At 43.2% G+C, this 982,099-nt stretch overlaps 7 protein-coding genes and 1 non-coding gene across 11 annotated transcripts; 3 read left to right on the top strand and 5 right to left on the bottom strand.

Moving 5' to 3' along the window:
* Positions 1-87,488: 87,488 nt before the first annotated feature.
* RAB27B (RAB27B, member RAS oncogene family) lies at positions 87,489-119,534 on the bottom strand. The gene is made up of 6 exons (XM_062600092.1): positions 119,493-119,534; positions 101,779-101,950; positions 98,771-98,856; positions 97,827-97,930; positions 96,002-96,125; positions 87,489-94,071 (listed from the first exon to the last, which is right to left on the bottom strand). Exons 2-6 carry the CDS (start codon positions 101,929-101,931, stop codon positions 93,882-93,884), a joined length of 657 nt encoding a protein of 218 aa, XP_062456076.1. The 5' UTR covers positions 101,932-101,950; positions 119,493-119,534; the 3' UTR covers positions 87,489-93,881.
* Positions 119,535-154,190: 34,656 nt separating this feature from the next.
* Positions 154,191-169,556, bottom strand: DYNAP (dynactin associated protein). 2 transcript variants are annotated; one of them, XM_062600029.1, is made up of 10 exons: positions 169,527-169,556; positions 163,393-163,479; positions 161,305-161,529; positions 160,164-160,370; positions 158,619-158,852; positions 157,667-157,820; positions 156,119-156,228; positions 155,862-155,975; positions 155,111-155,257; positions 154,191-154,499 (listed from the first exon to the last, which is right to left on the bottom strand). In XM_062600029.1, exons 2-10 carry the CDS (start codon positions 163,468-163,470, stop codon positions 154,383-154,385), a joined length of 1,386 nt encoding a protein of 461 aa, XP_062456013.1. In that variant the 5' UTR covers positions 163,471-163,479; positions 169,527-169,556; the 3' UTR covers positions 154,191-154,382. The 2 variants fall into 2 exon arrangements, with proteins under 2 accessions (XP_062456013.1, XP_062456014.1); XM_062600030.1 differs by lacking the exon at positions 169,527-169,556 and having other exon boundaries at positions 163,393-163,709.
* Positions 169,557-171,105: 1,549 nt separating this feature from the next.
* Positions 171,106-183,429, bottom strand: CZH18orf54 (chromosome Z C18orf54 homolog). Of its 2 annotated transcripts, XM_062599937.1 has the most exons (8): positions 183,395-183,429; positions 181,751-182,076; positions 178,770-179,549; positions 177,165-177,312; positions 175,626-175,731; positions 174,031-174,162; positions 172,384-172,457; positions 171,106-171,736 (listed from the first exon to the last, which is right to left on the bottom strand). In XM_062599937.1, exons 2-8 carry the CDS (start codon positions 182,061-182,063, stop codon positions 171,622-171,624), a joined length of 1,668 nt encoding a protein of 555 aa, XP_062455921.1. In that variant the 5' UTR covers positions 182,064-182,076; positions 183,395-183,429; the 3' UTR covers positions 171,106-171,621. The 2 variants fall into 2 exon arrangements, with proteins under 2 accessions (XP_062455921.1, XP_062455922.1); XM_062599938.1 differs by lacking the exons at positions 172,384-172,457; positions 174,031-174,162 and having other exon boundaries at positions 171,626-171,736.
* A 221-nt stretch (positions 183,430-183,650) lies between these two features.
* STARD6 (StAR related lipid transfer domain containing 6) lies at positions 183,651-190,343 on the top strand. Its single transcript, XM_062599117.1, has 7 exons — positions 183,651-183,841; positions 184,361-184,454; positions 184,569-184,618; positions 187,385-187,511; positions 188,517-188,634; positions 189,217-189,310; positions 189,667-190,343. Exons 2-7 carry the CDS (start codon positions 184,365-184,367, stop codon positions 189,818-189,820), a joined length of 633 nt encoding a protein of 210 aa, XP_062455101.1. The 5' UTR covers positions 183,651-183,841; positions 184,361-184,364; the 3' UTR covers positions 189,821-190,343.
* Positions 190,344-190,514: 171 nt separating this feature from the next.
* On the bottom strand, positions 190,515-202,727 carry POLI (DNA polymerase iota). 2 transcript variants are annotated; one of them, XM_062599115.1, is made up of 10 exons: positions 202,610-202,727; positions 201,160-201,285; positions 200,290-200,454; positions 199,479-199,631; positions 198,243-198,479; positions 196,827-197,005; positions 196,419-196,510; positions 194,749-194,882; positions 193,056-193,258; positions 190,515-191,811 (listed from the first exon to the last, which is right to left on the bottom strand). In XM_062599115.1, the coding sequence occupies exons 1-10, from the start codon at positions 202,698-202,700 to the stop codon at positions 190,987-190,989; spliced, it is 2,205 nt and encodes a 734-aa protein (XP_062455099.1). In that variant the 5' UTR covers positions 202,701-202,727; the 3' UTR covers positions 190,515-190,986. The 2 variants fall into 2 exon arrangements, with proteins under 2 accessions (XP_062455099.1, XP_062455100.1); XM_062599116.1 differs by having other exon boundaries at positions 201,160-201,282.
* Positions 202,728-204,052: 1,325 nt separating this feature from the next.
* Positions 204,053-247,267, top strand: MBD2 (methyl-CpG binding domain protein 2). The gene is made up of 7 exons (XM_062599451.1): positions 204,053-204,338; positions 217,103-217,262; positions 225,838-225,975; positions 236,575-236,665; positions 237,418-237,595; positions 244,125-244,265; positions 246,796-247,267. The coding sequence occupies exons 1-6, from the start codon at positions 204,226-204,228 to the stop codon at positions 244,252-244,254; spliced, it is 810 nt and encodes a 269-aa protein (XP_062455435.1). The 5' UTR covers positions 204,053-204,225; the 3' UTR covers positions 244,255-244,265; positions 246,796-247,267.
* A 66,978-nt stretch (positions 247,268-314,245) lies between these two features.
* TRNAS-GCU (transfer RNA serine (anticodon GCU)) lies at positions 314,246-314,316 on the top strand. The gene has a single exon. It is a non-coding gene; the product is annotated as a tRNA-Ser (tRNA).
* Positions 314,317-422,798: 108,482 nt separating this feature from the next.
* DCC (DCC netrin 1 receptor) lies at positions 422,799-974,537 on the bottom strand. Its single transcript, XM_062599476.1, has 30 exons — positions 974,447-974,537; positions 765,926-766,246; positions 718,021-718,305; positions 701,317-701,467; positions 700,819-700,955; positions 644,645-644,799; positions 642,432-642,552; positions 602,094-602,250; positions 593,635-593,789; positions 578,037-578,185; positions 576,417-576,555; positions 567,135-567,184; positions 519,081-519,222; positions 517,003-517,113; positions 512,103-512,297; positions 496,908-497,003; positions 492,116-492,354; positions 487,744-487,882; positions 484,638-484,745; positions 480,935-481,129; positions 476,309-476,341; positions 465,143-465,208; positions 462,111-462,273; positions 455,130-455,356; positions 452,598-452,714; positions 447,879-448,038; positions 446,475-446,476; positions 438,168-438,380; positions 424,854-424,996; positions 422,799-422,955 (listed from the first exon to the last, which is right to left on the bottom strand). Exons 1-30 carry the CDS (start codon positions 974,535-974,537, stop codon positions 422,866-422,868), a joined length of 4,350 nt encoding a protein of 1,449 aa, XP_062455460.1. The 3' UTR covers positions 422,799-422,865.
* Positions 974,538-982,099: the final 7,562 nt, after the last annotated feature.

Genomic DNA, 982,099 nt, shown 5'->3' with positions numbered 1-982,099 from the left:
GGGGGCACTGAGCTGCAGACGGGGATGGGATGAGGATGGGACTGCGATGGGGATGGGTATGGGGGATGGGGATAGGATAGGGATGGGGATAGGATGAGGATGGGGATGGGATGTGATGGGGACAGGGACGGGGACGAGGATGGGGATGCAGATGAGGATGGGATGAGGATGGGGATGGGAATAGGGATGGGAACAGGGATGAGATGAGGACAGGGCCAAGGATGGGGAGATGGCAGTGCTGGCGGCTAGTCCCCAGTCAGCAATGTTTTCTTGATCTCCAACATTTTTTCTTTTTAATCCCTTAACCTCGCCCAGCCATCACCGTCTGTTCCCTCTCCCCATCGCTTACGGAGTTTCTGCTCCTGCTTTCTAGCAGCCAAGTTACCAGAAACAGCCCAGTCTAAAGCGGAGAGCAGCTCTCGGCGGGGTGAGAAGGGTTTCTGGCTAACCCCCCTGTCGTGGCTATGTCATTCCCCATGGCAGTTTTGGAGGGGGGGATCAATTTTCTCGCCTGCAAGACTTTTCATAAACAGCAGTTTCGGCAAGACATGCTGGCACAGTTCTGCCCGCTTCGCGTGGCTGCTGCTTCTCGAGCGCCGCTGTCCCGGGGGCCAGGGCGCTGCCCGCACGCCGCTCCGGACCTCCCTCCCGGAGCGCTGGATACCTCCGCTGTAGCCTGAGCTAGAGCGTGTTTATCTTCTTTACACCGCTAAGCCAATATTGTTATTTATAACAGAAATCCTACAGCTGTCATGGAAATCCGGCCTCAGGCTGCGCCGTCGGGACTTTGCAGTGGGGCAGGGGAAGCCTTAGCGGGGCTTTCGCTCCCGATCCGGCGCCTCCCCTGCAAACGGACATTCCCGGGGTTTTCCCAGGGTTTTCCCAGTAACCCTGCGAGCGTCAGCCCCGACGCACAGCCTGGGGGGTGACGGCGGCGGCGGCGATGTGCTCGGGGCACCCAGCCCTCCGCGGCGCGCCTGGGCGCCGTGCTCCCGCGCGCCCAGCTGCTCACCGAAACGCGCTGAAAAACTGTAAGCCTGAAAGTCAAAGGCGGCTAAAGAGGATTAAATCATCTGAAATAGGCCAGGACTTTTCCGTCGCCGCCGTCTTCCACTTTGTGAAAACGTGAGGAAGACGCCGGGAAGCCCGCCAGCCTCCCCACCGGCGGCGCCGGTGGACCCAAGCAGCCGGGTGCCTCCCGGCCCCGGGACCGGCGCTCCCGGCCCGTCTGGCACACGCCGGCCGGAGTGCGGTTTAGCAGCCTCTAATCCGCAGAGGAAAAAAAACATATTTGTAAGAATTTCGGCCGGCCGAGGTGGTGCGGCACCCCGCCGAGGTCTGCGCCAGTGCAGCGGGGCACCGAGACCTTCTCCCTTGCTATGTGAAAAGCAGCGATTGCTCCCCGAGCAGCAAGGGCTGGTGATTCCTCATCGGGGATGGGACCAGTGCCAATGGTTTCCACCCCTGGTTTCCAGTGTATGTCTCTGTTTTCCATTACGTATCTCCAGAATAAGGACATTTCAGCGGACTGGGCCATGGCTGCATGGTGGGGTTTGGTGCTGGGGTTCAACCCAGGCCTCCAGCCTGTCCTGGCAGCTCCAGCCACCACTGGTCCTGCAGGGTCCCTGTGGCAGTAGCACTAGGGCATCCTCAAGCATTTATCCTCCCAGCATCTTCCTGCAGAAATTATAGAATCACAGAATGGGTAAGGTTGGCAGAGACCTCTGGAGATCATCTAGTCCAACCTCCCTGCTCAAGCAGGGTCACCTAGAGCATGTTAACAGCATCATGTTTGGGCGGGCTTTGAATATCTCCAGACAAGGAGACTCCACAACCTCTCTGGGCAACCTGTCCCAGTGCTCTGTCACTCTCACAGGGTAGAAATTCCCCCTCATATTCAGTTGGTGCATTTTGCTTCCGTTTTGCACAGGAGGGGTGGTCCCAGGGGTTACAAAGCCCCAGGAGCTTGCAAGCTGAAGCCCACATGGCCCAACGTGGTGCTGGGAGCAGATGCCAAGGTCCTCTGTTGGGAATGGGCACGAGGAGAAATCACAATCGTGTTTTTTTCCTGGCACTACTTGATGCAAAGGTCCCTTAGCTGAGAAAATTTATGAACTTTCCTCTAGCTTCCTCATAGACTGCATTCAAAGATGTTCCTGGACGATGCTCTTTCCCTCTGGCAGTCCATGGGGCCGGTGGCCCGTAGCGCAGAGCGAGAACGTGGCCTGCGTTGGGTTTGCCGCATCTCCCAGGAGCTGCGCTGCAAGGGAGACTCAAGTCAATGGACGTTCAATGCATTTCAGGTAAATTAAATAATCTGGGGCGGCTGCAGAGAAAATGATTTTCTGAGTAGACCATTAAGCTTAAATAGAGAAAATAATGGCCCTTCAGGGAAAAAAAGAAAAAAAATGATTGGAGGAAGATCGGACCCTTCCCCACTGTAGGTACACCCGTGGCTGGTGCCTGCCGGGTCTCCTGGGCCGGTTCATGCCACGTGTTGGCCCAGTACAGCAGCAGCCTTCCTCTCAGCTGCACGTGCAACATGTTTAACCAGCAAACGTTGCCCGGTCCACCCTGCTCCGCAGCTGCGGGCGGATTAGTGCCACGCCGCGTTACGGCACCGGGAGCCCCCTCTGCCCAAGCAGAAACGTGTTGGGTCAGTCACGCCATGGGCGATCCCAGGCTGGTCCCTGCTCGGGGGGACGCAAGCTGAGCAGGATTTAGCCTTCCGTCTCTGAAACCATCAGAAATTCACACTGTATGTTAGGATCATTGTAGTGCCAATTTGGAAAAAACAAAACAAAACAAAACAAAAAAAGATGGAGAGCAAGAACAAGCATGTGGAAATAAAACCTTTTGGTGGGCTGCAGAGAAAGCAAGCGCAGATGAAAATATCGGAGTGGATTAAAGGCAACAGAGCCACACTTAGAGGAAAAGATTATGTGCAATTCCTGAATAATATGGAATAAAAGGGACTCAAAGATCATTAAAATTAATCAGAGATTAGCTGAAACAAAATGCAAGACTGCTGAGCCAGTGTTATCTGCTATCAGTCGAACTTATTTTAGCTGAGCAATAAGACTATCAGATTTGGAGCACAATAATAAGGATAAATAAGATTGCTTAAATCCGCAAAGAGGCCGTGTCAAGTGTGCAAGCCTCGCCGGGCTTCCCGCGCCTCCGGCTCCGGCTGGGGTTGCTTTTAAGCACCATGAACAAACTTCGCTGAGAGAAGATTTGGCCTCTTTGCACCGTGCAGCTGTAAAAGCGCCCGGTAATACAGACAATATCGTTAGCGACAGGTACCACGCTGCGCGCGGGGGCCTGCCGGACGGCGAGCCCCGCTCTCGCCCCGCTCTCGCCCCGCTCTGAATCTAATCACCCCGAGGGACCGAGATGGAGGCGGGATTATCCATTTTTCTTTAGGAAAAGGAAAGGCCTCCACTTTGTCATGAGGCTGAGGCGCTAAAATCAAGAACTGCAAACTGCCTGCGTATCTGAACCGCTTTTTTTGCTGTCACAGCAATGATAGTATTTGGAAAAACCGTGCTCATCAGTAAAAAGCCTGCTTTTCCCAGCTGGGCTGGGGCAGAGCTGTTGCGAAGGGCGAACCGTGAAGGGCCACGAGCTCCGCCGGGCTGAGCCAGGCCAGATCGCTTCGGCTGCGAGAGCCGCAGTGAACGACATCCGAGGAGGGTCTGGCGCACGGGATTTATTTCGGGAAAAAGACAGCAAATATGTGGCGGCTTGTTTGCAAAAACGTGGTTCAGATTAAGAGTTACACTAAAAATAAAACAAAAATTACCGTCGCCTTTGAAACGCCCCAAGGGAAGCGCTTGGGGAGAAGGCGGGCGCGGAGGCCGTGCGGGGTCCCGCGGGCGGCGGGGCTGGCGGGACTGGCCGGCAGGGATTGTGAGCGCTAATTAATAAATAACTGTTTGCTCCTGAGATGGTCAGTAAGAAAGCCAGCCTATTTGTAAAGATAAAGAAAAAAAAGACACATTCAGCTGCTTATAGACCACTTTTATTTGTTTTTAAATAAAAACCTCACTGTGGTTTTTTAGGGCAAATTATAAACTAACCTAGAGACTTATAAAAAGTGTTTCCAATAGTTTTATCTCTGTTTTCAGACAGCTCACCCAGTCTTTCATTTTTATTGCCTCTGGGACATTTCTATGAGAGGAATTAATAAAACAACCCAAAGCCCAGGACTTCACTAGCTTCTTCAGGCTTTCTTCTCTCCTCTGCACTTTTTAAATAATTATTTCACTCCTGCTAGACTACGCAGTGATGCCGTTGGGCAGTAAAGCATTGGTCTGAACACAAACTAGTTCAGACACAAGCTAAGGAAACGAACCTTTGTAGGACCTAGAGCAGCGAGGGGCCAAAGGCAAGCGGCGATGAGCCGCTGGGAAGGGGACGTTTTTGCAGCACAGCATCAGAATTCTGCTTATATCTGCTAAGAAAAATGGGTCTAGATATTTGCCATCATTAATCCCAGCTGAAAAATTCGGGTTTTAATCTTATGTGGGAAAACTACTGTGAAAACTTGAGGAGCTTGAGCAAAATACAGGAGCTGCGTACAACAAGTGCCAGCCCAGGCGTCCGGCCCTGCTTTGCCGCAGTATCTCTACCTTCAAGGTCCTTCTCTGACCGCGAGAGCAAACCAATATAGTAAGTTAAATTAGACATATTGCACAGGAATGCGGGCTCCAATCAGGCCCTTGCTGCTCATTCCCCTGCACAAAGCCTATAAATTCATCCCAGATGGGTAAATAAGCAGTCAGCTTTTATTGAGAAAACTGTGTATTCATTCTGCCTCTGCTGACTAATTTCTCGGAGACTTTCCTTCCTGTGTGTTGAGCAAGCCTCTTCCCGCATCCTTCTGATGCACTGTTAGTAGCAGAAATTATATCATACTATTTCTAATTTGCGTTTAGTCATTCTAGCTCTTTTTACATAGGCTCATCCAATTAAACTGGTGCTTTGCGATGGAGGTGAGCCAGAAGTCTGGAAACCTGCTGCCAGGGCTTGGTGCTATCATGTTCTGAGCGGTAGGGCCTCAGCATAAATTGATCAGATGCGCGGTCAGGAAGAGACACCTCCTAGGCACAGCCAACTCGTGGGGGCGAGCCGAGGCGGGGGCGGATGCTCCGGCCGAGCCTCTTCCCCTCGCGCGTCCCGCAGCCGGCTGGCAGCTCGCTGGCTGGGGCCGGCCGGCCCCGGCGCAGGCAGAGCGCGGGCTTCTTTTGCTCCTTTACAAAACTTGAGGGAAAACAAAACAAAAAACAATGAGGTTCGCAATACGGAAGTTTCTTCATCTGCCTCCCTTCGGGGCTATTCGGGTTTGCATGGATGACCCAACAACCTCCTTTCTCCTTCTCTGGGTGTCCTCGTGCAGCTGGCCGGCCGCCGCTGGCGGGGGCGTCCCAGGCCCCGTGGTGGAGCGGCCGAGCCCGCGCGCACCTTCTGCCGCTGGCCAGCCCTTGCCTGTCACGGACAGAGCAAGCTGCTGGCAGAGCCCCGCTGCGTCCCCCCGCGCCGCGCCGCCGGGGCAGGGGCTGCTCCGCAGTGTCTGCCGGGCCTGGAAACGTCGCTCATCCCAGCTCCGGTTCAGAGCCCAGCACAGCAGCGCTGTGCGTCCCATGGCTTGCCTGGGAGGTGGGCTGTCATTTAGGCGCAGCCCCGGGGGTCTGCCGCTGGTCGGGATTACGCGCCGTGGTGATCTTTCTATTTCAGAGATGTTTGCGTTATGAGAGGATGAGCGCTTCCGAGCACGCCAGAAGTTTTGTTTTCATGAAGTACAGATCTTTTTAACCCTCAGCGCACGTTCACTGCACCACTCTGCTCCCAGTGAAGTTTCACGTTGACTTTTGAGGTTGTAGGATCATCTTCACATCTTTTCCATCACGTTCATTTTAACATGAATGCACTTAGGCTTTTTTCATGCCACCAGTGCAATTTCTACAGTGACTCAGTAATAAAAACTGATTTGAGATTCGTGGACGTTCAATGCATTATCATTTCAGTCTGTTCTTTCTCCTCCTCCATCCCTCCCTGTCTCCTTTTTGCTTACTGGGAAATACTCTTTTAAGAAAGCCTGATAATGATGAAGGCTTATTTATTTTTAATTTTCATTCAGTATTTTCACACATGTCAGAAACACATGGCAAATTTCCAAGGGAGAAAATATGTGTTAAAGTCTAAAATTTATCTGCTCAAAGATTGCATTTAAAGTCAGGGTGGGTCAAGAAACCTCTGAAAGGCTGGTATTAATTTTAATCTAGTATTTGGTTATTACACAGGTGCAAGTTCTTAAAACAACTCAGGAAATGAAAAATAGGGAAGATATCAGGCTAGGAGATTTCCACTTATTCCAAAATTTGTATTGGTCGAAAGGGTGGTGCATCAATATCTACACCGCATAAAGTTTGTACCTGGTTGTCATCTGGGGTGGGTGATGGACTGGGCAAACTCTTCTAGGGGTTGAAGGAGACACCCAATGATCAGCTAAGAAGAACATTTGGTGACGTTTTGAATTTTGGAGGACTTTTTAAGCATTGAAGGGGGTCCACAGAGATCTCTAAAAGTGAGAGAAGATTCTAGTGCTGGCTGCTTATACCTCCTAGGTGTGACCAAACACAGACGAGCTCAGTGGGATAGGAAAGGACAGGAGGTGCAACAGGGATAAACTGGTTCAGAAGGAGAGGGGGAGAGCACAGACCTGTAACGGCTGAAGTCGGGCACATTCATGCATTTCTTTCCAAGACACTCTACAACACTTGGGGAGAGACGGGGATATCACTACATTGGGATGAAGCAGGGCTTGGGGTGGTCAGAGAGAACATGTCCTTGGAAAGAGGCAGCAGAGGCAAGTGTGGAGCAGCATGAGATGTGGGTTTTGTCAGAGAGAGCCTCTTACGAGTTTGTAAAGTTTTCATCTTCCTTCAGCCCCTTCCTCTACGCCTGCAGTGTATCAAGGAAGAGTGATGGAAAGGGCTTGTAGGAGGCTGATGCACAATATTAAAGAGCCTAGATGAAGGCCAGTGAGGGATCAGAAATCAGCTGCTGTGAGATCCAGTGGAGATTGCCAGTTTGTAAAGATTAAGTCCAGATGGGAGGAGCAGTTAAACAGCAGCTGCCAAAGGGGCAAGGGCAAGGCATGCTCCACGCAAGAGCTAGCTGGGTCACTGTCACCGGTGCTGACATGATCCAAGGTAGTGAAGGAGGTTGTGTGGAGAGCGCTGAAATCAGCTGAGAAAGCTGATGGGCAGGTGATGTGTGGACAGTAGATGGGAACGGTGTATGGGTAGGAGAGAAATGCTATTTGAAAGACATGGAAAGAAAAGGTGAAAGGAATTGGAAAGACTAGGATAGGAGAAATCAAATAATAGTGTTTTATCATGCTAGATGGCTGGGGAAGTGTGTGGGCAAGACACCTCAGTAGAGAGTCACGCAAAAGGAGCTGGAAGAAGTGGTGGTGTGGGGTGCTGGAAGACAGCAAGCCCAGCAGAGATGGATGGGCCATGAGAGCAGAAGAGGGGTGGAGGTGGCAGTGATGGCTGCAGGAAGAGAAGAGTCAAGGGACCAAGGGGGCAAATTTTGGGCTAAGAGCTGTAGCTCTTAACGAATTTAGCTCTTAATGAATTAAAGTGCCTGGAGTTGTTGTTCAGCAACTTTAAGCTCACTTTCATTACTCCCAACAGAAAAAGACCATTTTTGTAGTAATCAGTATGGACAGAAATGCCCTTTATTTACATCCTGCGAATTTAGAGGGAGGTTCAAAGTAAATTTAAAAATGAACTCTCATGGTTTAGGGCCAAATACAGTTATTAATGGCAGAGCCAGAATCTGCCATTTGACAGCACTCTTAAGAGCTCTCTTAAGGTCAAAAGAGTTACTCCAGGATGAAACCGAGGGACTCGGCTCAAACTCAGAATAAAAACAGCTGCTAATAACACACTGTTAATACCAAACTAGTTCATTTACAGTTCAAAAAGTAAATCTTCCTAGCCCTGGAGGTGAGCCTGTCCTAAACTATCCAGCAGATTTTGCTTTCATCCACAACCCCAAATGTTTAATTTTCTCCAAGCTGTTTTTTTAAATGGCCCAAAAAGCCAAAAAAAGAAGCCATAAATTATGTGGGTTGATTTAAAGCAGAGGGAGAGGGAGGTGTGATGTGCACACCGCGCTGCTGTGCCTGTGGGGGTTTGCTGGCAGTCTACGCACGGCTCGTCCCGGTGAGCAGGACTCGGGGAGCCTCGGGAAGCCGGCGGGCTCGGCTCCGCCGTCAGCCCCAGCCCGGCTGCCTGTCCACAGCTTTCTGTGCAGCACTGAGGGCTTCTGCTTCTCCTCCTCGCTGGAATCAAGGAGTACGGCAACATCAACAGCAATCAAACGTTATGGGAAACAAACGATCTGTCCAAAACCTCCACTGATTTTGGTGGGGGTTTTACAGGAGAGTCAAAGTTGGATTCAAAGTGTTTGTCTCACATTTGTCTTAGTTTCTGGCTCAGTGTCCCAGCTTATTCTTGTTTTTATCTAAATCTGTTCCCTGTGCTTAGTCCTTAGAGCTCAGAGATTTGTCCAGCTTGCGTCTGGACATCTTATCTCGTACACACCTGTATAAAATAGCGATGCGAACTACAGCATGGCAGAGTGTAACTTGGAGGACTGGATTATGATGAATATCCGTCTTTCTGGGTTTGCCTTAGCCACCCTGCAGCGGTGCTGCCTTTTGAGGTCTCCAATCCTGCCCAACTGGCCCTGTAGAAGGGGGTCTGGCAGGTGCTTCACAGACCTTGCACAAGATCACCCAAAATTTGTTTAGCCTATTGTCCCTGTTGAATGGGAAGGACATGAGGAATAAGGAGAAGGATGTGAAGAGCAGTGTTGTCCCGTTGTCTCAGTCGTTGCTATCTACAGCCATTAGGGTCTGGTACAAATTAGCGTAGGCTTCCGGCAGCTCTGTGCATAATACAGTGAGGAAGCTACACAAAGCAAGGCACCAGCATGTGGTCTGTCCATGGGGAGAAATCAAAGCTTTCTAGGCACCCTCCGGCTTGCATTCGGAGCGTTTTGTTCTACACAAGTGTCTGGCCATATGCAGTGCAGTGAAGCTCTTTAATGTCCAGTTTTGTCCAGGTTCTGAAACATTTCACTCTTTGGGTGTGGAGCTGGTTTTCTCTGAGCAGAGCTGTTGTTCCTCAGGAAAGCTTTCATCAGGGTGTAGACCTGTGATATCTCAGCTCTACCGAAGATTCTCTGTGTTACCAGGTTGGTTTTGACAAAGTGCATATCCTGCAGAAAGATAGCTCTATATAAATCAAAAGGATAGCTCTCTACATAGCTATGTATTTTCTCCCTTTCTAATGAATAATTTAGAACATGTACAGCGCTGATTGAGGAGGGCATGTAGGAGACCGAGCATCTGGGTTGTATTCTTGGCTTTACCCTGAAGTTCTTGCATAATTCATAGTTGGTCACGCATGGCCAGACCACCTGCTAGAGGCTCCCATCTTGGCGGTCCCACCAGCAGCACAGCCAAAGGTCAAGGGGGGGGATAAGTGCCTGGGGTCAGCTAATGCCAGCTGGGCATAGGCCTGGTCAGGCTACCTCCATCCAGCCCTGTAATTATTCAGTTACTGCAAACACAACCTGATTACAGCCCTCATATGGGGTTCATATGGGAGGTTCAACCTCTTACCTTCTTTTATGTACACACAAGCACATCTAGGGTGTCTCCAAAGTCAATGGGGAGAGACAGGAACCCTCCAAGGATCCTTTATCCCATCCAAAGCCCAACATCTGAGATGAATTTCTTCAAGGTTCATCCCTTGGTGTGGCCCAGTGGAGGCCTGGCTAGCTTGCTGGTCCCAGCAGCTGCCTCCAAGACTATTGCGTTTTGGTGGGATGAAGCTCAGCCTGAGACATGTTGTTTGGCAGTTGTATCTCCATGGCATGGACATGCAGCATTCTTCTTCCTTGTATGTCCTTCCTTTCCAGACTTAAGTCACAGGGATCTGCAAAACTGTCTCAAGCTTTTATTTAGATGAAGAATACACTGTGTCTCGGTGACAACCCAGGAGTGATGTAAATTGTTTTTGATCATGTGGCAAAATTATTAGAGAAACTAAATAACCAAAATAGCTAGAAACTAGTAACTAAGAAAGTTGTCTAATGACCCAAGAACATAAATCCAGTCCTTTTCAAATAAGGATTAATTTGTTGGAGTTAAAGAACAAAAAAAGTCCAAGTAAAAGAAAGAGGAATCTGATCACCTCTAGCACAAGCAAAGTGTCTCCCATCACTATTTGTAGAGATATTAATGCTCTGCCAATTTGGTAGTTTTTTGAAATGTTTTGATGAACATTTTGTAATATTTTTTTCTCTAAATTTAAAATACTCTGAAAAGTCTGTCAAATTTTTGCAATTTTTCAATCAGTTCTGGAAGAAAGTTCTTTAAAATTTTGTTTCTGTTGGGTTTGGAATAGAAAATGTTATCAAATGTCTCTTAAAATACCCACATTGACGTCTGCCTTTTTCTCTGAAGGGAGGTTGTACGCGTTGTCAGCAGTTTTTGTTGCTGTCTGGGTGAGCTTCAGCCAATCATACTAACAGAAAACTACAAATTGCTGATACTAGTCAGAAATTGCCCCACAAGCAACATAGGGAAAGAAATGAATGAAGTCCAATGATGAACTATTTGGGGGCATAAAATCTGTTGTCCTCAGAGTTGATAAATGAAGCTCTCTTGTTCCTTACTGCCAGTCTTCTTTTATGCTCAGGAATATACTAGAAAGAGGATTTATGGATTTTTTAATTTACATATATTTAGAAAACCAAGCTAATTTTCATGAGGATTTGACCAGTGCCTAATTCCAGACTATGAGCAACTCTCTACAGAGATGCAAGGATGGGATTATAGTATGTGTTCTTCAGTCTTTAGACCAAATACTTCTGGACCAAATCCTTTGATTTCAGTGGAGAAATATTTGAACCAGTAGTGAGCTTGACCAGACCTCTCCACCTCTGATTCACTTTTTAACAACCGAATATAACCAAAGGTCTGGTCCCCGTGCTGTGAACATGAAATCTCGTATTGAGTAATAGCTTAACACTGAGTTTTAGGGACATGAGCGATTAGGTGGCACTGTTTTTTGTGCTTGTCTGCAAAAACAAAAATATGCATAGGGACTGCTGGGTTTCCATTCCCACATACCGTGAGTGCTTGGGTCATGGACATATTTTTAAAATTCTTTACACAAAGAGCTTTTGTGCAAGAAGAGAGATGGTGTTTTGGGGGGTCTGGTTACTTACTGAAATGCTGCTTGTCCACAGCTACTGTTCTGGCTGTGCCTGGCGTCTTTTCTGAATTTATTTTTAGATAATATGTGTGAAAGTAAGTGCCTAACAACCATTCTGCACTAGTCATGGCTTAAGGTAATTATAATCACTCTTTGACTAAGCTGCACTTCTCTCAGTTGATGGTTGGTGGATTTGCATGGAGAACAGTCCCACGCAAACTCATCATGTCACAAGAAGTTTTCTGCAAAAAATGAGTATTCTTTTAAAGAGATTTATCAAAACTATTTGACATCAAATGTGGACACTCCTACTGTCACATGAAGTTTTTGTGAGCATAAAAACATGGCATGAGCAAGGATATTTCCAACCATTTTACTCCAGAAATTGCTTCATAAATGAAATATGTAAGAGACTATTTATAGTAGAAAGATCAACTCTCTTGGGACATGAATAGCATTATACCGTATCATGTAATTAAAAGCTGAATATGACTAACACATTCCCATACAGATGTATCACAGCACTGGTGACCATGTGGGATATGTGGAGAAAAAAAGATCTAGTTAAAGAAACCACAAATTCCAGGGGTGGGAGTGTGAGGAGGGGGATAATGAAGCGCTTTGCAATGTATTTTTCTTCTTTTTCTTTTTCTCCCCCAAGAAGAGCCTGGGAACACATGAATAGCATTAGGTAGCTCCTTGCCTGTGAGAGGTTTTGCCATGGCTCAAGCCCGTGTCAGCCTGATGGAGGATCAGCGCTTCATCCAGGACTCCGGGGGCCAGGCTGGCACTTCCCCAGCACCCACGTCGCTGTCCTGGGGATGCAGAAAGCATTAACAAAGAGTTTTTCTTCTGGAGGGAGAGCTAACAAGAAAATTGCAATTGTCAAAATAAAAAAAGAGGGAAAAAAGATGAAATGCTGCGAAGAAACTGGGGATTGGGAGGTTGGGAGCATGGTGCCTTTGGAGCAGGTGGGCTGGCCCTTGCTGTCGATGGAACTGATAGCACCGTTTTTGGGGTTTGATCCAAAATTCAGTGAAGTTAATTGGAGCTTCGGCTGCGCCCCCGTAACAGCATAGGGCTGAGGCCGTCAGCAGCCAAGCAGACCTTGAAACATAGGCTCAGCCAGAAATCAGCCTGCCTAAGTCTCCACTAGCCTGTATAGACCATTCTCAAAGATGAAGTTTAAGGCTATTTGGGTGAGTGTTTTAATTCTGATTCTACGATTCTAATCTACTCAGCCATTGGGGTATAAAAGCTTGATTGCCTAGTGCAAAGTTGTCTGTGCAAGAGAGACAATAGGTGCTGAAAGAAACAGAGGAAGGAAAAATGGTTGAAGAAACAGTGTAAAATTGACAGGTAAATTCTGCGTGTGGAGGGGAGAGTGGAGAAAAAAAATGTCTAAGGGACGAATGATTCTGGATGTATCTGATGTCATCTACGTGATGAATCTCTTTGTGATGGAGCTAACGTGGTGGACCAGAAGTAGCGAGAGCTCTTAGCAGATTTGGGCCACCACTGGGCTAGTGAGTGCTACGGCCTCTGCGGATGCTTGCTTATTTGATAGTGATACCTCGAGCCTCCCGAGCTTGGGGCTGCCCATTTTCTTGCTGCACATGTCTTTCGGGGAATGGCATTACAGCCTGTGGTTTGCCTTGCGGAATTCAGAACTGGAGCTGGCAGTGAGGTGTCTCCTGCCCAGAGTCCTTCCCAGTGTAGCTCCATGGACCTGCTCCTGCATTTCTACATCCTTCTGAAATGGGCCCAGAGGTGACCTTTGTAACCAGGTGCATTTATAACTCCTGTCCACTTTAAAGTCAGCAGGCGATTGGCCACTGCCCATGCGGCTCACACCTGTTGGCAGTGGGAATGGCTGCAGCAGACCCCAGAGGGCGAGGGGGCTCTCAGCGGTGGAGTGTCAAGGTGTGCTCTTGCAGAAGGAGCAAAGGAATCCAAGGGCAGATGACCAGTGAGGATGGTGGGCTGAGCACCTCAGACACATCTATGAATGCAAGAACTGTGCAAATAAACAGGAGGCCCTGGCACTGCTAATACGCAATCAAAGTGGTGGTTCATTTACCTAATGGTGGCAGATCCTTCACTTGACTGGAATATTAACAAAGAAGTAACTTACTTGGGAAGGAAAGGTGAGGACGTAAGAACTGAGCCATTGCCCTGTTCACCGGGGTGCACACATTTGCTCTGAGGTTCAGAGTGCAGAGAGGGCAAGAGTTTGACTATTATATATCTATTGCAGCTGTCCAAAACAGAAAGAGTAGACGGATGAGGCTTTTATGAGCTGCTCATAGTAGTGTCCAGAGCCAGGGACTTAATAGCGACAGGGGTTTTCACTACATGAACGTTGCTGGGCCAAGGGAAACAGCCCAGCGCAGTCTGACTGCAAGTTCTGCAAACATGTTGGCAGCAACTTCTCCATAAAGAGCAATGAATGCAACCAAAAGGGATGTTTTACATCCTATTCAGTCCAATAGAGCAGGACTCATCGGATGTCAAATGTGAAGGCTAACTGGTGAAAGCAGTGTTCAATGAGAAAACTAAAAACAATGAGTTTGCAGAAAGCGGATTTCATTAACATCAGATGGTCAGTAGCAAGATTTCCTAGGAAGCTGGTTTAAAGGAAAAAAACATTAGAGAAAACTAGCAAGGCTTTAAAGAGGCGGTGTTAAAAAGCACAAATAGCAACTCTTACCTCACAGTGGAAAGGTGGGACAAGTGGCAAGAAGATTCTCCATGGACCTCAAATGTAACAAAAGCAGAAAATGCAGTAGGTTGCTAACAGCAGACAAAATCTTCTTCGGAGGGTTTCAAGATAGCCCATCCCTCTTCAGCAGGAATCTATATGGTTGTTTGGCATGACTGTTTCTTTAGGCACCTAAAGGTAGGTAGAAGTGGCACAGACTAGATCCAGAGCAATAAGCAGCTCACAGGATTCTCAGACTTGTCTTGCTCTTGCAATAAGCACTCTCTAACATCTTCAAAATACTCGATCACTAATTCATCCAAATACTAATCCCCACACAGTGATTACATTAATAGATTTGATCTTTCACACAGTTAGTTTTTAGTCCAGAGCCTCAGAGCTGTGTTTTACCTACTGTCTTTCGTATTTTCGAATCAATGCCACTGAAGGCTCAACCACTGCCTACACTAGAGCTGGACTCCTGCCACACTCCAGTTTCACATCTCTGTAATGTAACTTCACTCAGTTGTGCCTAAGTTAAACAAGTCTGAGAAAAGGAGTGACACCTTTAATTATCCAGCTAGGGGGCTGGAGGCAGCCACGTGGTCCACCCTTTCCCTCTACAGAAGGGTCAGCTGTGCTCTTGTGTATACCCATCCCCTTTTAGCCAGCTCGATAGATTTCCGGCTGAGAAGAACCTGCAAAGACAATGAGACAACTCGGTCTTTGCAGGCAATCCATGCCAGGGCTTCACTCCCTTCATCACCAGGATCTTCTTCCGAATTTCTGTTCTGAATCTCCCCTGCTATGGCCTGAGTTGCTGGTTTCATTTCTGGTCTACTATGGAGAATACATCTACATCCCCTTTTTTTTTTCATTGCAGCTGCCTTTTTACATATTTGAAAGTGAGCAGCACATTTTCTTTGGGCTTAATAGTGGTGTTCATTCAATCTGTCTCTTCAGGTCATGCCTCTGTGAATTATTTTCATTTTCTTTTCTTCCAGGCTCTCTCCAGTTGGGTCACATCTTTGCTGAATCGCTGCACCCAAAAACCAGACACAATACTCCAGCTGAGGTCTTCTCAGTATCAAGTAGAGAGGAAGGATTTCTTCCTCTGTCTCATGAACAACATGTCTGTTTTTACAGCCCAGCATGCTGTCTTCCTTTTTCACAGCGGCGTAACGCTGCTGGCGTATGTTCAGCACATGATTCACGAGAACCCCAGTTCCTCCTCTGCAGAGCTGCCACTTAACCGGATGCTCTTCATCCTGTCGCTGTGCCGTTAGCGATCATCCTACGTCGGCACCCCGTGCTGAGCTGGCCATGGTGAAGAGCAGTCTGTGTCCGTCAGACTGTGCTGCCCACTTGTGTAGTTCATTTTGAATTCCAACCTTGTCTTCCCAGCTTGCAGTGGTCTGAAAACGTTATAGGTATACTCTGTTCCATCAGCCCAGGATTTAACTGCAATGGGATTTAATGCATTGCACTATGGCCAGGAACCGTGCTGAATAGGTGCCTGTATTACATCAGTTGGTCTTTGAACTCTTCCTTGGGTTTGGTCTTCCAGTTTAGGTTGCACCTGCTCCATAATATTTCCAGCTAGACGATGCTTCCCTGGAGTGCTTACATCCAAATCTTGCCAGAGCCGGGACATGTGACATCCGCAGCTTCTTCTCTACCCTCAAGGCCTGCTGCCCTGCTGTAGGATGAAATTAGACTGGTTTGACATGATTTATTCTTGACAAATCCGTGTTAGTTGTTACTCATCTCCTTGTTCATATAGTTATAATTCTTCTATTAATTGCTCCAGTACTTTTCTATGACTTGACATTAAGTTGATGGCTCCATAGTTTCTCTGCTCTTCCTTTTTTTCCTGTTTTAAGGATAGAAATCCTGTTCTTCCATTTTCTAATCTTCTGATACTTCTCAGGTTCTCTGGATTCAAGTTCCAGAGAGCCCTACCAAGCACTGCGCACTGTCACTAGCTGCTTTTTCCGGTAACTTTTGATGGCCTCATCTCAATCCTTTCCCTGAAAGTTTGTCTTCGGCACCTCACGGGGCCGGTGGATCGTGTGGGAGTGAGGTGTGGTGCGGCGGGGCTCCAGGGTGATCCCTCAGGGCCAAGCGTGGCAGCACCCGCAGGGCTGGCTTCCAGCTCTTCCTGCCAAAAAATGTCACATCTGGCCATCGGTTTGGATTTGGCTCGCTGCGTCCTCCTCCCCCCTCTCCACAGTGGCTCCGCTGACTTAGATTTAAATTAAAAAGCTTCAGAAGAAAATCAGATGCCTTAATGACACATCCCTACTTTTATTTATAATATGTTCTTCTGCTCTGATCACACATACTTGTTTGAAATATGTTGTAAATCAGCGTGCCCTAATCCAATCTTGTGTTAATTAATTCTTCCACTTGCATTCTACTTGGGGGAAACATAAGAATAGATGTAAAAGCCATGATAGTGATGCTGGAGTGGCTGATTATTATTTTTTACAATAGTGTATTGATAAGAAAATGAGCATGTTCTTTTCCCATTTGCAGCACAACCTTGGGCAGGAGTTTGTTATATTAGAAAAAAGCAATTTGAAAAAATTGCTCCCTGGCTCCTGCACAGCCACTTGAAAATTGATTTATTTTGGGGTTTCCACAGCTGTGTGTGGATTTCCACAAGACTTTATTTTGTGTTATTAAATCTGGCCGTTGAAATGTTCCTTTGATTTAATGTGAAGTATGTTTTATTTGATAATTCCTTATAGATATGGAGGGGAGGTCTTCTCAAAGCCGGAGAGGAATAAATAAATAAATAGATAAAGTACTGGCTCGGCTGCAGCAGGCTCCGCGGGGAAGCCGAGCCCGGGCGGCTCCGTCGGCGTGCACCGGAGAGCCGGGGAGGGCTCGCGAGGGTTTCAGAGGGCCGGGCTGGGGTCTGCAATGCAACTTCCAATGCCTCTTCTGCAAGAAGAATAAACTGCATGATTTCAAAGTTATTGTGGTGCTACCTTCTGCTCTTCCACCCTCCCCCCCTTGCAGGAATATTTTTAGCCAAAACCTCCAAGAGAACAGTTGCTTGGAAAAGAGAAACCCAGGGAGCTTCTGGTGGTGTTTCTAAAACAGTCCAAGTCTCGGCCCTGGGGGCGGCTGTAGCTGCTGAAGCACACGCTCTCGCTGTGAGTCCCTCCGAACACCCCTCGCTGACTCCTGCGCGTCAGTAGGGGACCAAAGCCGGGTGCTCGCCTTAGCCTCTCGCTTGAGCTCTTAACTAACAAGCCAGGTCCTTTTCCAAAAGCCCCAGTGCTGGGATGCGCTTTCTTTCTTTCTTTCTTTATTTTTTTTCCTGCAACTGCTCTTTCCAGCGACAGAACGACGCCTTCTCCTCTCATTCTTGCATCAGCCGTTTCCATTTCTGGCTCAGCTCCTCTCCTCCCTTCAGCAACGCCGTCCTCAGATCAGTGCCCCGAGCAGACCCTGCTGAGCTCTGGCTACCCAAGTACTCACTCACTCACAAAAAAAAAAAAGGTGGTTTTGGTCTCACCGGCCCAGGCGACGACAGCCCGGTGCTGGGCCGTACTGCGGGGCGGCTCTTAGAGCACCACGCAGTGCCCACTCGTCCTTGAGGAGCGCTTCTGAGCAAGGTTAAGTGGAAGGAAACGAAGGACCGGGGCACGCAGCGTAAGTGCAGCGGCATGATTAAGTGAACGAACTTTTTTGCCGTGTACGGTTGCAAAAAATTCCACCGGGAGTAATTAATCTTCAAGTGGATGGAGGAAAGGACACAGCAAAAGGTGAGTGCATGGGCAGAACAAGCACAGGACATTTTCAGGGGGTAATTTTTGCACTAATACAGGATTCAGGAACCAGAAGGTCAGTGCATCAGTTCAGTAAATCTGTCATATAGCCCATCAGCCCTGATTTTATTCAATTGTTTCATTTTGTGGAGTGAGTGGTGTGGAATCGCTTACTCCCCATGGGTTAAAAGTCAAATTAAACAATACTATTTTAATAGTCTGTAAATGATCATCATTAGGGAAGAAAAAAATCCAGTGGTGCTGACCGGGACGGCAAATGCAATTATGTCAAATAAGAAATGAATACCTTGCCCTTGAGTAGCCCCTTTCACCCAAGGACCAGAAGGTGGTTCATAAACATTAACGAATGAATGCTGGGAGTTTTGCCAAAGGTGAAAATTAATCCAAACAACGGTTCCTTTATTCCGCTGGAGCTGAGCTCAGTCCTACCTGCATTGGATATTCGGTTATTTTAAACCGGTGCAGAGGCCACCAGCCCCATGGACTCCAGTGGGATTGCATTTGTGTTAGCCAAGGAATGAACTGCGAGTGCTTTACATAAAAATAACTTCATCTGATGGGTTGACGGGGTTGTCACAGAAAATCTGGACAGATGTGACTCTGGGTCCTGTTCTGGCCTACACGCGACTGGCGTCGCTCTGCACCTGGACCGACTGGCAGAGCTTAGCCGAACACATGCTGGTCTTCGAGAAGAGCAGAAGGTGTGTGGCCAGGTTGCACTGAGGGGTTGCAGGAATCAGGACGCCGTGCGACCCCCCAGCAAGCGGGCACCGCGGGCATGGGTGCCTGCTGCAAGCTTGCAGTCAGGGTTTTAGCTACAGCAAAAGAGAAACGCAGTTTTGCAGTGAGCCACAGAAGAAATCGCTAGAGTATAGGTTTCAAAAGCCTCTTCTATGTCAAAAACAAACAAGCACTCTTGCTTCTGGCTGCAACAAAAGATTTTGGACCCTATGAAGTATTTCCCAAGAAGGCCTGGTTACATTTGTTGTGACACTGATCTCAGAAGAGCTCTGCGGTTTGGTTCAGTAATGGAAATTTTAGTCACCTTAGCTAGCTTTTGAATTACAATCATAATTTATGAACAGTGACAGAAGTAGTGTTTTCATGTATTTTCATTCAGCAGCTCTGGAAATCGGAGGTTTGGAGCTCGGAGCAGCTGGAGCAAAGTGCCATCTTAATTTATGTCGGGCCAGGTTCAACCTTACGCGACTCCGCTGAACTCGTTCACCCTTCATTTCCCTTCCTGCTCCAGTTATGCTTCCTAATGTTCTGCTTCTCTCCTCTCATTTCCTTCCTGTCCCAGGCCTTGGCTCGCTGCCTCCTTTCCTCCGTCCACCCTCGGAGCAGGCGCTGCCCTGCTACTGCCTCCCCGCTCCCTCTTCCGCTTCCCCCCGCTCCCTCCCTCTCACTCCGCTTCCTCCGAGAAACCCGCTTTAGCATATGCCCCTTCTTCCTTTCCTACCTTTAGGAGCCCCCGTTATCTTGCTCTTCATCTGCTCTTTCCTTGTACCTCGATTAGCCCGCAGGCGGGTTTGGGAACAAACACGCGTTTTCCTGTAACTGTGCCGCGTAAACCTGGGCAGCACTGCCCAGCGAGACTGGCCCGAGGCGTTTCACTACGAGCAGTTCAGGACGGATTGGGCCTGTTACCCAGGCACGAGAAGACATCCCAGCTCTGCAGCATTTCCTTAGTCCAGTTGGTTTCATTACAAGTAAACAGACCATATGGCCAAGGCTAAAGGGCTCGTCATGGTCCCGTTCCTTCCGAGATGTCAGGCTTAATGACAACTGCCAAGTCATTCTGCAGATGCTGCTGCTTAGTTGAGTTGTGTAAATGTTCCTTCCTTTCTGAGCAACTCCGAGGCGCTGCCCGAGCTTGCAATAGCAGCCCTGGCCCTCAGGAAAGCTTGGAGCTAGTGTTTTGCAGGCAGCAAACAAATGGAGAGCACCCGGGCAGAAAAAGGAGCGATTTCACATTTGCTGGCCTGCGGTACGTCCCGCGCTTGGGAAGAGCCCGAGCTCTTGGGTGCGTTTGCACGCCGTGACCTGGTGCGAAGCAGAGAGTGGCTGCATAAGCCCCGAGAGCATCAGGACCGAGCCGCGTTGCCCCCCGGCCGCCCCGCACTGCCACTGCGAGCTCGGGCGACAGCGCGCGCTCAGCCTAGTCCCGCTCCTGGGAGCGGCCTGGGGGCTTGCAGCTTGGAAAGGAAAAGGAGCTGTGACCTGCGAAAGCCCTTCCCAAGGTGCGGGGCACTGCACCGCGAGACGCTCCCGCACCCACCTAAGGAACTTCAGCTGGTTGCAGGCACATCCAGATTTCCTGAGCACAAATGTTTATTCATTTCTCAGGTGAGACTACTATAAAATCTAAAATAAAACCAACTTGCATTTGCTTTGTCCCAGGCTCTGTTAGAGCTGCTTCTCTTTTCGCCGCAGGAAGCGGGCCGCCAGCGGGGCCAGCCCCGCGGCGCCGTCCCCGGACCACCCAGCGTCTGCGGCCGAGGCGTCACGCCGGGCAGCGGCCGGAGGGAGGGGGACGACGACCTCCAGCCTTATTAAAATGCGCTGACCTAATTTAACTGATGGATCTCTGGATTTACACGGGCTGCCCACGGAATCGGCTGGCACTGACCAGATTAACTACAATTATTTGGGATTTGCAGAGACTGTTTGCAGAATCAGCTGGCACTGAGCAGATTAACTAACTAAAATAATTTGGGATTCAGGCAGACTTCCCATGGCAAATAGACTGACACAAATAAAATTAAGAGAGGACCAGGGGAAATACATTTGTTCTGCTTATTCATTGTAGTTAAAATTTCTATATTCCTTTTTTCCACAGATGTCTCTTTTCCGTTGTCCCCCAAACAAATAAAAGATATTAAGTATATGGAGCGATCAATCCCTCCTACCATCTCTACCAGGATCAAACACAATAAGAAAACAATTACAGATGGGTCGTTTACTTCAACATACTTCCAATCTTTTGATTTTATTTGTTGTTGTTGTTGCCCTTGGAAACACGGAGCCGCCCTGCTCTCTTGCCTGCAATCACCAAACGACGCTGCTTTTCCTTGGAGGACGCATCGCCGCTACCATGATTTACAGCCTGTAACCAGCTAGGAGCCTGCTGGGAGGCCTGGGGCCGAGATCAGAGGAGCCACGTGGGAAGCTGAGGGGAGAGGTGGCTGGTGCAGGTCCTCTGTGGCCACGCCGTGCTGGGCCATGCCGTGCTGGGCCCGGCTATGCCATGCTGTGCCTGGCCATGCTGTGCCATGCCATGGTGTGCTGAACCATGCCATCCTGTGCTCAGCCATGCCATGCAGAACTATGCCAGGCCATGCCATGTTATGCCATACCAGGTCATACTGTGCCATGTCGTGCCATGCTGTCCCATGCCATGCAATGTCATATTGTGCCATGCCATGCCATACTGAACCATGCCAAGCCACGGCATGGCATGCCATGCTGTGCCATGCAGTGCCACACCACACTGGATGCAGCACCCTGTGGCTGGCGATCTGCCTTTCCTGAGCAGCTTTGGGACAGAAGTAAAAATCAGCACCTGGCATGTGGGGTGTCACCGCGTATGAGCCTCAGGTGCAGGAGGGGTGCAGGTCAGTGACGGTGTGAGGGGCTTATTCTTTCTAACAAAGTTTTCATATTATGCTTGCAGTGCAATTGTATTTATTTGCATGACCCGTCTTTGCAGTGGCTATTTTAAATTCACCTTTTTTTTTTTTTTCCTTCTTGCTACCTTTTCATTTCTCCTCACCGCATCTTCTTAGTGGGGAAGGCAGAGCATGAAGTAAGGACACCGAGAGGTCCTTCTTTGACATCACCCTCTTCTCTTTGCATTCCTTGAGCATTTCCAGGGGAGGCGGGGGAAATTCAGCAGCACAAAGTGGGTCTGATGCAATGCCAAGGAGCTGCACAGCCAAATCCTGCAGCAAAACTTCCATTCGCTTCAGTGCTTCGTAAAGCCACAGACATCCAAATCTAGATTAAGAATAGTGTCTTAAAAATAAAATCCCCCTTGCTAGATCTAAACCACCCACAGGACAGCAGGGAGACCACAAGAAAGCCCGGAATAGCCTCGCACCGCCGCGGCGCAGAGCAGCGAGCGCGAATGTGGAAGCGGGAGTAGCAGATGCGAGCGAAGCTCCCGGGCCGTGCGGCGGGCAGCGTGTGCCACACCGCCATCTAGCGCGCGTGGGCGCGCCGCGCCGGGCCGCGCCGGGCCGGGCCGCGCCGCGCCGGGCCGCGCCGGGGCCGAACGCGAGCGGCGTGGGGCGCGCGGGGCTGCGCGGCGCGGGAGCCCTTCCGCAGCGGCACGGACGGGCCTGAACGCCGCCGCAAGCGCGCTCGCGCACACCTTTCCCTACCGATACCGGCTAATAAACGCAGCGGGAGTCTGAAGTACCCCGAGCGACGTCCTGCTGTGCTTATTATCCTGTGCTTCTCCGCTAATTACCAGAGCCGAAACTTCTACACGCGTGTGTTTGTGCAGCACAGCTTTGCCAGCCGCGGGGCCTCTCCCTGCGGCCGCGCTCCGGCGCGCCTTCCCGTGCGGACGCCAGGAGGTCCACCACCAGGGCCGCGAGATGCCTACCAGCCCAAGCCGCGGGAGAGGGCGGCACGAGGCGGCGAGCCCGGCGGGACCAAGGGACCCCGCCGCGACAGATGGCGGGCTCCACACGCCGGCGGAGCGCCGGGGAGAACAACGGCGCGGCGGATTTTGCGGGGGCTTTTTGGGAATGCATCCCAAGCGGGAGAGGCAGCATGGGAGGAGTTGCAGCAGTGCTTGCTCAGGGGTGCAATGAGGGGCGATGCAAGAACAGGGTGCTCATGGGGTGTTGACCTGCCACGCCAGGTGAGCTCCGATGGGCAACGCATGGTGCACCATGCAGGTCCCCGAAACATCAGGCAGGTAAAGCATGTGTGATGTGACCGGGGAAGGGGGCACAGTGTCCATGGAGGAGTGCCAAGAGTGGTGGCAGCATCCAGGCAATGGGGCAGGGAGGGGGTTTTTGCAGCTGACCTTCATGGAGAGCAGGATTCCACATGTCCAAGTGCCAGCAGAAGCTGCCAGAGAAATCAAGGGATCAATTAATTAGGGTTGCCATGTTTCTCCATGGGGTTTCCCAAGCACCATGCTGTGCACGATGCACACACAGTGAGCCAGCAGCTCCTGGGGCGCGTTGGTCCCACTGCACAGGTGCCACGCAGGTGGCCTCCCTGAGCGTGCACCGCCTGCACCCGCTGCTGGACCTCCTCAACCCTGGGATGACAGTCAGGAGCCCTGGCTCTGCCCTGACAAAGGGAAAAGATGGTGCATCCTGTGAAACCCAGATCTGTGGTAATTCCAGATATAATGAGAAGACCTAGATGAAAGCTCCTAATATCCTCTTGCTACATATAATCCTTCACGGGCCAGTAAGTGTCAGCGCCTTCTGGCTCCAAACGAATTCCCCGGTATCCAGTTCCTCTTGCCCAGACCTCTAATATTGCTCCAGTCTGGGGATCAAATAGACATCCCATTTCTTTGCTCTTTAAATCTATTCCAGGGTTTCCCTGTGCCAGAAGCACCGTCATGCAGTCCGCACACACTGCTAAGCCTGGGCCAGCTGGTCCCACAGCACATTCGTGCAGCCCTGGAGATTCGCAGGATGTCTCCTTTTGGGCCAGGAGCTACTCACACTTGCTTTATGCTCTACCAAACACCAAGAGTTAAGCGTGTTAGTACAGAGCTAAATACATCTGTCCTCACCCTCAGCCCGAACGTGGAGATAACCACAGAGCAGTCCTGCTCTTAGCATCTCACCTAAAAATTACCATCCTCACGTGTGTCCACTGCTGATAGACATCCCTCCCCATGTCTGAGGGCGACCTGCACTGACGGTGCCCGCGAATGTCCTTGGTGCGGGTGATGAGGACAGCGCTGCGTGGAGCCCCCGTCCTGCTACCCGCCTCAGTGGTTGCTGCATTTCACTCCAGCAGCTGGTCGCGTTTCAACACTGGATGAAAGCGACTCCTGCACGTTGTTCCTAAAGAGCTTAGGGAACATTAGGGACACAAGGTGTTACAGAAATATACACTGATATCAGCCACAACAACAGAAAAACTGCTGCAACTTTACAGGAAACATGGAATGGTGCTGTGCTCTTTGGTGGCTTTCAGCTGGGACTTGCTGCCTCTTGTCCTTCAGCTGGTGGATGCTGCACTGCTTCATGGCACCTCGCAGTTCTAATTTAGCTGACAACATTCAAAGCATTCAAGTCCAATAAATTGGATTATCACCCTTTTGTTGGATTAAGATGAATGACTTTCCAAATTCTTGGCCTGTTTACTTTGGCTGAGCTCAAATCCTGTGAACTCAGCTTCTGATAACCACGTTAGAAAGAGGGATATGTGGAAAAAAAGACTGAAAGAGAAATACATAATCAACCAATGACTTTCTGGTTGATTTTGTTTTGTGTCAGAACTCAGAATCCTTCCGTAATTGCCTTCATTACTCTTGACCCAAGAACCACATTCAAAGGCTCTTTAAAAAGGGATTAATAAGGGGATTTGTGAGGAAGAGAAGGTACTGCAAATAATTTTTATGTCTGTCCTGAACCAATTCAGTGAAGCGTCTGTGAGGCAGAGGGGACTGCGGAGCGTCAGTGCCTCTGCCTCTCGCGGTGCTCCTTACCTTGGACGGATGCCCTGCACCACCCATGGGCAGCTCTCCTGCCCTTCCCAAAGCCTCGGCATCTGCAGTCTGTCCCTAGTGCTGCAGATACGTTTCCAATGCCAAACTTCAACCACCAAGCCAGAAAAACATAATTCTAAATCCTCAAACCACACATTCAGAAAACTATATCCTTCGTCTTAATTCATGATAATGCGTAGACAGATAAGGTTGGATCAATGCCGAGGCAGACAAAGCTCAGCCCATGGTGCTGAACGTGTCCCTGCTCATCTCAGGGCTGGTGGCAGGTTATTGCCTGACCCAACCCCGGTGGAGCCAGCAGCTGCTCTCCCTTTGGCTGCATGGCTATCGAACCGGGTCCGTACGAAGTCCTGACACCGGCAGCAGTTATGCTGTCCCCAGTCATCAGGCACAGCCTGTTAGTCATCAGTGGTGACCTTTCTCATGGGCCTTGTCTTCCCAGCAGAATGAAAAATTGAAATACAACTGAGAACTGGTTGTGTCAGATGAGAGGACCCTGCGCTGAGCCTTTAATGCCTCATGGGGCGATGCTCTGGAAGCGGAGCAGCACAGCCGCTCGCTGCCACTTGTTCCCATTCTCCTCTGGCGGATTTGTGGCAGCCCTCAAATCCAGCTTGACCTACTTTTCCAAATGTGACTGCATCTGCCACCATCTCCAGTGTGCCACTGGACCTGGGCGTATCACTCTTACGTGCTGTGTCCGCTCCAGGTGTGGCTGGGGCTGCAAGTCACCGTGGAGTTGGACCTGCCTGTGCCCAGGGTACAGGTGTGTGTTACCCCTCCCCAACCAGCCTCCCCAGCACTAATCAGTTTGCTGGAGAGCAGAGTGGGCTTTGCTGCAGGAGAAATAATCTGCTCCTGGTGTCATGCTGGAAGCTCATGCTGGGCAGGCACTGGGATGCAGTGCTGCCTCAGGAGACCCTCACCCAGGGCTCAGGAGCAGCTTTTTGAAGTCATCCCTGCTGCCACCTTCCTCTGAACTTGGCCCAGCTCAGCACTGACTCCTCTGTGTTTAAGGATTATTCATTTTTTGTTGTTTCATCCATGATCTTCAAAGGTAGGCCAAAACGGTTCTCAAAGAGAGCCAGTGCAGTGCAGAAGTATAAATAAATACTCATCAACACCCAGGCAGTCTGGAAAGGTTGCACATTGCCAGATTTGACCCATCAAGCTCCCAAGTCCACCTTGTTTGGTTATTTTTTTTCTCCTACAATGGGATATTTCTGGCATGGATCTGAATCTCATCTGAATCTCCTGGAGCTACCAATATGTCTGCCAGAGGACAGAGTTAGGCTTAGGCTGAGCAGGGAGCTCCCAACAGATCTCCTCCAACGATGTTCGACTGGCTTGTAGTTTTAATCAAAGACGTGGTCACTTAAAATCTTAAAATTTCCTCAGCAAAACAAAGTCTGTCCCTCCTCCCCAAGGGAGTCTTTTTTTTCTGAGCAAAAGCTGTTTTTTGGATAATTTCCCTGTCTTCTTGCAGCCCAGCTCCAGAGTGCCTGCATGGCAGCGCTGCCCGGATGGAGAGGAGTGGGCTTTTCAGTAAAGTGCAAATGTAGAATTACCGTTACTGGAGCCACCAGGTTCTTGCATGGGGCTACATTTCTTTGCTGAGTACCTGGTCTACATAAGCTGGTCTACATCCCAGGCTGCTTCTAATGTTGTGCTTCCCACACCCGGATGATCTCAGCATGTTCGGGAGAGCTACAGTTGCCCTTAGTGAACACATGGCACATGACTAATATGTACCAAAAGCTTCAGAGGAAGGCATGAAAAAAGCTTTAATTTGTAGCAGGCTGTATCTGTAGCTCTGTGCCATGTTCTTAATCACATACACACGGATACTATGAGTTTATACACAGAGACATGCACATGTATGTGTGTGTGTGTGTCAGTGTATATGTATATATGTATTTATATTTATATTTATTTATATATGTATATTAAAATATATATCACAGAAGCATTTGGGATTGGCAGGGAGCCCTGGAGATCCCCTGGTCCAAGCCCTGCTCCAGCAGGGTCACCTCAAGCAGGTTGCCCAGGACCGGGTCCATCAAGTTTGACTATCTCCAAGGATGGAGGTGTCACAACCTCTCTGGGCAACCTGCTCCAGTGTTCAACCACGCTCACATTCAAATAAATATTATATATGTTTAAGTGAAGTTTTCTGTATTTTGATTTGTGTCCATTGCTTCTTGTCCTTTCAGAGGTGTGAAGTGACTACTGATACATACACAACTACATAACTGTGGGTGTTTGTGAGAGGCGTATGGATGTCCATTCCTGTTGGAAAGGTGACTGACTTTTACTTGCAATCTTCTTGCAGTGGGTCCCACTAGTGCATCGTGTACTACATAAATGTATTTTTATTTTCTTTAAAGCTCACTAACTCCCATATGTTCCAATAAAAAGGGCAGTATAGAAGACAACATCTGGTTAAACATTTTATAGAGTATTGCACCAGCCACTGGAAAATATGCATTTTATTCTTGATATTACACAGAAATCAGTGTTGAAGAGGTAGGTCTCTCAGTAGTAGTAAGGATTAGAGGGTTTTTCTAAGGCAGCTATTTGTTACTGCTAAGAGTCATAGGCATGGCACAAGCACTCAGCAAAGGAATGCAAGCCCTTCTTTGCAGACACAATCTGACAAAAATTGCTGAGGAAAGGAAAAATCAAGAGATTAAACAGATTACTTGAGGTCGCAGGCCAGCAGAGCCAAGAGCTGAACCCTCCTTTCTTGAATCCTCAGCCTAATTTGTCAGATCACGGCAGGGAACCGCTCAACTTCGGGGACAGCAGGACTGCAAAGTACGTTTATCTGCTCTGAGTTAGCCGGGAGGTCATCAGTGTGTGGCCAGCAGACCACCTGCAGCACCAGTAACTGGCCATGTGCATGGTACTGCTGGTCCTTCCTCTGGCGGAGTAAACACGTATGCTTTGGATGGGTGTATGCGAAACTGAGCCTCGATCAACATGGGCAACCTGGACCACAGGCTACCTGTCAACATCCGCGTGAGCAAACGCCCACGGAGAGCAGATGCAAGAGTGCAGAGCATGCCCAAAGTGAGTTAATCAAAAGGCAAATGAGTGATTTGCCCGGCGTGGACTGCAGCCCGGCAGGGGAGGATGGGATGCAGTGACATTGAGGGGTGTTGAGCAGATGCTGTGCAGTTCGGGGGTGTCAAGCAGCCCGGCAAGAATGGTCCAGGCTTGGGAGAGGAATTTCAACTTCCTGTGGTCCATATGTGTGTGGGGAGCGCTGACATGATGCCGGGGAGGTTTGAGAAAGACTTCAAAGCCCGGCACGGCAAGACAGGTGGTGTGGGACACTGCAGAGGCTCTACAGTGCTCGTGCAGGGGGAGGAAGGTGAAGAGTGATCCCTGAGCCCCTCTAATGCGTGTGCAGATGGGGTCGATGGGGCTTTGCCGAGCCCTTGTTGTGATGAGTGGCGACTGTTTCCGCTTAAGAAAGCAGAGATTATTTCCAGTTAAGAGGCACAGCCTCTGCTTGAGTGGATGGTGCCCACCCTCTGGTTTGCATGGCAGCTCAGCAGGGACCGTGGTCCCATAGGGGTGAGTGCCACCACTATTGTGGAAATGGGCTTGCGGATGGGTGGTTTGCACGGAGAAGTCCCTTCGCTGTAAACAACTCGCTAGACTCCTTGTTGGCACCCCAGCACATCTTAGAGCCAGGAAAATCATACCTGACGGTAAGCAACACAGAGCCAGGAACATCCAGCATAATAGGACCATGCACTCTTAAAATGCGGGTGTTCAGAGGGTAAAATAACTATGAAAGGAAGCTTTAACTCCACTCCCAGCATTAGCTCAAAGCTCAGCAATAAACCTTTGAGAATTTGCTTTTTTTTTTTTTTTCTTTTTTTTCTTTTTTGGAAGTCATCTGTCTCTACCTTTCTTTGCTCATCCATCCTCTAAAAAGTTACTGAAGGAACTGGAATCCAGGTGAAGGTATTCCTGTGTCTGCGTAGAAAGCTTTCCAAAAGCTCAGCATGGGCAAGGCTGCTACATAACCTCTGAGCATGTCCCATAAGGTGCAAGCGCATGGGACCAGGTTGGTCTACCATGTGTGTTACCATGTAGCTGCTCTCCCAGCTTACCTGCGGTATTTTTTCAGGTAAGTTAGGTAAGTTAGGCGTGTGAAAATGTGCATGAAAAGCCTAATGCCTCCTGAAAGCCTGGCCCAGGGTGTCTGTTATGGTCTCCTGTTTTGTGAAAGTAGTGCATCTATTTCGGGGTCTAAGGCATCTGCTCACCTTGTTTCTGTTAGGAAAGAAATTAATTATAAGCCATCGTCTTTACTGAAAACAGAATCTGGCCTAATGGTTTTATTATCAGAATCTGTTCCTAAAGGGTGTCCAGTCCCCGTCTGATGTAGCAAGCTAATTACAAAAGCTGGTTTTGATTAACTTGAAAGGTATTGTGACATTCAGCTTTGAACATCTGGAATGAAAAATGGGATTCCTTTTAAAAAGGAACCAACAGAAACAGCTAACAAGGCAGTAGGAATAAATTATTTTGTTAAAAACAATACCCTCATAAATGAAATACTCACCAAGATATGTGCTAGTCCTCCCACTGATCACTGCTTAACTCTTTCTTCAATCGTCTTCCTAACATGCCCTGAACAGAGGATGTGTTGTTTTCTACACTTAAACGATGCAACGCAGTATAAAGGGGCCCTAATACTAAATGATGGCTCTAGACCAAAGGAGGAGGCTATCTGTATACTGCAAACCGATAAAGCAGAAAGAAAGCACCTGGCAGCAGGTGAGAAGAGCCAGAGCTTGTGGGACCTCGTGTGGCCTCAGCGTCCCCAGGTGGGACCTGTGCTGTGTTCGGGGCTCCCCACGGCCCTGCTCGCATCGTTGCAGCAGAGCGAGCCCCGGCGCTGCCCAAGGGCACAGCTTCCTTGCAGCGGGAGAAGAGCTGCCAACAAGCGAGTTTCATGTCAGAAAGGAAAATGAAAGAGGCTCAGACAATGAACTGCTGAAAACAATACGAGAAAAAAATATTGAAGAAAGGGCTTGTGACCCCCATGAGGAAGGAAATGGGGAAGAACAACAAGAACCACACAAAAATGACAGAAAATCAAAGGGCACCCTTCAGGCAGTGGGAGAGCCTCCTTCCTCCCATTCTGCCTGCAGAAGCACTCATGTCGCTAGAGCAGTCAGAACCTGCAGGAGATGTCCTAGCCCATTGCCTTTCCTTTGCTCTCTTTAGGAAACCCGTAGCTGGTCCATTGCATGCACACGAAGCTGTACAGGTTTCAGGCTCTTACCAAACCCGCGAATGAATAACATGGGGCTAGGCTTCCTGTGGCATGACTGAAATAGGAAATAATGTCCAAAGCAAGAGGTGCACATGCACAGAGGTCAGCTGATTGACAGCTTTGCACCAGTTTGCAGCCTGACTGTCACTATATCACCAAAAAAGTCATAATTATTAGTGTGGCTTGGCTTTATTAAAACAAAAAAAACCTAGATTAAGTGTTTGATATCCAATCAATGCGTATTATCTGCTGTTGCACCTGGAGGAGCTCGTTTTTCAGAGCAGACTCTGCATGTGTTTTGGCTGCCCAGTGTCAGCAGGTGCCTCAGGCTGGGCATCCAGACATGAGATCTTGCATGAGAGCTGCTGTTTTCTGGAAGTTTGGCCACAGTCTCACCTCAAATGGAAGGCTGAGCAGCAGGGTATATCTCTGCTGTGGTAGGAGAAAGGTTTCCTTCACTTGCAGCCTGCAGGCAGGCAGTGGAAGAAGTGGCCATCACAATACATCATGGTCGGGAGGAGCCACGCTCTTCTCCCAACCAGTCCTGCTGCTTCCTGCTGTGCAGAGGAAAGCACATAGCTCAATATCTGCTCCACACATGCCGGTGGGGAACACCAGCCAAATTGTGTTTGTCCCTATCCTACGCCTAAGTCAACAAATCCTGGGCTGTCTAAGTGGGAGGGTTCTTGTGTTTCTCCAGTTACTTCCAGCCAGAACCAAAGAGCTTTGAGTGCTTTCACCTATGACTGAGGCACCTAGACATTGCACTAGGAGAGCTAAAGCCGTAAAGCACATCTATCCTAAATGCTTTGACTCCTTCCTGAGTGCTTCCTATAATTAGCAGCAAGAACAACGGCTGCTAATTTGGTGAATGGAAAGAGTTTGCAAGAACAGCTTGTTCTGGTGCTTGTGCTACAGGTATTTTGTATTCACTAGTTTTGCGTTTTATTTTTTACTCCTGGGAGAGCTAATTACAAACAATTTAATTAAGATCTCTCACTCATTAATGTTCTAGTAGTTTAGCAAGTTTGGGCTTGCTCAGCAGGTTGCAAGGGTTTTATTCTATCTGTTATCCTCCTGTTAACTCATCCTGTATCAGCACCGGGTTTGCTTATCCCTCTCAGCCCCGGGAGCTAGACAGCTGCAAATATCATTAAAGGACACGTTCCTGAATATCTCAAAGTTGGGGCTGTCACCTGCCTTGGATGGCAGCCTCCCTTTAGACCTTGGCCCCAAACAGTGCCCTGCTGATAGACGCTTCCACAGCTAAGCTCAGAGCGGTAGTCCTTGGGGAGGACAAACAGACAACCGCGGTGGCCAAGAGCTGCCCCGTGGGTGCTGCGGTCCATCAGGCATGGGCCTGCAATATTGGTCACTGCTTTGTGCTAAACTAAAGAACATCATAATAAACTCTCACCTTGTTAGAAGTGACCAGGAAGGTTAAAAACAGAGGAAAAAGGCAGAAGGCTGTGGAAAAATTGGAAACGCCTGCAGAAGGGGCTCAGTGAAGCTGGTGGCCATTTGGGGCACAAGCTGGAGAACACCAAGTGCCGGCGCTTGCTCACCGGGCTGCTGATATCGACGTCTTCACGTGCTTTCGCTTTGCTTTTACTGTAACCGGGTGCATGGCATGTATCTATGTCAATTAGGTCTGCAGCGCTTGCTTTCACAGCTGGCTCTCAAGTGAAAATGGATACGTAAATCATTAAATCTGATCTCACAGGAGACTTTGACCCCTTGCTCTTCACCTGGTGGGAATAAGGCTAAGGAAATGAAGCTAGGAACAAGGCTTGGGTAGTTCAGGTAGTGAGAAAGACCAATATTGGTAACTGACTCAGACAAAAATCAAAATTTCCCATCCAGCAGATATTTCTGGGAATTCTGACATTTCACTGTTTCTCCTGCTGAATTGCTGAAGCAAAACATCAAATTCTGAGATTTCTCCTTATCCAGGAACACAGAAACGCATAATCACAAAAGGGTTTTCCATCAATTAAACAAACCAGCATTTCTTGTATCATCAGATGCTTTATTTTAGTTTTGCTGAATTGAAACAAACTGCTCCATTTTGCAGCAGATCCGTGTTGCACGGCACTTTGGGTGCCATACCTCACCCCTCTGTTGCTCCCCTGGGAGCCGGGGTCCCCATGGGGCTGTGTACCCTTAATGCAGCAGAAACCTGAGCGGCTGCGTTGCACCGCGGGAGTCGAACATCTCCCGCGCTGAGACGGAATTGGTGCGACGCAATGAGCTGTGCACGGGCACACGGGGATGCGGCTCTGCAGGGGACTCATCCCTGGGAGCCACGGAGGTCTTAGTCCAATGCATTTTAGTGCTTTTGGGGACCAGTGAAAACACAAAGGTGCAGCGTTGGTACAGTGCAATAAAATAAACAGATTTAGGTAGGGCTTACCTTAAACAAAATATGTTATTATGGTTTCCCCAGCATATTTGGCAAAATCAGAACATTCCTGGGGAAAACTTTGTTTCTGTAGAAATGGAATTTGAAGAATCGTCCTGATGGGCAGTTCCTGACCAGCTCGAACTGAGATTTAGAATTATATAAAATATTCCACTTCTCTAAGCAGTAAAGGAGAAGTGTTCACCCTGTTGTATCTATCCTTATGGATTTAAATGTCAGGATAGGAAGGAGGATGCTCACTGCTCCTGTCGAGATCCTGGAGGAGAGAGGGGAGCCAGAGGCTCGCAGCGGCATGCAAGGTGCCAAGGCTCTGGAGAACAAGGCTGAGCTGCTACATTCTCACCTCAGTAGGCAAAGAAACCTTACCTGGTCATCCAACCCCACGGCACTCAATGCTTCAGCTGACTTTTATCTGTGTCTTCTCCCTCCCTCTGCGGGGTAGGTTGTGGGCAAGGCCAGCAAACCCTCTGGCCTCCTTTGAGGTAACAGGGCCGGTGGCCCCAGGTCCCAGCAGCTCGGCCACGGGCTCTCCTGTGAGCGTGTCTCCTTGGAGCAGCTCTTGCCGTGACCTTGACTCAGCTGGCAAAACGCCTGATTGGGTAGATATGGATTTCACCGAGAGATGAATCTGTTCCACCGGGATATGAATTTATTTCCAACTGAAATGAATTCAAATCACCACACAACATAATGATGTCAATGTTGCTATATAATCTGAAAGAAGAGCAATATACTGTGAAAGGGCGGCGAGGGAGTTGCTAAATACAATAACCATACAGAGGGAAAAATAGATGTTTAGGGAGTCACCTGCAGCCTTGATTGAAAAATCAGAGCTACATTAAAATTTTTCCTATTTAATTATCTCACAGATAGTATCACTTAGATTGAGTTTCATATCTGAGCAAATTAGTTGTGCCACTATTATTAAAACCTACTTAGGAAACTCAATCAGTGAGAACTACCACTTTGAGGCTTCACACGTGCTAGGAACATGACTGGAGAGGGCTTTTTTTTTTAATGAGCTAAAGTAAGTTTATGATATAGATGTATGTAGTATGAGTGAATCCAAATTAACACTGCTTTAGTAATTGCTCTTCCATTTAGCACTGTTCTGTAAAGTTGGGCTTGCAAAATTTCATACAGCTAGTTGCGGTCAGGCTCCAGACTGCTGGAGCTGACTCTCCTTTGCTAATGCCCCAGATGTGGCAGTGCAAAGGAACCTTAAAGTAAATGTAAATGTCATTTATTATTTACACGTGGTTCGAGGGCTCTCCTCTTCAAGAGCTCTTGCCCAAGTGATGCAAAAGAACTTTAAAGTAAATGAAAAATCTGTTCTCCTGAATTTAATATGTTGTTATATAAATGTTTATGCACTATACAGACACACACACACACAAACACATGCTCACACACGTACACATTTTTTGTATGTGTGCACTAAAAGGCTTAGTGCAGCAAGCATTCTAGTGTTGAATGAAGGGCTGGAGCAATCTTATCTTCATTTTCCACAGTCCCATGTTCAGAGCAGGAAAGCCAAATCCCATCCTAATGCAAAGCCAATGTCACCGTGCTTTCTTACAATATGCTTACAGGTTTTTCCATTTGAACCTCCGTAGAGTTATTACCTGAAAACTTTTCATTTTTAAAGAAGCTTCTGGAGTTGCTTGGCTTTCTGCTCTGCAGTGATTCAGCGAGCTGGGCTCCTCGATCCATACCTTGGCAGTGAGGGGTATTCTGCCACTCCCTAAAGGCTTTTTTACTTCAAAGATTAAAGAAGGCTTCCATATGAACACAGTATTTTAAGTAGTCACATGTCCGGGATTTTGGGAAAAGGATCTGAGCTGACTTTGGAGCCAGATTATTGTATCTTAGATAGCTAAAGCTGGATGGACTTACTGAAGAGGGATCTCTCCTTCCCCCCTCACCTAGACTGCCTCCATCTCACATGATAAGAGAGATTGGACCACTTCATAACCCTTCCTTCCCTTTTTTCCTCTCATCTTCAGAGCTACATCAAGTCCTTGCTGCATTTTCATTTTGATGCCAAAGACCAAAAGACACCAAGATTTTAATTTTTGTGCAGCTGCAGATTGTGCTATGTATTCACTTAATTCTTTATTTTTGAATTGCTTAGTTTATGCTCCAAGCAGACATTTTTTTTTTCCAAATTAGTGCTATTTCCTGCCCTTCATCCTTTGTAGAAGTAATCAGTGTGAGTTTTTGCTGATTTTCGGTTTCAGTGACTGTCATGAAAATGGTCTAACTGCCAGCTCCATCCACTCCACAGACATCTATGGCTCTGCAGGGTATCTGGAGGAGTTGGAGGAACACTCACATGTTTTCAGGAGAGCACTTGGGGCTTTTCATGGACCTGCATGGAAGAATTCCATGGGAGACTGTCCTGTAGATGAGAGGGGTCTGATATTCAAGGATCACTTCCTCCAAGCTCAAGACAATCTATTCCCATGTGCAGGAAATCAAGAGTGGCAGGAAGCCTACATGGATGAGCTGGTCCAACACTGTTTAATGTCTTCATTAATGACCTAAATGATGGGACAGAGTGCACCTTCAGCAAGGTTGCAGACCATACAAACTGGAAGGATGCAGCAGGTGGTTGTGTTACCCTTGAGAGGGATCTTGACAGGCAGGAGAGATGGGCAGAGAGAAACCTCATGAAGTTCAATAAAGGGAAGTGCAGAGTCCTGCACCTGAGGAGGAATAATCTCTTGCATTCAGACAGGCTGAGGGCCACCTAGCTTGAGAGCAGCTTTGTGGAGAAGCCATGGGGGTCCTGATGGACAGTAAGTTGACCATAAGCGAGCCATGTGCCCTTGTGGCCAGGAAGGCCAATGGTATCCTGAGCTGCACTGGGAAGAGCATTGCCAGCAGGCTGAGGGAGGTGATCCTCCCCTTCTACTCAGCCCTGGTGAAGTCACACCTGGAACAGTGTCCAGTTCTGGGCTCCCCCATATAAGAGAGACATGAAGCTACTGAAGCAAGTCCAGTGAAGGGCCACTGGATCACCTTTCAAACCTTCACATGTACCTCTGGTGCCCTGAGATAGCTGGGGACTGATTCTCCAGAGGTGAGGGGCTGTGGCTGTTGTGCCGGCAGAGCTGGACACTGGAGGCCTCAGGTACCTGGCATGCTGTGGCTAGTTCTTCCCTCAGCCCCATAGTGCTGCTGCTGCACCAGCTGTAGCTCTTCTCTGTCCTGTTCATTAGGAAAGGAAATGTCTTAATGAGTGGTCGAACATCTTGTCTCCTGAAATGTTCCAAAATTCCAGCAGATATTTCCAGTTTGCAGATTGGGCTGATAGTGCAGGATGTGGTATGGATTAGGCTGAAGTCATTCCTCCAGAGAAGTCCTCTGGTTTGAAAAGGGAAACTTCTGGACCTCACAGCTGCTGAAGTTTTGTGGGGAGAGAGAACAGCAATGATGTACATTTTAATAAAGTTCACACTGCCACCATTTCCCCTTCTTTGCCATTCAAGTAGATGGAGCTATCAGGACAGGTCCAATCACTAATAGCCAACTCTCCCTCAGAGACAATATCTTGATCCCGGTCTAAGGACGGGAATATCCTGAGAGCCATCTCAGCATAGGCCAGGCAGAAGAAGCAAGCACGAGCAGGGTGCATGTGGAGACAGCAGAAGGGTGTTGCAGCAGCGATACCCTGAGAGTCTGGCACGCTGGTGCAGGCTACGCTTCTCTGTGAAAACGGGAGTGAAACCAAGATACACCAACAGCTACAGGGAACAGGGACTGAAATTCCCACAAAATATGCTAGGAAGCAATTTAGCAAAGCAGCTGGCAGTGGAAACATGTTAGCATTTCATCCTCTCTTTCCATTTTTTTTCAGTCTAAAAATCTTCTTTTTTTCATTCCTCGTGTAAAGAGTGAAGTGTTGCAGCCATCTTGATCATGTGGGCAAAGAACAAACTGCAATTAAAATTACAGCTGCATCACCTATCATGAGTCCTTGACAAACCTTTCACCTTAAGGCTTCCAGCTTTCATTTTCATCTGTAAATGTCTCATTCACAAGGTGAATCATAACATCAAGCTTGATAACTTGGTGTACTGAAGGCTATTGAGAATCTTCTCTTAATTGCAAAATTCACTGATATTTCACAGCTTTATGTATCTCACACCCTCATACCTACTTCCCAGTCATCTTCAAAAATAAGGTATCTCAACAAATATGACTCCCACTCTTCTGCACTAGATCTCTTCTGCTGAGAGGTCCCAAGGTAGCACTTGGCATCATCTCTGTTCATTCATTGCATCAATTTCTGGCATAGAGGGAAGGAGCCATTTGGCACTGAACAGGTACGCTTGTTTTAGGGCAGAAGACTGCCACGAATGGTCGTACACCAGGAATGTCCATGCTGAGCCTCACTGTAACCACCGAGATGTTCTCAGGGAGACTCTTGGGCTATACCTATTAACTAGTAAATGAAACAATGCCCAGATGTGGGTTTTAATCACATCTCTTCCAAGCATCTGGCCTCGGCACCAAAGTCTTCACTTGTCTAAGTGAGTCTTGTGAAAGTCCAAGCAGGCTCACTCTGGGCTAGGGACTGCACTGTGCTTTGCTGATGAAAAGCTTGAGTTGTCACTATTTTTGAACAAGAGCAGCACAAAGACCCCTCTGGTATGTGAAATGAAGTGCTAAGCATGGAAAGGGGGATGGCTCCAGTTTCTGGGACTGGGCCAGGTTTAAGCCAAATTCTACTTGGGGTTTGATGGGGACTTCTTAGGATTTTAGCCCTGGAGACTATGATGGATTGAGATGACTTTGCCAGGTTATGAATTCAGCTTCCGTGTTGAATACATATTTAAACTTGCACATGCTAAATCCATTGGATGGACTACTGGAGAGCTACCTGTGCTAGAAAATAAATTAGACCCTGCTTTGAGTTTCTGTCACTGAGAAGTCATCAGGACTCTTCTCTGCAGCCAGAGATGGTTCCTTATGCTGCAGGCCAGCCTACAGGAGCACTGTTTTCTTTTCCAGCACAGGCACTTACACATGCAGTTGGCAGTTATGATGCAAAGTTTTCCTGATGCCCATATGGCAAGAAGCCAAGTCTTGCCTAAAAATGAGGTGCTTCCCCAATTAAGGGCGCACCAACATCTATGTAAGCTGTCTTTGAGAGCAAAGAGAGGTTGGAAACCTCTGGCAGAGATGGGTGCTGGCTGGTGCGGAGTGAGCCCAGGACATTTACCATGTTTCAGACATCCAGGGTGCTCAGAGGCCTTTAAGCAGCTCTTCTGCGGGAACCCCTGGGCAGGTGTCAGACGGGACACCGCTTCCTAAGAGCATTTCTGGCAGAGCTGGTGCTAAAGCTCTGGCTGGCCAGTGACGGACTTGCAGCAGAGCGGTGATCCTGTAAGAGTGGTCAAGCTGAGAGTTTTCTAGTGGAAACTGGAGTCAGTCTGATGCCTCCTTCCACATCTCTACCCTACAGCAGCACCTTCGTCGCTGCAGGAAACACTTGGCTGCTGCATCACAGACATGACCAGATTTTTTAAAACAAAATGAAAGTGCAAATGAAATTTTTAAATTCTTAGACCTAAACTATATGTGTAGACTTCCATATTATTCTATATTTGTATTATTAAGATATGCATATTAACTTTTTAGCTGACACAGGAAAATACCATTTCAAAGTATTGAAAATTCAGACAAAACTCCCACATATTTATGTCAGTCATTCTGTGCAAAACACGTGATATTTACAGGAATACTTCTCTGTGTAATTACACAATTATTAAAAACACAGTAGTGAAGTAGGAGCTTTTATCAAGTCATTCAAATTAGAGCTTTTTCATTCTAATCACTATCTACTTGAATATGTATCGCTCGGATGAAACTGTAGAAAGCTCATTAAATATATTTTTCTTTAAAATTTAATTACTGGGAACTTCTTCAGAGAATAATGATTGTGGATCATAATTAGAATCTTTGTTTCTGTTTGTGTTTAGACTGAAAGGTAGAAAGATGAGGAGAGAAAGAGAGAAATTGCAGATCCAACATTTGGAAAAGGAGCTGTCAGAAGAGGAATAGAATATTAACAAGACAGATCCAGCATTACAAAGCAGAAAGATGGTGCTATAATTTGATAGAGTTATTAAGCCCATCGTTTCTGGTGTTAAGAAAGCTGTGTTGTAGTCTTCTGCAAATGTGAGATACTAATTGGACTCTTGTTTCCATACAATGCATTTATGTGCATTAACTTAGTTTAAGCAATGATAATGCATTTGTAGCTTGAATTTGACAATTAGAGTGTGTCCTCTGTGTGATGTTTTTAGGTCCCAGAACTGGGAAAAAATATGTAAATATTTTCCACCACGTGCTAATTGAAACACATATGTATGTCAAAATAAATCACCATATTTTTCCCCAGGATTGTGACAATGGAAGGAAGTTACCCACAGAGCAGAAATGGAAACTGGAGGTGGATGGTAGGTGTTTAGCTGTGCTGGCAGAGAGACAGCATTAAGTATTCTTATAGGAATCGTTTCACAGCAGCATAAGATAAGAATGAGTAAAAGAAAAAAAATGCCCTTTAAAATAATTAGTAAAGGAAAAAGGCCTGAGTCTGAAAACTCTAATGTGCATATCCATTTCACTCACAATTATGTATACTGAAACCATGAGAACTGCTCTCTGAAGACTGCAAAGTTAGATGGCAATCTTAAAAATTAGGTGCAAGTGATATCAATTACCTATGGTTTTCTTGTTTGTAAAGGATTCATTTTTATTGATGATTTTAACTCACTTAAAAAAATGGGTTTGTTTACCAAAAGTACATTTGGAGATGTTGGGAAATGCTCCAGATACCAAAAGAGAGATGAGGAAAGCGGGGGAAGGAAGGGGAAGGCTCATTTTCGCTCCCGAGAGCTGAACCCTCATCATTGCCTGAGCTTTGGAGCAGAAGAGGAAATCTGGAAGGGAAGGAAGGAAAAGTGTAGACCCAGCTTTTGGAAAGGAGCTGTCAGCAGGGAAATGGAAGTGATTCGAGGTAGTTTCTGGCTAATGTTGATTTTCTTTTAATGACGGCAGCTGTAAATCCTTGCAATATCACAACAGACCAGCAGACAAATAAGATTAATACCAACCCACCATGCCAGGGACCCAGCATGGCCTCAGTGCCACTGGAATGAGGCTCAGTCCTGTGCCACCGAACAAGCCTTCCCCATCCTTATTTTGGGTGCTACCGCATTGCCATCCCTATTGCAGGTGCTCTTAGGGGCGTTTGCCCAACTTGCTCTGTTGGCAACAGCCCCTCAGTGCTCTGTCTCATCCACCAAACATCTGCGGGCTGTGATGTCCCCATATACCCACACGCACCCATGCACACAAGCTTCGTCCACATCAGCGTCAGCGCGTGGCCAAGCAAAGGTCTTTGCCCACCCACAGAACAACACGTGCTCATGGATCGTTTCTGCAGTGCGCTTGTGGCTTTTGGAGTTCGCAACAAGAGAAATCAGCCCTGGTGGTGCTTCCCTCAGCCAAATTGTCCCAATCAACTAGATTATTATGTGAAAATGTCAGAGAATAACATCGTCTTTTGAAAAATGGAGAGTCAATTTGGCAGCCAATTGTGAACAATCGACTGGACAGGATGGGAAATGACTGTAGATTATAGAGATTCTCTGGCTTTCAGCTGCAGATATATCATTTACTTTCCTTACTCCAAGGTTCAAACAGTTTCTTCATCTGACTGAAGATGGGTAAAGTCTTGTGCCTTGGAAACACGTCACTTAGCTGGGGAATGGAGATAGTAATACACAATAGTCACAGAGCCTATCATCTCTGGCAAATATTTTCACCGTCTGCTTCTAATGACTGAAATCATCAGGAACCCCAATTACCTGAAACATTATGGTAGAAAATGCCAAAAGCATCACCTCTCTATTTTTCAAGAAGATGAATCATGGGCACATTCTTTGTCTGCAGTGTAATGGAGGTCAAACGTGTTGGTACAGGGTTAGGAGAGAAAACAAAACCAAACATCTTTTGAGGGACAGGACACTATACTAACATACTGGGATGAACAGTACCAAATCTCTCTGTTTTCACAGTAGGAATACCTGCTGGGAATGGTGGGAGGTTTTTGCTCCCTGCATCCCAAAGCAGATAGCGGCTTGATGGTGAAGGGCTGGAGGTGACACAGTTGTATGAGGCTGCAGAGCTGCTCCCATACACGGTTCCCATGGCGCTAAGGAGGAGCTGGGTTCTTGAATACCTCTGTGCCTCGGACTGCCTTCCTCTTCACTGTGTGTTTCCGTAAATGTCAGTAAATGAATCCAAAAATTATGTTGGTAAGAAACACCTCAAATTTCTATGCTGAACACTATGCTCAGGCTCAGGGACAGATTTCATTCCCTTGCAGGGACAAGGCTCTTGCTTGGGTTTGCTGGTGTCAAAATATCACTCGTAAGCACTTAAATGACTATTAGATAATTTGCTGTCATAACGATAACCTATTCTTTTGCGTATTTTGGCAAAGATTTTGATAGTATTTTCCAGTAGTACAAGTACAGAGAGAAAGAGGACCTGCAACTGATAGCCTCAACTCCCAAGCAAAACCTGATGTTTTGTTACATGATCCTCTGAGTAGTTTTAGAAGTCAAAGGGACACAGGGCCAGGCCCCAGCTGAAGCACTGGGGACCATGCTCACCCATTACAGGGTGTGGGGATGTTCCCAGTAAGCAACCTGGATGTGACCATTTTGGGAGGAAGGAGTTGGCCAGAGTGGACACAAGGCAGCCACGTTGTTAGGAGCCAGGGCAAGAGAGTCAACTCGACCTGGCACTGAGTTCCAGTGCTCAGACTCCTCTCAGTACAGGCTAATGTCTTTGGGACATAATCTGCCCTTAAACCAGCCTAAATCCCTGAGAACCTTGCTCTTAGGCCAAAGTGAGGAATATTCAGCTCCAGAGACATCAAAACCAGAGGAGCTCCTCAGTTCATGTTAAAGCTGGGACATCTTCCATTGGCACGGAAAGGACTACTGAATGGGGCGGGGGCCCTAGTGACAAAGGATACAGAAAAGGCAGAATTACTGAATGCCTTCTTTGCTCCAGTCCTCACTGCTAAGGGCAGCCCTCAAGAATCCCGGAGCCTGCATGTAAGGGAGAAAGTCTGGAGAAAGGAAGGCTTTCCTTTGGTTGAGGAGGAAAGGATTAGAGACCTTCTGGGCAGGCTACACATCCACAGATCCATGGGCCCAGATAGGATGCACCCACGGGTACTGAGGGAGCTGGTGGATGTCGTTGCCAGGCTGCTCTCCATCGTCTTGGAAAAGTCCTGGAGAACTGGAGAGGTGCCTGAGGACTGGAAGAAAGCCAACGTCACTCCAGTCTTCAAAAAGTGCGAGAAAGAGGACCCAGGCAACTGCAGGCTGGTCAGCCTCATCTCCATCCCTGCAAACGTGGTGGAATTACTCTTTCTTTATGACATCTCCAGACATATGGAGGAAAAGAAGGTGATCAGGAGCAATCAGCATGGATTCACCAAGGGGAAATCCTGCTTAACCAATCTGATAGCCTTCTCTGATGGAATGACTGGCTGGGTAGATGAGGGGAGAGCAGTGGACGTTGTGTACCTTGACTTCAGCAAGGCTTTTGGCACTGTCTCCCATAGCATCTTCCTAGATAAGCTCAGGAGGTGTGGGTTAGATGAGTGGACAGTGAGGTGGATTGAGAACTGGCTGAAAGGCAAAGCTCAGAGGGTCGTCATCAGTGGTGTGGAGTCTAGTTGGAGGCCTGTGGCTAGCGGAGGCCCCCAGGGCTCAGTACTGGGTCCCATCCTGTTCACCTTCTTCATCAATGACCTGGATGAGGGCACAGAGTGCCTCCTCAGCAAGTTTGCTGATGATACCAAGCTGGGAGGAGGGGCTGATACAGCTAAGGGCTGTGCTGCCATTCAGAGAGACCTGGACAGGCTGGAGAGCTGGGCAGAGAGGAACCTCCTGAGGTTCAACAAGGGCAAGTGCAGAGTCCTGCACCTAGGGAAAAATAACCCTAGGCACCAGTACAAGCTGGGGGCTGCCCTGCTGGAGAGCAGCTCTGCAGACAAGGACCTGGGAGTGCTGGTGCATGACAAGTTGACCATGAGCCAGCAATGTGCCCTTGTGGCCAAGAAGGCCAATGGTCTCCTGGGGTGCATTAGGCAGAGTGTTGCCAGCAGGTCGAGGGAGGTGATCCTGCCCCTCTGCTCAGCCCTGGGGAGGCCACGTCTCGAGTACTGTGTCCAGTTCTGGGCTCCCCAGTACAAAAGAGACATGGAGCTACTGGAGAGAGTCCAGCGTAGGGCTACGAGGATGATCAGAGGGCTGGAGCACCTGCCCTGTGAGGAACGGCTGCGAGAGCTGGGCCTCTTCAGCCTGGGGAAGGGAAGGCTGAGGGGGGATCTGATCATTGTGTACAAGTACCTGAAGGGAGGGTGTCAAGGGGATGGGGACAAACTCTTTTCAGTTGTCCCGTGTGACAGGACAAGAGGCAATGGGCAGAAATTGAAGCACAGGAAGTTCCGCCTGAGCGTGAGGGGGAATTTCTTCCCTGTGAGAGTGACAGAGCACTGGAACAGGTTGCCCAGAGAGGTTGTGGAGTCTCCTTCTCTGGAGATCTTCAAGGCCCGCCTGGATGCAACCCTGTCTAACATGCTCCAGGTGACCCTGCTGAGCAGGGAGGTTGGACTAGACAATCAGCAGAGGTCCCTTCCAACCTTACTGATTCTATGACTCCATTGGAGCGATAGGTGTGAAATGAGCAGCAGAGAAATCAATTTGTCTGGGTGATATTAATTATTTTTCACACATCTTACCAGCCAAATAGATGTATGTCCTCATCCCCACAAATTTTTGGCCAGCCAGGAGGCTCCCACCTTTTGCTTGCCCCTTGTCACCCTCTGCACTATGGCTTCCAGAGGGAGGTTCCTGTTCTCATATCCAGAACTTCATCCTGCAGCTCTTCTCTTCTCAGGACCAGAATTTATTTTCCCTTTTTGCTACAGTTTACAGCCAGTATCTCTTAAGCAATCGTTTCCCTACAGTCAGAGGTATAAAATAGTGAGATAATGGCAGGCAAGTAAATAGTTTGATAGAACACTTCATCTGGAGACTTAGTGGTCTGCATTGCAGAGGAAATACCTGGTGCAAGACATGCTCCTCCGACAGGCCCCAGTTCCTCTGTCACTGCTCTTCCAAAGCACTGTGGATATTGGCTCAGTATGGACTCAAAACTGCAGGGAGAAGTCTTTTTTAAGAAAAATGGGGCATTTGGAAAGAAACTACTAATCAGTTTTCTCAGCTGTTTTCATCACACATTTCCTTCCTCGTAGAAGCATATCTCCATGTGGAGCAGCTCCACATGTGCTGGACTATCAAGCCTTATCAGCCCAAATGTGGCTCTTTGGCATCAGAAGCACAGCAGCTCTGCTTTAGGAGGTGCGCTCGCAGGTGCTGAACTGCAGCATCAGGGCAACCCAGCTAGCAGCTCTTGGGTGTCTGCGGGGAGCATCCCATGGGGTCAGCATCAGGCATCTGAGGGGTGATAGAAATCTCCACACCCATATCACCAAACACCTGCCTTGTGCTTATACTGGAGGGCTTCTGAGCTTGGCAGCAAAACGCAGTATCTGACCACATCCCTGTATTTTGTAGTCCATCAGGTGGCAACTGGAGCTATCCCTTTCTTCTCCACGAGGTTAACCATGTTTTGAGTTTTCTGGACCATAGTGAAAGCCAAAACACAGAAGTTTTAGTGTGTGGACATTATAGCTGGCCTGAAGGGTCCAGGATGTGCAGCTTGGTTATAAAGAAACCACAATGATGACCTCCTGTCTCTGACCACCTGCTGGTTTTTGTTGTGCCTGAACCAAAGTTCATGCATCTTTTCATCATCATTATCATCATCATCACCACCGTCAGCACAAAGTTACCTTTTGCAAGTCTGCACTTACTGCTCAGTGCTGCAGACCATGGGCACTGTTGTGGCTTCTCCTTTCAGCCCTTCATTTCCCATCAAAGCCCTTTTATTGATGATAGGTGTAACAGTAATTACTGGGGCTGAACATGGGATAATACTATTTTTTAGTGCTATAATGCAAAAGTATGCTTCTTTTTTGAGGTGATATGTTGAGGAAAATCCCCCCAAAGCTGTTAGCTGTACATTTTTCTTCTAGAGATGAATCATAGGCAATTAACAGGAACAATTCTAATTAACTGACATAATTAAAAAACTAATAATGTTTAACATTATTGTTTTATACAATGACATTAGCTTTAACAGCCTAGTAACACATCAAGGCTTCATTTGCATAGTCACTGAGTATATTATTTATTCTTGGTTTCTTTGGTAACCAAATTGACAATAAGAACTGCAATGTGAATTCCTAAATTGTTTTGCCATATAGCTTCATAATTTATGCCATTGGCAGTAATTGTAATGTCTGTATAATTTCCTTTTAATTATCAACTAATGAAACTTACGTTCATTTGGGTAAAAAACAAATATTCACATTCAGCTTCCAATCACCTGTCCAAATTTCCAATCAATTTGCCAATGTTTGCTGTGCTGATATTTATTTGTATTTTTGAATATCAAAATGTGAGAAAAGCGATGAAAACTCTTTGACTGTTAATGGTTGGAGAAATAGTGATTACTGCACGTGCTGCCACTGAACCCTTCTACTGTCCATATTTTAGGAGATGACTCCTTCCAAAAAGAAGGGAAAAGCTATGGACTTTATCACATTAAACTCCATGGATTTTAAGTGGAATTAATTCTGTAAACTTTAATTGCAGAATAATTTCTGCTTGTTCCCTTATCTCTTGATTTATTACAGGCATTTATTTCTAGTTTGAAAATTTCTCATCAGTTTCCCAGGGAATTAATTTAGTTTTTCAAAAAGAAAAAAATAAAGGAGGGTTGGGGGAAGGAAATTGCTTCTAAATTCAAATTGAGATGCTAATTACAATAATTATTTCTTGAAATTATATAGGAACTTTATACATATGAGTACAGTCATTTTGTTAAAAAAATTATTTGCACATAATCTTAATTGAACTCAACTTTTGAACAAAACAATACTTTAGATCTTTTTATTTTAAATAATGGCACTTTGGAAGGTCAAGTAGGCCCAGTAACACCCTTCTCACACCTCGACCCTGCAAACACATAGGCACATACTGACATTCTACACATGGCTGAAGCATCCACCCTCAGGAAAGTCACACTGGGCCTGGGCAGGAGCGACCCTCATGGGGACCCTTGCCAGAACCCTCATTGAGATCCTCACTGGGACTGTCATGGGGATGTTCACCAAGACCATCATAGGACCTTTGTGGGAACCTTCATGGGACCCTTGCTGGACCCTCTTGAGGACCCTTGTGAGTATCCTCACAGGGACCCTCACCATGGATCCTCACAGGGACCCTAACTAGGACCTCACAGGGACCCTCACTGGGACCCTCGCTGAGATCCTTACAGGGACCCTTGAAGGGCTCTCATAGGAACCCTTGGGGGAACCCTTATGGAGATCCTTGAGAGAACCCCCATCGGGACTCTCATGGGGACTCCCACAGGAACCCATACAGTGACTCTTGTGAGGACTCATCCAGCCATGCAAGCTCAACAGGTGCCCACCACAGGCAGATACAATGGCTGGGCTCTGCATGTCACTCTGAGCAAGTATCTGCTCCTTCGCTCGCTCTCACCACAGCAGGAGCAGGTGATTTTTGCAAGAGCCTGGGAGGATGTGCTGTTGGCAGCACCTCCGTGAATGGACTCCATAGAAAGTGAGCAATGAAGTCCATTATAGTCAATTATCTTTAAGTGATTTCAATATAGATTTGATGCGAATCCACATGAGACAAATTAAAACAATTAATGGACAATCTGGGCCAGTCCTTGAAGGGAAGTGCTTATTGTTTGTGTCTGGGTTTTTCTTTTCCATCAAATATGCCTCCTGCACATAGAACCTATTAACTTCTTTTGATTAGGAAAAAGAAGGGAAACTTAAGAACAATAATTACTAATGTGAGATGTTTCTTGAGGGAAAATGGCATTATTATTTGGAGGACTTGATTCCAAACAAAGTTTAACGTGCCTCCTTGAAAAGGAAACATCTGAGTGCTTAAGGGGTCATGGGAAGTCTCTGCTCAAAAAAAAGGAGGGTGGGGCTCTCTCAGATTTATTTAGTTTTTAGCACCTGCAAAATAGTACCATCCAAGACAGAATATGAGAACCCTATGCACTGGCTGGAGGCTGCCAAAGTGTGCTGGGCCTGGACAGGTGGGGAGCTCCATGAGACTACCAAAACTGAGACACATAGAGGATGTGCAGGGGCTCCCAAACTGAAACCAGCATCCAGTATTTCTATGAGTGATGGGACCATCACAGAGCAGCTTGCATATGAAGAAGTATTTAGTAAACTCAAACTTTTTACCTTGGTAAAGTGAAAGAGTGGGAAGAATAGGAAACACACATGCCAAAGGCCACCAACATCAAGAATGGCAAGCAGAAGAAGAACACAGAATGATTACTCATCAATTTTAAAAATACGATATCCAGATTTGGTACCATGAGAACCCTGTCAGTGGAACTGTTGGGTGCCACATTCACAGTAAGGAGAAAGGAAGGACTTTCACAGAACATTTTCTACAGGATGCTTTGAAGAAAAAAGAAAAGGCATAAATGTGTTAGAAAAGGGATTGTATATATTAACAGAGGATAGGCCTCAGAGCAGTTTCCAAAGTGGTTTGGAGCCACCTCTAGCTCCTAAGATCCCTAAATCCTGATCTAGCTGAACCTAAGATATTCAAAAGTAAGAATTACACTGTGCTTGCCTGGTCTATGATGCTCCTTATCTAAGCATCCACAATGGGATGCTGGATATAGAAGAATCCTGAACTTGATGGATGACTGTTCTGATCCAGATGGAGGCAGTCCATTTTTTAGTAATATTTTTTTTAAGATAGACTATGACATTCAGACAGTTTGAATAATCAAAAGCAGAAGTCACAGCTCACCAAGGTGGCAAGTGGATTCTGAAAGCCTGCATTATTGACATAACCCAGTGAAAATTCATGCATTGCATCATTTTAACCTGCCACAAGTACCTGCCTCATGAATAGCACACTAACATACCTTCACTGCCCTCTGAGACCTCAGGGGCCAGGTTTAGCTCGGTTGGTTAGAGCATGGTGGTAACAATGCCAAGGTTGTGGGTTCAATCCCTATACGGGCCAGTTGTTTCCCTGCTGAGCAGGGGGGGGTGGGCTAGATGATCTCCAGAGGTCTCCTCCAACCTTACTGATTCTATGATCTTGCAGCAAAATCCATGAGAGTATGATGTGGTTCTCTGACCTTCTCTATTAGTGAGCTGTTGAAACTGTGAATTGATTGCAGCTATGATGTACAGTATAAATTACCCACATAACGTGGTCATCCATATTCGTATTGGCATGGGTTATCCACCTACATTATCACCATGTGGGAGAGAACCTTACTTGTAAGGCCTTGTCTTCTCTTGAGAACTGCATAGGTAGACAACCTAACCCGAGGAGTTGATGGGCATGTTGTGTTGTAAAGATGTAAAAGAAACTATGATGTTGTGAAAATATTGTCCACAATATCTGCCTTTTCAGACAAGCTCCCAGAGCACCACAAATAACTCAAGTGTGGTTAAGCAGTGTTCCTTCGTGGGCACAAGAGCAGCAGTTACTCACATGAGATTGTGTTGAGGGACGTGCAGCTCCCAGGCCATCAGCATGCACCTCCATCTGGAATAACTTTTTGAGCATGTTTGAGCAGATCAGCACTTCACTGTCTTCATAGCAAATGGCATTCAAGTTCGTCCATTCCTCCCACAGGTTGATTCAATTTTCAGACGACCTACAAGAACCTCCCCCCTTTGGAAAGATGTGACCAGACTGCAGATGGATGCAGGCTCAACCTCCTGCAGGTGGCAGCTGGCTCTTACCCAATGTTTTCCCAGCACAGAACTTGGCAGGAAGAACCTCTGCTGCCCGGGCTGCAGAGCGGCCAGGAGCTCTGTTTATGGGCAGAGCCTATCTTGCATGCTTACAAGTTTTCCTCTGAGTGAGGACAGGGATGCCGGAGGAGGGAGAATCCAATGCTGGTTTCCTGCTGCAAGAAAATTACTGTTTCTGCATGGTGGCCCCATAGTGTGAACATGGCCCGAAGTCTAGGACAAGCTGCTTTGTTTCTCAGGTGCCCCCAGCTGCTGCCCCAATTCCTACAACAAGCAGCCCCTCCACAAATAAATCCTGGGGGAAATTGCTCTCTCCTGACCTGATTCCCTTCCCTAGTTTCTCCTTAGAAGTTCCTTCTTGCACAAATAGTCCCTGGGATCATCTTGCTTGCAGATGGGGCACCACTTAGTGCAAACGAGGTGGCAGATCTGGGCCTTGGAGATAAAGCCTCCCATGCAGAAGCAAAGCTATTTACTCTGTGCCCACATTTCTAAGAAGCTGCTTCCACAGCTCCTGATGCGCAACCCACATAAAGGGTCTAACAGAGCACAGGCTCCTTAAAATAAAAGGAATGGGACATTTTAAGAAATAAGCATCTGTGATAGACTAATTTTACTCAGCAAGCAGCAATTGTGATCTGTGTTTGGGTCCACTGAACAGAATTTCTATAGCAGTTGAAAATTCATTTCATTTCATTATCTGAACTGTTCAAGCACCCCACTTTGGATCAGAGAAATCTTTCGAAACCTGCAGGAAACTCATTTACCCCTGCTGAGGCTCCAGCTTCTTTTCTTATATTAAGGTAACGTTGTCTTCCTTAGAAATTCTGGCAGATATATACACAAGATTTGTGTTGAACGAAAAGGAACATTTGCTGAAATCCACGGTGGAGAAGAGCCGTATTATTACTCCTCTGGTTTTATTTAGGTCTGTTTCAAGGCTACTTTACTGATCTCTCATCTGTTACAAATACAGTTCTTGATACATTAGAGAGGAGAGAGCTGCCTTTGAGGTGATGCAATGTAGAACAAAGAAAAGACCAACTATGCACTGGGATTTTACTAATGAAGAAACTTGCAGTATCATTAAGTTGAAAACAGAAAAAAATGCAGCAATCAAAGTGGAATGTTTTCAAATTAGGGACAAATTAATGCATGGACTGTCTAGCATTATAGGTCCCTGATAATAAGTGCCTTACCTTATGAGGCACAGCCATATCTTCTGATCCATGTTGCAAAAGTTGACCTAGATGCTTGGTAACAATAGTTTAAATACCTAAAAAAAATTGTTGAAATCAATATACTTAGTCCAGTAAAGCACCAATAAAGATTAGACTGAAGTCATATAATCTGTATTCATTATATTGAATTTCTATAGGCATGGAACAAGTGTAGATTATCTAATAGGTTTCTATGTTTTTGTGCTAGATTTTCAACCGAAATATATCTGTATAAGTGCAGACTGACTGTGTTACGCTTATGAGAATTACAATTCAATCAAAACTGGATCCCTTGCCACACCTGCAGAAACTATTTTTGCAGCCTGAGTGATAGAATACATTTTTATTGGTCCCATAAGCAGTTGCCATCAAATAAATTACTGACATTGATCTGAAGTGTCCATTCCTACACACATGGAATAAGTTACCAAATCCAATTACTACAGTCAAGATTAGACCAGTGTGTTCAAGACAGGAATTTCCACATGGCAATGTGTTTCATGAGCTACACTAAACCACATGTTCTGGCCTTGTGGGTTATTACATAGGCTTTCCTTAGGTCCTTGGATTTAGGGGGTTGCTTTGATTCCAGTAATCTGGACGAGGACTACTAGGTTCCCCCTCCGGTTTGTTCTGTGAATATATGCAACAAACTTCAGTCCTGCTTTTCAACACAGCCCTTTTTCTGAAGGCAAACAGGCACTCAAGCGCACATCGCGAAGTCTAGGGGAGAAAATAATAAGAGGTGGGAAAAGAGCAAAGAAGGAAAAGGTGTAAGGAAGATAGGATAGGAGAGAGTAAGAGGGAAGACTGAAGAATTATAAGGTGGGAAAATACAAGATAAGGTGAACACTGAGGCTGGAACAATTGCACCTAAGTTTCCTACAGTGTGGCTTGTATTGCCTTCCTTTTTTTCTTTCAAATGGCAACTTAAAAGAACCAATAAAAGCCAACATCTGAGTTTGTCACTCTTTCTGTAGCATTTATTGACACAAGATGAGTCAAGAAAGTCCTTCTCTAGGGTGATTTTGGAAGGCAGAAGTGCGCTAGATGCTGCATGGTGTGAACACCTTACTCCAAGCACTACATCGAGTTCCCTTCCAGCTTTTGCTGTGGAAGCACACATCCTCTGCTCTGCTGTGCTGGCTTGCTGCCTTTGCACGGTGCTAGAAAACCAGCTCAGGCCTCTCCTCCACAGCCAAGTCTCAACCCCTTGCTTTTCCCATGGGTTTGCTATTTGTGCCTCAGTGTTCATCTGTGGAGCATGCAGCAGAGCAGCTGGCCTGTGGTGGCACTTCAAGGCCTCTTCTGCTGTGAAAGCATTGCATGGATGCTTGGTGGAGCTTGATGGGCCTTGGTGGGGCTCAGCAACCACTAATGCATCCTCTGCTCCTTTCCCCGTGAGTGCCTTGGGCAGCTTTGCTGCTACCAGGCAGTCACGTTGAGAGAAGTCTCTGAAAGTCTTCTTACACAGCCTGGGCTCCCAAGTTGAGGAGTTATTAAGGTGGTGTCAGTAGTGACATTGCTATATCAGACCACCCTTTTGGGGGGAAAAGCTTTTATGCATTGCTGGGCTAAACCTGTCTTTTTGTTAGTCCACCTCTTCTGTCTGCTGTTGACCAGTGATTTTTGGAGGGCAATTGCAAGGCCAAGCATAGCTTTCTTGTACTTCTGTACCGTGCCTTTAGCACCCACCAGCCAGCAGCAGACTTCCTGCACCCCCTTCTCCCCCCCCCCCAAAAAAAAAAAAAAAAAAAATCCCTTTTGCTGCCACTTTCGGGATGTTGAGCTGATTAACCTTTGACGCTCGCTATGGCCATCCTTACCTGGAATTAGGAGAGAAATAGGGAATTAGGGCAGTTATCCTTGCACAGGGTAACTGCAGGGGCTGTCCAAGGATGGAGCAAGGAAAGACCGTGTCGTGGATGCAGTTCAATCACTGCTGGAGGGAACAAGGAGAGGGGAGGGCAAGGGGCACCTCCAACTCCTCCATAACTTGAGCACACTTCAGAGGCTCTTCCTTGAGCCAAATAATATGTATAATGGGATTTTTACTTATCACATATTATGCAATCACATTTGTCTTTTACAAAGGGCATCTTTTCTTGAATTTCTTCTTTTTTAAAAAAAAAGAAAGCAGAGAAAGAATGAGGAATTAAGTGAATTTTTTGTTAGTTTGTTCCTTTGGTGAAAATCTATAAACCAAAATTCTCTGATTTTCGTAACATCTGGTACTAGAATATATATACACTTTGTCTTTTTCAAATATGGAGGTATTTTTTCAATTTTGAAAAGCTCTCTCAATCTTTTAGGCTTTTGTGCTCCTCTTGACAAATGGAAAAATTTAAAAGAATAATTAGCCTCTGGTTGAATTTAAGAAATAAAAGAATCCTTAAAATGAGTGTTCTTAGAAAAAGGCCATTGTGTGGAGAGAGAAAAAAAAGAATGAATGAATTTTTTCATCTGGCAGTTCAAGGTAATTATGTGAACTGAAATATGAATATGACCATGCAGACTTACTCTATTTTTACCTAAAAATGAGGTAAAATGAGCAATGAGGCACAGGCCCCAATCTTGTAAAAAAAGTACACATGGGTTAACTCTATTACTATGAAATCAGGGCAAATCCTCGCTCTGATAAAGTTCAGGAGATGTACAAGTGCGCCCAGGGTCAGAGGAATGGAGAGAGCTAGCTTCTCTCAAACAACGCCCAGAAAATTTGGCGCAAGCAGAAGGAGTACAAGGTGCCGCGCATCCATGCGCGTGGCCTCACGCTTCCTCTCCCCCGAGGGTGAGGGCGAAGGTTACGGCGAGAAAAAAAAGGATTTAATTTATCCGCGTGGGCAGCCCTGGGAAAGTCCACGCGAAGGCTGGGGAATTGGCGTGTTCCCAGCGGCGGGAGCCACCACCCCGCCCTGCGGCTGCTGCGGCTGTGCGAGGTGGCACTGTGCACCTACGGCACCACGCACCACCGCGCAGCAAAGTCTTTCCCGGTCTCTGCCCCTTTTTGTAGGCTTTTCTGAGTCCTGAGCAGCTCCTGCCCACCTTTGCCAAACAAGTGTCCATCTCAGGAAATAAGTTCCTCTTCCATACTCTGTGCAAAGTGTCCCAAAGAAAAGGGAGACGTTCAGAGCCCAGAGGACTGTGTAGAGGAAACACGAACCCTCTGGGGCGAGGGGCAAGCAGCGCATCTCTCTGTTGAGTAAGTTGACTGGTGTTTTTTTACTTTTGTGTTAGTGCTTTTACCTGTTGTTTCTTCGTGTGCCGCTGTAGCCAGCTGAAACACCCTACTCTCAAGTGGAGGTTTCAGATACAGGATCTGGATCAGCCTTGAAATTCAACATGAAAAACAAGTCTAAATATTTATTTCTCAGACTCTGCCTTACTGCCCACCTGAAAGCCCCTCCCTGCCAAGGCTCCTGCTCGCTCTGATCTGCCTGGTTCTCCATCACGTTGTTCCCAGCACATCGACAAAAGCATAGCTCTCACCCGGCAGGGCAGCCAAGTACAATGCTTGATCCATGTCTTTTTGTGGGATAAAGAGGCTTTTAGTGAGTGGTAAAGACTTCTAGCATCCTGAGTCACAGCACAGAGGAGGCAGCAGTCTCTGCAGGCACTCCTGGTTGTTTTGGGGGACCTGACCTCCAGGTAAGGATGGGGCAAGAGAAAACCCATGGGAGAGCTGGCTCTGCCCTGTGGAGCCACTGTGCAGTGTCGGGGATGAAGAGAGGGCTCATGTCCTCCTCATCTCCTGAGTGAACATGCGTGTGTGCCACACTTACTGAAAGGCTGCCTGAGATTATTCTCCTCCTGAAATAACATGGTGAACAGGAATCAAACTGGTCACTAACCTATTTTTTTAATTATTTTTATTTTAAGGTAGGTCCCAGAATATGGAACATACAGACACAGGAACTTAGATCATAAACAGGTAGGAAGAAGTGGGAGAGATAAACAATGTGCAGGGAAGGATAGATGGATGGAGATCATGACTTCTAAGAGGAATGGAAGGGAGGAATGTTTCCAGCCACTCAACGTTCACGTTTCCCCCCCGCAGGCAGGAGCTGTGGCTGAGCAGGCTGGTGTTAGGATGTGCTTCCTCAGTGGTTTAAGCTCATGAGAGATAAGATGGGCTATCATCATCTCACCCTCCTCACCACTCTGAGGCACATGATCTTGTCTCCTTCCTTTGACCTGTGATAGGACTTGTGCAACCAGGCAATAGTTTGGACCCAAGAACAGATGCAGCTATAAAATGGGGAGCTGCTTGATGGTTGCCCTAGTGTTAGCAGCAGTGCAAATTTGGGAACTGGGGCAGCCACAGCCCAGACGAGCTGCCAGGAACCACACCTCCACTGGCACCTTTGCTGCATGCCACAGCCAGTGCCAGAGAATGGGGACAGAACGAGTAGGTGGTGGTGAGGTTTCGTGTGTGTCATTCATGTTCTCAAGCCATCACACAACCACCAGTGGTTTCCATGGATCTAGCTCCTGCTCTAATCTTAACTGCGTCTGTATGTCAGGCATATTGCTCACCCTTGTAAACAATGTGCAAGAAGAGGTGACAACCCCAAATCTCACCCCTATCTCTCAGCTCCCTCTGCAGTGCTGCTCACGAGGAGTTGCTGGAAGAGCTGGTGAGCATCACCACAGGCATGGTCGTGTGACATAGGCTCCACCTCCCTCATACCTTACACATGGCTGTGAATTCCTCAGCCTCTGGAAAAGCACCAGCTCATCGAGATTGCATTCCTTCCTTACTCACTGCCACAATTAAGTTCTCAATCTTCTTTCTTTATCTGTGCAAACAAGAAAAAAAATCCTTCACTGTTTCCAGGGAAGATAGGTGATGGATAAGACTATTTCAAAACCTCAGAGCTTCCCCTGCTTGAAATCAAAGATGCTTAAAAATAAACTTCTAGCAAACAAAATCATCTTAGCAAAGCCAAAACAAGAACTTAATTCAGTTAAACGATATGAAGCTCTATCACATATAGAAGTACAGAGTGGTATGATATGAAGCTCTATCACATATAGAAGTACAGAGTGGTAAATTGAAACTGAATTAAATACATTAAATAAGATAACAAAATCAATACAGCCACATAGCCTCCCAAATTAAGTAGTCAAAGAATAAATAATAACATAACACTGCAGCAATAACAATAAAAAAAAGGTTTTGGTCAAAAGTCCTGAGAAGCTGGTAGGCCCTTTAGCTTTGCCAGCCGTTATTTAAGGCTCTTATTATCTGTTTCTTAATCTAATTTCAAAAACAGCACAGCATGTGATATACAATACCATGAGAAAACCCACAGCATGCAGAATATAGATCCTGTCTATAGGGAAAACAGGATTCAGTCCAAATTTCAGGTCCTATCATTCAGTTCACAATTGCAACTTATAATAATGCAATTAAAGGCAGAAGATGGACATCTCCACCTGTGCTTTGGTAATGGCATGCATCTTTCTGTCATCTCTTTTTTAGCCATGTCTGAATGTGAACTGTGTTATGTCCCATAGGGAAACTCTTCAGTAATTGCACAGAGCATCCATACCCTGCTTATAGGCACAGGAGAGGCTGGGAAATGAGCAGTACCTCGGTGCCTGCTGCCACTCGCCCGTAACAGTGTGTCCTGAGAACATGTATTGGCCACATATCTTCCAGACATCTAAAGAACATTCCTCCTTAAGGCAATAAAAATGTATGGTAACACAGCCATTTACAGCTTCTGTACAACTTCTTTCAAATGAAAGATTATGGCTCTGCCCTTAATAGAGGAGAGTGATGAATAGCTATTACTGCTAATAAAATGTTCCTCCTGGTAAAAGCAGAGTACTTAGCGTGTCGTGTATGCCTGAATCAATAGCCTCACCTCCTCCAAATCATGGTAGTCCTGCCCCTGTATTCCTGACTAATAGGTGATTCAAAGAAAACGAAAAAAAATCCCCAGGTGCAGCAACATCCTTGGGTCTAAATGTTTCAGCTCCTTGATGACTACCCATCTACTATATTAAATAACAACATAACCTATGAAAAGTCAGAGCCTGCAAATACCTGGTACTATCTTGCACATTGATTATAGTCAAGACAGAAAGTCAAGTTACAAGAACAAAACAGAGAACTCTAATCTCCAAAATCACACAGAAAGGCCAACAGGAAACATTTTTTTTAAGTGACAGCACATTTTGGGTCCTTAGACTTTTAGGGTTGAAATTCAGTTTGCAAAACAGGACACCTAAATCTCAGAGCAGGTATGTGAGTAAAGTGTCTGGTCTCCCACGGCTGATATACATCTCAGCTTGCAATTCAGCCAGCAACTGTCCATGTCTGCTTTCAGGTAAGATCAGCAGCTGTCCTACATGAAGACACTTCGTTTGACAAGTCTCACCTGTGAACCAACTCCCACCATAAGGATCTGCCTTTGGTTTTGCTGCCAGGAGCATAGCCTACAAACAAGTGCATTTGGGCCACTTGGAAGTGTGTGGGGGGGGGCAAAGGCAGCATGGGGGAGGTCAGGATGTGGTTCTGGACCCTACAGAAGATGAGTCATTAAATACTGTAGAGTTTTTTTACAGCTAAAATGATGGTGCTTTTTTTCCATCAAGAGGCCAAGATGTGTTTTATCACGTCATTTCTGCAATGCCACATCTAAGAGACAAAATCTGGTACGGTGTAAAGAGCTGTAAGCAATGCTATCATTTCACAAATGCAGAATTAAATGGAAGTGGCACATTTTCAAAACTGTTAGTACAGAAACCCCAAATTTATCACTGTCTGTCATTTTTCAATATGTTTCTTTCTAAGCCTAGCTTTCTGATGAGTAGAATAATTATAATTTAGCTACAGTAACTTGGGGCTCCATTTTCAGCTAACAGATTGTTTATCAAAATCAAGACCCAGAGCAGCAGCTGTAGGACGGGGAGAGCGAGATTGACGGGGAGAGTAGACCAGTCCTGTGGGAAGCAGATGAACAGAAGGGAATTTAATGACTGCCTCCAAACACAAGTGATCGATTCACTGAACCTGCTCAAGCAAGTCTGCACTGAGTGATTGGTTTTGGAGAATTCATTATTCATATATATTTATTGTGCTGTGAGAAAGGATACTGTTGGATGGAAATTCAAACTAAATGGACTTTACAAAATTAAATTTGTGTGGGCAATTTTATTTTAAAATTCAAGAATTCCCACTCTCCTGATAAGACGCTGAGGCAAGCACGGAGACATGTATACCACCCTGGCCGCAGCAGCATGAAGCATGTAGTCATCATGCCTGGTGGGTGGGCTCCCTGTATTATAACCCTACCAAAATAAATCTAAGGACTATAAAAATATACCAAAATTATATTTTTAAACAGCTTTTTACTGCATTTTTGCAAGTTTTTGAGTAGTTTTCTCATTTCCCATCTGACATTTACTGGCACAGTATTTCCTGGCACGAGAGCTCTGAACAGAATGCCAAGGTATGAAAGTCAAATCAGTTCCAAGCAGCAAAAAAGAAAGCTATGTACAAACTACCACTCAAACAGCATCAGTAATGATTCGAAATGATAGCTTTAATCCAGCAGCTCCCAAACTATGGACTACTGAATATCTATCATGCAGAGGGAACGTTAGTAAGGGTCCAAACCTGTTTTGCAGTCATACTGTTTACAAACCGTTTTCACTTAAAAATTTGATGGCACAACTGCTTGAAAATCCTTGGGAAAATGCAGTGGTTGACAGGATCAAAAGTGACATAAGTATTTGTTTAGATCCCCCGTTTCTCTGGATCTGAAGAAATAATGTGGCACAGGACTGTGCTATGCAACTGTTATCTCCGAGATAACTCCATACAAAGGTTTTGACAACTCTTGACTGAAATGAGTTGCTGTGTGGCTAGATGATGACTTCACATTTTGAAGACCGAGCCTGCCACATTCATACGCAACAGCATACCTAACTCCTTGTAAGACACTGGTGTCTAAGTACGGTGACTCCAGCCCCAATTCAGTAAAGCACTTGTGGGCACACTTTTCAAGGATCTGAGCAATGCTTAAATAAAAAGGATTTTCCCTGTACAGGAAGATGCCTAGAGGCTAAAGCTGCAAAAAGAATTAGATGTCTCATCTAACTGTTGCTTTAAGAAACAAAGCACAGAAAGTATGCCCTCAAAACCTTCCAAAATTTGGAAGCCCCTTCAGTTGCAGGCACAGGTGGTTCTCCCAGTAAAGTCCTAGGACATCCTAATATTTGTTTTTGAGTATCTTGATGGTGCTGACCCTTCAATCTTGTTTCAGCTATGTTAGGAATCACGGACCAGGCCCTGCCCTGCTTATCTCATCCCCAAGAGCTGCTGGAGCATTTCTGTTGGGCACAGGCCAGCTGGAAGCACAGGCAGAAGGATGGTGCCAGCCCAATGGAAGTCATGACTTGGATTCCCCTTCTGCTTGAATGATTTCGACACACATCTCTCATGTATAGGGAGGGTGTCCTAAGTCATGTATTTGCTTTCTCTCCTTGTTTTTGAATATTAGCTGTCCCTGCAAGAGGGAAGCTTTTATACCTGGAGGAATGCAGCACTTAGAAAACCTTTCATCTGAGCATTACTATGCTTTCCTGGGAAGAGACATGTGTGAATCCCCTGCAGCTGAAGAGAGGAGGGATGAGAGCAGGTACCTCATACCTGGAAATGTGTCTAAATCACTTAGTTGCTTAGACAGAAGCTGAAGAGATGGGCAAGCCGAGCTGGGGAGGAGGCACCATATGTCAGTTTGTAAGGGAGGTCTGGCTTTGGCACTTAACTTTGGCAGAGGTTTCATGCCTGAATATTTATTGGAGGACAGTGGTGCTTGGGTTAGGCCCTTCTGAGTGGTGAGGTTTGAGTCATGCACTGCAACTCACTTCCTTCAGGATAACCCTGTGTATAGTCATCAAGGCTGTGGATTCCTACCATAACAAAGCAATAAATCTAAATGCAGCAGTGCTTTCTCATCTCATGGTTTTCCAGACTGAAATTTCTTGCCTCACGCAACTCTATAGAAAAAGCTTTCACTGTATATCAACATTACAGCTGAAGTATGGGTAATGTGACCCAAAGCGAGAAAGGCAGATTCAAGTAGAGAATGTATTTCCTGCAGTTGCAGATACACACAATGCAATGTAAATTCTAGGAGATTTATACATTTGTGTATTCCACAAAGTTCAAGAGGGAAAGAAGTCTGAAGCAAGAGAAAACCATAACCTTAAAACACAAAATGCAAGAAGGCAGTTTGATTTGTTAGTAGGTAAGAAAGCATCACTGAATCAGCTGTTACTTTTCAGAGCGTTGATTCAGGCAAGAAAATATGTCTTGGACATTCTTCTTCAGCATCAGACCATGAAAAAGATACTATTTTCTAAAAACAAAATCACTTACAAAGATAAAAAGTATCTTTTAGTATCACTAGTATCATAGCAATTCCCACTGAATGAAGGGACCCTCCACTTCTGGATGCCTGAAACACTAGAACAGGACTGAAGTGCCATCAGCACTGAGCACACAACAGCTGAAAAAAAGGCCCTTTAAAACAGTAGTTCCCATAAACATCAGCCTCGGGTTAATATCAACGTGGGTAACGGTGGTTTGCCAGTAAAATACCTCTCTCTCCCATCAGTTTCTGTTTTAATTTTTGAACAAAAGCAGTGTTGATGGGTCTGTACTGCTCAGCAACTGATTTAAGATGTCTGAAGCAAGCTTTCTCTTTCTTTCCCTCCTTTCCACACTCCTGTGCTCACTCTCACATACTGTGCTAAGATCTTGGATTTTTCCCATTCAGGTTCTTGATGGGAGAGGACGGAGCAAGAGGCTGATGTAGTCCCAAGTGCAGTGATCAGTCCCAGCATGGCTTGTACTTGTCACCCTCTACTATTGCGTAGAATTGAAATGTGTATTAGAATAATTCTATTCTTCCCTCCTGCTAATGTGAGTTGTCTTTGCTTTATTATGCTATACAGTTGCTTTCTGTGAATAATTTAAATTATATTATGAGGGTAATTATATAATTTCTTGACTATGTAAGTAACTGCAGACTGTTTTTGTTGTGTGCTAACATATAGTTCACAAAAGGTCTACATCTATTAGCTGTCACATACAGATGGAAATACATTTACTGTTAACAGGAACTTTTTACTGTACAGCTCCTTAGCAAAGTATTCTCTAAGGGCTATACTCATAATACCTAAGTCAGGTATGATGAGCATTATGGCACTGGAGATCAAGATGGAAATTGGTCATTTATGATTTTCAGACCTTACTTTCCTTACAGTAAGTGAAGAAAAATAGTACTGATGCTTCACAGTAGTTTGATCTAAACATAACCAAAATCATCTCTGTCATAATTTTTCTGACCCCTTTGGATTGGAGTAAAGACAGTCTAGCTTCCTAAAAAGAGATCCTCTCTCTAGGGTGATCTCCATTCAGTGTGGCTGGTCCATATGGTTCCATATGGTCTCATTAGTCACCCCTGCAGCTGTTGGCCTAAGAAGCCCATAAAGGAATAAGGCAAAGCACTGTACTAGTGCGATGCCTCTGCATGAACCACTTGCGGTATAAGAGGAATTTACGGTTTTTCTTCCAACTTACTGAAGTGCATAGCAGATACAGAAAACTGGATCTTAAAATGATTCGTCAGAGATGGGGCATTCTAGAGAAGAAAGGAGGACAAGGTCTTTACTCTAAGCAAAATGTCACACTTGTTCTGTGTTATGAAGACTGACCAGAAACAAATTCATACTTTCCTCCAGGCACCACTCATTCTCCACCATCTGCTCCAGGCCTCCACATGGCCAGGACATAGCGGATATGTGCCATGAGCTGGCAAGACCTTGTTCTGGCTGAGCCTTAGGCTCCATTAGATGGTTCGTTGTCCCAGAGAAAGCAACTGGAAAGGCTCTTTATTAAATAATAGTGAAGGTGTCTTAAAATCAACTCTTGAGTACACGCTTCCCAGAGGAGTGAGAGGGATGATTTCAATGCAACTGGATAATATGAGACTCTCATAAGACTGATAACAAAGATAAGCAAAATTGTGTAGGATCGTTTAATACCAACAGAGCACATAAATCTTGCCAATAATCAGCCTTAATTTTAATTACAGTGAAGCAAGTTTTATAGAGAAAGTATTTTGTTACAGCAAATGATCTATCGGGAAAAAATATGACAGGCTTTTTGGTTCACAAGCTCTTCTGTACATATGAAATGGGAGAAAGATTTCAAGCTTTAGTTTCTATTTAATTAATTCAAATTAGTGGTTGGTTAGACCAGATGCAAATATTTATTTCATTTTCAAATAACAAATATTGTGAGAGGAACTATTAAGTTGGGAGTAAGCAGACATTTCCTAGTCTTGGTTAAATGCTCTTAAAATGTCTCTATAAAATACAGGAAGAGTGAGGGCTTCATTTTCGTGCTAATGTTATGTTTTCAGTGTAGGCAAGATAAGAGGAATTCTTTTTATTCTTGCCCAAACTACTCATGCAACAAAACTCTTATCTTAAAAAGACATTGACAGCAACAGTTAACACACTGTATAATTAAAGCAATAAATTAATTACCAGGCTTCCCTGGTGACTATTAAACACTTGAGGCAAAAGAGCTGTCTTTTGCTCCTTGTTGAAGGATTATTACTGTTTAGTTTGAGCATTAGCTTGAACAATTTAGGACACTTTCTCTGGTGCCAATGCATCGACACAAAACGCTTAATATTTATAGGCATGCAAAAGTTGTTCAAGCAGTTTTGCTAACATGCATGTTACTTGATAGTTATGACATCCTCCAACACATTCTTTACTTTTCTGGGTAATGTTGGTGGCTGCCATCAAGATTCTCCAGAGACGGACACAGACACAGACACTGAAACAATGTGATAGCAGGAAAATGCCTTGGAGCGCTCACCCTGCGCTGCTGCAAGCTCCAGGAGCCGTGCGGTCAGAGTCAGAGGCCCTCCTGGGTGCTGGCGAGGTGGTGAGCTCAGTGCTTGCGACATCGGTCCTCCCTCGGGGAAGCAGCACGGAGCCCTCGTCACTGGTTTTACTGGGGCTGGCACCACCCGAGCCTTCACGTCACGTAATAGCACAAAAGCTGGCTTCAGATTAAGCTATTTGGGGAGCAAGTAGTTGAGATTTGAAAGGTAAAATAAAACAGCAAAAACAAGTAGCAATGTATTTTGCTGTAGGCATTCCAGCAGTCTACATAAAAAGCCAGGTCATATATTGTGACTGGAAGAAGCATGAGTCAGATTAAACTGGTTTTCAAAAAGGAATGTGTTTTGCCTTATTAATCAGTAAACTTCCCACTAAAGCAATTACCAACAACATCTGACTTGAGAAGTGATGTAATGTCAAATGCTAATTTAGACCTAATATCTGATTGCCAAAGCCCATAGGTCTTTCCAGTTACACCCAGAAGATACGAGGAAGAAACCGGACCAACAGGCAGAAACAACTTTAGTTGTGGAGAAAAAGGATAGCATTTCAGTGATCTTCTGAAAAGCAAGCTCTGTGAAAAAAGACACTTTTTCAAATCAGTGTTGTGTATACTTGTGTTTGCAGTATTATCTTTCACTTCAAACCTCTGTGGTTGAAAGAAAAAGGAAAAATTTGCTCCCTTCATTTTCTCTTCCTTTAAAGATCAAACCACATGCTCCTATCACAAAGTATATCTCAGTGCGGTTCCCTGCTTCTCATAACGTAGTAAGAGTCTCACAGTTCAAAAGCATCTCTAAGTTTTTAATATAACTTGTCCAGATTTTTAAAAATATGGCTTTAGTTCACAGCACAGGATTTTTATTTTTTATACTCCTTTCTGACTCTTCCCTATTTGAAAGCCCCTTAAAACATAAAACTAAAGAACATAAGTAAATTTGGAACTACACCATTTGCCCTAAGTATATATATATTTGGCGTTACACACGATCTTAGTGGAGAAAACCCTGCATCACGGAAGTTATCATTTGTTTCTTTTTAGACTATCACATGTCTAATAGATCACTATGTCAAATCTACTAAAATAGGATTTTGCCAAATGAAAACCTACATTTCCCTGAAGGAAAGGAAGGGTCTCAAATGCAAAGCCGTCCCAGGTAGCATCCTGCTGCAGCTTTGCAGAGCACGTGGAGACACAGCAGGAAGGGGAAAGCAGAGGCGGGGAGCTTGCACTGTGCCACGGTACTGTTGTTCTGAGAAATCCCTATTGTCCCCCTCCAGCGATGCCCATTGTTATCATGTCCTAAATACAAAAATACAAATTAACTCACGATGTATACAGAGAATAAGTGATGCAGGTGAATTGCTGGTTGTATTTTCAATAGAGAAATAGTAATTTTTAAGCCTCTTTCACAACATGTACAAAGTTTCTCTCCGTTGTATACAATAGGGTTTGGTTCAGACTCCAAAATTTGCAAATGAGCTTAATGTTTTACTCACAAAAACACACAACTGAGTTTTGAGGGACAACCTATACCAAAATATTCATTTTTTGGTTCTCTTTTTAATGAGTTTATGAGTGGATATAACTGATTTTCTTTTTATTTAAGGTACATATTAGACATTTGAATAATAATGTTAAATTGTTGCCTAATTGAACAGGTTCTAAGAGCTGAGAGTTGATCTTGCATCCATAAGCTGAGCTCTGTATCCTATGCAAAAACGATGTGCATTACAGGAGCCGAATCAAAACAGGATGCGGCAATGAGGAACGATGAATCCAAGGGCAAGACTGAGCCTCTAACCTAAATGACCAGGTTCATTAGCCTCCTCTGCCATGTGCTTGTCACACGTGTTAAGGACGTTAAGTTAGTCCCTCAGAAAAAAACTGCCTGGCAATCATTAAGACGTCAAAGCTCTCAGGCATTTGGGAGACTCCATCTGTTCCCTTTCATTTAGGGCAGGTATCCGCAGTGTTGCGTCGCAGCAAGCAGCTGACGTGGAAGTTTAGGAGAGGTTGCGCAGAGCCTGTATTTGTGACCATCAGGAGTGCTGGAGGACACATTTGATGACCTGATGGTGTGGATGTGGCAGCATACTGATTGATACCCGGGTGTCAATCAGATAATAGCGTATTTTATAAGTCACCTGAAACTGTCCTCCCCGTAAAGAGAGGCATGCAGACACCACCCTATTTCACTGCTTGGCTCGAACAGTCAAGCTGCAACAACTACATCTGAAGCTGTGCAAAGATTTTCTGCAGCCAAATGCAGCAGTTTACAAACAATTTTGTAAGTAGCTTCCAAGGTATGTCCAGCGGCGTTTTGCTTCACTTCACTTAAGCACGAAAAAATGACAGCCCTGGAGCCCGCACTCCTTGGCTACAAAGAGCACCTGGAGCCAGGGGAGACGGCCACTAATCCTAGGAATGTCCTAAGGATTAATTGCCAGGAGTCAGCTCTTTAAATCTGCCTGATAACAGACAATTCCTCTTGTCTTCCCCGCAAATTAGAGCTTCCACCATTAAGGAAGAGAGTTGTAGGGTATCTGCCAGGAGTTAGCAGTAACGTGACACAGGGCAGAGACGGAAAAATGTAAATCCTACAGCCTGCCTCTTTGCTTTTGGCCTCTCACCTTGTTCACCGGGTGAAGACAGACTTTGCAGCGGGGCCTTGCCTTTCTCATGTTTGCTCACCAAACAGGGAAGGAGACCTGACTTTGCCCTCCAGCACACAGCGCCTGCAGGGAGTGGAGAAAGGAGCGGCACACCCCAGAAAAAAAAAAAGAGCGAGCAAAAATGTCTTTTTTAAAAAAATTTCTAATAATGATTAGAAATTAGTAATTCTTACAGGACTGTCTGGAAAAAAAAAGGAAATGGGGGGAATGACTGTGTTTATGGGAACTGTGTGAGATGAGGCGCTGCACAGGACTGGACGTGTTGCTGGCCGTCTCCCCGCCGCAGAAGGTTATTCAGCAGCTTCCTCGTCGCTTTTTTCCCTCCCACTCTGCGCTGCGGCGGCTTCGCGGGGACCGGAGGGCGCCCAGGGTAGGCGGTGAGGCCGGGCAGGTCGCTCCGGGCGCCGCGCACGACCAGGCGGCCGCAGCCGCCTCAGCGCTGGGCGGGAAGGCGGTGGCGGCGGGGCGGGGCCAGGCGGTGGTGGGCGGGGCCAGGCGGCGCGGGAGGCGGGCAGCGCTGGGCGGGAGGGCGGTGGCGGGACGGGGTCGCCTCAGCGCTGAGAGGAAAGGCGGCGGCGGGGCGGGGCCAGGCCTCTGTGGGCGGGGACAAGCGGCGGGGGGCGTGGCCATCGGCGGGCGGGAGGGCGGTGGCGGGGCGGGGTCGCCTCAGCACCGCCTCAGCGCTGGGCGGGAAAGCGGCGGCGGGGCGGGGTCAGGCCGCTGTGGGCGGGGACAAGCGGTAGGGGGCGTGGCCAGCGCTGGGCGGGAAGCCGGCGGCGGGGCGGGGCCAGGCGGCGGGGCGGGGTCGCCTCAGCGCTGGGCGGGAAGGCGGCGGCGGGGCGGGGTCGCTTCAGCACCGGGCGGGAAGGCGGCGTCGCCTCAGCGGCGGGCGGTAACTGCTGGGCTCGGGGGGAGGGAAGGGGGTCTCGGGGATTCACCTTGCTGCTCGCCGCATCCGAGACGGTTTTTTTCTTTTTTTCCCTTTATTTCTTTTCTTTCTTTTTTTTTTTTTTTTTTTTTACCTCCGGTTTCACGGTTCCGCTGCCGCTTTCAGTAGCCGCCCGGGAGCCCTCGCTCGTCGTGACGCTTAGCATGTCCGCGCCGTGCAGAGGTGAGTCTCCTCTCCGGCCCCGCCGGCTCGTCCTTTCCGGCCCTCGCTCTCTGCGGCGAGGAGAATATTCCCGCTTCGGGGTGTCGCAGCAGCACCCGGAGCCCCCGGTGCTCCCGCACCTTCCCCCTGCGGAGGCTCTCGGACAACCCCCCGGTTTAAAGGTGGGTGGATATTAAAAACTCTCGTTCGGCTGCGGGGCAAATGCGGTATTTGCGCACCTGCCTGTGGCTGCAGCGCCCAGGGGCAGCGGGCGGGCAGCGACGGGAGTAGGGAACCGCGTGTCCGAGTTACAGTGCTCAGCTCGCGACCCGCAGGGAATTATTTCCTCTGAGTGCTCCAAATAATTGCAATTAAATGGATTGATTTCAATTAGAATAACTCCCGTAGTTACATAACTGATCCTGTTACCCAGCCCTCGCAAAGAGGAGGAACTGCTTTGCAGATGATTTGTTTGAAAAGTTGAAGCAAACTATGAAATAAAACTGTTATTTACTAAAACAGCTTAAAAAAAACTTTCTGTGGCATATTTGACTGCTTTATTAGGTTTTGTGCATATGTATGTATGTGTGCATACATAGTATATGTACAAAATCTCTCTGGGTGCAGTATAACTGAATGCATGAATAATGCATGCACAAATGTGATCTTTGAAAGCGAATTCTGTAGACATAAAGGAGAAATAAATTCTTTAGCGTAGTTTTCATGGGACCTTATTTAGAGAAGGGCTTGAATTGAAGTCTGTTCTTTCCATTTTTTTTTTTTTTTAATCTATCATGGAAGGATGTTTATGATACATACGCAGTTGTGATTACAGATGAACTGCCTCTGAGCCCCTTAAATTCTCTTGCGTGTTCCCCTGAGGTGGCAGCCCGTTGGGGAAGCGCCAGAAGCCTTGCTGTTCCCGACTCCCGGTTCCAGCGGCTCAGCTACACGCGGCACCTGCAAGCCGTTTCCCTCGGCGGAGCTCAGCTGTGTTCCTTACCTTTGATCTGCCTCTCCCTTTGGCCTTGACAAAACATGTCACTGAGGTTGCACCTCTTTCTAAGTAACAGTATAGTAATGTAAATATTGCTATATATTGAACCTTACTCAAAATAACGCTCTTCTGAATGCATATTGGGATGTTCCTTATATAAGCAGGAGTGATGCCTTCCTGCTTAGAGTATTCCTGATTCTCTTTTGCCTGAGCTTTATAGCAAGTGACCAGTTGTAAGCAAAAGCAGAAAGACTTGCTTTTATAGTCATAAAAATAACCTTCCTGTGTCTGTCACACTTATATTGGCAACCTCAGCTGTATTCAAGAAAATCTAGTTTGCTTGACAGGTCACAGAAAGCTGAGTGCTTATGCAGGGTGGCAGAGGGGTGTTGCTGTGAACTTTAAGCCACTTAAAGTGTGCTTTCTAACAAGGAAAGTCTATGAATAACAGATGAATTTAGCACTTCTTTTTAGACTTGCTTCTAAAGTAGAGAAAGTATTTGTGTGTTGCAGGAAGTCACATTAATTATTCTATCTCTATTCTTTCTGTAAAAATGTGTTAAACCTATCAAATACCTATTTAAAAGCTGGCTTGGAAAGTAAACAGCGGGCGATGTTGAATTCTACCATTGCCTGAGGGCATTCTGGCTTTGGTGCAACTGTTACACTGACATCTGCTCCCTCCACAAGGGCAGAAGTGCCAAAATGAGTGTTTAGGTCCAACCTTGCAGTTCTGCAAACTCTTGTGCAGTTGCTCCCTCGCTCTAGAATAAGCACTGTGCTCCCAGCTGAATGCCTTGAGCTCAGGTTAGAGATTATTGCCCATTATTGCTCGACTTCTTTAGAGCCAGAAAAACAATTCAATTCCTGGACGTTTTCCCTGGGGGCAGGTAGAGATTTCAGTCTGAATTATCTCAGGCAGAAGGGATAATTGATCCTGAATTGCCCTTGTTTTAGGGTTAACTACTTAAGTTCCCTACTAGATGGCAAGGGAAGAGGTGAGGAGGAAAACAACTACACAGAGGGAAAAAATGAATTTTGTTAAATTATTTTTATCTTTGGTGGGAAACATCTTCTGTATCCATGAAAAACCTCTTCTGTGGCATGACTGTAAGCATGTAGAATTTCTATTTTATCTTCCTGTCTGGATAAGCCACTGTACTGAAAAATGAGGGACAATGTTTGGAGTGTATTTTTGTATACGTCTGAGGTCAAAGCCCTCAAGGTTGTATCTGGATATACAGCTTGTTCAAGTACAAGTTACAGTCAGAAAGTTAGTTTTGCCACCTTTTAGTCATGGCTGGTTTTTACAGCCAGTAAAGCAAACCTTTTTGCTTCTTGTCATACCTTTGCCACCTGGAAACTAGATTATGGGGGCTCCTCTTCTGCTTACAAAGCCTCACAGCAAAGACTACAGTGCACTCGCCTAGCACTTGCTTTAGTAGCTCTGGTCCGTGCTGCTGGCTTGCTAGTGTTCGTCCTGGAATTTCAGATCTGATTTTTGACCTACAAAGATACCAGTTTATGGCTGCTTTAATTTGGCACTGTGCCTCTTAAAGCTGTGGGAGGTCACAGGGATTCTGCTGTCAGGGGCATCTTGCACTTCCTTGGTGTATCAGACAAGGGACTGGCGAAAGGCCTGTGTTAGGGAGAGACTGCCACTTTTCTCCCCTCTCCCATATTTCCAAAATACACCAGCTCCCTAATGATCAGGGTTATGGTACCTTATGCTCCTGACTTTTAGATGAACAGATAAAACTCTGTAGTAGAGTAGTGAGAACTTTTATTTTATTGTTCTTTTAATTTGTAAATCTCCTAAGAATTAGAATTCTAAGTAACAGCCCAGGGGCACTTAAATCTCCTGTGGTAAATTTCTTTGTACTTATTTATAGTTAATTTATAATTTAGTCTTCCGTCATTGTCTGCCTGGGACTTATGTTAACATAACAAATTGAGAACATCTCTAGTCTGGATCAGCTGATGATGATTCACCTGGGCAGTTGAACAAACCAGCTCCATGCAGCTCTTTGTGGGAATGAGATCCTTCCTCTATTACATCAATAAATATTTCAAGTTGCCTAATTACATTTTATTAGAAAATAATTTAGTTAAGAAATGTTCTAGATTGAGTGAGCTTCCTGTTAGTGCTACAATACTTTATCCTGGGTTGACGGAGCAAGTTGAGAGGATTTGGCCTAAGTATCAGTACAATGCAAATAGGATTGTTATTACAGAGTTAAATGACAGTAACCTCAAGTCTTTGAATTTCTCTATTTTAAAATAAATATTACAATAATATTTCATTTTAAAATGTATCTGTAAGCTTCGTAAAATCCACACGCTCTGTCTTACGTTGTGATCCCATCCACAGTCTCCATGCTGTGTAAGAGGCTTTACTCTTCCTCTGTGCTAGTTTTAATTAGTTTCAGATACTTCAAATACGCATATTAAAACTCAGCTTGTCCAAGGTGCACTTGTAAGCTTAGTGACTGCACCTGGAGTAGGGCTGGAAACACATATCTTCCAAGATACACATATTCGTAGTAATCCAGCTGACACTGGATGTCACCATTGTACAACACAAATATAGCTGAAGGTGATTGGAACCTTATATTCAGTGCACATAGAGAAAGAAAATGCCTTGTCTTTTGTCTGCCATCTATTCCCCCCAGGTGATTCTTTCATGAGAGTTATAGTATCATTCAAAACCTTGTCCTGTTTATATTTAATGAGCAGCACAGGTAATCCTACTAAATCTGATTAAAATTAGTTCTGAGCTCTTACTTTGGTATAGTCACTGGGTAGTACACCTATTCATCAGTAGGGTTGTACTGTGAAGATGGCCCTAGATACAGGAACTTTTCTAATTAAAAAAGCAGTAGTACTTTTTGAAGGGACAGATAGGACAATTGCCTCTGAATGAACCACTGCTGAAGTTAAACTGCAGTGTGAAGCAGGTAGGCCAGATCCTTTTCTTTATTACACAAACCCAAGAATGGACTAAATTCAATGAAGGCAGTGGGATTACTGTGAGAGTATAATTGATTTATAAACTTATAAGATAGATGTCAGAAGTCTTGCTTTGTTCTTAGTTAAATTACGTGCACGTGTGGAGTATTTACTTACTTGCTGAGAACCCTTGGGAATCTCTGGCCTTATGATTTCTGAAATAATATGCGGCTGTGGTGTAGTTTGCTAATAAAAAGCTATCAAATCCTCAATTAAAATAATGTGTGAATATATTGAATATATCATTTTTCCCATCTATTAAAAAGTCTGTGTTTCTTAAGTGATTCTTAATGTTTGCTATTTTTTATTTGTCCTTTAAGCTTGAAATATCTGCCTGACTCCAGCATGTCTTTGAAGTTGAAATAGTATTAAGTGGAATGGAATAACAGAATTATTCCCTATACTTGCATGATAAAACATACTTCGCTCTTCTTTTGTACAGAACAGAAAAATGCACGTATAGTGACAACTACCCTACTGCTCACTGAACAAGTAACAAGAGAGGACCGAGGTTCAGAGGGAAAGTATCTCCTGTATGGATCCTCTTGTGCCCAAATCACTGAAGAAGCTGAATATGTGAAAAGGGTATTTTTTGAAGTTGTTGTTCTGTTCCTTTCATTGTTTCTGTATAAAACGTGATAAGCAATAGTTGTAATTCCTGAAAAAAAAATTGACCCTTATGGAGATAACGCAGTTGATCTGGAAAAAAGTTGGATTTGTGCATTTATTCTAGAAACACTGTTACTCTGCGTTATAGCATAACTTAATTATAGCATGCACTGTTATGTACTGATTGGGTTAAGCCTTTTTGAAATTAGTGAGGTTTTTCCACTCCTCATTTAGCATTGTTGCAAGAAACACTTAAGTGCTTGCCTCCACCCAAACTCACAAGTCTGCAGCAGTAGAACTGGGGACTGCTGCTTGGAAACGGGGAGAAGAGCACATGGAAGCAGAGTACAGTCTGAACATGCTCTAGTAGTACAGCACTAGGGCAACATCTGTGAGCTATGGTGGTGATATGCATGTCCAGAAACATGAAGTCTTAACCCTTGCAGCTGAAGCAACAAGGCATCTAATAGTGTGATGGGTGAGCAGACTGATAATGGGCTAATGATTAGATTGTCCTGAGTCCATCAGAAGTCTAACAGAATTTTGGTATCATATGGAAGAAGACAGGAAGAAGGAAATGGATGAATATATAACACTTAAAGCTATCCAGCATTAATGTAGGTGTGGTTGGAGCTTCTTCACCTCCTTCACATATGGAAAAAAACTAAGCAGTTAGAAAGTGCAGGACAGATGCATTAAGCTTCAGAAACGATAAGAATAGAATACTGTGAGATATGATTCATAAGCAAATAAATATATCTAAAGCTGCTGTTCAAGCTGCCAGACAGTTTGAACAACACACTGGCAATATATACTAATATACTTGCAAGTTTTTTATTTGAAGTAGTTTGATAGATAACATCAATGCTGAGCTGAGTAGAATGGCTGGGCCTAGTCCCTGGAAGAGATTAGAAACACTCTTGAGCAGTCAGTGAGCAGCCTTATCTGAAGCAGAAATACTGGTTTGAGGTACCTGGAGGACCAGTACCTTGGTAGGCTCAGAGCAGCGCGTAGGAAAGACGAGCCCTGAGCCCTAGAGGGGTCAGTCAGCAAACCGAAAGCTACAGCAGCACTGAGGAATGTGGAAAAAGCCATCTTGTTACTTTTCTGAATGCTGGCGGAAATGTAGGAAGAGTGTAGTTTATTGAATGCCTTTAATGAACTCCTGCGTAACTACAACCCAAGAAATACCTTATACCATTATGGCTATACAGTCCAGACTCAAACTTTTGATTTAAATTAAAAAGAAATAAGATGTCTTATCCTCTTCATAATTACATATGTGAAGTTGTAGAATAAATACTATATCTTTGAATCTGGAAATTTTACCATGAATTCTCAAGCATCTCATAACCCAAAATACTCTGCGTGAAGCAATTACTGAGAAAAAGATGTATTCTGTGGTGGTGACACTAATTCTTAAAGGCTCCATGATCTGATACAGTAGTTGATGCAGACACTGCAGTGAATAGATAGAACATGCATCTTTTTTCGTAAGAGATCTCGTGAGCAAGGAGACTCAGCTTAGTAGGATCTGATATCTTATTTCTCTGCTCTTGAATGATAGAGCACAGTGATGATAATATGCAAAGGCGTGTTTTCTGCATCCCAGCTGAACTCGGAAGAGCACTGTAGTGTGACTAACAAGAAAGATCAGTGGGCTGAAACACTACTAATGAAGAAATAATCACAAAAAAAATATTTAAAAAAAATTCTTACTACTTTTTCTATTCAGCTGAGGAATGAGGTTGAAGGAAAGCTACAGCAGAAAAAAAATTCTGCCTAGAACCCCTTAAAACATAGAGACTATTCTCTGTTTTTAGTGGTTTATTTTTAACAAATGAACTTGTAAAGTACGGAAGGCCATATAAATGTCAGTGCATTCTGGCATAAATCTGATTAATGGAAGGTCATGTTTCTTGCATGTACAAGGGCTCAAAACAGAAATGCAGAAAACAATGAACACACGTTAGTGAATGAATAGCTGTGGAAAAAATAAGCAATGTGCCTACTGTCTGTTGGACACTGATCCTATCCCCATGTTTTCCCCCAAAATATTCACTTTGATTATGTTCAGCATGAGACCAGCTCTTCTCTTCTGGCAGTCCCCTGCTTTATTAAGTCTATACTTTCTAGCCAAAACGAAGGAAAGGAGGTTCTGGACACAGGACCCTCCTTCACTGCAAGAGCCAACTTCATCCTAGAGCAGTTCATCGGGATAAAAGTAGTGCTTGATCTTCTATTAAGTAATGTATCACACAGAGGTTTATCTGGTACTTTACTTTTAATTATTTTCCTTGCTGAGTCCAGTTTTTCCCCTTTGAGGGAACCCCTGCTCCTTCACTGGTGTGCTGCCCACTGTTAAATCCATGTTCATCTCACTGTCTTTTTTTTCCCTTACTTCCAAATAGTTTCCAGACCCCATTTCTGCTGGAGACCCTGGTTCCTAACTCTATCTTGCCTGCTCTTGTCCTGCCATGTCCCAGCTTTCTTTTTTCTGCTGAGTTCTGGTTACCACAGTTTTCTCTCAGTGCCCCAGATCCCTCTGGCCCGCTCCCGGGAATGCATTCGGTTGTTCTGAAGGGTTGGTGCCTGCACAGTTGCGAAGTATTGGAGCTCTGCCCTAGGAGTATGAGATCCTGGAAGGTCTGGTCACTAAAGCCGGGGAATTTTTTTAGCTGCTTGCACCTTGTCTAACCTTTGTCCAAATCCTTTATCAGAGGGGCTTTTCTGTAAATCAAACCATTGTTCCAAAGAGGCATTCCTTAGGCAGAAAACAGATTTGGGAATGTTTTGCTAAACAGTTAAAATATGCTGGAGTAATAAATAGCTGAAAGGTTCTTTTTGTGGGAGGTGTTGGATAACAATTAATAATGTGTATTTCTGCAGTCTCACCTATAATACAACATGTTCTGCAATATTCTAAAAGCTAATTAATCTTGTGAAATAACACTGTAGAGAATGGAACAGTTATTTATCAGGATTGGCATGTTAATACTTTCAGATACAAAACCCTGGAGAGCTGAACAGACAGAATATTGTAATTTCTCTTAATTTATTGAGGGTAGTGAAACGGCTGTGACTGCTACTCTGTAAATAGTTTAGGCCTTGACTCTCTGGCCCTGCAGTTGTCTGTCCAGTGCTCCCTGCAGGAGGAAGAGAGGGATGTTAATAAGAAACAAGATTTTTTAGAATCACTGTCCTGAATGCTGATTGTTAAATCTATTTCTTTAATATTTTTAAATTAATTTCCACATGTATTTCCTTTAGCAGCTTCCTCAAATCTCAAGCAGTAAACTGGAGTCAAAGAATAGTATGTCTAGCTCCAACTACAGTCCCATTGTAGCGAAGATGAAAGAAACAGAACACCAGCTCTTGCTGGTGAGCAAGGAAAATCAAGTACTAAAGATCAAGGTGTGTTCCCTTTTTCTTTTTTTCTTTCTTTTCTTTTTTTTTAAAGCTTTCCAATGAGTATCTCTGCCTTACAACCCAGTGGGCATTTAGCTCTATTTGCACTAGAGTTAGCTGCTTCAGTAAAGCATCTATTTGGTAGTCCTTTGCCAGGCCCTTTCCTTCTGGAGAAGGAGCAGACCAGCTAGTACAAACTGTTTCATTCTAGTAGACAGTGAAATTCATATTGAAATCTGCTCCTAAGGACATATTTGATTTTTGGAAAGTGAGATGACATAGCCAGCTCTGTTGATAGTTGACAGCAGATGTATTTACAAGCAGTTGGAAGCACATCTCTCCTTTTAAATCGTAGGCCTTTGTCATATGAAATGACTCAATACTGAATAAATCTGCCTTTATTTAGAAACTAAAATGCCCATCAGATCCCTGTTCACATTCGTGGCATTGTTCACAGATATTTAGGGGGTTATTTGTTTTTTTTTTTTTTTTTTTTTTGTTTTTGTTCTTTGCAAGGGTAAGTATTGAAATTTGTTCATGTATAGAGGGCCTATTTTTTTTTGGCATCTAATTATAACATCACTTTTTTTAAAGCACAATATATATTTTTTGTACAATTGCTCTTTCTAGCTGGAAGCTACAAGAGAAGCAGGTGTACAGGCTCTCAAATCTGCCTCCCAAACACTGTATGAAGATTACCATACTCGGTCAGAAGAACTTAAAAAAAGGCACGAGAATGATAAGAAGCAAATACAGGTACAAATCTCCCCTACATGTGGGACTGGCAATATTATTCAGTACCAAAATATTCCTGGAAGATATTTTTTTTTGTTTCATTTTACTTGGGCTCATGTATAAATATGTTTTTTGAACATGAATCGTTCTAGGAGCTCTTTACTTTCAGAGGGTAATGCCCATTTACTGTGGGTCAAGTAGTCGTAAGGTATTTTGAGTTTCTTATCTTAATGTGGAGTTAGCTCATATTGCTCTCCATTTTCAGAACTGCCTACCACAGTTTCTTTATGTGGACTCTGGCTCTGTGCTGCATAATTTGAATCTAAGAACTCAATGTCCAATCTTTCATGCAATATGGAAAATTAAAAAAAAAATAGTTTTATTTAAATGAGGTTTGTAGAATTGGCTCAGAAAGACCATGGCATTTTTTTTCCCTCATGATAGACATGTGATTCTGTCCGGAGAGAGTCAGGTTATTTTACAGGACTTAACAATGATATGGAGTTATGTTAACTGTGGGAGTGGAGAAGAACCAAAGAAGAATAGGGCAAGATGTTTTTAATTAGAAATGGGAGACATCTTCCTGCTATACTACCGCTCATGTTTGGAGGGGCTATGTGATTAAAGACTCATCTCCATAAGCACTGAGGCACAGGAGAAAAGTGCCAGGCAGAGGAAAGGCAGAAGGGCAGCAAACTGGCCCCCTTCGCAGCTCCTTCCAGGGCCAGCTGAGGAGATCAGCCCCATTGCCTCGACGTGCCAGCCACCAGATGAGCCGAGGATCCCTGGCCATCTTGCAGACTAAAAGGGGGGCTAATGTATACAAGGGTATGGTGTTTGTTATGAGATGCCTTGCAAAAGCATGTGAGGAGTGCACAAGACTTATTATGGGATCAGGGAAGGACCAAAGAAAGGGAAAGGGTGGCATCAAGGTGGATTGGAGAAGAGAAGTGAACAAAAGAGGCTGATTGTGTGGAAACAGTCAGTGTACTGGTCTGGCTGTGCCTTGCACCCGATCAGTGCAGTCCGTCTTGTCTTGTTAATAAACTCCATTTTTATCTATTTTCCTGGGTGAGAGAGCTCTCTGCTTCATGTGCCTGTGTGCGTATGGAGGTCTGAATGCCAGCAAGCAGAGGAGGAGCCCTGGGTCACAGGCCTTCTGGATTTGTGCTGCCAGCAACCAGAGAGACTGGTGTGTGCTTGTTGTATGGGCATGTGTGGCAATGTGTACTCGCCAGTGAATGTTAAGCCAGGCTAGCTGGCATGTAGGATAAGATGCTTGGGAGGCAGGTATCAGAGCAGCCATAAATATGGGCTGGATACTGGAGAGATCATGAGGTCCAGACCAGGTGCTGGACAGGCTGTGGGATCTGGGGGGTCAGTGGGAGGGCAGCTGAGACTGGGACATCCCCGTGTCTAAGGCCGGTTACTGATGGGATCCATAGTGTGAGTGTGTGTAGGTCTGAGCATCGGCAGCTGGAATGGAGCTGCAGGCCTTGGGGACTCGTATGGCTAGATGCCAGCAACTGCAGAGACCTGGGGACCAGTTACTGGATAGGCTGAGTGTCTGAGATCAGTTGTTGGAGAGATCTATATGGTGTATATGTGGCCCATATACATGTATATATTTTTCAGAACTTCAGATTTCAATTGTAATCAGCTATAGAGGGGAACAGGATGAGGCTCTCGGTGCTGTTTATGCTTGTATGAGTGTTTTGTTTTCTGTCTGCGTCGATCTGTGTGGCCAGCCATGTGTATATGTGTAGCTGTACTGAGGGTACGTGTGCTTATTGGGAATAAATGCTCAGCCTCGCTGCTGGCTAGCCGTGGGGTCAGTGAGCTGCAGCAGCCTCGCCTCTGTCAGTCTGCAGCATTCACCAGCTCCGAACATGTGCATGTGTGTATTTAATACCCTTCCTAATCATAGGCCTACAACTTTGAACAAGAACGAAACCTCCAGCAAACTACAGAAAAAGCCAGTCACCTAGCTGAAGGGATCACGGAAAAATGCACCCAGATTACAGAAATGGAGAAAAGAGTGCAAAGGATGGAAGAGGTATGTGTGTTCATGCAGTCCTTTGCGTTCAGCAGTCGTTATGAGCAGGAGTCAACTTACACAAAGAGACCTCCCCTTTTGCTGTAAGTTGTTAGCTCTAGGACTGTCTCTGTTTGCATTCTTCTGCTCTGCTGAACTGGAATTGTTCACCTGAGTAAAAGACTGGCTCTCTGGAATTACATGTCTTTTCTTATTATTGTTTTGTTAGCTCTTATGCCAGGACAGAGCAATAGTGTGGAAGACAGTGCTTAGTCTGTTGAAAAAAGGAGCTGATTACCTTCAGTATTTGGGGCATGTTAAGTGTTGGAAGTCAAACTAAAATGACTTCTACCATGTTGCAAAAAAAATTGCTCTCCTTCATGGTGAATTTAATTTGGTAGTTTTAGTTGATTTGGAAGAACTGATGGTATCATGCATAATTTTCTTGATGTATACACTGAATAACAATGGGAATTACTGTAATGGAAATACTATTTCAAAACTAGATTTTCCCTGACCTGGGGAGTAGTCAGTATTAATACAGTATCTGCATGTAACTTAAATTAAAGCTGTTAAATGTGAAACAGGATGCATCTTCCCAAACATATGTTATTTGAACTTCCAGTTTGCAGTATGCTGTAACTAAGTCAACAGTACGATGGAGAAGCAGCAAATCAGGGATCCGTATATTTTGCTTTTGTCTTCCAGTAAAAATTAGAAATATTACAGACCTGATCCCAGCCATTCCAGAATGCCCTGCAGCTGGGCTTGGAGCACCCTGAGAAAGGGATGCTCTGGTTCAAGGAAAATTATACTTTTTTTTTTTTTTTTTTACTTTTTTCTTTTTCTCTTTCTTTTCCTTTTTTTTCCCTCATATGTAAATGACTCACTGCTAGACTATGGGTAAAAGACCAGCTGCAGCTTTTCTTCCAGATCTCCCTCTCTCCACATGGGGGTCTGAGGAATGTTTCTTCCCCCTGGTTTTCAGGCCTGCTGGTCCCCCCCGCCCTTCCCCAAGCAAAGGCAAATGGCACACCTTGAACTGACTGCTTGGGGCTGCTGACTCTGCTGTGGCCCCTGCTGTACCGTGGGCGAGATAGTGACGCACGTGACCCGATCCTTGCTCTGGGTCCTCCGGTGTTCAGCAGACGTGCGGCAGGGGTTGTTCCCCCTGGGCCCTGCTGTTCCTGCCCGCTGCGTTTGTTCCCTGGCAGTGCCACAGTTTCTGCCTGCAGGGAAGCACGCTCTGCTCGCGCTGCTGTACCTTCTACTTGCTTTCCTGATGCCTGCCTTCGTACAAATGACATCTTGCAGCTGACATCGGGAGGTGTAATTTCAATGATGCACACGTTTTCATCCTTCTTTTCAGCCCTTTCCCTCACTGCTTATCCAAGTCCTGTCTGTCTTCCCTTCTAGTGTATTTCTGCCACCTATCATATGCAAGTGATCTTTCTAATGCTAAGAGTTTCATCACCAGTTTTCTTCAGAATTTTCCCTATATGGGAAAGATTTCAGTGATTTCTTCTGTCTCTGAATGTCCACACTAATAGCAGATACAGTTTAGCACTCGGGTTTATGCTGTATCTGGCATCAGCATAATAGCTTGTGTTGTGGACCTAATGGCTGAGGAATACAGCATGTGAAAAACAAAATACTTTGTGCAGTAACTACACCAAGGGTAGATACTGACTACATAGGTAAACATGTCAAAGAATGAAACTTATCTGACTCTTAACTGCTATATCTGAGGGTTTTTGTGGTGCCTTGGATGTCAGAATTCTTTTTTTTTTTCTTGGGCTGAAGTTACACTTTTGTAATCTGCAAAGGTGGATTATAGGATGGCATTTTGACTAATACTCATGCAATCTGTTTACAATCTAGAAGGAATAGTAATCTAGCTGTGAAGGAGGGGGCTAAGAAGAGGAAGGAAGTGAATAGTTCTTGGTGGTATTGATGTTTAGATAGTTTATACAGTTGGGAAAAGCCATGATTTCAGACTTGGAAGTATCTTTTCTTTCTTCTAACAGCAAAAATGTACTTTCCTTGTAACACTTGTCTGTGTCCAGGAATTTTGATAGGCTGTCAAAAATATATCCTCAAATGCAATCGATCGAAAAAAGACACAAATTTACACAGACTTTTAGAATGTGTAATTTGCATTTTGGGGGTAGTGAATATGCCTCAAGTTCTTAAAATGCTAGAAGATAGATTTTACCACTTTATTCAAGCAGCACATAATTTTTCTTCTGCATATGAGGCCTCTTAATTTCAATGGGATTGAACACAGACTAACGCACTGCTCAGCCACAGTAAAGCTGATAGGATCAGTCAGGATGTGGAAGTCAAATGTTATAAAAAGGTACTTTCAAAAAATTGGCACTCTACTAGTAACACAACATCCCATAAATAGAATTAGACATAACAGTAATAATGCAATATTCACTGGCAGCTGAGCATAATCACTCACAAGATCCAAATTTTATGCTAATTAAAAGGCATTATAAAATAAAAAAATAAAGGAAAGACCTCTTGTTTTAACAGAGTTTTCTCATGATAAATCAGTACTTCATTGTCCCTTTCTAAATCAGTTCAGAGAGATCTAACTGTTCTGTATCTAAAACTGATGTTCATGTAGGTCCATTTATAGAAGATCGGTGCTGAATTCTGTCTGTTGTCAGATAGTGATTAAAACCATCAAATGATCAAAACCCATCAAATTTAGCCAAATTTTTCTTCATAATCAAAAGATAGAAAGTGTAATATTGTTTCTATATAACTTTAATTGTTCTATTAGGAAAAGAAAACTGATGGAAAAGAAGCTGTCACTGGAACATATGCTTCTACAGATGATGTCAAAGAAAGAAGACAGCAAACGGTGATTGAACACATATGATAAAGTGTTTTCCTTTTTGAGGGTTGATTGTTTTATATGGGGTACCAGACAATAACTTGTTCAAATTCCTTTTGGTAGTAAAATTATTTATGTTATAGGCAATTGGTTCAAAACCTGAATTATGGTGAATGAATTATTCATCTTTGATAAGCTGATTCTTCTCAAATTCTGCTGCCTAGTACCTTTTTCTTCCATCTTGCATGTATTAGTTGCTTCTTTTCTCTGATTCTTGATTGAAGTTGATGCTGCTTTTTTGTCGTCGTTCCTGCAACACGTAAGTAGTCAGGAATCGGTAGATCTGCATTCTGTTACCATCGCAGACCTTCAAGGCCACTTTATCTCATCTCTTTGAGCCGCTATACTCACTTGTAAAGTTGATCCTGGCCTGAAGACCTTTTAGGTTAGACAAGGAGAATTTTGTCTAAGAGTGCTGCTTTCTGCTGAGATTTGTGTTCTAATAATAGAACATCATGTCTGTAATAAATGAATTGATGAATGGAAGGTCTGTGCAGGGATCTGTGAATCATGCAGCATTCTTCTCTTGCATTGACAACCCAAAAGGTTTTTCACACTTTCTTAGGTATGTACTATGTATCTCTACCTTCACTAACTGACAGAAGGTGAGAAGCTAAAAGACTTCTTCAATGAGTGGCTTTTTCTTGTTGGAATCCTTCTAAACAGTGAAATTGCTCTGTTGATTCTATCATCTTTTATGCACAAAGCAACATATGTCAACACTGTCTCACTTGAAGTTGCATTCTTTTGGGGCAAGTGCAATTTTATTTAAAGCACACGTGCTATATTCATTTAACAAATACTTAGTCTAATACTTGTTTTTACTTGTTGCATCTTCAGTTTGAGGCTGTCTGCTGCAGAGTATGCTGTCCCTTTTCACCAGGGACATGCTACTTAGGGACTATCATTCTGTAGTGTTTCAGAGTGACTTTAAGCAGCTCTTTTCTTGAAAGAAAGGATTCCCTTTTACAGCTAAAGTGTATTAGTCAGAAACACATTTATTTGCTCTTAGTGGGAAAAAACGATGCTGCTATTTATCCTTTTCTTCTCATCTCATGCATAACAACTACATCTCTTCTTTCTCTTATATCAGACAATGCTCTATTCATAGATTATGGATTCTCTCATTTGTGAACTCAAAGTTATTTATCAATTTCCTTACCAACAGTAAGGTAGAGAGTGGTCCTACCACATAAAGTCTGTCTCAGACTATGTTTATTTGTTCTACTCAGTAAAATCTTTTTATATGTATTTATATGTGAATTACAGCCATGTATCTTCACTAGCATTCAGAATGTCCTTGCTCGCAGCAAGCTCTTGAGTACCGCCTGATGTAGAAAAGCACATTGGGTCATTCAGTCAAACCCTGGGGAAGAACCACGTTAAAATGTGCTTTGCTTTTTTCACCACTAGGTGTCTGGCTGTTCAGATGGAGATCTCCACTCTGCAAGAACAGATTTGCCATTTGCAGCATGTGATCCAGGCACAGCATCAGAACCTGCGCAGTGTGATCCAGGAGGTTAGGCAGAGGTTGTTTCACAGGACAGCTTTTTCATGTTTGGGAAAACAAGCTAGAAACTAGGTTCTGTGCTTTTGTCTTAAGTCTCTGACTGGTGAGGAGCAGCTTGCTCATCATGTTTTGCCTGGTTTTGCGCACACTGTGTTCATATTCATTTTGACACTACATTTAAAATGGAAATGGCATCAGTCTTAAAAGTAGGATTATTGTGGTAGCGTCAGCGATTTCAGACGGAACTGTTTGAATTTTCCTACAAGCCAGCTGAAAGGGCTGGGGAGCCAAATGGAACTGCTGTATTTTTAGGAAAATGGAAATTCCAACAATTTTGTGTGTACTGGGATAATCTTAAAAAATAGGCTGTAAGAGAGTGAGAATAGTCATCTGCCCTGAGGTTGCCACATCTCCTGGCAGAGTGTGTTGTTGGCTGTTGCTGGCAGAACAGTGAGCATGAGGCGAAGAACCAGGGCATGAGGAGGCCCTGCAGGCCCTCTCTTCTGTGCAGAGAGCTCTGTCTCTGATAATCTGTCTCTGATAGCAGCAGTCAATTACTAACTTGGTCAAGCTGTTAGTAAAATATATATGTGATAGGGCTGCTGTGGGGACTGAGATCCCCCTTGCTTCAGTAGTCCAACTGAACTCCCTGCTTGTTGTAGTATTCCTTGAAGCATTTGGTCACTGATACAGCCAGGCACTAGGCTAGATGAACCTGCATTACAGCTATTTTTATGCTAAGTGAGTAGAGCTATTTTCATGAGCACAGCAAATAAATAGGCTTAGATACTGGAAGGAGTACAACAAAACTTTAAAGCAATTAAACTGCTTTGCAAAATAACTAGATAGTGTGAATTGCTTTTACTGACAGTATGAACCTGTGCTGAGCACTACGTGACTTACAAAACGTGTTTGTCTTCTCTCAACTAGTTGAAACAAGTTCCCACACTAATTAGTTGTCTTAATCATGTATTTCTGTGAATTTGCCAACAAAAGGTTGACTTGTTATCCTAAGGAAAATACAACACTGAGACTTACAAATTATATCAATTTATTCTACTTTTGAATTTTGCTATGATAAAAGACTGGGAGTCTATGCTTTAGAGACTTGAAATGTCTGCATTTTTTGCATTATGAGACACTTAACACTGTAGTTTTATTTGTCATAGAAATGTTCTTAATGTTTTAAGGTTTTTAATCCATTGCAAACTTCATGTTCTAACTCCTAGGTGGAGGAATTGAACAAGGAACTCAGAAACCAAGATAAAAAAATAGGAAATCTGACAGAAAAGCTAAATGCACTTGAAGCTCAGGTAAAGTGAGAATGAAACAAAATATCTTAAACTAAACTTAAACAATGCTGAGATGAAAAATTATTCTCCAAAATCATCATGTTTGACTTCCTCAACAACTCAGTAAGGCTTGTATTAGGAACTTCAGTCAAAGCATAACACGATTTTTTTTTCCCTTGAGTTATTTCCTAGGGTTGCATAAGGGGAACTAACTCTAAAATTCCTGACCTTATACAGTGGAAGGTGTGTGTGTGTGTGTGTGTGTTTTTTTTTTTTTTTTTTTTTTCCTTCTTCCCCTCTTTAAGTAGTCTTGTAGACTACAGTTCTCTTGTAGGAAGGATAAACTCATTAGTGATTTCAGTGTTAAAAGACCCAAGGTGCCATATCCCATATAGACTTGGGTTTTATTTCCAGTGCAGACACTTTTCGAAGTGGAGATCAGAACCCAGTGATTTAATTTTTTGGGGGGGTATTGTCACGATCACAGGGTAAGAGAGGTCAGTCCTGGCCATCTCCTCCTTGTTTTCAGAACAGTGGCACAGTCTGAGGAGGAGGAGTAGAAATAGCATCATGCACAATAACCTGTGGCCTGACAGTCAACCTACATCAAGGAGACATATGAGTTCAAATCTTTTTTAATAAAGATTCATTGAATCCAAATCTCCTTCCTGAAGGCAGAACAAAGCTATCCTGAAAACAGTGTTCCCACCTCTCTTCTACTGTGGTGGTTTTTTTGTTTTGGGGTAATTTTTTTTTTTTTTTTTTTTTTTTTTTTAGTATGCCTTCTTGAAAAGGTATTTGGGTGCTCAGCTGTAGAACCTGAAAGGATGGCGGTGTCTTCAAGTATCTGTGGCTAGGGATTCAGATGTGTCCCCCTTTGCCTCAACTCAGCCCCTCCACACCAGCTATCTAGGCAGTTAACCAGGCTGGCTGCATGGCCCAGCTCTTACATGAGTACCAAAGTGACCTGTTAGAGTATAGCCTGTAGATCCAGCATCCGAAAGGAAGGTATATGGCAACTGCCTTCTAGCGCCTGCATCTCATACTGCACCTGGTCCTAAGCATCACGAAAATCTCACCCTTTGTGCCTGCAGTTATTTTACTAAACCCACAGCTCTTCTGAGTTAAGGAACTTCACCAAAATATACTGGTTTGTATTTTAACAGCCAGTTCTTTGCCTTGACATTCACCATAGCTGCCTTGCTGACAAGCATCAGCTTAGAAGTAAAAAGTAGAAAGGAATGATATTTGGTGTGGGAGATGAAAAAGGCTGCAGGAATCAGGATTTTAAACCTTTAGTTGGCATGAGAATTTAGCAGCAAAGTATTAACATAACAACCTGTGACGGACCCTTCAGGTACTTACATGCTCAAAGCTAACTATGCAGAGCTGTCCAATTAAGCACATATGTGTGAAATTTCTGGGGCATTCTTTCAGTTTTCTGATCGCTTCCTGGCCAGCTTTCTGCCTCTGGGGAATCAGGACTTTGTTCTTTGCCTGCTTCCCTCCTATTGTTTCTTATTTAATTATTACCAGCAAAAATTGTAATTGCTCATCTTCAGGGTTGCATGGAAAAATGGGAACTAGCTCTATGTAAAGGCTGACCTTTTTCTTTTCTTTTCTTTTTTTGTAATTCATCCTTTTCTTGGTGTTGGCATTATTTTAACTAGTTTGGATCACAACTTCATTATATGTTCTGTACTGTTTTCAGACGATTCTTTTTATTCATCTGCTAGGACTGAAAGAAATATCAAACTTCAGAATTCTACAAAATCTGTATTTGTATTATAGTTCTTGTTGACATCAACATAAGCTGTCATTCTTAGATGCATGTATTTACATGAGGTGGCAAGAACCATGTTGCCTTGTTTTCGCAAGACTTGTCAAAATACAAGTTAGTGCTAAGGTTCCTGCCCAAGGGCTTTTAGGGTTGCTAAATCTAATGCCGTAACAGCTCTGGCTGTTTCTCTGTGAGGCTAAGGGCTAGATAACAAACAGCACTTGATGGCTGTTCAGTCATATCACTGCTCTACTTTTCCTTAGGTAGTTTAGTGCCTTTGGCCAGATTTGGATACGAATCTGTGTTAGGTGCCCAAAGTCTGTCTGCTTCCAAACTCCTGACTTAGAAGTGGATGTCTAGGAGCTGCTTAACCTTGGAAGTTTTTGAAATCCTCAGCAGCTTCTGCTGCTTATTTTTATACTACCCAGTCACCTTATCCTCTGTAGATGCCCAGAACTGTCATGACATCAGCTGCCCATGTTGAAGCTTTGGGATGGTTAAATGGTTAAAATTTAGGACAGGGGGTGTCAGTGTTTCATATAGGGTCTGTCTCAGGCTGTGCTCTTGACCACCCCCATTTCAAAGCAGGGCAACAGCAACCCACTACCTTCAGTCAGGAAACATGGTTAATAGTGGAAAGGGAAGAGAAAGCATAAGAAAACTTTGACCAGATCTTTCACCATCTCTTACCTTCATCACCCCATGCTTAGGAACTTAAAATCCCTTTAGTAGCTAAGGTTGTCTGTAGGACAACATCTGTTTTTTATTTCTTTGCACTGTATCTTTTTCTCAGTTTAAAAGAAAAGAAAAAAAAGAAAAAGCTTTCTCAGTGAGCTGCAGGCTCTTGTCATCCAGTCTTGCTTTGTCTGCTACATTATTCTGAGAATGGATTTTTTTTTCCTTGCAGAATAAAGAACTTAAAGAAAAACTGGAATTGTGGTCTGGCCAATCCAAGACTAAAGTTTCAAAAGGTGTCGTGACAGAGTAAGTGTCTTTGAAGTTATTCTATGACACAGACAGCCGAGTGTGTGCTATTTGCAAGCTTCACCAAAGTTCTTTGCAGAGTTTTGAAAGAATTGATTCTACCCTTGTTGGAAGTAATCAGATTTTATCCTTCAGGGGTTTTCTTTATAATGGAAAGAAAAAATACAAACTGTACTTCAAACTCACTAGCTAACACTGTAACTGATGGAGCTTTATGCCTGAATGCTGTGCTGCATTCCACATCGAGTAGGGCATGCTCAACAGATCAACCAAAAGCATCTACAGCAGCTTGTACGTTGGTTTAAAATTAACTGAAATAGGGCAGATGATTGTGATAACTGGGAGCTGTGCACACACCCACACCAAGGCAGGAGAGGCTGTGCTCACCCTATGAAACCAAGTAACTTGGTAGATTTTGTATGCAGTATATGTTTCTGGATTCAAGTTTCTGCCCTCTATTGGCAGAACAGGAGCCTGATGTCAGCTCCTCCATATCCAGGGCAGTAGTTATAAACCCCCTGAGTTAGTGCAGTATGTAGAAGTAGATCGTTCTTCAGCTTTTAGGGAAAAACAGTTTTAAACAAAGCAAGGATGTGTAAGTCTGGCGCTCTGTTAATGAGTTGTGTGGCTGAGGACTCTGAACAGTGTTACATAGATTGCAGGAAACAGTTACAGTGCTGGGCAGTTGATTGACCACATTTTGGTGGATTTAAGGTTGGTTTTGGCGTGTGAAGATTTTTGAATGGTCTCTACCTTTTTGTGTTTTATTTTGCAGCACTCCGAGACACTTTGGAACATCGCCTTATTTGATGCTCGCTAGGATAAGGAAGCAAGAAAGCTAGATGAACAACTGGATGTTTGTCTTCCACTTTTGGTGTGTTGCAATCCTTAACTCCTAGATCTGTTTTGCAAAGCACCTTCAACAGTTGCTGCTTTTTTATGAAATGTGGTACAGAAGTGGTGCTATAGAGCTGCAGTTAGAAGAATAAGCCTGGGAGCAAGGCAAGAGCTGAAGAGACAGTGAGCTCATTAATGCCTGCATTGCCCAAATGGCCAAAGCTGCCCTTGGCCTAGCCGGGGGAGGACACGCTGCCAGTGCCCAGCTGCACTGCTGACTTTGCACCCTGCGTAGTGCAGGCTGCAGCATGCACCTGCCTCCACTGCTGGCCAGTGGCATGCTAAAGGGCTCCAACCACACACTATCAGTTTTACCTGCTACTCAAATTTAGGCAAGATTATTTTAAAATAAACTTGGATACCGTTACACCATCACAGTCACCACTTTCCTACCTCATCTTTTATCATGAACGAATTGACAGTTCACAGGCTAGCTGTGAACCTGAGCTTTCAGTAGGGGTTGAAGGAGCTGACCTCCATCTGGCTTTTGCACCCTGAACTTCTCCTGTGATGTCTCCAAGCGTGTGTCAGAAGGGGCTTCAGCGATACAGGTACTGGTTTTAGGAGCAGCCACACCACAGTGCAAGCAGCTCCCTCAGGTGATGGGGAAGTTACCAGTTTCTGCTACAAACAGGCTCTTGCTTCCCTGAAAACCTGCTGTGGCAAACAAGAAATATACTACCCCAGTCAGCTTCTTGCTTAGCCTTTCTTTCCTTAAATTGTTTTTCTCCCTTTTTTCTTTTTTTCCAGCATGGGATTAGCTTTGTTTCCAGTATGGCTTTAAGCACTTACATCCATATTTCAATCTCATGTTATCAAATGGTGACACCTGAGACAAGTCACAGTGTCGCCTCAGCCTAGGCACTGCAGCAGGTTCAGCTCCTGACACTTTCCCCCCCATTCAATGCAAACACGGCCCCAGGCAGTGGCTGGCTGCAGGCCCACGTACACATACCCAAGTGTGGGTTAGTGTTGCACCGCTGCTGGCTGGGGGAAGCCAGCAACTCCCCTAACAAAGGCACTAGAGCTTTTCTCCCCTGCCCCGCTAAAGCAGGGAACAGTCTCTTTAGCTCTCTACCTCTGAAAACTGGCCACTGTCATTGACCTTTTTTTTAACCCTAAAGCAGCCCCTTTTTGTGCAAGAGTACGTGACCTTTTCCTCTCCTTAACCATGGCTGTGACCTGATGATCAATATTCCCTATTGAGGCGATGCTTTGCACCCCATGAAGTCACCTCTGTCCCCAAGACCTCCTGCTTCAGTGACAGAATATTTGCACATTCATGTTTACCTGCATAGTGTAGTCCTATGGACTGGGGGCAAAAAGGAAAACCAAAGAACCCCTTTATAGGATTTTTTCTTCTGAACAGTGACTCAGAGAGCTGGCAGTGTTTCAAAAAAAAAGGTGGTGTGCTTTAAACAAGATAAACATAACAAATTCCAGTTTGTTCCTTTTCTTATCTAACTTAAGCTACATTATTCATACATCGTGTCACTCCGGGGCTTAACTCGGCTACGGTGCCAATACGAGCTTGGCTCAGGCCGCGGCGCCGTACGCACCGCCCGACCGGACAGACGTGCCGCCAGGCTCCGCTGACAGACACAGCCTGATGCAGTTCTACTTACCCAGCGAAACGGCTGGCGAACGGCGAAGCTGGTGTTAAGAGTGAGCTTTAGCAACGTGTAGGAGTGAGCTACATCGGCATCACGCACAGCTCTCGTGTAAACAGCAGCAGCCGCTTCACCGAAAACAGAGCTTTTCACCCAAGCCTGAGCTGCCCGAGGAGGCGCTTGGCCGCCTAAGCGCCCGGCTCCCCGAGGGACACCGCGTGCTGCCGCCAGCCAAAGCGCCTGGGTGGCCACGTCCCGCCTGCCCCCGGGGCGCGCTGTGCACCGCCGACTTACGGGTTCGCTGGTTCGTGTTCACACACCTGCTGCCAGAGCCAGAGCCAAGTTAAAGGGAATTACTCGGAACAGCTCCGGTCGGCCTGCAAGGAGCGAGCAGCCCGGCCCTTCTCTAGTTCGTCTCTGAGCCGACGGACTGCAAATACTGCGCAACTGGGCGATAGCTCCTAGGGAGAAGTTTCCGCTTCCTCCCACACGTGCCGAGACACCTGATTAAAAATGTATATTTTTTTTTTATTTTGAAAATAACAGTGCAGAAACTGAATCACAGGATTACATTCTTCAACTGCATTACACAAACCCAGACACCAGTGAATCATTTGACACTATGGTTTGAAGCCACAGGTACTTTGGTACAACAAAATGACATTAACAGTAGTAAGCAAGCACCACGGTCCATCAAGGGGCATATATAATAAAAAATAGTATTTGCGTTCAAGATAGTTTCAGTCACATTCGTATCACTAGGCATAACACAGATCTGCTGAAGACAAACAGAAAACATGCTTACAGTCGCATAACAGAAGGAAACACTTAAAAGGTAATTGATACGGTATAATGTTTAGTGTTTATCTGAAAGATACCTTAAGGAAACCAAAGAACAATTTAACTTCCAAAAATAAGCTGTTAGATACAACAGGCTTCTTTGAGAATACAGTGTGTCCATTAAGCCCTATTGCAATGAGGACTGACAACTTCAGGTTACGCTCTCTAAAGTTATGTTTTAAGTAGGTAACTTATGGAATAAAAGCACGTAGCAAAGAATCACTACCTCCATTGCTCTGAACTAGTTAAAATAGAAAAAATAATAACGCTAAAATAGAAACAGATCTGCCCAGCACCCAGGAGAATGGTTCCAACTCAACAACATCCTATAGAAAAACCCAACAAGAAGAGAACCTGTCCCCTGCGGGTGTGCACGTGTGTGCAGCGGGGACCGGGGCCCGTCTTCCACAGCAGAACAACTACAAGACACGGGAAAGAAACTGAAAATTTGGCTTCCTACTTGAGGATGCCTCAAGCCAAGTCTCAGCAGTAAAAAAATCTCAATTTTTTAACGTTTTCAGAGTGGCAGCAGTTACAACACTTCTTTTCCCCCCTCCTTTTTAAGATCAGGGCATGATCTGAAACTCCTGCTCTGTTCACACCTGTACAAAAATAGCAGCTACTTGAGTTTATTTTTAGGCTTGCTACTCTTCTTCAGTTGTATACATGCATGCAAATTCTAAAATTTCAGCTCTAGGCAGATACTTTCATTTATACCTCAAGAGGCTGAACATTAGTCACATCCACGAATTGAAGTAATTCTAGGAGATAAAACCTTTTACCTTAAAACAGGGTCCCAAATAGTTGCTATTCATTAGTTATCAATATCACATATAATGCAGCTTTTATCAAAGTTTCTTACATGGTTCAGTCATCTACAGCCTAAATACACGTATGACGGCCCTGCACACATTCAAAACGTTAGGTAAGATTTAGCCTTCAGAAAACAGCTTAAGGCAATCGGGTTTTATAAAGGTACCAGGAGGGCAAACGGCAGCTGCTCTCCAACGCTGCTTTTGCTACACCGCGCCAGCGCTGCCAGCAAACGTCCTGTTTAAAAATCTTTCATAAAATGAAAGCAGAAGCTTAAGTGACTGCGAAGCCAAGACTGCCGTACACGATGCAGCATATTCCAAATTCTGCCCCTCGCCCCTTTCCTGGCCTGGCCCATTCCAGCCCCGCAGCCGCTCTGCACGGCGGCTTTGCTGGGAAGCATACGCTCAAGCCTCGAACAAACTTCGCGTTATAGACTATTCTCCCAATATTGTACTGTTTATGGAATAATTTTCTGCATGGTTGGACAATATTAAAAGAAAAATCGCATCGGTATGGTCATGGAATAGGTACTTTTATGCAGTTCTTTACTTTCAGACATTTTAATGACAGCTTTTCTGCCCTGGCAATACCTTCTTTCTGCCCAAAGACGCCCCAGACGCAGTTCGCCAAGCTCTGGGGACCCGGGTTGTTGGTGACCCGCAAGGGCATTTCTGCCACAGGGGACCCGCTCCCTTTCGCGGCGTTTCATGCCGGGAACGGCCCAGCGCTCCCCTCCCTTGGTTTTATTCCCCGAGGATGAGGAGCAGCAGAGGCAGGCGGTGCCGGCCTTCCTCCCGCTGCAGCTTCCCCCGGCGCCGGCCGCAGCAGGGCAGGGCGCTGGGGCAGCTGCGGGGAGATGGGGGGTTTAGATCAGCACAAGACGCACAAACCGCAGCAACATCAGCCGAAGACACCTTCTACCCAGCTGTTAAGTTTTCCCACTGCTCACGGTATCACCTGCACGTACTGAATTCACCCAGCGTGGCGGTTCACACCGGAGCCCGTACGTGGGACGGCGCGGTCAAAACCCTGGTAGTATTCCAGGCTAGCGGATTAACATTTCTTTTGATACAGTGTTGTGATGGCTTAAGTAACGGCACATTTTTACATTCATGCTTAGAACTGAGAGGACAGTAGATGAGAAAGGCAGACGGGACTTTGAGCTCTGAGGTGCAGCAGAAGTCGCAGCCCTGCCGTGGTACATACGTGTTATTCCTTGTCACGAGTCCCAGTAAGGGAGCGGACTCAAAGCCTGACAGCTTGACTTATCTTTGTAAACACCACCGCCAGAGGCATTGGAAACACCCACGCAGAGAGAAAAGGCAGCCAAAAATTTTACTCGGTACAAGACCACGCAAGTCGCGCCTCTAAAGGCCTGGCTGTGCTGTCCCCCGGGGCAGCGCGCAGCCCTGCTCACTTCAGAAATCGCACGCACACGCTGCACGACGAAGCCTACGGCGACAGCGCTCGGACTGGAGAAACGGACAGAAGTGACGTATTTCTAGAGGGGCACCACAAGGCACCTTGAGAAACCAGCAGCTTCCCTCCCTCTCCAGCAACGTGGCGGGATATTAGCTGAACTTTTGCTTCAAAGCAAATGCTTAACTTCCACTTCAACACTGCACAAGCAAACGTTGCAATAGCAGAATTCAGGTTCTGCTGAATGGGGTGGGGTGAAGCCATATCCTACTCAACATGTTAAGTGAAAGCAAATTCATTTTCAAAGCTGGTGTCCTGCAAGAATTTGCAAGACAGAACATGTTGAACATTTCAAGTCATGGAAGTGCAAAAAAGACCGCGACAGCAGACAGGCCATGCAGCTCCAGCAAGGGATACACCTGAGAGTTCAAAACGCAAAAGGCCTAGAACTAGTAAATAAGCGCGCCGTACCGAGACACTGGGCTTTACTCGCTTTGTAACAGCCTTGACTCGAGACTGAGCCACCAGTGGAACCAGCGATTCACCTGTGCTGCACAGCGTGGTCGCCAGCCGAGCTCCACCGCCCGCCACCCCAGCGCCCTACGCAGACGGAGAGGCTGTGCGGGGTCCACTGCAGGGCAGCGAAGCCCTGCGGACAGCAGGCAGTTCGTGCAGAGACCTGGGAGGGTGTTACCACGTGTACGATTCAGAAGTCCCTTTCCGTAAAGCCTGACCGGGTAAGACCTCATCTGTGAGCAGCCCAGGCAGCATCTCCTCTGTTTGCTGCAGTTACTGTTTATTTCCACGATCTTATACGCTGGCTCACTGGGTTATAACTTGTAGCACCTACCAAGATCAGAAACATTTCTCTTCCTTTCCTCTAGCCTAAGTTTTGATGGCAAAAATCCAGTTGAGATAAGTTTCACAAGCTTTTACGGATTTGTTTTTGTTAAACACAGAATAACAGTCAGCATTGCTTGCAGTAGCTCGCATACAAATACAAAGCAAGCTGTGGAGTTTTTGCTGCAGCCATTTCCCCGTAGCTCCTAGACAGATGCCTCAGGCGATACTGCTACTGCGACAGCCACACGCTACCTCCACCTCCAGCAGCGGGACCTTTCTAAAACCAGCCCTCAGAGAGCAGAGCCGTCGGGGAGCTCGCTTCCCCTTTTGACAATTTACGGTCACTGAAGTTCAGTGGTAAGATGAAAATCTTTCCTCTGCAGCAAACTGTTCTGTAGTTTTTTAGTTCTTTTTGCTCCCACTATTTTAAGAATGCTAGTTTCACCAGGTAAGGTGATAAATGGAAGCAACGGAGCTTCATCAAGGTGCTTTGAAACACTGCCAGCTTTAGGATTTTCCACACCTTTATATGAATCATCTGGCTACTGCTGAAGCTACCAAGATCACTTCAAGCTTTGTAACAGCTTCTGGACAAGCTATATGTAAGCTGCTTTGGGAAATACAGTTTTTATTGACTGGCAATACTTTAGTGCTCTTAGCAACCTCTTTCACTCATGTTCAATGGACAAAAACTTGATGCCATGAAATTCTGAGATTTCTTTGAAACTGAGAAAGGAAACTTCTCACTTCAACCTTTTCATGAATTCAAGAGATATTACAAAGTGACAATTTTTCTTTAAAATTGTGCATAGGTTAGATGCTACATACTAAAAAAAAAAAAAAAAAAAAAGAAAAAAAAAAAAGGAGAAAAAGATATAACTTTACTCAAGAAAAGTCACCGAGCTTCCAGTCCCTAACTGAAGGGACATATCCGAGTATCATTCTGCTTGAATACCAGTCTACTCGCACCTTCTGCCTGGGAAATCAGCTATGGACTGTTAAAGTAGCTTTTGCATCTTGAGGTGCCAGGGCTTTTTCCAGCCTACGAAAGAGCATTTATTTGAGCTGGTTGGTATAGTATTCCCTATACGCAGTCGTCACGTATAGCTTATTGGTTATATCACCTTTAAGTCTGCAAACTAGATTTCTGTACTGGTCCAGTAACTGTGGCTACTCCACTACCCAGTAAGCCTGCTCCTATGGACGTACCATCTGTGCTGCTATCATCAAGCCAAATCATCAAGTAAACATCATTTTATGATCTGGGCAGAAAAATTTGTTGTTCTTTCACCAAAGTAGCTGGTAAATTCTCAGCTTTTGGGAAACACCCAACTGTTTTTTGAGCTTGCTGTTCACAAAGTTTGAAATTCTGAATCAAAGCTGAAAACATTGTGCGACTTTACGTTTAAGTAAATGGAAGTGTACAATCCTGCCAACTCAGCCAATTTCACTTGACTTCTTAATGGAGTTGTTCTTTCTTCCAGTCGGCCCCCTTCCAAGTGACAGTAGCTTAAAGCACAATAAACACTAATAGACCCTTAACTACCAGCTCCATCAAGCCGAAATGTTATTCTACAAGATAGGACAGGGTAGTTTAATCAATATGCTATAATTTGATTTCAAAAATGATCCAGACTTATAAGTAGAATATTTTTCTTTAATTTTTCCTCTACTTGTCTTTGCTTGTAATGAGTGATTTGCTGTTTCATTAGATTTTTTACGTTCATCTGTAAAGGATATCTTTCACATTTTACCCTCCTATTGTAGTACACCAAGAGGCTATTTTTTTATCCATTCATCTGAGGTATCTGCAAACTTCTGCAATACGTTTTCATCTCGAGTCAGGCATATTTTGGGACCCTGTCATACTAAGCCCCCCTTCACTGTTTTTCCATGTTGCCTCTTGTAGAGAATATGAGGAAGTTTCTTCCTGTTGAAAACCTGAATGTACTGAAGCCCCAACAAAACCACAGTGAGTAACTTCTTAGCAATTCCCCCAGTACGACTGAATTTACAGTTCTCTTTCAGACAGTGCAAAGATTCACAAGTTTTCCCTTGTCCCACCTGGGATATGCAGTTATCTGAATTAAAAAAGAACAAGGATGGTTTCCTTAGGTGGGGGAGGGGAGAAAAAAATATTTTTTGCTTACAGTGAGATTCAGAAGATGCTGCACAAAATATATCTTTTCTCTTTTTTCCCATAGATTATGCTCTTTTCTTTTTCAAACTGTCCCTGCAGCGTGAGAATTCCTCTCAATACTTTTTCCTGTAACTCTCCAATCCCTGCTTGGATTATTGGCAACACAAGTGATGTTGCACGATTCCCTGATTAATTTGCTAAAAATTGTATTCCCGTCTTCCTCTCCCACCCCCAACCCAATAGAGACACTCACACCACCCACACTGCCCCAACTAACCAACTGATCAGTGATTCAGTCAGGACAGATTCACAGCATTCCTTACCCTGTGCAAGTGAAAGTTTTTCTTAATAGGCCACATAAAATCTTTTGTACACCTTAGAAAATGCATGGTCCCTGATGTAGGTCAAGAATTATAAAGAAATAGGAATCTGTGGTAAGATGGCACAGACCTGGAAAACCACCCACTTGCATTTTAATTTCTATATCCAGTTTATATAGACAATAGATTCCTTCCTGCCTTTTTTAAAAAAATAAAGCTACCTTCCTCTATTCAGTATCCTGATCACACGTAAAATAAAGATGAGGGCTGGAGGGGAAGGGAGTGGGAAGGGGAAGAAAAGGGGGGATAGTTTCCATGAAAATGGCACCTATCAGGAAGAATTATTTCAGCACAGCAGCCTCACTGAGACACAGGTTTTAGCTTTTACATCAGTTCTTTGGAGAAAAAAAAATGCACAATTCCAATAAAACAATGCAACTCTGCTTCTGTGCATGGCTCAACAGAGCAGGTTTGGATTTGGTGGTGGTTAACCGCTTTCTGATGAGATATTTTGCTTGGTTCTCACAGTTTAGAGGTGAAGTTCAGCAGGCACACTTTTTCTCCTCTGGTTTTGTTGAATCTAGCTTTCCCGAGTTTCCCCCGTTGGCGGCGTCAGAGACTTGCGTCTTGTCCACGCACTGCTCCATGCGTTTCATAATCAAGTCCAGGAGAGTGTCCACAGCCTTCTCCACATTTTGTCCAGTAGCAGCACTCGTTTCAAAGTACGGTATGCTACAGTGAAAACAGAAAGGTTTGTTGGGAAGACTTTTTAGGACAGTTGAGACTAAACTCTCTATAATTATCAGGGATGGTTTTGGTGTTAATGAAAGGAATTTGACAGATTTGCACTTCTGGTTTGTCTGGATTTCATCTCTCTTCTAGGCAGAGCCAGGTAATATTAGGATATAAATACTAAAAAATCTTAAATTGTACAATTTGTCCTGGAATTTTGACTTTGAATAGTCAAAAAATAGCTGAAAAAGTCCTGCAGAAGGTCTACTGGGACATGAAGCCTAGGTCTGCCTTTACAGAGAATTTCAGGGACCATGGAGTATCCCTTATCATTGCAGACCTGCAGATTTCTCCAACAGGAATCCTTTACTGTAAGTAAAGTTTTCACACCTTTCTTAGATACCCTCTAGATACAGTATCTTTTCAAATCAGCTTAGTCTCTCACATGGAAATTTTTCTAGGCTTCTGCTAGGTGCAGCTGCCTTCCCAAAAAAAGTCTTCTGTTTCTACTAGTTTTCTTTCATGACAGGCCTGGTGCAGTAACACAGTGACCTTACATTAGTGGCACTTTCCTATTATTCTTTAGGCCTTCCAACTTTAGCAAGCATTAAATCTTAACACTGAGTCCCAGCTCTACTGGAACAATAAAACACAGCCAGACACTTGAGCGCTTACAGCTCACCTAGCACCCAACCACATGCCTGAGTAAAGATACCTCCCAATATAAATCAGTCTGCATGCCACAACTTGCAGTTCCTTCTCACTTGTACCTTCAGTAGCACTCAGTCTAGTACAAATGCCAGCATCTGCCTGTTTCAAAACCACCAAACTTTATTCATTTTTGATATGAGAACCTACCCAGCTCCAGTACTTCCCTGTTCACTCAGAACTGCGCTCCTCATAAAAAACCTTTGCCAAAACACAATTTGAACGCCCACATAGGCTATATAAGCCATATATGTTCATTATTTTAAAGCCATGCTTGTTTTTCCTATCATGCCATCATGACCTAGATGTTTTACAGTTTTGCTTTTTATTTTCAGCCAATTCACCAGCTGATGAAAAAAAAGCTTGCTTAAGTTCACCAGAACTAATCTGCTATTTAGCAGATAGGTATAACTTTTGCTATTTAGCCCTCAGTGGAAAACTGTCTACTTATAAGCACAAGTTAGCATAGGTGTAGCTGTTTCCATTCTGAAATTCCATTTTATTCCAGAAGAATGCCTCTAATTTTTATTTTTTTATTATTTTTTTTAAATCAGAGAGGACTATCAATTGCTCAAGCACTTCCATCATTCAAACTGGCAGAAGCTAACTCCTCAGTATGACTGTGCTCTTTACTTGCCTGTAGAAAAATCTTACATTTAAGAGTATTAAGTCTGATTTGCTTATTATTCCTCATTGTCTCTCAGGTGGCCCCATCCTCGGTGAGCAACCCTCACTGCCTAGTAATGATGATTAAAGCAAAATAATACATTCTTTTTGCCATGTAAGGAGATAGCACTATTTACCAGCTACAATACACAGCTAATTCAGCCAGTATCAGGATAGCCTGTAAGTGATATTACTGCAAAAAAAAGTAGAAGTGTGCATTTGCCCTTGGAATATACTGTACCTAAGTTCTCATGGCAAGCCAACATCCCAAGACTGTATTTTTCTAATAAAAGTGCTTCATTTCAGCCATATTATTCATGTCGCAATATTTTAACAAAACTATTACACAGTGACTTTGCCTTCTACCCATTTCCTACTCAAATAGGTTGGTCTGAAAGTGTGACAAGCTGGTAATCACTGCAGATGGTGCATACATGTTACTGCAATACCTACAAAACTTAGGAGTTTAAGTATACTTGTGACTGCCTCTAGTCAGTCATCACCTATACTTACCACCATTATTACCTAAATTTAGCTTCTCTCATGATTTGCTTACCCATATTTGTCCGCCAGGTCTTTTGCTTGCCTTTCATTTACCTCCCTTTGGTCTGATAAATCAGCTTTATTACCAATCAGCACTATATCTGGATTCTCACAATATGCATTGGCTTGCAGCTGACCTAGAAGGAAAAAACCTGGAGTTTAGAGAAAGCTGAAAGTTTTTTAAAGCCTAAGATTGTTGACAATTAAAGATACCCGAAACAATTTTCTTTCCTCCTGTCTGCCTTGAAATACCCCAGGCTACGTAACTGTTTCACATCAAACTTATTTGTCATAGATTTACTCATTAAGGTGAATTTCAACATAGGAAGTGGGAATGGTAGTAAAAGCAATACTAGAATTTTTTTCCCCAAGTATTTATTTTACTAACACATGAAAAAGTTTAACAGCAAAGTGTAGTAAATATGGTGCTTTAACCTAAAAATGAGCATACTAATAGGCCTCCAACAAAGGAAAAAAAAAAGGAAAAAAAAAGAACTGCGCCCTCCCTCCAAATCTCCTTGAGATCTCTCTCATTCAATAAAGACATTCTGGAAGGATCTATTCAAAAAAAAAAAAAAATCCACATTTGTTGTAAACGCATTTCTTCAGAAGTGAGTGACAAAATACTCTGGTGTTTTTTTCTTTTCGGCCTACTCATTAGCTTAAAGAAGCTGAAGATTCAGGCAAAAGTACTGGCCACATCTTCACCCTTTTATTTTGTACCTTCACCCTTTTGTTTTGTACATAATTGTGCACAAAGCCATTTACTTATACTTGCCTCAATCTTGAAGTAACTGAGTTGAAAAGCTGCAGCACACAAAAAAAATAGACACTCCACTAGTTAAACAAGAGAATGTGATGACAACAATGGATTAGGGGAGGAGAGAATTGTTGAAGAAACACAGCTACTAGGTAAAATTTGATGGCGCTGTTTTCACAAAGCTGTCTGGATCTCACATTATCTCCACATGAACTGCAGCTCATTTGTTGGAAAGCTGCTAGCTGGAAATGTACTGGCCTCTGTCGTGACAGCATTCCAAATGCCCTCAATTAAAAACAAACTTTGAGAATTTAACCTTTGTTTCACTTTTAGCCCAGCCCTTGTCCCAAGAAAAACTGCCAGTGACTGCAGATACAAGCTCCCGTTCCATCACTCAATACACAGAGCTCTCTGGAAGTGGCATTGGCCTTGCCAAGGGTCACAATGTGTTTAGCTGTTCAGAATCTGAAAGCAAACTCTGTGTAGACTTCCAAACAAAAACCTCAAAGCCCAATTTTAATCAAAACTCAACTAACAGCAATAACAAGAGTATAGTTTCCAAGTTCCTGTATATTAACTACAATATGAGGTATACCCACGGAAGTGAAAAGTGCCACAAGTTTTCAAGAGGTTACAGATTTAATTGGTCGTACATAAAGCAAACAAGATTATTTTGGGCATTTATTTGGTAATCTACCATGCAAAAGAAAGGGTGTGCACCTTTCAAATTTGATGAAGCTTTTACCCGAAGTCACAGGCCTCCCCCATCCATGACAATTCAGTTTAGCCCAACGGAGTACTAAGGAGGTGCAATGCTCCGCAAGACTGTAATGCACATCCTTGCATCTATGGCAGGCTCTTTTTCAGTGGTGCATGCAATGACAGATCATCTCATGTGCATCCGTATGTTTTGCAGCATACAGGCTGCAAGTACCTCGTGTTTGGTTAGATTAGACATAATTAGTTTCTTTGAATGTTTTTCAGTTCACAGTGATGCACATAATGACACCTAGAAGCCTAAAATACACATGAAAGCTTCAAGTCAACCAGTATAGGCAAGGTCTACTGTTCTACTTACTCATCCAATTTCTGACATTTAAGAAGCTCTGTTGACTGGTAAGATCAAACATTAGCAAAAAGCCCATGGCATCTCTGAAAAATGCTGTGGTAAGACTTCGAAATCTGAAGGAAGGAAAAAGATAAGATAGCTCTATTAACACAAACTGAGCCCTACAGTTCTAGTTAAACATATTTTTGGCAAGTCTTAACCAAGTAAAGGAAAATGAGAAAGAGTGTAAACCTCCTCTGAATCATTTGTGCAAAATTTCCATTAAAATATCCTGAAATACAAAGAGTGTGTATGATTTAGTGAACATATGTTCCCATGGAAGCAAAATCCACAACCTTCATCTTTGCTGTGATGTATCACATCAGTAGATAGCTCTTAATCAGAGTGAGTTAGTAATCTACCAGAGGAAGCTTATATGTGAAAACATAAACATTGCTGGTGACTAATCTATCAGTTTGAATTCTGCTTGTCTGATTCAACTGGAAAAAAAAAAAGATAGATGTGGGGTGCAGAAAGAGCACAGAAAATAAAAAAAAGATGTAGAAGTATTTAATGCATCACGGATCATAGTGACAGAAATGGATCCAACTGCAGAGATGACATACACTTAACTGATGGATGCACATTGCCTAATAGAGCAAGTATTGAAAAAGACACCAAAGGAAGAGTAGCTGGCTACTTGCATGTTTTTGACTGTTCAGTGCGACTGTCTACTGGGAAAATAAGCTAGATAGGTAAAGTAAGCTTACTGATAGGGAAAATTCCTCACAGTCCTATTTTCTGAGCTTCTCCAACCACTGTACCAAAGCTGTGTCTGAAAAACTTTATTTCTGATATATGTTTGTTGTCCTGAAATAACATGATTTTTGATTTTTTCCCCCCTCAATGGTTTATTCAGAAAGGTTAAAAACCTTGATTTCCAATGAGCTGTACAGCATTTCTGAACTCATTACCTTTCCTGTCCAGCTGTGTCCCAAAGCTGGAGATGTACCTTAAAGGCTTTTCCTGGAGATCCATTTGGTCCTCTGCTGTTGTATACCTAAGAAGAGTCAAATCAGTACAATAGTAGTGCTGATACTGAAAGCCATCGTTTGCCTCATTTTTTTTTTTTTTTTACATTTTGTGTGGGAACTAAGCAACAAGTAAAGAGGAACAGTTCAGTCCTTAAGTTAAAGCTGACTCTTACTATTAAAAGTCACTTCAGAGGGAGGCTTCTAATAACATTTAAAAACTCAGAAGCCACATGAAACATTTATGGAAGCTGCCCTGTAAAGATAACTTGGTCATATTCAGTACTTCAAATGAGATCCAACTCTGTAAAAGTTGGTATATGAGGATGCTGAGCAAGCTTTCTGCATTCAATTTCATTGCTGTTGTTATTATAGATGGTTGATAGGATTAGCCTCTATTACAAAAATCTATTTTTTCTTCATTAATTTCTGTTCAACATTGATGACTTCCTTACTAACTGGAATTGCAAACTCACAGTGCTTAACAAACAGCACTTACTGGGGCTCAATTCATTATGAAATGAAACAGTGTGAAAAATAGCTGATATCCTGAAAGATAGGGGGCAAAAAACAGGTATGATCTGTCTTCGTTGTTTGAGTTAGTATAGTAGATTCTTAGAAATTTTTAGAAGCAGGCAAACATAGCTCTTGTGCTTAGATCAAGATACAATGTGGATTTTATGGGCATGGCTTTATCCAGAGGTGCTGCTGGACCTCCCTGGGGAAGTGAAACACTTCCTCGCCTGCCCTCCCTGGGCTGTAACATACAGTGTCTAGTTATCCTGCACAAACAAATCCACATTAATTGGGGGATGGATTACATGATCTCTGGAGGTCCTTTCCAACCTAAATTATTCTGTAATTCTAGAGATTTGTTTAAATTGTTGCAAATTCAGCATATAGCTTCTGACTGCAACACACTTTTCCTTGTCACAGGTGCCAAATCTCAAAATCAGAAGTGCATCAATGTATCAACCACTGACACCATTGTGTAAATTAAATATGTTTGCCAGGGCATCTTCCTATAATATTTAGCAAATTAAAGAAGGAATCACATAGGGTCACTTTTTAAAGTGACTTTTATACAATAAAAAAACACAAATTCAACTTTTAAAATCTCTTTCTTAGGAGACAGTTTATTCCAATAGACCTTCAAGATGTTTCAAAGCTGGTAATTTCATGTAAGAGTTTCTCCCATTCTTATAAATCATCCTACCCCCAAAATATACAGTAATGGAAAAGGTAGTGAAGAAATCTGACTGCAACCTTTAGCAGAAGAGTTTCGCCCTCCTGAATGAATCCAGCGTGCATGTTCAGAACACTTTAAAGAGCCTCTGAATAATCAGAGAAGGAGCGCTCCAGCAATTTGCATGTTCAGACATTTCTTTGCAATAAAAATAAGCATTAATATTTTACTACCTCAGTGGAATCTGACAGCGAGGAGAATGACCCAGATTCCAACTTGTGGCTGGTAAAATGTGTGCATCACATTTTACCAGCCTGAACTTACATAATGCTGTGAGCATAGAGTAATCTATGATAAAATCCAGATCCAAGGTTCTTTTATTCTGCCTAAGGCCTAATGATTAATTTTCTAGTACTGCAGCACTACAACCATTGCATTTTAATTGTCAGATTCCCCTGGGACCTACACACTCTTGAAAAGTGCCCTGAGCAGAGCATATGCAGATACGCTGACGCGGCTCAAACAGGGGACCAAGGAACACATAAATTACACCTGAACCTCCAAAGGGGTTTAATATTGCCAAGACATTTGTTTTTAGTCAACTACTACAAAACTGAGAAATGTTTTAATAATAGATATTGTGAATGATTTTTAGGTCCTACATTAACCTGATGAAAAGCTGAAAAGCACTTAGTCTTGTTCAAAGTAAAGAGCATAAACTTTTGTCAGAACTACAGTTATTCCCAGGTAAAAGGATTAACTTTTAACACGTTTCCCTTGCCAGGCTGAAAAACTCTAGATAAGCAGTGGTTCTTAGGCCAACTGAGTCATCTCTGTGTCATCAAGACCTACGAACACCTTTCATGCAAAATTCTTGAAGTATTTCATGCAAGTTAAAAAGAAGAAAATTTAAACAGCTCTCCAAACTTTGAACTGGGGAAGTATTTACAATTTTTAATCAAGGAAATGTCTAAAATCATTGTCCAGGGTCTAATCTCTCTCTCTCACTTTTTTTTTTTTTTTTTTTTTTTTTAACTATTTAAGCAAAGTACAATTGTTACTATTAGAAAGTTGAATTTAAACCCTGTATCTAGCCTGCATTTGTCAGGATCTACAGACAAATATATCAGTCACATTAAATTAAAAAAAAAAAGCATGTGTTTCCATATCCACGAGAAGAATCAGACCGACAGTACACAAGACTCATCTCCTATTTAGTATCAAGCAAGCTGGCCCCCGGTACGACGTCCGTCAGCCCTAACGGCAAGGACTGCCGGGATACACTTCTTATGCTCCATCCGCAGCCTTGCTACTGCTCCATGCGCGGAGAAGCAGTGTGGTGCCTTTGGCAGAACTATTTCTTTCACTAGCTTGCTGTGTGGTCTGGAAATAAGATGAATCCTCTGCACTTCTATCATTTTCCATCTTTTCTGTTTAATTACGAGTTTGGGGGCTACAGTTACTCCTAGTCACAAACAAACCTCACTCACTAGCATCATGTAAACTCTGCTCTTGGAAAGATCTTTTGATGACAATATGCAATAAATCAGTGCACCAAACAACAGCTAAGGATAATGACATCTTTCCCTTTTACCTCGTTCCTAATTATGACTTATTTGAACCAAAAACTAGACCAGGAAAAGCATCAACACATGTTTTACCCCTCAGTAAGGGGAGCAGTATGCAGCTACACAAAATTTACTCTCAGTAATAATGAATAAAGAAGAAAAAAAATAGCAGACATTATTCATATAAGACCACTTACCACTCGTTTTTCCCGGAAATCTATCCCTACTGTTGTGATGAATTTTGGATTAAATTTGTTATCAGTGTATCTGTACAGGAATGTTGTTTTTCCAACGCCAGAGTCTCCAAGGGCCAGGAGCTTGATCAGATAATCATAGTCTCCATCAGTCATAGTGCTAATTTTTAGGAACCTACGCAAAGAAAAGGAATAAATTGATTTGAAGAAAACAAAAAACCCCTCCTGTTTTTTTTTTTTTTTTTGCTTCATTTATATTTTTGTCCATTGAAATGCTGCTCCTTGTAATCAAGGTTGCAAGTTATGTTTGTATACTTGCTAATGAAAAGAACCAGTAAAATTCATAATTTCAGTTCATTTGACACGTGATAATACAATTTATACTTTCAATTTTTTTAGATAGGATTGGAAGCTTAGATTGACAGAGTTTGAGACAAATTTTTTATTTTTGTTTTGAATACTGCTGTAACACTTTCTTTAATGAGCACAGATATGAAACACAGGGCTAAATTGCCCTGCTCAAACTATTCTGCATTTCAAGAAAAATAGAAATGCAGAAACAGGCGTGAAAAGGGAAACCCAAACAGGGCTCATGTTCTGGCCTGCAGCCAAGAAGAGTCCCCAAAGACAGCGCAGGATATAAAAATTCTATTCTTTATCCAGATTATCTACATTTCCATCAGGGAAATTGGACATGGTTTTACACGGGGTCTCTCCTAGAAAAACACAAGCTATACGATCTTCTCTGCACTATTTAGAAAGCTTTGGTGTTCTCAACAACCACCTTACGGACACCGAGATACCGGTTTCTATTAGAGATCCGCTGTGTAATCTGGAAGCTCTGTCACATGAAGCATTCCTTTAGACTGTGGGATCATTCTCCGCAAAGGCTGTAAACTATCACTGACACTAAAAAATTAATATGTGCCACTGAAAATTGTTGGAGGACAGGACAAGAATCAGCAAGAAAAAGTCATTAATTGTGTAATGATTCGCCACCAAAGGATGGCAGTGGCCAACAGTGCATACCCCAGATCGATTCCAGAAAGTTTACTCTCCAGAAAAATTATTTTTTTATTTCAAAGGCAATATTTTTATTCCAATTTGATCACGTAATTTAACAGTCTTCCCCCACCCTCAACCTGAACAAAATTTGAGTTAGACGCCTCATTGCAAGAAGTTCACCCAATGTTCACCAATCTTCACTGTTCTGTAATTGAACGGGGGCAAAATTCACCCTGTGGTAAAGATGAACAGATCAGCTCTGAAGTTTCAAGTGGCACTAACAGGAAGCAGAGACAGAAGAAAAGAAAGAAAGAAAAAAACCCACGAGAAACACACATCTTCAAGACATTAGAAACCAGCCGGACAAACGCATGGCTGCTGTGGCTCCAGGCCCCCAGGTCCAGTACACAGGCCAATGCGGGCAGCACGATGCCCTTCTGGCCACCGACACGCACACGTGTGCCACCAGTACAAACGCGGGCAGCACGGGGGCTCCAGTCCTGCTCTTCCTCTCCAGCTGACCAGAACGAAGCAGCGATATGGACCACGGTAGCTGGCAGCAGCCGCCTGGCCTGGCCGGTAGCTCCTGGATGCCCAGTCCTCCCAAAGTCACAGGAACTCAGACCTCCCGTCTGCTCGCCAGCTGCCCCGCTTGAGGCTGGCTGATGTTCACAGGCAACAGAGAGCGCCCGCAAGACGACAGCCAGGAGGAGTCAGCGAGAACGTAACGTTGACTGTGGCGACCCAGCACAGGGCACAGCCGCAGCAGCACGCTGACCAGCCATCTCCTTACATGCCACGAGCCCTTTTTGTCACTCCCTCCCCCCACCTTTTCCCAAGTTTGGTCCTGCCCAAGCCATCCTGATCCCTCCTTTTCCCTGCTCCTGGTCCTTCCCCTGAATGTCCCATCACAGGTCTCGTACGTTTCCCAAATGCCCTTATAGCATCCTGCAATAGGTTTGGCACCATCCCCAAACGGTCTCCCCCCCCTTGCATCCCGTGACAAGTCCTCTACCCTGCAGGCAACAACGCTCTTCAGCTGGCATGGCTTTCTGGAGGCAGCGTTTCTTTGGGTGCCTCTTCTCAGCGGGTTTCACAGCAAGCACCACGGGCTAATCGCTCTCCGTCGATGGTTTTAGGAGTAGCCAGTTCAGCGTGCCCCTGTTTCACCGATCTGGTTACACATCCCCTCCTTTTTCCACTCCTCGGAGGGCCCACATTTAGGGTGATCGGGCATTAGCCACAACCTTACACAAGACTGAAAGATCAGACGGACAAGGACTGTTTGCAGAGCCCAAGTTCTAAACAGTAGTACATGAAATCATCAGGGCTATGCATTTTTATCATGAAAGAAATACATTTCTTTCCCTAAGAAAAGACTAATTAAAAAAGCGGAGTAAGCAATTATCCGAAGTTCACTGTTAATAAAAAGGAAAGCGCTCAAATACAATTTATTCTCTAGTACAACCAGTTGAATGCACATCTGCCTTGTTCTGTGAAGCACACAGCAAAAAAAACACCCCCAATCCAATGTTGCAGATACTAACTGGAGGTGAAGAAAGAAAAGCAGACGGTGAGCCCACAGCGTGGGTTCAACCCTGTGCCTCAGTTAAGTTGCTTTTTTTTACTGCAAGTCAATTTATTTTCTATAGGCCAAGAATAACTACTTAAGGGTAGTAAACATCCTCAAAAAACCTGCAAGTGCTTACATGCATTCTACAGCAATTTTAGGCTTTTTTCTATATGTAGCAGTAAACAAGATCAGCAAAGTCTACCTTATTAAGGACTTGTAAAACAGACGTGTCAGAAGTCGCAGGCTAACACAAATTCACACAAAAAGGAAAATCTTAGCCAGATTTGCCGGGACTGCTTCATGCCTTGAGCAGAAGTTCCTGGAGCCAAATATATGCAGTAGTAACAATTTCTGTAGGATTTTCACAGCCCCATACAGTGGTCGTCTAGTTTTGCTGACCTGCCGAGCCAAGTGGCACAATCTAGTTGGGACGGAAAGCACAACAGAAATGAGGGACAGTTTTCTCCATGCCTAGTCTCAGTCTATCTTAACTGGATTTAATCTATAATCCTATAATCCACTTCTACATTTGGAGAGCAAACTCATAATTATCACTAATGGGGATATAGCTCTCAATACATACAAAAATCAAAAAATAATACCTCTGAAATAAATAGCCTTGATATGCAGCACCTCTCAAGAAGAGGGAGATTTTGTTCCATCTCAACATAAGGGAAAGGCACCACCCAAGGCATCCAGCTCTAACCAGAGAAGTCCTCATGTCTCGCCTCTGACCTGCTCAGGTCCCTCTGACTTCCAGGCTGGTTGCGCTGTCTGAGACTAGGACCATAACCACCATTCCACTGGCTGCTTGGAAAGAGGGAAATTACACTTCTCTCCTTTACTAGTGTTTTCATTAGCAGTGTCTTTCCATGAGAAGTTTCAAACTTGATAGGCAAGGCGGTCTACTGCAAGAAACCCCAAGCAGCTCTTAAATGCTAGAGCTGCTCTACTATGAAAATTGTGGCAAACTATGACTGTTTCGCCCTCACGCTCTCCAGAGAGGCACTCATTATTGTTTCAAGCAAAACCAAAACTCCTTCCACTCACAACCAACTCGATATTTGAGGCCAGCACGCTGAGGCAGGCAGGAACGCTGGGCTCCAGCAGCGTTACGCTCCCCTCCTCGCAGCAGCGATGACCAGGCTCCACCAGCTACCAGCACTGGTCTCAGCTCTCTCTCGTTGCAAGAAATCTGAAGCTCCCCTGGACTGAGGGCAAAGAAAACATCCTAGTTTTAACTGCACACATGACCAGCCTTCAAGGTCAACACTGTATTACTGTAAACATAAAATTCTGATTAATTACTGTACTCAACTTTGTTAGTATTTGCTGTGAAGCTCTCTAGGGGAAGATAAAAGGTTGTATGTGAGAAACAGACCCATAAGGATATTTATGCACCCATATGAAGTGCCTCAATAACAAAAAGCTTGGAAGTACATGAAAACACAAGCTAGCTGACATTCTCTTTTATTTGGTTCTCAGTATGACTTCAGGCTTTTGCGTTTTTCCAGCATGTAAATGAATATCCATTCTATTCCAACCTTTACATGGCAACCCAGGAAACCCTGGTCAAATTCCTTGATGAAAACTCCTACGTGTGTATATACAAGTCCTTAATTTCCATCAGAACAAAATTTATCTTTTCTGGTATTTAAATTAGGAAGTATTGAGCTGCTCTGACTAAAATGGAGAACAAAGCCCATTTTGACCATCCTATATTTCAACAGCTTTCAGGATACAAAAGCTGGCTAAGCGCTGAGCAGTTTCACTGCACAACATTCATATTTTTGACAGATATAGTCACCCAGAGAGGCTGGACAAGCTTTTGAGAAATTTATCTTTTGATGGTAAAGGAGTAAAGAATTCAGAGAAAAAATCCTGTCTCCTGCCAGCTTTGCCCCAGCTGCCTTGCACTGTGCTCTGCAGCGGAGGCCGGGGCACGACACAGAAATTAATTCACTGCTTTTAACACTTTCCAGGATAGCTCAAGCTCACAACAGGACTCCACGCAGGCAAAAAGGGTATTTTACGCCCCTTGATGTAGCTCATCAGAAGTATGAGGATTATTAAAATTTTTCTGGTCAACATAATCACTGAAGCATCCGAACGGCATCCGAAGCCACCAAATAAATTCATCCCTGCCAAGGTGAAAGAGCCAGTGTGGTTAGCTATTTGACGGAGATGGGAAAAGCACGCTTCAGAAAAAGCCGAACATGCGAGGGTTTCACAGACCAGACTGATCCACTTCCATGGCATTTTCCTAAGCATCTTAACACTCGCAAAGTGCTTGTGGTTGGGCAAATTAAGTTCTTGCTCCACAGAAAATTTTGCCATTAAGATTTTAATTTTATTTAGAATGCAGGAGTTAAAATAGTTACTTATTACTAATAATTACTTTTAGATAAACATCTAAACTTGCTTTTAAATGTGTCTGTAACTAACTGAATTTGACGACTCTGAATACTTTCATTTGCTTTATGACAGATGTTAACTTAAATAATATGTACAATGAAAAGCATATCCCATAATGTTTGAAACAAGCTTAGGGTTCTTAAATGAAGTAAGTTTGGAGCTTTTCCTTAAAGAAAAAATTATTTCAAGACAGTTTCTTTTACTGAAAAAAATCTACAAAACACTTCAATATTTTATATTAAGAAGTTATTAACAAGGTATTTTAAGTTAAGAACAATATACTTTCTTTTATTCAACTTTAATTTTAAATGTCTCATTAGATCAAGCTGCTGAAGAGAAATACCCCTGGGCTACAATGTCAAAGTCTTATATTGTTCAGACAAAGCACCTCAACTCACGATTTGCCATGATGCTACTACTGGGGTAAAAAAAAAACCAAAAAAAAACAACAACAACAAAAAAAAAAACAAACTATGTCTGACTTCTTCACTTTCCAGTCCCCACCATCATGACAGCCTTTATGGGTTTGAAGTTTTAATACATCCTAATTAATTTTGCCATAAACTTGTCACTGCTGCAGACCACCTACAGTGAGGACACCGAGTGCATGTCCACGTCTTCTCCTGCTTTCCATCTGGCAGGATGGAGTTGACCTGGAAGCACACCAGGGGTGGTGGATCTCTTTTTCCAAGCTGCCAAACAATATTTTCTTCCACTTTTAGCCTGGCAGCCATGGAGACCACATGCTCCTCTGCATGCCTCAGGGAGGTTTTTCCTGACAAAAATAACAGTATCAGACACGTGGGTGACCAGAGCAGGGAGGATAGCTTGTATTCTAAAGGGGGAGATTGTCACCTACCATGTTATCTAGAAGCAAGGATGGTCTTCTCCAGTGAAGGCACCAGCACCTTGCTTGAACCATCCTCCCTGAGAAACATGGAGTAAAGCCAGCAGGACACTTTTTTGCTGTCTTGGCAGGTAACATTACCATCTAGACCAGAAGCAGCTTCTTGCTTCATGACTTATTTTGTTCCATCTCAATGTAATGCTCTCTAACTACAGCATAACAGGTTATTTAAAACGTGGCACTTGTCAAAGATCCTCCAGAGAGCATTTTCTCGATACAGCTGCAAATAAATCAATCTAACCTTAGGACATTTGGCGATAACCTATAGGGAGAGGAAAATCTATTACCTCAACACTACACTTTTATTCTGCAACTTTTTACCAAACACCAAATCTGAAGACAACATACTTTGGTGCACACATTTCACTGCATGCAGCTTTCCACCATTCAAGAGACCAGTATCTCAAACACACCAGCACAAACTTGAGGCTGATGCGGCACTTAACAGGACGCGAGGAAAAGGAATTCAAAACCCGGATTTCAGCGCCTGCACTGTTCAGTTTGACAAAGCCAAAGAGTTTATGCAGTTTTGCTCTCCGACAGCCTCACCTCTTCTGCTGCAAATTTGCCCAACATCCTTTTTGAACTGTCCCAAAACCTCACAAGCAGCATTGCCTCTGCCCACCCCACTGCTTGCACAGTACGTCTTGTGCCAGCGCTCTGGGGCCCTGTCCCGCACGGCGCCAGGCAGGGAGCCCCGGCGCTGCTGCAGCCTGCCCTTCGGCTGATGCTTCAGGAGGTCTTGGGGCAAAACAGCTCCATGCGCAGCGGTACCCAACAGCACAAACACGGTCACCTGCAGCGGCGCTTACAGATTTTGCTGAGGGTTCTAATCCAGTTTCTATTAACGACCATTTGCCTTTGGCACACCATAAATTAAAGAGAAAGCTACTCTTTCTCCCCCGAAAGGAAATCCACTCACACTTCAATATATTCTCTGGCAGATCAATAAGCAGATTCACCATACGTGTGTTCTGGAAGACACCTCAGAGCATGGAAAGGGATGAAGAGGAGAAAAGCTGCAAAGCTGATTTTCTTCTTCTATTTGGAGTCTGTTCCTTAAAAATTGGGAAAATGGTAACTGAAATCTAAATTGCCTTTGGAAAAAGAGTATTTTTGGCTGGGAACAAATTGAAGCCTGTGGGAAAATGGTTTCAATCCAGAAATTCCTTTTCATTTCAAGATGTTTTGATGTATATTAAGACCAAAAACTAAGCAAGCTAAAATTGAGGCAAGCCTAATTTAAAAACATGGCTGGCTATACATACTCTTATCCTGTCAGAGTTTGGAAAAGAATGTTTAAAGAAAAATGTTCAAACTTCTAAATGTCAAACTTTACAGATCTTTAATCTTTAAAACAAGAATCTCCTAATCAAATACACTACCTACTAGATGTTCTGATGATGCATTTTCTCATTAATGGAGAGAGTCATTGAAAGGAGGACATCTTTACATTTATATAAATTGCTAATGGGAATATCATCAAGGAAAAACTATGCTCCAGAGAGAAAAGTCAGTTCCAAAAATATGACTTTATTTCCCTTGACACACTATTAGTTAAAAGCCCAACAAACAAAAGTGTTGTATAAATAGCATTAGCTCTGGGAAGTGCAGGATATAAAGCACAGTGCACATATTGCACCAGCAGCTTGTCAGCAAGAGATTCATCTCTGCAGCAAAACAAATCACCATCATTACTATTCATTTAAGCTTAAAAATTTTAAATGAAATTAATTAAATAAATAATAATAATAAAACAGTGATGGCCTTGAGAGCCAGCTCATGGATGACTACATCAGAGGTACACCAGGCACATAGAGCAACCGTTACTTACTCAGACTGGCAAACCCTGAGCCTATCTGATCTCATATGTGAGCTCTACGCTCTCCACCGCAGCAAGTGTCGGGGTATTTTGGCTTCCTTCCGATCCTGCTGCTTGAGTCAGGCTCCTCCAGTACAACTCAACCCTCACTGCCTCCCTTTTTTTCGGACAGCCTCTAATGTCTAGAAACTTCAACATCTCATACAAATGTGATACTTAAATAAAACACAATGCGGCTCCAAAAGCCTAGCTGTAGCTTAAAATACCCAAAAGCATAAAAAGAATCACGAACCAGCCCCATTCAACTTTCCCTTGAAAAGGGCCTGTGAGACAGCAGGGCATTAAGCATGTTTCACATGCCATCACCAAGAAAACCCTCTTTTTCATTCCCAGACACTCCACAGACATTAACTTTCTGATAAATAAAGAAGTAAATAAATAATTGCAGGGAGAGCTCCAGTGGAGAAAGTCTGGAGAGCCAGGCACGGCTGCTCTGTGGGAGGACAGGCTGCCTACCAGGTTTCCTGCCAGAGCTGCTTCGAAGAGATGAAAAAATCCTCACTGCAGTAGATTCCTGTGGGAAATCAGAGCCAGGATGTAAAGACTGTTTCGGAAATGCATTATTTCTAGCTCCATCTATCCTCCCAGAGAAATCACAAAGGCTGTAACAGAAAGATTTCCTAATATAAACCTGAAAGAAGTTGGTCTTTGCAATTTTTTCATTATATTCTTTAAATAGAAATGTGAAGTTCTGTAACACTAACAGAAAGCCTCCTCTAGCTTTTTTAATACCATAAAAACTTCCTCTTCCCAGATTCTCTTCTTTTCTCAAGCTCCTGACTGATATCTTGAGCCATGGATACTCAATCAGAAGTATCTTGACCCCACACTACAAAACACTAAACCCCCTGCATATATACATGGAATAAGTAAATCTGTCCTAACTTCCCCAAAGCACAGAGAATGCATGAAATCCCTGCCAAATGCTGCACTTCCCATAACCAGGACAACAAGACCTTCCAGGTGCCAGACTGGTTTTACCCTGCTTGGAGCAATTTTAACCATACTTCCGAGACAGACTCTTCCCCTGGTGTTCTTGTCCCTTTTGTCTGTTTTAAATCACAGAGGCCTCTGCACGCTTTAGTGAGAACTAAACTCTAGTTGTCCCCCGCACCTCCGCTCCCTAAAAAACCCCAAATAACCTATTATTGTTTTGCTGGGGGGCAATGTTTATCACCTAAGGAGATTCCAGGACAGAGCTCTGCACAGATCAGCTTATTAACACCAACCTCAAAGTAGTCATATCAGTCATCTCTTTCCTTACAAAAAGGACATACAGGAAAGCGTGGAATGCAGACAGGATTCAGTTTACGAGTGCATTACCAGAAAGCAGCCTCACAAATACTTCGCAAGCAACAGAAACAGGCAGGATGTAGGAATGACAAGAATAAAAAATAATAATAAAGAAAACATCCAGTAACACCAGCATCATGCTATATTTTGTCTGCAATCATCTGCCCAAAAAGCAGAGCCTCGCGGGTGCCAAATAAATGGCTCACATTGAGGAAAAAAAAAAAAAGTGTTTGGCTCAAAAGCAAACATTTTGCTGAGTTATACAAGGATGAAACTGGAGCTGGTTTTTCTATCCAAAATCAGGCCCACGTAATAATTTTCATATAGGTGAAGTGAGCATGCAATACATAACAGATAAAACATTAACCTGAAAGAAGGGATCTTTCATCACTCTCCTCCTCAGAGAAAGCCTGCAGAAGCAGCCAGACGCTCCTGGTGCTGGTGCCTCGCAGTGCTTGAGTGCGGACAGGTTCAGCCTTCAGCACGAAAAACCCGTGGCAAGTCACAGCCACGTACTACTCACTTCTAGCGAGCCAGGACATCCTTTTTCAGAGAGAAAGGAATATATACAGAGCATGCTGCATTTCAAAAGTGTTTCCTCAAATAAACGCACTTCCAACTTTCAGACATCCAAACCTATTGGTGATATAAAGGCCCATTCCAAAGTATGCTTCCACCAATTTCTTTCACCTCCATAGTTAAGATGGTCAATTTACTAACAAACTACTCTCTGTTGACACGTGGCCCTGCAAAGATGCCGTCAGCACTTCATCTTTCAAACTCGTTTTGGTTCACAAGGAGCCCACAACAAGCATTCACACAAGCAGAACTGGCAAAACTCATCCCTGGATGCAAAAATTACTCAGCTATCACTTTTTAAACACATGGGTAAGCATCAGACATTTCCCAAGTGTTATAAATCCTTCACTCCATCTCACACCCCATAAGGTTTATTCAGAATGAAGTAGAAAGCATGCTCTAAGCTCCCCATATCCGTAGGGTTTTTCCTAATCACATACCCTCAGCTTTGGGGGTCCTTTTTTTCCCCAACAGCCTCCTCCGCAAGCACAGGTCCAGTTCCTGAGGGGAAGATGAGCACTGAAACCCTTCCCTTCCAGCCTACATGTTAGCTCCACCTAAAGACTCCACTTAAACTCTCATCACACAGAAAGGTCACAATCATATTTGGGAGGGCAAGCGGGAGTGACGAATTCAGTCATTTTGCAGTACTAATCAATATGAAAAACAAATACATTACAAAAAAGGGGGGGGGAGAGGTAAAGAAGGGAAAAGACCTCACCCAATTGCTTCCAAAAGCTATTATCAAAAAATTACCCCAGTGCTTTTCTCCACAAGGTTGCCAAACAGATGGTAAGAGGTTAATTATAACACAAGAAATCATGTAAACTTCCCTCTATTTTACCTTTTCAAAAACCTGCTTGGTAAGTGTAAGAATTGTTTCTGGGTTGATTGTGCTATGGTAGGCCTGTATTTAATGTGTAAACCCGTCCATCACACTTGAATGACCATACAAATGTAACTGTGCTGCTGGCTACAAAATAATGGTAACTTAGAAAACACCTGCAAAGCATACAAACCAGAAATGGATTTTGCAAAAATCAGCAGGACCTTGCTACTGTAAAATAATCCAAATGATAAATCATTTTTGCTCATATTTCAGAAAGGAAGAGAAAATAAGTGTAGGCATTAACAGGATTTATAGGAATATTTTAAGAAGGAAGAAAGCCTGGCTTACTGAACAAGATCTCATATAACATATAGGGTCACATAGTCACCTATGAAGGAATCCAGAAGTTCTGCAAGGTCTAACTGCACCCAATGAACCATCTCCCCGCAAAGTGTAAGGTAGTGGGGTAACAGGACCCCTGTTAAAACAGCAGTGTTGCTTCACACCCTACCAATGTGCTGCAACTTGCCATAAATTCAGAGAGAGACTTTGAACAGCTCTTTGCTGACTTGCTGTGCAGACCCTCCAAGTCTCTCACGCTCATTTGAAGCAAGTGAAACCTACCATTCATTATGCTACTTATCTGCCTCTGAGTCAGAAGGAAAAAAAAATGCTATGAAAATTTATGAGCTAATATAGTTATCTGAAAGACATGAACTGGGTTAGACTTCCCTTTTAACTGCAGCAACAAGATATCATTATCCATACTTCATCTCTTCCTGACCTTATCAAATTCATGTTTAGAATTCAAAACTCATCATAAATCTTCTGTAAAACTCCTTTGACAAAACCCAGCCTTTGCAACAGAGCACATGACTGTTACACCACTTTTCATTACCATATTTCTCCAGATCTCTATTTAAATTTAGGAACCCTGATATGCTGAAGACGACTCCAAACTGGATGATTATATCTAAAAGACCTGAACGTTTGCCAACTACTCATTTTTTTAATAACACTATGCTTCTTCCTGCATACATGAATCAATATGTGCAACGAACACTTACCAACCGAATAAAGAGCAAGGAGGTGGGGGAGGAAAGTCAAATCCACATCTAAGAAAGTCTGTCTGGATAGTTGGGTCCCGGTTCTTAGATGGTGTGAAATAGCATTGCTCCCCTGACAGAAAGGGAGTTACGCTGTTTTATAATTAGTCAGTGCAAAGTTGGCCAATAAAATTCAATTTTGTTATGGATCCTTTTTAATGTCCTTTCTAAAATAATTTTGGAAGCAGCAGAGGAATACGGGGCTGAACAACACCAACCAGGGGGCATTCTTATCCCTCTAATTAATCCCCAAATCAAAAGCAAACCTTTAGGAGGAATTCTTCACTGTGAGAGTGATGGAGCACTGGAACAGGTTGCCCAGAGAGGTTGTAGAGTCTCCTTCTCTGGAGATCTTCAAGGTCCGCCTGGATGCAACCCTGTCTAACATGCTCCAGGTGACCCTGCTTGAACAGGGGGATCGGACTAGATGATCTCCAGAGGTTCCTGCCAACCTTACCGATTCTATGATTCTGTCTTTGGGTGCACCTTCACAAAGTATGCACTGTGAAGTCTGAACCAGCATTAAGACTTGGAGGGTTTGTTTTGTACTGCCTACAGGTTAAGGGCTATCTACAGTAGAGGGAAAAACTGATGAAAAAACACGCATATCAGTGGGTCAGAAACTGTCAGATCTTCCTTTTTAAAGCTACTCCTGAAAAGTAAGAGGATGAAAACGGTTCCACTTCGGAACTAAATTTGGAGGGGGGGAGGTTTGAAGACTGCTAAAACCTATCACACAGAAAACGTCTACCTGAAATATATGGTAGCAGACAATACTATTTTTGTGCTCTTGCCTGAGGAGGAACTGGATGCTAGAAGCTCTGGAAGTTACAGCCAAACTGGAGCACCAGAGTCTGAGACCTTGATCTCCTGCTCCGTGGCCAGGAGACAGCACTCTCTGCGATACTGAAGAGACAATGGATGCTGTAAGTCTGACCCCAGGCAGTTCCTCGTCTGTGGGGGAAATGTGGAGACTACCAGAGAACGTGTGTGCTGCAAAGCAAAGAGCAGGTTTAGTCATCAGCTTCATCTCGAGCCTGTTTTCCATGGATACTGCTGGTTACTACATCTGCTATAGTCACAGTTTGGCCATTCTGTTTCTGAATTAAGAGGAGGAGGATTTGTACAACATGCTGATAGCCTGGATGGTGTACTCATCTCTATCCTGTCAGCCCTGTCCTGTAACCTCACGCCTGAGCGAGCCATGCTTGGGCCCACAATAAGGTGCAAAGCACTTTCAGCCTGTCCCTCACCAGTAAGCTCCAGCACGAAACCAAAGTCTGTGCATCCTGCTGCAGAACCTTACTGATTCTAGGAAGCCTTGCTGTGCATCTGCCAACTCATTCAGCTCTTCTCAAACCTTTCTCTGATGCCTTCAGACCGTCACAGCCACTGCTGTATTTGGCAGACACTTCAGCAAGTTACTACATCCCTGTGTTAGGCAATCTCAAATGCCACCAGTTAACACGCTGCAATGTTACGTGAAGACAGCACATCTATTCAGACGAAAGCAGCTACTGCAGACCTATGTCCTCTCCAGCTCAGAGATCTGAGGCCCTGGATCAAAAGGACACGAACGAAGAGTCTGTAACTCTGCCCTTCAGAGAACTTTGCAGCACAGAAAAGGGACAAAGCAGAGAGCACACTGCCACTGTGAGCACAGGGTTAACTGAACTATTTCTAGGCTGCACTAGGCAATTTCTCCTTTTCTTTAGGACAGAGAAGTAGCTCCACCAGCCATTGAAGCTAGCTGTCATTCACAGAGCTGAAACCACATTACTCTCATTTGGACAAAGAGGTCTCCCAATGCTTGCACAGCAATCAACATTCAAGCCACAGAACAACCATTCCTACGTACAATTCTTACCACTCAAGGACGAAAATCATTCCTCTAAAGCAGAGAGTCCTTCTAAGAGATATGCCTTTCCTAAAAAAGGGACCTAATTTGAGTTATCATTTGTGCAACGGAAATTCTTTCCCTGTCTGACTGTGAATAATGAGAGCCAAACTCAGCGTACAATGTTTTTGAAAAGCAACTGCCTGCTTGAGGCCGTCCTGTAGAGATATCCCATCATAATCACTTCCAACCTGATTTAGAAAGAAAAGTAATGCTCCTAGCTCCTACCAGCTTCTTTCAGGGTGGCAGACCCTCAACACTCCAAAGCTGAAAGACACCTACCAGGAGGATGGTGATCAACTGTTTCCTACTTCTACTGTGCTCAAGTTACAACAAGGAGATTTCAGTTGCACTTAAAGAACAAGCTACTTAGCAAACCATTAGGGACTCTGGCAAACTCATCACTGAAGGTCTTCAAAAGGTTAGAAAAATAGTGTTTAGACTTAGCTGATCCTGCCTGGGACAGAAACAGGGTCTCCCGAAGTCCTGAATCTATCTTGCTATCTTATTCAGGCCTCTTGTAAAACAAAGCCAGTTAGAAGCAACTTCTGCAATCTTGGCTGTGGTCTTACTGGGGAATACATCTTTTTAAAGAGAATAAGAAGTGAAGCTGGTGTTACCATAGCTTAAGCTATTATCTGGCTGTACTCTTGACAGGTACATATTTGTACACATCACCATTTTTCGCAAACTATTTGCACTGGGTTTTCAGTTCCTTTAATCCTGAACTTCCATTACCATGAGGTACTCGCTCACTGCATTCTGGGCTTAGGCTGGGCTTATCTGGAAACACTCAGGCTTTTCAGTGGGTGAAGAGCAGCTTTGTAAGGTTCTCCAAGATCCAAAAGAACCAGAGGCTGGCCCTCCTGCTTACATACTTGGTTTATGCCTGACACTGGGGAATGAAATACAGGTCCTCAATAAGCTGCATTTGACTTGCACTTCACCAGGCACCCTTCTGCCATCTTCAAAGCAATTCTCCTTTGCTGAGGAACAGGTAAGGAAGAGTTTGATCATAACTGAAAAGCAAGTGTTTTTGTTCCGAAGTGCTTAGGGCAGACTTGGAAAGCTCTTAGCATTTTGTTCCTTTAAACAATCACTGCAATACAAATGGTAAGCCACAATAGCAGCTGACATCTCCCTCAATACGTTAAAGCAGATTTACATTCCCTGTACCATCCTGTTTAAATAAAAGTGTACAATAGTGATCAAAATCGTTTGGCTCCTCAAATGATCTGATCCTATTTATCATGGCTCTTTAAGGACTGTCAATTGTAAACCTTTCTTGAGACAGAAAGTCATCAGTTCAAATACATTGGGGTCTCTTATACACTTAAATCGCTGCCTTTCAAACAGTAAATTATTTCCTCTTTGTACTGCAGACAATCTTATGTGAACACTGACACAATCTGATTATTCCATGAAAGGTTTTAGGAATTTAGTTTAAGTCTATTGTGCTGCTCAGACACACATCATTATCCCAGAAATTTTAACTCCTTAGAATCGCAGAGAGGAAAGTTAGTTCTCTCTTCCCACAGAGACTACCCTAGAGAGGAGAAATATCTTCCCCCACCTCCTTTTCCACTCCAAAGGCAATCGCATGCAGGAGATCGCAGCCACCTGCTGCCATGCAGCTGCCAACAAACCTCCTGAAGTTTGTTTCTCCTCTTCTTGTGCAAACAGCCAGGCTGTGGTGCAAAGTGACATGGCAGGCAGAAACAAGAAAAATAAACTCTGAAATTTTCACATCAGCTGGCTCTTTTCCTATCTCTCAAGAAATAGCCATTTCTGGCCTCTCCCTGATTAACACTAACTCAGCCTGCATCATGCCAATGGTGCAACGAGTGGACACAGGAGATGTTAGGTGCAGACAAGTACGTGGAAGGTTCTGATGGCACGCATGTGGAGTGAACCATGAGTTGCCACAAGCAAGACTAGCAATAAGTTTTATCTCTCCACTGACAGATCTTTCCTGAGACCTACCTCTGCACCAGGACAATCAGCTGACATATGCTGACCTCTGGGAATCAGTCAGTCCTTCAAGATTTAAAAGGAAACAAAAATCTTAAAGCTCCTTTTCTACTGTGAAATTTCAGGATTACACAATCCACTCTCTATCAATCACTCCAGAGAATTATTAGACCACAGAAGCTTTCTCTATTTCCATGCTACCTGGTTATTTCAGAATGCCACATTAACTATACTAGAAATGGCAGAATATTACACCACTGAATACTCCCCTGTAAATAGTCAAATTCCGATCTCAGCTGTCAAATCAAGGATACCTTCACGGTGGTCAAATCCTTTATGTTGCTTTTATGCCACCTAAGTGCAAAGAGACTGGAGAGGCAGTGCAGTATGTCAGCCTCCAGCTATTCCCTAATGCACATGAATCAGCTCTGATCCTGCTGAATGGCACTACTGAATATTGCTTCTTTATGTCATATTTCAACACACAAAAAGCAAAACATGGCCTTTGTGTTGAAATGACTCTTAGTTTTCTTCCTTGAGGAAAGACGGAGCAAAATTGAAGCTTTTGTGGGAACCAGCACAACATACACAACCTCCTCTGCAGCAATTCTCAGACCAGAGTGATCCCTGTCACACACTGCCGAGAAATGAGCTTGGAAATTTCAGGCTGCAATGCACAGACAGTAAGAAAAAACAGCTTTTCACGAGGGAAAAAAAAAAAGAAAGAAAACTCTTCTTCAGATGCAAACTCAAGACTATTAGCATGCAGGACTCACAAACATACAGGTGCAGACTGTGTGACAGGTTCTTAAGGGCATCGGGTTTTTCAAGATGCTCTTATGCCAGTTTTTGAACAACAACCACACGCTTTTCAGCAGTGACCAGGCTGTGGTGCACCAGCCTCAGCGGTCTCTAGGTGCTGGAGTCGCACTCTCTCTGCTCCCAATTAGCTAACTCCACCACTCAGGCTTTTTTATTTATTTATTATTATTATTGACTTCCCCCTCCCCCAAACACACACACACTTCCAAGGATGCGATTCATTTTACCTTTGGCATTTTTCCCCCTCTGCTGCCCAAGAATTATTTATTTTAAAGGATTTTTTTGTGCTGGAGTTCAGAAGGGAAACTATCTCCCTGCTATCTGCATACCTGACTTTTCTCCCTCTGCCACTGTCACCCACAAACACGCTCATTTCTGCAGAAGTTGTGCCTGACTATGGATTTAAGGACTAAAAAACACTTCCAGTCTCTGCAAGTGCATAAAACCACGTGAAAGATGCTTCTTTGTAATAACCAAACCTGATCCATTAGGTATGAAACACTTTTAATCACACATTAATGTAATAATACCATTCAGAGTATTTCTGAACCAGCTAAATCTTTAAATGGAAAAGCAGATCCTGTGTCTGGGGTGGTTTCCTCACGAACCTCCCCCACAGCAGGCTCTCCTTCCCCCACGGAAAGGAAGGGGTAGAGCCGACCGTGGGGCCTGCTCCGCGACCATCTTTCAGAAGAGCAACATTCAGAGGATCTGGGAATAACGGCACCTTGTAAACTCACTTTAGACTAGTGGAAAAGCACAAAGAGTCAGAAATCAAGAAAAAAAGGGAGAGGGGGAAAAAAAGGAAGGAGAGAAAAAGAGAGGAGGGGAGGGGGAAAAAAAAGGAAGGAGAGAAAAAGAGAGGAGGGGGGAGGAAAAAAAAGGAAGGAGAGAAAAAGAGAGGAGGGGAGGGGGAAAAAAAGGAAGGAGAGAAAAAGAGAGGAGGGGAGGGGGAAAAAAAAGGAAGGAGAGAAAAACAGAGGAGGGGAGGGGGAAAAAAAAGGAAGGAGAGAAAAACAGAGGAGGGGAGGGGGAAAAAAAAGGAAGGAGAGAAAAACAGAGGAGGGGAGGGGGAAAAAAAAGGAAGGAGAGAAAAACAGAGGAGGGGAGGGGGAAAAAAAAGGAAGGAGAGAAAAAGGGGAGGAGAAAAAAAAAGGAAGGAGAGAAAAAGAGAGGAGGGGAGGGAAAAAAAAGGAAGGAGAGAAAAAGAGAGGGGAGGAGGAAAAAAAAGGAAGGAGAGAAAAACGGGGGGGAGGGAAGAGGGGAAGAAAGAGAAGGGGACGGAGAGGAGGAAGGGGATAAAGGGTGGGAAAAGGGAAGGTAAAAAGGGAAAAACGGGGGGGAAATGAAGAAGAAGAGAAGGAGGTCGAAGAGAGGAGGGTTACGAGGAGCCGGGCCGCGGCGCAGAGCGGCCCGCGCGCGGCCGCCGCGTACTTACCGCAGGCGCCGCGGGGCTCCGCGGGCCGCTGTGGCCGGCGGGGGGTGGGGGTGGGGGGCCGGGCGCCGGCTCGGGGCCCGGCTGCGGCGCCGTGTGCGCGGCCGCGCGGCTCCCTGCGGGCGGCGGCGCCGCGCCCCGCCCCGGAGGCGGGAAGGGCCGCGGCGGCGGCGGCGGCGGCGGAGGCGGCGGGCGCGGCCTGACGGGCGGGCGCGGCCTGACGGGCGGGCGCGGCCTGGCGGCGCCGCCCCCGCCCGTCACCGTGGCGCGGCCTGTGCGTCCACGAGGACCCGCAGCGCCGCCTCGGCGCGTTAGCGTTTGCAGGGAAAACCGCGATGAACCCTGTGGGGACGGGCACGTAATGCTAGCATGTTTGGGCCAAAAAAACCCCCCAAATCCTCTTTAAAAACAGAGACGCGATAGGAGGGAGGGGAGAGCTCGGGCGAAAGCCTGGCAGGAGAAGGCGCGTTCTCCTCCCGGCGCTGGGCTGCCAAGGTGGTGGGCCGCTGCCGCGTCCCCGGGCAGCAGAGCTGCTGGTGCCAGGCGAGTCGCAGGTTTTTCCGGGGAGCGCCGGGCGCTGCCACGGCGTCGGAGGGTCCCAGCCCGGTTCCTGCCCCTTCCGTGAGGTTTTGTGCCAGAGCTTCCCGGTGAGACGCGATGGGGATGCTGAGGAACCGCCGGGGTTAGCGCCGCGCACACACGCGTGTCATCAAGCGGGAAATTAAAAACGCTTCCGGATTTATTACTGCCTCGAGCGTGGAAAGCTCTGCGGGTACGTGCGGTGCCTGGATGTTCACGGCACGGTAAAATCGCCCCGCGCTCGTGTTGCTAAAACTGTGGCAAATTTTCTGCCGCCTTCACCGTTTTGTCCATGCAGTTCTGATCCCGGCAGTAACAGTGCTGCGTTTAACCCCCGCCTGCCTTCCGCGAAGGCCTCTCAGGACTGCGGTTTGGAGGAGTCCTTAACTTGACTGTCCTGCCCCGTCTTCTCACCCAAGTTCTGTACAAACTGGCACAAACTCCACAAAACTAAAGTTTTGCACAAACTAACAGCACCAGATGCATCCGAGGGAAGTAGGACAAATAGTGAATAGGCAACGATGAAATACTCTTTCCCCTCCCTTTTTTTTCCTTCCCCCCCCCCCGAAGATTCACACTAATCACTACGAACTCTAAAGCATAAGATCGTATAACCTTCCTAAAAACGTCTGTTTAGTATTAGCTGTTACAACTGCAGTTTAGCTTGCTGGCCCATTTCTAGAGAGAATCGTAGGACAAGGGTTGAATGGAGGGGAGGAAGTTCTTCCAAAACCAAGCAGCAAAGAGGCAAAGGGAGAAAGCAGGGAGCCAGGCAGCTGGAGAAAGCGAAGAGCAGACGGAGCTTCAGGATGGAAATAGAAGAGCAAAGTGCAAATGGGAAAGATAGAAAAATGAAGGGAAGGAAGACAGTGTTCATCCTTGTATGGCACTGCACTGTGCCTGACCCCCCTATGCAACTGGCATGGTTTTAATAATTACATGAAAATAAATTCACTGTCCAGGCTTTAATATAAAGCACAAGCAACTCAGAAACAAAAGGTTGAGTGAGTTTCACAACCAAATGGCATACACAGGAACCTTCTGCTATTATTTTTTCTGTTTTTTAATTCTGTGTGTCCAGAGATACCTGCAAAAATAGAATAGCTGCAAGTAATCTTTCATGATCCTGGAAGGTCATTCTGGCTCCCGTGTCTAGTACCATTTTCTAGCACTTACTTACCACTCAGAGGTCTGTGTAAATGGTTTCTGCGCTTCCCCCAGGTTTGTTACTGGCAGCGTTTCCAAATGGTACTGCCACTGCCATGAGAAAAAGAGCCTTTCCAGCAGCTTCGTTCTTTAAGTTGTACAGCATACAAATAAGCCTTCTTGCTGATGTTGCTCACATATACTTTTTAAAAAGCACCTTCTACGCAGCTCGGCGTGAACAGCCGTCGTTCAGTTTAAGATCAGTCAAACCGGTTGCCAGCTGTAGCTGCTGTGACCCTCATCAGTTAGTCCCTGTTGGTCTGCTTGCCACCATCTCCGCTGGTGAGTACCCAGTGCGCGTAGACGGAGGAGATCAAACTGTTAGCAAACAGTTCTTTGAGGCAGCTCACAACGTAGCTCCCACACAGTGTCCTACAAACTGGCTGGTGATCAGCAGTGGTGCAGTTTGGCCGCAGAGGCAATCAGTAACGCTGGTCACCAGCTCTTTTTATGTAGCTGCAAACATTTTGCCAGGACAGAAGATTTCAGGCAGCAGTGTTGCCCTAAAGCAGTTGCAATTTCCAGATAAGTCTTTTCTTTATCTCCACTAGGCTGCTGAATGTTAAATGAAACAATTTGCTATTGCATATCTTTGGGTTCTTTAAATTAAAAGGCGAATGGTTTACTCGGTAACCTCAGTTTCCTGCTTATTCCTCTAACAATTAAATTCAGCATTATTCACTAGAACAGGAAATGTGCAGAGATCCTGTTCTCTCTAGATAGAGAAATTTCATGTGAAACAGCAATGACTAAACAAGTACTTGGCAGAGTTATTACAGAAAATCATAAGAAAATAGTAGCAAAGTGGCAATATTTGCTGAATAAACCTGCTTTTAAAGAAGGGCTGGATCTGCTTTGGTAACATTAGCAGGGTGCAGCATTTATGTTCCCTGTGACGAGCATATTTGCATTAGCTACTATATAGCCTCACAATGAAAACAAATATGTTATCTCATCTATTCTCCCTGTGCCTATATATATGAAGGAAAACTACCCTGCAACTGCTCACTGAGTGTCTGCAGAGGTTTGTTATTCTCCAGTAATAGGGAAGAGGCTACAGCCAACTCTCTCTCTCCTGTTTTTTTTTCTTTAATTAACCCAGAAAATTATTTCTTATTCAAATCTTTGTTTAAGGCCTGTTCTACATTGGGAAAAACATACTAATGTAATAAAATCATTTCAACTATGTTTTGCAAAATTGGCACATACCTTTAAGTAAGCTGACTTTTCTTGTGGCTCAGTTGTGTGTTTTCCACAAAGAAAGAATTAATAGCATCAGTTTTCATCTTATTAATGCCAGCTAAACTAATGCATATTCAACCTCATTGCATGTCTACAAACTTCTCATGCAAATGCGCTCAATCTGCTGTATTCTTGCTCAGATCACTTAGCTTGGGTCTGTAAGGACTGCGATACGGCAGCCTAACAGGTTCTGTGCAACGGCTGAGTTTTCTCTGTCATTGGGGTATAGGACATGTCACATTACCTTGCAATTTGCCTCCACTAAGAACAGGCTTGTGTTGTGTTACGGGGAGCCTTAACAAGCCTAGGATTGCCAATGGCCCTCAAATGGTTGTCAGTAACAATTAGGAATATTTAATGAAAGCAATCAGAAGCGAGTAGTGGCAAACTGTGCTCACATATCTCAAATGCTTTCTCATCCTGTTCCTTGAACAAAATGTTCTTTCGGAAGAAACTTTCTACATGTCTTAAGAAGCGCCAAGCATCCTTCTTGGCCCTCAAGTCAAGAACACAGTCTAAGATCACAAGTATTACTGTAAGCCTTTTGAAAAGGCTTTTTAAATTAGAACGTGGAGAGTAGATGTACAACCGGTGTGAATCTGAAGCAAACAGTTTACTTAATTATATAACGTCAACAAGTTAATCAGATAAGACATATTGTGGATTTATTTGCCTTACATGTACATCCTGTTTTCTCCCTCTTCCCCCTCCGCCCCTTCTCTGCCACCCAGATGCTCTCCTGTGTTGCTGGCTTTCTGTTAACAGGCCAGGGCCTCGCGATCTCCTGCCGAGGTTAATGTGCTCTCTGCGTGTCTGTGCCACTGTCTCTGCTTCGTACTCACGCACGCAGCTAACCTCGGGGTGTTGCATAATGTAACTCCACGGCAATCAGCAGAGCTAGATTAATTGACGCTAGTACAATATTTGCTCTATTATATCTGTTTTATAAACCGTAATAATTCAGCAGCATACACTGCAATTTTCTGCACTTTAATTAGATAGCCCGGCAATAACTAGTTAAGCGTAAGAGGAATGAACAAGTCTGGTTAGCAACCGATCCCCTCTTCCACCCAAAATGACATTAGAATGAAATGCCCAGATTTATTTATTTATTTATTGCTACCAGGAATTGCTATTTATTGCTATCAGGAATTTTTAAATAAAAGTACATGTATCTAGAAAGTTGCCTGAGATTAAAAATAAAAATATTTTCCTCAGGAGGAAAAAAACCAATCTTTTCAAGGCCAGCAGATAACTATCTTGATCATACCCATCTAGTCAGGAATGCAATCTACAATTTCAAAGTAATTTGAACCACTTTTTTTCTAAATCAGATCTATTATTTCACTTTGAAATGCACCCGCTTTTAATAATTCCCTGTGTTCCAATGTTTTAAATATTTGATATAGCTAAAAATTCAGAAACAAAGGATCAGTTGGATATTGCATACACTGAATATCAACACCTGAGTAATTATGTGCATATACATATAGTTATTAACAGTGAAGAAAGCTGTACAAGAACGCCTGTGTTGAACTTCATCGGTTCCTTGCTTTTGACTTAGCCTGCTGTGACTCCCGCTTGCTGCAGACTCAGAAGTGACAGTTAGTAAGTAGTGACCAGTCTAAAATGTCACAAAGTTCCTTTTCAATACCTAGGGCTGTTATGATGGGAAAATATACTTGCACTAATTTCAGCAAAACTGTCCCATTATCTTCACTTCAGTTAAGATCAGTCAGTTCATAACAGCTTAACATACTGTATCCATATGGGTTCCTTTTCCCTAAGCTTCCTCTGGGCATTTTCATATTATCCATGGAAACCTTACATAAACAGAGCAAAACGCAACAGAAAAATCTTTCATGCAGGCCTAAACTGCATCTCTGGTGAGCAAGCCATTGCTTTGTTTCAGTAGAGCTGACTGTAGATTTGCTTTAACAGTACCTGGAAACACTTTTATACAGTAAGCTCTGAAAAAAACAGGCGGCTGGAAAGCACTCAGCTTCACGCACAGTTCCCCACTTTTCCCACAGTGTTAGCTGTGGGCTCCTGAGGCATCAGTCGATGCCATCACTGCAGGATTTTCTACTGATTCATCCACTGAGTGAATTACAAACACAGGGAAAGAAGCTGCTCCGGTGCAGAGGGGGTTTTCTGGGAGGGCTGTAAAGTACTGTAGGTAGTATAGTGTTGTACATACCACAGTATAAAGCACATATAGGTCAGTGGAGGTAGAGAACAAAACCAAGGTGGCTGTGAGGAAGACAAGAGGAAAGACCAGGGTTCATCCCAAAAACTTTGAATGCTGCCAGGCACTTTCTGCAGCAGAATGAAGCAGCCCCAGTATCATGGCCTAAATCTCTGCTGGAAAATGAGAAAAAAGAAGCATCTAGTAATCATATGCAGAGATGTGCACCGATAACATCATATAAAGAATGGTATAACTCAGTTGAAAAGTCAGCCAATGGAGTGGGAGAAATGCGGGAGAAAGCCACTGTTCTCTGAGCTAATAGCTCAAAATCCTTTGCTCTAGTCTGAAAAAAAATCAGTTGTGTGGATGCAGAGGTAGTGATCTGGCAGGCTAGGCCCTGCGCTGTGCAGAGTTTCAGACAAGGTGAGTATAAAGATCTCCTCTGACGGAGGAGACCCCAACGTCCGCAGGAGTCATCTCACGAGGTGTCTGTGAGTCAGTCGCAGAGGCAGAGGGCAGGGATAATTTAGAGATGCGGCACCATATCCCTACAGAAGCTGTGCAATTCAGCTGTAATCACTTAAAAGTCACTAACGTGGCTTGTACAGAGCATTAGGTACCTAAAGTATTTATATATACTCATATATACTCCCATCCAGAATATGAAATGGAAGACATTTTAGCTAGGAGTCATAAAGAAATCTTTTCCTTGCACCAAATGCTCTTTCCTTATTACATGCAGTACAGAGAGGGCTAAAAAGCTCTGAATGAAATTAATGTGTAAAACCTGGAAACAGAGTGCTTTTTAATGTACTGAGTAGATCTGATCTGTCAGTGACTGGAAAATAATACAGAGTTCTGAGAAAGGAGAGAGCTTTATCCCTGGTAAAAATTAATCTCTCTAACAAGATTTCCATGAAATCATGACCCATTGGAAAAACGCTTCTAGATGTCTTCCGGCTAATTAAGCCCTGGAAAGAAAGCGTGTGTTTAAAGAGGCTGTGCCAGCTGGGGCAGAGCAGAGCAGCCAGCGCCAGCCTTGGTCTTTGCAGGCCACCTCGCTCTTGATGCTGCACCCTTCCATTAGAAATTCTGCTTGAGAAAAAAGCATCATTTCTCACCTGAAAGCTAGCACAAATGTGGTCAAAGCAGCTGCTTGGGCAGGAGAGTACTGATGAAGGGAAAAATAAAGTACGAGTCAAGCAGGAAGCTGGGGCTGAAGTCCCCAGCCTTGCACACTACCTGAGCATGGGCACATTGTGCCCTTTGAGATCACCTGGGGTGTCTGAGACTCGCTTTGGGCTGGTAGATGCAGCAGTGGACCTAACTTGGAAACACGGAGCAGGAGAGTTAGGTGGGACCTACTTTAGTGAAAGAACAGATGCTTTGCCCCAAAAGGAACAAATGTGGCCTAAGTGCTTTAAAGATTCGACAAGAAGTAGCTCCTCATATTTAAGTGGAAGCATATGATATGAAATAAAGATGCAGCACGGAGGCAGTCAACAGCACAAATTCAAATCACGCTCATCAAGCCTTGTCACCTCCTGTTAAACATTGACCCTGTTGGATCCCAGGTGGCTTCTGCAGAGCCACTTGAATGTGGTTAAGCTGGAGTCCAGGAGAGCTTCTTAGCCTGGCCATTAAAACAAGCTTGAATAGCTGTCCAGTGCTCTGGAGAGCGAGGAACGTGCCTTGCATTCAGGGCTGGGGCTGCCACTTGGCCGTCCGTGTTGTTCATCGTTCCCCAGTGGTGCTCTAGATACAATAACCATGGCTTGCTCAATTTTCTCTGCAAGTTTATTTCCACTCTAACCATATGCATTGTTATGGAAAGGGTATTAATGAGAGGAAATCATGCTTTTTTGCATCATTCTCAAGCTTGGCAACAGTTCTGTTTTTCTTTCTGTATTTTCCTAGCTATTCTGGTTTTCACCATTGCAGCTGGAATGGTTTGGTCAAACCAAGACTACAGCAGAAATAAGTTGGCCTTGATTTTGCGTGTAATTCCTTACCACATTGGAAAATACTTGTGGTTTCTCCTTGCTGCGCTGTTACATTGAGAGCTCGTGCTGAGGTTCCCGTCTCCGTCAGCAGAGTGGCACACACCAAAGGGAGCTCCGAGTCTGCTCCTTGACTGACAGCCAGGTCACCTCCTGGCCTTCCCCCCTGCCATTTTGCCAGAAATTCAGAGCCATACAAAAATATGTCAACTGAAGTGCACAACCAGTTCCTTTTAGCATCAGTGACATGGGAATATGATCAGCCTTCCTGAAAAAATAATTTGCTTGGATACCAATTTTCTGTAAGATTTGAATGGGGTATTTCTGCTCTTAAACCAACCCAAACATTAGCTAACTTTCAGAGAGATGTTTCTGTGCTGTGGTGGGCTATTTTCTTTGTCCTGGATGTCAAGCCAAGAGAGGTTTTTTTCATGCCTGGCAACAGAAGTTGTTTCATCATACCTCCACCCTTGTCAGCTGTATGAGACATTTATCCGTCACCTAGAAAATTCTTGAAAACCAATACAGTAAGAGCTTTAAGGTAAATACAATCTTCAAACTACTCTGCTATTGTGAATCTATTTTCAGTGCCACTGAAATCTATTTTAAAATATTTAAAAACCCTTCCAAATCTTTTATCAGTTCTTTCCTCTCTCTCTTTTCTTCTTTATTTTTCATCTCCATGTTTCATGTTTCAGCTTTTTTACTGACAGTGCCTGCAGCACAAACAATATTCAAGGCTTTACACAGAGTCATCCTGTCCTCTTTAGAAAGCTAATATATTTTATTTTACCATGGAAACATTCTTAGAGTCTTTATAATCTCAATGAGTAGTGAAAGGCTTGCTCCTGCAACCCATTTTTCATATATATAGTCCTCCCTGATAACAGCAGTCCCATGTTTCATCTGAATTGTGAAACAGACCCTTATCTGTTGGCTCTGAAAGATCTCTATTGTAATGGCCCCAGCAGCTGAAATGTCCAAGGACTACAACATATGCATTGGGAATAAAATGAAGTGCAACACTGTGGCCCGTGATCAAGTGTATCCGCCAGAGAAACTTCATGTCTAATCTGACAGTTGACAAATAATACCTTTCTTTACTTTCTACTAATTACTAGGCTTCCGTTCTATGATAAGAGCACATTTCTTCAGGTGCAATAAGGAAACTCCAAGAAAAATACCATGCTCAATTTTTTTTAATGTCTTGACTGTGGGTGCAAATGCTACTTAAAACACCTTCCTCCTTGTGCCTGACCATCAGGAGCTGGATAGAAGAGTAGCAGGGAATGAATGGGCATACTGATGTCTGGCATCAAACTGCTATACCAAGTGCTGGATGCTGATTTTCTACTGAAGACTAAGGGATGGACTCACAGCATAGCCGAAGTTACTTCACTGAAAGACTCATGACTATATATCCACAGTTTTCTTTTTGTCTCTGTGATGTCTTCACAATTTTGCAAACCATCTTTTTTGCCCGTAAAAGTTTGTTCCTCTTTTGCTCAGATGATCTATTTCTGCATATTGTACATTATGAGAAGAGAATACAAATGAGTTATGCTTTATTTTGCAGGCAGATAGCTTTTCTTAAAATAAAAGCAGAAAAAATTATTTAGCATCTTCTCACAATGACTATGAACAGGAAAATAGTCTTTCATATGCATTTTAAAAGTGAATTTCAGTTCCCTCTTTTTGTCTTTTCTTCTGCTATTTGCAGTCATTAAGAAGCCACATAAATGCTCACGGAAAAGGAATTTAAAGCTCAGCGCTTGAAATACTCACTACTTGTGAATTTTGAATTGTACATTGAATTACAACAGCCACCACTCAAAAGTCTTTGGGTAAGCTTACATACATGGCTTACATACATTACTTTCCCAAATAATTAACTTTGAGGAACAGAAGCTATATCATCTGATCTAGGCTTAATTGTTGAGTTTGAAACGCTGAATATTCAAAACAGTATTTGTAATTGGCAGACCACAGTGAATACCTAGGGGAAAACAAAAACACATTTCACTGCATAAATAACTGATCAAACAGATTGGAGAGCATACCGAACAGAAAATACCTGCTTTAAAAAGATCTTTTCATACCCAATTCACACACAGAAGAAAGGACTGGGGAAACTGTGACCGTGTTGGATCTGGGAGCTTCAGCTCTGCGTTCAGCAGGACTCAGTGAGCCTCAGCATTGCCCCCATCTAGCTGGCTTGCTCAGCACAGGACACATCCAAATTGTAACCAAAATGTTATTCAGCTCAGTCCTAATTTTAGAGATAGAGGCACAGACAGAATTATATTAGTCTGTAACACTTCCCGGTCTCAGTGGAAACCGATGGCAAGCCTGGTGCTGGTTGCCACCAGCTGAACTCAGCCTGCGGCGTGATGAGCCGTGGCTGCCAGGCGGGCAGGAACAGCCGTGGGAGCCTGGTGCCACAGCTGGCACGGCTTGGCTTGGCAGGGCCACGTCCCTGCGGTGGTAGAGCTGGGGGGGAGCTGATGGCCCTGGAGGGCCTGCCTTGTCCCATGCTCCCAGTTGTCCATTAACAGGTACTGAGTGGGAAGACTTTGAAAGCCCCTTTTAACTTACAAAAGAAAGAGGGATATATCTTCCTTAGTCTGACTGAGACATTTTTGCCCCAGTAGGATGGAGACAGCTATTTTTGCTAAATGTTCTCCTTGACTTACCTGTGGGATCATTCAGATGTGTAAGTGCTGGGAGGAGACTGCATTAAGAGCCAAAAGATAGCACCTGCCACGGCATGCGGTTATGAAACAGTGGGTTGAAACTCATTTGCTGTGTAATCGTATATGGTGCTCATTAGCCTCCCATTGTAATTAGTGGGGTAGTGACTTGCATGCTAAATTAGGCAGAGCGCTGTTACAGCCGCTCACTGCAGTTGCACCCTGTGGGTTAGGTAGGTGCTGGGCAGAGTGATGGTGCAACAGGAGGTGTCGTGGCCGAGGTCTGCAGAGCTGCGTCCAGCCCCGCTCTGTCCCCAGCTGTTTCTGCGGCCCCAGGCCATGTGTACACCCTCCTCTCCAGCACCTAACCAGGAGGATCTTGTGCACCGTGCTCATGCAGGGATGTCTAAGTCATGCAGGCCAGAAACAGGGCTGCTGGTCCCTCCTGCTCTGTCCTGCAGGAGATGGTCTGACACGATTGCGTTCAGGTGTAGCAAAATCAATATTCAGCTTTGTAACCCTCCCAATTTCACTTTTGCGTGATCAACCACCCAGCCCCAAAGCAGAACTCATCTGGGAAAACTTGAGGCATTTCCCGGAGTGCTCTGGAAAGGTTCCCGTGTCCGATTTCTGGGAGGCGGCCGCCTGCGCTGGCCCTGCTACCAGGGTGCCAGGAGAGGTGGCTGCGGAGGAAAAACTCTGCGGGTCCCGCTCAACCCCTGCATGTGGAGAGCAAACAGCAGAGCCAGGACCAATGTCATGGTCATCAAAAAAACATCATTGTCCCATTCACCTTAATAAGTTATTCATATGGAAGGCTTAGAAAAATAATTCTAATATTAAAAGTGAGTCATCTTCATTATTAAGCCTGTATATATGATGGATTAAATTGTTATATGTGTACTGCCGATTCTTCTGCTGCTTAACTAGCCCTGTGGGACAAAATACCACGATGTGTGTGGTTACCTAGTATGTTTTAGTGGGTGAGGTGAGAACTTCAAACAGCGTTCTCCTGCGCCCTGGCCTTTGCTAGAAGCGGGGCCACATACCGTACAATAAATAGCGTGAGTCATACTTGTTTTTCCTTTTCTCCTGTCAGCTCCACCCTGGCAGATACTGTGGGCAGCCAGTGAGTAACATTTTTGAGGGAGACCTAATCCAACCCCCATGCTTTCAATTCTCCTGCACCCAGACCTACCCAGTAGCTAATCTCATTTTACTTCCTGGCGTATTACTGCTCAGTCCCTTCCTGCTTTCTCCGAATGTTTCTTTTGGACTTGGATACCAGCCTGTGCCAATCTGTGCAGAAAATGTATTATTCCGTGCTGAAGGAGTTTGCATGCTCTCTGGCCTGTGCCATGCTTCTGCCAGGAGGAAACCTGCCAGGTGTTTTCCATTCCAGAATGAGGATGCTCTTAACGAGAGAAGCGCGACGTACTTACATCCCTGGTCAAACCCATCCTCTGGTATCTTGCAAGGACCTATGTGACTGTGTGCGAAATTTCTGAGCTCAAGGACATACCTGAGTAGATTGCGTCTGCTCGCCACCTCAGCCCATGTGGGAGGGCCTCAGCTGTACACACAGTTAATACATGATTCACCGTCCATATGTTTTCTTTGTCTGTGTTTTCACCATGAACAGCAGAGCACCAAAGTCAGGAGCTCATGAACTGCATATAAAGTTGTATTGTGTATTTTGAATACTTGTTTCCTTGTCCTCTTTGGTGTTCCCTTTGGTATGCACCACATTTACTTTAAAGAGGCTTCCTGAGATAGCCCCAGAGGTTTGTGTGGTGCTTCCAGAGTGCTGCCCAGGGGTGTGAGTACAGCGTTACTCCAGCACAGACCAGTGTAACACAAACAGCAGGTTTGCTTAGTAGTTACCATTTCAGTCTCCTTGAACACTAATGAGGCTTTCTACAGGTAGAAGTATGAGTTAGATCCAAAAAGAGAGTTGAGTGCCACAACACTGAGCAAAATCCAGAACCATGTCAAGGCAATGCTTAGGAGGAGGTCGGCAACCTCAGAGTGGGACCCTATGGAAAGCCAGCACGCTGTGCCAAACCACAGGGACGTGGCGCAGGGGGACAGGAGCCCGTGTTGTGATCCCCCCACCCCGGTGACCACTAGCTGTTTTCGTAACAGACCGGGAATGTTGCCATGAGATAGGAATAACTCCAGGGGGAACATTCCCAAGAAAACAGACCTATGTTTTTACATACATGCCCAGTTGCTATGATCATCTACGTCAAGGAGAAAAACACAAGCAGCTTTCTAGGCTGAGTACCTGACTTAGGGTAAATAAGGCACCGCTATGCTTGCAGATGGATGGATGTCGGAAAGGGACGGGCACATGAACGATGGGCAGACAAATCGGGCAACACCAGCTCTGCGTCTGGCTGAGAAGCCTTGCGGGTGGCTGCGAGATCTTTGCAGCCTGCCAGAAGTCCTGCCGACTTTCTGTGACTTGGGAACTGATGCAAAGCCCAAACCTCCATACGATCAGGTGTCTGCGCATCCTACATCTTCAACACAACTAAACACTGGTTTTCCACCTGTGATTGCTGACCTCCTGGGACTCCACAGGCTATTTCTAAGGGACCATGAAGAAAAAAGAGTCTAGTGGGGGAAGCAGAAAATAATGAAACAATCTGTTCCCCGAAGGAGAGCTTGGATCCAACAGGCTGGATTCATCCAGCCGGGGGAAGCCTGTATCTCATCCTGTCTTTGTCACATGAGCCTCAAATCAGACCAAAACCAAACCACTCTGTGCAGGTCCTTTAGCAAGCTAAAAGCAAGCTTAAAAAAATATTGCATTACAAAGTACCCAGTTGTTATTCAAAATTACTCATATTGATTACACAGTTGTACACTATTACCTTATTTTATAATGCAATTATTTTAGTAAATGTATTACAGTGGGAAAGATTATGAATTTATAATTGAAAAGAGACAAGTACTTCAGTGATAACATTAAAGTAATAGATGGCTTTGGAGAGAGAATAATTTTGCAGATACATTGAATGTCTTAAGGAGCTATTTACCTCTGCATAGCCCCTAGCATTGCTGTGGGATGCTGGATGTCAACCACCGAGTAGACTAAATGATAACCTACATGATATAATTATCCCCACTACATTATCAGTATCAGAATTCATTGTATAAATCAAGGATTATTCTCTTTTATAAATTTTAGGGCACCTGCTGAATTAAGAAACTCACAATTGCTCTAATAACATCAGGTTAATTTAACTACATTCTGAAATGTTACCTGGAAAACATGGGAAGAATGGATTGAGGATGCAATCAGGGATTAGCATTTGTGTCTAAATTATACGGACGATAGTTAAAGCAAGGCTGTGCAACAGGAACAGGCGTAGTGGTGTTGCCTACGAGCAAAAGAAACGCGGCAGTTCGAAGCAGCATTTCCCCGCTCCACCAGCTATTCCCGTTGCCGCTCGTTGGCTTCCCCAGGGAAAGGCGGAGGTTGTGCTAGTTCCAGCCTTCGGCAGACAGCGCAGTCCGCACCCCGTGGGGGACTGTCCGCGTTATTTTTATCTGCAACTTTTTAACTGCAATCCGGCTATAGTGAAACAGGACTGATCTCAAGCTTTTTCCGGTCTACCTGGCGTGTTCCCTTGCAGATCCAGATACACGTTTCGGGTTTCCTATTAGTGGTATAGCCTTTTAACCTAAGCTTTGCAGTCTCTGTGGAGTTATTGGGTGTTTTCAGCACAGGCTATTAATTTCAGGCCTGTTAAAGAAGCAACGAAGCGCTGCAGAGGAGGAGCGTGTAGCGCACGTAAGAGGCTAAGCTGCGGCGAGCGTTTGCAAGCCGAGCAGGGCTGTGCGATGCTGGCCTTGCAGCAGGGACGTGGCAACAGCGGTCTGGCAAAGCCCAAATACCAGCTCAGGCCTCGGAGATGCGCTCGCGCCGCTGCGCTAGGACCTGCCGTTGGGACTCGTCTCCGAGCCCGGGGCCTGCGGGAAAGGCGGGGGCTCCGGCAGGGCGCCCCGTTCCTCTACGGGGAGCGTGGCCGCAAGGGTTTCCTAGCGTCCTCCAGCCCAGCCACAGGCTCCAGGTAATGAGCTTTGAACAACTTCCCGGTAATCATTTTTGTCAATACTCTGAAGATTTTCTTGATGTTCAGCTGATCTCTTTCTACTACATCGTTTCATAGAATCATAGAATCAGTAAGGTTGGAAGGGACCTCTGGAGATCATCTAGTCCAACCTCCCTGCTCAGCAGGGTCACCTACAGCATGGTAGACAGGGTTGCATCCAGGCGGGCCTTGAAGATCTCCAGACAAGGAGACTCCACAACCTCTCTGGGCAACCTGGGCCAGGGCTCCGTCACTCTCACAGGGAAGAAATTCCCCCTCATATTCAGGCAGAACTTCCTGTGCTTCAATTTCTGCCCACTTCCTCTTGTCCTGTCACATGGGACAACTGAAAAGAGTTTGTCCCTGTCCCCTTGACACCCTCCCTTCAGGTACTTGTCCACATTGATCAGATCCCCCCTCAGCCTTCCCTTCCCCAGGCTGAAGAGGCCCAGCTCTCGCAGCCGTTCCTCACAGGGCAGGTGCTCCAGCCCTCTGATCATCCTCGTAGCCCTGCGCTGGACTCTCTCCAGTAGCTCCATGTCTCTCTTGTCCTGGGCAGCCCAGAACTGGACACAGTACTCGAGACGTGGCCTCCCCAGGGCTGAGCAGAGGGGCAGGATCACCTCCCTCGACCTGCTGGCAACACTCTTCCCAATGCACCCCAGGAGACTATTGGCGTTCTTCGCCACAAGGGCACATTGCTGGCTCATGGTCAAGCCTATTATTTACAATGCATCCTATTATTTACAATACATCCCCATGCTCTTTGCACCTCAATAATTCCTCTGCATCCTGGCTGCCCACAAACTTCATCCATCTCTAGATATTTATTTGCCTCTTGCCCCTTTACAGCTCCATGCTGTAAAATCTTAATGCCTTGTTGCTACAGACTACGAAAAAAGAGAAGGCACGTGCCTCTATCAGAAAAAACCAAATCCTCAAGGAAGCTGTGAAAGGCTGAAGATAACTGATATGAAGCGTCTCTAATGGCTTTTGTGTACGATTCTCAAGAAATTTTCAACCATGCCAGCAAACGCAGAAATGAAAAAATATTCAGTCAGCAACTGAGAGACCATAATGTGGCAACAGAGAAAATATGGCACTAAATAAGGAAAGGCGCAGCAGGCAGGCGTTCGAGTCTCGCACGCTGCTAGACGCAAGCTACAAAACCAGCAGTTAAAAAGCAAAATTTCCTATCACATGGTGAACATATGTGTGGCCCAGCCGAGGTGAAGCAGACCGTGGCAGAATTACTCTCCTGACAAAGCATTTTACACCTCCAATGCATTTTTTTCAGGGTATTTTTTTTTAATTGCCCCGGAAGTCCGTGCTGAGCTCTCGCTGCCAGCACCAGCCCGGCGCCGAGGGCGTTGTGCTGCAGCAGGACGAGCAGCGCTCGCTGGCGCAGCGTCCCCTCTTCCCCCAACCCCTGGCTGTCCCAGGACACAGACGTGTCCTGCATTGCAGGGGAAGGACACAGGACAATCCCCCAGCAGCACCCAGGCGGCAGAGACCCTCCTCCTCCTCCTCCTCCTCGCCCTTGCCCTCCAGATGAGTCTTGAAGCAGCAAAAGCCTTTTGCAACATTTTGCATGCCTTTGGCATAGGAATTCGGCAGGTTCCCGCGCTGGCAGGGCGCTTCCCGCTGCACCCCGGGGAGACGCGTATCCTGCAGCGGTGCAGCCAGCGAAAGCACCCGCAGCACCGAGCCAGGGCAGGGGCGACTGCAAGCGCAGCCCTGCTGCGCCGCGAGACGTAGCCTGTCCCTGGAAGAAGCCCGATCGCTCTCACAGGCAGCAGGAGCGTCGTGCTCGGGCCGGGCAGCTCCCGGGGCGTTCGTGCGCCTGGCTGCCGCGGAGCCCGCGAGCTGCCCTGCGGCTTCGCGGGGACGCTCGCTCGCGGGAGGCTTGCTCACGTTTCGCTGCTGCGTATCCGACTGCCCCGTCGCACGTGGACGAGCAAACACAGCACGCGTTACAGTAAATCGTCTGCTGTCCAGGCACCAGAACTTGCTTTTCCTGACGCTTTCAAGCTGATGCAGAAACGCTGCTCATGTGCGAATCTTAATGTGCCTGCGAGTTGCAAACTGCTGTTGCTGATCAGGTAACTATTCTGGAAATTCACACCAGAAAGAAAAACCCTCTAAGAAGCAATTTGTGTAATCAGAGATCTGCAATAGAGGAGCCAAATCCTGCAGTGGATATTTCTTTGCAGCTCTAAGGCAGTTTTTTTTTTCTAACCTTAAGACAGCAAAACCAGTCGCTGGACTCGGGGCCTCGAGCGCACTGGAGGGAAGAGCCTTGCTGGGCTACCCGGCCGCTGCGGCGATGGTCAGATAAAACGGCTGCAGCCCCGTCTGCCGGGCCAGGTCCCGGCATGGGAACCAGGGCAGAGCCGCAGCTTTCCCCAGCTTCGGAGCAGGGACGAGCCAACGCTGCCGGCACACTTTGGGCTGGAAACCGCATGGAAAGGTGGTGTCAGGAAAAGGAAGATTTGGAAGGAAAAGTGAGCTATGCTCGTTATTTCAATAAAAACATCGAGTGTGGACAGCATTCCTTTCCCTTTTCGTTAAACACTGCCTGTTGCTCTTGAGGCTATTGCTACAGAGAAGAGATGAGCATCTTTTTTGCAAGCATTGATCATTTTAGCATCTAGGAGCTGGCAAGCGATTTGCATGCTCTGAATCAGTCTTATGGCACTGATGCAGGTTCCCGCTCACTCATTTTTCGGAAGAGCAGAACTGTGCAGCCCTGACAGCTTAAATGAAGCCTGTAGCAGGGTCGAGGTGTGGACGTGCCCCAGCCAGCAACGCTCGCCTGGGAGCGTGCATTTCCCGGGGAATGGAGGCTGGGCACAGGGAGACGGGAGCTCCCTCGGGTCTACGACAGAAGACTTGCTGCTCTTTTGCATTCCTTGCCCCAGGAAATAGCTCACGCTGCAGCGGCCCAGCTGCGTGCAAGCGTTAGCTGTTTGCACAAAGTGGACCCATGTCTAAATACAAATCCTCGTTTTGTGCACCCCAAACTCGTAGACACAAGGGCTGCACGTGCATTTTTCCTGACATGCTTGCTCACTCTTTCAAAAACGTGACCTTCCTGCCTTTGGGTATAAGTTGCTGATGAGCAGAGAAGTCATTTTCCTTAGTGAAAGACTTTGCTGTATTAAGACAAATAAAAAACATTTGGAAACAGTCGGTGCGCATTTCCAGCTTGATCAAGATTCATGATGCAAAATGCAAACGTCATGGAAACTAGTGGCCAGTTTAAATAAAATTAATACAGCTATTGCAAACATTTGAAATGATCAAGAGTTTTTGCAGGCAAGAGACTTGGTAAAACTCAGCGGACGCGAGCGTCGCGTGGGGGGGAATGGTGTGCCCCGTTCCAGGACGGCCTCCATGAAGCTGGAGATTAGCTGGATTCAGCTGCTCCTGCCTTTAATCACTTTGGAAAAAGCACGTTTTCAAGATGGCTTAGGCACACGCCTGGTCATTTTCTGCAGCAGCAAGTTTAAATTACTGTGTTAAACTCCTTACTCTCCCTCTCTCCGCTCTCTCCTCGAGGCTGCGGGGTGTCCACAGCACACAAAATCTTTTGAAGGAAAAAAATCAAAGAACCATGTAGCCGACCCAAGCGGAGCCCGTTTGTCCAGGATGCAGCATCCATCCCTCTGCGGAGGTGTCCGTCCGTCTTTGCAGGGTACGGAGGTGTCCGGTAAGAGTCTGACTATTTTAAGGTAGCTATGAGCTAGAAATCATGGATTTGCAGTCTAATTTTAAATAGAAAAGCATCTTTCTGGAAAGCAGAGAATGAAGTGCTGTTAACTGTGCAAACGAAAAGCCCCATGCATCAGTCCAAGCAAGAGCAAACTTCGGGATTAAAAATGAGTGATGAGCATTACAGACGTGCCGGCGTTGGCCAAGTGTCGTCTTCGTGACAGTGTTTTGTTGTTAAACGTGTGTAGCGAGTGCACACGTGTTGCAAAACAAACTTCTTTGTTTGACTGCCCGTGTTTTGCCCCTAAAAGCACTGGTTTCCTAAGTAATACTTACATCCCTGAAAATAACTCGTATGTGGCCCTTAAAAGGAATGCGTTAAATCCGGTAGGAATGACCGATGGCCCTTCGGTGATTTCTGATCACCAGGTCAGCTTGCAGCATTTCGGCAAGGATTTTAAAACCCGCTACACTCCCTTTTCACGTGCATATGCACCCTCTCAGCAGTAACTCCACGTACAGTTTTTTCCACTGAAAACTGGGTTCCCCTTGGTTTGAAAGTAAGGTTTGAAGCGTAATTTTGTGACGCTGAGTAGCTGCCACAGCTACGGCAGAGGAGCTACCTGAAAATGTAAAGCTGAGGTTTGCTTTTGAGTTATCTGAATAAAACTTAGTTCTTCTTAAGAAGCGAAGTTTTTAGGCTCGGGTTAAAAGCTCGAGGAAGGACTTTAGATTTGCGGGTTACCTTGCTGCAGTATTGACCGTCTGGCCTGAAAAACAAGCCTGCACCGGACGCGCTTAATCCGAACGGCAAACAGGGCGGAAACCTCCGGAGCGGGCAGAGCCGGAGTAGGAGTCCTCCGAGTTACGGCGGAGAGCCGAGGCTCTGCGGGAGCCTGGGGCGCAGAGGGCAGTGAGACGGCTCCGATTTCCCCCTCTGCATCTCGTACGGGCAGGCCTGACCCGGGAGCGCCCGGCACGGAGAAACGCATGTGAACAGCATTCGAGAACAAGAGCCAAATTCCCCGCAGTCGGACAGCTTGAGGAGCGGGAATCTTCAGAAAAAAAGTTTCTGAGATTCAGGACAAAAATCACGATTCGGGATCGTGTTCACGAGTTCAGGAGGAAGACGTTGCATTTTAGAACGATTGTTTTGGATATGTTCATGGATGTGCCAAAGCTTTGGAAGCAGTCAGGTGACTTCATCTGGTCTATTGGTTCTCTCCTCTTCTCTTGCAAAGTGCAGAGTTATAAAATAATTTAAGTTGGGACTTCTGAAAATCAACCAGTCCAGCTCCCTGCATATAAATCCTGGAAGCAGGAATTCAGCCCGCTCTTTATCCCCTGGCTGGTTGCTCCTTTGCGCCTGACCGAGGGCTTTGCTCTCGGAGGAGGAGCCCCCGCGCCGGCGGGCGGCTAGGAGGGTCCCCCCACCTTGCTTTCACTCCTGCTCCCCGGGGACAGAGAGGGATGCCTCAAATACGAACTTCATTGCAAAATGCAAATCTGGGGACACCACGAAGTGTCCCAACAGCTCGTGCTGCTTCCAGGCTGCTGCCTCGCAGCTCCTGTGGCGCGCGCCGGGGGGACCAGCACGGCCGATGGCACGCGTTTGCTAAAACGATGGCCAAGGCGGATCCGGGCGCTAGGGGAGGCGCAGAAATGCTGTCGCTCCTTGTTGCTGCACTTACGGGCACCAGCGCTGCCTGCTCGAACCTGCAGATCTTGTTCTGCCGGACGGAAGGCAAAGGCAGGCGGAGGGAGGGGAAGAGGAGGAGGAAAGCGGAGCACCCCGTTGCAGGCCAGCTGCGGGGACCGCCGCGTCCGCAGCCGCCCTGCTGCTTCCGTCTGCGCCGATTTCTGTACTAACCCAGAGCGAGTTTTGCTTTGAGAGACGCAATTGAAGCACGCGCACAGTGCACATAGACGGTGGCACGGTGTTGCAAGGGGAGCCCCCGTGGCGTCTCGTCACGTCCCGCTGGCTGAGGACGCCCGGGGAGCCTGAAGGCCTCCAGCACGAGGTCTGGCTCCTGCCGGGACGCGCAGCCCTCGGGCGCGGCGCGTTTCCGACCGCGGAGCAGCAAGCGGTCCCGCGGCCTCCCCGGGCTCGCGCGGCAAACGCGTTCGCGCAGCTCCCGTCTCCGCGCACGGAGGCCTTGGGGCAGGAGGTGGGTGCTGCGGGGGGCACAGAGGCCAGAAGCCCCAGCCTGCCCCCGGCATCCGCAACCCTCCACATCTCCTCTGAGGCGACGCTCGCGCCGGCCTCTCCCGTAAAACCGGAACATTTTTAGCGTGAGAGAGACGCATTTAAAGCTGCTTCCTATGTGGCAGAATAGAAGCAAAGGTTGAACGTCATAAATCAGCGAATTGATTTTAATATAACGTTTCCCTGCTTATCTTTCTCAGATAAGAAACTAAATATTGGTCCCAATTAATAAACCAAGTAATTTTCACGCATACTGTGATAAAGCAAAATAAATCAACTTACCAGAGATTTAACTCAACCTTAGTTCTCCTGCAGCCTGTGCCATTCTCCAGCTTCCAAGCAATAATTTATTCTTACTGTATAAAATATTAAAGGCAGTGCATGCAGCATTGCCCTATTTTTCAAGGCCTCGAGTCTACCATTTCCTTACTGCTGCACAGCTGCTGCTGTCTCCCGAGGAGCACGGCGGGCGCCCACTCACCCTCGAGGCACCCCCGGGTGCAGGGAGTGGGAATTAATCACAGAATCGCAGAAGGGTTGAGATTGGCAGGGACCTCTGGAGATCGTCTAGTCCAAGCCCCCTGCTCAGCACGGTCACCTAGAGCATGGTAGACAGGGTTGCATCCAGGCGGGCCTTGAAGATCTCCAGAGAAGGAGACTCCACAACCTCTCCGGGCAACCTGTTCCAATTTCCCCTTGGTGAAGCCGTGCTGATTACTCCTGATCACCTTCTTTTCTTCCATATGCTTGGAGATGTTGTCCAGAATGGGCTTGTTCCACCACCTTTCCAGGGATGGAGGTGAGGCTGACTGGCCTGTAGTTGCCTGGTTCCTCCTTCTTGCCCTTTTTGAAGACTGGAGTGGCACTGGCTTTCTTCCAGTCCTCAGGCACCTCTCCAGTTCCCCAGGACCTTTCAAAGACGATGGAGAGCGGCCTGGCAACAACATCTGCGACCTCCCTCAGCTCAGGGACCTCAGCCGCCTTGGCTCCCGCCCGGCCACTTCAGCTCCAGCTCTGCCCTGCACTGACATCGCTCTGGGTTAGGATTGCTCTGGGTTGGGATGCTCGAGGCTGGGAAGTGACTCTCTTCTTCCCCAGATTCACGCGTTTGCGGCTGCTGTGGGCAGCAGTGGGGATGCAACGCCCCGGGGCCGGCCCGTTCCCGTGCCTTGCTGCTGAATAAACGGCGTTAAACCCACCCTGGCTCGGGGGCCGGGCGAAGCCGTCTTCCCACCGGCGCAAGCGGTCGCGCTTGCCCTCGTGAGGAACCGGCCTTTTTGGCTGCACTTGCAGGATGCGTTTTCCCCAGGCTCTGCTCCACCCTCCTGCATGGTATTTCTTCCTGTAAGAGCACGTGCACGCATGGAGCCTGGAAGGATTCAAAGGTGCTTTTAACCGCTCGTGAGATGTCAGGGCATTGAGTGGCTGGGGCAGATCCCAACTCCAGGGATAACAGCATGACTTGCGCTGAAACAGTGGGAACTGACACCAAAATAGCCTCCTCGCTCCTCTTTAGAGAGGGGATGGGGCTGGTGTAAGCAGGCCCTCGAGTAGCCCTGCGCTCATCAGAAGGAGGGATTGGGAAAGGTCCTGGGGCAGGGAGGCTTGGTTCGTGATGGAGCAGGGCTGGAGGAGACGGAGAGCAGCTGCCGGGGGCCGGGGCTCGGCCGCTGCGCCAGGAGCCCGCTGCGCCGGCCCGCAGCACGCGTCGGGCAGGGCCGTTGCGCCGGGGAGTCTGTCGCAAAGAGCACTGATCTCGAAGGGAACCTCTTTTTCTTCACCTCCTTGCCATCCCGGGCCCAAGGCACTCCCACTCCGACGGTAAATTCCTTCCACCGAGCCTTGACCTTCCCGGCGAGCAGCCCGGCGGTTTGTCCCGCTGCCCTCCGAGCTGCGCGGCGAAATCGGTGGACGGCTTTCCGTGGAAAGCATCGCCTTAATTAGCCGGTTCCCAGGAAAGAGGATCTCATGCAGTAGCTCTTAGGGACTTTCTGACATTTCTTGAGGATTAGCAGCACCTTAATTGTTTAAAGGCTGCCATCTACTCCATGTCCTGCACCTCCAGAGGCGATTAAAACGCACGGGAACGTTGACAAGGACATTTAACGCTGCTGCTGCATGTTATGTCACCAAAGACGGTCGCAGGAAAGCTTTCAGGGACAAGCAAAAATGTGTACGGAGATGCTACGCTGCAGGAGAGAGCTGGTGGGAAGCCAACGTGAGCTCCAGTCTGAACCCAGGTCCAGCACGGCTCCGGAGAAAGAGCAGTCCCAGCTTGCTACCACCTGCAGAAAGCTGACATGAGTTACTTCTCCATACCAGGAAATCAGGGCTTCAGTGTTCATGGTTGTATTAAAGCCTTCTCCTAGCTAGAAACCAGAGATGGTCTTCTCGGGGCCCAGTCAGGCAGCGGGAATTGAAGAGCTGGGGATCAAATCCCCAAATGAGCAGATTTTAGTGGAGCAGCAGAACTGCAGCTGGCCGCCCCCTTGTTTGGTTTGCTTTTAAAATATCAGCAACTTCCAAAAGCTTTTTATGAGTAAACATAGTCTGCGCGAGGCCGGGTGTGCAGACATTGCTCACCAAAGTGTTTTGAATAAGAAATGCATCCAGGAACATGGCATTGCTTTAACTGAATTTATTTTATGTGGGAGAAAGGAAAGATCTGGGGAAATTGTGTAAATACTCATGTAGTCTCAGCTCGTTTCACGCTAGCTGAGCTATTCTACCCCATTGCGCGGCGCGTGTTTTCAGAAGTACCTTGTTTTTTTTTTTTTTTTTTTTTTTTTTTTTTTTTTTTTAAAACACCCATAAAGAAGTTATTTCCCTGGAGACTCCTTATTTTGCTTTCTATCACTGCAAATTTGGTCTACAACTTGTGCAGAGCTAGGATATGAACAAGATCTGTAATTTTAGCTGCTACAGAAGCATGAAGCATTTAAAATTAGATTAGTTAAAGCATTAGCAAGACATATAGTAGAGAACGATCCCACACCACCGAGGAATGAGGTAGATGGTTGGGCACTGCAGGCACTTTTCATCTCTCCACCTTGATATTTGGCTTCACACAAGGAATTAGAACAGAAAAAAATCTGATCACTTAAAAATTTTCAGTGATGTTTAAGCACTACAATTAATCACCGGTGTAGAGTGTGTGTGCAGGGAAAAGTGATCAAAAAAATGGAGAACATCATGAAATCATGTGCGCTATATCCTGTCACACAATGAATTTCCAGAAGGAAAGGGAGAAGACGATGCAACGGGCATATGAGCAGGTTCTGTCCTGCTGGACGGAACCAGCATCTGGAGCTGGTGGTTATTTTAGGTCATTTCCCTTCTGTTTTGACTCCAGAAAACTTCCTTCTAATTTCCATCACCACTGTGCTTGATCTCTCTTGTAAATTCTGATGAAAAGTTTCATTAAACTGTGCAAAATACACTTTGCAGGCTAAGAGCTCTGTGGTCCCATTTAACCCTTTCTTCAAATATAAATGAATAATAGATTTTGTCTTCCTTCACAGGCTGTTTAGCCTTCGTTTTAATATTGATCCTCACTTTTCTCCCATGCACTCGCATGCCTCCCCCTCAACACCACTTGGTAACGTGCACTGTGGTTGCAGCCACCTCTTACTGATTTCTTCTGCTCCGGCCTGTGGGCCAGGATTGAGAATAGCCAGCTAATCACATCTATCAGGGATTTTTATTGTGCTTATTATGTCTTATTACCCCCAAACTACCCCTTATCTTCCCCCTCCAAACCTTTTCTCCAGACCCTGGGCAGGGAGGAGTGATGCTGCCGACCCCAGGGGCTGGTCCCGCTTCCTTGGCCAGGCTCCAAGGTGCTCAAGGGAAGCCGTGCAGGAGCACTTGTACGTCCCAACTTGAACGAGAGAACAAACAGCCGCATCTGCAAAAGCGTTGGGTTCCCGGCTCCTTTCTCTGTCCTTTGGAGTTTTCAGCCTTGATAAGATGGCATTTTTCATCCTTGGCAGAAAGTGAGAAAATACGGACAGCTGCTACCCTCTTGCATCAGACTGAGGACCTTAGAGAGCGTAGCAGGAGTCAAATAAGGAGGAGATGCATCATCATGCTTTTATGCCTTCTGTTCACCAGAAATAAAATAAAATACAATAAAAATTAGATGTGGGTGGAGATATGGAGAGATGACAGCATGGAAAGAGGGAATCAACATGCTCAAGGTCAGAGAAAGAGAAGTTGGAATTAGGAGGAGAACCAAGCACGATGGTGAGGATGTAATGGCCCAGCAGACATCAAAAGATGATGTGAACATGGGAGCTAGACCGTGTCAGGCAGCAGAGAAGGGAAAGGACATACAGAAAAAACATTTCATGAGCAGCAAAACAACGAGGAGGTGACCAGAAGGGACCAAAAAGAGAAAGCATAAAAAGCATTCAGAAATGACTGGCCTGTCTCTTTCTGTAGCTTGGGAAATTGCTGCTTCACAGCCTCCCACAGCGGCAGGGCCCCACTTTGCTTTTTGAACGACAGTAAAAAAAAAAAAAAAAAAAAAAAAAAAAAATCAAACCTAATAATTATAATAGTGCTAGTGGCTAGGCAAACAGCGTGTTTCTGGAAAAGAAATCTACTATTTCAGTATTTCCTTTTTGATCCAATGTGGAGAAAATTCCAAACTTTCAAAGTTTCTCACAGAAGAGAGAATCTGATTTTTAACTGTAGTTCTTAAATCATGTTGCTGTGATTTTTCATCGTTTCAGACATGACTTTTAGTTCACTTCGTCAGAACGTTCTGATATAGATTATACACACTTCACCTGGAATACTAAATTTGCTTTAAAAATACATAAGTATATGGCTATATAGAAGAATAGATTAAGGAACAGTGATCTGAGCTGTGTTCATTCATTTCCTTTCCCAGGAAGAAACAGCGGACTGCAAGCAGAGCTATACCTCTAATAAGGTCAACACCATTTTTGTGTTTAACCTCAGTCAGCATTTAACCCCGGAAGACCAAAGCTTGCTCGACGTCTAGAAGATAGCGTTGCCTGTTTCTTACGTACCAAAACCACAGGTAAACCCCCATTACTTGGTTCCTGTCAAGCAGCCAATGGTCCAGAAGCGCAAAAATACAAATTCTCTCGTGCAGCCTTGGTCCATCACACCGGAGCGAGCTCAAGACGCTCCCTGCTGCTGCGCTGATCTGCAGGACTCCTGCCTCTTCCCGGCCGGGGGGAGCCCGCTTCGACGTAAACTGAGATTTCTTCTGCTCTCTTCCCGACCTCCACGGTTATCACACAAGGTGCAGCCACCGGCTCTCCTACCCTCTTTCCCCTGGGATTTTGTGCTTTCGAGCAGTTGCTAGCACTGCATGGAGATGCTGTATCCAAAACTTGTTTCTCAGAGGTCACAACTAATTCAGCACAGGAATAGACTGAATTAATCCACCTGAGTCATTACAACAAGTCACTCTCCAGCAGAGTCGCTTCAGCTGTTACCCTCCAGAGCCCCAGGTTTCAACGACAACAAATTACCCTGTGCTGGTTGTTGCCCACCAATACTCTGCCCTTACACGTACGTGCATAGTTAGTAAATGGATCTGAAAAAAATAAATAGTAAGTTATGGAAGCAAAATCAATTTAATTAACCTGTGATTTCCCTGTTATTCACAGGCCAGTTGTAAGTGAGGAAAAAAAAGTCACTCCTTGGATTCTTTTCTTTACTTGCTCATTTTCAAAAGCATAATACAAAGTAGATGATTAGAAATTCTTAGGTTTCTGTTTCCAGTTCTCTGTTATTCCAGGCTTTGGCAGTCAGAAGTTGTTCCTTTTCTACTCATGTAGTCCATTTTCTCGTGACAAAATGTCGTCGGCTCTGTGTCCACTGACGTACTCCTTCGCATCCCAGTTCTACAACCAGGCGTGGTAATGCCACGCGTGACAACGTCATGGTAGGTACAAAAGCGTTTGCTTTCAAAGTTGCCTCCTTCCTGCCGGCTGGATGGTTCGACAGTTACTCTGTGGTTCCTCCTCCTCCCCATGGCCACTCTTCGTTCCACGTGTGCCAAGTACTTTGGGAGCTCCCTCCTCCCACCACCCGCTCAGCCCCTCCGGTATTCACCGTCCTTTTCTCTCACCCTGCCGAGCTGGCTAACTCCTTACGTTCACATTCAGGAGAACTGTTCCCACCAGGAGGACACGAGAAGAGCCCCCCTCGCTGGGCCAGCCAGCAAGTCCACCCAGCCCCTTGCCTTCTCTCCCCTTCGTACTTTCTCGGCAGTGAACTTCTCAGCTCAGCGTGCTTCCTCAGCAGGATGTGGTTTTGTGGTGACCAGCTACCACTGTGAGAACTGGCCATTTCCTCCTGCCCTCCATTTCCTCTCCTTTTACCAACTACCATTTTCACGTCAGAGCTGCTTTGCTGGCCTGTGATGATAGACTGCAGAGCCCATCAGTCTATTCTTGGGATGTCATCTAACTCCCCTTCATCCACCTACTTCTGAACCCCATAAAGATTTCCAGTAGGTTTTAACAGAAGACTTCCTTTTGCAATAAATAAATAAATAAATAAAGACTGCTCTGTTCCCCTGCTTTCGAGGTACTCGGGGAGCTCCTTCCTGGTGGCCAGAGAGTCCTTCCAAGGTGCTCACCAACTCTTAAGCTCCTGTAGACATTTAACCACTGCATTTGCTGAGCTTTCCTGTTCTACGTCCACCTGAAACCTTCTTTGCAAACTGGCATCGCACTTGCCGCTCTCCAGCCCTCTTGCACCAAGGTGCTTTTAGCTGCTAGTAGTACATGTGGATCATCCCAGTCCCTGTGCAGCTTGTACTTGCTGCTCTCCATCCTTTCACTGTTACTTCTGCAAGTGTGATGTACGGTGCTACCCGGCTTTACAGATCTACATTCTTGAGAAGTCTATTTTACACTGCAACAACACATCTAAAAAGAATCACAAACCTATGTATACGGGAATATGAGCAAATTTAGCTTTATGTTCCTCAGGGATTTTAAGGGCCAGACAGTGAATGGTGCAGCCATGACCGTTTGTGTTCTCCGCACGTACAGAAAACCTCTCGCTTTGCCCTGCTGCGCGGGTACGAGGGGCAGGTCCTTCCGGCACCGCGTCGGCAGTGCTGTGAATCTCCGGGATCCCAGCCAGGTCACGGCCCTGGAGAGGCTCTGACCTACATACTGTGAGCAGTGCTGGAGAGACCTGAGGATTTACCACTGAATACTGCATACAGAAATGCTTCTGCTGTGGCAGGACTAACAGCGGCCGTCGTAATGAAAATCAGGACAGTGCTTGCACTGCGCTCTTCCGTTGGGGCAGTTGCTCCACATTTTCCTGATCTGTTTTTTGGGAGGGGTGTTGCTCTGCGCTAGCACTTTGCTCCAGGATGCTGTTTCGTGATTCAACAAATCTCTGCAGAATTTGAACCTAACTGGGTTTATCCCGTCTGTTCCAGCTGGGAATCTCACGCGCACCTGAGCTTAAGACTTCCGTTCATAAAAGCTTGCTGCATTTTACAGATCTCACTGAAATCAAGGAAGAATAAAGCCAAAGGTGGTTTCTCAGAGAAACGCCCTTTTCATTTATGCCTTACGGATCACGAGAGCAGTTAGTGGCGTCCCTCACGGGGCCTCCAAGGGCTTCCCAAGCGCACGCCGCAGCAGCCACGGCCGTAAGCCAAAGGTCTGCGTGAGGCATGGAAGCTTTTTCTCCTTGAAGTCCTGTGGCCGATCTGTGACTGGAGCATCCCAGCCTCTCCCAGATGATGGGGCGACAGCACTTCAGGGGCTGCCCATCTCCATGTGCTCCACCACAAAGATGGAGGAGCTGCGGAGGTCTCCGCTGGGGTCTGGAGAGCTTGGCTGTCTGATGCGCCCACAGCAGCTCCTCCAGGCTCGGGCCCCCTGCCTCGCACAGGGGTAGGCTGGAAAAGTAGCTCTTTTACCCCATTATTCCCGTACACTATACAAAAATGAGACTGCAGTTTGCTCTGTGAGAGTCATCTTTCTGCGGCTGTGAGGACTTCCTCCTTGCCCAGAGCGGCTGTGATTCCTTCTGACTGTTTTATTGTCATGGTCATCTTTCCATGCAAGACTTTCTGTCAGGCACCTGGGTGCCTCGCAGAAATACAGGCGTAAAATGTATTTAAAGTAGCTAAATTATAATTAAATACATCAATACCCATCAAGGAACAAAGTTGTCAGGCCAGTTAGCCCCTCTGAAATGGGGGAGAGACCCCGAAAGAGCGTCCACAGCCAACCAGCCGAAGCGGGTGTCACCTCCTACAGACAGCGAGCGAGGAGCCTGCGGAAACCCTGCTGCCGAGAGGTGCAGAGCAGAGACGTCCTCCGGAGGAGGATTCACCCCACCACGGCCCCTGTACCCACCAGGTAGCGAGCAGCTGCCCCAGGAAGCCAAAGAAAAGGTCCTTCACGTCCTTGAGAGGCTGCTGTAGCCTCTCAGCTGTGCATCACGCCTTTGGTCTCCTGCATCTTCTGTGCTTTACTGAGCAATAACATATTGCTCCAAGTCCTTGCTCTTTGTACCACCAACCTCAGTTTGGGGGGATTTATAAAAGCAGCGAAACTGTTCAAGCAGGAGGTAAAGGAGAGGTAGAAATGCCATCAAAAGGTGGCATGAGCCTGCTCCGTGAGAAGCACGTTGCAGGTACTTGCGGAGAGCCTGGAGACGGAGTGGTTGTGCTTTGGCGTTGCAGGGCTTTAGTCGCGGCAGCACGTGGTGCGGCTGGCCATCGCTGAAGTCTTCCCCGGAGCAGATTTCAGGAAGTCAGGTTTTTTTTGAAATGCTGGGGTAAGACCTGTTTCCCCTCATTCCCACTGAAGTGCATGAGAAAACGCCCGAGTAAAACCTGTCGCGGCGACGTTTCGGGCCCTTTGTAGGTGCACCACTGGGACTGCTGGGTGGGTGGTTACTACTGAGACCACTAAACCTCGGTGAACTTCCTGGCACGTTCACATCGTGCTAAGCAATGCTGCTGTACGCTCAGCCACCTCCAAGGAGCTTAGTCACCCCTCAGCGACACGCAGAAGGGCACAGAGGTAGGAAGAGAAAAAGGAAAAAAAAAACGCTGCGGTGGGGGCACCTTTTCATAGGGTCAAGTGATTTGTCACCACTTGAAGCTTCTGGAAGGGTTTTGTGGTGCCTCGGGTGCACTCCACTAGGGAGGGAGCACTCCAGTATTCAGCTGGTGGTGCTGGCACTTGCAAAAAGTGCGTGCTCGTGGGTGAACGCCCTGGGCCTGCGTTTTAGCCGGACTGCAAGAATTTGTTGCCGCTTGCAGCAAGCAGTTTGCATGGGTGTCAACACCTCTATTTTTAAGATAAATAGCGCTTGAACTGTATCTTCCGTAAGAGCCCGATGCATCACAGAGCTGGGGCGTGAAAGCCGAATTTGTGACACCCTGGGATTCGTTAGGGTGTTCTTGCAGTGATCGAGTAATGACATAGTTGTTGCCGGTGTGGGAGGAAACGCTTCTGGGTTTTAGGGACCTGAAGAAGGAGAGTAGCGGTGAGCTGAGGAGCTGGGGGAGGAGGTGGGAACCGAAGCCGGGACACCGCGGCGAGGGAGGGATGGAAAAGCAGCTGGTAAAACTACGCTGGGCGGTGAGCCGGCGAGCCCCGCGAAGGGGAGGCATCGCCCTGCTAAAAGCCAGCCTGGGTTTTTTTTTGCCCAGGATGTCTTACGCGCAGCGACTGCTCCTGACGACAGAGCTGCGAGGAGCGGCAGCTCCTCGCCGGGGCCGCATTTCCAGCTCTCCCCTAGGTGTCAGCCAGCGACTGCGGCTGCAAGCTCGGAGCGGAGCACGGCTGCAACCGCTGGCAGCGAAGCAGGGCGTTATAAGCAACGGCACTGAAAGGTAATTAACAAATGCACTATTAACTTAATTAAATTAATTAAACAGTTAAAAAACTGTTAAAAATGCATTTATTCCAAAAACAAACCATTTCTGGGCATTTAAAGCATGGCTAGCATCACGAGTGTTTCCAGGGGGAGCAGCTCCGGGGAGGCGCAGGGTCACCACCACGAAAGCAGGGAAACCCAGGCTGACACCCAAACTAAAACTGTGGTTTGGCTCCTGCACGGGTCCCTGCTCAGTCTGCTCCGAAATGAGTCCAAACAGGCTGCAGACATCACCCCTCCAGAGTCATGGTGACAACCAGCGACAGCTAAAATCCATGAAGGTCCTACCTGCCTCTGCAGATACCTTCAGGAGGGGTGCTAAGAAGGTCCCCCCTAACAAATTGGGTAACTTTGGGTTCTGAAGAGATTTGTCACCCCTATGGATAGCAAAATCATAGTATAAAAACTATTTCCAGCAGTGCAGTCACCAAAAACTAACTCGAAGTAACAAATGCTGGCTTTCCTTCAAAGAATATAATCCAACCAGTAATACTTACTCCTGTGAAAGGTGGGATTTGGGTGTGGGTTACATTTTTCATTTGCTTATATTTGCATTGTTAAATAAATATAAAGTGTTTAAATACTTCAAACATGATTGTGAGCAGAAGCCACAATAAAGCTCGGGAAATAATAAAGCTCGGGAAATTCCCTGTTGTCTCCTGGGCTCCATAAAGCTCACCTGTGCCGTGATGGCTCATTCACATGAGAAAAAAAGGTGCAAGACCGTTTTCAAAGCAAGTTTAACTATTAAATAATCCTGCATCAAGTCCCCTTGAGATCCTACTGAGCTTGGTGATGGCTCCGATGCTTTTTAGCTGATGGAGCCCCCCGTCCCCCTGGTCAGACCAAGGTGCATTTCCCAGATTTCTTCTTCTGCTGGTGGACTTGCAGCTCACTGCTGAGTGCCGTCGCTAGCCTAAAGCAGAAACAGCTTTAGAATATCCCGGCTGGGGCCCTGTTAAGGACCGCACTCAAGGCACCCGCTTGCAGAGAGGGGGGCGGCGAGGCACATCCCTGCACGGGGCCAGTCCAGAGCGAGTGCTCCAACCCATCAGGGTGGTCCTGCCTGTACAGAACTTTTTCTTTCTTTCCCCTTTTTTTAAATGAAGTTTTATAGCTGAGAAATGAGAGACTTGAGACATAGAGTGAATGCATGGTGTACAGCACAAAAATTCTGTATCCAGCTATTCTCTTTGAGTATTTACTACCTTTCATTTAAAAAAAAAAATATATATATATATACACACACAGAGACAAAATAGAAGAAATGTAAATGGGCATGATTCAGTGGTGCTGATGCGTCGCAGCAGGATGGGGAAAGGCGAAACGCCTCCAGAGCCCAGCTGGGCGCTTTGCACAAGCAAATGGCGAGAAACACAGCAGAAACCCCCAACTTCCTACACGTGCTTTCAAGGGAAGGAAATACGAAAGGTTTCAGCTAAGGAGAGGGGAATTTCCCTCGAGCGCTTAAGCATTCAGGAAATGGTCCTGAATTACAGCCGGGCAGCTCTGAACCTGCTGCGTTTGCTCAGAATTGCTCAAGATGACCTGTAGAGCACGCCCAGAGCTTCGCTTTCCCTCCTTCTTGGAAAGCTTAGGTGCACTTGCTGGCTCTGGTTCTCACATTCGTTAAACCCTAAACTCTTCCCAGACAAGCTCCCAGAGGAGGAAGCTGGGTTTCGTTTGCCACTCACCCCGAACGGAGGTGTTTCCACCTCCCGCTGCCCAAGGAGAGGCAGAAAGGGAAGGGGGAAGGCAGCCGTCGCCCCACGCTCTCCAGCAGCTCAGTGCACGCTGACCGGGACAGAGAAGAACCCCCCCAGTGCGAGCTGCAAGACAGCTTCCAGCAAACGTGTTGCTGTGTTTCAATCAGTGTGTTATCCCAGTTGTCTCCAGGAGAACACCCCAGGACGGGTTTGTGGGTGCGTTGAGTAACACCTCCCGTTGCGAGCGACTCGCGCTGGTCCTCAAACGTCCATTCATGCGTTAACGGAGAGTTTTCCCTGCGTTTTGAACTTGCAAAACCGGGGGGAATTAGGTCAGTTTGAGATCTCAAATCTCAAACAGGAGTTAGATAATATTATGTTTTTATTAGCTGGAATGGGGATTGAAATGGGTAGTTCTGCCAGCTGGGGAAAAACCCACCAACAACAACAAAACCCAACACCCCCACACAAGGCCTTTCTGTGTCACCATATTTAGAACTTAAAAATGATGATTTTAGAGATAAAAGTAACAGGAGAGCAAAACTGAATCCATGTGAGAAGCCATCGGTATGAGCTGGACGTCAGTGATTCCTGCAGCACTCAACCTTCTCGTCTTCATGGAGCTGAGTGGAAATATTTGGTCTGATCTGTTTAGACAAAGCTCATCACAGCCAGTCAGATGCATTTTGAGTCCATTTCTTCCATGCCAGTTGAAAAGCTTTTCATCACCATGGCTGGAAAAGCTTTCTGCACAATACCTGACTGATAGCTTCTCCAAGGAAATAATGGAGTTGGAGAAGATTAAAAAAAAAAAAAAAGAAAAATAAGAGCCTGGAGACTGGCCTGTCCTGCGTAGTGACAGGAGCACACTACATCTTAGTCCTGTCATCTCAGCGTGGCAGCATTAGGAAAAAACAAAACCCCAAACCCCCAAACTGAAAAACCCCACCTGCTCTGATCTATCCTCTAATTTACTAATCCAGGGAAAACAAAAGAGGACAGCGTATTTCATTGCTCGCTGAATATATCGCTTTTAGTGGCCAAATATTGACTGCAAAATAGCGATACTAATGACCTGGAATAATACTGAGATTTTCTGTGCAGCCAGCGCTGAACGTGCGACGCACGGCGGGGGCCGCGGGATCCCGCGGAGCGCCGGACCAGCGTCACCTCCGCGCGGGACACCTCAGCCCGTCTTGCACTAGCGTTTCAAACGCTGCACAGGCAGCAGTTCCAAGCTCTAGAGGGTCTCCGGATCCTTTTTTGTTACCTTCGGCGAGTCCTTAGGGTTTTGGCTCACCAAAGTTACTGAACGTTCATCGACGTAGGCGGTTTACGCAAAACGGGGACCTGACGCAGGTGCCACCACTGTTTGTTCGGGCTCCGATTCCAAGAGGTTGGACAGGAAATGCAACTGGATATTAAATCCCAGTCGGTGACAACCCAAAGCTGACTGCAGCCAACAAGTGACTGACTGGAGCCACACGGAAGAAAGCTTTTACCTTGGGCCCTGACTCCAGTCAAAAGCAACTCTTCGGTATGAACACCCCCATACCCTGGATTACGATCAAAGACAGCTACAGAATCTCCTGGAGGAACAGCTGGGTCATCATTACATCATACGTGCTCTAGGTGACCCTGCTGAGCGGGGAGGTTGGACTAGATGATCTCCAGAGGTCCCTGCCACCCTTACTGATTCCATGAGTCTATGATCATTACTAACAGGCACTAAAGAAGGATTAAAATCAGTACATCTACAAAGCAGATAACGAAGTTATCCCTCTGGTAGACATGCTTACAGTTAAGCAAAAAGTGCTTCACCAAACTGGAGCATTCATCTGCAATTAATAGACCAAAACTTTATTAAAACCAAAAATAAGCCTGAGAACATGCTAATTATTTAGTTAAAAAAAAAAAAAAAAAAACAGAAGTCTTCATAAACACCAGCCCGCCTATAAAACACAAGGGCATGGTTAGAGACGCTGCCGGGGCAGCGATCGCTTCTGGAAAATGCATTTCACAGGCGCGTCCCGTCGCAGGAGCGTCCCCAGAGCGGGCTCACGGCGCCAGCGCGGAGCGGGAGCGTCCACGGCCGCGGGAGCGGCTTTCCCGCAGGGCTCCAGAAACGCGCGACGGGCGTGCTGAGCCCCAAACCCCTGCAAACCTTAACGAAACAGCGAGCGGAGCTAAGTAAACAGGCGTCTCCCACAGAAACATTTCCACCAGTTTGTTTCTGTAGCTTCACACTTCTCGGGATCTGCAAATTCACGGAGATCAGCTTGCAAAACCCAAATTAAAAGTTTCAGGTTTTCAACATTCTTAGGGTGCTTTTATTTTTTATTTTTAAAGTAATACAATTGCCATTTTTTACTAGCAGCAGCTGTCTTCATCTACACCACGAACAACATCATGTATTGATAATAAACCACTTTGGCCCTGATTTGATTTGAACCATGTGACCTGCACAGTTTTTTTCCTGAGACAGAGATCATTTCCCTGAAAAAATGCCTTAGCCTATGGAAAATGGAAAAATATCTCCACGCTTCCCTTTTGTAGCCATTTTCTTGGGTATAATTACCTGGCAGAATGGATCTTGAGGGTCACAAGAAAATGGCATAGATGTCAGTGTGTCAAATCATCCTTCCTTCTTGCTGGCCCAGTTTTCTGGGGCCAAATGCTCCCCAACTTCTGCAGAGGGACCATGGCAGGGGGTGGGGGTGGGGGGGGTCTAGCACACAGCACAGCTGCTACTGACCACATTCTGTTACAAATCTGTCCTCAAATATTTTGCTCAAAATCAGATAACAGTTTAGTGGCAAAATCATAAAAAGAAGCTAGTTGCCTTAAATTCTTATACAGCGTCTTACTGAGGGGAGTTTGGGGAGGGAAAGCGAACTCAACATGAACGTATGGAGAGCTCATTCCTGCAATCCCATTAGATGCAGTGCTTGTAACAACACTTGGTTTCAGGCAGCAGAGCGAGTCGTGTAAACACACTGTATTTATGCATCACTAGGTAGAGTACTCTCAACAGTACAGAAAATCAATGTAAAATTTAGGACTGTGAGGGAAGGGATAAAGTGAGATAATGGATGATACACAGAGCAAAAGGCAATTGCAGTGGTAGAAGTTACTTTGATATACAATAAAATTACATTTACTATAAATAAAACAAGTTAAAAAATACAAATATAAAAAAAACCTTTTTATAAGTAATAACCTGAAATTCTTCTGTTTTCTGAAAGTCTCTGTATAAATAGCAGGAAAGGTAGCAAGAAGTACTGCTAGAAATATGGCAATCATGAAAAATACTTGGAGTAATTAAATGCTAACGTAAGTTATTTGCCTCATTTTTTAGAAGGCTTTGGGAACTTCTTAAACTCATTCTGTTCCTTGAAAAAAAGCTGAGCAAGGATATGATCTGCTGTTGCATGGAAGTAGTCATTCATACGAAGAGTTTCCAGCTATAAAGAAAAAATACAATATTTTATGAAGAATAATCATAATGACTTTATCATTTTTACAAGATTAATAATATGGAATATTAAAGTGCATGCCAAATACAACATGAACATGAATGAATATAAGTAACTTGTTATAAGCCTTATATGCATCACCAGGTCCATATAATCTCAGTTTACTATACCCTTGCTCTGACTGCTAGCATACAGACCTGCTTGAGGCCTGTGAGGATGTCTCCCTTTTGTGGTTCCCGAGTTTGTGAGGAGCCACAGCCTGTCCAGTCCACCCACCGACCAGCTCCGTCTCTTAAGCACCAACAGCACATCACGCACAAGCATAATCTGAAGTTCATCCCTCTCTCTCTTCCACAGGTACATATACGCAGACATGCAGGAGCATACCATTCCCTACCACAGACCTATTCCTTGTTTTCTTCACCTGCTGTTCTCAAGTACAGAGTTTTAGCAGGTGTTGCACGTCAACCATTCACACCAGAAAAGACAGTCTTAGAATTTCTTTTGAAAGGTGTGCACCAAAGCATAAGGCTTACATGCATAAGAAAAGCATACACTTATCCACAGTTGAACACTTTTTACTCCCTGTCCTTACTTACCTGGTTGCCTGTACTATAGGCTAGAATCAAAAATAAATCCTCATCACACACACTCTTGATATAATGTTGGCTTCCAACGGGGAAAAATATGACATCTCCAATGTCAATGTTGAAATTGGTGGTGACGTCAGATGCAATAACCCCAACCTATAGCAAGTTAAACAGCAATATTCAGTAGCAATATTCAGTGTGCTGTTATTGGAATAATACATAGTGATGGTCCCAACATTGCACTGAAATCAGCTAGTGTAGAGTCATTACTTTCATTGAGACATCAAACAGTTATATGGGTCCAAGGCAAATTCCTGAGTAAGAACATGGTAACACCTTGCATTATGGAGTTCCATCATCCCATCTCAGTTACCTTTTCATTTCAAATTTGCATTGAGGGAAAGAAACTCAGAAAGAAAAAATATATCCTAATTCTTAATTCCCACTAAACTTTTATTTGTTGCTTAGAGGCACTAAATCAAAATTATTTCTGTTTTTTACTTCATACTCCTAGTATCCAGGAGAGTGGGAGTTCCTATCACCGGCATTTTTTGCTGAACAGTTTACAAAGACCAATTCTGCTCTTTGTATAACTCCATTTTGATTAGACAAACTTCCACAAACGTAACAGAGAGAAAAATTTTGTACAAAGAAGGAATGAGTAGACCTTGAAAGTTTTGCAGTGTTATCAATAATCACGGATGGGAATCACTTATTAGGTCTGCAGCTGTTATACAGTCAAAACTCCAGTGAAAATTACCTTTCCACAGCCACTAATGACATAACCCATTTCATTAGCGTTGAAGTGGAAATGAGGCTGCCCCAGTCCATTGCTGAATATTCTGAGAGTTGCTAAGGTAAGGGTATTTTCATGCTGAAAAGCAAAACAAAAATGTTCAGAAAATCCCTCAAATTTGTTGTATCCCTGAAATACAACGAGGCAGTGATGAACCCACACATATTGCATATTATGCCTTATGGTATGTATCAATACAGTATCTAACTGAAAGCACATACCTTATTCAGCGACTCACTAAAAATTTTCTCTGTCTTGTTTAATCCAGTTCCATTTATGCGGTAGCGAGCCCACTGAAAGATTCCTCCTGGAAAAGGATATTCTTTTGACCCTTAAAAAAAAATAAAAAAAAGGACACAGTCAAATGAGCATTTTCCACTCCAACCTCAAATCACTATGTCCTAAACTTCAGGACTCAAATCTTATGAGCCTCTGGATCCAAAAATGGAAGTGCTTTTAGCTTATTATTCCTTCATGCACTAGACACTATACACACTAGAAGGGATTAATCTAGTTTACAGTATGTTTGTATAGACAGATCATCATAACAAAAATTTCATATTAGAATTTTTTCCTGAATTTATATTACTGATCTCTTGCATGAGCACACATCTGCCTTTACACAACATTTTTTTCCTGTTACAAATATGATTACAATAAATCACAATACACTTAAAGAACATACTAAGTATTAGTATATTAACTCATGGTGACCCTTATGGCCCTAATTGTGTGTCACAATAGTTTGCAAAGAATCACTAATGCAAATAAGCTACAAACCTGGCATATTTGTCTCCTGAACCACTGTCTCGGCACAGCTAGATCTTCAAGCAGAATACAGCTAATAAGTCTACCTACGGGCTGGGCCTTTATTGTTGAAAATGGTTCTGGCCAGAGAAAGAGGATTTCATAGAACCTGGCACTTTTTAGCAGTCCATTACAGAAGGTGATTAGCTTAAAGAACACATGGACATAAGTGCAAAGATTTCTGTCACATATCTAATCTTCATCAGCTGTGTATGGAGCTCTGGACCTACATTTGTTTTTTACAATGGTACTTAGAATTAAATTCTGTCATTTATGTTTATTAGGTGCTCTCTGTTAATCAGTAGGTCCAGTCTGTAGATAGGGTTGTTTAATACAAATGTTGATAAGATGAACAGTGAACATCATTCAATGCTTTTATAACGTTGTTTTTGTAAAAGAAAAGGGAAGGCATCATTAGGTATATGTTAAGATATTTATTCATTGACGTTTCATATGCAAATACCAGATATTCTAAAAAGCTCTGTCACTCTCCAGCTAGTCTTTTTCAGGGCTTCCTGGCCTACAAAATCTTCATCTAGAGATGAAAAGTATAGCTGTTTATTGCTTAAGGTAACTATAGCAATGAACAGATCAGTTCTGGTTAGATGCATCAGTAGAGAACCTTTAGTTGGGAAGAAGCATGTTGAAGCCCTGCAGCTTACTGGCATTGCACTCTCACATCTACTGTTCAGATAAAAACAAAAGACTGTTTCAATCAGTAGGGTAAAACAGTTTAAATGAGATAAGGGCCAAATTATACATCTTCAAAAGGCAGTAACTAGAGACATCATCAAGAAAAATAGCACCATTTTTGCCTAAGAAATGATTCCCATTCTTTTTACCTCCTTAAATACTTATTACTCTTCTATGTACTTTTTATTGCATGTTTCAGTGAACCAGTTACAGATCTTCCCCTCTGTAAACACAGAAAGCTCTTACATACAAAGTTCTGAGATGTATACCTTTGAGGTCGTAGAAGTACCGCCATACAAGGTTGTCTGGCGATTGCTCGTAGGTGGCATTATGTACAAGCTCTTGTAAATTTGGTGGGAGGTTAATTGCCTGATCTTCTGTTTGTTTCTTGAATGTTCTGATAAAGTTAACTCCACCCTGTGGCTGCCAGACACACAGTACATATTAAGTTGACAGACATACAAAGCAAACTGGAGAACTATAATTGTACTTCATCAAGTATCTCACCTTAATACATGGTGGTAGACAAATTCTGCCCTAGGGAGATACCTCAGCTCTTTAACTGCTTAGCCCTATGAATAGTTCATTTTGCTCCTTTTCTCTGCCGTTGCTTCTCAGTTACGACAGAGATTTGGAGCAGATTTAACTTCGTCCATCTCCCATCAGGTCGTTTTACAGACAGGAAGGTCTGTCACAACTCAGTGGTTTGAACATGCAGACTGAGCAGAAGCTCTGTGGCCATATTTGGTCAAGAGACATTGGCAATAGGTGAGTGCAAATGAAAGAAATTTTAACAAGATGATGGCCTTATCTACAGTTTCCTATGAGACCTCTTGATAGCACAACATTTACTAATATGCGATCAGGAAGTTGTTATGGACTTCCTGTGTTATTTTCCCTTATTTTCTCGCTGTGTTATTTTCCCTTCTGTCCTTAGAGCAGTGGAGAATTCTCCATGAGTTTGGGACAAGTTTGGGAAAAGGGGAGGAGAAAAAGTTTCTTGGAGAAAACTCTGTCATTTATTTCTCTGCATTTGTAAAGGAACACACAAGGTGGCACAGTGTTGCACAAGGGACATATGTACATTCTTCCACACTGCTGGGACTGAAGAGACCAGCTCCCCAGAGTTACAGAACCTCCCTAAAAAGATATAGAGAGCCTGGACCTGACATGTTAAGGTCAAGAAGGCTAGATAGAGGCTAGCTATCCTACTGTACAGACCTTTAATGCTCTTGCTGCTATATCTTCTGGGGTAGAGAAAAATGCATCATCTACATCCAAGGTCTTAAGTTCTTCATGCGTTGTAAAAAACAGCAAGAACACACAGTCTTCTTTTCCTACATTCTTTATCCAATGCAAAGTGTTTCTAGGGAAGAAGATCACTTGGCCAGCGGTGACATTGTATGTGGTAACTATGCTGTCATCTGCATCAACTACTCCAATCCAGGCGGTACCCTGTAACATAATGATAGTAATGAAAGCTTCATTGAAAAATCAGTACTTCAAGGAATATGAAGGCTGTTAGGGGAAAACAAATACCAGTGTTCTCTCTCCAACAAGCCTTTGTGAAAATAAATCCAGGATAGTATTTTAAGTGACAAAATTTTAGAAGGTTTAAAGAACATTACAAATACATGTTGCTTGTATTCAACCCATTTCTTATTCGAGAGGCTGGCAATAGCCATAAAGGAGCCATCTTTGACCAAAAATTGCAAGAGAGAGGGCCAGGTGTCTGTGGAATGCCTCACTCTGGGGATGTTCCACCATGCAGTTGGAGCTGTTCAGTTATGCTCCAATAAAAATATGAACAATTACTCTTAAAAATACATTTAATAATCAAGATATATCTAAGTAGCTGTGCTTCCAAAGAAAGATCTTCATTTTTTTCAGATTAACATGCTATTTCAATTGTTTCTCACTATGAGTTTGTATTTATTGTTTTTATTTTATTTATTTTCAAAGATTTGAAATTTGACACTAAAGTGAGATAGGGCAAACATTTTCAAATGAAAGTTCTTTGGGATAAACAAGGAGGGATATTTGGTCTAGGAAAGAGAAGACTACATGGGAACAGAATAGTCTTCCATATATAAACAGTTGTTGTAAGAAACGAAGATGATAAGAAGGTCTCTACAGCCACTGGAGATAAACAAAGAGAAATTTTGCAATAAACAAAAATGTGAGTTGTACAGCAGGACAAACTTTCCAATGGTTTGTATTATAAAGCACTGGAGACAACTATTTTTGGACATTGTAATAGTTCCTTCATGGGAGGTTTTAAAAACAGATTCAATGCACTCTCAGAAATGCTTAAGTATTCTCATCCTGCACTAATATACAGGATGAAGACAGAGGTTTTCTTAAGAACTTTAATAGTCCTTCAAATCTACAATTCTGTGATGGCTCTAAAGTATTAAATACTGAAATCATTGTAAGCTCTTGGATAAGCAGATCCAAGATTTACATGTTACAGGTATCCATAATCTCCGCTGACTTCAGTTGTTACACTTTACCGGAAACTACAGGTACTTGACACTTCTGCAGGTAACATTTAGTAGTCTGTTTGAAGCACCTCAGTTTAAAACTCTTATCTGAAGCAATAAAACTTACGTTATACATGAATCAATGATCATTCTACTTTTATTACCGGTTAACATTTGTTTATAACGTATATGTACCTTTTTATTTACATATGTACATTTTCTGAATGTACATGATGCTTTAAAAGTAAATCCAATTGGGAGAGCAAAAATAACTAGGTAATACCTTTAGCAGGTAGCCATGTTCATTAGCATTAAAATGCCAGTGGGGAACCCGAAGCCCTTTGCTCTTGATCCGTAAAGTTCCAAAAGTCATTTTAGAGCGAAAGTTATTGATACTTTTTCCAAATTCCATTTCTTCAACACTTTGATATTCATTTACATCATTCCTGAATCTTGCCCACTGAATCTCACCACCTGGGAAATGATGTATCTGTAAAGTTAAGGCCATAAGAGAATTTTATTAATTGCGGACAGGGGTGACCGAACAATCCAAAAATATTTTGGAAGATGCATACTGTAAGCAATACTGAAGGGATTCATTGTTTTTCTCAGTAAGGATTCTCTCTGCATGTATTTAAGTCACAATTACTTTCTCCTGTTATGATGTAATGGTATTGTTTCTACAAATAAGAGTTAAATATTGGTATTAGAATTATCTGCTTCTCTTTTTATGTCATTCTTAAGTCTGATTTAGGAAATCAGTTATATTTATGCTTACATTTTTGGATTCAAAATATTTAGAAAATTTGGTGAGCAAGACATTTTCCTGAATTCGGGCTGTAGGAACAGTTCCAAGTTCCTCAATAAAAATTAATCAGAAATTATTTTCTATGTTAAAATGTATTTGTAAGAGGGAACATGTCTTCAGAGCTTCTTCAAAGGATACCTTTCTTTATACAAATATTGTATAAATTTCTGTATAAAAATACAACTAAACAGAAACAATGTAATTACTAGAATTCATTACATTGTGAGTTAATTCATTTTAGCTCACTGAAAAAAAGACTATGGAGTTCAAGAAATTGTTTAAATTCAGTCATAAGTAGTAAAATGTTATATTACTGTGCTACTCAGCTTATATTTAGATTTGAGCTTTCCATTTACATTTCTCAGAATTTCCTACCCTACAATTTCAGAATCCCAGAGGATTCCCAGAGGAACTTCTAAGGTCCCATATCACCTCCAACATCTGCTATAAAATTGAATGAACTGCCGCCTGGAGATTTGTATCTCTCTTCATTGATTATAAAGGAAGTCTGGATGACAGGCTTAGATCGGACAATTAGTGCTTAGATAATCAAAGTTAGGTCATTATATTTCTATATATAATATTAGAATATTATTGCACAAAAAGAACAATTTACCTTTGATTTCCCCAGCTGATTCAGGAACCGGAACTTGATATCCACATCTTTTTCATCCAGTTTTGGGGAGGTTGTGTCATGGCTTTTAACAACTGTCTCTTTTATAAAGCCAGTGTTTTCTACATAGATCAAGGACAGGATCAGCACTCCTATTGCGGTGGTGATAACACAGGCCAACAGACAAACTAGAAAGATTTTCATTAGGGAGCAGTGGCTCTGTCTTTCCTGAAATGTTTTTTTTAAGAAAAACAAGAAATTAGTAACAGATATAAGAAATAGGAAAAACTGATTGATCTTTTGTAATGAAAACAGTAAACCTTCCAGGAACATGCACTTTTAGCCAAGTTACTGGGCTCGGCTTAGGGAAACCTGATAGAGAATGATTTCAAAGCGCTTCAGCTTGTTGCTGTCCCTTCATTATTCCACCAGGTAAAAGCACATCTTCCTCATCCTATGGTCTTCCAAACACTTAATGTTTTTTTCATTACTGTTTCTAATCTATATCTCAAGACTCTGAAGACCTGCAGCATCAACTCACAGCAAATGTCTGCCTGTGGGGTGAGGAAGAAGAAATGCTGTCTCTGCTTTGCCTTACATCTCACAGAGGGCTCTCAACAGCCCAGCTCCCTAGCAGGGGGAAGATGGGCCAGAAGGGGGAAATCTCATCTGTGTTAAACTGCTCTTTGCATCATTTCTTTACTCTGAATTTCCTCTGAGGGCATTCAGGCTTCTGAAGAAGCATGAAGGGGAGAAGCATCTTGGCATACCTAAATACAGAAGTTCTTTATAGATGGTCAAGGCACTAAAAATGCTCTTAAATGCTCTCATTATGTCATCTACCTCGCAACTGTAAACACTGTTCTGGCACAACAATGCAACACTTTGGTGAGGATTTTCAGTTTCCTGTCCCTTTACCTTTTTTTTCTTACAAACTCATCATTACAGATGAATAAAGACTGTATACTATGGCCTAAATATTAAAACAAGGGTGCATAGCTTGATCGATCTCTAAAAGCCTAATTTTCAGATGATGAGTGCCTGAAAATCAAGCTACGCACACTGATTTCTTAAGCTGTACAATCAGAAATGAAAAAATTGATAATTACTTACCAATTTTAACAAAATGACCTCCTTTCATTAATCTATTTGATGAAATCTCTCCTACAAATCCCTTGCCAGCAGAAAAGTGCTCAAAATATCACCCTATTCTATTCTGCAATAATCCTTTTACAGTTTAAATTACTCCTTTTTTAAAGCTTGTCTTCAATTAAATATCACAACACTAGTGCTCAGACCACGCAGAGTCTCATCAGTTCCAGAGAACGATTCAAATGCACACAAAATCCCCACTTATCAAATAGAATGACCTTTAATTTACAGCATTTTCACAGTAGTGCCACCAATTCAATAATTATTTTAAAAAATAGAAACTACTGTACATATTACATAATAATAACTAATATAGAACATTCAACCTCAATGCAGCATGTGAAACAGGTTATGTTGTGAGGGAATCATTAGCCTATTCCAGGCATATTTACAGCCTGGAACCATCACTGTGCTGACTATAATCAAATGTCTCAGCTTATTAGTTACATGCCAACCCTCACTGTATGAAGTTAATTCAAATCCCAAGAAGCAGAAATTTCAAAGGGAAAATTACAGAGAATTACTTTTCTCAAGGGCAAAAACATTTTTTAAATAAAGTAGTACACAAATACTTAACTAAGTTGAGAAATTAAGCATTAGCATGAGATCAGCTTTTAAGTAGCTCTTCCTGTTAAACTCAATGGGGAATCCTCCAAAGATAATTGTTCTATTCAATAGTTATAGGTGCTTTGCTCTTAACTAAAATAGGGCCAGAGAATTATGCTAAATAGTCTGGACCCTAGCAAATGCACGTGGAACGATGATATTTTACTCCCTATCAGGACCTTAGCAATAGCAGCCCTTTAGAGCTTTTATTTTCTTGTAGGATCTTCTTAACAGTGTCTGATTATATCATATTTACTAAGCAAGGGTTTAATCTTCACATTGATTCTCTATTAATAGTATTTTGACAGCATCGTAACAGCAATTGACTCATACCTCTTTCTTCGGCCATTCTGCTGTTTTTGAAGAACTTGGTATATTCTCTCCGTGCATTTCAAATGCCTGGTTATCCATTTAGTAAAGCTGAAATAGATTAGTCCACAGAAGACAAGAAAAGCAGTGATCCAAAAGAATGCTAATTGTGATATGTTCTCACTTATGTTACAGATAGAGCCCAGGGAAATGACTCATCATCTTTTGAACAGTAACAGTAACTTAGTATGGCAAAATGTGTTGCAATAAAAAAAATCCTCTTCACTGAACTACAACAGAAAGGTCCGACTATTTCCACATTCAGCGTTAATGTTATTCACGGATCCGAAGACACAACCTGACAATGAGTTAGAAGCTGAACCATCAAATACTTTTTAAAAAGGCAGAAAGGAATCCTCAGAGGTCATCTAGTATCTTCACCTATGCTAAGGGTCCAAATACATTTCAATTATTCCTTCTGGATGTTTTGCAATATACTTTTACATACCACAAAAAATGTTGAGATTCCACAACTTACTTGGCAAACTATTTCAACCACTTAAAAATTATTATTGTTAAAAAGGTTTTCACAAACCTAAATCACTCTTGCTGCAACTAAACTCTATGATATTTTCTCCTCCCTATACATAGACCTAGTTACATACAAAAATGCCCTAGTAGGTCAGGCCAACAATACAACCAGCTCAGGACTTTTTCTCCCAAAGGACATTAAGAGATGCTATTTAGGAATAGTATCGGCTAGCTACTATTTCCAGGCTACTCTTTTCGTAGCTTATAAGCATGCATAACTGCTGGATGTGTGGATACTAAAAAGAATATCCTCTTCCCTTTAGATTTAATTCAATTAAAAAGTCCATAACTTTTCCAAGTCATTTCTGAACCTACTGATATCCCCAAACTCAGAGATTTACTGCTTCCTGGATTAAAAAAAAACAAAAACCAAAAAACACAAGAACATTCCTTTCTCCATTCTAAACAAACATCCTGCCAGGTTCATTGAGTCCTCCCTACCTCCTGCACTGTGGGCTGCAAGCAACATCAAACATGTTCTCCTCTCCAAGCTGAAGAGTCCCAGCCTTTTTAGTCTCTCCCTGCTATGCAGCTCTTCTATCTCCTTCATCACTTCAGTCACCCTCCTCTGGACTTTCTCTAACACCACCAAATTAATGAAAATAATGAATAGCAATACTCTTCAACGTTAACTGTTCTCCAAGTATGGCTTTCCAACCCTCATAGTACTTGCCTTACATATTTTAATTTAGACTATGACTCCTTGTTCTGAGTTCCTTGTTTTTTGTGTGCTTTGACACAAGAGTGTCAAAAGCTTTGCTAAAGTCAATACACATGACATTTATTCTCTATCTTCATAGTCTCTTACTCTGTCATAAAAAGGAAACTAGATTGGTTTGATAGTGTTCATTACAATCTGCAGGTTTTATTTTTTCTCATTTCCTTGATATCTTCCAGGTTTTATTATGGCCTTCTGATTTTTTAGAAAATTGAAGTTAAGCTTATTGGCCTATAAATCTTCGGCATTGTTTAGTTGACTTTTTGTGAAAAACAGGCATGTTATTTGCACTTTTGCAGCCTTCTGGACTCTTATGCAACTATAGTAAGTTCCTCAGCATTTCTGCTAACAACTCTAAGATAGCTTCAGCCTGTTCTCCAAAAGCTTAACTGTTAACTCCAGGAAGCACCATCCACTGAATACAGGTAACTTGTGTAAGACCTCTCAATCATGTTTTCCCTGTCATAATTAGAGCTTTATTTACCACCCTTCTCAACGGTGTTGTTAGCTGTTTGATTGCAGCTGATGTTTTAAGTAAATGGTATGCCTTTATTGGCATCATTTATTACTCTCTGGAGAGAAGTAATCAACCAAAGTTTTCCTGGGTCCTTCCTTACAGCTATAAGGGACTTCTTACTTACCACTCTAAGTAACAAGGAACTTCTGAATTATTGTATTATCTTTGACAGGTCTTCCAACTTGTCTTTCATTTTTGTGCTTTGGACTTTCCAAAAAGCACAAAAGGCCATAGTGACTCATATTTAAGGGCAATTCCAGCTATTTCCTTCATGCCTCCTTCTCAGAGAACTTTCAAGGGAACTTTCAACTTTGATTTTTCAAGTCAAATTATATTTCTTTTCCTTGTTTCACATCAGTATAGCCTGTAAATATATCTTAAATATATATGTATTTTAAGAACCACCAAACTCCTGAGCACTTTTTTTCCTTAGACTGTTTCTCACTGGATTTTGAAAATCAATTCTTTTAATTTCTTGTAGGTGCTTTTTTCTATTCTTCTTCTTTTCCATTCTAAAAATCATGAAACCCCTGTAAGAAAATTCTTGTATTTACCTTCACCTTCTGCAACAAAAACTGGCATCATCACATTCTAAAAATATACTAGGAACTCTATGGTCTATTTACTCTTTTCCCAATGAATATTTAGTTAAATAATACCTCATCAAGTAAAATGATTGTTAGTTGTTGACAAAAAAAGTTCTGTCCATCTTATCTTCTTGGTCTGCTAGTCTTTAATGATAGGTTCTCAGCATAACAATATTTAGGCTTTTTTCTCCCTTTATTATGATCAAGACACTTTCAATAGAATTCAGAGATAAATATTCATAGAGAAATCTTCTCTTTTCCTCTGCTGTTCATGAAGAACCACTACTTTTTTTCTGTATTAATTCATTAACAAATGAAATATCTCTCCAAGTTAATACTTATGTTGCCTAAATCACAACTTTATGGAGACTTGTACATTCTTCCATTTAGTTTTCATACAACCTGCATGAGTATACAGGCATCTTAAATGTTAAGCATACAGATTCATTACACTGTATTTTTGTACTACTTCAATCTTTTCCTAAAAAGCTCTATATCCACCTACTATGCCTCTGACTACCTTCCACTGTTAAAACTCATTCACATGCTTTTATCATTAGTTCCCATGAATCTTTTTTCCTTGTGAGATAGAGCTCTTCTCTCCTCAGCAGTCTGCTCTGCTCTGTTCTGGTATGGCTTGGAAAATCTCAGCTATTCACATTGGCAACATCAGGTCAATTAGAATTAATAACAAGTTTTTCTCATTTCCTTGTGAAACTGCTTATTTCTCCCTCAACAGTGTGAGTCCTTCCAACAGTAATGTTGGCCAAATATTTTAGGTAACACACAGCAACGGAAAACTATGGTAAAAAAAAATAATACAGAATCCATGATCAATAAGAAAGAAAATATCCATCATGATTTTCAATGGTTTCATAGTCAAAAAAAAGAAAAAAGGTAGCTTTCTGAATGTGTACACTAAGTGCTTCTTGCAGTAATTCCATTTCAAAACTAGAATTACAGTGGACTCTCCCATTAAGCACTTGAAGGGCAAAAATTCCCCAAACAGACAAAAATCCTCTCTATTCTCTTCCCACCACGTCCCCCTATGCCAAGTAGTTTTCTTACCACAGGTAGGATCTTCACAAGATCTAACTGCAAGATGCTTTTCCTCATCAAAGCCTTTACATCCCTCAGGTCAGATTTACTGATATATATACACCATAATTCAGGAAGTACTCTCCTTGTAAAAGATTTCCTGTATATGCAAATACACACAATCATAAATACGCACGTACATCCTCAACAAACAGTTCTTGTAACTTGCCGAGAAACAATGACTTTCATTTAAACAATCTCAGCTTTTCTATTTAGTATTTCCTCCAAATCCTGGTCTTAATCTTTCTGCCTATCTTTTTTTTCCCCGCTGTCACTGCAGAAGAAAAGATTATAGTTCAATAAAATTCCTGTCCTCTGACACAGCCTCAATGACAAGAACATTAGTGGCATCATCTTGAAAACAGCTATTACCTCTGTACAGCACTTTATTTACATATTCACTTTCTTTTCCCTGAGTTGTAGCTTCTTTATTCCAATTTATAAGTAAACTTATAAGAATTGCAAGAAGCAGTGTATACATTCAGAAAGTTACTTTTTTATTTTGGTATTTAAGGGATCAAATTGCTCTTTAAAATATTGTTTAACCATAAAATCTTGATAGCATGTTAAAACAACTTTTTATGTGAAATAAGCTGTTTCCACTTACTGATTAGTGCTGTTTTACTGACATTATTTTTTATTCTAGTCTGGTTTTTTTGTATGTCTGTTGTTTACAGCTAGCACTTGCTTGGTGCTTAGTTACACATATCTAAGGTACTTTTATCTTGTACACTATTCTACCTCACACTATGGATCCTCTCCATCACTAAGGCCTTTCATACCTTACCAATACAAAACTAACAAATACTAACATTCAACAATGTCAACTTTGATGTTGTTACTTAGGTCTGTCTGTCATAAGAACTGATAAAAATTTCTGCTGAAACACCTCATCAGGGACTGAAAGCTGTGTATCTAAATAGCAATAGATTAAAAAAAAAAAAAGAATCTAGATGCACAGGAGAGAGAATAAATGACTCTCAGGCGAATAAAATGCCCAGAGAATGAGAAATTGCACAACTATAGCCAGATGCAAGGGCTCTCCAAAGGGGAATTAATGAAAAAGGTTTTCTAAACAGCAAACTGGAGCTCTGCCTCAGCATCAAGGGGAAAGGTAGGGGTGTCTTGTGCGCCTTGTCTCCTGCAGAGAGGATACAAGGAGTCTCAGTGCGTTAAAACATCTGAATACTCTTAAGACATCAAGTCTTGTTTTGAGCATACCTCTCCTGTGCGACCAGCACCCGAAGGAGTAGCTGCACATTTGGATGAATAAATGTGCTTGTGCTGTGAGCTGGATAAGCACAAGCCTCCTCCAGTTCAGCAAGAGCAGAGCTCAGGCGGTGCCACACTACCAAGCTGTGCTGAGAGCCTGCAGTGTCTTGGCTCACTGTTACTGTCACTCAGCTGTTTACTGTGATCCACACTGAGACATGCATGATGCCAGGAAAAAAACTGTCATCCTTCCTTCCGCCTCTGAATTCCTTCCCTAAAATGACCTCTGGCAGTCAGATATTGCTTTAATACACACAGTTACCCAGCAGCAGTTACAGGGCAATATTAATTGGTTTGTATGTTCTTGTCCCAGCGATGCAATGGTTTATAAAAGGCTCTGCAAAGAAGTTTTCCAGAAAAGTAATTTCATTTTCTGTACTCTGATTACAGATGTAGCTCTCAGCATTTAAGACACAGACTGACGAAATCTGTGTTTGAAACGCAGAAATTTGTAGATCCTGTGATCCTGAGACAGTCACAAAACATTACACAAATCATTACTACTACCAGTCTCTGCTTACTAACTCTTAACAGGAAGGTGGGAGGAATGCATAGCTAATCTTCCTTCCACTTTTCCTTTTGGTTTGTTTTTCAATCCTTAAAACTAGCACATGCCCAGTTACATCTTTTCTTGTGGGTAACTGCAAATATCCAGATTAAAAAGAAATAGTTTACTAAAAAGGCTAGACATAAGCCAGAGAAGAGGCACAAAGGGCCTCTTTCAAAATCTTCTGTCAATATATTTCAAGTCACAATTCTACTACTTGCAGCTTTTCTCTTTCTCTCTCAATTTCCTATTGCCAAGATGGTGCAAGTCCTACTCTCTCTCCTGCACAAGTTCCAATGCTTAGTGGTGGCTTTGGTGAGTTGATTTGGAATTGAGTCAGGCGAGGGACACTAAGGACAACAGGAAGGGCTTCTTCAAATACATCAGTAGCAAGAGGAGGACTAGGAAAAATGTGGGCCCGCTACTGAATGGGGCGGGGGCCCTGGTGACAAGGGATACAGAGAAGGCAGAATTACTGAATGCCTTCTTTGCTTCAGTCTTCACTGCTAAGGGCAGCCCTCAGGAATCCTGCAGCCTGGATGTGAGGGAGAAAGTCCAGAGAAGGGAAGACTTTCCTTTGGTTGAGGAGGAAAGGATTAGAGACCTTCTGGACAGGCTAGATATCCACAAATCCGTGGGCCCGGATGGGACGCACCCACGGGTACTGAGGGAGCTGGTGGATGTTGTTGCCAGGCCACTCTCCATCATCTTTGAAAAGTCCTGGAGAACTGGAGAAGTGCCTGAGGACTGGAAGAAAGCCAACGTCACTCCAGTCTTCAAAAAGGGCAAGAAAGAGGACCCAGGCAACTACAGGCTGGTCAGCCTCACCTCCATTCCTGGAAAGGTGATGGAATAACTCTTTCTGGATGTCATCTCCAGACATACGGAGGAAAAGAAGGTGATCAGGAGCAGTCAGCATGGATTCATTAAGGGGAAATCCTGCTTAACCAATCTGATAGCCTTCTCTGATGGAATGACTGGCTGGGTAGATGAGGGGAGAGCAGTGGACGTTGTGTACCTTTACTTCAGCAAGGCTTTTGGCACTGTCTCCCATAACATCCTCCTAGAGAAGCTCAGGAAGTGTGGGTTAGACGAGTGGACAGTGAGGTGGATTGAGAACTGGCTGAAAGGCAAAGCTCAGAGAGTCGTCATCAGAAATACAGAGTCTAGTTGGAGGCCTGTGGCTAGTGGCGTCCCCCAGGGCTCAGTACTGGGTCCCATCCTGTTCACCTTCTTCATCAATGACCTGGATGAGGGGACAGAGTGCCTCCTCTGCAAGTTTGCTGATGATCCCAAGCTGGGAGGAGGGGCTGATACAGCTGAGGGCTGTGCTGCCATTCAGAGAGACCTGGACAGGCTGGAGAGCTGGGCAGAGAGGAACCTCCTGAGGTTCAACAAGGGCAAACGCCGAGTCCTGCACCTAGGGAAAAATAACCCTAGGCACCAGTACAGGCTGGGGGCTGACCTTCTGGAGAACAGCTCTGCAGAGAAGGACCTGGGAGTGCTTGTGCATGACAGATTGACCATGAGCCAGCAATGTGCTCTTGTGGCCAAGAAGGCCAATGGTCTCCTGGGGTGCATTTGGAAGAGTGTTGCCAGCAGGTCGAGGGAGGTGATCCTGCCCCTTTACTCAGCCCTGAGGAGGCCTCATCTCGAGTACTGTGTCCAGTTCTGGGCTCCCCAGGACAAGAGAGGCACAGACCTACTGGAGAGAATCCAGTGTAGGGCTACAAAGATGATCAGAGGGCTGGAGCACCTGCCCTACGAGGAACAGCTGCGAGAGCTGGGCCTCTTCAGCCTGGGGAAGGGAAGGCTGAGGGGGGATCTTACCAATGTGCACAAGTACCTGAAGGGAGGGAGTCAAGAGGATGGGGACAAACTCTTTTCAGTTGTCCCATGTGACAGGACAAGAGGCAACAGGCAGAAATTGAAGCACAGGAAGTTCCGCCTGACCGTGAGGGGGAATTTCTTCCCTGTGAGAGTGACAGAGCACTGGAACAGGTTGCCCAGAGAGGTTGTGGAGTCTCCTTCTCTGGAGATCTTCAAGGCCCGCCTGGATGCAACCCTGTCTAACATGCTCTAGGTGACCCTGCTTGAGCAGGTGGGTTGGACTAGATGATCTCCAGAGGTCCCCGCCAACCATACTGATTCTATGATTCTATTCAACTACACAGCTAAAAATACTTTTCTAGACCTATTTAGGTCCAGTGAAAGATTTGATGAGCTTCAAAGCCAAGAACAAGACCAAGGAAAATGGAAGGGAGATTAGGACTTGCCATGAATATAGTAGAGGTCTGCTAGCAGACCAGTTCAGCTGTCATTTGTTCTTTGCTCCTAAACAGGATGCTTCTAAATGACTGCCCTCTCCCTCCAAAGAATTAGGTCTCAACAGAATGCAAAAGGGAGGCAATGAAAAAACCTTCAGACATTTTCAGATACAAGATATTTGATAAGTGTGCAGTTGGCAGAACAAGCAGCACACGATTATCTGTCATAAAGAACAGCACTGAACATCTTGCCTAATTACATTACCGCTAAACTTTCCTGCTTAACTTTACACACGATACTCAGCTTCCTGTTTCTCATCTGTGCAGTTAAGTGGTGACCAGAACTGACCAAGTAGTTTAATATTTAGAATTTCTTTATAAGGACACAGAGCTTCTTCCATGAAAACATTCACATTACTTTTAATTAAATATTCTTTAAACAGATCTCTCTCATCACATGTTGTTAGATCCTACTGTAACCTCAAATAATAAGTTTTGAAGTAATGAAGGCACAATAATGAGTATATATTTTGAATACTGAATAATCCTTTCTGAGGACAGGTGCTGGTACAGCTTCCAAAAAAAGATTCTCACCAAAGGATAGGCCATCACATTATTTAAATTGCACAATATTAAAGGATTCCTAGGTATCAGCTTCACAGATTACTCATTTTTAACTCTTCTTTATCTTCTTGGTGATCATTAGTTTGCTCCTGCTTGTTACTAGTATCTTCTACAAGACTTTTAAGACGAGACAAATGATGTAAAGCCCTAGATGAGAAAAGATAAAGACTTTCATAACAGTGTACATATAACTACTTACATTAAAAATAATTCTGATTTTTTACTATGAGTTTAACAGTTTGAATGATGTTAGATATAGTTCTCATCTCCAAGTCTAATCGTTGCATTCATTCTGTGTTAGAGATTATAAAATACACTAACATTAAAACAAAAAAAAAAAGCTTTTTCAAATGGATTCAAATACGCTTTCTCAAATGCAGATGCTCACACAAACATGCAGTTTCTATTAAATTATTACAGCAGTGGGTTATTTCATGTAGCATGTTAAGTGCTGCAAAATATGTCAGAAAACATTTTAGTATCAATACTAGAAATTATTGTATTTTTTAATTTATAAAAAAACTTTTATTTAACATTGCCATATGGAACTGGACAGCAATACTGAGATTTGTTGAAAAAATATGCTATATAATCAAAACTTGTTTTCCATTCTGCCTTTTCTTAAACTTATTGTTTCTTTATTCACTTATGATTGTTCACTAGGACTCTGCTGATTTCATATATGGATTATGTTTCTTATCAGTTACTGTTCTCAAGCAATGAAAGTAAGAAAATAGAAAGCAAAAAAACTTTCTGAAACTGAGTGAAAAGTCAGAAAACCAATAGTCACTTACTTCTGAAGAGAATTAGTAACAGGGATCATCTCACTGTCACACAGTTCTAATTCACCATCTGATTTTTCAGAAAGCTTAAAAAAAACCCAAAAAATTGTTAATTGAGGAAGAGAAAGTTAGCTGAATATGACTGTTAGCATGGAATTTTTATACCACTTTTAACTGGATTGTGAACAACTCTATATTGTACAATCTTGAAGTAATTCCGTTTGGGAGGGACCTCAGAAGGTCTCTACCAGCATCTTCTGCTCCAAGCAGGGGCTGTTATCCGATCACATCAGGTTGCTCAGGGCTTTATCCAATCACACCTTGAAAATCTCCAAAGATAGAGACTGCTCAGTGATTTTGAGCAACATATTCCAGTGCTTGATGGCCCTCACAGGGAAAAAAATTTCTTCCCACACTCAGTCTAAACCTCTTGTTTCAATTTATACCTGCTGTCTTTCATCCTTCTACCATGCACAACTTTAGAGAGCCTGGTTCTGTCTTCTTGATACTCTCCTCATAGGCACTGGAAGGCTGTTATTAGTTCCCCCCAAACCTTCGCTCTTCCAGGCTGAACAAGCCCAGTTCCCTCAGCTTCCTATTGTCAGGCAAGTGCTGCAGCCCACTGACCATCTTGGTGGCCCTCCACCACTTTATTGATTTCTCTTGATCCTAAAACCGGATGCCGTATTCCTGATGTGGTCTAATGTGAGCTGGGGAATACAGAGGGACAATCACTTATATGCTGTTAGCCTTTGCTGCCAAGTGTGCTACTGGCTCATGTTTGGCCTGTAGCTATTATGATCACCAGGGACTTTTCAGCAGAGCTGCTCACCAGACAGGTAGTCCCCAGCCTATATTATTGCAAGGGGCTCTTTCTTCCCAGGTGCAAGCCTTGCATTTGCTCTTGTTGAATTTCATGAGGTTTCTGTTGGCCCATTCCCCCAGCCCATATATATATATACATACATATAGATAGATAGATAGATAGATCATTTCATTCACTACTTAGTATGAGCTTTACAAAGTACGTATGATTTAAGAACACATTGTAAGCAACATTACAAAAAAAATTAAAAAGAGATAAAAAAAAGTCCATGAAATCATTTTGAAACTCACGGACCACAAAATACAAACTCACTGATTGTGAAGTAGGCAAGGATACAGCATTTGAGAATGTTTGATTTTTCTAAATATTGCTACATGTCCCTTAAAGCCTAGTATTAGTTGGGATATTATCAGAAGACAACTCATCCAGAATATAGAAATCCATTCAGTGTTATAGCCACTACCATGTACTAGCATGATTGAATGGTCTGAAATGTCGCCATCTTCTGGAGTACAAATACTACTTTCTGCAACACTGCTGAGGCCATCTATCAACATTACTGACCTGCCATAAAATGCCACAGGGAAACAGAACAGATTATAGCAGAGCATAGCACAGAGCTCCTAATTTACAATGGCAGCAACAACAGAAAGCAAGTTGGGCGCAGAAATCTGGAGCATATGTCCCTGATTAAAGTGGAGTTGAATCCTGTGGCAGTATTCTTTGTAAACCAACTGAAATCCTAGCCCATAAAAGGACTAAAAATATTTCTCAGAAATGTAATCAGCGCATCAGTATTGACAAGATACGATATATGGAAACTGATTACTTACTTTTTCAAACTCTTCCTTTTCCTCAGCAATTTTATTCTTGTTTAAACTTTCATGAACTGCTTGAAGGTTAAACAACATTAGCTTTAAAGTTTCAGTTGGTCCATGATGATTACCTCCAGAAAAGGTATTTTCCTAGACCAAAACCCAAAGATTTTGTTCATTTTGCAGTGCACTGATAGTAGTCACACACACACACACACACACACAAAAAAAAAAAAAAAAAAAAAGCTTTGAAAGTTTCCCTGAAACAACTTAATGGCTAATTTCTATGAATGTTTTCTGCTACCTTTTTTTCTTTTTTTAAAAAAAGGTCTATTTATAAATTGCATGTGTAAGGTGCTATGCTATACTAGATTGTCTTAATTTATGCCACTGTATGGTCAGCAAAGTTACTGTGAATATGTACATTTTTAGGAAGATCTGAAGAATTACAGAAAGGCCTCAGCCTTGGTTTGTGTAAAATATTTCAAGAACAGTAAAACTGACAACGTCAATTCCTTGCAATGCTATGAGAGCTTTGGCAGGTGTTTTAACATTTTGTAATTGACAGAAAATGTAACTTTTGTTAATGATTCATATAGGTTTTATTCATGTAATTAGCACCTATATAGTAATTATTCATTCAATGATTTAAAAAATGCAAATTAATTCAAGGTGATAAAATTTATGGATAATCCCAAAATACTTGCACAGGTCTAGAAATGTCTAGTGATCTAGCAGAACCAAGAGAATGGGAAAGACGAAGGATTAAATACAGTGAAGCAATGTTCATCAGACAATATTTTGTCTCATACATATTGTTAGGTTCTGTGTTAGCTCCTTAGGGAAAAAGAAGTATGTGCAACAGTAGAAAGGTTAAAGGAATAATGCTCTGTTTGCTACAGGATGTGGAAAAGGGATATTATAGCAGTTGAGATTCAAGGACAATAGGGCAGAAAATAAAGGAAACCAGGACACAAGTTAATAATATTACATTCAACTAGAATACTGGATTCTCTATCTCAAGAAAGGATAACAGAAATAAAAAGGGTTCATATAATTAAAATGAAAGAGTGAATAATACTAAGATTACCAAGAAGGTGATTAATACGAAAGAATGGGATAAAAATAATAAATACTCTAAAGAGAGTAAATTGAATCTACAATCCAATTCCAAGGCAGCAGCAGGAATAATAAGAAACGTGTTACATAACTTACCTCTTGAACTTGACTCACAGCCTATATGACATCAACAAGGCTATGGAATTAGCAGTATTTAATACATTAATAACAAAAGCCTTTCTTCCTTTACTTGAGGCAGGAAAATTATTATTTAAACAAAACATGGAGTGTAAAACCACTATTAAGCAAAGCATTTTTAGTTGGATTTTTTTTTATTCATAATTGTGATAAAGGGTTAAGATTACAGGGTTTAATAATTGAAGAATTCACCATGCTGAAATACGACCAAAGTAGTATAGTTCGACTTTCTGTTTCATGTATTTCAGTAAGAATGATAACCAGTTCACAGGTGTTCTCATTTTTAATATTTTTAATATTTAATATATCTAATGTGTTTTGGGCACTCTCATCAACAATTACTCATTTTTACTGACCTTACTTTTGTCATTTATACAGTCTTCTAGGAATTCATGAACAATATTTGCTTCAGGGAATCCCGTTTTCTCCTTGTCCTCACAGCACACAGGCACTGGTGATTTGCTGAAGAAACATTAAGGATGCAATGGGGAATAATAACAGGTTTATAAATTAAAAGAATTATTTTAGGATATAGCTCCATACATGGAACTACATACATTGCCTCAACGCAATGCCACAGGGCACTAAATAGTCTCGCCAGCACTTTGGTGCTTGTAATAGAACCAGACAACTTTTTTTTCCAGTTTTGCCAGTATAATCAAAATCTGGGTTGTCATAGAAAAATCAACTGAACAAAAAAGACCATATAAGGACTTCTTTAAAATGCAGCCATCATTTAGTATACATGTATGTTTCTTCTAACACCTGCTAGTCATACATTAGCATTCAACATCCAAAGAAAAATAGTTGCCGTATTCTTGCTGACCTTTAATCCTTCTGTAGTCTCAAAGCTATTCATTTAATTCAAAACAAATAGTTTCATGGAAACAGAAATTAGTGAAGCCTGATTTCCAGTGATGCTCTCCCAGGTGAATATTCTGGTGGCTGGAAGAGGGTTAGATTATTATCCTCTCTCTCAGCAGAAGCTTGAATAGAATCATAGAATCAGTATGGTTGGAAGGGACCTCTGGAGATCATCTAGTCCAACCTCCCTGCTCATGCAGGGTCACCTAGAGCATGTTAGACAGGATTGCATCCAGGCGGGCCTTGAAGATCTCCAGACAAGGAGACTCCACAACCTCTCTGGGCAACCTGTTCCAGTGCTCTGTCACTCTCACAGGGAAGAAATTCCCCCTCACGTTCAAGCGGAACTTCCTGTGCTTCAATTTCTGCCAACAGTACTTCTTCTATTGTCAAATGAAAAAATAATCTTACAAGAATGTATTTTGAGACTTACTCATCTGTAAAATATTGCTAAAGTTAACCATTGGTTCAAAATCTTCTGGGTAAAGGGAAACTGACGGATGGACAATGCAAGTAACTACAAACACCTTCACTTTCATTTTAAAAACAACTAAAGCTATAGGAATTTCTAGTATTGATTTCTAGCATTCTTTGGACCTATAAAATAAACTTTCACTTCCTGAACAGTGGAAATTTCACTCTCAAGAGTGCTCCAAAATTTCCTACGGCCACACTGCTTTTTTTAAAGTACACATCCCACAACTATTAACATGTAGACTCATAAACTATTAAATCTAACATCTTAAGTTCCCTTATTTTTCTCTTGAATTAGTATATTTGTATGTTAATGATATAGAATATAGGAAACACTATTAAAAGCCAACAGTATTCTTCTCAAGATTGTGAAAAAGGGAAAGTAGTGCATGAATGTACTGACCTTGAAATATCAGAAGTTTAGCACTTCAAAGAAATTCAGTTATAAATCTTTTATGTATATACCATAGCACTGTTACTTACAACCTATATACAAAAGCCACTAAATACATTCTGCATTTTCATGAAAAAATATTTAAAAGTTTATGTTTACTTACAAAGCAACTGGAATATTTTCCCACGATCTTTCTGCTTCTAGTATATCCGTTGTAGAAGGACTGTCATCATTTTTCAGAGCATCTGACAAATCTTCAGTTGAACTCTCCAGAGATTTCTCAGTCTTCAAGGTAAGTAGCTCAAGATCTTCTAAAAAATAAAGATACAATATGTCCGACCCTCTTCAAGCTGCCATTATTTCCACATTACTTTCAATTTCATGTTATGCTCAAAGAAAATTACTACAGATGAGTTACAAAGCACTGGAAATATTTTACTGATACTGTAGCCACAACACAGCTCCCTTATCTCGGTATGACAGTATGGCACGTAAATCATCTGTACCAAGTGGAATCTGAAAGGTTCTTGATGGAAGGGTGTCTAAAGTAGTCAAACACTTATTTTCCTAACTTATTTAATACAAATATCATATGCAGCTTTCAACATTTAATGTTTTTAAAGTGCTTTCATGCTGTAGAAAATACAATTAAGACTATTCCACAAAACAAAGTTAAATGTTGCATATTAATACTGGAAATTCATTGGTTAATTTTCCTATTATTTTATATAGGTTTTTGTAATACATGCTTTTACAGATACCTGGGAGAGAAATCATGTGAACATACCCATGCATATCATATAAATAATCACATACAAAATTCACATTTAAAAATAGGTTGAGACAAGCACTCAAAATGACAGATACATTCTCACATATTTTTATATCTATCCTGTTCATGGTTGATTAAAATTTCTGGATGAAAAAAAGTATATAACCACATATTGAAAGCAGCTCATCATGCATACTCAGTAAGGTGTTTACAGGTATGTGCAAATCAGGCTTTTTTTGAATTCATAACATAAGTAATATTTTAATTTTTACATAGAACTTCTGGGAAAAGTGGAAAGATCAATTGTTATAGCTTGCATAACAAAGAAAATATATTTTTATTTTTAAACGCGGGTAAGTGAGGGTAATTGAGTTTTTAACCTCTGATATCAAAGCAAATCTAACCAACATTTCATGATACAAAAATAAGATAGTGTTGGCTGCTACTGAAGAGCAACAGCCTGCTACAAAAAGTGGTTACATCAGAGATTCTCAAAGTCTTTACATAAATCGAAGGCACTGGATAACCTAAATAAACGGCTTACAAGTATCTCCTGCTGACTGTGTAAAATAGGGGGAAAGACTGCATGATAAATGATACTTCTCAGCAATTTGGCAGATTCATTTACACTATGTTTAGGAATCTCTCTCTTCCAAGTCTACACTTCATATAATTTATTTCAGTGCTTGAAATTCTATTAAAATATTTGGAATTACTGTTATTATCTTACAATAAGGTGTTAAATATGCTACTATAATAAATATTCTTTGCTGTAAAGGGATGCTTAAGTATTAATTTATATATGAAAACTTGAAGTATAGCAGCTGTTCAACTACAACTAGTGCTTTTAATCATTTGTCAAAGATGGGAGCAAACAAATCTACTGTACAGTGCAGTCCAACTAATATAAGTAGTGTTGTGATGTAAAAAATGAACACCTCTTTATTTATACACATCCTCAAAAATTCAAAAACAAGTTTTGTGAAATATATTTACCTCTGAATGGCTGTTTCATGTGTCTTGAAAAGGAGTTATGAAATTGGAAGTATGAGTCTGGACTGTGATAGTCATAACTTTCTGCTACTTCGTTATCACCTATTAGATCCAGGCAACTATTATGTTCAAAAAAATGAGAATGATCTTTATCCATGGAGTGTCTCTTTTTCAAGATTGCAGAAGTTTGTGAAGAGGAAGCTTCGTGTTGTGTATTAAAAGTTTGACCATTACTTTCACTAGCTGAATCAGAAAAAAGGTTATGACTGCTAAGCCAGACTGGGTATTGAAAATTTGGAATACTACTTATCCCTGATACACTTAAGTTAGATTTCCCACTAGTAAGCCATCTTGGGTAATTCTTAACAGGAAAAGCACTAGAGTTCTCTTCAAAAGACAAGGCTCTTGGGTTTTCTTTAGAAGAGACAGAATTGTACTTATGAGATGCACGTATGCTGTGCTTCTTTTTGCTGACGTTTTTGTATAGCTTCTGATTAGCAACAGGTTTGTCATTCTCTTGGAGACAGAAATCCTTTTCAGAACTAAGTGATGAGATTTGGTACGGGTAGAAAGCAGACTTTTTAAGTGACTGCCTATTCCATTCACTACTTTGATGCTTCGATTTAAAAAGACTGCACTGGACAACGGGCAGAGATCCATCTGCTGGAAATGCTAATAGGTCATCTGTCGTGAGACTGATCAAGTCTGGGTCACACTCAGTCCTCCTTCTGCAGGATGAAGCAGCAGAACCTAACCCTGCATGCTGATTGAAGTCCTCCAACACTGAAAAATAAAGACATTTTACATGAATTGCTAAACTTCAAGCATATCAAAAGAATATATTTGTAAGATACAAAATGAAGTAACAATTTAATGTCTGAGTGCATTGTTTACTTGAGGGTACTGAATTCCAGTTTTTGCAAGAGTGGTTACATTTCTAATCAGAATTGTGAGAGATATTGAGCAGCTGAAATTTACCCCTCCTTTTATAGTACTCAAAATTTAAAGTTTTTTTATATATTCTATTCTTACTGTATTTTTATTTCACCTTAATCTTAAGTGCTCAATGCCTGTCTCTCTACCTGATCCTGATGCAGTTATAAATATAACTGGCATTAAAAAAAAAAAAAAAAACAAAAAACCCACCAACCACCCACTTCTTCAAGCTACCCACTCCCCAAGAGCCTTCCTACATTTTCTTCTTAGGATCACACACATTTGAAAAATCTGAATTTTCTATTTGCAATTAGGAAACCAACTTCCTGAGCTAATAAACTTCTCTGATCTATCATGAACAAAAAAAAGGGGTTTCCTAAAGTGCAACATTATACCATTTTTCTGAAACCTTGGTTTTAAGCACAAAGGTAATTTGTATAACCGATTATTTTGCCTCTAACGCATATAAAATTACTATTACAAGATAAACAAACATTTTAAAGATTAATTAAACATCAGTTTAATTTGTAGTTTTTTAATTGTCCTTGGACTGGCAACTTAGCTAACATTCTAATGAAGAAAAAGCAAATCTCTAACAAATGTAATCATGTAACAGCATGATTTATGTTGGACAATAAATTCATGTGGAGTTCTACAATCACATAACAACTCCTCACAAGAACACATGACTCTCCACATATCTAATGCAGCAAATTTACTACAGAAAAAGATAACTATAAGCAATAACATGTAAGCCAATTAGCCAGCTAATGGGCTCCTAAACTCATTTTATGATCCTGCAGAAAATTACATACTATATAAGATTAGGCCTGGATGATTTTTAGGGAAGAATTATAGCATCAAATCCTTATTTTTACTGAATATACTTTGATTCACAAAAATAGGTTTTCCTCAGCTATTAGCTGGAAGTTTTTTTTTCCCTCACTTTCACTTTAATATCACAAACAGAAATCTGTGTACAGCAGACTTCTATAATGCACAAAATATACATGCAGCTAGTTAACAGGGGTGAAGTTAATGAAACTTCAGGGAAGAATAACAGAGAAGCTTCAGTGTAATGTATGAAGAGATGATGTTTTTACAGAACAGCTTCTCAGTTATAATTAGAACACTTATTCTTGTTTGGATTATCAGTCAAACTTAATTAGAGGATGATTTATATTACAAAGTCATTCTTTGGAAAGCTATATTGATGAGAGGAAGAAGAGAAAGGTATGAAACAAGAGGAAAATTACAGGCTAAAAAAAGAAAAAAAATAATAATACAAGTACGCTATCAAAACTGTCCCTGTCAATGCAACTTGGGAAGTGTCCTTTTCCAGGTATAAAATTTCTCTGTACTTAGGGCACTGCTATTTTAGATGTAATGGAGAAAGTATTTTCAGCATAAATTAGCTCAGGTACAGTTATTTACCCTCAATCTTCTTATACAAGATTAAATAGTTAAATAGATATCCATTAATTCAAGCCAAGTAATAATTGTAAAAGCAAATTCAAACCCATTTAAGTTTGCTCTTAGTTTCAGTTAGTTTAGACTTCAGGCCAAATAAGTACATTCAGTACAGAACAATAAATAAGGAGAAAATTTTGTTTTAATTCCTGGAGGCAAAGCAGGACTTAAAGAAACCCTTTCCATTAATTAGAATCTGGTGCTACTTATTCTAGCAAGGGAACTAGTTTTTTTTTTTTTTTTTTTGTCAAGACTCAAGTGAGTTTTTGGCATACATTCACATATAGAAAATGCATTTTCTATTCCAAACTCTGGAATTTATCATTGCATATATGAGTATGGTCATACGCTCTGTATCTTTCAACAATCCACTAAGTACTTACAAAAAAAGAATCACAGAGAATAACAAATATTGCTAACCATGACCAAACACCATTTACTATGCCACATTTTTGCATCCAGTTGTGCAGAAAATACTCCTTCACTAAAACTCAGCTGATACAAGTCAAGCAATTGCAATACTATCAGCAATGACAAAATGACAAACAGTAAACACCAGCCCTTATTAAAAGACATACCATATCTTTCTTTGGTACGAGGTTTTGAAAACCCACTACGTTTGGGAGTGCTTTGACTTATGCAGATTTTTCCAGTGCTTATTTCTGAAGATACAAGACTTAGATCAAAATCTTCAATATATGCCTCCAGAGCCTCAGAGGCAGAGCTGTAAAGCTTGTCCTTATAGTGAATCACGCTATTTGAGTACGGATTATTGTTGTCAATGCTGTAGCCTGCTAGCAGGGAAGATATTGTTGAGTCAGGAGAGTTGACACTTAATTTTTTCATGGAGCTTGCCATAACTTTTATCCAGCTATTAGAATTTCCACTCATCCTTCTAAGCAGTCTAAATGAAGAGAGAGAAAAAAATGTAGATGATCAGTACAATTGAATTTCCTTGTCATAAACTGTAAAATATCTATGATTTTTAGCTTTCATGCAAGATTTATTATTTTCCTAAAAATTACTATTTAGCTTCTCAGATTGCTGCTCTTCAATTAAGTTTGTCATACACGTGTCACCACTGGAAAACTAAAAGGCAGAAAATAAAGCCTCCAAAAAAAGGTAACAGTAGGGAGGCTCTTCTTAGATAGTGACATTAATGGTGGCAAAAAAAATATAAGAGGAACCTTGTTAATCTGTTTTTGCAAGAATGGCATTTTACATTAGAAACTGCTGACATTTGTCATCAAACATACAAGTTGGGAAAAACATGCTGAAATATCATAAGCTTTGATTTCAGAACCAGCCCAAGAGACTAGTGTTCATGCACAAAAATAGAAATAAGCAAAAAAAAAGCTATAGATACTACAAAAACAAAATGGCCAGTTGAATATAACAGGGTAGAAAGACATAATTTTTGCACATATTTTATATAACCGGAAACAGGAATTCATATCAAGGACTTTTACAGGATGCACGGGTGGCTTACATGGAATGCAACCCATAGAAGGATTTAAAATTACTCCATCTGTGCAATTATCAGTCAAGCCAATGCAAGTTGGCTTTATAGCCCCACAAATTGCAAATTGAGGAGTTTTTGGCACAGGCTGGTTCTAAATGCTGCAGTCAGGTTTTTCAGGGCCATTGGAAGAAACCTGTAGTTTATTTCCTCCCTGTAGGTAAAATCCCCTGCCAGGAAATAATCAAGGTGTTGAAGAGACATGATGTAACAAGGAAGAAAGATTACTTTTATTATAACAGCATCACACGCACACGAGGATCATTGTGCAAACACAGCGTAAGGATTTATTGATTCAGCTGTGCAAAGGATAAAAAAGGAGGCGGGGGGGGAGAGAGACTCTCAATAAACGCTGGTTTTAATAACAAGCTATGGCGTAACTACTCAAAACACCGAAACCTCAGCAGCCGCGACCCACTCCCCGCCGCGCCTGCCGCCGAAGTGGCCCCGTAGGACAGCCGAGGAGGCGGGCAGGACAGCGGGCTCCAGCGCTGCGGTTAGTCACCACAGAGGCCCAGCCGCGGCGGCACCCCGCCGCCCTCCCTCCCCCCGCCGCCATTTCCCTGACGACCTGCAGGGAGCGGGGGGAACTCCCAAACTGTCACAACCCCACCAAGGTACGAAAGTAAGAAGGTACGCAGCTCCGCCCACCGCTGCTGCCGCCACCGCCCTGGCTTCCAGCTCGCTGCCGCCGCCCTCGTACCCGCTCGGGAGCGCCAGGCACCGGCGCCGCCCCACAGTGGCCGCTCAGCCGCACTTGCCGCGCAGCGGTTTGAAGGTAGCGCGCCACTCTCCAAAATGGCGGCGCGCGGGCGCAGCGGCAGCCGCGCGGCCTTGTGGGAGTCGTAGTGCGAGCGCCGCGGGCTCCGCCGCGCCGCGCCGCACGTCGGGACTACAGTTCCCAGCATGCCTCGCGCGGGAGGGGGCCGGGAAGGGGGGGGGGGCAGGGCGTCACTGCCCGCCGCGCTCCTCTGAGGTGGCCGTGAGGCAGCGCGGCGGCCGTGGTGGGCTGGCGTTCCCGGCGGCCGCCCTTGGGCCGCCTGAAGTTAGCTCTGTGAGCGGGAAACGAGCCCAGAACCGCCGTCGAAACCTCTTATGACAAAGAGCTCGCTGGCAGAGAGTACACCCGTCGGCAGGAGAGGGTGGCGAGGTGAGAAGCGCCGGGCAGGGCCGTGCGACGCTGGCGGGGCGCAGTACAGCCCACAGAGATCACGGGGGGAAGCTCGGTGCCAGGAAAGACCTGCGCTGCGCCCTTCGCGAGCCGCACCGCGGCTTCTGTGACACGCGCTGTCCACAGACCCGCTGGCAAATCTTTGCAGCATCAGGGCCTCGGGTGATGAACTGCATAAGCAAAGGTAGTTTTAACGTGGAGTAACGTTGGGTGTAACGCGAACAGCGTCTCATGAGACGTATAGTTCAGTATCAAGACCTGCTCCAGTAGCTACTTCTCAGGACAAAATATGCATGAAAACTCAGTTATAGTTTTGTTTAAATAAGGGCTCTCTTTTCCTGAAATGTTACACGATGGATAGGGAGTAGTTGATTTGATAGAAATACTCAGTTCATTGAAGCATGTGGAAAGAATTCAGGGATAAGCTCGGTGTTTTTTTTTCACTCTCTGAGAAGTGCTTTTGTCACATGCCAACAAATTGCTTTTAAATCTTTACAGATAAATGGACTATAAGAAAATTACGGATGAAGTTGCAAAAAAAATTTTATCATACAACCAAGATACTTCAGGATGGAGAGTGATAAAAGTTTCAGTAAGAAAATACTAATTGTTTATGAAGTTATTTTTTTATATCCATTTTGATGTAAAAATTAGTTGAATACTTTTTATCAACTCCAAACTTACTATTTTCCTTTTCTCTTTTGAGAAAAATATTACGGTTGCTTCAAAGCCTTCAAAAGAGTATTCAGGAAACATGTAAGTATTTACATTTTGTTTGTCATTGTGATGAATTCAAACTTAAGTTTTTAATAGTGACACCTAAGACCTGAATGGAAAACCTAATCATAATCTAGCTGTCTTAAAACTATTAAGTTACATTTTGTTAGCTGTGGGAAAGAAGTTGTGCTAATGTCAGCCACGGTGCTGGAATAGAGAAGAGATGGGTTTCCCAAATAATTTTTGAAAGTACCATGAAAGTTAAATGTTGAATAACAGTTATTATTATGGAATAAGTAAATATGGAGTCACAGTTTTGGCCTAAAGTTGGTAGCTCTTCCTAGCAGGAACTTTCTGTTCAAACCACTACATTTCAGCTTCCCTTTTCGCCTTTTTATCCTTATGAAATGACTGATTTCACACATGTAAACATACATTCTCACTCTCCCTTATCTGTCCTTATTCTGCCCTTCTTTCCAGCATCTGAAATGGAATACATTGTATCAGAGATGAGAGGCTCAGGAGCAGCAGCTTTATCTGTCCTTTCTTCTCCTGAGCTATGAATTCTGTGCAGCTTTTGTTAAGCAGCTGGATTTGGCCCAAAGAGTGGAGTTAGGTGAGGCAGACTAGGCTGGTTCTCACTGCTTGCTGTCACTGATGTAAGTTGGTGTTGCTTGCAATCCTGTACTCTTCTTCCTTACCCCTCTTCTGGCTCTGCAGTCTTGCTTCTCATTTGTGCTGGCTGAAGCACTCTGCTGATCCCTTAGTGACCAGAGAGAAAAAAAAATAATCACCCAGAAGAGAAGTGTTTGAAAAGGGAAGAAAAGAGACACTTATGATACGTCCTGAGCTTCTCTTTTTTTTTAAAAAAAAATGCTCATTGGTTATTCAGTTATGTGAAATATCAATCTAGACAGATATTCAGTAAAGACAATTTGCATCTGATATTTCTTTTATTCTGAATATGATATGTTCCTGGCTAGTGGCATTCTAAATCCAGAAATCTTGCTCTTTTTTTTCTTTTTTTCTGAAGGTTTCTACAACAAAGCTATTCACTTCAGAAGTCAGTGCTGTATCACTAGCATTACTGAAGAATTATACTCTGGTATTATAATGAGAAATAGCTGTAATATTTTATTAGAATATGCTAAAAGTATTGTTATTTTAATAGAAATTTGTATACATTAGAAGTGATATTATTTGTTCTCCTACTTAAGATCTTATCCCAATACAGGTAAATACAAACAAGCAAGAGTCCAGATGCTTAGAATTCTTTGCCAAACCTGTTTCCGTGGAAGAATAAAATACATGATAGTCCCAATCAGACACACAGCCATTTTTAGCTTTAAGTAGATATGTCTGTAGTAAGTTCTTTGCAGTTAGAAGGATCATCATGGTGCTTTCTGCCTTTTTGTTTGGGAAGCACTAAATCTGTAATTTATGTTAATTTTTTGTAAAAATCTTTATATGACATACATTAGGAAGCTGTATTGGTCCTTAGCATGTCTTACGAAGTAGTATCAGCTGCTTCTGGGAGCAAAAGTAGGGCTGTTCCAATTTCCAGTTGGAACTTGGATGTTTATTAACTACGTATTGCCGGTGTCAGTTTCCTTTTAATTGACAGGAGTATTAACAGTTTGCTCTATTAGTTAACAGAAGTCAATAGTCAATACTATCTGGTAGTGAAAAACAATGCAAATCTTGGCTTCAATCAGGTGAAGTGCCCTTTCTTTTATTCTAGCAATTGTATTTTTCAGAGGCCTTGCATAGAGGAAACCCTTCTGATAAACGACTCGTACTGAGTTTAGGAGAGAAGATATAACAGGATGGAGGCAAGAGCTGCTCACGAGATTGGTAAACATGATAAGTTCATGGCAGCTGTGGAAATAAAGGGTGTACCCGTATATTAACATGGCTGATTTTAACTGGCTCTGCCACAGCTTACATTCCCTGCTTTCAGTAGACATTAACATGTTTTCTATCATCATCTGTACCTGTTGTAGGTACTGGAGAATCAAGTTTTTGGAGTGGGCATATACACCCACACTGCACTCACTCCAACAAGGTGGAAAGTGGTGACAAGTTGCTGCAGAGTGGAGATAATTTTACAAGGCCCCTGTATTTGGTCTTAAATTTGTTTTTTCTTCACTTTTCCTGACTTACATTCATACATCATCAGGGTCTGTACATACAGTTTCATGAAAACTCTGTAAGCATGGTCTCTCTCTGAGCACATCTGTGTTCATGCAGCATCCTTCACCTTTGAGTATAATTGCTGCCCGTAAGTGCTTACAGCAATGATTCACAGTTTCTCTGGAAACTAGGTGTGAGAGCAGTCGGTGTTAGTGAGTAGTTGCCAGAATTGCAAGAGCTATCTGTTTCCTTATTGGGGCCCTGTTTCCGCCCTTTGAACTCCCCAGAGGATTATGGACAAAAGTTAGAGAAATGCCAGAATAGGCTATAGTTTACAAGTCTTCTCACTGTTTATTATCAATGGATTTTGAAAGTATCCATTTTGAAAAAGATAATTAATGGGTGAATTTTGTTACATGTATTTGATTTAACAGGTTCCTATCTAATAGTTCACAATAAAAAAATCATTTAAAATGAGTGGTGTCAAGAATGCAATGCTCTCGGAAAGAGTTACAGAATAAGTATTTTTATTATTATTTGAAGTTTTTTTTCAATCCAGCAAGTGCTTTACCTCATTATAGCCTGGCATACCCAACTGTTAAATTATTGAATAGCTTCTTTTTCCATTTCACAAATATGAATTAATTTGTTTTTGTTTCTTAAAAAACCTAGATACCGTGGAGAAGGGATAATTAAGGAAGTCCCTAGTAAAATTATTCCTTTCATGTATCTTCCTGAATATCGAAACAAATGGGACAAAGCATTACAATCTTACAAGCTGTTAGAAAAGATTGATCAGGTAATAGAATAATTTTTTTTTTAACTGTTTCTGTCTGAATTGTGGTGATTAAAAAGACCTCTACTGGTACAGAGAAGCTAGAGTCTCTAGGCTTTCAATATGAATATAGTGTAGCTTGGTAAAAGCTTTTCATTTCTAAATGTGCTAGCTGATGTGAGATAAGCATGAATTGTGCCCCTCCCTTTAGGAGTTAAATATTCATTATGAAACAAATAACCTTGAATATGTCAAGAAATGAGAGGATGGAAAATATCAGAAGTCTCCATTAAGTGTAGAATGAGACAAAATCACACCAAAATCACACTCTCAGAGTTAATGTGGTTAACACAAATTTAAAAAAACACTCTTCTGGCTTGTTAGAAGCTAGGATGTTTGATAATATATCAGGATAGAAATTTGAAGAGGGAGAGAAGTAAAGTAGGAGTTTGAAAAGCTAAATATACAATTACCTATAATCTCTGGAAAATATGAACAACTTCAGGGCTACTTGAGTATACTTGATTGTATTTGCATAGGAAAAACAGGTTAACTTTTATACGAACACAGTTATCATAGACATGAATTAGATTACACTCTGCAGAATCTACTGGTACATTCATTCACTTCTCTGCTTTTTTTGGAACTGGTTAGTTTTAAAAACAGTCAAACTATGGATCTTTGTCTTAGAATGTAGCATACCATCTAGCATATATATTTTAATGCAAGTTAGTATCTGTGGCAATAGAATGTCTAATATGCACATTTTGAGCTTTTTTATGCACATATGATATTCCCTCTCTCAAATCCCAGTCACAGGAATGGCAATCCCAGCACTCTGGAAAATCACTTTCATGGAGGTGATGTGTTAGTTCAGCACTAACTGGACATAAGAACTGTCTTTTTATGCTAACAGATAAATCCAATTTTTGTCACATTCTCATTCATCATATAATGCTGCTCTTGCCAGATAACTAAAACTTGGCTTCTTACCTGTTAATTCAACAAATTACATTTATTTACTTGTAGGATACTGGCATATATCACAGTGTAACAAACAGTTATGGCATGGGACTGATTTCATCAAGAGATTTTGTTGACTTGGTGCATGTTAAACCCTATCCTGGTGGTATCCTTACAACTAACTGTAAGTTTTACTTAACTAATGCATGTTTATATGTTTTGGCTGCATTCTGGAAATCTTAATATAAATTGTTATCCACTTAGTTCTGCAGCCCAGTCCCAGTATACAGTACTTGCTCCATGTATGGTCTCACTGAATTAAATATTAACAATCCCCAAACCCAATTTTTAAAAAAATTTTAATACTGCAGCTACCAAAATTGATCTTCAAATAGTGTTGTTTATTCTGCTAGCATAATAAGCTATTAACACATCTGCTAACAAATGGACTCCTTTTTTCAGAGCTCAATCACAACTCAGCATTAGGTATATGTAAACGCATCTCAATGGTGATACTTTTGGGTATACCTGCCCAAACATCTGTAGACATTTTTACATATATTGAATTACTTACACAAGTATTTAGTGTTGTTTAGGTATTTTGTCTACAGAATAAAATTGCTAAATGCCCTGCTGATCATGTTGTGAGACTTCTTTTGTACTATCCCATTTCTGGAGTAGCATGTTTTAAAAACGTTCTTCTCGAGTTGCAATTGATATATAAAAAATAACTAATTTGATGTTACCTTTTTATGTGGTGATACAGCTGTCAGCGTGGAATATTCAAGATGCCCTCCAACTCCTCCTTGTGTCCGTGGCTATAACAATCCTTGTGGGTATGTGTGTTCACCCTTGCCAGAGTAAGTGTTTAAATTCCCCTTGTGTTATTATCCTTGATTATTCAGTTAGCTTCTCTATGCAAAACTTAATAAAAGCCACACAAGAGTTTTCTTCCCCTGAACTATAACTATCTCAATAAACTTCAGTTTCCTGGAGGTCAGTGTTTTGGCTCAGACACTTTTTTTGAAACTAGGGAACCTCATGAGCCTCATAATAATAGCTTAAGTTCATGTCATTGGAACTTCATCCATAATTCATTCTTTTGTGTTAGTAATGGTATTTCAGAGATGGATTATAAATCATAGCTTGCATCTCAGTAAGTTCAGAAGCAAGAGAAATGAGGATTAATTGAAGGCTTCTGTTCTTTTCATCATAGGAATCCAGAGCATTCTAAGCTAGTTGTATTTATCCAGCCAGAATTAGGAGGAATGCTTCCCTACTCTGTGGTGGAGACAGCAATACCTACTACTCTCATAAATTTAATCACTGAAACAAGAGCTGGACTGAAAGGTTTGAAAGACCATAATTAAACAGAAGTGAAAAATAATATGCACTTATGCTATATGCGTCTTTTATCTGAATTCATTTTTAATGGAGGATGAAGTTTAGCATTTTAATTGTGGTTTATGTGGAAATGTGTAAAGCTTTATCTGTTAAATATTAAATCATGAACACTAGTTTTTTCTGCTCTTGGGAATGATGTCAGAATTTACACTGAAGTGCCATCAAAAATACAGGATGTAGCTTTCAATGTAATCAAGTGATGTTCTGTAGTATTTTTGCACTTTAATATATAGTTATGTGAGAAGATGGTGATGTAAAGTACAGCAATGTTAAAATATAGTAGTCAAAAATATTTTGCCATAGCTTTAAACACGTTTTGATAATTTTTTTACCTCAAAAGCAAGCATCCTGCATACTAGAGACTTTAAACATGTTTCTTATTACAAATGTGTAATAGCAATTAGCAACTATTTCAGTGTTTTAGAATTAAACATCCAAAGAGTATTAAGATTTCAATTATATGGCATCTTATTAAAAGCTGCTCTGTAACTCAGTTGTGTCATTTCATGAGTCCTGAACACCTACAGTCAATTTTCTTATGCTGCACGCTGTCCAGGAACATCCTGATGATATAATGTATTTATAACTAATGCTTCCAGCCTTACTCCCCAGTCTTTCTAATGCTTCTAGTTACCAGTTAACTGCAGAAAATACTGAAAGAGCTGTCAATAGGTTTATATTACAAGTCAAAGGTGCAAAGGTACAAGTTAAATAGTATGTACAGTTTTCATCTTTGCTGCTTCTTGCCCTCCCAAGTTGCTAGTAACACTTAACAGAGTAAGTCAACAAAATATAAATTCAGAGGGTGTTTTTCTTCCCCACAGTCAGTATGATAAGGTATTAACAGTGAATAATAAATGGCATTTTTGCAAACCACACTGTAATATTTTAGGACAAAATAGGATTTATCTGATCAAGTCATGCTTTCTTACAAAATGATGTGCAAGTCTAAAAATCTCTAAGAAAAACAAGACAGGCGAATTCTTAAAAAGAATTCGTTAGTAGGTATTATGTCAAAAGGTACCAAAATATATTTTTAATATTCACATCTTTACAATTTACACTAAGCTTTTCATAAAGTGGACTGTCTTAAATGCCCATTCTTGTAGGGCCCACATATTATGAAAATGTTTCACTGTGGTTTAAAGTATCTTAGTAAACTGTTAGGCTGTGATAAACATGATGCTGTATTCTTTCTTCCTCTCTTTGTTTTAGGCTTTTCAGGGGGTTTACCCATAAACATTTTGGATGCAAGTTCTTCATTCTTCCATTCAGCTAGTAGTTCTTTTTGCACATCTGCAGGTAGCTCAAAAAAAGTCTTTGGGTCTACATTAAGAGGAAATACAATTCCTTCGCTGCTACCATAGGTTTTATCCTCAGAAGTTGTTCCAAAGGCTTGCTCATCTTTACTCAAGACAAGGGCAGGCAGAACAGTCAGTTTGGCTCCCTCTTCTACAGCAAGCAAGTCTCTCCCTGTGAAATTCAGAGGGTCTGTAGGCTTTTTCTCCGTATTACCAACTATCAATATACTTTCAGGATACTCAGAAGAACAACTGGCACTGGAGCTGTGTGCCAGAGCACTTGCAGAGTCTTCAGCTGATGTGAAATGTATATTGCACCCTGAAGCATTCACATCATTATTTACTCTTTTGGAAATTGAAGAAGCGCTATTTATCTCTTTTGGAAAACACAGTGATGGCTGACTCAAAACATTCTCTATAGGAATCATTTCTGCTGTTCTTTCAGAAATAATTTCTTTCTTAATATCTTCTGGAAGCTCCCTGAAAACCTCCTGGTCAATGTCACCAGAAGGCAAAGGAAATGAGAAGTCAGGAATTCCAGCTTTTCTTATACAGCTTTTTTCTTCTGAAAGTTCTCTCATTGGTGTATTTTCAGTTCTGTTGAAATTCTGGTTCCAAGAAGAGCTTGCCTGGCCTTGTGAGACAGCTTCCATTTCCTGTGGCATAAAATGTACATAAAAAAACCTAAGTACATGTTCTGTGTAGACTACTAATGACTAAGTATGATTTTACTGGCCGTGAATTCTTCAAATCATTCTTTAATAGACAGTAATCTCTTCTCTTTATGATCAGTAGAGTTGTCTTTTTTTTTCTAGTCTTATTTTCAAGCACAGATCTTAAAATAAGAAGAGGACCCCTATGTGTATCTGCCTTTAAAGAAGCAAATACTTTTAGGTATTTGGTACATTTTACCGTTTTAAACTTTCATGGAACTTTGTATACAACGTAATATAGAATGTGATGTTATTCATCATACTCCTCAGCAGTAAAGAAACAAATTATCAATATGCAAAATTACGTCAAGACAAAAACAGTAAATTCATTATACAAAGTAAGCTTGAGGTTACTGAGTTTTTGTATTACATATCAAAAACACAGATCTTGTGGAAATATTAACAATGTTTCTGCAGACAACTCCTATACTGTCTAGTGTGTACAGCTGCAAGGGACATCTTGCTCAATTCAGAGGAATTAGAAGCTCAAAAAATCAGAAGCCAGTGCTACTGGCCAGTACAGGATTAAATCGTTGATTGATTTCTAGTCTGTGTTTACAGGGAAACTTAAAAACACACAAACTGAAATGATCACTTGAAGTGCATTTTTATAATAGCAACAAAGTAATTATAAACATCAGTGAGATTTTGTCTGAGGTAAAAATTAAAGTTCTGTCTCCGAATTTAAGTCAGATTTAAATCAATCCCACCAAAGCATCACCTGTAGATCAGCTATTATAGAAGTATTAGCTCCAGGATTTTCAGATGTAAAATATGAAAAGATACATTAGCCAAGTGAGTGGCCTGTTGTTTCACAAGTGCTGAACACATGGCAGATCTTACTGGAATGAAGAGCCAAATTCATGGATTAGTTTTGGAAGACACAGGTTTGGATTTTTCCCTTAGTGAATTCTGTTCTCTTCAGTCTAATGGGTCAACAGCCTAGATGGCTATCCCATTCAATCTATGCCATTTAAAACAGATTTAGTAATAACTAATGAAAGAAAGCAAACAAATAATACTAGCTCAGAAGACTGCAAAGGAATCTTTATTTTTACTACACAAATACAATTAGTGATCCTAAAGCTTCCAAAGCAATAAAGATTTAAATCTCTATATAGACAGAAATATTATCTCAGAACTTACTTATCTGGGGGGGAAAAAAATATCAATATCTTTCAACTTACCTGGACATTTTTACCAGAGGCTGAAGGTGATGACACCTCTGTTAAATAAAAACCAATTGATCCTTTCTTGCTACTAGGAAGATCTTTGAGGTTGGAGAAGCAGACACTCAAAAGAGTGAGATGAAACGGCAGAGCTACGTTTATCATCTTTCGAAAGAGTTTCATTACTATATCAACCAGTGGGGATATAACACTGCTCCTTTCTAATACAAAAAAATTGAAGAAAGCAATGTATGTAATCAAAAGCCTTCTGTAAACAACTGAAAGAGATTGTGATTTAAGTTCAAAGGCAAAATTTTACATTCTGAACTTTCATCGTTTTGCATGTAGACAAAAAGAGATCAATACTAACCTAAGAATTCTGTTCTTTTAAAAAAAATGCTATTAACATTTTGAGAGTATTTATAACACCATCTATATCCCATAAGGTAACAGTTATTCATCTCAAAAGATTAATTCCTCAAATACTAAACTCTAAACACCTGCTAAAGGTTTCCAAGATAATCTGTTAAAAAACAGTCCTAGAGATTTAGCCCTAATCAGTGTATCATAGGTTATTAAGATTTCCATTTTGCCCTCTCAGGTGTGCCCTGAACTGAATGCAGACTGCTTTCCTCCCTCTGTTCCTCCTTCAGCAAAAATGCTGAATCTTACACCTGAGAAGGTAGCTTAATATTATGTACTTAGATTAGAAGAAAAGAGTTACAGAATACTTGCCAAACTGAACAGGACTGAGAAATTACATAGCTCTACCAAAACGGGCCTTTACATAGCTATGTAGGTATATGATATTACATCAACACTGCTAATACCAACAGAGTTTATTGGGATTTTTACAGTTACATGAGAAAGTAATAATTTTCAGTCACTTCCAACACAGCAGGAATCCACCACCAGTTTAGAAGTAAAAAGCTACACAGACTTTCAGTAGTTTCTCCAGGACTGTGAACAGTCATTTGGGGATTAATAAAGCAAGTCAGGGAACAGTGATTCTGCACGCTAGTATAGCAGTGATTCAGATTTATCTCCTCTCTCCCCAATGCCAAATGAAGTGTTGAATGAATTGCAGTTGCTGGTTAGGCTGGAAAACTTAAGTTTGAGAAGGATGAGAGCTATGCGTTATTAATTTTAAAAAGTATATCAAAAAGAGGTATTACGTAATAGAGTCCATTTATCTGGGAACATAATTCAAACCCATAGCATAGGCAAGCAGATAATTAATGTAGGAAGCAGCCTCCTCTACCCACCTTCCAACTTAATGCTACTAATTTAACTCAGCAAAGCTGAGTTAGAACTTGACAGTAACATAGATGTTATTCCTACAGTGAGATTCTATACATTTTTACAATATCTCATCAAGATATATCCATTACAAGTAATGGAAAGCTTCTAACTATTAGGCCTAAGGAATATTACTATGAAATTAAATACTGGAATTTTTCAGCAAAACAGATGAAGTAGCTCAGATTTTCTTCTAATCCAGTTAGCATATACTACTTTGACAGTCATAAAGAAAGTCATGAGTAGATTCATTAGCTCTTCTCAAAACATTATTTCTACTTCTAGGTTTGTTCTAATGCTCATACCTGACCACAGCACCAGTTAACCAACATTTAAAATCTAAACATACAATTTTCAGGCAAGTTGAAAGATAGCAGCACAAAGAGGATATTTTAAAAAATTCAAAGTTTACCTTTTCCAAATTTCTGAATGAGATAAGGTGGAATAGGACACTGACGACTTTCACGATTAAACCATTTATTAGTTGAAGAAAACTGGCGGATAGCCAGTCTTACTGTGTGTGGTTTTCTTCCATCTTTGTGTATTCTGTAGAACATTAATGTGCACAAATCAAAAAGCATTACAATGAATATTTTTCAGGGGGGCAAGGAAACTGTCATCTAGTTTAGGTTACAAGGCCATTTAATGTAAACATCATGAATCTCTCTCAATTCCTAAACTTATCCTCACAGATTATATGGGGAACTTTGGGTCCTAGCTGTTTTTCTTAAATTACCCCCAAGTTAGAAGTTCAATACTCTGTAAATACTGTTTCACAGTGTCTTCAACTGAAGTGTTAAAATTAAGTGGGTCAGTCTGCAAAACTACCACATATTCCTGTACTTACTATATTAAAAGCAGTGTGGCATTTACAGCTGTACCCTGTATAATCCAAAATGTTTAGCTTTTCTTCTTGTTTTTCAAGAAATTGTCACTGCTTTAGGGGTAGAAGGTTAGCTTTACGAGGAAAGGAAAACATAGGAACAAAGTATGTAACCTTTTCTTTCAGCATCCAGAAGGCATGCAGATACTTTCCTACACAAGACTTAATTCTAAATGTTATAAACAAGACCGTATGTAGAACGGCCTCAATTCAGATTTTATGATTACTGAACAAAGTCTGATATGCAGAGAAAGGACTCCCTATCCACAATGTTAATATAAATAAATTGGATGCATCTATTGCTAATCCTGCATAGATGTGGAGACAGAAGACTTGTAGATTATTTTAAGACTTGGAAAGACATGAAGAAAATACAAAACTATGTAGAGGAAAAAAATTAAAAAAAGATTAGGGATGCAGGTTATTTAGAAATGACATATAGAGGGGTTCAAAAGTCGTAACAGTAAGCTGAGGCACAGTGGAAGAAAAACAGCCACAGAACAGTTCAGCACTGCTAGAATATTGCTCCTTTCTTTTATCTTTTTAAAATGAACAGAGTCATGAGATAGAAAGGAAAGACAGGAAAGTCACAGAAATCAAGAATAAATCACAGAATTGATCTCTTCATCCTCCAGTGTGCTGTCAATTGTCACATTGCAGTAGCTAGGTTTGTATACTGCCTGGATTCATGGGGCAAAGTAAGGAGAAAGAAATGAAAATGCCTTCCAGACTAACAGAGAAACAAGCTGCATATCGAAGACAAGTGGTGATAACTAAGGGACTGAAATTAGAGGAAGTCACGCACATAAAAGAAAGATCTATGGCCTTTCGTAGAAAATAAGGGAAATGAGTGAAGACGCGCTAAAATACTGCGATGCATCACTAGAGCAATAGAAAAGAACCAGCAAATGGAATAATGTAAAAATCTTCGCCAAGGAAGCTGCATGGAAATGGAATAGTTGGCAGCCAGTTGGGAAAGGAGGATACGAAAGACAGTTTTAACAGGAAAGTGAGGCAGTGCAGAAGGACAGTTCATGACTTGAGACAAAAGGGGAAGAGCAGTTGGAAAGGCAGGTGCCATCCCTGCAAGTGCATTCTGCTGAAAGAAGAAATATTATAGAGTACAAGACAAACCTCACATATGCTCAAAGTCCTTTCACATCACAAATTCAGCAAAGAGAGCTATTGAAGACAGTCACCTGTCTAAGAGGATATCAAGCAGCTCTTTGATTTTCTCTTTAACTTGCACTTCTGATGAACATTTTTTAAAGGAATCTTCTTCACTGAAAGACTGAGAAAACACAGTTTTAGTCCTTTCAATGTTATAATTAGCTCAAAATTCTCATCAAAATTAAGTACACAGAAGGAAATCTGAAATGCCTTTGACAGTCAGAGGTCAACTGAACTTCAGGAGCATTATACATCAATATATCCTAAGTTGTACTAGGGAATATATATACACACACACACACACACACAAAACTGTAGGAATGGTTATATTAAAGTAGCACTATAATTGGGAACCATTTCAGTTAGTCTAATGAAGCTATATAAAAATCAAAGCAAATTTTTGCACTTTAAAAAGTACTTTAGAACAATACTCGTACCTGAGGAGGGCCTGATGGAGTCACAGGGGAGTCATCCTCTCCATTGCTGAGTTTTTGGATACGTTGAGCAGTAGAAACACCAAATTCCTTCTCTAACATAGCAGATGGAAATGCTTGGAGATCACACATACTTTTAAGACCCAGCATTTCAAGGCGTTTAGTAGTTTTATAGCCAATGCCTAAATAAATGTATATTAAATATACAGAAAAGTGAAAGGTAAAGGGTTATCTTTAAAAATTCTCAGACTGGTCAACCAAAACACCTAGCTAGTCTACTATCCTGTCAAAAGCATTCGGTAGCGCAGAACATAATGGGAAAAGTAAAGACAAAAGGGTTATGCAGATTCTTCTACTGCTCTTCTAGACGACAATAGGTAAGACACTTCCTGAGTTCAGGACTTCATCTACGGAAAAAAGTCACTTTTAGTAGCTACTGACTGACCAATATATATTTTTTGTACTATAACTTTAAAACTTACTTATTTTTTTAATCTCCTAAACATATGGGGCAATGAATTCTACTATATAATCTTATCTAGTGTAAAACAGCTTATGCATATCGACCGATAGCTCCATTTGGAAAGCTTCAACTCTTATATTGTGGAAAACAGTGAGTAAGTGCTATCCCATTCACCTCAGTACCATTTATAATTTTATACACTTTATCTGCCATCAGCAAAGCTGATGTATTTATACATCTTGTAAATTAAGTACTGAAAGATTTTGAAAACATCATTAGTAACCCATAAGTAAGCATAAATGCCTGCCCATTTAAAATTCAGTAGTGACAATTAATATTTTCATTACAGTATTGCAAGTTTTTCAGCAACATGTTTGGTGTGTTTCCATTCAAGTTTTGGAATCTGCCGTTAAAGCCATACTGAGACAGAACAAAGATCTGTCAAAGTCTATAGCCTAGATCAAGTGTTTCTTGGCAAACAGCATGGTGTCAGCATAGAGTAACCAGAAAAGTGCTTTCTCAGCATATTTTCTCAGGCTCCAACAGACTGTTTTAAATAACCCTCAATAAATTTTCAGTCATCAAAAAAAATTTTTTTAAAAAAGTTGCATATAAAACCTAATGTCAGCCACAATGCTTCAACCTCAATAAAAATAAACTGAAAATTAAGTATTTTTGAAGGCATCCTAAAAATGCTGTAACACTTCTATTAAAAATTAATAGAAGTGTTCTATTAAATTAAAAGAAGTGTTTTAATTGCTTCTGCGAAGTAAAATTCAGAAACAGTGCAAGAAATGAAAACCATAACCCTAAACACATCTCTAAATCCCCCCATGCCCTTTCGAGAACCAGACTGTAGAATTATTTCAGCTATAATTTCTGAAGTATTGTTTTTCTTATATTTGTCAAAGCTCTCAGTATGCTCTCCATCAATGCTTATAGTACCACTCTCTTACCAGGCACTTTGTTGATGTGCTCAAGGTTGCATATTAGATCCTGACAGCTTTCAGGCAGAAGAACTGTTTGTTGATTTGGCTTAAAAGTACCAGATACAAGCTTAGCCAGTAGTTTGTTAGAAGCCACTCCAGCACAGCCTGTGAGGCCCAATCTAGCATGCACGGCTTCCCTCAACTCTTCTGCAATCTGAGATCCAACAACTAGTCTTATGTGCATTGTATCATGGAAATCGATAGCTGCAAAAGAGAAACAAAGTGGGACTCAGAATGTAGGTGGTCACTTAGCTAATTCTCTGTTAAGATGTGAAGATGTTTTACAAAATGGATTAAAATGGTGTAAGAAACTATGGTCAGACAATAGTGCCATGGCTTCAGCATCCAAGTTTAAGCTCACTCCTAACTCTCAAAAATCCTGGTAAAAGAGAAAGTGCTATTTTTCAAAAGCAGGGGCATATTTTTCATGGACAAATAATATTTAGGGAATATTTCAAATATAAAATATAATGTATTTGTAGGTATCAAGGGAAAGTGTTAAATGAGATTCTTGCATCAACGTAACCAAATCAGAGATTCAGGAATGCCTTCCACCAAAGCTCTTATTACTCAGATGCAAATATTAATAAGGAAAAAGACTTTTCAGACATTTCCCCTTTTCCTCAAAGCATATTCAAAATCATAGAAATAGCTCAAAATAACATTACATCGAGGAAAGAACAACTGCTTTCTTCCCTGAGAAATGAGCATCAGAGTACACATACCACATGCACGTATGAGAAGGAAAGGTCACAATAAAGATGTATAAAGCAGTTCAGTTAGCTACTTCAGTCTCAGTATCTCTATTCCTGACCTGAAGGCTATAGCAAAAGCTTACTTATAATTCATTAAAGAAAAGAAAAAAAGAAAGCTTTTCCAATTGTCAATAAAGTTCAAACTTGATGAAAATTCTGGAAGTCTTAGTACATTAAAACTATCTTGAAGGAAAAAAAAGACAGTAGCAAACTGTTCCCCTAAAACATTGTGCTTGCTTATCTGCTGCAGACTTACTTTTTGAACAAGCTAATCAGAACACTGATTCCCATTTGTGATCGATATATTCTGAAGCACGGAAAACAAGCCTAGAGCAACTGAAGTTGCCAACTGCTCAGCTTTAGACAACACTTAGAAGCAGACAGATCCTTTGTATTGAACTTAACAAGTATCTAGGCTATTTTTAAACAGAATTAAGGCTCAACTCACCTTGGTTGTTGTATACATGGCCAGACACACATATTCTGCAGCATTCACTTTGTTGTAGCCGTTTTAGTCTTTTCTCTACAATCTCTGTGATATCCAAAAAATTTTCATCAAACCCAAGCCTTTCCACTAGTGGACAAAATTCTTCCAACAAATCTAGGGGGAAAAAAAGAAAAGAAAAAAAAACAAACGATAATACACACACAACTAAAACTGTTGTTCTTCCCCTCCAATCTTTTATTTCTTTCCTCAATTCTTTCTGAGATTATAGTTCTTACATTGCAGAGATGTTAGATTCCAGTTCTCTGCAATACTTTGTCCAAGGGAATCCCCGTTTACCAGCCATATGGGCATTCACCTTTAAATTATTACTACTACATTTATTAACAGTGACAAAAATAGTAGCTAATGCTGGCATATTGCTTAGTTAAGAGATATCAGAGAAGTTCATCCACCTGCAGCTATCAGGATTCTGTTCTCCATCACTTCTAATTTGGAAATCTATTACTAAAGTCATTATGGACTTTTTTTTTTATTTAAGTAAATAAGCATGTAGGCATAATCCTCTTACAGCATGCAGGTCCCATGAAGTATGATATACAATGGGTGACAAAGATCGAAACCAAATCTAATAGCCAATTTTATGGAATATTCAATTGACATTTTATGACTTTAGGTACTATCAGCATAGTATAAGGCTCGTTCTTCTAAGAACTTTTACAGCAGGAAAATACAACATAGAAATACTATTGTGCACATGCATGCATATGCACAGGAAATCTTTGTCCTCTACTGAATAATTGTTAGTTTGTACCTGTAACTTTGTATGACATTTCCCTATATTGAGTTAGATCCTCTCCATTAACCAGTGTCAGCTGAGGAAACTTCTCTTTAGCATCCCTGACAGACATCAGTTTCTTAATTCCAAGTCTTCTGGCTTCATAGTTACAAGTAACTACATAGTTCTTCTGTTGCACACCTGAAAAATAATGGTTAAATGATTTTAAGAAATTAGCTCTGTCTGTGTTTCACAGAATGCCACAGTACTTTAATACTACTGCCAAAACCTGCAATGCACATGCTTTGATCAGAATGCAATGTTATAAGCAAGCAAACAAAAAGCATTATTCGTACTTCCCAAGACTAAGAGAAAGATAAATCTCTTGATTTAAGTTACTTGATGGCAATAAAATTTTAAAACATTATAGCTATTTTTTCCATTTTAATACTACTCTCAATTTTGGGTCTTTTCAGACAATCGTATCTGGAAAACTGCTCTTTTATATAATAGTCAGTTTAAGAAGTACTTTCTCCACTGATCCTAGACACTGACTGCCTTGCATTTGTTCTTAACTTCTGAATGGAATGAAGTATGCTTTGAGCATGACTGTGTCTAAAGGAACAGACTCATTTGTGGAGCTCAGCCTTCTCTTTGCTCATGTATGATACAAACTATCTCCAGTCCCCAGAACTGTTCAGACATGTTGGCAAGCACCTATACTGCTCAAGAGGATTTATTAGTCTTGTACTCGCACAGCTATGTGGAATCTCATCTGCATCTTGCTCACTCCGGATGTGGTTAAAGCTACCGTGTGACTGTCTACATCTATGCTGGCACGTCCATGCTTTCTTCTGCCTGAACATACATAATCCCCAAATTAACCAGCAGCAAAATAAATCATACCTAAAGGCTTGTCTCTTAATTCAGGATTACGGATCATTTCCACTTGTGCATAAAAGCAGTCCAAGTCAATGTGAACAATCACTCTGCATGCTGTATTTCTTGCTGATAGAGACCTACTGTGGCCTGCTGCAAGGAAAGTAAGTAAAAAGGTTAAAAATTACTAGCAGCCCTATACATGATGTAACAAAGGTTAAAAGAAATCTATACTAGCAAACATACTGCAAGAGGTTTTACATTAATTGTATCATTTCTTTAATTCTAGAATTTCTTATGAATGTAGTTCATCTGCAGCAACTCAGCACACTAATAAACTTTTTCCCCTATTTTCAGTCAAATGGATTTCTATGATAGAATCACAGAATCTACTGATTCTATGATTCTTTTAACCCTGAATCATTTTAGAATGTCATTTTACTGACACAACATCCTTTCATAAAGGAGTACTGAAACTTATTTTTAATGTATTTCTAGAAAATAAGATTTTTTCAACTCAGCTTAGATGTCAATATTATGCTTCACTGGTAGTGCTAACTCTTGTACTTCTTTTAGAGTTTACCCTTCACGAGTTTCACCAAATTTCAGCTTGTGGATGCCTTCAAGTAATTTAACAAAGCACTTTCTAAAAAGTTTGGGACATAGACATTGAAGCTTTCTCAAAGGCAGCCAGTGAAGACAGCAACTATCAGCAAACTGCAAACCCCGCTATCGGAAAAAAAAATCCAAATTGTCTTTTTTTAAAAAAAAAAAAAAAAACACTTATGTCTGTAAGCTGACAGAACTAGTTTGAAGTTGATGTTGTCCAAATGGAGTCCTTTAGACTTTGGTCCATTCTAAATATTGTTTCTTCTAAATGTCCTGCTACAGTCAATTAAGTGGAGAAGCAAGGCGATTGTCAGCAGGATCACAAAGAAAAATAAAATCTATTTTTTAATACTGAATTGAGATGCCGAGCCACTGAATATCAGCACGAGTAAAGGTTAATGCTTGCAGAGGAGAGGTATTTGCTCTCGCCTCATAAACGCTGCAGCTTTCTGAAGGATTGGCTCTTCTCTGCTGGAGAATTCAGTTTTGTTCTCTTTGGACAGAAGAAACTTAGTTTAACTCGAAACATCTCTAAATCCACAACTCTGTTAGAATGACACCCCCCATGACTCACATTTCCGCATGCCTAACGCGCAACATACCCAAGCCGCTCCGAGCCGCGGCAGCGCCTCCCCTCTCCAGAGCGAGACGGGCCGCGGCTCGGGCCCACGCACGGGCGGCGGAGCGCTGTGGCCGGGGGCAGCTCCGCGCGTCCCCTGCGCCGCGGCGGCGGGTAACGGCCGCTCGCCTCAGGACAGGGCCGCCCGCGTGTCCCCACCCCCCCCGCGCGCCTTCTCCTCAGCGCCGCGCGCGCCTCCGCCGCCGGCCGCCGCCTCCCTCCGTCCCCTCAGCCGGCGCCATTGCTCACGCGGCGCGGGCGCAGCGGCCCCGCCGCCCGGCTGCGGGCGAAGCCAGTCCTCGTCCTCGTCGTCCTGCGCGGGCGGCGGCGAGGGCTCCATGCCGCCGCGGGGCTGACTCACGCGCAGCCGCCCCCGCCTCCAGCCGCCGCCAGCGGGGCCGGCCGAGCGGGCGCGCTCCCGGAGTTCGGCCGAGGAGGGGGCCGAGCGGCCGCGCCCGCGGAGTTGCCGCTGCCAACGCGGAGGCCGGAGGCTGGGCGAGGAGCCGCGCTTTCCACGGAGGCCACGGCCTGCCCCGCCGCCCTGCTCGGCGCCGGCAGCGCCCCCACCCGGGCGGATCGGCCCTGAGCGTTCCTCATGGTCCTCCTCTGCCATCTCCAAAGCGGGGACGGAGCAGGCAGGCAGGTGACAGCAGTAGGGACACACGGACAGTGTGAGGGAAGAGATGGGCTGTGCCAACACGGCCATGTGCACCGGGCGTTCCGCTCGAATATAGCATTTCAGAGAAGCGGTAGCTCTGAGGCAAAGTAATTGCTATTCCTTATTATTAACAAGGACTGCTCAGCGTCTAAACAGCTTACCGCAGAGGTTTGTTACAGAAATAAATGCTAAGAAAAAAGGATAAAGCTACGTGATGGTAAAAAAATGTGCAGAGCTAGACAAAATCTGTGGATGAGGAGTTAAAACTGCCTCATGTTCAAGACATTGCTTTTCTGGAGAGATTTAAACAAGCTGGAGAACAGCAGTCACTTTTTAGATCACTAAGGCTTGTAGCAAAGCTCTGGAATTGAATAAATCAGAAGAGACAATTCTGCAGACTTCATTCTGGTATTTTAATTGTGTACAATGCAAATAAATCACTCTGAACTTGGAACAGGGGATCCAAGAAAATACATTTTGTTAACAGACGCTTTGAAAAAGCAAGTAACAGAATTCAATTTTATGGTACGTCAGGCTTTCGGTTACATGAGATCCTTTCTTGCTGGGTTTTAATGCTGCAGCACATCCCCGAAAAAACAGACCAAAAAAAAAAAAAAAGACGTTAACCGTCAGCTTCTCCCATCCAGGATGAAAAGTGACACGCGAAGGGCTGCTGTCACCTTCCGCATCAGCGTCTGCCCCGCACGGCTCTGCGCGGCGTGTTCCTAAGGCGCCGTCGCGGCAGAGCCTCACAGGACACCGCAGGAGCCCGAGGACGCCGGCGCGGGCGGCCCCGGCGGCCGCTGCCCCGCGGGACGGCACGGCACGGCACGGCACGGCACGGCACGGCTGGGCCGGGGCCTGCGCGGCGCTCTGGCCCGCCTACGGCGCTCTCTATGGTCGGCGGGGGTTGGCCGCTCTGGCCCCTCTAGGCCGCGCTCGGTGCCCCCGCTCGGAAGGCCGATGACACGGATTCCGGGGCTCGGTTACGGAAGCGGGCGCCGGGCGAGCGCTCCGCCGGCTGCGCGCGCAGCCCGCGCTCCTGGCGCCGAGCAGCGCGCCGCGGCCGCCATCGCCAGGGGGTCCCGGCCCCGGCCGTGTCCGGGAACAATAAAGCTCTTGTTGCGAGCGCCGGGGCCGGGAGCGGGGCGAGCCCCTCCGCCGATCGTCCCTCCCGCCCCTCGGCGTCGGGCCCTGCGCCCGGTGCATGGAGAAGCAGGGTAGGATGGACTGCCCTGCGTTGCCCCCGGGCTGGAAGAAGGAAGAGGTGATCCGCAAGTCGGGCCTCAGCGCCGGCAAGAGCGATGTCTACTACTTCAGGTACGCGCCGGCGGGGCCGCCCGGCCCGCTGACAGCCCCCTCCCCCACCGGCGGGGCGCGTCCGGCCCCGCGCGTGGACCGGCGCCAGCGCGCCGCCGCCCCCGGCGCCGCCTTTCCCCTTCTGCTCAGCCGCCTGCCCCGCGACCTCCCCGTCTGTCGGGGGCCGCTGCGGGGCCGGGGGGCCGCCCGCCCGTGGGGGCACGGCCGGGGCGGGGGGGCCGGTGCCTTCCCGCCGCCCGCCTGTCAGGGGGCCGGTGGCGGGGCAGGGCCGGTGCCTTCCCGCCGCCCGCCTGTCAGGCTGCCTCCCGCTGGCCGCCCGCCTGTCAGGGGCCGCTGGGGAGCCCGGTCCCGTCCCGCCGCCCGCCTGTCAGGGGCCGCTGGGGGAGGGCCGGGCCTCAGTGCCCCCCCCCCGGCGCCGCTCCCGTCAGGGGCCGGTGGCTGAGGGGGCTGGGGGGTTGCCGGTGCCCCCCCGCCGTTCCCGTCAGGGGCCGGCGGCCGGGGGGGGGTGTCGGTGCCCCCCCGCCGCTCCCGTCAGGGGCCGGCGGCCGGGGGGGGGGGGGTTGTCGGTGCCCCCCCGCCGCTCCCGTCAGGGGCCGGCGGCCGGGGGGGGGGGGGTGTCGGTGCCCCCCGCCGCTCCCGTCAGGGGCCGGCGGCCGGGGGGGGGGGGTTGTCGGTGCCCCCCCGCCGCTCCCGTCAGGGGCCGGTGGCCGGGGGGGGGGGTGTCGGTGCCCCCCGCCGCCGGCGCTGGGCAGCCCGGGGAGAGGCGGCCGGAGGCCAGGGCTCCCCGCTGGGGCGTGCGGCGGCGCCCCGGGCAGGCCGCCGTGTCCCGCGCCCTGTGCGGCGATGCTCCGCATTTCCCCGCCGCCAAGCAGGCGACTGCCAGCGCAGGGCTGGGCTCAGAGCAGCTCTGGAGCCCCTCAGCTTGCTTTGGGAGAGGAGTACTGGTACTGCTGCCTGTCATAGCCCTCCTGAGCTTGAAAAACAAACAACTGCATTTAACTTGTCAGACTTACTATAACTTGTACTTGAGATGACCTATCAGTATAGTCAGGGTACTGAGGGGAAAAAGTGCTGAGTTCATTGAGAAGCTTACCATTAGTAAGAGGAGCTGAAATTTTAGCAAAGTTGATGTGAAAATCAGAAAAGTCTGTACATATTACAGTAAAATCAAGAGAAGCAACAGCAACCTAGTTATGTTTCACCCTCATGCTTGCTTTCAGAAACTGGAAAAAAATTTTCTTTTCTCCATGCAGAAGTAAAATAAATTCTGAAGTCTTGCTCTTAGGCCATGCTTCTGTAAGTCCAGCTTGCTGCGCACCAGAGGAAGCTTTCTTTTGCAACGGCTAACCTCTTACCCACAGCACCTCTATTTATAGCTCTATATACATCTGATGAACCGCACCTGAAACCTCTCCCAAACGTTACTGTTTCCGAGCAGAGCTAGCAGTCTCCTTTTGTCTCAGTGAAAGGATTCAGTCTTTCTGCTGTCCAGTGGGAGGACTGAGAATTCATGTGTGCTCCCTCTCAGATACCAGTTAATGGAAAAGTCAGTTTCTGTCAATGTTGAATGTGGCATCATTTGATCCATCACGTGTTGCTGCTAAACAAAATTGAACATCTGACAAAGGGATCCCTGAATGTGGAGGAGGAGGAACATTGGTTTTCTAGAGGCTTTTGAATAAATCCAATTGAAAACTTTTTAAGACAAGTTCTGTTTATCGCTGTTTTTCTTTTACCGCCTTTGTCTGACTAGCACTACCAACCGTATGCTAATATTGTGGCAGATGATTGGGTAGCATCTGGCATCGCTGTCTGCATCTTTGCATCTGCCTTTCCTTGCTTCAATGCTGCCTTATGAAGCTTGTCTGAAAGATTAAACTTGAGTCTACAATTTGAATCTTGTTTTCTGGACGCGTCCTGGTTTACTGCAGATTGTTAAACTGAATCTTCTGCATAGGATTACTGTTTTCAGATTTAATCATCAGACTTTTTTCTTAAGACACAATCACTGCTGAATTTAATAGAATATATTTAATGCAGGAAAAACTAAATAACCTTAAAAGTTTGCTCAAAATGACTTCTTTTAAAAACACTGAATTCAGTCACATGTCTGTATCATCAAAATGTAGGAATGTCAGTATTTTGCGTTTTTTAGGTTCTGGATTAAAATATAAAAATAATGGTAAAATGCAGTAAGTTCTAATACTGCCAGGTTTTAGTTCTTCTTGTGTAAAGAATGATATGTGACCTCAATAAGTTCACTGAGACACTTTACTCAGCTCATTGAAAACCTGGCATTTGTGTTTTTATGATTTCTTAGGAGGACTAGAAAAAAAATAAGGGATTGGACAAAGCTTCATTTACTGTCATGGTCTAAATACAGATTGGTAATTAAGAGGAACTCTTGCAAGACTAATACCTATTCCTGACTTTCATTTTCAAACTTTTCTTGATCACAGTTGCTTTATGGCTTTATGGAATTTTAGCATATCGTGTTTTAGGAAGACATGAATCATATAGAATAAAACACTTTTAGTAGTTTCTGGTAGATGTCATTTGTCTCTTCTTGAGATATAATCATCAGTGCTACTGACCTTCATAATTATCATATAAAAGCTATTAAAATATGGGTGGGGTGGAAATACTTTGCAAATACTATGCTAGATCAAAACAGCTTTTGAGGTTAGCACCTTATGTATAATGATTTGTGCCTTCATCCTTCTGATTTTGCTGCTGTTGCCAAAAATCCTTTTAAGAAATTCTTTAACGCACTTTTTGTTTAAGATGCAAGACTGTAATCTGCTCATCACTGACTCCAGAATTCTGTCTTTTTTATGTGGTAAAGTGGTAGAAATAAATGTTTCAAATTTTAGAACGCCTTCCAGCATGGTTAGCAGTGATGCAGATCTTCTGCCAAACAACCACAAAATTGAAGCTAAGAACTTACCAGGCAACTCGTAGCTCAGAGTTTGTTGATTTCACTACAGATTACAGGTTTGCAAAAATAAGTAGTCATTTATGTGACTATAACATAACTTCTGTTCAGTCACAGGGCTACTTCTGCACAACCAAAGTGAAACAAATAATGGTTTTATGGCTTCAGGCAGGATTGGCATAGGAAATTTATTTTTTTTCTTTCCATTCTGTTATAGCTATGAGGCAGATTTCAGCATTGCTATATTTAAAACAAATGAAAATCTGTTTTGATCCCATAAGTAGAGCGGGCCAAATGCATTCAGAAGACTTATGTTGCTCTTAGTTTTTACTGACATTCAAAAAAAAAAAAAAAAAAAAAAAGCATGTTGCTAAAATATGCAACTGGGCACAAAGTGGGATCTAGTTGGTATGCCTAATGCAGACTAGAATTCCCTGGAAGCTGGCATAGTCAAGATTTGGCATAACCTTTTGAAGAATAATATAACATTTTTTTGGGGCAATTTTAGGACAATGATGAAAATGTGCATTGCATTTTAAGTGTGTACATCTTCAGAATAACTCACTTTAACTTTCAATTCCTTGATTTTATGTTAGCAGTCAGAAAAAATAATTTTCATATATGTCTTGATTTGAGGATAGTAGGCTAGCACAGGTGACACCAGGGATCTGACTTGACTTGCAGAACTTTGATTAATGGCAATGGAGAAAAAGCTTATTTTTTTATAGCTGAGTTTGATGGAGAAAAATATAGTTAGTAATATGAATTTACTTGATCTAGAGAATGTTGCATTAAAAACCATGATACTGAGCGCAGGACAAAGGCAAAAGCAGCACAGTGTTCTCAGAATAGGTATTTCTTAGGATTTAATCCACACATCAGATAACTTTCTGAAAGGTTATAAATACAATATATCTGTGTTGCTGTGCCTGTAGCTAGAGTGTGTATTATAATGAATACGAATGTTCTGATTCCATAACCAGGAATACACTTTGTTACAATGATAGAGATTGAAGTAAGGAAGATAACGATGGTGCTGACACACAATAGTGTTCTCTTGAATTGGTTTGAAATACTCGGCCACTGCCAAGGGTATACATGATCTTTTCTAGCTTAAAGAAGATATGAAGTCTGTTAATGACTATCTTGTCTCTACTATAAAGCGAAAGATCAGCTTATGGCAAAGGTGAGCTGGAAAGTAATTTTTGTTCATCCTTTTCCTAGGATGTCCTTTATGTCATCCCCGTATTTGCAGTAGAATAACCTGAGAGCATTGTTTCACTTCCTTTAAACAAAATGTTGCAAAGTAATGCTAGAAGGCAGTATCTTGTCCATAAGGGTATTCATCTTGATTCTTATTTTAAATCGAGTTCGTGTGCGTGTGTGAACCTTACTTCCAATTTGACATAACTGTTGTTCTCTTAATGTAATAAAAAATTATCTGCAGAATTGTTTCTTCCTTAAGAAAATTTCTGTTTCTGACTCTACTAGTAACTTATTTCTGTAAGTTCTTACTCTATTGTAAATTGACACAGTTTTTTTTTTTTTTTTTTTGTCTTTCTTTCTTTCTTTTTTTTAATGTGTTATTTGTTCGGTGCACTATGAGGTAGGGGGTGCTGCTGTCCTATCCAAAGGCTCCATAGTGCTTCAAAAGTCCTGTAAAAGTCTGAGTAAAGAAATTCTAATATACGTATCTCAGCTTCTGCTTTAATGACTTCTTTCTCTCAGTAAAATTCCCTAGGGTATATAATCCCTAGCATTTCTTAATTCTGGCATGAAATTGCTTCTTTTAGAACAACAGCAACTTAATATTCTGTTTTGATGCATTTGTTCTTCGTGGGAAAAAGGCAAACAAGAACTCCTATCTCTTTTCTAGACAAGACTTAAAAAGCCAAGTAGTTTGACACCACTTTCAATGGATTCCCATAGGCTGTTAAGTTTGATTACAGAAGCTTTTCCAGTGTAGGTATACCCATGGGGCAAACAGACATCTCTTTGAAGTTTGTTTTGTGGTTTGACACTAAGATAAGTGCCAGAGAGTTTCCAGTGACAAGAGGATTATTTTAATTCTGTGCTCTCTCTCTCTTTTTTCCCTGGAGGGAGACCTTTACCTAGGTGTTCAGAAGCAAATGAGACATAACTTCATAACTAAAGCTCCTGGAGCCTGAACTGGACCTATGTTATACATAGGCATGTTGTTTTTAGTTTGCTTTTTTGTTTGTTTTGTTTTGTTTGTTTCTGAAGGTAATTAGACCATAAGACAAGTTCTATTAGTGAGCTCTAAATCTTGGAAATCTGTTTCAGCTTCTTCTCAATAAAAAAAATTGCCAGCATTAACAGCTTATTAAATTATTTGTGCTGCCTGCTGCCATTATATTTTTTCTGCAGTGCACCTAGTTTATATGATGACCTTAATTTAGCAGAATTTTGAGTTACCATCTTGTTCTTCTAATCTCTTCTGAAACTTTGTATCTTTTCTCCTTCACTGCTCACAATTGCACTGCTTTTCCAATCTTAAATGAAAACCAAAGTAAGGACAATGATAATAAAAAAATGAGTTACCATAACCTTTGTTTTTTTGCATAGACTTTCTCTGATCATCTTTAGGTTTTAGTTTTAGTGTTTGGGGTGTCTTTTTTATTGCCTTCTGGAAGGAGAAGCTAAAACCTCAGATTGGTCCTGTTAGAAATCTACTGCAGTACAGATTATATGCTGCTTACCCAGTTGACCAAGGAAGTCCATGACAGATAAAGTTATACCTGGAGCAATATACTCAGGTTTCTGTTTAGACAAAGGTGGTCTAATCTTTTCAGTGCTGCAGGCTGCCTGACAGTTTGGGGGCATCTTTACTAGTGTCATATAGTAAGAAAATTTCAGGCAATACATTGCTGTGCTTGTGAAGAGCAGAACAGCCTTGTATAGCAGGAGAGTGCTGCTGCTGCAGCGATACTCTACTTTCACCAAGCTGCTGGAAGTTTCAGTGAAGCACTTGTTTCTGTTCCCTTGGTTTTCCATGGCTAAGTTAGCTTGCATTGCTCCCTGAAAATGCATAGTAATGATCTCTGCTACTTAAGTTTTGTGCAATGTGGGCAATGCTGGCTGCACCACATTGGCAAAGAGGGTCTTCATATGTAAAATATATTTAATTTTCTTTATAGTGATGAATTAATCACTGTACTGAGTAACAATGTTTATTATCAAGTCATATGGTAACACTTTGATCTTATTACACAAGGACACAATGAATGAGTCCTCTGTCTCAGTAAGGCGGCCCTTCAAGCTGTTTTTCTTAGGAAACATAGAAATGGAAAAAGCAAAGCTAAAATATTTTCAGAAATAGAAGATTAAATAAAGATCTAGAAAATAGCCTTTTAAAGTTCACCAGTATCAATTGCTATTGAAGATTTAGTGTGGCAATATAAACTCTATGTAGCATTGTGTTAAAAATCGTGTTGTTGCAAGGGAGATCAGACAATCAAGTTCTGAACTTACACTATTCATGTAGCGACTCTTTACCAAATCTTTGAATGTCTTAGAATATATGTTGGAGTACTTGCAATCAAATCTTTCAGAAAGGACCTTTTTCAATGATTGTAGACCAGTTTTTATTTCCTGGTGTACCTTGTACTCTCAGAGGTCAGCTACATAGGAAGCTTTAATAAGCAGCTGTTTGGTATTAGGTATGCTTGAACATAAGATCGAAAAGCTAATCTTATTGTAGGCTTTCTGTGGTCTTATTTATTATTACATTGTGAAATGCTCAGATGTATTTTCAGTCTCCTTACTTTCCTGAGCTTCATTCCCATATCACAGAGGGGAGTGATTGGTAGAAGTACTTTGCCTTGCTCTACCTCTTTTAAGTAGCTGAATCAAAGTGTCTTTAATCAGATGTGCCTTTTCAAAGGTGTTTAGCATTGTTCTTCCATTGGTATCTGACTTTTCATCATTCCTGTAGGTCAGACTACAGCCTGTCAGGTTGAGCCCTCAGAAAACAGGAGCTATACAGCTGTTGGCTGCCTTTGGAAAACTGGTGTGACTGACTTGCTTAAATTGACCCTGCAGTGCTTTAATAAAAGAGAGTAAGTGCTAAATTAAAGGAGTGTTATTTTAATTTGAAAGAGATCACCTCTTTCTTCAATTTCTTCTTATTTTGGCCACTGCTGGAAAACTGAGAAGCTAGAGCTGAAAAAAAAAAAAAAGAAAAGACATTTTTAACTCAGATGAGCTGTTTTTCCTGTTTTTCCTGCTATCATCTGCTGTTGAGCATCTAGTTTGCTCTGGTTGAAAGTTTTCCCCAAAGTCTGTTTGATGGGGAGGGCCAGCATGTAAAAAGTGCAATACAAATGAAGCAATTAGCGAATTTTTTTTTTGGAAAGCAGCTGAAAACAGAAATGTCTGCCTACATTAAGATTATTTTTTTTAATAAGTTGAGCTACTATCTTGCCTGTAAACTTGTGCATTTTGAGTTGGGAAAGGAGGACAAATAGGGAAGTATTAGGCAGGTTTTCTTGTACAACAAAATTCAAGGTAGCTTCTGTGTACATTAATTAACATGTTCTACTGTTCTGCTGGAAACATCAGAAAAAGTGTCTTTATTAATGAGGTTCTTGCAGCACGTTTTAACATAATCACTTTCAACCCATTAAGAACTTCAATTTGTATAGTAAGTGAATTTACACAAGCATATAGCTGGTGGAGGGTTGTGTTCTCCATTAAATCTTGTATAATGTGATTCGAGGCTTGATAACATTATTGAATGAATAGTTTTTAGATTTGTTGCAGATGTTGCCTCTTTTGAGGTGTACTGATTTTTCTTAATTGGTTACATTGAAATAAAAACTTGTACAGCATTTAACTTGACAAGGTAAAGTTTGACTATTGCAGTGGTTATATGTATCTCAAGTATGAAAGAACTAAGTTTTCTATTTGAATACACTATATATTACATTTCTATTTGGGGAAAAACATGGAAACTTTTAACTGAAGCTAACTAGTTAAAAAAGCTTATAGAATGTTAACTATCTTGTGTAAGTTTAGGTAAGGCTAAGTATTTGTAACTCATTAGAATAACAATCTTAGAACAATCTACGGTGTAAGATATGTTTGGAGATATTTCTGTGTGATTCCACATTTATCTTGGAATTTTAAATTGTCTCAAAGTTCAGTCATGCTATAATTTAGTCAAACCAGAAGCTCCTGTGTGGCACAACACCCTGAAAGAACTCTTTCACTGCCTTCTTGTTGCATGAAAGAAGTCAGTGTAAAATTAAGGAATGTCCAGAACATATGGATGAGGGCAAGTTTTACTGTTTTCCTCCATATCTGCTAATTTTTCATTGAAATAATGTACTGATACATGTTTCTGACTTTGCTAGCAGTTTAAATTTTAGAATGTTTGAACTCAAAGCAAAACATTTTAAAAAAATCTTTTACAGCAAATTTGAGTTTGAAGTCCAAGACTTCTTCAACATCCTTTTCAGTTTGACTTCTAGGATATCTCCTTCATCCAGGGATCCTTCTCAAAGCAAACAAAGCATAAAACCCCTCTTTTTGTCCTTCTTTCCAACTGAAAAGCAAGTTTGAACTTAAGCTTGGTTTTAACTCCCCCTTTAAGAAAAATTAAAAAAAAACAGAAAATACTGTTTCATAGTTTCATTGAAGATATGGAAGTAGAAGTCTCGTCTGTAGGCACACTGGTTTAAATAGACTCTGTAATGTCACCTTTTCTGTTAGTGCATACTAATGGTTTAACAAATGTTCAGATAAAACCTCTGCACATAACCCTTCTATTTGACTTTTACACAGTGGAACTTTATGTGCAGGTAAGAGAAGTGAGACAACTAGAGAGTAAAGATAATCTGGAAATGATTCAGAAATTAATCTCTTACTTTATTGGCTTGACCACCAACATTTTCAAAGTAGAAAAAATACAAAATACTGATTCTTTGAAACCAAAGAGGAAGCCAATATGTGTTTTGTTTGCCTCCTACTGAGGTTAAGTAAGACTTACACACCATATATTTTCTCCATCTCCATATTTCTATATCACGTGAACTTTTAGAAACTTAAAAGTGTATAACAATTAAGGATAGGGAGGTTAGTGGTAAATGAAATCAATTGAAATTGATAGGTTGCATAGTAGATTTCAGTAGATTTTAAGAGATTGCACCAAAATAATGTTCTGAGTTAACCAGGAGGAATGGTGCTCAATCTGTTGGACTTCAGTGAAGTTCACTTTCTATTGGGTGTCGTTAGCTATTATTGAAGCTGGAGAAGAATGGAAAATATGAAGTGGTTAAGGTGTGGATTGAAGAGGAAACAATAGTAGGTTATTGTAAAACAATAGCCTCTTTGCTGTAGGAAGTTACTAATGGAACTGCACAACTGATATTCTTAGAACTTATCTGATATTAATATTTATTAAATTGGATGCGCAAGTGGTATGTGCTATGCATCCTCAGCAAGTTTTGTATCTAGGACATCATTAGAACAAGTGAGGATCAGAGAATACTCTCGAGGAACTGGATGACTTTGAACATAAGGGAATTATTTAGGATGAAAATAATAGGGAATTAGAGAAGTGCATAGAAGACAATGCTTTTAGGGTCTATGAACAGGAATCTCTGCTTTTTGACAGAGAGGGCAGAAGGTTGTTTAACTGTTTGGAAGGAAAAGATGTATTGGCAACAATATGAATGCAGCAGGATGCAACTGAGACATTTCTGGGGAGACGGGAGTGCTAATGTGATAGCTTGAGTCAGTGACATTTGGAAAAGGGATGGAACTACGCGAGTGAACAGCGGAATTCGAAACTAGTCCAGAATAGGTCCCTGACTGAAGTTGGGAAGCAAAGCTCAAGCTGAGAGAGTCCTCTCAGTAAATACATCTACCTTTTTAGTTTGCTCTTTTCATATCAAGTCAAGGACAGCTGCAGCAGGTTAATTTCATTCTTCACAATGGTATGGGCAAACATTAAAACAAAAGGTATGGATAGGTTACCAAACACACTTTATTTTCAAACAAACAAACAAAAAACCAACCTATTTTCAATTGTTTCTTTCCTGTGAGACTGTCCACTTTGTAAAATGATGTTTTTCAAAGTGTGTACTCTTTTCTTGGATTTTTTTAACTTTTTTTTTAATCACATCTTAAAAATATGGTTCTTATTAACAGTGAAATCAAGATGAAAATAAATATTTTGCTGATGGATTACAGCCTGTCACTACTAATAGTTTCACTATTAACTTAAATGGTAGGTTTTGTACTGTGGATTGAAATAGCTTTTGATGGCAACCCTGCCAATGATCCATGCAGACATGAATTAGGAATATTGGATCGTGTTCTTTCGTTTGCTTTTAGATTAATAATAGTAATAAAAAAGATGCTAGAAGCATAAATAACAGAATTGAAAGGTATTGGATGCATTAATAAAATTTGTTTGTGAATTCTGTTTCCAGAGTTCTACATGAAGAGTTTTTAGTGAAGCTAGACTGATAGCTGCCCAGTGCTGAAATTTGGATTTACTCAAGGTATATGTGAGGTGTTTCTAAAGAAGCTGAAGAGGAAAACTAGTAAGAAGAGTACTTTCTTGATGAGACTCTGTTAATTCCTTACAGAACAAAAGAAGGTGATGGTGTAGGAAAAATGAAAGAATGAAATGAAACCTTATTTCTTCTTTGGTACAAAAATCAGTATAGAGTAGAAGATGCAGTTGTCGAACTTTTATATCCTTTTACTGGTTATTTAGCTATTGGCTAAAATGACTGAGTGCATACAGGTTTTAATTAAAAAGAATTTGGGAACAGAAAACCTAAACACTGACTTCAGGGTTTGCTTATAGTCATTCTTTTTTCCTTTTCGTTTTATGTTTTATGATCATGGGAAGGTAATTCACAGCAGGACACTTTATTTAGGAAAGTCAACCCTTCCACTCCGTTGTTGGAAAACGGGAACATTTGGCTAGGCAGCCAGTAATTCTTGACAAAGTTTTATCTTGAACTTGTCTCAAATGAGTGCCTGAGAAGACAGATGAGAGACAAAGTGTATGATTATTTTAATGGGAAATTAGTTGCCATGCAAGGGACTTGCTCTTTGACCTTCAGCACAAAATTTTTCCTACTGTTAACAAGCTAGGGCACTAATTTCCACTATTTAAAATAAAACTAAAGTGTGTTGTATGTAGTTTGGTGTATAGCATAGTTTCAATTCTCTGCCTAATGAGAAATGGGGTAGAGTTGGGTGGGCCAAAATAGTTCCTCCCCTCTTCCCACCTCCGTCCTTGAGGAGATTAGCTTCAGATTGCAATCTGTTTTAAGGGTGTATTTTTTTTTCTCCCACTCTTTACCTCTTGTTAATTATCTTTCTGTATGTCTGGATTGATTTAAATAGCTTTTTAAAATGTTTGTCTTAATTTTTTTCCCCAGAATTCAGTACATATTCTTCTTTGTGGAAGTTCTTGCCTTGAGGTATTTATACATTTGAAAAAAAAAATCCCACTTCAGAGAAGTGAAGAAGACAAAAATCTTTAGTATCTTTCTGCACAAAGGAAGTGGCCTGAAAAATGCTCTGAGCTCTGTTAATCTTACGGCTTTGAGTAGTCTGGAAGCTTTTGACATTTGGCTAAATTTGTTGGATAGAAATTTGCATTGGAAATTCAAGTGACTGTTGACTTCCTGTGATGATTATTTTGTTGTTTTCTTGACAACCTGTACTGAGAGGCTATCATAAACTGGTGTTGCAGCCTGAGAGTTTCATATACTATTTCTTGACACTTGTGTTTCTACCAAACTTTTGGGTCAGGAGGCAGCACTATTGTCCCTTACAGTAGAGGTAACTTTATATAGCTTTTGGTAAATGAGCTGCACACTGGCAGTGACCTGCACACAGGGCATGCAGACTGATTAGTAAGTCCACTTGAAGCTCCTAAAGGTCAGTGGAACTCTTCAGGGATGAAAGACGTGTTCAGCGCTGACTGTGCGTACACGACGTGTGTGTTGCTGTTCTGGCTGCATGAGACCATAGTGCAGATGAGGGATTAGAAAGTTCTGTAATGTAAAGATTGGTAGAAATAACACTTTATTAGGATAACTGTAAATTGGATATTTGCCTATTATTACTCAAAATATCACCTGGGAATTTGGGGTAAGTGGGAATAGTTCCAAGTGAAGCTGATCTTGGTAAATTTTGTGTAACTAATTTCATCTATTGTGGTGGGATCTACTACTCATATACACAGTTGCAGCTTTGGATCTGCTTCGTATTTTGCATCATCTTGCTTGCTGCTTACTTGCTTATTGCTCAGTTACTTTTCTGGCTTTGCTCACTAGTGTTAGTGACTGAATAGATAAGTGATATTACATCACCTCAAATCTTGGTTCTGTGCTTCTGTTTAATGCTGTGCTCTTTGATAGCTGAGAAAGGTTGCTGTTGAGTTTTGTTTGGCCTTAGCCAGCAATCAGTTTAGACTCTGCCTTTCATCTTTATTTTGTGCAGAGAGATTCCTTCACTTGTGCACAGCCTGACATTTCATTGTACACTACTTATACTTTAATTTAGTTTAGAATAACTGCTAAGGCAGCTTTCTAGGGTGTCATGTATCCTAGTGTCCATCAGCTTGAGATATAAGTTAAATCTTACACGAAGGATGGGACTGGATATGCAGAGATTGGGCAGGTATACCGTCACTAATCAATGCATCAATGAACATGCCACATGGAGTAAAGATATGGAAACTTCACAGATATCTAACAAGGTATAAAACCTGTTATAAGAAGTCAAGGTTGTATCCTATTGTACAACAAAACATACTAAAGTGTTTTCTTCTTTTTAGTCCAAGTGGTAAGAAGTTCAGAAGCAAGCCTCAATTGGCAAGATACCTGGGAAACACTGTTGATCTCAGCAGTTTTGACTTCAGAACGGGAAAGATGATGCCCAGTAAATTGCAGAAGAACAAACAGAGACTAAGGAATGATTCTCTCAATCAAAATAAGGTTTGTTAGTAAATACTGTGTTTAAGGATATCCTAAAAAATCCTTTCCTATAGTTAATTTAGCAATTTCTTTTCTGCTTAAAGCAGTCTGCTTCCGAGATGTACATGTATGTTTAATTTTTAGTAGTGGTAGATGCAAATTTTTAAATAGAGGGAATGCTCTGCTACTACCAAGAAAATATCAAGGTGAGGTTAAATATGAAAAAAAAGAAGTTTGAGTAATTCCGGAGTTGGCTTATGACTAAAGAGAACAAACTTCAGTGCTAGTCATCTACCTGAATAATATTCTTCTAAATGAGGAGAGTTATGACTTTTAAAACCAGTAGATTCTCCTGTGCAAGTTTTGAAGTTGTTATGTTCATCTTCCTGTTCTGAGCTGAAATAGTTCACATTTTTAATATGTGCCAGGAAGCTTGTTTTCTGAGGCAAGCGTATTTGTCTGTACAAATCTGGGTGTCTGTTTATAGTTATGCAGCTAAACAAGGCCAGGTACTTTTTCTGTGTTTATTTCAAGACTGGGCCTTTCTTAATTGATGCAGATTGTTCTTTTATTTATTTATATTTAAAGAACCGTGTAGCCCTGCAAGTGCTGAAGAATACAGCAGCTATACAACAACTTAAAAATATAAGGCTTAAGCATGCAGAAGTGAAAATAATGGCTTTACCATATAGTGAAGCATACATAAGTAAAATAATTGATGTACCATACAGAGTGATGACAAGTGAATTTAATTGCCGCTGAAGATGCTATATTGCTGGACATAATCTAGATATCTAATACAACAGTTCTCATCAGAAGTTTGAAGGGTTTTCTGTAACAGCTTGTAATGTTTCCCTTTTAAAGTGTTTTGTTCTTAGGGATTTCATAACTTACGGTAGTGTGTGAAAACACCTAACAAGTTTAGCCTAGTCCTGTATACTGATGTTTTTTGTCATCTGCCATTTCTAATGTGTGAACCACACATTTCATGCTAATTTCTTTTTATTTAAAGTATGCTTTCATTTTATTTTTAATTTTTTTCTTTCCACAAACATGAGGCTTTCAAATAGTATAACTATGAGGTAGTCTTAGGAAAAGGTTTTTAATTAGGCTTTTTACATAAGCAGAAGTTAAAAAAGCTTGGTATATAAAATGTAGATGGAACTATGCTCACTTCATATTACTATGATCTTAGATGTAACTAAATATAAGATTAGAATCTAAATTAATGCTATTTGTTTTTTTTAAGGTAAATAACATTTGTTACTTCTGAGTGATTTAATTTATAATTCATGAGCTTTCAAGAATTTCTTCAATATTCCTGTGTTAGTTAAAAATAGGACCTCAACTTAATCCTGAAGTTTTTATTTTCTTCCACAGATGTTGAAAGAAATTGGTTGTGGTCGTCTTCTAGTCCGCCTTACAGTTGCGCTGCTAGAGGGGCCTTAAGAGAGACTTGCATAGGCAAGTTTGTGTATAAACCTGCTCATATTTTACTAAATGTTTGTTTTTATACAAACAATTTACCACAAATGTTTCTAAATTCTTTGGCACCTCTTATGTTTCAAGAACAAGTATAAAAATGTACTTGAGCCTTCTTTCACAGACATGTCTAGGCAGTTAGATTTATGCATATGGTGGATGGAAATACCATCGTGCCATTCTTCTAACTTTGAAATTCTCATCATTAGCAGCCTAGAACTCAGTGTCTTCAATGACATATTAATGTCTCCTGGTTTCAACTGGAACCGAGGATATTATATGCTAATAAATGTCTTTGCTTTGCAACATTAATGTGCAACAGTATAAGTGATTTAGAAATACTGTTCTAGCAATATACTTTTCTCCTATCTTAGCATTATGCATTCTTATTGACCTTTCAGTACTGGCAATAAAGGTGATAGGTTGATCTACTGCAGAGCCACAGGAGGAGCTTTGCTTCATCCTACACAAATCTTTTCACTGCTTTCAGTGTAAACATTTTTACATTTCACTTGCAAATTAAGTTATTTGATTTATTTGAAGTGCTTTTGAAGAGACAATGGAATAAGATTGAATAGGAATCCAATAGAAACAGCACGTTGCTGTGCTTATAAAAATATGCCTAACACTTTTTTATCTTGAAAGGAAAACATAGTATAGACTAATGGTTAAACATACTGTCTGGTTATAAGCGACTCCTTAGATTATAGGATTTGAAAGATCTGGAAATATGTTATTGAGCTTTTACATGTCTTCTTTCCTTTAATGTCTGGAGCACATTGATACTTCTGGAAATACCTGTCTTTGGAAAGCTAGTGAACTGAAAGGTTTTTTGAAAGCTGTTCATGGAGCATAAAATGCTCTTAATAATGAATAAAATTGCGCAGGGAACATTGATATTCCTGCTAGCTGATATATTACCATAGTTCCCAGAACAGGAAAAGATTTTGTTTTGCGATAGTAAGCAATGTAAAAATGACAGTATGTCTTTGTTTCTGAATGCTGAAATTTTGTAGGCATGCCTATACCTGAATAAGGTGAACTTAATCACTATCTTAAATGAACCAGCCTATGTCTAGCCATTCAAAATATGTAGTTAGTGTCCTTCATCTGAAATATTCCAAGAATCTCTCAGGAGAGAATTCAGGAGATGTGTTGGTTGTAGATACATTTGTTATTTCATCTATTAGGAGGTAACTGTTGGAAGCTTTTCTTTCCCTTGTTGTGAATGAATCTTATGCATAGGCTGGGTTCTGGGTTGTTGTTTTAAAAAAGAATTTGAATATCAGTCACTTCCTGTACCATGTGATAATTTTTTTCCCATGTACATGTGAAGATATACAGGCTGCTGGAGATAAGTTTAACAAGTTTCTGTACCAAGAAGTGTATTTCTGTGGTTCGAAACTCCATACCACAAATGAGAGACTTCATTTATTTAGAATGAATTCAGAAAGCCCAGATGCAACTGTGATTAGTAAGGAAAAAAAGTCAGAAAGTAATAAGAGCATGATTACAGTACTTAGGAATGGATCTATTTTTAGTTAAACAGTTTATCCTAATGGCTGTTTTCTAGTATGTGCCCTTGATTTAAAAAGTATATGAGACCTCTAGGTAAGAACTGTGGCATTGCAAAAATCCTGGATAGTCTTTGCTTAATAATTGCTTAATAAATATGAAGCTTTATTTTTCTGCATGTATTATAACACATCATTCTTCTTTATTATTATTGTAAAGGTTAAACAGCTCTTTAATGTAGCTGAATTTATTTAAGCGCTCACAGTGCCTAAGAGAACCTCTCACCTTTTGAGGAAGGGAGTTCATGTATTTGGGGTGCTAAGCAAAGTTAAACTTCTCTTTAACTTAGATTTCAGACCAAAAGAAATCTGGAAATATTTTTCATGACCTGAAATCTCAAGTCTTTGTTCTAGAAATGTTTCCTGAAGCAGTTTTGTCCCCCATGTTGCAGATGCTTCAGTAATATTGTTGGGTTTTTTTTCAGTTTTAATAGCTCTTTTACCACTAATACTGGTCCTACTGCACAAAACGTCCTGGAGGCATGGACTTCAAAGCTTCAAATACTGCTTTGAACTTGATGTCACAAGATCAGGGAATGTAAAGCTTGCAGGATAGGTAAAGTCTATCAAGGTACTGGTATAGATTAAGTTATTTTAGTGTTAGTTTAGTGTTATTTTAGTGGTATAGATTAAGTTATTTTAGTGTATTTTAGTATTATTGCTATAATACTTGGGGCAAATTTAAGTACATGATGTTGGCGTTGAGTTCTGGTTGGTGGTTCTGCATACCTTGCTCCCCAGTCCTGCTTCATTATATAAAATGATTTAACGTTAGACATACTTTTTCATTGTTAATGGTGAAAAAAAGTCCGTAGTCTATAATCAGTATCTCAAACTCTCTTAGGGAAAATGAGCCTGCAAGCACATGCGCTGCTAAATAAACATCAGTGTATCCTGAGGAACGGACAAAACTGGAAGGTTTGGACCTCTTTGTAAGACTGTGTGAATCAAAGCTTGTATATTCTGCCTCAAAGGCATTTAAAAAGAAAATTAGGTTAACTGCTTCTGGGTATTCCCTATTCTTTTTATGGAGTTTAGGGAGGAGAAACAGAGTTCTAGAAAATAAATAACCAGTGAAGGGAGATGGAAGTTCAGCAAGCTCTGAGTAAGTTGAAATGCGGGGGTTATGTGAATGTTACCTGAAAAGCTAGCATACTTGACAGAAGAGCAGAATCAGAATTATGTTTCTAGATTGAAGCTGGTTTGATCAGAGGATCTATAGCGATGTTCATTGTAGCCCACAGTATGAATTAGGAGAGACTTATTGGAATGGTCCTTGATCTAGCATGCGACACACATTGAAGGCAATGCTCAAAATATCTGAAGGTATTCCTCAAGTAGGGAGGGACTACCTGGATGAAGCAAAACAAGACTGATATATAAACTTATCTAGAAGCTTAGACTCTGATTTTTGCTTTATCTAAAAAGATCCTTGAATTTCTGTACTGTTGAATGGTAATTTCTCAGCATAATTTGAACTAACAAGTGGAATTAGGCAGAAGCGCTCATGTCCTGTTGCTGTTTGCTCTGGCCATGGAAACTCTGCTCACAGCAGTTAGACAGGAATAAACAGTGAGTCAGGGATGGAGCTGAAGATGGAGATCTCTGAAGATATGCTTTTTTTTTTTTTTTGTAAGCACTAGTATTTCAGAAATGGGACTGGTTTCTGGCAGTAAGTTTATAAATTAGTTATATAGTTATATTAGTTTGAATTTCCGAGGGAAACTTCTATTGGAATATAAGCTTTATTATTATTAACCTTATTATATTTTTAATGAGATAACTGCACTACCTGGAAAGGGAAAGAAAAAAAAAGAAAGAAAGAAAGAAAGAAGGGACCTTTAAAATCCCAAAGTGTATTTAGAGAAGAGGTCAGGGTTCACCTATGTGTTCCAGTATATTTCTTCTGTTGATCTGGAAAGCTGCTTTGGCTCTTATAAGGTGATGAGCAAATCAGTATTACAGAGGGATTCCCAACATACTACAGAGCTACTTATAGACTAATATATGATTTGAGTCATACTGTTGAATTGATAAGAATGTGTACAGTACAGTTGACAAATCAACTTCTTTACCTTCTGAATGAAGAATTCAGGCCTAAAATATTAAATCCATCCTGTCATTTAAGTTGCATTCTGTGGTGCCTAAATAAGTATGAAGCATTATTCTGCTGCCCCTTCCTATCAAATACATGCCTTGCAATTATATGGAGGAACACCTTATTTTTTCTACCAGGAAGAATTTAATAGTTCAGTGTCATCTTGGAGAGGCTATATAAAGCGGCTCTCCCACTTGCCTCTCCCCTCACCCAAAAGATGAGTTAAATAGTTGGAGGGGGGTAACCATTATGATAACCATTGTGGTTTGTAAGGTTATATCTTGGCATTAAGTGACTTGTCTGCTCTTTTTGATGAAAATTGCTTACTAACGAGTACAGAGATGATATTCTCTTTATTGCTAGTTCATAGGCTATTCTTTGTACAAATATAGAAGGAATGACTTCACACTCTTTGTCATCTCCTATCCACCTTGCAGTAACAGAGATATGCTAAAATACAGGACATTCTGCTGATGGAGAAACTACCCTGTCAGATTCCTAGGAAAGCTCTAAAAGATGGAGACCTACTTTTAAAATAAGAATTTAATCTGAGGCTGATTCTTTGAACAGAAAGGTTATTGCTTAATAAACCTGAGCCTCTAGCCAATTTTTTAATTTCATTTCTATACAGATCATTAGAGAATATCAATCTAATTTCAATTATGTGGAATTCCAGTATGTTTAGCTTAGGAGCTAACAGTTTTTAAACAAGCATGTGCTCTCTGGTTCTTAATACATTCTGTTTTATAAAGTTGGGTAGTCCAAATTATATAGTCTAAACACTGAGGATTTGAAGAGTGAGATTTAATTCACATTTTTAAGCCACAAACTTCTATTTTTTTTTAAGGGGGGGAGGAGAAGGGGGGAAGAGTATAAGTAGATAATAGGTATGTATGGTACTTATATACTGTATATAATAGCTTTATAAGTAAATCCTAATGAAAAATTCTTTTAACTTGATTCTTGGTACAGTCTGATATTGAAGTTTATTGTGTAACTTTTGAACTATAATCTCACAGCCAATTATAAAACTTTCTTATAGGACCTGAAATGATATCTTGCTTGATGATATCTTACTTTTCTTCCTTTTGAACATGTAACTAAAATTCTAAAAAGCAAAAGCTTGAACAGCTCTCTTTGTCAAAATTTGGTATGACTTAAACGTTTTAAGTGCTTAGGACTGTCATTCAAAGTAGAGAACGTATTTCTTAATATGGTTCACCAGGAAAATATATGTCTGCTTAAACCTGAGGATATTTGTTTTCATTGTCTCTTTTGTGTGGATATAAGCATATGTGTCTTCTCAGTCACACTCTTCTACACCTTGAAAAAGAAGCCGAGAGACCTTTAGTTGTTAAGAAAACAACAAAGAAATGCAAGAGCAGAAAAGTTTGAAAGACTCTTCAGGACTTTGAGGAGCTGGGATTGCAGACAGAAAGCTGTAAGATGCTGTTGTCCTGTCACAACACTTCAAAGTAGCAATCTGCTTTTAGATAAAGTGACAGATTTACGAAAGCTGTCATGCTGTTTTGATACTGTTTCCTTGTCTTTCTTCATTAGTCTTGGAGGCTATGGGAAAATTCTCTTTCCTTCGCCCAAATGCTTCCTTTTGGACTCTTGCTATACAGAGGGATTCAGGCACTAGAAGTATCGCCAACTCAGGCTTACTTCAAACCACACAGCCCTGTTTACTCATGTTTGAATTTGTTCATTGGTAGCGAACATAAATTAAGCTCCAAAGCTCTCATAGTGTTTTTGGTACTAGAAATATGATGCATTTCAATATGGCCTTCCTGTTGCATTAAATATCAAACAAGATCACTTCTGAGGAAGCCAGTATCAGTTTCGTCTGGGACTGGTGTCTTTATGACATTTTGCTAGCGATGAATGGAGGAAGAAGCCTGAAACGTCTATAGGGTTTACTAATGGGAAATACCGTAAATTATTTGGTCTAGAAATGTTCTTTCATTACTGAAACTATAAAAATTGCTTCATAAGCACTTAGATTAATAATGTTTGCCATTTTATGACTTGTGCTATGTGTATCTATATTCCGTAATCTTACACTTCAGTATCTCTGATTTCCTGTTTTAAAGCCCCCAATCCCTGAAAGTGGAATTTGCTGACTGTTGGATGTCCACATAGAAAAATGGGTTCTGCTTTCCTTTCCCTCAGAGGAGATGTTTCCCTGCATTCTTCCTCTCCCTGCTCCCATCTCTACATGAATACTAGCTTTCATAAAATTCATATAAAGAAATTTTCTCAAGACTTTTTAAAAGTTTGTTTGATGTTGGATACAAAGTTCAAAAGCTGCTCAGAGGCAAAACAAAACAGAACAGGCACACAGCAAACTTAGTTAAGCAAACTTAACTGTAATTACATCTAATAAAGCTTACAAAAAAAATACGATGAAAAATTGTCCTGCTGTCTTCTAGATCAGAATAAATCTGATATGTTTTAGATTTACTTTTTCAACAAAGCAGTTAGAGTAGCCTTTCTAATTTGAACTTGAGTAATAGTTCATGCTAACTATCTTCAAAAATCAGTCTATATACAGTTTAGTTAAATGACTATTGTCTCTGTTCTCTGTATCTCCCTTCTCACATTGTGTTGTGCATGTATATCTAAAATACATGCCTATCTGTCCTTCTGTTGTCCCTCTAGGAATGTCAGATACTTTCTCCAGCAGTTAATTAGAAAAATATGTAGGTCTACAGTGGATCTTCTGTGATTTGAAGTTTGTTCAAGATTGTGTTTAAACAGGGAAGCTGTGTACCAATATTTACTCTAGTTTGATGGTTTGAAGGGTTTTGTATGTGACAAGATATATTGGAAAAGTGTTATCTATGATGGCTGGGAATCATCAATTCATAAACCTGATTATTTTAATTCTTCCAGTAGAATTTATTGAAGTACAATAGTTTTAGTTTCTTTCTAGAGTAAATTACTGCACTTAGTTAAGAATTCTTTGATATAGGTGTCACTTAGGAACTTAATGACAAGAGTTGTATAGGCAGTTGCTGAGGTATTTAAGGCTTGGGACTCTGTAAATATAAACCGTTTGCTACAAGCATGTTTTCATGACGCTTCGGAGATTCATTTTGCCACCTGATGGTGAAGCTGTCTCTTTTCAGAATGTAAGTCACTTGCATAAACAACATGTATTTTGCCAAAAGGAAAGGTGGATTTTCAAGCAGTCTGATTCTTACAGAGACTAACTGATGAAAGACGGTGAAAATATCTGGAGCCAGTTAAACGTTACTTTTTTTTTTCTTTAAAACGGATGACTACAAAGGTTAATTGGATATAGCATTTAAGGGGAATCTTTACTCCCCCCCAAAGTTTCTTTTTTTGCAAATAAGTAAAGAGGGCGATTCCAACATTAATATATGAATTCTTTTTGTGTATAACGCTTGTTAATTCACTTTTTTTCTTTTAACAGGGAAAACCAGACTTAAATACTACTTTACCAATCAGACAAACAGCATCAATTTTCAAACAACCAGTCACCAAAGTTACCAATCATCCTAGTAACAAAGTGAGATCTGATCCGCAGCGAGTAACAGAGCAGCCTCGGCAGGTAGGAGTTACTGTATTCCATTGTTACTGCTCAGAGTTGAAAGAAGCTGAAAATCTGCTTCGTCTTGGCTGTGCTTCAATTACAAATGAGAATTCCTATCTTGAAGATAACTTATAGAAATGTGTTATAGTAATTTTTTAAAAAATACATAAATAAGTCTGTTCATATGGGGATTATTTTTTTTTAATCCAAAACTTCATTCAGATTTGATTATCATGTTCCGAATGAAACACACTTACATATTCTGCTGTCACAACTGGAGGTCAAATATAAGATTTTTTTCACATGCAGCTTCTTCATAGAAGTTTCTATAAAATACATAGTTTGCATCAAGAAACAATATATCTCTTAAATACTCATATAGAAGAGCTTTGTGTGAATACAATTTTTTTATTTTGAATCCCTCCTTTTTACTATACTACTACTATAAATACAAAACACAGTAACATAAACTCATTTTATACAAGATCTCCTTTAGATGCTTCTCTTTCTATATCAATGACAGTTCACCTCTACATACTGTGCTCTTTGGTTTTGTTTTATATGAGGAGAAGGGAGCAGAGAAGAAAAGGAAATCTAGTGAATGAAGGAATGCTATACTACATAATGTAGCGTATATTGGATTGAGGCATTGTTTTTAAGTCTAACTTGTATCTTTGAGTCATTATAGTGTTGTTACCATCAAATTACATTATTTTCCTAGGAATGCAGAGATGACAAGAAAATGCAGAAGCATGTTCATAGTTCTATACATTCATATGTCACTAACTTTTAACAACATTTCCTTTGAAACCCAGGCTGTCTCTAATACTGCACTCTCAAACATCTTGAATGCTGTTCTTGTAAGAAATAACATAAGGCATTTAGACTCTGCATCCTCTAAATTCAGGTGAGAAAGAAAAAGAAGAAATATCGAGCCATATTGGATCATCTTGTTGAGATGTCTTTTAGCAAGATTTGAAGGCCTCAGCTAACCTCACTGTTGGTCCCATGAAGTTCAACAGGGACCGTGTAAGTGTACCGCATTCAGATCTAAAAGATGCATAATTGCATGTGTCTGTTGATTCTCTTCACATTCTTTTGGTTTTCCTTTTAAACAACTACACTTTGTATGTCAGGGATTTCCTTTCAGTCATGTCTGCTGAACCAGTAATAATCCCTAAATTATAAGAAAGTTATGGCACCTTTGTGACAGGAGAAATGGATGTCTGGCAATTCATATCTTGATGGATTCCGAACTCTTTCTTGCTTGACTATTTCCTCCCTCTTTTCTTTCCTCTAGAATCTTTCCTTCAAATACTTAATGACTTAAATCTTCTGGAATGCATCCCTTGTCTTTTGAGAATGGACTATTCAGTTGCATAAAGACTTGTAAGAATAGGCAATTTTCAAATCCACCTGAGTTAAATCCTTTTCTTATTAAGATAGGTTCTAATAGATCAAGCTACAGCAAGATTTTAAATTAATCATCATCTGCTGATCACTGCTTCAGCATTCTTTTTCAATCAAATTCCATTCTCCTCATTTACATCAGCATCATCTTTGGAAGAGCATACTTAAAACACTAATCTTATTCTCCATTCAGAAGAGCTGGTACCTCTGCTTTGAATGCAGAAAAATTCATCTTACATATCTAATAGCAAAGCAAATCTTGGTTTATCTTATTCTGTTGCTTTCCTCCAGGTTAGAGTGCTGCTTTGATCTGTTTGAGCAAGTCTGTGATGGTTTTGAGTAGTGATGATCAACTTGGTGGAGACTTGGGAAGGGAGTGAAGAGCTGTTTGCAGCTGTTTTATATAAAAAATTCTTGTGTGTTTTCAGTAAAATTTCCATTAAAAACCTGTAACAGAGCAATTTAATGTACATAACATGCTCTCAGCAACTGCAGCATATCTTCAGCATTGACAGATTTCTTAAATTGTTAGATTTCTTAAACTACTTCAAATGATCTAGTGTCCTTACACACAGATTTCCATTGTACAATTATAGATATTTCTTGTAAAAGTATGGTGGGAGCTCAAATCATTAATCACACATGCAGCTTTTATACACATACAACCACACATGTACATCTTGTGTGAGCGTAGCATTCAGATATTTTTCTCAATATCTGGAGTGCAAAAGTTATCAACTTATGTGGTCTTTGCTTGCTTTTCAGAAAATCAGAATTTCTTTTTTATTGTGGTCTGCTGAGATAAAATAAAGAAGCAGGGGTAAGGACTGAAGGTGCTGAAAAACTCCTCTTTATTCTTAATAAAGCCTGCATCAAGTGAAATATTTATCACTTGAGATACAGTTGTCAAACATTATAGCCTTGCAGATATATTTGGATTCTCTTCCCTTCCAGATAAAAACTATATTTTTACTTACATACAATATCTATATACGTCACTGCTTCTTCCTTCTGTCCTACTCAGATGTATGCCTTCCCTGTACAGATACTGTAAATATAATATCAGCATTGGCTGTTCAAATGAAGAAAGAAGTGCTGACTATAAAACTATCTGTATGTAAAACTTATTCAGTTACTTCTTCCAGTTTCATTCCTCCCTGTTTCTTCAATCCTTGGCCCAAATCCCTAAAGGTATTCTTGCTTCTGGTTTTCTAGATACCCGTCTCTAAAAGCTTTATCCACTTATATCTTCCTTTTCGAAAGACAGTCTAATCATAATTCACTGAAAATTCTCTTTGGCCTGTCTCCTTGAACAGAGATCAAAATAAGTCAATAATGTAGTTCCCTTGGCAGTCAGTAGTTTTTTCAGTATCTGAGAGTGAGAAGACATGCTTATTCATGCTGGCAGGAAGACATTTGGCAGCAGCTCATCTTTAAGCAGTAAGTGCTGGGTAGTTCCTGGAAAGATAAACTACTAACAGTTTGCTTATGATCAGGGTATAGGTGAATTTGGCAACTAGAGCAACAGATTTTTGTGGCAGCTGCTGGTTCCCTATTTTCAGCATGTAGCTAGTTGCACACAAGAAGGTTGCCTAAGCATTTTTCAAGCAACAGCTCTGCAAGACAGAATCTTCAAAGCTTTCAGAGCCTTTCTTAAAGGTTTTGTAGATTATTGATTACCAGGGTGGAGATCTTCATCCAGGAAAGAATGAAAATGTTTTGGGGAATCCTGGAACTAGGTATCATCAGAGCTTGAGCCCTCTATGTGTGGATGTATGCGCTAGAGAGTCTTCTAGTACACACTAGATTTCTCTCCTCTTAACTGTCAAACTTAATCTTCCTCCTCCAAGTAGCTTCTGTTTAATAAATCCACAGAGATTTCTCAAACTCTTTAGATCTAAATCACATGATATGAATATCTGTAAGTTCCTAAATAGCAAATCTAGTTGTCTCAATTACAGTGATCTTTGCAGTATATTCATGTTTCCTTGAAAATGTCAACCTGTTAAAAATATGCTGGCTCTCCAAAAGCTCATTTATGACAGCTTTTCTTACTATTTCTGTGGTTTTGGCCCTTTTTTTTCCTTGCAGATTCCACTAACAGGCCGTTAGAAGAAACCCTATAGTAGGGTTTTCTCTAATAGGGACTATTAATGGGCCTTGGAAAGGAGGGGAAAAAAAAACAAAAACAAAGAATCAAAAAAACAAATCCCAAATGTCTTGCTTTAACCCTCTCTCTATTATTAAACTTAATGCTTCCAAATAAGGCTTGATTTAAAACCTTCTTTGATATATTTTGATGATATATTTTTGATAAACTGAAGAGTAACATGATTTGGATTGAAATTACTAGTTAATCGCTAGTTAATTCTGTTGTATACTATTGATTATGAGGTTAGGGATCATTTGAAATTGCACTAGTAAAAAAGATGTTTATGTAGGTGATAATCATAATACTGAACTTAGAATAGGTTTTACTCAGTATCTCTCTGATGTATTTGGCTAAAAATATTCCCAGAAAATGCCTTCACTATTTAAAGGAAGGACAACCTCTTATTTGAAGCTCATTTTGAGGAAATCAGGTAATCAGTCATCAGTTACATCTGCAACAGAACTGGAAGAACCAGTTGACAACTTTTTTAACTATCTTAGGATAAAGCTGAGCAACATCATCCATCTGCAGGCCAGAAATACTCCTTAAAATTGGTTTAAAAGTCTCTTTTACATTTACTGTCATATATGTTTGTAGTGGATTTGTATTGTAATTGATGATTAAATAGGATGATACATCATAAACCAGAGCTGACCATAGTCATTTTTGGCATAAGATATAGGCAGTCTAAAATGCCTAATTTACACAAAAAATTACAGGACGTGATTTTATGTATGTCTTGTTAACGTTTCTTAACAGGGAAGAAGAATTTAGCTATCAGCACCTCATACTTTGTCAAATAGATGCAATTTTATTTCCTGTGTATCAAATTTTAAGAGATTGGAGTCTAAACTCAGATTGGCTTGGAACACTTAAGAGAAAGCTCTTTGGTCAATATATATTAGCATTATCAAAAAGAGAAGTGGAAGGAACCTGATGAGATTGTTACGTTCCATCTCCGTCTCCCACACAAGTTCAGAAATAATGAAATTTCACTGGGAATTACGGATTCAGCAGAGCTTAGCAATTCATTGGATGTAAAAAGGGGAAAGAAATTTTCCAGTTTCACAGAGAAATTCTTGTTCACTTTAAAATCTTCCATGGTCCTTTCCTGATTTAACTGCCTGCAAAATCAAACACTTGAGTATTTTCTCAAATGATGCTTCAGTTGTTCTGATCCCACTTAGCCTTTATAGTAGATTTTAAAAATAGCAAAGTCTCGGGCTGCCTGTGTCTATAGTATAATCCAAATATATTGACTATATTTTGTGTAGACATGATTAAGCTTTAATCAGCTTGCCTACATAATGCATCTGCAAGCAGCATGGAAATCAATATGGTTCCTGGGAGCTGGGAAGATACCAGCAGGAAGAGCTGGGGGCTGGAATTGTGACTGTGCTGTTGAACTTGCTATTTCCATCACAGGTCTGAATTAGATAGTAACCTTTTCTGACTACTAGTGTAAATTAAGAGTAGATATCTGTAATGCTCTGAGGAGGAGTTTGTGTCCAGTCAAGTACATTATGGTGTTGACATTTAGAGTATTTTCAGTATTCTGTAAATAGAATTTTGCAAATATGAGGTTCTTTATTGATTGATTTACATATAAATCAGTCATGTAACAAGAATGTTTGAATGCTGTGAATGTATGTGCATTTTTTAAAAAAAATATGAGAATTGGAATGTCCCACTTCAGCAAAATCTTCCTGAAGGCTTCCATTGCTTGAGCAACTGCAAAATAGACTTTATTTCTCCTGAGGAAAAGGTGCAGTGCCTAATCTGCTTGTATTTGGTCATTCTTGCAACTGAGAGGCTAATCTATCATTTCTTTCTTTTCTGAATGAGTAATAATAGTTGCTTAGGAGACTGTGTTTTTATAGAGATTATGGTTTCGACTATAGCTGACCATTCGTCATGAATAGCTTTTCTTGGACAAAAAACAGTTATGGAGGAAGCAATATTTTATAATTCTCCAAACAAAGAAATTCAGAAGTACAGCTGTAGTAGAGCTTTGCCATTATAGAATTTCAGAACAACAAGGAAGTGAAAATTCTGCTCCACCCTGCTGACCTTGACACTTTCCCATGCTGCATTTTCTGTCACAGGAAGGAAAAAAAAAAAGGAAAAAAAAAAAAAGAAAAAAAAAAAAAAGAAAAAAAAAAAAAAAAAGGAGTTGCCTGCAGAAGATACTAGGTTTTAGTGATAAAGGATTATTTTCTCCTCCACAAGAGATTATAGCATAGATTATTGCATAACGGATCACCTTTGGCATAAAACATATTGATTAATTTCCTAGGATAATGTGGCACTTGGCTAACAGGGTCATATTTGCTACCACCTCTTTCCTAGAGACATGAGCCTTGCTATTCTGGCTGTACTGGTACAGCCTCAGCAGAACAGGACTGTATCAGCTGGCCCTGCACTTCAAGGGTTAAGGTACTCTCCAGGAAACTCAAGCTGAGAAAAGCCCAGAATCTGGACAGCTCACTTCATTCTATGAGGAAATCTCTAATTATGAGATAATATAAGGTTATTATGCAGAAGGTATCACACAGAATCAGAGAATGGGTGAGGGTGCAAGAGATCTCTGGAGATCTACCCAACGCCCCTGCTCCAGCAGGTTCACCTAGAGCATGTTGCACAGTATTGCATCCAGGCAGGTTTTGAGTATCTCCAAGGATATCCACAGCCTCTCTGGGCAACCTGTTCTGGTGCTCTGTCACCCTCACAATAAAGAAGTCTCTCCTCATATTCGTGTGGAATTTCCTGTGTTTTAGTTTGTGCCCATTGCCTCTTGTCCTGTCACACAGGACAACTGAGAAGAGTTTGTCCCCGTCCCCTTGACACCCTCCCTTCAGGTACTTGTACACATTGATCAGATCCCCCCTCAGTCTTCTCTTCCCCAGGCTGAAGAGGCCCAGCTCTCGCAGCCGTTCCTCGTAGGGCAGGTGCTCCAGCCCTCTGATGACCTTCGTAGCCCTACGCTGGACTCTCCTCAGTAGCTCCATGTCTCTGTTGTACCGGGGAGCCCAGAACTGGACACAGTACTTGAGATGAGGCCTCCCCAGGGCTGAGTAGAGAGGCAGGATCACCTCCCTTGACCTGCTGGTAATGCTCTGCCTAATGCACCTCAGGAGACCATTGGCCTTCTTGGCAACAAGGGCACATTGTTGGCTTATGGTAAACTTGTTGTCCACCAGGTCCTTCTCTACAGAGCTGCAAAAGGTGTACAGGATGAGCTGCTCCATCAGCTTTCTGAGGGACTGAGGTGAGGCTGATTGGCCTGTAGTTTTCTGGGTCCTCCTTCTTGCCCCTTTAGAAGGGTGGTTGCCAAGGCCAGGTAGCCTCTGCTGTTGGCAGTGGTTTCTTGAATGAGTTGTGGCTGCAGAAGCTTGCACTCTGTGAGGTGCTGCTGCTTGCTTCATGAATCTAGATGGCTTTGGACAGGAGATGTACTGCAAGGGCAGTCTGTGAGGGCCATGGTCTATGAAAACTGATGCCTAACTGTCTAGCTAGCTGGGATTTTTATGAATTGTTCTTAATATAGGTGCCTACTTTCCTGTTTAATGTGCCAAAAGTCTGTGCAGTTGAGCTTTATTTTCACTGTTTTTAGTCTCTGTCTCAATAATGCTGTGAGAGTAGCAAATAAAGTACTATAAGCTAGTTTTAGGGCTGTAACCACAGAAGCACAGTGTGTTTGTCAAGACTTTCAGGACCCTTTTGAGTAGGTTGAGCATGCATTTCCCTTGGGGTAAAATGGTTGCATATTGGTCATATAAATGAAGTAATATAAAAGCTTTCTGAATTTATATTAGAACCCTCTTTCTCTGGTGCAGCTGTCATGGAAATATTTGTCCAGATCTGATATTCAGCATCTTTGGTAAAATTCAGGAGAAGTTGCAGGGGTTCAGAGAAGACTCGTAAGAACCCCTAAAGAGTTTGGAGAACAAACTTTGTAATAAAACTCTAGGAACATGATTTGTTTCTCATGAACAGCAGTGAAGTGATAAGGATAACTTGTGCAGTCTTGATGGCGATCTGGGGAGCTGGAAATCTGGAGGACAATCAGTGTAGTATGATAGTACTGAACAACGGTGGTGGAAACTGATGCTGGAGGCTTTGTGCTAGGGAGAGCTGTTAACCATTGAAAAGGTTTACTTAAATTGGCTGTTGTGTCTTTTTCTTTGCCAGCTTCCTACCTCTTTTTTTTTTTTTTTTTTTTTTTTTTTTAAATTAAGTGGTGGCTTTATATTTAAAAATGTTCTGTAGTTCAAACTGAGAGCTTTTGAACTTGAATAGGGAGAGCTATAACTCATTTTAAAATTAGACCAGAAGCTTCAGGGCTTGGTCAGAATTTATAAAATCTTAGTTTGACACTCATCCATATCATTGTGCAATAAGTATGTATAAGATATTTTCCTTTTAAAACAAAGAACAGAAAAGACCAACCCACAAAAGAGTTATTTGAAAACCTGATGACAGGAATTGCATTCCTGAATCTTTGTTTCTCTAGTCTCAAGTAGTTTAGGTATTTTTGCTTCAATCTTATTTAAGCATCTATGACTAGATTCTAAGTGCTTCTCTGTGTTGACCACAAAGTCAGTCAGAGTGCTGATAACTGCAGTGGCTCTTTGGTGCATTGAAAATTAAGGCTTAAAGAGTTGAATGAATCCTGGTATTGGAAGAGCCCTCCCATCAGTATTCTGCTCCACTTTGCAAATATTTTAGGCTTTCCTATATCTGAGTTACCCTTCTTAAAGTACCCATCTTTCTCCCAAACACATTTGCACTCCTATGCACTCTCTATACCCTAACCTTTCTTCTGATCTCGTTCCCTCTGTGATGTGTACAGTGATGGTTTGAGTAGGTAACTGAAGGATCAAAAACAGTAATACTTGACTGTATTTGGTGATACAGTTGCTGCTGCTGCTGTAGACCAGTTTGTTTTACCCTGAGTAAACAGAGGCTATTCTTGTGGCCTGTAGCATATAAAAATAGAACTATTTTGGTAAGCCTTTTGTGTGTGCTCTTAAAAACTGTGAAATGAAGGGGAAAAGGGGAATGAAGAGTAAATTCTTTAAATGATTCAAGAGGAAAAAAAAAAGCTTCGTAGTGACTTTATCAAGGTGGGAAGTTAATCTGATGATGAAATACTCAGTTAATAGGATTTTACTTTAATTTCATTCTTGTGAGTCTTAATACTCCTTTTAGAATTTTGCTGGTGAGCCACTGTTTAAGCATTTCTAACCAAAGATTTCTGTAGAGGTCCAGACAGCCTAAAGGTACTGTCACTTCATCCATGGAGCGGTAATAACTTACAACGCATCTAGAGTGCTTCCCTGGAATGGTATCTTACTGATATCAATAAAAAGTAGATGTGAATGACTGGAGGTATTAAATGTTTAATATTTTAAAACAGGATGAAAGCTGGATGTTCAGCTAACAGTGTAACTACAAGCTGGGTTGGAACGGTGAAAACAAATTCTGGCTATGAGTGAGAAATAAGTTTACAGAAAGCATTTTAAGTTTAAGTGATTCTAATAAAATGAGACGTGAGTGGCAACATATGTATTCAGAAAGCTCTCAAAGTCATGGAGGAACTCAATAATGTGTCAATTGATGTAGTCAGAGTTCTGCAAAAAGTTGAAGAACTTGAAATGATCCTGTGTGGATTTTCTAAGCTATGTATATTTAGACTTGGTTACAAATGTATCCTACAAGTATGTCCAGATAAGAGTACTTAAATAAGTAGTTCTCTATAAAAAGGCATAGTAATCTATCAGCAAACACAACTATGATTCACCCTACTGATTTATTAAGTTGTACAGATATGTTGTAGAGATTATTGCATTTTTTTTACTATAACTGTCTGCTTTATTTCAGTCAGCAGTACTGTTGTGCTGAAGTACACATTCTTTGCTGCTTTTTCCTCGTCTTTGCTACCTCTATCACTGGGAAAAAAAAAAAACAAAAAAAACCCACACTTTTCCTGAATAAGAATCGTTGATGTAGAATAGTTCAGTTTAAATGAGGTGAGACTAGTGATACAGGCCCCACAAAGAGTGGAAGAGGAGAAACTACTTGTTTCACTTTCAGTTTTAGAACAGAACGTGGCATTTGGAACCCTGGTCTTAAACTGTCTTTTTAGTTCCTGGCTGCAACGAGGAATTTCCTATGAATTAGTATAGCTGCTTACCTAGCTTTTTTTTTTTTTTTTTTTTTTTTGGTATCAGGTTTTGGAAGTGAAAATAAATAGTTTGGGATTTTCTTTTTTTCCTCTCACACATCTTGTAGAGAAATCAAACTATTTCAGAATACCCTTTCCACAGGAAATTGCATAGCTACATTCTCGCTTCTCTCCTTACTAATATTATTTCTTAAATGTAGCTTCTTGTGGAATGGAAATCAACTTTTTAACTAGCTTTCATTATTATTTTGCTAGCTAGAAAAGATTCATTCTGAAAAAAAAAAAAAAAGAGTTGCCAATCTGCAGCAGAACTTCAGGATGAATCTTTAGCCCAGTATCATAGAAGTGAAGAAGGAATTCTGCATTGCACAAAAATCTTTTAGGTTGTGTTTCCAACTACTAAATCAAGCAATAGAAAGTAAAGTGAATGTGAATTTAGTTCACACATATTTCTGAAAGTGGTAAAATCTGATGTTATTTCCAGGTGAGTCTAGAGCTATCTACACAGGTTAGTAAGGGGCCAGATCATTGAGCCCGGATAGGTTTTGAAGTGGTTTAGCTGCTGACTAGCATTAGTGTTGGTGCAGCTGTACTGCCATAACATTCAGAGCTAGCTCCAGTATCTCAACACACACTGCAAAATGCCCATGCAAGCATATTCCTGATGACTGAAGCTCCATCAGCAGGTAGCATGTTACCTCTTTGGTACTGTGTGTGTCTGTTCGATTGATTTTTGTTTCTTTGTAAGCAGCTAGGCACTTGTCTGTCCACTTGATTATTTTGATGCTGGTTTGATCATGAATTTTGTTTACCACCATGAGCTGAGTATTTTTTCTATTCTAATGAGCTTTCTTGTATTATTTTTCAGCTTTTCTGGGAGAAGAGGCTACAGGGCCTCAGTGCATCTGATGTCAGTGAACAAATCATAAAATCCATGGAGCTACCTAAAGGTCTTCAAGGTATTGTATTCATTTACTGCAGTTACCTCAGATCTATAAAGTAGTTTGTGCTTAAAAAGGACAGACTTTTTGATGCTCTTGAGAAGCTTTTAAGTTTACAATCAGATTTAGTAAACTCCAAATTCTGAATGTGTTTGCTGACAGAATGCCTCAATTTCCAAAACTATTTAATTTTAATTCATTTATGTAGTTAACAGAAACCATACTTCAGAACGGTGCTCTTCTTGGTGAGGATTGATCTAAAATATCATCAATTTGTAGTTCGGAATTAACAGTTTGTCCTAGTGCTTTGGAGATTGTCATAGAAATTTGAATGTTGTAAACACCCTCACTATTTATTTTCCAGAACTAATTTAATACCTTTAAAGCAAAGACTATTGAAATATTGGTATAGGTTAACATCATGAAGTTGCTAAGAAATCATTTTGATAAGTGACTGATAAATTTATGATCTGATCATCTTTATTAAAAATTTGAGAATATTGTAATTGCTAATGTAAGTTAAAGCAATTAACCAATTTTAAAAATAGGGTGATCTGTGAAATGCTGATTTATACTGAAATGAGAACTATACTGTTACAAAGCCATTTTTCAAGAACTTGTTTTTAACTGTTTAGATTATATTGTCACACATCCAGTGGCAATAATATAATCATATATTATATATATAACTTTAGCTACTGGGAAGAGCCCTGCCACTGAAAGTTGTGTGTGAAATATGAATGTTAATTATTCAGTTATTCTTATTTTAGGAGTTGGCCCAGGTAACAATGACGATACCCTGCTATCAGCTGTTGCTAGTGCTTTGCACACCAGTTCTGCACCTATCACGGGACAGCTCTCGGCAGCTGTAGAAAAGAACCCAGCTGTTTGGCTTAATACATCTCAACCCCTCTGCAAAGCTTTCATAGTCACAGATGATGACATTAGGTAAGTTTTATAGTCTTCAGTAAAATGACAAGCAAGTTCAACTGGAGTATATTCCTTTCTGGCTCAGTGCAATCCTGGAAATAAGGGAAGAGAAGAATGAACTTGTTTCTTGAACGTATTGTTTAGTTCAGTAACTTGAAAAATGAAAATCTGTTTTTTTTCTTTTTTTTCTAAATATGTTAGTATAAAATATTCCATAAGACATTACCCATGTTTTCTTTTCCAAGGGAGTGCACAACCAGTAAGCTAAACCTATGATCTGTGTTGGCTTTCTCCCTTCCTGTTTGTGTTTTTTGTCAGGTTAAATTGTTGATCTCAATTTAAAAGTGGAGTTTTAGCAAGGGAGAATAAGAGGATTCCACCATAGCATATAGATTTGTGGATAATTCACTCTCTTGAAGGGGGAGATTGGGATATGATAGGAAGAGCATAGATAGCTCTGCCTACATGGACAAAGTTTTTTGTTGTTTGTTTATTTTTATAGCTGCACTGTTAATTTTCTTTTCAATGAAAGACTGGTCCTTTGGTTTCTGAAAGCAGAAGCTCCAGCCCTGCACTCGAGGATCAGGACTGAGTGAAGAGAGGTTTCCTGCTGCACTGTCTAATTGCTGGAATGTGGCAGTACAGTGCACAATCCTGTCTTCCAATTATTTTTTCTCTTGCTTAGCTTGAATAATCATGTGGGATGAACGTTGCCTTTAGTATAATATTTTCAGTGAATTCTAGGCTACATGGGGAATTTGAGGACCAAACTTGGATCTTGCTACTTAATGGAATTCACTAGGCACCAAAGTCAACAATTACCACATTCTTTTCTAAGTGTTAGATGACTTGCTGAATCTTTTGCAGAGTATAAGATTATCTGTTTTCCAGTCCTGTGACTAGGGACTTACTTTGCTTTATTTTCTTAAACATCATCTTAAACTGTTTTCAAAAGTTAAACTCTTCTGGTTTTGTTTCTGAAAGTTATAGAACAGGATGAAGAGTGTTCTTTTTGTGTTTGACAACATGTATTATTTATTGGTAGCAGAATTCTTTCTTTCTCTTAATAAGTCTTTGACTCTCTTAACTTGGTATCAGAGAGTTAACACTGGCAGCTCAATAAGGACACAGATTCTGAAGGGAAACAGCTCTACTTACATGAATAATCTGCAAGTTGGGTGTGTCTTCTGTCTCATGGCTGTAATATTCTTAAAATCTACTTTTACTTACTGTTTTTGTGAATCTGTCTTTCATTTTAAGATCATCCAGAAAACACTTTGCATGAAAAGTAGAATCAGAATACGACACCTGTTATCACTAAGGAAAGTAGCAAAAATGCTTCCTAAACTTAGGTAGTGGTAAGGAAAAGCTTGCCATTGGGGATATCTGGTCAAATGCAAGCATGTATTCTTTTGTGCTATAAATTCCTCGGGGGATGTTGTAGTAGCTGTTTACCTCTAATAAAATAGCTCTCAGCTTGAGTCATGCTTAAATTAAAAATATTCCTGGTCATGTAATGATAGTAAATCTCTTTTGTAATCAGAATAAAATTGAAATTGTTCTCTTCTGGTTCAGCAAATTCCATGAAAAAAATATTAAATATCCTCCTATAAATGTATGATGAAGAAACCACATTTCCTTATCACTAGGAAGAACTACTTTTCTCCCCCCACCCCCACCCGCAATTCTGAGATGCATCTTCTCAGTAGTTTTGGGCCTCTTAATGCTGTGAAAGGTAGTTAGGTAAAATGGATATGGTGTGGTTTCCAGTGGTCTTTACATCCAAATCTTGGTCTCTTAGGAATGCTTTTGGAATTCCTTATTAACTGAATCAGTCAAACTGTTTATCTTGAGAATGCTACTTTGCAGCTTCTGTTTGTAGCTTCTTTTCTGAACAACCATCTAGTCATGTTCTTTGGAACTGCATTACTGAGTTGCCTCCATTTCTGTGAAAGGCTAGGTTTGACAACCTTTGCCTCTCTATTGGATAAATGCTCTAATCTGTTTCTGTCATCTCTTCTGGGATGAACTGCATAATGGTATCTTTTGAAAATGATGAATAGGTGGATTTTATTTTTTTCTAATAGTGCTTAGGTGGATGAAGTTTTCCAGTCTGTTATGAAATTCATTTTTGACTCACAGGTCTGCTCTGCTTCATAGCCTAGACTTTTTTTTTAATGTCTCTCTCTTTAGTAGGATTTTCTAAAGCTTATAGTTTTCAGGGTGATTTCTTTTCCTAAAACATTTAAGTCCTCTCTGAAAATCACAGCTTTTAGTTTTGAACAGCTCTTTCTCTTGCTCAGTCTAGGTTCTTTGCTGACAGCTTAGTGTTACCCAGCAGGTTTTGTTCCTGATCTTTCTTATTTGTCCTGACATTTGCCCTTTTGAAATAGCTTGGTAATGGGACTTCTGATTTTTCTTAGAAGCAGCTAAACCTATTAAATTTACTAAAGCATAACAATTAGTGTAGTATGTCTGACAATGTCATACTCTGTACAATAATGGTAAGAAAAATTATCTGTTGATCTGTCCAAAAGCCAAGTTGTATTTACTATGAGACAGAAATGGGCAGTTAATTCAAGTTTATAGCTCTCTGTTTGTTTGGCATGGGATTAAGAATGTCCTCTTAAGCTATAGGAACCTTGATCCAAACTAGTCAGCTGTAGCTTAGTCCCTCATAATATTCCTCAATACCCTATACAAATCTCACTTTCAGTATGACAGACCAAAGCCACAAGAACTATAAAGTGCCAAAGGAAGAAAATGAGAGATCAAGGATGTTGCTACAGTCTGAGCTGTCCTCAAGAATAAGAAACTTGTAAGGTAAAATGATCCCACCATACTATGTTGCAGAGAGGAGAAAAACCCAAATAATCCTTCCCAATCTTAGCTATGAGATAAACTTTCTGACCCTAGATCTAATGACCGGTTTAATATAGAGTATGCGAGGAAAGCACACTAACCAGACACGTGAGAATTTTTGTAACTACCATTTAAAGCATGCTGTCATAGCAGTGGTTAATGTCTGTTGAGAGGGAAGGAAGAGATGGGAAAGATCAATTTGAAATGATGCATTGGAGAGGTGGGGAGAGGGGGAAAAATTAACAGAAGCCCAAAAATCTGAGCTTAATATACAGTCAACATACAAGTAATTAAATCTCCTTTCAGCAGTGCATCTCAGATCTGGTTAGCAGAAGACTTCTGGACTCTGTACTACTGAATGCTCATCTGCTGAGACGCTTCAGAGTATGTTTTGTATAGAAACAGAATAGATGTAAGCACTTAAAGTGACAGTTCATGATTTGATTGTCTACAAAGAATACTGTATTTGATTTTACTGGAAGAGCAGGGAGGAAGGCATATTATCTCTGTGCTTTCATGCAGGGAGCAAGAACTGGTGCACAAATGGGAACAAGTTGTTTCTGTAGATTTTTCCCTCCTAATCTGACACCCATCCTAAGTGTAAAAATACCCTTGTGTTCTTGCTGCAGCTAAATGCTGTTACTAGAACTGTATGCCATTTTTTATTTTGATGACAGACAAGATAGAGCCAGCACATACAGAAGTAAATCAAATGGATCCTTAATATGTTTAACAGTATGGAAAAATAGATGGAGAAGTCAGAGAGGAGGCTTGTGCAATCTCATTATGAGTTTGATTGCATACAGTTAGGTGAAATCACACATGTCTGCAAAGCACACGTATATCACTTAGTTGTGTGTTGCTGAGAAGAGTGCAAGGAGTGTGGACAAAGAAATCATTCTAAGTACCAAGGAAATAAGGAATGGAAAGCTATGCATAGTCTTGTCGTATAAAGCAGTTTTCCACTAAGTATGATCAGAATTGGAAATAGGGGCTTGTGGATTTCTGTGTTAGGACTTGCTTGTCTTTAATTTCAGCCTGCTTTCTGAGGCAGTGGTCCTCAAACTGTAGGATTAGGATTGTATGTTGCAGGCAGGAAGGCTGAAAAGAACATGTGGCGAGGGAGCTGCTTGTTAGCGGGTGATACAGCTGGGGAGATGAGATGGAACAGCATAGGCCACAGCCAGGACAGTGCCAGGGAGGCATGGATCCAGGAGCTGCAGGTCCCACAGAGCTGCAAGACCTGCAAGCAGAGAGAAGGGACTCATGAGCGGCCTGTCTGCCCTCCTTGGCAGCACTGCTGGTTGCCAGGCTTGCTTTTCCTAAGTGTCTCATTTTTGCAACAGGATACATTGGCAAAGATTACTGTTAACCTAACAGCCTGAAGCATTTTTAGTTTTGCTTAATAATGTCATGGTGAATTAGCATAAGAAATCAAATTGAATGGAGACACTCTAAGCCTTAGAGTTTTACGTAGTGTTAAAAATGAGCACTTTTTTATTTGCAGTGTATTTTTGCTGTTAGTTCTTAAACATTTGCTCTTTTTGTTCATGTGCTTTAAAAGTAATATTGCTTGTATAAACAGAGCTGTGTTTTTAATATTTACGGAATCTGTTTTGCTAGCAGACCAGATACTTCAGGATTGGGAGTGCTTTGAGTTACTTTGTGGTTCTTGCTCCCTCAGAGATGAACTAGCTGGTGACAATTCAAAATGAGGTAACCAGGGAAATCCATGTGCTCTCCTGACTTTGCAAAGTGAGAACTGGGGCATAACCTTCTCTAGAGAAGACCACATGCACTGTAAATAGGAAACCTGGGCCCTAAATAGCAGAAGCTAATCTGAGATAAAGGAAACTGCCTGTCACTCCTGTGTGCAGCAAGAGTTAAATACCGTCATTTTCTTGTCCAGTCTGAGATGGTAGGAAAGGGCTTGGTATGAATTAGGATAACTGTTCTCAACTGTAGGATAGACTGAGCTTACACTTCAGCATATGTTTTTCAAAACTTCATCAATGTTGTTAAGTATTATTTAAAAGAAGGTGTCACATAAAGTAGCCTAACAAGCTTATGACTGTTTCATGCCTGATTCCTCAGAGTTATTACATAAGATATTTGCTGATATTTATGTTAGATTCCATGTCTGGAGAGCAGCCTCTCTAAAAACCCAGGTAAGGAATATATTGTAGCACCAACAAGACTTGTATCTTGCCAAAAAGATAAAATTGCCAAAAATAAACTGTATTATTTCCATAATCTTGACCAGTTCACAGTCTGTTCCACCAACTGAGACTGTAACAGTTTTCTGTTGCTTTTTAAAAATTCATATATCTGCTATCTCAGAATCATTTTCTTTCAATAACAAATACTGAATTTGCCACTTTAACTGTTTTATTTCTCCTTTGTCACACAGGTTCTGAAAAAGATAAGGCATCTTTGTATTGGTTGATTCTGTACCCCAGAGTTCAAATGGTTACTCTCTAGCCACTGAAAATTAACAGCTCTGTGACAGACAGCTATGTGTGGTAGATAGAAAACAAGGATAGAAAGCAGGTGGAAGACAGAAAACAAGTTCTGTATTGAACTAATAACTTGTTTGTTTTTTTTTTCCTTCCTTTTGCGATCTCTGTAAGCAGAAATCCTTCTCTAAAATGCTTGTGGAGTGCTGGGGGCTCTGTTATACCTTATCAGGCATGGTAGTGGTTGCAGCTGCAGGATTGTATAGCCTTAGAGGCTGAGGTTCCTCAGAGGCTTCTAGCTTCTTTGGAGCATGTTGGATGTAACTTTGGTTGTTCCAAGATCTGATATGCTTGATATCTGTCCTACCATCCTAAATGGCCATGGAGAGTTTGCAGCAAATGTTTTCCTATTCAGATTATGCCTACTTTTGATAAGTTCTAGTCATTCTTAGGCATATACTTTGTTTAAAGGTTTTCTTTTTCTGAAAAAATATAGCTTGGTAGAACAAGTGGGTTTCATTTGTTTCATCAGAAGTGACTGCTACCCAAAATGCATCACTGACCAGTGGATAAGACTGAATGGATAAATAGGAGTAAATAAATAAATAATCAGTGGAACTCCTTGAGGATCTTTCTGATGCATGCAGTCTGTGGGACTTGTAGTTAGTTCTCTGCATGTTAGAAACCAGCGTAGTGTCCCACCATTCTGTAAAGGGGCTCCTGATGTGTGGCACTTCTGCTAGGAAAGAGTGAGAATTCCTCAGATGTGCTCTGTAGTGCTCAAAATGATGGGACTTTCCTTTGATCTTTCAGTGATGTACCCTAAAACCTCTCTGCCCTCCACCCAAAACAAAGAAAAAACCCACCCTTTACAAAAATTATCCAGTGCAATACTGCTCTGTTAACTTTCTGTTTGGTCTTTTCAAGTGTCTAGGCTGAGAGGAGTTGAGGATCATGTGTCAAGTTCAATCCTTCTGTCTCTTCTGAGGAAAAGTAAACCGTACGTGCTAAAGCAGAAAGGTTTTTGACTCAGTGTGCTCTCAGTGTGACTGCCAAGCACCATGTTTGTGCATGTTTATGTGCAGAGGCAGTATATTAAAGAGCTAGTAAATAAAGGTTTTAGCTAAGAGTTGAGAAACCAGTTCTGAGTTTTACAAGTATTATGGTTCTAGTCTACTAATACTTGGAGGACTGACATTTTTGTCCCTTATTCCCTTCCCTCCCTTCAGAAAACAAGAAGAGCGGGTGCAACAAGTGCGTAAAAAACTGGAGGAAGCGCTAATGGCAGACATTTTGTCACGAGCAGCTGATACGACAAAAGATATAGATGTAGAAATGGATAATGGCGATGAAGCATAAAAAGAAATCAGGTAAGTCAGATTTCTGGGGGCACTTCTCAGCAGCTGACAGTCACTCAGCAATTGCCAGGTGGACAGCAGTGTCTTGTTCACAAGCAGTCCTACTTTCTCCCAGCACATATGTTAGTTGACATGCAGTGTGTCACCAGGACAATAAGGCAGCTTTGCATATATAAAAATGAACATCCTAACATGGTACACAGATCACTAATGGTGGTGGTTAGGAAATAGTGTTTTTCATCCTTTAGGATAAAGGCCCACTTTCTGGAAACTATTACCTAGCAGGTATATTTTCTGATGCTTACTATTTGATGTGAATCTGGGGTAAAGCAATCTGGAGTTTACTGGAGTAAACTTTTTCTGTTCCTCAAAATTTAGTTTAATAAAATTACATAACAAGTTCCTGAAGAGTTTCAAATGGGTAAAACCTCTACAAATTTATTTTCCAAAGTGTCGTCTTGTATTTCATCTCTGTTTAAGGTATTGATCTGTTGATCTGCCAGGCACTTTTATTTAAAATCCTTTTTTTAATTATCTGCAGAGGGATAACAATTCATTCTATTGTTTTCATTGAGCTAGTTGTGCTCATTATGAAAGCTCACAGCTTTGCGATCTGACCTTTTCCTAAGGAATAAGCAGAAATTTTAACAACTAAGTATTGTGTCTGGAAATTGTTGTGTTGGCTCCAAGCCCTCCAATTTTAAAGCATTTCATTTCTTTTCTTTTGGTATTGGAGTTGCTGTCCACAAGCGAAAAGAATATATGTACTTTCCATTTGACAGATACGAAGAAGTTAACTTTTGTACAGCTGTAAAGTGCTGTGTTCTGGTAACTTTTGTAGGCATAGGATGGAAGTTCCCAAGCTGTGACCTGCTTTAGCAAGGGAGCTAAACAGATCCGTTCAAACTGGTATTCTCTCTGTGGCATACTGACGTGCACTGCAGCTGCTCACTCCTTAGCCAGCTGTGCTCATGGTGTTGCTGGGACTGAATTTTCTTACTCGGGACAGAAGTTAGGCTGCCTTGTCTGTCTGTGCGTGTAACCCACACAGTGCCGGGTGCTCCTGCCACTTGTGGCATGTGAGTCTCAGGGAACCTCTGGGTAGAACGTAGACACTGGGCTGCTGAGGGTGGAAGGAGGTTGTGCGTGAAGCCGTGACATTTCTCTGAGAACAACCATCAGACCTCAGGTATGTTCACATGTGAAGGACAGATCTAGATGACTGTATTATGCTCTATTTAACTATGGTTCTACTACTCGCGAAAAAAAAATAGAATTTGATGCAAAATCTGTGATGAATTTTGCTTCAGACTTGTACAAAGAGTGATAATTCCATAGCATTTTGGCTTCTTCTTGTAAAAAGAATGTAAGCTTTGGCATGCCCAACAGCTAGATGTTATTTCTGCACTCAGTATCTGGACTGTGCACTAGGTTAGTGTATATAAGGGTGTATTGCTTCTTACAATTAGAAAAAAAATCTGTTTACATGTACCCACCAGCTGCTTAATACTCATGTTTCTAATACAAGTAATTTATGTTACTTCTTATATTGATGCAACATAAATGGAAATCTGATATCTATGTTTTAAGCGAGAACTATTTTGCAGTGATGTTTGATCCACTTAACAGACTAATAATCTTGATGTTTTTCAGGCTACTGGAATCTTTTAATTATTTTAATTTTAATATATTTACTAATAAACTTTTAATCTTTGAGTATTTCTCCTATCAATAATTAGACCTTTATAATTTTGAAGAAAGGCAAGGACTTTGACCTGAGATGTGAAATTTCAAACCCTTGCTATTTTAGGGTCAAACTGTCAATTTGAACTTTTTAATTTAGCATGAAATAATTATTTTGTAATGGAGTCATAAATCTGCTTATAGAAGTGGTTATTTTTGCAGTGTTACTGTAGTTCTCTGAAGAAATCAATTTGATTATTAGACCCTGAGTGTTATTAACTTGTGAATTCATTACCTATTTACATATATATAGCCAATATGTTGGCTGTATTCTGTGAAACTTCCTGTCCTCCACCCCCAGTGGCTTTAATTATAGACTTGAATAAGATCTTTGAGAAAGTGGATTAGTTAATGTGTAATAGCTTGGAAGCTGCAAATATTTTTTCCTTCAAACAGATTATTTTTCCCTATGATCTATTTATATTAAGAAACTTTTTTAATATACTGTATGCTATATTTAAAAAGAGTTCCAGAAGTGATTTAAGACCATAATCAAATACTGCAGAAACAGGAGTAACATGCACAAGGGCACATTGTGAAAGAGATTGGATGTTAAAAGCGTGTTATGTTTGTGGGTAGTGTTCAGTATACAAGTAACTAGGGATCTGTAGGACTCTTAACAACTGAGTAACTACTTACATTTTATTAATTTTTTTATTAGCTACTTGCAGACTATTTATAACATGCTCTTAATATGGAACTGAAGTACAGCGGTAACTGTTTAAACAAAGTTATTCTAGTTGACTCAACCATCAGCCTTGACTTTTTGCAAAAGGAATAATTTCTTTCTCTTTTACAGGTACTTTTAACTGACTTGTTCCAGGAGGAAATTCCTAAAAGCCAGAGGCACTTTCTCCTTCGGTCTTTCGTTATAAGAAGAAATGGACCCATGCACATTTATATAGCTTTCTAATAGCATTAAAACCAATGCCTTTTTTAGACTCCTATTTTTGATGTATATATCTTATTTGAAAAGCAACTTTATTTTGTGTCCTATGACTTAAAGTCCTTTTTTAAGTATTGAACATTACCCTTAATCTAAAGCTGAGCTTTTGATGCCAGGTTGCAAACCTACTGGAATTATATTGCCTGTACTAAATATTTGTTTTTCCTGTGGTTTTTAGTAAGGATGGATCAGGAGAACAGAACGATTTCACAATTAAAGATTATTGTGACTCAGTGTATATAAACAGATTTTTATACCTATGGGTGAAAACACCTGTACATTCTTCCGTCATCACTGTAAAGATAAATAAATGATTATATTCCAATCAGTTGAAACCTTGTTTTGTTGTGGATAGAGTAAGCAAAGAATGTCCCTGCCTGTATTTCAGTGTTCACTTAGCCAGAGATTGAATAGGCTGGAAAAGGCATATATCAAAATGTACTGTCTTTGCCCAGAGCACTGCCTCAGGAAATCTGTCTGAACTCAGGCACAACTGTGGATTTTTCAGCTGAGATGAAATACAATCACATATTTCCTCTGAGAAGAAGAATGGCCAAAAATATATAGCCAGCATTACTTTACAAAGTTGTGCTTTGAGGTCAAAGTGAAATTGTAAAGAAAAGTGTCTTTGGCACAGAATGCAGCAGGTGCCAAAACTTGTTTTTGTTTCTGTCTGGGTAGACAAAACCGTTTGGATAGCAGGATGGCCTGTGGCACTGCAAAGAGTCCTGTGCAGTGAGTAGGCTCTTGCACAGTTCCTGAATAGATAGGTAACTGAGCTGGTTTGCCTAATCCCCTTGAGATTTAGAGACTAAATTACTTGACAGGTCGCAGTAGTTCCAGGGTTAGGACAGAGTCTGCTGCTCCATAACTATATCATGTTGATCTGCAGCCCACGATGGGGGAGGTTTTCCATCAGTTCCAGTGTGTCTCTTCAGTATATGTAATACTGATTGCAAGAAGAAATGAAGAGAGACACTGGATCTTGCTGCAGGTTTTCTTGGGATGGGTATAGCAGGAATGAAGACAAATTATAATTTTCCTGAATTAACTTCCTTCTGCTCTAGAACTGGGCAGAACAAAAGTAAAGAAATGGATCTGGTCTTTTCCAATCTGATCGCAGAGCAGGGAACAGTCAGAGTCTCTCCTTAGGAAAAGAATGAAACCTGTTACTAACAAACTTCCGTGATATCAGAAAGAAACTACATTCACAGCAAGTTGTTGATATTTCATGAATTTATTTAAGATGTTTTTTGGGAATATACTTAGGCTGCGCTTCACAGTAACTCTTCAGAACATAAGGTGAGGATTTGACAGATGAATCTTGAGAGGTGGAATTAGAGCAAAGACCAGAGAATACACCTAATCATTGACAATTAGTTCATTTTACAGATAGTTTATACTCCTGTTCTGTTTCTCGTACTCTGTTTCTGTGTAATTACTGATCAAAGGGTTCATGAACCCAGATGAGGATTTGAGTGACCTGTGTATCTGTACAATGCAGTCTCATTTTAGAGACAAAAATACCCAGTCATTACTCCTCACATGACTGCATGTTAAAGCCATTTCTGTGCTAGTTTTATTGCACTTTATAAGGTTCTTCCTGATTAAAATGTTTCATGTAAGCACAAAAAGCTCTTTCAGAAGAAAGACTGCTCTTAATAGTGGCTATTTGACTGTGGTTTGTAGTTTTGTTGGTTTATTACACCAGTGGTAACACTTAATGCCCTGGGGGGAAGGGTCTAATGTCTTGTATACAAAATTTCCTGCTGAAAACCAAGAGCCTGAATGTACAACATCTTATAGCACTCATTCCTATAGCACCTCAGCTGGCGCAGAAAGGCGTACCAGCTGCTGTAGCTTTTATGAAATGTTGCTACTCTATTTAATGCACTGTGGTTTTATTTGTTGACGATGTCTTAGTGTTTTATCTGTTTTATTTGTTGATGTTGCTACTGGTGAGTAAACACTATTACCAAAGGAGTTGAAAAGCCTTGAACAAGAAACTTAGAAAGCAATATATTAAAAACAAAGAAGTTTCCAAATTTTGACTCAAAAAAATGAGGAAAGAATTTCCACTAATGCTTTCATCACCTTTCTGTCAAACTCTTGGTTCTGATGGAAACCTTTCACCTGTTGGCAATACGATCATAAAGAGACAGGTATAAATCTGCTGTAGAGGTGGCTTAATAGTCCTTGGGGCAGCTTGGAAAGGAACGATTTTCTGTTTACAGTAGTATTTTCTATCTGGAAATCTGTAAAACCAGCAAGAGGGAAAGGTATCACTTGCCTACCACCTGCATATGCATTTACTCAGAGGATGTGGTTCTGTCTGCAGGTCCTGGTGGATCCAGTGCACCTAGCCTGAGCAATCACTGCTTTAAGTGGCTTCTCTGTATGCTGGTGGTTGGAATGTTGGTGGTTACAGATTTTTTTTTTTTTTAATCTATAAAATATATTTAACTGTTTACACAGCAAAAATATTTTATCTTTTTTCATTTCCCTCTGACAGAATTTCTTAAGTGTCACTTTTCATTGAAAGTGTCAGTGTACCTGGTTTGTCCATCCTGATGGCTTTGATGGCTTTAATATTTTACAACATTTCAGTCCAGGTCCAAAGAAGGTGTAGACACAGCGATGCTAAGAACTGCAATATCTAATTGTCAGGTATGTGGTCCACCTCATCTCGAGTACTGTGTCCAGTTCTGGGCTCCCCAGTACAACAGAGACATGGAGCTACTGAGGAGAGTCCAGCGCAGGGCTACGAGGATGCTCAGAGGGCTGGAGCACCTGCCCTGTGAGGAACGGCTGCGAGAGCTGGGCCTCTTCAGCCTGGGGAAGGGAAGGCTGAGGGGGGATCTGATCATTGTGTACAAGTACCTGAAGGGAGGGTGTCAAGGGGACGGGGACAAACTTTTCAGTTGTCCCATGTGACAGGACAAGAGACAACGGGCAGATATTGGAGCACAGGAAGCTCCACCTGACCGTAAGGGGGAATTTCTTCACAGTGAGAGTGACGGATCGCTGGACCAGGCTGCCCAGAGAGGTTGTGGAGTCTCCTTCTCTGGAGATCTTCAAGGCCCGCCTGGATGCAACCCTGTCTAACATGCTCTAGGTGACCGTGCTGAGCAAGGGGGTTGGACTAGATGATCTCCAGAGGTCCCTTCCAACCTTACTGATTCTATGACTCTATGAAATCCTTGCCTAAGTGAAGATCTTGAGCTACCTGCATCCTTTCCACCAGGAAAAGCTGCTGATGAGGATGCATAAGAAACCAGCAAGCTATACCTTGTCTCGCCTAGCTCGAGGTGCTCAAATGCTGTTCCCTCTGGTTGCTGGTGCTTAGGTGCTTTTTGCATTTCCAGGTCAACACTTAATGTTCGGGAGACTTTTAAGCTCTTGCATGCTTTTATTCTTACAGACCCTTTTATTTATATTTCCACATGGGAAAATAAAATGCTACCAGGAGTCCCTTTCCTTTTAAGCCTGTTGAAGTGTCTCATTTTTTACTTTACCTTGCCTTGGTTGTGGAAGAGCTGAGGTTAGTTCTTGTCATCTCTCTGGGCCGATTTACAATGTAGGATTCCACATCCTGACCCCTCTCCACCCCTCAGGAACCTCATGCTGTGCGCTGCCTGGACGTGTCCCTTCTGCTCCCAAATAAAGCCTCTCCACTTTTAAGGAAATAATTCAAAGTTCAGTGGACTAGAGAGAAAACGTAGCGTGCTATAGCTTAGTGTTAGGATTCTCACCTGGGACCGGACAATCTTGGGGTTCAGGACCTTCCCTTGAACTGTTGGTATGTTTTGGGAGGGTAGTAGACATTTTTGATTTGCTCCTTCACCAGCTATATAACAATTTTTTTTCCTTTCTTTTTCCTGAGAGAGAGAAATAAAAATCAAAGCCCCAGACTGAGCTGCTGATTTAAAGTCGTTTATTCTGGGCAAGAAAAAGTAGTGAGTTTATCTATTCTATCAGTGCTTTGCGTCATTGCAGGAGTTAGACCCGGAAAAGACGTTTTATGGTACTTGTCCATCTCACTACTGCTGTGAGCTCATTTCTTCAGACCTTTGGTGCTGGAGTGCGTAGCCATAGTTCAACTGAATTTTAATGCATCATTAACAACCTCCATCATTCTCTTATATCTTTCTTTAAAAAATGTATTACTGATAGTTTTGAGTAATGTTTTAGGACTCATATTTTCTCTATTTTAGCTTCATCGTGTCACAAATGATATACCCAGTTATGTAAAATTCTGAATGCACTTTATTTTGTACAAAAACAGGCATCAAAATAAGAAAATACAAATGATCCAGTGTCTATTTAGAGGGCTCACGTGAAGAACGTGAAAGTTCACACCAGCGAGGGCCCTGGAACCTGTTCTCTTGCAGAACTCTACGCAAATCGGTAAGTTTTGCAGGCACTTTCGAGAAGAAAATTGTAACTAGTTCAAAAGCACAGTTCTGGAGCAGTTACAGATCTATCTGTTTTTGTTTTGGAGTCACTGTACTCACTGGAACAAGAACTCACAAAACAGCTCTTAAATCCAGAGATCTGCTGTTCTCATCTGCAATGCCGATGACCGAGCCAATAACTCAGCACCTAAATTTTTTGAAGTGGAGTGGGGAATGATAGCATTTTTTTTTTCTTGACAAGCTGCTGCCATAAAATCAGCATCACTTCCTGCTTGACGGACTTCACTGCTGGGTCATGATATAAGGAACAAAACGGTGTCTGTGAGCATCGGGGTGAAACTCCAGAATCACGTTCGATGCTGTAAAGCGCAGCTCCGGAGTGTGCTCAGCTCCTGGGTAACCCCGTTTGCCTTTTTTTTTTTTTTTCAAACTACAAGCAGTAAATGCTTGGCAAGAACTACATTTGCTCATGAACCTTTTCTGTCCCCGCTCTGAGCTATCAGTATAAAACTTTCTCTACCTCTCCACTACTGAATACATGCAGGAAAGAAGGTATGGTTAAGGCTGCCACAAACCTCTCCCAGCATATATCTTGGCATAGCAGCGAGCTGGTCTCTCTATGAAAGCAAATATTTTTAGTTTGCACTGTTGACAACCCATATTTTTTTTCTCCCAGAGCATTAAATATGCCTAATGTAAACAAATGATTACAATATGCATCTCTGATTTTTCATTCCAGCAGGAATATATTCACAAGTTATTTTGTACTGAACTTTTTGGTAAAAAAAGAAAAAAAAAAACATTTGTAATCTGTGCATGATATTTTGTTGCTACGAACCTTTAAAGGATGGATTAGAGCTTCATCAACCCCTTGGATTCTTTCTTCTGTCTCTTCCCCAGCCCCGATAAAGGGTTCTTTGCGAAGTAAACCTTTAAAAGTGCCTTTAAGAAAATATTTGATGTGACACCAGCAGGTTAGGTCATGCAGGAGCAGGATCTAAACAGTTGCCTCTAAACAGTTTGTAGCTATTCCGTGAGGAAACTGTAGGCTGTTAACCAGAGTTAACACAACCAACCCCTAAACTCCCCGAGTCGTTATGCGGATATTGTTCACGTTACGTTTTGTCTTTGCAAGAAGTCAAATAACGTCTAATTTGGGCAATCACTACCATCTTCTATGTGCTGGGTAAAATATCTGCAGAATATTTTGTGCATAGAAATGGCTCGCATGCTCATACACAGGGGTAGCTGCAGACTTACCCTGCATGTCCCCATCCTGTTTGCCAGGAGCAGACAGACCGTAGCGATTCACTGGGCACATTTAAAGAGAAATTAAGATGATCTTTAAGTCTGAAGCCAGCCTCTCTAATGCAACCAAAACAAAATCAGATACTATCTAGTTCTCCCTTTGCCACTCACTTTCGGTGTGGAAAACCAAAACTGGGGACAAAAGCGAACATCATGTGCGCCATGGACCCCGCCTGAGAACCCCCAAAAGAGCATCAGTGATTTTTATGATGGGATCAGTGTTACAGTTGGAAGATCCTTTTTTTTGGTGCACAACTAAGTATTTTCTTTTCTATCATGTTTTATATCTGCAATGGAAAGGGTGGCTTGTCACCAGCTCTTGCGTCCAAGGCGCGATCATTTCTTCAACAACGCTGACTCCGCTGAGGCGTCACGGACTGCACCTTTAATCCGGTACCATCGTTCGGCTGCTTCACTCAGTTTAAAGAAGAGGTTCGCGTTCATTGTTAAATTTGCACTCACGTGTTAGTCCTGAAAGCAATTAAACTGCACCCAGCTATGCTAATGATCAAGCAGGCTAAACCGAACATCTGCTTAAAAATGGGTTGTGTGGCAAAGCACTGGCTTCCCCCTCGCTGCTACTGCTCTCCCCAAAGGGTATGAATAAATTGGCCAGCTATGATATCCAGCCCCCCCGCGCTGTTTTCGGCAGGTGAAGTCCCCCTAGGTTCCCCTGGGGGGGGGCCTTGCAGACTTCCCATCCTGTGCAGCAGAAGGAGCTGCTGCCAAACTGTTCCGCATTATCCCATGATGGATAAAGTCTCCATGGGGAATGAGGCTGGACAGTAGGTGAATTCTTTGCAGGAATAATACTACTACCACTAATCTCTTTTCTACAGCCTCATCTTAACCTCAAGCAAAATACAAGGAACTTTCAGAGCGCCTTTCCCAGCCCCCTCTGCCGGATCTCGGCTCTGCTGCCACCATCAGCATCCTTCTAGCGTGGACCAGGTGTGGGGGCTTTCCTGGAGCTCTGCTGCGCCCACGCAGGCACCGTCTTCCAGACGAACGGTGGAACCAGTTTCCTTGGAAGAGAAGATGCTGCTGTTGAGGCCGTGCCCAGGAGGTGCCCAGGAGGTCTGCAGCGGGACCGCCGGCATGGGCCCGGCGGGGATCACCTCCGCGAGCCGGACCGCTGCGGGCCCGCCGCTCGCCTCGGGCCCTCTCGCCCGGCCCGGAGAGCGGAGAGCGCCCGCTTGCTGGCCCGGCTGCGGCACGGGGAGACGATTCAGGATGGAGCCTCTGGAGGTCAGTGTAGCTCCAGCGACGGGCGCCGGCAGAAGGCCTCTTGGCGCTTGGGCCACCGCTCATGGTCGGGAGAACGTGGCCTGCTACCCTTGGCCGGTGGCTGCCTCCTGCGGAAATGGAAAGCACCTGGACCCCCAAGCAGACCCCCTTGGGGGGGGGGGATTTTGGCCCTGAAGTGTTCTTATGGAAGCTGCTGCCTGCTGCCATCAGGGCTCCCCGCTGCCGGATGAAGCGCTCTGCTTCGCCGCTGGCGGGCAGCAGCCCCTGGCCACCAGCCTAGAAGATCCCCAGAGTCACAAAGCTGGTCAGGAGACCTCTCCTGCCCACGTGCCGGCTGAGGAACAGTGAGAACACGAAATAAAGATGCCAGCAGCTGAAATGCCCAACAAACTGCTCAGCAGGTCCCGGTAGACCCCCGGGCTGCTGGGGTGGACCTCCATAGGTGGGTGGACCACCGAGAAGTACTGAGCGCTGGACAAGGGCAGGTCGCTGCAGGCAGACGTGTGAAACACATAATCTCCCTTCTTTTCCAGAATTATTTCGTAATTGTCTTATTTTCAGTAGGCAGAGGGCTCGGGCACCTCGGCTGCCGCCTCCGGGTTGTCTCAGAGGTGTCTGGGGGTTCGGCTGCGCCGGAGCCAACAACGCAGAAGCAAATGATGCAGCGTCTCACGGCTGCTGGGTTGTATCGGGCGGATGCTTAACGTTTTCTGATGTTCGGGTCTTTGCTGAGCATCTGCAAATAGATTTAACTGCTCTGTAAACCGAAATGCTGGGGAAAAAAATCTCTTGGAGTAGACCTGCGATGAAAATACATTTTACTTGCTAGAGAAATAAGCATCCTGATCAAAACCAATTTGTTTCCAGGTGGTTTTGCTCTTTACAAAGTTTAACCAAGTTAAATTCAAAGATGAAAACTCTGTCTGTCTGTCTGCCCCTACCTTCTTGCTTGCCTTCAACAGACCTCGTGGCCTTGCTTCGCTTCCCTCAAGTCCAGCTAAAACCCTCCAGGTGGTATTTAAGAAAGGGTCTTTGACAGATCTGTGATATCCCTCTGTGCAAAGATGTCCTTTCACTCTAGTAAAAAGCTCTTTTTGAAAATATGACTGAGCTAAGCAGAAATAATGCCAAAATTCTTTGGGTATATACAAGACTGTTAAAAAAAAAACCTGCAAACTCAATCTGTTTGGGATTAAGGAAGCAATATGCATTTGCTTGGACGACTGCGACACTAGATTATTTGAAGTAAAAAACAAACAAAACAAACAAACAGCATTTTAAAAATCCATCAGCGCCGAGCTGGTATCTATTGGCGTACTCCGCTCCAGTGGGGAGATGCTGCTGATCTGTTGCACAGGTTTCGAAGCCTCTAAGAAGGTGTACGCACCGAAAAGGACTTAGCAGGACGTTTGTTAGGTCCAGCCTGGCCAGAAATGGTGGGTTTTACACTGACGTGAGAACCGCAACACACAAACGCTAGCGGAAAAGAAGCCGTGCAGCAGCAGCCCCGACGGGCGCGTTGCGCGCGGGGAGCCCGGGGAGGTGGTGCCGCGGCCGGGGCAGCCCCGGCTCCGGCGCGATCCTCCGGCGAGGCTACTCGCTCGGCACCCGCAGCCCTGGCTTCAGCTGAAGCTGGTGACGATTTTCTCCCCAAGCAGCAAATCGCGGGCTGCGAAACGGACGCGTTTCGTACCGAGGACCGGAGGACGTGTTCAACCCGGGCTGCGTGGTATCCCGAGGACAGTGACGTTCACTTCGGTGTAACAGGGTGTAGGGCAGATTTCTGAGGGCATCTCCAGCACAGGGACAGCCCCGCAGATGACCTGCATCAATTAACTTCAGTATTAGACTTGCTTAGAAATCTCAGCACCCCACGGTTATAGGGAATATTATTTCCATGCTCTCATTAAAAATGAATGAACCTAATTAGCAGACAAGTAATTTAAAGTGGGTTTGGTGGGAGGGTAAGGAAGAAGAGCACTGGCGTGTCCTTTTTGAGTAGTGTTATGCAACAGTATGTGCTTTCCTGGTTCGTTTTGAAAGGGAGCGTTATTTATGAAACGTGGGGTCAGAGGCTGAGGAAATGAGATAACCACGCAGGGATGCGCTGACTACTGCTGTTTTAAATGGTATAAAGGTAAGACAGTAAGGTGTGAGCATGCATTTGGGAATTTACAGCTAAGGTAAAGCTTTGCATGGCCAAAGGGAAAGTTGAATTTACCAAATATAGTCCCAGCTCACAGATTTTATGGCACACATTAGGAGGGCTTCCCATAAAGCTAGTAAAGTTTGACTTAGTATTTACATCGCTGCAATCCCCAAATTTCCTTTATCTGCTTTGCAAGTTAAAAAGCCTCTTCTGAAATATCTACAGTGAACAAATATCTCGTACATATCTTTGTACGGGGTATGAGAAAAATATTTCTGAAATGTTTTGCTGCTCAACTAGCTGATAGATGGCAAAGTGCTAATACCTGCTCCTTTATGGACTGCTTTAGCACACGCAATCACTCTCTGTGAATGAGGCTTAGAACAGAAGTATTGATTCTTGTCTCAGGGCAGATTTTAGGCTCTGAATGATTATACTGACGCTAACCTCCAGGGAAAATTTGTAGTAAAATAGTAAGCATTTGTCTCTCCCTGTCCACAACGACCTCTCCCCAAAAGTTTCCAAAACGACAGCCTGCAGGAAAGCTCTCCAAAGCTGCATCCTCAAATGCAGAGAGAAGCGGTTCAGTGGATAATTTAGCACCGTTTTATTTTCATAAAAGATTCCAGATCTCTGGGAGTTTTATGGCCACCAGTCCCACCTGTTCCAATCCTCAAACTCTGGCAGCTTTGGATAAAGGACAAGAGCTGCCAGCTCAGCAGCTCTTACGGTGCCTCCCTGCTTCCTCAGATCTGATCCCTAATCTCATGTTATTGCGGTGGCCTTCACACGAGGGGGGAGATTAGGATCCTGGCTATTTCCAGACACGGGTGCTCAGTCCCTGCTTCTGGGTGTCGCCACGGTGGGAGCCAGGCTGTGATGGCCCTTGGCATGTGTCAGTGCTCTGCGCTGTCTTCTGGAGGAGTCTACCCCTTCCTGGCTACTCCGTGCCTGATCTGCATGGTGCTACACAAATGAATTAAATAACACCCTACAAAGGCCCATCTGTGCTTGGAAGTTTGCTGACAGAGCAGTCATGGACTAATTATTCCAGAAGTTTTTCCAGTGTAGGCTCCACATGGAAATTTGTTCCATATCGTAACAATTGTTCTTTCCTATTTAGCTCAATCCACCTCCAGATGTGGAAAAATTAAGGATTTCAGATTTCAGGAGTTCATGCAGGGTAGATACCAAAATAATTCTATGGAAACAATTATTCCAACCCATTTATTTGGGGAAATTTCCAAGTGTAGGAAGGCACTGAGACTGCACGAGTGCAGTCTGGGTCAATGCAAGCTGCAGCCTCCCTGCTGCCACGGGGCTCCTGAGAGATCTGCTCTGCATCGCCGAGGACGGGGCCGTGCGGGCCACGCCAAACGCAGGTAGACGATTTATTCCTCTTAATAGGAGAACGGAGTTAAAATGATCTGATTATGTAAAGATCAAAAATAGAAGGTGGAAAAGATAAGCAAAAAAAGAGGAAGGAAAGAGAATAGGTGTTTTGGGGACAGAAGAAATTTATCACCACACTTAAAATTGTTCAATATTGTCAATGTTTTATATTTACAAGAAAAATAACTTTTTCCAATATCTCTGCTTCAATGAGTTTCAAGCAAGCTTTAATTACTGCAATAAATTCTCTTTGGTTTGAACCTGATGTTTGTTCAGTACTCACAGCTACGCTCATGTAATTGGAAACTTTGTTCCCAGTACATAGTAATGTGAAATATTCATTTGTATGGGTAAAATCTTACGAAATTTTTATAGTTATTACAATTGGTTAATCAATAAAGGTGAATGCATTTTTTTGTAAAATTATGATGTAAAATACAACTTTTAAAGTGACACAGAAATGTTTCCATTTTACAGGCTTTGACACTGACCACAACTTTCTGCCCCACTAGTTTTCCTGAACTTTTATTGTAAGAGACGTGTTCAGTATATCAAATTCTTACTGGATATGAAATATTTCTTGGCAAACTATAAATTTTACTGAGTATGTCAAATTGTCAGTTCAGAAAGATGGATAAGATGGAAAGAGGTTAAATTCTCTCACATGTATGCCAAAATATTTTTTCAAAAAAACCCTGGAAAACATTTCAGGTGTCTCCAGAAATAGCCCTTTCACAGAGAGATTTTAAAACCAAAATTCAGAATTTAGCAAAGGACTTTAGCTCTCCTGTATTATTCTAAATTGTTGCAAGCTTATGGAATTGAAAAAAAAAAAGAAAAGAAAAAGAAAGAATGTTACAGATTTGTTGTCATCCTTTCAGGAGCCTCATTTTATTCACAGAAGGTGCAGGTGAAATTGTGCAGAGGAGCAGCCCAGCTGGGGAGCACCCAGGAAGGAGCCCCTCTACTGGGAGTCCCCTCCGTGTTACTGGTCTCCAAAGGGGACCATGAGGCTGGTGCAGGATGATGTGGCTCATACCTCTGGCCTGGGAGAAGGACGAATGCTGGTGGTAAAGCCAGGACTCACCTGGTGGGTCTCACCAGGTCCAGCACCCTTCCCAACTAGCCCAGTGTGTTGCTCCTTCAGCCTGAACCCAAGGTGCTACCACCCAGAAAGCAATGAATCCACTACTCACTCGGCTGATGAGGTTGAACGTTCTTGCTTAAGCAATGGAGGTTCACAAAAAGAGATCTGGACAATCCAGACTTAATCCCTGCTGCTGCTGAGCCACCCAAAGAAATGGGGACTATCCCAGAGCCTGAGAAAGCCTGGCAGGCTCCAAAGCATATGCACTAACCCCATGGTGGCTCCTGAGGATCTGGTCAACTTTTTGCAGGCCTCACTCATCTTGAATATCTTGTCAAAGGAGAGGGACCTGAACGAGTGCCTACATACAAAATTATACGGACATCAGGACATCATTGCAATGAGGCTGGGATGTGTCTCTCTCACCTTCCTCTTTCGTGAACGAAGAGTCAGCCCTGGAGCTGCTGGGTCAAGCAGGAGTATCTTCTGACAGATGTATTGCTGCACATAGCATCACTCCCGCAATACCTTTGCCTAACTGCCCTGCCAAGGAGTCATGAGAAGACTTCACCCGAACTGTGCCTGCAATTTCAACAGGACAGAATATTATTCTCTGACAAGGTTTCTAAAGTCATCTGAACTTTAGAGAAGTCTAGAGATGCTTTCCCCACTTAATGTGATACGGCTTTTCATTGAGGACAGTTTCTGATGCATGTATGTACATCCCCCAAATTAATATAATCAGGCAAATAGCTTGGAAGAAATAAGAACACTGGTAAGCAGTTGAGGCAAAAATAGATCGAGGGGGGGATCTCATGCATAAATCTGTATGAAAAAATCCTCAACTTAGATATTGGGGGATTTTGCTTTGGGGGGGTCATCAGATGTAATTTTGGTAGTTTATAGCTTTCTTTTCCACCTTTGAAAATTTATCTGGATCTTCATGTAAATTTATTCTTGTCTTCTGAACTTGAGACTAAACCTGCACTGCTTTAGTTCTTCCTGACTTTTGGCTCAGAACTTTTGTGACCATCTGGAGAATATTAAAGGTCGTGTTAATAATTTGGAGCTGTTATTATTTATGATGTTCTCTTGCTGAATGAGAAAAAAGGTCATTTTTTTCAGCTATGGAGAGTTTTAGGCTATAGATGGACTAAAAATGGAAAAATGCATAAATGTAGAAGATACATCAGAAAAACAGAAAATTAAAACCAGGATATTTCATACAGTAACTTAGAGAAGGCAAATCAATAGATGATTACATGGAATATAGGAAAATCTGGAGTGAGACAGTTTATGAATGAATCACTCAGTAGTAGGGTTAGATACTTGAAGGACATAGTGGGTTAAATTTTGCCTGAAGGAACTACGTGACTGCGGCCAGTTGTGGGAGATGTCACTGCTGCTGAGAAGGGAAAAAGAGGGCATAAATCAGAGCACTAGAAGTTCACAGAGCCCCGTCCTACAGCTCATGGATTGCCAATACCAACTGGAGTTGCTTGAAAGCAATGGCCAGCATGTGTCATCCCACCACAGCGTTACTGCAAACTTCAACCCTGAGCAAGCAGCACACAGCCTTTGCTGGGGAAAATGCAAAGCTTTGCGAGCTGTACTGAAAAGCAGGTTACGGTTGCACGAATAAATGTAACTTGTGCGTCCCGAGACTGAGGAATATCTTAGTGCCAAGGAATCTGCCATAGGCCGGCTGATACATCTCAGGACTTTCAGGAAATCCACAGCCTTCTTGACCCATAGCTGGACACCAAGGGGCATCTTCTGGGTGGGCAACCAGATCCTTCCCTTTGAGCCTTGTATTATTTTTTTTTCTTCCATTTAGATATGTCTTTTATATATACAGTTCTCAAAATGACCCCATTTAGTTCCAAATTGCAGTATAAGGCACACAAGTTACAACTGTAAACAAATGCATCCAGTATACTACCTTTTTTTTTGCTACATAAGCCTATCAGAAATAAAACCCAAGGTCCCCAGCCCCAAGAGGTAGACCTAGTTTTGTTTAAACTATCGTAAAGTGCCATGTTTTTGTGATAAGCATCTCTGGGAGAGTGAAGAAATCTCTGCCTTGAGTCTGAGAAACCCCCAAACTGTCCAGGATGAAGCTGGGCCAGAGGAAGGCAAGGGAAGAGCCCCTGTCTGCAGTGTGTGTGGCCATACCTACCAGCACCTACGTTAAGCGTCGTCTCAGTGCAGCCAGTGGTCAACTGTAGGGTGGGTGCTGTGTGCAAACTTCTCACTGGCAGGATGTAGCTCCAGCTCCAGGCTGACCACCTTGTGGGATCTTACATACCTGACCTTGATCTCTTTGGTCTCAAGGATTTCTTGGTGGAAAAATATTTCAGAATCATTTTTGGAACCCTCTAAAATTCTGTTTCTTCATTAATGTCCATGATGCTCCTGGAAGAATTCTTCTAAAGGCCCCAAAAGACGGACAACCATCCTTGTGCCTTCCCCTTCCTCGCACCCTGACACGCTGGGTCCTGATGCGGTTGGTTTGCATCTGTCCAGGATATCACTGTCCTGAGGTATCAACTCGTCAGGCACTGTAAAACCACAGCACAGTCCCTGTAACTCTTTTCACCCCATGCTTTGGCAAAAACTATTATTTTGCATGAACATTTGAATTCAGACACTGTATCATCTAGACTTGTTTCTGTATTTAAAGCTACACAAAATGCTCTTTTATTTTCCAACAGTGACAGTCTTTTACCTTCGGTATTCACAGCCTGGTTTTATTCTTTGATATGCTTTCTGGAACGAACCTTTGTGTGTGCGTGATGCATCTACTACCTTAGTTCTTATTAAAAAATAAAGCAGAGGGAACACTTTTCCACAATTACCTTGAGTTTTCTGAGGTCAAATTCGGCTGCTGTGTTCATAATGCCATTTGCTGACAGGATATGTTCACACACATCAAAGGGAAGAATCTGTCCCTAAATTAGTGTCAGTGAAAAAACCTGCGGGAGAGCATTTTATTAATGAGTCTTCAGATTTCTTGTTCTTTTCAATTTTATACTTGGAGTTCATGACCAGGAAAGTTATGGGGCAATAACTACAGAATTATTAAAAATGAAACCAGCTTGTGCAATGGACTTACTTTACAGTATAGCTTAGGGACAGGAGAACCTTATAACTTTATGAGATTATAGGCTTTAAAATTCCTTAGAACTTTTCTGAAAGTTTTAATGTTTCATAAAATGAGAGAGGGTAATGAAGAAAGTATCTTTCGAGAAATGTGAGTATCTAACAGAAGGGTTGGGCATGTCCCAGCTGTTTAGAAACAAAGAAAGGAAGAAATAAAAATAAAAGAAAAATAAAAGAATGAAGCCTTGTTTGTAACAGGAGCAAGATTAGTCCCTTCCTCGTCTCATTTAATTACCAGTATTCTGCAGTTCCTACACCAGTATCTTTTGTATATTATCTGGCTGGATATTAAACTCTTTTGCAAGGAAAAGCCCTTAAGAGATGACAACCTCTCAGACCATCCACCTGATATTTCAGGGTTGAGTCCTGTATAACATTTTTAGAGCCAGGTCCAGCCTCGTTAGAAGATGCTGGGTTGTATCTACCGCTCTTAACGCAACTATTCAAAATCATGCCGGGGCAGGGAGTCATCAGTCCTTATCAGTGGCAGAAGGGACTTTGGGAGAAGTTTTGGTGCCAGATTCTGCTCCGGTACCTTGCTGGCTTCCAAGGGATTCTGCTGGTGTTGATGGGGACGGCGTGTGTCTGCTCGCCGGTGGCGCTTCAATTCACCCTAGCTAGAATGGAAATCGAAGGCTGAACAACCCAGTTTCCTGGAGAAATGTCGATGTTCAGTGCTTTTCTTCCACTTGTCTCTCCGGATTCGTGTTTACCCAACCCACCGCTAGGCGGGAGATCAGGCCTGTCCACGTCTCAACGAAAAGCGAATGGAGAGAGAGGGGTTTATCAACTACTTTTTTCAATACAGATTTAACTTTTGTTCCCCCTGCTTTTCTGAGATGCTCAGAAATTCGCTTGGAGCGTGTATGTGTGAGGCTCAGCAAGTCTGAAAGCATCTGAAATATCGTTCACCTGATGCTCAAAACTGTCAGCTGTTCTTGAAAAATGTGACCCAGGTCAGTGGCTGGAGCTCCTACAGGAAGGCTGTAGATCTGAAAATTTTGACTTATGCTATTGATCTCTGGATAAAAGCATATTTTCCCTTCTTTTGCGATAGCTGAGGGACATTCCGTGGCTAAAACATATCCAATTCTCAATCTGTTAACATTCCCTACCATCAGCAATGGAAGAAAACCTCGCTCTGAAAGATTGATTTTTATGCATTTGTTCTTGTTATTTGTGTGGCTGGGTTTGAAATATTCCTCCTCCCAGCAAGAACAGGTTGTGCTGCGGCTTCCGGACTCGGATGATATTTTGACGGACGGCTGAGCTGCTCTTTTCAAAAGACAGTGTGAATCGGGCAATGTAAAATGAGGAGGATCACGACTGCAGTGAGAGGAAGACAGAAAGATGCGTTTTCTTCCTCTGAGAGAGAAGGAAGATTTGAGCTAAATTAGAATAAGGGAATGGTTTTCCAAATGAGAAACCTGTCCAGAAGAAAAAGGAAAAGGAAAAGGCCCAAAAGAGCAACAAGACCATAGGAAAGCAAAACAGAGGCGAGCGTGTATGGAGCAGAAGTATGTGGAAGCAGTTTTGGGGCAGAAAAGGAGCAGCTGTGGGCAGCCAGCAGCAGGGAATTGCAGAGGACCCTGGTGGTCACCGGATGGCTTTTGAAGTGATGAGGATAAGTTCAGGCAAAGGCTCCAGTTAGCCGTGGAAAGAGATGGTAAATCCGCAGCAAAAGAGAGCGGGGTGCTAGCGCAGGGAGGTGCCAGGGCTCCGGTCTGGTTTGCAGCCGTCTCCCCACCCGCAGCGCCGCCGGCGTGTGCTGCGCGAGTGGGTGGCGCTGGCTGATAAGATAGCAGGCAAGAAGCTATTTTCTGATGTAAAGATTGTTTATCTCCCCTGACAGTCTTCATGGCGGCTTTAGAAGTTTTAACAAGATGTGTGGCATAACCATTCGACTGCGGCTTGTACGGGGCAGATAAAGGCGGCCGAATTTTACAGAACTGCAAAACCGCCTGCGGTTTTGAGCTCTTTGCAGCGCCTGCGGCCAGGTGTCTATTTGGCATAAATGAGTTTGTTCTGAAAAAGCTGAGAACAAGTGAGGAGGGGATGGCGGGGTGGGGAATCACATCCAGACTCCATCAGTGTGTCCCTCCAGCGCAAGCAGCCCAGGCCCAAGCTAAAAACGGATAATGTTGTCTAAAATTGGCCAAGATGTGGGAACGGAAGCTCCCAGGTCACCTCTTCCATTTTGTGTGTGTCAAAAAAATATCAATGCAAGAAAATAACTACAAAATTACTGTTAATTTGGACATGACAACAGGGATCTGACCCTGGTGGCTAAGTCTGTGTGACGACTGCAATGCGAAAAGTCAATGCACATGTCAATGGTGGAGCACCAGGACTGACTGCATTAGATTCATCAACACCTTGCAGAAAGCAGCAGGCCTGGCTGAATGACTGAGGCAACCCAGGAAATCAGCAGCTGCCACCTCTGTAGCAAATACAGGTGTTTAGGAACAGAATTCAGAAAAATTCTGCGGACAATAGCAAAGACTCCCCACTGGGACTCTTCATGGGGAGGAGTCACACTGCGGCATCTGTGTGTGTGTCTATACATTAGAAATATGTTTTGCCCCTATTTTCCATGCCACTCAGGTCCCTCAGACCATGATGGTCCCCATCACATTATTTTCTGTACCGGAAAGGACATTCATTATCCCCTTTGGCAGAAATACCTTTCCCTGCTGCGCACTTTATTATGCTGAAAGTCCAGGCTCCCAGAGGGGAGAGGGAATTATTTTTATGCTAGTGGACAGTAGTAAGAGTAAATGTTGTGTATCACAGCTCCGAACTAAGAGCCCGTAATGGGAAGCCTGCCTAGTACATTGTTTATACAGCTTGCAGACTTAAGACTGCTCCATTAACTTATTATAACACTGGATGCTTAGCGCCAAAAGCTATTACTAGCACTTTCCTATTTATGTACTATGTTCACATTTTCATAATTAGGATGCTGTCTATCCAAGCTCATCTAGCTATCCGTGGTGTTTATGGGACAACCAGTATCACCATGTGAACACTGTGTCTTGCATCTCTTGCCCTTGCAATGCTGTCAAGTGTCACACAGCTACGTGACTGGCACACGTTCATCTCTGCCAGAGCATCTACTCCTCACCCGAGGTATTCCCCAGGATATTTGTCATCATCTCTAATTGTTTGCTCTTTCTTATTGCATTTTTGTAATCAAAGGCACCTACTAAAGGAGTTCAGCCACTGTCCATGTGGCATTCGTTTCACTCTCTGCTTTGTTGGTTAGTGTTTTTCGTTTATTCCCTAGTAGTCCTGGAAAATTTTGGATTTAAATGCCAAAGGTGAAAACTAACAATTGTCTTAAACACAAGTCAAACCTCCTTGGTAATTATTTGCTGTTTCAAGTAGAGGTATTAAACAAAAGTGTATGATGTAGTTGAAAGATAAATCAAGTATGCTTGGCAGTTGCTTAGTTTATTATAATAAACTTTTAAAATAATTTTTTAAATTTTTTATCTCGATTTCCAGACATTTCCAGACGTGACATCTTCATATTCCTCTCACTTCACTCTTATACTTAAGCACACAATTGCCTTCAGTGCAGGCATATCAGTGTGAAGGGAGAAATTCTCCCCTAAAATCAAGAGCCAAGATGTGGGAAATGAACATAAAACTATAAAACTTAAAATTCGGCTGTGGGTAGCTCACATATGTGTATTTGTTTTATTCTTCACTACCTCTATCAAGGTAGTCCTTGATAATTTCCTTTCCCTGTGCTAAACTAGAGTGTTTAGATAGAGGCTATTCCAGAATAAGACAATACAAGGAGGAAACTTTGGGAGACACTGGAGTCTCAGAGAAAGATCTGATATGCTTAATGCACACCTGAATTACACCAGCGTGCCTCTGCCGTGAGGATGGGGATTCACTTTACCTGAATTTTAGCCAGCTAAAGCTGAAATAGCTCATTGCCTCAGTTCCCTCTATGTTCCAGAAGGACAGTGGGGCACCGTCCCGAAGTTTCCTGAAGAAGACGAAATCTGATCTCCTGGATTCGCTGAAGGTTTGAACGCTGCTACTCTCCTTCTTCACCGCCTGCAGGATCTTGAACATCACCACTTTATAGTTGTTAGAGCCAAGGTTACCACCGATTATCATGTCCCCAACAGTCTTCCTTGCTTTTAGTAGCTGATCCAAAAGATTATCACCACTAGCACTCATATTAGAAGTCATCTCCAACAAGCTACAGCAGCCTCCTGAATTGCTTGCATAGCACCATGTTGCCCTCCCAAGAGACGTTCAAGAAGCTAGAGTCCCCTGTAAAAATGAGGGTCTCTAATATGGAAAATTCCTCAAGATCATGGTTTTACCTTTATATTTTCCTACGAGGGTCAGTATGATTAGCTGCAAGGCTGAGTGATACATATATTTAAAATATTTATTATTTGCTTCCATTACAGCAGGACCATGACTCACTTAGACATAAATAATTTCTTGATATTGTTATTCTTAAATCTGTAAATTAATTCAACAGTGATAAGCACATCTGACTGAGAGATGAAGACTGGCAGAAGAAGATGGTGTATCTGAAGGAGAAGTTCATTTGTTTTTATGTTACTCTTCAACAGAATGACTCAGAAACCATTTAACAGTAGCCTTGAATTGGCTTCGTATGTAGTGCATCTGATTTTATCCACTGTGAGTGAACACAGTTTTTCTCAGATGGATTTTGTATTGAGCTGGTGAGAGAAGATTCAGTAATGATCACAGGGGAACATTTGAGAGGTTTGGGGGAAGATATGAAATATTCAGTTCAATTACATTTGCTCAATCCCACAAAGACAGTAGAGCTTAGCACGTCTGTTAAACACTTCAGAAATTTTCCTTCATTAAGGCATGTAGCTTTGTAAGGGTGCTCTGGGATTACAGAAGTATAATGCAAGTAAGAACTGGGGCTGGCATCATTAATAGAATATATTTTCAATAATTTTTACTTAAAGACAACCCTAAAGAATAAATTAAAGGCATGAGACATAGCTACAGTAATTCACTTTGTATCCCACGTGTTTTGTGGCTTCCTCAAGGCTCCTTAATTGTTCTGGTATTGAATAGCAATGATAGTAAAATCTCTTTAGCACAGAGGAGCATAGTATTTCACAACAGGCAAGTGCTGCAAATTAGTGCTTTTAGTGTATGTTACAATTCCACCTCCACGGTCGGGCTGCGTGAAAGAGGGAGCAAAGAGCCGCAGAAAAATTGGCACAAAGAATTTTACTATAATCAAGTTGGCTTGAATAATTGATGGGGAATAATGATGTCAGCATTAGCTGTATTAGGGCAAGAGATTTCGCTGTGGAGGGGAAGGGAGATGTGGATTTTCTTTAATGCATCAGAAAGTACACATTATTAACAAATGTGTGAACATATAAAAGTCTGTTAATAATGGCAGTAACATTGTTCTGGCATCATCTAATTCTTAGACCCCTGACTTGGTAACCACCGTGACCTTATAATTCAGCTTCTTCCGATTTTTCCCAAGTTCAGGGCACGCCGTGCGAGGTGATTAGGAAGACGAAGCGACGACAAGCTCTGTGCATGCATCACACCGAGTGCCTGGGCCCTTAAAAGCTCGGAGGGCGCAACAGCCTATTCTCAGGGGAAAATATAAGGGAGCAGATTTTACAATAAACACAGAGGAAACAGAAAAGCACCAGGCAGTCTTTAAGGTGCAGGATGGATGCTCGGACACCGCCCTGGGGCATCCCGAAGCAGACCTGGGCCGAGGCCGGGGCGCGTGGCTTGTGCCGTGACCGTCGCGCTCAGCGCTGACAACGGCTCTTCGAGTCCGTGACCTCTGCCAACGAGCCCCACTCAAAAAGCCAGGCTTGCTTCGATTATAAGCAAAGTGAGCTGAGCCAGGGAGAATAAAAATAAAAAAAGTAATTTTATAGTCTTAATTTCTTGTATTTTGTGGGATTATGTGAAATCTATAATATTGTTTGAGTGTAGGTTTTATGGCTTAATTCCTTACTGCTTTTGTACTAGGAAAGGAAAAAAAAGCTTGTGTGCATGAAAATTGACATAATAAACCATTATTGCTGCACAAGAGACATTACGGTCTCTCTTGGAATAGCAGAAATACATTAAAAATGTATTTAGCTGCATTTAAACATGCATATTATTTTGCAGATGAGTGTAATGGTTCCTTAGGAGCTATTAGGTTTTAGTATGCAAAAAACATATTTATTTGTATGACTTTAGAAGAAAATTATTTAACAAAAATGACAGTAACAGGTCCCTTAAGGTTTCATTACATAAATCTTAATTCAGGCATTTGGATTATTAATTCAAGAAAGTGCCATGAACCTGAATGAGGCATTAGCGCATGCTTCACGTCACTCTATTAATAAACTCATAAATAGCCTACTATTATTAACTGGATTTTCTTCAAGCATCCAAATTCCCAGTGTAAACTTTGCAGGGTGTGTGCCTCGGAAAGGCTTTTCCGTGAGCACCCGTCCCACCAGAAGCAGGAAGAGAGGTGCTCCAGCAACCACGGAGCATCCAGCAGTCGTCGAAGTCCCCCTTACGGGAGGGGTTAAAATTACCCATAGACTCGTATGCCAGAGGCAGTATACGGGTGAAGGGCATAAAATACTTTAGTAGCTATGCTAAGAATTGATAAGCAGAAAATTTAATGGTGCTTGGTGCACTGCTGCTTTTGGAAAAAGAAGAAAAAGTTTTCTTCTTTGCTTTTCCTCAGCTGGTGACTTATCCGTTTACGTTCTTTTTCTCCTTGCAGTGTAACTCTTGAGTCAGTTTTATAAAATTTAATAAAAAAGAAATGGGAACAAATTCCTGCCTGGAATTTTTATGGCTGAACTGTAAACTTCTCACAACAGAAGTGTATCATGCGGCATTCTTCCCATAAAACTGGCCAGGCTGGCGCTGGCGTAAAACGGAATAAAAAGGAAAAGCTTTGAGGATTGACTGTCTGAACAGGACACGGGGAGATAAGAGATGTGTCCTATTGCTCTGCATTTCTGCACCAGTGGAGAAAGGAGAGATCATAAGCCTGTTTGTTAGTAGGAGGGAATAAAGATAACTGCTTTTATCAAAAAAGAAAAAAAAAAAAGAGAGAGAAAAGTGAAGGTTTCGCAAATTGGGAAAGTTTGATTTTCTTTGAGTTGCTGCATTTTGGCAGCTCGCACCTCACCATCCACACACACGCAGCGGAAGGTGTCAGCTGGACGAGTTTGTCACATAAAGAAACCGTTTAAATAAATAACAAGGCTGATGTTGCCCGCATTGCATCTGGAGGTGGATTTGGACCTTGATTACTTTTTCTCAAGAAAAAAACCCTTACATTTCCAGAGTTATCTCCAACATGTACGGTGTGAGAGTGCTGCTAATGCAAGCAATGCACCTGCAGTTTCAGCCAGTCGGACCTCTTTCCTGGGGGGAAGTAGCTAAGAGCGGAGGAGCGGCGTGCCGCAGGTGGGTTGCATGATGGAAGGGGCTGCAATTAGGAGCAGGAATAAAACCTCCTCTCAGCCCACCTGGGAACTTGGTAGCAGTTTGGGTGATCTGTGTTAGAGGATGTTGTGAGGGCTACTGGTGCTGGTGGTTCCTGGGCCTGTTACTTGGAGATCTCCCTTCCCCAGCTGTGGGACCTGGTTGCTGCTCTCCTGCTTGCAGGTTTGCCTGGTGGCAAGGCTGAGTGTGTAGCCTGGATGCATGCGGACAGAGCTGGCTACATGGACTACCTCAGACAAGCTGCTGCCTTCAACAACGCTACCAGAACTCGCATAGAAGGTTAGTTGGGGTAGAGTCCCCTTCCTTCCTCTGGCTGCTCCAAGCAGGTGTTTGCTAGCCAAAGCACGTGCCCTTGCTCTAGTTCATAAGCTCCTGCTGGATGGCTGGGCCAGCTTGGAGTTTGCTAGCAAATCACACATCCACATTTAGGGGAGAACATAAACACTCCAGTTCTCCCCCAATTCCCTTCTCCTAACCATCCCTTAAGTTTTGCAGTCCCACACGACCCCCTCAAGTATTCAGAATACTCATGTTTGTCTTGTTCCCCACTTCCTACCAGTTTGCAAAGCCCAGCCTGGCTTTCTGCAAAGCCCTACCTAGAGGGTCCTGATGGCCCCTCAGTTAGTGACTGGAGACTTTTGGTCTTTGCCACTGTCCCTGTTATGCCTTGCCCATCAGGTTTGTGCCTCTGTGTGTTTAGGTTTATTGCTTTCACTATTGCTAATGACTCCTTTTTAACTGGAAAGGTCCTTGATCTGATACCCTTAAGGAAGCAGATGCTCTTGCATTCCACGAGCTGTTACTATCTGCACTGAATTATAATAAAACAAATCATGAGTCCTTTGGCCAGGGAATGAGCTAACTGCAAGGTTTAAAATTATACTTAATTCTGCTTCGTTTCTTGAGACCAAATAAAAGCCTCTAAATTCTGCATAAGCCGAACCCCAAGGGGATCAGCATTTCTTATCTGCCTATTTTAGCCATTTGCCTCAGGCGGAAAACTGATTTTTGTGGTTGTTGTTTTATGTGGCTCAAAGCTGAGCTGTGCAGGAATACAGAACCACTGTAGACATGTTACCATGGTGCTGCATAACTAATTAGCCATCCTGTTAAATTTTTCCCAGAGTGCTTCCTTGTAAGCTGCCTTTTAAATTGTATGAGAGCAACAGCTCCAGCCTTGACAAGATCGTATTTCATCTGTGTGACCATAAGGAGCCCTGAGATGGGGAAGCACTGCTTCCAGTGGCTGGAAAGGGATGGAAGTTCTGCCATATCTACAGCCAAGCATGTTCTGTTAGCTGGGGTGGCCAAAGGCTTGTGCTTCTGTTGCTGAAATTTCCATATGCAGAATTACCTGAAGACCTTGTCTTTAAGTTCATAACTGTGTTTGAGTCCTCTCAGGTTTTACCATTCCCGTTGCTGGGTAGATGATACAAAAGTTAGAATCATAAATTGCAGAACAGTGGGTTTTTTGTTCTTTCATTTATTTATTCCTGACAGAAGGTGTCTATAGGACACAGACTTGCAGGCAAGTTTGACTGGTGTAGCCTGCTAACTGCAAAGTGGACAATCCCCAGTCAGCTCCTAGGGGAGTGGCTGAGCTGCACTCACCAGACTCCTATTTATATCCAGGCAAACTAATTTAAAGCTGGTTTAGGGATGTCAGAATTATACAGCAGCTATGTCTACAATGTAGCTTAAACTCAGTGAGGAGAATTTCTGCTTGTTATTGCCTGCAGAAAATAGAGATGATAAAGATTTATGATGAACAGTTGTTGGTGAAAGCTCTGGCAGCTCTAACAGTAAAACTTTGTTTTCCATGCTGTACTTCATGGGTTTGAATCCAGATGAAAATCAGCCATCACCTGGTGTGCCGTGGTTTGGAGATAGGGCTGCACGGTCCCTTTGCTGGTCCTTTCAAGAATTCAGTCCCTTATACCCAGGGGCACAAACACAAGCCTTTAGGTAGCGATGGGCTCAGCCTTGCTCCTGGAGGGCAAACATCCACGCACAAAAGCCGGCACAGCGCAAGCCAGTGCGTGCAGCTGAGAGGCTTCTGGGCCACGCGGTGCCTGGAGAGCCTTACCCTCGCTCCTTGAGTAGGTCTCTGCAGGTCAGGACTGCCCCTCACACATCAGGGTTCCAGCTGGAAGAGTTCTCCAGACTGCAGACTCTCCTGACCACGGATAATTGGGGAGTTCAGTTTCTAGGCCTACTGCGTTGGCATCTTTCACCAGCACTAAAAGTTAATTCACTTTTCGTTTTTCTTCCATAAAGTCTTTATTGCTCAACTCTCAAAAGGGAAAGGGCTGGGGGTTTTTTGTTGTTGTTGTTTTATTCCTCTGACGTGCCACCTATTCAGTGTCAATTAAATAACATCCAGCATCCAGGCAGTAGTATATTGTCTGCAGTAAAAAACAGCAGCAATGAAAAACTAAATGCAGAATTGCTAGCAGAATAGTGTACTAGTCTGGAGTGAGCTGCAATTTAGTGCCATCAGTGATATTTATGTGCCAGCAGTAGGTTCTCTCAGACTCATTTCTTTAAGGCTGACAGAAAGCATTAGTTGCAGTTCTTTAAAACAAAACCAGCACCTTCTGAGCTGGAGAAAATACGGGTTAGTGGACTGTATAGCAACGAGAGACTTCTTTCCCAGTTCAGTCACTTTCGTGCTTTGTTAAATTCCTCTAGCTGTCTGAAGATCTGTCTTCCTCCTTGTCTTTTGATGTGCCCATTTTATTGGTGAGGTCTCTGGAGAAAGGACTCTTCAGAGTCCTGGGTTAACATCCTAGACTTATGTGTAACAGTGCGGTCTCTATAACCTACACAAACATGCTGCTGCATTTGAAATATAGAAAATGTGTAGGCTCCAGCTGAAATTCAGGAGAGGTTTCTGGGCTCTATGGTTCCCAAAAGGATGACTGTGGTTTCCAATCTGAATCATGCACTTGTGTGGTGAGATTTACAACTTATGCCTCATCATATTCCTATTAGCTAGCCCTGAGAATCTGCACACTCAAGGGTCAGCTGCTCCATGAAGCTGGCTTGCATCCTGTTTTGATCTGTGGTCCTTGTCCCTACTTTCTCCCTGTGCCTATGTACTAGTTCACATTGGGACTCCTGTCAGGGCAAACCAAGCAATTCCTGTTTTGGAGGAACAGGGGCCTAGAGCAGAGGATAATATGCACAGAGGCTTGGTCTTGCACAGATACAAGGCACGACAGTCTGGACTTTCACTGCCTCCGTGGGTATCCTGGCAGACCTTCCACCCTGGAAGACCTAGGAGTAGGGGTATATGAAGGAAATTCATGGTCAGATGCCAAGGGTTATGGGAATGCTGCACTTGAACACAATCCATATGTGACATGTTTCAAAGGACATTGAGACTTGGACAGCATAAGGTAATCCAGCCTGCTTAGTCTGAGGTCTCTCTTCTATGTGGGGTTTATGAAGGACAGAATAGATAAAGCCAAATGCTGATTTCCAGCAGATGTCTATGTAAAGAGCTGGCAAATTTGGATTCCATCCCAAGTTGTTGGATTTTGCTCATGTAGAGGGGTCTCTAATCTTATCTGCCTTCAGCCTGTTTTAGACTCGGTCTTAAATGCTGTTAAACAAACCAAAAAAACACAGTAAATTCTCATCTCTCACTGCTGTCCACAAAATAAGTGTATTTCACTGCAATTCTTTCCTGAAATGGATTGTTTGTAATGTTGCCCTCATACTGCACTTTCTATTACTGTCACATATTAATGTTTAATGCTAGTGCTTTGAAAACAAAATAATATAATGTTTACGCAACATCCAGTTTGCTCATTTTATTATACAATACATTGATCATTTATATTTTGACTGCAATATTTTCTTTAGATTTACAACATCAGAAAATTCTATTTTTGTTTTTTTTTAAAAAAATGCAGTTCCAAGCTTCTCCATAGCAGGAAAAACTTATTATTGTCTAGTCTACATTCAGCACTAAGGCTAGCAATTAAAAATGTTATCCACTTCAGTTTGGGTTTCCTAAGCCAGATGTCACTTCACAAATCATATTCACACACAACAAAAATGCAATGCAGCTATTACTTGTCAACTTGCCAGTACATCATGTTCTTCACTTGCACTTCTTATTTTATCCTTCTTTGTGCTACACTGGATACTGTGCTATGATCTGGAAGAATTGATGCCCCAGTCAACAAATCAATATGCTGATTTCCACGTTTCCTGGTGCACATTCAGCAAGCTCTTCTGCAAATTAGAGCTCTCCCCGGCTTTTCACTTGGGTGCCTGGTATTTTTCCCCTGAATGACATCTGTCCCTACGGTGCATGCTTGTGTTGCAGCAATTTTCAATTCCCTTTCTTTGCAGAATGTAAGGGTAAAAGCAAGGAGGAAGTTACAAGGTGTAAGGTTGCCAGCGTGAGAACAAAAATATCAAAGCATTTTGTCTTGTTTAGATTTTCAGAGTTCTCTAATACTCTTTGCTGTATATTAATGTAGTTCAATTCTGAATATCTTTGTCTGTTCCAGGAAAAAAAAAAATACTTCTCTCATTTCTAAGTCAAAATGCTCTTTTCCACGTGTTTCCCTTCACTCAAAATTTTCATCATCCAGGTATGTTCCATCTCACTTTCCCTTGTTAGACTGTATTAGGTCATACTGCTTCTAACTGGAACTTAACTTTCACAGATGAGTTTTAGGACGTCTGGTGGTGGTTAGGTGAATTGTTTCAGGGCATTCTCATTGCTTTTTTCTCTTAAAAAAAATCCATTATTGCAAAATCTTTGACTCTGTGCTTATTCTTTTCCCATATGCCCCTCCCTGCATTGCTGTGAGAAGTTTTCCATCCCAGTCTGTTGCACTCTGTAAAATGGAAGCTATGAAAACCACCTTGCGTATCTACTGCTCCCTCTCCCTAATGGATTGTCTCCTATGGCTCACTTTGACCTTCCTATCGAGTTTAACTTTCTTCCATTTTAATAAGGTTCAGTAAAAAGAAATCCTTCCTTTTCCCCTTCTGCATGGCAGGAACTTCCCTGCTGTAATTTACATTTCAAAATGCATCAGCATTTCTGTCTGCCAGAGATACCTCCCCAACCAGCCACCACTGCCAGAGACAGCTAGTCTGGCCTCTGTTTGGATGGGCTATGCCTCAGGAACAGTTAAAAATGTATATTTAAAGTGAAGATGGTTGCTGTTACTGTCCAATTTTATTTTACATTGCGTGCTTTTTATCACCTGCTGCTAGCTTTGGTTTGGGGACGTCTAAATGGAGCAAAGCAGCTATTCGCCCTGAACGGTCTCTGAATGTGTTTTGGCCAGAGCCAGAAGCAGTAAGGTGCAGGAAGGGTTTGTGACTTGGCTTGTTAGGCTGGATGACATGCTGCACTAACCTGGCTATGTTGCTGTGAGTCCAAGCAGCGCCTTTGCTTGGCCCCATGCACGACCTGTAGATGTACCAGCTCGTTCAGACTAGGAATGCTTGGGTATCTCTGCAAAGAGCCAGATACTACACTAGAAGTGTCGTATTTGTTGTATTGTGCATTTGTTGTAATCATATTGTACAATCCGAAGCTAAAGTCTTACAGTTTGCTTTTTAGAGATGTTGTTTCTACAGGTAAATGGGAGGAGCGTGTGCGAGGGTGGCCCGGCGGTACTGCTCACCCAGCGCTTCCCTCTGCAGGCCAGCCCAGGCAGGTTTCTCTAGGCAGGCTTTCCCAGTTCTGTGAAGTGCTTGCTATATTTGCTCCTCCATTTGCAAAGTGAATTGGTTTCCATCTGTGGATGCGAAAAAGGGTTGTCTGTCTTTCACATAAAGATACCAATGGTCATATTCAAACAGAAAGAACCAAGGGAGGGAGGAGCACGAAGGTGTACTTGGCTTCAGTTCTCTTCTGACAGCTGTAAAACACATAGGATAAAAACCTGACCCACTGAAATAAAAATAAATTTAAAAATGAGCCTTATTTCATTTTTAATGAAAAATGAAATTTTAAAAGTGAGCCAGATTTTTGACCATTGAATTCAGTCTGTAGATCTTTGCAGCTGCATGGCATGTTAACGCTTGAGTTTGATACTCTGCAACGGGAGTGAAGGTACTGGAAAGTACCAGATCCAGCACCATGCCCAAGTTATTCCTTGTCTCCCTGTAAATCCTCATTAGCAAGTCAAATCCTAGTGTTGTGTTGTACCTTTTTTTTATGTGTACTTGGTTTAAAAAAGCTTGGCACAGAACCTGCATTTTGATATCTATATAGTTGGAGACATTTTAAATATAATAACTATTTATCATTTTGTAAGTAGAACTAAGTGAATAGTTTTAAATGAGCATGCAGTTGATAAATCTAGCTTCCTTTGCCATATATGGAAAACTTGCCAAACAGGGCATGTCCTCCATTTTACATGTTCATCCAGTTCTTCTCCTTACATGTTTTTAGTATGGCTTTTACCTCCCTTGCCGAAGGATTAGTTACTAACAGGCCATCGCAGCTATCCAATGTTAAAATTTGAGCTGGATCAGCTGGTTGGTTTTTAGCGACCATGGTACTTTATCAACAACAAAAGGGAAGAGTACCAGGTGAGGTTGCCCTTCCTTTGGGGTTAGTCCAACCTTGCTTGGTATGCCTTAAACTTGGGGGATCTACGTCCTTGTGTCTCGAGTTGTCAGGTTTTTCTCTTAGTGAAGCCTCTTCAGGTGGCATGACAAGACATTGGGGGTCTCATGTTCTCCAGCTGCCTAGTGCATGCTTACAGCTGCTGGCACACGCCGAGTGAAGCCTTTTCACTGAACGGGCCCTTGATTTGGTCAAAGTCAGGTTTTGTCCTGCAGGCCTGGTTGGCTGGGCAAGATATCCTTACCAAGAGGTCCACTTTGCAGTTGGGTAGCCGCAACTTGGTCAGAGCTTTCGGACCTCTCTGTCCATAATGTCAGGTAGCTTCACATCCCATGTAAAATGTGCAAGCATGTGAGATGAAAAATCATTTTTCTAGGCATTTGTGAGGATAAATTAATTGTACGTATGTTTCTTGGAGCGCTTACAGTATCAGCGTGCAGCTGGACTACATTCACTTCTAATTGCAAGGGGAAGAAAAAATCCCCATGTTACTTACACTTCTGTTGATTTAAATCTGTAAATATACAAATAAAAGCTGAGTCGGAAGTCACAATCAGCCCTAATTTGTACTTGTAAACCCATGAGAGATCTGAAATAGTGTCTTTACCTATCTATACAATGTGTTGATGACTGGACTTCAGCAAATTAAGCTCTCTAAATAGGACAGTTCACATTCCCTAAATGTCTGTTTTCATTTTGCTTGTTTTTATTCTTGGACCTCATATAGGTAAAAAATGAAATGCAAAAGCAATGCACAATTCAGCAAAGAGACTTCTAGCTCATGAGTTTTCCTTAGGGTATACGAATGATACAGTTTATAAATAGGTCTTTGTAGAGAAGAGATAAAAAGGACCAAGGAAAAAGAAGAAGAAAAATGCTCACTAAATGCTTGCTTGAACAAGAAGTTCTGATTCAAGCATATTCTATCTCTAAAAAAAATCCTAGGTACCACCTCAAATTGTTTTAAAACTTTTGTGTTTGTAAGATGGGGTTGAAATGACTTTCTCCTTCTCCTGCATTATAGTTCTTATTTTCTGACTGCTTTTATCTGCAGCCAACATCCCTTCTCCAATAACCTGCAGTAAATTTGTGGACTGCTTGATGGAAAAGCACTGAAGCAAAAGCAGTTTTCCACTGTAAAGATTTCTTTCTCCACTGGCCCCTGAGCTGCTGCTTGGGCAAGTGTCGCCTTCCCAACCCCTGGCCCAGCGGCTGCTTCGGCCCCTGGCCGCGGCTCTCGGGCACCGTGGGCTGGAGGAGCCGGGTTTGGGGCTGGCAGAGGGGCACCTGTGGGGCCGCTACCTGCAAGGGTCCTGGCACCAAGCGGGGTGGTGCTGGTTGCTTCCTGTGTGCTTTTGGGTGATAGCGGAGCAACCTTGCTGTCTTAAAACTATCCCTGGCCCCAGAAGATGCAACCTGAAAAAACTTGGAGAAGATGTTTTCCATTGAGCAAGGCCATGTGAATACTTCTGTTTCCACCAAAACATTAACATTGCAGAGAGCTTCAAAGAACAATATAAAACTCTCCCTATTAATGTTTTATATTATTCTGATTCCCATTGTTCTGACACAAGTCACCATTTTTTATCATTTACATATGAAACCTTATTTCTAATTTGAAATAGTGTAACTTTCAAGTCCATTTATTTTGTATGATTTATTAAGAAAGTACATCAGTATCACCAAACTAATTATCATAGGCAAATGACTTGTCATAAAATTAATGTACCTAGAGAAAAAGTTAATAGTTATTATTTAAATGCATTGATTTCTCTTCTTTGTCTGTAATTACTTACAGATATGGGAATGAATACAATTAATATGGAAAAGTGAAAATGAATTTGTTTCAGACTTTTTCCTGCCCAACGTCCCTTTATCTTGCAACCTTTATTCTAAAAGAATGGACTATATCAGATGCAATTTTTTAATTATTTCTTTTTCTTGTTTAGAAGGGCACCATCTAACAGGAAATCGAAACTCAAGACCCCCAAAATATCACCTCTTTCAATAGCTGCTAAGGCTGCTTGTAAAAAAAAAAAAAAAAAAAAAAAAAAAAAAAAAAAAAAGTTCTTCTAACAAGGAACTTTAAAGGAGGAGGGGAAATCTTCCAATACTGTGGTGAGCTGAAATTTTGGGGGGTCTACCAGCTCTCTGGCAGGAGCTGCTCTCCATTTCCACAGTATGAAGCTGCTGCCTCAGCCCAGGTGACTGTGGCTCCTCTCCGATGCCGGACTCAGCCTTGCCCTGGTGCAACAGGGTTGCAGAACCAGGCTGTGGCACGCGGTGTCCACTCAGCCCAGCGCTGATGTTCCTCGGTGGCCTCCATGCAGTCTGGTATCACGGAACTGCAGGAGCAGAGGGTCGCTACCAGTCCTAGGGACGCTATTTGCAGAAAGGCTCCCTATTGCTTATTTGCAATGCGAGTGGTATATTGAACTTAACTTTCTGTCAAACTGAGCGTGAGGATAATTCTCCACAGCAAGCACATTAGAGAAAATTGCTACCTCCTCGGGCACAGTGTGCAAACAGAAGAAAAAGGTTCTCCTTAAAGAAGTTCTTTGTTAGAAATGATTTACTCAGCTGCGCAATGCAGAAGTCAGATTGCCAGTAGGACGACATACTAGTTCCTCTCAGGTTAAGATGTGATCCACAATGTAGTTGGAACATAAAAGTATGTAAAATATTAATACAGTAGCAGCTCTGAATGTATAGTGGCACTTCTGGAGAATTGTCCAAACACAGGTCAAATACCAGATACCTTCCTGAATAAAGCTCAGAGGGAATCTGACTCTGTGCAGTCACTCATGTACGATAAACCTGGAAATACGCTTCAGAATCTGAGCACAAAATTCTCAGCAAAGGTAGTAATAAAGTATGCCTTGTTTGTATAGCTGCCTGAATCTTCCTGAGTTACTGTCCTCCACACATTACAATATTTACAGCATCATCGTTATCTGCATCCTGTAACTAAGAAACAAATCACTTTAAAATATTGTTCCATGAAAAAACCCTCAGCCCAACATTATGGCAAGGTTGTCCTCAAGAATTTAAGTGCACAAAAGCCAATGTGTTTACTCAAGTGGATAGGCTCATATACATGATCTACAGAGTTATATCTACTCTTAAAATAAATGCGCGATGGCTGGAATGGATTGATGGCCACTTATGCCAACTGGCAAATACGGGTTCTAGGTGAATGATCATCTACAAGAGCAGAACTGGGGCACCTCCCAGCGTTGGGAGCCAGGGCTTTTAGAGCTGACGTGTTATACGTCCTGCAGCTGCTATGACTGATTTTTTTTCCAAAGGAGCTGAAGTTTTCAAATTCTCCACAGAAGAAGTAAGATAGGCAACTTTCTGATCTGTTCTGTACAAATCTTGAATGCTTTATGATGCCACAAAGAGGTGGTAGTATAAAGGTTTTATTCTCTACTATCGTTTACCTCTGTAAATGACTCACGATCTGGCACACAGTCGAATCAGGAACATCTTTTCTGATTTTAGCAAGCATTAGATTCTAGTCCCAGCACATAACGACAGCAAATGAACAAATTGTTAATGGTTTCCAAGTGTAAAAGATAAGGACATTGGTTATTAAAATGAATGACTAAGAGAAGTAGAATGACTTAATTAGATATCATGCTTCATTGCTTTGAAAACTTGTGTTTGATTTAATTTTGGACTTGTGTCAGTAAGAATCACTTGCACCAGTAAATGAGAAGCATGCAATAGTGGAAAGTGGCTGTAATGTCTCCCCAGCTATGGCACAGCCAGGAGAGACCGCAGCGCGAGCAATACCAGTTGGAGAGATGGCGTGGCCTTACCAGGGACAGCCGATGTGTCTTTCCAGCTTGAATGCTCACAGGACTGCTTCCACCTGGCTCTACTGGACCTTCCTCCCTGCAAATGCATTTCAAAGTTCAGGGGCTAGTTTGGTGGGACAGGAACCTCTCCTACATCTCCCTTTGCTAGCAAGAGGAAATCTAGGTGGGGTCAGTAGTACTAAAATTATAGATATAATTCATAACAGAATATCCTCCAAAAAGAATTTGAGGGATACATTCAAAATCTTTCCAATATTAATAGTTCATCCTAGCTAGAAAAGGAAACATATTTTTGTGCAGATGGGGAATACATTTAACTGTAGGCGAATAAGACAATTATCGTACTGTTAGCAAAGCTATAATTTGCAATTTGTTTTCATTCTTGGGTGGGTAAACATTTTATAGGGAAACTAGTAATACTCAGAAACTGCCAGGGTAAAATGTGGGAAGTTGGTGGGAATGTTCTCTTATCCCCTGGCTGCTCATGCCGACATAGATACTATCTATCGTGCCAGCAGGTCGCTGCCTAGGAACTAGGGGTTCCTCTTGCCTGCTTCCTCGAGGGTGAGCAAGCCCACGCCCCCGCTCCTCCCAGGCACAGGCTGCAGTCAATCAGAACAGCACTGATGTTCCCTGCACTTACTATGGGCTACATACAAAACTGAGTTTCCCCTTCAGGTTGTCTTACTTATTTACATAGCTACATGTGTAGACCAGATGTGGAGCAAGGCGTTTGAAAACCTGAAATTATGGGCATGAAGGATGTAGAAGCCCTTGTGCTATTCATCTGCTCGGTGCGATACCTTGTAAAGGTTATGTTTCATGAATATTTCTTGCTAACCTTATTACAGGTAAATTTCCAACAGTAGATGTGGCAAATAAATGGTTCCAGCTTATAGTTTTTACATGCATTTAACCATATGTGTTTACCTATGTAGAAGTGAGCTAGCTAAACTCTCAGTATCCTCGGCAGAGATCTAGCTGATGAATTCAGGGGACCTTAGGGACTTAGGGCTAGAAGATATGGTAGCTTGAAATGAGCAGAAGAGGAACATATGCTCAGGACATAGGAGACCTAAGACAGTTATATTGGTTAAAAAGTGTTAGGGAAGAATAGGTCAGAATTAATTTCTGAAAAACTTCTTTGTGGATTTCAGCTGATGCTGTGAAGAATCTCTAACTTTGGTGAGGCATGTTTGAACGAGTAGCAGATATTTCTATCTCCTTTAAGGCTATTGCCATACTATTTCATTTCAGAGCCTGAACTTTGAGGATATTCTTGCTCTCTGTGAAAAGACCTGACATGTATAATTTGCAGCCTAGGCTGCAAGGATACAAGGAGGCAAGGCTGAGGGATAAGAGAGTCCCCCTATTTTTTTTGCCTTGCATTTGTGCTTCTCCACTGTGTAGTGGATTCCTCCATATAATTCAGATCAAAACATATGGCCTGAGGCAAAATGGAATAACAAGCTGTGCTGGAAAAACTGTGTCAGATTCAGATCGACTCGCCTGGCTGAATTCTTGGTAAGGGGCACCTATGATTCCCCCTATTACAATAAATATTTCTCAAATATTAGATCATTCAGGTGCACTAATTTTTCTGAACTCCTCCGGATTTATTAATATTTTTTTAAACTATTGAAACTGAAACTGAATTTGAGCATTCGTCTCATAAACACATTTTACAACTTTAAATATAATAGAAAACTTCAAGGTACCTTTATCTGAGCAGGGTGGTGCAGAAGGAGAGGGTCTTACAGTACAGTGAGGGGTGCCTTATGGCTTAGAAAAGTCAAGCTCCTAATGCCGAGTTTCAGTCCTTTGGTAAGATGTTCTAAACTTTCTCTTTTTTCAATACTAAACTAGAAGATGAAATGACTACTGAAAATAGAGGGCGTTTGAAAATGAAATAACATGTTGCATTAACCATTTTCTGGTTTTAGGGTAAAAATCTAATCTGCATAAGGTATCAGTCTGAGAAAACTACCAAATGCCTGTTATTTCAGAACCTTTTAGCTGTCAACATGTTAAAATGCAGATGGTATTATTCAGGTTTTTGCACAATTTGATCAGATGAAGTGCACTACATTTTGAGCTCACTATCAGTCTTCGTGAAGTTGTTTGTGGGAACTAATGAATATCGGTGGTATAGATTGCATCGCTCGGTGTGCACAGCGCATGCCTGCAGCACAGAGCCGGGAGCTCAGGTGGCGTTTCAGGATTCATCGGCTGTCAGAGGAAGCCAGCTCCAGTCTGCTCCAGTTCAGCCTATGTGCAGGAATATTATGGTTCATCATTAAAAAATAATAAAGCTTTGAAAGTGACCATAAATGTGGGTAACCCTCAGGGAACTGGGGACTGATCAAGCAGAAACACATGGTAAAGTCGTTTACTAATATTGAGGCCAGTTCTGCTTCCTGCTGAAGTCCAGGGCAATCCTGTTGCTGTAGTCGGAGGAAGGGCAGCTCGATTAGTGATGAAGAATAAACGTAGAAACAGATAAATCAGTGTATAAAGGTCTGATTCACTGTTGGCTGAGCCTCTAAAGAGCCTGTGAGAGTGAAAACGTACTTCTGATATTCTGCATAGCTATTTTATTCTTTGGAGAGATCAGCAGCAGCAGCTACAAGCAACAACAACACGCGTGGGGACTGCCCCTCAGACATGCAAAAGGTGGGTGTGCTTGCTTGGTAGAGGCTCTGTGTAACGGCAGGCTCAGACCGATACACATGACGCTGACGGTGAGACTGATGCCAAAGGAGAACGTGCTGATGCGGCTTCAGCTGGGGCAGGCGGTGGTAATGAAATGATGACGACTGTTGCACTTGCAACTGAATTTACGCTTCCTGAAACTCGAAAGCACACATTTTGCCTAGCAGCCTCACCGAGATATGCATTTTGAGTGGGTGTAGAGGAGAGCAGGATGTAAGCAAAGCATTAATCTTGATCTATTAATAGATCAGAGGAAAAGCACTCAACTGAAGAACCGACGGTTGTGTTTCCCAAGCTGTGTCCCGCGGGTTAGGGTCCCGCAGGGCTGGTGGAGCTGCCTCAGTCCCAACCGTGAGGCACACATCTTTCACGCAGGGCTCTTCACCGCTGAAGATTTTTCCCACTGGAAGATCTCCCTGCCTTAGAGGTCTCCGGTGTGAAATGATCCGCGTTTGAACGTGCTGATCATGCCGGTGTGAGGTTTGGGGAGTCCAGGAGTACGGTGCGTTGGCTTTGTGTTGCTTTCACTAAGGTCATTAAAAATGTTCTTCTCTCCTGAAACGTGGTTTGAAAAATGTGTGTGATGCAGCTGGTATCATGATCTTTCTTCTCTGAGGAGCTTTCTTTTTCTGAAGTGCTGTAGCTGGTAGTGATGGTCTTTCCTCATAACCAGGCAATCACAGCTAGAAGGAGTATTTCATGTTGAGAGCTCTATACATAAACCATCTTGCAAGAAGTTTTGCCAGCCCATTCAGGCTCTGGCTCCCCTCAGGCTTCCTCAGCTCTCCTGCAAACACACAATTCAGCTGATAATTTTGCGTTCCAGTTCCTTGCTTTTCTTAGGCTTTAAAACTTTACCCAATTTTCTCTTTGCCTTTTGTTTACTTACCTCTCTTCTACACATGACAGTGCAGTGAATGAGTTATAAGAACTGAACCGATAAATGAACTTATTTTTAAGCTCTGTATTAGCATGTGGTTTTTGTGTGCAGTTAGATGTATACTGAACAAAAAGGCTAAGTTCTAATCATTTCTCCCTTTCAAAATCCTAGTATGGCCCTTCTTTCTTCATACCTTATTAAATCTGTATATTGTTGTCCAGCAGAATATGGTTTCAATTTAAATGAATATTTCCATAAAAGCGTGTTTTTTTGCTACTTGTTCATAACATATGCACCTATGTCCTACTCAGTGTTAGCACTACAGGGAGCCTTGTTTGGTCAAAATAGATTTGGTTAGAAGATGACTACTGATCCAAAAATGCTTTTTGGAGGAATGTATTGGTTTGGGGGGGGAAAAGGCGTTGAAAAAAAGACACTGGATAGAGTATCTTGAACACAAGAGCATGTCTCCATCAGCTAGAGCGGTAACTGGCCAGGATACTGATCCAGAGTGGTCTGCTTTCATGCAGAAAAGCTTAGGGGGGGTAAGATGCTGTCTCCTGTAACTATGAACTTATTCTGGCTATTCAGTTACTTACTATTATTGCTGCTAACTAGAAAACCTAACCGCAGCTATTCACACAGGTAAATTAATTAGCTCTTAATACTTTTTTATTCACTTCCTCTTTTCTGGGATGCTGTTAGGAGCCTCAGAAGAACATAATGATTGTGCATACTAAATAGTGAGTAACACATGCCATATGTTAGGTTTTAGCTTCTTGAATAAATCTTAATTAGTTAAATATAACCAAACTAACTATTTCATTCTGAAATTGATAGCAAATTGAATGTGACTGTTGTATGGTCCTACACGCTAACAAGAACAAAGAGCTCTTTAGGAAGCCCGCGAAAGCAACGTCCTTGTAATTGCCTCTATTATTAGCCAGGTGCTTTAACGCAGCGATAATGAAGGTGGTGATTTTCCTGGTCACAGTGTAATTCTTCTCCCTGTCTCTTCACACATCTCTCGGTGCAGCAGATACTCGGAGGCAGCTGAACACATTGGGTGGCTCCTGTGCGGCGAAGCTGTTGCTTATATGAGGTATCTAATACTTAGGTAATAACAGAAATATACTTTTGCTTTATTCGTATTAAAACAATTTTAGGATGAAATGATAGGTGGAGAGTGAAGGACTGTTAAGGAAGGTGAGGAAGAGCACCCAGATCTATGACTCGCCATTTCGCGCGCTGCCAAACCTCCCTTTCCAGAGGGCTGGAAAACTGCCTCCAGATGTGCAGTACTGAGCGGGACGGCAGAGTCACTGCATCCATTCAACACCGCAAATCTTTGTCCACAGTCTGGCCAGCTATTCGCTTTCTAATGAAATCCAGGAACCTACCTGACCTGTGTGATCAGGAGTTGATAAAAATATGATTTATTTTTCTGTGGAAAGAAATATCTCCAGTACAGTGTCTGGCTGGCTTTCTGCCCTATAGTTCCAAAATGAAACAAAGAAATATCAAATGTGGTAATTTGCCCAAAGAAAAATGACGGTATACAGGAAAGTCAAAGAATCTAGAGAAGGTTAAGATGGGGAATAACATATATAAACTAGTCCTTTGTAGTATGCATATGCTAAATAAACTATGTATGTCTATATAAGCAAAATACGGACGTTGAGCTGTTCCGTGTTTGCATTTAAAAGAGCAAGCAGGTGAATTGGTGAAGATAATAGAGGCGGCACCTGGCAGAGGAGAAAACTGAACCGATGTCCCTGAGTCCTGGCTAAGCAGCTGAACCATCGTTCCTGGCAGCAGATGGCAGATAATGTTTGAGTCACACAATGGTATAGATGTTATTAATATATATTTTTAGTGACATTTAAGGCACATGTAACTTGCTTATTAGTATAAACATAGTTATGAAGGAACTGACTCAGCTGGAAAACTTGTTTAAAATACATGAAATACTTAGAACATACTTTTTTTCTGGTGAAAATAATACCATTTTCAGACTCAAATTAAAATGCAAGTAAATGCAAAGCTTAACTGCCAAAGAGGATGCAACAGCTTGAAAAATATTTTGCACCATTTAGTTTTTATTTGAATTAGGAGCTCAGATGAATGCAAAACAGATAGGGAAAAAAATAATTGGGATTTCCACCTGGCTTGGAGTAGAGGCACGAAATACTTTTAACACGTGACATTCAAGTCCAGTCCCTTTAACAGGAGGTGGTGAGATCCTCTGCGACTGCCAAAGCGGTATGTGGTGGTATCGGGCCAATGGTTTGGTCTGAGCTCTGTCATTCTGGGCTGGGATGATTCCTGGGCTTGAGCTGATCCCTGTTAAAAACTGAAGCAAGTTTCTGTGCTCTAAATTGTCATGTTTGCCTGTGCTCTTAACAGGTTGTGCAACTCGATGGGTCGGAAAAGAGGCTCTCTGAAGAAAAGATGGCTGTTTTAGGAACAGTCAGGGATAAAATTCTCTGGGAACCAGAGGAGAAAAAAAAAGGTGAATTTTCCCGTGGGAGAATCTACACAGCAGACTTTCAGATGTATGACAGTTGCTCATGCTTTTTTCCTTTGTTTTTTTTTTAATTTTTTAAAATATATTCAATATAATTATAGCCACGTACTCATGCCCATACATCTACTATACTGAGCTAAACCTGTTTCCAAAACTGCTTGCTCCTGCTGGCTCTTAACATCCCCTTGGAGCACCCTGTGTCAGATAATGCTGGGGAGATGCGAAAGCCACAAAGAAAGGCTTTTATTGGAAACAATGCGACCATTCAGCTGTGAAAAAGTCTGTAGCAACAAAACAATAAAATTCAAACCGCGGATCCGAGGGAGGCAATGGCACGGAACCAAGGGTGTTTTTGCTAAAGCTTCCCAGTGTTGTGCTGGGTGACATGTCAGGCTCATTATATTTGATTCATTGGTTTCAGTATCTAGAGCCGAGCCGCAGCTTTGGCAACCAATTGTAAAAGAAAGATAGACAGTTCAGGAGCTGGGATGAGCATTACTGATTCTCGCGGCTTTGGATTCAGCCCTCTGATGAACGTTATTACTAGAAATGTGTGTAACACCCTAACACCTGAGCACACTCGTCCAGGATTTGGACTACATTAGCTGTACTTCTTAAGGGACCAGGAGTCTGCTCTCACATGCCAGGCATAGATCTGCTCTCGCTTTGGTTAAGGACAGGTTATTCCCAGTACCGTGTCAGCTGACTATACGGTAAAAGCCGCTGGTGTGTTGCCTTCGATCAGTGAAGATCAGCCCAGTTGATTTTACTCAGAATCTGTCCCTTTGCATTCAAACAGTGTAATTTGGGTGTAGCTGGATCCTCTCTTTTAGGGTAGAATTATCTATCATTATGCACCCACTAGGGGCACAGAAAGAACTTCGGAAATTTTGATCAAGTCTTTTGGATTAGGATCAAAATATCTTTGGAAAGTGAGAAGCAGTGAGGCTGCTGTGGAAGGTGGTTGATAGCTACTGTGGGCTAATGCTTTTGGAGGTCCCTGGGTCATGCACCGTTACCTTATACCTCGCTTTGCACTGCCTTTAGTAGGGAGTACACCTTGCTGCTAGTTCAGTTGCTGGTTGTGGATATTTGATTGATTCAATTCCCTCAGAGCTATTTTAAATATGTATTTAAGTAAAGGGAAGGAACAGGCAATGAAATTTTGCAAGACTTTGACAACAATCAGACACAGCCTGCTCAAGAAGATTTAAATAAAAGTCCACATTTTGCAGTTTTCAGCTATTTTTTTTCAAAAACCCATTTCCCCCCCTTATTTAAACGAGGAGCTGTTTTGTTGGACAGCCAACAGAATTTGCTCCATAATGGGCTGGATTCCTGGTCTTCTTTCCTTGCTTTCCCTTCCTAAGTGAAGGTTTTTGGGCTGTGTTTGTGAATGTGCTGATTACCTGCACAGCTCCTCGCTGCCTCCTCTTCACTCCTTTCTTGCAGGGGTGACAGAGCACTGGGGCAGGTTGCCCAGGGAGGTTGTGGAGTCTCCTTCTCCAGAGATGAACAAAACCTGTCTGGACTCAATCCTGTGCAACATGCTCTAGGTGACCCTGCTGAGCAGAGGGGTTGGACTAGATGATCTCCAGAGGGCCCTTCCAACCCCAGCCCTTCTGTGACTCTGTGATTCTCTGCCATGGGCTGGCTTTATCAAAGGGATGGAGCCAAGGCAAGGAGGACACTCAGCAGGAACCGCAGGTGCTGTGCTTTCTCGGTGTTTCAGAGCACATTCAAGGGAAGATTTCCTAGAAAACAGGGAGGTTGAAGGGTCACTGCAGGGCTAGACTGCCGTGTGCAAGCTTTTATGCTGAATTATCTAGAGACCACTTCAGGAGACAGCTCTTTCTCATTTAATGTATGTAATAAGTTCCCTGGGCCCATTTCTGCCCTTGTCTCGGCAGCCCTTTAGCCCTGCCTCAGTTCCTACCCGGGAAATTCTGAGTGTCTCAGCTAAAGTGTATGGGAACACAGTTTTTTTAAAGTTACCTCAAACTGTATTATTTTCTGCCCTAAACTAGGATTTGTCAAAATTATGTTATTATTGTGGTAGTCCCAGTGAAACTTTCCAGTACTCTGAAGACAAGATTATCACTCTGAGATGTCTGTTGATGATTTCTGGATACTTTGTCATGTGTCTGATCAAATCTAAGATACGCATGTGTGTATGTCTGGGGATTTATGAACTTACACTAATATTTAGCAATAAATGAATGTTTGAGATAGGGCTCAACTACCTGTTTTAACTCCTTAGGAAAACAGTGCCTGAGGTCACAAGGGAGAGACATGATGTACACCTCATAGAAGTGGATCTGTTTGACTTCTTCCTAGCTGGCTTCTCACAGCATCAGGTCAGGAACATGTCCGTCGTTATTTGAAACACTTCAGACAAAATTGGAAGGATTAATCATGTTCTAAGTAAGTATCCAATGAATATGGCCAAAATCTGCATCCATCTGCACACGTCATACTGATTCCTATGGGAGCTCCACCAAGGTTTCTTAGTGCTGAAACTGGTCTCATGGCTCCACATGAAGTTGAGCAGTTTATATCTATCCCATGTCATTCAATGATTTTGAATTTCATTCTAAAACAGAACTCAAGAGCTCATAATTAGATTGTTATTAAGATTAATTTTCAAGTACTCCATGATTCCTCTTCTCCTGATTAAAACTGAAAAACCTCATCTAGCCCCCCCCCTCAATCAAAAAAGGTTGGAAGAAGTAGAAAGGAGAGATGGGCAGATGTTATATTTAGACCAAAGACAGGAGATTTCTCATTCTAGACAGGTAGTAGGTTATTAATTCCCTCAAGTGGTTCTGCACATGTCATAAACCATGGGAGCAGCCGAGCTTAAGAGGTTCAGAAATGTCAGCCGAACCCCAAGAATTACTGCTGTCTCTGGGTCTCTTGCATATTGGTTGTTAAATCTTGTATATTAGCCCTCCCCCAGAAGGAAAGGCAGCAAGGCGATGCTAAAAATATCTGAATACATTTTTGAACATTAAGCATAAAATATGTTGAGATATCTATGAAACACATACTATAAATCTTCTTGTAGCAAAAATATGTGCAGAGAGAAAGTTAACACTTAAATTCAACATTTCCATAAGTCATAATGATAATGTTGCCTTGACTAGATGTGCCAAGAGCCTCTTCGAGGTTTTTGTGGACTCAATTCTGTGTCAAACATCTCTGTTTCAAGTTTATGCTCTGCCCGTGCCCACAAGCATGTCTCCTTGATCATGGTAAGGCTGGAAGATAAGAGTGAGGAAAAATGGCTCTGCTACGGCAAAGGAATAAATTGTCTGCCCTGGGTTTCATCTTGAGCTCATGAGGAAATGGTCAGTAAAGAACAATTTTTCACCAAGAAAACCTCCAAGACGGTCTCTCTGGCATGTTGAAGACATTCAGAAGTCTATCTACTCCCCAGACTGCTTGCCTTGACTTAACCCTAACTATACAATCCCCTGACGCCACCATACACGTCCCAGCCACAGGTCTTGGGCAATTTTCTAACACGGTAAGTTCCACGGTTGGACCTTGAATGTCTCTGCAGTGCTGTTTCTACATGTAGAAGTTTTGAGACAGGACAAAAATAACCCTCCTTAGTAATAAAATTCGTGAGGAACAGGGTTAGGCTGTGTTTTATATCCCAGCTGCTGTAATTCTTCATATGGCTCTGAACTTAAGGGATGTATCAGAAGTAGAGTGAAATTTCTGGGTGGATTTGGTCCTTATATCCTGCACGCTTTCTTTCTGTAACCAAGACACATGGTCTCAATGGTCAGGGGAGTCTGGATTTTTGTTAAATAGAGATCATAATTAGTAGGAAATATGGATTTTTGCACTATATCAAATCTTTGCAACAAATACATTAATTTTCAAAGGTTTTATGTGCTACTGATTCATTTGTCTGTATCATAAATAGGTCAAGACTGAGTTTGGGCAGCTTCTTGCTTTCTAATGGATTTCTGTGGAATTCTTTCACATAGTGGTGAAAGATTAATTTTATGCTGAGTGCGGCTGTGCGATGGTATGTTACCACTTTGTTAAGCCAGCCAAAATGTTCTCTCTGCACAGTAACAGCAGAGTGTCCCCACTGTCAGAAAACATGTTTATAAATGCACACTGTTGTTGTACACTTTTTGCAAAATCCACTGGAGAAAATATACTAGTAGACAATAAAGCATTAGTGTAAACAACTGGAGTTATTGATACAGAACCAGTATGATGAATTAACGCATCGGGTCTATTCAGCTTTCCATTATTACCACTTCCTTTAGAAATCTAATTATGTTAATACTATTTTTGATGGTGACTAAGAGCACCAGCAGTGAAACCCGTATTATTTGCCTTTATGCATTGTGATTTACTTTGTTTGCATGCATCAAATTTTGTTTTCATGTAGATTGGAGTGCGGAGAAGATAAACAATTGAGCAGGACATCAAACTAAAAGTGGCCAAGAAAAATGAATAAAGTGTTTCATTTTGCTCAAAAAAAGTTCTCCCCATGAACTTAAGTTTAATTGCATGCCTTATTCCGTTGCTTTCGTAGGTGTACTAGTGTGACTGTAAAAAATAGATTGCCCTTTATTTTTTATATTAGTAATCATTCAATAGCTGAAAACTGAACGGAAAGCCAGTTAGCTGTTGCTATGCAGTGTTTTTGAAAATAGGACTAGCATCTTACAAAAAAAGAGACAAAAATGTAAAGCGTCAAGAAGACAAACATAGAAGGAGCATACCCTCATTAATTATAGTTTATAAGGGAATACCAAAGCAAGACACAGGAGATCATATACAGCAAGAAAAGTTTAATCAGAAAGACATTTGGGGGCATAGGTACAGCAAAAAATCGAAGGAATGATCGAAAAAAAAAATTACCCGCAGCAGTAAAGCCTGTATGTAGCCTTCGATGCCTAGAGCAGGCTTAAAAACTGCACATTTTTGATAATCTTTAATGATTATACTTGATCTTTCTGGCTATACAAATTAAGGTCAATGTTGGCTGTGCAGTGTGCCAGATTTTTCCATCCTGAGAGCCTGTGCTTGGATTTTTGCTAGCAGAGTTCAGCTAACAAATTCTTTTTTTTTTCATTGTGATATTATAGGATATTTTTTTCTGTTCTCCTTTTATTCTTTTTGTCTTTAGAAGGGTATTCTCTTCCCTTTCATATGTCTCTAATAAGACTACAGGAAGACTTTCTGTACACGTGATTCCAGATGGAAAATGGACCTCAGTGAAAGTATGTCTTGGGGGACATAACATCCTCAGTTTTTAAAACATTTTCATTAAAGAGAGCAAAAATCCCAATACTGTTATGTATAAATATTTTTCTAGTTTATATAATCATTTTTGATATTTTATGATTTATGTTTCCAGATATTTTTACCAATAGTAAAGAAGTGTCATGCCTGGCAACTGCAGTCTGCTTCTGAAAATTTTGCAAATGGTACCAGCTTGAGCTTTTCCCTGAAATCTAGAAACTAATTTAGCTCCCTTGAGCACTTATGGCAGGTAATACTTCCGTAACGACAATGGTAAACCGCAATCTTAGAAAAGAGTCCTTAAAAAAAAAAAAAAAAGAAAAAGAAAAAAGGAATCACGGAATCACGGAATTTATTTATGATACCAGGTAATAACTAAGCAACAACATGATGCCCCCAGTGGGGTTTGGTCTGGTTCCTTGAGGTCCATCTAAACCTCTGCACATTCAGCATTGGTCTTCTACAACTGACAGAGACCAGAAGGCAAGACCCAGCTTCACTGCCCCCAGCAGAGCTCCTGCCTGGTTGCAGTGGGCTTCACCCACGCCAGCTTCGGTCTTCAGCAGCAATGTAGACTGACCAACCCATCATGCTGAAATTACTACAGGCAGGTTTTGACCTTGATCTGTCAAGCAGGGATAATCATAATGTTAAACAGTAATGAAATAATAAATAATAAGTATGCTAAAATGTCATTTAAGTCTTACCTCGATGCCCTAGCTGCCATCTCCTGCTCCTGGCAGGAAGCCCACTCCTCATGGTGCTTTGAAGTCCTGCCCCAGGCTGGTGCTGAGGACCATCCCTCAGGTGGATCTCCCACCCTCCTGGTCCTTAGCAAAGCTGTCCCCGTTTGGTTTCTCCTGGTTTAACAGCAGGGGTCTGTAGTGAGCTCTTTTCTCTTTGAGGCCTCTGATTACACTGCTGACAAAGAAAAAAGAAAATCAAAAATTTCCCTGAGGTGGAGAAACCTCTCATTTTCCATTATGTCTTACTGACTGTGCATTTTTGAAGTGATTCACTGTAGAATAGTTCTCTGCATCATACTGAGATCCTTCGTTTGCTTTTGGCTGCGAATGCACACTCCAATAAAGAAATTCTTATATACCATTTATAATTTCACAGCCTCAGCCTGCTGTTACGCATTCTGCAGCAAGTAAACAACATCATTTTGATAAAGAAAATAATTAGCTACAATTGCTAATTATGCTAATCCCCGTTTAGTGTTGTTGCATTATAATAGGAAAGGTTTTTGACAGTTTTGTGTCTCACATTTGCTTTGTACAACGCTATTATAATTTACCTTTTCTGTATGAAACACAAAATTCTTAAAATAAATGCAGACAAAGAGTATATAAAAAGTCACATTATTTACAAGAGATCTTTGTAGAAATTGTGCACTCAACATTCTATAAAAAAGGGGCAATTTATTTGTAGCTAGTCAATTATATAAATGTAAGAGTTATAGTTACGTAATATCAAATTTCCGTAAGAGCCAGAAGTCACTTACTGTTGTGTAGCCTTATCCAGGGTGCATCACGGCCATTTTCCAGTCCCACCACGCAATGGAACAATTCCTGAGTGCAAAAGACGGCTCTTGGTCTGCAGTTATTTTCCAGAGAGGGTCTTATTCTGGTGCATCGCTGTGTCACTAGGAGAAGATACAGAATCAAAAATCCACTGTAAAGTGAGAAGAACTTCTTCAGGACTGATGTGTTCCAGGTAGGGAACACAGGCATGTGGACACACCAAGTGGTGTCCTGCATGTGTGATGGCTGTTTGGGCTCCCAAATACAAGAGAGACAGGGAGCTACTGGAGCAAGTCCAGTGGAGGGCTACTAAGATGTTGAAGGGATTGGAGCATCTCTCGTATGAGGAAAGGCTGCGAGAGCTGGGCCTGTTCAGCCTGGAGAAGAGAAGGTTGAGGGGGGATCTGATCAATGTGTATAAATATCTGAAGGGAAGATGTCAAGAGGATGGGTCAGACTCTTCTCAGTGGTACCCAGTGACAGGAGAAGAGGCAATGGGCACAAACTGAAACACAGGAAGTTCCTTCTGAGTATCAGGAAGGACTTCTTTATTGTGAGGGTAAGGGAGCACTGGAGCAGGTTGCCTGGAGTGGAGTCTCCATCCCTGTAGATATTCAAAAGCCTCTTGGACAGAGTCCTGCTCTAGGTGATCCTGGTTGAGCGTGTGTGCGTGTGGGGGGAGGGGGGGTGGACTAGACGATTTCCAGAGGTCCCTTCCAACCTCGACCATTCTGTGATTCTGTCCTTCTGGCTAATGCCGTGTTTGAATCCCTGTAGCTGATAGTAAGAAAACCTTTCCACCTTCTCTTTCAAAGCTGGTGTAGAAGGCAGCCACTGCATCAGGGGGTGCAGGAAACATGCACTGCACACAGATGGTATGGCCCTGAGGGCACTAATACGCCTTAATGGCCCTGAGGAGCCTCACCTGAGGCCTCAGCCTGGGGCTATCAGTGCCTGCCCCAGTGAGGACATAGCAGTGCTGGTCTCTAGTCCAGCTCCTGCCTGGCTGTGGGTCTTGGATATGTGCACCAACTTCCTGGCTTTGCTCTGGAACTGCCTCATCACCACCAACTTGCCTGATGACACAGGCTCTGGGCAGCCCTGCTCCCTTGCTGGGGTAGTGGGATGGGCCCTGGCTGATGGGACAACTGACTGCAGAACTACTTGCTCAAGCTAATGTAAAAAACTTCATCCTCAAGCCCTGGAGTAACTCAAATGCCAGGTAGGATCTTGCTTGTGTAATCATGGATGTCTTTCCTAAATTTAAACAGAAATTAAACTCTGCATCTGAACACATAAATCTCTGTGTTCAGCCCAAGAAAAACCTATGCTTGTTTTCTCCTATTAATATTCACTTCACCTCTCATTGCACTCTGTACTCCCATGCACAGGTAGCTGGATCTTCTTCAGTGGTGACTGTCCCTGGTTTCACTGATGCCAAAGCAGGGAGAGCTAGACCATTAGTGCTCACAGGAGAGCAATTCATCAGCTGAGCTTAGTGCTGCTCATTAGGTAAATAGCACTGTGAGGGTGCACAAATTTAATTCGCTTACTCCCAAATAAGTACTGTTGATATATTAGCATATTTAAATTATAGGTTTCTCCAGGGAGCTTTGCTTCTATAATGACCTTAATGCATTACTTACCTCTCTGGAACCTTTCTAGTTTGATTTTTTTTTTTCCTCTTCTTCTTGCTTCATCTTTCATAACATGGTCATCTCTAGAGGGTTTTGCTGCAATACTCACCTAGGAGCCAGACATACACACAAGTGCCAATGCAGCAGGTCAGCATAGCAAGTCAAAAGTAATCTATACAATCAATTGTAAATATCAATACTATAGGCAGGATTGGACCTTTGTGATTTAGCTGCTATTCACTGCTCAGGGAATCACTCTTCTCGTTGTGGATTTTATCTTAGCCCTTATTGCTAGAGTAGTGGAGACTTTGCAGGCAGTTGAAGGTATCCTGGAAGTCACAGGATAAACAAGAATGCTTTGTTGATCTTACTACATCCTTCTCAACTCAAGAAGTTCCCATAAAGTTCATGTTTATGGTTTTATTTTGCACTATAGATGAGTTAACCTCCTTGCTATTGCTTTGGAAATGGTTTAGTTATATAATCCAGGGAGGTGCACTTTCTCACATCTGAGTTAGAACAAGATCCAAACTTTGGAGATTCCAGCTTCCAAGATGTACTTTCCTGCCCTCCTTCCTGTCTTGAGCAAGAAGAGCTGGTATGAAGCTCCTGAAATAGTGGGAGGACAAACTGATAGTTTGTTGTCCTAGTTGTGTCTGTCATGTCAGATGGATTTTTTCAAATGATTCAGGTGGTGACAGGTACCTGACATATCTGAAAAGGCTACTAATCTGTGTTACTCAGCAAAGTGTTGCCATACCCTGTCCTAATACCACAGTTACTTTAAAATAAACGACAGACTCAAATGGTGCTAGTGCAGAATATCGTTGGTTCTGATTTCGCTTAAGTCATTAAATTAATTGAATTTTGCAGGTTGCTTACCCTCCAACAGCACAAAATGCTACTGTTTTCCATGCTCACTTTGATACTAGAATCATTACTATTAATTATGACTACTTATGTAGGTTTCAAGCAATGAGGGCGTTTTGGTATTCACTTACCTTCTAACTGATCGTACGAAGAGCTTTGCTCTTTGTTGGCTCCATCATTCTCAAGGGTAAATCTTTACATTATATTTAGAGTTATTACTTGTGTTGTGCTTTATACAATGAAGTTAGAAAAGTAATGCAGTAAATGAGATATGTGTTTTTCTAATGTATGCTTCATTTAGGGGCAGATGGGAATGAACAGTAAAGCATCTTAATCAATTATAAACAGAGAGCAGAATAATTTTAAGACATCTCTAACTGCTTTACAAAACTAAGCTTAGTACTGAAATTCTTCCTCTCCCTGTGTGGGCTGATTTGTACAGGTAGAAAGCTCCATTTAACAACATAATGGACATGGGCTCAGCTGGAGTGATAAAGCAGAGTTTGAGACTATATTTACATTTAGTGGTAGTTATAAGCATTAGCTTATTTTTTTATTCTATGCATCCATGAACTGGGCAATATTCATGCAGAGGAAACAGTCTGTTGTCATTTACTGTGGATTTCCTTTTTTTTTTTTTTTTTTTTTTTTTTTTTTTTTTTTAATATTCATGCATTGTACTTTTTCTATGGCATTTCTTGCTCCCACTGAGTCTTTGAGATACACATTGGATGTTCACAGCTCAAAACCAGTCACCGTGCAAAAACATTAGTCTTAAAGCCAAATGTGGTTTACAGGTTACTGGCAGCTACCTCATCAAAGTATGAACATATGTAATAAATAATCATTTAGTACTTTTCAGCTGTAGAGCTCAGTGTGCTTCCAGCAGAGAATAATTTATCTTTACTCCTACTATACAAACAGAGAAATGAACACCTGGACCATGAAGCACCTTGCCCAGTGCCACACAGCAGTTAGTGGTGCAGCTGAGAGTAGCATCCAGGACCTATTTATTGGCCTACAATAACTAGTCATGAGATATATATTATCTCCATCGGAAAGCCAGCCACAGCTGAGGCTCTGGACCGGGCATGGGTGCTTTGCCCGGCTGGTGTCTGTGAGTGCACGTGGTCTGTGAGCTCGCTACCAGCATACGGCTTAATTTGACGACAAACGCTCCCGTACCATCAGGAGTTCGTTCTAAAACGTCCTCATAGATGTAGGGGCTTGGCCGTTCGGGAGTAATGAGGGAATCGGCAAGACAGTTACTTTAGAAAAGTTATTAAATACTTAATAGTTATTAAAACACTAAATAGTTATTAAATGTTAAATACTAAGAATGACAGCTGCCCTTTCTAAAATGTTTCCAATTTATTAAGTATAACCCACAGATATAGAAGAAACACCTTGATTCTTAATTGCTTAAGTCCCGATGTAGTTTTTAAAATAATTTATATGTAGAAACAAAAGCTGCATAATCTCTGAAAAGAATAGAAGCGTGCCTGAATAATTACTTAGTTCTGTAATTACTGTTTTTTCTTCAGAGAAATGAAGGTACTTATTTTTAAAAATGGAGGCTCTTTTCTAAATAGTTACAGTAAACTGTCTGAGATAACAACAAATGATTCTGATTCAAAGTTCTTATTTCCTATGTTGATGGTAAGTTAATCAACCTCCTTGGAAGAAAGCTAATTATAATTAGTCTGCTGAAATTCCCTCATCTTCCTTGTTCTACTTTAGTAGAGATGGTAGATCCTTATTAAAGTACTTGGCACTGTTTCACACAAATTTTGCAACTTTCGGGCATCTGCTAGTGATGAGTGTCACACGCTTTCTCAAAAGCTCCTGTTAGTACTTCCTACAAGTTCAAACTCCAGCTGGACTTGGCTCTCTTGGGAGTTGTACGATCAACGCTCCTCAGGCTTAGCAGAGAGACCAGGAAGAGCTGTTAGCGGACTTCAGTGCGTGAACAGCTCTGAGCCAAGTGTTATACCAGTGCTTGCATGCTCTCGCTTAAAAAGCTGGGTTCTGTCCCGCCCTTCTTGAAAAGACATCACTTGGTGTAACGATGAGATTGCTTGCCTCTCAGTGCAATTTCCTGTATGACCCAGACTGCATATCAACTACCAAGAGTAAGAGCCCTTGCAAAGATTCTGTACCCACTGGACAAACACCTATGAATAGCATCCACAAAGAACCAATGTAAAACTATTCTCTAAAAACTACTAATTTTGAAAATTACTGTCAGAATCCAGTGGTAATCTGGACAAGATTTGACTTGACCTCTATAAATAGAAAGTCTTAAATGTTGGCCTTGGAGGTGTGTTTATGAATGGAAACTCATCTTTCCCCTTTGTTGATCTCTCTTCTATCCAGCTGGGGAAGAAGAATGTGATTTGAATGAATCCTGTCTGATTGCCAAAGAGTGTAGGAAGCTTTGTTCCAAGCCCTATGGGGACTCTAGCAGATCTATGCTAACCTACTGTTTTATTTTCAAGCACACTTATCTTTTGTGATGCGAAAAGGACAAAGAACAAACATGCCTTATTTACATGCTCTGACCCTTTGAATTATATTGTATAAACACAAGGGACGGACATTATTCTACTTCTGATCACTTTCTAGTTTCTCAGATGTCCTGCATACTCCCAAAGAGCACTTCTTATTTTGGAAGAATTAGATTTTTGAGTTAAAACAATTCACCTGCTTTGTTGCATTTCTATTTTTTTTTTTAACTAGATTCGGAGACATGAGGTAACTGACTGATACAAACATCAGATGACTATATCTGTGTGATTCAGCATTTGGCCTTGCTTCAAAACACAAGGAGGCTCAGAATTGAAGATTAAAAACCAAGTAGAATCAGTAAGGTTAGAAGGGACCTCCAGAGATCATCTAGTCCAACCCCCCTGCTCAGCAGGGTCACCTACAGCATGGTAGACAGGGTTGCATCCAGGCGGGCCTTGGAGATCCCCAGAGAAGGAGACTCCACAACCCCTCTGGGCAACCTGTGCCAGGGCTCCGTCACTCTCCCAGGGAAGAAATTCCTCCTCATGGTCAGGCAGAACTTCCTGTGGTTCAGTTTCTGCCCGTTGCCTCTTGTCCTGTCACACGAGTCAACTGAAAAGAGTTTGTCCCCGTCCCCTTGACACCCTCCCTTCAGGTACTTGTACACATTGATAAATAGACATCCCTAGATTAAAAACTAGGGTTAATAAACGTTTTGAACTTTAATGAGTAGATCCAGCCTTGTATCACTAAGGCTACATCTATACTTTGTAGAATCAAAATATGAAATACTACAGGACATAAATCCACTTTGAATCAAGGTCCTTCCACTAATTTTTTTTTTTTTTTTTTTTTTTTTTTTTTTTTGGAGAGAACTCATTGATTAATTTACTCTCTCAAGCCTTCTAAGTATAAACCTGTTGCCTACCTTAGGCATTTTTGTATGGACAGATGTAATCAACCTCACATGGTGGAGTTCTCAAACTTTTCACAAACCCCTGATAATGAGGGTTTTGCTTTGCAGTTTCAATTGAAGGTGCTTTTCTTTACTGCCTGCTCCAAGATGTGGAGTACAAGTTCTCTCTCCTGTTTAGTAATTTTATATGGTAGACAAAATAAAACAGAGGAACTACTTATTACAGGTCACTTTTGAAAATTTGAGTACTGATTTCTTTTCACATCAATTTCTCTATCTGTAATATAGGAGAGTAATCAATAGATTCCCCCCCCCCCATGCTTTCCATTTTCACAATGTTTTGCAAAGGTAACTCTAAACGACTTAAAACGTTGAGATTTTTCACTTACATTTTCACAAATGTAAATTTATTGTTGGAGATATTGAAGAGAAACTGAAATCAGATTTTTTTTCATCTTATTAAGAACAGAATAAAAATAGATGTCCCAGGAGAATACAACTATGAGCATAATTTTTTCAAAGTGTCAGTTCCAAGACATTAGCCATGTTATTTTCAAAGGGATTCCTCCTTCCTATTAGTGGTGGAACATTATCATTACAATCCAGATAGCCATTTAGTTCAAGGAATATAGTTTAAATTAACAATGCATATTTGAGTTCACTTTTTGAAGAGAGGTCAAAGATTTGTGAAAGTATTTATGAAGAGCAGCCAAGAGGTTGTACCATGTAGGTAAGTCATCAGTAAGCTCAAGTCTTATGCTAATAATGACTACAGCTTTGTTATGTAATTCTGAATTTCAGACCATGTTGACGAGGAGTGAGGGTTTCAGAATTCACACTGTTTTACTTAGATTTTGATTAGACTCTGTCTCCTGTTTATTTGTCCTCCTGCTTTGCTGTGGTCCTACCTCCTTCCTTGTAGACTAAGAAGATGTTTATGCCACAAGCCTAAACTATCAGTCCGTGATCCCGCAGAAGATCTATTTTTGATACTCTCATACACATGAAAGACCTGGAGGGGCCATCTCTCACCCCATTCTGCTGTGCCACTTTCTAGAGCTACGTTCTAGATTCCAGAAACTCTGTATTAGCAAGCATGGTAATAAAAAAAATTATCCAGAAGTGTAGATGACGATTACAGAAGGAAGAACTGTGCAAACAAGCGATGAAAACTTATAATGGGCTCCTAGGAGTTTCTGCTCTGTGTTTTTATGAGGCTACTAAGAAAAATGGTGAAAGGAATTGTGCCTAGACTATTATGCATTTTTTCTTAGTTCATTTTCTAACCAAATACCAATCTATATGTGTGTTTTTTTCCTGGATAGCTTACAGGTTGAGCTAGAAGCAGACTGTACTAATCTAGATGAAAGAAAAACAGGTTGTCCACTTTTGCTGGTAAAGATGGTGGTGGGGGAGTGTGCCTAGGGTTTTGTCTGCTTCCGAAATTGAAGAAGCAGCTCTTTACAAGCTCATTGCATTTTCACTTTTGCTGTAGGCTAAATACTTGACCGTCTCTTGTGGACACTTTTTTTGAAGCAGACCATGCTATGGTAGTGATGTTTGACATGATACGTTCTTACGACATGTTTTTATGTGATCTAACTAAATCACTGGAAAACTACGAGTAGTGCGGCTTCTGTCTGATAAAACCTAGTAAAGATCTCTCTACCTAGATAAGGGGGCTGAAGGCTTTCTTGACTTGCCAATACCTAGAAATTTTCCATTGGGGGCACAAATTCCTTGAGAAATAGCATAAATGTAGGTTGCTGATTGGTAACTGATCTAGCTTTTCTTAGCCATCTTGTAGGAGCACGGGTTCCTGGAGTCCGCAGGCTGTACGATGAAAAACGTTAGCTATCAGGCACTGAACAACCTGCTCTGGTTGTCCCTGCTTTCAGCTGGTGGGGACTGAGCTAAAAGATCTCCAGAGGTCTCTTCCAGCCTTGACTATCCTGAGGTTCTGTCTTTCTCAGCAGTATTTAATCTAGCAGTTTTGTACAGAAGGCTCAGACACAGCGAAAAAGAGAAAAATTTTCTCAGGCAGCTGTGTGAGATAACAGATGTTTAGGTAAAATTTTCTTTTGTAATAAGATTGGAAGAGTTTGGGGCTTTGCTTTGAGGGAAGTGAAAAGATATTTTAAAATAGGGAGTGCATCCAGAGTTTGGTCACTGCTTTGCCTCTCCAGGAGGGAAGGAAGGGTGGGAAATGTCCAAAAGCCTAAAATAATTACTGGAAGTACCAGAAGGTACTAAGGGGCTTTAATTTTTTTCCCCTTCTTTTCGCATATGTATTGCCTTGGACGAGCCATAACTCTCTTTTACAATGGAAATGCATACATTTGGACATGGAGTGCTTAGAAAATATTGTAAAAACCTTTTTCAGTGAGAATTTATACATGTTAGTGAGCTTTTATGATTATTATACCCATCTGTTCTTATCTGTACTAAATTGCAAGGGAAAGCCCACAGAATTGTAAGCAGCCCATAATTATTTTATTTATTTTATTTTTTTTTATTTATTTTTATATATATATATATATATATATTTTTTAGTTTAAGGTAATTGGGGAGAAGGAGGAAGCAGTGAAGGGACAGAACTTTGCAGCTATGATCTTGACTCGCAGGAGTCCTAAGCTCAATTTGCCTTGTAGAGTTTATTGTATTCATAGCCATCTACAACGCATGTTGCCTGCCATTAACAGGTCAGTTTTTCTAAAGTAGAAACAACCATTTTTGATGCTGTGTAGTCAATCTTTATGGGAGTCTCAATAAAGTATGTCTCGGCACATTGACTCTTAAGTTATTTAAGAATTATGAAGCTGTCACCAGCTGTAACAACATTTTAAAAGGAAAAAAACTGCTGTGCACCGAAGAAAAATGAAATAATAATACTGAATAATTTTTTAAGATTTAAGAGGGAACTTATTTCATCTAATTCTGGGCATCTAAATATTAGATTTTCAAGTCTGATCTCACCACACTGCTCATTTTAAAGTTAGTGTAAGGAAACAGCCTCTTGAAAAGAGTGAATCATCTAGAGAGACATCCACCTGATTTGCCATCTGGCAGTGCCTATTTCTTTTCTCTGACTGTAAAAGAAACATAAGGTGGCTATCTTATAGTTAATTCAGACTTTTAGATGCCTGATGTTCAAATAATGATGTTTTTACTAGAGATATGAGAACAATATTTAAATCTGTAAGAAGACAAAATATTTTCATTGTAAAAATGTTTGTACTTTGATTTATTCAGACATCAGCTTTCAGCAGTGCAGGCTGTGCTCATAACCAAAGTATCCAGAAATCTCTGAAGAGAAAATCACAGGTCTCTGCAGAGGAAATTTCTTTTTAGGTTTTTACTTTTTATTCTGTGTTTTCCTTTTCTTTTTTGTTTTTTTTTTTTTTTTTTGTTTTGTTTCTTCCCTGCTTTTTAAAGGCAGCTCATTTTTTCTGGATCAAGGTATTTCAGAGTATCCCTTAAAATGTTATGTTCACAAAAGTGCTATGCTGCCAGGCAGGTGGGAACTCCTGATGCTCCTGACAGTTGTGTAGAGTCACACCAGTGGGATCCCTTCTGTTCTCCCCCGGGACACTACTGCCATACTTCATATCCAGAATAGACTGAGAAGCAGCTTTGAGCAATGAGTGAAAGTATCGTTAGAACCTTGATGGCATGGGAAGAAAGCCAGCGTTCGGCTTCTGCATTGGTAGAAGATTAGTCTGGGAAGCATTCATAAAAAATGGTATTTCTTATTGTCTGCAACAGGAAAAATGGAAACTGTTTTAAAATTTGCCATTAAGAAATTAAGTTATTTCTTAAGCAGGAGGTTGGGTGACCTGACAGCCTTTTAAGTCTCTGCTGTCTGAGGCTGTATGATTCATACGCAGCTATTTGATTTGAAATGTCTATAGGTGAAAAATACTTGCTAAGTACAGGCTGTGCTGAACTACTTAAAAGAAAATATTTTCATTAATCCATCACTATTTTAAAGAGGCTCTCAGGGAAAGCCTATCTTTGTTCTGGCTTTTTCATGTTACTCAAATAGTTTTAACATGTCACTCTGTAATCCTCTACCAACTAAATCTTCATTAACTTACCACGACAATTCAAATTTCTGTAACTTAAAAGCTGCAGGAAGCTCATTTTTGGCCAATTACCTGATTCTCAGTATGGCACTGGGCTGTAACTTCAGATCTATAAAAAGAAATAGTATCTTATTTATCCTTTTTTGTTCAATTTCATTTTACTTATCATCTTATCTTGCTGAAGTTCTTTCTGTAAAATCTTTTTTTTTTTTTTTTTTTGGCAGGGAGGTTGGCAAGAAGTATTAATAAAATTAAAACTTTTGGTTTGTTTTTCCAAAATGTGTACCTGCCCTTCTAAAGCTCTCCATCCTAGATGAACCTGTCACTGACCTGTCACTGTCGACTTACCATCCTCAACTCTGATACTTTGTGGCATGCAGCTTGGGCAGCATCAATTTATTTTGTGCCTTATTAGTCTTTTCAGCGAAGCTAACTCCTCTTCCATGTGGAGCCTTGTTCCACACACATGCAGGGAATGGATAAAGGCTTCGGATCCACTCTTCAATATTCTTTTATTTAATCAAAATCTCTCTCTCTTTTTTTTTCCCTTGGTTGACAATTTGTACACATGGAAAAACTATGAAAAAAAATCTGGTTCAGTATTCCTAACCCAGTCAGAAGCTATAAATAGAGGAAAAACGTTTCTTTTATGATGCCCAACTTAAGGCAACATCAGAGAAACTATTTACTGTGAAATGTACTCATGGATTTTGCCCTTCTGCACATCACTAAAGAACAACTTCTGTCTCGCAGACATACAAAAGCTGCATTTTCTGCCTGGGGTGGTTTGCAGAGCTCATCACATGTTCTTTGAGGTGTCAACACTTAACACAAAATAGTTTTTCCTTCTCTGAATGAATAAGGAAAACACTTTTAGACAAGATAATAAATGATGAATAATTGAATAATAATGAAAATTCTTTGAATACCCATGTTTGCATAGGAATTTTTGCCATTGTGTTCTAGTCAGGAGCAGCCATTCCCAAATATCTATGCAAGGTAACTTCTATTCACATGCAGATTCACAAATAGCAAATAAAAAAGAGCAGAATGTGGTGCAAAAGAACTGCCAAGGGAGATATTAACCAGTGTGTCTGAATACTGTGTTTCTCAATATCCATTCCAGTCTGCTCTGATGCTTAAGCATCTCGAACACATGATCACAGTTCTGCAGAAGCAGCCTGCACTCCAAACCTTCTGAGACCTGCCAACAGCATGGCTTCCACGGCTTCTCATAAGAAGTGCAGAAAATGCCTGAGGAAACATCAGTTTCTTTTGGTATTAGACCCTACCTTAACAGACCCACCTGCTAGAGCTGATGGAAAGAGCTAAAGAAAAGAAGCCCTTGGCAGTACATGATAACTCTATTGATCCTACAAAATTTAGAAGCTCTAATACATATTTTTAAGTGTCATTTGCACCTTTTCCTTAATTCTGCATATAGATCACAACATGTCTCGTTTACCTATGATTCTTTGACTACTTTTTAAACCCTATCATGGAGCAGATCAATAAGCAAGCTATGTAAGACAGCACATTCTTCTTTTTTTGACTCAAGCCAATGAAGCGTAAATGGTCTTTTCCTAAATATTTTAATTTGCAAGATAAATTTATGATGGCATTAGCTGTCTCTGTGATTCTATTTATGAAAGTGTATTAAATCTCATCTTCTAAAATGCAAAGATTCATTTAAAGCTTCCTTAATCATACTATAAAAGTGGTCTCCCTAGCTTTCTCATTCAATAAGAGAAACTGTATTACTCATCTTGTGTTTTGGGTGCCCCCATTCTTCTCTCTGTGTGCTGTTCTCTTTCTCACCCCCACAACGTGCTGCTGACAGAAAGATCCAAGTTTGCTGGCAGAATCCACAGTCTCAATCTCTTGGACCACCTTTGCTAATCCTGACCTAAAAACCCTGTCCACTTGAGCATCAATAAATTGGTCCCTTGCCTTTGGATCTTGAAACTCCTATTGAAGTGTGGAGTGATGGCAGAATCATCCTCTCCCCCGGACCATGCATGTGCACACACATGCAGAAGGGTTTCCTTTTGCCTTTTTATACCTCTTCATTTTTTATTTGATCGGACTAAATGCACAAAAGACTTGAATTTGTCCAGATTTAGAAAAGTGTATGTATGTGGGGGGGGAATAGTCTCTCTCTCTCTCTCTCTCTCTTTTTTTTTTTTTTTTTTTAATTACAGTGGAGTTCTACCACTTGACATGAGCTCTTGGAAGCCCCCTTTTCTCCCCAGTTTCAAATAGTTTTAACATGTCACACTATAATCTCCCCACTCTCCCAGCTACTTAAAATAAAACATTAAATTGAATGTTTAAAAGTGTTTGAGGCACCAGTACAAGCTGGGGGCTGACCTGCTGGAGAGCAGCTCTGCAGACAAGGACCTGGGAGTGCTGGTGCATGACAGGTTGACTATGAGCCAGCAATGTGTCCTTGTGGCCAAGAACACCAATGGTCTCCTGGGGTGCATTAGGCAGAGTGTTGCCAGCAGGTCAAGGGAGGTGATCCTGCCCCTTTACTCAGCCCTGAGGAGGCCTCATCTCGAGTATTGTGTCCAGTTCTGGGCTCCCCAGGACAAGAGAGACATGGAGCTACTGGGGAGAGTCCAGTGTAGGGCTACAAAGATGATCAGAGGGCTGGAGCACCTGCCCTGTGAGGAACGGCTGCGAGAGCTGGGCCTCTTCAGCCTGGGGAAGGGAAGGCTGAGGAGGGATCTGATCAATGTGGACAAGTACCTGAAGGGAGGGTGTCAAGGGGACGGGGACAAACTCTTTTCAGTTGTCCCATGCGACAGAGCAAGAGGCAACAGGCAGAAATTGAAGCACAGGAAGTTCTGCCTGAGCGTGAGGAGGAATTTCTTTCCTGTGAGAGTGACGGAGCACTGGAGCAGGTTCCCCAGAGAGGTGGTGGAGTCTCCTTGTCTGGAGATCTTCAAGGCCCACCTGGACGCAACCCTGTCTAATGTGCTGTAGGTGACCCTGCTGAGCAGGGAGGTTGGACTAGATGATCTCCGGAGGTCCCTGCCAACCTTGCCGATTCTATTATTCTATGTGACTGATTTTTGCTGTAGATGGAAATAGATAGACTGGAACAGTCTCATATCTTCTCCTGGACATTTGGGGTTTACACATAATGCAAGAAACCTGGCAATATATTGTCCTACCGTTGTCTAGTTTTATTGTTCATCCTGCCAACCTCCTGCAGGAGGAGAGCTGCACAGATCCCTGCCGTCACTTAACTTGATCAAAGCTTTTCATTCTCCCTTGTTGAGGAAACAGTTCTGGTCTCTTTTTGGTCCTAATACTTCATTTTGTTCTTCCAAACAGGAATTTTTATTTCTTTTTCAGTGTTTTGCAGGAAGCTTTCAGATCTGCTTTTATGTTGTGTTTTTATAATAGGGCAATAGCTTTTGACTTTTGCTTCCTTTTCTTTTACTTCTATTTTAACTGTTTTTGACCACTTTTGATTTCTGCAAACAGCTCCTTTACTGCCTCCATCCTCTTTCATCCACAAGCCAAATTCAACTCCCTCCTTGGATTCTACTCTGTGTTATAGAATGACACACTTATTTTTGAGTAATGTTATTTTGTTTGACTGGAAATACTAGCCAAAATCTTTTAAAAACAAAAAAACACCCCGCAACCCTGAGTGGAGATATCAAGTTTCTCTGAGTTACTTTAAAAATGCACCTCTGTTTTGCTGAGAGCATCACAAGCAAGTTAACCATCGGACAGCCTCAGCTGCTATGGCAAAGGTGCTGGCCCAGAGAATTTGAATTTCTTTCCAAAATTCCTTGGGTATCTCTTTTATTTATTTGCATAACACTATCTACTGAAATTATTTTAGCTTTGCTCAGACATTTAAGAACAATGATCACTGGCCAGGTTATTTTTTGCAATTAGAAATGTGTAAAGGTTCATTTGCTCCCCTTCAAATGTAATTGCCACCGGCAGCCCATGTGCCCTGTGTCTTGATGAACTCTCCATCAGTTGAGTGGCCTTTGGCACATCACACCATGCTCTGAGAACACTTGCTTCTATTCCAGCGAAGTGCCAAAGTGTCTTTGCTATCTCTACACATCTGGATAATCAACAAGTTACACTTTTTAATTCTTCTTATATTGAACTAAAGGTACTGAAAGTACCTTTTCTAGTAGTGCAAAATACTGCTAAAAGCTTTAAGTACAAACGTATTTTAATCTGTGTTCTTATGGATTCAGTAAGAAAGATGGATATTCATGACATTGAGACATTTATCACATTTGTAAAAACAGCTATGCTTTATATGGGACTTAAATATTTATGTCTGTCATCTCGGCTTGAGTCCTACGCATGACATAAGTTTCATAAACCTGGAATACTGTTACCTTCCAAGGTCACATTTGGTGTCGATCGCTTATAGTAATACAGATGTTCTACAGAGACAGTGCTTAGGGAAATTTTAATTCCCCTATTTTAAGGAGATGGTACTATCACGTCTTTAGTGTGCATTCATTTTGCTGTCCCAGGCTGTTATGTGTGTTAGCTGTCATCCGGCCAGTACAAGTTCTGATACAGTAAAGTGGCTGTAGCACGGGTTAGCTTTTTATCTGTACTTAACCTTGATGCCCAAAAGGCTGAAATCCATGCCAAAAAATCTTTGGTGCCTTATCAGTAACCTTAGACAAATCTTTGGCAGCTTGAAACTGTCTAACCATGTTTTACCTTCAATCATAGTGCAGATTGCATCATCAGTAGCAAAATCCTGTGCTCAGCAGTGTTTTTATCCATTTGCCTGTGGGCCTGGAGAGCTCACTGGCTGCTGGTCTTTGACAGTTCTGGTTTTGAGTAATGAAAACCCAGTGCCCAGTTCATGAACTCTATAAAACTAGGCATTTATATGAGGTATATTTATAAGAACTGTTGTAGTCACACTTAATAAATTTTTCAAGATAAATGATGGTAAGATTCAGTGTGTGATGGTGGTGGTGGGTGTTTTTTAACGTGGTAAAGGCCTGGCATTAAAAGATTATGGCAATGATTGGCTATCTTCTTTAATGTTCATATAAGAACATAAACATGAATAATCATGTCATTCTTCTGCTGCTATCATGGAAAAAGGCACTTATGTCAGGGGAGATTTATATCTAAATAGTTATGACCTTCAAGAAAATACTGATGTGGATATGGGTTAGCTAAGTGATTCTCTCTAGTTTTAGTTTCACAAAACTAAGTAGAATTTGTGTTGAGGGATGTGAGCAAAGAAGTCAATATAACATAACTTTAATCAGTGGAAAGGGAATTTTGAAGTGATGCTTTCTTCTGGTGAAACAGCAGCAGCAGCACTGAAAATGCTCAGATACTCTCAGAGATCATAGAATCATAGAATCAGTAAGGTTGGAAGGGACCTCTGGAGATCATCTAGTCCAACCTCCCCACTCAGCAGGGTCACCTAGAGCATGTTAGACAGGGTTGCATCCAGGCGGGCTTTGAATATTGAGATGGTGGGATGTGGAGAAATGCAGAAGTAAGCAAATGAATCTTTCGGCAGTAATAGGGAAAATAGATTCTGAGTACCCTCGAATGAGTGCATGAAGCAGTGAGAAGCTGTCTTCTATAGTGGTATAACTTGCATTGCAAAACCTAGACTCCTCTGGCATGCAGTTGTTGGTCCTGTTCAGTGCCTGTTGAAATTAATGGGAGTCTCTCCATTATTGTGACATGGCATAAAATGCTCAGATTCTCCCTCATTCTGTCTGGTGCTCTCATGCACATGCTCTCACACTAAACGAGTGAGCGTGTATGCACACATATATGTATGACACAGTGTTAATATGTTTCTGTATTAGTTAACAGGTCCTTCCCGTCCACCTGGTGCCTGGAAAGTGCCAGGACCGTGTCCTTGCCCAAACATAAACGGGATTCACTTGCTGTCACCAGGAAAGCAATCCTCTCCTCCGAGAGCCACAGCAGCTCCTCTTGGTGTAGTGGGTCTCTGTGTCCATGAGGAAGTTATTAGCTCATTATGTAGCACAGAGCATTTAATTAGAAGTGTGTAAACACATCTTTTGATTTTTCTAAAAGAATGACCTTAATTTATATTGTTGTATAAACAAACTTTTAAGGCTTTTTTTTTCTTATGTGTGAAATATTAAGATGCAGGTTCTGTGTGTGTTGCAAGGGAACTTGATAGCGTGTGAAATTAAAACTACAGGCAGTTAAATTATTGATAGAAAATCAAATAATACATTTTTGTAATTGTATAACACTTCACATTTAGATGGTTTTTCTATAAGAAATTTATCATGCTATGCTTGGATACGTTTAGTGCAATACATTTACTTTCCATCTTTGGAGACAATCAAAACCTGACTGGACACAGCCCTGAGTAACCTGCTCCAGTTGACCCTGCTTTGAGCAGGGAGGTTGGACTAGACTATCTCCAGAGGTCCCTTCTAACCTCAACTGGTCTGTGATTCTGTGAAACAAACACTACATCTTAAATTTCCCCACTGAGGAAAAATGGATCCTACATAGCTCTAAGATAATCTCAAAAAATCCCCACTAGTATTTCATCACAAGTACAACCACACTGTAAAAGGCATGGACTATCATGTTGTGGGGTCCTTGTTTACTTTTTCTTGTAGCTCTCTCCCACTGAATACTGCCTGGGCTCTAAATACAGACAGTTCCCCTGTTTATTGCAAGTGAAAGGATGAAATCTTTTCCAGATTCTGAAAGACAAATTGTTTTTTTCTGGGTCTTTGGGCTTAGAGGCTTGGACTTTGAGTTCTGAATCAAGAGCTTATGGTGTTAAACACAGCATGCAATATGGTGAAAGTTTCTGCTCCGAGATAATTTGCACTGTAGCTAGGCAAAACAGATCAAGACCACAAGAAATGGAGAATTTCTATCTCCTCCTACAGCCTGGTCTACTGCAGGCATTATGGAAATAACCCAAGGTCGTATCAAAAGGCTGTGATGAAATTTCAAGTTTGTCTTATGAGAGAGACTTTCTCTTTGTCTGAAGACCAACCACTCATGGTAATAGTGGCATATCAGTAAAAAAACATTCTAAGATAAAGACAGTTCAGAGGGATTTAGTTATAAATTCTCTGATGTATGAATAGGGGAGAACATGTATAGCATAAAGCACTTAAACAATCAAAAAAAACCCCTATTAGCTGTCATCAAACAAGAGTTAAAAAATGAGTCCCCCCACCCCAAGTTCCCCCTGCTTCCCAGATAGAAATCCCCTCTTGCCTAACTTGGTACAAAGTTAAAATCATGACATGGAAGGTGCTGCAACCACGCTCCATGCGGGAGCTCAGTCGACAGGCACAGCTGCTGCACTGTAAGTACATCAGTAATTCTCACTCATGCAAATTAGACACGCACAATTGTGTGAATATGGTTTGGGAAATGTATCTTCTAAAGTTTTAGCAGAAAAAATACTAAATATGCTGGGGGCTTAACATGAAAACCAAATAATTAGTGTAGCTCATTCACTGATGTAAGCTTACATGAGGGAGACGGAGATAAGACTCCAAGCTACTCTCCCTTTCCTCAGAAGTAGTCTAACACTGATGCATTTTAAAAGGTTTGGCTGAATTTCTGTATCCTTGTGCCAGCAAAGGCTTCTTCCAATAAAAAGAGAAATTTAATATATTTTTTAAAAGGTTAGTGAGCCTTTCTAACACTGTTATCTGTTATAACCACATCTAAATACATGCGGTATTTCTAAATCTCTTATTTTATATTATGATTTAGTTATGACTTTCCCTGGTGCAGAAGAACATTGTGCAAGTTTAAGATATGGTGTTTGGTGCCATATATCAGAAAAGACACGCTCTGGTGATATGTATTTCTAAGTGCCATCACTCTAGCGATGTGTTTTAGTGTAGGAGTATAAGAATGAAGTGGAAAATGGATAGTATTTATAATGTATTTTGTGAAGGATCCTGATGAAATCTGAGATGGAATCATCAGTTAAACTCAGTTTCTGCCACGCTCAGAGTGTATGCGAGACACTCCCACGGGATACTCATACAGCCATTTTTGTTAAGTCAAGGAACTTAAAGGATTTTGTTTTTACTGGCATGCTCATTTCTGTAAGCCTTGGAGTGGTTTGCATTTCTCGGTGCTTTGTAAGAGTGCTTCTGCTTGCAGTTCTAGGAAAGTCTCTGTAATCTTTAGAACATCTTAATTGGCAACACGTCAAATAAGTCCATAAAACCACAAAATAATAACATCAACATCCCACTGTAAATACACCAAAAAATGGCTTTCCAAAGTCCTCTTAAAGACTCATTAGATATTGTTTTTTGCTGACTTGTCACTGGAGTACTCAACTAGTCACATTCGTAGAGAACTCCCAGTATGTCAGAAATAAGGTTTCTGTCAGTCTTATATTCATTTCCAGCTTCAGCAAATGTGCTGAAAGTATCCACAATCTATTGATTTGTACCCATTACTATGGATAGAAATCCAATTATTTTCTTGGAGTCTCTTCTGGAGTCTTTCTGAGACCCTATCTGCCGGGATTTAAAAGCTATAGCAATCCTATCACAGCAGCAGCATATGGTGTAAAAAGACTAGCTAGATCATGCTGTTAGAGAGAAGGTCTTGGGTTCAAAGTCTGGACACTGAGAATAAAAACTGTCTTTCCTTCAGCAAGCTGATTTTTTTGGAAAGTTCAGATGTTTCCAGGGATGGGAACATCACCAGCTGAAAGATCAAGGAGTCATTGACCAGGACTTTTAAGCACGGCTGATAACTGCTTGCACAGCACATGCAGTTCATTAGTCTGGAAACTATCTAAAGCCTTTCTAAAGCTCAGCACTCCTTTTCCTTGGATATAATGAACTTGCCCAAACCTGAGGCCTGGATGAGGGTGTGGGATGCTGTCACCAGGATGGTACACCTCCTTTGGAGCACATCAGAACTCTTGTTGCTCCTGAAGGTGCTTTTCAGTTTTAAGGATGATCTTTTGTCAGTTCTTCCTGCCCTCAGTCCAAGGTCCTGCTCCAAGCAGGGTCAGCTCTGAGGTCAGGCTGGGTTCCTCAGGGCTCTGTCCCTTGATCTCCTGTTAGTCTGGCCCAGGGTGCTGTTACTCTTGGTTGCTGCCAGGAAGCACTGCCAACCCTTGTCCATGGACTGCTGTCCTCCAGGGCAGCTGGTGCCCTCTCAGCAGTGCTGCTCCTCAGCCAGTCGGTCCCTAGTCCTCTCTGCTGCAAGGGGCTGCTTCATCCCAGCCACCGGCCTGGGCACTTCTAGTGCAATGAGTATTTTAAGTTGGGATGTTTTTAAGTTTGGAAGATAATCTTGAAAAATGTATCCAATAAATGTACTTCCTTAGAACCTGGTAAATACTGATCTTGACCTATGTTAGTCACTTTAGAAGAATTTAAATATTTCTGATCTTCTAGTCCAGTTAATAAAAGTTTTGTAGCATGATTAGGAAAAGCTCCCGTATGTGTATACGCATCTATATATTGATTTATGTACAAATCAATATACATTGTGAGCTAACAGAGGCATGGCAAATGGCATAAAAGCAAGGGTTGGCAAATGGGGTGATGCTTAGTAAAAAAACAAAAAACAAAAAACATACATTGATAGTGTTTCCTAGTATATGTCATAGAATTTGGTATTAGCCTCTTGCTGTTGTTAATCTCTAAACAGTTCTTGGAGGTGAGATAATAACTTTTCTGTTATGTATGCTTGAAGAATCTGAAGTGCTGAGATAGTGATAGCCAGGATAACTTAATTTCAGAAGTAATTAATGAGGCTGCATTTTAATGAGCCTTTTTATACAGTGTTGTGAACTGGGCTGTTTCATGATGCCATTGTTCTCAGACTGCTGGAGGGAAAAAGAAAGCAGAAAATTAATTTAAGAATAACAGCAGACCAAATAAGAAACAATCCATACATCAGTTTGCATTTATTTTGTCCTCACAGGTATTTTTGAAGCAAAAAGGTAATTACTCCAACATTCTAGCAGAGAAAGGATTTGTGAGGTTGTAGATTTCTATGAAACCCTTGTAACTCCTCAGCCTCCTTTCAGGCTTGGGGGGTTTAGTATTCCGTTCCTCGCTTTCTTTGCAGGAATGCAAAATGGTGTCTGACCAGAGAGGATGGTGCCTCTGAGTGAGGTATTATTTTCTGTGGGATAATTTTTTTACATCAAAACATTTCAGAATATTAATAGTCTTTTGTAACTCTGAGATAATATCAGGATAGGGAAAAATGTGTGGGAGAACAGGTTATACAGCCGAAGGTTGAAATTTAATGAATACCATTAGGAGCTTTATCTGTTTAATGACTAACACGTAGGTGTAAAAATAACAGAAATATATGCATAATCTCTTTACCTTATTGAAAATCCAGAGATTTTTTTTCCTAGCATTGGTTCTGTAGAAATGTAGAAAAATCTAGAATTTGTCTCCTGAATGAGTATGAATTTTACAACATGTTATTTATATCCCATTCTGCATTTTCCTGACTTGTTATGGATAAATCTTAAACTATGAAACACTTAAGTTCTAGTTTTTGTTTGGGTGAAGTCAGAGTCGCTCAAAAAAGGCGTTCTTTATTATCCTGCCTGGTGGAAAAAGTCATGACAGTGTTTTCTCAACATTTCTGCTCGTGAGACTGAAAACATGAAAAGCTAGACAACTTGAGAAACTGGGAGAGTGAACCTCACTTGCTAAGGTTCACAACTGAACCTTGTTCACAACCTAAACCCGAGAATTAATTCACTTACATCTCTGAAGAATTATGGGTTTTTTGTTTTTTCTTTCCATTTTAAACACAATGACAGCTTTTGGAAGGAATCAAAACTCTGATTTGCTAGATATTTGCTAGATAAGTTCAGTGGTTTTATGGAATATGTGGCAATGCATTGGTCATATGGTACCTCCAGAAATGCAGGGTGAGGATGTTATACTAGAAAATAATTATTTGCCCTCTGAGCCTAAGTTTCAGAGGAATTTTGGGATGAGCTCATCCATGCTCTAACCTTCCTAGAGATTTTGAGATGTGTCCTTACATCTTGTATCGCTTTGGTCTTTGCCACATGAAAAGATGTGGTTCCTTGGGGACCATTGTACCACTTCAGAAGTTATGCAAGTTGGAAATATAAGTTACTAACAAATTGCTTTCAGTAGTAAATGTCTGACTACTCAAACAGTCACAGTGCATTCCTCAAAGGCAGATTTATTGCGTGTAGCACATTCTGATAGTTTCTCACAGAAGAAAAGAAAAAAATTAAACTCTGGCTAAAAGGAAGAACGATCTAGAGAGGATTTGAGTCTGTGTCCTTGACTTTCTTGTTGGGATTCCTAAACAAGTCTATGTTGGGTCTCCTTTTGGTGCAAAAATAAATAACTATATCGAGCCAGGGAGAGACTGACTCTACAGGCTAGTGATCAAGTTGCTTACCTCTGAGACTATAATCAAACTGTTCGAGATCCTTATCTGACCTGTGCTGAAGGAGATATGACCTGCATGCTTCATAGGCCCTGTACTGAACCTAACCCATCTAGGGGTGAGATCCAGAGAGCTCAGCCTGGACCTTGTCAGCCTTCCCTGGCATTGGTATGCTTCTGGATGAGACCTATGCTCTAAGTAGAGGTGTTTTTTACCCATTTGATGGGGGCAGGTTTAGCTCAGTTGGTTAGAGTGTGGTGCTGCTAATGCCAAGGTTGTGGGTTCAATCCCCACATGGGCCATGCTGAGGGTTGGACCAGATGACCTCCAGAGGTCCCTTCCAACCTTACCATTCTATGATTCTATGACATTTTGCAATGAAAGAGTGTGCTGTTCTTGAGCAATGGGACTCTGTCCTTAGTGACTGGTTTTCTTTGCTTGTCCCACAGTTTAATCAGTTGTGGGAAATGGATGCAAGTTATAGTTCTGCCCTCCATCTCTTTCCCATTAATTTTTATTTCCTTTGACCCATTGGCAAAATTTCCTGCATTTTACTGGCCCATTTGCTACTTGAGGGAGATATCGTTGTAAGTAGCTTCCCTGCTTGGCATGGGAGTGTCTCATTTATGTATCATAGAACTGGTAAGGTTGGAAGGGACCTCTGGAGATCATCTAGTCCAACCCTCAAATGAGTGGCCCGTACAGGGATCAAACCCATGACCTTGCCATTATTAGCACCACGCTCTAACCAACTGAGTTAAACCTACCTCCAGCATTCATCTACGACCTGGATCTTGACATTGTTTAAATGCATTTCGAGGATTTACAGAAAACAGATATGCTTCTCAATGCATGGGTACAGTTCAGTCATTTACACATGCGCACACACAAATACTTATATATACCAAGATGGGCAAGTGCAATCAGGAAGTACTTAGTGAGATTCATGTATGTGTCCCAAATCTTAAACGTTTAAGTGTGGTTGCAGCCATGGTTTAATATATCATTGTATAGTTGCAATCTCCAGGAGCTTAGTGCATTCCAGTAGAAGGCTTTATGTGGTTAACACTTAATTGAAAAACATATTGATTAATGCTTCACAGTGCTATTAATTTTGCTTTTGCCATCTATGCTGTGATTTCCAGAGACAGAGCTAAACAGCGTGCTGTCAAATTTGCAACTCTAGCAACATGTTATTGTGTTTTAATGGCTCAAAAGGTGTCTAAACAGAGTTCTGAGTGGAAAATACAGCTTTGTAAGAGGGGTATGTAGACGAATTGTCTCAAAAGGCAACTTTCGCAGAATAACTTGAAACATAGTTGCAAAATGAAAGTTTAGCAATATTGATGTTCAGGTCAAGGAGAACCTAAGCGATTGGGGACCTTCAATATGACAGTTCTACAAATCAGACCAAGCAACCTCGTGCCGTACATTTTGCAGCAGATCAAGATGGGGGAATTTTCAGACTACTGGAATGAAACGGCAGAATATCTGCTACCGCACAGAGCTTGGTGGTTTCCTCAAGTAGAAGGCAGTCCACTCCAAGCAGCTGTGCATGACAGCTATCCAGAGACATTGTGTCTTGAGTCTTAATTTCTTCTTTCCATTCCTGGCTACAGAAAACTTTGGAACACTTGGGGGTCTTTCTTTTTAGCACTACAGCTTTTTTTGTGTGGAGCAGCCTGGCAATTGGGTGTGACTGTGGAAATGAGAAGGGAAGAAGACTTATCTGGAAAGGTACCATGCATCCAAGGTTTTAACACAGATCCATCGGGCAGATGCCCACCTGAGGGGGGTCAAGCTATACTTTAGTCTCTTCCACAATGGGAGGTAAAAAGTAAAACCAGGACAAAGTTTTTCATCTTATAGATAGGGAAAAGTTGGGTGCCTACGCAGCACAGTGTGGTAAAAGGTGAACTTGCAAATGGGAAGTTTAAGGGAAATGAGTGCTGCCGTATTTCACTCTCTGAATCTCAGGAGTGCTGATGAGTGTGATATATAGCTCCAGTGTTAACACTGGAGTTTTCTCCTTCACATTTTCAGAAATCTTTCCTCATGACAGGAAGGTTTCCATCTCATACTCTGTTGAAGTTTCACCCTTTTCTGGAAGGTACATGAACTGGGACAGGGCTCGTGGGTGAGATCGTCATCCTCTACAAAGACATCTGCAGGACACATGTCCCTCCAGGCAATGGGGGAGATTAATCTCAGGGATGCTGAAGAATCACCTGGGAGCAAGAGTTCAGCTGTGACCTGCTGCAGACCTGGTACTATGCAAATGATTAAACTCCAGCCTTGCCACAGTCACGTGCACATCTGCCCTGCAAATCTGATATTTCTGAGACCCGAAGACCTCTCATTTCCACACAAGCAGCCTGAGTGCATGTTTTAGAAATCTTTCTCCTAATTGTGCATTTCCTAAAGCTCTGAGACTACTGAGCTTAGCTCAAAAAGAGCTTTCCATCAAAATGAGTTTCTGAAGTCCTCCATGTAACAGCCTCTGGCAGCCTGTGAAAAAGGAACAAACAATTGCCACCACAACAAATTGTATTTATTTAGCACCCATAACAACAAAGCTATCCCTAGGCACATAACAAAACTTTCTTGTTGCTGAAAAGCTGAGGCATCTGAATATGAATTTATGTAAATCACCATCTACATTTCTAAACAGCTGCTTGTAACAACTGTTTTCTTAAATTGCTCCCTCTTCTGAATTTCTTGAGTTTAAAAGAGAAAACAGATTAGAGTTTTCTTTACCAGCTTTCCAGTGTATTTGTAGCTGGATGATACAAAGGGAATGCGATGAAAAAGATCCAGCCTTGGAAAGGTACTTGGGTGCACTGACTGTGACTGACTTGCTTTTGCAAGTTGTCACAGGCAAGAAAGAACTGGAAGACTTTTTGATAGAGAAGCACAAGGTATTTTTCCTTCTGTCCTTTTAGCTGTACTTTTCAAAAATACGAGCATCATATTCTTCAGAAACTGCATGATCTTTCCATCTGTGAACCAGCCAGTCAAAACCTGTCAACACAATGTTTGGAAACTTTCTGAAAAACAACAATGACATTAAAGGCAGCTTAAATGTAGAGTAAAGGAAAGAGGGGCTGTAGCTGGCTGGCAAACATCCTTTCCTGCTAAAACAAACAGATTTTTATTGTTTAAATGTGAATGACTAGGAAGCATTTGTGAAAAGTCTGTCTTGATTAAACTGTGTGTTGCTGTGAGCAGAAGTCATTAACCTGCCTCTTTTGCATCCCTAAAGCAGCCAAGCCTTTGTTTCAAGGAATCTTTTCTTTTTACTATGAATTATTGTCATAATATACATTAAAAAGTCAAAATCTTTGTAACTAAGTGATTTGACCAGAGAATTTTCACTCTTGTAAGAATTAAAACTTCAGCCCTGCCCTATCCTACTGCCTATCCTATCCTACTGAAATAATTTGGTGCACTCACCGTGACCCAAATATCATGACAAAAAAGAACCAGTCTGGTAAGATCTTTCGTTGTAAGATTAGTGATGGAGATGAAGCAGAATAAATGCCCCTGAGGCAACATCAGGGAAGGGTGATGGAGAACTCTACCATAGGAGGCAGGCGGCACTTCGTTTGTGATGGATTTACACTACTTTTGCTGTAAATGTTTAATAGATACCTAACGTCTAAAAAACTAAGACAAACGAAGAACTCAGCTGTGTACCAATGAATCTGGATAGCAGCTTAGATTTTTTTCTATAGATGTGCAATTTGACTGTTATGATGGGACCTTACACTCAATATTTCATATAAAGGAAAGAATGGAGGGGGTGGGGAGAAGATTTCACAAGCAGTTTTTTTCCTTCATTCTGGAGTTTAGTCTAATCGTATGTATCAAGAGCAGTTCCTGGTGAAGGCTTCACATGCACCACAGAGGAACGTGCAGCTTGAAGCACCACACAGGCATAGATTTTCCTATGGACCAGGCTCAGTCACACATGTATCAGTAAGCAAATAATAGTCAATGAGTGCAGATGAAAAGAAGTAAATGCCTGAGTACTAAAATAGTTGCTATTCGGGTACATATTAGCAATAGATAAATAAAACAACTTCTATGATTTATTTGGCTCGAGTGCCTTCTACATTGGAAAAATAAGACAAAACAATCATGGATGAAACAAAATAACCAGAATACCAGTACATCTTTCATTCATATAAATGACAACGAATGCTGTTCTGCGAATAGGGAACAAATTGCAAGGTTATTGAATCAGCAAAGCATAACATTATTTGTAAACATTGCCACACTGGTCTCTGGAGAATTATAGAGGGATTTTTTTGGCATTATTTAATGGCTTACAAAAATATTTGAACGCTAGCTTAAGCTGTCGGACAGGATAAATAAGAGAACAGTCTTTCCACTAAATGACGGTAGCGTTCTGTGCTCAGCATTGATTAGCTTCTTTTAATATGAACTACATAAAAATACTGGAGAGGAAATACAATTACATTTCTCTTCTGTTTGGAAAGTCTTTAGCTTTGTGGTGTTATGACAGATGGCTATTTCAATTCATCAAGGGCAGCTCAGACACGCTAAACATTGTTATGCTTTGATTTGTTGTAGCATACCTGCTCTTAATAACGCAATAGTATCTCAGAGCCTTGCTGAGAGGAGTGTGTCGGGACCAAGAGGTGCCACATGCTCTAAACATCCAAACAAATGTTTACAATCTAAATATAGGAGTCAGCAGATAGATAGAGTCAGACAGGAGATCATAGAAAAAGCAGGAGATGACATGAACGCTAATGATTACAATACACCAGTGGCCTAATCACCCTTTTGGGTGCTTGCATGCTATGTTAATTCTATAAAAAGCTCCATAAAACAAAGCTTATTGACTATTACATAGGCTTAGTCTGTAATGTTCATTGTGCCAAAAAATTGATAAATCCTGTTGTTATGCACTCATAAATCTCAGCAAATTAGGCTGAGAAACATTCTGAGCATAGTGCCACATGTTCTTGCTTTCTCTAGCCTCTTCTAGTGTCCTCCAGTGGGAAGGGAGTACTCAGAGGGTTTTATGCAAATATTCTCTTCCATTTTTAATGTAGCTTGAGATCTTTCCTTTTTTTTTAGTTCGTTTTTCTGGCAAACTCCACTGAAGCAACAGCTGAGCAAGGATGTTAAAATACTGCTGGTTAAACTAAATTGACTGATTTAAAACTTCTTGCTACTCCTGCTTTAAAGAAAGTAATAGTCAGGGTTTTCTGAAGTTATCTTTGAATGCTGAACTCCACAAAGATCGCAGTTTGCATCAAGTGCTGGGAAATCGCCCACTCTAAAATCAAGCTCTTTCTTAGGTGTCTCTGGTCTTGTCCACCTCTCTCTGCCTGTGGAAAACCAGTGCATCAAACGGATACGTTGTTCTTTAAAACATAAAAGACAGTTTTTATTTATTTACTTTTTTTAAGAAAGCATTTTCATTTTCTGATTTGAGTTTTCCATCCTGATTACTGACCTTTTTATATACAGCCTAATTCCTGCTGCAGTGGGACTTGTCCTCTGGGTTTAACAAGCTTGTTCATTTTTTAAAAGCGAGCTCATCCATGTGTCTATCTGACATGGATGCAGAGTTAGATTTAGCTTCCTCCCCTTTTGCTGACTTCATTTTCTGAATGTAAAGTAGGCCTGAGGGTCATTTCTTTGATTCATTCACTTAACCTCTAGCTTAATAAATCTTTATTGCTTCTCCTGTTGTCCTGTTCTTCAGTATTAAGTGGATTTATATGTCCTCCTGAGATTTTCTGGGACAAGCCCTGTGTCTTTGTTGCATATAAAGTTTGTCTGAATCAAAGTCCCTTCATTCTCGCCTTTTGGACAAATGCTGTTATCTACTTGAACTGAACAGCTCTATTTTATCATGCTGGGCCTGAACTCTGTTGAACTTCAATTTTCTTTTTGCACAGAAATAAATATCAACTTCTTTTTGTAATTATAGTAATGACTTTATAGCATAATTTCTGTGCTTTGTTTTTCTACTTATACAAAAGAACTGCACCAAAACCAACTCCCCCAAACCCACCCAAACCTTTCCTATCAGCATTTTATGCCACCATTGGAATATAGTAGGAACAGTATCTGCTGCAGTGAAATCCTACAGCTCTGTTCAAAAAAGTTGCTTCTTAGCAGGCAGCAGGTCCTGTTAAACACTGCAGACTGGGTTCGAGGTGGACGTACGCTGAAGCAGTCACTCTGGGGCTCACAGAAATAAACTAGGGGCAGTAGTTGGAGAGTAGCTGGAGGACCTTCTGAAACCCATCCCCAAGCATCCCAACCATCAGCATGTGGCTGATACACCTGAGGGCTGTGCTGCCATTCAGAGAGACCTGGACAGGCTGGAGAGTTGGGCGGAGAGAAACCTCATGAGGTTCAACAAGGGCAAGTGCAAAGTCCTGCACATAGGGAGAAATAACCCTAGGCACCAGGACAAGCGGGGGGCTGCCCTGCTGGAGAGCAGCTCTGCAGACAAGGACCTGGGAGCGCTGGTGCATGACAGGTTGACCATGAGCCAGCAATGTGCCCTTGTGGCCAAGAACACCAATGGTCTCCTGGGGTGCATTAGGCAGAGTGTTGCCAGCAGGTCGAGGGAGGTGATCCTGCCCCTCCAAGCAGCCCTGGGGAGGCCACGTCTCGAGTACTGTGTCCAGTTCTGGGCTCCCCAGTCCAAGAGAGACATGGAGCTACTGAGGAGAGTCCAGTGTAGGGCTACAAAGATGATCAGAGGGCTGGAGCACCTGCCCTGTGAGGAACGGCTGCGAGAGCTGGGCCTCTTCAGCCTGGGGAAGGGAAGGCTGAGGGGGGATCTGATCAATGTGGACAAGCACCTGCAGGGAGGGTGTCAAGGGGACGGGGACAAACTCTTTTCAGTTGTCCCATGCGACAGAACAAGAGGCAATGGGCAGAAACTGAAGCACAGGAAGTTCTGCCTGACTGTGAGGGGGAATTTCTTCCCTGTGAGAGTGACGGAGCACTGGACCAGGTTCCCCAGAGAGGTGGTGGAGTCTCCTTGTCTGGAGATCTTCAAGGCCTACCTGGACGCAACCCTGTCTAATGTGCTGTAGGTGACCCTGCTGAGTGGGGAGATTGGACTAGATGATCTCCAGAGGTCCCTTCCAACCTTACTGATTCTATGATTCTATGATCCCATCGTGTTATTTCCTAGCAAAAGGTCTATTTTTTCAGCTTCCACAATGTGTACAACCTCAACAAGCAGCATCTGGCATTTTCCCTTCCCTCCAGCTGCCAGGGGACAGCAGTGGCCAGAGCATCACTGCCCCTGAGAGGGCAAAGCCCACTTTCCGGCAAGCTGCCCTGTCCTCTGTCGCCAGACTGTGCCCCAGAAGCAGAAAGTGGGGGGACTAAGATGGAGGATATAAATAGAAAGTTTAAGGTAAGAATCAGATGAACTGGCTACAGCTGCTACTTTCTATTCTTTTAAGAAAAAGGAAGAAAAATATTGTATATCTAGCTTTAGCCGTGTCTTACTTTCAAAAGTTCTTTTTTTAAAGATGTATGTCCTGTTTATTGGATCTTCTTTATTTTTCCCAGTTGATTCCTAGAGCTCCCTTTCTCACTACCTAGCTGCCAGATGACATTTAGATGCACGCGGCTGTTTTTTTGTTATGTTTAGCTATCACTCATTAATCAGTGGTTTAGACTGAACAGTCTGTTTCTCTTGTGTTTAATCTGGAAGTGACATTAGCAATGACTCAGATCTTCAGCCGAGGAGTTATTTTCTTAAGAATAAACACAAAATTTGGCACAGCTGGGATCACAAAGGTGATTTTTGGTTTTTAAACTTACACCAGAAGTATTTATTTAAATATCATGAATGATTTAGCTTTCTGTGTTTATGGCATTGCATGACTTGAAAAGCCTACTCCCCATAATGCTGAATTGTTAATTACTTTTTCTCTCCTGTTTTACTACAAGCTATTATTCATATCAGGCCCATTGCCATTGCTTTCTTTGTTCTTCTTTTGCATTTGCAGAACTCTCCATAAGGAATTTAACAGTAATGCAAAACTTTTTATATTTTTTAACTAGCAAGGTATTATTTAAGTGTGACTTTCAGCGAGATATTTGATGTAGAGAGCAATGTAATAGATTTTAAAAGCTGCTATAGAATTTTAATTGAATAATATAATAAATCCACCATCACATACACAGAGAGATGCCATAAAAGTGAAATAGAATTAGATTCAGCTGGTTGGATGAATCTCACAGGGTTTCTGAAGTCAGGTTTTGTGACCAGCTTTTGTCCCCAGCCCTTGTTTTATCTTCACAAAATATGTCTGAATTCAAAAATCTCTTGTTATTTAAACTGACAAGACTATTCTCTTCACTTAATTCAATAAAACTGCTGCAGTTCATGGGGCTGAGTCGGTTTGTGCCAGTGGGATCTGACCCTGTTTTATTTTCCAATAGACATTCGGTTTTAAAACAGTACGGGTTTTTTTCCCCAAGCAAAGGACAATTCCATGCTAAGTTTATTACTACTCATTACATTTCTGTTACTATTTATCACATTTCTCATTATTTTTCACATTGCAAAGTTACAGTACTTAGCAGTTTTCAGTCTTAGGCCCTGAGACTAGAGCAGCAATTCACAGAACCAGTAGGGAAAAACCTTGGATTTGACTGCAAGTTCATATACCACACGGAGATCATAATCCAAGGAAAAATACAAGATATGGAAGGACTGTGAAAGCTCAGGGGATTCATTAAGGCAAGATGAAGCATGGAAGAATCTTTCCCACCCACAGATGCATTTTGAGGGCTAGCAAACAAACTCTTTAAAAAATGATTAATAGCAGTTTTGGGCTGCATTCCCTCCTCGTATCCAAAGTGACTCTGAAAGTCAAGAGACAGATTCCATGTTGCCTTTGAAAAACAAGTCCCAGCTAAGCCGTCTTAGACTGAATAACCAAAATCACTAACATCTCTTGAAACTTTTGACCCAGAATCATGTAGTCTATTTAGTTTTTCATTATTCTTTTTTTCGTTTTCCTCTCTTTATCCAATTTCTTTTTAATTCATCATTTTCTACACCAACATCTTTGTTTGATGTTCAGCCTTTGCACAGTAGTGTGGGAACCAAAGCTGACTGCAAATTGGAGTCATTTCTTCAAACCCTTGGTGTTTGTAGGGATGTGAAATCAGGCCACAAACATCCTTTCCTATCCTTGCATTATATCACTTCTAGTAGATACTTGATGTTACCATAACATATAGTACTTACCAAAAGAAAATTACTTACGATGTAATCTGAAATGCCTCAGCACTTTTTAGATCAAAAATAGGAAATAATTACAGCATTTTGCATTCTGTAGTGTTGTAAATTGTGGTGAATGTTGGCATTTTAATGGCAGGTGTCTTAAATTTGGACAGAACAAAAATGAAAATAGGAACAGTCTCCTCAGACTTTGACTATGTGCTCCACAACCAGATTTTTAACAAAGAGGGAAAAAAAAAACCACACAGGCTTCATTAGTGGTTAGTAGTAATTAATAGTTATTTAGTTATTGATAATTTGTGCCTGCACAAACAAATACACAGTTTCCTTCCTGAAGATCTTATATACTCAAAGACTGATATAATTTATATTTGCAGCTTAAAGCTGGCACAATGAAGGAAAGAATAGACAAGATATGGAAAGAACAGTTGCACCAACTAGCCCAATATTATGGTGACTCAGGCAGTTTGTATGTGTTCCTTGGACCATAATGTAAAACAAACAAAAAACTTTTTCATTAAAAAAAACCACAACTCTTTCACTTTAATTAGTTTGTGCTGTCCTTACTAGATAAATTCTTTCTTTTTTGGAGGAGTCTGAAATAGGAAAAGTCAGATTTTTTTCATAGATGGTGCAAGCCTAGCAGAGGACACCAACTTTAAATAATCAGATATTGCAGCTGGGACCAGAGAGGCTGTAAGATGTTCATCCCTGGAGGCAATTAAAATTCCGCTGGATGAGACCTGGAGCAACCTGAACTAATTGGCTCTGCTTTGAGTATAACTCGGATTCTACCCTTAGAATGAGTCAGGTTGGAAGGGACTCCTGGATGTCATCTGGTGCAAACCCCTGCTGAGAACCGAGCCAGCTCCAAGGTTAATCACACTGCTCAGTATCTTGTCCAACTGAATTTTCAAAATTTCCAGGGACAGAGAGTCCATTCTTATGAGCAGATATGTGATTAATACTAACTCTTTGCAAATTGACCGTATGAAGCAAGTCGGTTTCTATCCAATAGACAGAATTAATACATGCAGGCTCATTCCCTCTTACCAAGTCAATCTGTCATCGCAATGAATTTTTTGTTACTTTCAAAGACTCCTACCAAATACTGTACCCTCCTAGAACAGCCATTACATAAGTTCATTTTTTATTTGCCAAGAAACAGCAACATCCAAGGTACTTAGCTAATTAGACATTTCTGTCTTTTGCTTTTGACATTTACATCAACTTGAAATTTTGCAGACTAGATTACTGAAAGAATTTTAAATGAATGTTGTAGTGATTAAGCTTGGAAGATGAATACTAATGCATTTCAAACTGGGTTAGTGCCATAATGAATTTAACATATCTAGTTTTAAAGTGGACTAATTAACAATTAGAAAAGTCTCAAGTGAAACTTATTTATATCTGTATTAAAAATATATATACACTCCAAATCCCCACCTCCCCAGTTTTGGAGCAGCCACGCTCATATCTTGGGACTTGGCAGGAAGTAGCTTCCTCAGTCTTCCAGGTTCTCTGCAGTCCGGTATTTTCTCCTTCTCAGGCATCCACTGCTATGTCAAGATCCCTCCACGGTCCTTTTCCTGGCAGCTGCACTAAGCTATGGGCAGTAGGAAGGAAGCACATTTAGACAGACAGTCTACTGTAATGAGTGATTTCTTGCTGCATCCAGATTCTGTGACTCCTCCTCAGGTTGGGGAGCGGTGGCATGCAGGAGAGACTGTCCATGGGCAAGGTGGTGCCAAGAGCAGCTCTGGGCACTCGAACTGGACTAGTGAGGGTAATGCAGACCCGTCCCTTCTGAGCTGAGGAGAGGGACGTTTTGCAGATAATAATTGATGGAGGGGACACTTACCAAGAGAGGATCTTTCCTCCTCCTGAGGGCTGCCTTTGACTTGCAGGCTGCCTGGGAACCCTAGAAAATCCCGTTGGCCTCAGGGATCTTTAGTTCCTTCCCTTGACTCCTGCAGCCCTTAGCTGTTTGCTTCCCTTTGCATTTGCAGGACAATGACAAATAATCTCTCCCCCTCTCCTCTGTTCAAACAGAGCAGAAAGGGATGGGAGAGGTGACGTTCCCTCGGGGCTGCACCATTTCTGACAGGTGAAAATTGCTGCATCTCGAAGGGGATTAGCACAGCGTTAGCTTACTTGTCAAATACAAATGTCAGGTTAATTTTGTGCCTAGCTTGATATTCAGAAAATACAAGTTTTTATAATAAGATCACTAGAAAGGTTCCTATGTGCGTATTTTAATTACCAGGGAAATGGATCTGTCTGTCTATGTATCCTGGAGGGTGTGTGTGAGAGAGTTTTAAATAAATATCTTCCATTCACCATTTTACTTACAGATTTAAGGATTGAAAGGACCTCAAGGATCCGTTTCTAGACTAACTGTTTAGAAGACATAGGCCAGAAAACTTTAGTTAACAATTTCTTCATCAAGCCTGTAAGAGGATAGAATGACTGAAAAATTGCTGCAATTTGTGAGCACACAAAGTGCAGTTGGCAGGAAACAAATGATAAGGAAAGTGAATCATGTTTTGATTTTCCAAGCTAGGGAAATACTGCAGGATAAGGAACCTGTATTAATGCTGGGTTTAAAAGTAAGCAGAGTAAACACATTTAAAATTTTTGTCTATAGTAGAAGATTAAGATTTGTGACATGAGTAAAGAAATTAAAGAATTTTGTTCAAATAAAAGGTGCCCAAACCACCATGTCTGTGTTTCAACGGTGTTTCTGCCTGTTGTAGAAAAGAGCTGAAACCACGCAAATCATCCAAAAAACAATTGTATGTCATTTGGGATCCAGCCCTCCGACTCACCCTCAGCCTCTTTAACTTGCCCGAGGTCCCCCATGACTTGTCCCTAGGCTCACTTACCTAGGAGGAGCTCCACCTGCCTCAGGCACCTTCCTGCCTCCCCATGGGTGTTTTGCAACCCTGACCCCCTTTCCAGTTCATTTTGGTTCCCTTTCCTGGCTAGGAACCTCTTTGGTTCTTGTCTTCGGCTCTCTCATCACTTAAACATCATGAAAGTTGGAACGTATGAGGCGAGGAGGTCAGCAAATACAAGTTCACTTGCAATCTGATTTTAACCTTTATTGTTACAGTTAAATTCAAGAGCTATCAACAAGGATCTGAACAGGTCTGTAGAATGGCTAAAGGTAGTAACAGGAGGAAATTTCAAGGAGTTTTATACCTCAGTCGTGGAATAATCTGCTGAATTATTTAGTCTCAAAGATGACTTCCTCAGCAAAGTTTGCTGCAGGGCATTCATTTCAGTTAATCCTTCATAATCAAAACAGTTTGTCTTCAAGGGGAAGGAAACAATATTGTCAATATTCTCAGCCATCCTGTTTGGCTATTGAGCACTAACAACTTAGTATTTTCCAGTATAGCCTAGCCTCCCATCTGCAGGCACTCACCACTTCCCAGGAACTGCTCAGCAGTGATGCCATTGGGCTGTGGGAGGTTTGCACGTCTGAATCTGAAGCAGAAATGCGTTTTCATAAGGTATGTGAAGACAAGAGCTGGGATATAAGTATTACTGAGATATAGGGACACTGGAGAAAGTGTGAAGCTACTGGAGAGAAACTTGAACTTCATGGGAAAGGAAAGCAGAGCCTAGTAAGCCCAAATGTGCCCCTGACCACTTTATTTATATGAATGCCACTGAAGTGGGAAAATACCATTTACTGGTATGAGCCCATCTCATTTTATAGTCTCTCAAAATTAATTTCCATACACTTTTTGCATAATTTATTTTTTATATAAGTTTCTTTTTGTTATAATTTTACTGGAATTTTTATACTCATATATATTTTTTTCAAATCATAACTTTTCCTCTGGGTTGATCTTGTGTGTGTGTGTGTGTGTGTGTGTGTGTGTGTGTGTGTGTGTATAAAATCCTTTCAAATTTTTGGGGTGGATACTCACAAGTGAAGATGACAAGTAATGAAGAAAATAACCTCTGAAAAAATATCCTAGGTACTATGTGAAATATTGTCTAAATATTATTAGCAAAATTACAATATTAATGGAGATATGTGAATTAATGAAATCATTCTGGCTGTCCAGTTGCTCTCAAAGAGCAAAACACAAGGAAACCATCTATTTGGAGATTTGTTTAACCAATATGGGCTCAAGGCGGAAGGAGTGTGGAAAGAAGGCCAGGTTAAACGGAAGGAGAATGTCAGCAAAAGACTGAGAGGTCCCCCAAAAGTGCCATTTAAAATAACCCCTAAAGCCTTGGCTGTTGTCTTGCAGAGACCTGGGTGGACGGATGTGTTTGCATTAGCTGCCAGCACAGTTAGAGGAGAACGTTTTTCTCATTTTTATTTCATTTCATTTGTCTTAGTGAGCACCTTTTGGCTCAAGAGAATTTTATCTTTAGGTTTGTTTTAGCAACACAATTTAAAAACAGTCATTTTCATGATATAGTTTGGTTTTGGTAACCCTGATTAAAGAACGTATCAGTTTTAGTCTCATGTTTGTCCGAGTCCATAAATAGATAGACAATCTGAAATGGTGAGAGCAGATGTGAACTTTCAGAATAATAATAGCAGTCTCCAATGATTATTATAATAATCAGTTCATTATGAGTTGTTATTAGAACTGGTTACCATTATCATTATTAATACCATTATCCTTTTTCAGTCACCGTCTGCAGCCCAGTACTATTGCCTGTCACTCAGACCTGTAACCTGGCATCAGCCTTGCGATCTGCAGCTCCTCACATCCAGGATGTGTCTAAATCCGGCCAATTCTCTCTGCATAACAGCTCCCAGATCCTTGTTCAGGCTATCCTCCTCCTGTCTCTTGATTACTGAAGCACCCTTCCTTTATTCAGACCCATTTAGAACACTGTCTTAAAGAACATTTTCCCTCTTCATCATTTTAACCATGTCATAACTCTTGTTTTATCCCTCTGGAGAGCAGGGATGGGGAAACGTGCATGTATTTTCATGTCCATTTGTGGCCTGCCCAAATGTATCAATCGCTGAGGAAATAAAGATCAAAGAAGGAGCAAATGATTTAAATTGGAAGCTAATTCTGGCGTAAGAGCAAATGAATGTGAATTTGTTACGAAAGACAGGAAATTAGATGGTTTCTAACTACATGAGGTGTAAAGTTCTGGAACAGGCTTTCAAACACATTAGTGGGGAAAATATTTTATGCTGGAGGTTATTATGTTTATGAAGGCAATTCTGTGACAGCCTTCCTAGAGACAGAAAATTAAGCTTGTGATTAGCATCGTTTGGCAGCAGATTCATTGGCATCTTTATTTAAAGATGCAGTTGGTGTTTGTTTGCACATCATCTCAGTTCTATCAATCACATGCTTCAGGGTTTCTGCTGGTCTTCTGCAGAAGCCGGACAGAATATTTTTCCATGCTGACACCTTCCTTGACTTGTGAAATGGGGAGAATGGGGTGGAGAAAAGAGGGAAGGAAGCTGTCCTGTGACTTAGTGTGGAGTATAAGTCAGAATGCACTAGACCTCCCAGTGGTATTAATATCTCTTTTGCACCTGGTTTGAGAGATTTTATTGCTAACTAATTGCTCAATCAGAGGTCAGGAAGGAAAAGTTCAGAAGACGTTTTTCAGAAGAGTTTTTCTACCTTATTTTGAAGCATGGAACACAGCCCATAAACAAGACTCATCTGGGTGTTTTGTTTAACGAATTTCCTGCTATGCAAGGACTTGCCAGTCATTTCCATTCATCTTCCGCACATTCTTCCTGTAGCACGTTGTAGCTGTGCCTTTTTCTTTTTTTGCTATGGTTCCTCATTTTCTAGACATTATTGACATAAATATTAGGAAAACAGTTTTGCAACAAGTGCAACACTGTGACAGAGGTACAGAGAGGCAGTGAAATCTTCACCCCTGGAAATATTAAAAACTGTTATGCCCCTGAGCAACCTGATCTACCTTTGAAGTTGGCCTTATTTTAAGTGGTGGGATTAGACCATATGATCACCAGTGGTCCTTCCAATCTGAATTATTCCGTGATTCCGTCAAGGTGCGGTGTTTGATTTATAGTGGATGGGCATGTGTGACATGGACATCAGGTGGACACCTATGAACTACCTAACATTTACTCCAAGCTGAGAAGATCAGAGGCTGCAAATCTGGTGGTCCCCCTCTCCCATATTCCTACTGCCTCTTCTTCATTAATGAACTCTATCTTCAGGGTAAATCGTGATGCCGCATATTATATAGTATCCTTTTTATTCACTGATTCATTGAGCAAACCTTTTAAGAGAGTTTTTAAATGGTAACAATAAGAAGCAGACAGCAAATAGCATGCTTATGATAGTAATTTGACCTAAGATTATCAACAAGCAGAAAACTGTATGTGAATAGCAAACAAGGTTATGCTATGTATTAAAGCAGGTGGAGTTTCACACTTCTGTTTGATAAAATATTTGGACATCAAAGTTAAACTGTAATGCTTCAAAGTACATTTTTGATATTTTTGATCAATTCTAGCTCTTAATAGATAATAGTTTCTAGGTCTTAACCAGGCACTGGGGCTCATCAGTGGATTTCTGCATGATGGTAAGTGGTGAATGTAATCAAAAACAGAATAAAATATTTTTGCTTATTCATATTTTCCCCTACAGATACTGGATGCATTCCTTGGTTACTGTAACTGAAGTATGGGAGCTAAGACATGTTCTTGCAATTGGATAAAATTGAAATTTTTAGAATTTCAGTCTTCTCTGATACTTACTAAGTGATGTAGCATTGATTTTAATTTCACACTCCCTATTACAATTTAAACAAAGATTTTCAAAGAGATCTAGAAGTTAGGATCCTCAAAAATACTGAACTTCATCATAATTCTTTTTCTACAACATTTTGAAAATCTCAGCTTGAATTACTGTTTCTAACCAACCTTTAAACAGATCCTACACAGTTCCTTAATAAATTATAAATTAATAAAACACAAAACTCTTCATAATTTAGAACCATGGTTCTAATTTGGATTCAAGGAAGTAAAGGCTTAGTGAAATTACTTTTTCAGCTCTCTATCTCTGATTGTCTTTAGCACACGTCACTTACAGGAATATTGTGCTTCCTAATGATGTATTTTATCTGCTTTTCTGTCCTAGACTTTAATTCCAGGCTAGTGCTCGTATTTTCAACCTGTTCAGCATAAAAGTGGTCTTATTGTAGAATCTTCTCAGCCAATTTGCCTGAAGGTCAGCCTGAATATCATTAAAATAGCACTCTCCTCTTCTTGATGAATTCTTATCTGGAATAATTAGTGCTCCTTTCATGAGAAAACAATCTTAAAGGAAATTCAAGGAGAAAACATCTCTGTAAGGTTCTCCTTTGTGTTGCCGTTCTGACGAGAGGGGAACCTTGAACTCCTATTTAAAAGGTCATAGGTCTTTCTCTAATAGCCATTATAAATTAAACTAGACTAATGAAACTTGGAAGATATCCATACTCACACTCCATTGTCTACATTGGTTCCCAGACTTTGATAGAAACACGAAGATGCTCAAACATAGCTTTTCTATAGCTGGAAGTTGCTCTTGAAAGGTTAATTAGGGTCCAAAGGTAAGGATGCCACCAAAAGAACATTGAGAACGACTGCTTTAAATTGCTTTTCTTTCTTAACTGGCTGGCAAAGTGCACTTCTTCTCCTTCTGGTTCTTGCCCAATGGATACCATCCAGAACCTTCTCTGCTTCCCATCACGAACTGTAAAGTGTGCCTTCACAATAAGTTTCCACGGAAAGAAGTGATACCTCTCAGTTCCTTCACTCACCAAACCAAATTTAGGCCTGTATTTACAGAGTGTGATGAACCTAATAAGGTGGAAAGGCTTCCTCCAGCTAGCTCAGAATTCTTGAATTACATTCACAGCTTTTTGTATAAAAATTATTTCCTGGCTGTCAACATCTGTAAACATGAATGAGGTCAGTTAGACCAGAACATTGTAAATAATGCTGAAATCCCATATTGGTGATGGCAGTATCTCACTGAATCACAGATCTCTTTATATTTCTTCACTTTGGGTGTCACCTTTGTGCTAAGCTAGAGCAGTTCAAGGGTGTTGGAGGATATCAATCGGAAATATGTTCTTGCAAAAAGTGGGAGAAGTGTGAGGGATACAGAATCTGTTAAGGTGCGAAGTGTATTAGTATCATTCATTGCTGGACATGTCTGAGCAAAATATCACCACTGGTCTGCAACATCACCACTGGGAAATTGCATCCAATCCTTAATACAGATATCATGCCCATGCCATTGTGGAACATGGCAGAAGAATACCAAATCCATTCAAGGATGTTGCTGGATGCAACAGTATGGAACAAGCTCAAACATTAGTAAATGAGGTAACAGAAACTCCAGTTTGCAAAGACATTCTTAATATGTATCTAAAAATATATGCTGAAGAGAAAGACTGAGAAATTTCACAGTATTCCCATTTGACAAATAAGTAGAGGCAGATGAAGCAGCTACTAACTTTAGTGCTGTTCCTTGCCCTTGAATAAGGGATGCAAGATAAAACAGAAATTGTCTACATGGGTTCCGTCCACTCATTTTTCAATATTGTGACTGCGTTCAAGAACAATGGAGAAAAACACAGATGACAGACCATCCTTTTGCAATCAGGTAATGGACATAAGTTTCTTGTCTTAAATGTGCTTGTGACAACAAGAGATATGTTTAGCGAGGTTGAACTCCTGGTGTGTCAGTTTGGCAAGCAATCTATCTTGATTTTTAGCCAAATCACCATTTCCAGAAATCCGCTGGGGACAGAATTTGCTGTGATAAGCAGTTTCTGAATATCTGGATCTGGATTAGCCTTATTGTAACTATTATTATTATTATTTTGTTTCCTAGAAAAAAATAGGCAGATAGAAATGCATAAACACTGAAAATCAATGATCTTGTGTAAGTAAGAAGGCAGTCTTTAAATTAACAGACATGTACAGCTAATTGCATGCACACTTGTGAAAATAAACTACCAATATTTCGGAATGGCATTGTCAGGAAAATCAGACTACTGAAAGCTTTTGCCATGTAAACACAAAGATAACTGAAGTAAACTGCTAAATTTGTGAAATCTATGCAGGTAAATGTTTGTAGGAAAAACAAGAATCTTTCATTAGGCCCACAAGTATAGTGCACTGTTTAAACACACACACAAACTCTACCCACATGAACACTATACCCATATTATGTGTAATACATCTATACTGCATAAACAAAGCATCAGTTATAGGAATAAGCCTCAGGTTTTACTGACTAGTTCTGCTTTCAGGCCTCCCACCTCCCTGCAACTCGTGGCAGAGTCCAGGAAAGTGATGCATTTTGCACTGAAGAGGAAGATTGAGTTAGGCACCACTTAAGCAAACTGAATATATACAAGTCCATTGGACCAGACAGGGTATATTCAAAGGTGCCAAGGGTTCCTGCCAGTATCATCATTAAGTCACTTTCTGTCATCTTCATGGTGGTTGGAGGAAGTTTCTGATCATTAGAAAAAACAAATCCATCTTCAAGAAGGGCCAGAAAAAAGTTCTGGGATACTACAGGCTTGTCATCTTATCCTCAGCCCCTGGGAATCTTGTGGAGCAAATCTTCCTAGAAGCCTTTTCAAAACATGTGAAGGACAGGAAGAGAATTGGGAACAGTCAGCATGGATGTACCAGAACCAAATTTTGTCTGATCAGACTGATTGTTTTCTGAGATGAGATGATGGCTCTGGGGATAAGGGAACAGCTGGCTACATATACTTGGACCTTTACAGTCTTCAGTACAGTTTCCCACAGAATCCTTTTAGCCAAGGTGGTGAGATATATAATCAAGTTGGTGGAGATTCCTCGGATAGTGGGCCCAAAGTGTGGTGATAGGTAGTATAGAGTCCAGTGGGTGGCTGGTTATTAGTGATGGCACTGAGGGGCTGATACTGGAATCAGTTCTGTTTCATGTCTTTATTGACAGCCTGGACAGTGGGCCAACGTGCACTGTCACCATGTTTGTGGATGTTAACAAACTGGGAGAGCAGCTGATAAGCTGGAGAGCAGGGCTGCTATTCAGAGGGCCCACAATAAACTGGAGAAATTGGACGCGAACCTCATGAAGGTCAACAAAGGCAAAGACAAAGTCCTGTATCTGGAATAACCCCATGCACCATTACAGGCTGGAGACGGTGGAGCCAGACTCTTCTTGGAGGCACGGAGCAATAAGGTGAGAGGCAATAGTTTGAACAAGGGAAATTCTGACTACATACTGATTATGCCAGTTGGTCTAATAAAGAATATTTAAGAGGCCTATGTCTGTGGATGATCAGAGCTCAATGATATTATGACATAATTTAAAGTACATTAAAGGAAAATTAAGCTTCACTGAATGAAGGACTTTTGATTCTTACATAAAAGCATCTTCATTTATGGACAGTAAATTAACTTGATTAAGTAATCAATCTTTAGTAGATTTACCTTAACTTTACTGTGGGTCCCTGTATGCCTTTGCATCTTCATTTACTTTAGCAAATAGTTTCTGTCATCAGGCTCTGCTAGGATGTAAATTCTGGGTGCTGAAAGGAAGCTTGTTTTTTAAAATCACCAACCAGACATTGACTACTCTGTTTCTGTCTCAGCAACAGTTTTGGATCAGACGGTAAGTGGGGATTCATATTTCATTCTTGTTTTGTCCAAGTTAACTGAGACTCTCCAGACCTGACCGGCATGTCAGGCAATCACTGCTTTTTCTCTACAGCTGTACCTAGTAAAAGAATTCTCCGATATAAGGCCACTGCAGTTTTCTTGACCTATCTTCTTTCAGTCCTCCTCATGGAGGAAGGTCATGGCATGTATTGTCATAGGACACCCAGTGTATATTCAAGAGAAGGCTGGGATCACAGAAAGATTGCACTTTCTTTTGTATCTCCTGAATAAAGATTAGGCAGTGCAGTCACATAAGGTTAGTACCTCTGCAGTCATGAGACTGTTGCAGAATGCAGTACCACTGTTTTCAAATATTACTACTGGAATGGAACCAAATCAGATGTTTGACTTTCAACAAGAAAAAAGAATGTTAGCCTACTCTTCAGTGCCTTTTCAATGTTTAATTTATTTCCACACCTTTTCTCCCATTGCTTGCTAGTTTCAGTTCTTAACACAGTGTTTTCAGTAGAAAATCTTTTTTTTTTTTTTTTCCATTTCTATTTTGTTGTTTTTTTCCCCTTGGCCAAATTCTCTCCTGGTTATATCACTGTGATTTCAGAGTAAGTCAGGAGGACTCATTCTAGATGTAAACTAATTTAAAAGTAAATATTAGCTAAAGGGAGATTCTAGATTCAGGCTAGTGCAATTGAATGCTTTTCTCTGCTTTAGTCAGCTGTAGTGATTATTCAGTCTTCATGTTTCACTTGTGAATACAGCAAATTTTAGATATAAACCTGATTTACACATAGTTGCACTTCTGGGCTAGACGCATATTACTGCACTCAGACACAGTTTGTACGACAATGATCAAGCAAATCCATCACTGTACAGGTAACCGGGGAGGACAAGTCCCTGTGGATAGCGAGAATGGAAATGCTGTTATATCTGCCCCTGGACAAAAAGCCTGTTCTTGTATTTTAATGTAGTTTATTCTCTGGAGCATGTATTTGAACTTTGATCTCAAGGTATTCTTAAAACTCTTTTCACTTGAATTCTGCCCCAATGCAGCTGTGCTTTTCCATTCTTTGCAGCTTTGGGATTTTGCAAGCAATTCAGCTGTTGTGTTTTCGTCTTCTCAATCTACAGGAGACACTATCAACAGTGTTCATCTTTTTCTTTGTTTGATTTTAGTGTTCAGAGCCTCAAATACCTTTCTCCTCTGCATTTTGCATATAATAACAGCTAATAAATATACTCCGAGATATAGCAGGCTTTCTCAGGTAAGCTGTGATAATCAGATTGGTTGCATTTAAAAGGAAAAAGAAAATACGAAATGTATTCTGAAGACATAGCACAATTGTTATTTTTTCTTACCGTAGCACCCAACAATATTAACAGAGCTCTGATACACTTGTCTAACGTAGTTATATAGTCACAGCTAGCTTCAGTCAGTAGAGACAAGAGGGAGTAAGGAGAAGACATTAGCGCAGTAGGGAAATTAAATAATTCATCATGGTAGCCTGACACTAATCCTCACTTCTTTGATGCGCACAAATCATTGAAGGGCATATTGTCCTGTAAATACTCTAACCAGGCTCCAAGTTAGCCAGCCGAGCACTACATGTGCTTGGGAAGCCCACCTTGGCCCAGTGCAGTGTGTGAGCTGCTACACAGGCTATCTCAGTGAGGCCAACTGGCAATGCACCCACCACTTTCAGCCCTCACCTTGTTAGAGTCTGTCTCAAAGGAACTGCAAGCAGATTGATCTGCAGTCAAAGGAGAGCTCCAACTCACTACCACATCTGTAGCGCCTTTCTCCTCAAGAGTCCTTGCAGGTAGAGAAGTGCTGTAATAAATTCTATATATAGGAAATCAGGTTCAAGAACACCAAAACCACATCAATATAATCTGTGTAGGCAGGTCAGAAGGCCTGTAGTTCCTGGGTCAGATGAGACAATCATCTCATTCGTATCATTTGTGCTCACCTAGCATCCCTACTATCTCTATATCCATGTAATGTTCCATACTCAATAGTACCTTCAGCTCCTGCTTTACACTTGATTTACGGCAGCCATGCCGCTAATGCTGTTATTGCCAGGGACTTTGATCTTACCAACTTTGAGCACAGGAAATATCTTATCTGTTTGGAAAAACTTAAGCTAAAAAAATTTCTAAAGAATTAATGGAGTTTGACTATCATTATAGAAATGATTGCTCTTTTGTGTAAAAACAGAACACTTATTCTACTGTTTAATGGAATATTACAGTAGGCCAAAGGAAATTGCAGTCTGTCGGAATGACGGGATACTTGAGAAATAATTATTCTTGTGTTTAATGCCTGTATAATTACTAAAGTTGATTATTTTGTCATATAGAATAAAGGCAAGAGGCATTATATTTTTATTTACTCATATTTTCTTAAGCTGAGATTTTTCAGATCAGTCTTGGGAATTTAGAAATATGTTTAAATTATTAAGAATTAATGAGATAATATTAAAATATGTCAAAAATTCCTAGACTGTTTTGCAAAACTATACTGTTGCTTTTGCAGAAATGTGGGAAAAAGCTTTTCCAGAGCTTCTCTTCTTTTTGTAATTTTAATAATATTTTTTAAATTTCAGAGAAAAAAATAAAAGAGGCCAGAATGCTTGCTACCATACAAAAAGTGCTGTTTTTTCCTGAAGCTAACCATGTTAGGGAAGAACTAGATTAATTGCAGAAGCTTTAGCTGTTAACTGTGGCGGTGAGTTTCAAAATGAAGGCTGTCATGTTAGCAAAAGATAAGTAGAACCGTAGAAGGAAAAGGGCAAGTTCAAGGTGTGCTTCAAGATACTACAAATAAGACTTCAATGTCAAGTGATACCATGGAGAGCTGAAAAGAGAACACAGATGTTATGAAGACAGATGGTGTGAGGCATATACAGATGATATGGAGAATAGACAGATGTTATGAGGAATAGTAAAAGAAGAATCTCAGTCTATCACCGTGGCCCTTAAAAGCCTGATGAAGGCTGGAGGAGCGAGAAGATCTGGTGGACATACTTTGTTCATGACAGCTTCCGAAGGACTACAGAAACATGGGTTCCAGATATTCTGGCTACACATGCAGTACAGTGTCCAGGCTAGTGTCCCACCCAGAAAGCAACTCTCTTCTTAGGAGACATACTCTCATGCTTTAATTCTTGGGATTAGTCTCATGCAAATCAGCACGTTGATTGTTTCAGATTGAAGATGATCAGTTAAATGTAAGGAAGAAGACACAAAGGCAATCTCCTCATAGCTATTATGCTATGAGGAACTGTAGCTATAATTGACTATTTTTATACAGGTAAATGCAGTGTTTTCCTTTAGTAGGTAGGAGAGGTCTTACGGCTGGATCCCTGTAGGGACACAGGCATCTAGTGTGCAGCTGCACAGCTGTAAAATCTAGCTTCTCTAACCTCCTGACCTCCCAGCCACCTCATCTTAAAGGTTCTCCAGCTTTTTATATATTCATGCATCAGTTTCCTAGAAGCATGTATTTTTTCTGTCAGAGAGCATGCATACAACATCATCAAACTGCTCAGCTACTGACTCACTCTTTGAGCTTTAACTCGTATTTCTTCATCTGTTTTATCCATGGCCCTGTGCAAATGAGCGCTCCTTCAAGTGCTTGGTGGATCAGGATGATGCTTTAATGACATCCTTCTGTTTACCCAGAGGTTAAAATGTTAAAATTTAATGGATTTACTCCCAATGGGATTAAAACTTCAGTGATTTATTCCAGATCAGATCCGGCACACATCCAGATCTGAAAACTTACTCACTCAAATCCCAAATTTCATACAAGTGAACAACTAATGCTATCTAAAGCTTCTTGTTCATTAAGAGTTTTTGTAAAAGTTTGGACATTTTCATTGTTATTATTTAATCAAAAACAACCCTTCCATCCCAAGTATTAATCTCAAATGTATTCATATGATTGTTAGAGAAGTAACTCAAGCAAGAGTATTTCATTAGAAACTTTCTTTAACTATACAGAGAGGCATTCATAGTTGTGCTCTATCTTTGTGCTTAATCACCTCCTTTTAAAACAGTAATTTATTAGCAAATCTCTTGAGAAGCAGTTCTTGTTTGTGTTGGGAAGCAAAGTCAAGTCCTTGTACATTCAGTGATGATGGTTTAGTTACATACTTTTATGAAGTACATTATCTATAATATATGTCATTTCAAAATGACTGGAGCATTCATTTATTTTGATGGTGATAAATGAATTCTAGAAAGATTTGTGATTACTTTGTTGATCTAGCCATATTCCAAATTCTCTGAACTAAGAAGAAAACAAAATCTGTCTACTCTGATGAGGAAATAGAAAGATCATAGCTGATGAATACCTAAATGAACTAAACCAAACCAAATCCAAACAGCTCAAACTTTATGCACTTCAGGCAAGAGGCGGGGAACTAAGAGGGGCAATGTTTTGGTTTTGTTCTTTGCTAACATATGACATTTAGGCCTCAGTGGAACAAAATGATTTTTTGTATGAAGGTATCGTTCCTAACAGAAAAGAAAGTAACTTTGGGGGAGGTGGGGCAGATATACACACACCACTGGGGATTATTTGGCAGGAAGAATAAAGGAAAAAAGCTCCCATGTTGCCTCAGAATAAGGGTAATAGCTTTTTTGGACCTCCTACACAGGTAATGCATATTGTGCAGAACAGAAAGGGTGAGATAGCTTCTAATACAAACAGGTTTTTATTAGTCACTGCCTAGGATATCTTCTAATACCTATGATTTGCCTTTATTCCATGTAACTATATGGTCTGAATTGGAATGTCGGTGTTAGGACTCGGATCACTTCAGGTTACTGAGTGAAGAGGAATAAGTGCTTCCAGAGGTTAATCCAACCTACACAATGTCAAAATTATTCTGGCACTACTTGTTTGCATTGACCATAAATGGATTAGAGGATGGTTATATTGCTAAAGGTATCTAAAGTCAAGTGGGACCAGCCCTACCATCTTCAGATTCTTAAATACAGATAGATATGAGAAATACGGGTGCAAAAATTGGGGAGGTTATCTCAAAAAACTTCTTCCTGGACTTGGTCATAGAGTGTGAGATTAGAATTGAAAGGTGGTGGAAACTTGCACATAAAATGACAAGCTGAGGAGACAGAAAGCTTAATGTAGTTAGTCAAACCAAAGGTGGGGCAGTGTGAGTGAGGAGCATCAGGTAGGATATCTACATTTAGGAACAGGAGAAAAAATGATGTGGTCAATGACAGGCCCATTAGACCTTAATAGTATGTGTTGCTCTACAGCAAATATTGAAGGAAAAAATAAAGAAATGAAGAGAGGAAACATAAATGGAAAAGATGGCTTTTTAAAACAAACTTAGTTTTTCTGAAATAGACTGTCTGGAAAAGAAACAAGTGGTTGTTCTGTCAGTAAAAAATGATATTTTTTTTACAGAAAAGAAGAACCTTAGGTTTAGACTACCCAGAAGTTTTTAAAGTATTTAACAGAATGTCACATATAGACATTTTTAGGTAAGCAAGAGAAGAGGAGAGCACTGTAAGAAATGTTGTGCCTTCCAGTTCCCCCTCACCCTGTGTTTAACTGGGTGGAAGCATCCCTCCATATCACAAGCCAGCCAGGCTCTGGAAGGCTGGATACAGCCTGCATGACAGCTTCTGGACAAGAACTGTCCTTCATCCAGCCAGCTGAGATGTCAAGCAGAGTGAAGCTACTGTCATCTGTCTCTCCCCAGGTACAGGAGAGTCATCTTCCCCTCATCTTCTCCATGTTACTCCAGAGCAGAGCCATTAGATGCTGCTTGAATGGATTCCCTGAGTAAATGCAAGTCTCACTGCCATAAACATGCTATAAAGCTTTGTGATAGCAACAGAAATTAGGGTTTCAAGCACCAATTTTACACACTCAGGCAGCTAAATGATCATATCACAGTTGTTGTATACTCTCACATTACCATATTCTCCTTATCATTCATCACCATCAGTTGTCCCACATCTAACATTTAGTGGTAATCGCTGAGATGAGGATGCAAAGGTGCATTTTTATTGCATTTGTCGCATGCTTTTGAGTACTATGAATATTTAAGAAATGGAAATCCCTCTTTGACATTTTTCTTCATTCTGCCCACTCTAGCATGCCATCTTTTTGTTTACGCTAATGGAAGCAATAAGCTCTGCAGAGAAGCACATTAGACGAGACTTCTAAATGTTTTTGAGATGTCTGCTTTCATCTGGACAGATCTTCTGCAAAGAATATGAGGCCTGCAGAAATGGACCATCCCCTGGATAACCGTCTGCTGTTTTAGCTTGTAGGCCAGATCAACAGCTTCTCAGAAGTTGTGCAGCAGCACCACAATCTGGATTCACTTTTGCATTTGCACATAGGAGTCTAAGTTTGTAACCTTCATTAATCAATGTGTCCACCTATGGCTAGCCTGGGAGTCTTCAGGAAAGGAATACGCTGTATTGCAATTCTCAGACCTCTGAACACTTGGAAGAAAGTGAGTTCTCTTAAAGAAGCAACCACATCATTTTCTCAGACCCCAATCATGCAATCAGGAATGGTGGGGACAGAAACTACTAGTTGTAGATGGAAGGGGAATCAATGGAATTTGCATTTCACCATATAGTACCAGGAGAAAAGTATAGCACACACCATTTGCCAGAGAGCTACGAAGTACCTATTCTGCTTTGGACTTTTTATTACAATAATACAATTTTGTGAAAAAGTATATCACTTAACCTCATTCTAAGAAAAATGGATAAGGATTCTTAATAAGTAACAAAATGCCATTCCTTTAAAAATGTCACCAAGTTTATTAAACTGAAGTTAGCATTCACAGTCACTAGTCCACCTACGGACTGAAATTTTCTTTAGCAGTTACTGGAATCTGCTCATTTTGAAAAAAAAGGAGAGGCAGGATATGCTGAATGACAAGTACTGAAAATTTAGTGAAAGAACCAACAAGGTCTTAGAAAAAGCTGAGCTTTTATCCAGTCAATTAGAGTGAGCTAATAGGAGTTAGGTCCACCTGATGAAATTTACAGCCTCAGATTCTTGTGACATTTAGGAACTCAGCTGCCAATGATTTATGCTAAATTTGGGAGCCTAAATCCTCTTATGTTCCTGCCTACAGTGCCTAACTACTGAAAAGTTTATATTCCTTGCACACAAGCAGGTAAAATTCTTGTTGCTGTTGAAGAAAGTTTTGGAGATGAATATAATGTATGATGGGCATATAGCAGATAAACATTAGTTACAGGGGCTGCCCTGTTGCATTGTATTGCATTGATTTTCTTCCCTCTGATCTCTTCAGGCAATCCATCCATGAAGTGAGATTCCAGATCTGAGAGATGTGCACAGCTGTCAGCTTTTAGCTTGGCTCAGGGTAGATGCTGGTCTGACACTCAATTATTCATTAATCTAGAAACTTGCAAAGTAGGTGGATCTGACCTTTGAATATAATCCTTTTACAGAGGCTTGTGGGGATGGAATACAAACTACAGTTGCTGGGCTAGATTTCATTAACAAATACTGATTCGTTGAAATGAAAATATATCTTAGAAAATATAACAATTTTGGTGAAACTTCCACTTATTTATTTATTTATTAGGAATATTATATATTTAATAGGAATTTAGGAATATTATATATTTATTAGGAAGTGTCTGCTTTTTAACCGGCTTACCTGACTGTTGGGAGGTAATTTGCTGCCTGTTACTTCAAAGCATCCTTGCCCACTGACTTGGAAGCAACTTCTTCCTCCCAACTGCAATGGTGCTAAGTGCATCAGGAATCCTAAATTCCTGTCTGGTTTTTCTAGGTCTTTGCCATGGACCTAAGAACTCTAGTTCTGTCTACAAAAAAAAAAAAAAAAAATACTGATCTGTGAAACTTTTCTGCAGTGTCAAGGTCCTGCTCCACCATACCTGCCTGCCAGCACCTTGCTAAGCACCAGGATGTAGGACTGCAGCCGTGTTTGTACACTGAAAATTGTCAGCAGCGGGCATTTTTAAGGATCAATTCAGGCCACCTAAGACCGGAGTCGCTCTGGAATCAGCAGCTCTCTCCACTTACTGTACACGATGACTGTGCTCTGAAATAAGGCGTAGCACTAGATACCTGAAATTTGGTGGGGTTAGCGGAGACCAAATGAACTTCGATGAGATAAAGCTGCCCCTTGGGAGATTCTTTTAATGGCAATTTTCCCAACAGCCTTTTCAATATGGCCACTGTATGATTATTTTAACACTTTCTATGTAGACTCTCATCCTGAATTCTTATAATAAATGACTTGTAACTTGTGTGAACTGTCAGGCCAATATATTACCAGAGAATATATTAATGATACTTTATAGGCAAGGAGACATTTGCCATATTGAGCTGTCTGTAGAATTAAATATAGTGTGCTTCATTCCAAGTAAATGGCAAGACTGGACCCAAATTCTACCCACATACAAATATAATGTATGAGAAATCTAAAATTCATTTGGATACATGCATTGATCTCAAGGAAGCCGAACCCTACAGCGATTAAACTGCAATAAACCAGCGATTACTGTGCAGGCCGCTCCTGGGAAGAGAAAAATGTCTTGGCTGTAAGAGCTGTTTAATAGGTGCACGGAGCTGCTGCACGTGTAGCGTGAGCGTTACAGGGGGCACCCGAAGTCAGCGGCACGGCTCTCCCGGCCCTTTACCTGTGCCTTTTAATTAGCTGCTCATGCTGCGTTTTCCTGCCTCTCCCTGTTTTGTTCCAAAGTGGATATCGAGGTTGTAAAAGAGCAGAACACGAATAGTCAGCTAATCAAATCGCCGAATGCCGGAAAGGTCAGCGCCGTCGCGGGAGGGTGTTGACTTTCGCAAGCTGTCACGAAGGAGAACTGCGGCGTTCGAGCCCGGCGCAGGGAATTCAGCCCAAATTTGAAAGGGAAATGTGATTTGCTTCCCCAACCTGAGTGCTGGGGGAAGGAGACCTGGTGGGAACAGCTATAGCTCTTCTGCCTGCCGAAAGCAAAGAGCCCCGATCCCTCTCCTGCTGCACATCAGCGGAGATGCATCAGCTTCCTGGGAGCGATCCTCGTTTGCACCAGCAGCCCGCTAGTGCTGCCTCAAAACCCCATCCCGTTGCCCATCCGCTCACCGGAGTGCCTCAGCGAGGGCCACGTGGAAGCTCCTTGCTTGTGCCATTTCGTTTCCCCTGAGCAGGCACAACGCTCAGGAAGGTCTTTGCGTGCCACCGACACGCGAAGCTGGGGGGTGAGGGTCTGCCGCGATGGGCAGAAGCACTGGTGATAGGGTTAAACAGACACCACCAGGAAGCCGTTACTGGATTTGTTGCTATTATTTTTATAAAAAATGACATGTTGACTTCTTTATCTAAATGAAATAATAACTTATACTAGTAGGCTCTACCATACCGTGTTTACTGCACCTAAAGTAGTTTAGCCAGACAGTTTAGTCTGTATTTAAACTAAAGCAAAATAGTTTAGTCTGAACAACTCTGGATTTGCTCAGCTGTTCATAATATTGTCCATACTGTTTCAAAGCAAGGGAAAGCTTCATCTCAACTAGGCAAAATAACTTCTCCCCTCTTTGTCTAAAATTACAGAGTAATTGTGGATAGATGCAGCTCAGACCCATCAGCTCATTCAGTCCTTCCAGCTGCCGAGGTAGGGTTGGTACTTCTGGGGTATTTATTCTCAAGTTATCCTCAATTCTCCCTCCCTTGTTTCACCTCACTCTTTTTGAGTTACATTCCTGTATACAAAGCAGCCCCTCTCTTCTTCCTGCCAACAGTCTACAGGCTGCTGGACACCGTTACGTACTTTCACAGGTGCTCAGAGGCAGTTCGCTCTTCCACTCTTACCTAATTCATCACTTTCTGTTTCAGATCTGTGAGAGGCACTTTGAGTTGTTTGCAGTGTGTGTTTCTCTTAAAGATAAATACCTATTAATAAATAGTCTAATATAGTATTCAGGACTGACATTCAGAAGTATTTAAATACTAGAGATGAAAAATTCTTCACGAATAAAACAATTTTTAAAAAACACTCTCTTTATTGACAAATATATCTCCAGACTGAAAAATACAGACCAGTCAAGTGTAGTACTTTCCTTTAAAATAGACAGTCTCCTTAATTTCATTTAAATCTGGCTGTTGTTTTTGGATAAATTCTGATTCCTCCTCAGGCTTAGACCACAGAAGAATATTTGATCCAAGGTCAGTATCAGACAGAGGATATGCAGAAATGGGGGTAACGCCCTGCATTTTGGGCAATACAGCCTTGATGTTTCTCATTGTAATGACCCTAAACCGTTTTGTGCACTCTCTGTCCTTCCAGCCGTTTCCTCCAGGCCAGATGGGCAGAAAAACCTCTGCCTCTGGAGCTAACGCCAGCCGCGCTCTCGCCGTGCCTGGTAGGCATTGCTCACGCCCGGTATCGCTGCATCTCCTCCCGCCCATGAGCTGAGTGCTTCACTGCATTCCATCTGGTGCACATCTGCTCACAGCTGCTTCATCATTAAACTGGTCTGTGTGTAGCAGTTAATCTCTGCTCTCCAGAGTCCAATGGTAAGACCAGCCACAGGCATGCTAGCTAAAGCAGAGGTGGTGCAGGAAACCCTTGGCACGTGAAATCTTGTCTCCTCTGAAAACGCCTTAGCTTGGCTTGCCCATAAACTAAGCTGAGAATGAGAAGTTTCCTGTGTTTGTGCTTATTGTTTCAGAGCTTGAAGAGCTCTACAAAAGGTCTGTTCAGCATCAGTGCTTCATCATACTGCAGAGTTTGCACCAGCATGAGCCAGCTAACAAGGAGCTGCTCCAAACAGGGGCTCCAGCTCCGCTCCGAGACTTTCCTTCTTGTGTCCAACTACGTGCTTCTAGGCCAAAGGAGAGAATCACTGTCCATGTGACAGGATAGAGAAATCCTGCAACATTAAAACATGCTTTTCTCTACACAAACCTAAATATTTCCAACATTTTAACATATAGTGTGGTTGAATATATATATATATATATGTATGTATGTATGTATATAAAATCCTTCCTAGGCAGGTATTAGAGATCTTTCTCTGGTTCTCTGTATAGTTTCATTTACATTCCTGCAAAGTAGTAGTAATGCTATCGAGATCAGTAAAAGAAAAAAACAGCATCAGGCCTTAGTAGTAATGCAGAAGAAAGCTAATGTATTATTTTAAGATAACTGGCAAATTAGGAGCTGAACAATAATTCCAGCAGCCCTGTAAATTCTGGGTCTTGGCTTAGATTCATTATACTTTTGGCAGAATCCCTCCCTGTGTTACCTAAGATCATTATTATCTCTGGCCAAGCAATAAAATCCTGTAATCTCACTGTAAAATGCTTTCATTTCCCTTTCATTATTTTTCATGAATTTTACTTTGTATATCCTAGAAGAAAATAGCTTCATTTCCTTTTCTTTTTTTCTCACTTTCCTTCTTCTCTTAAAGGTATTCAGGAAAATATTGAACAAAATAAACACTTTTTTTTTTTTTTTTTTTTGGTCTGGTTGAATGTTACCAGATAAACAACACCATTCAAGTGCATAAAGGACTCCCTCACAGAGATGACATTATTGCCAAATGTTGCCCCACCCAGAATTATGAATTCAGTTTGGTAGATGCAGCCTCAATCTGAGTGGAGGGGGATCTCTAGGCCTCCAAGCCCCTTCGTGGACAGATGGCTGAGAGCACACCTGCCTTCAGCACAAACATGGAAGAAGGGATAATAGACTTTCTAAACCTTCCTCATCCTAATTCTTGCAGCTGCAGGTGTTATACAGGCAGCAGGTGATATAGATACCTGAATTAACTTTAAAGCAAATTATTTTGGGGGTGCAGGTGCTGCAGCTGTTTTATCTAGCCTGAGATGCCACTAAGTGCCTGGACTAACCCAGTAAGACTACTCTGCTCTCAAGCTACGGTTTGGACATACAGTCGGTGAAATTTTACAACTCTGTGGTGTGCCAGGCAGCTAATTTAGTAGTTCTTTTGACCTGATGGTCTATGAATTTGTGTAATCAGGGGTTATCTTGCAGTTGTCCAAGGTAGTGTTGTCTTCCTTCAGACACATGTTCTTCCAGCTGTCCAGACGAGCAAGTGGAATTTTTTTTGCCTATGAAAATCAGCAGAAAAGGGCTCTGAAATCAGTGAAAGAGTTTCTTGCAGCCTGGAGTCTGTAAGTTTGCAATCTCTTTCTGTGGGAATCACAGTTAGCAACGTCCTTGGGCAGCTGCCAGCACAGGTTCCTTTCTTTGCAGTGGCCCTGGGGTGCATTCCCAGGAAGAGCTGACAGCAAGCGCGAAAGATCGCACACCTGCTTTCCATCAAAAGATGTCTGTACCTTCTGTACAAACACATGGGTTTTGTCAAGTTGGCATCCTTCAGCAGAGAAAGGACTCTGCTGAAAGGCTGTGGGCTTCTGGAGCAGGATACCTCTTGTTGTGGTGACCCTCCGTGCTGCTGCAATGCATACTGTGCTGCATGTGACGAAAGGGCCACTCTAAAGCTTTCTAGTTTCCCTGTTTAAAAATAAGTTGTGTATTGAATTCTCTATTACATGACATTAATGCAAGCATGAAGAAACAGCAGGGCTTACTCTTGATTTGTACTCACTCTCAATAGAGCTTAAATGATGGGAGTGTTCTGTGTCTTTTATTATTATTTTTTAGCCTTTTTGAAAACCTAATTTTAAATAAAACCTGTGTGCCTTTTCCACGAGCTGGTGTGATCACAGAAAATCTGTCCCAGGCTACTCTGTCTTCCACTTTTCAAAGTGTAAGTTTTTAATAGAGAGCGTGTGAATAGGGTTGAGCAAGAGATTGTCTCCTTAAGCCTTCTTAGCGTGCACTAAAATTTCTCTCCATCAACAGCTTTTTGATTAAGTTGTGGCTTGAATTTAAAACAGTCCAGTGACTGTGCTTTTTGCTTGGCTAAAGTGGTTTTATTAGAGCTGCAGAAAAAGAGATAGGATCTTTGAAGGAATTTTTGCCATTGATTGAGTAGGACTAGAGCTGGCTGAGGGAAAAGCACTCCTGAAATTCCCAGTTACTATTCAGACCCTTAAGGTTAAGGTGCATTGCATGCAGGCAGCAAATAAAAATTACCAAAGCTTTTAGTTTCTGTCCTCTATAAAACGTAGCATCCATCAAAATGGACAATGTTTCACTATAATGCAGTTCACTTGCCAAGGAGTCTTAGATCTCTGCGTTTTGGCAGCACCTGTTATTTAAAAAGAAACAAACAAAAAAAAACCCACATTGCACCAACGTGGTTTTGAATTTCTTACAACTAACTACTGATTGGTTTGGCTAATTGTCAAGAATATTTTACCTGCTCATTTCATGCTGTAGTGATTTCAGGCAGGCCTCAGCTTTCCCCCTGAAGAGCCCCTGGAGGACAGATGCCATTGGGCAGCCTCCACAGGCTCACTTGGGGTCCCTCCTGCACCACCACTTCATTCTGGAAATCTGTCCCTGTTATTCTTCTCTCCTTCTCTCATCGGTGTGATAAGATGACTGGTAGTGCTGGAAGCAAAGCTAGCTAGCAGCACGACACAGATCACACATTGCTCGGGGAAAGGTTTGATCACTCTGCCTTGTTCCCCCAAAACCTCCCTCTCCCTGCTATAGCAGTAGCACAGGCAGATGTGGAGCTCCCTTTCTGTGTAGTCTTTCCAGTACGAGGCATTTTATGACAGTTAGTGATAGAAAAAGTGAAAATATTTGAATCACATTTTTATAGTTATGCTTGAAATCTTTGCGTATGGAAGATGGTTATTTCCTTTTCTGGAATAAAATTTGGACTGGGGAGAGAAGCAAGGGAAGGGGCTCATACTGTGACCTAGGAGATGAAGGCTTTGCATCAGGGGATGGAGGACAGAGCGATGTTCCCTCTTCCACCATCACCCTCCTGTCTGAGCTCAGACCAGGGATGTGCCTCCTCACTACCACGGTTTCTCCTCTTGCAAAGTGGTGCTGCTGCTGATTCCTGCCTTGATGAGCAATTTACTTGAATGCAAACTAGATGTGTGAACTGTGTAAATGTGTATGTTAATGTTCTAGTTACCCACTATGTCTAGGGTGCCAATATCATAGGCTAAAATATAGAACAAAAAAAAAAAAAAAAAAAAAAAAAAGAAAGAAAATGATTGTATATTCCATGCATCTAATTCTAGCAATTCATATTCCATGGTAGCAAGAAAGAGGAGCTTTTGCAACTTATTTTAACTGCCCACAAATATATTTCCCTGCTTTTTCAAACCAAAAGAAATTTTATGTTTCTCTTCTCCCAGTATCTCCTACAGAACCTCAATGAAAATATTCCTTTGTATGTGGAGGTATTTTTTTTTTCACAGAGAGTTTACGCAAAAGAAAAAAGTTCTTCAAATTGTCATGAAAGGGAAGAGTCTCCTGTTACGATTCAGTCTTTCCTAGGCACAGTCCTGTTCTCCTGGGAACTGCGTAATTCCAACACTGAAATGGCAGGGAGGAAAAGACAAGTTGTTTCAGAAATGTTAGCTGCCAAATTAGCATTTTCTCCCATTACTGTAAGCCTCATGAAGAATGTTTATAATAGGTCTTCTGGATTTGCTCATCCAGTAGAAATATACTCAGAGTTGCACAACATCTGGTGCTTGATGATTTTTCATGTGTTCTGGAAAGGTGGTTGTCACATATGCAGCCTCACCGGTATTTTTAAAGAATGCATTTCTATTACACATTTCGTTGAACTCACACTAAACACTTTATCATGGGGGCAAATAGCGTACATGTTTTTCCCATCTGGCTGAAGTCAATCTATCCCCAGGATGGATGTCTACCACACCAGTGCCTGATGCAATCACACAGGTAGTGGCCCAACCTTTTCTGCTTTGCATAATCACCCGAGTGGAATTTGGAACTTGTCAAAATCAGCAAGTTTATTGCCTTTGAGTTCTAAATGGGACCACAATACACTAAACTCTAGCTTAACTTTTCCAGAAATTTCCCACATTAATTCTGGCCTGAATTATAAAAGCAGATAGATGCTGGAGAACCAAAGGAAGAAAATATGACCCTTTCCCTTTTAAACGTGACCTAGTGCAAAGCGCTGTGTTGATGAGGAGTGGCAAAGCAAAGCTTGTCTCAATACCCTGTGGATCTGTTCTTGTCTTTCTGTGCTTAGGTCAGTATTCTGTAACTCTCCTTTGCCAGTTAGCCTACGTAAGAGGCTACAGGCTGTAGTTTCACAGGCACTTCTTTCTTTAGGCAACAAAACTGATTTGAGGAGACGAAGACCTTCTCCCCTCTCTGCTGCTCCCTCTCTTGCACCGCTCAGTAGTAGCAGCAGTATCGGCAGATAAACACGATTGGGGAACAGTCAACCCAAGATCAGTTTTAACCCAAGAACAGTGATTACTATAATCCAGATTGGTCTTGCAGTCCAGTTCGTCTTGCAGCACAGGTAAGTCTGCACTACCAGCAGAAATGCACTGGAAACATAAGCCGAAGCCAACCTGCCAGGTTCTTCTTTTCCCTCTTCTGGGGCCAGGAGGGTGGTGGGGAGGCTGAATCCTTCCTCCCAGGGCAGAGGGCTGGATATCAGAAAGTAAAATAGGTGTTTTTGAAGGATATGATCCATTGCTTGTCATCATGGGAAGTTTCATTTGTAATCAAATGGTTGGACATCTCTTGGGCACAACCCTTGCCTGATGGCTGGATTTTGGGAGGATGCCGCATGGCAGAATGGGAGAGTAATGATTTCCCTGTAGAGCTGGACTGGAAAATGCTGCTAGGTCTTAAAGTAATTTCAATGGTGCTGCTCAGTGAAGAAAAACATTAAAACCTGAAACTGTTGCCAAGATTTGGGTTAGAAAATGTGCATCTCTACTTAAGAGGAACAATATGCAGACAAACATGCTTTGGCTTCCGCATTTAAGGATGCCAGCAACTTGGTTCATTGAGATCCTTACCACAGTCTGAGACTGCTACATACCACTGTAATCCAAGTAATGACCACCAGCAGTAAAGGCCCAGGTAGTCAGTCCAGTTACATAAAAGGAGGCTCTTTTAAGATTTAAGCTGGAGAAAAAAACAACATACAAGTTTGGGAAAAATATAAAACAAAGATATAATTCCATCTAGGGCAGAAGCATTAAACTAACTGCAGAAAAGAGAGCCCTGGATGTCAGGAGTCCAGGCCAGCTAGGTTGGTGCTTCATCTGACTCCCCATGCAGGCTCTGCACAGACTGAAATCCATCTCTTGTGCCCCAGTGCATCTCACTTTCGGTGCAATCCTGGCCTCCCCGAACCCAGCAGGAGCTGTGTCCATGGTGTCAGCAGAGGCAGCAATTCACCCCAAATAGACCAGGGTTTTCCTGAAGGTCTGATGCAGTTCAGCAAGGATTTGGGACCTGCAATGCCTTCTTGTCCTTGCTTGATGCCAGGAATGCCAGGCTACCTTCTCCGTGGGTACAGGCTGTAAGCTGTGTCTTTGATCTGTTGTCAAGTTTGTGTACGATACACAAAGAAAGGGGGTGAAAAAGCAATTTGATATGCATGCCCTGGCTTTGAAAAAAAAATATATTGCATTTTAGATTTATTCAAGTAAACCAAAACATCTGAAATAAATGTAAGGTTCCAAAATTCACTTTGCATGATTAATGCTTTTGAATATTTACGGTTAACTTTCCAAGAAATGAGAATCTTTAGTTTCCTGTTAGATAGCTGCTGCTCGATAAAAGATTTTGAAATTGGATGTTACAGGTCATGGAATTGTATTTATATACCCATTTCATGCTTCAGAAAATCGGCTTCTTAAAATGTAATACTTGATTACAGAAAAATGCAGCCTATCAAAATAAATAAATAAAATGGTTGCTGTTCCTTTTCCTATTAGAGGGAGGACATGATAGCCTAGGTGAGCTATTAGAAGTAGCATCAAAATGCCAGATGCTTTAATGAAGCTGTTGCACTTACCCTGTTTAAAAACAACTGGCAAGTTCTGTTTTATCAGGAAATGAGTTCCCCATCATCTAATAAACCAGACACCCAGAACTGGCTGCGAACCAGCTCAGGGCTTTGGAAGCACGTGTTTGCTGGAGAGGGCGATGCTAATGGGTGATTTGAGTTTGCTTTCACTTCCACTCCTACAATAAAGTTTTATGGTGTCTTCCTGAGCTGAGCTGCTCTGGATGGCATTAGGGTACATGAGTCTGCAGTGCTGATGAAACAGCTGCACAGGATGATGAGAAACTCTAGCTGAAGAAAATGGCATGACTCGTACCATTGTTCGGTGGGTTCTGGGGCAGCCTGCTTTGCTGGGTGCTCTTGGAAAGCTCCCCAAGAAGCCTCTGGCAGCAAGCCTGGAGCAGAGGGACGTTTGGAGGAGCAAGCTCCTCGCCTAGCAAGTGTTGCCTGATACTTTTGTTATTGCTCTGAAGGAAATGTTGATGCTCTGTATGTGATGCTCACATGTAGACATTTCACACTACAGCAGCTGTAGCCAGTTGGTTTGTTGGGACCATACGCGTTCCTGCCGTGATCCTTCCCTTCTCTGCATGTTTTGTGGGATGAGCTCTGCCACTCTCCGCAAAGAGGACTTGAGGTCCTTGAGAGAGACAAGCCAAAGTTACAAGAATGTTCTTCTGAGGGCTTTTTTAAATGTATTTTTTCTTGCACGTGAAGGAATTACAGCTTAGAAAATACTGCTTAATATTATGTTCTGTTATTTCAGTTGTGATCCTCGGTTAGTGAAAAATGTTTCTAAGGGTTTGTTTCTTTGTTTTAACCAAAGATCTCTGAACAACAATGATCTTCTAGTATGGTAGGCACCTTTTTCTAAGGCCAGAGGTACACAGCTTATTGTCTATCCATGTAGTATTTGCCACTCTTCCATTTTTCCAGACTCTAAATGGATGCTTTCTCAATTTTGTATGACCTTATGCTGCTGAAATACATTTAAAGCAAAAATATCCCTCTACATGGCTATTTCCACATCAAAAGAAGTTTGGGTAAAAATATGCTTCTTTTAAAAGACGGTGGTCTTTCCCTTAGAAATTATATGTATCTTGTTAAAGATGTCTATGGAAATGTTCACATTTAGAGGTTGTAAAGGGAGGTAAAAATGAAATACAAAATCCACCTAAAATTTATCAGCACAAATATTTCACAGTGTTCTTGTCAGCACAGGGATAAGGAGCAACAATGTGTGAAGAGCGTGGCTCATTTGCTTTTAGGGAGAGGCTGGACCTGGAAAGACTCTGCTGCCATCACGCAGAATTGCTAATGCAATCAGTGCCTGTCTCACCTTTCAGCCTGATTCTGGAAGTGTAATAAATCCTGAAAGTAAGATTTAATCTCTCTCTCACACACTTTTTTTTTTTTTCCTTTGACGGCAATTTGAAAGACACCTTCAAAGGAATCCCAGAACTACTTAGCATTTGGAAATTAAGTTTTCCTGGATTGCATGTTCCAGCACTCTTGTACGCTCAAGGGTTTGCTTTGCAGGAAAGTACCAATGTTGCTATGAATCAAGCTTTTCATACAACGATGATCCCATACCTTGTAAGGTTTGTGCATTATTAGTATACTTCTAAACTTGGCAAGAAGTAATGAAGTTAGCTTTTGTAGCAAAGTAGCTAGAAATAGCGGAGCTTACCATCCAAAATACTTGGATAGAGGTGAAATGCCTTAGTTTACAGATATTTCATTCACTGAATATCCAGGAGTCTGAGCTTGCTGTGCGTTGGTTCGCAATGTACAACATATGCAAAGTGATCGGAGGCAAAAATTACCAATGTGTATGAGCAGGTAATTACTATATATAAAGTTCTAATAGCGATGTGAGCACTCAGTGTTTGAATTAAAAGGGGTGTGTGACTTCAAACTGCCTGTGCTATCAGCTCAGCTTTTGATTTGCAGAATTTACATAATGGTTGGATTTCAGTGCTAGAAGTTTATTTCTGGATGTTCATTTCTCTTCTGAAAATATTAAAGTCTCCAAAAAAAAAAAAAAAAAAAAAAAAAGATGTCCCATAGTGTCAGAGCAGAAAAAAGAGCATTCTGTTCCTACTTGGGTTATATCTACAATCATATTACTCTATCTCATTATGTAGCTCCATCATCATCTCATCTTTCCTGCAAAAGATGATCAACCACCCTCTTTTAATTTATTTCCATCTCTTGTACTGATGAATCAGGAATCAGTTTCATACTCTAAATGTCCTTGGAGTATCACTTCATGCTCTTTTTTCTTCTTTTTCTTTCTTTTTTTCTTTCTTTCTTTCTTTTTTTTTTTTTTTTAAATAGGTGCTGTAATATCTGATGCTTTGCAAGACTACCAGCTGTAATTTCAGGATCTTGTGAACTTTTGAGAATTCCTCTCTATTTACATGGCAGGAATAGTCTAGCTAACTTTTCTCCCTGAACCTTTTTCCCAGTGTCCACTTGTATATTATAGCTTTAATCCAAATTTGCCTGAGCAAGTAATTTGAATGATGTTAGAAAAACCCTCAAATCCTTAATGGATGTTTTTATGCATAAGTCTCAAGATCTCATGTACTGTGCAAATTCTTTCAGTGAGAGAAAGTAGCTACAAAATGGAAGGAGGTTAGGGATTAAAGATATCTTTTCAACCTTAAAGTCAAGGCTTGGAAGGCTAAGACTGCTGCTGTAGGCATTATTTACAGACATTGTGTACAGTGCCAGCTACACTAAGAAGAGACAAAAACCTCACATTTATTTTACCGTGGCAACGATCAGTGTAATTATATGCTAAACTAACAAATGCAGCAAGTAGCATTAAAAATTGTATACTGTTTTGCAAAATATGATAAACAGCTGAAATTATCCTCTGAAAATAGACACAATGCAGTTACAGATCTTAGCACGTGTCCAATAACAAACATTAGTCTTAGTTTTAAATTACAGATCAACATTTTGCAACTCCTGCTATATTCTGCATGATTACCTTGTCAGCCAGGAGCTGCAGCAACGCCACATTGCTGCTGTCGCTAGACCCTGCACATTCCTTCATTGAACTTCCGACGTTCCTCTCTGCCTCTCTCTGGCCTGTAGAGGCCCCTCTGAATGACAGCACAGCCCTCCAGGGTATCGGCCAGTCTCCCCAGTTTGGGATCATTAGAAACTTGCTGAGGAGGCATTCGGTCCCTTTATCCAGGTCACTGATGAGCAAATTGAGCAGGATTGGACCTAGTATTGACCCCTGGGGGACACCACCAGCTACAGGTATCCAGTTAGACTTTGTGCCACTGATCGCAACCCTCTGAGCTCTGCCTTTCAGTCAGTTCTCAACCCACCTCACTGTCTGCTCATCCAGCCTGCACTTCCTGAGCTTACCAATGGGGATGTTATGGGAGACAGTAGTCAAGGTAGACAATGTCCACTGCTCTCCCCTCATCTAGTCATTCCACCAGCGAATGCCATCGGGCTGATTAAGCATGATTTCCCCTTGGTGAATCCATGCTGACTACTCCTGATCACCTTCCTGTCCTTCTTTTGCTCGGAAAGGGATGCTGAAATCTTTTCCAAGGTGCAATATCTGCAACATCTCTGCACTATAATGGTAGCACTGTTTCTCACAAAACGTGGGGGTAAACATAATACAGAAGCCTTTAGCAGTATAGCAGGGTGGTGGCGGACTAAAGTCCTTTTACATCTGTTTACACTTTGTTTAGGTTTTCAAAGATAGTCTATTCTGCAAAAAGTGAAAATTTCAGAATCGTGGGTGGATCTTGAGGAAAAAGCAGGTGGTACTTTCACTTTAGAAAATAGGGAGGAAAAATAAAAAGACTGCCGGTTAGAAAAGCAGAGGAGTTAATTTTCTAACACAGATGTGAGCTGAGGTGAAGTTATTCAAAGCCTTGAAATGGAAGGTATTTAATTTAGAGATGACAATAGGAAAGTTTAGAGGGAGAAGGTTGAAATACAGAAAGATAGTGGACAACACAAAGCTCACTGGCTCTGTTCTGCCTTCTGGCCTCGCACATCTGAGGGTTATTGGGTGTTACAGTGCAGAGATTTGGAATTACTCAATCCTTTTACTCCAGCAACTGAACATTGCCTTTAATACCTATTTCTGTATAAATAGGTATCTATATTTTTTTCCTGCTGCAATATCATTGCAGATGAGATCATAAATCCTTCTGGTCACTCTTTTTGAATTTTTAATGTCCACACATTTGTTCTGGTAAGTGTAATAAATATCTTGAACAAAAGATAACAGTGAAAGTTAGCAAAAAAGTCATATAGATGAAATTCATGTCCACATAGACAACAATAAAACCTCTTACACGGGCACCACTGAAATCCTTTCCTATTACACTGGAAGCCTATTGTATCAGAAGACAAGACATTGTACAGAATAAGGTATAATGGGGCCCTGAGCTGCTACTAGAAAACCAAAACACATAATAACCACGTTGTTTAAGTTCTGTGCAGCTCCTCTTCTCTGGAATGATTTTCCCCTCAGATGCATTTGCAGAAGCAGCACAAACAAGAGCTATATTGATCAAGAGCTTTTAAAAAAGAAAAACCCAAAGCTGCAGCTCTAAAATTGTTTCTCTTACTTTAAAACTCTTAGAAGAATCCAATATGCTGGAAAGGGTGTTTATGGGTATAAAGCATGTCCGAGAAAACAAACTATGAATGTGGGGCTGGCTACTCCAAAGACCTGCTGCCAAAGCATCCCAGGGGAACTATCTGAACACTGACGAACAGGTCCTAGACTGGAAGCAGGAGCTGTGGAAGGAGGGCAGGACTGAATTACACTGGGCAGAGGCATCCCACAGTGTTGTAACCTGTGATGTCACGTTTTTGTCATATCCTCTTGTTCTTGCACTTGGTAATGAATCATAGAATGGCTGAGGTTGGAAGGGATCTCTGTAGATCATCTAGTCCAGCTATACAACATACAAGCAACATGGCATATAGGTGAACTGCTTGTCAGGCAACACAGCCCACTGTTGGAGATAAGCAGAAGATGGCATGTCTGTGGCTGGCCCATCAAAATGGGCTTGTGAATGTCCCATCAAAAGCAGTTAGACTTCTCACTCACAAGTAATGCCCATGGATAAGTCACTGTTTCTACAGTTTTGAAAAATATCAGGCTGTAGTAAATAAAAGTGAAAAGTAGTGAATTGAATAGAAAACCTGCAGGGTGAGATTGTCAAGTGCTCCTAATCAATAATGTGTTTGTCATGATGACTGAGTGCCTTCCCAGATTGTAAAGATGCCAAGCAGTGTTGTGAGCTCCTGGCAGCTATGTGGGGATACTCACTTTCAAAGACAAGAAGAGAAGCCACTTTGGCCAGTAGCAGAAAAGTATCTTGAGCTTAAGGTTTCCACTTCGGTACTGGAGAGGATTAGGGAGAACTGACTAAGATTCTTCACCATTAGTCAGCAACAAAAAGATGAAAAGGGTAACTGTATCAATTATTCATTACTTTCTTTACAGACCTCGTCAGGCCCAGGACATCGTTGAAATTTTGTTGGTAATGGTGCAGGGAGTACAATTTCAAGGCACCAAATAGGAGGTTAAGAGATAAAGATTTCATTCAGTGTTAGACCCCTGACCTCTTCTGTGGCTTTGGCAAGTGTCTTGGCTCCAGGTCCATGGGGAGCTATTAACTAAACGAGCAGCCAGTGTCTAAGATGGGGATCCAACCTTCCTACCACCAGCTTTACATTAAGGGGTTAAAATGTAAGGAGGCTTTCAAAGGCACATAACCTTCTCTGTTGGTTTGCCAGATAATTTAGGCACTTTTGTTAGTAGGACATTTATGTGAAGCATCTAAACTTTAGACTCACAAGTGACAAGAGATTAAGTAGAGAAAAGGAAGGCAGGTTTTTTGAAGAAAATTTTGCTGTTCTTCATTACTTCCTCTTTTGTTTAGCAGCAGCCTATTTATAGAAGTGACATTAGCTCAAATTTAAGTACTGAATTAATAATAAACACTGTACTTTGGCTGTCTTATATCTCAGATACTGCTATTTCATCCTAATATGCTTCCAGTCACCTCTGACTGGTGGAAGCAGCCAAAGGATGGGTTCATTGAGAAGTTTACATTTCTGGAAGAACTCTGTGCAAGGACATGGGTAGTTTAGTATACAGAGGTAAATAAAAATGTTTATGACACTGGGCTAAGCAAAAGAAGGTTGTAACAAAAAAGACAGCTACTCCTGAGAGGAGAAAGGTACTAATATTCAGAAATCACCCCAATTGCCCTGAGTTTAGCAAGACCTTATTTGCCTTTTGTGCGTGGGTGCTTATCACCCAGGGGCAGAAAATGTGCATACTTTTATTGCATTAGTATTTTGTGCACTATGAAAATGCCTCTATATATGTCAAAAAAGTATTATATAGGTGTTGGTCCCCTGAAAAAAATGCTCTGCTCTGAGTGGCCACATCTGGATCACCATGGTGATACTCCCACATGAGCACTAGAGCTCTGAGGCTTACTGGTCTCCTCTGAAGACTTAGAGTTTCCAAAAGCATCGTATCTGAATCTTGGCTTATGACTCCATTTTCTGCAGAATTGTATAAATTTCTCTTTATTTGGAAATGGTCTGATCTACATCATTGAATATTCTTTGCTTTGCCCAACTCCCTCTTGATCCATTTCAAGTACCTGTGCAGAAGTGGCAAAAGAGTAACTCTATCATACTTTGGAAAATGAATTATTTTCTTATTGTTATTGATTATTTGTATGTTGGTAGAGGCTAGGTGCTTAGATGAATAACATATTAATTCTCCATCATGTTATAGAAACACATAAGAAAAGGATAGAGTTATCCCAGTTTACAGTTTTGATAATCTAAGTATGCTTTGTACCATAAACCAATTTTTCACTTGTATGCTTCATTACTGCTCAGTAAGCAGCATTTAAGAGCAGTAACAGTCTATATCCAAAATTGAAGTTAATTGGAGAAATGAATGTTCTTATAATCACATCTTTTAGTTTCTATACGTACAATGTAGATATAAATCTTCATTGAAGCATGTGATTAAAAATGGCATGATATTCTCCCAAAATTTATGTGACCCGCAGTAGTTCCTTATCTTTTAGAAGTGTAGATACCTGAAGATGCAGCTAGGTAAGACCATTTAGCTACTGTGTGCAATTGTAGAGCCTCACTTCCTGTTGGGGAGATGCATTACAGTGAATTCATATGGTAAAAACAAAAATGATGAATGGAAAAGGGAGAGTTATTTACGAGTCAAGTGTACAAGAAGATAAATTTCTGTGTAGTACCTTGATTAAGTGGTGTCTAAACAGTGCAAGTGGAGGATGATATATTTCTAAAAGGTGGAGCTGCATGAAAATAAAGAGATGATATTGTCTTCTATCTAGCATGAGTAAAAACAATAAATGGGTACAGCTCCTGGCTCTGCATTTTAAGGGAAATGATGAAGAACTGAAAGGAGTCTATAGACAAACCACTAAAACAATTTGAGGCCAGAAGCCACACACTATGTTGAAAATACTCCATTTCATATATCAGAAAGAAGGTGGAATGATGGCTTGGTCATACACTATTTGAACTCTTTATTCAGCAAAATAGGTGGAAAATGGCTAAAATGTGCAGCTTGACAAATTCCAATGAGCAACAAAGTGCCTGTTTTAGCTGTGATATTGAGAAATCGTTGAATCAAACTTCCAGCGCAACGGCATGCTTGTCCCGTCTTCACAGCCTAGCTACTTGTCTTGGAGTTTTATCCTAGTGTCAGGCTGGGATGAGCTAGATGAAATTCTAGAGCCCAGGCAGTACAGAGGCTCTGAAGGATCTGAGTTGCAGTGTGAAGCAGTAGCTTTGCGAATGGCACCATTGTTTATCGAAGTCCAAAAGGGGCTGGAGTAACAGGATGCAATGTTAGGTGTCCAGGCTGCCTCTGCACTCATTGAGGATAGACAGGCTCTTCCAAAGAGCACGTTACTCCATCCGGTCACAAAACAAATAGGCTGCACTGTTGTCTGGAAGTCTGTCACTTTACAGAGTGTATAGAGGAAAGTGTGAAGACAACTTTACAAGGCTGAGAATAAGCTAAAGTTTTGACTGAATACAAAAACTGTAGCATTGTCCCTCCAGAACAAGTCATGGATGACTTGTCTTTCAAAACAGCTAAAAAAAAAGATTAGCCAAGACACTGTGGTTTATATTATACAAAAGCTATACTTTGAATAACAAGTCAGAGAGTGTCATTCTGCTGGTATATGAAACCTCAAATCTTGTGATGTTGTGGAGCTGAAGAAGACAAAGGGTAGCTGGTATGATGAAGAGGATGGAGGAGCTGCCCTGTGAGGGGAGAAGAAAAAGGTTAAAGAAAGGACTCCTACATTTGGAGAGGAGAAGGCTAAAGGGGGAGACATATAACTGAGGTTGGCAAAATCATGAAGATGACAGATAAGCTGAATTAGAAACTACTGTCCTAATAGGACTAAGGACGAAATTAAACAGAGGTTGGTGCATAGACAGATAAATGATTTACACAGCAAGCAGTGAACTTTCTGTGAGAGGACACTGTGGGGAGAGGCCCAAGGAACAGGTTAACCATACATTTGAAGGCAACGGATGGGCCAAAAGATGGACTTTGAGGGGAGTAAGCAGGGAATAGCCTCTAAGATTCCCAAACTAATGACTCTGGCCAGATTTGCATGCCCTTCTCAGGTACCCTTTACTATTGTCACTGTCAAGGGCTAAATAGTGGGCTAGAGGTTTTGTTTTGTTTTACATTCCCCATATAACATGCATTTTGTAGCATCTGGTCACTGGTGCGTGCACTGGGCTTCTGAGTCCACAACAATTTTTGTCTTAACTGTTGGTTCTCTAGTCTAGAGGAGGAAAATATTGCCTTTATAGGGTCTCGATTAAAATACTATACTTGGAGTTCTTCCTACATACATATTCCACTCCCTGCTGAGTAGCATGATGATTAATTACTTAATAATTAATAGTTAATTAATAATTAATAAATACAACCAAGTGGAAGTGCTCTACCTCTAAAATGTAATTCTCTCCCTCCACCCATGTAACTTGCTGGTTTTATGCTTCTGGGGCCTTCATGTGGAAAGTGAACTGTCAGGACCTATGATTCGCCAAACAAGCCCAAATCCTCTCAGGACTGAAGAATCATTTTGTCTTGGGCTGCAATCTGAAAGGTAGGATTTTTGTCTCCACCTTTGTCTAGTTATTTTCTTATCTTATTGAAAAGTTCTCTGCTCCATCCAGTGTCAGCCACCACTGTGACCTTATCAAAGCTCTAATATTATAATTTGTTTCTTGTAAGACAATGAGTACAGAATAAGGAAATGATTTACTGAATCTTTTTCATTGCCTTTTATGGACACTGCTGGGTTTGACACAAAAAAAACCCCACTTTCCCTAAGCTTTAAAATTTCTGTAGTGCTGTAAAAATCATGCACAAAATTTCACTTAAAATCACTGTAATAACGTGCTCTCCCTTAGTTGCAGCTTCACTCAGGGCTGCAGAATACTTAATAATTCAGACCAGTCCCCCAGCTGTGCTCAGAATGGAGCTTCCCCGGAAAGGTGGACGTGGTATTTATCAGACTAGGTTGGAAAAACAGGGAGGGAGGTACCAGAAACCTACCATCAATCTTCATTTTGTCTGTGTTGCTGTCAACATTTCAGCTGCATTCTAAAGCAAAGAAAATGCCAGATCACTGCTCACTTTGTGCCACGCTGCCAGACCTGCAGGCCTCAGGGATGTTTAAGGCAGATCCTTGCTGTTCGGACTCTGTAATCTTCTTCCCAGCTGCAGTCCAAAATGGCCTGAAATTTATGACTGCTGGGCATACTGCAGAAGAGCCTTTTGACAGATTTTTTTGCATGGAAACAGAGTAATAGAAAAGATATTTTGAGCAGAAGGTCATTTAGTGGTATAGTCTTCTTTGTTTAAGTGCTCCCAAGGATATGTTGTGATATGAAAGTCTAGTCCCACTGAAGATAATGGCAATTTGGTCATTGCATTCAAAGGAGGATTGTTTCAAATCAACTTTAAATCAGAATATAAATAGCTACATTCATTTCCTCAGCACACTGTTCGGATATCTGGGCTTTACTCTCTTTAAGTTCAGAGGCCCTAACAGTATGTTGATTAGCTGAGAATATTCTCCTCACTGGGAGGAGACATGATAAACAGCAAATTGCTGTTCAAGCTAGAGAGAATTTAAAGAAACACATAGCCATACATCAGCCATGAGCAAATCTGGTATGGAAATGAGGAAGAGGTTGCCAGACGTCGATGGGGTAAACTCTGGGAACGTCTTTCTGGAAGTGGCATGAAGCATAAGCTGGATTTTGATGATTTAGAAGTGCTGTTACATGACACGGTTGCCTGTGACAGCAAGGAACTGGACTCCACTGCCTGACAATGGCTCGGAGGCAGGGAGCTGGGCAGGTATGTGTTTTGCTCAGGAACAGCCTTGCAATCAGCATTAAGTAGCGTGAGACATTGCCTGAAACAATGACAGACTCCAGCTGGTTTGTGAAGATCCCTAAAAGAGACGGTGAATGTCTCTAAATGTGTTCTTCCGACTGGAAGACAAGGGTAGTTACTCCTAACTAGACATCTATTTCCTCTTTTCTCTATGTGAGCGAGAACATTTGCCTTTATCTCTAGAGATGTCTCATCGTGTGCAATGTTAGCGACAGTGAAAGGGTCAGGTCTGGCTGGAGGAGATCTGGATATCTTGTAATACAAATAATAAATTGCAATTAAATAACAGCTGAAAATTTTCATGCAGTTTTAATATATATGTCACTTCAGGTCTGTCTTCTGTTTCACGTGCTGGACTGCCCTCACTTAAATGATTTTGAATCAGAGTTGTGTCTCTATTAGCGTGGGTCTAGCTTTTACAAGATGTTAGCCTCTGTTTTGGCATAAATAAAAAAACATTCTGTCACAGATTTTCCTCATTGACTTGGGGATTAGGTTTAACTCAGTTGGTTAGAGTATGGTGTTAATAATGCTAAGGTCACAGGTTCGATTCCCACATGGGCCACTCGTTTGAGGGTTGGACTAGATGGTCTCCAGAGGTCCCTTCCAACCTTACTGATTCTATGATTACTATACATTATAAAAAAAACACCAAGCAAACTTGGGATCAAATGACAGGACTCTCTTTATTGTCCTGAGGAACCTAATTAAACAGGGGCTTTTGAAAAGGAAGCTGGCACTAACTTTAACGACGAATAGGACAGTCCTGCTCGTGAGATGGCTGATGAAAAACCTGCAGTGGCCTGAAACCTCCTTGAGTGAACAGGACACACTGAGATGGCAGGCAACTAGTTCACAGGTGCAGGAATTTTAGATCAGTGTTGAAAGCTTTGAAGGAAAGCCTTGAACCCTTGTGACTTGAAACAGTTAGAGTTGTTACAGCCTATTTCCTACAGAATCGGCAAATGGCTCTTTTAAGCTATCCGCCAAGGTGCTGGGAGGTGAAGCAGAAAACTGAAGCTTTGGTCTCTTTTCTTCCTAAACAAACTTTGCACTTGTCGAACAATGACCTTGTTACTGAACAAGGACTTGACAGCTACAGGCGAAGGAGCAGCCTGCTTCTCCGTCACCCTGCATTATCCCTCTTGTGATAGGGGACACGTGGGCTATAAAGTAGGTATAAACTCCAGCAGCACCCTGCTTGCATGCTCCTTTCTACAGGTTTGGTAATGCTGTAAATTTCTGCACAACAGGCAATCTGGGCCAAATCTTCCAATTAACATTTCTCTTCGGATCACTTTGACTATTAAGTCTCTTTTATTAAATTTGGTAACGTATGTAATAGTTATTTAAAGGCTTTTACAGAGCAGTGGTACTTCAGAGCCCTCTTGATATGGGAGGATATGTCAGTTCATTTTTTCTAATAAGATTTTGTAGTGAGATGATCTACCTCAAAGTAGCTATGCCTCTACAAAAACTGCCTCCTGTTAAAATTACATGTGCATCCTAAAGAGCACTTGTAAAAATGACTTGTGTAAAAAGACTTGCAAATACCATGCAATACTTGCAACCATGAACGACCTTTTGGGGAAAGAAATAGGACGGGAGAGGGAGACAGCTTCCAGCTACTGAGCTACCCCATTGCAGAAGCTATTTGATGTTAGAAATGTATAGCAGGCTTACCATCCGCACATGAAATATCTCACCGATGCTAAAATATAGAGCAGCACATCCATGGATGAGAGTGTGCTCTGGTTTCATAATAGCTGTTCTGCTAGCAGAGGAAGGAAAGATATTGTTCAGCAATACTCAACCTATCAAAACCAATGAGGGATATCTTTGTCCCTTTTAATCAGAGATTCCAATGCGTTTTTCACTTAGGAAACTAATAGACAGATAACACATTTATATGGACATATTTTACAGCTGGAGAGAAGAACACATTAATTTTTTTGAAAGCAAAACAGTTCTAAAATCTACCAAAAAATGACATGAAGTTCCACTGAAATCCTCTCTGAGGCTGATCAGAGAAATCTCATGCAGCCGTTCAGCTGGATGCTCTGAAATTAACTTTGAATCTCTTCATTATGAGATATCATTGCTGGACAGAATAATTTGTAATAGACTATGAGGAGGGTTACTGTCTGGGAGAAGATTTATTTTCCCAAAGAAATCTGTGACTGAACTGAGTACATTGCTATCACTTGGGTCGTATATAGACAGAGAGGTAGAGAGATTCCTGTAGAGATGGATGAAGGCAATAACACCATGTGGCGACAACAGCTCGTCACGGAAAGGTCTCAAAGAGCTCAGTTTTTGGTTGCATGTTATAGATAGAGGTAGCATCTTTGAGTAGTTGGATTTTAGGTTTTTTTTTTCTTTTCAGAGTTATGAAATGAGTCTATTCACATTTGCACAGACTGAGCATTATAGAGCATTAATTTGTTTGCTCACCGCAGGCACCGTTGTGGAAGGCATAATAAACCCGACTCGCACCACCGCTGGGACGCAGGTGTCTCAAACACAGCCCTGTGCACTCCCCACTAATGCAGCCACGCTTTCAGCAGAGCACGGCGTCCTCCTGGACTCGCACCATGCCGCTTTGCTACATGTGGCTTAGAAAAGAAGACGAAAAATAGAGTATCTGATCAGGAGCTTTGCCAGGGTATCAGAGATAATCACGAAATAGCACCATGCAGGTGCTGATAAGCATAAAATGGTTTGGACTGTTCTCCCACACAAGAGTCCTAAAATACTGACTACTGGTTTAAGAAGAGGTATGAGGAATTTCAGTCCCAAGAATAATCTTCAGAAAGTTATAACTGCCAGACAAGAGGTGCTTAGGAGGAAAGTGCTGTCTCAAGCTGTGCCTGATGGTAACAACACAGCGATAGAGAAGGGATGTTATGTAAGAGGCTGTTCTTTAGGAACCGCATATTATTTTTGCAAGAAAAACAGTGGAGTGTGCTCTTTCGAAATCTCAACTTGTTAGAACTGAGTTCTTTTTAAGCTGAAATTAGTGATGCTTTATAGGAAAGAAGAAAACAATTTTATTCCAAGAGATGGATGGGGAGAAAGTAATAAAATTTGTGCGGTAAATGTCATATTTCCTACGGCCAACATGAACTTTTAGTAAACAGACAGGTTATTGACACAGTACAGAGTTTTTGGTGATTGATATTCTGTTTCCATCACAGATGCATGTTAAATTTTGATTCACCTGCAATATGTTTGATTTTAAACCAGCTTAAGAAAAATAAACTTTGACCTTGTAAATAGAAGAGAAGAGAAGAGAAGAGAAGAGAAAAAATCACAGCCCAATTGGTTTAGGTTTACCTGCTACTGCTTTGATAACAATATAACCAATGCTGAGATGTTTTTAATCATTTGAGTACAAATTCTTAAATATTTATGTTCAACAGCATCAACATTATCCACTATAGACAGGGTGAAAACTCCCACTGATTTCTGTGGGTCTCAGGAGGTCAGTGGGAGATCAGTGCTTTTGGATGTCACCAGAGAGTGAAAGATCATATCTACCTCAGGTGACAAAACATGACCTGCCCCATATTTCACTTGAGAGTGAGAACTTTCTTGAATTTCGGGAATTATCACCTTTAAGTATGCCCTAGATAAGGCACAAGATATGAGTATATCCTGCACCTGGGATGGAATAACCCTGTGAGCCTGTACAGGCTGGGGACCGACCATCTAGGAAGCAGCTTTGCAAAAAGGGATCTAGGAGTCCTGGTGGACAGCAAATTGAAGAGGAGTCCCATTTCAAGAAAGGCATTGACATACTGGAGTAAGTCCAGTGGAGGGCCACTAAGATGGTTGGGGGATTGGAGGATGGGATGCAGCAGGGAGAGGCTGGAATAACTGGGTTTCCTCCAGAAATTAGAAGTAAATACTTTAATGGTGGTCAAATACAGGAACAGGTTGCCCGGAGAGGTTGTGCAATTTCCACCCTTGGAGGTGTTCAAGACTCAACTGGACATAGCCCTGAGCAACCTGGTCTGATTAGAGCAGCTTTGAGCAGGGATTGGGCTGGATGACTTCCAGATGTTCCTTCCAGCCTACATTATTCTATGAATCTGGGATTTAGAAACCCTCAGAATCAAAATTCATCTGCTTACTGGAATGTGAAAAAGATGTGAAACATCTTTTAAAAGAAAGACAAACTTTATTGACCTCAGGGCTGGAATTTATCTACTCCTGGATTTAAAAAGCAGGTAATGGGTGAATAGTTCTGAGCTTTGAACAGCAATATGTATTGAATCATAGAATCATAGAATCGGTAAGGTTGGAAGGAACCTCTGGAGATCATCTAGTCCAACCTCCCTGCTCAGCAGGGTCATCTACAGCATGTTAGGCAGGGTTGCATCCAGGCAGGCCTTGAAGATCTCCAGAGAAGGAGACTCCACCACCTCTCTGGGCAACCTGTTCCAGTGCTCAGGTTTTGAAACAGGAATGTGAAATTCTGACCTGGCTGACATGAGTAGCAAAACTCTGGTTGCCTTTAAAAAGACGAGGATTTCACCCAGATAACTGTTACCATCCAATCAGAGCTGATCACAGATTTGTCAGTGAAGCACTGTTCGAAAAGGCCAAGGGCTTTTAGGTTTCCTGCTGCCTGCTTCAAGGGCCAGTTGAGGAGGTTTGTTATCGGGTGAGGCCTCTGGTTAAGACCTCTGGGTATCCCATGTCCCCCTTCCAGGAGGGTCCAAGCAGCAGTGGCCCTACAGCAGGAAACCTTTGGGGTGAAATCAGCTGAGGAAGGAAGCTGATGTTCAGGTATTAATCATAACGGTGTATAGAAAGGACCTTTCATTTTGGAAATGCTATGTTGTTACTTTTCCCAGCATTTTTTATCCTGAATGTCTTTTTTTTTTTTTGGAAGAACGTTAGCTAAATCTGATTCGGAAGAACTGTAGATAAATCAAATATATTTAGGTGTAGTTGAAATTTAAATTGCAACCTTATTAAAAAAATATATTTCTTTTGAGTAGAGAATTTAGGCTTTCAGTCAGTAAGGCCAAGATCTGACAGCTGGTTCAGCATCTCGCATGATTGTGATGGCAGAAGACAAGAGTCTTCTCCCCAGACTGTACACTTGACGCGAACTGGGCCTGCTTGTTGGTAGTGTGGCAGCAGTCCAAAAGTGAATAATTACACATAGCATCTGATTAAGCGTTCATGCCAGCAGTCCCGTGTTTAATTCACAACTGGTGAACCAGTCTACTGCTTTTTCTACTCAGATTAGTCTGATGTTGAAGAACAACGGCTGTGATGCCACTGCTTTCTACCATTGCTAACTTCATTGAGATTAAATATAACAGAACTGATTGGCATCTAATTCATCTTTGTCTTTGCCTGTTTATACTTAACCTGATGCTGCTTTGACTGATGTTCAGGCTTCCATCTGCAAGGAAGCCCACAAGCAGCACATCTTTTATTGCAGACAAGCTGCTGAGCAAAGAAACCTGTTTTAAATAACAGTTGCTATATGTAAAAAAGTATTGTGGAGTTCAATGCAGAATGAAACTTTTGTATTGTTGTGGACTCTATGGCAATACCTTAGCTTTCAAAGGCAAATGATATTGGCCTTGTCAAACAAAAGTCTGGCCTAATGGTGAATTCCCGCAAAGAATAAAAATCAGCCTAAATCTGGAAGTGCTCAGGCAATATTTTAGACATACTTTATCTGAAACTGCTAAAAAATTTGCTGCCACTCCCTGTAGGTGATTAAACTCCATCGGTGCTGGTTTTTCCTTCTAAAGTTTCCCTCTTGTTTCTGTGCATTCCCATAACTGTGAAAAAGTTCAGTCTATGTCTATGCACCAGCAAAGTACTGAAAAATAAATGCACTTTGTCCTAACTTCCCAGAGGGGTGCAGTATGTCAGGCTTCTCAGATTATACACAGAAAAAGCAAAAAGGTGATAACCCCCATGTAAAAGGAGGTAGACTTCTTCCAGAGAAGATTAGTGCTTAGGTAACCGTCACAGGAGGTAGAGGAAGGAAGACATTCAAAACTCAATTCACCTTTTTTATAGATAGGTATAGGAAGGAATCAGAGCTTCGTAGAAAAGTATCAAAACAGGCATAAGGTGGGTGGGAGCATGCCTTGAACACTTCCCTCCTGCTTCTGCTGAACCACAGCATCATGTCACAGGAGACTGTGCAAACGAAAGGTAGTGAAGGAATTATAACTTACTGCCTAATGGTTGAACCATCTTGGAAGAGCAGCTCTGGGTTCTCACCTCTTCCTTCAAGGCTATAGTCACCAGGAGCTGACCCCCAGAGAACGGGGCAGACCCCTCACAGCCAAACAGGAGCTCAAACCCAGTCACATTGTCCTTCGTGCTTTCCATCAGGCTCAGGAATCTTTAATTTTTTCCTGTATAAAGGACTAGCTTTAGCCCTTTGGAGCAGTCCCGAGCTGTTTCATGTTCCTGCTCTGAGGTTCCCAACTTCCCCTGCATATTGTGTAGAAAGCTCAGCTGTCTACCATAGGATTTGGTTTCTACTCAAGGGGCCAAGCATTTCAAAGTTATTAAATAAATACTTTATTATTTCTAGCCCTCAGGGTTTTGCAGCTGAAAGTCCATGGAGATGATAGGTGAGCGAACTGTTCTCTGCAGTAAAACCCCAGCTCCCTTTCATATCCCACTGCACACATGTACAGTAAACAAGTATGACAACGAAGGGAGTTGAGCAACGGAAGCTATTCTTGCGGAGCATTTAATATTGCATGAAAACTTCTCTTAGTTCTACACAGTATTTTGCAGAACCTTTTCCCATGTATTTTTCTGATTATTATTCTTGACTATTATGCCGGGTTTAATTTTAAGAGGTTTAGCTGAGAAGCCTTAATGTTATTTAGCAGATTACTCAGTTTCATCCTTCTTTTCCCCCCAAAATCCATAAAAAAGAATGAAACCTAGAACAGAATTCATGTGTGTTACAGCACAGGCAGCTATAAAAAAAAAAAAAAAATCCAGTTTTCTGATATTTGTATTCATGTTTGGCTTTAGGACGAAAAGGTTTTTCAGGCGAAAATGCCTTATCTCTGGAGACTTCCTTAAAAAGCATATACAGTACCGAATCTTAAATAATTAGCCTTAATATTAACTTGAATATTAGTGGCTACAGATGTTCACACTCCTCAAATCAAGGAATAAATGCCGTTTTACACTATCTGAGGACGGATGCCAATATGTTTAATGGAGACTAACTCAAGTGTTAAAACAGTTTGCCCGCTCTCGAGTAAAAGCAGCGATGGTGGAGGGAAGGGCATTTTTGATTCTGTCCAGACTCTGGAATCACTCTCGACATACAAGAATGCCCGTGACAGCTGGGCATTGCCCTGTAGAAATTAGATCTGCAGAAGCCTTTAATCTCTGTCTAACGTCACGTCCTTTCCCACAGCCACATCTTCCTGATAGTCCCGGAGAGAGGGACAGGAGTGGAATCTGCCTGCCCACGGATGCAGTGCAGGGGTACAAGGTTTTTACGCACGCCGGGTTTCATCCTGAGTATACGACACTTGATCAAAAGCCAGATAAATGCAAAAGAAAGTCGTTAAACTTTGAATTACATCCCAATGATTGCGGTTGCTATGCAGAGCTATATTTTTTTATGGTTTCCCAAAGAAATGGAGTGTATGCAATAGCGCAGTTTGTTTGACGGTCCCTCTGCCTGCCCGACCCCTTTAATGTGTAGGGCAATTTCAACCAAATGTGCGAGGGGACTGGAAATCTCAAAGAGAAGAGGTTCTGTGAAAACTGATGTGTCAGGAGAAGAGAGTTATTGCTCTGGCTTAGTGGAAAAAGTGTGTTGGTCCGGAAACTCTCCCTCCCCTTTGGTCTGCCACCAGCCCATCAGCACAAGCTCAGGCATGCAGGAACTGGGACATACATTGCCCAGAGTCAGCCCAGGTGTGCAGTTACGTACTTTTGCTTATTTTTCTTGCCTGAAACTTAAAGAAATCCCAGCTCTATGTATTTTATAGTGAGTTTAAGAATAAATTAATAAGCAAGTAAATGAAGAATCAATGGAATTTCTTGCAGAGGGTGTAAACATTACAAGCTAAAAACTTTTACTAAGCTAATTAGGACTTATCTAGTATAATTACCAGATTAAGGTCACAACGGCATCGATAATTTAAAGAATTAACAATAAAATTGAATCAGCAATTAATAACCACGCTGTTAACAGTGTGATTAATAATCAGACCATTACAGACACAAATCACATCACAAGGTTACTGCAGGATTCTCATGGTCAGCTCCTGCAAATGCTGACTGTGGTAAAGCACAGAAATGATTACTTTTACTTAGCCACCTTGTAATCAATATATAGACTCCTCTGGGTTCCTGTAGTTAGCAGGTATATGGTTGGCTTCCTTCCCAGATAAAGCACTGCTCTCAGGAGATTTGGGTTTGATTTCTGATCCTATCACTGGTTTGCCAAGTGATATTGGCTAAGTAATTTCACCTCTCTGACCCTCGTTTTTTTTATGTGAAAACTGGAATAACAATAGTAATCATATTGATCTCTGTTACTAAGTGTTTGAATTCTAGTGATGAAAAACATTATAAAAAGGGGGCCCAATGTGATTTATGGTAAAATTCACTTGGAACTTGAATGAGGAAATTATCGAGTGCACCTTCTTATAAATTTCCTTGCATTCATTCAAATATAAAGAAATACTTAAACTTTAAAATTTTTTAGAGAAAATCAACAAGTAAAAGGGGGGCAAGTAAAACAAGTAATTGATGACGGAGTAGAAGAGGGAAAAAAGGGTCTCTGGTTTCTGTGACATTCAAAATCCCCACTCATGTGCAAACAAGTTTTCTTGACAGTTGCTTGGCCTTTTTGGAACAGCTGTTGGCTGTAATGATCAGTCTCCTACAGCCGCAAAACCAACCTTAGGAGGCAGAAATTCCAGCCATCCTGGTGCGAGAGGCTGTATTTAAGACTCCTGTTCCAGCTGGTTTCATCTTCTAGCACTTGCCTGTAGGTCCTCTCATCTAACCAGTCACATTTTGGACTCCAGTAACATGATCAAATTGGTAACTCAGTTTCACAACAGATTCTTTCATAAGATCTGTCATTAACCCACAAATAACATGTGCTACCTTAATTAGTTAATGGAAAAGCGTTCTTGCCCGAGGTGCATTCAAATTGACACATATGGACATAGAAGTATCCATAGTTCCTACGATTGGGGCAGTTCCTTTGGAGCTAAGAATTCAGGAGAGTTGCGGTTTTATGTGGTGTAGTGCTAAACTTCACTGAAGGATGCTTCTTTTCAGCAAATTATGCCCTAGAAGTTTTACTTATGAGATTTATAGAAGAAATGAGCAGATATAAATTCAGTAAATGTTAAAGATAAACAAACTTGAAAGAACACTTTTACGTATGCTACATGCTTTTGAAATAGTTTTCACAGTCTTGCCAATTTGTTTGGTGTTCTGTCCTTGGCAAATTTTCCAATACTTGCTGGAAGCTACTTGTTTGTCTTTTGGAAACTATCATCTCACTCATTTTGGTTTAAATAGAGCTGCACCTAATTGTTCCTCACTGTTGCAAACTCACTTGTTAAAGTTCATGAGCTAGCTGCCATTTATCAGGAGCTGTGCTCTTCATCATCATCCTGAAAGTGCCCATTAGGCTTATGATAGAAAGTAACGACCTAAATTACAGGACCAAGAGCCAGGAAATTATTAAGCAAGCTGTTCTGTTGATTAATGGGAAACAAAAGGTTTCTTGTCACAATCAGGTAGGTCAGCTGATGGGCAGAAAAGATATGGGGATGGTTCAGCAAGCCATGTTATGGCAGGTTTGATGTGCACTTTATCAACGTTAATTGCAAAGTCTGAGAATAAATGAGAGCTGTCCTTTGCGAGATTCTTACTCCACTGAAACTAAGAAAAGCATTTCTAGTATTTCTTAACCTAGTTTCTATGTACAACAGTGATCACAGGAGTTGCTTAAAGATACTATAGTAGGTTTTAAAATACCACAGTGTTTCTAATGGAGTAGGTAGGCATAGACTATCAAAATATGAGAAATGGTAATCTATTCTGAGGCAACTCTGGGCAGGCTTTTAATTTCCCTGTGTCTGTAAATTTCTCTCTAAGACAGATGTCGAACCATACAGCATGCTTACACTCGCCCTTTAAAAGCCTCCTATAAGCCAGCCATGCATATTCTTTTCTTTTTTTTAACACAACATTTAGCTTGAAAACATCATCAATTTTTGTTGCAGAGAATTATGTTTTTATTTTTCATTCTGAGTGTACTTCTGTGGGTTTTTCACATCTGCAGAGAAGTAGGGGGAAAAAGATGAAGGTGAGAGGATCAAAGAGAAGTTTGAGCTTTATCTTTTTCTTTGAGCTCTGGTTTACCCTTTTTTCTATTTTTTCCCACCAACAGACAAAAATTGGAGGTGGCCCAGTTAACTGTAGCCCTTCTTCTTCCTGCAAAATGAAAGCCTTTCAAAGTGGTAAAATCTGGAGCTGCCAAATATAACTAGCTACAATAAGAATCAAATTGATCTTTAAGACTTGAATCTAGGGTTTCTTCAATAGCGTACACTTGGCTGCACCCTTGGTCGGAGGATTTTTTTTGCCCAAAGAAAAAGCTGTCAGAGATTAGTGCTGAGCAAGGCAGTCTCTGCATTGCCACCTCCCTAAGGAAAAGAAAATCAGAATCTTTGCAAATTTTGCTAAGTAGGAAGCCAAGATGGTAGGGGAAAATGATGAAAAAGTTCACAGTGTAGGCAGCAAAATCTAATTAACTGAAAACCTCATCCCTCAAGTACTCGTGCAGCTTCAAGATGATTCAAGGGCACTATTGCTGCTGAGTGTCAGTGGGAACACTTATGACAAGAAGAATGGATCCAAAAGGTAATAAGTGCCAAATGTTTCTCCCAAGAAAGAGGATTTAGGCTGGTGTTCTGTTAGGGAAATATGTATGCCAGAAAAGGATAAGGATAGGATGAGCTTACAGAAAGCCCCCAGTAAGAAAATTTCAAATTCTGAAGAAGGCTACATAATTATCATGATTTTGATCAAAGCAATCAAGGCAGACTTTTGCTTCCTACATACTCTTGTAGAAAAATGGTGGTTTGGCCTTTCTGAGACACTGCAGCAGCAGCTCAGGCTTGGAGGCAGCTTGAGAGAAAATAACAACTTTGTAGATAAAAGAGAAGAAGGTTCTATATTTTAGACAGCTCAGCTCAATTGCTTTCACTGGGAAATGATGGACATTCAGAGACCTAACATCGTGCGACATTATCCAAAGCGGAGCCTTTCTGTCCCACACTAATGCTATGAAAGGCTGCAGCTCTTAGGGCTGTGAAGGTGCTCTTGAAGGGAGGCCTAAACCTCTGCACACACGAGACTCCAGTCAACCCTGGGAAACAGCAGGAAATCCCAGTTCTTCCTTATCCAGCCTTCTTCTCACTGGAGGATGGGGTATGCCACTTCAGAGGAGACTTCAGGAAGAGGATATTCCTTGCCTTGCCCTATGGCAAGGAATGTTACTAGGACAGTAACACTAATCAATTAGTAAATAATTAGCAAAGGTTGAGACTGTTTATGAAACTACTAGCCCCATATGGCCGATCTGTTTCTCATGTTTGTCCTTGCTCAGGAAGACCAGGTCTAGGCATTAATCAGAAAGGCATCTTTCACGCTATTTGTCTTTGCTAGATGTATTTCTCCTGTTGGTCTGCAGAGAAGTTCAACTTTGGCCTATCAGGGCATAGAAGACATTTTTGGAAAAGTATACATATAACGCTTTATTTCTTGTTAAAAATACTGGGTAATTTTAACATTACACAATGATTAACTTCTCTACTTGCATCGTGCTGACTTCTTTGACTTTCACATAAAATGGGCAAGGAAGCTGTTCCAACTAGAGGGAAGAAAACTCACATCCATATAGTATTGTCTACACAATATTATCTCTGATTCCTACCTAACCACTCCCTACCCACTTTCTCCTTGGTATTGGGAAGCATAAAAAGATGAGGACGTAGTGATTTTTAATTTATGCGTGTAATTCATATATGTCTATATTCTGATGTTACTGACTTTTCCATTATTGCATTTTTCAATAAGAAGAATAGCAGTTGAGGACAATGCCGAGGTGGCTGTACCAGTACCCTGGGGCCATTGTAAGCTTCATTAATTACTTCTTTGTAAAGCAATCTGTGGACCTTTTGAATTGAAGGTGTTACTGGGAATCAAAGCTTTATTCTTAAGATACCCACTAGGAGAGGGGTGATTTGCTGTGACTGCTATTAAGGATTTAAGCAAACCTTCTGGGAGTCATTCTGAAACGGCCCATTTAGTTCTCAGATATCCAGAACAATCTAGTCCAGTGCATGAGAGTATCTGGGGAACTGCTGGCTCTGCTTTTTGGAGAGCAGGTCTGCTCGTGCATTCAGCTCTTCAGAGCCACGCCACGGCTCCCCCGTGGCTCTGGTGCTAACGAGGGCTTTCTGGGCAGCAATGCAACAGAGCAATTTCTTCAAATAAAATGGTGACACTCAATATGCTGAAGCATTACACAGTAGCCCAAAAATGTGACATACTGAAGATGGACTAATATGAGATAATCTAAACAAACAAGCCTATCTTTCACATGAGCTGCTATTGAGTCCAGCTCCAAGTGTGAAAATATCACCAGAAGGCAACGCTTGTTTGGATAGAAGGCCAGTAGAGAGTCAGTAAAACTGAAATGAAATCTCTAATGTTTTATCTACACACACTAGTGTTGCTGGCTTTGATCAGATGACGAGCAGAATTGAAAACTAAATGCTTCATAAATTATATGTTTCTTAAATGACCTTTTGCAAATACAACAAGCTCTTCTGAACTGAAGAGGTGGATATATTTACATGGGTCTTCCCTACAGAAATGATGATACAGAGAAAGCTTATAGTGTAATTAGGAAAAAAAATCAAAATACAGATCATCTAAATGAGCCAAGTTCATTGCTGCAATTAAAAAAACGGAAAAGGAATCTAAGTGCTTCTGATCAGTGCTTGAGAACAATGTTTTAAGAGGTGGTAAACAGCTTATGTTGAGTTGGGAAGGAGTAAAGGAGTAAACAAGTTTTACAGATAAGAATATTTAGGTGTTTGAAACATTAAGATTCACTGAAGAAAATTTTGGTTTTGTCAGCAAGATGGTACAGTATCAAAATAACAGCTAAATTAGTTTAATTGTTGCATGGAAGTTAAATTCCATGTCTTTATATGTTTTGTTGGAAGGCCTGCAACCATTACTGATTGTGCTTATATGATTCCTTACTGATGACATCAATTCTTTGTTGCTCTGAAGTTAAATAGGTGTCAGCTGATGAGTTATTGATTATTTGATTGAAAAAGAGGGGTTGAATAGGTTGGATATCATGGAAGGATAACCCTCTAACTGCCAAATTCACATAGTCATCAATCATGGATTTTCAAAGTCAGATATTAAAAAGTCCTGCTAGGTCACCTAATCTGCCTGCCAATATTCCCTATAACCAGAGATGGTTGGGGAAAAAAAAGAAAAAAATCAGTAAAAAATACTTTTCCATCCAAGCTGAAATGTTCCATATGAATACATCTATTCAGAAAAAAAAATAAAGTTTTCAAATCATCCAAAACCAAAATGAAATACTTATATTAGACCTTTTCATTCTGTTTTTCATTCTGACTTTCTTGTTCTGTTGCTAAATTGACCTTGCAAAAGTGAATGCATTGATTTCATGGAAGCATCTAACTTTAATTCCCTTGTTGCAATGTTCTGAATTCTGATCTTCAGTAACTTGCATTCTGAAAATCTTATTTCAATTTTGGAAAAAAAAATCAAGGATAGAAATTCAGGACCTCTCTGCAGAAACAGCATTACCATTTTCTAGTCAGTTCCATTTGCAAAGTCTTTGACTAACCTGTTTTTGAAGACCCTTAAAGTGTGCAAGACTGGGTTTTTAACCATGTGAAAATTTCTTTCCAGCCTTGAGCAAAAAACTCATGTCTGTAAAAAGTTACCAATCTAGACATTTCCTACTGAATAGCTTATGTGATTTTTCTATTCATTTGTTGGTTCATACATAGTTCCTAAACTGATCTGTAGTTCATATAGTAAGCCTAAGCACCTAACTCTAGGTTTTTGATTCTTTTTGAGTAGCTAGCTGTCTGAAAACTGGGTGAAAAATGCAGTATTGCAAAACTGGATCCTTTTTGTAGTGCTAGCCTTAGGCTCTGTGTCCTACAAAGACCTAGCAAGGTATTAAGCATTGGCATAAAGTTGTATTTTTTAAAATTTGCATTTCCTCGAAACCTGACTGCAGACTTAACCATTGGAAAACAGCAGACAGAGGGATAGGCTGACTCCATCTAATGTCCTTCAAGACCACAAACTTTCCGGAATGGCCATGAGGAAGAGGTGTACTGAAGAGGGTGAGGAATCACAGGACTAGGACTATTCTGTCCTGAGATGATCTGGTTGTCCAGACTCCTCCTCTACAAGTCACTGAAGAGAAATAGTCAGTTCTAGCAAATGATTTAGCTTGCTATTGCAGAGCACCTACACCAACTCACTAGGCAGATGCTCTGTATAGACATTTATATTGTAGCCTATTAAAATTATGTTCAGAAGGGCTGAATGCAAACAACATAATTTATTAATGCTTCTGTGCTTTGGTTGAAGTGCACAGTGGGGAAAAAATATGCAAATGAATCTTCAGTATTGTATTAGAACTGGATAAATAGTAAAGGAGGGAGCAGGAAGGAAAAGAAACCAAAGTACCTGCAGCGTGTTATAGGATGCACTGCATTGCTCTCTGTGAAGCCTAGCTGAAAGCATGATGGGGAGAGCAGGAGTAGTGGAGGGATGTGTCCAGGCTTTGATAATGTGCAGATCGAATTGTTGTGTTGGGCCCACCTAGCAATCCTTGTCCCAGCACTGAGAGAGCAGCTGGGTCCCACTCAGCAGCGTTGTGCCTTACATTTGAGATGGTTTTCACATGCTTTGTTGTTTCCCCAACTGGAGAGAATCTTGATTTATGGCACTGCTCCAAAGGGATCTTTGCACGCACTCATCCTGTTAGACACGACTCCTTTTGTTTGCTGTTTTGCTGACAGCAAGTCAGCCACCAGCCCTTTTAGAAGAATTCACCAGCTGTTGCAGCTATCAGAGTTAAAGAAAAAATGATGTAGAGAGAAAGTCCTTGCATGCTGGATCCCTGCCAAGAGTGGTACACCACCACAGGGAGGCTCTGGAGTGCAGTTTCAGGAGGAGCAGCGGGCGGAGGAAACCCTCCACCCCACCCCGCTGTGATAACACGGGGATCAATAAGTTTATGATTCATTAGTTGCCTATGGTGACTGGACCTGGCCTCCGTGATGCCAAAAGCCTCTTCCATTTCATACTCCTCTGGTTTGTTGGAGTAACTGGCAGTCCCTGCAGACTCATGTCATCTGCTGCCCGCGTCTTTGATTTGTTTCCCTTGGCCAGCTAATGCGTCCTTGTAGTGGCTGCTCCAGGAATCTATGGGGCACGTAGAAACAGGTAGTGCCCCTTGATTCAGCTGAAGAGGCAGAAGATTGCTGTTATACATAACGAAATTTTTTCATCGTGTGACTTCAGTAACTGGAAAGGGACTGAAGTTTCTCTTTATCAGATGAAGCAGGTGCTGTCTGTTCCCTTCTGCAAGAAATCGTGTGTACCCCCTTTCAGTCAGTCCACAATTCACGTGACTCTGCTCTGCCTAATCCATGCACGTAACATGCTGGCTCTGTTCAGGAGTAGAGTGGGATTTAAAAAAGCTCCGAGGAAGGAGAAACTCAGTGTGTTTGTTCAGCTGCTTGGAACAAAAATATGAGCTGCTTTAGGCTGGTGATAATGTCATTTTTAAGCTTTTTAAAAGGATTTATCTGCAATGTCCAATTAAAGTGTACAGTCTAAAATGACAGCTTAAGAGAACTAATGCTCAATGCTTGTGCACATTTAATTTTCTTTTTTTTTCTTTTCTTTTTTTTTCTTTTTTTTTTTTTGAATGAGCAAATGATAGAAAACAGTTCTCACTGTGTCCAGTTCTGGACTCCCCAGTATATCAGAGACATGGAGCTACTGGAGAGAGTCCAGCGCAGGGCTACAAAGGTGATCAGAGGGCTGGAGCACCTGCCCCATGAGGAGCGGCTGCGAGAGCTGGGCCTCTTCAGCCTGGGGAAGGGAAGGCTGAGGGGGGATCTGATCAATGTGTACAAGTACCTGAAGGGAGGGTGTCAAGGGGACGGGGACAAACTCTTTTCAGTTGTCCCGTGTGACAGGACAAGAGGCAATGGGCAGAAATTGAAGCACAGGAAGTTCGCCTGACTGCTACCATGCTGTAGGTGTCCCTGCCGAGGGGGAGGTTGGACTAGATGATCTCCGGAGGTCCCTTCTAACCTTACTGATTCTGTGATTCTCTGCGAACTTGTTTCAAACCAGCATTACCCCTAGGCGTTTTTTGTTTTTCTTTCAATAAAGCACAAAAATATAAGCTCCTTACACAATGACTATATGCAAAGATTTTTTTAAAGAGAAGTGGAGAGTTTGGGAAAGGGGGAAAAATGGTCTCAAATTAGCCTACTGAATGAATAAGTGGAAAATTAAAAAATAAATAAGTTGTTAAAAATCAGGAGCTCTTTTAAGCTTGCCTTCAAGCAGCTTTCTCTGGGTGTGTTATTCCCAGAGCCAATTCAGAAAGAAACATGAGCAGCTCTTGAAAGTTTCTCTAATGCAGGATATGAGATAAACATGCATTTGCCTGGAACTATCAGCATAAATTTTCTTTTTCCCTTAAAACAATTCATTTTGCTCTAGCAAGCCCACAAAAGCCCTCTTACGCCCCAGCAGCCCCTCACCATCTGGGCATGAACCTCCGTGGATGTGAAGGGTCAGTGAGCTCCAGCAGCACCCAGCTCCAACGCCACCATGCATTGAGCAGGTGCTTTCCCAGCACGAGACAGACAAGTGGAGATGAGACATCATAAAGAATTATAAGCCATTAAAAGGGTTCTGGGGCTATTAGTCAATGCTTTATACTAGCAGACTGTACGGAACTAAAGCCTGGGTGTGACCCATCTAACTTCTACCACCGTCAGTGGAGAGACCTTCATGGGGTACCATGGTCACCATTAGTTCTGACTCATGACCATAGAGGTTTAGCTATGATACCCAGCTGAAGCATTGTTTTCACTCATGGTAAGTTATCTCATATTTTAGTGTGAAGCAGTTTCTCCACCGTTATTCAAAATAAGATACTGTTGTTGGGGCAACAGCATAAATAAAATAATTAGTTTTCTGCTCTTGGGATACTCCAGTTAAAAAGCAGGTGTTTTGTCAATTAAACCAAGTTAGGAAAGATCAAGAAGCTTTTGCTAGTTTATTTATTAAAGGCACATGGGAAAGATGCATCTTCAAGCATTCATGTTCAAGTCACAGCTTGGAAGTGCATTTTCTGTTATTTGTATTGCTTTAATTTTTTGATAATAACAAACTAGCTGTATTTGCCTAGCTGGTGCTTTGAATATCTTCAATATTGAAGCCTGATGACGTGTCCTGAGGGCACGTCAGGATGGCTGACAAGTGTTTCATCAGGAAGGAACTGTTCTATATGCCGTAGACACAGCATTTCCAGAGGGTAGTTGTTCGTATCTGTTACAGCTAGGCTGATCTGTATATCTGAAGCTAGATTTAATATAAACTTCACAGCTAAGTAAGAGTCTGTGGCAGCTGTTTGAATTCAGCCTGTGTCAAAATCTGAGCTTTTCTTTCATTGCCCCAGAGTCAGGGTGGTAGGCACAGCGCAAAACTCGGTGCTTGCCCCTTCCCAGGTGAAACCATCTGTTCCAGGAGCCCAGCTAGTGCTCTCCAAAAAGCTCTGGAAGAAGAGATTACAAGCCAGAGAAATACCTTGAAGTAGGTTATGAAATCTCGCTTTTTCCCCCTTTTTCCTTTTTCTTCCTAATTTACCTCTTTGCTATTTTTCCCGCTCTCATTACAAATCTATAAGGTGGTCAAATGCTGCAATAACCAAGGCTGTGTAAATAAATAGATTCCTATGAGGATCTCCACGCTAATTGGATTTAAATGTAAATGAAGTATTTTAGGAAATTCAAGCATACTCACTGTGATTCTTCAGAATCGGAAATGTATTCAGAAAATCCAATCACTTTTCAAAAATGGGTCAAGAAAATAACATTCACCTTGTTGAAGGCCTAGGCTTGGTTAGTAACCAGTCCTGAGAAATAGTTGAAACTTTGGTAAAAGATAAAAAATTTAAGAAGTCATGATTTTATAGGAAGATCATCTTAAGGTAAGTCTTTCTATACCATTAACTTTTTCTGTCCTTCTTTCCTAAAAGAGGGACAAAAATATAATGCACTAACTGGTTCACAGCACAAAACATTCTATAAAAGAATACATAAAAACCTGTGAACTGTATATGCCTCTATTCCAGGAAATAAAACAAACTTTATAGCCACAGAAAAAATAATGCCATTTCTAGGCAGGTAACCAGTTGGAAAAAAAGTTGAGGAACTTCGTTCATAGTAGTAAAGCAAATTTCACCATTTAATAGAGGATTCACTACTTGGAATATGGGATATCATGTTGTGACCAAATGCTGGAGGGTGTAAATTATATCTATCTATATATATCTATATATCTATATATCTATATATCATATATCAAAATTGGGACTGGAATTCATCATGTAAGGTTGTTTCATGCCAGGGAAAGGAGCTGGAACCAGAATAGTAGCTCCAGCCTGATTTGTATTACCTTGAACAAGTCATTTAACTTTGCTGTGCCTCTGTGCCACCTGTAAAAAGGAAGGGCGATAATAATCCTGGCTGTTTTACGGGAGTGTTAGCTATGCAGGAGAGTGCAATGAAAGAGAGGAGCGCTCCGCTCAAGGTTAAGCCTCCGGTTAGGTTGCCTCAAGAGCATATTCAAGGAGGATGTGCCTCTGCGGCACGCTGGAGCCCAGGGCACGTGTAGCCTTCGAGGCCAGGTTTACATGAACGCATTTCCTCGTCACAGGAACATCCTTCTTTACTGCACCGGTAAAGCACACGTAGTGCTGAGGCAGCAATAATGGGAAAACTGTCTTTGGTACCAATATTGTAAAAATACCTTCTGCAGCTGAAACAGCAGAGCGCTGAGATAGAGGTGTTGGCCAGCACACGGCTGTGCTATGCACAGAAAAGGCAGTGCCTGCTTCGTGACTTCTCTCGAGCATATGCATCGCAGGTAAAACTGTGCAGGAACATATCATTATTATCACTTCTGATAGCCTTTTCCAGAAGTCACGCCAGGCTAGAGCACACCCTCGGCAGACCACAGACCGAACCATCCTTCCCGTCCTTTCTTTTAAGGATGTCAGGCGATACAGTGCTAAAAGCCTTACAAAATGTTTTTGGAGTCATCTCCTGCTTCTTCCTTGCCTCCAAGGGCATGGCCCCGTCACAGAAGGAAATTAGATTTGTTTGACATGATTGGTTAGTAGAAAAAAACATGATGGCAGTCTCCTCACTTTTCTCTTAAGTGTTTGGTAAAATGCTCTAGCCCTGGTCGTGCCCACAGCCCCTTATCAAACAGGCAGGCTTTCTGAGGTCAGGAAGCATCAAAACGTCCTGGACAGCCTAGAGGATTCTTGACCCAACACATGTGATTAATAGCCTGCTTTTCCTAGCAGATGCAGAGAGTCATGAGCAGCTGGTGCCCTTCCTGATCAGAAAATGTTTGTCTGTTATTTAACAAAAGAAGCTGCCCCCCCCCCCCCCCCCCGCCACTTCATTCACATGGCCGCATGGCTGATACGGAAAAAATTATCCATGGTATATCAGCTCTTCCTTGAAATTGCTCTCAAATCACACCTGCCATTCCTGTGCTAAGTCCATACAGAATATGTCAAAAAAATATGTACAAACTCATCTAACTGAACCCAATATCTAGGACTTGACACTTTCTCGGTTCCAGCTGTAATTCAGAGTTGGAAGAGCCATAGGGGCAATGATGGATGATTTCCTCTTGCTAGTAAACATTTTCATTATTTTAGAGCCCGTTGCAGCCCATCACTTTGTCAGCCAGGAGGTATTACCATTTCTGGGAGAGCCAGAAAAGCTATAGGAACAGCTTTTGTTTCTCCACAAGGGAAACCCTCAGAGAACAAGGAGAGAAAAACGTATCTTCGGAGTTACGTCCCTCATCTACAAGCCCCATAAAAGTTGCTTTCTCCACTATCCTGTCGAACATCTATCTGCATGGAGATAGCTTGGATCAAAAGAGCTGACTGAAAGTGAACATTAGTAAAAGAGGTGAGCATTCAGAAAGTACAAGGCCATGATTTTGTATAGTTTGTGTGAAGGCACTAACTGGTCTGCCCAGTTCAAGAAGTTAACGGCAAGAGCTTATCTTCAAATTATAATTGTCTGGGTCCAAGATGCTAAAATACCAGCTGAAGTTCTTGGATGAGCTTTGATTAGCTTTGATTTGAGGCTGAGATTGATTAGCTAATTTCTCAGATCAGTACGACTTTGCACAGTAAGGACAGAGGTCTTCTGTTCAGGCAGGACACCTTCCTTCTGAGGGCTGATGCAAACTGAAGGATGCTTTTCCATAGGAACAAAGGACATTGCAAACCTCGCTACTTTCTGCACCAAGCATAAAACATACTTCTTTAGCTCACCTGCTGTAATATTAACACCAAGCAGTGTCCAAAGTCTAAAAGCAAGCCTGTACCAAAGCTCTGTACTCCACTAAGCAATATTTCCTCTTAAGGAGAGGATGAAGGAGAAAATTACGTGTGCAATGCCAGCCGCAGAAGACATTCAGATGCTGCCATGAGGAGGAAGATGTGTAGCTGGTATTTCCTTGAAAGAAAATTCATCTAAAAAGTATATTGAAAATTGACCTCGGCTTTTGACTGCAGTTGGCTTCTACATCACCTAGCTGCCCTTTTACATCTCCCAAAGGTCAGATACTCTAGCAGATGGTGAGACCTAAAGTTATGGAATTGCCTGTGAAACCTTTTATTGATTATTTCTACTAATGGGCCTTCAACAAACCCCTGAGGAGAAAAGGAGATTCTAGACTTGCCAAGTCATGAGACTTACCGGGATTCTTACTCATAATGACCCTTATTTAAAGACCACATGTTAATAGGATCCCACAAGGAAAGTGAAATATATTGTAAAATAGATATTTTACAAATTTTCAAGAAAAATAAATTAAAATATTTGACAACATAATAAATTGCTGCAGTTTAGTTACCATGGTATCTTACTAGTCTTTCATCTGGCCATTATAATTTCACTGCAGTAACTATTGCCTTATCAAAATGTTTCTGTGAATCAGGTGTTTTGGCTGCTTCTGATACAGGATAAAAGAGCCCTGGCCTGTTGGTCAACACATCTGTTTCAGCTAAACATTTCTGATTTGCCAAAGGGATAAGTATTTAAAACCACTGCATATAAAGCATGCATATAAAACATCACCATTTGAAGGCTTATACCACATCATCAGGTTTGCATCATCACAGATTTAAAATTTTTGAGCAAATATTATAGACCCCAAAAGCAGCCAAGCTGAGAAGCGAGATATAGCCTCTACATTTGCTCCAAACTGCCTCTGGTTTCTTGTGGGGATGGAGAAGAGAGAGGAGCTTCAGGGATTCACATCCAATAACAATTTGGCCTCCAGAGCACAATGTGGAGCTTGATGGAAAGCACAAAAGGTAATGCAATGCAGCCAGAGCCTTCTCTGGGCAGCCCCTGAGGGCTAGGCTGCTCCAGATAGATGTCCTCCAAGGTGAAGCAGTGGACTGGTGTTCGATGTGGGGAGGCTGGATCAAATATACCATTAACTGCCTAATAGTAACCAGTAGGACTCTGTGTTCAGCCCAAGACTGCTGTGAATTCTCAGCTCTTCTGCTAGGTCTAGCTGTGGGGAGGTCTGAGACTCCATAGGATCTGTGGCAGGGTTTGTTCAGTGTGATTACAAAGTGTCTGCATGGAAAAGGGATCTAAGTGCCCCCAAGTTGGCCAGAGTGCTGAGCAGTGAAAAGGGGCAGATATCTCTATGGGTATTACGGCTGGCATGGTCCCTTGTGCACTTGCAAGTGTTGTGTTGGAGCTCCAGCCCACCTGGGGTTTCTGTTGGAAAGGCTTCCTGAAGCCATTCAGCAAAACTTCTCAAAGCCCTGCTCCTGGGAGTACATCTGCCTCTGATCGCACACCAGTGACTCTGCAATGCAGTAGTCAATTCTCATGGTTTTACAAGAGGCAAGGTGTGGGCAGAGTGAGAATTAAGTATATTAGTGATACAGCACTAATTGCATAGAGCAGAATCTGACATGCAAGGATCTCAAAGCCCTTCACAGGTCAGTCCCACAGCTTCACCAGCACTTCTTATGAGGACTATTGCCATCTTACAGAGAGGTAAGATGAGACAAGGAGGGTAAGGATAAGTGGCTTGCCCAAGGTCACAGATGAAGTGACTGACAGAGCTGAAAATAGGACTCAGGAGTCCTAATTACCAGCTCTCTCTTCCAACCACTAAATAGCAATCAAGAATGATTATGCAGCAAAGGCTCTTGCACATGGGAACTGTCTTACCAGAGGGTTAATTCCACTGTAGCATCTTGCTGTGAGCTGACACATGGTGGTGCAATGAGAACATTAGCCTTTCACCCTTCCGGATGTTGTTTGATGAGGTACTAGTCCGAAAAACAAAAGCAGAAAGCAGAAAAGAAACATCCAACAGCTGTAATTGGCACCTCAGGAGGAAAGAAGCAGGAGGTCTGGGACTGTTGGAGGGGAGGACAGCCAACCAGGGCTGCGGGCAGAGGTTCACTGCATGCGTGCTCCATGGCACTGCTTTGTCCAGCATCATCTTTTCTGGCCTACGGAAGTGTAACTTGCTCACCATTGCAGACCACATCATTAGTGTGTCTGATGCATGAAGCATAAGGTCCTTTCTAATTTGAGAGACCTTTTACTAAAGTTCTGTAAGCCTTCATTTCAAGCCTTTTTGGTTTTTTTTTTTTTTTTGTTTGTTTGTTTGTTTTTTTAGCAATGTGACTTACTTATAGGCAGGTTATTCCATTTTGGTGAGACTCTGACACAAGTGTCAAAGTGAGGATACAGCATCATATTTGCCTCTACTCTCATTCTGCCTGACAGTTCCTTTGTGTTAATTTTCCTAAATACAAACAGCTGAGTGTTGTTGTTTTTTCATTTTTTCTTTTTCCTCTGCACATTGCTCTAACATCTGCATTAAATGTGAGGTCTGTGCACCAGCTTGTCAGCACCTCCCCCCTTCCATTTCAATATTTCTTGCACAAGAGAGCTTACAACAGCCATTATAAAGATTGTATTAGCTGATTCCCAATTCTTATTTTGGGCAAGATTTCTGGAGTTAGAAGCTATTCCTTATAGTATAATTCCAACTCTCAATTTAATTGATAGTATTAGTTAGTGAATTTATGGCTTTCAAGCCATACAAGTAACAAAATCAATACCCATGGAGTAATGGGTTGGGTAACCATGCCAACACAACTTTCATGCAAGACTGGAGGGCAGGTTAGTTTTTAAAACACTGAAAGGAAAGGTAATTAAGTCTGATCCTGACAAGACATACAGACAAATGAGAACATACTGCAAGTCATGTGGAAGTCTTTTCAATGAAGAAATAAGGCTAATGCTGCAAATAAAATTAATTCAGTGGATAATACCGTAAACAATGTCCCCTCACCCATGTAGCCTTCAGGAAAGTTTTCTTCTTCTTCTGCGCACATTTGGGTGAACATTGATCTTCCTTTTGTTGCATGGACATCTACGTTTTCTAAGAATCCTTTCCTACAAAGCCGATTTCATGTGTGGACGTGCAGCCAAGGTCTATGTCACAGAAATAACAGCTGGGTCAGTGACTGGGTGATGTGCCTGTTTTTACTGTTCTTTGGAAAGAAAATATTGTCAGTTCAACAGCATTCAGAGCCACTATGGTTTAGCCTAACTGCCAAAAATAATCAGCATTCACAACCTCTGTTGAAATCCGGAGCAGGTACATCGTGCCGTAGTAAAGTAAAGATGAGATTAAACCTTGGTTTGAGAAGAGTCAGTAGAATTTAGCCTTAAAAAATCAGCTCCTCTATGAGAACAGATCATTTCTGCATAGGGCATGCACTTTTCAATAAAAATGCGAAAAGATTTCACCTTGGAGCCTTTACCTGGACAAGCCAAGCATCCGGAAAGTAATAATAATAATAATAAGCACTGGTTTAATTCACTCTCAGCAATGACAGAAGCTGGTTTGAGATGATATGGGTGTTGCATACCAGAGGTAGAGGCAACTCTGGAACTTTCTTAGATCTCACAGTTCAGAGAGAGCCCGTAGCACTTAACTTATGTAGACCAAAATCGACCTTGGCCGCACTGCGGGTGGAGTGCTGTTGGACTCTGGTTTGCCATTCTGCTCGTAGGGAAATTCCTGTGTTGCCGTCATCCACGTCACACAACGGGTGTTTGTTTATCCTCAGATGAATTCTGCAAACAGTAATGTAGCTGTTGAAGGTGTAGGTGCAAGTGTCCACAGAGAGTGTGGTGCAGGCAGGTAGCAAGCATAGCAAAGGGCAACCATGGGCCTTCAAATAGTCGGAGTTGAGGTCTCAGTTACTCTCATCACAAGGCTCAGACTGGTTCCACCATGAATTCAATGATGTACATTCAAATACAGCCTTTGCAGACAAGGATCTGATCTTTCATTTCCAAAATCTAGTCCTCACTCTTTGGATGAAAGAAGAAATCCATTATTGCTATCAGCAGAAGTGTCCTTAATGTTTCTACGGCTGATCATGGCAGGAATACCACATACACATTAAGAGCAATGCCAGAAAAGCAATGATGGACATACAGGGATGAAAAGGAGGGATGATACCTCAGCAAGAAAAAAAGAATACCAAATACTTAATTTCCACTTACATTTATAAATAATGTTGTGTGATGCTTTTGGCCCCAAATTCACACTATAAACATAATAACAGCTGGCAAATCTGTTGTGCCTTGCTTCTGGCATGCAGCTTTTAATTTTATTTAAGAATAGCATCAGCTTGAAGCTGGCAGAGCGCATCAGAGTTATCATGTTTTATCTAGTAGGTCCATAAAATCGCAACCTGGATTCGATAGCTGGAGCTGTGAATACCGGCTAATGAACTCACATTCTTTACAATGGCCATATGGGCATAGTTAGAAAATACAGTTCTGCGTTAAAGAGGCAGAGAGGTAAAATATTAATGCATTGTATTTTTTCAGGCTTTAAATAGAGTGCAGCCCCCAAAAGGAGATCTGTCTTCCACAAACTAATGTTCAACTGAATTGCTATGTAAATCAGTGCATTTTTCTCAAATAAAGACTTCAGAGCCAAGCCCAAGGGCTTCCTATCCATGGTCGAATGTCTTGTCTAGACTATGAAACGTGTGCTTCATTTCACAGTAAATACCAGAGCCACTGTCTGAATGCTGACCTCTTTCCTTCTTAGTCCACTCCATTTGCGGGCAAATATAAACAGGATTTTAGGCAGAGGTGCGGCAAAACCCTACAGCCCACCTACATAAGCCCACCAGGGCTCCCTGCAAATTAGAGGGGTGCCAGCAAAGATGTGCTGCCTTTTCCTGCAGCACCCAGCTACTATTTTGTAAAAGTGTGCACAGCTCTGGGAGATAACTGTTTCTAACGACGATGCTCTCTGGCCTGGCACCTACCCAGGCCACCAAGACCACAGGGCAAGTGCTGGAGGTGGGACATTTTGTGCAATTACCAATGCCCTGATCCTGCAATTATCTGTATGAGAGCAAATGCCTGTACTTACTTAAAACCTATTTTTGATGGGCATGATTTTTTAAAAATCACATTGTAGATCTTGTGGGGAAGAACAGTTTAGCTGTACACAGAAATGTGCAGGATTGGGACCTAACACCTCTCTGCTCTACTTCCAGTGTTTCTTGTTCCTTCTCTGTTATCTATGCCCTCTTTTGTGGCTTTCTTTATCAACTCTAATTAATTCACTGAGCTCATTTTCCTGGAGTTTATTTTTTTCCCTCTGGGTTTCAGGAGGCTGTTGTCCTCTGAGTCCTTTGTTCTATGCTTCTCACAATTTTTTGTCTAATTTATGTAATTTCTCATGCTTGGCTTTGTAATTGCCCAGTCATGTACACTATCATCTTTGAGCAAGCTTGGAGAAAAATTTAAATAGGTATTTTGTTAGTCTAATTTAATTTATAAATGAGCACAGGTATACCTAACACTGTTCTTCTTCTAATTCTTCTTCCAAGTACACTTTTGGTTTTACCCTTCTCTGCTAGCAGCCTTTCCCTCCTGTCAGAGGTACCAACCATCTCTCAGATGGTTTAAGTGATTAAGATACCGAGTTCAATTCTGAACAATTGTTTTTTGCTTTGAAGGTTACTGCTCCAATTTCAGACCTGCCTGCTTGTCTCTTGCTTATAAATAACAGTTGATCTAATAAAAAATATCATCCCTCCTAGCTCCCTTGCATCGTTTACACCCTTAGACCACCACATTGGCTGTAAGACATTGCTACCCTCCGCCTCAACAGATGCAGTTCAGTTTCTAACCCCAGGCACAGACCGGCGAAGGTATCTCCACCCAGTCTCTTCCTGATTGAATCAGACAAGTGGACAACCAGCTGGATATTTACTTCCCTCTGCGATCAAGGCCAGAGAAATGAGTGAAAGGAGGGAGGCACAGAGGATAACTCTCCTAAAGGGAGTATCTATGTGAGTGAGAGGGTTTGTCCTGAACGATGGAAGTGCATGTAGCTTCTACAAAGCCCAATGCCCATGAATTAATATAGACTTTTTTTTCGGTGAGCAATGAAATTCTCAACCATACAAGTAATTGAAAGGGAAAAGCTCAGTTACTTTTAAGATGAAGCTCAAATATCACAAGAAAGAGATGATCTAATTCAGTTGCCTGCAATAGGAGGAAACTGGGCGATGACTTAGGACATCCCACTTTCCTATGCTTGAAAGACGAGACCTTACTATTATAGCTTGGTATTTCTCTGTTCTCATCTATCTACATGACTTCATAATTTAACAGCTTTGCTTGATTAGTACATAAAAAGAGGGTAGGTTTTGAATTGTTTATGGATATGTACTCACACAGCAGCCAAGCTTGTCATTGCCACTTGTTAAAGAAAGTATAATAAAGGCTTCATCATCACTAATAGTAATAGATGTTACTAATAACATCACTAAAGCACCTTATATCAATGTTATCGTGCAGAAGATAAGCAGAAGGGTCTAAGGGGAGGGCAGGCAGTACCATCAGCAGCCAGTGCAGATGCGTGAGCTGGCTGCTGGACGAGATCTGCCTCTGGAGGTTTTTTAGCCTGCTGCTTTATATCTGGGAGTTTTCTGTTTTGTTGATATTAAGAGAGCTGATTTTGCTCTTCTACCTTCCTTTTTTCTCATCAACCTAACTGGCAGCTGATGTGTGGGGTAATTGCCGGATCAATAGCTTATGGTGCCTCTTGCTGACTTCCAAAGGGTCCTGATGGGTTCTTAATTTTGTTTTGGTTTGGTTTAGTTTTTAATTGTATTTCCTGCCCTGAGGTTTGCTGCAATTAATCATCAGGATTTTGCTGCCATAGTGTGCCCCTATTGAGTCTAAAGTCCTTAGTGTTGCTATTCTCCCCTCTGAGATACTTAAGAGATGCTTTAGGCATCCTGCTGATCTTGCTGACCTCCTGCTCGGGAACTTTTGTTTTATGTATCTTTGTCTCACTTCCCAGGTCCGATGGTGCTCATTTCTGGATGTAGTGTCATCAAAACATAAAAAGTACAAAGGACATTGAAGGATAAATCTCTAAATTTGGTGGGAGGCAGGCCAGCCTGGGCACTTGGGATTGCTTTCTGTTCTGAAGGAGTGAAAGTTAATAGTTCTGGACTGTTAATATTAATGGTTACATCTTTATCTGCTTCCTTGATTGACTTTCCTTCTGCATTTCAGCACTGAAAATTAGACTGCGTTAAACTTACCTTCAGGAACAATAGAAAATGGAAGAAGCTGAAAGAAATCATAGCTTCCATGTTTTTCATCGTGTTTTATAGTCCCCTGTTTATTATTCCCCGTTTATAACCATGCCCCCTATTTTTTCATTGACTGCTTTATATTAGTAACATTGGCTGTGGGCTGCCCTGACTTTCTAGGTTTGAATCAATATTCCCAGATGAAAGAAGGGAGGAAAGGAAAAGGGAAAGAAGATGAAAAGAGGAAGATCTGTCTCAACAGACATAGGCAATCTGAGAGTGGGAAAAATGTGCATGGGAATGACAGGCTGTAGGTCTCCATTTGCTGCAGCCTGGGTTTCGAATGGGTTCACCCCTTCTCCTCCTAACTCCCAGCCCAAAATAAAGAGTTCCAGAAAAGTCAGACAAAAAAAAATGTACTGTTTTTCTTTCAGATCTTTTAGTGACAAAATAAACTCTGGTTTTCAACATTATATATTAATCTGAAATAGCTGCAAAGAGAGAGTAGCAGTGTCTTGTGGGTAGTATCTTGTCCTGTTGAAACTAGTATTTCTATATCCTCCTTGAATTTACTATTAAAATCTAGGGTTTATTCAGAAGGCAAGCATGGCTATAACAATACTATTTGTAACGAAATTTTATGTTCCCAGAAAAAAGAAGAGAAAAAAGACTGGTGTCACATGTTTCTGCACTTTTTTCTCACAGAAGCAGATTCCTACAATGTAAGTCAAAATTCTGCCATTAAGGCAGCATTCTGCCATTTTCCACGCTGTAGCACCCAGGCACTACAACACCACCCTTCTTTGCTACTTAAGGGAGGACATCGCAAACACCTAAAACATAAAACTTCACTCTCAAGATGTTCTTGTGGGGTAGTGAAATACTATGTTGTCAGATAGGCAAGTGATAAGAAACCTGGGTAGAACAAAGGCACATCTGCTCAGTGCAGGGATCCCAGCACAGGGATGCTCAGCTTTGCAGGACAAGTTTGGCTATGTTTAGGTTTTTAAATTAGACAAGGTCAAGGCAGAGACCTAAGCAACAGTAAGCAATAGCCCGTATTGATACATTTTCAGCATGATCCAAAGCCAGCCAGAGCAGCTGCACGCTCCCACTGGGTGTCCTTCAGGGGCCACCAACAGCAGATCCTGCCCGGGCACCCAGCCAGGTTCTATCCACCTTTTTCAGTGAGGCGAGAGCAGATAGCTGGGCAATCACAGGCCATGCAATTTAACTCCAAGGATGGAGAATTGTCCAGTCCCTACTTGGCTTACTTGTATCTGCACCATAATTGGTACTAATTGCAGTCCAGATACAGACTAGGCACGGTAATGTGCTGATTCTCTTGAAGAAGTAATTTGCTGCATCAAGAAAATAAACCTATTATCCAGGTTAATGTGGTCAGCCTACAACTCCGCCAGGGGTAGCAGATGTGTTGTAGAGAGTAGATTTACCAGGTCTTGTCTCTGCTGGCTCAGATAAACCAGCCCGTGCTCAAAGGATTTTTTTGGATGCAGCAGAGGTGCAATATAGGCCCCTCAAGACCAAGACTGCGACCCTCAAAGTTATTCTGCCTGTTCTCTATACCTCCTGTTTGGACTGGAGCCACCAGTGACGTCCTGACCCATCCAGCCAGGACACTCTGACCACCCTGAAAGTCCTAGGTAGGGTGGAGGATTCCTCATGTGGAGGTGAATTTTGCCATGTTAAGCTGTACCTTTTTTTCTTTGCAAATAATGAGTGAAAGAAATGGGCTCTTTAACTGTATGCTCTTCTCTCTAAGCATAACTGCTTGTCATGATACAGAAAAAGGTAAGTGGACTTGGAAATGTTCCATGCAGAGTGAATACTGGCTGTCAGACGAGCAGCTGTTAGAAAGATGTAGTAAAAAGTGCACCAGAATACATGCCAGGAGACCCAGGTTTATTCCTGGCTCCAGATATGACCTAACAAGTGACCTTATTGACACACTTTGCCTAACTTTTTCTTTTTGTCACAGTTTGCACTGCTTATTTAAAGACAATAACTTATTAAGTGCTTGTTTAAGTACCTATCCTGAAAGAATCACTGTAGCATCTGAGATTTCTTGGTGCTGGAGTAAACACTGATGCTGAGATAGTGGAAAGAAAAGCAGCTACATAGTGCAGAAGCAAAATGAATTTTGACATGCTTACACGTGTCTGTTGAGAATTAGCTGAAGTCAGTTCTTAAGCAAGTCATCTGAAAACATGCCCTTTGTAGGAATTCACAGCCAGAGTCCTATAAAATATTCAGACCAAGTAACTGGTTAATTAAATCACTGACTTTTTTATTTTTCTACAATGCAGAAATAAATAGATTCCTTTTATGAAAATGAAATAACAAAGTGATAATGTCATTGGAAATGAATGCTGTAACTGGTAAATGATCTCCTGTTGCAAGATAAGATCAGGCCATTTATAGAAAATGAACACAGAGAGGAGGCAGGAAAACAGGTTACTGTACTTTCTAAGTAACCTTCATCTGGTTCCAGATGCCAGGCCAGGAACACTATTGCCAGTCTTCCAAATGGGCGAGTAAAGAAAATACACAAGAACAAATCCAAAAGGAGAGAATATGCATCAAATCCCAGTGTGGGCTGGGACAAACCAAGCAAGGCAAACTCCAAGAGTAGAGTGGCTTCAACTACTCAGACATGTTAGTTACTAATAGTTGGTATTTTCCCTTAGGATTTCATAAATAGTATAGTTTCATAAATAAGTAGTTTCATAAATAGTGTTTTCAACACATTTTTGGTTCTTCAGCTGTAGCTACTTCAGAATTTTGGATACCCACAGAACAGAAATCTTGGAAAATCTATTTTGAGTTTTCTATTTCTTTTCCACATAGAGCAGCAAATTTTTTTATGTTTGTTACCATATAGAATGAATCCAATCAATAAAAGACGGAAAGTCATGAAGGGAAACTTGATCAGCTGTTATCCAGCACACCCTAGATGTACGTGTTGTCCTTGTATTAGCTTATCTACCCTTTAAACAGCCTAAATATTTTGCAAAATGCAAGACTAAGTGGGAAAGGGGACGAACTGAAACACAAGAAATTCCATCTGAGTATAAGAAAACACTTTTTTACTGCAAGAGTGACCACTTTGGGGGAAGGAAAGTGTAGGAGGAATAAAAATGGTTGTGACTTAGTTCTGTACTAACAGCAGTTGTTTTATTCCTTTTGCAAGATCTCAGGAAGCACTAGACGATGCACAGGTTTCGAGTTGATTATTAATAGTCATTTGCTTAAAAGGGATATTGCCAAGTCCAGGATGTGTCCAGAATTTTAAGGGCTTTACCATAGAGGTAGGAATTTCCCTTCCTGAGAACTAAAGTACACACCACAGCTGTTAAGTCTCTGTGAAGATTTGTGTTTATCCTGAGTGGTTTGGTGGCAGGTTTGGAGTTGAATGTTCAATATTCTCACCCAAGAGTGAAGCTCAGAAGGATATTGTGAGTCTTTACTGCCGTTTATAAAAGTTAGTGGGCTCTTAAGTGAAGGGAAGTACTAAAATTCTGCAGAAGTATGCCTAGAGCAGATAAGGCAAAGCTGCAAATAACAGTTTGCTTCTCCTCCTCCTTAGACTATTCTAAACAAATTCATGTGTAAATGTACACAAGTGGCATTATCGCATGAAAAGCATCTCAAGATCTCCAAGTTATGCTATTTATTCCGCTCAGGAACCCCAAGTCCTGCTATACTTGCACAATTTATTCAACTTGCTATAGCCTCAGAAAAGAAGCATGCAAAACTGCTGTGAGGTATTAATTTAATTGTTATTTTCAGTCTTCAGGTATCATCTCTATTACGTTAATGTACACTGAGCCATTATGCCAAAGATTAATCATGATGGATGATTCTTGAAACGTTTTCATAATTGGTTTATTTATATTTACAAAGTCAGCCAGAACACATGCCTACAATTTTCTCAATCATCTCTTTGAGCTAGGAGCAAATGTAGTTAAATCTGTCTGCAGTGTCCCCTTCAGGGATCTGACTTGTAGTCCCACCTGATCTTCACATCAGAGTAAATAACACCTGTAAAGCAATAGTAACAAAGAATAAATTCCTTGAGGAGCTAATGGACTGTGTCTTTAACACTAAATATTTCCTATGAGTTCTTAACAGTGGAAACACAAACCCTTTCTTTCCTGCTGATTTGTCTCTTCTCTTTTCTTTCTCTTGCAGCAACAACAAAGAAGGCGCAAAGATTGTGAAGATTTCTTCTGGCTTTCAGGGTTCCTCAGGTGAAGTGATTGCTGATGGAAGAAGCTACTAACCAAAGTGGATTAGACGTCTCTGAAGGTCCATGAGCTACAAATCCCCAGAAGTCAGGACTGTCTTCCAGCGAGGTATTAGCACATACCTGCCTTGCTGTTGTGTATCTTGTGCTCAAAAACAGCATCTATCTACAAATATGAGGAGTCTTTCACAAAATTCAGTTTTTCATCCTCAGTCCATGTTTCATGCACATACACAGCTGTTGTGGGTTTTTATGATGAACTGTGAAGTGCTTCTGAAAAGGCTGATTTTCTACCCCTCAAAACTGTAGGAGGATTTCTAGGTTTGGCATAGGAGACCTTAAGTACGTTCAACAGCTCTCAAGCCAGAAACAAGAGCTATGCTGAGGAAGAGCAGCTGAAGCACTACTTACTTGTTGCCAATGGGCTTGTTCTTGCAGGGGTTGCCAGCGAAAGCAGTTATTAGTGCCAAAAATGTAACTCTATTCTACTATGAGTTGAACTGAGACTAATTCATTTTATACACATAACAGAAAAGCCTTTTGATATTAATGGTTTTCCATCACTACTAACGTGGGTTACCTTGCTGGGCTGGATTTCAAATAGCCTGCTGGAGGTGAGAGATCCCTTGGCCTTTTACCAACCTCCAGAGAAGAGTGGTTTGCTAAATTCAAGCAGTTCCCCAGTGCCTAGCAGCTAGCAGTTCTCCAGACTTGAAAGAGATATGGTCTGAGCCAAGACATGTGGCAAAGCCCTGACCAGTACTGGCTCTCTGGGACTGTAGAGGAGTAATGCAGGTCTGAGGTGCTGTGTGCTATCCAGCTGCTACTAATTATAACAGCACTTTGGCATCTGAACATCTGGCAGAGATTTCAAACCATAATATGCAACTCTGAGACTCACTTGAGTTAATGCAATGAGAAGTTCATAGCTGTCAGAGTAATCTTACTGAATTCTGATTATCTATGTGTGCCAGCAATGCTCTGCTGGTAGTTTTCCAAAGGTGCAATTGTATCTGTCTGTTCTCTGCAAAACAGGGTGTTACTATTAACTTGTATGTTGTGTCACACCAGAACTTGCTATAGAGATGTTAGAGCTTGTAATTCTGACATTAATTAGTTAACTGGGGAACTGTCTTCAGTGTAACTTCACTTTTTTATTATAGCCTTTAGATGTACAGTTACTTGGAGCATTTGATGAGGAATTCACTTTAGCTTTTGCAGATTTAAGTGTTACTGTACAATAGGGCACTCAAATAATTTTTAATTTTAACTTAATTTGATGTAATTTTTTACCAGTGTTCATTCAATGCTGTTTTTACAAATCTTTCAGCCAGGAGCTGGCAGCTGTGCTGGCAGCGCCTCGAACTGTGGCAGTACCTGGAACTGTGGCAGCACCTGGACCCCACTAAACATCCTCCTGCTCTCAGTGGAAACCAGCATGCAGCACTGCAGGCACTGGTTTGCACAAAAAACTTGGTAGTCTTCTGGAGCTGTCTTCAGTTTTGGAGAGCAAGTAACACCTAGTGCTTTTTGGGTTGCCATTTTCCAGAGCTTCCTAAGGTGTGGGGACCTTCCTCAACTTTTCAGTTTTGCAGTATGTGAAGTTTCCCACCAGCATTTCAGGATTATCTCAAATAACTGAAACAAAATTTAGTTCCTAGTTTCCTCATTCTCCAAACATTGCTGAGCGGTGATCTTGCCGAGTCCCTGCCAGCACCTGGAGTGCTTCCATGGGGAAGGCAAAGCACACAGAGGTCTTGGGATTTCCTGGAGGAAACAGTTACCAGAAAGGGAAAAATTAAAGCCATCATGGAGCAGTTTTGAATGTAATTCTTAAAAATGCTTTATGCAAATCTGTTTTTGTTTCTACCTAGTAATTCCACTTCTGAGGTCCTACAAAAGCTCCTCCCTCTCACCCAGATTGTGTCAGAGTGCCAGGAAGACACACTGCAAATCCATGCTTAGGTGACACAGGAAGAGCTGTTTCAAGTCGTAAAATCCAGAGCAGCCGCTCCTTCCACCTCACACTCAGGAGGCATCTGGCTGCCTACACGCTCCAGGAAAAATAAAGAAAAAAAGAAGAAAAAAGAAATTCTGGCACCTCGCAGACTCAAGATGCAGGTCAGGCTGTTCCAGCCCTGACTACTGCAATATCCCTTCTGACGGCAGACAGGGAAAGGCGTGTGAGCAGAAAGCATCAGCCAGCGATGGCTCCTTCCACCCTCATCTCACTCTTGTGTCCACGGCGAGCTGCAGCTGCAGACTGGAGAAATATAAATGAAGATTCTCAGGGTTAAAAAAGAAACAGGATTTAAACAAATATTATTATTAACCATTTTAATCAGCCGCTGGCTAACTTTTGTACTTTTAAAGTTCATCTCTGGTCTCCGCTCAAACTGTTTCATTTTCTTCAAATCAGATGCCTGTTCAGCAGCCTGGTCATATTCATGATGAACTCTGTTACTCAGAGAGCTGGAAATCGTGGGGCACTTACAGTAGCTACCACGTGCTTACTGGACAGCAACACGGTCTGGTATTTTCCAGAACATTGGAAACCGGTAACTACCTCCAGAACATCTCACTCTCACCATGTGACCGAACGAAAGGGATAGTTTTTCTGCTTTGACGTCTAGTGCTGCCCAACCCGTTGACTGGTCTGAGCCCCTCTTAGTTTTACGCTAACCACTGTGAGAACAGCTCTGGAGAAAGAGAAACGCATCCTTCGGCTGCCGCTTTTGTCCGTGTGTCCATCCGCTCCTGGGTGGCGACTGCTCCCCACCTGAGCCCCCGCAGTGGGCTCCCCCCAGTCAGTTAAAAACTGCAAAAGTGTGTGTGTGTGTGTGTGTGTGTGTTACAATTTTAACTGTATTTTGATTATTGTTGAGATTTTCTCTGAGTACTCTGTTTTTCTTTCTTCTGTAAAAATTAGGTCTAGACTAATAATGATTCTTTAATTAGATTGCTAAGATTTCAATTATACTATCAATAAATTGTACGCAAGGTGAGCTTCCTCTTTGCCCATAAACAAGATTTTGAGCATAGCATTTCACAGTAGTGGCAGTGGTGTCATCATCAACCAGCTCACGTGTAGTTAGAGTAGAAGCACATCTAAAAATGCTCAAATACTACAGCGACGAAGGCCGAGTAATTGCACTAGGAATAAAAAATGATTGATTTCATTTATATAGTACAGGTTACTATGATAACTGCATACTCAGAACAAGAGTTTCATACTTGGGACCCGAAATTACAACCAGTTCAAATATCTAGGTAATAATTGCTTCCTTCTCCTCACCGGAGAAAAGACATGCTGAAAGTAAACACGTGCCGTTCGCTGTCGTCACAGTCTTCGCTCTGCTTCTTCATCGTCCCCTTGCCCAGTTTGGTGCAGATTTTTATTCAGCTCTTCAGCGGAAAGCCTGGGTAAGTACTTCAGGGCAAGGACACCCCTATTTCTCCGTGTTTCTCTTCGGTTCCTTAAGTACGTTCACGCTGTGAAGAGCTTGTCCGGGGAGAGCAGTGGTGGCAGATGTCCTGACTGGCTTTGCCATGCAGCTTGATAAATAGATGGTGAGGCTTCATATATAAGAATTCAGTGTCACTTTTCCCCCCACCCAATTCCTTCGTACATTAGATTTAGTGGTCACCTAAATAATAACTTAGAGAGGGAAGGTTGGAGTTTTCATCATAAATCACAGCTGAAGGGGAGGCTTGATTGAGTTTTCTGGGCCCAGCATTTTGTGAGGCTTGGTGTATTTCAGCTGCATAGACATAAGACACTAGCAAAAGTGTTTAAATAAGTGCTAAACTGTGATTACACTCTATTCTACTTCATGTTACTTCTTAATAGGAGCATTAAACAGAATGATTCATCAAATACAGAGGTGGACCTGTTTCCCCTCAGCAATCACGGTAGGGAGGCCACTCAAAGCTCTATCACGCTAAAATATAAATGAATTTCCTAAGTAAACCGTCTCTTCTTAAAATGGGGTAATGGAAAAAAAAACTTCAAACTTTAAATGACTAAACCAAGGGTCCTTAGATCACTTCAATTCTCTAAAAGAAATATAGTGCCTTTGCAACAAAATTTATTTCAGTTTGAAATGCCCTTTGTGCTTCCAGGCTGTGTGAAGTAACATCCATAAAAAATGTAAACACATAAGTTTGGATGTTGTGTAACTCTCAGTGATGGGCAATGGCATTTTTATCTATGGCAAATGGCCTAAGAAGCAAATTCTGGAAATTTATTTGATGTTCTTTTTACTGAAGTGATGGATTTGAAGCTTTTATCTATCCACATACTCATTTTTATTTTCCCTTTTTTTAAAAAAATCAGATCTCCTTTAACAGCTGCGTACCTCAAAGAGGGGTTTCAGATATCGGGTTGAGCAGGCTCTGAGCCTGCATCAGCAGCCAGCAGCAGTTCAAAGGTACCTCAACAGGAAGACAAGACTGCTTTTCTTGCAGTCATGGCAATCTAGAGAGTGAACAGCCTTGACGTGACCTTCATAAAAGCTAAACTCTTTTTGGACACTGAGTGTCTTTGAGCCGCAACAGACCTGAAGAACTTGAGATAATGTTGGTCACGTTCCTCCCCTTTTTCAACTTCGTTCTCTCGGCTAATTTTAAAAATTCCTTTTCTGACGCTTGAGGGCCAGGTTGTCCTGAAGCTTTGATCTTAGGAGATGACTTATGCATATATTTAATTCTGCATGCATTAGAAGCCTATTCACTTCAAAGTTAAACACATCAACAGGCTGTTTGCTGGATCAAGGTCTGCATTTACCTTGTCTTACTCTGTTTGCTGTTGGACATTTCTGCAACTGCTGCTGTTCCTCACTCACTTTTTGAGCTTATTATTTGTAAAAGATTTTGAACCAAAGTCTCTCCTGATCAAAGCTGATGGGGAAGCTGTTCCTAATGTAGAAAAGATTGAGACTTTTATTCCGAGACCTGAAACATGAAGGGATGTTGTTGCCAGGCCACTCTCCATCACCTTTGAATGGTCCTGGAGAACTGGAGAGGTGCCTGAGGACTGGAAGAAAGCCAACGTCAATCCAGTCTTCAAAAAGAGAAAGAAGGAGGACCCAGGCAACTACAGGCCGGTCAGCCTCACCTCCATCTCTGGTAAGGTGATGGAACAGCACATTCTGGATGTCATCTCCAGACATATGGAGGATAAGAAGGTGATCAGGAGTAGCCAGCATAGATTCACCAAGGGGAAATCCTGCTTAACCAATCTGATAGCCTTCCATGATGGAATGACTGGCTGGGTAGATGAGGGGAGAGCAGTGGACGTTGTGTACCTTGACTTCAGCAAGGCTTTTGACACTGTCTCCCAAAACATCCTCCTAGAGAAGCTCAGGAAGTGTGGGTTAGATGAGTGGACAGTGAGGTGGATTGAGAACTGGCTGAAAGGCAAAGCTCAGAGGGTCGTCATCAGTGGTGTGGAGTCTGGTTGGAGGCCTGTGGCTAGTGGCGTCCCCCAGGGTTCAGCACTGGGTCCCATCCTGTTCACCTACTTCATCAATGGCCTGGATGAGGGGACAGAGCACCTCCTCAGCAAGTTTGCTGATGATCCCAAGCTGGGAGGAGTGGCTGACACACCTGAGGGCCGTGCTGCCATTCAGAGAGACCTGGACAGGCTGGAGAGCTGGGCGGAGAGGAACCTCCTGAGGTTCAACAGAGGCAAGTGCCGAGTCCTGCACCTAGGGAGAAATAACCCTAGGCACCAGGACAAGCTGGGGGCTGCCCTGCTGGAGGGCAGCTCTGCAGAGAAGGACCTGGGAGCGCTGGTGGATGACAAGTTGACCATGAGCCAGCAATGTGCCCTTGTGGCCAAGAACGCCAATGGTCTCCTGGTGTGCATTGGGAAGAGTGTTGCCAGCAGGTTGAGGAAGGTGATCCTGCCCCTCCAAGCAGCCCTGGGGAGGCTGCATCTCGAGTATTGTGTCCAGTTCCGGGCTCCCCAGTATAACAGAGACATGGAGCTACTGGAGAGAGTCCAGCGTAGGGCTACGAGGATGATCAGAGGGCTGGAGCACCTGCCCTGTGAGGAACGGCTGCGAGAGCTGGTCTTCTTCAGCCTGGGGACGAGAAGGCTGAGGCGGGATCTGATCAATGTGGACAAGTACCTGAAGGGAGGGTGTCAAGGGGACAGGGACAAACTCTTTTCAGTTGCCCTGTGTGACAGGACAAGAGGCAATGGGCAGAAATTGAAGCACAGGAAGTTCTGCCTGACCATGAGGGGGAATTTCTTCCCTGTGAGAGTGACGGAGCCCTGGCACAGGTTGCCCAGAGAGGTGGTGGAGTCTCCTTCTCCAGAGATCTTTAAGGCCTACCTGGATGAAGCTCTGTCTACTATGCTGTAGGTGACCCTGCTGAGCAGGGAGGTTGGACTAAATGATCTCCAGAGGTCCCTTCCAACCTTACTGATTCTATGATTCTATGATTCTGTGAATGCCTGTTTTTGGATCAATTTTATTTCCTTACTGAATTGCATACTTAAGATATTAGCCATTTGGAGTGGGAATTCATCAAGTGATTTCCCTATCAAGAAAGATGCTTAACTCTTCTAATAAAAAAGTAGAAATTACTGCATGATTGTGGAGTTCTCAGATGTTCCTTCTAGTCTAAAGTTCCTCTCTTCTTTGCTTTGACGAAACACCTGCAGTTAGATCATTATTTTTGGTTCATCAAGCTATAAGTGCTTTTTCTTTTCCTTTTTTTGTCATAGACTTATCATTCACAACAGAATCAAGCATGTGGATCCTGATCTTATGAACATTTGAAAATGATTGGTCGTTGTAAGGAGCATGAAGCTGGTCATTAAAACGTAAAGCAAAGTTGTCAGAGTTATCTCAGCTGTGGGCCTCATACCGGACCGCAGCTTTGAATTGCAGCCAGTTGCTATTCAACCTGCCTGTGTCTTACTCAGCTTTCTACTATTTTCATGCCTTTCACTTCCTAAAAACAACCTGCAAGGTGCCCTGGCTCCAGGCCCAGTGCCAAAAAGACTCTCACTGTCAGCAAGCACATTTTTCTGCTTTTTCTATTGACAAAAGTTTCATAGTCTGTTCCAGCAAAGAGAGCATCTTTAGCATCAAATTCCCAGAGGGAGGGTGCGGCTGGGATACAGACCTTTTACACAATCTTTTCTAAAATACAAATAAAATCCCATAAACTAATATTTCTCATCTGCCTGTGTTGCATATCCACTGCCAGTGGATTGGTGAGGCTTCATAGTAAGATACCCAGGTGGCAGGTTTTTCTGTCTGCGAGTTCTCAAGGGGCATCAAAAGACACTCCACAAATACCTCAAACTGTCGGGCATGTGTCTGCTTGCAGGAGATGGGTTGCACTTAGGGGGGCTTTGCGCAAGCTGGGTCTCCTCGGTAGGACTGGGATGAGGGCCTGGCTGTGTGGTGCTTCTCAGTGGAGATGCTACATGTCAGATGAACACAGGAGCAAAGATGTCTGGCTGTATAGAGCCCATAGGGAACAGCTACAGGCCAACCATTTCAAACCTGGTGCAGGTCAAAACATAGCGTCAAATTTGAAGGTTTTACAGGAGAAAAAAATCCAAGACAAGTAAGCGATATGGAATTAGACAAGAACAAAAGCAAGACTGTCACAGCCATGCAAGCTTGTCGATGCTTGTTACCAGCCTGACCCAAAGGATCATTACCACCCATCCCACCACCTCCAAAAAATCACCAAACAGCCCACTTACTTAGACGAGTTATCGCCTGTGAGTCTGCAACATCCCAGCTCTGCTATTTCTTTATTCACACACAGGAAAAGGTCCCCAAACATGCATTTATCTGACGCTCGCTGTTCCAAAATGAAATATTTTTGCAAACACCCTAATGGCTTTCTTTAAAGGTACTTCTATTTGCTGTGGAAGACACACAGATGGCTCCGTTAATGCCAGCTACATTCCTTGCACATCACCAGTTAAACTGCTTCATTCTCATTCCTCAGCAAGCCTTGCTGCGTCTGTAGTTATCAGCAATATAAGGACACACCTGTGGCTGGGCACAGCGTGTTCAGCACTCCAGCCTCTCTGGGGAGAGCTCTGGCAAGGAAATAGTTGGAAAAGTGGGTTATTGTGTTCTCAGGAACCCAAACCACGTGCATGCCCCATGCCTGAAATCTGTTAGGCCAGAGAAACAAATTCTCTTTGAAAAAGTTTATACCAGAGGAAAGAGGCAATGGGAACAACAGTAAGAGCTGCGAGCACAGCCCCAGAATAGAGGAGAAGGAGGAATGGCAGGGTTTGAAAGAAGAAGAAACAAAAGATCACAGAGGACTCAGCCATGACTTTGCAACTGAGGCTAAGAGATAGCTGCTCTGTTGCAGGAGCAGAGCTGAGAGCTGAACCTGTTTTTTTCAGTTCAATCACTGAAAGTATTGAAAAATATTTTTTTGGATCAAAAATAATGCTATTCTCACCAGGATGAAAAAGAGAAAATAAATAATTCCAGCTGTATCAAGTGTTCAATAATGTCCAGAAAAACATCTGTTTTATATCTGAGACACTCCTGAAATACCAAAACAAATGAAAGACTCAGATCAAAAGCCTGCAGAAGTGCCTTGTATGTCCATAGTATAATATTTAATATATATATATATATTAATATATATAATATATTACTGCCAGCATTCACAGGGCAATGGCCCAGGTGAAAGTCCTGACCATCTGCCAGAGGGTAACATTAGTCTTGTACTCCATGCAATGGAAAAATCAAATCCTTAGGTGCCAAAGCATTACTGGAACTGCACCACTGTGCAGCATTTGGCTTTTGAATATAGTGTGGATCTTCGCATACAAGGCCTAATTTGCTTTGGCCTCTGGCTACATCTTTTAAATCTTTTATTAAAGACCCACAGAGAAGAAGAAAACCAGTTAAAGCATTTGGAAAATAAAGAACTAACAAAGGTGTTCATGTTAACAACAGCCTGTATTCTTTTTGTTTTTAAATGCTGAGAATTTTTACTGAGGAAAAAGGCCCTACTGTCTGACAGTCTTCTGGACGACACTGCAGATGGGGAATAAAGAAGTTTGCTGAAGCAACCTAGAGCGTTTCTTAGGCTGCTTCCATGCGTACCAACAAAGACACATGAATGCTCAAAATGGGAGAAGAAAGAACAACAAAATAGAAAATGTTCGTTTCTGTTTCTGGAGCAGATTTTCAGGCACCGTTATCATTGGGGAAGTGCAAAATCATGCACCGTGCAACCTAGGCCCTTGCAAACTTGTAGTACTTTGACAGTCTCTTGCACCTGGTTATCTTGTTTGGGTACATGTTTGTCCTTGGTTGGCCAAACTAGACCCTCATTACACGGAAAGCAGAAAGAGAAAGGTCGGAAAGAAAAGGAATAAAGCCAGAAGGAAAAGTTCACAGCAGTAATAACATTTCATGTTATAGGAGGTGTATGGGATTTAGGCAAAGCCTGAGAAAGAGGAGAGGTCATATTGTCCCCAGCTTTGTTTTAGTGCTATCAAAAGATTTGGCATAACCGGGTGCAGAGGCCCCAAGAAGTTGCTCTCTCAGGAGTGGTCTGACATTTGTTTTAAGCCAGTGCTGACTCCACTAGTTGCACTTCCTTGCCTTACCCTCTGCCACACAATGCTGTGCGGTCTCCTGGCCTACGCAAGGACTTGCTGCCATGAGTTGATGCCCAGATCTGTTCCAGCTAAAAATAGCCTTTATGAAAACGGGATTACTTCTGGTCAGGCCAGCTTTCTGAGCCATGTCAGCATCCAACCCACCTTCAGCATCCAACCTTCAGCCTATCTGAGCCCAGCAATAAGGGATGCGTCAGCAATGATAATAAAGATCCCTTCTGCCTCCTCGTTGCTGGACAAACTGACATCTCCTGATTTGGGGTCACCAGTGCTGAATCTCACACAATGCCTGTTAATCACAGAAGACTTCAGTGGACTCTCTGGACAAAAGGTCCAGTTGGTAATTGTTTTGTTTGAGATAATCGTTCTCTCTGCCATAACTCTTGCTTCTACTGTCATATACAATCGCATACGACAGCCTGCGTAGAGCTTCGGTTGTCTTTTCAGCTCCGAGTACCACTTTGTGCGAGAGTACTGAGGAAAGATCATCCCTCGCTTTCCTTTTCCTGCAACAGGCCTTCCCTGAGGACCTCCGCTACTCCACTACTCCAGAGGGCAGTCAACCAGTAGGACAAGAAGCCACCTGGGTTTATGGCTTCTGCTGGGCTGCCAAATATGTCAGGAAGATTTCTCTGCCAGATTGCGACTTCTGTTCTCCATAAATTAACTTGCCACTCCGCAAGAGAGATGTCTGCAAACAAAATTGTCTCTAATGAGCTTATTCTTGAGCATGTTATGGAAGAGCATCCCTCCAGTTCAGTGGCACCTCCTGCTCTGCGTGAGTAATGAGCTTATGCAATTCAGTTTGCAAGAGGCGCAGGAGGGGCACAAAAATAAACTTTTACACGGGCCATCTGTGCCTAAGCTCTGTGCCAGGGTAAAACAGAGATGTTACCTGTGGTTGTGCAGTCCTAGACCTACTAGCACTCAAAGGACTTGTCTCTTTAACTCTTGTCACTGTTAATTTCCACTGAATTAGAATTTTTTATTAATACAAAGGTTTCTCAGCCTGTATACCACATTATTTTCCTCTCATATTTTCAGAAAAGAATGACATGGTCTAAATCCTTTAAGACTGAGCTGCTATACTCAGGTGCTTTTGAAAATACCAGTTTTATTTAACAATATAGTGAATGTTCTAATTTTCTCAATATACCCTGGTTCAAGTATTTGCATATGTGAATTCTTGGCACAGAGAATGACTATCTGCTCATATAGCAGCAAAAGCCATTAGCTTTTGCCAACAGACAAGCAGTTTATGAAAAAGATATTTTTTTCACAGCTGAATTTTGCTGTAAGTTATGGAACCAAAATGCAGAACTGAGATTACCAACAGTCTCGTCCTTTGCTGATGATTAAAGCTAACCTGTCTCCCGACTGGATTAGTCCAAAACACATTCTTTGAAAATTTGGGCTCTTTGCAATCCAAGCTGCAGCTCAGACTCCTGCCTCAGTGGGTCACCCAGCAAGCTGTGCTCTGATGCAAAGGCATAACTGTGTTTGAAAGTCCATCAACTCTCACGAAAGCACCAACTCGGTGAAAGCCATTTCTAAGAGCAGTTCCCCCACTTCCAGCACCCCCACTGAGTTTGTAAACTTGAGGCAAGTTTACTGTACAAAAGTTGTCGATCGGTACAATATAGACAGCCAAACAACATATATAAAATAATCCCTTCAACCCTTAAATCTGTGTCAAATCCCTTGTTGTCTAGAGAGTCCTTTCTAGAGCTATGAGATATTCTATGGCTACTTTACTTTAAATGGAGATATCCTTAGAAAAGATTTCCTAGGGCTGGGGGGGGGGCTATAGTTGGCAAAGGCAGAGAATCAAAGACCCAGTAGATAATACTGTAAAGACCTGTTATCCATATGGCTCTGAGTTGCAGTCAATTTTCTTCTTTAATAGGATTATTTCTTAGTCAGATATTTATATTTTTCTGCATGGAAAGTTTATAGAACATGCAGCATTGCAGATTTATTCATTTAGCTGTTCAAATACTTATTGTAGCTCTGCTAGGAAGGGAAGGTTTTTCTCAACTTAATAGTCTTTTTTTTTTCCTTATCAGATATTCATTTAAATGGTTTGCCTATAAATACAGGACATATTGAGACTTGTACACTATAAATATTTTAGAAGATTTATGTCTGCATTAGGCATTCCTTCAGCCGGACATTAATGTACTGCAGATACTATAGCCAATTTAAAACAAAAACAATAATTCTAGTCATTGGCAATAAAAAGTTTGCTGCAGTTTTAAAGCAGCAAAGCATGACCCTCTCACTCGCACCAAAGGAGAGTAATGTGTGCCTCTGCACACACTCGGCAGTAGTCCTCTGTCATCTGCAAGCCTTGGAGCTAAGCCACAAAGCCTTGGTAGCTCCTCTCTCAGGTGTGACTGACAGTGGCCTTCTCTTCACATACCTGTTGCTGTCCTCACCAATACCACAGAAGGCAGGAGCAGTAAATGAGCACACAGCATCATCCTGTTTCTGAACAGGTTTTTGAACATAAGGAAAGGCTTTTTTACAGTGTGGGCAACTAAGCACTGGAACAGGTTGCCCATAGATGTTGTGGAGTCTCCATCCTTGGAGATATTCAAAAGCCATCTGAACAGGGTCCTGGGCAACATGCTCTAGGAGACCCTACTTGAGGAGGGGATATTGGACTAGATGATCTTCAGAGGACCCTTCCAATATCACCCGTTCTGTGATTCTGTGCATGGTATCCTCATTCCAGCAAGGAGCTGGACAAGATGGTCCTTATTCTGTCACACCATCCACCCACAGACATATGGCCTGTTTCATTCTCTAGTCATCGGTAAGTGATTAAGGGTATTATCAAGTTTTAGGCCTGGTATGTGCACTAGATAAACAGCTCCATAGGCTTAGTCTTCAGTATGTCTTTCTACTGATTAATTTCCCCCTGAAGATACCTACATTGCAATGTTTGCTAGAGAAGACACCTATAGGTCCTGTCCCAGGAGAAGTATAATAAATTTCACTCTCAGATACTAGAATGAAAAAAACAGAATAATAAATAGAATAGAATAGAATAAAGCCTTAACATATTCTTATCATCTGCATAGTATTTATAATCTCTAAAACACAATCCCACACATCATATCCAGCACTTTTTCATCCACATGTTTTTTGCAATTGGTTATTAAATGAATAGGTGCTTCCTAATACTTCAGCTATTGAAGAGATATAGCGAGAGGGAACACTAAATAAAAACCCAAAGGAAAGAGTTTCAGGAGGAACGCAAGGTTAAATATTTACCTGGGGAAGTTGACTGGTAGGAAATTGAGAATGCAAGGTGATAAGTGGCACTCTTTTGAGGACATCAGAATCATCACTGACACATTGCTTTAATTTAAAAGCAATGACATATCCGATCATTTTGAATGTGCATTTAAAAGCAAACTGATGGCCTTGACCCCTCAATTCCTCGATTCAGGCTGTGTAGGTAATTGTTAACTTGTCCTCTTGGGTGCACAACTGGAGGGCTTTTCCTTCTTACAGGCCACAGGCTCTTGAGATGTTATACTATTTTGGACTAAAAGACGTCATCAATGGCAGGAGATACCTACAATTAGGTAGCTGACTCTAGCTTGGATTTTAATCATGCCACAGCAGCACTAACAGCCGACTGGACAGGAGTCTCTTGACACCCGCCTCAGCACTGTATTTTCAAATGAGGTGCGTAAGGGCATGGCTTGGATGAACATGGTGGCATCTCTGACCCCCTACTCTTCTGCAGCCATTAAATGACCAGAAAATAGCAGTGGGTATCTGTTTGTAGTATTGCCCTGTATCTGCAGGACCACAAAAATCCTACAAGAGGTGTGCCCAGTTGTACCCCAGTACCAATACGATCAATAAATTCAGTGCTTGTACAGCCCATAGAAACTGAGCTTTATTTCAAGTATGAGGGCTGAATTTAGAGGTCTGGCCTTACACTGCTGCTGCTTTTGGTACTTCTACTGTGATTAAAAAAAAGTAATTCAGTCTTCAGGGAGTCATCCTGTTACCATTAATTAAGAATATATTCACTTAACTCCCTTTCAACTATTCCTCAGGCGCGTAGGGATAACAGCTTAAAATCCTACCTGATTTGCACTAAGCCACTTTGTACCTGCACCTGAGCCCTGGCTGTGGAAAGCCGTTTATAATGTTTTTTAGCTAGGCAGCTTTAGTCTTGCCACCTGGTGAACTAAAGATGTACTGACCAACAGCTATTCCCTATCATGCAAGGGATGTGTCGCAAAAGCTGGAAAACAAAATTAAAAGGGGTATGCATCAAAGCCATGGGCTAAACTTTCTCTATTTCTGGAAAAAAATCGAGCGAAGAGATCAGATTCCTATCTGCTTACGTGCAGGTGAAGGTGCAATGCCCACCCAACCTCTTGCGCCTCTGCGCTCCATGTCCCTTCCAGGGAAGGGATGTCAAGGCCAGAAGGGGCCATGAGAGCTCTCTGTTTTGTGAAAAGGTCACATTTCCTCCAGCTCCTCTTGCATGCTGTCCATGACCTCCTGTTTTGTTAACACCTGCTCCTCAGAGCCATGCAGTCTTGGGTTGAGGCAGTCATGTTTTGACAAATTTGGGAGAATCCACCCCTCCCTCCAGCAGTTTGTTCAGTGGTTAATTACACTTGCTGCTAAAAATAACTCTTTTAACTGTGTTTTTTGGCTTCCACTTCCAGCCTTTAGCCCTTCCTACCCCTTCTCTGCTAGATTCAACAGCCTTTGAGTTTGCAGTGTTTTTACTTTTTGACAGTACTCATGTACTGTAATCAAACCACCTTGCACTCTTGCTTTTGGATAAGTTAAATAGGGTTTTTTTGAGGGATAGAAAGGTCTTCTTTCCAGCTCTCCAGTCACTTCTGCATCCCTGTTTTCCAACCTCTTTCCTCTGCCAGGATGGGGAGAGGCAGCAGTTCCAAGACCTTTAAACTGAATATACTGATGAATATTCACCCGGGGTAGATTTGCTATGGGGGGGAGAGGGGACAACTGGTAAGGGGGTAATTCCTCACCATATTTCTGGTCACCTTTAGGGGCAGTGAGGTATCACAGTGTTCCCTCTATCTATCTCCATCACCCTCACAGCAATATGTCCTTTCCCAAGTGAGACCATGCGTCCACTGCTGGCTGGGGCAGTACCAGAGCTCTGCTCCTACAAAGGGCTTGCAAATGTCGCCTCAAAGGTCTTCTGCTGAGTCCTCCATCCACAAATGGAGACAAAAAAAACATCCTCATGCACATGACACACACCAAGCTGGTCATGTCCTCCTGGCAGGCAGGACACACAGGTTGAGCCCCAACACATTTTATTTCCTAGCTACAGTTTTTAGAGGAAACAGGCTGAAATGCAGCCCAGCTGTGTGGCTAAGGGCCACCTGGGCACCAGAGTCTCAGCTCCTGGATGACTGATTTTATTCCTCAGCTTTCAGAAAGTTTTCAATTAGATGAAATTAATTAAATTAAACTTTTTAAAGCTTTTTTTTTTAAAAAAATTAAACTGTTTTTAGTCTAATTAAATTAAACTAATTAAGTATTCAATTAGATGAAGAGAATTTCGTCTAGTCTACAATAATATTTGTTCTGACTGAAAAATATTTTAGTAGCTGAGGAAATGAGAGCAGCTGACAGAAGCAGTGATGCTAACCCTAGGAGTAATGTTAGAATCATTGATTTTCCTGTGCATGAATTAAATAGTTTAGCCTATAACCTTTTTGTAGAATACTTTTCCTGTTTAAAACTTGCTCTGGACCTCTAGGAAACTGCCTCCATCGCCGGGTGGCTGATTCGACCAGTCTCACTTGATTTTGCAGGGCTCCACTGGTGTCTGCTGTCGGTGGTGAGAGATTAGCCAGAGTCGGTTCCAGACCAAATAAATCCATACTTTCCAATTGCATCCAGTGACCCCTAAGCACAAAGGGAAACAGGTCTTATTAGGTATTCTTAGATATTTAAAACAATGTAAAAATATCCCTCTTTAGGACAAGCTTTATTTTTTTTTCAGTGCAAAAGCTGTCTCTCTTGTCCTCTTTTTTAACGAATACAGCAAATTTTCAGAGCTGTGAATAATCACATTGTGGAAAAGCACAGAGGAGGTGTGTAACGATGGGAGCGCCTGGGCCGTCTCCCGCCGCCGCCGCGCGCAGCACCGGCCGCCCGCGAAGCTGCGATCCGACTGCACGGCTTCCTCTGCTTCCAGCTCACGTGGCTGCTCCTCCCTGGTTTCTAAAATATTCATGTGTGGAGCAGGGTGCTGAGAGGCTGGGTCGCACATTGTCATAGTAAAGCGATACTGAATTTTTACATACCAGCGTCTTGCATGTTCCAGACATTATAAATTAAACTTGCTGTTTCCTAAGGAAAAAAAAAATGTTTTGTACCGTGTTTAAGAGAGAGCACATTTTGCTAAGTTAACTAAACCTTCCTGTCTTTCAAGTTACCCCTAGATACTTAAAATTAGCATATATGTTAATCTGCACTGTCACTACTTTGACCGCAGCTGGAGGAGACAGGGAAGCAACTTTCCTGTCTCGCGAACACTTCCGAGACTTTATGATCTTTCCCATTCCACCTCAGAGATTTTTTTTTTTTTTTTTGTGGAATGGAGGAATGAGAGGAGAAAGGAGTGTGTGTGTCTGTGTGTGTGTGTGTGTGTGTGTGTGTGTGTGTTGGGGGGGATGGTTATTGGCCAGCGATGCTCGAGCTAGATGCGGCAGTGGGAGCTGGAGATCAGTCGACACGCCAGGAGTGACCAGCCGGGGCTCTGTCTGCAGGTGGCTGAAACACGGCAGTGAGTCGATCTCCAGCAGCAACAGTAAATGTCCTCAACAGCAGCATGGCAAAAGTGTCTTTCTCTTATTTGTCTAGCTTGTTTTGCCTGCAAAGCCATGCAGAGCTGCTGTCTGTTCAGCCTGGCTCTTTTGTGGATCCACATTTCTCACCAAGAAGTAGTTTCGTTCGGCAGTTACTCCCAGCTCCAAAGTCACCACAGGCAGGAAAAAAACCAAGGTTTTAATGTAGCACTGGGAGAATAACTGGGAATGAAGGCAGAGCATTGCAGTCCCTAACCCCAGCCCATGTCCCCCAAGAGGTCAACTGGATGATGAGATAGGACCTGGGCATCTCTGCAGCTCTGCCCTGGTCAACAGCCAAGGAGATCCAGGTGCCCCAAAACAGGACCCACAAACATCAGCTGAACCTTACATGGTCAGTCTGGGACTAGGAGGATAGAGATATTTTAATGCAACCTTCTCCATGGCTGAGGCATTTTACTCATTGTAGTTAGGAAAAACCTTTCAGCTCCTCTGGACCCTTTCCCGAGGGCAGTCTGTTGAAAAATGACACAAGAGTCAATCTTTCTTTTTAAGATGCAGTCATTGGTGAAATCACTCACCCAGGATGGTAAAGAGTAGGATACAAAGTCAAAGAGAGAGAACGTCAAGTTTCCAGTCCAAGAAGTGTTTATGCATTTTACATGAAATGCTTTGGATAAAACATGCCCTGAATGCCATGGTTTGGTTATATTCTTGCTAGACTCAATGGCACTTGGAACAGGGGGTTCAAACTATTCCAGTCAAAAACTTCCCTGACAATTAAGAAGGAGAAAGCCATCACTGCTGTTCTGATGATTTTTGACAGATTAATCAAGTTTTTTGTTTTGACTGAAGCTTCCCATGAGGGAAAGGCAGCAGGGCTGGAGAAACCCGAGAGCTTGAACTGATGGTCAACACAGCCTGTCTTCCATCAGCAACCCTCCTGCCCGTCTCATGGCACAATGAGACCAAACGTCATCCCTGAAAGGCCCACACAGTACTGGAAATGGGAGCATGCACAGGAGCATTACTGAACACAGGTTCTTTTTTCTCTTTTTTTTAAAAAATAGCTTCTCTCCTACATTTCTTTTTCTTTTTTTTTCTTTTTTTTTCTTTTTTTTTTTTTTTTGCCTCTGAGCTCTTTGCAACCTCCCTGCCCTGCTTCGCCGAACGGCCCAAGGGTGATCCTCCACACTGCCGGTATTGCTTTTATTATTGGCCCAGGAATATTTTAAGGTCTGTAAGAGTACAGCATTAGGGGAAGAAGCTAATCATTTCACCATTCCCTGCTCTCTCCTTTTAAAAATGGCCTGCAAGGGAAAACAAATGAAGACGTAGGCTGTCTTTTGTTTTGTTCTGCTACACAAAGAAAGACTTTGTTTTGAATTCAAAGATGTGGAAAAATAGCCCTTTTGGTTTCATTTTTCCTCTAGACACCTTGGAAGATTAGAGTGCAACTTCGTGAAGCGGAAGAGCAGAGCGTTGTCGAAATGCACGGGGCAGGCAGCCACTGCGGATTGCTGCCCAGCCAGGGGGAGCAGACCCGTGGCAGCAGGAGACGTCCATGGTCAGTGCAAAAGACAGGGAAAGTACAGTAAGAAAACAAAAAGAGGCAAGTCTGACTTCTCTTACTTATCAAAACCAGTCAAATAGGATGTATACATTGGGATTGAATAGGATATATATGATTTCCTTTGGCTTTTCCAGGCACCGCCCTGAAAACATTGACCTTCTTGATCCCTTTGCACTGGCATCAGACCTCCACTCCACACCACTGCCCCCACTCTGTCCTGCTGCAAAGTCTGCCGAGGTTGTCAGTGAGCAAGGCCCCCTCATTAATTCCCACAGAGCATATGGACCTCAAGAAACTGATCACAAGCCAGCAATGTGCCCTAGTGGCCAAGAAGGCCAATGGTCTCCTGGGGTGCCTTGGGAAGAGTGTTGCCAGCAGGTCGAGGGAGGTGATCCTGCCCCTCCAAGCAGCCCTGGGGAGGCCTCAAGTACTGCGTCCAGTTCTGGGCTCCCCAGTACAACAGAGACATGGAGCTACTGGAGAGAGTCCAGCGTAGGGCTACGAGGATGATCAGAGGGCTGGAGCACCTGCCCTGGGAGGAACGGCTGCGAGAGCTGGGCCTGTTTAGCTAGGAGGAGAGAAGACTGAGGGGGGATCTGATCAATGTGTACAAGTACCTGAAGGGAGGGTGTCAAGGGGACGGGGACAAACTCTTTTCAGTTGCCCCGTGTGACAGGACAAGAGGCAATGGGCAGAAATTGAAGCACAGGAAGTTCTGCCTGACCGTGAGGGGGAATTTCTTCCCTGTGAGAGTGAGGGAGCACTGGACCAGGTTGCCTAGAGAGGTGGTAGAGTCTCCTTCTGTGGAGCTCTTCAAGGCCCACCTGGATGCAACCCTGTCTACCATGATCTAAGTGACCCTGCTGAGCAGGGGGGTTGGACTAGATGATCTCCAGAGGTCCCTTCCAACCTTACTGATTCTATGATTCTATGAAATAGGTAAAATCAGTGTGTCCAGCATGTGTTCCCCATTGCCCTGAGTGGGTGCATGAGTTCATGAGACTGAAATCTCCAGTCTATCTTGACATGCTTCGTGGGACTCCAACACGTTTGACCTGCTGGCTGGGTCCCTACAGGAGAGCAGAGCAGAGCAGAGCTGGCCCAGGGTGAGGAGGCACAGCCTGGCAGCATGCCAGGACCTCACTTCTTGCCCCAACATGAAGGTGTTTCCAGGACTTAGGATACTTAGGATTCCAGGAATACAAGGATATTGCATGTTGGTGGTGACCCCTTGTGTGACAGGACTATGGGAGGCTCAGGACACCTGGAGAAGGCAGTGTGCTAGCTGTGGCGTGGGAACCCTGCCTTTCTGCCAAAGCCCTCCCCCACAACATTATCTACGAAGAGCATCACTAAAAAAAAGGTCCAATAGTTCCTGCTGAACATTAGAAACTGTTGATTTGAGGACATCCAAGTATTTCACTGAAACATATTGTATTTTACGGAGTATACTGTGGAAATTATCACAGTGTTTTATTTCAGTCTTGTTTCAGTGTGGTGAAGTATTTGCCTGTGCTATAAATATTTTGACTTTTTTTCATGCATCATGCTCTGAAGCTACATATGTTCTGCCTGATATCATAATGCAAAAGTCCAGAGGTAAAAAAAAAATAGGGAAGAAAATGTTCTGGGTTTGCTGAAATATTATGAGTGTAAATCAAATACCTTCACAATATTTCCTTTTGGAGAATGCTATGAATGTTTCATTTTTCACCTTGGCTTGGGCTGAAACCAGATTTTGGCTCCACAGTGGAGCAGTAATGCAGTTTGTTAGCAGTTCTAACTAATACGGTCTCTCAGGGCTGCCTCAGGCAAGGTATTGCAATCTCATTGAGCAACGAGGCTGGAAAGCATCCACCGTTCCCCAGGCTTTGTGGTAGTCCAGTTTGGATGCATGTTTTAACAATTTCACCTATGCCTGCAAATAAACTGGGCTTCAATTTGAGACCACCAAACATCTCTAAGACTGGAGACACTTCAGTGCTACCAAACGTGCCCGCAGGTGACTGTTCCCAAGCGCCATTGGCTTTCATCGACCATCCAGTCACAGTGTTTTCCTCAGTGAACAGTGCATATCTGCCTTCTTCATGGCCATCGTCACCTTGGGCAGCTCCTCCAGCTGCAGCACGTCCCCTGCAAGGCACTTCTTGGAAATGTTGCACCTCCCAGCACACAAGTTGGCCTTGTAAATATGGGTTTTTCTGCCAAGATTTTGTCCTAAGCTCCAACGTCATCTGCAGTTTAAAGGTGCTTCTCTTTATTGCCTGGCTGAGCAGGTCTGAGTCTGGACTCGGGTACACCCAACTACATTAGTTACTTTAAAAACAGAGTAAGTTCTCTAGGAAGATACATCATGCATTGAAGTCCTGCCCATTCCTAGAAGAAGACTTTAAGAGAGTGTCTGTTACTATGTAATTACCAAATTCATCTGTTTTCTATTTTTGCAAGACAAGACAGTAAATCCCAGCTTCAGGAAACCCCTCCCAGACACCACCCTGGTGCTTCCAAGCTTACATGTACGGAGTCCTGCCCTCCAAGCAACCCCCAGTGCATGGGGGTTATTTTTATATTTATTTAGAAGATTTTGCTGCTCCCGTGTACATGAGCTGGTAAAGCCAGGTGACGCCGACAGGGACGTCAGCCCCGGATACGGCCCCCCACTGCCGAGGCCCCAAGTTTCTTATACATCCAGGCAGCGAGTCTGTCTGCTCCTGCAAATGCCTTCGCTCCCTGTGCCTCGTTCTGCCTGAAACAAACTGGAAATAAAAACACACTCAAAGGAAACAGCGCCCTGAAGTAATGCCAGCTACGATGCTATTTTACTGGCGTTTCTCCAGCACCCTCCCATGCACTAAATAACACAAATTCAGCCAGCAAACCACCCTGCCTATAAATTATGCTTGATAAACATGAAGGACAAAGGTCTTCAGACTCAAACACATTATATAGCGGTTAGTTTGACTTAAAGAAAAGCAAACACCAACATTTTCTTTTTAAATCTTCTGCTGATTTATTTCCTGTGCTAACATTATTTGGTTACATGAAAAATCTCAAATAGATTTAATGTATTGGCCCCCAAGAGAGGCAGGCATCTTTTGGTGCATGAAGGAAAATATTCCCACTCGACCAATAAAATACTGAACCATGATACATTTATTAGCATGCCACCATTTTAAATTCAAACTAAAACCACAACAAATACTATTCATCATGGGCTGGTTTTCCCCTACAGTCATATTTCCCTGTGCTTAAATGAGACGCAATAGAAAGGGCATCCATTAATCCCCACTGACTACCCCAAACAGAAGTTTTCTAGCACAAAAACAAAAGCAGTGGGTTGGAGCATACCCCTAGGTTTTTCTCCTGGACCAGCAGTTAGTGACGAGTCACCCTTGGCATGGCTGAAGCGTGGGGCATGGGGTGACCTCAGGCCACGATCGGTCTCAACAGCCCTGAAATTCAGATTTCAGGGAAAACAGTTTTCAGAGAAACACATTCATTAATCTCAGAACCTGTCCAAGACAAAGAGTTGTTGATCAAATGAGAAGTCATCTCTTCTCAGCACCTGGATGGGAAAGATATTTATTTGATACTAAGTACATTAAAGGTATCCTTCCACACGCAGTCCTCATTGCAAACTGTTTGCAGTGCATCCTCTGGCACCATCAGTAATGCAACAAACTCATCAGTAATGCAACCAGCTCTAAATTGCTCTGCAATGTCTACAGGGACATCGTGGCAGTCATGGACTTACATGCCAGTGCAGTGAGAATGAAAGACTCAACTGCTCTTCATCAGCACTGATTTTTCCATCAGCAGAAATAAAGGTTTAAAAGTAGACAGCTTTGTATTTTTTTTTATCCCACACTGAACAAGTGAAAGAGAAGAAAAAAAATAGTAATTGTCATGAAATGCAAACAGAGAGCCAGGCAACCAGCAGGGACTGCTGCTCCTCACCATTACCTGTGCGGAGGCAGCCAGGTGGCTGGGGCTTTCGAGGCACAACGAGCAGGGCTGCTCTAATGTGCCTGGAGAATCCCCCATTTCCCCTCTCTTTCACAGCAGCTTCTTACAGTGCAGCTTTGATCAGCTTTTGGAGACAGTAAGCACATTAATGGAGCAGCCTTAAGTACAGCTGAGAGTGATTTCCTCTAATGCAGAAAGGTGGTTTGCATCATTGAGTTTCCTCTCGTGTTCAGCTAAGGAGCGAATTGCAGTTACAATTGGCTTTTCTCAGACAGCAAACCGTACATAATAAAGCTCTCTTGGATAGGCATTACACACCAATTTCTGTTGGCCTTTTTTATAGCAACCCGTCTTATGACACCTTGATAAAACACAGAACAAAGTGCTTGGACATGGCTCTCCCCACCTCTTACCCACCTTGCCCAGGCTGCGAAGTCTACATGGTCACTGAGGTTCAGAAGTGCCGGCTGACATCTTGTTAGGTGTAAGAGGGACTTGAAGCATGGTTAATATGAACGATTGAGCTACGAGATTTGGGTCTGCTGGTGAGAGAAGCCATGGCTGCGAGCTGTGTTAGGACACAGCCTGAACAGCCACAGCTAGTCAAGGCTGAAGTTTGCTGACACCTGCTGAGGTGCCATGGGATGCTTTTTGAGATGTTAGTTCTAAACGCCCTGCTTTGCCACGGACAGCTGTGAAAATCCAGGTACTGAGTGTTTAGAGCCCAGCAGTAACGTGGATGGAAGCTGTTCATGTCCCTTGTGATGAACACAGGGATAACTCGTGTTTTGGGTAACTTCCAGCACTGCCTGCTTCCAACACTGTAATGATGCGTTTGCTTTAGTGATGTGTTTCACAGACTCATGATGCTCATGAAAATGGGCAGAGTGATTGCTCAGTGACTGCTGATTTTAGACCTGTGGAAAACCCACCGCTGGCGGTTACGACACAGTTCCCAGCCAGCTGAGAAACCAAACCTGGGGCAGCAGGATCGCGGTGCAGTGGGAACGAGTAAAGGTGAGAAGCAGGAAAAAGAATCCCTGCTACTCACGGAAGGGAGACCAAAACCAGGTTTTGAAATGCTACCACCGAAATGGCGGCGTGCACAGCACAGCCGGGGCGTTACAGGTGAAAGACCTGCTCCCGAGCACCCACGGCTTCCAACGACTGCTTGTAGCCCTCTGCTTTCTGGTGCCTCAGCAGCTTTGAAAACCTAGGTCCTGCACACCTTCTCCCCACCTGTACAGGGCTGGTTCCCAAGAGCTCATTTAGTGCAGTGCAGAAGCTCAAAATGCTGTCAGTGAAGGACTTATTTTTGCAAAGCTCCTCACCTGCATGACCGTATGCACGGGCGGGATGCTGTTGCTCTACACAGCAAGATTTGTTCCCTTTCCTCCCTGGCTGTGTCTTCCCCAGGTCACTACAACTCCGTCAGCAGCCACCACGCGCCGCTTTGCCTCATCGGTCAGTCCGGGCAAGGGGCCGAGGAGCCGGTCCTGCTGCTCTCCCACCGCTTCCCCACCCGCCGCGTGGAGCAAAGCCCGCGGCCGCCCGCAGCCCCAGCCCCGCGGCGCCGCCGAACAACGCGCTGCACAGACGGGGGCCATTTGTATCAAAACTTTATTTATTAAACAAAAAATGCACCATTGGAATAACATTTCTATAAAAAAATGAATATGAGACTGTTCTACAGTGCATTACAAAACCCCCTTTTTCTTCATGTAGTAGTATACAAGATTGTGTGTAGAAACAGTCATTTATTTTTAAATTGTAAGCAAGTTTCCTTTCTCATAGAACAAGATTTACACTTAAATATTGCAGTCACTATTCTAATTTGGTTAACAATGCTAGAGTCTGACAATTTAAAGAAACTTTATAGGCTCAAAATGCCGTCTTTAGGCCTTTTGTAACAACAAGTTTTTTTTTCTTTTTTTTTTTTTTTAATCTAAGGCTAGTTAAAGCTGTAGTATAACCCATTTCTACCAGAAAAACATATCACTAGTATGCTAAGAATTTTTGAATTACCTTGCAAAGCCCTTTAAATGGCGAAATAGCACCGGTGTCACCAGTGCCTCAACGTTTAGTTAGCAGGCTGGGGCCAGCGCTTCGCGGCTGCCCTTCTGCTGCGCGGGAGCGCGGTGGAGACCGGGCGGGCGCGAGCGAGACCCCTCGCCTGGCCCTCGCCGGCTTCGCCCGCGCCCGCGGGAGGAGGCAGCGCGGCCCCGACGCGCGGCGCGCGCGGGCATGGGCACACTGCAGCTTTAACCGCCTGCTCTAGGCTTCCAGCCAGGTATCCCTCGTAGCATAAATTATCCAAAAGAAAACACCCTAAAGAATAAATTAAATATTACTTATAAAAAGTACACCCCCCCCACCGCCCCCCGCCCCCAACCAGCCCATCCCGAACACGGTGACAATTCTCAAACGTGGGAATTGCCGGGTCTATTTTACAATAATAAAAACAGCATTGCTCCTTCTCCCGCCGGCATCGCTGCCTCGCACTTCGAGCTACACGTACAGCATACGGGGAGATACACGGGCTTGGGCCGCTTCGTGACCACGGCGCCGTGGTCTCCGGTCGACAGTGATCAGGATGAACATGTTTTAAATGCTTTTTGCCGAGAGCTTGAAAAAAAAGGGTCATGGAGCTCCGTGAATTCAGGCTGAACATAGACAGGACACTTAGGAGCTGACAGGGATGGAGGCAAAACAAATCCAACAGGAAAACCCATCTCTGACCACTTACAGAGTCTGACAGCCTCGTTCGTCCAGTTTCCTGTATCCGATCCAGGAACGAGACCAGAGCGTTTGCAGCTTTTCTACCCTTTGTTTCTCACCTATGCTGGCCACAGAGTATTTTTCTTACCTAAACCTATTTTAGCACTGCCAGCCCCAACGCTGCAAGCCTCGGTGCCTGCTCTTATCTGTGGCCTCCCTGGAGATGTTTCACGTCTGCTCAGGGGGGTGCGCGCGAGGACCTGGCGCCGGCTCCGTGGCAGGCGCCGGCACACCGGCCATCCCGGGAAATGATCCTCAGGGAATGACTGAGCAAATTACCGCAGCAGCTCTGCCAAGGGGAAAAACCACCATGGGGTCCTTCCTGCAGGCTCAAAGGATCCAGAGAAGGAGTCACTATAAATACACTCTCTGCCTTGCTTTCTTGCACAAACAAGCCCTCTTTTTGCCTGGCGTTTTCTGGATTGCGCTGTGTATTTTGGCAGAAAATGCCAGCAGTAGTGAGCGCGCACTACACACACATCCAGAAGGTCTGGAAAAATCTTTTAAAGAAACGTCTAGTCATTAAAGATGTCTAGGAGGGAAGCAGGCTTGACACACAGTAGTCCTACCTAAGTCCCTTCTTAAAGAGCAGGTTCTGGAGAAGGAATTGGTGGAAAGATGCTCCTGTAAAGGCCAGGTTAATGTCTGCGTCAAACTTCTCCCAGATTCCCCTTGCGTAAAGCCAGATGGTACACTCACTCCATGAGAAGTGACACCACAACTTCCACATCAAAATGTTGGCAGGATCAATGTCCAGCCTCAAATCAAGGAATAATTAAAATCACATGTAAGAACATAAGCCAGATTATTCTCCTCTTTTAAAGGATAAATAGCTCATGAAATAATTGAACTTTTCCCCTAGAAGTGAACATCTAAGCAGCTCACCAGACCAGTGTGCTGAGTTAGGGAACCCTCAAACTATGGAGTCATTGATACTGCTCCTCTTCAGGTCTTTCTTGGAGAAAAAGAAAAAAAGAAAAAGAATACATACGCTTTTGGCTGCTAACTCATTTATCTTTTACCTGTTTATGGCAGCCCCATTGCATCGATTAGCTAATGATCTCCCATGGTAACATCAAGCTTCACAAATCTGTCATGCACTGACGAATTTCTCGTTACAATTTTCTGAGAGAGTCTACGGTTGAGATAGTCACGCACTATAAATATTCTCACAACCCAGGAATTCATCAGAATCAAAAGAAATCCTCAGCCAAACACACTGCAAATAAATACAGCATCAGTAAAATATAATTTGGAGGCTTTGTGCTAAAGCACTCATTTGAGTTTTGCAAGTAGTTCTGATTTTAAAAGAAATACCTGCTTACCAATTAGTTTTTCAGAAATTAAGAATCTTACTAAAATCATCCTCAGATGAAGGTTGGAAACTTCTCCAAGGCTCTTTAGGAAAAATACACCCAAATTTAGTGCCACGCAGCTTAGGGGAAGTCAAGAAGCACGGCTCCTTTCTCAGCTGTCAAGTGAAAGACCAAAGGAATCAGATGTCTAAAATAGAATGGCAAAAAGAGCAGAGGGAAGTCAGTAAGCTACATTCACTTTTCTGGACTATGCCTTGGCCATTTAGGGCTTGGGAAAACTAAAAAGTAATTGCAAAACTCAGAGTAGTGATTTTTTTTTAATATGGAAAATGCATTAATTTACTTTTCCTGACAGATGCTAAACAAATCAAAGAAGAAATTACATACCACTCTACTGAAAAAGGGGGTGGGGGAAGGTTCTGCCTTACTTGGGATGAGCTGCTGGAGTTGCTCCTTCCCATTTGCTGTGCTGCACAGAGTAGACAAGGACTTGTTTCAGCTTGGACTCTGGCCTTAGTCTGCAAGCTTTATTGATTTAAATGGATTGAGTCTGAAAATAGATATGCTTTAAACTCCCGGCGAAAGGCTGCGCTCGCAGGCGCTCCAGCCGGACTGGCAGACTTTCAGGGGCTTAACGCTGCCCTCAGAGAGAGATGCACGAACAAAGCAAAGAGGCTGATCAATACCAAAGTGTTCAGAAACAAAATCCAATTTGCAAACCTTTTGAGGCTCACCACCCTCTTATTTTAGGTAACTTTGTACTGTTAAACACTTCATTTGGGATTAAAATTCCATGATTAAATAGGTGCAGTGCTCCACTTTAAAATCTTCTGGGCAGTTTCTGCTCCTAGCTATCCCGCTGAAGCTCCAGGGTAACCAATATTCTCTAAAAGATGAGCAAGATCAGGATTTGACCTTATGTTCCTATTTCAAACAATGCCAACCCCTGCAAATATGGAAGAGGAGCTATTCAAAGGCTGCATTAAGCCTGCTTTCATCCAGCAAAAACGTAGGTAGTGATTTTTTAGCTTCTAACATCCAAGTTGGGCTTTCATCTTGAAAGATGTGTCCATTTTATTTACAGTGCTGTTTTTTAGCTACAAATCTCTCAGAGCTAGAAAGCTCGGCCTCCAATACAAGCAAGATTTCCTCACCCTCAAAAAGTATTTCATTAAAATCTTAGTAATTGAATAACAAGGAGTTTTTAAGGAGCATTTTCACAACACACTAGAGTTCCTAATGAAGCATTTGAATTCCTCCTTGACATCTGATTTCCTTTCCAACACAGGGCTGTAGAAAATAATCTGAATTATTACTTCTGTTGCAGTGCCATTTTACTCAAAATATTTTATTCGTAGATTCACATATAATTACCCACCTAATAAAAGGAGCTATTAGGTTGTAAAGATCCTATCCTTTCCATGCTCTTTTAAAATTATGACCCACTCAAGCTTGAAATCAAAGGCAGAGCTGAATGGAATAATTCAACTGAAACTCTCTTATTGGGTTTTGCAGCCTCCTAACTGATAAATATGCAAATTAGCTCCCTTTTGGTGATTCAGCTGCATAAACAGGGATTAACTCTGAAAGCAGCTGAAAATTTAGCAATAAAATGTATGCACACAAAATTTAGTCAATTCAACCAGTTATAGTTGTCAATAAACACTCTAATATGCAGCTAAAGGACTAGGACAAGAGGGAGAAGGAAGCACTGAAAAGCTTCACGCAGGTTCACAGCATCCTGCCGTGAGCCGCTGCTTGCTTGCTTTTCCTCCCGGACTGCTGCCGATAGCAAACCAAAAATATTACAGGGGGAAAAAGCCCCCCCTAATTTGTCGATTATTTACCAGGCCTCTGCGTTTCGTCTTTCCAGGCTCCTTTCCTGCCTGCGAGAAGTACTCCACATTTACCACCACGATGGCCTCCACCTGAATTTCGGGTCACCTTCCCGTTCCAGCAGGCTCCAGCGAGCGAAGGGGCCGCCGGCGGCGGAGTCCGCGGAGCTGAGCCGTCTTGCCGGAGGCAGAAGGGCAGAGAAAGGGTCGTCAAAGCTTTCGGTGCGTTTTTCTCATCGCCGCCGCTACACGTGGCCCTAGCAGAGCTTTCAAATGTCATCACAGGGTGGGCTGGCAGAAAGGCCACCCATATGCAGAAATGTTTTATTCCAAACTTAAGCACATAATTACCGTGTGTCAGAGAAGATTGCATGTTATTTCCGCTTTTTGTAAGTATACGGTGGCTGGCTGGCAGCATGCCACCAATGCAGATCTTTGTAACGTTCCTGGTTCTCTGTTTGCCATACATAAAACACTAACTATGGGAGGATTTACAAACGCTTGCTAAAGTGGCTGAATTTTACAGCAACTTGCTATATACCCACCACTTGTGCAAGGTGAGTGGCTGAAACTACAAGAGAAATGAGAAATCGGTCTTTTCGTTTTGTGCTATTGGGAAAATTTCCAGATTTTTGTGTGGTGGTATGACTATTTGCTATGGGTGTTTTTGTATTCAGAAATAATACACAAAAAACAGGAAGAGTGAACTACAACACTATCTCATTATGGCATGGTCTATGCTTAAAAATGTACTTGCATGAGGTAAGACTAGACCTATACAAATTCCTACAAACCTCTACTACATAAAACAAGTGAGTTAAATCATGACAACATGAGCTCTATGAAGACTAGGAGATCAACATGAGCAATCCAGTGGCATCAGCTACAACTCGGCTGTGATGATGTCATTTGCGTTGGCTAAGGCCACATTTCCAGTACTTCAGATGCCACATCTACAGTTATGTAATGTTCTTCTTTTCTTTTTCTTGCTTTTTATTATTCTTTTCAGGACTTTTCAGGAATCTTCCTTGCGCTGAAGGAACGGTGCTGAGCAGATGATGATTTCATGGGGTCGAGGACGTGTGTGGTATGCATGAAATACTGGTATGCTGCAGTGCTCCTGGATAATTATCTATTCCTCAATAGCTGTTAGAAGGCTGAGCCTGTGATAGCATTAAGTTGCTTCATTAGCCCCTCCAAACTGGCCATCTGTTCGCTCAGATCATCCTGTTCATAAACCTGCAAGCAAGCAAAGACACACAAACCAGCAATCAGTGAGCGCTGCAACCCAAAGCACCACGGAAGAGCGCCGGAGGCCATGGAGAAGCCGAAGCCCCGAGCGGCACCCGGCTGAGCCCTGGCGCGAGCCCGCAGGAGCGTGCTGCGGGGCCTCGCCGCAGTCCCTGGGCACCTGCATGATTCAGGACCAGGCTGAAATGTAAAGACTGAACAGGCAGGGCTTAAAACACGAGCTGAAGAAACAGGAGCCCCGCACGGAGTGAGTCGATAACATTTTCTACCATGCAGCAGAGACATCAAATACTCATCAAAACACGTCTTTTTTTAGGGCAGGCTGCAACTGGACTGGAAAAAAAGTAATGCTCTGAATTCACGGCAAACCCTAAAATGATCAGCACTACATCATGTACCTATCCTGGGAACCACTGACCTCACGAATTGCTAAGACAAGAGTAACAGGAATGAGTCTCTGCTTTCAAAACACTGAGAGGGAGCTCAAACATTACTTATTTATGTGGGTTTTACAAGGTAGGAGATCTGTAAGTGCTATTGGAAACCTGCAGTCCCCAAGGTGGGATGGAGTTAAGAGCAGGCGGCTTAAAAGAGCACCAGCAGATGTAAACTTAAAAAAATTTCCCCAAGTTTTAGCCTTTATCTCCAAATTCAGACTCCTTGATGAACCTGTTGTCTGCACCATTACTTCCTGCAACTGCTCTCCCACTTGTGGAGCTTGAGCAGCATCTCTCCTGAAAAATAAATTGTGCTGCTGTTATAAAATAAGGTACTGAGAACTGAAATTGCACTTCGTGTTATCAAATGTTCTATGTTAAATTACTCTTTATACCAGTGATCTTAGCAAAGAGAGACTTTTTATATTGTTTCTCCCTCCAGCAGAAGACTCCATGTCTCCTACTTGTTCTGCACAGGAGAGGCATCAGGATTTGGAAAAAAAGCTCAGTGCTGCAGCCAGGCTGCAGTAAGGTACATAATTGTATTTCAAATATATGACTCCCTTTTCCCCAGCAAAATGTGAGAATCCTTCTGTAACTACATATAGAAATATATTTTCATGCTATTGATGACAATAAACAGGAATAAAATACCATTACCCTACACTTATAAGCCAGCAGACCAAAAATTCCTGTGTGCATGTCTAAAGCAAAACTTTTCATTTTCCCTTCAGCCAAGCAGAAAATGCAAAAGGATTAATTAACAAGATGCTGGACAAATCACTGTTATCATGCCTAGCAAAAAATTGTCTGTGCAAGCAGATGAAAAGAGAAGATATGCAACATGTACTTATATTTCTTTTTTTCCTTATTCCTTCTCTTTTGCACTGTTTCATCTTCTGGATGTGAGACCTTTCTCTAAGAGAGTCTTAACAGGAGTGAAAAAATTATTCCAATTTCATCAGCTTTTCAGTTTCACTTATCTGCTTCCTCAATATTATTTTTCCTTCCATTATCGGCTATTACTCTACACTCATTCTTGCCAAAATTATTTTCTTCCTTTATCGCATTTCTCGCCCCCTTTTCCTCTCCTCCTGATACCTTAAAGAGCTCAAGAGAAGTTGTGGGAGTTGTCCTCTGGATGATATTAATATAGAATTTAAGCATTCTCTCCTTCGGAGTTGTCCTCTGGATGGTATTAATATAGAATTTAAGCACTCTCTCCTTCCCTGTATCACACATGCCAAAGTCCACGAAAGTCAAAGGAAAAGTTTTACTGACTGCCAAAATCTTTTACCGGTTTCCTAAGAGCTATCTGTCGTAGCGCAACACCTGAGGTAAGCAGGGACCAAACATTATCTCAAAATTACTGTACAGATTGACCATGGCATAATGCATCTCCGTGGCAAGGAGCTTTGCCAGGAGGCTCTGCTTGAAGGCAGGTCTTACATTAGCGGGGTCCTCCGTCGGCTTGTGGCCCTCCTCGGAGACCTCCGGCGCCGTGGGCACCGACACCGGTAGCAGCGGTGATCTTGCCTTTCCTGCCAATCCAAGCGATGCCGTTTTCACCTGAGCCTTGGGAAGGTTAGGCCCTAAAAGAAGAAATCAAAACCACAGTAAGAACAGATAGCTCTGAAAAGGGGAGCGCAGGGAAGACACTGCAGGCAAAATACAGTTGATTTAACCAGTTACCCTTGCTGCTTGTGTTTTCGGTTGTAAACTCACAGTTGCCTTTCTACATATACTTACACTACTTCTTCCTAGAGGAGCACCAGAGCCAATATAAACAATTCCTAAAACCTCTTCAATTAAAGTTCAAATATATCAGGCTTTAAATCCTGTTGCTGCCCACAGCGGGATGGACGTCCAGGACATCTCAACGCTGCAGAACAACTGAGAGCCACTTCTGCTGTGGGGTGGGACGGCCCCAGTTAGAGATGGGATGCACTGTTAGAGAAGCTTAGGGATCTTCTGTTGATGTTACTTTTTGATGAAAAATGCTCTTTTGCAAAACCAAAATTTTCCAGATGGAAATTTAATTTTTCCTGGGAAAAAATACCCACAAAACTGGTATGCCATGAAGATCATGCAAACTGTAGCTCCACATCTGTGCTTGGCAGGGAGCTGTCAGTCTGACATCATGCTTGGAGGGAGAAAGTGAGATTGGAGAGACAGGAGCAGTGGGCAGGCTGGGAGAAAGAGTTTTTTCTCTCTGGCAGTTCATTTCCATGTTTCTTGTCAGCCTTTCTTTCTAACTCCCTCAAACTGACAACAGCCCCCTAGGTGGTCACTAAATGAGCTCCAAAAATTATACTTTGCCTCTTTTTTTAAAAAGAAAAAAAAAGGTTTCTGATTTTCATCCCAACTTGGAAGGAGTGAAAAAATATGGAATGGGTATTAAAAGATGATTTCTTTTTTACAGAAGGGGACTTCTCTTTTTAAAAACAGCTCTGCTTTTTGTTTTTCCCATATCTAGCCCCGAGCAAGAGCACTGCTGTTTCGCCAAAGAGGCACCAGCTCTAGCACAGTTTGAAGTGTAACTCTTTAAAGATGCTTTAACTGTGGTGTTTTGGCTTTCTTCTAGCAGAAATTAAAAGTCCTTTGTCTCTTTTAATGATTTAAAATGTCAAAGAGTAAAAGCACTGTCCTAGACGATCTGCCTCCGCTCAGTACAACGGGCCTGACCCTGTGGAAGATGCTGCTGGAGACGTAAGATGCTGGAGAAGCATATATGACATTGATTTTAAGTGCTCTGGGATAGTTTGAAAACTAAAACTACCGTACAAAACCAAGCCAAGATCATGTATTACAGAAATATGTCACAGATTCAAGGCTGAAGCAGGGACAACACTTTCAAGATTGCCTGCTGCCTGCGTATTCCTGCTCCCCCTGAAACTACTGCTTAAACATCTGCCTACGAGCTGTGTCAGGCCAAACACACTTCAGTGAGGGTCCTTCATCACCTCTTCCACCACTTAGTGCCTCCAACTCTTTTCTTCCCCCATTTCCTCTATGGACATTGAAGCACTGATGCCTCCTGGTGCCCTAAGGCAAGTTTGATGTTCATACGTTTCATAGGCTACCTCCGGACTGACACCTGCTTGGCAGAATGCATCACACAGCAGGGCCTGTAAAATCCCTCAAACTATCCCCAGCAGTTAACAGGAGACCTTTGCTGGCACAGCAGGTGACTTTAGACTCTTACGGGGCAGAGATCTCATTTCCACAGGACTTGAACAACATTTTTGTTCCCTTCATTTGACTCAAGAAAAAAAATCATAAATAAAAGACACTGGCTCAATAGCTTTTTTTCTTTATATTCCCTCTACTATGATCTTCAGCAAGTTCTCCCCTTTTTTTGGTGTGATATAAAACAACAGCTATCTCTTTGCTCGCTGATCATGTGAGTTAGAGGTATTCAAAGGCATTGGCATCAGAAAGTCAAGTACTGAAATACTAACTCTGTTAGGCTCTTGGCCATTACATCCCAATTAGACACACAGAAAAACATGTCTTGGGACACACAACCCACAAAATGTGCAGAGAAAAGGGGGTGCCCCCGTGGGTGAGCTCAGCTTCCCTAACTGTCCACCCATTCAAGGTGCTATCGCCTGGAAGCCATTTCAGGCTGGGAACTGCTGTTTTCCAAAAGTGCTTAAAACTGTGAGAATACTGAGTTTTGCCATTCTGCTCCTTGGTTCAGCATTTCTTTTGGACTACTGTAGGTTTTGGCAGCTTTCTGCTTAATATCTTAAGCTCCAGCAGTCCCAGCTGTTAGGGATCTTATTTCCAGGCATCCAGTTCTCCTCTCTCGCTTTCCATGGATCCTGGGCACAGCAAGGGAGCATCATGATACCCATGTCCATTTCTGGACCAGCACCTATGGTTATCCTTTTTCTGGTTGGAGCAATAGTTCAGCCAGCTCCATACCCGTCTGAAAATACCCAGCTTCCACGCAAAACCAAACCATCTTCTCATCAGTCTTAAGCTTAAACATCCGTTTGTTTTCCCCCCATCACTAGATTCCTGCCCCATTATCTCTATTTGCTTAAAAAACATTATTGGATCTCATTAGGAGGAAGGTTCCTGAGCCCTGGGTGCTGTTACGGTGAGGATGATGAGGATGATTGGCGGCACAGGGAGGATGACTGGCAGCTGCTGGAGTGGAGAAGTGCTCCCCAGAGCCCAGCACAGGACTGCCGGCCTGACACCTTCTGTACCCTGGCAGCTCTCGTGAGTAGCCAGGAGACAAAAGTTGCAGGTTAATTTTCCAATATTTCAAAGAACTATGTGTATGTTTTTAATTAGTTCAAGCCAGAGAAAACACAATGGAGCAGAAGAGAGAACAAAACCACTCCCTAAACGGAGCTACCAACTGCATGTTCATTAAAAGTAAGTTCCAGTAAAGAACTGCAAGAAAAGGGCAAAGTGGAAAAGAGGTTCGCAAATACCATCACTTTAAGGCTGAGAATCCTGGATAACTCAGGCTTAACTGAAGCTTTGGAAGCGTGAAAGCTCAATGCAAACTCCAACAGATCACCACAAAGATACGCTCACTCCTCCAGCTCCTGTTCGAGAGCAAAAAGGCTTCTTTAATAACTGGGCCTTCAAACTTCCCTGTATCTCAGCGTAAGAATAGAAGATACAGCTATCTCCAAAGATTCAATCTTCTAAGCGCTCACATCATTCAAAACATTTTATAAGAAAGGAAATGTTTTTCACTTCCATTTCTTAATCAAAAGATTATTTCCCTAGAAGAAATGTAATCTCCCTCCCTTCCTTTTCAGCCGTCTAATGTTCTTTCTGTTATCTCCAAAGCAAACACTGTTTTCCTTACTGGCAGCACCCTGAAACATCTGCGTGATGGAACGATCGCTGCTACAGAGCTGCAGCATCGTACGCTGTCTGCGAGGACGCCAGAAGGGACGCGGGGAAGAAACTCAGGCACCTCGCTGGCCTGGAGGCCCTGGTCAGAAAAGTGCTTCTAAGTTTCCAGGTTTCATTAAATTTGGGCACAGATTGCTGTATCAGCGTACGAGGCTTTTCAGCTCGGAGCAGAAGAGGCACAAGATACCCGAGCCGGGTTTGTGGCCCCGGGCTGGGGTTGTTTGTGGCCGCTGTTTAGATCTCTGCTCTTCCTGGCTTTTCTGCTGGGAGAAAGGAGCCTCGCGGGGGACCTTCCAGCTCAGAAATGTGACAGAGGGAAATAATCCAAGCTCGGTTTCCCCACATTGGTGCCTATACTGAGTATTGCACATCCTGCTGTTTAAACACATTTGCACAGTAAAACGTGGTATCTGCCCTCACAGCCACGCACACGCTAACATTTAGAACGAATTCCCAGTGCTGTTATCAGAGATACCTGTCTGCTCACCGCTGTGTAACAGCCCTGGAGTGTTACACATCCAGCCGATCTGAAACAAGCACCGACTGCAATGCGCACCCAGCAGCTACACGCTGCAGAGCAATGAGAAATGCAAGAGATTAATTTAAAAAAAAGAAGTAAGAAAGTTGTATCAGAGACAAACTAAACTCTAAGCTCATTGGGGCAAAGACTGCAGCTTCTCAACATTATTTTCCCAACCCTTTGAAAACACCTGCAGCACTCAGCAAAGAAAGAAACAGCAGCTGCGACTCCTGCAGCTGTGAGCTGTGTCATTATTTCTGTTCTAGCAGCACTCAATCGCCCTCCCAAAGATAGATTTATCAGAGTCCTAGCACAGGAAATCTTGATTGGGTCCTGGGATATCACTGTCACATGAAGAATAAACAGTGAAACTGCAGAGGCACTGCATCAATGTTGTTTATTGGTAAGATGATGTACTATATATGCTGTTTTTTATACAAGTGACTTCACATTGTGGCTTGTTTGCTCCTCATGGACTTGTGGAGAAGCAAATATTTGATGTAATGGTGAGGAGCTCATGTCAAATGCAGAGTATGTTGCTGCTATAAAACTGTAAATCCAATGGTAAAAATCATGTTTCTCTTATGTAACTCATTAATTGTAGCAATGGGCCTTAAAGACCTGCTTTTTTGCACAAAGACAGATGTTTCCTTCTGGATATTGTTAATGAGAAGCCATAATGATGATCAGCAAATTCATTTTGTGCATCTTTTTGCCCTTTAGCTCACAAAAGCAATAGACAAATCATAAAGCTCAAAATTAAAGTGAAGCTGAGAAGACATTGCTTGAGCTTGGCTGTACATTTCCAGTTTTTTGGTAAATGTCTTAAGTATTTTCAAAGATAACAATGCCTGCAATACAAAATTAGCACAACAGTTGAACCGCCTCCCCCAGAGGATATCAAAAAGACCTAACAGGCCTCTCAATGAGGATTCTGGACACAGAAGGTTGACATGCCAAGTAAACTAATTTATGCAAATGAGTAGCTAATTAAATTAAAATCACTTTGGTTTTTAATGTTTTCCAATTCAGCAGGAGCCTCAAAAATAAAAAAAAGCAAGCGTTGGAACTGTGGCCGCCAGGGGCATGGGATGACAACGCAGATCAGGTGAACTTCTGAGCAGCCACAGCACGAATTCACTGTTTTAAAGTTTCATTCTCTCAGTTGGGTTATTAAACACTTCATTGGCTCATTAGTTATATATAATATGTGACTGCCAGGTGCAAAATCCAGCTACCACAGCTTTTCAGAGGCCCATACTGAATGGATTACATTATCATCCTTTATATTTCAGGAACATTGCGCATCAGTGCGAGCCTGTTGTCAAGTCAAGAAGAAGCAGTTTTCTAAATCTATATGCATTTCTGCAAATCAGATCAGATGTTATGATGATCAACACTGAGTAAAAAACAACACAGCACTCGTTCTCTTGACAACATTACATTGGGAGAGCTACTTTTCAGTGTTTTATTTTGAATCACGTTGAATTGGGTAGGAGACATGTATCCATCCAGGAGACAACAATTCATTTTAGCAGGAAGGTTCACTAATTCTGCTGTTGATTCGGGTGTTTCTGGAGGTCAGCCCCTGGCAGCAGCGAGCACAGTGAGCTAGAAACTCCAGAAGTATCAAAGGCAGCTGTGTTCACACCCAAAGGATCAGGGGTCTGTGTCACACACAAAGATCGTTAATTCTTGTTTGACTCATGTGTTACAGATATTCTGAGTGATGGTTCAAAACACTGATGTGGAATAAATAGTTAAACTGGAGAAAATGAAGATGAATGCAAAAATTGAGAGGAACTGGTTTAAGGAGCGATGGCAAGAAATCATGCTCGAATGGAGAAGTATTGGGGTAGGAGAAGACTACCAATGGGTTTCCTCAGGTTTTGGAGTTAGGATCAAGCCTTAATATTTTGATATATACAACAGGTGTGTGATTATGAAATCTACTCCTAGCCAAAGCATAGAAGGCATCACTATCCAACAGGTCAGGAGAATTGGAAGGGAGCTAGAACATCAGAAATGGCAAGGCATAGCCCTTCCTCCCCCTCTGCTGCTCATGCCACCCATTGCAGCAGGGCGCTGCAATAGATACCATGTTCCTTCAGCTGTTTAAAAGTGATGGACGAGGCTCAGCTGGTCGTTTAGGCTCCCTCTGTAATCTATGGAAAGAAGCACCTCCCAAAGTCTGGAGAGGTAGGATGAACTGTCTTCCTGAAGGGCCTCTCCTTCTCCTTTGGCTGCACAATGACCTGATGTGACTGGCATGGAGTAGACATCTATTCATTAGATTGCTAAAATTAGCTAAGAATGAATCATATCTTTGACAACTAAGAAAAGGAAGTTTTGCCACAAATTTCACTGCGCCCTAATCGATAAGATTTGTAGTTTATCAGTTTCCTTCACCAGCCTGGACTAGAAGTTTTGTCAGTGGATTCCTAAATGGCCTTAACTCACTGCTCTACCTAGGTTTTTATCCGTAAGTAGAAGCCACTTTCCAGACATTTCTGGGAATATTCAAGACACTTCTTAAATACCTTTTGCAAAGTCTCCAAATCCTCGGGGAAGAAATTTTCCCATAAACATACAGCAGAAAATTACAAAAAGATCAAATGCCACTAACAGGTTATTTGGTATTTCTACCAGTAAAAGGGAGTGTTCTATCAGTTTAAATGACTTGAAAGCTGAAACATAAAGATGAGGATAACATCTAGAAGTGAGCTTCCTTGTATCTCCATGGCAGAGTCCCCCCATATAACAGAATGCCTCTTGGGGGTAAAAAATATACAATTATAGGTAAAATATTATTAGATGACTCAGCTGTTTTACATTACAGGCGAGAAAAAAATAAAAAGTATTTTTCATCATGAAACACAGTTTTAAAAAATGACTTTTGCAATAATAATCAGTGGAGGCTTGGCTCATTCCACATGGGAGATACTTATAAAAAGAGATAAAGTTTAATTTAGGAATCTTTGATATTGGGAGATTTGATAGAAGAAAGAAAGTAAAAAGAGAAATAGGACACAGAAAGAGGACACTTAAAATTACAGTACTGAACACGTAATGGGACTGCCTATTTGGGAGGCTTTTGAACTAGCACTAATGAACCTCACACATTTTTATGCACTAAGGCTTCAAAATAGGTATAGAGACTTTGAGTTTGGAAAGGACACTTCAAGATAAAACCAACACTGTAGGCTGCTCAGATAAATTGAAATATAAGAGTGGTTTGGTATACTATTTTTCTGTTTTCTCAGCTGCTCTTCATCAAAATGGAGCTCTACATTTTAAGAATTTGTAGCTATCTAAAACCTTCTGTTGGGCTTTTCCAGTTTTCACTCTGCAGGATCCAGGCTGGGTGTAGAAACCAAAGTTGGTGCAGGAACTCCAAGCCTGTGTCACATTAGAGATTAGAGTGTCTTCATAAGCGTCCCTCATTTCTCCATTTTATGCCCTCACTGCCTCCTGAACCTCAAAGGAAAAAATGATTTTAATTTCTGCTGGAAATAATACATGGGGTAAGGAAGTGTTGTGACACAAGTGACTATCTTTGGCTGCAACACTTCCCTTGTAACAACCATAACCCCAACTAAACACGAACATTGCACGTGCAGTCGAAGAAGTTTTACTTCTTTGCTTGGCAAAGGTGCACAAATACAGGATCATAGACATTGTCCATCATTAAATTCTTTTACACTTTTACAGTATAATTATCCAGAAAAAAATTCTTTTAAACATTTGACTGCTGCCTTGTATTGAAAGAGCTCATTTGTATCAAAGTGAAATCAGTTCATTTATCCAGCGAAGCACCTCGGTCCACGCTTAATTTTACACCTTCCAGCAGTCCCTTTGATTTTAATGAGACGACTGAGGTGTCTAAAGTTATCTGCTTGCCTAAGTACGGGTCTGGACTGCAGCCAGATTTCTCTGATACACAGGACTGACCCATTTGTGACCCTTCTCTATCCATGTAGCTCAGTAGAAGGGAAAAAGCTTGTTTTCGTACAAATAAGCAAGAAAGACAAAACATTTGAAAGTTGAAGGTGGAGGGACAGATACAGGTATATGAAATAAAACAGTAATCTTCCTTGGATATTTTGAATTTGGGAATGGCTAATGCTAAAAAAGCTAGAATTTCAGAATAAAAGGTTCATAAATGAATCATATTTTCAGCGTATTTATAGACCTTGCTTACTGTAGACTATGATAAAGAAAAGTCCATAAATCTCAGTCATTTCCACCCATTAATAAACTAAGAAAAAAACTAAGCTGGAAGGACTTTCATACATATTACCAAAAAAGTTCAGGACTGTCTTTACATGCAATGACTGAAATCAAGTTAGAAACAATAGGTTTTCACTTATGTTTTATATTGACTCAAGGAAATTTTTACTGAGTGATAAACTTCCTCAAGAAAGAACCCAGAATTTGGTTAGGTAGTTAATAACCAAATAAATAATTAAAAAAACAATAAATAAATAAACAAACAAAAATTAAAAATAAATGCACTTACACTACTCATAATTAACTCTGAGGGGTTAAATACTCTAAAAAACATAGTGATTATACAGCATAAATCTAGCACCAGAGGGTTCTAAATTTATGTCTCTCAGACTTGCCTATTTTACACAGCTCTGAACGAAGAAGGAACATAAACGGTAGGAGGGAGCTCATGGAATAATTACTGGAAATCTGAGTCACGGACGAACACCCACTTGCAAAAACACAGCCAGCCTTGGTTTCTGTCCCAGGAAAATCCTGCTTCCTCTACACTAGCTTTGTATTGCAGTCGTGGAAGGATTTGCCCTACTTGTACTAAGAAGCAAGTTTCTCTGTAAACGCAAGAGCAAGTTTACCAAATATAATAGCATCATTTCTATATTCACTTTTCTAAATCTAAGGGCAATTGCAGTCTCTTCTGAGGTCCAAAATCGCCAAACTTGCACTGTTTATCTGCAGTGCAACCCTTCCCCCGCACTCCCAGACCATCCCCAGTTTGGGCCATGCCTCAGTGTAACAGGAGGAAAGAAATCAAGCTCAATTTTGATGCGCAATGAAGTGACTTTTCACTCTGGGCTATCCACTGGCAGAGAAATTCCTGGAAGGTAACAATTTGGTTCTCCAACTATACTTTTTTGGTGAAGTGGCAAGAGAAAAAAAGGAAAATAGAAAAAAAAATAGAAATAGAAATAAAGCAGCATTTTTACATCCTGACAAAAGATACCGGAGCCTCAAAAAGCTGAAGTTTCAGAACTGCAGCACAATATCAAAACTACTGCTTCAGAGGCTGCGTTTTCTATCACCTCACACTTGCTTCTCCAGAAGAAAAATGACCTCCTAATTCAGGTTCATTTAAAGTGCAGCTGATCATCAAGACCTAAAAGGAATTTTCATTTGTGAGGGGAAAAAAAATCTTTCCTGTCCGTTTGTGGAATTTATGTCAGATCTATAATGCAATAAACTCAACACTCCATCAAACATTTTCTATTTAACCTGAAAGGGGACTAAGTCAAATCACTTATATGCCTATGTGCATGATTTGCAAAGAGCAGTGTCTGCAGGCACAGTGGGGACTAAAAAGCTCATGGACAGATTCTCAAGCTTTCAGAATAAGTATTGGGAACCTAAAGTGCTTTGCCACCAAGCATTGATGAAAAGCTGAGATCTCCTATAAAATATCTGAAGGAGGGCTTAAGATGAAGAGTTCGGATTTACAGGGCTCAAGCTAAAAAGAAGAAAAAAAAAAGAAGGAAAAAGCAGAGGAAAAATGGCAGATTTTAGCTATGGATTAAGCTGAAGCCATGACCCAACAAACAGGAGCATAGTCTTTTTAATATTTATTCATACCGTCATGGCAAAATCCCACATGTCTGAAAAATGATCTCCTTTTTTTTATGAAACATAAAACAGAGTTTAATAGCTAATTATAATGCCACTACAGAGATACATTGAATGGGTAAAATACTAGAGGAGAGACCTCCTTTTAGCATCTAGTCGAAGTCAAGAACACCCCTCCATCCATCTGTTCCCTGGGCGAGATCCAAAAAATAATTTAAAGGCTAACATTGCATGAGGGCCAGTGTTAGAGGCCAGCTCTAGAACTGTAATCTAAACCTTCCTCCTTCAACCTTCTCTGTCAGCAGATGTCTAAAACCCCCTCCTGGCACTTGGAAATCTGCGTTTCTGCGGAGCTGCGGTACACGCATGGCCACAGGGCAGCACGAGTGCCCTGTGTATGGAAAGAGGTATAAAAACCACAGGGCCAGAAGGAGGAAGCAAGAGTCTACAAGCCAGCAACGGAGGCACTTGTAGCAATGGGTCTGCTTAACTTCAGGATCCTGCTTTTTCAAAGCGCTGCTGGAGATCCCAGAATTGATTTTGACAGTTCTCTGGTGTCTTCTCCCCTTTGCTTTGTACAGGATTGTTGCTGCAGAGTTATATTTTGTTTGAAGGACTAAGATACCCGACTGACAGGTGTTTAAAAAAAATAGGGAAGCAAAGTAAAGAGTAGTTTAATTGCTTTAAGTCATGATGAATACATTATTTATTGCCCTATTTATTACATAGCGTGCACAAAAATTTCTTCAGACTAAAAAAAGTAGCAACAATTTAACTAACTCTATCTATCAGACAGAGGACAGTAACAATTATTCTAACAAGTGAATTTGCTAAGAGCCTTTTAAGCCTGAGGTGTCCCTAAGTGGATATAATTAGCAGACGTGGTCCATAAGGCAATCTGTTCAGCTGGTCTGCAGAGACCTTGCCCACCTTTGCGGGGAGGTTGGTTCCAATCAAGAAATCCATCCAGAGCTCTGTAAAATCAAAAATGTCTCCTTACATGGGAAGGGATATCTTAGCCATGTAACTATGGCTAAGATCATGCTCATGCATCATACTAAGTTTGCAGAATGAGCAGTAGAAGACAGTGCTGTTTCTTGGCCTCTTTTTTTTTAATGCTTTCTCTTCATTCCCTTTAACTTTCCAGCAGAAGTAGAAAGGTGGCTTATCTCCCTTTTAAGCAAAAAGAATACAGATTGGGGTTCCAGAGGGAAGGAATTCAGGAGTGGATACAGAAAGATCAATCTTGTTTTGAGTGTCTTTTAACTAGCATAAGGCCACAAAGCACAGATTTACTTACTGCTGAGAAACTAGACAATTACTAAGCTTAAAAACATGCATTCAGTACCTGTTTCCTACAGATCCCCAAGCTTCAAAGCAATAAATTCATAAGTGCTAAGGGAAATATTTGAAATTTCTAATGAAACCCTGCAGATACTAAAACAGAAATAAAAAGTACTGGGGAAAGATAAAAAATTAAAGTGTTTTTTTTTTCTGGCTTTTGTACAAGTATTCGTATTTGATGAAAGTTCACCCTAACACAGATGGCCATCAATAATAAGTAAACCAAGACAGCCACACTAACGACCTCCGAAAGGCTTCTAAACCATTCTTAAATATCACATAAACCAAAAACTGGCCTTAATGCAAGCAAGCAAGCATGTACAGGGCCAGAACCAGTTCTACCTCTGCCTGGAGGCACAAGTATAAATTAATGCTTACAAACCAAACTCTTCTAGAAAGGATTGCTAAGGGAAATAAAATCGGTCTGGCTAATGACTACGAAGACAAATGCACTCAGAAAAACAAGAGAAACTGCACCAAGAGAAAAACAGATAGCTCCTGACACTACAAAATAGCAGGTGAAAGATCAGAAATGAAGTTACAGAAGTTACACAAAATTCTAAGACGTAAAAATTGCAATTTTAAAACAACAGTGAACAGAATAATTTAAATATCACAATAATTTAAATATTTAAATATTGTGATATTTAAGTTTACCACCCAGCAACATGTTTTCATTTCTGTGACCAACTCCAGTCCAACACAATTTTCCATGGCTTTTTTGGTCATAATACAGGGCTTTCAGGTCTAAAATTTGCTTAGTAACAAAGGCCTACCCCTTGCCCGTAGGAAACACTGCATCTTCTACAGTTAGACTACTTACCCCAAAAAGGCAATTTTATCAGGATGACAGGATTATTTATGAAGATTACTAATATCCTCTGACTTCCTCTTTCAATCCCTCCCCCAATAATAATGATTAAATGGTAAACCCTGATTGATTTGAAGGACGAATTGCTCTTTTGAGGTAACCAGACTTACTCACTAGAGCAGGACAAGTAGAGTTAGACCCTCATAAAGTACAATGCTGTACTACATAATGGTGAATAGACTCTATTATATACAAAAAATAATTCAGCTCTACTACTTGGCAAAAGCATTTTCCCAACAAATGAGGATTTACCTACTTCCATCTGCTCTTAGAAACTGGATTACTTGCTGATGGATAGCAGGTACTTCTGGCAAAACGCAGAGGTTTTTTGGTAGCTCTCTTGTTGCAAACATGGAACTGACATATGTTGTAGGGGAAGAAAACTACACTCAGAAAGGCATCTCACACAGGAAACACTAAAGCTGAAAGCTCAAAGGTTTTTTGAGCCGGATGGGGTATTATTCAACCTAACTGAGTAAACAGCTAAAACGAAATACCAACATGCAATCTTTTTTTTTTTTTTTTTTTTTTTTTTGCCTTAGTAGCTCTAATAGTTATTGCTACTACATCAAATAGTGGTACCAGTTCATACAAGGAACAATTCTAGCACCGCGCCTATGTTACGATCCAAGCATGTATCATACACATCATGCGCACAGTCTCAGGTGATCCAGCAGTGAAGACACAGCCCATTTGCCCCCCTCTGCATGAACCCATGGACTTAGGGAGGCAACAAGCCAACATTTGACTATAGCCATATGTAACCATTTAATCTAACCCTGACAATAGCCTGCAGCTTCAATCAAAAGTTGCACCGTTCTACGACCTTTCGTTTTAAAATAGTTCTTTTTTTCTGTTCCTTGCATGCTTGCTATTTAATTTTTAAGTACTTTGCACACTGGAGTGAATTGCAGTCAGTTCTTTTCCAGCATACATAAATAGTCCTTTCATTATCAAAAAGGCAAGCCTTGAAACAAGAGTCAAGCATTTGGCACTGCTTCAAGTTATTGTAGCACAACAGGAGACTGGAAACAAGACCAAATGATTAATTTGGCATCTCATTTATTTCATTTTCATCACTTACTGGTTAACTCTGATTTTAAGCTACTGCCTTGTCCTGAATTTTTATTCCAGATTGTCAGAATGAAATACTGGATTATTACCATCAGGCTGCATACATCCACTCCCCATTCTGAGCGTACTTAAGGATATTCTTCAGGGACAGTCTTGTGCTCTCTGTCTTTTTCCCGAAATGAAAAGCTACGGTGCCATAGCCTTTTCCCCCCGTCATCCTCACCTGTTTGAGACAGAAGGGGTGTGTAAGGGACTTTCGGTTCTATTGCACTCATCGGTGGAGGTAGCAAGGGGTTGGCAAAGCTGCGCAGAGGGTGCGTGGGGCGGACACAGGCCGTGGGGATTGTTCTGCTCGGGGCATCCTCGGTGCTCGAGTGCTCGGGCTGTGCTGGCGGCAGCAAGGACGGCTGCTGGGACGCTGGGCCTTCATTTGCAGCTGGAAGAGAATATGAAGAAACAGTAAGTCAAAAACTCAAGAATTACTACTGAGGTGTTTTTTAAGACTTATTTCTTACTTTTATGATCATTTTCAACAGAAGGTAAAGCATTAGCCTCCGATATCCAAGAAGCTGCAGGAAGCTTGTAAACATTTCTATCAAAAGTTATTGGCAGATGAATTAAAAAAACAGATGTTCCTCAGAGCAGCCATGTGCCAGCTGAAGTGCAATAAATCTTCCTTTAAAAAAATGCAATTGTGACATTTTCATCTTCTTCTCTCTATTTTATTTTTATTCAAACTTCTTAAGCTCCCGGTGTCATAGGATTTGGGTGCTTTTAAATATTAAAAGTCAATAAAACGATAATACACCATGTGGAGACTGAAACAAACTATGACTAAGAAAACTCATTATGTTCAGCTTGATGGTACTATTGTAGTCATTGCGGAGAGGAGCTTGAGACAAAGAAAGGACGTAATTAATTTCTACATAACCAATCACCAATATTGTTCTTCCTTGAGACAGCTGTAACATATAGTGCGCCAAAGCAGTAGGTTGCTGTTTTATTAGCCTATATTCAAAGTCAATTCTTCTGAGATTTAAATGGGCCGTGTCAACCCGCTAATACAAAATACAGCTACGCTGTGTTCTGCAGTGCTTCTTAACAACTCTGTCATGGCACAGCAGAGAAGCAAACACAGCTGAAGTACTAAGGAAAACAAAGTATGAGGCAAAGAGCAAAGCCCTTTATTCCTACTCTGGAAACCCATGTTGCATCCTAACTATTAATTGCCAAATGATCATGACTCTATGGGAACTTTCAGCGCAGGTACAGTACAGCATCTTAGTAACACGATGACTATTGCAAATGCACCAACAGAAGATGATTGGTAATTTGGAATTGAACTGCAGTGTCCTGGCACCTATATGATGACAAATCTTCTAATCCTGTAGTCTGAAGTGAGGGCACCTTCCATGGAGAGTACAGAATGAAGGACAGGTGGCAGAGAAGGAGAGATGCAAGAAACTGCAAGCGGTGGTACATGTGGCCAAACATCCACTGCGAGCTGCAATTTCAGCTGCACTGAAATAGCTTCCTGAAGGAGGAGTAGTTCTGTTTTACAAACAGAAAGCTTTCTGTGGCACTAACCAGCTTATGGAGCCCCGACACTCTCCACAGAGCTGGCACGGCATGTTAGGGCCCAGCCTGCACCAGGCACAAGGCAGTCACAGATACCTCTGCTGAACAGATCCCATCCTAGCTTTCATGAAGAAGTGTTGGACAACCATGCATCATATCTCATGGTACTGTCGCAGCTCATTCAGGAAGGGGTGCATTTGGGATTACTCTGCCATTTCTTGTTCGTGGCACTGCTCTTTATCTAATGCTTACTCTTGAATTCCCTCCTGCTGTTCATACAAGGAAAAAATACTCTGCCAATTATTCAAACTTGAAAAAGTTTAACCAAAGCAAAGACAGAAAAATGAATTCCAAAGGCAACAGACTATTTTGATCTTGAAAGGAAAACTGTAACTGGAATAAGCAAAAATCTCAAAAATTTCTTCCCAACCAACATGCCTAACTAATTAGAGTTAATTATGGGGAGGCCTGGTGAGTGGAAGTCTGCTGCAGTGTCCTACAGACGACAGCAAGAAATTCACTTCCCTGTGCACAGCAAGGAGGCTGCCACTTGTGGTACTACTTTGTTCCTACTCCAGGACGAGAATATGGGCATTGGATCAAAACCATTATCTCCTAACTCCTCTTCCAAATTCTGTGTCAGGAACCCATTTGAGGCTTCCTGAGAATACAGGTGTGTGGCCTTTCTCAGCTCATTTCCTAGCTCTTGGCCTCCTGACCTGAGGAATAGCGCTGGAGAAAAGTTTTCCACGTGGGAAGGGTGCCTGACTTCATTGCAAACCTACCAGTGGGAAGAAGCAAGCTGGTTAATGAAGAGTCTGACGACAGCAGGAACTCCTTCATTTTCAGCATATTGAATTTGTCTAATGTCTCCATAGTATCTACGCCAGCCACGGTGGCTCATAGCACGACAATTAATCATGTAATGTGTGGCAGCAAACCAGAAATCTAAAAAAAGCTCATCCTTTTACTGAAGGAAACAACCTTCTTGACACATAGATATCAGCATTAGTTATTATAGCGGGACCCAAAATGCTCTAGAGGAGCCGGTTTCTTCCAGAGCTTGCTGCAACAATCAGAACTCATTGTACAAATAACATGCAATTACACAGCTAAGTCAAATCTCAAGGCATTTTATAATAATTAATGTCAAAGTATATAAGTAATTACAACCTACTAAGTGGCAAAACAATTTTGAAAAATGGAAATGAGGATTTTTCCTCATTTCCACAACCCCATTACTTGTTTCTATGGCAATACTGCAGACAAGCCCAGTAATACTGAACTCCATACATAGAAAACTAACTACAGGATCTAACCAAGGTCAAAATCATTTGTGGTTTGTAAAAGTTTGCTAGACTCTGGTTCATTTTCCTTGTTTTCACCTTCAAGGCTCTTTGCAAAGTCATGCCATTACTCTGTCTCTGCTTTTCTATTTCCTTCCTTGCTCAGCACACTCCTGTTTTCTTTTCCGCGGGTAGTCTTAGGTCTACATTCCCTTAAAGAGGCCAGAGATCACCTTATGCTACTCTCCACAAAATATCCTTTTTGGTATTTTCTGCAGTGGTGCTCTCAGCTAACAAAACTTGAGGAGCTAGCATCACCATAATGGTCTCCACATTAAACAGGCCTTACAGTAAAATTACTGGATTACTGTATGGATGTTTTATCTCATAGACTTAGATGTAAAATCTGGAGACCTACCTAACTGTTATTACATAAAAAAAAACATGCTATCCTCCAGCTGTTACTGAAGATAAAGGTGAGATGATTCTATTAAAATTAGAGGCTAGAGTTGCATTTTAAATATTGAAGGCAAGTGGTCTAATGAAAGTGGCTCACTCTTGTGAAGACTTCTTAAAAATAAGATGTGCATGTTTGGAAGCATAATGAGAGTCATCAATTTGCAGTTCCCTCAGGTCCCTGCGGGAAGAGAGGATGGATTGTTTGTTTGAAGGATGGATGAAGATGAGAACATTGTTAATGCTACCTATACCACCTACATCAATTTCCCACTTACCAGCTAGGCAGATGCCTTCACACACCTCAACAGAAGTGTCACAGAATTCCAATTATTTGTACCAATCCAATTATTATTTTTTTATATGGAAAATAGACCTCCAGTTGACCTTTAAGACCAGGCAGATAACACTGCGCTACAGTACTCTTGTGATCTTTTTCCCTTGAATTTAGTAGAATATTTCGCCAAAGTAAAGAAAATTACATGCTATACATGAAGATCTTTTCTAAAGCCCAGTAAACCTAGTAAGAATCTTTCACTGCAGTGGAGAAATGCTGGATAAAGCTTTATTTGCATTCATTTTATGTCTAACTTTGGAATGCTGAGAATGAGCTTGCTTTAAACTCAAGCAGCAATAAACTCTCTGGAGACCAGCAGAAAAACAGGTATCTGATATAAAAATTTTTGGTCTTCCTTTTGCTTTGGTATACATGTCGGTTGGTACAATGCTTTTAACCAGTTTAATGACTTCAGATTTATGAACACATATATCTTTTATTAAGTAATAATAGAGAAAAATATTCACACTTGGATTTGTAGCTATTGGCTCTGCCTCAGTCCTAGGTGAGCCAACCTGAGATGAAAGATCAATACAGACTGAAAACAAAAGGTAATTAAGAGTTCAAAGGATATGAAAGTACATTTGGACATACAATGACTGAACTGCAAATAACATTCTGTGTACCCTTGAAATATCACTTGACCAAGATTACATATCCATATAATGCTGACAAACTAGACACTTCATTCCTGGTGGAATATGGGCTTCAGGGTTGGCCTAAGGAAAAGTAGCCTGCCTGCTGTAAAAATGTTATCAGCATGGGACCAGAATACATTCTGTTCATGCTGCCCAGGGTGTGTGTACAGGGATGAGGAAGGAGAGGCCCACCACTACGGGTAACACCAGAGCTCTTGCTGGTGTTTTGGGGTCTCTCTGTGACCAGCAGTGCCCCCTCAGTATCTCCCAGGTGGGAGCTCTTTTCCTCCAGCTCTCTTACTCTACTACCCAAGACCACGAGGCCTTCAGCATCCCCACAGCTGTGGCAAAGGAGAAAAAAGGGTGTTCTCTTCCCTTTGTAATGCACTATAATCTGTGGCACGTCACCATTTTCTCCTACTTGTCCTGATCTGCAAGCAGTGGGTGCCACAGAGCTGGGGAGGACTCTGGAGGAGGAGACTTAACAGTGGGGAAGGAATGCTGAACAGAGAGCACTCACTTCATTATGGCTCAGACATTTTTTCTGTCTGGAAAGATGGAAAAATTGGTATTTAGCAATTGTATTTCACGGCTGGCAGTGCCATCAGCAGTATTCAAACTGACAAGTCGGCTTATTATTCAAGGGTGGTTCTGGCTATGGCCTGACTTTCCTTTTCATTTTCTTTAGTTTGCTCTTCAGTAGAAAATTTGGCCTAAAGATATGTTGCAGCACTTGACTCTTTGGGGTCAATGAGAAATGGCTTTCAGAACAGAAAAAGGTGTTGATGCATGGGCTGTATGGCAGACTGCAAAGCAACACCCTTCCTAATGGCGTTGCATATGATTTATTCAAAGACTGCTACATCTTGATCAATCAAGTGTTCAGTCATGTAGCACTGCAGGTAGACTGTCTCAGAGGAATTATTGCACAGTATGTTTTTTTCTGAAACAGTTGCAATTGGTCAAGCATCATGTGATTTTTTCACTGAGGGGTAAAATGCATACAAAAAAGCTTCATACGTCCTCTCTATAGCCTCTTAAACTGCTAGTTGCTCTCAAGAAAATCCACATGATCATACTAAGAAAACAGCCCACTCCCCACAAGAAGGAGATGTGTCATTTCATTGATCTATCTCCACTCGATGCTGCAGTGAAGTCATCCATGAGACACTGAGAGGTGATCTAGACATGGAGCGGCTGCTTCTTAATCTTGGGAACTGATAGGAAGCATTTGCCAATGACTGCTCTTTCACATAGCCTGATGTTGCCAGTGCTGGCATCAAGCAGCAGCAGCACTGGGGCTGAGAAAAGCTTTAAGCATCACGTTAGAAATTTATTTTTATATCCCTTCATCTCTCCACAGATTGACAACTAATGAATTCTGCCATTATAGGAAGCTAGTGAGCTGTTGACTGGTTCTGACAGCATCAACTGTCACTAGAAAACATACACTCTCTCCACTCACTTGTGCCTTAGCTTGATTGTGGTGCTATTGAAAATGGAAGGCATACTGAAGGAGAAGAATATTTTACTCGGAGGTGAACAGCATATTCAGTATGACCTGGGAGATTTGGACATCAACAGCCTAAAGAGGTAACTGCAACACTCTAACAGATTCTCATTTCATGTTATAATAGGGTTAGATAATTTTTGAAATACCACACAGTCTTGATTACCCAGAAATTGCCTGAAACAAGGCTATGCTCACAGTTATTGAATTATTTAATGAGAAATTTCTAAATTATCTGAAACCTTCACTACTTCAGTTTATTAAAGGTCCATCAGGACTTCCCAATAATAAGAACTGTTTTCTATTTAACCTCCTTTCAGAAAACTTCTGTGTATTAATAATTGAGTCTGGCAAGGGATGTTAAGGACGGTAAGAAGGGCTTCTTCAAATATATCAGCAGCAAGAGGAGGACTGGGGAAAATGTGGGCCCACTACTGAGTGGGACAGGAGGCCTGGCGACAAGGGATACAGAGAAGGCAGAATTACTGAATGCCTTCTTTGCTTCAGTCTTCATTGCTAAGGGCAGCCCTCAGGAATCCTGCAGCCTGGACGTGAGGGAGAAAGTCTGGAGAAGGGAAGACCTTCCTTTGCTTGAGGAGGATAGGATTAGAGACCTTCTGGGCAGGCTAGGCATCCACAAATCTATGGGCCCGGATGGGATGCACCCACGGGTACGGAGGGAGCTGGCGGATGTTGTTGCCAGGCCGCTCTCCGTCATCTTGGAAAAGTCCTGGAGAACTGGAGAGGTACCTGAGGACTGGAAGAAAGCCAACGTCACTCCAGTCTTCAAAAAGAGAAAGAAGGAGGACACAGGCAACTGCAGGCCGGTCAGCCTCACCTCCACCCCTGGAAAGGTGATGGAACAGCACATTCTGGATGTCATCTCCAGACATATGGAGGATAAGAAGGTGATCAGGAGTAGCCAGCATAGATTCACCAAGGGGAAATCCTGCTTAACCAATCCGATAGCCTTCCATGCTGGAATGACTGGCTGGGTAGATGAGGGCAGAGCAGTGGACGTTGTGTACCTTGACTTCAGCAAGGCTTTTGACACTGTCTCCCATAACATCCTCCTAGAGAAGCTCAGGAAGCATGGTTTAGATGAGTGGACAGTGAGGTGGATTGAGAACTGGCTTAAGGGCAAAGCTCAGAGGGTCGTCATCAGTGGCATGGAGTCTAGTTGGAGGCCTGTGGCTAGTGGCATCCCCCAGGGTTCAGCACTGGGTCCCATCCTGTTCAACTTCTTCATCAATGACCTGGATGAGGGGACAGAGTGCCTCCTCAGCAAGTTTGCTGATGAGACCAAGCTGGGAGGAGGGGCTGACACACCTGAGGGCTGTGCTGCCATTCAGAGAGACCTGGACAGGCTGGAGAGCTCGGCAGAGAGGAACCTCCTGAGGTTCAACAAGGGCAAGTGCCGAGTCCTGCACCTAGGGAAAAATAACCCTAAGCACTAGGACAAGCTGGGGGCTGTCCTGCTGGAGAGCAGCTCTGCAGAGAAGGACCTAGGAGTCCAGGACAAAGTCTTTTCAGTTGTCCTGTGTGACAGGACAAGAGGCAAGGGGCAGAAATTGAAGCACAGGAAGTTCTGCCTGACCGTGAGGGGGAATTTCTTCTTTTTGAGAGTGACAGAGCACTGGCACAGGTTGCGCAGAGAGGTTGTAGAGATCTCTGGAGATCTTCAAGGCCTGCCTGGACACAACCCTGTCTACCATGCTCTAGGTGACCCTGCTGAGCAGGGAGGTTGGACTAGATGATCTCCAGAAGTCCCTTCCAAGCTTACTGATTCTATGATTCTAATTTTCTGTTCAACTCTCAAGCATTCAGCATTTGAAAGGATTAGGCAAATGCATACATTTCTGAACACAGCTTACATCAGGAATAGCCAGGATTTCAGATATCACCATTCACTTCCAGGGAGGGCTCTGGCATGGGCAGTTTGACCAAACCATTTCTGAGAGAAAATTTCTCTCATAAGAAGGTTCAGATGTTGACCAAGTGTCCAAGAGGTGCTGTACCTGCCGTTCTGGGGGAAAAGTCTAGCACTGAAGAATCCACCTAAAAGGCACATCTGTGTGTGGAGGTACTTGACAGGGTAAAAGCTGAGAGGCAGAGAAGAGAGATAAGGATCTCCTGACTGAAGAAGCTGAGATCCTTTTACAAGCAGGTCGAGATGATGACAGCTGAGCAGATAAACATCAAGGTGAGGAAAATCACTGAAGATCCTTCACCAGAGGGGCATGAGGGGATATATTCTGCCCTTTCAAACTGTGCTCTACAGCGGGATAGAAGAGGGGCCATTTCTCTGCTACTGTGCGTTTATTCTTTGTCACCCTGTGACATGTGAAACACTTCACTACCTATACTTCTACAGTGAGTACTGTTGAAGTGTGTATTAGATGTGCATCAACCTTACAGTGTTTTTTTCAAAATTGTTTCAGAAAAAGACGAAACAATTCAGTCTTCAATTTCATTCCCATCTCCATGATTAGGTGCAGTGTGGTGAATTTTTTATTCAACAACTAGTACATGTCAACCAAAAAAACCTGAATCTACTTTGTTTTTGTGCATCACATTTGTGGTGAATTTGATATTAATTTAAGCAGCAAATCAAAAACTGATTATGCCAGCCCGGCCCTCCAGAGAAAAATGCCATCTAGATGTAAAAGGAACACAGTCAATACATCGTCACGAGGGGAAATGACACCGGGGTGATGAACAGAACACCTGAACCCACCTTTTACCTACGATTCCTCTGCTAGAGTTTCAATCATCAGCCCCCAAGGACCTGTCTGAACTGACTGAAAGCAACACTCAACTAGGAGGAAAAATCAGTCATTTTGAAATTAATTCCCTGAGGATCAGCAGCACAGACTCTCTGTGATATGAAAAAATATGTGTAACAGATTGACATTAGTCTGTCAATAATTCAGACTTGATATGCAGTACAGTTAAGGGAGAATTATAAGAAAATATGAGCCCTCCAACTATAATTAATATGCCAGAGCACACTCATTAGGCTAGAACAAAGAACAGATGGCTGTCGGTGCAGAAGATGCTTAGAAGTAACTTATGAAGGTGAGGCTGGGGAACTTGTGCTGCGTGCATACCATTTTCCTGGATCATGGCAAGCTGAAAAACAGTTACGGGAATGCACAAAACCCAAATCTATTATTGTACAGGAGCAAATATGAATACAGAACTCACTCTAGAGAAGAGACAACTGATGTGAGACAAGATAACAATGTTCAAATGTACATAAAGTATCTGCAGGAAAGAAGAAAATAAAATGTTCCATGCTCGCTATAATCAAAACAAGGAATAACCGGATTAAATTTTAACAAGTTATACATTAGGAAAATATTTCTAGTAGTGAGGCAGCTAAGCCTGGGAAGGCACTGTGTGTAGAGGTGTTCATGGATGCTTTTAACAAGTAATGATACTAAATTCTGCATTGGATGAAGGAGATGAAGGAGAGCTCTTGCAGTCTGTTTTTCTGGGAATATCCTTGTGGATAAAATAAAGGAAGTTAAAGTACAATGAAATAACTCAGAGACACGCAGAAAAGAAAGGATCAAATTAGATGCAGGTTCTAGAACATGCTCTGCTGTGAAGAGAAAGGGATGCAACAGGAAGAGGAAGCATTCCTGAGGGCACAGGCTCTCCTTACCTGAGCGACATGCACAGACTGGAGGTGTAGCAGGGGGAAATATATTACACAGGTTGACTTGACTACTCACTCAGACTCCTCCTGGTCTCTAAACTGTGGTTATGTGCTACCAAACTGTTGTGGATGCTTCTGAACTGTACATGGCCTGCCATTTGGAGGCACCGGTCCCCTCAATCATGTGGTCCTTTCCACGTTCCTCTTTAAAAACTGCTTGGGAATTACACAGCAAGCATGTTGATAAGACGCAGTAACTTTTAAGACAAGTTGCAGTTTAGTATATAGTGGAAGCTGCTACTGGAGCCATCACTGGACAAGATACAGCCTGTGTTCAGTTGCTTGTTGCCCAACCAACTACTTATACACGCTAATGACAGAAAGCAAGCTGGACAGCACCCACCAGGTTTGCCTATTTCCAAGCATTTTCATAACAAAAAGAACACCAAAAGAAAAGCATGGTACTGACTTCTTCCCGTTCCAAAGGTCCTGTCAACTGAGAGCGTTGGGAATGGCACAGGCCGAAGAGTGAACTGAGGATGTGGGTATCCACAGGTGGGAGATGGCAGGATCCCGGGGTACTGGGCACTTTCTAGTGTTGGTACTGGAATGGCACTGACCACAGCTAAAAGAGAAGGAGAGAAGATTAAATGTGCGCTTTTGGAAAATTTTAAAAAGTGCTGATAGAGTCAGTACTAGACCAGAAATAACCATACTTCCAAAACAAAGTATCCATATACTCAGTATAAAATACATTTCTCTGCTTACTCTACCCAAGCCCACAGAAACCACCTCCGTATACAGAAATGGGCATCTTAATACATATATACAGGACAACTGCAGGTGCAAATATAATAATCTGTAAAATTAAATAATAGCTTCTTTGCTTACATTCAAGTTAGATATAGTATTTTGAGGGTTCTTTATCTTTCTTCTTGATAGATATATGAGAAGGAATTGATTAGGCAAGAATTTAAGGGCTTGATTTGGTTGCCCCTGCACAGGCCTCTGGTGCCATTTCAAATGCCTTAGGACACCCTGCAGCCTTCAGCTGCTGCTCTGGAAGAGCATGGGGCTCCTGTGACTCCTCTGCCCTGTCTGTCAGCCTCACACAAATGTCGCTGATGCCCTCAGGTATCTCTAGTGGCAGTAGACCCCTACGTTTAGGCATCTACTGAGACTGACTTGGCATCATTCTCCACTGTGATGCCCAACCAGACTCGCATGGAACGGGAATGAGAGGTGCCAGAAACCCAACAACTGAAAGTTTAAAGTTGAAGTTGAGTTCAACTGCAAAGTTGACTTGAATTAACACAAAACCCACTGATTTGGAAACTACAATCACAACTTGCCAAATTCAGGCTCTGCTGTGACTTATCTTTTATTTTCACTAATCGAGACATGAAGAACTGATGATTATCAGTACTACACCAATCATGGATTTCTGTGTAGCTTTTAAGAAAAACTCTCAGTAAAGTTTTGCCTAGATAAACAATACCAAGATATTTTTGGGCTCACTGATGATAAATCTGGGCTTATATAGCACCTTTCACACATGAATTACAAACAATGCTGTAAACTTTTAAGACAGTCATTACAATTACTTCTAGCTCTTACTACATCCATTACTCAGAGTGGCAAACCGGGCAATCTGCCCAACGTCACTCAGGAAGCTATGATGGTGCTGAGGCTTTACAAGGGTTTTTAGGAGCGTGGCTTTCAGGGAGACAATGCTGTATTTCCAGATGTGACGGACAAGTGCAGTAGGTACAAAACTCACAGAGAAATAATAACTGGAGTGATTTGAACTTCAAAGATGTCCAAGTTCAACTCACACATCCTCAGAAGAGAATTTTTCCTATTCAGACAGTTCATTTTGACTTTGCAAGATATTTTTATTGACAATATTTATAACTAGATTATTTATTACTAGAGTAAAAAAATACCATTCTTTATTGACTCCTACTAAAAGCTTGTTTTTAAAGTCCATTCCTTCATTTCTTTTCACAGTGCAGACACCTAGCACTTTCTATTTTAAAATAAGTCAAGATTATTATTCACTACAGTACTCTATTGCAGAGAGGCTGGGGAAAAGTTAACATCAAACATTTTCAATAAATCTTTGCAATTCTGAGCAAATATGACATCAAATCTGTTCTGTCATAGCCTGTCAGCAATTGAACTTATACTTACTACTGATGTACTAAGACACTAAAACCAGAAATTCCCTGACCAAATCACGGAGTTGCCTAAACACTGTTCTACATCTAAAACGTGCCACATCATGTAAAAATGCAGCACCCAAGAACAGCTTACAGAAATGACAAAGTAAAAAATTTTACATTGTACGGAAGCACTCCAGAGGCCATGATCATATTTCTCCTAAAAAAAAAGAATTGTGATTTTCTGCAATTTGAGGAAGAGGAAACACAGAAAAAATTTGTTCCAGAAACATACAACAATTCTCTCTCTCTCCAAAACAGATTTACTCTGTGAACATTTTATTTTCCTCTTCCATAACAAGTAAACACCACTAATGGAAAAACAGGAAAATTATAGGTAAAATACCTGACTGTGATACTCCGCAAAGACTTTCTCAGTTATTTTTCTCATTAACTAGTTTATTACGATGTTTTGGCCGAATCAAAATATTCCAAAAGATATGTGTTGTTGTGGCCGGTGAAGTTGTAGTATCCCACATTCTATCAACAACATTAAAAATGGAATTTTCCATTTCCCATTATTTGCTTGTCCCATAACTTATCATTGATTTGGTGTCATCTTTTTCTAGCCACCCTCTATGCAAACATGGATTTGAGATTAGAGATACTCGTCTTCATTTTAAAATGCCAGAGAAGGCAGCTGACCCTCAGAAGGACGTAGTGTTGAGCAGGGCTTCATTAAATAGTATAGGAGGAAAGGACCGTTGCTGGTGAGAAGCCTAAAGCATTCCTCATCCTTGAGGTCTTCTCCTCTCCATCCGGCAGCCTTGGTACCTTCTCCCCTGCTTGCTGCAACATGGCATGACCATGAGACTTGACCTCTGCATTGGCTACAAAATTGAAAGACTCCCCAGGTATTTTACAGTTTCATCCCTGTGTGGGTTCCCTTCCTCACATTCTCCTGTAGCAGGAGAGAAAGGCATTGATTCTGCAACACTGTCTCAAGTCCCTTTGAAATGTCCATTAATTGCCTTCATCAGGCTTAGTGGCAGAATTTGAAGCAGACTGCAACATTACAGTCATGCTTGTATTTCAGTGGAATTAAACCATCAAAAATATCACTAAAACCTGTTTTATGCCCCTTCCACTTTACTAAGCAAAGGCCCATTATGGGGTATATTTTTTTCCTCAAAGACTGCAAATCGTGATTATTGAGATTTTCATGAATACTTCTAGATTTGGTATTGAACATTTAAAAGTATGTATGTGTTTTTTACTTCAGAATTATGATGGTGTTTCTTCAAGCTATTTAATAGCTTGTTGCTGACAATTTCTTTCAGTATCAGGCAAACAGAGGTATTAATTAAAGCATATAACATGACAAAACCTCAGTTTTATTTTCTTGGAAAAGAAACATAGCACAATTCAGCCTGAAATGTACAAATAAGACTTTTATAAATCTGAGCTTAATTATTTCCAAACAATCACAATATTGTGTCTCTATAGATTAGATTTATACTGTAGAAAATATAAATAAATAGAAGAGGACATCATTCCTCAAAAAAGCATCATCTGACTGAAATAACTAGAAAACTTTAAGAGTGCTTTTATTTATAAGCTGTACAATGACACTGACCTGACTTTCACTTAACTAACTGTGCTACTGAACCATTGTGATTACAATTAATTTGTTTCTGATTTTGCTTACAACACTCTAAGTGCATCTATTTTCTTGGATTGCCGCCCTCCTTCAGACCATGCCAAATCAGGAGGAGCCCCACTGAAAAAGGGCAGATATTGCCTAATTGTGGGATCAGAGTGATTACAAGACGGGAGTATTTCCTTGGGAACGCCTGGTATTGCAAAGAGCTTTCTCCCTCCAGCCAGCAGCCTTTTTCCCAGCCCATAAAGCGGACGGCAGCTGAAATGACGCAACATGTTCAGCCCATGGCTTGAAGAATCGGTAGTTAAGGTCTCCCCATATTACGTTCCTAAAAGCTGGTTACTTGTGAGTTAGAAGCATGACCCAAATTGCACTCATAATGAACACAGGTTAAAGAAACAGCTACTAATTCCTACACAGTAGTTTACTGAATAGAGGCATGGTAGGTTATTCCTCCTCCTCTCCTTCATTCAGTTCCATATATTTTTTTATAACATATCATTTGTGCTGTGCCCTTCCTTAAACCCACAAATAGGCACTTAAATATAAACATCAGAGCTAGAGAGAATTTTTTTCAAGGAAATGTATTTCTGTCAAAAACTGTCCTTTTTTTCTAATTCAAACTCAAATTATTTAGATGTGCCAACTCCTATATATTTTTAATTGTATATATTTTCTGAGGTCAAAGGCAGAACATCTCATGTACCTTGCTGCTTTGCAAAAGGTTGACTTCACCTACGAAATTCGTTCAACAATAAACACTCTGTGGTTGCTAACAATCAACACTATTAAAAATATCTTTCTCATCTCTCTTCATTTAGTCAGCTTTATAAGGAGAGCAGCTTCTTATAAAAAAAGCCAACTTGGTGGCAAGCCAACTACATTACACAAAAGAAGACAGAGCAGAAACTGGAGAAGCTATTTATAATAATGTCCAATTAATTATAAATATTGAAAATAATAAAATCACACTTTATATTTGTGTATCCCTAAACGTTCTGCTCTGCTGGCTTGAACTGTTATGCCAGGTTTTATAGTTGTATAGTAGAGAAACAGAGGGATTTATCCATCACCATCTACCTGGCAAAAACATAACCCTTCACTGCTGCATTTAGCCTGTACTGAATCTAGTAAAAGTATTATTTCTGAATTCTCTCCATAGTTCTTCCACTGATTTATTGCGAAGCCTTGGAAAGCTTCCAAACCATTTTTTCTGAAGAAGAAGAAAACGTGGCTAATGTTGTTTAACTTTGGGAGGTGTGACTAGACTGTATTTGTAAGGCAGCAGGAAACGCTCAGATGGGTGAGCCACTGCCTGCAGCTTGCAGAAGCGGGCCAGGGTGCCGTCTTGGTACTCACGAGGGTTGTTTGGCTGTGAATCCATGGGAATCATGAGCTTGGCACGGGTGGCTCTGCGGGCAGCAAGTGAGCGCTCCAATGTGGACATGCTACTTCCAACATCTTCTGTCTCAGGACCTACAAAAAAAATAACACAGCAGCTTAGTTGAAAATGCTATATATATGAATGTCACTCTCTCTTATAACTAGCAGTAAGATCACTGGATTTTTTTTAGACTTTCATTCTTTAAACTGCTCAATAAACATCATCACTTACAAAGAGCTGCAAGACTATTTTGTCTGCCTTTTCCAAATAAAGTGATCGTTTTTCTGTAAGAGAATTAAGATACTAATTTCTTCATTTCCATGATTTAATTTTCCTTCGTCCCTAGAATTTCCCAAACAGCCCACTCAATTCATAAAACTGACACATCTTTCTTGTAACCTCCTTGTTATAAACATATTTTAAAATCCAAGTATCTAGACGAGAAATGGCGAAGTAGGGTGCAGAAATTTCAGTACCCACAAATTACAGCAGCTAAGTGATGGTATATGGAAACTGTGAAAAGGACTTGCCCTGTGGCATGCCCTGACATCCCGATGTCCTGATTGCTCAGGCCGCAGACCTTCTTGGAGCTCACGACAGCTCCTCCAGCCTGGACATCCTGGTTTTCCTACCACAGCCACCATGGCAAGTTCAGGATGTGCCTGGATCTTGCCTCCATTTGGGCCTGGTTCACATCTAGCACACGTACCCCGATTAGATAGCTGAGATGCATTGCCTACTGCTGCAGTCTCGACACAGGCAGCTAAACCTACATCCAACCCAATCAAGAATGGGTTCAGAAGCTCCATAAATCAGACAATCTTATTGAGGTATTGAAATTTGGATGCTCTAATTTAGCTGCATTGACATAAGATATTTAAAGGATCCAAACATTCTAGAGAATGTATTTGTTAGAAAGCAAATTTGCTTGGAACTGGATGTTCTGCAGAGTAATTTGCAATGAAATAGAAGCCGTATTTCATGCTTCATACCTTGTCTCACACTCACATGATATTAATGTTATGTTTGCTATTTTAAAAAACTGTTGGCAAAATCATTTATTACTGTCATGCTATAAACTTAATATTCACTCAGACTATTCCTCTCTGATGTTCCCCAGCAAACACATATTCCTTAAAAAAAAATGCATAAAAAGACTTTTTTTTTTTTTTTTTTTTTTTTTTTTTTCCAAATTATGCTGCTCTGAATTTCAGGACTGAAACACCAAGTCTTCTATCAATGGCCATCTGAAGGTCTAACTGCTACTAAAAAGCCAGGGACAGTATTACTCAGCTGGGTACTACAGAATGGCAGGCAATATAAAAGCATTTGTTTATCCAAGGTGTTTACACATAAACTATCCAGCCCAGCCTTTGCGATTAAGTTGTTCCTATGTTGCGATGACTTCCTACCATGCACTAGATTGAAAGCCCATTGAAATCAATGCAGCCCCTGCATTGATCTTTCTGTCCCTTGAATCAGGTCTCCTGACCATCAGCAGTATCTGTTTGGGCAGTGGGAATCTTTTGTTTGTTTTCACAGCATCTACTATAATGAGAACCTTTACATTAAAAACAATACAAATCATTGTCACAATCATCTTCATAAATAGGAAGTCATCAGCCCCAAACACAACGGCAGAAAAAACAAATTAGATCCATTCAGAAATTTGAAAGAGGTTCTTTTTATAATTTTTCTTTCTCTGCAGTGATGGGAGCTACGGAAGAGATACAACCATCAGAGCCATATGGAAAAGTCATCTTCATTATTTACCAGCCAAGTCGACATTCGGGAATGCTTTAGCTGTGTCATGCACAAGCAATTCATTCATTACGAACTCAAGACAAATGTGTTTGTATTTTCAACTTGTGTACTGAGTTCCCTGCCCTCTGTCCCTGTCTGAGCGCACCACCTGGCTCTCTCTGTTATTGCGATGGAAAAGAAGTCTTTAGCTCAACTGAAACCTGTAATGTGCTGTGTGTAGTAAGGCTAAAAAAAAAAAAAAGAAAGAAAAGAAAGAAGAAGAAAAAAGATCTATGCAGCCTACCACCACTTCATTCACACTACTTTTTTTTATTACAGAATTACTTTTCTCATATCTTTAATTTTTCCCTCAGTCTTCCTGGACCAAATTCTGATCTCAGTTATGTTGCTGAAATTCACGTTCTCCTTCTGCTCCATTTTTCATTTTTCTTCCCTACTTTCTCCTCCCTGCCCCTCTTATCTCCATATTTTTTAAAACATGGCATGCAAACTTAATATTTGATTTCATTATAAAAGCATTCTTAGCTACTAACGCAATAGTGAATATGCAACAAAGATATGTTAAAAACTTCAGGTGTTGTTTATTATCTGGTGGATCTGGTGATGTTTTCCCTTCAGTCTCTGCTCAGGAGAGCTGGAGAGGGACAACCTCCCCCAGGGCTCACAGTAAAGTTGGCAATTCCATCCCGAATCCCACCGCGTCAGCCCGGGCTGGGCTGCGGGGACGCGCGCGGGGGCATTACCCGGCTGTGGGGCGCTCTTGCTGCCCAGCTGCGTCTCGGACTGGCTGTGAGTGACGGGGGTGATGTCCTGGCAGCCCTGCATGGGGGACTCTCTTCCCGCGGGGTCGGAGCCTGCCGGCTTTTCGATGTTCTTCATCTCCATCTCTTCATGGTGTATCCAAAGATCTGGAGGCCTCAGGTCCTTCTGGCTGCCCTTCCTTTTACCAGCACTGTGCGTGGCACGTTTCCTGCAGTAAATAAAATCCAAGACTGTCACGTCAGAATATTCCCCCTTGGTGAAACCAGAGGAGTAGACTGAGTGATGCATACTCCTTTGTGCCTCCTCAGAGAACCCCTTTGATTATGTCCCTCAGAAGTTAGCACCAGCTATCTTCACTGTGACCTTATGCTTTTAAGGGCCTCTAGAAAAAGGTGCTGTGTAGGGCCACATAAATCCCCTGCGCAAGGTGGTTGCCAGGTGTCTCGTGGCTCCGGCACCAGCTGCTTGGTGAACCATGGGGTGGCTCTGGTGTTTGTTCCAGACGAAGCCACTTGCCAAGTTCCTGCAGCCAAGCATAAGGTGCCTCCTTGAGAGCATATGTTCAGCAGATGTATGAAAGAGGGTGAGGGAGAGGAGAAACTGGTATTTGCTCCAGGGGATGGGCCTGGGGCTCAGCAGGATAGGACATTTTTGCACAAGCTGATGTACAAATTGGAGCAAAACATTTTTCCTGAAACAGAAGGGAAGTGCGGAGTTTCCTCTCGGGAAGAATATAATTTGTAAAGTATCTGCATTGAGAAACAGCAATTGGAAACTGCTGAGCCCATTTCTGTCAAGTTATGCACATCTTATGCTTTCCACAAATGAGTGAAGCATATGTTATATTTCTTTAAATATACATTAAAACATGATTTTTATTGCAGAAAAGCTAAGAAATCTGGCATATCCCAGAGCAACATTAACTTTGATCTCTTCATGCATATGCATTGCAATATGCCCTTCTCTCAGCGGGCCACCTTCTCCAGGGAGCACACCTTGTCACAGCTAACAGCCGCTGCCCTCTGAAGGCCACGCCAGCAGGAGCACCGGCTCCTCGCAGGACTGCTCCGGATGGACAAGCCAAAGATAAAAGACCAGATAAGATGGCAATCCCCAGGAGGCTTAGGTCGGAGCTGAGAGACAGTCAGCATGACGGATGGCAATGCTAGAGCTTTGTCCCTGCCTACATAATACCTCAAATCTTATCTAAAAGCTATCTAAAATCTTACTGGAAGTCTATCAACTTAAATAACTCCCCAAGAACAGCTTCTCCGGTTTATTATTAAGGTTTGTGCTCAATAATGGGAACAAACTCTTACATAGTGCTACTCCTCTGGGCAGCTCAAAGCATCCTGTGCAAGGAAAGATGTGTTACTCTCCTGTGTGTAAAAGCTGAAATGTATGAGATGCAAAAAGCTGCAGGCCGGTATTTTCAAATTCCTGTGCCCAATTAGGAACGAAAAAGAGCCTTGATTGCCAAGGGCAGTGGGTACTCACAACTGCACCTCACTCCCACCACGTGTTCACCTCAAACTGCAGTTGTGCACCCTCCGAAGCGAAGGCTTTTCTCTGCCTCCACTGAAATCAGTGCAGAATCTCTCACCGACTTCGATAGGACTTGCATCGCATTGGTATCACTCGGGCACGGACACGCTGGTAACTCTTTTCTCTAACATGCCACACAGGCAGTATTGTGAAACGTGGCATGGCAGCCATTTTACCAGAAATGCTTCTGAGAAAGTTTTAGATTTTAAGAAAATCTAAGAGTTTGAATCAAATTCTGATCTTTGCTAAATTTTCTGAGCCTGATCTAGAAATCAACTGATACGTAGAACAACCGCGTGCATCACCAAACACTTTGCACACAAGACAAGGAACAAACACACCGCACAACCTCAAGGACGCTCGGGGCACAGTCCTGTCGCACACCCAGAAGTCAATGGCAATGACATTTTCTGTCATCAGCAGAAATACCCCCGTCCTCAAGCAGCTGGCCTTCAAAGTAGAAGCTCTTTTATTTCTTTTGACTGGTTCAATATCCTGAATGATTTTCAAGGTTCAAAGTTTTGTTTTAAAATGGGATTTAGAAAGTTAGCAGGGAAGGTAAACCCGGGGTTGTTCAGAGACTTCTGTCAGTCTGTCCTTATTCAGCTCCCAAGAAATAAGGCTGTTCATCTTTGGTGACAATTACTTCTTGTGTTTAGTTTGTTATTTTCTAATTGCCAAAATTTGATTATATAAAATGATAGTATTTCTAAGAATAAGGTAAGGGCAAAACACTTTGCCCATATGGAACATGGACAGTTCTTTAATACCTTCTCATAACAGACTCTAGCACAGTCTCCTGGTTAACAATTAGGAGAATAACAACAAGTGCCTTCACTCAACCCCTAACATAGGTCCTGCCTGAAGTTAAAAAGTAAAACTGCTTTCTTCTATCTCATCCAAAAAAAAAAAAAAACTCTACAGCTTTTGTTCTAAACGAGGAATTGTTCTCTTCACTTTGGGATACAACAGCTTTTTTGTCAGGTTCAATTGAAAATAATTCATTTCTCCAGGCTTGAGCTCGGCAAGGGGAATTTCAGCCCCAAAGTAATTTTATACACAGCTGTAAATAGGGGGTTATAATGAATGTTTCATTCCAACCATAACTACAAAATTGCTACAGCAATGAATGGCATCATTTAAAAATACATGCAATGATCTAGCCTGGCTTACGTTGTTTTTTCTCACAAATTATTGATGCCCATGAGTAACAAACTGAATCAGAGCCAGGAACGCATCCAAAAAGGTCATCAATAACAAATGAAAATAAATCATCCCGTAGCATGTTTTGTTTGCGCAATGCAGAACTTGAAGTTCTGCTTCTGAACACGCATCCACCCCCATTGCAGTGAGAGGCAGCAACGCTGCTAGACTGGATGAGCGCCAGAGAGATACAGAAGACATCTGTATGTGTCAAAAAAGCATCACCAGTCTGATTCAAACCTCAGTGCCAGCCATGGGAAGGAATGCTATGGAAGTTCCTGTAGTGACTCGAGATTTACATCGGGATTCAAAGTCAGCCCAATACTTGCTTCGTAACCATAAGAGGGAAGACAAGTAGTTTAGAATTGAAAAATCGATCCCAGATGGCACTGTTTGTGTCACTGTTCAATTATCGTACAACATGAAATGCATCAAACTTGCATACCAGAATGATGGCTGGTTTTTCTTTCCTTTTTTTTTTCCTCAGGATACATGTGAAAATAGAGTTCGGCTTTATCCTTAACGTATAGATTATGGTCACGCAACCCCATATAATGATAGCAGAACTTAAGTTGTATGTTGTACCTTGTAAATAAATAAACTCTTTGGAGAGGAAATTCTTTTCTTTGCCTATTTCTATAGCTACAAGCAGAACAGGGCCTGGCCCCTGGCCGGATCTATTAGGCAGCACACACACTCATAGCTAAGAATAGCAACAACTCGCACGCTATGCAGGCTACAACGCCAACGCCAGCACCAGCTGGGGCGACCTTCTTCTTCACTGCCTGCACTTTGCAGTTGCAACACCCCAGGGAAAGCAGGTAGAGTTGTAACAGCTACGCTGGGTTTGTTTTTTTAAACAACAGTTTAAGACTTCCATAGGTGAAGATCCCGGGAATTACCCGTTCTCCGGGAGGCACCGCGGAAGAGGCTGAGGGACAACTCAACCCCGAGGAAGCCCAGCGAGACCTTCTCCAGGTCACCTCGTTTGCCCCGACAGCCCTGGAAGGGGTCTGGGCATCTGCGCTTCCGCTTTGGCGGCAGGGCTGCGTTAAAGGAAATTCAACTGGTGCAAAGGTCCGGGGTGGGGAGAAAGCACAACATAAAGCAATCCTGTCTCCAGAAAACCTCCCTCAGTGTTTACAAATGAAAAATTATTTCACTTTATCTCCTGCCAGCTAGCATGAAAAGCTTAAAACAGGGCACGTCTTTCCTATCAGCCGGCTTCGCTCATCCTCTCCCCACGCCGAAACCCTGCACATGCTGAGTGTGCAGGACACGAAAGCAGAGGTGCTGGCTAACGAGGAGCACCAGGGTGGATGCCGGGAGCGGGAATCGCACTGGCCAGGAAAGCAGCAGTGACCTGCTGCAGCTCCTTCGCGGCTCCCTCAGCCTGGGTTGGATCAGGCTCTGCTTAGCGCCTGCCCTGGGCCTTCCCAAACCCGGACTCACAGACCCCTGGCACTTGTAAAGGACCTGAAACTAGTCTTAGCTCATTTCTTGTGGTCTTTCTTTACAGTGCTCCGCAGCCTAGCTTACTAACTGGTTGGACACTTGCTCAGGACTGTAGTATATATTTAATAAACAAATATGCACTGTTTACTTACCAGGATTGGACTAGATGTCCACCATGCCATCTCTCCTCTTGCAGTAGCCATACCCTCACACTATTAGTCCACAGGCTAATTGTTCTGGCATGTTACAAATGCCATGAACCACTTTTTTCTATACAATATTATGTGTGTGTCTTATTATATGATATTGCTCCCCATGAAGCCTTAAAAAAATTCCTGCAGGAAACAGGTCCCACAAAGTGATAAAGCCCTTTACTTGACGATTAGATCAGGATTTTGTCTAATGCTCAGCTCTGAGCTGCAGTGCCTGGCCTGGGAGCCTTGTCAAAGTACGCAGAGGAGCCAGGACAGGAGCTGGAGCACGGCCTCCCCGGCCACCACCCCCAGGCCCTGAGCCTGGCTGTGAGCCTCCAGGATGGCAGAAGGTGCAATTATGGTGAGGGGATGAATCTTGATTGCTACAGAAGTCGTATGTTCTCCCATATGTACAACTGAATAAGTTATTAAGCCTGGAATTTTAATCAGTTTTTCTCCCGTTTTTTAGTGATGTCAAAATTGTCACACAGTTTGTATGGCTGATATTTCATTCTTTAGTTGGCAAAGACAGAAAACATGTACCAAGCCGCCTAGGTCAGCACCAGGTTGTTCTGCGCAACAGACTTTAGTGTGCTTTGTTCAGCCAAGTTTTAACTAACTTCAGAAATAGGAGTTTCCTCCACTGAAGGCTTACAGGAGATCACTCCATCACCTGAAAGTTCTCGCTCTGAGAAAAGACAGATGTATTACTCAAGGAGACGTGGCCTTTACCCTTATTGCAGTTCTTTTGTTCAGAAGTCCATTGGTGATTTTAAAATAAGAACCAGACCAGATTGTCAATAAAGCCTGCATCTATATGGTTTGTTCCACAGTATCCATCTCTTCAGGTCAGAAACAAAATAATTCAAACAAACAACCTGTGTTCTGAAGAAGTTTGGGTTTTGTTGTGCTACATTTAAGGCCTACTGCTTAATTTTTATTGCATTATTTTCCCCCAGTTTTAATACAGGAAGGGTTGGCTTGGGGTAACTTGGGTGGAATTTGCTTGCCCCAAATGTAGACATTTAGAAGTCAAACAATAAATCCAAATTCATCAGACTCGCATTTTTTTTAATCAATGGAGAGAAATAAGCATCCTCAGATGGCAAGTCTTCTAACATCTGTCTTAGGAGAAGATGAATCATTCTCTGAATGTCCCTGATCCTCAATACGGGCTACAACAAGGTCAAGTCTGATTAACTGAAATTTGAGTATTTAATTTTTAGATATCTTATTCTGAGCAGATGACTCTCGCTATCTGTTTCTCTCTCCCATGAGTCTTCTTTTCATGTTAGAAACTCAAGAGAGCTTCAGTTTTGATTCAGCAAACACTGTACACAACAGAAGGATTTCTGTTGCCTTCACATATGGCCCGATTTTCAGCTGTGAAGACTCACAACTGAAGTAGATTTTCAAATCGATTTGGCATTCAACTATTTGAGCTGTGCTAAAAGCATAGGCATTTATTTTTATGCCAAAAGGAGAGCTTTTTTGTATTTTAAAAAAAATCTACCTTCAGCTGTTGATCTTTAGAGAAAGTATTTCTCCTGAGGACTGTAAAATACTACAAGATGTTATCTGTCTGTTCTTGACCAGTTCAAAGCTGATTTCAGCACACATGGGAACTGCTGAGTCCCCAACCATTCATTCTTTCACTGTTCCACCTTTTTTTTAAGCTTCAATGCAAATCAACGTAATAGATTTTGCCTTGCTCTTAGTCCAAACATTTATCATCCTTGTGGGCAAACTACGATTAAATTTTACTTTCACATGTCTAATCTTTCACAATAGTATAATAATGAATCCCTTTACTGAATAATTTTCAATAAATTAAATGCACCAAGCCCAGTTCTGTTGCAAATCCATTGACTCCAGTGGAATCACTTCATCTTTCACCAGGCCTTGATGTCACCTCTAATTTCTCACAAAGCTGCAAAAAGCTTCGTGCTTTATGTTGCTGCCCTTTTATAACATCCTAAGGATTTTTTTTCCCAGTAATGTTCTATAGATTTTTTTTCCAAGTACATGAGAATTATCTGGAGAAACAGATGTTGGCTCCTTTTAGTGGAAGACTTTTGGGGACGGATTGTCTAGAGCGGATAACATCCTCACAAAAGGCTAGCAAGCAAGAATGGCCATGCTTCTCAGCTGTGCAGATACAGTGCTGCACAGTCAGAATCTGACAACATCACATAAATTCATTTTTTTTCTTTTAAATCAATGGGATTGATTCGTTCCTATGTCTGAATTACACTCGACACCATAAGGATTGGAGAGCTGTGCCTGGCACACTTATTTTTCAGTAAGTTAGAGGTACTTACTTGCCATGGTTTATGCTGCACCCCAGGGGACACAGGACATTCTCCACTCACTGGCTACAGCTGACTTCCTCAAGACCATGCCTCCCAAAACCCACAAAAGAGCCAGTGCTCAGAAATACAGTTCAGTCCCTAGACTCCACATCTCCGCTGCAGGAACATTATTGCCCATATCTACTTTGAAACCAAGTGTCAGCAAGGCCACAGACATCACACGGCCTTTCCACCCTGCAATTAGCAAACATACTTCCTCTGCTGCGCTGAGGAACGCCTGGTGCAGATGACAGCGACGACCACCACGACCACCACCGTAATGACCCCGACGGTGACGACGATGATGACAAGCAGGTTGCTGTTCTTCTGAGGTGTGACGCTGCCGTGGGGAGGGTGCATCTGCCCTATGGGAGGTTCTGGAAGAACATATACAATGGTGAGATCGTTAGCTTTGGGTTTTAAGCTCTTGTCTGGCATATGTTAGTGAGGGAAACTCCTGTGGGTTTTGTCCATCAGATTACATGGACACATTATTTTTCTTTAGTTAACAGAGAGAAGAGGGAAGAGGATAGAAGTATTTTATGCTACATGAATTCCTCTGTGACATGAACACTGCAAGGTCATCATTTCTGAGAAACCCCCCACTTATCGGATACCCAGATAGACAAACTACGTAATAGGACACAATTGCCATTCACTCCCCTCCTTCTTTAGAAGTCATCCATAAAAAGAGACAAAATTTGGAGGCCGGCTGCACAGATTCCTCTCCGAAAGGAGACAGTGGGCTCAGAACGGTGTCACAAAGCTGGAATTTATGTCTCACTGCATTTCAGTGGTATAGCAAACAGGAAAATATTTAAGCCGTAACGACTTTGCACTTTCTGAGTTTTAACAATCAGGTATTGGGAGTCAATAACTCTCATCTCATTTTCGCTATTATCAGCTGAAAATGGAAAAATGGGGGAAATGGATTTCTTCTTTATGGCTTGTAGAGTCTCTCTTGGTATTTACAAGAAAATATGTATCTTGCATGTTAGCTAACCTGACCACCTGATCCGTTCCTCAGAATTGCGTTCACCTCACAGGCAGGCTCCCCTCACATTGTATTATTTCATTTATTGATACATTGACCAGGTCTCCACGGATCACTTTAGCAGGTAAAGGGCTCAATTTTCCGAACTGATGAGCTGCCTCATTTTCCTTTAGTTTTAATACAGCTGGAAGTTTGGGACTGAAAATAACACCGTTTCTGGTGTCACATCCTCATCAAATCGACTTCAAGTACTGATTCCTTGCTTTCTGCACTTTCTCTGCCCCCCTTTTATATTGCGAATAGCACAACTTCTATTTTTATAATCTTTTTGGATAATGCATATATTCACATGTATGCACATATCAACTGTTGTTGATAATATCTGCATATATGAAGCTCAATTTTATTGTCATTTGCAGCCAAGAAAGCCGCCACTGAAGTGAAAGGGATTTCCATGTCAGCAGCGGCTGAAGGGTTACGGCCCCAAGTTACAGACATCAGCACGGACCCATGAGTTGCTCTGTTTGCTAAGGTGTCCCATAAGATTAGAAACTCAGAGAAAAAATACATATATTTTTTCACTTACGCTTGGAAAAAGAAACTAAATGTCCACGAGAACTGAGTGGAGCAGGATGTGGACGGAAGAGCTGTGCTACAGTATGCCAAGCGTTTCCAAAGAAGAGTTTCTCAGGAGTTTGCATATGGCATCACCTCCACAACCTCCCCAGTATAAATTAAACACCCTGTGGCTGCGATTTCATTTTGTCATTAGTACAACTGAATGAGAAACGAAAAAAAGTCAAAGCTTTCCAAATAACAGTTTTAGTTAGTGATAGATGTAACTTCACTGTAATTTTCTGCCTTGATTTTCTGACCTATTATCCTTTCTTTACTTAACAAATTAAGTTATCGGAATAATTTGCCCTTTTTTCACAGCTCTTCCTCAGGCAATCGAACAAGGCGAGCAGTTGCGAGAGTCACGCGTTTGTCATTACGACGACCCAGCACAGACACTCAGAAAATGCTTAGTATTGGTTTCTTCTCCATTTCCATGCTGAGAAAATGGCACTGAAGGAATAGTTTGCATTAAATACAGTAACTGCCTAGAAAAACAAAAAGTCTTCTCACTCCAGGCACTGGAAGCTCCACTTATTTCTCAAGTCACTTACCTATCATATCAAAAAATGCAAATCCACAGCTAAAAAAGCACTATTGACTACTGACTGTAATGAACCAAACGGTCCAGCATCACGAGGAGACCCCCCAAGGCCTCACGGTGGGAAGCACCATGAGGTTCCTCTCTGGGAGTGCTGCTTTGCAACTGAAGGCAGGCAAAAGAGTCTGTTGCTTGTGATTGCTTTAAAATCCACGGGAATAGCTCGATCAAGGGATGCTCGAGTTTCACCACCTGCAGTACTGCAGCTCTTCTCAAGCAGGGTGACCCGTTTTAAGAAGAAAAAATAAATTTTCCAAAGGGAGTTTCACATCCAGCTCTTGCAATGCCCCGTGATCATTTGAACCAGACCTGCCGTCATTACAGAAAGACCCCGTGCCCATACTCCTGAGTGCGCCCAAATTTCTCCCCTCGCAGCACAGCGGCGCTGGCTACCAGCGGTGCACTGGCTTGGGCTGGGTTTTCCAGCTAACCCTGCAAAAGTTATGATCCAAATGAGCCAAACCTCATGCTCTTTGAGCCAATAAATAAGTTTCAGTTAAAAAAAAAAAGTTAATTAGATGCAACTGATTTTCTTTATTTACTACTAAGAGCAGGAAGTAAACCTAAAGTACACACCGGTGGTATATTGGCCACAGAAAAATACTACAGCAAAAAAGAACTAAATTTTGCATTCACTCCTTGTTTTGTCTGAGGAAAATAATCAGTGTGACTTAATCAGCTAGGTGCCTTGTAATTATTCTGTACTTTCAAATCCGACGTGATGTTGCGTTTTAGGGAAACTTGTCTGTTTTTTTCCATTCACTTACATGAAATGACAACGCTTCATTAGGTAACAGATGTGGGGTCAGGAATAAGAAGCTACTGATGGCACTTCTACACCTCAGCTAGCAGTGATTAGGTTCAGTTAATTTTTTTAATCCGTGGGGTTTCTTCTCCTTTCTTCCTATTTTAGGGCAGGATTAATTAATAAAAATGGCGCTTTGCACAGAAAGCTTAAATTGAAATGCAACAACGCGGAATTTATTTTACAATTCTTGTAAAGCTGTTGCTGTCTGCAGGCATGCAAGGTATTTACCGTTCAGGCTGCTTCTGTCGATCAGGTTGGTGTCCACCGGCCAGAAGGACCCATCTCCGTGACGCCCTGCGCACAGAGGAACATGTCAGCACCGCGGCACCCGCCCCCGGAGCCCTCAAACCGCGCGGCCAAAGTCCCCGCGCGGCGGCTTGGGAGAAGCCGCCGCGGGAGCGGGCTGGCTCGAGCGCCGGCGCCTTGGCCGGGACGGGCGCCGCAGCGGGCTCCGCCGACCGCGCGCCGCCCCGCAGCGAGTCCTTGGGCTCGGGGAAATGCAGCCGGGAAAATGCAACGTGTTTCACATGCAATTGCCTCTTTTCTAACCCCAAAGTGAAAAAAAAATTATAATGTAAACATAAAATGCATTTATATTATATATAACATATATAGGGATATAAATAATATTATTTATAACATATATAGGGATATAAATATTATGCCCCAAATTTTGTTGTTGAGTTTTACCAAATTTATTTGGTAAAATGGGAGCCCAGGCCTGCCTGGCTCCAGGACAGCGCCAGAGGAGCCCAATTTAATGAGAGAAGGTGAAGAGCAGGTTTTTTAGCTAACGGACTATGTAAAAATGTGGGAAGCCTGCGCAGGGCTGCGAGCTGCCATGGATTATTCCGGCAAGCCTCTAATTCCAGTGGCTCTGGGCTGCATCAAATGGCTCAGCACCATCAGCCAAAAACCATCAGCTCGCTGCACGGTTGGCTGCTGCTGCTGCGCGCTATTAAAAAACTGCGTTTCTCTTCAGACGTATTTGTGTTTCTGCAGATTGCAGAGAAATTTGTGTGCATAACTTTGTCTCCCCATTTGGGAAGGATTTTGTGATGAAAGGCCCTAAATAAATGTAAGATCATTATCATCAGAAGAGGTTTCAGTGTAATCATCTTTTCAATCAGAGTAATTGCACAGCTACAACAAGCTGGTCCTGAGAAAGCCAGGTTGCAAAATGTTTAGTGGTAAAAACAGACAAAATAGAGATAAATGGAGGCTATATAGTTTATCAAAATGACACTCTAAAGCAGTCACCTTCATAGTGCCATGCTGCAGCCTGCGAATGCGGTGTGACCCTCGGGTCACGCTGTGCCTAGTAAACTGGGTGTCTCAATGGGAGACTGCTAAACGTTATTGCTTTTGGTATTTAGTCCATACTGAAGTGTCTCAGCAGGAGCCTAACACATGTGAAAATTTAGTCTGGATACTAGAAACTGAAATAGCTAACCCTGCATGCCTGATTCAAAAGTTTAGTACTTTTTGATTAACAGAATAGCACTTTTCAAGGCATTATACATGACATTTCAATTGCAAAAATCTTTGCGTAACCAGCTGCCAGCTTCAGTTTGCACGAGTCTGCTGAAATTACGGATCATGTTCCTGGGGAAAATAGCATTATGCCATGGCTCTCTGGCTCCTGTGGGCTGCATCCGCGGCACTCTCTGTTCTTAACTAATATCACCAATATCATGAACTAGCCCTTAGAAATGCTCTTCAGCGATGGACACGGCTGCCTGAGGATGAAGCCAGCTTGTCATCAGGCTCCTGCAAAGCGGGTTGGCTACACTGCTCATCTTACAGGGTTCCCCATCATTTTGGGTGATCCTCGTCTGCTCCAGCAACCGGCAAACAGCCTCTGTCCGAGGGCGGTGGCACCTAACTGTCCAGAAACGTGGTAATTTCACCACGAAGAGACAGGAAAGTAAATAACTCTTAACAAACGGAGCATTGCAACAATACTGGGTGTCATGGACAGCCAAGACGGAGATTATGGTAATTCAGTCCTGTTCTGCTATTAAGACAAAGAAACATTATTCAGTATTTGGATAAATGTTGAAATGTAAGCACTTAGCTGAAAGGTAAATCTCTAATGTGTTACAGGGCTTTGTATGTTAAAGGGTAAGTAAGACTTAAACAGGATTATAAATGCTTTACTCCAAGCCAACACACCTCCATGAATCATTTTCATCTCTAGCTTTATCTCTGCAAGGATTTAAGATATGTTTCCCTTTAAAAAAAGTGAAGGGATATGAAGGACCAGCACTGCCGGAGAGTTGCACTCATTTAGTTTTGAGGCCTCAGGTTTCCAAGAGCTTTATAATCATCTAAATCTCAAGTAATGCTATTCCTTTAGCAAGCGCGCTGCCTGTGGGAAAGCCGGCCTCTGTCACTCCTCAAGTGCCCAGAATTACTGCAGTTCCCCATCTCCTTCCTATGATATCAGTGTCTTTCTTTTCTTACCGGTGACAAGTGCAACTGTTTTGTCCCACCAAATTTAGATTTAAACCCTCAACACAAGCCAGAAAAAAATCTATGCAGTGGGCATCACTCAGTGGGTATGGCCAGATCTCATTTGCCTTTTTTTTTTTTTCCCCCAGTCAGATCATGGACTAGTTTTTCAACTTCCACTAAGTTCCAGTGCAGTTTTTATTCTTCTTGTTATTCCATCTTTTGGAACAAACTATTACGACATCTTGTTTAATCATCTATTTGTTCAAGAGTTGCCTTTTTAATAGAGGTTCAATAGCCTTAACTCTTGATTTTCCTACTTTTTTTCTGAGTTGCAGTGCTGAAGGCTGCCATACTTTCAGAGGGACCAAAATCTGCATCCACAGATCCTAGATCCCCCTTCTCCCCTCTCCATTCTCCATGTAACTTCTCTGTTCGCCTAGGTATGTCTTTTGAATGTTGCAGTGACTCAAGCCTTTCTCTGAAAAAGCATATCCTTCTTCCATAACTATATTTCAGTCGCCAGTATATGCAATAACCATTTCAAGTAGATCTGACCAAGGCAAAAAAAAAAAAAAAAAAAGTCTTAAATCATCTATGATGGCAACAGTTCTTCATCCTCTCAGGTCTCCACCTCTTGCGAATTGCTCAAAAATTCTGTTGTGATTTTGCTGTAAATTCCTTATTTATGGTTTACTTTAACAACTTCCTTATTTCCACGCCTCTGGCACTGCTGAACCACTTGTGCAGACTGCCTCACCGAGGCAACGGAACCGTGATATCGGCTCCTTACAAAACACTCCCTGCGCTACCTGATTCATGAAAACTTGAGATGGAGAAATTAATGGGGAGTGACGCTGTTTCTACTGCAATCATCTGACTCATCTGACCCAGGTACAACCCTGCTCTGCTGCTTTTGTTGCTTTTTGCCTGAAATATTCCAAAATACTAGGAAAATAAGCACAGTAATATTCTAATATCAGAAAACAAGAGACGGTAAGAGACTCTTCCTGCCCCCAGGCACCACAGCTTATGAGGCATCATGCTGACTGTTGGCCTTTTGGTACATAGCACGAATGCCAGTCAAAAGGAGGTTTTAACATGAACATCCTGCTTCATTTCTAACAAAATATGTCCTTCCTCAGCTACACTATCACTCTCTGCAGGTTGCAGAGCTACAAGATCAAGCTATAATGCAGTAACCAATGTGCTTCAGAAATAGCCTGCAGAAGTGAAAAAATACAGAATTCCCCAGTATCATCACTCTCTTCATTTTGTTCCTAGAGATCTTCCTAGAGATCTTTTTGGCAACATACTGGCAGTCATCATATTGTCCACCAGTGCATTTCTTTACACAAACATTTTTTAAACATACAAAATAAAATAGTGCTTAGTCAAGGACAGCTCAGTGGATTTTATACTGGACCAGTAAAGCCAAAGTAATTCCTACATATAACAATCAGCATGAAGCTTCTTAACAAACATGACTATTTTTCTGTACAAACAAGACTACCTATTGCTGACTGATTTTATTTGCATTTGCCCATATATACATACATGTATTCATCTAAGATACTGAAATGTATCTGTTGTCCAGGTCATCAAGAAGGATTTGTAAGACAGGGGCCTAATTAAGGAAGGGATGCAGGGAAACCTGCTCTCTTAGGTATGACCAATCCATACAACTCACTAAGGTCTTTTATTTCTTTAGATTGTGCCATGCATAGTCTTTATACAAATCTGGTAACTCACCAGGGACATAAATTTAAGTGAATGTATGTGACTGCTGTATTTAAGATGGTAACAGGGTATAACTTGGACAGCCCGAATCGGCAGTGGTGCTTTGCTAGAAGGCTGGGGAGGGGTAAAGGGTCAGTAGCCCTTAGTACCATGGTGTGAAGCTCTGAGGAAACCACTATTAGGATTCACACAGATCACCTCCCTTCTAGGAACTTAAATAGAAGCTATGGATACGAAATCACATTTAGGTCCCCCAGACGCTTAGCTCCTGATAGATCCATCAAGCACATCTGTGCATTGGCTCCAGAGCCTAATTTGAAAGATGCGGAGGTGAGAGTTAGCAAGGCTTCATTTCCACTAGGAAAAAAAATAGGAAAACAAATTAAGGACTTAAAGAGAAATCCTAAATTTTGGGAAGTGGAAGTTTGAAAAAGGATACTCCCAGAGCATCAATCAGGATTTAAACAAATCAGAGGATTTGTATCTTCTCCCCATGGATGCTCAGCAACCGGTAACAAAGCAGGCCCCTACTCCACGCTGCTTAGAGCACACCAGAGTGCTCAGTGAAGGTGGTGTTGATGGCAAGTTTGCTTTTCAGCAGGCATAAGCCGACTTACTGGAAGGGAATTTGGTAGAAATGCAAGATTAGGTGAGCAAACACTCCACTGCCTCTAGTCTTTGTTTTTCAAAGGACACCCTAGATCATTTTCTTAAAGATGTCTCAGAGTAGCAGGAATCAACACCAACATGCAAGAATAACCATTCTTCTTAAGTTTTCAAGAATGCCTTCTGAGATCTCTCCTTACATAAGTTTTCCATATTTTGGACCTTAAGAATGAATCCCTGTACTTGCTGAAAAATCAGCCAGATGACAGAACCCCAAAAAGCTGCCTGGAGCTTTTTCTTGTAGAGAAGAGGTTACTTTGATAAATGCAATACTTGTTCTTTCCTCTCTTGGTAATGAAGAGTGTCATAGTCCCCTGCACTATTTGTTTGGGAAGCAGCTCTTTGAGAAAGACTTGAATTGCTCATCCTTTTACTGCTGCTGTGCTCAGCGCTTGCAAAATCGCTTTAGAAACAAAAGCCTGGAGCCATCAAAAGCCTGAACAGGAGGCAAAGAGCCAAACCCGATGCCTCCTGCTATCACAGTAGACGATGCCGTGACTGTGCTGGGGCTGATACCAGGCGGCAGCTTTCGTGCAGGCTGGGGGGAAGCGCCGTGCCGAACACTGCGGTTCACAGTGTTCAGCTAAACGCCACCGAGCACAAGCAGGTTCGCGTTTCCAACAGCTATATGCCTGCTATAATCCAAACACGGCAAAGGCTGAATTACAGACAGCCAAATTCCAGGCATGACCAGACTGCGTTGCAAACCCTGTTTCTCTGAAAGCTGAAACAATTAGTGCACTCTTTATTCATGAGATTAAAAGCAGTGAGGTGTAAAATAGCAGGTGCACTGTCAAGTACACAGCATTAATTCCCTACTCAAAGAGGGCAAAGTCCCCTGCACACCCACCGATGTGCCTGGCATCCCTACTACCTGCAACATAAGGCAGGACACCAGTTCCCCAGGATTTGGAGACAAAAGCTGCTGGTTTCTTCTGCATGGACTTTCAACACAATGCTCACATATGGAGGCAATCTTCACATCATGTCCCCAGGACTTATCTGAGCAGGATTTTTGCAGAGGTGCACTGATGGAGCACAGGTGGTCCCTCACCTTGGACAGTCTCTTAAGCACTGATTGCCAGGGCAATATTCTTTAGGCTCAGTTTCTGGCCTCGGTCCCTGCCTGAGCTGTGATGAAGGTGGTACCTGCCCTTGCGTCTCGTTAGTCCTGTCTTGATCTCACGGCTTCTCTCGTGATACATGAATTTATCTAGCTCAGTCCACACATGGCCTACTTCATGGGAGATACGTTCTCAGAACACAACTGAACGATCAAAACGTACTGAAACATCCTAAGATAAGGAGAAATACTTGCTCTACATTATTTTTTTTGCCTTTTATCAAAATTTATAATGGATGTTATAAAATACTTGTAGTCCAAACACAGAAATCAGCTTTCTAGCTCTTGCAAAATATCATTCTGCTGGCAATACATGACTGCTGACGAGTCATATATTGTCAAAATACAGACTAAAGAATTTAATATTGGCTTATCAAATGAAAGCTGAGGTGAGATGGCAAAAAGAATGAGGCTCTTTGCCCAGTTATTCCAGACCAAAATCATAAGTGGAATTTTTTTAGACTTCAGAGAGCCTCAACAGCTCACACAAACTCAGCTGGCCTTCTCCTACATAAACAGGAGACATAGGAGATGGCTGTAACAAGCGCTCTCTCAAGCATCTGTAACTCTAAATTTACTCTTGTATGACCACTTTTACTACCTTTGAATATGCCCTGTTCAATCAGCTGCATACATGCAAAATAAAAATCTGAAAAGAACCTGACACATTTAAAGGCTTCACACACACTTCAGGTTTTAGGGCACTTCTGAAAAATGCATGGTTAGACTCTGAAAGATGCTGATACTCTTCACCTCGTCCTTCAGGTCACAGAGGGTTTGCACTCCATGAGCATTATTTGCTTTTCATCAACGAGATTCCTTTTCCCCCCTCTCTTACTGACAAGTATCTGCTTATGCTTTTGGCTGAGTTCTTGGTGATCTCTCCAGACCTTGCAGACAAAAAGGAGCTGAAAGGAGCCAGCAGCTTTCAGCAGAATGATTTTGCCATCACTAGGTCTCACCTGCAGCTCCCCGCATGGCCTGCTCCTTCTGCAGTGGCACAAGTGTCACTGAAGGGTGTGCTCACCACAGAAGTATCTCACCCTCCATCTTTCCCCAGTTTCCTGCTGAAAATCACGGACAAGAAGCAGCAAACAGATCTCAGCTGCTCCAACTGCATACGGAGCCTTTGAAAAGTTAGGCGTTAATGAAAGAGCTGCAGCAGGAAGGCCTGGAAGGTGCAAATACAGGGGGGAAAAAAGCCATGCTCATTAGTTTAGATTTCTTAGAAGTAGGTCTGGGAGCTGAGAAACAGGCTGGTCTCACAACCCCCTTCCAAGAAGGAAAGGTCAATGATGAAACTTCTGATGATCTGCAACTCCACCCTGGTCAGCAGACGAGGCAGGCAGAGCATGCAAGGCACTGTGCCGGGCAGGGAGCTGCCTACGACAACTGGCACCCGAGAGCCACAAGCTCTGCTCTGTCTGTACCTCCAGTGCAGGATTAAGAAATCCAGGTGGGAATCCGCATGGTTCCCTTTCCCTTCTTAGAGACAGTCCCTTCTTGCAGCAGCTGGTCTCACTGTCCCAGGAAGCTGCAGGAACAGGGAGCACATTTGCCCTGACCTAGAAACCCTCCCTCAGAAGTTGCTCCCAAACTCTACTCTCTTCTCCTCACCTCCTTTTTGTGCCTAAGGTCTGCCACGGTTGCACGTCCTTTTTATCTCCCTGTCCATCTAGGGCCCCCTGAGACTCCACCGCCTTGTACCCTGAAACTTCAGTGTCCCTCCCCAAGGCCCATCATGTGTCCCACACTCTCAGAAACTGCTTTGCTGCCAGGTAAAGGGATTTTGCTTAGAGGATGCAGAGGCTCTGAGCTAGTGTTCAAGATGGATGACCCGAAAGAGTTAATTTGTGTCACTCAATAAGAATTACATTTGTGATAGAGATGGCCCTAAGCGCCTCGTCCAATGTACTGAGTAATTGAAAAGGCTCCCACTGGCTTCAGCAGGCATTGGATCAGGCCCGAGATGATTGAAGAATTAGCTTTTATGACTTCTGAGGCAAATGAGCTTTTGGAAACTCTGCCTCTGTTTACGTTAATGCTTCTGCTTGCAGTACAGCTACGATGAGACCTGGTGCCATTGACTCATCTTTAATAGAATTACCTAGAGATCAAAGGGAAGTGAAGACCTCAGACTTTGATGTATTATTAGAATTGGTCATCAAAGTAACGTAAAAGTGGAGACTGAATGTAGGTATCTACAAGCTGATGAAAGACATCCCAAAGGGCTGAGAATTTCTCCTGTTTACATCTTATAGTCACAATAGATTCCAATATAGCATAATATGACTACACAGACAAGATATAGTACTAATGTATAGATTTAGGTATTACGCAAAGTGATTCATACTGCTTAAAACATGCTCTGCAAACCCTGCTTGTTAAAAGTAACCACATTTAGTTTTTATACGCAATGTGGCTCAAGCAAACAAAACCCAGCACACCTGGAGAAACTAGGAATCCACAGACTATGGCTGCAACTCCCGTACACATTTACAGCGCTGAGGACAGAGGTTAGCCAAAGTATCAAACTGCAAGCAGATACGAGATACCAGTTGAAATCTTTGCCACTTCTAATTGAAGTTTATACAGAGCGTAACTCATTAAATAGGTTGCAAACATTGTCCAGGCTGTACAAGAACAATGGATGATCCTGGTGACAGTTTTTCAACCTTTAATTACATTTGGATAATAATAACGCTCTCATGGAGCCTGGCAGCGCTGGAAGCTCTCTCGTGCTCAGACACCTTGAGCTCCACCATCGTTGGGACGTGTGGGACTGGGGCTGAACCTGGGAGGGATCCTCAGCACCCCATCCCCTGGCCTCTATTTCCAGCCCCCGCTCTTGCAACTCGCCTGAGATCGCTCCCTCACTCTTCCAAGCAGTCGCGGCAAGGGAACACCTTGTGCTGACACTAACTTCCTGGCTCCTCTGTAGGCAAAGGGCTCCACACCCCTGAGAAACTCAGACTTCAGGTTTGCTGGGTTTTCATTGGTTTCTTTAAGCACTGTTAGTCTGGCATTTTCATTTTTTCGTGTCTAAAATAATCCAGATTAAATGGCACAAGCGTGCTGAAGTTGGGAGAATAAAAGGCACACGCTGTGCCCAGGCAGCCGGGTGCGGGCTAGGCACCTGTGGGGGCTGTGCTCCAGCTGCTTTTGCCACCTGGGGACCTGCCATGAGACCAGTCTTCCACAGGGAGAACGTGGGCCAGCAGCGCCAGGCACGTGGCTTCTCCCTAGGGACGATGATGCCTCACTGGAGATGGAAATCAGCAAACGTGGGGCCGCGTCTCAGCACTGGGCTGGTATCGGTTTAGGTGCTTTGAAATTTTGACACTGATGCTGACACTAAGCACAGCATAGGTCTCTGCTGGAGGAGCGCCAACCTCCAGTGAAGCCACCATCAGCCCACCATCTCACCCCATGCTCGGCTCATGCTACACTGTCACAGTCCTATTTATTTTGATACTCATTAATTCTACTGCTTTCCCAATTATAGAGAGCAGTAGCACCTTTTTATGTATCTGTATCTATCTGTATCTACATAAACAGAATATAAAAACTACATGATAACTCATACTTTAGGCTGCCATCATGAGTGACCACAAGTTATCCAGCATGCATTCAGTAACCACCCTACACACTCAGTGCTACGCTTCATCTCAAAATGATTTTTAAAATATGCAAATATAGATCTTAACATTGCTTTAAAATCCTCCTTGTGACACCATGTAATTTATTATTTTGCTAGTGAATAAGAAATCATACACCTTTTAACATAACACGTGCTGAGCCTGGGAGCAGCCGGTGTGGGCAGAGCAGGCGCTCCCCCCAAACGCACGCTGCCCCCGGCTGCGCTGACACTGCGGGCAGGGGCACGGCTTTCACGGATGCAAAATGAGAATGCCCTCCAGATCTCTTCTCCCATGGTAGTTTAAGCAAATGCATTCACCTACCACATACAGAGTAGCTGCACTTAACCTGTCAGGCTTATTTATTTCTACCCATTAATTAAACTACAGAACAAGGAGGCACCAGCAGGCCTTTCTGCAGAAGACCTGACTTTTTCTCCCCCTACGATGGAAGTAAGTTAACCGGTCTATGCAACCTAAAACCACTTTTCCCTGTTTCCTGTTTTTTTCTCTCATCTAGCATTGCAAATTGATATGCAGAACTTCCCCCAAATTCTCTGAATTCTCTGAGTATTACATAGAAAGGGGCAAGCAGAAGATCTGGAACAAAGACAGAAGAAATATTCATCTCTGAACAGTAGACTTGGAGAACAGAGCACGTGTACAAGAGCGGTTGGGCTACGATCGCTGCAGAAAGCGCCTCGCAGCCCGGCATGGCCCCGGAGAGGCGCTGTTATAAATTAGAGCAAATTCTATGCTGAAATCACAGGATGAATTTCCAAAGCTGTCTAAGAACATGTCTCTCTGATGGGGAAAAGATGTGCTACCTTGTTAGCAGATAATGTGTGGTACCTAATAAAAAGTAAAATCGTAGTGAAGAAATATGCTCCAAGTAGCTTTCATGGATGCTCCAGGCTGAAATAAAACCTGTGAAAGAGTCTAGAGTTTACTTTGATCTTCTAACTAATGCTTTCTTGTCTTCACTAGGAATTTATCTATTGCGAGTTACCTCAAGTCAATAAATAGGGGTAAGCCAGTACCTGCAGAAGTGACACCAGGCTTTGAGGTTTACACAGCACTTCTCCTTTGAAACTAGTGCAAAGGGAGAGTTCAGCTCCAGATACACCTCCCAACATTACCTCCGAGTTTCTCACGTGACTATCTCCCTGGGCAGATGTCTCATAAGCGTGAAAGGCTCTAGCTGTAATTGGCAGAATACTTAAAAATAATAGGTCTGGAGTAAAAAAAAAAAGAAAACATATCCTAGCAACAGACTTCACAAATATTCAGAAACAAATGACAGCAAAGAAAATGTGACTTAATGGTATATATTCCTATTTGGAAAATGCAATGACAATGCCTTGAAAAGTTGACTAAACTTTGCTATTATTAAACATGAGCCGCTGATTTGAGAGAAAAGTTGATTGACGATTTCTCACCGTGAGGCTTTTGGACTTTAATCTATAACGCACAAAAGGGGGCAAGAGGGGCCTGAAAATTATGCTGAGCTTAATTATACCTAAAGTGAATTATTCAGAAGTGCAGCAGAGAGACTAAAAATTTATTTCATACAAAGAAGCCTGACATTTTAATTGGTCCTTCAGCAAAGAGACAAAACAATTTCCTCTCCAGAAAATTTACATCCTCCCCATCAGAGCGGCAGCGGCGGCCGAGCAGAACTTCGTTAGCGAGATTAATTGGCCCGCCAGCGGCCGCCCGCCCCAGGCGACGAGCAGGAGGCGGCGCGGCCGGCACGGACCGGGGACACCGTACCTTGGTCATTAGCCATTTTGTCAGGGTGCTCGACTGCAAGAGAAAGACAGCGTGGTTAGAGGCCGGTGGCGCGGGGCGGAAGCGCGGGTTTTACCGTCCCCTCCTGCAAAGCGAGCCTGCAGGACGGCGAGGACAAATACAAGCTGTACCACGTTTTGCAGCAGGTGTTCCCACAAAGTTCTTAAAAATGTGAAAACTTTACAGGATTTCTTTTTAACCTCTTATTCTTTTAAATCCCACCGCAATCTGGGAAGCTTAATTAAGCACAGAAGAGAAAGAGAGAGACAGAGCCAGAGAAAGACAGAGATACTGTTTCTTTGAATAATTAGAGTCAAATCACCTATGAGTTGAAAGCTAATTCTGACTTACATTATCATTGCTTCAGCTTTGTACAAAAGGAGTTTAAAACTATTTACATGTTTTTGCATAATAACCATAAAAGATAGTGTGATTTGAAGTGCACCAGACAAGACTTGAAAATTCAATGGATATATTAAAAGCTCTCCTGCACAGCTACAACTTCTGACTATTTACGATGTGACTGAGGGAATTAAACTTTCTTTAGATTCATAAATAGCTACCATTACAGAGCATTAACCAATCCTCTGCTTAATAAAATATGCAAGAAATTTAATCACTGGAAACTGGGGAAAAAGTGAGTGAATTCTAGAAGCTGAATAACCCCTGCTTACAGATGCAGAGCACGCTGTCCCCTTCTCTGCTAAAGTCACTACAAACCCTCTGGTAGATCATGAGATCATGCTAGGAAAAAATTAAGGTACTGAGCGAGCAGTTAACATCCAACTGCATCAGCCTGACAGACACATTTATGACTCCCATGATGGTGGCAGAGGGAGCAAAGAACCTTAAATGATCCCTATACACTTCCCTCCCCCCCCAACTTTTTCAGATGGCTGCCAAGAAGAATAGAGGGGAACGGAGCACATACGGCCCCATTTTCGTCAAACTCTTGAGAAATACCTACGGGAGCCTGCATTTCTCCACTCAGCCCTACCTGGGACTATGGCTCTTCCCCCAGGACAAATATATTTAATGCAAACATTGACCACTTGATAGCAATGGCAGCTACCTTCGCCCAAGAGCGGGTGACACGTGCCAGCTGCCCTGGCGACACTCTGCCTTTGCTGCCCTCTCCAAGCTCTAACGGGGACATCAGCTGGGGCACCTCCAGGGCCATGAGGCACCGCAGGACCACGGCCGCGTTTGCTGCTGGCAGGTCAGACGGGTTCACATTTTGTGCCGTTCGAGAGCAGGGATGTGCTATTTAACACAGCTCCGACACAGCATTAGAGGGCACTGCAGTGCTAAAAATGCTGCCCCACATCATCCTTGCCAACGGACGGGGGAAATCACCATCATCTGCGATTTCAGGGCTCGTTTAGAGATGGCATGGAAATGGTACATCTAATCCTGATGTCCCGTAGAAAGTCCAGGGATGAAGTTTTCCTTGTGGATCTTAGCGTTACGATAATACGCAACAGTGGTTACACAGCTGAGACCACAGCCTCTTTCTCTCGCTCTTCCTCTCCCCCTGACCACTCACCCCTTTAGAAACACATCCAATCTAGCGTTTTATTCATGCTTGAAATTACGTCGATAGCTTCATTATACGTACATATGTTTCCAGGATACTGAGCACGCATTCAATAGGCACTTTTTTTTCATTTTATCTGTATTGATGCAATGTTTTGTGCGATTCTGACAAGATGAATACTACCCTTTAATTTTATTTAGTTAATGGAGTTCAGCATATAACTAAGGTCTGTTTGTAAACACTGTCTGAAATCCAGAATACTTATGGTTTGGCAGAAGAAAGCACAAGTAAATCCAGCAAGTGTACTTCTGAGATTTGCTTATTTCTGTTATAGATGAAAAAAATCACTGATATAAATTGTTTGAAAAATTGAGGGAATCCTCAGTCCTGCCTGTCACCAGTCCATTCACTCTTTAATTACCGTGTTTCACTGGGCAGCTGCAAATACATTTCAGCCTGTATGTATTTACTTCTGCAAGGACCAAGAAAAATCCCAGAAAAGACCTCAAATTTTGTTACTAGGTAACTTGGGCCAAAATGTCCCACATTTTACCCAGCTTCTGTTCCAGGCTCACAAGAATGGGTATCAGCATCTTCATGCTTTAAGTGATAAATTTAGCCATAGCCAGCCAGAGCGTAAAAAAGCAGATCCTCAACTGATGTAAACTTTCATATATTCATTACAGTCCACAGTGCAACGACAATAAGCTAAGGATTTGCCCATTTGACTGTATATTATTATCCGTGGAACTGAGGTGGAAGAACATAAACTCATTGCTCCTGCGGTACTGTTATTTACTATTAAACATATCTATTTTCTCACAGATCACTACATTTTCATTAGCAGAGGCAAGTCACTACAAATACTCACATTGCAATTCTAACACAAGTAATGGCTTGGTTTCCTTGAAGGAGCTTTATGTGCTGTAATATATAAAATCAGACTGGGTGACTTAGCAGATCTTTGATGCTTATTTAGTTCCTTGTAGTTTAAAACTTCCTCTGATCAGGACATATATTTCCTATCAGAGCATTCATTCATTACCATATGGCACATACACATCTTCTGTTAATAATCATTAAGGGCAGGAAACGAACATTTTTGCATAATTTAGAATGCTCTCAAGGCTTCAGAAGGTCTTTTCACCTCAAATGTAGAGACAGATTTGTCAAAAAACAGTTGAATATTATTGAACATGACATATTTAGGGTGGATATCATTAAATATTCATGGCAGGGTATTAGACATAGTCCTTGTAGGCTATTACAAGATGTAACAAATTATAGATTTATCTTTTTGCTATCTGTTGATGCTGTCTGATCTAGAATTCATTTCCCAAATGAGTTTTATGGTGCTCTGTGTAAACATTACAAAGTAGGTGATATCTAGTCCATTAATCTTTTGGTTTAGTTAGATCTCTGGGTCTCTGTATCTTTGATACCTCATTAGTTTGTTATATTTTGATGCTTTGATTCATTTTAAACTCAGATAGACTTCCCTTCCTTGGTACAAACGGTGAGTATGAAATTAAGTTGGCACCATCCCCTTGACAGAGCACTTGCAAAGTGCTCTCTCTTCACATTTCATGGTAGTAGAGAATGAATAATCAGGATCTTGCCAATAATTCATTCAAGCAAAACATGACTCGGACAAGCAAGTTCCATGAACGTGGACAGGCTGTGATAAGCTCAGAACAAATTGACACAGTTTTTCATTTTTTCCGACTCTTGCTAATTGATGACAACTGTTGTACGAGGCTTTCACCCTCAGCCTCGGTGGTCAACAGCATGTTTTATAGACACGGACGTCAGCGAAGCTCAGAGGGCGAGCTCTCTGCCAGCGCCGCGCGTGCCCTCGCTCATCCTTGCGGGTAGGTGTGAGGGACTCACTGAAAAGGGAGTTTCTCCTCCTCCCTCTCAGTCATTTCGCTCAGCTTTTATATAGCCTGCGTTAGATGAAGTCACGTATAACTGATTAAGAAGAAGTCTGAATTGGAACATTAATTCCAAACCTCCCTCTTACAGGTTTGAATCTGAATTTCCCTCCAGTTGTGACTTTTCAGGTCTAGCCTAGCTTCAGTATCAATTACTTTCTGCCAGGACGTTATTTTTACAAACAAATCTTTGGAATTTCTCTAGAAAAGACAGAACAAGAAAATGTTTTCCTGTATGCCATGCTACTTTCCTAGAAGAGGTTCACTGTTTATTTTATTTGATTTTTCTCATTAATTACATGTCTTTCTTAGAGTAATTTCATCTTTTGTGCAAACAAATGAGTGACAGTTAAAACAGAAGGAAAACAGCTACTGCAAACATCCTGCTTCCCACTCACGGTGATGCTGCTTATATCTTCTAACCAATAATTTATGGGTAGATCATTGTAGGCCTTCATACAGGTAGGTAGCAGGGATGATATTAGAGGACATCCCCTTTCTCAGCTTGAAATGGAGCCTGTTATACGTGCAGACCTTTGCTCTCATAAAGGCAACAGCCCTGTTAAAACATCTACCAAAGCGCAAGCCAGCAAAATGCGTCGTCCCTCCACCCCACCCCCCGCCTTTTGCCTGCTCCTTCTTTCTGGTCACTAAGAAGGAGATATTGGGTGTTGATTTATCAGCTATTAACGACAGGTACCAAAAAATACCTGGTGCAACATTCCCCATGCAAAGTCAGACTGCATCTCAGACAGCTTGCGGAGTTTTCTAAGCAGCATTCTGCCATGCCAACTCTGCTGATCTGCGAGTGAGTCATCACCACTTGCACAGCCACCAGAGGATCCAAAATGAAAAGGTATCTCCCCAGAGAAATCCCGTCAGATCCAATTAGCTTTATTACTGATAGCAAAAGTTAGGCGGTGTCAGAATGTTTTCCCCCAGCTGACTGAATTTAAAAATATAGTTGCTGCCTCATTATGTGGTTTACTTTTGTCAACTGCTGTATAGAGCATTTTGCTTTTATCTCTCAGTAAGTAATAGGATTTCTTCTAGCTGACATGGAATTAATTGCAAAGCTCCTACTGAGACATAGAAAATCCTACATATCATTAATATCCAGATGACAAAGTTTCAAACCTTTCAGTGTCCGGAAGAAAATCGGATCAGAGAGAGGCCCCACTCCTTTGGCATTGCGAGCCTGGATTCGGAAGTAGTAAACGGTGTCTAGATTGAGGTCCATGATTTGGTGGGTAAGTCGGTCACCGCTGATGGACTCCATAATCCAGTCATCAATGGGAGTGTTCTTGTCCAAAGTATAGAAGAGGATGTAAGCTGAATAAACACAGTCTCTCAGTTAGTACTTAAATCACATTTAACCTGCTTGCTTTATGAAATGCGTACAAAATTCAGATTTCTGAACAATTAGTGCTTTCTTTTTTTAAAAAAAAAAACAGTAATGGTAGGTCTCTTGATCAAAACAGTTTCGATGAATATTTTGATATTTGTCTATTTTTAGAACAAAACAACAATATTCTCTGTAAAAATAGTTATCATATATAAACATATATAACACATTAAAATGTTCTGTCGCAAGTACATTTGCCAAATTCGGGTGCATGATTCAGTGTGATAACCATCATTTGTTTCAGTATGAAATCACAGTGTTTCAGAGCTGAAATAAAACTAAAAGGCATTGATAATGCTCATCACTTCCTGAGGGCTCAAGAGAAGCCATGCAATATTTCTTGGCAACTTTACGGTAAAGTATTTGGGGAAAAGGAATGAAGAACCCAAACCTCAAGAGTTTTGGTAACCGAAAGTTCTACAGTAACTAAGCACTTCCTTATCAAATAGAACAGAAAACAGAACCTAGAGCATAAATCCCCCAAGCACCCCCCAAGTGGGGCTCACAAGCAGCCCCATGTTCTCCTACTTTTGTGGGCCAGGATGCACAGGTAGGCGGATTTGAGTTTTCAGGCCAACATTTTCATTTCAAAGCTCCAGTTGAAGACCATGTAAGTGCAAGTGTTAGGAAATAACAGTTTCTAGGAGTAATCTTCCGGGCAAATTATAGTTTAGAGAGAAGGAAAGTCCTGTTCTTGAGTGAAGTGTTCACCCCAGGTGGTGAGGCCTCCAACGCTTCTCTGGCAACCAAACCTCACCTGGGGACCTCCAAAACCTGCAGCTGCCTCACTTCAAAATATCTGTTGTCTCCAGGGCTGCCTGGCAAGCACAGAAACACTCCAGCCTACACAAAGAGATCTCTAGCTCTTGCCTAAGCTCTGCCGCTTCCAAAAGATGGAGCTGAAGGGTATCTCAATGCCACGTAAGCAGCTCCAAGGCCAGCCCTGGAAGTATGCCTTGAAAGCATGTCGTATACATAGAAGCAATGATGTGTTTCGCAGAAACCGTAACACTTGCTATTGCTTTTCTGCAATGAAAAGGGAAAGACTTGATGCAGGCAGGAGAACATGGATCCAATTCCCTCCTCAGCCAGCTGGAGGATATTCAACACCGTAATTCCCTTTTTATTCTATAACCTTCAAGCACAAGAAGAAACTGAACTAAGGGTTTCTGTCTCCCTGGGTACGTACTCGATGACAACACTATTAAATGAAAGAATAGTAGCGTGTTTTAAATAGAACAAATTTAGCTGAGACAGTTATCTCCTTCCTGAGTAATGCACCAGGTATGTGCAAACCCGGGTCCCTCCCCACTGACTGACTGCAGAAGGACTTCTGCTACCCAGATCACCCTACTTGGCTGAGACGCTTACCTTGGAGTGGCAATGCTAAATATTTGTAGTCTGCAAAGAAAACAGTCCGCAGCTGGTGCTACGGGCCCTGCTGAAGAGCCTAGGCAGGTATTCTGCACTTGATTTTTGGGCCTAGATCCTAAGTTGCCATGAAACCAGCGTAAGTCTTATTTTCACTTTTCCCCTATTTTGCTCTCGAAACAAAAATGCTTTTCAAAACTCTCATTCCGCACAAATAGTTACACTGATCAGGGAAAAGCAGTGTTAGGATGAAAAAAATCTTTTTTCTTTCTTTTATTTTATTTATTTATTTATTTATTTATTTGCTTTTTGCACGTTTTGCATTATAGGGCTTTATTTAGTGAATTGCAGTTCGGGATTACTAAGCATTTCTGTGACCATAGCATGTGAATTAATATATATGAAGATATGACAGCCACTGTCATATATTAACACAAATACACTTGCTCAAGCATTTGCAGGAATGAAGATTTGTTTGTTAGGGACATTTCTACTCTCCACAGTGACATCAGAAATGCTTGATGTGTCTAAGAAACAGTTGACCGTATCTGCAGTAAAAAAATCCTAGAGTTCTTCAAACAAGTACTACAACCAGCAGTACACAAGCAGTTTGGGCACTGACAGCAGCAGACCTAGCCTGCTCTCGGGGCTGACTGCTGTTTCTGTGGAAAAGCTCTATAAAAGTTGCCACCACTGAGTCATTTCAAATCTTGCAAATCAGAAAAGCTTTTATGTTATTCTGTCTTTTAGTCATTGGGGAATCAGGGTCATTGAGTGCTCATTTTATTGTACTGTCTATTAGAATGCTCATTTCTACAGTAATTAAATTAGGCTAATGTAAACAGAACCATTTCATCGAAATATCCTCTTTTTGGAAATGGTCACTGAATGCAAAGCTCTGATTATAATGTATTACAATCATAAGTAAATTATATAATAATATATATTGCACTTACAATATTATAATACACTTTTTAATAAATACACACACACACACATGGTTAAGCCATTCTAACATAAGAATAGTTATTGCTGGGCAATGATCAAATAGAAATACATCTTTATTTTATTGGTACTATAAAGTGGGATACTTTCCTGGTGTAACTCAGAATAGCTCACTTGATGCCTGTGAAGCCACGCTGATTTACAATAGCCAAAAATCTGATCTAGTGCTCTTTACTTCTCATTGCTTATACAGGACGTTATTTTGAAGCACTCTTACCTTTATATTTCTCAATACTTCAGTAGTGTGTAGCTGGGATTATTAATAGTAATGGTGACATACACATACTTTCTCCCACATGAAAAAAATATTTTGCAGAACTTGCCTACACCAATTGTTTGTAGTAATGAGACCATAATGCGCACATTTTTGAAGTTGAACAGTATTTCTCCTAATAATTATATGCCTCTAAGATGTCTATTAAAGCCTAAAGTGATCATTTAAATGCAAAAATCTCAGATAGAACTCGACTATATTTTTCATACTAAATTAACATTATGGGCTTGTAATGGATGTCTTAATTAGGTGCGAAGGTTATATCCAGTATTTTGGAAAATAAAATCTGTCATTGTGAAGCATCCATTAAGTTCAGTTCTTGTCAATCAATATTAGACTTTTTCTCTGATCATCATTGCTTTAAGTTTTTACTGTATAGCTAAATATCCACCAATAAATCCTACCATTATGTGCAGTACCAAGCAACCTATCATTATGTATACTACATATTGCATTATTGCCAAACAAACTACTTATTAGTCATTCCTAATTATGTGAGCAGCACATACTCCTAAACCTTTGCTTAAAATGCTGCATTTTAAACTTATATTAGTATTCTTAGCATTTAAAAATAAAAGATTTACATTCACTGAGGTTTAAACCTTACAGTACCTCTAACTGAACTTACTCCTAGACCAAGTTGGCTGATAAAAATAAGAAAAAATAAAATAAAGTCAGATCAAATAGCATTCGGGAAACAAACAGAAATGTTTCCAGGAAAATATGGAGTGAATGATCAGAATAGTAAAATGAAAAGGTGAATACAGGAAAATGTAAACATTTACCAGTAATTTTTCCATTGGCTTCTAACGGCGGCTGCCAGCTGACGATGACAGCTCGGGGCTTCCCCTCCCGTGTAATGACTGTCAAATCCTTGGGTGCAGAGGTTGGAGCTGAAAAGAATGAAAGTAATTGAAAACAGAAGTTATTCACCTTCCCTTGAATTCCTTATATACTGTAATAGAAATGAACTACTCAGTAGGTATTTACCACTTTCTTAGATCCTTTCAAATGCAGGGATCCTTAGATGCTTTTCAAATATTTAATCTATGATTTGTCTAGAAGTTAAATTATAATAATGGTAGTTGTACAAAACACCAAGTGGAGACACATAAGGATTTGCTGAATAGCACTTATCCTCCTACAGCTAATGTTGGTCCTTATATCTAAATAACCATTGAGGTATTCAAGTATATCTAATACGCTTTGGGAGACCAATACATTTAATAACAGTAATAATATCGTGGCTTCTCTAGGTACCTATCAGTATAAAACCAAATGCAAATGTGTATGTTTATTAAATACATACTCAGCTTTGGGCATTTTAAAGTTGATAGCAAATTCTTAGCTTTTGTATATTTACTGTAGGACAGAAGACTGGATTTCTGAGTTGATGTGTGACTCAGACTGAGCATCTGCTCTGCACCCTACTACATGCTGCCCACAAGGTCTTACATAGTGTCTCAGATATTTTAAGATACTATCCTAAGACTCTGAAGGAGAAAGGAAAATTTGACAATTATTAAAAAAGAAAGAAAATGGGAGTGAGGAGTATTATATTGGTGCTGGGCTCGTTATTCATTTACTTGCTCTGATATAGGCCACTGAAAACTTAGAGCTTATACATAACATAACAGCATGGAGAACAGAGTGTATGAGCATCACATCATACATGTCCTACACATATTTCCACTAACAATTTTTTTTTGACTGTCTGAAGAACCCCCTTAAAGCCCTTTAATGAAGTACAGCTTTTAAGATCAGGTGGGTTATGCTGAGCTAAACCAGCCCAATCTAAAGGAAATACCTACAAATCTTAGAATGAGAAACCTAAACAATCCTAAGGAACACGAAAGAAGGGAACGGCCAGACACCATGAAGGCTCCCATCACAAACAACCTGGGGACAAATGCCCTCCTGTTATCTGCATCACTTGAGCTTTTCGGGAGAATCCCAAGCAATCAAGAAATACATCCAAAGAAAACGAATGTTTTTCCTGACGATGGTATTTTACTAAGGAGGTGACGGATCACCAGCTGATGCTCTTTGGGGCAGATAGGTCTGGCCATGGCAGACTGCTGATAGCATGTGCTGGGACAGCATGTTTGGTCTCGTATGTCCAGAGCCAGTGCCACTGGGACTGCCAACATCAAAGCTTTAGATGTTTCCTTTAGCACTCATTAACACCCTCCACATCATTAAGACTTATGTAGACAGATCTGGGGAAGGGACCTGGCTTGAGAGTTGCTTTGAATTATGGGCGAAACAGTTCTCCCCAGCCCATGTTAGTAACCTCTAGTGAATTCTATATTGATGAACATTTTGAAATACCATTACTGGAAATTCAGCATGCGGAATGGGTACAAAATAGGCAATAAAGATCAGCAATGCAGGATGCCCTTAATTAACAGAGCTGCTCCATCAAGCTCAGATAATTGCATTGCAATCGCATGGGAAAATCTAAGGACACATATATTCCCTCTTATTTTCCCTCAGTTAATTAACTGGCGTGTACTGTGGTTTTCATTACAAAAAAAAAAAAAACCCAAAACAAATCAATATTTACCAGCAGACTTTATTTGGGAGCTGTTGGCAGACACTAATTTGTAATGGTACCTAGAGTGTTTTCAAGGCCATTAGTCACCCTCGGAAAAATAGAGTACTTATTACATTGGTGTCCAAATGTATGTATTGTTATCTACAAGCACTGAAGAAGAAAAATATTCTAAGCAAAACTACATTCTTATCCGTGGACAAGGGAATATATCATGATATATAGGAAATCACAAAGACTGTGGAAAATCTGCTGGTTTTGCTGTATACAGCCTCACGGTAAGAGAGGAGAGGCTGGAAGCATGGGATGCCACTACCAAAAGGAATAAAAAGGCAGGTAGCCAGGGCCGTGGAGCTCAGCTGGAATTAGCCAGAGCAAGCAAAGACTTCTTGATCTTCTCCCTGCACAGAGGCTGCTGCTCTCTGCCGCTAAGGTCTGGCAGTTCAGGGGAGTTCGTTACTTAAAAGTAAATCTACTCCACACTTTCACAAGAGGGGCTCAGCAGCTTATTCTAAATGCACAGCAAATTGAATGGAAAACACTAGTCTTTCCCAAAGACAGCTGAGGGGATTCTGTGATCACAACACACACTTCCGTTAATGGCTACAGGATAACTAGAAATAAAACCCAGGCATACTATTTCCCCATTGCAGTTATTTTGTAGGTAAATAACAGAGAAATTAGAGTTCTGAACAGTATCATTTCACCTACAGAGATCTTTAAGTCTCCAGCCCTTCTCAAATATTTTTATCCCAACAAACCAATGCTACATGTAATATGCATCTGGTATCTGCTATCAAAATTGGATTTCATCTCCTTCAGAATCTGAAGTAGCTTCCAGGTAATAGCTTTTGACTTGAAAACTACCACTGGAATATTTGAGAACAGCAGCTACATAAAATCTTTAAAGCATATTTATTTATTGTAAGCATATTGTTAATATTAATGTTGGCTGTTTGTTGGAAATTAAATATAGATGTGTAAAGGCACCGAGCATAGGAAAGATGCCTTATGAGACCAGTCAGAAGGGCCTTTATACAAGATAACATGCTTTACAGAGTAGATAATTGTGTCTTTACATTAAATAATGTACAGGTTGAAAAGACTGCTCACTTGACTTTTTCTCTTGTTCTCACCTGATCTTAGGTTTCTTTGAAAATGGAAAACTGCTTAAAATCACTAACACTGAAAGTCATATATTATATTTATGGGGCAAGGTACCCACTGAGTTTCAGAACTTGAAAGCTCCTTTTTACTGATTTACACACTAACGTACGTAATTAAAAAAAAAAAAAAAAAAACCACAAACAGAACCATTTCAGCAAGTCTTGATGTACCTGCTTCATAGGTTGTGGCGTGCGCAGTCATGCTCCATGTGCTTGACCGCCGACCTTTGGTGACCATGACGGAGAACTCGTACATGGTGTTTGGCTTGAGGCCTATCACAGTGTGACTCAAAGCTGTCGTATCCGCTGACTGCAAAGAGAAGCAGGGAATAACACCTTTAAAGCAACTCTTTTTGCTTATAACTAAGCAAAATACAGTCCCAATGAATGTCTTTTTCAAGCAGAATAGGTCTATTGCTACTGCATACCTTAACAGAACTATTTCTAGTACCATAAATATGACACTAAACATAGTGCCTATAATTTAGGCAGTTAAATAAATTATTGTGATGCCTTGTCTTTCTCTTTTCCCAGACAAAGCAATTTGTGATGCATTTTTTTCAAATGTAAATTGAAAGCTAACATTGTGGCCTTCATCAATGCCTCTATGAGGAAAAAAAATAGGAACACTTCTATAACTGAAACATTCATTTCCAGCGTCTTTGATGGGTTCCGTCTCAAAAAAATGTTTTAGCATCTACTGGTTCTTAGTAGAGGCACAGTGGAGCCTCTATTAACAGTCCTGACCAAGGCTTTCCAGTTCCCGGGCTTAACACTTTTCTATGAAAGAGATCAAAATGCCCAGGACACATGGATAAAGATATATTTTTGTATTCGCAAAACACTTTTGCTTGGTAAAATATAATTTTCTATATTATACTTGAATCATATTATTGATTTGCTTCACTACGATTTGTTATGAACAGTGAAACATCTCGAATTTGATATGAATTTTAAATTGATCATCTGTGTTTAGCTGATTTAGCTTTTTACCTCAGCCCATAGTAAGCAACAGTTTGAGAGAAACTGCGCTGGTATCAAGTGAGCAGAAAACTATGGGATAAACTGGTGACAATTGAATGAAACCAATGCTACGCTTCCCAAGCTTCAGGGCCTCGTGTCCCATCCTTCAGTGCTAATGACTTACAGTAAAGTCAGTTAAAGGTGCTGCACAATTTTAAATATTTCTGTACCTAAAGTTTACTGAATAAGGACTCGCACTCTAAAAGCGAAGAGTGTATTGGGTATCCTCATATAACATATAGATGACTTTGCATCTGAAGACCAACTTGGTATTTGCACTTTGAAAGAAGTGCATAAGCAGGCACCTCGCTGGTATTCACCAGGGCCATTCTGATGCTCATCGTCAAATCAAACGATTCAAAATAATGAACCCTGATTAAAAATGATACATCCAGCTTCTACTGCACTACAGAATAAAGAAATAATTTTCCTGGGAAAGTGGGAGAAATTTACTTTTAAGACACATTAATGAATGTACAGTGTAAGCCTGTATGGGAAGCTGTTTTATCACAAGTGCCCTGGCAGATATTTTGCATACTATTTAATAGGACGACTTAATGCAATTCAAGATATTATCATCTTCATATTCAATTAAAGTTCCCAGTCCTTAGAAATTAGCAGTTTTGCAACTTATGTGTACTAAGACTCCATCACTGAGCCTCTCTTTATAAAAAGTCTCATTGAAGCAAAGACAGTACTTACAACATAAGTATTAATAAACTACTCAGGCAGGACAAAGACGGAAACATCTACCTGTTAGCATTTACAGAAATTATTCTTCAACTAATGGCCAGATTTCAAAATACTGAATGCTAATTTTCTCCCCAGAGTAGAAATGGAAGAAATGAAATGATCTGCGGCATAAAACACTGTTCAGCATGACCAAGGGTATCTAAATTTGATAACTATCACTATGAAAGTCCTCAGATATTACATATGATCAGGACAAATTCACAGAAAAAACTGTAGGGGTTGAGCCTACTCCTGGACAAAATAGTTTTTAGTAGAAAATAAAGACATTGGTTTCTCTTTTGTAAAAAGAAGGTTATTTGTCTCCAACTGAGTATTTTTCTTTGAATTCTTTGCGCTATACTAAATATTAGCATTTCAATAGTCTCAAACATCCTTGAAGTTAACATCACATGGAGATGAAGGGGATATATACTGTAACTAGTACCTTTAATAACGCCATGCTATGCCTGCTTGGGCCAGTTTTGACAAAGCAAAGTTGACGGGGCAAAGTTAAATTTATAATTTTTTTTACTTCAATGGGAAAGGCTAAAACCTTCATTAGATTAGATCTGATATACATTTTTTAAGCCATGGGAAACTTTGATGGGAAAAATCTGAAAAGAATAGGAGATTCAAACCAAATGTATATGCAAGTGCTATGGAAGCCTGATCCAAAGCCCTCTGAAGAAAATGAAAACTTTCCCACGGTTTTTAAAGAGTATCATAATAGGATTCACCTTATTTCCTTGAAAAATCTGTGCATTTCAAGAAAGGAGACCCTCTAGGAAGATTATTTTTCATTTCTGCTTCTGGTTGAATAAATTGCAGTAAACAAATCGGACAAGCTCATTATATGCCATCCACAGACTGGCAAAATTAAAGATGATAGCAGAAAAAATGTAATTTCTGTCTTGTTTCTCTCACTTTGCTGAACTGATAAAAGTTTGAGAGCAAAGTTTCGCACGAGCATCCCATGATCATACACCTCAATGTTTTCCTGTCAATTCAATCCACACTTCTCCTGTTTTCTGGCTTATTTGAAACTATTCCCGGTGAATTCCTCTGCAGTGACAATATTGCAGCTGCCCTGCTACATCCCACCTGTGCCTTACTTACGGGGACAACAGGAAAAAAATAGGTAATTGCCTGTGAGCAGCCTAACATAATGTTGTTTTTTCTGGAGCTTTCATTTCGCCGCAAGAGTTATTTTCATAACTGTGACCTGTGACTCACTGGGCTTCACTGTGCTACATCCCCCGTTTTATGGGGTACGGAGATCCATCTCCGAGTAAGAGCCAGATCAAGCTACGGCGTTCAAAACATCACACTGCGTCGTTCTGCAATCCTTAATTGCAGGACAATTTATTACAACTATTAACAAATCCCAAGTATATGCTGCATAAGCATACAGAATTGCGGTTATTAAGAAGTTTAACGTCGCTGTTCATCACTTCAGGATCTGAGGCTACGAGAAGTATGGTAATAGCTGCAAGACCGAGGCAAGGACATTTACTCCTTGTAAAGATGAACAATTATTTAAATGCTATATAACAGGTCAACACCTGCAGCAAAAAGACAGCTGACCTGAGTGTCCTCTCAGCTAACGTAAATGCAGATCAGGAGTAATGCAACTGAAATCGATAGCTGCAGCAGCACACGGCCAGTGCGAGCACTGCGCTGAGCGCCAGCGAGCCCCGCTCGGGACGGAGGAGTGCCAGGGCGACAGCTGAAAAATTGCATTGGGAAAAGGGACTGAAGGCAACACCTTTTCATTCTCGCTTCTTCCAAAAATTAGCTGAGAAAGAACGAGGATTAGAGTCTGCAAGGCACGTGTGTAAAAGCATTTTGAACCTGGAGGAGGCGGACAGCCACGCGCTGGATTTCAGAAAGCCCAGCCCCTGCTCAGACACGTAATGCAAGCTCGAAGCCGAGGAGCCTCAGTGCTGTACAGAGCCCCTCTACCACAGCCCTAACCGAAAGGAGTCACCTGAGCTCGATGTTCCTAGGACAGAGCTCAGTCAAAAACACAGAATCCACTTGCAGGATAAAACCACATCATAGCAAACAACTGAGTATGGACCAATATACCCCGGCAGGCAAGAGAAGGCAACTCTTACGACAGGGCACGGCAGGAAGGACACGCTCACTCTGGATCAGGCGGCTTTTATATGATGCTATACAAAAGCTGACAATACTGTGCAGAAAGATTACCTTTCAAAAACAAGCAAACAAAAAAGTCTGAACTCCATGCCAGTTCCTTTCCACTCCCTGTCTCACCACAGCCCTCTGCTGTACCACACCCAGTTTAACACTGTTTTTATTAAGACTTGAAAAAAATATACTACATATAGAAATAAGTATACCCCTGCTGCTGTCACATACATTCAAATTCCTACGTTTCTGGATAAACTAACCTTAATTTTTGCTGTAGGAGATTATTTATTATGTGTCAAATTTCCATATGGTGTGGGTGGTACTGAACTTGCTATGCCTTCCTATACATGCTCCACTGCTGTGTTATCGCATCTGCAACTACCTGATTTAAACCTAAATGGTAAAGATTAAAGCTCAAAACTTCCAACAATCAGCATATGGAATTAAAACATGGCATTTTGGTGAAACTAGACACAGAAGTTTGTACCAAGCAGTAGTTACTCAGGCCAGTCTCCTCTTGATTGAAACAAGAACTTTGGCTGAGGGAAGTTCCTAAAAGACAATTTAGAGTCTTTGCAAATAAAATAGGAAAACATGAAATAGCTCATTGATTCATAATGTGTTAAAACGTCACCTTGTATTTAGCACTTGTAGAATAGCTGGTTCTCCATCGGACAGTGTAAAAGCGAACCTCAGTAGTCTTTTGGTTCTTTGGGACAGAGTTGTCTGCCCAGATGACCCTCACTGCGTCATGGGTAAGTGCAACAGCCTGGACACCTACTGGTGGGAGCATGGGGGTGGAGATATCTGGGACTGAGGTAGGGAAATCATCAAGCAAAGGATAAAAATCAACTTCTAATGGATCAATGGGGTCTGGGTTCATACATCACCAAATGAGCATTCCAAAACAAATGAATAGGTAGTTAAACAGAAAAAAAAGAAAACAAAACACAGCCACCAAGGGGCACACATCACAATGGGTTAAATGCATGGCATTAATGAGGAGGAGGAACATGAGAAGAACAGAAAGAAAGGCATTAATGCAAAATGAAAACACATCAACAACATTTCAGTTACATCACTACAATAAAACTAACCAGCACTAAGAGCTCTTTTTCAAAACTTGTTCAAATACTTTCAGGTATGCTTTGTTCTCTTCACACAAGATGAAGTCAGAATGTATAGTTTCTCCTTAAAATGAATTATAATTTCTTAAAAAATTAAAGCACATGAATGATACATTATTAGAAACACGCACAAAGTGGAGAGTGCGTCATCCTCAACCTGGTTTTACAGACGTCACACACTCATGTGTGTAGGAGTTACCTATACTTTTCTCTTTCTCTGCAGCCTCCTTTGTTGTTTTAGACTTTTCAAAGGAATATACTTTGCATCTGCCTAAACGTTTGTTAAGCAAAACAGAACATAAAAATTTCAATACTAAAATGAAGATCTTGCAAATGTTGATCTAGTAGTGTCATCATGATAAACGTGTGCATCCAGGTATAGACATGTGGATTATCTTTCTCATCTTCGAGCAGGTTTCCTCCTTGAGGAATAAGCACAGTCCTTCCGTCACGTATCCAGGCTTTGCAGAACAGGAGACTGAACACAATACTACACAGTCCTTGCGCATGGCACAACACTGTACTAGTCAAAGTTAGTGTAATAGATGGGGCAAATTCTGGTGGGCTTTAACACAGAAGCAGTTGCAAACATTTCATTCCATTTCCATGAGTTCAGTTCTGATATGCTGATGCATCCCGTTAACTAAGGCTGTCAAGAAAACTGCGGCCCTTCTCCTCCTCCCATTTTTTGTACCTATGATTACTCTGAGTTATGGTCGTGTGAGAGAAGAACCAGACTTTGGGCCAGATTCAGAATGTGGCTGCCAGTTTAGTTAAGTATCTGAAGGTTAGGCTGAACACAACAACCAACTAGTTCAGTTCTCTTAAAGCCCAGAGTATCTGGACTTCACCTCCTTGATAGCATGCCCTGTCCTTGAGCAGGGCTCAAGAATGTACTCAGGAGTGGAGACCTGGACTTGAGACTTTCTTTAGAGACCTTTTTCAGAAGGTTTGAGACCTTTTGAGGAGACCTAAACCCACCAGTCCTGCGATGGGTGCTCTGCTGACAGTGTAGCCTGGGTGAGGCTACTGCAACCAAGCCACTCTCCAACTAAGAATAATGAAGTCATGGGTCACAAAAGATGGAGAACAGGAAGGATCCTCTAGGAGTAGAGAATGACAGTATTATAGAATCATGGGACAAAAACTCCAAAATAATTTTTAAAATCTCAGCTCTCAGCTCACTTTGCGAAGTAGCCAAACCTCTGGTTTACAGAATTAATCTCCTGATTCACATGCTATTTGGCCCTAATGCCTTTCACACTCTTGGTTTCTTTGGGGCTCTGCTTTGGAATAATTCAGCACTCCCTTCTTTTCTTACCCCCCGAGAGTCCACAGACTGCTGCCGAAGCCATTTATGTCCGACATAAGACACAGCAAGGTAAGTCTTCTCTGAAAGAGGATGTTCTTGCATCCCAGCCTGTATATGTTTACACCCATCTCTGGGCTAAGGTGGACAGCGGTAGGTTCAGCAACATCACTCCTTGCTATTGCAGCTATTATTTCTAAATGATAATGACAGCGGCCCTTGTACAAATTACAGACACACTCTGTGTCTGAACTGTGCTGCAATTCACCACAGACCTTTTCTGTTCAGTCTAGGTACTTCTGTCCTTAATCAAGCTTTAAGCCTCTGTGAACAACCTCAATCCCACATTTTAAAACTACACTTACTGACTCATTATTTACCAGTTGTGATTTTTATAAATACAATTTGCAATGGCAGTGCATAAAATAAAAGAAAAATACACCAGAATTTTTTGTTTCCCCTGAAACAATATGCTAAGCAACTAATCAAAGCCTAAATGACTCTACTAATTTCCTCATTGACAATTGCTACAGTTTGTCTGCTCCATGTGCGCTTCAAACTTCTGACACCTTTTGATCACTTGTGCTTTATGATTTTGTAATTCATTATTTAGAACTTCAGGAGGCCAAAGCCTTTGGAGTGAAAGCCAGAGGAGACGAGGAGATTTAAAACGCATGATGAACCATTAGTTCAGCTGTTTTCTTTTGTTGCTTCTTTCATCAAAGGCTTTCTACATGAAGTTTGAACATGAATACTGAAGGAAACGAAGCAATCTCGTGGTGGTCCTGGTGCTCCAGAAATGAAACATCCCGTCTGCATGGAGGGATGGGCAGCTGGATCACTTTATGCCTGACGTTGGTGAACTGCTCTTCTAAACGAGGTTGAGTTACCAACTTCTTGTTCTGAGCCAAATTTCAGAATTGTCTGCAAATTTGGGAACAGGAACAATTCTTGTGTCTGTGTTTGCAAACATCACTAATGAGGGACATGAATATGAATGGAGCTGAAGCTCATGTTTTAGCACATACTGCCGTTCCTTTCTCCAGTCGCTCCGATGCTGAAAACGGAAGGCCTGCTGCACCGGAGATTATGAAAAGAGGCTGAGTTTAGCAAAACAAATGGTTAGACCGAATCAATCAAGATAATTCAGTTTCTGAAACATGTCATCACTGAACTGGGAAAGAGTGAAATGTCTATAATCCACCGGTGTCTGAAAATAGGTCCCTAAATACATCCTCCATTTTCCAAAGAAGTTTCATTTGCCAGTATTTATGCATGGACATCTGTCGTTTAGAAACTGCAATCTCTTGACAAAAAATAGCTTTTTTTGCCCTCTTCAGAAATTTGTTTTGCTGGTATCGTACATTATGTAACTTCAGCTTACACAATGTTTACACGCAACTGAGGACCAAGATGCATCCATGTAAATGCTGGAGGGACACACATGTACGTGGTCGCTCTGGACCGGCTGCTCGGCTGCTGCCCGGAGTCCCGGCCACCGCGGAAAGCACTGGCTGAAACCTCCTGCACGCCCGCCTCCGGCTGCGGACCCCTTCCGGAGGGGGCTGCCGCGGGCCGGGACAGGGAGCTGCTTCTCCTCGTGAGACCTGCTCTGGGCAACGCCGGAGCAGCGCCAAGCGGCGACGCCTGTGGATGCTTCGCCCACGCCGAGCCCAAGCCCCAAGTGCCTTTCCCACACCCAGGTATCGTTTCTTTTAAACACACATATAAAATCGAACCCCACAGGCAGGCCTGGTAATATTTAAACAGAATCAACCAAGGAACAAAAGGTTTGTAAAAAACCTCTATGGATCTGGACGAAAACTCTCTGGAAAAAGATTTTATACGACATGCATGTTGTTGGCGTGCCTAGCAGGAACGACCTCTGTAGACTCTGGACAAGTAAAATCAACAAATTTGAAGGCAGTATCTCCCTGATAACTCTTACCTCAACCGTAGCTTGTCACAGTTGCCCTTGATTGTATAATTAATCTTTTTTTTATTATTATTATTCTGACTTTCCAAGATTTCTTATGGGAATACTTCACAAAAACACATGGAGAAAAGATGGGTTTTTTTTCCCTCTTTTAGAGCCACCAAACTGCCATTTGGCACATTTATTCCTCATGATCCACCCAAGTGAGACGGTCAGCGATTCCTTTTGCTCTCAGTGACTCAGCTCCCATTTTCAGGAAGCTCTGAACACACTGGGTGAAACACAGGAAAAAATTTCACCAAATGATGCTGCTGCTCCAGAGGAAAAATCAAAACACATTTTTTCCCCTCAGTTCTGCCCCTGGAGTCCCTCATCAGTCCCACCCACTCACCAGTGGTTACAGCCACGCAGCGAGGCAGTCCAGACCTCTGCGCAAGGATACCTCTACATTTATAACTTCGCTGCAGTCCCTACAACGCACCTGCGGAAAACTGCTGCCTACAAGCACCTTCTCACCTAGCACTGGCTAATCTTTCCCACAAACCTCCTCCTGCCAGATAAATTCTTATCAATATGTTCCTTTATCTTACACAATCCCTCTAAGTGCTTCTGTTAATGTGTCTGGCGATAGATTGTTTTTAACGAATTCATTTTTATTTAAGCTAGTTCAAAAAGAAAAGATAGAGAAAATAATTACACCTGGGTTTCATTCACTTTAGTAGCCACTATTCTAAGCTGATCTCTGGATATTTAGATTGGGAGTCATGCTTCTCCCAAGCCAAGCTGCCCCAACAAGCAAGCGTTTGTGAGCATCCCATTATTTCATAGCTGCTGGTAAAAAACCAGAGAGCAAACATCTGGAAAGGGTAATCAATTCATTCTAGCTGTATAGTTACAACACAGTGGAAGATGAACCTGATTTATTCTAGCAGGGACTTGGGGGCTGCACAGCTCATTTTTTCGCATTGCCTTGGCTGAAATGTTTTTGCCGGATGCGCCCGTCTGCAAGGTGAATGTGAAGTGCCGTGGGACGGGGCACGGAGCAGCATCTCACCTGTCATCGACCGGGTGGTCGCGCTTTCGTACAGGGGGACTCCCTCGCCCGCGTTGTTGAAGGCCTTTAAGGAAATTACATAGTGGGAACTCGGCTCTGCAGGAGAAAACAAAGAGGGCAAGACAAAGCGCACAGCGTTAGAGTCGCACGTGGGACACAGAGCGGGCAAGCGCTTTCCTGGGGAAAAACAGGGAAAAAACAAAGTTAAGCAAACACCCGTGCAAAACTAATGACTTGCACAAGAGCCATCCCTCGTTCTTTGTTCCTTTTCCAAGCTCTTCCCTTATCTCAGTCTTCTGGTGCTACCTCCAGCCTTCAAGAGCTAGGGTTCTCCTTTAAATCAGCGGCAGCTGAGCGGCCCCCGGGGAAGGCAGGACGCCGCGCTGCTTCGGCTGGCTCCGAAAGTCTCCGGGGCTTGTCCAACGGACTAACCGGCGTCCTAACGAAGAGCCACGCAGACGACGGTGTAAACGGGAAGGATGCAGGTGACAGTCACCAATGCACCAGAATGAACTTCTGGGGGACACAGATACGCTCTGGCGACTTGCACCTCCGAGCTGACCGCAAGGCGACTCTAACTACACCGTCAAACGGACCCAAAGTAAAACGAGTAGGTCACTTCCACATCACTTCTTGCACCTGTTTGCTGAGGAAAACAAAACAAACTGTTTTTCTGAGTATTTTTTTCAGTAGAGAGGTTAATTTTGTTTATACAGAAGAAAATTGCAGCTGCGTACGCTGGGCGCTCAGGCACGTGGCGAACACGGGAACCGCCGTCTCTCAGTGCTCTGGTGTAGAAAGGAAATGCTTGTGTAATTAACACCATTAATACTATTACAGCGAATCCGAAATGAATAAATAACCTTTAAGTACTTGATGTATGTTGTTACCAATATCCTTCCCGCCCACATACTTTGTACTTAATTTTATGTCCAGCAGAAATGGTGATGTATCTGTTCAATATTCAGGTAACTTCTGTGCTTATTTCCCAAAAGAGCTAAACTTTAAAAACTGCCAAATGAACGACTGGTGCATTAATAACTCCCTACGCTAAGTACTGCCTGGCTATTAATTCAGTTGGTATTCATTGTAATATCATTAGTCACGAGGAAATTGTTTTGTATTCATAGAGATGTAGTATATATTTTCATATGATTTCCACTATCTATTAGCATGCTACTTTTAATTTCTAATTTAAGCCTTGCAACTCTCCAGATTCCACATTAAGATTTATTTATTGAGATATGAAGCCATTGGTTAGCTGAGCATTTAATAATGTCACATTTTGTAGCTTCTGCATAAGAAAAAGAAATTCACATGCACAGGTGTAGCCCAACTCCATCTCCACCATAGCTTCTGTCTTCTCTCGACCTCCCAACTGTTGTGCCTAATTATCCACATTGAAAAAAAAATGTCTTTGATGGAGTTATGCAAAGGGTTAACACAGATCATTCTCCAGTGTAAATCCTGGTAAAATTAGGTAAGAATACTGAAAGACAAAGCTTTTGGACTCTTGACACTTTGTAAGTATTTATTCATTGACTGGCATTTTAGTGGGGCAAAATTTGCATCTTATTTTTTTCTACATATTCAGTAACATTTTAAAATAAATGTGCCTCAGCATGTTGCTATGCATTTTTTATTTTTTCACTAATGGACTGAAGCAGTGAACTTTAAGTGGCTATATTTAGAGAGCACATATGGAGACGGACAGTGCAATTCATCTTGTCTCTTTTTAGCTATCTCTAAGTGAGGCACATGGTTTAGTTTGCTGCTCCTACAGTGCCTGGAGAGACAGGCACCTCTGAAGGACAACTCACCACACACTAACATAGGCATTTAAGAAAGGTAAGATGAATCAGCCTCGAACTGAGGTGTTTCTCCACTGATTACAGCAAGAACAGAGACATTTGGACTTCATGTCTAGTAAAAATATACTGTGAATTCCCAATAATTAATAAACAAAATGAGTGTCTTACTATTAACTTGCTCATGAAAATTTTTTTCCCAGAAATAGATAAATTAGTTGGAAAAAATGTCATATCTACAAGGAATATTCAAAAATAGGGGTTATATTATCAACACATCCTTCATTACAACTGCCCATACAGACAATATATAGTACATCAAATTTTACAAATCAAACAGGTTAACATTTGTTTAATGTTTTTATCTAGATTGGGTAAGGTTACATTTGCAAAATACTAAGAGTTGGAAGAGGATGCAGTCTGTAGCTTTCTGTTAAATACATGAAAAAAATCAGCTGGTTAATTTGAGTTGCTGTTAACTGGAGCAATAAATAATTGCATTAGTCTCCTCTTAGATAAGAGGATAAAAGGCAATTTGCCATGGTACAGAGTTTGAACACACTAGTAGAGTTGGATTTAGCCTCATACAATGAAAAAGTGAAAAAACATTAATACTATGATATGGCAAATAGTTGCTTTTAAGATTACATTATTTATTAATAATACTGCTGGGGTTATTCCAGTGCTCTCTCTGGAAAAATGCCACTGCCTGGAGTGGGAGGTCAGATGAGAAAGCTTTTAAGTGTAAACCTCCTGGTAGCAGCAGTGGCTCATGGAACGCGGGATGTTACCGTTCCTGGCGGAAACAGGGAGAAGGAGCAAGGAGGAGACAGGGACTTTAAAAAAGCCACAGTACAGTTACAAGAATTCAGAGGTTAATTCTGAGTTTTTCTTTGTGAAGTTCTGTTATTACATAAAAATGATATTATAGCCTGTATTTACTATTCTGGAGCAGGAGCTGAAGAGCATTATAGACTTTTTCTAGCAAAAGAAATCTCTTTATACCTTTGAAGAAACCAAATAACTCAGTTTTATTTAAAGTATCAGCCAAGAATCCACCATGTCGATACTGGTGTGTAGCATCCTCTGGAAATAAAGTTGTATTGTGCAGTTTAATAAAGAAACTGAGACTAACCATGAACAAAATTAATTTCTTGCACTGATAGATGTTGTCACTAGAAACAAATAATCAACAAATAGCCCCTCATTCAAGATATCACAGTTACTTTCTTTTTTAAGAGAAAAATTGTAAAATTGTGACATCTCTATGGCCATATGCATGGTCTTTTGACAAACGCTGAGTTTTCATGTAAAACTTAATTTTCTTTTCAACTATAAATACAAAATAAATGCTTGACAACTAGATGTGAACTCCAGTGCAAGGAAAAGTCTGAGCCTTAAACAACAGTGGCATAAACATATTAGCGCTCTTGGCTTCTTTATCTCTGAAATTAAAGTCTGTCTTCAAGCCCTCTGCTCGCTTCCCATTTTAACGGCTGCCCAACATGAGGGACCTGCAGATTGCCCTTAGGCAACACCCGGTGACCTCTGAGCTGAGATGGAGTTTCCTGGTCATCCTGAAAACCTTGCTCACCTACCATGACCGCACAGATCTAGCTCACTGCTGCTCCTTGGCATAAGTAACATTATTGGTATCCTATAATTAAAACCACTGGATTTTTTTTTAACGTAATCTAAACAATAAAATAACAATGAAGGTCAGCTATAAGTTCAAGCATCTTCATCCAGCACCTTTATGAGCCTTTACTGATCCCAGTGGACAGTGGGATCGGGTGTGAAGGGAAGCAGCAAGTCATTTACACCCGATCATTTTTACCCTGCCTGAGCATCAACATGAATTCCTGAGTGCAGCACAGTAACACGCTCACGCTGCCAGGGTTTGCTTCAGAAGAAAGCTGCCATCTTCTGCTCCTTTGCAGAAGAAAGTTAAACCAAGCTGGTTTAACTGTGGGCTTATGGGGAACTTGCTACAGCAGTCTACCCTTGGGATGGCAGAGACAGCAGTGAGATCTCCATCATAAGAAACAGCTGTGGCCTCCCCATAGATGAAGTGGAAACAAAGACATCTTGTCAAAACAGATTGGGTCTGACATAGTCCTGCAGTCAAACGACAAGGCACGGGCTGCAGCAAGGGAAATTCCTATTGGTTATTAGCTAAAAAAAAAAAAAAAAATCCTCAGGAGGGTTGTCAAGCATTGGAGTGGGGGCCCATCAAGTTGTGAAATACCCATTTGTGAAGATGTTCAACAGTCGAGTGTGTTTGACCTGAACAACCAGAACTAACTTTGATGCTGGCCCCGAGCCTTATGAGGACTTGGACCAGACGGCTTCATAGGATCTGCTCCACCTGAATTAGGCAATGCTGATACCTCCTAACATACACGGGATGAGGCAGGAGCCTGGCTGTGATGATGAGCTGATGGGAAGTTGTAAGTCATGGTGCTTGCGTAGGACCCTTCCGTTCCTCTCCACTGCTATCACATTTTGCCTCACCAAAATCACATTGGCCCCCCTTTTATTAATGATTCAAGGAGTGGCAGCACAAAAGGAGGATTTAGCTGCAAGCAGAGTAACTTCTTCAGAAGAAATATGACTCCTTCCTAAAACCTCTACACAGCCCTCTAAAAAACAGTCAAAATTCGAGTCAAAATCAGTAAAATTATCTCAAAAAGCTACCAAAAAAGAGCCTAATTTACTCCTGTCTAGGTCTGTGAAAACATGATGCCTAGTGATCAATAGCATCAGTATCAATTGCTAGACCTGGTAACGTTAGCAATTGCTGGGAATAGGTAATCTTTCAATAGGACAAATGTCAAATTGAAGTACAAGCCCGCACAGAGACGGGTTATTGAATCCCGGGAAATGAAGAGATTCAGGGACGTGAACATCACGGTCACAAGGAACGCAGTTTCCCTGTAGTGTAGGCCTGAAGTGGAGCATTACAGCTAGGGTTGCCCAGACTGCCAGGACTGAGTGAAGGCTTCCTGGAAAACGAAAACCTGCCTACAGGCACAAAGGAGCCCAAACCACAGTGTCCAACCAAGTGTTCAGCTAGGAGCGCCACAATGAACGAGGACAAGGTGGAAGCGCTGCTCAAGGTCTTGCTGGGTCAGGCGGCTCTGAGGCAATCTGCAGAATTTCTCTGCAAATTTGGGAGCAATCTCTGCACAAGTGAGGACACTTGCGATCAGACCTTGGAGCAAACAGCCTGGATTTAACAGGCTGCTGAATAATTTGCGTGTTGTGAGCTCTAGTGTCCAAGCTAGTCAGACAACCAGGCACATGGCGGGTCACGCGTAACATCAGAGCTCCAGCTGTGTCTTGCCTGGGGTGGGGACACCCACCAAGTGATCTGGCCTCCTCTGTGCAGAAATTACCTTAAGCAACAGACTGTACACGATCACACCAAAAAAGGTGCCTTGACTCTGATTTTATAAATCAGAGTCTCTAACATGCCTAATGGCCATTGGATTAAACTGCTTTACCAAGAAACTCTAAGAATGATGCATCTCGGACAATCCCACACTTCCCCTTGTGAGCAAAGCTTAGAGAAGGCTTTAACATAATGTAGGGAAATGATATCGACCTTTCTTTAAAACGTGATTCAACCATATTAGCACTCTTCAATGATATTAGTAAATTTAACTATAAAATATTCCATTAGAATAGACTATCATAGTGATATTCTCCAAATGAATTCAGTTCTCCCATGTTTTCAGCTAGACAGAAACAGTTGTATTTTATTTCTTCTAGGCACTTGCTACTTCAGCAAGGGCTGCATTCCACCGGTGGACTGGTAGATCATCTTGTAATTTTTTTTTCACAGAGTGTTATCAGATTATTTAGAAATTTGCTTGAAAGGATTTACTATCAGAAAGATTGAAATTGATAATAAAGAGTTCACGTATTGCTTTCAATAAAATAAGACAACTACCAGGAATTATCCTTTCTCTAGTACAACAAAAATGGCATAGATTTTCATCTTTTGGTAAAATGAGCAATGCATAATAAGAAAGAACAGCGTTAAGTTAAACTTGCCAAGCACTGCAAAGTTCAAGTGTGCACTCTCCATGCTTATAAAGGACGGGCCTAAGTATCTATTTGGGGAAAGGAAAGCATAAAACGAAACTAACTGGGAATGCTTGTGAACAGAAGGGCTAACGATTCAGACTCTCAACTTTGGAAAATCGGCACCTTTTTTTTTTTCCATGCCAAGAGGTTCCACACAATATTTAAACAAAGTCAGCTAAGTAACATGTATTTTAAGCACCAGAAGTACCAGTGTCTCCTGAAAATTGGTTGCTTCTGTTTAGCTCATTTAGATTGCACCAAAATTTGAGCCTTTTGGTCAGGAGTAATTATTGCCTGAATGTTAAAGCCCCCCTTCAGAAAACAAACAAGAAAACCCCAGAAATTGCTATGAGAGTGAGATACTGAGCAAAGCAGTGGGGATCTGTATGCTCACTTGCAATATGTCAGACATTTCTTGGGAGATGATGGACAAGTCACCATCCTCCTGTGGTCTTTGGTCCCTGTGGTATTAACATTTTCTTTCTTTTCCTTTAGCCTTTTGCCTAAAAGCTCTTTGAAGTGGTGACTTACAATATGTTCCTGTGTTAACCAGACAATTAAGCCTTGATCGCACCTGGAACCTCTGGGCACTACTGTAACAGCAATAATAAAAATATGTTAATACTCAGATATGCTTAAAACATCCCCTAAAGTTAATCTATTCAGTCCCTGAGGACATCAGTTCTGGCGACGTGCTTCACGGAGATGCAAGGGAGGAGGGATGGAGGGGGGTCCTCCACATCTGCATCTCAAAAGAACAAAATCCAACCTGCAATTTTCAATCGAGTCTCAGGGTTGAGTCTGCTACAACCGCTAGAAGAAGCTGCCTTAGAAGCAGCAGTGAAGCATCCCCAAAACGAAGCGCACGCCCGGCCAGTGGGCAGGGGCTGCCAGCACCTCCCTGTTTTGGGGGTGCCCATATATACACAGATCAGGCTGATGCAGGACGCGTTTTGCTTCTAAAGCACTAGGGAAAGTGCTCAACGGAGCAAGGACGATTCATAATGAGAACCTGTTAAGTGCTTTTATTTTAACGCAGGTCGGGAGATGAACAGCAAGCCTAGGGTTAGGGTAGTTTCTAAGCCGTCATCTCGGCACTACGCCTGCTGCCGAGCCCGCGAGCTATGTCCTGCGAGCATCGCCACGAAGGGCGCAGGGCAAGGGGGGCTTTAAGCAACGACTCGAATTCGAGCGCGTTTAGAAACCAGCCTCGTCCCCTGCGGAGACGTGAACCTTTGCAGCTCCCACGGTGCGTCGCAAGCTCGGTGCACTCGGAGCCGCTGAGCAAGCCGAACGACGACGACAACTCCCGCTGCGTACCACGTACGTTTGCTACCGATGTTACGCACGCAGCCAAGACCAGGAGAAGTATAGTACAGGAGACAGTGAAGTGTAAGACATATGGAGAAATCAATAAAAAATGAAGCACCGTCACCCCAGACACAGGCTGACGTGAGAGTAAATGCTGTTAATGTGCTAGCGGGGTTAGCTAGAGTTTGGGCAAGATTTCTTCAGGCACACGTACACAAAAAACAGCAACGGAAGTCACGCCATGAGCAAAGGTTGTGGGTTTTTCTGCAGAAATAAATCTTTCATCTACGCAAATGTGAATTGATAAACCTGGGGCTTGTTTAATTGCTCTGATCATCTTGGCCTCACTTCACTGAGCCTGGGCAGGACACAGTGCTGGACCTGCATTTTTTCCTGGAAACAAAGCTTTGTAACATGCTCCCCTCTTCTTTTTTTCTATTGATGAATGAAACAAAAGAAATATTCTTTGCTATTTGTATTACTTATATTACAACTTGGGATTAAGCATTATTTACCTGCATTCTATCCCTTACCAGCAAACAACAAAATTCAGCTCTTCTGTCACATTTGTTGTCAATAGAGCCTAAACATTTTGTCCTTAACTACTTCTGCATCCACACAGTAACAGACCTGGGGGAGTTATGCAAGATCTAGCCATGATGCTAACAGCGCGCAGATCTCAAATCAACCCTTTGCTCGTGAGCGATTTCTCTGTATTCTGTAAGCCAAAGAACATTAGAAACAAATGAAAGAAAATTATTCAGTGAAATATTTGGGGAAATGGCAGCATTCTTCAAATGACAGTTAGTTTTCAAAGGAAAGAAAGCAAATGAACAGTTCCCAGAGTGTTGAAGTACCTTTACCTGTTAGTGTTGTGCCTTAATTTGATCTATGATGCAAACAGTGAGATGCATAAAATTTAACATATTTTTGTTTGATTTTCCCTGCTCCAGTTTGTATTAAAAATGCAAAGAGGAGGAAAAAAAACCCAGCTACATTAAAAAGCTTTTTTGTTCCCTTTCATGCCTTTGTAATAATCCACAACTGTTATCTGCAAAGATTAAAGAAAATGAAGAACCTTCTTTCTCTCCCTCTCCCTTTGCAATATACCAAAATGCTTTTTTTTTTTTTGCCTCATCCATGAGTAAGGGTCAAATTTAATCTGATCTGCAGTTAAGAGGAAGGTGAATTTGATGGGATCCTTTGCATTCCTACTGGTATATTTGTTAAAATACATATTCCAAGCTAGCATCTTTGCTGCTCTTTCTTGTCACCTGTGACTCTGTGATTTATTTTCCCCATTTTTTTCTCTGAATAATGCAGGCACCTGTGCTTACAAACATCTGTGCTCCCCAGGACTCAGCCCGCCACCTGGACAGCAATATTGGCACGAGATCAGTGAAGACAAAACCACCGAGCTCCACCTTGAAGATCCTCCTTCAGTGCTGGGGCTATATGGACTAGCAGAGCCTGGGAGAAGGTCCTGGAGGGTTGCACGAGCCAACTCCAGTAGCCAGTGCAGGACGGGGGCAAGCGGAAAAGCCCAATTCCCACCTTTGAGCCCCAGGACCGAGCCAGGAGGCAAATTTCAGCCATTCTCATGCATTTTTTCTGTGGCCACCAAGGGAAGGCAGTTTTTAACCAGCGTAACAACAGGGAAAATGGGATGACGCACTGGGAAGGTGCTAATCCAATCTTCAAAATCTCCAAATTGTCTTTCACTCTTCTCCTCACACATCAGAAAAGATTAATGTGATGGACTGGGAAGAAATGTGATGGCTTTACTTTCAACAGCTGATTCCCCTGAGGGAAGGAGAGCTGCTGAATGATGGCCAGGACAGGGATTGCTGTGGTCTGATCCATCCTTGTCCCTTCCCTTGAGGTCTGGAGCAGGCCACCAGCCCGGGGTACAGGCATCCCATCGGGTGACTCCTTAAGCAACCCGAGTCTGGGTGTAGAGTCCTAACAGAGCGAGGAGGAGAGCACAATGTACAAGAGAAAGACGAAACTATCTTACAAAATAACCTATCTGTACTTTTTAATAAGTTCTTGTGATTTATGCGCTAGCTCTAGTCCTGCAACCTGCTAATTAAGCCGAAATTGCTCAAATGCATTAGATTTTTGCTTTGGAGCTCAGGAGTTTCAGATGGGCGTAACTTCAGGCTTTATGGGGGATAGCAGAGGACTGTTAAAAGTCTTTGTGAGATTTTGCTGCATGTTAGGCACTTCACCTTCATTGCCGCGCCAGTAGCACCAGAGGCTCTGAGGTAGAGAGACATGAAGACAGTATTTCAAGGCGTGCGCTCCCAATCAAAACCTTCCAAGGTTTTGGAATATGAATTCCTGCACACACCGGAGATCAATGTAGCTCCATCTCAGGTCACATAAAGGCAACTGTACATACACAAATCTTCATAAATTATGCTTTGTTCTTCTGTCTTCACATGCAGAAGGGTGGAAGGGAAGGATGTACTCTGAAGAACGAAGTTCATATTTCTGTGAAATTCTGAAATTTGGTACAATTTTCCTATCAGATCTAGACTTTAAATACTTTTGATACCCATAAAATAGCCACTTTTAGGCACTTATTCTCATGGACAGACTTCAGGGCATTTTATAGATGAAAGCATTATCTCAGAGGAATTACCACTTCCGATCGCTTGAAGTGGCCAGACTTTGGTTCAGGTGATGCAGACCGATGCAGATGCAAATCCACACATCTCTGCTTCCCCGTCCTCAGCTGCACAGCCAATCCCATTGGTGCTATTAGAACGTTTCTTGAAACTTTTTTTTTTTTTTTTTTTTTTTTGTCGGGATGTCTACAAAACGCTTGTCAGCGGTTTGGCTGCCGACGCACTGAAATGGCTTCCCGTCACTTATCTGCGGCTTTCTCATCGCTCCTCCCTCTCGCTGCTTTTTAACCTTGACATTGCCTCCTCGCCAAGGTTTCCTCTGCCATGGGCTGAGGCAGGCTGAGGTGCTCACTGGTGCCTGCACGGAAGACCCTTCCTCCAGCTGATAAAATTCCCGAAACCAGACTAAAACGGCCTCTTTGCTCTGAGAGGAGAAGGCCACGCGGGGCCATGGCTAGCAATCGCCCCCCAGGCCTCGGCAGTCCCTGTCAGTCTCCTGCCTCTTTCCATTACTCCTCTCAGATGTTAAAATATTCCCAAATGATCTAGTAATGTTGATAACATATTGAGTTACGCTGTAATAAGGTCACTACATCTCATTTTTCCAATACGTGAATTAAAACCCACAGCTTTATGACCTGCTGAGAGTTTTATCGGGCTAGCGTGTTGTTCCAGGTATTCTGGGATTCATGTGTGCAGAATCAGTAAACGCCAATCTCCCTGGCCTGCTTCTTCCCCTTTTTCTTAACTTCTGTTTCATGAGTAAAGCTCCATGGACTTGAGTCCGGTCAGTTCATTATTACACTTAATGCCTTTGGAGTTGGATCAGTACAGAAATTGTTACTTCCTATGTGTAAAAGATCAGAATTGGCACCCGTGAGGTTTCCAATATTGTTAAAACAACCATTAATCAGCCGACAACCTTGCCATTTATAATCACAAGCAAAGAATGAAAGTAAAAAAAAAAAAAAAAAATGAGGTGGCGCACTGGAAATGGGTCTCCTTGTTAGAATTATTCATTTGTGAATCAGTCAAGCACTGATTCCTCTGTCACAGAAAAGGTTGAATGAGAGCAGCGGATGCTCGCTCCTGAAATTTATGAGACTGACATCAAATATCTTTCATACGCTGCAGAAAGAAAATACAACAAATTCTTCACTGACAAAGCTGAAGTCTCTATATATTCTAATATTCTTCTGTGCCGGAGGAGAGTATCTCCCAAGCAATATGACCACTCAATCATGAGAAAATCACCCTATTTAATTCATTGTGGTGTACAAGTGTTGTATTCAAGATGATCATCACACAGAATAAAGTTCTCAATCATTGCTATGAAAGAGTGAGTATTTTTTGTCATGTTTTTGGAGTGATTTGTTCAGTAGCTGAAGCATACTGCTCAGACAACTGCTGTACAACTGCTGTACCAGCAGCAGGTATAGGCTGAGTCAGTTATTAAAAAAGTTTTGGTTGAACAGAGTAATCAAGAAGTACCTGAAACATGATGATGATGCAAAGTTGCGGTATGAAGTACACGTAAAGGTGTGATACTCCCAGTGCTGAGAAGGGAGGAAGCTGTGGGTCCTCCTGTGAACAACTAGGTCTCTACCCTTCTCTAACGGGAGATCTACATAAAGAGGTCTCTCCCACTGCTTCCAAGCCTTTCAGAAAGAGTTTTACAAGCAGCTGGGAATAGAAAGGTGGCATGAAGTAGCTAAGGGGATTTCTAGAAAGACTTTGACATCTAACTTCCAACTGAAACCAGTATTATAAAGAAAGTACTTTTAGTAGGAGCAGACTGAAGGTGGAAAGATGCTTAGAATTTCATAAATAGCACCAGAATGGTCCTAGATTAGGATTATGGACATTCATTGTGGTCAAGGGGAAGAAAAAAAGCACTGAAAGATGTAGATGTTAGATGGGCTCAACTATTCCTGGTGTCAGTGCGGTCACATCCTGCTCAACCAGGCACTCCAGTTTCTTTATTTGGGGAATTCTGAGCCACCATTTCTCTTAGTACCACAGAACATGCTTATAAAACTAAAATAACACCTGACATGGACCTAGATTATTATGTTTCAGCATCTATGTGTAATACAGTCACTGCAAATGAGAGTCAGCCAGGATTTCAGAAACATAGCTGGTGCCAGACAAATGTGATTGCTCTTTAATGAAAGTACCAACTGCTCTGGAGTCTAAATGATAAATAAGTTTGCAGCGTATTTCAAAACGGCATACAAAGGAAAAATAAAAAGCAGCGCTGCAGTGAATTTCAATCTTGGGAAGCTGCAAAAGCCCAATTTTTCAGCTATGTACATCATAGCCTGAGCTCAGCAGAAGCAGAGTGACCTCTCCGCAGCTGAGGTCCAGAAAGACGAAGGAGAGCTGTGGAGCCAAGGAGCAGCAATCTGTAAGAGCCAGGAGCATCAAAACAGACAAAGTTTTCAGAGAGGAGGGAAAAAGTCACTGAAGTTCATCATTTACTGAGGTATCAGACTTCTTTGTGTGTGCATTAAATTTAAGATAAAACGTAACCCCCTCAGGCATACGAGCCAGCGGAAATTTTACAACCGGTAGGAAAGAGTCCAGGTATTATCTAGGAAATATTTTTCCTCCATTCCTGCCAGTGAGCACCTTCTGATTCATAACCATCTTCAAAATAGTATTTTTATTAGGAAAGGAACTCTGTCTCATCATTTTGTATAATTTTCTTATAAATGGCTTCTAATAAAGTGGGTGAATAATGTAAGAAGTGTTCACATCTGTCCTAATTTTTTAAAAGCATTCTTTGGGCCCTTGGCCACATCCCTCTGGAGTTCATTTTCTGTGGATATTTAAATGATGGAATTTCATTAGTGCAATTATTCATGGAAATTGATTTTCAAAGATGTACTCGTGAATGTTCACAGAAACTGAATTTAAAATATGCACATGTCAGGATCTGTAACCAAACTGCTTGTATCCTTAGCCAGTTAGGGATCAGATGCATGTGACTTTTCTAGACAATTACAATTAAGTTGCATTGCTCGCATTTTGAATATTTGCAATCAAATCATGAAATATGCAGTGAAAATAAACTTGCCATTTTAATACATTTGAATAATTAATACCTTTCATAAAATTCTGAATCTGAGGACGTTCAGCAAGAAAAAAAATCGCTTTAGAGCCTAAGTTTTTTATAATTGAATGGTCAGCTTAAAACAGTTTCTTGGTATTCGCTAGAGGTCTGAGCGTTACTTCTGCAATTAGTGAAACATCTCTAACTTGCTGGACTCCCTGTGTATTTCTGCCTGCTATCACAGCCAAGAATATAGAAAAATTACTTTAATCCATTGAAATAGCTTTTATTAGCCAAAGTAGACCACCATCTTTCCAAAAATGTCAAGTATAGTAACCATATTAGAAGGCTTTTGCAAAATGACTTTTAAGTTGCACAAAATATTATCAAATCAGCCCCTATGAACCCTTTGAATATTTGGGAGTGCTCATGCACGGCTCTCTGGAAGTACCTAAATCATGAAAGAGGTAACTGGACATTGAGAAGCTGTTTGACAAAGTAACAGCAAAAATGGTTTATTCTAGTCTTTCCAGTTTTCCCCCGAGAAAACAGCAAAAAGTATCGGATGACGCAGTTTCATGGTACCAGCAACTCCAGTTACCAAAATAAGTGACCCTGGATATCAAAGAGTTTCAGCACGATATAGAGAGTGTCCAAGACTTCTGACACTAAGGAATCAAGATCGCTAGGACAGCTATGCATCCTTGATACACCAAGGCAGTGAATCTTCCTGTAATATCTGACCATTCCCAGATCACTAAGCAGAAAACATAACAATAAAAAGAAAAACAGCTCCTGAAATAAAAGCACTAAAGAAGAAATGAAAAGGAAACCATTAAGCTTTCTGACTTCCCTGAAATATGAACGTTTCCCCAGTGCTAGGAGTGCAGTGCCTTGGCATGAACAGGATCCAGGTCCCTGCCCACCAGGCCCAGAAGGTAGATGAATGGTCACAGGGGCTGCGTGGTGAATAATGAAGAGCCACCTCTCTCCTGATACCATTTTGACAGACACAAACTAGGAGTTTGGAGAGTGCCATTAAATTCAAACAAGATGGGAGCCAGTTCAGGGAGTAACTCCGCAGAATCAGGAGCCAGCACTGGGAACACAAGACTTAGTAAGAGCTACTGAATACCATCAGCTCTTAATCAAGGAAACTTGAAATGTTTGAGAGTGCCCAGAATTTTGAGGCTACAACAAAAGGTTTGGAAAAGATTTTTCCAAACAGTGATTTGAACAAATAAGGCATGGACTAGATTCACCCTAGTTGGATGAATGACTTTTTCCGGTGATGAGAGGTCAGTCTTGATTCCTCCCTGGCCAGTGTTGCTATTGCCTGGTCCAATTGCTATTACGTGAAGCCTGGAGGTGGGACAAGTGGTGATAACTTCATGCACAGAGGGCTCATGGCTGCTCCTTAGACTAAAAACACACAATGGCACAGTATTCTCACAGCTTACTCTTTCCATGGTTAGAAAACTAAAGCTCCACATAGGGGACCAGTACAACTCTTTTCTGTTCTCTAGACTTCAACATTTCCTTTAAGACCCATGAATTAAAAAAAGGTGCCTCAAAAACTTAGCAATGGGCTAATCACAGGAACAAAAGCTTAGACCCCTGAGCATGAATCCTCTTCTGTACCGGCGTGTTGGGTAAAAACCTACCCTGCTTGGACAGCGTCCACTGTTGGGTGTCCTTCTTTTGCCAAAGATTACCATTTTCTCAGAGCTGAGGGGCTGGAATCCACAGTAGCTATACATCCCCCATAATCCCCGTTAGTCAAGGGGCTTAAACAGTTTCAATAGGTTTAGCAACCTCGTTAATTCTGACTTCAGAAGAACCAGGAAATCCAGCTTGAAGAAGACACCTGGCCTATGTATCTCCACAGTTGCTGCTTGAGTTATTTTAACTTGCTGTAGGAATAAACAACACTACGTGAAACAGTAACATTATGTTTTGCAATACCTGGTATTAAAATAGGCCTTTATTGCATTTGTCCACTGTGTATGCATACTGGGGCTGGATGCAGTCTGAACTCGGTATCAACAACAGCTCAGCTGTTAGCAGCAACATGGTCTAACAACACCGCCAAGACACCGCTTGCAAGCTATCGCTCCGGACTGGTACCTACCGCAAAACACCTCTAGGCTATCACAACCCAAGCCTGCAATGTAGAAACAGCCTAATCAAACAGCTTAGAGAAGACACATTAGTGACAGCCTAAAAATAAACCTACAACCTAGTACAGTCTCAGAGGAACCTCTGTATGTTATTAAAAATAAAAAGAATTACTCACCCAAATTTTCAATGGAATAATAACGTTGTTTACTGTCCACTCGCACAGTCTCAGCATATGGACTGCCTACGCCGTAGCCAATGATGTACCCACGGACAATGATGTTTGGGTTCAGCGGTGGAGTCCAACTCATAACGATACTTGTTGTCAATGGCCTGACATGAAGAGAGCTTGGCTGATCAGGAACCTGAGATTCTGGGATTCAAAAAGAAAAAAAAAAAACTATCGATTAATATTCTACTCATTCAATTTTACTATCTATAAGGCTGGAGTTTATATTAAAACACTTGTACAAAGAAACAACGAGGTGCCCCGGAGTTACATGCAGAGCTCACATGCAATTTCATTTCTGAGCTACACTCTTCCCCTCCAAGAGCACTGATAGCCTCTTCCTGGTTTAAACACAGTATCTCCTAGTGCTTTCCATCTTTAGCATATGAACACAAAAGAGAGATGAAATTATGCAGGAAAATGAAAGATGACCTGCTTGAGGATTGCTAGAGACACCTTTTACCTTCCCTGGTCTATTTGCAACTGACCAGATGAGTCATCCTGGACTCACAGATTAACATAGTATTTAACCAAAAGGTTGATTTTGTATATTCAAGCAATAACCTTTCTTTCCCATGAAAACAGCAAGCAAATTTTAACTCTAGGACATGCCTCTCTAGGCTTAAAATCTGCCTTAAATAATAAACAATCATTTAGAAATACAATAACAGAGTGAGATATTTCATGTACAGGTAATCTCAAGTAAAATTCATTAAGTACTAGTTAAGCATGGGATATCTACTTGACAGACTTTGTCTTCTATAAGCCTACTTGTACTTTAAAGATTAGATGAGTAAATGCCCTTTGTTTGAGTTTACTCAATAACTACCATATCACAAGTCTCTTCAGTGGAGCTGCACAGTAGCTTGTCTTTTTGAGAGCAGAAAGAGACAAGTTACTATTTTTCCCCAATAAAAAGGCTTGCAATATAATAGATGAAAGCTTCCATGGAAGGCAACAAGGGTAGAGAAGCTAGTAATAGTATAAAATGATGTAAACTCCAACAAAAGACTTTACAGTTGTGAAGCATTCCCACTGTAAACCTTGGAAAAGGCAATAAAAAGAAGAATTAACACTTTTCAATAACCAGCATCATATATATGTCCTTGGTACTTTATGTGCTTTCAAATGAATTCTTATGAACATAGTAGAGTACTGCAAAAACTTCTTGTATCTTCAGGGAAGGCTGCTCAGCGCATCACCACCGTGAAACACCCAGCAACTCTGCAAGTCCTCTGCATTCAACTTCTTAAAATTGCAAAGCCTGAGTCTTGGTTAAAGGTTGAGGAACATTCACTGAAAAGTAGCTACTCACAAACAGAAGAAACAGATTGCACCAGCAGTGCCACTGCAAGGCAGAGAGAGCTGTCATTTACCCCCATGCCAGTCTCAACCTTTGCTTTAATGCAGAAACAAAAGTTACATGAAACAGCTACTTCTGAAGTGTGCTGCTTTTAAAACAAACGGCAGAAGTGTTTCTTACAATTCCCAAAGATAAAGCAACAATTTAAAGCCTTGAAATTAGAAATTGGACAGTGTAGCAATACTGAAATTCCTTGAACATCCTAAAAGCAGCAATTGTCAGGCAGTAAACGATATGAAAATATTCAAAGACCCTTCTGCCTTCAAACGATAATTTTTACATCTCAAACAACACAGATTTAAATTGCAGTACAAATACCTCCAGGCAGCTGTTGGATTACAACCATTGTATTCAAACATTTCACATTATTTATTTCAGACAATTCAAATATGTGATTCATGCATTTCGGAGCAAAATCACCACTTCTTGTTTCAAAAATCAAACAGCAGCTTAACTTGTTGCTCCCTTCTTGTGAAGCAGGCCTCTAATTTTTCAGATGTTTCATAAATACTGGGCCATTTGGGGAGAAAAATGCATTTGTTGAGACAGGAGACACCTGTGAAAACCCACAACATCCAAGATCTTTCTTGCTCACTTCATCTTCCTGTTTTCTCTATAGCAAGTGCTTTTAATTACAGTTTAATTTACTTTACTTTCCAACAGTCTCTGGAAAAGAAAAAACCACTTTTCTTACTCTGAAACAGCGCTGAATTTTTGTGCCGTACATTACACATCCGAAAATGCAAAGTTGAAACCAACTACTATTTTTTTTCCCCTTTTTTCTTTCTTTTTTTTTTCTTTTTTTTTTTTTTTTTTTTTTTGCCGTTCTCTTTACCGAGAATCGCCTTTTCCGGAGGGAGCACCTCTGCCCGCTGTAAACCCCCCGGCGCTGCCTCGGCACGGCTCTGCCGGCAGCACCCGCGCACCCCGAGCAAGCCCCCCGCACCCCGGGCTCGGCGCCTGCCTCCCGGACCAGACCCGGGCGCGCGGGCTCGGACAGCCGCGCCGGAGCCGCCCACGAGGCAGATTTTTGGTGCTGCTTTTTGTACTTTCGCCCCTTCGGACGTGGTTTTAGGCAAGCCCCACGGCTCCGAATGCATGACCGCGCTTCCCGCCGAGGGCTCGAGCGCCCGTGTCCGTCACCCGGGCCACCGCTGTGCTCAGGACTGCTCACAGCAATAGCACTCCAGCCTGTCCTGCTCTTAAAGCACTGATTTAGAGCTGATATTAAACTATATCACTATCTAATATGTGTAACAGCTTCCATCTGTTCAACGCAGTAATCGGAAACCAAGCACCCTAACCCCATTTTCCTGGAGGATACCTCCACAAACTAGATCAGAGGTTCTCCTGCATCCTTGCTCAAGTTGTTTAAATCAAACCCTTTGGGGAAAGTGCTGCTTTTGTTTTTCTTAAAGAAAAGCACAAAAATTGAAGTTTAAACTAAATATTTTAAAATTTCCCAGCTGTCAGTAAAGGCACGCGGGCTTTCTGGGGAACCTTGAGGAAGCAGCTATGTTTGGATTTCTGATGGCTTTAACAAACCACACTAATTAAAATGAATATCCATTGGGAGCTAGCGTAGTTCTCCAGGATGCTGTTTGTGTACATGTTGCTTACGCCAAGCCGGCTTCCAGCGAAAGCAAGAGAAACTGCATTCGCCGTAACAGCAGAGCGGGAATCGCAGTTAGCAATCTGTGCGAGAGCACTTCTCCTGTTCAGCTGACACTTGCAGGACTCTGTGCAACTGCAGTAATAAGTAGATTTCTCCCCAGGGTTTATCAAAGTATCTTGTCGGTAAATACGTGTCTATTATGCAATGCCATGCATTCGCAGCATCAGATGCTTGCGGCTTCGCTGTGATAACTCATTGCTATTGCAAATGCAAATAAATACAACACATGAATAAAATGTCTTTGCTTTAATTTATTCATGTGTGCCTAGTTCCACCGTGTGTCTCCTGTGATTACTCTATTAACATCCCTGCATGCATACGTATATTTAGGAACAAAAACTTCAAAGGAATTTAATGTGTATGAAATGCAAATTAAAACAAATGTGTACAAATGCGTTACTTTCTTTTTGCATAGTGAAGTGTGTTCAGAACCTGCATTTTGCTCCTGATGATAGTGAAAAGGCAGCTGCTTGAGGCTTCACAACCTCATTTCTGAAACTGCTTTCTATTCCATCCATAACTGGAAAGATAACATCACGTACCATGGCGCCCTGGCATCCGTCAATATAGTTACAATGCACCTAAAGGTGTTGCCTTTTATTTAAAATGCTGATGAGAAACTACCTCTATTGGTTGTCTTATTTTGCGTGCCCCATAATGCAAGCAGTCACTCCTGGTCTACTGTAAAATGCAGTTAGACATAACGGAAGGACTTGAAATAGGCCAGAAATTGGTTGTGAGAGTTGCTTCTGAGATCACAAGGCAATCCACTCAGCCAAAAGAAAGCCAACATCAAGCACTGTGGTTTGTTTAAACTAATTATTTATTTATTCTTTCATCCAACTTACCTTTGATCCTTTCTAGGTGCTTCATTTTGTTTTAGATATTCTAGCCATTTTCATCAGTGTTCTCTATTTTCTATTCATCTCCTTTCTACTACATCCTTGCTTCTCATCAGTTGTATGTAGCTTTGCCATGACTTCCATCTGTCAGATTCTTTGTTCCATTTTATTTGCACTCCAGCTAATTTTTTTGGGAGACTTTTTCATTACTCTCCTTCTATTCTTCCTCAAATATCTCATTTTATCTAACCCTTTCATTTCAGTGTTTCCCCCCCCTCCCCTTTGTGTCAGCAGCTGCACAGATTTACAAAGCCCATAGTTTTCAGGTACCTGCATCCCATCATCTTTTACTAATTATTCAGCTTCATTGCCAACCTGAATTTCTAACATGTGCCAAAAAAGGCTAGGAAAGAATAGTTGAGATACTGAATATTTATTTAGTGGATTGCTGGTATTTTCATCGATTCTTTAATTGATTATGATGATTTACGAAGTTACAGATTGACATCACAGTATTATTTCAAATGGCCATGACACTCAGGAACTAGATTCTGGTAAAGAATTATTACAACAAAGGCTTCCGACTCCTTGATCCTGGTGATAACAGGGAAACACAACAGAAGGCACATGGGATTCAAAAGCATAAGAAAACACCTATTGGGTAGTTATTCCCAAGGTTAAATTGATGCTTACTTTTGCAATTGCAACTCATGCTGCAAAGAAGAGCAAGACTAAAAATAAGGAATCCTGAAAGCTTTTGTGTAAATTAAAAAAAAATAATAATAATAAAAAAAAGGCTTTTTCTCTCGAGGAGCCAGACAACAGCATCTATTACTCTTATCCAGGCAATCTCGCCCCTCACCTTGACAGCACGCTGCTGGAAGTGCTAGGGGACAATTGCAGTGACACCTCTCAGCTATACACTGGAAGGCTTTGGGCGATAACAGCTTTTAAGAGAGATGTATTTACCGTCAAGATCGTTCTCTGGCGTTTCTGCTGTGTACCAGTCTGAGGGGGGTCCGGTCCCGTTCACTGTCATGGCAGCGACCTGGAAACTGTACTGGCTTCCTTTCTCAAGCCCTATTAAAAATAATAATAATAAATAAAATTGTGTAGGAAGAAGAAAAAACAATTAGTGACATTACCAAAGTCTGCAAGAGATTTTCAGTAAAATGAAGCTCCTAGCAGCATTCCGCTGGCTTTGCCATCTGCGACGCAATATGTAGGAACGTGTCTGCAAAGGCCACGGCCGCCGGCCCCTGCAGCCCTCCTCCGCTCCGCTCCTCGCCCCAGCGCCTCCCTGGTGCCTCGGTGCCCGCTCCGACATTTTCCTCGGTGGCTAAAGCCATCAGAAAACCATTACTGCAGCATTTCTGAACTCGCCACATAACTTCCAGGTCTCTAAGGCAGGGATATATGTTTATCTTTTAGCTTAGTCTATACTGGCCACAAACTACAGAAAAAAACTGCTCCATTTGATCACAAACATTCTCTGGAGGAGAACGTTCAAAATTATAAACAGCAGATTAACATTTAGCTGACATGGAAGCCTACTATAAAATTCATAGCAGCTATTTAAAAACCTTCCCAGTATCTCTAAACTCCTTTGCTACTGCAGATGTTCTTATTATCCTGTAAAGCACTTGCCTACCAAGGAAAGGATTGCAACAAAGATCTAAAGTGCCTACATGTTAATATTTAAAAGAGCCATTTGGAACAACCGTGTAGCTCAGTCGCCGGCAATCACAGTATATGCATACAGAAAGTAATAACGACATCTGGGTATTTTTCTTAATTGCTTTCTAAAATACATATTCCCAGGCGTCTTTACACAAAGCCCTTGAGCATCGTGCGTAGCGAGGTGAGCTGCAGCACACGCCACGGGCGGGTGCCCCGCGGGGACTCCGGTGGCCCTCGAGGAACTGACTTGAGAGCTTGCTCAGGACATGGGCCAACACAAAGTATGTCGCCACCTAAACTGCCCTGTTCTGTTCCCGCGCTGCAGAAAAAGGCTGCAGCCTCCTGCAGCGCTGGGCTTGTAATTCAAACTTCTAGCAACTTGCATTGCTACTTCTATGGTAAAAATATTTGCCAGGAAGAGATTCCTTCCTACTTGCCTAAAATGCTTAATGCACTATCTTCCCCCCAGAAACCACTTTTCTGCTCTGCACCTATTAGTTATCTCCCTGCACACACAGTTCCCAGCAGCACAGGGTGCATTAGCCCGGGTAACACTACGAAGCTGGGATTTCTATATTTAGTGTCTTCCTCATATGCAAAGTTTTACTTTTCTTCAATTAAGAAATAAAATATTGCTTCTCCTTTCAAAACAGTAAGTGAAGTTATTTATTCTGAAACACATAATTCAGAACTACTTCCAATTCTCATAAATTACACTGCTATACATAAATGTAAGGCAAGCCACTGCAGGCTATCTGAGGTGAAACGATGGTTATACTGAACTCAGTGGCAAAGGTGCCGCTGACTTTCACAAAGTTCAGTTTTCATCCATGATGCATTGCTGCTTTCTCAGTTCTGTCTTGGGCAACATCTTCTACAAGAACCCAAATGAAACATAATTTTCATTTATTAGAATTCACTGTTACCCTTATGATACTGATCTGACTACTGATTCACTGCAATTACAGCTTGGCTGTGATCTACTACTGCACTTTGTTTTGTGAGGAGGTATTTTTCCCTCTAAAATCTTAGAAAATAAACTAGGGAAATGGATATTTTTGCATCCATAAGGAAATCTGAGATGCTGACTGAGTGTTCTAAGAAACCTACGTGAGGCTTAAGCTACTGAACACAAGAAATTTGGCTTCAAATTCACTAATGAAAATGATAAAATCTAGGAGACAAATATACAATAAAAACGTTAAAGAAAAGGTAGGGTAAAAAAATATAAAGATTGTCTTTGCACAACATAGTAAATGCTACCTGCCAGCAAAGAAATCGATGTTCCCTTGAAGTGAAAGTATATTTTATTCCCAAAGCATTTAATTCATCAAAACCTTGCAAGGCTGCACCACGCGAACACTGACCTGTGAACAAGTACCAGAGGTTGTTTGGCTCCAGCGTTTCAATCTCGCCCCTGCGGGTAGTCTTTCTATGTCGGATTTTATAGCCTGTAATAAATCCATTTTGTGTACCTGGTGGTGGGGGCAACCAGCTCACTTTGATGCTCTGTAACAGAGGAGACATTAATGTTGAAATTTTTGCAAAGAAATGACAGAACTGAACTATATAAAATGAATGGAATTATAAAGAAAAAAGAGAAGAACATGGCTTTGTTTGTTTCTCATAACAACACAGACTCAACTTGGTCACTTTTTACAGAACAGGTCCAACTCAAGTCCAAAAAGACTCAAACGATGGTATGAAGAAAGCCATGCGTTCGGTGCCAGCACAAACCAGCAGATCGCTATATAGACAAGGCATCATCTATGGCAGATATTTGCCCTTTTCAGGAATTTCTCATTTCAACAGGCCATGAGAGCACCATACTTTAAATGTCAGCTCAGGAGTTAAGTAGATACCACAACTCATTTCACTTCTCAGCCTGAAGTGCCAGAGTCTCCTCTTTTGGATTACAGGATAAAAATACTTGTCTGAATAGTTCTAACCATTTTGTGCCATTTTAGTTCCGCAGACTTTGGTAGAGACATTCCCACACCTCCATTATAGCCACACAAATCAAAGAAAGTCAAACCTCTTGGGTTGCTCATTCCAACATGTAAGAAAATTTTAGCTGAATCATTCATCAGTTAGTACAAACACAACCTAGACCAGCAACTCCTTTTTTTCTAAATATTACGTGTCACATCTAACTTGCAGGAAGGATCTTATCTTGGTCTAACAGCCCAAACTGAAACCACTGCTTCAGAATACATCTTGGTACATTCCTCCACTGCTGTATTCTTGCCTCTTCTTGCCTCCAGGGTCTGCTGAAACTTTGTCCCTACCACTGTGAAAGCCAGTCTGCGTATTGGGCCCCTCCAGCCACCTCTCCTTCTACCTCTTCTTCTTCTGCTGCACCTCTGGAGAAAGTCCTTGGGAGGACAGGCACCATGTTGGCATGAGGCTGCACCATGGGTGCATGCACCAGTGCAATGAGAGCTTTCTTGGCACTTGGTTCATCTTCTGAAAATCCTGAAACTCAGCTGTATTTTTCCTGCCGCAGACTTTTAGCAACAAGATCTCCTGCCTGAGCAGCAGCAGCTGGTGCACATGTGCGGGCATGGACAGCGGGTGCCTAGGCTTCCTCTGCGCCACTTGCCATTTAACCACGCTGAACTTCATTCCTCTTTCATCTCCCAGTCAGTACAGAGAGGCCTTACCACAGCTTTCAGCAGGCAGCTTTCACCTTTGCTATGCTGAATAGCTAAGTGTTGTTTCCTCACTGTTCCTCCTACAGGACCTCCTACAGCGCCGTGCAACTCTGCTGCTGGCATCCCTCGCTCGAGAAAAACCCACACCTATTCCCATCCTTCGCTTGCTGCCTTGCCGGTCGCTGTTCTTAAAGGGATCTTTTCCCTTGCATGGCAGCAACTTCATTTCTTTTCTTCATCTGTTCTTCATTTCTGAGTCTTTTGTGAGGGACCTTATCAACAGCCTTTTGGAAAACCAAGACAACGATATCACCTGGATCTCTTTACCATGTGCTCAGTGATTGCTTCAAAGGACTTTAATAAGTACATCAAGCATGACTTCCCTCCACAAAAGCTGCATTGATTCTTCCCCATCATATCATGTTCATCCATATGTCTATTCATTCTATTCTTTATTCACTTCTACCAATTTGTCCAGAAAAAAGACCAGATTTACTGGGCTGGACTGATAAGAGAGCTGATACTGTACAACATTAACATTTCTTTCCTAAAATAATCTGGACCCCAGCTGTTCTTTGCAAGTCTCCAATCCTTTAAGAGTCTTTACTCAGCAGAATATAGGGTATTCAGGATATTAAGAGTATCTTACGGAGCAAAGCCTCACAAATGTATCTATATAGTCTCTTATATTACAAATTTTTGGACAAAAAAAAGTTGACTGCATCACAGTGGATAGTTTTTGACTAAATACAATTTATTACCGTTATTGAGTTGCTTAGTCCCTGCATAAATGTTAGAGCACATTTCAAATTAATTATTGCAATAGCAAAATCAATTTTCATACATATGTTGCCTAGTGATTTATTGTTACAATCAATTATGCATTTCAAAATCGATACTGCAAGTTTTCAATTCTGAGTAAAATAATGTCGAGTTTTCTGCATTAGGGCAGAACGAACTCCATTTTTCAATTCAAGGAGTGATTGTATTAAAAACAGATTTGGTCACTTTGCATATTGAAATTGCCTACATATAAAAAATGTTTATAGGAGAATGCAAACGCCCAGAGAGTGACTTTAAAACATATTTCTGTTGACAGCTCCGGGGTATGTCTACGTATAACTCATTGTTTGATACTGGAGCACTCCTAGCGCTTCCAATTTCATTACAATGTTGTGCTGAGTTCTCATCGTGCCCACGGGAACTTCAGCTTTTTTGTGTAATCCAGCCTAGCTATGAAAAAAATGCCATTTTGACCAGTCATAGCCTGGTTTCTCTGGTACAGCCGAGAACAGAGCATCTGGGCACTTCCTCAGAGGAGGGGAGGGAAGAGCAGCTCTGCCCTGCTGCCTCTTCCTCGAGGAACAAGAAAAGCTCCTCTGAAGCTCCACCTGCCCCTATCCTGCAACACTCATCTAAACAGGATGGAAGAATTAGAAATGCTGGCACTGTACTTCCTTGTGAAAAGGTGATAATAGGACCTATAAAGTCATTTATACCAAACCCAGGAGCATCCTGAGAAGTTGGAGATTAAAAAAATTAAATATGGAGGAGAAATGACAGAGTAGCAGAGGGACAGGAAGGCCTTCATGGACCTGCTGCCTAGTTCATGCAGGGAGCTGTTTGCAGGAATAATCTGTAGATTGGAAAATCCCACTGGCAGGGACAAAAATCACACCAGTCTAAAGCTGGAAAAGGCATTAACGCCAACTGCCTTCTGCCTTCACCCAAAGCACTGTCTACAGAAAATTTAGAAATTAAACAGCTGACAAAAACAACGGGCAAAGCTGCAAAGCGATCCCATAATTGGGAAGACATTCTGACGACCTGGAGTTTGAGTCATGACTTCTGGATCGCTGAGCTTCACATGAGTTAAAACAGCTAGGAGGCATCAAGGGGGCGAACAGCAGCTTGGATCACGTTGTGTTCAGAGGAAGTGCTCTTTGGACCAGGATCTGGTCAAATGAAGAGCTTCTGGCCAAAGGGAGTTGTAATCAAGGACACATCCACCACAGGGTGCTTTAGTCCCTCAGTGAGGCCCTCCAGCAACCAGAGAAGAGACCTCTATATTGTGCAATTATACTGGACCTGTATAAAAAAGCAGGACTGGCTCTAGCGTCTGCTGAGCCATTTCACCATCAGGGTGGGCGAGCTGGAGGCACTCCCCACTGCAGCTGAAGCTGGCAGAAGCGATTCTGCCTTTCTGCACCCAGACACCTCCAGAGGCTCTCAGGGGACATGTGTGCTAGCATTATCCGCACACGTACCCTTTTGCAAAATAATCTGGTGCATACCACAGCACCCGGGAGCAAAGCACAGGCTTGATCTCAAATTCCCTTTGCAACATCTGTGCCTGTTTGCTGCTCCTGCTGCACAACCCTGGCTGAATGCACCTGGCAAGGAAGGATGTGGAGACAAATGCCACATCTGGGAAGGGAGGGTGGCCCACCGCAGCACTCCTGGCTTCAGAAGCCAAGGAAGGGGAGCAGAAAAAGCCTATAAAGATGCAAGAAGTATGCAGAAGGACAGAGGAGCTGGACAGGAAGCTTCTAGCCCAAGGAAACCCATCTGAGGCACCAAGAAACTCTACAGCTAAAACAGCAGTCAAAAGTTTGTGTCCAAGTGCAGCAGGAGACAAGGCCTGCTGCACAGGGACATAGCAGGGCTCATGCACAGCTACCTGTGATATTCACACGCTCATTGTTTTTAAGGATTAAGGAACTATTGCAGCTATGTGATCAGTGAGCACAGGTCACATTAACTTTTTTTTTTTTTTTTTTTTTTTTTTTTTTTTTAATAAGCACCCACCCTTTGGAGCTGCCCTCTCCACTGGCAAAACCATGCACAGCCTCCCATTTAAACTGGAGGAGAGCTCTTAAGAACGACCCCACTTTGATTTTCCAACTGCAGCAACAGCCAGCTCAGAGCAGTTCCTGTCACATTGTCTGCACAAATAATTAATTTCACTATTTAAATATTAAGCCTTATTTCTAGTCCGAATTTGATACTTCAAGGGGGAAAAAAAAGGGAAAAAAAAGAAAGACTTCCAGCCCAAGCACCCAAGCACTTGGAGCCGTGACACCTCCAAGCACTGCACAGGCTTTACGAGACCCCAGTCATCCTTGCCCCTTCCTTGAAGTCAATAGCGCTCCACTTCCCTGCACGACACACCTCCCAGGAGCAACGGATTTGAGCCCATGCTCAAGGTAGAATCTTCCATATGATTAGAGGAAAAAGCAGGTTCTTTATACCTCTACCTACAGCTGTCGCTATAATGGTAGCAGTTCACTTGCACCTCAACCTGGTCTCCATGGACACCACAATGATGCTTTCTATCAATAGTACTTAACACGCGACCCTTTGCTCCAGGAAAATCAATGACCGAGCTTCTGGCGGGCCTCTTGTCCTTTCTTCTGCTTAAGAGAGGACATAATAACCACGGCTCTAATCCTTCACGTTTATCCAGGGGGCAACTCGCAGAAAGAAAATATTTCATTTCTATTGTACTAGCATTCCGAAGGAAAGTGTAACACGAAGTCAGCTTACAAGCCGATTTTATGGACCTTTTAGTCCTTCTTGAAGCACGATGTGGAAAAGTATCGTAAAAGGTTGCTTGCCACCAGCGTTTTGCTAAAATGATTCTTCTTTTCACGGGAGCGTGGCCCTGCCTTGCATCCGAAGAAAATCGTCCCACGCAGCTCAGTGGGAGCCGGCGCTTGTGCTGCCCTCACGCAGAGCCACCAAGCGCCGGACGTCTCAGAACGGCCCTGCTGAGGAGCAGTCCCAGTGCTGCTGAGGAGGAGCAGAATATCCGTGTGACACCAGCTCTCCAAGGCTATTTCGTTACAGACTGCAAACTACGCGGCACGATCCCTGCCGCTTCAGCTGAATGGGATAAATCTCTCCAAAGAGAGTAGGTATTGACCCGATCTAACTAAGCCGGAGCTGAATCTTCGCAATCTTTCCCATAGTTTCCAAAAGCACAGGCGATTTTTATCCCCACATTTTCCAGACTACATAGTTAGAAACCCAATCAAAGTAAGGAAGAATTGAAATATCACCTCTGCGTTGATCAGAAATGAGCACCACCCAAAAACTCACACATCTCATCAAATCAAAGTGTCTGCAAGTCCGTCAAAGACTGCTTGTCAGTTTATTTCAGTCATTAGTCCTCTGGACGTAGATGTTCACAAACAGGTATTTGCACAGATCACTAGTATTAGCAATTGGCTTTCGCGGTACCCAAGGTCTGTAAAACGTTGTGGCGACACGTATTAAACGTTATTAACAACAACTCCGAAGTATCATGGTTTCCATACATCCAGAAGGCAATCGCTCTCCTACCAAGGCTGTGAGCTGCATCAGGACCGCAGGCCTGACACCCCCACCAGAAGCTCTCCTAACGCCCTGCCGGTACGCAGGCGCCGTCCCGCGCCCCCGCGAACCAGCCTTTCACTGCCGGCCAAAATTCATGCAAGCGTCTAGCTGAGGCGCTTTTTTAGTGCTGACGATTAATCTTGGCCTCGGTAATCTCCTGCGAGCGAACTCCACCTGCAGAGGCGTTCAGCTTCTGGTTTTGCTAACAATTAAATTAGAACTGCTTGAACAGCTCCCTTGTAGGAAAAAAAAATATTTATTTCCCAAACACGTATGTTTTGAAAAACAGCAGGACTCAGGTATATTTTAAAGCAAGCTAGTGCTTAATCTCTAAAGTAAATGTTTTCGTTTGGCCTGAAAACATGAAAAAAATCAATGTGTCATTTTTGCAGTAAGATGTGCTAAGCCTGGCATAACTGCAAAAATAATAGATTTCACCAGGAAATTAAGCATCCTGAGGTGAAGCAAAGGTGCTTAATGTTCTGAGGCTTCGCTGTGTGCAAGTCCCCCGCAGAAGGAGGAGGCGCATCCCAAGAAATACCTCGCGTGCACTTTGCACGTGGCACAGGAGCCAACTACGCTATCGTTATACGTGAAAGCAGATCTATTTCGAAACCACAGCTACGGAGATGCTGCACGACACCTTCTGTAACACGAGGATGTCTGAATCTGAAAGGCCTCAAGTCATCCGATCTCGACACTTCGCGAGAACAAACGGAGATCGGTTTTTGGAAAAGGCCATCGGAACCGTCACCTCCTCCTGCAACACTGGACGTTTCCACCCCGCGACAATCACTTGCTCTTGCAACTATTTTTTTTTTAAGGAGATTATTTAGCTGCTTTACATTTTATTACTATATTAAAAAAAAAAAAAAAAAGTTTAGAGAGCGCCTCAGAGTCCTGGCTCCATTTGCGCCGCGGGCGAGGAGCTCCTGCCGCTCCACCAGCGCCACGGCTGAAAATTAACTTACACATATGTGTCGAGGCCGTTGGCAGTTGCCTTGGATACAAGCGATTTTAACATCCCTGGCCATGGTGTTTCATAAAACCACTTTTATTCCCAAGTGAAGATAATCATCAGAAAAAAAAAAAAAAAAAACCCTGAGGGCTGTTAAGACACAAAGACCTTTCTGGTCAGCATCATTCTCCTCGGGGGTGTTTCTCTTCTAAGTCTCCAAACAGCTCTTACATTAAAATTGCATCATCAAATCCTTAAACTATTTAACGACCATAGTCAAAAAAAAAAAAAAAAAAAAGCAACGATATACCAGGGCAAGAAACTGCAGGATAAAAATGCCTCTGGTGGCCTTCACTAACTGGAACACAGGATGAAACATCACCAAATACAAGACTTAGAAGTGCCAGGAACCTGAAGCATGTATGTGTTTATGGTGCCAGAGGAACAAAAACAAAGAAACAAGGAACTTTGCAAATAAACACATGAGGGGAGGGGAAAAAGAAAAAAGAAAAAAAGCTCATTTGCTATCAAAGATGTCTATCTTTCTGCCATCATGGAATCGTCTGCTTCCAAAGTTTGGTTGCATTAAAAAAGATTTGGGAAAGATTCATGCTCAGTCAAACTGAGGGCTTTTTAGCTGAATCACTTGGCATTCAAAATACCACACAGAACCGCATTTTTCTGTTGATAAATGCCAACTTCTCGGCCCAACAGTTCTCTCACTTAACACAATTTTAATGTTACCCAACTAGGAAAGTGAGATCCCTCTCATCTAACTTTAAACATTTTAAATTAGCAGGTCAAGTTCTTTTTATAGTTAATGTACAAACGAGGAACATCTGAAGCAACTCACCTCAAGTGCCTGTCTCAGAAAATTCAAACTAATTTATACTCATTTTTAAAGTAAAATGATTAAAAGCAAAACCTTTCGAGGCAACTGGAAAGTTTCATTCACTTGAACTATTTTTTTTAAAATATATACATATGTGTGTGTGCTACCTTCATGAAAATTTTCAAAACTTTGAGTTCTCAGTCAGAGCTGGGCTAATAAGTTTTTATTTAAAAAAAAAAAATGTAATGGGAAAACCTATCTACAATTAACTCCCATAACCACCATAATGTGTTTCTTTTCATTTGAACTCACTCTTGTTTCAATAACACAATTACTTACAACGAACTTTTCTACATTTGGTCTCAGCTCTTCTTCCCTTTAATGCAAACTTTCCAGTTTCCAAGTGACCCCAGGTGCTTCACTAACTTCTTAAAGTCCACGCACTTGCTCAACAGCCCATCACGCCACATCAGGTCTACGGAACCGTGTTTATTCCCACCAGCAGAGCAGGGCAAGGCTGAATTTCACAGTATACTTCATCTCCCTCCTTCGCAACCCCTTCTACGTGTTTCAAATTTGCAAAGCATTCCAGTCAACTTTAAGAAAACCAATCACCATTTTACAGGTCTAGGGATCAAAAACAACTATCAATACTTCAATCAAGTTTTCAATTACAAATGCATTTAATTGATTAGCAGTTAGCAGCACCTGTAGTTGGCTAGCACTTTAATTACTGATGATACTGACGCTGATTACTTAAACGATATCTGCCTGAGAGCCTTATGATTAAGAGTTCATAAAGCAAAAGGCGCAACAATTTCAAAGTAATTAGGTTATTAAGATTCAGATTAAAAACAAAAGCTGCAGAGTATTTCAAAAAAATTCCATTTTAAATAATGTTAATGTACACACTGATCTCAGGAGCTGCCCAGAGGTCACTCGCATGTAGCTAATTCCCTGTTGCTCTGCAGGGAGAGAAAATTGCGTAGAGTATGTTGGCTGCCTGCCACAGCCAAAGACTGAACACTGTCAACACTGCACACAAAAACAGCAACAAAAAAAGAAAATTTAAATGAGTTAAAACTAGCGACAAAGTTCTTGTTTCCACGCTCTGAGTGCCAGATTTGGTCTTAGCTCTGACATTAGGTTTTTATAGTATTTTTTTTTTTTAAATAAAGCTCCTTCTTCTCTCCTTGTCCACTGAAATACTTGCTGCAACAGAGGGTTGTGAGTCTTCACGTGTATGCAGCGTGCTGAGGTAAGGCCACATCAGCGTGCAAAGCACAACTGCTTATCATGACATATTATTAACCCGGCCAGGGTTGCTTTGGGCCTCTTGCATAAAAAGCTTCCCAGCAGAAATGATAAGATAGAAAGGGCTAACCCAGCAGGGCAAAATATGCTATTTTGAGTGTAGAGCAGAAGCAGGTGTCTGCAGAGAAAGGCACTCACCTGGCACGGTTCAGCATGCAGCGTGCCTGGGACGGTCGTCCAAGTCAGACCTGGAGGATGGGACAAGGGCTGCAGGAGGGTTCACACAGAATCACGCGCAAACAGCTCAAAAGAGATAAATTCCACAAATGGATATAAAACTTTTGTTGAATTCCTCAAAGATGGAAGATGAAGATGAGTAGGCTACAAAATCCTAGGCTACAAAAACACAAAGGTATTGACAATCAAGGAACAGGAGGGAAAAACTGCAGAACGTTGCAGGGGTGGCAATTCTTACATCCAGAGAGGAATGCTGTGGCTTCCCTATTTCATAACCAGGATACACACTGATTTACTCCTAACGGAGGTTGCGGTAGGACTTCCCAAGTGGTCTGAACACCATGTACATACATAGGTCATCTGTGCAGCAGCTTCATGAATGCATATGGAAATGTCAGAGAGCTACAGCCACCTGAGTCAAGTTGGAGCGATGCCGCGTGTCAGAAGGTCCCAAGCAAATACAACGTCTGCACAGAGAAATGTGAGACAGGAGGAACTCCTCCCTGTACAGGGCAAAACCAGCAAACCAACCAACTAACCCCTCACTATGTTACTCACCTCCACTCTGCGCCTTTCTGGTGCAACAGCGTTTTTGCATAACCCAGCCTTCATCTACTGTCTGTGTAACAATGGCTAGAATTTGAGGGCAAAAATTCCTGATCCGCCTACCTGCATGTACTACCCCTCTTGCAGATCAGTAAAAAACACTACTTTGGGGCAAACATCTGCACAGACAGTTGTCCAACAAGCCCAGAACCAGTATTCCTTTTCCCATTATTGAGATCAGATAATGTTTCGGGTTCCTTGGTGTAGTTTTTAAGGAACAAGTGACTACCCTGTGCTGTGGCCCACCTGCCATCAGAAGAAGGCCCTTGCTGTTTCTGCACCTGCGCTCTCCCTCGGAGGGTCGCACACTCACTTTGACTTCTCTTTGACAGGGAAGCAAGGAGACCCAGCCCCCTGCAAGAGGCACAACTTGGGAGCTCTGTGGATTTCCTGGTGGTTGATGATCTAAATCAGCTCTCAAGTGTTTTTCATGGGCTGCTAGGTTAACTCTGTAGCAACTTACTCGTTCCTGCAAACACCTTGGCAGGACCTTGGCAGGACCCAGCAAAACTGGTCTGGAGTCGTCATTTCCACAATTTCCCGTGAAGGCTGGGTCAGGTGCTTCCTGCCATACTGTTAATGGTAAGCCAGCGAAGCCTAAGGGAGCAACTACATCGACTTAGTACTCTGATTTCTGTTGGGCCTATCACTGCTGCCTGCGCTTCCCCTCTTGAGTAGTCTGCTGCAAACAGGCTTGTGCAGCCCTCGCAGATGCGGAGCCGTAGCACCTCCTGCCGCCGACCACAGGCTCTTCCTTAGGAACAGGCCACAGACAGACAGGCGTACATGGAAATCCCAGGGAAGGATCTTCAGCCCCCCCATCCTGTGCTCCTATTTTCCTTACCCTGAGAGCTATGTCTGGCTCACGAGAAAGCTTCAGTCAATACTAGTAATCACTTCTTTTAAAAAAGGCTCAGGATCTGGATGTGAGAAATGGAGATTGTAGGGTTTTAAACTTCCCGGTGGAGATGTTCAGGTGTGCTTTGAATGGCTTCTCTGCTGGGGAGACAGAGGCAAGAGAGCCAGAGCCTCCAGGCACGGCCCCGGACGTACAACGTTAGCCCAGGACGTGGTGACAATCCGTCAGGCTAAGGATCCTAAGGGAAGCGCTTGCGTCTGCCAACCTGCTCTGAGCATCGCAGAGCGCTGCAGCCTAACGTCCCAGGAAAGAAAAGCCCCGGTACACAACGCCGGCAGCCGTTATGGGAAAGGTCATCACCACGTGCTAGTGGGACATCACGTGTTTTCCCTTGTGTTTTCCCTTTCTTTCCCTTTTGTAACAAAAGTATATCTTGTTAAATATGTTCTGAAGTTTTGCCGACAAAACTTTGTTTAACTTTCTTTGATGACCTCCCCAAGTCGCAGGTGCTCTTTGCGTCCTACTGACAAACTGCACTTTGAAGTTGAGTTTTGTCACATCTCTGTATGCACGAAAGAGTGTTACTTTTCCTTTTGATTACACAAATCTCTTATCACTAGGTTCAGTTCTGAAAGCTAATAAAATGTGGTTTAATAAAACTGTTTTAATGAGCAAGTAACAGTGAAGTTTATTACTGACTTTCCGCAAGAAGACCTGAAATCTGAATGTCTCCTGACCCCGTATCCAATTAAACCACCAGTGAAAGTTCACATGAAATGGGGAGGTTCTGGCACTATTTTTAAGCCAGCTATCAAATACGTGGCTGAGTACTAGCAGGAGCAGAACTTAATTGAAAACAGAAATACAGTGCGAAGAGCCTGAGGGAGACTTTCAAATTCAAACAAATGTCTGTCAAAATGTATTGCTGGTTCACGGCTCTCGCCTGCCCTCTTGCACACCGCACTTGCCCAGCCCTGCCGGGCCTTCCCACTTCGAACCCGTTCCTGTCTCCCGCGAAACCCTGACCCCGTAGGCAGCGAATCCCTGCGTGTCCGGGCGCCTTTGGCCAAGGGACCAAAGCCCACCACTATGAATAACCGAGGCTGTGCTCGTTCGGACTATGTTCAATTAATCCTCAAAACTCTAATTAATGGCATGGGGACCGGCCGAGTTAAGGTTTTCCATATTTGGTCCCTTCACTTCAGTAGCACAAGGAAATGCAGGAGAATTTGGCAGCAAGCAATACCTATCGCTGCACAGCTACAAAAGAACATTCTTTTAAATATCGTGCATTCGGAGCTTGCACCTTGCAGGACTGTGAATCAGTTATTTCAGCCCTCCAGCTCCTCGGGCAGGTGCTGGGGGGAACGGCCCACGTACCCTTATAACACATTAAACACAGCTTCGAAATGAAAGGCTTCACAGGCACGTGGCAAGGGCATCTGAACGGAGAGCGAGGCAGCCCTTGTGGTTCACATCTCCCACAGCTCCAAAATGAAACTCGGAAAATCTGGCATTTCGTGAAAAATGAAGGCGTTCTGCCATCTTCCCCAGGGTAAATCAAAACACTTAATTCATCTCAGAGACCTCCAGACTCCAGATGCCCATTCCTCAGCCTGTTTTTATTATTTTAGCATTATAAAGCCTGCCCACTGTTTAATTCCTCCACGTTCTGCACCCCAAGGCTGATCTTATTCATGAATTCTGGTCTGCTCTTCTGCTTTTCATAGAATCATTAAGGTTGGAAGGGACCTCTGGAGATCATCTAGTCCAACCTCCCTGCTCAGCAGGGTCACTTACAGCATGGTAGACAGGGTTGCATCCAGGCAGGTCTTGAAGAGCTCCAGAGAAGGAGACTCCACAACCTCTCTGGGCAACCTGGTCCCATGCTCCGTCACTCTCAAAAAGAAGAAATTCCCCCTCACGGTCAGGCGGAACTTCCTGTGCTTCAATTTCTGCCCGTTCCCTCTTGTCCTGTCACACGGGACAGTGTGACAAATTAGCTTTCTGAATTCTCTAAAACATTGGCTGAAACACAAGGGAAATCCAGGTATCACATATCGCCTTAAATATCTCCAGCTCCAGCCAGCAGTGAAAAAAACATTATCTTCAGTAATTATTGCAGTTTTGATCTCTACATTTTCAGTTTAATTATCTTTTTCTCCAAAAATTGAAGTGCTGGAGGTCCCTTAATTATCATGGGACCTAGACACCAAATTCATCTGGGAAAGGTAAGTGACTAGAAGTCATTAGACTATCTAATGTATTATATCGATTTTAGGATTAATGGTGAGGGTCAATCAGCATGGGCCTTTAAATTTTGCACCCATTGGCATCTCCTTAATTAAATACTTTTCATCCCCTGCGCACGTTCAATAGCGTTATGCAGAGTTCCAGAAAACATTAACTTAGACATAAAAACAGATTTTCTTATTTTTTTAAGCTATAGGAAAAAAGGAAAGAATATGCCCTTTCAAATGTCATTTTTTTCAGCTTAAGAGAAGCAACTATCAATCATAAATAAATCATAGTTATAGCTACATATATAGATAAAAAAAACAAACTCTTGATACCTGAAAATAAAAAGCAAGTATGCTTTTGAGTTTTCACTTATTAATGGCAAAAAGCCAAATATTTCATTGAAGAGCAACAGTTAGATAAATCCAACTGGAATTCATACTGAATTACTCCAGAAAGGTTTCCACAGTAGTTCTGAAGACAGTCTCAACTTGTGGTGCCTGTATGTCGCATTCATTCAACTGGTTCCTGTTTACACCGCGAGAACACAATCCTCTCTGCTGATAGAAGCACACATTAATATGCCATCATGCACTGAACATTGGGTTTCATGTCCTACTTCCACTGAAAGTCCTCTAATAGGCATTTTGCACAAGCATTGGCCATCTTATATCAGCATCAGAACTAGCACTAGGATGTTTCAGGTTATATAGAAAGAGAAAGAATAGTTTGAAACTGCAGGCAGACTCTTAAAAAAACTTGATGTTAAAGTTGACAGATAGAGGAACACACTTTTTTCCTCCTAAAATCAGCCTGAGTTCATGAAATTCAACAGATTTGCCTAACTCCCCCCACACGTAGAAATAATGTCAGGTAGTTATAAGGTTAAGGGAAATCTCTTCAGCTTGAAAGTCTTGCCCTGGACATCTCCTGTTAACCTGTGCTTGATTTATTTATAATTGGTGCCACCATTGACATACAGAACTACAGCAGGATATTCTTCTACAGCGAACAATACAGGATCTAGTCCAAGCCCCAACTGTTTTTCGTTTACTACAGCAGCAAAGTTTCATTTCCTTACAAAGTTGCTTCTACACATTCAGGCCCAGACTCATTCTAGTTAATTTATGTACTTAGCTGAAGCATTTCAATACTTACTCAGAGGAGGAGATACTACTTAGCTGAACCACGCTCCAGAAGGTCCACAGCCCTTGCCGTATCACTAATGCAAGAGATCTGGGTGCTATGTTTCAGCTGGCTCAGATAAGCACGCAGATTCAGGTGGGATGGATCCAAAGCACAGCCAGCACTACAGGAATCTGCATTGCATTGCTTTGCTGAGCCGCATTGACGAGGAAATAAGTAACAGAAGGCCAGCATGAAGCAATCGAGTCATAGACTAGGTTAGGTTGGAAGGGACCTCTGGAGATCACCCAGCCCTACCACAAGTACTTGCTCAGCACATATCCAGAGCCCTTCCCCATAACACAGCAGGTGATATGTGTTTAAACCATGTTTCCTCCACAGACTACACCTGAGCCATTCAGGCTTCCCAATTATCTTAAGAGCATGACCAGGACGATTTAGTTCAGTTTTCTGTGTATGGATACACACCGACGTATGCATCTGACTAAGTTCCTGAAGTTCAGTCTAATTTAAAAAGGCCTTTTTGGTTATAGCTGCAAGAGCGAGAGATCAAGACAGCAAAAAAATACAGTGTGAGATTAAACAGACATGGTGAAAGTGCACGCACATCACTGAACATGATTAATACGCAGAGAGTCCCTCCACCGCGAAGGGTCACCCTCTTTGGCTGCTATTTCCTGAAAAGCACACGTTGTGGCTCAGAAGGCATCGCTGCCATCATCCCTCTGCCCTCTCTCCTGCATCACAGAGGCTGGAAGACTTAACTTTTGTCCGAACGAGAGCACATGTCCTCCAAGGACCACCCTGGGCCGCCATCCCGCAGCGGCTGTGCTCGCGCTCGCCATCCCGCGTCCTGTGCCTCCGCGGCGCCGGCACCACGCGCTGCTCGCAGGCCCCCTCCAGGGCTGTACACGGCAGCACGGAAGGAAAATCTCCTTCTGCCTAACCTTGGGTGACTGGCGCAGCTCTGCCAATTAAGCACAGCAAACCTGGCTTCATCTGGTACAGTACTTCTTATCTCATTTTAAAGAAAGAGGTAGACTTCTGGGTAGACCTCCAGCATGACTGACTGGCCCAGGTTTGATTACAGTCCTGCCTCCCAATGACACTAAATTTAAAAAGTTATTTGGCTTTCAGAAGCTTTAATATCATACAATTACCAGCAAAGGAAGGTGCAGTAGAACTGTCAAGGAAAATCAAAAGTAATCTCAGCTACAGTCCTGAACCAAGCCCTCTGAAGTCATGCCAAAAATGCATGCAATGACCTAAATCACCTAGCACCTTGCTGCTATTCCCTGTCTAAGTAATAAATAGAGCAATCTTTAAAAATGGAAGTTTAGAAAGTATCCGGTTACATTAGCAATGGGGAGGATTCCCAGCTGCTGGCCACAGTTCACCACCCCAAGCGGGATCTCAGAGCAGCACAGTTAGCTTTCCAGCAGCTTTGGCCCTTAATGGCTATCTCCCTTTCAAAAAAAGACCAGGAGGTGTTAAGAATTACACACGCAGTGATGCACTTGTGTCCCATCTGCTCTCAAGGTCATGGCCACGAAGGCCATGAAGGACGAGGACTAGAATATCCTAGAAAACTCAAAGTTTTCAGAATTTACCAAGTAACTTGGCAGTGCTATGTCCAACATACTTGTTCACTGTGTAAATTAAGTGTTTGGTTTCAAGCAAGTACATTTTATCACAGAAGACTTCCATACCACCAGCCTTGCACAGGAGGAGCCCCTGGAAGACACCATGCTGTACCTTTACTCAAGCCACTGAAGAGCTTAGGGCTCGACTGGAAGACCATTACCGCAGGCTGACTCGAGCGTAGCTCCAGTGAACTCTGGAGCAGCTAAGTTCACTTACGTTTGAACAGTGCAAAGGGTTATTGAGCATTTGCCCCCAGGCAAATGTTCGTGCACGCAGGCACCCGGTGCACAGCTAGGCTTATTCAGCTGCTGTCGTCTCCGCTCAGCAACGCGGTGCGTCCCCAACGCTGCCGCCCTACCTCAGCCGACGCAGTCCTCCCCTTAGCGCCCGGCGAGCAAGCTGCAGGACCCATGAGCAGCTGCAGGAGCTTTACAGAAAGGCAGAGCAAAGCAGCAGATATTGCAGTCACTATGATTAGTGTCACATGTGATGTTGTTGTGCCCTGTTCCGTGAAAATACTCGGGTTTTTTGCACTTAACATTTTATCTGTAACTAGTGCGTGATTATTTGTGTACCATCCAGGAGATAAGAGGGAAGTTTTCACTGCATAGTATCATATCACATTCCTCGTTTGCTTCAATTTTCTCTGTCGTAACTTTATAGGAAGAAGAAAGCAACTATTAAAAAATTAGAAACCTTTGTCACACACTGCTTGCAGAAAAACAATTTCAGAGATTACCCAGTTTGAATAAATTACACCAGATGTCAACTCTTAGAAATTCCAGGCTGTACCTAATATGACATAAGTAAGTATTTTGGTCCTGTTTCTATCTGATGTGAAAACAAGTGATACAGCAAGATAAACAGCAAGATAAAACATTGTCCAAAAAAAATTTGTGAATTTAATTTAAGCAGATTAGCTTCAGTCTTGCCAGGCAGGTGAAATCATTCATATAAAACACATGAACCAAGAGAGATGGAACAGCAGCAGTCAGCATTAATGGAGGACTTTACAACACAGATTTCAACAGACTTAATAGCCTCATCAACTGGCAAAACTGTCTCGAGTGCAAAGATGTCCAAAGCACAAAATCTGCATTTCATCTCCTCAGCCTTCATAAATGACTGGTCCAGGATCAAATTTCACCTTACCGTATTTGACGGCACAGGGCAACGCAGAGTATGTATCAGAATGACGGCGCGCTGCTGAAGTCTGGCTACATGGCTTTATCTCCTACCCACAGCTACAGGGCAGAGCTGAGAATTAATAATACTAATTCCAACTATATATTATGAGCCTGTATTTATTTCCTGTTGCACGAAAGGTTGTGAAAATAGCAGACTTTTAATTAATACTTGTGCACTCACAAAAATGACCTGTAAGAAGGGGGAAAACAAATAAAAAACAGCCTCCTCTTGACACCTCCTGGGGAGTCGTCCTTCTGTAGCATAAACTCTTTTGATGATACTTTGTGAGTTTTTCCTTTAAATTACTCCTGCGAGCTCTCCGCAGTGCTCACCAAGCCCAAGTTCATGCTCTGCTTGCCTCTCGCACGTCCCAGGTGCAAGCATCTATGGTGGGTTCAGGGTCTACACAGGGATGCGCAGCACGTGCCCCGCTCCCTAGGAACGCTACGTCTCTTGGTAAATGCCTTACGAACTTCCCTTCAATAACCCACTTGGACGGAAGAAGCAAGGTGCCGAATACTGCCAGGTGTAAACAAAAACCATACCAAGGACAAAATAAAAATACAGCAGCAACACAGGAGCCTGCCTAAGTATTCACAGAAAAGAGCAGAAGTAAATAGATTAGAGAGTACATAAAAATATAGGAAACAGTTTAATAAATCAATACAAAGGATGTGAACAGATTTGGAGATACTTAGTTACCCGAACAACATTTGATATGCAGCTCTGAAAGGACTTAATGAACCAAAGTGCTTCAAAGGCGGCTGTAGATGGTGATGGAGTCTCCTACTTCCTCCAGATGAAATGGGACATAACCAGCATCACTTGGCCTCATTATTCAAATGATCAGATAGTATTGATCTCCGTAGTTGCTGAATTTTATGATTGCTGCACACTACTGCTGCTTTGAAAAAGCGATTTCTCATTTAAGTTTCAAGCTTTACACACCATGCTTTTCCTCAGAATCTAAAGAAAAAACATGCTTTAGAAGCCCCAAACATCATCCTGCTTTCCATCTTTTGATCCAAAGCTCTCTAAAGTCAAGAAGGTTTTTTTCTCCTTTGGTTTCAATGGATGCAATACCAGGCCCATAAAACACATTATCCTGCATAAAACACATTATTCTGCATACAAGCAGGAACATTTACACTTCCAGCAAATGCTGTACTTGTATATCGATGCAATCATCAACCTCTCGGAGAACTGTTAGAAGCCAGGTGACAAATTTGTTCCGTTACAGTTTTATTAGAAATTTGTCTCTCTGGAGGTGGCTGAAATGCCTATCTATAATAGGCAAACACTGAGTTGGTACAAGTGGATTTTAACCTTTACTTTACCCTTGATAAATTCCTCCAAAGAAATTACGACAACTGTTTGGAAAGTATAATGGAGCTTTGCCAAGTGCTTCCTTATGATGAAGAAAAAGAGTGGGCGAATTTCTGCCACAAACTCAGAGACACTTCTGGACTGCTTCTCAAGCAACTCAGATAACGGCATGATAACTTTAGTCTCAGTGAACAGGAAAAAAAAAAAAAAAAAAAAAAAAAAAAAAAAAAACTAATCCTCCCATTTTGCTACCTAATAAAAGAAGAAAAAACCCACCAAAATAATCTGAAGAGCATTAGAGGATATTATTATAACATAAATACAGATTTTCAGTGCACATTTTCTGAATTCTCTAGGAAAGATAACATTAAGCTTGTGAAAAGAGTTAATTGTGCAATAAAGGGGCACGCTGGGAGTTAAGGCTACTTTCAAAATTCTGAAGCAAAGCTAATTCTGGCATAAACGATTCCATAAATATCATGTAATTTAAGCTCGGAAATAGGCTGGTTTGTAATTGTTTTATTCCACAGAGACTGTTCTGTGGGTCTGAAAGATGGCAGCACACATCCTTTCGGCTTCGGTGGAGCAGCGGGACTCTGCCTTAGCCACTTTTGCTCTTAGATTTTCATTTCCAGCCATCTCTGCCCCCTGCCCCACCTATCCCATTTGGCCTCACACACCACTTTTTACGGCTTCCCTCTTCACTGATTCTGCAACAGAAATTAAGATGATACATTACTCCCATGACTATGTTCATACCATCAACAAAGAATTAGAAAAAGAAAAAAAAAAACCAGAAAAGCCCTTAGGTTATATGTAACTAAGACAAAAAGTAGTAAAAAGCATTAAATGGAAAAAGAAAGAAACCTCAGGTCCTGATTTTCATTTAGACCGAGAAATCTTCCAACTATTCTAGCACTGTAAAAAGATCTCAAGGAGGGAATAGTAAATTTATAACTGTTTTTGGGTACCTTCATACTCCCAGAATGGCAGAAGAAACAGCTGTATAAATAGGAAAAAGATGATAAATTTATTTGAAGCAGGTTTATTTCATTTTCCAATTTTTGGGCAGTCTTGCAGTATCCTTGGGCAAGTCGGGGCTGCGTCAACGCAAAGACGGGAAGCTCTGTGAGGAAGGAGGCGTTGCCTGCTCCTGCCCCAGGCTGTGCTGGGGCAGTCCTCTCGCACCCGCACACCGAGAAAGAGTATTTCAATAGCCCAACTGCAATCCCCTTCCTTTCACAGGAGGAGGTCAGACGGGGGAGAGGAGACAGGAGCCCCAGAGGCTGCCTCAGCCAGAGCTCTCCATCTCCGTGGGGTTTGGCAATGGCTCTGCGGTGGTTTGAAGGGTTGGGTCTGGACCTGCAGGTCGCAGGTAAAGAGGGTCTGCAGGAGGAAGGAGCCATGGAGGAGGAAGATCACAGCTGGATGAACATCCAGCTCTGACTGGTCCCCATCAACAGCAGAAAACCACCACCTGAGCCACCGAACGTGGCCAGTGCCCTTTGCTGGGGCAGGCCCAAAGCACCAACGAAAGGAGCAGTAATGCTTTTCCCTTCCAGCGTCCCATCCAGGCCACAGCCTGTCCTGCAGACATCCTTTCTGCTGACATCAACCTTTCACTAAAGGAGGCTATTCTGTCTTTTTATGCTTTGTCTCCAAAAATGCATTTCTAGCAGAAATTACTTGAAGAACAGTCCATAAAGGGTAATTGCCCTTTCTTCCAAAGGTGATCCACACAGACTGCTCGTTCATCCTCGTTTCACAGAGACGTTAAGACTAGAGAGATGCTCGACTTTATTTTTGCCGTTACACTGTGTTGGCTACTGCGGCAGTAGCACCACTCAGGATGTCGTTTAAAATCCTCCGAGAGAAGTGGGGGAGAACGGGGCATCCTAAATTAAAGCGGGTTTCCGCGGCAGTAACACCCCTTTTCGCTCCTGAGCGGAGAGAAGCAGTGCCCAGATGCGAACGCGAGGACGAAGTTTTGTAAGTGAAAATCCTACAGGACAAAGAGGATAAACGTGACCCATTCGACAAAAAGGAAACAAGCAGCTGATTTGTCTGACTGGAGGCGCTTAGGGTTTTATTATGTCAACAACTACATTTCTTTCTATTTGTGGAGAAAAGCTGATCTTTTTTAATTGAAAAAAATCAAATAAATGCCATTAATGTAACATTAAATCTGCATAGATTAAATCTCGCAGAATAAGGATACGCAAAACTTCAATTTCTGAGAGAAAGAATTCACAAAGCCTTCCTACTCTGCACTGCAAAGTCTTCTCTTCTGGCTAAGTGTTTAATGTATTTATGTCTTAAAACGCACCTTTTAAAGCATACATTATGTTCAGTTTAGCCAAGCTAACAATTTTATTAGAATCTTAAACACATTTCTCTTCCTCCTCAATGACTCTGACTGCATAGTTTTAATAATGTATCCATACACTTTTTCACACTTTATGTTTTGACATTCAATAAAAGGTGGTTTTTTTTTCAAAAAAAGGACTGTTTTAACATGTGCATATAATGCAACTGTGACAAATGCCGTGAAAATTTAAACAATTATTAATATTTTATCTGGGTGTTACAAACTTGATGTTCCATAGCATATGGGAAAGCAGATAACTCATCCTTCTGATCTTGCTGGATACCAGAACATCTGTACAGAAGCAAGAGGAAACACCCTAAACATTTATAGATTTGGAGTCGTTATACCACAATATGCCATATTACTGCATATGGTCTACTCTCTTTCAAAATCATCCTTGACCAGAAGGATAAAACTGAAAAACCTCAAACATAGCAACTGGTTTGTTTTTTCTCCCAAAAAATCTGACCTCAGCCTGTGATAAAGATGCAAGATTACTTGAGACTTCATGTAAGCATAAACCATTTGGAGTTTAAAATCTTTTTTTCAGGTACTGAGTAAAATACTCGAAGTGAAACGTTGCTTAGAAGACATGAAGTATTTTACAGGGTGCCAAAAATGACAGCCACTAATGTTATAGGTAACTGATTTTTTCCACACTTGCAACTTCTCTCTCTTCCTGGCACTAGGGGATTTCTTCAAAATATGCCAAGGACCAGTCGGAATTGGCCTCCGAGAATTATGAGTTTTCACTGGTTAACTCTTTTGATAAATTCCATTATATTATGTTTTTGCAGATGGATGGTCTCTGTCCTTTGGGAGCCTTCATACCCAGGTTCTTACATATTAGACTGAATGAGAAAATAGTTGGTTTTTGAAATTTCACCCTCTGCAGAAAATTTATGTCTGATGGGAGGATTCCAGAAAGTTATGAGACTATCAGACATGGGATCTATAATAAAACCTGATTCCTACTAACAGAACAATCATAACTGCAACTGCCAATAGAGAAGTTCATAACTCAGCTGGTGGCACGGTGGTATTCACTGCTCTCTGCATTCTGTTACATCGTCTGCAAGCGAAATTTCGGCCTGAGAGTGGTGTACGTACAGCATAAAACACAGCCCCTGCCCCAAAGGGCTTTCTGTCTCCCCAGTGCGCAGAAGCAGGGCTGGGGAGACGGGCACAAGGAGAAACGCCGTAGTGCGGCCACCTTGCTGCTCCCCGAGTCGACGTCCCGCTCTGCCCCTGGTAGACAGGGCACTTGGAGACCCACCATACCTCTCCGCCCGCGTGGGTATCTGCCTATCCATCCACCCAGCTATCCATCAGTCTCATTTCTTGGATAAATCTGTTCTTTTTCTTTTTTAAATGAATTATAGGAATTCTGCCTATATATTCCACAACTTAAAGATTAGGAAATAAAGTTTCATTTTTCTTTTCTCCCCAGTATTCTTCCTGAAGAAAGGTACAGACAGCTCTTAATAGAAATCTTGTTCCTGAGTAAATTTACCTTAGAGACCTTTCAGTAACTTATTCGAGCTGCCTGTGTTCAAGTACAAAGCCATTTTTGCAGACACCTTAGAAGCTCTCAGCTGCACCAAAATAATAAGTCTGCTGTGCTGCTTCTCACAGGGGACTCCGGGAGCTCCAAGTACTTATTTTTTCATGAATTCAAAACAATTATTTCTGCAGCTAGAACAGAAAGGAGTCTTCTCTGGGTGAGACAGAACTCCTCAAAGTTCAAGCACCTCGCACACAGGCACTACTACAGCATTATACCTTGAAACATTGCCAAGGAAGCGCCAAAATGCCGCCGTTTGCATGCCACTAGATTTGACAAGCCACTGCACAAACGCCAACATCACTTTCATTATTAGCGTTCAAAGCAGTTTCGGTAAGAAATACACATTTTAAGGGGATCACTCCCCATCGCTGGAGGCTTTGGTCTCTGCTGGCACTCAAGAGTAAAACTGGATTTTGGAAATCGGAAATCAAAACGGGATGCATAGTTTAGGCCAGATCACTAGCATCACAAGACGGGTCATTTAACACTAACAGCAGCAGCTTATGCCAGCGAACTTTCTACCTCTCGTGGCTGCAGCGCTGAGTTGCACTGCTCTCACGGCATGAAGCAAGACGATCAATAAAACCCTATGGGTGACCAGCTTGCCCATTAGCCGGACTGGTATGAAGAGGCCGACTACTGGGGCTAACATTTACTAAGCAACAGAACAGAAAAAAACATATAATGCTGTGTTTTATTCCAGCATGCAAAGAAGTAGCAAATCAGAGAAAATACTGAGAAAAGCTATGACAGCAGTTACTGGGGAACTAAAACCTGTGCTTGTTTGCAAAGAGCTTAACAGTGACCAAGCCAAAAGCTACTCTGAAGTACCGCAAATAACTGCAACGGCGATGCTGGAGCAAAGGCTGTCATGTTGCTGTCTGGCCACGTCATCCGGCACAGGCAGCTCCGAAGTATTTATTTGCACATGCCTTTGAGTGCACATACATCACCCTACTGCAGGTAACAGTAACGACTGCAGCAATTGCACACAGTAATGTAACTTTTTTGGCACATTCAATTTAACTGAAGTTTGCCCCTTAGAGAATTCACCACGCAAGTACTGGGGAGATGACAACAGCTTAAAGGACGTACGAGCTACAGACATCAATGGCAAGGCGTTGCTCATTAATGTACCCGGGGCACAACTACAAGAAACAGAGTAATACCAAGAAAGGGAGAATTCAGGGTCTTTTGGGAAAGACAGGTAATGACATCCAGTGAGATATATGATGCTGACACTCAAATGATCTCCCAGCAAACGTAGTGGGAGAAATACCACCATTTAAACCTTTCACAAGTATCTTGAGGCGGAAGGAAAAGAGTGAAGGAGGAAAAAAAAACTCCAAACCCATAAAAGTCACTGGTGGAATAGCGGTGCATTGGCCAAGTGACACCAGGAGATAAAACAACTCTTTCCAACCCTAATTTCAGTCATTTCACAGAGGAAACGTTGACCTAGAAATTATTTGCTGATTCACCATGAGCATGAAAAATCCCTCTTATATTCATTCAACTAATTTCATATGAAGTTCCCTTATCCTCTATTATGGCCAAGCTTAGATGGGCATGACCTTCATTGCCAAAAGGACAAACAAAGATCTCTGAGCAAATTTATTTCTTCATTTTCTGTGTTACCACAGACCACAATTTTCTTCTTTCAAAGGTCAATATAAACAGAAAAATTATCCGCAATACTGCCATTTTAAATGAGACAGCGAATATAGATAAATACAATGATCCGATACAGTCATGTTCTTAGGGACACTGCCCGAGCTTTTGCAATCCTGTGAGCGTGAGGGATGCTCCTATTTCATTAACTGTCTTGGGCATATATTGCACTGCAAGAGGCCGTCGTTTGATTTCCAGCCTTCTGGTCCATGCTGAAAAATTAATAGAATTATCGAGCTTATAGGTAGAGCCACATGAGCGTTAGTTTATCACTGAGGGGGCATGGGAGCAGCGTGCCTCCCTCACCCCACGCCAAGACCGCGGCTATCATCATTTCTCTTAAATTAATAGGAGCAGCTGAGTCCGGTCACTGCTGACCCCAGCTTCGAGCCTGGGAACATGTGCCATTCGTTACAGTTAAACTTGCAACCAAGGGTGAAGAAGTGAGTATTTTTGCTCAGTGTATCCTTCTGTCCTGGCAGAACGAAGCTGTAACTTTTAATCGCAGGCGCAGAGCCTGGCAGAGGACACCGGCTGCAACAGCGACATAAAGCATGAAAAACACAACCTCCGCGAGCAGACAGAAGACCCGTAACCCTGCACGGGAACTAGCCGTAATTACGTTTCGGTTACTCCAGGAATGCAAAATCAATACGGAGCTCATGGCGCTGCAACCCTCGCCAGCGAGGAGAGCGCAGGCATGGGCATGCCTGCAGGCACCCACCCGCGGAGCAGAGCAACTGCCCCAGCAAGGGCCGAATCGCCCCCCCGAGCCAGCGAGGAGCCGCGTAGATCCCCCTGCTCCCACGCGTTTTGCTCTTCCCAGGGAACTCTCCCATGGGAGTGCCTGCCCACTGCCTCCGTACTCACGATCTTCCCCAAAAGACCAAAGTTCAGCACGTGATGTCACGACCGTTTACCCAAAAATTCTTTTCTCTTGGTTTTCAGAAGCCTGATTGGGAGCTCTCTGCCTATTCGCTTAGGTAACACCTTGGGGAATTTTGTACGGAGAGAGAAATTGAGGACTGACTGTGCTTTGATGCAGCTGAAGTCGGAGAAGGTTCCTGCCACCTAAGCAATTCCAGAACTTCTGTTGTCTCTGTAGGAAAAGATCTCACGAGGAACACGGTAAGGGAAGTGAAACTATGAGAAACAGTTCGAGATGGGGAAGCTGCAGTGCCTACAGAGGCAGGATGGTGGGAAGAAAGGCAGCAAGGAAGGAAGGAATTTAAAATTTCAGACAGATAGACAAAACACTGCCCAATGCTGCTGCTACGGCTTGGAAGAGAACCACACCTCTGCCACTGTAAGGTGGGTTTCCATCATTCAATGTACTGCAAGTGGTCACCCTTCCAAGAAAGCTGTGTACACATCCCACGGGAGATACAATCTGTACTTTTCACAGCTGAAAGCCAAATTCTCCTCTGCTTCTATTGCTCTTCACAGGCACACCTGCTGGCCTTCACTTCTGAGCAGGAAAATCCCAGGCATCAAACGTGCATTCCGCTATAATCTGATAGCAAAAACAAATCAAATCTCCTCCAATGAGACAGAGAGGATTCAAATTTAATTATAAAGAAGGAGCACAGTTTAAACAGTGTATTTGTAAGCTTAAGAGTTCTAATTTTGATTTGACCAGAGTTTTAGAATCAGTCTATCAGCTTGTACATTGCTATAACCCAGGAGACAGTTATTCAATATAACCACTTGGTATTGCCTGAGTATTTCAATTATCTGTACAGTCTCTTCTGGAAAGGTTCCCTTGAGTAGCTCAGAAAGAGAACTGCAAATGCAGAAGAAGTTAACTTAACCAGAATGCAGAAGTTTCTTGCAGTTTTCTTTTCCATTATGATTTTGCATTTTGCAGTTTTACTCTCTATCAGTCATTTTTATTGCCGGGCCCTGGGCAAGCGTTGGGGGTATGGAAGGAATGCAAGGCCACTTTGCAGTTTGGAGCAGCAATCTGTCTTCTAAGATTGGGCCTTTTTCTTCCTTAAATAAGTTTCTAGATAAAAGGACAGCCTGTGACGTTAATCTGTTAATTAAACAAACTTAATTTGTTAATTTGTTAAAGTTTGTTTTTACAGACATGCAGCCAGAACCCTTCCCTTTCAGATGGAAGGAACACACATGAAAAAGCAAAACAAATGAACTAAACCCCTTCCCCGCCCTTCAATTTTGGTTCATTTATCTTAAGAAAAAGCGCTCGGGCATTCACCGCTAGCCCAAACGCTGCAGAGGCGAATGACGCTTGCGTTTGGTAGCGCGACAACCGCACGCGTTTCCAGCCCTTGCCACTTACAGCTTCCTTTTCTGCAAATTACTCGAATTTATAGATCTGTAGCTTTCTGAATCCATCGCCTTCTTGCTGGTTGCGACTCAAACGGATATAGACGCTGCTCTGCATCACACCGTCGCGTAATTAGGTCCGAGACGCCTGCCAAGGCGACGCTGACACATTCACCGGGGGCTGGAAACCCGCTGCCCCGGTCGCTCGCAGGAGGCCCCGGCCGGCGCGCGGGCGGGCGCGCGGGAGAGCTCTGCCCGCAGCAGCGCGCGCTGCTGACCACGCTCCGATTTCCGCAGCTGAGACGCGAGCTCTGTGCCCACGGGCTGCGGGGAGCGCAAGCAGCGACAGACCGGTTCCAGGCGTCCTTCCTGCGCCAGGTTTTTGCCATCAATGCCGCACTGCGTCTCTGCCCTTCCTTCTCCAGCAGCTTTTACGAATAAGATAATTTCGTCTCCTTCTAGGAGCAACCCCGAACCAGCCAAGATGCTTTTGCACCTCTGGAGGAACGTGCACGGCACACGCAACGGTCTCTTCTACTGGCTGTTACTGGCTGCTTTTGTCTTTTTTTCCGTTTTTAAGGGAGGCAGCAAAACGTTTCCAGTGAGGACACCGCAGCTGCCCTGGGCACGTCCCCGGTGCCCGGCTCGGACGCGCGTGGTGAGCACGGGCGCAGCCGCCTTCCCGCGACCGCCGCTCCTCCAAGGCTCACCCGACGCGCCCCACCACCGACACGCTCCAGCCCCGCTCTGCCACGAGCAACGTCCCTTCCCAACGCTTGCAGCCCACAAGAGGTCTGATTTTCAAGACAATTGTCTCTTATATTTCACATAACATTTGCTACTAATTGCTGATGATATGGGCAAGAAAATAGAATGGTTCAGTGTAACTTCATGAACTGTACTTTACGCACTTTTAAGTAAACAAATTAAATGTAAAGAAGGTGACACAAAAGAGCATATGAAGGGTAAATGTTATAAAACACTGCTAAATTCTATGATTCTATGATTCTAAATGGCCCTAACAGTGGTATTCCCATCCTGAAAGGCAGGAGGGATTTTGCAGTTATAGAACAGCTTTTTTTAAAATTTTGCATGCATTCTTCTTTACAGCAATAAAAAATAATTATTGAAAAAGGAATAAAATAAAATAAATTTGCATATGCTAGTCAAAATGCAGGAGAGAGATTTCCTTTCACAAATGGCATCAGGCCAATACATCTGAGGGTGACAGAAGAACATATTGCCAATGTATCTCTCTGCATAAAAGGCAATTAAAATATGATGTTAAGAAATGCTAAGGAAAATGAGCGAAGCACAAGCACTTGCTGTCTTTTCATTTTTTTTTTTACTAAATAATTCAATAAAAATAAAATCCAATTAAGAAAACTCTGCCAATGCTGCAAAAATCTTACGACTCATTAAAAGCCATCGGAAATCAGAGGCAGACAGACACCCAAATTACCCCACGTCGTGAAGCAAGGGCACTCAGACCGAGTCCCACGACGAAGCACTCCTGCAGGATTCAGCAAAGTCGGCTGCAGCCGCTCAGCAGCGCAGCAAAACTGTATGCTCTGAACGAAGCTTCAACCAAACTAAACATGATCCTCAGCTTCTGTTCCTGTCCCAGTTTTTTCTTGTCTCAAACACACATTAACTGTAAGTCAGTCAAGCAGTCTCAGCTTCTGTAATTTAGAAAAACTATAAAATATTGCAAAACTATAAAAAACTGAGTGCAATCAAAAAATTAATGAGCATTTTTTCAAATGTATTCTCTACTGAACAAGAACAGCTAACAAATAAAGCCTGCACTGGCCAAATCGCTTCCCGGTGTGATTAAATCATGGTTCCTCGGAAGCAGCACGCTTGCCAATCTTCACTGGATTTTGTTGTATTAATACTTTTTTTTTTTATCGCAATTAACAAATTCAGTAAGAGCTTAGATAACATCTTTCAAAATAAATAAGGAATGAGAAATGGAAGGAAAGGGAAGCATAACCCACAGCTGTCTCTGCAGAGGCTGCTTGCTCTTCTGCTGGCAGCAGCCGCCCGCGCGCCGGGCTGGCGGCAGGCACCGAGGAGGACTCCGTACTGCTAAGCGTAACGCAGCACCTTCACAGCCAACAGCTTGATCCAGGAGCTGTGTGTGTCCTAACCTCGCAGGTCAAGAGGAGAAAACCATCCTGACCCAATAGCTTGCATTAGGAATTTTTTAAACTTTATTCAGATCTTTTTAATTCTAAGACAGACCCATGCAAAATTTTTCCAATAAGCGCTTTCTTTCAACCCTCTCTGCTTGCACGTGCACAAGCCTGGTTGCTTTCTTGTTCTGTAAATCCAACCTGTCCCTGGTCACACAAACCGCTGTCAACAGCTTTCTGCTTGGGACTTCTCAAGTACAAACGTGCAAAATGGAAACTGCCCCTCTGCCCGGGCAGCAAGGAGTGTCCACGAACGACGGGAACAGTAGCCGCTGTTCCCCTCTTCCATAGTGAGCAGCTGGTGCTCACTGAAGTCGTGGAAACATTCCCCCTGTCCTAAAAAGATGTTGGAGTAGACCTGAAGAAGAAAACATTCAACTTATTCATCAGCTTCGTAAGACTCACATTCATAGAGATTCATATTCATAAGACTGGCTGGCCAGCCTTATTTGGCTGAGCCAAGTCCATTTAATTCTCTTGCCTCTGAAAGAACATGTTCTCCCGATGTCCGAGGGATTTGCTTCCTTCGATTAATCCCGATTCTCAATCAGTTCCAGGGACCCATCAAGCTCAGGAGCCGAGGCACAAACCAATCACCAGAAGCAAATAGGAAAAAAGGCCTGGCAGGACTACTCCTTTCCAGGCAGGCTAAATCTTTACCTGAGAAATACCGATAGGCCAGGCCAGTAACTTAGAAAATAATTCTTCCGAGCACATTTTTGTGCTGCTCTGGCAAGCGCCGTGCTCTCCATCTGGTTTGGTGCCGCTCGTCTTCACGGCAAATACCAAACGGGAGGTGGCACGTTGGGACTTCAGTGCAATGACGCTCTGACTTCCTTTACAACACGCAGCGCGTTCAGGCTCTGCACGGTGCACACAGGAACAAGCTTTCTAAACAGCCAAAAACTTCTGAAAACTTCTACAGAGAAGCTGAATATAATTAAGACGTAAGGGGAGCTGCAGAACATTGGCACTGAAAGTGAGCTGAGGAATATGCAGGAGGCTCACCCCAGTTTGTCCCAGGGGAGCAGTAATGTATAAACAGAAGGTAAAGGAACAGACAACAAGCAGGAAAACACGACTTTCTAGATTAAAAGGAATCTGTTGGACGTAATAATTGCAGGAGCAAAATGTCTCCTTAGACAAGACAATGAAACCTGTGCAACATCGAATTTCGAAGCAGGTGAAATCTGTGGAATTGAATTATCTTCTTTAATAGGGAACATAACTGCCTCCGGTGAACTGTTGCAGAAAATTTCAATTAAAATTTTTCATATGCTTCCAAGACCAAAACACAGAAAATGTTACTTCAGTCAAGTTAAAAATATATCAATTTTCTATGTATTTTTCCCTGCATGGAAGAGCTACCGTCGTCACGAACATGTGAGCAGGGCCACGAGACATGGCAGGAGGTGGTGTTTGTATCAGGGAGGTGACTTTGCTGTGTCCAACTTCACCCACATTGGACAGAAAGCCACTCTTTTTTTTTTGCCAACTCAGAAATCATAAAAAAAAAAAAAAAAACTAACCCTATTAATGTGTCAGGTGGCAGTTATGTCCACCTATATGCATATTTGTTTTATGAGAGATCCCAGCCACGCTGAATGTGCTTTTGTCTGAGCAGTTTTCTTTATGCTAAGGCCTCTGTAGGCAACACTGTGAACCAGGGGAACTAAGAGAAGGATACAAAGAAGGACACTGAGCTGGTAAGATACTGGGATGTCTGTAAGGAAAGAGGAGAAAATATTTCATTTTGACCAAAAGACATTGATAAGAAGCCTGAGGAGATGAGTAACCACAAGACCAAATGCAGATATGTGTTAGACCTGGAAATCAGTGGATTTGGAGAAGATGGAGAACATATAACGAGTGGGACTGGAAGGAGAAAGTTTGCCAAGGGAAGGAAAAGCAAATGGAAGATGAAGCGGGCACTCACGCTCAAAGGCCTGCAGCATTTTCAGGCACCTTGGCATGCTTGTCCTACCTGCGGCCCAAGGCTGTCTCAGGGCAAGAGCTAGGCAAGCACCAGGTCCCTCTTCCCTCCCCGCTCCTGAACAGGAGTCACGCCACGCTCTGCACGGATATCTGCTCTGGACAGCTATCTGCTCCCGGCCACTGTCCAAAAGGTCTCCAGGCACTCACCACGGAGCAGAGAGCTGAAACAGCAGAGATCTGTAGAACATAGCTTAAAGCTTTAGTCCTGCTAAGAGAACACATGCTGTGTAATATCCATATGGATTTTTTTCCATTTATTTTCTCAGTAATCTAGGAAATGATTGCAAAAATCTGCTCAAATATCACCTTGCAAAGTCAAGATCCAAAAGTCAGGAATTGCTGGGCAGCCTTTGTTGAGCCCTCATTGCACAGATTTCAGCTACTTCAGCTCCATGCCTTACTACATAGAATCTTGTGATTTATTTAACTAAAAGATATTCATCAGTTTGCTTTCTCTCTGTTGTTCAAACACAACTTACTTTTCAATCCTGGTCAGAAGATAAAACTACTAAGTTCCTCTTGGGATTTTTGTAGTGTAAGCACTTTGCAAACACTAATGAATTTAATTTATATGTTCATTTATGAGTTTATTTTCACAACACTCCTGTGAAAAGGATGACATTATCCCCTTCTCACTTTGGGCTTGGAAAAATTAATCTCCACTAATTTGGGGTGCTTTATGATGCTTACTATGCAATTCCTTAACAATTTTGCTGCAGTTTTAGCTGTACTGGAGTCCTTCACTCATTCAGAACCCAGCTTCTGTTGACTTTGTAATTGTGTCTGCTCAACATTTTTGAAAATCAGAACTCACAGCTGAAACTGTTCACCAGAAAACGAAGAAGGCAACTGCCGTGGTCACATCTGAAAGACTGACCAGCCCAGTATCACACAAGGACCCAGTGGCAGGAATAAAACTAGCTCCCCAGGGAAGCATTCAAGTATCTTAACTGCATGATCAAGCTCTCTGCCATGTTCCCTCTTGTTCACATGCCAGGAAACCCGAAAAGGTACATAAAAAGCTCAGCTACCTCTCCATGAGCCAACCACAACCTTGCAAGATGTGTAACCACCTCTCTACCCTCACAGTTAACATGAGGCAAAAAGATATGCCAGCGGGAGGGAAGTCAAAGCCATTGCAAAAAGGATGGGAGAAGTCTTCTTCTTAAATACAGTCTCATCATTCTGGCTCCATTTATTTCTGCATGCTTGTGCATGACTGAGCAAAGGAAAAAATGTTAGACTGTCACTGGCAAACACTATACAGCAGCTTCCAGGCTCTGATGGCATATAATCATGTTCAAGAGGGCTGTGGAGCCAGACGGCTGTATGAACGGGGCACTGCTGCTCTCATGTGAACCCCTCGCCCCAGCGAGCTTGCCAGAGCACCCTGCTGTGCTCAGTCTGCACATATCCAAACTTCTCCCTGCAGCAACACTTTCTCTGCAACCAAAGCTCAGGTCATGCAACAGCCTCCTCCACCAGCTCCTCTCCAGTGTCAGCCAGCTCTGGACCATTCTTTGGGCAGATGTTCCACGGACAAAGAGGGAAATGGGCACCAGCTGAGACAGTACAGGGAACCATTCCCAGACACAGGGAACCAGTCAAGGTTTCGCAGTGTAGCTATGTCCCGCACTCTATCTTTGATTATTCAGACCTATACTTACTTCCCACGCAGCAGGACTGCACGCACATGTGACGTTATAGATTGTTACAGAGATAGTGCACATAGCGCCTTGGAGGATGCTCAACAACACAGGCACCTTTGGGCTATGGAGGCAAATCTCCCACTCTCCCTTAAAATCAGCACTCTCAGTCTGGCCCCTGGAAGCCAGCAATCAGCTGACTGAGTCCTTCCTCGCCACCTCGTTATTCCCAAATTGATATCTGTGGAAGCAGATAGCATCATCTTTCTAAAGGGGTTCAGTGTTGATACAGCACTTTTGCAAAGCTAATTGCTTCCCATGTATGAACTCACGCTAACATCTCATTGGGGAACTGCAGGGATTAATTAGTTCGTATTTGCTAAGCACTTTGAAGATGAGAACACTATAAAAGTTAATTGTTATTACTCAGGTATCTCCACCACAGAGCTAGTGCATTCTTTCAAAAGAGCTTTGCTTTCTTTTCACTTCAACGGGTATGCCGCTCAAATACACACATTTGTAAGCCTGAAGAGGACACTTGTTCTGTACTACAGAAAATCTTTTGCTCCCCTCATTTTTTCAGATAATCATGCTTCAAAAGGTCTACTGCAGCCTCTAGACTCAAGAACTTGGTCTCATGTTATCTCCAATCTCACTTTCCATATGTTACTGTACAGTCTCACCATCTGAGATCCTCTTGTTTATATTCCAGTGATCACTTCAGGAACGAAGTGGCAAATAGAGAAACAGCGCGCGTGTGACCACAGCAGACGGCTGAAATGACGTCCACAGCATGGTCCTGAAAAACCCCTGCGCCCCAGATCCACCACAGTCACCAGCCAAGCGTCACAGCCCCGCAGTCACACCCTTTGGATCAACGTGCTTCAAGCTGCTCTCGTTTTTCCTGCACCACGCTGTGAAAGGGAAGTGTAATTCCACTCTCAAAAACTACTGAACAAGTCTCCTGAAGTCCCCTACGTCCGCCTCATCTTCCTGAACATTAAACTCTTACCCTAATCACACATTTTTTTCAGAGGTTTTTTATTACCATTAAAAACTGAAACTTAAACTTTGTTGTCAGGGTAGAACTCCCGTGGACAACACAAAGATTCTCCCCCCACGTCAATTCTGTTTCTTCACAAAAGCCGTCAAATACAGTGGCCCATACAGCGTCCCTTCAGCTGAGCTGGCAGAACGCAAGCCCTCCCTCCGTGACAGCGCAGAAGGGGATGCTAGGTCCCTGCAGAAAACCACTCACCTACTAGCTGCCATTCAGCTGCAATTTTGAAGTTTTGCGTATCTATTCCACAGCGGGTGCCACGTTTCCACCAGAAAATCTGGCTTTTTATAAGACTTTATCGAAGGCGGAAGGTTAGATTTCATAATCAAACTGTAATAATTCAGGAGTCTCTACATGTGTCCTATGGATAACAATTTTAGAAGATTATAGTAATTTCTCCCACAAACCAGTCACATTGAGTAACAGAATCTTTTTTTTTTTTTTTTTTTTTTTAAAAAAAAAAAAAAAGCTGGTCATTCAAGGCTACCAATTTTACTTACTGGACTTTAGCCAAAGAAATCTACATAAATATATGAGATTACAAAAAATTACATTAAGTTTCATGTTACGTGTTTCCCTCTGAAAGCCACAGGGCCAAATACTGAAGTGGTGTGTAAAGCTAGGGCGAGTTAGCCCTGGCTGTCTGCTAAAAGGAAACGCGCAGAAGAGGATTTTATGGCCGTGGGAATGTAGAGGAAGCCTTTCACTCTAAGCCAGCTTAAGAAGCTCTATATTACAGCTAACGTATTATAAAAAATTTTGTGCTGTATTTATTTGTTTGCAGCAACTGATTTTGGAACGAGGGAGCACAGAACCACATCGCGGCGCTCCTGGGGCAGCAGCGGATCCCAAGCTCTGCTGCCATCCACTTCGAAAAGCCGGGCGGGGGCATCTCCACCTTTGCACTCCCAGGCTGCTCTTCTTTGGTCTCCAAAAGAAGATGCACAACTCACAAGTGTCCGTATTTGCTCGCTCCAGAGCGATGAAGTCTGACTGCCGTTGCGGTTGTCCTGGGGTATTTTCCCTGTTGGCCTTGCCTGGGTTAGCGTGTTCTGCATTAGCTGTCTGCTCTGTTACTCTCCTCTACAACCCTGCTGGTCATTTGTTTTTTTAATTGCAAGATGTTCCCCAGTCAAAAGAGTTACGGTGAAGGCATTAGGGCACACAGGACTAAATAACAAAGAAAACTAGAGAAAGTAATGTGGAATAAAATCTGGCAGGATTGCAAAATTAAAACAGAGTGAACTAGAACGAGCAACGAGTGAATTATTCACAGTGAGTAATTTATCTTCCTGTCTGCTCGCAAGCTAGAAGTTTGCTACTTTCTCTAACTCATTCAAGAAATCTGAAAAAAACCCACATTACTTTGTGATTTGATCATACACAATACACAGGCTGACTGAAATTCACCCCCCACATCACCCAGTATTATTTCTGTTTCTTACTGGGTAAGCACAGAAACATTTCTACAGTGAAAATGCAGATGCCTATGTTTATGATCTGATTTCTGCCAGATAACACCTGTAGTCATAAGGGACAGGGAAAACTGAAACAACAAAAAAAAAATCAACATGGATTAACCTTATAAACGCATCTTTTAAATTTAATTCAGAGGAGACGCTCATAACGGAAGTGGTTTCAAAATAGCCACCGCAGTTCATTTAGGAATTTCGGAGAGGAAAGCGACCTGGGGACCAAGCTCTGAGCTCTGGCCCTGCGGAGACGCTGGCCTCCAGCTCGTGGCCCTGCGCGAGGCTGGCGGCCCTCCTGGCCTGTCGCACGGGGAAGGGGGCGAGCGCAACCCCCTGCCGCAAAGCCGCTTTGCGCAGAGGCCTCCGGACAGCTCTGGGATTAATCATCTCTGTGATTAATTCCCGTCAGATGTTACCTCGGTAAAAAGCGAACTGGAGTCCACGCATTCGTTACGGTGCGCACAGAGGGGCTATTTCCGCTGCTGGAAGAGTTCACGCAGTCCAGTGAAAGCGGGAAAGCCATCCTGGAGGGCAGATCCTTCAGTCGCTGCTGGCACTGAAGGTCTGCAAGCCTTGAGGTCCACCACAAGCACCCGCAGCGACAGCCCGGGAGGGGGTCGCGTTCGCCACGCTCTAACCTGTGCTCTGCGTCATTCTCCACACCTCAAAATGTCCTCTCCAAAACTTGTCTGGCCTTTTGCAGATACAGGTGCTCAGCCTCTGGCTGCCAGATGTTCAGGGAGATGCCAGGCGAGACGGCAGCCACCAGGTCCTCGTCCTTCTGGGGACGTGCAGTGGCAGCAGCGCCCTTCACGTCCCCTCTTCTTGTATTAAAGGATCGTGGTGGAAAAAGTGGCAGCCAAAGGAGCCTCTACAGGTGAGGATGCTGGGCAATATCCAAAAAAGTGGGAACAAAACGGCACGTATAAAGCACGAGAGAAAAACAAAGGTCGTGAGCAGGGAATCTGGAGATAAAAGCTTCAATGCAAAGTAAATTACTCAAGCAAATATTGTTATAAGCACAAGAGGAGCTATCAGAAGGGAAGACAGGCAAAGGACAGATTTAGAAAGCATATATATTTAGAGATCGGACATTTGATTTCATACTCTACAGCAGTACTAGGAAGAGCAAGTCACTTATCAGGCTGTGTCAAATAATATAAATAACAGTGCATTAATAGACAGAATTAATGCTTTGAAAGATCTCCGTTTCATGTGATAAAGAGGAATAGAGAAACTTTAAAAAAAATATCTTGCACCTGGCTGACTCCAATGTGCACTTTTAGAAGGCTGTAAAATCCCTTATTCAAGGCCAGATTGTAACGGGGATCAGGAACCAAACACGGAAAAAAGATTTTAAAGATTCTTAAAATTTTTATAACTAAAATGCAATAACTGCTTATCAAGCTGCAAATTTGGGAGAACAGACAGGGTAATGGCATAGACAGCTGGAACAAACCCACAGAATTAAACCTTTTCCTATTAGGACAGCTGGAATTAAAACATAGATCCTCCAGTGCCCAGTTTGCAATAACAAGCATTGCTTCTTCTTACTAGCTTAAAAAAATTTACTGTAAGGGAGGCAGTTCTGCTAAAGTCAGCTGCTTTGTCTGATATTAAAAACAATGCTGTGCTTATTGGGACTAACATTATGCCTGTAATTTTCCAGGTATTTATTTACAAATGAATAAACTGTTTACCACAACACATCAAATTAAGGAGAAATATATTTAGGAACAGATTTGCGTTGCCTTGGCTGTTATGATTATAAATCATTTTGTCAGTCTAACCGCCTAATTGCAAAAGGATAAGGATCTGCTAAGGGAGCAAAAGTAAATATTTGAACAACTGAATGATCTGCACAATCCAAGCGCTTCTACCAGCAGAAGCAGAGGCATTTTCACAAATACACTACACATTCAAAGAACATCTGAAAGCACAAAGACCATTTTGAGGTAAAGCATCTCCCTGGGACAGTCTGAAGCCATTTATAAGCCTGTAAAGCACTGACAGCAGAGCAGTAGCTAACACCACATCAAACACGCGGAAGATATCAACCCAGCTTCCCAGGAAGAGGTTCCAGTGGCTCCGAGTGCCAAGTGCTGCCAGCGAGCTGCCTCCTAGCACCACAACAAACCTGAGAAGACCAAAATAACTCTGCCTCCGGGCTTGGCAACGCTACTGCACTATGAGCTCCTGCGGAGCTGGTGAAACGCAGAAGAGAGACCTGCAGCACCTGGGAGATGTCAACGTGGCGGCACACCAGCAACTTATGAAGTTTCTTCTCTGTGACCAACAGCTGAAACCCAGCCTTGGCCAGCAGAGCAGGTCCAGCGGGTCTTTGCAGACCAACCAGTACCTGGCTGGCTGAAGTTGGCAGTTTTTTAGAGCAGGAAGAAGTGGGACAGTCTGGTTCAAGGCTGCAGCCCTACTTGCAGGGGGGGAGCTGGCCAGCAGCCACCCAAGACACAGCCACCACTGGCAAAAGCAGTCACTCCAAAGAGGACCTTCACTGTCACTGTCATCAGGGAGGAAAATCAAAGGGTGTCAGGGCTTATTTAACATGAGGTTATTAAGAAGGATAGGGAATTGGGAATTGCTATACTTCAGGAATGACAGGAAAATGCAGAAAAAAAGGTTAGACCTTCAGCTTGCCTCCTTACAGCAACACTGAATTACTTAATTTTTGGAAGATTATATAATAAAAACTACAGCAATAGCTCGGGGCAAAGAAGCAAAAGGCACAATAAACCCATTCTTTTTTCAGACATAAGAAGTCTGAAGAACTCTGAATATCTTTACACCACAGGATATGGAAATGAATGGATGATACCCTGAATTTTTCTCATCTTATTTTTATGCAGAAAGTTTTTATTTTCTTTCTTGACATTTTCTCACCAAGTTGTTTCACAGTAGAATTTTTTACATTTTGCAAATTTAAAGATTCCTTCAGGCTTCTTAAAAGAATATATCTTTGTGAGATACTCATGTGGTTTGCTAAATATTGCAGATAGTATTGCATGCTAGCATCTATTGAAGTTTGGGGGATTTATTTTATTTTTATCCATTCTATTTTGCAGACTAAATTCTTTGTGCTTTCTTATATAGTTCAGCAGAAAGTACATGGAAGAAAAATGTATTAGTGCTTGCAAAAGTTAGTTTTGCCCTACTTTGTTCAATCTTTAGTTTAAAGAAAAAAAACATAGTTCTTTCTTTGCAGCCAGTTTAGAAAACTTCTAGATATTTTTTGTGCAATTAAGTCATTTTGGTTCGTATGTGTATGCAGCATCTCAAGAAAGGCCCTGATCCGATCACAGCATGCGGAACTTGGACACAATAAAACATGAATAACAGCACGGCAAGGAGAGAAGGGAAGCACGGCTTGGAAAGAGGAAATTATCAAAACCAGACAAGTTCTGATCAAGACTGATATCTATTCACATATATTAATGCCCTTTGGGCAATTCAGGAATATATGATAATTTTTCTTGGAAGTTCTCCAGTTAACCATGTGTTGATGACATTGGTCAACACACAAAACGTATATACGGGGGAAGGTCTTAGCACTTGGCACCTGAGCACTTCTCTTTTCTTAAACTAAACTACACTTCCTCACCCCCTCTGTGATCGGAGCCTCTCCCTGGTTTTCCTCCATCGTAGTCCAACAGGGCAACGGCCTCCGGATGCTCTTGCTGCGTGCAGCCCCCAGAGACTCGCACGGGTCTGGGCAGGGAGGTCCCATCCTTGGTATACCCTCACCCTGGAGGAACTTGGAGCCTCTTAAGACTAGACATAGGCTGAACATCTCTATTTTTAGCGTGTCTCTTATTTGCTTGAGAAGCACTTTTGGAGGCAGCTGAAGCAGCACTGGTGTTTGTGCAAGTCATTTATCTTTTGTCACAAAATCGCCCTTGTTTAGAAAACAAGGTCTGTTCCCAAAGGATCCCACTGAACTTCCATTATAGTTAACAGGAGCGTTTCCATTGATTTTAAGAGTCTTTACGGTGAAAAACGCCTGCTCGTTTGCTGAACCGTGGCAGTCTGAGGGCACGGCGGCTGCAGGAGGTTCCCTCCGTGCCGGCACGGGAGAACACGGCTCGCCCGTGGGTTGATAGATAAAAGCAACGGGACGCAGAGCGGCACGCCTGATCCAAAGCCTCCTGCACTTAATGCAGTAACTTCCACTCCCATGGGAAGACCCTAGGGCCGGCTGGCTTCATGCCCTCCAGTACCGGCGAGATTGCTCACCGCTCGCGTGTGATCCCCAGTATGACTGGAAACGCAAGGAGAGACCAAGTCCCCTGCCCTGGGATAGATGGGAAGGCACTACAGTGGAGGACAGCCAGGGCACCATTTTCTACAGCACAATTTCCAGGACAACTAAATGGATGACACAACCATGAAAAGCTGGTTTGGGAAGCAGGAAAATGCAATATAATGAACATGGAGCATGCAAGCAACCACCCCACCACCGCAAGCAAACCCTTCAAGAAGCCTACAGCCGCTGGCTCCTGCGGTGCGGCACGGCTTCTCGCGTTCGCCGGCCCTCCAAGCCTTACCCGCCTCATCTTCCCAGGGTTCCTCTAAGGCAGGGCCCGGGGTGGCAACCGTTGTTCAGCATCATCCTAAACCAGCGGCGAACTTCCCCCTGCTCACTACGTTAATGTACAGCTCGAGCAAAAAAGCCAAATCCTTTGCTGAAACTCTGGCTGAAAGCATTGCTCTGGGTACGTCACCCGAGGGGAGCTTTTCCAATCAGATAAGCTTCATTAATGCTAGGTACAAAGGCATGGGACACTGGGAAGATCTCTCCTCAGTCCCTTTCCGAACCAGGCAGAAGCTAAAACCAATGTTCAGATGAAATTCTTGTGACTGAGGACAATCTCTGGCTTTATATTTTTTTAATATCCTGAACTTATTTTATCCATGATCTAGAAGTGATTATCACGTCTATTGAGGGGTTTTTTTTATATTTAATATTCTCTTGATATCATCACTGTTATCTAACCCAAAGATGAAAGCTTAAACTCTAAAAATATAAATGCAATAGAAAGATACTGTGCATTTTTTGTAAAACTGGACTGACTCAAAGCAGCTCCTTCCCCAGACAAAAGAAAAAATTCTGAAGTCGCACATGAAGAACTGTAAAAGAATTACCCAAACACTCCTGGACATCGAGTCGGAAACACAGGGGCTGGAATTCCAGGGGGCACCCGAAGTTGTCGAAACGCTGGAGCAGCGTCTCGGAGGTGCGTCCTGCACCCGTGATGCAGCACGCCACCGCAGGCCCGCAGCCTCGCCTCCAGCCACACTAGATGACAATTTTACTAACTTTCTGCCTGCTCTTAAATTCCTGGATAAATATGTATAACAGCCCATATTTTCCTGGGTCAGGGAGCTAAATATTTTGCTAACATTAATATCCCTTTGTGGTCAGTAAAGCTGGACGCAAGCAGGTGCAGAAGCTCAGGCTTTGCAGTATGCCCCCACTGAAAGGATGTATCAGTATTTTGACCTGGTATCGCTGTTCATTTCCAATGACACACAAAATCGTGTTTCCCCAGACCATGGAAAATAAACTACCAACGTTTGAGCCCAGCAGCTCCTTCTGCTGGGTCGTTCCTTGCCGGCAGAGGGGCAGACTGGGGCAAGGCATGACAACATATCTGCTCTTCTACAACTGCTGATTCCTTGTGACCTTGTTTTTCTCCTTCTCTAGCCTTTTTATTGTTTCTCTCAGAGATAGCCAGGACCATATAACTCTACTAATCAGTGTCATAGCTCATTAATTTGCTTTATTGGTCTCTGGGTAAACCTCTGGCACTGTGCCGTTCAGAAGCCACCGAGTCGCTACCATTAAGAAACAACCGCCCAGAGCTTCGTGTTGCCTGGGTGCGTTAAGTGGCTTAATAGTATCTCTAAATTTATCTTAAATGAGAAGGTGGCTGGAATATTCACCAGCTTAAACAAGGTTTAATCAAATCCCATAACATAATGAATCTGCCCAGCTTTGACACCACAACCTCTGAGACTTTGTGAGGACCCAGCAGTGAGGCATCGGAGCTGGACATCGCTCTGGCAGTGCGAGGAAATTATCCTGCTATTCCAGGGAACGGCGCGAAAGCTCGTGGCACTTCAATGTGCCCGGCTCTAGTGCCTTCTTGAGAATGACACCTCTGCCAGGGTGACCAGCACAACGGGAATTTGCTAAGAGAACAGCCCCCGAATGGCTTTGGTCTCAGCAACGTGTGTAATTAAAAGGCAGAAGCAGAAGGTATTGACTTACAAGCTATCAGCAAATTTTCTCCCTTTAAAGGTTAAGCTCAGTGCTTGTTTCTATCCTTCCCTCTAAGTAATAGATTTAAAGGTTAAAGATCTCTTTCTCTGTGGCCTTCTCCATAAGTAACATATTTAAAGGTTATATACATGGTTTCTACAGGATGCTTTTCTAAATAGTGGTGACAGTCATGCTGACTTTACTTTTCAGTCCTTTTAAACTACATGTTTGAGTCCTCTGTGCGATGCTTCCAGATCTCATTAATGGTTGTTTTCCCACCTCGGATAAATTTTCAGAGCATTCAGCATGTTTTCAGAACCCCACCACTTTACCAGTACTGCTTCTTCATTTGGCAAGATGAGAGAAAATAATTCTATTTTCCCTCCAATCTCACTTTCAAGTGCACAGCTCTTTCGCCACAACCACAGCGCTTGCACGTGCTTTCAGCCTCCACGGTGTTTTATAAACTTCACCTAAATGAATACCTCACCCACACTTTGCAAATACCATGTTGAAATCCAGCTTAAGCATGCTGCTGCTCCTTCACCCTTGCTGTGAAATGCCACGCAGAAATAGCCCGGGGCAATATCTGATGCACTGAGTAAGCTGAAGGAAGTGCTTAAACTTACTGCTTGGCTTTCATCGCTGCTGGGCTCTCAGGGATTTTTGGTACTTACCGCTTGGGATGTCACCTCTGCTGGCAGGTTTTGTTGGTGGACGGTAACGAAGACGCACTTGGTTGGAGAGTGCAGCCCATCGGTTATGTTTCCTCTACTCCCCCCTAGTAGGCGGTACCGGCCAAACGGCTGTTCAGGCCCCCAGCAATTCCCACGGAGGCCTGGGGTGCATTCATAGCACGTTTTAATGTACGTTTATCTACAAAAAATTTGAAGCTGCTGAGTGGAATGCGTTGTGACAGGACGGTTGATCCCTTTAACGGTGCTGGAGCGCCTCGCTCGTCTTCGGTGCGGAGCTGCCAAGCAACGAAAAAAATATTTTTTCCGGTGGCAACATGTGGCTCCTGTCTCTGACGTCTGCCACGGAGCACCCATGGGCGACACTCCCGATGCCTGCACCCTTCCAAGCAGCAGAAATCCACTTGGGGACCAAATCAGAGAGAAACTTCGTAACATTTTACCGTGACAGCTTAAAAATGGTGGATCCCTTGTCAGGCACATTGTCAGACTGCTGCAAGTTAGGTAGTGACAACTTTAATCTGGAGATTCCTCAACATCTTCCAGTAATAGTAGCAGAGCTCTACCGCAAAACCACTGGCCTGAAGCGAGCAATTTAATCTTTTAACATCCCTCTTAGGTTCAGGTAAGAGGCACTAGCAGCTGGGGACAGACCGGGACTCAGAAAGATGGTTCCCATCCAGCTCGCTTAGGCGCATCCAGCGATCTTCAAGCACGCCTTCAGCACTGCTCTCCATTTCAAGACGTTAGCACGTTTGAACGCAACTAAAAATGGAGTTAGCCGACACGACGGCGACCACAATTTGCCCTTGCCTGGGCAGACGGCAAAGCCGAGCTCAAGCTGGCACCAGCTAACGGCGAGGAAGCCCGCGGGGTTCATGAAGCCGCTGCCCGAAGCGCTCTGCCCTCGTCCACCCGCTCGCAAATCCCCGTGAGCCGCCTGCTCAGCTCCGGTCCCCCCGCCGGTGTCCAAAGGCAGCGACGCTTCCCTCCGGCCAAGGTTCCCGTGAAGACGGAGCGTCTCCAGATGCCACGTGCATGCATGTGTTTAAGCAGTGGGAAGGAAGTTCAGCAGTTTGCGAAGGGTGGAGGTCCGGGCACCCACTAGCTTACCCCCTTCGACAGCAAAACATGCTCGCCTCGTCTGCAGAGAGCTCAAATGTTGCACGTTACAAAGACTTTGCCAGGAATAATTGACCATGTGAGGCGAAAAGAAGGGGAGAGTTTTGCTCAGTGAATGTTAAACCATCCAATTATTCATACTGCAAAGAACTAAGGGCAATACTCTGCAAAGTGCTGCAAACGGAGGACTCGAGGGTACGACCCCCAGCTACTGCTGCCTTAAGCCAATTTCTCCTGTGTAACATTTGAAACAAAACCCTGTACTTATTTTATGTAAACTGATGCTAAAGATAATGAAGAAATTTCTTCTTGCAGTTTATTTATAACCCTTTCAAAAGTATCAGAAAACATAAATTTTCATTTGCCAAATGATTCTGCAAAACCTAGGGAGCATGACCATGAAGTTTCTTTGTATTTATAGATACACATTTTCACACACACACACAAGCTGCAGAAAAAAACAGACTCATTACCTGGCTCTTAACTTTTACCGGGAGAATTTTACAGGTTATGTTCTCACATCCCCAGTGGCAGTATGAAAAATCTTAATCCAGAATCAATCATCTCTATTCTTTTTGAGTGGAAGTCTATCTATCCATGGATTAAATCGCTACTCGATATGACCAAAGGAAATCTGCTCCTACAGCTACAATTACTTCTACAGTTTTCCATGTATTTTAAAATGGGAGGAAGAAATAAAGTAACAGATTTTTAAATGGATAAGCCTGACCGCTATTCATACAGTTCAAATTATCTAATGTTTAATATGTAACAAACATTAAAAAATACAGAAAGTAAAAACCCACCAATATTTAAGGAAAGGAAGCAAATAAATACATCAAAAGCGCTGGGTCCGCTAACAGGAGAAGCTGATGCAGACGGTTCTTTGATGAAACTGTTCATCTGTTAAACATGATATATGCCCAGCTTCTTAGCAAAGGAAGATTTCTGAACAGAAGAAATCAGAGGTATTTCTCTTATTTCCCATTAGAAACAATTCAGTACCATTATTTTTTTTTAAGCAAGGACAGAAAAGGTTATTTTTTGTGTTGAATTGTGTTGAATGCATAGAATCTCAAGTGAACAGAAACACATACATATGTGAGTGCACATGGACATACACTTTCCCTGCTGCTGTTCTCCTGCCCTAAACCAGACACTGAACATGACTGTTCATGACTGTATGAGAAGAAAATTCAGAATAACTGCAAAGTATGTAGAAAGTTCTGGGGCAGGGAACTGTATTTATGTCACAGTCTCCATCATTATTAATTCTGGTCTGACCGAGGGCTCCAGTCACTCCATCAATATTAAGCAATAAGCATGATAATAGCAATTCATATCAAACATCTTCCATTTCTTGGCCATCTCCGTTATGCTATTAAATTAATAGATCTGCCAGCACCAAAGAAAAATAACATAAAGACAGAAATCTTATTAAACTAGAGATAAAATTTTAAACAACTCTGGAAAGCAGCACGACAAGCCTTTGGTCTCTTTTGTGTGCTACTGAAATCCAGTTAGCCAGCTTTGATGGTTATTTAGCTACTTGTTTTGATTTAATCAGTTTGCGAATTTTAAGGGTTTAATTGAATTAGTTCTCAGTGACTGCTGCCAAGTTAGAAGGAAGCTAAGAAGAGTATGATCAAGACAAAAACAGACTGCAGAAGCACAGTATTTTTGATTACTACAGCCCTTGACAAGAGTGGGAAACGGCACAGAGCTCGCTGCGACGTTAGCAGTGTAGCTGGCCTGAACCACAAATGCCACAGGACTCATATTCCAAAAGAAGGAGCAAACACATTTTGGGGGCATGGTCTTGGAAGCTGGTTGCTCCATTTGAAAACTCCTCTTTCCTTAGACTGAGTGAGTCCAGTTCATTTCTGCTGTAGTTTTTCTTCAGCATTACCGAAGTGCTCATGTTTAAGCTCCACCTCAGCTGATATGCAGGTATGTGCACTTCTCTGCTGCTGCCCTGCCCATAGGATCAAGCCCAAAAGAGTCCAAATAGCTCCAAACCTCTTTTTGTTTCTAATAAGGAGCCACATTTCCTATACACCCTCTTAAAATACCTTCTTATACCAGTATTCTTTCACAAACGATGCCAGCCTGAGAGCTCGGTGTAACCGGTACTCCCCACTAACGGGGGGCCCCTTTGGGAAGCCCCGGCTCCCGCCTGCGCAGAAGAGCCCTGGGGAGCTCAGCTGAGAGGTGAACAGGTCCTGCACACTCCCGCGCCCCACGCTCCTCCCTCGGCCCCGGCTCCAGACGATCCAGTAGCGTTCGCATTACCACTAACGTACTTCTGCAGTACTGACACTTGCTCACGAAGAGGAGGACCGAGACACATTTGTTTTGCCTATGACAAGAGAGCAGCCCTGCCAAACGCACTTAGACAAACACCTAAATCCATCTTTGTCCAGTACAACACTTACACCTGCAAGTTAATATCCCACTGAGACTCCCAATTTATGCTCTGTGATTGGAAACATAATGACAACCAATGATTAGGGCAGATAAGGGTTGGATTTATTCCCATCCTAACCTATCTTATCCCACAGCAGCAGAAACAGCACCTGTAGACAGACCTCTAAGCACCAAGATGACAGAATTAATATAATAATGTATCTCAGGGTAGGAGTATCCACACCCCATCCCATGCAGCATTACAGCCTACAGCTTATTTTTCTGTTTTGGTTCTAAATGCTTTAAATTTGAAGGATCGTTACAGAAGGTCACTAAACACGATCAGCTGCTCTGTGACATTTTCCCTTGAGAATAAGGAAGGAAGAGTAAACACAAAGGTTTGGAACAAGATGTTCCGAGACATCAATGCCCTTTGGGTACTACATGTAAGAGGAATTTAAAAGTAACTGGGACTGGCTGTATTTTTTTTAAAAAAAGTTCAGAACAGACATCTGATTTCATGAAAACAAGAAGGGGAGGAGAGGGATCAACCTGACAGGTTCTCAGCGTTCCTGGCAAATCTGCAATCACGTGAACGCTCGCCCTCCTCAGCGAGCTCCGGGCTCCTGTTCACCGCTAACCGGTGGCATATGGGAATCTCCGGAGAGCATGTCCACAGGGAGAGTTTTGTTCTGAGGGACCCTGCTAAGATAAAACTCGTGAGGGTTTTGGGGCCTTTTTTCCATCTCTAAACGGGCCCAATATTGAAATGCGCTACAAAATACAAAAGCTTATATAATTTCAATTAATACAAGGTATGAATAAAAAGAGAAGGAATAAGCTCAAACATATTTCATCGTATATTAGGAAATAGCACTCGATGAATAGGAAGCATAATTAAAACCTATTATACGGTCTTCCAATATTACCCTAGGAAATAATATTATCATTATTACCATGCCATTGCCTTCACCAATGGATGGACTTGTTGCAGATTTTTTTTTTAAGAATGTAAGTACACCAGATTTAAGTAAAATGAACACTCCTTTCAGAAGAAAAGAGAAATAGCTTTGTTGGAATGACAACAGATCTGCCTGTGGCTGGGGTATATCATCTACCAATACCGTATTTCCTTCCCACACTGGCGGTCACTCGAGGACAGCCCTGCTTCCGACTGCTCCAGGAGAGCGCTCCGGTTAACCGAACCGCAGTTACGCTCAGGGCAGACGTCAATCCGCCATCAGGGAACAACTGCTGCTTGCTCACCCCAGCGCCTCCCTCCGGCTGCCTCGCCGGGACCCCAGCGCTGCTAACGCGCCCGACACGCAGGGCACCGGCCAGCCACGCAATCTAGAGGAACCCGGCTGCACCAGTGCAGAGGCTCACAGCATTACGGACCCCTACGTGTGATTAACTCTATTGCTCAATTATGATTTCCCAGAGAGCAATTCCTCTCTTGGATGCTATTCAGTGATCCTAATAACAGATTAAAAACCGTTTGATAAAAATAATGAGGATTTTAGTCACACATAATTCTAATTTGTATATTAAAACATTACAGCATCCTGTTGATATATAGATAATTTTTACTTATACCAACTGTGTGAACCTCTAAGAGATTAGAGCGCATGCTTTTGCTAGGATTCCCCGACTTGGATTATACGGTTTGGTGATGCTTCTGTTTTGTCTTCTCTTGTCTGCACTCAAATGAGGTACAAACAACGTTTCATACAAAAATTGGTTGAAAATGAAAATTTTTATCTAGCAGAATTTCTGAGATACTCCAATGTGATTCTATCCAAATTGCTGGGCATGTAAAAGAAAAAAAAATCCTCACAGAACTCCTTACAAGATTTTTAAAATATTATTTTAAATCTTACAAAATTTTATTTAAATAAAACACAACAAATATGTTTCGCTTCATTCTTTTGACCTCGATAGTAGTAAAGTAAAAACTGAACCGGCAATTCCAAAGGAACCCGCGGTGTAACGATGAAAATTGCAGCCCAACACGAACAGCTTACGAACTTGCAAAGCATCCAACGCTTCCTGACCCTTTCAACCAGAAGTTAGAAGAAGTGTGGCTCAATACTTTCTTTAAGCTTCATTTTTCCCCCAAAGCAAGTTTTTGCTTCCTGAAGACCAGTGCCCAGAAAACCCACACAGAAGAGGGTGATTTACCCAACAGCCTTGCCTCTACGGCCTGGATGCACGTGCAAGTTTGGCCCCTCGAAGCAGAGCCTGTGGGAGCCCAAGTGTTTTACGTGAACAACAGGAATTTGCGGCAACAGATAACCTTGTGATAAGTGCACTGATACCCGCAGGGCCATATTCTCCGACGGCACTAGTTAACATAGCTCCAGTAAAGGTACTCAGTAAAGATAACGGTGCGGGTCTTAAGTGCTCTTTAGCGCTCGAGTGTTTAATATTTATGCCCAGCTCCCTCTCTGGTGTCACACAATCTGCTGGCAAAGTAAAAGCAATACCCGTAAAAAATTACTTCTAGAAGTTAAAAAAAAAAAAAATGAGAACACAGACAGCTAATTGTATTTTCAGTCTCTAATGTGTTTTGTTTAGATGAGAGAAAGCAAAAGAGCAGTCAGACAGGGCAGCAGAAAAACAGAAATTCACTCAAGGGCCCACAGCACGTAGTTCACCTGGGACTAAGCTTCCCAGTCCATAAATGTGCAATGTCAAAATCTGCTGAGCTTGATTTAAGGACTTTGAAAGCCTTAATGCAACAGCATCTGGGAAGTGCTAAGCAGTAATACTGGCAAGGAAGGCCACATCTACCGGAAAAGCAAAGGAAGCCTTGGTTGGCTTGTCTTCTTGGTCACAAAGCAGACTGGAAACAAGCCACCGAGCCTTGCTGCCGCTGTGTGGGGCTTTTTGTTATCCAGGAAATACAGGATGCAATTAGCACTGTGCCCCTCGGCCTCCGGCAGGATGGCCACCTTACAGCGCCGGCAAGTCACCTGCAGAGGTGCCAAGGTCACCTCACATCACCACATCTCCCCGTTCGCCAGTGCTTCCCACCCGCGAGACCCGGCCTGGCGGAGGGCGCTTTTCCTAACCGAGAGGCTCTCGGGGGGCTGCGGCCCGTGGGAGGGAACAGAAATCAAACGCCTGCCGAAACGACCGCCACAAACGCAAGCCGCAGGGGACCGAATCGGCCAGCTCAGCTAGCGAGGAAGGCGAGCGGATAAACGCGGCGAAGCGCCGGCGAGCTCCTGAACATTTCGCTTTGTGAATGCAGAATCTGCATCAAACAGGCGTGCGAAGGCATCCCCGCAGGACGGCACGCGCGAGCCAACTGCTGCACGGCGGCGGACTTACCCTTGAATTAACCACTTCCAAGGAGACGTTCTGAGGCATCGCGCTGGGGACTAAAGGGAAGAAAACACAAAAGAGAAGGGAAATACTGCCGTTAGCATCTGAAGTCAGAATAGGTTGCATCAAACATTTCTCTTTTCGGAAAGAAACGAGTGTAGCTTTTGCACCTCGTTTACAATCCGATCACAACGGTGCAGATAATCCAGGTGGCACTTCAGAGGTCCCCCAGAGGGATAAAAACCAAACGCATCTGCTCATCTCGTCTCGGCTGTGATAGACCTATTAGTGAGCCCTTTACAGAGCCAGGCAGCAGCTTCCCTGCTGTGAGCCCAAATACTTGAATTCGGTTATTTGCTATAATCTCGGTCAGAAATAACAAGAACATGTAGCAATTCCTCTGGTTTTTATGTACTGAAATAAGTTTATTCCGGAACACATTTTATACAAACAGACCAGGGCATTCCCCTCTGACTGGCACCAGTTCACCCCTTTTTGCTGGGATGCCTAAGGGGAAGAAAAAAGGAAACTTTGTCTTCAGATACTGTTAAAAACTAGTATTTTACATTAAGACTCTTTACTTGTCATATATATTCTAATTCACTCTGATTTTATACAATTAAACTTTGTTATATCCACTCTAATACATACACTCAATTTTAAATGCGTCTAATATCTACTCAATGTAAGGTCTTACAAAGATTCCGCACGAGGCATTAATGAGACGGTCTGACATCCACAGCCTTAATTAAAACAAATGGTTTTGAGTCAAGATTTTTTTCTATTTAAAACATTCCTTTAATTTCACAATTCTCTCCAGCTACGGTCACAGAAAACCCTGCAGAGCACACGTTCACTCACCGAGACTCAGTCCTGCCAAGGCACCGCGAAGGTCGCATTCATACCAGCGAGACACTCTCAGGACACCAGCAAATGCTTGCCATACATATGGCTGAATGGGTCATTTATAACTAATTATTTACAGACAATATTTCTTCCTGTTTTCCACTGCATCGCTATATATTTCTGTTTCCAATATGCTTGTGCAAGACCTGGTCAAACATATATTTCTCCAGCAGATGGCAAATATTAATTCAACAGCTGAGGAGCCAAGAGCTTTAAAAATAAGTTCTTCGTTCCTGATGGCTCAAGCTCTCTGACTTAAATATTTATTTTCCTTTTGGAGAACTAAAACCTGCCCGCTAACCCAGGCTACTCAGCACTTGAAAAGCAGGGCTGTAGCTTACATGTCCAGGAAGGTGGCCCTGAATTGAGGGGAGGAAGAAAGCTAAAGAAGGATCATGGAGAACACTCAGTACTTTAACAGGTAAAGCCCTAAGAGCTGGAATCCACCTACACCGGAAATAAGGCATATCTTTGTTTTTGCCTTCTTCCATGATCACCAAAAACAGCTGTTCAGGCGTGTGGCGCACTTATCACCAAGTAGAATCTGTATGTAAGTATTTCTGTAAACCTCTTATTCTGGCCAAATCTGAGGAGGTCAGAGCTAGAATGCACTGATGAAAGCGCAGGCACTGTACAGGAGGACACAGCAGGTCCAGCTCGCAGTACGTCTGTACTGTCTTTACAAGCTGCATTTCGAAGGCAGCCCCGGCCCAGGGAGGCACGCGGTGCCGACCGGCTCTCCGCTGATGCCCAGCACCCTCTGCAACGCACGGGCCGTGTCCACCTCAACATCTGCGAATCTATAAATAATGCAATCAGTGCTAATGCATGAAATGCATCCGTACAGTCATTAAACAAAAGAATCAAAGCAGTGAATATACGGGATACTTCCTTAGGTTATTTTAAACACCCTGGTCATACAATTCCTAGTCACATTTACTTTCAGTAAACAAATCCCTGAAGTGCAGTGTTTTGTAGCATCCTTGATGCATGCTACTATTTAAGGATTTAAGTCAGTCAGAGAAAATCAGAAAATCGTATTTTAAATACAGGTGACAATACAGCAAAAGTAACAACAGCCAGCTAAACAGGCATGTCCTGCTGCGTGCAATGTCCCACATTAATATCGTTGTCCTTCATGAAGGCTCTGTGAACCATAAAAAGAAAAAACGATGCATCTGAATCACAATAATCCAAGAACTCACTGCTTGGAGGCAATGGCACGGTGAAGAGTTCAGTAAGGAATACTGAAACTCTTGTTCAGTCTGGAGGCTCCAAATTGCAGAGATTTGCCTTTGGGAAAGACACTGTGCGAGCAATTATCTGAATCCGTTGCGAATCCCTTAAAATGACAGCTCAGGCTCTGGACCTTTGTGCTTACTGTGCCACAGTCTGATTTGAAGATGTGTTTTCAAGGTATATTCATAACTAACTTGATACCCTGGCTTTTAACCATCCAAGACTGTTTTCCCATCAGAGCAGACAGGGCGCGCAGGAGGAGCAAGCATGTCGGGGCTGAGGAACCCAAGATCTCAGCTCAGCTTTGCCATGACCTGCCAGGTGCCCACGGGCAAATTGTTTCCCCCTTCAAGTTTCCTTTTTGTCTCTTCAGATTAGAAGCTTTAGAAGCTTTCTGGCTTCTTAAGTGCAGAGATTACTCTTTATTTGTTTCTATACTGCCCACTACAGAGGAAAGTTCATCTGACCTGCTGCTTGCACAGTAAGGACACTCCATCTCTCTAACGCCCTGTAATATAAGGGAGATGTCACTGATCTCAGTTGTCTCATTTTGAGAAATAGCAGACAAAAAAAGTGTCTCTCTGCATGTACTCGGTATTAAAAGGCAAAAGAAAAGCAAGTAAGATATTTTTTGGACATTCCTGCATTAACTTGGTATGGTGAATGGCTGATACTTCCCAGAAAAGTCTGTTTACGTTGGAGAATATCCATTCCCTTTTACAGGTGAGTCACAACTGCTTAGAGCACCAATTTGCCTCCTCTGGGATTTCTCCTGGACGCCCTCTCCCCAGGCTTGTCTTGGGGGTGCCTGCTGTCACCCGGGAGCACGGCTGGGGAAGCACCAATGGGCACCAAGTCCTTGTCTTCTGACGGTGGGGTGAGATCCCCTCTGGGGCTGAGGTGGCGCACAGGATTTCTCCGCTTTGCCTCTCACAGTAGTCCCCAGGGGCTCAGAGTCACAAATCCGAACCATGCCATGAGCAGAACATGACTTCTGAGTCCTGATACATTTCCATGCACAAGCAAATCAAAATGGCATGTTTTTGACCAGCAAACTAAACTCCAAAGCCTCCATTATAATCCTTAGCCACTGCTATCTTAAGTCTTCTCCTGTCATTACTGACTTATATATACAGTTGATCCTAATTGCCAGGATTTCATATTATTCCTTTATTTCTTCCTTTTTCTTTTTGTTTGTCTTTCTATTACCTTGATTATTTCTCTTTGGTCACTGCTTGTCACGTTTCCCAATTTAGTTTCATCTATAATATAACTGATGCAATTTTCATCTCTTCTTCCAGATCTTCAATCATACAAGAAATAAAAATAGACCAGATCCAGCATCAAATTCAGAATCAGTTTCATAGCAATATTGTCTACCTTTATTCCTTGTTTCTTCTTCGATCAAGGGGACATTTTGTATTACCAAGAGATTCTGATTTAATATTTCAAGTTACACAACAGTCAGAGGATTTCTCTATTAGACTAAGCATTTATGAGATTACAATTACTTCCTCCGGTCTTATGCCTTGATCAGATGAAGAAATTGGATGCACCTGGAAAAATTTGGGTTTTGTTTATTATTCACAGCTTAATTACCCCATTGGAACTGGGAGTAGGATTCCCTTTATCTAGAATTAGCCACATGACAGCCAACGAACAGACGCAGCTCCATCCAGAGCTAGGGCCAACCCCTCCTCCTAAGTCAAATCGAGACAAAATCCTCCCTGGACAAATGGAAAGCCCCCAAGGTCTGCAGAGCAGCACTCGCTGCCGCTGCAATGCAGGCGCAAAGGTCTGCAGAGCTCATGCTGCCAAGAGAGGTGGGGAGAGGTTAGCAAATGGCAGGGAGCAATGAGAAGGTTGGGACGTGAAGGTGGTGCTGTGTTTGTTCCAGGTGGGGCACAGGGAACCACCTTGAATTTATCTCCACGAAGTCCCTATAATTGAGTGCTCAAAGTGCAAATTTTCTGCAAATGAGTGTTCAAACTCTATGTGGAGTAGGTTACTGCTCAGATGATACAGAGGAGAGAAGAAGCGAGCTGATGCAGTGGGCTGGACACCAATCTCAATCCAATATCTGAGCCCAGCTGGACCGCAGCCTTCCCGCCTGTCCTCGTTGCAATGGATACCGCACGTCTCACTCATAACTGGGCACAGAGAAACTTCTTCAGAGAAGCGTTGTGAGGTTGTACGTAGCTGGCAAGGTACTGTGACAAAACAGTATTTTTTTCTGTCCAACGAAGTGAGAAAAAGAAACGTCCAGTTGCCCACGAGATGAATCAATGGCATTGGTGCTCCCACTCCACTGGCTGAGCTGAGACGGCATGGTGAGCCATTCCCCCCATCTCTCCTGCTGTTTCCAGCACAGTGACACCCTGGCCCCCAGGACACTATTTTGGAGGTGGCTCGTGTGCACACACATGAACAGCTACTGACAGCTGAAAAACTTCACAAGCCATCTCCTGTGTCAAGGCAAACTTCAACCTTTAATTTTTACTGTAAATAAATAAATAAATAAATGCATTCATGTTATAATTATGGATATAAATTATGTTTAAATCAAGTAGTCAGGAAGCATGAAATAAGACTGTCTGCCAATTGCTGGGATTAAATGCATTTTGATAAATTCATAAGCATGATAGCTCAAAGCATTTCTGAAGTGGCACACAGCTTGGCCAAATATTAACCGAGCTGTATTTTAAACCAGAAGCTAAACATTAAAGATACAGTATTTTCCTTGATCTGGTAAATTGTGCAAGTCTGGGGTTCTGCAGTTCCTGGAACTGAAGAGACCTACTAAATCCCTTTGATTGGGGTATGTTTCTTAGACTATATATTAGATCCCAGAGCTTCACAGATAATTTCTGCTTACAGACCTGTGGGGAAATAACAGTACAGGCTTTTTTTTTTTTTGTGAAACTATGTACCATGTCATATACTCTAAGGCAAAGGGTTCGCACAGGAAAAATAACCCACTCAAGCACAGACACACTCTTAAGAGGGAGACTTAAAAACGATCCTGTCATTTTTACGAGCAGAAAGAAATTCAGATAGACCGATCGTCAAGCCTTTTCCATCGTTTTTGACTTTTAGTTCTGTTTCAAAGTAGTTTTTAGAAAACTGAAAATGGCTCCCCTCTGAGAAGTGCCCATCTCCATGGACCCGGACATGAAGATGGCATGAAACAAAACTAAACGGAGCTGGTTGTGAAGAGCAAAGTGTTCTTCCTTATATTTTCATCCAGAGGCAAAAGCCCCAGTCAGGAACTGGGAAACCCGGTTTCTGACTTTTTACCAGCGCTGCATCCTAACTGATGAGACCTGCCAACTCTCAAGTGAAGGCGGTAGATGGATTGTAGACCAGAAGCATGGGCCGGGGCTGCCGGCCATAGGAGCGGAGAGTGGCCTGGAAAGGAGATGTGGATACGCTGACCTACCAGCTTTCTCCTTCCTTTCTCTCTCCTCCTATAAAAAAGAATGGACTAAATGTCTTTGTCTCCCTCATCTGTGCAGATTGTTAGCTCCCTCATGTATGAGTTTTTTCTCGCTGTTTTATCGTGCACCCTCTGGTAGAATAGGCCTTAACCTCGGAAAGGGTCTCTGCAGGGCCATAAAAAAGTAGCTGCAGTTAAGTCTTGGTGTTGCAGACTCAAGCTCTATCAGTTACAGCTGCCCATTCAGCCTCTCCAAGAAGACTTCTGGAAGGAGTAACTCCAAACCTCACTCATCCACAGGCCATCAAAACCAAAACTGGCTAATAATGCAGGGACAGCACCAAGGACACCCCACCATTCGCCCCTGAGGGGCACCTGTGATCCATGCGCAGGCGGGAACCAACCAACTTCATTGCAGATCAGACTTCAGCTTAAACAAAAAAGAAAATGAATGCTGTATTCCAGATTCCCAAAACAAGGGCACCTATCACCATATTCCACTCCTATTTTCTGGAATAAACTCACAAAACCCTTCTCTTTAGCAATGATTTTTGTTCCCAGACAGGTGAAACATTCTGAAACACTTGCAGAGGATAATTTTCAGCCTTATGAATAACAATCTCTCTCTTTCTCACTTACAATGACATTTAAAACCAAAGTGGAGTACAGGGCCACAGTTCTACACTTCACAATGTGAATTAAATCTACATATATTATGCAAAATATTCATTTTCACTTGTTTTCCTTTTGTTTTTATAATTATAAGTGTGAAGTAATTTATTCAGCCAAGATCCAGTCTGTATTACAACGGAAAACTGAATTAGATGGGTAGACATAAGTAGCACTTGAAAAAATATTGCAGAGGTGTCAAATATAAAATAATAGTGCCAAATGAGCTGTGGGGATCACAGATGACTGCTGAAGACACTGCAATGATAGTCTGGAATACCATAGACTAAAATAGCATGACACATCTAGGAACTCCCTGCCTTCTCATTCCTGACCCCAGGCACCCAGGTTCCTGCTTCCTCCTTTATTCCTCTATGCTGGTCCCAAAGTTGCTCTTCAAAAGTGTCTATTTTAGAGGCTTCAAACTCCTTTACCCCTATCAAAGCCAGTGGCTCTAGCGCCCCGATCCAGAGTGGCTAGATACGCCTTTTGGGGCAAGAGCAGCTTCTCTCTTTGCTTCCCTGTGCCATACCAGGCTCCCCATTTCATGGACCCCAGCTGCCCACAGTACTCACCCCAGCTCCTCCAGCTTTCCTCCCATGCATGAGCCTCCATATCTTTTCTCCACAGCTTTCCTCCATGTCTGCTCCTCATCCCTTCCTTCCCTGCCCATGCTGTTTATTTCTGAATTAAATTTCAGGGACCCAGGTTCAACCTTTGTAAGTCAACCCTGCACGGAGACATTTCTGAAAAGCTCTCTGAAGCACTTTACATTCTCCATGAATTTTCTGCTCCTGCCTGGCTCAGGAGCGCTGCCCCTTTTACAAAGAATCACAGAATCAGTAAGGTTGGAAGGGACCTCTGGAGATCATCTAGCCCAGCCTCCCAATGATTTCCTGGTGCTGGTTCCACTGCGGCTTGAACCCAGGACCTTCAGCGTGTAAAACAGATGTGATAACCACCACAGTTTTGACCCTGGCCAACAAGGCAGCCCCATGACCAACAGCTTGGACCAAAATGTTCAATCTAAAACATCCCTTTCAGAAAGTGCTTTCCCTGCTCCTGCTCCTCTCAAGGTCATGAAGCCTGTCAGCCAGCTGCAGAGTGTGGGTGCATTCGGGACACTAACATCTCGACAAGGAGCGGGGTGGCAGTGAGGCAGGACATGATTTCCACAGGTGTCACCAGCCATTTGTGAGACCCAGAGATGACCACCAAAGCACTCTTGGCTGTAGCTGTATTAAGCAAATGTCATAGCTTTGCAATGCCATGATGTCTCCCTTGTCTTCTGATTTGCTTCAAAATCTATAGGGCCTCCACTAATACTACCTAGAAGTCCACATTGATTTTTTCAGCTGATCAAATGTAGCATCCAGAAGTACAGGGTCACCATGTAGACAAACAATCAGAGATACAACTGTCATTCTTAACCTTATGCAATGACTTCAGTTGTTTTGGCCTTATGCAATGATTTCAGTTGTTTTTGATAGAATAACAAGAGACAGTTATTACATTTATAAAAAAATATAAAAGGACGAAACTCCAACATCCTGTTTTTCTGTTCCAATGTTTAGTTGTAGTACCTATCTACATTATGGAGAGTATCACCAGTATCTGCATTACTTGCTGCAGCTGAAGTAGCACCGTCTTGGGTTACTTTGCATGCCAGGCAGTGTTCAAGAATACGCTGCTTAGCACAGGTCACGATTCTGGGTGCAAAAACACCTAGATAGTTTGAGATAGCTAGTTGAAGCCCACATATTGAAGCAGATTTCTTGCCTATTCCCAGATTTTATAATAAAGAGTAAAAGTAAACACTTTTTGCCTTAGTCAGTGCTCCAAACACAGGACAGGGCAACTGAAACTCCCATACCTTCATTTATTAACATGTGTGGAAAAAAATCAGAATTTTTGTCAGAATGAAAACTAACTGTCTGCAAATCTCACTTTAAAAGCTTAAGCTGACACCTCTTATATCATCTTTAAACAAAATGCTGGCATGGATAAAAATCTTTTAACCTTTCCTTTTAGAGCTTTCTATTTCCTCCAATTATAGGTTTCAGTTATCTTACAACTAGCATGTCGCTTATTATTTTAGAAGTAATTGCATCGAACTGCCTTTGGATCTGGCTGCTAGTTTATAAACTCTCATCACTCCATCTAATCTTTATCCCTTCAGTATCAGTTATTTTCTTTTAACCGGTAGGACTCTGTTTCCTTCTGAAAATAGTAAGAACTGTCTATGGGCAAAAACTCTATTCAGAGAAATCAGCACTGTCTGACTGACAAAAATCCTGGGCTTTGTATGCACAAATCCTAGGGAAAAAATTGCCTTTCATTTCAATGTTTTTTACACTTTTGTAGAGCGAACAACTTCAATAACGTTGTGCCTGTTTTAGCCAGCTATGGTGATCAGACCCACTGACTTCAACAGGAGTCAGGCATGTAGAAGTTTTTGATATTAGACACAACTAAGTGCTTCCGAATTCAAAATAGAATTCAATTTATCACTTGGAGCATGCAAGACGCACGAAGCACCGTGCAGGCTCTGGGAGGAATCACAGTGCAACCATTGTGACTGACTAGAAATTGAAACACGGGCACATTTTCTAGTCCAGTGTTTGAGATACAAGGAAAACCTGGACAGTTTTTGTTCAAATGTAGCTATAATAAAACAGAAACTTTGCTGTTGAAAGCCTGATACCTGTGCCTAAGTTGAGGAGAAAATAAAGACTGCAGTACACTACCCTGGCTATTTGATATAGGAAAAATGAACTGAAGCAATTATCATTGGAGATGATCACTAGCTCACTGGGTTCAACTGCAGGTAGACACCAAATCTCATATTTCTCTGCAGAAAGCCTGCAAATCCAATAAACTTCCCATTTCATTGCTGTGTCTTCTGAAAAGACAGGGCTAGAGGAGCTTTTGCACTGGAAAAAAGTGTCACGCGACCAGACTGGACAAATGCAGCCTGCAGGAGCCACCTGCCTCCCTTCGCCCCCAGTCCGCTCTGGGACCTCCCAGCCTGAACCTACCGTCGGAAAGCGTCGTGACCACGATCTCCTCGGTGGACACGCCGGGGCCGTAGCGGTTGTACGCCAGGAAGCGCAAGGTGTATTCCGTGAATTTCTTCAGGCCTTCCAGCCGGTAGGAGAGCCCCTCGACCTCGATATTCTAAACACACAGAAACGATCGACTGTTACTATGTGGGAACATTAAAGCGAGTATGACAGTGATGCCGAGGGATGAGCGGATTAGAGATGAGCTTTCTACTCTTTGAGAAGTAGAGCTAAATCCTTATTTAAGTTTGTATAAAAGGTGATTTGTAAACGAATTGCTTGTAACTGCTCAGTTCTCAGCACAGGTCTCCAGAGTGTCACATGGAGTTCAGGATACAGTGGATTTCAGCGCTTCAAAGTCTTGTTTAGTTACTTAAGGCACTACTGAAGGCACGGGAGAAGGCTTATTTTGGTTAAACCAATTGCTCCCACTCCACAGGTACATGACAGGAAAATAAAAGAAGAAAAAAGAAAATAAAGGCAAAGGGTCAAAGGGGAGTTTTGGAAAAAAGAAGAAAGTAAAATGAAGCAAGCAAAGGGAAAAATGAGGGCAGCACAAAACTTCCCGTACGACTATTGAAACACCTGCCACAGGATTTCTGATGCCTGTGATTATTGCAGATACTAACAGTAAGCTGGGCCAGTTTAGAAAGAACACAAGCATCTGCTATGCCCCCTGCTCTATCCTCCACTGAAAAGTTATTTAAACCATAGAGCTAGTCCATACAACTACTACAGCATTCCTATAAAATATTAGGTTCTAAGCGGGCAACACAAACAGCCTGAACTGCTTACAGGTTGCAGAAAGCAAGGCTTCCTCACTCATTTGCTATGCAAAAGGATATTCTTATCGCAGAATTAGGATCAAAATAGCATCAGAAATTTTTCTTATTATTTATAGTATAGTATTAATTTTGCTATCATTTTATCATTATTACTTTCAATCTGGAGAGAAAAAGCATAATTCCTAGTCTAGATTTTTTTACACTCAGACCATAGCTTTCAAGAAGGTACAAGAAGCAATTAAAAACTGTTTTCTCCAGGGATCACATACACAAACTTCCATCAATGTCTTGAGAGTTTTGCATGACATAAGGGGGAAAATCTGAAGGGTCTTGAAATGGCATTTGGTATTATTTGGAAATTTCAGTGTAAAGCTGAGGAATGGTTAATATACAGTACACTGCCTCTTCTACCTCCCAAACCCATTTTATGCTGGTGTGAAGTTATTTGGCTTGATCCTGCTGCTAAGTGCTGCAGCTGAGCGGGCCAATCTCCTTCCCGGAGGGTCTCGTGGACTGTGGCACCACAAAGGCAACAACCAGGGTCTCCGCTGGCACAAGTCTGTGTAACATCTGCCTTGTCTGCAAACATAAATCCTTGTGTTTCAAGCCTTTCCAGTGCTCTGGAAACCTGAAAGTACATACCTCAAATTTGTCAAAGCACACAAATTTCTACTGTCAATGGGTTTTAAATTCCTAAGCCATGGTTGTTGTTTGGACACTTCCTCTCCATTCCTACAATTTGTTGTGTTTTTGGAAGCATGGACTTGTTCTTCCTCAAAAGGAGAGCAGAGCTGCTCCGGTCCCCACTCACCTGCTCTTTTCCAGTCGCAGTCTCGGTGCAGAAGAGCCGGTAACCTTGAATCGGACCATTTGCATAGGCAGGAGGATCCCAGGAAATAAGGATCGAGGTAGGTGAGGTAGATGCAGCCCGCAGGTTTTCTACTGGCCCTGGAACTTGCACTGTGTAAAAAGAAACCAACTGAGTACCAGCTCCACCCCTGCATCATCAATTTGCTCTCCGGGCCCCAATGCACCACCTGGCCCTTGTCACCTTCCCCTAAATACACCCACCTTCCTGGGCTGCTCAGCCTCGAACCATCTCAACGCTCCTGAGAAGTACACTGTAGAAGGGGGGACACCAAGTAAAGCTAGAGGAGTGAGATACGGAAGGGATGCAAAGCCGTGGAACCTCTGCTGCAGAGGATTCTGCCGTGGATTTAGTGCCACCACCACAGGAAATATTTGAAAGGGTTGAGACTACTTCTCTGTGCCCTTGACTTGGGGGCTGTATTTCATCTTGAAAGTTAATTTCTTGGAAATAAATAGCACAAACTTCTAATGCAAGCAATAGGTTCATGCCTTTGAGACAAATGGTCAACGCGCTACAGATCCAGGTGAAGGCACCCCATGGAAAAAGAGGGCAAATCACTCTCTTATCACCCCTGAAAGAGTAACCAGCACAAACCAACAAACTTAAAGGGAAAAAAAAGTATGTACAAGGTACAAGGACAAGGATGGAAAGCTCTGCCAGCAAGCGCCATGTTGAACATGGCCTCCACCACGGCTCCCAGGGAGCCGTGAGGGTCACAGCAACTGGTCAGCATGAAGCAAAGCCACAGGTCTGATCCCACAAAATCATTTTGCTCAGCCCACAGCACCGGAGCAGCCGGCTTTGTACCAGAGCTGTCCTGCTCTGAGCAGGAGGCTGGGCTGGAGACCTCCTGTCGTCCAACCTCAACTACTCCATGATTCAAAAGCCCAAATTTGGCCTTAAAAATTAGGCCTAAGGGGTATAAGCTCTGATATTAAAACATAACCTCAGGTTTGCTCTTAAATAATATTCTTGCATCTATAAAATATCCAGCACTTAGCAAAACAACAGGGACCTAACAAAGTCATCTTAAAAACCAAGTAACCACAACAAATATATTAAATATCCGTTCCTTGAAATTGTTAAGTGGTTTGATTAGTTCTGAAATATATTAGCGTGACAGGTTTAGTCATTATGAAATGCAGAACTCAGGTTGTTCAGATGTGAGATGATGATGGCGAGTGAAGAAACCCATAACTCCTCAAACGGCAGCGCAAACCAAACACAAGACAGAGGTCAGCTCTTCATAGAAGCAGTAAGGTTGGAAGAGACCTCTGGAGATCATCTAGTCCAACCCCCCAGCTCAGCAGGGTCACCTAGAGCATGTTAGACACCTCAAGGCATCCAGGTGGGCCTTGAATGGAACAAACCCGTTACAACTAAAGCACCAACGCTCGGCCACCGCTTGTTACGCGCACGGCACCTTCCCGTGCTCCAGCTTCACTGTGAACGCAAATTATCGCACATCAGCCGTGTCACGCTTTTGCTGTCGGCTGGAGCTGGTTGTTAAAACCAAGAACTAAAGGCCCCCAGAGAGGCGCAGGGCTCCCACGGCCGCTGCCCGGGAAGCGGCTCCCGCCGGGGACCAGCTCCGAGCGGAGGCTCCCTGCGCCTCCACCTTGAACTCGGGCAAACCCAGATGAAGGAAACGGTGGCAACCGTGGCAAAAATGCAGAGGCCAAGCAGAAGGCGATTTCTGAAAGTCTTTAAACACAAAACAGCACCTTTCCATTTTCAATAGCGAGCGTGCTGCGGCACAGAACTAACTCCGGAGCTATTGTGCAGCCGGCAGATAGCAGAATTACAGCTCCTGAAACAGGCTTTCCGCAGAGTTACATCCGCACTACCGGGTGGTTTTACAGTACCTGCTCTCTTTTGTAAATCTCTAACTGCTTTGTGAGAGGAGAGAGCGCCCGACCCTGTGCTCTGCCGCTGGGTCTCTCCACGCAGAACACCAGCTGCAGAGCTACGACTCACCCCGAGGCTCCCAAACGGGGCACCAGCGACCCACAGACAGCCTTTCCTCACCTGTAACCTCAGGTTTAGCTGCAGCAAGGACAGACTCATTTAAAACATTTTTATTTTCTTCCTCCAGCTTTCCTTCTCATTGTATTTCAGTATTTCCGACAGGCACTCTAATGTGCTTTAATTCTCAGTATTTTCAGCGCAAAGCATTTAATAATCTCTCCTGATCCCTTCTGTCAAATAATAATCTAGTGAAAATTGGCATTAAGTTTTAAATCTTTTTCCTAAACACTTTTTTTAAATAGCAGAGAGGCTGTAGGAGTGTTTTACATTCCATTAAAACAGATATTAAACCATTGCTTCTTATAAAAGTCAGTCTGCTACAACTAACAGCATCCTTCTCTAAGAAGAAAGAAAAGAAGAAAGAGGACGGATAGAAGAACGGCAAGATCTCTCGTTTTTATAATGCTTAACACATTCCGGAAATCGCCGTTCCTCCGAGAAGGTCCTCCTGCTCCCCCCAGAGACTGCTGCGGGACCTCGGACTTCTCCCCAGTTACAAGTTACAGCAACTGCTCGCGGAGTTTGATGCTACTCTCACAAACGCCACTTTTACACCATTGTGTGACTTGGTGGAATCACTCCTATTCAGCAGCAGGAAAGGCCATCAGGCTCCAAGCCAGAAATGGTCAAATGCTTTACCTTTTTCCAGTGACGATTCTAGAAATGCACATTAAATGCTTTTCTGTAATTGCTGGGGTTAGCTGTCACGCTGGGTGACCGATCCTGCTGCACTGGGGTAAGCAGCTACATGCACATGGTGCTGCAAGTGTGCTCTTCACAGGGTCCTTAGGTTTGATTTGTTGCGGGTGTGCAAAGGGCCAGCACTGCAGCACTGCAGGGAACGCATTCAACATGTTACCTTCTGCCGAGAGGCTGGTACTGGGCGCACTGGTTTCCGCTGCGTAAGATCTGACGTGCATGCAGTCAGCTTGGCCCTGCAATGTGCAGGAACACGGTTTTTATTCGCATGAGCCTTCACTCTTCTTGCATTGATCTCCTCCTCGCTATTGTTCACGTAACACTTTGATAGTAACAGTTAATAAGATATAACAAAGATGCAAATGCCTAAAATAGGATGGTGGGCAAAAATATCAAAAATTGCTTGGCAACTGCTTCAACATCCTAAACATCCCTTTCAAGCCTGAAATTTTCTTAAGTTTCTGAAGTTCTGCCTTCTGTACAAACCCAGGGCTGCAATGCCCAGCTCGGATCTCAGCCCTGCTAGAGTTCAGGGGAGACACACCCACGCTCCTCGAGGGACCTCTGCAGCACCTGCACCTGTGCAGGGTTAAGTGCACATCAAGAATATTGCATTTAGTTCTAGCACAAGACACTGACCTTCCATTCCAAATCATTGACGGGCTGTATCTTGAGCTCCAAGGTTCATTGATGCATAAGTATGTATGTAAGTATGTATACAAGTATGTATTGCAGCCCTCGGACAGGAAAGCTGAGGCCAAAACACCTCCTCGAAGTTGAATGCCCAAATAAGCAGTGAAAGGAGCAACAGTCCTACTTGCTTTCTTTCCCTCTGGTCCCACAGGTTTTGACTTCTGCTGCCTCATGCTCTATGTTTGAGGGTGACAGTGGAGATCCACCCATCCGGATTAACATCCAGGTGGAGTCCTTTACTGTTGCTTTTACGTACTTTATGGGATTCGGTCTTTCTTTAGCTACCAAATTCAGTATTCTCTTTTTCCAGTCAACCTCACTAAGCAAACTCACCTCACTCGCTACTTCCTTCTCTTCTCTGCAGCACAGTACTAAAAATAAACATTCACTCTATCTCACGCCTCTTAATTCTGACTTATATTTCCTTGGTCTCAAACTCTGTGCCAGGCTGGCCATTTCCTTCATGAAAGCTGTTCTTTTAAAACATTTTTTCCTAGTGATTTATTCTCTATAATGAGATGCAATGATTAAAATGTTCTTGTTATTACACTCACTCTCCTTTTAACCAGCCAGTTTCTGTGCTGATCTGCACCCAAAACATCTCGAATGTAAAACATTTATGAAGCCACTTGCAGTTACTGACAATAGAGTGTATGCTTTGATTATGTCTTTGATTTCCCGCCACCCTCCTTTCTCTGTAGTTAACAGCTTTAATGATATTTCATTAAAATCTTGTGCCACGCCGCACGGAAGGATGCAGCTTCAGGAAGTCTGCAGGCAGGGTCATTACTAACATGATGAAACGCCGCTTCCCCATGCTGTGCCTGGTCAGGAGACAAGACAGATGCTTGGCAGGACTGCTCTGGATGCCTCCAGTGCTATCCACGAGAGCTGGTCTTGGATTGTGGTTTCGGAAGGAGCTGCCATTATATTTTCAAAGAATCCCCTGGTTTTCCTTAGTTTATTCTGTATCTATTTCCCTGGTGTCCAGCTGTACACCACAGACAAGATGCATTAATCTGATCTGCTTTAGTTTGCTAAGGAACATGAGGACCAGGTTCTGTGCCACCAAATCAGGTTGGTGTGTTCAGTTCTGAATTCTGCACTGAAGGGAAGTTGCCTCCATAGGGCCTTCTTCACTGCCTCCCGACAGGAGGCCTGGAAATACGTCTTCCTCCATTCACCCACCGTGACCATAAGCAACTGGCCTCGGAGGCAGAGACATGCAGTGGCCTCCAAAGCACAGAGAGAGGAATGGGTGTGATGGACATCTCAAGGGTGCATGGCCAGAGATCCCTGAGGGCAACAACACACATGCAACACAGACAGCATCAATGGGGATCACACCAAGCCTTTCTTGCACTTCTGCCAACCCAGGGTGCTCCATGGCAGGCTGGACAGTTCACTATCTTCTGGGCTTCCCAGTGACAGTGCCCTCAAAGGGCCTGCAAAGAAGGCTGTACCTGTTTCAGAACAATTACAGAACTAGATGGGAATACATAGACCTTATCTGGCTATATTTTTGACCTATTTGAAGGACAACAATTTCCAGTAAAACACTTCTCTTCATTGAGATCCTGCTGCTAGACTCAGGGACAAACAGTAGAAAAATAAAAAGCACAAACAGCTGCAGTTGTGGCAGGAAAGCCACAAGACCGTATATGGAGGGAGGAATAGGTCTGTTGTGACCATCTGTACTGGAGAGAAAAATCTAACAAGAATTGAAACTTATCAAGAGCCCTCTAGCATCAGTAATTTATGTGAAGGCCAATATGGGGTGCAAATGTGAACACTAAAATAATGAGATGCCATCAATGAAGAAATAGGCTGCAGTCGATGAGTTAAATTCATTTAGAAAAACAAGCTTTTATTGCAATATCTATCTGGTCCTGTGTGTCCAAACATGCCCTCCATTTGTTTGAGGTCTGAAAAAGTGAAGGAAAATCTTTCTGAATGGAAGAACACTTACACCGGCTGGAGGCCCTGCTAAGCACTTAGGTGAAATGATAGCATCCACAGAAATAAAAAGCAACTCCTATTGATTTCAACAGAGCTAGAATCCCAACCTTTTATTTTGAGAAATAGTTCAAAGAAAGATGGGTTATAGCAATCTTGGCTCTTGTGCAGACTTCCAGAGGGAGCTTGGATAAATAATTTAATGCTTTTATGCTTGAATTTCCTTCCTATAAAATGGCATAATAATATATCTCCTACCCATTCTTTATCTTACCTATTTATATTGCAAGATTTCTAGGGTAGGAAGAAAGGTCCAGATAAAACAAAGATGAATGCATGTCAGATGGGACTGACACAAAATTTATATCCGAAGTCCAAAGCCACTATTTTTAAAGTGTTCAGCAGCAGCCTGCTTACAGTGTCTCTTCTTCAACCTTTTATTTGCTGTGGCGCTTGCCTTACGGCTTCTGCAGATGACCAGATAGGTTCTGGCAAAGCTCCTCAGTTTCAGGGAAACCCCGCGAGAAGTTCAGGCTCAGCTGGCAGCAGCAGCACCTATGTCCCTGATGGGACCTGACTTCTACATCAAACAAGCATCTCCATGACAAAGTGATGGGCACAGAGAGCCACCTCATTTAAAGAAGGACAACGGTCCTACCTGAACAGCTTGAATGGTTTAGTGGCCAGAGCACTTCCTAGGAAGAGCAGGCTGGAGTGCAACTCCCTGGTTCAACTGCAGAAACTCAAGAGTCTGTCTTCAGTCTCACGTCCAGCTCCTCCTTTGATTTTGTACAAGGCACAGCACCAACAGTCTTGATCTCCCTTTTTGTCTTCAGATACAGCTATAATACAAGTAACACCTGACACTCTTTAAAGAGATAGCTTAGATTATGAACAAAAAGTTTGAGAAGTTGCACTAACACTCAGGAAAATTTGGTTGCATTTTATCAGTTGGAGGAACTGAACAGGTCTTTTTCCAGGGCCTAAATCAGTCTCAGTGAAAAAAGTTTGTTATCTCTGTCCCCGATTGCCATTATTTCAGGAAAGCTGTAGGGAGACAAATATATTCCAAATATATTATAGGTCTACTGCTCAGCAGAGACTTGTGGACGATTCTCCCTGCAGTGGTACTCCAGTGCTCCTGCACAGAGAAGCATGAGACAGTGCAGGAGAACAGCAATGGCCAAATCTTGCCCAGTTATGTCTCACCAACAGCAAGGAATGTACCCCGCCGTGCTGCTCAAGGACTATTGAGGCAAAAAGATCCCTTGATGGACATTAACCACGAGCGAAAGAAACCGAGCGTAGCCTGAAATAGCTTTCAACTGCAAAACGTTTCATGCTGGCAAGACCTCGCCGTCGTTACGAGCTACCCTGCAGCGCCTGTTCAGGAGCGACGGCTGCCCTCGGCGCCCACGCCGGTGGCTGCACCGCCTTCCCTGCCCGCAGACGGCTTCCAGCAGATCCCCGCGGAGCCACCCGGCCTCGGTGCTGCCGTTTGCATCAGGGATCCATAAATACGGCTGTTTTGTGCAAATAATGAAATGCCTCGATCTGCATATTTGATTAAGATATGCTCATCTGTTCTGCTCTTTCGTTATATTACTTTTTCCTATAAAAGTGGTTTTAATTCTCTACCACTTCTCTGCAAATCAGTCAAAGCAAAGCATTTTATTTGGCATAACGGTGCTGCTGCATCTCAGCAAATCTGAAGCAGAATTACAACATACAGCCAGCCAGTGCAGCTTATTTTTTAAAAAAATAAACGATTAGACAACAGCCACTAAATTCTTCATATCAACAACCTCCACAAACCACTAAAAGGAAGGGTGCATGTGAGATAGCCAGACCTCCGAAATGGAGACCCTCTCTCTTCATTTAAAGCTTTTGGAATTTTTTCACCGAAACAGATTATTTCTGATAAACATGTTCTTCCTACAAATCAAAAAGTTTGGGAAAAACTTGGGTGACAATTTTTGCTTAGAATGAAAAATGAAGTAAAATACGTCCATAATGCTGAAACATCCAGTACTGTCATTACTGTAATATTTTGATGCTTCTTTTCCAAATAAATTTCTAAAATGACATTCCCTGCTTTCAATGAAAGCTTTCTGCCGAAGTTTTACATAACTGAAGTCAGAATGAAATATATTGTTTTATTATAACACATGAAGGCAAAAAAAAAAAAAAAAAAAAAAAAAATTTGCCTTCACCGTTCACCAGAATGAAATCAGGGAACCCAGCTTCATCATACCCAGCTTCATCATTTCTTCCGAACCATAGACTTCTGGCTCTTGCCCTACTCCTCATCCTCAACATGTATTAAAGTTGGCATCTTGGGTTTTGGAGAAATATTGCAAGAACTAACCACCTGGCCGCTGTTTTTGATGCTCAGAGGGAGGTGGGAATCTGGCTTCAAGAAAGAGATGCTCAAAGTGTTTTTCTCTCCTCTTCTTTGGAGCATTTTCCTAAAGCCTTCAAGAAGCAGCACAAAATATGTTTTCATTTTTCTCTTTTTAGATCCCTCCTTGTATTTCCTTCTTGCCAGTTTTAATCAGAATCCCCGTGATGCATAGAGAAATACGCAGTCAGCTGGTAAGTGCTGATGGAGTCACCGAATCTGGCTTAATATACTGAATTTTGTTCCACAACAGAAACTAAGAACTTAATAGAAAATAGAAAGAAAATAAATAAAATCATGGCATTAAAGCTAACCAGACTCTGAAGAATAAAACAGCACGGGAATTCATAATTTCTATTTCATCTGAAATGAAACTTGGTATAAAAAAGCACAGGAAGCAAAGGACAAAAGCCTAATACAAATGCGTTCTTGGGTCTGAACCTGTCCTTCTGTCCCTCAAGAGAGCACAGAAGGTGGCAGAATGAGGGCAGCCTTGGGAGCTGGATGTCTGCAGGAGCCCATGCAATGTCCTCATCACCTGGCCAGAGCGACCACAGGCCCTAGCTGTGGTGCTCAACCATGTCCATGATGGGACCAAAGGTGTAAAAACCCCAATTCCAATAAACTTCCCTGTTACACTTTGCTCAAAGGAAAAAAAAAAAACAAACAGAAACAACAACAACAGGAAGCTCTAATTGCTCTGACTGCAACCTGGGAAAGTCACTCCAGCCACAAGCAAATGTTACTTACATAAGAAAGAAGAAGAAAAATTTAAATGCTCAGAAAAACTAAGCGTCTAGGAAGCCAGCAGCAGGAGTCCAAGTAAGAGAGAAAAACAACGTTGCTTCTGCCTTCATGCCTACCCCAACTTCCACAAAGGGAAGACACGTTTCATTAAAACCGAAAGCAATTGAAAATCTCCCCCCGCCCCAACCCTCCATGTAAATTACTCATAAAATTAAAGAACCATGTAAGAATGGCATAAAGTTACCCCAGGGTGTATTTTACTGAACCATTACGGAAGAGTACACACAAATGAGGAGGATATTAATGACTCTCCAGAACACATTTTTCAGTACTGCTTCGCACTTTTATCAAACGACAAGGAAAATTCACTACTGAAGCAATACACCGGAGATGCTTAAATTTCTGCCTGGCCTGTCTCTTCAATATACTGATAAACATCTCCCGTGCCTTTCCAAAGGCAGGCTGTCCGAAGCGGCAGGAGCCATTCACTATCCTGGAGATCTTTCTGTACGCACAAAATCTGGCAGGACGAGGTGGCAGGCTTGGACAGAGACAGGTTTTTCCTTTAAAGTAATAAATGTAATGTTGTTATAGACTGATGGATGAAGAGGAGGAGAGTGTGTCCTCAGTTCATCACTGTGACAGCCGACAGGGGACAGGCTGCAGCAGCAGAAGACACCCCATGCAGCCCCGTGACACCCTCATTAGATGAGACTAGCTACATTTTTTTTTTAATTACTGATTTCTTTTAGGCTGAGAGCTGGTGAGGATGGACAGGTTCTCACACTCCAGGCCAGGGAGGGCCGCTGCGCCATGCGGGAACCTGGCATACGTCTGACACACAGCGTGGGCAGGCCAAGGGCAACCGGGTGGCCCAGGCTTGCAGGACACCTCCAGGTGCTTGTGGGAGCCCACCAGGTCTAGGGAAATGCCATGACGTTTTTTGGGGCGCAGGAAGGTTTTTCCGAGCTCCTGCACTCGGAGCACTTTGCAAATGAGCAGCAGGAGGAGTTTCTTTTACTTCCACTCCAGGGAGTACTGCACCTGCAGAAAGGCAATTTTCTGCTCTGTTTTGCCAAAACCCTGATCTAGACACCCTTGGTGAGAGGCTTTATAAATTAACTGCAGTGCCTGACAGGCTTCTCAAAACACTGCACTGCTGTCGTTTCAGCCAGACCTTGGCTATCATGAGGCAGCAAAAATCTCTTAATGGTCTTGCTGGTAAAGGTTGGGTTTCCATGTATCATAAAAGATCCTGCTGTTTAAAGGTGACCGATCTCCTTGGTACAGGGCAGCCACAGCAGAAGCAATTACTGAGTTTGAGACCGTGCTTTTCTGCAATCGTGGCTGCCCCAGGAGCGCTGGCCATCTGCCACTAACGGGCTACGCGGCACCTCGAGACCCCAAGCAGCATCCGCCCTTGTAAGGGACAACTTCACCCTTGACCAAAAGCCTTAAAAGACCGCACAGCATATGTCCTGGGAAACGGGCAGATGCTTCTCGTCATAAAAGTGACAGATGGAGACATAAAAAGCACAAGGCTGCTGACCCATCATCTACCCACACCGGACATCGCATCGATCCCGGCTTTCTCGTAAGCCTTCCTCGCGGCGGGGGTAATAACCCTTCCCCCAGCGCTCCCCAGGGCTCTCCAAGGCGGGTTTTTCTTTTAAACCAGGAATGCGATTCAGCATTATTTTTATTGACAACACAACCATTGGTGTGACGGGAAGGAGCAGCCCAAGCAGCTGACGAAGACGCGATGGCAGCACTGGTGTCCTGCGAAACGCCATGCATCTGACCCCGGCAGGACTCGTGCTGCTTTGCTCCAGGACCCCACCAGCTTCCTCAGGGATGATGACTGGCACTGTGTGTACACTGGGGTCTAAACTGGATGAGTCTGACACAAGACTTCAAAAAATTCAATTACTCTAACACATGTTTATTCTGCAAACAGAATTTGCACAGGTCAACGTACGTGGAACTGATTATTGCTTGATGAAAAGGCACATCTACATGGGGTTAAAAGATATCCGTGCCTTCCCTTGGCCTTTTATGTGAAATTTCATAGCATTAATTTTAATAGCTTTTTAATTTTCTATGCAGTTTTGACATTTTGACATTTGACACAAGAAATGTATGTTAAAGTAGACTGCAGCTGAGGTTTTGTCTATGTCCTTTTAACATTCCCTTTGCAACTAATAACTTCAAAGAATATTGTCTCTACAGCAAAACTTGTACAGAAAAAGAACTCCAGCAGCTTCCGGTGCAATTGCTTTAATGTAGCATTGACTGCAGTTCTTGCTACTATTTGTCTCAGGTGCAGCCAGGAAGCAGTAAACAAAATTTTTCCCCACCAAAAATCGCAAAAAATGATGCTCTCAAATCACAACAGGATTGATTTCTGAGCACAGGTACACGCCAGCCGGTGATGGAAATTAAAAGCAACTACAAAAGTATCTAGACTAGTGCGGATCTCCATGATTTTACCAAAGTCGAACAGTCTCCTATGTAAGATCACGTTCTAGCTGCTGTAGGGCGTCCCATTTATTACCTAAGTCCACCCCAACTCTATATACTTCTGTGCCTAATGGCCACAGTCAGTGCTCTTGGGAAAGGGTGGGCTGGGCACACATCGGGATGGGTCAGTGTAAGGGACTGAAGGCAGAAGGATGGCACAGGCATCTAGGAGGCTCCAGTCTCAGATTCAGCTTCTCTGGAAATCTGGATGCCAATTTAATAGCTAAGATAGACGCCGAGCCTTAAGAATGTTGGCCCGAGTGCTTGTCTCTTCTTAGTAACATGCATTTATGCATTAGAACAACGTAACGACTCAGCTGGCTCTATTGCTAAGGAAGCCCAACCACAAGTCTGTCCGACACCACCTGGTAGATGTTTGCCTGCTGAATGTCAAGTAGAAGTTTGAATATCTGCTGAAACAAAGACCTGAGTGTCCTGAGTCCTCAAAATAAAAAGTCTATCGTGGTCAACTGAAAATATTTCTTCCAGCCAGGGGACTAAAAACAGATCAGGAAGTAATATTAACACTGCAGTAACCATAACGTGTCCCATGGAAGCTCACAGCTACCCACAACCACAGAGAACGCCACAATGCAATTTCCCGCTGTAAATGCTGATTTGACCAAGGAACCACCTTTCCTGTTCATATATTCCTCAGGAATTATTAAGCAGAAATGCTTTGACCGGATGACCCAAACCCTTTCAGGCGCTGACACGGGATTGTCCAGATCTGGTCCCACAAGTACTAACAGCCCCCAACTCCTGCTGCTGTCACCGAGACCTAATGGTGCACTGGGTGCTACAGAGGGCACCTAATCCAGCTCCGTTCAACACCTGGGAACAGCAGGACCAGTAAAAACATCTCCATCCTGTAGCAGCTCATGGGCAACGTGACAGGAGGAAATGGCAGGCCCACCACCTCCCTCAATTAAACAAGTTTCCACCTTCTTCAGTTCTCCCTTTTAACAGCAAGAAAGGTACTAACGCAGCATATCCCAGGCATCTGAAACACTGGTTTCCAACTCAGCTGCCGGGGCAAGGCAACTTCCCTTGTGCAACTGTGCTTACGTTTTTCTACTGGAAACAGGAACGTGCACAGATACCCCTGCCCTGCTGGGAACTAACAGCAAAAATGCCAGCGAGCCCTGCAGTCAGCACTCCCAAATGGCCCCAGGAAAGTTGCTGCTGATTTTACTCACTCTTCTCTTCACTTGGCTTCTCCGAGATGGGCAGAAGGATCCCAAGGGGAAAACCAGAAGCAGCAGAACATCCTTCTGCAGGACAGGACAGGGCCTGGAGCATGCAATGAAGAGCCGATGCTGCCCTGCTCACACAAACAACCTTAAAGTGGAGGGTGAAGGGTGAAAAACATTGAATCTCTGGCCCAAGCCCTCCAGCTGAGTCAGCTGAACGCGAGGGAGCCGTGCAGCGGCTCTGTGCGCAGGACAGGCAGGCGGGAGCAGCAGCCCTCCTGGCCGCCTCGGTGGGGAGTTGTTGGGAGGGTCCCCAGATTTGCTCCCTCGCCATAATCCAGGAGGTGGCAGACGTATGGAAACACAGGTGGGCTTCTGGGAGCCTCAGAAAGATGCAGTAATTAACTATTCTTTACGAAGCCCTCAAAGATCCCGACCTGCCTCCCTACTCACGTCTCTTCCTCCACCGACTACTTCGAATATGCGCGGCAGAGACTGCTTAGGAAGCTGGTCGGGATTCACAGGGCGGTGAGGAGAACGGAGCTGGTCCCGCGGCGGGGAGCGGGAGCACTAGGCTTCAAACCTCGGGAGGACCGGCACGGCTCCGCCGCTGCCTCCCCTGCTGCCGAGCTGCTTTAACACCATCTCGAGGAGCCAAAATAATAACTCACAAAGTCTCCACATGTGGTATGAAAAGATTAGACAAGGCTTAAGCAGTCAGGGATTTAAATCCTCACTGATAATGCTGTAGTGAAATTATATACCATAAAGGCAGAGAAAGAGGGGTTGTAGTTTACTAAAAAGAAAAAAAAAAAGGAGGGCGGTTTAATCTGGGGACAAAAACCTTCACATAAATGTAGCCCATATAGTCTGGATGATTATTTCAAAAGCTGGAACTTCTGCTGTTGATCTTTTAAACTGATTACTGAGAAAATGTATGCACTTTTAGAAACAGGCACTGACAGACATGAATTTCAGATGTCCTTTTTCATCAGCTTTTTCTTCTTTAACAATGCCAGATTGCATAATACTTCTGATATTTTCAAATAATGTGGAAATTCAATTTATGTGAAGCCATGTAATTTATTGTACAATAGTTACAGCATGTTCTAAGAGACAGCGCACGGAGGCTGACGGGTTTCCAGGACCAAAGAGAGTTGTCTCAAAATGATAAGATAATTTGGTCAACAGGAAGAAATGAAAAGAAAAATGGAAAACAATATTTTCTCCATGCTCAAACTTGACACTTCAGAGAAATTTCAAAGTTATTCAGTAAGAAAGATATTCCACATGCCTACACTTTGCATTAAGCAGAGGAGGCAATTCTGTGTCCTGCCAGCTTCCAAGCGTAACAGCAGGGGGTAGCGATGCATGGCTTTGGCTTGCATTTTGGGAAGGGGAAAGAATTTTCCGGAATGAAATATTATTTTACTTCTGTAAATCATACACATACAGACAGACATACCTATGATATATAGATATATATAAAGAAATATGTGCATTTGTGTTTCTAAGCATTATTGACAGTTAAAATGTTACCTTACTTCTAAAAGGCTCAGATTCATAACCTTATTTTCCCCCAAAAGGCCTGAAATGCAACCTTGTTTATGTTTGAACATGACAGTTGTATAACTGGAAATAAGTGCAGTAAGCGGCACAGCAATCTCAGAGCAGGAACGGAAGACATCTAAAATGCAAGGGAACTCAGAAAAAGCAGAAATCTAAATTTCTCAGGTGATACTTTGAAAACATCACTACTCACACAGGTTTGGGGTTGTTTAGGGTTGTTTCCTGGCTGGTGGCACGTGACCCGAATTCACATCTCCTGGCGAGCAAAGCTGCAGAGATCAGCTCACCAAGGAGCCTCCTCCAAGGGTGCCGGCTCCAGCTCTCGCTCCGAGCGGGAGCCTAGTGCTGGCTCCCGGCTTCCTATGCTCCAGGTCCAGCCTTCACGCCCACTGGGGCCACCACGCTCCCCATTTCCCACGCTCATCAGGGGATCTCCAACCCTGCCTCTGAACGCCCCAGCAGACAAGATGGTCTTTCCTGACGCTCTGTTCCTCCCACGCAGGAGCTCAACTGTGTAAAAGCCAGTTTAAGCCATCCCTCATGCTTGCCTTATGTATGACTTTTTTCCAAGCCCCTACTCCAGCCCCTGCCACGGAGATTCATCCCCATCTATGTTACCTGGCTGCAGCAACAAGTCACCTGCAGCCATGCATCAAGCAGACGCACTTTGTGTTTTCCCAGCACATGGTACCTTCATGCAACAGTGGGCTTTCAGACAAATCCTGCCTTTTGGTTAAAATCCGGTACATGGTAATGCGTGACCACGGCAAACAGTTTTTGTGGCTCTGTTAAGTGTTAGGTTTTCCAAGTTATTACCCAGGAAGAACGTATTCCGGCAAAGACTTACTGAAGAGATGTAAAAGGAGCCTCCCGCAAGCCACCCGTTTGGTCCTCCACGCCTTACGAACCAGCGGCTGCCAATATGCTCTTCTCAGACCGAGTAATTAGAGGTACAGCACCCAGCTCTACTTAAACAGGAGCTGCATCCACCCGAGCCACTAAAAACTAGGTATCATTCCTATTCTGATCAACAGGACTTCTGAACAACGAGTTTTGCTGTGGAAGGGCTCAAATAATGTTGCAGGCCTTTCTCTGCAGCATCCTTGGTCTGGGACAACGGATGGTCCGAGGGAAAAAAATGCCACAGAACAGACCAAAAGAAACCTTCTTTCCAGAGACCAGGCATGTGTGGAAACAGTTAAAATCAAATGAGACATATGAGAAAGAGAAAATTACCTACAGAAGAATGACTTTGAAGATTAATAAAACATATCTATAGCTAAACATTAACTAATACAAAATATTTGCTTTTAAACATGAATAAACCAAAGAGTTCACTCCAGTGGAAAGTCTGTGTATGTTCCAGTAAGTTTATAATGCATCTTGATTGAAAAAGAACTCCTTATTTATCAAAACAAAGGTTTTGTATCACATATGCTGCCACATAATAGAAGGTGGGAGGTATGATAATCAATGTCAGGACGCTAAGCAACAATATGCTGTTGCTGATCAGGCCAAATGCTCTGCAAGTACCTCCAGAACAACGAGGAAAAATTACTACAAATTTCGGAAGGGTTTTATTTACCAAGCAGAAGGGCTGTGCTGTAATATTTACTAGCAAATGCCATGCGAAAACCTTATATTAATGAATTATGGTAAATGGGGAGGTGCTGAAGGTGCAGTTCACCGTTAAAGCCGCCCTAGCCGAGACCCCGTTACTCTGCAGACTTACGCTCAGGCTGTGTGGCAACCTTGACGGGCTGCGAGCTCTCTCCGGGCCCCCACTCGTTGTAGGCCACCACGCGGAAGGTGTAGGTCTCCTCTGGCTTCAGGTTCCCCACTGTCAGCTGAAGCGTCCCAGCCTGAGACGTGTTGAGTGCTCGCTCTCTACATAAAATAAATAAATAAATAAATCACACAGGAAAATTAACTTAAACACGCATGTCGATCTTAAAGCACTACTCAGTTAACTGGATCATAGCTTGCAAGGTGCATTACTTATCGAACTTCATTTTGGGGCTTATATGTCTACAGGTTTTCTGTTAAGTTGATTTCTCCTTTAAAAAAATAATTCAAGTAATAAGGTCCATAGGAAATACTGCAAACACTAAAAAAAGGATTTGTGTTGTAACACTTCATAAGCAATATCCTATATTGGTTCTTTGCCTTCCTCAGTACAACAGGAAAGGAAAAAAGATGGAAAGAAACAGCTATGCAATAAAGGAAAACATCTGCGACGTAGAAAGTGAGATGCACGCGCATCACGAACACCTGGCTGACAGTGGAAAAGCAGGTCCTGACGGTTCTGCAGGCAGAGCCGGGTCCGTGCCCCCAGCAGCCCCGCGCCGGGCGCCTCCTGCCACCACGCCAGGAGCGGCAGCTCCGTCACGGGCAGCGGGATCACAGCACCCACCCTTTGAAGGGTGCCCTCGTCGTCGTCCCGACACCAGAGCTACGGGGGTGTCTGCGCTTTGGCACCAGCTGCTCTCTACTGGGTCAAGCTCTACAGAGCTGTGGGCTGGATATGAGAGCAAATGACTGATGAAAGAGATACAGACCTAGAATCATTAGCACAGGATTACCCAGGAAAAACACAATCTCTAAACAGAAGAGCTGAGTTTAAATTGGATGAAATCACAGTCATTTCATGGACAATCTGAAAACACAAGTAGGTAAAATTGCTTTGTAACTGATTTATTATGGATGGCATGCGTAGCTCTGCTCCTTTACTAGAAGCTCTCAGAAAAGCTAATGACAGTAACAAAAAAGGTAGATTTCATGCTGTGAAAAAATCATTTAAAACTGAATCAACTAATTGTCGAACGGTTGTAGTGCTGCCGCGGTTGTAATTGCTGCACCAGGTACACCAACAGCTCAGAGCACGCTGTTCCTTTGGGGAGCATTTCCATAAAATGCAATTTCTCAGGCCACAGCATATCCCATCCTATGAGCGTGGCATCTACCACTGCTCCAGCCTTCTGAGAACCTACTGAACCCAACTCTGGGGAGCGTACTCCAGGGAAAACTATCATATTGAGCCTTATCAGAGGCAAGGGTGGTTTAATACATCTATTCCAGCAGAAAGCTTTTTTGGTGACACTTGCCAAAGTGGAGCTGGGAAGGCTGCTGCTCTCAAACGAGGCGACTGGCAGGCAGAGCCTTTGCTCTTCTGAACAGAAGCTAGGCTAGGCTTCAGCAGCTCAACTTGTCTAATTTTATTCTCTTGCTGCTTCTCTCTGATTTCTATTTTCAGTTGTAGGAATCAACTTGCATGGCAAACGGCCTCTGTGGATGGGTAACAAGCTCACTGGCACCGAAAGCAGCACTCCTGCAGGCAGGTTCAGATGTCCTGTAACGTCTGAACTAAACAACAGCAAGCTTTCCATAAATCCTTTGAAATGAAGGAACTCATGGCGGTAACAAAATACACATCCTGACCTCCTTGCTGCAGGATTATGGGACTGTCAGCAACTGTATCTTACTGTATACATCTTTTTTGTCAGTAACAAAAAAGCCACAAGATGAACTTTCAGCCTCAAAATAGTGAGAAAGAAGTGAGAGAAGAAAGGAGGAGATGAAGTGATAAAAACAAACTCCAGTCAGATCTCTGTTTTAGTATTTCTCTATGGCAGTGCTACCTGTACTGATATATATATATATATATATGCGCACTTCTGGAAAAGTTGTAAATCTGCTCCCAGTATCTAGCCAAGAAAAATAAAAAAGTGCATGCACACATGTTGCACTCTGCGCATTTGAATTGCCCGTAGGGTGTTGTAATTTCCTGAGCTAAATCAAATCTACATTGCAGGCTAAAGGGGCTGGATCAGTCTCTCATCTTGCGTAGCTTGGGACGTAGGTGCAAAGCATTTGCACACCGTCACAAAAGCGCTAGGATGAGCGCGATGAAATTCTGATACAGCCCGTTCTGTATCTAACCCCGAAACTGCAGAGTAACAGAAAAAATCAGGCCCAGATCACAGGCACGAGCCCATCCAGGGCTGCTACTCTCCATCTCAAACCTACACGGGACGCTCCGCACCCGCTTGGAACCAGACACGTCAAAGGCAGCGCTCTGTAATTAGACTATACGTACGGCTGCATCGTTCCAAGTAACCTCAGCAGCTCCAATGCCCATTGCGTGCTGGGTGCCAGAGGTGTCCAGCTGCTTCAAGGACACACTGCGTGATGGGACCCTCGTGCTGATCTTGCTGGGGCCTGGAGCCAGAAACCACTCCAGCTGATAAACCCACATCCAGGCACAGGGTGCACCTCGGTCCTGTCGGCAGAGTGACAGATGCTACGCTGTGCTCAGGCTAGCCCTGTTCTCCAGAACCCACAACTGGGCAATCCAGTTCCACGGAAGCCAGGAGCTGTACAAGGGCCTGAGGACATCACCACGGTCAAACTGATGCACCTCATGAGCCGTCGTTGGCAGTGAGAGGGCTGAACCACTCTCAGGCCAGCCAGCTCACCCTACACAAAGCTGGTCGTATCGTTCCCAAGGTCGCCTCCAAGATCCTTCCGAAGGGAATGAGCTTAAGTCCAACGCCAGGCTCGTATGATTTGTTTCCAGTTCTGGAGCAGTTTTGAAGAGTGGAGGCTTCAGACTTCTCCTTCTCTGTACCTCAGAAAAGTACTGAACAAATTGAGGCTTTATATGTTTTGCTTTCTGTATTTTGGGGTTTCTAGCTGACAGGTGCAGAGTATCTCACAAATAAAGTGCTAGGAGCCTGGCCTCTGAGCCCAGAAGCATTCTTCCTCAAAACTGGAGACACGCTCATGCTCCTCACCTTGCACCTTGGGCTAATGGCCTGCGGCTGCCAGGTGCATTGCCTCCAAACACAGTCGTTTCCCTGATTCATTTTCAAGCAGTAGTGCAAGATCTTGCAAATTCAAACAAACAAACAAAAAAAAAAAAAGGAGAAGAAGAAGAAAGAAATGGACTGCATCAAAAAATAAATGTTCCAAATTTGCCTAAGGACAGGATAATAATGAAGTGAACACTGCATGACTGACAGAAATAAAACAAAAGAAAAGGTTGAACTTTCCCACTGCGCCTGCTGGGACCACAGGAATGGTCACAACAGAGCCTACCTAGGCTCATTCTGTGTCCCAACAGTGGCCAGATATCGGGGGCTTACAGAGCAATCAGAGAAACAGGATGGAAATACTGTGGTTATTCTCCTGGCATGGTATTCCTGGCTACGGATTACTGGAGTTTCTCACACACAGGTTGCACTCAGATCATCACAGGCACCTTGGTGGATCTAACTCCAGGTTGCACCCAGATCATCAGAGACACATTGGTGGATATACCTCCCATCAAACCGTCAAATCTCACCCTGAAAGCATTAATGCTTTGGGCTTCTGTGATATCCTATGGCAATGAATGCCACAATGCAATTATGAGTTGCAAGAAAAAATAGTAATTTATTTTTTCTGGTTTTAGACAGGCTGCCTGCCAATGTCACACCTGACAGTGACATCTTTTATGATGCCTTAAACCCTCCAGCTAGCAAAGGAAAAAGAAAGTTCTTTATAAATATAATAACCCTACACTTTTCTTTCTAAAATAGATGTCTAAAGCATGTCAGATGGATACTGTAAAATATGTGGCTATTTTCTCCCTCAAGTTTCAGCACAGATACTTGAAGTTTGATGAGAGGAATTGCACCCAGATACAAAGGCCATCGCCGGCTTCAACTTGCAGGGCCGGGATTAACAAGGCACAGATTTAGCATTGGGAGCTCCCAGGGGGTCCTGGAGAGCTGGTCCCTGGCTACATCTGCCGCTGAAGCCTACGGGTGCTACCATAGCGCAGGGCAGGCGATCAAAGCACCCAGCACCTCGGACCTCGGCACCTTTAAGTTTTGGGTCTTCTTAAATCTGGTCATGAAGAATAGTCTAAAAATAAAAGACCTTGCCTAAAGTCATTCAGTTCTTTGTAAAATGGAGGCTCCGACATGTAATTTCCAGTGAGTGAAGATCATGTTATATCACGGTATCAGCGTGTAAAAAAGATAATTACTGTTCCCATATATCTCTTAGGTGTGTAACTAATGCTTTTATAATGTTTCAAACACCTAATTAGTTACTTCAAGTAAGACAAGTCATGTTAATGTTCCTTGCTGTGAAATGAATACTATTAATTTTAAAATGGATGGACTTTTAGCACCTTGACTTCTTTCTTCAGCTCCCATTATCATTCTCCCATGAAATTATATAAAGTTCTCGATTATAATAAGCAAACCTCAAAACAAATGTAAATAGTTCATCTGGGAATGATATTTCAGAAGCCAAGCGAATCTTGAAGGTATGTTTTAATCAAATATAAGTTTTTGTATTCAATTAAGTGGTCCCTTGACTAATTTCTTCAGCCTGTATAATGCAGAAAGCAAATCTGCAAGCTCTATTGGCTTCTAGTGACCATCATGCAGCTATTAATCTGTGAGTAGAAAAAGTTCTAGTGAATGGTTGTGAATGTTTATCTGCATATAATCTTAAAATAGTCCCAATCTTGCAAGAGGACATTGTGCCAGAGATTTTTATGTTGAAATGGAATACTACTACTATTTTGAGGGGTCTTTTTCTTTTTTTTTTTTTTTTTTTTTTTTTTTTTTTTTTTTTTAAGATAGGGAGCATTTAATTTCCTTTATTGGGAAAAATATTTGCTAACAGTCATTAAAAAAAAAAAAGGATGGATACTAATCAGAATCCATTATTCAAACCAATTTGACATTTTAAAGGTTGTAATCAAAAAACCAAGCTGCATTTTTAGCCCTTGTGTCTTGCCTGAAACAGGAGCAGGAATATATTGTTGCATAAATGTTTCTCACTTCTTATAAAAACATGCAGTGGATTTTTAATTTTAAAATCTAAACATAGTACCGTAAATTCTCACAGAGAAGGCAGAATTACTTTAAAACTATACATAGGTAATTACGTGTATCTTGAGGTTGTACTGGAGGAGTTATTTGGGGGTTTAGAGACGTATATAAGATCAAGAGCAAATCAGCAAAAGTAAGCACTGTCTTTTTCTTTGTGATAGCGCAGATACTCCGCTATCGTATGAACAGCTTGACTTCAGCAAGGCTTTTAACACTGTCTCCCATGGCATCCTCCTAGAGAAGCTCAGGAGGTGTGGGTTAGAGTGGACAGTGAGGTGGATTGAGAACTGGCTGAAAGGCAGAGCGCAGAGGGTCGTCATCAGAAGTGCAGAGTCTAGTTGGAGGCCTGTGGCTAGTGGCGTCCCCCAGGGATCAGCACTGGGTCCCATCCTGTTCTCCTTCTTCATCAGCGACCGGGATGAGGGGACGGAGTGCCTCCTCACCAAGTTTGCTGATGATCCCAAGCTGGGAGGAGGGGCTGATACAGCTGAGGGCTGTGCTGCCATTCAGAGGGACCTGGCCAGGCAGGAGAGCTGGGCAGAGAGGAACCTCCTGAGGTTCAACAAGGGCAAACGCCGAGTCCTGCACCTAGGGAAAAATAACCCTAGGCACCAGTACAGGCTGGTGCCTGCCCTGCTGGACAGCAGCTCTGCAGAGAAGGATCTGGGAGTGCTGGTGCATGACAGGTTGACCATGAGCCAGCAATGTGCCCTTGTGGCCAAGAACACCAATGGTCTCCTGGGGTGCATTGGGAACAGGGTTGCCAGCAGGTTGAGGGAAGTGATCCTGCCCCTCTACGCAGCCCTGGGGAGGCCTCATCTCAAGTACTGTGTCCAGTTCTGGGCTCCCCAGTACAAGAGAGACATGGAGCTACTGGAGAGAGTCCAGCGTAGGGCTACAAAGATGATCAGAGGGCTGGAGCACCTGCCCTATGAGGAACGGCTGCGAGAGCTGGGCCTCTTCATCCTGGGGAAGGGAAGACTGAGGGGGGATCTGATCAATGTGTACAAGTACCTGAAGGGAGGGTGTCAAGAGGACAGGGACAAACTCTTTTCAGTTGTCCCGTGTGACAGGACAAGAGGCAATGGACAGAAACTGAAGCACAGGTAGTTCCGCCTGACCGTGTGGGGGAATTTCTTCCCTGTGAGAGTGATGGAGCACTGGCACAGGTTCCCCAGAGAGGTGGTGGAGTCTCCTTCTCTGGAGATCTTCAAGGCCCGCCTCGATGCAACCCTGTCTAACATGCTCTAGATGACCCTGATTGAGTGGGGAGGTTGGACTAGACCATCTCCAGAGGTGCCTTCCAACCTTACTGATTCTATGATTCTACAAAATATCAAGGCCTATATGGACCAATGCTCACTGGTTTAGAAGCTAAACAAAAAGTGAAGGACGAGAGAGAAGGTGCCAACAAGAACAGGAACAAATGAACGGTCCGGCAGAGAGTGGACCCCAGCCCCTAGTCAGACCAGGGACCACAGTGGCACAAAATAAAACCTAGCAAAAGGTCGTGTTTTAAAGGGTGATTATTCACAAATTCCAGACTTTGTAGAAGATGTGAAATGTGAACCCAACAGAGGTTCATTAGATATTGAATCTGGCCCATTTGGTGAGCACTCAGAAGAAAAAGTCTAAGTTACCTTGCAACTGAACATGGGCCAAATGCATATCCACACACTGCCGATTCCGAGTAAAGATGGAAACGGATCCCACATTCCCACCTGCAGGAGAATCTGGAGGCCTAAGCCTCGCTTTCTACGGTGGTGTTGAAGCCCAACCTATCTCACCGAGGTGCTTTGCTCTTCCGCTCCCTATTTTACGTTTTTCTTCAGAGGCGATTTGGGCTCTCTGGCCAGGCAGAAGACACTCGCCCGCATGCCTCTGGAGGAATGACGCCCATTCACCCGCGCAACGCTCCGCCGAAGATCCTTTTCCTCTCCCAAGCCCGAAACGCGGGATTTAGGCATCTGCGGCCTAAAAGCACGAAGCTGCGTGTTTGTGTTTTAACAGAAAATTTACACAACATCCTAACAAATATCCGCCTGCTGGCGGATCCCGCTGCTGACATCTGCTGCTCCTACTCACCTTCTAAACCACCGCCTTTGGCTGTCAGCGAGCAGCCCGAAACACCTCACTTCTTAGTCGGAGTTGTCATCCCTAGCAGAAGCTTTCCAGAGGACAAATGGATTTTGCAGCTGCTTATTTATTTCCTGGTACGTTTACGGCTCACTTCCTCCCATTCCGGGAAACCTCTCACCTCTCCGCGCTCTTTCTGGTCACCGGCAAGAAAAGTTGGGCTGACGCCGGCCCAGGCTGGGAGAGGCGGCCGGGGGGGGGTCGCTGGTGACAGCAGCGCTCTGCCGCGTAAGCACGTCCCTCGTGCCCAACAGGTTGCAGAGGGCTTTACCAACGCAAAGGAAACAAAAGCTAGTGCCGAGGATGACAGACCACGTACGCTTCAGCTTGTTTTCTGATTAAACACAGCTTTCTCTCCAGGTGCCCTCAGAGCGTAGGCGTGTGCATGTCCCCACCGGGCCACCAGCGCCGCGGGGTGGAGGACAGCACGCTCCAGGGCGCAATGTGCGGGAAGAGCAAAATACCAGGTTTCTCAAGCCTCAGACAACTTTCTAAGTTAGGAAAACACAACAAAACCCAAGTAAACACGCCATACCTTTCTGAGCGCGTAAAATGAGCCCACAATGCCGGGCGATCACGCAAATGGCGAATAAAAGTGTGTGGGGCCGTTCCTGCAAAACAGCCATCTAGCCTGCAGCTCCAACGCACCTGGCCAGGACAACCCTGGCTCGTCCCCTTTTACTTGCAACAATGTAAAACCTTCATACAGCCCTGGCCTGGCTTATTTCCAAGACTGTACACCGTTTGCACTAAAGGCAGGTCTCCTCTCAGGTTGATTAGAGCTCACCAAAGTCACCTCTGCTAGAGATGCGAACAAAACTTGAGCCTGTGTCTTCAGAGCAAGATGAAAAGTAAAACACGGAGCTACTAATATTTTATGTTAGACAGCTGAGCTAGAGCTGGGGAGGCAAGATCCACGGGCATCACTGTCATCATAAATCGTCCCTAACACCAAGACGATGAGCACTGTTATGAACTCATACGACATCTACAAGATATATCCTGCAAGGAAAGACATTCACGTTGGTTCTCCCCATGGGGAGGAGAAGACAAAGCTGCCAGGATCACTTGCCAGGTACTTTTAAAGCCTTCAGGCCCTCTTAGGAACGCGCCCACGCAGAGGAGGGCGGCGGGACACTCGTGCGCTCCCGCCGGCAACACCTACCTGTTGATGCCTTCCCTGGAGAAGTAGACTGTGTACGCCTGGACGCTCCCTCTCACGTCGACGGGTGGGCGCCAGCTGAGACGGACAAACCGACTGGAGACCAAGACAGGGACGACATCTCGGGGGGCAGAGGGGAGGACACTGGAGCTCGGGACGGCTGGAGGGGAAGGAGAGGCGTCAGTCAGAGAGGCTGGTGGCACCGGGGGGCTGGGGCTCGGGGCGAGCGTGGTAGTGGACACAGCTGAGGTGTCACCAAACAGAGGGCCAAGGTGACATGGGAAAAGTGTGAACAAAATGAAAAAGGGATAAAAGAGAGAGAAAAGAAAAAACTAACAGTAAAATCACACCTTAAATATACCACCCTGAACCATTCATAACCCTGAAAATCAAACAGCAATAAGCAAAACACAGAGGGCTTCCCATGATACTTGGAAATTATTTCTTGTACATGTGACTACGGAGTCTGATACGCTGCTTTACTCACGCATGTTCCGCTATTCTTGTCTTTTATGCCCAAAGCTGCTGAAGCATTTTACCTCACAAACAAGCAATAACTTACTGCTCAAAACTGGATGTCTATAAACCCACAGAGCTGGGGAAAGTAGAAAAACGCAGAGTCCAGCACATGACTTACTAGATAATTGCATCAAAGCAGGATAAAAAGAAAAGGAAAAAGACACTGAAAGTTATATTAACCTTGATATGTACGGAAAGGTGCTCAGTCTATGTGCAAAGTCCAGAAATGGCTCAACTGCTGATTCCAGCAGTAAAATATGTCTTACAAAGGTATCTCTTGACAGAGTTTAAGAGTCTGTGAGCTCTTCATGAAGCATTCATGAAAGCTGGTCTACCAACACACATGAACAACGAATTAAATATTTAATTTATTATTCAGTAATAACGCCAGTGGTCAGCTATATCCTGATCTAGCACATGCACCTCAGGGATCGTCTGCAGTCACTTCACCTTCTCCGAGGCCAAACATGCAGCACTAGGCTTGATTTCACCAGCCAAGGCTGCCATGAAAGGCAGGTTTGGCCACTGGTTTCAAACTAAGAAGCAAACTCTTTTCATAATTGCAGGTCATTTTTGGTCAGTCCTTGTGTATATATTGGTTAGTTACTGTATTAATAGAATTAATTTACTGTGAGATCATTAAAAGCCTTGAATTATCTAAACAGCTTATAAAGGATAGCTTTATACAAAAAAGTGACATTCACTAAATACTGGCTTAGCATTTTTATTCTCCCTAAGCTATTATTAACACTCATTAATATTATTATAATAAATAATAAATACTATTACCTCTTCCATATTGTCATCAATCCAAAAAAAGAGGGAATTAAGGAATTTCCCAGTGGCATTTCCAGAGTAATGATGTGTGGAAAGAAAATATTAAGCCATAGTCTCAGTTCTCTTGGCTGCACAGTTGTGATACAATATTTGCACTGAGATTGTGTTTAGCATCCTTAGTCATGGGCCACTGATCTAAATAATGTGCAAACAGAAGACTAAGTATAATTCTATGTACATATATACTAGAACGACACAACTATTTTGCTTCACAGTCAGACTGAGCAGATTTGGGCTTCTGATCTATTCTGTATGTTGACTTAAGTATTATAAGCATGAGTGCACTGTCTTCTTCTAACGAGGACTCAATTAGGTGAACATCATTAGAGAAGTACCAAGGGCAAGATCTAAAAAAACACAGACACATATCTACAAGGTTTTTTAGTGGAGTTTGGGTACCCGAATCACAGACAGTAATTCAGTAAACTGCCCATTACTAGCTACTTTGGTATCTGAGGGTCTGTGGAAACTCTCAGTTCCTCCACACAATATAGAGGTCTCTGGTTCCCTCTGCTGAAGAGGCCTCTTCTTAGTTGAGCAGGGCAGCATGGCACCACTCTTCCATCGAGGTGACGTTGTATTCAAAAACTTGTGGGAAGGTGAGCTCTAAGTCCAGACATCTACATTCAGTTGACTAGATTTTTGGGTCTACGTACAAGCTTGGTGTCTAAGCTCCCACTATAGAAAATTGGAGATGACAGATGATGGAGTCATTGGATAACACAGATGGTGGAACCTAAAGAGCTCCTCAAGCTAACAAATAGCAGGAGCTACCTTTAAGCATGCCAAGTAAGTATCTGAAGAGCGGAGCTGAGTCTCTACCCTCAGTGTCCTTGCACAGGTGGACCCTGCGGAGTCTGATCTGGTAGCCACGCTCGGAGCATAAACACACAGAAGTAACCAAGATGCTTACAGCAGAGAAATTACATCCATTTATCATTTGATAATGTTCACCTTGAGTATAATTCCTAATGGTTACAATATTTACGAATGGGAGAACTGGGTTACAGGTGACGCTTCCCCACCTGCTGGCATCTGCATCCCTTGGCCCAGTGCTTGCAGGTTTGGGTCTATCTGGCGTGTATGGCCCTTTGGCAACCACCTGGGTCTGCCAGCTCCACTCCCAGGGCTCAGCTTGGCCGCAACAGCGATGAGCCACCACAGCTATAACGTCCTCCTCTGCTCTGGGCCATTTGTTCTTGCTGTGGCCTTTTCCCTGCCAGACTATGCAAACTGACCTTGAGAAATTATTTTTGCAAACAACTCAAACTTACTAAAATACTAGCAACAAACTCAGGTGAAAAGCTGCTAGCCGAGGATGGACATTCTAGTCCACTACGTATGTATTTTACTCCAGCTTTCAGTAAACTGTAGAGCTATCACTGACAAAAGCAATTTCACTTTTATTTTTGCTAGCCGTGAATAGCAAACATATATATAGTACAATAGCACAATACAGAAAGAAATACAACTTGAAATTATCTCAGTAAGTAATACCTGAAATCCTTCAGTCTTTCATATGACTACACAAGATCAATCCACTACTTGTTAAACTGTCTTCATTGGAGTTTGACAGGGTCTGATTTTAGCCTGACATGGTTTATTTAACTCCTTATTAAGTTTAGCTTTCTCTGCTCTCATGGCAGGGGGAATAATCATCTACCTCTGCACACGTGAGCATGAAACATTACTGCTCTGATTCACCTTCCACAGGCATAAATGACTACATAACAGAGGAAAAGCTGAATCTACGCCAATCGGACCTGACTTTCACGTGTTTCCATTTAAGAAGACAAATGCAGCATCTCATATCCAGAACCCCAAACTCCCGTTATTTTTAAGCCAGAATCCATCGTAATGTCTGCAATTCTCTCATTGTTTTTAAGCAGCTAATGGCAAAACTTGCTCTGATCTAACCTGTGCAGCTGCATTTAGCACTGGAATTTGCTGCCTCTTCTTCTCTCACGGCATGCGAGCAATGCCCATTCAGCAGCACTTCCCACGTATTGCAGTCACAGGCTACTAGTAAATATTGGAATATGGGACCTAGCTCAGAGAGACAAACACTGCTTTTGTAAATGTTGCTTTAGCATGGCTGCATGCAGGGTAGTGTTGCTTTCCTGCAAACCCAAGAAAGGAAGAATGGAAAAAGTTACTGCAGCTCACATCCTATTTCACCCTTATGATGTGAAAAACTGTGCTGCAGCCTCAATAGCTGACGTGCTCACCTAGCAGTCTGCACACAGCAGGAAGCAGATCCTAGCAGCAGTACCTCTATCCTTTAAATAACACCAGTGAGAGACCAGCAAAAGCTTATGTTGGGTGTACTAGAAGAGATGATGAATGAATGGACATCTTCTGCCTTGACGCTCACATTCCTCTCAACATACAGATAGCACCTAATTGACTAGCCGACGTGAACGTCCTGCCAAAACCTCTAGTTGTGAGTTCTAGTCACATCCCATCTCAACATGCTTCTGTGGGTCATTCACATCATCTGGTTTCCGGGCTGGCATCAACCTATCTTAAATTGAAAGTATCTCATCATCTACGTTCTCTTCTCTTCGCCATTTCAGTAACGAGCGATTTTCAGGCGTTACAGGCTATCCAATGCCTGACACTGTATATTCACATTTCAAAAACTCCATTTATTATGATTGAGAAGTTACTAGGCTTATAGAAAATATTGCTCTTAGATCTCAACAGGCAATTATAAAATTGATCTAAAAGCTCTTCTAACAATCTTCATTAAGGACTAAGTCATGAATTCATGAGATTGACCCTACTGTTTTTAAAGCAATAAAGATGGGCATGTGTTTAGTCACTCATGTTTAATTCATAAAAAAATGTAAACTTCTTAAACATATACTGTGTTGCCACATCCCTACATTTAAAATAAAACAGAAAATCTACTGTAGGCTATCTATACCCTTAAAATGCTGTCAACTAAAGCTAGTTGATAAGATTTGAAACGCAACACTTTTTCAGCAAAAATGAGAAATCTGCCACACTTCGAATCTTCAACCAGCTCTCCTGCTGCAAATCAAACTTTCCCTGAATATCCCACATACCCTGATGCTGAAATACATTTCAAGATGTTGCATGAAATTTTTCAAAGATGCTGCATCAAAAATTTTTGATGTTTTCTAACAACTATTTTTCAATTCCTCAATATGAACTTTTTAACTATAGAGAATTTTTTATATTTTTCTTTTTTAAAAGACTTCTTAAAATTCCACTAAATGTATTTAAACATACAAGGAACGTACGGGCCTTAAGATAAGCCTTTTACTTCAGGAAAACAAGATGCTTCATTCAAATTAAAATAGAAATCTTTTGGATTAATTCAAGTCTCCCCCACTCCAACTCGCCTCAGATTTTTCTTGTGTTTAGCACTTGAAATCGATTATTCATAGAGCAAGAATTTCAAGAATGACATAAGAATATGAATTTGTCCTCATCTCCCAATCCTCAGAGTTAAAAGGAAAAGCTATTTGCATGGAATTTTAATTCCAGAAGTAACATCAAACACGTAATTACTGTCTAGTGTTACTCTCCATGCTCATATTCTGGTGAGTTCTGTCTTTTGTTATATTCCTGTATTCGGGGAATTTAGTCATTTTTCAGAACCTCTTTGACACTTCTTCCATCGAAGATGTAACTGTAAAAAAATGTAACTGAAAGAAAAGCAAACTGCAGGATCATCTGTAACTCAAGAGTTACCACATATGCAACACTTAGGAACTGCAAAAGCGAGGCACTCTTCCACTAAAATAAGCTTACATTAAGCAGATGTGTAACAGTTACCAATTTTGGCTCATTCTTCATCTTTTAGGATGTAGAAATTTTTGAAAGAACTGCTCTCATTTCATTTTACAGAATACCCGTTTATTTTAATGGTGCAATGTCATTAAATCTCCTAACTGCAGGCTGCTTGGGAAGTTTGGGGGACAGCAGTGATTTCTGATGCCGGTCATTGGGGAGGTCATGGACCGTCACCGGCTCCAGCCAACACGGGCCACAAGGTAGCCGCAGCCCACTGCGACCTCACCTTCCATTTTTAATAGAAAAAAAACCACCACAATCAATAAATATTCATTTATATTAGGGAAGGAAAAGAACAACTTTGAACAAAAGCAACACCGAGCAGGCGTGGAGAGTGCAAACAGTCTAATTTCACATCGTAATTAGACTGAATCGATTTCACATCGCCAAGCCAGGAACCACTCCAGGGCAGAAGGTACATGCCGGAGGAGGACCTGCACGCGGGCCCGGTATTTGACGCAGGGGTCACAGGCCCGTTAGCGATGGCAAGCCGTGCCATATACATCTTGAGAGGAGAAAGCAAGGAGAACTGCTGCATTTTACACCATTACTAGCCCAGCCAGCCACTTCTAAAACCGAGCAGTGATCTGCAGCATGGATGTGGACGCATGCCAATGGGACGTGGACCCAGGCCTGTCTTGGCCAGTCAAGGGTCTCCAGCCCTCCCAGGTTAAGTGACAAAGTCAGGGAGAATCAGTGAAATACAGAAAACCAAACCAAGCCCAGTGTTTCAGCCTGGCCATTAAGTAACACTTTACTTGAAATAGGTGGTAAATAAATTTTGATCTTGTTTCTAACAGCTTGAAGAAAATCAGATGTTGTATCAGATGACTTTTAGGTAGGTAGAAATACATAAAACTATCTCAAATATGTATTGAATCAGACACATTACTGGTAGCTCACTACTTGTGGTCAAACAAAATGCTCTGCTCTGTGCGAACCACTCCTACCACCATTTGGGGGGACAACACACAGATCTTGTCCCTTCCCGTTTCCATCCAGCTTATGAACCAGACAACGTGTTCTCAAAGTGCTTAATTTTAAAGCATCTTCTTCAGCCGTCAAGTGTTTAAACCCCTCCTCCAAACGCAAGCAGAGATCGTGTCTGCGCAGCTCATACAGGAGTGGATGTACATTTGATTTCCCCGTGCATCGCATTTTATCCAATGACATCGAGCACTTGTCACAACGTCAGCGTACACTGGTGTGTGTTTAAAAATTTTTAGCCCATATGCCATGATATTAATTTACCAAATAAAAGATCTGTCCTCCTTGTCATAGGGACTCTCTCCCTCCTAGCTCCTTGCACAGCTACTCATTACTACCTCGTGCCATAAAGGGGCTCCTACACACAAGGCACGCAGTACTAATTCTTACTGTGCTTCTTTTATGACAATAAAAATACCTTGCTATAAATCGCTACGTTCACATGTGTCAATAAGGCCTGATGTCCCCACCAGAGGAATTTGCTCCTGACTCAGCATCCTTCAGGATTCAGCCAGAAGCTCTTTCAAAACAACATACACCCATCTGCAATGGGAAATCTCCAAGAGACTTGGGAGACCCCAACAACGGCCTCTGCCTGCTCCTCTCCTTGTGCCACGTGCAAGCCAGCATCTGGCTGAGCTTTATGGCTCCTCTCATGACAGCTACCGCTGCCAGAAGGTTAAGCAAACATCTGACCTCGAAAAGCAACTCGCTCATGGAGTTGTCCCATGTCTCAGACCATCCCACGCGAGCATCACTTGGCCCTACATCGCAATGGATTTTAAATCCCTGAGGGAAATGGGTTATGCCAAGAGTACCTTGGGTGATGTCTGACCTGAAGCATTTCCACCAGGTTGTGTCAAAGCCTGTCACTGAGAGCTCCTGGCTTTGTCATAGAGCCACCAGAGTTACCGGATGGACATGCTATGCCCATGCAAGGCCTCCAAGATCTGCTTGCTGCGTGGAGGGGCAACAGAGGGAAGGAGGAGGAAACATCACATGTTTAATAGATTTTGAAGATTTTCATGGATGGGCCTTGCAAACATCTCAAGGCCAAAGAATGGGCCTTGCAAACATCTCAGCACATTCCAGACGAAGGGGCTCAGCAAGAGAGAAGATGAGGAGGAAAGGTAAGAACAACTGCTTTCCACAGACAGCTTCTGAGCATTGCATGGAGCCAACAGGGTGCATATGCACTGCAGCATTCACACAAGTCAACCCAAAAATAGGGAGGAGAAAAGGTTTATCTCCTGCCTCCATGTCTAATGGCAAGGTCACGCTGTCAATGAAACAATACCTACAGAGCTCTCTTTTTACCCCTGTAAGTGCAAACAGCACAATTTTGGGATTTCGTTCTGAAATTTCACAACAAAGGCAATACTATAAAACTCCAGAAATTCCAGTTAATCTAGAGCAGTTCTGTCCAACGGTTACACTAAAAGCTATTTTATGGAAGATGAAAGCCAGGCACTTATCTGCTGCTAAACGTGCTGAATGACACGTTGCCCGTTGCAGGGGTTAAGTACGACATGTTTGGACCAGCAGCTGGAGGCAGGCAGGGAAGGCAAGGAGAAGACCTCCGTGCAAGGGCAGCAAGAGAGCAAGGGCTTGTTAGGATAACAGTGGTTGCGCTGTTGCAGCAAAACTGCTCGTTCACAGCGAGAGAAAAACGTTTTTGTTCTTCTCAGATCATCACCTATCGGCACCAAAGAGCAGGCAGAAAGCAGGCCAGGTCCAGGCGACGAAGCCGAAGTGCTGCCAGCAGAGTTTGGAGGATGCAGTGTGCGAAAAGCGGTGTGGTGGCAGCTCTGCCAGGAAGAGGGAGACTGGGTTGATCTCACGTGCTTCTGGAGAGCAGGGTGCTCGCCGCCCCGGCCTCAGGCTCCCGAGCCCAGCACCCTGCAGCACACGCACACATGGCCCCTGCCTGCTGGCTTATCCTAGCAATTCTCCTATAAATAACGCCCAACTACTTCCCTATCACTTAACTGCCATTAAATCTTGAGATGTTTCTGTCTGCAGACCTGAGCGTGCTCTGGACATGGCTCTGCTCTCTGGCGGTTCTCCGGGGGGACTTGGGACAGGCCGGGCCGTGCACAAACGGAAACTTCTCTCTTCCCGCACGTGAGAAAGAGGAGGATCGGTATACACACATTTGCGTAAATATTATATGTCGTTTCTTCAGTCTGTCAGCTAAGAAAAGCTAAGAAAATTTGCAAAGAAAAAATCAGTGGCAAATACGGCCCTAATGGCTGCTTACATCCACGCAGTGCTTTGAGCCTATTCATTAACTGACACTACGCACGAATAGAAGAGAATAGAATAAAAAGAAAAATATAAGAAAAAGGCAAACCCACCAGTGCTCGGCTCCGCCGTTTCGAAGCGGTGCCCTTGCTTTTGCCTGCAGTGCTGCGAGGGCAGCGCTGGCGTCGCTGCGCAGGTGACATCTGTCACCGCCGATTAGTCACCAAGAAAAACGAGGGGGGCGAGGGGCAACGCTTTGCTGATTGCACAAAATTCAATCACCCGCAAACGCTCCCTGAGGAAACGTCGGTCAGTTCATCCAGTCCACCGTCGCCGATCCAAGGCACGATAGCTGCCACACACCGAAAAAGCAGAAACACGCTACAGATTTTTAAGGTAGCCAAGAGACTTCGTGGTCAAATACCGAGAGCATGAAACAGAAACCATAAATGCTGGAATCTTCGATGACGTTCAAAACGCAGCGAGGGCAGCGTGATCGTGTTTGTTATTTCTGCATGGGAAATTCAGCAGTGCAGCAGGTATTTCTGTCAGTGATTAGGAGAACGATGGGCTGGTCAACTATCTGCCACTGCTCTTCATTAGCTTATCAGCCCCTTCTTCCGTCCTGTGGTCAGCAGCTCTGTGCAACAACACGCTGCGCTCAGGTCCTAAGCGCTATGGCTGCCTCAGTAATATGGGCTGCACAGTTGGTCAATGAAAGTTAAACTTGCTTTAAAAAGACTGAGTTTTAAGGGGTTTGAATATTCCTGAAGTTGACAGAAAACTGAATGATAGCTTTTGCTGAAGAAGGAGAAAAAAAAAGGAGGAAGAATTTTGGAAACAAAAGAACATTTCAATTTATCATTTTGAATCATTTAAGAAATATATGTCTCAGCCTGTTTTCAACGAAGTTTGTCAAACTCTGATCTCAAAATGGTATCTTATTTTTAAGAGAAAGATAGAGCAAATTTAATATTTGAAATATAACTGAACCAAAATTCACTCTTTTGTCTTTATTCTTTGAAGTACCCCAAAACTATGTAAGCTCTGAACACCTACCCCGGGAACCACGGTATGCTGGAGGATTTAAGATCTGTGCACTCTGATTTTAGACAGACTTTTCCAAGAGCTACACTAGGTGCTTAGTATGTTTGCTCACACTTTGAGCTGTCAATCTTCACGACACATCTCCAGATCTCTCTCTCTCTCTCTCTTACCTGGAGTTAGATCACAAACACACATGGAGGTCCAACATCTCGCATCAGTGAGACCTTTCAGGTCTTCAGCAAACCGCCACTTGGACACACAATAAAGTAAAATCTCTGAATTATACTGAACGCATACTGATTTCTGCTGCTAAACTCCCTTAGGTTTCTGTCGACGGACACATACACAAGCCTCCAAGTCACGTTACCTGAGGCTTTAGCTCCTACACAAGCCTTGGCTAAGAGTGGGATTTAAAGATCCGCCCCTGTTCTCAATAGCTGGGCCAAAACCTGTGCTTTTAGAGAACATGGAACAAAACACATTCTTCTGTCCACAGTGAGGAGGTATTTCACAGCTGATTTTAAAAAATAATAATTCCAAGGAAAGGTTCATAGCTAAGAATTCCAAGTAAAACATCTAAATGCTTCAGGACCCCCCCCTTCCTCAACAGCATTTCCTCAAATTTGGCTGGAAGAGGAAGGTATTTAATCAGTATTTTAATTTTCAGGGTTTCTGTCCTTAGGTACCTAATTGTTCTCAGCTACCACACAAAAAAGTAGCCCTTTGCCATAGCTCAGGGTTCTACCAGGCACCTCAGTCTTCTTTTAAATTTAGCTCTCAATGTTACTCAAAGTTTTAGCAGAAGGTGCCACATGTTACCTTATTCATTTAGTGGATTATTTATCAAAACCGGAGGAGATGAGTGTGGTTTTTCGTTGTAGTCATGCACATCTAACTGTTGATGCTTCTGAGGGGAATCTTTCCATGCCCTTTTCCTCGTCTGAACAGAGGAGCACTGTGGAAAGGAGTGCGTGCACAGCCCTGCAGCAGCTCGTACGCTCTACTAACGACCACTGGAGAAAAGACCAGGAGAAAATGACCACCACCATCTTCAGAGCAGGGCTGAAGCTGCACGGAGGGAATAGAAAAGAGGAGGTTGAAGCTGAACATGGAGGACAACAGAGCACTGAGCGTTTTTCATCACTGAAACACCACTATCTCATACACCGTAAGGAGTGTTAGTGCCTTGTTTGTTGGGCAGCCACAAGGTATTAGGGAGACCAACTCCAATCTAAACCAAAAGGTGCTTTGCAACAACAGAAATGTAGCACACTTCATTCCACTTAAACTGCAGAGGACAGCCTGGCCAAGTGACTCGTCTCTACCATGAGCAAAAAGGGTGCCATCACGTGGTAGTGGCCTGTAGCTTGCAAGCTTGGTTTCTTTAACTCTCAAAAATCAAATTGAACTTTCTTACAGCAGCTTAGAAAGCTGGTGCGCAATGCACGCAATGCAAATCGCTTTGAAGAAAAAATGGAAAGGGATTGGATTTCCCAGCCTTGGAAACTACCTGCCTTTGGTAGAAAATGCACGGACCCACCAAATGCTGCCTCCTCGCAGCTGATGGTACAGCAGCTCCACTCCCTGGGCACTCAGCGTGCCTTCTCCTACATCCCACTCCAACATCCACTAACTGTTCCCATCAGCTATGTCTTAAGACCTCTGCTCTCACAAGCTGTTTATCATCATCACCTAAAAAGCTTTTCTCCTTCTATTGCCATGTTCAGTGCCCGCGATGGCCATTCAGCGCCTGTCACTCTGCCCACGCTCACTCCTTTCATCCCCATCTGGTGGAGGGGACACTGTCCCTGCCACTTGTTTGGGCTGCAACAAGCCTTTCCCAAACTTCAGGTTAATTAAGATGGCAAAGAGTGTGGATCTCCACAATGAATCCGACTCTAACAACCACACACAGCACCTAGATACTACAGCAATTGGAATGAATCTGTAAATAAATAAAACAAACCTTTCACAGCAACTGGCCTGAGAAGGGTTTTTCAGCTCCCAAATGCTTTCTGGGGCTATGAGTACTTCACTCCATCATGCAGCAAAAAAAACTGGCATAGCCTTGCCATTCCTAGCTGGAATAAATGTCTACGATCCACAATAATTTTTAGGCTTCTTGGTAAATGGTAAAAAGCTGTTGTCTGCTTTTCCTTTGCTACACATCTGCCGTGTTGAGTGAAAACTAAGGGAAGAGCACAGAGGAACTTGTGAACAGTTTAAAATATATTTGTTAAGGGGCCGACTCTCACTTGCACCAGAACAGCCTGTGCTGTTCAGACAGCCCAAGCCAGGCATGGAAGAGGAGGAGATGGCTAGGTAATAAAGGCATTTTTCTCGGAATAGAGCTGTCCTGGGTTCAGTGCTAACTCTGCCAGATTTTCAGCACATCACTGAGCCTCCACTCTGCTCCTCTCCTCTCCCACCTGCAAAATGCAATGGCGATGCTTATTTTTTCAGTGCTTTTTGATGGCGTGGATCACAACACACACTGTTCCTCAGGCATGCAATAAAAGATGCTCCCAAATCACTTACCTTGAGACAGCAGTCAAAATGCAAGTAAATTTAGTAATCTGAATGCTCGGATCGTACAGAGATAAAAGTATCAAGAGAGACTGATGAGGATCTAAAAGGTCTTTTTCCATCTGCTATTGCCCAGATGCCAGGACTAGTTTGCTCTTCTCACTACTTTTTTCCTGACATAGAAATTACATCAGCTCAGTCGCTCTGAATTTCCTTTTCAACCCATCACTTTATTGTACATTCAGTGTAAAATTGGATGAAATAGATGCTACCATCCAGCTTTAAAATAAGGAAAGATAAGAGAAACATCTGAGTCCAAATGTCTTGGAAAGTGAGATTTTAAATAATCTGGACAGCTCTTAAACGACTTCATTTTTTTGTGAGGCAAGATGCAGGGACACCTCGGCTCGCATCGCTCCCCCGAGGCAGCCAGTCTTTAAGCAACACAAAATCCCTGCTCCTCACCCTTCAGTAGAAGTATCTTAAATTGCTTCAACTGATTTAAAAAGGAAAAAAAAAAGAAAAAACTAACTAAGGGGGGGAAGGTGAGAGACAGAGACAGACAGATGGACACATCAATCAACAGACAGATGGTGCAGTCGCATGAAGTTGAGGGGAGCAGTCTAAAAAGCGGTGGCACAGCCAGGGAGCGGGCGGCATCGCTGCCCGGGAGGACGCAGCTCGTTGCGCACCCTGTGCAGAGGCGCTCGGGAGCCCTCAACAGCGTCTGCCAAGAGTGAGACAAGGACCACGGCAACTGAGGAGCAGCTTCTATAGGCTAAGATGGACTTAATGTACAGGAATCCTATCCAGAGTAAGAGTTGTGCATGGCCTTTTTTCTCCCTGTGTCACAGAAGTGACTGGTTTAACAAAGCTTTATGAATCTTTGGCAGAGAAGCAAAGCCAGCAAGGGGCTGGAAGACTTCCAAGTGCCCCATGCAAGATGTATGGTAGAAACTAAGTCAGCCCAAGAGCAGCATTGTTAAGAGAGAAGGATTTGCAGCTACTTTCACCTTCAAGGCTTTTAAAAATAAAACACGTGGCAGTGCTCAACACATGAATACTCTGAGGAGATGTAGTTCATTTAGAGTAAAAGAGCCTCACCATCAGGAGATCATGGAATCATGGAACGGTTGAGGTTGGAAAGAACCTCTGAAGATCATCTAGTCCACCCCCCCTGTTCAATTAAGGTTACCTACAGCATGTAAGACAGGATCATGTCCAGGCAGGTTTTGAATATCATCTCCAAGGATGGAGACTCCACAAGCTCTCTGGGCAACCTGTGCCAGTGCTCTGTCATTCTCACACTAGTGAAGATCTTCCTCATGTTCAGATGGAACTTCCTCTGTTTCAGTCTGTGGCTGTTACCTCTTGTCCTGTCACACGGGACAACTGAAAAGAGTTTGTCCCTGTCCCCTTGATACTCTCCCATAAGGTATTTATAGACATTGACAAGATTCCCTCTCAGTCTGCTCAACAGGCTCAGGCTGAAGAGGCCCAGCTCTCACAGCCGTTCCTCACAGGGCAGGTGCTCCAGCCCTCTGATCATCTTCGTAGCCCTACGCTGGACTCTCTCCAGTAGCTCCATGTCGCTCTTGTACTGGGGAGTCCAGAACTGGGCCACTCCAGATGAGGCCTCCCCAGGGCTGCGTAGAGGGGCAGGATCACCTTCCTCGGCCTGCTGGCAACCCTCTTCCCAATGCACCCTAGGAGACCATTGGTGTTCTTGGCCACAAGGGCACGTTGCTGGCTCATGGTCAACTTGTCATGCACCAGTGCTCCCAGGTCCTTCTCTGCAGAGCTGCTTTCCACCAGATCAGCCCCCAGCCTGTAGTGGTGCATGGGATTATTCCTGCCTAGGTGCAGGACTCAGCACTTGCCCTTGCTGAACTTCATGAGGTTCCTCTCCATTCATTTCTCCAGCCTGTCCAGATCTCTCTGAATGGCAGCACAGCCTTCTGCCGTATCAGCCATTTCTCCAAGTTTGGTATCATCAACAAACTTGCTGAGGAGGCACTCTGTCCCCTCATCCATGTTACTGAGGTATAAGTTGAACAAGACGTGACCCGGGACTGACCCTGGGGGATGCCACTAGCCACAAGGCTCCAACTAGACTCTGCACTTCTGATGATGACCCTCTGAGCTCTGCCTTTCAGTCAGTTCTCAATCCACCTCACTGTCCACTAATCAGATCCACACTTCCTGAGCTTACCTATGAGGATGTTATAGCGCCGAAAGCCTTGCTAATGCCAAGGCAGACAACATCCACTGCTCTGCTCTCATCTACCCAGCCAGTCATGTCATCATAGAAAGCTATCACATTGGTTAAGCATGATTTCCCCTTGGTGAATCCATGCTGGCTACTCCTGATCACCTTTTGTTCCTGTATATGTCTGGAGATGACATCCAGAATGAGCTGTTCCATCACCTTTCCAGGGATGGAGGTGAGGCTGACCGGCCTGCAGCTTCCTGGGTCCTCCTTCTTGCCCTTTTTGAAGGCTGGAGGGATACTAGCTTTCTTCCTGTTCTCAGGCACCTCTCCTGACCCAGATGTTGCCTCCCGTGCAACAGGGCAATTTCAGCCTTCTGCATCGCATACACCTTCAGGCACACGTGGAGGTGTATCCATCACTGACAAGACAGGTCTGGGGCTCTTCCTATGTATAGCTCAGGAGAAGTCACACAAGGGGTTCCAGTTCCCCGAGGGCATTGAACAGCCATGGTGCTCAGGAGGCAGGTATGCCATGTCTCCTGCCCCAGTCCACATCGCGTGCCCAGAGCTCACCCATATGCCCCACAGCCAGGACAGCAGAAAGGGCCTGTGATCAGCTAGAATCACTGTACTTGCAAGGTACAGGATCATAGGACATAGATCTATAGGAAAATGGGCTTCATTAGGTGCTTTCTTCCCAGGAAAATTGCTCCACAAAGCAAGTAACAAAATAGTAATTAAGAGGATTCCCAACCTGAGAGAATTAGTGTTTCCCATTTATAACAACATATTAGAAAGGATCTTGCCCTTTTCTAATAAGATCTCCCCTTGACCTAATTGTGTAAATAAAATAGCAACAAGATTGGGCGAATGCAGCTTTTGAGACTGTATGCATGGTAGAAAGCACTGAAAAAATATTAGTGTATATGTTACATGTTCCCTAAAGTAAGTTTTACAGAATACTGAATTTACAGGTAAAAGCAAGAAACCAGCAGAACTAATCTCTACATTAATGAAACGCAGTGTGCCCCATTAGAAAAGCAGTTACTTTGCGACAACAGGAACGATATTTATAGCAGCGTGCAATGATACTAATAGTTTTGTTAGCATTATCTACTTTACCACAGACCTTAAAAGAATTATACATAATAGTGGCAGTTATGGTAGGATCTTAAAAATTGCTGGCTTTTTGCCATTCTAATTCTCTCTTCAATCACCCTGTAATTTTCAACCTTTTTCTCACCTATTAGGTTTCAATTTTTCAGCAGAGAACCACCCACTAGTATTTTGTGAGAAAGAAGATATGGGGGGATCTAATGGGAGAAATATTTCACTCCATATGGGGGGGGGGGGGAAACGAAGAAACTTCTGTAACGGTTTTACCTTACACAGGAACTACAGAGTCATGATTTATCTGGAAATAATTCTCCCGAATAATCTCATGGAGCACCTGGAGAAAAACATTTTGGCTGAAGTTAGAAATCATTGGAAAAAAACAGGGGAGGATCTGGGGACATAACTGATACACGTTGCCTACCGAGCACACCACCGCGTGGGGCAGCCAAGCAGCTGGGTCACGCTGCTCCTCGAGGAGCTTGCCACAGAGGACGGGCTGCTGGAAGCTGGATCAACAGAACTCATAGCAACCCTGGCAAATACTAATTACTATGTAATTCAGATTTTTAGTACAGTTATATATACATACATATTAAAGATGACAACACGATCCTCTTCTCCTAGCTTTGTTCCTTGGAGAACATAATCACAGTGCTTTCTCCCCCCCCCCACCTTGAAATGTTGCTTTTTCTCCTAGATAATGCTTTGAAATAAAGTAGCATTTCTTAGCAGCAAAATTGGAGGTCTAAGAAAATAATCTTTCCTTTTGAAATATTAAATGCAATTTTATTTTTACTGCAATGATTAAAAAAGTAAAGCTGCTGTGGCTGGGGTTACAGTTCCTAATCATCTAAGGCGACAGACTTAAAACAAGTCTATAATTGTCAAGGAGTCTTAAATAATTGAACAGCAAGACACAGCATGGGAGGGTGTGTTTTTATTGTGTAATAACATCTCGGGATTCATTATTCATAATAATTATGATTATTAGGCTTGCAAGTTTTATACTGCAGCCTTTGAGAATTCCCAGACTGATTCTACAAGCACACAAAGCTGAGAACAAGCCAGAGTTAATTCGCTTTTAGTTTATTACAGTCCCTTGCCTTAAGTTTGTTACCAGAGAGAATAGTTCTCCAGCATGCAAAAACAGAGAAAACTTATTTTTAAAAAATTAAGATTTCTGCAGTTTCATTTAAAAATTGGCTGTTTAATTATGACTTGGCACCTACTTGATCCAAAGTCAAGGGCAAACTCCTCATGGCTTTCAAAGGGTTTGCAAAGCAGGCCCATATAAAACAATACAGAATTAAGAATTACAGCAGAGCGTTTGATGCTGAGGGCTGCGTTACAACGTCCTCATCGATACCGAGCGGTCGCTCGCCCTGTGAGCGCTTTGACACCGGCGAGGCCGTCCGGGCGCTCCGTTGCTATTCAGAGCCAGGCAGAAGTGGTCTTTCTGTCTTGAGAAGAAATTTGAGATAAAGGCAGAGAGGGATGTCTCTGCATTCGGATGAGCTCAAGACCTTTAGAAGTTTTTCAAGGAAAAAGGGAGAGGGAACTGCTGCCCAGAGCCGTGGGAGAACCATCCCTTACCAGGAGGAGGCTTCAACCTCAGCTTCACCACCAAAATCAGGGTATTGCCCTTGTATTCACTTGCATTCCCTCAAAAAAGGGACAACATCCACCAGCTCTATTGTCGTTAATAAGAAAATACATATTCCAGCCCTAGATAAAGGGCTAACTACGAGGCTGCAACTGGGGAAGAATCAGGGTATACAGAAAATAGCTAACACAACCCTCTTCTCAATACCACGCATTAATGGGAAAGTTGAAATAAAGCAATGGAGCAAAACATGATCAAGTTGGTTCAGAAGAAGAAAGCTTTTCAACTGAAGTATTTCAAGTTGCAGTTAAGATGACAGAAAAATAAATAATTTTTTCCCCGCAGTACTTATGAAAGATGATTCACCCGAAATTGCAGTCAGATATAAACAATCCCCAGCGCTGTCAGCAGAGTTACTTTCCAGCTATTCACTGATGGGAAAATGGAGCAAAAATTTCCCTGCCAGCGCTCTTCAGCGCACGCCGTATGCCAAATACCAAGCAGCAGGTTTGCGATCCCAAAGCCTGCGACCTCCCAGAAAGTAACTCGCTGCTACAGTCCCCACTGATGCACAGAAGAGTTGTCTGAGGTTTGCAGGCATCTATGGAGGCTTGCTCCTGGCTTGAACTTTTAGCGTCAGCCTGACGCTCTGTTCTGGAATGTGGGAAAAAGTGCCCAGCAAAACACGGAAGAAACTTGCAGTTTTTTCTTTCCAGTGTCTTTCTGCAAGCTTCATAATTTAGAACGGAAATTCTCTGGTTGAATAATTACAGGAATAGTGGAATCTTTTTTACTTGAAGTTTTCATAGTTCTGAGAATAGATTTTTTGCTCCTGAAATGATGTTGAATTTTTCATGTTTTATTTACAGAGAGACAAATAACTCTGAGACTTTACTTAGAAGTTGGATGAGTAATATTTTTGAAAGAGAATGCAATAAACACAAATTTCCAAAAGGATTCAAGAACTTTGGGAACTTAAAGAAATCTTTTGACAGGTCTGGCTGAACAAACATAAATCTACAACTCCACAGAGTAAGAGTGATATAACATAAATTAGGAATTTATATTAAAAGAAAAATAATGATCAATATGAAATTTTGGAGAGGAAAACGTTATTAGCATAGCAGCTAAGTTAATGAAAATGCAAGGCTGTCAGTAAATAAATGGAAACATAATGAATGTTTTATACAGAAGAAAAACTGTAATGAAAAATATTTTATGCAAGAAAAGGAAGCACCATTTAAAAGAAAAACAAACCTTTAAAAAATCAACAGTCCTTACAGATTGTAATGACAAAGATCATTATAATATAGGGGATATTTGCTCCAAAAAGAATATGGCCTCATGTAAGAATACATAAGCTTGAAAGAAAAGTAAGAATACTGTCTGCACAAGCACTGGAGTTGAAGGAATAGATAACAACATTTTTCTTAGAAAGATCTATTTTTCTGGGTTCTTTATACAAAAACACAATAACCAAATGCCATGCTAAGATCTGAAGAGCTGAGAGTGTAAGATACAGGTATTCAAGATCCCTAAACAAATTTTCATTGTGTGTCATATCATAAATACACCACATCATGTCACGTGTTTGGAAATGTCAGGCAAGTAACTATTAACCTTGAGGAATACATAATTTGTCTCATTTAACTGGAAGCCTGTGAGAGCAAAGGCAAGGAGCACACACTGGCGATTAACTGCTCCACTGGAAGTCATTTCCTGAAAGGAGGCCACATCCATCGTCTGCAGACAGTGGCCTTAGATAACTGGAGTGGTGCTCTGTGAAAATAAGATGGCTTGAAAGATTATCTTCTTATCTCAGCACAGGGAGGAAGACGTTTGCCCTGTACCTTCTTTTAAGGCAGCAAAGGAGGAGAGAAAAAACATCTACGTATTGAGAGTAAACACCATCCTGGTGGCTATTACAAGCACGAAAAAACTCCTCATTGGCTCCTCTGCCACCTGAGTCAGCACGTTATCACCAGTGCTCTCCAGGAACCGCCTGGACTGTTTGCACCCAGCTATATTGTTCTTCCAGCAGATCTCAGGGTACTTAAAGTCCCCCATGAGAACCAGGGCTTGTGGTCACGAGGCTACTTCCAGCTGTCCGTAGAAAACCATCTCTATTTCTTCTTCCTGATGGCCCACAGCCAACACCCACAAGTGCCAGCCACGTTAACCTGCTCTGTAATCCTCACCCATATGCTCTCAACCTACTCATCATCCACCCCTAGGCAGAGCTCAACACATTCCCGTTGCTCTCGTAATCAAGCAGAGGCCTGCAGAAATCTATGGCTCTAGCCCAAGCGATTCACAGGGATTTGAAGGCCCCAGTCACTCTACACAGGAGCATTTCAGCACAGCTCATCCGACCTGTACATGAATAACGTACAGCTAGGGCCAGGAACGGTGACAGCCTGCAGCGCTCTGTGCGGCCGGGCAGAGCCTTGAGCTCTGGCTCTGTTCGAGAGCTGCATCCAAACTCCCCTTTCTACATCCTCGCGGAAGGACGCATCTGAATTTTGTACTTCCTCAGTTGGTGCTTTACAGAGCAGCTCCTCACCCCATTGACGCTGGTCCCTACGGCAGAGCCAGGGCGAGGGAGCAGAATCACTCGGGTTTGCTCCCCGCGAGGAATCACCTTGCCGGGCGAAGCCTGCCCGCTCGTGCCGGAGCCAGCGCTCCGGGGAATGTTGCCTGTTGCTGGCAAAAGTTTGCTATTCTACTGCACGCTAACCATTTCATGCAAAGCAGAAAATGGTCTTTTAAACCTCATTCTGGTTTTGTTGGTGTATCTCATATGCAGCAACAAGAGAAAGGGGATGTCTTCATTAAAAGCAGATATTGTTTTCAAACGTGGCATTGCCAAGACTTGAAACATATCCAACCAACTGGTGCTGTTAATGCATATTTGGTTGCAAGTCATCACATCCACATGAAAATGAATATACGATGTTTTGTTATTATCACAAAGGGATACAGGATAAACTAGCTATGTACTGGCATTTTTTTCTTTTTTTATTACAGTTCTGAATATAGCCTGCTTCAAAGAAAGCAGAACAACACTTTGTGAAGGGCCTAATCCCATAACCACTTAAGGATGTTTACCCTTTCCAACACCGTACCACGTGGGAACACTCCAGCTACTGCCAACAGCATAACCACGTTACTACAGCGTCCCACTTCAGCTCGCTGGGCTTGTTGAGGAGGTTGTATTAACCCAGGCAAAGACTCGAGCTCGCGTAGCAATTCTGGTGGCTGTGCGAGCTCCCTCGGAGCGGAAATCTCGTGCCGACGTCGCGACATGCCTTCGGCTTTCAGCCAGCGACACCCGTAAGTGAGATCAGAGTAAGATTTAAAATTGTAGCTATGCACCTACTACAAATATTGCCAGTGAGCTTTTCTGCCTGGTGTCAAGCAACGCGAAAGGCGAGTTAAGAACAGCTAGGAAGTGAACGAAGCCCCACCGACGGCACAGCGAGATTTAGCCCACATCGGTTTTAGAAAGTGGCCCCCAGCAGAGACCTTTGCAATACAATGTTAAGCAATGTACTTTTAATAATTTCTTAGAAAGAAACTAAAGAGATCAGGCTCCTCCTAATTGCACTGTGTTGGATTAACACGCCTTCATTTAACCATCCACCACCAGTTAACTCCTCAGATGCTGGTTTCTCACTAGGGAACACAGAATCCAGGGCCGGCAAAGGGACTCAGAGCTTTTGCAGCAACTTTTGGCAAATTAACCCATCCAACCTGAAAGAGTGGCCCAGCAGCGACCGAACAACCTACCAGACACGCAGCTGTGCTTAACGCACTCATACAACTACAGATACTTCTGATGGCAACGTTATGCAAGGCACGGACACGGCATGAAGTACACCAGACGACAAAAATAAACTTCTCCAGGCCGTAGAAAACGTTGCAAGGGAAAAAACACATTTGACTCGAGTTTGATCAGAAGCAAGACAAATCCTGTGTCACGGCCATGTCTGGCTATTTAGACAGGCAAAAAAAAAGCAGAGTTGCTGAAGCCCTCTTGTCCAGAGACGAGCTCTGCAGGAGCCCCAGCATGGGTCAGGGGAACCGGGGCTCCGTTCCCGTGCTTCCCACCCACCTGGGGCAGAACGGGCCTCTCCACGACCCAAGAATACGGACATTGCTGTATTAATCCAAGAAGAAAAAAAAAACAGAAATAGGAAAACAAACAAGAATTACTCTATTGATTATAATAGATGGACCCGAGATGCAGAGAGTCTTTATCCCTATCTCTCTTCCAACCGTGATAAATTCTCTAATGGTGCAAAAGATCATAGCATAAAACTTCCCATCTCCACAGAGTTATCTCCAGAGTCGTGTGCTGGGAAGAGTTCGGACTTGTCAACAGTCATACTAAAACCAGTGTGTGCAATCAACAGGGACAAGGACGCCAGCCCAGATTTATCTAGGGTCTGAGGTGTCACCCTCAGGTGACTCCTAGGGGTAGTTCGCTCAAGTCTCTTGAGGAAAAAACATGACGTAAAACGTTTGCTCCCGTTTCCTTGAGAATAGATAGCAGCAGAGTAGGAGGAAATAACAAACCCTTCAGCATAGCTACAGCTGCCTGGATTTACGCTATGTTCCCTAAATGAAAAGCGAGTGGTTTGACATAGGTTCAAATTCATATATTCAAATACAATAATAATAAAAAAAAAAGACAAGACTTACTCAATGCAAAACACTCCTTTAAACAGTATACCATTTTCTGCTTTACAGAGTGTGCTTTCTTTCCCAGGTCATTGGGGTAATGTAAGAAATGGTAGGCAGACAAACTGCCTCCGGCGAAACCCAAGAGTACACCAAAGAGTACATTCAAACCGTGGTCACAGGAGAATAATTCTCCCAAGCCTGGTGTGATGGCAAAAAAGCCAAAGTGTTGGAATAGAAATCATCAGAGGCTGATAAGAAAATAATCTATCTGCAGCAAAAATGCATTGCATTTTCCAGGCTCAAGAAATTCATGCTAAATTGGGGGGGGGGGGGGGGGAAGGCCAAAGGGAAAAAAAGCCTCCATAGAGCGGCGGGCATATTGCTTTTACTTTCTCTGACGTACCAATGCTTTAGGGACTTGAGAAGTGTATCAGCTAAGAGGGGTGTCAGTGTGCAGAGGTGTTACAAACAGCGTATTAAGAGCCAGTTTGCAATCCACTGGCACTATACGGAGTGTTAAAAATCCCACCTAATCAAGCAGAGATTGAATCATTCACACTATTACAAGAAGGAAATCCTAAATGTTGCTTTTCTAGACTTTGCAAGCTCCATGCTCTCCGTGATAAAGCAAAGATGAAAATGGCGTACGTGAACGTTTTGGTTACGGCGCGCGTCGTACGACCACGGATCGTCGAAACAGAACAGGATTTTGATTCCCGAGAAGGAACAGCTGAGGACAGCTTTGATGCCAGCCAAGTATTTAGTCAAAGGAAAATACCTACCTTTGGTCTGTGCAACAGAGGATAGATGGGGTAGTATCAGGGGAGAACAGCCTCAGCCTGGTGCTTGCTAATGTCCTATAGCTGCCATGTCTAATGCTTTAAAAGCTGTTTCCTTTACAACCTCCATGCTTAGGATAATTGCATACGCTCAAGCAATAGGTCAGGGGGGACACTGTTGTCCTATACATGTCAAGTTGAAGAAAATTAATTTCATTCCCAAAAGAAAGGAAGTGCTGGTAAGACTGACATTAAACAATATTGATTCGGTGGCACGAGGATCTGGAAGGCAGAGCCAAAACAAATAAACCTGCTTTTGGAACCAGCATCCGTAATATATCACCGCCCCGGCGCGGTGCAGAAGGGCTCAGCAGAGGACAGCACTCTCGCCCCTCTCCTTGGTACAGCGAAAAGCTGCACAGAGCTCCCACGAAAGCAGCAGAATACAGCCCAATAGTTTCAACAAAAAAGGAAATGCTGGGAAAATATTCATGCATATCTGATGCTGAATGAAAGCCAGGGTATGACTAACATATTGGAAAAATTATTAAAGAGTGTTTTCCTCTTCCTAGAAAGATTGCCCCAGCAAATTCTGTCAAGGTTACAAAGACCTTGCATTATAGCTTCAGTATCAGAACAGCAGTCTGGAAGCAGACTTGCAAATGTACCTGTGCCTCCTTCTCATCTCTCGCTTTTCTTCTATTTATTTCCCTTCTATTTATTTCAACAGTCCCCTACTGTTGGTATCAACTATATCTCCTTCCCTTCCATCTCTTCAAAGATTTCCATAATAGAAGAGTTTTCTATAATGGCATTTTCCAGTACCAACATGTTTAAAAGGAAATAATAACCATATACATGAGAGTACATGGCACTTCATTAGATGTGACAGTCACATTCCCACACAGGGGCTGGTCTCGCAGAACGCCTCTGTCTAACCCAGCTATCTATGTGCTATTTAATCCATCAATATAAAAAATGAACTGTGCTGTAACGCAGAAAGAGCCAAATGTGCTTTTTAGCTATCCGACTCTGGCTCCTGTAAAAAGAAAGCGCCCTTCCCCTCACCAGCAGCAGCCGACCTCTAAAAAATCCCAAATTGCCTCATTAACCAAATGAATCTTCACGACCAAAAGCTGTTCCAGTGAAAATAGCAATTTCTACAAATTTTCTGCATTTTTTGCTGAAAGTCTGCATTTTTCTTTAGAAATGAGACTGTGAAGCATTTTGTTTTGGGTTCCTTCGATATTAACTTCATTTCATTTCTGCAATTAAATGAAAATACTTTTGGTCGAATCCACTCACTAGAACGCTATCTTGGTGTACACCCACTGGACAGACGTCTGCTCTCTAGTGCACCAGACTCACTGGAGGAATCTCTTTCCGACTACAGTTTAGATCCCCCCACGGAAAGCTCTCTAGCTATGTTCTGCAACGTAACATTGAAGTCACCACAGATTCATAAAGCCTAAGCTGAAAACAGGCCATTTAACTTGCCTTCCTTAAGAGAAGTTACAAAACAAATTCAGTTACTCCTGTCCTCTGCCCAGCACCTCGTGTTTAAACAAGGACTTTGTGTTTAGCTGAAATGCATCTTTGAGAAAGCTACCTAGAAAAAGGTCTTGGGGCAAGACACCCTATCTCCGTCACGGAGGTGGTCTCATGAGTGCTACAGGGAGACGTGGCAGCAGCCCCCTCTTTCTGTACCTACATATGTTATTTAGGAACTGCCTGGAGCTAAACGTGTGTCTGAACAGGCGTGGTTTGCTCAGTCGCCCAAATCGTCCTCCGTGTCCGTCCTGAACCCATTTAACTCCAGTATAGGAAGTTCATAGCTATTCTCAGATTATCGCTCTTAGATGCTGAACAGCACCCAGCCAAAGGACGATCTCTGTCCATCGCTGCCAGCAACACACTCCTTCAGCCATGATTCCCAAGTCATTAACCGATCAAGGGCTAGCTAATTTTTAATTCATTGAATACATGCTCTGTTGAGAGCGAACGGTGTTCATGTGCCGAAGGAGGACGTCAGGCAGCTCCCAGCCAAGCATCCTCCAAGTATCAACGTCTACATGATTCTCCCTCCAGCATGCCAACGTGTAATCACATCACACGTGGGAATCAGGTGGCATTATCAAGACATCATCTTCCACAGAGCCTTGTGTGTAGCTACTGCATCTTTTTTTAACGCATTATGAATCAAAACCCATGTCAGATCTCCTTCCGCCTGCCTCCCCCAGACTAGTATGCGCTCAACTGGTTAATGCTTTCAGATGTTGTTCACCTCCCACTTTCGAACAGCAGCCCAGCAACACGTATGTTTATAGATTCCATTTCTGAAAAGCTACCATATTCTCACTCAGATTTAGGCAAAAATAAATGTTGAAAAATCCAAATTCCCCATTACAAGATTTCTGGGATTTACCCACCTCACCTGTAGCTTCCCTCCAGAAATCCTAGAGGAAAGACCTAAGCGTCCTAAAGCTTTGCACAGCATTATGTTGTCTTTCTTACAACCAGTCAAATTTAGACACCTTCATTTCTCTGTGCTTTTGAAAATTTTCATGCTAATGATATTTGAGAAGATGGACTTTGTTTATAAAAACACCTACTTTCTCTCCCTTTTCTAGCACATGCTCTCTCATTTCAATATTAGCAGAAGAACCTGCCTCTTTCCAAACCTAAGTGTATTTTTTCTTGTCCTTTCAAAGCTGTCTTCCCCTCTTAATTTCATCAACACAGCTACTCATCTTAAATATTTCTGAGCTGATTACCAACGTGGCATCTATTTAATTACAAACACCGTCTTGCACTAAGTCTACAATCAGCTTCCTCTTTTCCCAGGCATTTTAACCCTTTCTTACCCCCTAGCCCTTTGCAAGATTCTCAGCCATATTTTTATTATTTTGTCCGCTTCACAACATCTCTAAAATAAGATCTTTGAAAAGGAAATTATAGGAAAGAAGAGACCACACGATAAAGCGACTATGATATTATTTGATTCCTCGTTTCAGTATGAGAACGCCCGGGGACGCGTCGGTGTGGAGCTGCTTTAGGGACCGTTCCCGAGGGGGCCGGCGGGCGGCCCCGGGCGCCCCGCAAAGCCCCAGGGAGCCGCCCGGGGCCCCCGCTCTCCGCCCCGGCGCGGGAACCGCTCGTCCGCACGGGCAGCGGCGTCGCCAACGGGAACCGACCCGCGTTCGCAAGCCCTCGGCGCTCGACTCGCGCGACGGGCTGAACCCGCCCCGCGCGGAAACGCCGAGCTCGTTCATCAGGCTGCTTCACCGCGCGGTGACGTTACTGCCTCCGCCGCGCTCGTCCGATCGCCTTTAAACCGCCGCCTTCGCGAGGCTCCTCGCGTGCAGCCGTGCAGCAGCCCCCCGGTTTTGCGCCGCATTTATGTTCCCGTACTAGAGGGCTTTTTGCAATGCATTTATATTCTTATACCAGAGATATTTTCCTATTAGTTATTCTCGCAGGCTGAGCTGCTCAGCCCGCGTTTCCAAGGCGACAGACAGGAAGCAGGAGCGAAGCCGAAGCTTCCACCGGGGAGGGGATGATGGGAATGGATGAGGGAGCTCGAGCAAGGTCAGGCATTTACCGCTGAATACAAATCTGTCACGCCTAATAGATGAAGCTCTTTAGTTTCCGAGCTACTCAGGCTGCTCCCAGCATCCAAGGAGAAAATAAAAAGACACTCAAGCATGAATGCCAATCAGCCCGCGCTGGCAACAGTGATGTATACACATGTGCCACAGCAGCTGTACCAGCCTTGGCCACGGATGAAAGGAGAAATTAAATAGGTGTCGATAATTAGAGAAGGTCAGGATCTAAACCCCGGAATACTAAGCGGATTCTCATAATAGCGGACGGCAGCGCGGAGGACGCTGCGCGGCGTTCACGGCCGCTCCGCCGTTCGACACGGGGCCACGCAGCGCCTGCAGCCCGCTGCTCCGCCGGCCGCGGCTGGAGACCCCCGGGGTCCGTCGCCGCGCGTTTAGACGGGGGTCACGGTCGCTCCCCGGTGAGCGCATCCAACCAGGGCTGCGGGGCGCTGCGGGTGCCCGCGCAGGACCGGAGCTGCCGCCCGTACCCCCACCCCGAGGCTGCACCCAGGACCTAACCCGACCGGCGGGGGTCTCCTCCCACGGGTCGCTCCCCACGCCAGCCGGGACGACAGGGCGCAGGAGCCGAGGGAGAAGTTTTGCTTCGCAAACTGCTCTCGGGCCGCGCTAACCCATCCGTCGCTTTTCTCCAGCCTGCGCTGATCGTGAACCAACACAGATGAAGCAAACAGGAGACGCTGCCTAAGCCGAACCCTCCCTAGAGGTGGAAAAAACTTCATATTTTTCTGACTTGTCTACAGATTTCGAACAAGGGACTGCTCTCTGCGCTCCAAAAGCAAGCCTTAATGGGATTTCAAGCATTGAAAGCCACAGAGCAACCATAAAATGCTGCAAATCAGAGTACCCTCCAAAAGCACACAAAGTTGCATATACCATATTAATTTATATGTGGCTTTGTATTTCTATGGAACAGCTCCGTTTAAAGTTGGCATCGACAAGCATGCCATCAACACTCCAGAAAAAAAGTCTTTGAATATTTTAGTCTAGCAGGTTATTTTTGCTTTCGGCTACAGTCAGTCATTTGCACACAAAGATGAACTTCGCAAAGCTGGATCAATAACACAGACTTGCAAAACCACATGTGGCAGAACATAATAAGCCAGATTTTCATCTCACACATGGTAGTGGAAATCCAGCAGAGCTGCTCTAATTTTGAGAGACTTCACATCAGAATAATTCAAGTCAGAAATCAGATTAATTCTTACTAGCAGACTGGCCTTAATTTCTCACTGACTTTTAAGAAACATGTAGACTGAAGGGTACTGTATTAAAAAAAAAAAAAAAAGAAAAGAAAAGAAAAAAGGAGCTGGCTAAGTTTCTTTTTTCCCAGATACCATTATACCATTTTGGTTTCCTCTCCCCCTCCTTCGGGGGATGTTAGCTCTGCCTATCCGTCTGCCCCCATGCAGGTAATTATCCCAATGGAGTCCTAACAGATGCTTGTCAGAATCTGCTCTTAAAGACATTTAGTGATGGAGATGCCATAACCTCTCAGACACAGCGTGCCGGAGTTTCATTACCCACGTTAATGTTTCATTATCTGTAGCATCAGAAAGGTTTAAGCTTTTTGGTATTTCCGTTATTTCTAACGGGGCTTTGCAGAACAAACGACATTCTCTAATTTTTTTCTCTGCTACTTGTGCATTTGAAAACTGGTACCATGCATCTTCTCAGTCTTCTGGTTTTGTATCTGAACTAGATCACCCCACTTCTTTCAGTTGTTCCTCTCCAGGAACTCCTGATACCTGCTATGGCTTTCGCCTCTGGTCGCTTCAGCAAAGGGCTCAAAGCTGGAGATGGTCCTTCACACCGAGGCCTTGTGGTGCCAACTAGGGCAAACCGAGTGTTTCCTTCATCTTGCCAACTATGCTGCTTTTCAGACTGTAGTGTGGCTTCCCTTTTTTGCAGACCAAATGCTATTTTAAGGAGGACTCGTTGTAATTTATGAGTCTAGATATGTACTTTTATCTGGTCACAGATAATAGAAATTAACTCCGTTTGCTTTGTGTCGTAATCTGGCTTGAAAAACGGCGATCAGATTTGACCGTCGCACTATAGCAAAGGCTTTTCTTCATTTCACGCGTTTGGGCTCCAGCAAGGCGAGGAACCCAGCGGGAGCCCTGGGAGATGCCCCGAACGCAGCACTGTCAAGGGCAAAGCACCTGGCTGGAATCCGTAGGATTAAACACTGCCCTTAATTAAGTTATTTTATGTGTCTTTGCCTCAAGGTAACAGCTAATGCTTGGTCCACGTTCATTGCTTCCCATAAAGGAGAAAATGCAATCGCAGATTACCATCGGAGGCCAGGCAGGGTCGGCGCTGCTAACCCTCCCCGTGCTACCCAGCACGTCACCGCGCGAAGCGTCCCGTTCCCCGCAACGCCTGCAGAGAGGCGAACGGGGCAGGCACGCATCCTCACCGCCTTCTCGGGCTCTTCACCCAGCTCCTGCTTCTTCTGCAGGGCCCGCAGTTGTGACAAGTATTTCACAATTCTCATCCTGTGATTTCTTCCATGCCATTAGATTACCAGAATTACGTTTTATCCAAAACTATGCTGGTGTAAACGTTTAGAACAGTTGTTGCTACCTGGTAGATGGGCACTAAGCTTTGGCAGGGAAAATCCCACCAGCGGTTCCTGCAACGAAGCCGTTCATATCGCTGAGCAGCTCAGAAAAGCACTCGACACCAAGTTACAAAACAACAGGGGGAATACCCCAACAACCTAAAAGCAGAAACAAACAAAAGTGAAACGAGGAACACCTAAGCTTCCCCTAACGCTGGCTGACGAAGGAATGAGCTATTACGAGCTCTATAATCCTCGCTCTGCTCCTCCACGGCGGGCTCGCGGCGCTCCTCCACAGCGACACCACCGAACCACCGCCGCTTCCCAAGTCAGTCAGCAGGAACACCCACAACGCGCGCCGCCCCGCTCTTCTCCGTAGGCAGGCTTTGAAAACGAGCTGACCAAAAGGATTTTCCAAAGCTTTGAGAACTGCAAATTGGATTTTGCAGGTTCACCAGGTTGCTCCGACAGCCACCTGCCCTTATTTACCAACCTGAGCAAACCTCTTCATTGCCCGGAGAGCAAAGCTCTGAACCGCCCAGGCTCAGGCCGCGGCGCCGCGCCGAGCCCCGGCGAGACGCGTCCCCCCGGGGAAGCTGCCGTGAATCAGGAGCGCGCCCACCGAAGGCCGGCGTGCACCAGCCAAGACCTCCACTTGCAGGAGAGTAACGCGATGCCCAGGCCTGCCGGGCAGCAGGCTCGCGCGCGCAGGCTGCAGCCGGGAGCTGCTCAGGGCTGGCCACACGGCCGCCTTTCCAGGCCCGGCTCGCGCGCGGGAAGCGGATCGGCAGGAGCCTTTCCGCCTGAGCCAAACCGCCGGGCCTTTCCGAGACTTCCCAGCGTTGCAAGGGCAGGCGCAGGAGGCAGGGGAACGACTCGGATCCCAGCTCCCGTGGCGTAAGCTCGGTGACTCCTGCAGATCTGCATCGGCAGTAGCGCAGCTGAAGTCGCAAGCAGGTACGTTTGCGGCGAACGCGACCATTAACTAACCACCTTTAACAGCCCGCCGTCACAGACACGCTCCTCGCAGCAGCGTGACTAGGGCACAGCGGAAGCTCCCACCACTGATAACCCCTGTTCGAGCTGCCCGCACAAGGCAAAAGCCGGTCTCTATATATAAAGGGGCCAGCACATTTAATGTGGACAGCACCAGTTTTAGAGTATGTGCTGGAGGATAGCAAATGGTAACTTTTAATAGCTGTTCACCTTGGCCCTCTATTCCTTGGAGGACCAGGGTGTTTTCTGAGCAAATAATGGATATCACTGCCTTCAAGCCAGCCCTCCTCCTTCCAATCTTCCACTTCCAGGGAAAGGAACAGTGAGGCGAGAATGCTGCTGAATATAAATAGGAGTAAAGCACATTATAATTACAAATCTGGCTATCCGATGCACAGCTCTAAACCCTGAAATGATAGGCTGACACTGTCATCCCAAGCCAGACACCGATTACAATTACATCTCGCCGGGGCCACGGAGCCAGACAGGGGAAGGGCTGCGGGAAAGATGCACCTTTGCAGCTTGGATTCAGCACCAAAACTTCCAAGAAATTTCACCCTGCAAATTATTAGCAAATCACTCAAGCTAAATAATTAATGTTTAAACAAGGTACATTAAATTATTCCTAAGTGGTGGTGGGGAGAATGGGAGAAAGGAAGGGAGGGATAGAGGAGAAAAAGGGGGAGATATGAGATGCCTGCTTCTTCCGTCACTGAGACAGATAAGGTATTTGCATTTTTAGAAGAAATGTGCCTGATCCATCCTTCAGGAGCTTGCATGAGCCTTTTTTTTTATTATTATTACTCTCTCTTCCTACACATGTAAACAAACATACAGAGTGCTAACAGGTCTGATTCTACATCAGAACCAAAACAGAAAAAAATCACCACCACCAAGGTAGTGGGCTGTGTCAGGATACAAGAAAATAAGAGACTGCCTGCCCCTAAACTCTAAGCTGAGCTTGCACTGCAAAATCAGTTTGTGAGCTCATTACATAAATCCATATTAAACTATTTAATCTATATTTAACACTATAACAAGGATAGTCTGGGTGAATTAAATGGATTTTATTTCCAGGTGGCAGAGTGCCAAACACTGCCCTTCTTAATTCTTTCCCAGATTCTAATTTTTTGTTACACTGAAAAATTACTTTTTGCACATAGGCAAGCAGACATCCACTCACAGGCACAAACACACGCACGCACAGGATTAAAAAAGCTGGCAGTCCTTAATCACTGGAGCCGTAGGTGCTGGCAAAATCAATGTATTCTAGTCCGCAGCATGATGCTGGCAGCACGTCTGGGTAGCTCATACTAATGCCTCTTGCATCCTCCTGTTGCAACAAAGCGCAACACCGATGCAGCTGGGGCCTCGACCGCTCGGGAGCAAACAGAGAGCGAAGACCGTCTAAAACACCCGAGCACGCCGGTGCAAAAACTTATTTTCTCCTCTATCAGACCTATTATAGAAGACGCAGCAGGTCCGCGGCACACGGTGAACTTTGCAGTCGATTACATTTTAAGCAGCAAGCGCCCAGCGCGGTGCCGGGCGGCCTCCACCGAGCGGGCGCGGAGCGCTCCGCGGGGCGCCGGCACGCGGGCCGGGCGAGCGCGAGGCGCCGCGGAGAGCGCGACGCTGCGACCGGGCCGGAGACCCGCACGCTTCCCCCGGCCGGGCAGAACGCCCACCGCGCTCTGCTCGGATACTTTGTTTTTTTTTTTTTTAATGGGTTTGTGGTTTTTGCCTAACAAAAAAAAAATGTTTTTCACAGAAAAAGAAAGCATCTGATTTCTACACAAGGTTTCTATTCTTCTTTTGAAAATCCAAGTAAAACAAATCCAGCACCCAAAATAAAAAGCGGGTTTTGATGGGCTTTTTTCTCAAAGATGAAAACGTCACACACAAAAACTGGAAAGCAGTGAAAACTGGTATTTTCTGTGGGAACTAAGACGCCGCCCGACGCGCTTTGCTTAGCGGCCTCGCCTGGGAAGGAGCTCGGAGCGAGGCTTTGCTCTGCCGCACGCGCGGTCTCGGGCCACGCTCCTCAAGGAGTAGAAAATGACTTAAGAGGCAGGTCAAGAACAGCAATCAGGTGGACAGCAACGCATGGAAAATTTTACTACCGTATAAACCAAATAATACAAAAACTTCCAGAATAACTTCAAGACGACCGTAACTTTCAAAGTTTCGAGATCAGCGCAGTGACACAGCAAGCTTTGCTCTCCCTAAATCTGTCCGTCAGGGAGCAAAGATAGAAAGCGAACGTTACCGACAAGCGTGCCCGCAGATTCATTTGCCGTTTCCCCATGAACTTGCTTCAAAACTTGCTCTCAGCAAATCCGCCTCCGGCGGCCATGGGCGGAACCGCAGCCGGGCCGCCGCCGCCGTCCTTCCTTTATCCTTTTCCCGCGTTCGGAAGACCACCGGCTATCGCTGACCTTCTCTGTATTGCTTAAGCCGCGTATGTTAATGCACCTAAGCTCTCCTTTAAGCTCTCATTATAGCCTTAAAATAAAACGAAGAAAAGGCTAGCACACCCTCACGGTCTACTCAATTTGCTTGTATATAAAAAAACCCACTTTTGTATATAGACCATGTGTCTCTTTTCCGCTTTATAAGCACGCATTTCAGTCGCACGGATATACGGCTCTCTCTATATACACACGTATAGCTTCCTCCACGTTCACAGAACGGGCAGCAACGCAAGCCCATCGGCCCCGCGAGGGCACGGGGCAGCGCCGGGCCGACACGGCAGCGTCGCCGCCGCCGCACGCCGGCGGCAGCATCCTCCAGGAGCCGCACGCAGCTTCCCAACTTACCCGCCTCTACATCCTGTCCAGGCTTCTCCAGAACTTGGCTCGGCGCCTTTCAGGGGGTTTTTCTACAGCTTTTCCCCAGTGTGTAATACGGTGCCTCACTCTGAGCGGAAACGTAAAACGCAGAAGCGATGCCAAACCCGACCGGGCAGCTCTTGAGCGAGCCGCTCGAGGGAACACACACACCTGCTTCGCGTTCAACCAAGTCCTACAGGAGCAACGACGCTTTCAGGTACGCAGGTCCAGCCGTTCACAAAACAGCTGTTAAAAACAGGAAGTCTTTTCCAAGGTTAAAACAAAATTTTTAAAAAAATCAAAGAAAAAGCAGCTCAGAACTTGCACTAAGAGTTCCTATACGAAACGGTGACACTAATTGCATTTAATTGTCTGCATCTAACTCACACCAGACTAGAAAGTACATCACTTCCCATGTTCATAACACAGTCACTTCAGTGCTGCTGTTCTGACAAATTAAATTCTAACGGATCTTGAAGAGTTAGAACTAATTGTGCAATTATTCATTCTATCTTGTGATTATTCTGATGTTACCACGTAAAGTCAATATATAGTAAGTGATATTTTAATTAACGCCACTTTAAACCTAATTGTATTTCAGTTTCCCATGACTATTATTTATCAAAATCTGTCCTGTATTAATAAACATAAGATCATGGCAGGCTGGATTTTAAATGGTTAACAATACTAGAGAAGATTATAACAATATTAGAGAAGATTATTACCCTTCTTAGATTTTTTTTCAAATTATCCTAATCTATTTTCAAATATATTTGTGTCCCTATTAGAATATGGACAATAACTCTTCCTCTCTTAGCTGCAATAGGTTTCACAGTATTTTCTACAAAATTCTCTACTGTCTTTAGAGAACCTTTGTTTCTGAATCTCTCTTTAATTCTATGCTCAATTAAAAATGATTCAGAAACGACAAATTGTTGTAAGTATCCAACCACCCCTCAGATGACTACCTTTTAAGGTTTGGACCTTCCAGTCTGGCACTCATGTGCTATACTGCTGAAGGCACTGGACCTTCCCAAGTACCTAAATTTGTCCCAGGAGATCTGGGGTCACCAAAGGGTCCATCCCCAGACACCCCAATCTGCACCCAAACCCTGAGAGCTCCCACCGGCTCCACACCTACACCCTGCATTTGCTGGCCATGGCCATGACACTCAACCACGTTAGCGATGGTGGGCTACAGTACAACGCCAACTGCACAGCACAAGCCACAAAACCTCCTCCGCTCCCTCGTACAGGGCTGTCGCCCATTAGGAGCAATCAGCAGCACATGGGAGACCTCAGTTCAGATCCTCCCCATCTCAGATTTCAAGAGGCATGAACACACACCTCCGACTTGTACAGGCAGGACTACGAACACCAAACGCATTTTGGACTGCGCTCCCTCTCCTTCTCTCTCCTGTTGAAGCTGTCAGTAAAATTACATGTTAATTTTAGGTAAGACCTGGATCGCAGGCTTCTCAAGTGAGATGCTAAGGACCAGGCTGTAGAGCCTTTCTAACCTGTCTTATCTTACCTGGGTATTTCATACACAGCAACATAGTCTCAGCACTGCTGAGAAAAGTCTCACCTCTAGATTCCCAACATTTAGTTATCAGTAGATCATTCAACACGATGAGAAAGATCCCTTCCTACTTACCTTCTTACAGAGCACAGTTACTGTTCTTTCTGTTAGTGTTTTAAGCAAGATCAAGTATCTCTAACGGCATCAGCCATGTTCAAAGTCTGCCATGAGGACAAACCTCTGTGATGCCTAGCTGCTCCCACCTGTGTGTTTCTGAGCGACTCAGGGCCTTTTGGTCCAAAGTGGAGGTGTCTCAATCCCAGAACTTGATCACAACTGATTTGAATTGTTCCCTTCAACTTTCACACATTTAGATTTATGCTAAAACCATCCCAGGCATCAAATAAACACTCCAAACACCATGCTAAGCATCTGATGTCCACAGGAGGATTCTGGAAATGGTCTTTTTGGTAATTTGTCACAGTCCAAATTTTCCAGCAAGGCTCACTGAATCAAAGGAAGGCAGAAACAGAAAAAAACTCAGAAACTCAACTAATCCCTTTCCTATGCTCCCCAGCACATTTTAAAATATTCCTATTATTCCTAGCAGATGATTCCCTAAATTGTTCATAAATGCCTGCAAAGACAGAAGATCCAAAAATTTTCCAAGCTAATCAGCTACCATGCTTCTATCAGCCTTCTATCACCTCTGCTGTTTTGAGAATAGGCTTTATATACCAACTTTTTAAATTAGAAAAATATTCTGCTAATTTTGCATTTTTGCATAAGTCTGTTATAAATCCCCAGTAAGGTGTCATAATATTATGGCAAAGACCACCATAAAAGCATATAAACAAAATTTATTCTTAGCATTATCATGATTATTACTGCTTATATAGTGCAATAAATGCGAGCAGCATACTAGTTATGCATACTAAAATAAGGAAATAAAGTCTCTTGTTTCAACACAAAAGCACACGGTAACACAGTTCTGGAGGTCGATCTTCTCCCCATCCATGGACGTCGTGTATTTTACTGCGGTTGGTTACTAGCTGTTGCCTCGCTTTGCCCTGAAGCGCCTCTGGGCAGCCATCATCGGTGGCAGAGGTCCAGGCTTGATGACGATACGGCACATTTTTGGCACACGTGCTTCAGTCATACCGGCCCCGCTCTCCCTCATCGAGCGGCCGGTGCCGGGATCGCTGTGATTTACGCCGCATGCTTAAACAGCCCCTCAGAAAACAAATGAATTCCCACATCCCCACAAAACCGCTTTTCGCCGCGTTGCTATACACATATAAACACATATATAGACCCCCACGCGCATACGCATACTCCACTCGGACGTTTACGAGCGGGGTTTGAAATACTCCCTCCCCTCCTTCGCCTCCCCTCCGAGCCCGGCTGCAGGACGGGCTGCGCCCCGCCAAACTCGCTACTGCGAGTTCAGGGCACCGAGCCCCCGGCGAGACGCTGTGCCGCGTGCCACCAGCACGGCCTTCGCAGCCACGCGCTTGCCTCGCCTGCTTTCCAACTTTGCCATAAAGGACATTCTGCACCACTGCTTTTTCCAGGGTTTTACCATCCTAACTGGTCGTTCCAGTCCTCCAAGGACTAGAAAATTTGAGCTTTTTAATTTCAAAATTAGCTCAGCTTATAGAGATGAAATTAGGGCTTTTTTTGGTTTTGTTTTTTAAGTGAGGAAGATTTGCTGATAATAAAGGCAGGGGAAAACAGAAAGGTTTTAATAGAAATTCTGGGACAGAGAAAGGTTATTGAGAACAGCTTGAGTCAACCACTGTTTCGGAAAGTAATTCACAAGTTTCCCGATCTAAGTCTGGTTATGCAGACAAATGCAAAGCCTTTGCAAACACCTCGCACGTGCAAAAACATTAGATTTGCTGGGTGCTAAGCCGAAAAGCTGCCATAAGGAGGAGTCACACAACTTGTAAGCAGAGGGATGCAAAAAAAAAAAAAAAAGAAAACAACAAACCGAACCGAGCGAACAGCTGGTGACAAAACCAAGCACCCACGGGGCAGAGATGAGCCGAGCACCCGGCCCCTCGAGGGCTTCGCTTCTCCCTTGGCCCTCCCCATGCAGCAGAGCCCCGGCCCCGGGGCCTCGCGCGCCTCCCGGGGTAGTTACGCTGCGGAGCAGCTGATTCTCCTTCCTGCTCCGCTGGCCACGTTGGCTACTGCTGCTGATGCCAAGAGCGTACAACGATTTACAGTGTTTTTGTCAGCCTCTGGTAACGGCTATTTTCCTAAGCCAAAGATGTGTCTAGCAAGGAATTTGTTGCAGAAACATAGCTAATAATTATCCGCTGCATAAGCCAGCCGATCACTTCAGGGCTGCCTTCACCCGTTTCTCCAGCGGGGCTTTCACACGGCAGAACCAAACAATCCCTCCAGCACCCAGTGCCACATCTGAAGGATGGATCAGAGAGGAACCACAGGCATAAAGCAAGTAACTGCTTAAATTCTTCGCAGGGAGGTTTCCCTCTGGGATATTCTTCACACCTGAAGTATGCATGTCCATCACTCACTAACACAGTGTTCTCTATTCATTCCCTAGGTGTGCAAATAACAGGTTTTACACAGTTATAAAAATAAGACAGTCATCTGAGATCTCTTTTACTTGCTTTTTCTTGCTGAGAATTTGCTTTCCGGTACGTTTGCTAGAAGCACATATTGTGGGCTTTATTCCAGGTACCTGCTTAAAATCACTGCAAGTTCCTCTGGCTGGTATACAGTCCATAGCGGTCACCTCCCTTTAGCGGAATTAGGATACACAAACCGAGGAAGCCAAGCAGTGAGGCGGCCTGAACAACTCAGGACGTTTGCACTGAAAATGGGAGAACTGAATATCCTGACGTGTGGTTTACTGGTTTTTGTTCATTTTAAAGTAAATGCAAAGCATTTGAAGTCAGGCTCCTTTTCCTGTTATATACCTGCCAGCAGCCTCTTCCCCAGACGGTAGCAGTAAAGTTGATAATGGGAAAGAAATGGAGAAGACAAAGAAATAACCCCAAAACGTCTTTTCCCCAAGTGTTCTGGAATCCACAAATACACACTAATTTGTCAACTAATGCATATACTACAGACCAACTACCATCACTTACTTCTTCTAGGTCATAATGTATCATTAAATGCAACGCATCTCCAGCCGTAAACTCAGTTAAAAAAGGACAGAAATTTTATAGTTCTCAGGGAGCTCACTGGTTTTTTATAGTCTAAGCAACACATATCGAAATAGGTCCCAGCATCCTATAACCACATCTGGAATACTAAAAGTGGAGGCTATTATCCACCCGAACTCTGAGCCCATTTGCCTTTCACTTCTCATTTCAGTACTGGCTAATCCCAATTTAGCATCACATTGCTTACAAGCGTCTGCTTGATGCGTCTCAAGCTGATCTTATTTACATTTGCTTCAAGGCCAGCTTGCGTGTTGCTACTGCAGGTTCCCCAGTTAATGGTGGTCAGAAGTGGGTAGGAATCCGCATGTTTGCGCAGTGTCGGCAGCAGTATGAGCTATCGGACTGATTACACCCTTCTTCCTGAGTAAAATTTGTAATGTCCTCTAACACAAAACATGCATGATGCATTTAGCCCATGGCATGGTCAAAGTTATTTGTGATAAATAAAAGCAGAAATGATCCATGATTTTATGGATCAAAAAAAATTGGCTATTCTACCCTCACGTTGCCTTAGGGTATAAATCTCTGTTAGTATAAAATCATTTATACTTTACGTAAAAGGTTTATTTGACTTACGTTAGCTCTGTATCATGTTTTGGTTTATGCTTCCTCTTAGTGTTTCCCCAAAGCGATGGTCGCTCTCCATAAATGAGCGCACTGACACGCTCTCGGGAAGAGCCACGGAAGCCCGGAGCTCTGCGAGGGGCTGCCACAGCCGGGAGCAGCCAGTCCGTGGCCGGGCTCAGCCGGGCACCACAGGGCTCTCGCTTGGCACTGGCCGCTGCCGAGCGCGTCCCAACCAAACCTAAATGCTGAGGGCTACGGTCCTCCCACCACGGTCGGTGCCAGCGCTTAATCTGTATTTATATGTGGCTCCCCTACCATCCGTGCAGGCTGCCCCTACTGTCTCGGATTAACTGGAGTGGCGTTGTTTTGAAGATAAGATAAAATAGCCAGAAAAAAGTAAACCATCACTTAAAAGGGGAAAAGGAGACAGTTTACAATGGTGCCCTGTAGCTCTTTAGGGTATTCTCTTCATTTTCTTGTATTTTGATTTTAATCCAATGCCAAATGTAATAAAAAACCAAAGAGTCAAATGTACTGACAGCACTTCACTAGCAATGAATAGGTGGGAGCACTGATGAGTTATGCAGATTCTTCGAGGATCATCCTAGCACTGGATTAAACTCCACTACAGTACGTTCCTGCAGATGTTCGCACATGTAAATGTAATCTGAGTGCACGAGCTGAATGTCAGATTCAGCTTAAAAGAAAACAAATGAAAAACAAATGCGCATCTCTCCAGGGTGAGATCTGAAATGCAGCAGGTTGTTTTTGAGATGGACAATGTCCCTCTGATCCCAGCTGACCTTCTGCAGTATCACACAGATATTTCTTCCACCAGTGAAATCTAGTTTCTAAGTGCCTTCTTATTTTCACATTTGTCCCCAAGGAAAGATAACCTCATCATCACCTCTGGTGACTGCATGGAGCAAAGAGGAAGCACTCAGCCAGCAGACCCTGCATTGCACCAGATGCAGGACAAGTATGAAAGTGGAAATCTAAATAGGAGCCTCTTGATCCTGACACGCATCCATCACGCTCAGTTAGCCTGTGAGCCCGACAGAGCAGGGCCAGGAGGGAGCACAGGCTGAGGTGGCACATCAGCAGCAGGAGGATAAAATAACGACTCTCCAGACACTAGGTTTATTCTCTAGTTGCTGCACATGTTTCCCAGTAAGCTGCACAGTTTCACAGCTGCACAGTGTCTGCATCCCGGGTGTCTAGAGCTGCGAGGTCTCTGCTGTGGGAGCTGCTTTCAGGCAATGGAAAGAAAAGAAAGGCTTATAAAGGGGATGCTGGACCACAGGGGAGAAGGAGCAAGAGCAAGAGTGTGCAAAATCCAAGTTCAGCCATTCATCTGGGACCAAAGTAGAAAACAGAGGGTTTAGTCAGGTTCCTACCATTTACTTTATGTATGGTAAATGCATGGGGGGACTTTGCAAACTGAGGGTTTAACACTTTCAGCAATGATTTCTCAGTACTTCTGTCTATCAGATGATCTTGGCTAAGCCCATGTGGTGCTGCTGCTTCCCTCTGTACTGCATGTAATCGGTCTGTACAATGGTGCTTATAACACAAAAGCTGGCAGGACTGAACATAAAGAGATTTCAGCCAGCATTTCTGCTCATTGCTCAAACAGGAATAAAAAAGAGTCAGCCTACTACAGCTGATACAAATGTGGGCTATAGCCCATACTCTTCCTCTTTTCTTCCCCAGAAGAAAGTGTTTCATCAAAGCTTTAGAATTTCATACTGATGTCATGTGCAAACTTTTCAAAGGATTTCCCAAAGAGATTCTGTGGTGTGTGCTACCAAGCTGGTTAATTGATCACAGTGGGGCCATCTGGATTAAGTGTTTGTGGGTTCCTGAGATTCAGCTCTTCCCAGTCCAGTTCAGAGAATGAACATTGCTTCTGCTCATTTGCTTGTTCTCAGTTCACTGACATAATCCATGAGATGTAGCAAGTGTAACCTGTAGCCCAAGGCAGGTCAGCATTAATCATCTAAAACCCAGAAACTTTATGAAAGGATTTTATCCATGTTCTATGTAACATCTTGATTAAGATGAAGATCTTCTGTTAGTTTAAAATCCCCCAAAGCAGCAAACCAAAACAGAGTGCAGTCCACAAAATCAAACACCTATTAACTTCAGACCAAAAGAAGAATGCAGAGTGGACACAAACCTTGCAATCCCAGTGCTAGGCTGTACTTCAGATCCCACTGCCGAAGTGCTTGTTCCCCTCCTCCCTTCCTCCCCAAGAGAAATATTCTAAAACAACCTAACAAGGAACTACATATGATCTAATCCCTCCTGCTTCTGGACTATTTCCTTCCATCACCTCACTCACTGATGATCTTCATCTTGTTTTTCAGCAAGATAAAGCCCACTGACAGAAGGCAAGACACCACCATTGGCTTTTCACACAGGTTTTAGCTGGCCTCCAGAGTCATTTCTAGGACAAGCCATCATCTGTAACAGCCTCAGTGAACAGAATGCCTCAAACTGAGTGTCTGATAGCTTGGACAGTTAACACACTTTTAACTACAGCTAGCCAGCTGGATAAACGATAGGGAGTAAAGAATAGTAGCTGCCCACTAGGGATTTTTATGTTAATGGTATTAATTACATCTACAACTGTGTGTGTCCTTTGCATCTTACCGGGCTCCGGGATGATTAGTTGTGCACTGGTCTGTGCGTTTCCAGCATCATTTTCAGCTACACACTGATAAAAACCTTCATCTGACTTTACCAAGCCCAGAATTCGCAAGTTGCTGCCACCCTAGAGAGAAAGCAAAAGAGAAAGAAAGGAAGTGGAAAGAATTAATTAGACAATATCATCCAAACAAACGCGGGCTATAAGACTTTTACACGATAGCTAATGTGTGAAGCAAGGTACTATGGATGTAGTCTCAACTCGTGCAGCCCTGCTCCTTGGAGGCCTGTAATAATAAGCACCTTCATTAGGAATCCATGGACACATGTGCTGTCTCTGCACGTTCCCCGCTAAGGAAGGTGCATGTCATGAATTCCCGTTGTCACACTGGGTCAACCCAACACCCTTCTCCAGACGTAAGCTCCAAATGACAGCCATCACTTGTGTGGTGCTCCGTTGTCTTGTTTTGGCTCTTTGCTGCAGGGAAGATTTAAAATAGCTTCCAATGCTGATGTGGTTTCAACAAATAATATTTTGAAGGTCAGATCCTTCTTATAGCCTGAGGCCTGGAGATCCTCCAGAAAAGGTCACTCAGCGCTTACTCCATTTGAGACACATTTAACTTTTGCCTTCTGTTAGCACAAGCAGAAAACAATTACGTTGAGTTAAAAAACTCCGAGTGAGGAGTATGCTCTAGATGGACTGTATCTTCAGTAAACAAAAAATTTAAAAGTGAAATAATTTTCAGCTACTGCCACTACACAACCAAGACAGCAATAGACCTTTCCATTCTTTGGACACTTAATACTTCTGGCTGTTTTCTAATACGCAATGATGAATAAAAAGGTTGAACTTGCTATTCTGTAGGGCAGAGAAATTCCATTATGTGTGAAAAACACATAAGAATGAACCTTATTATTGATAGATAATTAAAATTGGATAGAAGGTGGGAGATCAAAAAGCACTGAAAAGGCACATCTCTGAAAAAGCCCTATCTCATGGCCTGTGGACATCTTCACCCTGTGTTTGTTGAGATTCTCACCAACACCTCAGCTTGCTTACAACAGCTGCTGCCTTTGGGAGAGGACAGCTAGATCAGTGCTTGGGGAAAACTCACTGTAAGTTCTCAGCCTCGCTGCCTATATAATAAGGGTATTTGAACTAAAAGAGGTTGGAGACCTGTGGAGGGATGTTATTTTGTGTGCTGTGCCCAATAATTTTCTTGGAAAAGTCGTAATTATATCAAATGACCATTATCATTAGAACACTGTGATTCACAAAAACAACCTAAGAAATAATTCCTCTTGTCCCTGAAGCAATATAAAATATTTCCTCTAACAAATCTGAAACACAATACAAACAATACAATACATATGGAGGGTTGTCAGATGAGAATTATGCTCACAGTAAAAAGCTTCAGTTTTATTTTTAATACCTGAGACTCTAAACAAATGTTGACAGGATAGGAAGATGCTGAGAAAATGAAAGAACTGCCCAATTAGGTGAATTGTGCATAGTGCTTCCCAGCTCCCGTTTAAGGCCATCACTCCTTTCACTAACAGAGACCGAAAACGTGCCCTATGGTGCACCCTGAATACGCTGGAGGCTCTGCTGCATGCCCTGTTTTGCCCTGGTGCTACTTTATCCTCTCTTTATCAAGGGCATCCTCCTCCTGCTCTCACAGCTCTGTGGAGCACCAGTAACACGTTTTCTCTAATCCTTGCTCGACTACCTTGAAGTTTCAAACATTTGTATTTAAAAGGAGACACTAAGAAGATTTGTCTTTATCAATAAGCCAAGGCATTACACTCTTCTTCCTCCTGCACATTTGCTTTGTTTGCCACTCTTAATCTGCTGTCCCAGAGTACAAAATTTTTTGGAAAGAAGATGTATTATTTTTGTTCACAAAGAACAGTGGTGAAGAGGGGAGCCATTAAAATGTAGTAATCAATATTATGAATAATAACTTAAAGCATTTCCTAAATCTTTATCTCCCCTTGGAAAGAAACCGTTCATATCTCACTAAATCTAGGCGACAACATCAGCAGACTTGACATAATCTCAAGGAAATAGTCCTTATTTGCATTAGGAGATAGCTGATTTGCTTTCTTCAGGAAAACTGGCAAGTTTATGAACGCTGTGAGTGGATCAAATATGAAAATACATTTCAAAATCCACAAAAACATAAATTTATAATGAGCAAAGGCTGGATAATTACCACTATCTGAAAATAGTCACTAGGAATGACCACTTCGCCGTTCTTGATCCATTCCACCGTGGGAGCAGGTTTGCCAGATACAGCGCATTCAAACTCAATGTCCATACTCTCGTAGGCATAAAGATTTGAAGGGCGAATTAAAAACCATGGTGGAACTGCAAAAGATAGAGAAAAATGAAAGAGGCAATGATTGGAAGTAAATAAATCCTTAGAAAGTAAATAATTTCAGTAAGTCTGAAAGATATTAGACACAAATAGAAAACATCTGTAATTCAAATTACTCTCTTCAACCCTGAGTTCTCTGAAAAGTAAATACTAGGGAAAATATTTATTCTAGAGAATACACTTAAACAGTTGCTACTAAGATTTGTTGCCATTTTTTTGCAAAAGAAAGAATTAAACCTTCAATTTAGAAAACATGTAAGATTTACATGGAACAAAAGGTAGATAATATGCTCCCAAAGTGCACTGGGTAATCAAATCTCATTCATCTCAAAGAATCAGATGCCAACTGCAAGCAGAAGAAGGAGCCGTAAGTCAGCACAGGGAAAGACAGGCCCAGGTATGAGACAAGTGCACTGACAAACGACAAGGAATTTAAAGTATTTAGAGTAGAGACATTTTCACATAATCAAGAGGTTCAGGCTGAACTGATAGCAGATGAAGGGATAATCAATAAGCAAGAAATCTGTCCCTGGTGATTGGAAGAAGAAAAAGGTTGAATTATCTCTGCTGAGGATGATTTCTTATTAAGCTAGCAATTATCTGTTGCCTTGTATCGTTATAATATATTCACAGTTTTGCAGTTTGCTATACGATATGCTAATTTAATTTAATTTCATCATTACCATAATACTGGTATGATGGAAATTAGCAATTTAAGAAAAACTGCTAATAACATCACATTTCTAATGTGCCCCCCCATCACAGTAAAAACACATGCAAAACCCAACAATCCCTATACATCCCATCAGCTTTCAGAGGGGAACAATGCTTCCTATTTTGAATATTCATAGTTGCCAAGAAGCCAGAATAGATTAATTTCTAAGTACCATCTATGACTGATCATTTCAGACAGAAAATCCAATTGTATTTCTTGAGCCATCACTCCTGATGTCTGATTATAATATTTATAAAGCCATAATATTAAAAAGCCCCTCTAAATTAAAAGAAGGTGAAGATTATAAAAATCAATTGCTCAGAAGCTAAGAAACGTTAGACTCGAGGCTGCCCTCGCATCTCTAATTCGGACCCCAGGTTTGCACGGATTATGGCTCAATCTTCAATTACAGGATCAAATTTCATTTTTTCCACGACCTCGATCACCACCACCGTGGACCGTGCGCGCTGGAAGAGCACTACTCAGGACTGGATTTCATGCTTGCTGTTTAGTACGTGGCTTCATGGCTTCCTCCGTATTTTTCAAACTTCTCCCTGCAGAAAGATCGCTCAGTTCCCCAGTGGGGTTCCCTCTGGCTCATACCCCTGTAATACCTGCAGAGTCCATAAGCTCTTCCCCCTCCCCAAGCTCTCCCGGACAGTAAGAGGCACTGCGAGCCCAACTCGGCAGGTCTGGAGATGAAACCCAACCTAATTCTGAAAGGGCAGGAGTTCTCCCTTAATTTTCCTGTCCAGCCAGGTATGAGTTAGACCAGTCTCCACCAGAGAGCCTCCAACAAAACGATGCTCTCCATCGCTGTGCAACTGCTCTGCACTTCTGCACATCAGAGCAGAGAGCCACACCAGGCATGCAGCAAATGAGCACGTTGCTAATTACCTGCCAAAGCAGTGTCTGTAGCAACACTACAGCAAACAGACAAAATCTCATTCTTCGGGGCTCCGTTTAACTATCTTAACCACAAAACTCTCTTTTCTGCCTGCAACCACTCGCCTTGCTCACAATACAGTTTCCAACTTTGCAAAAAAGGATGGCTGGGCCCTAGCAATGTTTGTCTCCTTAATTAGGCACCCTGATTAATCCGCTGAGCGCTCTCCAAGCTGGCGTGCAGCATGAGGTGGAAGTTCTCTGGAGGAAATGTGATGGGTTTATTTAAAAGCTGTACCTAACGCATGCAAAAACAGTGATCGAAATAACACTGCAGAATTTTTGTCAACATTTGCTTGCTTTCAGTAATTGCTTTCACAATATTAACACTCTCCATTTAGTAATTTTATGAAGAACAACTTCCCACTTCCCTCCTCTCCCCAACTCTGCTGATGGAGTTGGCGTTTACACAGGTCTTCACCCACATCCACGTTCATCACCACCGCTGCAGGAATTCAGAGAAGAGGTGATAGGCACCCGACAAGCAGAAATCCAATGTTTTGGGGCTTGGTTGCAGCACTATTTTGCTGGCAACAAAACTAGGAGAGACTAACTCCCGAGCTATGCTTCCTTTTCTGAGTCAAGTTATCCCTACTCAAACAAGCTTCTGCCCCAAGCCCCTCCAGCACTGTGCTCATTCCCAACCTTTCCTTTCTCTCTGTCAGTTCAGTTTCTTATTTTCCAATCGTTTAATAATTTGGGATACCTAAAAGCTCCAGATCAAGTCCAGGTCAAATGCACGCAAACTAGAAGGGACAACTAAGGTAGCTGGCCAATTCCCTCTTGCAAAAGCTGACGCAGACGCATGCACTCAGGCAAGAAACGCGGCAACCGGGCGCTTTCGGGTGTCAGCCCGGACAGCTGGGCACCTGCCGCAGAAATGCAAGAGCCTGAGCGCTTCAACCTCTGCTGAACTACTGGAGGGACACCCCAAAATTCTGCAGGTGATTCTTCAAAATAAAATACCGCTCATAAGCGAACACAGGTAACTAAGATTCTGCTCAAGACCTGTTTAAGGAAAAGCACCAACCACCACATTAGATGTACACAAAAAGAGACAATTTACTGGGTAGAGTTATGAACACTCAGCATTAAGTATGAATCAAGGAAAGAAGAGAAGCAAGCTGTTTGACTGAGTAGCAAGAGCTGAAGAAAAAAAAAAGCAGAAGGAACTGTATTCATATGCTAACATTTAACAGAGATTTTTTTAATACTAAAGCCTTACTACAACACATTCAGTAAACTTGCATAGAAACAGGATCTACATAGTTTACAGACCATATAGACCACATTTCAGAATTCCAACAAAACCAGGAACTACTCCATCTCCATTAGTATACTAATTACGATGTCACTGGAAGCCCACAATTAGTTTATAGACTTGTAATCTGCAGATTTTTGCCTGCTGTGGTTTATGACACCCATCTTCAGGGACTCTGACCCTGCCAGGCCTGGCACCATTCGTTCCCTCGCAGGGAAGGGGGCTCCTGTTGCTCCTCTCCCCCATCTCTCTCCTTTTTTATTGCTGGAGTTTTTCTAGACTGGAAGGATTTTATTTACATGCACATCTTGACAGCAGTGAATTCAATACAAGATGGGTGCTGGCAAGGAAGCTGTCAGGACACCTGGGCTATGCGGGGCACCACCTTCTCAGCTGAAAGCAAGGAAAGGAGAGGACCAGTTCCACCAGCAGTAAAGATGTTCCAAGAGAATATTTATCGCTCCAGTGAGCGCAACGCGTTTACCAAGACACGCTTCCTCCAAGCAGCAGAGTTACACTATTGCACGTGCACTTTTTCAAGCAAGGAAGGAACTGCAGTGCAGCTACCACGGTTTCACCGGAGGAGCTGGCAGCAATTTTGAGTGTGGGACTGGGAGAGGATCAGTACCAGGTTTGCACCCCGCGACACGGTACACCCCTCTCGCCTCGTTCCCTGGCGCCCCTCAGAAACGGCACAGCCCGTATCGACGCTTGCTTTCTTTCCGATTTCCCTTCAGGATACAAGTCTGTGCGCTGTCACTCCAAGCGAACGTGTTTCACAACTGCTGGCCGCTCGCACAAACACCTTTCCTACCGCGTCGCACGTGTGCCCTCTATTTGCGTTACGGGCGCCGTTAGCACGAGCGGGTTTTGCACCATTGCTTCGGTGCCAGCTGTACACGATTCAACACAAGGAGACACTACAAACAGCAGCAACACAACACCCTGAGGCAGACAGATGCAACGCTTGTAGGCTGGAAATGTGCATGCGTGTGTGTGTGTATATATATATGTATATATATAAAAAAAGAGACAAACACTACAAATACACATTCAACAAATATTTTATATATCAATAAATGTCGAGCACTGCCATATTTGCTCTGTGCATGGTTTTTCAGTGCTGAATATTTTAAAGATACGCATATGTGAACCAGGTTGGTAAGAAGGGTTGTAAAGAAAACAAAAATACAGGCTGTTTCCATGCATACTTTTCTTTCTAGTTATACTACAGCAATAAAAAAAGAAAGTTTGAACAAACCCTAGACTTTTCCCCAAAAGCCTTATTTCACAGAAATATCTTTTTCCCCGAAGGCTGCTGTAACATGGTGGAAAGCAGGAGGCGACGGCGGTCTCCCCGAGCAGAGCCTCGCGCTGCTCCACGCTCACATCGCACTGTGCCCCGCTCAAGGCAAAAGCTGGAAAATTCTGTCTTCACACAAAAATAATTTACAGGAGCAAAGCAAAAGGTGATGTTTTTGTTCCATGTCAGAATGAAAACACTTCCCAAAACACTGCTTACTCTGTCCTATCTAAACGCCCCTATCAGAGACCAAAGACATTTTACACTGGATAATGTATCACTCTAGGTGACCCTGCTCGAGCAGGGGATTGGACTAGATGATCTCCAGAGGCCCCTTCCAACCTCAACCCTTCTATGATTCTGTGAAAAAGAAGAGAGGAAAAACCTGAAAGGTTAAAGGAGATGCATAAAAGAAAATTTCCATCGGACCACGTGTTTAATAGACCCCTGCCAGCCAGTGGTATCAAACACCCCACAGAACATCTTTGGGCAAAGGACGAGGGTAGAACAGCATGGAACCCAGTTCGCTGGTGTAAATGGCAGGCCTTAAACACAGGGCCACAGCAGGCTGCGTTTACTACAAAAAGCACCTGGGAGATGCTGTAAGGAGCCTGCAAAAGAGGCTTAGGGCTAACCAAGCACCCACCAACCAAAGTGACCAGCTGAGAGCACCGTGATGACCTCCCTACTTCTAGAAATCCCTTTTACAAGGCAACAGCTGTTCCTGCAACAACCAGAAACAACTTTAACTCAGAGAAACATCCATAGTTGCTAATGCAAAGTGCCTCCTCTTGGCAGCTCCGAACGAGGAACGCAGTGCGGCCAGCCAAGCACAGTGACGGCTGCTGGTGAGCACCACGGGGAGCCTTCCAATACCATGGAGCTCCACGGTGGTTGTGGCAGCTCATACAGCCAAACCCTTATAAAAAAAACCCCATCCCTTGTACTGTTCATCACTAGCTTGCACAAACCAGGACTGTAAAATAAAGCTACTTAAAGTGAACATGCCAAGTTCTGTCTGTCTCAAGGGCGGTCAGTGTGGTCTAACTCAAAGCCAGTCAAGTTCTTCTAGATCTACAAATGACAGGTGAATTCCATCTTATATATATATATATATGTTATATATTTGTACTTATTACTCTTCCCTGCTATACGCAGTAGTTCAGAGGACTGTGTTTTATTGCAATAGGCAAGCCAGAGACTTTCCCAGGATGTTACAAGGCAGGTACCAGTGACTCCAGAAGCATATGAGTCAAGAAGAAATAAGGCCCCACCAAAGTTTCTTCAAAACCGGTAGATTAAAAATGCTCTCTCGCTATCCCTTATCACAGCTGCGTACCCTTGCCTTGCTCTAAACTCTACACCCAACCATCAGACAGATGACATGCGCTCGATGTATCTCCCTTCAGACTAGCCTTGAAGAAGTAAGAGAGAAATGATGCTGTTACTCTATGTAAAACGTCATTCTTCACCTAAATAAAGGTATTGCTTGTCTTATTTAATGATATACATTATTTTTGCGCTTCTTGAGTTCTCAACGTGAAGGTCGGCTTATATCATGACTGCCCCCCCCCAAAAGTCACAACAGCAGCAGTTCACCGTTCCCCAGGAGAAAAAGAACTGAGCTACCAAAAACACAAACGACCCAATGTTGCAGACCTGCGTGAAAAAGAGACGGCGCTTCCACAGCTGTCCCCGGTTTCAAGCACAGCTATTCAGGAGCCAGGAACACAACCACCCTGGGAGCTGAGCAGAGACCCTGCTGCCTGGCTGGTAAGAAAAGGAAAAGAAAGTAGAAGAAAACTTTATCCCTTGTTTCCCCACGGCCACTTCTTGTTTAATACTCAGAGAACCATCAGGTTAAGCCAATTGAAAGGCTGCTCATCTTTTCCACTCTCATACTACATAAATGAAAACGTAATTTAATGAAGTGATTTTATTTTTATTGGCTACATTACCAAACATACCTCTATTAACAAGTGCACTGATGACACTTAGGAAAAACACAATTTCAGTTTATAAATGATTAAGAAGATTCTTCATCATCGCATCCAGAAAGCTCGCATCGTACACGTGACCCTACTGCGTCTAGCATCCAGACAGCTGCTACGGTGAAGAGCAGAGCCTGCTGATGCTACTGCCTCTGAAGGTGGAAACACCTCCGGCGTCCTGCGATGACACTCGCCTCAATGCAGAGGAAAAGGCGATGCTTTACGGAACGAAAACAAACCAAGGTCCCTGCATCAGTACCAAACGAAACTATCCTACGAAAACTCGGAAGGGAGAAAAACCTCCAAAAGGAGGCAGGGCAGTAGCAAAGGACAGGGCTGCGGCACGACTGCACCTCAGCAGCAAGCGGATTCGGACAGACTGCTAAGAAAACTGGCCTCTCCTAGCAACTCGTACCAAGAATCATTTCAACTCATACTTCGGGAATCAAGCAGAAAACACCTGCCACAAAACACCACTTCCTCACAGACACTGCAACTTTTGTCTTTTTTATTTTTTTTCCCTTGAAGAATTAATTTAGAAAACTGACGTCACGGACATAAGCTGCATGTGGCAATAAAATCCCCTCCCGGTTTTTAGGGGGGAGTTTGCATCGTACACGCGTGGCAGCGGGCGCAGCAGCGCTTCCTCCCCGGCGCCTAGGCGAAGGCACCTTAGCACAGCACCACTTTCCAAGCTTGCGTGACAGTAAACACTACACGCATGTATCAGCCTCCAAGCTTCTGTGAAATAGTCCCTGTATAATTTCTATCAACTATCTTCAATAAAACATAACGCCCTTGCAGCCCACCGCATCCCAGCGAGAGCGCAGGACGCGCTACGGCAGCGGCAGCCTGGCCTTCGCCGAAAATTTCACAAATAAATCCGAAGCGTGTTCTTTCCAAGGGGAGCATAATACCGAAATGCTCGTTTATCCGTAATATTCTGGAGGCCTGTTGCAGAAGGCAGGTTTTTGTTTCACCGGTAGAGAAGTCAGGCACGGAGGGAGGGTGTTCACCCACTAAAGCATCGGTCCGTGTACGATCACTAGGTGAGACCCAAAGCAAAAACGAAGTGAGATGGTGGGAACGGGGCGTTCATCAATGCTCCTTCCAGGCAACGCACAGGCTAGCGAGCAGAAACTCCGGTCGCAGGTACCTGTCAGTCTGTAACCACGCGAAGGTTTCGCTTCGTGGCTGCCTTCAGGGCTTGCCGCGCGGACGGCAGCTGTAGGCCACGTCCCCGGTGCGCGGGAACGGAGGAGCGGCTCCGAGCCGCCGCCTGGGTCAGGCTCCCTGAAGGGGCCTTAGGGCCAGCTCCACGAGCTCTGCCTGAGCGGCATCGCGGAGCAGCCTTGCTGAAGGCTAACAGGATGCCGGCAATTAGCTGAATTTTGAGCAAATAACACGAAAGAATAAAACTACCTCATAAGAAAACTGCAGAAAGAGCTGAATTATTTCTAGGATTTTCTTTTTCTTTTTTAAATACGTATTTTGCCCAGGTATCTGAGGATAGCCCAAATGGACATTAAATTAATGGCAACATAAAACTGAAACAGACTGTGAGGTCTTCGAAAGTGTATTTTTCTCCCCTGCCTAAGAGTTCAGGGGTTTGGGAACGCTTTCCTCTTCTTCTGCGCTCTCATCCTTCAGCTAAGCATCAAGGCAAGGCTCTCAATTAATTGCACAGAAATACTTACAAGCACCAGCCATCATCTGATAGAAACAAACAGCGCAAAACCCCAAAACGCGAGCGCACCCGGAAAGGCCTGCAGGAAGGGGGCAACCCCGCACCTCTGCGGCTCGGCTTCAGGGAGGCACCTGCCCGGCCGGGCCCGGGGCTCGCGGGGCCGGTGCCGCCTTGCGCTTGGGGATCCCGAAGCGATTTGCAGACGTTAAATAATTTATGGGCGTTTTACAGACAGATACACACGCAGCGAGGAAATTACTTGCTCAAGGTCATGCAACGTATCAGCGACGGGTAATTAAAAGCCAGGGTAATTAATAGGCGGCCCCGGGAGATCTCAGTGTGCCTGCTGCTGGAGCAGGCTCCTCGGGTCCCCTGCGGGACCTGCTGCAGGAAAGCGCGTGCAGGCTCGTTCGCTATACAAGCAGGTACACGAAACAACCCAAAATGTTTGCTGAGCCGTTAATCCACTCAAAACACCCAGTGCCTACTGCGCCCAGCAAACTCTGCCAGCCAATTTTGCTGGGTTGAGTTTGCCTGACAGCAGTGCGGCGTTGAAGAACGGTAACAAGAGCAAAGCAGTGGGAGCGCACCGCTGCGCATCCTGCGCCCGCACCGCGTGCTGCGGGGCATCGCCTCTGCGGACAGGCAGCGCGGGCAAGCTCCCGCCGCCGGCCGCTCGCCGGCTCTTCCATCTGCCTCGTCTTCGCCTGCAAAAGTAACCACGCTTGCAGTCGCTCCCACGCACTTGGCCTGCGGACACCGACGGGTTTGCAAGGCCCAGGTGGCCCGGAGGGGTGCATCACGACGATCTGGTCTGACCTAACCTCTACGGCAGAAAATACGACTTCCCCAAATTCATCACTTTGGGAACTACAGCATACGTTTTAGGAAGCAAATTCATTTCTTCTTAGTGATGCAAAACACATGACAGCTATTGGTACATTCTTCTGCTGATTAATTATCCCAATTTCAGAAAACGAATACCGTCTGTCTTCTGGTCTAAACTTGTCCATCTTCAACACTGCTGTTCTTCGTATCTTTGTCAGGTAGGTTGTAAAGCTCGTTATTATTTTATTTCTGTCCTTACAGACTGCAATCAAACCACTTTAAGCTTCTCTTTGACAAATTAAGTAGAAGAAGCTCTTTCATCACAAGCATCTTTTCCAGTTCTTTAATGAGTGGCATGCATATACCATTTTTTTTTTTATTTTTCCTCTTGAACAGCGGAGGCCCTCCTTCAATACTGCTTCCCCCAATGCCAGCCACAGAGGTGTTACAAACCCCCCTAGGGCTGTTCAGGAGTCTCATTTTTACAAATCTCATCATCCCATTAACAGTTTTGGCTTCTACATGTTGCTGGGCACGATGCTCAGCTGGTCAGCAGCCTTGGTCCCCAAGCCTGCCCCAGTGCTCGCCTGCCCCTCCTGTCTCCGGTCTGCACAGCTGATTTGCAGCTCCACGTGCACACGCTCGTCCTCCGCGGCTCCCGGCCTGCCCTGCTTTCCCAGCTGACTCCAGATCAGTCACTAGCACATTTTCCTTGTTCCTTCCTGCTCTCCCAGGAAATAACGCCTCTGTGTCTGTGTATCTGCGCACTTTGTCACGGATGGCTGCTTTCTTTCAGGTCACTGGTCAAGATATTTGAGAAGTATTTTATTGGCTCTGGCTGCCAGGGTGATGATACCATAAGCATCCTACAGCCTCCTCACACCTTGGCAGACGAGCAGCTAGCCCTTCTCCACTCTCCCACGACTCCCCACTACTTCGAGAATAATCAAACAAGAACATTTTCAGTTTAAAAAAAAATGGTTGAAGAAGTGTGTTTAAGTTCTTCAGTACAATAAATGAAGATGAGCTAATCTGAAATTAGGCATTTGAAACTATCTATTTTTAGTCCTTCCACAATTTCTTGATCTTCTGCTCAACTCTCACTGAAGCTCCTTTATCAACATGCTCTGCTATAAATCCATCATCCAGCTTCTCTTCTGATCAAATGACATATCTGCATACCCAGCTGATCACTGAAATTCCGACTAGACAGAAATATGCAGCACAGAAAAACGTGGTTTTTGGTCCCTGCTCTGTGCAAAGACACCAGAGTGACTGTCCATAGCACAGCACCCAACACAGGTACAGCTCAGAACTCCCTGGTCCTTCTTTCTATCAGTCTCCACTCAGGACACGGACTGAACATGCAGCACTGAATCACAGAACTGTTGGGGTTGGGAGGGACCTCTGGAGGTCATCTAGTCCAACCCCCCTGCTCAGAAGGGTCACCCAGAGCATGTTGCGCAGAATCATGTTCAGGCAGGCCTTGGAAGATCTCCAGAGAAGGAGACTCCACCACCTCTCTGCGCAACCTGTGCCAGTGCTCCGTCACTCTCACAGGGAAGAAATCCCCCCTCACAGTCAGGAGGAACTTCCTCTGTGTCCGTTTGTGGCAGTTGCCTCTTGTCCTATTGCTGGGCACCACTGAAAAGAATCTGGCCCCATCCCCTTGACACCCTCCCTGCAGGTACTTGTACACATTGATCAGATCCCCCCTCAGTCTTCTCGTCCCCAGGCTGAAGAGGCCCAGCTCTCGCAGCCGTTCCTCACAGGGCAGGTGCTCCAGCCCTCTGATCATCTTTGTAGCCCTACACTGGACTCTCTCCAGTAGCTCCATGTCTCTCTTGTACTGGGGAGCCCAGGACTGGACACAGGACTCGAGATGTGGGCTCACCAGGGCTGAACAGAGTGGCAGAATCACCTCCCTTGACCTGCTGGCGATACTCTTCTAAAGCACCCCAGGAGATCACTGGCCTTCCTGGCCACAGGGGCACATTGCTGGCTCATGGGTCAACCTGCTGTCCACCAGGCACTCCCAGGTCCTTCTTCACAGAGCTGCTTTCCAGTAGGTCAGCCCATAGTCTGTAGCTGTGCATGGAGTTATTCCTGCCTAGGTGCAAGACCCTGCAACTTGCCTTTCTTGAAGGCCTACAGAGACAGGTGTTATTCCCAAACCTTTACCAAAAAACATGGTAAATCAGGAACTTATACACATGCTTCTCCTACAGTATGTGCAGGTTATTATGACAGATAGGATTTTAATTCCCAAGATCTAGAACCAAGCATGTTGCTCTTGGAAGAGCTGGTTTCTCTTCACTGCATTGCCTCTGCTGCCCTCGCTGGACAGAGCAGTTATTTGGATCTGGTACATCTCAAATGATGCTTCAGCACTACTTAGCCCCTCAGTTCTAGATGTTCTCCATCTTGCAGCATGTTTCTTTCCCACTGTGAAACTGTGACTTTTTGTAAAGTAGGATAGCTTTAATAGCAATTCCTAATTAATCTCTGCACTTGCAACGACCTAGGAAGGGGCAGGTGTGAGAGAGGGCACATGGCAAGAGGAGGGACCAAAATGTTTTTCCTAGGAAGTGTAATTTTCTCCCTATCCTTTACTTGGTGAGGCTCATGGAGTTACAGCCTGTGCCATGGTGTCAGGATAGCAAGTTAATGATGGACACTTGGGGTGAAGTGCCCACGCTCTGCTACACATTGCAACTGCGCTTCCTTTCCCCAAATGAAAATTAGTGTCAAAATGCATTATGTGCAGGAAACAAAAGAAAACACAAAAGAAAGCTCAGGTGAATACATCTCTATTATGTAGACAAAGCATGAAAACAAGCATAAAATAAGAAGATTCTGGTACTAAAACCCTTTGGTTCTACTATAATGTCAACATGCTACTTCTTGCAAAATTCACTTTATAACTATATATATATACGTATGAATTTTTATATATGAAACTACTTCCTTAAAATATGTGCATATGCATGTACACATCTATGTATACATTTCCTATAGTTCATAATCTTATTTACATCTCAGACATTATTTAAATGAAACCCAAAGTGACGCCTTCAAACACAGCTGCTCGTTGTGTTATCACTGCAACGCAGTATTTTCCTGACTGTTATCCAAGTTATCAGGGTTTTCCTATGCGACCTACCTCAACAAACTGTAGGGCAGAGATACCAATATACATGCCAGTGTGTTGTGTTTTATAGCTTTCATGTTGTCGTAACAAAGTCTGGCATCTGTAAAACATTTGCAAATTGCATCTTGCTGTCCTTGGCTACCTTAAGCCTTTATTTTCTCCTAATACAATCTCTGTAATTTTCATCGTACAATTGCATCAGGAAATAATATTAATCATAGCTTATCCTATTTACAACTTAGCCTTTTAGCGTGACTCGATAAGATCTTAGACCACACCAAGCTGCTGCACGAAGTCTTTGTACTTACCAGGCAAATGAAGCTTCGTTTCAACGCATAAAATCAGCCTGCACCAGATGACTGAAGCGGCAGGAGAGGTACCCGCAGCAACGCAAGCAACCTGCTGGCAGTATCCTCAGAAAGACGCCACACTGGCCCCGCAGGGACGCGAGTTTCTCCAGGGCTGGCCTGGGAGATCCCGAGCAGCACTGTCCCCACTGCATGGCCTGGGTCCCACTGGATAATGGAGGTCATGCGTGGGCTTGGCCACACAGGGTCACACTGCTGGATTTCCATCTCAACCAACTTCCCTCCAGTCCCTAAATCAGTGCTCCATCATGCACGTTGGGAGCGCTGTCTCATTTTAATTAGAAGTTAAAACAGAAGCCCTCAGCATCCCCTGTGATGATTCAACTACTCCTTCTCACAGGCAACGTTAACTTCAGCATCCTAAGCGTCAGCAGGAAGAATTAAACTGGTATTCAGAGAAACATGGACAGGCTGGAGAGTTGAGTGGAGAGGTGCCGAGTCCTGCACCTAGGGAAAAATAACCCTAGGCACCAGTACAGGCTGGGGGCTGACCTGCTGGAGAGCAGCTCTGCAGAGAAGGACCTGGGAGTGCTGGTGCATGACAGGTTGACCATGAGCCAGCAATGTGCCCTTGTGGCCAAGAACACCAATGGTCTCCTGGGGTGCATTGGGAAGAGGGTTGCCAGCAGGTCAAGGGAAGTGATCCTGCCCCTCTAAGCAGCCCTGGGGAGGCCTCATCTCAAGTCCTGTGTCCAGTTCTGGGCTCCCCAGTACAAGAGCGACATGGAGCTACTGGAGAGAGTCCAATGTAGGGCAATGAGGATGATCAGAGGGCTGGAGCACCTGCCCTAGGAGGAACGGCTGCGAGAGCTGGGCCTCATCAGCCTGGGGAAGAGAAGACTGAGGGGGGATCTGATCAATGTGTACAAGTACCTGAAGGGAGGGTGTCAAGGGGACGGGGACAAACTCTTTTCAGTTGTCCCGTGTGACAGGACAAGAGGCAATGGGCATAAACTGAAGCACAGGAAGCTCCGCCTGACCGTGAGAGGGAATTTCTTCACAGTGAGAGTGACGGATCGCCGGACCAGGCCGCCCAGAGAGGTTGTGGAGTCTCCTTCTCTGGAGTTCTTCAAGGCCCACCTGGATGCAACCCTGTCTAACATGCTCTAGGTGACCCTGCTGAGTGGGGAGGCTGGTCTAGATGATCTCCAGAGGGCCCTGCCAACCTTACTGATTCTATGATTCTATGGTATCTTATGCCTTCAGATGCAATGTATACAAGCATTTGCATTGCAATACTGCTTTTACAGCTCCTGTACTCTCAGCAATTTACAGAAGAAATAAAAGCTATAATCCATAACCCTAAGGTCTATCTAGCAAGATCCCAAACCTGCAGGCTCTGATTGCATTACTAGGATTAGTGTTTACTACTTCAAATAAGGCTCTCGACCCCCGTTTAATGACATATATTTCATCTCCTAAATTCAAACAGAGAGGCCACTAATTCTTGGACTACGAGCAAAATTCACCTTTGCACACAGAGCACGACTTATTTCCTGGAGAGTTCGCACAGAATCTGACTGAGACACAAATAAGCTCTCCGCCAAGCACTAAATTTCATCCAATGAGCATCATTTTGAAGAAACTGTTAATTACTTTCACAGGAAGAGGTTATCTTTAAGATGAGACTGGAAGGAGGTACGCTCAGTTGTTTTTGCCATCCTGCATGCGATTGCTCATACCATAATTTATGCACAAGTCAAAATTTTCATCTCCTTTGAGTACTCAGCAGCTGAGCTGTAATACTGATGCCTCTGACAGCTGTCACTCCTCCCACCAGCACTTAAAGTATTTCACTGCTGAAGGGCAAATTAGGCTAGCACATGGATAAAATATTCCACAATGAAGAGGTTAAAGATTCGCTCCCAAAAGCTCTCAGTAGAGCAACAGTATTAATAGAGTGGATAAGAAAAAGGAAAGCTGAGAAAGCTAATAGAAATATTAGTAAAAAGCACCTTGAGTTTTAAGGAATTAGCTTCATCAATCAAAACTCACTGCTTTTTGGTGGTTGTAAGGAGCTTATGAACTGTGTTTTGATGCCTCCTGAAGCGTTTCATCTATCGAGGCAGAAAAACTCAAAACAAGCTATCGTGTAGGAACTACCTTGGCGAAGGGCAGTCGTTCTCCAAAATACCATGACGAACCCCGCCCCAGTGTCTCCATGAGAGCCCCCCTCTTCGCTCTGCCTTTTATTTTTCCATAGCATTTTTTTACCTCTTCCTTTTCTTGCTTTTGCTTAAGAAGCAGAACCCTTTGAAAGAAGGTATAGAGAACAGAAAATACGTTCAAGGCCACAAATCTTGGAGAAAAAGTCTGGAGCAGCTTTTTCATTGAACTTTAGAAGTGGAGATGAGGTAAGAGGAGCCACTTCTCACTACGCCCAAAGCTGGCACGGCTGTCCAAGGGGATTTGCTGTTTCTCTGGGAATTCGATGGGATGCAAACTTGTGACCTAGCTGCAGACTGTTCTTCTCCAGAGCAAATTAATAGAGTCTGGGAAACATTTCATTGGTGCTAGGTAGCAATGAAAATCCCCTACACAATGGCAACGATCCCATCCATTCTCCATCCGAGGTATGTTATTTTTGCTTGCTATAGCTCTTAACTTTTAGAAGATCTCCTGAACGATTTCCAGCTGGTGACAAGCGTGGTGCTGTGCCACCAAGGTAGCTCCTCTGCTCCTTCTTGGCCCACGCCCAGAGGAGCAGCTCCACTCCTCGGGGCACAAGTGATCGATATCCCCCTCTGCTGACAGATCTTAACAACATCTTTGCTGTTTTACTCTGTCAAAAAGCTGAAATGATGGTCTCGGGGATTTTCCTATTATAGTCACATGCATTCTGTAGCTCGGTTCACTGCCTCCAGACTTATTTCACATTTGTCTACATTATATTGTATGTTTTCACGTAATTTTCTCAATAACCACGAAGCCTAAAACCTTCTAAATGTGGTCGCATTATTCCTCGTTAGACACAAAATTGAAATTGATGACAAAGCAGGATCCAAACTGGAACGGGGAACATAAGCCACAAAAATCTTCCATATATATGGTAAGATCCTGATTTTGTCTTATTATTCCAAATTTGATACAATCAAATGTTTTATTATTCTTCTTTCCATCCATTTTATTGAGTATATGCAATTGCCTACATATATTTATATATAATTCTCAAGTAAATTACTTACCTTCATGATCTTTACATGGAGAATTACTACTACTGACACACACTTTCCAGCATGCTAAATCTGCTTTCTATATCAAATGCAATTTTCCTGTGGACTTACTATCACAACTCTGAACCTCATTTGGGCAATCATCTTCACTGTAGACCTTCAGCTCCGTGTGGAACTTAATAAACGCTTCTGAAAGACCTGCCTATGACATCCTCTATCTTGCTCTAGTCCACCACAAAAGTGAGATTATCAGAAACCAACGTGTTACATGAGGTTACCAAAGGTAACTTCTCACATTCTTACTGTTTCTGGACGAGTTATGTTCTGTCACTGTAACCTACATAGTTATTTCTTTTACATAAAAAATAGCAATGTATGAATAAAGATTTTCATATACAAAAATATATATATGCATATATAAATACAAGAATTACTTCCAGCCGTCAGGAGAACGGCTCGGCACCGCCCCGACGGCTCCTCTTCCATCCCATTTGCTCAGTAAAAATCGTCACGCTGGGGGCGAAAAACCCGGAGCAAACGGCGAGCGAACCAAGAGCAACGTGAGGAACTAACGTCCAAAACCCGCCCCGGCGCCGGTGGCACCGGCGGATCACAACAGCAGCCGGGAACTTCTGTGCGTCCGACCTCCCGCCGCAACGGCCCCCGGAGCCCGGGGCGCTTCCCCGAACGCGGCCCTTCCCAGGGGGCCTTTCCGCGGAGGAGGAGCGGCCGGAGCGCCGTGCCCTCCCCTCCGGCTATTAATTCGAGAGGAACTTGTGCATTAGTTTATTATTATAATACTTTGCACTTTTATGGCATTTTTCCATTTAAGAATCACAAAGCGCTTTACACAAAAATCTAATAAATTAAATCTCACTGCGCTCTTCTGAGCTATTATTATCCACATTACACACAGGGGAGAAAGAATCACAGAAATGCTAAATGAATTATCTGAGGTCGGATAAGACGACAGTAACAGGGCTTGAAATGAAAAACCGAATCTCCCGAATCTTTAGCTCATGCTTTTTAGGGACCAGACAACACTTCTGCTCAGAAGCGATGGATACACCCCAGAGAAACCAAAACGTACGGGAGGGATCCTGCAGCTGTCCACAGACCAGCTGGAATTTCCCAGTTACAACTGAACCGACCAGAGCAGCTAGAGCTCGGCTGGGACGGGGACGGGAGCATCCGCTGCGGCAGCGCACGGCCGGGGGGAGAAACACCACGCAGGAGCGCTGGGGGTTCGGGTCGGGAGAAGGGGTCCGCGCTCCCGGGAGCAGCACTGCGGGAGCGTCCCCCAGGAGAGCAGCCGCTCTGCTCCCCGGCACGCTCGTCCCAGAGCCTCAACTCGGCCTTACTAGGAGGCTTTTCCAAGTAAATATGTTGGGATATGGCACATGGACACGTAACGAGGGTGGGAAAATCCATCAAACTCTCTCACAGCAACTGCTGATCTTGATCACAATCTTCTGAACACAACCCATGCGTACATGCAAACACACGCAAAATAAACCAAATAAACCTGCTGGATCTCCAAGATAAACTGGCCAAGAGTCACTGCAACCACGTGCTTTGCTGGAGCTTCACGTTGGGAGTACATCCAGACAGGCTGTTTGATCTTCTTTTATTATAAACAATCACAACTAAACAAAACTCAATCTTATGGAATTAAATGTTTTTTTGGGGGGCTTTATCGTTTTTTTTTTTCCCCTAGAGCAGTTATCTTTCGGAGGCTTCCTGGCCAGCTTTACAAATGGGAGAGGACCAGAGCAACACTCGTGGTTTGAGCAGGAAATACTTTGCTACACTTTGGAAATACATACATCATTAACAGAAAATAATTAAAACCTGTCAAGAAAGCGAGGTGGGCCACTGATAAAAACAGCAAGTCAAATGCAAGGTGTAATTCCCCTCTGATTTAAATGTCAAACAATTCAGCTAAAATAACGAGGAAAATAATTTGGTCTACTGTACTTCCAATAAATAGAGCAAAAGATAACAAGATTTCATACTCCAAATGTTTTGATGGCCAATCATACTTCAAAGAAACAAAGGTAATACATTATACAAATATTTCAACAGTAATATGTAGCCCATAATTTGGGCACAACAGGAGAAAACAGTTTGTTACCTGAAATTTGGATTGTTTGGACACGTTTCCTTCACATGTTTTTTCATTGAACTGAAAATATTGTTATCCACTATAGCACCCAGAGAAAGCCCCGAGGGAAGCCTGAAATTACGCCAAAGCATGCTGCAAGCACTGAATAGGCTGCTTTCCGCAGCGGCCATTAACCTCTGCACTGTAACCCAAAATGCTCCGCTCACTCAATCTAAACGTTTACTAAAAACGGACTTTCATCCAAGCTTCCTCGGAGCTGGATAATCCCACTGCTTGGAAAGAAATCAGCCAAAGGTGCTTCTTGGTTACCCAGAAATGCCGAGGAGATTTTGTGCTGGCACCACTGATGCAAGCCGGTTGCAGCCGCGGGCAGAGCGGCAGCGCTGGGCCAGCCGAGCCGCGGTGAGACTCTGCTCCACGACACCCACCCGCCCTGGACTGAAGCACCCACTTAGCTCCCGCAGGACGGCGTCGGATCAGCAACAAGCGGTAACCCACGTTACACCTACAGTTCTTCCCACCTGATAAAGACATTTTTTTCTATTTGGTGGTGGTTGCAACGCAATTTGCAAATATTCCAGTGCTACTTGCTCAACAAATTCTCCTATGAAAAGCAAGACGCACAGAGCTTGCAGTAGAGCAGATGTTTGGACATCCTGAGCCCAACTTTGGCAGTACTGCTTGCGAGGCAGTAGACAACCGTGTCAGTCACGGCAGAACGAGCCCCGTGCCTCGCTGTGCGCAGGAAGGTGCCGAACACGCCCGTACCACGCTCAACACCAGGAGCGTGTTACGGAGCGCCACAACCTCAGGGAAGCCCTGCCTGCCCTGATGCCTGCTGAAGAGCTACCATGCAGAGGGTGTACACCGCGGTCCAGCACGTCCTGCTGCTCTCTTCATTGTCCCTGCTAATTAATGATACCTGTCTGAAAGTACCTACTTCTGTTTCTAAAAGATACTCCCTACCTGTAGCAATTTATTTCCCTGCTAGATGAAGAAACCATTAAGCTATCAGAACCCATTGCCACTAAAGCGATCAAATTTTCATGGGCCAAGAATTATAACTTCAAGTACAGGATAAGCAGCATAGACAAATAAACGTGGAAAACAACATCAGGTTTCATCTAGATACGTTAAGTATAAAAAAAATAAACAGCAAGAAGAAAAATACAGCAAATGTAGAACATAAAATGAGAATTGTTTCTAAATAGAATGTTTATTGAAGATTTTTTGGAGGAACAAGCAGTTCTTTAAGTGGCAAGTTATTGGTTTCCTGCAGATTATATGTTATACAATCAAACTGAATTATTGAAATGCCTTCCATCCACCAATTTATTTACATCAAATATACTGTGTTATTTTTCACACTGTGATTCCGGCCTTCACAGGAAGTCTTTCTAAAATGCTTTTAGTGCCTTTTGTTCATATTAGCAACGTTTTTACAGGCATTTAATATATGGAATCAAAATATTAATGCATCTATCCTGTTTCACCACGGTTATTAAATCCTTAAAGCCACATATTTTTTGTTGTTGCTGCTGTTACTCTTCTAAGACAGTGAAATAAAATCAGAACACAAGGAAAAATAAAAGGTGCTCTACTAGCATGCATATAAGGGTATCTGGAAAGACGGCAGCGTGGTCTAATGGTGTGGCCAAAGGCCTGGCAGAGGCTTTGCCCCACCACCCTGCTGCAATAGCTAGCGCAGTCCATGACCTCAGGAACACACTTCAATCCAGAGGTCTTAAACAGCCTTGACACGAGCTCTGAGCACGCTGTAGGAGCCGAGAAAGCTCAGGGAAGCCTTAGATGTTGAAAAGGAAGAATATCAAGGAGAAGAATGGGACTGATCTTGCCTCACTAGATAGCCTTTCTAAGGCCCTACAACACTGTGCCTGGCTCTGGTACCCACTTCAAGATGGCCATGGAGATGGGCTGATAATACCTTCAAATCTGAGTAATCAACTGCTTTTAACATCATTTTCAAAACACTTCATGCTTGAAGAGATGCAGAGCCATGACACTAAAGCAAGCCACTGTGCTACCACGGCCCATCTCAGGGGTTACATCCCATCCTCAGTCTCTTGCCAAGGCTCTATGAGCTGTCTTTTTGGGTGCTGCCAAGGAAGGTATGCAGCCCATTTTGCCTCCACACAGTGCTTTCCAATCCCTGTGCTATGCAGCACGGCACCACAGCTGTCCTCCCCTTTGCACATGGCCTCAGCTATCAGTTTTCTTTCTGCTAAAAAGGTCAACCCTGAACTAAATACATCAAACACTACAGAATCACACAATGGTTGAGGTTAGAAGGGAGCTCTGGAGATCAACTAGTCCAACCCCCCTGCTCAAGTAAGGTTACACCTACAGCATGTTGCACAGTACGTCTTTCAGATGGCTTCTGAGTATATCCAAGAATGGAGACTCCACAAGCTCTCTAGACAACCTGTTCCAATGCTTTGTCATTCTCACACTGAAGTTCTTCCTCATATTCAGAGGGATCTTCCTGTGCTTCAGTTTGTGCCCACTGCCTCTTGTCCTATTGTTGGCCACCACTGAAAAGAGTTTGACCCCGTCCTCGACACCCTCCCTTCAGGTACTTGTACACGTTGATAAGATCCCCCCTCAGTCTTCTCGTCCCCAGGCTGAAGAGGCCCAGCTCTCGCAGCCGTTCCTCACAGGGCAGGTGCTCCAGCCCTCTGATCATCTTTGTAGCCCTACGCTGGACTCTCTCCAGTAGCTCCATGTCTCTCTTGTACTGGGAAGCCCAGAAGCAGATGCAGTACTCCAGATGTGGCCTCCCCAGGGCTGAGGAGAGGAGCAGGATCACTTCCCTCGACCTGCTGGCAACACTCTTCCTAATGCACCCCAGGAGACCATTGGCATTCTTGGCCACAAGGGCATATGGCTAGCTCATGGTCTACTTGCTGTCCATCAGGACTCCCTTCTCTGCAGAGCTGCTTTCCAGCAGGTCAGCCCCCAGCCTGTACTGGTGCATGGGGTTATTCCTCCCTAGGTGCAGGACTCTGCACTTGCCTTTATTGAACTTCAGGAAATTCCCCTCTGCCCATCTCTCCAGTCTGTTGACTGGATGTTCACAGAGTCCTTACTGACTGCAAGGAAAAGAGGAAAAGCTTTTGTCCAACAACAAGGTAGTTCAGTATCAACTTAGGAAAGGATATAACCATGATGGAGAGAAACAAGGAGCTAGAGTCAGTGGGCTAGGAGGGATGAAAACAGGCTGGGATTTGACTTCGTGATGGGTCAGTAACACAGTGTCAAACCACCACATGGATCTGTTAATACTTCAGGAAGGATAAGTCTAATTACATAACTGGGAGTTTTTCAATCAAGTTTATTATTAAACTCCAGGAGCACATTCCTGCTGCCGAGAGTTGGGTTTTATTCCTGTGCCAGTAATAATTAGATGTCGAGGCTACATTTATTCTACTAGTTCATGGAAAAAAGGGATATGTTCATTTTGTCAAAGTTAAGGACTATTGTTCATTAAAGCCTATGCTCACTGCCTAAGTGCTTATAACAAAGCAGTAAGTGCTGTGAAGAGCATGTTATTACACATTCACCAAAATATTATAAGCGAAAAAATGCAACATAAAGAACTATACCTGCCTTATTAGAGCCACATTCTTCCTAACAGTAATTAGATTAATTATACCAAACTCTAAAAGACATAATTTTATTACTCTGTAACAAAACTCCGTAAGCCTGCTGTTATTCTACATCAAGATAGCGTCGCTGATTAGACAGGGGTGTTGCTGCATTAGATTTAGACAAACTCATCATAGCATGAAAGCAGCCCAGGGATAGATTTGATTTTTGCGAAGATTAATTGCAACATTAACAAAACCAAACCAAACCAGTATGAGGCAATATCACACAACTGGGCCTAATCACTTTTTAAGCAAATTTTAAATGGTAATACTTGACATATTTGATTAAGAGAACATCTGCCACACATACGTCAAAAGATGCTCCTCTGACCTCACCACATCTTCCCACAAGGGAAAACACTGCTGAGGGGAAGCTCCAATCACCCCAATCCTATTCCCACCAGCATCAGCATTTCATTTTCAGTTCTTATTTTTTCAACAATCATTAAGTATATACGTTGCTTCCCACCAGATTTTTGGGAGGATTAAGTACTTTACTTTCCTTGTTAAAATAAGCCCAATGACAGAGAAGAAGAAAAAATAAAGAAAAAAGGTTTCTCTCATGCTTAGAGTATACGTATAAATCTAGCAGTTTAAGACTAGATTGCTGCATCAAATTGCAATACTTTATGTCATTGTAAAGGATTACCTTCTTGATGATTTTGATTTTCTTTAGTATCTATTCTAGATGGTTTGGAGAGTTCTTTGGGGGAGAGGGTCTTTTTTCAGGGGTGGGAAGGGAAAGAACCTCACATTTTCCCTTCTAGCTCTATAGCCTGTAATACTGAAAGGTGATAAAAGAACAAATGAAATCATTAGAACAATGTCTCTAAAACACCCGTTTCTATCCATACAGCAGAAAAATGCGTTATCATTCCAATACCATCTGCGTTTTCATTATATCTTAGATAATTTCAGAAATTTCACACATAATGCGGAAGAAATCATTTTATCACGAGAATACCCAATTCCAAGACATTATACTAACAGTGAAAGAGCAGCAGTAAGTCTGTGATTACTTCCTGTCTTCAATACTCTCTCCAAACCAAAGCTTTTTGGTCATGCAGGAGGTGGGTGCGCTGGCAGGGATAAAGGAAGACCAGAGCTGTGACACTCAGGGACACGCTTCCTCCCTAAGGGATACTGTGCCAAGGACCAACATGTTTTAACCCAATGGTATCACTGAAGCTTGCAGAAAAGTAATGTTTTAATTCTCAAATCAAAATCTTCAGGATGCTGGAATAAAAAAAAAAAAAAAAAAAAAAAAAAAAAGCACTACCACCACCACCCCCCCCAAAAAAAACCCCAAAAAGATAAATATTGCACCCAAAAACAGGCAGGTTGCCAGCAAGGGTCGGTGCTGCGGAGCGCGGGAAGCAGCAGAGGACGACCCGCTGCCGTTCTCCATCTGCGGCAGGGACGAGTTGCTGCCTCCCACTGCTGCAAAGGCAAATATTGCCACAAGTATTTCCCGGGCACAGAGCTTCCACGTGGCAGCACCGCATGTTATACAACAAATTCAAATTTCTTGTAAATCTAATCGCTTTTTTCTCATGCATCAGCACAGAGAGGGTTTTATAGCTGCCGATTCGCTGTCACTGCTCCCACGCTACTCGCTGTCGCTCAGTCCTTTAAAAATGCATAGTAAAAAGTCAAAACTGGTGTCACGCTTGGAGGCCTTTGGCCTTCTCTTTTCTTCCCATGGATTCCACTCCGAAGACTACTAGCTAGACGAGACTCCCAAACTTAAGTTTCTCCTGTTGAATCTTATTTGACACCCTTTCCTAACAAACCCCTCACGCCTTGGTGGAGCCTTCCTTCCCGTCTCCAGCCCTCAGGAAGCAACGGGACAGGCTCTCACGGAGACGGACAGTAACCTCGGGCTGGGATCCCACAGCCGGCTTCTGCATAGTCAGCTAGATGGCATCACACCTAACCTTACCGAACGTTTGCTCTCATTTCTTTCAGTGTCAGGTTCTCCTACTACCCTGGCAATCTTACTGCTTTGAATTACTGCATCCACGTCTAAATCTCCTCCAACACCCAAAGATTTAAACTGCAGTCTCACTGCCCCTTTGCAAATAAGCAGCTGAGGACTAGTATGTCCTTTTTGTGAACATCATGGTTTTCTGGATGTGCACTTATTGAGCTATTCTACACGGGTAAAACGAACCTCACTGCTATCCGTGCTCACTTCTGTGGTCGCTGGGCAATAACGCTGTGCTTTCGCCCAAGTACCGCTCACAGTTAAGAAGCCACTTCTGCACACAGCCAGCCCGGTGGCATGAACTGGAGGTTACTGAGCAATTCCTTGGGCTTCTTTTGCGCATGAGTTGGTTTGATTTTAGGCTAATTCCAGTGAAAGGACATTGGCTGCAAACATCCTTAGAGGATCCTGGCATCCAGTAAAGGGATCTGCGTGCAGCGTGAAGATTTGTTTCTTCGTTTCCTGTCTTCTGGTGAAGCAGCATGATAATACGTTGTCCTCTGCTCCTCGCTCTTCCCTGCCTGGGCCTCTAAGAGGCTTCTGTTTCAAAGCCACTCTCTTAACCTTGACTGAGACTTTCTTTTCTCTTAACTCAGCACTCAGAAAGCGCGAGAAGAGATTAATGTTGCTCGGCTTAGGCTAAGTATTCTGATCCTGCGATGGAAATGATATAATTAAGGAAGCTTTCAAGGCACCTCTGCTTTGTTCTGATCTGGGTAATTTATAAGGGTTGAAGCACACTCCAAAATAGCTTATAAATTTACAGTTATTTAGTAGAACTCTACTGGTAAACTTTAATCAAAAACCACACGTGTCTTCTTTCAAATCTTAATTGCAGGGCCCTCAAAGGCTGACGTTCAGCTCCAGCACTGTGGGTGGTGCACCCAAAGCATCCAAAGGTCTCAGGTGTCCAAGTAACAGCTAAGAGATAACATGGGTCAGAGAGGCAGAACCAGTCGTTTCTCTGCCCTGGCAGAAAGAGAACGTAAGCAGGATACGCTAACATCTGAGCGAGAACAACGGAGGTGAGCTCGCCTCAGTGCCCTTCCATGGGCATCGCCACCGTCCCCCCGCAGAGCTCAGCTCTCAGGCCCCAAGCAGGACCTTCAATGGGAGATGCCGGGCAATCGCATGGCTTTCACCCCTCCTTGCTGACATTTAAGGCACGCTCTGCTTTTGCGAGCAGGGGCCAGGAAAGCAGAACACCAGCCCCACACGCCATCAGTGTCCCCAAGAGAACGAAGCGCTTCCATTTTGGCAGCAAAGAGACACGAAGCAACCCAAATCCAAAGCTTCCTAAGCAGGACTCTTCCCTAGCACAACTGGTTTTATAGGAAGCACTAAAGATAGTGTAGGCTGTTAATTAAGAACCTCAACCAGAAAATAGCAACATCCTGGCACTGATGTGGGAATTGTGGGTATCAGATCCCACTCTCTCATTTGGAAAGAGGGGCTAGTAAAAAAAAAAAAAAAGAGAGAATATAAATAATGCTTTTAGATTTGTCTAAAACTTCACGCCAGTATCTGACGAATACTTATTTCAAACTACATCGTCTTTGGAAATATGCACACATCCACCTCTCTCAAATCTTTTCTCAAGTAATAAAATATATTTAGATCCACCAAAAGCAAGCACTAGGTTCTTCGCTTTGTGATACCTAAGAAACTGCATGCAAAGCCACGTGGCAGCACCAGAGGAGAACTAGCAGCGGAAGCCCTGACCCTGCTTCGTCATCACTGGGGAAAGCCAGTGCTCCATCCGCCCTAGGCTCTAGCTCACCCCATGACCCACCAAGCAAAGTTTATGCCTTAAGAAGCACTCTTGGTGCTTATTAAAGACGACTGGGAAAAATGAACATACTGTTTCAACAAGACACAAGCAACTCTCCAAGGAGAAACAGTGAAAGCAGCATGAACATTGGCAGCCGGCGCTGAACCAAGGGCATGTCTCCAGTCCCTCTTCCGAGGAGATTACCAGACAGCCTGAAGGCCACACCAACAGTGTCTACTACAGTAATCCTCATGGGGAAAAGAAAAAAAAAAGGGGGGGGGAGCAGATTAAAATACTTTTTCTCTTTTTCCTCCTCAAAAAGCACAAAGGCAAGCTATCACTGATGGCACCAATCTCCCAGAGTGAGGACAGCTTGCCCCTTCACCAAGCTGCAGCCACCATGTCCAACCTGTGGTTTCAAAGGTGGAGCAAGCCTGACAGAGGAGAAAAGACAAGGAGAAAATGTGCATCTCAGCTCCTGCCCCTTCCATCCCGGTCCTATGTCCTGGCTCCAGCCACCTAACGATGGTGTAGTGCTGGGCACATTTTGCTGTGCTGTCTTTGGTTGCCCTGGGGAGCTCTAACATCTAATCATGGAGTGGACCTTATGGAAACATGGATCACCTGCCCCACCGAGTCACCCAAATTCACTTCATGGAGGAATAATGACCAGCTATGGAGCACTTTGCAGCTGCTTTCTGTGCTTCAAGCAGGATTGAGATATACACTCGGCACTGGGAGCTTGGGATAAGTGTGGTTTCATTACTCTGCGGCTAACTCCTTCCTGGCATTTCTCATCCAAAGCACCAGCTTATCTAAATCACAGATGTGAACATACATAGGTGTATAATAGCATAAAGGCTCCTACATTTCTTCCCATTTCTGAATACTTGCTGAATTTTCACAGCAATGAGAAGATTACCATCCTGATAGCACCAAGGGAGTGCCACGCTGGGGCTCCCTTACTTTCAATCTCCACGCCAGGGGCTGAAATCTGTGCCCCACTCAGACCTCGTCCATCCTCACCTGCTTCTGATGAGCATTCACTTCATTTGTGATTGAAAAGCAGAGCAAAAGCCATTACCCTGCAGGTAAAATTCTCTTTCTAAGGATGTTCTCCCTTTGCTTTTGCCAGCATGATATCAAGACCTGCATTTCAGTATCTTCCTCCAAACAAAATTATTCACAAGCATCACTTCTTTTCCCTAGATTTGTAAAAAAGTTAATTAACCCTAGCAAAATAACAGCACAAATTTTATTGGCTTAGTCACGATGATTGTAATTATAGCTTTGGAGCATTTGGACTTCCTGTGAAATTTGACTGTGCGTGTTCAGCCTGCGTGCCCAAGGCAGGGCTGGGGAGTGGGACCGCAAGGGAGGCTACACTCAGCTTCTTTAACACGCAAAGCCACAAGGAAATGAAAATGGATCACGCCGGCTCTCGCACACAATGCGTTCCTTTCAGCCTCTTTGCTGATGCCTCGGTTCTCCTACATTTTGGTCACCATAGACCACTTCTAGAGAAAACAGCCCGCCAAGGTGTCTTGCAACCCCTCCTCTTCTGGCGAGCCGCATTCCACCTTTCCTCTCCTGACTACCCCACCAGCAGCAGGGACAGCTCAAAAACCCTTTCCTATGCAATCCCTAGGATTTATTTTTTTAAAAAACAAACCCCAAGAAGAGAAACAAAAACAAACAAACAAACAAAAGAACATACAAAGCACAAAAGCTGTAAGAACTCACCATTCTTCATCAAAGCAGGTTTTGATTATACCTCCACCCAAAGTCAGGTCCTAGAGGCCGACAGAAAGATGGACGGAAACGGACACCGCATTTCTTTCACTATCGTTACCTTTTGAAGAAGACTGAAACGAATTGTCAAGCTACTCATTGTAGCAGCTATTTGCAAAAGGCATTTAAAGGTTGAAAAAGATACCTTTTGTTTAATTCTAAAAAACTCAATTAAGAGGAAGAGGCAAAATGGTTTGACTAGAATGAAAATTGATGCAAATGGGATTCTGGGGGTTTTCGAAGAGATTATTTTTTAAATAGGAAGACAACCGCCTCAGTCCTTTTCTTTTTTGAAGCAAAAAGCATCAAAGTGGTATGAGATTATTCTTTTTCTTCTATGATCAATAAAGAATAAATATTCAAGTGTTAACAGCTGATGTGTACCATAAAGTGCAGGTTTTATTTTTAAGCGGGGGTTATCAACTTTCACTCCTGCTCACGTGCAGAGCGGGGGGGAACCGTCGCAACTTGGTTTCCTGAAGCCAAGACATTTCCCACACATCACTGCTCATTGGCAGGAGCTGTGTGTCTGACACAGAGTCACTTAATAGAAATGGCTTGATCTGTGCTGCACAGGAGGTCAGATGATCAAATGTTTCTCAGACCTTAAATTTCCATGTGTTTATGAGACACGTCCTTGATAAAGATACCGTCTGCCACTGCCAACCTATTCTGCAACTATTCTCTGCATTCATTGATAGAGAAAGCCCTGAGTTTAAAATAAACAATGCAGGAAAGTACACTTTAACACTGACCATCTCCCTTTGCCTTGGGCAACAGCCTGGCAGATACGCAGTATGGGTAAAACCACCACAGGCGTTCCAGGTCCTCCGCTTCCCCGTGCGTTGGTCGCCGTGAGCAACCCTGTCGGGATTTGGGGGCTGCGCGCCCGGCACCCAGCGTGCCATCCCAGGTTGGGTCCGGCGTGCCGCTGGGATGCATCCCGCCGCCAGGCGCCCCTTGCTAACGGCCTTCTCAATCGCCTGGTGATGGTTGGCTTCCGATAACCCGCTCCAGCTGGTGACCTAACGGTTGCTTGAAGCACTTCCAGTAGAAGCGAGCGACTGGCTGGGGGCTATCCAGACGCCAGGGGAAACCCTCAGGAAAGCTGATGTACTGTGACACACTTTTGGACTGGAGCTGCTGAGAACACCTTCTGAAAACACCGATTTAACATTTTTTAGGTAAGCAACCTCGAGTCCAGCATCACGCTCTTGCGTACTCCTCTTGCATCGTCTTGCTTTCCACACCCGGCGGCAGCCTCAGCTCTGCAGCTCTGCGAAACGAGGCCGGCATCACGCGCAGCCCCGGCGCGCGCCCGCTGCCCGACCCGCTGAACACCCGTGGCACTAGAGGATCTCCAGAGGTCCCTTCCAGCCTTACTGATTCCATGATTCTATGGCAACACCATTGTTGTTATTAATTTTTTTTTTGGAATAAATGTCTCTTTGGTGAGTCCAAAGAGTCTTTTCGTGGGCTCGCAGCCCGACGCAACAGCTAGCGGCGCCCGCGAAGACGTGCCGCGCGCAGGGGGAGCGGCGAGCCGGCGCGGGGCTCGCTGGCCCGCAGCAGGCGAAGCGGCGTGCGTGCTGGCGGCACGAGCCCGCCGGCCGCCTCCCTCCTCGGCGCTGCCGGGGTCTCTCCCGAAAGGAGCTGTGTGCCCGTCTGCCAAGCTAGAGGTAGGACGTCGCGACGGAGGAGAAAAACCGCCCTGCTCAGGTGCGGGGCGGATGCGTGCAGCTGTCCCGTGTGTGAGTACATCAGGAATTAAATCCATCAACGACGGACTTAAATAAAAAGGAAATGACTGTTTATCAGAAACAAGTAGATAAGGGGAGAAATGGAGATAAAAGTACACTGGCAGCTTCGGGCTGATGACAGTCCTTAAGACAAAACATCCAGTCTTTTTCTTTTTCTCTCTCTTTTTTTTTTTTTAAGGAGTAATTCTGTTAATAATGTTACAAATATTGAAATTAAAATACTCAGTCATTGAGAATTATAACCACAACTGTGCTATAGTTATTAAAACTACAGCTATCACAGCTTATATAAAAGATGCGTAATTTATGCATACAACACAGATGAATTTCTATCATCTTTACAGAAACAGAAAACCAATTAGGATTTTAAAAATACACATTTAAACCATCCTACTATTTTATGGCATCTTGCTCTGCTTATTTTTCTGGGACAGAAATGTCACTCTTGGCATTAATAGCCATGGGTCACTTTGAAGAAAACAACTGGATGTTTCAAGAAGAATTAAATACATTGCAAAGGAGAAATGCTGCCTGTGAGGTTAAGGAGACATCTCTATTCTCCTAGGAGACTCGTACACACGGAGAAAGCTGTTCTCAAAAGGGACCACGTACCGGCTCTGTGGGAACTCCTAATCCACAACACTGCACCGAGCATCGCGTCCTCCCTGGGACGAGCCCAAAGCTGTACCAGGACCTCTGGGCAACAGGCGTGTTCTCAACCCCAGACATTTTACGGTTTTATCAGACTGCAATTTCCTCCCCTTGGAGTCGCGCACCAGTCACCACTAGCAAAGAGGAGATGAGTATATTTACAGCCATCATTTAATCCCATATCATGTACCTGAGTCTTCCCTGCTCGTACGGCAGAGGCAGGAGATACCTGAACGCTTGCCCAGTCAAACACGTACGTGCCCAGGACACGGTCAGGCGCTCTCCTGTCCATGGTGAGCATCCCAATAAGCTGCTGACTCTGGCCCTAAGTTTGTATACAGGTATGAACGGATATAGTTAAGATGCATCCCCTTTTCTTCATTCTCAGCACTGAGGAAGCATCACCTGTCAGCAGTCTTCAGGGAGACATCAGAAATATGAAGCTTGCAATAAGGACTACTAAGGCCAGATTCCAGAAAAACAGAAGTCATTACATTTACTCTTTTCCCCCCTCCCAAAGTTTTTCTCATTTACTTCCTTTTGATGATGCAAACTAGATGATTTTGTGTATATACATGACTGAAAATGTCCAGGTAGGCACAGGAATAGGTCACAGAGCTAAAGGGATGGGTCAAACCGAGCCTGAATTTTTGAGAGGCTAGAAGATCTGCTCCACTGGTAGGAAAGAGTATCACCAGATACTCCAGACACACACACACACAAGCATTTTATAGCAAAGCCATTTCCATTTCCAAGTGCATGGTCTCTGCCTCTTGCTCCCTTTAGGCTCCTTTTCCTCTTCCTATGCTGCTGACCACCAAATCGAAAATCAAGCAAGCAGCACGTGAGCAGCCTGCTCTGAAAGGAAGCACCAGGAACGCCGGTGGCTGCTCTCCTGCCTGCTCTAGCGTGGCTTCCACGCACCGACGGCAGCGGCTTGCGCTGCATGTCACAGCCGCTTCGCAGCAGGGACGGGAACGAGCAGCTCCACACGAGTCGCCCACCAGATCAAAGCCCAGCAGAGGAGATACGCTCCCGTCCTCCAGCATATCCTCAGCCTGCGTCAGCAGTCAGTGCCGAGGCAGGAAACACGCTTTCCCTTGGGAAGCCTAAAGGCACTGCCTGGAGAGGATAGGACCAGGACCTCGCTGTCATTTAACACGCTGCTCCAGAGCACTCTGCAAAGATGAGAGGCACTAACACGAATTTCTGAGTATCTAGCGTCTTTGCTTTCGGAGACAACCTCTGCAGCTTTAGCCAGAAAATGGCATACGAAGAAGAATAAATTCTGACACGATCAGAATAAGTCAATGATACTAAAACTGACCTGAGCTGCAGGGTATCTTGCAATAACCTGATAAAATTATTCTAAGAGAAAGTATAGCAAAATATGATGCTGGAGAAAGCTTAAGGTGAACAACGTACTACAGACCAAATGTTTTAGCCTTCAGTAATTCAAGAAAACATGAGCTTGCTGAAAAAATGCTGAAGGCAAAAATATATCTACGTTATCTTTTCCTCTGGTGGTGCACTAGGATTACTTCTTTGGGGGGGGGGGGGGAACCGCTCGCAATCAAATCAAATTCAGAACACTTCTAAATGCTCAAATCCACCATCTAGGATAAGCTTTTAGGACAAAACATAGGCCCTTGATTTAAGTTTTCTCTAAACTTTGAACACACTTGCACAGAGCTCTTAGTCTTCTTCGAAGCACAGGAAAAAAAAAGCAAACAAAATACTGGGAACACTGGAGAAACTGGTTATCCTAAGCGCTATGGAATACACAGTCTCCAATGCAGCGTATGCAAGTCAGACCCAAAACCTCATCTTGCAATATCAAAAAGCTTGCAAAGGCAAATGCCTTTCTTGGAAGTTATCAATCTCTGTCACAACAAAACAACATAACCTATAAAATACAAGACTGCTATTTTCAATGCTAGGTCTCCATATGATAGGACATAACATCCCCTCAGCTGGGAGGTCAACAGCGGCTTACAAATTCGTACAGCGTAACAACTATTCCTTTCAAAAATGACTGTTTTGTGAGGCTAAAATTCGCCTATAGACACTGCACATTTGTGTGATGCTTCACTGCTTTGCAGTGTTTGCAAGAATCTAGGGGCACATTTAGAAAACAAACAGGCAGGACAGCTCTTGTTCTATTAAAATCTAAAGAGTTCCCATTGATTTTCCCCTGAACTAGTAAAATGATGTAGCAATAGATCTTCAACTCATATGTTAAAATCCAGATAAGCCCTGACAACATATCCCAGGCAGAATTTCAATGTGAATGCATGTAACACATAAGCAATATGTTGACTGCTCTAACCGGTAATTTCTGTACAATCATTGAACAACATGATGGACTGGATCATAGTTTGTCATCTGATGCTCTGCAAACTAGACTGCAAACCTGCATTTTACTTGCCGCTCTGTGAGTAGGTCAGGCACAACTCCTATGGCCCTGCCTACAGGAGTCCTTCCCAAGGAATCGCGTGAGGCAGCTGGCTCACAGACCTGTCTCACCCCGCAAGCATCAGCAGGGCTTTGCAGCCAGCACAGAACCCCGTTACACCCCAAGGGCCAGGGCCACCTACGGCCCCAACAGCGGACAACGGCGAGGAGACGAACTGCACAGCCCGCGTCCACCACCAAAGCCGCCGTCCACCCGGCTCCCCTGCCCTGCACCACCGGTCACCAGCCCGCGGACTGCAGGCTACTGACCAAAGGGCATCGTCACGAGGCTCCTCTCACCTTAGGCCCGAGACTGCAGCCACTTCCCCCTTCTCCAGCACCTCTGACCAACGAATTCCCCATTTCGCACACCCAACATGCAAGGAGTCATAAGAGTCTCATTTAAGTGATGAAAAATTGGACTACGGATAACTATGGTTATCTGCTCCATCCCACGGCATGTTACTCAAAAAAAAAAAAAATTCTCTGCATATCACAAAACAATTATATTTGGCTCTAGGAACTTTTTAAAATCATTCCTTATCAAACCAAATGAGAAAAGACAACTGTCCTTGGGGACATAAAATAATTTAATTCAACATATTAACAAATCTTTCTGTCATACTGTGACCCGACAACAAATCTATCATGGTAAAGGCAAATAGCCAAATGAATATTAAAAAAAAAAAAAAAAAAAAAAAAAAAAAAGAAAAAAAAAAAAAAAATCAGAAAATCAGAGCTGGTATGTTTTAAAGGAGCATTTCAGGGCCCAAGGCAATCACTGCATTACTTACAGGAGGATCTGCACCACAGACTGCTATATCCAGCCAGTTTTTAGGTTTTGAGCCAAACAGTCTTTGGCTCAAGCTAGCCATAGTACATGAGTGTGAAGAAAGCAAAAGAAGAACGGATGCCTTGAAAACAACCTGAGTGTGAAAGAGGAACAGTTAGATCCCTAAAAAAAAAAAAAAAAAAAAAAAAATCGTAAAACAAAACAAGTTTCCAAAAAAATCTGTGCTTTGAGTTTATGGAAATCCTCTCCCTCTCTCTTTTTATATATATATACAAAAACAAGGATTAAAAACCATTTTGCTAGCACAGTTTCACACCCAGTTTTGCATTTTAACCCAAAGAACAACCAGTTTGTAACGCACAGAAAAACGAGGTGAGAATGCAGGGAAACGCAAAAGAGCAAGTGTACCGGTGAGAGGCAGAAGCTGCCCAAGGAGCCAGACTCGCAGAGCCATTCCGCGCTTCCCCGAAGGAAACCCGTTTCCCCCAGGGAACCGAACTCAAGGAGGCTGGAAGCGTTGAAGGCACGTCAGAAAGACGAGAACGACAGAAGAGAGCTGACCGCCCCGGCATCTCTACCGCAGCAGCAGGACAAAGCAGGGTGCTCCGAGGAAGAGCTATGCAGATGGAGACACCCGTGCGCAGTCTTCGAGGTGAGCAAGAAACCTGCATTTAATCTGAAAAATGGTAAGGCGCCGTTGTGGTTACGCAAAGACAAGAAGAAACCAGCCCAAGCGCCGACCTGCGGAGGCGGCGCGGACAACTGCCTTTGGATTCAGCGGCCGCCTCGGGGGTTAACTGGCACGAGAAGCACGCTCTCCTGATGACGTTAATTAGCAGCACAGTGCAGGCAATTTGGTCATGTTTCACACTAACAACTTCAAAATCAGCAGGAAGCCAAATTCTGAAACCACATCAAAATTAAATTCCCACTGGAAGAGCTGTTTAGATCAAAGACAACGAAGGTCAGAACTCAGGGGATTAAAAGTAGGAAAATTACTATTTTTTTGTAATCACATAAAGAAAGATCCTTTCACAACAAATATGTGGGAAATGCTATTTTCCTTATAGTTTTTTTTGTTTTTAAGAAGGGAAAATAAGCTACATAGAGGATTAAAAGAGAAACGTCATCTCTTGGACTGCCAGTACAAAGGGATTTTTTTTTTTTGCACTTGCACAGATCCAACTGAATAAGATTTAGTCATTTCTAGGGCAGCCATAAGGAGCACACACATGGTGGAAGTTATTTGCCAGCTTCTCGAGCCTTCATCTGTTCACTGCCTTCTCCAGAGCAGCCCAGAGAACGCACACCCTGTGCCACGTGCGTATGTGGCAGGGGACTGTTGTTTAACACGTTGCCAGCTTGATCGGTAGTGACAACGTAGTCCTGTTTGCACAATTCCCTCCTCTGCTAGGAGGTCCTCTTCACCACGCGCTGCCAACGCTTGTTCCTCCAGGTGTCCGAACAGACTGGGCGTCCTGCAGCCGCGGCAGCGTCGTTCCGGGCTTTCCGAGCTCGGCAGCTGAGCCCTGGAAGCTCAGACTGCACTGCCGCCCCCACTTCATCCTGATTTGCTCCGCGAATGGTGCTATCCTACTAGGGAGTCCAGCAGAGAGGTTTCCACTGGGCCACAATCCTTAGGAAGATCCAAGGGTGGAGACTTCTTTTGGTTTGGAGAAAAGGAGAAGATAACTTTTTTCATTTTTTGGAATCCATGACTGTCTCTTTTTCCAGATAGCACAAAACAGCATTAAAAACCCTTCAAGATACTGCCCGTTACACTGGTATATTATCTGCTTACCTCCAGACGCTATCTGCGCTACCACAGCATCCAACTGCTTCCATCAAACTGGAGACACTTTGCATGGACTGCACAGTGACATACAGAAAACCTAAATTTATGCTTTAGTATTAAAAACCAGGGATCTGAGGTAAACCTGTTATCCTAATAGCTGATATCAAGAAAAAAAAATGCTTTAAAACTTTTTTCTTTTGTCAAAGAAATTCCAAAAAATAATGTTAATTGATCCAAAGTAATAGTGCAAGAGGAGGGAAAACTTCACTGCTTGAAGAAAAGCCGCTGCACTGGCAACAGGAGAGCCGGGTTCTGGCTGCTGGTTCAGCTCCGGACCTAGCGGGTGGCAATGGCACCCCTAACCTTAGCCTTTTTTCCCCCCAGCCTTTGCCCACTCAGTCTCAATATCAAGCAGGACAGAGATTGTGTCTGGTTATTTTGCACCTATGTATAGTGTGGACCGTAACAGGCCATCGCTCTCAAGCACCATTTCTGGGTCTTACTGTTGTGCTAGCAGTAACATTGGATGTAATGACTCTTCAACGTACTGTAATAAAAAAATAAAGAAAAAAATATGGATCTTTTCTCCAGCTACTATAAAAAACATCCTTCAGGATTCAAAGCAAATCCAACAAACTCAACCATACTTACTCAGGCACAAACTCCCATTTGCATCAAACTGACTTTTGATCATCCTCCTAAAGTCTCCATTACATTTGGAACTAACCCTCAAAATTTACAGGCACTATCCAGAGCACGCAGAACTGCACAAACTACTCTTAACCTCTTTCTTTCAAATGAATCTGCGGACAGCTCACTTATACTGGGTCCTTGGTGCTGTTTTTCAAAAGCATATTTGCAGCAGGTTTTATGTAAACAACTTGCCCAACAGGGGTAGCTTTAGTTGCTGCGATTTGATACGGAGCAAACAAAACAAGCCCAGTGCTGCTCACTGCAGCGTTAGAAAACATGGCACAGGAGGCAGTGAAAAACGACCCGTCACTTCTTTTCTCCCAGCTGATACGTATCTTATTTATTCTTTCTCGTAATATGCGAATGCTGCGCCATGCCCTATTTTGTCTTTCGCCTCAATTAAAATGTAAATTTCTGCAGCCCATCTCTGTAATTCCACCCTGCTCCAGGCAGGGGAATTTAAACTGCTTTTAATAAAACCAACTACAGATGCTGCAAAAAGATTCATTTCAGACTCTTTGAAATCTATATTTTTAATAGTACTCTGTGCATTACAGTTATGTCATTGCTATGAATGTTCTCACAAAAGCAACGGAGAAAAGCAATGCACAGACTGATAAAAGCAGGCAGCACCCCGCCACTAACGCGGACACGTACACACACGCACCCACGTGCCCGAACGCACATACGGGTCCCCCTTCTCCATGATTATTTATACTGACTGCCCCTTCTCTTGCTTCACAAGACGCAATATAATACCCTTTGGTTTGGGTGCTTGAGCTGAACGTCTTAAAAATTCTCAGAACCTTTTCACCAGTCGAGGCCTGTAACTAATCTTTAGCAAATTAAGTTTTCAATTAAGAACCCGCAAACCAGTATTGACAAGAAGATGCCCTGGATGCGCACTAATCCTCTTTTTCCCTCTTCTGTATGTTCTCTGATGCCATGAAGTTCAAATGTGTCCTGCTGAGTTAATGACTCGAAGGTAAAAGTCACACTCACATTGATAATAACGATAGGTGAAGTACTCTCCAAGGGTTCATTTTTGACAGCACCATCTTCACGGAGATCTGCCCCGCTACCCCTGAGAAACTGAACCTGACAGTCCCGACTCAGAATAAACCCTATCCGTCATGCTGCCAGGGAAAACTCCTGCCCTTCTCCCTGCTCTTGGAGACACGGAGAAGATGTCATATTTTTAGAATTAGCCATGCAGAAGGAAGAGAAGCTCCACAAGTCCTAGGCACCAAAAAACTAGAGGATTTCCTAGGAGCAATGCCAAACAGAGATTACCATCAAAAGAGTCAGAGCAACTGCTTGCATACATCCTGGGAAAAATCATACAAAGCAAGCATCAAAATACACACCGACATCACCACATTTTAAAGCACAGAATATGCCCTGTGGAAATAATCACAATCCTGGTCTGACTTTTACCCCTCCTGAGCATTTGAAAAAGGCATGTTTCATCCTAACCCCCTCTCTAACTCTCAGATTTGCACAGAGAATAAGACATGGTTTGCAGCTGGACATGCACTGCTTGCTAGATAGCGAAATTAGTACTTGCAGATCTCACTCCAAAATTTTGGTCACCTCTACAGCTTTTACCGCTATTCACCAGATTTTTCCCAGGCAAATATCAACAGAAGGGTGAAAAAAAGCCAAAACTGATCTGAACCTTCCCCCCCCCCCCAACTATCACTGGTTCTGCCATGCCACCAGCTAACCAGAGCTGCCGATTTGGAAACGTGATTGGCAGCTAGGATGCTCTGAAATGACCCTCGAGCAAACAGAGGGCTCGTAGTCAAGGTGATGCCTTCAACCTCCACCCCCCCGGGACGTCTCCTGGCATCTCCTCCCACCCAGCCTGGGAAGCACTTCCGTGGCAGAACTAACGCTCATCTGTCGTCTTAGAGAAGATAATGGCAAAACGGTCACTGCCAGCATTAAGAATTTAAAAATAAAGAGGACACAATGATTCAACAAAACAACTGTCTGAAATCCTTACGCTGTCAGTCCCAGATTAAAGGGAATCTGAGATTTTACATAGTGTTGACACTTGTTTCTTCATTAATGTAAAATCCTGACAGTTAGGAAGAACCTTTGAATCTAGGTGCTGGAAAAGCCCAGTCTTCAATGCAGAAGTGGACTGAAGCATTTACATTAACAAATTATTATTGAATTTCTCCAGAACCCTTTTTTTTGTCCTCAGGTCACTCTTTAGCTTATCTGTTAGAAAGGATAAGTGAACATGTCACTTATTCATTGATTTTAAACGTTTTTAGCCAGCTGCATGTTCAAATAAATTTAGCAGATATAAAAAAGGAATCATGCAACTCAAACATATAGAAAAATTATTACCTTATCTAAAAATACCTAAAGTTATCTATAAATCATATGCACTGGTTAAAACCAGTAGTTAGACTCGGGCTGCGTTCAGTCTCTGAATATTTGATGCCCTTACATGCTTTACCTGAAGCGAGACTGTGTGATTTTGTGCCCTGCTTGCGGCTGGGACGAGGAGGAGAAGCCTGGCGGGAACGGGGCTCCTTTCCGCCGGGCAGCGCCAGCGAGGGGGCCCAGATCCGCGGGTGGACGGGCTGCAGCGTCACCCCAGCAGATCCGACCACATTCGGGAAAGCCGGCGGCGGTGGGCGCAGCGTCCCCACGGCCTCCCGGCGCAGGAGGGGTTCCCGCAGCGGGACGTCTACGCCTTCGGGTCAGCGCAGCGAGCGATGCTTTGGGAGTCACTCCGCTGAGAAACCGCTTGGGGCGAGAGCCGCGCGCCCAAGCACAGGCACCGAGCGTCCCTTGAAACGTCCAAAGCCCCCCGAGACACGGGCAACTGTCTCAGGGGACCGGTGCGAAACGGGCCCCAGGCTGCAGCGAGGGCACACGGCAGCCCTGGGTGGGTAACCGCTGCCCCCAAACGCTGCCCTAAGCACCGACCGAGATGCTGCCAAGACCCCGCTCACCCTGCCCGGAACGCGCTCTCCTCCCTTCCTGGGCCTTCAGGTGGTCATCCAGCCTCTGCTAATATTATTTCTGTTGATTAAAAAAAGGATTGATGCTTGCACCTGGTAATTTCGATAGCACCGCACGCTGCCACAGCCAGCAAGCTGCTGCAAAAGGTCATTTGTTACTCGTGATTTATACAGAAAGCTATTTCCAAACACTGGAACATGAACATGGTACCTACAAAATTTATTTTGGTCAACTTCCTAATTGAAATGGTATTTTCACAGCAGCTTGTTGCTGATGAAAAATTTAAGACTTCCGAACGCTTCCTTTTTCTTATTCTGGAGCAGCCCAGGGGCCAGAGGGCGTTTTCCTCTTTGCTTCGTTATACGCACGAGCAGCCCCCCGCAGAAAACAGGCCAGCAGGAGAGAGCGGGAGCACGCGACCGGCCGGAGGAGGACGGCGGCCGGGGGCCACAGGCCCGCAGCCCTGCACGAGCGCCACGCGGCTCCTACCGCGGGAACCGAAGGCAAGGGCCCTTTCCAAGGTGAGAGAGGCACTGGACAAAAAAAATCTTCAAAGCACAAGTATTTCTTAGGCTCAAAAAAAGGCGTGGTGAAAAAACGCTCTAAAGAAAATAATTTTTCTATAGCCTTGTTATTGTAGAAGTAGTTTTTCAGGTCTAGTAAATACACTGATGTTAGAATGTCATATTAATTATTTGCATGATTTTAGAAAAAAGTAATTATCTTTTTTTAAAGGTTAAGGACTTGCTAATTAGGTTTAATTTTCTTGTAACAGTCTGAAGTCCTTGAGCCAAAGATGGAGCATTAAAAAAAAAAAAAAAAAACACAGGGTTTATGAACTTTTCAAGTATAGTTTTTCATACTCAAACACAGTAACATTTTTTTCTTGATTCATCCCAATTGCGTGGTAATGATTTGCTCAGGTGTTAAGAGTGAAAGGGCTAAACACTGTGCCGTAAAGGAAAACCCACAGTGCTCCTCCCGACTTTTCTGTGCTTATTTACATAAAATAAATAAAAAAAACCACATTGGTTTGCGGAATTTGTTTTTGCTTAAGAATCGGCTGATGCTTTGATACTATTGAAGGCTTTATGCACCATGTTCTCAGTGCGCAGAATAATGCAGAACCACCCAGGAGCTTGCTCGTGAAACACGTAGGCGCACCACCTCTTTGGATACTGAACTGCTCTAATAAGTAAGAACCGACTTCTTCAAATCACTCCCTTTTATGGGAAATTACTCCTGTTGATAACAAGAAAACGTTCAGACAGCAGAGTAGGTGCACTGGGCAGCGGGCACAAACTCGCAGCTGGCGTGTTCCCAAAGAGCGCCCTTCGTATCGGACGGCGTGCGCGGTGATGGCCGGGAGCGGAGCAGCTCCCGGGCGCGAGTTTTTCTGGACCAGAATGCCAAACCGATTCAAGAGTCGTTGAATAAACTGTGCAGGTAGCACTGGCACCGTGCAAGTTAAGTGTATTCAAAGTTTTACTCCATTAGCACCAGGACATGAACTAAAAATTCTCATCTCACACATGTGCTTGAAGTTGGCTATCCTGAAATATCTCCACCACCCAGAAAAGTGCTACTTTGCATGAAATACATACCAATTCACTGGTGCAGTAAGAGAAAAACCACAGCCTGGGAGCTGGGACATCAGCAAGGAAGGTCCAGGTTCCACCCCACTTAATAGACAATTTTACATAAAACAGAAGATCCGCCCAAAGGAAAGAAGCCCAAGCGTCACTGGCCTACAACGTCAGGTTCCCACGTTCCAATTTTCAGTGCGGCCCCAGAATCAGTATTTCTCACAGCTGGGCAGCTGGCTTCTGAGTAAGGAAAACATCAGTCTCAGGCTTTGCCACAATATCCTTCACCTTGGCACCACGCATAGCAATCATTCTTCTAGTTTCTCCAGCCACAATCCAAAATCATCATCCTATTATCCAAAGCAAGCAGCGGTCCAAAGTCCACAGGCAGGGACCAGCTCTGCTTTCTGCTCTCCAAAATGAAAGAAAAAGGCATCTTCCCTTTCCCCATCAGCACACTGAAGGCAAAAAAAACATGCCCTTGTCCATAAGCCACAGAGGGATAAAGTGGTGGTCTCTCTTCTCCTCCTCCTAACCAGGACGTTTTGGACGTGCTCTTCACGATTTACTCATTGAGTGACACCACGAACGCACAGGAAGTGTCCTGTGAAATACCGTTAAGAGTCACAGGACTGAAGTACAGGGATGAACAGAATATGAGCCTAAGCGTTTAGCAGCGCCCTGCTTGCTAATCCTTCTGTCCTTGGCTGAACTATTCCTTCTTCCTCCTCGTTTTCATTTTGTTTTGAATGCAGATGAGCAAAGTTAACAGTCTGCTGCCCCACATAAAAAAAGATATATAGCCAAAGAGACATTCAACATTGTATTCAATGATGCATTTGAAGATAATGTGGCACAACAAAGACGCAAAGCAGACTTAACTACAAACACTGAATAAATATCATTTCTACTTAAAAAAAAAAAAAAAAAAAAGGAAAGAAAAAAAGAAAAGGCCAAAGGCAAACGCAAAGAGGATGTTGTGCAAAGGAGAAAGGGAACACAGAAAAGCAGCAGAACAGGAAATGAGACTATGCTAGATTTTGAGTTCCTTGGAACAAGAACTCGAGCTTTTGTCCAAGAGGTGCTCACAAATGTTTTCTTATCGCACATACGTGAGCCATCAGTGTTTCTACCCTTCTCTTCTGAAAGTAAAGACTCAAACCTTGCAGGTCTAATAAAACAAGGCTCCTGTTGCTCGCAGTGGAGATTGGAGTTGTGTTTGGTCCCTCTCAGACGACTTCCTTGGAGCATCTCCTGTGCTTTCAGAAGCCAGCCAAGGTGTCCCTCTGCAGAAGCCCCCCTAGGAATGGCTGCAAAGTCGCAAGGAATTGGGGGGCTCTGCAGCCACGGGGCTGCCCAGCGGTGCTCAGCCAGCCAGACGCAGCCACGACCTCAAGCGACAGCGTGGAGCAGCAGAGCAGGGAGCTGTTACAAAAGGACAAAAATCCATGGTACAATGGTACAAAATCCATCAAAAACGGACAGTGTCTGAATGGAGATCATGGCGCAAACACGACATGGAAAAAACTGGCTGGACTAGCTCCACCGAAAACCAAAACTAACACAGAAAATTGTTTTTTCCGAGTAGAACTTTGATTAGCAAGAATACAAGAATGTCCCTGGGACAAAAATACCAAACAAACAAAACCTCCTAGAAAATCAGAATAAAAACAAAACAAACAAAAACAAGAATGAAAAAACCCAGCCCCTGGCTACGTTTAGCACTAAGAACATGCTATTTTCCCAAACCCAGCTGGCTGGCCTAAAAACGCTTGTGGGATGATTTTCTTTTTTCAAGCACGACTTGTGCTGGCCCGTGGGACTCGACGAAGCCTTCGCAGCCAGCGAGGCAGCTCGGCGGCAAGCCCGGCCAGCGGCGAGCACCCTGCGCTGCTACGCTACAGCCTGCTCCCGCTATCGCACCAGAGCCGAAGCTCCAGGGCGAGGGGAGCGGCTAGTTCTAACCTTATTCCCGCTCGTTCTCTGCTCCACTAGTATCAAAACTGTTTTTTTTTTCTTTTTATTTTCTTTCTTTCTTTTTTTTTTCTTTTTTTTTAAGAAAGAGAATTGGTCTTACGGTTGCAACTGTAAATTTAAGAAATAAACTCCAAGTTCTCCCACTGAGAAAATACCAAAACTCTTCATATTTATGCACTGAAGAGCTGCTCTTATTGTAAACGCCACAACAAGGTGCAGGCAAATCAATTTATATTTCTAGAAAAGCACTTTGTGCATGCAAAATATATGCACCTTCTGATGTGAATCGTTTTTAATTTCCTAAATGTTTTGGTATATTAATTTCATTTTTCCAAGTCTTGGCTTAAAATTTGTATTTTTAAGCAAGCCATTTAACCTTATTTTGTATTTTTTCCTGGAAAAATAATTTTGTCTTTTTTTTTTTTTTTTAATTAAAGCTCTGATTTCAACTACAATCCCTGTCACTGAAGAGATGAAATAATTTCAGCTGGCTTTGACTGACAGCACTGCATGAAAACATACCACACTAAATTTATCGCCATATAGCCTTGCTGAACTGCAATATCCTACAAGGAATTCACGCGATGAAAAGAGGAAAGAAAGTCTCCACTCCAGCTCTGCCTGCCAAACTCATTTAGAAACACAGACTGGAAGACCAAACAAAAATTTGTCATATTGACTCAGAGGTCACAGCCATTCTACACGATCTTACCAACTTAGGTCCTAAAGAGAACAAAGGTATATTTGCCTCTAAATATTAACACTTCTAGGCAGAGCAGTGCACTGAGCACTGTCTTCGAGATGAGGACGTAGAGATGTTCCTTCTTCAACACAGAGGACATAAACACACCACACTGCAACGCCTACTTCTGGCATCAGCTGTATGAATCAAACTAGTACTAGATATTCCCAGAGAAATCCTTGCTTTTTTTTTTAAAAAAAAAAAAAAAAAAAGTTGTAACAAACTACCTGCTCGTTTAGCAAAGCGGGACTCACGCAGCAACCCACGCATCTAATTCTCCGGTGGGAAAATGCTTCCGTCTGCCCCTGCAAACCTCGAAGAGGACACGAGCAAGGAGGGGTGCTCCTCGCGAACGCTGGCGGCCGGCCTCCGGGGCAGGAGCTGCCCGAAGCCCGAGACACCCGCGCGTGCTGCTCTTGCAGGAGGAGGGCCGGGGCAACGCCGTGGCGCACTGCAGGAGCTCAGCACCACGAGAAGGAACTGCTGCTCCAAAGGATAAAAAAAAAAAAGTCTGCATGGAACATTTTAGCTGCAACTCCCTTATCCAAGGGGGTCATTTCTTTCATTCACGATGATCATTAAAATCTTCAGCGTTTACCCAAAAGCGAACATGAAAGCTATTTCCAGCCCACAGCTCTCACCCGCCATTCCCAGCACGGCAGCCACGCTCCTCCTCCTGCCGTCCCATCCTTCGCTGCTGCCGGGACTCTGCTCTCCCCGGCCTCCCCCGCCGTCTCTGCAGCACCTTCCTGAACACCTCCTTTGGAGGACATCTCACGGGGCTTCGCCCGGGGCAGCCGGGCAGCGCCTAGCTCCAGCTCGGGGCTCAAGGATCGGCTGCCCGAGCCCCTCACGCGTCTGCTGCCCACGGCGGCAAGCGATGGGCTTCTCCCATAACTGCACTGCTGGAAAAGACTTGCTGCAGCAGCCGCGCTCAGAGTGAGCGCAGCTGTGTCCTAAACCTCTCAAAGGAGGCTGGGTTTTCCAGGAGGAACCTGCAGGGAGCACTGACTGGTCCGAGGTCACTCAGCGGACAGATAACCCAGGCAGAGGGTGCTGAAAAGAGACTTTTCGAGCTGCAGCCTGCCTCGTTGAGAACGACCTTCCGCGCCGCACGTCGGTGCGAACTAAAGCCTGAAGATCCGGGCAAGTGGTCCAGCGGTAGGAACGTTAAAAGGAAATGGAAAAAGAAAAGGAAAGGATGACTAGGACAAACCAACTGAGCAAAAGCTATTGGAAAAAATATACAACACACTATTTTAAAAGATAAAATGCTGCTGAGCAGTGTATAATTTCATATAATTCAATGTGAAAACTTTCCCTGCTCTAAGTATTTGAAGTATTTTAGCAAGAATCAATACGCTTTTCCAGTATGTAAAGACAGTGGAGAAAAATAAATAGCCTCCAGTTAGCTCCTATGCTTAGTCGACCAACTTGCATCCTCCAATGTTTCCATGTCTAGAATAAAAAAGTATCAACCAAAATTAATATAATTTTATCACACAACTATTAATAAATGATTCTTTCCAGACTTCAAACAAATCTTGTTTTGTGAGACCTACGTTCCCCTCAGCAACGAGTCCAACGCTTTTTTTTAAACCCAAGAAGCAATTTATAAAAGGCTGTTTCTCAAAGTTGAGCACCGAGGAATGAAGGTTGCACAAGCGAGAGCCCGACTGAGCGTGCTGCGAGCCCGTGCGAACCGTGCGCTGCGGAACAGCGCTGCCCACGCACAACGCGCCGAGCCAAATCCCGCGGGGAACGGCAAAATGAGAACTTTAATTATCGGACTCACTTATCTTGGAGACGTTACGTGGGGGGCCAGGCTGCAGCCGTGGGCACGAGGAACGCCTGGAGCTCGGCCGGGCCCCCCGGTCTCGCGCGCTCCCGCCGCCCCGGGAGCCTGCCCTCGCCGCCCGGCGCAGCCTTTCCCAGGCTGCTGCGGAAAAGGCAGCTGAAAACCACGTTTAAAACCAGCCTGACCCCCGCAGCAGGGTCTCGAACGCCTGCCGGAGTGCCACGCGCTCCTCGCAGAGGGGACGAGAGCGGGTCAGGACCACCAGGAACAGCTGCATTTTCCATTTTCGTTGTACTTTTCCTTTTTTTGTATGTTTATGTATTAGGAGCAGAGGGCAAGGGCTAAATCTGCAAAAAGGCTTCCTCCCCATCTCAATTTTCTGTTATTTCTTTCTCAAATTGCATGGAAATAAGGACGATGCTTTGAAGGAAGTATTTTTGTTATTTTTCCTCTTCTCTTATTTTGGACGCCTACCAAAGGATCTAGAAAAAGCTACGTAGGCTGTCATCACAGCACCACGGCCCGAGTCCGTCTGTCCCAAACCAGAAATCCATAGGAATCTCAACACCGCACAGCTGCAATAACATACTTGAGGTTTCGGTACAGTCATGCATTGAAATAGTTCCAGAAAGACCAAAATAAAACTAGGTTAGAATAGGCCCAAATAAATGCCTGTAATAAAGAATCAAGTCAAAATCTCACCACCAGAGTAATCTATAAAGGAAGTCAATTTTCAGGAAAGAAAAAAAATTGCACTCTCTTCCCCATCATCGCTGCCAAAATATCAGTGTGTGTAATTTCATTCACAACTTTGCAAAGCTCTTAGAGGACCAAAATACACCAAGCTTTTTGCTCATTTTTAAGGCTTAGCTCTCACCTAACTTAGGACCTCAAGCAAATTTTTCTTCAGGTTTGTTCAAGCCAATCCCCAAAGTGACTAAATGAAAAGCTTCTCTTTAGACAGCTCCAGGAAATCACCTGTGATAAGATATTAAGCTCAACTGCTTCCAAAACCTAAGGAACTTCAGCATTTAACACACTTCAATTCCAGTTTCCAAACCTCAGAAATTTAGCAACTGTGACTGTAGGGAGCTTGCCTGCATTTTATTTTCAGTACGATAGAGAAGGAACTGCATCTAACTTCTGCTAAGTCTGACTAATAGTTTTCATGGACTCCAGCGGTCCCCACTAAACTCAGAGCAACCTCTGAGTGCTCAGCACAGAGTTCGCTGCACTCATATCTTTTCGGCCAAGCCCATTTACCCTGCTTCAGGCGACCACAAGATCTACTGCTTGGGCCACACAGAAAGACCAGCTGCACGAAGCATGGAGGAGCAGCTCAGGGGGAAAGCAAACGCCCCAAGAGACCTACTGTGTCCCTGTGACAGTCAACCGGAAAGCGAAGGTCCGGTTTGGCATACAGTAGAAATTGCTGATTTAGGAAAGAGATGGTGTCAGCTAGAACAGCTGCAAGAGCAAGAAAATCATCCACGGAAGAGAGCAGAAGGGACTCTGGACAGGGATAAAGACCATTTCAGGACCTACCCAGGACTTTATCACTTGACTGGTGGGACAGGAGAATCTTCCGAACGTTTCTCACCAAATGGCATTCATCTTGCCTCCCTTTAAGACATTCACTTCCAAGCAAATTTCCTTAAATAAGCAATTATTTTCCCTTCATCTCTCTTTCCAGGGACTTCCAGTTATTCTCAGGTATGAAAAAGCATCCTGTTACTACAGCACAAAAAAAAAAAAAAAAAAAAAAACCAAAACAAAACAAAAAAAAAAAAAACAGAAAATAAGATCACAAACATGATCATGTGTCTAGTGTGACAGTGTAAAATGCTACCTTTATGGATCTGTAGGATGTATTTCTTCTGTTTCTTGGATATCCTGTACCAGGCCTCTTGAATACCTAATCCTCCACCTGCCCCAGCCAGCTGATTCTTCTGAAAAACAAACTTCCAGCTTACAGCCCTGGGATAAATTCTGCTTCCTGCTGATCTATTTTCCCTCTCATCATAAAATATAGCTCAATAAAATCTGTTCCAGAGTCGCAGGTTCTTTTTCATCTTTTGAAGACAACAACCAGCACAAAGCTGATAACCTGGGAGGTTCCCGTCTCAACAGCACTACGTGACACTCCGCTTGGCACACAAGCTGGGTGAGCCACGACAGGTACGCCAGAGTCCGCGAATGCCTTAATTCCTGTAGTAAATGGAGAGTTAACACTACCCAACTGCTTTTCATGGGGATGGAAATAACTCAGGCTTTCTGTCCTTCATATAAAAAGGTATCCAGCTTTGTGATTTCTTTCCTTATGTACAAAAGGTGGTTAAAACACTCATGGCCATGCCTGGTGTCTACAGCTATGGTTTAATTAGATAAATTGCAGTAAAAAGTTGCTCACAAACCCCATGCTGAGCATATCTAATACGCCTACAAGGCTTAGGAAAGAGTAAAAAATGTGTCAGACATGTAAGTCCTTCACAAGTAAAGTTAACCGTGTTACAAAAGCTGCATATTGAAAAACCTGGATTCGACTGAATGTGTTTTTGCCATTTCCAGCAGCCCGCGAATGCAAACTCCCCAGCCGACGGAGCACGACGGCCTCGAACAGGCGCAGCCGCTGCCCGGGGAAGGCGGCTGGGCTCGCACGCAGCGCCCCAGAGCCCTCTCCTGCGGGGGCACCGCTCCGCGAGGCTGGCGTCTCTCAGAAGTTTTAAGCAGCCGTGTATCTATAGAGCAGACATTGCACGACCTCCGCAATTAACGCTAATTTAGAGTGACACTGCTGTTCTCTGGCTGCACGTAATCCCCGGGTGGAAACCACCACGTCAGCAGCACGTTAGAGTCAGACTTCGCACCAAGACACAACATTACACAGGAACAAAGGCGGATTTCTGTTAACTGTGTAACTATACATCTAAATACATTTATGATAAAGAACTCGCACTTATTTCGAATACCTCCCTTGGGCAGCCTGGAAAAAGAAATCCTGTTATTCCAAAAGGCGCAATCATTCAGCAACCGCGCTGAGCTCGGCGCAGGCTTGTTCGCGCAGTTCCTATGAGCAATGAGGCAGCCAGGGTCTAAATCGAGTTCCCTGTTTCCTCCGGCATAGGGAACTGTTTGTCTAAGCTAATAAATGTACATATTAACCCAGCCAGCTTGTAGGGATCCTGTTCTGTGCTTTGTTCAATATTTTCTACTTAAACTAATCGGGACCTTTTTCTCCGGGACTTTTGCGAGCCTCTCTCGCAACAGGAACACACAGACTTTGCCCGCTGAATTTAAGCGGTCTCAAAGTCCCAGGTGGATTTCAACAGACGGCCACTACTGCGAGCTGGAAATGCTTTCCTAGCAAGCTGCAAGCGTACCGGAGAAGCCGGCACAAAATGCTTTAAGGAATCTGAAGAGCAGCAAAGGCTGGGAAAAGCCATGGGAACAGAGCTTGATATACTGTTACTCTTAAGAGACCTTTCTCCGTCACAGGTGTTCTCCAGCCTCCTTTTTAAATAACTGGAGTTTGGCAGCTACATGAATGTGCATTAAACATGTAGTTCTGCAGTAGCTCCTGCATAAGTGAGCGGAGCTCAGCACCTGGCCCCTTTAGGAGTCCCGCAGGCATCCAGCAAGCCGCCGGCCCATAACCCTGCTCGCGCCGAACCAACCCGAAGGGAAGGGGGAAGGGCTGGCGGGCACCGCCGCTCGCGCCGGGCTGGGGACGGGGAGCCCGCGGAGCAGCAGGAACACCCGCCACCCCCGGCTTCGCTGCGGCCTGCGGGACGCTGCGTTACAGAACAGCGGCTCTCCTCCGTCACCAAACCTACGCTGCTGCTGCTGGTAAAAGAGATCACGAAGATCATGCTGGGACCCGAAGCAACCAGGCGCTCCGCTGCCCTGCGGTGGGATGGGTTCTCACTAGACCATGCCTGGTAGCTGTCCATATCACCTGCTCTGAAAAGGTACACACATGCGCCTGCAAGCTCTGAAAAAAGCTGTAATACGCACACAGACGCAAAACTTTTTATTATTATTTCTAATTTAAAAATACACTTTTTAAAAAATTTAATTAAGAATTTAATTTAAGCCAGAACTGCAGAAAGCACCCTGGAGAGCTCTGGAATCACAGCGCAAACCACTCCAAGGGCAGAGGACTCACCTCCTCCGTTAGAGCCCATCCACACGTGGGTCAGGATTTATGGGACACAAGATAAAAGACCTTACTCAGAAATAACCCAGCTCTTTCCACTGAGCCAAAGAAACAGCCTCAACAGGGAGAGCTGAACAACCGAAGGGCATGCTAAGTCCTGGGCTTCTCCTATCTGAGGAAGTTTTCTGTTTAAAACACTCAAGTTAATTTAGTGTTAAGAAAAAAAAAAGAAAGAAAAGACAAAGAAAAAAGCTTCTGCACTTTTTTTTTTTCAACAAGCTTTTGAAAGTGTACATAGACATCTGTTGTTTTTATTTCCCTAGTTCAGCCAGCAATATGGGGAGACTAATTTCATTTTGCGCCTTCCTTGCTTGTCATCTTTTGGAATGTATACAGTATGCTCTCCTTATTGGAAATAAGCTTTACAGAGCTCAAAGATGCTGTGTGTTGTACCTATAACTGCACTCTTAAAAAAGTCTAATTATAAAACAGATAATGCCACTGCTTTGTAGCTTTACAGCAAAAGTACCTACAAGCTGGTTCTGCCTTTCATCGTGCTCTGTCTTTCCTTGTGCGTTGCTCAGGAGACAAAAAAGGTTAATTCACATTTAAATATAAAAACTGCAATGTAATAACAGGTATTACGCTTTAATTAAGTTTTTAAATCATGTTAGCACTTCTGAAAAAACATGGAATTTCCAAAGAAAAATGAACTTTTTGGCATAGATTCAGAGCATCGCAGAATCAGTAAGGTTGGAAGGGACCTCTGGAGATCATCTAGTCCAAACTCCCCCCTCAGTCAGGGTCACCTAGAGCATGGTAGACAGGGTTGCATCCAGGCAGGCCTTGAAGATTTCCAGACAAGGAGACTCCACAGCCTCTCTGGGCAACCCGTGCCAGCGCTCCGTCACTCTCACAGGGAAGAAATTCCCCCTCGCGGTCAGGCGGAACTTCCTGTGCTTCAATTTCTGCCCATTGCCTCTTGTCCTGTCACACGGGACAACCGAAAAGAGTTTGTCCCCGTCCCCTTGACACCCTCCCGTCAGGTACTTATGCACATTGATCAGATCCCCCCTCAGCCTTCCCTTCCCCAGGCTGAAGAGGCCCAGCTCTCGCAGCCGTTCCTCATAGGGCAGGTGCTCCAGCCCTCTGATCATCTTTGTAGCCCTACGCTGGAGTCTCTCCAGTAGCTCCATGTCTCTCTTTCCAGCTCAGAGCCGGAGCCCAGAACCGGACACAGTACTCGAGGCCTCCCCAGGGCTGAGGAGAGGAGCAGGATCACTTCCCTCGACCTGCTGGCAACACTCTTCCTAATGCACCCCAGGAGACCACTGGCGTTCTTGGCCACAAGGGCACATCGCTGCCTCATCATCATCTTGTCATCCACCAGCACTCCCAGGTCAAATGCATGCCAATACACTTCAGAAGTCGGCGAGACAAAAGCTGTATGTCTCCTGATACCGCGTATGGCTCAGCCCTATCGCCAAAGCTGAGCTTTTCCCATTGCTTCTAATGCAAAAGACCCAGATCCTCCACTTCCACCTTAACATATCCACACCACTCGGAAACCTTCGGCGCTGCTCCATTTTAAGGGAAACGCATGCCGGCGGGACACGTAAAAACACCCTGGATGCCAGGGATTCCCTAGCAGCCCTCGGCCCCCGTCGCACAGCTCCGGCCGCAGTTGCACGGCTCCGGGCTGCCGGTGGTCAGAGTCGCCAGGGCGCTTCTCCAAACCCCACGCAACAGCTGGGCCCACGAGCAAGCAGAAACCTCCAGAAACTGCCCGCAAAGCCTGGCAGAGCCTCAGGCCCCGCTGCAAGAGCCATCGCAGAAGCCGCCACAGGCAGACCCTCCACGCGAGTACTCCGAGCTCGAACCACACGGACGCCAGACACTTAACACGGTGCCTTCTCCTGGGCGTTCAAAGGGAGTTTTGCAGGAATATCTGTCCCCTCAACACAAACCTGCAGCTCGTACCCAGTCATGGCAATTTTCCTGTGATCAGCCAAGCGAGCGTTAGCATCGCTGCGCTTATTAGGTATATTTATTTTTAATACGGCTGATATAAACACCAATATTAGCAGAAATTGGCAACATCTGAGTCTTACTCAAGTGCTTCTTACAAGCGCCGTGTGCTCAGTAAGTATTTGATACTCAAGATGCTGCGACAAGGACTACGCTTCCGGGCAGGTCTGGATGAGGCTCTCAGCTCCCATCCCAAGGCAATACAAATTAGCTGACTGTTCTGCAGTTGCTTTTTCTTTCAAAGCAAAAAAATCACTGAAAATACATTCTTCAAACCGCTCTACAACTCAAGTACATCAATGCACCGAACTGAAGAAGGTCAGGCGGGAGCGCTCGGTGGCCAGACGGCTGCCGGGCCCGCGCCAGGCTCGCCCCAGGACCAGCCAGGACCCGCAGCATCAGCAGAAGCTGGGGGACGCGTGGTGACGACAGCTACAGAACCACCTACGCAGAGCACGTGCTTATTCCCAACACCCAACGAGTACATGTTTTCTTACTCCACACACACTGTATTAAAGCAACCTTGAAGTTCATACACACATACACCTGTATGTGTATTTATACATGCATGCACACGTGTGCAAACACACACACACAGCGACTGCTTAAATCCTAGTTCCTATATTGTCAAACATTCTCATTATCCCCCAAAATATGCCGAATTCTACAAAGCTGTTGATGTCAATGTTAGCCTCTGACAGTTAATTCCACAGAATAATATAATATCATTAAAAAAAGACAGACAAAACCCCACAAACTCCAAAATAGTTTCATTATTTTATGTAGTTTACGGTTAAAAAAAAAAATCCATCAGAACCTCTAGCGCGTTCACATGTAAAAGGAAAACTGTAGAGTCTCCTGCACGAACCAATGCCTGCGCTGACTCTGCACGACCGCGGCGACGCCAGGCACCGCCTGATGCACATGCTCTCTGGTACCCCCATCCTCGACTTCTCTGTTAATAAAACACTCTTCACACATCAGTCTCAGCAAGTACAGCTCCTTTTCCCTGCCATCAGTCAAAACAGTTGCCGCACTCGTGTTCTCCTCTGTTCACCTGCACCACTACAAAAGGCAGAACAAACCTGAGGGGGAGAAACCTGGAGACACTTGCACCAAGAACCTGCCAGCGACCGCTGTACCCAAGAAAACTCGCGGCGTTACTCGGCGTCGCGCAGTTCGCTGTGCACGCCGGAGACCCCTCACTGCCAAGGGGCCACCCTTTCCGCCAGGGGGTTGTACAGAGCTGCTACTCCGTGTCACGCAGGAACGGTGATTTTTAGTTTCCTAATTAAACAAAACCCTCGGACAGAGGAATTAACACTGAGGTTAGCTACAGGGTACCCTTAATAACATCATTTTCCCAGTAACAGGCTTAGTACTCATATCTGTATTAACACTGCGTGAACATACCACGCTCCCTCTTACACAAGGCAACAGTGAAGAAATGATTTTCAAAGGCAGCATTTCAGCTTCAATCACGTAACACTCATTTCAAATATCGTCCAAAACTATTTTTCCTAGGTAGAGAATAACTGCTCCTGGGAAGCCATTAACCTCTATTGATTATGCAATGCATTTTTAAAAATTCTCTAAATAAGAGGGAGTGAACATGGAAAGAGTTATGGCTCCATCCAGCCCAGCACCTTCATCTGAAAAAGATGGGTTGCTTTTGAGCAGGTAAACCCAATACTGCCAACGCCTCCAGCCACTGCGACTCCTCTGCTGTGCCCAGCTCTGGGGCTTCGCTGAATGTGGGCTGCCTATCCCACATCCCACAAACACAATGCAAAAAGCCTCTTCCCAATTTAAATACTTGGTTTTAATATTTTTGGGTCAGGCTACCAAGCAAGGCTGGTATTCGTATATATGTATATATATTACATATATTGATATACAGCAATAAAACACATCACTGACTTGATTTTTAATAATAGTAATAGACTATAACCTCTTCTATAAATATTCCAGGATTTTGTGCACTTGCACCAGATTAGCTTAAGCTGTACACGCAGAAGAAAATATAGAAGGCTTATCATTTTTCACGCTGGCGTTGCTAGCTCTGCCAAACAGTGTTACGTTGATGCACGCTTCCCTCTTACTACTGCTTGCTGCGGAGCTGATCCCCCCAAGGAAGGCGACCCATGCCTCCTTGACCCGGCTGACCTCCGAACCACCGCTTCACTACCGGCATTTATGCAGCAGAGCTAGAACTAGAACAAGAAAAATGGGCTCGACCAAGATGTACAGTGCTTGCTGTTCTTCATTCCTGTCAAAATGACTTAGGTGATTTTATAAACTACTTCTCTCACATGGCAGCAGCCTTATCTTGGATATAGTTTTCTTCTGCAATGGCAAACACAACTAGTACTAAAAATGCTTCATATTAAAAACTTCCTAGTAAAAGGCACTTGTGTACATAGCTGCAATTTGGAAGCATTTTTTTTTTTAAAAAAGTTGTTTGTAGCTTACGTATATGAACGCTCTGTAGCAGTCAAGAAAAATATTTTTTTTGCAAACACTATCTTTCAGATCTTTTTTTTTTTTCCTTTTGCTACTACTTTCTCTTAGTCTAGGCAGTGACTTGTCTCCAAACACTTACGTGATTCAAAGACATTGCTACTGTAATGCTAAAAATCTGCAAAGAATAGTTGACCAAACTCCCAAGCTCAGCAGCGCAGATATTCTTCCTCTACTACATCAGCAGCACCAGAATGGCAGCTGGGTCTCGGGCAGAGCTAAGGAGCAATCCAAACGCAAAGCGGGAAGCAAAGGAACGACAAACAGCGGCAGTTCAGAACGGCCACTGGCTCAGTTATGAACAGCTATGGAAAAATGGCTTTGAGAACTAGGCCCTGGCTCTTCACTAGGATCTGAAAACCCAGACACTTACCCCACCAAACTGGGCTGCAACCACTGGGATCCCACACACAGCTACACGGCACAGAAAACTTCCAAATGGATTTATGTCATTTAGGAAACATTAAATGAGTCGGGCTAGGGAGGTTTCTTTCTTAAAACCAACTAGGCAGACTTTCAGCCATGCTTAAAAAATGTAAACAAAAAGCTGTATCAAAAACCCTCCAATGAGCAATAGGCCCAAATGAAAAACAAGCTTCTGAAAGCTAGAAAATATGTAGAAAGAAATTGTAATTTATACTGGTTAACATATCTAAACATTTTCAAATATTATTCAAATTAAGCCCTTTAATAGCAACTATATAATCTGCACTGTATCTTTTAACTTTCATTACACAAGGAGCAGTATCTAAAATATTGCCAAAAGACTAAGTATGAAACCAAAAAATAGCAAAATACACTATTTCTTCTTGCAAATTCATTCATCTCCTGCAATTTTAGACTTACATCCACTATACAAGTGATTATTTTTAGCTCTTTAAAAGAGCTAATCGCAACTCCATAGTGAAACACATTCAGTTTCTTGCAAATAGCTTCATTACTTAAAACATCAAAAGCATCCTGCCACCATGTGATATGACTAGCTTTGATCTCATGTTGTCCACTCACATAGACTTCAGAAGAGAATTATTGACCTTCTTAGAGTTTTTTCACTCAAACTGTATGCAAATACATTAACAATCAAAGAATTATGTTAATCAATGCAAGTCTTGCAACAAAACACTGAGCAGCAATTTACTCTATTAACCAGATTAACGCTATGGAAACATGCGGACGTATTTACATATATTCATTTGTAACTTACAAAAGGGAAATAAATTAAACAACTAATTATTTGGTTCATAAGATAGAATGATTAAATGTGAAGTTTCAGCACATTTAAGCATTTCCTTCTGGTAAGAATGGAGTCAGCAAATAAACAGATTGAGCGAGTTAGACACCTTGGTACCTTACTGAGGAACAAGCTATCAGACCATTTCTGTCATCATCTGTTGAGCTTTACTCATGAAACATCTTCTGAATTCTGCGAACAATTTCTGTACCTAACACAAACAATGAAACATGTGCACATAAGCATTGCCAATGAACAATCTACCCAGGAAAGTAAGAAAATCTACATAAATTTTGTGGCTAAGTTGCATATCCAAAATTTTCTTCTATCTGTAAATCCCTCATTAGCATACGTGAGCAGAAACTCGGCTAAAGAGACCCACAACCTTCATCGGCGTCTGCCCGCTCTCCGTAGCACAAGCCCAGGTTACGTGCACGGGGTGCTGGTTTGCGGGAACGCGGGGTGCTGGTTCCACCTTTGCGCAGTTCTAGCTTTGTTCTTAACACTAAGAGCAGGAGAACGAATGGAAAGATTTTCATCGTTTTATATTCATCCTTACAGCTGTGGCATCCTACCATCATCACACACACACACTCAGAATACAGGAAAATGTACACACCTGTAGCTTCTACACAATGCACCTGCAGAAAAGAGCACAACAGAGCTATAGCTAGGCACATCATAGCCTGAAGGAAGGTATGGAATCAAAATTTCAAAAGGCAGGTAAAGGACTTAGATGCAAAACTCCTATTGATCTTCATGGGACCTGTTTGGTCAGAAGCGACCTGTGTGATAATCTCTGCAGTGATCCTCCAGCCACAGTTGCTCATACCAAGAGATATTACAATCAGGGGAAGAATATTAATGTAATTTGTCGCTACTTCTCAATCAACAATTAGTCACCCACGGCACTCTAGACTTTAAATCAACACCTTTCAGTAAGACAAATAAAACATACTACTCAAGAGCTTAACTTCCATTTCAATATTTGATTCATTACAATGAAAACAATTTCATGACAAATGAAGTGAACTTTTCCAATTGTAAAGCCACATTTTTATTTTTACCCAGTAAAACAATGTATTACATCAATGCACCTAAAGAAATAGAACCAAAGCTTTCATCATGAGTTATAATTATATTTTATTATGGCTTGATAAAAGGATATTGTTATACAAGCACTGAATATCCTATAATCCAAATTAAGGCTCTATTCACTAACAAAAGTATTTTTTATGCATAAGCTTTAAAGTCAGAATGCAAAATGAACAGCACACTGAAATATGCTATTGTTTGACTAAGTAGTAACTATGCAGTTCTTTAGATCTTACTGAATAACACTAATGTAATTTGCTATTGTTCAATGATTTAACTACAGAAAAAAAGGCAGCTCTCAGATTTTAACATATTTCTGATCCCATTAATATGTGACACGAGGAAGGAGTGTGCAACCTAAGACACCTGCGAAAGCACTGTCTGTCAGCAGTGCTCTTTTTCACGAGGACGCGAAGAACGGGAGCGCTCCGAGCACCGCTGCCGAGCGGGCGCTTCCGCGAATTTACGTTGACTTTTATTATTTTGGTGATCTTACTATATTGACTACTGATGACACTGGAAAAAAACAAACAAAAACACCCCCCCCCCCCCCCCAGTCTCAGTAAGAGCCCCGTTCCTCTGACCCTAACGCCACCAGAGCATCCCAGGGGGAGGCCTGGCCCCTTTGGCAAGCAGCTGTAAGCAAGCAGACAGCGAGCACCGAAGGGATGCCCGTTCCACCGTCAGCAGCAAGGCCTCGGGAACGAGAAACAAAGGAAAGGACCATTTTCAGACTGCAGTAACAATTAGCATCTGATACCCTAAGATGTTTGGCAACAGCAAAGCTCTCTGGCACTGTAGGAGGTATTAAGAGATTTACAGGACTTGGCTTGCGCGTGTGCGGATACCAGATCAAAGCAGGGAGGGAACCGCACAATTTGCAATTGGAGTTTTGAAAATAAAGCCACTGTAGAAAAGGGAACGATTAAAAGTGTTCTTGGAAAAGCAAAGCAGATGCAGTTGATGGAAACCTCTACTCACCCATCACCGACAGCTCTGCAGAGCCACTGCTGTTCTCATTTTTGTAGGTGACAACACAAGTGTATGTCCCCGAATCGTCATCGGTCACATTAGATATGAGTAAGTTACTGCCAGCCAGTAATGAATACTTTCTGGACCTGAAACATCAATAACATACGTCCAGAGAAAGTTAAGATGGTGTATCTCTCTTTCTAGAAAAAATACACATCATAAATTATCCATAAATATTCTCAGCTGTGATTTTACTGCTAATAACTTTACACTTCCATTTTAAATGTCAGCCTAAAAGTCTCTCATAACAGATGATATTTATGATCAAATTCCACCCTCGGAGTTTATGCAGTGATGAAGCAGACCAACAAGGGAAAAGCGGTGCCCAGGCTCGTTATTACCCGGGGGGAACGCAACGGCCTCCAGGAAACGCAGGGCCAGCGCCTTGCCGGGCTCCGCCGCGCTCGCGGGGACGCGCGCTGCCCGAGACGCCGGCCGCGCGGGTACCTGACGGGCAGCACTTCGTCTCCGCGCAGCCACGTGAAGGTGGGATGGGGGGATCCGGAAACGCAGCACTCCAGAATGGCGTCCTTCCCCTCCACGGCCACAACGCTCGACGGGCGCTGAAGGAAAAACTGCTGCCTGTGCAAACCCGGATCTACAAGAGGCAAAAAGAGACAGTTACCGTCCCGAACGAACAAACAGAGAAAGAACCCCCCCCATGCTTCTTTTTTCTGGAGAAAGGAGAATATAAAACTGCTGATCAATAACGGACCCAAGAGACTGCAGCTTTCACAATTTCTTACTGATGGGAAAAATGGAAAATCACAGCGGAGAGACATAAAAAGTCTATCAAGTGGCAATCTCGCAGAGCCGCTTACGGGCTGAGCCCAAGGGAGCAATTGCACGGCAGAACACCACCATCCTTCTGGAAGGCGAGAAAGGAGTGTTTATACACCGGGAGAAAAATTGGGTCTCGGAAAGCCGCAGGAAAGGGTACAGTTGTGGCAGGAAAAGACAAAGACAGATATATACATGTGAGGTTAAGAGAGGTACCGGATTAATGACACTGCTTTGGAGCTGGAAGAGGGACGTTCATAAATGTGAAAGGTGAGAGAAGGAAAGCTCCAAGTAAGGGTGAGGAGAACAAGGAATATGAAGAATGAAGTAACTCAAAAAATCTAAATTGAAAAGGAATAAGGAGAGAGATGAATTGTCCCAATTTTCCACTGCCCTATAGGGAAAAAGACAGGAAGAATTAAAGACTGGAGAAAACAGGGCAATCCTATTTTGATATTGCACATAGAGTAAAATAACACTGAGGAGTTTAAGCACAGAGTGGGATCTAGCTGAGGTTGAGGCCCGGCGCTGCTGGCCGGCTCCGAGCAGCTTTCCAACGCGGATGTCAGGAGCCATCTGGGATGCAAGGAAAGAGGGTCACTTTGCTTCGCTTTTTAATGAGTCTGTTCCTTCTCTAGTTAAAATTACTTCTCCTTATCGCATATATTGAAAATAACATACTGAGCTACAATAAACATTAATCTTGTTTCCTGACAGCATCATATAAACGGCACGCTACCCATGAATGTTCCTACCAAACTTCGCAACGGCTTAAGGCATCCAGGATCCCTTCCGCAGGACTCAGCCGGTCCTCGCGCCCGCAGGGATGCTCGCCGGGAGCACCTGCCGCCGCTCCGCAGCGGCCCAGCGCATTGCAGCTTCCTACCGCAACGTCCAGCCACCAGGCACCACAACCAGTGCGGGAACTGTCCCCCAAACTCAGTGGCTGCTGTGGCCCAGGAAGTCCCCAGAGCCGTTCGGAGGGAATTACGTAGTTTCTCGTAATGCAAAAATGGATGTATATTATCACCTTACTACATACAATTAAGTAAAGGGTAGCTATCAAAGCAAAAAACAAAGCATTTTTCTTTTTCCTAAAGTCAGCTGCCCAAAGATGAAAACAAATATGAAAAGGCAGAATGCACAAACACACATAAACAAAAACCACAAACTGCAGCAAAGTCTTCGTACTGGAGCGTCTCCTTCCCTTCAACAGCACTCCGCTCCGACATCACAGAAAAAGTCTTCTTTCATTAAAATAATGATCTTAGTCAGCATGGAAAACGTGCGCAGCAATAAAAAACCAGGGAAGACAGCAGAACGAAGATTAAATTCGGAGTTAGAAAAGGAGACGATTGATAATGGAAACGGAAGGCTTTAATGGAATCCAAGGCTGAAAGGGTTATTCAGCACAAGCGCAGCTCCAGGGGTGGCACAGGCTGCGTATTAGACAAAGCCGCAAAACCCTAACGCACACAAAAAAATAGTTCAACGTGTATTTCTGTTGTGTACTTTGAAAAAGCAGGATGGCACGTTCTTACTTTACAGTGATGTGAAATACCTCCTCATTGCACTGGCAACTAGGAACAACGTTAATGAGATTATTATTGTTTTAACTCCTCCAACGAGCATTTTTATTATAACTGTCAAAAAGATCTGAAGATCCGTTATTAAGTAGAGCAGATTTGAGCAATAGCATACTATTTCACGCAAGATAAAAACTCAAGTATTTTTGTTCTGACTTTTTCTTCTCACCTGAAATTTGCTAGGTAAAATTGTGGATGCTTCTGAAGGGAAGGTAACATTTTACAGCAGTTTCTGTTGTAAGCCAAGAGGGCACCAAGACGAGAAACTGCTGAATATTGCGAAGAAGGGAAGGGGAAAGGGGGCCCAGCACCCGCCTGGGACTAAACTGATTTGGCAGAAAGAAGAGAGGAAGGAGGATGGACTAAAAGCTGGGCAAATATATATGTACAAACATACTTGTATATACACACATACCTGCACACACACATATGTATATTTTATTTGATAACCTTATTAACCTAAAACCTTAAAATTTATCTGAAATTAATGTTTAGTTTAATTGTCAGCTGAGAAACATCACTTTGCCGCTTGAATTCAGTTTGAAAGGAGAGCACAAGGTGAGGCCCAAGTTTGCAGATTAAAGGTAAATAAAGGGCTGAAGAAAACATCATTTAGAAGAAGGAAAAAATGAGAAAATATATCTTTCCTTTTGCAAAATAATAGGAGGAAGAGAATCGTGGGCTCAAACCACAAAGACAGGAACCTCCTCATTACTCAGGCAAGTCCCCAGGAAGGGCTTGATGCCACCAGGAAGGTGTCCCCCAAGGCCAGAAAGACTTGTGGGTACTTACCTTCAACAGGCCACAGAAATAAAGATCTTAGTCTGTTCTTATGTCCAGACAGTTCAGGCTATAATCAGATTTACTACCAGAGGAGTCCGGACAGCATAACTAAATATATTTTAAGTGTCAGAGAGCAAAATCACAGTTTTCATGTTATGCAATGCAAATCTTGCTGTCAGGACTTAGAAAGAAGACTCAACCTGCTATCACAGACATATCAAACAAAAACACTTGAGATAAAAATCTTGCATGGAATAGTATGCTATTGCTCAACGAAAACAGACATACCATAACCTCCAACTCTTTGCCACCTTTTGAGGGAGGAATAAAAAAAAAGTGGACTGCCAACCCTCAAAAAATAGCATAGGAGCTCAAGAACTAGGATGGGAAGGACAACGTCAACCAAAGCTACAACCACGCAGCCACAGAATAACTAGCACCTTGTCACAGGTGTTACAGAAGTCCTGCTACGTAAGGAGAAGCCCAGCTTTTAGCAATACTTCCAGTCTGAGCACGAAGTACGTGCAGGGCGCTGGCAGGCGCCCAGTGGTTGCTCCCGTTGAAGATCCCTTCCCGTTGGACTTCACTTCTCAGCTCCATGGGCAGTCTAAGCAGCCCCAAGAGCGAGCAGCATTAACTTACATACGGAAACGTTGTATTAGGGACTGATACGACTCTGCAAGAGAACCATTGATTGTACAAATTCACTGTTCTCTTGTTTTGTTTAGCAATAATAAATAAATAAATCAATACAAAATATTTTAAAGTGTTTTTTTTAAATCATCATCATCAAAAATGCTTGCAATATTCAAAAACAGGCAAAAGGAGAAAGACGACGGAAGCAGCACACCATCGCGCTCGCCCCCGCGACGGCCTCCTGACACCACGGCCTGGGGCAGCCGGCTCCGACGCCCTGCCGAGCAGAGGAAGGGCGAGCACAGCACCCAGAGAGGAGCAGAAACTATGAAGCATGTGTGGGTAGGCAAGCAAATAAAAAGACAATTTTAATTGTATTACTAGTATTACAGCTTTTCCTGTAAATAAGTATTCTAACTGCACTGTTGTTCTGTTTTCTGTGATAATTAGATCTAGGCGGATGATGATTCTTGAACCAGACTGTTAAGATTGTCATTAAACTAGCAACGCTCCTGGCTGTGCTTTTTATACATACACAAAAGGGGTGCTTCCTCTTTCCGTGTAAATAAGATTTTGAGCATCAAACACTTAGAAGAGTGCTACTGCATATCGTGGCTCTGTACGGAGCTGGGTTAAGCGTGCACTCGCCAGACCTGCTGGATTAGCTCTTTTGTGGTCCTGCTCGGGACTTGTGTCCCCACGGGCACTGCACGAGAGACCGTGCTGAACTCGAGACACACAGGTAATTTTCAGGTCCAGACTGGAGGTGCCATTCGGGAACACCAGCAGAGAACAGCGCTGCTTTTGCAATTAGCCTTAGAATTAGGCTTTTCTGACACTGCAAAGGGGAACTCAGGAGCTAAGAAGCCTCTGTGTGGCCATATGAACCTCTCTATTTCTTCAATGCTCTATGCGATTAAACCAGTTATTTCCAGCTTAAAATAAATAAGATAATGTGAAAATGTCATATTTGGTAGATTTTTCCTTTAAGTGAAAAGATTCAAAGAGCAAAGGACCCACACCAAGCTCAGCAGCATCTCTCTGAACGAAGCACGCTCTTTGGAAGGCACGCAGTTGTGGTTACAGAGATACAGAAGTTCCTGTCATGCCCTTCTCCACCTGATCGAAGAGCACTCGGTATATTCTCCCTGACAAGGCTCTTGTATGCCATAAAAAAGCCCAAACAACCAACCAACAATGGACAAGCTTTAGCAAATGTAGAAGTAAAGAAAGAAGGTATTAAGGAAAATCCTGGTTCTACCATAGTCATGATTCTGTTCAGCCACTCAATCTCTTACCCATCACGTCACGCATAGTCTGAACTCACAGCTGCATACCCCCATCACTGGGCACAAGACAGGACATCTTTTGGTCATCTTCAGTATTGGTCTATAATCAAGCAAACTGCAAAACGATACATAACGATCCACCTCTATCAGCAAGTGCCCCTGAAACACTTCCGATGCTCAGAATCTCCCGTACATGCCTTCAGCATGAGATTTCTCACATGAAATCCAGAGTTGCTCTCTCCCCTTGCAAAACTGTCATTTAACTAACGCTTAAGAATGTACCCATACCTAAAACTAATTACAAAACAACGAGCTGTATGAACTTATTTTCCCTGAACAAAGCAAAACCTCTCATTTCTTACTGCATGTTGCGTTCAAGAAAAATCTTAGGTAAGGAAGTTACCGCTATACATCTGCCTTCCATGCTCCTTAAACTGACGGCACACAGTTAAAATTCGAAACTACAAACTGGACTTGTGCATGTGAATTCAATATTCTCCAATAACAATGATTTCTGTGAATATCAAGCTACTTGTAAAAAGTACATATTTTCATAAAGCCTTATTAGGATAAGTCATTTTGTCTCCTTTTTAGAGATGGGCATGGATTAACTGAGACATTTTGTGACGTGGCTAAGGCCACATACGCAGGCCAAGGCAGGGAAAGAGCTTGAATTAATTTCCTCTTTCCCATTTTTATGGGAAAGGCATAGCTTCTATTACATATTATTGGCATAATTAATAGTCAATGACTGTGCTCTCAGCAAAACCTCAGATTTGCATCAGTTTACATTGACAGGTGTTGAGGACGTATATGCTCTATCAAATTGGTCTTAAAAAAGTGTAAGTCAAGAAGGTGCCACTTTTTTCTGCCTAAAAAAAATAACATTGCAAGTTTCCTTGGATTCAGCACTTCAGCACTAAAGAGAAAAATGTTACTGCAGTATGTTAGCAGCACTGTATTTACAAAAAGAAAATGCTCACATAAAAAATAGGTTGCATCCTATTGTATTGCCTTGTACTGTGCTAAGCTACTTTTGCGCACTACAGTGCATTTACAAATGTTGCTCGGTTGACAAAAGACTCGCATATTATGCCCATGAAATTTTTCTGAATGCATTTGGATAATATCGTACTTGGCCAGTAAAATTTTATTTTTCATTGGAGCAGTTTTTATATTGCAAACTGCAGAACTGAGATGCCTTTAATGTGACACTGATGTGATGGAATATCTCTAAGTGTTCATAGTCACATTTCCAAATTCGATTAAAAGAGATAAAGATTTATACCAACTAAAACCCAATTTTGCTCTCTACTGTCAGTGAAGAAAGGCCAGCAAAATTCCCCGACCTGATCTCACCATCATGCCTGGAAGCTGAACACTTAATCCCAGTGAGAAAGCAAGAGTTACGTGTGAACAGCATTAGAGAAATCTGTGATTAAAGTGATACTGATCTCTCAATATACAGAATGCATTAAAATGTATAACCAGAATGTGGTTACTGCAAGGGGATTTGCTTCTCGCCCTCCAGCCCCCTTGCTAGCAGCTTTCTGCTCCATCCTTTCTGTGCTCCCCCCCCAAGAAACACAAACCTGGCTCAGCAGAGCTATAGGATGCGACAAGTCCAGGAGCACATAAGCAATAAGGAGACAAAGATTGTAGCATTAGCACTGACACGTGTCAGGGCATTAAGGTAGTAACGTCAAAACAGATTAACCAAAGTGGGAGGAAAACGGTGCCAAGTTGCTGCTGGAACCCAGGACTATACGTCAGGGATCCTATTTCCAACTTTAATGATGACTTGTGCTGCATTCAGCTTCTCTCGAGCCATAATGAAGACAAAATATTTACAGGCCTTTCACTTATTCTTTGGGACCCTTTGATAAAATGATAACATAAAATTTATTATGGATGTGACTGTAGAAGCAGAGAAGGGACCTTCTTTTGTTTTGCCTTTTCTATAAGATGAGGAAGAAGCCTTTTCTCTGACTATTAAAATTTTAGAGGCAAAAATGTAACAGACTGAGGAACTGCTCCACAACTATGTTCTCTTATATCCTTAAAATTTTAGGGACAAAAATGTAACAGACTGAGGAACTGCTCCACAACTACGTTCTCTTATATCCTTAAAATGGAGAACGGAGCTGAGACGATAAACTAGAGATACACGTTAGCATTCTTCCTTTGAGCCATACAGCAGAGCTCTGGCAAATGTTATTTCAGACCTGCGTTGCCCTTGAGACGCAAACAAAGATGCAAGCAAGGGAGCAGCAGTTTGATCCAATTACTAACTGGATCTAAAGAGCTGAAAAAAATAGATTTTTAATGCGACCCCATAAATTTAACTTGAGAGATTTTAAATTAAGTTCGCATACTCCAATCCTTGTCCAAGCTGAAAAGATCAAAACCAAGCTTAAACCAATCCTCAGAAACGAGCTGTAGCAGACTGATTCGTACCTTTTAACAGGTAAGTGGGACAATCTTTTAAATCCTCCTTGTGGCTATCCTCTAAGCCCTCCCCAATATTTCCGAAAAGGTGGTAACCCAGCAGACCCCCCACTCCAGCGGGCCCCAGGCAACCTCGGCCCAGGACGACGGAGCTCCTCCGCTGCCCGCCCGCGGCCGCCTGCTTGGCCCCGCGTGCGTCTCGCTCGCCTTCCCCCGGCAGCGGCTCACCGGGGCTGCTCGCGGCTCAAGGAGAACCCCAACGGCTTTCGCCTGCGCCAGCCCCGGGGCTCCTGTGTTATGGCCCACCCTGTTTACGACCAGCCACATCCAAACTTTCTTTTTTTTTTTTTAATTCTGCCCAGTTTACCAAGTTCTCATTCCTCAGTACTTACTACTTCCCCTGCTGCCCTATCTGCAAATCTTTTTCAACAGTAGTTTTGTTTTCTTCCCACTCATGTACAGAGCTGCTAAATGGAATATTAGATTACGTAGGATCGAGACTACATCCCTGGCTCTTAGTGAGGACTCCCAGTAAAGATATTATCGGCTCAGTAATCATCTATATTTAGAGATTTAATGGCTATAAATTTGACCTATTATATAGGTGCCACATTGATTTTGTGATTTTCTAATTTCTTAGGTAAGAGGTAGAGCAGAAATCCTTACTGGCGTCTACTGTACTAACAAAAACATCACCAAAAAGTTACGTAGTCATCCCCTCCGTTTTCATACAATAGCGTTGACTGATTTTAATTGCACTGGTGATTCTATTACTGTGTCTTCAAAGCTACAGGCCTGATAGACCAAGGAGGGCTGATCATTTTTGCAGGGGGATGTGTTTGTTTTTAGAATCAGTACCTCCAAGAGGTTTCTTCCAGTCCTCTGGAAAATTTTCAGTATTCAAAATTTATAGTCAACAATTAATGGGCCAGAGGATATCTCAAGATCTCCAGAACTCTAAGGGTTTTTATTATTATTATTATTATTTCAGATATGATGACCTTAAAATATCTTCTTTTGGACAAGATTTTTAAGTCAATGTCAAGATAGTACTGGACTAAAAAAACAGACAATACTGTTTAATATCCAATGCCATAAGCACCAACACTTTTAACTAAAACTAGTTTAGAATTCTTTTCTTGAACATTTCTGCCTTGCAGCCATAATTACTGAAACCTGTTCTACCACTTTCATCCTTTCAGAGTAAGTTCATAACAAAATTGCTTCAGTTTTATTTTAAAAACACATTTGTACTCTACTAATTTCTTGGCATCTTCCATGCCTTTGATTCATTCAGGTCTGCACCAGTCCTTGACTTTGATTCGTAATGACTGTTACCAGATCTCTGCCCCAATGCTCACAGCTTTCTTCAGTTCTTTTGCAACCAAACTGTGGGGTAGGACTAGGGTTTCAGCCAAGCCTCCCTCTTCTGTGTGTTACAGCAACATTGTGGGTATATATAAAATGTACTTAATTTCCTCAACAACCCTTCAAATCATTCCACTTTAATTCTCCCTGCCTGCTTATTTGACTGTCACACAGGGGAACTTTCTTCTATTTTAAAGAGAAAACTTTCCAAAACGTTGTGGAGATCAGAGTGTGCTTTGCTAGTAAACTTGCTCAGTGCCAAAGAAGAAGAAAATGCTTCATGTGCTAAAACACGCTAAAAAGCTGTGAGTTTGTAAAAAGCCCATAAATCACAAAAGCTGTAGGAGCAACACAAAATTCTCAATGTTCCAGAAACCCAAGGATGAAGGAGAACAAGATTAATTCCGTTTTGCCTCCACAAGCAGAAGTCTGGTACACAAGGGAGGATGCAGTGCTTGCCTCCCTCTGTTTCTTTTAGCAGCTTAATCCAGGACTTTTTAGATCCATTTACACTACAAAATAAAGAGATCGCTCTAGCAATCCAAGCATCCCTTCCTTACTTGTCCTTCTCGTAAACACATTGCACATTACCGCAGAATACCAGGCAAGGCGATTTGTAACGTGCGGCACTGGTATAACGCGGCTCTGAAGCTGGCGCAGATGAGGAGGAGAAGCCCCTGTACTGGTGAAGGCTTGCTCAAATGACATTTATGCCATTGCCTCCCATTCCTCCTACGGGCAAGCGATACCACAAAGACAGATGGACCTCTCTGAAACACCAGCAATCCCAGCCGCAACGCTGCCGTTTTGCAGCTTGGTAACAGTAAGTGTGATGAAAATCTATTTAGAGAGTACAGGAAACCGGCGTGGCATGCAGCAGGCCAAGGGATGAAGGAGAGGAACAGGGTTGCACGGACTTAAAGCAAGCACCCTTCAGCTGGATCCCAACCCAGAACCCGTCATCCCTGGTGTTCAGAATCTGTAAGAGTCAAAACATCACTAGTTATTAGCACCAATTTTCATTATTAAAGCACCGGTGCCATTATTTAGTATAAAATAAATCTCAAAGCAGGAATGCAAAGGCTGTTCCAGCACTAGAGAATTCCTTTTGCTTGAAATTCTCTTGGCCTGCATTTTGAGAGCAGATGTACTGATAAATTCAAATTCAAGAGAACCACCCGGCTGTTTTCTGCATACGCAAATTTGCAAGCCTGCCTATGGCCCGCTAGTTGACAGCATCAGCATCTTCAAACCTAGCTCAGCTTCACGAGGTTAATCACGCACTGGGAATCTCCAAAAAGCAACTTACGCCTTCAAATCCATTCAGAAACACAGTCACACAACATTCTTAGGGCCCTTGTTCTGATCTAAGTCTGGGCTTCAAATATCTTAAGCGCTGAAAGCAATCTCATTTGACTGATCACTGAAACTCGTACATATTTAATAAATCTAAATACTAATTTGGTAACTAGCCAGAGATCATTGAGCTGACAGCAGCTCTTTAGTAGACATTAGTTACTGTTCTTATGGTTGCAGTGATCCTGAAACGAGCTCAGCACTAAAACGGCACACCACTAACTACAAGCACGTCTCTACAACTCTGCTTATTCTATAAAATATATAAATTTCTATACATGCTAAACTGTGATATTTACTTTTTTTAATGACATATATAACTTATTGTAGAATGTTTGCAGATTTTAATGATAATATATATATATGGCAAATTGCTTAACCTGTTGAGAACACTCCCTTGTTTTGCACTGTAATCAGACTCCTCAGGGGTAGGGATCATTCCTCACTATGTTTAATAAACATAATTTGAATGTTAACAAATTTTTGTTGGAAGTTAGAATATAAGTAGCTTATAAAAACACACCAGGGGCACCGGCGACACCGATCCTGGAGAGCTTGTCTTGGTAAATGCTTGCAGACCACAATAACGTGAGTTCTATTAAAATCTCCTGTACAAAGCACCAAAAATCCCCCACATTTATCAAAAGACGGGCTTTGTACTATATTTATTTTCTGAACTATTATTAATTTATCAGCCTTCACTCCCTCAGCTCCTGCTGCTGGCTGGAAGCTTGTGCTCCACTGTTACCCACCCACGCAGCAGAAGTCCTCCCCAGAGCAGCCTTGGCTCTGGCAGTGACCCTGCACACCTCAGTGCCTCTCGCTGCTTGCAACCAGTGCTGCAGCACGCCTGCTGCAAACGAGCTCAGCTTCTCACACGAGCCACATGCCTCTGCAGAGGGGACCTGTCTCTGTTACTACGTAGCACTCCCCCAATTTGGGCATCTACAAACAACAGGTCAGAATTAGGCCAAGAGATGCCTGCAGGATATAAACACCGGAGAATATATATAGGGTAATATTTTGGTCTAAAAAGATACTGTGGTTAAGGTAAAGCAGTGGCTTGGACACTTACCAGCTAGGAGAGAACGTACAACAGCGTAGAGAGATCCTCGCTTGGTAGAAAAGACGAGATCTTTAAGCTGTCTCTGCATCTGATATAACCTCAATGTGTTGCACGAGAAAGTGAAGGCTGAGCTTCAACAATGTCAGAGGCTTAAGCTTAGCTTGATCTTCCTTCAAAATTTACGGTTGTAAAGTATGTATGATACAGCACTTCAGCACTTCCCATAAAGACTGCTACCAAACATGACGCCTTCAGGCAAGCTGCCTACTGTATTTAGATCACTATTCAAAATTCAGCCAAATTTGTGAATCTCATTGAAGAACAAAAGTAATTCAGATATTCTGTCCCTACTACAATAGCTTATTTAAGTAAGTCTAACATCGTAGTTTATCATCTTGTAAGAGATAGAGTCACTTAGATATCAAAGTAAGCCCTAGCTTAAGAAGCAAATTTTGTGTATTATTACTTAAATATGAGCATCAGCTTTCCCTCTGTTGCTGTTCTCCCCTCAGAAGTACAACTGCAAAGAAGGAACTGCACCACTCAGCTGCACCTTACCTCTGTTTGCATTAGATACGAAGAAACGGCATGATGTCCTTAGGATCCTGCACTGCAGCTCAGCCGGCAAGCTCAGACAGGCAAAGAGAACCACCATAACAGGCAACAGTACAACGGCCAATTATTTTGATGGCTAATGATAACGCAGGATTGTTATTTCTAAATAGAGAATGAATAGCATTTTGACATTGAACTATTCAACCTTTCCTTTTAAAAATCTCATGTGCATTTCTGAAGTGCATAAACAACCAAAAGAAACTTGCTAATTCATTTACAGAAGCAATGAATTTGGTTAACAATTCCTTAGTACTGAGTGGTGTAAAATCTGAGGTTGTTTGTACAGTAATGATATTTCCTCTAAAATAATTAGGAAAGGGTATGTAGTTATTTGAATATGTCTTTTTTTTCCTCCCCCGTTTTCAGTATTTACTGCAACTTTTCTCTTGAGATTAAGTTCCTGGACCCCAAAGGAGAAAGAAGCATTTCAATTAGAAAGGTGAGAAAATGTGCACTCAAAACAAACTTTCTCTGAAAAGCTGTGAGGGCTGCACAGAGAACTGAGAAACAGACAAAAATCTCATGGAGAGCTTTTTGATCAGGTTTGTTAGGAATTTTTATACTAGTTCCTCTTCAAAATCTGTTCTCGTATGGTGCGCGCAGTCCTACAGGCAGATGGTTTCTGACAGAGGGTTTAGGAGGCTGAGCTGTTTGCAGCACGGAGAAGGAAGTGTTAGGAAAACGTCTCTTAGCTTGAACTCCTCCCGCTGTGGCAAGCGCTAGGGACTGAGATGTGAGATATACAGATACAATCCAGAAGAGCTCTTCAGGGAGCCCACTCAACCCTGCTGAAGATGCCACCACAAGGGCCCACCCAATGGAGACGCCCACCGCAACGCACACGGACCAATCACCCTCTTCGAGACACTGCATTCTCTAGCAACCTTCACCCCATACCAAGGTCCCAATTAGTTTAATAAAAAGAAATAAAGAAACACACACTGTCCTTGCAAGTCTGCCCAACACAGTTTGGGTTGCCACTATTTAATAATCTTCCCTAAAGTTCTTGTGTGATGTGGTAAGAGATGATCACATTTATGGAGTATATATATGCAGAAGGCCATCTTTGGGACGGTAGCTACATCCAAGGGCTGAACACTGAATCGAAGGGAGGATGCAGCAGGGGCATTTCATGATGCACAGTTTGCAGCTTATCCCACTCATACTCTACTTTCAAATTGAAAGCAAAACTGAAAGATTTCCAATTCTGTCATTTCTGCTTTCTTATTAACACCTAATTCCTACCACCAATGACCTACTGTAGATACTCATTAGCACTGGTTGAACAAATGGAAGTGCCATTTATTGGATTAACTAAAACTATTCACAAGTCTATATTAAATTCACTGCTATAAATAAAAATAAATAAATGAAATAAAAATAAAAATCTTCCAGAGTAATAAAAGCATTTATATTGAGGAATTTTTCCCCCAAAACTGAATTTGTGCATACTTAACTGAAGCACAGGAAGTTCCACCTGAACGTGAGGGGGAATTTCTTCCCTGTGAGAGTGACGGAGCACCGGACCAGGCTGTCCAGAGAGGTGGTGGAGTCTTCTTCTCTGGAGATCTTCAAAGCCCGCCTCGATGCAACCCTGTCTACCATGCTCTAGGTGACGCTGACTGAGTGGGGAGGTTGGACTAGATGATCTCCAGAGGGCCCTGCCAACCTTACTAATTCTGATCATAGAATCATAATTTGCAGGTAAAGCTAAAAAAAAAAAAAAAAAAAAAAAAAAAAAAAAAAAAAACCCAAAGAATCGTATGTAAACAGATTTTTTTTTCCCCTGGGGAAGAGCCTGTTTCCCGATAGACTTGTGTTTTCTAGTATAACTGATGCCCAATGAAACCAATCATTCACCTACAGCTCAAATGTTCAAAAATGATAAGAGAAAATAATCTGTCTTTGAAACAATTTAAAAAATTGATCCAACTTGCAGGTATTCAGTAAATTCCTGTGGAAAAAAATTTCTTGGCATCCTCACACATTTGATATGCAAAACACAGACTTTAAATATGCAAAACAAAATGTAATTTCAATGTTTCAATTCTTGGTCAAATGAGTGCATTTTTGTTTATATTAAGAAAAAAAGTCTCCTGTCAGTCCTCCTGTCTTGGGAATGCTACCAGCTGGGTATCCCTGAAAGCAAGGAGTCAACTTACAGTAACATATAGGAAAGGATATGGGAAGAACAAAGAACAGATTCTAAGATGTGAAGGGCATCCGCTGATAGTTTTTGTTCACTTCGAAACACTAAAAGCTAATTGTGCTTCATCAGAGAAAATTCCAGTGAAAGCCTGTACAAGCAAAGATTAGCCAGCAGACAGAGAAGGGCTAGAAAACACCAACACTTGGAAAGATACTGTATTCTTGATAGCCTTATACAGAAGGAGCTACACTTGTGCTTTATGATGCTGCCCATGAATGCCGAAATCGATAAACCCAACTACACAGAGTTTCTTTTAGTGATTAGGCTAAAAATTTCCTGCCTAATGCCCTGTTCTATCTGCTAGGCATGTTAAAGCATCTACAAAGTACTTCCTTTTGGTAAAAGTGGTTTGAAGGCTTATCATTCATTAGTTTATACATTGGTTTTGTGTTGTCAAGAGAAATTTTCCTTTTTCTTTTGTCCAAAAAAGCATTAATTGCTTCATCTAAGTATTCTTTTTTCTTCCCTCTTTTTATTTTTATTTTTATTTATTTATTTTTACCAAGAAGAGATACATCTTCAAGAGGAAAGATATCTCCAGACCCACCATAAAAATCAAATCAAACCAGCAGCCCTTTGATCAAAGAAGCAAAAGTAGTTTCTCCCTTTTTATTTTCTCTTGAGTTGTTTGGAAACTGTAGAGGATATCAGAAAATATTAGCCAGGATCATGGCCAATTTTGCAAGTACCATTTATTATTTTAGGAAGTACTGGATATTCCAGTACTTCTATATTCACAAGCAGGTGAAATAAGAGCTCCTGAATGGACTTCTTGGTACTTGTTGCATGGACTGCACATATAGAAACAAGAAACCCTACTTCGGGACATGAGAATTCAACTTTGGCTGTTCTCTCTATTTATTGTGCAAATCCTGACAGTTCTGCTGAGTGTTCAAATAGGTCACAACCGCTACAACAGCAATATTTTTAAAATACAGAGAAGTACGATATACTACCTAAGGCTCTTCTTTTGGTGCCTATTCCTTTGAACAGGAATTAAAAGATTTTTTTCTTTTTCTTATTAACCAGGAGAAAAGACCATCAACAGTATTCAGCCTTCACTAGTTGTGGAAGAGAATTGCAACTGAAAATGGATTTTTGCCAACAAACGAAAATAGGAGAGGTAAACTTAACAGCAAGGTATCAGACAGTGCTGAACCAACGAATGCACGTGAGATCAAAATTCACAAGAGGCCCAATAAAATCCGAATTTGCTTTTCAGGAACACCAGTCATTTCCTGTAATAAGTTATGTCTGCTCACATTTGCATAAAACGAAGCTCTTACTACATGCCCAAAACCGAAGTCCAACTGACTCCTCTAGTTCCTTGTGACATATTTTCCACATTATTTCCTCTAGGGTTTCCCTGGTACAAAATTTTAATGTATTGGGAAAGAAAAGAATTCCTTTCCCTCCTATGGAAAACCTAACCCAACCTGTCTATAACGCATCAGAAACGTGTAAGAATGGGGGGGGAGGGAGGGGGGAAGTAGTTCTCCAAGAAGCTGAAGAGGTTGAGAGAAGCCCTTCAAGTCTATGTAAAAATTTGAAGTTTTGTGATCTTAAGTTTCATTACAACTGAATTCATCTCCCCTCCATCCCCTCAATGAACCTCAAATTACCATTAACTATCCAGACGCAGGAAAGTCTAGGTGCTCCTACAAGCATAAGGAACAACCCATGGCTCTACGGTTCCTGGAAGCCCCAAGAACACCAGCTCTGTGGCAGCCCATCACACAAACAAGTGAGGAACAGCTCTGGACTGTAGAGGTCTGGCTCAAACACTGGTTGCCAAGAAGACAGAAAAAAAACCTACAGGGTGCAGGAACTCCAGGTGACAGTCTTCTCCTGTTGCCAGTGATAGCTGTTGTTTTGCTTTACAGCTCTAAAAAAAGATCAATACTTACTGCAGCAGAAAGAGAGGACCTGGGCTTGGGTTTTTAATTCCATATTTACAGGGTTGAGTTTTTTTTTTTTTTTTTTTTTTTTTTTTTCTTTTCAGGTATCAAATCCCAAACACAGAAGGTTTATTCTCCCATATCCACTGCAATAAACTCCAGAGCTATTTACTAGCCCTGGAAGGGAGAATCAATACTCTCATCAAGCTTCACATAGGCAAGTGCACGGACACTTCCTCAAGAGCAAGTTTGGCCATACTAATTTCCATGGCCCCTAGACTTCATCTCTGAAATCTGGAAATCCTGCACAGGTGTCTCACTTAATGAAAAAAAATCATGAAAACTAACAGGTTATGATTAGAAAAGTATATTCAAAGATATCCTAGAAGTGTAGTGGTTGACAGCATCCTTGACCCATTTAATCAGTGGTTACGTTATTACCGTGCAGAACTAAAAAGAAAGGGGATTTTGCAGGAGGATCTTCTTCAGACCACACTGTCGATACTCAGCTCCTGATAATATTTCTAGAAACATACTGCAGCAATAATTGTTTACTTAGCTGATAAGTTTAAGAGAGAGATCAAGATGTTCATTTGGGCATGGACTGTTATGGTTAAACTGTTAGATCCCAAACTGTGGTCCTGGAAACCTGGCAGATCACATCAGACACTGAAGTATCCAAGCAACCTAACTTTGAGTACATAAATTCAGCAGCTAGTCTCAGATTAACTTTCTAGTCAATGGAGTAACAAGAATACTTCCACAGAGTACTTTGGGACAGCAATTTGGGTGTATCTCCAACACTGAGATAGGAAGTACCTGTCTCTCACCATTGACTTTATAAAGACCAGCTTCACACACTTCTGAATTCACTACTTGAAGTTAGGCAGCGTGAATAGTTTCCTATGGTGTCAGCTCCTCACCTTTGCATTCAGCTGCTTCTAAAGGTCTCCAGGCTCTTCAATGTGAAGAAGAACTTGGAAGCTTGTAGAAGTAACTGGAAAGAAAGTGGGATAAATCAGCCTAGCTGCCCCAGAAGGAGTGACTGCTGTATCACAGAACAAAAGAATATGATCAGAAAACAGAAAAAGGCAGTGTAAAAACTTGCACTTCTTACCTGCCAAAACTCTAACTTCCGCGTCATTTCCGATTCTCGAACTTGCTGGATTTTTTGCAAGGCATCGATAGATTCCACTGTCCCCCGGCTGAATTCTGCTGATCTGTAAAGCTCCAGAAGGCAGGACAGCAACCCGTGCGTCCGCTGGGCTCAGGAACAAGTCCTCCTGGTTTCGCTGCCAGTGTACCACGGGCATGGGCTCGCCAACAACTTCACACTTCAATAAAATTGTGTCTCCTGCAAAAGCTGTGACAGATTCTGTCTGGGAAAGAAACCTCAGTGGCCCTGAAAGCACAAATAAAAGAAGCAATTACACAGCTGCTGAAAATAGAAGTCGCACGCTGTTTCCATGCTGATCTGGATTTGGTTAAGAATTCAGAAAAAGAAAAAAGTGATATTCTGAAAACTGCTCTGAGATTGCAATAATGGCCGGGTGACTACCACTCTTCCCTCTGTAAATTACACTTATTAACAGCAAAGAAAACATATGCTATCAGCATAAAAAGTAATAAATTGTAACCTGTTACTTACAAATCCACTCGGCAACAAAAGCACAAATATGCTATCATGTAATACAAACTATTCAGACCAGGATGACACTCAAAGCAAAGCATAACTAAGCTTATGTAAGACTAGGAAAAGCACTGCAGCCACATCTTTGTTTAATGGAGTCTTTACTGAACTGCATAGAGTGACACGTGCTCCCCAGGGATACTATCCTTCGTATGGAAGAAATAAGTAACCGCACCGGTACGGCGTGAGTGGGAAGAGATGAGCGTGGCTGGCAGTAGAGCCACTTCCTGTTAAAGACGATCCTTGCAAGCCATCTCTTCCAGACACACAACTGGGCTGGCTGTATCTGTCTTTTCTGACGAGGGAAGCTGAAGTGCTAGGGCCAGACCCAAACGTTTTCCTCTCCTTTCATATTTCATTCAACCATGACATGCTTAAAACCAAAACGAGACGATTACGACTCAAAACTTCCTGTGCATCTCGTGCCTGCAGAAAGGGTGAAAAATTGTCTTCAGTGGACCACTGAAGGCACTCAGGGTACAGGATAGCAAAACCTGAAGTCCAAGTCTCCCACATGCTACTGAAGAAAAAACTTGCAAGAATAGGACACAAGTCTGCAAGATTCAAAGCCCAAGTCAGAGGTGATCACGGACTTGAGTTACTACAAGGCCGGTCATTTGCTCAAATAACGTACCAAGTCCTGAAAGCATAGGAGGCTTAAAAACACTAAAAGCAACTAAAGAGCACAGAGGAAACAAGCATCTAAATTCTCTTAGTGAGTAATGGCCTTCAGAAAGCTGTTGTCAGTAGAGAACTGAGCGAGCAAAGAATAAAGATCCTGAGTGTCTAGACATTAAAACACCACCCAAACATTCAGCAAAAGCAGCTTACAGGAAACAGTCACGTAATGAAAAAGGCTTTGAGTGGGAGCTCCAGGCTCATTTCCAGCTTCAGACGCAGATTTTCTTTTGCAATTTTGGCCAGCGAGCTGTTGCCTCAGTTGCTCTGCTCAAGCCCACTGCTCTTCTCTGGAGAGCCTGCAGGGACAGGCCACAGAAACGCGGGACACACGTGCGCCGGAGCTGCAGCGGGCGCTACTGAAATTCAGCAAGGCGGGAAACGGCTCCAGGAAGAGCCTCCTACCGGCGCGTCCGCCCGGGAAGAGGCGCCTATCGGAGCCGCCCGCTGCGCGGGCCCCGGCACTCTGCCGCGCCACGGTCAGGCTCGTTCTCCGCATTAGCCCGGCGCCGGGTTCGCGCGACCAGGCGGCAGCCGGAAACAGCTCTGCACCCGCACCGCCGCGGCTGCGGCCTGTGAAAGGAAAGCATTCGACTCTTTCAGCTTCCTAATAACAGAAATTGAAGATAAAAGCAGGGTGAGCAGTGAGATAGAGCTGTCAAGACCTGCAGCTCCGTACAATGATAGAGATTCTTCTGGGAGGAAAGACAGCAGAGTCTTACAACACACTGTAAGAACTAGGACTAAAATAATTGCGATAAAGAACCATTTTTTTTCTCAGAAATCCATGCAATAACCCCAGCAGCTACTTCACTAGGAAAGTAAATAGTGAGGGCTAGCTCTCGCACAGACAGACCCACTCCTAGCACGGACGTGCGGCAGAACGTTATTTATCCGTCAGGCAACCTCGCACGCCGCTGCTAACTTCACCTGGCACCCGCTCTTCCCCGTCTCGGTACGGCAAACTTGGCAAAGCCGCATCCAGCGCTACCAAACTGCGGCTTTAGAAACGTTTCAAGGGAATACAAAGAGTTATTGAGATTTTTCTTGTTAATAACTCAATCTGAAAATTCAGCTACCTTCATCCACCAACCTCATCAGAGCACAGAGGAAGCCATAAAACCTTCTTTCTCTTTAGAGATCAGAAAAAGTGTATAATAAAATTTATAGTTTGGCATTTCAGGGTCTTGCCAAAAGCTTTTGCTTTGTCCCAGCAAAAAGGCAGTAACCAGCTTTTCCCATGGTTATGATGTTCAGAACTCCTTTATCTCTCTGCAGGATGACAATATATGAGATCTTAAAGCTATCACTGGGTCTTTGCAGTCTCCTAGCTTACGCTAATCAATTTTAAAGACAGGTTTTGAAGCCACACAGATGTCTGGATCACAGGCAGCCGGCTCAAGGGAAGGGGCCAGTGAATGAACACAGAGAAAGTCACTTTTGGAGACAGCCCCTAGAATTAAACGTTACGCGTTCATGGGCACATGGGGCTCTGCAGCCGAAGGGTTGCAGATGTACCCTGCTGCGTTACACCCGCACCCACGTAAAAGAGCCTACTTGAAAGCAGCACCCAGCTCCGATTTACCCTGCAAGCTGGTTGGCAGCCTATCAGGATCCCCATCTTTCCTTACAGAAGACCCAATTATTAAGCAATTAAAGTTCACTTAATACAAAGGCTTATCATTTGGGGGACAGACCTCAGGGTCTGGAACACGTTTAGCTATTAAATATTCAGCAGTTTAGTAGCACTCAGTACAATCCCCCGGAGAAGAACCGCTTTAAATGCTTTGTTTGTTTCAAATTAAAGTCTGCAAGGTTACTTAACACCAAGACAAGACCTTTTTCACTTTCAATTCACACTAATAGCTGAAGGGCAGGAAACTAAAGTAATGAAAAAGTACGATTTCCTTCTGCTCAGTTCAGAAAACCGGAAAGAGCAAAAGCATGGGTGAGTGAATCTGGAAATACAAATATTTTAGAAACTGCTGCTTAATGCTCTCTCTTCCATGAGCTGGCTTCCAAAAAGTTGCTATTCTTTAGTTATTCTATACGCTTTTCATTTGCTCCAAGCCACAACTCTGAAAGATTGGCAGTGAGCAGCAGCACAGGGCCCCACTTATCAAATACTCAGAATAAATAGAATTATTATTAAAATTTTATACATCTTTGCAATTTTTATACTTAAGACTTGGGTAGTTATAGTTTATACAGAATAAAGTTAGACCCATTCACTACGAAGGGCCAAGCGAAGGAGAGTAAAGTGCCTGCCAAAGATGGAAACATGCTCTGGGGTTTCAAGAGCAGAGGAGGCCAGAAGAAAAGCTACCTGTGAAATAATTACAGGCCTATTTACTATGACCTGTTCCCAACAGAGAAGCATTTTAATCACTCCTGAAGCGTGCTCTCTAATACTGAAAACATTTTATCCTGCCAAGATCCTAACATCTCAAATAATACTTATCAACTGCCAGCTGGGACAGTGCTGCAAGTATGCTAGAGGAAGGGTGCCAAACCTCCAAGGGGAGACAACGGCGTGGCCTGCAGCCCCAGGCACCAGCTGCTCCCTTTCCCCTTACACCCACAGGGACGTTTTTCCTCCGCCATTGACACGGAGATAGAGTAGCACATATGATATTTTCATACTGGCATTGAACTTTCATCCAATTTGTACAGGTAAACCAAAAATACGCAGAAGAGCTGGTCAGTTTGTATGCATTTTTCCTTGACACCTAAACCATGCTGTCCATCTCCCATGGCCTCCTCCAGGGCTGAGAAGGGCCACCCTCCCCAGCGCCCAGCCAGGAACCTGCAGGGTCACCTAAAGCAGGCATCTCCACACTGATCATAATATGTATACACATATATATCACCAGCAAAGTAGGCAAGACTGCCCGAAAACAAGGCAGGATCATTTCCTCTGCTAGGCCCAGTTGGTGCACTGGCCACTCGGAGCATGATCCAACCCCACCACCGGTGCCCTCGGGCACACAGCAGCAGCGCGTGCACTGCCGGCACGGCCCGCCACGTGCCCACACACCTGCTGTCCGCCTCCCTTCTTCGCTAACTCCCTGTTCGTGCATACCCATATTTCCCCTACCAAACTCAGGCAGAAAACTGAGGCTGCAGGAGACTCTCCCATCTGTTTGTCCAGTATCCAGCACCACTTCATTCTTAGGTCTTAGACATCCTTCCTTGTCCAAACACATGTATCACAAAATAATATAAGATAATATGATACAATAACAAGTGCAATTACTTTACTCAGTAAAATCACATGAAAGCTTGACACATTTCAGATATTTGCAACGTAACAGAAGTGCTAAATGAACAGGAAGGCATCTGAGCAAGCAGAGCATCAGTGCCTGGGAACGCGTGCTGGTTGTGAGTTATGACCTCAACACGAATTCCCCTTCTCACGTCTGCGGAGATGCGTACGAGCAAGCTTAATGGAGAGTTAGCGTGAAATTATGGACAATGACAACACAGTCAAAAGGGTCAAGACTGCACCTAATCCTTGTACCCTGAACTGCTCCTGCAAGAAACAAGAGATATTAAAGAAAAAGGTATCCAGAAAGGGAGCGAGAATTTCAGAGAACCAGAGGAACACTTACCCTTGGCAACAAATTTGCTTTTTTTGCTCTACTCCGGCCTTTGCTAATACAGAAGACTAGAAAACCCCATTCTTGGTTCTTACTGCTCAGGGGGCACAGCCCAACACAGCTGTGAGATTTATCAGAGCTCTGGCACTGAGGGCCTGGCCAAAACCTCTTCTAAAACACCAGAAAGCTTCTCCAAGAGCATCGCTCTTTTGTGCTGAGGAGGGACTGGAGTGCTAGGCTACACCTAGAATCAGACTCCTGAGAGCCAGGAACTGGCCCTTTCGCTTCACTTGTAGGGCACCCTCAGCATTGCCTTCTCTAACACGACACAAGATGGAGAACACGCTGCCCTTCATTAAAGCTACCAAAGTGGTGCAATACCTACAAAACAGACACAAAACCACCCCCGAAGGTGACCAGAAAGTGCTCTAGTTGACTGGAACACAACACTTGTACCTATGACCAGGGAGAGGGTGAAGACCCTGCTTTTTGCAGAAGACAGCAGCCCTGCTCCCTGCAACGGGGCCTTAGTGAGGGAGACAGAGCACCTCCTTCAGCGCCCGCCAGCGACGATGCCAGCGCCTGCAGAAGGACCCTGGTCCTGTTTCATGATACAGAGCATTTCAGCGCCCCGCTTCCAGCGGCTGGACCGCAGGGAGAGCAAAAAATGCCTTTGAGATCAAGGCTGAGTGAGGCAGCCAGGCTTTAAGAGCGTGACTCTGCCCTGCGGCTCTGTCTCCAGGAAATAAGGACCAATGTGGAGCTGGCATTAAAGCTGCATATTGAAATTCAAGTCAGTGCTTACAAAGCACAGCGACAGGCCGGTCTGGAGAGCTCCCGCGTAACCGCGGCATAGCTGGTTACGGGTACATACAGCTCAGACATATGTACATATAAGTATATATACGCGCACACGCTGCATCCCAGTGCTTCACCATCTTCGACATGTTCATTCTTATGCAAGCAAGAGAAAATATTTCAATTTTACAGACAAGGAGTCAAGTCTAAGATGCAGGTTAAAATCCCGAGTAGTGGCAGGGGTACGGAAACAGGCACCCTGTTGGCTCCCAATAAGTGGAGGCTTGTAAGCCAGGAGCCTTCCTCAGGATTTCAGGCACTTCCAAAAATGCTACAGCACCTTATGTGCTCAAGACCACAGAGAAAGCCCAAGCAAACCAGGGATCTGAACCAGGGCCTCCCAAGCTGGTTTGCAAATACTATTTATTTCCTTTCTATGTGACCTAGTGGGGGTCTTTTTTGGGGCGCTGCAGAAACCCTGAAGTATAGTTCAGAGACAGCCAAAGAAGGAAAGGAGGTGGAGGGTCATGCCAAGTTCCCAGCTTTCATGAGAAAGGAGAAAAAACGCCTAGGAAAGGGGTTGGTTCCCCCTGCAATTCAAGTCTGGGAGCTCTGTCGAGGAGGGCCTGAAAGTGCACTTTTTGCGAGCAAAGCTAAGAACCACCTGACCACAATCAACACTTTCTTTAAAGGAGAATAAAGGATGAGTTTAAACAGATAGTTTTACTTAATATTGAATAAATGTCAAAATTACCTACTTAATATGCTTTTCTGAAGTCCTCTTCATGAGTGTCTCATTGCCTTTCGATAGCAGAGTGACTCATCCTATTTGGCACCAGGGGAATGAAAGAAACTTGGCTTTTTTCAGCCAGATTCATCCCAAACTCCAAGCCAAACAAAGCATTTGGCCTCATTTCAGAGGAATCAAACTGTGATAGCTTTTTAGCCCACACATTTGAGGGTGAAACTGTTATTTCTTCAACTTGTATTTAGCATTCAATTATCACGCTGGAAAATGCATCTTGACATTCTTGCTGTGAAGCCCATTAAACATCAGACAGTCCCCAGTGTGCCACTGGGAAACCTGAAGGGGCAGCTCCTGAGCTTCTCTATTTGCAGCCCTCTTTGGAAGCCCATTTAGCCAACCTCAGCTAACAGCATAGCTCAGTCCCGCTCCTGGAGGGAATCTCTGTACTGTGCCCACATACAACAGTCCAAACAACAAGCCACAGATTTTACAAATAACTGTAAAAGCAATAGCGACGCTTCTAAGAGCACTCTTGAATACAAGTCTAGTTTTCTGAAAATGGCCTGAGAGTTTAGGAGCCTTTATTCCACCATCCTTCACAGCCACATATGATCTAAGGTACTGCACCTGAAAGGAACCGCAGTGGGCACTAAGACTTTAAATAGCCTTCAGGATCTGGGTCTAAGGCTTCTGTTAAAAACAACCCTAAGGGAGAGTTTAGGCTCAACCAATTAAACTATCTAAGCTGCAGCTTGGAGCACGGTGATCCTATCTAGCTTTGGCAGCACCTCAGTTCCACTAGCATCCTCACTTTGAGTTTTCAATCCTGCTGAAGCGTGCTGTTAGATCACATTCCTGATAAAACATCAGGACAGCCACCAAGTTTCCCTTTGAAATGCACCAAGAGAACGGTCAGAAACCACCTTGTCCTCCAGCAACCCTGCCCCTCGTCTGGGGGCATCTACACAGAAGCTGCTGAACTCACCTCAGATGAGAGAGCAATCCTAACTCATGTACAAACATTCAGAATATCCTACGGGGGAAGGAAGGAAGGTTTCACCTTTCCCAATACAGAGGCACATCAGAAGTCTCCTCCAACACTCTAATTTTCTCCTGGAGCACAGTCCATTATAAATATTATAGCACCAATTCTTGGCAGCAGTCTAATTCCATCAAGAATGGCTAACTCAGGAAAGATGGAGCCAGAATCTGCTCTTTGATGCCTCTTACCTATCACAGGAAATAAATGAACTTCTTGTTCTGAAAAAGACTTTTCCCTAACCTGTGTTACTGATGTCAGCTCAGATTATCCAAACTGCAGGAATTTTAAAATCTAATTTACTTGTCACCTTTTACATGGATTGCTTGCCTGCTGCATTCCTCTCAGCATAACGCATGGAAACAGAACCTATATTTTCCATCCACGTATTTATGCTGCAGGAGGATTTTCATCACAAATTCAATGTCTTTATGGTCAGTTCCACTTAGTCTTTGCAGACCTTTCTGATTCAAAGCGCTGGCACAAAGCTGCTGTGCCTGAACGTCCCACGCGTGTGAGATATACACAGCACAACCTGAATTTCAATTTCAACTGAATCATTCAAATACAAACCTCAAGATTACATTTCTCTTCTTTCTACAGATCTGTCAGCAGAGCACGAGAGCACCAAATTTCTCATTCTTCAGGATCACGGTTAGAAGCCGAAGGCAAACCGCGCCTCGCCGGATCCGCACACCCAGAGCGCTCTGATCACTGGTGTCTGTTCCAGCTCCGCGCTCACTCTTTGGAGCTTTTGCTACAAGATTTCACTAAGACAGAGCCACAACTCCCAGCTTTAGAGTATTTTCTCGTTCTTTGAGAAATCTGCAAAGAACAGTAGACCCTTGGAGCAATGAAACCGTTAACGTTTATTAGCATGTTTACATCGTACTGTAGCTGCGGGAGCGTGGCTCCCTGTCATCCACAGCAGTTCAGTGACAACACACCTGGGGGGGGAAAGGAGATCCTACTCTTAGTTTTCAGCATCCGCTGACAAGCCCACATACTGCTTTACCCCTGTTACTACAGAAATCAGAGGGTGCAAATCTCATCATCTTCCCGTCAGTGCTTCTTGCCAGTACTCCTGGCCTGCAGCCAGCCACCAATCACAACGCTGAATCTGCTGCTCACGCAGGAAAACAGGCCTTTTCGTTGCTGAAGAATCTAGAGAGGGGCATATTTCAAAATCCCTAATTAAAACAATATTAAAAAAAAAAAAAAAGGAGGTTTCATCACGCGTGTGCCCTGCGCAAGGCACAAACTGCTGTCAGCAGCACCGAGGCTGCTGGACTCATTAGCCTGGTTCTCGGAGCAGGGACACTGCTCTCCCAAGCCACCGCAGGAGTAGTGGGAAGATGCCCTGCACAGATCTTTTCATGTAAGGGCTGACAAAGTATTTTTGTGAGTTGTCTTGTTTAAAATACTTGCCCCAGAATCACCTTGGGAAGACCTTTAGAGTAATTAAATTCCTTTGGCTACTCTGTGAAGTCGTTTCTCAGCCCATCACCTGCTCCCACTTGGAGCTGAAATGATCAGTTTTTACCCCATTAGGCTGCCCGGAAGATTTTTTGAGCAATGTTGAAGGAAAACACCAATTACGTCCTCCAGTAAGAGCCTTCAGGTAGAGCATGCCTTGCTCCGGAGAAAGCAGCAGCATGCAGTGGGGCTGCCTCTGAGGAAGAGGAGCAGGAGGAAGAATTGCACCTGTAGCCGCCACAGCACAAAGCTTAGCCGTGCCATGGGGCGGCAGCAGCCGAGGCCAAAACGCTGCTGAAACGTGCCGGCGCACGGGTAAGCCATCGCACAGGCCAGGCGCAGGCTGCGAGGCAGCAACGGTCACCCCGGCAAACGCAGCAAGGGTCACTGCGGTTGCACAGCTGCCGTACAACCATTTCTACCACTCAGATCTTACTCCTTGGGGCTTCCGAGTCTAGTTGTCATCTTTGAACTGCAGCTTTTAGAAATACGAAATGCCTAACATGACGTGTGCTGTGGCTTATTCTCCAACGATAGCTGCAGATGTTTCTCATGCAACAGACCAGTTCTGACATACTGAAGGTCAAACTCCTCAGAGAAAGGCAGGATAGGGTTCTGCTACCATGAATCACAGATCCTGCCTAGACAGCAGAGAAAATGTTTATGTATATCCCCTTCCCTCTCCTAATTCAGTTCAGGGACTATGTCTTGAAAAGCCAGAACATATATCAAGCCCATAGTGGAACTCACAGCACCAAGCTGCTTCTCTGCTCCCTCCTCTGCTGAGTCTCCATGGAAGATCAAATCAAGTTCAAAGTCTCACTCCTTTCTTTTAAGGCACTCAATAGCACAGGTTCATACCACCTACTAAAAAAACAGCCTCAAAACTCACAATTGTCAAATAGCACTCATCTTCAACAGACACTCATCTCATCTGTGCTGGGTGAGACTTCCTAAGGGCCTGGGACAGGCTATGGAGCAAACCCTTGCAAGAATAAAGATCGAGGTTTCTGAAGCTTCCAGCCCAAAACAAAGGTGAAAGTTACTGTTGTACCCAGTCCCGTACAAGTGCAGGAGATGTCACGTACATAGCAGGCAATGTGTAAGCACGCAAGACATAACAGGATCTTTCATTAGGACCTGAGCGCAGAAAGGATGTGGCCACACAGACCAAACACTTGGGTGGCCTAGGAGAAGATGAGGAGAGGACTACACAAGACAGTGACACACGAGTAAGAGGGGGGCACTGGACTAGAGCATGCAAAGGCAATACCTGAGAAGGGAAGGCCACTGTCTATTTTACTTACTTCTAGGTATTTTATGCTTTTAGGGCCAGCTTCAGTGGGTGTCCGTTCTCAGGACTGTTGCCTCGAGAAATCTCTGAACACCACTTACTCCATTAAAGCTAACTGCAAGTCCCCGAGGGAGGTGAAATGCCACTAGTGATTAAAGGGACACTACAAGTCAGGAAACTTTGTTTGGACAAACTTCCAGGAGTATATCAAGTCTGTGACTCTACAAACTTAGGCTACAAATGTCTTATGTCATTAAAGATTAAACCACTAGGATATTTAGTATATTCAAATCTGCAGAAGGTGAAGCAGCTCACCTCTCAACAGGTTTAACTATGCCAGGACAGGATTCACTCTCTCAAATGCTGTAACAGAGTTCAAAAGAGAAGGAAAAGAGAAAAAGCCTAAAAATTTCTTTTTTTCTAGGTAATTATCTGACATACTGCATGAAAATGTGCTTTCATTTTACCTCTTCTCATCACAGACATGGGGAAGGTTCAAAGCACATGCACCGATTACTTAGCATGCAGCCGTCCTGACGAAACGCTGCCCCGACACGACTGTATTTATCCCTGAAAATCCCTCAAAGACGGGAATTGCTCTCATTGCCCCATTAGAGATGATGGATCAAGGTCATAGGGGGATTTGCAACAGACCTAGAGGCAGAAGCAGATGAGGCCCACTGCAGGCGTCCCCCCAAGCACCCGCTCTTCCTCCTGCTCCATGGCTGCGGATACACGGCATTTCACAGCGGGATAACCCATGCACTCATGCGTTCAACATTAAATGGAACATTTAATTTACTAAAGTTCCGTTTCCCTTTTGAACTCAGAGGTCAAATCTTTAAGATCCATTAGGGCTATCATCTTTCCCCTTCAATTATAGCCCTGCGTTTTCTGACAATCCCAAGGATATACAAAACTAAAGATTATGGGAAAACAAACCTGGTATTATCTATCAGCACACAGCCCATATCAGACCTAGCACCAGATACTCCAGAGTTGAGCACATGCGAATCCAATCATTTTATCTTTTAGAGGTAGCATTATCTTTATACAATAATCAATTCCACAGTATTTACTTATTTATGGGAGAGCTACCTAAAAGTACTTTCCACACATTAGGATTCAGCCCCTGCCCTCTTTTCTAAAGCCATTAACTAGCAAAATTATTGCCCTTATCCCCAAGAAATTAGCATCTTCCTCAGGAAAGCAGCTAAAAAGAGCAAGTAATTTGGATCCACCATTTACAAATGCATCTGCTGGCCACAAGCACTGGAATCACGTGATGTATATTTTTACGAGAAAATGGGTAAAAGCGCGTCAAGGTCCAACCCTGGAACGCGGCACAACAGACGAGTTAACCGAGCGCAGCCTCCTCACGCGCCGCTGAGGAGGAGGAGGAAACGCGGAGTCAAACGCCAGCTCGAGGCAACGCAGCCTCCGCGGCGCTTCGCCGGGCCCCGGCGGCGACGCTAAGGCGCCAGGCAGCGCTGCGCACGAGCGGCCGGGGCGCCGGCTGCCGCAGAGACGAGAGGGACTTGAGAGCTCCCTGCAAAAGCAGTCAAGCGACCCAGGAGGGCGCGGAGGAACGACAGCTCCTTCGCTTCTCTCTCCCCTCCCTCGGTCCGCGAGCGCTCTCCTCGCCCCCGCCAGCGCCAACACGTGCCCACGTGCTCAAAAAGCACAGGGATTCAAGCTCACGCGCTCGACGGCGCGCTGCAGGCGCGGGAAGCTGCTCGCACAGCCCCGCGCCACGGCGCGCACGCCCTTCCCTAACGCGCTCCCCCTCCACGGGGCCGTCGCGAGCTGAAGCGAGCCCACCTGGTCCTCCGGACAAGGCAGAGGCAGCGAGGCAAAGCCCTGCCGAGTCGCTGCCTTGGAGACGAGCAACGCTTTTTGGCAACAGGATGGGAAAAAGTTCCGTAACACCAGGACTAAGGGAGGGAAAAGTATTAAGCCTGCAACAGAAGCAGCCACCTAACACCAGTTCAGGGAACGCAGCGTGACGCGGTGCCCCGCGCTTTGCTTTCGGGCGGGCGTTACCTGCGGGGGTCCCGGAGCCCCACAGCCGCCTCCTCCTGCCCCTTCCGGGGGGCGCGATGCACCCAAAGGGCAGGCCGGGCACTGGAGCAGCGCGATGGCATCCAGCCGGAGCAGCCCGCACGCCTTTCACTGCCTTACCGTCTCAGGAGATCAAACAGCACCCAAGAAAAGCCACCGGCTACTCTTGAAAATCTTGCACGCAAGAAGGTAAACCCTGCTTTAATCATGCAAAAGCTCCCCATGACTTAAGTGCTGCTGACTTTAACGGGACACTCCTTTCTATCACAGCCTGCCTTCTTGCCCGCAGCGCCAAACCTCTGTTGATAAAATGGTCTGTTCTAGCAGCGCTTTGCTCTTCTCTAAAAGAAAAAGATATAAGCAGTAATATCATCACTGGAAACCAAAGCCTGTTAAAATGCAGCATCCTGCCAGCGCTGTTCTGGTTGAATACTACAACATTGTCATGCCTTACCACAAACCCAAGATAAACCAGCAGTAGCCTTTAGCACCAATAAGTAACATGAATATTTAAAGCGTAGCATGCCTGACTTCAGGTTTGGTTTTCGTCAGACGTGCAGGAGAGGTTACATCAAACGGAACCGCCCCAGCGAGTTCCTCAGAATTACGTTTTCTGTGTGGTTACTCTCATTCCCCTCCTGGTTTAAACGTGCACAGAGGATGTTGTGCTTAACGCCAGCATTGCTCTGCTCTATGTGTCTGGGTTAGGTAAGGGTATGAGGCAGTGACACTCAGGGCAAAATAAAGAAAATCGCCCCCAGCTGCAGCTCAGGTGGCCTTGTCAGCTCAGAGGACAAGATAAAATGTATGGAAAGCGATCTTCCCTCCCTCCCAAAGTGGGGATATTAACATTTTGGAAGAAGCTGTTCAAACTCAGCCTTCTAACTTGAAAAAAAGATATTAGGTAGAAATAAATCAAACCAGACAGGAAACAGCATGACACACAGGAAAAGTGTGGTGGCATCTTTTCAGCTTTTTCAGGCAATATACAGTGCTTTTACACAAGACTATTTATCCACTGATCTCAAAGTAATTTATAAAGTGTTAATTGATTCATGAAGCTTCACAATCTTCCCCTGTAGAGAAAGTTAGAAAACATTGTTCATACCGCAGAAAAGCTGTTTGGAAATTTTTTAGTATGACAGTTGCTCATCACAAGGTTTGAGCTGCTCGGTAAGTTTTCTGGCATACGTAACCGCACTGTTACAGTACGAGCAGACGAACAACTAGATTTTTGCTAACACCCTGGAAATCCAAAGCAAACGCAAGCCCTCCACACCCCACCATCTGCATGCACTCTTAGCAGCTGCAGCATACTAGTCTTGCCAGAAATCTGCCGTCACACTTTGCAGCAGGCCTTGCTCCATAACTTCCGTTATCCGTAACCCCGATTTGGGAGCTCTTAACCTAGCGGCATCTCTTTCCCGCTGCCTTGCCATCCCTCCCCACTACCCCCGTCTCTAACCCCAAGGTTATGCACGTACTCCCCTCTTGCCTTCACAGGTCCTTCTTGCAGCTGCCTTATTTGTGAGAACAACCTGCTGACTGCTTCATTTCGGCACACCCACTTTTCTGCTTTCGAACCTGTACTATCTGGAAAAATTGTTTCATCTGGAAAAACTTGTGAGCTAATTCTCTAGCTTTTAATTTCTGAATCGGGGGGGGGAGGGCTATTCCTAAAACCACTGATGCCTTCGAGAAATTTATTAAAATATACAAAGACTGTAGTGCACAAAAATAACCCTTTGGTAGTCCACAGATCAAGGCACGAGTCCTCTAGCTGAGCTATCTTGACCAACTAGGAAACACTAGGAGGAAGTGAATCGAAAGCCCATCAAATTCCTGCAATAATTAGCAGAAAAGGAGCAGCAAGGTACAAAACCAGGAAAACAGAGTAATTTTGTCTCTCTGATATATAAAGGCCAGAATCCCCTGGAACATGATGAAAAATGGAGCTCTAAGAAGGTCTCTTGGAGCAAAGACTACGGAAGAGCTGCATTTCCTGCTTCCAGCAGGACAAGGACTGTGGAGAAGAGCCTACAGTTTCCAGACTTACAGAAGGGTTCACATCAGTCTTTTCTTACTTTACCTTTGGAAAGTAGGGTATTGCAACACCACTCGCAAGGGTGAAAGTCCCATAATCAAAATCTCCAGGTGTTACAACAGAATACCTTTTCCTTCACATGTCACTGTCTTTGAGAACATTCTTCTCCAGGCAACAGTGGTCCTTTTAGTTCCTCTTTGGTCTAATTTTAAATCATAATCTTCACAAGGGAGAAGGCTCTACTTGTACATCACACACCATCTATCTCTGTAACTGAATAAAAAGTAATATGAGCTTCACGATACTTGAAGCCTCTATCCTTCCATCAAATTGGTTTTAAATCAGACAAAAAAATTCAAAAGTCACCATGATGAAGTAAAAATACATATTTCCTTAGTCATTTCCTTAGGAAAGGAAAAAAATTGAAACACTATTCAGCACTATCAAGATAACACATTTTTCATCTCAGGAATTACTTTTCAGTACCTTTCTACATTTCACTGGAGTATGATTGAGCAGATCAGGCCATTTTACAATATCAAACTTCAAAAAAGTCTAAATTGATTCTTCTCTGAAATAAAAAGCTAGAATATTTAGACAATTCTATTGCAGACTATTTCTTCTTCTCAATGGTACCTTGCAGGATATAGAAATAAATACCAAGAATTAACCAAGAATATAGTTATTTAAGGTCAAAGTTCTATTCTCCAATTACTAGAAGGTTACTATTTTCTTTTTTGGTAGTGATTTGGACATGAGGGCGCTAATCACCTTCCTTCATCCCACAGAAAACGGGTAACCTTTCTGAAACTTTGCTAGGAGTATTTGCTACACAGCTTCTAAGGTCAGTCCTATCCCACTCCTAAAGGCTGTCCCACACTGTCACCACCCACGAATGATCCCAGGCAAGGAGCACCTCCTCCTGCAGGCGCTACCAGAGGGCACCCGTGCACGCTGACGTGGGGCAACTACAAATCCGACAGGAGCGTGCAAACAAACCGCGTCTCGTTATGTCCCCGGTAACGCCTCGTGACTGTTGGGGATACGAAGCATGGTTGGTATTTGCAGCTCCTGAAGACGACAGGGCTTGATTTTAATTATGCAGTACATCACAGAAGTGCCCAGCAAGAAGATTCTACCTACCTCCAGCTTGCATCTTCCTAATGCCTGAAACCCTATAACCACCAGGACAGTCGCAGAATTCTGCCATGTGAGTTAAAATAGTTTAAGAGGCAGCAAATCATGCACCGAAGAATTTGCAAGAGCATGTTAAAATTATGACATCTATTATTTCAAAAACAAATACCGAACACTAGAGCAGTTTTGTTACTGTAGTTATCATTCCAGTATTTTGTGAGGGAAGTCACTAAAACCAGTTTTACAACTCCATCTGTACCAATAACACATCCATGTATCACATAGCTCCAAATTATCACCAGAGCTTACCAGCAAAGGTTGGTTTGTTTGTTCTACCCCTTTTTTCACCTTTCTCACAAAACTTTGTATTTAAATCAGCATTTCTTGGGAAGTAAACAGAGAATATATTATTCAAATTCTGAAGTGATTCATATTCTGAGCTTAACATGAGAGCAATGCTGTAGAAATCTGTATGACTACTCACAGGTAATAGAGTTTCTGCCATCCTTATATGCACTGAACATAATTTTATTCCATAGGCAATGCTACTGAAGTCACTGCCGAGAGGATTAATACTTAACAGAAACGAAGGCGGGAGCACATCTAGAGAAACGCAGTAAATGCTAGGTTTGCTGTTCTAGAGAGAATTGATTTATTTTCAGTAAGCCAATAAAAACTATCCTCAGTAGTGGAAGTTGTTCAGCATTAGGTGTTGGAATAAAAAAAAGATCTATGCATTTGCTTTAAAGTAGTACTAGTTATTTTATTCCTCAGAGACTATTTGTGAAATGAAAACTTATATACCAAATGCTCTGGGGGCATTTTTTTGCAGCCACTGATCAAGGCAGGACTAAGGGCTCACCACCAAGGCATGAAATCTGTACTTCCACTAGACTGCCTTCTCCATCATCATCCTCTGATAGCCTGGCACACGTTCCTGCGACATGTTTCTTGGACTTCAAAATACATTAACAGAGATTACCATCCACTTGATTAAGATTTAGTCCACCTTCTTGAACAAATCTTGCTCTGATTCCATTACAAAACAACGATGAATCCACTGTTTTGGCTTCATATGTTTAAGCGCAACCAAAATTACTGCAAACCAGTGCAGAGACTAGTTTTACACACTCACTATTTTATCCTCAGCATTGTATTTAATCCACTTTTTTGTTTTCTCCTTAAAAGCAGTGAGAATTACTTTATCAATCCCTACTGTGCTGAAGCAGAAGGCTTTTTTTTTTTTTTTTTTTTTTTTAAGCAGTAGGACAGTTACATTACTATCACTTGCCAGCCCGACCCAGAGACCATCCCAGCGGGACGCGTGCCCCTCCACACTGGTGGGCATGGACGCAGGAGCACAGCCACCACGGTACGCGTCAGCTCTCTGCGCCTGTCCCCTTAGCAGCCGAAACTTGCACATAGTGAAATTTGAGCAGAAGTCTCGGAAGGGGGCTTTGCGTGCAGTCCCCCCGCTTTCACGCACATGTGCCACACACAGAGCACGTGTTAGTGTGCTTACCTCGTAGGGCTCACCAGTGTACTTACTTCTCAAACCAAGCACAGGTCACTGACTCACTGAATGGTTGAGGTTGGAAGGGACCTCTAGAGATCATCTATCCAACCCCCTTGCTCAAGCAGGGTCACCTAGAGCACGTTGCACAGAATCCCATCTAGGTGGGTTTTGAGTATCTCCAGAGCAGGAGACTCCACAAAATATAGATATTATGTTAGAAAGAGTGTGAATGAAATCAGCCTAGAAACCACGCTATTAATAACCACAGAGAACTGGGAAATCATAGAATTGGTAAGGTTGGAAGGGACCTCTGGAGATCATCTAGTCCAGCCCTCAAACAAGTGGCCCATATAGGGATTGAACCCATGACTTTGGCATTATTAGCACCATGCTCTAAGCAACTGAGCTAAACCTAACCCCTTAAATAGCTAATTCACCTAAAAACAGGCTCCCTGGCACCTCGGTAACCTGACCATTTCCGAGAAGTTACAAAAGTTCTCGCTTAGGATCCTCCAATTCTAATTGTAATTAGTTCCAAGAAAGAAAAATTTCACATGTAAGCATATCCACTTCATTGGGATTTCTTCTATGGGACTCAATAGCTACTAACTGCAGTCTAAAGGGTTTTGTCACACTAAGACTATGAAAATAAAAGTTCTAAACTACGCAGTGCCCAACAGCACGTGGTTCAGGATTGTTGCCATCAGTGTTATTTTACCTAGGACTAGCAGAAGAATGCTCGGCACACTTTCTGACAGTTTCCACGTTGGGTTTTCTTTGGTTGGTTTGTTTTTCAAGTTCTACACTGGAATTATCAGTTTTGAGGAAAATCAGACCCATGTTTTAGACTAATGTACCGCCCTGCCAACGAGCCACAAATAATATAATCATTCCATCCCTAGTGCCAAACAATTTTATAAAGCATTTAAGAAGTGTTAATAGTTTCTATAAGCAACCTTGCTCCTATATTTATTAAAGAGGAATATTCAGGCTTGTATACTCATTGCAGAAAACATCTGAGCTCCAAAGGCTAAGAATACCAAGCTTGTCTCTAGGAGAAGATCATTTTGAAAATCCTGGACACCACAGAACAAGCAAAGAAGTCACTACAAGCCTTTTCACAAGCTGATGGATGAAAGAAGAAGAATTTAAACTAGAACAATATGGCTATGAACTGGAAGTTAAACTGGTTCTTCTAAGGAAATACACTGATAACTGAGTCTAACATTCAGTATATATCCGGCTGAGGACCAAGTGCTTACTCTGCCTCAAAATTTTAACAGATGTATCAAGTCCTAAATTTATGAAGATGTAAATTTGCCTGAACATGAGATACTAAATTTCAAAAGTTCACAGTATCCAAGGGCTAATGGCTACTTCAACACAAGGATCCTTTTTTGTGCTGGCATACAGCAGTATGTACACATCCATACCTTTCTGCTTCAGCGGCAGCATCTGCTTAGTCTCAGTAAGTGATAATTTACTGCCTATGCATTAGGCAAAATAAAATAGTATATCCCCAAAATTAAAGAGAAGTCATTTCATTAAGATGTTTATTAAGAAGATTAGGAAAAGTCTATTGACATACTCTTAAAATCATCACTGAACTGTGAATAACCTGTTAAAATACTACTAGGAATATAATTTCCAAACAGATTTTACAGACTAATTTAAAGACTAATTATATTTAGGAATTATATGAACAGTGAGTGCTGAGATTAATTAACTTCTTCCCTAAGAACTGGGAGTACTTCCAGATTTTGGAAGAAAGATGACTAAACTTCCATGGAAAACGCAGCCTAAGTCCTACCTCGATAAATGATATCAGAGCTACCTTCTCAGAAGGTAAGTTTAAGCACAGAAATAAATCCAAGTCACAGCTGTCTCACATCACTGTTCAGTAGCTCCAAATTAACATCGACGCAGCTAAGTAGAGACAGTTGTGATGAGAAGAACATCTTGAAACAGCCAGGAGTAGAGCTCCCCTCCATCGACCCCATGAGAGCCTCTGACGAGCACAGCTGATACTCCCCGAAGGCGAGACGGAGAAGTAGCAGGGAATGGAAAGAGCCAGAAGAGTACTAGGAATTAAAAACCACAGAGAAATTAAGCGTACCTCACCGTGCAGCTATCCATGCAACATGAGCTACGCAGGCAGAACTGAAGCGCCCGTTCACACAACGCTACACGTTGCCACGGAGCAGAAAGCACGCAACGCGCCTAGCAGTAGGCTACCCATATACGTCAGAGAGATCCTAATGCCCATGCGCAATTTTGTAATACAATACTGTGCTTTAACGAAAGGAAACGAACAAAAAGGAAGAGGAATGGACTTTTCAGTGCCTAATCAAGGTACAACAGTACCATTTACAAGCCAACGCACAAAAAGCAATCTATTATATTGCCTGTAATGCTTCTGCTGATTTAAATGTCAGTCACAGTATTCAACTCATTTATATTTAAGTGTATTATTTTGCTCACTCATTAGGAAAATATTTGCATGGGCTGCTTTACGCTTGTGGTTATTAGATTTAATAACTGTATCTCAGATAGCATCAGTGAATGGCTACAGAATTTCTCTCAGGGGTAAAGAGACGAAAGGCAGCAGACTACGTAGTGATGCACATGGAAGAAGCAAGACAGACAAAACCTATAGTTATATTTTTAAGACTAACCAGAAGATATATATATGTGTGTAATTAGTCTGAAATGCCATAGCGTGGGTAGCAGACACTAACACACAGTGCAAGGTTGTCTATCGAGCTACAAAACAAATGTTATACAACAGGACTGCTGAAAATCAGGCTTTTAATATACGGCTACCAGCTTAAATAGAGTAAAATTCTGGATACGAAGCTAAACAAAATACATCTCGTTTTGATTTGGAAGGGGAAATAAGATACTTAAGTCCCTCAAGCTAGCTGTCAGAATATGTAGTTACTTGGTTAGATAGATCAAAATTAGAATCAGTGATATTTTTCCAAATTTAACTTTTGAAGTTCAGATAAGCTGGATGAATCTGAGTTTTTTTCCCACATCCTATTTATATTTTCTTTTTTTGGATAGAGTTTGAATGAAAATTTCTTTACATCTCAGTTCTTCCCAGTACACTCTGCCACCAGTACACCATAGTGCCTAGCATTAGTCACCAACTGAAGTACTAACAACAGGAAACTCCATATAATGAGATTTCTGATTTGCTTTCAAGATACACCAAACAGTACTAGGGTACAAGTATTTGCACAATATGAATGATGTAGTGCAGATATATGCATACCTTATGCTCAATCATCTAGAGAACAGCATGACCGAGATGAGATGCACAGCCAACATTTAGGTGCACATGAATATTATCGCATCTCAAGAAGGAATCCTCTCTACTGATCCGAAACTGGCATCTTTGAAAGACTCGGCCACTGTTGACTTAACTCAACTAGTCATTTTGGTTGTTTTTGAAGTCATATTGATATATGCTCTGTCTTAAAATCATAGCATCACAGAATCAATGAAGTTGGAAGGGACCTCTGGAGATCATCTAGTCCAACCTCCCTGCTCAGCAGGGTCACCAGCACGGTCACCTACAGCATGGTAGACAGGGTTGCATCCAGGCAGGCCTTGAAGATCTCCAGAGAAGGAGACTCCACCACCTCTCTGCGCAACCTGTGCCAGTGCTCCGTCACTCTCACAGGGAAGAAATTCCCCCTCGCGGTCAGGCAGAACTTCCTGTGCTTCAATTTCTGCCCATTGCCTCTTGTCCTGTCACATGGGACAACTGAAAAGAGTTTGTCCCCATCCCCTTGACACCCTCCCTTCAGGTACTTGTACACATTGATCAGATCCCCCCTCAGTCTTCTCGTCCCCAGGCTGAAGAGGCCCAGCTCTCGCAGCCGTTCCTCATAGGGCAGGTGCTCCAGCCCTCTGATCATCTTTGAAGCCCTATGCTGGACTCTCTCCAGTAGCTCCATGTCTCTCTTGTCCTGGGGAGCCCAGAACTGGACACAGTACTCGAGATGAGGCCTCCCCAGGGCTGAGGAGAGGGGCAGGATCACCTCCCTTGATGTGCTGGTAATGATCTGCCTAATGCACCCCACGATACCACTGGCGTTCTTGGCCACAAGGGCACATTGCTGGCTCATGCTCAACCTGTCATCCACCAGCACTCCCAGGTCCTTCTCTGCAGAGCTGCTCTCCAGTAGGTCAGCCCCCAGCTTGTTCTGGTGCCTAGGGTTATTTTTCCCTAGGTGCAGGACTCAGCACTTGCCCTTGTTGAACCTCAGCAGGTTCCTCTCCGCCCAGCTCTCCAGCCTGTCCAGGTCTCTCTGAATGGCAGCACAGCCCTCAGGTGTGTCAGCCCCTCCTCCCAGCTTGGGATCATCAGCAAACTTGCTGAGGAGGCACTCCGTTCCCTCATCCCGGTCACTGATGAATAAGTTGAACAGGATGGGACCCAGTCCTGAGCCCTGGGGGACACCACTAGCCACAGGCCTCTAACTAGACTCCACACCACTGATGACGACCCTGAGCTCTGCCTTTCAGCCAGTTCTCAATCCACCTCACTGTCCACTCGTCCAACCCACACTTCCTGAGCTTCTCTAGGAGGATGTTCTGGGAGACAGTGTCAAAAGCCTTGCTGAAGTCAAGGTAAACAACGTCCACTGCTCTGCCCTCATCTACCCAGCCAGGCATTCCATCAGAGAAGGCTATCAGATTGGTTAAGCAGGATTTCCCCTTGGTGAATCCATGCTGGCTACTCCTGATCACCTTCTTATCCTCGATATGTCTGGAGATGACATCCAGAACGAGCTGTTCCATCACCTTCCCAGGGATGGAGGTGAGGCTGACTGGCCTATAGTTGCCTGGGTCCTCCTTCTTTCTCTTTTTGAAGACTGGAGTGACATTGGCTTTCTTCCAGTCCTCAGGCACCTCTCCAGTTCTCCAGGACTTTTCCAAGATGATGGAGAGTGGCCCGGCAACACCATCCACCAGCTCCCTCAATACCCATGGGTGCATCCCATCCGAGCCCATGGATTTATGGATGTCTAGCCTGCCCAGAAGGTCTCTAATCCTATCCTCCTCAACCAAAGCAAAGTCTTCCCTTCTCCAGACTTTCTCCCTCACGTCCAGGCTCTGGGATTCTTGAGGGCTGCCCTTAGCAGTGAAGACTGAAGCAAAGAAGGCATTCAGTAATTCTGCCTTCTCCGTATCCCTTGTCACCAGGGCCCCTGCCCCATTCAGTAGCGGGCCCACATTCTCCCTAGTCCTCCTCTTGCTGCTGATGTATTTGAAGAAGCCCTTCCTGTTGTCCTTGACATCCCTTGCCAGACTCAATTTCAACTGGGCCTTAGCCTGTCTTGCAGCATTTCTACATACTCTGACTGCATTCCTATAATTCTCCCAAGTAGCCTGTCACCTCTTCCACATTCTGTGTATTTTCTTCTTCTGTCTGAATTTGGCCAAGAGCTCCTTGCTCACCCATGCAGGATCTGTTCAGATCTGTTTGACAGGCATCAACATAGAAACAGATGCATTTATGGGAACGCTCCAAGTTTTCAATCCATTCAGGAAAATTCTAGATGATCCATTCATGTGCTCTCAGTGAGCACACAGGTCCCAAGATGGCAAAACCTTGGCTTTCTCTATAGAGAAGCCAAAACCAGAGTAACAGCATGATACTTTTCACCATACACTGCAGAACTCAAACTGCATACAAAGTGACAAACCCAGTAAATTAAAAGGCAAATCTAAGGCTAAGATAAAAACTTCTAGGGTTTATGTTGACTCATACACAATTGCCTTTATTGGCAGTAAGGCTCTATTGTGCTGGAAGCTATCCAACCAGAAATGAAGGGACAGACCCTGCTGCTATGCAAGGTGGTTGTGAGAACCACATCAGTGCAACAAAAAGCCGGCTTGAAAATTAATGCAGAATCAAGCTTTAAAGAACCTAGGAGCATCCAAATGTGACTGGGTATAAGAAGTGCTTGTATGTGCGTGTACATATCCTTCAGTTTAATGAGTACGATATATATTTTGTCAGCTATCTAGGTCTGCTCCTCATCATAGCTTCATAAATAAATAGATTTCTTACAGCTTCAGTGAATCATGAAGAATAAAACTGAAGGATGAGAGAGTACTGCTTCATAAAACTATTCTTTATAAAAAGTGTTGTGTAAAAATACAGAAGAGATTAAAAGTATCCAAAAGCTGGGAATTCACAAGCTAGCAAAACTAGAAAGAGAAAACAAGAGGGGAACCTAAAACAGGGAGGGAAAGCATTTTTCTGCTGATCGGTCTGCGCATAACAGGGCAAGGGAATTTTCAACGCGGGTGACTAAAAGCAAGGGTGGCCATAGAGAGATTAAAGGTAGGAGAGAAATTTGGATTGTGCTAGTAGGTCCACAAAATATAGGAAGTGTACTACATTTTGAAAAGTTTTGGAGGAACAAGCACCAAAATCTGGAAGTACAGATCAGAAAGAAGGTGAAAGATGGTCTTTAAATGCTGCTCACAGTGGTAGAGCAGATGACAGTAGCCGGAGGGCTGGGCAACATGCCGGTACATCAAACAGTAAGAACAGGAGTTTGGTCTCTTCAGAGCAATTCAACGCTAGTCCAGCAGGTAAAACAGATCTTTTCTACTATGGGTCTCACAGGTTTGTATCTCTACAATAAGGACACTACCATACATAAAACTATTCTATTTGGCCACCCGACCCAACCACCTGCTCTCTGACCCAGAGCCTATGACTTGATTGACAAGTCCTAAAAAAAAATCTGGCAAGGTTTTTCCCAGCACAGGCAGCCAGCCAGGGCCCTGGCAGCACAGCACCACGGCTCGCACCGTGCAGGATGTGCTCAGCTACAGGGTCCCTCTCAGAACAAATTTCAAAGTCAAAGCAATCCACATGAGAAAGACTTCTTTCTGTGCTGGGTAACAGAAATTGATTTTGCAGCCAGCTAAATAAGCTGTATTCTGAAAGTTTGAATTGCACGGCTGTATTTTTCACCAAAAGGGTACGTATTCAACACTTAGGGCTATTTTAAAGTCTACATTAGCATTAAGACAGATCTTATTTACTTTTTTAACACAGAAGCAACCTTTCTTGTGATATCTTTTTGTCAAATCTATTGAAGTGATATTTGCATCATAAAACACGAAGTGTTGATAACATCTTCTGATCACCTACTAAAATGCGAAGAACATGTAGCAGACGATTGTAAAACTCACCACTTAGAGGTATTACAGATGGTTATTAGCATCTGGTTAATCTGCAAGACTCAAATAGTCTAACAGCTGATTAACTGTTCATTTTAAGAAGTGTTAACTATTCATTAACCCTTTACAAACTTTTTATACACAGAGCCTTAACGTACTGTGTTGGCAGCTCCCCCCTTCCCAAGGGGTTCATAACATGAGACAACTATCAGGATCCTGAGCTGCTCATGCTGTTCAGGGATGCTTCTGGAGTAGAGAAACCAAGCTAAATGGACTCTATCTGCTAGACCACAGCATTTCCAAAGCATCTGTTTTATCTGATTTGATGTACAAAGGTAATTACTTAGACATCTGTTTCACCTTCACTGTCATCTGCCAATATTCTGGATTTTTCAGCTCTCAAACAAGAATAGCAGCAATGAAGGCCTAGTTCCCAGCTAGGCTCGTGTCCCCTGTACTTCTGTTTGCATCCCGAGAACCAAGTCATGGAGCGACGCCCAAAGATAAATGGTAAGAGATAGAGTTAAAGTGTCCCAATGGACAATTTACATTTAACAGTGATGATTCTGGGGTTCTCTCACCGATATAGCAGGAATTCACTTCGCATCTTCCATTAAATGTTACTACTAAGATCCCACTCTTCAGCTCCACGTATTTGCCCCCGAGGAGTTTAAAGCTGGTCTCACCAGCACTTAAGCTGCCTTATAACAGTTCTCTCAGACCCTGGCAGCATTACAAAGGTTACATGGATGAACAGTTTCTTCCAAAGTGTTAAACACCAAAAAGACTTCTTTCCTGTGCCCTGCCTGCTTCCCTTTGCATCAGAGCTTTTCTTCAAACACATGGTGATCGCCAGCAATACCAAGTGAACTCTTCACTCTACGGTCATGCGAACGCACCACTGCGTTCCACCTTTTCGTCTCATGTTGGGGAGGAGAGACCCGCAATCAAACAGGCTTGGACACGTCTGCACCCACCACGCTGGCGGGTTGGACTTGCTTGGACAGAACAGCGGGGCAGCATGCGTCACCCTTGCCCCAGCAGCCCCACGCAAAGGGCTGGGCTCGGCTTGCAGCAACATCGCCGTTAACCCCGGCCTTCAAGCTCTGCTATGAAACACTCTCAGATGCAACAAGTCTAATTTTCCAAAATCACAGATTATCAAAAGTTATCTGCTAGCAAATTGTCTGGCTAGGACAAGAAAAAACAAGAAAAGGAAAGAAACAACCCTGTGCTTCATACAATAATATTTAAATTCAGATTCCAACAAAAACAGCAATACGATCAAATAATCTGGTTGACAGATATAGCTGTATTCCACCCAGTCAGAGATAGGCAACCACAGGAAACCCAGCCAGCATTTTGTTAAGATGGTCTATATTATCAGAGAAGTTGTTTTGAAAAGGCATTTCTACTCTGGCAAAGATTTCGTTGGAAGAGACCTTCCTGCTGGGGGCTCTGACCTAGGATGTAGGACAGCCCAGTTCTCATCCATGAGTTGTTATTCTGTCCTAACTGCAAAAATCAGGGAAAATTTGGTAAAATCTGCTCCTCACATACCGAAAGCTGAAAGCCAAGAAGAGCTAGGAAGGGAGGCAGAACTTTGTTATCTGCTCCAGTGCTGTAATATTTTCTTTTAGCCCAAGATGGACTCTTTCATTTTGCTTGTCCCTCTTCTTAAATGAGCTCTCCAAAGAGCCATTCTTAAGTCTACTGCACTGGGGAGTTAATCCTGGGAACGTTAAGTCCTGGGGCTGCAACATACACAAAAATATATAAGTGCACACACGTTCATATGTGTGTAGATTGATTATACACAGATGTGCGTGCATGCACATACACACACTTGGTATCATCCAGCGCTGAAATTCAGACCATTTTTCCCAGGTCTGGGACCATGTGGGGCCATTAAGAGGCCACAAACAGGCCTGGACCCCACCGCGAGATCGTGGCAGCGCACCCCATCCGCTCTGGTCAGAAGCGAGAAAAGATGAGAGGGCTTTAAAGGCAAAGCGAACAGCTTGCTTTTGGAAGTGGAAACCATGGGGAGACCACACAGAGGAGCTTTGCTGTGATCAGAGAAACAGGCTACGAAAATTTAGGCAACTCCACTGTGAAGTGGAGAGTCAAGGATGACTGCCCTTGTGAAGGTCCTGGGAGAAGAAGGTAGCAACAGTGGGGATTTGGAGGACGCAGCAGGGAGGAAGAGAGTTTGGAGTGCAACATGATGAAGAGAAGGCAAGGAGTCAGATCCTTACCCTAAAGATAAAGGGACACAGTCCGTCATTTAGCCAAGACGACAGGAGCCCCAAGAAGAGAGAGGGATTGCACAGAAGCCAGTACAGCCCAAAATGCCCCAAGAGGAGGACTGCCGGCCTGGCCAGAGGAAGAGCCAGAGCGCAGCTGCTGAGCAAAGGGCAGAAAGAGCCAGGAACAGAGAGATGAACACCATATCAGGAAAAAAGAAAAAAATAGGAAAGAGAAGAAAAATCAGACAAGCACATTTTGAGCCTGTGCTGGCAAATGTTTTTGACTATTCTGCAACACTATATTATATAGATTTCATCATGCTACCAATTTTCTCCGATATTGTCATCATCTGCAGTTTGATGATAACACGCCAAGTAATATTCGTATCAATACTCCTTCCGCAGTGCAATTTCCAGGGCTCCCAGTCTGTGACATTAACATGAGGGTACAGAAAGTCACCAGAACAATGCAAAACTTTCCTCTTGCATTTGTATATGCTTACTCTACTTCATTCTCAGTAATGAATACAGAAATAAGAGGAGGAGCTTCCCTCTAAATAAACATACACCTAAGCCAAGTAGGTTCATGCAGCTGGAGCATAAGGACTGCTATTCTCTGAGTACTTTTTCTCCAACGCTAGCACAGCTTTCACACGCATGTAGGATGGATATCGGTCATGATTCAATTGTCAAATGTGGTACTTGACACTGTCTAGCAATAGTCACTGTGTATTTTAACTAGTATGCATACAATAACTGACACTGAAAAGAACAGCAAGATTTATTATTTATCCCCAAAGGATAAGTACCGACCACGGGTTTGTGGTTTTGTTGGCTGGTCTGTTTTAACCTGGGAGTGCAAGTCATACGAGGTCCACTGAAACATGAAATTGTTATGTGACTAACCACAAGTATTTCTGGGTCATCAGGAAAATCCTAGTCTCTCCCTCCACTCCTCCAGTGTGCCTTATCAGAGATGTAAGGACCTGTTTTATTCATCCACTGTTGATTAATCTCTATGCTTGGGAGAGAAAAGAAGTTTAAAAGCTATTACTCATATCTACAAAGAATTTATTTGGATGGAAAACGTCACCTGCCCCAGGAACAGCAAACGCTGCTGTGATGCACCGCGGAGCGGACGGGGGCAGCACCCAGGCTGCCGGCCCCTCCGGACTTGTTCTCTTGCTGCTCCAGCACTATATAGCACAAATGGTGCATCCCGTCCTATCTGATTTGTACGCATCACCTCACCACATAAAGTCTTTCCGAAGTTTTGGAAAGAAATTAGAAGAGCTTCTTTGTTTCAAGTAAGATTTAGGACCTAAACCAGGAGACAAAGGGAGAGGCACCACAGCTGAAAAACAAAGAAGTCTGATCTAGAATTCAAATTCAGCCTTCTTTTCATTTTCCTCCAATCTCCACATGTGCACACCTGAATTGAAAATTAACGTCTGAAATATTAATAATCAATTCCCTCTTTAGAAGGCTGATTCAGCTTAGCATACAATGGTAGTTCATTAAACTGCACTAGAATCTTTCTTCTAAACATCACTACAACATTTGAAGGTTTTGCTTTTTGTTTTGAACCAACTGGGGATTTATACAAGAAGTTATGATTAAAATCACTGGAAACTGAAAAAACTGCTGAACAGTCACATAACTAAGCATGCATTTCAGGATTACATATGTTTACGTTAAGGGCTATCTTATCCAAAAATAAAAAAATAAGTTTAAAAAGCTGTTATCTTACAGAGAAATTACTTTTAGTTGCCATCAGGAATATTTGACCATTGCATTCAATTAACATTTCCTGAAAAGCCCTGAGTACACTAAGTAATAGAGAATGGGCCGAAGGGAAATGCAGCGACAGTAATTCTGATAACAGACTTCTGCATGTGCCATGGCTCATTGACAGTAACGCGTCACAGAGCCACAAAAGGTCCAGAATTTGTTTAGTTGAATTTTGGCACTCAAAATTCACTTTTCTCTTCTTTCACAGGTAGGAAATTTGCTATTTACTTGCTTTAGAATTAAACATACTGATCTGCTCCACAGGCCAGCTCATACGATCTCATATTGTCTATGCCTGAAAAGCGACTGTGCTATGGAAGAAGCTCTTTGGAGTTTTAATATTGTGCAATTCTGTTTTGTTTTATTAGGGTGGAAAAAACAGAACTTAAGTATAAGTCTTATTCCATTTGCAACACCAAAAGATTGCACCCTCAAACTGTGATGCATTTCACCTGTTCACAAATCAGGTGGCAATGTTTTTTTAACATTTCTCTTTGACAGTAAATTAAAATGCAGCTTTCATCTTTTATTTTAGTCTTTCACTCAAGCAAACCATTATAAGCTTTGGATGCATAATTCCTTTACACAGTGAATACACCGTTGATTGCAACATCTTCCCCCTTCTCAAACTATTCTTGGTGGAGGCAGCAGGGGGGATTCTCCACAAGGCAATAAGGAGACCAAATTTTCAGAGATATCAAAAATCCTTGTTTTAGGCAACATTAAAGTATTAGCTCTAAATAATACTTGCTCTGCTACACTTACTACGATTATTTTATAATAGTGAACAAAAACAATTCCGTAATAAAAATTCTGAAAATTTCAAAAATGACATTCTTCCTTTCTTTTGTATTCCACGGTCAAGATTTTATTCAGACTATCACACAACTTCAATACTGAAGATGCTCATCTGGAGTCACACTGATGTGCCTGCAAGACTACTCGGAGACGTACATTGGACATCTGAGTGTCCGTGATAAGAACTCGGTTAGGACACATGTGGTCCTAATGCACTGCTCAGTCACCTCTGCCACCAGCATAACCTGCCACTTGAAGAAACATCCACTGGACTACTAATAAAAAAAATCCCTGGTTCAAATAAAAATCAATCAGTCCCTACCCAATTAATTTCAGAACAGTATAAAATCTTCCACTCCGTGGATTTACATGTTCTTGTGCATTTTCTAACCAAACCAGTACTGTGCATCTTGCTTGTCTTAATCTGTTCAGGGCCACTCAAAGCATTCATTAATTTTGAAATTCAGCCATGCAAAAACAAAAACCCACTCCTGTAAGAAAGCTGAACTGGAAAAACTGAGGGCTTCTCCCTATATCCTCCATACACAGCAGTTCCCAAATTTACGTTTAATCAGCTGCTCATTAAAAGGCACTGACTATAAAAGTCAGGAACAGTATTTCATACAGTATCTTATATTTGTTCCTGGAAGACTGGTTCAAGGACTCATCAAACCATCAATTCATCCAAATCTGCTTTATCTGAATGAGAGAAAATGGCACTAACTGCTGCTTAATAAGTATAGCATTAGCATCCACTCTGCTCTGCCTGACTGCACTTGGCCAGTGCCCAGAGGTTAAGTGAGACTTATGCTCACCAGGCACAAAAGCCCTGGAGATAAGAGTATGCATTTCCATGAACTCAAGTCAACTCCTCTTTGCACATTAGCCTAGAGCTCTGCCTCTGCAGCTCCATGCGTCCTCTTCACCGTGCATCATGCAACCCACCTTACTCTCTCCACTTCTGCCACAAGACCCTGGGGAGAGGTGGCGATGGGCTGGACTCTCACCAGCAACTTCCTGGGGAGCCAGAGAGCTCATCATCTTCAGCGCAGTCCTCAGTAAACTCTGTTCTTTTCTACTACATGTCATTCCTTCCAGTCCAAATTCTGAGTTTCTTCTCTGAACTCTCTGTAACTTCGTAACAACTTTAAAAAGCTTGAATAATGAATGTGGGATTCCCAGCAGCAGTCCCAGTTCTGTAGTGCCATGCACAGCCACCCCTCCGCCCCCGCGCACTGCTCCTCTGCTCACCTGCAGCGTCCACATCAACTCTGAAACCCCCTGCGCAATCCTGACTGGCAACAAAGAGTCAAATTCAATCCCGAGGAGTCCAATTCCAGCAGTTTTTTTTTCCCTCATTACCTGTCCGTTCAATGTCTTATGTTGCTGTGGAAAATTTCCTTTTATGAAAAACAACTTTTCTTACTCAAAGCGATCAGTTTGCCTGCTGAGTTCTCCCAAACAGAAGATTCTCTCAATTTAAGTTACCTTATGGTGCTGATTTTTTCCGTTTGTAGTTAATATTCCCAGAAGTCTGTATTCTACTACGATATATAAGTATTTACAACCCTTCAGAGTCTTATGTCCTCCTTTGCTGCTATTCTGCTATCAAATTGATGTCTAGAACAGCCACAGCTCTGGACCAGTCTCCCTCTTGGTCAAGTGGCACCCTATGTCCTGATTCCTGTTTATAAACTTAATCTTCACCAAATAACAAAGGGCCAAAAGTCACTTTCTAACCACAAAACGTAGGGGAGTTTCAGCAGTACCAAGCATTAGTGACCATGGCAACCACAAAGCAATGGCTTGCCTTTTTTCTTCTTTTCTTTAAGAGAGCAATCAATACTACTGCTTCAAAGGAAAATCTGGGGCAGTCTCATATTGGCCTAGAAGAAGCGTCTAAGAGTAGAATAATTTTTTCATACTAAGTAAGATTAGAAATAGTTGTTATATAAAAAGGATGAGCTGTTAGCCACTAATGAAAAAATAAATATAAAAAAAGATCACATTAAACTCAAACTTGCATGCACGTTTAAACCTGGCAGTGTCTACCAAAGGAAGGCATTCCTTATCCACCTATTACATCTGCAAGTAACAGGACCCCATTCGTTCTCACAAAAAGAATTATTTTTTTTATTTTTTTTTTTTTAGCTGACGTGACACGCAAACGCTGCACCAGCATGCCGGCGTCTGACATCTCCGTGGGCTTTGCCACTCTTTGGGCGCTCTCGCCACTCTAGACCATTCCTCCCCGTCTCCCAGCGCTTTGCCTTTTTGCTATCCAGCCACACAAGCTGCCTCTTTCCACCAGGAAGCTCCCAGTGGCTGCGAGGACTCAGCACTGAGCCTGGATCCTGCAAAGCCCCCTCCCACCATTACGCAAGCACAGAAGAGATGTTCTCACAACACATTTTTAACCTACTTCTCTAAACATATCCAGTGCTTGTCAGGCCGTACTTGGTCAGGCTCCGAAGCTGAAAGGTTAAGTTTTTGCCAATTTGTTTGTTTTATGCTCTTCTCCTGAAAAGTTCACCAGGAGGGAAGAAAATCCCCTTGCATTCTGCTCTTCTTCAGCATCATCCAAGCAAGGCTCCAGCCCGTTCACCATGACAGAACCACAGATGGCTAATCAGATCTTACTCCCAACAGCAGGGCTTAAATATAATTCTACCGTCCCTGCAAGAGCCCTAGTAAGCAGCACATGTGGCCATGCCACCACGCTTAATAGTGCATGCATGGGCGTACCTGAAAGAGGTCCCTCTTTCTTAGTCTTGCACTTTTAATATATGTGGAAAGGATCGAACACTTATTTTTATCCCCGAAGTTCAAAGATACAGCTCCCAACACCGCGAAAGAACATGGTTGTTTAGTCAGAAAGTATCATTTTTACTTAACAACTTAATCATAGAGGAAAATCGCAGTTTAAAAATATAGCTCTAAGAACGCATCCGTATAAAAGCTTTCTCTGTTGACAAAGTACCTTGTGGTTTGGAGCATGAAAAATGCACTCCGTGAACAAGTTTCTACCTTTGGCAGGTCTTTTGTAGCCTGACCTTTATTAACCTTTTTTGGTTTCTTTTTAGAAAAGGAGTTTTCTTTTCTCGTACTGGAAAAATTGTTTTGTTAGACTTCTACCTTCACCAGAAACTCATACAAAAGGACATTACGCAGTTCACATTTATCTCAGAATTAAAAAAAATAATAATAAATCCTTTACTTAGCAGGTTGATCTTTTTAACCAGGAATTTCTCTTGGGTAGCCCGAGAAGAAGGAAGCATCCCTCCCTAGCAATCTCTTCCAGGCCTTTAACGTCTCTTGTCCTATCTCAAGAATTTTTTAGGCTTCTGAACAATGATCCAGATGTGTCCGGCTGGGGCAAAGCCAACCCAAACCTGGAGGGTTTTCCTCGCACTAGCAGTACAGGCTTTTCCTGTTTAATTGGCACAGACAAGAGCTGTCCTCAGGGAAGCGAGATGCTGGGAAACATGCCCTTTGCACCATAGTTTGAGAAAAGCTAGAAAAAGTAACTGGGGGGATTGCAGCAGGACCTGCTCCCTGGAAGAGCTGGGGCAATGAGCTGGCTGATGCTTCTGCAAGCACCACCCTGAACAGGCAGGAGCAGGGGGCGTCCCAATCCCCTAGGAAAATCCGGAGAAGCGTGTTGCCGGGGTGGCGTTTAAAGCAAGCGCTCCCTTGCGAACGCCCCTGCTCTACCGCAGCGGCAGGCAGGTTTCCGCTGGCCCCTGCCGATTCCGCGGCCCACCCGACTGATTACCTCTGATCTGCAGCCCACGCATCATCCGCTCCCAGCCTGGAGGGACCCGAACTCCAGAACACAAGTTTTAGGCTATAAGACCATTAAACCACAACACCAACCACTGTGTCACTTCTGACAACCCAGTTAAGCGATCCACAGGGACAGCTTCAGCTGGGCCCTCGCGGGAACAAACTGTTTCTCACCGCGTACACATTCAGGCCTCTTGTTACTGTCCTCCTGATATTTACGCTTTACTGGCTGTTTTTAATCATAGTAAAATGAAACCCTGTTGAAAGAATAGTTGTGAGCACAGATCTGCCAAGCTATGAAGTGCTCAGTCCTGCTTGACATCGTTTTTACTTGCCTCAGCAGCTCTTTGCAACGGCTCCCTCAGCAAGCAGAGGCTACCTAATAGCTTTGGAGAGACATTCAGCATTTGAGGAGGACTGAAGGAATAAAGAAAAACTCCCAGGATGAATCTGGTTCAGAAGTTGCTCATCACTCCGTCCACCAGTATGAAGGATAACGACATGTAAAAGGGTGAATAAAGTCCAGGCTACAAATTCAGAAGACTAGAGTAAGTTTTTCAAAGTGAGAAGGGCAAAGAATTAAAAAAAAAAGGAAAAAAAAAAAAAAAGGAGAGAGAGAGAGAGAGAGAGAGAGAGAGAGAGAGAGAGAGAGAGAGAGAGAGAAGTTGGCCAAAATACTAGTGGCTTCAAACCAGCATAGAGCCATTTCCTTCTGTATCTCCAACTGTCAGGAGAAAAGACAGATCACAACATATTCAAATTGATTTCAATCACCTCCGGATGCTGCTACTACCACTTCTGATAAAGAATTAATGTTTAATCACAGCGTAATATGCCAACGAATAAGTCTAACACACACCAAGCAAGAGAAAACACATTAGTTTTGGTTTAATTTTAAAGAAACGGGTTTTGGAAACAACAATTTGAAGGGAAATTTGTTTCTCCCGTCCTCCTCCCTTAAAAATCAATTATTTCTAGTTCTACCAACTGTGGAAAAAGCTGAAACAGTTGCATCACAGATTCCAAACCCAGACAACACAAAAAGCAATCAATTAAATTTCATAATTTTACAGTCCATTTCACGGCTATCTGGGGTCCAACTCACAGCTGTTTAATATTCATGCAGCAGAGAAAAGCGTCTGCAGCTGCCTCCAGCCAGGTAAAGCCACGTCTTATGCTAGGGTACCTGAACACTCAAAGATTTCTTGCATGCTAGATTGGATGTTCTTGGAAATTTCTTTAAGTATTAACTTCTAAATATCTAGAGCAGCAATTTGGCACACATTCCTTTCAGTAATTTAAGGACTTCGCATATTCATACAGTCAGGATAAAGCTAGGGAGAAAAAATTAAAAAAGAAAAAGGTCAAGCAAGTCATTTACATCACTGTTCTGTCCCACAAAAAAAATGATCAGAATGCTACTTCCATCTTCTGCAATTCAGTAATTCAGTTCAGAAACTCAAATTTGTCAAATAGTGTTTGCTAGCAAACAAACTGGAAGTTGCAATTACTGCTCTTTACTTGACAGCTCCAGGCCCTCAATACCTCCAAGTATGCAACACGTGTCCCCTCCTTGCCCCGGGGGGCTCAGCATCACCTGGCCCAGCCCACGGGGACACCGCTCCTCAAGGAAGCCAGCGCACCCTTTGGGGCACCGCTGCTCACTTCGCGTCAGTACGGCGCCGAGCGGAGTCCAAAGCTCCGGGACTCCGGGCCAGGCCACCGGAAGCCCTCCGTCATGGGCAAACCCACGCCCCACAGCACAGACGGGGCTGAACTAGCTTTAAATAAGACAAAGAGGGAAATAAGGCAAGAAAAAACAAACCAGATCAAAACAAAACCTCCCTGCTGCACTTCTATCTTCACTACTTAGTCAGTCTGAGGCACAATTCGCTCCCTTGGGTTTCCTTCCATAAACACTGGCCAGTAATTGTAGTCACTGATAACATGGAAAGCAACATAAGAAGAGCATCTTAAAAGTCTTACGCAAGTTCGCTAGCATTAGGACTGAGGAAGAGCAGCATCAGTACTGAGGAAGAGCAGCAGTGTCCATTTTAGACTCCCTACTTAATTCAGACGTAGCCAGATGCATTATTTTCCAAACGCATGAATTATTTCCGAGTTAAGATCTTGGATGCCAGACACCAGCCCGGGTGAGCTTTTAGGGCTGACTTACAAACCCATGAAAACAGGAGTTTATAATGGAAATGCTGACAGATGTAGCTATAGCTGCACTAGTGGGAACTGCTGCAATAAAATGAAAGCAATCACTCACCTCGTTTCACCAGGCTTTATTGCTGTAGAGAAAATTAAGAAACTTAACGTCTTGTTCTCCACTAAACTGCTTTTCTTCCCCAGACTTTTTGGTGTGCCCTTTGTGATACCACTTACTTGTAAACATCCTAATTTGTGTCTGTGTATTAAAACACATGCATTTAGCAGCTTATGTGAGGATTTTTCCCTCTATAGTGTTTAACTTCTTATCAGGCCACTTTATACTGAATCTTATTCAAATTAAAGCAGGGCTATTATGCAAGGCACAAAAGTTCAATTTGAGTAAAATCTGGGCAGGATTTTCTTTTTTTGCATGAAAACAACAGCATAATAAATGCTAATCATTTACAATCTTTTCAAAGTGAAAGCTTTTCAAGAGTATTTTTCCACTTAAGAATATAAAGTACGCTTCCAATTTACATGCTAAAGGTTTGCATAGAATAGGAGATTAGAGGTGGAAGAGACCTATATGTCATCCATTCAATTCCCTGTCAATGCCGAACTGTGTCATCTGCTGGTAAATATGGAATAAGATGGTTTAAGAATTATACATTTTAACTTGTAAAGCAGTTCACGACATGCAAAGAAGCTCAGAGACCTACATTTCTTTACTGCTTCACGTCAATCAAATCCCAAACCAGCACATACACCAACTACTCCTCTTGGCCAGATACAGGGACAAACTAGGGTGGAGAAATCTGACCCATTTTAATTAAATTGCTTGAATGATGTGGTTTTTGAAATTTGAAGAGCGACTCGGCCAATTTAAATCTCTCCCCTGCAGTGACACCCTCGCACCACAACTGACCTATTTCTCATTTGCCCAACAGAGGTCACCAAGGACAAATGAGAGGGTTGTAAAAAGCTTCTCTCATCTTATTAAACATCACCGCGGAAACGCGTATAGATTTCAAGTAAGCAAGGTCAAGAATCCATTAAAAAGGTTAAACTGGAAACAAGAGAGCATGCAAGGTGGCCAAAAGATTGTTCCAAGTCACAAAATTAAATTAACCTAAGGAAATCCCTGAAGGTGGCTACATCTTCGTTACGGACAAAAGTAAAATCAAGAAATAGTTGAAGACTTATTGGAAAACATAAAGCAAAGGCTACTGAGAAATGCCTTATGTTTTTATTGCATTTAACTGCAATTGCATTGAACGCTTGTTCAATGTTTTGTGTTTATTTCTCCTGAGCAATTTCTGGAGATTTACTAGTATGGATGTCAGCAGAAAGCAAACCTAAATCATATGAAGATACTTTAAAGTGTGCTGCATTTGCATTCTTCCTGAAATTCATTGCACTTGTCCGAACAGGGATTTAAAAAAAAAAAAAAAAAAAAAAAAAAAAAAAAAAAAAAAAAAAAAACCCACCAACAGAGGCAACACAGCATTCAGGTATCTAAAGAGCAAGTTCTCAGAACTTAACTAAATTAGAAAGCAAGTGACCCAAAAACACCCTGTGGGATCCACTCAAGCAAATGAAACTGTACAGATGCCCAAGCCATCACCAAAAAGCACACCTCAGTGCCTAAAATTGTGCCACTGATCTCATCCTAAAGCTTTCCTGCTCTGCTGGGCCACCTCCCCCAACGGGTAGGGGCAGAGGCTCCTGGAGATGACCAGGGTCCAAGGAGCACACCTGCAGACAGCACCACGTTCTACAGTCCCAGCCACTTCATCCAACACACACAAGGACTCCATCCTAAACTCACAAGTTGGCATCCTTGGCTGGACTAGTCCCAGTTTCAGTAGGAAGGAGCTGGAGGCTCTTCTGCTGATGGACCTAACAGTTAAGATTTTCTGATGGGAGAACAGGTGCAATGGGCTCAAACCTCCTCAGTCAAGGTAGGTCCAAAACACAGATCTCCCCTTTTCTTGGCCAAAACTTCAATAAAACAAAACAAACCAAAAAAAAAAAAAAAAAAAAAAAACCACACACACACACCCCACAAGGCTACTTCTTCCTCTAACGATCTATAATACGAATGATCCATCCAACTATGCCCAAGTGTGCTATATGTCAAGCACACCAGGTAGTCCCCAGCTCTGGAGCCCAGTAAGGGAAGGAGAGGAGTTCAGACATGCTCCTCCTCAGCCGCCCCAGGCTTTCAGCGTGCAAGCTCCTACCAGTCTTGCTCTCTGGCATTTAATTCTCCCCATTTGTTGTAACAGAAGCTTAGGATCCAATTCCCTATTACAGATGCTGTTCCAAGAGCCAGGTCTCTACTGTTCAGGGCATGCTGGGTGTGCAGGTTCACTGTGAACGTGGCTCTGAGTGCTATATCCAGCTACCCAAAACTACATGACACCAGGTTTGAAACGCAAGTACCAAATTATTATACTGAACTGCTCTCAGTTAAGAAAATAACATGTTTCAGCAAGGGTAGTCAAAGCATTTCCAAATGAACAGCTCTTTGTTCTTTTATAATTTTGGAAGGTAAATATAGCTACAAAATTACTTTTTTTTTTTTTTTTTTTTAAATGAGCCTTATCCTAGCTTTTCTCAAGAAAAGTCCTGATTATTTATTTTGTATTGGAAATGCATGCAAGATGTCTGCATTTTAACCCTTTTGACAGTTATTGCACCAGCTGGAAGCAGTTTCAAGAACATGTATTACCAAAGTGGAGAGGTGCTGCTGAGCAAGTGTCCTGCACTCCAGAAAGTTTCTTGCTACTTTGTGCCATACGGTACTGAGGAGACTGCTGGAAAAACACGATCACATAAAAAAAGAATAGTAAGAGATTCGTCAAGGTGATATTTGTGTCCGTTCAAACTAACCAAGTGTTTTAATACTTGGAGCACTGTACAGATGTGTGGGGGCAGCTCCTCTCGGCCTGGGGTGCTGGCAGCACCCCGGGGGAGGCCTGATCCTGCTGCCCAGGCCAGGCACACCAAGGAACACGCTGCGCCACCAGCACAGAGAGGGGACAGGCAGACAAATGCCTCATTTGCCCCCAGGGGAGGAGGGATGCAGATACGCAGCACGCACGGGAGCAGAGCGGCCAGCCCCCAGGCAAACGCAGAGGTCAAAGTTGCTGCAACTCTGCATTTTAGCTGCCTCCACCACAGACAGCAGCTGAGACGAATTTCAGGATAGTAAATTTAAATTTCAGCATCTAGACAGAAGTAAACTTCCGTTTCTTTGACGGCATTTTTTGTTTATCTTCCTACTTATATGACTCGAACAGTACTGCTTCTGACAGTTTTACTTGTGTTCCTCCAGAAGATCCTGCAACAACAGACCAAAAATGCACCTGAGGCACCTGCACACCACACTGAAAAGGTCCCGCAGGAGACCAAAGGAAGACTTAAACCCCTGCAGAATGAGGTGTGACCATCCTGTCTTCTCCTCACCTGATGTAGCAGCATTAACACCAGAGGAGGAGAAAGATCCTAAAAAAGAGAAGTTACAGACCATAATTTCCAGTGGCAAAAAAAAAAAAAAGCCCTTTCTAGAAGAGCCCTTGAAAGGTGAGGTGAGGCACAACCCAGACAGCACTTGGCTCAGCAGCCCAGCTGTCCCTCCGAGGGTGCCCACCACCGGGACGGCTGCTTCACTCAAAGCGGCAGAGGACAAGGGCAAGGACCACTCCAAATGGAAAACCACCTTCAGCAGCCTGGACAGAAGCTGACCCCTCCTCTGCACCAAGGACTCTTGCTCAGGAAGGTGGGCCGAGCAGGAGAGGAGTCGGCGGCACAAGCAGCAGTCTTAGACAAGCAAGAGGTGCTGCCCAGGTGCGAATCGTGCACCTGGTTTCTTCTCACATATTCACTGCATTAATTATCACCTCTACTGCCACAGCAGACTGCAGAACATAAGTAAATTAAAAGGTACTTTTACACCAATTTTAGGAAAAAAAAAAAAAAAAAAATCACATGCTAATTTATACTCCAGAAGAAACTAGAAGTTGAGCATTAACCTCCAGGTCTGGAACCTTACACCCCGAGCACCTTTGTCCGGTACGATAAAACTGACATTAAGAAAACAGAGGTTTAATTTCCAGCAAAGCACCCTGACAGATCTATTAGATGGCAGCAAACAGTCCCAAGGGAGGCTGGAGAAACCTCATCACTTAGGACCTGTAAAACCAGAACAGACAGATCATCAGCGAAGGCGCTGCGGGGAGCAAGGCAGCCCAGGCAGATTACCCGTAAGCTGATCTCCCTCTCTAATGCCTATGATCTATTACTCCTCGTTCTTTTAATTCACTTAACTGCACGCCCTCGCTAGCCGGGGCTGCTCCTTTTTCAATCCAATCTCAAGTTCAGTCTCAGTAAATCTCTCCAAACATCAAAAACAAAAGCAAAACCTCTTCCATAAATGAAGTCTGTTAATTAAAACTGCATTTATATGCGGTACGAGGAGAGAAAGGAGGGGAACGGTAGCAGTGGGAACTCCTGACACTCTCCTAGTGCTGGGAGAGACAGCACGCCCGCCCCTGCCTTACTCAGAGCTGCAAGGACAACAGGCAGCTTCCCCATGGATGGGATGGGATGGACTAGAGAAGGTGGCTACTCAAATATTCTACTACTAGGGAATACTGCTATGCTTGAGGTTGATGAGCACAGGGCTAAAAATGACCAAAGAACAAACATACTGGCACAAATTCTTTTATCTTAACTACCAAATTTCAAGCCTCCCTTTTTACGAGCAATGTGATTGCTCATAAAATGTCCATTTAAGTCCATTTAAAGTAATTACAAAGGCCCCATTTCACCCTAGGTATTCAGGCGTCCTAAGTACCAGGGATCACGGAGTCACCTGAATACGAACATATGGAGCTGCAGAACAGAAGGCATCCAATTCGTTACTTGTTGAGCTGCCACCAGTGCCTTTATTCCAGCTTACTACCTCCAACGCAGGAGCCTTCAGAAGAGCAGCCAAGAAGCAGTGCAACAGGATGAACATACATGAAGGCACATCCACACAACACAGCAAAAAGACTCCAAGCTAGCATGACAACTGCCATCGGCACAGACCCTGAGCTAATTAGCCCTACAGAACAAGACACAGGACTAATTAGCTCCACTGCAGTGCAGCTCGGTGCTAGGCCAGAGCTATGCTGCATGGATGTCCCCAGCCAGCTTCCAGCTAGACTATTGGATCATGATTCAATTCAACGAGACCCCTTCTCAGAGGTTACAGACTCCATAATCCACGGAGAACTACATGATGAGCTGAAGTAGTGAATTAGAGCCTCGGTCACAACAGACACCACAAGTGCTTCAAGTTGCACAGAAAAAAAAAAAAAGAAAGAAAAAAAAAGCCCCTGTCCAAAAATGAATGCAATTGAGGTAGGAGGTAGAAGAAAGGATAGAGCTGGATGGACTGAAAACATCACAACCAACAACGAAGTTGTGGAATCTCTGTCCTTGGAGAGAGTCAGAAGCCCTCCAGACATAGTCATGGCAACATGCTCTAGGTGACCCCGCTTGAGAAGAGGAGTTGGACTAGATGATCTCCAGAGGTCCTGTCCAACCTCAGCCATTCTGTGGTTCAGTAGGTAAAAGCACTGATACTAGCATAGCAAAGATATTCAGCAAGCTGAAAGTGGAAAATAAGCACATGAAAATAGCAAGACTAGCCCTAAACATCCATTACTCAGTACCAGATTTCTACTCAGCATTCAGAGCTGAAGGGAGGAGGAATATAGAGTAGAGCCTTGATGGCTATCAACCCTGAAACAAGTTTGCCAAGCAGCTTTGCTGGAGTGACAGAATAGGCACCAACACTGGGGTATGCCTAGACCGAGTGCCTGGGGTGTCCCACAGTGCTGCAATATTGACACAGATGAACAGATAGCTTCACATTTCTGCGTTATGTATACAGTTAATTGTTCCTCCTCCTGAAAGAAAGCGTACCCAAGAGCAATATGCATGGATATACACCAAAAAATCCGTGACTGAAGCAGGCCTCCTGTCCTGGGGAGACTGCTGCTCCAAGTCTGGTCCTAAAGTAACTCTGATGTGCCAACAACAAAAGTAAAACTGAGAAACTGATGAAAGTAAGTCTGAACTCTTGTGCTCACATTTAGGCACTTAAATATAACGTGCAATATTAACCAAGTGTCTTCAATATTAACCAACATGTCTTCAGCCATGGCCTAGCTCTTCACTCACAATTTTGTGACCATTGGAACATACTGACTTCAGTGGAGCTATTCCCAATTTGCACTGCTGAAGGAGGCAGGAGGAAGAAATCATGTCAGCCTACGTTTAGTGGAAAGGCATAGTGTTACAAGGGTTTGTCTTCTGTGCAAAAACCAAAACACACAGAAAATGAAAGAAGAGCAGAGAGGATGCATAAAGAGTTAGAATAGCAAATGAGTGAAAGCCAGAATCCTGTATTAGCTGGACGCAGGTAGGGCCCGTCATGGACATGCACCATCATTGCCAAGGCACCCCCAAGTCACAGGGCTCTTAGCACATTGAAAGGGACTTCACTTCTCCTAATTATTTATAGCAAAATAAAGTGCACACTTAAACTGGCATATTTTTGTTTTTGCTACGTATTTAAGCAGTACGTATATTTAAAGTGAAAGTTGAGCAAAATATTTGAGTAGTCAAGAGCAGTCACATGAAACTAACATTTCCCATACATTTTAACCTTATATGGTCAAATCAATAACCATGAAGCACCTTGAAAATAACCATAGAACAAATCAATGACTACATTCAGAGGCCAATAACCACTTTCCTAGATAATACGTCGCAGGTTCAGTTTGAGTTTTGTGGTTATCTCTTTTCCTCTCAGTGGAGGAGGGGAGGAGGGGAATGCACAAGACAACGGAAAAAAAATTAGGACCAAAATGGACATGTTTTTGCCTGACTTCCCAATATTTCTTTTCAGGTTTCAGATCTGCTTCTAGTTTTTATTACAAAAGTGCTAATGAGCTTAAATGGTGTGCTAGAGCATACATTTGTGTGGGGTGCATGTAGATCTTAAATAAAAGAGTGGAACATTAAACAGCAATAGCGTGAAGTGAACACTGAGGAACTGTCTATTCCATTAAGCAAAAACACTATTAAGCTCTATAGGTCATCAAGTGATGTAAAAAATAGTCCCATTAGTACATATTATTAGGCTATGCAGCAAAAAGAAAATTCAGAATCAGCTTGTCCTTAAGACCCCAAACTTAACCACCTCCCGATCGAGTGCTAAGCAGTAGCCCGTGCGCTAGCACACACCGCACATGCTAAGCACACGTCTACACTTACTGTATTCACAACTCAATACCTAATTGAACTGTGTCAGCTCAGACCTTTATAGAAAGTTGAATTTAAAATAAAAATTCCCTACATAAAAAGGCATACTAGAGGAAAACCCATTGGCCAAAAGTTCATAAAAGTATAGCCATTTCACCAAATTTGTTGTTCAAAAACATCCTTTTCAGTTTTGCTTAATAGTCAGATTTTATTATGGTTTATGGAGTCATACAAAACAGCCCAAGATCTACCGTGATTCTGGTAGGAATAAAAAAAAAATAATTAAAAAAAAAGGTTGTAATATTGAATGGGGATTAAAATTAGATTCTTCTCAGTCAAAAGATTTTAACCTTGGGTTCAGCAGCTGTCCTAGTAGCTGTTCTTCCATTAAGAGAAATCTGACAACGCTGTTACAGAACCAGCACGGTGCTGCCACGTGCCAGCTCTGTACGTGCAGGGCTGCATTTGAGTCCCGTACCTTTCCTCTTTGGCAACTGAAGGTGCTCTTTCCAGACAGGTACACAGCAAAGGCCTACTTCTGACTCTTACTAGCACAATTATAAAACACGCTGGGATGTTAGCAGATGTACTCTGGATCTGCAGTAGTCTGAGCGCCAAGTTAAGGTGACCAGTGTACTCCAAAGACGAGCCCCAGGGCTCCCCGGACAGCTGTGCAGTGCAATCCTGAGGAATGAACCACAGTGCCAGCAGCGGGCTTATTCCAAATCCAAGTTGGGGGACACATCGACAGTGTCGAACATCGTTTAAAAATACCGCAAGGATCATTATGAGATCTCGATGAAAAAAAATCTCTATTTCTGTTGACTGCCTGCCAAGTAACAACTTATTGTGAACACTCAGGCTGACTTTCAGCTCAAGGAGAAGGCTGTGATTAAAGTTTCGTTTCTTCCAAACGGAACTTGTTTGACACAATTTAGTCCTAGAACACACACAGTCGCAGTGGGAACCTGAAGACCCCTTTTTCCTCCCTTGCTACTCCCACCTCCAATACAAAAACCTACTTCCAAAATGAAGTCTGTTAAGACTATGCACGACAAGCATCTTATGACACCTGCCATAACAACACTTTAAAACATTTTCTCAAAAAATAGTCTTCCAGGAGGCCAAAGGGCAATACCCGCAAGCTGCATTTCTCTGCCAACTTGATCAGGTAGGATGTATTTGACAAAGCCTGTCTCTTAACTGTTTTTAGTCTAAAAAGCCTCCTCAGCCTACTTTAAACTAATGCGTTAAGCTTTAAATGCTGAGGGTGCACGCTCTGCTTCAGCTCAAGGAAGATTACCTTGTCCAGCCACCCTTCCAGGGATGCTCCACACGCAAGATCCATCACCTTCGGACAACAGAACGGAGTTTCTGCTGCCTTATCAAACAGGATCTTCCTAGGTATTATTTTAGTTCAAAAGTAGCCTCTGATTTCAGCGGGGACTGAACTGATGGCAAAATACACTGGCAAGGAAGGAAATGCTAATGGTCTATATAGGTTAGAACAGTCCGATTCATTGAAGAAACTCATTTTAAAGGCTCTTAAATGTACAAATGTTACAGTTGTGCCTCAAGAATTTACTGATGCACAGACCACGGTGGAGATGGGCAGAGGATTCTGCAGGTCATTTGCATGGATGCCTTGTCCCTCTGTTCTTCAGGCATGTGCCACTGACCATTGCCAAAGCCAGGACTTTGGCCTGGATGGATTTTTTGTGTGTAATCCAGCTTATCTGTTACAGTTTTTACAAGAGAAAAGATGACTTGTTTTCAGCAAGTTTCTCTCTAGCTACCAATCAATACAACCCCTCAAAAAATAAAACTTCAAACTTATCTCAGAGAACTAGTCTTCATCAAGGAGCCTCACGCTGAAGTGCAGAGATTGCTGTAGCTGACTAACCCTGGGCTTCTCTTTTTGTCATCCTCCAAAAAACCGTATCAAGCTAACATAAAGCCAGAACTGCTGAAGCACCAATTCTGCAACAGCGTATGAACGGAGACCTAACATGCTGTAGTGCGGTTTCTCTCTGAAAACCTACCAATTACAAGAAATACCAATAATCAGTAGTCTGTAAAATTGGGACTTCTAATACGATGCTAGCATAGGAAGCAGCTCTTAGTTTCTCTTCAGTGCCCTCATTTCCATTTCAGCCAAGAACTGTTCTGCAGCCGGTAACTGTTAAGGCCTTAAGAACCCTTGAGAAGTTCTTAGAAAAAAAAATGTATTTTCTTGTACATGGCAGGCTTCATGTATAAAATTGAGTAGTTAAAACAGTTTAAACTTGCTACGTTTTCTCTATCAAAAGCACTTTAAGCCATGAGAGCGTAAGGTGAAGGATTTGAAGAGAGCAATGTACTTTCAGTACCCCTGAACAGCTTGTTCTAAGCAAAGTTGACTGTTACCTTCTAGCAGCAATTGGTTTATTGACTGCTAATGCTTTAAAGAGTGAGATGAAATCAGGTTCATAGCCTTAACTGCAAAAAAGATATATGCCCCCTACGCATACCCATGGTTTGGCAATCTTGACCTCAAATAACATTAATGCTGATGTATTCCACACTGCCAAAAAGCACTGCAAATGCTTAAAATGCACCGACACAGTTTAAAGACACAACCTAAGATGATTTTGTAATTCAGTGAATGAATCTCTATCCAAATCCTCCCTGAAATATTAAAGCTCATGATCCTTGCTTTAAAATCCTGCAAGAATGAAACCTTGCATATGAACAGGCTCCTAACTGAGGTGTGAATAAGTGCTGTTGACATGATCACATTCTCCCACTCATCAGGATAGCGCAATCTAACATACCATCATGATCGCCTTTTGATGAAGGCATTAGGCTGTCTAGAAGCACTCTGTTTAGCAGTGATACCTTGTACAGCATATAATGGATCAGAAAAATTCAGCTTTCAACTGTTATAACTCTAAATCAAATTCTGTCCAGTTACCTTCCCCCATCTCTGTGAAAGCAGGCTTTTCTGAACATAAGTTTGTTTGCTTTGCCAAGCAATGATTAACACAACATACTGGAGTGCAAGACCTTCATTTCTCCTCTCACCCTCTTTCCCTTGCTCTGCCATGTTTCCATCTGCCAATGCCTTAAGTCAGTGATGTTCTGCCAACATTGCACAGCAACTCCCTCAAAAACAATCCTGCTCACTCAGGAATACGTACGTCCTTCAGAGAGCAAAAGAGCACTTCTAATTAGAGAATTTGTTGCCAGTTTTAAATGCTATACATCTTATATTCCACCTTATAATATGAACCATTTATCATGGAAACAAGGAATCCCTGATGCTGGGGAAGGCACCTCTGCGGAAGGCACCTCTGGAGACTGTCTAGTGCAGCTCCCCAGCAGAAAGCAGGTCAACTACAGCCGATTGCTCAGGATTGTGCCCAACTAGGCTTTGAGCATCCCCAAAGATGGAAACTCCACAGACTCTCCGAGCAACCTGTTCCAGTGTTCAATCACCTTTACAGGAAAAGTGGGGTATTCTTCTAATGTTTAAATGAATTACCTCTATTTCCCAGCTTGTGCTGATTGCCTCTTACTCTTTTCACTCCTTCCAATTAAGAAATTTTTATTAGTCCTTCCAGTTTCATCCAAATTGATCATGAACAGACCAAGACCCCTCCTCCTCCAAGCTTCCTACCACTACTAAAGAGGTGCAAGACCAGGATCTGCTGTGCAAAGGATAGTTGAAAAGCTCAGATTTGGGCACAGCACAACAGAAGAAAAAACCTACAGGGAAGTGTCACATATGTGCATTCACTCAGAGTAACTGGAGTGATTTTATTAGTTACTGGTTGCCCACAACCAAATCACGGCCAAACAGCACCTGGCAGCAACAAACCGATTGCCCGTTTGGCACACGCCGGCTCTGGGGGCTCCGGCCGAGGGCCGCCTCTGCAGGACTCTCCGCGGCTTTGTGCAAGGATCGCGCAGAGGCCTGCTGCTCCAGGAGCTCAGTTAAGAGCGCGCTCCCAGACGACCACGCAAGACTCAGGTGACCAGAGATTTAGAGAGAAAAAGTGGTGGAGAGCAGATATATTAGAGAAGAGCTGAAAAGCTACCAAAGGGTAGGGACAGCTATTGCCTATTGTAGTCACGTACCATGAGAAAACATGTCTCTTCTAGTTAGTAGAGCTGGGTTTAGACGGGGGATAAGACCTTCAGTTTAAAAACCTTTACGATGGGAGAGGACATTGAGTTCACGAAGGACACTAGAGACTGGCAGGAAGAACAGCCGCCTGGGCTCCAGCCGAGCGTAAGGGTTTAGCAAAGAACTAGACAACAAAAGTTGCAGAGCTCCTGGATTAAGTTTCACTTGTTTTCTCTGTCCTCGTGTTGTTCAAAAACTAAAGAGTGCATGGACTAGGTCCCTGGAGACCCCGAGAAAAGTGTATGTCTCCCTGATGGGCTGTGCAAGGTGCAGCCAGGTAAGGCTGAAAGCTTTACCAGCACCCGCCTTTGATTTTTTCTTTCTTTCCCTTTTCCTCTTCCCTTTATGTAAAACCTAGCCATCTCCTTCACATAACCAACAAGTTTTGGAGTGTTTACGCAACCTTTTTAACAAGCTCATAAGCTCAACCAAGCACTAAATGCCAATTACCATTTCTTCCCACAGCATTAAAAAAGGGGGGGGGAAGACTAATTTTACTCTGTCCTCTTTCTTCCCCAAGGACAATATGGGGGCACCTCTGCATGGGCGCCTATGAGGAGTCCAGCTCCATCTGTATCTATGCTAGGCAACCATAGCATTCTTTAAGTAGTCCATCAGAGCTCTCTAGCAACACTCAAAAGCTCCTTCCGAAAGGAAGTGTATGTAGAGAAACAAAAAGCATGTCCTCAAATTTGCTGATATTCTTAATTAATGATCCTAAAGAAAATTATTCTGAAGTCCAGCACATTCTAGTCGGCATTAGTTAAGTGACTCTGGGTTTTTTTGTACCCTTCATTCAAGGATTTCCAAGCATCTTTTTCAATGATTACATGATTAAGCTCTCATTACATCCATTCCAGGGAATAATGGAGAAGCAAGAGACCCCTTTAGACTTTCAGACATGAACATCTTTCACAAAGATATTCAGTAAGTCAATGTGAAGCCATAAGGGTTCTCAAACACCTGATAATGTATATTCCTATTCCTTCTGTCATATACCTACACAAGTACTTTAAAGGAGATACAAAGAGGCTGTCAATTTTATTAAGCTGCATAATGAGTTCTTGTCTATGAAAGAGTTCCTAAACCATAAAATTTGTACGTTCTATACCCTACAGGAGTTCAGCATTTTCTTTTTCTGATCTTGAATTCATCAGAAAAAGCAGTTAATTACCAACTTCAGAGGTTTCCTCTGTTTTGATGACAATAAATATGCAGCAAATAACTTACAGCAACAAAGAGTTGATTAGACATATTTAAACAAGAATAATACCTTGTCAGAAATAAATTACTGTAGTAAAAATGTCATATCCAGCTTTACTTCTTTTGAGGATGGGAGAAAAGAATCACAGCACTTCTACAAGTGCCTTTCCTTAAGCTTTTGCTTTTTAAACATCCAACTTGTCACAAACAGTATTTCCAGCAGTCTAAAAGGTAGGAAAAGTTTCTCCCTACCTGCTACCATGACCTTAGCTGTCCGACTGATGATAGCTCCAATGCCTTCTAATGATGCTTCACACTGGTAGAGACCTTCATCTGGCTTGTGGTGCCTTGAATGGACTATATTTTGTACCAAGAGTGAGCCATTGGCCAACTGCTGTCTCCTTTCATCTACTGCCAGGTTTAAGAAGACTGCATCTTTCTTCCATTTAATAATCGGAGCTCCTTGATCCGACTCTGCCGAGCAATTCAAGAGCACGTTGCCTCCACGCATAGTGACGACATCCGAAGGCTCAATCAAGAACCTCAGTGATGTAAATCCCTTAACCTGTGAACCTGAAACAAACAACAAAAAAAGGAGCAAATATTAGCCTGTCATTTCCAGGCAGAGAGAGATGCATGGTATCTGATGTAAACTCGTCAAAGTGCTAGCACAAAATCCCAGAGGCACCATAGATAATGCCTGGCAAACACTCTAGGAATTAATTTAATTGGTATTTACGTTTCCCCGCAAACTGATTAAGGGAGAAGTGGGGGAAGCAGAGAGGATATTTTTGTTCCATCAGCACAAAAATAGTATTTATAAGCAGATTATATATACACATGTGTGCTTCTATGAAAAAATATGGAGACAAAACAAAGATAAACCTGTACAAGTAAGAATGTGCCACATATCCTGAATTTTATTTGGGGAGCTTAATTACTTACAGAATTTGCTCTGGGCATATACATGGAGATGCATTTTGGTATGGGAAATACGAAAACTGCATTGGGCCTGTCTTCCTTTGCTGTTACCACCAAGCAGAAGAAAGCATGCAAGCAGGTAACCCTACTGACTTTCAGAAACACCATGAACATCTCAAAGCTGGTGCTGTTCCTTCCACCTCACCAGAGCAGCCGCCTCGTCACCACCAAGCCACCTGGCCATTGCTTTCCACTGGGTAGCAAGAGAAACACCCGCGCAGAAGGCAGACGGGGAGGCAGAGGTCTGAGCGCCACCGCTACGAGCACCACTTCAGCGCCACGGCAGCGCTGGCAACCCCGGATTTCCGCCCGCCGCACAAATCCAGAGGGAACGGTCTGCAGCATCGTGCTGGTGAGGGGACACCCACCAGCTCTGCGTACGTAGGTGACGAATCGGAAAGCAGAGGCAGAACGAGCGGTGCTCGAGGCAGGGCTGCCGTTGTCCCCGGTTTGCCCGTGCCGCCCCGCGCAGCCCGGCGGCGGCCGCCGAGGGCTTCCCGGGCTCGCGCAGAGCCGCCTGGCCTAGCTCTGCTTCCCAGGCGGAGCCCCGAGCCGCACGCTCCAGACTCGGCCTTTAAAACAGCTCAGGTCTCCCGCCAATGACCTCCTCTTTCATTTCTTCAGAGCAAATGAACACATGCAAATTTACCAGATTAAGAGGTTCAAGATACTTGTAGTCCCCAATAAAAAAATATAAAAAAATAAAAATTAAAAAAAAACTACTTCTGCATTTTACATCCCAAGCTGAAACTTCCTAATGAATAAATATAAGGCGGCACAAATAGCTATCCGGCATTTTCTTTACAGATATGAATTTTATTGCCAAGTATTTAGTTTCATCTACAAAGTAATTATTCAAGCAGCCAGATACCACCATTTGCTTGAAAGCATAGAAGCAAAGAAGTTAGGGCTTTGAAAATTAGTAAATGTTCAGCAAAACGGAAAGAGTTGGAAGCAGCAACTTGCAGTATAACTTATTTCAGCAACAAAATCAACAGCATGCTACAACCCAAATTGACAATAAAAGGTAGTGTCTAATAAAAGCCAGAAGACTTGTCCTGATTTCTTTCACCCACTTTAATGTTCTGATTTCAGTTAATGGGACAATTATGGAGCAATTAGGCCCAAAAGCTGCACAGGACTTCCTTGCCATAAAACATTTGTAATAGTATAGAGATATTTACAATGCACAAAAGAGTAATTATTTTAAAAACATGTGTTCCTTGCCATTCTCCCAAAGGCAACTGTGTTCTGTTTGTAAATCAGCAAATAGCTGATTTAAACAGCTTCTTGTTGGATGTTTTATTTATGTCACCAATACATATAATACAGCTTACCACAGATGTTTATGACAGCATGTTAATGATTTTATGTGGCTATTATCACAAGTAAATAATCCGCTTCTCCAGAAGAAACGGGGTTACAACAGTTCCCAGTGCAGCAAATACAGAAGTTACGGAAGTTAAACAAAGATTAATTTTTTCCATGTAATTTACCCTTGCAGTTCTGTTGCAATTTCAACTATTCGCATCCCTTGCGAAAGCCATATTTAGGCTAAATTGTTTTACTACAAGGAACCTAACAGCATGAATAACTTGGAAAGCTTTCTGCATGTGAAGAAATTCAAGTCATCTTGGAAATATTATTCCTGCAGATAGAAGTAATAGCGACATCTTAGAAATGTAAGAAAATGACTAGGTATTTTCAGAAAATATTACTTGGAAGTCTAGGAAGGACCAGAATCTAATGGCCAAGTTTTTGCAGCATTTAGGTGCTGAAAGAGAAAGGTAGAAAAACATTTGAAAATCCCACTGGTGCCTATTAGTATTTGAAGTACTGGCTCAGTGAAAACCCAACTACGATGTTACACCTGAAATCAAGGCAGTCTGGAGAGCTTTCCAGACTGTGCCATTATATTACACTCCTGACCGCAATAAGGTCTTCCTCCTAAAGTTGTACGTTGTACCCCCAGCAAAAAAAAAAAAAAAAAAAAAAAAAAAAAAAAAAAAAACACTGAAAACACTGTTCAACTAACTTCATGATATAACCTGGAATCAAAAAATTCAGCCTGTTGAATTAAGGGACAGAAATCCCAGACTTGACGGGGCCACACGGCAGCACACCTTGGTGTCCTCCTTCTGCAGGCACTGAACTAAGGACCATGATTTGAAGAAACCAGAAATTCCCTCCTCAGATCAAGTTTTAGACTGAAGCATTACTATTTATACTAAGAAACCAAACTCAGATACTGCAGCTGAGGAAGTGCACATAGCACATGCTCTAACCCAGCAGACACAAGTTCTAGCTGTTGAAGAAGATAACTGGCCATAAGGCAGACCTATTTCTAGAGCACTATTACAATAAGCCTTCCTAAAAAAAATAAAAAAAAAAATACACACACACACACACTTAGTTTTTTATTACTGAGTCTTCTCTGGGGAATGCAATTTCTCTGCACAGGTTTCTGTATTCATTGCATATGCACTAAGAAAGGGGGAGAGGGGTGTCGGTGCACACACAGAAACACACACACGAGGAGGTAACTTACTGCAACTTCTCCAGTAACTTCCCTTAATGGTGCATTTCTCTTGAGGCATAGGTACTTAAAAGCGTAGTTCAAAAATCATTTCCCTACCTCACTCTTGAAAGAGGAGAAGAGAGAATAAGTAATCCACCACTGAAACTCAGGACTTCACTCCACGCTCAAGCCCAAACCAAACACCACCTATGCTGTTTTTACACCAAGGTAAGGCAACTCAGTGAGCCTGGAAGAACAGCTGCCGCCTCCTTCTTGTTCTGCAGATCTTGCTGCGTCTCTACTACCTAAAATCCCATGGCTCTGAGAGCTCAGGATGAAAACGAAGCAGAGCTACAGAGAACTCCAGCTTAGAGAGGTCTCTTCTCAAGACACTCACTACAGCGTGCTTTCTCTTTCCATTTTCTGCAAAAAACAGTTCCGCCTCCAAAATACTCACTGCCCCCATTCCCACATGGTAGAAACCAGAGGTGAAAACCCAGGAGCACCGAAGGAGGCAGAAGCAGCCTTTCACACTCCAGCCAAAAGTCAGGGCTGCATGACAGAGCCCAGAGAGACAGCTGCCTCTCCAGCTACCTACTACACAGATTTTTAATATCTTTTCATAACTGGAAATGTGAGGATGAAAAAGACAAAACAAAAAGTAACTCCCAAATATAAAAACAAAACAACCAAAAACTTCAAAACTTCAGTATCTCTCCTAGTCCTTAGACAGCTTCTTTACTGTTGGGTGTGGTATAATAAGCATCACAGATTATCTAAAACAAGCTGCAACTATAAGCCACTTCGCCATTTTCGTAAGTGGGGTAGGGGACTCATTTTACAAGCCCGATAACTAAACTCACAACTTAAACTTTATTGCAATAGCTCAACTGAAACAGAAGGCAAGGAGTGAAGAAGGAAGGCAGCTAAACAGGAGAATGAAGAGATTAAAAAGCTCTTTTAAAACTTGCAGTAACACACGCTTGCGTCTTCTGTTCCTATGTTTCACTCACAGTGGGACTGAGCACCTGCCCTCACCTGCTATCTTCACTCATGTCCTTAGTTTTTCATCTGTCCTGACTTGCAGTCTCTCAGATCTCCAAGAATTTAAACAGCTAGGAGGTTATGAATACAGAATAGCTGAGTTGGGACATCTGCACATCATCTAGTCCAACCCCCCCCACACACACACACACACTCAAGCATGGTCACCTAGAGCACATTGCCCAAGACCCTGTCCAGACAGCTTTTAAAAAGCTCCAAGGATGGAGACTCCACAACCACTGGACAACCTGTCCCACTGTCCAACCACCCTCACAGGGTATGGGTGCTTTCTTGTGTTCATCTGGAGTTTCCTCCTGTGTTTCAGTCTATGCCTGTTGTCCCTTGTTCTGTCACTGGGCACCACTGAAAAGAGGCTGGCATCTTGATACTCCCCTCATCAACCATTTATACACACTGACAAGATCCCCCAAAGCCTTCTACTCTCCAAGCTCAATAGACCCAGCTCTCTCGGCTTTTCCTCATGAGGAATGGTCCAGTCCCTTAATCATCTCTGTGGCCCTTGGCTAGACTCACTCCAGCAGCTCCATGTCTTCTTGCACGGGGGAGCCCGGCACTAGACATAGCCCTCCAGACACAGCCTCACCAGTGCTGAGTAGAGGAGAAACACGACTCTCCTTGATCTGTTCACAACGCTCTTTTAGCCCAGCCTGGAATACTGCCGACTATCTTTGCTACAAGAGCACATTGCTGGTTCGTGTCCAACATGTCATCCACCAGGATCCCCAGGTCCTTCTCTACAAAGCTGCTCCCAAGTTGATTGGCCTCTAGCCTGTCTTGGTGCAAGAGATCACTCCTCCCCAGGTGCAGGACTCTGCACTTCCCTTGGTTGAACCTTATAAGATTCCTCTCTGCCCACTTCTCCAGGCTGGCAAGATCACTCTGAATGGCTGTGCAATCCTCATCAGATCAGCTTCTCCTCCCAGTTTTGTATAATCTACAAATCTGCCAAGAACACATCTGGTCCCATCATCCAGGTCATTATTAAAAGATGTTAAATAGGACCAGTATTAAAATAGGATCAAATATTAAATAGGACTGGCCACAGTATCTACTCCTATGGGACACCACTAATGACTGGCCCCCAGCTGGACCTTGTGTTGCTGATCACAACTGAGCCCAACAGTTCAGCCAGTTTTCAGTCCAACTCACTGTCCACTTAGCTAGCTCTTGCTTCAACAGCTTGTCTAGGGGGATGTTATGGAAGACTGTCAAAAAAGCCTTACTAAAGTTTAGATAAACAATGATCATTAATAGTCAGCAAGATCTGGAAAATACACTTAATCACATTTACACTCTGACCCAATTTTGATGTTCACCAGTACGGCTTAGAAAAAAAACAACCTACGTGAAGAAACATTAACCACTACGGATAATGTCTGCACCACAGAAATGAAGTCGCTGAGCTGTCTCAGGACAGCTTACCCTTCCTGGAACTTGATTCCAGACTCTTTGCCTCTTAAAAGCATTAAGAGTCTGAACAATAGATGGGAGTGCTGTTGTAATTGCTTCATCTGTTGCAGCAAATACATTCACCTACTGTATGCAAACACAGATATTATTTCACATCCAACACCCATACATTCAAAGAAAACTAAGACTCAAGGGAAATTAAAAGTTCTGCAAACCTGAGACTGTGAAAGTGATGGGTCCAGGCCACCTTATTGCTTCGTTTTCCTTCTTTAGTACTACAGTGTTCACAGAAAGACTGTGAATACAGATTTATGAGCTCTATGGCTTAACTACAAACTTGAACTTGAATAGAAAGATGTAAAGATTAAACACCTCCTGCACAAAGCAACCATGTCAGCTATTCTGAGCACATCTGTGTCAAACAAGCCTGTAGCACTGCCTGGGAGATCTGAAGCTCTGAGGTCAAGGAGAGCGCGTGGGCAATTGTCGAGGGCACTCTTTAGCCAAATAAAGGAGAGGGGAAAACTTGAGGCTGAAAAACCCCATCCTTGGTCCCTTGCTGCTTTAGCAGCCCAAGACATTATCCTACGCGATGACCTGTTATGTGATACAGGAATTAAAACTAATGGGTTTCCCACTCTGACAGGTAGCACGAGAGTAGCTTCAAGGTTATCGTTCTCCAGGCCACAGACGAAATTAACACTTGAAAGGTCTCTCTGATGTACTCCTTAATCCATCTCTTCCTTTGAATCCTTCACTTCCAGTTCTGGCTTTGTGAACTGTAGCCTGTCTGGGTGGGTTTGGGTCTCTCCCTGCCCCCTCCCTCCATGTTCTGCATTAGTCACTTCCATTACAGAGAGGGAAGAGATGTCACAGTGGCAAAAGCATTTGACTAGGCCACCCCTAGAGCTTTCTTCTTTTTCAAATAAACACGAAGTAGTAAGGCTTTTGCACATAGACCATTTGATATCTGAGAATAGAGATACCCCCCAGTCTAGCTGAACTCTGGCAGCAGAGCACTGTAGCTCAACTAAGTCTATTACAATGAAGTGCATTTATGGACACTCAAAGTATGCATTCTCTCAGAGGATATTTCTTCTGCAGATTCTACATAATATTAGCTGAGAAATCAGGCTAATAAACATCTATCCACATTTCTATGTAAGGCAGACAATACAGCAGAACTTGGTACAGTTCTACCTGTATGCACAAATACATTAATACAAAGCTTAATATATATTAGAAAAAAATCTTGTTTTAATGCTTTTATAACTTACACCTGTCTAATGGCATGCTGAACATTTCATTTCAGCTCTATGAAACTTTGAAAACCTAGCCTCATGTCTGCATTTTATGTTTAGACATGGAAATAAAATTCCTGCTCCAAGAAATTTATAATATAACACAACAGCAATTGGTACCCAGAAGCACAGTTCAATTGTTATACAAAGCTGCACACATGTAGGACTTTGTCCTGATGTTCCAAACTAATAAGTATTTAAATAATCTTATCACAGCATTTTGGACTGTACTGAAGTAAAAATGTTTATAGTGACAATTCCATTACGAACTCTTCCATATTCATTGAATCATTAGAAACATATAACAACTTGCTGCCTGATTTTTACATAAAAGCCTCAGTTTGATTTAAAAATTAGGTCAGGATTGTGCCTTCAAAGCACTCCACTGCCCATACCCAGAGTGCCTAAAACAGTAGTTACAGAGAACTTGTGGAGTGCAACTGATGAGTAACACCTTAAAAAAAAAAAAAAAAAAAAAAAAGGCTTTATCAGGGTCCAGTCTGAGACCACTGAACAGATCCCCATAGACAGCAATGACTATCCTCATCAGCTAGGTTCCACAGCCAAGCCACCTCCCCAGTGAAAAACCATGGCCATATTAAAAAAAGAAAAGGAAAAAAAATAAAATAAAATAAAGACACTGACCAAATCAAACGAGCTCAGTTTCGCATGCAGTTCTCCTCCAGCAACGAAGGATGAGCCTTATGCAAGAGACGGACTCCACGCGTTTGTCACCTCACCTTATACGCTCTGAGAGCTCTTACTTAGTCAGGCTGAGGACGTTAGAACATTGATGGGATAAAAGATATTAAAGCACACAAAAATCAGATGCTGCTTTCCACTACCTCTTGAGGACTGATGTCCTCAGAAACACTATGTACTGGCTTTATCTCCTTTCCCAGCAAGCATAACTGGAATAACTAATCAATTCAGGAAACAGCTCTATGGTTGACTTAAGGTCATCTAAGACCATGCTGCAGTGATGCACAGTGACATCTGTGCCATGGGCAATCCCAGAAGTGGTGGGATTGGTCTGGTCCTAGCCCTTTTTCCTTCTTCCTTCTCCAGACCAGCCATAAAAAGCTCCAAGTGCAGGCAGCTCCTCCCCAGCACACGCCAGCACTGCCCTTCCAGAAGTGCCGGAGGGCTCGCACTGCAGCAGAGTCGCTATTGCAAGTGGTGACAAAGCCTCCGCTCCCTGCATGGGTAACCAGCCTCCTTAGGTGTGCTGTTGTATATATACACACTGCTACAACCATAAAGTTTAAAAATATACCAGTGATTAATACGTTTTTCCCTACCACGTGCTACACACTGCCAGCTCCTGTATTTCTACCTATGCTGTGTACAGTGTAGGAAGGTAACAAAGCTCAGAAGTTTTAACAAGTCACTGCCCACTTAAATTACTGAAATAAAGTATCCCTGATTTCACAGTGTAAGACTGTATTTTGATTGAGGATAATAAATCAAGAGATCAACAGTCAAGTAATTTCAACATGTCAGAAAGAAACCCAGGTGAAAAATACAGCTCTATAATTGCGCACATTAATGCATGAAGAATTCAGAAGTCATCAATGGCTGAAAAAGAAAATCCCTGGGAAGAATTCGGTGCTAGAGACACAAGAAACAGAAACAAAGCCAGTATTTTCAGAGCTTGATTTTTTGGAAGTTCCAATGTATTCTGGGGAAAGAGAATGGAGGAAGTAACAGGAGGGAAAAGAAAAGAAAGTCTGAATAACTCTGCATTGAATGTAAGAACATGATAGCTCAGAACAGTCTATAGCACAAATAACACTGCTCAAGCACACGCTGTGGCACACAGAACGATGCCACTTCTCAGAAAGACAAAACATTTAGACAGGGGGTTTTTTGTTTTCATATTTGTTCATTTCTTAAATGCATTCCTCCTTCCTTGGAGGCCATTTAGTAAAGCAATAAATTAATTTGTACTTTAGAGTGAACTCTTTAATCCTTTTTGTTCTCTTCTCTCCCAATCAAATGCATACTACTGAATTTGCATGCATTAGCATAATGAAACATTAATTACATAGTGTTTTAGCTAGGACAAGCACAGAGCTTCAATCAATCTCAATAATTTGCATTAGGAAGGTGAAAGAACACTGGCCAGTCTTATCGGGACAACATAACAGACACAAAACACATCAACAGCACCTGTTACGGGTGCGATTTAAAAGCAGCATCCAAAACAAACTAAAAAAAAAATCTTAGAAAACTAAAAAATACTACAGATCGGTTAGCTTACTGATACATGGACAAATTGTATTCTCCTGGTTTTGTTAGGAACAAGCTGTGTTGGCACTGAAGGATGAGATGGGCTGATCTGGCACATCCCACCCAGTGGAGGGGATTATCTACTTTCCAACGTGTCACACGCTGTAGCTGCCAAAACAACGTGCGTATCTACAGAATCACAGAACGGCTGAGGTCGGAAGGGACCTCTGGAGATCGTCTAGTCTAATCCCTCTGCTGAAGCTGGGTCACCAACAGCACGTTCAACCAGACTCTGTCCGGACAGCTTTCAGATATCTGCAAGGATGGAGACTCCACAACCTCTCTGGGCAACATGCTCCAGCGCTCTGCCACCCTCGCAGGAATGAAGTTTTTCCTCATGTTCAGGCAGAGCCTCTTGTGTTTGTTTGTACCCATTGCTTCTCTTCCTATCGCTGGGCACCACTGAAAAGAGTCTGGCTCTGTCTTCTGTACACCTTCTCATCACATACTCACACATTGATAAAATCCCCCCTCGGTCTTCTCTTCTCCAGCTCTCACAGCTCTTCCTCGTAGGAGAGATGCTCAAGTCCCCTCAACATCTTAGTAACTCTCAGGGCATACACCTGAGTGGACTCGCTCCAGTAGCTCCATCTCTCTCTTGTATACTGGGGATCCCAGAATTAGACACAGCACCCCAGGTGCAGCATCACAAGGGCTGAGAAGAGGGGGGAGGATCACCTCCCTCAACCTGCTAGCAACACTCTTCCTACTTAACACACCCCAAGATACCACTGGCCCTCTTGGCCAATAGTAGGACAAGGACACACAGCAGGCTCATAGTCAACTTGTTGTCCACCAGCACTCCCAGGTCCTTCTCTGCAGAGCTGCTCTCCAGCAGGTCAGCCCCCAGCCTGTACTGGTGCATGGGGTTATTTCTCCCTAAGCGCAGGACTCTGCGCTTGCCTTTGCTGAACTTCATGAGGTTCCCCTCTGCCCATCTCTCCAGCCTGTCCACATCTCTCTGAATGGCAGCACAGCCTTCTGGTCTATCAGCCACTCCTCCCAGTTGTGTATCATCAGCAAACTTGCTGAAGGTGCAATCTGCCATCCAGGTCACTGATGAATAAGTTGAACAAGGCTGGACCTAGTACTGATCCCTGAGGGACACTGTTAGCTACAGGCCTCCAATTAGACTGCACCACTGATCACAGCGCTCTGTCCTCCGCCATTCAACCCACCTCACTCATTGCTCATCCAGCCCGCACTTTCTGAGCTTGCCTACAAGGATGTTACGGGAGACAGTATCAAAAGCCTTGCTGCAGTCAAGGTAGACAATATCCACTGCTCTCCATCTCCCCAGCCAGTCATGCCTTCAGAGATGGCTATCAGGTTGGTTAACCACTCCAGCAGTAAACTCTAGTGATTTATGCAAACCAGTTTTGGTCTTATCTATCATCCAGCCTGCAGTCTTCAAGCATTTTCAACACATCAGGCAATGTCACAAACATCTTGTGCTATCTGGCGCATCTTTTGGGTCCCACAGCCAGAAGACTTCACAGAGTAAGGTGAAGCAGTGTGCCCGTGTCTCGGCAGAAACTTAATAGCTGGTATATTTTGAGGCACAGCACAGCAACCTAGTCTGTCATTTGCTCTTTTCTCTGGACAGAGCTAGTCAGCAGCTATTGCATCAGGCCTCCCAGAAACAAATTTCAGAGCAGGTGAAGAGTTGGGGAGCAAGAGATACAGACACAGCTGCAAGAAGCTGAAGTTTTTAATCACATCCATTGGCACTGAAAGTATATGGAAACTGAATGTCAGTCTTCTCCACAATCTCCCATGTATATTCAAGACTGCCGTATCTGTAAATGTGCCAAGATGGGAAATGGACTAACCTTTGAAAACATAATATTACAAGTCAGTTGTGCCTTCTTTCTACTGCTGTGCACACAGCATCTCTATTATCATGTTCTCTTTGCTCCTGTTCATAGAAGAGAAAGTTTCTCGTTCAATTCTTGAAATTAAAATTCTCCCACTTTCATTTAGTAAAAGGCTTCTGGGAGAACACCAGAATGGTGATCATTAAGAAAACAAATAGCCCTGCTACAATAATGTATGTGAACGTTAAAGAAACAAATGGTGACTTCAGCGCGGATGTAAGGCCCTTCCCTCTTTACACAATGAAAGCACTCAGGGAAGCCGATGGTCTGCGCACCCTGAATGCATCATTTCAGCTTTTGAAAAACTCCAAAAAAGTCTAATCTGAGCATAATCTGACTCATAAAACATCCAAGAGCAATCGAGACTGCTGTTGTGAGGAATAACCAACGAATTTTAAACCGTTCCCATGGTTTTGTAGCATCAGCCCTTAATGCATCAGCCTTTCCAGCAGAAAAAGTTCCATTTTGTTTCAAAATAAATTACAGCTTCCTTGTCTTACTTTAACCCACCATCTCCCACAACTGCAGCAAAAGGAAACTTTTTTTTGGGGGGGGGGCAGGGGGGGGATTGATGACCTCCTGAGATCCCCTCCAACCTGAACCATTCTCTGCACAGGAAGGACTCCACACCTTCAGACAGACATTAGCTCCCAAAATATAACATCAGGAGAAGTTCGTCTGTAGCTCGTGAAGTCTGCCACATACCACAGCCCTCAGGACAGATTTTTCTCTGATTGAGCATTTTATCATTTGAGTACGTCCCTTACTGTTTTGCATCAGTACTAGAGGCATGATTTCTTCCACAGCATATGCATAACAGCTGTACAACTTAAACGAGCTGCACATGTTTTAGAGAAGATTGAGCCTCATGTATAACAGGTCAGATTTTGACTTGGACAATGATGTTAAACTGATTTACAATCACTAAGAATCTGGGCTTATTTTTTTTAAAGTCTGCATCATAACATGATTGAAAGCTTTTCTTGTGTACCACAAAACAGAAAAGGAGAGATGTTGTGCCGGATCAATGCTCAGAAGCCATTCATAAAGACGCAATGAAAAAGTATTAGTTTACAATTGTATTTCAAAGATATCATAACGCCTAAGAGACAGAAAATAATGTCTAAAGCTGTCAATATGAGTTTATTTGCAGGACGTATAGTTTTTATGTGGAGATTGGCTTTCTGTAACTACGCACAGTAAGCAGCATTTCTCATCACACCTGTCCTTCAGGCAGAACTGCCAACAGAATACAAAACTGTTTACGTCTTCAAAGCCCAAGCTTCATCCTCTGCTGTCAAACAAACTCCAATTAACTGAACATTTCCTAACACTGGGGGGGGGGGAACAGCTCAGCAAGTTTTGTTCACCGAACACAGAACACACCAGAAGTCATCTGCCTTAATTTCCAGGACTGTGCAATGCAATCTTCCAGCAAAGAGAGAGAAACTATTCTCACCTGACACTGGGAAGGGGATAAGCAACCCCAAATGCCACCTCTCTTCATTAGTCACAAGACTGCAAGGAAAATAACCTTCTATCAGGGAAGGTGTGGAAAAAAACCCTTCCTACCCAGGAGTCGAAACTGCTTTAACTAGTCCTCCAGCATTGTCACGTTAGACATGCCAAAACAACAGTAACTAGCTACATCATTTATTTTAACCCACTTGCAAAGTTTCTTATCAAACCATATAGCTTTCATAACGTATTTTCTTCCTGTTCATTCCCTGAATGTAAGCTGTATTTCAATAGGAACAAACAGCACAAAGGAAGTGCCCAGGTAAATCCCACCACCTCCCTCTCCCTTCCTCCATCTGCACTTCCCATGAGGAATGGTTGTAACTTGACTCAAAGGACTTTTTTTTTTTGGGGGGGGGGCTTCTTGCTCTATTTTTCTACCCAAGCTGTGTGTCCTCCAAAGGGCAGAGTCTCAGGCACTCCAGCAGAAGTTTTTTGCTGCGCTTTACTTACCTCCTCCTCCTTACCCCCCCCCCCCCCGTAAAGGTGAGGGTGCTTCCCCAGGCCTCCCAACGCCGGGACGCTCCACGGAGCCCTCAAGAACCGGATCGCTTTGCTGCCCCTCGCCCAGCCGCGGCTGACGGAGCAGTCCCACCGCGCTCCCTCGGGTCGCCCCACCGCCTGGGCACCCAGTAAGCCCAGCGGGAGCTACAAAACAAGCGAGGGCAGCGCCCAGCGCCCGCCCCAGCGCCCGCAGGCTGCTCTCCTGCCCTCTCCGCAGCGCCCGCCGGCCAGCATCCCGCGAACCCGCTCGCTCGGCCACGCGAGAGGCGGCAGCCGGACGGCAGGCGCACCCCCGCTCCCAGGGCTGCCGCGGGGACACCGGACCTGCCCCAAAAGGTTCGGTGTCATTTACACTGACTCACGCCCACTTGTTCCCGCAGGCTATCAAACCACCTCGGGGTCGCTCTGACCCCAGACTGTCCCTCTGCCTTTCAAGAAGTAGCTTCCAGTCCTTTTTTACGTTAAGTAAACAAATCCAAACCACTCCAACATCCTGTTGCCAAACCCAGAAGTTTGCTCATAATACAGTTATTTTTGGAAATTCAGAAGCTCCAAGGGAAAACAGAAGGAACAGTCCTACGTTATATTATTCACTTGAATGAGTTTCCAAATTGAAATCGCTGAGATTGCAAGTACCAAGTCGCAACTACGTGGGAATCCGTTTGAAATAGTTTCAGATCTGAATATTACCATATGGTCCTGTTGAATTCAATGAGGAAAACCTGCTCACGTGGATAGTACCATGCAGATGGGGCAATGGCACAGGGGCCTTTTGCCAAGGCCTCGTCTGCTGTTGGCCACCCCTGTAGCTAAATAACTTTTGATAAGTATTCCTAAAGAAAAGCTATATACGAAAATATTTATTATCCCTTAACTGGAGACTCAGACTTATGTTGTAAGCCGTATGTCCAACCTGCTTCTCTATTCAAGGTTCTCTGAAAATGAAACTTCTAGAAAATCTGAAAATCAAAACAAGTCCAAATGAGTATTTTCACAAAATCAAAACAAATCAAAACCGAAGTGAAGCTTGTAAAATCAAAACCAAACAAAATAAACCCAGCACGTAACAGCCCCAAACTTACAGAGAGCCTTGCAGGCAAAGCCCTGGTTGCTGCAAGCCTGTTTTGCCCTGCAGCCCAGGAGGAGGAACAACCTGTTACTTTGTTATTCGGATAAAGCAGAAGGGAGCAGGTAAGATCAGAAGTGCAGGTATTATCAGATCACAGTTCCAAAACCTTTTATAAGGTTGTGCCCCGTCTGCTTTAGGAGTTTCTGTTACTATAGATAACTTAAAATGGCACTCAGACCCTATGCAAGAGGATTTCCTCTAGCTCTAACACAAGCTAAGGGGTCTTTACTCACTTGTTACACACCAAATTATGCTTTAATGCCCATGAACACCTACACTTAGAGCAACCACGTGCACCGGCTGCTTTAGAGACCACAGCTGGTCTCTGCCTTCTCTCATCCAACCAATCCCACAGCTCCTTCTCTGATTTTATACTACATTTTCCACACATCTCTCTTGCCCTTAAGGCTGTGTAAGTGGTTTCTGCACCCTGTTTTCTTGTTCAGAAAAATCCTGGCTGAGCTACAGAAACCTGCTTTGGTGCATCCTACAGCAAACTCCCACAGCCAGCTGGGGCGAGACAGGTTTTATTTAATGTTTCTCTTTGGCATCCTCCAGCATGCCACCTGATTCAAGCTGGGCAAAAACTCAATTCAAACACTTTGAGAAAAAGGGAAAAAAAAAATCCAAAGTCTGAGCTTCACAAGAGGCATGTAACAGGGAAGCAGTTGTCATAGCTTTTCTTCCTCAACCTCACTGAAAATCACAACAGAGAGAGCTGGTCACAGAGGAGAAAGAAGCCCCAGACGTTGTTTCGTAACAGTGGCCATCAGTAAAAAAAAGTGTCTTCTACGCGCACGCGATGAAGCCATGGCACGCCGCGGTGCGCTGCGCCGCCCCGCTCCCCGGGGAAAGGGGGCTGCGGCGCTCCTTCGCTCCCCTGACCGCTGCCAAGCGGCCCGTGCGGTACGTCTCCCTCGGGCGGCCCCAAAGCTTCTGAAGCCATCTCCGTTCGGAAAACGGCCTTGACCGTAGCTCCACCTTGCAAGCCAGCCTCCGTGAACTGCTGCACCGGCACAGCTGGCCATGGCAGCTTTTCAGGTCAAGTGCACCAAAGGAGGGAAAAGAAGAAAGCTGAACCGAGGACCAGCTGCCAGGAACAAAACACAGGTCTGCAAATTCAGAACGTCTACTTCAGTTTACACTGCTCTTGGTAATTAATGAAATTAAAAGCCATTAGACTGCTTGATGTACCTGCGCACCTGCCCAAAGAGCTTTCTGCACGTTGGTTTTGCATGCCAAATAGTGCAGTACAGCCCAGTAGTAGGGAAAGCATTTCCTACTGAGCGGAGGGAAAACGTCAGAATCCAAAAGAAAGCAGGTGAATCCAAGAGCGTTTAGCTCCCCGTGATCAGTAAATCAGCACGTCTTCTGCTCCATGGTGCTCCGTTCAGCAGGATGGCATAATTACTCATGGAAAGTGGTTTTGAACTTTATTAACTGAAAGCAAGGGAACAGGAAAGGCTAAGGTTGGTACTTTTTAAAAAAAAAAAAGAAAAAAAAAAAAAGAAAAGCACCTAAAATCATGTTAGTGCTTATCATAATTGAAAAACTAGTCCATCATTCCTGCGTTTCCTTCCTTACACAGAAACCTATGTCAAAAGCAGAACCACTGAACAGTGGGAGGACAAGCAGAGTTTGCAAAGGGCGACTCTGGACGCTTGGCAGGACAGACCGCGTGCCGCACAGCCACCAGGACAGCCCAGGAGCGTCCCCCGGGGGTGACGGAAGTCCCTCGCCAGGCAAGCGGAGCCTGCAGGCGCTCCCCAGGTTAATCGCTCTCAGCAGGACACCTGGACCGTAAGCGAACCACCCAAGCGAAATCCAGCGGAGCTCACGCAGCCAGTTCTGCATCCTCAGCCAAGCCCAGCAGTCATGAGCTTCAGCAGTCAACCAAGGGGTACGCAGCACTTCCTTCAGAGCAGGGCAGCGAAAAACACGGGATTTCGCTCAATGCTGTGGTAACGCTTCGGACTGCCCAGAGAGCCTAAGCATGCACGTGATCAGAAAAGCACAGAAAAAAAACACGATTCTGCTTACAAGCCCCTAGCAAGAAGGGCGCTAGCAAACTCCTGAAGTCGAGAGGCCCCAAAAAACCTCTTCTAGCACATTAACCCTGAAGCAGCCTTGGGATTCTTCTTTATGCTTGTTTGTTTTCTACCATGAGGCAGGATAAGCCATTTGCATAAATTCACTCAGCAAATAATTTCAATCATTGCATTCACCAGGCAACCTCCTCGTATCAGATTTCATATGTGTATGAGCAACCACAACTCTGTTGGAGTGGCTCTCGCAGTCACACACCAAGCAGCATCCAGCAACAGACCCCAGCCCAGGCAAAAACGAGGATAACCCACCGAGGAGTTGCAGCCAGAGCCAGAGATCAGGCTCCCAGCCTCGTCAATCCCGAGTCCCCGGCTACGGAGCGACCCAGCCTTCCCCAGAGCTGGTCGCTTCCAAGCATCTCCTCCTCCCACAGCTCAAGTGCTAAAAGCCCAACTGCTGTTTCCAGTGCCAGGCCTGAACCCCACAAGCAGCAGGGTGAAGCTTGACCGTAACTAGCATAAACACTAGGAAAAAAAAAAAAAAAAGTGACACTGTCAAATGCATAACACTGTTTTCCAGACGCAAGCAGTGAGACTGCAGTTGCAGTCAACTTCTGATTATTTTTCTTTTCTCTCTCTCTCTCTTTTTTTTTTTTTTTTTTTTTTTTTTTTTTTTTTTTTTTAAAGGCTTAAAGAAAAAGAGGAGGAAATATCAGAACCCCAGGAGACAGGAAGCAGAGGCAGGTTTTGCTCTAGGACATGGAAATGCCACGCAGCCAGACTCGGACGCACACGCAAGCACCGGAGAAGGTGCAGCACGCAGGTGGCAGACGGGGCACCGGCGCCAAGGCTCGAGGGTACCTGTTAGCCGTAAGCCACAGGAACAGGAACCACATCCTCCTAAACACAATCCAGCAAAAGATGCTCCCTGGAAATCACAGTAATACTAGATATTTAAAAGCTACAGATATAATTAACATACTTAAAGGTTGCAATTTTTGCCTTTATTCCCCAAATAGCTTGCTAGAAGCCCTATATATTGCTAGTTATGGGCCTTTGAGACTTAGCTCCCCCCAATCCTCATCTGTTTTATGTAAATAGGAGCATGCAAATGCTGATGGTCTCTGGCTTCCTATATAAAGGGAAAAGGGGGAAGATACAAAACAAGAATTTGAGCATAGCATAATGGAAAGAAAATACAAATAAAATCACTTGCTGTGAAAAAAAAAAAAAAAAAGGTTAGAGCCAAATATTTTCATTTAAATTACCAGCACTTGTGCAGATAAACAGTATTTGGTAATTTCAGTTTGGTACTAAAGGGGTTTTTGCTCCCGAATGGCCCATTTCTACCAATTATGCCAATTAATTAAAAAAAAAAAAAAAAAAAGAGAGAGAGAGAGAGAGAGAGATGGAATAGCAGTGCTTTGCTTTCTCTATGAACAAAAATAAGAAGAATGGAGAGCCATTTCCATTAGCAAGTATTCATCAACACATTCCGACTGACAGTCGGTGTAATGGAGCAGTTACAGCACATATGGTTTATAACTGGTTCTTCACTGCATCTTTTCTGCACACTCTACAGAAACCTGCCGGTAAAGAGCTCCTCCACAACATGAAATAACTGCCGTTTCTGTATTAAGGATGGATGTAGCCACATAAAAAAAGGTACAAAGAAATATTTTTTCAGTTCAACCATCTATTATGATTTCCAATTACTATTTTGCTCCCACTGTCAAAAGGGTACCCACTTCAAAGCCAGCAAATATCATGCCTCATACTTTAACTTGTTTAATGATTGGATTAGGAAGAAACATCTATTAAGAACAGCTGTTTCTCTACAATTAAGTAGAAGTATCCCCTAAAAATTCCAGTCCTGTAAGCAAATTTCAGATAAGACTTCCTTCAAAACATAACTAACAAACTATCACTATAATTATTATAACTGGAAGAAAATTCTGATCAAGTATGTCTTCCAATTGCTGTATTTTAAGTTATATGCAAGCAGGCACCACTGGGGCAAAAGTCCCTGGGCTTAATTTTCAAGTTGAATTTTGGAGGGTTAAATACCCAGCTGAGGTGAGGCATGGTGCATTTGTACTCGCATTTTTCTCTTTTTGAAAGAAAAACCTCTGTCTTGCAGCACAGATCTGAGCCCGCAAAGGAGATCAGTTCCACCCCAGCTATCCGCACCGGGCTCCTGAGAGAGCCAGAGCCTGAAGATAACTTGGATTTGCTTGGACCACCGCTGGAGCCAGAGCGGCACAGGTCAGCCGGCAGGCAGCACCCCCAGCCACAACGCAGCAGACAGTGCCGAGCGAGCGTCCCGCGCACCTCTCCTCCGGAGAGGTGAGTTACAGGAGCTGCACCCAGCCTGCCCAGGGCACCCCCCCAGGGTGCTCCACCAAAGGGGTGGCCCTCCGACCCCGTTGCTGGTACTTCTGCAGGAGGAGCCCCGCGTTCTCCCACTCAGCTCCCCCCGCAGTCTAAAGCCCTCCGCAGAGGGCAGAGGCCCCAGGCACCGCCTCTGCAGAAGGCTCGCGTCCTCCGCTGCAGGGGACCTGCGAAGCCGCGCGGCCCTCACCGCCGTCGCAGGCACGGAGGAAGCTCCGCACGCTCTAACATCTTTCAAAGAGGAGGCTGCCTGCAAGGGATCCTCTGGATGCCAGATCCTTCGGCAGGCTTTAGTTTCGAGTACTCGCGGAACCGCTGCACCACGCGTAGCGCAGACGTAGCCCCTTTGACACCACAGCCTCAAAGGGGCGAGCTGCTACTTGCTCCCTAAAACAGAGATCTGCCACAGGAAATGCGGCTGGTTCCCCACTCTTACGAAAAGTGCCATGAAAACTGTAGATAAATAAGTAACTTCATATAGCTCATCTACGCTAAAAATTACATCAATTTGTGTGCAAAGCTGATAGTTGCATGCAACAAAGCAAGTGCCTGTGTTCTCCAGTGTAGTTGCTCATGCTTTATTTTAAAGTCAGACCTCAATTTTTGTTCAAGAAAAACCATTTCTCAGGTCCCCCTTCCAGGCTTCCACATAAAACAAAAAAAATATATTATGCCTCAACTTATGGAGACAAAGAAAGGCCAGAGAGATCTCCAGGACTCCGCTATACAGTTCTACATTGGCTAATAGTATTTTATTTCTCATTTTTCCATTCAGTACATAGATTATTTTTCAGAATATTTTATGTCAGAGTTTCCATTAAAGATTTTGGCAAGGATCACACAGGACTGATTCTTGGCCATGCCTCAGCTTGACTTTTTATAAACTAACCCAATTTTGAAGATGCAAGTCCCCATCCCAGTTAATCAAATGAGAACTTAATCCATTCAGCCTTTGCATTTCTTCCTCTTATCTACTACCTTTATTCTATTTGTTCAAAATCTGACTGACTTTCAGCAAAATCTTGACTGAGACTATGAACTGAATCAATGGATTTTCTCCTGTGAAGTCAGTCATATAAAAATAGTTTACCTGCATTTCTAAGGGTTTTCCCACTATTCCAGTCTTTTTTTTTTTTTGTAGTGTCTTCAGCTCTCATACAAGATGCTATAATAGAAACATTAAAAACCAAAAGCATTTCAGTACTGATTCTTCCTGCAAGTTTCTCCCCTCAACTCCCTTCCTTTTTAAAACATCAAGTAGAGACAACCAGTAGATGTAGGATACTAAGCTATAAACAAAAACACTATCAACGTAGGATGACTCAGAATAGTTATGCCCAGATCCAGCAAGCTCAAGGCTAATTTGGACAATAACCTGAACAGAAATTAGATCAGGCACAACGCGGCAGTGTTCAGTTCCCGGCTTTGGAGATGCATGGTCCTCTCCTGTTCCAGGCTGGCTCCAGGCCAACTTGGATGACGACGCAAACGCGCCTAACCTGACAGCATCCACCCTTCCCACCTCCCATCTGCTGAGCAGCAAGGCCACATATAGCACACAGGCAACAAAGTGACTGGCTGAAACTACTGCGTCACTCAGATTTCAGGACACTTTATGAGAAGCCACGGAACATTTTGATGAAATTCAAGAAGTGGTGAGGTTGGAAGGGACTTCTGGAGACCATCTAGTCCAACCCTCCTGCTCAAGTCACCTAGATCACATTAAGGACTGCATCCAGACAGTTTCTGAACATTTCCAGAGAAGGAGACTCCACAACCTCACTGGGCAACCTGTCCCAGTGCTCTGTCACCCTCAGAGGGAAGAGGTTTTTCCTCACGTTCAAACAGAGCTTCCCATGCTTCAGTTCGTGCCCATTGCCTCTAGACCTATTGATGGGCACCACTGAGAAGAGCTTGGCCTCATCCTCTCTACACTCTTCCTTCAGATACTTATATGCATTGATAGGATCCTCCCTCAGTCTTCTCCAGGCTCAACAGGCCCAGCTCTAGGGCCTTATTCCTCATAAGAGAGATGTTCCAGATTTTGATACAATATCAGAAGAAAGCATATTTAAACTCTATTATTTCTTCTCTTTCCTCAACAACTACAAATGCAACTAAAAATAAGAACATTTCCAAACATAAAAACAAACAGCATCAACTGTTACTATCATAACAACTGCTTTCATAGCAAAGAAAGTAATTTTAAGTAGTAAACTATACCCAACACCAATGAAGTTTGCAATTATATTGTTTGCATGCAACAGTAAAAGACATTTGAAGTTAAATTTCAAAGCAATACAGCAATACAATAATCTGTCCTGCTTAAAAAAAAAAAAAAAAGAAAGAAAAAAAGAAAACACTATTAGAAATGCTTGTACTTGCCAAGAAAAATTCAGAAAAATTCAAGGAAGAGTTTTCAGAAAAGTAGCTGTTGATCATATCACAACATTTACACCACAAACTTTTACTGATGCATTTGTTTTACAATTTAACTGCTACTGGATACAAATACGGATGCAAACATTCAGCACAGCTCTGAGACACCTTCTCCTCCCCACTGGCATCTTCACACTCAGAATTTCCAAGCGCCACCCCAGGAATTCATTAGATTCCAGAGGGAGAGAAAACCCTCCAAACCTGCAATCCAGCAGAATTTGGGATAGGAACAGTCCATATTTTACAAACACTGTTTCCTGAAATAAAGTTTATTCGTATCCCTCCATAAAATTGTAGTTAACACAGGCAAACACACACCCTTTTGCTTGCTGAATAGTTTCATTTCGTTTCCTAGCGGCATGCTCAGAGCTGAGCTGCTACCCAGCGCTCTCCAGGAGCCCCACAGCTGAGGTGCTGCTTGCTGTGACCAGGATGGCACATGAGGATGGACAGAGAGGGAATCTGAGCTCAGTCTGCAACACATTTCCAGTGAAACAGCTGCAGCCCCTTAGCTCAGCTAAGTCCCTGTCCTGCTGAGCAGCTAGTTGAGACTTCTTTAAGCATTATTTTCATGGATCTACAGAATTCTGCTTGGCAAATATCTCAAACCACAGGACACCTCTTCCCACAACTTCTGTTCAGTCTTTACTTCTTATTTATTTTCTTAACCACTGTTGCTATTCCCCATGCCACCACAGCAGTCTAAGTACTGCAGAATGCCTAAGTCACCAGCATCCTTCATCCACAGCTCTCCATCTATTAAATCTTTTAGTATACAAACATTGAAGAGAGATGCAAGCAATACATCAATCTCGTCACTGCCAGGAACTTTCATGACTCAGTGCTTATATGTTCTTTAAAAGGACATTATATAGGTTGGAAAGAACAACCACAGAGTCAGAAAGCTTGATTAGGTTTTATGTTGCTGGTCCTCTGAATACTCAAGATACTGAATTTAAAGGAAATGCAGCATGGTTGTAAAACACTAACTAACCAAAACCACTATCTCTATACTAAATCCCATTTCAACACCACTCTCTTTATATTAAATCCCATTTTAAAAGCAGAGTTGAAAACTTAAAATATATTGCAGTTATATAGCAGCTATTAGTAACACAGGTTATAGAGTTTTATGAAGTGTTAATAACTGAATAAAAGCATATTAATATATAGTGAAGTTTTAATTATAAAATGCAATTTTATTGCATTTTACAAGTCATTTGTTTGCTTTTAATCATTACGAGTAATTGGTTGCTTTGCTTCCCATCAATGCATTTCTCATTCTTTAGAGGCGTAGCTTTAACATAATATACGGCCAATATCATTTTATATCTGGACTAGATGACCTCCACAGGTCGCTTCCGATCTTACTGATTCTATGATCTACTTCAGACCTGTGCAGCTAACTGCAAAGATACAGGGCAGTAGTGACGTGGGCTTGCTGGGAATGAAAGGCCACCATCTGGCCATGCTTGACGTCCACTTTGCACAGGTAAAATTGACTATGGGGGGGGACAAGATTGGAGAACCAAGCTCAGCACATCTGGTATGATTTAGCGAGGCCGTCTATAGGACTACGGAAAGAGAAAGTTTATAGCACGATTTGAAAACCATCCGGCAAAAAGCCTAGCCAGAAATACCGATGGTCTGCAGCTCTCAGAACAAACAGGCTCCAATTTACAACATTTAAGATCACTCAGGTGTTATTCATTCTAAGCATTATTCTCAAAATCCTTCCTTTTCAAGCATGGAGACTGAAGCTTGCCAGTAGCAACAGATTACGAGTACTTCTGTGCGGCAAGGCAGGAGACGACCCCTTTTCGACAGAACAGAACATCCCCGTGCGGCACGCAGATCATACCGTGCAAACATCTGCTTTTGAGACACGTTCAGGAGCCTACGCGTAACTAAGCATTCCACCAAATGTGTTGACCACTGAACTTCTGAATCTCTTTAATGTTGTTTAAGCAGCAAGAATGAGAGAAATTTGAACCCAGAAGCCCTGGAACAGTCAGAAAATGAGTGTTGGAAAAAATCTCTAGGGCAGGAATAGAAAATGAAGCGCCAGAAATGGTCACTTAACAAATGAGAAGTTGTCAAATGAAGGAGTTCTTCAGATCTTTTAAGCAAAGTGTTTTTAAGTTACATCTTGAGCATATAATGGGCTCAAAGGGGCAAGTGTTCAGTGAACTTCTGAAGAGTAAGCCTATTGCGCTCAGCTACAACACACCGTTTAGCGGGGTCTAATTAAACAGATCCAGTTAACCAGATAGGCAGATAAACAGAGAAGTGTGAAGCCAATCCTTGTTCTGAGCTTCTAAGAAAGCCCCCACAGAGAAGCAGATAGAGGATAAGCTGTCAGCTGCCCCTGATCACAAACACCTTTCTCTTGTGTACTTCTGGATACAGATAATTGAGAGACCTTCCAAGCCCAGGGACAGTACGACTGACTGCCTGAAAAGTATCTGATAGCAAGTTTTATCAGAGATTAGAAAGGCACCATCGCCTACTAGCTCAATTTCAGGACCTTTTTTTCTCCTCTAGATAATTAACCTCAAATGAGACGAAGAGGGGGAACATCTAAAGAGTAGGGCTTGTTGATTGATCTCATGTTTGTTACTTTATTATATAAGACTACGACTGAATAAATATATAGTTCTGAAGTAGCCACTAGTCTGCTCAAGTACAATCAAAACAGTTTGCTAAGGCAACTGTTGTTGCCAGAGTAAGTCCAAAGAACATGTGCTATGGACATGAAGACAACAGTAAGTGCTACTTATCTTGGAGGACAAGAATTGTCAATAGCTGGTTTTGCTAGAATGGAATTCTTTCCCTTCGTAATTAGAGAAACTGAAAACTACTGCAGTCTAAGTGACAAGCCCTTTTCCCACTAAGTATGCCCTCATGCAGCCAACTCTGGTAGAAAACGCTAGCCAACAACATTCATCTGTCTTCAGAATAATTTAGTAATCTGTATTTTAACTTTTCCCAGAATATGAGACTTCACATGCAACAAAACACATGAAGGGAGTCTTTTTCCAGATGCCAAACCTACCTAAGAATGAATTTTAAGCCATGGTTGAAACGTTGCTGTGGACAGTGCAAACAAAACCATTTAAACCAACAAAGCTATTTGTCAGAAAGAGCAAATAGCTCTTTCTAGCAGAAACAGCAAAAACCGTATGACTCAGGAGCAAGTCCTCACCTCTGGCTCTCAGTACTGAACACTTCTCTCTCCCAAGGAGCAAGCGACATTCTGGCTTGGAATGACAAGCCTCACCAGTATGCTGGAAGCCTTTAGTTGAACTCAAATTCAATACCTGAAACACCTGAAACTGTAGCCAATACCACCAACCAGTTCTTGAAAAGAGAGAGGGACTAAGGATGCAGCAGGATCCCTAATAAAGAATTCCCTAAAAAAACATAACACAAATACACAGTGAAAAGAGTATCACAAAAACAGATGTGTAACATCATGTTAGTGGATGTCCCCTACAGAAACAACTATGAAAATACAATCTTTTAATGGGTTTTTTCTGTTTTCTTTCGTCATGCAATGGGAGTTAGATGCATCTGCCTCTGAAGAAAGTGGACACTGGCACTTTCCAAAAGGTCCTGCCAAAACAACCTCAAAGGTGGCCCTATAAAGGTTAGTATTTGGAGTTCAATGCCTAAAATAATTTATATGGAATTCTATTGTATTTTAATACAACTAGATTTTGTTTCAGCTTCTTAAACCAAGGCTTTTCCAGCTAGCAGATAATAAGTTTCCAGAGCTGTCCCATTCAATCCACTAGACATCCAGGAAAAACACTCCAAAACAAAGCAGTGCTTTAAAAAGCTGACTAGCGAGTTAGCTTTATATTGTTTAAACACTATTTTTAACAGATTGGAAGCTATTGCCTGCTATAATTAGTATTTCAGTTTGGAGCTAAAGCAACAGAAGGTCCCATTTGTGCTGTAGCTCAGCGATCCCTGCTGAAAGCGGGCAGCCTAGGTTACCTCAGGCAGGCAGAAGCCCAGTAAGTACTGCAAGTTCAAAAGGAGGGATCTAGCTTCTTCCATCATAAGAAAAAAAAAAAAACAAAAACAAACAAACCAACCCTGCTCACACCTGATTTGCCCATGCCACAAGGATGCAGACTGTCACCACTAAGAGGAAGCCAAAGCAGACAGGACTGGAAAAACAGGGAGAGGCAAGTGTGAAAATGCCTCAGTTAGCAGGTGATCAACCCGCTGAGAGGTACCTACTGAGCAACCAAAAACTCCAAAACTGGGGATCCATCTCGGACAAGACACAGACAAGAGCCATAATCTTGCAGAAACCTAAAGGCTGTAAACCCATCTGCATGCCTCAATTATTTTAATGAACAAATGCACAAAGCTGCAATAGCCCCTTACAGTGTCTGTCCTGTCTTGAAGCACCAACCTTGTTTACTGTACAAGCTGAGTAGCAATAAAAACAGTACTGGCCATCACGCCCATGTGGAATTACCCCACAGAACTTCACAAGAGCAAAGCTAACAGGATTTCATGTTAATTACTCTAAAAAAATATAGAAATACATTCTGTATAAAAACATACGTAATTTAATAGAAATCCTGGCCTTTGCTACAGGCTGAGGAGGCTGCTGTTACTATTTTTGAGCTATCCTAAAGAAGGTCTTCAATTCCGTAATATAGTCTTGCATATCTATAGAAAGACTCTTGTTCTCAGGAAACCACTACAGAGCTTTAATATCACAATAAACAGCAGTTAAAAAAAAAAAAAATGACCTGACTTTCATCAGATGTCCCAGCACTTTTTTAGGCAAGCAGACATCTTCCCAGCTAATGGCACATTATCTACCAATGGCAAAGCTTGCCCTAGTTTCCTGGTGGATAAAACAACTTAGGGTTGTAGTCCCTTTGCTGTGCCCACGCGCGCATACACACTTACTACGCTACCAGTTGCTGAACAGCGGGATGAAGCCACTTCGATCAGCCAGTGAGGGAAGACTGAGGAAGAAAAACAGTCATAAAATATTTGAAAGCTCTTCACAGAGCAAAGGTCTAGGCACCTCTGGAAAGACCGAAACCAGAGGTACCCAACCTGCAGGCTGAGGCAGGTAGTAGGTAAATCAGCTCCTGCACATCCATAGTTTACAAGCAACTTCACCGTATGTAAGTATGTAACAGCCTCCTGCCAACAACAGCTGTAAAGTGGCAAACCTTATGGGGGAATACACTGAAACTGAATGATCAAAGACATCAGGGAAGGCATGAAAAGGAAAGGAGATGGATTTTGCCATTTCCTTCCTCCCCGTAGCGCTAGGAATCATTATCACCTTATCCGCCAGCCAGCTCTAAGGCTCCCCAGCGTTTGCGAGCGCCTGCGTTGCTAATACTGCCGCTTTATCGAGTTCTTAAAATGCCAGGAGCTTCCCGGCTCGCGTTCCTTAAGGAGCTCAAGACAACTGTGTGTTTATTGATTCCTGTTTAGCAACACCCTGCTCGCGCCGTGGGTCCAGAGCGTTGTCGAGCATCACGCCCGAGCGCCGCTCCAGCCCAGGGCTGGGTGCATTCCTGCTTACGCCCCCAACGACTTCGGGTGCCGGCGCCTGTGGAAAAGGTCAAGCTTCTGGAGCTCGATAGGATGCCTTCTGATTAAGGACATTTGTAAAGATCTGTATCTAATAAAGCATAAATGATTTACCAACTCATTTTGATTGAGAGGCAAAAATTTGGCTTGGAGAAACAACGCAAGAAGCCAGTCTTACAGCCTTCGTTCCTGTAGCAAGGCTGGGAGACACAGACTGCATTAACTACTAAAAGACAGTTCGTCTACTCAACACTCACTTTTTATTTTCAAAATCATAGCTCGAGGGAACGAATATGATTTTCTGCATCAGCACTTGAAACAAACTGCCTGCCTCTTTAGGAGGCTTCTTTAAGGCGTTCTTTCGTGCCTCAGAAAGACACACTCACCATTGCTTTGAAGAGGAAACACGATCTCTTAGCTGGCTCATCCTTTTCTCCTGAATTTTGGATCAACATCTACAAAATGGACAAGTTTGCAAAACCACTGCCAAAGCCCCTTGCTTTACTTGTCTTGACTGATGTCAGACAAAATGCCAGAGACTCCAGAACTGCTCTTGGCAGTGCCCAGGATGGAAACCATCCAAACTCAAGCAGCTGACAGGGAGAGACACACTCACCACGCAAGGGAACCCATGTGCTGCATACTGAAACTGCGTCAGCGATTACATCTAATTGCATCATTACCTACAGTAAAATTAATAGAAGTTACTGCTCAGAAAAATACGAAAAGTTAGCTTTGACGTAGCATAATGAAAGGTTATAGAAGAAATCAGTAACCTTTTTAAAAAAACTAATGGTTATAGTGCCAAATATACACTATCCAAACCCCGATTATCACTTGGGCATAAACACTTTCTCCTTCCTTTGAACTACTGTTATTTTACAACAGTCAAGCATGAATGAAACTCTCTTCAATCCAATTTCCAAAAGTACAGACACACACACATAAATTTTCAGGTGAATGAAAGAACTGGATTGTTAGATCCATAAGATAGTATTTACATAATCTCTTACAGACAGAGTTCAATTCAAATGCTAGTCAAGCATCAAATATCCAAAGGAATTGCACCACCGAGGAAAACTCTGCAAGCATCTCTTCCACAGATCAACAACATCCAGTAATTGGTCAAAAGCAGTTTGTAAGGCATGTTAAAAGAAAACACTGCTACTGTTAAGGAAGAATAAGCAAGACGGCTTGACATCGGTATCACAGACTAGGTCCAGACAGATCCTGTGGTGAGCACTTATGTACATGGTTCTTGGAAATATGCCCAAACTTAATTTTAATTAAACTGCACTATTTCTAAGAGTTAAGTTCCAGTTTGAGACATTAAAATTCAAAAGCTTGTGCTGACCTGGCCAGCCAGTAAGACAGCTCCACATCTTGCACATTTACTAATTGCAAATTAGTAGTGTTTACAAAGCCGAACACATCTACTTGGAAGTCAGTTACAATTTGCAAAGCCTTCAACACAACAGAAGTTGAAAGCACCATTAAACTCCAGTCAACTAACTGGAGAAAAACACATTACGGAGGCCAGGCTGCACGTCCTTGGCCTCTCCGCAGTATTGGAACTGGATCAGTACAACCGCCAGGACCAGTGTCGCCAGATTTTCACACAACGAACCAAGGGGAAACGCACGTGAAGGCCTTCCGAGGCACTTCGTACTACGCCAGCTGGAGACTTCCCCCAAGAGCTGTGCTGAGACTTCAAAAATCTGCCCGATAGTTTCTAGCAGCAACAACATAAGCTAGACGCAATCACTGCGTTACTCTTGGGGACAAGTTGCTATACAAACAGGAAAGTTTCTAAGCATCCTACATACTGTGACAGCATTGTTCAACAACCTCCTAGCCTGTTATTGCAAATAACCAAACTGTCTTCCTCAATTCTGACACAAACTCGCACAACACTTTGTAACATAAGCTTTTTACATCTTTCTGCCTTTGTCAAGAGAATTGCCATCTCTTGAAATTTTTGGTTGCAGTTAAAGGGAAAAAAAAAGCATACATCTGTCACCTGCTTCTGATATGAACCCGTAAAACAACTCTTATCTGAAACCTGAAAGAGAACCACACAAACTAACTTGTGCCTACAGCATAAATGATTTTATGCTGATGTACTGTTGTACTGTTAAGCATAAATATACAAATCTAGTTTTGCTTATTTACAGAAGAATTCAAGCTATGCTCTTTTAAATTGCTACAATAAATTACAGACCAAAAATTTTATAGAAAGCTTGTAGAAAGAGCACTGAAACAAGATGCATCTGATTTGAAAACGGCATAGGGTGGTGTTTTTGTTGGTTTAATAATCATTTGAAAAAAGCAGCCTTAATAACCAAATGCTGAGATATTTCATGCAATATAAAAACATCGATCATCTGTAGTAGAAACAGACAAAAATCAGCCTGGAAATCTTAACACCACTGAACAAGTCTCAGAATTATGATACTTCAAGGACAGATGGAAAGCACCATTTCAGATCACAGGAGCACCTTCCAAATCTCCTAATTTCCCCCCACTTACTGTGCTTTAATTCACATTGTGGAGCAGCCTTGAAGCACAAACTGGATTCCTTCCAGTTGAAGCTAAATCTGAAAACATGCTGTAACTATCTACAGGCATCTGGTCCACAAGATCTGACTCAAGCTCGTTCAAAGCAAGCTCCCCAAATGCATGTCTCTCCGAAGGCAGGCACCTGCCCCCTACACCAGCTGTCCTGCTTTGCAGATCCGCTCTTACAGCAGTGCTCAACTTGCTAATGCAGGCGATGTGCTCTTTGACTATCACCCAGTTTTACATGCTTCTGTTTCTTAGTTTCACCTAGGAGGAGGGCAGGGTTATAATCAAAATATTGTTTTGACCTCAGTAAATGCATAGTTTCAATCCAACTTAATTTCCTGGAGAAGCATTTGTCTGAACAGCAATGTTCATCCTCACAGCTCATCAAGCAGCTTGTATAAGCAGGCACTGAAGAAAGTGTAGAAGTGGACTTGATATGTTAAGCTACTTATTTTGAAACTAAAATATAAGTAAGGAGGAAATCGAAGTGTCATAGACAAAATCATTGTTTATTGTTCAAAAGCCAAATTCCAATTGCTAAAATACAATTTCTCCCTTTTCCCTCTCCCATAAATAATTTTCTTCCAAGGGAAATTGTGAAGCCCTGAGATAAAAATAGTATTTTGAAGTTTCATCCCTGGCAGGTTACAAAACTTCTCTGCTGACCCTGTACTCTTGGGTCCGTATTGATTTTTCGATTAAAAATTTATCAGGACTAGAAGAAATAGAACAGTGAAAATCACTATAAGACAACCCAGGGGAAAGAAAAAAAGGTTGCTTTTAGAGACTAAGAAGGGTCAGAACTAGCAAAAGCAGTCAACACATACAATATCTAAATGCAAGAAATAAAGCTGGTCTATCACAAGAAAAAAAAAAGGAACGGAAAGGGAGGAGAAAAGGGAATACAGTCAATGGAATTAGGTTTCTGCTCAAAAGGTTAATTAAATCTTTTGCTGACTTCTACTTTGGAAGTCACTTCTCCTAATGTAAATACATTAAGTGCCCTTTTCTGAGGTTCCATTCACACAAATACCTGGTCTGCACACAAAGAGAAACCCACAATAAATCACCACTTCACTTTCTGAAAGGTAAAGTGGTGCAACTGTATAGTAGTTGACCTGCAAATAAATCTCACCAGCCAGACGTGTCCTTTTCTGCCTGGCACTGTAACTACTGGAGGCATTTCTGTCCTTTAAGCAACAACAGAAACTTTACAACATACAATTAAGCCTATCAGAAAGCATTTGAGCAGACCAGTGGTGGGGGGAGGGACACCCCCACAGAATTTCATTAACTGAAAAAATTATCGGTGAATTTGCACTGCATCCTCAAAGGTCACTAGCAACACCATGAGATGTGTACTTTCTCTACCCCTCTCTACCAAGCCTTCCCACACTTACTATAAGTGATGGAAGGCAGAAGATCCAAGATGTTCCAGAACAACATTTAAAGAAAATGCCAGGGCACATCAACCAAGGGGGCAGAGAGAACGAAAAAAAAAAAAAGGGTGGGGTGGTGGTGGTGGGGAACAAAAACAACTAAAATCAGCACCTACAAAAACCTATAAAATACACAGAAAAAAACCCAGGTCATCCCACTTCAGTAAAAACAGAAGAATTTAAAAAACAAACTCTGAATCCAGTCTTCAATTGTTTTGACTATATCTTCCGCAACAGATCAACTTTTAACACTATTCTCGATTTATGTATTTTGAAAATTATAGAGTCTTCATGCTACTAAAATAATCGCACATGATGGAGCTGGAAGAGGTATGGAAAAGGAGGAGGAGGAGAAAAAGGGGAGAATTACTGTACTTTAACAACATGCCAACATTCATAGATCCTCACATGCTTGAGTAAAAACCTCTCATGTGTAAAATCAAAAACTGAGGGATGCAGTTTCTTTACAGAACTGATCTTCCCTTCTCGTCTTGCCAGACACATGCAAACACGAGGCCATCCAAACACAGTATCACTTTGCTCAGCCTCAAAATGGATCATTATAGTTTTGTCTTCTAAGAAGGCAGCAATCTTCCCCTTCCAGCTACGGAAACAAAAGTATTTAATCATAGGAAAAAAAAATACACAAATTCAACAGTGAAGAAAAGGCTGAGATGGGGCTTCCAGCCCTCCTTCAAGCGTTGCTGTTCCTTCTGGAAGAGCGGAGCCCGCCAGAGGACAAAGCCGAGGCAAGACGCAGGGAGGCAGGGCAATGCTTTCGAGCGGCTCGCAGCAGCGGAGCTTTTGCCTGAAGCTGCAGAATAACAACGTGCACCTCACATGACAGCGGCGCACGGCCTCCCACGCGCCCCGGCACAGGGCTGCGGCAGGACTCGCCTCCCCAGACATCACCCTTGGCTCTTCAGCATCACCCAGCCATACTCGTACTGCTCTGGAACTCTCTGCCTTTCCAAGGCTTAGTCCTGGAAGACACATGGAAGGAAAAATCAGTCGACACACCGTAATTATAACTTGCCAATAAGCTAGACTTCTCCACAGCTTAACCTCTGCTGCTCAGAAGGTGGCTTCAGAAAGTCATCTCTACAAAACGCTCCAATGATTACAAAATTCTAGCTCCACTGGGCAAACAAGGAAAGGAATAATAATAATAATAATAATAAAGTGCCAGATGCTACAACCCCCTAGCAACACCAGCCTCCTCAACTGTCTCCTCAAGTGCAGGCAGAAAGCAGGTTCAGGCATCCTGCTTCATCTCAGCTGCCAGAGGGAGGCCCAAGAGAGGCACCTTCACTGCAGAGCCCTTCCCCAGACGCTCTAGGTACAAAGATACTGTTTTCACATATAAAACCCCTACACCAGTAGCTAGCCAGCATCTCCCCTTAGTATATCTGGATCAGGTTCCCAGGTGTAAAGACCTGCAGCAGAAAGTGTCGCCCAAATCTCATGCATTCAAATGCACAGCAAGCAGCGTACAGGGTCATAACACACCTCATACAAGATCTGTCACTCAAGAAACCCATCAGCTACCCTGTCTGCTCAGGCCTCTGCTTGCTGGAGTACGGCTGGAGACCCGGCGGAAGAGGCCAGCTCAGGCTTCAGAACCCCTTTCCTGGTACCCTTCTTTGCACATGCCTCTACAGGACAGGAGGAAAGATGGGTTTTCCCGTAACACCATGTTAAGTGTTAAGGAAAACACTTTAATACTACACATTAACCAGTGTAAAAACTGTTGGATTTATATCATCAGAAATGAATGTGAACTGTTACAGTTTCTCTTTTTTTTTTTTTTTTTTTGCTCCATACTTAGAAATTTTGTCTGCAAATACTGTTTACAGAACTAAATGCTGGTATTTAGCTAAATAATGCCCCTGTAATGAGTAGTCAGAAGAAATAGCACGATGGGGACCTTTTGGTGTTTGGAAAAAAAAAAATACAATAGAAGAGATCAAAAATAATACTACAGGCTCCTATAGAGCAAAGACAAGCAATTAAATCAGAAGGAATCAAGAGGAACGAGATGGCAGTTTACCATTTATGTCCCATTTTTGTTACTGGTCACAGACGGCGTCACTTGGTTCTTTTTGACTGGGAAGAGTCCATTTCCCTGAAGATGGACGTCACGAAAGGGGCGCACTGTTGTTGCCATATTCGCCTTGCTTTGTCTGCCAAAACCGAACAGCAGAGGTACCTGACCCTGATTATCTGGATCCTCCCCAGTAGGGGTCACCGAGTTAACAAATATGAAATAAAAACTAAAACACAGACACTTATCCTTTCAGTAATTCTCACTGCCTTCTGATTCACTTTGTAGAGATTCCCCTCAGAGTGCAGAATTGGGGGGGAGGGGGGGGGAAGGGAAGTGGTTAAGAAAAACTGAGTCAGACCTGACAGATTCTGCTTCATGAGGAAAGTCATGAACACATCATTAATAGAGAAGAACATACACACATTTCAAATCAGCAGGTGCCTATCTGATACTGCATATGAAATTCAATTTAACCTTCAGAATAATGCTTCTTATTTCTTATTATGCAGTATCTCCTTTTTTCCAAGGATCAAAAAAGGAGCAGAACAGAGTCTCAGCTGGTGTAAATTAGCATAGTTGCAGACATGGCCTAAGACTTCAACACAATTATGCAAATATTCACCATCTGTGGATGTGCCCCAACCTCTCAGAAAAATAAAGGCAAGTTTGCCTCATAATGTATGCTACCTAAAGTATAAAGCTTATGTTTCCAAAGATCACAGAAAATTTACAGTGAAGGGATGTATTCTTAGAAGATACTTTTAATACCAGCCCTTCACAAACTGGCACCATCACCTCTGATAACTTTTTCCACCTGCACATGTCCTCCTTCCACAAACCTCATCTGGGTGACCCAGAATTGGAATACTTGGTAGCTGCTCTTCCCAAAGGAAGAAAACCAAGGAGCAGAGTTTCTCCCCAGCAGTGCTCATTTGTCCTTCAAGTTCAGAAACGGGGGTGGAGGGCATTTCTCAGGAACGCACCCCACTGGGAGCGGCAGCTTCTGCTCTCCTTCCCAGCTGAGGTGCTTTCCCATTGTTTCCGCACTAGTTTCAAGGGCTTCTGACAGATGACCCATGGAGCTCACCTCTTTGTCTTCCAACCTCCTTATCACCCTTAATTTCTACTGAAAAGGGGCAATCTGCTTGGCCTACTGCCTCCTCCTCCAGGAGCAGCAGTTGGTAAACTAGGGATCTCCTCAAACCCCTTGGCTTTTATGCAGAGCATGTCTGCATCCCAATTATCCCAGGAGAAGTTCTGCATAAATTAGTTGATATTGTTACTAAAGCTGTCAGGAATAAATTGTTCTTATTTGCCACAACTGTCAAATGGAGGGAGGGGGCTCGGCGATGAGCTTTGACACTCCACCGCTGCTCAAAGGCAGAGATGCAAATGCTCCCTCCTGCCAGGGTGTTGTCCTGACGACTCCCAGGCACGCTCCCTCCGTAGATATAATGGAACAAATAACCCCCACCCACCCACAACTGTCTGCGAGGCAGCACATATCTGACAGAATCATCTTCTGGAAGAGGAATTAAAAAATAGTGTAGAAAAAAAAAAATCTCAGAGCACTGACATTAGGACAGAGCTCTAAGTTACCATTTTTATTCTCAGATGTTGCAGCTACAGCTAAGCAGAGTTTTGAGCAGTTGTATCCAAACCATACCCCATGACATCTGATAGAGATTCTCCATAGGTGAGAGTAGGGGTCTGTCCCAATGCTAATCTACGGAGAAACTTAAAAAGAGACAGCCCAATACTTCTCTACACTGACCATATATTTACTTCAGTACCTTGTACATCATTTGCTAAGTGTCGCATTTATGTTAACAAACCCCAGGAAAAAAAGATAGGCATAAAACAGATGGAAAACAATAGCCCAAATACATCCTTCACTTGCGTGGCGGAGCGTTTTCAGAGGAGCAGGAAGGAATCCCAACTGTGCCACCCTGTGAGACCCAGATGGGCCTCCCTCACCTTGCTCACCCCACTCCAGCTTGTAAAAACTGGAATCAACTCTGCTTAACCAATAGCACTGGGTATGACTTTTAATTCCACAGTATTGTTATCTGCTTTAACACTATATATTAAGAAATTTTTGAAAAGATGAAAGTGTTGTATTCCTGGTTTGTGAATGACAGTGTACACAGTCACTACTGATTCACATACCTATAGCAAAGAGAAAATCAGACCCAAGCAAGTCTTGTCTCTCAGCTGCATACGTAACAGTTCAGTAGCCTGGTTAGAAGTGGAGATCCTATTGCTCCACCTGGAAAGCTACTGGTAATCTACAGCCACAGATGTTAACATATAGAAAAACCAGAAATGAAAAGGTTAAAACACACCCCTTGGTTCTCCTAAAACGTTGAGACAAAGCAAAGTATGAAGTGTCCTTGAAATAACTTCCTCGTTTAAAAATAAAGTTTTTTCCCCATCCTCTGCAAAAAGTATCTCCCAAAATAATAAAAATCCTCATTTTTCCATTTAATTTCCCTTACCTGTAAGATACAGAAAAAAAGAAAATTGGGGCGGGGGGAGGTCTTTTCAAAAGAAAGTTTCAAACAACTCACTTAACTATAAATTAAACACGATTAACAAACAGTAACCCAAGATATGACTTCCTAAATTGTTACTGTAACTTCAAAATAACCCAAGAGTAAAGATATCATAAGGAAAAACTGGTTATTCATACAAAAAACCTATCAGTTCTCTGTTCGCTGTCCACCCGGCACCAAGCGGCGAAGTCTCAAACAGCAGCGTGACAACTGCTTTCACTGCCGAACACGACACAAAGCCTCCAGCAGTTGGCATCTGGTTGCTTACTTGCACACAATAATTTGAATAGCATGGATCACACCCTTAATCTTTGTGATCCTTACGCTAATACCTCAGAAACTGACTGGTACAGGGGAGTAGCTGCATTATACCACTAAGGTTAACCTCTTCCCTATCACTTGTGCATAAACACTTTACATCCACCAGTTGCAGCACACATTATCTATGCCTAAAGACATTATGTTCAAAAACAAAGCCATGCAGAAATATATTTGCAATATGTAATTCATAGGAATTACGGTCCTGTCAAAACCTGAATGTCTTGCTGACTCCTACCAAAGTCTAATTTCAGAAGATAAAACAAAAAATCTGCCAGTGTCAAAAGATGTTCTGACATTTTCAAACGAAACATTTTCATTTTTCATTTTCAATTTTTTTGGTATCATTTATAAAGAGCTATGCTATATATTATTACTGCACGAATGTACTGCTTTGCAAATGGCAGAACTCAAGAAACTCAATTTCCTGCTAAATTGCATCCCATTTTCTTACACTACCACCTCATTAATTCCTCCTTTCCTCACTGAGTCACCTTCTACAACATCCCAGCTCTCCCAGATTTTCTACTCTGTCCCTCTAGCCAGTACCACCGGCTTCCAGCACATTCTTTGCATCTGCTGCTCCGGCGTTGAGGCTAGCTGAAGGTCAAATCCATGCCGAGAAGGCATTCAGCTACCATCTCCAGCACCGATTACACCTACCTGCTCCTACCTGCCTTTTCTTCAGTCACAGCACTCATTTGAATCTCTCTTACTCAGCTCTTGATTTGCGTTAATTTTGCAGGAACTTAATATTTCTTAAACAGCTGCTCCACTGTCAAGTTTGGCTGAAATCAGACAATGTATTGAAAAATTACTGGCAGGTAGAAAGACCTGCTGATGGACAGAAGACAGTGAGATTACACTCTCACTGTAGGAAAAAGACCAAAAAAAAAAAAAAAAAAAAAAGGCATTAGAGTAGCTTATAATAAGGTGTTTTAAATACTTAAAAGAAAAACCATCATCCTGAAGGTCTTCAGTATTTTCCTTTGTGAGGATTTTGATATGTTAACTTTTCAATATTTGAGATCTCTGAATCTCGCTGAAGTTTAAAGTCCCTCACAAAATAAAAATTCCACCTGCCACACGGTTTTGCCTAGAAGTCTAACCACACTTCTACTACATTAATAAGAAAATTGCATCCTGCTCAAAGGAAGCTATACCAACTTGTCTTCACCTTACTAATGCCCAGAACTGAGAAGCCTCATAGGTCAGCCCAAGTCTACCCTTACTGAAATGAAATGTTTAACAAAATTCATTTAAGTGGGAGCAAGTGCTCAGTATGCTTCTGAAAATACATATATGAACTGGAAAATAATACCTTTCAGCACAAGTCTTAAGGGGAAAAACTATTTTGTTTGATCTGTTTTAAAACGAGAGTTTCCACTTAGTTTTTACAGTCTACCTTTGTAAACACCACAATGGAAAATCCAGGCTCATTTTCTTGTACTAGTATGTTTATTTTTGAAAACTAGGATTAGTCACTGAATTCCCATTGTTTTTCAAATGTAAAGAATAACTAATGCTGTATTGGAAGAGCTAAGCCCAGAGCCTACACTTGGTGAATAATGTCACTAAACAGCTATTATCTTTACAGTAATAAGGCAGATCCAGAAATACGCTGCTCCAACGATAACACATTGTTGACCAATTATTTAACGGTGCTATAAGACCTACAAATCTAAACGTTGTCAAAGCATTTGATATACTAGAACTCTTCAGGAAATTAATTTGTTCTTTAAAGTAGATGAACTATTTTATAGAGATCAAAGTTTAAGATGTGTGATGAAGACTGTCATACTGTTCTTCTTAGACTTTGTAAGAACATTAGTTATGAATCAGTCACTGCACATTTCATGAAAGATAAACCATTTAATTACTTGAACCCACCTCCTCCAAAGCACATATTAGATAAGTTTTTGATTTTGAACTAATTCCTTAATATTTCTACTAATTAAAAATAAAGTTTTCTTACAAGTTTTGTTGGGCAAATTAGTCACTACCACAAGTGTGCAAGTGACATTCGAGTCCACCTCATTTTCCCCGAAGAGCCTAGAGGACCCTGCAGCTGTTACTGCTTGAATCATCCTGCAAGCTATCCGGACTGGAGAATCTCCTATCAGCAGGGAACAAACCACCTTGATGCCAAGCCAGACAACACACAGCTACAAGGTATGTTCTAGTTTTATTTCTCCGTATTCTCCTTCAAATGTATCATCCAACTTCCTGAGCCTGGCATTTCCACAGAACAAAGTAAAAGGGAATTGAGCTTAAAGATGGTGCCACACGGGAGGCGGCCCAGGAGAAGCCAGTGAAGCCCCAGCAGGCAGCCACTACGGGGATGTGGGCAGCAGCTCCTCAGGAAGTTACTCCTGCCACCCTCACCCCCTCCAGCAGACTCCTTAGGGCTTCAAGGCCAGTCTGCAAGCCTGAGGAAGCCAACAGGCAGGGACAGGAGGAATATCCCACTGGAAGGTGTTAATCAGACTCCAACATGCCACACTGCAAGAGATGGACTGAGAGGATGTGTTGTGCAACATAAGGCATGCAGAGAAGGGTCTTGGCTACATACCTTCCCTATGTCTACTAAACAGAGAGGTATCCAACTGCCTTGGCAATGGCACAGTCACCGATGAGGACCCTTGTTCCAGGGCGGGCAGGAGCTGTGCTTGCCTGGTGCTGGTCCTCGGCACGGGAGCAGCCGTGCGGAGAGGCTGCTGCTGGAGGAGCAGCACGGGCTGAGCCCCTCAGCGCCCAACGCGCCGAGCCAGCAGCTCTCCCCACTGCCCTTCCTGACGCTGGCCAGCCTGCCCCCAGCCCCAGAGGTCACGGCTGGATTTAGACTACAGGACCAACAAAAAGCATGCGTTTCCTCCCTTTTTTCTGTAGAGGGAACAGAGTCATTTCTTTCATGTTCCTCACAGCCCTCTGAGGGCCTAGAAGAGGGAAGTAAGATGACAGTAAGAGTGCCTTAAATACTAACCAGAAGAAGAGAGGGCAGTGAATACAGAGACCAAACAGCTGCTTTCCAGCACCCTTCAGAGCCCTTCAAAAGCTAGTTGCAAGGGAATAAATGCAAGACCAGATGCAAGGAAGAGCTGCTGTGTTCTCAGAGCACATGGTGAGACAGGTCCTAAGTTACAGCTGACTCCACTCTTCCCGGGCATGGAGAAGCAGGATTCAGCACCCAGTTGTACCAAGTAAGAGGGCCCCGAGGCAGGAAGCCAGGGCCCAGTCTTTCCTTACACAGCCCACAGTTAGGCCAGTTAGCCCTGCACAGAATCCAGTCCTTTCTCTTCCCCTTCCTATCATCTCTAGTGGTCATTACATGCAAATATTTTACCATCTGGCTGCATTCAGCAACCCAAACTCACTGCATATTTGAATGATGGTCCATTTGATTCACGTGGACCAAGTTAAGTTAACAGAAGAAACCAAAGCTGAGCTCTGACTGACTTCTGCTACAAAGAGCCTGTTAAATGACGCAGTGGTCACCCAGTTCCCTGCACCTTAGAGTAAGGTTAGTATTTCATCACTGGGTGTTATTTTGCCAACAGTCACATAATCCTGTGAAACAAAATACCTCATTAGGCAGGGATCTAAAATAACACAAGCATGGATCTTGCCTGCCATGCCAGGCACTGACAAGCAGAAGAGGGGAGGATCTACATGGGGAGCGTGCGCTTACACCGATGGTAATTATGATCCAGGATTTACAGATCATCACTCCTTTTAATGAGTTCTCTTGTATCTACCTGTGTAGTCTACATCTATCTGATCCACATACCTACATAAATGTACACATATTTATGTTAGCCACCATTAAAATAAATTAAGATCAGATTACCCAGTTCATAAGTAACTGCCAACTTCTGGATGACTTCCAGACTCTATCCTGCACATCTGCTCCACATACTAACAAGATGTACAGCAACCAATACTGCACAATTCAACACCACAATTTAAATATTTTGCAGAATTAATTATATATAATTAAACTTAATATAATTACATTTGTGTTCTCAGAGGCAAGTATTTTGTAATTACTATAATGTCAACAAATTACTTTTTTCCCCTAGATCAAAAATAGCTTAGTCGCTGGTGTCACCACGCATGCTTAAGGTACTTTTAATAACTATACTATAAAATAGAAAAGAAACATCCTCATACATCAACTTCTCTCTAGATGGACAGACAGACACATGTCTCTCTAGCCAAGGAGCATGCCACTACAAATGTGGCCGAGACTTTCCACGCAGGCTGCTCAGCATTCCCAGGCCAGACACCGGCCGCCTCTGCTCCCCGGCCTGCCTGCCCGGAGGCCCACAGAGGTAGCAGGCTTGCCACCGCCGCTCCACAACGCAGCCAGCAATGCCGTGCCCATGTACCCACCATGCCCCACACGTCAGGGATTTAATTAAAACAGCGTGGGGGAAAACATCTGTTTGGTTGTTGTTTCCTAGTTTACTTAGAGCTGCACTTTGGGGTGTTGAGCGGTTCTTTTTTTAAGCCACATTTGCATGATGAAGATGCGTGCAGTGCAACTTCACTAGCTCCATCTCAGAAGACTTTCTGTACTTAAACTAATGGCCCATGTCGTATATCAACCAGAATAGCAATGAAGAGGTGTCAGTAAGACTTCAGTCTTGAGGCCTTTGTTCTGTTGGACTGATTTATGAGGTAGTTATCTAATAAAAAGCTCTTACCAGCTTTAGCATGACTGCAAAGGTGTTGTATATAATGACCTGACCTCCCTTCTTTAATGCGTACCTTGGATCCAGTGGCCATGATGCCTTTATGACCGATTCTCATGCTTTACATTACCTTAACAGTGCAGAAAGAGTACTCTGGTTTATCTGCAGAGTTACACAAAGAAAAAGCATAGCTATTTCACAGAGAATTTCAATATTTTAAAGTTTAATTTTGTTCTAGTTATGGTAACTTGATCAAGAGTCAAATCCTTAAATGCTACAAGTTTCTGTACGTCACCTGATACAGGGTAACTGCATACGCGCTCTCAGTTTACAGCAGATAAACTTAAGACCACTTATATACCCTGTTTCATTTCAGACTCAATCAAGTTGTTGTTCTTTATAATATATATTTATAATAACCCCGGCAAATGTAAATTATTATTATAAATACATTCACTGCTACTTACAACCAACTACACAACTGCTGTTTAGACCTCTTGCTTAAGTTATTCATGCTTTGTCTCTGCTGTTGAATGGAGTATTCTTCCGTGGATTAACTGCAGGTTTTCAAAAGCTTAATTCTGTTTTAATTTCCAATAGATATAGCAATGTAAAACTAGTGCCTGAATCACATATCAAATCTCTTTAAAGGCTTTGTGCAATATACTCTTGTAATGCCTTTCTTAACTATGTGTTCTAGGAGAACACCAAGCTGGAACCCAGGAAATCTGGGCCTGGATTCCAGCTAAATCCTTTTTGTTTGTCAGTGGGGAGAAAGAGAAAAAAAAAAGAAAAAGAAAAAAAAAAAGAAAAGATGCCTTTAAAAGCCAAAAGCCTCAGGAATTCAGAAGGGGAAAGCACAGAGGTTCATCATGACACCAGTCATATCCAGCCAAGACATGATGACTTCCAGGGAGCTGTAAACCATTTGAGTATCACCTTCTTTTCCTTCCCCATTTTGCTCTTCTGTCTGTTATGATACAGATCTTTGAATCAGGACTGTTTCACATGCAGGAGACATATACCATCAAGAAACAGGGAGCCTCCACTCTTTGTAGAAATCTCAAGATAGCTGCCTGTTTTCAGCAATAATGATCAATTATGAAGTATAGGCTGTGCTTATTTTCTGTCAGATTACATCCTGGAATTCCACAGATGCATACTTTTCATTCAAAATGATCACCCCTTAAAGAAATTAGAGAGCATTATAAGCGTTAAAGGATACTATGAACTGAGCTTACTGTAGTTTTTTCTTCTGAAGAACGGAAGATAGCAATAGTGCAGTAAATCCTGTGATGTGCTTACTGATAATTCCCTTTTTTTTACAACTATCCCAGTACATCGCTTAAATAATACAGACTTTGCCAAATCCTAGTCACAGTTCACCCAAGCAACTCTACTAGCCTCCATAAAATTAGTCAAGAGAGCAGAAAAGAGAATTCAATTCATGGAGCATTTGCTAAACTACTGGCAGAGCTAGTCTCCTCTCCTGTCACTACAGCGATCACAACGAAGCCTCTCCCATGCTGACCTGAGGAACAGCCACTAGAAGTCTGCCAGTCAGATCTGAAAGACACTTCTGAAACCAAATGTGTTGGAGACTGGATTAGGTGGACTAGATTGGATCTCCAGAAGTCCCTTCCAACCTCAAATATCCTGCAATTTTGTGAAGCACGCAGTCAGGCTGCACCCCGGGCACCTGGTTACCTTGATAACGACACCCTTTCTCTGTTGCTCTTCCTAGCTCTAGATTTTGGTGTAGTCCAGACTTGCGCTTGTCTCACTGTCATGAGAGAGAACAGGAACACAACTAGCACATGGCCAGAGGCATGTCCCTCAGGAAAGTGGTTGCTGCCCTCAAAGTCATCCTGCCTGGTGGAACAGCTGGCTACTCCAGCCACAGTTGCTGACCTTTCCCCAGTGCGTGACATCCCACACCCTACAAGCCACTATCACCTTCTCCTGTTGTGCTCCAGAACATGAAGCTAGGGGTGCTGAGGGTGAGGAGCTCTAGGTCCCTGCTCTGCTCCAGTTTCAGCGCACTGCTTTCAAGGAGGGACTGATGCCTATGCATCTCTCAAGGGCCACAGGAAGCTGCAATGTCTCTGCATCTCCAGCTCCCCAGCTGGAAAATACCATTCTCAACCCTTACAGAGGACTCAATACAGATGAACATTCACAATAGATGTCAAAGTACTCTTCACAAAGGCTTGCCAGTTCCACAGCTCTGCTAAGAGCTATTACACGTTTTCACAAGCGTTCCCTTGCAAAACCAACAGCTTCCTCCATCCTCTACTTCCCCTCTTAAATGATTGTGACTAGCTGCATTTCCACATTAAATTTAACACATAATTGATTCAGAGTTCTAAAAAACTATAGAAATACTGGTTCCAATAGTGAAACCTCAGCATAAAACTGGATCATCGGATCTGCTAAATCTACCCAGATGCTAAGAAATTTTACAGTCCATCCAGCGAACACAATCTAATAACACTGATCTAATACAGCTCTAACCTTTCAACTGTGCAGTATAATACTAAATTAAGCATTCTGTTATAGAAAGAATCTAAAAATTAGCAATAGGAACAAATAGAATATTAAGTTAATAGTTTCACAATTAAAACAGGCAAAAAACCCTTTATTTGCAAATCATGATCAGTCAGTATAACAGACATAATGGGCAAGATTCTCATCCCCAAGTCAAAAGTGAACGTATTTGTTCCAGATGTAAAAATAAGATTTGCATGTACATTAACTTACTTCAAGATAACCAAACTAACACATTTCTTAATTTAGTAACATTAAATATCATCCCTCCAAATAAACAGATTAAGAGCGCTTTGGGCAAGATCCTAAAAACAAATCACAGCTACAAGCAGACTCAAGGCCACCCTTCCCTAAATCTCCGCCTACTTTGAATAAATACAAATCACACACAGTTTGTGATGCACCAGCTGAAGCACCAAAAGCAAAGCTCTAGAAATCTGCCTTTACATGTTACACAAATATAATTTGAATAGTCTCATGCATTTATTTCAGAAACATTATTCTTGATTTTACACCACTTTAGATTTCATCAGAATCAGACCTTGTGATACTTCCTACAAGTTTATTACAGAGACTAAGTTAACAAATTAAAAAAAAAAAAGAAAAAAAAAGGACAAAACTAAGCAGCATACATTGCACAGAGTAGTTTAACAGAATCCTGCAAGAACACGGAATAACCTTAATCATAGGCACCACACCTATTCCAGTAACACGCTGCACTGGGTCTCTGATACTGCAAGTAGAATTTGTTTCAATACTCAACAGAAAATGAGTTTAATAACTACCAACTTCACATTCTTGAGATATTTGAGAAGCAAAGGACTTTCTCTAGAATGTCTTATATTAAAATAGAGAATAATAGCATGATATCAGTAATTTGTACTTCCCCAACAATAGTCTAAGGAAATAACATAGCTCTTCTTTGGAAATCAGCAGTAAAAATCAACCTTTCTCTAGACAAGTTTTAGAAACCACATGAAGAATTAAAGTTATTTAAAGCATCCTGGATACAAACCTTCCAAAAATGACAAGGGTCATTTCAGAGGAAGCTCTGTTGCTAGGAGACCATAATGCTAAAGGAGGAACATAAAGGTTGCTGTTCATTTAAGAAAATAAAAATAACTACAAAAACATGCAACAAGGAATATGCGTACCTAACAAGGGGATAAATTACTAGTGCCTTATCAGGTTTAGATTTACAGCAGAGGTTAAAAAATCTAGAGCTGCAATAATCAATAGCCAGACACTCTTTTTATTAAGTGCCTCTGCACCGACTCAGCATCCAAATAAGGGGTTCCGTCTTTGAGCACAGCCGGTTGACGTCCCATTCGCTGGTCCCCGGGAGCTAAGGGTCAGCCAGACTAACACCCCCTCTGACGGCGGCGGCGAGGGTAGCTGCTCTGATCGCGAGGCCTGCGCGTTAAGCGCATTGCTTTCGTAAGTACAGAGCACACGGCAGAGGCGCTGAACACTCACGTACTGCACTCGCATAAACCATTTAAATGAGAGATGCTGGGGAGCAGAAGAGAGTTAAGATGTTTTTCTAAGACGGAAGGTTTTACTCTTCTGGTGAGGTAATTCAGTAAATATTTTCTTCAGAACTGTTACAATGCATAGCAGAGAAGAGATCTTATTGTCTCATCACCTACAACTCTCATTTATGGTACTGAATGCATTGACCTTAATAAATAAATAAAGGTAATTGTTCGAAAGGCAAAGGAGGTACATGGGTTAATGGAAAAAGGCAAAGGTTCAACTGCTCAGCATGCTGCATTCACCCTTTATGAGTGCTTCAGTTCCCCACTACAGAAAATTTATTCCTGCAGTCATGCACGGAGGATTTATGGCTGGCAGATTTGTATTTATGGCATGTTGCAAACAAACAACATAAGCAGTATAACTGCACAGGTGGTAAGGGTGTTTTGCTTGAGAAAATACTTCAGGAGAGAGAGCTTAAACCTCCATCTGATTTTTCTTTTTCTTTTTTTTTTTTTTAAATCATAAAAGTAAAATAATTGAAACTATGAAAAATCTGAAAAATTTAAATAGGCAACTGAAATATTTCAAGTTCATTTTTATTAACAATTGTTTTGATTATTTTTGTATTTGTCTAACATGGATGACACCAAACATGAATTAAATTTAGTGTACAAATTTCTGAAGGAAGATGTCATCTTTCAGAAAATTAGTCTTTTTTTGTTGAATGTTTGTGCTTTGAGACAATGCAGTTCCCTTTGCACACAGAAACAGTGGAATGCTTTATGAGCTGCTAACCCTGGGATAGAAGTCCAGCTAATAGTGAGCCTAGAACAAGTATGTATGATATTACAATCACCTGTGTGTTGAAAAAAATAGTATAAAACAAGTTTCAGCTGTTTTTTTATTCAGTTGGATGAAATTCAAGATACGATGAGATTTCTGCCACTGAAATCAAAAAAAAAATGTTTCAATACGTGTCACTTTTCTCCCCATTTCCCACTGCATCTGTAAATAATGAAATATAAGTATCTCGGTATACCAACGTACACAAGACTGTCCTACTTCCCGTAACAAGTGCTTTCTAATTGCTCTGACACCACTCGGACCTTAAGGCTGCATGAGACCACTGGATCTTCCAATCTGTTCAGTTATCTAATAATAAATCACTGATCAAATGGTATTTGTTAACTCCAACAGTCTGTTTTTGAATTAAAAAAAGCGTACAAGAAGGGAGGTATTCCTAAATCAAAGGAGTTAAGAAAGCATGGCAGTGTTACTGTGCTCCGCCAACCTCACTTAAAACATCCAGCTTGCTTATTATTTGGGTTTGTCTACTCTAGCTTCCAGCCACTGGTTCCCATCATTCTTTTCACCATTAGATTTAGGAACTCCCTGGTTATCATTTTGCCATCATTTTGCCCTCCTGACGACTAGAAGATTTATCACATACTTTTTCTTTTTTTTTTTTTTTTTTTTTGACCAAGAATCCAGGTTGTAACTCTTCCTTCCTGTTTACCATACTAAAAGAGTAATGACAACCTGCTATTCGGGGCAGAGCACTAGAGAAGACATCACTGCTAATACTGGACTGGAGTTTTTTTGGTTTAGTTCTTCATTTTTGTTTTTTTTAAAGTATACCAAATCTGAATATGCCTGAACCAGGCATTCAAAAAGGCCTCCCAGATTGACATGCCATTCAGATTACGTTGCCCAGCAGCAGCAGCAGCATGCAGGCGGGTCTGGCAACCATTTCTTGCATCACATAAAATGCTTCTGGTGTCGTTCAACCCTCCTGCAATATTGGCAGCCACCTCACTTCGTCTCCAGCTTGGAGACAGCCCGAGTGCTCTCATACCGAACGGGTGAATCTCAGACACAAAATTACATCACCTACAGCACTGAGTTGGTCTCTGTTCAAACGGTTATCTGAAGATTGCTCCCGAGGTGCAGAATGATACCCTGTTCTGCTCCCTCTTTCCCTCAAAGCTGCCAGACGGGAAAGAGACAGTTCCCTCAAAAATGGAAATAAAACAAAAACATGATCTCCTACGTTCAGTGCAGCTTTCCTAGGTTGTTTCAGAACAATTTTTACCTACAAAACCTGATCACGAAGACATTCTGTAGATACCTCTCATCTGTTTTCACTTGAGGCATCTGAGGATACCTTACCTTAAAGGTTCCTAAATGTGAAAGTCAGTTCTGACACGGTTTCATCAACTGACCATAGCTCAACTCCTTAATCCCAGTTTCAATCTGGGCAAATTAATTTATGTTCTCTTGAGATACACCCAAAGGAACACTACTGCAGTCAGTGCTCTTAAGGTATAAAGTGTAATGCATTTTACTGTCATCACTTTCCATTTTGTGAGGAACACAAAACTAACATCGAGCTGGATAGAAGGAAAGATTTTCATCATGGAGACATCCCTTCTGGGCAACCTATTCCAATGTTTGCATGTCCTCATGGCAAAAGAAGCTATGCTGTGATCCTGCAGCTGACTATGCTTTGAGTAGGTACTTGGACTGGAGGCCTCCCAAGGTCCCTTCCAATGTTCTGGTCCCTTCTCATTCTATTTTTTATGCTATTTTGAGAATACAAAAGGAATAGCAAGCAGGATAACCACTGACTACAAGAGCCCATGGGATTTGTTTCATGCCACCCCTTCCCACCCCAGCACAGGCACAGCAACATACACAGAGTACACTGAGCTCTGACAAGGCTCCATGGAGGACCAGAGAAGTTGTGCTGCTGGTCTTGAAGGCTGGTACAGACATGGTCAATCCCAAATTTTGAGAGACCTGGAGTCAAATTCCACCCCTACCTTCCACCCTCTCCCATCAGGGCCCAGTTCTTAAACTACTAATCCTAATCTAGATCAGTAACTGTTGCAATTCTAGGTATCAATCACTGAATGTATGACATGGAATACAAAAAAAGCCCTGAAAGAGAGATGTAATACTACTACTCAGATTTTGTTCTTTTGCTTGTTTGATGGTTTGTTCTTCTGGTTAGTATGAACTCTGCACGACCTCTCAGAGAATGCTTGTTGTCCGCCGGGACTCTCAGGTCCTTCTCTACAGAGCTGCTTTCCAACAAGTCTGCCCCCAGCCAGATGCCTCAGTTCATTCCTCCCCAGATGTAGGAATCTGCACTTCCCCTTGCATTTCAAAAGGTTCTTCTCTGCCCATTTCTCCAGCTTGTCAGAGTCCCTCTGATCCACCTAGTCTGTCAAGCATTCCTCCTAGTTTTGTATCATCCGCAACATTGCTGAGGGTGAAGCAACCGACATTTGCTTTTATCTTCAAAGAAAACTTTACACATAATGTTTTGGAGGCCACTGAAAAAAAAGCAGAGTCAAAAAATCCAGACAAAGAGAACCATCTAAAAGCTCATCAATCGAGTTTCTCAAAGATGTTAACTTCCAGTCATTCCCCACATCCAAGTCCCCCTAAATACAATGTCACAAGTAAACTGCTAAATCTACTAGCACTGCCTGTGGCACACACCTTTCTGGCATGTTTTTTGTTCACCTTCTCCCAGAGGGAAAGATGAGCAAGTTCCATGACTTTATGGAAGTTAAAACACTTCAACATACTTGGTAGCTCACCATGTGGATTCTCATGAGGCCAATATACAAATTCTTTCCCTCTCCACTAATTTTGTTGACACTACAGACGCTTTCCAATTTGTTACTCATTATTTTTCAATAAGCATCATAGAAGAGAAATAATAGTCACCTAATTAGAAGAAACATGTTCTCAACATCCTCAGAACCAAACAAGTGTTCAAACTGAAGTATCCAAATGTTACATTATCCCAACATTATATTCCCTAGTGCAATGCTTTCTGGTGTTCATGGGAACAAAAAAATAAAATAAGGAAGTCCTCCTGTTTTGCATTGAACTAGATTACAGATGCTCTAGCTTATTTTCTAGAGGCTCCAGATAAAACAATTCTTTGACCTTCTGTGAAATCTTACCTCTCCATAAAGATTTAACAGCCAAGAGCAGAATCCTACACAGAACAATGACTGAAAATCCTATCAGACCTCTGCTTTGTCCTAATCTTATAAAGGAGGGTGGAAAATGGCTTCTTGAGATATCTTTTGTGCAAGACAAACTCAATCTGCTTTCTTGGGGGTGAAATATTTCACCTTTTACCTTTATTGAAAATCCTCATCATTTTCCCCCCTCATTTACAACAAGATTGACTGCATTTAATAGACAGAGGGAACATAAGGCCTGAGCCAGTCAGTAGTGGGCAACTAGTTTTAGGCCAGGAGAGTGTTTGATATAGCCAGGGATATGTCCATCCTTCAAGTCCATCAACTTATCACAGCATGACCCATATGGAAATAAATTGCCCAAGAATAGTCTTCCTCTAAAACCTTTCACAGACTCTTCAGTGACTGAAAAATTTCTCATTAGCAAATACAGAATAAAGCAGTAGGAATTAGATATGGAAAACTATATGCTGCAGCTTGATTGTTTTCAGCACACATCACACAGGATTTGCTTGACATATAGCCTGAAGTGCGCACTTAATGTGTGCGCGTGGAGGGGGGGAAAACCAGTGCACGGTTCAAGACACCCACTTCCTTTTCATTTCTTCCCAGTTTTTCTTTACACTCCTATTCTGCCTCATCCTACAGCAACAGCTCCAAAACACAGAGGGGATGTAAGACAATGTCATTTCTGGACAGTCGCTGGAACGTAACTGTATACATAATTTACGTTGTGTGACGTTCCAGAAACCCTTGCGCACAGAACAGCATTTTGATACTAAATGGACCTGATTAGTTCAGTAGTTTCATCAAATTCTAGTCAGCCACTATCACCTAATAAAGATTTAATGATGTATGGCCACAAAGCTGCAACAATGTCAAGTTAGTGTTTTGCCAATAAAAATAACACACAGCACTCTTCAATGTATTCTAAGTTAACTACAGCGCTCGAACCTAAAGTTGGAGAGTGCAGGGTTTTTCTGCCCCACACCCCCCTTTTTAAAGTAAAAACCAAAATGGTAAAAGCAAAAACACAAATGCAACACTATGTACATTGCAAATTTTGTTTTAAACTGTTCCATTGATTTAAAGAATCAAGAAAAACTAAAGAGTTTAAAGCTACATTAACTGTGGATAATTCCTATTTGACAACTTCACTATTGAAGCTGCTTGTTTCCCACATCTCATTTGAGACATACATTTCCTGCTGTCCCAAGCCTACAAAGGCTGAAACCAGATTCAGATTTAATGTTGAAAAGCTTATCTAAAGAGAACACCTTTAATTAAAAATATTTAAACACAAATGTATTAAAAAAGGTATTTCAGAGAGGGTTTAAAAATATTTCCCCTGACTAATATTAGAACTCCATGGTTATCAAGAGACATGGTCATTTAATCACTTGAGTGCCTTTGGATGCATAACAGAAACCCTGGGAATTGACATTTATTCAGCCTAAGAACATCCAATTTTGTTTTTTCCTATTATCTTCATGTTTCACAGCAGGAATCACTTTAAAACAGGCTGCCACCGGCATTTGCCAAACTGTACTTAGCCAGGAATTTGGCATTTAGATAGACAACTTAGTTGCTTGGTAATTTACATAGTATCACACTGATCTTAGTTTTCATGTCAAAATATAAGGGATTGTTAACCCTTCTGGAGTGTCAAGCAGGAGCTCAAGAAGAACAAAATAAAATGCAGTAACTAAACTGGAACAGAAAAACATTCTGTACAAGAGCAGAGCAGTATTCCACAGGCATCCTTTTAACTATTTTCATCTTTAGCTTCACCCCCCAAATTAAGAACAAAGCAGGCTAAATGTGTCAAGACACCAGTACTGGACAGATGCATTGATTTTCCTCTTTCTTTGATTTTTCCATGTCTTCAAACAAAAGAAAACAAATACCTTTTTGCTCAGAGATTGGCAGATTTCTTATGTTTTTAGACTAGTAGAAAACACTGATTTAGGAGGTGTGAAGGGATCTGTTGACTGCTGCTCTTAACTCTATATGCTAAACAATCTCTTTTCTGAAGCCCCTTTTTGAAGAGCTCTAGACAAAGCTATGAGTATAGGTTTGTGACTGAAGTACTGTTACCACTTCATAACCCTTAGAAATTGTGTTCCTTTGAATTTTAAAGTGATCAAAATAGTTTTTAAATAGGACCCATTTCCCCAAGCATACTACACAGTTACGTAGGTGCATCTCTATTGAACATTCATGCAGTTTGTTTTCTATAAAGTATAAGGAACACTAGATTCTTGTTTTGTTCTATGTTCTCATCTACAGCAGGCCACTAAAATCTTTAAAATATATATTACCCTGAAGTATAATTGATGCAAGCAAGAAAACTTCTGTGCCATGTCAGCCTTAAGATGCAACATCAGATACACACACTGAGAAATTTAAAGTCTAACAAATTTATTGGGGCATACCTTATTGTAACTAAATGCTATCAAGAAATACGTATGTTAAGATGAGAGAGAGAGAGACAAAAACGTCAAACCACATCACATACGGCAGCACAGGGATCAGCGCAGGAAGGGAAAGCAAAACGTCCCTTTGGAGTGCTGAAGGTAATCAAAGTTCCAATTTGGTAAGTTTACCATACAAACCACGTGTGCTTTTGCAAACAACCACGTCAAACTGGTGTCTCGGGGTACGTCAGCGCGCAGCCGTCTCGCCGCTGTACCGCGTCCCAGGCGGCTGCGCGTTACACAGATCCGCATGGGAACTCCAGCGGCGGCTGTGTTCGTGTGCACCGCACAAGAGGAAACCATGGATTTCAAGTTTGACTTATTTCCATTTGCACCAACTCAGTGACAGCCTGGGGCAGGGGAACGTACTATTAAACTCCTGTGTTATCTGATTAATGTCAATTGTCCCAGTCAGGAAAATAAAAATCAAACTAATATTAACAGCATTTTGCCCCCTGAAGTCCTGCTCCAGCTTTACTTCAAGCAGCACAAAGGCAGAATTAAGAAATTATAGGTTATCCTCTTTCAGCAACCTCCAGCTGAAACTGCCCTCAATATGCAGAGCCAAACTGAATTCTGCAGTATGTACCTAAACATTAATATTGAATGTATAATTTTCTATTGCTTCAAATAATATTCACATTTGCAAAAAAAAAAAAAAAAGAAAAAAGTGAACAAATGAGAAAGGTTACCTTCATCATCTCTTACAATGAGGGCTTGCATTAAAGTGTTTGAATTTCCCTACCGCGTTCAACAGCTTGAACGAATTCAAGACATGGAAACAGCACAGGAATACTAGAAATAAGCTATCCAAAGAAAAGATCAAAGAAACAAGAAAAGATTACCTTTATTGGAAGAGATTGTGTAACAGTATCTGGAAGCTAGATGATCAGTTGAGGGGGGGGGAAAAAAAATCTCATGAGATTTTTAATAATGCTGAACTCAACGCTGCATCTATTCAAATTTTTCTATTGAAGAGAAAATCAGTAGCAATTCAAAGAACAAAAGTATTTCATGACTGAAACCAGCTGAAGACAGACTGTCCCCCAAGTCAGTGTGAGGTAGTCAACTGATCACCTTGCACCTTTGCCACTGACTGACCTTAATCTTCTGCACATACATGTCAGTTTGCCAGGGTTTAGTTAAGCCTTGCAACACCTCCGTGAAGCAGGTAAATATTAGTGGTCCCTGGGGCAATAATGGGGAAATTGAGGCTTAGTGAAATGCCTTTCCTAAAAGCCATACAGCAATCAATACTATAACAAGGTCTTTCTGACTCCAAGCACCATCCTCCACTCAACTAAACAGCAGCACCTTGTGCATCTTGAGGTCACTGCACTGGGTCATTAACCTTTCTGCATCCAGTTTTCACCATTTAGGAGGGTATACAAACACTCAGTTTGCTACATGACAATCCTGATGGTGCAGTGGTCACAGTCACCTCTACTATGATACTAAAAGTGATTCACAGCAAACATCCTGGCTGCAAAGTCTAACACAGCAGTACATTCAGAAACCTCAATCAGCTTCTGCCAAGGAAGAGCAGAAAGAAGTATTCCTCCAGTTCAGCAGGATTCTGTACCTTTACTCTTCCCAGAAGACGTTGAGCATTACTGGAGAATAGACTGCCAAGCACGCTCCTGCACTGACTTGGACAGGAGGACTGCACCACAATCCTTCAACCAAGAAGTGCCACTTTACTCCAAGAGGAGACAACAGAAGGAGTTGTCTTCTTGTTATTACCCAGACTTTCTTGAAAAATGCAAGCTAGAAAAAAACCCCACAAAGCTACTTATTAAAGCAGTCATTTAGCACTGTGCCATTTGCACATGAGAGCGTCTTCTGTAGCTGCACTCCTTCTGTGGAGGGCGCATGCAACCTGCGAGCATGTCTGGTGCACATACACAGGTGCAAGTTCTCCTCTCCCACTTCAATCCAGTTCACAAGGGCTGGAAGCCTGGTACAGCCCAAGCTCCAACTCCAAGAAAGGCTGTGGCTTTATTACTTATGTATTCCTTGAGGTCAAACAGAAGAACCTCAGCAGTCTCCACAGATCCCAGTAGTTTAAACATGTTCCACTAAGGGCAAAGGGAATCTAGGGAAAACATTTATATTCTGGAGTATGGATAAGCAGCCACAATGTAAAGCTGACAGTGCTTTCAAAGGAGCACTTCATTAATGAACACACATGCAGCTCAAACACCACGGCCTCCCCTTGTAACATTTCTCAAGTCACTTGTCCTTTTACATATAAATTATAGGTTAGAACCACTCTGATTCAGCATTAAATTATATGAGAAGTGACCACAAAAATCAATGCAAAAATACCCTTTTAGCATGGGAGGAGAACTGCATCCATTGACTCAAGTACAATGATAAGCTGTAGATAATGGAGTTAAGCGAAATTACAGTGGCGTAACTGGAACAATGTGAGCATTTGAGCATCTATCTTTAGACAATATTTGAATCTAACACTTGTGTGCACTTCTCTCCACAAGCGTCTGAAGATCAGACAGCAAGCTAAACATCTTGGAGAGCTTCATCAGCCTGTAGTGCCAGGCTGTCCCAGGGCACTGGACACCAACAACTGCTTCTCCTCCTCAGTTACTGAACTAGATGCCCATCATGTCTGCTAAATTCAAATTCTGAAATAGTCTAGTATCATTTTCCCTATTACACATAGGAACCACATTTAGCATTCATAATCCTCCACATAGAAACTGGTACCTTTTGTACCAAATATATTAACATAATATTTAGCATTATTTGCCAAATTCCACATAATCAAGTATAGAGTAACTGAAAGAGTACAGTGTCTCAAAGCAACAGATTCACAGCTGGTGCAATGGCACCATTTCTTACACAATCTTTTCCAACTGTTGGTTTGGTCAATCTACTCCAACCACGCTGCTGTTGTCAGTGAGAAGCCTTACTGCGTTACGGGGCAAGCCCTAACGGAGACAGGAAAGCACTGGGCTAGCTGCTGGATGCGCCCGTAATAAGAAAGTATCTGCCTCGAACAGATTTCAGGCTGAAAACAAGAGAAAACACCCTAAATTCGAAGGCAGACCAAGACACAGAAACAGTGTTACAATACAGCTGGTTGAAATAACCTGTCACAAAGTCAAACTGAAATAAACTGACTTCAATTTTTAATTCCTTATCTTACACTAAGAATCCTTCTTTTACCCCCAAAATAGAGGAAGAAATACTTAACAAAAGCAGTATGATAAGTCATATTTTCAACTTAAGTATTTGCTGAAGCAGCACTTTATTCAAGCTATGTTAATTCTTTCTAAACCAAAAAAGGTGTATTAATGGTTCAATAGAAAATCGCCTTTACAACAGATCCTCTCTGATCAAAACATTCCCCCCCCCCCCCTTTTATTTTAAATATATACCAATCATACAGACAGCACAGAGGTAATAAACATTTTTCGGTGTATCATCAGTGCGAAGAGCTCCTAGCTCTGTTATCCACTTATGAAAGTAAATTCTAGTCTAAAATGCGACACTGTCAATCCAGAGTTGCACCATAGATTTTGAGGTCAGATAAGGTTTGAACAGGGATCTGTCTTACAGATGTTTATAAGACTGAACTCAGACCCACAACTATAACAACTCACACATTTGTTGTGCCATATAATAGGGGGGAGGAGGGGAATCTATGCCCAGAAGATGGAAAACTGTATTTAAGATGGCATTTGATAAAAGTTCAATTGAAATTCTCTGCAGTTATGCTTTGGAAATGAAAAGGACAATAAAGACCAGTGAGGTTAACCAGGGATGTAGAGATTAGCATAATCAATCAGAAAGCTTTCCAAAAAATATGAACAACTTTTCAGCTGGGATTAGGGATCTACAGAAAAAGTCAATTTGTGTTTTAAGGATCCTCAGCAGAATGAAGGACAGGCTGAACGCAGAATTACTGTCCAATGAAAAAAAAAAATCATATTCCTACCTTTATTTCACTAGGTTGCTAAAAATTTAAGAGGGCTGTTTCAGGATCAAGGGGAAAAAAAGAACAACCTAAGGGAGGTACACTCAGGTTCAACAGTCCTTTAGCTTCTGGCTCAAGAACATGTGCCCACCAAATTTACTATTCACTACAATACATTAGTAGCAATGGAGAAGCCTGATAAAAACTGAATGGGAAGATGCCACTGGTTTTATAACATTTACATTTTGTTCTCAGCTTACTCGACTTGGTGGCTTCTAAGTTTTAAGCTGTTGTTCACTAGGTATTTGCATCTTCATTAGCACAACGGAGCAGAGATCACAGATCCAGCTTCCCAGACCACACAGTACAAGTGTGACATTAAAAAAAACGTAATATTAAAAAATGTTGATTTCTCAAACTAGAGTGCCCGGATCACAGCATGAGCAGCTCTAAAGTAACCTTCTACACAGCATCAGGAAGGGGAAAAGGGAAGGGGGACAGAAGAGAGAATTTACCTTAATGAGGCAGTAGAGTATGTAAGAAAGAACATTTGGAAATGAAGAGTACAAACTTTCATATTTTCCAATCAGTTCTGGGAGCCCTGTCCCCTTGCCACAATAATGTTGTAGTTACAATGAGAACTATTATAATTTATTTTGTAGCATTAAAATATACAGTGACAGTAGTTACAGAAAATAAGCAGCAAAATAAGAGTTTTATAAAAAGAAAAAAAAATACTGACAAGATATCATTCAAAACAGGTAGAAATCTGTGGCATTACCAGAAATTCTTTATTTCATTAGATTCTTTCAGGCTTAAAGGTTTTAGATACCAAACAACACAAAAGGAACTTTCAGGGCTCCTTAAAGGTGATAAACATCACTACTATAAAACTCAACCCTACTAGAGCTTTCTGCCTTAAAACAAAGGGATAAAGGGCATCGTACTTCTATCTGAATAAAAAAAATACAAAGTATACTAGATGGACAGAGATAGAAATATACAGGTATAAATAAGAGCAGTGGGTAATACAATTCAGTTTAGTATCATTTCCCTTGTTATTCAGACCACGTTCTTTAATAAAATATGTATTAATCAGAATATAGTTGAGGGGAAAAAATAATATCCATCTAAAACACTACATGAAACAAGCCGTTACAGTGTTTCCAGGTTACTGTCAATAAAACTACTTGATATCACTTATCATAGTGGATAAACTGCAGCAAAATGCAAGCCAAATGACGATGGGGCATAATTATTGCACTCTAATCTGGTTTTCTTTAATCTCCAGAGTAACTTGGTCATTTTTAACTCTTCTGGGAAGGATCTTTACAGCCTTCAGGAAGGTGCCATGAAAGAAGAGTTTTGAAAGCTGCGCTAGGATTGTTTCCTTGTTTGCACTGGCTACCATGAACGGAGAACAGATATCGTGCACGTTCCCCCTCAAAGCAGCAGTCCGCTGCACCATGTCCACCTCAAACAGCTAAAGACGAGGAAGCAGAAGACTTCTGAAGTGGAGAGAGAAGTTCCTTAAGTATTTTGGGGAAAAGAAGGTCAAGTAAACCAAGGAATATGATGTGAGAAATAGAAAATGGAAAACGCAATTCAAAATATGCTCTCCTTTCCCCAATTAACAGGAAAAGGACAGCTATGAAACCAGGTCAAAGAACGAGAAAGTATGGATTATCTGCTATTCTCCAAGCATTAGCTTATGCTCGGAACATACAATATGAACAGGACTCAAGCATATGTTAGGTGCTAAAAATACCTATTTAACTGTTCCACTGAAGGGAACTGTTTCTTTGAGGTTTCTGTTTTGAGAGAAGTTTAACAGAAAAATTAAAATACATAAATATTTTTCAGAGAAGGATTTATAGTTCTAGCTGAAAAATCTGAATGTCAACTTCCTCCAATTGTTCAGAAGCATAAATACACAGGGCTCTAGAAAAGAGATTGAATTTCACAACTGAAGGAGCTTTAATCAACTGATAAACCAGAGATGATCAGGGCAGGTTACAGAGTAAAAAAAAAAAATACATGCCTAGGAAATGAACACATTCAAGTTTTTGCAAATCTGAGAGGTTTTTTCAGCTCCAGATAGAAGTTTGATGGGTCTACTAACAAGGCAAAGACCTGAAAGCTGAAACTGCTTTGAAGAGGGGAAACTTGAATTAGGAAACTGGCAACAGTGAGTCATCTCCATCTGTGCTGCACGAAGCAGGCAGAAGGTGCCGCAGAAGATCACTGGCATCATTAAAACCCACCAGTGGAACTGGCACTCTCGCAAGCAGTCTTGGAAGAGGAGCAAAGGAAATCGAGGATACAGCAATATCTTCAGTAATTCCCCAGATATCTGACCCCATGTGTGGCATCTGGGTCAAGAATCAGATAGCCATCAGCATGAGCAGGGCTGATAGGAAAGATTTTTTTCAGGTTTCCATGATTATTAATCTCATCACAAAATGAAGGGATCAAGCTTATTATATACCATTATATATGTCAACTCACCAACTTTGGAACAATGGTATTATTCTGCTTCTAGGGGCTCTGCAGCCAAGACTGCAATAAGCAGTTCTTGCCCAACAACCTCTTCACACCAAGTCATAATCCTTTAAGATCTCAGTCTAAAGGCCTCTAATATCTCTCAGCTTTCAATCAGTGCCTTACCAATATTATATTTCCCGTTTCTTTTAAAGACCTGAGGCTCCTTTATCCTTTGAGATTTTCACTTTCGCACATCCTTTGCGAAAATACTCTTATCTGAAGTCACTGCTATTGGGATTGCAATAAAGACTTTGTCCTCTTCTCAAAAAAGACTTGGTAGTGATCTACTCCCTACTTCCCCAACCTCATCCTCCCCCCCACCTCCCATCCCCCAGCATTTTTCATCTTTGAAAATACAGGTACATAAAGGAAACAGAAATGCCAAGTTATATTTAGGTCTAGAGGAACCTTCATAGTTTTAATTACAGGATACAAGTCTCAACTGAGTCATTTAATGCTTGCTGGAATTTATGAGGAAGCACTCATTTAACATAGTTTGCACTGGAACATTTAAAAATGCTTTATTGACAAAATTTCATCTTCGTAATTTGCAACATGGGCTTAGGCTGCTCAGGGTGCTACAAACCCCATCACCACACTGAAAGTTAATCACCGTCCTTGAAGTGAAATTCCTGGTTGGCAGCTATGGGAAGATGCAACACATCTGCTGCCAATTTGTATAGAATCAGCAAGTTAGAGTGGAACAAGAACTGAGTTACTGAAGCAAAGTGGCTTCTGCTTGTTCAGTGTTTGGGGTGAGGGTGGTGAGGAAGGACTCTGTTCCTGATGTACCTAATACCTGCTTGCACATCACTGATTAATGCCACTGTCCTCTCTGACTTTATGATATGCCTTAAAGCAGTTTTGCAATGAAGAGTACACTGTACTGCCAAACTCAAAATTATTTTTCTGGACAAAAGAAAAGAAAGGTGAGGGAAATGAAAGAAAAACTTAAGAGGGTGAAAATAAAAGGCTGACTACAAAGAAAATAAACTTTTTCTGGCAATGTTTTCTTATCTAAAACAGAGTATCCTTGAATAACCTTGCTGGAAAATTGCATAAAATAAGCCAATCTATGTAATCCTGTTACAAACTGTTAGCTTACAGGCTTTATACACAGAGAAAGTGTGTAATGAGATTAAACCTCAAACAAACATGTCTGGCTGTAGCTTGCTGAATTGGAAGGTTTTTTAAAAAAAAAAAATCTAAAAACAAAAGGCTCTAAATGGACAAATATCTTACCTACTTCTGAAGTCAAAAACAATTAAGAAGAAAGACATGTAATAAGAATACAGGAATGTGCAGAAAAGTGAGGATGCAAAGAACAGCTTTCCTAGCTTCATTTATTTCTTAACATTGTTTTTATTATTACATTGAAGACATCACGTAGCTCTCAAAGAGGTACACAAAGTGGCCAGCTGCTCTGAATAAATCTATTCCTTCCACTTTCAGAAAACAGATCAAGACAAAAATATGGTTCTCCTGATGCTCTTTAAGGAAGAAGTATAAAGTTTCTAAATATCATTGAAGCACTTTTTCATGGGATTTTCTCTTCTTCTAGGTGAGGACATCAGAGCAGGCCACAACTATCAATCTTCTACTTCCTTACTTTTAATCAACATTCCACACAAACATACTCTTCTTTGACAATTACATTAAAAAAAAAAAAAACAAAAAAAAACAAAAAAAGAAAACTTAGAACTACTGCATCAAACACCATTTTAACACAGAAGCAGAACCTGGCCCTAATAGCAGGCTCTTATCCTCAAATCCATCTCCTTGGTGAAGTTTCCCACCCACCATGGTAGATAATAATCCTTGCCCATCATCTTTCCACACACCATCTATCAACTACAAAATCCTCAGTTTTATTTAGTTGCTAAAATTTTAAATAAAAACTTGACAGTTAGCTTTGTTTAAAATAAGGCATTTTATCATCTTGCAGAAATATTATTTTTCTTCTGCATCTCATTATATGCCTTTGCTCCATAGCATCCTCCATTTGCGATCAGATTCAGAAATGCACTGTGGGGGGTGAAAAGCTTGAATGCAATATCCAAATAAATAAAATACAAGTGAAGCACAGACTAGCAGGAAGAACGGCTTATCATGACATAGGTAGAATAAGGACTTTGAACCTGACTTAGAGTAAGCAAAGGTGAGTGCTTGCACTCCAGATATCCATATTACAGTATGCACATGTGAGTGAAGTAACTAAGTTCCCATTATAGTTTAAAAAAATAAACAAAACTCATACACCTACACACCAACGAGGTCTGAGAACAAATATGACCGACCAACTTCTAGAAGTACATGTTGGCTGCCTGCTTTACATCCATTTGAGATTCCTTATGGTATCCTAAATCCTGGGAAAGTCTTCTGAAAAGCCGTTCTTTGTTTAGGATGCTTACTGTGACCCAAATGTCTAGAGGACATGAGTTCTGTCATATTTTCTGCACTTAAGTGGTCAACAGCTACCAGAATTTCACCTTACAGCCTATTGATATAAACAAGGTAGACCTAAGACTATAAAGACCTTATAGTTTACTCATGTCCCATGCAAGTTTACAAGAGGAAACAGCATGTTCCACAATTTCAAAATGCTACTCAGAGGTTGACTCAAGTGAAATCTCACATTTCATCTAACATCCATTAATGTTATCTGAAACTTAGTGAAATGTCTTGTCTCACTGGAATACAAAGTCCTTTAAACAGTGTTACTTTCTGGAAAGCTATGGTGACATTGAAGGCATTGCTGCCTTTAGCAGGTTCCTACCCAGTGACACAGTCACACTGGGAAAAAAACAAAAATTGCATATAGTCAATTGACTATAACAGAACAGAGATGCGATGACTGATCCAGAAAGATCTGTTTTCAGAAGAACAAATTTCTCCTTTTGAGAAAGAAATACTTCCCCTATAGACACATGGAAGAAGTTGAGGTAAACAGCTGAGAAAGACTTTCAAAAGATCTGAATTGATCCAGGAGACAAGAAGTTCTCTTCTCTGCTAAAGGGTTTCAGCCAAGCTTTCACACCAATACACATGTACTATTCCTAGCACCTTGATATTTTTAAACCGAGAACTAATGTGTCAGTGGTGTTTGGGCTACATTACATTTTCATGAAAGCTACTGTCAGGTAGGTGGAAATCTGACATTTAAGTGATGTTTTCTACTGAACAAGAGGAGTGCTTTCCTTTATTTAGCTGTTTTAACCTGCAGCTGAGTTTGAGCAAAAACATTTCAGTAGCATCTTCCTCTTGGATGCTGGTGCAGCTATAGTGCTCCACTGCTGTTTTATGTGTGTTTATTTTAAGTTGATTCAGCTCTTTTAATTAAACATACTTGACGCAATCAGAGATGCATCTTGCACAGACAACACATCCAAAAATGACAAGTTTGAAGAAGAATTACTCCATGTCATAGCTTGTCTTCAAACAGTATCCATAAAAGCCAAGGAGAATGAATGTGCTTAGCTTCACAACATATCTTTAATGTAAGGAACCACATTGGAACAATGATAGCCAGACAGCTACATTAACTCTCTGTAGTCATCTGTAACAGATGATTTTTTCCAGAATTTCCACAATCACAGCAATACATATACGTATTTCGCTGCTACAGCACAAATTGTTAAACTATTGCAGATACTTTTTGCTTAACATTATACTCAATAGATCAGCATCTTTTCCTCATATTTTCCACTACAATGTATATATTATGTATCAAAGTATATACTCCTTACTGAGCAAACAACCTCATTTCTCCCATATATACACTGATCCTTTCTACTCCCCTCTTTCCCCCATCCCCAATCTTTGTGGCTACAGACAGGAATATCCTTTTCCAGAGCATTATACAGACCACATTCACCGTATTTCCAGCCATGCTTCCACCCTTGTTGCAAAATTATCCTTTGAAAACACTACACAGAAAAAGGGTTCCAGTAACTACAGGGGGTGGAAGGTGAAGAAATACCACCCACATACACACAAAATTTAACTAGTTAAGAGTTTTACCTCCAGAAGATACCTCATATCCAAATGTTTGCTTTTTGATTTTGAACTTATATTGCTGCATATACAAAAGTGTTCACTATCAAACCTCTCAAACAAGTGAAAGGGATGTCATGGTTTATCAGAAAACTCTTATGGCTTCCACTGAAAAAAAAAAAAAAAAAGGTAGCTGTCACTCCACTATCTAAACCTGAATATTCCTCTTCATTCTTCTTTTATCCCATGTGTTGCTTGAAGGACTACACAGGAACAAACTGGATTCTCCTCCCACATACTCACAACTAAGCCCAAAATATGTTTTCAAGTGTACATTTTCAGTTTATTTCAGACCTGCCCTCCTTCTCAAAACAACTATTTATACCTGTACCACAAATTATTCCACCAGTTTGACCTTAGTGATTTGCTCCTGAAATCTGGTAGGTAGAAGCACAAAGTATTCATATCAGCTTCCTCTTTCTAACACGGCTGTCCTCATTACAGGGCACAAACTGCACCTCCTCACTGAAAGTATCCACTTGGGTATGCAGTTGTCCTGCTACGAGGTTTCTTAGCTTGTGTACCATTTCTTACACTTTGTCTTTCCCCTCAGCTCTAGGCTCCAGCCCTAGTGAGGCCTCATCTCGAGTACTGTGTCCAGTTCTGGGCTCCTCAGGACGAGAGAGACATGGAGCTACTGGAGAGAGTCCAGCGTAGGGCTACAAAGATGATCAGAGGGCTGGAGCACCTGCCCTATGAGGAACGGCTGCGAGAGCTGGGCCTCTTCAGCCTGGGGAAGGGAAGGCTGAGGGGGGATCTGATCAATGTGGACAAGTACCTGAAGGGAGGGTGTCAAGGGGACGGGGACAAACTCTTTTCAGTTGTCCCACGTGACAGGACAAGAGGCAATGGGCAGAAACTGAAGCACAGGCAGTTCCGCCTGAAGGTGAGGGGGAATTTCTTCCCTGAGAGAGTGACGGAGCCCTGGACCAGGTTGCCCAGAGAGGTGGTGGAGTCTCCTTCTCTGGAGACAGTCAAGGCCTGCCTGGATGCAATCCTGTCTACCATGTTGTAGGTGACCCTGCTGAGTGGGGAGGTTGGGCTAGATGATCTCCGGAGGTCCCTGCCAATCTTACTGACTCTATGATTCTAATATTAACTTATGTCTTCCAAATTTTAGAAGTGATTATAAAAGTCATCCCCTTCAAAGGCAGAGCACAGTAGAAAGCTACCTATTTCTCTCCATATATGGTAACTTAAGAACAGGGAGTAGAGTTTTTCCTATATTTGTATTTACTTGCAAGAGATTCAATTTCAGTTTCTCTTTCTCCTTTTACAGTAATTACATTGCAGTTCTGCTGGGTGGTGGGAGTAGAGGGTCAGGGGGCAGTAAGTTTGTTTTTCTTCTTTTTTAAACTCAAATGTTTTTAAATAGCAGTTATTACTGAAGTTTCAACTATGAACTGGTCAAAATTTTAAAAAATTATTCATAGAAATGATATTAATCTTTCCTAAAACTGTTACTGTCTTATTAGAAATAACTTATCCAAGCTTAAGAAACAGAGAAAGACTCAAGAGCATAGGAGGAATGAAACTAAAGAGGCAGAACTGACGACTTTCTAGCACAAGCAGTAGTCTAGTCCACCTTGAATGTAACTATTGAAATAATTAAAAAAAAAAAAATACAAGTAATGGCAAAACAGTAGAAAGCCAGAACACGTTATCTGGAAGTTTTCTATACTATACTATTGGATGGCTGGGTGTAAGCTGTATTAGAGGAGCCGGGGGGGGGGGGGCAGGGGGAACAGACCACATACCTCTTTTGCTTATAAGTGCCACAAAGATCATTTTTAAGCAGCTCTAACTACTAGATTGCTTGCAGCAGGCCTGAGTCAGCAAAGAGAGTACCCTCCAGCAAAAGAAGTGCCTTTTCTTGCCTTCCTAGTATTTCCTTGTATCATGTTCTCTGCTTAGGAAAATCTGGTAGCCTGCCAATTAAACAGACATTCACATTCCCAGTATAAGTCCACAGTGCTGGCAAAGCAGCACTAGGGATGTTAGAAAACCATACGTTAGGATTAAATCTTCTGTGAAACGAGTGAGATATGGTGCTGTAACTGAATTCTTGCCTTCCCTAACATCTGGATTGTAATCGCAGATACTGCAACTCTGGCATAACCCAACTCTCAAGTCATTTAACTAAGCAACAAGCAATTTTCAAATGGACACTGCAGTACAAGTGGTAACAGCGTAACTGTTACATATACAGGACCCACCTCCCATCCATTTCATTGCTCCAATTACAAATTGCCTTTAACATTTCTCACACTGATCTCTGAAATACTGGATTACTTTTAAAAACCATTCTACTCTGATCTCTCCACCTGAGTTGGAACACCTTTGACTCTTCTTTGTTTCTTATCAGGGCTCAGTACTAATAGCCCTAAAAATAAATAGCTTGGTTTTAAACAGTCCTAACAAAGCAGTCAGTAAGAACCAAAGACAGACGTGTCCATCAGTCTATTTTACTTAAATGTTTACCATAAGGTGATAGCAAAAAAATCCAGGTGTACTCTGGATACTATCTCTCCAGTTGGGTGCCTGTCTGTGAAAGTTGATCCTTCACACAAACTCTTTGACTCTTTTCAACAAAATCAGCTTTGGGATCAGTGGGGGAAATACCACTTGGATGCTACAGATTTGGTACTCCCATTCACAAGCACTTAAACATTCATGGAAGAACAGCGTAAATTAAGCTATTCCTTCTCCTGATGCTTATCTCAAGTTAAATCAATAAATTATTTTTATAGTAAGTATTCCCCACAGCCCAGTTGAAATATAATTTTCATGGATTATCACAAAAGCACTCCAATCTTTATTTTATTCCAAAGGTTTCGGAAGAATACAAACAACTAAATATGAATGTTCACAGACTCTGGTCAACTTCAGTTCACACTGGAAAGGGCCATTAAAGCTCTCTGGTATAAGTTCCCAACAATTGCTTCTTTGTCATTTATCATAATCAATCCATACTTCTACTGAATATACATTTGAGATCGAAATTTATCCTCTACATAAACTGACTCATGGAACTTCCTCAATATTGGCTAGCAATGACACTGACATGTGCCTGTAGTTCTGTAGAACAGTTCTTCAGTTACGAGTCGGGAATGCTGAACTGAATACATAGGTTTATATATGGTACACACTAGGTTTAGATACAAACTCCAGCCATTAAGCAGTGAAGCAACACAAGAAAGCAGGACAAAAGTGAACACACTGGATTTCACCTATGTGATTTCACCTAACGAACAGTCCAGTAACATTTACAGGCTAAATTCTTGTAAAAGTAACAGGTGAAAAATCCACAGTAATTCCAACACAGAAACAGTGCACAGGCAGCCTTAATCCCCCATCAGAGGCATGGAAGCACCCAGTAGATCAACTCGTCTGCATTGCAGCCAAGATAATCCTTCATTTGAGCTGCTTATCTGAGATCCACCCTGCTGCTTGGATAGGGGGATTTAGCTCTTAAGGGACTATTCTTCAAGATACTGAGCTATTGCTGACAGATACTCAGCCTCATCAGCTCTTAATGAAATCAGCAGCAGAGGAACTGCTCAGAGCCTGGCACGAGCCAGCAGGACCACACAGCATGAGGCACCCCAGTTGCCCTGGGTTCCAGGGGAGCTTAAAAGAGCCACTTAACTAACTCAAAGCTCTCCCAAAGGACAGCTTTTGCATTGTTATTATTACTTTTTAATTTTTAATTTAAAAAAGCAAGTCTAATTCTCCCATCATTATTTAAAAACATTGTTTTTTCTTTACAGGGAAAAAAAGAAAGTTGCTACGGTTTACATCAGAGTAAAGAAAAACAGAATCTGAACCTAAATCTTCTGGTAAGGTATAAGGAAGTGCAAGAGTAGCCTTATCAGTTCTTGCTGTCCAGTTTTTCAATCTTTTGTGTCTTCTACAAGTTCTAAGTAGTATTAAAAAAAAAAAAATTTTTTTACCTTCCAGAAATTCCTCAGGTAATGACTGCACTTTTTTCCTACTTTTTTTTTTTCTTTTTAATATCATCTAAGGGAGTTCAGCACTCAATTCCCAGTTATTTCCCTTATGCCCACCAATATCTAATAATGCCACATAACATTGCTTTGGAACTCCAATAGTGTCTTTATATGTATTTTATGCAGTTGCCTTCAACAGTGAAATTAAGTAAAATATACAACCACAAATTTAACACAAATATATACACAATTTGTGTTGTTACTAAACATTGAACTTTTAATGCAAATTGCTACATAGTGCCAAACAGTTAACAAATATGCATCAAAAAGGATCACTAACAAAATTGGCTCCAATTATCAAAATGCCCTAGCAGATCAATTCTCAGGACAGAGTACTTAAATCTTTGTTTCAAGACAAACTTTGTAAAGTAATTTGCAAGACCAGCTCCCAGTGGAGCTGAGGTTAATGAGCAACTCACGGAATAAGAGAGGGATCCCAGAGCCCTGACTGACCTCAGTGGAAGCTAAGCAAGTCCCTTGTTCAGGCACATACTTTATTATAACTCAGGATAATTATTTACAATAACACTTCATCATGGACTAGCAAAGCCACAATACTCGGGGTACCATTAAAAAAAAAAAAACAAAAAGTGTTCTCCACATTTCTGCACTTTTAATTCTACTTCAATCTCTATCTTGCAGACAGAGACACTACTTTTAACTGCAGTTTTCAGAATGGAAACTGGAAATTGCTACTCAAGCAATTAAACAAGGTGCCCAGCACGTCTGTGCCCCTGCATCTTTGGAGACTTTAAAACCTGAACTTCAAGCAGAAAGTTGGACCAGATGTCACAGGATAAGCCGGGTTAGGAGAGACCTCGGAGGGTAAGACAAGTACAGCTGTATGACCGCATCTGCATTCTTCAGGGGCTTGTCTACTCTGCGCTGTAGTTACTAACAACCACGTATGAAACCTTACAAACAACTCAAATTCATGGCCCTTACTGATCTCCGAACATCTCCCAGTCTCCAAGCCCTTTATGTTTGTCTCTCTACTGGACTGCTGGGTGTACGCGAAGAAATAACTAATAAAGCCACCGTAAGAATCCTTTTCTACCTTTAAAATGAGGATAGATGGTGCTGAAACTCCAGGCATAGTACTTCAGGGCTTACTAACAAGCAGATACTTTTATTACTACAGTTTCAAACACCCGGCTGGTACTTTATAAGCTAAATAAATATGCTGTACAAGACTTCCAGTGAACACTTGGACAAAAAAAGGGGACAAAATTTCTACCCTCTGGAGCCCCTCAAGGATTCACAAGTACTCCTTTGGGGAAGGGCCTATGCATGCTTCTTACCAGGTCCTGGAACTTGCTAAACAGAACTGACAAACAGTTTAGTTGAGATATCTTGTTCCTATATGTGCTTTCCTATACAGCAGGATCTGAAGGGAAGCTTTGAGAATCCTGACTCCAGATTTAGGTGTCCAAATTCTACCTAAATGCTATTTAAGGCACTGATATCTTCTCATTAGCATAGTCTGTTCATGCAATACTTTCCTATAGGATTACAAGAATAAAAAGAAAAGATTCCCCACTGCACTGTTTTCATTGTTAAGTGGCCAGTATCATAAAGCTTAGAAGCAGTCTTGAAATGGGTTTAATACTTCAATGTGACATTAAAAAAAAAAAAAAAAAAAATTAGTGTGATCATCACGGGCCATATCATTTTAGTTACATGTTTCCAGAACAGACAGTGCACCAACACAGGCAGTAATGAAAAAAAGGGCTACTGAAGAACAACAGTAAAGTGAACTTATGACAATTATTTGAACATGGCTGAACTAACAAATAAACAAGATACTGAATTCCCCAGCAAAGAAAATATGAAGTGAAAAGAAACAGTAGCAGCTGAGTTAGGAGCCTGTCAAGAGACTGTCATATATTCGGTATTCTTTCAGCCAGGAGTGAGGGAAACATGGTTGACATGACAGCAGAAAAACACATTCAGATTTTAACAGAAATAAACTATTGACACCAACTCTCTGCCTCTGCTCTCAGACACACACATTTCAGCTTTGGACTTCTGATTATCAGGCAGCTACGCAGGACACATTAAGCAGATTTAAATCATTTGGGGCTTTAATCACTCTGCCTGAAGAACATATGATGATATAATTGCTCAGGATCCCCCTAATAATCAATACTAAAAGCAGTTTAGAGGGTATCTGATTAACATATGAAGAACAGAATGGTAATGCTTCAGGTAACTAATAAGCACATTTTACACATACACATTTGTGTTTTGGATAAAGCACAGTTAACAGAATTGCTATGATAATCTGCTACAAAACTCCCAGGCAGGCTTTCCTTAATTGCCAGAAGACGGGCGCCCTGACCTCAGATGGCAACCTGTATCATTACCAGAGAAGGCCTCAGCAACTGTATTGATTGGATTTCTGAAGGATACCACAGCAGGATGGAGTGTGGGATTAAAATTTAACTACTCCCATTATCCCTAATCAATTATGTCTTTGACCATACAACATTCACTGTATGACATCCAAAAATCCAGTCAAAACACAGTAATGGAAGAGTTGATGCAAGGAAGCAAACTAGAATCTGATGAAGTAACAGCCGGACAGCAGCCAGCTAAAAATACAGGGAATTACGAATAAAGCATATACTACAGAAATGCCAATACATATCACTTCAGGCTGGTTGCTCTGGACAGATCTGAACCTGTTTTATGGCTTTTTATCCATTTTCTATCAAGTTGAGCTTATGATTACCTACTATTTACTTGCATCCAATATTTACGGCTTTTAAACTACTCACCATTTCAGCAAACCTGAACAAGGAGCCATAGTCATTCAATCCTAACTTACAGCAATAGCTGTGAAGAGTTTAACCAATGAGCATCATAACTTAAAGATCACAACAGCAGTTTCTTTCTAGTTGGAAAGTACCTACCTTGTACACACTGTTGTAAGTTATTATGCAGCGTTAATATCTTCTAATCTAATGACAAGCTCATTTAAAGCAATCTCTGCCAATGACAACTTGAGATGTTGCACTATGAAGCTTGCACTCTGAAAAGCATTTTTTTTCTAAATAAACTCATTTTGAAAGGCATGACATTTCCCTTAGTCTTACCAGCTACGTTTGATCATACAAACGGAAAAACCTGAACACCACTACCTTGCCTCTTGAACAGTGACAATTTAAGCTTCAGTTTAGTTTAGTTGCAAATAGAGACTGAATTAAAAATTCAAGACAACAAGATTTTCTTTCCTATAGAGATATTTCATAACCCAACAGGTAAAAAAGACAGACAACCAGGCTGGTAAACTCACAAATAAAGATTAAGCAGCTTCATGAACATCCTCCGAAGAAATTTTAGTAACTTTATTTTGCATTAAAGTCATTCTACAATTCCAAGGACAATGTTTGTTCACTCCTGCCTATTTCCTTTCCCATTTCAAAGTTAAGGATTTTTTCTTCCAAGAAATACTTTTTTTTTTTTTTTTTTTGCCTTAAAAATAATGGCAATTAAGCATACAGTAGGCATTGCTTCTAAAAGGAGACCAAAAGCAAGTTCCTCATCCACAGGATCTACACATACATTTAATTCAAACAATTACACTTCACAGAAGTTGTGGGGGGAAGAAATCATGATCTGCAGATCTTGTCTCAGCAGTCAGGCAGTGAGTACTGGACTATGGCAGCCCAGACAAGCTTTAGAGAGGGAACAAATGGCTGAAAAATTACCAAGGCATTTCCCAGGAATTCTCTGCCTCTTCTTTCTCCTCAAACATACATCCCTTTGCTACAGCAAAGTTAATAAATTAAAAAAAAAAAAAAATCAAAAAAAAAAAATCTGAAAACAGAAATTGTACCCTAGGTTTGGTGTTAACAACTAGATCAGAGAGACAGGTTCTTGGGCAGTATTTCCTCCACAGAAACTCAAGTCAGGTGGTTGGGAAGTTCTCCATCTTCAGACTTCTTTAGTCTTAACAGTTCCGTAGTTGTGTGCAAAGGAGAACAGCGCTAGCACACGCTGGAGAGCAGAGAACCTCAACTCTTACTTAAAAGGGTCTGGCCATATGCCACTACTGAGAAGGATGGCAGCATCATCTGCAGTATTTTTAAAGGAGGACTGGACAGCTGATAAATCCAGTGGTGTCAGGTCATACCTAATGTGTGCTGTCAGCCTCACAACTGAGTTGGGGACACAAGTGAGCTCTGGCAAGAGATCACCCTGTTGTTTTTCTCAGCTCAGCTATTTTTTCCAACAGCAAAGCTGACACTGGAGACAATTACATTTATTTTCCTGAGAAAAAAAGATTGTGTGGGGTAACTTCCAAGATACTTAAAGTGGTTATGTTTTTACCCCATGCTCCAGCTCATGCCACAACACAGAACCCTAAGTACAAATGTGCTATTTCAAATCTCACTGCAACCACCTAAAACATATATTGCAACACTCAATCTGATCCTCAGGTATAGTCGGTCTACCCTTGAGCTATTACTGAAAACCAAGGGAAAAAAAAATAGAGGATGAAATCATAAACCAGTGAAAGACAGCGAACAGTAGCAACGGCTTACTGGTGATTCACAGCACATACTGCTGCCACCTACATACGCTCTTCTTGCGGTGGGCAAGACCATGCTCCTTATACATATGCTATTACGTCCTAAACCTGAAGCAGAGGAACAGAAGTCCTGGGTCAAACTGAATGAACAAACAAGGATATGTTCCTAGGATCACAATTCAAGCATCTCAGTACACTTCATTTGAAGCTATTTTCAGCTGTGTCTAAATTGCCTTGCATTGTGTCATGAGGACATACTGTCTGTTTTGTCTCCTCACTGAGTCTAAGAATTTAGGTTTAATTAAATAAAGCATGAGATACAGACGTAGGAAGAGGGACGAAGATTCTTGCTTGTATGGTCAACAAATTAAATTCTATTCCCAATCACACTGTTGTAATTTGTTCTAATTTCAAGCCAATGAGGCAAATATCTACCCTTGCCCCATGAAATGAAATAATGCTTAGCACAAGCAAATAAAATGTAACCCAAAGGATTTATTATAGCTTCACAAAGCTGTAAGGAAGCACGGAATTTGATCACAATCTTGTTTCTCACTACGCAACGCCACAGCCATGCCAGTTATTTCGGAAACTCCAGCCAGTAGTTTATTTTTAACATGCTTTTCCTATTTCAAAATCATGAGCCATGTTTGCCAGCAAGAAGGACTGCAGAAAAAAGATCGAGTAAACATCCTAATTGGTGTGATCGCGTATTTTCTGTATTGTGAAAAGTGACAGCAGTAATATTGACCGATCACTGCCAGCTGACAGTGAAATGTCAAGATAGGGTTGGAACAATATACTTCATAATGAACCAACTCTGAATACAAAGTCAAGCAGGGAATGCAGAAATCAAGTGAGAATGAAAAAGTATAAACACTTCTGATTAACAGCCAATAGCACCAGCTGGAAGAGACAGTATCAGCCCTGCTGGAGCAAAAGGGTCAGCTCCACCGGTGGCAGGCTTGGCAACTCAACCTTGTTAGCAGCGAGATGAAACCTCATTTGCTCACAAATTTCAAAGGATGTTTCTCAGATATCCACTGCAAATTGATGTTAGTATAGGAAATTGCATTTAGCACCGACTTGATGAGCATGGTTATAGCTTGCTTGTTTGTTTTGGGGATGGGTGCCAGCAAGATTACAACTGGCCAGCAAACTGCGTGAGAGGCAGGTGCTCAAAGCTGTTTACAGCAATACTAACACAGCTCCACAGGAAGGACGGCAAAGCAGCTTCCTCAGGATGTCTTGCTGTTGGACACTCACCAGCACGCCCTTCCAGACAAGAAAAATTACTCCTCAGCATGAAAGAAGTGATAGTCAAATGATGCCAAACTTTATAGCTCTGTTCAAAAGCAGTACTGTCAGCTGACATAATATTTTAAGTCTTCTATAGTAAGTAGTTCTTAATTACAGACAATTAAAAGAATTAACTTCATTAATATTGTAATACCTGAACATGCTCTTCCTATAGAAAGAGCTTTCTTGACAACAAATGCTTAATTTTTCATTTCTAAAGGTCTCTCCAACATCCCACCTCAGTAACTCTGATTTGTTAGAATTCTGCATGAATTTTAGCTCCAGAGTACTAAAACAAAGTAGTACATTAAAGGAGAGTTTTCTAATAAAAAATATTGTGAACATCCACCTATTTCTTCATATTACTGTGATACCAAATGAAGTAAGATAGGACTTACTTCATCTCAGTGGAAACTGTCATCAACTTCAATGTAGCACACTTATCCATTACATAATGTATTTCTTACCTAAATTGAGCTATCCATGTTAGTTATTTTCTAAACGCAATCTTACAAGTTCTGTACAGGTCTAATTGTCTCCTACTATGATTCACTACTTCAGCCTGGTACATTGGTCCAAGTTCTTCAGAGACATAAATAAGTTCATACAATTTGGGACATAAACCCAAACTCAGTGGTCTAGATCTTCAACTGATATAGACAGATGTAGTCATACTGCACATCAATTATATTGACAAAGGATTTTTCTGGGCAAGTCTGTTCACTTGTTGAAATTTCAACAGTCTAGCCTCTAGCTCTCCGGCCCTTTACCTTTAATCTGAAACTACCTCATGCATTTTCAGATTTGTTCGCCCGTAACCTAGAGTTATTCTGAACTAGACAACAAGCATTCTTCACAGTAATGCATACAACAGTTCTGCAGCATAAATGATTGGGTTTTATTCTTTTAGGTGACTATAATTAAGCCTTTCCACCACACAGAAGATTGGAGTACATCTATTTGATCATAGAGAATGAGGTAAATCTGGAGTGCAGTAAACAAAAAATAGGATCTTGTCCCCTAAACAATTATAGTGATGATCTTAATGGCATATAATATACTGGCTTTGCCAAAATAGCATTACCTTCAAGAATTACTGTGTGATAAAACAGTAAGGCAACGAACAAAACATGTTCACTGCTGTGGATGAAGTTCAAAGACAGCTGGACAGCAGCTGAGATACTCAGTAGAATCAGAAGATGTTTCATCCCTGCTGGGGACAGCTGGGCAATAGGGACAGCCGGGCTCTGCTATTACTACTCCACAGCACATTAAAAACCTACAGAAAACAAACAGGGCCCCACTCTACCATCAGCTACATACTTTCAGGCCACAACCCTGCAGTGAGCAGCTGGACAAGCTGCCCAGGTCAGCTTCCAGCAGAGGCCCCAGGCAAGCTGCACTGACACCAACTGCAACAGTCAGACTGCAACAAAAGAAGTGTTTTTCAGATGTTAGGGAATAATCTAAAGTGTGACGAGACCCTTTTCACATTTCATTGTTGCTTCACTTCAGTAGACTAGAATAAGACTGTAAGCATGCCTTTAAGGTGCAAGATGCCAGGAACCCTGTGTCTGCAACAGCAGTGTTGCAGAAGTGCTTCCTTCTTCCCTCTGTCAAAGGGGATTTACTCAGGGGCTTGGAAAGGCCTGAAAAAGTATGAGAGATTTTTCCTTTTGAGAAAGTTAAGTTTCTCTGCCCATTTTCCAATCACCTTATGCACTGTATAACCATTTATATTTGCTGAGCTTTTTTTTTTTTTTTTTTTTTTAAAAAAAATCTCTTTCCCTCACTTTGAAAAGGCATAGAAAGATTTTTCTTGCCAAGGTTAGATAGCTTATAAACATAGAACAAATTCTTTAAGCAGGTTTAATAAAAATAACATGCATTATTTAATTAAAGGAATCAGTGAATAATTGGTGAATGAAATGTGGGAATGACTGGCTGCTGATTACAAAGGAAAAAATTTTCATCTATTGAAAAAAAAAATCAAATAATGACTTTAAGGACTTGAATCAGTTGTGCATCAAATTAACAATTAAGTAGCTCCAACAACATTAAATTTAACCAACACATATACTACTACTGTGTTTGCTTATTGGCCCAACTGTGTGGTAGCCTTCCTAAGAGAGATTTATTCTAGTTGCTATTTCTACCTGCCTAGGCCTCCTAGAGAAAGGAGAGGGGAAAAAAAAAGAAAAAAGAAAAAAAAAAGGAAGAAGAAAAAAAACATGAGTCATACAGCTACACACAAACCCTTTAAAGCCTGTAGCTCTGTAAAGACAGACATTCTCTTGGGTACAACATCCTAAATTTCTAAGCCGATATTTGCATCCCATTACTGAAAGCACTAAAATTTGAGGCTTGTTTGCTCTTATGAGCCTGACAGAGTGTAAGAAGTGTAGCAACATATTCATCTTCTTGTAACAGTGGTAAGGGAAAAAAATTAGATCAAAAGCCTTTTGGTAAACTTTTTTTTTAAAAAAAAAAAAAAAAATGAAGGATTCTTCCCAGTTTTAAGTCTTCATCCAGAAGAACAGTACTGCACAAACTCTGAGTAACAATATACACATATAAGTAAGTGAGGAGAATTGCCCTGAAAGTGAAGGTTCCCAGAATCCTGACCTGCAGATCAGACCATAGTAAGTATGCTGAAATCGAGCAGCACACCAATAAATGCAGCTTGAGAAAGGAAGCGGTTCACAGGTTACCAGTACCTGTAATGCTGAAGAAAGGTTGATAGGACAGGGAGGAAAAAAAAAAAATCCACAAGCTTCATACTGCTTGCAGCAAAGCAAGAATTCAGATTCCACCTGCCCTGATGAAAACACAGGGCACACTCAAAAGTAGACTGGGATAGATGAACTGAGCTTTGTTTTAATCAGAGTATTGGAATTAATTAATATGTAAATTATTAGAGAAAGGAAGGCTTGGTGGCTTAGTACTCATACAGGGAATTAAATCTTCCACTTACTGCAGTGAGATTCCTAAATAACTCTGAATTAGTCAATAAATACCCCTGTTCAAAGCAGTGTTGCACAAGGAAACCCTGCCCTGCAACTGAATCTTCTCCTGGTCTCTATTTAACATTAAAACAGGGGAAGAATCATTTACTCTTCTCATCTTTTCTTTCTATTTAGATGGCGAACTCCAAGGCAAGGACTTGACATATTGCAAAAAAATAACTTAGACTCTGTAAGACTATAGAGCCCTGGCTCCAGTTTGAGATTTAGCTCTTAACACAAACAATGGCTTTTAACTATTCTATAGTAATACATTGCCCTGCCTAAGAGGACACTTGTGAGGATTAAACTATTATATGTTTACAAAGCGTTTGGGAAGCCAAGACAGAGCCAAAGCGCAAGCCATTATGGAAACTGCTGTTAGTTTCTTGACAATCTAAAGAATTTACTGTTTCTTAATTTTTTGCTTTCAGCTTTGCTGTTCCACTGACTTCATAATCTCAAAAGAAACTCACTGGATTTGGTATTATACTCTGAAAGGCTATAAAGTTCACATAATTTGGGGAGGGAAAAAAAAAAGAAAAAGAAAAAAACACACAAAATAAATCAACTCAGGCTGGCCTGAGGCACGACCTGTTTGTTTCAAAGGTCAGGGAGCTTTAGAGAACCTTTGGATGAACACAGTCTTCTTTCCTAGGTTGTTGCAAATAAACCTTACGCATAAACCAAACAGAAAAAAATAGAAATCAAATCTCTCTGAACTTTTGGTATATCTGATACCCGAGTCCACACCCAAACAAGCCACATAATGCCATTAGATGATTTTTGCACAGTTTTTCCCCTCTTTCTAAAGGGATCATGCTATATTCCCTGGATATATGCCTTCACCATAGGATGGGAAAGTTCCAGGTATGAGTTTTGAGTCCATCTGTGAATTAAACAAGCAGATAGCAGAATATATTATCAAGCAATGCATACCTACTTGCACAGCTCCATAGGCAAGCCCTGCTACCAAAAGCCAACTTGTATAAAACATTTAAAGGGACTAAGAAGGGTTCCCACTTTGGTAACAGATTTGTTCTATCTGGTCACCAGCACTCTGGTTTCTTTGCTAAAAGGTTCAGCAAGTTTCTATTTGTTCTTCCATTACAGCACTATGCAAGTGTTATTAAACAGTTTAATGCCACATGTGAGCGCCTAATGCTTTTTCTGTCTTCTCCAAGATAGTCTTTAATTAGTCAATAATTGCTTGAAGGCACCAATTGATTGGCATTATAAACACAAGAAAATGAAAATGGTCCTTTTATTTCAGAGCAGTATTTAAGGTTTAGCAGAACATTAACAGCATATCATTACACAGAACAGAGCAAAGTAGTCTACAAAGCACATTTAAGCAGCACTGACTGAACTCCATGCTATTCTGCTTTACTTCCCAGATTAGGATAGCGACAAGCGGTAAATATTATGCATGTGCAGTTGTAGGAAACATCCGCACACTGAGGCCCGTAGTGCCCGGCTCACGAATACCCTCCCTGCTCAGCAGCAGCTGCGCATGCTCAGCAGGTTTCTGGTGTCACTTCTAGAGAGATTTATGTTCTCTTCTGCTCTAGAGCACTACGTGTTCACCCTGTAACAGCAGGAATAGGCTTCGTCCGTGGTTCTGTTGCTGCCAACTCATTTATCTCATGTCAGGGCCTAATGAAAAACTTTTTAAGCAGCTGTTTCTGGAGGTGTCAGGCCACATTCATTTTCCAAATCTATGCTTTGCTTCTTTCCCCTCCTTTTCTTCCCCTTTTCTTCTTTTTTGCCTCCTAAGAAAACCCAGCAACTGAAGAACCCCTGCACTAATCACTGCTAACACTTCCAGGCGGCACGCGTTAGTTAAGCGCCACGATCGCACAGACGGCACAGCCAGGAGGCCACCGCCACCGCCCCAGAAGCTGCTAGAAGGAGCACTGAAAACTGGACAGGCATTATCAACTGGCCAAGCAAGGGCCCTTTCTAGAAATAAAAGAAAATAAAGAAAAACAGCAGCCACAAGGTAATTATTTCCCAGGCATCGAGGTCATTCCTCCTCTTGGTAGAGTCCTTCCACCAGGAACTGAAGCAAGACTCAGGCATGCTCCCAAGTGCTAAGTATTCAACAAGTTAGCCTGCAAGCCCTACTCTGGCTCACCTACACTTGCAAACAGTACTCAAAGCAACAACAACAGCAACAAAAGCCATACTACAGTGACATCTTGCCCCTTCCCAGATACCACACCAAGGCGTAACAAAAATATAAAATAAGTGAATAAATCAATAAATAAAAGCAGCTGTAACACACTACTCACACTGCTGTTAGCAGCGCCAAGGGCCAATCGACGGATGGACGGACAACATGCAGGCAGCTGCTGCTGCGGCCACCATGGCGTGGAAGCAGGAGCAGCCCACTCCCTCCCCAAGGCAATGGCGTGGGGATGGGCTTCACCTGGCAGCAGGCCACAGGCCTGCGAGCACTAACGGCCCTTAAGTGCCCTGAGTGGCCTCACCTGGACCCCTGCCCCCAGCTCGCCCGGCCAAGGCGCTGCCTCCCCCCTCCCCCCAGCAGAGGCAGCTGCCACCATGTTGCTGCCACCTCACGGTCTCCTCACGGCCGCCGCCATCTTGCTGCCGCCTCACGACCATTGCCGCCGCCATCTTCTTGCCGCCTCACGGCCACCTCCAGCCACTCTTCCCTACTTGTTTCCTCCTCCATTTTTTTAAATACACGACTTCAGTTATCCACTGGAAAAATTCTTGTTTTAGAGAGCTCACATGTGTTAGCATGCGCTGCTGCGATCCACGGACAACATCGCTAAAAAATAACAGCCCACTTTGGCTCATCATCTCCCCACCTCCCACAAACGGCATGTGAGATACGTATGTGCATTTGCAGGCAAAGTAAGGAGGCAAAGCAGAAAAATCTCTGATATTAAGAAAAAGCATGCCGTGCTCGGGAAGGCCATGATGACATGCAAGTAATATTTTTTTTTGTTTTACTTTATTTTTAAAGCGAGATGAGTCAGTAGGCTGTAAAATTCAGATGAACGCCTGTGAGCATGCCAGCTTGTGAAATGCCAGAAGAAACGGCGTCCGGAGATGCCACAATGTCGTTAACCGCAACTGACTTGTTCACCGCAGCTTCCCCATCCAGCTGCCAACGAGAAGCTCAGTCCATATTGTACGCAAGCCCCGGAGAGACATTTTCCAGGATATTTCTCTTAATTAGAAGCATTTTTTTTAATTGTGTGAACACACAAACAGTATTAGTTGGATAGCATTAAAAAACATTATTCATTAACCATCCATCTTTGGAGGTTTTCCTCAGTCAAGCTACAGCAAGACATTAGTGAAATTAGGCAGCAGCATTTCAATTAAGTTCAAAATATTTCAGAATGAGGAAAGAAACAGTGGATTATTGTGTGATAAATTAGAAGAAGCTGAAGTCTTAAAAATATCTGTCCTGTTCTTTGTCAGGCTATTTCAAATGGGATTTCCCTGCTATGGCTGTAGTAACATTATATTCTAAAAGGTAACTTTTGCTTCTTGAACACATTTTCGTAATTTCTCCCAGCTCCTGTATTCCGGGAATTTTACCACTTGACAGGAACTGCTTTTAGCTAATCCTCCCCATTACAAAGCCATCTCCTAGGCAGCTCTAAGGATATTCAAAACTAAAATAAATAAATAAAAGTAGAGCCAATCTGATAAACAGAAATTGTACCTTCATCTGTAGACAAAGCAGTTCCTGCTAGCATGTGTTAATGAGCTTTATAATGAAACATTCTTCAGGGTTACAGCACAAGTTTGGGCCATGGAGGTCTGGTGCCTCTTCTCAGGGCTTCTGAGGGACCCTGTCTCACCCTCTGTGCCTCAACTTTTCCCCGTCCCTCAAATGAAAATAATTCTCAGTATTCATCTCACAGTAGGTTTCTGTTGTTTAATCAGCGCCACTGCACAGAATTTTAATTAGGGTCTGAATTCCCCAGCGGTTTGGCACACAGCAGGGCTGCAAAGCTGCACTGAGAGTGGGTGCCACTGATGACATAAATTTTTATACTGAAAATAATTGTTACTGTTCTGCTTCTGCCTACCATTTTTGAGGACCAAACCATCCTGACCAAAGGGGTTTAGCATTATTATGTTAGTTACTTCACGGACCGTAGTTGTTCCTAGATTTTGGAGGATTCAAAGGACTGAAGTCCCCTCTCATCCCTCCTATTGTGAAGGAAACAGGTTCTGCGTAGGAATAATTTCAATGTCTGTCTTTCAAGTCAGCATCTCAAGAGAGTTCACCATTACCTCCGGACACCTCCAAAGATGTCGTTTTGGAATAGACACCTTCTTTTCTATTTCAGTTCATACTCTCACTTACATATTTGTCCTTACATTCGGTATGTCAGAATAACCCAATGATAAGTGGAATATTATTATACTCATTTTGCAGAAAGGAACAGCAGCACAAATCAGAATTCCAGACCCTCAAAGGAATTACTAGTAGTTGTACCTTTTAAAAGGCTGAAGCTACCGGGGGGGGGGGGGGAGGGGGGAGGGGGAAGGACTGTGACAAAACTCGAAATTGAACCATCTCCCAAACTAAAACAATAACTCTCAACTGTCTTCTCATAGTGAGAATATTTGCACTAATTCCCGATCAAACATGGTCATTTGTTGTTTCTTATTTCCATTAATCTCCAAAACCTTCCCCCTTCCCATAAACACTTGTTTAAATTCCCCTTCAAGCTGAGAGCCCCCATGCCTGGTGAGGAAGGAAGAGGAGTCCTGAGCTCTTTGCTGTGTTAATATGCATTACTGTCAGCAGAACACATGTTCTGATGATGTAGCCAGAAATCACAATATATCATTTTTTTCCTACGATGTGAACTTTAATGTAGAAGAGAACAATAAATATGATGAAATAGCAGAGTATTTGCCCTCTTCAGAGCATCACTAAGAACAAAATGACTGTTGTGCTTTGAGCCCAAGGCACTTCTTAAACACACAAAGGTGTGGAGAACAAAATCACAGTTTCATCACTACAAATGCATGCATGAGATGTATGTAAATGCTGTACCAAGGACAAAAAGGACCGTCCAAAAGTTATACATCCAGTCTAAGCTAGCTGTGTATCTTCCCTTTATCTGTAATAGAGGGAGATAAGCACTTCCATATGGCAAATTTCCCATCTATTTCTGGATAGGATTAATCATCCTTTCATGGTACCCTATCTCTGACTAGGGAGAGAGCTTAGACTCTTAGCCATCTAGTCAAAGCCAAAGCTAGATGAGAAGAATGCCACCATAAATGATTTATCCAAAGACTCACAAAATATACTTGGCAGAATCAGGAACAAGATACCTGAGTGAGCAGTCAGAGAGGCCATTAGCCACACTTTTTCTTTCAACTGTGTTATTCCCCTGGCTCTGGAGGTTTATATGTCTGACATCATACTACTGACTCCCTGGAGCTGGAAGACTGTGGAAGATTAATACAGTTAACCTGATTTAACACCTATCTATCTGTTTTTCCAATGTTGTTTAGTTCGTTTGTAAAAGTGGGGGGGTTTACTTCAAGTCACAGATTATCTCCTGACTTAATAGAAGCCTTGATTTTTGTAAGATATTCACCTCTTGGGGGAAAGTAAATTTACACCCAAGAAGGCAGTGAAATCAGGAATTCTCTAGAGCTGCAGGGATAAAACACAAACTTAACACAGCATTTACGTAGCAGTTGTTTTTCAACCACCTTGCTGATTATTTTAAGGTTGACTGCCTTCTTTAACAGCACAATTACATCTCTGAAGATGTTCACATTTATATCTCCCCTTGTGATAGAAGCTTCTAAAGTAATGCTCACTTAATTTTCTTACATCTAGCATTCGCTAGAGTGGAGCAGCAGGAAACATTCTGATTATTCCCCCTCCCATTGGAAAAATTTCACTCCCTTCTGCGCTAGGCCAGAGTTGTTCCTTGTTCAGCAGTCTTGTTTCATTGTTCCATCTGCAAATTAATTCTGAACTACAATTACTCTTATATTTTTATATCAATAATTACTAGGGTTAGTTGTAATTGATGGTCTGCTCCAACCTGGGAGAGCATAGAACCTGTGCTCCAAAAGAGGAGTATTTTCTCTTGTCCTCCTTGAACTGCAGACTATGTGTAGCTTTAAAGGGTTTCATAAGGATTTAGTTTCAACAGCAAATACTAAATAAAGTCTTTGTAAGGAAAAGGCAAGATAGCATATCAGAAATACAACTATTTATGGAAAAAAGAAGCTGCAGAACCCAATCTTTAATGTTACCTTGTCAAAGAACTATCTATGCTACTTCACAAGCTGTCATTTTTCTCTTCTTTTGTTTTCTAGCAGTTAAAAAAACATCTAGTGTTGTGTAAGAAGAGCTGAGTGAAAGGGATCATCTTTTAACTCAGGCTCAGCTCTGCGAATCCAGAGACTTGCATACTATTTTAGATTCTGCTACAAGTTTCCTGCAAAATCCTGAGTGTGTCATTTAAGTTTGTCATGGATCATCTTCACAGATAAAGAGCGAGCACAGTGTTTCACATCTCAGTGTTTTTAAGTGACAGTCACAGATTCATTCTTTCACGTGTACAGCTGCTCTCTGTTGGGGGGGGGGAGAACAAGGTTGTACCAGTTTGGACTTGGGAATGGATGTGGAGGTGTAGCAAAGGTTATTAGCACTGCATGATACTCACTAACTCTGCTGTAGCCCATAAGTGGATGTATTACTGGGATTGTTTGTTCTCGTGTAGACTTCCTCCTTCTACAGGAAAATAAATACTCCAGTTTTATTTGGCACAGGCAAATTACACTTTGTTAATACAGAAAGTAGAGGCCTTTGTAAACACGATTTCTTCAGTACAGCTGTCTCCAAACTGTCCACCCATGGAAATTTTAAAGTTCTCCTTTAAAATTGTTTGCTGAATGTTAACTTAATAACTGTCTTGGGAAATGCATTTTTTATTGCACTGTGTATTACATATAAAGCTGCTGGAAAAAGTTGATTGCTGAGACAAAATTGACAGGAGATCTCCAGCAGTAAATACCTCATTTTTTCCTGCAGGTGACACTTGCACAAAGGATCTTATCTTTAGATCAACAAAGCCAACAGAGCAGCAAGGTCAAGATAACTCATTTAGAAATCTGAATTCAAAACAGAGATTACACAAAGTGATCAGAAGGAGGGAGGGAACAAAACAGAAAAAAGGAGGAAGGAAGTCAAACATACTTTCAGTCACTTATGCTGCTCCCAAAGTAAACAGGCCCTTAGAAAATTAGAGAAGGATGACAGGAGAGAGATGAGATATGGCATGACTTCCATTTCTGGGTGAGATTAACAGATAGGACTCCTTGGCTTGGAAGACAGACAATGGTGAGGAAGGATATACTGAAGACTCATAAAACTATCAGTGGTTTAAGAGAAGTTAAAAATAGGCAATGCCTATCCACCATGTCACAAACATAGGAACTGAAAAGTCCCAATGAAATCATTGCTGAATTATTTAAATAAACAGAATAATATGTATGTGCAGTACATAATTAAATTCTGAAACTCTGAACTTTGGGATGTTATGGAGCCAAATGGTTCAAAACAAGATGAGCCAAATTTAGAGGGAAGATGGAGTAGTGCTATTGAACATGACAGACTGAAAGACATTATTTATCTCTGTAAGCAGTATTTATCTCTGTACATATCAACTGTCAGAAGGTAGGAGGGTATGCGAAGGCAGGACCATTCCAAATATCTTTTCTTTAAAAGTCCACTGCTTCCCTTTCTTGGAAGCAGGCAACTGACCTTGACGTTTTTTATCTGATCAGATTTCTGGCCCTCTTACAGCCATCTTCAATTTATGGCTGACAAGACTAGTAATGACTTCCTCTCTGTCTCAGTTCTATTATGAGCACTCATTAGGCAGAGACAAGTATCTAGGTCACACGATGTATGTTTTTGGCAATTACAAGAACTGAAAAGAACTGTGTTGACTCTACTAGTCCTCAGCCCCTACTCTCAGTTTTGCATAATTCTGCATGTGAGCAGCTGCAGCAAGAGCATCCCCGTATTTCTACCAGAGTTGCAGTTCTCCCCACACTTGTCTTGAGCAACGGTAACCTACCCACGCCTTCCCACATGCTCCTGGCAACCTCTGAAGTGGCTGTAGCTCCCAACCATAGCACATATCATATAGCCAAAATCACTTGCTGGTAGTCAACTCTCAATACTGGATTTTATGACATGTGTTTCTATTGAAATGATGCTGGAGGGAGTTCACAAGTTGTAGCCAGAACGTTAGTTGATACAGACATTTGAGATAGGGTCTCCCAGTGTTTTTTAAAATACATAAATCCCCTTTTCCTTTCTTGTATTCGCTTTCCTAACTGATCATTTCCTATGTAATTTCATGTAAATACATTATCTTTCATGTATTTTCCCATAATTTTTAATCTCTCTTAAACAGCCAGCACTGTATGAAATTCTATCAGACTTGGATCAGTTATACCAAGCAGAGATTTCCTAGCATGTTAGTTCACTTCCAAATAGAACAGCCATGATTATTGGTTCATTGGTTCTTTCTTTCATAGAAACTCACATCGTTCGTGGACTGAACCATCTGGTTAGCAACTGTATTCATGTTTTAGTAATATTGGACTTAGAAGCTAGCGAGAGAATTATCTCTCACTTCCCAAGACATACTGCAGAGTATTCGATCAGGATACCTCGACATCAAAGTGCACAACTGTACAGCCATCAGTGCAACACCCTCTGAACAGATGGAAAGCAAGCAAACAAGAGCTTTTTTTTTTCTTTTTTTTTTTTTTAACATAGCTGTAAGCACATAGTTGTAAGGAGGAGAGACCTGAGTTACGCTCCTGGAACTAGTTATGGATTTTCTTTTAGTTATTCACTGCCTAAAAAGAGGGAAAAAATGCATGACTTCCTCCTAAAAATGAGGAGATCCAGGTATAGTGAGGAAGTTAATAGGACTTTTCCAAGCCTATAGACCTAGGTCTCACTATTGGAAAACACGCAATAAAGTAACCTCAATCTGTATTATCTCAGAAAGTAGCATCATACGGAGAATTGCAGTTTCCTAATTTTTAATATCAGTGTCTTTCTTCTCTTCCAAAAAGCTATGTCTTAGTAGTGATTATGGACATCTCAAGCAAATATGAAGAAGGAAAGAAAAAAGCACATCATTACACAGAATCAATACAGATAACATCAGCTTCAATCATGCTGATAATAAATTCTGAGGGTGGCAAACTCAAATAATACAAGAGAGAGAGGCAGAGACAGTGTATTGCATCAGCTCAACTATTTACTATTATTAGTAATGGGCTTCCTTTGGTAGAGTGGAGAGATTCACTTTGATTTACTCTTTGAAAAGATGGCATATTTGCCAGTAAAACTGTTCATATAGGGGAGGGTGTGTTGTCAGTAAACAGTTGCTTTTCAGTGATGTATTTTCTACTATACTACAACATGCATTGTAGAAGAAAAAACCTTAGTCTACCTCTTGACAGCAAAGGACAAGATGAGTGACTATCAGTTTGGTATCTTTAAACACAGTGAACCATGACAAAAAAAAAAAAAAAACAAAAACAAAAAAAAAACAAACAAAAAAAAAAAGCAAGCAACAGAGTTGTTTAGGTGAATTCATCCCTTACTCCCAGGCTTTGGAGTTCTGAAAGTTTTATAGTGCTGAAATATGCTAAATCTGGGAAAGCTCTGACTTGGTGGACTAGATTTATTCCCATGAAATTTCTTGTAAACCTAAATCTGTCCAGTTTTATAATTCACTCCCTGAGATTCTTGAACTCTTCCACATTTCTGATTTTAGAAACTATAGCGGTGCCTAACAATTTATGAAGAAGGTTGTAGTATAAGTTGAAATGGTGCTAAGGGAAAAAAAAAAGATGTTGGAAAGAATTACTGCAAAAAAACTAAATTGACTTGGAAGCCTTACAGATGTTATGAATTCTACTGCAGCCAGAATGATTTTACTTGAAGAACTCGATTTTCACCTAGCCCTCTATACAGCTTCTACTGGTTTTAAAAGGCACATTTTTTCCCTATAAATGTGCTACCTTTCCATGCCATAACTATTATAACCTGTATCTGAAACTAATTATTTTGCAGGTGCAAGCTAGTATAACCATTATTGATACTTCCCAGAAGCCTTGGGTAAACTGGGTAAGAAAGGGTTTTATTATCTCAGAAACATTTTCATTTAAAAAAAAAAAAAAAGTGAGAAAAAAAAAAGCATAATCCCTCAAGCTATTCTATGAAGGAAAGAAAGCCTTTTAAAAAATCTCAAAATACCATAGTATTCCAGGTGCTCTGCTAGGACTAGGGAAACCCAGGTCCAAGAGCTTATCTTGTTTCAGAAGGAACAGAAGCCTGTACCTAAAAATTTTCGCATCCTACAGCAAGCCACAGACAGATTCAATGATAGACTCTGTCTCACACACATTCTGAGCAGAAATTCAAAACAAGAAATAAGATCCATCAAAAATCCAAAACACTTCAAAAGCTTTACTCAAAAACTGAAAAAGCAGAAACCTGCCCATGACCACATACAAATGGCATGGCCATGAACAGGTATGAAACAAAAGTAACTTCTGAACAAGAAAACATGTTCCTAAATTTCAGTATACACTGTTTTCTTGAAAATACTACATGAACATTATCTCATTAGATTCTAGCTGACAGGGATACAGTAGTAACAGAAAAGTTCCAGTTCCAAGAATTTTAATTAGCAGTATGTTTACCTAGGAGTTTATAATGTACTGAAGAAGAAGAAAATGCATAAATTCAAAACATACTGCTGCTAAGTTGATCGGTGGCATACATTATTTATTGATGCTCTAGGGCAAAGGGTTTAATAGTAGATTACAGTATGCAGGGTTCTCCCTATGCGATCATGACCCTTCACACGCGTCCCTGGAAAGGTCATGTTCCTTCAATTGATTTTCCCTAACTATTCACTAATTGATAATGCGTACTGTATATAATTAGCCTTTTCGTCATAACCTATAATGCATAAATACAGTCATTCTTACTGAAAAATCTCAAACTGTGAATGCCATTTTAACCCATTTTTAGACTACATGTGTATACAAAATGATCATCTGTACAACACTAGTTTTTGCAGAATACTAATGCAATTAAGGTGTTGCATTTTGGAGGATTTCATTTTGTTTGAAACAAGTGCTGAATTAGGCAAATACAAGCATTGCACTACATTCAGGAAGCTGAAGTGTCAAGGGTTTAAATCAGTAGCACAACAAAGAACAGAACAGCGATTTCCAAGACTTTCATCCCAACATTCACCTCAATTTTATCCAATCACTCAAAATAGTCACAAAATTCCACTGTATAAGAATCAGATAATTATGCATTTATTCTCTTCATCTCTTACACGTAACATGATAAATACATCTTTGATCAGTTCCAAGTTTGGAAATACAGTTAAGTTTTCAGATCCCTAAAATGGCAACTGAAGTCAAGCAACGCTGTGGCAACTTTACCTTTCCTTTAGCATCCAATTATTGCTGACATTTCTTAGAAGAGATGTTTACTTTCAACTAGAAAGATGTCTGCAGAAAAACTTCTGCTAAGTTGCAGTAGACATTTTACAATATGAAATACAGACTAAAGGAAAAATGAGAAAGAGGGCTATATTCACCTGTATACTGTAGCTCCATTAAGCTCAGCACAGCTTGGCCACTTGCACTACTTCTTTGGTAGAAATATCTTTGTAATTGTTTAACGAGCTAATTAAAACCAGCCCCCTGCCCCAGAAGCTGTAATCAAAATCAAAGGTGTTTTAACTGATAAGATTGTACATTAATTCTCCATTTGTTCCCAAAATGAGATAGTCATAATAAATTGAATGGTCACTCTATGCGCTATGGAGGAATTAATATAGCACTGTTATTAATTAAATTTTTGCCCTGTTCTACTACAAAGAATCAATATACTGAGAAAGACATTTTCCTCAGAAATATCAAGGGACAGAATTGTTTACAGCTTGTTTACCATTAAAATTTCATGCAGAAGCAATGAACTATGGTAGCATTTGAAATCAATTTGATGCTTGGTATTGCACTTCTCTTCATTTGTGGCACACTAACACCCCTATTGTATATATAACCAGTGCTCAACGTCACCAAGCCAAACTACCAGGGATTTCAATGTGAGTACCATTTAACATGTCATCAGGACAGACTATCCAAAAGGCAAAGCTAACAATCTAATAGAAAGGATATGCAATTACTGCTCTCTTGAATTAGTCACTACACAACTGGAGGCTCATCATTAGCCAGTAATATTTTATGAACTGGATTGTTTAAATAAATGTGTTTGATAAATATCAATTAAATTAGCAGAGTCCAAGTTGATGTGCCAGCATAAGCTTCTTTAAAACCACTGAAAAAAATGGTTTAACTCGGAGAGGTCTATTACAAACATATACCATTCAGTCATTCTTTCTCTACTTTACTTTTTCTATATGACAAAATGAATAGACCCTATTAAAACACTGGTGTTCTGGAAAGAGACACATTGTAACAAAAAGATGAAAAATGCCATATGTACACAATTAGAGAGAGGGACTGAATTCAGAACTATTTTTTCTAATTTCAAAATTTCCATTCAACCACCAAAACACTGTTTTTCAAAAGTCAAAATACACTAAAATAAGATCCAAGGCACTCTGGATTTCTGTTAATCAAAACTGAACTCCATCCAATATCATTTGGTAATAAAAGAAGTATAATGCTGTCATTCTACCCAATGCTATAAAATATTTGATTTATAGTACAGCTTATGCTCCAAAATGACCTGCTCGGTGTATGTCCTGCCCATCAGTAAGGAACTCTGTGAGATCTCATTCTTTTGCCATCTTTTGGAAATCATCTTATATGACCAGACGATTAAAGCACAAGAGCTTTCAATCACCAAGTTTCACATCTTCTGTGTAATTATTTATAATTTACCATTTCTACTAACAGAATAATAAAATGAAGGAATACCTCCTATCTTTACCAGTCTTGTACTCTAAAATAGACCAAGAAAAGGGTTTTAGTGTCAGAGAACGCAGAGCTTTAACATCCATGGTTCAGAGGTGTTTGGTAAGTGAATGAATTACCAGTGAGCTTTCTCAACTGCAGATCACTAGCACCAAAAATCTCATTTGGCCTCTTGGCAATACAGATTGCTTTGGGCAATGACAAATAGCCAAAGCATGGAAAGTCAACTTAAAAGAAGGAGTAAAATCAGATGAATTTATAACTTAAATTATTCCCGACCAAGGATTCTGCCTGACTAACTTGAACATACTGCTTTCACCTCTTAAACAAGTGATCCCTTTTAACTGCAACTAACTGCAGCATGGATGGTAAAGCTCCAAATAACTTCACAAAAGAGATGTAATAGACAGTCCTGGTATTCCTAGGTTTTTCATTCTGGTGAGCCAAGAGAACAGAAATGGTAGAAAATGTTTATTTATTCAGAGTTTTTTTATGACAACCTTGAAACTACAGCATACTGTGCCTTTAAATTGAAATGAGATGTTAGCAGAGAGTGCCACCGCTTCATCTCCAGTGTCATCTAATTTTTATAGATCATAGTTGTCAGAGCACTGACAACTTCAAAGCAGTTGGACATTTAGCTGCCTTTGGATTTCAGTACTGGAATGGAGAGAAAAGCCCGGCCCACACAGCTGCAGCGTCGTCAATATTCAACGTTCAGTATAAATGAGAAATTAGATATAACGAAGGAAAAATCGCACAGGCATGCACATATATCAGCTCTTCTTGTGCCCTCTATTGCTGAGGATCTGCCTGCTTCAAGCAGTCCGCACAAGGAGAACAGTGGAAGTAACACAGGTATTTCAGTTCATGCTAGTGCACCACTCTATTATTTCAGCAGTAGTGAAATGACCTTTTACTCTAGTTCTTGTGTCTTTACAGGCATGCTTCCCATAGTCTTCTTAAAAATCTATTTTAATGCTATATTTGCATTCCTAGGTATTGTTATTCAGGATTCTGGCTCTTAACTCTATAGGAGACAAACTCCGTTTTCAGCTAATCATCTTATGTAACATGATAAGCTAAATGCAGAGGACAAATATTTCCTGAAGGGGTAAAATAATTCTCAGTGAAAGAATAATCTTGCTTGCTAAATTTAATAGAATGCTTTATCTTCCCTACAGATCATCTGTTGGAATCCTAAGTATTTATTTGCCTCCAGCATCTCCTATGACTAAAACCCCCAGGAACGTTTCGTTTAATTTCAGTCTCAAATAAGGTAGGTTTAATCAGTTTAAAAAACATTAGCCTCTCCCAGCATTATCTATCTTTAGTACTGAACTCAAAATGGAACCTATCTTCCCATTCTGAAATGTGTGGATACATGTTGCTTCTTTCCATATCTTTCTGAAGCAAGAGCTGCAAATAGTGAAATGCTGTGAGCAAGACTCTTTTCATGGTATCTGCACAGGGCTGGAAGCAGAGAGACAAGGAAAGCAGCCCAGAATCTTATTTTGCAACATTTGCTGTCCAGTCTACACACTTTCAAGAATTTCAGATAAGTACACAAATGGGATTTTCATGCTTATCTATATCAAACCTGAACTCTAAGTTTTTGCATAATCACCTGTAAAAGTTGCTAGACAAAACTTTACACAAAACTATACAAAAATAAACCTACAATCTTACATAGTGAGATGTGTACATTTCCGTTTGCTACAACATTTTTTAGTCTGTCTCCTCCCCCCCGCCCCCCCCCCGATTATTGTGGAAATGAAGCCATAATCTTAAAACAGGGGTAAGATAGAGTTTGAGCTGTGCACAGGCCATCTGAGATGAGCAGCCTTTTGACCACTTGGAAGTGAGGAGATAGACATCTTCAGAGGTTTCACCGGGCATCACTTCTAAGTGAAAGCTCAAGCTTTATCTGGCTTCCCAATGAAGGACGGCCACAATATGACACTCGCAGAGCGCTGACTACTTTCCAAGACCTAACGCCTTTAGAAATGCTTGTGCTCCACCTGCACAGCCTGAGCTGTAGATTTGTAATGAACCCCCAAAGCAGAGGCAAGTGTTGGATCCTAAACTTTGCTCTGCTTAGTGTGCTTTGTGAGAAGTATTGCTGCCAAAAAAATAGTTACCTACTACAAAACTACTTATTTACCCTTCTAAAGGACAAATGCCAGTGAAGAGTTGCTCTGGTTCACTTACTTCTTTAAGGGAAATAATAAACAATAATAAAGAAATATAATAAAATACGAAAAAATATAATAAAGAAAACAGCCTTTTTTCTTCTTCTCCTCCTCCTGCCTCAGATGAAGGTGAGAAAGCAGAAGGGGAAGCAGTGTCAAGCCTGCTGTACCAATTGGCCTGGAGATAAGCGCTACCCATGTGACAACCAGAGCTTATCACAGTGGGGGGACTTCAGCAGGGGATGCACATCTTGAAATGAAGGGGTGAAAAGAAAAAAAGGAAGGAAATGCCAAAGAGAATGATTTGAAAATGGGTGAAAACGACCTATTATCACTTTCTTTTGGTATCACACCATTGAGTAGGGCTCAGGCTAGCTGTCAAAAAGCTTTTTTTGCTGAAGGAAGCTAACGGGGGTCCTGAGAGCCTCCTGGGACAGCAAGTGACAGAAGAAAGGGAAGGATACTATAAAATGCAAAGGAGAAAAAAAGCACAGAAGAGAAAGGTCGGAACTGGTTAAGGGCATCAGGCAGCAAGCAGACACACACATCTCCAGGGAAAAATGAGAAAAAAATAAAAAAGCCCTTAATCCCACAGCACTAAGTAAGAGCAGCAGCAGAAAAACACCGCATACCTAGGAGCTGCAGTGCCTGGCCACATTGAAATAATATTTCCCGTCGTACGCCCATTGCAGCTTCTGGTAAACATCTGCCAGAAGTCTGAGCTACGTTGGGTTTTCTTCTCCTGAGCAGTCCTGGCCATGCTTCAGATCTCACGGAAATACACTTATGTTAGGGGAAGGGATGCACGCCCCTTCCCTGAGGTTCCACACCCTAAAAACGCCTCTTGCAGGGTGGCTGCTACGGTCAGCCCACAGCACTGTCCCTGCAGACTAGGAGTGCCGCAGCCATCCTGTGTTTCTAGCCTCCTCAGCAAAAATATGGGCATGTTGTTACCCACAACGCAAAAGGATTTCTCTTTACAACCGGCACGCTGCTCAGTGCAAAGCTCTTTGCAAACGAATGCAGGGCACCTCTTCTCTGCTGGGCAACATCCGTTATCCCTCGGCAGGTGAGGAAACTGAAATACAGAGCACTTACTCCTCTTGATTACATCCATACAGAAAGTCCAACACAATACTGTGGACTCAGGCCAGGGTGCTCGTCCTGTTTCTGGCCGTTACCTAAATGATGCTTTTTCACTGTGTTTGTTAAAATGTTTATCAAGATCAAACACTTGTATTAACAGTGTACCGCACTGAAGAACGGATGGTGTATTTGAGCCTTCATAATAACAAAACATCATGTTTTACGAGTAGCTTTTTAAATTTTTACGAGCAGGATATAAAGCAGTAAGGAGTCACACAACTTACTCCCTCTTGCACCCCACCAGACCGTGCTGCTTTATAAAGAACATTTTTTCATGAGAAAACTGAGGAGTTGAGGAGCGCTTAAACTCTCACACTTTGCTGCTGGAGACCACAGTTAAATTTTCATTAGCAATAGACAAATTCTGCTATGAATGAGATTAGCTCCAGGATACGGAAAGGACCTTCATAAAATCAAAGGTGCTTGCTGGGTGGCTCAGTCTGCAGTTCAGGTAGCGGATGTGCGCTCCAAAGCCCAGGTTTTACTCCTGATTCCGTCTCTAGCAACCACGTGGGTGCTCCTGCACCTCTGGTCTCCTGCGTAAACTGAGGAAAAGAGGCATTGCTCTCACTGTGACTCTCTTACTGCCTCACACTGGCTACTACAACGCCCAAAGGGTGGGCAAAATGCACTCTGAGCTGGAGCTGAGCCATCCCGGTGGCCTGGAGGTATGGAGATACTGTGACTACCAGACTGGGCCTGTGATTACCAGGCCCATGCAGGACAGGTGACCTCCACACTCTCCTAAAAGCAACATAGGAGGAGAAGAGAGAACATACAGAATATTATCCCTGCAGGTTTATAGGTCTAATCTTCTGTTCCAGCTGCCTTACACCGGCGGACTGATCTCTTGACCACTCTTCCAGTCTCAGGACTTCACAAGTGACTCTGCCCTAATACTGCCATTATTGGGCCTACTTCCAGCAACTGAGGGAGTTGTTTATGCTTCACTGATTTGCCTCTGCTGCTCTGGGGGCTCCTCTGGAAAAGCTGAGCTGAGGGAAATGCTTAGAAAATATTCTAGTAGGCAACACAAAAGTGTCATTAGCACCTCAGAAGCACAGCAGGAAATGGAAGAGATGGCAGTGTTCCCTCATGAGACAGGGAGGAAAGGGTTGCAAGAGACCCTCTTCAGTGTGCCTAGGCTAACAAAGACAGGATACCCCTTCGTATATTTGTCTTGTTTAGCAGGGGGAAGAAGGGGGTAGTGATATGGGATCTATAGGTGAATTAAGGACTCCTCAAGTCCCAAATTCCCTTGCTGACCATGCTGCTATTCTCCCTCAGCTTTAAATCCTCTCCTCCGCAGCCCAGCATCCAGCAATTGTCCTCAGGAGCTTTCACTCTGAACTCAGCTTGAGCGTCCATCTCCATGAACTTTCACATGCTGCTCAGCAGGGGCTGCGGTAATTAAATCGCCGTAAACTACTGTCATTTTTGCAAATACATTCACATGTGCAAAATGAAGCTCTCTTCCCCAGTGTCCCATCTGTTGCTTTGTCATTAGAGACTTCATTCACCCCACGTCACTCTCATTATCCAAACCACTGTAAAAGCCATCATTTGAGGCTTTAATTTTCCTCCCTCAGAGCTCTACAAGCATCAGAGTGTAAATATGAGAGCTGCAGAGTTATAACCACTGCTGTGAAAAACTTTTTCATAGATAATAAACTCTATGAGAGATTATAAGTGATTTTTGAGGAAATAATGGTAGTCTAGTGAGACTAATAATTAGGGTTCCTGGGCATCAGTTCCTACTGCGGCCACAAGGCAACGTGTTGCATCACCTCTCCTGATATCTGAAGCAGTGCCCTGCTGAAGACTTTTCATATATTAAGGAAATGAAGTTCTATATTTGGTGCCTAGATCCTTTTGGCTTCTGGCTTGAATACGTTCAAGTGCAAATTTCAAGTATCACATATTCATACCAGCATGATGTCTTGTGGATATTCTCAAAGCCTAGTGGAATAACGAAGTCTGCATCTGGAATTGAATATACATTTTAGTCCTCTGGGACAGTCAAACATCAGGCTTCTCTGTATCCCATAAAAACTACAGGATAACGGTCCTCCCATCCATCGCTCATCCCTTCTGGGATTTCTGCAAGGCTGAATACATTTATGCTTTGAAAGTACTTGAGAATCTTTGGCTGGAAGTTGATACAAAAGTGCAAAATATTCTCTTTAAGAAAAAGAAAGTCCTACCTATATTTAGGTGATGAGTTTAAAAATACCTTATGGTCAAGTCCAAGACAGAAGATCAATGCATTAAAAAAAAAAAAAAAAGACCACCAGTGAAAGGCTCTTTTCCAAGAAGACAGGAAGTGGGGAAGAGAGACCAGCAAAAAATTCCATGGAGACTTATGATTGATTGCAGAATTGCAATACTGATTTGATTTCCTTTAAATAGTGATATTACAGCTTTAATCAAGATCGAATCAAATGACAAATAATAAATCACAGAGCAGAGCTCATACCTGAATAAGTAAGTAACTGGTGGAGGGGGAGAGTTGTTTAAGATACTAAGACGGTTTGAAAGTTAGAACGCTCTCCTAATTTTTCTGCAGCCTTTTAGCAGTAAATGGACTACGATGCACTATTTGAGTGTCTGCCAGCTGAGCGCACATATCCAACAGATACTTCAGGCCAGGTCAGACTTGCTGCTAGCAGTCCCACAACACCTATGTATCTATACTTTATAAACGGAGGTTCTCAACTTTTTGTCTCCCCAGTCCCTCCTCTTCTGCACTGTATCATCTCAGGCAGGAGGGCAGAGACGCATCTCTGGGGCAATTCGGCAGTTGCCCAGGAGTTTGGGGGAGCAGAGCAGAAGTGTTGCTGGGGAAGTGGCCGAGGGACTCGTTGGGTTGAAGATATTCGCTGCCTGCATAAAGCCCTCTCATCATCGTGCCACCACTCCTTGCCTCACCTATCTCCACCTTGGCAACTCTTTTACTTCTGGATGTACTCCACATGCACCCAGGGTGAGATGGGTAGTAGGTCAGTGGCATATGGAAACTTGTGCATTTGGGAGGTCATCACTGCTGCCATATCCAGTATTGAAAATGAAGACTCCTTTCAAGGTCCGATCCCAATAATCTTTCTTCATGCAAACGAAAAGGCAAGCGCAGACAACGGCGAAGAAGGCATTATTACAGCAATGCCTTTTATCCAAGGATCTCCACAGTTAGTTAATTCAAACCACACACTGCTCCTGTGGCAAACAAGTGTTGGTAGCCAAATTAGAAAAGATCAAGTAAAGGTATGAAAAGCATAAAGAACCACTTCTTTTTTTTTTTTTTTTTTTTTTTTTTTTTAACCATTCTTTTTAAGACAAGTCCAAACAGTAATGTGAAATTGCTTCCTAAGTCTGAGACGAGGACCTAGACCTGCAAGACAACGGGCCCCAGAAACCTGAACAGATTTTTTTTTCCTTAATCATAAATTAGAGCCATAAAAATTATTACGATCAGAGGGCTGGAGCACCTGCCCCATGAGGAACGGCTGCGAGAGCTGGGCCTGTTCAGCCTGGGGAAGAGAAGACTGAGGGGGGATCTGATCAATGTGGACAAGTACCTGCAGGGAGGGTGTCAAGGGGACGGGGACAAACTCTTTTCAGTTGTCCCGTGTGACAGGACAAGAGGCAATGGGCAGAAATTGAAGCACAGGAAGCTCCACCTGACCGTGAGGGGGAATTTCTTCCCTGTGAGAGTGACGGAGCACTGGCACAGGTTGCCCAGAGAGGTTGTGGAGTCTCCCTCTCTGGAGATCTTCAAGGCCTGCCTGGATGCAACCCTGTGTACCATGCTCTAGGTGACCCTGCTGAGCACGGAGGTTGGACTAGATGATCTCCAGAGGTCCCTTCCAACCTTACTGACTCTATGATGCTATGATTCTATAATGAAAATCTTTTTCCCCCTCCTTTTCCTCATTCAGTTCTCTCATAAAACTCAATTGTGTGACTTTAGAAGTGTAGGTCAGTACTGCATTTTCAAATATCGGCCTTCTAAAAGCACAGATGATCAGATCAACGCACACGGCAAGCTGCTGGCAAAGCTAACGATGTTCAGGTCTGCCTCTGAACATCAGACCCTACCCTGGACAAAAGACTGATAGCCAATGCCACAATTCCATCAAATACCAGTATCAATGTATCAATATCAGCAACTATGAGCAACAGTCCCCGTTTTTAGTCGCTGGCCAGAATCAGTATATTTGTCAACCTGGTATCAGCTGCACAGCCCAGAAGAGCAGCTCACACACAAGGCACAACCTGGGAGAACTGTAAAATACAGGTACAGAGCACAGAAAGACGTATTACATTAAAATCTTTATCAGTTTAAAATCAGTGTCTTTTTATATTGGTACAAAAGTGATGTGAGCAGCTGCTATTCTCAAAAAGTTTCCAACACACAAACTCAATCGTACCAAGTTCCTCACCACTTCAGCAGGGACTTGTGCAACCACTGCGGCTGGTCCTCTCTGCCCGCTGCTGCTCCCTCACCCAAGCAAGAAGAGGGATAGAGAAAGATGCTCTAAAAACTGAGGGTGTTTTAGGTCACATCTGCCTTAACACCACTGCAGGACCCCTTGGAGATGCAACCTCCAGCAGATGCTGACATGTGGGAAGAACCAGCTCATTTTGCAGCAGCGCTCGGAAAACTTCATGCCGGAGGGATTCAGTACCATACACTCATCTATTAGAGCATCGAGGACTGGAAAACCCATGACTTTACCACACTGTCCTCCTTTTCATGCAGTATAAATCAAGTCATGTACACCTTAGAAGAAAAAGATTTGCAAGACTAAAATCAGCTTCTTCAAATAAACAGGAGCTGATTGAAAGATGGCTTTGGTTTCTACTACTGCTCTGTTTTTTCTTACTTTCTGAGTATATCTAGCTTACCATAAAATCTCTCCAGCGGATGGAAACAAAGACCAGATTAAACATATAAAGAGAAAATGCCAGAAAGAGGGACTGGATAGTGATATCTGAGCTTCTGGTATCTTGACTAGCCAAAAGCAAAACAAAAAAAAGCAAATCTCCACATGTTTGTAAATGGTTCCTGAAGAAAAAGCTGTTGAACAATTATTAGTTCTTTTTTTATGTGCTCTCATTTTCAAGACACCCCACAAACCCTGAGGATGGAAGTTTCAAGTTGCCAGAATTCTCATTAATTTCATTAATTCCTCCAAGCATTTTTGAGAAATCCTTCTTCATTCATTTTCCCATTATTCTGATGAGAAAAGGGTCAGCTGCGCAGATAGGAAACCGCACCGGAGAGCTGAAGTGACACTGAGTTACCTTATGACCTTTTAAATATAAATTCATCTTCCCAGGCTTTTTTCACATCTCTGTTTTGTATGTGATGGTGCACACATATCTCTTAGGCGCCCTAGAGCTCCTGAGGGAAAGGCTTTCATTTGTCTGTAATGTGTAGTGTTGTATGAATAAATAAAAAATAGAAGCAATTAATAATAAATGCCAAGTTTATATTTTCAGCAGCAGCCACCTTCATCTGCAACCTTTTGCACAAGGATGTGTGCTTAGGCTGGGTTTTATTGCAAAGGAGAAAAATGTTTTTCCCTCCACTTTTTTGCTGTGACCGTGTCACAGGGCTTAGCAGGCTGCATGGATTTTCCTTGAAATTTTCCAGCCTAATCAAGTCTGAATAAACATCCAACATCAGTGTTTCAGACCCAGGGAGGACTGTCTCTGCGCGTGTGACCCCAAGAGACTAGATCAGACTGGGGCTGGCTAACGCTGGCTACGGGCACTTCTCTTATTTTTCCCCCCGCGATGGTCCAGAGGACAAATCCCCGCGGTAAAAAGACGCTACCAAACGCCGGTCATAAGACGGAAACGGCCGCCCGCGTGCGTACAGCTCCAAGGGAGCAAGCCCGGTAACCGCCCGGGGGGCTTTGCCCCCTGCCCCCCTACGAGCAGGAGCCCCGGCGTGAGCCGGCACCGCGCTGGCTGCGCTCGGAGCCGGACACGCTTCTCGGTACGCCCCCGAGAGAGAGACGGGGCTGTGCAAACTGCAGCCGGACACTCCTGCCTCCTCAGTGCGTGTAATGGAAAACAGTAATTCCCCAGGTTACTTTCCTTTTTGGAAAACGTAAGACACGAGCATGCCTGCTCTCGCCCCCAGCCTGAGCAGCCCGGGCGAGAGCCGGGAAAAGCCGGCGGCTCTTCTTCCCACGGCCGAGGAGACCGCGCAGAGGGCACGAGATACCACAACGTGCCGGGTCACCGTAACCGCGGACATCCTGCCTGTCACATCCCGAGGAGAACGGCAGTGCTGAGGCGCGCTCGGGGCCTTCCCTCGCACGTGTCAACGCGGCACCATTTTAATCAGCTCCCCATCCCTCTACGACCCCCCGGGCCGGCGCGCTGAGTAACAGTGCGGGGCGGCCAGCGGGAATCGTTTGCACCGGGGCAGCGAACGGCCGTCACGGAGCCCTGCCCGAGATGCTGAGGGCGCCTCTGGCACACGGAAACCCACCTCCAAGGAAGAGCACGCCCGGCCCTGACACTCCATATTCAGCTGAGTTTCCTTGTTGCTGCTTCCTTAATTGCCACTCCATGGTGCTGGCAACGTTGCCTACAAGTTTAGGGCTGCTTTCGATCTGCACAACGCAAAGGAAATCACGGGGAAGTAAAAAATCACGGGGAAGCAGCTCTGCTCCAGAAGCAGCACCACCGATTTCCAGCAGCGGCACGGCGCAGCCAGGCGGAGCGGTGATGTATGATTACTGTCACCAGGGGTTTGATTGATTATTGATTGCAATCAACTGCTCTCCTCCATGATGAGACTGGCTCCAACTCCTTGGCACCGCTCCTGATGACGCCGCGTGCTCAGAAGCAGGTACGTGTGCCGTGCCAGCAGAGTCACCCCTGGCTCCGGCACCCGCAGGCGTTGCAAGGCGCCCAGCCAGCAGCATGCACGAGCGGGGACATATGCAGGTGGCCTCCCCTGCCGAAGCCCTGGTGGGATCTGAGAGACCCCCAGGAGCCACGCATGGCCTCGGTGGTGCAGTGCATGGAGAGCACCTCCACACATCGGCGTTTCGCCTCTTGGACCCCTGGGCTGCTCTTGCTCCCCACCTCAACAGTCCTACACGGGTCTGCAACACCTCCATGCTCATCGTGCCCCAGCGCGTCCCACAGCTCCTCCGTGCTGGGGCTCGTGGTCCCCGTTTCACTATGAAGTGCCAGGCACTGGCACAAGGTGCGTTTTGGCTTTTTAAAATAACAAAATCCCAGCACCTTATATGAAAAGCACGGAGACATTGATTTTTCCAGATAAAGATGCACAAGATCCCAGCAGGAAAAATCAGAATTCTGGAGTTGCTCAAATGTCAGAGAAATTCAGAGTGAATTTCATGCCCTGAATATGGGACCACTTATTAGGGGATGTAAGTAGAGAAATTCTGGTCTTTTTGACTTCATCACTGCAACAGCTGCCTTCGAATTAAGTCAGGTGTTCGCTCTCTAAAATAGCAAGTAATATGGAGCCGGTGTTGTGCCGTGCCATGAAAGTGCAGGGAATTAACCACTAATTAGTATGCCATAACAAAGAAAAAGATAAAACTCTTTCTCCTTGGCATGTAGAATGACTGTTGAGCATTTTTGCCTTCTTTTTATTCAGAGCTAATAATTTACAAAGAAATTTTTTTCCCCGTAACCACTGTTGCTGCAAACCAGCAGAGCAACCAAAATCTCTGCACGAGCGCCTAATGCAAAACATCCTAAGCAGGCTGCTAGCACACAGCAAGAGCAGGGCAAGCACCTGCGATGCTTTCCCACTGATACGCAGCATTCAAGCACACTTACTGTAGGAGATTTCTTAAGCCATGACTATTTTTTCCTGTTGCTTACTTTAAAGGGACATTTTCAGCAGCGCTTTCTTTTTGTTCTCTAGAAATATTTTTTCCTTTTATTATATGGCAAACAACTTGTTTTCTTACGTTCTGGCTGCAGCCTAAATTAACATCGTTCTTTGACTTAATTCCAACTTTTCCAAGTACCCTGGATATAAACAAACATCTTTATTTGTCTGTCGCCCCTATCAGACGATGACGAGCGCAGGTCTAAGAGCCGGTATTAGTCGACAGCTGCTGCAGACACTACAAAGAAAGCGCGAAGCACCCGGTCTTACAGCAGCTCCGGACCGCGCGCGTAGCACCACGAGCGTTGTAAGTAATGCAGAGCCAAGGTCGCGCAGGTTTCGAGCAAACCTTTACGCTAGTGAAGCAAAGGAAAATCCGCATCGCTTCTCGCTGGCTATCCATCACGTGTCGCGTGACCGTTCGCGGGCCGGTTTGGGCTCTGTTGAACGTCTCTCCGTGCCGAATCCAGGTTTTGTCGTCAGTGGGCTTCAGTGCTCTGAAGGATGAAGGCGCCTGCAACGTGCTCCGTTTACTTAAGGTACGGCCTTCTGAGCGCCGGGGGAGGCTGCTGCCACGCACAACCGTTAAACACCATTCCCTCAAGACGGCCACGGAATTTCAGGTTTTAGTATGGAAAAGTGGCCTTGGTAAAGGCTAGCCGTGCAAAATGAATCTCAAGAGAAAAATATATAAAATCCATATGTATATACGGAGATGTGCGTGTGTACGTGCGTGTGTGTATACATACTACATATGCCACATACGCTTTCATTTCTTTCTCCAAATCAAAATGATTTTTCTAAAATCTTTTCCCTGTTACTGTCCAAATGTGGTATCAGTGGTGCAGTCTCGGAGCCCCTTCTACGACGTGTTCGGCCCACAGTAGTACTTTTAATTAGTTACACATGTAAGAACTAATATACTCATTTAGTGACTACTGAACTCCGGATTTTCCTCCTACATTTATTTTCATTCATATCGCTAGCAAACGCTGCAATAAACAATGGAATAATACCCCACCGATTAAGTATAATTAAGTTTAATAATTGCTTAAACTTGTCATCCATAAATCATGACCGGTAACCCATTATGAACCAATTAATCATTAGTGGCATCATTAAGTATGTATATTTATAGCGTATTTATAGAAAACCTAATCATGCGGTAGAGAAGATTAATAAGTACAAGCTGGAAGAGGGAGGCCTGGGGGAGAGGGGCCGTGCAGGAGCGGGGAAGCCGTGAACAAGACCACGCCGGACAAATAACCACGCAGCTGCTCTTGCCACTATCACATAGCTGATGTAAGGCACCAGCGTCACCGGACCAGCACCCATGCAAGCAGCCAGTCGAGGTGCTGGGGAAAAAAATGCAACTGCTAGAGGCTTGGAAACAAACAAACAAAATCTTTAAACTCAAATCTGAGACGAATTTGTAGTCACTCATACCCGGGCAAGCGGCTATAAGCCCAAGAGAAATGATCCAGCAATCCCCTGCCCTAAAGAGTGCGACAGCACCGAGCAAACGCACCCTGCGTCCCCCGCGAAGCATCAGCTCACGGCTTAACATCAATAACTGACATTTGCAAACGAACTACCTAGCAGGGATTTTTCATCTATACCACCTACCTACATTTTACTGTCTTCTGGTAAGGTCAACATTTCCTCCTCCAGCAGCCCTTAAGCTTGTTCCTGCAAAAGGGCAGTTACTTGAGTGTCCTGAGAGGGTTCAAACACGAGGAAATGTATGAATGTTAATGCAATTGACTTTTTTAATAGACTTTTGAGTTTAGAAAATTAAACTGCTTGGGAATGGGCTCTATGAAAGAAACACTATCTCCATTGATCTGCTGGTCTGCGAGGCTCCTCGTCTTCAAGCAAAACTAGGTAATGGTTTGTAACAGCCTACATCTGCTATTAGTGTTTATTTATGGCTCCATACCATATATACTGCACCATATACAGTTCAAAGTAACTATGTTTGGCCTTTAGCCCTGGCCCTAGCATGTTTCAGGCTAGGGGAACTTCATCATGAGAAAAGACTGCAAAAACAGGCTCCTTTAAAAAAAAAAACACCATTTTTTAAGCCTTCTAGCTCTTTTCCCATTACAAGGACAAATGTGTGCTTTTAATTTCCATTTGCTACCAACCTATTATTTCCAACTGCAACTTTTTCTTTTTCATTACAGTAAAGGAGAGCGTATTTTTCAAAAAGATCGACATCTCCACCCCTCCTGACCCATCAGCTACCTCCACGATATGCCGCTAACAATGCACTGAGTTTGCACTGTTGAAAACAAATGATTCTATGCACAAAAATTGCAGAAAAATGCAAGTAGCCCTGCAGCAAAGGAACAGGCAGAAAAACTCAGTACAGGTCAGGCAAACATAATGCTGCACCCCTGGGGGTGACGTCTGGCCCTGCCCTGGAGCTTAGGTAGCACCAAAACTCTGCTTTTACTGACAGGCATCCGACCTTCCTCAAGCAAAGAAAGCTACCGGCGTTATGAACCTAAACTCGGCTAAACTGCCAGCTCTTATCTGATTTCTGTATCGGACATCTGATATCTATTAAAGCCAGGGTGGGAGGTTAGTTTGCACAGCAAACCTCTAAAAGTTTTCATGATCGTATATGCAGGGCTCATTACTTTGGCATATAAAAGCAACATAAACAAATAAAAGATGTATTATGTCTTACTGAATGGTAGCCCAAATCTCCTTGATATTATCAATAAATAAACTTTAGAAATATAAATGTTAGTCACTGATCCAAGGCCAAAAAGCTGTCAGCGTCGTATAAATTAGCATGAACATATGTCAATGCATAATTCACCATTTGCAACAGGGCTTTGTTGAAAAATTGATGAAAATTCATGAAAGAACCTTTCCAGATTAAGTTGCACGATAAACACGTAGCCAGCGGCATTCATAATGTAAAGGTAATAGTTTAGAGTTACCCTGCGCATGTTTCATATATTTGGAGACCATACGTTACAATTTTAACCATAAGCAAAGCCAAACATTGAATTACACTGCTGTAGAAAGTGTCTATAAGCAAGTGGGTGTTTGTGTGTGCTACAGATATAGATTTCCACTGCTTTGGAAAATACTACTGTTTTTTACAGTTGTTTGCTATCTTTGCCATATAATAATCTTCTTCAAAATATACAGTTTCCGCAGAATAGTAGAAAAATTGCAGTAATTCCGCTGTGCATGATAGGTAGACATTAGAAATGGTAAGAAACCCTCCTATCCAGCCTTTTCTCAACAGCAAGCCGATTTTGACTACACAAAATTTCTGAAAGAGCCATTTTTCCGGAGGAAAAAGATACCGCTCTCGGTCGTATCAGATTAACATCCAGCCACGAGCCCAAGAGCACGCGCGACGCCCTGCACACGGCGAGGCCCGGGCAGCCGCGCAGCTCAGCCCAGCCTCTGCCTTGCTTGCTACGACTGCGGTGTTCAGCTTTACGCCGCCAGAAATGCACACGCAACGTGCAGCACGCGTTGCCTTTCCCAGCGTTCACAAAGGAAATGTTTCTGCAAACAAGCCCATCATCCCCATCCATGCCATTAATCTTGGAGATTAAGGAAAATCAAAAAGAAGGTACTTTGTGAGCAGGAGAGCTGGCACAAAAGCTATCCTTACCCAGCAGCTTGTAGGGTTTTTGCTTCCTTTTTATGCCACATTTATCATCTTATGAAGAAAGTCTGTATTCACAGAATATTCATATCAATAACTATATTTTTAGAGAAAGAAGCAGTTTGACATCCCAGCCCATCCAGAAACAAAGTGAATACGAATTATTCCACATGCAACATTATCCAGTTTCCAGAGAGTATCAGAAACATTTAGTGCAGTATCAGAAAGAGTGCCTGGGAATCATTATTCCCCTCAAAATAAATTCAGCACTTGGCACTGAAAGTTTTCAGTGGATTTTAAATGACCTCATTGGTGAAATTGATAAAAGAGATATTTTATCTTATCCAAAAAATTATCTACATTTCTGCTCCAAACAGCTTGTTCACATTGAAGAGCCTGTATTTCCACTGGCATCAGAATTACGTGCATTTGGCAAAACTCGTTTCTCTTGCAAATTTAATGATAGAACATGTAGTTAGATACATTTAACCAATTCCTTGCAAAACTGAGATACTTTATGAAGTACCTTTGTTTTTTCTCTGCAGAAAGGTGTAAGTGGAATTAATTATTTTAAAGATAGGTATTTCTGCCAACGCATAAAATTAAAAATAAATGATTATTCATACTAACGGCACAGAAGCGCCTCAGAGGCAATGTGTATGGAAGACATCAGGTCTACCTGGAAGAACTTCAAATCTAAGAAAACGATGCAAGAGGGACAGCCATTCACATGAGAGTCATCAACTGATCAATGTGAGCACCAGTGTCTTTTTTTTAACCTAAAACAACTACAGAAAGGAGAAAAAAAATCTAATACTTATGGAACAGACCAGAAAAAAACAAAAGAGGTAGGGCTTTCTTGAATTTTTCTCCTATTAATGACAAGCTTCATCAGGAAAAGAAGCAGAAAACATGCGCGAGGTCTCGACTTTACGCTGCAATTGCAAGACTGTTGCTGTTATTACAACCAGTTAACCAGTTAAGCAGTACCCCCACCTTCCTGTCCCTGAAGCTGTTACCTTTGAGAGGCTGAAGCCACACGATACCGGAGGTGATGGCATTACCACAGAGACCCATTTAGAGGGGAAAAAAAACATGTATTTTCTTTCTCTGCCTGTCTCTCTGATGGCTTCTGTCCATCACGGTTCACTAGAAGTTCCCGGTCCCCAAATCGCGCCTCGCTCAGCTGCCAGGCAGCCCCCAGCCGCCGTGGCAATTAGCCAGATGTCAGCGGCCCGATTATCTCCATTCCTCACTTCTGCATTATTTAGGCTCTGCACGATAAGAGAGAATTACAGCAGAGGATCCCACCAGGGCTCCGTTTCAGAAACCCGCACGGAGCCAGGAGGAGGCCAGAGGAGAGACCGAAAGGAGGCAGAAGGAGCTGAACACCGTCTCCTTTCCTGCTGCCATCCGAGTGCTTTTCTTCCTTCTTGCTGGGAATGAGGGCAGGTTGTGGCGATTACAAAAACAGAGCGAGGGGTTATTTTTCCTTGTCACCCATCGCCACAGTCCTGCATGGAGCTCTCCATTTCCTCCCGCAACACCGCTGTGTGAGATTAACATCTGCTAGCAGGATGGCCACAGCCTGCACAGCCGGGAGACGCCGCACATGAAACGCGCAGTGCGCTAAGAATTATTTTGCTGAATAAAACAAAATATCGTACATTTTTTTTTTTTAATTTAAACCCCCAAAGAGCGATCAGTCTCCGTTTTGGATAGTTTGTGTTGCAATAATCCTGCTGTATGCATCTGGGGAAGGAGCTAAACGACACATTAAAGACAAAGACAAACTTGCAGCTCCTGCCTGCTTGCCTAGGAAGAAGCATTTGCACATGGGAGCATGCTCGTTAGGACGGCTGGGTCATCACTTGGGTCATCAATTAATCAGTACTTCAGATGTCCAGATAGGCGACTAATCAGTGGCTTGAGGACCAGACAGACTGCGGGTGGAAAGCAAATGTGACCAGGGGGGTTCACAAGCAGGAGCCCGGCAGGGCTGCGGGGTCCAGGCTGAAACCAATGTCCTCAAGCGAGAGGCAATCTTCGGCGGCAGGGCTACGCAGGGGCGTCTCGGAGACGCCGGCAGTGGTTTCACAGGAGAGTGTGGAAATGGAGAACAGAAAACAGGCTCTCACGTCAAGTGAAGGGGGGATCAGTCCTGGAGCCGTGGGAAGTGTCCTAAGCAAGGAGCATGTATCTGGCCGAGGTTCCTGGCCTGAGATGCTGCTAAAAAGGTCCCCAAAGCGAAGAGAACAAATACCGGGGAAGTAAACGCTAGGCGTGCTGGCTTCCTCGACGAGGTGCCCAGGTTTAGCTGGCACGCGCTACGTTAACCGTTGCAGCACCCACAGACTAGCCACGGGTTCTGCACTCCGGCCTGCTGCCCGCTCTCCTGGCAGCACGGTATTTGCAAACACTGTGTCCACGTGCTTCACTGCGTTCGGAAAATTTGAAAGCGATGGGGGAAAAAACATCCTTTTCCCTGTCTTCTGGCTTAGCAGATTTTGACACATTTGATGCAAGTAATTAGGTAAACCTGATTGGTTTGTATTAAAAAGGAAGACAGCTGAATTGCAATCAAAGACGTTATTAGACAAGTCAGTTGTTTCTCAAGGTACCTTAGCTACGGACATCTTTAATTTTGCTGTTAGGTTATTCCCGGTGACAGGTTGGCAGTCTGGTGCCGAGCTTAGACGCAAGGGCTACGAGCGGAACAGTGCCGAGCTTGTTGTAACCTCTTTCACGGGCAAATGCTCAGGTATTCACAAAATTTCTACATCTCTTGCTTGCTTTACCTTATTGACGTTATCCTCACGCTTACGGAGAAGCCTGAGATCCTGGAGTTGCAGAGCGCTGCAGAAACGCAGACCAGGCCTCTGCTACTCGGTGTTTAGCCATCAGATTTATGGAGCGCGCACGGTTCTTCCAATTAAACGGGAGCGTATCGAGCACGAGCCGCGTCGGCGTTTCACCTCGCCACAGCACCTGGAAACCCAAGCGGTGCGCGCCGCAGCCCGGGGCCAGCTGCCCGCGAGCAGCTGAGCGCCCCGCGCCGCTCCGCGGGGCCCTGCGCATCCGCAGGCTCCGGCCGGGCCGGCCCTCGGCCCCGCCGGGAGCAGGCTGGGAGCCAGCGCGGCGAGCGGCCGCCCGCCCCAGGGTGGCTCCACGCTGCGTCTGGCTGCCTCCGCGCAATCGATACGAGCCATTACGGGCCTGGACTTTAAATGCAATTATCTAAAATATCAATGATTCACATGCAACAGCTGTCACTTCACATTACCTGCGCGTTTGGTCGGCAGTGATTGCTCCTGAATATTTCATTGCAGGGCAAGGGGGGGGCAGCGGGGACAAGAAGTTGCGGGGACGGCCGAGAAGAGATGACAAATTAGCACATCCATTAAGGGTGGCAGCATCAACAAGCAACACCAAGGTTGCTTTCCGATGACACATTTTTAAAGCGTAAAGACCAGCGTGGTTTAATTTGCTGCTTCCCTCATGAAGATGCTCGCTGAGGAGCATCCATCACGGAGACATAAACGCAATTAATCCCGGCCCGAGCGGCCGCTCCGGCGGGTGAGCACCGAGCTGGGCCGGGAACGGCAGCGCCGCCTGCACCGCGCCGGCCACCAGCAGCCGCGCCGGAGCTCGCAGGAGCCCTCTGCGCGCCCTCGGCCCCGGTGCTGCCGGCCGCCCGACGGGTCGCGCGCTGCCGAGCGCGCTGCGCCAGCTCCGTCGCTCCGGCATCGCTCACGGGGCTCGACACGTTCTATACGCTGCGTGACACCTCCAAAACAAGGAACAGCACAGGCAGACTAGCTGCGTAATGTGGACTACGTACTGCACACAGAACTGCTGTCATGGTTTTATTTATGGGAATTATAGTATTATTATTACTAGTACTACTACTATTATTATTATTATTATTCCAGAAAGTTCGATTTGTCATAAGAACAAAGTTTCCTTAGATCAGCTTGAAAACCTAACGAGTGCACACCGTGACATTAATTGGGACGCTATTACCTGTTTTGCTATAAACACTGCTGTATAATAATACGCCTCCAAATCTTCCACTTGGAGAGCACATTATTCACATTAATCAGTTAATATTAATTGCACAGACATTAAGATCTTCTCGCAAGATCTGTTCTTGAAGCTTTTATTCAGCTTGGAGGTTGGACTAGATGAGTTCATGCCTAGTCAATGGCGTTTTTGTTCTGCAATAGATAAAACTGCCTTTAGCAAGCTAGAGCCACATGGTGCGAATGGATTGGCACAGGTGTAATACAGCAAGCAACAGAAAATTGAGAAATACGGTGAAGCTCATTTTGTTTTCAAAATCAATGGTATTTATCCCATTTTAATTCCATTAAATTAAAGCAGACTGTTATTATCACGGCAAGACTGTAGGCTTAATATTCATCGCATGGGGGTTAGGGACGGCAAGACTAGAGAAAATCCAACAAGGTGCTCTGATCCCATGAATAGAAATAAATAAATAAATAAATCATAGAATCATGGAATCAGCAAGGTTGGCAGGGACCTCTGGAGATCATCTAGTCCAACCTCCCCGCTCAGCAGGGTCACCTAGAGCACGGTAGACAGGGTTGCGCACAGACACACAGACACCTTGCAGCACCTGGCAAGCTGCGGGGTGAACACGGCGCCGGTGCCGGGGCACCCGCGTCCCACCCCACCCTCCTCTCCAGGGAACCGTGCAGGTTTTGCTTTGGGACCTCTTTAACAGGCTGCAGGACGCATTAGCAAGCTATCCCAAAGTATCGCTGCTGTTTCACAGCTTCTTTCTTTCCTTCTTTCTACCTTTCTTTCGTTTCTTCTTTCTTTCTCTTTTTTTTCTCTTTCCTTCCTTCCTTGATGTTTCACATTTTCTTTCCTTCTACCTTTCTTTCTTTCTGTTCATCTTTCTTTTTCCTTCCTTCTTTCCTTCCTTTCTTCTTCCTCTCTTGTCCTTCCCTTCCCTTCCCTTCCCTTCCCTTCCCTTCCCTTCGCCTCTCAGGTCACTTATTCCCCCCCTCCAGCTCTCAGACTCTGTTATGAAGCCCGTTGCACACTTTATCCCTTTTCAGAGCACAGCAAGCTAAGCCCGGAGACGGGGCCGCTTCCGCGCACGGGGTGCAGCCCCGGCACGTGCACCGCGCCGCCTTCGGCTCACGGCGGGAAGGATCGGCGGGCGCTCGGCAAAGCGGCGGCACGGCCAAACTCCCACCCAGACCAATCCTCCGTGGCCCAGACCGGTCTCCGCGCGCCTACGCGTGCACGGACGGCATATTTGGGGCCTGGTCCTGCCCGCTCAGAAGCAGAGCCGGGGCCCATCCAGGCTGCGGAGTCGCTTCCCCCCACGTCAGCGAGCAAAACCGGAATGACCGATACAGGGTTGTGCAACCGAACGTCGGCCCCGGAGACGTCACGCAGCTTCACTCGTGGAATAGGACCAGAGAAAAACACACATGTATTTTCCTCAACGTATCCCATCAGTGTTTTCTCAGGAGCAGCTGATTAGTCTTTTGGGGCACGTCTGCTCTCGAAGGCTGCAGCAGGCTGCACGTCGAGCGGGAAGGCGCCTGGCTCTGTGGAAATCGCGCTGCTGAGCTACCTCGAATGCACGAGCACCAAAAGCTTCTTTAAATCCCCCAGCTCCAGCTCCCCGCAGCAGTGGACTATCCTAGATCAACACTAAGCTTATGCTGCTGAATTAATCCTTTGCTCAGAAGCCCCTGTCCAGCCTCTGCATCATCAGACAACATCCCCTCTGCACTGTTTCGAAGAAAATAATGATCTCCCTGGACTACCTTCTCCCCATCACTGTCACTGCACACATCCCCTGCCACCCAACTGCTCCTTACTATTTTTTTCTCTCCACAGGCTGAAAGAAAGCAGAATAAACACTTGACAGAGCTACTGTTGGCATGAGGAGCAACTCGCTCGCCTATCCGCAGCGGCAGGCGTCGGGGCAGGCTGTGCGCTGCTGGCGAAGTGCCAGGGAAGAACACCGCGAGTACGTACAAGTGGGAACAGCAGCACAGCCCCGACAGACTGATGCGGTTGCTGTTGCACAGAAAACAGACTGGGATCTTGCAACCCTAATTTAATGGTGTATCCTTCAAAACCTAGAAGTTGCCAGCTCGTCAGCCAAGCAAGGGTTTGGCAGTGTCAGCTAGACGTTACAGCGGTATGTAGTCTCCTGGACCTGCGTGAACCAGCCCTGGAGAAACTCAGCTGCAGAGAATAGATAAAGGCGGAAGAACTCCCACCTGGACCAGGCTCTTTCATGCATGGATCCTCCCTCCTCATCTGCTGCGTAATGATTCCTGGAGTCAGGAATCCTCTCCGCCCCCTTGGGAATGATAACATGGAAAAGGCTTTACCTAAGTGACAGCTTCTCGGTAATAAGGACCTGCACTCCCATGGAGATAGGCGGCACGGCAGGCACCTCACCTGCCTGCACCGGGAAGAAATGAGAATTAAGCACGAAGCTGATAAACACCAAAGAACCATGAATTCTCTGTTGCCCATTTCAAGGAAAATGCAAATAACATAATTACTCACTTAATTATCTGACACCTAGTGACAAAATGAATCCTCCGTGCAAAACTGTGAAGGCCAAAGGTCTTGGCTGCTAGACACAACGCAGAAGTCTGCTGTTAAAACAGAGAGGAGGAAGCAGCGATGTGCTACGTATCAGCGCGGAAGATGGAAAAAGAAAGATATTTCCAGGTGTTGAGAAATCTCCCCAAGGCCTGGTTAATAAGAACACGGGAATCAGCACGTGTAGGAATTTATGCCTCAGGGGACCCGTGTATCTCCCCAGAAGCAGCGGAGGTGCTGAGCGGGGCTGTACATGCTTCAGGCAACATCACGTCAGGGCAACCAGGCACTTGTACGGCCCCGGAAGCATGTCAAAAAAATACCTCACCAGTTCGCACAGCGGGCAGTATTTCCTGACCCCCTCACTGCGTAATGACTATGGATTAAATAATTTTCTTTATCTGTGAATAACCTATCATTGGGCTGAGCTTTCCAAAGACTTTCCATTTGGCACCAACGCTTGAACTAGATTACCTGGAGGAAGGAGAAGCATCACTCCTCTCTAGTCTCACTCTCCCCAGGAGCCCCACGGCTCTGGCAGGCGCGCAGTACAGCAGAGATCGACGGTTCACTCTCCCAGGGCCAGAGGGAGTCAGTAGCCACACCACCAACAAAAGCGCCTGAGATACCACGGGGACGGAGGACAGGGTTATCTTTAGTCTTTCCTATGAACACTATTAACTTTACATAAAATACTAGATATTTTGTGAATAAGAGAAAAATATCATGTGGCCACAAGCCAGAAAGGCGGGAAGGTTTGTTAGTAAGTCCTGGCCCATGGAGAGCTCCAGCATCCTCCTGCTCTCCAGGGCCAAACCCTATCCTCCTTTTCTCCTAGCTTTAGCCTTATTCTCTTCTTCTCCTGGCCTCAACCCTCTCCTCCTGCTCTCCTGGACCTAACTCCACCCTCCTTCTCTCTGGGCCCCAGTTCTGTTCTCCTTCTCTCCTGGCCCTGACCTGCTCTTTCCCTAGCTTACAGGCTCCTGCTACACACAACAGAAACACTGGAACGAATGCAATTGAAAGTGCCTGCTAATTCTCTGGAGGAGTCTTGAGCTTCATTTGAACTGTTGGCAGCAATTTAAAGGTATCAAACACAGATTAAACATTTTCTCATGCGTGCCATTCACTTTCCCTTCCTCCATCCCACTCTAAAGACAAGATTCAATCACTCCTGTTTAGGTCACGAGTGCTGTCCCCACAATCCAGGATAAATAGAATAATGTCTCCTTGTGGGATGCCAATATAAAAGCCTGGCAGGATCGCCAGTAGTCCAGAAATGACTGTCGCAAGGTCTCAGGGGAGCCAGAGACACAGACCACATGCTGCAGCACTCAATATTTGAAGCTGGAGGTAGGAAGATGGTAGAGATGGAAGGAGGTAGAGACATGAGCTAAAAGCTTCACTGCAATTGAAGGCCATCACTAACACGGCACTGCCAGATGTGGGGCTCCGTCTCCCCCGTTGCCTCGCACAGAAAACGTGGGCCCAAATGATCAAAATCTCTTCTTTCAAACACTGCTCAATGGGATACCACAAATTGGTTTCCAATGGAGTTACGGTTGATGGCTTCTTCCGACAGTCTTCTGTATTTTGTATTTTTCTAGCGTGACGCTCAAAAAAGAGAGACCTCACCAAAGCTGCCCTTAACATTCCTGTCACTCCGTTGTCTTTTACTTAGGCATAAAAATGTAGCAGTTCTTCTGTGAGCACAATTGCATTCTGTCCCCATGCTTATATGCAACTTCAAGAGTCTGAAGGTGCTTTAGTTTCAAAGTATCACGAATATTTAAATGATTTCTTTCCCAGCAAGATCCACTACTGCATCACGCAGGACATCCGTGAAACCATGTTCTTTTTTATTTTACCTTATATTAAGCCTTAAGGGCCAGCGCCTCCTTCACAAAATGGTAAATCCTACAAATTAAATAGGAAGAATCAAGTTTCTATGTAACAAATCACATCCTAATTTGCTAATCCATTACTACCTAGTCAGAGATTCTCTGTTCTGGGGCCTCATTTGTAATTCATGAGCATTTCACACGCACCCATGCATTACCAAAGGATCGTGGCACACCGTTGTTTGCAGACATTTTCCAGGCATTTGCAGGGCGTGTAGGATGCAGAAAATAGAAGGTGTGCTGTCATTCTGCCGAGTCGCTGAAAGGGGATCACAACACTTGCTCCCTGTCACCTGCAATGATACTCCTCAGCATGAGGAGACAGGAAAACTAATGGCAATTACGTTAGCATTCTGCTGTCACTGCAGAGGGGCACACGTTGCAGGTGGAAAACCTCCTCGTGAAGCGCAGCGGAAGTCCCCGGCAAAGCGAGCAGGTGCTCGGAAGGATCTCCCAGCTCGGAGCCGTTCCCTCGTCACAGAGCTCGCGTTCCCGGGAGCACGTTTGCCGGGTCTTTGCTTAGCCCACCTCTGAACGCCGCAAGCAGTGAGGCCCCTGCCCGCTTTTCCTGGAAAGCGGCCACCAAGGCATCGACGGGGCAGGGAGGCTGGCAGGGAACGGGCGCAAACCGAGCCTCCTGGTGATGCCAGTCGCATTGAGTTCGCAGAGGCAATCGCAACGCCGCCACGTTATTGCAACGCTTCTCGCTCTTAGTGCAAAACACAACCTGGAGTCTCGTGCTGGCTCTGCAGAGCAGGCAGCACCCAGCCAGTGCGGCGGGCAGCCTCAGCCCGAGCGGTCAGCGGAAACGAGGGGAGAGCAAGCCCCCGGCAAGCGCAGGACAGCACGACCCGCCGGCGCGAGCCACCCACCGGTGCAGAGCAGCAGAGCTTCCGCCAGCATCGCCGCCGCGCGGGGCCGAGCGCCTGCTCCGTGGGAGGCTCCCCGCCGGCCAGCCCCAGCGCTCGCTGCTGGCAGGGCGATGCCCGCTGCCTCTTGGTGGCTCTACGCGCCTTGCGGCACCCCCAGAACTGTCCCGCGGCGAAGGCGAGCAGCAGGGCGAGTGGAATGACCCTGCAGAGATGGGGCAGATCAAACTCAGCTGATCTCTGGGACCGACCTGCTCCTTCTCGCAACCGTGGCTTATCCTGGCTCCACCAACACCCCCGAACACTGGGCACCCGAGGTGCCTCCAAGCATCCTCCCCACCCCCGAGCACTCTCAGCTTCCCACCGGCTCCCAGGGAGGAGCCATAAATTCTTGTCCCTCGAGTAACACGGAAATGGGATTAGTAAAAGCTGTTTAAAATAGTTGGCTTTGGTTAGGATTTCAAAAGTATGCTGAGCACCAACGAGGCCTGGCTTTACTCTTGCTGTCGTGGACCCTTTGGTACTGTCTTCAGCAGCAGCAGAGCCCAAACGTGGGTCCACAGGGGCTCTCGGCATCACGTCCCTTCCCCAGCTCCTCTCTGCTACTCCCTCTTCTCGGTACCAAAAAGCCCCAACGCTTGCGGGCTGGGTTCAGAGAGGAGACACCTTCATCACGCAGCTGATGTGCACGACCTTAAAGAAAGTCTTCGTAGTGAACCAATTGTAAGTAAATATTGGAATTTAAACTGATGAGAAACAGATTGGCTGTTGCCTGTCAGGGCCCCAAAGGCCGCATAATAAATGACGAGGCAACAACAGCTCTGCTCATTGAAATGCAGACGCGACGTGCTGCCATTTCACACGCACCGCTTACTCTCCGCTGCCTCCTTAACAGATGTCAATGAATCAGATATACATGTTTAGTGAAATGAAGTGCAAATACCACTGAAAACCAAGGAGGGTCTGGAAGGGAGGCTCAGCCCGGCACACCCCGTCCGGCTCCCGGCTCCCGCGAGCCTGCGCCGTACCCCGGCCCGGCGCTCCCCATCCGGGCGCAGGTGTGCTCCGGACGGAGCGGGCAACGGGAACGCGCCGGCAATCTCCCCTTTTGGCCTAGGCAGCACATATTTGCCTGTTCAGAGCAACCATTAAAAAATAAAATTACCCCGACGGGAGGAATCCGCACGGCCGGTGAGTTGTCCACGCGCCAGGGCAGCTCTGCCCCGGGGCCGGGTCTGCTCTTGGTGCTCCGCCGACGAGCCACCGCTCGGGGCCACGTACGGGCACAATCCTCGCAGGCGCACCCCAAAGCAGACCGGGTTTTGTGTTTCACACACAAATGCATCAAAGAGCGTTGCAAAACCGCGCTGCCAGGCACTAGGAGAGGGAGAGCGTTTTCTACCTGCGTGTCCCTGTGACTAAAAGCCCCCAGGATTATTTCTGCCATGAAATTTTAAAATATCAGGATCCACTTATTCAATGAGGCATCTGAATTATTCAGTGTTGTGTCTAAAAATCGGTGCCGGGCTCCAGGCAAGAGCGTGTGCCACCAGGCAGGCTCTGCGGACCACGGGAGAGGATTTGCGGTGTCTGGCTCCGGCTGACCCAGCGATGCCACTGCAGATTTCCCACCCGCCTCGTCGCTCCCTCCCGCTGCTTTTAGCGGCTTCCTGGTATCTATCCCCCGCTTACATCCATTTGTGCTTCATACGCCAGGTTCCTCCTGGTCCAACGCGACGTCCCTTCAGGGGAGTCAACGGATGTGCACTAATTCACCCCAGCGGAGAGCGTGGCAGCATTGGGAGTCTCCATCATATAATCTGATCTCTCCTTGCATCAGAAGTAAGTTGGTCTTTTTTGAAGCTGCTATAAAATGCCTTTGCTTTATTCAGCTTCTTGAAAGGAATATCCTCAACTTAAATATCTTATATTAAGTTGAGGAATATCCTCAGCTTATACATTGGTCTGAAACTGTTTAACTTAACAGAGCAAATAGCACCTAGTGTTGCCATAATTGAAAGCAAATAGAGGAGAAAACATTTTCCCTCACTGTTTGCTTTTCTGCATTTGAACAAATTTCTGAATACTCGGTTTCATAGTTCCTCCAATAACTTTCTCTCCGATGGTCCTCACTGCATCCAGGCCATCGGCGTGGCCACGTGACAGCCCCACGCACGGGAAGGAGCTCTCTGACTACCAACCGTCTTGGTGGCTGGGCCAGTTTCATTTACCTCTGCAACCAAAACAAAAATCCAGCCATTTCTTGACAAAAAACCCATCACGTGTTTGGCTTGAAACCTTGCATCACAACTACAGAGCATTTCTTAATGAGCTTTTTTAAGCTACTGAGAGAAGCCAATGTCAGGAGTCAGAGATTCACTTGTCCCTTCATTCACTTAACTTCCACTGCTTTTAAGTTATAAAATTGCTCGTTTTGGTACACAAACTATGAGCACCGCCCAGGGAGCATCTATGAAAGTATACTACTCTCCGTAGCCTCCTCGCAGCCCCAAATTTACTGCTACCTCCTGCAACGCTAGTATTTCACCACCTTTGGCACTGCAGATTTTCATGACAATGAAGAAATCGGGCAATGCACCACAGAAAACATCATTTAGACTGGAGAAAGTTATAAAAAATCTAAGTGCTTAAAGTGCACTGTGCCGTCGGGGGGAGGTCACCCACAGCACATGCCGGCAGGGTGGGTTAGACAGGCAAGGGAATGATGCTACAGAGCAAAGCATATTCCCCTGCTCTTTAAGAACTTGCCTGGTAGGGGGAGAAATGGTCCTAAATCCTCAGGCAGTTCACCAGGCTTATGTTTTCTAATCCTGTAAGGAGATATCCAGAATAATTTCGACATAGTTTAGGAGGTCCTAGTTCAAAGCTTTCAGTGTGCCTACTGAAGACGGTCTGAGATTTACAAAGCCATCAGCAAACAGATATTTCCAGTAACACTCGGATCTGCAGGTTTCTCAGTTCCCTTATTATGGTCCCCACTACTATTGAAACACAGACAACCAGCCTATTGCAGGAAGCAGCAACTACTGCTCTTTGTCTTTTTTGGCCTCCAGTAGAATATGAGAGATGCCATTTTTCAACCTTGTTAAAAGCTGCCGTTAAATAAATTGCTGGATCTATTAGTATGTCTTAATTACGGCATCTTGAGCTGCTCTTAGCCTCTTGTGGGGCAGAATTGTCATGATTTATGCTATGCTAACAATGATATTTTTACATTAGTAAGCAATTAAAGGACTAAACAGCACCCATGGGAAGTCTAGAAAGTCTTGGAAGGACCACCATCATTTTGAGTTATAACCAGTCTAATTGTATTTACAGAAACCTTATGAAAGAGTAATACCTTGTCAAAATATTTGCAGTGTTCAGAATAAATGTGTGTATAAAAAGTAGCACAAATGGCTTGAATTTCTGATAAAAGGAGGTCATAAAGGAAAAGAAATGGCCTCTGAAAAGGTCACACAGAGAAGATGATCACAGGTTTTTAGATTTGTCAGACTGGATTGTTAGAAAATATGAGTCATTTTCAAGCAGGTCTTTGCCAGTGACACAGCGATGACAGATGTCATCATTATAGCATATATTTTTAATGTGTAGCATTACAGCAACGCCAGCGGAACCACATCAGAGGCAGCGCTACTCTGATTGCAGCGTACAGTCGAAAGCTGGCGATCAGCTCTCAGAAATGCAGGGGGCAAGACGCAGCCACTCCGTCATCCTGCTCCGTGTTGTGTCTCACACTCAGCACTGAAACTAAAAAGTTCATGCAAGATCATGAGATTGATTACCAGATGTTTCACTGAGTATCAATGGAAAAAATGAGTCCAGTCTGCCAGACTCAGGCAGACAACCAAAAGAATGATTCCTTGGCTGGTTGCAGAACTGTAGAAGGTCTTCTCCTGCTGTTCAGGTCCTTCTGGGGTAAGAGGCGACCAGCAAAAAGGCCAGCACTGGGTTTCTTTAGTTTCAGGAGGAGTCCGAGGGCATGCAAAACACACACACAGCCAGGAGACCTGGCCCAGTACTTCTATAATCCAATTCCCAGTAAGTAAAGTAGAGAAACATTACAATGTTTTACCCAAAGAAAGCATAAAAACCAAGGCACCTGGAAACATTCGAGGGTTGTCACTGAAAAGTAAATTTTTGCATGGGTTACCAAGCCCTGGGATCCCCTGAGGGCCCGGCACTCTGCATCCTCAGGGCAGCCTCTGATTAGGTGCTCACTGTTGTAGCAAATCGTTCAAAAGCAATAGGTAAAAGAACACCTGGACCTCGCACTGCTCCTCTTCTTCATGCTGCCTTTTGTTTTCGGTCCTGACTTTCATAGAATCACAGAATGGTTGAGGTTCGAAGGGACCTCTGGAGATCATCTAGTCCAATGCCCCTGCTCAAGCAGGGTCATACAGAGCACATTGCCAGGATACTGTCCAGATGGCTTCTGAGTATCTCCAAGGATGGAGACACCACTCTCTGAGCAACTGGCTCCGGTGCTCAGTCAGCCTCACGGGAAAGTTTTTGCTTATGTTTAAACTTTCCCATGTATCCCAGAAGCAACAAGAGGGGACTCAGAAGCAGAGGCCAGTGAGGGCTCAGCGAGCGTCAGGGAGCGTTGAGCAGTGAAAAGGAAGGAGGAGCCGAGATGTCCGTTCCATTCACACGACACCCCACACAAACAAGGGTGCCTTCCTTCACCTGCCAGGTGCAGGTGGAAATAATTGGTGGAAATACAGATGCTGAGAAAGCACATGTATTTATTGTCATTTCAGGAGCAGGGAAATTTCAGAAATTTGGGCCCCAGGAGACAAATTCACTGAGTCCTCTAGGAAAAACACATGCAACTCACTGGGGACAAGGAGTCAAAGGGGACAAGGGGACAAAGTGAGGCATGGGCTTTGCTGCTAGCTGTGCCGCAGGGGACCTCCCCATCATCCCGGGCTCCCAGACCTGCCTCTCAGCCCAAGGCACCGATTCCCATCACTCTCCACGTCTATGAACCGCTTGAATCAGCTTCTTCTTTGGCTGGGATTTCGGCAGCCTTACTAAGGAAAGACAATGCAGTTTCCTTATTAGTCTGCAACAGAAAAGTGCTTCTACATGAGAGGTTACAAGGTTTTAAAAACACTCTCCTCATCTTCCTCCAGTACAAATGTAAAACAAGCCATTTCTACTGATGGTGAAAATGTCCTCCATGGAGACATGTCTTTCCAGGAAAACTTCTTCCATGAATTATAAGTTACACACCTCCACAGCAAGAACAAAACTGGGTTTCCATTGCACGCCTTTCCAAATAAACTACATTCGTCTGGTCTCCGTGTAGTTAAGTAGAAATTGTGCAGTAAAACTAAAGAGCTGGATCAGAGCTTAGTCTTTCTAATTGAGCATCACAATTTTAACTTTAACACTCTTACAGCAGTTCAAAGTAGACTTGGTTGGCCAGTTAGACTTACTAAGTATATAAAATCTAAAGTAAGCTCCCACTTCTCTGCTCCTGGTAACCAATCAAGTTAAATATTCACTGTCGTGTGTTCCTTGAAATGATTAGTTTATTCAGGTTAGCTCATATATAAATGTCAATGTACTCGGAATAGCTGTCTTTTCCTTTTTAGCCTTCACTTTATCCTTTCATCCCTATCTCTAGCCGTACAGAACAGTGCAAGAGGGCTTCGCTTTCTCAAGCTGCTGTAACTCTGCTAATCAGTGGTCTAATGGCATGCAAGAGTTCAGTGAATGAGAATTCTTCTTAATTAGTTTTCTTGCTCCCTTTGCAATGGAGGTGCAACTCCAATGAAAAATAGGTTTTAATTATTGAAAATTTCCCATTGAATTTAATTAGAGTTATACAGTTGGAACCGTACACCTCACTCTAAAAAATTAGAGCTATTGGTTTCCTAAATGAATTGCAGTAAATATTGCTGCTTAAAGGAAACGCTTTCATGGAAGAAGCAATGACCCTCATAACTCAGTATGCAAATCACGGGAAAAAGCAATACCCACTTTCCTCATCAATCTTACATATCTGAGGAGGCATAACAATGTTGCATCTAACTACCAATGTCTATGAAAAATATAATGGACTGAAACAGGTGATGTTATAGCAACCGTATCAAGAGTCTCATTAATAAAAAGAAGAAAAAAAGAATGAAAGATGTAAAACTTAATTCCACTGCTGCAGGAATGGGAAACAGGGCACCAATGAATAAGCGGGTCAGACTACTGCTGATTATTTGGGCTGGAAGGGATTTCTGGCAGATCAGAAAACCTACATCCTGCTGCTCTGGCAGGATAGCCTAACCCCTCTACAACCAGCGCTGCTCTGAGCCTTGCATTCCTCAAATGATATATTTCCTCCTTGCTCAGGTACCTTAATTCCTGGCTTACTCATTTTACCCGCAGATACATAAACTTCCAAGAATGCTATTGAAGCAGATTTTCAAAAAACATTGGTTGCAATCAATCTAAATTTGTTTTTAAAATCTCCCTTTCATTTTTCTGGATGCATGTTTCTGGACACATAGACAATTAAATGACTGAGCTTCATGAATGAATAATGTTTTCATATGAAACAGAGGTTTCAAAGTACAAAACCATGAATCTGAAAACTTGTGAATATAAAAAGATGAACAGAGAATGCAATTATTATTTTTACAGTTCATATAGCCATTCAATTTGAGGTCCCTTTAAAATACTGAAAATACTAGAGGAAAATGAGTACTTTCAAGCAATTTTAAAATGGTACTCAAAGTGTGGCAATACATAAATTGTATGTGTATATATGTCAGATATCTGCGCACGCAATTTCCCAGATAAATGCGACACCTACTGTTGCCTGCTTCTATGTATACATATATGTGTATATATATAAGTAGCATATGCAGTCACAACAAATGCATGTACAGAATAAGCAGGCATCTAGCATATATTTTGCAGTGGAGCCAAATTACCTATTCTTCTGAAAATCAGCCACAGATCCCCCAAAATTTCAGAAATGAATGTATCTTTGCTGCACCTGTATCTTCTGGTGGCCAGAAAGAGAGGGAGGGAAAGGAGCACTACCTGCTTCTCGGTCCCTAGAGGCAGGCTGCAAGGCAGGCTGCCAAAAGCCAAACCCCAACTCCTTCCTCTCATAAACAGAGCAAATGCTGTGCACAACCACGAGAAGACGACTGTAGACTTCACCAGTGGTTTTATTTAAACAGACTGAACACCCAGAACGCAACCAAACTGCCCGCTAAGTCTCTCTCTTAAATGTCCTGCCAGACAATAAAAGGAACGAACAACTGGATGACTTCAGGGTCACGTTTCCAGCTGATGGCCTTGACGACAAGACAATTCCCACCTGGCACAGTCGTGCATTAGATAAAATTTAGGGCACTGAGTAGGCCCACATATCCTCTCTAAACTTTGGTCCTACTGCTACGCAAGTTGGATTTGCTGTAACTGCAGCCACTGGTACTGAAGAACGATTGCGTGCGAGGTGCATTCTGAACAATGGCCCTTCGGTCTTGTTTGTTTCTTAAAAAATAACTTTTCATATGAAAATGTCAATATATCAGTATCTCAACTGCTCACAAGAAAGCATCAGTTTTTAATGAAACCCTGTTTGTAAAAGATTTTCAGGTCCAAGTCATATTACTGCTGCAAATATTTACCACTACCTGAACATGCAGGCCTTATATATTTTATTTATCTGCATATGTAGATCACTCACAGTCATCTCTGTAGACAGCAAACATCTTCTCAAAACATCATCTCTCACATGCCTCAGAAGGCATGTGTCAATAAGCTGTTTTTAGCAAGTTTGCACTAGTGTTGCCACTTTGCAGTTGATGAGAACCTTGCTTTTGACTTTGATGGGCTACCCTGTTGTCCATATCTCTGCAGAGGACATTTAACTGCAGTGTGACCCCCAACCTCAGAGGGGCCAAGCCCAGCCACCTCCAGGAGGAGCTTGGCTTTCTGCACACGTTCAGCATGCATCAACCAGGCCATCAGGCATGGGATGGTGGGCGAAGCTGTGAAATCACCTCAGCTCTCACGTGGTGCACTATAAATGTGGGAGTATAGAGGGAAAGGCTGTTGTTTGCTCTGTGAACACACACAAATAATATAATAAACTGTCCTGGCCCCCAGAGACCCAGGGAAGCAGCCCCACCGAGGTATGTCTTCACACTTCTCTGTTAAGACAAGTGGGGAAAGTTGCTTTCCCTCCTGGAGATGGATGGGTCCTGCACTGCTAAATGCAAAGAAGATTTTAGCACAATCCCTTTTGAAATTTCTGTGTAATCTCAAAATACAAATAATCACAGAGTCATTTAATATCTAGTACATTGGGGTCAAAGAGTCTTGCAAAATCATACAGCACAAAATTTTTCTAAAATGAAAATGATTTTTCTTTGCTCTATTACACTCCATAATCTGTATTTAATACTGCCCATATCTGTGTATCTGTAATCTGACCGTAACCACTGAAAACGCCTTATCATTCATGTAACTGCTTCTCCAGTAGAGTAAAATGGCATTAACCCCGTGATTTCTACAAATAGTTACTTTACACCTAGAGTAAGTTGGCTACAACTAGTCAGTTCAGTCATGTGAGAGTCCAATTCTAGCAGGTTTTCCTGCGCACGATGGGGAATCTCATACCATTAAGCAGAGTAGCTCCTGGCCCTGGTCACCTACATCGCAGGTACGTTACTTCTCTTCCGGACACTCTTTTGGAGTGAACCCATCAGCTCCATCCAAGAAAAAATCTGGTTGTAGATCTGCAGAAAATTCACTTTAAGGACCATTCCCCATAAGCGCTATGCAAAAAATAGGCCAATTTTTTTCTTGTCTACCTCCGTGCCCTCCAACACGATCCCAGCAGGCCCTGGACTCTCATTCCTTCATCCCATGTCACCAGTCAAGAAACACGTGCCCTCAGCTTCATGCCACAATGACACCATGTCACACAGCCCTCTCCTTTTTCAGGGCTTTGAACTGAAAAAAAACATGACCATGTCTTAAGCTCTCAGGGTCCCACAGCAGGCAGAGTGGAGCTAAACCAAAACTTAGGTTAAATAGATGCATCAGTTCAGCACCCCCAGCCGCTGGGGGTGACACCACACTGCCTTGCTGGCCACAGGGCCAGGAGTCGCCAAGTGCCATTCCTGTCTTCAATTTACACAGCATTTCTGATCATTCAACATCTTTTTGTTTTTTATAGCCCATATTCACTTTGTCTTGGTCAATAAACATGCATGCATTGCACCTCTGCCTGGGATGTGTGCTTCCCCACATATGGGTCCACGAAGTGGGCAAGGTATTTCATTTCCCATCCCTCCTGGGAAGACGGTCAGTACATGGAGTGAAAGTCAGGCTCTAAAATCATCCCTGCCTACCATCACTGCTGAGACACCATAAGTTTTGGGACATCGTTATTTTTTATATTCACCAGCAACAGCCTGTGGTCCCAAGTCTAAACATAGCAATGATGTTTTAGATCTGATCCATCCCTATTATGCACTATGCTCCTAAAAAATTGGCCAAAATCCTTACCAACAGTGTTTCCAAAAGATTTCCTCATTTCTGACAAGGCTAGAAATAATATGAAAAATAAAATTTTTTTACTTGGCACAGTGATGGTCTGGCCAGAAGCTCAAGGAGAAAAAAGAAATATAGTGAAAGAGAATATAAAATGAAAAGGACTATAAAAGTCAAACAGAGAAACCTCAAAGTCTGATCAATATTAATCTGATTATTTCAGTGTGAAGGCTAATTTTCTTCCTGGACATTGCTAGAAGTTTGGAGATGTTAAAAGCTAGCATTTAAGCCTGCTGAGCATAATTTGAAGTCTCTCCCATTTTCTCTGCAGCACCGAGACAAAAAGAGCTGGGCAACGTGACTACTTGATCTTCTGGTGTGTAGAAACTCAGAAGGATTTTGTTTGCTCTGTTTGGCTTTAATGAGAGGATGAGCTGCTGTCTCTCAGGACGCAGAGATGTGTCTCGAAAGGCAACTGATCCCCGGCGCAGAATGGCACGACGAGAGCAAGGCGGTGGCCAGGTGAGTTCACGGTGAAGCTCCTAACTCCAGGCCTCCTGCAGATGCTCATGCAAACGCAGCTCGCCGTGGAGCGGGCACGCTGCACATGGGCTGGCGAGGCAAACAGCGCCGGCCCCAGCACACTTTTGATCAGGTTTATATAAAGGACATCTCTTGAGAGAGACTCTGGAGACTTATTTGCTGAGATGATACTCCACGATTGTCCATAGCATCCTGGAAACTGAATTCCAGCCTGAAAAATGCAGTGGTGTGACAAAGTAACTACAGATACTGGATTTACTCCTCATTTTGGGCACCTTTCACCACAATGCTTGTTAGAGTAGTGATGAGGAAACTTCATCGTGTTTAGCTGACTGGATAGGCCAAGATAACTCTCACGTGCGCATGTATCTGACGTAGATCTAGGGAGTGTTAATTTGATGTAAATCTGACATAAATCATTCCTTTCCTCCAGTCTCTCCATATGCTCTGTAGGAAGCTATCTGCAGCCTTTAGCCACCGCGAGTCTCTCTTTTTTGTATGTAGAGTTGGGTGCATTTTTACCATTGGGGAAAACAACCCTCACAATCCAAAGGCATACTGGGCCACAGACGGGACCCAAGGCCGGGCCATGCATCGCTGCCGAGACGGCCAGGAGAAGCATACAGCCTGGAGACACACAGTGATGGAGAGAGAAGGGAAAACCACACACCGGGGCTACCACGAAATATATTCCACCAACAGCAAAAGACATTTGGAAGTTTTTCTCTTCTAATTGCTCCTACTCTCTTGCAAGGGAGTCTTTGCTCAGAAAGCCCCCTTCCTCCTAATTCTTTTCTTTCCAGTGAGGGAGATTAATGGGTAGTGCCCTAATTGTAATAAACTGCTCCCCAGTCTTGGGTCAGTGTCCTCAGAGATGCACCTTCCAGACCGCCAACGGCCAGGCCAAATCGCCCGACGAGATAAGCTGGAGCACGCCGACCTCGCACTAGTAACGGCACGGGAGTCCCGACGGCAGCAATGTGCATTGCAAACCACCGAGGGAGCAGTCACCACTTTTTTCACTCAGGTAAAACCTATGATAAAACTATCTCAGTATTGCTAAAGGAAGCTGATGGGACTGAAGCCAAAAAGCATCCACAGAAAATTATTAAGTTTCTGCAGAAATCTGACTTTCTCAAAACACTGAAAATGTAATACACCCTTCTAACTTTTGAACTACTGCTTAGAGTTCTATGCAAGGGTATAATTTAACAGTAAACTCTATAAAAATTTATAACTTATTTTCCATTGCACTCAAAAGGATTTTTCCACGCAAGTCTAGACAATAGCAAAGGGGAAGTTCACATGTTGAGATGCTGAACTATTCCTACTCTATAATTAATTAACAGAGCGCTACGAAATGCTATGAAAAGACCATCACTCTATTGTTACTTCTATTCAAAATATATACCCAAGAACATTAATGCTGATTAACAGCAATTATAGTATTCTAGAAACACGACATAGAGTTTACAGACAGTTGGAAACTAAAATTACTGTAAAGACACTGGCATTCTCCACCCCACTGGGGATCTCTCTCTTTTCTCTTTCTCTGTATTTCCTCTATTGATTTTCTACTCCAGGCATGTCAGGACAGCAAAGATCAAATTTAAGTTAACAGAGCATGTTGTCAGTATTTATCCTTGAACTCTAGTTTAATGGATTAGTTATGGGAAAAAAATCTTTGCAAATATAATTTTGGAATTAGTAGGAAAAGGAATAAGAGAGTGAAGTGAACGTATGGGTCACGAGGATAGCTGGGTCGAACGTGTTAGCACTCAGGACATATGCCATGGTATGTATCCTTTACCAGCCCCTGACATGGTCGGGCAACAGATGTTTCAGCTTAGCTGGGAAAATTTTTAAAATCTGCATAGGAAAAGCTGTTCTGGTCATACTGAAATGGAAAGCTTGGAATCATTTTGCAAAATCAACTCCACCCACTCCTGTTCCTCAAACATATATTTTGCATTGATGTGAAATAATCTGCTTCACCTAAAATTGTGTGTTTCATTATATGTTGGATTTAATTAAGCTTCAAGTCTGACATTTGTTTCCTATTAAGCAGAAAGTTCCTCTCATAATGAAATTTTGAAATGATTCATTTTGAAGATGTGAAAATCAATCATTTAAAACATACACATTTTTATGCGTGTTTAGGTATTTTCTAAATCCAATGTCCTGCATTTAAACTCTCAGCTGACCTGAAATCTTGAACAGTTGTTGGTCTGGAAGCCAGGCTGGCTTTGGGTTTGCTGTGCTGATTTGTACGTTGGTTGGTTTATGGCTTTTTGTGGAAAACAGAAGGCCAGGCTGTACTGTAAGCATGGCACTTCTCGCCATGGTAAAGCGTTTTTGAAGAGGTTATTTTTCAGCATTTTCTGAAGACAGTCAAATTGGACTCTTCCAGAACTCTTCCAGAAAATAATTCCGCAACCAGATCTCCCTGGCTAAGGACACCTTGTTCCCAGCACTCGCATGCCGCAGCCCATGCTCCCGTCCTTCACTGTACGCTGTACTGCTGTGCAGTTACTAACCAACTAGCATCCAGGGGTGATCTCATGAACCAAGGGAACCTCTCAGTGACTTTGACTGGCTCTGGGTAGATGCTCACACCAGCTGTCCCTTCCAGCAATTACATTTACTACAGAAAAGATTTTCCCAAAGAAAGAAACGCATGCTGCGTTGTATCTGGAAGAGTCAGCCCAGCATAAAGAGTAGAGCGATCCACCAGGAATGAAGATACGGGCACCAAAATTGATGAAGTCCCCCATGCAGTATCTTCACCACCAGCGACAGTGTTTAAGCAGCAGAGTCTGCTCTGAGCTCTCAGAACAGGCAGAATAAATGAGTCTGAGCACGTAAGCAGCCAGTGTGATACGGGAGATGCAACAATCAGCAAACAGGACATCCCAAAATGCCACTGCAAAGTAAGTTGCTTTTCAGGTTAAGAAAACCTAAATTAAGATAACCTAGAACTAAATAAGAAAGCAAGAAAAAGATGGAACCAATTTATAAATTTTAAGTGCCAAAGTTACAACACAATCCTTATAGCCCTAAATTCAATGGCATTTGCTGCAGAGAATACTGCAGTTTGCTCTTCCATTCCTCCAGGAAACAGAGTCTAAAGCAATTCTGGGGACTGTTCGAAGGATGCATGTTTCTGACAGTTTTGCTGAAATACTAGCAAACGCATTTGCACATTACACAAAAGAAAACTATAAAATCAGTAAAATTTAGATCTCTATCAAATTAGTATCTAACAAGTGCTGTGTCCAGTTCTGGGCTTCCCAGTACAACAGAGACATGGAGCTACTGGAGAGAGACCAGTGCAGGGCTACGAGGATGATCAGAGGGCTGGAGCACCTGCCCTGTGAGGAACGGCTGCGAGAGCTGGGCCTCTTCAGCCTGGGGAGGAGAAGACTGAGGGGGGATCTGATCAATGTGGACAAGTACCTGAAGGGAGGGTGTCAAGGGGATGGGGACAAACTCTTTTCAGTTGTCCCATGTGACAGGACAAGGGGCAACAGGCAGAAACTGAACCACAGGAAGTTCCGCCTGACCGTGAGGGGGAATTTCTTCCCTGTGAGAGTGACGGAGCACTGGCACAGGTTGCCCAGACAGATTGTGGAGTCTCCTTCTCTGGAGATCTTCAAGGCCCACCTGGACGCAACCCTGTCTACCATGCTCTAGGTGACCCTGCTGAGTGGGGAGGTTGGACTAGATGATCTCCAGAGGTCCCTTCCAACCTTACTGATTCTATGATTCTGAGTGGGACGAGATGGACTCTCCTTCAGCACTAAAGGAAGGCAGCTTGTATCACCCTGTAATTTCTGAAGCATCTCTGCATAAGAAGACTACGTCCATCTGCAAACAACTTGTGCTGGCAACTTTCTAGTGTGAGAAGGCAAATACTTCGCAATTTTTGATCCCCCATGTCCTATACACTGTGTGAAGAAGAGATTACAACACTATACAGCAAATGGTGGTGCCCACCATTGCTTCCAAAGGTATTTGGGGACTTTTGCATATAGGGTGGCATAGAGCTGGGAGAAGGCAGCCAGAGGAGTTTATCAGGCTCACAGGGTGCCTGTCGCCCATTGCAAGTGTGATCGCAAGGAGCGGGCAGCCTGGGTACTGGTTTGGCTCATCAGTGACTGATAATCCCGTAACAACTTCTGGGACTGAATGCCATCTCGGGAGAAGGACAAGACTGGATGGTATCCAGCGGAAACACAGTGACTGGGCAGGGGGCTCTAGAGGTATCATCTCCTGCTTATTTTGGGCAAACACAAAGGAGCCTTTGTGCTTGTAGGTCATTGAAACAGTGAATTTAAAACTTCCCTAATGTTCGCAGAGCCTTCTAATATCAGTTCAAATACAAATTAGGGAAGAGAGTGCCTTCCACAACGCTAATAACTCATTGCTGGGTATTCAAGGAAAGTTTCTATGCAAGCGGCGATCCAAGTCTGTCAGCCTGAGAGACAAGATCTCTTTGGAGCCCCAAGTGCTCTTGCTTCAGGAGATGCATATGAGGATCATTAATTACTGTCTTGCAATTTGGTTGTGGAACCAGCAATTTTTCATCTTCTTTGGAGTACTCAGCTTCTCTTTGAAGCACTGAGGAATTCATGATAATGGCCATCTATTATAGCGAGTGGAAGCAGCATCACTGCTTGGTTATAACACCACACGCTAAATGGTTACAGACTAGAAAGCAACAAAGTAGTCCCCCTCCGAAAATACCTGTGCATGTGAATTGCTTGCTGACCACAAGTATTTTTTCTTGTGATTTTCTTTTGAAATTCACATCACACTTCAGTGTTTCACAGCAGCACTGCGAAGTGAAGGGTCCAAGCAGAGGAAAACAAGCAGGTATTTTAGATGGCTTTTCTGAATTTTAATATCCTGCTGCCCTGCAGGAGGCTGTGCTCAAGCAATGTTAAACATACATAGTCTTTTCTACTAAAGAAAGCAAGATAGAGCTTTAGTATTTAAGTGGTATCTTTCTTCATTACAGTGTGAAAGAAGAGAAGGAACGAATGGATTTCAAAATAAGTATCATGGAAAGAAACCGACTGTCACTGAGGTTAATGGCAAAAATCCCATTACCTTCTAAGGACAAATATTTCAATTTACATTTCTCTATTACCAGAAAAACAGCATTTCGTAACTACCTAACTCTGCGATAACTTCCGTGTAGTGGTCTCCACGGAAAAACCAAGCCCACAAACAGACTGTGACCGCCGAAGCTGGAATCGGTTATTTCCTCTTCCAGCTGAGCAGGGAGCAACAGCACCGTGGAAGCACAGGAGACCATCGCTAGCATTTAAAGCACTTCCTCGGTATTTGCAGTGTTTCTGAAAGAAAACCACGTGGAAAAGAGAATATGCTTTAAAAGCTAAGTTTGCATTAATGACTCTTAGAAGGGCAACGGGAAGCATTTACTAATGGGCACAGTAATATTAACTGCTGATCAATGACAACCACTATTTACTGCTAGGCCTTTTGTCTCCTGCTCTGGTTAAAACCTCCAATGATTTTCTATCAATATAGCAGCCTGACTGCTAATAACTTGTTTTTATTTTACTCACAACTACCATAAAGGAACAAATGACATTCCGCAGTGCATATTTACCCCAAATAACGAACAGAACAGGACGGAAAGCTCCACCGGCTCTTGGCGACAACCTCGGCCGTGACCATGAACTCGGCTTTCCCGCTCCGCGCGGCGCTGGCTCCTGCAGATTCACCACGGGCAGCAGCGTTACTATTTTGCACGGCATTTTTTGTCACAAATTCCGGAAGCCGGGCCGGGTTCGGGCGCTGGAAGCTCAGTGCAACCAAGAGGAGCTGCGGGAGAGCGCCGCGGGCCGCCTCGCCCCGGCCGGCCTCAGCTTGCACAGGAGCGCGGGAGGGTTGAGGCCAGCAGGGCCCTCTGGAGATCATCCAGTCCAGCCGCCCGGCGCACGCAGGGTCACCTGCAGCACGTTCTCTCCAATCTGGCCCGGCGCGCGCCGCGGAAGGGCAGGGGCGGCCGCGGCCCCCCGGCCGCCCCGAGCGCCGGCTCCCGCCGCCCCGCGGCCCGCCGGCTCGTCTGATCGCGCGGGCCGAGAGGCCGCGGGGGGCTGCCATTAAAATTCATTACCGGCACCAGATTGAAGGCCTAACCCGATGCTTCTGACAAGCCTGAAATCAGCAAATGAGCAGGGTGAGGAAAAAAAGGCGTGAAAAGTTGGCTAATTTTAAAGGACGGGCCTCTTTCTCTCTCCCCCCACTTGTTTCTTTCTCATTTAAACTAGTGTAACACAAAATAAATTGCTTTTATTTCCCCCTACTAAGCCTATTAGGATTTAACTATGGAAAGTTGAAGCAATTTTTTTCTGCTTTAGTTCCCTCCGTAGCGAAAGGCTGGCTCCAGCTGTCAGGCCTCCCAAAGATTCAATGCGATTAGTCCTAAATGATCTTAGCATCATCGCAAAGGTTGTAACCGCATTACTTCCTCGGATAAAATTGTTTTATTGCTTCCCTAAGTCGCCTGAGAGGTCAGGGATGAATATAAGCTCTTCGGAGACAACCGAAGTTTCCAATAAGCCGCAGCTTGTCCTGGCTCCCTGTTTACCCCGCTCCCAGGGAAGTGAGGTATCGGCTGCCGCCAACACTGCCGTCACGCTGTCCGCCCGAGCCTCTGCCAGGCACGTTAGGGGCAGCGGTGTCAAGGGCGTCGTAGTTACTCGTGATTTGCAATGACGTAAGCAAAAAACAGGTTCATCTCCACCAGGCACAAGGGAAAAAACACGCCGCAGCTCCGGTATCCTGCTAGAAGGCGGCAGAGTGTCACGCCACCCCAGAGCATCCTTCTGGATAAGGGCGTTATGTAACACAGAAAGGGGTGAAAAACGGGCCCTACCTCAGGAGACCCGGGAGGACTTCTTCCCTTTGAGCGAGCCAGTGTACCAAACCTAATGCAACTGGCCAGCGAACAGGGCCTCTGGGCCCATGGCAGATGGACAGGTACCCCGAGACGCAGGGTGCTCACAGACAGGATGCCTACCAGGGGCTTGGCTCCTCAGACTCACTTCCTAAGGCTGAAAGTACATCCTATATTTTCAGGGGTAATCAGCCAGGCTGTTTTGAGTAATGGAACCAACTAAGCTGCCTCCTGCAAACAAAATTGTGAAGCTTTTTATAGGCATGGATTGACTTTCCAAACTGCTGTACCTGAGTGCAACAAGCCTGGGTTAGATGGTGTCCAGCATGGACATGCCAACTCTGAACAGGTCTTGGCCCTGGTACTGCAAGAGAACTGGAACCAAAGTGTCCTTGAAAATCCACAGGGAAAATGTACTCTTGTTTTCACTCTCCATCTATGATTTTGAAGTTAAGGCAGTACACTTTCCTACAATCTGGTATCTGGTCCATCTCTAAACAGCGGAGCTCTGAGGTCACTACTCTGGGCAGTAAGATGAGGCTTGTCCAGTTCAGCTCTTTCTCCTTTGCAGGAAAAAGCATGCTGCTGATAGAGGAAAGCTCGATTTGCATGTTAATGGCAGCACAAAGAGGACTAAGGCCATTTATGCCTCTGTCCATCTCCAATTACCTGAAGAATTTCCTCTCAGTTTAATGAGTTAAAACTGTCCCATCATGGAAACAACCCTTAGTCTAGGCAATGAGTCAAAAGAATAGCAAGCTTGTGCTGGCAGTGTGTGCTCGTCTCCCTAATCCTTCCTCCTTTTCACAATAATTGCTAAACCATTTGGTCAATTCTTAGGGCTAATAAAAAATATCTAACAGACCCCCAGAGCTTGTTTGCATGTTTTATGGTAAAGGAGGAAAGATCATGTATCAGCTAACTTAAAAAGCACCTAAATGGCCCAAACAGACGTAGTTCCTGTTGCTGACAGACAAACCTTGACACGTGTGCTTAGTTCCTGATTTGCTTTGTCAGTGATAAGTAAGTTCCCCATGCTTTTTGCATGCTTTAAAGCACTAAGAATTATCATTGCTAAGTGTCTCCTTTGCTCTCAGAGATTTTTTACATTATTACTAAGCTTGGAACACAAATGCAAATTAAATATTTAAAACAGCATTCTGCAGCATCTACTAGAGAAGAATGTTCTTATCTTCTAGCACAGTGAAACATGCTTTTTATGTATCATACGTCACTGGAGTGATGTGGGACTCATACTCCTTAAAGCAACACAGCTTTCTCACAGAGAGGTCTGAACATGCGCAGCATTTCACATGTTACAGAGCAGATATGAAGCGGTGCAGGGATATGCTAATCATGATGATAAGGCTGCACACATAGGAGAAATGTAACCTAAGGAGACACAAGAAAGTCTTTAAAAGATCTCGAGTTTTGTCTTCATTTCTGTCTGCTATATGACCCAAGCAAATTTCTCCAATTCTTGGTGCTTCTGTTTCTCTTCCAGTGTTGTATTTTACCTATTTAATTGGACAATCCTGGTCACAGAAGATGCTTTTTGGGAAAACCAAGGGTGTGTGGCTGTAGCTCAGGCGCCAGCACACACGGCTGCGGAACACCCTCTTGGTTCACCTTCCCTCTGCAACAGGAGATGTTGTCTTCAGGGCTGTTGACCACCATGAATTGTACAGATCTACTGATGCAATGCACATGGAAATTAATACTCATTCCACGTCAGTACAAGGGAACATGCCTCCTTTCAGACCTTCAGAACTGCTTTCAGGTCCCTGAACACAGGGAAATTCAGTGAGCCAGGAAGCAAAGTGGTGTCTAAGGTGGAAGAACTCCCCAGCTGCAGCCATTGGAGGGAGAAAGCTTCCCAGCATTTGAGCTCCCTCTGCTTGGAGGGAGGAGGGGGCTTCGTTTAGCTTCACAGGCCATTCTGGGACCCCATAAAAGATCTTTTAAGATGAGAAGCAGGGTAAAAGAGCCACCTGGAGCAGAGTGGTCCCATGGTGCCCTCCTTGCTCAAGCTAAACCTCCTCTGGCATCAACGGAGCTTTGGCTGTAACCAGTCCAGGATCAGTTATCTGCTGAGGATCCAGGAATCGAATATGACGCTCGCTGGGGCTTGCAAAGGAGCATCTCAAGGAGAGGGTGGGAAGAAAATAAGGTGTACCTGAGTGTAGTGGGGGAAGAGAAGACAGATTTAAAGAAAACCAAGTCCCAACTTTGGAGCACCACTGGACGCTTGCTCCTTCTCCTGGGACAGGCGGCAGTAGTTCAGACCTGTGTCCCCAGATCCCAACCACACTACAGTGGACCGCTTAAGAGAAACCAGAGTTCAGGCATTCTGCAAGCATTTTACTACTACCTGCCCAAGAGAGATGTGAAAAAGCAGCTCTCCTGCTGATGGCTTCGACAATCTCAAAACTCATAAACCTGCTGGGCCGAATCCTGACTTCACCCCAAGTGACCCCTCGGCAAACCAACTCCGGCAGCCCTCCTCCCGCTCCTCTGAAGCACTGGCATCAATGAGCAGAGGAGTGTGATTAGGGGTTCGCTCCGTACTTTGCTGGTGTAATGAGGAGCGGAACCAGCCACACAGTTCAGAGTCAGCCAAGGAAGAACTGTAATTGCTCTGGACATTCATATAGCATTCCTCCTGTTATCCTAGTCTGAGAGGGGCATCAGAAACAGAGAGTTGAAGAGCAGCAAACTCTGGGGAACGAGCTCAGCAAAGGCCACATATGTGCTGAAAAGAAAAATCAACTTTATTTGCTTTTCCCTTTCAGAAAATGTTACATTCCTGCCCAACAATGAAGGTGGCAATTAAAAAGGACAAGCCCAGCTCCGGGGGCTTGAATAGAGCCACTTCAAGCACTAGACCTTAACCAGATGCTTCTTTCTCCAATACAAAGGCCCGGTGGCTGCTTTCGGCAGCCATTGTCCTGCCGCGTCTCCCCGGGGACTCCTTTAAAAAGTCCGCGCTCCCATCGACAAGATGTGGCTATTGTGCGCTGACAACTGCTCAGCCGGGGCCAGCGCCGGCCCCACGAACAGCCGCCAAAAGCCGGCGCTGGCAGATGTCTGGTCCCCGGCCGGGAGGCCCGCGTCCGCCCCTCGAGTCCCCCGCCGGCCGAGCGCTCGGCCTTCCCCGCCGACGGGCGAACTCCGCGCGATTTACTTCGCCCTCCGCTGTGGCTGGGGGGCTCTCCTGCCCGCAGGGCACGAATTACAAAGGAGCGGCGGGCGATCTGCTGGGATTTAAATCATAGCTTTTCTGTAGTTAAGCAAAAGACACCATTCCCTAGCACTTACACAAAAAGATACTTACATAAAACGATGTGCCCCTCACTGCACCCCAACTGCATCTATTTATGCATCCACACGTATACACCACTTGGATGAGCAAAGACCTAAAACCATTCCTTTTACACCAGAAAAAGTTAAACATCACCCAGTTATTTACTTATAAATTTTAATTATGTGAGTACTAAAACATAGGTAGTTACGAGTCAGCCAAGGAAAGATAATTGCGCATGTGATGCCATACACACAATGCTGAGAAGTTAATATGCCACTGCCCATGCTTAAGAATACCCACTAACATTTCATAGTCAGGTAAAATACTAATATATGAGCTAGCAAGCTGCATCTGCATTTTTTCCCTCTCTGTGTTATGTTTTAAGCGAGAAATTGCGAATAGGGCAATTGTGCAGCTACTCTTGTACGCAGAACGACCCATCTATCTTCCTGCCGGAGCTGCTCACTCCAGCAACACAGGAGCCACAGAAAACGGTGCAGTTTACTTCTGCTCCTCAAAGTGGCATTTCAGTTAACTGCAGCTGAGTCTTTAAGGGGAACAAGACACATCTCTGTTAAGAAAGCAAAGGGGGGCGGGAAATGGGAACCGACCCTTCAGACGTGGCAACCCCACGGCCCAGCAATTACGGACGCAAGCAGGGGCCAGCGGCGCTGAGCGGCAGCAGTGGAGCCCTGCCTGCCTGCCAGATGCCCCGAATACGCGGGGTTTCCCATTAATCAAAGGACATCTGCCCTCCTGCTTTCCCGGGAGCGGCACAGCCTCGCGCTCCCCGGGGGACAGCGTGTCCATCTATAATTGACTCCGCTCCTGAATCTACTTTTTTCACTATTATGTAGGAGAAGAGTGCACAGCCCAGGGACAAGGATAACACTGCAAATTCATTTCCCACATCTGAGCAGATTGTTTTAATGAGACTGTGTATGTGTTTAAATGCTCTGCTGGAGTTTTCCCAAGATCTCAGACCTTTACAAATCAAATCCCTTGCTTCCATCTCCAGACAACGCCGAGGCCAGGCAATATATGCTGAACGAGGCTCCACCACCAGAGCAGAGGCCAATCCTCAGTTTTGCTCTACACACATAAAATTTAGCCCTGTAATTTAACAAAAAATTTTAAAAATCAGATGTTCTACTTTGCTATACACCACTAAATTATATATGCATAAAGAGAACTGAAATTGTCTGTTTTTCTGTACCTGCACAGATGCAGGGCCAAGTGCAGGACCTAGCTGCAAACCAAACATTTCCAAGACACACCACGTTCTTGCAGAGCAGAAAGAGGAGTATGTCTCACTCGTCCCCTACCCAGGCAGCATGAATCGTATATAAACGCCTATTATTACTTTTAACAGCTAATAGTCCAGACATTCACTTTTCACCTTCAGGGTTCATCAGCTTTAGCATTAATAACATTTTCTGTAGCTTTTTGAAGGCATCCTGACAACGGTACAATCCTGCTAAAAGATAAACTGTAGCTGCATCTAAGTCACAGTGCTTAAAAAAAAGGCTGCATTATCAAGGATACATTGCTGGTACTGTTTACCCAAATGCAAGCTTTTCTTCCATGGTGAGGAAGAGGCTGAATGTACTACTTATCCCTTCCTATTCTGTTAGGCTCAAAAATCAGGAACAAGCATTTTTAAGGGGAAGGGGATCTTATTTTTTGAATGCAAACAAGCGGACAAAGATCAATAAAATTTTTTTTTTTTGTATTTTACATTTTCTTTGCTCTAAAAATAATGCTGCTATAGCCTGTATGTATGTGTTTCTAATTAAAAAAGCAGATTCAGAGAACGACCTTGTGCATACAGATTGAAACAAGGCAGTGCCTTCAGGAAAAATAAAAATGAAGCAAACAAAGATATCTCACTTCAGACCCTTTCCTTTTTTAGGCTTGTTATGCAATCATTATACCAGACAGATGTACAAAAACTACATACTATTCATAAGTATTTGCAAAACAGTATTACTCAAAACTCCCTGCTTAATTAACCGGAATTCAGGCAAGGCTGCTCATTCCCTTAATGCCTTCTCCGCGCACCACACCATGGGAGCCCAATTCTTCCCTTCTCTCTGCTCTTATTTTCTTTTTAATTAAAGATTTCATTGATGCTTATTATGATTAGTCATTCCTGACTCCCAACGACTCCTCCGGGCTGTAGCTGGATGGGCTCTGGGAGCCCGCAAGCATCTCCGCAGAAATCACTGATCCCCCAAAGCCCAGCAGGGCCCAGCTCCGGTGGCAGTTCAAGGGCTGCATAGCCAGGTTTCCTACAGGGCTAGCGCCACTGCCATTCTAAATACCAGAAGGAAAGGCCGTGTTCATCAGATTAACTCCTAAAAAGTCAAGCCTCCGCTTTTGCATTTGTATTTTAGCTACCTCGAGGCGACGGTCTGCTGGCCGGGCCCGCGTTGGAGGACGAACGCACACAGCGCAAAGCTCCAGGAGGGACGAAGGCTTCAGGTTCTCACCGGGAGGTTCGGCGCGTGCTTTGGAGCCTGGCTCACACTTCTGTCGTAGGCACAAGCCAAAAAAATGGTTTTCCGACTTTTAGTGCTGCCAGTTAGTTTTGCTGGTAATAAATTACATTATTGGATTCATTTGATTTCCAAACACTCCGGTGTAACGTGATGCTACGCTCGCTATTGAACAGCAAAGTTAAAACAAATCTAATTGCGTTAACACTTATAAAGACATACACTGATGAGAAGCTGCTTCTGTTCCCTCATCTGCTCATTTAACGCTAACAGTCACTTTTGATTTTCGCCCATTATGAAAATCAAGGGCTAAAAGGTACGACTGTGAGCAGCATCCAAAGATCTGTTCTCAAAGAACACATATGCAGACCTGTAAAGCTTTCCCTGTGAACACTGGGGTAGCAGATCTGCTGGTTTGCAGCAGATCTGGAGCCACAAACAGGCTCCCTGGCACGCTTCCAGGGCGCCGAAACCCCGCGGTCCGCACGAGCAGCCGGGCGCTGCAGCCCTGAGCGCTGGCGCTCGCTCCAGCGCGTCCAAAGCGAGCACGGACACGGTGCTACGCTACAAGCTCTCCTGCGGCTCACAGCATTTCTGAAATCTGACTTGGGTAATACAAGCAAACCTACCACTAACACTGCATAAAAACCAAGAAATAGGCTACGCCTCCTTGCTCTGCCTTCCTTCTGCCCCACTCCTGTCCACGCGCCTCGATGCACTCACCGCTCATTCATTCAGCATGCATCTAGTTGCTGCGCTCTCATTCAGATTTAACCACTCCCAGCCTGTCACTTCTGACATCTCCCTTCTTTTAGCCTTCTTTGCAGCATATTTACCCCTTCGAGCCTCACCTCGCTCTCTGGATTTTTATCCTATCGCCTTTCTCTGGCACCATGCTCAATGCCAGCTCTGGGGAAAGGCTCCTTAAACCAATTAAGAAAAGTTTGGTTTGTTTCCACAGGTGACTGGGTAAAAGACCAAAGGCACGGAGGCTCATCCACCACTTTGAATACAGCCCTGTTACACTGAAAGTCATGTAAAATTGAAAACCTGTCCAGGAGAGAGGCCTGGATCAGGTGAGCAGAGGCTGGTAAGAGAGCACTGGAGCAGGCTGCCCAGAGAGGTTGTGGAGTTGCCATCGTCAGAGACATTCAAAAGCTATTTAGACAGGGTCTTGGGCGACTGTCTCCAGGTTACTCTGCTTGAGCGAGGACTAGATGATCTCCAGAGGTTCCTTCCAACCTCGACTGTTCTGCAGTTCTCCGATTCTGTAAGACCTGTATCCTGACATGCTATGGAGAAATACTTAAAATTTAAATCACCGATTCACAGCCCAGTAAAACATGAGTAAGAATTTCTTAGTGCCATTGCAGTAGATGTCTCCACTGAAATCAGGCTTAGACCTTCCCCATCTCAAAGAGACAGCAGTGTCACTGGAGAGCAGGACACAAAAGCTGAAGTGATGTGACAAGGCCAGTGAAATGGTCACAAATTCAAATCGTTCAGCTATATTTCTGAGCTGGGGCATTTTTCATGTCACTGAAGTGATGGGAATGTCTGCAGGCCTAGGGTTACACCCAGGCTGTGCTTTGCAAAATTAAGCGTACAAAATTCTCCTACAAAACTAAAGCTGGATTCAACTCATGAGCAATGGATTCAGATGGGTCAAAATGGAAATAAGCTTATTTAATCTTGTTAATATAATGAACGCAAATATAAATACATGCATATTCTATGTTTTGTTTGCAATACCATTTTTGTTTGCCACTTGCTAGCTTTTAAAGTACTGGGGCTCTATCTTCATTACTGCTTGTACAATGGACATCAAGCACAAAATACCAGGGAGCATATCGAGGATTTTCAGAGCTAAAAGCGGTGACCCGCTACAGTCTGAGCTGAAGACTTAAGTCTTTTGAGTTACAGCTATAACATACATCCTATCTCTAGCCTCCCTGATGTGAGGGCAAATATACATTATACCTAAACGATGACAGTCCATGAAGGCCGTCAAGAGGGTCTCTGGGCTCTGCTGCAGTTTCAGTCATATACCTAAATAACAGCAGTAAGTAGGAGTAAAGAAAGAAATGCAATTTAGAATAATTATGTACACAAAATCTCTCCAGGCATATCTGAGAATCTATCAATTGCACATGCTGGTGACTTAACTGTAAATTGTTCACTCAGCTGTTTGTTGAGGCTAAGTTTTCTGCATACATTTGAATTAAAATATGGCTTGCAAAGAACAGCTGGGCTCATGCAATACTTGTCTTATGTATCCACCACAACTGCAGAATTTCCGACGGCTCCTTGGACGTCATTCACTGCCACTACTCAGACACCCCAAAGCGCCTTTCCACACAGCGGAACACATTTCCTACATGTTAGTGTCACGGAATTAAGATGAGACAAAGACATTGTTAATAAACCTTGGAGAAGCATAACTGATCTGTGGAAATCTAATGACAACTCCAAGTGATGTAACACAGAACAACTCCGCCACCCAATGCCATTTTCGCTAGCAGTGATGATGGGTTCAGTTGACAAAGTCTTACCTTCACTAATGGTTACATGCAAGACCTTTCCCTTGCGAGACAGGTTCGGGAGGACGTGCTTATTAACGAGGCAGGCGTTTTTGCAGCCCGGAATAAATTTCACGAAAAGGGCCTCCGCCGGCGTCGGCTCCCTTTGTCAGGCAGCGAGGGGTTACAGCGAAATGTCCGCTTAATGGGTCCATTTCCATTTACGAGAAACAGCGGTGGTGGAAAATGGAACAGGCGTCATTAGGATTCATTACCGCGAAGAGCCTGCCCTAGCGCTGCCGGGGAGGAGGCTGTCGCCCTCGCGCCTCTTCGGTAACAACCGGCGTGCCGGGCTGGCCCCGCCGAGCCAGGGCCTTCCCGACGCTGCCGTGCGATCCCCGCCGCGAAAGCAGAGCGCTAACGCACGCCGCCAGCGCTTCCAAAGTGCCCCACGCTCCCGCTGCACGGCACAGGAGAACGCATTTTGGCTCATGCCAACACATTATCGAAACGAAGCAAAGATGGTTGTAGGGCCAGCAAAAGATTTAATGTCAAATCAAACTATTTCAATTCATTTATTTCACTATTCCCCCTCCCTGTCTACCCTCAATTTCTTTTCAGTCTCACTGCAGCATTATCTCTTTTTGGCTAGGCAAATAAAAGGCCGTTAGTCCCCCGGCTCTGCTGGAGACAAACTTGTGTTAGATGGGGTGTTCTCAAACCTCCGAAGTCAGGCCTGTCTCTGGAAAGCTCTCCCAGTGCTTCTGTGGGATTAAGAGATTAATTGCATGAACCCCAGGAGCGATCAAGGCCTCCCCTGGGGGAAGATGGAGGAACTAGCAAGAGCATCTTCAATTCATCCCTTCCTTCGCCCAGTACAGTACAGATTAATTATCAATATTATCACTATGTGATCACTAGAAATATTAACCTCACTTGATGATTTTAACTTAAAACAGTTATCATAAAATCTTGTTAATATTAAAATATGGTTATCGTTAAAATATCTTTCATTAAGGACTTGGCATCCTCTACCTTTCTAGAGCTTCTCAGTACGTTTTGAGTATATACTTGCCTCATCTGAACTTTTACTTCTTTTCAAATGCTTAAAACACTCTTTTCCAGCTTTGTTGTCTGCATGTCTCACTGTAAGGTTTGCCAAAAATACTGGCATCTGGGCACAGTGCATAATAACCCACCAATCCATCATGAAATATTTTATCAGTGCCAAAAAGACCTGGAACAATGAAACATGAAACTGAAACAGTTACCTACATTCTTCTGGAAGTCTTTTTTGGAACACAGGAGACCACAGGGAAGGAGAAAATGGATGGGATCCCAACGCAGATTGAGCTTCATATCTGCCTTAAGTTGTTTCAGACATGAGCAGAAATGAAAGAAATCAAAGAAATATTGACAAGCCTCCACCATTATTATTTTTGCCATTCAAAACTGCTGGAGCTTTGTTATCTCAAGATGTCCTGTGCAGGTTTAGAGATCAAAAGCCACCCTCCACATACTTGGGGTTCAATCCTGAACCTAAAGGTCCTCTAATCTAAAGAAGGACTTTTAAAAAGAAGCCCCATTTCTTTATCCCAACACTACATTTAGACCACGTATTATAGGCCTACGAGAGGCTTGGGGGGAATGTGTTCTGTGTAATTGAAAAAAGTAACTGCAAATTCAGAAAAAAAAAGGCACTGCATTTCATTTTGTCATGTGAGATAGCCAACGTGGGGGCAAGCATCTGCTATTTCCTGGAAAGGCATGAGTGCTAATCCTAGCCATATTACATCGTCTATTATTTCACATAATGGTACTTAGTATTGTAACAACTGTACATGCACTAAAAACAATTCCAGAATAATCAAGGAATTCTTCTTACACTAGTAAAAAATAGCAGCTGGATGTATTTAAAGTGCAACTCCTAATCTTCACTTGTTATTCACAACAGGATGATTAACTGCATGGCTAAACCATACTTATCGCCCACCGCTCTATACTATTTATACAATAAAACGTTGTTGACTGTAAGGCTTTGGAGCCAGGCTCCAGCTTCCCTTCCTGTATTTGCATGGCAGTTTGACCTCAGCATCCCTGGCTTTGGGACTCTGTGTACGGACACAGGCTGCTGCCTGCACCTGGGCTCGGGTTCGCTCCACCACACGGGCTCACCACAAAGTCCCTGAGCTGTTTATGATCCACCACACTTTCTTCTGATACTTTGCTGCAAAAAACAGCGATTGCCATTTAGTGGAACTGATACAGCGAGACCACCAAGCACCTGAGGACACAGTCACCTCCAGCCTCCAGTCACCTCCTTCCTTCCAACCCCTAACAGGCAGGACTTTTAAACTTCCTTCCTTCCTATCTGATGTGTGAAGTCCATCATTTTCACTCTTCGAGGATGCCAGTGGTGGCCACTCTCCACAGTTCCCTGGCAGCAGGAGCCTGGAGCACCTCCTCGATGCACCGGCTGAACAGCTCTTTTCCCCTGATTCCAACCACTGCACCAGCTGGCAGGTAACGGCCAGGATGGGTAAGGAATTGACAGCATCTAGCCATATATCCTTAAAGAAAAAGGATTGTGCATTGGTAAGATGTTATTACAAAGTTAAGACTTCTATTTATAACTTATTTTTGCTGTTTTCCCTAAGTCCATTAACTGCTCTTGCCCTTTATGAGTTGTTGCCTTTCCCGAGCATCTTGGATGAGAGACACCACGGCACAAACGCTCGCCATGCGCAGGGAGGCCGGTGCCGCTGCACATCAAGGTCCGTGCAGTCCCGTACCATCTCCCACCCTAAAGGATGCTGGATCCCGGGAAGCACGGGGCAACCTGCCGAAACGCCTCCCCTGAGGAGTCGCCCAGCTGCCCTTGAACTGCAGTCCGTGAAATTCCTCAGCCTGAGGATATCTTTGTATTTCTTACTAGCTTCCTCCACCTTTTCACTCCTAGGTCTCTATCAATTTTTCTTCTATTTAACTGAGAAAAGGGGGGGTGTTTTCATAGATCATAATGGGTCACACAGGTAGCTCACGGAGTCTCATTGATTTCAGTACGAATACAAGTTTCTCAGCACTTTGCATCGTCAGGCCTCAAGGGAACAATTCAAAGAATGGAATCATATTTATTGAGGTTTTTAAGGCCTGTTAGTTTTTATTTCTGTCAGCCACACCGCTGCCTTTTTAACCAAGATGAATTATAAACATACGAAAATAAAATACTGATTGCAGCAGAGAAAGCTGGTAGATGCATCACAAACAGCTTCATCTTAAGAGTAGACATGTGGCCCATGTAGTATGCCATCAAAAATGCAATCAGGAGCGTAAGAAAGATATTTATGGTTGGGCTGCAAAAAGCAGTATGTTTAAACCATGTCATAATAGGAAGAGAAAGCTATAAAGAATATTGTAATAATCAAGGCAGGCTATAATTTTCTTGCCCTCTGTCCTTGTCAATACTTCATTATTTCTTTATTCCTTGAAAGGGTAATTTTCAGGGGGAAAAATCTTATGAGAAAGGACTCCACCTTTTCTGAAATATGGCTTTTTCAAATCAACGGATAGAGTTTTATGTCTCCATAAAACCCAAAGGGTAATTTTTACAATTTCCATCATCACAGCCTCAATGCATAGGTGCAGCTTGCCATTTTCTTCCAAATTTCTAAACAAAACATGGACAGTCCACAGAAGTAAAGTTGCAGTAATACCAGCTGCCCCTGGGTATGAGATTCTGCAGCCCCTGCTGAGGACTCACTCCTGCAAAATTCGTGTTGACTTTAATTGCAGTTCGTTAACACTGATGCATTAGGATTCAGGGAGGACGCTGAGATGTTGCTCTGTGCCTCTCTTGTAAGAACTTAAACACTGAGAATGCAAAATTACCGTTGGGGAAATGCGGTTTTCCAAACTGACCTGAGTAATAAACATCTTAGTTACTGTAGCTGGTAGCTCCTTTAAAGTTGTTTAAAAGGAGTTCCTCCGAGATTTCCGTAATAATGCTGATTTAGGTCATTTCTTTCACTGCATTGGCATATGTTGTTCTTAAGTTACTTCACTGCAGCCAGCTTCACCTAATGAGCCACAATTTAGCAGAGACTGCAAATTTGCTCCAAAATTCCAGTATTTGTTCTGAAAGTGGTAATTATCATGCCAAAATGTTTGCATCCCGTTCCACCAAAGCTTGAGCTAAGTCATAATTTTACTGCTGAGCAGACTGTATTACTTAGCTTCAGCTAAATTATTGTATTTAAGTAGTATGCTTGTATCAAAGAGCAAGAAGTTCAGCCATTGCTTAGTATGGGTGAAGAAGAAATTCATAATTTTTATTCTCATCCAAGTTCTTTTGAAGACAAGAGAGGAGTTACTTAGATGCCAGTCTGTTAATGTTTTTCAGTCAAAACTGTGGCACTGTCTACACTTACTCAAACTCCTTGCCAATGCAAGTTAACCACCGCGGTGTCAGTCTGACTGTAAGGTCTCAGAGCTGATAAGGGGAAAAATACTTACTGAAGTTAAAAAAGCATCAGTCTAATTTTTTTTTAGGAGCAGCCCTTAAAGGGATATTGAATGGTCTGTAAATGTGCTCGCCCAAGGGTGGCAGTGAGAAATCCCAGCCTGGCAAAGCATAACTGGACAAGCATGAGCTTCCCTTGCGCCGGGCAGAGGCGCGGAGCTGGACGAAGAATTTCCAGGGGAACGAAACCAAAAACCAATCCACTAGGTTCAAACGCTTCTTTGGGCCCTATGATGGTCATCACCCCTGGGAGACACGATCTTGCTTGACTCTCTCCTGATTGAACCACGGGGGAGACGAATGGCTGCAGGCTTCTGCCGCGGGCAGCCCCACCGGTGCTCGTCTGGCTCTGACGCGGTCAGGAAAACCCTCGCTTGAGGGCCAGCCCCAGTCGCAGGTCCACCAGGAAACGGCCGAGCACGCTGCCAGCCTCCTGCCGCTGTCAGGTTCGTTATCCTGGCCTCATCTGACCAAACTACTCTCCTTAGGGGCCCAGGCATTCCCACGTCCTCCTGCACGGAGGCACCCGCTCCAGGAGAGCTCAATCACTGCACCCCACCAGCCCCAACCCGTCCGGCTCCCGGCACTTCTACAGCACTCGGCGGAAGGTAATGTAAAAAATTACCTGCGTGAGTACAAAGCGAGGACCGAGCGCTCTTGCACTGTGCCGACTTTGGTGAACGGCAGTGTAAATTTTTGCTGGGCTCCTCAAGGCACCGCTTATTTTAATGGTTTCCCAAGGCACAAGGGACTTGTACGCTCTGCCCACTGCCCTGCACAGACTTCTGAGCAGTTTTGGGGAGGGGGGTGGCAAGGCAGGAGGAAAAAACACCTGCTGCTTTCAGTCGACTGCAGTTTGTCTGTCTGTTTGATCCACAGCTCAAACACAGCATTCAAATATTTTCTAGTATCATTATAAAGACTGATCGGGAGTTAAGAGTGCGAAGAATTCTTCGACAGCTATGCCATATGCCATATAAAAATATTATCCCAGTTTCAGGAACAAATAAATCACAGGAAAAAAATTAATTTAATGTTACCCCTCATTTTAGAAGAGACAACAAATGTCTTAACCTTTCTCTCAAGGGGTTAACAAACAAAATTCAATAAAATATCAAACATAAAAAGATGCATAAAACATAAGATTAGAAGGCTTCAAGACGCTAGATCTTTCATTTAGCTCTTTCATCTTACCACTGGGTAATCTGAAGTGAAGAAATGCTGTTGGCACTGTTTAGCAACAATTCATCAATCTTTTCTCAGGGAGAGTCAAGTGCTCCTTACAACAAAACTAAATTTTGGAGAGCCTCCATTCTTGCTTTGACTTTTACCTTCTGCTTTATTCGCAGAGTCGTTTGGCAGTTTGTGATGATAAAAAGTTGCCGAGGCAGCAAACATCAGCTCCTATTGCCCATCCTCTGCGAGAGAATTGAGAAACGCCGTCATTAGAGCAGCGGCAGGAGCTGGCTCACGTTGCAGATGCTTCGGGAAGAACCGTTTCCCACCGGGAACCAGCGCCAAGCCCCCAGCGGCGCACCGCAGGCCGAACGTTCGCCTAAGCGAGCGGAGCAGGTTGGGACGGTGGCGCGAATCCGGAACGGTGCCACCGCACCGCCTTGCAGGAACGCGGGGGTCCTGCCGCGTCAGGTCCGCGCTTGGCCTGGGGAAGGCAGGGCTGAGGCCCTTCAGCTCCGCGCGTACGAGCCTCCGGTGTAAACGAAACATCTCACGGGGACGGCTTAAGCCCTGCCCCGTCTCAGGGACGTGCGGAAGCGCGCTCCGTGCCCAGAGGGTTCTCCTAAACACGGGCTTATGTATCATTAATGGCAAACAGACCGTGAACTTTGATTTTAATAAAACCCTGCTTACTTGTAGCATTTGCCATTTAATGAATGATGAAAGCAATAATAGGCTCAAATCAGAGGACGGGCTTTTTTATAGCAAAGGCCATTACCGCTGCGTCTGATGGGCCCATTTTTGCATTATCGTTTCGCTATGAGAAAGGGCAATGGCATGAAGAAATGTCTTGTAGTGTTGCTGGGCTCCCTTTCCCCCTCCACCCCACCAAAGGTAACTCCGAGCTCTGGTAACGCATCTTTGAACGACTCTGCCCACCCAACCTCTTATCAGGCCCCAAATCCTGATGACGGCTACAGTTTGGAAGCCTTCCTTTGCAGGCAGCACCTCCGTGAAGGCTGCAGCATCGTTGCTGCACGCTACACTCGTCAGAGGCAGAGGAAAGAGGGGGCAGGCTCGGATTTATGGACCACCTCCTGATCTTCTTGTTGTCAGAAAATAAATTCAGTTTGTCTTTGTGGGTCTGACACAGCTTGAACTTTTGTTCCCCGTTAACCCTGAATTCGCCTCAACGGTTTAAAACACGGACAGGTTTTTGGAGCATTTCTTTCTACATTTTTAAGGTTAAGGAAGGACAAGGAGAACCAAATCAAGAAAAAAATACCCAATGAGAAAGACAGACTTAGCTGCATCGATTACATCAGTGCAGGGCAGATGTAAAAGGTGCTGCCGCCAGAAGATAGCAAACAGGTCTGGTTTTGAGGAAAAAGAGGACACAAGCTCGGGTGCCCGGCTTAGGAGGGCTACCTCAGACTGTTAGCAGGGCACGAACAGTTATGCTACTGTCAAGATGTACTTGCTTGTAGCCCCCCAGTCCGCGGACAGGCAGCGTCCTGCGTTCACTAACCCCACTTCCAAATCCCTGGTGCCAGGCGCTGCAACCCCAGAACGCGCCGAGAAACTCCCAAGTTCTTCCTACGATTGCCTTTTGGCGGTTACTATCAAAAAGCTTATTTTAAAGCACTTTAAAGGCATTCTCCAGGCTGCAAGTGTCGGTTCACTGATGGTCCACCCCAGGAAGCCCAACGCAAGGCAGGCGCGCGCGCCGCGCAGCGCCGGCTCACAGGCCACCGCAACGCCAGCGCAAAGCCGCTAGAAGTGCCCTGTGCGAATGTCACATGCCCTGCGATGTTCCCGCTGAATCAGCTTCGGGATTTTCAGTGCAAGCCCCATGATAAATCTTGCCACGGTTCCACGGACTCCTTAGGACAGTATCAGACACTGATCTGCTTCACGTACTACTGCTGTTTCATGCAACCCAAATACACTCTTTTAGCAGCAGTGCTACAGGTATCAGCAAATTCAATCTGTATTATGACTATCACAAATCTATCGGGACTTGTTAACTGCAGAAAGGCCTGAACTATCCACAAAGCAACGGTGCTTAAAGCTCAAAAATCTCCCTAACATAAAAACAAAATAAAAAGCACACTGCTAAACGCTGTGGGTCAGAAACCTCGCAATTTTTTAAAGAGGAAAACTAAAACAATTTGCTTTCTCTTTCTTCAGCGTTGTCTTTCCGGGGCAGGGGTGCAGGGCGAGGCAGCTGACAGATGGACCACACTGCTTAACGTCAGCACTGTAATTCACACTGGGAACACAAACAAACAGCCCCACTTACAGGTCTGCTTCACGTGGACGCATTAAATGGCCATGAATCTTGCCCCGCTTTGGACCCACCTACTTCAGAGAGCTTCTTGATGCATCCCATGGGTTTATGATGTCTAACTCCAGTGACTAGTCCATCGTGGCTGGTATTTTAGGGTTCTGTTTCTTCAGGATTTAAGGACATCAGGCAGTAAAGCATAAAAATATAATCTGAAGGGGGGACACCAAAGCTCTAGCCCTAAATCATTTAGGAGCACAAGTCCTGTTAATGACCCACTCCTATGTTTCCTGGGTGCTCTCAAGAAGCACAGCCTCCGGTTTCATATACTCCACCTGAGGCCACATGCCGCATCAATTATTGATACGAAATGATCTCTCAGCTTTATTTCACGCAAGCCCATTTGAGCCATGGTCACAATTTTTGAGATTATCCACTGCTGTGTTTTAATTTACAAACTTTTGTTTGGAAGGCTTTACGTACTACGCTCTGCGGTTCATTGCGCTGCATTACCACATATCACAGGCCGGACCCACTCAAAGAGGTCCCGCGAGCAAAGCACGGATGCAGTAGCGCATGAAGCTAACAACATTTTGCTTCATAGGTCCAAAAGGATCTCTTTACAACGCTCCGCACATCCCCCAACACTAGCCCCCGCTCCAGCACCATCCGCAGGGGGACTCGGCCGACCAAAGGCAGGAGGTGAAACGGCGGATGGGTGCTGCGGGGTGGCCGCGGGAAGCCAAGGACGGTGCGACTGCAGCTCATCCGACCGTGCGCTGAGCACAGCGGAGCAGGAGGCAAAGGAAAGGAGCAGCAAGTGTGAGGAAGAGAAGAGCTTCGGATTAGTCTCCCCTAACAAGGGAACCCCGATGGAAAGCGCAGTGCACTTTAGTCATCTATTCCGAGTGCTAAATCGTCTACCGAAAAGAAATGATTTCTTGTCAGACGCCAGAGGTAACGTTTCAGGGAAGAAAGCCGAGTCGCACCACAGCGAGTCTCGCCGGGGTAGGCGGCGAGGTAAGAAGCAAGAACATTATTGCCTGGGATAGCGAAAGCTGAATTGGATATTGCAGCACAAAGGCGGAGAAAAAACACTCAATAGGGAAAAAAAACAGCTCTGCCACGTGGGGAGGAGTAGATTAGATGACCAAAATACCTTCTGTATCTCTGCTCTTCATTATTCGATGAACCTGTTTGATTCTCAGGAGTCGTTCAAATTCCTGCCCGACAAAGGATGGGTTCAGCCTGGCAAAGAAAAAGGCAAGCCTCCGATTTTTATTATCCCCGTATCTCCTTTTGACAGAGCTCCTCAGGCAGCAGCGCCATGAGCTCATGGAGAACCACACGGGAAAGGCTGGGCTGGGCTGGCTCGGCTGGGGCGATCAGAGGTGGGGGAGCGGAGCAGCTCTCGCATCCCGCGCTGAGACCCCAACACCCATTTCAGACCGCGCGCCTGCAGAAGCCCCAGTGACGCGGATCATGGGGAACAGCAAGCCCCAGTCGTGGTGGAGTCGTCCAGGAGGAGGAGGAGATGCGCCAAGCGGCCCGCCACCGGCATGGTGACAGGCAGGGACTGCTCCCCGGCTGCACGGGGGCGGCGCGGGAAACACCTCGGAGGCTGCCAAAGCGGCGGTCAGGGCCTCGCATGGCCCTACCCAGCGGCGCCGGCAGAAGGAAGGAAGAGGCACACACCACAGATTTGCCATTTGAGGGCTTTTATCTTCTTTGCCGCCTGTTAAAAACAGTGTAGAAACAAAACAAACGTTTCCGCAGCTGGGTGGGCGCTGGGCGCTCTTCGGCGAACACAGCCCTGTGAAGCAGAGGCATTTTTCCAACGCAGACGCACGTGGGCAGGGCCAGCGGCAATTCAGAGCGGGCGTTTCTGAAGGGACAGGTCTAGAAACGCAATCAGGAGGCCGGCAGAGACAGCTGTCGGAGCAGCGATTTTATAAGGGGGAAGGCGAAGCAGGTTAGCAGATTACAGAGAAGATTTAAAAAGCATCAGCATTGCTACTTGACACTAAGATGACACCAGCAAGGGGTGGAGAAAGTCAGAGAGTCCATTTTCTGAACTCAGCTCTGAGGGTAGGGGATGGCATGAGCTGAATCTGTTTAGAAACTGCAGGAAAAATAATATGAGTTGCAGAGGTGAAGCTGATCAGGACGGGGGGAAATGCAATGCAGAATCTCTGCAAAACCTGGAGAAGTCTGGAGGACAAATTTCAATGGTGGCCAGTCACTGGTAATAATAAACAGTGAGTTTTTTTGTAGATTTGTTCTTAGAGATGGGCAGAATTTGGGGTTCTGCTTTCATCACCATTCAGCTCACTTTTATTAATAGCCTCCATTCTGTTAAAATCAGTAAGACACTTGATGAAGGTGACAAAGGGTGGGAACAGAAGGATTTGGAGCCTCATGGGCTGTCAGATAAACCTGTTCTGTACGTACGGCGCTCTGGATCTAGAAGAGATTTTTTTTTTTAATAAACAGAAAATAAAAACAGATTAGAACAAAAACACTAAGAGAAGCCTTTTTGGAGAAATGAGGATATTCTCAGAATACCATTTCTATTGCTCTTTCCACATTCAGCTCAAGGCGCAATTTCTTCTGGCATCACCATAGGTGAGAGAGGCAGAGTATGGTCTGCAGGACCCACCGAAGGCACCACACTGTCGCTGCAGCCCTCTGGTTTTGCCTTGGCCAAATCCTGTCACGTGCCCGAGAATAAAGAAGACCAATTTCATAAATGTCATCACAGGGCCCCTCAATAACAGAAGTTAAAAAATTTTTTTTTTTTTTTGCTTCTCTTTTGTTAAGAATTCAGCTTTGAAAGACAGTAGCACTTAGGCATTCGACTAACCAGGTACATCAAGTACCCACAGCCTAAGGTACATCAAGTACCCAAAGAACAGAAAATGTGCCAATGCAGAGAGGACTGCAGGTCAACAGGGCAAAGTGCCATCTTCCCGGAGCACCCCATGGACCTCGCCGTCCTGCACCGGGGAGCTAATGCATTATTAACGAAACGGTAAGAGCAAGCACACACGATGCTGAAGATAAGCAGTGGTCAATGGAAATTCAGAGCAAGATACAAGGCTCCGCTAACGGGAGCTGCACTGTTTTCAAAGCCTGGACAGCAGCGGAAAAAGCAACCTGTCAGGGAGAGGAAGATAAAAGTGGTAAACAGGGCAACAAAAGTGAACACAGATAAAACAGGGAAGAGGGGAAATCAGCAGAGGCAGATCTGACATTTGCGCTGCTCTGCTGAAGTGCACTCAGCTTTCCAGCGTGTCAAGGGCTAGCATATGCTCTGCTGCAAGGCTTGAAAGGACCACACCACAGGAGCTGGGAACTGAGGCCTCTGCCTCGCCTTCCGAGAGCCTGCCAAGTAAAAGATTCATCCAGTGATTGGAGATATTCAGATATATGGTTGTCCCTGGCAAGGAACATCAGATGGAGAGCAAATCTGCCCAGTTAACAATGCCCAAGGCTTTTCTTTCCCTTTTGTATGCTCACATTTCATATGAAAATGCTTTCCGTGCATTTAAATAGGGTAATGATGTCATCACACTCAAGAAAATCCTCTCAGTGTCAGGAGGTAAAAGGATCATAAATATTACAAAAAACGCTAGACAAGGATAACACGAAGCGCTACAACAACTGCTAAATGCCACCACAATCAAATCCGACCGGCGGTGCCGGGAAGCCTCCCTTTGTTCGGCAGCGCGCCGGCAGGACTCAGCCTTTCCCAGCTGCTTTATTTACACTAGTTTGCATCAAGCCTGCTTAATGCAAGACTTAAACCTTGCTCATCTTGCTCAGACAAGTGGAATCCCACCAGCTTTATTAATGCCGCACCAGCTGGGCAGGGAAAAGCAGGAGCAGCCCCAGTTTTTGGATTTCTGTCATTTCTGAGTGAAGCCTATTGAAGACTTCTCCAGGCACCGACTACCCCGTTCTCAGCCTGAGCTCCTCTCTCTGCTGCATACCTACAAGAGCAGATACAGGCAGGTCAGCTGCACACAAGCTCGCTGCAGCCCCAGCAGCAGTGGTAGGCAGCAGCACAGGAATCTCAGCAGGCTCCTTTTCCAGGATTTAACAGCACCAGAACTGCCTGGTTCAAAACCACGTTGGCTACCCTGGTGGCCTCACGCACGGATCTCTGTGTCAACACACCCCACTAGAGCCAGGCATGACCCTCCTGGGGTAAATGCACTCTTCTTCCACCTTTATGTGTCAGTTTTCCTTTGCACAAGAGCTACCCCAGTAATGCTGCCGTTGCCCTCCCTGCAAGTAACTATGAACGACAGACAGGATTTGGCAGATGAAGTGTACAGGGAAGCAAATGCATGCACCCCTGAAGCAATGCTAGCTGCGAATATAGTGTTTTTGGCCATCTCAACCAGTCCAAGCTATTACTTGTTATGCTTCAAATGTATCTGAGTCTTTCTGAGCCTAAAATCCATTGTGCAACCACCACTTGCGCGGCGGTAACCAATTGAGACTATAATGACTGCAGCTTGCTAGCACAGCAGGTTATGTTTGTAGATCACTGGTTCCAACTCGAAAGGTTGAGAGAAAGAGAGACAAAAAATTCATTCAAGAAACCGATGCTCTTGGAAGGATCTGAAAGGCCATGGAGCAGCTGAGGGTCAGAGAATCACCAGCAGTAGCTAGCAGAAGGGAGGAAGAAACTTTGGAATCAGCACTGAACTGAGATTTATAGTCAAAATTCAGAAGGAATCACCGTCTGTATATTAGCTGCATTCTAATTAATTGATATTCTTCCAAAAAATAAAATCAGAAACAATCATGGATATTGCATGCTGTTCTATAGACTTCCAGCTATATGATACAATGAGGTTGCAGTTGAAAAGCGTTTTATGATGCACTGTGCAGCCAAGTGAGTCAGAACAAGTTTACTGCAAAGAAGGGCCCTCATATCACATTGTAGATGAATCTTCTAGTGATTGCTATTATCATCAAAGATGTAATGTAACTGATTAAAGTGAAGACATGTCCTAGAAAGATTCTACACAGAAGGATGACAATTAGCAATTTTCCTCAAGTCGGCAAAACTACACTCACTGGATCAATTAGTACCAGTAATTTCACTTAGCAGTTCAAGTACTACTGAGTGACTATAGACTCAGATTGGATCTTGAGGACGGAAAAGAGGCAGAGCTCTTCAGTCACATATTCATCAGGAAGTTAAATACATTACAAGGGAAGTGCAGTGTCTAAAGATGTCATTTCTCTCCTAGAGAAACATGCAATTGAGAAATGAAGATTCTGAATAAGAAGTGTAAGATTGACTCCAGTGGCTGTGGAAGCTCTGCTCCTGCTTCGCTGTGGCTGGAGCCCAGTCATCGCCTTGCGGTGGAGAGGAGTAAGGACACAGGACAAAACTTTTGCTCAAGCAGGAGGGCACTACTCTTATCACCTTCTGGCAGCATTTTCACATTGCCTAAGTTAAATGGTCTGTGGAGCTTGTTGACATGGGGTCTAAGAAGTCACTGCTACTTCCTCTGGCTGCCCTATGGGTCCTGCTGGCAGCTTCTGCACCCTAAACCTTAGATGTTTCAGACCCATGAAAGGATGCTTGGAATGGTTTTATGGCTATTTACCCTTAGCTAGAATTGGGACTTGCGGGACTTTTCTTTCCCTATACAACAGGAACGGCAGACAGAACTCAAGCTGATTATTTAAACTATTTCCCCCACGTGCCAATCCTTCGCTCTTCTTGGTACACTCAGTGACCCTTAGTAGGAACTAATTCACTGATCCTTTTATAGTATGCAAAGGTTTCATCCAGCCTATTTTACTTTTTCTGTATTTTCTCTACTGGATCTGTGCATTCATCACTAAATCTAGCTACTCCCCTGTACAATACTGAAAACCCATTATCATTCCTCTGCTTTAAAGCAACACTGTAGATGCAGTGAAGAAAATAACATTTTGCAAAGAAAAAGCTGCTTACTCATCTGGCAGGACACTGCTATACCTGATTCTGGCATAGCAGTAGGGCTAACAGTGGGCAAGACAAGCACAGAAACAAACTCCCCGCTCAAATCAGTGCAGCATCCCCAGTACTGATGCTTCGGCCGAGAAGACGCACACTTCGCGTTCTGAGATACAAACGGCATCACTGCTGCAAAATGCAGATAGGATGACAGAGGTAATTTATCAATTAATAACGGTTTCAGCTTTTAGGTTTTTCACCCTCTATCCATGGCCCTAATCAGGTGCTAAGGCATTCATTTCTCTATCATCAGAGGCATTAGCAGCCAAAATATTTTCTTGTATCTATATTATTGCTGTACTCCCCGTAACACATGTGATTCGGATTAAAACACTTCCCTTTACTCCCGGAGAATATTGTCTCTTCTAGCAAGGAGACAAGATACTTAAATACATTTTCAGTAGGATCCTGGATTAATCTGTATGCAAGTCATTCTTGAGTAAGAGGGAACAGGTAAGGGAGAAAAACAAAGAGTTTTCTCTAATCCCAGAGGAAAAGCAAAAAGCAGAACTTGCAGATCCTGATGGAGATCTACTGCTCAGCCAATCCACCACAGTGTTCCCCTAGACAGCGGGAGTGAGAAATGGGCATATAACCTAAGTACCCTGCATAATGCCTAGGAGTATTTGAACTAGCTTGAGGGATACAGCCGTCTTCTTACTAGGAAAAAAAGAAAAAAAAACTTATGAATAGTTATTGCACCTTATGAACAGTGGTGCAAGTGTTCCTGAGACGAATCGTACTTCCTAACTAGAGCTCCGTAAACCAGTGGCATAGTCTGCACAGATGCTATTTTGAAGAATCTCCCAATACAGCCTTCCACTCGCTCTCACACTGCCGTAGGAAGATGGGGACAGATACACAGCACCCACAACTGAAGATGAGAAGTTGTATCCCTGTCCATAAAACAGAGGCAGGGACATCCTCCATCTTTGCTGGAGGTGCTTGGAGGCCAAACATACTACTGCTAATGAAAATCTTTGGAATTAATTACGTGGCTGCTCTAACTAACTGTGGAGATCACTGCCCAAGCTGCAACAACATGTATTGAAAAGAGCTGGACAAACACACAGAAGGAAGATGTGACTACAAATATCACCACCAAGGGACTTATCGTGACTCCATCACAGCTCAGAGATAGCATTTATTTGGCCAGGAGAAGTTCAATCAGTGCCATAAACTCTTTGCCACGGTCACAACACTATCCCCTCATTACTGACATTAACCACTAGCTCAAGCCTGGTTAATCATCCAACCTCGTCAGCACTGTGCCCAAAGCAGTCCAGTTCTGCTTCTGCCGAGCTCTGAGTCCCTCTGGCTGGTCTTTACCAGCCAGATTAAAGGCAGCTAGGGAGCATCTGTGTTACTCCATGCCACCACCGTGACTGCAGTTCCGACAAACCTGCCAGGACAGAAAAGAGCGTTGCCTCTAAATCACCTTCAAAGTGAGCATGATGTCAAATATATTAACTGCTCAGCCAGGCTACGAGATATCAGAAGTAGGAAAGTGAACCTATAGAGAAACCAGGTGGGCCCCACAGATAAATATGAAACAAATCCAGAGGAGCACAAAGGCTTCATCCCCAGAAAGAGGCATCATCTTTAATATCTACCCCTATTTCCTACTGTGAAAGGGTCAGCCCAAAGGCCACTCTCGGTGTACATGCCAAGGGATTTTGCAAAAAAGAAACAGAAGAAAGCCAAAAAGGAAACATACCACTGCAGAGCAGGGGAGAGGAAACCTCTCCCAGCCCAAAAGCTGCCTGACAAATACAGTTACTTCTGATGGCTCTACTAGGGTATAAAGCTCCCTGAGCAAACGTAGGCATTTAGAAGCTAAAGAAAAAAAATCTAACAAGCAAAGCCCCTGATGACCCAACAAGAGCATTTTCCTGACACAAATGCATGAGCTTGACCTTGAAGAGCATAGAAGAAAAATGAACCTCTTTCAAAGTCTGAGACAAGACAGATTCCCAGGACCCTGTCAAAATCATCTCCAAGTGGTTTCTCTTCCTTACTTGTCTTCATCAACAACTCAGTAATCTCTTCTGGTTGCAGCTGTTGTGGGAATATTTTCAGGACAGTCTATACTTTACAGAACGCATCTCAGAAAATAGGAGAAAGACAGACTTCCTTCTGTCTGCAAATTCCAAATGCCCTTAAAGAGCCTTCAAACTACAATGTAAGCAGGGCCTAGAATTTAAATGCAAAGTGCAGACATTATCTGGAATGTGTATCTTAGGCGAACAAAGAAGAAAATACTTACGGGAAAGGGGTTCAGAACTGTCTGGTTAAATCATCACTTCAAGAAAAGAATTAATAAGATGGAATGAGACTCTACAATGCTGAGATGGACCAGCAAAGATAATATTCTTCTAGAGGTCAAAAAATGGAGGACTAAAACTAAAACTGCTAAAAAAGTGAGATGAGTGAGTGAGATGTCAAAGAGGAAACTAGAAGTATTTTTAGATATATAAATAACCTACCAGGTCAGACACTTCTTTCTGTTGCTGTTTAATAGTTTATACTGCTGGAACATCATCAAAGGGGATGGGGAGAGCCTCAGCCCCAGCCTACTTTCCAGGTTAGCAATTAGGGCATTCTCTCAGCAGGAGAGAGAGGTGTGTTCACATCCTCTCTGGCAAGAGAAGGAGTTTGAACCTTGGTCTGAAACATCCGCAGTACTCAAAATCACTGAAGTATTTGATAGAGAGGCACTGGTCATCCTCCAGCAATTTTGCTGCCTTCTAATCACTTTGTTGCATCTTTTCCTTTAATACTTCATTTGCAGCCCAGTGGAATATTGCATATGGAGCAAAACGGAAATCCAAACAATTCCAGTTCCAACAGTTGGTCAGTCCTTAATCTTTTCACATGAGCAACCAGGCTGAAGAAGCAGTTGTTTCGCAGAACCGTGCATACTAACAGGAAGAGAACCCGTTTTCCACATCTACCCAACCTCCACCAGCCACCCGCTCCATGCCCTGTGCACGCAGACTCGAGCTCTTCAGCCACGTGTGGGTAAGCACGAGCGGGAAAAGCAGCACAGGTGGAGCGGAGAAGCTGGGTCCGTCCCACAACCCTTCTGCTCCAGGGAGCAGGACACAGCCACTGAGGCCCTCCATGTGCGGACCACGGCCAGGGATACGATCCTGCGCACTCCGGCAATCGGGGACATCTATTTGCCTACAGTACCACCTACTGTCACACAGCCGGTGTGCTGATTACAGAAAAAAAAGTGAACTTGCTAACACCTGGTTTGATTCTCCATCTCCTTCTCCGTAAGCACAGAATCCCAGTCTAAAGCACATTTTCCTATGAGTGTTTCAGTCAAACATGATTTCCAGGTGGCACTCCTATCAGCTTTATTATCTGGGATGTTTTTAAAGCATATTTGCTCAAAAAAAAAAAAAAGAAAAGAAAAGAAAAAAGAAGGCAAAGCATATCTTTCAACTAGTTGGAGCTTTTCCTCACAAATTTTACTAAATACAAAAGTAACCTGCAGTCAAAACAGCAAATAGCAAAAAGCTATTTAATTAAAGTAATTTCTGCCCAGATGAGATGCACACAGTGACTCCACCACGTAAGGTTCTGGGTGTTACTGAGCAGAAAAACTGAACAGCTAATAACTGTGCAGGGAGGCTCGCTTGGTAGTAGCAAAGCCCGTAGAAGGGTGACGGTTTGTGGATAGAGGACAAAAGATAAGTGAATGTGGATTAAAAAAAAAGAGAGAGAGAGAGAGAGAGATAAGGAAGGTAGCACTCAAAATGCAAGGCCAAAGAAGAAGTAGAGATGTGTGCCAAGGCACGAGGAGAGACAATCAAGCAGCGGGGACGTGCCAGGAATGAGCAGCAGGGAGATTTGTAGAGGGTTTTTCTCCTGGTTCCAGATCAGCAGTGTGAAAGATTACTCTGTTTGTCTCGTAACATGTTAAAGAAATCCTCCAGCCAACTTCTCTTGAAAAGAATATTCACGGGGAAAGGGCCGGCGAGCCGGGGCCGCCGCGAGGCTGGATGTAGGTCAGGGATTAAAGCAGAGCCAGGACAGGCAGCGCCGGGGGAAGAGGCGCGAGAGGGGCAGCCACCCGGCCAAGGGCTTCCTCGCCTCCGCACCCTGGAGGAATTACTCCTCTTCTTCCAGATAAACTACCAGGGTGCAGGACTCATTTGCCTTGCACACGATCCACGGCTTCGCTGTCTGCCTCATGGGGTGGACCTGTGACGACAGCGGTAGTGGGATGAGAGGAGGGCTCCCTGCCCATTACAGACCCCCGTCGGCGAGAGCTGCTCCAGGACCTTCTCCTATTGCTTTGGGGAAAGCCCGTGACCAGGACGTCCGGGTCCCGAGGGCACTGCCAGCCTCCCCAGCCCTGGCCAACTCCCAGGATCGAGAGACTTCTGCAGCAAGGTGGCTCTCGTGCACACGCACGTGCACACTCCTTGCCACCTGTCTCCATCTACCGCAGTGACGGTGCTGACACTTTCTTTCATGTGCTAGGTGACACCTGTCACAAAATGCTTGGGGAGCGAGAGCCAACACTGTGGCACAGCATCTGGTGCTGTAGGCCTACCCCTCGCTGAGATAGTGAAGGTCTTAGAAGAAAGAGAAAGAAGAAAAAGAAGACAAATTCAGCTCTCGGGTACTTTTTGCATTACATATGTGCAAAATAAAAACCTTGAGGTCAAATTCTAGGTTGTTGTGAAAAACAGAGGAGAAGGGTGCAAGAGCAAGGAGCGAGCAGACAGAGCCCAACTCTGCCCTTGCAGAACCGGCCAAACCACAGTTCACCCCTCAGCTAGGCGAGCGAGCCGGCCAGATGCCAGCGGTGACCAGCCAGGAGACGGTCCCCGTCCAGGGCGGGCTAACGGGATGGAGTAACAAGCTCAGGCTCGTAAGAACTACGCATCAACACCAGCCTCTATTTTCTACGGTAAACCCATTACAGGACTTGACACATGAAGCAAGTTTTATACCTTTTTCTCATTGTAGTTTCGCAGGGTATTTGCAATATAGCAAATTGTTGTCAACAGTCTCCTCACACAGCCTGCACGAAGACTTCCTCTCAAACGCTGTCGTTACGGCCCAGGTAATGTGAACAGAGCATTTACAGCGCTCTGCACCGTTCCCGATCAGAGCCACGGGAAAGGGCACACAGGAATTACTGCATCAAACCCGAAATGCAAATTTTGCTCAGTATTACACATATGAGCTCAGGACATTCTGGTAACACATACGCAGGCCCAGTCCTGCAGAAAGTGAGCAGTGGTGTGTCTTAAACAGCTATGTTTTTTTTCACCAGTGACACTGTTAATGCTTCAGTAATTAGTGGAACTGCAAACTGCCCATCCAAAAGCAAAGAACAACTGGACACCAGGAACAAACTTTTAAAGTCACTAGAAAAACAAGCACATAATTGTAGAGATCAATTAACAGGATACTAGAAGAGACACCCACCTGACATAGACACTTGTGCTTACAGAAGAAGGTAGAGGATATTCATGGGCCATTAGAGGATATTCATGGGTCTTCATGGGTCAGGGCCATATTAGACCATGTTACCACAAACCCAAGCGGGGCCATGCGCTCTGCAGCTCGGAACAGCTCTGCGCAGCCCAGGCTGTCAGAAATGCAGCGTTGCTTCTTCTTAACCAACTTACAACTGGTTCAGCAAGAGGAGAGGTCATGCTCAGTTCAAATACCTACAGCATTTAGGGTCAGACCTAGCAGAGGCACCCTCCTTGCTGGTAAATGAGACAGTACACAAGACTCGAGAGCTGCCAGCTGCTGTTAGTAGGAAACGACAGAGCATCAGTATGAAAGCCAAAACCATCTGCACTACCTGCCTCTCACAGCGCCTCACTACTACTCAGAAATCCATAATCGGCACCAGAATCAGGTGCAGTTTCATGCACTATGAGGAACAGAGTGGTTGCAAATAACTTTTCCTAGTCTCAGAGTTTATTTCTTGTATGCTTCTTGCCTTCCTGCTGGAGGCAAGTCTAATGAGAAAAAGCAGTTTATCTTGATTTCACTCTCTCTGCAAAGATGATGACAACAAGCATCATTCTTTCTCCAGAGAGGCAGAGAAGTGAGCAAGAAAATACGTCACTCACTTCTCATATCCTTACTCTTGCTAATGACAGATGAATTCAGTTAGGTTCCCTCTGTCAACACTGTTTGTCTTAGAAAGAATTAGCCACAGCTTTTCAGCACATTTCTGCTCTTAGAGATTCATCTAACTCAATCTAGACTTCTAGATGCACTGTGCAGGTGTGCAAAGCCTGGCCAGTTGCCCTCCCCTCCTCTCTCAGTCTCAGAGCAGGCACATCTAGAGAAGATTCACTTCATCCTGAGGCAGACCTGGGATGAACCGTTCCTAAGGCCACATCTGCAGGACAAAATGGACCATCCTCTGGCCCTAATGCTGGCTAACGGAGAACGGCTTTGGGTGTGACAGCCAAACTCCCTTCCCTTTCCCCAAACCAAGGCTGTTAAAACAGTGTCTGGTCAGTGCCAACACGTGGATCGAACACCTGGACACTGCTTGGAACAGTTTTAAACAGCCTAGCCAAAACCATGCTGGGACCACGCTATCGGTTTATGATTATAGATGATCGTATGCCAGTGTGCAGGCCCACATTGTGACCTGGTTAATTTACCAGCATAGTCACAGCTTCAAACTTCCTCCTGCTTTCCAGGGTCTGCAAAGGAGCTGAGGAGGACAAACTCCTACACTGATCTACATCCAACATCTCTAACGGCGAGTGCAATGGATCCTGCCTGCAGGGAATCAGCATCCTCTGAATCCAACATCCCAGCCACGCTTCCAGCTTGCTTTCATAATCCATCGCCAATTTAAGAGCTGAAAACCAGACAGAACTGAGTTCAAAATGAGATTCATTCTTTAATTTTTAATGTAAGAAAATCAATGTGCTTTGACCAAAGCAAATTAAAAACCTTGAAGAGTTCAATAAGAAGCACTCATTTTGATGAAGCCACCAATAAAAGATATCAGAAAGCGCAGAACGATGTGAGACAGAGTGACAGAAGACAGTACCATTCCAGTGTGCATAAGTTTTTTAAAATTAAAAAGTTGTGAACTTTTCATACTTGAATTCTGAATGTTGCGGCTGAGATACTTCTCCTTATGGACTGCATACCCTCAAAATGATTAAAAAGTTCAATGGATCTTACAGGACCATTTGGTTTTCTTCTCACTCGAGAGTTCTTGCGCCAACGCCTGACACTGCAGGTCACTGCAGAATCTGTGAAAACCAGACAAATCCCCAGTCTTGGTGAACCCCAGAGGTGGAGCAGCCGTGCTCCGTAAATGACTGCTCTTCAGCTGCTGCTCTTCAGCTCCAAGGCAGTTTCTCCTTAAGAATAACCTCGTACCCCAAATGAAACAGACCCTGAGTGTCCAAGGTTGGAGTCCTTACAAACTTGTTCACATAAGCAGAAGTGGAACGGAGAAACCCGACACTCTATAAACTGCTCGGAAGATATTTATAATACTCAGGGTCCTTCATGTACTCTTTCCTTTTTATTGATCATAAAAAAAAATCAATCTATAAACTACATATGTATACAAATATAATACACTGGCATTTCTTAAGGGAATTACAGCACAAATTTAAAAGAAAAAGCACTAAAATCAATTCTGAGGCAGCACACATCCGAAGGGCTGGAAATGCCCCCCAAAGCTAGCGAGCGGGGAACCGGGCGGCGGGCAGAGCCTCCGGCAGCTGGGGCACCAGCTCAGCGGAGCGCCGAGCGAGGCTGAGGCGGCGAGCGAATAAACTCATTTAATAGATACACAGCTAAGTTCACTGGCAGGGCAATGAGGGGAAGCCTGTATCGTAGCTCTCTGCAATATGACTGGCCTACAGATAAAAACACTGCAGTCTGCAACGCTGCCAGCTACTTAAATTTTTTTGCATAAATAGTCAATCATGGATTCCTAAAAAAATACAAAAAAACCCAAATACCCTCATTCAGACAGGTTTAATTGGTTGCTGTTCTTCAGAGAGAGTTCAGAGAAATGAAAGATGTTCTTATCTTAATCCCTTCTTTTAATAGCCCTAATTTTGAACACTACAAGTAGTACGTATGTATATATCAAAGCCTCAAGTCCAGAGGATTTTCACTTGACTCTTGAGAAATTTCAATATTTGATCCTGAACCAAGCACAGAAAATTAACTTACAACCTAACTTGTAATAATTCAATCTGAAAGCAATACAAAATCTGGGCAGGACAGCAAAGCTGTGGGGCGAGGTACGGTGCGTCGGGGACGCTGCGGCCAGGCCGCGTGCTGCGCGTCGCGTTCGGCCGCAGCCTCTTCCCGCGGGGCAGCTCCCACGCAGGCTTGCATCAGGCATGCCGGAAAGTTACTCTGCGTTACAGTACAAAACACACCAAGGGGAAGAAATAATTTGTCTGGATTACAACTACAAAGACCGTCCAAAGAGCTTTCTTGCGGGGTCCCTGCCAGCCACAACGGGCTGCGTTTCGGCCCGCGGCTGTGCGCGCGGCGCTGCCCGTTCGGTATTCTCCACCACGGTGTCCCCAAGACGAGTGTCAGCCCCTTCTTTTTTTCCCCTTTTTTTCTCTCCTCCCTCCTTTTTTTTTTTTCCTGGCTATCTGCACCAGCATGCAGCTCAGACTGAAATGCTACGGTAACCCATGGGAACAGGGAATTTATGATACAGGAAACAGGGCAGTTTCAATACCCATTCTATTTTTTGCCCTCATCACAGAGCTATTATTGTAAATATACATATATTTATTTACATATATGTGAAACATATATATATTTTCCCCAATCCCAATAGTACTGTAGAGCAACAATCTTTTTTCTCCTCTTAAGTCTAGCATGAATATTGGACCTGACTGAAAATGTCATATTTAGTACACTTCAGCTGCAATGATTAAAAAATGCAAAAGGACTAATTTGAATTTATGTGGGATTAACAGCTAATTAATTAGATTATTTCCTAATTTTGCTGTTTATCTGGGTATATTTTCCTACTCAGTAAAGATCTCCATGGCTTTACCTCCATGTTTTCATGACGATTTTGATTCATGTGTAACAGATGGATTTAGTAGTAGCTTTGTTACTTGCTTTATTGTCACCTTTCTAGGCTTAGTCTTCATACTTTAAAAGCAAATAAAAGAATACTAATATTTCTGGATATCCTTCTGTGCATATTCAGAACCTTCAAGATGCACTTTTTATTTTATCCTCTAAATTTATTGATCTGGGTGTTTGAACTCCTCACGAATACAATAATGATGAAAAACATCTTTGCTTATCCAAGACAAATTTATAAGTGATATAAGTAATTATCTCTTTCAGATACTGTAAAGATATATTTTATATTTAAAATACTATCTAATATGCTTTACCAAAACAGGTTGTATTTTGGTATTATTTAGAATAAACCACCCTGACAGGCAAGTCCATATACTCGCTCTGAAGTGCTCTGCCCTCCCGCAAGCGCTCCCGCGAGCATCCCGCACCCACAGCCCAGCACAGCTCCCGGGAGGCAGCGGTGGCAATGTCTGAAGCCCTTTTCTTTCCAAACCGACTTTGCATTTCAAAGCGTGATGGGCACGCTGCTGGTTTCCTGCACTGCGCATTGTGCTGTCTCTCCGAATCACCATCAGGTCGGTGTGCTTTGCATATCATTTTCCCACTTGGAGTTCCCAAGACATCATCGCAAGTAATGGATGCTTTCCAAAGCGTCTCCCTGCCATGGAAAACAGGGAGCTGCTGCCACGCTGAACTCAAAGATTATCTAGCCATCAGACATTATAATTGGTAATATTCAGATGCCGTATGCCTTTTTTACAGCAGATGAGATGACATTTGGAAAAAATATAAAGACAGCTATGAGTCCAGATGGCTTAAAACTTACAACAAGGACAAAAAAGCTGACAGATCTGTAGAGAAAGGCAAGAAAGAAAGAATGAAAGGAAAAAAACAGAGCAGACCTAGCTGGAGAGGTACAACATAGAGTGCAGAGAGTTTGGCGTACTTGGAAAGTCAAGCATCAGAAATCCAAGAACGCCCTCTCAAAACACACAACATTTACACTCATATTTGTAAGCTGCTGACAGAAGTAGCAAAAATACTACCTTCATAGTGTGATCCCAGTCTACAATTCCTAAAACAAGCCAACGGGCATCCTTGTCTCTGTTTGGGCACGAGACTGTGCTGGAGAGAAGCATAAACCAATGAAATGTCAAGAGCAATTAACAGCTGCATTTTTCATGCAGCACAAAATGCGAAAATTTTATAGGGCTCCTATAATTGAAGTTAATTAAAATGAATACAGAATTCCCTGAAGGGGATAGGTGATACAAGTAGGTGATACAAGTTTCTCTAGCCTCAAAATACCAGTGCCCTCCCCTGTTACACCGCGCTCCATCAAAACTCTGGAGAATGCTCATTTTCCAGGCTTCATACAGCTCTTGAGCCAAGTTTTTGAGCCACCTCGGAAACTCTCAGCAGATTTTCCTTTGCGAAATCCAGCTTACAACAGCTTGCTCTTCAGCACCGAGCTATCCCTTACAAGCCTTGCAATCGTGGCAGCCTACAACATAACACGTTACTGTTGCTCGCGCCAAGAACCTAAGCAAGCAGAGGAACAGCACAGAGCGGGAAACGGTAAGATGCCCAGTGCTGCGATAATGTGCAAGCTGAGGTTCCGGCCTGGGTGCCTGGAGAGAGCCCGTTTTGAAGGCAGAAATCCCTTTTTTGCCACGAGGCCTGAGAGCCACCCTCCGCTCACTGCTCGGATGACAGAGACCCGCTACACGACCCCAGGCAGCTCACGGATTACTGTGCGCTTTACACGCACGGCTTTAAAATCTCCGTAGGAAGGTAACGCAGAGCGCTGTAGGAAACTGTTGGGTAAGCAGTGAATTTATCAAAGGCAAAGCTGGTGTGAGCAATCAGGAAACAATCTGTGGTTTCATGTTGCATTTCACGTTGCAACGTTCCCATCAGCAACGTGGGAAAACGGGCTGGATTGCTACGAGAAAAACAGAAGGTCCCTTTGCTCCTGGCTAAGGCTCCCGCTTCCTTCCTCCACATAGAGGAACACGAACCCTCACCTGCCCCTGCTGAGGGAAACCTCCATGGTTTTAGGCTCCAGGACATGCTGGTTGCTGTTATGCCAAATCCTGGCCTAACATCTCCCATCCCATGGGTGAGTCTGAGCCACAGGCGCTTGCTCCCTCCAAGTGCTGGAAGTGGAGAAGCTCTGCAGGAAGGGCTGCGACGTTCCTCCACCCCCAGAGGTGTGGGGGCACCACCGTGGTGGCGGAGGCCCTGGAGCCCCGTGCCCTCCAGTGGGAAGGCGCCCGGGGGAGGCCCTGGCCAGGCGCTCGGAGCGAGAGAGACCCGCTCACTCCTTGCCTCCTCGGAGCAGCATTTCTTCAGTCCTTTGCTTCTCAGAAAGGGCGAGAAGTTAACACGCTGTTAAGAGTTGAACAGAAAATTTCTTTTGATATTGATTGAATTTTTCAGATGTTATTATTTATAGAGAAAAAGATATACTTTAAGTCTGCTTTGATTTAAACCCCCTTTTTGTTCCATTTCAGCTGCTGAACCAGGAAAGTTATAATGCAAACGCTTCCCGGCAGAGAAAGCCCTATGGAATACACTGAACGAAAGATCCTGATATGGCACAATAGAGGAAAGTGTCTATTAACCTTGGATAGCTTTCCAATTTCCAATTCTTATTCTGCTGGCATTTTTAGGAAGCACTCAAATATGTGTGACTTACAGATGAAATACCTCCTCCAACTACATCTGTGCTCGGGCCGTGCTTGTGCTCAAGAGGGCAAGCCCGAGCCAGCAGCGAGCAAACCTGCGGAAAGATGTGATTTCCGCACCGGCTTTCCAGCCGCGCGCCCCGTGGAAGAGCCTGCCGTGCGGTAAGGCAGTAAGCTGTACTGTCGCTAATTAAATACAGAAGGTCACAGCTGCACCTGTTAGCAGCAGCACAGAGTATACGAATGTCCAGATTTTGGTACGCTTCCCCGCCTCAACTGTGGTTTATGATTTCTTAATTTCAGCACAAGCCCTCGATGAAAAATCAGGTCCTTCCTGTGTCCACTGAAAGGCCAGATCAATAGGGAATGAGCAGGAACTGCAGCCCACAGAAGAAATTTGAGGGTCACTGGTGGCTTGGCTCCAAGAAGCTCCTCTACAGGCATGCTGGACCAAGGAAGACCCCGGAGAAGCTCCGTCCTGCTGCCCTTCCCTTCACTGTACCGTTACTGATGGGTCAGCCCCACCTCCGCGCCAGCGCAAACCTCACACAACCTCGCCGTCGCAGCCGACAGCCAACAGCTGGCCAACCTGAAACCCAGCGCCATCCCCGCTGCCCCCAGCTGAGCTTTCCCTCGCGGTTTAGGCCACGGCCTCCGTGGGCCAGCTGGTGGGAAAGCGCTCATCAGCCGGCAATTCTCTGGGCAGGAGCTTCATTAAAAAAGACAGGGAGAGACACAAACAAATCGCTTCCTTGGTGAACCTTGATTATCCGTTCCTGTGACGCAGCCGCAGAGAAGCAGCTCCATATGCAGCGTGCCACCAAATGACATCTGTCCAGGAGCGGCACGGAAGCGGTACGCAGCGTGCCACATGGTGTCCTGGCTCTGCTCGGACCTACGTTAACAGCAGGAGACACGCGTAAGCTAGTGCGCACCGCAACGTCTCGTATCAATTCTCCTCTTCTTTTTTTTTTTTTTGTCTTCTCTTTTTGCTGTTTGATGTTGTTTAAAGAAACCCAAACGGCGATATCAAACAGAACAGACTTTCAGAAGGTTTTGATACCAGCAGCCCGCTGATTCGTTTTTTATATGCGATTATTTTACGCGGGGCTAATTCAGAGATAAAAGTCAGCTCTGTCAACAGAGTTTAAATCCAGTCCTGCTGAAACGGGGCCTCGAATTACCCGTTTTGAATAAACTCGTCGATACGAGACGTTTGCTGGGTAACAGCGGCGGAATGACCCTCGGCGAACCTCGCTCCGGGGAGCCTCGCAGAGTCCGGATCGCCCCTGCGCAGCGAGACCGGCACGGCCGTAGCCTCGTTCGCGAGGGGGAGCGGGGGGACGGGGACGGGGTCGGGGACTGGGCCGCCCCCGCCTTCGCCCCGTCGGCGGGGGGCCGGCTCCGAAGCGGGCGCTCCGGGTCGCGGGAGCTCCGAACGGCTCCGGCGCCTCCGCCACCACGAAGCGCGCTCCGATTTTAGGGCTTAAATTCGGCACTCCTCCGAAGGGCAGAGCGCTGCCGTTCCTCACGCTTCGCCGGGAAAGACAGGCTAAATGGGCCACTTAGGAGAGCGCTCGCCGCTGAGAGTGCTCAGACGTTTGAGTATGTAGCAGCACTTCTTGATTTACTCCTCAGCTGCAATCGAAATCCTCTTCTGTCAGGCAGGTTTTCTTTGTAAAACCTGGTTTGTACCAGCTTCTGGGCACCTTGCCACCAAAGCCAGATTCTACATAAACCTGCACGCGCGCACGCACGGTCAGCGCCTTGCAACCAGGGGTTTAATCAGCACCGGCTCAGGCAACCTTTACAAGGGAACCAAAATACCAGACCACCATGCTAAAAAGGGGGTTATAAGAGGTCTCATCAGGGACTCTGGGGAGCAGCTGACTGTCCCAGGAGACTCAGGTCTCCACCTCAAAGCTTTTTCAGCTGTTTCTCGCCGCGCACTTGCACATCAGTGTTGGTAACATCAGTCTGCCCTGTTTTAATTTAAGGAGGAGCCTCCCACAAACACATTTCATGGCTACTTTGCTACTGCACTTGCTAGATTCATTATTAGCCTGTGACAGGCAGCCGAGGGGATTTTCTCATTGCAGGTGGCCAGGAACGCCTAGAGGTGCACGTGCACCCGGACCAGGGCGACCTGCTGACGGACGGGCACGTCCACGTCTGTGCAGCACCGCGTCTGGGTGGAGGTAAGCCTTAGGAAACGCCATGCATCAGAAGGGAAATGAATTGTCATTTCCTGTGAAATACTTCAGCAGAGCATTTTAAATTAAATTAAGCAATTTAATTATAGTTAAATTGAAACAATAAAAAATGAGTTTGTGTTTTTGGCACAAGCTACTTAAAGAGTTTTGATCTATTTTCCTTTCTTCAAGTAAGCATCTTAATCCGTTGTTAATGTAAACATAAGATACACTATATAGAGAGAGTATATCCATATAGAGTTCGTATATATCTATAGATAGTGTATATATATACTATCTGTGGATACCTCTCCATCTATCTGTAGTGTGTGTATATACATATGTATATTTACACACACACACTCTTAAATAGGATAGAAGCAAAGAACTGCTTCCTTTTCTCTGTTGTCAACTGACACCCTTAATTTCTTCTCCTAGGCACACAAGCCAGCAGTGTGTCCTCACGCACCGGATCCCCGGCAGCCCCAAGGGCTAACACAGAGACAAGCACTGAACCAGACCGAGTGGCCCCACGGAGCGCCCGCTGAGCAAGCCCACCTCGCGGACCCAGCCCAGCGCGCCGCCCGGACGCTCAGCCGGCACGTCCGGCGCTTCTGCTCCACCACGCGACTTCATCTCCCGTCTCTCCTCCGTTCAAAACTCACCGCTGCCTGCCACGGGAATACGGGGCAGGCGGGGAGGGGAGAGATGTGCCCTGCATGCCATATTTAATGCTATGTCTTAGGTGCAACCTGAAATAACAGAGATCTGCAGTTTGCAGTGAAATCACAGAAAAAGAATAGTAGTTTCGCTGCCTCATCAGGTAAGATTTCAAGCTCAGAAAAGCACAAGTTGGTTTGTTTTGTTATTAAAATAGAGCTGATGTTCTTCAGCTGTTTTTGAGCTTCGTAGCCGTTGCAGGCACTGACTTGTGATTAATTCTCCAAAGTCCTTGCCATCGAGTGAATGATTATTATTCACACGGTACAGGGAAGTAAGTCATCAAGGCTAACATTTTCAATCATCTCCAGTGTCAAAAGGTTGGATAAACTCTGGAGTGCCGAGGCCCTACGATTCCTCTTTCGAAAGAAAGTCACTTTTCAGCCAATGGAAATAGGAAGCAAACCGCCCAGCACAAGGCTCTGATTTCTCGACTGTGTGTCGTGGACAAAACGACGGCAGCCGTCGTGACGGTCTGGGTTGGACTGAGTGACGGTCCTGACTGTGTCCTTGCACTGCTTCTTACACGCTCAACAAGCCCAAATGGAGTCACAAGCTCCCACCAGGACTACGATTTGTGGGCTGTCACCATCCCCCAAAAATCAGAATACAGTACCATATGCACCTGCCACCTCCAGTTCTCCCAGCCCTCAGACGCAGACCACCTATCTTCGGAGTATCCAGAGCAGTTACTTGTAAGAATGGATCTAAAATTTTTAAGACGGTCTCATTAATGAAAAGCTGGAAAAGAGACAAGTCAAAATAGAGAACATAAAACACCCAGTAACTAATTTACAATCTTTTATTTCTGGATCTTAGATGCATTTGCTTTGTAACAAGAATATATTCTCTGCTCCTCTCTTTCCCCAACTTTCAATTTCCTGGGTTACTAAAGTTGAAAAATTCATTAATGAAAACTCTTTGCATCCATAACTCAGGACTTAGAGCTTCTTCTCAAACCTGGCAATAAAGCTTCATTTATAGCTGTCTGAAAAGAGCTAAGGTCAGGTAGATCAAATATCAAACTAATCCCAAGGATAGAAACAATGTGGCAAAAGTAATTGCTTGTTAGCAATCACCCCCCAGGAGCAGCATTACCAATGACTGCCTTCGAGCTGTGCCACGCACTGTCAGAGGAAACGCACTCAGAGAAGATAGCCAGGAAAATCAGAGGGATCAATTTGTGCTTAAAATACATAATCCAGCAGAGGAACCGGCAGGAAGGAAGTTACAGGCAACAAGAAAAATCACACGCTCAAGGAAACGCAACTGGCCCAACGCGCTCTGGACTTGCGTGAACCCAGAGCGCAAGAAGAGACCTCACCATTTGGGTCTTAGAGATTACATTCAACCCCGACAGAAGCCAAAATCAATATTTAGTCCGGTTGTGATTCGAAAGGCTATGTTTATGTCCAAAATAGCTTAGTGTGGGGATATGAGAGAAAGCAGCTGCATTTTCTTACCCCTTGCTCCTGAAACCCATAGAGTTTACGCTCTGTAAGATATGAAATGAGTAAGATTTAAAGAGGGATGGGACACATACATGACCAAAGAGCAATTTTGGAATTGCTATCATGAATGTTAAAAGCAGCAAAGCTTTAGAGCTGGCATAAACCCTCCGGTGGAGAGCTTGCAGCAGTTTCTGTTAGGAATTAGGTGGAGATTTGCCTCCAGAACATCAAGTCAATTGGCCAACTGCGGATTTTCCCCGCTCTTCATTTGTGGCTCTCTGTGCTGGCCCCTCTCCCAGGCAGCCTCACGGGCAGAAGAGACTCAGGGCAGGCTGCCGATTCCCGGTGCCCTCCTCATCGCTGTTCCCTGTGCCCTCGGTTTCTACGATTAGACTAGCAAGCTATGGTAGGTAGGGCACCAACCACCGCCCAGCTGCAGCACAGACCTTCAGCTGACTGCCCGGGCGCTCGTCCGCACGCCCGACCGGGCAGCCGCGGGCATGCACAGTGCAGCAGCCCAGACTGATCTCGTGTCTCTTCTGGTGCCAAATGCAAGAGAGCGCCAAAATTTTGTCTCTGCTTTTCTCCATTTGATTTGCTGCGTGCACACTGATAGATGGCACAAGGCATCAAGCGTAAATACTGTGTCTGTATCTATTTTCACAGTTAGGATAATATAACCTTAACATTTACTAGGGTATATTGCCACTCACGAGTACCTCTGCCAATAGTCTATCTTACTGAGTGATAGCAGGAGAAACAATCTCTTAACAGCAGCAACATCCCACCTTTATTTTATTCCCTTCTCTTTTTTTTCCAAGGGATTAGAGCAAATCCACCTCCCCCCAGTTTCAGTGGGACAAACAGAAAAAAAAGCAACACGATGGCACGCTTGTTACTGTTCCAGCTTGCTTGCAAGCATGCGCACCCCTGCACATACTTGCACAATTTTTCTTTTTTTTCCCCAGAAGTCTCCTGAGATCCACAACTGGCTTCATTTACTGCTGGAAGGTCAGTTGCTTAACGATGCTGGTTTAATTGCAATTCATTGCATCTCAGCACTAGGTAAATTACTATTTGTGGTAAGAGATTTTATCGGTCTTCCAAGGGCACAAAGGTGGGTTTTGCCTCCTGGTCGGTGGGCTGCACGGCTGGGCTGCGCTCCAGAGCCGCTGCCGTCGGCGCTCGCCGGGCGCAGGGAGCCACCGCTCGAGCGCCCGGCCAGCCCCATCCTGCCCTCCTGCGATACACGGCAATTTGGTTAAGGAAAATGCCTATTTTTAGCTCGAGAAATATGGCATAAATCACCGTGTGGGTCACTGCTTGCTAATTACCCATGACTAAGCCCCAATTCAATGTGTACTGACATAGAGATTTCCAAATAATAATGCCTTCTCCCTTGCTGCACTACACAGTCATAAAATATACATTAAAGAGGCCTTCTTTTAGGAGAGCAGGTGCTGCAACCGAGTGCTGACAAAAAGGCACTTCTGGGGTGTGAAATACGTGATTGAATTAGCAGCGAATGCGTTAGCTCCGCTTCGGGCACGGAGGAGGTGCCGCGGCGTGCGGGAGGCGCGCGCCGCCGGCTGAGCGCGCCTCGGGCGCTCGGGGAGCGGGCTGCAGGAGGCCAAACGAGGCGCTGCGAGGGACCAAGCCCCTTCCAGCCACTTCTCACGGACCTTTATCTGCAAAATCAGGGCTACGAACCTTTGCGTGAAAGAACCGCCGCCGAGGTGCAAAGCATGCTGATGGTTATTACTGCGCAGAACGTCTTGCGCGCGGCAAGATCTGCACCCAGGCAAACAGCTTCCCGGAGAAGAAAACCTCTGCAGTGAAACTGCGCCAACCGAAGAGCCCCAAGAAGACGAAATAACGGCACTGAGAGATGACTTTGTAGCACGGGCTGGACCTCCAGAGTCGCTCAGATGGAGGCTGTACTCTCCAAAGCTTATTATGTAGGTGCCAAAGTGCTCTACACAGTTGGTGTAGAGCCTCTTTGGAAGGCGATGCGCAGGCGAAGGGCTGCGGCAAACCTTCCCCGGCGCCTCGCAGGGCCCCGAGGGCACGCGAGCCGGGGCGGCTTCTCAGAAGAAAACCTCTCGCCGCTGCCTTGGAGCTTTAAGCTTTCACGAGGCTTCCAGGGACGGCGCGAAGCTGCGCGAGGCTGTAACTCAGAAGACGAAGCCGAGCCCAGCTGGCTTGCGGGATACGAGGTTCCCTGAGTACGCTGCCTTATCGACCCGTTTGTCCGAAAACGCTGCCTCATTTATTACGGTTTGATTTAAGCAGATAGAGCGCACTGGAAAGGTCACTCATTTTTATCCATTCCTAGCAAACAACACCCCCAATTCCATTACTACTGTTTCCCAATCAATGCTGCTTTACTTTTCCCTTCGGTGTCTCTGGAGCCCCGCTAGGATCGATGGTGCGTGCTCTGCCTGCAGCGCGTGGAGCGCCGCGCGGGAAGGGCCGCAGCGGAGGAGCGCTCCGCCGGCCCGGCCCGGCCCGGCCCGGCCCGGCCCGGCCGCCCCTCGCTCCGCCACGCGCAGCCGCCTGCCGAACGCGCGCCCCGTTCAAACAAACGCTCCTGATCGCCTCCTCCGAACGGGCCACACTATTTGTGCCAGGCACGTTTTGTAGGGGTTTCCTCCTCCCCTCACCCCGACATAGCCTTAAAAATTCCCCAAACCAAGCCTTCCCCCCCCCCCCAAAAAAAAATCCACTTTTCTGAAACACGTTAAGCAACTGCATTGCTAAAATACTCTGTCCACATAAGACACAATTTTCAGCTAGAAAATTCCAGTTTGAGCAAAACAGAAAGTTGGAGGATGAAAAATGTTTAAACGGATCACAATTTCAAAACAGTATATTGAAAAGAAAATTCTAAACTTTCTGGCACAGCTATCTTCCACCTCTACCTTTTCCATACTTAACCCCAGCGCAGGATTCAGCTCGCAGCAGTCAAAGCAGATTTACAATACACAAACTGCCCCGGACTCTCGCAGGCGCGAGGAGGAAGGCAGAGTCTCCCGGACCTCTAGCACGCGCCTCGTGCTGGGATCACAGCGTGTTTCGATACGGTATCTTCGATGTTATCGTCCTTCGGAGGCCAGCGCAAAAGCTCTCTCAGGTTGCTCCTCAGCCCCCATGGGAGTGTTAGTACCTCTATTTAAGACGCGTCTCTGTTACGTACCAGGGGCCACAGCACCTCGCCTGCGGTCAGAAGGGCCTTGGTTGTTAATCAGCCCGTCACACACCTCTGTCCGGCCGGGAACTCTGCTTCCCTGCCTCTTTGCTAACTGCCGGGGACACATTTCTTGCGTCTGTCAACCTCTTGGCAACTCTGGTAGCTGTTTCACAGAGACAGTAGAAGTGAAACGCTCTTCGAAGGAGATGAAGAGTGGTTTAAATTGCCAGCTTCTGGTGCTTTCCCACGGCGCCTCCATACGGAGCTGCGTTCCTGCAGCAGAGGCCAAGCTGGACAGGTTGGTCTGCTCCTCCCAGACCTGGTATTTCTTGACCCTGTTGGTGCTGTCACCCATAGGGAAAAGAGGTGCAAATCCCTCTCCCCCCTCCTCAGCCATTTATTCACGAACCTCTAGTTATAAAAAAGGCTAATTGCAGTTACAGGCTCCGATTCCCAGAGCTCTTCAACCAGCAGCCAAGAACTCCACAGAAGTCCCTTCTCCCACGGGAAGTGAACCCAACTCCCAGCAGCTTCTCGAAGGCCTGCTGCACCACTCACCTCTCTGCCTGAGCTAACTGCAAGCCAGTAAGTGCTGCAGCTTCGCAGTCAGCTGCTGCCAAAACTAAGGTTCAGCCCTCTTCCTTCCCGTACTTTAATCCCATTGCTGTGCAGCACGGTCGGAGCTGAGGGGCCTGAAGAAAAGCTTGCTTCATTCACCTGTCCCACCAGCGCTACACAAGTTGCATCAAACGAGAAGCTGTAGCTTCGGGGATCACGTACAGCAACCGAGCCTACAGGCGACTGCTATCGGTGCCAGCGCGCACACGCATGCAGCTCTGCTGTTCTGTAAAGAGAGCAGCTGCAAGAGTAACGGTGTTACTACAGTCAGACGTTATACATCTCCCTATCTGAGACGACAGGAAGTATTTAGTGGGAATAAAACATGTTCCCAACGCCTCCGACCCACGCAGAATTTCTGACGCTCCCTGGCTCCGACTGCAGCGTTAGCCCTTACTAAAAGTGCCGCGCGGGAAGCAAATGCGGGTGCGGCAAGGCAACGCGGGCTCGCTCGCGTGCTGCCCTGCCCTCAGGCTGCCTCTGCAGGCGGCCTTACAGCCTTGCTGTTAAATAATGCAATTACAGAGTCAAGCAACTGCAGTAACTTTTGGCAGTGCTGCGACTGCCGCAGCAGAGGCTGTGAGCCGCAGCTAAGCCAGGCTGCTTCCACCCGCAGAAAGCGCGAGGGGAGGACGGTCACCAGCAGCTACGGGACTGCCCAGCTGAGCCTGCACCAAGGGACGTGGCTGAATGGGATGTCCCTGGCCACGGGGCAGCTTGCAAAAGCAGCGAGTGTGGAGCTGCTAAAATACAGCAGTGCTAATAAATGCAGAGAGAAAAGCATGAAGGTGTCAGAAGCGGTAAAGGTCACTTACAAGACCATGCTACCACGTCGAGGAGGAGCTGAGTCACCCATTGCTCTCCCTTCAGTGCACAGGAGAAGAGGCCCTTGGCACAGCTGGGCTGTCACTGCAGACCACCTGTCCCAGTGCTGTGGGCAAAGCCAGAAGAACCTTGATTTAGGCAACTTCACCACATGTCTAAAATTCGGTGGGACCCACTCACAGAGTTTTGGATCTTAGTTGTGGACATCAAAACTGGAAAGATGGTTATTGTCATCAACCCTGACCTCTGGCATAATCATTAACACTGCACAACAGCTTCCCAGGGCAATGCCTGCATCACACACAAAGTTCCTCGCACCAGCTGAACATCCTCTAGTAGAATATTTGATCCTGGTTAAAACTTCCCATGAGAGATCCACAAAACTACCACCTTTTCCTCCTTCATATCTCTATTTCTTCATGCCATGCTTTCTTTTCTGAAAGGGCTCTTTAACATAATCCTAAATTGCTGTAAAAGAATGGCCATATCTGAACAAAGAGACTGTCACGTTTGTGTTAGATATTTTAGATATCAAGATAGAAAGCTTCTCAGAAATATCCATGACAGATTATGATGAGGCAACACTCAAGTAATGGTATGATGGTATCAGGATGGATCAGTGCTTGTTGCCCATGTATTTTATAGCTCCCCATCCCTTGCTAGTTGCCTGATCAGATTCTACTGCAATCTTCCCATCCCAGGAGTTTGCCTCCTCTATGGACAAACAAAAGCAACCAAGAAAGCAGCAAGACTTTAACTGGCGCAGTGGTAAGGCCTGTAGCAGACATGAAGGTGGAGCAGAAACCCTTGGTTCCTACATCCTTGCTGAAGGGCTGGTGTGGCTTTGATGGAGGAAGCAGCGGATAAGAAAGAGGTGCAGGATTTACCCAGAAGGAATCTGTCCACTGCGGGGGGAAGGAACCTGAGAGAACATCAAGTAAAACTTTGTTAGTCCAAGACAGGAATAACAAAGGAGCAAGCCATAACTCTGGGAAGATTGTAGAGTCATCATTAGATAACTTACTGGGATTTTTAAACAAGCATCCTCTACCAAGGCTACAATTTTTCTTTTGTTTTGGAGGACCAATGGAGCGATACTGCACTTTCAATGAGGGTAGAAAGAACTGTTCTTAAACATGAGCTGGTGAATTAATATTTAAAATGAGTTATGGAACTAAATAGTCCAGGGACTGAACAACATGTTCCTCACGCTGCTCTTCACTACCTCCCATTTCTCTACCTTGTACCTTGCCAACTAAGCTGGATTTACACCAGAAATAAACCCTGGCACAGTTCAGTATAACTCAGATGATGGAGCAGGAGTGTGGCCACAGATGTTACTGCAGCGTTTGGCTTGAGCCTGTTCATTCTTAGGTTCAAGAATCATATATGTATTGACGATCCCAGGAGCTAAAAGATAATTAAGTCATGTTTAAATTTGCCACTTTGATACGCTTTGCCATGTGATATGATATTGTAGCAGCACTATGAAATCAAAGCGGGCAAAAGACTAGAAAATCTCCAGCATCCTAGTACACTGGAAAGTTTTCAGCCCGGAAATCATCTATCACATCACATGGAAGCCCCTCTTCCCTATTGCGGCAGTTCCTATTTTGTATTTTCTGTAATTTCAGGTTCACTCACTTTTGTTATCTTCTCCTGCCATCATTTGTTTCCATCTAAGTTTGTTCTTTCCTTGGTTCTCCCTGCTGATACAGCACCTAATGTTATAAATCATTAAAGTTTGACTACACTGTTAATATTGGTATTCATGTACAGCTGACACTTTAATAGCATCCACATGCAGAGATGCAGCATAGAGATTTCCTAATGGTCTGTTTTACCTTTGTTAACATGATCGCTCCTCATTTAACTACAAACCTTAAGACATTTGCCAGTGTGGAGCTCCTGTCATTAGTGCAGCAATATTAATATTTCAGTGCCCTGAATTACATGCCCAAAGTTCAGCAAAATTAACTATTATCTACCGAAACTCTGCTATCCATCATGACAGATACATCTACCTGGGACCTCTGATTCTGCTGACTTTTCCAGATCCCTCCTGAAGAGTCATTTTTGTCATAATGTCAATAAAATGCTTCATACGCATGAGGTTACTGGATGCTGCCTGCTGTGCAACTAGTGCTGTCTCATGGATCACTTTCTTCTCCCTCTGCTCTCCTCCAGACCCCTGCGGTACAGCCCTGTATTTTGTCCTAATTTAGCACGCACAATTTGTGCTATTAGCACACACCATTTCCCATATATGCAACTCATCAGCCTACAAAACAGTGCCACGTTTGCATCCAGGTATCACAACAGCATAAGCAAAACATAGTTGGCAATTGTATAACAACCCAAATCAATACAAGTTTGGCCCTGCTTTGGGTGAGCAAAAGCTGAGAATAAAGTTCCAGATTTGGCCTTTCCTCTCTGAGCACACAGGACCTCACTCAACCCTCCTTCAGGCAGCACAGCCAGTGGCTGAATAAAGGCTCTGAGATTTGGCCCTCTTTTGCTAACAGAGCTACTGGACATATGCGTCAGGAACACAACATCTTCGTAACATCTTGGCAATTTTATAATGCTACCTTAATCCTCTCAGCAATCACAATAATTTCCAGCTGCAGATACCATCCCTGATGGTGGTCATGTGGTCCTGGTCCTAGACCTTCACAGAGCAGGTCCCACATCTCCACAAATGAAGACAGCTGTAGCAGGGGAGCTTGACCTAGCAGTACGAGACAAGGCTGAACGTCACTTTAAAGACTGCCGTTGTCCAGTTCAGGTTCACAAGATCTAGGCAACCGATCTTCCACAATTTTACACTAGGAAGTGATTCTACAGTCCCACTTATCTCATCACAAGGGAAACTCTTTTCATGTCAGCTGGAAATTGCCTGGCGTCCAAGATCACGCTTGTATCATCCCCAGCTTTTTTTTTCTCTCCTCACTGATTTTTAAACTCTTTTCCTTGTTCTGTTTGGATATGAGAAGTTGGGAGGCAACAAACAGGAATGCCGTACTGGCTCTCTAAGTGTCCAGTCACAGCCTCACAGTGGTCCCAAAGGCTATAGGCTACTGCAGAATACATAAAAACAACACTTATCATATTTAGCTGAACATTTATCACATTTAGCTGGTAACAGCACAGCACAGGAAGCAAATGCGTAGAACCGATGTTAGTGTTAGATCAAACTCTGAGGCGCTATCCTCTCATGGACACACCATGCAGCTAACGTAGGTTAGCCCATTTCTCTACTTACAAACTTATTCATGGGCATGGCTCACGCACCTTTGAAAAAATGGACCTGGAAGTCCCATTGTTTTCTCAACAGGAAGGCAGTCAAGTTGCTTTTGTAAGACTTTTTGTTTAAGGTGGTGGTATATGAGGTCCTATCTTTCATGGATGAAAGCTTTTTTCTTCAAGAGTCCATTAATCAAAGCTGGAAGAGTACGGATTCAAAGCACCATCTCCAGTGGTAAAAGCAAGACAGATTTGCAAACATGAAAAGCAATTTATTACACTACCACGGGGAATATCCAGGGGATCCGGGGCAAGGTGCTGCTGCCATACAAGTCAACAGCAAACTCACATTGAGCAAAATAGTTTAGGCAGAGCTCTCCTGGACGCTGCCATTGGAATGAATTGCTGTGATAAGCTCCACAAACCACAAATGCAATGCTTTCGCCCTAACACAATTCTGGTTTTGCACAAGCCCAAAGGCAACCTCATTCCATTACGGCTCAGGGGCTGGTATCCATCTGCTGCACTAACGCAGCTTGCCAGGGCATTTGTTAAGAGATTGGTTCATCCACTGGGGGAACCACTTCCTTAATTTTTAAATTATTTATTTAGCCTTCACAGTTTTAGTGAAGAGGCTCCATCAGGGGGCTCAGCGGTCAGGGCGCAGCAGGGCTGCTGCCGCGGCTTGCTGTTGCCCTCGCTCCTCAGCACGTTGCAGAAGGGGCGCTCTGCTAGCGGCGCTCAGCGCTGCCTCCGCACAGCCCGGCTCGCTTAAGAGTGAGGGGAGGGTTATTAGCAGAACGAACGAAGGAGGTGAACTTAAGTGAACTGCTTCTGGTACAGGAGGCAGCCGGAGCGGCAGTCGGAGAGGTCCCTCCTCACCGACGTGCTCGTGTTGGGCGTTTGGAGAGTGCTGGCCGGGACGTGCAGGTGCCCCGTTGGCTTCCATGCAGAATTCAGCTGACGAAAAGAAAAGGTGCATTCATAACATTTTCTCCTCAGAAGAAAATGGACTGTATCTTGTCAGGTAGCAATGAAGCTCAGAGACTAAGACACAGCCCTAGCCAAAAAGGAAGATGTTTTGTAGCTGTCAGCAACATCAGCCTGATGATGTTGCTGATGTCAGATGAAATTTGTTTTAAAAAAGAAAGGAGTATTAAGATTTGTTTTACAGAATCTGAACATAAAGCAGACATAGTCAGCCAGGAATCGAAACACTCCCAGGACCTAACGCTGCCACTGCTCAGGGCTTCGTGAGCTTCAGTTGAAATTTAAGAACGCTGACCTCTAGCCACAGTCTTCCAAGGTGCCTCCAGAAGCTACATGGGGAATTTCAGGCACTTAACTCCTTCATTTCCTCCAAACAGGCCAGCAGTAGCAGTGGTGCTTTTAGCTCAGCATGCTCCGTTTGAGGTTTTTCTGGCTGCAGACAACTGCTCCTTATTCTTCTGTATCTAAAATGAACATACAGAGCAGCCCAGAGTGGACTGAAGCAGCGGGCAGTTGGCAGTTGGGAGGGTGTCAAGGGGACGGGGACAAACTCTTTTCAGTTGTCCCAGGTGACAGGACAAGAGGCAATGGGCAGAAATTGAAGCACAGGAAGCTCCGCCTGACCGTGAGGGGGAATTTCTTCCCTGTGAGAGTGACGGAGCACTGGAACAGGTTGTCCAGAGAGGCTGTGGAGTCTCCTTCTCTGGAGATCTTCAAGGCCTGCCTGGACGCAACCCTGTCTACCATGCTGTAGGTGACCCTGCTGAGCAGGGAGGTTGGACTAGATGATCTCCAGAGGTCCCTGCCAACCTTGCTGACTCTATGATTCTATGATCTCCAAAAGAGGACCTGGACCTGTTGCACACTGCTCCTGGGATGGAGACCCAGCCTTCCTAGGAAAATGTCCCATCTTCTATCTGCCTTGGACCACAAGTGCCAGCACTTCCAGCTGGCCCACACCATGTGTCAGCAGCAGTGATTTGTCCTGACCGTGCAGGGGAAAGGCCGAGGGATGGACTCAGGACTCAGGACTTCACTTCCAGAACCTCACACTGAAACAACGAGCTCCCAACCTGTGTGTGCACCTGTAAAAGTTGTGTTGTCCTGTACGAGCCAGATGAGATTTATGAATCCCTCTGAACATCTTTTTAACACGTGCAGCCCCTAACTTGTAAAAACTACTTTGAAATCGCCCAATATGCACATTTCTCCACCTTATTACAGGCACCAGTGAAAATTTGGCTTTTGGACTCACTGTTACGTATTTTTCCATAAACAAAGGTATTGCAAAATCAATCTGAGTTTATAACATGGCTGTATGTTATAACTATTTAAACATCTATTGTTTAAATATAGTCATTAATGCTATCTATGTAAATTAATCTTTTTACTACATTCTGAGGAAACCACTTTATCTATTTATTGTATTATCCAGTCAAATTCTAATAAAAAATAAAAGTAGAAGAACAGAAGATGGAAAAGCTCAGTAAAATCTGCATTTATGTATATGTTTATTGTGAATTTAAATTAATTTTCCTCTGGCTCTTAAGGCACTTTATGTTGATGCCACAAAGCAGCTAAGTCAAAATAGCTGAAAAATTTAGAATTTGGGTCTTATTATAATACAAGCGTATTTCCCTTACGTTGGCAAATCTCTTCCTGACCTTCATTAATGCCCATACATATTTTTTTACTGCAGCGATTTAATCTCTTGGTATTCTGCAGCACTGTTAATGAACGGAGCCTGTGGGAGGGAGCCATCTCGAATGAAATGCTACTATCACAGACATCTCTCGAGGTACTTGAAATACATCGGGACACACATTGATAATATAAACTGCCCTGATGCACGGTATTATTTTCACTGGGAGAAAGAGAGAGAGAAAAAAAAGGGGGGGGGAGGGAGGAATGCAACAACACCGCTCTCAATTTTGGCAATGTGCTTAACAGGCAAGTCTACAGCTCCCAACTTGTCTCCTTTCTTTCCCAGGGAGCTCTGTGCCCCACCATGTGGGGCAGTGTCACCTTTGGGGACGGCTCTGGCCGCTCCTTGTGCCCAGCAAGGGACATTTGGACGCTGCTGAGGACCAGCAGCAACACTAATGTCCATCCCGTACAGCTCCCGTGGAAAGAAGCAGGCAGTGACGGGGGCTTCCCACGCGATGCTCCTGGGGAGAAGCACGGCACTGCCCACGGTCCCAGCTCCGTCCTCTGCAATGACCAAGTCCTGAACACGCACCGCCACTCGCCTGCGGCGAGGGTGTCGGAGGAGCTGTTGACCATCATTTGGTGAAGCAACTATAGCACGTAACAGACCCCAGCTCTGCGATGGCCACAGGTCTCCGGAGCCGGCTCCCCATCACACATCTCAACAGTTTCAGTGTTGTCTGACTTCTATAGAAATAACAACAATAGTGCTAAAAAGAGATTCTGACCATGGACTTCCCATACTAAAATGGTATTTAAAAATAATGAGGAACTCTTTCTTGCTTTTCTAAGTAGCACCCTGTTTCCAGGCATCTGGCAAAGGTTACAACAGTGAGCTGCACTTTGTGATTTTTCATTGATCTCGGTATGTTCCCTAATGGCAGGTTTATCATCAACTTTCTTCATTTAAGCCCAAGTGTGCAATGCCTGTTCAGTTGCAGGGGAGGAAAAAGGTTCCAGCTCTTGATATCTCACGTGCTCCAGAAGAGTTTCAGCAGTGCAAAGACCAGGAGAGGAACCTCCAGGAAGGAAGGCTGCCAGCAACAGCCCCATCCTTGCTGCGCAGCTCGGAGCAGGAAAGTGCTGGGCATCAAACCCTGCCTGCTTTCCTTCCACAAGGTGAAGCAAGCAGCAGGGAAGAAACAGCACAAATGCATCACCTACAGCAGGTAATATATGAACGTGACAGAGATAACTCATTTATCACGCTCTTTAGTTAGTGGCGACCACGCACGTTTCCATTTATTCACTGTTTAATTACGCACGGCAGCTCCTTCCCCGTGTATCGCTGCAGCAAACAGAGTCATTCATCATTTCCATAGCTTACGTCTTACTCCGCTTCAGCTCGCTCTTGTCTTCACTAGAGTTTGAACAGGAGCTTTTGTTCATGCGTCCAACGCTCTCGCTTTTTAGATTCTTACAAAGCCTCTCCTCCGCCTGCAACGCGTGTGTATCCTCTTCTCTGCCCCCATAACAACACCACTTCCCCCCCCCCGCCCCGGTCCGGCTGCTGTTGAGACCCCTGGGAATTTTGCCATGTGCAGGACGGGTATTCTGGGCTCCAAAGGAGAAGAGCCAAGGAAGGGGGTTTCCCAGGGATTTGCCTGTGGGGCAGTGTCAGCAGCAGGGTGGCACGGGCAAGCGAGAGGGAGAAGCCGAGCCCACGTTCCTCCTGTGGCTCCCGGCGTTCCCATGGGGAGCAGCTCCTTCCTCCCCCACTATCGCCTTTTCTCTCCCTGCCTCCGTCCCACCTCCCCCACGCTCCTACGGGCCTGTTCTCCTCCTGGGTCTATTCTCCTGCCGGTAGATAACTCACATTAGTGTCAATTGGAGCTATGCACGCGTATGAAGGGGAGAATGGACCTCTTGGAGCGGAGCTAATTAAGCTCTTCTTTAGAAGTCAGAGCCTGTAATCTCACAGACATCAGTAGCCCACTGTCAATCAAGGTGCCCGGAGATGATTCGTGCCTACCTGTTCCCTCCCGGCTTTCCGACAGGCGCTAATCATTTCAGAGGGGGGCTGGGAGCCTGGCAGCCTTGGTGGACTCTGCGGCAAAGCCTGATCTTCCGAAAGGCCCTAAATATGCACACCGCTGGCTAAATCCTGTCTCCCATCAGCCCCACGTGACTCCTTCAGTGCCACTGAACCGCATGAATCCATGGGAGCAGCTTGCATTTAACTCTCTAGAAACTTTACTTACTGCTGGAAGGCATCACAGGATAGGCTTGACAGCCCCTTTGGAAAGCCATTTCACTAGGAGAGATACTACAAATGTTCTGGCTATAAGAAGGCAATCACAGAAGGGTTGGGGTTGGAAGGGACCTCTGGAGATCATCAAGTCCAACTTCCTTGCTCAAGCAGGGCCACCTAGAGCATGTTGCTCAACTTACTGAGGTAAGCTCAACTATTTCTTCCCCCCTCCACCACGGCTTCCCGAGCAGATGGTGAACAGCTTTGAGGCCGACAGGGGCCAAATCGCAGCCCCGCCGAAGTCGGTCAGTGGGAGTGGAAAGCCTGGCAGCAGAAGACCGCGCACGCCGTCCTGGTTTCTCTCACAGCTTGCTCTGTGTCCGAGCCCAGCTTAAAGAAGAGGTCAGCATCCCAGAATGTCGCAATGACTCTATTATTTCCAAACTGCAGGAATTAAAGGATTTGCCGTTTCTTTCCATATAATTACTTCATGGCACAAATTGAGCCGAGGGAAATCCCCTGGAAATGTCTGCTGTCTGGATTTTCCACCAGTTCGTCTTTGAAAGGAGGGACACATCCACTTGGAGAAGTGGATACCACCACTGCTCTTTTCTATTTTCTCTCTTGTCCTCAGAGTACAAGGGGCACTCAGCTCTTTTCCAGCACTTCTGTCCCCAGTTCCCCACAGTTACGGTATAAAACCGAAGCACCGCCATGGCAGGTAACACCCTGCAGTGCCGGGACAGCCCCACAGCCCGGCACTGCGGCACCCGCTACAGCCCCCGCGGCTCCAGGCAGCGCCGGCAAGGCTTCAGGCAGGAGCCACCGGGAAAAAGCAGTTGCCAACGCAGCCACCGAGCTGCCACAACAGCTCCTTCGAGCCTCGCAGCCTGCAAAAGCTAACTCTAAAAAATAACAGGGCTGCACGCGTGGAAATTCAGCTCTAAAATCATTCAGTAATAAGCTGACAAGGAAATCGTGTTGAACATGAAGTAAGAAGAAGGAATTCATTTTAAAAGTTATAAAATATCCCTTTAGTGATTACTCCAAAGGAATCCAGAAGAAAATACGCTGTGGTTTGCAACAATCTGTAAATATTCTATTGCACTTTTTTTGACATAAAATTCCAGTATTTAAATCTCAGTTGTGAAGTGAAAGGCATAAATATTATTATCAGATACATTCTTTATTTATTGAAAGCTTAAGGAAAGGTGAAGGTCCAGCTGAAGTCCCTGCAGCTTAGAACAGAAATGCAAGAATTTAAAACATACCACCACCTCTTCTATTAAAAAGTATACTCTAGCTGCAGAAATAGTGCTGCTCTCTTCCCTAAGGCCCTTCACTGCATTTCATTCTTTTCCTTACAGGGACAGCATCACTGTACAGCTTAATGCGATACTCCATTAACGTTGCCAGAGAGTTAGAACAGAAAATTACCTAATGGTCCAAATTCACCGAAGTAAAATTGGAAGAAAATCCACTGAGTTCAATTAATTGGTTCATTTTAATTGGCTCCAAATTTGTCACTTTGATTAAAACGCCTGTACAGGAAGCAGGTGCCTTGTGCAAACACTGATATCATGTTATACAAGCTTTCCGCCTTACGGTCAAATGAAGAAATCCAAAATCCTAACAAAAGATCCAGCCCAGGCTAACACTGCACCCCGCCCCCGGTCTCAGGGGTTGGGGACCTGCCGCGGGGCGAGAGTTGGGACGCAAGAAACTGCCCATGAATCGCAACTGTGTGCTGCTTTAGTCTTACTATTTATATTTTGGCCAGACTACGTTAGTCATCCTCCATTTTATTCTATGGCCTAATTCTTGACCAGGAGATACTTTCAACCCACCTGTAGTTTTCCAGTTTACCCTTCAGGAGTTGCACACCAGGAGATCCAAGCCAGGGAGCCCTGACCACACAGCTCCCCAAATATTTCAAAACCAGGCGGCACAACGGTAGACGCAGGAAAAAATGAGTTTCTTGGAAAACTGCTTTTCCCCTTGGACTTTCAGGACCAGCCTAACACAGCTCAGAGGGCTTTGAGCTTTCCCAGACATCAGGCTCTCTTAGTTGTTGAGTTCCTGGCTGAAACTCTCCAGATCCTCTCGAAATCTTACCCTTACAACTCAACTCCAAGCCACAGCCTTGAAAATGGCAACAGAAATAGTGCTCTTCACTCACGACGGAGCTGTGAAACTAATTTCATTATGAAGTGCTATGTGGTCCCTAGGCTCAAGACAACACAAAACTGTTTAGCAAATGTTTATGTGACTTCTTGACTACCATCAGGATTTCACCTGCATTTATTAACAAAGCAGACCTTATTGCAGTATTACTTGCTGAGGCTTGGCTTTGTTATTTTAATTCATTGCCTGCTACTTTGCAAAATACATCTGGGTCCCGATTCTCGGTATCTGGGAATAATGATAACCTTAACAGCACAGAAAATATTCAACACCTAATTAAATCTGCATGTAGACCAATTAAAAATCCCACTATCGAGCACCTGTAAGCAGAAGTGTGGCCACGCGGCGCCAGCCCAGGGAGGGAGCAGAGGCCAGCGCAGCCGGCGTGGGAACCCCGCGGTCTTCAGGGCAGGGAAAGGGGAGCAGAGACCAGACTGCGATGCACTTTGGCTTCACTCTATCCCAGACAGTGGGAGTGAGAAGGTCCATCTACTCTACGTATTACTCACAGCTATACTATTTGATATAGACATAACTACATAGATATAGAGGTATAGTTAATAGCTTTTACCTAATATTAATATCTATTACTAATACACGTTGTATAATAGCTCTAGTACGAAATTTATCTTTTTGTATAGAGATAGGTCCGTATCAGTACAACCCTTCATCTTTTTGTTCTTCAGCCAAACTCTCTGAAATTATGAGAGTAACTCAAAACCCATGAATTTGTTTAAAACCATGCTTTCACGCTTTCTGGAGGAGGCGAAGGGTGCCTCCTTCACAATAAATTGAGGTCACATTTTTAATTATCCCTCCTCAGACCCAAGGATTAGAAATTCGCCCTTTGAAACGGACCAGACTGCTGAGATTTCTCATGCAGCTATCGCTGCACACCCGGGACGAGCAGGACGTGCTGAGCGTCTGCCAGCCGTCTGGGCGGCAGGTGCCACCTCGGGGTGCTGGACCTCCTCGCGTGCACACGGTGGCCCGTTTCCTGGGGAGGCATCACTGCACACTGCCGAGCAGCGCGATCGTGCTCCACAGTGTTGCATCAGCAGAGAGCAAGGAGAAGGGTTGCTCTGGGAGAAAAAGGTGTACAAGGCACAGTGATATTTATTAGGCATGAATTTCGTTAAACAATTACTACTGAACATGCTTCAAATGATCTCGCTCCCAACATCCCTGGCACCAAAAATGCAAAACTGGGAGGCACGCAGGATGAACAGCTAAGTGCACCTGTGCTGCTTGCTTTGGAGGCAATTTCAGCCACATTCCCCTCTCCCAACTTTCTGCAGCACCTTGCTAGAGTCTAATGAACTCATCACCTGAGGAGAGGTTACAGGGTCCCCAGAGAGTTATGGCTTCTCCATCCCTGAAGATACTCAAACCGGCCTGGACACGGTCCTGGGCACTCTGCTCTAGGCCACCCTGCCTGAGCAGGGGTTGGACCAGGAGGTCTCCGGGCTCTCTGCCAGCCCCAACTGTTCTGTGATTCTGCGATAGGATAATGGAGGGAATTTTGCTTAGTTTAAAAAATAATTTTAAAACAGAGGTATATTTTCTCTATAGAATTTAAACACAAATCCTCCCAAAAACGCAAGTCAGAAAATGAATTCCTGCCGGAGAATAACACTGTGTAGGATATGAGAGCCTTGTACGCAGGATGAGCAATACAGGATGTACAAAATTATTTTGTTAATAATAAAAAAATCTTTATTACAGGATTGGACATAATGTTAAAGCTTTGGCAGGAAAATCTTTCTATATTAATTCTCAGGCTCTAGTTAGCAAAAATTGCATTAAAACTTTAATTATTTTTTTAAGACAGAGATATGGAGAATATTACTGAACAGTTGTTCACTTAATACAATGCTTGAAGATGAAACGACAGAAGTACTATTACTAATTAAACTCTAAAATTTTGTAGTATGAGCCAAAACTAAGTCCTCCATTATTTTCCTTACTCATCACAGTGTCTTGGCTTTAAAAATACTATAGGTTTCTGGAAACACTTTTAACATTCTTATAACCTCTGGTTTTACTCTGACCTTTCTGCAGTAAATGACTGGGTTATATATTCATTCACATAAATCAGACTTTGGTACCTATACCCCTCCGACAGTAACTCAGCAACTAAAAATCCCCATAGGGCTCTTTGTCAGTCTATAGCTATACATGCACACAGAAGTTTCTGTGTGGTTGTATGTGTGTTTTTGTGGACATCTATTTATCTGAATCAACAAAGATCTGTAGATCAAATATAAAGCTATTAAAATACTTCTTAATGCAAATGCTCATAATTGCAATCACCTGAGCGCTACAACAGATAGCAAAGCGTTAAATCTGAGCACCTCCACCGGCAAACAGATGCTGCTTGCCTTAGCTCAGTAGTAAATCAAAATACAAGAGGAAACTAGGCCTTTCCGCCTTCCAGCCCCTTCAAACCAGCGTGCGTTGTGAAATTAGCATTTTTAAGTAACAGGCCATTTTGCGGACTAATCCTTTCAATCACATCAAAGAATCGGATGCGGCTTCAAAAACTCTCCGGGGTTCAAAGGCGACACAGCTGTCAAGAGGAACATTTATAAGAACGGATGGGAGAGGCCCTTGGGAAGACACGGGCCCGGTTGGTGTTACTGTACAACCGACCCACCCGCGGCCACCGCGCTCGGCTGTTCAGATTTGAACAGTCCGGTGTTTTTTCTCTGCGGCACAGGCTAGGCCAGGTGCAAGGTGGATACCTCTCCATGCAAAGAGGCTCCTTGCACTGCTCACGCCAACGAATCGGACCACCTCGGTTCTGCTCCTACCACCACGTCGGCGAAATAATTCCCTGGCGTGAAATAACCACTGATGATATTCAGGAGGAATAAACTTCCAGACCTGGCTTTTTGGTGGCTGCCCTTCTGCCTCGGGCAGAATCTTGGAACCGCTTCTTCACTTCACCGTGACCAAGGGGCGTCCAACCGGGCGGCAGAAACAGTGTAAAAACAGCTCCTAGGGCCATCTCGCCAAACAAGATGCCTGGCACGTAGCTCCCCAGCCAGCCCTGCCAACAACATCTCCTTTCTGGGTTTGAGGGTGGAGATTGGAGTCATGTGATTTTTATGAAAAAAAAGGATCAATTTTTTTTGTCCTGTCTTTATACGAAACTTAATATCTCCTCAGTGGAAGGGCTAGAATACACCAGAAAAGACCCAAGAGCATCAAAAGCAGAGAAGTTGTCATCGCAGATTTTGGTCTCATTGCCTGCAAACTAATGATTCCTGTCTGCTGCCATCCTGGCTATTGATTTCCAGTCTGCATGTCCACCTGTCCATCACTGCAATCAAGGTCTTGCTTAGGAGAGAGCAATTCGTTGCTAAACTCTCACAAGACACAAATGTGACACAAATTTAGGATCCTCACACACTTTGCCGATCACTCACTGAATGTTATTAAATTGATTTGGATAGGTTTTCTTTTATCATTCTTAGTTCATTGTCATTTTGTCCTCAATGATTTCAATATTGCCCCATGACATAAAGCTCAAAGTCGAGACATGCAGTGCTCGTTGCTAAAGCTAACACTGTCGCCTGCGTTGGACGTGTTGCTTGGCCCTCTCATTTTTCACTCCTGCGAAAGGTTGGTTTATATATCCAGACGTTCAACAGTGAGATTCAATCAACTCTAAAGGGCTGTAAGTATGCGTGACTCACAGGAATGTTATTGTATAGACATTGCCTAATCCTTATCCGTATTTATGCCAGTAGTTCTTACAGAGAACTGCATTTCTTCTGCTGTGGTAATTATTCTCCATCGGGTTCAGCTAAACAGCTTATGAGAATTTGAACCATGGCCTTTTGGATCACCTAATGCCGGGCACCAGCTGTGTGCCTCATTTACGGACCTCGCACCTTCTGCTCCCTCTGTTGCTAACAGAGAGCAAAAGGCACATTCAGAGGGTGATTAAAACCATTGGCAAGATCTGCTGGTGTTCACTTTCCTTCACCAACCACAGCAGAGGCAGAAGGAGGTTTGCCAGGGGATCCAGTCCATCTCATTGAGGTATCTAGCAGGCCTCTTGAAGCAGACAGGAGACTGAAGGTTTCCCAGATCTCCAGGGCACAGCCTGGCTGCCTGACTTCTGTGACTAGCTTGACAGACAGGATGTTTCCTCTGGAGGTCTTCAAAGCTACCTAACTTTCTCCACTGACTGAGCAGGGAACTTAGGCTTTAAAAGAGTTTTTCTTTTGGCACCTACGAATAAGGGACAGGTCAGGTATCTAAGCAAGGCATACGGGCTCCAGCTCCGTGCTCCTGAACCAGAGACACCCCGCAAGTTAGGCGAGCTCACTCCGGGCCACTTCAAGCACTGTGTAAGGATAGTGGTCACCAGGAGAAATAAGTTTTAAAAGAAAGCTGAGGCCATTTCCAGAAGTGCAGGCAGCAGCCTGTCTCCTCTGCATCCCCACGGAAGAAGCAGTGGGCAACATTACATGGGAACTAGAGCTAAGTACTGAGGTGGGGGAACCAGAGAATCATAGAATGGTGAGGTTGGGAGGGACCTCTGGAGATCACCTAGTCCAACCCTCAGCATAGCCCACACGGGGACTGAACCCGCGACCTCGGCACTGGCAGCACCACGCTCTAACCGAGCTAAACCTGAACACCCAATATTTGTGTCCTTAAATAGTTCAGTGTCTCATTCATGTCACCTAGCTAAGCTATAACTTTGCAAGAGATAGCAGCAAATACTCACGTGAAAAGAAAGGTGGGATAATTATATGCACTTATTTATTATGCATATATTCATAATACATTCATTTACGCATATATTTATTTATAATGTATTTACTGAAATATATTAGTTCTGTGTTCTGGCTTCAAGGACAAACCTTTTTTAAAATAACAACGACAAAAAAGCCAATGCATTCCAGTAAACCAAGGGGCAATATCCAAAAGCCTCCTTAATCTTTCCAAGAACATAACAATCTCCCACAGATAAGTCCCACGGATTCATTATTCTCTCCTTAAAACAGCCTTCAGAATGACAGAAAACTAACAGCTGGATCAAGACATCCACACAAACAAACGGAACGGGGTTTTATCTGCCTAGTTCAGGTGGGGAAGTGGAGCACTGACTTCCCTCCCAAACTCAGATTCATTCCCATCTTGGGAAGCAATTTCTCCTTGAAAAATCATTAGACTTTCAAGCCCCTCCGAGGTGTATTTTGCATTTCCCCAGATCTCTCTATCCTACGTTAAGCAACTTTGGCTTCTAACTGCCAATAAACAGGCAACTTTTGGGAAAATACTCCCATCAGTGGGAAGTATTTTTACATTTCAGAAGAGCACTGGTAAAGCTGGGTAATAACAGGGTTTATGCTGCAGTGAAGAGCAGCAAAGCGTTGCAGCTCCCCCCAAGCACACAAATAATTCAGTCTCTGGGCTGGCCCAGCTTTTCCATTAACAATATGATGTCCATGGTTCTCCCCCAAAGGGGCACTTGCCCATGCTTGATAAACGCTTGTACATTTGACACTGTGTTTATTATTTTAAAAATTTCGGATCGGATTCAGTTCTTAGATAAAGCATACTAGCCCACTGACTTCAACAACTTCCAAGGGTGCCCGCGAGGGCAGAGGTAGCCCCTTCTAACTACTTTTCGAAAGCCAGCCTAGGCTCTTCTCAGTTACAGTTCTGGACTCAGCACCACCCCCAAACCAAGCAGCAATCAACTGAAGTCTTCTTCAAGCTCGGGCAGGTAACCCACACCAATCCAGGAAGCATCTCCTGCTTCTGGCACTGTGCCCAGGGCTGCAGGCAATGTCCACTGCCGGGGCTCTGCTCCAGGAAACCACGGTGCTAGCGAGTGGCACCTCGCTGCCTGCTGCACATCCCTCTCCACCTCTACCCACCAGTGACAACACTCCAGGAAGAGATACTCAGATTTTCATTTGCAAAATCCACTGCTCCTCTAAAATTCTTTTTTTTCCATATCGAATATATGACACAAATGTCAATCATTCCTGGCATTTTCACTGATTCAAATTAAACTAGGAACTGATCATTAATCCACATCACAGCCTCTCCACTCTCCTATGGGACTGCTCATTCCTGAAGTCATACTTCAAACTTTTTATTATTCAGTTTGTTCTAATAATTTACTTAGGTAGCAGACATTTGTATGAGCATCCATCAAATGTTTGATCTCTGACTCACAGAGCAACTCTGAGCACATCTATCACAGCCTATAGCTGAAGGGTGCTTATAGCTGAAGATTCAAAACAGACCTCTTAAAAAATTTCATGTTTTGGCTTCTTCCTGAAGTGCTTAGTTTTTAGAACTAAATTTGCATAAAATCTGTTCCATTCATTTGTAATTACCAGAAACCGAAAAAAAGTGACACCTTAAAGACAGCGGTGAGCGCTTCTTTCCAGCTGGGTGATCACTGGGAAAACACCCAACTAGCCAAAACCAGAAGCTTCAGGGAAGCAGCTCTCAGGGAGGAGTCAAGATCTGCAGGACACTCACTCGTTCAACCATATAATCTGCAGCCTTCACAAAAGCAAGGGAAGTCACTCAAGTCAAATGGGACTTCACATTTCAAACACAACTCTAAAACACTTGAAAGCCCACCAATCTTAAGAATCCAACTTTTCCTACAGAAAAGAAACCTATAGGAGTTACGTATTATATGCAGAAATCCAGTGCCACCTGGGGTGGATGTCTGCACACGTGTGCATACACGTGTGTGTGTGTTCGGGGGGGAAGAGAAAGCTCCTGCCATGGAGATCTATTAGCAGAGCTGTGCAAATAATTGCTTTTTGGTTCAGTGAACCTGAAGATAAACATTAGGTTGACAGAGATGTTTTTCTTCACCAAAAGGAAAAAAAAAATCAATGAAAAGTAATATGCAGATACTATATTTTCTTCCAGCGGAAACTGTTCACAAATTTTCCTTACACTTGACCTGAAAGGACATTTTTCACTGAGCAAACAATACAAAAACACATTCCCTCGCCCTAGAAGTGTTTCTTTTCCTGCAGACATGAATACGCACATAAACATACACCTCCCAGCTTTTTTCCTATCCAGTGCACAAGACACGACACCCGGGACACGTCACTTGGGAAAAGGAAGGAGTCGCCCCACTCCCGCCCTCGGCAGGGGCGGCCCAGCCGCGGGGTGGGGAAGGGGCGGGAGGGGGTGGGTGTGCAGGGATGCAGGCAGAGCGGGACACAGGCTCGCAGGGATGTAGGCGTGCAGGGCCGGGCCCGGTGCTGCAGAGTGGCAGGCGGGCAGCTTGGCAAGTCTCTGGGCACAGAGAGAGCAGCTCTCTTTCGTGACTCTTACCTTCAGCAGCGAGAGGTGCAACCGTAAGTGAGCTATCCAAGGTCAACTGGCGATCAAAGTAAGTGTCAGAACAGCAGTCATCTGTTGGATTATCTTTTATGCTCCTAAATACATAACACTATTTATATCATTCCTTAGGCCCAAAACAGCTGCGGATACCAGTTAAGTAAAATTACGTATGCTCGTAATGAGTGGGGATAGGAAGCTGTGAAAGACTATATTCAAAAGCATGTCAGCTACGTTTTCAGCACACTGAGTAGCATGTTCACTGGCTGTTTTGCCCTGTATAAAGCTTGCACCGTGCAACGTTCTGTGCATGCGTATTCACACCCATTGCTGCCGTACTAACACAACGGTATCCTTCCTCATTTACACGCTGCTCCTCTGAAGTGCTACTCCAGCCATTTCCGTTCCTTACCCAGCGTGTTGGTGCTTTGCAGTTTGCCTTGTTCCTCACCATTTTTCCCCACTTCTTACTTCAGTAGTAATTTGACTTTTTCATGGTGAACATTATCACTGTGGTATTTCATTTGGACATCCAGTTCTCTTCCCTAGTTTCTCTCTAACTTCCTTTTTTTGTGCAACTCTTTCCCTTTTTTATATCCGAGTATCTCATGAAACAATGCTCATTTAGAAATAACTGCCCCAGAAAGTTCTTCTGCAAGAGCTTTCGGCACTAAATGCATCTTGAATTCCATAGGACAAATCCAATTTCAGAGCAGAAGAAAGATGAATCAAGAAGTGAGACTGCCATGGCAAGTTGAGTGGCATGGCCAGGACAGAACTGTTGCCGACCATCCAGCACCCTAAGGTAAAATCCCTCTGTCCTTCTTCAGTGGACTTTGCTGTCCTAATTGCATTGCTTGTGCTGTTGATGGGAACATGGGCAATTTTTCTATGAAAGCATGGAGAGGACTCAGGAAGGTGTCTACTGCCCCTCCAGGATTTGTATGTTAATTTGAGACATGAATAAAGCAGCGAGATGAGCAGAAAGGCTGTTGGATTAGCCCAGTCTCTATCTAAAATATGCTTCAAATCCATACTGCAAGTACAGTGATGTAGCCACTACAGGGAAGTTTATAGACCAATATTAAAGAACAGCACACACTAGATGACAATAGTGTTTGCTTCTATCTGAAAAAAAAAATGAAGGGTATATGCAAGAGGAGATGTTTTACAGTAGATGGTGATTATGTTTATAGTTCAGTCTTTGCTGTTCTTATTGTTATTTTTTTTCTGCAGAAAAGGAACACCATTCATAAATAACATGAAGTCTCATGCACATAGAGAGTATGCATGCAGAAGTAGGTATTTTTCCCCAAACTCATTAAGATGTATGAGAAAAGCAATGACTGTAGACTATTAGTTTCCAGAAGAGGGATTTAATCTAACAGTATCCTATCAAATGGGACAATCCCTCCACCTCTGGCTCCCATTGCAGGAGGTCCTTGAATCTGGCCAGCAGAAAAGCAGTGTCACCTCAAACACTGCAGCTCCAGGAGCAGGAGCCGGCCCTGCTTCAGCAGGCTGCAGGGTGAAACGCTGGGAAGAGCAATCGCGACTGATCAGTCTCCTTCCTCCATCAGCCACAAGGAGATGAGGCCCATCACACTACAGGCAGGCCAAGAGTGCAAAGGCACCAGAGTGCATGGAGCTTTTGGCCACCCAGGCATATGGCTGAACGAGATGTGGATTAACTAGGTCTGACTGCATTTAATTTATAATACAAACAGCACAGTAGGAGCTGCAGCAAATCCTCTGTGTGAGGGGGAATGAAGACACTATTTCTCTTGATTACACAGAACAAGAGCTGGCCGATTTTTTCTTACTGTATTTTGGCTCAAGAGAGCAAGCCCTGAACAGAGCCGTGTTGTCATGTTTTCTAAAAGATTTAAAAATGGCTTCGTTAAGGATTTTGGATACTGCTGTTGTTATGAATAAGTTCGTCAAGTTGCACCAGGAATTTCTGACTGGTCTCATTGTCTAATTAAATATTTGGTGTAGCACTCATGGTGGGCCAGCATTTGCAGGGACCAAACACAGGTCATCTATAAAGCCAAAGTAAAGCATCATCTCAAAGCCCAGCTCTGTCCATAACAGCTGACATCATGTTAAAAGGGGCTTCATCAGCCTCTTTTCCCAGTCACCACTGTGATCAAAAAGCACCATATCAAACGATGCTGTTGTGACATATCTCTACAAACAGCCATGTCTGGAAGCAGCAGGCTTCATGGAGCCATCTTGGTGTCTCCACTTTGGATCTCCTTTTGTCACACAAGAGATGTACAGACGTTGCTGCCTGGCCCTGAGGGGGCCTTCCTCCTGGCCACCTATAGGCTCGGAGAGCCCTTTCAAGCAGGGTTGTCAAAGGAGTTTTGACTGTTCTTGGCAAGATCCCAGAATATCTAGGGGGCTTCCAATCAAGAGAGGATATTTTCTAGAGTTTTGGTCACAGCAGATATTTGACCTTAGTTTTTCCACCCTTTGTCTTCACAAAATGAGAAAATAGAGGAAGAGAAATCAGCTGTTACAAAAGGTGATGTCATGTACCTTTACTCTGATATTGATTGCTCATTTACAGCACTTCACTTTAAAATAATGAGCAACCTAGAAATAGAAACAAAACCAATCAATTATTCGGTCCCTCTAATTACCCAAAACCAAATCTGGAAGAAATGCAGAATTCCACACCACCTCCAGCAGCATATAAAAACACCTTTAGATCCTTATGAATAAGTGGAAAGGCACAGCACTGCAAAAATCTTAAGTCCTGCCCGTCCATTCTCTCTGCAGAAGGTCCCGAGGACAGAGTAGCTGTCAGCTTTCCACTGAAAAGCTGGCACCAGACTACAGAGAAACCATGCAGTGGAGCAGTACAGGCTCCTGAATGCAACTGAATGCTACAGAGCTGTGCACCAAATGAGCATCTTCAGAGAAGCTCCTCCAGAAGTTGGCTGTGAGCCAAGAGAGCAGCAGAACGTAACTTTTGAGCAGAAAAACTGTGATGCACGGCTACTGAGCCGCCTGCAGTTTGCTGCAATACTCATCAGGAGCTGGGTACCAACACATACAGTGAGCTGAACATCTGAGCAGGACATTCTCAGAAACCAGCAGAGCAGTCAAGGGTGAAGCACGCAGAAGAAGAGAAATTGTCAAGTGCAATCTCTGACCAGGCAGGCATTTTCCCCTTTGGGTCTCCCACAGAGAACCATCGCCTAAAAATTGAGGTATCAAATTTTCACCTATGAAAGCTGAAGCACCCTCTCTTCTCTTGAATAGCTATCTGCCTAACTTGTCTAAATATTCTTGAGGATCTGCCCCAAAGGATTCCCAGGTGGCAAAGCAGCTGCATGCACGCTATAACCTCACCGGATTTCAGGGCTCTTAATCATATGGCAAAGTTAGGGATTATTTTAAGATTCTGCAACGTACGGCTGAGCCATAGCCTGCGTCCCTGAATACGACATGCGTCTTCCAACCACGTAAAGCCGCTCCGATAGCTCATGAGCTCTGAAAGGACATTTACTTAAGCTTTTTATACAGATGCAGGATTTGGATTGTGCAGAATGGGATTTAAACAAGTGTTTAATTTGCTCGTGAACACGAGACACTCTGTGTCTTTGTTTCACCTCGTACGCAAAGGATCTTCAGGCTGTTGAACTGCTTAAGAAACTTAGCACCAAGCTGAATCATAACTGCTTGAGAACTTGGCCCAGCTTTTGTGCAAACAAAAAGAAATGAGAACGTTGCTCCACTGCAATAGTGTTACAACTGTCACAGTTACAGAAAAATGTAACGGGAACAGATATTCATCTTGCAGTGATTGCAATGTCAGATAGAATATTAACTAGCATGTTCATGTAACACACTAAACCACCTGTTTAAATTAAAGATCACAGATTTCAATCTAAAAAATACTGAATGTCTACAGCCAGACAGTCTTGTGAGACAGACTTTTCCATCACAAAATATGAGAGATTTTATTTATATAAAGCTCAGGCTTCATGCATTGCAAATCAGTATTTCTCTTCTCCCCCTCCACATTTACCAGCTTTACTTATATAAAGCCAATTACTATTCGGATTTCTACAGAAACTCATTTGGAATCAAATTTTAGCAAACAGTGTAAGTTCTGGTAAGACAGAAGCTGAAATCTCTGCAGGTGTCTATACAGCCAGGGGCCCAACACTAATCCCGAGTGTTCAACCTGGACTGAAATCACTGCAGTGAGCCAGGACTCACCGCGGTGCAACCCAGAGCAGAGTTTATTCCTCCCGCGCTGGATTCTGCCCCAGCGTTTCTACACGAATGCAACCACATCGAGCTAAGGTTACTGCTGTCTCCTCCAGCAGCAGAGAAGTCACGCCAGCAGAATTCACTTTGCCATGGCTACTTTTTCTGGCATGTGCTCAAAGTCCAAGCAAACACTGGGTATCTCATAACATCAGCAGCTTTATTCATATTACATGAGGAGCAGGTTTTATTAAGGCCTCAAATCAGAGGTCCCAGGGAAAACACTGACCTAAAGGTAAGAGGCTGCTAAGATAATAAAACTTGTACGGAAACAGTTTGGTGTGTATAAAAGCACAATGTGTGGGTTTTTTATAATTTCAAAGTCAAAGTTTACCTCACAGCAATTTCATCCCACAGCAATTTTCTAATCATTCATTAAAACGTACTAATTGTACATAAAATGCATAATTTGTCTTTGTTTGGAAGTGATAATAGAAAACCCCAGGGGGCTGAAAGTTGGTGTGAAATCATACTTCTGATTTATCTCCATAAAATCTGTCCTGAATACTGTTAATTATTGTAAGGAGGAGATATCAAATTTCTGCTTCAAAACTTATTTTTAATGAATCTATGCATTGATCTAGAATATACAACATTTCAATATAGCATCATACCTTTCAATGAAAATGCGTATGATTCAACTGATTATACGTAGCTCACAACAGCACATTTTTGCGTAAATGCAGAAACAATAGCCAGGGTTCATAATTCAAAATCCCACTCACCAACAAAACCAGCAGAAAACCCTGCCACACCACGCTACATGCTTTCATTATTACTGTCTCCTCTTTTAATGAAGACATAGCACACCACTTTGTAGGCCTAATTTACACTATATATCAAAACTATGTGAAATTTTCTAATACCATACAGGGGGAAGGAAATTGCTATTTCTACAGCTATCATTGCCCAGTATTCTTTCAGTTTATGAAATCAGCATCTCTAGTGGCAGAAGATTGCTAGGATGTGTTTAATCTGGCAGCAAATTTCCGATTCTCAGAAGCCCAAATATTATTATGACTATTTCATCCCCACCAATAACAATTCAAATCTTTGGTTAAAGTCAAATCTTTCTAGCTTGTGTGTTCAAATGTAAGATCACAATTTAAAGGATAAAAGTAATTACCGCAGTAGTGCTCACTTGGGTTTTTTCTTTCCACTCTTCCAGCATGCTGTTATTTTTGTTTTTCTAACTACGGTCTACTGCAAACTTGTGTTTGGTCTCTCTCATGGCAGATGCACATGTGGTGCACGTACATTATATACGTATATGTGCACATAAGTACCCACACAAGCATGGCAAGCGTAGACAGCCGGGATTCCAGATTCATCCTGAGCTGAGGAACAGGGGGGTTGGCATGTCATTTGGGCTCAGCAGAAAACGAGCACTTTTTGAATCATTACTGTTTTAACAGCAATGCAGAGCTTCAGCGTATGGCCAACCATTATGTACTTATCTATATAATTTGCTAAAGAAAGGGGGTTTTTACATATTTTTCAATGTACTCAAGTGTAAACTCCCCCAGGTGACCACTTATATCCTCAGGTCACGGAAATGATTGCTTTCCTGACACTCTAAAACACCAGCGCTGAAGAGGAGGAAATGTTACTGCTACCTGTATGTTTGCACACCATGAGCACGGAAAAGGACCTGCGATGTCTCCACGGAGGAGAGACAGCACCTTGCAGGGGAGGAAGCAGCACCCGCACAAGCTCAACATTTCTGCTGCTTTGGATCTATCATCAGCTCGTGCGCTGCTGCTCATCAGCACCGACCCCGGCACAGATGCAAACAGCGGTGGAAAGGCAGCACACGGAGCCAAGGCTATCGCAAGGACACATGCTCCAGCATGCTCAAATACTGCTTTTCCTTTCAGTGATGAAGACAAGAGAGAAAATCTGTGTGTTTGTGCGTTGGTTGCTGTACATGGTCTTTATCCCAATCCACGCTCACTGCTCACCGCAGAGAGACTGGCAGGAAACCGCTCTACTTCAGACAGAGGTGGGAGAGATGGTTCCTAGTCTAGTTCTGCCACAAGTATATTTGTGTTTATTATATATTTAGTTTCTTACTAAAAGAATAAACCCATCTATCATCTATCATTTAGGGACTCTTCCAAGATTTTCATTGAAAAAAAGAAGAGCACTGGTTGATTCACTACCTAAAACGAGGAGGCTGTTGTTCTCTCAAAGCAAACAGGTCAGTCTCAGCAGAGCTACAGGAATGGCTCAAAAACCCGACACAAAAAATTGCCTTTTGCTTTTTCCTGATGGACTAGGTGACCCTGCTGTGCAGGGAGGTTGGACTAGATGACCTCCAGAGATCCCTTCCAACCTTACTGATTCCATGATTCTATGATTCTAGGCTTGCAGCTCCTTCTCTTTGTCGTGATCCAGGAGACAAGAAAGTTTGGAGAGGATCTTCCCTAACCTCTGATAATACGCATTTCCTTGCCTCTACTTCCACTCCTGCTTGAGGCATCCAATGCTCCCAGGCAGGCTTTGATACGAGAGTCTTGCTGCCTGCAGAGCCCCTAATTACAGCAGCTCAGTTCTCCCATCTGCCTCTGCTCTGTGCGCTGGGTAAATGCCACACAGGTCACTCTGTTAATTCAGTACCAAGTCCACATTAGAAATCATTTGCACAAGGCTGCAAAAGTCACTGTTTTTACTCTTCCCGATAAGGTTTTCTTCATACTGTACAGTCACAGAAATAAATTTCAATTATAAAGAGTGCAGTAGGTACCTTGCAAAGGTTAGTCTTTCCCAAGATAGACATCAAGGCAGGTGAGGCGATTCCTCACCCGGAGGTGGCTATTTTTCTCCGCTGATTATTACGGGAGTGTGTGCTGACTGAGCTTAGCCAACTGGCGCCTAGGAATGTGAAGTGAAGAAGACACCCGTTTCCACTGGGTCTCACCCACACTGGCTAGGTCCCAAGAGGCAAGGCTCCATTTTGGCCAGGAGCCAGAGGGTTGATGCTTCTGGGGCAGCAGGCCGGGGGACAGCCAGGGTCATCATGCTCGCTCCACACATGGGTAGGGACACTTGACGGACACCCAGTTCAGGAAGGTCCAGAGAACTTCCTTGAGTGCTGTGAACTGCAAGGCACTTCCAGCATCCCTCCCACACCTCTGTAAACCACAACAACATGGCCAGGAGCCATAACTGCAGCTCACCACCAGCAGAAACATGGGATATTGATGTCCTTCAACATCACAGGCAATGCCAGACAGCCCAGTACACCCAAATCTATACAAAAGAGGGCAGAAAATGGTACCTGGCAATCTGGCCATTGGGAGAAAATTCCTCTCTGACCCCAAATCAGCACGCATTAAGCGCAGCGCTCTTGCGGCCTGCACTTTCCAGCTCCCTAGTCCTCTGCTTAAATTGTCTGTCGCCCTAAGCAAAACTACCTCCAGGCAATTGAAAGTACATAGCAGGATACTGCAGGAGAGCAGGAACACAGAACGGGACAGGTTCGTCAGCTGCAGCCCTTCCACTCCCGAAAGCGGGTGGTTAAGCCCCGGTGTGGGAACACTCGTTACTCCTGCAGCACAGTCTCCGCAGCAATGCTACATCCATGCCCCGCTTTTGTTATCCGCCTTCTATCTCGCCATTTTTGTTGGCCGTAAGGTCACCATGCACCTGTTGAGAAGATCCATTAATGATCAGAAAAATGGCATTGCAAGTAGCACAGATGAGTCACCTGTTGCAGCTCGAAGGCACGCAGAAGGGTATTTTCCTTCTGCTCTTTAGCTTACTTGGGCTGAGAAGGCCGAGAAAATTATCTTGTGCAGTAATGGAGGAGTGAGGAAGGCCTTTAGCATTTGCCATTTTAAGACTGATGACCACAAAGAAGGAGTATATTTTTTTCAGTCATAATTTTGGGAGACATCAGCCCAAGATTTTTGGAAAAGGTTAACCAATTACAATTGTAAAAGACCAGCTTCCTCCCAAGAGCCAGACAGGCCATTTCTGGGGATGGATTTTGGAAACAGCTGCTCACATTTTTATGCTACCGAGTAATGTATATGCCATCAACAAATGTTCTACACAAAATGAGAAGCATTCGGGTAAGTTGCTGACAGACAGTACACTAAAAGACCAAATTCTCATTCATACAGTCACAGAATTATCTTTTAAAATCTAATTTACTGTCAAGTTAACTCCGTCCTCATCTGGAGCTTACTAGTGGTAGGATCATCAGCATTTCATGACAGAAGCACATTACACTCGTGTGGCATCTTTGCACCTACAGGAGTCTGAACGCATTTTGTCATCCTTCATAGATGTTTGCTGTTGCTCTGTGTTAATCATGTTGAGCACTTCCTCCTCCTTATTAAGCTTCGCAGATAAGCAGCAGCAGGATACTTAAAAGGCCACGGTAGTATCACAAAGCAGTTTAGGAAAATGAGATTTTACAAATGGGATGATCAAAAACCTGATAGAAAATCACGGGAAAAAAAAAGTGTATCGAAAAGGGACTGGCCTCAGCATCAGGTTTAACAGCACTATCTGTGGAAAGTACCATGGGACCGTCAGTTCCACGGCTCATCCAAGGAGGAGCATTTGGGATAAAAGCTTCTGAACCAGCATTCATCCAGCTGACTGTGAAAAAAGGGAAAGTTAACCTCAGCTCCAGCAGCGACTGGCTGCATTTTTTGATGTTTCTTAGTCATGCAGTGACCCAGACTGACCTTGCAAAAAGGTTTACTCATTCCTGACACAACCCATTTGCCTACCATATGGGAACAGACCATTTAGTGCAAAGCCTAGAGCCCAGCGAAAGGTGATGCACTGAAATTCCTGATGATGTAGAAGATGTCAAGAACAATCAGGACAAATGAATTAGTTATTGCTATCAGTTATTTGGCATATTAATGCACAGAGACAGATCTCATTTACTGAGGCACAGTCTGGCAATATAAATTATGGGACACACAAATCCTATCATACTCCATATTTAAGGGCATTTTGAATTGTATTCAGGTAGTTTCGTTCATCTACAATCAGAGGAATGTGTTAATAAATAAAGAACTGAATCACACCATTGATTTGTAGAAAGAATTTTCCATTAAAACCTGTCAAGAGTATTACTTTAAAAAAATTAATGGTATAATATAGTCCAGGGTTCTGCTATAACAGACTGCTGATGTTATAGCTCTCTAAGTCTCACAGTGATGGATAATCTTGTTTATTCGATATTGTCACTGTAGTATCTTTCTGTTGTACCTTTGCTGCAGCTGCAGGCCTCACTGCCACCAATACTAGATGGTGTCGCTCTGTGATGGACAGTGAATAAAATAACTGGGAAAGAACTTTTACCTTTTTCTTTACCGCCATGGGGGGTAATGTTTGATTTCATGAATAGCATTTGCAACTCAGCAAAAATCCTGGAAATCCACTATTAAGATACTTCCACTTTGGACTCCACACCAGTTTTTTTCTGTTATGAACTTGTTCTCCTGAGTCTCATGGTTTCAGTGTTAGTTTGGTTTTGTAGTTATTAAAACAGCTGCGTCTCTCATTCAGGCATCCCATGAACACCGACAGGGAAAGGAGGAATGCTGGGACTAAAGCATCAATAAGCAGGACTCAACACACAGGGATGCTCCTTGTGATTCTGCCCTGATGGCCTCACTTTATAGCAAGAATTTGTGACAAAGAGAGATTAAGCTTACGTAAGGAGCACGGGGGGAAAAAAAGCAAGAGTATTATTTTATTGCATGTTTGAGATTAAAACCTTTTCATACTTGATTCACAAAACAACAATTTGAAATGAAGCGACCATGCCAAGGGATTTGGGTGGCTTTAAGCCAGCATACCCATTTAAGTAGGAGCCCTCCCCTACACCAGGGCTGGAAAATTTGCTCATTTTCAGTCTTAGAACAGTCATAGTGCTGCCCCACTTGTGAGTGGCCGGCTGAGCACACAGCATTACTCAAGTGCCCACTGTCCTTGCAGTGAGATCATTTTCCACTGATTGTAATTGAGTTCTATTAATGATGTAATTCAATTAGACACAAAGCAAGATATAACTAATACTTTTAATAACATAGCACCAGCTTCTGACAAATTCCCTACACAGATGGAAAAGCCTGATAGAGTTACCGGTAACAGAATATCCCCCTCTGGAGAGATGTTAACAACCCTTTTAATATCAATACACCTGCTATAGCAAAGCTGTTTGGTTACAGAGCATCAGCCTCTATGTGAGCATATAGAGAACACAAATGATCAACATCAAGCTGTTTTAAAGGGATTTTGTTGATGTGAAGGTGTCTCCAATGAAGTGAGGGAAGATTTATCCAGGTTGAGAATCTCATCTAATGTATCAGAAGAACCTTTTTCTCTCTTTTTATAATTGTTCAAAGCATTAAAATTTGATCAATTAAAAAAAAACATTTATTCTCCATTACCACGGGCTTAGAGAATTGTGTGGGCAGCATGGAAACACAGCAGTTTACCCGGGGCTCTCCTGGACCTTGCAGACAGATGACCATTATTTCAGACTAATAAAACCAAAGCATGAATAGCATTCGCATGACAGGGAGATCACAGCAAACTGCCATGTGCAGCAGTCTCCATCAGAACTGAGTATATTTCTTATACTATATACCTGCTATTGCCAAGCATATAGTTATTTTAATTCGCACGAACTGAGTAGACCTTTACTTTTCATGTCAAAACCTACTAGCATCTAAAACTTTAAAACATAAAACCCTGTGTTTTTTGTAAAAAGAATTGCACATACCAACAACCTCAGTCCTACAGCACTTTAAAATTTTGTGTATGAATACTTTTTGCTCGGTGTCCTTATACTGCTGGTTTGCCAAATACCCTTTCACATGCATGGACTGTGGGAGGTATCAGCTACTTTGCACACGTCATAGACACAGAAAATTTCTACATTTATAAATCATGGTGCACACAGGAAAAAAACATTCTGACACTGTTCAGCAATATGAAACAGTTTCCATTTCACATCCTCCTAATCATGAACTGTAAAATGAGAGCTGCCAGTTTCAGTTAATTTTACAACTTGCCTTATACTGCTTCTCATGTAGGAAGACGCGATATTCTTTGTGCCGAAAACAGAAAGGTCTAGAGGCCCCTCTAAATAAATACATAAAAATCCCCATGTCCTTTTTAAAAGCCAAGTCTAAATCTAATACTGTTAACTACTTTCATATGTATGACAAACTGCGCTTCAATAATTCATCTAAACCTTTTCAATCTTCTCAACAGAAAACTGTGCAGGAAGCCAAAGCAGAATGGGTGAATGTGAGTCTTTTTGACAAATTTATAAATAATATGTAGGAAATTAGGATAACCAGTCTCACCAACAGCAAGTTAAGCAGCATCTATAATACAACAAAGGAGGGCTGAACACTGAAAAATGATCCTCACTTTGGATAAGAGAAACGCTGAAAAGAAGCATGAAATTGGAAAGTGGGTATGAAATTTACAGGATTTGACAAACGTGGAGTAAAAAAGCCCACATCACCACATCCAAATTGCCGTGAAATGTCACATCCAGCCACCTTCGGAAACAACATCCCCTTCTGCGAGAGGTCCCTTCCTCGGGTGCTCGCTCGGGCCGCTCTGTGCGAGGCTCAGCACAAACTCCAAAGTCCTCCGAAGAAGGACCTTCCAATCCTTCATCGCGCTCTTAGATAATCACCTGCCACTAAGACAGTGACAGACTAAGCTTCAACCCGAGTGAGATGACATAGTGTTTCCCCAGCAATCAAAAACTCTCAGGAACAGGCTCACGGGTCTGGGTCACACCATGACCATGGCCTCTTCAGCATGGTCTTCAGCACTGGGGAAGAGCACAGGGAAGCTTCTAAGGGCTTTTTTCCCCTCTTCCCTCTGAGCATCAGAAGGTAGAGAGGAAAACAGGGAATATGGGCTAAAGTCCTGCAGAGCCCTTTTAATTTTTTCTCTTTCTTCACTCTTGCTTCAAGAGCAGAAGAAGAATGGATATTGAGGATAAAGACCCTAAAAAGTGCTTTTAAAATGCTGTTAGTCTTTGGCTAGTGAGGGGAAGAGTGTCAGAGAGAAACTCAAAGAAGAAGGAGGCCAGCATGTGAACTGTGCACCAAAGGAGCCCTTTTCGGTAGTTGTGGGCTGAGGATGAAATGCCCAACTCAGCCTGGCACTTACCAGCATCCCCACGTTAACCCACTCCTTGCTTATAAGTCAACTCATCTTCCCAAGAAGCACCATTCAGCTTTTAATTGCAGTGCTTTGGGGAGGCCTGCCTTTAGAAAGAAACATTTTACGCGATTATACCAATTGACCTTGTCCAGAGCTGTCACGTTGCCTCTAATTACTGCTCTCAGAGCTTTATAGCCAGATGGAAATGCCCCCAGTTTAGCTGCAGGTCACACAGTTTCTAGTCACAAGCCTTCAGACACTTTCAGGACAGAGACTTCTGAGATTTGCTAAACTAGCTTTGGCTTCTTTTACGTTCCTCCTCAAAACAAACTCCAAGAAAAAGGGACAAGGATCCCTGCACTAAGCATCCGAGGGAATATTTCTGAGGTCAGTTTCTAGATATCCTGAGAGCAACTGCCTCATGATACTGCATAATCAAACGATTCCTCTTTTAATGGAAGTATCATCTGCATGGCAAAGCTTCCACCCCAGCTGCAGGATCTCAAGTACATGGATATGCTTGAGACATGCATATGACATGCACATGAGTATGTCATATATGGGACTCAAGAGAAAACTTTTCCTTAGCTGCTTTCCCTTCAGACTCACATCTGTGAGAGCATGGAGAGCAGACCAACTTTGTGTCACTGTGTTCTATGAAAACTACTCTCTTACCAGTATATCCAAAAGCAAGGCATGTGTACATATTTTATACTCTATGCCCCTGCTATTGTTTCTTAAAATCCCTTTAAAGATGTATTGCAAAGGATTTTGTACCAGCTGATTCCAAGAATGGGCCCATCCGTTCTAAACATATACAGGCCTACTGAAGGTGTGATGGTTGTCATCTCTTCACCTTCAGCTTCCAAGCTAGGGAGGAAGCACCTTATGAATCCCTCAGCATAGGAAAGCAGGGCCTACTAGGGCCCATTTCTACTACGTAGGAATGATCAAACTAGCACAACTGGTTGCTCATAAAGCACCAAAAAAGTAAACAAAATGATCAAAACATCTTTAGTCTCTGTGTTCTAAACTATACTTCAAAGGACAAGAAAATACTCAGTTTTCAGATGGTAATGTAATTTCCACGGAGATATTATTCCTTCAGCTTTTCTGTTTGACAACCAATATTTTGCTGAAACTTTGGGCAGCAATTTAGAATAGTTTTCAATGTATTCTGAATACTTTGGAGCATTTATAAAATTACAGCACATATTGGCATTACCATCGACATATGACTGCCATCAACAGAGGCAGAACCGGAGACGTTTAACTGTGCATTTATCATGCCTCTCTGAGATTTAGCTTCCTTTATAGCACAGACATCGACAAACTATTGAGCGAGACGTTCTGCGATTAGCCCAATTTAACTGTAGTCCTTCACATAAAAGCCAAAATCAAGAAACATTGTCAAAAAGAAACAATTCTGATGGGTTTACAATTATCTGATGTGTTATTTTTCAGGAAGAGCACACTCTATTTTATCAGTGAATTCACTGTCAGCAATCAGAAGCTACACTTCACTTTCAGTCGTTGCTTTCCATAAGATAAAGCTAATTTGATAGTTTTTCTTACAAGAAAGCTGTAGAGTAGACCCCAAAAGAGCAAATCTGAAATGCCCAAGGCTCTCCACCGACAATAAAAGAGGACTCCCAAGCATCAAGCATCCTGAACATTGCAGAGAGAAGATTACAGTTGCTTTTCATCAGTAGAAAAGGTAAAATAGACCATGAAGTTAATAGAAAGGAGCAGGAAGAAGGAGCTACCTAATGGACAGAGTAAGTAGATTCTTCCATAAGGACCAGAAGCAATGACAATTTAAGCCATCCCCACACAAAACATTTCAGAAGAAAGTCTGAAGTGAGCTTTCTTAAAGTGAGCACGAGAAATATCAAAGAAAGCTATTCCTGATACAAGTCGGCATAAACACCAGTACTATGACTGTCCCCGTGCCTCTCAGCCCTGCTGGGGAAGGCTGTGCCACCTATCTTTTTGGCAGCCCAGATCTCCAACTGGCATGAACAAATCAAAGGATTCACTCATCGAAAAAGAGGTTGCTCAGAAATTCCTACAGTAGCCAACAGCACCCAAGCAGGCGCGTAAGTGCTCCCAGGGAGACCTCTCTTGGGTGGGAGCGGAGACCTTGCAGCCCCTGCCATTGACCGCTGCCGAGCCCCAGCTCCTGCTCTTGCTAACAGGCACGAGCAACCCCGTTCAATACAGCAAGGCAAGGCTGGTGTGATAGGGATATAAGTGAAATCAGAACAAGGCCCAATGTGTTTGCTTTGGATTGCAATGGAAATACAAAATGTAGGTCAATGTTTCCCCCAAGGGGTAATTTTAACGGAGCAAGTGATTTTTTGTGCCTTTAGTTAATTAATCATGAAAGTCTTGGTGGAATTCGTCAGTATACTTTTTATTCAGACAAGGCCAACATTTTAGGAAATTCACATCTATTTGTATTACGACAAAGCGACTGGCTGCACTGACTCCCTCTGTCACAGCTCCTCATTTCAACAGAAAAATAGAAACGTGAAACACAATCTCCTCTTTGAGTACCAGTTTCTTCCACAACCATTTTGTTATATATGTCAAGTGACTAACGTACGGAAATGGCATCAACCAATTGATTTACCATAGCAAACCTGACCCCCAAAGCGACCTGCTGGCTCACCTGTAGCCCTTGGGTCTGCTTGTCCCTACAGCAGCACTGCAACACACTTGAGACCAGCATGGAGGGGAGCCAGCAATCTTTAGTTTGGCAAGACTCTAAAACAGCAGGAAAGGGCAACTACTTTCACAGCTCACTCATCTTGGCACAGTGAAGTTTCTACAATAGTCTCTTCTACGAAGAACATAGGTGCAACCCCATTACAGCGTTCTACTCTTGCAGCTGCACACGCCAACACAAGCAGGCATCTAGGAAACGGACCCAATCGCGTAGCGGTATTTTATCTTATAAAAATTACACTTAAGAAATCAGTGCTGGCCCTCTAAAGGACAACTGGTAAAAAACGTGTGTGCTGAACAACCGATGAATGGGTCTGAAAAAGTTATTTTAGCTGCCATGTCGTGGGAAGACCTGACAGCACTCCCCCGTCGGAAGAGGCCGAGCCAGGCGCTGCATCCAACACTGGCGCCAGGGGCTGCGCTCGGGCAGAGCCCCGATTCCTGCAGCACAGTCTTAGACAACAGGCTAGCAGGAAACACCAAACCTCGCACAGCACAAGGTTTTTGCCAGTCAAATAGTAAGGCAGGACTGCAATGCAAAACTAGGCTTTTTGGTCCCTTCATAGCAGAGTGGAAGACTGAGTGGATTGGGAGAAGGTTGCATTTTCATCTAAGTGTGAGCTCTTCCAGGGAAATTCAAATCCCAATGTCAGTGCGCTGTTTCTCAATTTAAGAATAGGCAAATCATATGAAGAACTCAAACTCACTTGGACTTCTAGTTAGCATCTGGAATCAGCAGGTCCCAGAGATTTTCTTCTCTAAGTTTGAGAAGCACTGATATATTTATTGATCCTTTGGTCCTGGGAAGCCTTACTGCAGGCCATGATCCTGCTGCAAATTTGTGTAGCAAAGAAAAAGAAACTTCCTGCCCCAGAGAAGTTCCTGCCAACACTGTGATGTTGGCATAAATCAGGGAATCAAAGATGGGTTCAGACAAACAGAAATGCAAGGAGAATATCCTGGAAGCACAGTCATGTCTTGGGGCCTGGAACAGACAGTTCACACTAGGTTTTGTATTGGGAAGGAAAAGCGAGTGATATTCAAAGATAAGTGAACTACATGTGATATCTGGACCTTACTAAAACTGGCGTAGTTCCACTGAATGCAAGTATTTCTGACTGTGCATTTGAAGTCACCATTGATCCTGAATCCATATGAACTCGGAAAAGGGGGGAAGGTGACAAAAAGATGCAAAACAAGAAGAATTGTGTACAAAAATAATCAAGACACTACAGAAAGGAAAAGAAAGCACTCAAATGTAAATTGCTCATCCTCAGTTAAGCTCATTTCCATTCTTAAAAATATGCTCAGCCTCGCACACTCACGTAACGCCTGTGGCGGTTCACGTGCCTCCTGACACGGAGGGCCAGCGGGCTGCCTGTGAAATGGATGCTGTGACAGGTCACTGTTGATTTATACTGCACCACTCAGAGAAGAAGTGATTGCCATAGTACCCAGACATCGCCCGGCTCTGACATGCTGCACTAATACGAAATTTCTCCCCAAGATGTAGTGGGATTAAAAAAAACAAGCATAGAAGCCATTCCAAAACCACCTCTGTGATCGGGTTAAATTTCCACCTGCAGACAAAAAAAAGGAAAGTTTTGTGCAGTTCCTCTCCTAGGCACACAGAACAATCCAGCATTACATAATTTACACGCGCTTTTATCAGTAACACATTTTTCCATGGTCTCTTTCCAAAACAGCAAACATCGCCCATCATCCGTTGTTCCCTCCACATAAACATTTTCTGGCAGGAAAAGTCCCAGGTTGCATTTTACTTTTCGTCTCTTCCCCATAGACATTTGGCACCTTATGGACCACGGCAAAGTAAAGGTGAAGGACTGGATCCGGGCACGCTCCTCCTCCCTCGCCTGGCCTTCGTTACCAAAGTTTTGGAGAAGGGGGCGCACGTCGGTGCCGGCGCGGGGCTCCGCGGGGGAGCGGGCAGGATGCGGCCCCAGCGCGCAGTGCCTGCGGGAGCCTTTGTTAGCGGCGCTCGCAGCCCGCACAGCAGCCCCCGGAGATGCTCCCTTCCCCGCCGGCCCCCAGCATGGAAAATCGTCGCTCCGAGGCAGAGGGGGAACTCTGAGATGAAGGAGCGGCAGGCCCGGCCACGCGAGCGGGGCAGAATCTGCTTTATTCTGTTTCATGGGTTGAGTTGGGATGGCGAAAAGCAGGCTCAGAAAAGCACAAACGCACGGCGGCCCCCGGGGCTGCATCACAGGGAAAACTTTGCATGTTTGTAGCTCGCCGAGCAAGGGATTTGGTGCAAGGCAAAAATGCCAGCCTTCAACAAGCAGCGCCATGAACACACACGCATCACAGACGGAGAGTAAAAACCACAACAGATAGGTACAGCTAGACAACAGCCTGATTCATCCACGTACCACAGAACACCACCATTCCCCTTGCCATGCCGTGAAAGCACGGGGTTTGCAGCACGTTTGGCCCCTGACACAGCACACGGCTCCCGCCACCCTCCTCACACACTCACACACCCGCACGGAGACACTCGCTCCATCTCAGCATTTGCCAGCCAAGAAGCCTGCAAGTCAATCACCTTTCAAGAAGGAGGATCACTGACATGTCTCCCATCTACTCGCCTTTAAGCTGGAAATGCAAGGGAGCCACCTACTCGTTACCCTGCCCCGGCTGCCCCAGGGCCACCTGGCACGGGAGGAACTGCAGAGGACAAAGCTGGGGACACACAGGCACGGGCACACGCACGCACGCACGCAGAATCGACCTCCTCCTGCTGCAAAGAAGCATCTTCCAGTTTGCTTGCCAACTCCCCCAAACAAGAACAATCACAAGACACATGCATTTGTGCAGAAGGAGCACCACCTCCGCGAGCAGTCTGAGGCACTGCCATTTGCATACAGCTGATAACCTGAGCGCCGCTGCAAGCCAGCGGAGATCTTTTTGCAAAGGCTTCGCATGCAGCACTTTCCCCAACACAAAAATTTGCTTTAGTGGTCGAGTGCGTGCGGTGGTGGGGAGTTGGTTTCTATTGTTCACCAGTAGCTGCTGTGAAAGCAGTGTGCACAGATGTGTGCTTAGTTCCTTTTTTTGCATTTTTCAGGCTCCCTCTCCCCAGGGTTTCTCCTAGTGAAGTGTTCTTCATTTTCTTTTGGAGAAAATGAAATGACCACTGGAGAACAATATCTCCTTGCATGCATCTCCCTCCACCACGCACTCACACCCCTAGTCTCCTGCAAATCAAAGCTGCACTTTCTTAGTTCCTAACACTTCTTGGCTAACACTCCCGTTTCCTTTTCTTTCTTTCTTAATACAAGATCTCTCTTTAATTCTGAGCTCCTCTCCACCTTTTGCACAAGCGGCCCCAGAGCATCACAGTGTCAATCCCCTCTTTTCTCTTCTCTACCCCAATTCCACACACAACCGGCTTTGCCATTTTTAATTAGAAAATGTGCCTGCCAAGTGCAGAGAGAGAGGTGCAACCCCGAAGAACTGCAATCTAATAGAGTTGGAAGATACCTTGCAGATAACCGCATTTTCTGGCTTGCTAACTCATCTTCTGCTTTTATTCATTTAGTCAGTGAATGACGCCTCCCCCCCACTCCTTGATTTCAGTACATAGATCCAAAAAGCTACAGGCGAATACATCCAATTGCAAACGCGATCAGGTGCAAAAGAGAATGTGAACTAACCCCCACCACCACCCCTATACACACACACACATCATACCACCTCCTTCCACATTCTTCCTCTATTTTTTATGCATTTCCTTCTTTTCAGCGCTCCCCCTTTTCCCGAGGCTGCACAAGGTGCTTCCAACCCCGGTTCCCTCTTTCCCCTTCCAGTCTGCGAGCAGCGACTGCCAAAGCTCACGCCGGGGAGCCGCAGCCCGCACCGGGCCCGGGGCGGCCGGCGGCCCGGGGCGCGCGGAAGCCCACCCTGCTCCCCAGCGCGCCGCGGCCGAGACGCACCGACGGTGACTTACCGGAGACCTGAAGACGCAGGCTGAGCAGCGCAAACCCCAGGACGAGAAAAGCCAGCTTTGGTACCCAAACACATCCAAGACTATTCTCCATATTTCAACACGCACCTACGGATTTGGGTCCTGAGTAGGAGCAACAATCACTTAGGCACGCACAGCCCCTTCTGCCTCCTCTTCTGGGCTTCTTCTCCGTCCCTGCTCACAGGGATCAGCGAAGGCGGCTGGGGTGCGCGGGGGGGAAAAAAAAGTTACATTCAGTCCCGGAGCCTCCGAGCTCCCGACTGCGTCTGGAAACTAACTCAAGGAAACGCGGGAGGATGGGGCAGGGTCCTCCCACCGCTGGAAAACCACCCAGAGAAGAATCCTGCCCCAAAAGCCGTGCTGCGCGCATCACAAGAGTCGAGGTCGCTCCATCTCCAGCGCCGCGCGAAGTGGAAAAATAAAAAGAAAAAAAAAAAGAAAAAAAAAGAAAGGCGGAAGGGGGGCACCGCGGAGGAGACGGACACAACAGGGAACCTCGCGGCCCTCCCGCCCCCCCGAGAGACGCGGGCGAAAGGCGCGGCGGGGGCTCGGCGCTGCGCCGCGCTCGCTTGGCACCGGCGGCGGCGGGCGGGCGCTGGCGGCGGCCGCGGAGGGAGGGGGCGGGCGGGCGCCGCGCCGGGGCGCCGCGGGGCTGCGCGGGGCTGCGCGCGGCGGGGGGGGGCGCGGGCGGCGGCGGCAGCGAGGCCGCCGCAGGACGGAGCCCGCCGCGCTCGGCAGCCGCCGCCGCAGCGCGCCCGCGGGGAGCGGCGGCGCCCTCTGGGGGCCGCGCCGCGGAACCGCCGCGGAGCCGCCGCCGCCGCCGCCCTGCCCGCGCCCGCCTCCCGCTCCCGCGCTCCGGCCTCCGCTCCTGCCGCCTCTGCCGCCGCCCACCCGCCCGGGCTGGCGGCGCTCCTGCCCCTGCTCCTGCCCGCACTGCCGCCCCTGCTGCTGCCCGCACTGCCCGCGCTCCTGCCCGCACTGCCCACACTCCTGCCCCTGCTCCTGCCCGCGCTCCTGCCCCACACTGCTGTCTGTCCTGCCTGCGCTGCCCACACTCCTGCCCCTGCTCCTGCCTGCACTGCCTGCAATCCTGCCTGTGCTCCTGCCCCACACTGCCCACGCTACTGCCCCTACTCCTGCGTGCACTGCTCCGTCCTGCCCGCACTGCCCACACTCCTGCCCCTGCTCCTGCCCGCGCTCCTGCCCCACACTGCCCGCGCTCCTGCCCGCACTGCTGTCTGTCCTGCCTGCGCTGCCCACACTCCTGCCCCTGCTCCTGCCTGCACTGCCTGCAATCCTGCCTGTGCTCCTGCCCCACACTGCCCACGCTACTGCCCCTACTCCTGCGTGCACTGCTCCGTCCTGCCCGCACTGCCCACACTCCTGCCCCTGCTCCTGCCCGCGCTCCTGCCCCACACTGCCCGCGCTCCTGCCCGCACTGCTGTCTGTCCTGCCTGCGCTGCCCACACTCCTGCCCCTGCTCCTGCCTGCGCTCCTGCCCCACACTGCCCGCGCTCCTGCCCGCACTGCTGTCTGTCCTGCCCGCGCTGCCCACACTCCTGCCCCTGCTCCTGCCCGCGCTCCTGCCCCACACTGCCCGCGCTCCTGCCCGCACTGCTGTCTGTCCTGCCTGCGCTGCCCACACTCCTGCCCCTGCTCCTGCCTGCACTGCCTGCAATCCTGCCTGTGCTCCTGCCCCACACTGCCCATGCTACTGCCCCTACTCCTGCGTGCACTGCTCCGTCCTGCCCGCACTGCCCACACTCCTGCCCCTGCTACTGCCCGCACTGCCTGCATTGCTGCCCCTGCTGCTGCCTGCACCGCCCGCGCTCCTGCCCGCACTGCTGTCCATCCTGCCCGCACTGCCCACACTCCTGCCCCTGCTCCTGCCCGCACTGCCTGCACTGCTGCCCCTGCTGCTGCCTGCACTGCCCGCGCTCCTGCCTGCACTGCTGTCCATCCTGCCCGCACTGCCCGCAATCCTGCCCGTGCTCCTGCCCACACTGCCCATGCTAGTGCCTGTTCTCCTGCCCGCACTGCTTGCACTGCCCACACTCCTGCCCGCATTCCTGCCCATACTGTCCGCTCTGCCCACACTGCCCACGCTCCTGCCCACACTCCCGTCCGTGCTGCCCGCACTGCCCACGCTCCTGCCCGCACTGCTGTCCGTACTACCCATACTCCTGACCACGCTCCTGTTCATACTGCCTGCACTGCCCACGCTCCTCACCACACTGCCCGCACCACCCACGCACCTGTCCACACTGCCCATGCTCCTGCCCACACTGCCTGCACTCCTGCCCCACTCCTGCCTGCACTGCTGCCTGAACTCCTGTCTGCATCGCCCATACTGTCTGCACTCTTGCCTGCACTGCCCACACTCCTGCCCACACTCCTGTCTGCACTGCCCACACTCCTGCCCGCACTCCTGTCTGCACTGCACACATTCCTGCCTGCAATCCTGCCTGCACTGCTGCCTGAACTCCTGTCTGCTCATGCTGTCTTTGCTTCCTACTCACCTGCCTGCACTACTGGTGCTCCTCCTGCACTACCTGCATTGCCTGCACTCCTGCCTGCTCGTACTGCTTCTGCTGCCTGCCCATCTACCCATGCTACCTGCACTCCTGCCTGCACTTCTGCTGCTTGTGCTGCCTTGGCTGCCTACCCAGCTGCCTGTGCTACCTCCACTCCTGCCAGCCTGCGCTGCTTGCCCACACTCCACATCCTTCCATTTTAAAATGTCTTACCTGTTTTCTCTGTTTCGGAAATTTCAGGCTGACTTTTTTTCACAACTTTGTTAAACTGAGAGCTAAAAGCTGAGCCTTTGAACTGAAAGCTGAGCTTTCCACAGAAAATTGTGATGTCAGAAGCTGGGGTTTTCACACCTCTCACACTGCCAAATCCTGTGATGCCCGGCCAGCACATCCTCCAGCCACAGGGCCGCCAGTCAGTGCTTTTCTGCCTTGCTGCTGAGACTCTCAGGGATGCAGTGGCTCCCTTCCACGCAGGTGATGCGCTGGTTTGCAGTGCTGCCTCCCCTCCCCAGCTGCTAATTGCAACAAAGCCTGCAGGAGGTGTGAGTCCTTAAAGAGTCCTAATCCTCAGATAAATCATGTTGGAACTGGCCATCGGAAGGTGTGGTAGGCAGAGAGCTGGACACATAGAAGTAAAACAAACAGTTCAAGGGAACACACTCAGTCCCTGGAGGACTGATCAACTATCTTCTTAAATTATTGGCGAAGTCCTTGGCATGGGGCTGACCACAAGCCCCCTCCCAAGCAATTCCTAGGCATGGTTCAGAGATTAGCCTCGGTCAGAGACCACTCCCACTGGGCAGCTGGATGCAGTCACCTTCTTCTAGAAGAGCAGAAACTACTTTGGACCTGGACCACTCTTTCGCAGCCAGTCTGAGATTCCTCACACCTCTGCCCACCTTATTTATATAATGATAATCTCTATGTCCAGTATTTTTGCTTCTTCCCTTTTCCTTCTTTTGTTCTCCTTCTACTTAACCGCTACACACTTTGGCAGCCCCTTTTTGGTTCCTACAATCTAACCACAATTCATCTCCTTCTCTTTCAGTGGGACATTCTCAGCTCCCTCTAAACATCTTCTCAAATCATTGTGGTTTTGTTTATACAACCATTCAACAGCCCTGTGTAAACTGTCAGATTAAAGAAAACTACACGTACAATTCTCCCAGGACAAAGAATTATGTTAAATGAGGAAGATAGGACTATCCCAAACATATAATTTAGTGATGAGCGCTTGAGAACAGAATTATCTAAAGAGAAAAGAATCAGAAAGCAAAAAAACAGACCATATGCTCAGATCATACAAGCTAGCCTGTCCACCCTGAGGTCAACAGAGGTGTAAAGACTAACTGCACCTGAGGATCTGCACTACTGCCTTGGAAGTAAGAGACATCAGGGGCTCTGGACTCTGGGTTCAAAGCAGCTGAAAGGACTGTAATAGTAGGGGAGAGCTGAATGGCAGCCCAAATAGCACAATGAATAGACACAATGTAACCCAGAAAATCCAAAATTTAAGCTGAAATGGTGGAAGGACTGAGCACTTCCAATTGGCATCAGAAAATAAGTGAGCTCCCCTCTGGGTCTAATGGGGTAAGTAGATGTTCAGGAGTTTTCAGGCTGGTTCCTCATAATCTAGTCTAGTTCATAAGCATGACATGCCTGGAAGTCTGGTCCTGACCTTGTGCAGGCACCATCCAGATGTGTTCACCAAGCTGTCACAGATCACAACTGTGTGCTGTGGTGTTGCTCACTGGAAATGCTTGCACGTGAAGGCATGATGAAACTTATTCCTTGCCCAGAGGCAGTGGGCAGAGGAAGCCTCCCCTACAGAGAAAGACACAGGGATCCACTGTTATGGTGCTGGTTGTTTCTTCAACTGAGCATGAATTTTTGATGAGTAAGAATCAACATCTCCAATGTTACATAAAGTGTCATGGTACCTCAGGGAAAACTGGTTTCAAATCCCAGGCTGAATTCTGCAGCTTTTGCCTATCTCTATGTGAAAGGCATTGGATGTTTATTCTTCTGGGCTTCTGACTTTCCAATTCAGCATAACTTTATGCAAGAATAATTCAAAATAGCCAGCAAACCATTATGCTCTGCCTACAGTCGTTGCTTTGTCTTAATTAGAGCGTGTCATGCCTCAGGTCAAACTGTGGTCTCCACAGCAGCAGAGGATGGTAACCTTGTATAGCTTATTTGGCCGCCGTCCACCCAGCTTCCCTGCAAGTGGAACATATAGAGCTGCCACATGCATTTCAGTAACTTTCTGGCTGCTGCAAAAGCATGTGTTGGATAGGAAGTGAAGGCCAAAGAGCTCAGACAACCAATTCTGTGGATTTCCACTGGTTAGGCTTAGTTTGGATCATTACTCTCTAGATTAAATGAATGTTTGAGACTAAAAGAAGTCACTGGACTCCCCCCTATATATATATAACTGCCACCTTTTCCTCCAGAACTTCTCCCTGCTCAGCATCTCCCTTCTTCCAGACAGAAACCAACAAGTTCATTCCCTGATTCTGGAAGCAGGAGACCTCCTGGAAATGCCTTCATTATCTGCCTAGAGGCTTCAGTATGGCTTCAGTATAAATTGCCAGGGTCAGTCTTCAGGTTTCTTATCTACAGAAATAAAGGAGAATCTTCAGATTTCTGGGACATAATATTACATTTTAATCTGCTGCTGTACATGGCTTGAAGATGTGTGGTTTTGGAGGTCTACAACAGTTTCATTTCAACCACTCTAATTAGGCTAGTAAAACCTAAATAATACAGAATCTAAGGAAAACTTTGGAAAATAATTTCAAAAACAGAAAGCAGACAGAGTCCCTTCATAGATTTTCCAGTAATAGCATGATAAATAGTGACTAGAACTTTGATTTAAACTAGCATAATGAAGAGCATCCAATCCTTGCTGATGCTATGGAAAAAAAACAGTGATTCTGGAGTCATTTTGGGTAGGATTCATCTAACTGTTCAGATACTTACATGTCAAAACCTAATCTAGGTTGGAGACATTTTAGAGAGCAAATTATCTCTTCTGAAGGTCACATCAAGAATCAGTCAGTTGATTTCAATGCTGGAACCACCTTCTCTTCATTGTTTGTATGGTGAACCCAGAGTGACTAGCTCAGGAGAAGATGTCTGCATCACAGGCATCTAAAATTAGATGGTGCTTATAGCTGTCTTCATGCCTGGGCTTCCTTAGTGCCACACCAGTTGCCCTGGTAAAGCTCTGCTGACAGTTCGGGTAGAGCTGGAGTAAGGCTGCTGCAGCTGAACAACAGCCTCTGGGGCCACATGCATCCTGAGGAAAGCATCTTGCTGCCAGGTTCCTCATGTGAGCTTAGGGGCCTTGCTCCACCACCCTCTTCATTCCCTACACACAGCTGCCTCCATTGCTGCCACCAGGAGCCTTCATGCTCTGATCTTGCTTCGTAAGACATCTCTTTGCACAAAGATGGTGTTTGCTTCCAGCACTTGCTGTTTGTCTGCAATTTGCCTCTCCATTTTCCCAGCTTTTGCTCATATTTTGGTTTCTTCTTTTCCCGCTTCTTCTGTGACCTACATTCTCTCTGTTCTCAGTAACACTATCACTATTTCTGTATGTTCACAAAAAATATAGTCTAAGTAGTCAACATAGCTTTCACAATGACTCGTTTCTTACAGGCAGTCAGACACCTCTGAGCATCGGACTCCCTCAGATACACAAAAGGATTTTCACTGAATAGCCTCTCTATTTTCTGCTTGCTCCACCTTCTGTTTTTCAATAAAAATTCAATACTGTGAGCTAACTGCATGAAATGTTGCATTTGGTTGGTCCAATAGCATGAAGGTTAAAAGAGAGCAGGCACGATGGAAAGGAAAAGACTGCCTGCAGTGGCCACTTGGAGTTGTAGATGGTTTTTCTTACTTCCACTTTCCCGACATGCTCCAACATGCTATTCTGCAATTCCAAAATGCCACAAAACAATATTGTTCTCTGCGTGAAGCTCCAAGTGGCTCTTCATAACCTGTTTCTAAAAACTGCTCCTCTAAAATCAGCCTTTCCTTGAGTGTGTGCTTATGTGACAGACATATTTTTCATACTGCAAACCTAATTTTGCAAATACAAAAAAAAAGCCCAATTCTAAACACAGGTTTGACTTTAAGTAAATACTAAGTGTAGTACTCTATTTTAAACAGAAACGAGTCTTCTGCCAATATTAGGCCAAGACCCTTCCTATTCAGACACAGAGCATTATACGGCATTGCTCATTCAGAGCAATATACAGTGATGATCTTTCTTACAGCATGTAGAAACATGAGACACGAGTTCATCTCAGGTTCTGTTAGTCTTCTGGGGAGCAGAACTTTCCCCAAGAAACAGCACTACTGACTTCAAAGCTCAGGCAAAATCTGAGGGCACAATTCTGTATGAATAAGGATACCGCAAGGTGCCCTGAATCTATAAGCAAGCACACGGCTTTAGCGGAATATGTGAAGCCTGAAGAACAGAATGCAGCCAGCGCTAAGCAGGCAATTTTTCTAATTTATAACAAAGAAATATGAAATTTTGACGGGTCATCCTAAGGCTAAAAGTACAAATAACTGTTGATACAACCACAACATTACAGCTCAGCTATTTCAAGGTATTACTGAGAGTTTTTGTATCAAAGTTCACAAGTATAGCATCTAGGTTCACTCTTTTAATTTTGCATATGTTCTAGTTGTGGGAATACAGTATGTCAGGCTGAACTGCAAATGAAAGTAAACATCAGGGAAAGACAGAATATTAGAACCAACCATTCTCTCTAAGGCTGTCCAGCAGACTTATATGGCAATCGTATACTTTTTTCAACCTCTGAGTAAAAGTTAGTGGAGAGCTAATAGAACTGATGTGAAGCAAAGAGAGACTCCACATCAGTGGAAATAAGCGTCTCTGATGTTTCAGGAAGTAAGGGGATACAGATGCTCTTTAAGTCAAATCCCGTCTTGGGACAAACAACTGCATCCTGACGTTAAGAGATAGGATGCAGCCCCCCCAGATGCTCAGCTGCCCTGGTAATTTCTCTGAAGGTTATCTGCCTTCTTGATTCTTTCAAAAGGAGCATCCAGTATTACA

This window comes from Rhea pennata, chromosome Z (assembly GCF_028389875.1).
Source record: "Rhea pennata isolate bPtePen1 chromosome Z, bPtePen1.pri, whole genome shotgun sequence".
Lineage (NCBI taxonomy): Eukaryota > Metazoa > Chordata > Aves > Rheiformes > Rheidae > Rhea > Rhea pennata.
Note: the sequence above shows the minus strand (reverse complement) of the source record. Positions and strands in the feature narration are given on the sequence as shown.

Bases quoted from the DNA above. Each gene is read 5' to 3' on its own strand.
- DCC (XM_062599476.1), bottom strand. From the start codon at position 974,537: ATGGAGAATAGTCTTGGATGTGTTTGGGTACCAAAGCTGGCTTTTCTC. The intron at 567,185-576,416 runs GTAGGTTCAGGC...TCTTCCCTTTAG, and splicing joins GGTCACGACGCTTTCCGACG to TCCCCAGCGCGATGCCTCAG. The intron at 424,997-438,167 runs GTGAGGATGACG...TTCTTCTTTTAG, and splicing joins ACCCCTTCTGTCTCAAACAG to GGCCTAACCTTCCCAAGGCT.
- DYNAP (XM_062600029.1), bottom strand. From the start codon at position 163,470: ATGGATAACCAGGCATTTGAAATGCACGGAGAGAATATACCAAGTTCT. The intron at 161,530-163,392 runs GTATGAGTCAAT...AAAACATTTCAG, and splicing joins CAGAATGGCCGAAGAAAGAG to GAAAGACAGAGCCACTGCTC. The intron at 156,229-157,666 runs GTATACATCTCA...TTTTTTTTTAAG, and splicing joins GTACTTCTACGACCTCAAAG to GGTCAAAAGAATATCCTTTT.
- MBD2 (XM_062599451.1), top strand. From the start codon at position 204,226: ATGGAGAAGCAGGGTAGGATGGACTGCCCTGCGTTGCCCCCGGGCTGG. The intron at 204,339-217,102 runs GTACGCGCCGGC...TCTTCTTTTTAG, and splicing joins AGCGATGTCTACTACTTCAG to TCCAAGTGGTAAGAAGTTCA. The intron at 236,666-237,417 runs GTATTGTATTCA...TTCTTATTTTAG, and splicing joins GCTACCTAAAGGTCTTCAAG to GAGTTGGCCCAGGTAACAAT.
- STARD6 (XM_062599117.1), top strand. From the start codon at position 184,365: ATGGACTATAAGAAAATTACGGATGAAGTTGCAAAAAAAATTTTATCA. The intron at 184,455-184,568 runs GTAAGAAAATAC...TTCTCTTTTGAG, and splicing joins GGAGAGTGATAAAAGTTTCA to AAAAATATTACGGTTGCTTC. The intron at 187,512-188,516 runs GTAATAGAATAA...ATTTACTTGTAG, and splicing joins TGTTAGAAAAGATTGATCAG to GATACTGGCATATATCACAG.
- RAB27B (XM_062600092.1), bottom strand. From the start codon at position 101,931: ATGACTGATGGAGACTATGATTATCTGATCAAGCTCCTGGCCCTTGGA. The intron at 97,931-98,770 runs GTAATGAGTTCA...TCCTTCCTTCAG, and splicing joins GACACAGCTGGACAGGAAAG to ATTTCGAAGTCTTACCACAG. The intron at 94,072-96,001 runs GTAAGCAAATCA...TTTTCACTGTAG, and splicing joins GACCTGGCGGACAAATATGG to CATACCGTACTTTGAAACGA.
- CZH18orf54 (XM_062599937.1), bottom strand. From the start codon at position 182,063: ATGAGTGGAAATTCTAATAGCTGGATAAAAGTTATGGCAAGCTCCATG. The intron at 177,313-178,769 runs GTAAATATATTT...TTTATTTTTTAG, and splicing joins CATGAAACAGCCATTCAGAG to AAGATCTTGAGCTACTTACC. The intron at 172,458-174,030 runs GTAAGTAATCAG...GTTTTTTTTAAG, and splicing joins AAAAGGAAGAGTTTGAAAAA to CTTTCTGAAAAATCAGATGG.
- POLI (XM_062599115.1), bottom strand. From the start codon at position 202,700: ATGGAGCCCTCGCCGCCGCCCGCGCAGGACGACGAGGACGAGGACTGG. The intron at 198,480-199,478 runs GTGAGTTGAGCC...TCTCTTTTGCAG, and splicing joins CCATGTATACAACAACCAAG to CTATCGATTTCCATGATACA. The intron at 197,006-198,242 runs GTAAGAGAGTGG...ACATTTATTTAG, and splicing joins GCACATCAACAAAGTGCCTG to GCATTGGCTATAAAACTACT.